The sequence below is a fragment of the Aquarana catesbeiana genome, linkage group LG08, assembly GCF_042186555.1.
Source record: "Aquarana catesbeiana isolate 2022-GZ linkage group LG08, ASM4218655v1, whole genome shotgun sequence".
Classification (NCBI taxonomy): Eukaryota; Metazoa; Chordata; class Amphibia; order Anura; family Ranidae; genus Aquarana; species Aquarana catesbeiana.
This window is the reverse complement of record NC_133331.1, coordinates 285,265,338-286,418,770: the sequence shown is the minus strand read 5'-3', so window position 1 is coordinate 286,418,770 and position 1,153,433 is coordinate 285,265,338. Positions and strand designations below refer to the sequence as shown.

Sequence of the window (1,153,433 nt, the reverse complement as noted above, 5' to 3'; positions counted from 1 at the left end):
TGTGCCCATCAGACACAGCCACTGTTGTGCCCATCAAAAGTTGCCACACTGCCCATCAAAAGCTTCCATGTGCCCAAACACAGCCACTGTGCCCATCAAAACCTGACACTGTGCCCAAACGCAGCCAATGTGCCATTAAACGCAGCCACTGTGCCATAAAATGCAGACAATGTGGCATAAAACATAGCCACTGTGCCCATCAAATGCCCCCTGTGCCCATCAAAAGCTGACACTGCCCATTAAACGCCGCCATTGTGCCATCAAATGCAGCCACTGTGCCCATCAAAAGCTGCCACTGTGCCCATCAAAATCTGACACTGTGCCCATCAAAAGCTGCCACTCTGCCCATCAGACACAGCCACTGTTGTGCCCATCAAAAACTGCCACTCTGCCCATCAAAAGCTGCCACTGCCCAAACATAACCACTGAGTCATAAAACACAGCCACTGTGCCCATCAAACGCCCACCGTGCCCATCAAAAGCTGACACTGCCCATCAAAAGCTGACACTGTGCCCATCAAAAGCTGACACTGTGCCCATCAAACAGCCACTGTGCCCATCAGACACATCCACTGTTGTGCCCATCAAAAGCTGCCACTCTGCCCATCAAAAGTATCTACTGTGCCCAAACACAGCCACTGTGCCCATCAAAACCTGACACTGTGCCCATCAAACACAGCCAATGTGCCATTAAACGCAGCCACTGTGCCATAAAACGCAGACAATGTGGCATAAAATGTAGCCACTGTGCCCATCAAATGCCCCCTGTGCCCATCAAAAGCTACCACTGCCCATCAAAAGCTGCCACTGTGCCCATCAAAAGCTGCCACTGTGCCCATCAAAAGCTGCCACTGTGCCCATGAAAAGCTGCCACTGTGTCCATCAAAAGCTAACACTGTGCCCATCAAAAGCTGACACTGTACCCATCAGACACAGCCACTGTTGTACCCAAAGGCTTCCACTGTGCCCAAACACAGCCACTCTGCCCATCTAAAGCTGACACTGTTCCAATCAAATTGTGCCACTATGACAGCCCACTTGCCGTCTGCCCGGCACTTACCCTGTCTCGGTGGTGGCGGGTGACGGCGGTGAGCGGTGGGACCTTGCAGCATGTCAGACAGTGACTCCTGTGTCCTTCATGCGTCTCCACCCCTGATAGGCATCCAATCGTAGCGCTTGTCATTTCAGCCAATCAGGTGACAGGTAACAGACCCACGCATCTGATTGCCTGAGAGGTGGTTCAGTGTTAGGAAAGCGAATATTCATTTGCTTTTCTAACACACCTAGGTGAACTGCTTAGCGCTCGCAGTTCACCATTTTTGAAGCCTATTAGAGCCTATGGCTCTAATGAGGTACTTCAAAAACTCCCCCCTCTGCTGTAATTCAGGCGCCCGGCGTTTGAAAAGGGGCCAGGTGCCTGAATAGGGGGTGGCTACAGTGGCCATGGATAGATTCATGCTATGCATGAATCTATCCATTATACACAGAAGGGGGTGGCTGGAGAGAGGGAGCGGTACCCGTGTGCTCTTAATGGATGCACCGCCACTGAGGAGCGGTGTATACACTGCTCCTAAAGCGCCCCTGCCTTTTTTTGGCTGCTAGTGGGGGTTAAAAGCGCCCCACTAGTAGCTGAAAAGCCGCTAGCGCCTCAGTGTGAAAGTGCCCTAAGTGTTCACAACACAAAAAGGGAGAAACACAGCAACCCGGCCCAAAAGGTGAATCAACAAAAAGGCTTCAAATGAAGACTCCACCCAGGCCAGATCTCCAGAATTAAGGCCGATGGTGAAATGCATCAGGGGCCATGGCTTGGGTGGAGTCAGGCTGAAGTCGTCATGTTTACTCACCTCTTGGGCTGAGTTCCTGTGTGGCAGTGCTTTTCCCTTTCTAGTGTATGCTAAAAAGCCAATAGGTGGGCTCTGTAGCCACCTGCACCCTTGAGTAGGACATCGTATGGCTGAATTCGCATTGCACAGAAATCACATGTGATCCGCACCATCAACGCAGCCATTGTGCCATCAAAATAAAGTTCAGGAATATTCCTTATCCCATTGTTTTGCAAATCTAAGTACACTACAAACTGTATGATTGAATCGGTTCTGATATCAATGTTTTACTAACCTAACAGATTATTATTCTAAAGAGGAAACCTTTATTTTGTTTGCAAATATTAAAGATTTACTACCAGGAAGAATGAGTCCTTACAATAAAAGAGCACCTGTCATTTCAGATCCATCATGGCAGTGCCTGTTAGCGGGCGTCCACTCACCTGCTGCCGCCACGTCCCTCACCTTGTTCTGTCACCGCCGCATCACCAGCCGTCCCATTTAAGTGAATGGGACTGTCGGTGAGTCAACAGCGAGTCAGAGGAGAAGCTGGTGGGGGACAGAGATGACAGCTGCTCTTTAAAAATTATGATTTCTATCGAGTGGATTTAAATCAAGCCTTTTTACTAGTGATTTAAATCCAATCCACCCTGCATTGCATGCTATTATTAAGCTTATGATATACCAGATCCTTTACCACCATTGATCCCCAAGCTGATCTAGTATTTATGATACATGCATATTCTTAGACCCAAGTGCATAACTACATTTATCAACATGAAACCTCATTTTGCCACATAGTTGCCCAATAAAACAGAGCATTGAGGTCAGCTTGTAAGTTGGAGACGTCCTGTAAGGAGGTTATTCCACTGCAAGAACTGCTCAAGTTCAGTTACATTTGATGCTGACCGTTTGTGGACTGCAGTCTTCATGTCATTCCACTGATTTTCAATGGCGTTTAAGTCTGAGCTCTGACTGAGCCATGCAAGGGCACCACCTTTTTCTCCTTCAATTACTATGTGCTCATTGTTCTGTGTGCTTTGGGTCACTGTCATGTTGGAAGGTAAACCTTCTTCCCATTGACAACCTTCTGGCAGTGGGCAGCAGATTTTCCACTGCAGAGAAATACCCCCATACCAGGATCTTACCACCCCCATACCAGGATCTTACCACCCCCATAGCAGGATCTTACCACCCCCATAGCAGGATCTTACCACCCCCATACCAGGATATTACCACCCCCATACCAGGATCTTACCACCCCCATACCAGGATCTTACCACCCCCATACCAGGATCTTACCACCCCCATAGCAGGATCTTACCACCCCCATAGCAGGATATTACCACCCCCATACCAGGATCTTACCACCCCCATAGCAGGATCTTACCACCCCCATACCAGGATCTTACCACCCCCATAGCAGGATATTACCACCCCCATACCAGGATCTTACCACCCCCATAGCAGGATCTTACCACCCCCATAGCAGGATATTACCACCCCCATACTAGGATATTACCACCCCCATACCAGGATCTTAGCACCCCCATACCAGGATCTTACCACCCCCATACCAGGATCTTACCACCCCCATACCAGGATCTTACCACCCCCATACCAGGATCTTACCACCCCCATACCAGGATCTTACCACCCCCATACTAGGATCTTACAACCCCCATAGCAGGATATTACCACCCCCATACCAGGATCTTAGCACCCCCATACCAGGATCTTACCACCCCCATACCAGGATCTTACCACCCCCATACCAGGATCTTACCACCCCCATACCAGGATCTTACCATCCCCATACCAGGATCTTACCACCCCCATACCAGGATATTACCACCCCATACCAGGATATTATCACCTCCGTGGTTTACTATAAGAATGGTGTTATTTGGATGGTGAACTGTATTTGGATTTCTGCCAGACATATTGTTTGGTATTGAGGCCAAATAATTCAATTTTAGTCTCATTGGACCATAACACCATTTTCCATGTGGCCTCAGAATCTTCAAGGTGTGTTTTGACAAAGCTCAAGTAAATGCAGGTGGTTTTTCTTGAGGAGTGTTATTTTTTTATTGCAACCCTCCCATACAAGCCACATTTGTGTAGAATGTGTGATATTGTTGTCACATGCACACAATGACCACGCTTTGTTCTTTTAAATCAGGGATATGCAATTAGCGGACCTCCAGCTGTTGCAGAACTACAAGTCCCATGAGGCATAACAAGACTTTGACAGCCACAAGCATGACACCCAGAGGCAGAGGCATGATGGGACTTGTAGTTTTGCAACAGCTGGAGGTCCGCTAATTGCATATCCCTGTTTTACATGTAGTCTTTCATGGGGCCTGGAGAGGACTTTTTCTATCAGAGACTCTCCAATGGTTACAGAGAGGGCCTATGTTAGAGAGCCCCCTCCAGGATCCATTGGACCCCATTGTAGTTTGTAATGGGGCCTGGTGGGGGCTCTAAAGGACTCTCTAAGGCCCCTTTCACACAAGGCGGACTCCGCTTCCACGGAGCCCGCCTCGGTCCGCCGGCTCAGCGGGAGATCTGTCCGTTGATCTCCGCTGAGCTGGTGGATGACAGGTCCCTCTCTGCTCACTGAGTGGGGAGGGGCTTGTCAGGGGCCGCTGCCGCCTATGGAGGGATCGGATGAAAACGGACAGCATGACCGTTTTCATCAGATCTCACCCGATCCGATCCGCCAGCGACGGACCTGGACGTAGGGCCATCCGTCTGCTTTTAGCGGATCGGACATGTCCCTGCTGACATCCGTCGCTCCATAGGCTAACATGGAGCGCCCGTTCAGGTCCGCCATCAAAACTGACAGTCGGAGCTGAACGGTCCGATCGTGTGAAAGGGGCCTAATGGACACGAAGAGGGCCTCTGGTAGAGAGACCCCCCTCCAGATCCAATTAAACCCATTATAGTTGCCTAATATATCCGACACCTTGACAGGTGCCATTGTAATGATCTAATCAATGCTATTCACTTCACCTGTCAGTGGTTTTAATGTTGTGGCTGATCAGTGTAGTGTACATTTGCTTTTCCCCTTAGATGGCTAACAAAAAAACCAAAGTTGTCAGGACATCAAAACAAGCTACAGCGGATAAGAAAGGAAGAAGCTTTGAAAAAAATGACTTCTCCCATCACAAGCTTCTTACAGCCACAGTCTTTATTAAGCAGTGGTCAAGATTCCCTTTGCACAGATGCATCCACATCAAGCAAAGAGTTAGGGTCCAGCGTCACAGACATTTCACATGGTGGAGAAGGTGAAAAAAATACAGATTTAGAAGAGTCATCAGAATGTGATGATGATCTGGTCCCCGTGGATCCTGAGTGTGTCACTGAGCGAATAACAACTGGAGATGTAACTTCAGGTTACATTGTTTCAGCAGCAGAGCATTTTGACATTGAAGAGGAAGATGTATCTGAGGTTTCCTCTAATTCAGACACTGAGTCTATTGTACTTATGGATGAGGAAACGGAAATGGAACTTGAACAGCCATCAACATCAAGTGGAATCTCAAGTGATCCTGCTTTCTGGCCTGAAAATATAGATGACCAACACAGACTAACTTTGATAAAAATTGGTCCTGTTCAAGAAAAGTTATCTACGTTCCCAAAAGATGATACCAGCAGGAGCTTTTCTTTCTCTTACTACCAAAGAGTACTGGATAATGGAGAGAAGATACAGAGAAATTGGTTGATTTATTCCATATCTACTAATTCAGTCCAGTGCTTTGCTTGCCGGCTGTTCAACGGTGACAATATGGCTTTGGCCTCAAAACAAGGCTTTAATGATTGGCAGCATCTGTCAAGACATTTAAGCCGACATGAAAAAAACACAATCCATGTCACAAATTATAAGAAATGGATGGATCTTTCAAGAGCTCTGGAAAAGGGAACAACCACTGATCATGTCAATCAAAAGATCATTAAACAAGAAGAGAAACGCTGGTATTCTGTCATACAGCGAATAATCTACATTATCCAATATTTAGCAGGACAAAATCTGGCGCTTCGTGGCTGTGATGCCCGTTTGTTTCAAAATAATAATGGTAACTTCCTGAAATTGGTTGAAATGATAGGGAAATTTGATCCCATCATATCTGAACACATTCAGAGAATTCAGTGCTCCATTTCACAGCATTCACAATTGCCACATTATCTTGGTTACAAGATTCAGAATGAGATAATTGCCATAGTTGGAACCAAAATACGAGAAAAAATTATACGAAGCCTGAAGGAGTCCAAATATTTCTCCATTATCCTGGATTGTACTCCTGATGTGAGCCACATAGAGCAGATTAGCATTGTTGTCCAATTTGTTGTTCTAGATCAAAAATTGAAATCCGAGAACACTTCCTGGATTTTTGCCCAGTATACAATACAACATCTGAAGGACTGACATCCTTTTTACTGGCCTACTTAAAGAACAATCAGATTGCAATTGAGAATATGCGTGGCCAAGGCTATGACAATGGCGCCAATATGAAAGGAAAACATAATGGTTTGCAGCAAAAAATACTCAATATCAACCCAAGAGCCTTTTTTGTTCCATGCAGTGCACATACTCTCAACTTGGTTGTGAATGACGCTGCAAAGATTTCATACCTGACAATAGATTTTTTTGGCATCATTCAAGAACTTTATGTGTTCTTTGTCTCATCCACCCAACGATGGCAAGTACTCAAGGAGCATGTTACAAATCTAACTTTAAAACCACTCTCCAATACCAGAGGGGAAAGCAGAGTTGCAGCAATTAAACCCTTGCGTTATTTCCTACCTGAGGTATTTGATGCACTGTATGACATCTCAGATGATGACAACAGGGATATTAACACCAAACATCAGGCTCAATCCTTGGCAATGAAAATTAAATCATTCAAATTCATTTGTTCCATTGTCATTTGGTATGAATTATTATCAAAGGTGAATGTAATCAGCAAAATACTGCAGCAAACAACATTAAACCTATCAGGCTGTGTACAGGAACTGGAAAAGTTGATCAAGCACTTGGTGGAATACAGATCTGATGAAGGCTTTGAGAATGTGCTATCTGATGCCAAAGAAATAGCTGAAAAGCTTGATTGTGAAGCGCGATTTCCTGATGCCGTTACAATTAGACCTCGACGGAGAAAGAAGATGTTTGACTATGAACATGAAGATGAGTCTCTTGCAGACCCAGCACAATATTTTAAAGTGAATTTTTTCTTTGCCGTTTTGGACACATCCATCCAGTCCATAAATGAGAGATTTACGCTACTTCAGAGCCACTGTGACACATTTGCGTTTTTATATGAAATCCCAAAACTTGTAATGGACAGAAATTATATATTGAAGTGTTGCATGGATCTGCAAAACAAGTTGACTGACAGCCAGTTATCCCACTCTGACATTAGTGGAATAGATCTTTGTGATGAACTGGACTCCATTAGACCTTTTCTAAGTCAGGAGATGACAGTCACCAACATCTTGCAGTATCTAGTGGAGAATAACTTGACCAACACATTCCCTAACCTTTCTATTTCACTGAGAATATTGATGACACTTCCGGTAAGTGTAGCTGCTGGGGAACGTTCATTTTCAAAACTAAAGCTGATAAAAAATCATCTCCGTTCCACAATGTCCCAGGCAAGACTTTCCAACTTATCCATAATATCCATTGAAAAATCCTTCTGTGAAGACTTGGATATACATGATGTGATTAGAAATTTTGCTGTTGCCAAGGCTCGAAGAGTTAGTTTTGTTTGATTAAATAATCAAACAATGTGTACACACTGCATCCTTCCCTAGTGTCTCACAACTGGAAGGTAATGTACCAAAAATTTTTGGGAGACTGCAGATGTGTTTTTGCAATATTTTGCTGAGTTTGGATGTTTTTATTAAGAAAAAGCTTGCCACTCTACCCCATAATCCAGACATATGAATAATACGGGAGATTATTGTCACATGTAGCACACAGCCAGGTATTCCTGCAGCTCCTTTAATGTTGCTGTAGGCCTCTTGGCAGCCTCCCTGACCAGTTTTCTTCTCGTCTTTTCATCAATTTTAGAGTGACGTCCAGTTCTTGGTAATGTCACTGTTGTGCCGTATTTTCTACACTTGATGATGACTGTGTTCACTGTGTTCCATGGTATATCTAATGCCTTGGAAATTCTTTTGTACCCTTCTTGACTGATACCTTTTAACAACGGGATTCCTCTGATGCTTTGGAAGCCCTCTGTGGACCATGGCTTTTGCTGTAGGATGCGACTAAGAAAATGTCAGGAAAGAACAGCTGAACTTTATTTGGGGTTAATCAGAGCACTCCGAGGCTAGGTTCACATCTATGCTGCTGCGCTTGATGCATTTTTCAGGCACATTTTGCACTTTTAAACCCTTGTTTTTGCATGCAGTTTTCATGCATTTTGCGTTTTTTTTCTCTTTAAACACACTGTATATGGCTGGTTGCTAAGGAGGATGGGAAGCCAGCCGCTTTAACATTATTTAATTGATATTTGCACTGTTTTGTGATTGTATGCATTATGCAAATCTGTTATTTGCACTTTAGTGATTGTATTTATTGAAAATATAAAATGTACAGAATCAATCTATCTTGCATATTTTACATCTGTAGTTATATATTTTCTGCTACCTCATTTTCTGTTCAAAAGTTTAATATTGTTCAGTTCATATTTATATTCCAAGTTTTTTTTTCTGATACACTTTTTGATTTACATGCACTTGACACAGAATTGTCAATAAATAAAACATTTATTTTGACTTGTCAAAGCCGTTAACCAAGTTATTGTCAAAGCAAAGTGGTGGGGCTTACAGATGGAGAGGTGGAGTTGTTGCCATAGAAACATTAGTAAAGGGGAGGAGTTAGTAAGATGACCACGCCCATGTGGGGGCACCAGAAATATTTCTGCACCCAGGCACCTGTGACCCTAGGATCGGCCCTGATTGTTACCTTGGATGCTCCTCATTATAAACCCAGTTCTCATACACAGGCAGCACAGTGGCTCTGTGGAAAATGTGAATGATTCCGCGCAAAGGAGGTGAATGTTAACAAAAAAACAAAAGAAAAAGAACGAAAAAGAAAAGAAAAAGGAACTGCTGCCTCTACTAATTACTACCACCAGGTGGAGTATGTGATTAAAAAGAAAATATAGTAGATATGGCGCCGTTCGATATCCGTGTTGAAAAACTCTCAACTAAATGGATGGTAAATATATAAGTATTGGTGCAATTAACTTTACAGTGTCCTATTGACCAAAAGAAATACACATATAATAGGTTTTCAAACTATTATGAACAAAGTGAATGTCCCTGTGCTGATATACTAAAATCAATGAATTTCCACAAAAAATTCCTATAAAATATTGCATAATTACATTTGTGATTTTAAAGTACTTTAGTGCAACCTTGTGGATTTATTGGAAATCTAAATATAAAAGTAAAATTGCAAATAAGAAATATAATATTGCAGATATGTGTGCAGTCCCAAAATTTTAGGTATCCAGAAATAAGATGCTTCTGTGCTGGTGAAAAACAATATAGTTCACTTTATAAAGGTGATCACAGCATGCATGCTCCTTCCGGGCTCTTATTGTGGTCGCACTCACCAGAACTCCCCCCCTCCGTGCTCTTATTGTGGTCGCACTCACCAGAACTTCCCCCCCTCCGTGCTCTTATTGTGGTCGCACTCACCAGAACTTCCCCCCCTCCGTGCTCTTATTGTGGTCGCACTCACCAGAACTCCCCCCCTCCGTGCTCTTGTTGTGGTCGCACTCACCAGAACTTCCCCCCCTCCGTGCTCTTATTGTGGTCGCACTCACCAGAACTTCCCCCCCTCCGTGCTCTTATTGTGGTCGCACTCACCAGAACTTCCCCCCCTCCGTGCTCTTATTGTGGTCGCACTCACCAGAACTTCCCCCCCTCCGTGCTCTTATTGTGGTCGCACTCACCAGAACTCCCCCCCTCCGTGCTCTTATTGTGGTCGCACTCACCAGAACTCCCCCCTCCGTGCTCTTATTGTGGTCGCACTCACCAGAACTCCCCCCCTCCGTGCTCTTATTGTGGTTGCACTCACCAGAACTCCCCCCCTCCGTGCTCTTATTGTGGTCGCACTCACCAGAACTTCCCCCCCTCCGTGCTCTTATTGTGGTCGCACTCACCAGAACTTCCCCCCCTCCGTGCTCTTATTGTGGTCGCACTCACCAGAACTCCCCCCCCTCTTGGGGTATGAAGCATTCACAGTATCTGCCACTGTGCAGCAATCTGAGGGCTGGATGTTTCCTGGTGTATTAATAGTTGCCAATCTTGTCCCAAATGTCATATGAGGTATAGAAGAAAGAAATGCCAATAGTGTGATACTGCTTCAACCAATTTATTGTTTAAAATGGTGAAAAGGGTACTCACATTCAGTAAGATACAAACAAGCATTTGTTGCTGACACAAAGACCGGTGACCGGAAGTGATGCAAAAGCGTGTGCTCTGTGGTTAGCACTTCTGCCTTGCAGCAAAGGGGTTTCTGGTTCAAATCCAGGCCAGGGCACTATCTGCATGGAGTTTGCATACTGTGCCTGTGCAGGTTTTCTCCCACGCACCAAAGACATGCTGGTAGATTATTTGGTCTTAGTGTGTGTAAGTATGTATGTAAGACCTTTGACTGTAAGCTCCTTGAGGGCAGGGACTGATGTAAATGAATAGTATGTAACGTTCTGTATTAATTGTCAGTACAATATAAATGCCTGTAATAAATAATTCTAAGTACCTTGGGTGTGCCTAGTCATAAGTACCTCATCAAAATCCCCATTCTTGTACATCTCAGTAACTTGGGTGTACCTTAATAAAAGCCACATTCTTCTACATTTCTGTAACTTGGGTGTACCTCATTATAAGCTCCCTCCTCATACAACTAAGCACCCCGAACATACCCCATCATAAGCCTCCTCATATGCCTAAGTAACCAGTGTGATGATATTGAGGTTTGACAAACCCCAACTGTGTGGAGCAAATGAGGAAGTCATAGCCATGCCCACCATGAAATGCCCATTGGGGCCCCTTGCTGATTTGATGGAGCTATACACCACATAATACCTTGTATATACATTACAGACACAGTGATGGTAATGATTCAATATTACCACCGAGTACAATGTACAGGGTGGAGACAATACGAGTACAATGTACAGGGTGGAGACAATGCCCAGTACATGGACACGTTATGGACAATGGTGACCACCTTCTTCCAACCACCTTTCAGGCCCCAGAGCTTTCCTCTCATCTCACCCCTGGGCTCTGTGTTACAAATGTGCTACTTCCAGCTCTCTGCATTCCATGCTGCTGGGGTCGGCATTGTCCAAGTCCAACATGACTGCAGGGCCCGTCCCCAACGAATGGCGCATGCACAGAAAGTAAACTCCTCCCTTTGGAATGCACAGACTGAAAGTAAAGAAATCGGAGAAGAGAAGGATTTTTGTTATATTCTAAGGTGAATCGTGTGTGAAAAATAGGGTGGCTACTTGCAGCCCTGAAACGTTAAAGGGGGTTAAAATAAGAGGAGGAGCCAACTTCTGAGTGGCGGGGATCATCTTCCTTAGGAGAGTACTGCACCCAAAAACATGACTTTGAATATACTGTATTTAATTTATATTTTATATAACTGCAATTTTTATTTAGATTTGATAGATTTTAAAATGTAATCTTAAGGCATTACATTTCAGCGATCAGGAAGGACAGATTTTGGCATTGTGAGAGTCCATGGTGGATGGAAGACAACCCTAGTCTTATATAAATCAGTGTAGCTCTTCAGATTGGTAGAGCACAATGTCGTCTTGCAGGTGTTTTTCAGAGTAAAAAATTCTGTGCTCTATTTTCTATGAAGAAAAGATGATAATGATGTGCTGATAACACCTGCTGGCCAGGATTTTTGTCTGCCATGGCAGTGCATGAGGAGCTGTGTTCCAGGATAGGCAGATATCTTACGTCCCATCCTCAGAAATACATCTGACCTTCAGTGTTCAGGATATCTTTAGGAACATGGTGGTTGCTCTGGGCAAAACTGGTGCAAAAACACTAACTTGACCAGAGAGTACAGATGGCACTCAAACACCGGCCACCGGAAGGGTTATACTGACACTTTACTGAGCATGTAACATTTAACATGATGACAGGTCCACTTTAAAGTGTATGGAGACCATTAGAGCTTTCAGCAGAATTACGGAAGTATACGATTATTATTAACCTTTCCCTGTACTGAGCAATAAAAGGAAGTAGGTCAGTAAACCTAAAAATTGTTATTACTTCAACTAGAAAATGCATAATTTGAAGATGAACAACCAGAGGACCATGGATTGGTCAGAAATACTGCCCGTGATCTCCCTGCAGCTGGCCTTTCCCCCATTACTAATTTACCATGTCTTTATCTGCACTCTGGATAACATAACAAGGGCAGCACACTGATGGCAGAAAAATATTTTATTCATCAATAAAATGAAATATACAACACGTTTCAGGGGTTCACACACTCCTTCATCAGGGCTTTAATATAATGTGACTTCACTAATGCAATGCTTCAGCCGTGACTCTAAGTAATTTGAGCACATTATATTTAAGCCATGATGAAGGGGGAAGGTGTGAACTCCCAAAACACACTGGATATTTATATTATTGATTATTATATAATTTATTTATTATATAAATTATATATTATTATATAATATCTCTAATACCATTGCCCTTGCTATGTTTTGCATATCTGGATTTTCTCAAGACTTCCTCCTCTGTTTGGGGATGCTTTTGTTACATGGTAGCAGCCTCATCAAAGCAATTCAGGTTAATAAATAAAACATTCACTCTAAATCTTAGACAATAATAAAAGAAGACCCAGACCCTATTATAGCTGTACCCCATTGCTCTGCATTGTGTCTCTGTATGGAGGTGGCCATCTTGGTAGAGGCAGGTCTTTGCTTCCTCATGTCATTACCTCCAGCAATAAGAACAGTGAGCAGCACAGTGGTGATATCATCAAATGTCACTCCAAATCTCCTGAGACCAGTATTCAGACAGCAGTGCCTTAGATCAGTGGTCTCCAAACTGCTGCCCTTTGCTTGCCTTTATCTGGCCCTTGAGGCAATATTCCTGCCACTGACACCAACAATGGGGCATAATTCCTGCCACTGACACCAACAATGGGGCATAATTCCTGCCACTGACACCAACAACGGGGCATAATTCCTGCCACTGACACCAACAATGGGGCACTATTCCTGCCACCAACAATGGGGCATAATTCCTGCCACCGACACCAACAATGGGGCATAATTCCTGCCACCAACACCAACAATGGGGCATAATTCCTGTCACTGACACCAACAATGGGGCATAATTCCTTCCAACAACACCAACTATTTCTCCCTCTAATACCAAAGATCTGCCATTGTTTACTCCCACTGGGCACAGTTGGGCCCCCCTAAAGTCTGATGGACAGTGAACTGGCCCTTTCTATAGAAAGTTTGGAGATCCCTGCCTTAGATGATCTCACACTTCAGGTATACCGTATGAGGCTAAAGAACAGGGGTGCCTAGGCACAGGAAGTGCGCTGCTATTTTTCAGCCAGAATTTAGGAGAGAAGGTATTCCCCCTTCCTTATGTTTTCCGTATTGAGATTTAAAGGAAACCTCTAACAAATGTAGGTGGACATTGGTGACCCCTCCTCTGGAAATTCTAGAATTTCCTGCCTGTGACAGGTGTCAGTACTGAGTCACCGACCTGGAGGAAGTCAGAACTTTTTTTATCTACATTCCAGTTATGCTGAAAGTTTGAAAATGACTTGCTAAGCTATTGCTAGACTTGCCGGCTTCACAAGTTTGTTGCACAATTACAGCAAATCTGCATTGCAAGACTCCAGATCAACTTTCTTTGCAAACATTCTGCAAGTTCTGGTTCAGTTATGTTGTGCAATAGTCATCCCACCACAGGGGCCACTGTGATTGAATTATCATCATAGGTGTGTGCAGCCTATTGCATTAGGGTGTGCACCCCAAGGCTCAAACACACATGCATGCGTGCGTATATATATATATATACACACACACACACACATGCATGTATAAATAAATGTAAAAAAAAACATTTTAAAATGTATTAAAACGTAATTTAATTAAACACTTATCAAATTAAAAAAAAAAAGGAGATGAAACTTGAATTTTAAAAATGTATTAAAACATTTAATTGTTCACACTAGTGGTTGAGGCGCAGTAAAAACCTGCTGTTGAGCTGTGCATTTACCTCCCCATGAACCACTACCATCTTTTAGGTTTAGAGGCAGCGGCTGGGCTTGTTCACATGCCACAGCTGCAATTGTACTCCCTGTTGCTTTCAGCAGGTGTGGCACCCACTGACCATGACCCATTCAAGTGAAAGGTGGAACTCTGCAAGCAGCCTGCAAAGTGGAGTTCAAGGGGTTAAAGCAGGTTGTGTGGAGGCGATACAACCCCCCCTCACCACCTCTCAAATTCATTGTGGCCCTGGCCACCAGAGCTGGTACAAGGGGGGGCAGAAGGGGCGGATGCCCCGGGCGGTACAATTTATTGGGGTGGCGCAGTGAAGTGTCCTGCCCTTTGCCGACGCCGTCACTAGTTTGCTGGGACCGTGGGTTTCTCCAGCAACCAATGACGCTGCTGTGTGTGTGCCCGCCGATGCTCCTCACCGCAGGTCTCGGAGACGAAGACGAGCTCGCACTCACGGGCAGTGAGTAGGGGCATGGCATTACGTGCGCGCCCTGCCCCCTGCTACTCATGGTTACCGGGTCCTGGCTCAGGCTCTCCATACCTCACAGCTTCCATAATCCGCCCCTTCGGTATTTCAGTTGTGCGGCGTGCAATCCTGCATTCAAGGTATGTGAGCCAACTAGTTATTAGTTCTTAGTTAGTTCTCACATGTCCACCTTATGAAGGAAAGTTCTGAAAAGCTAATGGCTGGGGGCATCAGTGGCTGGCACAGGCTTCACACTAGCACTGCTGCTGTTGTCTTCAGTCAGGAGGTTCTGGTGGATGAAGATAGGGCCACCCCACTGAATGGACAGCCTTTCCACACCGACTGTAGCAAAGTCCTCTCCAGTGACTATGGTCTTAGATAGATGCTGCTTCTTGTGCTCACTGCTGGTGGCCCACACACCAGACTCAAGAATTGACATGTCCCACCACATACAATGTATACTAATTCTGGTCCCAGCATAGGTGGCCATAGACATCATTTCTACAACCGCTCCTTTGTACATTAATCTCCAGTAAAAATGTAATTGTGGGGACTGTTCATTACAGAAAGATGATCCTAAAGTTAATTGCAAAAATTGTTATTACATACCAAAGACCAGGCCCCAAAAGTGACCTTGTGGATATGGCTACAATTATGAAGGTAATTGTCACGTACCTTGTGGCAGAGCCTGACACGTAGGGAGGCTTCTCATACAGCCCCGGCTCTGAGTCCACTGATGTTGCGACAATGACCGCGAGTACATGGTGAGGTATGAGTGCCTGTGAGATGTCCATCAGCTGCATCAGTGGGTAGCAGGAGAGTCGCCAGAGATGGGTCAGAATGCTGGAATAGCAGATGGCAGGCGCAGCAGAGACAGCAGACCCCGGATTGGGCAGGAGGCAGGTGCTTGACAGGCAGCTGGCAGGTAGCAGGTGTAGGACCAGCATGCAGAGCAGGATGGGTGGATAACTTGATGCAAGGTCAGATGGGCCAGGTCAGCAACAGACAGTCAGGTATAGGCATATACGTCAGGCAGACAATGGTCAGGATACGTGCAGAAGTCAGCAACGTAGAATAAGGCAGCTGAGCAGGAGGCAGAGCAAATCCAGAGACAGGCCAAGGTTAGGGCAGGCAGCGTTCAAGCAAGGTCAGGGCAAGCCAGGTCAATAACAGAAGTCAGCACAGGAACAGATACAAGGACATGGGTAATAGCTGTAGATCAAACAGCACTAGCACAGTTTAAATAGTCCCATTGGTGCCAACATTAGCGATGGGTGCGAGTGCTCGTGTGCGTTAGCACATGCGCGTATGTATTTGGTTATTCACAGGCAAGCGGGCAACTGCACATCTGCGCCTGTGCAACTGTGTATGGCTTGAGACTTTATCTGTACTATAACTAGTGTCTTCCTGACAGTGATAGTTTCTAAAAGCAGTAATATTTTCAGAGTTCCATACATTTTTACTTTTGATTAACCAGCTGTAGACACTGGGCATGCTACACACACCCAAAAAACTTGTTGGAAGAACACAGGACATGTGTAGGAAGCCCTGTCCTTCTGCCCCATTTCCGCTCCCCGCCCCTTCACAGTTACCAGAAATTCCTGGCTGTCATTTTGACGTCTGGGATCTGCTGTGCAAATACACAACTATTACAACTGCCGTTTTACCAGAAAACGAAGAATCTGACACAGTTTTTATAAACATAGTTCAGAGGTGAGATACAGAAATACAAAGTAACATTATTACTTTTGTGACTGATGTCAGTTGGGATAGGTGTAAATTTACATCTAAATCCATGTTCAGATCACTTTTCAGAGATGTTTTGCAGGCAGTATGATGCCTTCTCACTGTTTTAACCCCTTTAATGCCACACCAACACACTGAAACCGCGGTTGCAGACAGTTGTAGTGCATCCCTGTTCACTTGAATGGTGGTGGTAAATCTTTTTTTGCTGCGGGTGCAAAGCAAAGCATCGCGACCTGTGAACACCCCCATCTGGTGCTTTTGCAGCTTAACCACTTGCCGACCAGCTGCCGTCATTAGACTGCGGCAGGTCGGCTTTTTCCCACAAATCGTACCTTTAAGAGCCTTAGCAGGCGCACGAGAAGGAGAGCCAGAATGGGGATCTGTCAATGTAAACAAACAGATCCCCGTTCTATCAGGGGAGGAGTGATTGGGAACAGCGATCTCTCTCCTCCTCCAGTCAGTCCCCTCCCCCCCACAGTTAGAAACACCTCCCAGGGAACACATTTAACCCCTTGATCACCCCCTAGTTTTAACCCCTTCCCTGCCAGGGACATTTACACAGTAATCAGTAATCATATTCATATCACTGATCGCTGTATAAATGTCAATGGTCCGAAAAAAGTGTCACAAGCATCCAGTCTGTCCGCCGCAATGTCACAGTCTCGTTTAAAATCGCAGATTGCCGCCATTAGTAGTAAAAAAATAAAATAAAAAATACCATAAATGTATTACCTATTTTGCAGACACTATAACTTTTGCACAAACCAATGAATATACGCTTATTGCAATTTTTTTACCAAAAAATATGTAGAAAAATACATATTGGCCTAAACTGATGAAGAAATTCTTTTTTTGGGGGGGGCGGGGATATTTGTTATAGCAGACAGTAAAAATTATAGTTACTTTTTTTTGTCGCTCTTTTTTGTTTATAGCGCAAAAAATAAAAACCGCAGAGGTGATCAAATACCAGTGCAGGAAAGCTCTATTTGTGGGAAAAAAGGACGTCAATTTTGTTTGGGTACAGCATCGCACAACCGCGCAATTGTCAGTTAAAGCGACGCAGTGCCGAATCGCAAAAAATGTCCGGGTCATTAAAGGGTAAAATCTTCTGGTGTGTAAGTGGTTAAGGGGAGTGGGGGGTGGTAGGAAAATAGAAAACTTAAGGCAACCTGAAAAGTAAAAATAAAATAGTTTCAAATTTGTTTCTATTTAGCCCCTTATTAACCCTTTCTTTACCTTACTCAGGTGTACATAAGTCTTTCTTTACCTTCTCCCATAAGCTATTATTTTCCTGCAGATTTATTTGAATACCAGACACTTTTTGTTTAAATCAGTATTTTTTGCTAGAAAATTACTTAGAACCTCCAAACATATTATATATATATATATATATATATATATATATATATATATATATATATATATATATATATATATATATATATATATATATATATATATATATATACACATACACTTTTTTAGCAGAGACCCTAGGGAATAAAATGGAGATTGTTGCGATATTTTATGTTGCACTGTATTTGCGCAGCGGATTTTCAAACCCATTTTTTTTGGGAAAAAATACACTTAAATAAATTATATAAAGCTAAACACAATATTTACTACAATTTTTTGTATAGTGTGAAAGATGATGTTACGCCTAGTAAATAGATACCCAATATGTCACACTTTAAAATTGCACATATTAGTGGAATGGCGACAAACTGTGATACTTACAAATCTCCATAGAGGACGTTTTAAATTTTTTTACAGGTTATTTAGGAGGAGGTCTGGAGATAGAATTATTGCTCTCACTCTAACGTTCACGGCGATACCTCACATGTATAGTTTGAACACCATTTACATAGGCGGGCGCGACTTACGTATAAATTCGATTCTGCGTGCAAACTCGGAGGGATGGGGGCGCTTTAAAAAAATGTCTTATTTATTTAACTTTTTATTTTTACACTGTCCCTTTATTTATTTTTTGTTATCAGTTTTATTCCTATTACAAGGAATGTACACATATATACGTGATCCTGTGCACAGCGGCCACCCTGTAGCAGTCAAATTGCTATAGGGCGGTCAGGAACTGGTTAAAATACAAAATCCCTTGAAATCCCCTTAACCTGCCTGTGAAGTGGCACATCTGTACTATGTTTACAACCTACTGCAAGAAACTGACATGTACAAAGAACAAAAATGCCGGTACATCCCCCGTTCACACCGATGCCATTCGTAATGCGATTTGACAGTTCAAAATCACATGACAAGTTGCCCCCCTACTTGTGCCTATGGAACCGTTGATATCAGTGGGACTCTGACTTGCACTGATTTGAAAATGGTTTCATGTGCGCCTTGCATTGACATCTGTGTATTCAGTCGCACAGATTTCAACAAGCTGCACATGAAGTCGCACTGACTGGCGGTGTTGAAATCGCGCTGAAGTAGTGCAATTTCAAAGCCACATTCAATGTGAACCAGGGCTAAATGACAATTCCCAGATGATTACTTCTGTTTGTAAACAAAGCAGCCGGGAATTCTCTTCATCTATACCGGACCCTTATCCTACACAATGGCCTGATATACTGTAAATGTTAATGGGGACCCCACACACATGGGTACCCCTCATTCTGAACCATACCTGGCCACATGCCCTCCAAATGGGGGGGTACCTTGTCAGAGGGGACCCCCCTGGAAAAGCATCTTGTCCCCATGATGATGAGAACAGGGGGCTCTTCCCATAACCCTGACCCCATGATTATGGGGGACTGCAGATGGGGGGCTTATCGGAAACTGGAAGCCACCTTAAAAATAAGGGGGGCCTCCAGATCCCCCCCCATGTGAACATGTAAAGAGGTACATAGTACTCCTATTCATTCACAAAATAGTCAATGTAAATAATGACACACTTTTTGACAAGTCCTTTGTAAACTTCCCAAAAAAAGTCTCATGATGTAGAACCGTCATCAGTCACACTGTCCAGTGATGTGGATCCTCATCAATCACGATGAATGACGCCTGTTAAGTTGACAAAATAAAAATCCTGCAAACCGATGAACACATCCGCTCTAGTCACTACACTTTCCACGATTAACGGCTTCTCTATCCGCCACTAAATATAAGCAAAGGGGCGGGGTATACCCAGTGATGTCACTGACTAAATATGGCCAGTGGTCATATTGGAAAAATGATGTCACCCACAATCCCTGTCCCTTTGTTTATATGGCCGGGGATTCCTGATCAGAAAATGAATGGGGCAGGAAGGAAATCACTGGTTGCTAAGAAGGCGGTGGGTGCCAGCACCTGCTGTTTCCTTGGCAACCATTGATGATGAAATAGTGGTATAAGTAGGTGGTGCTGCGCTAATCCTGAATAAACTAGCTAAAAGTTATTTTTATATTCTGTGACGTGCATTGTAATGTGCATCAAAAAATATATATTCCACTTTGGTGGTTAATGACATCAGCCGTGTAGGACTTTACACTCACACGGCAACAAATCAAAATAGTGAAAGAATATCATCAGTAGTAAAATAATAAATAAATATATCTCACCATATACATATGAATAATCGTGACGTCACGCGTATGGACGGGACAGGCTTTACATGCTGATAGAGGTATACGGGCTCGCCGCTCATTGGAGCAAGTCACTTTTTCATTGTTTTTTATGTGAGTACTCTAAATTTACTTAAAGAGGGAGTCCACCCAAAAAAAAAATAAATTTAAAAGCCAGCAGCTACAAATTCTGCAGCTGCTGACTTTTAATACATGGCCACTTACCTGTCCCAGGGTCCAGTGATGTTGGCAGCCGACGCCGATGAATCGCTTGACTCTCAGCAGCTGCCGCCGCCATCCTAGGTGAGAGAATCAGGAAGTGAAGTGTTGCGGCTTCACTTCCCAGTTCTCTACTGTGCATGCGCAAGTCGCGCTGCGCGTCGTAACTGGTCCCCGCTCTCTCCTGGGACCTGTGTGTTTCTCAGGAGACAGCGCGGAGGGACAGGAAGAAGCATAGACTCCCATGGGAGTCTATGCCGGAAGTGGGTGCAAATACCTGTCTTAGACAGGTATCTGCACCCCCCTCCCCCCTGAAAGGTGCCAAATGTGACACCAGAGGGGGGGAGGGTTCCGAAAAGCGGAAGTTCCATTTTTGTGTGGAACTCCGCTTTAATAAAAGCTGCTGTTTAAGCAAAACGGTATTACACTATTAGGATCCTCTTTTTTTGTCATTTCCACACTCCCCCCTATAAACATCTGAGGGAACCATACCCCGGGACTAGGACCGTGAGGAGAGCGCTTGAATCCATGGGAGGATACCCCTAAGTTTGGTCATATGTGCTTGCCCTATTACCCTAAAGGTAAGGGGTCACTACCCACCTGGGTGTTTGAACACGAAGATGTGCACCATGTGATTTATTTGAGCACTACACTGCAACTGAGGCATGTCAGGACGTTGTTGTCACATTATAAAAGAAGGATTTTATGTTGAAGCACCTTGAATTTTTGGACGTTGTGACGCTGAATTTTTGGCTGCACTGCTGCACATTGTCACTTTATGTGTTGCATGTTTGTTACACAGTTTTATTCACCTTTTTATTGCATTATGCACTTTATTAATAGCTGACACTTTCACATTACCGTTATTTATTCCTATGTATATGGTGAGATTTATTTATTTATTATTTTACTACTGATGATTATCTTTCACTATTTTGATTTGTTGCTGTGTGAGTGTATAGTCCTACACGGCTGATGTCATTAACCACCAAAGTGGAATATATATTTTTTGATGCACATTACAATGCACGTCACAGAATATAAAAATAACTTTTAGCTGTTTACTCAGGATTAGTGCAGCACCACCTACTTATACCACTATCTACCCACAGGGTCCGCTTTGTACCCGATTCGGGGCAGGCAGCTTTTCCCACTAGTCCAGTTTGCTACATACTTGATAGCGCGGGAATAATTACATATCTCCATTGATGATGAAAGCTCATCTCTAGCTATAACCTTTCCCACTGCCCACACCAACATCAGATACACAGATTTGCCCCGGGCTATAAAAACTTCCACACACTGGTTGAAATCTGCATGTATTCAGACTGGCTGTTCTCCATCAGACAAATTCTCCAATACAGAGAACTCAGGATGACGTCTCTCACAGCATAGCCGTGATTTACAACTTAAAGTGGTGTTCCGGCCAAAATTATACTTTTTAAATAAAAATACCCCTATAATACACAGGCTTAATGTATTCTAGTAAAGTTAGTCTGTAAACTAAGGTCTGTTTTGTTCGTTTATAGCAGTAGTTTGTTATTTTATAAACTTACAGCAGGCCGTGGCCATCTTAAGTGTGGGCATCTGAAGCCAGACTGTATTTCTTCCTGGATCTCATCCTTGCAGATCTCGCACATGCTCAGTGCAGCACAAGCAGTGTAATAGGTTTCAGGTCAGGCTTCCATAGCAACGGCAGTGTCAGAGGAAGCTGCCGCCCCTTCCCAGAAGGCATTGCAAACAGGAAATGATGCGATGAGCCATGGCTAGGGAGGAGGAAGTGAAAAATGAATACAGCAGATATACAGTAGGTGCTGAGAATTTTTTTTAAAAAATATCCAATTCGTTTGCAGTGCACAGTTTAGTGAGGGATGCTGATGAGTTGTAAAAATGGGTGGAACTCCACTTTAAGTTCTAGGTACAGATGAGACAATACAACTACACACACAAGTCTCATCAGATGCACACAATACATAAAACAGTCTGAAACATGTGGATGTAGACCATACCCACCACCATAGGAGAGCACAGCCTATTACATTAGGGTGTACACCCCAAGGATCAAACACACATGTGTGCGTATCATATATATATATATATATATATACACACACACGCACTTTTATAAATAAATGTACACAACAATTTTAAAATGTATTAAAACATGTTTTAATTAAACACTTATTGATTGTAAAAAAAAAAAAAAAAAAGAAATTAGAATTTTAAAATTTAACAAAACATTTCATTGTTCACACTAGCGGTTGAGGTGCAGTAAAACCCTGCTGTTGAGCTGTACTTTTACTGCCCCCCAACCACTACCACCTTTTAGCTTTAGAGGCAGCGTCTGGGTTTGTTCACATGCCGCAGCTGCAATTGTACTCCCTGTTGCTTTCAGCAGGTGTGGCACCCACTGACAGTCAGGGGTGGACTGACCCATCGGGCACTCGGGAGATGCCACACTAGGGGGCCCCATCCGTGTTGCCAGCCGTCCATAAATATAGGGATGTCGGCTGTACTTGTCACAATGCTGTCCGTCTCTGTTACATTCTCAGCCCAGCGAGTACAACTCCCCCCTTCACAGAAATGGAAGAGGCTGCATCGGCTCTGCCCCTCCCCCCTCTGTTCCTGTGCCCCGCCCACACTCCGTGCAGCCCGTGTGCTGCATCTGAAAGGAATGTGGGGGGCAGGGAACGTTTAACCACTTCACACCCAGGCCAATTCTGACATTTCTCTCCTGTAAAAATCATCATTTTTTTGCTAGAAAATTACATAGAACCCCCAAACATTATATATGTTTTTTTAGTAAAGACCCTAGAGAATACAATGGAGGTTGCTGCAACTTTTTATCTCGCATAGTATTTGCGCAGCAATTTTTCGAATGCGTTTTTTTTGGGAAAAAATCAGTTTTGTGCTTTTAAAAAAAAAAAACAGTAAAGTTAGCCCAATGTTTTTGCACATTGTGAAAGATGAAGTTACGCCGAGTAAATAGATACCCAACATGTCACGCTTCAAAATTGCACACGCTCGTGGAATGGCGCCAAATTTCGGTACGTAGAAATCCCCATAGGCGACGCTTGAAGTTTTTTTTACTGGTTACATGTTTTGAGTTATAGTGGAGGTCTAGGGACAAAATTATTTCTCTCGCTCCAACGTTCGCGTCGTTATCTCACGTGTGGTTTGAACACCGTTTTCATATGTGGGCAGGACTTACGTATACGTTGCGAGCACACGGGGACAGGGACGCTTTAAAATAATTTTTTTTGTTTTTTATTGTTAATTATACTTTCTTTTTTTTATTTTGACACTTTTTTGGAAAAAAAAATTTGATCACTTTTATTCCTATTACAAGGAATGTAAACATCTCTTGTAATAGCAATATGACATGTCAGGTGCTCCTAATAGTGAGATATGGGGGCCAATAAGACCCCACATCTCACCTCTAGGCTGGGAAGCCTGTAATAAAATAAAAAAAAATGATTACCGCTTCTCAGCCGAAGCAGCCGCAGTTTTTTTTTAATGCAGAGGCCGGGCGTGACATCATAACATCGCGCCCGGCCTCCGACGATCATAGAGAAAAAAATAAATAAATTAATAGAAAAAAAAAAATCTGGTCCGCCAGAAATCTCTATGGTCAACATCCGGGGCCGGCGGATCCTCTGTCTGACTCATCGATCGTAGCAGTGAGTCGGTAGAAGCACCGGAGGGAGGCGGGAGGGAGGAACGTCCCCTCTCACCTCCCGTAAAAATGATCAAGCTCAGACTCCGCCCTCAGACTCCGCCCTCTCTCTCCCCAGTCTCTTTCACTCCGCCCTCTTTTGTCTGTTGTCCTCCAGCAGAATCTTTCATTAACTATCCAAAGAGTTTTCTTCTAACCAGCCCATGCTATGCAGTTGGCCCCATCATGTTCCTTTAGCCAGGGTTTTCACTAGTGTGATCATAGAGATCGCATGTGATTTGCACCACATTGCTGTACAGATCACATGCGATGTCTGTGCGATGCGAATTCAGTCCTACAAACTGCATGGCTGAAATCACATTTGTACCAAAATGGTTTAGGACCTTTTTTTTTGGTCCGCACTGGAATCGGATTGGATGGGTGTTCACATCTATACAATGCGATTCCTGCACCATTTCACGGTTCTCACTGCGCTCTGCAGACCGATCTGAGGGGTGTCATTAACCGCTTCAGCCCCGGACCATTTGGCTGGCCAAAGACCAGAGCACTTATTGTGATTCGGCACTGCGTTGCTTTAATTGACAATTGCGCGGTCGTACGACGTGGCTCCCAAACAAAATTGATGTCCTTTTCTCCCCACAAATACAGATTTCTTTTGGTGGTATTTGATCACCTCTGCGGTTTTTATTTTTTGCACTATAAACAAAAAAAGAGCGACAATGTTGAAAAAAAAAAGCGCATTATTTTTTACTTTTTGCTCTAATAAATATCCCCAAAAAATATATAAAAAAACTTTTTTCCCTCAGTTTAGGCCGATACATATTCTTCTACATATTTTTGGTAAAAAAATAAATAAATAATTGCAATAAGCGTATATTGATTGGTTTGCGCAAAAGTTATAGCGTCTACAAATTAGGGGATAGTTTTATGGCTTTATTTTATTAACATATTTTTTTTACTAGTAATGGCGACGATCAGCGATTTTTATTGTGACTGCGACATTATGGCGGACACGTCGGACAATTTTCACACATTTTTGGGACCATCGGCGTTAATACAGCAATCAGTGTGATTAAAAAGCATTGATTACTGTAAAAATGTCACTGGAAGTGAAGGGGTTAACCACTAGGGGCAGGGAAGGGGTTAATGTGTGTCCTAGTTTGTGTTCTAACTGAAGGGGGGAGGGGATTGTGCAGGGGAGATGACAGATCGCTGTTCATACTTTGTATAAACAGACGATCTGTCAGTTCAACCCTCAGAGAACCGGAAACTGTTTACACACACAGCTCCCGATTCTCTGTGTGCTCCGAGTGTTCGCGGGAGCCCGGCGGCGATCGAGACCACTGGGCACTCGCATCAGCTCGGGGGGGGGCACACGCACGCTCCCCCTATTGGCCGTTTATGTTACTAACATAACATAACGGCGATTTGAGCAGCCGAGCCATGCTGCCCCAGTGCAACTGCGGCGACTGGTCGGCAAGCGGTTAACTTTACATTGACACCTATAGCAGTTTGCAAAGGGCATTGTGAACCGCCGGCGAAGGACATGCAATGTGGGAACCCGCACTAGAATCGCACTGATTCCTACATCCCATATATGTGAACCAGGACCCAAGTGAGGTCACACTGATGCGCTGGGGTTAAGGTGCAGTGCTGGTGTATACACAGTTTTCCTGCATTTACCTCCATTTTCACTACAGTCCCACAGACTTCTTATCAGGATACACATTTCTGCAACATTTTCTGAAAGCGCACCAAACGTCCTCTAAACTGCATCTTTGATGTGCTTTCAGAAAACGCAGTAAAATGACACAACCTAATAGAAGTCTGTGGGACTGCAGCTAAAAATGGGGATAAAATGCAGAAAAACTGCGTATACGCCAGCACTGCGACAAACTCCAGGACACCAATGTGAACCCAAAGGCTTCTTTACACCTGCAGCAGGCACTGCCACTCCACTGAAAAGTGATCTATGCTCAGGTCACTTTTTAGAGGCATTTGACGGGCAGTGAGGAGGTGCTTATACTCACTGCCTGTTTTAACCTCCTAAATGCTAATCCCAGCAGGTAATGGAATAGTTCACTTTGAACTCCACCTTATTTCAATAACTTTTCTTCCATAGGACCTTAAAGGAGAAGTACGGGGGAAGCGTGTTTGGCTGTACTTCTATGGATCACAGGAGTGGAATTCCTCCTGCACTCCTATGACCTGTTTTCAGCAGACAGCGAGCTAAAGCCCACTATATAAACAAAAAAGTCAGTGCTACTATAACTACTACGTTATGACTAAGGCCTTATAGGCAGAAACACGTCAACTGTTCTCATTTGCGTTTGGTCACTGTGGCTTGTTAATAAATACAACATTTTTTAAGAGCAATCACCGGAGCGTGGATCATCTTTTTCTCATTTCTCTACTCAGCTATAGCCCCCTGTCGGCTGACATCACAGAGCCAGTCCAGGCTCAGGAAAGTTTCAGACTTTTAATGTCCAGATCTGCCCAGAAGCCTTGGACCAGCACCTGACTTACTTAGCCTCTCAGCAAGCCACTGAGAGCCTAAGCCAGCTGCTCCCACCCCCTCCATAGATCAGCCCTCCAGTGAGTGTGGGAGGGGCAGAGCACAGAGCCGTTTACTGACAGTCACAGCTCTCTGCTGAGAGCGGCAGGGAGAACTGAACGATCAGAGGTGTTTGATCGCTCAGTTCACAGCCTTAGAGCCGGTGGGGAACACCTAGGTAAGTATGATTTAGAAAAAAAAAAACAACACACTTCTCTTTAAGCCAGTCCCACTCTTAGCCCCCGTTCACATCGGTGCGACTTGTCATGCAATTTGACAGTTCTAAAATGCATGACAAGTCACATCCTATTGTTGGCAATGGATCCGTTCAAATTGGTGTGACTCCAACTTTGAGGTGCTGAAGAAAAGGTTCCTGCACAATTTTTAGCGATTTCAGGTGCGACTTGCATAGCCATCAGTGTATAAAGTGGCACAGATGTCAGCCAAGTAACACCTGAAATCGCACTGACCTGCTACTTTGAAAACTTCAAGTGAAGTCGCACAATTTCAAAGTAGCATCAATGTTTGCCCCGGGACTTGTTTTCTGGCTTCCCCCCAGGTTTTCCCCGGTCCTTCATGGTCCTAGGCCTGCTAACATTTTGTCTCACTCTTTTGATTTTTCACTGTAAAGCCAAGCAGATTGCTTGTTACTGGCATTGTTATTATTTACACATTGTCCAAATGCTGTACCCCTTTAGCTGCCAGAACAGTTTTTAAGTTTTTTTTTTTTTTAAGTTTTTTTTGCACACATGTTAAAAAAAATTGTAGGCCTGATGATTACACAAAACCCCCAAACATGATATATTTTCTGAAAGCAGACAACCTAGAGAATAAAATAGTGGTAGTTCCAATTTTTTTATGTCAAATGTTATTACCGCAAAAGGTCTAGGAAATGCAAAATGTCAGTAAAAAAAAAAAAACAGCCCTGGCCCTTGGCGCTTAAAAAAAGTGCCTGAAAAGCTTATGAAAGCCTTTTCCCATTAAAATCAATGCATGCTTTCACACTGGGGCGGTGTGCTGGCGGGGCAGTGAAAAATATCCTGCAAGCAGCATTCTTGGGGCATGTTTGGAGCGCTAAAAAAAGGACCTCAAATGCCCCTCTCCATGGAAATGAATGGGAAACTCCTCAAAGGCACTTTAATAACCCTTTCATGACTAAGCCTATTTTTGAAATTTGGGGTTTACAAGTTAAAATCCGTATTTTTTGCTAGAAAATTACTTAGAGCCCCCAAACATGTATATTTTTTTATCAGAGAATCGAGAGAATAAAATGGTGATTGTTGAAATATTTTATATTACATGGTATTTATGCAGTGGTGTTTTAAATGCAACTTTTTGGGAAAAGGGACACTTTCATGAATTTAAAAAAAACAAACAGTAAAGTTACCCCAATTTTTTGTATAATGTGAAAGATGATGTCACGCCGAGTAAATAGATACCAAACATGTCACGCTTTATAATTGCACGCACTCGTGAAATGGCGACAAACGACGGTACCTAAAAGTCTCCATAGGCGACGCCTTAAATTTTTTTTACGGTTACCAGGTTAGAGTTACAGAGGAGGTCTAGTGCTAGAATTATTGCTCTCGCTCTGACGATCGTGGCGATACCTCACATGTGTGATGTGAACACTGTTTACATATGCGGGCGCGACTTCCGTATGCGTTTTCTTTGCTGCGCGAGCTCGCGGGGATGGGGGTGCTTTAAAAAAAAAATTTTCTTATTTATTTCACTTATTTTTATAATAATAAATTGTGTTTAAAAAAAAAATGTGATCTCTTGTATTGCTGTCACAAGGAATGTAAACATCCTTTGTGACAGTAATAGGTGGTGACAGGTACTCTTTATGGAGAGATCGGGGGTCTAAAAGACACCCGATCCCTCCTTTGCACTTCACAGTATTTAGATCACCATTTTCGGTGATTCTGAATACTGTATACTTTTTTAAAACCGGCGCCATTGGCAGCTGAGTAAATGGGAAGTGACGTCATTACGTCGCTTCTGTGTTTACAATTAGGAGGCTGGAACAAAGCCACTCACAGCTTCGTTCCAGAGTGTCACTAGCCGCCGGAGGCAGCGGATTGGTGAATGGGAGGCCCGGTAAGAGTGGCGGGAGGCGGAGGGAGGGGGGGACGTCCCGCTTTTAGCCACATCGGTTGTTATACCTGGAAAGCCGATCGCCGGCTCTAAAAAACAGTACCTGCAGCTGTGGGCATCATCCTGGTATAACCCCCGAAATCCAAGGCCGCACATCTGCGTATGCTAGGCGGGAAGGGGTTAAAAGCACCTCCAAACGGTTCTTAAAGCAGTTTTTGAGTCACGTGTCCTTAAAAAAAGTGCACTGTTAGCGCCTCTAAAGCGCTCCAAAAGTGCTCAGCGTTTTAGGGGCAGTTTTCCAACGCCTCAGTGTGAAAGGGCTCTAAACTGAATTTTAGGGCAAACATATGCAATAAACTACCCCAATTTTTATCACATATAAAAGACGAGGTTGCGTTGAGTAAATAGATACCCAACATGTCAAACCTTAAATTTGTGTGCGCCTGTGAAATGGCGATAGACTTCAGTACCCTATATTTTCTATAGGCGACGCTTCAAAGGCCCCCTATAGGTCATTAGTTTAGCGTTACAGAGGAGGGCTTGTGTTAGAAATATTGCTCTCACTCCGGTGTGTGCGGCGATATGTAATGTGTATCGCAATCAACGTTTTCACACGTAGGCGCCCCCGATGCATGCGTTTACATTTGGATGTGCGTATATGTGGGGGTGGGAGGCCTCAAAAAAGTCCTCTGTGTGATGATTTTTAGGTGACAGGTTCTCTTTAATGAGGCATGCAGGGTCTAAAAGACCCCCCAATGTCTCCACTGGGCTTCGCTGAATGTTTTTTTAATGCACATCGCATTGCAAAACATTACTTCCGGGCTAAGTTAGCCGGGGACACGGAGAGGCTGACGCAGAAGTGATGTCATAGACATGGCTTTCCAGGTGACAAGAAGAAGAGGAGGAGAGTGTGTGTTCGCTCTTCTTCCCCTCCAGCCGCCGGCACCAATCCAAAATGCTGTCTCCTGACAGGGAGGAGTCTGTCTGTCAGTTTCACACATAATCCTGATGGCTTCAGCTCCCAGATTGTGTGATACCCCCTGCTGTCAGGTCCGTATGACAGTGCAAAACAGTGGTCAGTGCAATATGTATGTAGGTGAGGGTGGGCAGGGACACAGGGGGCCCCATGATCCACTCTTGACCAGAGGGCCCCATGAGCTGTCATTCCGCCCCTGCTGACAGTGACCCATTCAAGTGAAAGGCGGCACTCTGCAAGCGGCCTGCAACTGCGTGCAAAGTGGAGTTGAAGGGGTTAAAGCAGGTTGTGTGGAGGCGATACAACCCCCCTCACCACCTCTCAAATTCTCTCTGCATGTGCGGGAGTGACATCATTGCGGCTCCGGCCACTCATACAGCCGGAGGCCGCAAACCTGGAAGGAAGACCGGGGAAGATGTTGCCCTGTCAGAGGGCTTCGTTGTAAGGTGAGTTTTTCATAATGTGCCAGTATGTGATGCATACTAGCACATTATCACACTCCAGCCTCTCCATCATACCATACAGGGTCCCTGTATGGTATGTGATGATATCACGGCTTTGAGTGAAGAAAGAGAGCTTGGAATCCGGTAAGTGAAACAGTACATTTCCCCTCCCCCCCATGCAAGGATGGACATTTTTTAAACAGAAATGTTTTATTAATGATCTAACCACTAAACGGTGAGGTGTGCGATACATCAAACCAGCAGGTATACAGACCTAGTCCTATGCACATAGCTGGTCAAAACAAAAATAAACAGGACATACCATTGGAGTTAAATGTTGTACACAAAGTTATTGTCTACTGACTGGAATGGTACCAGCTGATTGGAGAAAAGCCAATGTAGCACCAATATTTAAAAAAGGCCCAAAATACATTCCTGGGAATTACAGACCAGTTAGCCTAACATCAGTAGTATGTAAACTCTTGGAGGGGATGATAAGGGACTATATACAGGATTTTAGTAATGAGAACGATATCATTAGCAGTAATCAGCATGGATTCATGAAGAATTGTTCTTGCCAAACCAATCTATTAACCTTCTATGAGGAGGTGAGTTGCCAGCTAGATAAAGGAAGGCCCGTAGATGTGGTGTACCTGGATTTTGCAAAAGCATTTGACACAGTTCCCCATAAACGTTTACTGTACAAAATAAGGTGCGTTGGCATGGACCATAGGGTGAGTACATGGATTGAAAACTGGCTACAAGGGCGAGTTCAGAGGGTGGTGGTAAATGGGGATTACTCGGAATAGTAAGAGGTGGATAGTGGGGTCCCCCAAGGTTCTGTGCTGGGACCAATCCTATTTATTTTGTTCATAAACGACCTGGAGGATGGGGTAAACAGTTCAATCTCTGTATTTGCGGACAATACTAAGCTAAGCAGGGCAATAACTTCTCCACAGGATGTGGAAACCTTGCAAAAAGATCTGAACAAATTAATGAGGTGGGCAACTACATGGCAAATGAGGTTCAATGTAGAAAAATGTAAAATAATGCATTTGGGTGGCAAAAATATGAATGCAATCTATACACTGGGGGAATCTAGGATGGAAAAGGACCTGGGGGTCCTAGTAGATAGGTTCAGCAATGGCATGCAATGCCAAGCTTCTACCAACAAAGCAAACAGAATATTGGCATGCATTAAAAAGGGGATCAACTCCAGGAGATAAAATGATAATTATCCTGCTCTACAAGACTCTGGTCCGGCCGCACCTAGAGTATGCTGTCCAGTTCTGGGCACCAGTCCTCAGGAAGGATGTACTGGAAATAGAGCGAGTACAAAGAAGGGCAACAAAGCTAATAAAGGGTCTGGAGGATCTTAGTTATGAGGAAAGGTTGAGAGCACTGAACTTATTCTCTCTGGAGAAGAGACTCTTGAGAGGGGATATGATTTCAATATACAAATACCGTACTGGTGACCCCACAATAGGAATAAAACTTTTTTGCAGAAGGGAGTTCAACAAGACTCGTGGCCACTCATTAAAATTAGAAGAAAAGAGGTTTAACCTTAAACTATGTAGAGGGTTCTTTACTGTCAGTGCGGAAAGGATGTGGAATTCCCTTCCACAGGTGGTGGTCTCAGCGGGGGGCATCGATAGTTTCAAGAAACTATTAGATAAGCACCTGAACGACCGCAACATACAGGGATATACAATGTAATACTGACATATAATCACACACATGGGTTGGACTTGTGTCTTTTTTCAACCTCACCTATCATGTAACTATGTAACTATAGGGCATTAAGCAAAGGGTTAATATATAAGTACCCCCTTACCATTTCACACAGGGGGGGGGCGGGATCTGGGGGTCCCCTTGTTAAAGGGGGCATCCAGATTCCGATAAGCTCCCCGCCCGCAGACCCCCACAACCACCGGCCAGGGTTGTGGGGATGAGGTCCTTGTCCTCTTCAACATGGGGACAAGGTGTTTTGGGGGGCTACCCCAAAGCACCCTCCCAATGTTGAGGGCATGTGGCCTGGTACGGTTCAGGGGGGCGCACTCTCATCCCCCCCTCTTTTCCTGTGGCCTGCCAGGTTGCGTGCTCGGATAAGGGTCTGGTATGGATCTTTGGGGGGACCCCACGCCGTTTTTTTTTTTTAATTTTGGTTCGGGGTTCCCCTGTGGGGAATACCCATGCCATTTTTATCAATGAACTTCTATGTGTATTGTCAGCAATGCAATAGCCGCGAGTAGTTTTAAATGTTTTTTTTCCTTCGAAATGTCATTTTGCTGTCAGACTGTTCTAAACACGGGAAACATGCGCCCCTTTACAGGCATACTATAGACACCCCCCAGCTATGAAATTTAAAGGGATATTACACTTTTATTGTTTGACTTTAAGCATTATTAAAATCACTGCTCCTGAAAAAACGTCCTTTTTTAAAACTTTTTTTTGCATTGATCCATGTCCCCTGGGGCAGGACCCAGGTCCCCAAACACTTTTTATGACAATAACTTGCATATAAGCCTTTAAAATTAGCACTTTTGATTTCTCCCATAGACTTTTAAAGGGTGTTCCGTGGCATTCGAATTTGCCGCGAACACCCCAAATTGTTCGCTGTTCGGCGAACTTGCGAACAGCCAATGTTCGAGTCGAACATGAGTTTGACTCGAACTCGAAGCTCATCCCTAGATGGCATGAAGGATATCACATTCCACCGATAAATAAAGAAAAGGATATATAGTGAAGTACCATTGGGCATCTAAATTGCTCGCACAAAAGTGCTACTTACAAGATATAGGCAATAAACAGGCTTTCAGAGAAAATTTCCGTGATCGCTGCTCATGTGGCGTGCGCTCCACGGAGGCAAGAAATTGCGTCACTGGTTTTGTCGTGAACCAGAAGTTAAGTCTGCGCGATTTGCCCCTCCTCCAGGGCGTTATCAAAGACAACTGGTCTTTCATAACGCCCTGGAGGAGGGGCGAAACGAGTCAATGTAACTTCCGGTTCACGGCAAAACCAGTGATGCAATTTACTCGGTGAAAAATTATTTTTTATATTTTACAAAAAATTGGGATAGATATATATATATATATATATATATATATATATATATATATATATATATATATATATATATATATATATACCGTATTTATCGGCATATAACACGCACTTTTTTCCCCTGAAAATCAGGGGAAAATCGTGGGTGCGTGTTATAGGCCGATTTTGTGTTTTATCGGAGCAATCGCGGCAATTGCCGCGGTCGCCGCCAACATACACAACCGTGGGTAGATTTAAATATGGCGCCGAGACTGCAGGGATACTTTGGAGCCGAGATACACACACCCGAGTGTTCTCTGCTTTTTTCGGCGCCGCTCACAGTCACACTCAGTCCCGACCTATGATGGACATAACACAGGTCCAGGGGCAGGACTGGGTGTGATGGCGGCGCCGAAAAAAGCCGAGAACACTCGGGTATGTGTATCTCGGCTCTGAAGTATCCCTGCAGTCTCGGCGCCATATTTAAATCTATCACAAAGCTGCACTGACATGGCTTGACCGGGGCAAAGCTGCACAGGCAAACCTGCACTGCCAAAGCTGCACTGGGGCAAGGCTGCACTGGGGCAAGACTGCACTGGGGCAAGACTGCACTGACAAAGCTGCACTGGGGCAAGGCTGCACTGACACTGAAAAGGCTGCAGATGGACAGATAAGGCTGCATTGATGGGCATTTTAATGTAAGTTTTTTTTCCTTAAACTTCCCTCCTAAAAGTTTTTTTTCCTTAAAATTCTCTACTAAACTTGGGGTGCGTGTTATACGCCGGCGCATGTTATACGCCAATAAATATGATTATATATATATATATATATATATATATATATATATATATATATATATATATATATATATATATATATATATATATATATATATATATATATTTATATTTATTTATTTTTAATTATTTAAATTCAGAAAAGTGTTTTTTTTTTTCAACCAAAAAAAATTGCATTTCGATAACTACAGCGCAAATACCATGTGACATAAAAATCATCCTTTTTATTTTAGAAAAAAATTGGGTTATGTATTTTTTTGTTTATTATTATTATTTAAATAAGTGTTTTTTTCCCCTAAAAAATTGCATTTGGGTAACTACTGCACAAATACCGTGTGACAAAAAAATTGTAAAACCCACCAATTTATTCATTCTAGGGCCTCTGCTTTAAAAAATATATATAATGTTTTGGGATTCTAAGTAATTTTCTAGCAAAAAAAATGATTGTTACATGTAAAAAAGAAAAGTGCCAGAAATGGAGCTAAAGTGGTTAAACATCAAATTGAAAATCGGAAAAAATACAACAATGTCTTCAAATGCAATTGTATTTCTGTGTCAATTTGGATCCCATGTCCTTGCGGTTGGGTGTCGGAGTAGCTCAGTGCTGAGATATATCAGAAATGAGCAGTGTATGGAGACGCTCTTGCAAGGATCGCAGTAATTACTGACATATAGCCGGTAGATTATGCAAACTCCATAGTAAAATAATTTTTCTTGGCTTCTCCTCTATCCGGTATAATCTGTGCGGAGAGTCAGTATATACAGGGTGGAGGTGACAGAACATAGAGCAGCCAATCAGAAGTCTCTACTCATTGACATGAATTGAATGCACTCTGATGATCTGCCTTGTACTTAGCTTCCAGCACTATATGTTATGGTTGGGGGGAGAATTTCATCAGAAAACATCAGTACCAGAAAGACCTGTTCTTCTATAGAAGGCCAAAGAGGCGTTTTTGTCTCATTCTGAGATTCCGGACTGATCCAGGAAGCTGGAGGCCCCTGTGCAGTGTCTGCAGGTATATATTACAGGTCGGAGGTCTCCGGTAATCAGATCATTCCATGGTAGGAGCCTTTCATACTTCTTCTACCTGACACAACTTGTCCTTAAAATTTCCCTTTCACCTTCTTTGCTCTTAATCTAAACATTACTGCAGGTAAAATACAGAGCCGGGTTGAAGGGAAGGTAGAAGAGGCGGTCGCCTTGGGCTCTTCAGCAGGAAGGGTGAGCAACACGGACAGGACATTCAACCTATGCTGCTAAACTCTATAACAACTCATGGAGGGGGGAGGAAGTCACAGTTTGGCCTTCAAGTTCAGTTCAGTGTTAGCCTATGTGGCCATTCACATTGGGCGTTTAGATCCATATTTTAAGAGCAGCGTTTAGAGGCATAAAGAAAGCCCCAAAGCTGCATTTGGAGAAGAGATTATTAGTGTAATTTACACATGAACGTGCCTAAGCCTTTATAAATGTGTGTTGATGCACGTATATTTATTCTAGTGGGTAGAATACGTAAATATTCTAGCCAATAGAATGATTTTATGCTCAAATTTTTCTAAACGCCGTACACCTGTAAATGCCAATAAACCCGCATACAGGTAAGTGAAAATGTAAGATTAGAGGCATTTTTTCCTGCCAACTTCTGCCAGAATATATTCAGTGCATAAATTCATATGCCTGTGTGCATGAAGCCATTTGCTGGTAAATTGGCCAGGAAATGACAGCACCCGGTTGTCTCATTCTGTTAGTAAACACAGTGACTGGTCAGTCCCTTCATCTATATTAGACCCTTATCCTAGATGAGGGTCTGATATAGATGGTAATAGGAGACCCCATGCTAAAAAAGAAAAAACAAAAAGGTTCCCTGTAAAAATACATACCAGACCTTTATCTTGGTCCGATGTTGATGTCAAGGTGGCCCCACAAAAAAAAATATTAATCAAAATAATGTTTTAGAAATGGTCACTGCCAGCCCCTCTATTATAGCCAGGCATACCACACTGTAGCTCCAAAAAGTTATTTACATGCCTCGTATTTATAAATGAATGCTGCTGCCAGGCTCATCCACCTCACAAACCGCTCAGCGTCTGCTATACCCCTCTGCCAATCCCTCCATTGGTTACTACTCAACCAATGAATTAAATTCAAGATACTGACTATAACTTACAAAGCCATCCACAACCTGGCCACCAACTACATCACTAACCTAGTCTAAAAATACCAACCTAATCGTTCTCTTCGCTCCTCCCAAGACCTCCTGCTCTCTAACTCCCTCATCACCTCATCCCATGATCACCTTCAGAACTTCTCCAGAGCCTCTCCCATTCTGTGGAATGCTCTACCCCAATCTGTCTGACTTTCTCCTACTTTATCCACTTTCCCTACAAACTCTTCTCTTCAGAGAAGCCTATCTGGTCCCCACCTAACAACTGTACATTTATTTTCTCCATCAGCACATCCCCAACAGTTATTACCTCTTGTATCTCTTGACCTTTCTTCTTAGATTGTAAGCACTAACGAGCAGTGTCCTATGATTCCTACTGTATTAAAGTGTATTGTATTTGTACTGTCTACCCTCAAGTTGTAAAGCGCTGCGCAAACTGTTGGTGCTATATAAATCCTGTATAATCATATAATAATAATAATAATCACAACAGTCAGAACACTTTGCCACCAGGGAAGGCAGTGGGCAGCCCTCTGGAGCTAAGGGGGAATGCTGTGTACTCTGGTTAAAGGGAAACTCTGATGTAAAGGGTTCTCTCATCACCAGACCCCCTCCTTACACAAGAGTCCACAGAGCTCCCCTTTATATCACAGTCCAGAGTTCCCCCTTACATCACCGCCCACAGAGTTCCCCTTTACATCACCGTTTACAGAGTTCTCAATTACGTCCCAGTCCACAGAGTTCCCCTTCACATCACAGTCCACAGAGTTCCCCTTCACATCACAGTCCACAGAGTTCCCCTTCACATCACAGTCCACAGAGTTCCCCTTCACATCACAGTCCACAGAGTTCCCCTTCACATCACAGTCCACAGAGTTCCCCTTCACATCACAGTCCACAGAGTTCCCCCTTACATGAGAGTCCGCAGAGTGGAGCCTCATGTAAAGGGGAATCCTAATATAAAGGGGAACTCTGATGTACGGTGGTCTCTGGACACCATAGCCCCCACTTACACCAGAGTCTGCAGCATTTAACCTTACATCAGGGTCCGCAGCATTCCACTTTACATCAGAATTCCCAAGTAGATCAGGGTCTGTTCTCTGCAGCATTGCCCTTTACGTCTGAGTTCCCTTTAAGACAAGGTCTGCAGAGTTCCCCCTTGCACTGTAAGGGGTAATCCTGCAGACTCTGATGTAAATGGGAACTCTGAGGACACTGATTTAAGGGGAAATGCCAGAAACTCTGATGTGGGGTGGGGGGGCTTTGGTGTCCACAGAGTCAGGCTAAGTACATGTGCATGTGTTAGAGATGTAATCAGGGCAGCCATTAGAAATAGTGGGGCCCCTTATGCAGCTTTAGGCCTGGGCCTGACCACCAACATTCCAAGGGACCCGCCCACTGGCCATCCTACTGAATCTACCCAATAGCCATCCCACCAAGTCCTTCAGTGCCTCAGCCCCCCTCACACCTGTATGCTCGCAGCCCCCCCACACCTGTATGCTTGCAGCCCCCTCACACCTGTACACTCACAGTCCCCCATCACACCTGTATGCTCACAGCCCCCTCACTTCTGTGCGCTCGCAGCCCCCCTCACACCTGAATGCTCGCAGCCCCCCTCACACCTGTACACTCTCAGCCCCCCTCACACCTGTACACTCTCAGCCCCCCTCACACCTGTACTCTCTCAGCCCCCCTCACACCTGTACGTTCTCAGCCCCCCTCACACCTGTACACTCGCAGCCCCCTCACACCTGTACGCTCGCAGCCCCCTCATACCTGTTAACTCTCAGCCCCCCTCACACCTGTATGCTTGCAGACCCCTCACACCTGTACACTCTCAGCCTCCCTCACACCTGTACACTCACAGCCCCCTCATACCTGTTAACTCTCAGCACCCTTCACACCTGTATGCTCGCAGCCCCCTCATACCTGTTAACTCTCAGCCCCCCTCACACCTGTACACTCTCAGCCCCCCTCACACCTGTACACTCACAGCCCCCCCTTCACACCTATACGCTCACAGCCCCCCCTTCACACCTGTACGCTCACAGCCACCTCACACCTGTATGCTTTCAGACCTCTCACACCTGTATGCTCACAGCCCCCCTCACTTCTGTACGCTCACAGCCCCCTCAAAAGTGTACGCTCACAGCCCCCCTCACACCTATATGCTCGCAGCCCCCCTCACATGTGTACGCTCGCAGCCCCCCTCACACCTATATGCTCGCAGCCCCCCTCACACCTGTATGCTCACAGACCCCTCATACCTGTTAACTCTCAGCCCCCCCTCACACCTGTACACTTGCAACCCCCCTCACACCTGTATGCTCACAGCCCCCCTTACACCTGTATGCTCTCAGACCCCCTCACACCTGTACACTCGCAGCCCCCACATGTGTGTATATATGACACACACACACGTACATACAGTACACACACAGACATGCACACATACACATATACACATGTACTAACAGATATATATATATATATACACACACACACACACACACACACACACACACACAATGTACACACAGGCACACATGTACACAGCCACCACCCCCCTTTACTTGTATTAACAGCCAGAGGCGTAGCTTAAAGCTTGTGGGCCCCGATGCAAAAGTTGACCTGGGCCCCCCCACTACTTCCAACGTGCGTGCAGATACATCCACCGCATGCCAAGAGACTCAAAGTGGCTTAAGAGTTTTGAATTCCCCGAGTTCCTCCTTACATCAGAGGACAGGGATTACCACTGGAGAATCAGAGAACAGGGATCACCGCTGGAGAATCAGAGGACAGGGATTACCGCTGGAGAATCAAAGGACAGGGATTACCGCTGGAGAATCAGAGGACGGGGATTACCCCTGGAGAATCAGAGGACGGGGATTACCGCTGGAGAATCAGAGGACAGGGATTACCGCTGGAGAATCAGAGGACAGGGATTACCGCTGGAGAATCAGAGGACGGGGATTACCGCTGGAGAATCAGAGGATGGGGATTACCACTGGAGAATCAAAGGACGGGGATTACCGCTGGAGAATCAGAGGATGGGGATTACCGCTGGAGAATCAGAGGACGGGGATTACCGCTGGAGAATCAGAGGACGGGGATTACCGCTGGAGAATCAGAGGACGGGGATTACCGCTGGAGAATCAGAGGATGGGGATTACCGCTGGAGAATCAGAGGACGGGGATTACCGCTGGAGAATCCGAGGACGGGGATTACCGCTGGAGAATCAGAGGACGGGGATTACCCCTGGAGAATCAGAGGATGGGGATCACCGCTGGAGAATCAGAGGGCAGGGACCCCTGGCAGGTCACTTGGCAGAGCTACTTTCCCATCCCAGCACTGTATACAGCTCCCCACACTACACAGGGCTGAAATCACATTCCTTTACACACAGTCTATCAGCCTTCACAGGGTGTATGTGGCTTTTATGTTTCCCTTCTGACCTGTGAAATTCTCTGGTCAGTACGGCAGTGTAGTTGCAGTAGGCAGATACACTCTGTGCAGATCATGGCTAACTGGCTGTGTTGTAAAGGAATGTGACTTCAGCCCTATGGAGGAGGAACAGTATAGAGTGCTGTAATGGGAAAGGAGCTAAGCAGCTGGGCATAGCATGCAGGGTGGAGGGGGTGGTCAGGGGGCTTTGGGGGGGCAACTTAGATCTGGGAGGGCAAAGCCATGTGACACAAAGTCTGGAGCCTGCAGCCCTTCAGGGCCCCCCTGAGGAGGTGTTAAGGGATTTGATTTAGCAATTTCTGAAGGTTTCTCTGTCAGTGTTGGGAAGGACACCTCCTGGAGGTGTGTGTCTTTTCCCCAGTTGACTGGGAAGTAGAGTAAGTAGACATCTCCGGGTGGGGGGGTACAGAGAATCCCAGCTGGTGACTCTGAGACACTGAGCAGTGCCATACCTCACCAGTGACATTGGTCCCATCGTGGCTACAGGAGGGCATGCTCCTCCTCTTGCCTCGCTGAGCTCGGTTACCATTCCATGTTGCCAGCACACATCACAGACACTTCCCCATCCTGGGCTGTTCTCACCTTGTGCTCCTCTCCATTCAGGAAATGGCTCACAGCTTCTCCCCAGCCAATGGGAACAGAGGGGTATGGACTGTGGTAGGCAAAGTAGAAGCCCAGTACTGGAGCATGGCTGTGGGGCCCTAGGGCAGATCGGTGCTGGATTTTGTGGAGGATATGATAATATGACAGGGAGGCTGCAGGGGCCCCCTGGAGCTAGGGATGGGGTTGCGATTGAGACCCCTGCAACCCCTTATGCTACCCCCATGCTAACAGCCCTTACTTGTAAGATGCTCTTCCTAGTCCCAGCTCTTGTTTCCACATGTGGCTGAGACACAGCTAGGAGCTGCAGTCCATGATACATTACAGACAGTACACAAGGAGTGCACATGCAGAAAGTTGCCAGAGGTGGCAGCAAAGAGCCCGCAGATGACAGGTCCGTCTCCGCTCACTGAGCAGGGAGGGACCTGTCAGAGCCCCACTGATTTCTATGGGGAGATCGGACGAAAAATGGACAGCATGTCCGTTTACATCAGATGTCATCCGATCACGAACGCCATACGTCTGTTTTGAGCAGACCGGATGGCAGGTGGGTATCAGCGGACACATCTCTGCTGACATCCGCCTGCCCATAGGAGTCAATGGGTGGCCCGCTCAGACTCGCCTGAAGAACGGACAGGCGTATCTGAGCCGACTTATCTTGTGAAAGGGGCCCTAAAATTGTGCCTATCCATGAATCAGCAACAAACTTTGCTATTCAATATTTTCCATAGGTGGCATTTAACCACTTGGCGCACAATCTTGTACCTGGTAGGTCATTGTACTTCATTTGGTTGTACTGCAGCTGCAGGCATCACCCCGGTACCATTTTTTATAGCCAGCGATTGGCTCTCTTGTAATAGTAATCAGAGTGGCCAATTAGCTACTCGATTGCTATTACCCTGTTTCCCCGAAAATAAGACCTAGCGTGATTGTCAGTGATGGCTGCAATATAAGCCCTACCCCCCAAATAATCCCTACCCTGTTTCCCCAAAAATAAGCCCTACCCTGAAAATAAGACTTACAAGGAACTAGGGCTTATTTGGGGGGTAGGGCTTATATTGCAGCCATCACCGACAATCACGATAGGTCTTATTTTCGGGGAAACAGGGTACAAGCAGTGGGAGGGGATTTCCCCCTTCCTGCTGCCTTTCACGGATCTCTCAGGCTCTCCTGTCCCGCCCGGAGACCCCAGCAACCAGCCGGCGTGTGCTTTTGGTCCCGCACACACACGCAAATAGTGATCATCCCACACATATAGCCACAAACATCAGATCATGGGCAGTAACTCCAGCACCAGACCTCCTCTGTAAATCTAAAGAGGTAACCTGTAAAGGCTTTTAAACGTTGCCTATAAATAGTAAAATTGATGATGTTTGTCACTTTTGCACGACATGCACAATTTTAAAGTGCGACATGTTGTTTGGTATCTATTTACTCAGCGTAAAATCATCTTTTATATTTTATATTTTTATATTTTACAAAAAAATTGGGTTGTGTTTTTTTCCCCCAAAAAAATTGCATTTGGAACACTACTGCGCAAATACCGTGTGACAATAAAATTGCAAAACCCACCAATTTATTTATTCTAGGGCCTCTGCTTTAAAAAATATATGTTTTGGGATTCTAAGTAATTTTCTAGCAAAAAAAAAATGATTGTTACATGTAAAAAATAAAAGTGCCAGAAATGGAGCTAAAGTGGTTAAAGATCAAATTGAAAATCAGAAAAATACAACAATGTCTTCAAATGCAATTGTATTTCTGTGTCAATTTGGATCCCATGTCCTTGCGGTGGGGTGGGGGAGGAGCTCAGTGCTGAGATATATCAGAAATGAGCAGTGTATGGAGACGCTCTGGCAGGGATCACAGTAATTACTGACATATGGCCGGTAGATTATACAAACTCCATAGTAAAATAATTTTTGTTGGCTTCTCCTCTATCCAGTATAATCTGTGCGGAGAGTCAGTATATATGGGGTGGAGGTGACAGAACATAGAGCAGCCAATCAGAAGCCTCTACTCATTGACGTGAATTGAATGCCCTCTGATGATCTTCCTTGTACTTTGCTTCCAGCGCTTTGTTATGGTTAGGGAAGAATTTCATCAGAAAACATCAGTGCAGGAAAGACCTGTTCTTCTATAGAAGGCCAAAGAGGCGTTTTCGTCTCATTCTGAGATTCCAGACTGATCCAGGACCTGGAGGCCCCTGTGCCGTGTCTGCAAGTATATATTACAGGTCTCCGGTAATCAGATCATTCCTTAGGAGCCTTTCATTCTTCTTCTGACACAACTTGTCCTTAAAATTTCCCTTTCACCTTCTTTGCTCTTAATCTAAACATTACTGCAGGTAAAATACAGAGCCGGGCCGAAGGGAAGGTAGAAGAGGCGGTCGCTTTGGGCTCTTCAGCAGGAAGGGTGAGCAACACGGACAGGACATGCAACCTATGCTGCTAAACTCTATAACAACTCATGGAGGGGGGAGGAAGTCACACTTTGGCCTTCAAGCTCAGTTCAGTGTTAACCTATGTGGCCATTCACATTGGGCGTTTAGATCCAAATTTTAAGAGCAGTGTTTAGAGGCATAAAGAAAGCCCCAAAGCTGCATTTGGAGAAGATATTATTAGTGTAATTTCTGCATGAACATGCCTAAGCGTGTATAAATGTGTGTTAAAGCACGTATATTTATTCTAGTGGGTAGAATACGTAAATATTCTAGCCAATAGAATGATTTTATGCTCAATTTTTTCTAAACGGCGTACACCTGTAAATGCCAATAAACCCGCATACAGGTAAGTGGAAATGTAAGATTAGAGGCATTTTTTCCTGCCAACTTCTGCCAGAATATATTCAGTGCATAAATTCATATGCCTGTGTGCATGAAGCTTTTTGCTGGTAAATTGCCAGGAAATGACAGCACCCGGTTGTCTCATTCTGTTAGTAAACACAGTGACTGGTCAGTCCCTTCATCTATATTAGACCCTTATCCTAGATGAGGGTCTGATATAGATGGTAATAGGAGACCCCATGCTAAAAAAGAAAAACCAAAAAGGTTCCCTGTAAAAATACATACCAGACCTTTATCTTGGTCTGATGTTGATGTCAAGGTGGCCCCACAAAAAAAAATATTAATCAAAATAATGTTTTAGAAATGGTCACTGCCAGCCCCTCTATTATAGCCAGGCATACCACACTGTAGCTCCAAAAAGTTATTTACATGCCTCGTATTTATAAATGAATGCTGCTGCCAAGCTCATCCACCTTACAAACCGCTCAGCGTCTGCTATACCCCTCTGCCAATCCCTCCATTGGTTACTACTCAACCAATGAATTAAATTCAAGATACTAACCATAACTTACAAAGCCATCCACAACCTGGCCACCAACTACATCACTAACCTAGTCTAAAAATACCAACCTAATCGTTCTCTTCGCTCCTCCCAAGACCTCCTGCTCTCTAACTCCCTCATCACCTCATCCCATGATCACCTTCAGAACTTCTCCAGTGCCTCTCCCATTCTGTGGAATGCTCTACCCCAATCTGTCCGACTTTCTCCTACTTTATCCACTTTCCCTACAAACTCCTCTCTTCAGAGAAGCCTATCTGGTCCCCACCTAACAACTGTACATTTATTTTCTCCATCAGCACATCCCCCACAGTTATTACCTCTTGTATCTCTTGACCTTTCTTCTTAGATTGTAAGCACTAACGAGCAGTGTCCTATGATTCCTACTGTATTAAAGTGTATTGTATTTGTACTGTCTACCTTCAAGTTGTAAAGCGCTGCGCAAACTGTTGGTGCTATATAAATCCTGTATAATCATATAATAATAATAATAATCACAACAGTCAGAACACTTTGCCACCAGGGAAGGCAGTGGGCAGCCCTCTGGAGCTAAGGGGGAATGCTGTGTACTCTGGTTAAAGGGAAACTCTGATGTAAAGGGTTCTCTCATCACCAGACCCCCTCCTTACACAAGAGTCCACAGAGCTCCCCTTTATAATCACAGTCCAGAGTTCCCCCTTTCTCCTTTACATCACCGTCCACAGAGTTCCCCTTTACATCACCGTTTACAGAGTTCTCAATTACGTCACAGTCCACAGAGTTCCCCTTCACATCACAGTCCACAGAGTTCCCCCTTACATGAGAGTCCGCAGAGTGGACCCTCATGTAAAGGGGAATCCTAATATAAAGGGGAACTCTGATGTACGGTGGTCTCTGGACACCATAGCCCCCACTTACACCAGAGTCTGCAGCATTTAACCTTACATCAGGGTCCGCAGCATTCCACTTTACATCAGAATTCCCAAGTAGATCATGGTCTGTTTTCTGCAGCATTGCCCTTTACGTCTGAGTTCCCTTTAAGACAAGGTCTGCAGAGATCCCCCTTGCACTGTAAGGGGTAATCCTGCAGACTCTGATGTAAATGGGAACTCTGAGGACACTGATTTAAGGGGAAATGCCAGAAACTCTTATGTGGGGTGGGGGGGGGGCTTTGGTGTCCACAGAGTCAGGCTAAGTACATGTGCATGTGTTAGAGATGTAATCAGGGCAGCCATTAGAAATAGTGGGGCCCCTTATGCAGCTTTAGGCCTGCCACCAGGGAAGGCAGTGGGCAGCCCTCTGGAGCTAAGGGGGAATGCTGTGTACTCTGGTTAAAGGGAAACTCTGATGTAAAGGGTTCTCTCATCACCAGACCCCCTCCTTACACAAGAGTCCACAGAGCTCCCCTTTATAATCACAGTCCAGAGTTCCCCCTTTCTCCTTTACATCACCGTCCACAGAGTTCCCCTTTACATCACCGTTTACAGAGTTCTCAATTACGTCACAGTCCACAGAGTTCCCCTTCACATCACAGTCCACAGAGTTCCCCCTTACATGAGAGTCCGCAGAGTGGACCCTCATGTAAAGGGGAATCCTAATATAAAGGGGAACTCTGATGTACGGTGGTCTCTGGACACCATAGCCCCCACTTACACCAGAGTCTGCAGCATTTAACCTTACATCAGGGTCCGCAGCATTCCACTTTACATCAGAATTCCCAAGTAGATCATGGTCTGTTTTCTGCAGCATTGCCCTTTACGTCTGAGTTCCCTTTAAGACAAGGTCTGCAGAGATCCCCCTTGCACTGTAAGGGGTAATCCTGCAGACTCTGATGTAAATGGGAACTCTGAGGACACTGATTTAAGGGGAAATGCCAGAAACTCTTATGTGGGGTGGGGGGGGGGCTTTGGTGTCCACAGAGTCAGGCTAAGTACATGTGCATGTGTTAGAGATGTAATCAGGGCAGCCATTAGAAATAGTGGGGCCCCTTATGCAGCTTTAGGCCTGGGCCTGACCACCAACATTCCAAGGGACCCGCCCACTGGCCATCCTACTGAATCTACCCAATAGCCATCCCACCAAGTCCTTCAGTGCCTCAGCCCCCTCACACCTGTACGCTCGCAGCCCCCCCACACCTGTATGCTTGCAGCCCCCTCACGCCTGTACACTCACAGTCCCCCATCACACCTGTATGCTCACAGCCCCCTCACTTCTGTGCGCTCGCAGCCCCCCTCACACCTGAATGCTCGCAGCCCCCCTCACACCTGTACACTCTCAGCCCCCCTCACACCTGTACACTCGCAGCCCCCCTCACACCTGTACACTCGCAGCCCCCCTCACACCTGTACACTCTCAGCCCCCCTCACACCTGTGCACTCTCAGCCCCCCTCACACCTGTACGCTCACAGCCCCCTCATGCCTGTTAACTCTCAGCCTCCCTCACACCTGTACACTCACAGCCTCCTCATACCTTTTAACTCTCAGCCCCCCTCACACCTGTACACTCTCAGCCCCCCTCATACCTGTACGCTCGCAGCCCCCCCCACACCTGTACACTCTCAGCCCCCCTCACACCTGTACGCTCGCCGCCCCCTCATACCTGTTAACTCTCAGCACCCCTCACACCTGTATGCTTGCAGACCTCTCACACCTGTATGCTCACAGCCCCCCTCACTTCTGTACGCTCACAGCCCCCTCAAAAGTGTACGCTCGCAGCCCCCCTCACACCTATATGCTCGCAGCCCCCCTCACATGTGTACGCTCGCAGCCCCCCTCACACCTGTATGCTCACAGACCCCTCATACCTGTTAACTCTCAGCCCCCCCTCACACCTGTATGCTTGCAGTCCTCTCGCACCTGTACACTTGCAACCCCCCTCACACCTGTATGCTCACAGCCCCCCTTACACCTGTATGCTCTCAGACCCCCTCACACCTGTACACATTCGCAGCCCCCACATGTGTGTATATATGACACACACACACACATACATACAGTACACACACAGACATGCACACATACACATGTACTAACAGATATATATATATATACACACACACACACACACACACACACACACACACACACACACACAATGTACACACAGGCACACATGTACACAGCCACCACCCCCCTTTACTTGTATTAACAGCCAGAGGCGTAGCTTAAAGCTTGTGGGCCCCGATGCAAAAGTTGACCTGGGCCCCCCCACTACTTCCAACGTGTGTGCAGATACATCCACCGCATGCCAAGAGACTCAAAGTGGCTTAAGAGTTTTGAATTCCCTGAGTTCCTCCTTACATCAGAGGACAGGGATTACCGCTGGAGAATCAGAGAACAGGGATCACCGCTGGAGAATCAGAGGACGGGGATTACCGCTGGAGAATCAAAGGACGGGGATTACCGCTGGAGAATCAGAGGACGGGGATTACCGCTGGAGAATCAGAGGACGGGGATTACCGCTGGAGAATCAGAGGACGGGGATTACCGCTGGAGAATCAGAGGACGGGGATTACCGCTGGAGAATCAAAGGACGGGGATTACCGCTGGAGAATCAGAGGATGGGGATTACCGCTGGAGAATCAGAGGACGGGGATTACCCCTGGAGAATCAGAGGACGGGGATTACCCCTGGAGAATCAGAGGACGGGGATTACCCCTGGAGAATCAGAGGACGGGGATTACCCCTGGAGAATCAGAGGACGGGGATTACCCCTGGAGAATCAGAGGACGGGGATTACCCCTGGAGAATCAGAGGACAGGGATCACCGCTGGAGAATCAGAGGGCAGGGACCCCTGGCAGGTCACTTGGCAGAGCTCCTTTCCCATCCCAGCACTGTATACAGCTCCCCACACTACACAGGGCTGAAATCACATTCCTTTACACACAGTCTATCAGCCTTCACAGGGTTTATGTGGCTTTTATGTTTCCCTTCTGACCTGTGAAATTCTCTGGTCAGTACGGCAGTGTAGTTGCAGTAGGCAGATACACTCTGTGCGGATCATGGCTAACTGGCTGTGTTGTAAAGGAATGTGATTTCAGCCCTACAGAGGAGGAACAGTATAGAGTGCTGTAATGGGAAAGGAGCTAAGCAGCCGGGCATAGCATGCAGGGTGGAGGGGGTGGTCAGGGGGCTTTGGGGGGGCAACTTAGATCTGGGAGGGCAAAGCCATGTGACACAAAATCTGGAGCCTGCAGCCCTTCAGGGCCCCCCTGAGGAGGTGTTAAGGGATTTGATTTAGCAATTTCTGAAGTTTCTCTGTCAGTGTTGGGAAGGACACCTCCCGGAGGTGTGTGTCTTTTCCCCAGTTGACTGGGAAGTAGAGTAAGTAGACATCTCCGGGTGGGGGGGGTACAGAGAATCCCAGCTGGTGACTCGGAGACACTGAGCAGTGCCATACCTCACCAGTGACATCGGTCCCATCCTGGCTACAGGAGGGCACGCTCCTCTTGCCTCGCTGAGCTCGGTTACCATTCCATGTTGCCAGCACACATCACAGACACTTCCCCATCCTGGGCTGTTCTCACCTTGTGCTCCTCTCCATTCAGGAAATGGCTCACAGCTTCTCCCCAGCCAATGGGAACAGAGGGGTATGGACTGTGATAGGCAAAGTAGAAGCCCAGTACTGGAGCATGGCTGTGGGGCCCTAGGGCAGATCGGTGCTGGATTTTGTGGAGGATATGATAATATGACAGGGAGGCTGCAGGGGCCCCCTGGAGCTAGGGATGGGGTTGCGATTGAGACCCCTGCAACCCCTTATGCTACCCCCATGCTAACAGCCCTTACTTGTAAGATGCTCTTCGTAGTCGCAGCTCTTGTTTCCACATGTGGCTGAGACACAGCTAGGAGCTGCAGTCCATGATACATTACAGACAGTACACAAGGAGTGCACATGCAGAAAGTTGCCAGAGGTGGCAGCAAAGAGCCCGCAGATGACAGGTCCGTCTCCGCTCACTGAGCAGGGAGGGACCTTTCAGAGCCCCACTGATTTCTATGGGGAGATCAGACGAAAAATGGACAGCATGTCCGTTTACATCAGATGTCATCCGATCACGAACGCCATACGTCTGTTTTGAGCAGACCGGATGGCAGGTGGGTATCAGCGGACACATCTCTGCTGACATCCGCCTGCCCATAGGAGTCAATGGGTGGCCCGCTCGGACTCGCCTGAAGAACGGACAGGTGTATCTGAGCGGACTTATCTTGTGAAAGGGGCCCTAAAATTGTGCCTGTCCATGAATCAGCAACAAACTTTGCTATTCAATATTTTCCATAGGTGGCATTTAACCTCTTGGCGCACAATCTTGTACCTGGTAGGTCATTGTACTTCATTTGGTTGTACTGCAGCTGCAGGCATCACCCCGGTACCATTTTTTATAGCCAGCGATTGGCTCTCTTGTAATAGTAATCAGAGTGGCCAATTAGCTACTCAATTGCTATTACCCTGTTTCCCCGAAAATAAGACCTAGCGTGATTGTCAGTGATGGCTGCAATATAAGCCCTACCCCCCAAATAATCCCTACCCTGTTTCCCCAAAAATAAACCATACCCCGAAAATAGGACCTACAAGGAACTAGGGCTTATTTGGGGGGTAGGGCTTATATTGCAGCCATCACCGACAATCACGCTAGGTCTTATTTTCGGGGAAACAGGGTACAAGCAGTGGGAGGGGATTTCCCCCTTCCTGCTGCCTTTCACAGCTCTCTCAGGCTCTCCTGTCCCGCCCGGAGACCCCAGCAACCAGCCGGCGTGTGCTTTTGGTCCCGCACACACACGCAAATAGTGATCATCCCACACATATAGCCACAAACATCAGATCATGGGCAGTAACTCCAGCACCAGACCTCCTCTGTAAATCTAAAAAGAGGTAACCTGTAAAGGCTTTTAAACGTTGCCTATAAATAGTAAAATTGATGATGTTTGTCACTTTTGCACGACATGCACAATTTTAAAGTGCGACATGTTTGGTATCTATTTACTCAGCGTAAAATCATCTTTTATATTTTTATATTTTACAAAAAAATTGGGTTGTGTTTTTTTCCCCCAAAAAAATTGCATTTGGAACACTACTGCGCAAATACCGTGTGACAATACAATTGCAAAACCCACCAATTTATTTATTCTATGGCCTCTGCTTTAAAAAATATATAATGTTTTGGGATTCTAAGTAATTTTCTAGCAAAAAAAAAATGATTGTTACATGTAAAAAATAAAAGTGCCAGAAATGGAGCTAAAGTGGTTAAAGATCATATTGAAAATCAGAAAAATACAACAATGTCTTCAAATGCAATTGTATTTCTGTGTCAATTTGGATCCCATGTCCTTGCGGTCGGGTGGGGGAGGAGCTCAGTGCTGAGATATATCAGAAATGAGCAGTGTATGGAGACGCTCTGGCAGGGATCACAGTAATTACTGACATATGGCCGGTAGATTATACAAACTCCATAGTAAAATAATTTTTGTTGGCTTCTCCTCTATCCAGTATAATCTGTGCGGAGAGTCAGTATATACGGGGTGGAGGTGACAGAACATAGAGCAGCCAATCAGAAGCCTCTACTCATTGACATGAATTGAATGCCCTCTGATGATCTGCCTTGTACTTGGCTTCCAGCGCTATTTGTTATGGTTAGGGAAGAATTTCATCAGAAAACATCAGTGCAGGAAAGACCTGTTCTTCTATAGAAGGCCAAAGAGGCGTTTTCGTCTCATTCTGAGATTCCGGACTGATCCAGGAAGCTGGAGGCCCCTGTGCCGTGTCTGCAGGTATATATTACAGGTCTCCGGTAATCAGATCATTCCTTAGGAGCCTTTCATACTTCTTCTATCTGACACAACTTGTCCTTAAAATTTCCCTTTCACCTTCTTTGCTCTTAATCTAAACATTACTGCAGGTAAAATACAGAGCCGGCCAAAGGGAAGGTAGAAGAGGCGGTCGCTTTGGGCTCTTCAGCAGGAAGGGTGAGCAACACGGACAGGACATGCAACCTATGCTGCTAAACTCTATTACAACTCATGGGGGGGGAGGAAGTCGCACTTTGGCCTTCAAGCTCAGTTCGGTGTTAGCCTATGTGGCCATTCACATTGGGCGTTTAGATCCAAATTTTAAGAGCAGTGTTTAGAGGCATAAAGAAAGCCCCAAAGCTGCATTTGGAGAAGATATTATTAGTGTAATTTACACATGAACGTGCCTAAGCCTGTATAAATGTGTGTTAAAGCACGTATATTTATTCTAGTGGGTAGAATACGTAAATATTCTAGCCAATAGAATGATTTTATGCTCAATTTTTTCTAAACGGCGTACACCTGTAAATGCCAATAAACCCGCATACACGTAAGTGAAAATGTAAGATTAGAGGCATTTTTTCCTGCCAACTTCTGCCAGAATATATTCAGTGCATAAATTCATATGCCTGTGTGCATGAAGCTTTTTGCTGGTAAATTGCCAGGAAATGACAGCACCCGGTTGTCTCATTCTGTTAGTAAACACAGTGACTGGTCAGTCCCTTCATCTATATTAGACCCTTATCCTAGATGAGGGTCTGATATAGATGGTAATAGGAGACCCCATGCTAAAAAAGAAAAACCAAAAAGGTTCCCTGTAAAAATACATACCAGACCTTTATCTTTGTCTGATGTTGATGTCAAGGTGGACCCCACAAAAAAATATTATTAGAAATAAAATTTTAGAAATGGTCACTGCCAGCCCCTCTATTATAGCCAGGCATACCACACTGTATAAGTATTTTATGAAAACGAGGCATGTAAATACTGTTTTAGAGCTATCTTCAGGCCGGTCACGTGAATCATGGCCAGTCTCCAGGGCTACTGCAGGAGGGACTGAGCGCCCATGTGACCTCCCCGGCTGACGTTGTGAGCCATGTAAGCGGCCTGAAGATAGAACCAAAAAGTTATTTACATGCCTCGTATTTATAAATGAACGCTGCTGCCAGGCTCATCCACCTCACAAAAGGCTCAGCGTCTGCTATACCCCTCTGCCAATCCCTCCATTGGTTACCACTCAACCAATGAATTCAATTCAATATACTAACCATAACTTACAAAGCCATCCACAACCTGGCCCCCAATTACATCACTAACCTAGTCTAAAAATACCAACCTAATCGTTCTCTTCGCTCCTCCCAAGACCTCCTGCTCTCTAACTCCCTCATCACCTCATCCCATGATCACCTTCAGGACTTCTCCAGAGCCTCTCCCATCCTCTGGAATGCTCTACCCCAATCTGTCCGACTTTCTCCTACTTTGTCCACTTTAAGATGATCCCTGAAAACTCCTCTCTTCAGAGAAGTCTATCTGGTCCCCACCTAACAACTGTACATTTATTTTCTCCATCAGCACATCCCCCACAGTTATTACCTCTTGTATCTCTTGACCTTCCTTCTTAGATTGTAAGCTCTAAGGAGCAGGGCCCTCTGATTCCTACTGTATTAAAGTTTATTGTATTTGTACATAATAAATAATGATCAGCGCAGCTTGATATATATAAAATATTTACAATAAGCGATAAATGATGTGCAAAATCGCTAATTTGTGATTATGCAAATTGCTAATGATGCTGTGCAAAATAACTGAAGCAACAGTAGCCCTATGTTCAATGTAGATGAATACTAAAGTGCCTATGTTGTAACTGTGCAAAAACGCATAATGATGCTGTGTAAAAATCGCTAAAAAAACAGCAATCAACAGTGCTGATCAAACCAATCTGAGTATGTGCACGTAGTGTTGTGCAAATGCAAAAGTGATTAAGGATATTAATATACTAATGTTAATGCATAGTATTTATTAAAGTGCCAATAGCCCTATGTTCAGTGTACATAAGCATAGAATGACGATGTTGCAACTGTGCAAAAACGCATGATGTTGCTAGGTAAAATCGCTGATTATATGCTATTCAGATAAGTTGCAGCTAGATCCAAAGTGTGTAAATGCACTTAAATGGTATAAAGTAAATAATAATCAGCGCAGTTTAATGATATATAAGGAATATTTAACAATAAGCGATAAATGGTGTACAAAAATCGCTAATTGCAATTATCGCTAATTGCAATTATGTAACTAAATAAATAATGATGCTGTGCAAAATAACTGAAGCAACAGTTGCCCTATAATATCAAAGCGGCGCTGCTGTCAAATTGCTGAGAATTGACACAATTGCACATAGGTTAAATGCACATAAAGTCGCTAAACATTAAATCGCAGATCTGACAAGTGGATAAACGTGAAGGTAAAGTTCGTGGCTAGCTTCATAAGTGAATAAAGAAGTGGAGATGGTCGGATAGTGCACCAATCACCATATTCAAACCCGTGCTCCACACACCCCTCTGGGGTTCAAACTCACCACAAAGTTGCAGATGATAAGCATTCACGATCTCCCACTGATTCACTGCTGGGCTGGCTTGGAAATCCACATCATCAGCGTATATAAGGAAAAAAAGACAGGCTCCACATAGAGTAGTACTATTTTCCAAAGGATTTATTAAAGATGTGTGTTGTCCAAGTTGTATATAAAAAAAGGCCTTGCTATTTCACATAACTGCCATCAATATCCTCTCATCCAGTGACATAGTGTCAGGTTTCCAAGCTGACAGTTTCAGCCAAAGGAACAGAAATGGATCGGAAATGCCAAAAAGCCGTGCGGGAGACACTGTAAACCAGTGAGCCGCTCAGTACAAATCCTTCCCAAAGACTATGCTGGACATTAGAGCGCAGTATATGTAGATCTATTCAATACGCCATGAGATCGTTCCCTGATCGATTTCATCTTTCCGACTTTATCAAAGGGGTTTGACCTCATGGCATGGCGTGTCAGAATAAATAGTGTTGTGTGAAGCCAATTAGTGTTAACTCCTTGTATCCCTCTCAGTTGCCATGTTAAACAGGTGCACTCCACAACCTGAGAGTTCCAAAGGAAACAAGGAGGTCAAATAGATTACTAATTTGAACCGGCATTAAGTCAGAGGGTCACAGAATCTACAAAAATCATGTAAATCATTATTAATAACTCCTCTCTCACACAACACTCTATACACATAAAACAAATTCATTAAAATACATTAAAATAGGTGGTACGCTTTAGTCTTAATATTCCTAGACTAAAATATAGTATATATTCACTAGGATCATTCACAGTACAACTTATATCAAAAATAGAAAAATAAAAACCTCTCTGGTTATTTCTGAATAACTGAAACAGAGGATTTACTCGGAATAAAATTTACAGTGTTCAAAGCATTAAACAAAGTCAGCCCCATGTCAAGAAAAAAGGAATAAATAAAAAATGTTAATCTAAAAAATGAATAAATCGCTAATAAAACAATTCAAATCGAGATCCACATTTCACCCTCTAGGAGCAAGGCTATCTGTTAAATAGATCCACTCCGTTTCCTTTTTGGATAATTCTCTCACCAAATTGGTACCCCTCCAAGAGGGTTTAATGTGGTCTATAACCCAAAATTTAAGACCAGCAGGATTCTGATTATGGTAGATTTTAAAATGTAAAGATAAATTAGGATCTTTAAAACCAATGTGTATATTGTGAATGTGCTCTGCTACACGTATTCTCAAAAGGCATTTGGTTCTTCCAATATATAATAAGCCACAAGGGCAAGTTAGGGCATACACTACATGTGTCGTATTGCATGTCATAAACTGTTTAATCCTGAACTCTTTGTTATTGGAAGGGGAAACAAAGGTCTTTACCCCTCTAAGTGGTCTGCTCACTTCCCTGCAGGCTTTACATCTCCTGCAGGCAAAGAACCCCTCCTGGTCCCAAATAGTGGGAAGATGGCTGGGGGGGTCAAGGACCTTTTTTACTATAGCATCTCCATAACTACGACCTCTACGGTATACAAACTTTGGTTTAGCTGAAAGGACCGTAGCCAGAGATCTGTCCAAGAACAAGACATGCAAGTGTGTATTAAAAATATTTCCAACTTCTCTAAACTGAGAGTGAAATGAAGAGATAAACGCCCATTCAGGTTCTGTATTTTTAGGACCTGAGGTATCTTCTTTCAAACACTCATCCCTAGGGATCAGTCCAATTTCTTCTACCACTGCTTCTAAATTTTGTTTTTTGTATCCTTTCTCCATAAATCTATCTTTTAACACTGTAGACTGCGTTTGATAATCTTCAGATGTTGAGCAGTTCCTCCTCACCCTCATCATCTGGCCCTTAGGAATATTCCTGAGCCATAGGGGGTGATGCCCACTGTGTGTGGGGAGGAAACTGTTCCTGTCAGTGGGTTTGAAAAAAACTCTAGTTTGTAATTTGTTCCCGGCATGGTAAATGGTCACATCGAGGAAGTTAATTTCTTCCTTACTCCACTGGCTCGTAAGTTTTATATGGTTTACATTCTTGTTCAGATAATCCAAAAAGGCACATAATGAAGGTTTAGGACCAGACCATATCAGTAGGAGGTTGATAAGAAATATTTAAAGAATTACAAGTGATATCAACATTTGCCTTGTTCCTTATATGCTTTTTTCTAGCTAAAATGGCGCTGACTTATTGTTTATGCAATCTGCTTAGTTCCGACCAACACCTACAACAATATTTAAAGAACTAGCAAAAGTTTACCATATTAGGGCATATTGTGTAAAGGACACTGTTTTTGACAATAAAGCTGACGATGCACCATGAGTCACCAGTGTGCCTTAGCCAATGGTAGCTTGCCAAATACTGTTATAAAATGACATGTGTAAAGGGTTCCTGTATGACTCTGCACGGGACTCCTTGCTGTGAGAGTTCATCCCTATGTATATACATTTGTAATAAATCTGTCTTCTAATCAACATGACCGGAGTTGACTGATCAGTGAGAGAATGGAATTTTACCAACATCATGGTCCTTTCGAGCCGGAAGTAAGGATTAGGTGGTGGATTGAACGGTTCCGTCCAAAATATCGGTGAGTATCAGACTCCCTCTCGCCGAGACCTAGGTCCTCCCACTCAAGTTAAGTGGTAAAAAGAGGCTGGTCGGTTCCGGGATCCACACCTGACTTCTACTCCTGGACTTCTGATCCAGTCCTCCGAGTCTGTGAAAGGTAAGACAGATTTTTTCTTTTCTCTTCTTTTCTCTTCTACTCGAGGTAATTTGGGTTTTCATTAAGTTTGCCGGCACTGTGTTTATAAAAGATCTGGGTGACACAGGGGCCGAAGACAGAGGCACTTGGGGACGTTGCCTATGGTAAATAGACGTAGCCCGCTGTCTAAGACAGATTAAAAAAATTTAAGGTACCGAAAGATGATAGATGATTGATAATTGTTGTGAATAGTGACTACACGTAATATGGATAGATTACAGAGAGTCACAGTGGCCATTTCAGGTTTTTTCCTAACTGAGTGGTGGTTGGGACAAACAGGAAGTGAATGTACGAACAGGAATCAATCTAACTTGATCAGAAACACTTAGCCCATAGATCGATCGTTTTTCTCTTTTTCTCTCGAGAGCAATATTTCCTGCACTGTTCCTTTTGCTGCATTTGTTAAATCATGAGACTAACTCTTGCTCTTTCCTCCTCATGTTTAACATTACTGCTAACTTTGTGTGGGGAGTCTTATATTTTTGCTTTACTGTGATCCAAGGGTTGCTAGTCTGGTGGTTTACAGGTTGATAAAAGGCCTGCTTTATGATCTGTCTGGCTGCAAACTTGTGGTTAAAAAAAAAAAAAAAACTGGACTCACTCACTCCTTCCCCCCCCCTCACGGACACCTAAGTGCACTTCCTCTTTTTGTGTGAGTGTGTGTAAAAAAAAAAAAAAAATTCTGATCAGAACGTTAAGAATACTGTTTGTTTTGACCAACTGTACTTTGTAGTAAATAAGGTAAAGGTATAAGTTGTTTTATATATGTGTGTGTGTGTGTATGTGTATATGTATATATATATATATATATATATATATATATATATATATATTTATTTCCTGTTTGGAGAGTTTGGACTTTGTTTGCTGTTTTATATAGATTCTGGCAAAGTTCGAGAGTAGAATTACCAGTCTTGTATTCTAAACTCAAGGAAAAAAAAACAGACATGGGGAATAGTTTCCCCATTAGAAGGAGATAAGAAATGTATGCATAGCAAATAACCAAAATCTGTTAAATATTGTGCTAAGTGGGAAAGGAAGTTGGGATTCAATGGTAAACTAACTGTGAAAGGGTGTCAGGAGTTGGTGGATAAGTTTAAATTGTTAGGATCCAATGAAAAAAAAAAAAAAAAAGTAAAAGATTAGAAATGGCGGAATAAGGAGAACAAAAAAAAAAAAAAAGAGAAATGCCAAGCCCAACTGCCCCTAGTGGACAAAGAGACAGACAAAACGGTCAGCCCCTAACTATGACTGTTTTTAAACCATGGACTGAGAGTGACGTGCAGAAGGCTACTGAGCATATTAAACATCCTAAGTTTGGGGCCCCAGAAATCATTGAAAATATGGAAGGTCTGAGGAACAGTTATAGGCTAAACGGGGTCGAAGTGGAAAGGGCCTTAAGGAGGGTTCTAGGATCAGATTGGGCATCAGTAAAGGGAAATTGGGACCCCTGTGTAGCCACAGTGCCCCCTCAACAAAGCGGGGAACCACTGGCCCTTGATAGCAAAGATTTGACAGACAGATTGACTGCCTTCTATCAGAGATGCAATCTCCGATGGGTATAACAAACTGACTGGCAAAAGATTAATATGACTGTAAAGGAAGACAAGGAAAGTGTCAGTGATTATCTAAATAAACTACGAGACGTTTTTAAAGTGTTCTCTGGGCTCCCCAAAGCTGAGGATGTGAATAGTGCATATCAATAACAGCTAAAGATAGCTTTTGTTAATGGATTAAAACAGGATCATAAGGATTACATTGTTAAAAACTTGGTTACTTACTGAACTGCATCAGTTTTAGATGTTTTGCAATATGTTAAGCATTCTGAGAAGTATTTGAAAGTGATGGAAAAAAAAATGTGAAAGTAAAGTTTTTGTGCAAGGTGATGAAGGCGATACCCCCTTAAGAAGGAAGCAGAGGAGGGTATAGCCCCTGCAATAGAATAGTACAGGATTTACAAGCTGTTAACCAGGCAGTTATACCAAGGGCATAAGGTAAATAAAAACTAAACTCCAGTTGTGGCAACAGCAGGTCAAATACTTAGGGTATAATATCTCAAAAGAAGGTTGACACCTGGATGAGGAGAGAATTTGAGCCCTCCACCAGGTGCCGAAGCCAGAAACAAAGAAACAAATTATGTTTTTTTTGGGCATGACAAATTTTTGTAGAGCTTGGATTTCTGGGTATTCAATACTGACCGCGCCCCGTTGGTCCATAAATTTGAGCCCAGCACGACACCTTTCCTGTATGACAATACTTTTGACACAACCTCACTTAACAATACAGAGATGTACTACATTAAACCCATCCACACTAATACAACTTCCTACTGATGGTCATAAACATGACTGTACTGCTACCATCGCTGAAAAGGTACTGCCATGAAGTGATTGGAAAGTACCGTTATCTAACCCTGACATGACACTTTTTGTTGATGGCTCCAGTACGAAAGATCCAGATGGCACAAGTGTAACTGGATATGCAGAAGTGACACATGACAGAACAGGAAATCATAGAGATAGATCATACAGTCCTTACTGATATACAGCAGAATATATCCCCTGGGGAGAAACAATATCGGAAAACAAAAGGTTGCACAATAATAGATAACATCTACACATCACCTGAAGGAAAGCTGGTATTGTCAAAATCCTTATTTAGGTATGCAGTAGTATTGACACATGGAGTAACTCATATGTCAAACAGGGGGATGACTGAGATGTTAAATAAGGTATGTACAGCTTATGGCTTCACAAACTACTAAAAAAAAAAACTTTTTGTTCTCAATGCATTATATGTGCAAGACACAATGCTCAGGGAGGCATAAGACCACGGAAAGGGAAGTTCCCCACACCGCAATATCCATTCCAACACATTTTCATGGATTTTATTGAATTAGACAAATGTGAAAAGGAAGAAATATTGTTTGGAAATCATTGATGCATTGACCACATGGGTAGAGATATAGTGCTGACGCCTTAACAGTATCCAAATCCTTACTAAAAGATATCATTTCATGATTTGGGATACCAGAGAAGATTTATAGCGATAATGGTCCACATTTTGTAAATCAGACTATAAAACACCTAACAGAAGTGATGGGTATAGAAGTAAAAGAATGACTGTGCATATCACCCTCAGTCAGCAGGGCTTGTAGAAAGACATAATGGGATATTAAAGAGCAAGCTAAAAAAGTCTATGGAAGAGACGGGGAAAAATTGGATGTACTGTCTCCCACTAGCTATTTTAAGCATGCATATCACGCCCACTAAAGAGGGACTGAGTCCATTTGAAATGATGTATGGTAGACCTTATAAAATACCTTTATTACCAAATGAAACCCACACAGAGGAAGGGGAGCGAACCTTAGCAGAATACATGTCAAGGTTATTAAAACAGAAACAAATTAACCAAGAGTGTTCCATTCCAGAAGGAGAGCCCATAGGAGAAGACAAAGTACAAATTGGGTGCTCATCAAGGTGATCAAAAAGAAGCATTGGCACTCCCCTAAGTGGGACGGGCCATATCAAGTACTCCTTACTACTCCCACTGCAGTAAGAATTGCTGAAAGGACTATCTGGATTCACCAATTCCACTGTAAAAAGGTAAATATAGGCAGAGTAGGGACAGAGAGACTGAAGGAGGGGGAAAGTCCAACTACAAAGGGAGGCAGATAAAAGGTCTGCTTGTCTCAACCTTGGTGAAGAAAAGGCCCTATCTAGGCCCCCCTCACTTCAGATAGGATGGTAGGGATTTTGTTCCTCGTGGGAGTATTGGTGACTCTAGGAGATGCCTCTATATGGGGAGGTAGGAGACACGGGAGGATAGTGGAACCAATCAATTGGGAAGAGACAGGAAGAGCATTGAACCTCACCTTTGTTGAAGGAACCACCAGTACTATACAGGTGGATTTCTGCCAGATGACAGATTGTGGAGATAAGGTAGAAGCAAGTTGACCTGGGCAGATAAATATGTGTGCTACCTGGCTGGAACTACCGGGTGTACTACTTGGGATTCAGTCATGTGGACAACTGCAGCCCAGGAATTGGGGATATGAGATCCCAGCAGCAGGAGATTTAAAGAATAGATTAACCATAACTAAAGCGGTCCACTCTCCCTGTACAGAATCAAAGAATTGCAATATATTATTGATTTCCCTGAAGGACCCCAAACTAGAAGATCAGAGGTTATACCGTGTAGGAGCCTGGATATCAGGAACTGACCCTTTGGGAAAATTCTTCCTTGAAGTCAAACCAAAGAATGAGACAAACAAGAAGAAATAATTAGATAATGAGGACCGACTTAAAGTAGAGGTATTAGGATCCACAGTGAGATTCACCAATCTCACAGCGGAAGAAGCTATAACATTAGAAACAGGATACCAGGATAAGAATGAATGGCTTGAATGGTTAATATATACTGCTAACACCCTTAAAAAAGAGAACTGCTTGGTCTGTGCAGGGGCCAGACCCCAGCTGGCTACAGTGCCTTTTCCCTTAAATAACAATACAGATCCAGATGGTTTAGAGTGTATGCTAAAGCTAAAAAAAAAAAAAAAAAAAAACATACGAACCTGACACCAACACTCCCTGTCACACATTAAGTTTATCGTTTCCCCAGGTTCAGAGACCTCGGATACCCCCTGCTGTCATGGCATACCCTGGCAACTTTGCTTGCTTTGCACTTCCGGGGAATGAGAGTGGCAAAGATTTGGGGTCTTTACCAGATGACTACTGCATGGAGAGGATTAACAAAATAGTAAAGGGAGAGGGTGACAACTGGGTTGAGCACGACACCCAGAAGGCGGACATCTGGTGGTTATGCGAAGACAAGAGGCTCAGAGCAAGCATCCCAGCCAATTCCCGAGGGGATTGTGCCCTGGTACAGCTGGCAATGCCTCTGCGCTTACTGTCAGAGTCCCCTTGGAAGACGGGTCACCGGAGGAGCAGAAGGTACACCTCTCCTGCGGGGTCTTTTGACCCCCAGATCTATATAGATGAGATTGGGGTTCCGCGTGGAGTGCCGAGTAAGTTCAAAGCTAGGAATCAAGTGGCAGCTGGATTTGAGTCTCTGCTCTGGTGGGTGACAGTAAAAAAAAAAAAAATGTTGACTGGATTAACTATATATACTATAACCAACAAAGGTTTGTAAACTACATCAGGGATGCAGTTAAGAGATTGACAGAGCAATTAGGCCCTACCTCTCTGACGGCATGGCAGAATAGGATGGCATTAGATATGGTCCTAGCAGAAAGAGGAGGGGTCTGTAAAATGTTTGGCGGTATGTGTTGCACCTTTATTCCTAACAATACAGCTCCTGGAGGAACCGTAACTAGAGCCCTCGAAGGATTGAAAGCTTTATCGAATTAATTAGCGGAAAACTCAGGTACTGATGATCCATTCACAAATTGGCTTGAAGGTTGGTTTGGGAAATGGACTGGACTTGCCAAGGTCAAGGATTTGCTAAGGTCTGAAAACCCAGTTGTGGAACTGACCTGCAGTGAAGTAATAAATTGAGGAAGCAAATATAGATATCAGAGGAGGGAATGATAAGAAATATTTAAAGAATTACAAGTGATATCAACATTTGCCTTGTTCCTTATATGCTTTTTTCTAGCTAAAATGGCGCTGACTTATTGTTTATGCAATCTGCTTAGTTCCGACCAACACCTACAACAATATTTAAAGAACTAGCAAAAGTTTACCATATTAGGGCATATTGTGTAAAGGACACTGTTTTTGACAATAAAGCTGACGATGCACCATGAGTCACCAGTGTGCCTTAGCCAATGGTAGCTTGCCAAATACTGTTATAAAATGACATGTGTAAAGGGTTCCTGTATGACTCTGCACGGGACTCCTTGCTGTGAGAGTTCATCCCTATGTATATACATTTGTAATAAATCTGTCTTCTAATCAACATGACCGGAGTTGACTGATCAGTGAGAGAATGGAATTTTACCAACAGAGGTCATCGATATACCGTCTGTAGAAAAGGAGTTCACTCCTATTATGAAAGACGGTTTTGTCCTCCCACTTCCCCATAAAGAGGTTGGCAAGACTGGGCGCAAATTTTGCGCCCATAGCCACACCTCTTTTCTGGGTATAAAACTTACTATCAAACCAAAAATAGTTGTGACTTAAACAAAAGTCCAACGCATTTCTCAATAAAACTTTTTGGGAGTGTGGAAGATCGTCCCTCTTACTAAGGGCCCAATTCAGAGCCAAGAGGGCATCCTCGTGTTGGATAATTGTGTACAGACTTGTCACGTCAGCTGTTACCAAATACACTTCCTCCTGTCCTGTTAGTGTTATCTCCTGTAATATCTTTGCTACCTCACATTCAAAACATGTGACTGATACCCAGGGGCGGACTGACCATTGAGCCACTCGGGCACTGCCCGAGGGCCCTGGGCCACTAGGGGGCCCCATCAGGTTTGCCAGCCTCAGTAAAACCAGGGGCAGTATGTATAAATCTGTGTTTTTTTTACATCTGTCTGTGTATACTGTGTGTACATATATGTGTATATTGTGTGATTGTATACTGTGTGTGTGTATACTGTGTGGCCCCATAATCTCTGATTGCCTGGGGGCCCCATAATCTCCTATTGCCCAGGGCCCCATGAGTTATCAGTCCGCCCCTGCTTATACCCCATTGTGATAAGTGCCTCCAATTCTAATCTATACTGTGTGGTGGGGTCACCATTTAATTTCTGGTAGGTGCTACTATCCGATAATAATTCGGACAACTGGTCTTTATAGATGATGAGGGTGAGGAGGAACTGCTCAACATCTGAAGATTATCTAACGCAGTCTACAGTGTTAAAAAATAGATTTCTCAAGAAAGGATACAAAAAACAACATTTAGAAGCAGTGGTAGAAGAAATTGGACTGATCCCTAGGGATGAGTGTTTGAAAGAAGATACCTCAGGTCCTAAAAATACGGAACATGAATGGGCATTTATCTCTTCGTTTCACTCTTAGTTTAGAGAAGTTAAAAATATTTTTAATACACTCTGGCATGTCTTGTTCTTGGACAGATCTCTGCTGTGAGGGTGGAAGAGCGCTGATATATGGCGGGCAGTGAGAGATGTCATCTCTCTGCTCCCCACCACACCTTGCTCCCCGACTGTGAAGAGCGCTGAAGTGGAGCAGGCGGAGAGAGGATGTCATCTCTGCTTGTCCGCCAGCTCACTTCTCTCATTTCCTCCGCCTTTCTCATGCAGCCAGCCCGCCCACCACTGCGGCCGCGACCCACTAGTTAGGAAGGGATCCTGCGGCAAGAGACTTAGGGCTATGGGCCCCAGATTCGGGGCTATAGCTCCAATAGCCACCCCTTAGTGACGCCCCTGGTATAGAGTGTTGTGTGAGAGAGGAGTTAATAATGATGTACATGATTTTTGTAGATTCTGTGATCCTCTGACTTAATGCCGGTTCAAATTAGTAATCTATTTGACCTCCTTGTTTCCTTTGGAACTCTCAGGTTGTGGAGTGCACCTGTTTAACATGGCAACTGAGAGGGATACAAGGAGTTAACACTAATTGGCTTCACACAACACTATTTATTCTGACACGCCATTCCATGAGGTCAAACCCCTTTGATAAAGTCGGAAAGACGAAATCGATCAGGGAACGATCTCATGGCGTATTGAATAGATCTACATATACTGCGCTCCAATGTCCAGCATAGTCTTTGGGAAGGATTTGTACTGAGCGGCTCACTGGTTTACAGTGTCTCCCGCACGGCTTTTTGGCATTTCCGATCCATTTCTGTTCCTTTGGCTGAACACTGTCAGCTTGGAAACCTGACACTAAGTCACTGGATGAGAGGATATTGACGGCAGTTATGTGAAATAGCAAGGTTTTTTTTATATACAACTTGGACAACACACATCTTTAATAAATCCTTTGGAAAATAGTACTACTCTATGTGGAGCCTGTCTTTTTTTCCTTATATACGCTGATGATGTGGATTTCCAAGCCGGCCCAGCAGTGAATCAGTGGGAGATCATGAATGCTTATCATCTGCAACTTTGTGGTGAGTTTGAACCCCAGGGGGGTGTGTGGAGCACGGGTTTGAATACAGTGATTGGTGCACTATCCGACCATCTCCACTTCTTTATTCACTTATGAAGCTAGCCACGAACTTTACCTTCACGTTTATCCACTTGTCAGATCTGCGATTTAATGTTTAGCGACTTTATGTGCATTTACCCTATATGCAATTGTGTCAATTCTCAGCACTTGTCAGATCTGCGATTTAATGTTTAGCGACTTTATGTGCATTTACCCTATATGCAATTGTATAAATTCTCAGCAATTTGACAGGAGCGCCGCTTTGATATTATGTGTCTTTTCACATTTGTTTGTTTAATGTGACAGACTGTTGTATCTCATATTCATTTATTTTTTAGTTTAAGTGGCAGCCAGATTATATATTTCTCTCTTATTGTGATTAATCACAGTGCTAGCATGTGTTAATCTGTTTGGAAACTCATTGGCTGGGTTGGAAGGAGATAAGTGAGCCTAGTTTTATTTCTTTCCTCTTTTTTTCAACAGTTGCCCTATGTTCAGTGTAAATGAATACTAAAGTGCTTATGTTGTAACTGTGCAAAAATGCATAATGGTGCTATGTAAAAATCACTGAAAGCAACAATAAACAGTGCTAAACAAACCAATAGTCCTATGTTTAGTGTACATAGACATTGAATAACTATGTTGCAACTGTGCAAAAACGCATGATGCTGCTATGTAAAATCGCTGAAAGCAACAATAAGCAGTGCTAAATAAATCAGAGTGCGTGCGCTAAGCACTGTGCAAATACAATAATGATCCTAAATATTAATGCCCTAATTCCAGTGTAGCCACAAAATATGTCAGATAAATAAATAATGATGTATAATACCAATAAAACAATGCTTGTGCTAAAAATTGTGACTGTGTGCTGACAATTCCCAATATCACACAGTCACCGCAATACAGATGCGAAAGTTCACTTATTGAAAATGATAAAGTCTATGATAAATGAAAGTGCAAATAGTGCTCCAATGTGCTCTTCAAAACAGCCGCTGGTGTATCGCTTTTCGTGTGTAACACTCAGTGTGTACTGGCCTCTTACCTCCACGGAAATGGTAAACAGCAATGGAGATGGGTGTGGCTGGAGATCTTTGCAGGGTGTTGTAATGGATATCCCTCTTAGACTGTGGTATGGTGGATGGTGGCTTAGGATGTGTTCATTTCCAGCAGATATATGCAAAGGATAAAGAAGAATCTCCCATAGTGTAATACTGAATAAGCTAATAAATTTATTTAAAGCCAAGTGGGTACTTACAACAGTGTAACAAAAAAAAACAGCAAGTCTGTAAACTGTGCAGTTTTACATACGCCTCTGTGTATCACTTCCGGTTCTCGTGCGGTCCGGTTACTCCCTATGCATTGCGTCACCTCACGTAACTTCTTTAGGGGATCCAGATTGGTTGAAACCGCTATCATTTTATATGAAAGGACAGGAAGTGTTTTGTCAGCCATTTTATTGGAAACCTGTCTCCAATATGGGGGAAGCCAATTTTGGTTAGTCCAGTGTTAAACATAATCCTATGTGTTATAAAGGCAGCGGCCATTGCATTGGTGGGTAAACACACCACTGGATGTATAGTATCACCTACATTCCGGGAACTTATGTGTCAACACCTACACATAAGTTACTGAGTATTAAAGAAAGAGGGAAGTATATAGTACTCAAGTTAGTTCACTCATGTGGTAACTGTACCAAATAATGAATAATTGGAGATAAGATAATACAAAAATAGTACTATTAATAGCTGAATTACAATGAAAACCGGAAATGGTGTATAGAGGTAAAAACATGTTAAAATACATAAATATCTTTATTAAGTATAAAATAAACTTGATTAAAATAAATGGGGAGAAAACAAAATTAAAAAAATAATAATAAATAAATAATAATAAAAATAAGAAAAATTAAAATTAAAATAAAATAAAAATAAAAATAAAGATTAAAAAATAGCAATTGGCATAGAAATGTCCCACCTATTAAAAATTACCGTATTTATCGGCGTATAACATGCACTTTTTTCCCCTTTAAAATCAGGGGAAAGTCGCAGGTGCATGTTATACGCCGATCCCCTGCGATCCCGAGCTGTCAAAACGTAAAAATCGCCGACCGCGATTTGAAAATGGCGCCGCCGGTGCCGAAATACACAGAGCCGGTCCTCGACTCTTTCCGGCAGCTCTCGTTTACTTTCGGCTCCACTCGTAGTCCCGAGCGGAGCTATCTGAACCTACTCGGATAGCTCCACTCGGGACTACGAGTGGAGCCGAAAGTGAACGAGAGCCGCCGGAAAGAGCCGAGGACCGGCTCTGTGTGTTTCGGCGCTGGCGGCACCATTTTCAAATCGCGGTCAGCGATTTTGAAGCCCAGGAAGCAGGGACAGGGGATCGAAGGCTGCACTGGGGAAGGCTGCACTGACAAGGCTGCACTGGGGAAGGCTGCACTGACAAGGCTGCACTGACATGGCTGCACTGACATGGCTGCACTGACATGGCTGCACTGACAAGGCTGCACTGGGGAAGGCTGCACTGACAAGGCTGCACTGACATGGCTGCACTGACATGGCTGCACTGACATGGCTGCACTGACAAGGCTGCACTGGGGAAGGCTGCACTGACAAGGCTGCACTGATATGGCTGCACTGGGGCAAGGCTGCACTGAGAAGGCTGCAATGATGGGCATTTAAATGTAAGTTTTTTTTTCCCTTCAACTTCCCTCCTAAAAGTTTTTTTTTACTTAAAATTCCCTCCTAAATTGGGGTGCGTGTTATACGCCGGTGCGTGTTATACGCCGATAAATACGGTACTTAAAAAGCAGTTAAGGTCAAACTCTACGTTGAGTCCATCTGGTACTAATGTTTGGATAGAATGTATCCATTTGGATTCCTTTTGGCTAATTGACCTAACTTTATGAGCTCCTCTCCATGTTTTTTTTATATTTATCAATACCCCCAAAAAGTTAATTGTTAGGGATCTTTATTATGTACATGTAAAAAGTGCTTACTGAGGTTGTGTTTAGGGAACCCCTTGTATATGTTTTAAATGTGCTCCCTCATTCTGACCATTAAAGGTCTTTTAGTCCTTCCAACATATTGTAAATTGCAACTACATTGTATCACATATACAACTCCCTCAGTGTGGCAGCTAATAAAGTCTTTAATGTGGTGATTTTGTCCCGTATGTGTGGATGTGAATTGGTTTCTTTTAATTTGTGGTATTTTGGAGTGTCGGCATGCGTAACATTGCTTACAAGGGAAAAACCCTTTTCCTGTAAAGAAAGTGTATCCACTTGGAGATGGTGGTTCCACAACGTTCTTTACAATAATGTCTCTTAATGTGGGAGCCCTTTTATATACCACATTAGGGGCCTCTGGTAGTATCTGTTTAAGGTGCCTGTTGCTTTTTAGTATATGCCAGTGTTTCTTAATCAATTTCTCCACTTCTTTGTGTTCAATATTAAAATCTAGAACTAGAACCAGGGCATCCATATTACGTTGGCTTGGACTTTTTCCTTGTAGCATTTTTGTTCTGTCCATAGATTTGACAATGTCTATTTGCTTATTGATGAATTTTTCTGAATATCCCTTATCCTTGAATCTATCTCCTAGAGAGGAGGCCTGTGATATGAAGTCTTCTTCCTTTGTACAGTTTCTCCTAATCCTAACCATTTGGCCTTTAGGAATATTCCATAACCATGGTTTGAAGTGACACCTGTGCATAGATAGATAGCTGTTAGCATCTATGTTTTTAAAATGTGTTTTTGTGATGAGTTTATTTCCTTCCAACATAATGTCCAAATCTAAAAAAAAAATCACTGTTTTGTTGCTTATGTTCCAAACTAATTTAATATTTTTATCGTTCTCGTTGAGTTGGCTTAAAAAGTTTTCTAATGTTTCTCTACTTCGTTCCATACAATGATGATGTTGTCTTTTATAAAAAGTCAATTCAATTGGAGGTTTGTCATAAATCAATTTCTCTTCCCATTGTGCCATAAATACATTGGCTATGCTTGGGGCGAATTTTTTGCCCATCGCTATGCCTGTAATTTGGTTATAGAAATATTGGTTATGCCAAAAGTAATTGTAATTCAAACAAAATTCAATACATTTGATTAAGAACTTTCTTTGCTTGCATAGAAGGGTTGTGTATTCTCTCAGCAACCATTTAGTAGCATTACAGGCCTGATGGTGTTGTAATTTAGGAACTGTATATATCACAGGGATTCTGCATGATTTCGGGATCAGGAATTTAGATTCTTTTTTATTTAAAACCTCCTTATACATATACATATATACAGTTCCTAAATTACACAAAGATAAAATTAACCCACCAGGAAGGCCTATTGTCAACGGCATCGAGTCCCTCACGTCCAGAATGGGACAATATTTAGATAATTAGATAGGGGGCGGGGTCACCCATTACATAACGGGTGACCCCCTCTGATGTCACGGGGAATGCCACAGAGAAGTCCCCGTCAAGTCCCCGTGCGTCAGAGGGTGCGGGGTCACTGGGTGGCCCCGCCCTCCATTATTTAAGAACCATCAGAAGACGAGAAGTGTCACACAGCGGGAGCCTCCCATCATGGTGGATGAGGAGTGGCCCACAGAGGAAGATGCCGGACGAGAACACCGGAGGAAGAACCAGAAGAACCAGAAGAAGAAGAAGATGGAGGAAGAAACCGAAGGAAGATAGAAGATAGAAGAAAGAAGATAGAAGAAAGAAGAAGCATTTAAATAAAGGAATTCTCAAAAACTGTCTCTTGTCATTTTTGACACTTTTTTGTGAAATGCTAGGGGTACCTTTGTATCCCCTAACCATTTCACACAGGGGTTAGGGCCGGGATCTGGGGGTCCCCTTGTTAAAGGGGGCTTCCAGATTCCAATAAGCTCCCCGCCCGCAGACCCCCACAACCACTGGGAAAGGGTTGTGGGGATGAGGCCCTTGTCCCCATCAACATGGGGACAAGGTGTTTTACCCCAAAGCACCCTCCCAATGTTGAGGGCATGTGGCCTGGTATGGTTCAGGAGGGGGGGCGCTCTCTCATCCCCCCTCTTTTCCTGTGACCTGCCAGGTTGCGTGCTCGGATAAGGGTCTGGTATGGATTTTTGGGGCGACCCACGCCATTTTTTTTTTCAATTTTGGCACGGGGTTCCCCTTAAAATCCATACCAGACCTGAAGGGCCTGGTATGGAATTTAGGGGGACCCCCATGTCATTTTTTTTTTAATTTTGGTTCAGGGTTCCCCTGTGGGGAATTCCCATGCCGTTTTTATCAATGAACATTTATGTGTATTGTCGGACCGGCAATTCATTAATAACCGCGAGTAGTTTTAAATGACTTTTTTTCCTTTTGAAATGTAATTTGGCTGTCAGACTGTTCTAAACATGGGAAACATGCGCCCCATTTACAGGCATACTATAGACACCCCCCAAGTACGAAATTGAAAGGAATATTACACTTTTATTGTTTCACTTTAAGCATTATTAAAATCACTGCTCCTGAAAAAACGGCCGTTTTTAAAACTTTTTTTTGCATTGATCCATGTCCCCTGGGGCAGGACCCAGGTTCCCAAACACTTTTTATGACAATAACTTGCATATAAGCCTTTAAAATTAGCACTTTTGATTATTCATTTTCGAGTCCCATAGACTTTAACAGTGTTCGCATGCTCGAATGAATTTTTTGTCTGTTCGCATGTTCTGGTGCGAACCGAACAGGGGGGTGTTCGGCCCATTCCTAGTAGCCACGATCTGCACAGGGTGTATCTGCCTACTGCAACTACACTGCCTTTCTGACCAGAGAATTTCACAGGTCAGAAGGGAAACATAAAAGCCAGATACACCCTGTGAAGGCTGATAGACTGTGTGTAAAGGAATGTGATTTCAGCCCTGTGTAGTGTGGGGAGCTGTATACAGTGCTGGGATGGGAAAAGAGCTCTGCCAAGTGACCTGCCAGGGGTCCCTGTCCTCTGATTCTCCAGCGGTAATCCCTGTCCTCTGATGTAAGGAGGAACTCTGGGAATTCAAAACTCTTAAGCCACTTTGAGTCTCTTGGCATATTCATGTTTGTGTCCCATAGACTTTAATGGTGTTCAAACACATTTTTTGCCTGTTCGCATGTTCTGGTGCTAACCGAACAGGGGGGTGTTCGGCTCATGCCTGGTTGACACATAAGTTCCCAGAATGTAGGTGATACTATACATCCAGTGGTGTGTTTACCCACTAATGCAATGGCCGCTGCCTTTATACCACATATGATTATGTTTAACACTGGACTAACCAAAAATGGCCGCCCCCATATTGGAGACAGGTTTTCAATAAAATGACCGACAAAACACTTCCTGTCCTTTCATATAAAATGATAGCGGTTTCAACCAATCCAGACTCCCTGAAGAAGTTACGTGAGGTGACGCAATGCATAGGGAGTAACCGGACCGCACGAGAACCGGAAGTGACGCAAAGAGGCGCCTGTAAAACTGCACAGTTTACAGACTTGCTGTTTTTATTTTACACTGTTGTAAGTACCCACTTGGCTTTAAATAAATTTATTAGCTTATTCAGTATTACACTATGGGAGATTCTTCTTTATCCTCTGCATATATCTGCTGGAAATGAACACATCCTAAGGCCCCTTTCACACTGGGGCGGTGGGGGCGTCGGCAGTAAAACAACGCTATTTTTTGCGCTGCTTTACCGTCGTTTTTGCGGCAGTATTTGGCCGCTAGCGGTGCGGTTTTAACCCCCGCTGGCAGCTGAAAAAGGATTAAAACTGCTCGCATAGCGCCGCTATAGCCACGGTATTTCAAAGGGCAGGAGCGGTGAATACATCGCTCCTTCACCGCTCCAAAGATGCTGTTTGTAGGAGTTTTTTTTCTCTCCTGCCAGCGCACCGCTTCGGCTTTCACACTGGAGAAACAGCAGCGGCAGTTTTAGGTCAGTTGCAGGTGCTATTTTTAGCGCAATAATGCCTGCAAACTGCCCCAGCGTGAAAGGGTCCTAAGCCACCATCCACCATACCACGGTCTTAGGCTCGATTCACATCTATGCATGTTGCTTTTGAGTGTTTCTGCAGTGTTTATTGTGGTGCTTGCCGCGTTTTTGAACAACGTTTTTACAGCGTTATTACAGCGTTATTGCGGCGTTTTTGCCGCATTTTGCTTTTTTTTTTTTTTTTTTTAGACTGTATACCAGGGGTCTCAAACTGTTGGCCCTCCGGCTGTTGCGGAACTACAAGTCCCATCATGCCTCTGTCTGAGGGAGTCATGCTTGTAACTGTCAGCCTTGCAATGCGTCATGGGACTTGTACTATCGCAACAGCTGGAGGGCCACCAGTTTGAGACCCCTGCTGTATACAGTCTATAAAAAAAAAAAAAACGCTGTAAAAACACTGTACTTGCGTTTTTGATGCTGGTCCATTGAATTCTATTGCATGCAAAACGCTGCATTTTGCATGAAAAAAGTCCCTGACCCTTTCCAAAAACGCAGAGGTACAAAAATGCATTGATGTGAACATGTTCCATGTTAAAAAAATTCCCATGCATTTCTGCAAAAGGCATCAAAAAACGCGTTAGTGTGAATGGAGCCTAAGAGGGATATCCATTACAACACCCTGCAAAGATCTCCAGCCACACCCATCTCCATTGCTGTTTACCATTTCCGTGGAGGTAAGAGGCCAGTACACACTGAGTGTTACACATGAAGAGTGATACACCAGCGGCTGTTTTGAAGAGCACATTGGAGCACTATTTGCACTTTCATTTATCATAGACTTTATCATTTTCAATAAGTGAACTTTCGCATCTGTATTGCGGTGACTGTGTGATATGGGGAATTGTCAGCACACAGTCACAATTTTTTGCACAAGCATTGTTTTATTGGTATTATACATCATTATTTATTTATTTGACATATTTTGTGGTTACACTGGAATTAGGGCATTAATATTTAGGATCATTATTGCATTTGCACAGCGCTTAGCGCACGCACTCTGTTTTATTTAGCACTGCTTACTGTTGCTTTCAGCGATTTCACATAGCACCATTATGCATTTTTGCACAGTTACAACATAAGCACTTTAGTATTCATGTACACTGAACATAGGGCAACTGTTGCTTCAGTTATTTTGCACAGCATTATTATTTATTTACAAAATCGCAATTAGCGATTTTATTTTTTTTTTACACCATTTATCGTTTATTGTTAAATATTCTATATATATCATTAAACTGCGCTGATTATTATTTACTTTATACCATTTACACACTTTGGATCTAGCTGCAACTTATCTGATTAGCATATACTCAGCGATTTTACATAGCAGCATCATGCATTTTTGCACAGTTGCAACATAGTCATTCTATGTTTATATACACTGAACATTGGGCTATTGGCACTTTAATATATACTATGCGTAACATTAGTATATTAATACCCTTAATCACTATTGAATTTGCACAACACTACGTGCACATACTCAGATTGGTTTGTTCAGCACTGTTTATTGCTGTTTTTTAGCGATTTTTTTACACAGCATCATTATGCGGTTTTGCACAGTTACGTAAGTAAGCACTTTAGTATTCATCTACATTGAACATAGGGCAACTGTTGCTTCAGTTATTTTGCACTGCATCATTAGCAATTTGCATAATCACAATTAGCGATTTTTGCACATCATTTATCGCTTATTGTTAATATTTTATATATATATATATATCAAGCTGCGCTCATCATTATTTACTTTATACCATTTAAATGCATTTATACACTTTAGATCTAGCTGCAACTTCTCAGATTAGCATATATTCACTTTGATAGCGCAAAGGATCTTACTTTGTATTTGTACTGTCTACCCTCAAGTTGTAAAGCACTACGTAAACTGTTGGCGCTATATAAATCCTGTATAATAATATAATAATAATAATAATAATCACAACAGTCAGATCACTTTGCCACCAGGGAAGGCAGTGGGCAGCCCTCTGGAGCTAAGGGGGAATGCTGTGTATTCTGGTTAAAGGGAAACTCTGATGTAAGGGGGTCTCATCACCAGACCCCCTCCTTACACAAGAGTCCGCAGAGTTCCCCCTTTACGTCACCGTCCGCAGAGTTCCTCCTTTACATCAGCGTCAACTCTGTGGACAGTGATGTAAAGGGGAACTCTGATGTAAGGTGGTCTCTGGTCACCATAGCCCCCACTTACACCAGAGTCTGCAGCATTTACCCTTACATCATAATCCAAAGTGTTTCACTTTACATCAGAATTCCCACGTACATCAGGGTCTGTTCTCTGCAGCATTGCCCTTTACATCAGAGTTCCCTTTATGACAAGGTCTGCAGAGTTCCCCCTTGTACTGTAAGGGGAAATCCTGCAGACTCTGATGTAAATGGGAACTCTGAGGACACTGATTTAAGGGGAAATGCCAGAAACTCTGATGTGGGGTGGGGGCTCTGGTGTCCACAGAGTCAGGCTAAGTAAATGTGCATGTGTTAGAGATGTAATCAGGGCAGCCATCAGAAATAGTGGGGCCCCTTACGCAGCTTTAGGCCTGGGCCTGACCACCAACATTCCCCAGGGCCCACACACTGGCCATCCCAACGAATCCACCCAATAGCCATCACACCAAGTCCTTCAGTGCCGCAGCCCCCCTCACACCTGTACGCGTGCAGCCCCCACATGTGTATATATGACACACACACACGTACATACAGTACACACACAGATATGTACACATACACATGTACACATACACATGTACTAACAGATATATACACACACACACACAATGTACACACAGGCACACATGTACACAGCCAACACCTCAAGGGTAGCTTAAAGCTTGTGGGCCCCAATGCAAAAGTTGACCTGCCCCCCCAACTACTTCCAACATGCGTGCAGATACATCCACCGCATGCCAAGAGACTCAAAGTGGCTTAAGAGTTTTGAATTCCCAGAGTTCCTCCTTACATCAGAGGACGGGGATTACCTCTGGAGAATGAGAGGACGGGGATTACCTCTGGAGAATGAGAGGACGGGGATTACCTCTGGAGAATGAGAGGACGGAGATTACCGCTGGAGAATCAGAGGACAGGGACCCCTGGCAGGTCACTTGGCAGAGCTCCTTTCCCATCCCAGCACTGTATACAGCTCCCCACACTACACAGGGCTGAAATCACATTCCTTTACACACAGTCTATCAGCCTTCACAGGGTGTATGTGGCTTTTATGTTTCCCTTCTGACCTGTGAAATTCTCTGGTCAGTACGGCAGTATAGTTGCAGTAGGCAGATGCACCCTGTGCAGATCATGGCTACTAGGGATGGGCCGAACACTCCCCTGTTCGGTTCACACCAGAACATGCAAACAGGCAAAAAATTTGTGCGAACACCGTTAAAGTCTATGGGACTCGAAAATGAATAATCAAAAGTGCTAATTTTAAAGGCTTATATGCAAGTTATTGTCAAAAAGTGTTTGAGGACCTGGGTCCTGCCCCAGGGGACATGGATCAATGTAAAAAAACATTTTAAAAATGGAAATTTGAAAAAGAAATTTCAAAAGGAAAAAAAGTCATTTAAAAGTACTCTCGGCTATATGAATTGTCTGTCCGACAAACCACATATAAGTTCATTGATAAAAACGGCATGGGATTTCCCCACAGGGGAATCCCGAACCAAAATTTTTTAAAAAATTGTGTGGGGGTCCTCCTAAATTCCATACCAGGCCCTTCAGGTCTGGTATGGATATTAAGGGGAACCTTGTGCCAAAATTTAAAAAAAAAAAGGCGTGGGGGTTCCCGTCAATATCCTTTCCAGACCCTTCAGGTCTGGTATGGATTTTAAGGGTAACCCCATGCCAAAATTTAAAAAACCATTGTGGGGTCCCCCCAAAAATCCATACCAGACCCTTATCCGAGCACGCAACCTGGCAGGCCGCAGGAAAAGAGGGGGGTGAGAGAGCGCCCCCCCTCCTGAACCATACCAGGACACATGCCCCCCCCAAAGCACCTTGTCCCCATGTTGATGAGGACAAGGGCCTCATCCCCACAACCCTTGCCCGGTGGTTGTGGGGGTCTGCGGGGGGCTTATCAGAACCTGGAAGCCCCCTTTAATAAGGGGACCCCCAGATTCTGCCCCCCCTGTGTGAAATGGTTAAGGTTTGTACCCCTACCATTTCACAAAAAAGTGTCCAAAAATGTTAAAAATGACAAGAGACATTTTTTGACAATTCCTTTATTTAAATGCTTCTTCTTTCCATCTTCTTTCCTCCATCTTCTTCTTCCTCCAATCGTCTGCTTCTTGCTCCGGTGTTCTCGTCCCGCATCTTCCTCCGCGGCGTCTTCTTCCCTTCTTCGTTTTCAGGCCGCTCCGCATCCATGATGGGAGGCTCCCGCTGTGATGCTTCTCGTCTTCTGACGGTTTTTCAATAACGGAGGGTGGGGCCACCTGGTGACCCCGCTTCCCTCTGATGCATGGGGACTTGACCCCTGAGGCTTTCCCCGTGACCTCAGAGGGTAGGATCACCCGTTACGTAATGGGTGACCCCGCCCCCCTCTGAAAAAATGGCCATTTTTAAAACTTTTTTTGCATGGATCCATGTCCCCTGGGGCAGGACTTAGGTCCTCAAACACTTTTTATGACAATTCCATGCATATAAGTCTTTAAAATTAGCACTTTTGATTTCTCCCATAGACTTATAAAGGGTGTTCAGTGGGCTTTCAAATTTGCAGCGAACACCCCAAATTGTTCGCTGTTCAGCCAACTTGCGAACAGCCTATGTTCGAGTCGAACATGAGTTTGACTCTAACTCGAAGCTCATCCCTAGTGGCTACCTGGCTGTGTTGTAAAGGAATGTGATTTCAGCCCTATGGAGGAGGAACAGTATAGAGTGCTCTAATGGGAAAGGAGCTCAGCAGCCGGGCATAGCATGCAGGGTGGAGGGGGTGGTCAAGGGGCTTTGGGGAGGCAACTTAGATCTGGGAGGGCAAAGCCATGTGACACAATCTGGAGCCTGCAGCCCTTCAGGGGCCCCCCTGAGGAGGTCTTAAGGGATTTGTTTTAGCAATTTCTGAAGGTTTCTCTGTCAGTATTGGGAAGGACACCTCCCGGAGGTGCAGCAGAGGAGGCCATCTTCCTCTGATGTGTAACCATCCATATGGAGACGATCCTTCCATGAAGGCTTTAGAGATTCCAGTCATTAAGGGCTCCCAAGGTTCCACCTCTATTGTCGGCTGACAATACAAGCTGGTTTGATTTATAGAACGTACGTTCTTTTGTATTCAAACTCTTTGGTAAGCCTGCATTTATCCCGGTGGCGGTATCATCACACTGGTGTTCTCACTTTCCATCTATCATATTGGTTGTATGCACGGTGATCAAGACCATCTCACTTCAATATGGACTGTTATTAATCACCGCATACTGTGGATCTTTGAAGATTACTATAGACTTTATTTCTTAAATCACTTTAATCCATTTTTTCTGTTTCTTTTCACACAATTTTTTACCACATGTGTCATATATGTATATGTATGTATGTATGTATGTATGTATAGAGATAGATATAGATATAGATATAGAGATAGATATAGAGATTTATTATGCTATTTATGTTTATAACATAACCACGGTCACCTAATCTGGCATTTCAGCACTACACTTAATGCATTTGTTGATTTGAGCAAAATTTCTGTTTGTTGTGTTAGCTGCTAATACTTTTTGGCCAGCGCAGAGTACTTTTTTTGAATTTTCTGTTTGAACAGAGGGGAATGGATTGTGGAAGGCAAAGTAGAAGCCCAGTACTGGAGCATGGCTGTGGGGCCCTAGGGCAGATCGGAGCTGGATTTTATTGGAGGATATGATAATAGGACGGAGGCTGCAGGGGCCCCCTGGAGCTAGGGGTGGGGTTGTGATTGAGACCCCTGCAACCCCTTATGCTACGCCCATGCTAACAGCCCTTACTTAAGATGATCTTCCAAGTCCCAGCTCTTGTTTCCACATGTGGCTGAGACACAGCTAGGAGCTGCAGTCCATTAAACATTACAGGCAGCACACAGAGGAGTGCACATGCAGAAAGTTGCCAGAGGTGGCAGCAAAGAGCCCTATGTGTAAAGGCAGGCATCCCAATACTTTTGGTAATATAGTGTAGTTTAGATATATTACCCATTTTTTTAAATGGAGTAGTACCAAGTAATTAGATACCAAACATGTCAAGCCTTAGGCCCCTTTTACACGGGGCGGATCCGCTCAGCGGAGTCCGCCACCTCAGCAGGAGATTGCTCCGTTGATCTCCACTGAGCCAGCGGATGACAGGTCTGTCTCCGCTCACTGAGCGGGGAGGGACCTGCCAGAGCCCCACTGATTGATTTCTATCAATTTCCGCTGACATCCACCTGCCCATAGGAGTCAATGGGTGGCCCGCTCGGACTCACCTGAAGAACGGACAGGCGTATCTGAGCAGGCTTATTGTGTGAAAGGGGCCCTAAAATTGTGCCTGCTCATGAAACAGCAACAAATTTGCTATTCAATATTTTCCATAGGCAGCACTTAACCACTTGGAGCACAGTCATGTACCTGGTAGGTCATTGTACTTCATTTGGTTGTACTGCAGCTGCAGGCATCACCCCGGTACCATTTTTTTACAGCCAGTGGTCGGCTCTCTTGTATAAGTAATAAGAGTGGCCAATTAGCTTCTTGATTGCTATTACAAGCAGTGGGAGGGGATTTCCCCCTTCCCGCTGCCTTCCACAGCTCTCTCATGCTCTCCCATCCCACCCGGAGACCCCAGCAACCAGCTGGCGTGTGCTTTTGGTCCCGCACGCACGCAAATAGTGATTGTCCCACACATATAGCCACAAACATCAGATCATGGGCAGTAAGGCCTGATTCACACCTATGCATTTTTAGTGCTTTTTGCATTTTGCAGATTTGCACTACAGAACGTGTTCCATATGAAACCATGTTAAATGGACTATAGTGCAAATCTGCAAAATGCAAGAAAGCACTAAAAATGCCTAGGTGTGAATCAAGCCTAACTCCAGCACCAGACCTCCTCTGTAAATCTAAAGAGGTAACCTGTAAAGTCTTTTAAACGTTGCCTATGAATAGTAAAATTGATGATGCTTATCGCCGTTGCACGACATACACAATTTTAAAGTGCAACATGTTTGGTATCTATTTACTCAGCGTAAAATCATCTTTTATATTTTACAAAAAAATTGGGTTATGTATTTTTTTTTAATTATTTAAATTCAAAAAAGTGTTTTTTTCCCCCAAAAAAAATTGCATTTGGACAACTACTGTGCAAATACCGTGTGACAAAAAAATTGCAAATCCCACCAATTTATTCATTCTAGGGCCTCCGCTTTAAAAAAATATATGTTTTCGGGTTCTAAGTAATTTTCTAGCAAAAAAAAAATGATTGATACATGTAAAAAAAAAAGTGCCAGAAATGGAGCTAAAGTGGTTAAAGATCAAATTGAAAATCGGAATAAATACAACAATGTCTTCAAATGCAATTGTATTTCTGTGTCAATTTGGATCCCATGTCCTTGGGGTCGGGTGGGGGAGGAGCTCAGTGCTGAGATATATCAGAAATGAGCAGTGTATGGAGACGCTCTGGCAGGGATCGCAGTAATTACTGACATATAGCTGGTAGATTATGCAAACTCCATAGTAAAATAATTTTTCTCAGCTTCTCCTCTATCCGGTATATTCTGTGCGGAGAGTCAGTATATAAGGGGTGGAGGTGACAGAACATAGAGCAGCCAATCAGAAGTCTCTACTCATTGACGTGAATTGAATGCACTCTGATGATCTGCCTTGTACTTGGCTTCCAGCACTATATGTTATTGTTGGGGAAGAATTTCATCAGAAAACATCAGTACAGGAAAGGCGTGTTCTTCTATAGAAGGTCAAAGAGGCGTTTTCGTCTCATTCTGAGATTCTGGACTGATCCAGGAAGCTGGAGGCCCCTGTGCCGTGTCTGCAGGTATATATTACAGATCAGAGGTCTCCGGTAATCAGATCATTCCATGGTAGGAGCCTTTCATACTTCTATCTGACACAACTTGTCCTTAAAATTTCCCTTTCACCTTCTTTGCTCTTAATCTAAACATTACTGCAGGTAAAATACAGAGCTGGGCCGAAGGGAAGGTAGAAGAGGCGGTCGCTTTGGGCTCTTCAGCAGGAAGGGTGAGCAACATGGACAGGACATGTAACCTATGCTGCTAAACTCTATAACAAAATAAACCATAAAACAATACCGCGCTAACTTAAAGGTTGTTCTACTAATGATTAGCAGAATAGAATATATAATAAGCTGCAGTCTTAAAGTGAGGCGTGCACACAAACATATAAAGAAAAATCAAAAAAAGACTGCGCTAAAAACGCATATTGAACACCATATATGATTAGGTGAATAATAAAAAGCAACATTCGATTGAATATTGAAAAGTAACTGAAAACCATACAATAAGAATAAATGAATAATAAGGTGAAATAAAAACCAAATGACAACAATTGCAAGGAATTTCAAAAAATATCAAAAATAAGTGAAAATGTTCAGAGAAATGAGTCCCTGGAAACAGAGCTGATAAAAGGTGATCAAACGGTTAACCAGTTAAACACTCAGCACCCAGTGAGAAATCCTCCACCTCATAAGATGTACGCTTACCATAGGTAAGCTAGATATTAGCTTATCTTTAGATATCCACACGGGGGGCACAGCTCTATGGACCTCCTCGCAAGAAAGGGGTAGGCAGGAACTCTCCTGGACCGGACCTCAAACAGCATACCAGGGGAACCCAGAAATAAAAGGAATTTCCTCCATAGTGTGAATCCGTTAGGTTATTTTATTGTAAAATAGGTAAAAGCACTTACATAGATTGTAGGTTTAAAATCGTATCACAAAAAACAGCCGGCCGGCTAGCATACACCCGTTCGATAGAATGGAAACGATGACGTCAGCGCGTCGACCTTCCGACGTACGTTTCGTCCTATTGGACGTCGTCATGGGAACGGGCGACGCACTGACTCATCGCTACTTATAGAGACAAAACGAAACCAAGCCTCGCTATGAAGCTCGGATGGCGTCATCACAACATCCTGTTAGAAAAGGATGTGTGTATCGAATAGCAATGGGAAAGGCTGACGTTACCCTCGTCGGCCAATCACAAACTCCTATTTACGAGGGAAGGGTTAGATTGATAGAATAATAGAATGCATTAGAGGGCATGATCTAAACCTATACACGCCATCTAGTGGGCCGAATGGAATTGACACTCAAAGCCACATATTATTATGTAGGAGGAAAAACTGGTAAATAAGTTGAATTAAAAATATTTTTCTAATATAATTATGATATCTGAACATTAGAAAGAATGATGATAAAAGGACCTACTGACGCCTTCAGAGAATCAGAGAGAGTTTACAAGATTTTATAGACAGCATGTCAATACAAAAAATTGTAATGTACCTAAAATAAAAATAAGAATGAAAATACAATAAAAAATATATATATAAAAAATATAAAAAAAATATATATCCAGATATTGTATTAGAAATGTCACCCCTCATGACCCGACTCAGTATTATGGATGGAATAATGGTAGGATAGTAGGATGATATAGTATATTGATTTAAGAATTATCTATAAAGGCGTTTAAATCTACATCAACGTTGAGCCCAAAGGGGGTGTAACACTTCAATCTGTGTATCCAGGTCATCTCGAGCCTGGAAATTCCTCGTATGACAGACCCCCCCCTCCAATGTGGAGTGTACCTATCGATACCAAGGAAGATGGTTTTCCTAGGGTCGCGATCATGTGCTTCTAGATAGTGTCTTGAGACCGGGTGTTTGGGGAAACCAGTGAGGATGTTAGTAATGTGTTCGTTAAGCCTTACAGATAAGGGGCGCTTGGTTCTTCCTACGTATTGTAGGCCGCAAGGGCATTGAAGAAGGTACACCACTCGCTCTGTGGAACATGTAATGAATGATCTAATTTCAAATTCCATCTGAGTGCTGGTGGAAATGAAGTTATGTGTCCTTCTATGTGTGCAACCACTAAGAGAACATACCCTACACCTCCTGCACTGATAGAAACCAATCAAGTATTCAAAAAATCCTTTTTTAGTAAGAGGAGGATCTAGGACATTTGGGGCCACTCTATTACTGAGAGAGGGGGCACCTCTATAGATTACCTGTGGTTTAGCAGGAAGGATAGGACCAAGCACATGGTCATTTTTGAGAACATGCCAATGCTTTTTTATTAGCTTAGCTACATTGTTATGTTGGGAGGAATAGGTGGTAATAAAGGGAATTACGGGTACCCTCTCAAGGTGAGGCTTCCTAGTTTCAAGTAAAGTGCATCTATCGATTTTGGCCACTTCATCTAATGTATTCCTCAGAGATGTTTCCACATAACCCTTCTCTAGGAAACGTTTTAATAAAATATCCGCTTGGGCTAAAAAGTCAGCATGGTTAGAACAATTACGTTTTAAACGGATAAATTGGCTCTTTGGCACAGACCTCAACCAGGCCTCATGATGGCAGCTGTCCGTCGGTATATAGGAATTTCGATCTGTGTTTTTAAAGAAGGTGGCTGTGGTAAATTCCCCATCCTTCACACCAATCTTTAGGTCCAAGAAATTAATTTCAGACTGGCTGGCCTCATATGAAAGTCGGATCCCCCGGTCGTTATCATTCAGCCCCACCATATATGCATCGAGATCTTCACGATCGCCATTCCATAGGAGGAGGATGTCATCTATATATCTAGCCCACAACACCACCTGAGGTTTCTGTTGGGCATAGATGACATCCTCCTCCCACAAGGCCATGAAGAGGTTCGCCAAGCTGGGGGCATACTTTGCCCCCATGGCGACCCCCCTGTCCTGCCTGTAAAACTGACCCCCAAACCAAAAATAATTTCTAGTAGCCACAAAATGGAGTAGTTGCATAATGAAACATATTTGTTCATCAAACAATGACGAATCTCGTCTGAGATAATATTCAACTGCAAACAGTCCCAGATTGTGGGGTATTATGGTGTACAATGAGGCAACGTCCGCTGTCACCAACCACCAATTGGGCCCAGGGGTGTAGTTAGAAAGTAAATTGATTACATGACGGGTATCCTTTAAGTACGACGGCATCTTGGTAACTAATGGTTGTAGATAGAAATCTATATAACTGCCCACCCGGGACGATATGGAATCAATTCCACTCACAATGGGACGTCCCGGGGGGCAGGTAGGATGTTTGTGAATTTTTGGCAGGTAATAAAGAACAGGGGTACGGGGGGCTTTTGGTACCAGATAGGCTTTCTCCTTGTTATCTAGGATCCCCTGTTCTGACCCGAACTTGATTAGCGCCTCCAATTCTTTTTTGTATTGGGCTTTTGGGTCTGATCTAAGGGGGGTATAGGTGTCACGATCCCCCAGGATGTTAGACATTTCTTTAAGGTAGTCATTCCTGTCCAAAACTATAATGCCACCCCCCTTATCTGCCGGTCTAATGACTAAGTTTTTATTGTGACACAAAGAATCTAGACCAGTTTTCAGGTTTTTATCAAAGTATACTCTTTTGAGGGGTAATTGCTCCAAATCCTTAAGGACTAGATCTTTAAACACCTTCAATGAGGGGGCTATAGCCCCGGGAGGGTTGAAAAGGGAGGCATTTGATAACCCCGAGTGACGGTATTCATTGGAACCAGTTGTAGTATTAGTGATAGGATTAGAGGTTAAATACCTTTTAATGTTGACCTTGCGGACAAATTTGTGCACATCTATAAAAGTCTGAAACTTTTTCAAACCTCTCGGTGGTGCAAATTTAAGACCTTTGTTGAGTAAAGATTTTTCAGAATCATTTAAGGAAACAGAACTTAAATTGAATATACCATTATTGGTTATGCTTTTTTCCTTTTTAGATCGCAATCGCCTCCCCCCTCTAGTTCCTCTCTTTGGTCTGCTGGCCTTTTGGTGCCTTGGCCTGGCCTGTGAAAACCCCATTGCTGATAATTAGAACTAGAGGGGCCAGGTTTACTCCCATCGTCTATGGGTCCCCCTGATCTGGGATGGAACTGTGGGGCCAATTGGTTACGTGCTTCCATGATAGTGGAACTGGTAGGGGGGCCTTCAAGGTCACTTAGAGGGTAAAATTGATTGTGGGTGCTGATATTGTATTCCGAGTACTCTCTGCTAGTGATTCTGGGTCCAAGATTCTGAAACTCTCGAGGCCTACCCTCATAATAACCTATGTTAGGGTCATAATTAGGGCCATAAGGGTGGTCTGGGTGGGGTTCAAAGTTGAAAATACGGGGAGATGGCAGGTGATCTTTATACCCATTATATTGATCATGTGATCTGCCCCCAAAAGGGTGACCACCCATGGGTCTTTTGTTGCCAGAACCTCTACCCCTCCCTCGTCCTCCATGGTTGGAACCACCTGTCCCCCGAGATCGTCTTGGTTGAGAGGGCGGGTAGTAAGGTGGAGCGCCTCCCCTCTCGCCCACCCCTCGTCTGGAGGAAGAGGGTTGTGTTCCCTGTTGGGACCTGCCAGAGGGGCCATTATGGCCTCCCGGGAAGGGCCCGGAAAGGTTGGGTTGTGATGGAGGGGGGGCATACACCATGGCTGGGGGTAGTCCTCCTGGGTTAGATGGACCCCACTCCATATTTTCTGCTGAGTTTTGCTCAGCTAATAATTTTTTTTGCCATTCAAAAACTACTGCCCCTTGGTAATCTAATAGATCTCTATTGTATTTCTTTTTCTTTTTGATTCTCTGATCCCTTTCCTCCTTTTCTAATAAGGAAAGGAGGGAGAGCGATTTTTCTTTGTAATCATTACTCTCCTTAAGGGGGCTTAGTTTCTCTTTGATGCTTTTGATTTCATCATCTAACCTAGTGAGTTTAGTTTGTTTACGACCAATGAGAAATTTTAAAAAATCTATTCCCGCTGTATTAAAATAACTAAACCACTCTTCTAGTTGGACATCGCCTTTCTGTGGGCTGACCTCCCATCTGAGACTTCTAGGCACCATACCCCCTTTAACATAAGTGTCAAGATAGGCTATGTCCCACTGAGTGTGTATTTCAGATATGGTCAAATTCTTAAGTCTTGTGAAAAGGCCGCTGAGGTCTCCCTCATCCTCTTTGTATGACTCAAATACACCATCAGTGTTAAACTGCCTAGCGGCTCTGTAATCAAAAACATCCATTTGAGGGAGGTTTTAAGTGAAACCAATAAAGGACACTGGTTGTGGGAAACCTATAAATAGCAGCAGTATTACAGCCACAAAATGTGAGTAGACAAAATAAACCATAAAACAATACCGCGCTAACTTAAAGGTTGTTCTACTAATGATTAGCAGAATAGAATATATAATAAGCTGCAGTCTTAAAGTGAGGCGTGCACACAAACATATAAAGAAAAATCAAAAAAAGACTGCGCTAAAAACGCATATTGAACACATATTGAACACATATTGAACACATATTGAACACATATTGGACTCATTTCTCTGAACATTTTCACTTATTTTTGATATTTTTTGAAATTCCTTGCAATTGTTGTCATTTGGTTTTTATTTCACCTTATTATTCATTTATTCTTATTGTATGGTTTTCAGTTACTTTTCAATATTCAATCGAATGTTGCTTTTTATTATTCACCTAATCATATATGGTGTTCAATATGCGTTTTTAGCGCAGTCTTTTTTTGATTTTTCTTTATATGTTTGTGTGCACGCCTCACTTTAAGACTGCAGCTTATTATATATTCTATTCTGCTAATCATTAGTAGAACAACCTTTAAGTTAGCGCGGTATTGTTTTATGGTTTATTTTGTCTACTCACATTTTGTGGCTGTAATACTGCTGCTATTTATAGGTTTCCCACAACCAGTGTCCTTTATTGGTTTCACTTAAAACCTCCCTCAAATGGATGTTTTTGATTACAGAGCCGCTAGGCAGTTTAACACTGATGGTGTATTTGAGTCATACAAAGAGGATGAGGGAGACCTCAGCGGCCTTTTCACAAGACTTAAGAATTTGACCATATCTGAAATACACACTCAGTGGGACATAGCCTATCTTGACACTTATGTTAAAGGGGGTATGGTGCCTAGAAGTCTCAGATGGGAGGTCAGCCCACAGAAAGGCGATGTCCAACTAGAAGAGTGGTTTAGTTATTTTAATACAGCGGGAATAGATTTTTTAAAATTTCTCATTGGTCGTAAACAAACTAAACTCACTAGGTTAGATGATGAAATCAAAAGCATCAAAGAGAAACTAAGCCCCCTTAAGGAGAGTAATGATTACAAAGAAAAATCGCTCTCCCTCCTTTCCTTATTAGAAAAGGAGGAAAGGGATCAGAGAATCAAAAAGAAAAAGAAATACAATAGAGATCTATTAGATTACCAAGGGGCAGTAGTTTTTGAATGGCAAAAAAAATTATTAGCCGAGCAAAACTCAGCAGAAAATATGGAGTGGGGTCCATCTAACCCAGGAGGACTACCCCCAGCCATGGTGTATGCCCCCCCTCCATCACAACCCAACCTTTCTGGGCCCTTCCCGGGAGGCCATAATGGCCCCTCTGGCAGGTCCCAACAGGGAACACAACCCTCTTCCTCCAGACGAGGGGTGGGCGAGAGGGGAGGCGCTCCACCTTACTACCCGCCCTCTCAACCAAGACGATCTCGGGGGACAGGTGGTTCCAACCATGGAGGACGAGGGAGGGGTAGAGGTTCTGGCAACAAAAGACCCATGGGTGGTCACCCTTTTGGGGGCAGATCACATGATCAATATAATGGGTATAAAGATCACCTGCCATCTCCCCGTATTTTCAACTTTGAACCCCACCCAGACCACCCTTATGGCCCTAATTATGACCCTAACATAGGTTATTATGAGGGTAGGCCTCGAGAGTTTCAGAATCTTGGACCCAGAATCACTAGCAGAGAGTACTCGGAATACAATATCAGCACCCACAATCAATTTTACCCTCTAAGTGACCTTGAAGGCCCCCCTACCAGTTCCACTATCATGGAAGCACGTAACCAATTGGCCCCACAGTTCCATCCCAGATCAGGGGGACCCATAGACGATGGGAGTAAACCTGGCCCCTCTAGTTCTAATTATCAGCAATGGGGTTTTCACAGGCCAGGCCAAGGCACCAAAAGGCCAGCAGACCAAAGAGAGGAACTAGAGGGGGGAGGCGATTGCGATCTAAAAAGGAAAAAAGCATAACCAATAATGGTATATTCAATTTAAGTTCTGTTTCCTTAAATGATTCTGAAAAATCTTTACTCAACAAAGGTCTTAAATTTGCACCACCGAGAGGTTTGAAAAAGTTTCAGACTTTTATAGATGTGCACAAATTTGTCCGCAAGGTCAACATTAAAAGGTATTTAACCTCTAATCCTATCACTAATACTACAACTGGTTCCAATGAATACCGTCACTCGGGGTTATCAAATGCCTCCCTTTTCAACCCTCCCGGGGCTATAGCCCCCTCATTGAAGGTGTTTAAAGATCTAGTCCTTAAGGATTTGGAGCAATTACCCCTCAAAAGAGTATACTTTGATAAAAACCTGAAAACTGGTCTAGATTCTTTGTGTCACAATAAAAACTTAGTCATTAGACCGGCAGATAAGGGGGGTGGCATTATAGTTTTGGACAGGAATGACTACCTTAAAGAAATGTCTAACATCCTGGGGGATCGTGACACCTATACCCCCCTTAGATCAGACCCAAAAGCCCAATACAAAAAAGAATTGGAGGCGCTAATCAAGTTCGGGTCAGAACAGGGGATCCTAGATAACAAGGAGAAAGCCTATCTGGTACCAAAAGCCCCCCGTACCCCTGTTCTTTATTACCTGCCAAAAATTCACAAACATCCTACCTGCCCCCCGGGACGTCCCATTGTGAGTGGAATTGATTCCATATCGTCCCGGGTGGGCAGTTATATAGATTTCTATCTACAACCATTAGTTACCAAGATGCCGTCGTACTTAAAGGATACCCGTCATGTAATCAATTTACTTTCTAACTACACCCCTGGGCCCAATTGGTGGTTGGTGACAGCGGACGTTGCCTCATTGTACACCATAATACCCCACAATCTGGGACTGTTTGCAGTTGAATATTATCTCAGACGAGATTCGTCATTGTTTGATGAACAAATATGTTTCATTATGCAACTACTCCATTTTGTGGCTACTAGAAATTATTTTTGGTTTGGGGGTCAGTTTTACAGGCAGGACAGGGGGGTCGCCATGGGGGCAAAGTATGCCCCCAGCTTGGCGAACCTCTTCATGGCCTTGTGGGAGGAGGATGTCATCTATGCCCAACAGAAACCTCAGGTGGTGTTGTGGGCTAGATATATAGATGACATCCTCCTCCTATGGAATGGCGATCGTGAAGATCTCGATGCATATATGGTGGGGCTGAATGATAACGACCGGGGGATCCGACTTTCATATGAGGCCAGCCAGTCTGAAATTAATTTCTTGGACCTAAAGATTGGTGTGAAGGATGGGGAATTTACCACAGCCACCTTCTTTAAAAACACAGATCGAAATTCCTATATACCGACGGACAGCTGCCATCATGAGGCCTGGTTGAGGTCTGTGCCAAAGAGCCAATTTATCCGTTTAAAACGTAATTGTTCTAACCATGCTGAGTTTTTAGCCCAAGCGGATATTTTATTAAAACGTTTCCTAGAGAAGGGTTATGTGGAAACATCTCTGAGGAATACATTAGATGAAGTGGCCAAAATCGATAGATGCACTTTACTTGAAACTAGGAAGCCTCACCTTGAGAGGGTACCCGTAATTCCCTTTATTACCACCTATTCCTCCCAACATAACAATGTAGCTAAGCTAATAAAAAAGCATTGGCATGTTCTCAAAAATGACCATGTGCTTGGTCCTATCCTTCCTGCTAAACCACAGGTAATCTATAGAGGTGCCCCCTCTCTCAGTAATAGAGTGGCCCCAAATGTCCTAGATCCTCCTCTTACTAAAAAAGGATTTTTTGAATACTTGATTGGTTTCTATCAGTGCAGGAGGTGTAGGGTATGTTCTCTTAGTGGTTGCACACATAGAAGGACACATAACTTCATTTCCACCAGCACTCAGATGGAATTTGAAATTAGATCATTCATTACATGTTCCACAGAGCGAGTGGTGTACCTTCTTCAATGCCCTTGCGGCCTACAATACGTAGGAAGAACCAAGCGCCCCTTATCTGTAAGGCTTAACGAACACATTACTAACATCCTCACTGGTTTCCCCAAACACCCGGTCTCAAGACACTATCTAGAAGCACATGATCGCGACCCTAGGAAAACCATCTTCCTTGGTATCGATAGGTACACTCCACATTGGAGGGGGGGGTCTGTCATACGAGGAATTTCCAGGCTCGAGATGACCTGGATACACAGATTGAAGTGTTACACCCCCTTTGGGCTCAACGTTGATGTAGATTTAAACGCCTTTATAGATAATTCTTAAATCAATATACTATATCATCCTACTATCCTACCATTATTCCATCCATAATACTGAGTCGGGTCATGAGGGGTGACATTTCTAATACAATATCTGGATATATATTTTTTTTATATTTTTTATATATATATTTTTTATTGTATTTTCATTCTTATTTTTATTTTAGGTACATTACAATTTTTTGTATTGACATGCTGTCTATAAAATCTTGTAAACTCTCTTTGATTCTCTGAAGGCGTCAGTAGGTCCTTTTATCATCATTCTTTCTAATGTTCAGATATCATAATTATATTAGAAAAATATTTTTAATTCAACTTATTTACCAGTTTTTCCTCCTACATAATAATATGTGGCTTTGAGTGTCAATTCCATTCGGCCCACTAGATGGCGTGTATAGGTTTAGATCATGCCCTCTAATGCATTCTATTATTCTATCAATCTAACCCTTCCCTCGTAAATAGGAGTTTGTGATTGGCCGACGAGGGTAACGTCAGCCTTTCCCATTGCTATTCGATACACACATCCTTTTCTAACAGGATGTTGTGATGACGCCATCCGAGCTTCATAGCGAGGCTTGGTTTCGTTTTGTCTCTATAAGTAGCGATGAGTCAGTGCGTCGCCCGTTCCCATGACGACGTCCAATAGGACGAAACGTACGTCGGAAGGTCGACGCGCTGACGTCATCGTTTCCATTCTATCGAACGGGTGTATGCTAGCCGGCCGGCTGTTTTTTGTGATACGATTTTAAACCTACAATCTATGTAAGTGCTTTTACCTATTTTACAATAAAATAACACTATGGAGGAAATTCCTTTTATTTCTGGGTTCCCCTGGTATGCTGTTTGAGGTCCGGTCCAGGAGAGTTCCTGCCTACCCCTTTCTTGCGAGGAGGTCCATAGAGCTGTGCCCCCCGTGTGGATATCTAAAGATAAGCTAATATCTAGCTTACCTATGGTAAGCGTACATCTTATGAGGTGGAGGATTTCTCACTGGGTGCTGAGTGTTTAACTGGTTAACCGTTTGATCACCTTTTATCAGCTCTGTTTCCAGGGACTCATTTCTCTGAACATTTTCACTTATTTTTGATATTTTTTGAAATTCCTTGCAATTGTTGTCATTTGGTTTTTAAACTCTATAACAACTCATGGAGGGGGGAGGAAGTCACAGTTTGGCCTTCAAGCTCAGTTCAGTGTTAGCCTATGTGGCCATTCACATTGGGCGTTTAGATCCATATTTTAAGAGCAGCATTTAGATGCATAAAGCCCCAAAGCTGCATTTGGAGAGGAGATTATCAGCGTAATTTCCACATGAACGTGCCTAAGTGTGTATAAATGCGTGTTAAAGCACGTATATTTATTCTAGTGGGTAGAATATGTAAACATTCTAGCCAATAGAAGGATTTTATGCTCAAATTTTTCTAAATGCCGTACACCTGTAAACGCCAATAAACCCGCATACAGGTAAGTGAAAATGTAAGATTAGAGGCATTTTTTTCTGCCAGAATATATTCAGTACATAAATTCATAAGCCTGTGTGCATGAAGCTGTTTGCTGGTAAATTGCCAGGAAATGACAGCACCCGGTTGTCTCATTCTGTTAGTAAACACAGTGACTGGTCAGTCCCTTCATCTATATTAGACCCTTATCCTAGATGAGGATCTGATATAGATGGTAATAGGAGACCCCATGCTAAAAAAGAAAAAACAAAAAAGGTTCCCTGTAAAAATACATACCAGACCTTTATCTTTGTCCGATGTTGATGTCAAGGTGAACCCCACAAAAAAAAATATTATTAGAAATAAAATTTTAGAAATGGTCACTGCCAGCCCCTCTATTATAGCCAGGCATACCACACTGTATAAGTATTTTATGAAAACGAGGCATGTAAATACCGTTTTAGAGATATCTTCAGGCCGGTCACATGAATCATGGCCGGTCTCCAGGGCTATTGCAGGAGGGACTGAGTGCCCATGTGACCTCCCCGGCTGACGTCGTGAGTCATGTAAGCGGCCTGAAGATAGAACCAAAAAGTTATTTACATGCCTCATTTTAATAAATGAACGTTGCTGCCAGGCTCATCCACCTCACAAAAGGCTCAGCGTCTGCTATACCCCTCTGCCAATCCCTCCATTGGTTACCACTCAACCAATGAATTAAATTCAATATACTAACCATAACTTACAAAGCCATCCACAACCTGGCCACCAACTACATCACTTACCTAGTCTAAAAATACCAACCTAAACGTTCTCCTCGCTCCTCCCAAGACCTCCTGCTCTCTAACTCCCTCATCACCTCATCCCATGATCACCTTCAGGACTTCTCCAGAGCCTCTCCCATCCTCTGGAATGCTCTACCCCAATCTGTCCAACTTTCTCCTACTTTGTCCACTTTCAGACGATCCCTACAAACTCCTCTCTTCAGAGAAGTCTATCTGGTCCCCACCTAACAACTGTACATTTATTTTCTCCATCAGCACATCCCCCACAGTTATTACCTCTTGTATCTCTTGGCCTTCCTTCTTAGATTGTAAGCGATTGTAAATGAGCAGTGCCCTCTGATTCCTACTGTATTAAAGTGTATTGTATTTGTACTGTCTACCCTCAAGTTGTAAAGCGCTGTGTAAACTGTTGGTGCTATATAAATCCTGAATAATAATAATAATAATAATAATAATCACAAAAGTCAGATCACTTTGCCACCAGGGTAGGCAGTGGGCAGCCCTCTGGAGCTAAGGGGGAATGCTGTGTACTCTGATTAAAGGGAAACAATGATGTAAGGGGGTCTCTGGTCACCAGACCCCCTCCTTACACAAGAGTCCACAGAGCTCCCCCTTACTTCACCGTCCACAGAGCTCCCCCTTACATCACCGTCCGCAGAGCTCCCCCTTACATCACCGTCCGCAGAGCTCCCCCTTACATCACCGTCCGCAGAGCTCCCCCTTACATCACCATCCGCAGAGCTCCCCCTTACATCACCGTCCGCAGAGTTCCCCTTTACATCACCGTCCGCAGAGCTCCCCCTTACATCACCGTCCGCAGAGCTCCCCCTTACATCACCGTCCGCAGAGCTCCCCCTTACATCACCGTCCGCAGAGCTCCCCCTTACATCACCGTCCGCAGAGCTCCCCCTTACATCACCGTCCGCAGAGCTCCCCCTTACATCACCGTCCGCAGAGTTCCCCTTTACATCACCGTCCGCAGAGCTCCCCCTTACATCACCGTCCGCAGAGCTTCCCCTTTACATCACCGTCCGCAGAGTTCCCCTTTACATCACTGTCCGCAGAGTTCCCCTTTACATCACTGTCCGCAGAGTTCCCCTTTACATCACTGTCCGCAGAGTTCCCCTTTACATCACCGTCCGCAGAGTTCCCCTTTACATCACTGTCCGCAGAGTTCCCCTTTACATCACTGTCCGCAGAGCTCCCCCTTACATCACCGTCCGCAGAGCTCCCCCTTACATCACCGTCCGCAGAGTTCCCCCTTACATCACCGTCCGCAGAGTTCCCCTTTACATCACCGTCCGCAGAGTGGACCCTGATGTAAAGGGGAATCCTGATGTAAAGGGGAACTCTGATGTAAAGGGGAATGCTGCAGACCATGTTGTAAGGGGGAATGCTGTGGACTCTGGTGTAATAGGGAACTCTGATGTAAGGTGGTCTCTGGTCACCATAGCCCCCACTTACACCAGAGTCTGCAGCATTTACCCTTACATCATGGTCCGCAGCGTTCCACTTTACATCAGAATTCACACTTACATCAGGGTCTGTTCTCTGCAGCATTGCCCTTTACATCTGAGTTCCCTTTATGACAAGGTCTGCAGAGTTCTCCCTTGCACTGTAAGGGGAAATCCTGCAGACTCTGATGTAAATGGGAACTCTGAGGACACTGATTTAAGGGGAAATGCCAGAAACTCTGATGTGGGGTGGGGGCTCTGGTGTCCACAGTCAGGCTAAGTACATGTGCATGTATTAGAGATGTAATCAAGACAGCCATCAGAAATAGTGGGGCCCCTTACACAGCTTTAGGCCTGAATGATAACCAACATTCCCCAGGGCCCACACACTGGCCATCCCAAAGAATCCGCCTAATAGCCATCCTACCAATCCTTCAGTGCCTCAGCCCCCCTCACACCTGTACGCTCGCAGCCCCCCTTATACCTGTGCGCTCTCAGCCCCCCCTCACACCTGTGCGCTCTCAGCCCCCCTCACACCTGTGCGCTCTCAGCCCCCCTCACACCTGTGCGCTCTCAGCCCCCCTCACACCTGTGTGCTCTCAGCCCCCCCTCACACCTGTGTGCTCTCAGCCCCCCTCACACCTGTGTGCTCTCAGCCCCCCCTCACACCTGTGTGCTCTCAGCCCCCCCTCACACCTGTGTGCTCTCAGCCCCCCCTCACACCTGTGTGCTCTCAGCCCCCCCTCACACCTGTGTGCTCTCAGCCCCCCCTCACACCTGTACGCTCTCAGCCCCCCCTCACACCTGTACGCTCTCAGCCCCCCCTCACACCTGTACGCTCTCAGCCCCCCCTCACACCTGTACGCTCTCAGCCCCCCCTCACACCTGTACGCTCTCAGCCCCCCCTCACACCTGTACGCTCTCAGCCCCCCTCACACCTGTATGCTCTTGTCATGGAAATTTGGTTGTATGCAGAGCACACAGCCAAATCTCCTGTTTCTAATAATAATAACAATTTCGTCTAATGATATAAATGCATGTTACCTTTTGAAAGTATGTCTGCCCTCTCGTTCCCCATCCCTTCCAGTAAACAGACATCTGCTCCTTTCTTACATTCTCAGCTCAGCATGACTGAATTTCTCCAACTTGCATGCTCTTTTATTACCTCAAAAGCTTTCACAAACCGGAAGTGATGGTTCCAACAGCCAATCACTTCTTACATTGCAAGTGACATCACAGGAAATGACCACAGGATGTGAATGACCATATAAGGATGTAACAGGATGTGAGAATACAGAAACCCTTCCAATAGGGTCAAATACAGAACCAATCAAAGACATGTATACATTCAAAATAGGAATACAGTAGTGACATGTGCAGACGGTGGTGTGCAAAACCATGTGGCAAGCACATGGCTTTGAACACAACCGTGTGCACACTCCCACTGTTACCAGTGATGCGAACCGTACAAAACCATGGCTCAGTGAGCCATAATTTTCATATAGTTATGCTATAGTCCCCATGTACGCAGACATGTATGCTCGGAGTCATTAATGCAGTCGCCATGCGGTGGCCAAGCTCTTGATGAATGCATAATCTAACATCCCTAAGAGAGCAACAGTTCTATCGTGTCCACGGGAAGGTTTCCACGTCCAATGGTCTTCCACCAGCGTCTGTATGTGCGAATACCCTCACATGAGAGTATTGCAGCAAAACTGACACTGGGAGGCATCTGACAATATACATTAATAAAATTTTCCACAACACTATCAGCCCCCTCTTCACACCTGTATGCTCTCAGCCCCCCTTCACACCTGTACGCTCGCAGCCCCCTCACACCTGTACGGTTGTAGCTCCCCCTCACACCTGTACGGTTGTAGCTCCCCCTCACACCTGTACGCTCGAAGCCCCCCTTCACACCTGTACGCTCGTAGCTCCCCCTCACACCTGTACGCTCGAAGCCCCCCTTCACACCTGTACGCTCGTAGCTTCCCCTTCACACCTGTACGCTCGAAGCTTCCCCTTCACACCTGTATGCTCGAAGCTTCCCCTTCACACCTGTATGCTCGAAGCTTCCCCTTCACACCTGTATGCTCGAAGCCCCCCCTTCACACCTGTATGCTCGAAGCCCCCCCTTCACACCCGTACGCTCGAAGCCCCCCCTTCACACCCGTACGCTCTCAGCCCCCCCTTCACACCCGTGCGCTCTCAGCCCCCCCTTCACACCCGTGCGCTCTCAGCCCCCCCTTCACACCCGTGCGCTCTCAGCCCCCCCTTCACACCCGTGCGCTCTCAGCCCCCCCTTCACACCCGTGCGCTCTCAGACGCCCTCATACCTGTACGCTTGCAGCCCCCCCACATGTGTATATATGACACACACACAGGCACACATGTATATAACCACCACCCCCCTTTACTTGTAAGATGCTCTTCCTAGGCCCAGCTCTTGTTTCCACATGTGGCTGAGACACAGCTAGGAGCTGCAGTCCATGATACATTACAGGCAGCACACAGAGGAGTGCACATGCAGAAAGTTGCCAGAGGTGGCAGCAAAGAGCCCAATGTGTAAAGGCAGGCATCCCAATACTTTTGGTAATATAGTGTAGTTTAGATATATTACCCAATTTTTTAAATGGAGTAGCACCAAGTAATTAGATACCAAACATGTCAAGCCTTTGGCCCCTTTTACACAGGGCAGATCCCCTCAGTGGAGTCCGCCAGCTCAGCGGGAGATTGCTCCGTTTATCTCCGCTGAGCCGGCAGATGACAGGTCCGTCTCCGCTCACTGAGCAGGGAGGGACCTGTCAGAACCCCACTGATTTCTATGGGGAGATCAGATGAAAACGGACAGCATGTCCGTTTACATCAGATCTCATCCGATCCGCCAAGATGGATAGCGAACGCCATACGTCTGTTTTGAGCAGATCGGATGGCAGGTGGGTGGGCGGGCTTATCGTGTGAAAGGGGCCCTAAATTTGTGCCTGCTCATGAAACAGCAACAAACTTTGCTATTCAATATTTTCCATAGGCGGTATTTAACCACTTGGCGCACAGTCATGTACCTGGTAGGTCATTGTACTTCTTTTGGTTGTGCTGCAGGCATCACCCCGGTACTATTTTGTTTTACAGCCAGTGGTCGGCTCTCTTGTATAAGTAAAAAGAGTGGTTGCTATTACAAGCAGTGGGAGGTGATTTCCCCCTTCCTGCTGCCTTCCACAGCTCTCTCAGGCTCTCCCATCCAGTGGCGTTGCGTGGGTTGTCAGCACCCGGGGCAAGGCAAGTAATTTGCGCCCCCCCCCCAACCTGCGGACTTTTAGCTATCCCTGAGTCCCTTCAAATACAATAGTACTGACCTACATGATTCCTATACTGACCACTACACTGAGAACTACACTGTCCACTACACTACATTGTCCACTACACTGACCACTATACTATACTGACCACTACACTGACCACTATACTATACTGACCACTATACTGACCACTATACTATACTGTCCACTATATTACACTTACCACTACACTGACCACCATACTACACTGCCCACTATACTACACTGTCCACTATACTACATCACACTGACCACTATACTACACTACACTTGACCACCATACTACACTGACCACTATACTACACTATACTGACCACCATACTACACTGTCCACTATACTGACCACTATACTACACTACACTGTCCACTATACTACACTGTCCACTATACTACATTACATTGTCCACTATACTACACTACACTTGACCACCATACTACACTGACCACTATACTACACTATACTGACCACCATACTACACTGTCCACTATACTACATTAACTGTCCACTATACTACACTACACTTGACCACCATACTACACTGACCACTATACTACACTATACTGACCACCATACTACACTGTCCACTATACTACACTATACTGACCACCATACTACACTGTCCACTATACTACACTATACTGACCACCATACTACACTGACCACTATACTACACTGTCCACTATACTACACTATACTGACCACCATACTACACTGTCCACTATACTACACTATACTGACCACCATACTACACTGACCACTATACTACACTGTCCACTATACTACACTATACTGACCACCATACTACACTGTCCACTATACTACATTATACTGACCACCATACTACACTGACCACTATACTACACTGACCACCATACTACACTGACCACCATACTACACTGTCCACCATACTACACTGTCCACTATACTACACTGTCCACCATACTACACTGTCCACCATACTACACTGTCCACTATACTACACTGTCCACCATACTACACTGTCCACCATACTACACTGACCACCATATTACACTGTCCACTATACTACACTGTCCACTATAATACACTGTCCATTACATTAACCACTACACTACACTGTCCACTATACTACACTATACTGACCACCATACTACACTGTCCACTATACTACACTATACTGACCACCATACTACACTGTCCACTATACTACACTATACTGACCACCATACTACACTGTCCACTATACTACACTGTCCACTATACTACACTATACTGACCACCATACTACACTGTCCACTATACTACACTACACTGACCACTATACTACACTGACCTCCATACTAAACTACATTATACTGACCACTATGCTAACCACTATACTATACTACACTAACCACTATACTATACTACACTACACTATACTGTCCACTACACTGCCCCCCATAGTGACCACTACACTGACCTCCATACTATATTACACTACATTGTCCTGCCTACAGTCTCTCTCTCTCGCCCCCCTCCCTCCCCCTCCCAGTAACAAGACTCTCACTCACCTTCTTATCCTGGCTGCATCGATCCGGATGATGAGGAGAACACAGCGGCGGCTCACGTTCTTCTCTCCCCTGTGCTCTGCTTGCTGCCATGTTCAGTATCCAGCGCCCTGTGATTGGGCGTATGGGGGTCATGTGCGGAGGCGGGACGCCTCACATGACCCCCATACACCCAATCACAGGGTGCCGGACACTTAACATGGCAGCCGGAGCCCGGGGACACAAAATTAGAAATTAGGAGGAGGCAGCCAGTGACACATACTGGCGCCCCCCTAAATATCGCGCCCAGGGCCACGGCACCCCCTGCACCCCCCACGCTACGCCACTGCTCCCATCCCACCCAGAGACCCCAGCAACCAGCCGGCATGTGCTTTTGGTCCCGCACACACGCAAATAGTGATTGTCCCACACATATAGCCACAAACATCAGATCATGGGCAGTAAGGCCTGATTCACACCTATGCATTTTTAGTGCTTTTTGCATTTTGCAGATTTGCACTACAGAACGTGTTCCATATGAAACCATGTTAAATGGACTATAGTGCAAATCTGCAAAATGCAAGAAAGCACTAAAAATGCATAGGTGAGAATCAGGCCTAACTCCAGCACCAGACCTCCTCTGTAAATCTAAAGAGGTAACCTGTAAAGTCTTTTAAACGTTGCCTATGAATAGTAAAATTGATGATGTTTGTCGCCGTTGCACAATGTGTACAATTTTAAAGTGTGACATGTTTGGTATCTATTTACTCAGCGTAAAATCATCTTTTATATTTTACAGAAAAATTGGGTTATGTCGTTTTTTTAAATTATTTTTATTTAAATAAAAAAAGTGTTTTTTCCCCCCAAAAAACTGCATTTGGACAACTACTGCGCAAATACCGTGTGACAAAAAAATTGCAAAACCCACCAATTTATTTATTCTAGGGCCTCTGCTTTAAAAAAATATATAATGTTTTGGGGTTCTAAGTAATTTTCTAGCAAAAAAAAAAGATTGTTACATGTAAAAAAGAAAAGTGCTAGAAATGGAGCTAAAGTGGTTGAAAATCAGAAAAAAATACAACAATGTCTTCAAATGCAATTGTACTTCTGTGTCAATTTGGATCCCATGTCCTTGCGGTGGGGTGGGGGAGGAGCTCAGTGCTGAGATATATCAGAAATGAGCAGTGTATGGAGACGCTCTGGCAGGGATCTCAGTAATTACTGACATATGACCGGTAGATTATACAAACTCCATAGTAAAATCATTTTTCTCGGCTTCTCCTCTATCCGGTATATTCTGTGCGGAGAGTCAGTATATACGGGGTGGAGGGGACAGAACATAGAGCAGCCAATCAGAAGCCTCTACTCATTGACATGAATTGAATGCCCTTTATATATCTCCCTCTCTTCTGCCCACTCAATATTACTCCACTTACCACCTCCTGCTCATTCTAAGCCCACACAGTATCACCACGTCCATTCCACCACAGCATCTGCGCTCCTATAAATCCCACTCCCGCCTTACCACCCTCACCCTCCTACTACTCCTAATGTCTGGGGACATCGCACCAAACCCCGGCCCTCCCACACCCAATTTCCAACGCCAAGATCGGCCATCTACCTCCTCCAACAGTAGTCGCAACTTCAACCTTCTCATCCCAATTCCCCTGATTCCACAAGTCAGCCCCCCTCTTTCATGTGCCCTCTGGAATGCCCGCTCAGTCTTCAACAAACTAGTTTCTGTCAATGACCTTTTCCTCTCCAAATCCCTTGATCTATTTGCTATAACTGAAACCTGGCTCCAGGAATTTGATACTACCTCTCCAGCTGCACTGTCCCACAGTGGCCTTCTCTGGACTCATTCCACCAGACCCAGTGGACGAAAAGGAGGTGGTGTCGGACTTCTCCTCTCCCCACAATGCACCTTCCAGGTACTGCCCACACCTCCCTCTCTTTCCACCTGCTCTTTCGAAATGCACTGCATTCGTCTTTTCTCTCCAGCTTGTCTGAGGGTCGCAGTCATTTATCGGCCTCCTGGACCAGTGTCACGCTTTCTGGATGACTTCTCTGCATGGCTACCCTATTTTCTCTCATCTGAAGTGCCAGCCATCATCCTAGGTGACTTTAACATTCCAATCAATGTTAATAATGCTACCACTTCTAAACTACTCAACTTAACCTCCTCTTTTAACCTAACACAATGGACACAAACCACCACTCACTCCAACGGCAACACTCTTGACCTTGTATTCTCCCATCGCTGCACTCCCTGCAATCTCTCCAACGCACCCTTTCCTCTCTCTGATCACAACCTTATCCGTTTCACACTCTCCTTGTCTCCTATATCCCATGCTGCCAACCCACAAACCACTACCCGCAGGAACCTTCGCAACCTCAAACCTTCCCTTCTTCACTCTGCTACTGATGGCCTTTATGACAAAATCGCACCCCTGTCCTGCCCAGACCTAACCACTTCCATCTACAACACCACGTTGTCATCCTCCCTAGACGTACTTGCTCCTCTTTCTACACGCAGAACCAGGCCCCATCTGCCACAACCCTGGCAAACAGACGACACCAGAAGTCTCAAGAGACGCAGCCGTGCTCTTGAGCGAGCATGGCGTAAATCTAAATCCCTGCAAGACTTTACCCTCTACAAATCTGTCCTTCTCAAATACAACTCCTGCCTCCACACTGCTAAACAAACCTATTACAACACTCTCATCAAAACCCTCTCATCCAAACCTCGTCAACTCTTTTCTACCCTTAATTCCTTACTTCACCCCCCACTGCCCCCTCCCACCAACTTGCTTACCGCTCAACATATTGCCAACCACTTCAATAGCAAAATCAACACAATTCGCAAGGAGATATCCAGCATTAAAATTCCTCCCCTACCCAACATATCAGGTCCAACACCACACTCAATACTCTCCTCCTTTTGCCCAGTTACCACAGAAGAAGTTGATAAACTCCTCTCCATGGCACACCTCACTACATGTCCCCTGGACCCTGTCCCCTCTCAATTGCTGCGACCACCTTCCCACTCTATCCTCAACTCCCTAACCCACATCTTCAACCTCTCCCTCTCCTCCGGCACCTTTCCTTCCCCGTTCAAACATGCACTGGTTACCCCCATACTCAAAAAACCCTCACTAGACCCCACCTGTTTGAATAACTTAAGACCTATCTCCCTTCTCCCGTTTGCCTCCAAGCTCATCGAACGCCTTGTTCATGACCAAATGAGTCGCTACCTCACGGACAACAACCTTCTCGACCCCCTACAGTCTGGCTTCCGCCTACAACATTCGACTGAAACTGCCCTACTAAAAATCACCAATGACCTAATAACTGCCAAAACCAATGGCCACTACTCCATACTCATACTTTTAGACCTCTCTGCTGCCTTTGACACAGTTGACCACCTGCTGCTCCTCAGCAAATTACACTCCCTTGGCCTCCGTGATTCTGTATTATCCTGGTTCTCCTCCTACCTATCTCAGAGCACTTTCAGCGTCACTTACAACTCCACCTCCTCTGCTCCCCTTCCTCTTTCTGTTGGGGTACCCCAAGGCTCTGTCCTTGGGCCTCTCCTTTTCTCACTCTATACCTCTTCCCTGGGCCAGTTGATCACCTCCCATGGCTTCCAATACCATCTCTATGCCGATGACACACAGATCTATCTCTCCACTCCCCAACTCACCCCCACCATCTCCTCACGGATCTCAAACTTGCTGAATGACATATCGGTATGGATGTCACACCACTTCCTCAAACTTAATCTTTCTAAAACTGAGCTTGTTATATTTCCTCCTTCACGGTCCCCCTCCTGTGACTTCACCATTAATATCAACAACACAACCATTGGTCCCTCCACACATGCCAGAGTCCTGGGTGTAATCCTTGACTCTGACCTCTCCTTCAGCCCCCATATCCAATCACTGGCTAAATCCTGCCGCCTTAACCTCCGCAACATCTCCAAAATTCGACCCTTTCTGACTAATGACACTACAAAACAACTTATTCACTCTTTGATTATTTCCCGCCTCGACTATTGCAACTCTCTTCTTAATAGCCTACCCTTAAGCAGGCTATTCCCCCTTCAGTCTATTATGAATGCTGCTGCTAGACTAATACACCTCACTAATCGATCCGTGACTGCTGCTCCTCTCTGCCAATCCCTTCACTGGCTTCCCCTACCCCACCGTGTAAAATTCAAAATGCTAACCATAACATACAAGGCCATTCACAACATCGCCCCCATCTACATCACCAACCTCATCTGCAGATATCGCCCAAATCGCTCCCTCCGCTCCTCCCAGGACCTCCTGCTCTCTAGCTCCCTTGTTACCTCCTCCCATGCTCGCCTTCAGGACTTCTCCAGAGCCTCTCCCATCCTCTGGAATTCCCTGCCCCAGTATGTCCGATCAGCCCCTACCCTGTCCACCTTTAGGAGATCCTTGAAAACTCATTTATTCAGGGAAGCCTATCCCACACCCACATAACTGTCCCTGAGCCACCCCCATCAAATCATTCTTTGCAGATATTACCTTTTGTACCACCACCCCCTCCCTTTTAGAATGTAAGCTCTACGAGCAGGGCCCTCCTGTACCTTTTGTATTGTACTGTAATTGTGTTGTCCCCCTTATACATTGTAAAGCGCTGAGTAAACTGTTGGCGCTATATAAATCTCGTATAATAATAATAATAATAATAATAATAATGCCCTCTGATGATCTGCCTTGTACTTGGCTTCCAGCACTATATGTTATGGTTGGGGAAGAATTTCATCAGAAAACATCAGTACAGGAAAGACCTGTTCTTCTATAGAAGGCCAGAGACGTTTTCGTCTCATTCTGAGATTCCGGACTGATCCAGGAAGCTGGAGGCACCTGTGCCGTGTCTGCAGGTATATATTACAGGTCGGAGGTCTCCGGTAATCAGATCATTCCATGGTAGGAGCCTTTCATACTTCTTCTATCTGACACAATTTGTCCTTAAAATTTCCCTTTCACCTTCTTTGCTCTTCATCTAAACATTACTGCAGGTAAAATACAGAGTCGGGCCGAAGGGAAGGTAGAAGAGGCGGTCGCTTTGGGCTCTTCAGCAGGAAGGGTGAGCAACACGGCAGGACATGCAACCTATGCTGCTAAACTCTATAACAACTCATGGAGGGGGGAGGAAGTCACAGTTTGGCCTTCAAGTTCAGTTCAGTGTTAGCCTATGTGGCCATTCACATTGGACGTTTAGATCCATATTTTAAGAGCAGCGTTTAGAGGCATAAAGAAAGCCCCAAAGCTGCATTTGGAGAAGAGATTATCAGCGTAATTTCCGCATGAACGTGCCTAAGCGTGTATAAATGCGTGTTAAAGCACATCTATTTATTCTAGTGGGTAGAATACGTAAATATTCTAGCCAATAGAATGATTTTATGCTCAATTTTTTCTAAACGCCGTACACCTGTAAACGCCAGTAAACCCGCATACACGTAAGTGAAAATGTAAGATTAGAGGCATTTTTTTTTCTGCCAACTTCTGCCAGAATATATTCAGTACATAAATTCATATGCCTGTGTGCATGAAGCTTTTTGCTGGTAAATTGCCAGGAAATGACAGCACCCTGTTGTCTCATTCTGTTAGTAAACACAGTGACTGGTCAGTCCCTTCATCTATATTAGACCTTTATCCTAGATGAGGGTCGGATATAGATGGTAATAGGAGACCCCATGCTAAAAAAGAAAAACAAAAAAGGTTCCCTGTAAAAATACATACCAGACCTTTATCTTTGTCCGATGTTGATGTCAAGGTGGCCCCACAAAAAAAAAAAAACTTAATCAAAATAAAATTTTAGAAATGGTCACTGCCAGCCCCTCTATTATAGCCAGGCATACCACACTGTATAAGTGTTTTATGAAAACCAGGCATGTAAATACTGTATTAGAGCTATCTTCAGGCCGGTCACATGAATCATGGCCGCTCTCCAGGGCTACTGCAGGAGAGACTGAGTGCCCATGTGACCTCCCCGCCTGACGTCGTGAGTCATGTAACTGGCCTGAAGATAGCTCCAAAAAGTTATTTACATGCCTCGTATTTATAAATGAACGCTGCTGCCAGGCTCATCCACCTCACAAACCGTTCAGCGTCTGCTATACCCCTCTGCCAATCCCTCCATTGGTTACCACTCAACCAATGAATTAAATTCAAGATACTAACCATAACTTACAAAGCCAACCACAACCTGGCCCCCAACTACATCACTAACCTAGTCTAAAAATACAAACCTAATTGTTAGGAAATGGTTCACCCTACAGATACTCAAGTTAGAGTAATGCTTTAAAATGAACTTATAAACTGCTTGTAGCAGCAGAAGCTGAAATGCACCTGCAAGGCTTATTTGCAAAAATATGTATTTCTGGTAAATGAATGTTCCAGCAGCAGCTAGCAGGAAACCGCTTGCGGTCATAAGTGAGACATATCTCGGAAGATTATTGAGAGACATTGCCCACCTCGCACCTTGGCCTAGGGCCAATGTTCTGAGTGTTATAGTTTAAGTTAAAGGTTAAGAAGGTATATTTAGATAAGAACCTTATAGTCATATCTCTAGGCAGAATACTATGCAAATATGTATGTCATATTACGTGTAACTCATGATACTTGTACTTCTGTGATTGGATGTCCTAAGGGACTGCCCCTTAGTGTTGTATACCCATGCTTCCCTATATAACATGTAACTACCCTTCCATATATTGTATTCTTGATAACCCATGATTGTCTATGGTGTCTTTATTACCCGATCGATCAAGGAAATCTCTTGGTGTCCAACAAAGTCCAGCTCGAGCAGAAGGGGCGCACTTGACCAACTGACCAGTTGACCTTTTACTAATCATTCTCTTCGCTCCTCCCAAGACCTCCTGCTCTAACTCCCTTGTCACCTCATCCCATGCTCACCTCCAGGACTTCTCCAGAGCCTCTCCCATCCTCTGGAATGCTCTACCCCAATCTGTCCGACTTTCTCTCACTTTGTCCACTTTCAGACGATCCCTACAAACTCCTCTCTTCAGAGAAGCCTATCTGGTCCCCACCAAACAACTGTACATTTATTTTCTCCATCAGCACATCCCCCACAGTTATAACCTCTTGTATCTCTTGACCTTTCTTCTTGGATTGTAAGCATTAACGAGCAGGGCCCTCTGATTCCTACTGTATTAAAGTGTATTGTATTTGTACTGTCTACCCTCAAGTTGTAAAGCGCTGTGTAAACTGTTGGCGCTATATAAATCCTGTATAATAATATAATAATAATAATAATAATCACAACAGTCAGATCACTTTGCCACCAGGGAAGGCAGTGGGCAGCCTTCTGGAGCTAAGGGGGATTGCTGTGTATTCTGGTTAAAGGGAAACTCTGATGTAAGGGGGTTACTGGTCACCAGACCCCCTCCTTACATCACCGTTCACAGAGTTCCCCCTTACATCACCGTTCACAGAGTTCCCCCTTACATCACCGTTCACAGAGTTCCCCCTTACATCACCGTTCACAGAGTTCCCCCTTACATCACCGTTCACAGAGTTCCCCCTTACATCACCGTTCACAGAGTTCCCCCTTACATCACCGTTCACAGAGTTCCCCCTTACATCACCGTTCACAGAGTTCCCCCTTACATCACCACGCCAGAAACTCTGATTTGGAGTGGAGGGGGCCTCTGGTATCCACAGAGTCAAGCTAAGTACATGTGCATGTGTTAGAGATGTACTCAGGGCAGCCATCAGAAATAGTGGGGCCCCTTATGCATCTTTAGGCCTGGGCCTGACCACCAATATTCCCCAGGGCCCGCCCACTGGCCATCCTACCGAATCTGCCCAATAGCCATCCCACCAAGTCCTTCAGTGCCTCAGCCCCCCTCACACCTGTACGCTCGCAGCCCCCCTTCACACCTGTACGCTCGCAGCCCCCCCTCACACCTGTACGCTCGCAGCCCCCCCTCACACCTGTACGCTTGCAGCCCCCCCTCACACCTGTATGCTCGCAGCCCCCCCTCACACCTGTACGCTCGCAGTCCCCCTCACACCTGTACGCTCTCAGTCCCCCCTCACACCTGTACGCTCTCAGTCCCCCCTCACACCTGTACGCTCTCAGTCCCCCCTCACACCTGTACGCTCTCAGTCCCCCCTCACACCTGTACGCTCTCAGTCCCCCCTCACACCTGTACGCTCTCAGTCCCCCCTCACACCTGTACGCTCTCAGTCTCCCTCACACCTGTACGCTCTGTCCCCCCTCACACCTGTAAGCTTGCAGCCCCCCTACACCTGTACGCTCGCAGCCCCCCTCACACCTGTACACTCGTAGCCCCCTCACACCTGTACGCTCTGTCCCCCTCACACCTGTACGCTCTGTCCCCCCTCACACCTGTACGCTCTGTCCCCCCTCACACCTGTACGCTCGCAGCCCCCCTCACACCTGTACGCTCTGTCCCCCCTCACACCTGTACGCTCTGTCCCCCCTCACACCTGTACGCTCGTAGCCCCCTCACACCTGTACGCTCTGTCCCCCTCACACCTGTACGCTCTGTCCCCCCTCACACCTGTACGCTCTGTCCCCCCTCACACCTGTATGCTCGCAGCCCCCCTCACACCTGTACGCTCTGTCCCCCTCACACCTGTACGCTCTGTCCCCCTTACACCTGTACGCTCGCAGTCCCCCCTCATACCTATACACGTGCACCCCCCACATGTGTATATATATGACACACACACACAAGCAGCCTTGTCAGTGTCATTTGCAGCCTTGTAGCCTTGTCAGTGTCATTTGTGCAGAAAAAAGCGTGCGGAACTGAACGGAACTGCGTCTGGTGTGAACTAGCACTTAAGGAAAAAAACTTACATTTAAATGCTCATCAATGCAGCCTTATCAGTGTCCATCTGCAGCCTTGCACAGTGTCCATTTGCAGCCTTGTCAGTGTCATTTGCAGCCTTGCAGCCTTGTCAGTGTCATTTGCAGCCTTGCAGCCTTGTCAGTGTCATTTGCAGCCTTGTCAGTGTCATTTGTAGCCTTGTCAGTGTCATTTGTAGCCTTGTCAGTGTCATTTGCAGCCTTGTCAGTGTCATTTGTAGCCTTGTCAGTGTCATTTGTAGCCTTGTCAGTGTCATTTGCAGCCTTGTCAGTGTCATTTGCAGCCTTGTCAGTGTCATTTGCAGCCTTGTCAGTGTCATTTGCAGCCTTGTAGCCTTGTCAGTGTCATTTCCAGCCTTGCAGCCTTGTCAGTGTCATGACTATTGGATAACAGATGTCTTAACCATTACCAAAACCCTTATACTTCTACTCCAAATAAATCAGACCACACCAGCTTTTGGAGTAACAAAAACAAAGGCCGTAGCAGCCTACTTTATTTTTTTAGCATATCTATTTTAATATAAAAATAGAGAAATTCTGTCATCGGAAAAAACAATAAACAAAAACATCTGTTACACAACCTGTTAAATCAAAAAAGAGCGTTGGTCTGAGCAATAGCTTTAGCAAATCAATCTGATGGCCATAACTATAGCACTGCAGCCCTAATCCAAAACTCTCCAATAGGCCTCAAGCCGACAAGCTGGCTCAGAGACTGCCGTGACCGCAGTGCCCCATTATCACTTCCCAGCTAACCTCCGTTAACCGGGAACCAAAAACCTCCGGACTCATATCAACGTTTGATCCCCACTCTTACTTTTTTAGCCATCTTCCTTCCCTTGCCCAGACCAACGCCCGCCACAGCATCCCAATAGTAATACCTTACTCTTGGGTGCTCCTCCACACCCGAATAACTCGCTGTATACCATCTTGTAAGCCTAAAGCCCACAAATCTGTACCCACCTCATTAAGATGTACCCCATCATGTCTTAAATACCTCCATGTCTCAAATTCCAGTTCACAATGCCGAATTGCCAACCCCCCATTACTGACCACAAATTTACTCACTTCCCTATTAATCTTCCTCCTTGCTCTATTCACACCCTCCACTGACCTGGCCATTCTCCAAAACATCCGGGCAACCATGTCCGACCAGACAGTGATCATTTTCGGAAATTCTTTCATTAAGCGCCAAACGTCAAATTTAATATCTCGCGTGATGTCTATCATCGAGCGAATGCCGAGATCATTGCCGCCAACATGTATTACTAGAACATCTGGAGGGCCTTCCCTGTTTGCATATCGCTGTACCTCTTGAACCAACCTACCCCACAACATCCCTGGTATACCCAACCATTTTATATACACTTCTCGTCTATCAAAACTTAACTGCCTACCCTCAGGCCGAGCGTCTCCCCTCCGTGCCCCCCAACATACATAAGAATGGCCCATAATCCAGACCATTCTTGGCGCTGCACCTGAAATTAGAAGAAAACAAACACCATGCTCAACATTGACTAATGCACGACTATACCACCGGCCATAAACGCTGCTTCCAATACATATCCATTCGCAACAAAACAACCCTGTCCCCTTACAATTTTACCGCCAATTGCGGTCGCACGTAAGATTGGAATCTGTTAGATTCCCACCGCCCAATCCGTTTTATTAACTCCACATCCATACCCAATCTGGCTGCTTCTGTCGCGGCTCCTATCCTAAATGAATGTGATGAAAAATCCTGCTCCTCCAGTCCCAAACCATGCAAACATTTCCTAAAAACAGCTACAAACTGAAAACGTGATAACATATTCCCATTTAATTGCACTAAAAAAGGGCCCTGAAAATTCGGCCTAACCTTCAAGAATTCCCTGACTGCGCCCACAGGGCATTGGGGGGATCCCTGAATGGAATAAACTTGCACCATCCTGCCTCTTCCCCCCCTGATCCGTCTTAGACTTCCTTAAGAATATCGATACCCCATCCTCTTCAAGTGTAACCTCCTTTAACCCAATTCCCCCTTGCACTTTTTTGGAAGGACTAACCAACTCCCCTATCCTAAATGCACCAAAAAATGCTAACACAAAAGCTACCTTAAACAAAATAACTTCGTATGCAGATGAACAAACCTCCACCAGTTGCTCCACAATACCCCCCAATATCTCAAAAGTTACCGGTCTCCTCGAATCGCGCTTGACCACCACCCTCCGATAACCCTTTAATGCTTGTCTCACCCAAAAATTCTTGGTAACGTCGGGCTGCCCTTGTAGCTTAAAAAGGAAAGCCAAACCAGCTAACTGTGTATTAATCACTGATACCGATGCACCCTCGTTCAATTTTCTTGCCACATAATACAGCAACAGCGAACGTATTCCCTGCCCTATAGGCTCCTCCCCCAAAACTTGTACGAAGGACATCCACTCCTGCCATACCTTGGTGTATGCTGCCCAAGTAGCCCCACTTACCGACCGCTTAATCCATCCCTCGACGACGCCAGTGCAATCTCCCACAGCCAGTCTGGACAAGGCACCCCCTGTTGCTCCACTTCCGGCACCAACTCTCGGAACCTGTCCCACTGGAAGCGAGACAACGCATCAGCAATAACGTTCTCCACCCCTGGTAAGTGAACAGCATGAATGAAAACATTCAGTGTAAACATCTTAACACTAATGCCCCGTACACACTGTCGGATTTTCCGATGGAAAATGTCCGATCGGAGCGTGTTGTCGGAAATTCTGACCGTGTGTGGGCTCCATCGGACATTTTCAATCGGATTTTCCGACACACAAAGTTGGAGAGCAGGAGATAAAATTTTCCGACAACAAAATCCGGAAATTCCGATCGTGTGTACACAAATCCGACGGACAAAGTGCCACGCATGCTCAGAATAAATAAAGAGATGAAAGCTATTGGCCACTGCCCCGTTTATAGTCCCGACGTACGTGTTTTACGTCACCGCGTTTAGAACGATCGGATTTTCCGACAACTTTGTGTGACCGTGTGTAGACAAAACAAGTTTGAGCCAACATCCGTCTGAAAAAATCCTAGGATTTTGTTGTCGGAATGTCCGAACAAAGTCCGACCGTATGTACGCCCTATAAGTGTTGCAGCAGCCTGATCACCGGCGGAGATGACGCCGTGACCCTGTTTATCACTTGCACCACCCCCAGATTGTCCCCATGAAAGCGCACCTTCAGATCCCTGAACGATGCACCCCATAATTCCACCGCCAGAACCACTGGAAACAGTTCCAGCAAAACCAGATTCTTCGTGAAGCCTTCTTTTACCCAAGATTGTGGCCATGGACCTGTGCTCCATTGCCCTTGAAAAAACGCCCCAAAACCTGTTGATCCTGCGGCATCAGTAAACAGTTCCAAGTCAAAATTGCTGACTGGTCCTGACATCCACATTGCCCTACCGTTAAAGGATTCCAGAAAGGTATTCCATACCCTTAGATCCTCCCTATGCGTTTGTACTAAATGTACAAAATGTTTTGGCGATTTGATCCCACTCGTGCTAGCCACCAGCCGGCGACTAAACACTCTCCCCATCGGTAGTATGCGGCAAGCAAAATTCAGCTTGCCCAACACCGATTGTAACCTTCTCAGTTGTACCTTTTTTAGTCCTATCAAACCTGCGACTTCTTTTTTCAAATCCTCCAACTTCTCCTCTGGTAATCTGCATTCCATCACCTCAGAATCTAGTACGATGCCTAAGAACGTGATGACCGAGCAGGGTCCCTCCGTCTTTTCATCTGCCAATGGAATGCCAAATCTTCCTGCTATATGCTGCAATGAAGCCAGTAGCACCGCACAAACTCTAGAAGAGGCCGGGCCTATGCATAAGAAATCATCCAAGTAGTGAATTATTGAATTCACTCCGGATACATCCCTTACAACCCATTCCACGAAGGAGCTGAATTGTTCGAATATCGCACACGATACCGAACAACCCATTGTTAGGCATTGATCTACATAGAATCCACCATTCCAATGGCACCCTAGCAACCGAAAACTATCCGGGTGAACTGGCAGCAGTCGAAAAGCTGATTCCACATCTGCCTTCGCCATCAAAGCCCCTTTTCCATAGTGGCGCACCCACCTTACAGCGGCATCAAATGACGTATATGTCACTGAGCACGCTTCCTGGTCTATGGCATCATTCACGGATCCCCTTTTGGGAAGGATAAATGATGAATGAGCCTGAATTTGTTGGGCTCTTCTTTGGGCACCACGCCCAGAGGTGATACCGCCAAATCAGCCATTGGCGCTACTGGAAAAGGGTCACTCATTCTACCCAATGCAACCTCCTTCTGTAGTTTCTCCGAAACCACTTCCGGATGTTGCAGGGCTGACTTTAAATTTTTGGGCACTGGGGGGATCGCCGATAAAGTGCATGGAATCCGAAAGCCCACCGCAAAACCCTCTTCTAATAGCAGTGCCGCTTTCCTGTCAGGGTACTTACCGAGAAACGGCCGCATCCTTTCCACTATCACTGGAGTCCTCCCTTTTGTTCCCAGCCTCTCCTTGTCGACCTTTTCCTTGCTTAAAACATCTGGATGATGGATGCGTTCCCCGCAGCCCGAGCACTCGTGCTTAAACTTACATGTTCCTCTGAATTTACAGGCCCCCCATGTTATACTGCCAACAAACCCCTTTTTTGTTTCCAGCCTAATGTCCCTGGGCTGAAGGTCCACCGGCTCCCCCCTGAAAAAACTGGTTCGGCACCCTCACCATCGTCAACAAACGCATCCACAGGCTGATGTCTATATGGTCCCAACGTAGCTCCGGGCGTACCGCTCTCCGCTGCCTAAACTGTTCATCGTACCTCAACCATGCCGTACCGCCATATACTCTATACGCTTCCCCTATCGTGTCCTGATAGCAGAAAAGCGCCGAACAGTGCTCCGGTTGCTTCTCCCCTATAACACTCGCCATAATTGCAAATGCTTGCAACCAATTTGTAAATGTCCTGGGTATCAGCCTATACCTCCTCTACTCTTCATCCTCCTTCTTGGAATCATCTGGCTTGACTCTATCAAGGTTGAACTTTTCCAAGGGCAGTAACGAAAATATTTCTACATACTCACCCTTCCTGTTTCAGGTGAGCTCCTAATGGCCCTTCGTAGCACACATACACTTCGCAGCGAGCTGCGTCCGCCAGCCTAATGATGTCTTTCCTCCCCGCAGCCTCCCCTGACGGCGCTGCTTTGTCCTTCCCCTGCGCAACTCCACTCGCCAAGGCCTCCTGAGTGGGCAACGCGACCACGGCTGGAACCTGCTTATTCCTGTTAAAAACCCCAAAAAACCCAGAGCCCCTCCCACTGTAGCAGTTCCTACCATGCTTTCTCCTGACCCTCCAACCCCAACTCCTGCCATCACCTCATTATTTAAACTAGTATTTGAAATAACATGTGATAACTCACCGGGCTGCATAGGTGTCGCCCCATCAGCCGACCGTCTGCTCTCTCCTGGCCCCATCCTCCTGGGAAGCGGGGCCGCATCCTCCTCTGATCCAGACATCTCTTCTCTCCCGCTCCAACCCGATTCTTCTCCCGCATCAGATGTAGGCCCGCCCGTGATATTGACCGCGGCTGCCGCACTGTTCGCCATCCTTCCTTTCCTCCACGCAGCGAAACCTCCTGTGGACTTCTGGGCAGCCTTCCCAGGACCGGTGTGGGCTACCGCAGTCCTGCCGGCCTCCGCTCTTGTAGGTGGTAGGCCAGTCCTGCTTCTCTCTCCATTCTGCCTGTCCCCTGCCGAGGAACTAGAAGGCCCAGGGACCCCTCCAGGCAGTGCTGTGGCCGCGATGGCGGAGCTCCCTGCCGTCATTCTGGGGGCGGGGCTTGCGCTCTCCGCGTGTCTCCTGCTGGTAGGCCTCACTCTGGACTGTTCCCCTGCCTGGCTCCACTCCTGTCCTGCCGGGGCCGCACGCCCACTGACCTGCTCTCTTCCCGCCGCTCGTTTGGCCGGTGGGCCCCCCAGGAGTCTGGCAGACTGACTACCCGAGTGCCGCTGTGCTGACGTCACACGGTCCGGAGAGAACCGCTCAGGCGGATGAGAGCGGCGCGCTCTGGTGCCGCTTCTCTCTCCCCCACTAGCCTGCAGTGTGGAACCTTGGAGCGCGGCTGCGATCGTCTCCTGCAGCCACTCAGCACCCCGCACCGCCGCTTCCTCACGCAACTGGGCCATAAGCCCCTCTAGACTAGCCATGGTACAGCACTAACCTTCCTGAAAACTTTCCTGAATCTTCTGATGTCCTACCCAACCCCTTTTAAATAGCCCCTCCCCTAATCCTCCCTCCCCCTTGGCTCCACTGTAGCACCTTAACCTTAACCCTTTCACTGCTACCACTGTCATGGGCGCCCTTTGCATACATCATTGCATGCTGTTGCTCCAGGCTTTTCTTTTGCAGCCTTGTAGCCTTGTCAGTGTCATTTGCAGCCTTGTCAGTGTCATTTGCAGCCTTGTCATTGTCATTTGCAGCCATGCAGCCTTGTCAGTGTCATTTGCAGCCTTGCAGCCTTGTCAGTGTCATTTGCAGCCTTGTCAGTGTCATTTGCAGCCATGCAGCCTTGTCAGTGTCATTTGCAGCCTTGTCAGTGTCATTTGCAGCCTTGCAGCCTTGTCAGTGTCATTTGCAGCCTTGTCAGTGTCATTTGCAGCCTTGTCAGTGTCATTTGCAGCCTGGTCAGTGTCATTTGCAGCATGGTCAGTGTCATTTGCAGCATGGTCAGTGTCATTTGCAGCATGGTCAGTGTCATTTGTAGCCTTGTCAGTGTCATTTGTAGCCTTGTCAGTGTCATTTGTAGCCTTGTCAGTGTCATTTGTAGCCTTGTCAGTGTCATTTGTAGCCTTGTCAGTGTCATTTGTAGCCTTGTCAGTGTCATTTGCAGCCATGCAGCCTTGTCAGTGTCATTTGCAGCCTTGTCAGTGTCATTTGCAGCCTTGCAGCCTTGTCAGTGTCATTTGCAGCCTTGCAGCCTTGTCAGTGTCATTTGCAGCCTTGCAGCCTTGTCAGTGTCATTTGCAGCCTTGTCAGTGTCATTTGCAGCCTTGTCAGTGTCATTTGTAGCCTTGTCAGTGTCATTTGTAGCCTTGTCAGTGTCATTTGTAGCCTGGTCAGTGTCATTTGTAGCCTGGTCAGTGTCATATGCAGCCTGGTCAGTGTCATATGCAGCCTGGTCAGTGTCATATGCAGCCTTGTCAGTGTCATATGCAGCCTTGTCAGTGTCATTTGCAGCCTTGTCGGTGTCATTTGCAGCCTTGCAGCCTTGTCAGTGTCATTTGCAGCCTTGTCAGTGTCATTTGCAGCCTTGTCAGTGTCATTTGTAGCCTTGTCAGTGTCATTTGTAGCCTTGCAGCCTTGTCAGTGTCATTTTCAGCCTTGCAGCCTCCATCTGCAGCCTTGCCAGTGTCCATCTGTGGCCTTGTCCATGTCATTTGCAGCCTTGCCCAGGCTACACTTAAACTGCAGCGACTTGTCAGTATCACTGCAGTTTAAATATGGCGCCGCCGAGATACACAGAGCCGGTCCTGTGAATCTCGGCTTCTGTCAGCTTTTCTCAGCTCCTCTCGCAGTCCCGCCCTATGATGGACATAACACAGGTCCAATGGCAGGACTGGGCATGACTGTGAGCCGAGCACCACCGCCGGAGCTAGCCGAGTGTACTCTGCTAGCTCTGCTCACAGTCACGCCCAGTCCCTGTGTTGTGTCCATCATATGGCGGGACTAGGCGTGATTGTGAGTGGAAGTAGCCGAGTATAGCCGAGGTACACTTGGCTGGGGGCCACGGGGCCCATGGGCTTGAGCCCACTCAAGCCCTATGGTAAGTCCGGCCCTGTATGCGTATATGAGAGGATAATGTTTATATACAAACACATACACACTAAAAGTGGAGAGTCCCAAGTGGTGATTAAAAAGTTCAAATGGAGATGACGGTATGCACCAGCGGCAGCTCCCTTGAGAGTTGAAGCAAAAACTCTGGAAGGTAATGTAGAGGAAAACAAGGTGCGCCAATCTAAGTGCAGTATCAAATGCAACTTTATTAGATAAATTTAAAAAAGAACGGCCAAATGGCTACTCACAAAAACTCAGTAGGGGTAAGGCATATATTAACATGGGGAAACGGATTCCAGTTGACTACGGAAGGCGTTTCCCCATCCAAGAGGACGAGGTCCCATCCAGGAGGATTTAAAGTGGTGAGACACATCTCAGCCCCCACCCCAGGATCGGAGACACCTTTAACTCTACCGTTCAAATGGTAAAAGCCTGCATGACTCAACGCCAACGGCCAGTGAGTCCACCGGCTCTGGTAAGGGCATTTTATGTACATCTCTTATAGTCAAATGTAAGAAGAATTTCCCTTGTTTTGAGCATTCACCTAGCAGGATGAGACCCTCATATACGTTCTGAGATCACCCCCACATTTGAACTGTGATAACCTTAGAGACTTGTTGGAATCCACTTGTATTTGTCACTCTCTCATGATGATGTTTGAGTTCCATCTATTGACATCTGTCATTTTCTTATGAGGTTATTTTTGCTATTTTTGAGTAAAATATAAGGTTGTACAATTTTAGGATTTTTTTTTGGTGTATAACGTTGGGACTGTGATACTAGAAGTACAACACCATCATATATATAGGCTGACGCTCGTCGCTAAGCAACGGCGTCGGCGGGAAATACTAACAGTATTGAGATATATAGGGGAGTAGTTTAAAAAATGGTTACAAATATATTAATAATACTAGAATGGTAAAAAAAATCATACCTTAATGGAAAAGGAGAAGAGAAAATAAAAGGAAAAATTAGGACAAGTGGGATAAGGGTAAGGATAAAAAAGATAAAAATAAAAATAAAAAGATTAATAAAGATAAAAATAAAAATAAAAAATAATAATGGAAATAAAAATGATAAAGATAAAAATGATAAAGATAAGGATAAAAATGAAAATAAATATAAAAATAAAAATGAAATAGGAAACCTACTGATGGACAAGTAGATGGTAGGTTGTAAAGAAATGTACAAGGAATAGTAATAATAGATGGAATTGTCCACATAGGGTCAACATGGATCATAAAGAGACATGCAGAATTAATATAAATGTGTAGATGAATAGACTAGTGAACTAATGAACTATACACAAACCAGTATGGGAGAGAAATGATTGGGACAGTACGCACACATGACATGCGCACATGAGTCTATAGGTCGTATGGGATGGAATGGGAGAGGGATGTGTAAACAAGGAATATAAGATAAGGGAGATATAAATAAAAAACACATATGGACATAAACATGTGCATATGTAAATGGATGGGGCCACCTGTACCCATGGGCTGTTGTAAAAAACATGCCCGTGGAAGAATCTAATGGTCCGTATGACCGCATGATGCATATATGTGTGCTATATAAGAAACATATTCTAAGGATAAGCGTCTAGATATTACCATAAATACTGACTCACCTGATGAATAGGAGCAGGAAAGCATATATGAGAAAAATAAAGAAAGGTGCACTGTAACAGAAGGAAATGGTGGAAGATGGAAAGAGAAGTAAGGAAGGGAGGTCTGTAGAAACCCTAAAATGACACAATTAATAACTGTCAAACAAAAAATGTGACCATAATGCATCTGAAAACAATATAAAAAGCAAAGAAAGAAAAACCATGTTATAATGGCTATACCAGTAGAATAAAACAAAAAATTATATTACTGTGTTGATCTTTTCGTTGAGGCCATTAGGTGTCATACTATTCAACGTGTATATTCAGAAAGTTTCTTGCCTACATAAACGTTGAAACCTTTCAGCTGGAGTGAATTGGTCTGATATGGATTCAATAATCCACACATTGAGATCAGAAATATTTTGCTGATGATGGGTGGTGAAGTGACGGGCAGTACTGTATAAAGGATTATTGGCTTGAACAGCTCGTCTATATCCACACACACTGTCGGCAACCAGCACTTCACCTTATTGTTTTATACCTCCCAGCACTAGGTAAGGCATTCAAGACAATGCACTCACTAACATTTTTTGGACTTTATTTTCATTTTGGATTTGCATATCACACATTACAATTGATTTTACTGGTTTTGTTTTTCACAGTTACCATCCCTGACACAGGCTTAATATGCTACCTTCACATTAGACATACATTTTCACATCTACATTTATTCATTTTTTTTAATTTTTTTTTTACACGTCATTCCATTCACTCTCACATTTTTTTCTAGATACCCCTCAAGATGTCTCAAAATCACCCACACAATCCATATTAGGGACCACCCCCCTTTGGAATTCTGTCCACCCCCAGTGTTGTCATGTGGGGGGGTCCCACTTGCGCCGGTCGCTGGCACAGCTCCCAGAAAAGATGCCCCCATGGGGAGCCACCAGCCCTGACCATTGCGCTCTTACTGCATGGTAGTTGTGAGTATTTTTATGGCTAGGGGTTATTCCCAAGTTATATACATTTTTATTTTTTTTTTCCTATTTTTTACAAGCATTGACCTTGAAATTTATTATTTTTTTTTTCAGCTAATACACATTGTCGCTCCTGAATAGGGATGAGCCGAACACCCCCCTGTTCGGTTCGCACCAGAACATGCGAACAGGAAAAAAGTTCGCTCGAACACGCGAACACCGTTAAAGTCTATGGGACACGAACATGAATAATCAAAAGTGCTAATTTTAAAGGCTTATATGCAAGTTATTGTCATAAAAAGTGTTTGGGGACCTGGGTCCTGCCCCAGGGGACATGGATCAATGCAAAAAAAAGTTTTAAAAACGGACGTTTTTTAAGGAGCAGTGATTTTAATAATGCTTAAAGTAAAACAATAAAAGTGTAATATCCCTTTAAATTTCGTACCTGGGGGGTGTCTATAGTATGCCTGTAAAGGGGCGCATGTTTCCCGTGTTTAGAACAGCCTGACAGCAAAATGACATTTCGAAGGAAAAAAAGCCATTTAAAACTACCCGCGGCTATTGCATTGCCAACAATACACATAGAAGTTCATTGATAAAAAAGGCATGGGAATTCCCCACAGGGATACCCAGAACCAAAATTAAAAAAAAAAAAAAATGAAGTGGGAGTCCCCCTAAATTCCATACCAGGCCCTTCAGGTCTGGTATGGATATTAAGGGGAACCCCAGCCAAAATTTAAAAAAAAAATGACGTGGGGTTCCCCCTAAATTCCATACCAGACCCTTCAGGTCTGGTATGGATTTTAAGGGGAACCCCGCGCCAAAAAAAATAAAACGGCGTGGGGTTCATCCATACCAGACCCTTATCCGAGCACGCAACCTGGCAGGCCGCAGGAAAAGAGGGGGGGACGAGAAGAAGAAGATGAAGGAAGATAGAAGAAGCATTTAAATAAAGGAATTGTCAAACTGTCTCTTGTCATTTTTAACTATTTTGACACTTTTTTAGTGAAATGGTAGGGGTAAGTACCCCCTTACCATTTCACACAGGGGGGGGCTGGGATCTGGGGGTCCCCTTGTTAAAGGGGGCTTCCAGATTCCGATAAGCCCCCCGCCCGCAGACCCCCACAACCACCGGCCACGGTTGTGGGGATGAGGCCCTTGTCCTCATCAACATGGGGACAAGGTGTTTTGGGGGGCTACCCCAAAGCACCCTCCCAATGTTGAGGGCATGTGACCTGGTACGGTTCAGGAGGGGGGGCCGCACTCTCGTCCCCCTCTCTCTTCCTGCAGCCTGCCAGGTTGCGTGCTCGGATAAGGGTCTGGTATGGATTTTTGGGGGGACCCCACGCCGTTTTTTTTTTTTTTTTTTTTTGGCGCGGGGTTCCCCTTAAAATCCATACCAGACCTGAAGGGTCTGGTATGGAATTTAGGGGGAACCCCACGTTTTTTTTTTTTTTTAATTTTGGCCGGGGTTCCCCTTAATATCCATACCAGACCTGAAGGGCCTGGTATGGAATTTAGGGGGACTCCCACATCATTTTTTTTTTAAATTTTGGTTCGGGGTTTCCCTGTGGGGAATTCCCATGCCGTTTTTATCCATGAACTTCTATGTGTATTGTCGGCAATGCAATAGCCGCGGGTAGTTTTAAATGTTTTTTTTTCCTTCGAAATGTCATTTTGCTGTCAGACTGTTCTAAACACGGGAAACATGCGCCCCTTTACAGGCATACTATAGACACCCCCCCAGGTACGAAATTTAAAGGGATATTACACTTTTATTGTTTGACTTTAAGCATTATTAAAATCACTGCTCCTGAAAAAACGTCAGTTTTTAAAACTTTTTTTTGCATTGATCCATGTCCCCTGGGGCAGGACCCAGGTCCCCAAACACTTTTTATGACAATAACTTGCATATAAGCCTATAAAATTAGCACTTTTGATTTCTCCCATAGACTTTTAAAGGGTGTTTCGCGGCATTCGAATTTGCCGCGAACACCCCAAATTGTTCGGTGTTCGGCGAACTTGCGAACAGCCAATGTTCGAGTCGAACATGAGTTGGACTCGAACTCGAAGCTCATCCCTACTCCTGAAGAGTGGATATAAATACTCCACAAAACGCTTAGAGCTTCTGTATATACAATGTGTAGTACCAATGTAATACAGATATATTTATTATAGATGAACCACTAACCCTTGTGCATGCAATGTGTAATACCGATATAATATAAATATACATAATAAATTATGTATTTTTCTGACCCATGTACCTATCTGTATGGAATATTTATCATGTTTTATACAATACATATCCCTTTTTGACCCTTCACTATAGACTGCGCGCTTCATTTAAAGTCCCGCCTTCTCCCCTTTATTTTATTGAACAGCTTGCCTATGTTCTCCAAACCTCACACGTAGAGTCCTGATTGTTCTACCAAAATATAATAGCCCACAAGGGCAAGATATGTAATATATCACATTAGTCGTAGAACAATTAAAAAAGGATTTGAGAGTGAAATTATTTCCATTGGCTACAAAAGTTTTTCTGCCATGTGTAACATGGGCACAGGTGAGGCATAATGCTTTATTGCAACTAGTGGGATGAAGGTGAGTTGTCTAAGTGTAGTGGGGTTTTTTTGGTTATGAATTTTGCTAGGAGCGATTTTTGCCTTAACATTGGGAGCCCTCCGGTAGGCAAATTTGGGTACAATCGGTAAAGAGGATGATAAATGAGGATCCTGGGTCAAAATAGACCAGTGTTTTTTTATAATGTGTTCCATTTTTTTGACTCGCATGGTACTGCGTGACAAATCTGGTTACTGGTTCAGTGTTCTGTATCTTCGAAGTAGGTAGGGTATCTGTATGGTAAAGAGAGGCAGCTTCACTGATGGCATTGGTCGGGTAACCCTTATCAGCAAATTTATTTTGAAGAGTGGTACATTGGGAACTGTAATCCTCTAATCTAGTACAGTTCCTCCTGAGGCGATGGAATTGGATTTTGGGTATATTGTTAACCAACCTTGGGTGATGGCAACTGGAATAATGCAAAAAGGAGTTTCCAGCCGTAGGTTTGGTGTAGTTCTTTGTAGCAATCTGGTTATTGATGTGAAATAATTCCAAATCCAAGAAACGGATGGATTCTGGGTCCATGACCGAAGTAAGAGATAACCCAAAGGGATTGTTATTGCAGAAGGTAATGAAATCATGAACCCAGCTAGGAGGGCCATCCCAAATGATGATAATATCGTCAATGTAGTGACCGTAGAAGACCAGGTGTGCTAAAAAGGGATTTTTATCCCAAACACACCTGGTCTCCCACAGTCCCATGGTCAAGTTGGCGTAGCTCGGTGCAAAATTTGCACCCATGGCCATACCCTGTTTTTGTAAGTAGAACTGACCATCGAAGGTAAAATAGTTATGTTCTAAACAGAACTTAGTAGCTGAAATGATGAAATCTACCTGTAATGAATTTAGGGTAGGGTTGGAATGAAGATAATGTGCAACTGCTCGGAGCCCTATTTCATGGGGTATGGATGTGTAAAGAGAACACACATCCTAGAGAAACCCATAGATAGGAGGACTCCCATCTATAGGGTTGTAACTGATCTATCAGATGAGTCTCGTCTCTGATATAGGATGGAAGGGACTGGGCCAATGGTTGCAAAAACTGGTCTATGTATAATAAATAACTGGTGATAATGCTAGTCATAGATGCCACTATGGGACGGCCTGGTGGATTGCTACTGTTTTTATGAATCTTGGGTAAATGATATAAGTAAGGAACTTGAAGAAAGGTTTTTGGAAAAAAGCTGCCTCTGATTTATTTAATATACCCCGGGCTAGTGCCTGTGAAATAATGGTATTGGACTCCTCGGTAAATTGAGCCAATGGATCAGTTCTCAGTTTTTCATAAGTATTAGCGTCAGAGAGAAGACGATAGGTCTCTTTAAGATAGTCTGATTTATTTTGTAACACAATCCCTCCCCCTTTATCTGCAGGTTTGATAATAATCTCAGTGTTGGTACTGAGAGATTTGAGAGCTTTAAATTTCTGGGGGCTAAGGGTATTGGTGGAATAGTGGGCCTTGGAGGACTCTGAAAGACAAAGATCTGAAAGCTCCTTGTAGACAACTTGATAAAAGGTAGCTAAGAAGGGGCCTTTGAATTGGGTGGGGTTGAAAAAAGATTTGGGTCTAAAGGAGGTGTGCTTGATAGGTGGAGAGGACTGGGAATATTGTGACCAAGCTATCAAATCATCATCCTCATCAGTATTCCATAACTCACAAAGATCTAAGATGGCTTGATGATCAGCTGATGTTTCTGGCGAGTGATGAAGATCACATGGGGCAGTAGTGGCTGGAATAGTATTCTTCTTCTTATCTTTCATATTATAATGTCTTTTTAAAGTGAGGTCGCAAATAAATTTGTTTAAATCTTTGAATATGGTAAATGAATTAGGAAAAACAGTGGGCAAAGTTGAGGCCTCGAGATAACAATGAAACTTCATGATCATTTAGTTTATATGAAGATAAATTGAAGATTTTTACAGTTTCCGCACTTTTCCTGGGCGGAGTGTCTCTAGATTTGTGGTGTCCCCCTCGCCTGCCTTTTCTACATTTTTTTTTTTTTTTTCCTTTTGGATTTGAATGGAATCTGGCTGGGTGAGGGGATCTGAACTAAAAAAAGTAGGAATATCCAAGGAGGAACTCCCAAAAGTCACTATATGTCTCAGAGTCATTACTGGTATTGGTGGAAGCTGCGCAATGGAGTACTGGTGGAATGGTAGAGCATATCGATAGTGAATCGGTAACTGTGGACATGTGGGGGATGGATCCTGGTGAGACAGTGGGCTCAGACTGAATGGGAATGGGGACAGAGAGAGGGGAGGAGGAGGATAAGGATGTGGGACCTGGGGATGTGTTATGAGGCTGAATAGAGCAAGCAACCAAAAGGGGGATGTTGGTGGTGAGAGAATCCATGTCAGACAGGACAGAGGGCCGGGAAGCATTGGAAGGAGATGTGGATACAGGATCCAAGATCATCTCACTAGACTGGGTGGGGCAGGCAACCAGAGGTGGGATGTGAGTGTGCTCGGTGGCTGATGAAGCACAAGGCTGGGAATGGGGCGGAAGCAAGGGGGGGGGTGAGTGTGTTTTCTTTTCCAATTAAAGACTCTCTTGTGAGAATAATCCTTATTTTTCCTTTTTATTTTCTCTTCTCCTTTCTTCCTTCCTTTTTTGTAACCATTTTTTAAACTACTCCCCTATATATCTCAATATTGTTAATATTGTTGCTTAGCGACGAGCGTCAGCCTATATATATGATGAACATTCCATCAGCCTATTAGATCTGAAGAAAATGCGGATGCTTTGAAATGCATCATCTGACACGTCCAGATGCCATTTCCGCTGCCTCCACTTCAATGAATCGTGCGCTCCACGCTGGTCCTCATCCTGTTCCGGCTTCCAGTGTCCGAGACGAACACTGCACTGCCTTGCTGACATCTGGGATCTCCCATTCCCTCCATGGTAGAGTCTCCACCGGCCGAGGACAGCAGACTATGGACAGCCTCCGAATATCCTCCAGATAGCGCATTGCACATCCTTGGGAGCCCTCACTGTGAGCTGCCGCGGTTTTGCCTATGGGCTATCTACATGTTAATATATGCCTTACCCCTACTGAGTTTTTGTGAGTAGCCATTTGGCCGTTCTTTTTTATATTTATCTAATAAAGTTGCATTTGATACTGCACTTAGATTGGCGCACCTTGTTTCCCTCTATATTTACATGCAATTGTACTCCCTGTTGCTTTCAGCAGGTGTGGCACCCACTGACAGTGACCCATTCAAGTGAAAGGCGGCACTCTGCAAGCAGCCTGCAACTGCATGCAAAGTGGAGTTCAAGGGGTTAAAGCATGTTGTGGAGGTGATACAAGCCCTCCTCACCACCTCTTAACTTCTCTCTGCATGTGCGGGAGTGACATCATTGTGGCTCCGGACTCTCATACAGCCGGAGACCACAAACCTGGAAGAAGACCAAGGAAGATGTACACCCTGTCAGAGGGCTTCGCTGTAAGGTGAGTATTTCATAATGTGCCAGTATGTGATGCATACTAGCGCATTATGCAATTGCCTTACAGGGAAGAGGTTTTTTTTTTCTTTTCACTGCTGTGGTTTACAACCGCTTTAAGTTGGTACATGTGCACGGGTTTTTTTATTCAGATCGCTAGCTGACGGGTTCTTCCATCTACACAAGCGATATGGATGCAGGAATCCCCCCTGCCGGGACATCGTATTCTGACAGCAAGGACTCTCCACCATCAGAATAAACTGATTAGTGCTGCAGCTGATTGGCTGCAAGAACAAGGTTTCCAGTAGTCCTGTCCAAAAGAAGCTGATCGAATGATTGGCTTCTGTCTTACAGGGAAGGCTACACATAGATTGAAATGTATCCAGTCCCTGGTGAACTTGACAAATCTCAGTCTGTGTGTACTCAGCTTTACCTTATTCCTTGCTACGCTCCCTCCACTGCTGTGACTGTCACCCTTAGCTTCTATGTAAGTTATACTGGCTGTGGTCACACTCCAGCCTCTCCATCATACTATACAGGGCCCCTGTATGGTATGTGATGATCTCACGGCTTTGAGTGAAAAAAGAGAGCTTGGAATCAGGTAAGTGAGAGAGTATATTCCCCCTCCCCCCACGCAAGGATGGACTTTAACGGAAATGTTTTATTAATGAACTAACCACTAAACAGTGAGGTGTGTGATACATCAAACCAGCAGGTATACAGACCTAGTCCTATGCACATAGCTGGTCAAAACAAAAATAAACAGGACATAGCACTGGAGTTAAATGTTGTACACAAAGTTATTGTCTACTGACTGGAATGGTACCAGCTGATTGGAGAAAAGCCATTGTAGCACCAATATTTAAAAAGGGCCCAAAATACATCCCTGGGAATTACAGATCAGTTAGCCTAACATAAATAGTATGTAAACTCTTGGAGGGGGTGATAAGGGACTATATACAAGATTTTAGTAATGAGAACGGTATCATTAGCAGTAATCAGCATGGATTCACAAAGAATCATTCTTGCCAAATCAATCTATTAACATTCTATGGGGAGGTGAGTTTCTAGCTAGATAAAGGAAGGCCCGTAGATGTGGTGTATCTGGATTTTGCAAAAGCATTTGACACAGTTCCCCATAAACGTTTACTGTACAAAATAAGGTCCGTTGGCATGGACCATAGGGTGAGTACATGGATTGAAAACTGGCTACAAGGGCGAGTTCAGAGGGTGGTGATAAATGGAGAGTACTCAGAATGGTCAGGGGTGGGTAGTGGGGTCCCCCAGGGTTCTGTGCTGGGACCAATCCTATTTAATTTGTTCATAAACTACCTGGAGGATGGGGTAAACAGTTCAATCTCTGTATTTGCGGACGATACTAAGCTAAGCAGGGCAATAACTTCTCCGCAGGATGTGGAAACCTTGCAAAAAGATCTGAACAAATTAATGGGGTGGGCAACTACATGGCAAATGAGGTTCAATGTAGAAAAATGTAAAATAATGCATTTGGGTGGCAAAAATATGAATGCAATCTATACACTGGGGGGAGAACCTCTGGGGGAATCTAGGATGGAAAAGGACCTGGGGGTCCTAGTAGATGATAGGCTCAGCAATGGCATGCAATGCCAAGCTGCTGCTAACAAAGCAAACAGAATGTGGTCTGAATCCAACCCCCAATAATTGTAAGAATGGATAGTGGCGCTAACCCCCACTGACTGAGAGTGAATAATGGCACTAGCACACACATTCACTACTAGCACCGTAGAGTGAAATGATAGTGAAGTACATAATTTAAAAAGAATGACTAATGATAACCCATACAAAATACAATATCGTGACTAGTGTAAATCACCTTAAACTAGTGATGAAGCATAGGATAAACTTATCAACATCTATTGTGAATTAAGCACAGCATATGTGAAATAGATGTTCCATATAAACGAAAATGCATAAAAATAACCTAGTGAGATAAAAAAAATCACTAAACCAAGTGAATAAGTGAGCAATGATGCTGAATGCATTACATGACTAAAATGCAAAAAAATATATAAATAAACACATATGTGAGATGATGAGACAATAATTACACCTCGTGACAAGTGTGTAAAGATGGTATCGCTATACCAACAATAATGAACCTCCAAAAATGAGACTAAAAATTGAAGAAATAAAAAAAAATAGCACAGTCCACGTGTAGTGTGATAAAAAGAGTTCCAAGGGTGAAGATATCTCCAATAGAAGGCACTGTGATTTTAGTATTCACCACACCTCAGTAACGTGATTCCACTCCCTTCTGAAATTCAAACTTACCAGCTGTTGAAGCCTCACATTCTCGTGTTTGGCCACAATTGCCTCAACCCACTCACATGGGGGTTAACATGCGATCTTTAATATCCAATGCTGTATGAATCAAACGCAAACAGAATATTGGCATGCATTAAAAAGGGGATTAATTCCAGAGATAAAATGATAATTCTCCCGCTCTACAAGACTCTGGTCCGGCCGCACCTGGAGTATGCTGTCCAGTTCTGGGCACCAGTCCTCAGGAAGGATGTACTGGAAATGGAGCGAGTACAAAGAAGGGCAACTAAGCTAATAAAGGGTCTGGAGGAAAGGTTGTGAGCACTGAACTTATTCTCTCTGGAGAAGAGACGCTTGAGAGGGGATATGATTTCAATATACAAATACCGTACTGGTGACCCCACAATAGGGATAAAACTTTTTTGCAGAAGGGAGTTCAACAAGACTCGTGGCCACTTATTAAAATTAGAAGAAAAGAGGTTTAACCTTAAACTACGTAGAGGGTTCTTTACTGTCAGTTCGGCAAGGATGTGGAATTCCCTTCCACAGGCGGTGATTTCAGCGGGGAGCATCGATAGTTTCAAGAAACTATTAGATAAGCACCTGAACGACCGCAACATACAGGGATATACAATGTAATACTGACATATAATCACACACATAGGTTGGACTTGATGGACGTGTGTCTTTTTTCAACCTCACCTACTATGTAACTATAGGGCATTAAGCGAAGGGTTAATATAATCCGTAAACAAATATAAAGGAGTGAATTTTTTACTTTCCTGAAGTTGGGATTTATTATGGAATTCCATATATTGATGTTAATGCTCAGATTTTTTGCTAGGTTGAGAATTACTGGGACTTCTGAGGTGCTACATAAATGTATTTACCATACACATTATATCTTATTAGAAAATAATGATTTTAATAAGATATACTGTATATGTTGAATACATCTACGTAGAAGTCCCAGTAATTCCTAACCTGTTCAAGAATGTGACTTTTCTTTCAGTAAACCTTCCCTGCAAGGTACAGGGCAGGTTTACAGCTCAGCATAGTGTAAAAGGCAGAGAAGGTTGGGACTCATATGTGGAGAAGGTACAGAAGATGCAGGCTGCTATAATTCCTCTGAGATCTTCAGTCTGCCCCGGGGAGAGCTGTGCTGTGTGCTGGGCAGGAAGCATGATGGAGAACGCACTGTGATCTCTTCCTGCTCTGCCCACCTGTATTGAGCTGTGAAAGCTCCGACTCAGCCAGAAAAACGAGTACCGAGGAGAGAGACCGTTTTCGGTTGTAAGCTGTTTTTGTGGCAACAGGAGGCAAAGGATTGTGGGCTCTACTCCTGTGAGGACTGCAGCCACCAGCTGTGGAGTAATCAGGCAGGAATTATCCCATGCTGCCTCTGTAGTCCCGGATACAGCATCTCTGATAGCAGGTTGCGGAATGATATTCACCTGTCAGAGATTCTGTAGCCGGGACTACAGAGACAGTATCAGAAAATGCGGCTGCCTGCTTGCTCACTCCGCTGCCAGTGGCTGCAGTTCTGACAGGAATTGTACATTCAACTGGTAAATAGCCACACTGGCAGCACTATTAGATAGCAGGGGTGCCAAACTGGAGTTGTCACACATTGTGACAGCAAAAAACCCTGGGGTGTTCCTTAAGCATTAGGGTGTGCCCAGGCACACCCGGCACACGCCTATGATTATTGCCCAATTTTTTAAATGGAGTAGTACCAAGTAATTAGATACCAAACATGTCAAGCCTTAGGCCCTTTTCACACAGGGCGGATCCATTCAGTGGACTCCGCCAGCTCAGCGGGAGATCGCTCTGTTGATCTCCGCTGAGCCGGTGGATGACAGATCCATCTCCGCTCACTGAGAAGGGAGGGACCTGTCAGACCCCACTGATTTCTATGGGGAGATCAGATGAAAACGGACAGCATGTCCATTTACATCAGATGTCATCTGATCTACCAAAATGGATGGCGAACGCCATACGTCTGTTTTGAGCGGACAGGATGGCAGGTGGGTGTCGGCAGACACATCTCCGCTGACATCCGCCTGCCTATAGGAGTCAATGGGTGTCCCACACGGATTCACTTTAAAAACGGACAGGCGTATCTGAGCGGGCTTATCGTGTGAAAGGGGCCCTAAAATTGTGCCTGCTCATGAAACAGCAACAAACTTTGCTATCCAATATTTTCTATAGGCGACATTTTAACCACTTGGCGCAAAATCATCTACCTGGTAGGTCATTGTACTTCATTTGGTTGTACTGCAGCTGCAGGCATCACCCCGGTACCATTTTTTTTTACAGCCAGCAATCGGCTCTCTTGTAATAGTAATCAGAGTGGCCAATTAGCTGCTCGATTGCTATTACAAGCAGTGGGAGGGGATTTCCCCATTCCCGCTGCCTTCCACAGCTTTCTCAGGCTCTCCCATCCCACCCGGAGACCCCAGAAACCAGCCAGCGTGTGCTTTTGGTCCCGCACGCACGCAAATGGTGATTGTCCCACACATATAGCCACAAATATCAGATCATGGGCAGTAACTCCAGCACCAGACCTCCTCTGTAAATCTAAAGTGGTAACCTGTAAAGGCTTTTAAACGTTGCACATAAATAGTAAAATTGATGATGTTTGTCACTTTTGCACGACATGCACAATTTTAAAGTGCAACATGTTTGGTATCTATTTACTTGGCATAAAATCATCTTTTATATTTTACAAAAAAATTGGGTTATGTATTTTTTTTAATTATTATTTAAATTCAAAAAAGTGTTCTTTTTCCCCCAAAAAATTGCATTTGAATAACTACTGCGCAAATACCGTGTGACAATAAAATTGCAAAACCCACCAATTTATTTATTCCAGGGCCTCTGCTTTAAAAAAATATATGATGTTTGGGGGTTCTAAGTAATTTTCTAGCAAAAAAAAAAGATGAAAATGAAAAAGCGCCAGAATTAGAGCTAAAGTGGTTAAAGATCAAATTGAAAATTGGAAAAAATACAACAATGTCTTCAAATGCAATTGTATTTTTGTCTCAATTTGGATGGGGGAGGAGCTCAGTGCTGAGATATATCAGAAATGAGCAGTGTATGGAAACGCTCTGGCAGGGATCGCAGTAATTACTGACATATAGCCGGTAGATTATGCAAACTCCATAGTAAAATAATTTTTCTTGGCTTCTCATCTATCCAGTATAATCTGTGCGGAGAGTCAGTATATACGGGGTGGAGGTGACAGAACATAGAGCAGCCAATCAGAAGTCTCTACTCATTGACGTGAATTAAATGCACTCTGATGATCTGCCTTGTACTTTGCTTCCAGCACTATATGTTATGGTTGGGGAAGAATTTCATCAACAAACCTCAGTACAGGAAAGACCTGTTCTCCTATAGAAGGCCAAAGAGGCGTTTTCATCTCATTCTGAGATTCCGGACTGATCCAGGAAGCTGGGGGCCCCTGCGCCGTGTCTGCAGGTATATATTACAGGTTGGAGGTCTCCGGTAATCAGATCATTCCATGGTAGAAGCCTTTCATACTTCTTCTACCTGACACAACTTGTCCTTAAAATTTCCCTTTCACCTTCTTTGCTCTTTATCTAAACATTACTGCAGGTAAAATACAGAGGCGGGCCGAAGGGAAGGTAGAAGAGGCGGTCGCTTTGGACTCTTCAGCAGGAAGGGTGTGCAACATGGACAGGACATGCAACCTATGCTGCTAAACTCTATAACAACTCATGGAGGGGGGAGGAAGTCACAGTTTGGCCTTCAAGCTCAGTTCAGTGTTGGCCTATGTAGCCATTCACATTGGACGTTTAGATCCATATTTTAAGAGCAGCATTTAGAGGCGTAAAAGCCCCAAAGCTGTATTTGGAGAGGAGATTATCCGCGTAATTTACGCATGAGCATGCCTAAGCATGTATAAATGCGTGTTAATGCACATATATTTATTCTAGTGGGTAGAATACATAAATATTCTAGCCAATAGAATGATTTTATGCTCAAAATTTCTAAACGCCGTACACCTGTAAACGCCAATAAGCCGGCATACACGTAAGTGAAAATGTAAGATTAAAGGGCATTTTTTTATGCAAACTTCTGCCAAATATATTCAGTGCATAAATTCATATGCCTGTGTGCATGAAGCTTTTGCTGGTAAATTGCCAGGAAATGACAGCACCCGGTTGTCTCATTCTGTTAGTAAACACAGTGACTGGTCAGTCCCTTCATCTATATTAGACCCTTATCCTAGATGAGGGTCTGATATAGATTGTAATAGGAGACCCCATGCTAAAAAAGAAAAAACAAAAAGGTTCCCTGTAAAAATACATACCAGACCTTTATCTTTGTCCGATGTTGATGTCAAGGTGGACCCCACAAAAAAAATATTATTAGAAATAACATTTTGGTCACTGCCAGCCCCTCTATTATAGCCAGGCATACCACACTGTATAAGTATCTTATTACTTATTAAAAGGAGGCATGTAAATACTGTTTTAGAGCTATCTTCAGGCCAGTCACATGAATAATGGCCGGTCTCCAGGGCTACTGCAGGAGGGACTGAGCTCCCATGTGACCTCCCCGGCTGACGTCGTGAGTCATGTAACTGGCCTTAAGATAGCTCCAAAAAGTTATTTACATGCCTCGTATTAATAAAACACTAATACAGGTGTGGTATGCCTGGCTATAATAGAGGGGCTGCCAGTGATTTATACTTTTGGGTTAACAACCACTTTAAGGTGGAGCCCCATGCAAAAAAAATATGTAAAAAAAGCATTAGGTTCCCTCCAAAATCCATTTCAGACCCTTAGCCAAGCATGCAGCCTGGCTGGCCAGGAAAAGGTGTAAAACAAGCATGCAGCCCCCTCCTGAACCATGCCAGGCCCCATGCCACCAGCATGGGTGGGTACTTTACAAAGGAGGACCCTCTGAAAGGCATCTCGTCCCCTGTTAATGAGTACAAAGGCCTTGTTCCAACAACCATGGTCTTTAGTTGTACCCAACTTTAAAAATAATGGGGTCCCTGATACTGGCCCCATCCCCTATGTGAATGAGTATTGAGTATATAGTACTCCTTGGCTGAGGTGAAGAGGCAGATGGATGACATCAATATCTCCACCTCAGCCAATTATTTTATAGAATACCAAAAGAGACACAAACCCTCAGAAAGGAAGCCATACATTGGGCATGTTAGACAAAGACCAAATTCCCCCTAGAGTTCATTGATTCCATTGTTGGCAAAGATGTTGTCATTATTGTCAGACTGTTTGATATTTGTGTTTCTTCTAGGTGATGTAAGCTCTGGTCTTCTCCTGCCCTGTTGTGATGGCGGCCTCATCCTCACAAGGTATGCCTGCTTATAGCAACTATTTTCTCCAATGTATTCCTCCATCTTTCATCTTCAAACATAAACAGAAGCTATAAAACCTCACGGGTGTAACAATGTGTAATCAGCTACATGAAGAGACAGAGGGTAAGGCCGCATGCACATTGGGTGTTTAGCAACGATGCGTGAGGCCTAAATGTGACTTGCAAATTGTGAAAAGTAAGAATGCCTTAATGCAAATCAGGGCCAGGGTGGTAAGCAGCATGCAGACAATGCAGCATAATAATTTAGATAAAATTGATCATAAAAGCTTCACAAAAATGGCCTCTTCACAGCCATGTCTCTATCATGCAATCAGGGTAACATGTGGCTACGTTGCAAAGTCTCTATAACCACAGAGAGTCTAGCTGAGAATCACTACTTGAGTAAAACAGGAGAGAACACAAACAGCTAATTGCACATATCCTTATAAACAGCATCCTTCACAGTAAAGTCCAAAGTAGTTCTGATAACACAGGTGAACAGCTGGAGGGATCTCAAGAACCAAGGACGGGGAGGGGGGTCAACCCCCTTAAACTAAAGTATTACCATAGCAATCGGGAGTTACTTCTCACAGTGGTTGGATCTTCCAAAGAGCTGTGTGCTATTGGGCTCTGGCCCAGCTGCCTCCACACTGATTCTGACAGTGGAGAGCCTCTCACCTGGCTGCAGATGACTTGCTCAGCTTGACTGTTGGATAACAGATGTGCTTAACCATACCCTTTAACCCCTATCTTTTTCACCATTACCCCAATAACTAAGACCACACCAAGATTGGGGTAATAAAAGGCCTTAGCAGCCTACTTTATTTAAACAAATAAATCTTTTAAGTAGAAATATAAACATATCAACATTAACTGCAAAAAACAACATCTGTTATACCACCATTAAATATCTCAAGCGTTGGTCTGCGCAATCTCTTAATAATCAAAACATGTCCATAACACACTTGCACTGCGGCCCCATCAAATATATACCATAGGCCTCAAGCCAACAAGCTGGCACAGAGACTAACCAATGACTGCAGTGCCCCATTATCACTTCCCGGCTAACCTCCGTTAACCGGGAACCACCATAAGGACCCATATCAACTTTATGTCCCAAACCAACTCTAACTTTAGTCATTTTCCTTCTTTTGCGCAGACCAACGCCCGCCACAGCACCCAGGAATAACACCTTAATCATGGGTGCCCCTCCACACCCGGAGTGCTCTCTGTATGCCGTCTTGTAGACCTAATGCCCACAAATCTATACCAACCTCATTCAAGTGAACCCCATCCGCTCTCAAATACCTCCATGTCTCAAACTCCAGCTCAAGGTGCCTCACCGCCAAACCCCCATTATTTACCACAAACTTACTCACTGCCCTGTTTATTTTTTTATGGGCCCTATTCACCCCCTCCACCGACCTGGCCATTCTCCATGACATCCTAGCCACCATGTCAGACCAGACAATGATCATGTTAGGGAAGGCTTCCTTTAACTGCCCGACATTGAGTTTGATGTCACGCGTGATATCCACCATGACTCTTATGCCCAAATCGTTGCCTCCTACATGGATGACTAATACGTCCGGGGGCCTGTCTCTTTGTGCATAGCGATGCACTTCCGACACCAATCTACCCCACAACATGCCTGGGATCCCCAACCACTTAATACAGGCCTCCCGCTTGCTAAAACCCAATTGCCTACCCTCCTTGCGGGCGTCCCCTGTCCGTGCCCCCCAGGCCACATAGGAATGGCCCATAATCCATACCATCCCCGTCACTGCATCTGAAAATAGAAGAACACAAAAGAAAACACCATACTGTAAGCCCCGGTTTAGTCCACATTCGCTTGCCACCCCCCCAATTTCCAACACCGTAAGCCCGTATAACCTCCTACAAGTTTACCACCATATGGGGGCGCACGTAAGATCGGAACCTATTAGATTCCCACCTCCCAATTCGCTTAACTGCTTCCACGTCCATACCATTTCTGGCTGCCTCTGTAGCGGCCCCAATCCTAAAGGAGTGGGACGAGAAACCCTTCTCTTCCAGCCCCAACCCCCTAATACATTTATTAAAAACCGTGACAAACTGAAATCTAGACAGGAACTCGCCCCCCTTATGCAGCAATAAGGGGCCCAGTACCGCTGGACGAACCCTCAAAAATTCCCCAACCGCTTTTACCGGGCATAATTGTGATCCCACAATTGGATACACCTCAACCCTTCTCCCTCTACCCATTTGATCAGTCTTTGAGTGCCGTAACCACAACTTCAAACCCTCATCACCCCATGACATCTCCTGATACATCAACCTCCCTTGTGTTTTCTTAGAAGGGCTGACCAGTTCCCCTATCCGAAACGCCCCAAAAAACGCCAATAAAAAGGCCGCCGTAAACAACACAACTTCATAACTGGACGTACACACATAAAACAACTGATTTACGATCCCCTGCAGGATTTCGAATGTCACTGGCCTCCTAGCATCCCGTCGAGACATTGACTTCCTATAACCCTTCATTGCCTGCCGTACCCAAAAATCCTTTGTAAAATCTGGCCTACCTTGTAACTTAAAAAGAAAACCTAAACCAGCTACCCTCTTGTTAACCATTGATGCGGACACACCTTCCTCCATTTTCCTAGCAATATAGTACAGTACCAGCAAACGCACGTCCTGACCGGCTGGATCCTCCCCCAAGCCATCTGTAAACTCGCTCCTCTCCTTCCATACCTTCGTGTACACTGCCCATGTAGCCCCACTCACCGACTTCTTTATCCATCCTGCGATGGTGTCAATGCTATCCTCCCACAGCCATTCGGGACAAGGTACCTCTTGTTGTTCCGCATCCGTCGCCAACTCTCGGAACCTGTCCCACTGGAAGCGAGACAACGCATCAGCAATAACATTTTCAACTCCAGGTAAATGGACAGCATGAACAAATACATTTAGTTGCAGACAGCGCAAGACTAAATGCCGCAGCAGCCTAATCACTGGCGGTGATGACGCCATACTCCTATTAATTACCTGCACCACCCCCATATTGTCGCCATGGAATCGCACCTTCAGATCCCTGAATGATGCACCCCATAGTTCCACTGCCAGCACTACTGGAAATAATTCTAGTAGCACTAGATTCTTTGTGAATCCTGCCTCCACCCATGTCTGAGGCCAAGGCCCAGCGCTCCACTGACCCTGAAAAAATGCCCCAAAACCTGTGGAACCCGCTGCGTCCGTGAACAGTTCCAAGTCAAAATTGCTGACTGGACCCGACATCCAAAACGCCCTACCATTAAAAGACTCCAAAAATGAATGCCACACCCTCAAATCTGCCCTGTGCATTTCGCTTAAACGCACAAAATGTCTTGGCGATTTGATTCCACTCGTGCTGCCGCCAGCCGGTGACTGAACACCCACCCCATTGGTAATATGCGGCATGCAAAATTAAGCTTGCCCAGAACCGATTGCAACGTCCGCAGCTGCACTTTACGCAATCCCAAAAGCCCCGCTATTTCCCTTTTCAGGTCCTCCAATTTATCGTCTAGCAGCCTGCATTCCATCGCGTCCGAATCCAGGACAATGCCCAAAAACGTGATGACCGTGCAAGGTCCCTCCTTTTTATCAGCAGCCAATGGAATGCCAAATTTTTCTGCAATGTGTTCCAGTGTGGCTAGGAGCACAGCGCAGATGCGCGAGGAAGCCGGACCCATACAGAGAAAATCATTGAGGTAATGAATGATAGAATTCACCCCCGACACCTCCCGTACCACCCATTCCACAAATGAGCTGAATTGCTCAAATATCGCGCACGATATCGAGCAACCCATGGTTAGGCATTGGTCCACATAAAATTCATTATCCCAATGACACCCCAATAACCGAAAACTCTCGGGGTGTACCGGCAACAGCCTAAAAGCGGATTCCACATCCGCTTTTGCCATCAAGGCTCCCTTCCCATAGCGCCGTACCCATACCACTGCCGCATCGAATGAAGTGTAAGTCACCGAACACTCCCCTTGATCTATGGCATCATTCACCGACCCCCCTTTTGGGAAGGATAGGTGATGAATAAGCCTAAATTTGCCTGGTTCCTTTTTTGGTACCACCCCCAGAGGCGAAAGCACCAAATCCTTAAATGGCGCCTCTGGGAACAGATCGCCCATGCATCCCAATGCAACTTCCTTCCTCAGTTTTTCCGTAACTACTTCCGGATGTTGCATTGCAGACCTTAAATTGGGCGACACCAGGGGGATAACCGTTAATGAGCATGGGATCCTGAAACCCACCGAAAAACCCTCGTCCAACAATTGGGCGGCTTTCCTGTCTGGATACCTACCTAGAAACGGTCGCATCCTTTCCACTCTCACCGGGGTCCTCCCTTTTGCTTGCAGCCTCTCCTGGACGACCCTTGCCCTGCTTAAAACATCTAGATCCTGGATGAGACCCCCCGCACCCTGAACACTCGTGTTTATACTTACAAGTGGCGCCAAACTTGCAGCTCCCTGTGTTGTATTGCCAGCACAACCCCTTCTTGTTTCCGACCGACTGTCCCTGGGCCAAAGGGCTGCCGGTCCCCCCTTGAAAAAACTGATTGTAGGCCCTCGCCATCGTCATCAATCTCATCCATAAGCTGATGTCCTTATGGTCCCACCGCAATGCCGGCCACACTGCTCTCCGCTGACGAAACTGCTCATCGTACCTCAGCCACGCTGTACCCCCATACACCCTATAAGCTTCCCCAATCGCATCCTGATAACAGAAAAGAGCCGAGCAATGCTCAGGTTGGTTTTCCCCGATGACACTTGCCATAATCGCAAACGCCTGCAACCAGTTGGCAAATGTTCTCGGGATCAAGCGGTACCTCCTCTTCTCCTCATCCTCCTTTTTGGAGTCATCCGGCTTCATCCTATCCAGGTTGAATTTTTCCAGCGGTAGCAGCGAAAAAATTTCCACGTACTCACCTTTCCACAACTTCTCACGCACCTCCTGCTTCAAATGCGACCCTAACGGTCCCTCATAGCACACATATACCTCACATTTTGCGGCGTCAGCCAACCTGGTTATGTTTTGCCTACCTGCAGCCTCAACCACCGCCGCCGTTTTTGCCGTCCCTTGTGTGCTCTCACTCACCGACTCCACTGCCGTGGGTGAGGCCACCACTCCTGTGACCACCGTCCCTGCTGCCGCCATTCCTGATGCCCCAGCCCCCCCGGCCGGCGGTATCCAAGATGCCACCGGTCCTGCGGGAGCCTCAAATCTTTTTACCAGTTCCTTTATGCCTGCCAAGAAACCCATTAAACCAGAGGTCTCCCCGCCTCCCTCTGTTCCCTCTACACTAGGAACCGCACTCGTACCTACCCCCCTGGGCCCCGCACCGCTAGGCAGGCCTAAATTAAGTAATGTAACATGTGACTCACCAGGCTGCCGACCTTCTGGTGTCCACCGCTGCTGTTCTCCTGGACAGTGGGTTCGGCTCCTCCTCTGACCCGGACCACTCTTGGGCCGCATGGCGCTCCTCCACTTCCTCCTCTGACGATGAGGGCCCACCCGGCCTGGACACCGTGGCTGCCGCCGGCGTTGTACCTTGCCGTCCCCACCTCCGCATCACTCAGGCCATCCGACTTCTGCTTTGCTTTTCCTGGGCTGGTGTTCTGCACCACAGCCCTGCTGTTGCTCGGGTTAGCTGCCCTAACAGGCCGACCCCGATCGCTCCTCCTATGATCCCCTGCCGCGGAACCTGCAGGCCCAGGTAATCCCTCCATGTGCTCTTCTATGTGCCTCCTCGTCACTTCTTCTGGGGGCGGGGCTTGCGCTCACCTCCGCTCTCGTTCTAGGCCGCACTGCTGCTCCATAAGCCTCTCTTCTCCCGGTTCGCTGTGCTGAGGACCCCCTCGCGCATCCGCTTGCTTCACCCGCCATCCGCTTCGCCGGCGGGCCCACCGGGAGTCCGACTGGACCCCTAGGCTGCCGCTGATCCGACTTCCGCTGCTCAGGAGAGAACCGATCGGGTGGCCGTGACCGCTGCGCCCTGCTAGTGCTGATTTCACCCCCGCTCGGAGCAGGCCCCGCTCTCTGGATGGCCTCCGCAATCGTCTCCTGTAGCCAGGCCGCCCCTCTCACTGCCGCTTCTGCCTTAAGCTGCTCCATCAGTTGCTCCATGTCACGTACCTGACGGTAGAGCCTGACGTGCAGGGAACGGCCTCTCTTGCTCCTCTGATTCTGGCCCCCTGATAGAGTAGACAGGAGGAGCAGAAGTGCAGAGTCACACAAGTGCCAAACAGTTCGTCTTCACTGTAATGTGGAACAGCGGCAGGTGGCACGGTGCTGGAGCAGGGTTCTCCAATGAGCGGAAGATGCAGGTCGGGCAAGCCGGGTCAAACACTGGCAGGAACGTCAAGAACAGAAGCGGAGGCAGGTGCGTAGTCTGGATGCAGGCAGGGTCGGCAACGGGCTGGCAGCGTGGTAGTAGAAGGAGCAGGCAGATGCGAAGTCAGAACAAGCCGGGTCAGATGCAGGCAGCAGGTAGCAGAGTCAGAGGCAAGCCGGGTCGGTAAACAGGTGCAGGTATCACGGGTAAAGCAGGCAGGAACACACGGGAACGCTGTAGAATGGACAGCACTGGATGCAAGCACAGACCAGGTTTAAATAGCCCCTTGGTAATGTGCACACAGGTGAACCGAAGGTGTTCTGACAGAGGCTGAGGTCACAGGTCGACTTCTCCGTCGGCCATCTTGAGTACTGGCTAGTCTTCCCTGACAGACTGAGGTCACAGGTCGACCTCTCCTTCGGCCATCTTGAGTACTGGCTAGTCTTCCCTGACAAGCTGAGGTCACAGGTCGACTTCTCCTTCGGCCATCTTGAGTACTGGCTGGTCTTCCCTGACATTGCCACCCCCTAACGGGCAGCCTCCGGATGCCCAATCTGGCTACTTTGTCAGGATAGGTCCTCCTTAAAGGTTCGGATCAGTTCTTGGGCATGAATGTTGGTTTCAGGTTCCCACGAATTGTCTTCAGGACCGTAACCCCTCCACTTAATAAGATATTGAACTTGACCTCTCCTTCTCCTGCAATCTAAAATCTCCTCTATTTCAAATTCCTCTTCGCCATCTACCACCACAGGTTCGGGTGGCTCTGTATTCCGATCCGGAAAAGAGTTGGGGATGGCGGGCTTCAGTAAGGTTATATGAAACACCGGGTGGATCCTGAAGGTCTCCGGTAAATCCAGCTCATAGGCAACATCGTTAATTCGTCTCTTTACAGGAAACGGTCCCACGAATCTGGGGCCTAATTTCCTTGAAGGACAGGTTAGTCTCAGATTTGTTGTGGCTAACCAGACTTGGTCCCCCGGGTTCAGGATCAGGTCCCCTCTTCTCTTCTTATCGAAGATCTGTTTGTTATAAGCTTGAGTCTTGGCCATTGTCTCTTGTAGCAGCTTGTTGTTGGATCTAAAGAAATCCAATGTTTCAAGTACAGCGGGTACCGGGCATTCAGGAATGTTATTAAACAGAAAGGACGGATGAAAACCGTAGTTTGCGAAGAAGGGAGATTGTTTCATGGCTGAATGAGAAGAATTATTGTAGGCAAACTCGGCTAAGGGAAGTAAGGACACCCAATCGTCTTGTGAAAAGGAGGAGAAGCAACGCAGATATTGTTCCAGTGTCTGGTTGGTCCTTTCTGTCTGACCATTAGTCTGCGGATGATAGGCTGAAGAGAATGAAAGTTCAATACCCAAGGATTCACACAAGGATCTCCAGAATCTGGAGGTGAACTGAACCCCTCTGTCTGAGACGATGTTAGCCGGAACCCCATGGAGTCTTATAACCTCTCTGATGAAGATCCGTGCCGTCTCTTGTGCAGAAGGGGTGCCCTTCATAGGAATGAAGTGGGCCATCTTGGACAATCGATCAACGATTACAAAGATAGTACTGTATCCCTCGGATGGGGGCAGTTCCACAATGAAGTCAATTGAAATCATTCTCCATGGTCTGTTCGGGACAGGTAATGGCTTCAACAGACCCCAGGCCCTGGATTTGCCGTTCTTATTACGGATGCAGGTGGTGCACGATTCCACATATCTCCTACAGTCTCTTGCCACCCCCGGCCACCAGAAGGTTCGCTGCACCAATTCAGCAGTCTTGCTGACCCCAAAGTGTCCTGCCAGCACGTGGTCATGGCACATGCTCAACGTGGTAGTTCGGAGATCCTCTGACACGAAGACCTTATCATTATACCAGAGTAGCCCTTCCTGTGTCCGTAAAGTGATCCCAGATGGTGTAGAACTCCTCACAGAGGCTTGTTTAATCTGCGTCATTAAGTCCCCTTGTAGGAGAAGGAAATTTCCCGAGGACAGGATCGTATCCGGGGGAGAGATGTCTTGGGATTTGCTGAACATGCGTGATAGCGCATCTGGCTTTATGTTCTTGGATCCAGGTCTGTATGTCAGATGGAAGGTAAATCTCAAAAAGAAAAGTGCCCACCTGGCCTGGCGAGGTCTCAATCTCTTTGCTGTTCTTAGATATTCGAGATTCTTGTGATCTGTGTAGATTAAAATTGGATGTGCTGCTCCCTCGAGAAGGTATCTCCATTCTTCTAATGCTGCCTTAATTGCTAAAAGTTCGCGATCCCCAACGTCGTAATTCTTCTCCGCGCTAGACAGTTTACGCGAGAAGAACGCAACTGGGTGCAACAGGGCCTTGGGGCCCTGTCTTTGGGACAAGATAGCTCCCACCGCAGTTTCTGAGGCGTCCACTTCTAAGACATACGGTAAGGCCGAGTCTGGGTGCTTCAAGACGGGTGCGGATGTGAAAAACCTCTTCAGCGTTTCAAAGGCAGACTGAGCCTCTGGAGACCAGCGGAATCGGGACCCCTGTTTGGTAAGCTGTGTAATGGGGGCAATGATTGCTGAGAACCCCCGAATAAATTTTCGATAAAAGTTTGCAAAGCCTATGAAACGTTGAATACCTTTCTTGTCACATGGAGGAGGCCAGTCCAGGATAGCCGTTACCTTCTGGGGATCCATCCGGATACCTTCGGTGGAAATGATCAGCCCCAGAAATTGGATACTCTGGCGTTCAAACTCGCACTTCTCGGGTTTGGCATATAATCCGTGTTGTCGAAGGCGGGTAAATACACTTCTCACGTGTCTGCGGTGGTGTTCTAGGGAGGAAGAAAAAATTAGCATATCATCAAGGTATACAATGACAAATAAGTCCAGGAAGTCTCCGAGAACATCATTAATGAAATGCTGGAAGGTAGCCGGAGAGTTGCAGAGCCCGAAGGGCATCACAAGATACTCGTAATGCCCAAATCATGTGCGGAAAGCAGTCTTCCACTCATCTCCCTCCCGAATTCGCACTAAATTATAGGCGCCCCGAAGATCCAATTTTGTAAATATGGTAGCGGAACCAAGTCTTTGAAAAAGTTCAGGAACTAATGGAAGTGGGTAACGGTTCTTCACCGTCACCTTGTTAAGTTCACGATAGTCCACACAGGGCCTTAACGACTGATCCTTCTTCTGGACGAAGAAAATCCCCGCCCCAGCTGGAGACGTGGAAGGGCGGATGAAGCCTTTCCTGAGATTGTCATTGATATAGTCCTTCAGTGCCACCAGCTCGCTTTCAGACAGAGGGAAAATCCTCCCAAAGGGAACTTCGGCTCCGGGGAGTAGCTCTATAGGGCAGTCATAGGGCCGATGAGGTGGGAGGGTCTCTGCCCCCTTCTTACTAAACACGTCTAGGAAGCTGTGGTAGGCTGGAGGCACAAGCTGACTGGTTTCAGAGTCCGTATCTAGGCACAGCAGAGCGGGAACATCACAGGAGGTCTGTAGGCAGTGCTGGGTGCAGTAAGAGGAGACAGAGTTAATGCTTCCTTTAGACCAGTCGATATGGGGATCGTGGGCCTTCAACCAAGGTATACCGAGGATAACTGGGAACAGAGGGGAAGCGATGGCGTCTAGTCGTAGCAGTTCTCGGTGGTCCTGGGACATGATGGTCAGCAGAGGAATGGTTTCGTGAGTGACTGCTCCGGACTTAATGGTGGAACCATCGGCCAAGTGAACCGAGAGCTTCTGTGCTTTAGGCTGCAGGGGGATATGATGTTCGGCAGCAAAGGACAAGTCCACAAAGCAGCTGCAGGCTCCGGAATCAATTATGGCGGTAGTCTGAAGAGTCCTTCCTGGCAGCTGTAGAGAAATGGGAATAGTAAAGTGAGCGGAGTTGCTAAGCGAGCTTGGGGTTAGCGAGGCAGAAGTAGTGAAGAGAGACTTACGAGGTTTCACTGGGCAGGACCTCACGTAATGTCCGGATCCCCCGCAGTATAAGCATAAGTTCTGTTGGCGGTGGCGTTGTCGTTCTTCAACAGTAAGAGAGGGCCGCAGCAGGCCGAGTTGCATAGGTTCCGGTGCGTCAGGAGCCGGAGTGGCTGGAGCAGGTGGAGCGGGATAGGACGAGCTGGGTACCCGAGGTAACATCCACACTGGACAGGATGGAGTGGACGCTCTCTCTAGTCTTCGTTCTCTCAGCCGGTGATCGATCTGGATGGATAGATCAATCAGAGTTTCTAAGGTAGGGGGTACCCCTACCCGCGCTAACTCATCTTTGAGTGGTTCGGAGAGGCCCATACGAAATTGGTATCGTAGGGCGGCGTTGTTCCAGTTTGTGTCAAATGCCCATCGTCGAAATTCAGAGACGTAGTCTTCCACCGCCCTACGACCCTGTTGAAGTGCATGAAGGGCCGCTTCAGCTGAAGCTGTCTGCTGAGGATCTTCGTACAGCTGGGCCATGGCACTGAAGAAAGAGGTTAAGTCGGATAAGCATTCGGCCTTCTGTTCCAGAAAGCGGTGGGCCCAGGACTGTGGCTCCCCTTGTAGCAGGGAGATTACAAAGCCGACCTTGGTAGCTTCTAAGGAGAATGTGCGGGGTTGAAGGGCAAAATACAGTTCACATGCGTTCCGAAACGCTCTAAACTTTCTGCGTTCACCCAGGAACCAGTCTGGGGTAGGTACCCTGGGCTCAGGTGGGAGCATGACCACGGCAGGAGCAGGAGAAGATCCCTGAGAGGAGGCTGATGCTGAAGGTGGACCCTGCGGAGTTGCAGCACCTGTCAGGGTCTGTAGGCGTCCCTCTAGCTGAGTGTAGCCCTGCTGTAGGTCTTTGACGGCTTGTGCCAAGCCGGCCAGGTGCTGGCAAAGTTCATCCATAGGAGAGGGTCCCTGCGCAGGCTCAGACATGGCTGTCCGTTACTGTCACGTACCTGACAGTAGAGCCTGACGTGCAGGGAACGGCCTCTCTTGCTCCTCTGATTCTGGCCCCCTGATAGAGTAGACAGGAGGAGCAGAAGTGCAGAGTTGCACAAGTGCCAAACAGTTCGTCTTCACTGTAATGTGGAACAGCGGCAGGTGGCACGGTGCTGGAGCAGGGTTCTCCAATGAGCGGAAGATGCAGGTCGGGCAAGCCGGGTCAAACACTGGCAGGAACGTCAGGAACAGAAGCGGAGTCAGGTGCGTAGTCTGGATGCAGGCAGGGTCGGCAATGGGCTGGCAGCGTGGTAGTAGAAGGAGCAGGCAGATGCGAAGTCAGAACAAGCCGGGTCAGATGCAGGCAGCAGGTAGCAGAGTCAGAGGCAAGCCGGGTCGGTAAACAGGTGCAGGTATCACGGGTAAAGCAGGCAGGAACACACGGGAACGCTGTAGAATGGACAGCACTGGATGCAAGCACAGACCAGGTTTAAATAGCCCCTTGGTAATGTGCACACAGGTGAACCGAAGGTGTTCTGAAAGAGGCTGAGGTCACAGGTCGACTTCTCCGTCGGCCATCTTGAGTACTGGCTGGTCTTCCCTGACACTCCATCTCTGCCATCCTGCTCTGAACTTTCCTCCACTCTACTGTTACTCCCCCAGGGCGGGATTACCAATTTAAGGCATCCCTTAATACCTCCCCCTCGGCTAACTCCAACCCCTCCTACCAGCTTAGTTAACCCTACTGCTCCAAAAGTCATGCACGCCCTGCACCTAGGCATTACATGCTGCTGTTCCGGGCTCTCCTATCTCTGCCTCATCAGGTGTGGTCTCCCTGCTGAGGGGGAGAAGCAGAAACAGTTATCTATACTGGGCAATCCAACAGCTTTTCATTGGACCATTACGAAGCACAATAACGTCTTCCTTAAATAGAAGGAATCCCTGTTCCTCACATTCATCACAGGTCCGAAGAAAACGTATTTCCCTTCATTAAAAAATAGTGGGCACAGCAGTGAAATGATTCCTTTATGCCCAATTGGCTAAAAGAAAACCCAGAGCTACAGGTGAATAGTACAGATGGAGCCCAATATTATGAAGCCATTTATTATAGAGCAGTCTATCCAACTGTCCATCTAGAGCCTCTGGTTTATTGACCGGATACATCCTAAATATAGAACCATTTATCCAACTGTCCATCCAGAGCCTTTGGTTCTACTTATCAACATTACATTCATCTCTTTGCGATGTGTAGAATAGTGCCGCAGCAATAATGACATTTTTTTAGTGGAAAAAATGTAATTCAAACTTGCTCGCAGCTGTAATGTATTGCCAACTCACGCCAATAAACAGTAGATTAAAATCCAGGGGAAAAAATGGCATAGGACCCCCCTAGTCCATACCAGGCCCTTCGGGTCTGGTATGGATATTAAGAGAAACTCCTCGCCACAATTGAAAAATAAATCCATACCAGACTCTTATCCGAGCATGCAGCCTGGAGGTCAGGATAGGGGGGACATACCAGACCACATTCTCTCAAGATGGGGGGGTGGGTGCTTTGGGGCACGGAAGGCTTTGCGCCCCCCTACCCCAAAGCACCTTGTCCCAATTTTTATTTTACAATAAAGAATTGGAACAACTTATATACACTCCAGTATATACAGATATCTCTTCCTCCAGCACAACTCTTACTGCAGACCATTACTCCTCAGCTCCTCCAGCACTCTACTTGCTTAAAGAGGGAGTCCACCTAAAAAAAAATATTAAAAGCCAGTAGCTACAAATACTGCAGCTGCTGACTTTTAATAAATGGCCACTTACCTGTCCCAGGGTCTAGCGATGTCGGCAGCCGACGCCTTCTGAAAAGCGGAAGTTCCATTTTTGTGTGGAACTCCGCTTTAAGCTCCCAGGCACAGCTAGCAGCGAATGGTTATGTCTGACACTGGCTCAGCCAGGCCTTAGCAACTGACTTTTGCAGGCAGGGACTGTGGGCCCCTTTTTAGTGTGGTATAGAACTGTATTATATATACTATACGGACTGCATTATATACTCTGAACTGTATTATATATATACTACACTAACTTCACTGTATACTCTGAACTGTATTATATACAATGGGGACGGAAAGTATTCAGACCCCCTTAAATTTTTCACTCTTTGTTATATTGCAGCTAATTTCCAAAATCGTTTAAGTAAATTTTTTTTCCCTCATTAATGTACACACAACACCCCATATTGACAGAAAAACAGAATTGTTGACATGTTTGCAAATTTATTAAAAAAAGAAAAACTGAGGGGGGCGCTCGTGAGCAGCGAACGAAGATGGCCACATCCTAGCCTCGCTCCTCACCGCCCGGACACATTGACCTCGTAATACGCTAAGTAAGAGGGTCCCCCGCCACCACCCGCTGACTCCCGCAGCTGCCAAGCATCCAGTGGAGTGAATGGCAATGCTCACGCGAGCATCCAGCTCAAGATTTGCAGACCGCACACTGCCTGGGGCCTCCCCGCCGGACGCCATGTTTGAAGCCCCGGCCTCAAGTCCGGACCCCTTCTCCCAGCTCACACGTGAGGATCTAGAACGGTCTCCCGCTGTCAGCGGGGACCCGCTCCAGCAGCCGTCACTGCGGGATGCTGATCTCCTCTCCCGCTTCAAGATTATGCTGCAGGCAGAGCTTTCAACAGCAACCACCAAGCTGGCTACCCACCTCACTAAAGAGATCAGGGAGCTCGGCTCCCGCACCAATGACCTGGAAGACAAGATGGATGCCGAGGCTACTATTCTAGAAAACCACGAGCAGGACATCTCTGATATCAAGAAAGAACTAGATGTAGCTCTACTACGCCTGGAGGATTTTGAGAACAGGGCCCGCAGGGGTAATCTGCTCTTGCAGGGCATCCCCAAAACGGTCATGGACCTCACCCCCACTGCCACGGGCCTGTTCCAGTAGCCTTTTCCAGCCATCCTCATTGACAGGCTGGAATTTGACCGCATCCATCAGTCACTCGGCCCCAAGAAATCAGAGGGACCCCCCTATGACATCATTATAAAGTTCACCTATTACCGCACCAAGGAAACCCTCCTTTGCGCTGCCTGGGACAAGCCCAATCTTACGTCCCAGGGATACCACTACCAAGTTTTTGCAGATCTTTCTCAGTCCACAATTGTGAAAAGGAGACAGATGAAGCCTTACACCTCAGCTCTCCAGTCGCATCAAATTCGGTACCGCTGGGGCTTCCCCTTCAAGCTCTCCTTCTCATACAATGGTCGCAGCCACACGCTGACCTCGCCAGACGAAGCACAGTCCGTCCTGGACTCTCTCTAACTGCTACCATCTGGTAAAAAAACCCAAAGCCCAACTGGATCAACCCCCCCTCAGCTCTCTGCTAACCTCCCGGGTCACGCGTGGGAAAAGGTCAAAGGGCCAAGACGCCCTCCCGCTCTGTCTATGGCTGGCTCCCAACGTTCTGATCCAGGATGACCTCTGAAACCATGAGTCCTGTCTCCCCCTTTGGTCCTCCGGACCTTTTTGTATTTCACCAACCATCTCCCATAAGTAATGGTTGGATCGAACCCCCCCTCGATATTGGCTTTTGACTTTCCCTATTCACATACGCCCAATGATAGCCATGCTTGGGTTGGGTTATGTGCCCTCCTTCCCACCACCAGCCTGCCTTGACCCAACCTGTTGGTGCGGACTTTGATGTCACCCCCTCACCATCCTTGTTTATGACTGCCCTCCTCTTCTACACGCTCTGATTGGAGATCCCTGAGCTCTTTCTTTTGCTTTTGTACCCTGTTAGACTTAATTGTGCTGCTCCGGGACTTTCTGAACGCATAGTCATAATCCAAGATATGCAGCACCTGACTTTTATTGCCACTTACCACCCAAATTACCTCCAAGACCTCCACTCTGGACTTCCATGTTGTATTAACATCAAACGCTACATCACATCCAGAACTCCACTGTTTCATTTGAATTACAGGGTTCTTCCCCGTTCCCCGTCCCCTTAAGCATATGGTCCTGAAGATGCATGGTACATGGGAGCCCACCACGCTCCTCCCCCCTCTTTCCCTTCCACCGCCCCCTCCCCCTTTTTTTTTCACCTCCCTCCCTTTTACTCTCCTGCCTCTCCCTCCCTTTCCCCACCCCTCCCCCCTCTCCCCCTCTTTCCCTCCCCCTGTCTCTTGTGGTCCTGACCCTCCCCTCGCTACCTCCTGCATGCTCTTGTCTGAGCTTTAACCGGCAATGCTTCTGTCCTTTATCTTATCGGAGGTCTACGGTGGCCCGCCCCCGCCAGCAATAGCAGCTGGTGGCCGGCCCCGGGAGGCTTCTAGATGGACCCCATAACAGAGCCCCCTGGCCGGATGGCTGGAGGTTAGCCTCACTGTATGAGGTACATCGCCAGTGTTATTTACAAGTTATGTTTAATACTGTTTTCAGGTAATACTGAATTATATGTTTATGTAGTACTTAATTGCTGTGACTCATTTCCAGGTTGATAATTAATGTCCAGCCTCTTTTACTAGTTTAATTGGGCTCTCTGGGGGCCCGCTTCCTGGTGGCGCTTAAGCCTGGTGGCGGGCTTCAGGGGATCCCTTGACGGACTTTAGGCCTGATACCCCAGGCTGGCTGACTGGAGTCCGGTCTCGCTGTATGACCCGAATCTCAGGGGTTGCTTATTTCATTTGTGTTCTTTATTGATATGTAACAATTCTATGTTTAAAGTTCAATTGGCAATCCCTCATTGTAACTTATCCTCGGATTGGCAACTAGCACCTGTAATCTTGCTTTACCTCAATAGTTGGGACCCCTCCTCCTTTTTAAAGGAAATTTAAAAAAAAATTCATTTGGTTGACTCAGCCAGTGATCCCCTCCCCCCCTCTTCCCAGCACCCCCCTCTTCTTGCTAAATTTTGAGCTATCAAGACCTAGAATGGCCATGTGTCCGGCGGTCTGCTACTCCAGGGCACGTTAAATGGCCAGAATGTAACCCTAGTTGGGTACTATGCCCCCAACCTCTTCCAACATAAGTTTTTCTCCCACCTTCTTAAGGTCGTGTCCCAACACAGCTCCGTGACCCTTATCTTGATGGGTGACACGAACGTAGCTCTGGACCACTCGGTGGACAGGAAATACTCATCCGGATCCCCCCTCTGATGACTCGGTCATGGAGGAACAGATAAGATCTCTTGTACAATCCCATGGCTTGGTAGATGCCTGGAGGGAGCTCCATCCCCGTGATCGCGACTTCACCTACTACTCTAGCCTGCACGATAGCTTTTGTAGGATCGACCACGTTTTCATTCCTCTACGCCACATCTCCAATATCCATAAAATTACGATCCCCCTTCCGTGTGGTCGGTTCATGACCCTATCGTTTTTTTATTCACCCTCTCAGGCCTGACACGCCCTACCTTTCAATGGCAATTAAATGACTCACTCCTTGCATCACAAGAAGCCCTCCTTGAGATCCATACACGACTCCAAACTTTCTTTAAGGAAAATGTAGGCGCCGTGTCTTCGCCCATCTCTCTTTGGGAGGCCCACAAGGCTACCATGAGAGGTCACTGTATGCAACTGGCATCCTCCCGCAAACGCCATAAGGAAAATCGGACCTGGGAACTTGCAGTTCTTTTAGCCTCCGCTAATGCGGAGTGGAAATCCCACCCCTCGCTAGCAAACAGGAAAGCTAGGGACACCCTTGCAGCCGAATTAGACTTGTTGGCCTCCGACCGAGCCGAGAGGGCCCTACGGTAGACTAAACATAAATTTTATTCCTGCGCAAATAAACCAGGTGCAATGCTGGCTAAGAAACTCAATGCTACATCTTGCAGCCATAAACCTATCTGCCTTCGTACTGCCAACAGAGACCTCACTTCGGATCCGAACAGTCACTGCGGCCCTGGCAGACTTCCTAGCCTCGCTTTATAGCAAACCTTCCCCCTTCCCTCTTAATCTCGCGGACGACTTCTTCCGTGATCTTCATCTTCCGCCTCTCTCCTCAGCAGCCTGTGCGACTCTTAATGCTGACATTACTGAACTGGAGGTGGCTCAGGCCATCAAGGGTATTCGTGTTTTGAAGGCCCTGGGCCCAGATGGCTTCACCGGACTATACTACCGCAAGTTTTCTCCCCTCTTGCTCCCCCATCTGACGGCCTACTTCAACTGCATGAAACAAGGTGCGCTGCCCTCCCCGGACTCATTACGAGCTCACATCTCCATGATCCCTAAGACCACAGAGGAGGCTTACGAACCCCAGGCGTTTTGCCCAATTTCCCTATTAAATGAGGATGTGAAACTTTTGGGGAAAATCCTATGCTTTCGCATTAACAAATACTTGCGCTCCTTGGTTCACAGAGACCAGGTGGGCTTCGTACCTGGCCGTCAGGTGGGGGACAATGTCCGGAAGGTTGTCCACCTGATCACCCTACTACAGCAACGCAAAATCCCCGGCTTTCTCCTTTCTCTTGACATATATAAAGCTTTCGATACCCTCTCATGGGACTATCTACGTTACGTGCTACAACGTTGGGGCTTTGGCGACTCGATCCTGTCATGGTTGATTGCCCTTTACTCAACCCCCTCTGCCTCAGTTCGTTATGCTGGTTGCCTCTCGCCCTCTTTTCCTATCTCTAGGGGAACGAGGCAGGGCTGCCCTCTATCTCCGGTCCTCTTTGTTCTTGCCCTCGAAGCACTAGCTATTGCCCTTAGGGCAGACCCTAATATCACGGGCATCCCTTATGCAGGTGACAACTATAAATTGAATATGTTCGCTGATGATGCCCTCCTTACCCTCACCAACCCCATCATCACCCTACCAAATCTCCATGCCCTTCTAACCCGCTTTTCAACTATCTCCGGCCTCCGTATTAACCCACACAAAACTACCGCCCTGAACGTTACTCTCCCAGGCCCCCTAGTCTTACATCTCCAATCTTCCTTCCCTTACCACTGGGCAAGCTCCTCCCATGACTACTTGGGCGTCAAGTTGACCCCCTCTTATGCTTCCCTTTTCTCCGCCAACTACTACCCACTCTTGCACACAATCACGGCTCTCATGACATCTTGGCGATTCCCTACTTTATCCTGGATCGGCCGTATCCATGCGGGCAAGATGACCATTCTTCCAAAGATTCTTTATTTTTTCGAACCCTTCCTGTCCGGGTCCCTGTCTTCTATCTGCGGCTACTTAAGAACAGACTTCTCGCATTTATATGGGCACATAAATGCCCCAGGGTTTCCCGCTCTACGCTTTATGCTCATAGGTTATGGGGTGGGCTGGGCATTCCGACCGTTGCAAAGTATTACCAAGCAGCCCAAATTTCCCAACTCTCCATGCTCCACGCAACTTCTGATTTCCCCCTCTGGGTTCTCCTAAAGGTACCCAATTGCGCACCTGTCCCTATCTCGGCCTTATTATGGCTACCCCCTAAAATGCGCCCACCTTCTGCCAGCCCCCTCATGATACCCAGTCTGAAATTATGGGACTTGATATGATACTCGGGCAAGCTTATGTCCCCATTCTTACTGCTGCTTCCCCTCTTGAATAACTCTATGTTCCCACCAGGCCTAGAACAACCCCACATTTTTTCATGGTGGCCTACCCATGGGTTTTCCCTGGTTCGCCACTTTCTTCATACCTGCGCCTTTCCCTCATGGTCCTCATTTCAAGAGACCCATGAAGCTCCACCTGCCGAACTCTTCCGTTACATCCAACTGCGACACTGGATAACTTCCCTCCGGTGCCTGGGCTCCTTTCCGTATAAAATGACTGCCTTTGAGCACTGCTTTCAACATTGCCCAGGTGCTCATGGCACCATTTCCATGATATACTCCTTACTAACTGCTGGCAACACTTCCACTACCCTTTCCTATGTGCTTAAATGGGAACGCGACCTGTCCCCCATAGATCTAGCAGACTGGAGTAAAGCCTGGTCCAGCATAGCAAAATGCTCCTTTAACACTGCCAAGTTGGAGGCGGCCTATAATGTCCTCCTGCGCTGGTCCTGGGTCCCAGCCTGTATCGCCAAATCAAACCCATCATGCAATGACAGATGCTTTCGAGGTTGTGGGCAACGAGGAGATGAACTGCACACATGGTGGTCTTGCCCCCATCTTGTAGGCTTCTGGTCAAGGGTCTTTGGTCTACTTTCCTCCCTATTTCATGCTCCCTTCCGCATAGACCCCAAATTTTCATTACTCCATTGCCCGCTCCCGGGCCTCTTCTCTCATCAACAAAAACTAGCTACATACTTATTTATTGCCGCCAAACGAACAATAGGGAGGGCTTGGAAGAAACCCTCTATCTCATTCGCAGAGGTGAAGAATTCCTTGACGACCCTCATGATCCACGAGAAAATGTCCAGCGTCCTCCACGACTCCCATGCAAAATTTCTTAAGGTATGGGCCCCGTGGTGGTCCTACACACTCCCCAACCTAAATCCGACTAGTCTAGGTCTGTAAATTCAACTTGAACTAGCCTCCAGCCTGGGGGACCCCTTTTTCCCCCTCCCATTTCCTCTCTTTCTGGGCCTCTCGTCCACTGCACTGTTCTACTCTTATCTCCCTCACTCCTCCCCCCCATTGTTGTATATGTGTTCTTTCCCTTTTTTCTCTTTCTTTTTTCTTCTCGTGTTTGTTTGTCTCCCTCTACCCTGTTTTGCGGACAACTCCGCTCACCCTTGTCTGCCTTAGCCCCTGGGCCTCATGGCTTGGGCATAGCACACTGACCGCTGGCCCTGGCTGACAGGTCAATGTCAGCTGATAAAATACACCCAAAAAAATGTTCATTATGTACTTTCATGTAAACCTTTTTCTTATGTTTTTGTACATATCCCCTGCGTGGGAATTTGTTATCTGGGTTTTTCCCTCTCTCATATTTCAATAAAAACATTGTAACAGAAAAAAGAAACTGAAATATCACATGGTCCTAAGTATTCAGACCCTTTCCTCAGTATTTAGTAGAAGCACCCTTTTGATCTAATACAGCCATGATTCTTTTTGGGAAAGATGCAACAAGTTTTTCACACCTGGATTTGGGGATCCTCTGCCATTCCTCCTTGCAGATCCTCTCCAGCTCTGTCAGGTTGGATGGTAAACATTGGTGGACAGCCATTTTTAGGTCTCTCCAGAGATGCTCAATTGGGTTTAGGTCAGGGCTCTGGCTGGGCCATTCAAGAACAGTCACTGAGTTGTTGTGAAGCCACTCCTTGGTTATTTTAGCTGTGTGCTTAGAGTCATTGTCTTGTTGGAAGGTAAACCTTCGGCCCAGTCTGAGGTCCTGAACACTCTGGAGAAGGTTTTCGTCCAGGATATCCCTGTACTCGGCCGCATTCATCTTTCCCTCGATTGCAACCAGTCGTCCTGTCCCTGCAGCTGAAAAACACCCCCACAGCATGATACTGCCACCACCATGCTTTACTCTTGGGACTGTATTGGACAGGTGATGAGCAGTGCCTGGTTTTCTCCACACATACTGCTTAGAATTAGGGCCAAAAAGTTCTATCTTGGTCTCATCAGACCAAAGAATCTTATTTCTCACCATCTTGGAGTCCTTCAGGTGTTTTTTAGCAAACTCCATGCAGGCTTTCATGTGTCTTGCACTGAGGGGAGGCTTCCGTTGGACCACTCTGCCATACAACCCTGACTGGTGGAGGCCCGCAGTGATGGTTGACTTTCTACAACTCTCTCCCATCTCCCGACTGCATCTCTGGAGCTCAGCCACACTGATCTTTGGGTTCTTCTTTACCTCTCTCACCAAGGCTCTTCTCCCCCGATAGCTCAGTTTGGCTGGACGGCCAGCTCTAGGAAGGGTTCTGGTCATCCCAAACGTCTTCCATTTAAGGATTATGGAGGCCACTGTGTTCTTAGGAACCTTAAGTGCAGCAGAAATTTTTTTTTAACCTTGGCCAGATCAGAAGAGCCTGGAACAGCAGCATGTAATGCCTAGGTGCAGGGCATGCATGACTTTGGGAGCAGTAGGGTTAACAAGGCTGGTGGGTGTGTAGGAGATAGCCGAGGGGGAGGTATTAGGGGGGCTTTATATGGTAATCCCGCCCTGGGGGGAGTAACAGTAGATTGGAAGAAAGTTCCCCAGCAGAGCAAGATGGCAGATTTGGAGCACCTGATGGAGCAGCTAAGGGAAGAAGCGGCAGTGAGAGGGGCGGCCTGGCTGCAGGAGACGATCGATGAGGCCATTCAGAGAGCGGGACCTACTGCGAGCGGGGGAGGAATGAGCGGCACCAAGGCGTGTCGGTCCCGGCCACCCAAGCGGTTCTCCCCAGAGCAGCGGACGAACACTAAGCGGCAGCCTGGGAGTCATGTCGGACTCCCGGTGGGCCCGCCGGCAAAGCGGATGGTGGGAGAGACAGTCAGAGGCCCGAGGGGGGCTTCAGCACAGCAGAGCGGGAGACGGGAGGCTTTGGGAGCCGCGGTGCGGCCTACGAGAACAAGAGCAGAGGTGAGCGCAAGCCCCGCCCCCAGGAGGAGTTCGGAGAACGGGCAGAGGAGAGCACATGGAGTGATTCCCGGGCCTGCAGGTTCCGCGGTCGGGGATCGCAGGAGGAACGAGCGGGGTCGGCCTGTTAAGGCATCCAACCCGAGAGACAGCAGGACTGTGGTACCTAGCACCAGTCTGGGCAAAGCAAAGAAGAAGTCAGATGGCTTTGGGGATGCGCGGAGGCGGGGACATCAGGCGGCAACGTCAGCAGCATCCACGGTGTCCAGGCTGGGTGGGCCCTCATCGTCAAAGGAGGAAGTAGGGGACCGCCATGCGGCAACGGAGTGGTCCGGGTCTGAGGACGAGTCGACCCCCCCCTTCCAGGAGAACGGCAGCGGTAGAAACCAGAGGTTCGGCTGATGAGGTGACGCCTGTGCAGCCTTGTGAGTCCCAATTTACTTTAATCGATTCAGGTCTGCCTAGAAATGTGGGGCCAGGGGAGGCGGTAGCGAGCACGGTTCCTAGGGTAAAGGTAACTGCGGTAAGCGGGGAGACCTCTGGCGTAATGGGTTTCTTGGCAGGCATAAAAGAGCTGGTAAAAAGGATTGAGGCTCCTGCAGGTCTGGCGGCATCATGGATACCGCCGGCCGGGGGTGCTGGGGCAACAGGAACGGTAGCAGCGGGGACGGTTGTCACGGCCGTGGTTACCTCGCCCAATGCGGTGGTGACGGTGAGTGGGAGCACGCAAGGGACAGAAAAAACAGCGGTGGTGGTTGAGGCTGCAGGCAGGCAGGACATAACGAGGTTGTCAGACGCCGCCAAATGTGAAGTATGTTTGTTATGAGGGGCCGTTAGGGTCACATTTGAAACAGGAGGTGCGTGAAAAGTTATGGAAAGGTGAGTAAGTGGAAATTTTTTCGCTGCTACCGCTGGAAAAATTCAATCTTGATAGGGTAAAGCCAGATGACTCCAAGAAGGAGGATGAGGTACCGTTTAATTCCGAGAACATTTGCCAACTGGTTGCAGGCATTTGCGATTATGGCAAGTGTCATTGGGGAAAAGCCACCTAGAGCATTGTTCGGCGCTTTTCTGTTATCAGGATGCGATTGGAGAGGCCTATAGAGTTTACGGGGGCACAGCGTGGCTGAGGTACGACGAACAGTTCCGGCAGCGGAGGGCAGTTCGGCCGGCACTGCGAAGGGACCACAAGGATATCAGCCTGTGGATGAGATTGATGACATCAGCGAGGGCTCCCAATCAGTTTTTTCAAGGGGGGACCGGTGGCCCTTCGGCCCAGGGACAGCTGGTTGGAAATAAAAAAGGGGTGTGTTGGCAATACAACACAGGCAACTGCAAGTTTGGTGCCACATGTAAGTATAAACATGAGTGTTCCAGATGCAGGGGATCTCATCCAGGGTCCAGATGTTTTAAGCAAGGCAAGGGTCGTCCAGGAGAGGCTGCAAGCAAAAGGGAGGACCCCGGTGAGGGTGGAAAGGATGCGACCGTTTCTAGGTAGGTATCCAGACAGGAAGGCAGCCCAATTGTTGGACGAGGGTTTTTGGGTGGGTTTTAGGATCCCATGCACATTGACAGTTATCCCCCCTGTGTCGCCCAATTTACAGTCAGCAATGCAACACCCGGAGGTAGTTACAGAAAAACTAAGGAAGGAAGTTGCATTGGGACGCATGGGTGGTCCATTCCCAGCGGCACCATTTGACGATTTGGTGGTTTCGCCGCTGGGGGTGGTGCCAAAAAAGGAACCAGGAAAATTTAGGCTGATTCATCATCTATCTTTCCCAAAAGGGGGGTCGGTGAATGATGCCATAGATCAAGGGACGTGTTCCGTACCTATACCTCATTCGATGCGGCAGTGGGATGGGTCCGGCGGTAAGGGATGGGAGCCTTGATGGCGAAGGCGGATGTGGAATCTGCTTTTCGGCTGCTGCCTGTACACCCTGATAGATTTTGGTTATTAGGGTGTCATTGGGACAATGAATTTTATGTGGACCAATGCCTACCCATGGGTTGCTCAATATCGTGTGCGATATTTGAGCAATTCAGCTCATTTGTGGAATGGGTGGTACGGGATGTGTCGGGGGTGAATTCTATAATTCATTACCTCGATTTTCTCTGTATAGGTCCGGCTTCTTCGAGGATCTGCACTGTGCTTCTAGCCACGCTGGAACACATCGCAGAAAAATTTGGCATTCCATTGGCTGCCGACAAAACGGAGGGACCTTGCACGGTCATCACGTTTTTGGGCATTGTCCTGGATTCGGACGCGATGGAATGCAGGCTGCCGAATGATAAATTGGAGGACCTGAAGAGGGAAATAGCGGGGCAACTGGGATTGCGTAAAGTGCAGCTGCGGACGTTGCAATTGGTATTGGGCAAGCTTAATTTTGCGTGCCGCATATTACTGAGACATTTCGTGCGTTTAGGTGAAACGCACAGGGCAGATTTGAGGGTGTGGCATTCATTTTTTTTTAGTCTTTTAATGGAAGGGCTTTTTGGATGTCTGGTCCAGTCAGCAACTTTGACTTGGAACTATTCACTGACGCCGTGGGTTCCACCGGTTTTGGGGTGTTTTTTCAGGGTCAGTGGAGCGCAGGGCCTTGGCCTTAGTCGTGGGTGGAGGCGGGATTCACAAAGAATCTAGTGCTGTTGGAATTATTTCCGGTAGTGCTGGCGGTGGAACTATGGGGCGCATCATTCAAGGAACTAAAGGTGCGTTTCCATGGGGACAATATGGGGGTGGTGCAAGTAATTAACAGGATTACGGCGTCATCACCACCAGTGATTAGGTCACTGCGACACCTAGTCTTGCGCTGTCTGCAACTGAATGTTTTCATTCATGCTGTCTATTTACCGGGTGTGGAAAATGTAATAGCTGATGCGTTGTCTCGCTTCCAGTGGGACAGGTTCTGAGAGTTGGCGCCGGATGCGGAACAACAAGGGGTGGGGTACCTTGTCCCGAGTGGCTGTGGGGGATAGCATTGGCATCGTCGCAGGATGGATAAAGAAGTCGGTGAGTGGGGCTACATGGGCAGCGTACACAAAGGTATGGAGTGAGTGGAGGGAGTTTGCAGATGGATTGGGGGAGGATCCAGCCGGTCAGGAGGTGCGGTTGCTGTTGCTGTACTATATTGCTAGAAAAATGGAGGAGGGTGTGTCCGCGTCGGTGGTTAACAGGAGAGTAATTGGTTTGGCCTTTCCTTTTAAATTACAAGGTCAGCCAGATTTCACAAAGGATTTTTGGGTACGGCAGGCGATGAAGGGCTATAGGAAGTCGATGGTTCGACGGGAGTCTAGAAGACCGGTAACTTTTGAGATCCTACAGGGTATTATAACACAGTTGGTTTATGTGTGTACTTCTGGTTACGAAGTTTTGTTGTTTAAAGTGGCCTTTTTATTGGCGTTTTTGGGGCGTTTCGTATAAGGGAATTGGTCAGCCCTTCTAAGAAAGTACAAGGGGGGTTGGTTTATCAGGAGGCGACGTGTGGAGAAGAGGGGTTAAAGTTGTGGTTACGGAAATCAAAGACTGATCAAATGGGGAGAGGTAGAATGGTGGAAATGTATCCAATTACGGAATCGCAATTATGTCCGGTGAAAGCTGTTTGGGAATTTTTGAGGGTTCGTCCAGCGGTACTGGGCCCCTTTTTGCTACAATTAGAGGGTGAGTTTCTATCTAGATTTCAGTTTGTAGAAGTTTTTAATAAATGCATACGTGGGTTGGGGCTGGAAGAGAAGGATTTCTTGTCCCACTCGTTTCGGATAGGGGCCGCTACAGAGGCAGCCAGAAATGGGATGGATGTGGAAGCAGTTAAACGAATTGGGCGGTGGGAATCTAATAGGTTCCAATCTTATGTTTGGCCCCATATGGTGGTAGGTTTGTAGAGGGATAATTTGGATTGTATTTTGGGAACTGTCGGCGTTTAAGCGAATGTTGAATAAACCGGGGTTATAGTATGGTTTTTCTTCTGTGTTCTTCTATTTTCAGATTCGGTGGCGGGGATGGTCTGGATTATGGGCCATTCCTACATGTCTTTGGGGGCACGGAGAGGGGACGCCCGCAATGAGAGTAGGCAATTGGGTTTTAGTAGGCGGGAGGCATGTACCAAGTGGTTGGGGATCCCAGGCATGTTGTGGGGTAGATTGGTTTCGGAGGTGCATTGCTATGCACAACGAGACAGGCCACCGGATGTATTAGTCATTCACATAGGCGGTAATGACTTGGGCATAAGAGCCATGGTGGACATCACGCGAGACATCAAGCTGAAGGAAGCTTTCCCTAAGATGATTATTGTCTGGTCTGACATGGTGGCTAGGATGTCATGGAGAATGGCTAGGTTGGTGGAAGGGGTGAACAGGGCCCGTAAAAAAATAAACAGGGAGGTAAGTAAGTTTGTGGTCAATAATGGAGGTTTGGCGGTTAGACACCTTGAACTTGAGTTTGAGACATGGAGGTATTTATAAAGGACTTTGAGTGAAGCACACGGATGCATTAGAGAAATGAATTTAGAAAATGGTTTATTGATTGAGTCATTTCTTAGAACATAGGTTGGGGGTATACAGTTCAGTACATAAATTGTATATCAATACCTCAAATTACATATCACATAGAAATGCTTTGTCCAACCAAGGTTTAAAACAGTATTCTACAAGTACACGGGTCACGTAATATGATTAATTGCATTGCAGGGAATACTCATAAAAGTAGCTTGCACATTAAAGCGCCATTAGAAATAATAGTAAAGATAAGATAAGTAGGAAAAATAATCTAAAAACATACATAATGACTCTGTTAGAAGATATATGTCAGTATTTTACAGTTGCACGGGTCACTTCAGAGCGTGATTAATTGCAGTGTAAATGATACTGGAAAACAAAAATGGATGCATTAAAGCATCACTTGGGAAAAAAGGAGAAAATATACTTGGTGAAGAGAAACGGCCGTGGTAGGTTCATGAATGCACTGTTGTAACGGTAGTTGTTAGCTCTATGCGTTTCGTGACCTTAAAGTCGCTCATCAGGAGCAAAACTGTATTGGTTATCTAAAAAGATGAAAAATAGGGACATGGGTGGTTATCTGAAAAAATGCATGGGCAAATGCAGAAAATTTGAAAACCCCCACACATATCCATACATTTGTCCCACAAACTTACATGAGTGTGACCGCACATGGGAGAGATCATCGCCGCACAAGACAATCCGGCCAAGGATGCCACTCCCCGGAGCTGAGGGGGCCCGACCCGGCAGCGCAGCCAGCAGCGGCAATATCCCCAAGTAGTGACAGGAAAAAGGTGAATGGGAGGTATGGTGCATGGGAGAAGTGAATGGCCCCAGGCGGGGGAACCTGCTGGAGAAAAAACAGCCAGTGAATGAAGTGCACTGGAATAGAAAAGGAATATGGGGGAATGTGCAGTGATGGAGAGTGAGAAATTATGAGAATCATAGTGAGGAGATGAAGAGAAGTGAAGAGAAGAAAGGAAAGGGAGAGGAAAGATGGGCAATGGGAAGAGGAGGAAAGAGAAGGGGGAGGAAAGGGGGGAAAAGCAAATGAGAATAAATAAAGTGAAAAAAAGATTGCCTGGTGCACAGTGAAATTGGACAAGAAAGCCAAGGAAAGTGGTGTGAGGATAAAACTAGACATCAAAGACAGAGGTGCCAATCACACCTTGGGGGTGAAAAAACCCCAGCTGGGTGAGCCGTCCAGATCCGACCTCCAACGTCATGCTGTAGCCAAGTGAGGAACAGGGAACACACCAAAGGAGCCCGGCATGGCCAGCCCTGGGCGTCAACCTGGTCTCCCCACTGCTGGAGATGGAGAAGCCGGTCAGCTGATTTATAGGTGCCGAGTAGACACCAAACAGCTGACACGGATTGCATAACGCTGACGAGCAGTGGGGGAAATCCCGCCCACCCTATGGGAGGAGGGGGCGGTGGGAAAACCCACAGTGCTAGTCACAGCTCTGGGAAGTAACAGGAGTGACACAGGATATGCCCAATGATGGACAGTGACCCCCATGCGTGCTCACACTACACATATAGGAAAATGGCATTAGAAAAAATATAAAGAGTATTATTGAGATGGATGGGGGGTGGGGTAAGTTGTTCCAGTAGTATGTGCAAATAACCACCTATTGCACAGGGAGAACTGGAAAGGAAATAAGGGAATAGTGTAAACGGCTGAGAAGCAGCCATAACAAGTATTAGGGCTATATTAGCATTGCAGCCGTGTGCTTCCATCCCTGTAGGTTGAACAAAAATTAGGAAAATAACAAAAGGTGGGACTTTGAGTGAGGAAGGGGGGCCGTACAGATCCCATCCTCCATCCCATATAAGTATGTATAAAGGGGTTGAGGGGCGGGACTTTGAGTGAAGCACACGGATGCATTAGAGAAATTAATTTAGAAAATGGTTTATTGATTGAGTCATTTCTTAGAACATAGGTTGGGGGTATACAGTTCAGTACATAAATTGTATATCAATACCTCAAATTACATATCACATATAAATGCATTGTCCAACCAAGGTTTAAAACAGTATTTTACAAGTACACGGGTCACATAATAACATGATTAATTGCATTGCAGGGAATACTTATAAAAGTAGCTTGCGCATTAAAGCGCCATTAGAAATAATAGTAAAGATAAGATAAGTCCAGCAGGTTCCCCCGCCTGGGGCCATTCACTTCTCCCATGCACCATACCTCCCATTCACCTTTTTCCCGTCACTACATGGGGATATTGCCACTGCTGGCTGCGCTGCCGGGTCAGGCCCCCTCAGCTCCGGGGAGTGGCATCCTTGGCCGGATTGTCTTGTGCGGCGATGATCTCTCCCATGCGCGGTCACGCTCATGTAAGTTTGTGGGACAAATGTATGGATATGTGTGGGGGTTTTCACATTTTCTACATTTGTCCATGCATTTTTTCAGAGAACCACCCATGTCCCTATTTTTCATCTTTTTAGATAACCAATACGGTTTTGCTCCTGATGAGCGACTTTAAGGTCCCGAAATGCGTAGAGCTAACAACTACCGTTACAACAGTGCATTCATGAACCTACCACGGCCGTTTCTCTTCACCAAGTATATTTTCTCCTTTTTTCCCAAGTGATGCTTTAATGCATCCATTTTTGTTTTCCAGTATCATTTACACTGCAATTGATCACGCTCTGAAGTGACCCGTGCAACTGTAAAATACTGACATATATCTTCTAACAGAGTCATTATGTATGTTTTTAGATTATTTTTCCTACTTATCTTATCTTTACTATTATTTCTAATGGCGCGTTAATGCGCAAGCTACTTTTATGAGTATTCCCTGCAATGCAATTAATCTTATTATTATGTGACCCGTGTACTTGTAAAATACTGTTTTAAACCTTGGTTGGACAATGCATTTATATGTGATATGTAATTTGAGGTATTGATATACAATTTATGTACTGAACTGTATACCCCCAACCTATGTTCTAAGAAATGACTCAATCAATAAACCATTTTCTAAATTCATTTCTCTAATGCATCCGTGTGCTTCACTCAAAGTCCCGCCCCTCAACCCCTTTATACATACTTATATGGGATGGAGGATGGGATCTGTACGGCCCCCCTTCCTCACTCAAAGTCCCACCTTTTGTTATTTTCCTAATTTTTGTTCAACCTACATGGAGGTATTTGCGGGCTGATGGGGTTCATTTAAATGAGGTCGGTATAGATTTGTGGGCCTTAGGGTTACAAGATGGAATACAGCGAGCACTTCGGGTGTGGAGGGGCACCCAAGATTAAGGTATTATCTTGAGTGCAGTAGCGGGCGTTGGTCTGTGCAAAAGAAGGAAGATGGCAAAAGTAAGAGTTTTTTGGGAGCTAAAGTTGATATGGGTCCTGATGGTGGTTCCCGGTTAACGGAGGTTAGCCGGAAAGTGATAATGGGGCACTGCGGTCATTGGTAGTCTCTGAGCCAGCTTGTCGGCTTGAGGCCTATGTTATAAATTTGATGGGGCCGCAGTGCAAGTTTGTTATGGACATGGATGATTATTAAGCTATTGCTCAGACCAACGCTTGAGATATTCTTTTTTTTAAAGGGTAAATTTTATTTTGTTTTTAGTACAAAACGAACAAACAGTTACACATACATATATACTAAGCCAACATTGCTCATTCCAATACAAGATACAAGACACTGGTATACATTTGGTGAATAGGTTACCATAATTTTCAGTTGCATTTTCGCTCAGTTTCTATTAAACTTTGTAACATTGACCAGAATTTTCTTATAGACTTCATATGGCAGGTGTAATGGTACTCTCAGAGATAGTCCACAAGCCCCATTTTTTTTAGAAATTTTTTTGTGCACACTCTGGCTTCATCTGTTCAGCCAATGTTTATGACAATGTTCAGCCAAAATGCTATCGTGGGTGGGGATTGCGATTTCCAATGAATAGTGATCAATTTTTTAGCATAAAACAATACTATTTGCAGAAATGTTTGCTTATTTTTAGATATACCTTCGTCGTCCACATACCCCAGTAAGCATCTCAGGGGATTGCAAATATTAGGTATTTGAGTCAGGGAGCTGATGAAGGCAGTGACCCCCGACCAGAACTTCCTGATCGCAGTGCACTCCCACATCAGATGGAAGAATGTAGCATCCGCAATACTGCATCTGGAGCATACTGCCGATGGTAGTCTATTGAGTTTAAATAATAAGGATGGCGTAAAGTATGATCTATATAACAGTTTGGTCTGTATGACCTTATCCCTGGAAGAGATGACAGAGGGGACCTGGAGGGGGAGTATTTCCTGCCAGATGTCCTCCGTCAGCTCGGGGATATCAGCTTTCCACTTGTTGACTGTATTGCTAAGTTTGTGCGTTGTAGAGTGTAATAGAGATCTATAATATGTGGAGACCAGTTTATTATGAGAGGGATCTACTAGTAAGTGCTCTAGCAGAGAGAGTTGAACAGTTATATTGCGCAGACCAAACTACGTAGCTGCCGTGTGGTGTATCTGCAAGTAAAGAAAGTAGGCCGTGCGTGGCAGCTGATAGTCCTGGTGAAATTCCTCAAATGACCGAAACATATTATTTGAGAATAAATGCATTATTGTTTTTACCCCTTCTTTCGACCAGAATTCCCCATCTGTCCTACGGGCAAATTCCTGTAAATTTGCGTTCTCCCATAATGGAGTATTTGGCGAGTAGGTTTGGTGTTCGGTTGATGGCAGCATTTTAGTTAGTTTAAAAATCTGTAGAGTCATTGCAAGAATGGTGGTGCCCTCCCTCCCTCTAAGTGACAAACGGTGAATCAGGTACTGTAGGGATTCATAGGAGGTGAGTATGGCTGCTTCTAAGGCTGTAGCCGCATTGTTGGCCTCAGGGAAAAACCACCAATGTGCATGGGCCTGTTGCGAGGCAATATAGTAGATCTGGAGGCACGGCAATGCCAACCCCCCTCCAATACCGGTAGTTGAAGAGTAGGGGGAGGAAAGAGGATGTTGGATCAGGACCCCCAAGTATCTGAAGGAATCAACGATTTGTAGTGGGCAAGAGGAAGGGAGTGTTAACGGCGCCTCCCGATCGATCCTAAATAGATGGGATTTATCCCAGTTGACCTGGAACCCTAAAAAGTGGCCAAACTTCCGGATAATTTCCAGCAGAGTTGGGAGAGACGATTGGGGGTCCGACAAATATATTAGCATGTCATCAGCTTATAAAGACACTTTCTCTTCTAGGCCCCCAATCGTCAGTCCCATTATCTCCCCACTGGATCTTATCAATGCCGCCAAAGGTTCTATCGCAAGCGCAAATAGTAACGGGGATAGGGGGCATCCCTGTCTGGTACCCCTCTTGATCAGGAATGGATCAGACACAGATGTATTTACCCTCAGCCTGGTGGTAAGCTTCAGATATAGCAGTTGAACCCATTTGATGACGGTATTGCCAAACCCAAATTTCGCCAGGACTTCCAGCAGATAAGGCCACTCGACCGAATCGAATGCCTTGTGTGCATCTAAGACCAGCACAGCTCTAGCTCCCACGATATCATGAGTGGCTTGCAGATTTGTAAACAATCTCCGTAAGTTAATGGACGTTGATCGCCCCGGGATGAACCCAGTCTGATCCGCCCCGATAATAGTGGTGATAACTGTGTTCAATCTCCGGACGAGTACTTTGGCTAAAATCTTGACGTCTGAATTAATCAGTGATATTGGTCTATATGACTCACAAAGTAGGTGGTCTTTATGAGGTTTGGGAATGAGGACAATCAGCGCCTCTGACATAGAGGGCGGTAACTGTCCTGTCTTCATAGCGAAATTGTAGACTTTTAGTAAATGAGGTATTAGGAGGTCCCTAAATTGCATATACCATTCTATAGGGAAGCCATCCAGTCCTGGCGTTTTTTTTCTGGCGAAGGACTGTATGGCCTCCCCAATCTCCTCCTCTGTCAGGGGGTCATCTAGGAGTGAGGCCTGTGCTTCCTGAAGCTTCGGTATTGAAATGTCAGCTAAATAGTCATCTAGTTCCACAATGGTATAATGGGCTTTAGTAGCATATAGTGAGGAATAGAATTTCACAAAAGCATGCATTATCTCTTTGCTCTGTTCCACCACTTCACCCGCTATATTTTTAATTCTTGGAATACCGCATGGTTGATAATCAGGCCTAGACAAATAAGCCAGTAGTCGGTTGTTTTTGATAATCAGGCCTAGACAAATAAGCCAGTAGTCGGTTGTTTTTGTCCCTGAACTCGAAGAGTCGCTGATTTTGATACAGCAATTTCTTCTGAGTGTGCTCCAAAAGGACCAGGTCCAGGTCTCTGGACCTGTGCTTCCAGGTAGTATATGTCGCTGGGGCGGGGGCCGCGGAGTAGGCGGCCTCTGCTTCCCTGAGATCCCCCTCTGTGTCCTTTAGTTTGGACTGGGATGCCTTGCGAGCCTGCCCAATTGCCGCTGGAAAGGCGCCACGTGTGGTGGCTTTAAAAGCATCCCAGGTCAATGGGACAGAGGCACTCTGTCGGTTAATTTAATCAACCAGTATGATTTCATTTCAGCTGCACTTTGATCTACCACTACCTGATCTGCCAGCCATAAAGGGCTTAATCGCCACATTCGGTATGAGGTAGGGGGGCCCAAGGCAAGGTCCACCATTAAGGGGGAGTGATCAGATACTGCCCTAGGGAGATATCTGGCCTCAACCACCCTATTTAGCAATTCAGACTAAACTAAACAGATCAATCCGGGATAGAGCACCATGCGTTTCAGACTGACACGAGTACTCCCTCCCGTCCGCATGTTTCCACCTCCAGGCCTCCACCAGGTCAAATTGTGTCAAAAAGGAGCACAGAAGTGTGGGGGGCAGTGTAGAGCACTTGAACCTGTCAATAGAATTATTGAGTACTGTGTTAAAGTCCCCTGCTATCAATAAAGGGCCCTCCGCTATCGCCAATAGGGAACTCATAACCCGTTCGAAGAATATTCTAGTGAAGGGTGGTGGGACATATAGGCTTGTAACCGTATAGGGCTTACCCAAAAGTTCAAGTACCACAATAACAAAGTAACCGTTAGGGTCAATTTTGATATGTTTTATAGTGACAGGTGCTGATTTTGCTATAAGGATTGACGTGCCCCTGGCATACGTGGAGTAAGTAGAATGTATAGCATAGGCAATTTTTGCTCTCTTTAGAGCCATGACCCTTGATCCTTGGAGGTGGGTTTCCTGGAGGAGGATCATGTGTCTCGCCAAATATTCAAACATCAATGACCTTTTGACCTTGGTGTTAAGCCCCCCTAACGTTCCATGAGACTAAACAGAGTCTAGACATGAGTATATACAAGTTATGACTGGTGGAACCCATTTCTCAGGGTTCGCCAGGGGCCCTCCCAGCATGGGGTCCAGCGAGCCATGAGAAATACACCAGGATATGAACATCTCTAATTTTGAACCATCAACCCATTAATCTGAGCTTTTGATTGTATGACTTGTAAGACAGAAAGGCCATTAGTGAAGTATACATATACAGCTGAACACCAGTGTTGTTTGTGTATAACATTAGCAGTAAAGAAAAACCCTACAAAAGGTTCCCCAACAGATCCTCCCTCCCGGCTCCCACCCCCCAACATATGAGAGCTTTGTTCCCATAACCAAAACTATTCGGCAGAAGGGCCATGGCTCAGACCCCCAACCAACAAACCCTAAGAGACGTGTAAAAGTCCACAACTCTGGGTCTCCGTCTGTGTTTGTCTGCACAGATGAAATATGTGTGGTATCTCTTGGCCTGAAAAAAACATAATGTCAAAAATAACAGGAGGAGAAATGAATGACAGGGAGAGTGGCATGATAGTGGTTGGCATCCAAGAATATCATGGGAGGTATCTTCTACATCAGAGGATTCGCGATGCAACATCCCATAGCAACTGTATAGCAACTGTATGGAGATGGGGATGGATGAAGTAAAGGGAGCAAAATAGACAAAACCCTCCAGTTCCCCATATCCCCATGCACCTCTTGTCAGATGGCAATGGAGCATAATGAAGCGAGCCTCATATAAAGTGAAACACTAATGGGGAGGAGATCTCCTATCTTGATTTCTGCGATCTGGATGTCCCAGGGTGTCCACCCAGTGTGATGCCTCCTTGGGATCCGTAAAAAAATAGGCCTTGCCCTGGTAAATGATTCACAAACGTGCAGGATACAACATGCCATATGGAAGATGGAGCTCCCGTAATCTGCGTTTGATTGCCAGGAAAGTGGCTCTTTGCTTCTGCGTTGCTATGGAGAAATCTGGGAATATGGTAATGCCATTGCCATTAAAGGAGATTTTGCCCTTCTCTCGAGCCACTCTGAGAATAGCCTCTCTGTCTTGGAAGTGGAGCAGCTTTATAATCATGGCACATGGTGGGGACCCAGGTGGCAAAGGGCGCATGGGGATTCTGTGTGCCCTTTCTATGGCGAACATTGGTGAAAAGATAGTGGCACCAAACACATTCATCAGCCATTTTTCTATGAATGCTTCTGGCGTTTTGCCCTCAGCACCCTCTGGGAACCCCAAAAAGCTTAAGTTGTTTCTCCTTAAACGATCTTCCATGTCAGTGATCTTATCTGTAGTATAATCTTGGGCCTGTCGCAGTTCCCTCATAGAGCCCTGTAAGGGACGTGTCTCATCTTCTAGTGCACTAATGCGTTGTTCAGCATTAGTCACTCTATGGCGGATATTGTGGACATCATGTTTTAGAAAGGATAATTCTGTCTTGATAGTGTCCATTTGTGAGGTGAGAGATGCATGGCTGTGCTGGATGGCTGCCATAATCTGGGCTAGGGATGGCTCTGCAGGGCCGGCATCATCCCTGTCTGCTCTGGAGGAGGTAGAATCATTTCCCTCGGCAGGGGAAAACAGGAGAGGGTCTTCTGGGCTTAGAGTAGGGGGGATCTTTGTGACTCACCCTTCCCCTTGAGCTGCTTCCATGGTGTGGATGTGGAGGCTGCTTGTCTCTGTGTGATCCCCTTGTGCTGATCAGCGCCATCTTGCTGCGGCCCGCATGGCGGTAACAGCGGCTCAAATCCCGGGGCCTCCTCCATCGGTGGTCCGTATTTGACCATCCCCCTATGGGCACTGTGCTCCCTGGATACTGTGGGGACAGGTGGGACCCTCGGATGTCAGCCTGGATAGCCGGATCTGTGCAGGATGTGTGCAGCGCGGACGGAGCTCAGGCTGAACACGTCCTCACATCCCAGTCGCTGGCCACGCCCCCCCAACGCTTGAGATATTCAGTGGGTTGTATAACAGATGTTGTTTGCAGTTGATGTTGATATGTTTATATTTTTCTATATTAAAGTATATATTTGTTAAATAAAGTAGGCTGCTACGGCCTTTTATTACTCCAATCTTGGTGTGGTCTTAGTTATTGGGGTAATGGTTTAAGATGGGGGTGGTTAAGGGGTACTGTTAATCACATCTGTTATCCAACAGTCAAGAAGAGCCCGGAACAGCAGCATGTAATGCCTAGGTGCAGGGCATGCATGACGTTTGGGAGCAGTAGGGTTAACAAGGCTGGTGGGTGTGTAGGAGATAGCCGAGGGGGAGGTATTAGGGCGGCTTTATATGGTAATCCCACCCTGGGGGGGAGTAACAGTAGATTGGAAGAAAGTTACCGCCCACCCTCCCTTGAACGGTGAAGGGATTGTCAGTTTGTGGGGTTGTGTTCTATTCTTTTTACAGATGACGGATGAGGATATGTCATGGCAGAGGTGGGCGTTGGTCTGTGCAAAAGAAGGAAGATGGCAAAAGTAAAAGTTTTTTGGGAGCTAAAGTTGATATGGGTCCTGATGGTGGTTCCTGGTTAATGGAGGTTAGCCAGGAAGTGATAATGGGGCACTGCGGTCATTGGTAGTCTCTGAGCCAGCTTGTCGGCTTGAGGCCTATGTTCTAAATTTGATGGGACCGCAGTGCAAGTTTGTTATGAACATGGATGATTATTAATCTATTGCTCAGACCAACGCTTGAGATATTCAGTGGGTTGTTTAACAGATGTTGTTTGCAGTTGATGTTGATATGTTTATATTTTTTTATATTAAAATATATATTTGTTAAATAAAGTAGGCTGCTATGGCCTTTTATTACTCCAATCTTGGTGTGGTCTTAGTTATTGGGGTAATGGTTTAAGATGGGGGTGGTTAAGGGGTACGGTTAATCACATCTGTTATCCAACAATCATGTGCCTTGCCACAATTCTGTCTCTGAGCAGTTCCTTTGACCTCATGATTCTCATTTGCTCTGACATGCACTGTGAGCTATAAGGTCTTATACAGACAGGTGTGTGGCTTTCCTAATCAAGTCCAATCAGTATAATCAAACACAGCTGGACTCAAATGAAGGTGTAGAACCATCTCAAGGATGATCAGAAGAAATGGACAGCACCTGAGTTAAATATATGAGTGTCACAGCAAAGGGTCGGAATACTTAGGACCATGTGATATTTCAGTTTTTCTTTTTTAATAAATCTGTAAAAATGTCAACAATTCTGTGTTTTTCTGTCAATATGGGGTGCTGTATGTACAAATAATGAGGAAAAAAATGAACTTAAATTATTTTAGCAAATGGCTGCAATATAACAAAGAGTGAAAAATTTAAGGGGGTCTGAATACTTTCAAACCCCACTGTATATACACTACACTGACTGACTGCACACTACACTAACTACCTGCCTAATCTCCATTTATTCACTATATACGGCCGTTGTGTAAGCAGCAGCCTTATATAGTGTGGGGTGTGGACCTGAGCCATGATTGACCAAAAGCATCCTGCCTTTGGCCAATCATGGCTGTCACAGCACATCACGCTGTGATTGGAGTAAGCATGCAGGTCAGGTGCATGCTTTGGCCAATCAGCAGCCGTCAATGCACTGCAATAAGCCGCGAGCGCCCCATATGTTAATTTATTCTACGAACAAACGAACAGCTGATGTTCAAATCGAACTTACGTTCGACCCAAACATCAAGCCCATCCCTTGTGTCCTGTCCCATGCAATATTCCTTGTCCCATGCAATGTTCCCTGTCCCATGCAATATTCCTTGTCCCATGCAATGTTCCCTGTCCCATGCAATATGCCCTTTCTCATGCAATGTGCTCTGTCCCATGTAATGTGCCCTGTGCTCTGTCCCTTGTCCCACAAAATGTGCCCTGCTCCCACATAATGTGCCCTGCTCCCACGTAATGTGACCTGCTCCCACATAATGTGACCTGCTCCAACATAATGTGCCCTGCTCTCACGTAATGTGCCCTGCTCTCACAAAATGTGCCCTGCTTCCACGTAATGTGCCCTATCCCTTGCCCCATGTAATGTGTCCTGCTTATTCTACGAACAAACGAACAGCTGATGTTCGAATCAAACTTACGTTCGACCCGAGCATTGAGCCCATCCCTAGTGTCCTGTCCCATGCAATATTCTTTGTCCCATGCAATATTCTTTGTCCCATGCAATGTTCCCTGTCGCATGCAATGTGCCCTGTCTCATGCAATGTGCTCTGTCCCATGTAATGTGCCCTGTGCTCTGTCCCTTGTCCCACAAAATGTGCCCTGCTCCCATGTAATGTGCCCTGCTCCCACGTAATGTGCCCTGCTCCCATGTAATGTGCCCTGCTCCCACGTAATGTGCCCTGCTCCCACGTAATGTGTCCTGCTCCCACGTAATGTGTCCTGCTCCCACGTAATGTGCCCTGCTCCCACATAATGTGCCCTGCTCCCACGTATGTGTGCCCTGCTCCCACGTAATGTGCCCTGCTCCCACGTAATGTGTCCTGCTCCCACGTAATGTGCCCTGCTCCCACGTAATGTGCCCTGCTCCCACGTAATGTGCCCTGCTCCTACGTAATGTGCCCTGCTCCCACGTAATGTGCCCTGCTCCCACGTAATGTGCCCTGCTCCCACGTAATGTGCCCTGCTCCCACGTAATGTGTCCTGCTCCCACGTAATGTGTCCTGCTCCCACGAAATGTGTCCTGCTCCCACGTAATGTGCCCTGCTCCCACGTAATGTGCCCTGCTCCCACGTATGTGTGCCCTGCTCCCACGTAATGTGCCCTGCTCCCACGTAATGTGTCCTGCTCCCACGTAATGTGCCCTGCTCCCACGTAATGTGCCCTGCTCCCACGTAATGTGCCCTGCTCCTACGTAATGTGCCCTGCTCCCACGTAATGTGCCCTGCTCCCACGTAATGTGCCCTGCTCCCACGTAATGTGCCCTGCTCGCACGTAATGTGCCCTGCTCGCACATAATGTGCCTTGCTTCCACATAATGTGCCCTGTCCCTTGCCTTGTGTAATGTGTCCGGCTTCCACATATTGTGCCCTGCTCTCACATAATGTGCCCTGCTCCAACAAAATGTGCCCTGCTTCCACGTAATGTGCTCTGTTCCTTGCCCCATGTAATGTGCCCTGCTCCCACATAATGTGCCCTGCCTCCATGTAATGTGCGCTGCTCCAACAAAATGTGCCCCGCTCTCACATAATGTGCCCTGGCCTCATGTATTGTAGCCTGCTCCCACATAAAGTGCCCTGCTCTCACATAATGTGCCCTGCCTCCATGTAATGTGCCCTGCTCCCACAAAATGTTCCCTGCTTCAACATAATGTGCCCTGTCCTTTGCCCCATGTAATGTGCCCTGCTCTCACATAATGCGCCCTGCCTCCATGTAATATGTCCTACTTCCACGTAATGTGCCCTGTGCTCTGTCCTTTGCCCCATGTAATGTGCCCTGCTCCAACAAAATGTGCCCTGCCTCAATGTGATGTGCCCTGCCTCCATGTAATGTGCCCTGCCTCCATGTAATGTGCCCTGCTCCTACGTAATGTGTCCTGCCTCCATGTAATGTGCCCTGCTCCCACGTAATGTGCCCTGCTCTCACATACCCTGGTCCCACTTAACCACTTCAATACAGGGCACTTAGACACCTTCCTGCCCAGACCAATTTTCAGCTTTCAGCGCTGTCGCAGTTTGAATGACAATTGCGCGGTCATACCAAACTAAATTTTTATCATTTTGTTCCCACAAATAGAGCTTTCTTTTGGTGGTATTTGATCAACTCTGCGGTTTTTATTTTTCGCTAAACAAATAAAAAAAGACCGAAAATTTTGAAAAAAATAAAAGTTTTGCTTTTGTTCTGTTAAAAAAAATTGTAAATAAGCACGTTTTCTCTTCCACTGATGGGCACTGACAGGCACTGATACGGCGGCACTGATGAGGTGGCACCAATGAGCGGGCACTGACGGGCACCGACGATGGGCACTGATATGCAGCACTGATGGGTGGCACTCATATGCAGCACTGATGGGCATTGATAGGCGGCACTAATGGGTGGCACTGATAGGCGACACTGATGGGCAATGAAAGGCAGCACTGCTGGGCACTGATAGGGTGACGCTGATAGGCGGCACTGCTGGGCACTGATAGGCAGCACTGCTGGGCACTGATACGTGGCACTGATACGCTGCACTGATATGAGGCACTGATGGGCATCCCTGGTGGCACTGGCAGTGGTAGGCCTTGAAGTGGGCACTGATTGGCAGCTACCTGGGCACAGATTGGCAGCTGCCTGGGCACACAGTGGCATTTCCCTGGGGTCTAGGGGCATACCTGGTGGTCCAGTGTGGATCGCTTCCCTGGTGGTCCTGGGCAGCTTCCCTGGTGGTCCTGGGTAGGATCCGAGGGGGGGCCGTGCTGATAAACAATCAGCACAGACCCCCCTGTCAGGAGAGCAGCCGATCGGCTCTCCTCTACTCGCATCTGTCAGACGCGAGTGAGGAAAAGCCGATCACCGGCTCTTTCTATTTACATCATGATCAGCCATGATTGGACACGGCTGATCACGTGGTAAAGAGTCTCCGTTGGAGACTCTTTACCTAGATCGGTGTTGCAGGGTGTCAGACTGACACCCCGCAACAACAATCGCCACGATGCGTGCCCCCAGGGCGTGCAGCGGCTCAATATTCCTGATCACGTCATATGACGTCCGGTCAGGAATATCAAACCACTTTGCCGTCGTCATTTGGTAATAGGGCAGGCGGTAAGTGGTTAATGTGCCCTGCTCCCATGTGATGTTCCCTGCCCCCATGTAATGTTCCCTGATCCCATGTAATGTGCCCTTCCACTATGTAATGTTCCCTGATCCCATGTAATGTGCCCTTCCACCATGTAATATACCCTGCTCCCATATAATGTGCCCTGCTCACACGTAATGTGCCCTGGCCTCATGTAATATACCCTTCTCCCACAAAATGTGCCCTGCTCCCACAAAATGTGCCCTGCTCCTACATATTATGCACTGCTATCACATAATGTGCCCTGTCCCCATGTAATGTGCCCTGTTCCCACAAAATGGGCCCTGTGCACTGTCCCTTGCCCCATGTAATGTGTCCTGCTCCCACATAATGTGCCCTGCTCTCACATAATATGCTCTACCTCCATGTAATGTGCCCTGCTCCCACAAAATGTGCCCTGCTTCCACAAAATATGCCCTTTGCTCTGTCCCTTGCCCCATGTAATGTGCCCTGCTCCCACATAATGTGCCCTGCTCTCACATAATGTGCCCTGCTCTCACATAATGTGCCATGCTCCCAGGTAATGTGTCATGCTCCCACATAATGGGCCCTGCTCCCACATAATGGGCCCTGCTCGCACGTAATGTGCCCTGCTCGCACATAATGTACCCTGCTCCCACGTGATGTGCCCTGCTCCCACGTGATGTGCCCTGCTCCCACAAAATGTGTCCTTCTCCCACATAATGTGCCCTGCCTCCATGTAATGTGCCCTGCTCCCACAGTATGTTCCCTGCTTCCACGTAATGTGCCCTGTACCTTCCCCATGTAATGTGCCCTGCTCCCATAATGTGCCCTGCTCTCACGTAATGTGCCCTGGCCTCATGTATTGTAGCCTGCTCCCACATAATGTGCCCTGCTCCCACATAATGTGCCTTGCTCTCACATAATGTGTCCTGCCTCCATGTAATGTGCCCTGCTCCCAGAAAATGTGCCCTGCTTCCACATAATGTGCCCTGTGCTCTGTCCTGTGCCCCATGTAATGTGCCCTGCTCCAACAAAATGTGCCCTGCCTCCATGTAATGTGCCCTGCCTCAATGTAATGTGCCACGCTCCCACATAATGTTCCCTGCTCCCACATAATGTTCCCTGCTCCCACGTGATGTTCCCCGATCCCATGTAATGTGCCTTCCTCCATGTAATGTACCCTGCTCCCATATAATGTGCCCTGATCACAAGTAATGTGCCCTGGCCTCATGTATTATACCCTTTTCCCACAAAATGTGCCCTGCTCCCACGTAATGTGCCCTGCTCCCACGTAATGTGCCCTGCCTCCATGTAATGTGCCCTCTCCCATGTAATGTGCCCTACCCTCATGTAATGTGGCCCACTCCCACAAAATGTGGCCTGCTCCCACAAAATTTGGCCTGCTCCCACACAATGTACTCTGCTCTCATGTAATGTGCCCTGCTCCCACATAATGTGCCCTGCTTCCCCCTCATGTAGTGTGCCCTCTTGAGCCCCTGTAACCTGCCCTGCTACCCCCCACACACACACACACTGTTTATCTAAATTTGAATGGACCATCTCAACAAAAAAAAAGAAAGTTTAACATTAAATACTGTAGGTACATTTTAATGTTTATTATTTTATTTAATGCTATTCCTAAAAATAATTGTTATTATCAACAGCTCGCTGATCATACCAATGTTCCATGAGCTGTAGATCTGAACATTATTTCAGGGGTTCCTTGAGATCTCAAACTTTTTGCCAGGGATTCCTTAAAAGTAAAAAGGTCTAGAAACACTGGTTTAGGTAGTGCAGACCTTTTTAATCACTTATTAACCGCTTGCCGACTGGCTCACCCCGATATACGTCACCAGAAGGGAATGTACAGGCATATTAATGTACCTGTACATTGCCCTTTAAGACGCGGCTTGTGGGCGCATGCATGCCTGCCGCGAGTTCCGTGAGTGTGATCATGGGTCCCGCGGACTCGATGTCCACGGGGATACCCGCGATCATCTCATGGAGAGGAAGAACGGGGAAATGCTGATGTAAACAAGCATTTCCCCATTCTACCTAATGAAACTGACACTGATCACAGATCCCTGTAATCGGAAGCGGTGATCAGTGTCATGTCACACATAACCCATCCCCCCCGCAGTTAGAACACATCCCTAGGACACACTTAACCCCTACAGCACTCCCCCCTGGTTAACCACTTCACTGCCAGTCACATTTACACAGTAATCAATGCATTTTTAATTGCACTGATCGCTGTATAAATGTGAATGGTCCCAAAATAGCGCCAAAAGTGTCCGATCTGTCCGCCATAATGCCGCAGTCATGATAAAATTCACCGCCATTACTATTAAAAAAAATTATTAATAAAAATGCCATAAAACTATCCCCTATTTTGTAGATGCTATAAATTTTGCGCAAACCAATCAATAAATGCTTATTGCGATTTTTTTTTTTTTTACCAAAAATATGTAGAAGAATATGTATTGGCCTAAATTGAAGAAAAAATTTTTTTATATATTTTTTGGGGATATTTATTATAGCAAAAAGTAAAAAAATAATGTGTTTTTTTTCAAAATTTATGCTTTTTTTTATTTATAGCACAAAAAATAAAAACCAGAGAGGTGATCAAATACCACCAAAAGAAAGCTCTATTTGTGGGGAAAAAAAGGACATCAATTTTGTTTGGGAGCCACGTCGCACGACCACACAAATGTCGACGTAGTGCTGAATGGCAAAAAGTGCTCTGGTCTTTTGCCGGCCAAATGGTCCGGGGCTGAAGTGGTAAAATGCAACAACATACAAGTGGTGCTATGCTATATCTTTGAGCTTGCAGCCAAATTTTATCTGTCTGTCTGTCTGAGAGAGAAGAATTCGTTAAAATGTACAGACCAATTTCCTAATTATCTAATATCTTGATATTTATTTATTTGGATCTGCAAAACTTGTAGTGTTTCCACTCCCCCCTTTCATATGTTCTTTATTGAACAATTAACAGTCAGACTAGAACTATGCTAGTGAATTTCATGACTTCAAGTTGGCCTGAATTTTTTTCGTGGTGGGATATCATTTTACAGGACTGATGAATTGGCAAACCCCCGGAGATCTCATCATATATTCTCTGGAAGACCTGAAAGGAAGTGACTTCAAGAGATTTAAGAATAAATTGTCTGATTTCTCTTATGGAAATAAACCTCCCATTCCCAAAGGAAAACTGGAAAATGCAGATTGTATCACCACAAAGGATCTCCTGATAGGCACATATGGAAAGGAGGGAGCTCTGGATGTCCTGGTTAAAGTCTTCACTCTGATCAGTCTTCTGGGACCCGCAAATGACTTCCAGAAAAGGAGAGCAGAAAGAGGTGAGTCCCTGTCTATAACAACAATTTAAAAAAAACCTCACTAATAATGAGGAGGATGCAGAGAACTTTTCTGAAATTAAATTAAATGGTTCATCAACCTGAAGAACAAACTGAGGTACATAAAATTTCTGGGAGGTTACCAGACCTGAGATCTGATCCTAAGCAAAGACATTTTTCTACATGCAGCCATTTATCTGTACCGTAATCTTATAAAATTTGTTTTTTGCAGCTCAGTCGGGGACACTCATGACCAGCAACAGATTAACAGGTCAGTAAAATGTCCACTTAAAAAAAGTTTTTCCAAGATTATTCTACTACACCACATTTTCATATTAAAGACTCAAATTTTAGCTTTAATCATGTATTCTTTTATGAGTATGTGTAATAAAGTTATATGAATTTTGATGCCATCTCTGGTTTTAGTTGGGACAGCAAGATCTTTTTTTAATATTTCTTTGTTATTATTATATATAACAGTCAATTCTTGATTTGGACTGTACACAGTTTATTTATATATCAACCAACTAATATTCTTAATTTGGCTTCAATGGTGTAGAATCAGGGGTTGCAGGGGTCACAACGGCTGCCCTGCCCATGTTTCAGGGGACTTGTGCAGCTTCCTTGTCAAATTTGATTTTGCAGGGCAAGCAATTATAGGGTCTGATCCTGTCACGTACCTGGTAGGTTGTGAGCCCGTAGTGCAGAGAAGGACCTCCCTTACAGCTCCCACTCCTGTTCCTCTGGAATGGAGACAGAAGGCCAGGAGTGAGGAGTGGTATGGGTGCCTGGCAGGATCGACAGTCACCGGAAGTTCAGGAGTGGTGACACCCTCTGGGTCCAGAAGCTGAAGAGGAAGCTGGATTACAGAGAGGACCCGGAGCCACAGCAGATAAGGAAGCAGGTAAGTATGTAGGTAAGTAAGCAGGACTGGAACCAGGAACAAAGCAGCAGGTAGTAGCCTGGAACGCTGGACTAGAACCTGAAACAAGCAGCAGGTAGTAGACTGGAACGCTGGACTGGAACCAGGAACAAGGCAGCAGGTAGTAGACTGGAACGCTGGACTGGAACCAGGAACAAGGCAGCAGGTAGTAGCCTGGAACGCTGGACTGGAACCAGGAACAAGGCAGCAGGTAGTAGACTGGAATGCTGGACTGGAACCAGGAACAAGGCAGCAGGTAGTAGCCTGGAACGCTGGATTGGAACCAGGAACAAGGCAGCAGGTAGTAGCCTGGAACGCTGGACTGGAACCAGGAACAAGGCAGCAGGTAGTAGACTGGAACGCTGGACTGGAACCAGGAACAAGGCAGCAGGTAGTAGACTGGAACGCTGGACTGGAACCAGGAACAAGGCAGCAGGTAGTAACCTGGAACGCTGGACTGGGACCAGGAACAAGGCAGCAGGTAGTAGACTGGAATGCTGGACTGGAACCAGGAACAAGGCAGCAGGTAGTAGACTGGAACACTGGATACAGGTATCAGACTGAGGGATGGTCAAACAAGCCAGAGGTCGGTATCGGTCGATCAGCAGAGGTACCAGGGACAACACAGAGGGATGGTCAGGCAAGCCAAGAGGGTCTGGTACAGGCGGATAGCAGGATGGTCTAACAGGAAGCCGGGTCAGATAGCAGAGTACACAGGTCAGATCAGGTTAAGGCACACGGAACGCTGTAGAGCAGACAGCGGGGATGGAGTGTGACAGGCTGGTTTAAATAGCCCGCCTGGCACTAGCGGGAGTGCGCGTGCCCGTGCGTGACAGCACCCGTGAACATGCGCGCATGCGCAGTGGAACCCGCGGCCGTGTCCCCCTGCGTCTGGATCGCTGATTATTGGCAGGATCTTCATGACAGATCCCCTATATGGCCCAGTCTGAAGCAGCTGAAAGCTTGCTTCTCCTCCTCTCCCTCCCGCTGCTTTCAGCTACAGTATAGAGAACCATACAGGGGATTGATTTTTGTAAATGCCTCCCCCGCCAAACCAATCACCCTCTCTCTGCTCCATTCTCTTCCACTTGCTGTCTGTCACCCCTCTCCCCATGTGCCCCCCTCAGAGCTGCCAGCATCCCTTCTCTTCTCTCCCACCAGCAGCTGCAGGCACATAGGGGGATGCTTCAGGGTGGAGAGAGGGGGAATGGGCTGGCTAATATGTCATTTACCAGCCCCTTCCTTTTCCGAAAGAACACAGTGAGTGATCGGTACTGATCACTTACTGGGGTTGACTTGATTTACTAAACACAAAAAGATTGAGTACTTTGCAGTAGCTCCAGAGCTTAGTGAAAGAGCAGAAGCTCTGCTGACTTCCATCATCCAATCATGTGCAGGCAAAAATGCTGTTTTTTTTTTTTCCTCGCACGTGATTGGGTACTCTTTGCAAAGTGAAGCTTTACTTCATTTACTAAACTCTGGAGTAACTGCACTAAGGCCCCTTTCACACTGGGGTGGTTTGCAGGCGTTATTGCGCTAAAAATAGCGCCTGCAAACCGCCCCTAAACAGCCTCCGCTGTTTGTTCAGTGTGAAAGCCCGAGGGCTTTCACACTGAAGCGGTGCGCTGGCAGGAAAAGAAAAAATCTCCTGCGAGCCGCATCTTTGGAGCAGTGAAGGAGTGATGTATTCACCGCTCCTTCCCATTGAAATCAATGGGACAGCGCGGCTATAGCCGTGCTATATAAGGGGTTTTAACCCTTTTTCGGCCGCCAGCAGGGGGTTAAAACCGCACCGCTAGCGGCCGAATACCGCGGTAAAACAGCGCTAAAAATAGCGCTGTTTTACCGCTGATGCCCCTACCACCCTAGTGTGAAAGGGGCCTTACAGTGGGCAACTGCACTTTGCAAAGTGCACAGTCTATTTGCCTTTAGTAAATCAACCCCATGGTGTTCATTCATAACTGAAGCATAGAAAACTATGTTTACTATGCTTCCGTTTATGGATAAACAGGAAGACTGTGCAGAGCTCTTCCTGTTCATTCATTCTGTACAGCTGAGGCTGCAGAGGAAGTGACTGGGGAATCTTTCTTTCACCAACGCCCCCCCCAAAAGGCATTGTGAAAAAAAATGTAAGGGTTTATTCACACAGTTTCTCTGACCTGTTCAGTGTGAATGAGCATTTTTTTTTTGCTGACAAGCAGAAGGATACATTTATGACAGAAGAGACCAACAGGGTCTCTTCTGTCATAAATACCCTGCCTGTCAGGGGATCATAAATACATAAGAGTTTACTTCATCTTGGATGCACACTGTCTGTGTCTGGGGCCATATACAATGCTCCACACATCTGTCAAATCAGGACCTGCGGCTGTGTTCGTAGAGTTGCTGCATCCCCATAACATAATATAGGCTGCCTGCACACAGCTTCAGCCAAATAAAAAAAATTCTGGTTCCTACTGTACAAGCCACAGCACCCATGTGAATGAGTCTCAAGACCTCCTTCACTCACAGAGCTTTTTTTATTAGCTCAATACAATTCTATCTTTTAGACCCCTTTTACACTGAGGCGTTTTTCAGGCGCTTTTGGGTTAAAAATAGCGCCTGTAAAGCACCTGAAAAATGGCTCCCCTGCAGTCTCAGTGTGAACGCCCGAGTGCTTTCACACTGAGGTGATGTGCTGGCAGGACGTTAAAAAACTCCTGCAAGCAGCATCTTTGGAGCAGTGAAGAAGCGTTGTATTCACCGCTACTAAACCACCCCTTCCCATTGAAATGAATGGCCAGCACTGCCAAACCACCAGCAAAGCGCCATTTTGTGGGTGGTTTTAACCCTTTTTTGACCGATAGCAGGGATTAAAAGCAGCCCGCTAGCGGCCGAAAACCTCTGCAAAAAAGACGGTAAATGCCGCTAATAATAGCAGCGCTTTACCGACGACGCCTGACCGCTCCAGTGTGAAAGCAGCCTTAGATTTAGCAAGAATTTTGTAAGTTATATTGTGTTTGTGTCCGCTAATAATGATTTTATTGTAAACAAATAGATGTACATAAAGATGTGAAATAACTCTTTAGCTACTTGGAGTATCTTTGCGTGAGGTGAAACCAGCGGGTTGTAGGGGGGCTCCAGGTAAATTTTTGCATCGGGGCCCACAAGCTTCAAGTTACGCCTCTGTTTGGTTTAATACATTTTTCATGTTTTCTTAATGTAATTTCATGTCCATCTGAGTGATAGAAGATTCTTCTTCCTCTCATGTCATGTAGAGTGTAAAATGGAATACATGGACTCAATGAAGGAGGATTTTCAGCAGATTAAAGAACCTAACGCTCGTAGAGGGGAGACTGTTAGCTTACAAAATACATACACCAATTTACAACTAATAAAGGGACCCCAGATCATGGGAGAAAAGATGCATGAAATATTAAATTCAGGCAAAGGACATCTACAGAACTTGAAGAAAGAATCTGATAAATATTCCCAGACAACAATTGAGACACTGTTTGATCCAGATAAAGATGGTTTCACCCCCAAGATTGTGGTGCTACAAGGACCTGCTGGGATTGGAAAAACTATGACCTCCAGGAAGATCATGCTGGACTGGGCCTCAGGGAATCTTTACCAAGACAAGTTTGACTTTGTGTTTCATCTGAGCTGTAGAGAACTCAACACCATCACTGGACCCATAAGCCTTGTGGGACTTTTATCCAGAACCTGCAAACTGAGTTCAGATGACCTGGTGTCTATTCTGAAGGATCCTGCTAATCACAGAAAACTTCTCTTTATGGTTGATGGTTTTGATGAATTGAGGTGGACTCTGGAAAAGAAATCTGAGGTTTGCCATGACATTTTTGAAGAAACACATAAAGAATTACTTCTCCAGAGATTGTTTAGGAAACAGATTCTGAAACAGTCTTCTCTGATCATCACCACAAGGCCACTGGCCCTGGAGAAACTTTACTCATTTGTTGATAAATCACGTGATGTTGAAGTCATGGGATTTACAAAGGAAGATTGTGGGGAATATTTCCACAACTTCTTTAAAAATAAAATTGATGCAGACAAGGCTCTCAGTCTTGTAAAAGACAATGATGTTCTGTACCCAATGTGTGCTGTCCCCATTGTATGTTGGATTGTGTGCACTGTATTGAAACCCCAAATAAAACAGGACTTGGACTTATTGGAGTCTAAAACAGCCACCTCTATATATCTCCTGTATTTAAAGGGTCTAATAAAGTACCATTGTAGGGAGCAGCCAGCAAACACCTGCCTAAAGAAACTGTGTGCTCTGGCTAAGGAGGGAATTTTGAACCAGAAAATTTTATTTGAGATGGAAGATCTAAATAGACATGGACTTTCTCTGTCTGAGATTGAGTCTGTATTTCTGAATGAAAACCTCTTTCACCTGGACATCGAAACCCAAACCTGCTACAGCTTCATCCATCTGAGTGTACAGGAGTTCCTTGCTGCTCTCTATTATGTGCTGGATGATGGTTCTGGAAATGAAGAAGGGACCACTGGATTGGGAGAGGGAACTTCCATTCCAGAGATCTGTAAAGGAGATTCACTCTCAGCAATGTATGAAGAACACCCACATTTAACATTAGCTGTGCGATTCTTGTTCGGGCTGCTCAATGAAAAGGAAGTTAAAACATTTTCTAAGAGCACAGGCATCAACATTTCCCTCCCAGCCAGACAAGCAATGGAAGAATGGCTTATTGGAAAATGTCTCTCGAAAGACTCACATACAGGAAACACCTCGACAACCTATTCTATTGAAGCCATTTTATGTCTGTATGAGACTCAGAACAAGGACTTCATCAGGAGAATCATCTATTCTTCACATTTAGAACTGCTAGGAGAACTGCTAAGTACTGTCTGGGAAAGAAAGAATTGGTCTAAACAGCTGTGCTATTGCTTGATGACTTGTGAAAATCTCCAGGCTCTCTCTTTCACACGCCTTATATTGGAAGCCAAACACCTGCGAATGTTATCCTCATTATTACACGGATGTAAAGAGCTCAGGTAAGGCAGTGGTGAAGATATGTAAATTACTGAAATCCAAAAGATTTTACATTTTAAGTTCCAGTTTTTAATTATTCTGATTTTATTGAATTTTTTGGGAGAAAGAATGTACAATTCACTAAATAACAAAGAGTAGTCACTTATATAAAAACCACGGTAAAGAAAACATCTTGTCTTATAGCAGTGACAAGCATACATAACCTATGTTCATGAGGTTTCCTGAGATATTTAGAAATACTGTGCTGTGCAAATGTTATAGGCAAGTGTAAAGAAATACTGTAAAGTAAGAATGCTTTTAAAAATATATATCTTAATTGTTTATTTTTATCAATTTACAAAATGCAAAGTGAGAGAACAGAAGAAAAATGTAAATCAAATCAATATTTGGTGTGACTACCCTTTGACCTCAAACCAGCATCAATTCTTCAAGGTACCCACAGTGCTTGTGCACACAGTTTATGAAGGACCTCGTCAGGTAGGTTGTTCCAAACATCTTGAAGAACTAAGCACAGATCTGTGGATGTAGGCTACCTTAAGGCTCCATTCACACTAGCGCGTTTTTTGATGCATTTTGCAGAAATGCATGGGAATTTTTTAACATGGGTTCCTATGGAACATGTTCACATCAATGCCTTTTTGTACCTCTGCGTTTTTGGAAAGCATCAGGGACTTTTTTTCATGCAAAATGCAGCGTTTTGCATGTAATAGAATTCAATGGACCAGCATCAAAAACGCAAGTGCAGTGTTTTTGCAGCGTTTTTGCTGCGTTTTGCATTTTTGGCGGTTTCTTTAGACAGTATACAGTTTAAAAAAAACTGTAAAAAAAAAAAAACGCAAAATGCTGCAAAAACACTGTAAAAACGCTGTTCAAAATGCAGCAAGCACTACAAAAAACACTGCAGAAACGCTCAAAAGCGTTTGGCTCGATTCACATCTATGCATGTTGCTTTTGAGCGTTTCTGCAGTGTTCTTTGTGATGCTTGCCATGTTTTTGAGCAGCATTTTTGCAGCATTTTTACAGCGTTTTTGCGGCATTTTTGCCGTGTTTTGCTGTATACAGTCTAAAAAAAACCCCGCCAAAAACGCAAAACGTGTCAAAAACACAGCAAAAACACTGTAAAAATGCTGCAAAAACGCTGCACTTGCGTTTTTGATGCTGGTCCATTGAATTCTATTACATGCAAAACGCTGCATTTTGCATGAAAAAAAGTCCCTGACGCTTTCCAAAAACGCAGAGGTATAAAAAGGCATTGATGTGAACATGTTCCATAGGAACCCATGTTAAAAAATTCCCATGCATTTCTGCAAAATGCAAAATGCATAAAAAAACGCGCTAGTGTGAATGGAGCCTTAGGCCTGATTCACACCTATGCAAGTTGCAGTTTGCATATTGCAGGTGCATTTTGTGTTTTTTAATACTTTTTTGATCCATTGAAGTCTATGGAACCAACAAAACAGAAAAAAGTCCCTGGCCCTTGCCATAAAATGCACAGATGTGAATGTGACCCATAGGAAACCAAGGTAAATGGACTGTAGTGTTTCTGCAAAACTGAAAATGTACGAAAAATGCATAGTTGTGAAGCAGGCCTAAGGCTCGCTTCACACCTATGCATGTTGCTTTTGAGCGTTTTTGGAGGTTTTTTTTTCATGCTTGCCACGTTTTTGAGCAGCATTTTTGCGGCGTTTTTGCCGCGATTTGCGTTTTGCATTTTTTTTTTTTTTTTACAGTTTTTTTTTTTACAGTCTTAAAAAAAATTAAAAAAAAAAAAAACGCATCAAAAACGCTGCAAAAACGGTGCACTTGCGTTTTTGATGCTTGTCCATTGAATTCTATTACATGCAAAATGCTGCATTTTGCATGAAGAAAAGTCCCTGACCCTTTCCAAAACTGCTGAGAAACAAAAAGGCATTGATGTGAACATGTTCCATAGGAACCCATGTTAAAAAATTCCCATGCATTTCTGCAAAATGCATCAAAAAACACGCTAGTGTGAATGGAGCCTTAGGCTCCATTCACATCTATGCATGTTGCTTTTGAGCGTTTTTGGAGTTTTTTTTGTGATGCTTGCCATGTTTTTGAGCAGTGTTTTTGCCACGTTTTTACAGAGTTTTTGCCGTGTTTTTGCCGCGTTTTTATTTTTTTTTACAGTTTTTTTTTAGACTGTATACAGTCTAAAAAAAAAAACGCCAAAAACGCAAAACGCATCAAAAACACCGCAAAAATGCTGTAAAAACACTGCACTTGCGTTTTTGATGTTGGTCCATTGAATTCTATTACATGCTAACTGCTGCATTTTGCATGAAAAAAGTCCCTGACCCTTTCCAAAAACGCAGAGGTACCAAAAAGGCATTGATGTGAACATGTTCCATAGGAACCCATGCAAAATGCATCAAAAAACATGCTAGTGTGAATGGAGCCTAAAAGTGGAAGTCCATGCAAAAACGAAAATCCCTACATCTATACACACTACAACCGATCTAACACTAACCTCTCTATCCCTGTAAAGAAAAAATGAGTATACATACCTTTTTGGAAGCTGATCTGACCCGCTCTGACACGATCTCCAGTGACGGAAGCTCTGCAGAAGACACGGCCGACAACCGCAGTGAAATGCATGAGAAGTGACGTCACCCATAGACTTACTATGGGGCTTCCGTTGTCTTCCGTTTCCACTGCACCCGCCTCCACAGTGAAGCCACGGCTGAACAGCTCAGTGTGGGATCCAGTCGGAGTGGGTCAGATTGGCTTCCAAAAAGGTACTGTATGTATACTCGTTTTTTTCTTTACAGAGATAGAGAGGTTAGTGTTAGAACGGTGTTGTGTATAAATGTAGGAATTTTAGTTTTTGCCTGAACTTCCACTTTAATCCTTCTGTCTCTTCATGTAATCCCAGGCAGACTCCATGATGTTGAGATCAGGGCTCTGTGGGGGCCAAACCATCACTTTCAGGACTCCTTCTTCTTTACACTGAAGATAGTTCTTAATGACATTGGCTGTATGTTTGGGGTTGTTGTCCTGCTACAGAATAAAGTTGGGGCCAATCGCCTCCCTGATTGTATGATAGATAAGTTACTGCCTGTATTTCTCATCATTGAAGACACCATTGATCAGGCAGCGTTGAGGACTGTAGATGCAGTTGGTTGGCCAAATAAACATAATGCAGCAGATGAAAGACACATCATGCTTACTTCCCTTCAACATCGGAAGATGCCTAGCAGTGCCATCAGCACAGAACTGGTGAAAACCAGTAGAACCCAGGTACATTCATCAACTGTCCAGAGAAGTCTGGCCAGAAATGGTCTTCATGGAAAAATTGCAGCCAAAAAGTCATACCTCTGACATGGAAACAAGGCTGAGCGACTCAATTATACACAAAAATATAGGAACTGGAGTGCAGAAAAATGGCAGCAGGTGCTCTGACCCCAAATATATTCTGCAGCAGGACAACAACCCCAAACATACAGACAATGTCAATAAAAACTATTTTTTGGGAGAAGAACAAGGAGTCCTGGAAGTGATGGTTTGGCCCCCACAGAGCCCTGATCTCATCATCATGGTCTCTGTCTGGGATTACATGAAGAGACAGAAGGATTTGAGGCAGCCTACATCCACAGAAGATCTGTGGTTAGTTCTCCAAGATGTTTGGAACAACCTATCTGCCGAGTTCCTACAAAAGCTGTATGTAAGTGTACCTAGAGGAATTGATGCTGGTTTGAAGGCAAAGGGCGGTCACACCTAATATTGATTTGATTTGGATTTCGCTTTCTGTTCATTTACTTTCTATTTTGGTAATTGATAAAAATAAACTATTAACACTTCTATTGTTGAAAGCATTCTTCATTTACAGCATTTTCTCACAACTGCCTATAACTTTACACAGTAATGTACAAAAGTTTTGATAATGACACAAATATAAATTTTCATAAAGTCTGCTGCCTCAGTTTTTATGATGACAATTTGCATATACTCCAGAATGTTATGAAGAGTGATCGGAAGATTTGCAATTGATTGCAGAGTCCCTTTTTGCCATAAAAATGAACTTAATCCCATAAAAAAAATTCCACTGCATTTGTGAAGAAGGCTTCAGGGAGCCCAAGAAAGTCCAGCAAGCGCCAGGACCTTCTCCTACAGTTGGTTCAGCTGAGGGATCGGGGCACCACCAGTGCAGAACTTGCTCAGGAATGGCAGCAGGCAGGTGTGAGGACATCTGCATGCACAGTGAGGTGAAGACATTAGGAGGATGGCCTGGTGTCAAGGACAGCAAAGAAGCCACTTCTCTCCAGGAGAAACATCAGGGACAGACTGATATTCTGCAAAAGGTACAGGGATTGGACAGCTGAGGACTGGGGTAAAGTTATTTTCTCAGATCAATCCCCTTTCTGATTGTTTGGGGCATCTGGAAAAAAACTCATCCAGAGAAGAAAAGATGAGCGCTACCATCAGTCTTGTGTCATGCCAACAGTAAAGCATCCTGAGACCATTCATGTGTGGGGTTTTCTTCTCAGCCAAGGGAGGGGATCACTCACAATTTTGCCTAAGAACACAGCTATGAATAAAGAATGGGAGAAAAACATCCTCCGAGAGCAACTTCTCCCAACCATCCAAGAACAGTTTGGTGATGAACAATGCCTTTTCCAGCATGATGGAGCATCTTGCCATAAGGCAAAAGTGATAACTAGGTGGCTTGAGAACAAAACTTCCAAATTTTGGGTCCATGGCCAGAAAACTCTCCAGACCTTAATCCCATTGAGAACTTGTGGTCAATCCTCAAGAGGTGGATGAACAAAAAACCCACAAATTCTGACAAACTCCAAGCATTGATTATGGAAGAATTGGCTGCCATCAGTCAGGATGTGACCCAGAAGTTGATTGACAGCATGCCGGGGCAAATTGCAGAAGTCTTGGGAAAAAAGGGGTCAACACTGCAAATATTGACTCTTTATATAAACCTAATAGAATTGTCAATAAAGCCTTTAACACTTATTAAGCAGCAGACTTTGTGAAAATTATTATTTGTGTCAGTCTCAAAACTTTTGGCCACGGCTGTATATCCCGCTTCAGCTCTGGAAGGTTTACCCCCTTCACAGCCATTTTTTACGATACGGCACTGCGTTACTTTGACTGACAATTGGGCGGTCGTGCGATGTTGTACCCAAATAAAATTGATGTCCTTTTTCCCACAAATAGAGCTTTCTTTTGGTGGTATTTGATCAACTCTGCGGTTTTTATTTTTGAGCTATAAACAAAAAAAATTACTGACAATTTAGTAAAAAAAAAAACAATGTTTTTTACTTTCTGCTATAAAACACATCAAATAAAAAATGTTAAAAAATTTAATTTCTGCATTAATTTAGGCCAAAATGTATTCTGCTACATATTTTTGGTAAAAAAAATCCCAATAAGCGTATATTGATTGGTTTGCACAAAAGTTATAGGGTTCAAAAACCATGGGATATATATATCTATGGAATTTTTTGTTTTTCTTTAATAGTAATGGTGGTAATCAGCGACTTATAGTGGGACTGCAATATTGCAGCAGACAAATTGGACACTAAATGACACTTTTTTGGGGATCAGTGACACTAATATAGTGATCAGTGCTACAAATATGCACTGTCACTGTACTAATGACACTGGTTGGGAAGGGATTAACATCAGGGGCGATCAAAGTGTTAAATGTGTTCCTATGGAGTGCTTGCTAACTGTGGAGGGTTGTGCTTGTACTTTTGGAAGGCAGAGATTCATTTTCCTGCTTAGCATAAACACAGGATCACTTCCTTCCCTACAGACAGAACGGCGATATGCCTTGTTTACATAGGCAGAGTGCCGTTCTGCTTCTCTCGGGAATGATTGGCGGGTCCGCTGGACCTGCTGAATGGCTCCCGCTGTGATCGATCACAGTGGGAGTGGGTGGCTGGCAGCAGGCATCCGCGCCCCAGACCCGGAAGTGCAAAATCACATAGCTGTACGGAGAGCCACCTTGCCGCCATATATGAATTGTATACGGTTAGCAAGCGAGAGCTCGAGGCAGAAAATAAAACCAATCACTGATCTGATAACAAAGGGTGTATTGATTTAATCGATATTCAGGTGATGTGAATATGGCAAGTTTGGGGGGTGGGGTGAGGTCAGGGGCATATTTTGGCAATTCTACCTTGGGTGTAGGAGAATCTTGCTCTGGCAATGGGTAGTGGACAATCACATGTAATGTCTTTGTAATATCTTTTTTTCTTGTAGTTTTGAGTATGTGATTTCCACAAAATATGAACCGAACACCATTACATTTTTTTCTTATAAAGTACCTCTTGATCTTTCCTGGTTGGCTCACCCACAGAGTAATATCAGGGAATTAAGGTAAGACAATGTCTATTTTTTGCAGAGATATAGAAATGTTAAGCAGTTTATATATTGGTTTTCTCCAGTGCTTCCTTGTATCCCCAGTTATTTTTCATTCCGGTGGATGGAGCTTCTTCTCTCACCTGTCCTCTTTGCTCTTGTATTTTCCTTTTTCTTTGCTTCTTAGATTAGAAATGTCTTCTTCATAAATGTGAAGTGGCAGCCCCCCCATCCATGCATCCTACCCCCTGATCTACATGTAGGGCGCTGGACCATGGATTCCAATGGGGGGGTTGAAGCACATGATTAGAGCCAGAGGCTCTAATAGGCTTCAAAAAAGGGTGGGCTCCAGGCGCAGAGCACTGTGCCCAAAGCCCACCCAGTTATGTTACTAGTTAATAGTGAATGAATATTCGCTATCGCCATACTGATCCTCCTCCAGACCAATCAGGAATCGGTCTTGAGACCCGTCACCCGATTGGCTGAAAGGACATGGTGATCCTATTGGAAGTCGCCGTGATGCAGAAGAGGAGGAGGAGAGGACACAGGAGCCACTGCCCGCTGCCCGTAGGAGTCCGCAACCTGCCCGCTGCCTGTAGGAGCCCGCAACCCACCCGCCGCCCGTAGGAGCTCGTAACCCGCCCATAACTTAAATGGGGTATGGGGCTTGATGGGGGGGTGCCACCAACCGGGGGGGTTGTTTTCCACCCCCCAAAAAAAATAAAAAATCCCAGCCACCACTGTAAGTGTGACCCATTGCTTTCCAGTACATGGGGCTTTGTGATCCTTTAATGCTTTCATTGTTGGTTCTCACTGCCTATGGAGAATTTCTGACGCAGTTGGGTTTGTCTGATAGGGAGGGGTACTAGACCCCTTCTCATACACCAACTTCCCAACATTCCCTATTCTGCTTTGTTCTTACATAGTTACATAGTAGGTGAGGTTGAAAAAAGACACACGTCCATCAAGTCCAACCTATGTGTGTGATTATGTGTCAGTATTACATTACATATCCCTGTATGTTGCGGTCATTCAGGTGATTATCTAATAGTCCACCGCCTGTGGAAGGGAATTCCACATCCTTACCGCTCTTACAGTAAAGAACCCTCTACGTAGTTTAAGGTTAAACCTCTTTTCTTCTAATTGTAATGAGTGGCCCCGAGTCTTATTAAACTCTCTTCTGCGAAAAAGTTTTATCCCTATTGTGGGGTCACCAGTACAGTATTTGTAAATTGAAATCATATCCCCTCTCAAGCGTCTCTTCTCCAGAGAGAATAAGTTCAACGCTCGCAACCTTTCCTCATAACTAAGATCCTCCAGACCCTTTATTAGCTTTGTTGCCCTTCTTTGTACTCGCTCCATTTCCAGTACATCCTTCCTGAGGACTGGTGCCCAGAACTGGACAGCATACTCCAGGTGCAGCCGGACCAGAGTCTTGTAGAGCGGGAGAATTATCATTTTATCTCTGGAGTTGATCCCCTTTTAATACATGCCAATATTCTGTTTGCCTTATTAGCAGCAGCTTGGCATTGCCTGCCATTGCTGAGCCTATCATTTACTAGGACCCCCAGGTCCTTTTCCATCCTAGATTCCCCCAGAGGTTCTCCCCCCAGTGTATAGATTGCATTCATATTTTTGCCACCCAAATGCATTATTTTACATTTTTCTACATTGAACCTCATTTGCCATGTAGTCGCCCACCCCATTAATTTGTTCAGGTCTTTTTGCAAGGTTTCCACATCCTGCGGAGAAGTTATTGCCCTGCTTAGCTTAGTATCGTCTGCAAATTCTACCCCTCTTTCTTCCACCATTTCTTTTCACATTCCTTTTTTACGTGTTTCTTTCCCTCCTTAACCACTTCAGACCCGGAAGATTTTCCCCCTTAATGACCAGGCCATTTTTTGCGATACGGCACTGCGTTGGTTTAACTGACAATTGCGCGGCCGTGCGACATTGTACCCAAACAAAATTGATGTCCTTTTTTTCCCACAAATAGAGCTTTCTTTTGGTGGTATTTGATCACCTCTGCGTTTTTTTATTTTTTGTGCTATAAACAAAAAAAGAGCAACAATTTTGGAAAAAAAAAATATTTTTTACTTTTTGCTATAATAAATATCCCCCAAAAAATGTTAAAAAATTCTTCATCAGTTTAGGCCAATAGGCATTCTTCCAGATATTTTTGGTAAAAAAATAAAAATCGCTATAAGCATATATTGATTGGTTTGTGCAAAAGTTATAGCGTCTACAAAATAGGGGATAGATTTATGGCATTTTTATCATTTTATTTTTTATTTTTACTAGTACAGGCAGTGATCTGGGATTTTTAGCAGGACTGCGTTATTGCGGCGGACATATCGGACACTTTTTTGGGACCATTGGATGAGCCGAACACCCCCCTGTTCGGTTCGCACCAGAACTTGCGAACAGGCAAAAAATTTGTTTGAACACACAAACACCGTTAAAGTCTATGGGACACGAACATGAATAATCAAAAGTGCTAATTTTAAAGGCTTATATGCAAGTTATTGTCATAAAAAGTGTTTGGGGACCTGGGTCCTGCCCCAGGAGACATGGATCAATGCAAAAAAAGTTTTAAAAATGGCCGTTTTTACGGGAGCAGTGATTTTGTTAATGCTTAAAGTCAAACAATAAAAGTGTAATATCCCTTTAAATTTTGTACCTGGGGGTGTCTATAGTATGCCTGTAAAGGGGCGCATGTTTCCTGTGTTTAGAACAGTCTGACAGCAAAATGACATTTCAAAGGAAAAAAAGTCATTTAAAACTACTCGCGGCTATTAATGAATTGCCGGTCCGACAATACACATAAGTTCATTGATGAAAATGGCATGGGAATTCCCCACAGGGGAACCCCGAACCAAAATTTAAAAAAATGTGGGGGTCCCCCTAAATTCCATACCAGGCCCTTATCCGAGCATGCAACCTGGCAGACGCAGGAAAAGAGGGGGGACAAGAGAGCGGCCCCCCTCCTGAACTGTACCAGGCCACATGCCCTCAACATTGGGAGGGTGCTTTGGGGTAGCCCCCCAAAACACCTTGTCCCCATGTTGATGAGGGGACCCCCAGATCCCAGCCCTCCCCCCTGTATGAAATGGTAAGGGCCTTCCATTTCACTAAAAAAGTGTCAAAAATGTTAAAAAAGACAAGAGACAGTTTTTGACAATTCCTTTATTTAACCACTTGAGCCCCGGACCATTATGCTGCCTAAGGACCAGAGGTCTTTTTCCAATTTGGCACTGCGTCACTTTAACTTTTAATTGCGCGGTCATGCAATGCTGTACCCAAACGAAATTTGCGTCCTTTTCTTCCCACAAATAGAGCTTTCTTTTGATGGCATTTGATCACCTCTGCCGTTTTTATTTTTTGCGCTATAAACGGAAAAAGACCGAAAATTTTGAAAAAAATGATATTTTCTACTTTTTGTTATAAAAAAAATCCAATAAACTCAATTTTAGTCATACATTTAGGCCAAAATTTATTCGGCCACATGTCTTTGGTAAAAAAAAAGTTAATAAGCGTATATTTATTGGTTTGCGCAAAAGTTATAGCGTCTACAAACTAGGGTACATTTTCTGGAATTTACACAGCTTTTAGTTTATGACTGCCTATGTCATTTCATGAGGTGCTAAAATGGCAGGGCAGTACAAAACCCCCCCAAATGACCCCATTTTGGAAAGTAGACACCCCAAGGAAATTGCTGAGAGGCATGTTGAACCCATTGAATATTTATTTTTTTTGTCCCAAGTGATTGAATAATGACAAAAAAAAAAAAAAATTATTTACAAAAAGTTGTCACTAAATGATATATTGCTCACACAGGCCATGGGCATATGTGGAATTGCACCCCAAAATACATTCAGCTGCTTCTCCTGAGTATGGGGATACCACATGTGTGGGACTTTTTGGGACCCTAGCCGCGTACGGGGCCCCGAAAACCAATCACCGCCTTCAGGATTTCTAAGGGCATAAATTTTTGATTTCATTCCTCACTACCTATCACAGTTTTGAAGGCCATAAAATGCCCAGATGGCACAAACCCCCCCCCCCAAATGACCCCATTTTGGAAAGTAGACACTCCAAGCTATATGCTGAGAGGCATGCTGAGTCCATGGAATACTTTCTTTTTTGACACAAGTTGCGGGAAAGTGACAATTTTTTTTTTTTGCACAAAGTTGTCACTAAATGATATATTTCTCACACAGGCCATGGGCATATGTGGAATTGCACCCCAAAATACATTTAGCTGCTTCTCCAGAGTATGGGGATACCACATGTGTGGGACTTTTTGGGAGCCTAGCCGAATACGGGGCCCCGAAAACCAAGCACCGCCTTCAGGATTTCTAAGGGCGTAATGTTGTGATTTGACTCCTCACTACCTATCACAGTTTTGAAGGCCATAAAATGCCAAGATGGCACAAAACGCCCCCAAATGACCCCATTTTGGAAAGTAGACACCCCAAACTATTTGCTGAGAGGCATGTTGAGTCCATGGAATATTTTATATTTTGACACAAGTTGCGGGAAAGTAACACTTTTTTTTTTTTTTGCACAAAGTTGTCACTAAATGATATATTGCTCAAACATGCCATGGGCATATGTGGAATTACACCCCAAAATACATTCTGCTGCTTCTCCTGAGTATGGGGATACCACATGTTTAGGACTTTTTGGGAGCCTAGCCGCGTACGGGGCCCCGAAAACCAAGCACCGCCTTCAGGATTTCTAAGGGCATAAATTTTTGATTTCACTCCTCACTTCCTATCACAGTTTTGAAGGCCATAAAATGCCCAGATGGCACAAACCCCCCCCCCCAAATGACCCCATTTTGGAAAGTAGACACTCCAAGCTATATGCTGAGAGGCATGCTGAGTCCATGGAATACTTTCTTTTTTGACACAAGTTGCGGGAAAGTGACAATTTTTTTTTTTTTGCACAAAGTTGTCACTAAATGATATATTTCTCACACAGGCCATGGGCATATGTGGAATTGCACCCCAAAATACATTTAGCTGCTTCTCCAGAGTATGGGGATACCACATGTGTGGGACTTTTTGGGAGCCTAGCCGAATACGGGGCCCCGAAAACCAAGCACCGCCTTCAGGATTTCTAAGGGCGTAATGTTGTGATTTGACTCCTCACTACCTATCACAGTTTTGAAGGCCATAAAATGCCAAGATGGCACAAAACGCCCCCAAATGACCCCATTTTGGAAAGTAGACACCCCAAACTATTTGCTGAGAGGCATGTTGAGTCCATGGAATATTTTATATTTTGACACAAGTTGCGGGAAAGTAACACTTTTTTTTTTTTTTTGCACAAAGTTGTCACTAAATGATATATTGCTCAAACATGCCATGGGCATATGTGGAATTACACCCCAAAATACATTCTGCTGCTTCTCCTGAGTATGGGGATACCACATGTTTAGGACTTTTTGGGAGCCTAGCCGCGTACGGGGCCCCGAAAACCAAGCACCGCCTTCAGGATTTCTAAGGGCATAAATTTTTGATTTCACTCCTCACTTCCTATCACAGTTTTGGAGGCCATGGAATGCCCAGATGGCACAACCCCCCCAAATGACCCCATTTTGGAAAATAGACACCCCAAGCTATTTGCTGAGAGGTATAGTGAGTATTTTGCAGACCGCACTTTTTGTCACAAACTTTCGAAAATTGAAAAAAGAAAAAAAAAATACATTTTTCTTGTCTTTCTTCATTTTAAAAAACAAATAATTTTTTTTGCAAGAAAATTACTTTGAACCCCCAAACATTATATATTTTTTTTTAAAGCAAATGCCCTACAGATTAAAATGGTGGGTGTTTCATATTTTTTTTTCACACAGTATTTGCGCAGCGATTTTTCAAACGCATTTTTTGGGGAAAAAACACACTTTTTTAAATTTTAATGCACTAAAACACACTATATTGCCCAAATGTTTGATGAAATAAAAAAGATGATCTTAGGCCGAGTACATGGATACCAAACATGACATGCTTTAAAATTGCGCACAAACGCGCAGCGGCGACAAAATAAATACATTTTTAAAAGCCTTTAAAAGCCTTTACAGGTTACCATTTTAGATTTACAGAGGAGGTCTACTGCTAAAATTATTGCCCTCATTCTGTCCTTCGCGGTGATACCTCACATGCATGGTGCAATTGCTGTTTACATTTGACGCCAGACCGACGCTTGCGTTCGCCTTTGCGCGAGAGCAGGGGGGGACAGGGGTGCTTTTTTTTTTTTTTTTTTTTTCTTTATTATTTTTTTGCTTTTTTATCTTATTTTTAAACTGTTCCTTTCATTTTTATTTTTTTTTATTAATTTTATTGTTATCTCAGGGAATGTAAATATCCCCTATGATAGCAATAGGTAGTGACAGGTACTCTTTTTTGAAAAAATTGGGGTCTATTAGACCCTAGATCTCTCCTCTGCCCTCAAAGCATCTGACCACACCAAGATCGGTGTGATAAAATGCTTTCCCAATTTCCCAATGGCGCTGTTTACATTCGGCGAAATCTAAGTCATGAAATGCTCGTAGCTTCCGGTTTCTTAGGCCATAGAGATGTTTGGAGCCATTCTGGTCTCTGATCAGCTCTATGGTCAGCTGGCTGAATCACCGGCTGCATTTTCAGGTTCCCTGTTGGGACAGGAAAGCCAGAGAAAAACATGGAAGACGGTGGGGGAGGGGGGGGGCATTCCCTCCCACTGCTTGCAAAAGCAGTCTAGAGGCTAATTAGCCGCTAGGATTGCTTTTACATGAAAGCCGACCGCTGGCTGAAAAGAATGATACCAAGATGATACCTAAACCTGCAGGCATCATTCTGGTATAACCACTCAAAGTCCAGCAACATACCAGTACGTTGCTGGTCCTTGTTAGGCATATATTGTAAACTTTTTTTTCATGCAGCCTGTGGGCTGAATGAAAAAAAGTTATTGATCAGTGGGTATGCCCACCATTAGAATACCTCCCTTCATCCACCCACTTCTAATGATGGGCATACATGCACCATTTATATATGCCGAAGCATGGGGGCATCCTCCCGCAAAAGGCAGGAGCAAATTGCTCCTCCACCCACTGCTGCCCCCACGCTTCGGCATATATGCTGAAGTATGTAACTGTGGTGGTGAAATCACCTCCGACAGCGTTGGAGTCACGGCTTTATATATCGTGGGAGCAAATGCTGTTGCTGTCAAGATAAATAAATCCGCGCTGCAACTGAATGGCGTACCTGCTAAGCAAATGATGGTTAACAATAAAACAAAGTAACATTACAGTATAACAGTAAGACTTACCATACCTGCAAAGCAAATACAAAAAAAAAAAAATAGTAAAAAATAAAACATTTAACGCAACCTGTGCCTAAAATATATATATGCCGAAGCATGGGGGCATCCTCCCGCAAAAGGCAGGAGCAAATTGCTCCTCCACCCACTGCTGCCCCCACGCTTCGGCATATATGCTGAAGTATGTAACTGTGGTGGTGAAATCACCTCCGACAGCGCTGGAGTCACGGCTTTATATATCGTGGGAGCAAACGCTGTTGCTGTCAAGATAAATAAATCCGCGCTGCAACTGAATGGCGTACCTGAAAACAATAAAATGTTTACCAACAAAACACAGTAAATGGTAAAGTATGAAAAATCTGAAAAGGAAACATGGTAAAACATAATAACAATAAAACATTGCAGAATAGAATAGAGTAAAAAAGAGAAGAACAATAGAGAGAGAATAGAGAGAGAGAGAACAATAAAACAACAACTATTTTTGTTTTTTTTATTTTATATTTTTTTTTGTGTTTTTATTTTTTTTTAATTTTTTTTTTATTTTTTTTTTTACACTTTTTTTTAGTAACTTTTAACTTTTGTAACTTTTGTTCCAGGTTTGGGTCTCTCAAAATGCAATGGCATCTTGGGAGACCCTGTGTTAGTGTGCCTAGTCTGTGCAATGCTGAACCCTACGCTAATACTCAACTAATGTATGGTAGCGTTCAAAGCATTCACCCATGCAAAGACCAGGATTGCCAGGACAGGAGGGACAATAAGACCGGGTGTCACGCCTAAATCCGCGCTTGCTGCAGACACGACATCTTTTTTGGGGGGCTCGTTGGGTAGGGGTACTCGGGATGGCATAAAGAAAATGCCGCTCATGCAGCCGGCTTACTGCATTTGGTTGGGGAAGGTGAGGTAGAGCACCGTCTGGAAACAGAAGGGCTCTGACGATCTCTTCCTGGAATTTAAGGAAGGATCCAGTCTGTCCTGAAGCTCTGTATAGCACATGAGCATTCAGCAAAGCCAATTGAAATAAGTATACAGACACTTTTTTGTACCAGCGTCTGGCCATACGGGCAACTAAGTACGGCGCCAACAACTGGTCGTTGAGGTCCACCCCTCCCATATTAAGGTTGTATTCGTGGACACAGAGGGGTTTCTCCACAACACCAGTCGCCGTAGAAATTTGGGTCGTCGTGTCTGCATGAAGGGAGGTGAGAACGAAAACATTCTTCTTATCCCTCCACTTCATAGCGAGCAAATTATTATACTTCAAGCAGGCTCTCTCCCCCAGCCTAAGACGGGAATCTACAAGCCGCTGGGGAAAGCCCCGGCGATTAGGTCGCACGGTGCCACATGCTCCAATCTGCTGATCAAACAAGTGACTAAAAAGTGGCACGCTCGTATAATAATTGTCCACGTACAAGTGGTACCCCTTTCCGAATAAGGGTGACACCAAGTCCCACACTATCTTGCCAGCGCTTCCTATGTAGTCAGGGCAGTTTGTCGGCTCTACGTGACTATCTTTTCCCTCGTAAACCATAAATCTACATGTATAGCCTGTGGCCCTGTCACAGAGCTTATACATCTTGACCCCGTATCTGGCACGCTTGCTGGGAAGGTACTGTTTGAATGACAAGCGGCCAGAAAACTTAATCAGGGACTCATCAACGCAGACAACTTGATGGGGGGTAAACAAGTCTGCAAAATGTTGGTTGAAGTGGTTTACGAGGGGCCGAATTTTGTAGAGCCGATCGTATGCAGGGTCTCCACGAGGACGACAGAGTTCATTGTCGTTGAAGTGCATGAACCGCAAAATCTGCTCGTATCGTGCCCTGGCCATGGAAGCAGAGAACAAGGGTGAATGGTAAATTGGGTCAGTGGACCAATATGACCGCAACTTACTCTTTTTATTCAACCCCATGAGGAGGGAAAGGCCCAGAAAGGTCTTAAATTCGGAGACTGTAATTGGTCTCCAATCTCTGGCAAGGGTGGACTGGGGATTAGCGGCGATGTGTTGACCAGCGTATAAATTGCTTTGGACCACAATAGATCTATAGAGATCTTCGGTGAAAAACAGTGAATAAAAATCCAGTGGCGTAAAGTCAACTGTTTCCACCTGAATTCCGGTTTGGCCAGTGAAAGGGGGAAGTACGGGTGCTGCAGAAGTGGAAGGTTCCCAATTCGGATTGGCCAATGCAGCAGGAAGGGCACTATGGGCACGACGGGCCTGTCTTTGTCTTCTGTGGCAGCGGGACACTACTAGTGCTTGCCACCTCGCCAGCTTGAACTGCACTTATGGGACTCGCCACGTCACCACGTGATACTGCAGTGCTGGATGTACGACCAGGGTGTACTAGGCCGCTGGTGCTTGCCAGTTCACCAGAAGGAGTAGCGGCGCTAGTACTGCTCTGCTCCATACGAGAGCCCTGCGGTTCTTGCACTTTAAGGACAGAAGAAGATTGGGGTCTGGTACGCCTGACCTTAGCAGGGACCACAACTCTGTCGTCAGAGCTATCTGTCATGGAGCCGCTGTCCTCTACAGGTTCGTATTCTGAGCCTGAACTTGACAGATGAGTGACTTCCTCTTCACTATCTGTCATACTCAGAAACGTGTAGGCCTCTTCACTAGTGTACCTTCTATTTGCCATTTTGGGCTCTAAATTTAGGGGTACACTAGTGAGACTCACAGGCAAAAAAGCTCCTGACTGTTGGCGACTGTATCAAAACGCTACCAAAAAACTGTTAGCGATCGCAGGGATCAGGCCTGACTCTGCGAACGCTGCAGTTATGTGTGCTTAGTGTTTTGTAAGTGACAGTTATCGATCGATACTGCACTTGGGTGGGCTGGGCAGGGCTGGGCCGAGGAGCAAAACGCAGGTGCTAGCAGGTATCTGGGCTGATCCCGCTAACACTGCGTTTCAGGGAACCCTAAACTGCTGGGGAGTATAGATCTGATCGGATCAGATATCGATCCGCTCAGATACTATAGCACTAAGGGAGGTGTATGCTGCGTGCGTGGGTTTTAGCGGTACTGGCGCTAACCTGACGCTGCCTGGGGCGACGCAGACCTTATCCTAAAAACTTAACTTCTATCACCGCCGGGCAATTAGGGGGTTAAACCTTTATAGGTTAATAAACGGCGGGTGCCCTAAAACTATAATAAACTATAATAAACTGTAATAAACTGTAATAAACTACAAAAAACAAACAAGCTAACCAGCGTCACCCGTAACACTTATACGGTGATCGCTGGTGAAAGGGTTAACTAGGGGGCAATCAGGGGTTAAAACCTATAGCAGGTAGTATATGGGGGTCCCTGTCGCTATAAAACACTGAACCTATATACTTACCTCCCTAACTAGCGTCACCTGTGTCACTAATACAGCGATCAGAAAAACGATCGCTTAGCGACACTGGTGACGGGGGGTAATCAAGGGGTTAACTTTTATTAGGGGGGGTTAGGGGGGTACCCTGGACCTAAGGGGGGGTACCCTAGACCTAAAGGGGGCTAACCTAACTGCCCTAAAACTTTTAACTGACACAAACTGACACCAATGCAAAAAAAAAAAATGCTATTGGTGTCAGAGTGACAGGGGGTACAGGGGGGTGATCAGGGGGTGATCGGGGGGTGATCGGGGGTGACAAGTGTGCCTGGCGTGTTCTACTGAATGTGTAGTGTTGTGCAGACTTACTTGGATGTCTTCTCTCCTCGGCGCGGCGACAAAAAGACCGGCTCGAGGAGAGATGACATCACTTCCTTTCCCTCTGTTTACATTACAGAGGGAAGGAAGCATTTTCATTCGCCGGGAGCGATCGGGAGGGGGTGGCCAACAATGGATGGCCGCCCCCTCACCTCTCATCGCCCGGGAAGAAATGGCGACCGCCTCGGGCACCGGGGGGGGACCGATCGGACCCCCCACCCGCGGAAGGCAAATCACGTACATGTACGTGATTTTGCCTGTCCGTGCCACTTTGCCGACGTACATCGGCGTGAGGCGGTCGTCAAGTGGTTAAAGCAGAGCGCCACCGAAAATTTTTTTTTTTAAAAGTCAGCAGCTACAAATACTGCAACTGCTGACTTTTAAAACATGGACACTTACCTGTCCAGGGCGCCCGCGATGTCGGCACCCGAGGCCGAAGCGTCTCTCCGTCCTCGGGTGCTGCCGCCTCCATCTTCGGTAAGGGAATCAGGAAGTGAAGCCGTGCGGCTTCACTTCCCGGTTCCCTACTGCACATGCGTGAGTCACGCAGCGCAATACGGATGGTCCCTGCTGCCTCTGGGACCCGTGTGTTTCCCAGCAGGCAGCGGGGAGGGAGCAGGAAGTGGCGTAAATAACCGCAGATTCTGCGGCTATCTATGCCGGAAGTGGGTACAGATACCTGTAATATACAGGTATCTGTACCCCCCTCCCCCCTGAAAGGTGCCAACTGTGTCACCGGAGGGGGGGAGGAATCTGATGAGTGGAAGTTCCACTTTTGGGTGGAACTCCACTTTAAATGCTTCTTCTTTCTTCTATCTTCCTTCGGTTTCTTCCTCCATCTTCTTCTGGTTCTTCTGGTTTTTCCTCCGGTGTTCTCGTCCAGCATCTTCCTCTGCGGTGTCTGCGTCTTCTTCCCTTCTTCTCCGGGCTGCTCCGCATCCATGATGGCATGGAGGGAGGCTCCCGCTGTGTGACGCTCCTCTCTTCATCTTCTTGTCTTCATCTTCTTGTCTTCATCTTCTTTTCGGGCCCCTCCGCATCCATGATGGCATGGAGGGAGGCTCCCGCTGTGTGACGCTTCTCCTCTTCTGACGGTTCTTAAATAGCGGGGGGCGGGGCCACCCGGTGACCCCGCACCCCTCTAATGTACAGTGCTTGATGGGACTTCCCTGTGATGTCACAGGGAATGCCACAGGGAAGTCCTGTCAAGTCCCCGTGCGTCAGAGGGGGGCGGGGTCACGTTATCCCGTTATTTAAGAACCATCGGAAGAGGAGAAGCATCACACAGCGGGAGCCTCCCTCCATGCCATCATGGATGCGGAGCAGCCGAAAAGAAGATGAAGACAAGAAGATGAAGAGAGAAGCGTCACACAGCGGGAGCCTCCCTCCATGCCATCATGGATGCGGAGCGGCCCGAGGAGAAGAAGGGAAAAAGACGCCGACGCCGCAGATGAAGATGCCGGACGATAACACCGGAGGAAGAACCAGAAGTACCAGAAGAAGAAGAAGAAGAAGATGGAGGCAGAAACCGAAGGAAGATAGAAGAAAGAAGAAGCATTTAAATAAAGGAATTGTCAAAAACTGTCTCTTGTCATTTTTAACATTTTTGACAGTTTTTTTGTGAAATGGTAGGGGTAAGTACTCCTCAGGGCCGGTGCTACCACCAGGCAAACTAGGCAGCCGCCTAGGGCGCACTGCTGCCGGGGGGCACCTGGCCACTGGTGTTCCTACTCTCTTCTCTCTGCAGCAAGCAACTAAGTCTCAGCATCAGCAAGCAGCCACCGCTCCGTTCGCACATAGTGTCAGAGGCACAGTGGTGGTGGAGGACTGTGTCTGTGTCCCGACTCCCAAATGAATTGAAGCAAGCAAACATTGATTGATGGGCGCTCGTGAGGTTGCATTAATGGGCGCTTCATTAAAAAGGTGGGGTATACATGGGCATGGCAAAGGGGGTGGAGTCAGCAGTGGAGACGGGGGTGGCAAAATGAGGTTTCGCCTAGGGTGTCAAAAATCCTTTCACCAGCCCTGGTACCCCTTACCATTTCACACAGGGGGAGGGCCGGGATCTGGGGGTCCCCTTGTTAAAGGGGGCTTCCAGATTCCGATAAGCCCCCCACCCGCAGACCCCCACAACCACCGGCCAGGGTTGTGGGGATGAGGCCCTTGTCCCCATCAACATGGGGACAAGGTGTTTTGGGGGGCTACCCCAAAGCACCCTCCCAATGTTGAGGGCATGTGGCCTGGTACGGTTCAGGAGGGGGGGTGCTCTCTCATCCCCCCTCTTTGCGTGCTCAGATAAGGGTCTGGTATGGATATTTGGGGGGACCCCACGCCGTTTTTTTAAAAAAATTTTGGCGCAGGGTTCTCCTTAAAATCCATACCAGACCTGAAGGGTCTGGTATAGATTTTGAGGGGGACCCCACGCTATTTTTTGTTTTAAATTTTGGCCGGGGTTCCCTTTAATATCCATACCAGACCTGAAGGGCATGGTATGGAATTTAGGGGAACCCCCCACGTCATTTTTCTTTTTAAATTTTGGTTCGGGGTTCCCCTGTGGGGAATTCCCATGCCGTTTTTATCAATGAACTTTTATGTGTATTGTTGGACCGGCAATTCATTAATAGCCACGAGTAGTTTAAATGACTTTTTTTCCTTTGAAATGTCATTTTGCTGTCAGACTGTTCTAAACACGGGAAACATGCGCCCCTTTACAGGCATACTATAGACACCCCCGGGGTACGAAATTTAAAGGGATATTACACTTTTATTGTTTGACTTTAAGCATTATTAAAATCACTGCTCCCGAAAAAATGGCAGTTTTTAAAAAAATGTTTGCATTGATCCATGTCCCCTGGGGCAGGACCCAGGTCCCCAAACACTTTTTATGACAATACCATGTGTCATGAACCTTGGAATACTGGATTGTCATGCAGCTTGGAATAGTGGCTGATTCATAATGCTGGGACAAATACTGATAGGAGATGCTAATGTCAATTCCAGCCACCTGTCTGTCTGTTGCCTGCTAGAATGTGTATTGTAAATAAGTATACTATGGGATCTAAGAGTCATTAGATCCCCATTGTTTGTGTTAATTAACACTGTTATTGTGTGAAGAAGAGTCTGTGTTGATTTGTGATAATGTTGATTGTGTTTTCTGAGCTACAATACGGCCAGTCTGGCCTAAAGGTCATGTCTGAGTCATCTAGGCTGTCTAAAGGGAGTAGTTAATTAGCCCCATGTTAATTCGGTTTCTGGTCACAGGTGTATGTTCAGAGTAATATGAGCAGGAGGTATACACCTCCTCCTTTACTGTATAAAAGAGCCCGTATTCCTTGCAATAAAAGAGATTCCTGGTTGAACTTACATACAGCCTGCCTGGTGTTTGTTCTGAGCTACACAACTGGATTAGAACGGCACATAGCTGTAGTTCTACTCCCGGAGCATCGGATGACCAAACCATCAGATGTTGTGATCTTTAAAAGCCTTTAAAATTAGCACTTTTGATTTCTCCCATAGACTTTTAAAGGGTGTTCCTCGGCATTCGAATTTGCCGCGAACACCCCAAATTGTTCGCTGTTCAGCGAACTTGCGAACAGCCGATGTACGAGTCGATCATGAGTTCGACTCGAACTCGAAGCTCATCCCTATTGGTCAATACACTCTAAAGGAGTGTTTCCACTCACCCTGTGAAAAGGGTTACCGAGCAGTCCTCCTCAGACTCTTCTAAAGAGAAGATAGGGATGAACATGACTGCAAGAATGCTGCATTGCTCAATCAACCAAGGATAAAGATGACAACGCCTAACAGGTTGTCACATTCATTATGTAGTCAACACTGTAAAGGAGTCATTTCCACTCACCCTGTGAAGGGACAGGATCCAGGAAGTTGGCATATATCTCCTATCTAGCTTGTATAAAGTTTGGGCTGTCCATCCTGCTCCGCTGGGATGTGGTCCCTGTGTTTTTACATCCTAAATGCATCATTTATCAGGGAGCCCCTCTGCTGATCTGTGGGGTGGCATATGAGGTGTAAATCACTCTCAACGGGGAAGCAGTGCAATATCATGGCTGGAGTGGACACTTGCCTTAATATTACAGAGATACCGAGCTTCCTTATGAATGAGGCGCTGCATTGCTGCTTAATAGTCATTGAACAAGCTCAATGTTTTTTTGCCTGTCTTCTGCTTCTGCAGAAAAACAAATGCCAACCCCAAATAAAGACCAGCGCTACAAAAGAAGGTAGGGGAGAGTGCCCATCTGCTTTCTAGGCAAGCAGCACTGGCAGGGAAGGGGTTACCATAAGGGGTGATCAAAGGGTTAACTGTGTTCCCTGCAAGTGTTTTCTAACTGTGTGGGGGATGGACTGACAGGAAGAATACAGAGATCCGTGTTCCTGCTTACAAGGAACAGAAGAATCTCTGTGTACTTCCCTGTCAGAACGGGGATCTGCCTTGTTTACATAGACAGATCCCCATTCTGCTGACTTTTGAACTTCAGAATGAGGGACACTTAAGGAAGGAAGTAACCTTGCATAGCACGTGACAGCAAATTTGGGCGTGGTCAAACTCATTAAACAAACCTTGGGCTTCCTTGTACCTATAAAACATGCTTTTATTATTGTTCCACAAGCAAGAGTCTCATGGATACATACAAGCCCCAGCACATTCATTTAAATAAAAGGGTGCAGGGTTTTGGAGTATATTATTACGTACAGAGTGCAGGGTTCTGGGATGAGCTACGTACAGAGTGCAGGGTTTTGGAGTGTATTATTATTTACAGAGTGCAGGGTTCTGGGGTGAGCTGCGTACAGAGTGCAAGGTTCTGGGATGAGCTACGTACAGGGTGAAGGGTTCTGGGATGAACTATGTCTAGGACAGAGATCATATAAACACTGTACATACACTGATAGGCTGGAGATCATATATACACTGTACTGACAGGAGTGAGATCATGTATACACTGTACATACACTGATAGGATGGAGATCATATATACACTGTACATACACTGACAGACCAGAGATCATGTATACACTGTACATACACTGATAGGCCGGAGATCATATATACACTGTACTGACAGGAGTGAGATCATATATACACTGTGCATACACTGATAGGACAGAGATCATATATACACTGTACATACACTGATAGGATGGAGATCATATATACACTGTACATACACTGATAGGACAGAGATCATATATACACTGTACATACACTGATAGGACAGAGATCATATATACACTGTACATACACAGCAATAACCTCAGCACCTCCCCCCTCATCACAACTCCTCTCCTCTGCCCCAATATTTAGCCCCCCACCCTCCCCAAAGCTTCACCATCCTACTCATGGTTACCTTTCTGGCTTATTGTCGGCTCCAGAACTTCCCCGACCAGGTAGGAGAATGGGGATCACACTGCTGCAGCTCACCAAGCACTTCCCTCCCTCCTCCTGCCATTGAACACTCTGCACTCTGCCTGCACTTGTCCCCTGAGCAGAGCAGGCAGGCTGCTGTAGGAGTCGGGAGAGTTTTTACTTTCACTTTCTAACACAGAAGCCGGTTGTGTATTTTGTCAGAACACCTGGCTTCTGTGTTTTAAAGTGAAAGCTCTGAGCTGTGAGCACACAGCTAACCATGGCTGAAAACAATGATGCGGGACATACCTCCTTCACAGCGGGACAAAGGAGCAGATGCGGGAATGTCCTGCCCAATCCGGGACTGTTGGGAGGGATGTCTACAGGATTTTGGAACAAACATTGTTTGTGAGGGCCTCAAACATTCAGACTACACCCTGCCACAGGTGAGGTCAGGATTATAGAATAATGTGTATAATAAACTGCAGGACTCTGAATAAAACTCATTTCTGAAGGTCTCAGACATTGATTGTACCCAGGCAGTCAGTAATCAAAACTCCTTTTTGACCGCTGTTAGAAATCACGGGGCCCTGTACAGCCTACCTGACGGGGTCCCCCTAGACCCCAAACCTGACCCAGTCCTGCCAGCTACCAATGTTTTCTTGGGACTAAGAGCTGTTTTTGGCAGCTCAGTCTTTGTGCACAGGGGGCGCTCTCTTACATAAACATGACCTGCCAAGCGAGGCACATGTGCGGCGTGTGAGCGTTAAGCCCAGCTTTTTGCCCCTGCACATATGGGTTACTGGGGTATAAAGGGGTTAAAGGACAGTGGTTAGACCCCCAATACAAGTGTAAAGTAGTGTCTCCCTATACTTGTCATCAGCATTAATGGTAATCACTCAGCACAGCAGGTGCTGTATGGCTCTGTCAGTGTCCATGGCTGTTGTGTGCTGATTCTCTTACGGCTAGGGTTGCCACCTTTTCTTCAAGACAAACCCCAACACTTTAGCGGCACACAGCAATTTTTGTTATACATATATTTTGCTAATTAATAAAATTTCTAATCATATGAAGTTAATGTATGTTCTCCCTGTGCCTGCGTGGGTTTCCTCCGGGTACTCCGGTTTCCTCCCACACTCTAAAGACATGCTAGTAGGTTAATTGGATCTTGTCTAAATTGTCCCTAGTATGTATGAATGTAAGTTGGGGACCTTAGATTGTAAGCTCCTTCAGGGTAGGGACTGATGTGAATGTACAATGTATATGTAAAGCGCTGCGTAAATTGACAGCGCTATATAAGTACCTGAAATAAATAAAATAAATAAATAAAGTAACAAGAGTCCCTCTTTACATCAGAGTCCACAGAGTTCACCTTTTACATCTGAACTAGCAGAGTTCCCTTTCACTGTAAGGGGGGACTCTGCAGACTCTGATGTAAGGGAGAACTCTGGGGACCCTAACATAAGGGATGCTCTGGGAAGCCTGATTTAATGGGTGACACAGAGAAGTCTGATGTACGGAGAGCGCTGTGATGTAAGGGGGAACACTGTGGCCTCTGGTGTAAAGGGGAACTCTGAGAAACCTGATTTACCTTAGTGTACTCACTCAGAGGCAGGAGAGAGAAGGATGAGACTTCAGTCACAGACAGGGATGGATGGTGAGCTCACTCACCCCTTGGCAGTCAGCACCTCTCATCCAGATGTATCTGAGGCTGCTGGACTTCAAATTTCCGGCCCCCACTTTCCTTTTCTTAGGCACATAGGTGTGCCCAGCCCATTGCATTAGGGTGTGCACCCCAATGCTCAAACACACATGCCTTTCTCTGCAGCATTAGACAGTGAATGAATGGGAAGTGCTCTGTGCTGAGCAGCTCCCTGTTCATTCACAAACTGAAACATAGTAAACAAAGTGTATTATGCTTCAGTTATGATTTAAAACAGTGAGAGTGTTCACTGTGTCCATTTATAAAGGGAAGGGGCTGGTAAATGACATATTGATGAGCCCCTTCCCCCCATTCTCCATCCTGAAACATCCCCCGTAACAGCCGGGGGGAGAGGAGAGGAAGGAAGTTAGCACCAGTGGGGGGGAGCCTGGGCAGTAGGAGAAATCGGGACAGTACGGACTGATTAGGGTTTGCCCAGGCACACCTGGCACACCCCCTGCACACGCCTATGCTTAGGCACAGCCCTGGGGATTGGAGTGTGGGCAGACACAGAGGGGTAGGGGCGGGAGGAAGAGGTGCAGATCGAGCCCTCTCTCCTCTCCTGTCTGTGTGTGTTTGGGGGGGATTGTTAGTGATGGCTTTGGGCAGCATGAAAGAGAGTGTAACAGACACTCTCAGCTTAGACAACTGCAGCCAGCAACCCTGTTGGTAAACCATAGTCCAGTCTGAATAAGATGATTCCAAACCCGAACTGTCCGGGTGAATCCCGGACAGGTGGCAACCCTAGTTACGGCTGTACTGTTACAGTCTGAAACACACAGTACAGCCATAAATTATCAAAGCCAGCACCCAACAGCCATGGACACTGTGACAGAGTCATACAGCGCCTGCTGTGCTGTGTGATTACCATAATGCTTATGATCATAAAATAAGCACAGTGAGACATCTGGGGACTCAGAAGCAGATATTAGTGTAACTCACAGTGCAGCCACAACATCCGCCGCTGACGACATTAGACTTGCTGGTCTCTGCTGTCAGGTACTTCACATCAGGGAGGGAGCGGAGCACTTACATGCAATCACTCCACCAGGGAGGACAGTGGGCAGCTGATCGGAACTACAACATGCGGCGCAGAATTATGTACCTGCACCCCGCAATAGAAAAAAAAGTCCCTCCTCTGCACTCACCTACTGGGCCCCATTGTTGGCCTGATAGGACCCATAAAAATGTAATTATACACCCCCCTAAGGAAGTAGGAAGGGGGGTGTAGTTTAGTAAGCCCTTTTTCTTATTTGGGAGAAATGAACTGCCCGAGCCCCCCTGTGTAGCTGATGGGGCCTGGGCCCACTACAACAGGACCAGTTGTACTGCCTTATCAGCGGCCCTGTTTGTGAGGGTCTCTGACATTGACTGTACCCAGATGGAGCTGAGCTGAGATTACACTGTAAATGTTTTTCCTCTACAGATTAATAGGCTGTTGGTTGACTCCTTCATGCTGTGATGTCCTCTGCTCTCTTCTAATCACAAACCGATCTCTCATCAGTCTGGACTTATCTCATAATGAATTGGAGGACTCTGGAATTAAACTTCTGTGTGAGGGACTCAGAGATCCAGGCTGTACCCTACAGGAACTTAGGTAAGAATTACACTATAAACTAAACTTTTTAACAATTTGCAGGACTGTGAATTAAAATTCCACTGTGAACATTTCAGACATCTGAGTGGTACCATATAGGAATGTTTGTGTGTTTTTATTTTTCTCTGCAGCATCGACTTTTATAGTTTGACTTCCTTGAGCTGTATTGATCTCCGATCTGCCCTTATTGCCAATTGATCTCTCACCATACTGGATTTCTCACTGAATCCTCTAGAGCAGGGGAGTCAAACTCAATTTCATTGCAGACCGGATCAGCATTATGGTTGCCCTCAAAGAGCCTGTTGTATCTATAAGACTACATGTCCACAGCACCCCACCCCCCTTACATCAGATATCAAGAGCCCCCCACCACCAGAAGGAAAGGACCAGAGAAGGGTGGGAGTCAGCTGCTGGAGTCTGCTGAATGCTGAGACCTAGGGAAGGCAGAGGTGAGGGGATGCTGCTGCTGCACAGAGAGGCACATGGTCTGTAGGACAAGTTCTGTCCTCCTTTCTGCTGCTGACTGCTGAGATAGGGGATTAGGGAAGAGCCTCTCTGCAGCTTAATGGAGAAGCACAGAATTTGATAGAGGAATCCTGTCCTCCTATTTGCTGCCGACTACCGAAAACAAGGTGGAGGTGGAGACGAGGGGGGTGCCACAGCTGCAGGAGAGGTGCAAGAGCCACATGAAATGTCCTGGTGGGTGGGATTTGGCCCAAGGGCCTTGTGTTTGACACATGTGGACAGTGGAATAAACCTTCTTTGTGAGGGTCTCAGACATCCAGGCTGTACCCTGCAGTTGCTGAGGGGAGAATTATACTATAAATGAAATATTGACATGCCGGACTATGAAATAAACTTTTTTAGGGTTGCACACATCTGGGCTGTACCCTACAATATGATCAGTGTGTAGTGGTTACTCCCGCACTATCACTGTGTGTAGACTGGGTGGTCAGGGTCCAGCTGCTGCGAGGACTCAGTAGCCTATCGGTAGCTATATGAATGAGTAAATTGTATTATGTGAGCACTACTGGGGACTTACAAGGGGGGGACTCCCACATGTAGCCAGTTCTCCCTGAAGACAGCGGTGTGCCTAAGTCTTCATCCCTTCCCTGGGAGATCTTCTGAGAGTCAGCTGGGTGGGCTGGTGAGGGCTAGTCTGGAGGACTGGAGTGGAGGAGTTAGCCTGGAGGGCTAGTGAAAGGGGAAGCTGCAGCCAGGTGGGTTGGCAGTGCCTGAAGAGGTGGTGCTGGGATCAGCAGCCACAGGAAGAAGAGTACAAGCTGGTCACTATTTTTTTTGACAGAAATAAAAAAGATGTATCTCTGCGCTGAGGTGAGACGGCAGCTGACACAGATAAGTAATATACCAAACTTATAAATAATCTTAAGAAAAAGTGTGTAGCTCCAAAAATAAATGAACAGCGATGAGATGTGAATACTGTGTTATAAATGGACAGCACAAAGTCCAAAAAAAGTGTTAAAGTGAAAAATGCTAAAATGAAAACAAATATTATATTTTTATCAAGAGGTCCCTCCTCAGGACCCCTTGATAACGTCCTATTGGACGAAAAGCTTTGGGGAGGAGACACTAGTGCCAACGTCAGGCCACTGACCGATACCAGGTCAGCAGTGGCACCCATTGTCATATGTTTTATGATTCGTTTTATTTTGGCTTTTAACATACAAACCCCATAAATACTACACTATGGAGACTTCATCTGGCTCCTCGTGACCTTTATTTACTACAGCTACATCTGGATGGTGCGAGTTGCTGAACAGCCTTCCCCATAACAGATGGCGGATCTACACTGAGTGTGTGTTTTGCTGCTGTAATGGCAGCCAGCTTTTCCGGTGAGTGTCCATATCACAGGGGTGCAGTGGATGAATCTGGAGCACTGTACTGGATCACCTCTTCACTTTTCAAGTCACCACCAATTATTTGTGCACATCTTTGCACTGAACTGATGTGTTTTCATCAATAAGTTTATATTGCTGATCCTTTCATTGGACTGTGCATTTATACCTATATTTTGCACTATATTGTTTATTTATTGTTGATTTCCATCCACAAGATTGGACTTTTATATATACTGTATCATTTTTAGCATTTTTCACTTTAACACTTTTTTGGACTTTATTTCAATGTGCTGTCCATTTATAACACAATATTCACATCTGATCGCTGTTCATTTATTTTTGGCGCTACATAATTTCTCCTAAAGTGGTTGTAAACCCTTTACAACCACTTTAGGCTACAGGCAAGCCTATAATTAGGCTTACCTGTAGCTGCACTGGATATCTCCTAAACCTGCACATTTTAGGAGATATCCCTGTATTTGCATGTGCCGATGTTATCGTCACATGCGCACTTAAAGTGGAGAGCTACCTAAAAAAAAATTGCATCAAAAATCTTAATTTAATTTTTAAAAAAAATGTGAAAAAAAAATTTAACCTACCTGAAACCCTTGTTGTTAGGCAGTCTTCCTAATCAGCCTCTTCCTATTATGTGGCGTGTCCTGCTCCTCGGTGAGCAGCCCCGTTGCCTTCTGGGAACTGTGTGTGTTCCCAGAAAAACACGGGGCCATTCACAGAGTGCCGCGCCGCTCGCACGTGCGCAGTAGGAAACTTGCAGTGAAGCCACATGGCTTCACTGTGTGTTTCCCTTAGTTATGGTGTCGGCAGCCAATCCGATGGACGGATCGGCCTCGGGGGGCCGACATCGCAGGCTCGCTGGACAGGTAAGTGCCCTTATTAAAAGTCAGCATCTACAGTGTTTGTAGCTGCTGATTTAAAAAAAAAAAAAACTTCCGGACCTCCTCTTTAACCACTTCAATACCAGGCACTTAGACACCTTCCCGCCCAGGCCAATTTTCAGCTTTTAGCGCTGTCACACTTTGAATGACAATTGCGCGGTCATGCTACACTGTACTCAAACAATTTTTTTATCATTTTGTTCCCACAAATAGAGCTTTCTTTTGGTGGTATTTGATCACTTCTGCGGTTTTTATTTTTTGCGCAACAAATAAAAAAAGACCCAAAATTTTGAAAAAAAACAAGTTTTTCTTTGTTTCTGTTAAAATTTTTTGTAAATAAGTAAGTTTTCTTCTTCAATGACTGGCACTGATAGGCAGCACTGATGGGCACTGATAGGTGGCACTGATGGGCACTGTCAGAGCAGACCCCCCTGTCAGGAGAGCCACCGATCAGCTCTCCTCTACTCGTGTCTGTCAGACGCGAGTGAGGAAAAGCCGATCAAAGGCTCTTCCTATTGACATCGTGATCAGCCATGATTGGACACGGCTGATCACATGGTAAAGAGCCTCCACCGGACTAACACACCGCTTCACCGATCGCTGTGATGCTCGCCCCCGCGGGCGCTCGGCACCATGTTATCCTGCTTAACGTCATATGACACCCAGTCAGGGTAACTGAACCACCGCCCGGCCGTCAATCTGCTATAGGCCGGGCGGGAAGTGGTTAAGCCAACTGAAGCAATGGTGCGTACGTGTCGTTTCTTCAGTTGTACTGTGCAGTTCCCGATAGCTCCTGCGCACATGTGCGGGAGTGACGTCATCGCGGCTCCAGCCAATCACAGCACCGGAGCTGCGATACCCCTGGGAGAGATGTCACTGGCTTGAGGGGAAGACGAGGATGGCTGCGGGGGCTTCGTTCTCGGGTAAGTAATTCATAATGAGCTAGTATGCTATACATACTAGCTCATTATGCCTTTGTCTTGCAGGGTTTTTTTTTACCCGGGTTTACAACCACTTTAATGCCCTGTACACACGACCGGTTTTGCCATCAGAATAAACTCTGAAGGTTTTTCCAACAGAGTTCTGACGGAATTCCGCTCAAGCTGTCTTGCATACACACAGTCACACTAAAGACCAACCGTCCAGAACGCGGTGACGTACAACAAGTACGACGGGACTAGAAAAAGGCAGTTCAATAGCCAGTAGCCAATAGCTTCCGTCTCATACTTGCTTCAGAGCATGCGTCATTTTTGGTACGTCGGAACAGCATACAGACGAGTGGGTTTCCCGATAGTAATTAGTTCCATCGGAAAAATTTAGAACATGTTCTCTATCTAAGTCCGTCTGAATTTTCGACTGAAAAAGTCAGATGGGGCATACACACGATCGGATTATACGATGAAAAGCTCCCATCTGACTTTTTCTGACGGACATTCCGCTTGTTTGTATGTGATATTACTGTATTTTTTTTGCTACACAACAAGGGGCCTTGGGTTCCTGCTTGTAATGGGACATTGCTAAAAATCTGACTGAGAACCTGTCAGATCTACAAACAGTGATTTAGCTGGAGCCAGCAAGCAAGTGTGTGCAGGAGGAGTGTAAAGGATACTGGCTACATGTGGCAGTCTCCCCCCTTGTAAGTCCCCAGTAGTGCTGACCTACTCATGCTGTTCTCTCCTACTCCTGTGCCTCCAGGAAGGGCTTCTTCCATGTAATCCTTCCAGCATCTGAGCCCCAGCACAAAGTCACCCCCCCCACAAACTAGGGGCACCCCTGAGGGCCACCAACAGCCTCCTCAGCACTATATCTCCATCTTCCACCCGACTGCCCGTGCTGGGATGGCCCATGTCTATTTATGAGGTAAACTCTGCCCCCTGTCAGGGGGCAGAATTTACTTTTGGTTGATGCTATCTACCTTAAACTGACAACGTCATTGCTATGGCTCTCCTTCCATGATTGAACCTTTTGTGCAGCATTGCAATGACAGCACCCTTGTCTGTGTCCATCTGTCAGTGGATACAAGGGCCCCTAATACAGAGACCACAGCTGGCCCTGACATTAAAATTATAACCCAGTTTCATTCTAAATTGAATCTTTGGCATTGGGGGATCCTGTAGAAGGACCTCAAGCTAGGGCATGTGCTTCCCAGGTAGACCCAGGTTCATCTATAGGAGAGCCCCAAATATCAAAAACAGGTTTGCTGCAGTAAATTACCCCCGTGACAGACTCACCCGGGATAGAGGCTTTTGGAGGGGACTGAATGTGAGCCTCTTGCCTACAGATTATGGGCCCCCGGCATTTGGGGTACCCTTGAGGTGTTGTTACTTTGGCTTTGGGTCCTTTCTGCCCCCAGGACACACAGACTCTGGGGACCCTGTATTTGCCATGGTAGCAATAGTGACTGAGTCATTCTGTTGGCACTCATACTGTGAGAAGATGCTAATGTCATCAACTCCACTCACCTGTCTGATGTCAGCTATAATGTGTTTAATGTAAATGAGTTTAGTCTGGCTTACCACAGGTTCTAAGGGTATTCAACTCATTGCTGTTTGTTCTAATTAACCCTGTGTTGATGTTTATGGTAATGTGTGTTGAATAGTCAATGAGCTAGGAGACTTAGTCACCTAGTCTGGGTAAATGATTTAGTAAACTAACTCATGTTAATTAGGTTACAGTTGTATTGTTAGAGGAGGTTCCAACGGCATATAAAGTCAGCAGGAAATGTTAGCAGTGAAGCAAGTGTTGCCTTGTTTTATGCTTGGGAGCGGTTGGAATATCTGATATCTGTATCCAGACTACAAGGAAGTGGTATACTGACGGAAACACTCAAGCGGAGTGTGGGACGTTCCGTGACATTGGTGGCAAGCAGCGGGATGCTTCCTGCAGTCTGGGACATACAAACTTCCATCTGGATCCAAGGTCCAGATAGCAGGAGAGGAGAGGTACAGATACCAGCCGCCATCGAAGAGGAATTCAGAAGGAGGTTGCGAGAGATGCAGATACAGCACAGAGGACCAGTATCAGAGCAGGTCCTGCTGGGATGGTGTGATTCTATTCGCTGCAAACTCTGGAGGAAGCGCTAGCCCTTGAGCAGTGACACCAGGGAAAAGTTCTCCCCTCCGTCGAGGAAAGGTACTGGTTGCAGTACGGACTGCGGGTGCGGTTTTTGGGAGAAAAACCCCAAAAGAAGCAGACAGCTGAATTAAGCAGGCTGGTCTGGGCAGAGATGAAGCTGGATGAGAGCTACAGAGCCCTCCGGTGGCATGTATCCCAAGCATGTCCCTGGATAGCAGATGATAGCTCAATGGAAGGCTTAAGCTACGGCGGCTTGGGACTGTTGTATGTGAAGCTGACAGGGGACTCTAACTTTGGGAGTGATTTGGAGTGGCAGTTGGACGAAATCATGGATTTCAGAGAAGGGCTACTGAAAATCTCGGAAGTGCATTGGGCACTGGAAGATATAGAGTTTCTGGCCGTTCAGGAATGGGAGCTGGAGATCGCTTACAGATGGCTGCTAGACATTGCTCAGTGCCAGGGCTGGGCTCCCTTTGCCTGGGACTATCAGGAATTACCAGTTGACCAGTTGAAGGAAGTTAGCACCAGTGGGGGGGAGCCTGGGCAGTAGGAGAAATCGGGACAGTACGGACTGATTAGGGTTTGCCCAGGCACACCTGGCACACCCCCTGCACACGCCTATGCTTAGGCACAGCCCTGGGGATTGGAGTGTGGGCAGACACAGAGGGGTAGGGGCGGGAGGAAGAGGTGCAGATGGATCCCTCTCTCCTCTCCTGTCTGTGTGTGTTTGGGGGGGATTGTTAGTGATGGCTTTGGGCAGCATGAAAGAGAGTGTAACAGACACTCTCAGCTTAGACAACTGCAGCCAGCAACCCTGTTGGTAAACCATAGTCCAGTCTGAATAAGATGATTCCAAACCCGAACTGTCCGGGTGAATCCCGGACAGGTGGCAACCCTAGTTACGGCTGTACTGTTACAGTCTGAAACACACAGTACAGCCATAAATTATCAAAGCCAGCACCCAACAGCCATGGACACTGTGACAGAGTCATACAGCGCCTGCTGTGCTGTTTGATTACCATAATGCTTATGATCATAAAATAAGCACAGTGAGACATCTGGGGACTCAGAAGCAGATATTAGTGTAACTCACAGTGCAGCCACAACATCCGCCGCTGACGACATTAGACTTGCTGGTCTCTGCTGTCAGGCACTTCACATCAGGGAGGGAGTGGAGCACTTACATGCAATCACTCCACCAGGGAGGACAGTGGGCAGCTGATCGGAACTACAACATGCGGTGCAGAATTATGTACCTGCACCCCGCAATAGAAAAAAAAGTCCCTCCTCTGCACTCACCTACTGGGCTCCACTGTTGGCCTGATAGGACCCATAAAAATGTAATTATACACCCCCCTAAGGAAGTAGGAAGGGGGGTGTAGTTTAGTAAGCCCTTTTTCTTATTTGGGAGAAATTAACTGCCCGAGCCCCCCTGTGTAGCTGATGGGGCCTGGGCCCACTACAACAGGACCAGTTGTACTGCCTTATCAGCGGCCCTGTTTGTGAGGGTCTCTGACATTGACTGTACCCAGATGGAGCTGAGCTGAGATTACACTGTAAATGTTTTTCCTCTACAGATTAATAGGCTGTTGGTTGACTCCTTCATGCTGTGATGTCCTCTGCTCTCTTCTAATCACAAACCGATCTCTCATCAGTCTGGACTTATCTCATAATGAATTGGAGGACTCTGGAATTAAACTTCTGTGTGAGGGACTCAGAGATCCAGGCTGTACCCTACAGAAACTTAGGTAAGAATTACACTATAAACTAAACTTTTTAACAATTTGCAGGACTGTGAATTAAAATTCCACTGTGAACATTTCAGACATCTGAGTGGTACCATATAGGAATGTTTGTGTGTTTTTATTTTTCTCTGCAGCATCGACTTTTATAGTTTGACTTCCTTGAGCTGTATTGATCTCCGATCTGCCCTTATTGCCAATTGATCTCTCACCATACTGGATTTATCACTGAATCCTCTAGAGCAGGGGAGTCAAACTCAATTTCATTGCAGACCGGATCAGCATTATGGTTGCCCTCAAAGAGCCTGTTGTATCTATAAGACTACATGTCCACAGCACCCCACCCCCCTTACATCAGATATCAAGAGCCCCCCACCACCAGAAGGAAAGGACCAGAGAAGGGTGGGAGTCAGCTGCTGGAGTCTGCTGAATGCTGAGACCTAGGGAAGGCAGAGGTGAGGGGATGCTGCTGCTGCACAGAGAGGCACATGGTCTGTAGGACAAGTTCTGTCCTCCTTTCTGCTGCTGACTGCTGAGATAGGGGATTAGGGAAGAGCCTCTCTGCAGCTTAATGGAGAAGCACAGAATTTGATAGAGGAATCCTGTCCTCCTATTTGCTGCTGACTACCGAAAACAAGGTGGAGGTGGAGACGAGGGGGGTGCCACAGCTGCAGGAGAGGTGCAAGAGCCACATGAAATGTCCTGGTGGGTGGGATTTGGCCCAAGGGCCTTGTGTTTGACACATGTGGACAGTGGAATAAACCTTCTTTGTGAGGGTCTCAGACATCCAGGCTGTACCCTGCAGTTGCTGAGGGGAGAATTATACTATAAATGAAATATTGACATGCCGGACTATGAAATAAACTTTTTTAGGGTTGCACACATCTGGGCTGTACCCTACAATATGATCAGTGTGTAGTGGTTACTCCCGCACTATCACTGTGTGTAGACTGGGTGGTCAGGGTCCAGCTGCTGCGAGGACTCAGTAGCCTATCGGTAGCTATATGAATGAGTAAATTGTATTATGTGAGCACTACTGGGGACTTACAAGGGGGGGACTCCCACATGTAGCCAGTTCTCCCTGAAGACAGCGGTGTGCCTAAGTCTTCATCCCTTCCCTGGGAGATCTTCTGAGAGTCAGCTGGGTGGGCTGGTGAGGGCTAGTCTGGAGGACTGGAGTGGAGGAGTTAGCCTGGAGGGCTAGTGAAAGGGGAAGCTGCAGCCAGGTGGGTTGGCAGTGCCTGAAGAGGTGGTGCTGGGATCAGCAGCCACAGGAAGAAGAGTACAAGCTGGTCACTATTTTTTTTGACAGAAATAAAAAAGATGTATCTCTGCGCTGAGGTGAGACGGCAGCTGACACAGATAAGTAATATACCAAACTTATAAATAATCTTAAGAAAAAGTGTGTAGCTCCAAAAATAAATGAACAGCGATGAGATGTGAATACTGTGTTATAAATGGACAGCACAAAGTCCAAAAAAAGTGTTAAAGTGAAAAATGCTAAAATGAAAACAAATATTATATTTTTATCAAGAGGTCCCTCCTCAGGACCCCTTGATAACGTCCTATTGGACGAAAAGCTTTGGGGAGGAGACACTAGTGCCAACGTCAGGCCACTGACCGATACCAGGTCAGCAGTGGCACCCATTGTCATATGTTTTATGATTCGTTTTATTTTGGCTTTTAACATACAAACCCCATAAATACTACACTATGGAGACTTCATCTGGCTCCTCGTGACCTTTATTTACTACAGCTACATCTGGATGGTGCGAGTTGCTGAACAGCCTTCCCCATAACAGATGGCGGATCTACACTGAGTGTGTGTTTTGCTGCTGTAATGGCAGCCAGCTTTTCCGGTGAGTGTCCATATCACAGGGGTGCAGTGGATGAATCTGGAGCACTGTACTGGATCACCTCTTCACTTTTCAAGTCACCACCAATTATTTGTGCACATCTTTGCACTGAACTGATGTGTTTTCATCAATAAGTTTATATTGCTGATCCTTTCATTGGACTGTGCATTTATACCTATATTTTGCACTATATTGTTTATTTATTGTTGATTTCCATCCACAAGATTGGACTTTTATATATACTGTATCATTTTTAGCATTTTTCACTTTAACACTTTTTTGGACTTTATTTCAATGTGCTGTCCATTTATAACACAATATTCACATCTGATCGCTGTTCATTTATTTTTGGCGCTACATAATTTCTCCTAAAGTGGTTGTAAACCCTTTACAACCACTTTAGGCTACAGGCAAGCCTATAATTAGGCTTACCTGTAGCTGCACTGGATATCTCCTAAACCTGCACATTTTAGGAGATATCCCTGTATTTGCATGTGCCGATGTTATCGTCACATGCGCACTTAAAGTGGAGAGCTACCTAAAAAAAAATTGCATCAAAAATCTTAATTTAATTTTTAAAAAAAATGTGAAAAAAAATTTAACCTACCTGAAACCCTTGTTGTTAGGCAGTCTTCCTAATCAGCCTCTTCCTATTATGTGGCGTGTCCTGCTCCTCGGTGAGCAGCCCCGTTGCCTTCTGGGAACTGTGTGTGTTCCCAGAAAAACACGGGGCCATTCACAGAGTGCCGCGCCGCTCGCACGTGCGCAGTAGGAAACTTGCAGTGAAGCCACATGGCTTCACTGTGTGTTTCCCTTAGTTATGGTGTCGGCAGCCAATCCGATGGACGGATCGGCCTCGGGGGGCCGACATCGCAGGCTCGCTGGACAGGTAAGTGTCCTTATTAAAAGTCAGCATCTACAGTGTTTGTAGCTGCTGATTTAAAAAAAAAAAAAACTTCCGGACCTCCTCTTTAACCACTTCAATACCAGGCACTTAGACACCTTCCCGCCCAGGCCAATTTTCAGCTTTTAGCGCTGTCACACTTTGAATGACAATTGCGCGGTCATGCTACACTGTACTCAAACAATTTTTTTATCATTTTGTTCCCACAAATAGAGCTTTCTTTTGGTGGTATTTGATCACTTCTGCGGTTTTTATTTTTTGCGCAACAAATAAAAAAAGACCCAAAATTTTGAAAAAAAACAAGTTTTTCTTTGTTTCTGTTAAAATTTTTTGTAAATAAGTAAGTTTTCTTCTTCAATGACTGGCACTGATAGGCAGCACTGATGGGCACTGATAGGTGGCACTGATGGGCACTGTCAGAGCAGACCCCCCTGTCAGGAGAGCCACCGATCAGCTCTCCTCTACTCGTGTCTGTCAGACGCGAGTGAGGAAAAGCCGATCAAAGGCTCTTCCTATTGACATCGTGATCAGCCATGATTGGACACGGCTGATCACATGGTAAAGAGCCTCCACCGGACTAACACACCGCTTCACCGATCGCCGTGATGCTCGCCCCCGCGGGCGCTCGGCACCATGTTATCCTGCTTAACGTCATATGACACCCAGTCAGGGTAATTGAACCACCGCCCGGCCGTCAATCTGCTATAGGCCGGGTGGGAAGTGGTTAAGCCAACTGAAGCAATGGTGCGTACGTGTCGTTTCTTCAGTTGTACTGTGCAGTTCCCGATAGCTCCTGCGCACATGTGCGGGAGTGACGTCATCGCGGCTCCAGCCAATCACAGCACCGGAGCTGCGATACCCCTGGGAGAGATGTCACTGGCTTGAGGGGAAGACGAGGATGGCTGCGGGGGCTTCGTTCTCGGGTAAGTAATTCATAATGAGCTAGTATGCTATACATACTAGCTCATTATGCCTTTGTCTTGCAGGGTTTTTTTTTACCCGGGTTTACAACCACTTTAATGCCCTGTACACACGACCGGTTTTGCCATCGGAATAAACTCTGAAGGTTTTTCCAACAGAGTTCTGACGGAATTCCGCTCAAGCTGTCTTGCATACACACAGTCACACTAAAGACCAACCGTCCAGAACGCGGTGACGTACAACAAGTACGACGGGACTAGAAAAAGGCAGTTCAATAGCCAGTAGCCAATAGCTTCCGTCTCATACTTGCTTCAGAGCATGCGTCATTTTTGGTACGTCGGAACAGCATACAGACGAGTGGGTTTCCCGATAGTAATTAGTTCCGTCGGAAAAATTTAGAACATGTTCTCTATCTAAGTCCGTCTGAATTTTCGACTGAAAAAGTCAGATGGGGCATACACACGATCGGATTATACGATGAAAAGCTCCCATCTGACTTTTTCTGACGGACATTCCGCTTGTGTGTATGTGATATTACTGTATTTTTTTTGCTACACAACAAGGGGCCTTGGGTTCCTGCTTGTAATGGGACCTTGCTAAAAATCTGACTGAGAACCTGTCAGATCTACAAACAGTGATTTAGCTGGAGCCAGCAAGCAAGTGTGTGCAGGAGGAGTGTAAAGGATACTGGCTACATGTGGCAGTCTCCCCCCTTGTAAGTCCCCAGTAGTGCTGACCTACTCATGCTGTTCTCTCCTACTCCTGTGCCTCCAGGAAGGGCTTCTTCCATGTAATCCTTCCAGCATCTGAGCCCCAGCACAAAGTCACCCCCCCACAAACTAGGGGCACCCCTGAGGGCCACCAACAGCCTCCTCAGCACTATATCTCCATCTTCCACCCGACTGCCCGTGCTGGGATGGCCCATGTCTATTTATGAGGTAAACTCTGCCCCCTGTCAGGGGGCAGAATTTACTTTTGGTTGATGCTATCTACCTTAAACTGACAACGTCATTGCTATGGCTCTCCTTCCATGATTGAACCTTTTGTGCAGCATTGCAATGACAGCACCCTTGTCTGTGTCCATCTGTCAGTGGATACAAGGGCCCCTAATACAGAGACCACAGCTGGCCCTGACATTAAAATTATAACCCAGTTTCATTCTAAATTGAATCTTTGGCATTGGGGGATCCTGTAGAAGGACCTCAAGCTAGGGCATGTGCTTCCCAGGTAGACCCAGGTTCATCTATAGGAGAGCCCCAAATATCAAAAACAGGTTTGCTGCAGTAAATTACCCCCCTGACAGACTCACCCGGGATAGAGGCTTTTGGAGGGGACTGAATGTGAGCCTCTTGCCTACAGATTATGGGCCCCCGGCATTTGGGGTACCCTTGAGGTGTTGTTACTTTGGCTTTGGGTCCTTTCTGCCCCCAGGACACACAGACTCTGGGGACCCTGTATTTGCCATGGTAGCAATAGTGACTGAGTCATTCTGTTGGCACTCATACTGTGAGAAGATGCTAATGTCATCAACTCCACTCACCTGTCTGATGTCAGCTATAATGTGTTTAATGTAAATGAGTTTAGTCTGGCTTACCACAGGTTCTAAGGGTATTCAACTCATTGCTGTTTGTTCTAATTAACCCTGTGTTGATGTTTATGGTAATGTGTGTTGAATAGTCAATGAGCTAGGAGACTTAGTCACCTAGTCTGGGTAAATGATTTAGTAAACTAGCTCATGTTAATTAGGTTACAGTTGTATTGTTAGAGGAGGTTCCAACGGCATATAAAGTCAGCAGGAAATGTTAGCAGTGAAGCAAGTGTTGCCTTGTTTTATGCTTGGGAGCGGTTGGAATATCTGATATCTGTATCCAGACTACAAGGAAGTGGTATACTGACGGAAACACTCAAGCGGAGTGTGGGACGTTCCGTGACATTGGTGGCAAGCAGCGGGATGCTTCCTGCAGTCTGGGACATACAAACTTCCATCTGGATCCAAGGTCCAGATAGCAGGAGAGGAGAGGTACAGATACCAGCCGCCATCGAAGAGGAATTCAGAAGGAGGTTGCGAGAGATGCAGATACAGCACAGAGGACCAGTATCAGAGCAGGTCCTGCTGGGATGGTGTGATTCTATTCGCTGCAAACTCTGGAGGAAGCGCTAGCCCTTGAGCAGTGACACCAGGGAAAAGTTCTCCCCTCCGTCGAGGAAAGGTACTGGTTGCAGTACGGACTGCGGGTGCGGTTTTTGGGAGAAAAACCCCAAAAGAAGCAGACAGCTGAATTAAGCAGGCTGGTCTGGGCAGAGATGAAGCTGGATGAGAGCTACAGAGCCCTCCGGTGGCATGTATCCCAAGCATGTCCCTGGATAGCAGATGATAGCTCAATGGAAGGCTTAAGCTACGGCGGCTTGGGACTGTTGTATGTGAAGCTGACAGGGGACTCTAACTTTGGGAGTGATTTGGAGTGGCGGTTGGACGAAATCATGGATTTCAGAGAAGGGCTACTGAAAATCTCGGAAGTGCATTGGGCACTGGAAGATATAGAGTTTCTGGCCGTTCAGGAATGGGAGCTGGAGATCGCTTACAGATGGCTGCTAGACATTGCTCAGTGCCAGGGCTGGGCTCCCTTTGCCTGGGACTATCAGGAATTACCAGTTGACAACTCTGAAATCCTGGCTGAAGAGTCAGCAATGTGGCAGAGTAATAGTGTGTTTTGCCAACCTGCACCAGCAGCTATGGAGGCGGAGGTCTTATGGCGGATGCAGCAAGTGCTGACTGACCTTGATGATCCTGTTTCTGCATGGGATGACCTTGGATGGAGGAATGTGCAGCAGCATGCCAGAGAATCGGCAGTGGAAAATCTGGAGATTGCCATCCCAAAGCTGAAGTGCTGACAACAGGGCAGAGCTCTGCTAACCTCTGCCCAGCACTGATAGCATCTTCTGAGCTCCATGGACAGGAGATGGTGAACCTCTATCCCCAGACACCAGTTGCAGAGACAGGGGATTTGATAGACTTTTCTGCTGAGGAAGAACAACCTAATGAGCCTCCAGCAGAAGAGCTGGTATTGGGGCCAAACTTCACTGTGCTCTGCCCAGCACCAACAGCAGTATCTATGGAGTTACAACAAACTTCTTCCGCTGAAAATCTGGTAACGGAACAGTGGGTCCAAGACCTCTGTCCCACACTTTTAGCAATTCCAGAGATTGGGATTTTAATAGACGTTTCTGTAGAGAAGGAACAACCTAGCAACCCCCCAGCAGAAGTGCTGGCAACCGGACAGAGTGTCCAAGACCTCTGCCCCACACCTGTGGCAGTTTCGGAGGCTCAGGGTGAGAAGGTGGCAATCACTTCCCAGCAGCAGATACAGGGGGAAAAGGGAGAGGAGGTGTGTTTTGTCCCTCCCCAACAGTTGGCCAGGGTGGAGGAAGCTGACTTTCCTCCCCAGCAAAGATCCATGCACCTGGGAGACAGTACCATAGACATGTCGTCCCAGCAGCCAGATGAGGGAATGGAAAAGGAAGCAACCAGCTCACCTCCCCAATGGCAGCTACACAGTTTGGGAGTGGAGGAAGCCAGCTTCCTGCCCCAATGGTTAGCCGGAGCGGAGGATGAGGAGTCCCCAACAGAAGTGCTGGCAACAGGGCAGAGTGCTACCAACCTCTGCCCAGCAACGGCAACAACTGTGGAGTTCCAGGGAGCCGGGGCAGTCGGCCCCTCTGTCCAGCAACAAACTGATGTAGTGGAGATGCTACTCCCAGCTGAATCACTGGCAACAGGGCAGAGCACTGCTGGCCTCTGCCTAGCACCTACAGTTTCTTCTCAGCTTCAGGGAACTGGGACAGTGGGCCCCTCTGCCTAGCAACAGGCCAAGTCATGGAATGGTAAACACCACCCAGATGAAGCGCTGACAGACAGACAGAGAGTCAATGACCTCTGCCTCACACCTACTGAGGTCAACTATTCCTTGCAGCCAAGAAAGTAGATCGTGCAGACAGACTTTGTGAGTTCACTCTGCCTGACTAACGCATGTCCAGACCAGGTGGGGGTCTGGGACCTTGTTAGTCAACTTTTGATGGGGGAGAAATGTGACAGACTCACCCAGGATATAGACTTTTAGAGGGGACTGAATGTGAGCCTCTTGCCTACAGATTAAGGGCCCTGGCATTTGGGGTACCCTTGAGGTGTTGTTACTTTGGCTTTGGGTCCTTTCTGCCCCCAGGATACACAGACTCTGGGGACCCTGTATTTGCCATGGTAGCAATAGTGACATACTGTTGGGACTCATACTGTGAGAAGATGCTAATGTCATCAACTCCACTCATCTGTCTGATGTCAGCTATAATGTGTTTAATGTAAATGAGTTTAGTCTGGCTTACCACAGGTTCTAAGGGTATTCAACTCATTGTTGTTTGTTCTAATTACCCTCTGTTGATGTTTATGGTAATGTGTGTTGAATAGTCAATGAGCTAGGAGACTTAGTCACCTAGTCTGGGTAAATGATTTAGTAAACTAGCTCATGTTAATTAGGTTACAGTTGTATTGTTCGAGGAGGTTCCAACGGCATATAAAGTCTTGTAATTTTGATTTGATTCTAAATTTAATTTAATTCTAAATAAATATTCCATGTTAGCAGTGAAGCAAGTGTCTCCTTGTTTTATGCTTGGGAGCGGTTGGAATATCTGATATCTGTATCCAGACTACAAGGAAGTGGTATACTGACGGAAACACTCAAGCGGAGTGTGGGACGTTCCGTGACAACCCCCTCCAAAAAAAACTACATCTGACTCTCTAGCCATCTTCTATAACATAGTGGGGATGTTCCAATGTAGGAAATTTAAAAATAAAATTTGCAAATTTGTCAATCATGGTTTAAAAAATGTATTTAACCACTTACGGACCGCCGCACGCCGATATACGTCCTGACTTTGAAGAGGAACATCATTGTTATGGCAGAAGCTAGCTGCCATAACCTTGGTATCCTCTTCTTCAGCCGGCGGTCCGCTTTCCGATAAGAGTGGTCTCTGCAGCAGATTCGCCACGAGATCACTTTTTTCGGTGGAGGGAGAGTCCCCCCGTCCAGCCGCGCTCCGGTGCTCCCCGCCGCTTACCGGAGCCATCGGCAGTGGCGGAGGGGATCGGATGTTGCTCCTTGCTGGGTATGGAGTGGAGTGAGGGGAAGATGGCCCCCACCCATCTCCATAACATTGCAGAGCGGAAGTGACGTCAAAACGTAACTTCCGCTCATAGCTCTTAAAGGGCCATTTTTTTTAAATGACAATTTATTTTTTTTTCTTTTAATTGCATTTTAGTGTAAATATAAGATCTGAGGTCTTTTTGACCCCAGATCTTTTATTTAAGAGGTCTTGTCATGCTTTTTTTTTTCTATTACAAGGGATATTTACATTCCTTGTAATAGGAATAAAAGTGACACTTTTTTAAAAAAAGAACAGTGTAAAAATAAAAAATGAAAGGTAAAATAAATAATAATAAAAATTTTTTTAAAACACGCCCCGTCCCGCCGAGCTTGCATGCAGGAGCCAACGTGTACATGAGCAGCGCCCGTATCTGAAAACAGTGTTCAAACCACACATGTGAGGTATCACCGCGATTGGTAGAGCGAGAGCAATAATTCTAGCCCTAGACCTCCTCTGTAACTCAAAACATGCAACCTGTAGAATTTGTTTAACGTCGCCTATGGAGATTTTTAAGGGTAAAGGTTTGTCGCCATTCCACGAGCGGGCGCAATTTTGAAGTGTGACATGTTGGGTATCAATTTACTCGGCGTAACATTATCTTTCATAGTATAAAAAAAATTGGGCTAACTTTACAGTTGTCTTATTTTTAATTCAAAAAAGTGTATTTTTTACAAAAAAAGTGCACTTGTAAGACCGCTGCGCAAATACGGTGTGACAGAAAGTATTGCAACGACTGAAATTTTATTCTCTAGGGTGTTAGAAAAAATGTTTGGGACTTCTAAATAATTTTCTAGCAAAAAAAACTGTTTTTAACTTGTAAACAACAAATCTCAAAAAGAGGCTCGGTTCTTAAGTGGTTAACCAGTTCCTTTTTGTCCTGTGTCACCAAATACGTGATCTACTGCCTCACAGGCCCCTGTGGTCACCTTTACATGAGCCGTACAATATGCACTGTCCAGGGACGTTTTGGTGAATATAGGACACTAATTGGGGAGGGCAGTACAGATCACAGCATCCCCGACACTTTTTTAAGAACATAACATAGCTTCTCTATGAAGGACCTTCAAGTTTACATCATACAGCATTTTCCCTTGTGCATAGGCGTGCGCGCAGCCTGATGCATTAGGATGTGCACCACAAAGCTCAAATACACATGGGAATATATATATATACACACATATACACTGTATTACCAGAAGTATTGGGACACCTGCCTTTACACGCACATGAACTTTAATGGCATCCCAGTCTAGTGCCCTGTACACATGGTCGGACATTAATCGGACATTCCAACAACAAAATCCTAGGATTTTCTCAGACGGATGTTGGCTCAAACTTGTCTTGCATACACACGGTCACACAAAGTTGTCGGAAAATCCGATCATTCTGAACGCGGTGACGTAAAACACGTACGTCGGGACTATAAACGGGGCAGTAGCCAATAGCTTTCATCTCTTTATTTATTCTGAGCATGCGTGGCACTTTGTGCGTCAGATTTGTGTACACACGATCGGAAATTGCGACAACGGATTTTGTTGTCGGAAAATTTTATAGCCTGCTCTCAAACTTTGTGTGTCGGAAAATCCGATGGAAAATGTGTGATGGAGCCCACACACGGTCGGAATTTCCGACAACAAGGTCCTATCACACATTTTCCATCGGAAAATCCGACCATGTGTACGGGGCATTAGTCTGTAGGGTTCAATATTGAGTTGGCAATTTTTTTAATTTGAGAATCTTGCAAACAAGAAACACATTCCAACTTTTTTTTTATACAAAAATACAAAAAAAATAGAATTTTTTATTACAGCTTACCTGTAAAATCCTTTTCTTTCGACGGACATCACGGGACACAGAGCCACAGTAATTACTGATGGGTTATAGGGTATCACTAGGTATTGGACACTGGTCACACCCTAATCAGGAAGTTCAACCCCCTATATAACCCCTCCCCTTCCAGGGATACCTCAGTTTTGTAGCAAAGCAGTATAGGTGTATTAGAAGAGGGGCGGGACCTCTGTGTCCCGTGATGTCTGTCGAAAGAAAAGGATTTTACAGGTAAGCTGTAATAAAAAATCCTATTTTCTTTTCTCGGACATCACGGGACACAGAGCCACAGTAATTACTGATGGGATGTCCCAAAGCAATGCCAACTGAGGGGGGGGGAAATCACAACCAAGTAGGGTGCTATCAGACCTGAGGACCCTGTACCGCTGTCTGCAGCACACTACGCCTAAAGGCGATATCCTCATGCCTTCCTACATCCACCTGATAGAATCTGGTGAATGTATGAACTGAAGACCAGGTTGCGGCCTTGCAGATCTGAGCCATAGAGGCCCGGTGATGCACTGCCCAAGAAGCACCAATAGCCCTTGTGGAATGTGCCTTGATCTGAAACGGAGGAATCTTCTGTTTCAAACCGTAAGCTTGAATAATCAACTGTCGAATCCATTTAGAAATGGTCGCTTTTGACGCTGCCTGTCCTCTATTGGGACCCTCCGGCAGCACGAACAAGACATCCGTCTTGCGAATCTGAGCAGTTGCCTCCAGATAGGTCTTGACTGCTCTTACTACATCCAAAGACTGTAATGACCTTTCTTCCGAAGAACAAGGTTCTGGAAAAAAGGAAGGTAGCACAATGTCTTGGTTTAGATGAAAATCTGAAACCACCTTCGGAAAAAAACTAGGATGAGGGCGCAGTACCACTCTATCCTTGTGTATAATCAAGTAAGGCTCTTTACAGGAAAGAGCTGCTATTTCTGATACTCTTCTAGCAGAAGAGATAGCTACCAGGAAAATTAGTTTCCTCGTCAGTAAGACCAAAGGAATCTGACGTATTGGTTCAAAAGGTTGTTTTTGTAACACCGATAGAACCAAGTTCAAGTCCCAGGGGTTCAGGGGCGCTCTAACCGGAGGAATAAGACGCATCACCCCCTGTATAAAGTTTCGGATCAGAGAATGCGAAGCAAGCGGCCGTTGAAACAACACTGATAAGGCCGACACCTGGCCCTTGATGGTACTCAAGGCCAGCTTCATCTCTAATCCTAATTGTAGAAAAAAACAGAATTCTACTTATGACATATTTCCTGGGATGCCAACCCCTGGATTCACACCAGGATACATAAGCTTTCCAGACTCTATGATAAATCATTCTGGAAGCTGGCTTCCTTGCATTGATCAAGGTAGATCTGACAGGACCTGAAAGCCCACGATTTTTCAGAACGTGGGATTCAATAGCCCACCCGTCAAATCTAGCATTTGTGAGGCAGGCTGGAACACCGGACCTTGAGCTAACAGGTCTGGGTGTATCGGTAGGGTCCACCGGGAACCCACCCTCATCCCTGCTATTTCTGCTTATCAGGTTTTTCTGGGCCAAACGGGGGCCACCAGAAGTGCCGACTTCCCTTCTTGCCAGAGTCTGCGAAGGAGCCGTGGCAGTAGCAGAATGGGAGGGAATGCATAAATCGGTGAGAGCCGATGCCACGGAATCACCAACGCATCCGTCCTGCCTGCAAGAGGATCCCAGGCAAGGGTAGGAAGGATTTCCCCTTCTGTAGGTTTTCGGGTATGAGCCATCAACTGAGGCTCTAACGCATCGCATGCGATAGGTGCATTGGAAAGTTTAATGCCTACACCTTCCTGTTCCAGGTCAACAGAATACTGTGTTGCAACAGTTCTGCTTGGAACAGCGCATAGGGAACTGCTTCGAATTAAGCCACCATCTTCCCCTGCAGCCTCATACAAAGGCGGACAGAAAGACTCTTCTTGGCCCTGACTGTCAGAATCAGCTCCCTTAGAGCAGTGATCTTTGCCTGTAGACACTTCAGTTAAGCAGGAAAACTGGGCACATATAGGCCTGTATCTCTGATGCCTATTGATATCAGAAATTCTCCTCCCTGCAGGACGGAGATTTCTGTCTGAATTGATTCCAAACGAAAGGACTGCATCCTTGGGAATAGTTTCAGATCTCTCAAATCCAAAATGGGTCTGTCGTCCCCATTTGGTTTTCGGACCATAGAAAGATTGGAACAGAGTCTCAATCCTTGATCCTTTGTGGGAACCCCCACAATAACCTCTTGTGACAAAAGTCGCTCTATCGCTAGAAGGAGCGACTGCTTCTCTTCTGGTTCTCTGGGAACACCTGATCTGAGGAAACGAGGAGAGGGACATTCTTGGAACTCCAGTCTGTACCCTAAGGTTACCATGGAGATTACCCATCTGTCCTGGAAGTCCTTCTGCCAGGGCCCTGAGAGCTGTAGCAGTCTTTCCCCCCACTCGAGCGAGCGGGGCGCCCCTTCATGAAGAGGTCTTAGTGTCTTGCTTAGAAGACCTTTTCCCCCAGGATTTCTTGTGTCCCTGGGGTTGACTCTTGTTTCTTGCCCCAGACGGAGGAGACCGTCGTGACTGCCTGGAGGCTGATGCCCCTGGCGCTGGGGAAAGAGTCCGTTTAAAAGAGGGACGCTTACTCTTCTTCTTATCAGGTAAGAGAGTGCTTTTCCCACAGGAGATCGTCTTGATATAATTATCCAAGTCCTCTCCAAACAACCTTTCACCACGGAAGGGAAACCCAGCCAGAAGCTTCTTACATGGTGCTTCGGCTGACCAGTTTTTCAACCATAAGATTCTACGTATATGCACCAACCCAAGCGAGAGGCGAGAGGTTTGCACGATAGAATCTCTAATGGCGTCAACAGTATAACATAAAGCCGCAGGAAGGTTAGCAAACCCCTGGGCCTGCTGTTCAGGCAATACTTTGATGACCTGCTTAACATGGTCTCTTAAGTATTGACAGACTCCAATCGCTGCTACTGCAGGTTGGGCCACTGATCCTGTTAAAGAGAACACATCTTTCAATAAGAAGTCCATCTTTTTATCCACAGGATCTTTGAGCATCTGAGCGTTGTCTACAGGACAAGTCAGATTACTATTTACAGAGGAAATGGCCGCATCAATGGCCGGTATTCCCCACCTCTTAATAAACTTTTCTTCCATAGGATAAAGTGTAGAAAACTTTTTTGGCGGAAGAAATCGCTTATCTGGGTGATCCCACTCAGAGTAAAGCAGCTTTTCAAGTAATTTATGAACAGGAAAAGCATGTGCTGCTTGGAAAGGTTTCAGTGACCCCAAAGCAGAAGAGGTTTCTGTAGTAGTTTCAGGTAGGGGCAACTTAAATGTGGAGCGGACCAAACCAGTGAGGATCTGCACTAAGACTTTCTCCTCTTGGGAAGTCGCAGAGGGTCTCTCTCCACCTGAATCCTCCGAAGAGGAATCATCTGTCCCATCCCGATCCTCTGAAAGGGATTCATCTCCTTTATCCCAGAGCTCCTCTGACTGAGGGTCTTGGGGAGCAGAGGAAGGCCTTGTGCGTTTTCTTCCACTCAGTGAAGATGTAATCGCGGCCATTAGTTTTTTCTCTAATCCAGAAATGGTTGAGGAAAAAACTTCTTGCGTAATGTACACAGGGGCTGAAGTGCCAGCAGCAGATGTAGCCCCTAACCCCAATGGCTCTCCCTGTCCAGCTGCCCCTGGTCCCTCAGGAGGGGATGGTGTAGCAGACAGGGGGTCCTCAGAACCTGAACGAGACCCCCTAGTGCCTCCGGTTCTAGGGGTGCTTGAACCTCTTCTACCCATAGTGCAAAGCAACAAGGTGTGAGGTATCAAAAACGAACACTGACTGCTGAGCGATGTAGTCTGGCTAAAGCCTTGCTACCAAATGCCCAATCCGGTGTTCTTTAGTGAATGCAGCCTAGGGGAATGCCTGTGTCCCATCTTACATGTGACTGTCAGCTCTGTGTCTCTCCAAAGCTCAGAGCACCTATACAGTGTGCTTTAAATAGCCATGCTTTCAGGCACTGTGGGCGTCTGGGCACGCTGACGCTGTGCTGATGCCCCGCCCCCCCTCCCCCCCCTTGTTTTTGAAAAACGAATGCTTCCCGCGCGAGCCGACCCTTTCTGACAAGCCTGAAGGGAGGCTGGGGTTGGGGGAATAGGGAGGAGGCCGGCATAGATGGGCCCTGCATCGCAATGCGGCTTCGGTGGCGGCGGCGGTAGCGGCTGTGACAGTGCGGTCTCACCCGCCTTACAGCCTACCTGAGCCTTTCCCTAGCCTGGGGGGACCATCCCAGCAGAGAAAACCCCCCACCATCTACCTTTGGAGCTGGAGGAAGAGCCTGTGCAGCGGACGCTGAGACAGATCAAGCATGAGAAGGTTTGTGCTCTTGGCCGCCCCCGGTGGTCACAATAGGCACAGCATGCATTCACTTTAAAGGAGAAGAGCCACTAGAATTTAAAATTCTGTGGAATCTCCTCTTACCTTATCCAGGCCGCAGGGTTCAGTTTACACAGACCCAGCCTTCGCCTCTCACGGTGGGCTCCATTTGTGAAAAACCGTCAGAGACTGGGGCCCCCATCAGTAGGGGGATCCTTCAGTTCTGGGCCTGTAAAGCACCTCGCCAGAAATTAGGAAGTTTAAAGCCATTTTCTGATCCGCGGGTCCAGCTCTCTAAAAAGAGAAGCGTTACAGGTAAAACCTCGTTTCTTCGGACACGAGGCCCGGGTACCATTCAATTCGGCCATGAAAAGACACTTTGAATGGATCCGGTCGCCTGGCTTGCCCCAGTATAGGATCTTAGGATATTCCTTTTGGAGCTTCAGCACAGGACATCTTTGCACGTCCAACACCTAAGACACCGGTGTAAAAACTGAGGTATCCCTGGAAGGGGAGGGGTTATATAGGGGGTTGAACTTCCTGATTAGGGTGTGACCAGTGTCCAATACCTAGTGATACCCTATAACCCATCAGTAATTACTGTGGCTCTGTGTCCCGTGATGTCCGAGAAAAGAAATAAATATTATACATATATATACATACATATACACACACATATATATACACATACATATATTTCCTTTTTTTTAAAATATGCTTAACATATTGTATATACGACTAAACATAATAATAAAGGCTTACTTCAACCTATAATATATGAACAAAAGGGTTTTTTTTTTAAACCAAGAGGAATATCACTGTATTATATTATACTATATACATATATCACTAAATAGCACAGACATCTTCAACAATTCTACACATTACTCAACTTGATTAACATTCAGACCAAGAAACATAGATTATCATGTGTATGTAGCCTTTCTTCAAAATTATGTTTATCCTTGAAAATCTAAAGGAGTGTCCAGAGAGAAAACAGGGAAAGAACCCAACACCCAGAGATCAACAAACAGCAGCTACAGGCCTGATATTCCTCCACACCTTTATCCAGACCCTTTGCCGCCATCTGTCTTTCTCGAGACCCCAAATTTTCCCTACCTCACCAAGAATCTCACACACCACCACCGGAACAGGAAGGACTTTCTGCCGAAGGGATACCTGACACCGTGCATTCCAGGTGTAATATTGGACTACTAAGCTGACTAGAAAAAGAGTGTCCAAATCAAATCCCTTGCGATTCTGCAATGCTCCATACACCCACTCAGCATAAGACATGCTAGGCAGGAAAGGAATATTCAGAGCCCTCCCCACCTTTTTATAGACTTCTATATTGAAAGGGCACTGAAGCAAGAAGTGGTCCATGGTTTCCACTTCACCCTGACACTCCACTCTTGGACAACCACGATTGTCCAAAGAGCGGCACTTCACGTTCCCCCTCACATAGAGCCTACCGTGGAAAGCGAGCCAGGCCTGGTCCCTAAATTTCAAGGAAATCCGCTCAGAATTTATTAAACGTAAACCCTCCCTCATAATATGACCTGGGCAATCCCTTAAGGCCAGTGGCGCATGAAAGACAGTACCCACGATCTTCTCCCCCAGGAGTCTCCTAGGAAGGGACCTGATATCCTCTGCTGTCACATGCCACCGTTTAAGAATTTTCAGGCACAGGGCAACATAAGCCGGGAGCTTACCATGCTTGACCCTTAGCCTTTTCACTGGCCCGCCACTCTCCCAACAGCCCAGAAAAGGTCTAAACCAGATCTGGAAAATACCTACCCATCCAGGCGGTCTCTCTGCTAGCATGTTACCAAAATTGTGTTTCAAAAACATCAGAGAGAAGAACACAACCGGGTTGACCATCCCTAGGCCACCCTTCCACCTAGATAGGTAAGTCAAATTCCGCTTCACAAGATTCAGCCTGTTCCCCCATAATAATTGGAAGAAACAACTATAAATCCTGGTATAGCAAGACTCTGGCAAGATGCAAACAAAGCTGACATACAAAAAGGTAGGAATCAGGTAGGTCTTAATCAAGTCCACCCTTTCCCTCAAGGAGAGCCGCCACCCTTTCCAGCATTTCACCTTGATATCAGCATCATTCAGCCTGGCTTCCCAATTTGACTTACTGTAATCATCAGGGCCAAACTCGATGCCTAATACTTTGACTTTCTACTGAGGCCTCGGGAAGGTGTCCGGAAGTGCGAAGCTCTCACCTCCCTCGCTCATCCAAAAAACTTCACTTTTATCACGGTTGACCTTGGAGCCTGATGCCTCGGAATACTGCTCTATAACTGAAACCACCTCCTGTGCCTCCTCTGTCCCAGAGATAAAGACAGAAATGTCATCAGCATAGGCTACAACCCTCAAGGGCGGCTCACCAGTAATGCCCACCGGCACCCCGCACAACGGTCCGCTCTCTAGCCTTCTGATGAAGGGGTCGATTGCGAACACGTATAGCAAAGGGCTCAGCGGACACCCCTGGCGCACCCCCGATCCAACCCCGAAGGGCCGTCCAACCCAACCGTTAACAAGCATGAAGCTCTCTGCCTCTCTGTATAAAGTCTTAAGCCATCCAATAAACCCACCCTCCAGGCCATACTTGTCAAGGAGAAGCCAGAGGTACTCATGATTGACACGATTAAAAGCCTTCGCCTGATCCAGTGCCAATACTTTCCCCAGCCTTCAGCCCTGCAACGTTCCAGAGCCTCCCGGACAGTTAACACCGCTGAAAAAGTGCTTCTGCCCTGGACCGAACAGTGCTGATGACGAGAAAGCAATCCGTCTGCTACTGACGACAAGCGCCAGAAAATTATCTTCGCCAGAATCTTTCTATCGACATTGAGAAGGCTAATGGGGCGCTGTAGGAAATTTCGACTTCTAAGACCACCCAGGTAGGTGCAGGTAATGCAGGAAGACCTCTGTAGACCCCCAGGCCTGGAGATATCAATAAAGTGACACAGGAGACAGGTTTGCTTAGCCACTTAAAGATATCTAATTAGCAATATTCAGAGATACAGTATTTATGCAGTTTGAGGGGATGGGAGGAGTTTTACTACACTTATACATGTCATTGAAATGAAAATAGGTTCAGTTAATATTTACCTATTAGCTGGTGTTATAAGACAAAATCTTGCATCATTTTCACTATAAGAATATATATGTATTCTTAAACAGATGTTGAGGGAAGCATTTATCTTATCAAGAACAAACATGAGCTAGGACAAACTCCACATTCTAGCTATATTTAAATTTATATGTAACCCTGAGAAGGCTTTCTATAGATAACAGCTTAAAGATGATGTGGGTTTCAGTTGAAACTCATATTTGAGTTTTCTCAATTTTCCTGTAAAACATAAGATGGTGTCTTAGAATTAAAATGGAGTCCCTCATGATATGTGCTATGTTCTTTACAATCCCCTCTTTGAGACATTATTATATGGCTCACTATCTTTCACAGTTATGTAAATTTTCTTCCATCATAATACATACTCAGATAAATTCTATTTGCAGCAGCAGGATCAGGGGTTCGGGATGCCTTAACAATTATGCACATTATAAGCTTATAACAGGCATATAGGAACAAAACAAAAAGAATAATCATAATTATAGTTATGGCAGCACGTTTTATCCATGCCAAAATTCCTATGCCAGAACTTAGGTTTGCAAAAGGATCCCATGTCTTAGCAATGTTTCTAGCTTCATCTTGTAATTTGCTTACTTCTTTCCGGTGTTGTGCAATTATATCATAATAATCTGGTACCTCAATACTTGTGTTATGAAACCAGGTACAACACTCATAATCTTCTGTGTTTTCACATAACCCAGTTAAAGCAGCACTCATGCTTTCTATGGCTAACTCGTGTAGTTCTAATTGTTTTCTAATTGCCCTAGTTTCTATATTTAATTTAGTAATATCATCAGAACTCTTTTCCATTATTTCATCAATGATTCCAGTGTAATTATTCAACCTTTTCATTAAGTCTACTCCCCACCCAGTCCATGAGGGGAACCAAGCCCATGCCATATCTTTTGTAAGAAATAACTCCCTTTTATTGCGGTGTTTGAAGGGGTACCTAGGATGCATGCTAGCTTCAAGGAGGTGTCTTCCCTTGCTATCTCCTACTACGCCCATGATGGGGACTAGGGATGCAAGATAACACCATCCTTGGGGTTCAGTGGGGATCCAAGGGTGACAGATTTTTCCACAACAAATATAAATACTGTTTCCTAGAGCTAAGGATCGTTTGTTGAATATTGTCATCATTTCATCAGAAAAACTGGAAAAAGTTAAACTCGACAATAATTGTCCTACTGTGGAAGTGGAACTGGAGTTAAGAAAGTTTATTAGAGTGGTGTTTAGGGCAGGTTCTTAAGTATGAAAGAAAGGGCTTTCAATTGAAGTCATTGAAAAGTTAATATTAGCTTGTTGGCAAACTTCAGCTCCGTTTGTGGAGTTTCCCAACCTAAAACACCAGTCTGGGGAATGACTTCTACCAGTAATTTGGAAAGTAAGGGTATTATTTGAAAGTGTTCTTTTTTTTTTTTGCTACTTCAGCTTTTACAATGAGAGGGTTTAAATCACCATGTATAGGTCATTTCTTCCCATTATAGCGTCACATCATGGTAGCAAGATATAATATTCTTATTTTCATTTAAAAAAAAATTTATTTTGACACTTGCAATAATAAAGGGACAGAAAATCCCCAACTACTCCCAAACCCAAATGATATCTTAAATACCCCTATCCCTCCTCCCCCCCACCCCCCAATTTACCCCCCCAGTTTACCCCCCCCACCCCGGTCCCGCAGAAATGCCTCCTCTAGTATATGCGTCTTCATATAAACTTCTCCGCAAACGTCCAGGTTTTTTTAAAGGCTAACCATTTCGCCCATTTTGTTCCCTCCCGAACGTAATCCATCTCCGCCGAAGAATCTTCAGCATCACCTGCCTCTAAGATATAGATTCCATTGACCCTGATTAGCCAGTCACGAATGTTTGGGCCTTCCATCTCTTGCCATTTTTTTGGTATTAAGCTTTTTGCCGCATTTAGGAGAGTGGGAGTCAGAGAGGCGTTGTACTTGCCCGTCTGACCCCCAGTCCCATGGAACAAGCATACCCAAGGGTCTTCCCTGATCTCAATCCCCGTTATCTCTTGTATTGTCTTAAGTACCTCCTGCCAGAACCTTTTAATCGTTGGACAATCCCACCAAAGGTGAGCCATTGATCCCCTAGTGGAACATCCCCTCCAGCAATTTCCAGAAGATTCTGTTTGCATCTTATTTACTCTATCTGGCGTCATGTACCATCTGGCTAGGCATTTGAAATTTGACTCTATTGTTCTCACATCTACTGCTGACTTATGTGTGGCGTTAAAAATATTCTGCCACGTTACATCGCTAGGTAAAGAACCTAGCTCAGATTCCCACTTATTACAATATAGCGGATTTACGCCTACCCCCTCATCCCGCACTATTTTATATAGTTCTTTCGTTTTCTTTGTGATTCTGTTTTTCAAAAACAGTTTCTCCATAGGTCTAAGATTCTCCTTATCTCTGATTGGACCGGGGAGGCTTTTAATAAAAGTCGCCATCTGATTATACCGCCATGTGTTGATATTCATTAGGTCCTTGAGTAAGGATAACTCCTGAAAAGTGACAATTTTGCCATTTCTTGTAATATCCAATAATTGTGTTTCGTGCTTCCTTATCCAGTTCCCTCCCACTTCCCTTAACCCTGGTGGAAAAAACTTGTTTTCCTTTAAATAAATGAGTGGTGAGTTAAATTCCCATGCCTTTTGTTTGTGTAATTGATCCCAAGTCCTAAAGGTGTGACGTGTTATTGTATGTGTATTCGGACTTAATTCCCTAAAGTGTGGTGGGTTCCAAATTAATTGGTGTATTTTTGCCTTGCTCAAATCTCTCTCTAATTTCACCCATCTTTTTCCTATTGGTTCCTTACCCCATTCTAACATTTGTGAAAGTACTATTGCTCTGTGATAATTTTTAAAGTCTGGGAGGGCCAGACCACCCTGTGATTTATCCCTACTCAGGACCTTAAAGGCGATCCGTGGCTTCTTATTTTTCCATATAAATTTGGAAATAATATTGTTCAGGGCCCTAAAAAAGGACTGTGCTAGCGGAATTGGAAGTAACTGCATTTTATATAGAATCTTCGGAGCCAAGATCATCTTAACGGTATTGACTCGACCTAGCCAAGAAATCTGGAAATGCATACTTTTCTTTGTTTCCTGCTTAATCTCCTCAAGGAGGGGTATGAAATTTAAACGGTATAATTTCTTAAGGGAGTTTGCTAGTGCTATTCCTAGGTAACCTATTTTTTTACACCACGGAAATTGGAAATATTCTTTGAGTTTGGTTACCTCTTGTCTCTCAATGTTGATATTTAGGGCCGCCGATTTACAAAGGTTCACCTTGTAGTTTGACAGCTCCCCGTATCTCCTCAGAGTGGCCAGGAGGTTCGGGAGTGAAATCCTCTGATTCGCGATGTAGAACAGTACATCATCGGCAAACGCCGAGAGCTTGTGTACATCACCTTCCACTACACATCCGCGTATATCTGGATTTTTCCTGATCACCGCTAGTAGGGGCTCTAGAGTCAGGACAAACAGGAGAGGAGACAGGGGACATCCCTGTCTAGTTCCGTTTTCCATCCTAAACTCTCTTGAAAATACACTGTTTACCTTGACAAATGCAGATGGGGCCTTATACAATGCCTTGATCCAGTTTAGCATTGTATCGCCCAGTCCGATTGCCCTCAATGTCTTTATCATGAACCCCCAGTCTACTCTGTCGAAGGCTTTCTCTGCGTCCAACGACAGTAGCAGACTGGGGGCCCCCCCCGTTTTCATCGCGTCTATGACCAGTAGTGACCTCACACCGTTATCCTTCCCCTCTCTGCCTGGGATAAAACCCGTCTGGTCTGGATGGATCCAATACGTCATTTTGTCCCTCAATCTATTAGCTAATACCTTGGCATATAATTTTGTATCGGTATTAAGTAAAGCAATCGGCCTATAGCTCGAACACAGTGAGCTATCTTTCGCCGCTTTAGGTATTAAAGTAATCGATGCTGTCAGTGCCCCTTCACAGAATTCCTCCCGGCCCCCTATCTTATTCCATATCTGACAAAGCTTGGGGATCAGAGAATCTTTAAATTTTTTATAAAAGTAGGCGTTAAAGCCATCTGGTCCTGGACTTTTTCCAGAGGGGGATGTTTTCAGGGCCCTCTCAATCTCCTCCACCGTAATCGGTTCTTCTAATTGGTAGGCCTGCCTCTTTTAAAAACTCATCTATCGTTTCTTCTTTTTCCAGGTTATTTGCCCCACCTTGTTTAACTTTATAAAGAGCTGTAAAATATTTCTGAAATTCTTCAGCTATGTCTCTAGAAGTATATTTAAATATCCCGTTTTTATTTTGAATCCTATCTATAAAATTCATATCCCTTTTCTTTTTTACGACTGTTGCCAGATGCTTCCCTACCTTGTTACTCCATCTAAATCTATCTTTTGCGTTTTTATACAATATGCGTTTGGATTCCAGTTCCATTAGGTCTTTTAGTTCTTCTCTTTTATGGATTAACTGCACCAGGAATGAATTGTGGCCCCCGTTAGCTAATTTATGTAGTTGTTCCAGCTGATATATTTCTTCAATTAGTTCTACCTTCCTTTTTTTTTCTCTTTTTTCTCATTAGCTTCTAAAGAAATCAGTATGCCCCTTGTGTACGCTTTTAACGCCTCCCATAAGACTGAACCAGAGACCTCTCCGGTATCATTTATCAAAAGGAAGCCCTCTATTTCATCCTGTATCTTGCTATAGACGGTTGGATTCTCAATTAGCTTTTCGTCCAACTGCCATGAAAATGGTGATTTCCGGTATCCGGGTATCACCACCTTCATCAAAACTGGTGCGTGATCAGATAGTGTGGTGACGCCAATTTCCGTTTCCTTGACAGAATCAAGTAATCTATGGTCTACCATAAAGTAATCGAGCCGAGAGTAAGACCCATGTGCTGAGGAAAAAAAGGTATAATCCTTAACCTTTGCGTGTTGTACCCTCCATGCGTCCATCAAATGGCAGCTGTGCAGTTTCTGGCCTACTTTTTTTAATAGTTTCCTACTCATTCTCTGTATACCAGCTGTGCTATCCAGAGCTGGGTCTAAGCAAAAATTCAGGTCTCCTGCCACAATCACCTGCCCTGCCCTGAAATCTGATAGCTTATTTAAAACGTGTAGCAAGAATTGCGCTGGGTTGTTGTTTGGACAGTAGATGTTCACCAGGGTAAGAACCCTTTCTCCCACTCTAATCTTCAGAAAAAGATAGCGGCCTTCCCTATCCTCACATCTTTCTAATAACGCAAACCTGGTCCTTCTCGAGAACCCAATTGCCACCCCTTTGGCCCTCTTAATAGGTGAATCACTATAGAACCAATTGGGGAAGCACTTGGAGAATAATCTAATGTGTGAGTCCTGTGAGAGATGTGTCTCTTGAAGAAACACTACATCTGCCTGAAGTTGTTCTAATTCTCTCAAGATTTTATGATGCTTAAGGGGGGAATTTAGGCCTTTAACATTATAAGTAATACTTGTAAACTCTGTCATTTAACTTTTAAGTAACACTGCTCATTAGATACGCATATTATTCTTTGCACCCTTTTATTTGATACCTGCCGGACCCATTCCACCCTCCTCCCCTCCCAAAACTCCCTCCTCCCCAGTCCCCCTCCTCCCCCTCGCCCCCCCACCCTCCCCCCTTTCCCCACCTGCCTGGACCTAGCAGCAAGTCCACAGCCGAGAAATATTGCTTCTCTCAGCATGCGACCGGCCAGACCAATGGGGTGTGACTCTGATGACGGATCACCACGGTCGCCATGCCCCCCCCCTAGATGAAGGAGGGGGGGAGGAACATCGCGAGCGGGCGACCAAAAGGCTGCCAGTCTCCACCACACAAGGCGCCCCCCCTCCCGACCCACGCCCCCCCCCCGTCCCCACTCCCCTCCCCCCATATTAGGATTCCTAGGTGTCTGAACACCGACCTGATCATCTTCCTACTAGTTAAATACGGCTGGAACAGGGATCTCAAGATCTTTACAAAAGTCTTGCATATTGTCTATATATTTCAGTCTGAATGTTCTACCTGCTTTCACTACAATCAGTGAAGTTGGGAAACCCCAGCTATATTTCATATTTGCCTTTCTCAATTCTTCCAGGAGGGGTCGCAACTGCCTTCTCCAGGCCAGAGTCCCTGCCAAAATATCAGCAAAGAACTGGATTTCTGCCCCTTCAAATTTTACCGGCTGAACTTTCCTGAGATTACTCCAGATTCTTGCTTTATCTTCATAGTGATGGAACCTAATAATTACCTCTCTAGGTTTATCTTCACTGACAGTTGGAGGTTTTCTTAACCTATGAACCCTGTCAATCTTCAGCTCTTCATTTGGGTTTCTGTCCAAGATCGGATTGAAGATGGCTTTCATTTTAGAGTGTAAATCTTCACCCTGTTGTTCTGGCAGGGCGCGCAGCCTCAAATTTTGTCTGCGACTCTGATTTTCTTGCGCTTCTAATTTATAAAAAATGTCCCGTTGGGCCAGTTGCAGGTCTTTTACCTGTTGTTTTAGGGTGACTATTTCTCTGTTCTGTTTTTCTGCGGCCTCCTCCGCTGATTTCACTCGCTTCAGCAGGTGGCCCATGTCGGTTCTAACATTGTGGATTTCTGTTTTAATTACATTTTCCAGTTTGGCGAACATCTCTAGTAGCTCTGATTTAGTTAGTGGTACTTCCATGTTACTGTCTTCCATCGTACTGGGGGCTCCACCTTCCCCCCAGGTGATCCCCCATGGGCCCCCTGGCTCTTCCCTGTTTCCTTCTTCTTGTCTTTCCCACTTTGCTGTTTATTATCTTGAGCTGGATTTTTAGGGCTTCCCTGATTTGTCTCCTTCAAATACTTCTGGATAGAACTAGAGTTCAAACTCTCTTGGTTGCTTCACCTCCGCTCCTCTTTGAGGGCGCCCTCGCATGTTTACTATCTTCTATCTCCACTTTTCCCTCCTCCCGCCTGCCTACTCTGGACCCTCTCCGTCACCTCCCCCCGCTATGCTCTGTGTCTCCCCACCGGCTTTGGTATTAAATCTTGCCAGACCCGGTGGACTGCCGTTTACTCTTGGTCAAAGATGGAACAAAGTGCTTTAAACTTAAGCACTGTCGTTACTGACCCGGCTATCAGCTCTTGTACTCTTATCTCCCTATACTCCCAAACCTTCAGTGTACGCATGCAGTGAGGGGACAGAGGGAGAGGAAGAGCGGAACCATCCCAAAAAGAAACGGCCGGCCAAATGAGGGAACCATAAACAGTAACGCCGTCCGCTTGCTTGTCCTCTTTTTTTTTTTTTTTTTTCACAGTCCTTGTAACTTTTTGAAGCAGCAGTGATCTACAGTTAGTACGGCCTCTCCTAACTTCATGCCTTCCTTCCGTCTTTAAGACCTTGATCTACACCATAGCCCAGCAAACAATTCTCTCGTACAAAATTCCACTGTTACTTCTTTTACTAGACTCCTTCCCGCTCCACAAATATCCACAATATTACTGCGTTTACTTGCCTGTCTTCGCGGGGGTTCCCTCATAGGCTCTTCCGTCTCTATTTCAGGCTAGTCCCGGCATCACTGGAGGCTGTGGACGCTCCTCTTATAGGCTGCTGTGAGTCCTCCGCTCCTGCCGTACTCTATGCTTGAGATCCGGTCCGCATTCAGCCCTCCAGGGGGCTTATGGTTTTATCAATGGATGGGAGGGGTGAGGGGCCATCCGGAGACCCTCTAGGGAAGCTGTTATGATCCCCTCATCAATCCGAAGGGCAGAGGGGAGCGTGAGGGAGAGCCACCCCGCGTGTCCTGGCGGCCCGTGATCTACTGACAGACGCCGCTGCCACTGCTCTGATTACGGCCCCGGCACACTGTCAGTTCCTCCTCTCGTAGCAGCCTTGTTCGCCTGAGCTGCTCTGCCGTCCGCTTCCTCGGCTCCGTCATCAGGCCCCTCCCCCGATACGTGTGCGTCACATCACACACCTGGCCCCACCCTCATTTGAAAGTGTTCTTATGACTTCTGTAAGGACGACAGGAGGTGTGCCATTAAGGAGTGGGGTGAAGTTTAGAGGTACTGCCATTAAGGGGATTCTAGCAGTGCTAGGATGGAGTTTACTACATATCCAACATTTTTCAAATCCAGATTTCTGGGCGTAGCTATATTTAAACTTCAACAATAACATTTTATCTGTAAAACTTTCTGAGTTTTCATTTCTCTTGTGTCTGTCATGTGTATTATTCTGTTGTAGAGTGTTAGAGGCCCCACAAATACCCTTTATGAGTCCCAAATCTTCAGAATGATAAATACAGTTAGTTATCAGCCAAGTTGGCAGGAACACAATCAGGGCAGCCCAGCATAGGAGGCACAAGGCCTTCCCAGAAGTCCGTGGTGAAATAAGCGACGTCATCTTGTTCAGAGTCTTGACCACCTGCTTCACTCAGTGTTCGAGGATTTATATCACTTGCTTCACCTCTCTGTGCTTTATCTTTGCCTTGCTTCTTAGGGTCCTGGTTGACCTTCTTTACGCGACTTGCATGAATCCGGGCCTGTTGTCCTTCTACCAAAATAGCTGTGCGGGTGACTGCGATCACTGTGGTTGGGGGTCCGAAGGGAAACTCTTGTTTCTTGGTGCGGTTCAATCTCTGGACCACCACGGGGTCACCCACCTGGAAAGGGTGTGTAGGTTCCTGTGAAGAAGAAGGAGAGGTATGAGCAACATTCCTTTCAACTTTATCCAAAGTTTCAATAAGTTTTTTTACATATTCTTCCTGAATAAGATCTAGGTCCCCTCTTTCTAACATAAGTGGCTGTCTGGCCCATGGGGTGGGGAATGGCCTACCCATTAAGACTTCAAAAGGAGAGTATCCTGTCTTTTTAGAGGGTGTCATTCTTACCTCGGCTAGTACAGCTGGTAGGACCTTCTTCCAATTTGCATACGTACCTCCAGTGGCCTTCCTGATCTTATCTTTAATGGTTCTGTTCATCCTTTCCACTATACCTGAACTCTGGGGGTGGTAAGGAATATGAAACTTCCATTCTATTTTCAGTGTTTTTACCAGGTCTTGACAAACTTTGGCCACAATTGCAGGACCATTGTCAGAGTTGATCTGTAGTGGGCAACCCCACCTTGGGATAATTTCTTGTATCAGAATCCTCACTACTGTTTGTGCATCTTCCTTTGTAGTTACAAACAATTCTATCCATCTTGAGAACATGTCCACTATTATTATCAAATATTCCTGTCTTTTACCTAGTTTGGGCATGTGTGTAAAATCTATCTGCAGATGAGTGAATGGTGTAGTTGGATATATCAGATGTTCGTGTTTTGCTTTGTGAGGGTTGCTAGGGTTATTCCGAATGCATGTGATGCATCTGGAAACCTATGCCTTAACGAGAGAGGGAAGACCTGGAATGTAAAAATCCTTATCTAAAAGTTCACATGTGACTTTCCACCCTCTGTGACCTATCCCATGGTATTGTGAAATAAAAATGGGTGCACTGGCTACAGGGATACATGGTCTCCCCTCTTGGCAGACAAGGTCAGTTTCTGGGTTTGTCTGCACACCTATTGAGTTCCATTGCTGGATGTCTTGTTCTGTGGCATATGCTTGGAGATCACGCAATGTTTGATCCAAAAGAGGAATTTCTGGTGAGAGTAATGGCATTTGTATGTTTGCAGGCTGTGTGGATGCTGCTTCTCTTGCTGCTTTGTCAGCTAAGGCGTTGCCTTTGGCTATGTCATCCTGTTGCCCTGTATGTGCCCTACAGTGTAGTATAGCTATGGACCTTGGTAATTGTATAGCTTCTAACAGACTTGTGACAAGCGTGGAATGTGAGATGGATTTACCGTCTGCTGCTATGTAGCCCCGCCTTTTCCATATGACTCCAAAATCATGCGCAACACCGTAAGCGTATTTGGAGTCTGTGTAAATGTTTACATCCTACCCTTCAAAAAGCTGACAAGCTCGAGTAAGGGCTATAAGTTCTGCAGCTTGTGCTGATTGGAATGGGACAGGGTTTGCTTCCAGTATTTTATCAGGCAGCTGGACAACAGCATACCCTGCATGGTATGTGTTATCATTTGGTCTTGAACAAGACCCATCCACAAAGACATTCTGTGCTCCAGGGAGAGCAGTTGAAGACATGTCTGGTCTCGGGGATGTGTCTTGGTGGATGAGGTCCATGCATTCATGTTGAGGCACTACCTCATCTTCTTCACCTTTCAAGCCTAGCAAGGCATTCGGGATTTGAGCTGGGCCAGAAGTGGGAGAGGCATATTTGATCTCAAGTTTTGGGTTAGAAAGTAAAATTACTTCATAACCGCTCAGCCTCTGGGCTGACATGTGCTGGGTATGGATGTTCTTTAGTAGAATGGATACATTGTGAGTGGTGTGTAGTGTGGTGGCATGTCCTAGAGTGAATGATGTAGCCATTTCCACCACCATCGCACAGGATGCCAGAGCTCTGAGACACGCCGGCATTCCCTGTACTGGCATCGGCACAACTTTTGAAAAAAACGCAATTGGGCGGAGTTTCCCCCCATGCTCCTGAGCCAGGACCCCCACCATTGTTTTACAGTTGTCCCTTGCAAACAAGTGAAACATTTTACCATATTCAGGTAGTCCAAGTCCAGGAGATGTGACCATTGCAGTTTTAAGATACACAAAAGCATTGTACATTTCATCATTCCATTTCACACAAACTGGCATGTCAGTAACTGTGGCTTGCCTCAGGAGATTATCATAGTAGGAACAATCAGGTATCCATTGGCGGCAGTAACCAATCATTCCAAGAAAGGATAGCATGTCCTTCTTAGTAAGTGGGCGGGGCAGACCCACGAGAGCCGCAGCTCTCTTGTGACTGATTTTCCTTTCTCCTTTGGAGAGTACAAAACCAAGGTATTCAACAGTTTCCTGACACCATTGTAGCTTTTTCTTAGAAACCTTGTGACCATTGTCTGCTAACCAATGTAACAGATCTAAACCATCATTTTTACATGCTTTCTGGCTTGGACTACACAACAACAAATCATCAACATATTGAAGTAGGACGGAACCATGGCGGGGTGTCCAAGACCGCAGGGTTGCCTGGAGGGCCACTGTGTATACTACAGGGGAGTCTACATAACCCTGAGGCTACACCACGTCATCTGGCGGTTTCTGAAATTGAATGCAAAGATAGGCTGTGTCTCTTCGTCAACAGAAACGGAAAAAAATGCATTACAAAGGTCGATGACCGAAAAATACTCTGCATCGGATGGTATGGAGGTTAAGAGTGATGGCACGTCAGGCACTGTGGGAGCGATGGGTATCACTAGGTTGTTTATAGCTCTGAGGTCTTGTACAAACCTGTAAGAGCCGTCCGGCTTCATTACTGGGTTAATGGGGGTGTTGTAGGGTGACAGTGTCTCTTTAAGAATTCCTTGCTGCAGGAACCTTTCCACCATTGGGGCCACTCCTTCCTCTTTTTCTTTTGCAATGGAGTATTGTTTGTGATAAACCGGCTGTGCCCATGATTTTAAAGCTGCCTTGTATGGGGTACAAGAAATAAGACCTACAGCCAAGGAGCTCTTAGACCATACCGGATCATCTGGTGGAGGGAGATCACTATACTCAGTGTAATATATTGGTATTACCTTGGAGTGTACGAAGACCCCTCCTTCAGTAGTCATTTTCAGTGTTATATCCAAACTTCCCATCAAATCTCTACCCAAGAGATTCACAGGACAATTTGGTATAATCCTGAAACAATGATGCAAGACTGTTGCACCTCCCCTTTCAACATCACTTACTGGTAAAGGTGGTGTTTTGTATGTTTTGGTAAGTATCCCATTAATTCCCATGGAAGGTTCAGCAATTTTAGTCTCACCTCTGTAGTAGTCCTCACTGAGGGTGCTCCGAGTTGCCCCTGAATCGGTTAAAAATGGAACAGGCCTATTTTTGACATATAGGGTCACAATTGGTTGCTCATTGTAAGAGTGTGAGATCAAAGGAAATGCTGGGATACTACCTTCCGGGCAGCTTCATTTCAGTTGCTGTTGATTCCACTGTATAGGGAATTGGGGACCCTGTTGCTTTGGGGCAACTTGATTCGGTTGGCTAGATTGGGGTCCCTGTGTATGCATTTGATCTTGATCTTGAGTATTTGGGTTATTCCATTCATAAGGACATTGATTTCTCCAGTGACCCTCTTGTCCACAGTTAAAACAACATGTGCGGGACTGCTGGGGTGGTCTGGAAAAACCATGCCCTCTCCCTTTTGTTCTTCCTCTTCCTCTGCCTCTGTTTCCACTGCCCCATTGTCCACCATTATCTTGGGGAGGCTGAGTTTGCACTCCACCCTGATAAAGGGTACTCACTGCTTTCTCTTTTATTATATCAAAACACCCTGCTGCTTCTTTCTGTATTAAAGTTTCCTGAAATTGGTCAATCGTCTGTGTGGTCCATTCAGATATCATCTGTTTTACCACCAAGGCGAACTGGGGTTTTAGATTATTCATATAAGTTTGAATAAACAAAGCTCCCACATCAGTAGTTGTAGCTAATCCAGCTTCTGTTGTCCAATTTTCATGAAACCTTTTCCAGAACTCAACTACATTTTCTCCTGACTTTTGTTTGCATGCTATGGCAGTAGGAAGGGAACTTTTATTTTTAAATACTCTCATCATTTCAGTCTCTAATTCTGTCCACATGGTGTTCCTACCTGGTACTGTGCTTAACCCATATGCTCCCGCGTTTCCAGTGTCAATAGTGTTTATACTTGGAACATTTGCCCAGCTCCAGGAACTGGTGTGTCCTATGATACCATCAATGATAAGACGCATGTCTTCCTGTGTGTAATTTCTACCCTTACAGGCCTTTTTTAAGTAAGTTAAAGTGCCTCCTGCAGAGGCGGTGGGTTTGGGGCAATGTTTTACTATCCTGTCAATGTTCTCAATGTCTATTACCTTTTTTAATAATTCATTTCCAATGGTCATGAAAGGTGCTTGAAGGTTAGTGTTACTATATACAGTTCCACTCTTTGTTTTAGGGGGACTAAGTATTTTATCCCCTTTAAGATCTTCTTCCTCCTGCTCTTGGCCAGGTGGTGAAACTACCCCTCCTATAGCTCTCTGATCATCTTCTGGTTCACCTACCTCGACTCGGGCCCTCTGTGGGTGCTGTCTATCTTGTTGTGGAGCGGGAGGCATCTTCTGTTGTGGTTGTGGAGCAAGGGGGACCTGCCATTGTCTGGTTGCATAATGTCCAGCCAGAAGATCAATATCTTCCTTTCTTAGACTCGGATAGACATGTACATATGCAGGTGGAGGATGACTGACTATTGGCAGGGGTGGGGCTATTGGGTCAGGGACAAATCTCTTTTTATCGGCTTCTTCTCTATGTTTCTGGTCATAATCTTCCTTACTTAAACATTTGGTGGGCTTTTTCTGTTTCTTATTATCCCTCTGAAACCAATATGGGGCGTATTTTAACCAGTTCTCTCCTCCCTTTTCCATATAATCCATATCCCATTGAGGATCCCCGGGGTACCAAGGGAAAGCTCTCTTATCTCCTAAACACAATCCTTTTATCATATCTATGTGAAATTCATCATTAGCGCCATCCCGGGGAAAGGGGTCTACACTGTGTATGGCTTCGGTCCATCCCGCTAAATTTGAAACCCATGGGACTATGAATTCATAATTAGTACCACAAATTCTGGCTACAAAATCCTTACACATTTCTCCTGGATTGGGAAGAGGGGGAGGATCTTCTTTACCTTGTTTCTGACCCATATTGACAGTGGGAGCCGACTGTTTTACCACCCAGTCTTCTGATCCACACACACACGACAGATTATCTTATAACTTCTAATGCGACAGATAAGAAAAAGCAAAAGATTTTGGGGTGACCGGAGTCTATTTCCTCATTAACCACTTCATATCCCTTCCCAAAAGGAATGTCTCTATATATGTGTATGCAGTACTGCTTATCTTTGTGGGTTTCCCAAAAACCCTCCAATATTAACCTCTGGCGTGGTTCTTATCCCCTACTAATTTATCGGTCTAAAAAGCTTTAATCAGAGCTGAGGCAAGAAATATTTCATCAATAAAGACAAAATAAAGACTTACCTTCAGATGATTTTTTTCGGCTTTTTTTCCCGGCGAGCCCCCAGATTCTGTAGGAAATTTCGGCTTCTAAGACCACCCAGGTAGGTTCAGGTAATGCAGGAAGACCTCCGTAGACCCCAGGCCTGGAGATATCAATAAAGTGACACAGGAGACAGGTTTGCTTAGCCACTTAAAGATATCTAATTAGCAATATTCAGAGATACAGTATTTATGCAGTTTGAGGGGATGGGAGGAGTTTTACTAAACTTATACATGTCATTGAAATGAAAATAGGTTCAGTTAATATTTACCTATTAGCTGGTGTTATAAGACAAAATCTTGCATCATTTTCACTATAAGAATATATATGTATTCTTAAACAGATGTTGAGGGAAGCATTTATCTTATCAAGAACAAACATGAGCTAGGACAAACTCCACATTCTAGCTATATTTAAATTTATATGTAACCCTGAGAAGGCTTTCTATAGATAACAGCTTAAAGATGATGTGGGTTTCAGTTGAAACTCATATTTGAGTTTTCTCAATTTTCCTGTAAAACATAAGATGGTGTCTTAGAATTAAAATGGAGTCCCTCATGATATGTGCTATGTTCTTTACAGGCGCCAATTCTCAATCATCGAGGGATCCTTGCCTTTTGACAACAGAATCACAGCAGATTGTCTCATGGAGGAAGGGAGCGAACCCTCTTGCAGACAGCCGTTAAATACCTCCACAAGATAAGGTACCAAGCTGGATTTAAAAATCTTATAAAATTCAGCCGTCAATCCGTCTGGCCCAGGGGTTTTCTTAATAGCCAGACCATCTATAGCTTTGACTACCTCTTCTGCTGTGATTCCCCCTGTCAAACTTGCAAGCGGAATGTTATTTCCCAGACCTGGTGTAGAATCCAGAAAACTTGACATCTTTGCCCGATCGAGGTACTTCTCCCCCAGAAGATCCACATAAAAAGACCTTGAGACCTCCAGGATCCCTGACCTGGATTTCGTCAAAGAGCCCGTACTATCCTTTAGCCCAACAACCGTCTTAACTGCTGCGCTTTGTTTGCAGTTCTGATAAGGGTCGGGCGAGTGATATTTCCCGTAGTCCCTTTCCAGAACCAAAGAAGCGTGTCGGTCATACTGATACTTCCTAAGGAGAAGTTTCACCTCAGAGATTGCCCCGGAATCTCCACCACTCGAGACAAGGTGATCAAGTTTTCTCCACAGCTGCTGGTAGGCAATGTACTTACCAAGCTGTTTCCTTTTTCCTATGGCCTTGAAAAACCCACTAATCCGGCTTTTGGCAAGCTCCCACCACTCCGACTTACTGCTGCAGAAATCCAGGATGGTTACCTGAGCCTGAAAAAAATCCTCAAAAGATTGTCTTACCTCCTCGTCATCCAGCAGAGCCGAATTCATCCTCCAAATACCCTTTCCTTTAGGTGGTATATCTGAAGCATTGAGAATAACAGACAGCAAAAGGTGATCAGAAAACTCCACCATACGACATTCAGGAGCCGAAAAGGCAGAGTCCCCTTTTAAAAAAAACCTATCTATCCTGCTCTCACAACTGCCTCGCCTAAATGTGTAGCCCGTGCTGTCTGGGCAACGCTTAATATGCGCATCTTCCAGACCTGCTTCCCTGGCTATCGTATTAAGAAAAACGCTATCATATCTCAGGCTGTCAGTGGAGCCTTTCCTGTCTTTGGGCCTAGTAACGGTGTTAAAATCACCTCCAAAGACAACTTGCCGAGATGTAAAATGGAAAGGCTTAATCTTTGTAAAGAGGCATTTCCTCTCCCATCTAGTCTGTGGTCCATAAATATTTATTAAACGCAGATCATGCCCCTTCACAGAGACATCCAGGACCACACACCTTCCAATCTCTACCTCGATAACCCGCCGACACGTTACCATGCCAGTAAAAAGTACTGCAACTCCGCTGTAAGGCTCAGCCGCAAGAGACCAGAAGGAGGGCCCACGCCTCCACTCCCTCTTTGCCAGGTGGACATCGGCAAGTCTATTTAGCCGGGTCTCTTGCAAAAATAAAATATCAGCATCCATCTCGCTGAGCAAAAATAAGGCCATATTACGAGCCCTTACAGATTTTATGCTGGCAACATTAATCGTTGCCAGCTTTATCGGAGTGGGAACTGCCATCAGGATGATTGAGGTAGGCGTTTCTTAGCCTGAGCTCCCTCCCCCCTTACTGGAGACCTTGACCTCTTTAGAGAACACTCTACCTCATCCTCCTCCATCTGAGACACGGAATTAGAAGACTCCTCCTCCCCCTCAGATAAGGACCCAAACTTGTTTCCCAGCGGTAGATCATCTACCTCTAGGGATGAAACCGAGGAGGCAGAGGTCAGGACTACCTTATTCCTCCTTCTCCCCACCATGATCCACTCTCCCTCCTCCCCTGAAACATTACCCTGAAAGACCTCATCTACATTATTAGCAGTGGCAACTTCCCCCTTCTTCACCTTAGAACCTCCACTAGAGGTTTTACGCTTAGGGGAGGCCCTGATGAAGCTGCCACCTCAGATCTGCACGAATCTGCCCCTTTGGCAGCCTCAGCCAATCTGGATGACTTATCTACTTTTGGAACACTGAGCACTTGAAACACTGGGGAAGAACACACAACAGAAGTAGACACACAGTAGGGAGCACAGACTGGGGAGCAGACACAGTAGGGATCACACCTTCAGGCTGGGAAACTGACACCTGGGGGGGCCCTCAGGACTAGCTGAAACAGCTCCACCAACCCCTTGCTGCCCCCCACGTTCCTCCTCCTCCATCCTCAGAAGTTCTTCCACCACCTCTGGCTGATTATGGAGGGCTTCAGGGCAAAGACTATAGGGGTGACCTAACTTGTTACAAAGATTACAACGAATACTATTGCAGTCTTTTGCAACATGCCCTGAGCCCTGACAGAGGGAACATTTCTGCACAGAACATGAGCTTGAAAAATGCCCCTTTTCACCACAGCGATGACACAACTTTGGTTGCCCTGCATAAAAAATAATAATCCTGTCACGACCTATAAAGGCAGACGAAGGGATGTGCTTAACAACATTACCCGTGACATGCAGTTTTACCAACACCGTCCATCCTCCTGTCCAAATCCCCCTATCATCTACAACTTTCCTCAAGGGAACTTGGACATCAGCATATCTCCCCAACCACACCACCAGATCCGCAGCAGGAATGGACTCATTGCGTACTAGAATGGTGACGTTCTTATATAATGGCTGGCGAGAGATTACTTTGGGTGACAAACCTGCCCATTTTGGGGACTCCTTCCACCTCTGCTCATATCTCTCCCAAAAGACATCTAATCCTTCCACCTTGACAAAGGAGAGGTCATACTCATATGACCCAACTGGGCTGATAAGGGCAAAAATCTCCTCCACTTTAAAACCCATCCCCAGAATACGGTCCACCACATCCCTCCTATTTGGGGGGGGCCTTCTCCAGTCCACCTCAATTAGACCACATTGCGGCGTTTAAAGGAGCTACCAGATGGTGTCAGATTGGCCTGACCTTCGTTCACATCAGTCCTAGTGACCTCAGAATAACTGGCCCTACTCACCCTTGGGACAGGTGCAGCCACCGCTGCAGCATAGGAAATAACTGCACTCCTTGCAACATCCCGCACATCACTTTTAGTTACAGACCCCTCTTTAGATAAGTTAGAAACAACATTATCATCAACAGATGGAACAGAGACTTCTGACACAGAAATATCATCTACATTACCCTTGGTAATTCTTACTTCATTACCAGTAACTAAAGGGTTACTAACAGCGGAGATGTCTTTATCAGCACTCTTCACAGCAGAGTCTGCACACCCCTCACTGGCTCTATGTACACAGGTGGGAGTCTCAGCCAGGAGATGAGCTTACTCTCCACTGCCCTCTACAGCACCATCTATAGGAACTACATCTCCATTATGTTGTATAGGCAAATCTTTAACAAAAACAGCTTTTTCAGCCAACCAATGTTTCAAAGGTTTTGTGCTGACATCACTATCCTCTTCTTCATCCTCAGATGATCCTGACACTGCAAACTTGCGACCATGCAAAGGGGATTCCATTTCTGTGATAAACTTAAGCATTCCTGCTCCCTTCACAGACTCAGATGGATCATCTTGCTCCATAGCCTCCTGCTGCGGTGACAAGGGCACAGAACTTGCTTGACCCGATGACATACTGGCAAAACACCTGACTGTTGATCACCCGCAGCCTGTGTGCCAGAGCTTTCTCCACTTTCTGCAGGCATACTGATACTTGGCTCAGAATGTAAAGATTTTCCAGCGTGCTGGCCAGAAACAGTCCAAGCCCGAAGAAACTTTTTTGCTTTGCACTGAGATTTCTTTCTCGCACTCTGGTGATGCTTCTCCTCCACTGGACTCTATGGCCCCTCTGCGCATTGTACGGAAGCGATCCTCATTGCCATATTTCTCCTTGAAAGCTCCGCGGGTTTCTTTCAATGCAGCCACCAGCAGACTCTGCTTTTCCACTTTAGCCTCCAAAGCTATTAACTCAGGCCGCATCTGTCTTCTCTTAGAACTGTGAAGCCGGTCATTTGCAATTTTTTTATGTTTGAAGTCAAACTTCAACTTCGCCAGTACTTCCTCCTCCTTGGCAATTCTCGCAATCCTAGCACAAACCTTCTTTCTGTAGGCTGACAGGCTTTCGCCTTTAGCTGGGCCATTTCCCAGGTCCTCAAACACTGGTATGGGAGGATCAGTACTCTGGCCATCTGGGGGATCCTCCCCTGGGTCCACCCCAGATTCCTGCATCCACTCTGGGTATAGGGAGTAATCAAGCTCCCTGGATCAGTAGGCCTCTCTGGAGCTCAGGAGATCAGCAGTAGTGCAGCCACACCCTTTGCAGCTGTAACAGCTTCAACTCTTCTGGGAAGGCTGTCCACAAGGTTTAGCAGTGTGTCTATGGGAGTGTTTGACCATTCTTCCAGAAGAGTATTTGTGAGGCCAGGCACTGATGTTGGATGAGAAGGCCTGGCTCCCAGTCTCCACTTTAATGTGAAGGCCATTCAGGTTCCTCCACCCTAAACTTGCTCATCCATGTCTTTATGGACCTTGCTTTGTGGTCCAAATCATTTGGTGGAGGGGGGATTATGATGTGGGGTTGTTTTTCAGGGGTTGGGCTTGGCTCCTTAGTTCCAGTGAAGGGAACTCTGAAAACATCAGCATAACAAGACATGTTGGATAATTTCATACTCCCAACGTTGTGGGAACAGTGGGAAAAGTTGTTGCACTTGAAGTTTATTTGTATTGCATTTATCTGTAGAGGGGTTTCCACCATCCCTGCTAAGTAAAAAAATGTCTTATTCTCATTTTGATGTGTATTACATGTGGAATCACATATCACTGGAATTATTGCACTTGTAGTTAATCTGTATGGCAAATATATATAGGAGTGGTTTTCACCATCCCTGCTAAGTTTCATTTTTTATTTATTTTTTCAGTTTGATGTGTATTATATGTGACGTTACACATCACCGGTATTTTGGTAATATTCGTCACTGATCCGTGATCTGTACAGGTCAACCTCCGTGGATCGGCACACCCACGATCCGCGGAGCGCTCGGCGGCCTCGGCCATAGGAAAGGCTGCGGCTTCGGCCTAGCTCTGGAGCGGCGGCCATCTTGGTACACCCGGAGGCGGCCACTGTATCGTCAGGAAGTGACGTTTCGTCGCCGCCAACTTGCTACACCCCACACTCCTGCACAGTACTGTAATGAGAGAGCGAGAAGGGGGCAAGCGGACATCTTGGTACACCCACCGGAGTTTTAGATTTAAAAGCTATTTTCCACACAAAACTAAGCTTATATGCATAAATACAGTATTTGTAGATTGGACGGACTGTTTAGATGTTAAATTTTAAAAGCAGCAGCAAACCTGTTGACCTTACATGGTTGCTAATGTGACAGAACACCTCTGATTTTCACATTTAACGTTAAATGTGCCTAGCTGCTGAGTACAAGTGCCCATCCCTGCTTTCAGTGCACTGATTGGAAGCACTCATAGGCACTGATAGACAGCACTGATAGGAAGCACTAATAGGCACTGATAGACAGCACTGATAGCCAGTGGCGTAGCGTGGGGGGTGCAGGGGGTGCCGTGGCCCCGGGCGCGACATTTAGGGGGGCGCCAGTATGTGTCACTGGCTGCCTCCTCCTAATTTCTAATTCCTGTGTCCTCGGGCTCGCCATGTTAAGTGTCCGGCGCCCTGTGATTGGGCGTATGGGGGTCATGTGAGGCATAGGGCTGGCCTGTCCTCGATCGCTCCTGAAGTCCCGCCTCCACACATGACCCCCCATACGCCCAATCACAGGGCGCCGGACACTGAACATGGCAGCAGGCAGAGCGCAGGGGAGAGAAGAATATGAGCCACCGCTGTGTTCTCCTCCTCCCCTGGATCGATGCAGCCAGGATAAGAAGGTGAGTGAGACTCCCTCGTGAGAGTCTTGTTACTGGCCGGGGGGGCGAGAGAGACTGTAGGCAGGACAGTGTAGTATAGTGGTTAGTATAGTGGTCATTATAGTGTAGTTTAGTATGGAGGTCAGTGTAGTGTAGTGGTCAGTATGGGGGGCAGTGTAGTGGACAGTGTAGTGTAGTATAGTGGACAGTGTAGTATGGTGGTCAGTATAGTATAGTATAGTGGACAGTATAGTGGTTAGTGTAGTATAGTATAGTGGTTAGCATAGTGGTCAGTATAGTGTAGTTTAGTATGGAGGTCAGTGTAGTGTAGTATAGTGGTTAGTATGGTGGTTAGTGTAGTGGACAGTGTAGTATAGTGGTCAGTGTAGTATGGTGGTCAGTATAGTGGACAGTGTAGTATAGTGGACAGTGTAGTGTAGTATGGTGGACAGTGTAGTAAAGTGGTCAGTGTAGTGTAGTATGGTGGTCAGTATAGTGTAGTATAGTGGTCAGTATAGTGGTTATTGTAGTATAGTATAGTGGTCAGTATAGTATAGTGGTCAGTATAGTATAGTATGGAGGTCAGTGTAGTGTAGTGGACAGTGTAGTATGGTTGTCAGTATAGTGTAGTATGGTGGTCAGTATAGTGTAGTATGGTGGACAGCATAGTATAGTGGACAGTGTAGTATAGTGGACAGTGTAGTATGGTGGTCAGTATAGTGTAGTATGGTGGACAGTGTAGTATAGTGGTCAGTGTAGTGTAGTATAGTGGTCAGTATAGTGGTTAGTATAGTGTAGTTTAGTATGGAGGTCAGTGTAGTGTAGTGGACAGTGTAGTATAGTGGTCAGTGTAGTGTAGTATAGAGAACAGTGTAGTATGGTGGACAGTGTAGTATGGTGGTCAGTATAGTGTAGTAAAGTGGACAGTGTAGTATAGTGGTCAGTGTAGTGTAGTATAGTGGACAGTGTAGTATGGTGGTCAGTATAGTGTAGTAAAGTGGACAGTGTAGTATAGTGGTCAGTGTAGTGTAGTATAGTGGACAGTGTAGTATGGTGGTCAGTATAGTGTAGTATAGTGGACAGTGTAGTATGGTGGTCAGTATAGTGTAGTGTAGTGGACAGTATAGTGGACAGTGTAGTTTAGTGGTCAGTATAGTGTAGTATGGTGGTCAGTGTAGTGTAGTATAGTGGACAGTGTAGTATGGTGGTCAGTATAGTGTAGTATGGTGGTCAGTGTAGTGTAGTATAGTGGACAGTGCAGTATAGTGGCCAGTATAGTGTAGTATAGTGGACAGTGTAGTGTAGTATAGTGAACAGTGTAGTATGGTGGTCAGTATAGTGTAGTATAGTGGTCAGTGTAGTATAGTGGTCAGTGTAGTGAAGTATAGTGGACAGTGTAGTATGGTGGTCAGTATAGTGTAGTATAGTGGACAGTGTAGTATGGTGGTCAGTGTAGTGTAGTATAGTGGTCAGTGTAGTATAGTAGACAGTGTAGTATAGTATAGTGGACAGTGTAGTATGGTGGTCAGTATAGTGTAGTAAAGTGGACAGTGTAGTATAATGGTCAGTGTAGTGTAGTATAGTGGACAGTGTAGTATGGTGGTCAGTATAGTGTAGTATAGTGGACAGTGTAGTATGGTGGTCAGTATAGTGTAGTGTAGTGGACAGCATAGTGGACAGTGTAGTTTAGTGGTCAGTATAGTGTAGTATGGTGGTCAGTGTAGTGTAGTATAGTGGACAGTGTAGTATGGTGGTCAGTATAGTGTAGTATGGTGGTCAGTGTAGTGTAGTATAGTGGACAGTGCAGTATAGTGGCCAGTATAGTGTAGTATAGTGGACAGTGTAGTGTAGTATAGTGGACAGTGTAGTATGGTGGTCAGTATAGTGTAGTATAGTGGTCAGTGTAGTATAGTGGTCAGTGTAGTGAAGTATAGTGGACAGTGTAGTATGGTGGTCAGTATAGTGTAGTATAGTGGACAGTGTAGTATGGTGGTCAGTGTAGTGTAGTATAGTGGTCAGTGTAGTATAGTAGACAGTGTAGTATAGTGGTCAGTGTAGTGTAGTATAGTGGACAGTGTAGTATGGTGGTCAGTGTAGTGTAGTGTAGTATAGTGGACAGTGTAGTATGGTGGTCAGTATAGTGTAGTATAGTGGTCAGTGTAGTATAGTGGACAGTGTAGTATAGTGGTCAGTGTAGTGTAGTATAGTGGACAGTGTAGTATGGTGGTCAGTGTAGTGTAGTATAGTAGACAGTGTAGTATAGTGGTCAGTATAGTGGAGAGTGTAGTATGGTGGTTAGTGTAGTGTAGTATAGTGGACAGTGTAATATAGTGGTCAGTGTAGTATAGTGGTCAGTGTAGTGTAGTATAGTGGACAGTGTAGTATAGTGGTCAGTGTAGTATAGTGGTCAGTGTAGTGTAGTATAGTGGACAGTGTAGTATAGTGGTCAGTGTAGTGTAGTATAGTGGACAGTGTAGTATAGTGGACAGTGTAGTATGGTGGTCAGTGTAGTGTAGTATAGTGGACAGTGTAATATAGTGGACAGTGTAGTATAGTGGTCAGTGTAGTGTAGTATAGTGGACAGTGTAGTATAGTGGTCAGTGTAGTGTAGTATAGTGGACAGTGTAGTATAGTGGTCAGTATAGTGTAGTATAGTGGACAGTGTAGTATGGTGGTCAGTGTAGTGTAGTATAGTGGTCAGTATAGTGTAGTATAGTGGACAGTGTAGTGTTGTATAGCGGACAGTGTAGTATGGTGGTCAGTATAGTGTAGTATAGTGGACAGTGTAGTGGTCAGTGTAGTGGATAGTATAGTGGTCAGTGTAATATAGTGGACAGTATAGTATAGTGGTCAGTATAGTGGTCAGTGTAGTATAGTGGACAGTATAGTATAGTGGTCCGTGTAGTGGACAATGTAGTGTAGTGGACAGTGTAGTTCTCAGTGTAGTGGTCAGTATAGGAATCAGGTAGGTCAGTACTATTGTATTTGAAGGGACTCAGGGATAGCTAAAAGTCTGCAGGTCCGCAAATTACTTGCCTTGCCCCGGGTGCTGACAACCCACGCTACGCCACTGCTGATAGCCAGCACTGATTGGCGACACTGATTGGCAGCACTCATGGGCACTGATTGGCAGCACTGATTGGCAGCACTGATTGGCGACACTGATTGGCAGCACTCATGGGCACTGATTGGCAGCACTGATTGGCAGCACTGATAGGCACTGCATGGTGGCACTGATTGGCACTAATTGGCAGCACTGATTGGCACTGATAGGCAGCACTGACACTGATGGGCGGCACTGATGGGCACTGATATGCAGCACTGATAGGTGGCACTGATGGGCATTGATAGGCAGCACTGATAGGCTGCACCGATAGGCAGCACTGATGGGTACTGATTGTCACTGATAGATGGCACTGATAGGCAACACTGATTGGCAGAACTGATGGGCACAGATAGACAACACTGATGGGCACTGATAGGTGGCACTGATTGGAAGCACTGATAGGCAGCACTGATTGGCACTGATAGGCAGCAATGATTGGCACTGATAGGTGGCATTGGTTGGCACTAATAGACTTCACTAATTGGCAGCACAGGTGGGCACTGATAAGCAGCACTGATGGGCACTGATTTATGGCATTGGTTGGCACTGATAGGTGGCACTGATAGGCAGCACTGATGGGCACTCATTGCAGCACTGATGGGCACTGATTGTCAAAAATGATGGGTACTGATAGGCAGCACTGATGGGCACTGATAGACAGCACTGATGGGCACTGATAGGAAGCACTGATAGGTAGCACTGATTTCAAGCACTGTTGGGCACTGATTGGCACTGATAGGTGGCATTGGTTGGCACTGACTGGCAGCACTGATTGGCATTGACAGGTGGCATTGATTGTCTCTGATAGGTGGCATTGGTTGGCACTGACAGGTGGCACTGATGGGCACTGACATGTGGCACTGGTGGGCATTGATTGGCACTGACAGGTGGCACTGATGAGCAATGATTGGCACTGACAGGTGGCACTGGTGGGCACTGATGAGCACTGACATGTGGCACTGGTGGGCACTGATTGGCACTGAAAGGTGGCACTGATGGGCACCTTGTACCCACTAGTTTAAAGGGGCTTTCCACATTCCACAAAGCCCCCTGTCTGCAGCCCCCCACAACCCCAGCCTAGGGTTGTGTGGAAGAGGCCCTTGTGAATATGGGAACAAGGTGGTTGACATTTGGGGTGCCCGAGCCCCTTCTGCCCCCAAGCATCCACCCCCCTTTCATGGGCTAGCTTGCTGTGTGTTTGGCTAGGGGTTTGTTAGTGTTTGGGAGGGGCACAATATTTTTTTCGTTTGGGGTGGGATTTTTCACATGGGGATTGACCTTGTATGTATTTGTGGGGGGCAGGCTATTTTTTTTTTTTTTTAATCTTGCAGTTGCAATGTAGATTTGTAACTGTTCTCTAAAGCCTTACATCTTTGAAGCAGCATTTTGGATAAATGCTACAGATGCACCACTTTACAAGCAGACTAAGCTCTAGCTTTTCAGCAATTTAGCATTTTAAAGGCACTTCTCCTTGTTTCGTTTTTGGGGTTATCCAAATTGGTGACATTGATATATGTCCCTTAGGGTGGGCCCTGGGCCCCCTTACCCATTTAAAGGCCAATAACTAGAAGATAAGCCAGCCAAGTGGGGACTAGCAAAATTAACAATCAGTTTGCATACACTGCAATGGTATTTGTTGTATAACTTTTACCCATGTTAGGCTCTTTGTTTGCCCCCTTGGACTGGGGGTTGTTTGTCCCATCTGTAGTTTTGTAGCATGCTGGATGATGTGCTTAATTTTGGACAGGGGGTGGCTTATTTTGTGTTAGCTGCATTTGGGTTGGTCTGGGCATGCTCATGGACTTTGCATTTGTTCTTCTTTTTGTGTGTGAACAGCACTTGGATGTTTATGGGCATGCTCAGAGAGTGTGTTTTTTGGGTTAGTAATTTAAGGACATCCTTAACAGGTGTACCCACTTTGAAGTTCTGTCTCTACATTGAGTAAACTTGCATTTTGTGTGTTTCATGGACTGTGCATGTCTTTTCACTTGCCTCATTAGCATGCAAACCTATGTTATATAAAGCATGCAGATAGCATTCTTTACCTTACCCAGCAAAGAGGTGTGTGTGTCCTTATAGAGTTTGTAACACATGTCTTTTCTTTTTGTATTTTGTTTGTTATGTCTTTGCAAAACAGATGTGTTTTAGAGCAAGTTTTTTCTTTTACTTTGGTTTATTGTGTTTTTTTTGGCGGGGGGGGTATTTTTCCCCTGAAATATTTTTGATGTTGTAGATTGTTTCACTTTACACTTTCATTTAATTGTCTGTTCTGCACTATTTTGCAAAATCTTCCTCAAGATGTTGTGACTAATTGTTAAAATCCTTAATAGATGTCTATTTGTGGGCGCACTCCTGTTAATTTCCTTTGAAAAATGGTCAGACCTCAAAACCATATTCTGTTAGTGTCTCAAATTAACATACATGTGTCTGTTGCTTTCCTTGCTGTTTTCCAAGTCCTGTTTTGTTGACCAATAAAATTTCTAGCAAATTTTTATGTTTTATGTGTTTTGTTAATTTTCATGCAACAGATTTCCCAGCTGCAGCTTAACTAGGCTGAAAGATGTGATTTGTCTACAAGCTACTTTCCTGGTGCCTTCATGGTAGCACATGCATGGATTGTGCGTATGCTGCCATGGATAGTCACCAGGAAAGGAAAATTACAGAGTGGTAAGTATTCAATTTTCCATTATAGCATAGTGGTTCTCAGCCTCAGTCCTCAAGTATCCCAACAGGACATGTTTTGGGAATTTATCTTAGCTAAAATAGCTGTCCAAAATACAAAGCCATTGACTGTGATTTAAAGCACCTGGGCAAGATGAAGGAAAACCTGTAAACATGGCCTGTTGGGGGTACTTGAGGACAGGGTTGAGAAGCACTGATTTAGAGCACTGAGCTAAAATCTAGCTCAAGACAATCCTAATTGTCGGCATTTGAGGGAAACCAAGTGAGTGTTAGAACCCCTGCTTGTCTTTTTTAGGTTGGGCTTTGTGTCCCTTTTCTGAAAATTGGCTTCACTTCCTGTCACATAGCCAAACAGGAAGTGAGGGGAAAACCCTACCAATGTCTTTCGTTGGGGACATACAGGTCAATCTAACTAGTGTCCCCATTAGGCAAATTGCACTCTACCACTTTGTTGTGTACACCCCAAATTATTAGGTATTTTGGGGGTTTAATAAAGGCAAATCCACTCTGCAATACAAGTGTACTCGCTGTAAATCTGAGGGGAAGCACTGGTGATTTTATCATCTAATCATGTAGAAGCAAAGATGCTGTTTTTTATTTTCATTGCATGTCCCCCTCAGATCTCCAGCAACTGCACTTCCAAGTGCACTTGTAGTGCAAAGTGGATTTGCCTTTAGTAAAAAAAAACCCAAAGTCCAAGATACCTAATAATTTGGGGTGTACAGAACAAAATGCTAGAGTGTAATTTACCTAATGGGGAAACTATTTAGATTGACCTGTGTGTCCCCAAGGAAAGACAGTGGTAGGGTTTTACCCTCACTTCCTGTTTGGCTATGTGACAGAAAGTGAATAAATTTGAAGGAGAAAAAGGGAAAATTTTGGACGTGTCTTCACCCTATCAGGGGTGCAGACATCCCCAAAAACTGACAAGACTTCTAATCCCTCTGCACTCTATCCCCAAGCAAAAATAAGAAAGGATTTAATTTACCGTAGTTTAACTTTGCAAAGACACATTCCTAAGTTCAACTGTGATGCATGTCAATGGGCCATTTAGACCTTGTTTAATAGACAACACCAGTTGCCTTTCACTAGAAACATTTGTTAGTCCAGTCCTGGAAATCTGCCTCTGCTTTACTATTAATTTACATAAATATTGTGTTCCTGCAGCTAGATGCATTTATATTTGTGACCGCTGTGTATGTGAGATGCACCCGGAGGTATGTACCCATGGCACATATCTGGTTCCTGGAAGTGATGGCCAGCACACAGGAATGACATCACGCCCCTACAGGAAGTTGCTTGTACTGCTGTTAATTTCTTCCCACCACCATGCTCCGCTCACTGTTCTCTGAGGAAGAGATGATCCTTATTTTTTTTAACATGGGGTGGTGTTTGTGTGGGTCCCTAACACACATTCAGACATATTAGGGCCAATTTAGACAGGATCCGATTTACCTACCAGCATGTTTTTAGAGTGTGGGAGGAAACTCACTCAGGCACAGAGAGAACAACATGCAAACTCCAGGCAGATGGTGTCGTGGGTGGGATTTGAACCAGTGACCCTTTTTGCCGTAGTTTGAAGATTCCTGATCACTTTAGCATGTCATGAAAAAAGGTGGTTTTTCATGTGCCTTGTATAATGGCCAAGAAATATCCTTAGGAACATGGATTAGGGTCATGGCACATCTACATTCCAAATTTGGCACTTAAGATGCTCATGCACTATACAATCTGATTGGCCAATCTCTGTACAACTCGATATTTCGGCAAAATAGGTAATAGGAAGACGCACTTGAACAATTTATTCAAATTATAGGAAATCAAACAGGCTCTTGCACTAACTCTAATTTTTTGAAGATCTAAGTGATTGCAGTGTATGGTCACCCGTTCCTATGACAACGTCCAATAGGACGAAACGTACGTCGGAAGGCAGACGCCATCGTTTCTATCCCACTGTGAACGGGTGCATGCAGGCTGGCCGGCTGATTTATACTACATGCTGTTTTATTTGTTCTTTCTAGTAAGTGCGCTACTTTTACTTTTTTCAATAAACTGTTTAAGCGGATTCACACTATGGAGGATGTGTTTTTTATTCCCCTGGGTTCCCATTGCTGAGGTATTTGGCCTTGTTGTCGGTGAGTCCCGGGTGATCCTCCCTCTATGCTGAGACCGATGGTGGTGTCCCCACTGAGTGGATTTCTGGCATAAGCTTCATTACAGCTTACCTCTGGTAAACATATATCTGCATAGGTGGTGGATTCTTCTCACGAGATATCTCTACTCACTAAAGTCTTCAGTCACTGTTGGTGGAATTAATTACAATAAGGACTGTTGATATCTCACATAACTCTTAAAGTCACGGACTCTATCTTTTTTGTCACTCTTTATATTTATATTTATTTGCATCTAGTTTTTTAGCACATTTCTTAGATTATTCACTTATCACATATATATTGTGCTGACATTTGAGTTCAGAATTTAATATATTATGTTGACTATATCACATTATTTGTAATATTTGAGTATCCACTTAATACTTAATTTTTAGCGCGGTTCTTTTATAAATTGTTTTACTTATTTGATTCTTTTACCTGAGAATTAGAACTGCAGCTTGGGGGTGTAGGGAAGCGCAGTAATTCTTTATTTTTCTTTGGTAATAGGAAGACGCACTTGAACAATTTATTCAAATTATAGGAAATCAAACAGGCTCTTGCACTAACTCTAATTTTTTGAAGATCTAAGTGATTGCAGTGTATGGTCACCTTTAAAGATCAAGATCTGAAAATATTAGTTTATTGGGCTTAGAAACATTTCTCTTTTTTTTGTAATGTATTGAAAGATTTGGGTAAAAATAGAAAAAAAAACACATTTCAAAGATATATTAGAAGTGATAGGAATGAGATTAGCATGAAAAGGATTAATTACCTGAGAACACCTACTAATTGCCTAACAAGACACATCCAATGAGATGAAATTACCCAAATTTTATTGGGCGTGCGCTATTATCATGCGCTTCAAAGTGCGCCAGTGGTTAATGACTTTTCCGGCGCACCAATTAAGGTATGAACCGGCACAGAGCATTCGTCTTAGTAAATCGCCCCCATTATCTTTTTTACTTTTTGCTATAATAAATATCCCAATTTAAAAAAAAAAAGAAAAAAAATGTTTTCCTCAGTTTAGGCCGATATGTATTCTTCTACAAATTTTTGGTAAAAAAAAATCGCAATAAGTGTATATTGATTGGTTTGGACAAAAGTTATAGCGTCTACAAAATAGGGGATAGATTTATATCATTTTCATTATTTCTTTTTTTACTAGTAATGGTGGTGATCAGCGATTTTTATCGGGACTGTGATATTGCGGTGAACAGATCACTTTTAAAACATTTTTGAGACCAGTGACAATTATACAGCGATCAGTGCTATAAAAATGCACTGATTACTGTATAAATGACACTGACAGATAAGGGGTTAACACTAGGGGGCGATCAAGGGGTTAACTGTGTTCCCTAGGTGTGTTCTAACTGTGGGGGGATGGGACTGACTAGGAGGAGAAAGAGATCAATGTTCATACTTAGTATGAACACACGATCTGTCTCCTCTCCCCTGAGAGAACCTGTGTGTTTACACACACAGATCCCAGTTCTTGCTCTATCACGAGCGATCGCGGGTGTCCCCTGGTGATCAAAAGGTAAACAGACGTAAGGTAACGTAGTTTCTCCCAGGGGGGCCAACCTGCCACAGTACAACTTCAGCGGCTGGTTGGGAAGGGTTTAACAAATTTTTCTGAAAATTCGTAAATTTGAAAATTTGAAAATCTAAAAATTTGAAAATTCAAAAGTTAGAAAATTTAATTCCTCCTTTATTAAGGAATTATTAATTATTAATTTATCCTTAATTGTATTGTAACTGTACTGTCTGCCCTCATGTTGTAAACTGTTAGCGTTATATAAATCCTGTATAATAATAATAATAATGTACCTTTTATTATACTAATTCAATTAAAGCTGTTAACCATTGAAGACCATACACAAAAAGGAGGGGTTGGATGTAGGGGGTGACAAGTCTCATGGGGACATTTGGTTAGCCCCATGTCCTCAGCAGGAGGCAGCTGCTTTATATAAAAAATCTATTTACATTGATGTTGAGGTATAGTTCTGGAGGCCAGTTGGTGCTTTGTATTTTCTTTTTTTGTATTTTCTTTGTGTTTTTTTGTATCCAGTGTATTATCCTTGCTTTTTAAAAATCTCAAATTTAATTTCCTGTTTCTCCAACAAGATTTGATGATTGTGAGACGACATTACTGTGCTGTGATGATCTCTGCTCAGCTATCTCTACAAACCAAACTCTGAACACACTGGAGATAAGTTTTGTTATTGATGAGGAGATCTCAGAATCAGATGAAAGATTTTATATTGATGAGAAGATCTCAGAATCAGCTGGAAGAATTGAAGGTCTCCGACATCTGGGCTGCACTGTGGAAATCGGGTACCATCAATGATATGATAAATAATAACCATTATATAAGGAGTAACATCCATTCCATGAGAAGTAACATCAATTATATGCTAGTCATAGAGTGCCAAGAAGATTATAAGCTATTATCAGTTTAGAGTTTAATCGCGCTAAGCCTTCATACTGTACAATAAAGCTCCACTCTGGACAATCTTGAAGATAAATCCATTAAAGGTTTAATTCCCTATTATGCACCACACCAAATGAACCCCTTAAAATAGGTTCTTTTCCATGGTCTCTGTTTAGTATTACGATTTGTATTACATATTGTGTGCCTCTAGGTTTGTCCAAGTATCTTGTGTATGTTTCAGGGGAGGGTCATGTAAGATGCACCTCACCTGGCAGCAATTACAGTACATCCGTTCTTCACCGCACCTGGTAAATGGGAAATCCTGAACCCCAGATAAATTGATATCGAACAGCTCGTCTCCCGATGTTCATAAGTTTCTAGTTCCTCCACATAAAGGGGTCCCGGAAATATAAGAGGGACTTCCCCCTACGACTACCTTATCTCCAAGTAAATCACATTTTTATGGCAGCAGTAATGCAGGTCCAGACATGAATGTAGTTCTGATCCTTTAATTTAGCTTGGTAGGTTAGAAGGACAGAATGAGGTAGGATACTGAAAATCTTCAGAGGGGCTCTCACACTCCTTGGCTAGTAGTCACAGGGTGGGACTCGGCATCTGGGATCATCTGGCAGCTTCCTTTTGAGTGCAGCAGCTATAAAATGGGAGGTTCAGGTTTTCCTCTGTTCCAGGGTGATTCTAGTAGGACCTCTTAGGTCTGCATTACCTCTAGGCACACAGTCTTCTCATGGAGGGGATGTATTCTCTAGGGGCCTGGGGCCTTTCTCCAGGCACACAGCCCAACCACAGAATCTCTTCCCAGAGCGAGAGGTAGGGCTGGAAAAAGGCCCTTCTAGAACAGTGCCTCCCTGTTTTGTCAGAGCTGGGACATTGCACTGGGGACAAGCTTACCATGGGTTAGTAATCCCACCAGATGTGCTACCGGCACAAAACTAAAAATATACTAGTTTGCTGCAATCATGTAAGCCTACACAAAAATGGTAGAGTATCAATATAATATAAAGTGGATTGCGCTAACTACTGTGTATGATACCACTGCTAAAATATGCAAAAATAGAATATCTATCCTATGTAGCGTGCTTTTCTGTATCAATTAATATTGTGCCAAAAATATACTGTCCACTTAGTGTTTACTAGTGACAAAATAATATTCCAAAAAACTATTTAAAGTGCTAAAAAATGACAAAGATTAAAAAATGTGCAATGTGCCAATGTTACTTAGTGACCATCAAATATCACATATCAACATTCATATATAATACTTGCTGCATAAAATGTGCTCAGCATGTGCAAAAACACTACAGCCCACTAGATGTCCTCAGTGGGTAATTACTTCTGTGCAATGACGTAGGTGCTACCAAAAGCTATTTAAAAAATTATTACTAAACAATGTGCCAATATTACTAACAAAATATCACATATCAACATGCATATGTACTACATAGTGCAAAAAAATAATTATATGTCCTTGACATTTGCAGAAACACGACAGTACACTGGATGTCTTCAGTGAGTGATCACTTCTGTGCAATGACGTTCCTTTTCAGTATATTGTCCTCCTAATTCACCACTTATGGGGACTTCACCACCACCTCATGCAATAACTGCTGGATTTGCTTGGTGCCGGCTTAATGGCACCATAACATGTGAGTTTTACCATGTTTTTAACTTTTTTAATAAAATGAAATGACATACTATACCATGATGGCTATCCATATGTCTTTATGAGCACTGGACAGAGCAAGAGATACTAATACATTGCTTGGAAAGGCTGCTATTGGACCATCACAAACGGACTGGTTATCCTTAATGAACCAAAGGCGTTTATTCTTACTACATCTGGTGAGTGGCCATTGCATGAGGTGGTGGTGAAGTCCCCATAAGTGGTGAATTAGGAGCACAATATACTGAAAAGGAACGTCATTGCACAGAAGTGATCACTCACTGAAGACATCCAGTGTACTGTGGTGTTTCTGCAAATGTCAAGGACATATAATTATTTTTTTGCACTATGTAGTACATATGCATGTTGATATGTGATATTTTGTTAGTAATATTGGCACATTGTTTAGTAATAATTTTTTTAATAACTTTTGGTAGCACCTACATCATTGCACAGAAGTAATTACCCACTGAGGACATCTAGTGGGCTGTAGTGTTTTTGCACATGCTGAGCACATTTTTTGCAGCAAGTATTATATATGAATGTTGATATGTGATATTTGATGGTCACTAAGTAACATTGGCACATTGCACATTTTTTAATATTTGTCATTTTTTAGCACTTTAAATATTTTTTGGAATATGATTTTGTCACTAATAAACACTAAGTGGACAGTATATTTTTGACACAATATTAATTGATACAGAAAAGCACACTACATAGGATAGATATTCTATTTTTGCATATTTCAGCAGTGGTATCATACACAGTAGTTAGCGCAATCCACTTTTATATTATATTATCATGGGTTAGCCAGCTCATAGAACAAAGAGGACTCTCGGTATACACTCCTGATTCAGCACTCCAGACATTTCTAGTAGGGTTGTCCCGATACCACTTTTTTAGGACCGAGTACAAGTACCGATACTTTTTTTCAAGTACTCGCCGATGCCGATTACCGATACTTTTTTTTTAATGTCACGTGACATTTTTTTTTTTGCTATTTTTTTTTGGGGGGGGGGGGGTGAACGTTGTATGTGTGTGTGGTTTTTTTTTGTTTTCTTTTACAATTTTTATTTTTTACAATAATATTTTTTTATTATTTGTTTTTTTTTTTTTTTTCTTTTTTTAAATCAGCCCTGTTGGGGGGCTTTGGTGAGATATCAGGGGTCTTAACAGACCTCTGATATCTCCCCCTTGAAACAGAGAAAGAGACAGAGGATAGAGATTCCCCAGTCCCTTTCTCTGCAGCCTCAGCTGCACTGAGAATGAATGGAGAGAAGACAGCGGCTCCTCTCCATTCATAAACTGACACATCGTAATCACAGGAGATTACAATGTTTCAGTTATGTGAATGGACAGAGTCAGCTGACTCTATCCATACACAAAGGAAGGAGGGGGAGGACGGAGGAACTGAGGGGGAGAACGGAGGGAACAGATGAGAGAGGAATGCAGGGGACAGATAAGGATAGAGGAATGGAGGGGGAGAGATAAGGAGAGAGGAACGGAGGGGGAGTACGGAGGGGACAGATAAGGATAGAGGAATGCAGGGGACAGCGGAGAGGCACAGAGGAAAGGAGGGGGCACGGAGGAGGATGCAGTGACAGTCAGCGGTGAGCGATCACCGCTGTATGTCACTAAATCTGGTGAAAGCCGCTGGGGGAGAATCCTGTAACTCCCCCACGCGCCGATCACAGCTGTCCTCCAGGTATCGGGGGAAGCATCGGGAACATTTGCCCGAGTACAAGTACTTGGGCAAATGCTCGGTATCGGTGCCGATACCGATACTAGTATCGGTATCGGGACAACCCTAATTTCTAGTCTTCTCTTTTTGCTCCCTTTGGTCTGTTAAGTATACAAATGAAAGTGATTTGCTCTTGATAAGTACAAAAAATACCTGTAAATCTTGTCAGAAATGTATTGTAGTCCTGTGTCCAATGCTCAGTTCCTGTGCTATCTCAGGAGAGTAATGAGCCCTTCCAGTCCCTATCCTGGGACTACAGAATAACAACCTCTTTATGTTGTGGAGATGGGAGAGTGGGTGTCAAGAGAAACCTGGGCAGGACTGACAACACCCAGTCCATGTTGTCAGCCCAGAACAGGACTTGGGACCTGAGTGCATTTTTGGAAGATCACCAGGTGTATTTCTGTACTTGTAGAATTACTTTCCATAGATAAAATAGGCAAAGTGTGCAAATGTTACACAGATGTACTGCATGTTTTTTTTTTTTGTTTTTTTCATATGGCCCTGACCTACACTTCAGTTGCAAGTGAAGGAATATATAAATTGTCTGCAGAATATTTACTGGGATCCTACATCCTATTCACCAGAGATAATTCTCATCTTCAGAATGTCATGAAATCTGTATTCTTTTAGGGTATTTTTTTATTTTAAAAACAGTCAAAAGCCACAAGGTACTAAGTCAGGGGAATACGGTGGTTGGTCAAGTTCTGGAATGGATTTCTAGGGCAGAAACTCATGAACACTTAAAGTGGTTGTAAACCTTGTGTTTTATTTCATCTTAATACATCCTATGCATTAAGGTGAAAAAACACCTGGCAGTGACCGGCCCCCCAGCCCCCCGTTTTACTTACCTGAGCCCTGGAACTTCACTCGGTGCCCGGGGTTCTCGGCTCTTGATTGGATAGATTTATAGCAGTGCAGCCATTGGCTCCTGCTGCTGTCAATCAAATCCAATGATGCGGGCACCCGGGGGACGGGGCCCAGTCATACATTCGGCGGCTATGGATGCTGAATATTGGACTCGGGAGTGCGCCCGCAAGGAAACCCCCCCCGGCAGAGCGCTTCACCTAGGGGGTTATCTGATGTGGGGAGGAGCCGTGAGAGCAGCCGAGGGACCCCAGAAGACGGTGTTTGGGGCCACTCTGTGCAAAGTGAGATGCACAGTGGAGGTAAGTATGACATGTTTGTTATTTTTTTTAATAATCAAAGCTTTACAATCACTTTAACTCATCATGTGCAGGAGCATTGTCGTGGTGGACTACTTGTGGAGGAGTGTCATGGTGGAGCACTGTCATGGCGGAGGAGTGTCATGGTGGAGCACTGTCATGGCCCACTTGTCAGGCCAGAGTTCCGGTCTTTTCCTCCAAACATATTCCTGTAATCTTTTCATTTTCCACATTTGCATCTGTCCTTTGTGCTTTTGGCTGCCCACGTCTTGTGTCATCTTCCTGCCCCTCCTTAAACCATCTATGCCATTCAAAAACACTTGATTTCTTTATGGAATGTTCTCCATAAGCCTGTTGTAAACAGAGCTAAAGTTTCACTTGCACTTTTACCAGTTTTCACACAAAATTTGATTTATATCCACTACTCCAGATTCCTGTCACTCATTTTCTGCCAACATTGTACCGCACACACGTGTCACACCAGGAGAGTACAAGTTAGAACATGTCAGAAAATGCTCGATCAGGATTGGCTGTGTGACTCACCACCATAGTGCTACACCACGACCATTCCAAGAATTAAATTGTCACCTCTCATATTACTATACAATTCCAAGATATACTGTTGCTGACTATCTGTTGTGTCAAGACAAGAAGTTGTACCACAATCATTTATAGACCTTCAGAAATGCAAGTCTGACATTTCCGATGAGTGATGAATCTGATGGGTATTTGTGTGTAATTTTATGTGCGGCTTTTGGAGTATTATTATTGTTTTGTCAGGACATTGCCCTTTGTAATGACATCAGACAAGAAGGTGGAGTGGTAATCTAGGTGGCTCAGAGGAGAGAAGGTGTAGGGATGGGCAGACTGACTTCAGCAAATAAATGGCAGGGACTGTTTGTTGTGGAATTCAGACAAGACCACTTGTCTTATGGTGAATGAGAAAGACGTTTTATTGGAACATACTGTACATGTGTAGGGACCTTCTCCACAGGAGGATGCCCAAAAAGTGTTATTTCTATTTTTATATAAATCATTTATGTGTATTTATACAGTGTAGAAAGCACATACAGGATTGGCCAACAGTAGACATTAGACATCAGCATAACTAATTGGAATAGATTGCCAGTATGGGATGCCACACTATAGATAGACAACAACCAAAGTACAGGATAACTTTAACACATGATACCAGATGGTCATGGTAGTAAAACATTGCAAGTATCCTGGTTTATTGTTATTATTATTATTCCAGATTTATATATCGTCAACAGTGTGCGCAGCGCTTTACAATATAAAGAGGGACAGTACAATTACAATATAGTTCAATACAGAAGGAGTAGGAGGGCCCTGATCATGGAGCTTACAATCTAAAGGGAGGGGGAGGTGGTACAAAAGGTAATAGCTGCGGGGGGATGATCTGATGGAAGTGACTTAAGTACAGTTTTTAGGTGGAGGTGGGGTTGGCTTCCCTGAATAAATGAGTTTTCAGGGATCGCCTAAAGGCAGACAGGGTAGGAGCTGACCAGACACACTGGGGTAGGGAGTTCCAGGGGATGGGAGAGATTCTAGAAAAGTCCTGGAGGCAAATATAGGAGAAGATAACAAAGGAGCTAGAGAGCAGGAGGTCTTGGGAGGAGCAGAGAGGATGATTTGGGCGACATCTGCAGATAAGGTTGGTGATGTAGCTGGGGGTGATGTTGTGGATGACTTTGTGGTTAGTATTATGAATTTTGGAATAGTGGAATGAAGTGAAGAGATTGGCAGAGAGGGGCAGCAGTCATGGATTGGTTAGTAAGGTGTATAAGTCTAGCAGCAGCATTCATAATAGACTGAAGGGGGATAGCCTGTATAATGGTAGCCAGTGAAAAGGGAGTTGCAGTAGTCAAGGTGGGATATAACCAAGCCATGGATAAGTTGTTTTGTTGTGTCGCTATTCAGGAAGGGGCGAATTCTGGAAATGTTGCGGAGGTTAAGGTGGTAAGATTTAGCCAGTGATTAGTTGTGGGGCCCAAAGGAGAAATCAGAGTCGAGGATTACACCCAGCACCCTGGCATGTGTGAAGGGACCAATGGCTGTGTTGTTGATCTCAATGGTAAAGTCATGGGGGGAGGGGATCGGGGAGGAGGAAATATTACAAGCTTAGTTTTAGAAAGATTGAGTTTGAGTTTATTTTATCTCGAAAGGTCTTATAGAGTTCATGACACAAGAGTGAAATGTTGATTGACTCAGGTATGTGTTATATTTTAATAATCAGGTTCATTTCTTTATCTGTAACAGAACGAGATATCCTGCTCTTTATTTTCCTGATGAGTTTATTAAAGAAAGTTATGTTGAAATTAAATACAGAAGACCAAGTTTACACATGGGACCTTGTTGATCCATCTACAGATATGAAGGTAATGCAACGTACTACTGCAGATTGTAATAATAGTATGTTCAGACTTCAATTAATTCAGCCTATTAATAAAACAGTTTTGGATGTGGGGTGCTGCACATCACATCAATGAAGTATACAGGGTGTGTGTAGTATGCCCAGTTCTTCTGCCTCACTCCCTCACATGTGCCGCCAATACCCACCTGTCAGTGGACGTGTTAGTGCACACACCCAATCACAGACTTACCTCCAGCTATCTCTATAGGGAGACTCATCCAAAACGTAGCTGGCTAGACACACACAGGCAGATGCAAATCTCGCATACATTCTGGTGTACTCTGATGGTTATGTGGTAGTCAGTATTAAAGTGGAGGGCCACCCAGAAAAAAAAATTACACCAAAAATTATAAAAAATAAATTAAAAAAAAACATTTGAAAAAAAAAATGATTAAACTTACCTAAACCCTTGTTGCTAGGCAGTCTTCCTAATCTGCCTCTTCCTTTTCCGCGGCGTTTTCTGCTCCTCGGTGAGCGGCCCCGTTGTCTTCTGGGAACTGTGTGTGTTCCCAGAACACCACGGGGCCATTCACAGAGCGCTGTGCCACTCGCGCATGCGCAGTAGCAAACTGGCAGTAAGCCGCAAGGCTCCACTGCCTGTTTCCCTTACCTAGGATGGCGGTGCCGGGACCCGAGAGCCGAGGGACGGGTCAGCCTCGGGCGGCCGACATCGCGGGCACCCAGGACAGGTAAGTACTTATTTAAAGTCAGCAGCTACAGTGTTTGTAGCTGCTGACTTTTAATTTTTTTTTGTACGGCCAGAATCCCGCTTTAAATACACAATATACAGTGTTAATAAATAAATCAGTGCTGACATAATCCACTCTTCAAGTGAATGTGCATATCAAAATGACAAAGGAATCCACCATGAAAAAATGAATTAAAAAATTCAACCCATGCCCAAACCAATACAAAGTCCAATGGAGTGTTGTCTAAAAAATTTCCTCCTACAAGTACTTCTTCCCATGTGCTTGAGTTAGTTACAGGGGGTATATAAAAAAAATCACCCCCCTTTAAAATAATGAAGACAGATACAGTTTTTGTTTTATCCAGCTGTATTTTCTAGTGCACTTTATAAAATCCAAGTGAAAGATATAACACCAACATGTCAGAAAAAAAAAATTCAAAAATAAAATCACTGAGTTGAAAAAAGGATCACCCTCCTTGTGTCAGTATTTTGTTGGACCACATTTTGCTTTAATTGCAGCCTTAAAGTGGAGGGCCACCCTAAAATAAAAAAGTGCATGAAAAATCCTAAAAAAAAATTAAAATTAAAAAAAAAAAATTTAAACTTACCTAAACCCTTAGTTGCTAGGCAGTCTTCCTAATCTGCCTCTTCCTATTCCGTGGCGTGTCCTGCTCCTTGGTGAGCGGCCCCGTTGCCTTCTGGGAACTGTGTGTGTTCCCAGAAAACCACGGGGCCATTCACAGAGCGCCGCGCCGCTCGCACATGCGCAGTAGGAAACTGGCAGAGAAGCCACAAGGCTCCACTGCCTGTTTCCCTTACTTAGGATGGCGGTGCCAGGACCCGAGAGCGGAGGGACGGGTCGGCCTCGGGCGGCTGACATCGCGGGCACCCAGGACAGGTAAGTCTACTTATTTAAAGTCAGCAGCTACAGTGTTTGTAGCTGTTGACTTTAAAAAACAATTTTCGCTGGCCGGAATCCCGCTTTAAGTCTGTTGGGATTAGGGATGAGCTGAACACCTCCCCGGTTCGGTTTGCATCAGAACATTCGAACGGACCAAAAGTTTGCGCAAACTTTCGAACCCCGTTAAAGTCTATGGGACTCGAACATGAGAAATCAAAAGTGCGAATTTTAAAGGCTAATATGCAAGTTATTGTCCTTAATAGGGTTTGGCAAAAAAAGTTTTAAAAACTGACGTTTTTTCGGGAGCAGTGATTTTAATGATGCTTAAAGTGAAAAAATAAAAGTGAAATATTCCTTTAAATATCATACCTGGGGGTGTCTATAGTATGCCTGTAAAGTGGCGCGTGTTTCCCGTGTTTAGAACAGTCCCTGCACAAAATTACATTTCTAAAGGAAAAAAAGTAATTTAAAACTGCTTGCAGCTTTAATGTCATGTCTGGTCCCGACAATATGGATGAAAATCATTGAGAAACCCCCCAGCCCATTACCAGCCCCTTTGGGTTTTGTATGGATATTAAGGGGAACCCCGCACCCAAATTAAAAAAAGGAAAGGCGTGGGGCCCCCAGGCCCTATATACTCTGAACAGCAGTATAAAGGCGGTGCAAACAAGACAGGGACTGTAGGTTTGTTCTTAGGTAGAATCTGTTTATAATTTTGAACTGGTACATTTTTTACGTGTAGCTCCAGCCAAAAAATCTATTTTTAAGCTTTTTGGAAAACATAGGGAAGGATTATTACCCCTGTAACATTTTTTTTTGCTGTCTGTGCACCTGTTCAGAAGATTTCACCTCACTTTCTGTCCCAATGACAATTGGATTTTGAAAATTTGGGGTTTTTAGTGAAACAAGGAACTCTTATAGGAGAGAATTTCCCTTCCTAGGGGTAGATTTCCTCTTACTTCCTGTTGTCTCCTTCCGTTTGCAATTAGGAGTTGTTTGTAAGTTGGATGTTTGAAAGTAGGGGCCTGCCCTATATACTCAGCAGAAATTTGGGCCTTAGGTGTTGGTGTTGCCACAACACTGTAAGCCCTCACAGTTACTCTTGGTGGGCGCAGGAACGGGCCCTGCTGTGAAATATTAGATCAAGAATTGTAATTACATGCCCCTATTAAACGGGCTGAAAAATTGGGCCTAAGGCACTGGTGCTGGTGCCACAACACTGCAACCCCTCAGAGATACTCTTATTGGAGCGCAGGAATGAGCCCTGCTGCAAAGTATTGCATCAAAAAATTGTAATTACACGCCCCTGTTAAACAGGGGCAGAAAAATTGGGCCTTAGCCACTGGTGGCGGTTCCCAGAACCAAAAATGTTCTTACAATCTATCAGCGTGAACATTGAGGAGGAAGAGGATAGTCACTCAGCATAACAGGATAGTCACTCAGCATCAGCATAGGCAGTCTTGAAGGGATCTCACATTTAAAAAAAAATATTCGGTTACATCAGCATCAGGTGCTTGGTAGCTGGTGATCCAAGACTGATTCATTTTTATAAAGGTCAGCCGATCGACCGTTACGGTGGACAGGCGCACCCTGTGATCAGTTACAAAGCCTCCAGCAGCACTGAATGTGCGTTCCGAAAGAACGCTGGATGCAGGACAGGCCAGTAGCTCAATTGCATACTGTGCAAGCTCTGGCCAGTGATCCATCCTCAAGACCCAGTAACCCAGAGGATTTTCAGTGGGAAAGGTGTCCAAGTCTGATCTTGCACCTAGGTATTCCTGCACCATGTGAATCAGACGCTGGTGGTGGTTGCCGGAACCGATCATACCTTGGGGCTGTGGACTAAAAAATTGTCTGAACGCATTGGTCAGACGGCCACCTTCTCCACCGCTCCTTCTTTGACTGACCGAAGCATCAGCAACACGTTGTCCATGAGGACCAGGAAATTGTAACCTCCCAAACTCTGGAAACACTTTGCACAAACCTTTCTGCAAGGCCTTAGGATCCCCCCAGGTCACTAGAACTAGTGTCCCCAGTGGAAGATTGCCCCTCTATTACTGTTCTGGTGACAGTCCAAAATGTGGGATTTTTTTTTATTTCATTTCAATGATAATAGTAAACGGGACAAATAGAGAGGGTGAATCTCCCTAACAGGTGCACAGAGAGCAATAAAAACCTAATAGGTGTTCTAATCTATCTCCACTGTATCTAAAATGAAAAATAAAGTTTTGCCTTTAGTTATACTTTAAGTCATAACTGGGGTGAATCCCAAAAACAGCAACGGCCATTTTCTAGGCTAATAGGAAGGGGAATTGCACAGAGGCTGGACACTACCCTGGGGAAAAAACTCCCAGGAGATGTCCCATGATGTAAAACCATCAATCACGTTGTCCAGCGATGCAGATCTTCATCAATCACAATCAATGACCTCGCAGACCGACAGACAAGAGCGATCCAGTCACTACACTCACTGCGACTGACATCTCTGGTCCCTGCTGCTAAATATCTGGTCAATGTCTTTGCCTTAAAATGTACAGTATGTCAGCCAACTATCCCTGCCTCTTTGTTTATATGACTGCGGATTCCCGGCCAGCAAATAAATGGGGCCATAAAATCAGATCAGACCAGATCACTGGTTGCTAAGAACGCGGTAGGTGCCAGCACCTGCTGCTTCCTTAACAACCATCGATGGTGAAATTGATGGTGAAAGCTCATCCCTAGCTGTAACTTTCCCCATTGACCACACAAAACATCAGATACACAGATCCATATCTGGCAATGAGATCTGTCCCAGACTATAATAAGGTCCACACACTGGTACTTATTCATCTGCAACCTGACTCCGTCAGCCAACTTCTGCACTACAGAAAACTCAGGATGCAGTCTCCCACAGCATAGCAGTGATTTACAACCTAAGTTATAGGCACAGATAATATAATACAACTACACACACTACAATCTCATCAGATACACACAATACAGACAACAGTCTGGAACACACAGACCATACTCCCCACATCAATAGTACCCCTCAGATATGAGTATGCTTTGTACCTACCAGAACAAGTAGACCCATAAAAAGACTCACATATTAATACCTCCCCCATATCTTACCAAAAAAACTAGCATCTTCCATGTTGAGCAACCTCATTTTGTGCCATCAGGTTTTTACAGAAGGTTTTATGATTGTGTGCTTCACAGGATGGAAATTATGGATTATTATTTTTTCTTTTACAGAGTTTGAAGATTGAAATACACAATTCTGACTCAAAAAAGGCCAAGTGAGAGTTTACACCGAATCTGTGCCAACCTGCCATTCAGACGCATTGGATGGTGTTCAATGATGAATACAGGGGACCCAAACCACCCCTTGCTGTGTGGACATGCAGATAAAAAACTTTTGGCCTTTCCATGACCAATTTACTGTACAAAATTTTATATTGTAAATTTACCTTCTTGACACTTTATTGCTAGAATGTCATTTTCTAAACTATCTTTTCCCTGGCTGGATCAAAAAATGTTTCTGCATATTAGGCCCAGACCTCTGGCTGGGTTAGGATGGAGCCTCGTACCATATGTATGCTAAACTTTAGGCGCAATGAAAGACAGACACAAAGTAACAGTGTTATATTGTATATATTTGGTTTAATTCATCTGAAGATCAAAGGGATGAGCTTCAGTCTACATATGATGTCAGTTAAAGCAACCTGACGAGTAAAAAAAAAGTAAATACAATTTGTCCCTATTTAACCTATTTTTAGCCCTTAGTTTGCCATAATCAGACCCCATTTTACTCCTTCTCCCTAGGCTATTATTTTTATGCTGATTTTTTGTCTATCTCTATATTTCTAACAAATAATATTTAGTTTTTTTATTGTAAAAAGACCTAAAAATAAAAAAAAAATACATTTTTAAATAATGTTGCAATACTTTGTATTAAAATCATAATTATCATCACCATCATTTTATATAGGACAAATTATAGAATAAAATTTAGACTTTATCTACAGCAAAATTTTTATTTTATTCTTTTAGTTTTTTTAAGAACACTGATCAAAGTAGAAAAAAAATGCATTATTTGTTTTGTTATATTCTCTGTTTATAGATTGCCTTGCCTGTCCTAAACAAAAACATATACAGTGGGTATAGAAAAGAATCACCCCCTTTAAAATAATCACATGTTGTTACTTTGCAGCCTAAAATGAAGACAGAGTTTTTGTTTTATCCAGCTGTATTTACTAGTGCAACGTATAACATCCAAGTGAAAGATATAACACCAACATGTCATGAAAAAATAAAAAAAAATAAAAAACAGAATCACTGATTTGGAAAAAGAATCACCCCCCATGTCAGTATTTTGTTGAAGCACCTTTTGATTTAATTACAGCCTTTAGTCTGTTGGGATATGTCTCTACTAACTTTTCACATCAAAACTTTGCAATATTTGTCCACTCTTCTATGCAGAACTGCTCAAGTTCAGTCAAATTTGATGGTGACCGTTTGTGGACTGCAGTCTTCAAGTCATTCCACAGCTTTTCAATGGGATTTAAGTCTGGGCTCTGACTAGGCCATGCAAGGACATTCGCCTTTTTCTCCTGTGTGCTTATTTTTGCTATGTGCTTGGTGCCATTGTCATGTTGGAAGGTAAATTTTCTTCCCATTGACATCTTTCTGGCAGAGGGCAGCAGATGTTCCTCAAGAATTTGATGGGATTTTGCCATTTTTCCTTCTATCCTGACAAGTGTTCCAGTCCCTGCTGCAGAGAAACACCACCATAACAGGATGTTACTGCCTCCATGCTTTACTGTAGGAATTGTGTTATTTGGATGGTGAGCTGTATTGGATTCCAAATAACAACTAACACAGAAAAATCAGAAAGAACACCACATCCCAATAATTGTCTATAGTAAGAAATGGAGGAAGGGGTGTAATAAACCCCAGGACTTTAACGGTGTTCAGGGATGGAAACAAGGTAAAGACATGATAAGAGCATCAATAAAATTAAAATTTTTATTATAAAAGTAAAAAACATGAGGAAATTGAACCATCCGTGTCAAGATTGTACGTTTCACTAAAAGGCACATATACAGACAATACCACTTAACATGTTTCGCTCTTTGAGCTTCCTCAGGAGTAGGGATGAGCTTCGAGTTCGAGTCGAACATTGGCTGTTCGCAAGTTCACCGAACAGCGAACAATTTGGGGTGTTCGCGGCAAATTCGAATTCCGCGGAACACCCTTTAAAAGTCTATGGGAGAAATCAAAAGTGCTAATTTTAAAGGTTTATATGCAAGTTATTGTCATAAAAATTGTTTGGGGACCCGGGTCCTGCCCCAGGGGACATGGATCAATGCAAAAAAAGTTTTAAAAACGGCCATTTTTTCAGGAGCAGTGATTTTAATAATGCTTAAAGTCAAACAATAAAAGTGTAATATCCCTTTAAATTTCATAGCTGGGGGGTGTCTATAGTATGCCTGTAAAGGGGCGCATGTTTCCTGTGTTTAGTACAGTCTGACAGCAAAATTACACTTCGAAGGAAAAAACCCATTTAAAACTACTCGCGGCTATTGCACATAGAAGTTCATTGATAAAAACGGCATGGGAATTCCCCACAGGGGAACCCCGAACCTAAAAAAAAAAAAAATGACGTGGGAGTCCCCCTAAATTCCATACCAGGCCCTTCAGGTCTGGTATAGATATTAAGGGGAACCCCGGCCAAAATTTAAAAAAAAAATGACGTGGGGTTCCCCCTAGATTCCATACCAGACCCTTCAGGTCTGGTATGGATTTTAAGGGGAACCCCGCGCCAAAAAAAAAACGGCGTGGGCCCCCCAAAAATCCATACCAGACCCTTATCCGAGCATACAACCTGGCAGGCCGCAGGAAAAGAGGGGGGGACGAGAGTGTGGCCCCCCTCCTGAACCATACCAGGCCACATGCCCTCAACATTGAGAGGGTGCTTTGGGGTAGCCCCCCAAAACACCTTGTCCCCATGTTGATGAGGACAAGGGCCTCATCCCCACAACCCTGGCCGGTGGTTGTGGGGGTCTGCGGGCGGGGGGCTTATCCATACCAAAAAGAAGAAGCATTTAAATAAAGGAATTGTCAAAAACTGTCTCTTGTCATTTTTAACATTTTTGACAGTTTTTTAGTGAAATGGTAGCTGTAAGTACCCCCTTACCATTTCACACAGGGGGGGGCAGGATCTGGGGGTCCCCTTGTTAAAGGGGGCTTCCAGATTCCGATAAGCCCCTCGCCCGCAGACCCCCACAACCACCGGCCAGGGTTGTGGGGATGAGGCCCTTGTCCTCATCAACACGGGGACAAGGTGTTTTGGGGGGCTACCCCAAAGCACCCTCCCAATGTTGAGGGCATGTGGCCTGGTATGGCTCGGGGGGGGCGCACTCTCGTCCCCCCCTCTTTCCTGCGGCCTGCCAGTTTGCATGCTCGGATAAGGGTCTGGTATGGATTTTTGAGGAGACCCCACACCCTTTTTTTTTGGCGCGGGGTTCCCCTTAAAATCCATACCAGACCTGAAGGGTCTGGTATGGAATTTAGGCGAAACCCCACGTCATTTTTTTTTTAAATTTTGGCCGGGGTTCCCCTTAATATCCATACCAGACCTGAAGGGCCTGGTATGGAATTTAGGGGGACTCCCACGTCATTTTTTTTTCTTAATTTTGGTTCGAGGTTCCCCTGTGGGGAATTCCCATGCCGTTTTTTATCAATGAACTTCTATGTGTATTGTCGGCAATGCAATAGCCGCGGGTAGTTTTAAATGGGTTTTTTCCTTCGAAATGTAATTTTGCTGTCAGACTGTTCTAAACACACGCCCCTTCACAGGCATACTGTAGACACCCCCCAGCTACGAAATTTAAAGGGATATTACACTTTTATTGTTTGACTTTAAGCATTATTAAAATCACTGCTCCTGAAAAAACAGCCGTTTTTAAAACTTTTTTTTTGCATTGATCCATGTCCCCTGGGGCAGGACCCAGGTCCCCAAACACTTTTTATGACAATAACTTGCATATAAGCCTTTAAAATTAGCACTTTTGATTATTCATGTTCGTGTCCCATAGACTTTAACGGTGTTCGCGTGTTCGAACAAACTTTTTTCCTGTTCGCATGTTCTGGTGCGAACCGAACAGGGGGGTGTTCGGCTCATCCCTACTCAGGAGTTTCTGGTAAGATGTGTATTATGTTAGGAATAATAAAAAGACAAGGATGAAAATCTCATGTTGATTGTTTGACATAAACAAACAAATAAATGACTGTAGGTATATTGGCAAATGACAGATACAAAAATAATCATTACATATATAACAAAATCATATGAATAATGAATATACAAGTATATAGGTGTGGCAGGGAGGCAAATTTTACCTAGGCTGCCAAAAAACTGCATATAAACTTGATTTAGAAACAGAAAAATGATGCGTCCCATATAGGTTCAGAGCGCCCCGCCTGAGTGTCCGATTCCAAGTGGTCGCCGGAGGAAGTGAATTTATATACCCCTATTAAAGAGAAAATAAGGAAAGATTTAAAAACAAAATCGAAATAAGATGTTGATCTCCAATGCTAAAAGATGCCATCGGTCGATAACAACTATATTGGAATGAAAAAATTACCTCTAAATGAATAAAAAGAAAATGGAATCAATAGATATCCTGCTGATTCAAAAATAAATCCAGCGCAGGTCTGAACATTTGAGTGAAGTGTCCAGCTGTTAAAACCACTTAAGGACCAGCCTCCTTTTGGAATTTAGGTGTTTACATGTTTAAAACATTTTTTTTGCTAGAAAATTACTTAGAACCCCCAAACATTATATATTGTTTTCTTTCAACACCCTAGAGAATAAAATGGCGGTCATTGCAATACTTTTTTCACACCGTATTTGCGCAGTGGTCTTAAAAGCGCATTTGGAAAAAATTAACTTTTTTGAATAAAAAAAAAAGGGAACAGTAAAGTTAGTCCAATTTTTTTTATATTTTGAAAGATAATGTTACGCCGAGTAAATTGATACCCAACATGTCATGCTTCAAAATTGCGCCCGCTTGTGGAATGGCGTCAAAATTTTACCCTCAAAAAATCTCCATAGGCGATGTTTAAAAAATTCTACAGGCTGCATGTTTTACGTTACAGAGGAGTTCTAGGGCTAGAATTATTGCTCTCGCTGTACCGATTGCGGCGATACCTCACATGTGTGGTTTGACGACCGCTTTCATATGCGGGCTCTACTCACATATGCGTTCGCTTCTGCACACGAGCTCCTCGGGACGGGGCGCTTTAAAAAAAAAATTCGTATTTATTTTACTTGATTTTATTTATTTTTTCACTTTTTTTAAAAACAAAAATTGGATCACTTTTATTCATATTACAAGGAATGTAAACATCCCTTGTAATAGAAAAAAGCATGACAGGTCCTCTTAAATATGAGATCTGGGGTCAAAAATTCCTCAGATCTCATATTTACACTAAAATGCAAAAAAAAATTGTCATTTGAAAAAGTGACAACAGAAAAATGTGCCTTTAAGACATATGGGCGGAGCTGATGTTTTGATGTCGCTTCCGCCCTCCTATGGTATGGAGATGGGTGGGGGCCATCTTCCCCTCACTCATCTCCATACCACAGATGTGAAAGGTCCCGATCACCTCCGCCGCTACCGACGGCTCCAGTAAGTGGCGGAGGGCGCGGGAGAGCGGCGGGAGGGGGGTGGCACCTCTCCCGCTGCCGATAACGGTGATCTCATGGTGTATCTGCCGCAGAGACCATCATTAACATAAGCAGAACCACCGGCTCTAAAGACGGATACCTCGGTTGTGGCAGTAGCTTCTGCCGTTACCAAGATATCCATCTTCAAACTGCCGACGTATATGTACAGGAGCCGGTCGGTAAGTGGTTAATGTGAGCACAAAACCCACAAGGCTGAAATAATTTGCTGTTGGCACCGATTTGTTAATTGTGCTCACAAAGGTATGAATCTAAAATCAAAGAGATAAAAAGGTAAATCACAATTGAAGCAATCGCTGAAGCTGCTTAAAATAAAGCAGAAATAAAATGGTAACTTACCAGCTTGGAAAGATGTTTTGGATGAGGAGAGAGATGGGAGAGATCTTCACTCTCCCTCTCTTCTGAAGCCTCTGACAGATGATCACGGCGAATCGCTGCATTCATGTAGTCCTCCCATCCCAGCGGCATCTGACGTCACCGCCGGGATGCGGACGCATAGCGAGGATGCCCGTGTGCATGAGTGAGGTCCGTCAATGGCACACATGATTCAACATCAATCGTGTCATAATCATTCGTGCGCATGTGCCAGGTGTTGGGTGGCGCACCCAGTATGGACGCGACAATCAGCAGCGCCATTTTGGTGGAGGGAAAACCCTGCTGGAAAAGGATTATGAATCCAATTAAGGATATAGCCATACAAATGAAAGGAACGGCAGCTAAAAACTGCCTGAAAAAATCACTATACAGCATGGTAAAAATATTATAGATAAAAAAAGGGGAGAGAGGACCAAACCAGACGAGTCAGGGACTTAAATCTCTAGAGCCCAAATAGGCTGGATGATTGATTCTACACACAACCATATTTGTGCCCGGGGCGTCCGTACGGCCACTAAGGAAACGGACTAAAACTGCAAGGGCACCCCGAAGAAACACATTATAAGGGAGCTATGCGAATAGTCAAACCTACATAGATAAAACTAAAAAGAAAAAAAAAAAAAATATATATATATATATATATATATATATATATAATGATGGAAACAGCATAATTAATTAATTAGCAGGACAGTTTGTATACCACCCATACAAGAAAAAGGAAATATATAGATATACATGGCATGAATATGACATGAATTTAACAGAAATTGATTAATTATTGCTAAACATTGGATATAAAATGTGGTATAGATTTGATCGGAGAAAAAAAAAAATAAGGAATTAGAGTGAAAGAAGAGAGAAAAGAAACATGAATTAATCACTAGAGGAAGGGTTTGAAACTAAAAGCATCATTCAAACCGGGTTGCTTGAGCCAGCCAGACGTATCATTTGGTGTTGAGGCCAAATAATTTAGTTTTAGTCTCATCTGACCAGAACACCTTTTTCCATGTGGCCTCAGAATCCTCAAGATGCATTTAAGCTGGTCAGATGAGACTACAATTGTTACCAGGGACGATCCTGGCCGGGGTGCACGGGGTGCACCGCACCCCGGCGCTGTCATTCTGTTCAGAAGAGGGGCGCCGAGAAGCCCGAGCTAGAATCGCCGGCGTCTAGCTCAGCTGTGTAACAGAGTGACGTCACTCAGGGACGCTGCGGCCGCCCCAGCATTCAGAGCGCGCCGCGGCCGCCCCAGCATTCCTTGCGCCGCCTCCGTGGCCAGTAAAGAAGCTCAGAGAGCTGAGAGCTCCGCCCACCTCAGCCATCTTCTCAGACAGCGTGAGCGTGGCTAAGAGGGGAGCGGAGCCGGAACGGAGTAGACTAGTGCCTGGCTCTGGCTGGCTGGTCTGAAGAAGACAGAGAGAAGAGCAGATCTGCGGCTGCCTGCCTCCCTGTCCCTGCACTGCACCAGGCAGCATCCAGGCCGGTCAAGGAAAGAAGTTGGAACTTGGAAGTAAGTAGTAGTCTGACTGTGATGCACTGCTGCCCATCAAACACAGCTACTGTTGTGCCCATCAAAAGCTGCCACTCTGCCTATAAAAAGCTGCCACTCTGCCCAAACACAGCCACTGTGCCCATCAAAAGCTGCCACTCTGCCCAAACACAGCCACTGTGCCCATCAAAAGCTACCACTCTGCCCATCAAAAGCTGCTACTCTGCCCAAACACAGCCACTGTGCCCATCAAAAACTGCCACTCTGCCCATCAAAAGCTGCCACTCTGCCCATCAGACACAGCCACTGTTGTGCACATTAAAAGCTGCCGCTCTGCCCATCAAAAGCTGCCACTGCCCAAGCACAGCCACTGAGCCATAAAACGCAGCCACTGTGCCCATCAAAAGCTGCCACTCTGCCCAAACACAGCCACTGTGTCCATCAAAAACTGACACTGTGCCCATCAAAAGCTGACACTGTGCCCATCAAACACAGCCACTGTGCCCATCAGACACAGCCACTGTTGTGCCCATCAAAAGCTGCCACTCTGCCCATCAAAATGTGCCACTGCCCAAACATAACCACTGAGTCATAAAACACAGCCACTGTGCCCATCAAACGCCCACCGTGCCCATCAAAAGCTGACACTGCCCATCAAAAGCTGACACTGTGCCCATAAAAAGCTGACACTGTGCCCATCAAACAGCCACTGTACCCATCAGACACAGCCACTGTTGTGCCCATCAAAAGCTGCCACTCTGCCCATCAAAAGCTTCCACTGTGCCCAAACACAGCCACTGTGCCCATCAAAACCTGACACTGTGCCCATCAAACACAGCCAATGTGCCATTAAATGCAGCCACTGTGCCATAAAACGCAGACAATGTGGCATAAAATGTAGCCACTGTGCCCATCAAATGCCCCTTGTGCCCATCAAAAGCTGACACTGCCCATCAAACGCAGCCACAGTGCCCATCAAAAGCTGCCACTGTGCCCATGAAAAGCTGCCACTGTGTCCATCAAAAGCTGCCACTGTGCCCATCAAAAGCTGACACTGTGCCCATCAGACACAGCCACTGTTGTACCCATCAAAAGCTGCCACTCTGCCTATCAAAGGCTTCCACTGTGCCCAAACACAGCCACTCTGCCCATCTAAAGCTGACACTGTGCCAATCAAATTGTGCCACTATGACAGCCCACTTGCCGTCTGCCCGGCACTTACCCTGTCTCGGTGGTGGCGGGTGACGGCGGTGAGCGGTGGGACCTTGCAGCATGTCAGACAGTGACTCCTGTGTCCTCCATGCGTCTCCACCTCTGATAGGCGTCCAATCGTAGCGCTTGTCATTTCAGCCAATCAGGTGACAGGTAACAGACCCACGCATCTGATTGCCTGAGAGGTGGTTCAGTGTTAGGAAAATGAATATTCATTTGCTTTTCTAACACACCTAGGTGAACTGCCTAGCGCTCTCAGTTCACCATTTTTGAAGCCTATTAGAGCCTATGGCTCTAATCAGGTACTTCAAAAACTCCCCCCCTCTGCTGTAATTCAGGCACCCGGCGTTCGAAAAGGGGCCAGGTGCCTGAATAGGGGGTGGCTACAGTGGCCATGGATTGATTCATGCTATGCATGAATCTATCCATTATACACAGAAGGGGGTGGCTGGAGAGAGGGAGCGGTACCCGTGTGCTCTTAATGGATGCATCGCCACTGAGGAGCGGTGTATACACTGCTCCTAAAGCGCCCCTGCCTTTTTTTGGCTGCTAGTGGGGGTTAAAAGTGCCCCACTAGTAGCTGAAAAGCTGCTAGCGCCTCAGTGTGAAAGTGCCCTAAGTGTTCACAACACAAAAAGGGAGAAACACAGCAACCCGGCCCAAAAGGTGAATCAACAAAAAGGCTTCAAATGAAGACTCCACCCAGGCCAGATCTCCAGAATTAAGGCCGATGGTGAAATGCATCAGGGGCCATGGCTTGGGTGGAGTCAGGCTGAAGTCGTCATGTTTACTCACCTCTCGGGCTGAGTTCCTGTGTGGCAGTGCTTTTCCCTTTCTAGTGTATGCTAAAAAGCCAATAGGTGGGCTCTGTAGCCACCTTACATAGTTACATAGTTACATAGTAGGTGAGGTTGAAAAAAGACACAAGTCCATCAAGTCCAACCTATGTGTGTGATTATGTGTCAGTATTACATTACATATCCCTGTATATTGCGGTCATTCAGGTGATTATCTAATAGTTTCTTGAAGCTATCAATGCTCCCCGCTGAGACTACCGCCTGTGGAAGGGAATTCCACATCCTTGCCGCTCTTACAGTAAAGAACCCTCTACGTAGTTTAAGGTTAAACCTCTTTTCTTCTAATTGTAATGAGTGGCCACGAGTCTTATTAAACTCTCTTCTGCGAAAAAGTTTTATCCCTATTGTGGGGTCACCAGTACAGTATTTGTAAATTGAAATCATATCCCCTCTCAAGCGTCTCTTCTCCAGAGAGAATAAGTTCAGTGCTCGCAACCTTTCCTCATAACTAAGATCCTCCAGACCCTTTATTAGCTTTGTTGCCCTTCTTTGTACTCGCTCCATTTCCAGTACGTCCCTCCTGAGGACTGGTGCCCAGAACTGGACAGCATACTCCAGGTGCGGGCGGACCAGAGTCTTGTAGAGCGGGAGAATTATCGTTTTATCTCTGCAGTTGATCCCCCTTTTAATGCATGCCAATATTCTGTTTGCTTTATTAGCAGCAGCTTGGCATTGCATGCCATTGCTGAGCCTATCATCCACTAGGACCCCCAAGTCCTTTTCCATCCTAGATTCCCCCAGAGGTTCTCCCCCCAGTGTATAGATTGCATTCATATTTTTGACACCCAAATGCATTATTTTACATTTTTCTACATTGAACCTCATTTGCCATGTAGTCGCCCACCCCATTAATTTGTTCAGGTCTTTTTGCAAGATTTCCACATCCTGCGGAGAAGTTATTGCCCTGCTTAGCTTAGTATCGTCTGCAAATACAGAGATGGAACTGTTTATCCCATCCTCCAGGTCGTTTATGAACAAATTAAATAGGATTGGTCCTAGCACAGAACCCTGGGGGACCCCACTACCCACCCCTGACCATTCTGAGTACTCCCCATTTATCACCACCCTCTGAACACGCCCTTGTAGCCAGTTTTCAATCCATGTACTCACCCTATGGTCCATGCCAACGCACCTTATTTTGTACAGTAAACGTTTATGGGGAACTGTGTCAAATGCTTTTGCAAAATCCAGATACACCACGTCTACGGGCCTTCCTTTATCTAGATGGCAACTCACCTCCTCATAGAAGGTTAATAGATTGGTTTGGCAAGAACGATTCTTCATGAATCCATGCTGATTACTGCTAATGATATCATTCTTATTACTAAAATCTTGTATATAGTCCCTTATCATCCCCTCCAAGAGTTTACATACTATTGATGTTAGGCTAACTGGTCTGTAATTCCCAGGGATGTTTTTTGGGCCCTTTTTAAATATTGGTGCTACATTGGCTTTTCTCCAATCAGCTGGCACCATTCCAGTCAATAGACTGTCTGTAAAAATTAGGAACAACGGTCTGGCAATCACCTGACTGAGTTCCCTAAGTACCCTCGGATGCAAGCCATCTGGTCCCGGTGATTTATTAATGTTAAGTTTCTCAAGTCTAATTTTAATTCCGTCCTCTGTTAACCATGTAGGTGCTTCCTGTGTTGTGTCATGAGGATAAACACTGCAGTTTTGGTTACTGAAGCCCCCCGATTCACTCGTGAAGACTGAGGAGAAGAATAAATTCAATACCTCTGCCATCTCCCCATCCTTTGTAACCAGATGTCCTTCCTCATTCTTTATGGGGCCAATATGGTCTGTCCTCCCTTTTTTACTGTTTACATACTTAAAGAATTTCTTGGGATTTTTTTTGCTCTCCTCCGCTATGTGTCTTTCATGTTCTATCTTAGCCATCCTAATTGCACCCTTACATTTCTTATTGCATTCTTTATAAATTCTGAATGCTGTGGATGATCCCTCAACCTTGTATTTTTTGAAGGCCTTCTCCTTTGCTTTTATATGCATTTTTACATTGGAGTTAAGCCATCCAGGATGTTTGTTCGCTCTTTTAAATTTATTACCCAATGGGATACATTGGCTAATGCCCTTATTTAATATGCTCTTAAAGCAAACCCATCTCTCCTCTGTATTCTTTGTTCCTAATATTTTATCCCAATTTATGCCTTTTAGCCAGGTTTGTAGTTTAGGGAAGTTGGCTCTTTTGAAATTCAGTGTCTTTGTGTTCCCTTCATGTCTCATATTTGTGTGATTTATACTGAAACTAATTGACCTGTGATCGCTGTTACCTAAATTGCCCCGTATTTCCACATCTGTTATCAGGTCTGTATTGTTGGTAATCAGTAGATCTAGTAATGTTTTATTTCTAGTTGGTGCGTCTACCATCTGACCCATAAAATTGTCCTGCAAGACATTAAGGAACTGGCGAGCCTTAAATGAATGCGCGGTTCCCTCCGCCCAGTCTATGTCTGGATAATTAAAATCCCCCATTATGATAACACTTCCCATCCTTGCTGCTAATCCAATTTGTGATAGGAGATCCGTCTCCACTTCCTCCCTCAGGTTAGGGGGCCTATAGCATACTCCCAGTATTATTTTCCCCTTAGCTTCATCCCTTTGGAGCTCTACCCATAAAGATTCCACCTCCTCCCTAGCCCCCTCAGTGATGTCATCTCTCACATTCACTTGTACATTATTCTTGATATATAGGCATACCCCTCCCCCTTTTTTACCCTCTCTATCCTTGCGGTATAGGGTATACCCTTGAATGTTTGCCAGCCAATCATGAGAGCTGTTGAACCAGGTCTCTGAAATTCCCACAAAATCCAAATCCTCCTTGTACAACAGTATCTCTAGTTCACCCATCTTGTCCGCCAGGCTCCTGGCATTGGTGAACATGCCACATAGTTTAGACCGGTCGCATATTGTCCTCGTATTGGGACACCCTTGAGTAGGAGTCATCGGAGCTGAAAGTGTTACTAAACCCAGGACCCTATAGAAACAGCAATTTTATGGTCCTGGGGGTTGCTGTTATTCACAAAATGCAGTTACATTTTTTTTTAAACCTTATCTTTATTTAGAATGCATTAACCAATCCCTCCTTGCTTTTGCTTGGTAGTCTGCCCAGTTGAAAAATTCCTTTGCATGCAAAGTAGACCCCCGTGCTGGAGGACGATGTACAGGAGGGGCACGCAGCATGCTTCTAAACCGCAGCAGCTTCAATCATGTATATATACACACATGACTGAGCCTGCATGTGCTGCCCTGCTGCAGTATATCTTTTTGGGGACCAGTGGCACTAATACAGTGTTCGATGGTAATAATATGCACTGTCACTGTACTAATGACACTGGCTGGGAAAGGGTTAAAAAAAAGGGGGGCGATTAAAGGGTTAACTGTGTGCCTAGCTTTTTCTTGTGCGCTGTGTGGGAAGTGCTTTTACTAGGGGAAGGAATGGATCCTGTGTTCTTGCAAACAGACATAATGGCGGTCTGCCTTGTTTATATATGCAGAACGCCATTCTGGCTCTCTGCCTAATGATCGGCGGTTTCTGGTGGACATCAAGTCTTCGGTACCCGCAGATCAGCTCCCACTGCATGTAATCACAGCGGGAGAGGGTTGCCGGCGGTGCGTATGCACTCCCCAGACCCGGGAGTGTCAGATCATATAATACATAGATCTCTCCCCTCCCCCTCTCATTCCCATACTCCGTGTTGTATGTTGCATAGTCCTAACCAAAGTCTTCATTCTCTCAACAGTTACTGATTGTAAAGAAGTTCTTGTGTAAGGTAGGCTCAGACAAAGGGATATCATTCTTTGTGCAAATGTTATTGAAAATGAAAATGTTATAAAAACGGATTGTGTAGCCCTAGGTGTACGTGTGGCTGTGAGGCTGTCAGTTGTGCTCAGTAATTAGGAGAATTTTGTGGGAAAATAGACTGGGGCATAGGAGTGCAGTGCAGAAAGTGACTAGGCCCAACTTCTGACCATAAGAACGCTTTATCACAGTGTGCTATATGAATCTTTGCCTGTCTTTTCCTTCCCCATCCAGAATTTTTCCGAGGTTTTTCATCATTTTAGTCACATTCCACTTTTTATCAAGCTGACTTTTCAATTGTAGCACCAGGCAGATTATTGATTACTGTATAGGTATTGCTAATGTTTACTGTAAACAGTTTACATATACCGTATATACTCGAGTAGAAGTCGAATTTTTCAGCACTTTTTTTGTGCTGAAAGTGCCCCCCTCGACTTATACTCGAGTCAAGCACTTTTCTGCAGCAAAAAATTTAATTTTCCGAACCGACCTTGGGGCCCGGTATCTCAGGGCCACTTCGTGCTAGGAACCCCAAATGCGGTGTGCAAACCCAGTGGAACTGGTACCATAACATATCCAAAGCTAATGTTCCTGGCACTAAGTGGCCCCGAGATACAGGGCCCCAAAATCGGTTCAGAAAATGTCATTCTCTGCTGCAGAAAACTGCTTGACATTTTCTGAACCGATTTTGGGGCCCCGTATCTCAGGGCCACTTGGTGCTAGGAACCCCAAATTTGGTGTGCTAACCCAGTGGAACTGGTACCATAACATATCCAAAGCTGGGGTTCCTAGCACCAAGTAGGCCTGAGATACGGGGCCCCAAATCCGGTTCGGAAAATGTAATTCTCTGCTGCAGAAAAGTGCTTGACATTTTCTGAACTGATTTTTGGGGCCCTGTATCTCGGGGCCACTTGGTTCTAGAAACCCCAACTTTGGAAATGTTTTGGTGCTAGTTCCACTGGGTTTGCATACCAAATTTGAGGTTCCTAGCACTAAGTGGCCCCGAGATACGGGGCCCCAAATTTGGTCAACTGTGTCCATCTGCAGCAATGTCATTTCGGGACCCTTTGGGTTCAGAGACCCCAAATTTTGGCTGCAGCTAGGGGGCATCTAGGAACCCTTAACTACCGAGTTTGAAGTTCAGGGGACCTATGGCTGCAAATGGGCACAGTGATGCTGCAAATGGGCATTGTTGACCCTCTTTTCCACTTACAGTAGCTGTGCATTTCTCACCCTCGTCTTATACTCGGGTCAATGAGTTTTTCCCATTTTTTTTGTGGTAAATTAGGGCCTCGACTTATACTCGGAACGACTTATACTCGAGTATATACGGTAGTTTAAATGTCAATAGTTGTGAATAGTTTGTCAAATTTCACGTTGTAAGTAACAATTGCATCTTGTCAGTGCATTTTCTAGGTTTTAAAAAAGTGGTAGGGGTTGGCAATACTGAGTACCGTGTATATATCATTTTCTATGGACAGTGTGGCCGTCAGTAATACTGAAATGGGGCACACAGCGGCTGTGAGGCCATTCACTCACCTGTTCTCATAGCTGCAGTATGCAGGACACAAATACACTATGATCTAGCCGGGGGCTTAATACAAAAAAGGATTTGGAAACCGCTGCTTGGCATTGCATCAGGGTGGATATAAATCAATGATTTAAAAAAAACAAAAGTTTTTTTTTTATTTAAATCGATTTTTTTTTTTTTGGATTTTTATCACGTTTATTTTAATAAAATGTTATTGGAGTAAAACTGATCTAAAGATAGTTTTCTATTTAATATACATTAATAATTTAGTTTATTCAGCATGAAATGGAGCTTAGTTATGTAGCATGATGAGGCTGTATATTCTACAATATTTGCATTTTTGGTGAACTCATTTAGCCCAGGTTCACACTAAAGCAATGCAGGAACCAGCGCAATTGCAGTGCCAGTTCCCCCATCGCATCTCTCCCCCAGAGGGCAGTTCACACTGCCCTCTGCAAACTGCTGGGGGTGTCAATACAATGTCAATGACACCCCCAGATCCGTTCACAGATCGCAGTGCGAACTTTTAATTTGATCCATGAGATCCAATTTCAGTGTGGGAAAAACAAAGTCCCTGCACCTTTTTGTGCAAATCCAATGCGAGTTCAGCCATACAACTGTATGGCTGAATTCGCATTGCACAGAAATCACATGTGATCCGCACCATCAACGCAGCCATTGTGCCATCAAACGAGATAAAATAAAGTTCAGGAATATTCCTTTATCCCATTGTTTTGCAAATCTAAGTACACTACAAACTGTATGATTGAATCGGTTCTGATATCAATGTTTTACTAACCTATTAGATTATTATTCTAAAGAGGAAACCTTTATTTTGTTTGCAAATATTAAAGATTTACTACCAGGAAGAATGAGTCCTTACAATAAAAGAGCACCTGTCATTTCAGATCCATCATGGCAGTGCCTGTTAGCGGGCGTCCACTCACCTGCTGCCGCCACGTCCCTCACCTTGTTCTGTCACCGCCGCATCACCAGCCGTCCCATTTAAGTGAATGGGACTGTCGGTGAGTCAACAGCGAGTCAGAGGAGAAGCTGGTGGGGGACAGAGATGACAGCTGCTCTTTAAAAATTATGATTTCTATCGAGTGGATTTAAATCAAGCCTTTTTACTAGTGATTTAAATCCAATCCACCCTGCATTGCATGCTATTATTAAGCTTATGATATACCAGATCCTTTACCACCATTGATCCCCAAGCTGATCTAGTATTTATGATACATGCATATTCTTAGACCCAAGTGCATAACTACATTTATCAACATGAAACCTCATTTTGCCACATAATTGCCCAATAAAACAGAGCATTGAGGTCAGCTTGTAAGTTGGAGACGTCCTGTAGGGACGTTATTCCACTGAAAGAACTGCTCAAGTTCAGTTACATTTGATGCTGACTGTTTGTGGACTGCAGTCTTCATGTCATTCCACCGATTTTCAATGGCGTTTAAGTCTGAGCTCTGACTGAGCCATGCAAGGGCACTCACCTTTTTCTCCTTCAATTACTATGTGCTCATTGTTCTGTGTGCTTTGGGTCATTGTCATGTTGGAAGGTAAACCTTCTTCCCATTGACAACCTTCTGGCAGTGGGCAGCAGATTTTCCACTGCAGAGAAATACCCCCATACCAGGATCTTACCACCCCCATACCAGGATCTTACCACCCCCATACCAGGATCTTACCACCCCCATACCAGGATCTTACCACCCCCATACCAGGATCTTACCACCCCCATAGCAGGATATTACCACCCCCATACCAGGATCTTACCACCCCCATACCAGGATCTTACCACCCCCATACCAGGATCTTACCACCCCCATACCAGGATCCTACCACCCCCATACCAGGATCTTACCACCCCCATACCAGGATCTTACCACCCCCATAGCAGGATATTACCACCCCCATACCAGGATCTTACCACCCCATAGCAGGATCTTACCACCCCCATACCAGGATCTTACCACCCCCATACCAGGATATTACCACCCCCATACCAGGATCTTACCACCCCCATACCAGGATATTACCACCCCCATACCAGGATCCTACCACCCCCATACCAGGATCTTACCACCCCCATACCAGGATCTTACCACCCCCATAGCAGGATATTACCACCCCCATACCAGGATCTCACCACCCCCATAGCAGGATCTTACCACCACCATAGCAGGATCCTACCACCCCCATACCAGGATCTTACCACCCCCATACCAGGATATTATCACCTCCGTGGTTTACTATAAGAATGGTGTTATTTGGATGGTGAACTGTATTTGGATTTCTGCCAGACATATTGTTTGGTATTGAGGCCAAATAATTCAATTTTAGTCTCATTGGACCATAACACCTTTTTCCATGTGGCCTCAGAATCTTCAAGGTGTGTTTTGACAAAGCTCAAGTAAATGCAGGTGGTTTTTCTTGAGGAGTGTTATTTTTTTATTGCAACCCTCCCATACAAGCCACATTTGTGTAGAATGTGTGATATTGTTGTCACATGCACACAATGACCACGCTTTGCTCTTTTAAATCAGGGATATGCAATTAGCGGACCTCCAGCTGTTGCAGAACTACAAGTCCCATGAGGCATAACAAGACTTTGACAGCCACAAGCATGACACCCAGAGGCAGAGGCATGATGGGACTTGTAGTTTTGCAACAGCTGGAGGTCCGCTAATTGCATATCCCTGTTTTACATGTAGTCTTTCATGGGGCCTGGAGAGGACTTTTTCTATCAGAGACTCTCCAATGGTTACAGAGAGGGCCTATGTTAGAGAGCCCCCTCCAGGATCCATTGGACCCCATTGTAGTTTGTAATGGGGCCTGGTGGGGGCTCTAAAGGACTCTCTAAGGCCCCTTTCACACGAGGCGGACTCCGCTTCCACGGAGCCCGCCTCGGTCTGCCGGCTCGGTGGGAGATCTGTCCGTTGATCTCCGCTGAGCTGGTGGATGACAGGTCCCTCTCTGCTCACTGAGTGGGGAGGGGCTTGTCAGGGGCCGCTGCCGCCTATGGAGGGATCAGATGAAAACGGACAGCATGTCCGTTTTCATCAGATCTCACCCGATCCGATCCGCCAGCGACGGACCTGGACGTAGGGCCATCCGTCTAATTTTAGCGGATCGGACATGTCCCTGCTGACATCCGTCGCTCCATAGGCTAACATGGAGCGCCCGTTCAGGTCCGCTGTCAAAACTGACAGTCGGAGCTGAATGGTCCGATCGTGTGAAAGGGGCCTAATGGACACGAAGAGGGCCTCTGGTAGAGAGACCCCCCTCCAGATCCAATTAAACCCATTGTAGTTGCCTAATATATCCGACACCTTGACAGGTGCCATTGTAATGATCTAATCAATGCTATTCACTTCACCTGTCAGTGGTTTTAATGTTGTGGCTGATCAGTGTAGTGTACATTTGCTTTTCCCCTTAGATGGCTAGCAAAAAAACCAAAGTTGTCAGGACATCAAAACAAGCTACAGCGGATAAGAAAGGAAGAAGCTTTGAAAAAAATGACTTCTCCCATCACAAGCTTCTTACAGCCACAGTCTTTATTAAAGTGGAGTTCCACCCACTTTTACAACTCTTCAGCATCCCTCACTAAACTGAGCACTGTAAACGATTTGGATATTTTTACATTTTTTTTCTCAGCACCTACTGTATATCTTCTGTATTCATTTTTCACTTCCTCCTTCCTAGCCATGGCTCATCGCATCATTTCCTGTTTGCAATGCCTTCTGGGAAGGGGCGGCAACTTCCTCTGACACTGTCGTTGCTATGGAAACCTAACCTGAAACCTATTACATTGCTTGTGCTGCACTGAGCATGTGCGAGATATGCAAGGATGAGATCCAGGAAGAAATACAGTCTGGCTTCAGATGCCCACACTTAAGATGGCCACGGCCTGCTGTAAGTTATAAAATAACAAACTACTGCTATAAATTAACAAAACAGACCTTAGTTTACAGACTAACTTTACTAGAATACATTAAGCTTGTGTATTATAGGGGTATTTTTATTTAAAAATTATAATTTCGTCCGGAACACCACTTTAAGCAGTGGTCAAGATTCCCTTTGCACAGATGCATCCACATCAAGCAAAGAGTTAGGGTCCAGTGTCACAGACATTTCACATGGTGGAGACGGTGAAAAAAATACAGATTTAGGAGAGTCATCAGAATGTGATGATGATCTGGTCCCCGTGGATCCTGAGTGTGTCACTGAGCGAATAACAACTGGAGATATAACTTCAGGTTACATTGTTTCAGCAGCAGAGCATTTTGACATTGAAGAGGAAGATGTATCTGAGGTTTCCTCTAATTCAGACACTGAATCTATTGTACTTATGGATGAGGAAACGGAAATGGAACTTGAACAGCCATCAACATCAAGTGGAATCTCAAGTGATCCTGCTTTCTGGCCTGAAAATATAGATGACCAACACAGACTAACTTTGATAAAAATTGGTCCTGTTCAAGAAAAGTTATCTACGTTCCCAAAAGATGATACCAGCAGTAGCTTTTCTTTCTCTTACTACCAAAGAGTACTGGATAATGGAGAGAAGATACAGAGAAATTGGTTGATTTATTCCATATCTACTAATTCAGTCCAGTGCTTTGCTTGCCGGCTGTTCAACGGTGACAATATGGCTTTGGCCTCAAAATTAAGCTTTAATGATTGGCAGCATCTGTCAAGACATTTAAGCCGACATGAAAAAAACACAATCCATGTCACAAATTATAAGAAATGGATGGATCTTTCAAGAGCTCTGGAAAAGGGAACAACCATTGATCATGTCAATCAAAAGATCATTAAACAAGAAGAGAAACGCTGGTATTCTGTCATACAGCGAATAATCTACATTATCCAATATTTAGCAGGACAAAATCTGGCGCTTCGTGGCTGTGATGCCCGTTTGTTTCAAAACAATAATGGTAACTTCCTGAAATTGGTTGAAATGATAGGGAAATTTGATCTCATCATATCTGAACACATTCAGAGAATTCAGTGCTCCATTTCACAGCATTCACAATTGCCACATTATCTTGGTTACAAGATTCAGAATGAGATAATTGCCATAGTTGGAACCAAAATACGAGAAAAAATGATACGAAGCCTGAATGAGTCCAAATATTTCTCCATTATCCTGGATTGTACTCCTGATGTGAGCCACGTAGAGCAGATTAGCATTGTCCGATTTGTTGTTCTAGATCAAAGTGAAAAAAAAATTGAAATCCGAGAACACTTCCTGGATTTTTGCCCAGTATACAATACAACATCTGAAGGACTGACATCCTTTTTACTGGCCTACTTAAAGAACAATCAGATTGCAATTGAGAATATGCGTGGCCAAGGCTATGACAATGGCGCCAATATGAAAGGAAAACATAATGGTTTGCAGCAAAAAATACTCAATATCAACCCAAGAGCCTTTTTTGTTCCATGCAGTGCACATACTCTCAACTTGGTTGTGAATGACGCTGCAAAGATTTCATACCTGACAATAGATTTTTTTGGCATCATTCAAGAACTTTATGTGTTCTTTGTCTCATCCACCCAACGATGGCAAGTACTCAAGGAGCATGTTACAAATCTAACTTTAGAACCACTCTCCAATACCAGATGGGAAAGCAGAGTTGCAGCAATTAAACCCTTGCGTTATTTCCTACCTGAGGTATTTGATGCACTGTATGACATCTCAGATGATGACAACAGGGATATTAACACCAAACATCAGGCTCAATCCTTGGCAACGAAAATTAAATCATTCAAATTCATTTGTTCCATTGTCATTTGGTATGAATTATTATCAAAGGTGAACGTAATCAGCAAAATACTGCAGCAAACAACATTAAACCTATCAGGCTGTGTACAGGAACTGGAAAAGTTGATCAAGCACTTGGTGGAATACAGATCTGATGAAGGTTTTGAGAATGTGCTATCTGATGCCAAAGAAATAGCTGAAAAGCTTGATTGTGAAGCGCGATTTCCTGATGCCGTTACAATTAGACCTCGACGGAGAAAGAAGATGTTTGACTATGAACATGAAGATGAGTCTCTTGCAGACCCAGCACAATATTTTAAAGTGAATTTTTTCTTTGCCGTTTTGGACACATCCATCCAGTCCATCAATGAGAGATTTACGCTACTTCAGAGCCACTGTGACACATTTGCGTTTTTATATGAAATCCCAAAACTTGTAATGCACAGAAATTATATATTGAAGTGTTGCATGGATCTGCAAAACAAGTTGACTGACAGCCAGTTATCCCACTCTGACATTAGTGGAATAGATCTTTGTGATGAACTGGACACCATTAGACCTTTTCTAAGTCAGGAGATGACAGTCACCAACATCTTGCAGTATCTAGTGGAGAATAACTTGACCAACACATTCCCTAACCTTTCTATTTCACTGAGAATATTGATGACACTTCCTGTAAGTGTAGCTGCTGGGGAACGTTCATTTTCAAAACTAAAGCTGATAAAAAATCTCGGTTCCACAATGTCCCAGGCAAGACTTTCCAACTTATCCATAATATCCATTGAAAAATCCTTCTGTGAAGACTTGGATATACATGATGTGATTAGAAATTTTGCTGTTGCCAAGGCTCGAAGAGTTAGTTTTGTTTGATTAAATAATCAAACAATGTGTACACACTGCATCCTTCCCTAGTGTCTCACAACTGGAAGGTAATGTACCAAAAAATTTTGGGAGACTGCAGATGTGTTTTTGCATTATTTTGCTGAGTTTGGATGTTTTTATTAAGAAAAAGCTTGCCACTCTACCCCATAATCCAGACATATGAATAATACGGGAGATTATTGTCACATGTAGCACACAGCCAGGTATTCCTGCAGCTCCTTTAATGTTGCTGTAGGCCTCTTGGCAGCCTCCCTGACCAGTTTTCTTCTCGTCTTTTCATCAATTTTAGAGTGACGTCCAGTTCTTGGTAATGTCACTGTTGTGCCGTATTTTCTACACTTGATGATGACTGTGTTTACTGTGTTCCATGGTATATCTAATGCCGCGTACACACGGTCGGACTTTTCGTCTACAAAAGTCCGACAGCCTGTCCGACAGACTTCCGGCGGACTTTTGGCGGACTTGCGGCGGACTTGCGGCAGACTTTCTAATGAACGGACTTGCCTACACACGACCACACAAAAGTCCGACGGATTCGTATGTGATGACGTACACCGGACTAAAATAAGGAAGTTCATTGCCAGTAGCCAATAGCTGCCCTAGCGTGGGTTTTTGTCCGTCGGACTAGCACACAGACGAGCGGATTTCGGGGTCCGTCGTAGTTACGACGTAAAGATTTGAAGCATGTTTCAAATCTAAAGTCCGTCGGATTTGAGGCTGAAAAAGTCTGCTGAAAGTCCGGAGAAGCCCACACACGATCGGATTACCAGCCAGCTTTAGTCCGTCAGCGTCCGTTGGACTTTTGTAGACGAAAAGTCCGACCGTGTGTACGCGGCATAATGCCTTGGAAATTCTTTTGTACCCTTCTCCTGACTGATACCTTTTAACAATGAGATCCCTCTGATGCTTTGGAAGCTCTCTGTGGACCATGGCTTTTGCTGTAGGATGCGACTAAGAAAATGTCAGGAAAGAACAGCTGAACTTTATTTGGGGTTAATCAGAGCACTCCGAGGCTAGGTTCACATCTATGCTGCTGCGCTTGATGCATTTTTCAGGCACATTTTGCACTTTTAAACCCTTGTTTTTGCATGCAGTTTTCATGCATTTTGCGTTTTTTTTTCTCTTTAAACACACTGTATATGGCTGGTTGCTAAGGAGGATGGGAAGCCAGCCACTTTAACTTTATTTAATTGATATTTGCACTGTTTTGTGATTGTATGCATTATGCAAATCTGTTATTTGCACTTTAGTGATTGTATTTATTGAAAATATAAAAAGTACAGAATCAATCTATCTTGCATATTTTACATCTGTAGTTATATATTTTCTGCTACCTCATTTTCTGTTCAAAAGTTTAATATTGTTCAGTTCATATTTATATTCCAAGTTTTTTTTTCTGATACACTTTTTGATTTACATGCACTTGACACAGAATTGTCAATAAATAAAACATTTATTTTGACTTGTCAAAGCCGTTAACCAAGTTATTGTCAAAGCAAAGTGGTGGGGCTTACAGATGGAGAGGTGGAGTTGTTGCCATAGAAACATTAGTAAAGGGGAGGAGTTAGTAAGATGACCACGCCCATGTGGCGAAACTAATATGCATGAGCAACCATAAATTGCATGAAAAACCGTAAAATGAATAAGAAATCGCAAATCGCATGAAAACCGTAAAATGCATGAAAAACCGTAAAATAAATGAGAAATCATAAATCGCATGACAACCGTAAAATGCATGAGAACACTGTAAAGTTGCATGAGAACACTGTAAATCGCATGAAAAACGTAATAGCATGAGAAACTGTAAAAATTGCATGAGAAACCGTAAAATGCACGGGCAACCGTAAAATGCATGAAAAACTGTAATCACATGAGAAACTGTAAAAAAGCACGAGAAACCGTAACAAGCATAAAAAACCGTAAATTGCATACGAAACTAATATGCATGAGCAACCATAAATTGCATGAAAAAAAAAAAAAACGTAAAATGAATAAGAAATTGCAAATCGCATGAAAACCGTAAAATGCATGTGAAACCGTAAAATAAATGAGAAATCATATGACAACCGTAAATGCACAAGCATGAACAACTGTAAATTGCATATGAAACTAATATGCATGAGCAACCGTAAATTGCATGAAAAACCGTAAAATAAATGAGAAATCATAAATCGCATGAAAAACCGTAAAATGCATACAAAACCGTGAATAGCATGAAAACCGTAAAATGCATGAGAAACCATAAATTGCATGAAAAAAAAAATCGTAAAATGAATGAGAAATCGTAGATCGCATGTAACCATAAAATACATGAGAAACCATAATTCCATGAGAGACCGTAATTGCATGGGAACCGTAGATCGCATAAGATCGTAACATACATGAAAAACCGTAAATTACATGAGAAATCGTAACTTGCATGCCCCCAAAGGACCCCCACAGAAAATCATGAGATGATAAGCGATGAGCAAGTGTCATGACAACCCCACAGCCTGAATTGAGCCCTGAACCCTGTGTTTGTGCATGCGACAGGCATAAATAATTACCTAAAACCTACAATACATGATTGTATTAACACGTTCAAACTGAAAGCCATATTAGACAGTGAGGAGTACACAGTACACTTTCCCCAGGAGGCGAAGATGTGATAGGACCTGAACTGACAGAATCACCTGAATATTCCACAACAACCTCTACCCTCCCCACATAAGACCCCCAGTGACACTAACTCCGAGTGGGGTAACCGAAAATGAAAGCCGAGACTCCCTTACCTGCCCCTCTGCCGACCCAGAGGCACTAAGGCCCCATTCACACTAGCGCGTTTTTTGATGCATTTTGCAGAAATGCACGGGAATTTTTTAACATGGGTTCCTATGGAACATGTTCACATCAATGCCTTTTTGTACCTCTGCGTTTTTGGAAAGGGTTGGGGACTTTTTTTCATGCAAAAATCAGCGTTTTGCATGTAATGGATTTCAATGGACAAGCATCAAAAACGCAAGTGCACCGTTTTTGCAGCGTTTTTGGTGCGTTTTTACCGTTTTTTTTTTTTTTTTTAATTTTTTTTTTTAATTTTTTTTAAGACTGTATAAAAAAAAAAAAAAAAAAAAAACGCAAAACGCAAATCGCGGCAAAATCGCGGCTCAAAAACGTGGCAAGCATGAAAAAAAACCTCCAAAAACGCTCAAAAGCAACATGCATAGGTGTGAATCGAGCCTAACAGCGTAGTGGATGCAGAGCTGAGAAGCGAAGCACCGCATGAGCTGCTCCGAAACCCGGAATTGACGTCAGAGCCGCCCGGGAATAACGCTGCATGAAATCCCATACCCTGCCCATACATACCTATGCTGCAACAAAACCAAGGCATCCCCGAAAGTCTATGTAATTGGATGTCCCTCAGAATTCCTGTAAGGACCCTTTGGTAGGATATACACTGGTACTGACATATGGCTGAATGTCATACAAAGTACGTTGAGGGATCCTCTGATAGACTGTAAAATGACTAAACCACATATAATATGGTGTACTTAATGAGTTGTGTTATAAGACCAACCCTCCTATGAGCAGCGTGAACCCAGAGTGAATAAAGGCAGCATAGCAGGTGCCAATGCCCCCTGCACATCCTGCCATGCTGCTGCTGCCACCGGACACACAGACAGCGGAGCTGACAGGCACTGCAGCAGCTGCAGGAGATCCCTCCCCACATACTTTGAACTGGGTTTCCATACTGTTACTAGCATCTTTTTACAGATAAGTCTTAGTAATGAGGACTGCAGAAAGCTGCAAGGGTTTAAGAGACAACTGCCACAGGCTGCTCTGTCTGCAACTGATCCATGGACCCCTCGACCGTACTACACATTAAATACCTTGCAACAGCTGAACCCCTTCCTCCACCGCGTAAGTACCGGCTGGCGGCTCCCACGTGGAGCTAGATGTGTACAGGGAAAGGAGCAGCCCGGTGGCCTATCACCCCCCGCGTCAGCACCGGAAAGAGCGGACAGGCGGCCCCCTTGAAGAAACGGAGCGGCACAAGGAAAGGAGCAGAGGGTGGCCGAACACCCCCTCTCCCCAATAAGGACACCGGGAGAAGCAGTGGCCTGTGAACCCGGCGGAGCCGCCGCTGCACATCCTCCTCGTTCAATCCGTGTGACACCTGAACCCCCCCAAAACACACTGCCACGAGCAGAGAGAGCAGCCGCTGACATCCTCCTCATTCAATCCGTGACCCGGAAGTGACGTCAGAGTCACCCGGAAGTGACGTCAGAGTCACCCGGAAGTGATGCTGACACGAGATCCTACGACCATAGGAAGGAGAAGAAGGAGGGCAGGCTTTATGCAGCCTGACTCCTCCTACAATAACAGGCTGACTTGCAGTCAGCCTTACACCAATTAATGTAAGTAGTATCCAATCAAGCAGGCCTTTGTACTACATAGTTGGTGGTAGATCCAAAAAGATATTGTACAATCAGATTGTATAACGTAAGGTAAGCTGGAGGCTGGCCATAGATGGATCGTTTTTATTTTTTTATCAATCAGCGTCTGATCGAAAAAAATTGAATGGATCCCTCCCAATCCACACAACTAAGGTGGATGAGGGAATCCTTTCTGCTGAGACATCGATGTCGGCGCTGCAAATCTAAGGAAACCTTTCTGCTGGTTTGAGAGAAGTCGATCATTAAATTGATATCTCTTTAGCAAGAATGACTACAGAAGGATTGAAACTTGTCCGGTCCTTGCTGGACCAGTTACATTCCCATCCATCTAAGGCCAGGTTTAGTAGCTCCTGTTTTCTTATTCCTGGGGAGCTCAGTAAGCCTCCATGTAGAGTTCTTTAGGACCCATTCACATGGGGTGCAGACATGTGTGTCCTGTGCAGGGCTCTCTATTATCAGTACAGGGATGTACGGGCATTGTGTACATATCACTGTGCCAGCGTCCCATTCACTTGTATTGGGACCCGCACCTGTATGTCATATTAGGATTCAGAGGCTGTGTCCATGCAGACTCATGTCCCAGTAGATATGAATGGGGTGCTGACACGGGGATGTGCACAACACCTATGTACCCCCCATGCTGATAAACGCCAGCCCTGCATGGGAGATGCATGTTTGCACCCCTTGTGAATGGGCCCTTACTAAAAATAGAATCTGAAATAACAGTTGTCTTCACAATTAGCAGCGATGTGAAGCCTGAAAGTATGTCACTGTTACCTGTTAGCTGAGTAGAGGCAGCACAGAGACACAGGAGAGAACAGCACTCAGTTTGGCTGTGCAGGTAGACAGGAGGGGTCTGAGAGAAAGGAGGGGAGGGGGTCCGAGAGAAGGGCACAGGAGGGGGAGGGGGTCCGAGAGAAGGGCACAGGAAGGGAGGGGGTGCGAGAGAAGGGCACAGGAGGGGAGGGGGTCTGAGAGAAGGGCACAGGAGGGGAGGGGGTCCGAGAGAAGGGCACAGGAGGGGAGGGGGTCTGAGAGAATGGCACAAGATGGGAGGGGGTCCGAGAGAAGGGCACAGGAGGGGAGGGGGTCTGAGAGAAGGGCACAGGAGGGGAGGGGGTCCATGACAAGGGCACAGGAGGGGAGGGGGTCCGAGACAAGGGCACAGGAGGGGAGGGTGTCCGAGACAAGGGCACAGGAGGGGAGGGGGTCCGAGAGAAGGGCACAGGAGGGGGTCCGAGAGAAGGGCACAAAAAGGGAGGGGGTGCGAGAGAAGGGCACAAGATGGGAGGGGGTCCGAGAGAAGGGCACAGGAGGGGAGGGGGTCCGAGAGAAGGGCACAGGAGGGGAGGGGGTCCAAGACAAGGGCACAGGAGGGGAGGGGGTCCGAGACAAGGGCACAGGAGGAGAGGGGGTCCGAGACAAGGGCACAGGAGAGGAGGGGGTCCGAGACAAGGGCACAGGAGAGGAGGGGGTCCAAGAGAAGGGCACAGGAGGGGGTCTGAGACAAGGGCACAGGAGCGGGTCCGAGACAAGGGCACAGGAGAGGAGGGGGTCCGAGACAAGGGCACAGGAGGGTGTCCGAGACAAGGGCACAGGAGAGGAGGGGGTCTAAGACAAGGGCACAGGAGGGTGTCCGAGAGAAGGGGACAGGAGGGTGTCCGAGAGAAGGGCACAGGAGGGTATCCGAGAGAAGGGCACAGGAGGGGGTCCGAGAGAAGGGCACAGGAGGGGGTCCGAGAGAAGGGCACAGGAGGGGAGGGGGTCCGAGAGAAGGGCACAGGAGGGGAGGGGGTCTGAGAGAAGGGCACAGGAGGGGAGGGGGTCTGAGAGAAGGGCATAGGAGGGGAGGGGGTCCAAGAGAAGGGCACAGGAGGGCAGGCAGTCCGAGAGAAGGGCACAGGAGGGGAGGGGGTTACTATACAGAGCAGGAATAGGCTCTGAGATGTCTAGAGCAGGGAGAGACAACAGGAGGAGGGAGGTGGTGATCTTCCACAGACATCTGGACAGTGAGAGAGATAAAGCAGGAGTGATAAAAAATGACTGGAGAGGGGGAGAGAAGCCGCTGTCCAGGAGAGGAAAAGTTGTATACATGTAGACTTATTCAGGAAAGTGCTGATACCTTCCCAATCTCACGTGCGCCACCTGCTTCACTCTACTGTTACTGAAAGACTAGTACAGTATACTGTGCAGGCAGGCGGCGGGTATAGTGCTATGATCTACATGCAGGGACAAAGCCGCTCTCTGCCTGTGTTATATGCTGCAGAATGGGAACTGTTTTACCCAGCAAACTGCGCCCTCTTCTCACAATAAATCATCCCGCCCAGGGCAGATGCCCCTCCCGCCCACCCCTAGTACCGGCCCTGCATCTGGGGTGCTACATAGATGTATTTATTTACCATACACATTATATCTTATTTAAAAAGAATGAATTTAATAAGATATACTGTGTAAGTTGAATACATATATGTAGAAGTCTCAGTAATTCCTAACCTGTTCAAGAATGTGACTTTTCTTTCAGTAAACCTTCCCTGCAAGGTACAGGACAGGTTTACAGCACAGCTCAGTATAGTGTAAAAGGCAGAGAAGGTCGGGACACACATGAGGAGAAGATTCAGGCTTCCATCATTCCTCTCAGATCTTCAGTCTGCCCCAGGGAGAGCTGTGCTGTGTGCTGGGTAGGAAGCAGTGCTCTAGGGAGAGCTGTGCTGTGTGCTGGGCAGGAAGCAGTGCTCCGGGGAGAGCTGTGCTTTGTGTTGGGCAGGAAGCAGTGCTCCGGGGAGAGCTGTGCTGTGTGCTGGGCAGGAAGCAGTGCTCCGGGGAGAGCTGTGCTGTGTAGGAAGCAGTGCTTTGGGGAGAGCTGTGCTGTGTGCTGGGCAGGAAGCAGTGCTCTAGGGAGAGCTGTGCTGTGTGTTGGGCAGGAAGCAGTGCTCTGGGGAGAGCTGTGCTGTGTGCTGGGCAGGAAGCAGTGCGCCGGGCAGAGCTGTGCTGTGTGCTGGGTAGGAAGCAGTGCTCTGGGGAGGGCTGTGCTGTGTGCTGGGCAGAAAGCAGTGCTCCGGGGAGAGCTGTGCTGTGTGCTGGGCAGGAAGCAGTGCTCCGGGGAGAGCTGTGCTGTGTGCTAGGCAGGAAGCAGTGCTCCGGGGAGAGCTGTGCTGTGTGCTGGGCAGGAAGCAGTGCTCTGGGGAGGGCTGTGCTGTGTGCTGGGCAGGAAGCAGTGCTCCCGGGAGAGCTGTGCTGTGTGCTGGGCAGGAAGCAGTGCTCTGGGGAGGGCTGTGCTGTGTGCTGGGCAGGAAGCAGTGCTCTGGGGAGGGCTGTGCTGTGTGCTGGGCAGGAAGCAGTGCTCCGGGGAGAGCTGTGCTGTGTGCTGGGCAGGAAGTAGTGCCCTGGGGAGAGCTGTGCTGTGTGCTGGGCAGGAAGCAGTGCTCCGGGGAGAGCTGTGTTGTGTGCTGGGTGGGATGATCTCTTTCTGCTTTGCCCACCTGTACTGAGCTGTGAAAGCCCCGACTCAGCAAGTGAAATGAATACAGAGGAGAGAGAATTTTCCAATTGTAAGCTGTTTTTGTGGCAACGGGAGGCAAAGGATTGTGGGCTCTACTAACTCCTGTGATGACTGCAGCCACCAGCTGTGGAGTAAACAGGCAGGAATTATCCGATGCTGCTGCCTCTGTAGTCCAGAACATCCCTGATAGAAGGTGGTGGAGTGATATTCAGCTGTCAGCCTTTGGCCAGCCTTCCTACTTGTAGCCAGAGTCTTCAATTGGAAAATGCGATACCCCAACTACCAAGGCCTGAGGTGTGCCTTGGCCTAGCTGGTCAATACGCCTGAAAAAGAGGGCAAAAAAACACGAAAGTAGGTGTGATGAAGAGCTAGATGAAAGGTAGGTAACAAACTGTCTGATAGGGTAGCGCATGCCCAGATGGCTTCAGTATACGGATCCGGTGTATCAGCTAGAACAGGATAAACACCAACATCCCATGAATTGATGATAAGAAGGGGCCCCCCTGCTTGGAACCTGCAACTGCCCAGAACCCAAATGATATCCTGTAACTGATTCGGATTAAGCCCGATTACTGAGAAAACCCAGACTTGGGAACGAGCTGCTTGTGCGAAAGGATACGTGAGGGGAAAGGGAGCAAAACTCGAGAATCCCTTGCGAAATAATGGCAGAGAAAGACGAACGCTTCAAATGGACACCAGTTAGGCAGCTCTGTGAAATTCCCATGAACCCCTGGCCTGTCTATACTTGGTATGGGGAAATTTGAGAGGGTGATCCGCAAAAATGGATGACCTGACAGGAGTTTGCAGGGGTTTGATTTGCTGGATACCTGATGGATATGTTTGATAGTGTTGGCGGCTAAGGCCAATATGCTGTGGCAATAAGCACCGTAAAACTTGGAGAAACCATACCAGACACCAAGAAACTGGTCCCACACTATAAAAATTGGGTCGTGCTTCTGCTTGTGACCTGACAACCGAGTTTGAGTCCTGACCGGAGGAAGGAGAGCGAGACTGCATCCTTAGGAATAAGTCACATGGCGTGATTTAGCATACCCAAAGTGACTGTAAGTCCCCCTTTAAACAGGCTGGAGATTGGACAAAAGATGACTGGTCTAACGTACCTGAGCAGTTCTCCAGGCAACATAGTAATCAAGAGATTGTGCAGAGAGTGGAGCCCAGAATAATGATGACCCAAACCTACCACTTTGTGGGCTGTCAAGGGGACATTGACCCAGCACACACCCTGAGAGAGACTATAGATCCCTGGGTGGTAACCAGGGTCTCCATGTGACAGAACATAACTGAATGAATTAACCCCTGACCCCCCTGCAGCTACCCAAGACCCAAAGCAGTGCCTGGCATAGTTTCGAAGCAAAGACTGCTTTCGACCCAAGGGTAATCCCAGTGGTGAAACGACATCGGCACCATTATCTTGCCCTACCAACGGGCAGGTCTGCTGGAAGTAAGTCCCAGCATTGATGATATCAGTTTGGATGTCAATACACTCCCCCCCTCCCAAACTGTAGCAAGTGCTGAATCGTCAAATCCACGGACGTGTACCTTGATGAAAAATGTTTCCACAGGAAGGAGAGCAGCCAAAATGTAACAAACAATATTGGAAACTTGCCACTGGGCACCCTTGTGGCCTGGCCTCCTACCTTAAGAATTAAGGTAAAGAACCAGACTAGTACCCCTAGGAAATTACTGCCTCCAGTAACTTGAATGGCAATGAAAGCATGACTGTCTGCTGAAGCCAAGATACTACAAACAAAAGAATCTGACGACATAGATATGCAGGCCTGAAAAAATGCTGCCAGCAGGGCTGTCTGAAGACCGGGACTGGGAGATTTCCAACACCACCCCTGAGAAGGAACATACTTAGGACAGGCATATAAACCAGAAGGATTGACAAGACTGAGGAAATGTAAGAAGAGCTGGAGCTGGGGGTGCGCTGACACCCCGTCTCTGACCGAGCGAGCTTTGATCACCTCCATCCTGTCTTGGAACTGTAACAGACCATGGAGAGCACATCTGCCCACCAGAATCTACGTTAAAGAATAATGCCCAGAACCTGTTCCATGCTGGTGGATGGGAGTAGCTGGAGCGGAATTGGAACCAATCTGAAGTGTACTGCCTTCCCGGCTGTGGACAGGAAGGGAAAACCCCTGTGACAATAGCACACCTCCATGTAACGCCTGCAAACCCCCCCATGAAGCTGACCTGAACTGGGAGAAGAAGAGGAGGACCCCCCATATGCCAGCATGAGAACCGCGCTGGTGGCCGGCCCCCGTTGATGCTCCACTGGAGAAGTGAGTGTGTGGATGGCCGATCCCCCCCCCATGAGCACCAGGAGAAGCGGGCATCCACCCCCCGTTGATGCCAGATACTGCACTGGAGAAGTGAGTGGCAGATGGCCAATCCCCCCCTCCCCCCAGTGTGAGCACCAGGAGAAGTGGGCGGCCGGTCCCCTGTGGATGCCGGATTTTGCACTGGAGAAGTGAGTGGTGAATGGCTGATCCCCCCTCCCCCCAGCATGAGCATCAGGAGAAGCACCCTACTCGATGATGCTGGATGAAGCCCTGAGATGAGTAGTGAATCATGGGCGGGTGGACCCCCCCATGTGAGCATCAGGAGAAGCGGGCGGCCCCCTCGATGATGCCGGATAAGCACTCAGATAAGTGGGTGGTCAGGCAGTCTCCCCGGTGATGCCCGGAGTGAGCACCAGGAGAGGAACCGCCATAACAGCTGCAGCCGACCGCCGCTCTACAAGAAACCCAGAAGTGACGTTCGTCAGCTGTGACCCCGAACGCAAACCGACCCAGGATCAGGCAGAGGAGGAGGGATATGTACCCCTCAGACTCCTCCCACAAATTCAGGCTAGCCTTTGGCCAGCCTTCTTACTTGTTCTATCCACTGTCCCCTGGTGGGCACCCAAGGAGCAATCCAATACCGTGCAATGAGTTTGCGGACTGTATATAATAAAAGTATGATCGCTGTATGTACATGGGGAGTAGGAGATTCCTCCTCAAGAGTGCCCAACAGAGAAACAACAGGATCCAGGTCATCAGTTTAGAGTTAACCATAAATGATGGCCCTAGAATTATCGCTCTCATTCTGGCATGCATGGTGATATGTAACATGTATAGCGTAATCAACGGTTTCATATATAGGTGCCCCAAATGTGCGTGTTTACATATGTATGTGCGTGTACGCATGGCAAAGATCAAACTTTTTGGGGGGGTCGTAAGTGCTTTGGTGTAACTTTAATTTTATCCCTTGTTTTCACTAAACTTTATTGCTATCAAACAGGGAACCAATAACCAATGTGATAATGTATATACAGTGACAGGTTCTCTTTAGTAAGACATCAGGGGTCTATTAGAGGCCTATATCCAGCAGATCAATTCCATCTGAAAGCTGAAATACCTTTTCAGATTAACACGCATTTTAGAACCTTCCGATGCTGACGTATGGTTACATCGATGGCAGTGAAAGGGTTAAAAAACAAACTGAAAATGGGAGAAAAATGCAACAAAGGCTTCTAAATGTGGTTGAATTTTTTTGGTCTAATCTTTGTGGTCGGGTGGGGGAGGTGCTCAGTGCTGGGATATATCAGAAATATACAATGAGCAGTGTATGGTCTGGAAGGGATCACAGTAATTACTGACATATGACCTGTAGGCTATGCAGACTATATAGTAAAATCATTTCTCCCGGCTTCTATCTATCCGGTATAATCTGTGCGGAGAGTCAGTATATACAGAGTGGAGGTGGTAGAACACAGAGCACCCAATCAGAAGCCTCTACTCATTGACATGAATTGAATGCACTCTGATGATCTGCCTTGTATTTGGCTTCCAGCACTATATGTTATGGTTGGGGAAGAATTTCATCAGCAAACATCAGTACAGGAAAGACCTGTTCTCCTATAGAAGAGCAAAGAGACGTTTCCGGCTCATTCTGAGATTCCGGACTGATCCAGGAAGCTGGAGGCCCCTGTGCCGTGTCTGCAGCTGTATGTTACAGGGCGGAGGTCTCCGGTAATCAGATCATTCCATGGTAGGAGCCTTTCATACTTCTTCTATCTGACACAACTTGTCCTCAAAGTCTCCCTTTCAATCTCTTAATCTAAACATTACTGCAGGTAAAACACAAAGCTGGGCTGAAGGGACGGTAAAAGAAAAGATCGCTTTGGGCTTCTCAGCAGTAAGGGGTGCAAAAAGTGGAACATGCAACTAGTGCCGGGACAAGGTCCCCCAGCGCCCAGGGCGAACTTTTCAAACTGCGCCCCCCCAATCATGCTGCCTACACATGATCATTATACCTACAATTGGAGTGCAGAAGTCAGGATTGGATAAGGAGCACAAAGAAATGTGAGTGCAGGAGTCAGGAACAGGGTTATGTTTATAATAATAAATTGGGCCCTGCTTGTAGAGGACGCGCCTTTCACTGCGCTGGCTATTGGGTGAGGCTTAAAGAGATGCGCAGTGCAAAGGGTTCAGATGGAGATTTCAGGGGTCAAGTGATGCAGAGTTCAGACCTTTATGACTGTGGAAGGGGGGCATTCACAAGATCCAAATGTTTTTAGGGTCGGGAGGGTCTACTTTAAAGTTCTTTTACTGTTTTTGTTCAGAATATCTACAATACTTTAGTATGCATGAACTGGGGAGTGGTTCAGAAATATTAAGCTGAAAAACAAAAATGGAATATATTGCAGCTTACCAATCATTAGATGTGGTGGCTGCATTTGTTTTCTTTTTTTTAGGATTTAGGCTCCCACTCTGGATAAAAAAGCACAGGGGGCCCAGCAGACAGCAGCACTATCAGTCTGGGGGGAGGGGAGTGTTCATTTATCTAACAGATTTAGACTAGAAATTGAAGTAAAGCTCCAGGTTACACTTTATAATTTACTGTAACATATTTTTCCCCCTTTTTTAGTAAAAAGATTTTACTTAAATATATGGCGACCATTGTAATCACCCCCCTGTCAGTGGTAAATGGTTTGTCTCATCTCTGTATCTGCAAGTGAGCTTGTTCTTTTGAAAAACAACAGGACTTGCTGGCTGGATCACCAGATAAAAACAAAAAAAAAAGAAAGAAAGCCCAAAAGAGAAAACAAATGCAGCCATCTCATCTAGGAATTGGTAATAAATGTTTGTTTGTGGGTTTAATGTCTATTCCACACTTGTGACCATGTTGCTGGTGACAGGTTTGCTATTGAGAGCAGAGGAAGTCATCCCCTGACATTGCTCCCATGCTGACAGGCTAGTCCTGCTGCTGGCTAGTTGACACCAACAACTGGATCCTAATTGTGACATAATGTACTCGGAGTCTGATTTGCTAGGAGTTGGGTAATCCTGACAGTTTTATCTGTTACTATATTCCTGGTAGTTCTTAGGCCAATTTAGAACATACTGCTCAACACAAGCCTATGGAAAACAGGATCCACCATCCCACACTTCAGCACACTTCTACTTTCTGCTCACCTATTCCAAGTGAAGCTGGGAAAGAGAACGAGGAGATCACACTCTGACATGGGGGGACTCTGATTCCCAACCAGGTTTATGGCAAATAATGTGTTTGTACAGCTGGAATCTCCCAGCCTTTCTCCCAGCGCTGCCCCAATGTGCACATACACAGAGCTCTGTACTTACACCTCAGGACTTCTCCTCCATCTCTGCTGACAATGTAGGGGGGCTGTCAGAGCAGCTCTGCGCCTGTACCTTTTCCTGTGCTTGCACTGAGCTGGAATTTAGAGGCAGGGGATGAATGAAGCAGGACACACTGACAGAGAGATCAGGGGAGCTGACTGCCATGTTTACACATACAGAGGAAAGAAACTTACATGTTGGCTGGGTTCCTTACATGGCAGCCAGGGATGGGGGCCAACACTGCGCTCCATAACCACTGTATCCATCTTTGCTGCAGCTACAAGTGTCAGTCACAGATGCAGCAAAGACATGGAATGGATTTTCTTCACACTCCACACTTTGTAGAACACTGAAAACTCCCAGCATATCACACCTTATTAAACAGGTTTACTTTTTTCTTTTTTACATTTAGTGCAGAGTACAGCAGGTTTACAGCACAGCCAGATAGAGTTTAGATTTCAGTATAGATCAGGACTCACAGTTGCAGAAAACAGAAACTATCCATCCATCCGCTCACATCTTCACTCTGCCCTGTGCTGAGCTCTGATGATTGCAGTGCTGGGCGGGAAGCAGTGATCAGGGCTACAGTTTAGTGTTATCTTCTTGTTCTAGCCCCCTATAGAGAAGCTCTTCCTGTGACAGCCCTGATGGAGCCGGCCAGACTGAGAGGAACTCGAGCCCGGCCTGGGAGAGAGCGTCCCTCTAGCTTCTGAGTTAGGACATGGATGTCACTCAGTGACAGTCAATGTACAGAGAAGGCAGCCAATGGGTGTGGGCGCATCATTATCCCCGCTTCTGGGCAGCAATAGAGGATGCAGCAAAGAGCGGTGTGAAGCCTGACTTCTGTGATTCTTATTACTGGTAACCCGGCACCCCTCCCACACTCCGCCCAGGGCAGCCGCCCCTCCCGCCCCCCCCTTGTACCGGCCCTGCATGCAACCTATACTGCTGAACTCTATAACAGCTCATGGGGGTGGCCTTTTTGCTCTGGGTGATCAGTAGAGATGGGTCAATTGTACCTAGGTTCAGTGGTGTCACTAGGGTTGGTGTCACCTGGTGTGGTAAAACTTGGTGTCACCTCCCCTCCACCAAGTATAGTTCCCCCTCAGTACAGACCCCTCTCCACTACGGATGAGCCGAACACCCCCCGGGTCTTAAATTGACATTTTTTTGAAGGAAGACATTGTTTGTTTGTTTTTAGATAAAAAAAAATTTGATCTCTGAATCTGATGATATTTACCAGATTCACCCTTTAATAGTATGTACAGTATATATCCTCTAATAGTATATACAGTATATCTCTCCTCTAATAGTATATACAGTATATCTCTCCTCTAATAGAATATACAGTATATATCCTCTAATAGTATATACAGTATATATCCTCTAATAGTATATACAGTATATATCCTCTAATAGTATATTCAGTATATCTCTCCTCTAATAGTATATACAGTATATATCCTCTAATAGTATATATCCTCTAAAAGTATGTACAGTATATCTCTCCTCTAATAGTATATACAGTATATATCCTCTAAAAGTATGTACAGTATATCTCTCCTCTAATAGTATGTACAGTATATCTCTCCTCTAATAGTATGTACAGTATATATCCTCTAATAGTATATACAGTATATCTCTCCTCTAATAGTATATACAGTATATCTCTCCTCTAATAGTATATACACTATATATCCTCTAATAGTATATACAGTATATATCCTCTAATAGTATATACAGTATATCTCTCCTCTAATAATATATACAGTATATATCCTCTAATAGTATATACAGTATGTATCCTCTAATAGTATATACAGTATCTCTCCTCTAATAGTATATACAGTATATATCCTCTAATAGTATATACAGTATATATCCTCTAATAGTATATACAGTATATCTCTCCTCTAATAGTATATACAGTATATATCCTCTAATAGTATATACAGTATATCTCTCCTCTAATAGTATGTACAGTATATCTCTCCTCTAAAAAGTATGTACAGTATATATCCTCTAATAGTATGTACAGTATATATCCTCTAATAGTATATACAGTATATCTCTCCTCTAATAGTATATACAGTATATCTCTCCTCTAATAGTATATACACTATATATCCTCTAATAGTATGTACAGTATATCTCTCCTCTAATAGTATATACAGTATATCTCTCCTCTAATAGTATATATAGTATATATCCTCTAATAGTATGTACAGTATGTCTCTCCTCTAATAGAATGTACAGTATATCTCTCCTCTAATAGTATGTACAGTATATCTCTCCTCTAATAGTATGTACAGTATATATCCTCTAATAGTACATACAGTATATCTCCTCTAATAGTTAGACATGGGCGCTATCAAAAAATGTTTTGTTTCATTCCGTTTCGTATTAAAAAAAATTTGTATCTATTCGGATTCATACGAAATACAAATTTTTCTTAGATTCATAAACTTTTCTTTAAAATAACGAATGTTAATTATGATGAATTTATCATTATAAGGTCTCCCACCATCCCTGTGCTGTGCTGACTTCCTGGGTTTTTAACTTTTAGGTTTGTTAACTTTTCGTAACAATTACAAATGTTCGTTATGATGAATTTATCATTATGAGGGGTTCCCACCATCCCTGTGCTGAGTTCCCGGGTCTGAGTATATACCCGCTGTTAGGGATGAGCTTCGAGTTCGAGTCGAACTCATGTTCGACTCGAACATTGGCTGTTCGCAAGTTCGCCGAACAGCGAACAATTTGGGGTGTTCGCGGCAAATTCGAATGCCGCGGAACACCCTTTAAAAGTCTATGGGAGAAATCAAAAGTGCTAATTTTAAAGGCTAATATGCAAGTTATTGTCATAAAAAGTGTTTGGGGACCTGGGTCCTGCCCCAGGGGACATGGATCAATGCAAAAAAAAGTTTTAAAAACGGCCGTTTTTTCAGGAGCAGTGATTTTAATAATACTTAAAGTCAATCAATAAAAGTGTAATATCCCTTTAAATTTCGTACCTGGGGGGTGTCTATAGTGTGCCTGTAAAGGGGCGCATGTTTCCTGTGTTTAGAACAGTCTGACAGCAAAATTACATTTTGAAGGAAAAAACTCATTTAAAACTACCCGCGGCTATTGCATTGCCGACAATACACATAGAAGTTCATTGATAAAAACGGCATGGGAATTCCCCAAAGGGGAACCCCGAACCAAAATTAAAAGAAAAAAATGACGTGGGGGTCCCCCTAAATTCCATACCAGGCCCTTCAGGTCTGGTATGGATATTAAGGGGAACCCCGGCCAAAATTTAAAAAAAAAAATGACGTGGGGTTCCCCCTAAATTCCATACCAGACCCTTCAGGTCTGGTATGGATTTTAAGGGGAACCCCGCGCCAAAAAAAAAAAAAAAAAAACGGCGTGGGGTCCCCCCAAAAATCCATACCAGACCCTTATCCGAGCACGCAACCTGGCAGGCCACAGAAAAAGAGGGGGGGACAAGAGTGCGGCCCCCCCTCCCTCCTGAACCGTACCAGGCCACATGCCCTCAACATTGGGAGGGTGCTTTGGGGTAGCCCCCCAAAACACCTTGTCCCCATGTTGATGAGGACAAGGGCCTCATCCCCACAACCCTGGCCGGTGGTTGTGGGGGTCTGCGGGCGGGGGGCTTATCGGAATCTGGAAGCCCCCTTTAACAAGGTGGCCCCCAGATCCCGGCCCCCCCCTGTGTGAAATGGTAAGGGGGTACATAAGTACCCCTACCATTTTCATGAAAAAAGTGTCAAAAATGTTAAAAATGACAAGAGACAGTTTTTGACAATTCCTTTATTTAAATGCTTCTTCTTTCTTCTATCTTGCTTCATCTTCTGGTTCTTCTGGCTCTTCTGGTTCTTCTGGTTCTTCCTCCGGCGTTCTCGTCCAGCATCTCCTCCGCGGCGTCTTCTGTCTTCTTCTCCTCGGGCCGCTCCGCACCCATGGCATGGGGGGGAGGCTCCCGCTCTTCTCTTCTTCTCTTCTTCTTTTCTTCTTTTCTTCTTTTCTTCTCTTCTTCTCTTCTTCTTCATTTTCTTCTCCGGGCCGCTCCGCAATCCATGCTGGCATGGAGGGAGGCTCCCGCTGTGTGATGGCGCTCCTCGTCTGACAGTTCTTAAATAACGGGGGGGGCGGGGCCACCCGGTGACCCCGCCCCCCTCTGACGCACGGTGACTTGACGGGACTTCCCTGTGGCATTCCCCGTGACGTCACAGGGAAGTCCCGTCAAGTCACCGTGCGTCAGAGGGGGGCGGGGTCACCGGGTGGCCCCGCCCCCCCGTTATTTAAGAACTGTCAGACGAGGAGCGCCGTCACACAGCGGGAGCCTCCCTCCATGCCAGCATGGATTGCGGAGCGGCCCGGAGAAGAAAATGAAGAAGAAGAGAAGAAGAGAAGAAAAGAAGAAAAGAAGAAAAGAAGAAAAGAAGAAAAGAAGAAGAGAAGAAGAGAAGAGCGGGAGCCTCCCCCCCATGCCATGGGTGCGGAGCGGCCCGAGGAGAAGAAGACAGAAGACGCCGCGGAGGAGATGCTGGACGAGAACGCCGGAGGAAGAACCAGAAGAACCAGAAGAGCCAGAAGAACCAGAAGATGAAGCAAGATAGAAGAAAGAAGAAGCATTTAAATAAAGGAATTGTCAAAAACTGTCTCTTGTCATTTTTAACATTTTTGACACTTTTTTCGTGAAATGGTAGGGTACCCCTTACCATTTCACACAGGGGGGGCCGGGATCTGGGGGTCACCTTGTTAAAGGGGGCTTCCAGATTCCGATAAGCCCCCCGCCCGCAGACCCCCACAACCACCGGCCAGGGTTGTGGGGATGAGGCCCTTGTCCTCATCAACATGGGGACAAGGTGTTTTGGGGGGCTACCCCAAAGCACCCTCCCAATGTTGAGGGCATGTGGCCTGGTATGGTTCAGGAGGGAGGGGGGGCCGCACTCTCGTCCCCCCCTCTTTTCCTGCGGCCTGCCAGGTTGCGTGCTCGGATAACGGTCTGGTATGGATTTTTGGGGGACCCCACGCCGTTTTTTTTTTTTTTTTTTTGGCGCGGGGTTCCCCTTAAAATCCATACCAGACCTGAAGGGTCTGGTATGGAATTTAGGGGGAACCCCACGTCATTTTTTTTTTTTTAATTTTGGCCGGGGTTCCCCTTAATATCCATACCAGACCTGAAGGGCCTGGTATGGAATTTAGGGGGACCCCCACGTCATTTTTTTTTTAAATTTTGGTTCGGGGTTCCCCTTTGGGGAATTCCCATGCCGTTTTTATCAATGAACTTCTATGTGTATTGTCGGCAATGCAATAGCCGCGGGTAGTTTTAAATGAGTTTTTTCCTTCAAAATGTCATTTTGCTGTCAGACTGTTCTAAACACAGGAAACATGCGCCCCTTTACAGGCACACTATAGACACCCCCCAGGTACGAAATTTAAAGGGATATTACACTTTTATTGTTTGACTTTAAGCATTATTAAAATCACTGCTCCTGAAAAAACGGCCGTTTTTAAAACTTTTTTTTGCATTGATCCATGTCCCCTGGGGCAGGACCCAGGTCCCCAAAAACTTTTTATGACAATAACTTGCATATAAGCCTTGAAAATTAGCACTTTTGATTATTCATGTTCGTGTCCCATAGACTTTAACGGTGTTCGCATGTTCGAACGAACTTTTTTCCTGTTCGCATGTTCTGGTGCGAACCGAACAGGGGGGTGTTCGGCTCATCCCTACCCGCTGTGCCCATTATGAGGCCTTCCCACCATCCCTGTGCTGAGTTCCTGGGTCTGAGTGTATACCCGCTGTGCCCATTATGAGGGGTTCCCACCATCCCTGTGCTGAGTTCCCGGGTCTGAGTGTATACCCGCTGTGCCCATTATGAGGGGTTCTCACCATCCCTGTGCTGTGCTGACTGCTGACTTCCTCTGATTGGTGAATAAAACACCAGTCAAGTTTCTGTTGTAATGGAATTTGGATCTGAAATCCTGAAATTCGTTAACGAAATTTTGTATTTAGTATAAAATTCGTAAGCATAGAAATTCCTATAGGGTTCCTACCATCCCTGGGCTGAGTTCCCAGGTCTGTACACCCACTGTGTCCATTATGAGGGGTTCCCACCATCCCTGTGCTAAGTTCCTGGGTCTGTACACCCGCTGTGTCCATTATGAGGGGTTCCCACCATCCCTGTGCTGAGTTCCCAGGTCTGTACACCCGCTGTGCCCATTATGAGGGGTTCCCACCATCCCTGTGCTGAGTTCCCGGGTCTGTACCCCTGCTGTGTCCATTATGAGGGGTTCCCACCATCCCTGTGCTAAGTTCCTGGGTCTGTACACCCGCTGTGTCCATTATGAGGGGTTCCCACCATCCCTGTGCTGTGCTGACTTCCTGGGTTTTTTAATTTTAGGTTCGTTAACTTTTGGTAACAATTACAAATGTTCGTTATGAATTTGGATCCGAAATTCGTAAACGAAATTTCCTATATCGTACAGAATTCGTATGCATAAAAATTTGTATTTCGGATTCGTACAAATGTACGAATTTCTGGAAATTGGTATGAATTTTCGATTCGTATGAAACTAATCACACATGTCTACTAATAGTATATACAGTATATCTCTCCTCTTATAGTATATATAGTATATCTCTTCTAATAGTATATACAGTATATCTCTCCTCTTATAGTATATACAGTATATCTCTCCTCTAATAGTATATACAGAATATCTCTCCTCTAATAGTATATACAGTATACCTCTCCTCTTATAGTATATACAGTATATCTCTTCTAATAGTATATCTCCTCTAATAGTATATACAGTATATCTCTCCTCTTATAGTATATACCGTATATCTCTTCTAATAGTATATCTCCTCTAATAGTATATACAGTATATATCTCCTCTAATAGTGTATATACAGTATATCTCTTCTGTCTGTTATTCTCAGAGTGGATTAGATATTTTGCTCCCTAACCATATAGTTGTTTTTTTTCTATTTACCACTGCTAGGGATGAGCCGAACACCCCCCTGTTCGGTTCGCACCAGAACATACGAACAGGAAAAAAGTTCGTTCGAACATGCGAACACCGTTAAAGTCTATGGGACACGAACATGAATAATCAAAAGTGCTAATTTTCAAGGCTTATATGCAAGTTATTGTCATAAAAAGTGTTTGGGGACCTGGGTCCTGCCCCAGGGGACATGGATCAATGCAAAAAAAAGTTTTAAAAACGGCCGTTTTTTCAGGAGCAGTGATTTTAATAATGCTTAAAGTCAAACAATAAAAGTGTAATATCCCTTTAAATTTCGTACCTGGGGGGTGTCTATAGTGTGCCTGTAAAGGGGCGCATGTTTCCTGTGTTTAGAACAGTCTGACAGCAAAATGACATTTTGAAGGAAAAAACTCATTTAAAACTACCCGCGGCTATTGCATTGCCGACAATACACATAGAAGTTCATTGATAAAAACGGCATGGGAATTCCCCAAAGGGGAACCCCGAACCAAAATTAAAAAAAAAAAATGACATGGGGGTCCCCCTAAATTCCATACCAGGCCCTTCAGGTCTGGTATGGATATTAAGGGGAACCCCGGCCAAAATTTAAAAAAAAAAATGACGTGGGGTTCCCCCTAAATTCCATACCAGACCCTTCAGGTCTGGTATGGATTTGAAGGGGAACCCCGCGCCAAAAAAAAAAAAAAAAACGGCGTGGGGTCCCCCCAAAAATCCATACCAGACCCTTATCCGAGCACGCAACCTGGCAGGCCGCAGGAAAAGAGGGGGGGACAAGAGTGCGGCCCCCCCTCCCTCCTGAACCGTACCAGGCCACATGCCCTCAACATTGGGAGGGTGCTTTGGGGTAGCCCCCCAAAACACCTTGTCCCCATGTTGATGAGGACAAGGGCCTCATCCCCACAACCCTGGCCGGTGGTTGTGGGGGTCTGCGGGCGGGGGGCTTATCGGAATCTGGAAGCCCCCTTTAACAAGGTGACCCCCAGATCCCGGCCCCCCCTGTGTGAAATGGTAAGGGGGTACATAAGTACCCCTACCATTTCACGAAAAAAGTGTCAAAAATGTTAAAAATGACAAGAGACAGTTTTTGACAATTCCTTTATTTAAATGCTTCTTCTTTCTTCTATCTTGCTTCATCTTCTGGTTCTTCTGGCTCTTCTGGTTCTTCTGGTTCTTCCTCCGGCGTTCTCGTCCAGCATCTCCTCCGCGGCGTCTTCTGTCTTCTTCTCCTCGGGCCGCTCCGCACCCATGGCATGGGGGGGAGGCTCCCGCTCTTCTCTTCTTCTCTTCTTTTCTTCTCTTCTTCTTCATTTTCTTCTCCGGGCCGCTCCGCAATCCATGCTGACATGGAGGGAGGCTCCCGCTGTGTGACGGCGCTCCTCGTCTGACAGTTCTTAAATAACGGGGGGGCGGGGCCACCCGGTGACCCCGCCCCCCTCTGACGCACGGTGACTTGACGGGACTTCCCTGTGGCATTCCCCGTGACGTCACAGGGAAGTCCCGTCAAGTCACCGTGCGTCAGAGGGGGGCGGGGTCACCGGGTGGCCCCGCCCCCCCCCGTTATTTAAGAACTGTCAGACGAGGAGCGCCGTCACACAGCGGGAGCCTCCCTCCATGTCAGCATGGATTGCGGAGCGGCCCGGAGAAGAAAATGAAGAAGAAGAGAAGAAGAGAAGAAAAGAAGAAAAGAAGAAAAGAAGAAGAGAAGAAGAGAAGAGCGGGAGCCTCCCCCCCATGCCATGGGTGCGGAGCGGCCCGAGGAGAAGAAGACAGAAGACGCCGCGGAGGAGATGCTGGACGAGAACGCCGGAGGAAGAACCAGAAGAACCAGAAGAGCCAGAAGAACCAGAAGATGAAGCAAGATAGAAGAAAGAAGAAGCATTTAAATAAAGGAATTGTCAAAAACTGTCTCTTGTCATTTTTAACATTTTTGACACTTTTTTCGTGAAATGGTAGGGGTACTTATGTACCCCCTTACCATTTCACACAGGGGGGGGGGGGGGATCTGGGGGTCACCTTGTTAAAGGGGGCTTCCAGATTCCGATAAGCCCCCCGCCCGCAGACCCCCACAACCACCGGCCAGGGTTGTGGGGATGAGGCCCTTGTCCTCATCAACATGGGGACAAGGTGTTTTGGGGGGCTACCCCAAAGCACCCTCCCAATGTTGAGGGCATGTGGCCTGGTACGGTTCAGGAGGGAGGGGGGGCCGCACTCTCGTCCCCCCCTCTTTTCCTGCGGCCTGCCAGGTTGCGTGCTCGGATAAGGGTCTGGTATGGATTTTTGGGGGGACCCCACGCCGTTTTTTTTTTTTTTTGGCGCGGGGTTCCCCTTAAAATCCATACCAGACCTGAAGGGTCTGGTATGGAATTTAGGGGGAACCCCACGTCATTTTTTTTTTTTTAATTTTGGCCGGGGTTCCCCTTAATATCCATACCAGACCTGAAGGGCCTGGTATGGAATTTAGGGGGACCCCCACGTCATTTTTTTTTTTTAATTTTGGTTCGGGGTTCCCCTTTGGGGAATTCCCATGCCGTTTTTATCAATGAACTTCTATGTGTATTGTCGGCAATGCAATAGCCGCGGGTAGTTTTAAATGAGTTTTTTCCTTCAAAATGTCATTTTGCTGTCAGACTGTTCTAAACACAGGAAACATGCGCCCCTTTACAGGCACACTATAGACACCCCCCAGGTACGAAATTTAAAGGGATATTACACTTTTATTGATTGACTTTAAGTATTATTAAAATCACTGCTCCTGAAAAAACGGCCGTTTTTAAAACTTTTTTTTGCATTGATCCATGTCCCCTGGGGCAGGACCCAGGTCCCCAAACACTTTTTATGACAATAACTTGCATATTAGCCTTTAAAATTAGCACTTTTGATTTCTCCCATAGACTTTTAAAGGGTGTTCCGCGGCATTCGAATTTGCCGCGAACACCCCAAATTGTTCGCTGTTCGGTGAACTTGCGAACAGCCAATGTTCGAGTCGAACATGAGTTCGACTCGAACTCGAAGCTCATCCCTAACCACTGCATAGAGATATTTAAGTATAAATTGCCTTTTTTTTAAAACTACATATCAACTAAATTATACACCACACTTTCTTTTTAAGGTTATTAACCAATTAATCAAAAAAACAATCGGCCAACTAATTGATTATGAAAAAAATCGTTAGTTGCAGCCCTAAAGGAGTGTGATAAAATAGGTCTGTTTGGCAGTGTGGATGCAGGAATAGTATTTTAGGAGGGCAGATTTATATTGTTTGAAGTCCTCTTGGAACTTAGTCTTATGCCACAGACACTCAAGAGCGCGGCTACGCTTTCTGAGACTACTGGTGTCGTCTGTTTGCCAGGGCTGTAGCAGTCAGGGCCTGATTCTGCGTGTAGTGAGGGGCAGTGGTGTAGCGTTGGTTGCCAGCACCCGGGGCGAGGCAAATAATCTGTGCCCCCCTAACCTGCGGACTTTTGGCACTCCCCGAGTCCCTTCAAATACAATAGTACTGATCTAGCTGATTCCTATACTGACCACTACACTAACCTGCTTGATTTCAACACTGACCAACCTGATTCCTTTACTGACCACTACACTGACCCACCATACTACACTAACTGACCCACCATACTACACTAACTGACCCACCATACTACACTAACTGACCCACCATACTACACTAACTACCCACCATACTAAACTAACTGACCCACCATACTACACTAACTGACCCACCATACTACACTAACTGACCCACCATACTACACTAACTGACCCACCATACTACACTAACTGACCCACCATACTACACTAACTACCCACCATACTAAACTAACTGACCCACCATACTACACTAACTGACCCACCATACTACACTAACTGACCCACCATACTACACTAACTGACCCACCATACTACACTAACTGACCCACCATACTACACTAACTACCCACCATACTAAACTAACTGACCCACCATACTACACTAACTGACCCACCATACTACACTAACTGACCCACCATACTACACTAACTACCCACCCTACTACACTAACTGACCCACCATACTACACTAACTGACCCACCATACTACACTAACTACCCACCATACTACACTAACTGACCCACCATACTACACTAACTGACCCACCATACTACACTAACTGACCCACCATACTACATTAACTGACCCACCATACTACACTAACTGACCCACCATACTACACTAACTGACCCACCATACTACACTAACTGACCCACCATACTACACTAACTGACCCACCATACTACACTAACTACCCACCATACTACACTAACTACCCACCATACTACACTAACTGACTTTCTCTCCCCCCCGGAGCCAGTAACACGAATCTCACGAGGGAGTCTCGCTCACCTTCGTGTCTGGCTGGCCTGCATCAGTCCAGAGGAGGAGAAGACAGCGGCGGCTCACATTGCTTCTCTCCCCCGTGCTCTAGCTGCCATATTCAGTGTCCGGTGCAGTGCACTGTGATTGGGAGTTATGGGGGTCATGTGCGGAGGCGGGACTTCAGGAGTGATCGAGGATAGGCCAGCTCTACGCCTCACATGACTCCCATACGCCCAATCACAGGGCGCCGGACACTGAACATGGCGGCCGGAGCCCGGGGACACAGGAATTTAAAATTAGGAGGAGGCAGCCAGTGACACATACTGGCGCCCCCCTAAATGTCGCGCCTGGGGCCACGGCACCCCCTGCACCCCCCACGCTATGCCACTGGTGAGGGGGGCAAGCTTGTCAAGGGAGAAAGACAGTGAGCTGTTGTAGACAAAAGTGGCTAGGTTGGGGCAGGACAAGGGTGAGATTTTGTCATAGAGGTGATCAGTAGCAGAGTAGAGAAAAGAAGGGTTAGGGTGGCGAAGGTTTCCACGGGAAACTGTTAGGTAGGGATGAGCTTGATGTTCGGGTCGAACATCGGGTGTTCACCCGTTTGCCGAAGAATGAACATTATGGGGGGTTCATGGCAAATTCAAGTGCCGCGGAACACCCCATAATGCACTGCGAGATCGCAGTGCATTGCTGTATGATGATTGGCCAAAGCATGCACCTGACCTGCATGCTTTGGCCAATCCCAGCGCCCTCTGCTAAGAGAGCCATAATTGGCCAAAGGCCTTTGGCCAATCATGGCTCAGGGGGACTAAGTCCACGCCCCACAATATATAAGGGTGCCTACACGGCGGCCCTGTGTAGTGTTGTTGGTGTGGACAGAGAGCTTGATTTAGATTAGGCAGGCAGGTTATTCAGTTAGTGGCAGTGTATATATGTATATATATATTAGGGTTGTCCCGATACCGATACTAGTATCGGTATCGGCACCGATACCGAGCATTTGCCCAAGTACTTGTACTCGGGCAAATGCTCCCGATGCTTCCGCCGATACCTAAACAGTCAGCGGTGATCGGCGTGTGGGGGAGTTACAAGCTTCCCCCCCGCGGCTTTCAGCGGCTTTCAGTGACATACAGCGGTGATCGGTGCTTGTAACTTCCCCACGCGATCACCGCTGACTGTCACCTCATCCTCCTCCATGCCCACTCCGTTCCTCTGTCCCCCTCTCCTTCTCTGTCCCCCTCCGTTCCGTTCCTCTGTCCCCCTCCGTTCCGTTCCTCTGTCCCCCTCTCCTTCTCTGTCCCCCTCCGTTCCGTTCCTCTGTCCCCCTCCGTTCCGTACCTCTGTCCCCCTCCATTCCATTCCTCTGTCCCCCTCCATTCCGTTCCTCTGTCCCCCTCTCCTTCTCTGTCCCCCTCCGTTCTGTTCCTCTGTCCCCCTCCGTTCCGTTCCTCTGTCCCCCTCCGTTCCGTTCCTCTGTCCCCCTCCGTTCCGTTCATCTGTCCCCCTCTCCTTCTCTGTCCCCCTCCGTTCCGTTCCTCCGTTCTGCTGTGTCTCTCCGCTGTCCCCTCCGTTCCGCCGTCCCCCTCCTCCTTCCTGTGTGAATGGAGAGAGTCAGCTGACTCTCTCCATTCACATAACTGAAACATTGTAATCTCCTGTGATTACGATGTGTCAGTTTATGAATGGAGAGGAGCCGTTGTCTTCTCTCCATTCATTCTCAGTGCAGCTGAGGCTGCAGAGAAAGAGACTGGGGAATCTCTATCCTCTGTCTCTTTCTCTGTCTCAAGGGGGAGATATCAGAGGTCTGTTAAGACCCCTGATATCTCACCAAAGCCCCCCAACAGGGCTGATTAAAAAAAAAAAAAAAACATATTGCAAAAATGAATAAAAAAATTATTATTGTAAAAAATAAAAATTTTAAATAAAAAAAAAAAACACACACACAGACACCGTTCACCCCCCCGAAAAAAAAAAAGCATTGTTAAAAAAAAAACTGTCACGTGACATTAAAAAAAAAGTATCGGTAATCGGTATGGGCGAGTACTTGAAAAAAAGTATCGGTACTTGTACTCGGTCCTAAAAAAGTGGTATCGGGACAACCCTAATATATATACATATATATAAAAAACCCAGAAGGGTAAAAGCTGCGCTCAGAAACCAAAAACAAAAAATGACAAAAGGAAATCACAAGCTGCCAGCACTCTAAAAGTCCAGTATCTAACTCCAAAGTATATAATAAACAGAAAAGTGCAGCGCTAAATATACAAACAGCATATAGGATCTTGGCAAGAGTGGGATCCTACCATGTGACTTTAACATAAATTAGTGAGCAAAAATGTCAAATATAAAAATCCGATATAAACGAACAGCTTATGTAGCAAATGCATGTGAAAAAACAGAAAAAGATCTGAAAAAAAGTCCAAACAGGAATATTCAATCCATAGGTAGATATAAAGCACCCATCCAAGAGAAATGTGAAGAAAAAAAACGCCAGTAGATGATCCACCATGAAGTGAGTATATAGATTCTGCTTACCGTACGGCAATGACTGCTATTACGGCAGTCTCGCCCAGCATAGGGATTAGGGTCTCCCAAAACTGAGGGTGCAATACAGGACCAGCAGTTTTAACAGTCGGTCGTTACCGGAAACATAAAACAAAATACTTCCATAGCGTAGGACGTCATCTGGGGATTGGCCAGGTGCACCTGGCCAATCCCCAGACAACGTCCTATCGTGACGAAACGCGTAGGGAGGAGCCTACGACGGTGACGTCATCACGTTCTTGGATGGGCTTACGAGTATAGGAAGTGATTTGCGGCACACGGAGACACCGCCGTTTTGTCTGATATCCCTTACGCTATATGTTCTCTACTATATTGTAAGTGTGATTCTTTTTTAATAAATCCCCTCTTTATCATACGGTTTTACACTATGGGAGTATTTTGTTTTATGTTTCCGGTAACGACCGACTGTTAAAGCTGCTGGTCCTGTATTGCACCCTCGGTTTTGGGAGACCCTAATCCCTATGCTGGGCGAGACTGCCGTAATAGCAGTCATCGCCGTACGGTAAGCAGAATCTATATACTCACTTCATGGTGGATCATCTACTGGCGTTTTTTTTCTTCACATTTCTCTTGGATGGGTGCTTTATATCTACCTATGGATTGAATATTCCTGTTTGGACTTTTTTTCAGATCTTTTTCTGTTTTTTCACATGCATTTGCTACATAAGCTGTTTGTTTATATCGAATTTTTATATTTGACATTTTTGCTCACTAATTTATGTTAAAGTCACATGGTAGGATCCCACTCTTGCCAAGATCCTATATGCTGTTTATATATTTAGCGCTGCACTTTTCTGTTTATTATGTATATATATATACAGTCAGTCTAGTATACACAGTGGGGACGGAAAGTATTCCGACCCCCTTAAATTTTTCACCCTTTGTTATATTGCAGCATTTGCTAAAGTCATTTAAGTTACATAGTTACATAGTAGGTGAGGTTGAAAAAAGACACAAGTCCATCAAGTCCAACCTATGTGTGTGATTATGTGTCAGTATTACATTACATATCCCTGTATGTTGCAGTCATTCAGGTGATTATCTAATAGTTTCTTGAAGCTATCAATGCTCCCCGCTGAGACCACCGCCTGTGGAAGGGAATTCCACATCCTTGCCGCTCTTACAGTAAAGAACCCTCTACATAGTTTAAGGTTAAACCTCTTTTCTTCTAATTGTAATGAGTGGCCACGAGTCTTATTAAACTCTCTTCTGCGAAAAAGTTTTATCCCTATTGTGGGGTCACCAGTACGGTATTTGTAAATTGAAATCATATCCCCTCTCAAGCGTCTCTTCTCCAGAGAGAATAAGTTCAGTGCTCACAACCTTTCCTCATAACTAAGATCCTCCAGACCCTTTATTAGCTTTGTTGCCCTTCTTTGTACTCGCTCCATTTCCAGTACATCCTTCCTGAGGACTGGTGCCCAGAACTGGACAGCATACTCCAGGTGCGGCCAGACCAGAGTCTTGTAGAGTGGGAGAATTATCGTTTTATCTCTTGCGTTGATCCCCCTTTTAATGCATGCCAATATTCTGTTTGCTTTATTAGCAGCAGCTTGGCATTGCATGCCATTGCTGAGCCTATCATCTACTAGGACCCCCAGGTCCTTTTCTATCCTAGATTCCCCCAGAGGTTCTCCCCCCAGTGTATAGATTGCATTCATATTTTTGCCACCCAAATGCATGACTTTACATTTTTCTACATTAAACCTCATTTGCCATGTAGTCGCCCACCCCATTAATTTGTTCAGGTCTTTTTGCAAGGTTTCCACATCCTGCAGAGAAGTTATTGCCCTGCTTAGCTTAGTATCGTCTGCAAATACAGAGATTGAACTGTTTATCCCATCCTCCAGGTCGTTTATAAACAATTTAAATAGGATTGGTCCCAGCACAGAACCCTGGGGGACCCCACTACGCACCCCTGACCATTCTGAGTACTCCCCATTTATCACCACCCTCTGAACTCGCCCTTGTAGCCAGTTTTCAATCCATGTACTCACCCTATGGATTAATTTTTTTTTCTCATTAATGTACACACAGCACCCCATATTGACAGAAAAACACAGAATTGTTGACATTTTTGCAGATTTATTAAAAAAGAAAACCTGAAATATCACATGGTCTTAAGTATTCAGACCCTTTGCTTAGTATTTAGTAGAAGCCCCCTTTTGATCTAATACAGCCATGAGTCTTTTTGGGAAAGATGCAACAAGTTTTTTACACCTGGATTTGGGGATCCTCTGCCATTCCTCCTTGCAGATCCTCTCCAGTTCTGTCAGGTTGGATGGTAAACGTTGGTGGACAGCCATTTTTAGGTCTCTCCAGAGATGCTCAATTGGTTTTAAGTCAGGGCTCTGGCTGGGCCATTCAAGAACAGTTTCTTGAAGCTGCAAAGTTGTTGTGAAGCCACTCCTTCGTTATTTTAGCTGTGTGCTTAGGGTCATTGTCTTGTTGGAAGGTAAACCTTTGGCCCAGTCTGAGGTCCTGAGCACTCTGGAGAAGGTTTTCGTCCAGGATATCCCTGTACTTGGCCGCATTCATCTTTCCCTCGATTGCAACCAGTCGTCCTGTACCTGCAGCTTAAAAACACCCCCACAGCATGATACTGCCACCATCATGCTTCACTGTTGGGACTGCATTGGACAGGTGATGAGCAGTGCCTGGTTTTCTCCACACATAACGCTTAGAATTAAGGCCAGAAAGTTCTATCTTGGTCTCATCAGACCAGAGAATCTTATTTCTCACCATTTTGGAGTCCTTCAGGTGTTTTTAGCAAACTCCATGCAGACTTTCATGTGTCATGTGTGCACTGAGGAGAGGCTTCCGTCGGGCCACTCTGCCATAAAGCCCTGACTGGTGGAGGGCTGCAGTGATGGTTGACTTTCTACAACTTTCTCCCATCACCCAACTGCATCTCTGGAGCTCAGCCACAGTGATCTTTGGGTTCTTCTTTACCTCTCTCACCAAGGCTCTTCTCCCCCGATAGCTCAATTTGGCCGGACGGCCAGCTCTAGTAAGGGTTCTGGTCATCCCAAATGTCTTCCATTTAAGGATTATGGAGGCCACTGTGCTCTTAGGAACCTTAAGTGCAGCAGAAATTTTTTTGTAAATTTGGCTAGATCTGTGCCTTGCCACAATTCTGTCTCTGAGCTCTTTAGGCAGTTCCTTTGACCTCATGATTCTTATTTGCTCTGAAATGCACTGTGAGCTGTAAGGTCTTATATAGACAGGTGTGTGGCTTTCCTAATCAAGTCCAATCAGTTTAATCAAACACAGCTGGACTCAAATGAAGGTGTAGAACCATCTCAAGGATGATCAGAAGAAATGGACAGCACCTGAGTTAAATATATGAGTGATGTCACAGCAAAGGGTCTGAATACTTAGGACCATGTGATATTTCAGTTTTTCTTTTTAAAAAATCTGCAAACATGTCAACAATTCTGTGTTTTTCTGTCAATATGGTGTGCTGTGTGTACATTAATGAGGAAAAAAATGAACTTAAATGATTTTAGCAAATGGCTGCAATGTAAAAAAGAGTGAAAAATTTAAGGGGGTCTGAATACTTTCCGTCCCCACTGTAGCCTATATCTACAGTGCATTCCATGGTGTACTGTTTCTACTACACTTCTGGTGGTGTACACAGTACACAATACAGTGCAGCCAAAGTGCAGTTGCTACTACCTTTCTGGTGATGTACACACTACACAATACAGTGCAACCGTAGTGCAGTTGCTACTACTTTTCTGGTGGTGTACACAATACAGTGCAGCCGTAGTGCAGTTGCTACTACTTTTCTGGTGGTGTATACAGTACACAATACAGTGCAGCCGTAGTGCAGTTGCTACTACTTTTCTGGTGCAGTAAACAATACAGTGCAGCAGTAGTGCAGTTGCTACTACTTTTCTGGTGGTGTACACAGTACACAATACAGTGCAGCCGTAGTACAGTTGCTACTACCTTTCTGGTGGTGTACACAGTACATAATACAGTGAAGCCATAATACAGCTGCTACTTATTTTTTTGGTGCAGTACACAATACAGTGCAACCATAGTGTAGTTGCTACTACTTTTCTGGTGGTGTACACAGTACAAAATACAGTGCAGCTGTAGTGCAGTTGCTACTACTTTTCTGGTGGTGAACACAGTACACAATTTAGTGCAGCCGTAGTGCAGTTGCTACTACTTTTTTGGTGGTGTACACAGTACACAATACAGTGCAGCCGTAGTGCAGTTGCTACTACCTTTCTGGTGGTGTACACACTACACAATACAGTGCAACCGTAGTGCAGTTGCTACTACTTTTCTGGTGGTGTACACAATACAGTGCAGCCGTAGTGCAGTTGCTACTACTTTTCTGGTGGTGTACACAGTACACAATACAGTGCAGCCATAGTACAGTTGCTACTACATTTCTGGTGGTGTACATGGTACACAATACAGTGCAGCCGTAGTGCAGTTGCTACAACTTTTATGGTGGTGTACACAGTACACAATACAGTGCAGCCGTAGTACAGTTGCTACTACCTTTCTGGTGGTGTACACAGTACATAATACAGTGCAGCCGTTGTGCAGTTGCTACTACTGTTCTAGTGGTGTAAACAGTACACAATACAGTGCAGCTGTAGTGCATTTGCTACCACTTTTCTGGTGGTGTACACGGTACACAATACAGTGCAGCCGTAGTGCAGTTGCTACTACTTTTCTGGTGGTGTACACAGTACACAATTTAGTGCAGCCGTAGTGCAGTTGCTACTACTTTTTTGGTGGTGTACACAGTACACAATACAGTACAGCCATAGTGCAGTTGCTACTACCTTTCTGGTGGTGTACACAGCACACAATACAGTGCAGTCGTAGTGCAGTTGCTACTACCTGTCCGGTAGGCCACCAAGGAGAGGCAGACGCTCACAGGCCACTAAAAGAGGGCAAGCAGCCTCTGTGTCTACAGTCAACAGTGCTGGTTGTGGACATGGTGCATCCTTTGCAGGTGGCTGTGGGGCACGCTTGTCTTTTTTGTTTCTGCTGCTGGCCGTGTTATTGAGCCAGAACATGCAGAAGAGTTGGTGGAGTGGATAACAAAGCCGTCCTCATCCTCCTCATCCTCTGCCACCCAGGCTCAGAGTAGTTTGCTTTCCTATGCAGCTGCCAAAGCGGCCTACTCCACCAGCTCCTTGTCCAGAGTCATTCCTTCCGTAGCCCCACCATCATGCACGGAGGAGTCTTCAGAGCTATTCGACCACAGTGTTGGGTACATGCTGCTGGAGGATGCGCAGCGATTTGAAAGCTCCGATGTTGGTTCCCAGGTTGAGGAAGGGAGTAACGTGAGCCTAGAGAGAGGGGGGCCCAAGAAGGACAAGAAACTGGCAGTCATGTTCCTCCAGCTGCAGCATACTGCCAAATTTGCTCCAGTGACGAGGAGGGAGGGGATGATGAGGTCACTGACTCTACTTGGGTGCCTGATAGAAGAGATGAGGAGGAGGAGGAGGTGGCACAACTCCGAGGCAGGATGTCCTCTAGGGGGCAGCTTAAAGGCAGCCACCCTACTGCATCACACCGCAGGTGCAGGGCACTGCTGACTCCTGCTGATTTTGAAAAGTTCCTTGGTGTGGGCCTTTTTTGACACGTGTGCAGCAGATCGCAGCATTGCTGTTTGCAACCTATGTCTGAAGAAGATCAAGCGTGGCCAGAACAGCAGCCGCTTGGGCACCACATGCTTGACCAGACATATGACGACCTCCCATGCAGTCCGTTGGCAACAACACTTGAAAGACCCACATCAAAGAAAAAGGCGGACTTCTCCTTGCTCCTCATCTGGGATCTCCAACCCCACTATACCTCCAGTCCTCTCAAAAACCTGCACTGAGAGGAATGAAGGTATAGCAATAGGCGTCCCAAGTACTTGCAGCCAATCTGCTATCAGTACACTTCTAACTGATTTTAGCAGGCAAATTTTCCTACCCCTGTTGCTAAACCATAAAAAGAAATTTGGTCCCAGCCATCCACATGCTCAGCGTCTGAATGCTAGCTTGGCCAAATTGCTAGCACTGCAACTGTTGCCTTTTCAGCTGGTAGACTCTGTCCCCTTTCGTGAATTTGTGGAATGTGCTGTACCTCAGTGGCAGGTTCCAAAACACCATTTCTTTTCACAGCAGGCCATTTCGGCTCTCTACAGGCATGTGGAAGGCAATGTTTTGGCCTCGTTGGACAGGGCGGTCAGCAGTAAGGTGCATATTACCACTGACTCATGGTCTAGCAGGCATGGGCGGGGACATTACCTTTCCTTCACGGTACACTGGGTAACTCTGCTGGCAGCTGGGAAGGATGCAGGACAAGGTTCAATATTGTTGGAGCTTGTTCCCGCCACCACGCCTCCAAAATGCTAGTGGTGATTCTGCCACAGCTCTCTCCTCCACCCCCTCCTCTTCTTCTTCCTCTATGGCCTCTTCTGCAGATTTGCCCTCTGCACCAGCTGTGCTCCGTAAGCGTTCAAGGACCTACGCAAGCACTCAGGCAAAAAGATGCCATGCAGTGCTTGGGTTGGTCTGCTTAGGGGACAGGAGCCACACTGGGGCAGAGATTCTGTCAGCTGTGCAGGGGCAGGCTCAGAGCTGGTTGCTGCCACGCCAGCCGGGAATGGTTGTATGCGACAAAGGCACCAACCTTCTCCCTGCCCTCTGACAGGGACAGTAGACCCATTTTTCATGTTTGGCACACGTCCTGAATTTGGTGGTGCATCGGTTCTTGAGCAGGTACCCATGCTTACAGGATCTCCTGAGGCAGGCCAGAAAAGTTCTGTGATCATTTCCACTGGTTATACAATGCCAGTGCTCAGCTGGCTGACATTCAAAGGGAATGCAACCTGCCCAACAACCGCCTCATTTGTGACATGCCCACTAGTTGGAACTCAACGTTGGCAATGCTGCAGCAGCTGCACACGCAGCAGAGGGCCATCATTGAGTACCTGTGTGAGTATGGCACCAGGACAGGGTCAGGGGAGCTTGGCTTCTTTTCACCACGCCAGTGGCTACTGATAAAGGATGCATGCACTGTCCTGTCACCATTTGAGGAGGCAACGAGGATGGTGAGCAGCGACAATGCATACATCAGTGATACTGTCCCTCTTGACTTCCTGTTGAAGCACACGCTTCATGGAATAATGGACAGGGCACTTGAGGCAGAACAGCAGGAGGAAGAGGAGGACTTCCTTACCTCTCAAGGTACCCTTTCCAGATAGTATTCCTGCGGGCCCGCCAAACACACAGGAAGAAGAGTAGGAGGAGGATTGTGTCAGCATGGATGTGGAGGATAACACTCAGCACTAAGGATGAACTCCAGCGTGTTCGCACAGCCCACGTGCAGAGCCCGATGGGAAGTTGACACCGTGCTGCGCTAATCACAGGCAGTGAGACATTTCCCGATGTGCGGCTGCAGAGATTGGGAAATGTCTCACTGCCTGTGATTAGCACAGCGCAGTGCCGACTTCCTGGTGGCCTCTGCACGTGGGCAGTGTGAACATGCCGGAGCTCATCCTTACTCAGCAGGAGTCTTCAAGGGATGGTTTTCAGTCCCCAGAACCCCAAGGGGTTGTACGTGGCTTAGAGAAGGTTGTTACGGATCATGTGATCCTTTTTTTTTTTTAAAGATATTTTTTATTGATTTTTTGTTTCAATACAAACCAGTTGTACAAAAAGAAAAAGCACAACAACAAACTGTCACCAAATAAATCACAGTTAAACATTGGTATACCTTGTCAAGTATATTGTCTACATATGACGGGGGGAGAAAAAGGACCAAACAGCTGGCTGGTGGTAATTCGATCTGAGATTGATTACACAGTTTATATATAACTAGGTATTAACAAATATGAGTTATAGTAGTTCACAAATATATGGTGTTCATTCTGGCACGGCATGAGAATGGCATAGATCAAGCACACACTATATAGAGAGGGTCATGGGGCTAGCCAGCCACCTGTCCCATATTTTGTGGAACTTTTTTTTAGTTTCCTAAATTGAAAGGTAAGTTTATATAATGGTATGACATCATTAATTAGTTTTAGCCATAGGGATTTCAAAGGTGTTTGTATGCCTTTCCAGGATAGTAGTATAGACTTTCTAACATAAAAATAAAGGATACGTAATAGTCTCTTAGCCTGTTTGGGTATCTGTAGATCACCAAAGACCCCCAGTAAGCCATTCTTCGGGTAAATAATATTGGGGAGTCCTAGGGCTGAGGAAATGAAAGAACCCACCTCTTTCCAAAAGTCCTGAACCACCGGACAGGTCCAGAAGCAATGTAGGAAATCAGCATCTCCCCCACAGCCCCTAAAACATTCAGCATTGGGTTTCAACCCCATCTTACACAGCCTAGCTGGGGTAAGATGAGATTGGTGAAAAATCTTAATCTGTATGACCCGGTCTTTAGATGAGATAACAGTATTTTTGTATGTGTCACTAAATTCAGTCCAGTCTTCCTCCGTAAGTGAAATGTCCATGTCTGCCCATTTATTCTGTGCTTTGCTGAATCTGGGGTTAAAATCTGTCATTAGGGTAGCATAGTAAGCAGAGACAAGTTTATTAGGATCAGGTTGTCTTAGCAGTTTCTCTAATGGGGGCAAGTCTATGGGGTCGTTTAGGGAGCCAAACTGAGCACGGATAGCATGTCTAAGCTGGTAATAGTGGAATAGGTAGGAGATTGGTAAATTAAAATCAAGTCTTATGCCGCGTACACACGGTCGGACTTTCTGGCATACTTGGTCCGGCGGACCAGAGTGTGCCGGACAATCCGCCCGTGTGTAGGCTCCGGCGGACTTTTTCCCAAAAGCCCGCCAGACCAAGATTTGAAACATGTTTTAAATCTTTCCGTCGGACTCAGTTTCGGGCAGAAAGTCCGCTCGTCTGTGTGCTGGTCCGATGGAAAGCCCGCTCGTGTGTATGCTGGTCCGATGGACCAGATACGACGCGAGGGCAGGGTATTGCATTTCGCGTTTGCTGCAATAGGAAAAACAAATTTTCCTATTGCGGCGAGCGCGGGTCATGCCAGGCCCTTGGGTCTGGTATGGATTATAAAGGGAAACCCCTACGCCGAAAAAACAGTGTGGGGGTCCCCCCTAAAATCCATACCAGACCCCGATCCGAGCACGCAGCCCGGCTGGTCAGGAAAGGGGGTGGGGATGAGCGAGCGCCCCCCCTCCTGAACCGTACCAGGCCGCATGCCCTCAACATGGGGGGTGGGTGCTTTGGGGGAGGGGGCACCCTGCGGCCCCCCCACCCCAAAGCACCTTGTCCCCATGTTGATGAGGACAAGGGCCTCTTCCCGACAACCCTGGCCGTTGGTTGTCGGGGTCTGCGGGCGGGGGGCTTATCGGAATCTGGGAGCCCCCTTTGATAAGGGGGCCCCCAGATCCCAGCCCCCCACCCTATGTGAATGAGTATGGGGTACATGGTACCCCTACCCATTCACCTAGGGAAAAAGTGTAAATAATAAAACACTACACAGGTTTTTAAAATATTTTATTAAACAGCTCCGGGGGGATCTTCCTCTGGCTTTGGGGGTCTTCTTCCGGCTTCGGGCGTCCCTCCGGTTCATCTTCTCCCGGCGTCCGGTTGGTTCTTCTCCGCTCTCTTCTCCCGGTGTTCCAATTCTTCGGCCGGCTCCTCCGCTGTCTTCAGGTAGCTCTCTTGCCAGCGGAGGTCCGGACTTCTGGGCTTCTTGGCTTCTGGGCTTCTGGTCTTCTCTTCTCCAGATGTTGACACGACGCTCTCTCCGGCTGGACTGCTCTCCGAGGGCTGCGTTGTGACTTATATAGGCGGAGACCCCACCCCCTTTTGATGTCACAGTCCCTGGGCATGCTGGGACTGTGACGTTTTAGGGGGCGTGGTCAACATCACCCAGTGACCACGCCATGGCGTAGGGGCTTCCCTTTATAATCCATACCAGACCTAAGGGCCTGGTATGACCCGCGACGGGGCTCGCAAGCTGTCAATCTCGCCGATAAAAGCGGCAAGATTGACATCCTTTGCTAGTTCAGTCGCACCTGAGTAACGTTCAAAATGAACGAACTTGTCCGTGTGTGGGCAAGTCCGTTCATTCTGAAAGTCCGCCGGAACTCCGGCGAAAGTCCGTCGGAAAGACGGGCGGACTTAGCCCGCCGCAAAGTCCGGTCGTGTGTGGGCAAGTCCCTCCGTTTTAAAGTCCGGCGCACCTGGCGGACAAAGTCCATCAGAAAGTGTGCCGGACCAAGTAGGATAGAAAGTCCGACCGTGTGTACGCGGCATTAGCTGTTGAAAGGTTTTAAATCCCTGGTCATTGTATAGATGGCATAAATACTTTACCCCTTTGGAGTACCAATGTTTAGCGTCGGGTAAGGAGTTAAGTTCCTGTAAAGTGGGGTTAAACCACAGAGGGTTGTTCGGGGATGCCGATCAAGCATGTCGAGAAATTTTTTTAACTATGTGTTGGAAGATTGAAAGTGTAGTTGCCAGCATGGAGGTACCTGGTCTATTTGGGACTTTGCCTCTATAAATGATATTATGGAGAGTTTCCATGGAAGTCGCGATGGCACCCTCAGTAGTGGTACATGCATTTGCCAGGGCTGGGTATAACCAGTCATGTATATGCACCAGTTGAGACGCCAAATAATACAGAAAGAAATTTGGAAATGCCAAGCCGGCCATGCAAGAGGGCAGCCTTAGTGTCTCAAGAGCCACTCTGGGGGATCCCCCCTTCCACAGGAACGTCACACATATTGTGTCAATACGTTTAAAAATAGATTTAGGGATTGCACATGGGGAATTAGCCATAACATATAGCAATTTTGGGAGATACACCATTTTGAGGAGATTTGCTCTTCCCATAAGGTCAAGGAGCAGATCCATCCATTGTTTAGTTCGCTCCTGTAAGCGATTCAATATGGGATCTAAATTATTAGTGATGTAAGTGGATAGGGGCGATTGTACTAGGACTCCAAGGTATCGAAAGGAGGACACCACCTGTATTCTAGAATCCGGATGAATCTGGGGAATCGCTGCTGTATCCAATGGGAAAAGATTTGTCCCAATTCACCCAGAAACTGGAGAAATCTCTGAATATTTTAATTTCAGCTAGCAAAGACTGGAGTGACCCGCCAGTATCCGCTAGGTATACCAATGTGTCGTCTGCATAGAGCGAAATTCGCTCTTCTATAGTGGCAATAGGAAGTCCTTTAATAGATGAAGATGAGCGAATACGTGCCGCTAGGGGCTCCATGGCTAGGGCGAATAGGAGTGGGGACAGCGGGCACCCTTGCCTTGTACCTCTTGTAATGGGAAATGTCTCTGTAACCGAGGAGTTAACTCGAACCTTGGCCTGGGGGGAAGTATAAAGGAGTCTTATCCATGCCACTACACGCGGGCCAAAACCATACAACTGCAACACCCGAAAAAGATACGGCCATTCCACACTGTCAAATGCTTTGCAAGTATCTAAGGATACTATGGCCCGCGTTGGGGGGCAATCATGTGGATATTGCAAATTGTGAAATAATCTACGAATATTCATTCTAGTGGATCTTCCTGGTATAAAGCCCCCCTGGTCACTGTTAACCAGAATGGTGACCACGTTATTTAAACGATTTGCAAGCACTTTAGCCAGTATCTTAACGTCCACATTGATAAGGGATATTGGTCGGTACGATTCACATTTAAGCGGATCCTTCCTAGGTTTCAGCAGAAGTATGATCAAGGCCTCATGCATAGTGGGGGGCAGAACCCCAGCATCTAAAGCTTTATTATATGTACGCAATAAACGTGGGCATAGTAATTCCCTAAACTGTTTATACCATTCAGTGGGGTAACCATCTAACCCGGGGGTCTTATGGGCTGGCATTTGTGAGATGGCTGCAGCATCTCTTCCACCGTTATGGGCGCCTCCAACTCATCCCTCCTCTCAGAAGACAAGGAGGGGAGGGATATGTCAGCGAGGTATGCATCCAGCTGGGTTTCAGAGTATTCAGCCCTGGATGTATAAAGGTCTTTGTAAAAGTTAAGAAAAGCCTCCATAATATCTCCAGGAACATCACTAATTTGGCCCTGTATGGTTTGAATACGTGGAATGGATACTGGAGGTCGGTCTGGTCACGTGAGATATGCCAGGAGACGCCCAGCTTTGTTACCGTGTTCAAATGCTTTCTGTGTAGTATGTAATAATCTTTTTTGTGTAAGATCTAGTAAACGAATCTCATATTCTCTACGCCTCTGTAACCATACCTCTCTCTTATCAGGGTAGGGGTCAGTGGCATAGCTAGACTCTGCCTGTACCATAGCGGTCTCTAGCTCTGCAGTAAGCTGTTAGTTGTTTTTCCTCCAAACCCCGGTGATGGACATAAATGTACCCCTCAGTGTGGCCTTAAAGGCTTCCCATTCTGTAGAGGGGTCTGCCGTTCCCACATTGTCTCTCCAGTATTCCACAATACCCCTCCTGCAGGTCACTTGCACCATCTCATCCTCCAGCCAATAAGAATTTAGTCGCCAAATGGTCTGACCTGAGCCTGGAAGGATGTCCAGGTCCACAGAGAGAGGAGCGTGATCTGAAACCCCTCTGGGCAAATATGTAACCGCAGAGACAAGGGGGAGATATTTTTCTGTAGGGGCGAAGGCCATATCGATCCTAGACATGGTGTGAAAAGAGTCTGAATGACATGAAAATTGTTTATCGTCAGGGTGTTTCCACCGCCAAAGTTCTGTAAGATCATGGACCTGTACCCAATCTAGAAGGGAGGGAAAGGATCTACCTCCACCTCCCAATCGGTCCATGGCTGGATCTAGTACTGCATTAAAATCTCCTATGTAGAGTAAAGGTCCTGGGGGTCTATTCAGCAAATAGAGTGACAGTTTAGATAGCATTTCCACTGAAAATGGGGGAGGAATGTAAACGTTTACCAGAGTGAGTGTCACAGTATAAATTTGTAAGGAGAGTATAACAAATCTCCCATTTGGGTCTGTCTTAATTTGTATAATTTCAGCTGGAAGGGATTTGGCTAATAGAATAGAAACCCCCCCAAGAGTAATTTGTATGGGTGGCATGGTAACATTGAGCCAGCCATGGACGCCTGAGGGCCCTCACCCTATCATCAGTCAGGTGAGTCTCCTGGAGACAAATGATGTGGGGACTGTGTTTTTTGAGGACTGAAAAGACCAGAGACCTTTTTTGAGGTGCATTCATGCCTCTAGTGTTCCATGACACTATTTTCAGTGACCTGGGCATTTAAAGCAGATTCTATACCATAATCACATAGATATGTAAATACTTTCATCCTCAATACCTCACATGCCGTGCCAGTCCACCCCCACTCAATCACATCTATATTGCATTGTAAATAACTTTTACAGAAATATACACTATTAATCAGTAAGGCAGAGAATACCACTAAGCTACTTTGAGCAGCGATTAAAAAAGAAAAAAATTTTTTTTGAAAAAAAGAAAAAACAGAAAAAGAAAAAGAAGGGAAAAAAAATGAACCCAAACAGAACATTTCCTGAAAACCTGTGCCCCCCACCCCGCTCTGCCTTCCCCAACTTAGCGAGCCTTGGATCCCTGAACCTGGTGAGATCCCTCCTACCCCTTAAGCAAAAAAAAGGGAACATGTTCGAGGGATGAACTATTCCGTGGCCACGCCACTAACTGGTGAGGGGGTACTGTGGAGACCGGTGTGGCTCCCAACCGAAGAGAAAAAAAAAGGGAATTGTGTGTGTCCCGGTCCAGGATGTTCATCTCTGTAGAAAAATTAAAAGTAGGCCATTCAAGGGAAAAATAAAAAATCATATATAGGGAGAAAATCAAATGTTATCTTGGGACTTATAGTGCAAGTATTAAAGGTAGACAACCATCCCATATGAGTTAGGCACGTTGTGGATAAGGGATCATGGTGCTGCTACAAGACGGAGAGCATCAGGGAGTCAATGGACTTGCTGTCTGTTATTTCTTCTTCTGTCAGCGGGTCCGTAGCGATCATTCAGCCAGGCCATGGCTTCTTTAGGACTGGTGTAGAATTGAGCTTTACCATCATGGATGATACGGAGTTTGGCAGGAAAAAGCATGGCGTATTTCAGTCCTTCTTCGCGTAGCCGATTCTTCACTGCTGAGAAGGAGATACGCTGGCGTTGAATTTCAGCCGAAAAGTCTGGATAAATTGAAATATTATTGCCGTTGTATTTAAGCGGACCTTTTTCTCTTGCAATGCGCAGGATAGCCACCTTGTCTTGGAAGTTGAGAATGCGTGCTATTAGGGAACGTGGAGGTGCCCCTTCCAGGGGGGGGGCGTGGAGGGGTACGGTGTGCCCTTTCAATCACATAGGAGAATGAGGGTGCATCAGTGCCAAAAATGTCCCTTAACCATGAGTAAAGGAATTTTTTAGGGTGTGTGCCCTCTGCACGCTCAGGAAATCCTACAAAGCGAAGGTTGTTCCATCTGGAACGATTTTCCAAATCATCAACTTTAGCGCGGAGGGCCGCCATTTCCCCAGTATGATTGCGCACTTTAACAGAAAGGGGATGTACATTATCTTCTATAAAACTAATGCGTTCTTCCATGTCCCCAGCCCTGTCACAAAGGTTTTGGACATCTTTTTTCAGGAGAGAAAAGTCCATCCTTATAGAGGCTATCTGGGACGTAAGTGAGGCTTTGCAATCCTGTATTGCTAGCATAATGGAGGCTAAGGTTGGTTCAGCAGAGGGAGAAGCTTCCTCTGGGTCATTATCAGCAAAATGTTGAGAGTCCTGTGCTGAGTAGAGAGTTGCTGGGGGTCTATTTGTGACTGAAAGATAGCTGGAGTAGAAGCACTCACCCCACTAGCAGAGCTCCGGTCAGCAGGAGGGCCTGTCTGCAGCGTGTCTGTCTGAGGAGTCTGTGTCCCGGCGCCATCTTGCCTCTGAAAGCCCGCCAGCCGGTCCGACGTGGATGTGGCCCAAGCCGGACCGTATTTCACCATATTTGCCAGCCTGTCGGGTGCCCACAGCCGTGCAAACTTACGCTGCATGGCCTCCCTGATTCTGAAAAGCCTGCAAAAGGACCCTAGGATTCATGGTATCAAGGAGAGGGATCATTACTGGCTGGCAACCCTTCTTGATCCACGTACAAGGGTAAGGTTGCAGAACTCATCCTGCCTTTGCAGAGGGAGCAGAGGATGAAATATCTTCAGGAGGCCTTGAAGAAAGGTTTGTGCAATGCGTTTCCAGACCCTGGGAGGTTACAATTTCCTGGTGCTGGACAACGTGTTGCTAAGGCTTCGTTCAGTCAGAGGAAGAGCGGTGGAGATAGTGGCCGTCTGACCGATGCCTTTAGACAATTTTTCAGTGCTCAGCACCAAGGTCTGATCGGGTAAAGAAACCATCGCCAGCGTCTGCATTACATGGTGCAGGAATATCTAGGGGCAAGAGCAGACTTGGAGACCTTTCCAACAGCCCATCCACTGGGTTACTGGATCTTGAGGATGGATCACTAGCCAGAACTTGCTCAATATGCAATTGAGCTACTGGCCTGTCCTGCATCCAGCATTCTTTCTGAACACAAATTCAGTGGTGCTGGAGGGTTTGTAATGGATCATAGAGTGCGCCTGTCCACAGACTCCATTGATAGGCTCACATTCATAAAAATGAATCAGTCTTGTTTCAGCAGCTATCAAGCACCTGATGCTGATGTAACTGATTTAGTTTTTTATGGATGTGGAATCCCTTGAAGACTGCCTATGCTGAGTGACCTATTCCTCCTCAATCTTGATGATGCTAGCTTCCAACAATATTTTTGGTTTAGGGCACCACCACCACTGCCTAAGGCCCAATTTTTCTGTCCCTGTTTAACAGATGCATGTAATTACAATTTTTGATCTAATATTTCACAGCAGGGCCTGTTTCTGCGCCCCAACAAGAGTATCTGTGAGGGGTTACAGTGTTGTGGCACCACCACCACCAAAGACCCAATTTTTCTGCCCCTGTTTAACAGGTGCATGTAATTACAATTTTTGATCGAATATTTCACAGCAGGGCCCGTTCCTGCGCCCACCAGAGTAACTGTGAGGGCTTACAGTGTTGTGGCAACATCACCACCAAAGGTTAAATTTTTCTGCCTCTGTTTAGCAGGGGCGTGTAATTACAATTCTTGATCTAATATTTAACAGCAGGGCCCAGCCCTGCAACCACCAAGAGTAACTGTGAGGGCTTACAGTGTTGTGGCACCACAACCACCAAAGGCCCAATTTTTATGCGCCTTTTTAACAGGGGCATGTACTTACAATTTTTGATCTAATATTTCACAGGAGGGCCCATTCCTGCGCCCACCAAGAGTAACTGTGAGGGCTTACAGTGTTGTGGCACCACCACCAAAGGCCCAATTTTTCTGCCCCCTGTTTAACAGGGGCACGTAATTACAATTTTTGATATAGTATTTCACAGCAGGGTCCGTTCCTGCGCTCAGCAAGAGTAACTGTGAGGGCTTACAGTGTTCTGGTACCACCAACACCTAAGGCCCAATTTTCTGCAGAGTATATAGGGCAGGCCGTATAGTATATATACTTCAGTTTAGAGTATATAGTGCCTGGAGGCCCCCCAGGCAATTTTTTTTTATTTGGGTGCGGGGGTTCCCCTTAATATCCATAACAGACCCAAAGGGCCTGGTAATGGCCTGGGGGGAACCTGTGTCATTTTTCTCAATGATTTTTATGTATATTGCCGGGACCCAACAATACATTACAGCTGCAAGCAGTTTTAAATGACTTGTTTTCCTTTAGAAATGTCATTTTGCTGTGGTATTGTTCTAAACACGAAAAAACTGTGCTACTTTACAGGCATACTATAGACACCCCCCAGGCACAATATTTAAAGGAATATTTCATTGTTATTGTTTCACTTTAAGCATTAATAAAATCACTGCCCCTGAAAAAACGTCCGTTTTTAAAACTTTTTTTGCATTGATACCCAGGTCCCCAAACACTTTTTATGGTGTACACCTTTTACACAGGACGGATTCCCTCAGTGGAGCCTGCCAGCTCAGCAGGAGATCGCTCCGTTGATCTCCGCTGAGCCGGCAGATGACAGGTCCGTCTCCGCTCACTGAGCAGGGAGGGACCTGTCAGAGCCCCACTGATTTCTATGGGGAGACCAGAAGAGAACAGACAGCATGTCTGTTTTCATCAGATCTCATCCAATCCGCCAAGACGGATGGCGAACACCATACGTCTGTTTTGAGCGGACTGGATGGCAAACTCTATAACAACACATGGAGGGGGGAGGAAGTCACAGTTTGGCCTTCAAGCTCAGTTCAGTGTTGGCCTATGTGGCCATTCACATTGGGCGTTTAGATCCATATTTTAAGAGCAGCGTTTAGAGCAAGGGTCTCAAACTGGCGGCCCTCCAGCTGTTGCAAAACTACAATTCCCATGAGGCATTGCAAGGTTGACAGTTACAAGCATGACTCCCACAGGCAGAAGCATGATGGGACTTGTAGTTTTGCAACAGCTGGAGGGCCGCCAGTTTGAGACCCCTGGTTTAGAGGCATAAAGAAAGCCCCAAAGCTGCATTTGGAGAGGAGATCATCAGCGTAATTTACGCATGAACATGCCAAATGCCCCGTACACATGGTCGGATTTTCCGATGGAAAATGTCTGATCGGAGCGTGTTGTTGGAAATTCCGACCGTGTGTGGGCTCCATCGGACATTTTCCATCGGATTTTCTGACACACAAAGTTTGAGAGCAGGCTATAAAATTTTCCGACAACAAAATCCGTTATAGTCCCGACGTATGTGTTTTACGTCACCGCGTTCAGAACGATTGGATTTTCCGACAACTTTGTGTGACCGTGTGTATGCAGGGCAAGTTTGAGCCAACATCCGTCGGAAAAAATCCTAGGATTTTGTTGTCGGAATGTCCTAACAAAGTCCGACCGTGTGTACGGGGCATAAGAGTGTTTAAATGCGTTTTAATGAACGTATATTTATTCTAGTGAGTAGAATACATAAATATTCTAGCCAATAGAAGGATTTAATGCTCAAATTTTTCTAAACGGCGTACACCTGTAAACGCCAATAAACCCGCATACACGTAAGTGAAAATGTAAGATTAAAGGGCATTTTTTTCTGCCAACTTCTGCCAGAATATGTTCAGTGCATAAATTCATATGCCTGTGTGCATGAAGCTTTTTGCTGGTAAATTGCCAGGAAATGACAGCACCCGGTTGTCTCATTCTGTTAGTAAACACAGTGACTGGTCAGTGCCTTCATCTATATTAGACCCTTATCCTAGATGAGGGTCTGATATAGATGGTATAGATGGTAATAGGAGACCCCATGCTAAAAAAGAAAAACAAAAAAGGTTCCCTGTAAAAATACATAAAAATACATACCAGACCTTTATCTTTGTCCGATGTTGATGTCAAGGTGGACCCCAGAAAAAAAATTATTAGAAATAAAATTTTAGAAATGGTCACTGCCAGCCCCTCTATTATAGCCAGGCATACCACACTTTATAAGTATTTTATTAAAATTAGGCATGTAAATACTGTTTTAGAGCTATCTTCAGGCCGGTCACGTGAATCATGGCCGGTCTCCAGGGCTACTGCAGGAGAGACTGAGTGCCTATGTGGCCTCCCCGGCTGACATCGTGAATCATGTAACCGGCCTGAAGATAGCTCCAAAAAGTTATTTACATGCCTCATTTTAATAAAACACTTATACAGGTGTGGTATGCCTGGCTATAATAGAGGGGCTGCCAGTGATTTACACTTTTGGGTTAACAACCACTTTAAGGAGGAGCCCCATGCAAAAAAATAAGTAAAAAAGCAACAGGTACCCTCCAAAGCATGCAGCCTGGCTGTCCAGGAAAAGGGGTAAAACAAACATGCAGTCCCCCTCCTGAACCATGCCAGGCCCCATGCTAACAGCATGGGTGGGTACCTTGCCAGGGAGGACCCTCTGAAAGGCATCTCGACTACTGTTGATGAGTACAAAGGCCTATTCCCAACAACCATGGTCTGTGGTTGTACCCCACTTTAAAAATAATGGGGTCCCAGATACTTGCCCCACCTCCTATGTGAATGAGTATGGAGTATATAGTACTCCTTGGCTGAGGTGAAGACATCATGATCTCCACCTCAGCCAGTTAATTTAAAGAATACCAAAAGAGACAAGAAACCTCAGAAAGGAAGCCATACATTGGGCATGTTAGGAAAAGACCAATTTCCCCCTAGAATTCATTGATTCCATTGTAGGTAAATGTGTTGTCATTATTGTCAGACTGTTTGATATTTGTGTTTCTTCTAGGTGATATAAGCTCCGGTCTTCTCCTGCCCTGGTGTAATGGGGGCCTCATCCTCACAAGAAATAATTAAAGAGATAAAGATGGCGCTGCCCTCTAAATAACTAAATAATAAACTAAGGTCTAAGTGGGGCCAAGATATATGGAAATTGTATCACTGCTATTAATGTACAGAATAAACAATCTGTATATCAAGACAATTAAGATATTGAACCTGTAATACAAGTGTGATACCGGGAATGCAAAACCGGTGTATGAAAATTAAGAACAACAAAGAAAATTTTTTAAAAAAATATTATAAAAAATACACCAATAGTGCAAAAATATTGGGACAAAATGGCGTCTCCCTCGCTGAAAAATTTTTTGAAAGTGTGAAAAATATGTAAAAAATATTATCAGTGCTATGTTAATGGAGCTCCCATAAAACTAAGTGATACAAAATATAAGTGAAAAAAATCCTCAAAATTATTGTGACATAGAGCCCTATGGTGAATTCAAAGTGACGAGCTCCTTAGTATGTGTCTTATACTATATATTCTCCATGCGTACCCAGCATAAAAAACACAATCCCAGATTTCTTATTAACAAAATATGAAAATCAAATATTATAGAAATAAAAGCTGGTGTAAATAAATTTCTAACGAATAAGTGATTAATTCTGTGCAAACAATAATAAAATAAGTTCAATATTTTTCACTCCTTGGGAATTGCTATCCGTGACTTCTGTGCTTGTAGTTCAGAATGGTGACTTGAGGTGCTCTGCCCCCCAGTGCTCCCCCACTCACCAGAGTTGATCACCCCTACAGGGGTACCGAGCGATAAAGTGGGTGCTCTTGGGGTAGTTGTTGTTGTTCTCTCCTCTTGAATTGCTGTTACTTGATTCAATGCGATCCTTGATAAGTAATCCTGGTTAAGCAGTGTGCTTCAGCCTGACATAATCACTCCATGCCTCCTTAGCTGTAAAACTCTCCGGAATACCCAGAACCAGGAGAAAAACAAAGAGGCTGCCTTCGTGAAGTATGTCAAATAAGTTTTATTAGATAAACTTTAATCCAGTCCAATACTGATGGTAGATGATAAAAAACTAAGCAGAAAATTAAACCGGAACCGCTGTATGCAAGGATAGGACCAAACACAAGCTGTATGCGTGCGTTCCACCTTGCGTTCCAGCATCCACTTCCTGATCTGACGTGTGAGCGTGACTCCGCCTTACGCGTTTCGTCATCGGACGTTTTCAAAAGCGGTGACAACGCTCACGCCTCACACTCTAATGTAGTCCTACGGCAAACAACAGCCCTCCCACAATTATGGTAATATCGCTCGGGGGGTAGGGACATGTTGAAGCCGAGGGAAACCCACATTACACCACATACATATGCTAAAAATACGATCTGTACTCTGCAATAGTAATTAAAAGTAAACTTTGTACAGGTCATAAAAAATAGATGCAATGTAAATCATACCAGGTTGAGAGCTTATAGGCATGGGATAATAAGTGTCTATTGGTTACTGGAATGTACAATTATAAGAAGAAATTTATTAACATAATATAATTTAATAAAATGAAAATAGAATTAAAATTAAAATAAAAGTAAAGGTCAGAATATAAATAAAATCCCCAAATAACATATGATATGGTGCACTCACTTAAGCTACCCATAATAGGCACTTGCTATGTTGCTATTATTTATGAGCCATATAATTAATATTTAAAATATATGTAATCTATACTCTGGCCAGTTTAACAGAATTTATATGTGTGTTGATAGATATTAATATTTAATGTTTTAAAATCTTTAAAAATATTTTAGTAAAAATATCTTAATAAAAAAAAAAAATTTTTTTAATAAAAAAAAAAAAAAAAATTTTTTTATTTATTTATTTATTATATCTTGTTAAAATTATTGTCTTACTAAAATAGTGAACCTAACAGGTACTTATTACCCACCAAAAAATAGAAGGCAAGTGTAAATAGATGGATGAACCGACTCAGGTTAAATTATCAACTCCAGGTACTTAAATAGAAGACAGATATAAAGAAATGGATGAACCGACTCAAGATATATTATCAACTGTAGGTATTTGGGGGCTATAAGGTTCTGTATCTACAGATGTTTACATGTAAAAGAAGGGCGGAGCTTCATAAGTGTATATAACAAGTATTCACTCATGTTATAGCCCCCCCCCAAACCCTCAAGCATCTATGGGTTTTGCCTCAATATGATATTATTGGTAGATGTGTCCTATAATAAATTAAAACTAAATGCCTCAGGTGTGGACATTGAGACATACGGACAGGTAGGTCTAAGGACTTGAAGTTAGAGGCCTGGGGGAATAGTACGCTCTTATCTATGGATCAACCCCTTATTTACGTATCGAGTAACTACGGATACTGTTCTAATATTAAATATGAAAGGGGAGGGATATACATGGGTTATGTTCATCTGTACTTGTTTATAATTGTTTAGGGGTTAGCTATATAACAGTTCAGATCTATGTCCAAGTTGAGACCTTTTGGAGCAAGAGAACCCAGGCGATATATCCAACTTGTTTCATTCCTAGAAATTGCAGTTACTCTATTGCCACCACGCCAATGTTCCTCCACTGAGTCAATGCCATAAAAAATGAGCCCACTTGGGTCCCTATGGTGGACCTCATCAAAGTGTCTGGATAAACTATGGTTGGGGAACCCTTTCCTAATATTTTTAATGTGTTCCCGTATCCGGACAAACAGTTGACGTGTGGTTCTTCCCACATATTGCAAGTGGCAGGGACATTCCACAACATATGTAACATATGTGCTTCTGCACGTAATCAGTTGGTTAATTCGATATTCTTTGTGGTCACTACATGATTTAAATGTATTCTTCCGTCTTGGTTGTATCTTGGCTACTTTACAGGGTAGGCATCTCTGGCACCTAAAGAATCCTTTCAGTTCTGGACATATTTTAATAGATTTTGGGGGGTCTATGACATTTTTGACTAGGTGGTCCCTTAGATTGGGTGCCTTTCTATATACAAATTTAGGTTTGGACGGCAACAGTTTTGACAGGGTGAGATCTTCCTTGAGTATAGGCCAGTATTTTTTTATTATTTTTTCAAAATCTCTGAACTGGCTGTTGAACCCTGTGATAAACGCTATATCCGGTCTCTTATCATTAGTTTTGTTCTTGTTGCGGAGGAGGGGAGATCTATCTGCCGCCATAATATCTGCTTTTAATTTCAGGAGTTTTTCTTTGTCATATCCTTTTTCCTGGAATTTTTCAATTAGGATATTAGCCTGTGTGTTGTAATCTTCAGATTTATCACAATTTCTTCGTATGCGCAAGAGCTGGCTTCTTGGAACATTGGTCTTCCATCTTGGGTGGTGACAACTGACAATGGGAATATACCCATTGCGGTCAGTAGGTTTAAAGAAAGTCCGTGTTGATAACTTGTCTCCTGTTTTAAAAATTTCTAGATCAAGGTAGTCAATTTTATCAGGACTCCATTTCCCAGTGAACGTAATACCATATTTGTTGTTGTTTAGATTGTCAAGAAATTTTGTAAGACTCTCTGTTGTTCCGTTCCATAAGATGAACAGGTCATCTATATACCTCTTGTACATCCTAATCTGGGGTATGTTTTTACTAAAAATATATTGTTCCTCCCATAAGTCCATGAATAAATTAGCTACGCTAGGAGCATACCGCGCTCCCATTGCAACTCCCTTTGTTTGTACGTAGTATTTTCTATCATGCCAAAAATAGTTGCATGCCATGGCCATTTTAAGGCCCTCAAGAATGTACCCGATCTGTTCCTGTTTCATCCTTGTATTTCTGTGTAGGGCTCTTTCCACACCCTTCAGGCCATCCTTCTGTTCAATACTCGTATATAAAGAGTTCACATCCACTGCCACCATCAACCAATGTTCTGCTCCCTTTATCTCTTGTAATTCTTGGATCAGTTGCATACTGTCCCGCAGATATGATTTCCCTTCTTTGACTAGAGGTTTAAGAAATGTGTCTAGGTACTCTCCCAGTCTAGAGAAAATAGAATTAATCCCACTAATTATGGGTCTTCCTGGTGGTTTTTCTAGCCGTTTATGAATTTTAGGTGTATGATATATTACTGGTGTCCTGGTTGAGTTAGATATTAAATATTCCGCTTCTTTGCTGTTTAGGATGCCCTTATCTCTCCCTTTATCCACATAGGTTTTGAGCTTCCTTTCATATTTTTTCTTCGGGTTCGCTTTGAGTATTTTATAAGTATTTTCTGTACTCAAAAGGTTATTCATCTCATCCAGGTAGTCCTTCTTATTTAGGATGACCAGTCCTCCCCCTTTATCTGCAGGCCTAATCACAACCTCATGTTTTTTTCCTATATTTTTGATGGTTTTCCATATATTATTAGGTCTTTTCTTGTTGGTATTTCCCATTAATTTGAGGTCTCCTTCAACCATTTTTTTAAAAGCATTAATGCATTGATTCCCTGGGGTTTTTGGATTAAAAATAGAATTGTTCTTGAGGCTTGTTTGTTCAAAAACTGAATCTGCCCTTCTTACTTCACTTGGGTTTAGTGCAAAATGTTTTTTTATGTTTAATTTTCTTAAAAATTTTTGTAGATCAATAAAAGCCTCAAATTGATCAAATGGTTTGTCAGGGGCATACTTGAGTCCCAATTCTAACACCTTCAGCTCTTCCCTCGTGAACTGTACATTGCTTAAATTGAAGATGCCTTGTCCTAGTAATTTCTGGGCCTCTTTCTTCTTCTTGCCTCCTCGCTTTCCCCTTGCCTGTTTTCTCTTTCTGTATGACTGTATGTATGTTCTGTATTCATCTCCTGTTGGTATTCCCTCATAGTTTCGTTGCGAGGATGAGTTACGTAATCCTGATATGCATTGTGCTCTCTTGGTCTTCTTGGACTCCAATAACGCTCTTCCCGTCTTGGTCCTTCCCTGTTCTGTCCTCTCCATCCCTGATTCCTGTAGGGAATACGGGGTCTCCATCTGCCTGGTGGTTTGTCCTGATAGGTGACTCTGCGAAAACCCCTCCTTTCTCCTTCACCTCTACCATAACCTGAGTATGATCTATTGTAATCATCCCTCGGGGGTTGTCTTCTGTACTCTGCCCTCAAGGGGGAGTACCGATTTCTAACAGGTACATTATATTTGTTTGTTGGGGTTCTTGGGTTAGGGGGACCTCTATGGTCATCCCTTCTATTATCTCTTCTATCCAGTGGGAAATTGGGGGTATTTTGCCCAGCTGGGCTATATGGTGGGTAGTCCATTCTCCTAGGTGTGCTTAAGGACGGAATGGGTATTGCTTCTTCAGACTCCTCTTCCATGGAGGGATCTTCTAATAGTTCTTCATCCTCTTCCCCGTTGACTTGCCATTTGTAGACTTTAGAATTTTTGTAATCCATTACATCTCTTTTAAATTTTTTCTGTTTCTTTGCTTGTATATTACCATCATACTTTTTTATGGACTCCTGTAATTCTTTTTCTTTATCTTTATACTCCTTCAAATGGTTGAAGGGTAAAAGTAGGTTTTTTATTTCCATGATACTTGTCTCAATTAATCGCATCTTAAATTGTCTCCTTTTAATAATATTCTGGAGCAGTTCCCCCTCACATTTATTGAAAAGGGAGTACCAATCTCTCATCAAATCACTGTTATCTAGCCCATCATTGGGGTGCATGTCCCACCTAAGCCTTCTAGGGGTGATTTTTTCTGTGACATACATTTCCAGTGTGGAAATATCCCACCACACCCTTAATTGTTTTTCCAGGGTGTGTTTTAATTGTTTAAGCAAACTGTGCATGTCATTATTATTAGAAATCTGCTCTTGGCTAAAAATCGCCTCTACATTTATATTTCTAGTATTAAAATATCCAAAAATGTCCATAGCTGCAGACTGAATCCACCCAGAGGTGGTAAAAGGCAATATTTATATATAAAAATCCGCGCTCAGGACAGACAAAAGGCTGCTGCCTATCTCAAATTAGTGCCCCTAAGGGTCTAATTAAGGAATCAATAAATAATTAAAGAGATAAAGATGGCGCTGCCCTCTAAATAACTAAATAATAAACTAAGGTCTAAGTGGGGCCAAGATATATGGAAATTGTATCACTGCTATTAATGTACAGAATAAACAATCTGTATATCAAGACAATTAAGATATTGAACCTGTAATACAAGTGTGATACCGGGAATGCAAAACCGGTGTATGAAAATTAAGAACAACAAAGAAAATTTTTTAAAAAAATATTATAAAAAATACACCAATAGTGCAAAAATATTGGGACAAAATGGCGTCTCCCTCGCTGAAAAATTTTTTGAAAGTGTGAAAAATATGTAAAAAATATTATCAGTGCTATGTTAATGGAGCTCCCATAAAACTAAGTGATACAAAATATAAGTGAAAAAAATCCTCAAAATTATTGTGACATAGAGCCCTATGGTGAATTCAAAGTGACGAGCTCCTTAGTATGTGTCTTATACTATATATTCTCCATGCGTACCCAGCATAAAAAACACAATCCCAGATTTCTTATTAACAAAATATGAAAATCAAATATTATAGAAATAAAAGCTGGTGTAAATAAATTTCTAACGAATAAGTGATTAATTCTGTGCAAACAATAATAAAATAAGTTCAATATTTTTCACTCCTTGGGAATTGCTATCCGTGACTTCTGTGCTTGTAGTTCAGAATGGTGACTTGAGGTGCTCTGCCCCCCAGTGCTCCCCCACTCACCAGAGTTGATCACCCCTACAGGGGTACCGAGCGATAAAGTGGGTGCTCTTGGGGTAGTTGTTGTTGTTCTCTCCTCTTGAATTGCTGTTACTTGATTCAATGCGATCCTTGATAAGTAATCCTGGTTAAGCAGTGTGCTTCAGCCTGACATAATCACTCCATGCCTCCTTAGCTGTAAAACTCTCCGGAATACCCAGAACCAGGAGAAAAACAAAGAGGCTGCCTTCGTGAAGTATGTCAAATAAGTTTTATTAGATAAACTTTAATCCAGTCCAATACTGATGGTAGATGATAAAAAACTAAGCAGAAAATTAAACCGGAACCGCTGTATGCAAGGATAGGACCAAACACAAGCTGTATGCGTGCGTTCCACCTTGCGTTCCAGCATCCACTTCCTGATCTGACGTCACTCAAGTCACCATTCTGAACTACAAGCACAGAAGTCACGGATAGCAATTCCCAAGGAGTGAAAAATATTGAACTTATTTTATTATTGTTTGCACAGAATTAATCACTTATTCGTTAGAAATTTATTTACACCAGCTTTTATTTCTATAATATTTGATTTTCATATTTTGTTAATAAGAAATCTGGGATTGTGTTTTTTATGCTGGGTACGCATGGAGAATATATAGTATAAGACACATACTAAGGAGCTCGTCACTTTGAATTCACCATAGGGCTCTATGTCACAATAATTTTGAGGATTTTTTTCACTTATATTTTGTATCACTTAGTTTTATGGGAGCTCCATTAACATAGCACTGATAATATTTTTTACATATTTTTCACACTTTCAAAAAATTTTTCAGCGAGGGAGACGCCATTTTGTCCCAATATTTTTGCACTATTGGTGTATTTTTTATAATATTTTTTTAAAAAATTTTCTTTGTTGTTCTTAATTTTCATACACCGGTTTTGCATTCCCGGTATCACACTTGTATTACAGGTTCAATATCTTAATTGTCTTGATATACAGATTGTTTATTCTGTACATTAATAGCAGTGATACAATTTCCATATATCTTGGCCCCACTTAGACCTTAGTTTATTATTTAGTTATTTAGAGGGCAGCGCCATCTTTATCTCTTTAATTATTTATTGATTCCTTAATTAGACCCTTAGGGGCACTAATTTGAGATAGGCAGCAGCCTTTTGTCTGTCCTGAGCGCGGATTTTTATATATAAATATTGCCTTTTACCACCTCTGGGTGGATTCAGTCTGCAGCTATGGACATTTTTGGATATTTTAATACTAGAAATATAAATGTAGAGGCGATTTTTAGCCAAGAGCAGATTTCTAATAATAATGACATGCACAGTTTGCTTAAACAATTAAAACACACCCTGGAAAAACAATTAAGGGTGTGGTGGGATATTTCCACACTGGAAATGTATGTCACAGAAAAAATCACCCCTAGAAGGCTTAGGTGGGACATGCACCCCAATGATGGGCTAGATAACAGTGATTTGATGAGAGATTGGTACTCCCTTTTCAATAAATGTGAGGGGGAACTGCTCCAGAATATTATTAAAAGGAGACAATTTAAGATGCGATTAATTGAGACAAGTATCATGGAAATAAAAAACCTACTTTTACCCTTCAACCATTTGAAGGAGTATAAAGATAAAGAAAAAGAATTACAGGAGTCCATAAAAAAGTATGATGGTAATATACAAGCAAAGAAACAGAAAAAATTTAAAAGAGATGTAATGGATTACAAAAATTCTAAAGTCTACAAATGGCAAGTCAACGGGGAAGAGGATGAAGAACTATTAGAAGATCCCTCCATGGAAGAGGAGTCTGAAGAAGCAATACCCATTCCGTCCTTAAGCACACCTAGGAGAATGGACTACCCACCATATAGCCCAGCTGGGCAAAATACCCCCAATTTCCCACTGGATAGAAGAGATAATAGAAGGGATGACCATAGAGGTCCCCCTAACCCAAGAACCCCAACAAACAAATATAATGTACCTGTTAGAAATCGGTACTCCCCCTTGAGGGCAGAGTACAGAAGACAACCCCCGAGGGATGATTACAATAGATCATACTCAGGTTATGGTAGAGGTGAAGGAGAAAGGAGGGGTTTTCGCAGAGTCACCTATCAGGACAAACCACCAGGCAGATGGAGACCCCGTATTCCCTACAGGAATCAGGGATGGAGAGGACAGAACAGGGAAGGACCAAGACGGGAAGAGCGTTATTGGAGTCCAAGAAGACCAAGAGAGCACAATGCATATCAGGATTACGTAACTCATCCTCGCAACGAAACTATGAGGGAATACCAACAGGAGATGAATACAGAACATACATACAGTCATACAGAAAGAGAAAACAGGCAAGGGGAAAGCGAGGAGGCAAGAAGAAGAAAGAGGCCCAGAAATTACTAGGACAAGGCATCTTCAATTTAAGCAATGTACAGTTCACGAGGGAAGAGCTGAAGGTGTTAGAATTGGGACTCAAGTATGCCCCTGACAAACCATTTGATCAATTTGAGGCTTTTATTGATCTACAAAAATTTTTAAGAAAATTAAACATAAAAAAACATTTTGCACTAAACCCAAGTGAAGTAAGAAGGGCAGATTCAGTTTTTGAACAAACAAGCCTCAAGAACAATTCTATTTTTAATCCAAAAACCCCAGGGAATCAATGCATTAATGCTTTTAAAAAAATGGTTGAAGGAGACCTCAAATTAATGGGAAATACCAACAAGAAAAGACCTAATAATATATGGAAAACCATCAAAAATATAGGAAAAAAACATGAGGTTGTGATTAGGCCTGCAGATAAAGGGGGAGGACTGGTCATCCTAAATAAGAAGGACTACCTGGATGAGATGAATAACCTTTTGAGTACAGAAAATACTTATAAAATACTCAAAGCGAACCCGAAGAAAAAATATGAAAGGAAGCTCAAAACCTATGTGGATAAAGGGAGAGATAAGGGCATCCTAAACAGCAAAGAAGCGGAATATTTAATATCTAACTCAACCAGGACACCAGTAATATATCATACACCTAAAATTCATAAACGGCTAGAAAAACCACCAGGAAGACCCATAATTAGTGGGATTAATTCTATTTTCTCTAGACTGGGAGAGTACCTAGACACATTTCTTAAACCTCTAGTCAAAGAAGGGAAATCATATCTGCGGGACAGTATGCAACTGATCCAAGAATTACAAGAGATAAAGGGAGCAGAACATTGGTTGATGGTGGCAGTGGATGTGAACTCTTTATATACGAGTATTGAACAGAAGGATGGCCTGAAGGGTGTGGAAAGAGCCCTACACAGAAATACAAGGATGAAACAGGAACAGATCGGGTACATTCTTGAGGGCCTTAAAATGGCCATGGCATGCAACTATTTTTGGCATGATAGAAAATACTACGTACAAACAAAGGGAGTTGCAATGGGAGCGCGGTATGCTCCTAGCGTAGCTAATTTATTCATGGACTTATGGGAGGAACAATATATTTTTAGTAAAAACATACCCCAGATTAGGATGTACAAGAGGTATATAGATGACCTGTTCATCTTATGGAACGGAACAACAGAGAGTCTTACAAAATTTCTTGACAATCTAAACAACAACAAATATGGTATTACGTTCACTGGGAAATGGAGTCCTGATAAAATTGACTACCTTGATCTAGAAATTTTTAAAACAGGAGACAAGTTATCAACACGGACTTTCTTTAAACCTACTGACCGCAATGGGTATATTCCCATTGTCAGTTGTCACCACCCAAGATGGAAGACCAATGTTCCAAGAAGCCAGCTCTTGCGCATACGAAGAAATTGTGATAAATCTGAAGATTACAACACACAGGCTAATATCCTAATTGAAAAATTCCAGGAAAAAGGATATGACAAAGAAAAACTCCTGAAATTAAAAGCAGATATTATGGCGGCAGATAGATCTCCCCTCCTCCGCAACAAGAACAAAACTAATGATAAGAGACCGGATATAGCGTTTATCACAGGGTTCAACAGCCAGTTCAGAGATTTTGAAAAAATAATAAAAAAATACTGGCCTATACTCAAGGAAGATCTCACCCTGTCAAAACTGTTGCCGTCCAAACCTAAATTTGTATATAGAAAGGCACCCAATCTAAGGGACCACCTAGTCAAAAATGTCATAGACCCCCCAAAATCTATTAAAATATGTCCAGAACTGAAAGGATTCTTTAGGTGCCAGAGATGCCTACCCTGTAAAGTAGCCAAGATACAACCAAGACGGAAGAATACATTTAAATCATGTAGTGACCACAAAGAATATCGAATTAACCAACTGATTACGTGCAGAAGCACATATGTTACATATGTTGTGGAATGTCCCTGCCACTTGCAATATGTGGGAAGAACCACACGTCAACTGTTTGTCCGGATACGGGAACACATTAAAAATATTAGGAAAGGGTTCCCCAACCATAGTTTATCCAGACACTTTGATGAGGTCCACCATAGGGACCCAAGTGGGCTCATTTTTTATGGCATTGACTCAGTGGAGGAACATTGGCGTGGTGGCAATAGAGTAACTGCAATTTCTAGGAATGAAACAAGTTGGATATATCGCCTGGGTTCTCTTGCTCCAAAAGGTCTCAACTTGGACATAGATCTGAACTGTTATATAGCTAACCCCTAAACAATTATAAACAAGTACAGATGAACATAACCCATGTATATCCCTCCCCTTTCATATTTAATATTAGAACAGTATCCGTAGTTACTCGATACGTAAATAAGGGGTTGATCCATAGATAAGAGCGTACTATTCCCCCAGGCCTCTAACTTCAAGTCCTTAGACCTACCTGTCCGTATGTCTCAATGTCCACACCTGAGGCATTTAGTTTTAATTTATTATAGGACACATCTACCAATAATATCATATTGAGGCAAAACCCATAGATGCTTGAGGGTTTGGGGGGGGGCTATAACATGAGTGAATACTTGTTATATACACTTATGAAGCTCCGCCCTTCTTTTACATGTAAACATCTGTAGATACAGAACCTTATAGCCCCCAAATACCTACAGTTGATAATATATCTTGAGTCGGTTCATCCATTTCTTTATATCTGTCTTCTATTTAAGTACCTGGAGTTGATAATTTAACCTGAGTCGGTTCATCCATCTATTTACACTTGCCTTCTATTTTTTGGTGGGTAATAAGTACCTGTTAGGTTCACTATTTTAGTAAGACAATAATTTTAACAAGATATAATAAATAAATAAATAAAAAAATTTTTTTTTTTTATTAAAAATTTTTTTTTTTTTATTAAGATATTTTTACTAAAATATTTTTAAAGATTTTAAAACATTAAATATTAATATCTATCAACACACATATAAATTCTGTTAAACTGGCCAGAGTATAGATTACATATATTTTAAATATTAATTATATGGCTCATAAATAATAGCAACATAGCAAGTGCCTATTATGGGTAGCTTAAGTGAGTGCACCATATCATATGTTATTTGGGGATTTTATTTATATTCTGACCTTTACTTTTATTTTAATTTTAATTCTATTTTCATTTTATTAAATTATATTATGTTAATAAATTTCTTCTTATAATTGTACATTCCAGTAACCAATAGACACTTATTATCCCATGCCTATAAGCTCTCAACCTGGTATGATTTACATTGCATCTATTTTTTATGACCTGTACAAAGTTTACTTTTAATTACTATTGCAGAGTACAGATCGTATTTTTAGCATATGTATGTGGTGTAATGTGGGTTTCCCTCGGCTTCAACATGTCCCTACCCCCCGAGCGATATTACCATAATTGTGGGAGGGCTGTTGTTTGCCGTAGGACTACATTAGAGTGTGAGGCGTGAGCGTCGTCACCGCTTTTGAAAACGTCCGATGACGAAACGCGTAAGGCGGAGTCACGCTCACACGTCAGATCAGGAAGTGGATGCTGGAACGCAAGGTGGAACGCACGCATACAGCTTGTGTTTGGTCCTATCCTTGCATACAGCGGTTCCGGTTTAATTTTCTGCTTAGTTTTTTATCATCTACCATCAGTATTGGACTGGATTAAAGTTTATCTAATAAAACTTATTTGACATACTTCACGAAGGCAGCCTCTTTGTTTTTCTCCTGGTTCTGGGTATTCCGGAGAGTTTTACAGCTAAGGAGGCATGGAGTGATTATGTCAGGCTGAAGCACACTGCTTAACCAGGATTACTTATCAAGGATCGCATTGAATCAAGTAACAGCAATTCAAGAGGAGAGAACAACAACAACTACCCCAAGAGCACCCACTTTATCGCTCGGTACCCCTGTAGGGGTGATCAACTCTGGTGAGTGGGGGAGCACTGGGGGGCAGAGCACCTCAAGTCACCATTCTGAACTACAAGCACAGAAGTCACGGATAGCAATTCCCAAGGAGTGAAAAATATTGAACTTATTTTATTATTGTTTGCACAGAATTAATCACTTATTCGTTAGAAATTTATTTACACCAGCTTTTATTTCTATAATATTTGATTTTCATATTTTGTTAATAAGAAATCTGGGATTGTGTTTTTTATGCTGGGTACGCATGGAGAATATATAGTATAAGACACATACTAAGGAGCTCGTCACTTTGAATTCACCATAGGGCTCTATGTCACAATAATTTTGAGGATTTTTTTCACTTATATTTTGTATCACTTAGTTTTATGGGAGCTCCATTAACATAGCACTGATAATATTTTTTACATATTTTTCACACTTTCAAAAAATTTTTCAGCGAGGGAGACGCCATTTTGTCCCAATATTTTTGCACTATTGGTGTATTTTTTATAATATTTTTTTAAAAAATTTTCTTTGTTGTTCTTAATTTTCATACACCGGTTTTGCATTCCCGGTATCACACTTGTATTACAGGTTCAATATCTTAATTGTCTTGATATACAGATTGTTTATTCTGTACATTAATAGCAGTGATACAATTTCCATATATCTTGGCCCCACTTAGACCTTAGTTTATTATTTAGTTATTTAGAGGGCAGCGCCATCTTTATCTCTTTAATTATTTATTGATTCCTTAATTAGACCCTTAGGGGCACTAATTTGAGATAGGCAGCAGCCTTTTGTCTGTCCTGAGCGCGGATTTTTATATATAAATATTGCTCATCCTCACAAGGTATGCCTGCTTATAGCAACTATTTTCTCCAATGTATTCCTCCATATTTCATCTCCAAACATAAAGGAAGCTATAAAACCTGACGGGTGTAACAGGATGAGTAATCAGATACATGAAGAGACAGAGGGTAAGGCCGCATACACATTGGGTGTTTAGCAACGATGCGTGAGGCCTAAATGTACCTTGCAATTTGTGAAAAGTAAGAATGCCTTAATGCAAATCAGGGCCAGGGTGGTAAGCAGCATGCATACACTGCAGCATAATAATTTTGATAAAATTGATCATAAAAGCTTCACAAATATGGGCTCTTCACAGCCATGTCTCTATCATGCAATCAGGGTAATATGTGGCTATGTTGCAAAGTCTCTATAACCACAGAGAGTCTAGCTGAGAATCACTACTTGAGTAAAACAGGAGAGAACAAAAACCACTAATTGCACATATCCTTATAAACAGCATCCTTCACAGTAAAGTACAAAGTAGTTCTGGTGACACAGGTGAACAGCTGGAGGGATCTCAAGAACCAAGGACACGGGGGGGTCAACCCACTTGACCATTGGGCACTTAAACCCCCTTCCTAACCAGACCAATTTTCAGCTTTCGGTGCTCTCACACTTTGAATGACAATTACTCAGTCATGCAACACTGTACCCATTTGAAATGTTTGTCCTTTTTTTAACACAAATAGAGCTTTCTTTTAGTGGTATTTAATCACCGCTGGGTGTTTTATTTTTTGCGCTATAAATCAAAAAAGACTGAAAATTCTGTAATAAAAAAAAAAAACATTTTTGTTTCTGTTAAAATTTATTGCAGAGTATTGGCGAGTATTGGCAGAGTATTGCAGAGTATTGGCAGAGTATGGCAGAGTATTGGCAGAGTATTGGCAGAGTATTGGCAGAGTATTGCAGAGTATTGGCAGAGTATGGCAGAGTATTGCATAGTATTGGCAGAGTATGGCAGAGTATTGCATAGCATTGCAGTGTATTGCATAGTACTGGCAGAGTATGCAGAGCAGCCCTCAAAAAATTGCACTCCCCTGCTCGGATTTTGCGAGTGCCTTTTCAGGGCTGGCGAGGAAGGGCTGCCTGGAGTGGGGGGGGTGAGCACCGCCAGCAGCCTGGGTGGAAAGGGAGTCCTTCTCCCAGCGATCATGGATGGTTGATAGAGAGAGAGCAGCCTGGATGTGCAGAGCGCAGTGCAAGGAACACAGCGATATTAGCTTTAATTTCACATTGCAGTCTTCCCCACCACTCGCTGTCAGATACAGCCCCTCCTCCTGGTCCCAGGACTTTGATAGACAGATTACACGTCCAATCCCGGGATGGGTGATCTGTCAATCAAAGTTCCCTGGACAGGGGGTGGGGCTGTATATGATGTTGAGCCGCAGGAACACAGAAATTGAAATGAAAGCTAATATCGCTGTGCTCTCTGCACTGCGCTCTGAATATCTGGGCCTCTCTACTGTTCCTCTCCTCCCCTGCACAGGTAGGCTGCATGGTGGGCACAGGGTGGATGGTGGGCGCAGGCTGCATGGTGGATGTTGGGCATATGCTGCATGGTGCATGGTGCACACAGGCTGCATGGTGCATGGTGGACACAGGCTGCATGGTGCATGGTGGACACAGGCTGCATGGTGCATGGTGGATACAGGCTGCATGGTGCATGGTGGACACAGGCTGCATGGTGCATGGTGGACACAGGCTGCATGGTGCATGGTGGACACAAGCTTCATGGTGGACACAGGCTGCATGGTGTATGGTGGACACAGGCTGCATGGTGCATGGTGGACATAGGCTGCATGGTGGGCATAGGCTGCATGGTGGGAACAGGCTGCATGGTGGGCACAGGCCGGATGGTGGGCACAGGCTGCATGGTGGATGGTGGGCAAAGGCTGCATTGGTGGGCACAGGCTGCATTGATGGGCACAGACTGCATTGGTGGGCACAGGCAGCTGGCATTGGTGGGCACAGGCAGCTTGCATTGGTGGTCACAGGAGGCTGCATTGGTGGGCACAGGCATCTTGCATTGGTGGGCACAGGCAGCTTGCATTGGTGGGCATAGATAAAGTTGTTGTTGTTGTTAATATTTATTTTTAAAACTTATTTCTGCATAAAACATTTAAGTGTCATTAAATGAGATAATTGATAAGGGCGTGTTTAGGGGCGGGGTGAGGCGTGTTGTGGGGCGGGTTGGCTGGGGCAACTGGTGGTGAATAACCCTTGAGGCCTGGCTAGTAGCTCAGGACTTGAAATTTTGAGCCCTGTGGCAGAGTATTGCATAGTACTGGCAGAGTATGGGCACTGAGCAGTGCTGTGGGCTGGATCTGTAGTGCCCACAGCACTGCAAATGATCTCTCCCCCTCTCCCTCTCACCTCCCACAATCAGTACAGAGAGGGAAGGAAGGAACCGGCATCATGGCAACATGACGCCGGTTTGTTTACAAGTGATGCTCTGTCATTTGACGGAGCGATCACGTGGTAAACGGTCACTATCAGCGGCCAATTACCGTGATCCGTGATGTGCCGGGTCCCCCGGACCCGGCGGTCACAGATGTTCCAGGGTGCGTGCCCCAGGAGGCGCACGGGAGCGTGATTCTGTGAGGACATCCCACGGACGCCCACCCAGAATAAGCCGACCATGCTGTAGCCATCTTTCGGCTATGGCCCGGTCGGCATGTGGTTAAACAATCGGGAGTTATTTCTCACAGTGGTTGGATCTTCCAGAGAAGCTGTGTGCTATTGGGCTCTGGCCCAGCTGCCTCTACACTAGTTCTGACAGTGGAGAGCCTCTCACCTGGCTGCAGATCACTTGCTCAGCTATCTCTGCCTCCTCAGGTGTGGTCTCCCTGCTGAGGGTGTGAAGCAGAAACAGTTATCTATACTGGGCATGTTCAAAAACCCAGGGAGTTCTGGGAAAATGAATTAAAGGGGCCTGCATCTGAGCTAAGTAAAAAATGGGCACTCCAATGCACAAGTTATGGTGAGGTGACCCAAAAGCAATCCAACAGCTTTTCATTGGACCATTACGAAGCACAATAAAGTCTTCCTTAAATAGAAGGAATCCCTGTTCCTCACATTCATCACAGATCCGAAGAAAACTTATTTTCCTTAAACAAAAAATAGTGGGCACAGCAATGAAATGATTCCTTTATGCCCAATTGGCTAAAAGAAAACCCAGAGCCACAGGTGAATAGTACAGATGGAGCCCAATATTATGAAGCCACTTATTATAGAGCAATTTATCCAACTGTCCATACAGAGCCTCTGGTTTATAGACAGGATACATCCTAAATATAGAGCCATTTATCCAACTGTCCATCCAGAGCTTCTGGTTTATAGACAGGATACATCCTAAATATAGAGCAATGTATCCAACTGTCCATCCAGAGCCTCTGGTTTATAGACTGGATACATCCTTAATATAGAGCCATTTATCCAACTGTCCAACCAGAGCCTCTGGTCCTACTTTACAACATTACATTCATTCAATAATGACATTTCTAAAGGAAAACATTTAATTTAAACGTGCTTGCAGCTGTAATGTATTGCTGACTCCCAGCAATATACAGTAGATTAAAAACCAGGGGAAAAAATGGCGTAGGACCCCCCCAGTCCATATCAGGCCCTTCGGTTCTGGTATGGATATTAAGGGAAAACTCCATGCCAAAATTGAAAAAAAAAAAAACTGGCATGGGGTCCCCCCAAAATCCATACCAGACTCTTATCCAAGCATGCAGCCTGGAGGTCAGGATAGGGGGGGACATACCAGACCACATGCTCTCAAGATGGGGGGTGGGTGCTTTGGGGCAGGGAAGGCTATGCGCCCCCCACCCCACAGCACCTTGTCCCCATTTTTATTTTAGAAAAATCAATTGGGACGACTTTTAGAACAAAGAATTGGAACAACTTATATACACTCCGGTATATACAGATATCTCTTACTCCAGCACAACTGTTACTGCAGACCATTACTCCTCAGCTCCTCTAGCACTGTCCTGGCCTCGCCCCCCGTACTCCCGGAGTCTATGGGTAGCTATCCAGGCAGATAACCTTTTTCTGCGCACACAATAATAGACTGCTGTTTCTTGTCTGTGTCTTTATTGGCACGTTGCAGATTTTAATACAAGTGTGAATGACACGTTATATGCGGTAAAACTGAAAATAACAAGAATAATATAACATTACCATACAATAGTAAACATCATATAAATAACAACTGAAATGACTATCTGCTTTCCCTAATAGCCTGTGGAGGAGGAAGGGGAAGATTGCTTACCTCCGATGCCATGGATGGGAAGAGATTATATCTAGGCAGTTGGGATAATCTTGAAAATGCAGATCCCTAGGGGAATTCACTTCCTGACTAAAGAGGATGTGATGATTTTATGTCACATCCTTTAAAGGTTAAAGGTATTATTACAAATGATATTAATGTTTGGCTAGTCGGTGGCGCATGCGTACAGCTAACCTGGAACAAACATAATTTATAGCTTAACAATGCAGTAACAAATTAAATGACAAAATGGATTCTCTTTTCTGAACCTCGAGAGAGAAAGGTCTCCTGGAGACATAACACTCCCCGTCTGGCGTTAACCAACGCCACTAACAGCGTTATTGGACACAAGTAAAATCAAGCCTGATATGGGTCTGAGAAATGATTTTACTTCACCCTGTTTGGAAGTCTTAACTTCGACCTTCCTGACATGTCCATCTTTGCTTGGGAATGTCTGTGTGATAAGTCCCAAAGGCCAGTCATTCCTGTGTGCTTGGCAGTCTTTAACGAGCATCACATCTCCTGACTTCAGGTCTGGTTTGTTAACTTGCCACTTTCTGAGTTGTAGGGTTTGGATGTAATATCTCCTCCATCTGTTCCAGAAAGTGTTGGCTAGGCATTGCACCTGTCTCCATTGACGTCTGAAAAGGTCTTTATCAGTAAACTCTCCATTTGGAGCACTGACTGTGTTGGTTTTTTGAGTGAGTAGAGTCGCAGGTGTCAGCAACATGGGGTCCTCTGGATCATTAGTAACTGGGATCAGAGGTCTAGCATTTATGATGGCTGAGACCTCGGCCATGAAGGTGGACAGACATTCTTGCGTGAGTCTGGCATTCCCCATTTGAAGGAAAATAGAATCCAAGATCTTGCAGGCTACGCCTATCATTCTTTCCCACACACCACCCATATGAGAAGAATGAGGAGGGTTAAATGTCCAGGTACATCCCTGTTGGTTGAGATACCTTTCCACACTGTAGTTGTCTAGATTAGAAAGGATCTGAAGTTCCTTGGCCGCTCCAACAAAGTTGGTGCCCCTATCAGAGCGGATGTGCTTAATGGGGCCTCTAATGGCAATGAAGCGCCTGAGAGCGTTGATAAAGCTGGAAGTGTCCATTGATTCAATCAACTCTATGTGAACAGCTCGAACAGTCATACAAGTAAAAATAACTGCCCAGCGTTTGCTGCTGGCATGGCCTCCTCTGGTTTGGCGAGTGGTAACGGACCAAGGACTGAATACATCAAGGCCCACACTTTTAAAAGGAGGATCTGAGTTAAGTCTATCAGGTGGAAGGTCAGCCATCTTTTGGGTTTGTAAGAGTCCATGGAGTTTGTGGCAGGTAACGCAATTAAAGATACACTTGCTCACACACCTTTTTGCTCCTATTATCCACAGTCCAGCAACCCTCAAAGCTCCTTCAGTGAATAGCCGGCCTTGGTGTTTAACTTGACTGTGATAGTGTTGTACAAGCAGGGCAGTGACATCGTGCTGAGCTGGGAGAATGAGAGGATGCTTCTCGTCGTACTCCAAGGTAGCTTCTTTAAGGTGACCTCCTATTCTCAACAGGTTACTGCTGTTGAGGAATGGATCGAGTTTCCTTAGGATGCTGTCTTTAGGGATTGGCCTTTTGTTGTTAATACAGTCAATCTCTCTAGCAAAGGTCTCTTTTTGCACAGTGTAAATGATCAGATGTTTTGATTGCTCTAGGTCAGTCACTGAGTATGTATTTTTACAGCGGTGCCAGCCTTTGCAGTTAGTCCTTTTCCCAAAGGAATGGGCTATGTGGGATAAGGAAGTAATGGCTCTAATGAGTGATTTCCATTTAGAAAACCTGGAGAACCAATGAGATTTGAGTTGGTTTTGTGAAGTCACAGTGACAATGCAGACACTTGTGGACGAACTTCTGCATCCTTGACTGCATCTATCAAGCTGAAGGTCTCCGATTCAGAAGTGTTGTGTTCTGAATTGTACAGGAATGCAGGGCCTGTAAACCATGTTGTGTCCCAAAGACAGTTGGCTGGGACAGCTCTAGTCGCTAGGTCTGCGGGATTGTGTTTAGTTGGAACAAAGTGCCACTGTTTTGGGTGTGTGGATCTCCTAATCCTCAACACTCTATTACTGACATAGACGTAAAAGCGTCTGGTTTCGTTGTAGATGTACCCCAGGACAACATTACTGTCAGTGTAGAACTCAGTGTCTTTGATTTCTATGTTCATCTCTCTAGCGATTGTGTGGGCTAACTCCACAGCTAACAGTGCGGCACAAAGTTCCAGTCTAGGTATTGTGTGTTCTGGGAGTGGGGCGAGTTTTGCTTTTCCCATGACAAAACCTATATGGCACTGTCCTTTCATGTCCTTGGTCCTGAGGTAAGCTACAGCCACGATTGCTTTGACAGAAGCATCGCAGAAAACACAAAGTCTTTGGTCTTGGACTTCTGTAGACGGTACAGGAGCATATGGTCGAGGGACCTTTAAGTTAGACAAGGCTGTCAGGGAATTTTTCCACTCTGTCCACTGATGCCTTTTCTCGAGGGAAAGTAGATCATCCCAGTTCACTGTCTCTTGAATCAGGTCTCTGAGAAGTGCTTTACCCTCAATGGTGACTGGATGTCAGGAGCCAGGGAGCGTCTCCGCTCGCCGGGCTCCGGTGCGCATGCGCATGGGACGAGCGCTTCGCCGCACACCCGTCCGCGGCCTGATGGTGCGCGCCGTAGCCCGTGCGGGTGCCCGGTAGCGCGTCACACTGATGCGCTCGCCAGGCAGGGGGGCTATATCTGACGGCTCCAGCACCCAGTCGGGTTGCTGGTTTGTCGTAAGCTCTCCCCTGTTCTCTGAGCCTGTGTTCCCTAAGTACCTTGCCTGATCTGTGTACCGAACCTCTGCTGCCTGATTAACCACTACTCTCCCGGATTGTCCCTAAGTACCTTGCCTGATCTGTGTACCAAACCTCTGCTGCCTGATTAACCACTACTCTCCCGGATTGTCCCTAAGTACCTTGCCTGATCTGTGTACCAAACCTCTGCTGCCTGATTAACCACTATTCTCCCGGATTTGCCCTTGTACTTCTGCCTGATCTGTGTACCGAACCCTGGCTTGTTTAACCACCACTCTGCTGGACAATCCTATCAAATACCTGCCTGATCTGTGTACCAAACCCCTGGCCTGTTTAACCACTACTCTGCTGGACTATCCTGATTATACCTGCCTATTCCCTAACCTCTGCTTGTGTTTGCAGCCCTGCTCCCTGCGGATCCCAGGACACCCGCTTCCAGCTTCTGAACCTACTATCCGTCCGGAAGCCCGTGCCTCCGCATGCCCTCAGCCTCCTGTACCCATTTCGGGGGTCTGGGTGCGCGTGGTCGTAAGGGCGAGCCGCTCTCGGCATCTCGGCATCTCGGCCTCGGTGAGTACGTGTTCATGACAGTACAAACCAGCCAGATGTCTGAGGCCGACAGAGCGCGCTCTCCTCTGGAGATCCTGTGCCAGCAAGTATCTACCCTCGCGGACTCCGTACAGAAGCTACAAGAAGGTTATACACAAATTGATAACCGTCTGCAGCAGATCACCGGGTTACTACCCTCCGCAGCCGCAGCTCCTGCACCCAGCAGTGGGGGTCCGCTTCCCCAAGCTCCGGCCAACCCCACTGTGGTCATGGCCCTTTCTGAGCCCAGGGTCCCTACACCTGAACGGTTCTCGGGAGATCGCAAGAAGTTTAGGGCTTTTAAAGACGCATGTTCCCTCTACTTTGCCCTACAGCCAAGAACCTTCTCTTCAGAAATCGTCAAGGTGGGGTTTGTCATTTCCCTGCTTTCCGAGGAACCCCAGGCTTGGGCCCACAGCCTGATGGAACAGAGCAGCCCTGCCCTGAACACTATCGAGGCATTCTTTGAGAGCATGACCCAGCTCTATGATGATCCGCAACGCATGGCCACCGCCGAAGCTATCTTGCACCATTTGTCCCAAGGAAGAAGACCTATTGAGGACTATACAGTGGAGTTCCGTAAGTGGGCGGCCGACACCAACTGGAATGAGCCGGCCCTGCGTTACCAGTACCGCCAAGGCTTGTCTGAATTACTCAAAGATGAGTTAGCTAGGATGGAGACCCCTGCTTCCCTAGAGGAACTCATTCAAGCAGCTACAAAGCTCGATCGGCGCCTTCGGGAGCGGCGCTCAGAACGGTTTCAGCAGCCTCGCCCTGCCTGGGCGTCGCCAAGACCTCACTCTACAGTACCCTCAACTTCATCTTCAGTTACCACTGCATCGGTCCCTGAAGTCGAACCAATGCAGCTCGGTTTGGTCCGAGGTCCATTGACCTCCGAGGAGAAGCAGCGCAGGCGGCAGTCTAACCTTTGCCTCTACTGCGGAGGAACCGGGCACTTCCTGCGCAGCTGTCCGATCAGGCCTAGTAAGTTCCCTCAGTCAAACATATTGAACTTTCCTAACCATAACATTCCCAAGGCTTATGTGATGTTGTTTGTTTCTCTGCAGCTTCCGGAAAGGGAGACTCGCCTGCAGGCCATCGTTGATTCCGGGGCCTGCAGCTGCTTCATAGATTCCACCTTGGCACACAGATTGAAGATCCCTCTACAAACCAAAGAGCAGGATCTACAAATACATCTGGCCGACGGATCCCTTCCTTGCTCTGGTCACATCACCCAGGAGACCCAACCTATTTCAGTAGTCACAGACTCCAGCCACCGGGAGTTCTTACGGCTTGACCTAATTCGCTCACCAATCTTTCCCATCATACTTGGCCTACCATGATTGCAAGCCCACGATCCGCTAATCAAATGGAGCACCAAGTCAGTATCCTTCTCTTCTCAGTATTGCTCCCAACACTGCCTGCTTCCGGATTCCAAAGTTTGCGCCACAATGGCGGTACCGCCAAACAACCTCCAACACGTCCCCTCCGAGTATCTCGAGTTTCAAGAGGTTTTCAGTAAACAAATGGCTGACCGCCTACCACCTCACAGGGCCTACGACTGTCCAATTGACCTTCTTCCTGGTTTCGAGATTCCATTTGGCCGGATATTTCCCCTTTCTGAAACCGAGCTGGAGGCTCTAAAGCAGTACATAGACGAAAATCTTGAGAAAGGTTTCATCCGCCCTTCATCCTCACCCGTCGGAGCAGGTATCTTTTTCGTTGGAAAGAAAGATGGTACCCTAAGACCCTGCGTAGAGTATCGACAACTCAACAACATCACAATTAAGAACCGGTACCCGTTGCCGCTCATTCCTGAGCTATTCCAAAGGTTCCGATCGGCCAAGGTGTTCTCCAAACTCGACCTCCGAGGGGCCTACAATCTCGTCAGGATCAGGGCTGGAGACAAATGGAAGACGGCCTTTAGATCCAGATTTGGTCACTTCGAATATTTAGTGATGCCATTCGGCCTCTGCAATGCTCCAACCACCTTCCAACATCTAGTGAATGACATATTCCGACAATATCTAGATGACTTCCTGGTGGTGTATCTGGACGACATCCTCATCTTTTCTCCTACGCTAGAGATGCACAGGAGGCACGTTAAAACGGTTCTTGCTATTCTTCTGCAACACAAGCTATACCTAAAAGCCGAAAAGTGTGAGTTTGAGAGATCAACCATACAATTCTTGGGATTTATACTCTCCACCAATGGGGTTGCAATGGACCCCCAGAAGATTCAGGCAATTCAGGAGTGGCCAGCTCCATCAAATAAAAAAGCAGTACAGGGGTTTATAGGATTCGCCAATTTCTATCGGAAATTTATCGTGGGATTCTCGGCCATTGTGGCACCTATTACCCAACTAACTCGGCAGCATCATTCGTTCCAGTGGTCCGCAGCCGCTCAAGAGGCTTTCCTTAAGTTAAAAGAACTATTCAGTTCCGCTCCAATCCTCTGCCATCCTGACCCGACTCAACCCTTCGTACTGGAGGTAGACGCATCAGAAATCGCAACCGGAGCAATTCTTTCCCAGAGACAGGGACCAAAGGCCATCCTACATCCAGTAGCTTTCGCTTCTCGGAAACTCAGCCCACCGGAACTCAATTACGACGTGGGTGACAGAGAGCTGTTGGCTATAAAGTTTGCTTTGGAGGAATGGAGGTATCTGCTGGAGGGGGCAGTTCATCCGGTGATGATCTTTACGGATCACAAAAATCTCGAGTACCTCAGAACAGCAAGACGGTTAAAACCCCGCCAAGCCCGTTGGGCCCTGTTCTTCTCTCGTTTTAATTTCCATATAGCATACAGACCTGGGGCAAAGAACGGGAAGGCCGATGCCCTTTCACGAATGTTTTCCGCAGATTCCCAAATACCAACACCCAGCACGATCCTCTCTCCTCAAAATTTCCTTGGACTAACTCAAGCAGACTTAATATCCTCCATCAAATCTTCATCAGGCACATGTACGGAACCAGCTGTGCATTCCCTGAAAAAATATGAAGACCTTTTCTGGATTAAAGGAAAAATATTTGTACCACAAGTGACTCGGTCCTTAGCCCTTCAGATGTGTCATGATCACAAGATGGCAGGACATTTTGGGAATAAGAAGACGGCTGAACTCCTTTCTCGTTCTTTTTGGTGGCCAGGATGGAGAAGGGATTGTAGGGAATATGTGGCGTCCTGTTCCCTGTGCCAGAGAAACAAGGGCCAGAACACCAAATCCTGGGGTTTGCTCAGACCTTTGCCCATTCCGGAACAACCATGGGCTGACGTGTCCATGGACTTCATCGTTGACCTACCCAGCTCAGAGAGTTTCTCCACCATCCTTGTTGTTGTCGACCGCCTTTCCAAAATGGCCCACTTTCTGCCCATGAGGGGTACTCCCTCTGCCGTAGACACGGCCAACATCTTTCTGAAGGAGGTTGTTAGGCTCCATGGAATACCAAGGAGCATCGTGTCGGACAGAGGCGTCCAGTTCACGTCCAAATTCTGGAGGGAACTATGCAAGGCTTTGGGTATCAACATTTGTCTTTCTTCAGCTTATCATCCCCAAAGCAATGGCCAGACAGAGAGGACCAACCAGACGCTAGAGCAGTACCTCCGATGCTTCTGCTCGGGTTCTCAGGATGATTGGGCGAGCCTCCTCTCCTACGCTGAATTTGCGTACAATAACTCTATCCATGCCTCCACCAACCAGACTCCTTTCTGGACCAATTGCGGGTTCCATCCCACATCCTTCGCTAACAACATTCCCGAAACGGCAGTTCCTGCAGTCCAGGATAGGATAATTTCGTTACAGTCCAATTTTCAAAGAATTCAAGATACATTACGCAAAACCCAGGAGGACTATAAGAAACAGTACGACCGGGGCAGAAAGGCGAACCCAAAATTTGACGTGGGAGACGAGGTCTGGCTGTCCACCGTTAATCTGAGATTACCACTGCCATCTCGAAAGCTCGGGCCTAAGTTCATTGGGCCTTTTCAAGTCAGGAGGATTATCAACCCTGTGGCTGTGGAATTGACACTTCCTAAGACATACCGGATTCACCCCGTTTTCCATGTGTCACTATTGAAGCCTGTGGTGCCCAGCCCTTTTCCAGGAAGAAAAGAACCTCCTCCTCCGCCAGTCAGAATCAATGGCGAGAATGAATTCGAAGTGGAATCCATTCTTGGTTGCAGGAAGAGGGGCAGACAGTTACAGTACCTGATTCAATGGAAGGGGTACCCCCCGAAGATAATTCCTGGGAGCCCGCCAGGAATCTACACGCTCCACAGTTAATTCGAGCATTTCATCAAGATCATCCAGAACTAATGGCCAGCCTTGGCGTCCAGTGTCCGCCCTTAGGAGGGGGGCACTGTCAGGAGCCAGGGAGCGTCTCTGCTCGCCGGGCTCCGGTGCGCATGCGCACGGGACGAGCGCTTCGCCGCACACCCGTCCGCGGCCTGATGGTGCGGCATGCGCGGGTGCGCGGCGGTCCCCGTGTGCGCGCCGTAGCCCGTGCGGGTGCCCGGTAGCGCGTCACACTGACGCGCTCGCCGGGCAGGGGGGCTATATCTGACGGCTCCAGCACCCAGTCGGGTTGCTGGTTTGTCGTCAGCTCTCCCCTGTTCTCTGAGCCTGTGTTCCCTAAGTACCTTGCCTGATCTGTGTACCGAACCTCTGCTGCCTGATTAACCACTACTCTCCCGGATTGTCCCTAAGTACCTTGCCTGATCTGTGTACCAAACCTCTGCTGCCTGATTAACCACTACTCTCCCGGATGGTCCCTAAGTACCTTGCCTGATCTGTGTACCAAACCTCTGCTGCCTGATTAACCACTATTCTCTCGGATTTGCCCTTGTACTTCTGCCTGATCTGTGTACCGAACCCTGGCTTGTTTAACCACCACTCTGCTGGACAATCCTATCAAATACCTGCCTGATCTGTGTACCAAACCCCTGGCCTGTTTAACCACTACTCTGCTGGACCATCCTGATTATACCTGCCTATTCCCTAACCTCTGCTTGTGTTTGCAGCCCTGCTCCCTGCGGATCCCAGGACACCCGCTTCCAGCTTCTGAACCTACTATCCGTCCGGAAGCCCGTGCCTCCGCGTGCCCTCAGCCTCCTGTACCCATTTCGGGGGTCTGGGTGCGCGTGGTCGTAAGGGCGAGCCGCTCTCGGCATCTCGGCCTCGGTGAGTACGTGTTCGTGACACTGGAGCTACAAACCCTAGGGGGTCATACAGACAGTTTATGGTTGACAGAACGCCTCTGTGCGTAAAGGGCTTTTCTTCCCGACTAACCTGGAAGGTGAAGGTGTCTGACTTTAAGTCCCAGAGTAGTCCAAGGCTACGTTGCATTGGTAGAGAGTCAGAACCTAAATCTAAGTCTTTGAACTCACCAGAGTGGTCTTGAGAGGGGAAGGCCTTCATCAGTTCTACGTTAGAGGCGATCTTGTGGAGCTTCAAATTAGAACAGGCTAGCATCTCCTGTGCTCTCTTGAGGAGACTGATAGCTGCTTCAGCGGTGGGTAGAGATTTTAAGCAATCGTCTACATAAAAGTCTTTTTCTACTAAGTTTTTCACTTCAGATCCATAGATGGATTCGCCTTCGTGAGCCGAGCGTTTAAGCCCGTAAATGGCAACTGCGGGGGAAGGGCTGTTCCCAAATATGTGGACCTTCATGCGATACTCTGTGATTTCTTTGGAAGGGTTGTTATCTTTAAACCAGAAAAATCTCAAAAAGTTCCTATGTTCCTTTTTAACGAGAACATCTGCTGGATGTCCGCCATGAATGCCACAGAGTCTTTGCGGGAACGGAGGAGTACCCCAATGAGTCTGTTGTTCAGATCCGGCCCTGAGAGAAGAACGTCATTTAACGACATGCCTTGTTCTTTAGAGCTAGAGTCAAACACTACTCTAATCTGACCTGGTTTCTTGGGGTGGTACACTCCAAATATAGGCAAATACCAGCACTCCTTGTTGTCTTTAAGGGCAGGAGCTAACTCTGCATGATTATTCTCAAATATTTTTCCCATGAAGGTAAAGAAGTGATCTTTCATGTCTGGTTTTCTCTGGAAATTATGTTTAAAGGAGACAAAGTGTTTAAAGACTTGTTCACTGTTAAGTAGATGCTGTCTATGAGGTCTAAATGGGAGAGGTGCGACCCAAATGTTTGACTCTTCCTTGGCTGTCTCCTTTTCCATTATTTGCAAGAAAAGTCTATCTTCAAAGGACATTGCTACCTGCTGGTCTTCCTTTGTTCTATGAAAGACTGTACACCCTAGGTGGTCTGGGTCACTGTCACAAGCGTGGTCATCTGAGTCTGGGTCCACAGAGGAACAATGTATGTGAGTACTACCTGGAAGCTCTTTTGTGATGAAGCTGTTGTGACATGGTTGCAAGGAGGAAGGGCATCCTTTGTCAAGTACGTTAGTGAACATGCTACTGACCGTGGTGGGTCTGTGCACAGCCTTTAGGCAGACGTCCCCTACGATGACCCACCCCAGGTCAAGTCATTGGGCAAAGGGAGCATTGCGAGGACCATTAATCTGTTCTCTTACTTTATAAACCTGCAGAATGTCTCTTCCCAGGAGCAGCATCAACTGAGCCTGCTCGTCATATTCTGGTAGGACATAGGCCATGCGTTTTAGATGAGGCTGGTGAATTGCTGAATCTGGTGTAGGGATTTCTGACCGGTTGTCTGGAATCTGGTTGTACTCAAGTATGGTGGGTAAAGGTAGGCGAGTCCGACCGTCTATGGACTCTACACAAAAGGCGGTGGCTCTTCTCCCCGCCGTCTCAACAGTACCTGCACAAGTCTTTAGAGAGTAAGGGGAGCTTGGACCCCTAACACCGAAGGTGTCAAAGAATGTGGATTTAGCCATAGAGTGGTTGCTTTGGTCATCTAAGAGTGCATACATCTTGACAGCTTTGTTTCTGTGACCCATTGGATAAGCTCTAATAAGACAGATCTTTGAACAAGACCTACCGCCTGCAGGATCTTTGCATACCTCAGTACACTGTGAGGTAACCACTGAGATGTTTGAACCAGTGTTCTCTTGCTCCCTGCCATGCTCGTTGGTATCGCCAGCTCACTGGGCGGTCCAAGGAGCAGGGCCTGGATGAAGTGCTGAGTTGTGGTCTGTGTTGTCACACTCTGTGCATGATACACTAACCTTGCAGTCCTTGGCAAAGTGTGATGTGGATGAACAGCACCTGAAGCATATGCGGTTCTCTCTTAGGAAGGCTTTGCAATCTTCTAGAGACTTCTCCCTGAAGGTCCTGCATTTTGGTAGAGGGTGCGGCTTCTTGTGTAGAGGGCACTGCTTGCTAGGGTCTCCGAGTTTGTCCTCTGGGTGAACACTGTTGCAAGAGCTATAGGAAAAATCTGTAGGAGAGACATGAGACTTGTTCACTGTCACTGGCATCCTATGCTGTTTGAAGCTAGGGGGCATGGCTGATGGCAGTATAAAGTCAAAGCTGGGATCATTCAAGAACTTAGCTTGCTTTGAAACAAAGTCTACGAAAACGTTGAATGGTGGAAATGGTACCTGGAACCTTTCCTTATGTTTAGAACCATATGTGACCCATCTTTGTTGTAGGTCGTAAGGAAGCTTCAGAATTAAAGGTTTGATCCCTCTGGCCGCATCCAGGGAGGGGAGACCCGGCAGGTCTCCCTCCTCTTTAGCAAGAAGTAGTTCCTCTAGCAAGTCAGCTAATTCTCATAGTTTGTGATAACCCTTGCTAGGTATTCTGGGAAAGTCCTCAATCCTTTTAAAAAGTGCATGCTCTATAGTCTCTGTCGAGCCATAGCACTCTTCTAATCTGCTCCAAATCTTTTTAAGACCAGTCTCTGGTTGTTTTATGTTAATGTTCCTGATTCTATTGGCATGTTCAGCAGAGTCTTTCCCAAGCCATTGGACTAAGAGGTCTATTTCGTCAGAGTGAGACAGGTCTAGACCTTTTATTGTATTTTGAAAGGACGATCGCCAGGCTTTGTAATTTTCTGGCCAATCGTTAAACTTTACAAGTCTTTTGTGATTAAATCTCGTCTGATGAAGAACTTGGCAAAGTCTGTTATAACTTGGTTGGTGTTAGAACATGTTGGCGATTCACTACTGTAGTGGGAGTGTGGTGTGCGACCATACCTGTCAGAAGTTTCTGCTTTAGGTCCTCTTGTCTCGTACCTTGATGTAGTAGAAGGATTATTCTGATGCTGGTTTGGAGGTTGAGGGTCGTGGGTGCAGAGACGTAGGCTTGATCTGTAACGTGCTGGTGAGAGTTCTGCTGCTTGCAGCTCTGAGGAGTTTGGTTGCTCTCATGCTCTGTTACCTGCAGTGTTTGGTCTGTTTCTCCTAGAAAACCGTCTATTCCCTGTAGAGGATAGGTATCGTAGGTTGATTTGAAGTGTTGGTGCAAGTAATCAGAAGTGCGTTGCGAGGGATTCGGCTCTCCTTGTTCAGAGCCAAGAACATTGCTGTGTTCACCACTGAGGCTCACGGCTGCTTCCAGGGCTTCTGCTTCAGCTATGGCAGTTGCAGCTTCCCCTGTAGTGAGCTTCTCTAATGCAACATCCAGACGTGTTTGTTCAAGCTTTATGGAGGCTTCTAGTAAGGCCTTATCTTGCGCTTGCTTGGCTTCTAACGAGGCCTTGTCTTGCGACCGCTTGGCTTCTAGCGAGGCCCTATCTTGCGCTTGCTTGGCTTCTAGCGAGGCCTTTTCTAACTTCAACTGCATTTCTTGTCCGGCAAAGGTAGCTTGCGTCTTTGCTGCTTCGGCTTTCCCACGGGCGATGGTGGTTGCAACACTGGCTGTCACCGACTTGCTGGAACCGTAAACTCGTGATCTGGTTTTGAGTGAGGATGTGGGAGCAGTAAGCATGTAGGGCTGCAGTATCTGTATGCTGCTTGGCTGTATGAAAGTGGCTGTATAATCATTTGCAGACTGTAGCTCTTCCATGTGGCCAAACCTCTTCCCCTTCTGCACTGTAGTGTTCCTGGATGGAGTTTTACTGTCCAGGCCTCGCCCCCCCGTACTCCCGGAGTCTATGGGTAGCTATCCAGGCAGATAACCTTTTTCTGCGCACACAATAATAGACTGCTGTTTCTTGTCTGTGTCTTTATTGGCACGTTGCAGATTTTAATACAAGTGTGAATGACACACGTTATATGCGGTAAAACTGAAAATACCAAGAATAATATATCATTACCATACAATAGTAAACATCATATAAATAACAACTGAAATGACTATCTGCTTTTTCCTAATAGCCTGTGGAGGAGGAAGGGGAAGATTGCTTACCTCCGATGCCATAGATGGGAAGAGATTACATCTAGGCAGTTGGGATAATCTTGAAAATGCAGATCCCTAGGGAAATTCACTTCCTGACTAAAGAGGATGTGATGATTTTATGTCACATCCTTTAAAGGTTAAAGGTATTATTACAAATGATATTAATGTTTGGCCAGTAGGTGGTGCATGCGTACAGCTAACCTGGAACAAACATAATTTATAGCTTAACAATGCAGTAACAAATTAAATGACAAAATGGTTTCTCTTTTCTGAACCTCGAGAGAGAAAGGTCTCCTGGAGACATAACAAGCACTCTACTTGCTTAAGCTCCCAGGCACAGCTAGCACCGAATGGTTAGGTCTGACACTGGCTCAGCCAGGCCTTAGCAAATGCCTTTTGCAGGCAGGGACTGTACGCCCCTTTTTTAGTGTGGTAATGAACTGTATTATATATACTATACAGACTACACTATATACTCAGAAATGTATTATATATACTATACAGAATACACTATATACTCAGAAATGTATTATATATACTATACAGACTACACTATATACTCAGAACTGTATTATATATACTATACAGGCTTCACTATATACTCAGAACTGTATTATATATACTATACAGGCTTTACTATATGCTCTGAACTGTATCCTATATAATACACTGACTGCACTATATACTCTGAACTATATTATATACAGTATCTCACAAAAGTGAGTACACCCCTCACATTTTTGTAAATATTTTATTATATCTTTTCATGTGACAACAAAAAAAAGTAGTGAGTGTACAGCTTGTATAACAGTGTAAATTTGCTGCCCCCTCAACATAACTCAGCACACAGCTATTAATGTCTAAACCGCTGGCAACAAAAGTGAATACACCCATGAGTGAAAATGTCCGAATAGGGCCCAAAGTGTCAATATTTTGTGTGGCCACCATTATTTTCCAGCACTAACTTAACCCCCTTGGGCATGGAGTTCACCGGAGCTTTACAGGTTGCCACTGGAGTCCTCTTCCCCTCCTCCATGACGACATCATGGGACTGGTGAATGTTATAGACCTTGCGCTCCTTCACCTTCTGTTTGAGGATGCCCCACAGATGCTCAATAGGGTTTAGGTCTGGAGACATGTTTGGACAGTCCCTCAGCTTCTTTAGAAAGGCAGTGGTCGTCTTGGAGGTTTGTTTTTTGTCATTATCATGTTGGAATACTGCCCTGCGGCCCAGTCTCTGAAGGGAGGGAATCATGCTCTGCTTCATTTTGTCACAGTACATGTTGACATTCATGGTTCTGTCAATGAACTATAGCTCCTCAGTGCCGGCAGCACTCATGCAGCCCCAGACCATGATACTCCCACCAGGGCCGGATTAACATAGGGGCTGGTGGAGCTGCAGCTCCAGGCCCCTCCCTCAATATAGGCCCATGGCAGTGGCTTATCAATTCCTGTGTGCCTTCCTGAAGGAAGAGGAGCCCTCTGTGCACACATGGAGGAGACAAGTGTCAGTGCAGTGCAGTCTCTCTGCCAATGCCTGACTCCTATCACAGGATCTGTTACACTCACGCAGATCCTCTGTGTCTGGGAGCTGTCTGGGGGAGGGGCGCTGATGTTCTCCTAACCAGCAGGAGCCCGGGAGGAAGGACATCTTACATGCTGTTATGATAAGGTTAGTACATTTGTTAGGGAGGTGTTTTATTGTGCTAGGGGACAGACTGCTGCTTCCCCCCATGTAATGTGCTCTTTTGTGCCCAGTGCCCACCATTTCATGTGCATTGCAGTACACCCCATGTAATGTGCTGTGCCCACCATTTCATGTGCATTGCAGTACACCCCATGTAATGTGCTGTGCCCACCATTTCATGTGCATTGCAGTACACCCCATGTAATGTGCTGTGCCCACCATGTCATGTGCATTGCAGTGCCCCCATGTAATGTGCTGTGCCCACCATGTCATGTGCATTGCAGTGCCCCCATGTAATGTGCTGTGCCCACCATTTCATGTGCATTGCAGTGCCCCCATGTAATGTGCTGTGCCCACCATGTCATGTGCAATGCAGTGCCCCCCATGTAATGTGCTGGGCCCACCATGTCATGTGCATTGCAGTGCCCCCATGTAATGTGCTGTGCCCACCATGTCATGTCATGTGCATTGCAGTGCACCCCATGTAATGTGCTGGGCCCACCATGTCATGTGCATTGCAGTGCCCCCATGTAATGTGCTGGGCCCACCATGTCATGTGCATTGCAGTGCCCCCATGTAATGTGCTGGGCCCACCATGTCATGTGCATTGCAGTGCCCCATGTAATGTGCTGTGCCCACCATGTCATGTCATGTGCATTGCAGTGCACCCCATGTAATGTGCTGTGCCCACCATGTCATGTGCATTGCAGTGCCCCCCATATAATGTGCAGTGCCCACCATGTCATGTAATGTGCTGTGCCCACCATATCATGTGCATTGAAGTGCCCCCATGTAATGTGCTGTGCCCACTATGCCATGTCATGTGCATTGCAGTGGCCCCATGTAATGTGCTGTGCCCACTATGTCATGTGCTGTGCATTGCAGTGCCCCCATGTAACGTGCTGTGCCCACTATGTCATGTGCTGTGCATTGCAGTGCCCCCCATGTATTGTGCAGTGCCCACCATGTCATGTGCTGTACATTGCAGTGCCCACCATGTAATGTGCTGTACATTGCAGTGCCCACCATGTCATGTGCTGTACATTGCAGTGCCCACCATGTAATGTGCAGTGCCCACCATGTAATGTACAGTGCCCACCATGTAATGTGCTGTGCCATGCAGTGATCCCACCAAGTAATGTACAGTGCCCACCATGTAATGTGATGTGCCATGCAGTGCCCACCATGTCATGTGCTGTGCCCACCCTGCCATGTGTTGTGCCCAGCATGTAGTGTGTTGTGCCCACTGTGCAATGTGCTGGGCTGTTCAGCAGTGCCCACCATGTCATGTGCAGTTCCTAACATGTAATGTGCAGTTGCATTGCCCACCATGAAATGTGCTATGCCATGCAGTGCCCACCATGTAATGTGTTGTGCCATTCAGTGCCCACCATGTAATGCGCTGTGCCCACCACGTTATGTGCTGTGCCATGCAGTGCCCACCATGTAATGCGCTGTACTCACCATGTAATGTGCTGTGCCATGCAGTGCCAACCGTGTCATGTGCAGTGCCCACCATGTAAATTACTGTGCAGTGCCCACCCTGTTGTGCTGTGTTGTGCCCACCATGTCATGTGCTGCGCCATGCAGTGCTTACCATGTAATGTGCTGTACCCTGCATGTAATGTGCTGTACATTGTCCACCATGGCATGTGCCGTGCAGTACCCACAGTGGAATGCGCTATGCAGGGCTCACCATGTCATGTGCGGTGTCCACCAATTAATGTGCTGTGCTCACAATGTAATGTACTGTGCTGTGTCATGCAGTGCCCACCATATCATGTGGTGTCATGCAGTGCCCACCTTGTCATGTGCTGTGCAGTGCCCACCATGCCATGTGCAGTACCCACCATATAATATGCTGTGCCCACCATATAATGTGCAGTGCCCACTTGTAATGTGCAATGCCCACCATGTAATGTGCTCAGCTGTGCCTGCCATGTCATGTGCTGTGCCCACCATATAAGGTCCTGTGCCCATCGTGTGCATGTGCTGTGTTGTGCCCACCATGCAATGTGCTGTGTTGTGCAGTACCAACCATGTCATGTGCTGTGCCCACCATATAATGTACTGTGCCTACCTTGTAATGTGCTGTACTGGGCAGGGCCAACAGTGTAATGTGCTGTGCCCGCTATGTAATGTGCTGTGCTTCGCCCACCATTAAATGTGCTGTATCCATGTATCCACCATGTAATGTGTAGTGCCAACCATGTAATGTACTGTGCTATTCCCCCCCGTGTAATGTACTATGCTGTGCCCCCCACAGACTCACCCCCTCACTCCCGCCCCCGCTCTCTCTCTCTTTCACCCCCTCTCTCTCTCTCATCCCCTCTCTTTCACCCTGTTCTCTCTCTCACCCCCTTCATCCCCCATTCTCTCTCTCTTGCCCCCTTCAACCCCCTCTTTCCTACCACCTTCTCTCTCTTTCACCCTCTCTCTATTCCCCTTTTTCTCACCTCCTCTCTCTTGTCCCCATCTCTCTCATTCAATGCCTTTCTCTCTCTTTTCCCCTCCCTCTCATCCCCTCTTTTTCAGCCCCCTATCTCGCTATCACCCCCCCTCCCTCTCTCTCTCTCTCAACCACTCTCTCACACTCTCTCTCTTTAATTTAATTCAACAAAAAATTGTTTGCGTTTTCATTTTATTTATTTTCATAAAAAGGCCCACCAAAATCCTTAGCACCAGGCCCATGTTGCTCTTAATCTGGCCCTGACTCCCACCACCATGCTTGACTGTAGGCAAGACACACTTGTCTTAGTACTCCTCACCTGGTTGCCAACACACGGGTTTGACACCATCTGAACCAAATACGTTTATCTTGGTCTCATCAGACCACAGGACATGGTATCAGTAATCCATGTCCTTAGTCTGCTTGTCTTTAGAAAACTGTTTGCGGGCTTTTTTGTGCATCATCTACAGAAGAGGCTTCCTTCTGGGACGACACCCATGCAGACCAATTTGATGCAGTGCATGGCGTATAGTCTGAGCATTGACAGACTGACCCCCCCACCCCTTCAACCTCTGCAGCAATGCTGACAGCACTCATACGTCTATTTCCCAAAGACAACCTCTGGATAGGACACTGAGCACGTGCACTCAACTCCTTTGGTCGATCATGGCGAGGCCTGTTCTGAGTGGAAGCTGTCCTGTTAAACCATTGTATGGTCTTGGCCATTGGCCACCGTGCTGAAGCTCAGTTTCAGGGTCTTGGCAATCTTCTTATAGCCTAGGCCATCTTTATGTAGAACAACAATTCTTTTTTTCAGATCCTCAGAGAGTTCTTTGCCATGAGGTGCCATGTTGAACTTCCAGTGACCAGTATGAGAGAGTGAGAGCGATAATGCCAAATTTAACACACCTGCTCCCCATTCACAGCTGAGACCTTGTAACACTAATGAGTCCCATGGCAGCGGGGAGGGAAAATGGCTAATTGTGCCCAATTTGGACATTTTCACTTAGGAGTGTACTCACTTTTGTTGCCAGCAGTTTAGAGATTAACACCTGTGTGTTGAGTTATTTTGAGGGGACAGCAAATTTACATTGTTATACACGCTGTACGCTCACTACTTTACATTGCAGCAAAGTGTCATTTCTACAGTGTTTTCACATGAAAAGATATAATAAAATATTTACAAAAATGTGAGGGGTGTACTCACTTTTGTGAGACACTGTATACTACACGGACTGCACTATATACTCTGAACTGTATTATATATGCCACACTGACTGCACTATATACTCTGAACTGTATTAAATATATATATATATATACTACACTAACTGCACTATATACTCTGAACTGTATTATATATATATATACACTACACTGACTGACTGCACACTACACTAACTACCTGCCTAATCTTCATTCATCCCCTATATTATATATACCACACTGTCTGAATTATATACTCTGAACTGTATTATATATATATATACACTACACTGACTGATTGCACACTACAATAACTACCTGCCTAATCTCCATTCATTCACTATATTATATATACCACACTGACTGCACTATATACTCTGAACTGTATTATATATACACTACATGGACTGCACTATATACCGTATATACTCGAGTATAAGTCGAATTTTTCAGCACATTTTTTTGTGCTGAAAGTGCCCCCCTCGACTTATACTCGAGTCAAACACTTTTCTGCAGCAAAAAAATTCATTTTGCGAACCAACTTTGGGGCCCCGTATCTCAGGGCCACTTGGTGCTAGGAACCCCAAAGTTGGAGTGCAAACCCAGTGGAACTGGTACCATAACATATCCAAAGCTGGGGATCCTAGCACCAAGTGGCCCTGAGATACGGGGCCCCAAAACCGGTTCAGAAAATGTCATTCTCTGCTGCAGAAAAGTGCTTGACATTTTCTGAACTGATTTTTGGGGCCCTGTATCTCGGGGCCACTTAGTGCTAGAAACTCCAGCTTTGCAAATTTTATGGTGCAAGTTCCACTGGGTTTGCACACCAAATTTGGGGTTCTTAGCACTAAGTGGCCTAGAGATACGGGGCCCCAAAGTCGCTCAACTGTGTCCATCTGCAGCAATGTCATTTCGGGACCCTTTGGGTTCAGAGACCCCAAATTTTGGCTGCAGCTAGGGGGCATCTAGGAACCCTTAACTACCGAGTTTGAAGTTCAGGGGACCTATGGCTGCAAATGGGCACAGTGAGGCATGCAAATGAGCACAGTGATGCTGCAAATGGGCATTGTTGACCCTCTTTTCCACTTACAGTAGCTGTGCATTTCTCACCCTCGTCTTATACTCGGGTCAATGAGTTTTTCCCATTTTTTTGTGGTAAATTAGGGCCTCGACTTATACTCGGAACGACTTATACTCGAGTATATACGGTACTCTGAATTGTATTATATATACCACACTAACTGCACTATATACTCTGAACTGTAATATATATATATATATATATATATATATATATATATACTACACTGACTGATTGCACACTACACTAACTACCTGCCTAATCTCCATTCATTCACTATATACGGCGGTTGTGTAAGCAGTAGCCTTATATAGTGTGGGGTGTGGACTTACCCCCTGAGCCATGATTGGCCAAAGGCACCAATCATGGCTGTCACAGCACATAACGCTGTGATTGGCCAAAGCATGCAGGTCAGGTGCATGGTTTGGCCAATCAGTAGTCGTCAATGCACTGCAACTTGCTGCGAGTGCCCCATATGTTCATTTATTCTATGAACAACTGAAGAGCTGATGTTCGAGTCAAATGTACGTTTGACTCGAACATCGAGCCCCTCCCTAGTGTCCTGTCCCATGCAAATGTGCTCTGTCCCATGCAATGTGCCCAGTCCCATGTAATGTATTCTGTCATATGTAATAGGTCCTGTCCCATGCAATAGGTCCTGTCCCATGCAATGTGCTCTGTCCCATGTAATGTGCTCTGTCCCATGTAATGTGCCCTGCCTCCATGTAATGTGTTCTGTCCCGTGGCAATAGGTCCTGTCCCATGCAATGTGCCCTGTCTCATGTAATGTGCTCTGTCCAATGTAATGTGCCCTGTGCTATGTCCCTTGTCCCACATAATGTGCCCTGCTCCCACATAATGTGCCTTGTTCCCACATAATGTGTCCTGCTCCCACATAATGTGTCCTGCTCCCACGTAATGTGTCCTGCTCCCATATAATGTGCCCTGCTCCCACATAATGTGCCCTTCTCCCACATAATGTGCCCTGCCTCCATGTAATGTGCCCTGCTACCACATAATGTGCCCTGCTCCCATGTGCTCCCATGTAATGTGTCCTGCTCCCACATAATGTGCCCTGCTCTCACATAATGTGTCCTGCCTTTATGTAATATGCCATGCTTCCACATAATGTGTCCTGTCCCTTGCCCCATGTAATGTGTCCTGCTCCCACATAATGTGCCCTGCTCTCACATAATGTGCCCTGCTTCCATGTAATTTGCACTGTGCTCTGTCCCTTGCCCCATGTAATGTGCCCTGCTCCCACATAATGTGCCCTGCCTCCATGTTATGTGCCCTGCTCCAACAAAATGTGCCCCACTCCCATGTAATGTGTCCTGCCTCCATGTAATGTGCCCCACTCCCATGAAATGCGCTATGCCTTCATGTAATGTGCCCCACACCCATGTAATGTGCCCTGCTACCATGTAATATGTCCTGCCTCCATGTAATGTGCCCTGCTCCCATGTAATGTGCCCTGCTACCATGTAATGTGTCCTGCCTCCATGTAATGTGCCCTGCTCCCACGTAATGTGCCCTGCCTCCATGCAATGTGCCCTGCTCCCAGGTAATTTGCCCTGCTCTCACGTAATCTACCCTGCGTTCATGTAATGTACCCTTCTCCCACTTAATGTGCCCTGCTCCCATGTGATGCCCCCTACTCCCATGTAATGTACCCTGTTCCCATGTAATGTGCCCTGATCCCATGTAATGTGCCCTGCTCACACGTTATGTTCCCTGCTCACATGTAATGTGCCCTGGCCTCACGTAATGTACCCTGCTCCCATATAATGTGCCCTACCCCCATGTAATGTGCCCTGCTCCCACATAATATGCCCTGCTCCCACGTAATGTGTCCTGCTCCCACATAATATGCCCTGTTCTCACATAATGTGCCCTGCCTCCATGTAATGTGCCCTGCTTCAACGTAATGTGCCCTGCTCCCACCTAATGTGCTCTGCCTCCATGTAATGTACCCCTATAATGCTCCCATATAATGTGGCCTGCTCTCATGTACTGTGGCCTTCTCCCACATAATGTGCCCTGCTTCCATGTAATGTGCCCTGTGCTCTGTCCCTTGCCCCATGTAATGTGCCCTGCTCCCACATAATGTGCCCTGGCCTCATGTATTGTAGCCTTCTCCCACATAATGTGTCCTACTCCCACATAATGTGTCCTGCTCCCACATAATGTGCCCTGCCTTCATGTAATGTGCCCTGCTCTGACAAAATATGCCCTGCTTCCACAAAATGTGCCCTGCTTCCATGAAATGTGCCCTGTCCCTTGCCCCATGTAATGTGCCCTGCTCCCACGTGCCCTGGCCTCATGTATTGTAGCCTTCTCCCACATAATGTGCCCTGGTCCCACAAAATGTGCCCTGCTTCCACGTAATGTTGCCTGTGCTCTGTCCCTTGTAATGTGTTCTATTCCCACATAATGTGCCCTGCTCTCACATAATGTGCCCTGCCTCCATGTAATGTGCCCTGCTCCCAAAAAATGTGCCCTGCATCAACGTAATGTGCCCTGCTCCCACAAAATGTGCCCTGCTTCCACGTAATATGCCCTGTGCTCTGTCCTTTGCCCCATGTAATGTGCCCTGCCTCAACAAAATGTGCCCCGCTCCCATGAAATGTGCTATGCCTCCATGTAATGTGCCCCGCTCCCATGAAATGTGCTATGCCTCCATGTAATGTGCCCTGCTCCCATGTGATGTGCCCTGCTACCATGTAATGTGTCCTGCCTCCATGTAATGTGCCCTACTCCCATGTAATGTGTCCTGCCTCCATGTAATGTGCCCTGCTCTCACATTATCTACCCTGCTCCCACTTAATGTTCCCTGCTCCCATGTGATGTTCCCTGCTCCCATGTAATGTACCCTGCTCCCATATAATGTGCCCTGCTCCCATGTAATGTGGCCTGTTCCCACATAATGTACCCTGGCCTCATGTAATGTACCCTTCTCCCACAAAATGTGCCCTGATCCCATGTAATGTGCCCTGCCTCCATGTAATGCACCCTACCCTCATGTAATGTGGCCCACTCCCACAAAATGTGACCTTCTCTCACATAATGTACTTTGCTCTCATGTAATGTGCCCTCCCCTCATGTAATGTACTCTGCTCTCATGTAATGTGCCCTGCTTCCCCCTCATGTAGTGTGCCCTCTTGAGCCCCTGTAACCTGCCCTGCTACCCCCCCCACACACACAGTTTATCTAAATTTGAATGGACCATCTCAACAAAAAAAAGAAAGCACAAGTTTAACACTAAATACTGTAGGTACATTTTAATATTTATTATTTTATTTAATGCTATTCCTAAAAATAATTGTTGTTATTATCAACAGCTGGCTGATCATACCAATGTTCCATGAGCTGTAGATCTGAACATTATTTCAGGGGTTCCTTGAGATCTAAAACTTTTTTGCCAGGGGTTCCTTCACCACTTCAGCCCCGGAAGGATTTACCCCCTTCCTGACCAGAGCACTTTTTACAATTTGGCACTGCGTCGCTTTAACTGCTAATTGCGCGGTCATGCAATGCTGTACCCAAATGACATTTGCATCCTTTTCTTCCCACAAATAGAGCTTTCTTTTGATGGTATTTGATCACCTCTGCCGTTTTTATTTTTTGCTCTATACACGGAAAAAGACCGAAAATTTTGAAAAAAAATGATATTTTCTACTTTTTGTTCTAAAAAAAATCCAATAAACTCAATTTTAGTCATACATTTAGGCCAAAATGTATTCGGCCACATGTCTTTGGTAAAAAAATGTCAATAAGTATATATTTATTGGTTTGCACAAAAGTTATAGCGCCTACAAACTAGGGTACATTTTCTGGAATTTACACAGCCTTTAATTTATGACTGCCTATGTCGTTTCTTGAGGTGCTAAAAGGCAGGGCAGTACAAAACCCCCATAAATGACCCCATTTTGGAAAGTAGACACCCCAAGTAAATTGCTGAGAGGCATGTTGAGCCCACTGAATATTCATTTTTTTTGTCCCAAGTGATTGAATAATGACAAAAAAAAAAAAAAATACAAAAAGTTGTCACTAAATGATATATTGCTCACACAGGCCATGGGCATATGTGGAATTGCACCCCAAAATACATTTAGCTGCTTCTCCTGAGTATGGGGATACCACATGTGTGGGACTTTTTAGGAGCCTAGCCGCATACGGGGCCCCGAAAACCAATCACCACCTTCAGGATTTCTAAGGGTGTAAATTTTTGATTTCACTCTTCACTGCCTATCACGGTTTCGGAGGCCATGGAATGCCCAGGTGGCACAACCCCCCCAAATGACCCCATTTTGGAAAGTAGACACCCCAAGCTATTTGCTGAGGGGCATGGTGAGTATTTTGCAGCTCTCATTTGTTTTTGAAAATGAAGAAAGGCAAGAAAAATATTTTTTTTTTCTTTTTTCAATTTTCAAAACTTTGACAAAAAGTGAGGTCTGCAAAATACTCACTATACCGCTCAGCAAATAGCTTGGGGTGTCTACTTTCCAAAATGAGGTCATTGGGGGGGGGGTTTGCCACCTGGGCATTCCATGGCCTCCGAAACTGTGATAGACAGTGAAGAGTGAAATCAAAAATTTACGCCCTTAGAAAGCCTGAAGGCGGTGCTTGGTTTTTGGGGTCCCGTGCGCAGCTAGGCTCCCAAAAAGTCTCACACATGTGGTATCCCCATACTCTGGAGAAGCAACAGAATGTATTTTGGGGTGTAATTTCACATATTCCCATGGCATGTTTGAGCAATATATCATTTAGTGACAACTTTGTGCAAAAAAAAAAAATTGTCTCTTTCCCGCAACTTGTGTCACAATATAAAATATTCCATGGACTCGACATGCCTCTCAGCAAATTGCTTGGGGTGTCTACTTTCCAAAATGGGGTCATTTGGGGGGGTTTGAACTGTCGTGGCATTTTATGCACAACATTTAGAAGCTTATGTCACACATCACCCACTCTTCTAACCAATTGAAGACAAAGCCCTTTCTGACACTTTTTGATTACATGAAAAAATTATTTTTTTTTGCAAGAAAATTACTTTGAAACCCCACACATTATATATATTTTTTTTAAAGCAAATGCCCTACAAATTAAAATGGTGGGTGTTTCATTTTTTTTTTCACACAGTATTTGCGCAGCGATTTTTCAAACACATTTTTTGGGGAAAAAACACACTTTTTTAAATTTTAATGCACTAAAACACACTATATTGCCCAAATGTTTGATGAAATAAAAAAGATGATCTTAGGCCGAGTACATGGATACCAAACATGACATGCTTTAAAATTGCGCACAAACGTGCAGTGGCAACAAAATAAATACATTTTTAAAAGCCTTTAAAAGCCTTTACAGGTTACCGCTTTAGATTTACAGAGGAGGTCTACTGCTAAAATTACTGCCCTCGATCTGACCTTCGCGGTGATACCTCACATGCATGGTGCAATTGCTGTTTACATTTGACACCAGACCGACGCTTGCGTTCACCTTAGCGCGAGAGCAGGGGGGACAGGGGTGCTTTTTTTTTTCTTTATTATTTTTTTGCTTTTGTATCTTATTTTTAAACTGTTCCTTTCATTTTTTTTTAAATCATTTTTATTGTTATCTCAGGGAATGTAAATATCCCCTATGATAGCAATAGGTAGTGACAGGTACTCTTTTTTGAAAAAATTGGGGTCTATTAGACCCTAGATATCTCCTCTGCCCTCAAAGCATCTGACCACACCAAGATCGGTGTGATAAAATGCTTCCCCAATTTCCCAATGGCACTGTTTACATCCGGCAAAATCTAAGTCATAAAATGCTCATAGCTCCCGGTTTGTTAGGCCATAGAGATGTTTGGAGCCACTCTGGTCTCTGATCAGCTCTATGGTCAGCTGGCTGAATCACCGGCTGCATTCTCAGGTTCCCTGTTGAGACAGGAGAGCCAGAGAAAAACATGGAAGATGGTGGGGGGGGGGCATTCCCTCCCACTGCTTGTAAAAGCAGTCTAGAGGCTAATTAGCCGCTAGGATTGCTTTTACATGAAAGCCAACCGCTGGCTGAAAAGAATGATACCAAGATGATACCTAAACCTGCAGGCATCATTCTGGTATAACCACTCAAAGTCGTGAATGGCGTACCTGAAGACAAAAAAATGGTTAACAATAAAGCACAGTAAACGGTAAAGTATAAAAAAATTGCATACCTGAAAAGCAAACATGATAAAACATAATAACAATAAAACATTGCAGAATAGAATACAGTAAAAAAGAGCAGAACAATAGAGAGAATAGTGTGAGAGAGAACAATAAAACTAAAGGAGCTAAACCCTGATTCCTACTGTATCAAATTGTATTGTATTTGTACTGTCTACCCTCAAGTTGTAAAGCGCTACGTAAACTGTTGGCGCTATATAAATACTGTATAATAATAATAAAACGACAACTATTTTTTTTATTTTATATTTTTGTTTGTGTTTTTTTATTACACTTTTTTTTGTAACTGTAACTTTTATAACTGTAACCGGTTCCAGGTTCGGGTCTCTCAAAATGCGATGGCATTTTGGGAGACCCTGTGAAAGTGTGCCTAGTCTGTGCAATGCTGTACCCTACGCTAATACTCAACTAGTGCATGGTAGCGTTCAAAACATTCACCAATGCAAAGACCAGGATTGTCAGGACAGAAGGAACAATAATAGCGGGTGTCATGCCTATATCCGCGCTTGCTGCAGACACAACATCTTTTTTGGGGGGGTTCGCTGAGTAGGGGTACTCGGGAGGACATAAAGAAAATGCCTCTCATGCAGCCGACTGCAATTGGTTGGGAATGTGAATGGGGGAAGTACGGGTGCTGCAGAAGTGGTGGGTTCCCAATAGGGATGAGCCGAACACCCCCCTGTTCGGTTCGCACCAGAACATGCGAACAGGAAAAATGTTCGTTCGAACACGCGAACGCCGTTAAAGTCTATGGGACACGAACATGAATAATCAAAAGTGCTAATTTTAAAGGCTAATATGCAAGTTATTGTCATAAAAAGTGTTTGGGGACCTGGGTCCTGCCTCAGGGGACATGGATCAATGCAAAAAAAAGTTTTAAAAACGGCCATTTTTTCAGGAGCAGTGATTTTAATAATGCTTAAAGTCAAACAATAAAAGTGTAATATCCCTTTAAATTTCGTACCTGGGGGGTGTCTATAGTATTCCTGTAAAGGGGCGCATGTTTCCCGTGTTTAGAACAGTCTGACAGCAAAATGACATTTTGAAGGAAAAAACTCATTTAAAACTACCGCGGCTATTGCATTGCCGACAATACACATAGAAGTTCATTGATAAAAACGGCATGGGAATTCCCCAAAGGGGAACCCCGAACCAAAATTAAAAAAAAAAAATGACGTGGGAGTCCTCCTAAATTCCATACCAGGCCCTTCAGGTCTGGTATGGATATTAAGGGGAACCCCAGCCAAAATTTAAAAAAAAAAATGACGTGGGGTTCCCCCTAAATTCCATACCAGACCTGAATTTAAGGGGAACCCCACGCCAAAAAAAAAAAAAAACGGCGTAGGGTCCCCTCAAAAATCCATACCAGACCCTTATCCGAGCACGCAACCTGGCAGGCCGCAGGAAAAGAGGGGGGGACGAGAGTGCGGCCCCCCCTCCCTCCTGAACCGTACCAGGCCACATGCCCTCAACATTGGGAGGGTGCTTTGGGGTAGCCCCCCAAAACACCTTGTCCCCATGTTGATGGGGACAAGGGCCTCATCCCCACAACCCTGGCCGGTGGTTGTGGGGGTCTGCGGGCAGGGGGCTTATCGGAATCTGGAAGCCCCCTTTAACAAGGTGACCCCCAGATCCCGGCCCCCCCCTGTGTGAAATGGTAAGGGGGTACATAAGTAGCCCTACCATTTCACAAAAAAAGGGTCAAAAATGTTAAAAATGACAAGAGACAGTTTTTGACAATTCCTTTATTTAAATGCTTCTTCTTTCTTCTATCTTCCTTCATCTTCTGGTTCTTCTGGTTCTTCTGGCTCTTCTGGTTCTTCCTCCGGCGTTCTCGTCCAGCATCTCGTCCGCGGCGTCTTCTATCTTCTTCTCCTCGGGCCGCTCCGCACCCATGGCATGGGGGGAGGCTCCCGCTCTTCTCTTCTTCTTTTCTTCTCCGGGCCGCTCCGCAATCCATGCTGGCATGGAGGGAGGCTCCCGCTGTGTGACGGCGCTCCTCGTCTGACAGTTCTTAAATAACGGGGGGGCGGGGCCACCCGGTGACCCCGCCCCCTCTGACGCACGGTGACTTGACGGGACTTCCCTGTGACGTCACAGGGAATGCCACAGGGAAGTCCCGTCATGTCCCGTGCATCAGAGGGGGCGGGGTCACCGGGTGGCCCTGCCCCCATTATTTAAGAACTGTCAGACGAGGAGCGCCGTCACACAGCGGGAGCCTCCCTCCATGCCAGCATGGGTTGCGGAGCGGCCCGGAGAAGAAAATGAAGAAGAGAAGAAGATGAAGAGAAGAGCGGGAGCCTCCCCCCCATGCCATGGGTGCGGAGCGGCCCGAGGAGAAGAAGATAGAAGACGCCGCGGACGAGATGCTGGACGAGAACGCCGGAGGAAGAACCAGAAGAGCCAGAATAACCAGAAGAACCAGAAGATGAAGGAAGATAGAAGAAAGAAGAAGCATTTAAATAAAGGAATTGTCAAAAACTGTCTCTTGTCATTTTTAACATTTTTGACAGTTTTTTAGTGAAATGGTAGGGGTAAGAACCCCCTTACCATTTCACACAGGGGGGGGGCGGGATCTGGGGGTCCCCTTGTTAAAGGGGGCTTCCAGATTCCGATAAGCCCCCCACCCGCAGACCCCCACAACCACCGGCCAGGGTTGTGGGGATGAGGCCCTTGTCCTCATCAACATGGGGACAAGGTGTTTTGGGGGGCTACCCCAAAGCACCCTCCCAATGTTGAGGGCATGTGGCCTGGTACGGTTCAGGAGGGGGGGGCCACACTCTCGTCCCCCCCTCTTTTCCTGCGGCCTGCCAGGTTGCGTGCTCGGATAAGGGTCTGGTATGGATTTTTGGGGGGACCCCACGCCGTTTTTTTTTTTTTTTTTTTGGCGCAGGGTTCCCCTTAAAATCCATACCAGACCTGAAGGGTCTGGTATGGAATTTAGGGGGAACCCCACGTCATTTTTTTTTTAAATTTTGGCCGGGGTTCCCCTTTGGGGAATTCCCATGCCGTTTTTATCAATGAACTTCTATGTGTATTGTCGGCAATGCAATAGCCGCGGTAGTTTTAAATGAGTTTTTTCCTTCAAAATGTCATTTTGCTGTCAGACTGTTCTAAACACGGGAAACATGCGCCCCTTTACAGGCATACTATAGACACCCCCCAGGTACGAAATTTAAAGGGATATTACACTTTTATTGTTTGACTTTAAGCATTATTAAAATCACTGCTCCTGAAAAAATGGCCGTTTTTAAAACTTTTTTTTGCATTGATCCATGTCCCCTGGGGCAGGACCCAGGTCCCCAAACACTTTTTATGACAATAACTTGCATATTAGCCTTTAAAATTAGCACTTTTGATTTCTCCCATAGACTTTTAAAGGGTGTTCCGCGGCATTCGAATTTGCCGCGAACACCCCAAATTGTTCGCTGTTCGGCGAACTTGCGAACAGCCAATGTTCGAGTCGAACATGAGTTCAACTCGAACTCGAAGCTCATCCCTAGTTCCCAATTAGGTTTGGCGAATGCAGCAGGAAGGGCATTATGGGCACGACGGGCCTGTGTTTGTCTTCTTCTTGGTGGCAGCGGGACACTACTTGTGCTTGCCACCTCACCAGCTTGAACTGCACTTATGGGACTCGCCACGTCACCAAGTGTTACTGCAGTGTGGGTTTGACTACAACCGGGGTGTACTAGGCCACTGGTGCTTTCCAGTTCACTGTGCGTGCGTGAGTTTTAGCGGTACTGGCACTAACCTGATGCTGCCTGGGGCTTGTGCTTGCCAGTTCACCAAAATGCTACAAAAAAACTGTTAGCAATCGCAGGGATCAGGCCTGACTCTGCGAACGCTGCAGTTATGTGTGTTTAGTGTTTTGTAAGTGACAGTGATGGATCGATACTGCACTTGGGTGGGCTGGGCTGGGCCGGGCGGAGGGGCAAAACGCAGGTGCTAGCAGGTATCTGGGCTGATCCCGCTAACACTGCGTTTTTGGGAACCCTAAACTGCTGGGGACGCTAGTATAGATCTGATCGGATCAGATATTGATCCGTTCAGATACTATACCACTAAGGGAGGCGTATGCTGCGTGCGTGGGTGTTAGCGGTACTGGCGCTAATCTGACACTGCCTGGGGCGACGCATATCACCGCTGGGCGATCAGGGGGCTAAACCTTTATTCGATAATAAACGGCGGGTGCCCTGACACTATAAAAAATAAACGAACTAACCAGCATCACCCGTGATCAGTGGTGAAAGGGTTAACTAGGGGGCAATCAAGGGGTTAAAACATTTATTAGATAGTATATGGGGGTCCCTGTTGCTATAAAACACTGACGGCGAACCTAAATATTTACGTCCCTAACTAGCATCACCAGCGACACTAATACAGCGATCAGAAAAATGATCGCTTAGCGACACTGGCGACAGGGGGTGATCAAGGGGTTAAAACTTTATTAGGGGGGTTAGGGGGGTACCCTAGACCTACAGGGGGCCTAACACTCACTGCCCTAACACTGTAACTGTCACAAACTGACACCATGCAGTAATCAGAAAAAAAACAAAAACAAAAAAAAAACCTGCTTGGTGTCAGTGTGACAGGGAGGGGGGAGGGGTGATTGGGGGGTAATCGGGGGGGATTGGGGGTGTAATGTGTGCCTGGCATGTTCTACTGTGTGTGTGTTGTGCACTCACATTACAGTCTTCTCTCCTCGGTGCCGGAACGGAAAATGCAGAGCCGAGGAGAGATGACATCATTTCCTCTGCCTCTGTGTACAATACAGAGGCAGGGAAATGATTTGATTGGCCAGGAGCGATCGCGAGGGGGGGTCAGGAATGGATGGCCTCCCCCTCACCACCGATCGCCGGGGAGGATTTGCCTATCGGACCCCCCACCCACGGGCAGGCAAGGACGTACCTGTAAGCCCTTTTGCCTGCCCGTGCCGCTCTGAGGACGTATATAGTCGTGCGGCGGTCGGCAACTGGTTAAAGGTAAAAATGTCTAGAAACACTGGTTTAGGTAGTGCAGACCTTTTTAATCACTTATTAAAATACAACAACATACAAGTGGTGCCATGCTATATTTTTGAGCTTGCAGCCAAATTTTATCTGTCTGTCTGTCTGAGAGAGAAGAATTCCTTAAAAATGTACAGACCAATTTCCTAATTATCTAATATCTTGATATTTATTTATTTGGATCTGCAAAACCTGTAGTGTTTCCCCCCTTTCATATGTTTTTTATTGAACAATTAACGGTCAGAATAGAACTATGCTAGTGAATTTCATGACTTCAAGTTGGCCTGAATTTTTTCGTGGTGGGATATCATTTTACAGGACAGATGGATGGGCAAACCCCCGGAGATCTCATCATATATTCTCTGGAAGACCTGAAAGGAAGTGACTTCAAGAGATTTAAGAATAAATTGTCTGATTTCTCTTATGGAAATAAACCTCCCATTCCCAAAGGAAAACTGGAAAATGCAGATTGTATCACCACAAAGGATCTCCTGATAAACACATATGGAAAGGAGGGAGCTCTGGATGTCATGGATAAAGTCTTGACCCTGATCAGTCTGCTGGGACCTGCAAATGACCTCCAGAAAAGGAGAGCAGAAATAGGTGAGTCCCTGTCTATAACGACAATTTCATAAAAACACTCACTAATAATTACCAGTATGAGGAGGATGCAGAGAACTTTTCTGAAATTAAATTAAAAGGTCCATTAACCTGAAGAACAAACTGCGGTACATAAAATTTCTGGGAGGTTACCAGACCTGAGATCTGATCCTAAGAAAAGACATTTTTCTACATGCAGCCATTTATCTGTACCGTAATCTTATAAAATGTGTTTTTTGCAGCTCAGTTGGGGACACGCACGACCAGCAACAGATTAACAGGTCAGTAAAATGTCCACTTAAAAAAAGTTTTTCCAAGATTATTCTACTACACCACATTTTCATATTAAAGACTCAAATTTTAGCTTTAGTCATGTATTCTTTTATGAGTATGTGTAATAAAGTTATATGAATTTTGATGCCATCTCTGGTTTTAGTTGGGACAGTGAATTCTTTTTTTTAATATTTCTTTGTTTTTATTGTATATAACAGTCCATTCTTGATTTGACTCTGGAGCAACTGCACTTACAGAGGTCAACTGCACTTTGCAAAGTGCACAGTCTATTTGCCTTCAGTAAATCAACCCCATGGTGTTCATTCATAACTGAAGCATAAAAAACTACGTTTTCTATGCTTCCGTTTATGGATGAACAGGAATACTGTGCAGAGCTCCTCCTGTTCATACATTCTGTACAGCCAAGGCTGCAGAGGAAGTGACTGGGGAATCTTTCCTTAGTCTCTTTCTCTATCTCAAAAGTGAGACTTCAGGCATGTCTTTTGACCCCCTGATATTTCACCAAAACCCCCCCAAAAGTCATTGTGAAAAAAATGTAATGGCTTATTCACACAGTTTCTCTCACTTGTTCAGTGTGAATGAGCATTTTTTTTTCTCACAGGCAGAAGGATGCATTTATGACAGAAGAGACCAACAGAGTCTCTTCTGTCATAAATACCCTGCCTGTCAGAGGATCTTAAATACATAAGAGTTTACTTCATCTTGGATGCACACTGTCTGTGTCTGGGGCCATATACATGCATCCACACATCTGTCAAATCAGGACCTGTGGCTGTGTTTGTAGAGTTGCTGCATCCCCATAGCATAATATAGGCTGCCTGCACACAGCTTCAGCAAAATATAACAAAATTCAGGTTCCTACTGTACAAGCCACAGCACCCATGTGAATGAGTCTCAAGACCTCCTTCACTCACAGAGCTTTTTTTATTAGCTCAATACAATTCTATCTTTTAGATTTAGCAGGAATTTTGTAAGTTATATTGTGTTTGTGTCCGCTAATAATGATTTTATTGTAAACAAATATATGTACATAGAGATCTGAAATAACTCTTTAGCCACTTGGAGTATCTTTGCGTGAGGTGAAACCAGCGGGTTGTAGGGGGGCTCCAGGTAAATTTTTGCATCGGGGCCCACAAGTTTAAAGTTACGCCTTTGTTTGGTTTAACCAATTTTTTACATGTTTTCTTAATGTAATTTCATGTCCATCTGAATGATAGAAGATTTTTCTTCCTCTCATATCATGTAGAGTGTAAAATGGAATACATGGACTCAATGAAGGAGGATTTTCAGTGGATTAAAGAATATAACGCTCGTAGAGGGGAGACTGTTAGCTTACAAAATACATACACCAATTTACAACTAATAAAGGGACCCCAGATCATGGGAGAAAAGATGCATGAAATATTAAATTCAGGCAAAGGACATCTACAGAACTTGAAGAAAGAATCTGATAAATATTCCCAGACGACAATTAAGACGCTGTTTGATCCAGATAAAGATGGTTTCACCCCCAAGATTGTGGTGCTACAAGGACCTGCTGGGATTGGAAAAACTATGACCTCCAGGAAGATCATGCTGGACTGGGCCTCAGGGAATCTTTACCAAGACAAGTTTGACTTTGTGTTTCATCTGAGCTGTAGAGAACTCAACACCATCACTGGACCCATAAGCCTTGTGGGACTTTTATCCAGAACCTGCAAACTGAGTTCAGATGACCTGGTGTCTATTCTGAAGGATCCTGCTAATCACAGAAAACTTCTCTTTATGGTTGATGGTTTTGATGAATTGAGGTGGACTCTGGAAAAGAAATCTGAGGTTTGCCATGACATTTTTGAAGAAACACATAAAGACTTACTTCTCCAGAGATTGTTTAGGAAACAGATTCTGAAAGAGTCTTCTCTGATCATCACCACAAGACCACTGGCCCTGGAGAAACTTTACTCATTTGTTGATAAATCACGTGATGTTGAAGTCATGGGATTTACAAAGGAAGATTGTGTGAAATATTTCCACAACTTCTTTAAAAATAAAATTGATGCTGACAAGGCTCTCAGTCTTGTAAAAGACAATGATGTTCTGTACCTAATGTGTACTGTCCCCATTGTATGTTGGATTGTGTGCACTGTATTGAAACCCCAAATAAAACAGGACTTGGACTTATTGCAGTCTAAAACAGCCACCTCTATATATCTCCTGTATTTAAAGGGTCTAATAAAGTACCATTGTAGGGAGCAGCCAGCAAACACCTGCCTAAAGAAACTGTGTGCTCTGGCTAAGGAGGGAATTTTGAACCAGAAAATTTTGTTTGAGATGGAAGATCTAAATAGACATGGACTTTCTCTGTCTGAGATTGAGTCTGTATTTCTGAATGAAAACCTCTTTCACCTGGACATCGAAACCCAAACCTGCTACAGCTTCATCCATCTGAGTGTACAGGAGTTCCTTGCTGCTCTCTATTATGTGCTGGATGATGGTTCTGGAAATGAAGAAGGGACCACTGGATTGGGAGAGGGAACTTCCATCCCAGAGATCTGTAAAGGAAATTCACTCTCAATAATGTGTGAAGAACACCCACATTTAGCATTAGCTGTGCGATTCTTGTTCGGGCTGCTCAATGAAAAGGAAGTTAAAACATTTTCTGAGAGCACAGGCATCAACATTTCCCTCCCAGCCAGACAAGCAATGGAAGAATGGCTTATTAGAGAATGTCTCTCGAAAGACTCACATACAGGAAACACCTCGGCAATCTATTCTATTGAAGCCATTTTATGTCTGTATGAGACTCAGGACAAGGACTTCATCAGGAGAATCATCTCTTATTCTTCACATTTAGAATTGATAGATGAATGGAAGGGTGGTTTGATGAGAAAAAAAAATTGTTCTAAACAGCTGTGCTATTGCTTGTTGACTTGTGAAAATCTCCAGGCGCTCTCTTTCTCAGACCTTGTATTGGAACCCAAACACCGGCAAATGTTATCCTCATTATTACACGGATGTAAAGAGCTCAGGTAAGGCAGTGGTGAAGATATGTAAATTACTGAAATCCAAAAGATTTTACATTTTTAGTTCCAGTTTTTAATTATTCTGATTTTCTTGAATTTTTTGGGAGAAAGAATGTACAATTCACTAAATAACAAAGAGTATTCACTTATATAAAAAACACAGTAAAGAAAACATCTTGTCTTATAGCAGTGACAAGCATACATAACCTATGTTCATGAGGTTTCCTGAGATATTTAGAAATACTGTGCTGTGCAAATGTTATAGGCAGGTGTAAAGAAATACTGTAAAGTAAGAATGCTTTTAAAAATATAAATATAAATTGTTTATTTTTATCAATTTACCAAATGCAAAGTGAGAGAACAGAAGAAAAATCAAATCAATATTTGGTGTGACTACCCTTTGACCTCAAACCAGCATCAATTCTTCAAGGTCCCCACAGTGCTTGTGCACACAGTTTTTGAAGGACCTCGTCAGGTAGGTTGTTCCAAACATCTTGAAGAACTAACCACAGATCTGTGGATGTAGGCTACCTGAAGGCTCCATTCACACTAGCGCGTTTTTTGATGCATTTTGCAGAAATGCATGGGAATTTTTTAACATGGGTTCCTATGGAACATGTTCACATCAATGCCTTTTTGTACCTCTGCGTTTTTGGAAAGTTTCAGGGACTTTTTTTCATGCAAAATGCAGCGTTTTGCATGTAATAGAATTCAATGGACCAGCATCAAAAATGCAAGTGCAGTGTTTTTGCAGCATTTTTACAGCGTTTTTGCTGCATTTGCATTTTTGGCGGTTTTTTTAGACCGTATACAGTCTAAAAAAACTGTAAAAAAAATAAAAATGCAAAACGCTAAAAAACACTGTAAAAACGCTGTTCAAAAACGCAGCATGCATCTACAAAAAAAACTGCAGAAACGCTCAAAAGCAACATGCATAGATGTGAATCGAGCCTAAGGCTCAATCCACATCTATGCATGTTGCTTTTGAGCGTTTCTGCAGTGTTCTTTGCGATGCTTGCCACGTTTTTGAGCAGCATTTTTGCAGCGTTTTTGCGGCATTTTTGCCGTGTTTTGCTGTATACAGTCTAGAAAAAAAACACCAAAAACGCAAAACGTGTCAAAAACGCAGCAAAAACGCTGTAAAAATGCTGCAAAAACGCTGCACTTGCGTTTTTGATGCTGGTCCATTGAATTTCTTTTACATGCAAAACGCTGCATTTTGCATGAAAAAAGTCCCTGACGCTTTCCAAAAATGCAGAGGTACAAAAAGGCATTGATGTGAACATGTTCCATAGGAACCCATGTTAAAAAATTCCCATGCATTTCTGCAAAATGCAAAATGCATAAAAAAACACGCTAGTGTGAATGGAGCCTTAGGCTGGATTCACACCTATGCATGTTGCTTTTGAGCGTTTTTGGAGTTTTTTTTTTCATGCCTGCCACGTTTTTGAGCAGCGTTTTTGCGGCGTTTTTGCCGCGATTTTGCCGCGATTTGCGTTTTGCGGTTTTTTTTTTTTTTACAGTTTTTTTTTACAGTCTTAAAAAAAAATAAAAAAAAAAAAAAAAACGGCAAAAACGCATCAAAAACGCTGCAAAAACGGTGCACTTGCGTTTTTGATGCTTGTCCATTGAATTCTATTACATGCAAAACGCTGCATTTTGCATGAAAAAAAGTCCCTGACCCTTTCCAAAAATGTAGAGAAACAAAAAGGCATTGATGTGAACATGTTCCATAGGAACCCATGTTAAAAAATTCCCATGCATTTCTGCAAAATGCATCAAAAAACGCGCTAGTGTGAATGGAGCCTCAGGCTCCATTCACACCTATGCATGTTGCTTTTGAGCGTTTTTGGAGTTTTTTTTTTCATGCTTGCCACGTTTTTGAGCAGCGTTTTTGCCGCGATTTTGCCGCGATTTGCGTTTTGCGTTTTTTTTTTTTTTTTTACAGTTTTTTTTTTTTTACAGTCTTAAAAAAAAATTAAAAAAAAAAAAAAAAAACGGCAAAAACGCATCAAAAACGCTGCAAAAACGGTGCACTTGCGTTTTTGATGCTTGTCCATTGAATTCTATTACATGCAAAACGCTGCATTTTGCATGAAAAAAAGTCCCTGACCCTTTCCAAAAATGCAGAGAAACAAAAAGGCATTGATGTGAACATGTTCCATAGGAACCCATGTTAAAAAATTCCCATGCATTTCTGCAAAATGCAAAATGCATCAAAAAACGCGCTAGTGTGAATGGAGCCTCAGGCTCCATTCACACCTATGCATGTTGCTTTTGAGCGTTTTTGGAGGGTTTTTTTTCATGCTTGCCATGTTTTTGAGCAGCGTTTTTGCTGCGTTTTTGCCGCGATTTTGCCGCGATTTGCGTTTTTTGTTTTTTTTTTACAGTTTTTTTTTACAGTCTTAAAAAAAATAATAATAAAAAAAAAAAACGGCAAAAACGCACCAAAAACGCATCAAAAACGGTGCACTTGCGTTTTTGATGCTTGTCCATTGAATTCTATTACATGCAAAATGCTGCATTTTGCATGAAAAAAAGTCCCTGACCCTTTCCAAAAATGTAGAGAAACAAAAAGGCATTGATGTGAACATGTTCCATAGGAACCCATGTTAAAAAATTCCCATGCATTTCTGCAAAATGCAAAATGCATTAAAAAAAGTGCTAGTGTGAATGGAGCCTAAGGCTCGATTCACATCTATGCATGTTGCTTTTGAGCGTTTCTGGATTTTTTTTTGTGATGCTTGCCACGTTTTTGAGCAGCGTTTTTACAGCGTTTTTGCTGCGTTTTTGCCGCGTTTAGCGCTTTGCGTTTTTTTTTTACATTTTTTTAGACTGTATACAGTCTAAAAAAAAAAAGCCAAAAAAGCATCAAAAACGCATCAAAAACGCTGTAAAAATGCTGCAAAAACAGTGCACTTGCGTTTTTGATGCTGGTCCATTGAATTCTATTACATGCAAAATGCTGCATTTTGCATGAAAAAAGTCCCTGACCCTTTCCAAAAATGCAGAGGTACAAAAATGCATTGATGTGAACATGTTCCATAGGAACCCATGTTAAAAATTTCCCATGCATTTCTGCAAAATGCAAAATGCATCAAAAAACGTGCTAGTGTGAATGGAGCCTAAAAGTGGTAGTCCATGCAAAGACGAAAATCCCTACATCTATACACACTACAACCGATCTAATACTAACCTCTCTATCCCTGTAAAGAAAAAACAAGTATACATACCTTTTTGGAAGCTGATCTGACCCGCTCTGACACGATCTCCAGAGGCGGAAGCTCTGCAGAAGACACAGCCGACAACCGCAGTGAAATGCATGAGAAGTGACGTCACCCATAGACTTACTATGGGGCTTCCGTTGTCGTCCGTTTTCACTGCACCCACCTCCACAGGGAAGCCACGGCTGAACAGCTCAGTGTGGGATCCGGTCGGAGCGGGTCAGATTGGCTTCCATAAAGGTACTGTATGTATACTCATTTTTTCTTTACAGAGATAGAGAGGTTAGTGTTAGATCGGTGTTGTGTATAAATGTAGGGATTTTAGTTTTTGCATGGACTTCCACTTTAATCCTTCTGTCTCTTCATGTCATCCCAGGCAGACTCCATGATGTTCAGATCAGGGCTCTATGGGGGCCAAACCATCACTTTCAGGATTCCTTCTTCTTTACACTGAAGATAGTTCCTAATGACATTGGCTGTATGTTTGGGGTTGTTGTCCTGTTACAGAATAAAGTTGGGGCCAATCGCCTCCCTGATGGTATGATAGATAAGTTACTGCCTGTATTTCTCATCATTGAAGACACCATTGATCAGGCAGCGTTGAGGACTGTAGATGCAGTGGTTGGCCAAGTAAACATAATGCAGACACATCATGCTTACCTCCTTTCGACATCGGAAGATGCCTAGCAGTGCCATCAGCACAGAACTGGTGAAAACCAGTAGAACCCAGGTACATTCATCAACTGTCCAGAGAAGTCTGGCCAGAAATGGTCTTCATGGAAAAATTGCAGACAAAAAGTCATACCTCTGACATGGAAACAAGGCTGAGCGACTCAATTATACACAAAAATATAGGAACTGGAGTGCAGAAAAATGGCAGCAGGTGCTCTGACCCCAAATATATTCTGCAGCAGGACAACGACCCCAAACATACAGCCAATGTCATTAACAACTATTTTTGGGGAGAAGAACAAGGAGTCCTGGAAGTGATGGTTTGGCCCCCACAGAGCCCTCATCTCAACATCATGATCTCTGTCTGGGATTACATGAAGAGACAGAAGGATTTGAGGCAGCCAACATCCACAGAAGATCTGTGGTTAGTTCTCCAAGATGTTTGGAACAACCTATCTGCCGAGTTCCTACAAAAGCTGTATACAAGTGTACCTAGAGGAATTGATGCTGGTTTGAAGGCAAAGGGCGGTCACACCTAATATTGATTTGATTTGGATTTCTCTTTCTGTTCATTTACTTTCTATTTTGGTAATTGATAAAAATATTAACACTTCTATTGTTGAAAGCATTCTTCATTTACAGCATTTTTTCACAACTGCCTCTAACTTTACACAGTAATGTACAAAAGTTTTGATAATGACACAAATATGAATTTTCATAAAGTCTGCTGCCTCAGTTTTTATGATGGCAATTTGCATATACTCCAGAATGTTATGAAGATTGATCGGAAGAATTTCAATTGATTGCAGAGTCCCTTTTTGCCATAAAAATGAACTTAATCCCATAAAAAAAATTCCACTGCATTTGTGAAGAAGGCTTCAGGGCGCCCAAGAAAGTCCAGCAAGCGCCAGGACCGTCTCCTACAGTTGGTTCAGCTGAGGGATCGGGGCACCACCAGTGCAGAACTTGCTCAGGAATGGCAGCAGGCAGGTGTGAGGACATCTGCATGCACAGTGAGGTGAAGACATTTGGAGGATGGCCTGGTGTCAAGAAGGACAACAAAGAAGCCACTTCTCTCCAGGAAAAACATCAGGGACAGACTGATATTCTGCAAAAGGTACAGGGATTGGACAGATGAGGACTGGGGTAAAGTTATTTTCTCAGATCAATCCCCTTTCCGATTGTTTAAGCAAAAGGGAGTTTGGGACTTTAAAATGAAGCGGTTGGAATGCGGAGGGTTAGAAAATATAAATTTAATAATCATAGTAGATATAGTACAGGGATTTCATATATAATTAGTACACAAATGAAGCATATAAGGTAGAAAATGCATGCAATAAATATATAATCATACTAGGTAGATGATATTTTAGAGTAATGTTGGTACAAGGTAACAATGGCCTAGGGTGCCAACTGTGGCATGCCCGGTAGCTGGAATTATAATCGCACAGTAATGATAGTACTCATAATAGGTACCAAAGATGGTGTGCCCGGGACCCGGTATTAGAATAACGTAATACGGATAATAATATTGGTAAAATAATGATAACATCATCAAGGTGCAAGTAGTTAAGATTGAAGCATCAAGTGTAGCTCGACGCGTTTCGTGGATGATTTTTTCAAATTCTGACAAACTCCAAGCATTGATTATGGAAGAATGGGCTGCCATCAGTCAGGATGTGACCCAGAAGATGATTGACAGCATGCCGGGGCAAATTGCAGAAGTCTTGGGGGAAAAAAAGGGGTCAACACTGCAAATATTGACTCTTTTTATATAAACCTAATATAATTGTCAATAGAGCCTTTGACACTTATTAAGCAGCAGACTTTGTGAAAATTATTATTTGTGTCATTCTCAAAACTTTTGGCCACGGCTGTATATCCCGCTTCAGCTCTGGAAGGTTTACCCCCTTCACGGACATTTTTTACGATACGGCACTGCGTTACTTTGACTGACAATTGGGCGGTCGTACGATGCTGTACCCAAATAAAATTGATGTCCTTTTTCCCACAAATAGAGCTTTCTTTTGGTGGTATTTGATCAACTCTGCGGTTTTCTATTTTTGAGCTATAAACAAAAAAATACTGACAATTTAGCAAAAAAAACAATGTTTTTTACTTTCTGCTATAAAACACATCAAATAAAAAATGTTAAAAAATTTAATTTCTGCATTAATTTAGGCCAAAATGTATTATGCTACATATTTTTGGTAAAAAAAAATCCCAATAAGCGTATATTGATTGGTTTGCACAAAAGTTATAGGGTTCAAAAACCATGGGATATATATATCTATGGAATTTTTTGTTTTTCTTTAATAGTAATGGTGGTAATCAGTGACTTATAGTGGGACTGCGATATTGCAGCAGACAAATTGGACACTAAATGACACTTTTTTGGGGATCAGTGACACTAATATAGTGATCAGTGCTACAAATATGCACTGTCACTGTACTAATGACACTGGCTGGGAAGGGGTTAACATCAGGGGCGATCAAAGTTTTAAATGTGTTCCTATGGAGTGCTTGCTAACTGTGGAGGGTTGTGCTTGTACTGTTGGAAGGCAGAGATTCATGTTCCTGCTTAGCAGAAACATAGGATCACTTCCTTCCCTACAGACAGAATGGCGATATGCCTTGTTCCGTTCTGCTTCTCTTGGGAATGATTGGCGGGTCCACTGGACATGCTGAATGGCTCCCGCTGTGATTGATCACAGCGGGAGTTGGTGGCTGGCAGCAGGCATCCGCGCCCCAGACCCGGAAGTGCAAAATCACATAGCTGTACGGAGAGCCACCTTGCCACCATATATGAATTGTATACGGTTAGCAAGCGAGAGCTCGAGGCAGAAAATAAAACCAATCACTGATCTGATAAAAAAAAGGGTGTATTGATTTAATCTATATTCAGGTGATGTGAATATGGCAAGTTTGGGGGGTGGGGTCAGGGGCATATTTTGGCAATTCTACCTTGGGTATAGGAGAATCTTGCTCTGGCAATGGGTAGTGGACAATCACATGTAATGTCTTTGTAATATCTTTTTTTCTTGTAGTTTTCAGTTTGTGATTTCCCCAAACTATGAACCGAACACCTTTAAATTTTTTTCTTATAAAGCATCTTTTGATCTTTCCTGGTTGGCTCACCCACAGAGTAATATCAGGGTATTAAGGTAAGACAATGTCTATTTTTTGCAGAGATATAGAAATGTTAAGCAGTTTATATATTGGTTTTCTCCAGTGCTTCCTTGTATCCTCAGTTATTTTTCATTCCGGTGGATAGAGCTTCTTCTCTCACCTGTCCACTTTGCTCTTGTATTTTCCTTTTTCTTTGCTTCTTAGATTAGAAATGGCTTCTTCATAAATGTGAAGTGGCAGCCCGTCCATCCATGCATCCTACCCCCTGATCTACATGTAGGGCGCTGGACCATGAATTCCAATAGGGGGGTTGAAGCACATGATTAGAGCCAGAGGATCTAATAGGCTTCAAAAAAGGGTGGGCTCCAGGCGCAGAGCACTGTGCCCAAAGCCCACCCAGTTATGTTACTAGTGAATGAATATTCGCTATCGCCATACTGATCCTCCTCCAGACCAATCAGGAATCGGTCTTGAGACCCGTCACCTGATTGGCTGAAAGGACATGGTGATTCTATTGGAAGTCACCATGATGCAGAAGAGGAGGAGAGGACACAGGAGCCGCTGCCCGCCGCCCGTAGGAGTCCGCAACCTGCCTGCTGCCTGTAGGAGCCCGCAACCCACCCGCCGCCCGTAGGAGCTCGCAACCCGCCCATAACTTAAATGGGGTATGGGGCTTGATGGGGGGGTGCCACCAACCTGGGGGGTGGTTGTTTTCCACCCCCCCAAAAAAATAAAAAATCCCAGCCACCACTGTAAGTGTGACCCATTGCTTTCCAGTACATGGGGCTTTGTGATCCTTTAATGCTTTCATTGTTGGTTCTCACTGCCTATGGAGAATTTCTGACGCAGTTGGGTTTGTCTGATAGGGAGGGGTACTAGACCCCCTCTCATACCCCAACTTCCCAACATTCCCTATTCTGCTTTGTGCTATCCCTCTTTCTTCCACCATTTCTTTTCACATTCCTTTTTTACGTGTTTCTTTCCCTCCTTAACCACTTCAGACCCGGAAGATTTTCCCCCTTAATGACCAGGCCATTTTTTGCGATACGGCACTGCGTTGGTTTAACTGACAATTGCGCGGCCGTGCGACATTGTACCCAAACAAAATTGATGTCCTTTTTTTCCCACAAATAAAGCTTTCTTTTGGTGGTATTTGATCACCTCTGCGGTTTTTATTTTTTGTGCTATAAACAAAAAAAAGCAACAATTTTGAAAAAAAACAACAATATTTTTTACTTTTTATAATAAATATCCCCCAAAAAATGTTAAAAAAAATTCTTCATCAGTTTAGGCCAATAGGCATTCTTCCAGATATTTTTGGTAAAAAAATAAAAATCGCAATAAGCATATATTGATCGGTTTGTGCAAAAGTTATAGCGTCTACAAAATAGGGGATAGATTTATGGCATTTTTATCATTTTATTTTTTATTTTCACCAGTACAGGCAGTGATCTGGGATTTTTAGCAGGACTGCGACATTGCAGCAGACAGATCGGACACTTTTTTGGGACCATTGGATGAGCCGAACACCCCCCTGTTCGGTTTGCACCAGAACTTGCGAACAGGCAAAAAATTTGTTTGAACACACAAACACCGTTAAAGTCTATGGGACACGAACATGTATAATCAAGTGCTAATTTTAAAGGCTTATATGCAAGTTATTGTCAAAAAAAGTGTTTGGGGACCCGGGTTCTGCCCCAGGAGACATGGATCAATGCAAAAAAAAGTTTTAAAAACGGCCGTTTTTTCGGGAGCAGTGATTTTGTTAATGCTTAAAGTCAAACAATAAAAGTGTAATATCCCTTTAAATTTTTTACTTGGGGGGTGTCTATAGTATGCCTGTAAAGGGGCGCATGTTTCCCGTGTTTAGAACAGTCTGACAGCAAAATTACATTTCAAAGGAAAAAAAGTCATTTAAAACTACTCACGGCTATTAATGAATTGCCGGTCCGACAATACACATAAGTTCATTGATAAAAAACGCATGGGAATTACCCACAGGGGAACCCAAATTTTAAAAAAATGACGTGGGGGTCTCCCTAGATTCCATACCAGACCCTTCAGGTCTGGTATGGATATTAAGGGGAACCCCGCCAAATTTTTTTAAAAAACTGGCGTGGGGTCCCCCTTAAAACCAAAATTTTAAAAAAATGACGTGGGGGATCCCCTTAAATTCCATACCAGGCCCTTCAGGTCTGGTATGAATTTTAAGGGGAACCCCACACCAAAATTTAAAAAAAAATGGCGTGGGGTCCCCCTAAAAATCCATACCAGACCCTTATCCGAGCACGCAACCTGGCAGGCCGCAGGAAAAGAGGGGGGACAAGAGAGCACCCCCCCCTCCTTAACCGTACCAGGCCACATTCCCTAAACATTGGGAGGGTGCTTTGGGGTAGCCCCCCAAAACACCTTGTCCCCATGTTGATGAGGACAAGGGCCTCATCCCCACAACCCTGGCCGGTGGTTGTGGGGGTCTGCGGGCAGGGGGCTTATCGGAATCTGGAAGGCCCCTTTAACAAGGGGACCCCCAGATCCCGGCCCTCCCCCCTGTGTGAAATGGTAAGGGCCTACCATTTCACTAAAAAAGTGTCAAAAATGTTAAAAATGACAAGAGACAGTTTTTGACAATTCCTTTATTTAAATGCTTCTTCTTTCTTCTATCTTCCTTCAGTTTCTTCCTCCATCTTCTTCTGGTTCTTCTGGTTCTTCTGTTTTTTCCTCCGGTGTTCTCATCCAGCATCTTCCTCTGTGGCGTCGGCGTCTTCTTCCCTTCTTCTCCGGGCTGCTCTGCATCCATGATGGCATGGAGGGAGGCTCCCGCTGTGTGACGCTTCTCTCTTCATCTTCTTCTCTTCATCTTCTTCTCTTCTTCTTCTTCTCCTTATCTTCTTCTCTTCATCTTCTTCTCTTCATCTTCTTCTCTTCATCTTCTTCTCTTCATCTTCTTCTCTTCATATTCTTTTCGGGCCGCTCCGCATCCATGATGGCAAGGAGGGAGGCTCCCGCTGTGTGACGCTTCTCCTCTTCTGACGGTTCTTAAATAACGGGAGGTGGGGCCACCCGGTGACCCCGCCCCCTCTGACGCACGGTGACTTGATGGGACTTCCCTGTGATGTCACGGGGAATGCCACAGGGAAGTCCCGTCAAGTCCCCGTGCGTTTGAGGGGGGCGGGGTCAACGGGTGGCCCCGCCCCCCATTATTTAGGAACCGTAAGAAGAGGAGAAGCGTCACACAGCGGGAGCCTCCCTCCATGCCATCGTGGATGCGGAGTGGCCTGAAAAGAAGATGAAGAGAAGAAGATGAAGAAGATGAAGAGAAGAAGATGAAGAGAGAAGCGTCACACAGCGGGAGCCTCCCTCCATGCCATCATGGATGTGGAGCGGCTCGAGGAGAAGAAGGGAAGAAGACGCCGACGCCGCGGAGGAAGATGCCGGACGAGAACACTGGAGGAAGAACCAGAAGTACCAGAAGAACCAGAAGAAGAAGAAGATGGAGGCAGAAACCGAAGGAAGATAAAAGAAAGAAGAAAGAAGAAGCATTTAAATAAAGGAATTGTCAAAAACTGTTTCTTGTCATTTTTAACATTTTTGACAGTTTTTTTGTGAAATGGTAGGGGTACTCCCTTACCATTTCACACAGGGGGAGGGCCGGGATCTGGGGGTCCCCTTGTTAAAGGGGGCTTCCAGATTCCGATAAGCCCCCTGCCCGCAGACCCCCACAACCACTGGCCAGGTTTGTGGGGATGAGGCCCTTGTCCCCATCAACATGGGGACAAGGTGTTTTGGGGGGCTACCCCAAAGAACCCTCCCAATGTTGAGGGCATGTGGCCTGGTACGGTTCAGGAGGGGGGGTGCTCTCTCATCCCCCCCTCTTTTCCTGCGGTCTGCCAGGTTGCGTGCTCAGATAAGGGTCTGGTATGGATTTTTGTGGGGACCCCACGCCGGTTTTTTATTAAATTTTGGTGCAGGGTTCTCCTTAAAAGCCATACCAGACCTGAAGGGTCTGGTATAGATTTTGAGGGGGACCCCAAGCCGTTTTTTTTTAATATTGGCCGGGGTTCCCCTTAATATCCATACCAGACCTGAAGGGCCTGGTATGGAATTTAAGGGAACCCCTCACGTCATTTTTCTTTTTAAATTTTGGTTTGGGGTTCCCCTGTGGGAAATTCCCATGCCGTTTTTATCAAAGAACTTTTATGTGTATTATCGGACCGGCAATTCATTAATAGCCACGAGTAGTTTAAATGACTTTTTTTCCTTTGAAATGTCATTTTGCTGTCAGACTGTTCTAAACACGGGAAACATGCACCCCTTTACAGGCATACTATAGACACCCCCCAGGTACGAAATTTAAAGGGATATTACACTTTTATTGTTTGACTTTAAGCATTAATAAAATCACTGCTCCTAAAAAAAAACGGCCATATTTAAAACTTTTTTTGCATTGATCCATGTCCCCTGGGGCAGGACCCAGGTCCCCAAACACTTTTTATGACAATACGATGTGTCATGAACCTTGGAATACTGGATTGTCATGAAGCTTGGAATAGTGGCTGATTCATAATGCTGGGACAAATACTGTTAGGAGATGCTGATGTCAATTCCAGCCACCTGTCTGTCTGTTGCCTGCTAGAATGTGTATTGTAAATAAGTCTACTATGGGATCTAAGAGTCATTAGATCCCCATTGTTGTTTGTGTTAATTAACTCTGCTATTGTGTGAAGAAGAGTCTGTGTTGATTTGTGATAATGTTGATTGTGTTTTCTGAGCTACAAGACGGCCAGTCTGGCCTAAAGGTCATGTCAGAGTCATCTAGGCTGTCTAAAGGGATTAGTTAATTAGCCCATGTTGATTAGGTTTCTGGTCACAGGTGTATGTCCAGAATAATATGAGCAGGAGGTATACACCTCCACTTTTACTGTATAAAAGAGCCCGTATTCCTTGCAATAAAAGAGATTCCTGGTTGAACATACAGCCTGCCTGGTGTTTGTTCTGAGCTACACAACTGGATTAGAATGGCACATAGCTGTAGTTCTAGTCCCGGAGCATCAGATGACCGAACCATCAGATGTTGCGATCTGCAATCTGATTCTATAGCTGCAGAGGAGTGTCGGGAGAGTGGAACCGAGCGAGCAGGGGCTTGTTACACCATGAATATAAGCCTTTAAAATGAGCACTTTTGATTTCTCCCATAGACTTTTAAAGGGTTTTCCGCGACTCGAACTCGAAGCTCATCCCTAGTGGTCAATAAACTCTAAAGGAGTGTTTCCACTCACCTTGTGAAAAGGGTTACCGAGCAGTCCTCTTCAGACTCTTCTAAAGAGAAGATACGGATGAACATGACTGCAAGAATGCTGCATTGCTCAATCAACCAAGGATAAAGATGACAACGCCTAACAGGTTGTAACATTCATTATGTAGTCAGTACACTCTAAAGGAGTCATTTCCACTCACCCTGTGAAGGGACAGGATCCAGGAAGTTGGCATATGTCTCCTGCCTAGCTCGTATAAAGTTTGGGCTGTCCATCCTGCTCCGCTGGGATGTGGTCCCTGTGTTTACATCCTAAATGCATCATTTATCAGGGAGCCCCTCTGCTGATCTGTGGGGTGGCATATGAGGTGTAAATCACTCTCAACGGGGAAGCAGTGCAATGTCATGGCTGGAGTGGACACTTGCCTTAATATTACAGAGATACCGAGCTTCCTTATGAATGAGGCACTGCACTGCTGCTTAATAGTCATTGAACAAGCTCAATGTTTTTTTGCCTGTCTTCTGCAGAAAAACAAATGCCAACCCCAAATAAAGACCAGCGCTACAAAAGAAGGTAGGGGACAGTGCTCATCTGCTTTCTAGGCAAGCAGCACTGGCAGGGAAGGGGTTACCATAAGGGGCGATCAAAGGGTTAACTGTGTTCCCTGCATTTGTTTTCTAACTGTGTGGGGGATGGACTGACAGGAAGAATACAGAGATCCGTGTTCCTGCTTACAAGGAACACAAGATCTCTGTGTACTTCCCTGTCAGAACGGGGATCTGCCTTATTTACATAGACAGATCCCCATTCTCCCAACTTTTGAACTTCAGAATGAGGAACACTTGAGGAAGGAAGTAACCTTGCATAGCACGCCACGCCAAATGTGGGCGTGGTCAAACTCATTAAACAAACCTTGGGCTTCCTTGTACCTATAAAACATGCTTTTATTATTGTTCCACAAGCAAGAGTCTCATGGATACATACAAGCCCCAGCACATTCATTTAAATAAAAGGGTGCAGGGTTTTGGAGTATATTATTACGTACAGAGTGCAGGGTTCTGGGATGAGCTACGTACAGAGTGCAGGGTTTTGGAGTGTATTATTATGTACAGAGTGCAGGTTTCTGGGGTGAGCTGCGTACAGAGTGCAAGGTTCTGGGATGAGCTACATACAGGGTGTAGGGTTCTGGGATGAGCTATGTACAGGGTGCAGGGTTCTGAGATGAGATATGTATAGGGTGCAGGGTTCTGGGATGAGCTGTGTCTAGGACAGAGATCATATAAACACTGTACATACACTGATAGGCTGGAGATCATATATACACTGTACATACACTGATAGGACGGAGATCATATATACACTGTACATACACTGACAGACCAGAGATCATATATACACTGTACATACACTGATAGGCCGGAGATCATATATACACTGTACATACACTGATAAGACAACGATCATATATACACTGTAAGGACAGAGATCATATATACACTGGAAAGATGCAGGTGTGGCTAGATGGTTGTATTAGATACGGCACCTCATCCCAGATTGATTGAATAACTAATAAATAAAGGAGCAGGGGATTATAACGTTGCTAGAGTAAAAGGTATGACAATAAGAAAGAGATATCAAATTACAAATATTTTATTTCACAATAAATACATAGATAGAGCAATAAGATAATTAGCAACAAAAAAACATAAATATTGCGTGTGACCCAAATGCAGTAGGGTGGGCCAGATGGAGAAGGCCTTTGAAATAAGGGCTCGGTTTCCTATATGTTTCGCCAAGGCATTGGCTTCCTCAGGGAACTAGAGCTCTAATGCAATATCATAAAAATCTATACATTGGGATACAAAAAACATTATGTAAAGAAATAGGAACACTAGAATGGACAGTTATAAATATTACTAGATAATGGCATGTTATGGCTGGACACCTTCACACAGGGGGGCAACCACGTACAGACCCCGAGATCCCAAACATACCTGAGCAACAGACACCCAGGGGGCCCGTGGCAAGAGACCCCCGGAAGGGGGGAGGGCAGGCTGCACCGTGTATGTGCTTGCAGGGGGCACACAGAAAACCTGGCAATTGAATATATTGATATTTAAGAGTTAATAGTAGGTATATGGATATTGGGTATTTATAGAACATTTAGTTTGAGGAACAAGGGGGGGGTAATGCATTATACATCAATTATGTGGGGCATAAAAGCCTCTAAAGAACTTACACTGAGGCTAGGTTCACACTGCTGCGAATTTTATTGCGAATTTGAGCCGCTGCGATCGCTCAAATTCGCAAATCATTTTAATAACATTGTTTTCCATGAGTGCCGTTCACATCAATGCGTTGCGAATCTAACCTGCTTAAAAAAAGGGTCCTGTCCGAGTTTGATCCGTGTGCGATGCGAATTCAGCTCCATAGATTGCAAAATTTAAAGTAGAATCGCAAGAACACACAAAGAATTCGCAATGCAAATTCGCAACGCTATCGGATCAAAATCGCGCTAAATTCGCACTGCAGCAGTGTGAACCTAGCCTAATAGTTAAAAGCAAGTTGGTTAATCAAGGGGAAAACGCCTGTAGATGGATGCCAGGATATACAGGAACATATGGTGAATGTTGTTAGGTAATGACCTAAGGGAAGACATAAACAAATTGGCATTGTGGGTATATTAAGCAATGATTTTGTAGAAGGGTAAAAAAAATTTACAAAAGGGGAGGCTGAAATGAATGGCAAAAGACAGCTTACCTAGTAAGCCATTCAAAAAACATGTAACTGTATAGGCATCGGTGTTCACAGAATTACCACAGAGGTCACAAGTTGAGCACTAGCAGAGAGTTAATGAGTCCTGGGGAGAGATGGATACAAGCTAAGTAGAATATAAAAGGGCAATTTGTTAGGAGGAGCTGAGAAGGTAGATCATAATCCAAGATTACCTGACTAGTATGTATCTTGGACTATGATCTACCTAAAACACCGATGCCTATACAGTTACATGTTTTTTGAATGGCTTACTAGGTAAGCTGTCTTTTGCCATTCATTTCAGCCTCCCATTCCCAACTAAATTACTCCTTCATTCCTAATTTAGTTTCTTTTCAATTATCCTCTTTTAGGACCTAGCAACTCCCTGCCATTTTTCAATCCTATTCTTATGCAAATCATGTGAACACTGGTATCTGGTGTTAGTCACATGTCTTGCAAATAGCTCAATAGGTAAGCAATTTTTTGTAAATTTTTTTTACCCTTCTACAAAATCATTGCTTAATATACCCACAATGCCAATTTGTTTATGTCCTCCCTTAGGTCATTACCTAACAACATTCACCATATGTTCCTGTATATCCTGGCATCCATCTACAGGCGTTTTCCCCTTGATTAATCAACTTGCTTTTAACTATTAGTGTAAGTTCTTTAGAGGCTTTTATGCCCCACATAATTGATGTATAATGCATTACCCCCCCCTTGTTCCTCAAACTAAATGTTCTATAAATACCCAATATCCATATACCTACTATTAACTCTTAAATATCAATATATTCAATTGCCAGGTTTTCTGTGTGCCCCCTGCAAGCACATACACGGTGCAGCCTGCCCTCCCCCCTTCCGGGGGTCTCTTGCCACGCGCCCCCTGGGTGTCTGTTGCTCAGGTATGTTTGGGATCTCGGGGTCTGTACGTGGTTGCCCCCCTGTGTGAAGGTGTCCAGCCATAACATGCCATTATCTAGTAATATTTATAACTGTCCATTCTAGTGTTCCTATTTATTTACATGATGATTTTTGTATCCCAATGTATAGATTTTTATGATATTAGAGCTCTAGTTCCCTGAGGAAGCCAATGCCTTGGCGAAACATGTAGGAAACCGAGCCCTTATTCAAAGGCCTTCTCCATCTGGCCCACCCTACTGCATTTGGGTCACACGCAATATTTATGTTTTTTTGTTGCTAATTATCTTATTGCTCTATCTATGTATTTATTGTGAAATAAAATATTTGTAATTTTATATCTCTTTCTTATTGTCATACCTTTTACTCTAGCACCGTTATAATCCCCTGCTCCTTTATTTATTAGTTAGTCATATATACACTGTACGTACACTGATAGGACAGAGAACATATATACACTGTACATACACTGATAGGACAGAGATCATATATACACTGTACTGACAGGACAGAGATCATATATACACTGTATGTACACTGATAGGACAGAGAACATATATACACTGTACATACACAGCAATAACCTCAGAACCCCACCTCTCCCCCAACACAACTCCTCTCCTCTGCCCCAATATTTAGCCCCCCACCCTCCCCAAATCTTCACCATCCTACCCATGGTTACCTTTCTGGCTTATTGTCGGCTCCAGAACTTCCCCGACCAGGTAGGAGAATGGGGATCACACTGCTGCAGCTCACCAAGCACTTCCCTCCCTCCTCCTGCCATTGAACACTCTGCACTCTGCCTGCACTTGTCCCCTGAGCAGAGCAGGCAGGCTGCTGTAGGAGTCGGGAGAGTTTTTACTTTCACTTTCTAACACAGAAGCCGGTTGTGTATTTGGTCAGAACACCTGGCTTCTGTATTTTAAAGTGAAAGCTCTGAGCTGTGAGCACACAGCTAATCATGGCTGAAAACAATGATGTGGGACATACCTCCTTCACAGCGGGACAAAGGAGCAGATGCGGGAATGTCCTGCCCAATCCGGGACTGTTGGGAGGGATGTCTACAGGATTTTGGAACAAACATTGTTTGTGAGGGCCTCAAACATTCAGACTACACCCTGCCACAGGTGAGGTCAGGATTATAGAATAATGTGTATAATAAACTGCAGAACTCTGAATAAAACTCATTTCTGAAGGTCTCAGACATTGATTGTACCCAGGCAGTCAGTCATCAAAACTCCTTTTTGACCGCTGTTAGAAATCATGGGGCCCCGTACAGCCTACCTGACGGGGTCCCCCTAGACCCCACCCCTGACCCAGTCCTGCCAGCTACCAATGTTTTCTTGGGACTAAGAGCTGTTTTTGGCAGCTCAGTCTTTGTGCACAGGGGGCGCTCTCTTACATAAACATGACCTGCCAAGCCAGGCACATGTGCGGCGTGTGAGCATTAAAGCCCAGCTTATTGCCCCTACACATATGGGTTACTGGGGTATAAAGGGGTTAAAGAACAGTGGTTAGCCCCCCCAATACAAGTGTAAAGTGGTGTCTCCCTATACTTGTCATCAGCATTATGGTAATCACTCAGCACAGCAGGTGCTGTATGGCTCTGTCAGTGTCCATGGCTGTTGTGTGCTGACTCTCTTACGGCTAGGGTTGTCACCTTTTCTTCAAGACAAACCCCAACACTTTAGCGGCACACAGCACTTTTTGTTATACATATATTTTGCTAATAAATAACATTTCTAATCATATGAAGTTAATGTATGTTCTCCCTGTGCCTGCGTGGGTTTCCTCCGGGTACTCCGGTTTCCTCCCACACTCCAAAGACATGCTAGTAGGTTAATTGGATCTTGTCTAAATTGTCCCTAGTATGTATGAATGTAAGTTAGGGACCTTAGATTGTAAGCTCCTTGAGGGTAGGGACTGATGTGAATGTACAATGTATATGTAAAGCGCTGCGTAAATTGACAGCGCTATATAAGTACCTGAAATAAATAAAACAAATAAATAAAATAACAAGAGTCCCTCTTTACATCAGAGTCCACAGAGTTCACCTTTTACATCTGAACTCACAGAGTTCCCTTTCACTGTAAGGGGGGACTCTGCAGACTCTGATGTAAGGGAGAACTCTGGGGACTCTAACATAAGGTATGCTCTGGGAACCCTGATTTAATGGGGAACACTGAGAACTCTGATGTACGGAGAGGACTGTGATGTAAGGGGGAACACTGTGGCCTCTGGTGTAAAGGGGAAATCTGAGAAACCTGATTTACCTTAGTGTACTCACTCAGAGGCAGGAGAGAGAAGGGGGAGACTTCAGTCACAGACAGGGATGGATGGTGAGCTCACTCACCCCTTGGCAGTCAGCACCTCTCATCCAGATGTATCTGAGGCTGCTGGACTTCAAATTTCCGGCCCCCACTTTCCTTTTCTTAGGCACATAGGTGTGCCCAGCCCATTGCATTAGGGTGTGCACCCCAATGCTCAAACACATGCCTTTCTCTGCAGCATTAGACAGTGAATGAATGGGAAGTGCTCTGTGCTGAGCAGCTCCCTGTTCATTCACAAACTGAAACATAGTAAACAAAGTTTATTATGCTTCAATTATGATTTAACACAGTGAGAGTATGTTAACTGTGTCCATTTAGAAAGGGAAGGGGCTGGTAAATGACATATTGATGAGCCCCTTCCCCCCACTCTCCATCCTGAAACATCCCCCGCAGCAGCTGGGGGGAGAGGAAGGAAGTTAGCACCAGTGGGGGGGGGCTGGGCAGTAGGAGAAATCAGGACAGTACGGACTGATTAGGGTTTGCCCAGGCACACCTGGCACACCCCCTGCACATGCCTATGCTTAGGCACAGCCCTGGGGATTGGAGTGTGGGCAGACACAGAGGGGTAGGGGCGGGAGGAAGAGGTGCAGATCGAGCCCTCTCTCCTCTCCAGTCTGTGTGTGTTTGGGGGGATTGTTAGTGATGGCTTTGGGCAGCATGAAAGAGAGTATAACAGACACTCTCAGCTTAGACAACTGCAGCCAGCAACCCTGTTGGGAAACCATAGTCCAGTCTGAATAAGATGTCCGGGTTTCAGGCAGTCTAAAACCCGGATGCATGATTCCAAACCCGAACTGTCCGGGTGAATCCCGGACAGGTGGCAACCTTAGTTACAGCTGTACTGTTACAGTCTGAAACACACAGTACAGATATAAATTATCAAAGCCAGCACCCAACAGCCATGGACACTGTGACAGAGCCATACAGCGCCTGCTGTGCTGTGTGATTACCATAATGCTGATGATCATAAAATAAGCACAGTGAGACATCTGGGGACTCAGAAGCAGATATTAGTGTAACTCACAGTGCAGCCACAACATCCGCCGCTGACGACATTAGACTTGCTGGTCCCTGCTGTCAGGCACTTCACATCAGGGAGGGAGCGGAGAACTTACATGCAATCACTCCACCAGGGAGGACAGTGGGCAGCTGGTCGGAACTACAACATGCGGCGCAGAATTATGTACCTGCACCCCGCAATAGAAAAAAAGTCCCTCCTCTGCACTCACCTACTGGGCCCCACTGTTGGCCTGATGGGACCCATAAAAATGTAATTATACACCCCCTAAGCAGGTAGGAAGGGAGGTGTAGTTTAGAAAGCCCTTTTTCTTATTTGGGAGAAATGAACTGCCCGATCCCCCCTGTTTAGCTGATGGGGCCTGGGCCCACTACAACAGGACCAGTTGTACTGTCTTATCAGCGGCCCTGTTTGTGAGGGTCTCTGACATTGACTGTACCCAGATGGAGCTGAGCTGAGATTACACTGTAAATGTTTTTCCTCTACAGATTAGAATGCTGTTGGTTGACTCCTTCATGCTGTGATGTCCTCCGCTCTCTTCTAATCACAAACCGATCTCTCATCAGTCTGGATTTATCTCAGAACATATTGAAGGACTCTGGAATTAAACTTCTGTGTGAGGGACTCAGAGATCCAGGCTGTACCCTACAGGAACTTAGGTAAGAATTACACTATAAACTAAACTTTTTAACAATTTGCAGGACTGTGAATTAAAATTCCACTGTGAACATTTCAGACAACTGAGACTGGTACCATATAGGAATGTTTGTGTGTTTTTATTTTTCTCTGCAGCATCGACTTTTATAGTTTGAATTCCTTGAGCTGTATTGATCTCCGATCTGCCCTTATTGCCAATTGATCTCTCACCATACTGGATTTATCACTGAATCCTCTAGAGGAGGGGAGTCAAACTCAATTTCATTGCAGACCGGATCAGCATTATGGTTGCCCTCAAAGAGCCTGTTGTATCTGTAAGACTACATGTCCACAGCACCCCACCCCCCTTACATCAGATATCAAGAGCCCCCCACCACCAGAAGAAAAGGACCAGAGAAGGGTGGGAGTCAGCTGCTGGAGTCTGCTGAATGCTGAGACCTAGGGAAGGCAGAGGTGAGGGGATGCTGCTGCTGCACAGAGAGGCACATAGTCTGTAGGACAAGTTCTGTCCTCCTTTCTGCTGCTGACTGCTGAGATAGGGGATTAGGGAAGAGCCTCTCTGCAGCTGCATGGAGAAGCACAGAATTTGGCAGAGGAATTCTGTCCTCCTGTTTGCTGCCAACTACAGAAAACAAGGTGGAGGTGGAGACGAGGGGGGTGCCACAGCTGCAGGAGAGGTACAAGAGCCACATGAAATGTCCTGGTGGGTGGGATTCGGCCCAAGGGCCTTGTGTTTCACACATGTGGACACTGGAATAAACCTTCTTTGTGAGGGTCTCAGACATCCAGGCTGTACCCTGCAGTTGCTGAGGGGAGAATTATACTAATAAATAAAATATTGACATGCCGGACTATGAAATAAACTTTTTTAGGGTTGCACACATCTGGGCTGTACCCTACAATATGATCAGTGTGTAGTGGTTACTCCCGCGCTATCACTGTGTGTAGACTGGGGGGTCGGGGGTCCATATGCTGCGAGGACTCAGTAGTCTATCGGTAGCTATATGAATGAGTAGATTGTATTATGTGAGCACTACTGGGGACTTACAAGGGGGGAGACTCCCACATGTAGCAAGTTCTCCCTGAAGACAGCGAGGTGATTAAGTCTTCATCCCTTCCCTGGGAGATCTTCTGAGAGTCAGCTGGGTGGGCTGGTGAGGGCTAGTCTGGAGGACTGTAGTGGAGGAGTTAGCCTGGAGGGCTAGTGAAAGGGGCAGCTACAGCCAGGTGGGTTGGCAGTGCCTGAAGAGGTGGTGCTGGGATCAGCAGCCACAGGAAGAAGAGTACAAGCTGGTCACTATTTTTTTTGCAGAAATAAAAAAGATGTATCTCTGCGCTGTGGTGGGGCGGCAGCTGACACGGATAAAAATATATACCAAACTTATAAATATTATTAACAAAAGGTGTGTAGCTCCAAAAATGAATGAACAGTGATGAGATGTGAATATTGTGTTATAAATGGACAGCACAAAAGTCCAAAAAAGTGTTAAAGTGAAAAATGCTAAAGTGAAAACAAATAATATTATATTTTTATCAAGAGGTCCCTCCTCAGGACCCCTTGATAACGTCCTATTGGATGAAAAGCTTTGGGGAGGAGACTCTAGTGCTAACGTCAGGCCACTGACCAATACCGGGTCATCAGTGGCACCCATTGTCATATGTTTTTATGATTTGTTTTATTTTGGCTTTTAACATACAAACCCAATAAATACTACACTATGGAGACTTCATCTGGCTCCGGTGACCTTTATTTACTACAGCTACATCTGGATGGTGCGAGTTGCTGAACAGCCTTCCCCATAACAGATGGCGGATCTACACTGAGTGTGTGTTTTGCTGCTGTAATGGCAGCCAGCTTTTCCGGTGAGTGTCCATTTCACAGGGGTGCGGTGGATGAATCTGGAGCACTGTACTGGATCACCTCTTCACTTTTCAAGTCACCACTAGGGATGAGCCGAACACCCCCCTGTTCGGTTCGCACCAGAACATGCGAACAGGAAAAAAGTTTGTTCGAACACGCGAACACCGTTAAAGTCTATGGGACACGAACATGAATAATCAAAAGTGCTAATTTTAAAGGCTAATATGCAAGTTATTGTCATAAAAAGTGTTTGGGGACCTGGGTCCTGCCCCAGGGGACATGGATCAATGCAAAAAATTTTTTTAAAAACGGCCATTTTTTCAGGAGCAGTGATTTTAATAATGCTTAAAGTCAAACAATAAAAGTTTAATATCCCTTTAAATTTCGTACCTGGGGGCGTCTATAGTATGCCTGTAAAGGGGCGCATGTTTCCTGTGTTTAGAACAGTCTGACAGCAAAATGACATTTTGAAGGAAAAAAGCCATTTAAAACTACCCGCGGCTATTGCATTGCCGACAATACACATAGAAGTTCATTGATAAAAACGGCATGGGAATTCCCCAAAGGGGAACCCCGAACCAAAATTTAAAAAAAAAATGACGTGGGAGTCCCCCTAAATTCCATACCAGACCCTTCAGGTCTGGTATGGATATTAAAGGGAACCCCGGCCAAAATTAAAAAAAAAAATGACGTGGGGTTCCCCCTAAATTCCATACCATACCAGACCCTTCAGGTCTGGTATGGATTTTAAGGGGAACCCCGCGCCAAAAAAAAAAAAAAAAAACGGCATGGGGTCCCCCCAAAAATCCATACCAGACCCTTATCCGAGCACGCAACCTGGCAGGCCGCAGGAAAAGAGGGGGGGCGAGAGTGTGGCCCCCCCCTCCTGAACCGTACCAGGCCACATGCCCTCAACATTGGGAGGGTGCTTTGGGGTAGCCCCCCAAAACACCTTGTCCCCATGTTGATGAGGACAAGGGCCTCATCCCCACAACCCTGGCCGGTGGTTGTGGGGGTCTGCGGGCGGGGGGCTTATCGGAATCTGGAAGCCCCCTTTAACAAGATCCCAGATCCCATGGCATTCCCCATGACGTCACAGGGAAGTCCCGTCAAGTCACCGTGCGTCAGAGGGGGGCGGGGTCACCGGGTGGCCCCGCCCCCCGTTATTTAAGAACTGTCAGACGAGGAGCGCCGTCACACAGCGGGAGCCTCCCTCCATGCCAGCATGGGTGCGGAGCGGCCCGGAGAAGAAAATGAAGACGAGAAGAAGAGAAGAAGAGAAGAAAAGAAGAAGCGAAGAAGAGAAGAAGATGAAGAAGATGAAGAGAAGAGCGGGAGCCTCTTCCCATGCCATGGGTGCGGAGCGGCCCAAGGAGAAGAAGATAGAAGACGCCGTGGAGGAGATGCTGGACGAGAACGCTGGAGGAAGAACCAGAAGAACCAGAAGATGAAGGAAGATAGAAGAAAGAAGAAGTATTTAAATAAAGGAATTGTCAAAAACTCTCTTGTCATATTTTTAACATTTTTGACAGTTTTTTAGTGAAATGGTAGGGGTACTTTTGTACCCCCTTACCATTTCACACAGGGGGGGGCCGGGATCTGGGGGTCCCCTTGTTAAAGGGGGCTTCCAGATTCCGATAAGCCCCCCGCCCGCAGACCCCCACAACCACCGGCCAGGGTTGTGGGGATGAGGCCCTTGTCCTCATCAACATGGGGACAAGGTGTTTTGGGGGCTACCCCAAAGCACCCTCCCAATGTTGAGGGCATGTGGCCTGGTACGGTTCAGGAGGGGGGGGCCGCACTCTCGTCCCCCCTCTTTTCCTGCGGCCTGCCAGGTTGTGTGCTCGGATAAGGGTCTGGTATGGATTTTTGGGGGGACCCCACGCCATTTTTTTTTTTTTGGGCGCAGGGTTCCCCTTAAAATCCATACCAGACCTGAAGGGTCTGGTATGGAATTTAGGGGGAACCCCACGTCATTTTTTTTTTAAATTTTGGCCGGGGTTCCCCTTAATATCCATATCAGACCTGAAGGGCCTGGTATGGAATTTAGGGGGACTCCTACTTCATTTTTTTTTTTTAATTTTGGTTCGGGGTTCCCTTTTGGGGAATTCCCATGCCGTTTTTATCAATGAACTTCTATGTGTATTGTCGGCAATGCAATAGCCGCGGTAGTTTTAAATGAGTTTTTTCCTTCAAAATGTCATTTTGCTGTCAGACTGTTCTAAACACAGGAAACATGCGCCCCTTTACAGGCATACTATAGACACCCCCCAGGTACGAAATTTAAAGGGATATTACACTTTTATTGTTTGACCTTAAGCATTATTAAAATCACTGCTCCTGAAAAAACGGCCATTTTTAAAAAACATTTTTGCATTGATCCATGTCCCCTGGGGCAGGACCCAGGTCCCCAAACACTTTTTATGACAATAACTTGCATATTAGCCTTTAAAATTAGCACTTTTGATTTCTCCCATAGACTTTTAAAGGGTGTTCCGCGGCATTCGAATTTGCCGCGAACACCCCAAATTGTTCGCTGTTCGGCGAACTTGCGAACAGCCAATGTTCGAGTCGAACATGAGTTCGACTCGAACTCGAAGCTCATCCCTAGTCACCACCAATTATTTGTGCACATCTTTGCACAGAACTGATGTGTTTTCATCAATAAGTTTATATTGCTGATCCTATCATAGGACTGTGCATTTAAACGTATATTTTGCACTATATTTTTTTATTGTTGATTTTTCAGCCACAAGATTGGATTTTTTATATACTGTATATTTTTTTTCACTTTAGCATTTTTTACTTTAACACTTTTTTGGACTTTATTTCAATGTGCTGTCCATTTATTACACAATATTCACATCTCATCGCTGTTCATTTATTTTTGGTGCTACATACTTTTTCTAAAGTGGTTGTAAACCCTTTACAAGCACTTTAAACTACAGGCAAGCCTATAATTATGCTTACCTGTAGCTGCACTGGATATCTCCTAAACCTGCACGGTTTAGGAGATATCCCTGTATTTGCATGTGCCGACATCATCGGCACATGTGCACTTAAGCCAACTGAAGCAATGGCATGTACGTACTGTTGCTTCATTTGTACTGCGCTGTTCCCAGCGGCTTCTGCACGCATGTGCGGGAGTGACGTCCTCGCGTGTCCGGCCAATCACAGCGCCAGAGCTGCGATACCCGGAAGTAACCCCCGGACAAGATGTTGCCGGCAGGAGGGGGAGATGAGGACAGCTGCGGGGGCTTCGTTCTCAGGTAAGTAATTCATAATGAGCTAATATGCTATGCATACTAGCTCATTATGCCTTTGTCTTGCAGGGTTTTTTTTACCCGGGTTTACAACCACTTTAACTGTATTTTTTTTGCTACACAACAAGGGGTCTTGGGTTCCTGCTTGTAATGGAACATTGCTAAAAATCTGACTGAGAACCTGTCAGATCTACAAACAGTGATTCAGCTGGAGCCAGCAAGCAAGTGTGTGGGAGGAGTGTAAAAGATACTGTCTACATGTGGTAGTCTCCCCCTTGTAAGTCCCCAGTAGTGCTGACCTACTCATGCTGTTCTCTCTTGCTCCTGTGCCTCCAGAAAGGGCTTTGTTTGTGTGTTGTGGCATAATCCTTCCAGCATCTGAACCCCGGCCCAAATTTACCCCCCAAAACTAGGGGCACCCCTGAGGGCCACCGACAGCCTCCTCAGCACTATATCTCCATCTTCCACCCGACTGCCCGTGCTGGCATGGCCCATGTCTATTTATGAGGTAAATTCTGCCCCCTGCCAGCCCACAACTAGGGATTGTCTGAGGCATCATAAATATTATAGGAAGCTCCTCCTAACCTCCACCCACCAGCTTTAGAAGATTCTACAACCTTATAGACCAGGGGGAAGCACCAAAGGAGCTGTCAGGATGAGTCATCCAGCCCTGAGTCACTGAACCCTGACCTATATTCACAGCTCGGGCTTAGCCCTGAGATAACTAAATTTTGCCTACACTAACAAAACCTATACTATATCTAGCACACACTAGAGGGTGCTACACAGAGAAGAGAGAGAAGAGGTGGAAAGCGCAAAAAGGCTCAAATAGACCACAGTCCTGTCCCTGACACAGTGAAGATTTTTAATTTAGCTTCTCATGCCTTTACTCAAGAAACATCACTCTTGAAAAATGCTCTTAATTTTGCGCCCACCAGTTTACCCAATTCTTTCACATGTCTTAAATCGTAAACCAGTTATTTCATTAAAGAACTTTCAGCCATCAAAACATATAACCCCACACCTGTTCCTGAGCTGATGTCAGCCCCCTGAAGCAATGATGACAATACGGCCTTACATATATTAGAGGAGTTATGGTCTGATACATGCTCAACTGACCTTACTCTCCCTTCTGATTCTATGGACATCCCATAGTACATACTGATTTCCCCCCCATCCACTTTCAATCCAGTTCATGCTAAAGTGCCATTTTTTGATCAATCTACCAAGTCACCTTTACAGATATTCTTATATTTTGTTCCACAGATCATTCTTCTGACCCTAGACCCCTTAACCGCACCAAGCTGCATAGAAGATCCTTAAAATCTCTAGCTGAGAATAATGAATTTGTTGTCAGACAGGCTGAGGGAGGTGGCATAGTCCTACAGAACAAATCTGACTACCTCGCTGAAGCGGTTTGGCTACTTTCGGTTGATGCTATCTACCTTAAACTTCCTCAAGATCCTCTACCAGGGTACTAAGCACAATTAAAATCTATATTAGATTTTCACATGGCTGATAAAGTTATTGATAAAAGGGAATTTCTGTTTATTCTGTTTTATCTATAAGGATTTATAGGGCACACTTACTTTTACCACCTTCCTAAAGCACATAAGAATCCCCTCAATCCTCCAGGAAGGTCCATTGTGGCCTCTATAGAGTGTTACCAGCAGGCTTTCCCAGTATATTGATTTTTTTTACAGCACATAGTGCAGTCATATCCCTAATATGTGAAAAACTGTTTACAATTATGGGATACCCTTAGTAATTACACATGGCAATCCTCCTACTACTTGCTTTCTTTAAGACGTTCAGTCATTTTATACTTCTATCCCTCATAAAGTGGGGCTTACTGATCTGCACTATTTCCTCACTAGGGAGTCCCAATTGCATATTGCCCAGGCCCAGTTTATCACAGAGTGCACTTGCTTCTGTTTGGAGCATAATTATTTTACCTTTCACAGTGAGGCACTGTAATGGGCGCATTCTTTGCACCTTGCTATGCCAACCTCATCATAGGTTGGTGGGAGGAGTCCCATATCTGGAGGAATAACCCTTTGCTGCCCGTATTACCTTCCACGATTGAACCTTTTGTGCAGCATTGCAATGACAACACCCTTGGTCTGACCCCTCCACCCTGGTGTTTCTCAAGGCAACTTCGGGAAACTCTTATCTCCACTATCAGGGCTGTCATCACCCAAAAAGAGTTCAAAACAGTCCTAAAGGACAGTTTAGCCAGATTTGTAGGAAGTGTACTTTTAGATGAAGACTACTCCACCCAAAGCCAAATCCCCAAGAATAGACAGAATTAAAAAAGATGCTCCAGGACTGGGCACAACACTCTGCAGGAAAGCTGCTGCATCGTCCTTACGTCCCCAGCCTGCCACCACTTCTTGTACAGACGGGGCCGCTCTTGGTGATGATCCTGCATATTCAGGCTGCCTAGCAACCGCTGTAGTAGTGGGCGGTGCCACCTGCTGATTCCCTCCATGCACGCTGGACCTGCCTCTTCTCTCCCTCTGCTAAGTCCAAGCTGAAGGAGGAGCTGGGGCCCGCCTCTTCTGCCCTGCCTATCTGTGCGCTCCGCCCTCCAAGCTGAGCACACTCACGCTGCTTCCCGACTCTCGCGGCTTCGCCTCCTCATCCTGGCTTCTTCCCAGCGGCTTCCTCCTCTACACACACTGGCGCTGGCTCCTCCGTGCACCCGCAGCAGGAACCCCCACTGTCTCCTGTTCTGGTAAGACCTCATCAGGTGCGCCGCTGGCTGCAAAGCTCCCGGGCTCCTCCGCTGTCCCTAGGCCGGCACCCAGCTCCAAGCAGCTCCTCAGCCAAGCCTCTCCACCACTGCTCTCTGCTTTCTGAATAAACTGTCTCAACAGCGACTCCATCTTGAGGCCCACTGCTCAGTGCTGCTCAGCTACTTGCTAGAAGGTCCAAAGAGGACCATTTCCTGTTCTGGCCCCTGCAATCTTCTTAAAGGGGCAGCTAACCCACCAACCCCTTACCCTATACCTGTAAATTAAATGAGGGTAAAAGGGGGGCAGCCGTGGACCCATGAAGGAGGGTCCAAAAGGTTGTGCCCTCCTTTTACATACCTCCTTCACAGCGGGACAAAGGAGCAGATGCGGGAAAGTCCTGCCCAATCCGGGACTGTTGGGAGGGATGTCTACAGGATTTTGGAACAAACATTGTTTGTGAGGGCCTCAAACATTCAGTCTACACCCTGCCACAGGTGAGGTCAGGATTATAGAATAATGTGTATAATAAACTGCAGGACTCTGAATAAAAATCATTTCTGAAGGTCTCAGACATTGACTGTAACCAGGCAGTCAGTCATCAAAACTACTTTTTGACCGCTGATAGAAATCACGGGGCCCCGTACAGCCTACCTGACGGGGTCCCCCTCGTTCCCACCCCTGACCCAGTCCTGCCAGCTACCAATGTTTTCTTGGGGCTAAGAGCTGTTTTTGGCAGCTCAGTCTTTTTGCACAGGGGGCGCTCTCTTACATAACATGACCTGCCAAGCGAGGCACATGTGCAGCGTGTGAGCATTAAAGCCCAGCTTTTTGCCCCTGCACATATGGGTTACTGGGGTATAAAGGGGTTAAAGGACAGTAGTTAGCTCCCCCAATACAAGTGTAAAGTAGTGTCTCCCTATACTTGTCATCAGCATTATGGTAATCACTCAGCACAGCAGGTGCTGTATGGCTCTGTCAGTGTCCATGGCTGTTGTATGCTGACTCTCTTACGGCTAGGGTTGTCACCTTTTCTTCAAGACAAACCCCAACACTTTAGCGGCACACAGCAATTTTTGTTATACATATATTTTGCTAATAAATAACATTTCTAATCCTATGACGTTAATAACAAGAGTCCCTCTTTACATCAGAGTCCACAGAGTTCACCTTTACTTCTGAACTCGCAGAGTTCCCTTTCACTGTAAGGGGGGACTCTGCAGACTCTGATGTAAGGGAGAACTCTGGGGACTCTAACATAAGGGATGCTCTGGGAGCCCTGATTTAATGGGGAACACTGAGAACTCTTATGTACGGAGAGGACTGTGATGTAAGGGGGAACACTGTGGCCTCTGGTGTAAAGGGGAACTCTGAGAAACCTGATTTACTTTAGTGTACTCACTCAGAGGCAGGAGAGAGAAGGGGGAGCATTCAGTCACAGACAGGGATGGATGGTGAGCTCACTCACCCCTTGGCAGTCAGCACCTCTCATCCAGATGTATCTGAGGCTGCTGGACTTCAAATTTACACCCCCCACTTTCCTTTTATGAGGCTGCGTACATACGGCCGGACTTCCCGACAGAAAAAGTCCGATGGGAGCTTTCAGTCGGACATTCCGACCGTGTGTATGCCCCGTGAAAAACAAAAAGAAAAGCCTGGATGGCCACACTTCCGTGAAAAAAAGCACCTTTATTGTAACAAAAAATAGGTCACATTAAAAGTGGATAACACAGGACAACTGCTAGCTAACGCGTTTCACATCAACCGATGCTTACTCATAGCTAAGTAGAAGGTTATCACAGCAAAGACATATAAAAGGTAGGTAATTAGGAACATATGAAACACCTGACAATAAAAAAAGGACAAGGCAGAAAAACCCACACACCATCCTCGTTACATGTATTAACCTTCTAACGCCCAGAAAGTAAAGAGTATAGATAAAGAATCAATGAGTTTAAAAGTTTTTAGTGTACAATAAAACTCTGGACGATCGCAATAGCCAGCACGCTACTTGGGGTTGATTCTAAATAAACCACACATGTTGATGTGATAATAACAATGGTGCAAACCAAATGTACCAAACCAAAAGTGCACATATGGAAATAAAAAATCATCATCAATGAGTGTATACCAAAATGTTATGAATGTATACACTGTGTGGAACCACACTTGGTCAATCGTGCTGAAAATGTGCGAACCACATTCACACACCAGTGGACCCCTTCTAGAAGATGTCAAATAGTATCAATATAATCAAAAATTACAAGAGAAAATAACTATGTACTCTGTTCTCATGTTATTTTTACGTTGTTTCATTTTCAAGTTCTTCAGTGGGGCGCTTCATGGAGCATCCAAACAATGGGGTGCACGGGTATGTGGATGTAGGAGAATGCTCGAACCAATGACACAAATATAATACAGATATAATAGAAATGTACCAAAAAATAAGCCTTAAAATCGGAGACAACAATAGTATGAAAAAATAACGTGGTAAATTACAACCAAACTATACCACGATGTAGATGTCATTAAATATCTGTTGTCTGTTGAAATGAAATTGGGCTGGAAGCTGGAACAGAACCACATACTAGTTGGAGCTCATGCCATAACCCATATTTGAGTCAAGAGCCGATTCCCAGCACACAAAGGGAGCAGCACTGAAGGCAAGAAGTCTCACTCTGTGTGCTGCAGCACTCGGCTCGCTGAAGGCTTCCCATCTAAACCGATACTATATTGTGAGGGAACACAACAGCATAAATCAGAATGTGTGGAAAGGAAAAAAAACCCATACATCATTAAATCAAAATGTAAACCACAATGACAATGTCATAGGATACAACAAAGCCGTCAGGATGGCATAAGGCATGTCCCATGAAAACCACATACCACTTGGAGCATATGTCATAGCCCATGCTCAAATCAAGAATCAAAACCCAGCACACAAAATGAGAGGCGCTAAAAGCAAGAAGTCTCACTCCATGTGCTGCAACACTCGGCTTACTGGCAACTTATCATCTAACCCAACCCAATGTGAACACAACGGCATTAGCCGGGATGTGTAATGAGGAAAAAGCATACCATTTGAATAAATAATAAACCACAATAACTATATCAATGGATGTGAACGCAGCCATTAAGATAACAATGAAATATGTCACTCAAAGAGGAGTACCAATGTAGGACAATTATTACTTAGATCGAAAAGGACAAGCAAAAATTGAAATGAACTGATTGACCTGCATTGGAATACCAATGTAGGACAATTATCCCCATCGGACTTTTTCTGTCGGCATTTCTGACGGACTTAGATATAGAACATGTTCTAAATCTTTCCGTCAGAAATCCCGATGGAGTTTATCCCGTTCGCAAGTCCGGCCGTGTGTATGGGGCATTAGGCACAGCCCCTGGGATTGGAGTGTGGGCAGACACAGAGGGGTAGGGGCGGGAGGAAGAGGTGCAGATCGAGCCCTCTCTCCTCTCCTGTCTGTGTGTGTTTGGGGGGGATTGTTAGTGATGGCTTTGGGCAGCATGAAAGAGTGTAACAGACAATCTCAGCTTAGACAACTGCAGCCAGCAACCCTGTTGGGAAGCCATAGTCCAGTCTGAATAAGGTGTCCGGGTTTTAGGCATTCTGAAATCCGGACACATGATTCCAAACCCGAACTGTCCGGGTGAATCCCGGACAGGTGGCAACCCTAGTTATGGCTGTACTGTTACAGTCTGAAACACACAGTACAGCCATAAGTTATCAAAGCCAGCACCCAACAGCCATGGACACTGACAGAGCCATACAGCGCCTGCTGTGCTGTGTGATTAACATAATGCTGATCATAAAATAAGCACAGTGAGACATCTGGGGACTCAGAAGCAGATATTAGTGTAACTCACAGTGCAGCCACAAAATCCGCCGCTGACGACATTAGACTTGCTGGTCCCTGCTGTCAGGCACTTCACATCAGGGAGGGAGCGGAGCACTTACATGCAATCACTCCACCAGGGAGGACAGTGGGCAGCTGGTCGGAACTACAACATGCTGCACAGAATTATGTACCTGCACCCCGCAATAGAAAAAAAGTCCCTCCTCTGCACTCACCTACTGGGCCCCATTGTTGGCCTGATAGGACCCATAAAAATGTAATTATACACCCCCTAAGCAAGTAGGAAGGGGGGTGTAGTTTAGGAAGCCCTTTTTCTTATTTGGGAGAAATGAACTGCCCGAGCCCCCCTGTGTAGCTGATGGGGCCTGGGCCCACTACAACAGGACCAGTTGTACTGCCTTATCAGCGGCCCTGTTTGTGAGGGTCTCTGACATTGACTGTACCCAGATGGAGCTGAGCTGAGATTACACTGTAAATGTTTTTCCTCTACAGATTAAGAAGATGTTCATTGACTCCTTCATGCTGTGATGTCCTCCGCTCTCTTCTAATCACAAACCGATCTCTCATCAGTCTGGATTTATCTTATAACGAATTGATGGACTCTGGAATTAAACTTCTGTGTGAGGGACTCAAAGATCCAGGCTGTACCCTACAGGAACTTAGGTAAGAATTACACTATAAACTAAACTTTTTAACAATTTGCAGGACTGTGAATTAAAATTCCACTGTGAACATTTCAGACAACTGAGTGGTACCATATAGGAATGTTTGTGTGTTTTTATTTTTCTCTGCAGCATCGACTTTTGTAGTTTGACTTCCTTGAGCTGTATTGACCTCCGATCTGTCCTTATTGAAAATTATTCTCTCACCATACTGGATTTATCACTGAATCCTCTAGAGCGGGGGAGTCAAACTCAATTTCATTGCAGACCGGCTCAGCATTATCATAGTTGCAGAGGAGTATCTAGGGTATGGCAGCCATGGCAAGTGCCATGGGCGCCATACGGGGGGGGGGCGGCAAAAAAGCCGCCCTTCTGCACAAAAAATAAAGTCCCACCCGTCCTCTAGCAGCCGCCTCCCGCTCTAATCTTGTCCCCGGCGGCACGACGCTGGAGCGTGGCGCTGGCACAGCAAGTGAGGAAGTCAGGACTGAAGCCAGTGACAGGCGCCCCCCATGACAGCCGATGAGTTGGTCTGGACCGTCTGGCCACAGAGCGAACGCCCGGGACATCTACATTGGGATACAGTAACTGGGTGAGGCGGAGCCTAATGCTCCACCTACCCTCATTTATGGGTGCTGATGTTAATATATTTTTGGGTGCTGGTTAGGCCGCATTTATGGGTGCTGATGTTACTATATTTTTGGGTGCTGGATAGGCCACATTTATGGGTGGTGATGTTACTGTATTTTTGGGTGCTGGTTAGGCCGCATTTATGGGTGCTGATATTACTGTATTTTTGGGTGCTGGTTAGGCCGCATTTATGGGTGCTGATGTTACTGTATTTTTGGGTGCTGGTTAGGCTGCATTTATGGGTGGCTAGGCTGCATGGGTGCTATTTTTGGGTGCTGGTGAGGCCGCATTTATGGGTGCTGATGTTACTGTATTTTTGGGTGCTGGATAGGCCGCATTTATGGGTGCTGATGTTACTGTATTTTTTGGGTGCTGGTGAGGCCGCATTTATGGGTGCTGATGTTACTGTATTTTTTGGGTGCTGGTAAGGCTGCATTTATGGGTGCTGATGTTACTATATTTTTGGGTGCTGGTTAGGCCGCATTTATGGGTGCTGATGTTACTGTATTTTTGGGTGCTGGATAGGCCGCATTTATGGGTGCTGATGTTACTGTATTTTTGGGTGCTGGATAGGCCGCATTTATGGGTGCTGATGTTACTGTATTTTTTGGGTGCTGGTGAGGCCGCATTGATGGGTACTGATGTTACTGTATTTTTAGGTGCTGGTTAGGCCGCATTTATGGGTGCTGATGTTACTATATTTTTGGGTGCTGGTTAGGCCGCATTTATGGGTGCTGATGTTACTGCATTTATGGGTGCTGGTTAGGCCACATTTATGGGTGCTGATGTTACTGTATTTTTTGGTGCTGGTTAGGCCACATTTATGGGTGCTGATGTTACTGCATTTATGGGTGCTGGTTAGGCCACATTTATGGGTGCTGATGTTACTGCATTTATGGGTGCTGATGTTACTGCATTTTTGGGTGCTGATGTTACTGCATTTTTGGGTGCTGGTTAGGCCGCATTTATGGGTGCATTTTTGGGTGCTGGTGAGGCCGCATTTATGGGTGCTGATGTTACTGTATTTTTGGGTGCTGGTTAGGCCGCATTTATGGGTGCTGATGTTACTGTATTTCTGGGTGCTGATGTTACTGTATTTCTGGGTGCTGGTTAGGCCGCATTTATGGGTGCTGATGTTACTGTATTTCTGGGTGCTGATGTTACTGTATTTCTGGGTGCTGGTTAGGCCGCATTTATGGGTGCTGATGTTATTATATTTTTGGGTGCTGGTTAGGCCGCATTTATGGGTGCTGATGTTACTGCATTTAAGGGTGCTGATGTTACTGCATTTATGGGTGCTGATGTTACTGCATTTTTGGGTGCTGGTTAGGCCGCATTTATGGGTGCATTTTTGGGTGCTGGTGAGGCCGCATTTATGGGTGCTGATGTTACTGTATTTTTGGGTGCTGGTTAGGCCGCATTTATGGGTGCTGATGTTACTGTATTTGTGGGTGCTGATGTTACTGTATTTATGGGTGCTGATGTTACTGCATTTCTGGGTGCTGGTTAGGCCGCATTTATGGGTGCTGATGTTACTGTATTTTTGGGTGCTGGATAGGCCGCATTTATGGGTGCTGATGTTACTGCATTTATGGGTGCTGATGTTACTGCATTTTTGGGTGCTGGTTAGGCCGCATTTATGGGTGCTGATAATACTGTATTTTTGGGTGCTGGTTAGGCCGCATTTATGGGTGCTGATGTTACTATATTTTTGGGTGCTGGTTAGGCTGCATTTATGGGTTCTGATGTTAATATATTTTTGGGTGCTGGTGAGGCCGCATTGATGGGTGCTGATGTTACTATATTTTTGGGTGCTGGATAGGCCACATTTATGGGTGGTGATGTTACTGTATTTTTGGGTGCTAATTAGGCCGCATTTATGGGTGCTGATGTTACTGTATTTTTTGGGTGCTGGTTAGGCCGCATTTATGGGTGCTGATGTTACTGTATTTATGGGTGCTGATGTTATTATATTTTTGGGTGCTGGTTAGGCCGCATTTATGGGTGCTGTTGTTACAGCATTTATAAGTGCTGATGTTACTGCATTTATGGGTGCTGGTGAGGCCGCATTTATGGGTGCATTTTTTGGGTGCTGGTGAAGCCGCATTTATGGGTGCTGATATTACTGTATTTTTGGGTGCTGGTTTGGCTGCATTTATGGGTGCTGATGTTACTGTATTTTTGGGTGCTGGTTAGGCCGCATTTATGGGTGCTGATGTTACTGTATTTTTGGGTGCTGGTTAGGCTGCATTTATGGGTGGCTAGGCTGCATGGGTGCTATTTTTGGGTGCTGGTGAGGCCGCATTTATGGGTGCTGATGTTACTGTATTTTTGGGTGCTGGATAGGCCGCATTTATGGGTGCTGATGTTACTGCATTTATGGGTGCTGATGTTACTGCATTTTTGGGTGCTGGTGAGGCCGAATTTATGGTTGCTGATGTTACTGTATTTTTTGGGTGCTGGTGAGGCCGCATTTATGGGTGCTGATGTTACTGTATTTTTTGGGTGCTGGTAAGGCTGCATTTATGGGTGCTGATGTTACTATATTTTTGGGTGCTGGTTAGGCCGCATTTATGGGTGCTGATGTTACTGTATTTTTTGGGTGCTGGTGAGGCCGCATTTATGGGTGCTGATGTTACTATATTTTTAGGTGCTGGTTAGGCCGCATTTATGGGTGCTGATGTTACTATATTTTTGGGTGCTGGTTAGGCCGCATTTATGGGTGCTGATGTTATTATATTTTTGGGTGCTGGTTAGGCCGCATTTATGGGTGCTGATGTTACTGCATTTATGGGTGCTGATGTTACTGCATTTATGGGTGCTGATGTTACTGCATTTATGGGTGCTGATGTTACTGCATTTTTGGGTGCTGGTTAGGCCGCATTTATGGGTGCATTTTTGGGTGCTGGTGAGGCCGCATTTATGGGTGCTGATGTTACTGTATTTTTGGGTGCTGGTTAGGCCGCATTTATGGGTGCTGATGTTACTGTATTTATGGGTGCTGATGTTACTGTATTTATGGGTGCTGATGTTACTGCATTTTTGGGTGCTGGTTAGGCCGCATTTATGGGTACTGATAATACTGTATTTTTGGGTGCTGGTTAGGCCGCATTTATGGGTGCTGATGTTACTATATTTTTGGGTGCTGGTTAGGCTGCATTTATGGGTTCTGATGTCAATATATTTTTGGGTGCTGGTGAGGCCGCATTGATGGGTGCTGATGTTACTATATTTTTGGGTGCTGGATAGGCCACATTTATAGGTGGTGATGTTACTGTATTTTTGGGTGCTGGTTAGGCCGCATTTATGGGTGCTGATGTTACTGTATTTTTTGGGTGCTGGTTAGGCCGCATTTATGGGTGCTGATGTTACTGTATTAATGGGTGCTGTTGTTACAGCATTTATATGTGCTGATGTTACTGCATTTATGGGTGCTGGTGAGGCCGCATTCATGGGTGCATTTTTTGGGTGCTGGTGAAGCCGCATTTATGGGTGCTGATATTACTGTATTTTTGGGTGCTGGTTTGGCCGCATTTATGGGTGCTGATGCTACTGTATTTTTGGGTGCTGGTTAGGCCGCATTTATGGGTGCTGATGTTACTGTATTTTTGGGTGCTGGTTAGGCTGCATTTGTGGGTGGCTAGGCTGCATGGGTGCTATTTTTGGGTGCTGGTGAGGCCGCATTTATGGGTGCTGATGTTACTGTATTTTTGGGTGCTGGATAGGCCGCATTTATGGGTGCTGATGTTACTGCATTTTTGGGTGCTGGTTAGGCCGCATTTATGGGTGCTGATAATACTGTATTTTTGGGTGCTGGTTAGGCCGCATTTATGGGTGCTGATGTTACTATATTTTTGGGTGTTGGTTAGGCTGCATTTATGGGTTCTGATGTTAATATATTTTTGGGTGCTGGTAAGGCCGCATTGATGGGTGCTGATGTTACTATATTTTTGGGTGCTGGATAGGCCACATTTATGGGTGGTGATGTTACTGTATTTTTGGGTGCTGGTTAGGCCGCATTTATGGGTGCTGATGTTACTGTATTTTTTGGGTGCTGGTTAGGCCGCATTTATGGGTGCTGATGTTACTGTATTTATGGGTGCTGTTGTTACAGCATTTATATGTGCTGATGTTACTGCATTTATGGGTGCTGGTGAGGCCGCATTTATGGGTGCTGATATTACTGTATTTTTGGGTGCTGGTAAGGCTGCATTTATGGGTGCTGATGTTACTATATTTTTGGGTGCTGGATAGGCCGCATTTATGGGTGCTGATGTTACTGTATTTTTGGGTGCTGGTTAGGCTGCATTTATGGGTGCTGATGTTACTATATTTTTGGGTGCTGGTGAGGACGCATTTATGGGTGCTGATGTTGCTGTATTTATGGGTGCTGATGTTACTGCATTTATGGATGCTGATGTTGCTGTATTTATGGGTGCTGATATTACTGCATTTATGGGTGCTGGTGAGGCCGCATTTATGGGTGCATTTTTGGGTGCTGATGTTACTGTATTTTTGGGTGCTGGTTAGGCCGCATTTATGGGTGCTGATGTTACTGTATTTATGGGTGCTGAAGTTACTGCATTTATGGGTGCTGAAGTTACTGCATTTATGGGTGTTGGTTAGGCCGCATTTATGGGTGCTGATGTTACTGTATTTTTGGGTGCTGGATAGGCCGTATTTATGGGTGCTGATGTTACTGCATTTATGGGTGCTGATGTTACTGTATTTATGGGTGCTGAAGTTACTGCATTTATGGGTGTTGGTTAGGCTGCATTTATGGGTGCTGATGTTACTGTATTTTTGGGTGCTGGTTAGGCCGCATTTATGGGTGCTGATGTTACTATATTTTTGGGTGCTGGTTAGGCCGCATTTATGGGTGCTGATGTTAATATATTTTTGGGTGCTGATGAGGCCGCATTTATGGGTGCTGATGTTACTATGTTTTTGGGTGCTGGTGAGGCCGCATTTATGGGTGCAGATGTTACTGCATTTTTGGGTGCTGGTGAGGCCGCATTTGTGGGTGCTGATGTTACTGTATTTTTGGGTGCTGGTTAGGCCGCATTTATGGGTGCTGATGTTACTATATTTATGGGTGCTGATGTTACTGCATTTATGGGTGCTGGTGAGGCCGCATTTATGGGTGCATTTTTTGTGTGATGGTGAGGCCGCATTTATGGGTGCTGATGTTACTGTATTTTTGGGTGCTGGTTAGGCCGCATTCATGGGTACTGATGTTACTGTATTTTTGGGTGCTGGTTAGGCCGCATTTATGGGTGCTGATGTTACTGCATTTATGGGTGCTGATGTTACTGTATTTATGGGTGCTGATGTTACTGCATTTATGGGTGCTGGTGAGGCCGCATTTATGGGTGCTGATGTTACTGTATTTTTGGGTGCTGGTTAGGCCGCATTTATGGTTGCTGATGTTATTGCATTTATGGGTGCTGATGTTACTGTATTTATGGGTGCTGATGTTACTGCATTTATGGGTGCTGGTGAGGCCGCATTTATGGGTGTATTTTTGGGTGCTGGTTAGGCCGCATTTATGGGTGCATTTTTTGGGTGCTGGTGAGGCCGCATTTATGGGTGCTGATATTACTGTATTTTTGCGTGCTGGTTAGGCTGCATTCATTGGTGCTGATGTTACTGTTTTTTTGGGTGCTGGTGAGGCCGCATTTATGGGTGGCTAGGCCGCATTTATGGGTGCTGATGTTACTGTATTTTTGGGTGCTGGTTAGTCCGCATTTATGGGTGGCTAGGCTGCATGGGTGCTATTTTTGGGTGCTGGTAAGGCCGCATTTATGGGTGCTGATGTTACTATATTTTTGGGTGCTGATGTTACTGTATTTATGGGCAAGTAAGGACCCCTCTGCACTGCGCAGGCATATCGCTTGCGCAGTACGAGCCGGCAGAAATAGCCGAGCTGGGGAACCTTTCGGCAAGACACTGGCGCCGTGTGTTCAGTGGAGAGGGGAGGGGCCGATCTGTGCAGCTAAAGAAGCCGATTCATTGGCTGCATGGATCGAGCCCCCTTCCTCTCTCCACTGAACACTAGGGGGAAGATCTAGCAGCGGCGCTGGCAGCCCTTTTGCTGGAGCCAAAAATAAAAAAAAACAACATTCCCGATTTTCCTGATGGAAATCCTGATTCGGGACAGCCTCCAATCGGGACGAGGGTCCCAAAATCGGGATTGTCCCGGGAAAATCGGGGCTGTTGGCAACTATGCATTATGGTTGCCCTTAAAGAGCCTGTTGTATCTGTAAGACTACATGTCCACAGCACCCCACCCCCCTTACATCAGATATCAAGAGCCCCCCCACCACCAGAAGAAAAGGACCAGAGAAGGGTGGGAGTCAGCTGCTGGAGTCTGCTGAATGTTGAGACCTAGGGAAGGCAGAGGTGAGGGGATTCTGCTACACAGAGAGGCACATGGTCTGTAGGACAAGTTCTGTCCTCCTTTCTGCTGCTGACCGCTGAGATAGGGGATTAGGGAAGAGCCTCTCTGCAGCTGCATGGAGAAGCACAGAATTTGGCAGAGGAATTCTGTCCTCATGTTTGCTGCCGACTACCGAAACAAGGTGGAGGTGGAGACGAGGGGGGTGCCACAGCTGCAGGAGAGGTACAAGAGCCACATGAAATGTTCTGGTGGGTGGGATTTGGCCCAAGGGACTTGTGTTTGACACATGTGGACAGTGGAATAAACCTTCTTTGTGAGGGTCTCAGACATTCAGGCTGTACCCTGCAGTTACTGAGGGGAGAATTATACTAGAAATGAAATACTGACATGCCGGACTATGGAATAAACTTTTTTAGGGTGGCGCACATCTGGGCTGTACCCTACAATATGATCAGTGTGTAGTGGTTACTCCCGCGCTATCACTGTGTGTAGACTGGGTGGTCGGGGTCCAGCTGCTGCGAGGAATCAGTAACAACAAAGCCTGGGGAATGCCCAGGAAAAAAACCCAAGCCTACTTACCACCAGCTCGCAGACAACCGAATAAACCTGTTTAACAGTATGCATTAAAAACAGGGGTTTAGTCCGCATGCATTTGCAAACGCATGCGTGAGCTACAGAGCCACGTCACGGCACCCTGGTATCTGTGGTCCTAACACTAAAATATGAGTGTCCCCACAGTGGAGGCACATGCATTCTGATGGATAAATGAGGGCAGGTGGACTGAAGGGGAGCCCGCCCCTTCTTAAAGGTACAGGAGCACACCAAACACCCAGCAAATAGCACAATGGCTGCAAAGGTGTTGGTGCGCTGCTGGACCAATACAAACACCAACGTGATAACAAAAAGCAGCGCACCAACACCTTTGCAGCCATTGTGCTATTTGCTGGGTGTTTGGTGTGCTCCTGTACCTTTAAGAAGGGGTGGGCTCCCCTTCAGTCCACCTGCCCTCATTTATCCATCAGAATGCATGTGCCTCCACTGTGGTGACACTCATATTTTAGTGTTAGGACCTCAGATACCAGGGTGCCGTGACGTGGCTCTGTGGCTCACGCATGTGTTTGCAAATGCATGCGGACTAAACCCCTGTTTTTAACGCATACTGTTAGACAGGTTTATTCGGTTGTCTGCGAGCTGGTGGTAAGTAGGCTTGGGTTTTTTTCCTGGGCATTCCCCAGGCTTTGTTGTTACCTGTTTTAGCCTTCCAATGCCGCTTACTGTGATAGCCAGCTATAGATGAGGGTGGTGGCAAGTTTTTTGTTATTGCGAGGACTCAGTAGCCTATCGGTAGCTATATGAATGAGTAAAATGTATTATGTGAGCACTACTGGGGACTTACAAGGGGGGGAGACTCCCACATGTAGCCAGTTCTCCCTGAAGACAGCGGTGTGCTTAAGTCTTCATCCCTTCCCTGGGAGATCTTCTGAGAGTCAGCTGGGTGGGCTGGTGAGGGCTAGTCTGGAGGACTGGAGTGGAGGAGTTAGCCTGGAGGGCTAGTGAAAGGGGCAGCTGCAGCCAGGTGGGTTGGCAGTGCCTGAAGAGGTGGTGCTGGGATCAGCAGCCACAGGAAGAAGAGTACAAGCTGGTCACTAGTTTTTTTTGACAGAAATAAAAAAGATGTATCTCTGTGCTGTGGTGGGGCGGCAGCTGACACAGATAAGTAATATACCAAACTTATAAATAATCTTAAGAAAAAGTGTGTAGTGCCAAAAATAAATGAACAGCGATGAGATGTGAATACTGTGTTATAAATGGACAGCACAAAGTCCAAAAAAGTGTTACAGTGAAAAATGCTAAAGTGAAAACAAATAATATTATATTTTTGTCAAAGGGGTCCCTCCTCAGGACCCCTTGATAACGTCCTATTGGACGAAAAGCTTTGGGGAGGAGACACTAGTGCCAACATCAGGCCACTCACTGATACCAGGTCAGCAGTGGCACCCATTGTCATATGTTTTATGATTCATTTTATTTTGGCTTTTAACATACAAACCCAATAAATACTACACTATGGAGACTTCATCTGGCTCCGGTGACCTTTATTTACTACAGCTACATCTGGATGGTGCGAGTTGCTGAACAGCCTTCCCCACAATAGATGGTGGATCTACACTGAGTGCGTGTTTTGCTGCTGTAATGGCAGCCAGCTTTTCCGGTGAGTGTCCATTTCACAGGGGTGCGGTGGATGAATCTGGAGCACTGTACTGGATCACCTCTTCACTTTTCAAGTCACCACCAATTATTTGTGCACATCTTTGCACTGAACTATTGTGTTTTCATCAATAAGTTTATATTGCTGATCCTATTATGGGACTGTGCATTTAAACCTATATTTTTCACTATATTGTTTTTCCATCCGCAAGATTGGCCTTATACAGTATATATATATATTTTTTTTTTTTCACTTTAGCATTTTTCACTTTAACACTTTTTTGGACTTTATTTCAATGTGCTGTCCATTTATAACACAATATTCACATCTCATCGCTGTTCATTTATTTTTGGCGCTACACACTTTTTCTTAACTGTATTTTTTTTGCTACACAACAAGGGGCCTTGGGTTCCTGTTTGTATTGGGACATTGCTAAAAATCGGACTGAGAACCTGTCAGATCTACAAACATTGATTCAGCTGGAGCAAGCAAGTGTGTGCAGGAGGAGTGTAAAGGATACTGTCTACATGTGGTAGTCTCCCCCCTTGTAAGACCCCAGTAGTGCTGACCTACTCTTGCTGTTCTCTCCTACTCCTGTGCCTCCAGGAAGGGCTTCCTCCGTGTGTTGTGGCATAATCCTTCCAGCATCTGAGCCCCGGCACAAAGTCACCCCCCCAAACTAGGGGCACCCCTGAGGGCCACCGACAGCTTCCTCAGCACTATATCTCCATCTTCCACCCGACTGCCCGTGCTGGCATGGCCCATGTCTATTTATGAGGTGAACTCTGCCCCCTGCCAGCCCACAACTGGGGATTGTCCGAGGCCTCATAAACATAGCTCCCAACTGTCCCTGATTTCAAGGGACTGTCCCTGATTTGGAGCAATGTCCCTCTGTTCCTCTTTCCTCCTCATTTGTCCCTCATTTTGGTCTGATCTATATAGACCTTTCATCCAAATTCTAAATTGCTGCATTTGTTAATTTTAAAAGTCAATATAAAGGAATATTAGTGGTAAAAAAAGCACTTGTGGATTTTATTAACCTTTTTTTTTTTGGTTATGTCCCCTTTTAACCACTTCAGCCCCGGAAGGATTTACCCCCTTCCTGACCAGAGCACTTTTTACAATTTGGCACTGCGTCGCTTTAACTGCTAATTGCGCGGTCATGCAATGCTGTACCCAAATGAAATTTGCGTCCTTTTCTTCCCACAAATAGAGCTTTCTTTTGATGTTATTTGATCACCTCTGCGGTTTTTATTTTTTGCGCTATAAACGGAAAAAGACCGAAAATTTTAAAAAAAATAACATTTTCTACTTTTTGTTATAAAAAAAATCCAATAAACTCAATTTTAGTCATACATTTAGGCCAAAATGTATTCGGCCACATGTCTTTGGTAAAAAAAATGTCAATAAGCGTATATTTATTGGTTTGCGCAAAAGTTATAGCGTCTACAAACTAGGGTACATTTTCTGTAATTTACACAGCTTTAATGCCGTGTACACACGGTCTGACTTTTCGTCTACAAAAGTCCGACGGACACCGATGGACAAAATACGGCTGACAATCTGATCGTGTGTGGGCTTCCCCGGACTTTCAGCGGACTTTTCCAGCCGCAAATCTGACGTACTTTAGATTTGAAACATGCTTCAAATCTTTACGTCGTAACTACGCCGGACCCAGAAATCCACTCGTCTGTGTGCTAGTCCGACGGACAAAAACCCACGCTAGGTCAGCTATTGGCTACTGGCTATCAACTTCCTTATTTTAGTCCGGTGTACGTCATCACGTACGAATCCGTCGGACTTTTGTGTGATCATATGTAGGCAAGTCCGTTCATTAGAAAGTCTGCCGCAAGTCCACCGCAAGTCCACCAAAAGTCCGCCAAATGTCCGTCGAAAGTCTGTCGGACAGGCTGTCGGACTTTTGTAGCTGAAAAGTCCGACCGTGTGTACACGGCATTAGTTTATGTCTGCCTATGTCATTTCTTGAGGTGCTAAAATGGCAGGGCAGTACAAACCCCCCCAAATGACCCCATTTTGGAAAGTAGACACCCCAAGGAAATTGCTAAGAGGCATGTTGAGCCCATTGAATATTATTATTTTTTTGTCCCAAGTGATTGAATAATGACAAAAAAAAATTACAAAAAGTTGTCACAAAATGATATATTGCTCACACAGGCCATGGGCATATGTGGAATTGCACCCCAAAATACATTCAGCTGCTTCTCCTGAGTACGGGGATACCACATGTGTGGGACTTTTTGGGAGCCTAACCGCATACGGGGCTCCGAAAACCAATCACCGCCTTCAGGATTTCTAAGGGTGTACATTTTTGATTTCACTCCTCACTACCTATCACAGCTTTGAAGGCCATAAAATGCCCAAATGGCACAAAACCCCCCCAAATTACCCTATTTCAGAAAGTAGACACCCCAAGCTATTTGCTGAGAGGCATGGTGAGTCCATGGAATATTTTATATTTTGACACAAGTTGCAGGAAAGTGACACTTTTTTTTTGCATTTTTGAACCCCCAAAAATTAAATATTTTTTTAAAACAAATGCCCTACAGATTAAAATGGTGGATGTTTTATTTATTTTTTTCACACAGTATTTGTGCAGCGATTTTTCAAACGCATTTTTTGGGGAAAAAACACACTTTTTTAAATTTTAATGCACTAAAACACACTATATTGCCCAAATGTTTGATGAAATAAAAAAGATGATCTTAGGCCGAGTACATGGATACCAAACATGACATGCTTTAAAATTGCGCACAAACGTGCAGTGGCAACAAAATAACTATTTTTAAAAGCCTTTAAAAGCCTTTACAGGTTACCACTTTAGATTTACAGAGGAGGTCTACTGCTAAAATTACTACCCTTGATCTGACCTTCGCGGTGATACCTCACATGCATGGTGCAATTGCTGTTTATATTTGATGCCAGACCGACGCTTCCATTCGCCTTAGTGCGAGAGCAGGGGGGGGGGGGACAAGGGTGCTTTATTTTTTCCTTTTTTTTTGCTTTTTTATCTTATTTTTAAACTGTTCCTTTCATTTTTTTTAATGATTTTTATTGTTATCCCAGGGAATGTAAATATCCCCTATAATAGTTATAGGTAGTGACAGGTACTCTTTTTTGAAAAAATTGGGGTCTATTAGACCCTAGATCTCTCCTCTGCCCTCAAAGCATCTGACCACACCAAGATCGGTGTGATAAAATGCTTCCCCAATTTCCCAATGGCGCTGTTTACATCCGGCGAAATCTAAGTCATGAAATGCTCATAGCTTCCGGTTTCTTAGGCCATAGAGATGTTTGGAGCCTCTCTGGTCTTCTATTCAGCTCTATGGTCAGCTGGCTGAATCACCGGCTGCATTCTCAGGTTCCCTGTTGAGACAGGAGGGCCAGAGAAAAATACGGAAGACGGTGGGGGGGGGGCATTCCCTCCCACTGCTTGTAAAAGCAGTCTAGAGGCAAATTAGCCTCTAGGATTGCTTTTACATGAAAGCTGACCGCTGGCTGAAAAGAATCATACCAAGATGATACCTAAACCTGCAGGCATCTTTCTGGTATAACCACTAAAAGTCGTGAATTGCATACCTGAAAACAAAAAAATGGTTAACAATAAAACACAGTAAACGGTAAAGTATAAAAAATTGCATAACTGAAAAGCAAACATGATAAAACATAATAACAATAAAACATTGCAGAATAGAATACAGTAAAAAAGAGCAAAACAATAGAGAGAGAATAGAGAGAGAGAGAACAATGAAACAACTATTTTTTTTATTTTATATATTTTTTTGTGTTTTTGTTTTTACACTTTTTTTTGTAACTGTAACTTTTATAACTGTAACCGGTTCCAGGTTCGGGTCTCTCAAAATGCGATGGCATCTTGGGAGACCCTGTGAAAGTGTGTCCTAGTCTGTGCAATGCTGTACCCTATGCTAATACTTAACTAGTGAATGGTAGCATTCAAAACATTCACCAATGCAAAGACCAGGATTGTCAGGACAGGAGGGACAATAATAGCGGGTGTCACACCTATATCCGCGCTTTCTGCAGACACAACATCTTTTTGGGGGGGTTAGTTGGGTAGGGGTACTCAGGAGGACATAAAGAAAATGCCTCTCATGCAGCCGACTGCATTTGGTTGGGGATGTGAATGGGGGAAGTACGGGAGCTGCAGAAGTGGTGGGTTCCCAATTAGGATTGGCGAATGCAGCAGGAAGGGCATTATGGGAACGACGGGCCTGTTTGTCTTCTTGGTGGCAGTGGGACACTACTTGTGCTTGCCACCTCACCAGCTTGAACTGCACTTATGGGACTCGCCACGTCACCAAGTGTTACTGCAGTGCTGGTTTGACTATGACTGGGGTGTACTAGGCTGCTGGCGCTTGCCAGTTCGCCAAAACACTACAAAAAAACTGTTAGCGATCGCAGGGACCAGGCCTGACTCTGCGAACGCTGCAGTTATGTGTTTAGTGTTTTGTAAGTGACAGTGATCGATCGAAACTGCACTTGGGTGGGCTGGGCTGGGCCGGGCGGAGGGGCAAAACGCAGGTGCTAGCAGGTATCTGGGCTGATCCCGTTTAACACTGCGTTTTTGGGAACCCTAAACTGCGGGGGTTGCTAGTATAGATCTGATCGGATCAGATATTGATCCGTTCAGATACTATACCACTAAGGGAGGTCTATGGTGCGTGCGTGGGTGTTAGCTGTACTGGCGCTAACCTGACGCTGCCTGGGGCTGGTGCTTGCCAGTTCACCAAAATGCTACCAAAAAAAACTGTTAGCGATCGCAGGGATCAAGCCTGACTCTGCGAACACTGCAGTTATGCGTTTAGTGTTTTGTAAGTGACAGTGATCGATTGACACTGCACTTGGGTGGGCTGGGCCGGGCGGAGGGGCAAAACGTAGGTGCTAGCAGGTATCTGGGCTGATCCCGCTAACACTGCGTTTTTGGGAATCCTAAACTGCTGGGGTTGCTAGTATAGATCTGATCGGATCAGATATTGATCTGTTCAGATACTATACCACTAAGGGAGGTGTATGCTGCGTACGTGTATGTTAGCGGTACTGGCGCTAAGCTGACGCTGCCTGGGGCGACGCATATCACCGCCGGGCGATCAGGGGGCTAAACCTTTATTCGGTAATAAACGGCGGGTGCCCTGACACTATAAAAAATAAACGAACTAACCAGCATCACCCGTAACAGTTATACGGTGATCACTGGTGAAAGGGTTAACTAGGGGGCAATCAAGGGGTGAAAACATTAATTAGATAGTATATGGGGGTCCCTGTCGCTATAAAACACTGACGGCGAACCTAAATATTTACCTCCCTAACTAGCGTCCCCAGTGACACTAATACAGCGATCAGAAAAATGATCGCTTAGCGACACTGGCGACGGGGGGTGATCAAGGGGTTAAAACTTTATTAGGGGGGGTTAGGGGGGTACCCTAGACCTAAAGGGGGCTAACACTAACTGCCCTACCACACTAACTGTCACAAACTGACACCATGCAGTAATCAGAAAAAAAAAAACTGCTTGGTGTCAGTGTGACGGGGGGGAGGGGTGATTGGGGGTGATCGGGGGGGATCGGGGGGTGATGGGGGTGTAAAGTGTGCCTGGCATGTTCTACTGTGTGTGTGTTTTACACTCACATTGCAGTCTTCTCTCCTCGGCGCCGGAACGGAAAATACCAAGCCGAGGAGAGATTACATCATTTCCTTTGCTGCTGTTTAGCATACAGCAGCAGAGGAAGATTCTCATTGGCTGGGAGCGATCGCGAGGGGGGGCCACAAATGGATGGTCTCCCCTCACCTCTCATCGCTCCCAGACACAAGCCGACCGCCTCGGGCACCGGGGGGTCCAATCGGACCCCCCGCCCGCGGGAGGCAGATCACGTACAGGTAAGTGATTCTGCCTGCCTGCGCCATTCTGCTGACGTATATCAGCGTGAGGTGGTCGGCAAGTGGTTAAGGGGCATGGCAGGGGGCATGTCCTATGCCTACATATGTTTGCTAGTAGGTGTCCCTCATTCCCACCTTGAAATGTTGGGAGGTATGCTTATAAATATTCCAGGCAGCTCCTCCTAACCTCCACCCACCAGCTTTAGAAGATTCTACAACCTTCTAGATCAGGGGGAAGCACCAAAGGAGCTGTCAGGATGAGTCATCCAGCCCTGAGTCACTGAACCCTGACCTATATTCACAGCTCGGGCTTAGCCCTGAGCTAACTAAATTTTGCCTACACTAACAAAACCTATACTACATCTAGCACACACTAGAGGGTTCTACACAGAGGAGACAGAGAAGAGGTGGAAAGAGCAAAAAGGCTCAAATAGACCACAGTCCTGTCCCTGACACAGTGAAGATTTTTAATTTAGCTTCTCATGCCTTTACTCAAGAAACATCACTCTTGAAAAATGGTCTTAATTTTGCGCCCACCAGTTTACCCAATTCTTTCACACGTCTTAAATTTTCATAAACCAGTTATTTCATTAAAGAACTTTCAGCCCTCAAAACATATAACCCCACACCTGTTCCTGAGCTGATGTCAGCCCCCTGAAGTGATGACGACAATACGGCCTTACATATATTAGGGGAGTTATGGTCTGATACATCCCCATAGTACATACTGATTTCCCCCCCATCAACTTTCAGTCCAGTTTATGCTAAAGTGACATTTATTGATACAGTCTACCAAGTCACTTTTTCAGATATTCTTGAATTTTGTTCCACAGCTCATTCTTCTGACCCTAGACCCCTTAAAGTGGAGCTCCACCCTAAAGTGGAACTTCCGCTCGTCTGATTCCTCTCCCCTCCGGTGCCACAATTGGCACCTTTCAGGGGGGAGAGGGTGCAGATACCTGTATAATACAGGTATCTGGACCCACTTCCGGGCTAAGATAGCCGCAGAATATCCGCAGATACCCACCCCCCATTATGTTCTGGGAAACACACAGTTCCCAGAACACAATGGGGACCAGTGAAGACGCGCAACATGACTCGCGCATGCGCAGTAGGGTACCGGGCAGGGAAGCCGCAACACTTCACTTCCTGATTCCCTGACTGAGGATGGCGGCGGGGGCAGCTGAAGAGACGAGTGATTGCTCGTCTTCTGCTGCCGACATCGCTGGACCCTGGGACAGGTAAGTGTCCATTTATTAAAAGTCAACAGCTGCAGTATTTGTAGCTGCTGGCTTTTAATATTTTTTTTAAGGTGGAGCTCCGCTTTAACCTCACCCACCTGCAGAGAAGATCCTTAAAATCTCTAGCTGAGAATAATGAATTCATTGTCAGACAGGCTGAGGGAGGTGGCATAGTCCTACAGAACAAATCCGACTACCTCGCTGAAGCGGTTTGGCTACTTTCGGTTGATGCTATCTACCTTAAACTTCCTCAAGATCCTCTACCAGGGTACTAAGCAGAATTAAAACCTTTATTAGATTTGCCCATGGCTAATAATGTTATTGATAAAAGGGATTTTCTGTTTATTCTGTTTATCTATAAGGATTTATAGGGCACGCTTACTTTTACCACCTTCCTAAAGCACATAAGAATCCCCTCAATCTTCCAGGAATGCCCATTGTGGCCTCCATAGAGTGTTACCAGCAGGCTCTCCCAGTATATTGATTTTTTTACAGCACATAGTGCAGTCATATCCTTAATATGTGAAAGGCTGTTTACAATTATGGGATACCCTTAGTAATTACACATGGCAATCCTCCTACTACTTGCTTTCTTTAAGACGTTCAGTCATTTTATTCTTCTATCCCTCATAAAGTGGGGCTTACTGATCTGCACTATTTCCTCACTAGGGAGTCCCAGTTGAATATTGCCCAGGCCCAGTTTATCACAGAGGGTACTTGCTTCTGTTTGGAGCATAATTATTTTACCTTTCACAGTGGGGCACTGTAATGGGTGCATTCTTTGCACCTTGCTATGCCAACCTCACCATAGGTTGGTGGGAGGAGTCCCGTATCTGGAGGAATAACCCTTTGCTGCCCTTATTACCTTTTATGGATAGTACATTGACAATGTCATTGTTATGGATCTCCCACCATGATTGAACCTTTTGTGCAGCATTGCAATGACAACACCCTTGGTCTGTCTTTCACACATGTGTGGGACCCCTCCACCCTGGTGTTTCTTAAGCCCACTTCGGGAAAGTCTTATCTGCACTATCAGAGCTGTCATCACCCAAAATGAGTTCAAAATATTCCTAAGGGACAGTTTAGCCAGATTTGTAGGAAGTGTACTTTAGATGAAGACTACTCCACCCAAAGCCAAATCCTCAAGAATAGACAGAATTAAAAAAGATGCTCCAGGACTGGGCGCAACACTCTACATGAAAGCTGCTGCATCGTCCTGCCGTCCCCAGCCTGCCTCCGCTTCTTGTACAGACAGGTCCGCACTTGGTGATGATCCTGCATATTCAGGCTGCCTAGTAACCGCTGTAGTAGTGGGCGGCGCCACCTGCTGACTCCCTCCACGCGCGCCGGACCTGCCTCTTCTTTCCCTCTGCTCAGTCCACACTGAAGGAGGAGCTGGGGCCCGCCTCTTCTGCCCTGCCTGTCTGTGCGCTCCACCCTCCAAGCTGGGCACACTCACGCTGCCTCCCGACTCTCTTGGCTTCGCCTCCTCGTCCTGGCTTCTTCCAGGTGGCTTGCTCCTCTTCACACGCCGGCGCTGTCTCCTCCGTGCACCTGCAGCTGGAACCCCCACTGTCTTCTGTTCTGGTAAGACCGCATCAGGTGCGCCTCTGGCTTCAAAGCTCCCGGGTTCCTCCGCTGTCCCTAGGCTGGGCATCCAGCTCCAAGCAGCTTCTCAGCCAAGCCTCTCCACCACTGCTCTCTGCTTTCTGAATAAACTGTCTCAACAGCGACTCCATCTTGAGGCCCACTGCTCAGTGCTGCTCAGCTACTTGCTAGAAGGTCCAAAGAGGACCATTTCCTGTTCTGGCCCCCTTTTAACAGCTCCCTGCCTGTTCCAGCACCTTCCAGGTGTTCCCATTGGCCATACCTGACTCACCTGTGAAACCTGCAATCTTCTTAAAGGGGCAGCATACCCACCAACCCCTTACCCTATACCTGTAAATGAAATGAAGGGAAAAGGGGGGGTAGCTGCGGACCCATGAAGGAGGGTCCAAAAGGTTGTGCCCTCCTTTTACATACCTCCTTCACAGCAGGACAAAGGAGCAGATGCAGGAATGTCCTTCCCAATCCGGGATTGTTGGGAGGGATGTCTACAGGATTTAGGAACAAACATTGTTTGTGAGGGCCTCAAACATTCACACTACACCCTGCCACAGGTGAGGTCAGGATTATAGAATAATGTGTATAATAAATTGCAGGACTCTGAATAAAACTCATTTCTGAAGGTCTCAGACATTGACTGTACCCAGGCAGTCAGTCATCAAAACTCCTTTTCAACCACTGTTAGAAATCACGGGCCCCGTACAGCCTACCTGATGGGGTCCCCCTAGACCCCACCCCTGACCCAGTCCTGCCAGCTACCAATGTTTTCTTGGGACTAAGAGCTGTTTTTGGCGGCTCAGTCTTTGTGCACAGGGGGCGCTCTCTTACATAAACATGACCTGCCAGGCGAGGCACATGTGCGGCGTGTGAGTGTTAAAGCCCAGCTTTTTGCCCCTGCACATATGGGTTACTGGGGTATAAAGGGGTTAAAGGACAGTGGTTAGCACCCCCAATACAAGTGTACAGTAGTGTCTCCCTATACTTGTCATCAGCATTATGGTAATCACTCAGCACAGCAGGTGCTGTATGGCTCTGTCAGTGTCCATGGCTGTTGTGTGCTGACTCTCTTACGGCTAGGGTTGTCACCTTTTCTTCAAGACAAACCCCAACACTTTAGAGGCACACAGCAATTTTTATTATACATATATTTTGCTAATAAATAAAATTTCTAATTATATGAAGTAAATAACAAGAGTCCCTCTTTACATCAGAGTCCACAGAGTTTACCTTTTATATCTGAACTCGCAGAGTTCCCTTTCACTGTAAGGGGGGACTCTGCAGACTCTGATGTAAGGGAGAACTCTGGGGACTCTGAAATAAGGGATGCTCTGGGAACCCTGATTTGGGGAACACTGAGAACTCTGATGTATGGAGAGGACTGTGATGTAAGGGGGAACACTGTGGCCTCTGGTGTAAAAGGGAACTCTGAGAAACCTGATTTACCTTAGTGTACTCACTCAGAGGCAGGAGAGAGAAGGGGGAGACTTCAGTCACAGACAGGGATGGATGGTGAGCTCACTCACCCCTTGGCAGTCAGCACTTCTCATCCAGATGTATCTGAGGCTGCTGGACTTCAAATTTCCGGCCCCAACTTTCCTTTTCTTAGACACATCCCTGGGCATTGGAGTGTGGGCAGACACAGAGGGGTAGGGGTGGGAGGAAGAGGTGCAGATTGAGCCCTCTCTCATCTCCTGTCTGTGTGTGTGTTTGGGGGGGATTGTAAGTGATGGCTTTGGGCAGCATGAAAGAGAGTGTAACAGACACTCTCAGCTTAGACAACTGCAGCCAGAAACCCTGTTGGGAAGCCATAGTCCAGTCTGAATAAGGTGTCTGGGTTTCAGGCAGTCTGAAACCCGGACGCATGATTCCAAACCCGAACTGTCCAGGTGAATCCCGGACAGGTGGCAACCCTAGTTACGGCTGTACTGTTACACTCTGAAACACACAGTACAACCATAAGTTATCAAAGCCAGCACCCAACAACCATGAACACTGACAGAGCCATACAGCGCCTGCTGTGCTGTGTGATTACCATAATGCTGATGATCATAAAATAAGCACAGTGAGACATCTGGGGACTCAGAAGCAGATATTAGTGTAACTCACAGTGCAGCCACAACATCCGCCGCTGACGACATTAGACTTGCTGGTCCCTGCTGTCAGGCACTTCACATCAGGGAGGGAGCGGAGCACTTACATGCAATCACTCCACCAGGGAGGACAGTGGGCAGCTGGTCGGAACTACAACATGCGGCACAGAATTATGTACCTGCACCCCGCAATAGAAAAAAGTCCCTCTTCTGCACTCACCTACTGGGCCCCACTGTTGGGCCGATGGGACCCATAAAAATGTAATTATACAACCCCCCTAAGCAAGTAGAAAGGTGGTGTAGTTTAGGAAGCCCTTTTTCTTATTTGGGAGAAATGAACTGCCCGAGCCCCCCTGTTTAGCTGATGGGGCCTGGGCCCACTACAACAGGACCAGTTGTACTGCCTTATCAGCGGCCCTATTTGTGAGGGTCTCTGACATTGACTGTACCCAGATGGAGCTGAGCTGAGATTACACTGTAAATGTTTTTCCTCTACAGATTGGAATTATGTTCATTGACTCCTTCATGCTGTGATGTCCTCCGCTCTCTTCTAATCACAAACCGATCTCTCATCAGTCTGGATTTATCTGGGAACATATTGAAGGACTCTGGAATTGAACTTCTGTGTGAGGGACTCAGAGATCCACGCTGTACCCTACAGGAACTTAGGTAAGAATTACACTATAAACTAAACTTTTTATCAATTTGCAGGACTGTGAATTAAATTTCCACTGTGAACATTTCAGACAACTGAGTGGTACCATATAGGAATGTTTGTGTGTTTTGATTTTTCTCTGCAGCATCGACTTTTGTAGTTTGACTTCCTTGAGCTGTATTGACCTCCGATCTGCCCTTATTGCCAATTGATCTCTCACCATACTGGATTTATCACTGAATCCTCTAGAGCAGGGGAGTCAAACTCAATTTCATTGCAGACCGGATCAGCATTATGGTTGCCCTCAAAGAGCCTGTTGTATCTGTAATGCCGCGTACACACGGTCGGACTTTTCGTCTACAAAAGTCCGACAGCCTGTCCGACAGACTTCCGGCGGACTTTCGGCGGACTTGCAGCAGACTTTCTAACGAACGGACTTGCCTACACACGACCACACAAAAGTCCGACGGATTCGTACGTGATGACGTACACCGGACTAAAATAAGGAAGTTCATAGCCAGTAGCCAATAGCTGCCCTAGCGTGGGTTTTTGTCCGTCGGACTAGCACACAGACGAGCGGATTTCGGGGTCCGTCGTAGTTACGACGTAAAGATTTGAAGCATGTTTCAAATCTAAAGTCCGTCGGATTTGAGGCTAAAAAAGTCAGTTGAAAGTCCGGAGAAGCCCACACACGATCGGATTACCAGCCAGCTTTAGTCCGTCGGCGTCCGTTGGACTTTTGTAGACGAAAAGTCCGACCGTGTGTACGCGGCATAAGACTACATGTCCACAGCACCCCACCCCCCTTACATCAGATATCAAGAGCCCCCCACCACCAGAAGAAAAGGACCAGAGAAGGGTGGGAGTCAGCTGCTGGAGTCTGCTGAATGCTGAGACCTAGGGAAGGCAGAGGTGAGGGGATGCTGCTGCTGCACAGAGAGGCACATGGTCTGTAGGACAAGTTCTGTCCTTTCTGCTGCTGACTGCTGAGATAGGGGATTAGGGAAGAGCCTCTCTGCAGCTGCATAGAGAAGCAGAGAATTTGGCAGAGGAATTCTGTCCTGTTTGCTGCCGACTACCGAAACAAGGTGGAGATGAGGGGGTGCCACAGCTGCAGGAGAGGTGCAAGAGCCACATGAAATGTCCTGGTGGGTGGGATTCGGCCCAAGGGCCTTGTGTTTGACACATGTGGACAGTGGAATAAACCTTCTTTGTGAGGGTCTCAGACATCCAGGCTGTACCCTGCAGTTACTGAGAGGAGAATTATACTATAAATGAAATATTGACATGCGGGACTATGAAATAAACTTTTTTAGGGTTACACACATCTGGGCTGTACCCTACAATATGATCAGTGTGTAGTGGTTACTCCCACGCTATCACTGTGTGTAGACTGGGGGGTCGGGGGTCCAGCTGCTGGGAGGACTCAGGAGCCTATGGGTAGCTATATAAATGAGTGAATTGTATTATGTTAGCACTACTGGGGACTTACAAGGGGGGGAGACTCCCACATGTAGCCAGTTCTCCCTGAAGACAGCGGTGTGCTTAAGTCTTCATCCCTTCCCTGGGAGATCTTCTGAGAGTCAGCTGGGTGGGCTGGTGAGGGCTAGTCTGGAGGACTGGAGTGGAAGAGTTAGCCTGGAGGGCTAGTGAAAGGGGCAGCTGCAGCCAGGTGGGTTGGCAGTGCCTGAAGAGGTGGTGCTGGGATCAGCAGCCACAGGAAGAAGAGTACAAGCTGGTCACTATTTTTTTTTACAGAAATAAAAAGATGTATCTCTGCGCTGTGGTGGGGCAGCAGCTGACACAGATAAGTAATATACCCAACCTATAAATAATGTTAAGAAAAAGTGTGTAGCTCCAAAAATAAATGAACAGTGATGAGAAGTGAATACTGTGTTATAAATGGACAGCACAAAGTTCAAAAAAGTGTTACAGTGAAAAATGCTAAAGTGAAAACAAATAATATTTTATTTTTATCAAGAGGTCCCTCCTCAGGACCCCTTGATAACATCCTATTGGACGAAAAGCTTCGGGGAGGAGACACTAGTGCCAACGTCAGGCCACTGACCGATACCGGGTCAGCAGTGGCACCCATTGTCATATGTTTTTATGATTTGTTTTATTTTGGCTTTTAACATACAAACCCAATAAATACTACACTATGGAGACTTCATCTGGCTCCCGGTGACCTTTATTTACTACAGCTACATCTGGATGGTGAGAGTTGCTGAACAGCCTTCCCCATAACAGATGGTGGATCTACACTGAGTGCGTGTTTTGCTGCTGTAATGGCAGCCAGCTTTTCCGGTGAGTGTCCATTTCACAGGGGTGCGGTGGATGAATCTGGAGCACTGTACTGGATCACCTCTTCACTTTTCAAGTCACCACCAATTATTTGTGCACATCTTTGCACTGAACTGATGTGTTTTCATCAATAAGTTTATATTGCTGATCCTATCATGGGACTGTGCATTTAAACCTATATTTTGCACTATATTGTTTTTTTTATTGTTGATTTCCATCCACAAGATTGGACTTTTATATATACTGTATATTTTTTTCACTTTAGCATTTTTCACTTTAACGCTTTTTTGGACTTTATTTCAATGTGCTGTCCATTTATAACACAATATTCACATCTCATCGCTGTTCATTTATTTTTGGCGCTACACACTTTTTCTTTAAATGGTTGTAAACCCTTTACAACCACTTTAAACTACAGACAAGCCTATAACTAGGCTTACCTGTAGCTGCACTGGATATCTCCTAAACCTGCACAGTTTAGGAGATATCCCTATATTTGCATGTACCAACGTCATCGGCACATGTGCACTTAAGCCAACTGAAGCAATGGCACGTACGTACATGTACATTCGCGGGAGTGACGTCATCTCAACTCTGGCCAATCACAGCGCCGGAGCTGCGATACCCGGAAGTAACCCCAGAGAGATGTGGCTGGCTGGAGGGGGGGACAAAGGATGGCTATGCATACTAGCTCATTATGCCTTTTGTCTTGCAGGTTTTTTTTTTTTTTTTACCCGGGTTAATAACCACTTTAAAGCGGGGGTCCACCTATCTATCGTTTTTTTTTTTTAAATTCATTTACAAACTTTTCTTCTCATGATTATCTACTCACATGTTCTGTGTAATTAGTCCGCCTGTGTCTGATTTCGTTGTAAAGAATAATTTATAAAATTCATTGAAGGCGGTTTCCATCTTCATTGTGGGCATTTGAAGCCCACAAGCATGTATTTCCTGGATGCTGTGAATGCTGTGCTCCCAGAATTCACCGAGATGTTGTGATGACGCTGTTGCACAATGCATGCTGGGAAGCCTGAGACTAGCTCCCAGGGGACTGTGGGAGGTCTGGGAGAGGCTAGAAACACGCCTACTCCCATGGGAGGAAAACCAGGAAGTGCTAAGAAGATTAGAAAAAAAAGGTAATTACGGCGATTTAAATTTTTTTACACAGCATGTCAGCATCTAGACAAGGAAGAGAATGCATAGAGATAATGTTCAAAATTTGGGTGGAACCCCGCTTTAACTGTATTTTTTTTTGCTACACAACAAGGGGCCTTGGGTTCCTGCTTGTAATGGGACATTGCTAAAAATCTGACTGAGAACCTGTCAGATCTACAAACATTGATTCAGCAAGCAAGTGTGTGCAGGAGGAGTGTAAAGGATACTGTCTACATGTGGCAGTCTCCCCCCTTGTAAGACCCCAGTAGTGCTGACCTACTCTTGCTGTTCTCTCTTGCTCCTGTGCCTCCAGGAAGGGCTTCCTCCATGCGTTGTGGTATAATCCTTCCAGCATCTGAGTCCCGGCACAAAGTCACCCCCCCAAACTAGGGGCACTTCTGAGGGCCACCAACAGCTTCCTCAGCACTATATCTCCATCTTCCACCCGACTGCCCGTGCTGGCATGACCCATGTCTATTTATGAGGTAAACTTTGCCCCCTGTCAGTCCACTACTGGGGATTGTCTGAGGCCTCATAAATATTCCAGGCAGCTCCTCCTAACCTCCACCCACCAGCTTTAGAAGATTCTACAACCTTCTAGACAAGGGAAAGAACCAAAGGAGCTGTCAGGATGAGTCCTCCAGCCCTGAGTCACTGAACCCTGACCTATATTCACAGCTCGGGCTTAGCCCTGAGATAACTAAATTTTGCCTACACTAACAAAACCTATACTACATCTAGCACACACTAGAGGGTGCTACACAGAGGAGACAGAGAAGAGGTAGAAAGGACAAAAAGGCTCAAATAGACCACAGTCCTGTCCCTGACACAGTGAAAATGTTTAATTTAGCTTCTCATGCCTTTACTCAAGAAACATCACTCTTGAAAAATGGTTTACCCAATTATTTCACATGTCTTACATTTTCATATACCACAGTTATTTCATTAAAGAACTTTCAGCCCTCAAAACATATAACCCCACACCTGTTCCTGAGCTGATGTCAGCCCCCTGAAGTGATGATGACAATACGGCCTTACATATATTAGGGGAGTTATGGTCTGATACATGCTCAACTGATCTTACTCTCCCTTCTGATTCTATGGACATCCCCATAGTACATACTGATTTCCCCCATCCACTTTCAAGCCAGTTCATGCTAAAGTGTCATTTATTGATACAGTCTACAAAGTCACTTTTACAGATATTGTTGAATTTTGTTCCACAGCTCATTCTTCTGACCCCTTAACCTCACCAACCCGCAGAGAAGATCCTTAAAATCTCTAGCTGAGAATAAGGAATTTGTTGTCAGACAGGCTAAGGGAGGTGGCATAGTCCTACAGAACAAATCAGAGTACCTCGCTGAAGTCCAAATATGAAAAACAGGTTTGCCCCAGTAAATTACCCCCTCCAAAAAAAACTACATCTGACTCTCTAGCCATCTTCTATAACATAGTGGGGATGTTCCAATGTAGGAAATTTAAATATAAAATTTGCAAATTTGTCAATCATGGTTCTAAAAAATGTATTTAACCACTTACGGACCGCCGCACGCCGATATACGTCCTGACTTTGAAGAGGAACATCATTGTTATGACAGCAGCTAGCTGCCATAACTTCGGTATCTTCTTCTTCAGCCGGTGGTCCACTTTCCGATAAGAGTGGTCTCTGCAGCGGATTCACCATGAGATCACTTTTATCGGCGGGGGAGAGGCCCCGTCCAGCCGCGTTCCGGTTCTCCCCGCCGCTTACCGGAGCCATCGGCAGTGGTGGAGGCAATCGGATGTTGCTCCTTGCTGGGTATGGAGATGAGTGGGGGAGATGGCCTCCACCCATCTCCATAACATTGTTGAGCGGAAGCGACATCAAAATGTAACTTCCGCTCATAGCTCTTAAAGGGCCATTTTTTTTAAATGACAAATTTTTTTTTCTTTTAATTGGATTTTAGTGTAAACATGAGATCTGAGGTCTTTTTGACCCCAGATCTCATATTTAGGAGGTCCTGTCATGCTTTTTTTTCTATTATTAAGGGATATTCACATTCCTTGTAATAGGAATAAAAGTGACACTTTTTTAAAAAAGAACAGTGTAAAAATTAAAAATGAAAGGTAAAATAAATAATAATAAAACATTTTTCTAGCCCTAGGCCTCCTCTGTAACTCAAAACATGTAACCGGTAGAATTTGTTTAACGTCGCCTATGGAGGTTTTAAAGGGTAAATGTTTGTCGCCATTCCACGCGCGGACGCAATTTTGAAGCGTGACATGTTGGGTATCAATTTACTCGGCGTAACATTATCTTTCACAATATAAAAAAAATTGGGCTAACTTTACAGTTGTCTTATTTTTAATTCAAAAAAGTGTATTTTTTCCAAAAAAAAAGTAAGACCGCTGTGCAAATATGGTGTGACAGAAAGTATTGCAACGACTGAAATTTTATTCTCTAGGGTGTTAGAAAAGATGTTTGGGGCTTCTTAATAAATTTCTAGCAAAGAAACCTGTTTTTAACTTGTAAACAACAAATCTCAAAAAGAGGCTCGGTCCTTAAGTGGTTAACCAGTTCCTTTTTGTCCTGTGCCACCGAATACGTGATCTACTGCCTCACAGGCCCCTGTGGTCACCTTTACATGAGCCGGACAATATGCACTGTCCAGGGACGTTTTGGCGAATATAGGAGACTAATTGGGGAGGGCAGTACAGATCACAGCATCCCCGACACTTTTTTAAGAACAAAACATAGCTTCTCTATGGAGGACCTTCAAGTTTACATCATACAGCATATTCCCTTGTGCATAGCTGTGCGCAGCCTATTGCATTAGGATGTGCACCCCAAAGCTCAAACACACATGCGTATATATATATATATATATATATATATATACACACTGTATTACCAGAAGTATTGGGACACCTGCCTTTACACGCACATGAACTTTAATGGCATCCCATTCTTAGTCCATAGGGTTCAATATTGAGTTGGCCCACCCTTTGCAGCTATAACAGCTTCAACTCTTCTGGGAAGGCTGTCCACAAGTTTCACAAGTTTTAGGAGTGTGCCTATTGGATATGTTTGACCATTCTTCCAGAAGAGCATTTGTGAGGCCAGGCACTGATGTTGGATGAGAAGGCCTGGCTCCCAGTCCCCACTTTAATGTGAAGGCCAGTCAGGTTCCTCCACCCTAAACTTGCTCATCCATGTCTTTATGGACCTTGCTTTGTGGTCCAAATCATTTGGTGGAGGGGGGATTATGGTGTGGAGTTGTTTTTCAGGGGTTGGGTTTGGCTCCTTAGTTCCAGTGAAGGGAAATCTTAAGACATCAGCATAACAAGACATTTTGGATCATTTTATGCTCCCAACTTTGTGGGAACAGTTTGGGAATGGCCCCTTCCTGTTCCAACATGACTGCGCACCAGAGCACAAAGCAAGGTCCATAAAGACATGGATGAGCGAGGGTGGTGGAAAATTAACTTCAAGCGCAAAAATTCACATTATAATCGTAACTAAAACATATAAAATTAAGTGTAACAATCTAAACAACAAAAATTCCAAAGTGCTATAATGGTGTGAACCTCCCAACTAAAAAGTTGTTGCACTTGAAGTTTATTTGTATTGTATTTATCTGTAGAGGGGTTTCCACCATCCCTGCTAAGTAAAAAAATGTCTTATTCTCATTTTGATGTGTATTACATGTGAAATCACATATCACTGGAATTATTGCACTTGTAGTTAATCTGTATGGCAAATATCTATAGGAGGGGTTTCCACCATCCCTGCTAAGTTTCATTTTTTATTTATTTATTCAGTTTTATGTGTATTATATGTGACGTTACATATCACCGGTATTGTGGTAATATTGACGTTTATTGAGATTTACATACATTGGAGGGTTTCACAATTATTGTTAAGTTATTGATTAGTAAGTTAGCGCTGCACTTTTTTTGTGGTGTGGGAACACATAACAGTGCTTAGTGGAAGGCCTTTTACTGACCGTTTTTTAATTTACCTCCTGTAGTTTATTGTAAATAGTAGTGTGGTGATTACGTAATATACTAAAGATCGGCGTGTGGCATTAATAAACAGATGGATTTCAGTTGTGCCCCACCAGGCCAGCCCCCATAGACAATGTGCCTATCGGCTGAGTTCAACTGCCCATCCCTGCTCTCACTGCACTGATTGGAAGCACTGATAGGCAGCACTCATAGGCACTGATAGGTGACACTGATTGGCACTGATAGGTGACACTGATTGGCAGCACTCATGGGCACTGATAGGCAGTACTGGTTGGTAGCACTGATTGGCAGCACTGATAGGCACTGCATGTTGGCACTGATAGGTGGCACTGATTGGCACTAATTGGCAGCACTGACTGGCACTGATAGGTAGCACTGACACTGATGGGCGGCACTGATATGCAGCACTGATAAGTGGCACTGATGGGCATTGATAGGCAGCACTGATGGGAACTGATAGGCTGCACCGATAGGCAGCACTGATGGGCACTGATGGCACTGCTGGGCAACACTGATTGGCAGCACTGATAGGCACTGATAGGCAACACCGATGGGCACTGATATGTGGCACTGATTGGAAGCACTGATAGGCAGCACTGATTGGCACTGATAGGCAGCAATGATTGGCACTGATAGGTGGCATTGGTTGGCACTAATAGACTTCACTGATTGGCAGCACAGGTGGACACTGATAGGCAGCACTGATGGACACTGATTTATGGCATTGGTTGGCACTGATAGGTGGCACTGATAGGCAGCACTGATGGGCACTCATTGCAAAACTGATGGGCACTGATTGGCAAAAATGATGGGTACTGATAGGCAGCACTGATGGGCACTGATAGACAGCACTGATGCGCACTGATAGGAAGCACTGATAGGTGGCACTGATTTCAAGCACTGTTGGGCACTGATTGGCACTGATAGGTGGCATTGGTTGGCACTGACTGGCAGCACTGATTGGCATTGACAGGTGGCATGGATTGTCTCTGATAGGTTGCATGGATTGTCTCTGATAGGTGGCATTGGTTGGCACTGACAGGTGGCACTGATGGGCACTGATAGGTGACACTGGTGGGCACTGATAGGAGACACTAGTGTGCACTGACAGGTGGCACTGGTGGGCACTGATTGGCATTGACAGGTGGGCACTGATGAGCACTGACATGTGGCACTGGTGGGCACTGATTGGCACTGAAAGGTGGCACTGATGGGCACCTTGTACCCACTAGTTTAAAGGGGCTTTCCACATTACGTAAAGCCCCCTGTCTGCAGCCCCCCACAACCCCAGCCTAGGGTTGTGTGGAAGAGGCCCTTGTCTCTCTAAATATATGAGAACAAGGTGGTTGAGATTTGGGGTGCCCGAGCCTCTCCTGCCCCCAAGCATCCACCCCCCTTTCATGGGCTAGCTTGCTGTGTGTTTGGCTAGGAGTTTGTTAGTGTTTGGAAGGGGCACAATATTTTTTTTGTTTGGGGTGGGATTTTTCACATGGGGATGGACCTTGTATGTATTTGTGGGGGGCAGGCTATTTTTTTTTCTTTTTTTTTAATCTTGCAGTTGCAATGTAGATTTGTAACTGTTCTCTAAAGCTGTACATCTTTGAAGCAGCATTTTGGATAAATGCTACAGATGCACCACTTTACAAGCAGAGTAAGCTCTAGCTTTTCAGCAATTTAGCATTTTTAAAGGCACTTTTCCTTGTTTCGTTTTTGGGGTTGTTCAAATTGGTGACATTGATATATGTCCCTTAGGGTGGTTCCTGGGCCCCCTTACCCATTTTAAGGCCAATAACTAGAAGATAAGCCAGCCAAGTGGGGACTAGCAAAATTAACAAGTCAGTTCCCATACACTGCAATGGTATTTGTTGTATAACTTTTACCCATGTTAGGCTCTTTGTTTGACCCCTCGGACTGGGGGGTGTTTTTCCCATCTGTAGTTTTGTAGCATGCTGGATGATGTGCTTCATTTTGGACAGGGGGGGGTTTATTTTGTGTTAGCTGCATTTGGGTTGGTTGGGGATGCTCAGGGACTTTGCATTTTTTCTTCTTTTTGTGTGTGAACAGCACTTGGTTGTTTCTGGGCATGCTCAGAGAGTGTGTTTTTTGGGTTAGTAATTTAAGGACATCCTTAACAGGTGTACCCACTTTGAAGTTCTGTCTCTACATTGGGTGAACTTGCATTTTGTGTCTTTCATGGACTGTGCATGTCTTTTCAATTGCCTCATTAGCATGCAAACCTATGTTATATAAAGCATGCAGATAGCATTCTTTACCTTACCCAGCAAAGAGGTGTGTGTGTCCTTATAGAGTTTGTAACACATGTCTTTTCTCTTTGTATTTTGTTTGTTATGTATTTGCAAAACAGATGTGTTTTAGAGCAAGTTTTTTCTTTTACTTTGGTTTATTGTATTTTTTGGGGGGGATATTTTTCCCCCTGAAATATTTTTGATGTTGTAGATTGTTTCACTTTTCACTTTCATTTAATTGTCTGTTCTGCATTATTTTGCAAAATCTTCCTCAAGATGTTGTGACTAATTGTTTAACCGGTTCAATACAGGGCATTTTCACCCCCTTCCTTCCCAGGCCAATTTTTAGTTTTCAGTGCTGTCGCACTTCAAATGACAATTGCATGATCGTGCAACGTTGTACCCAAAAAAAATTGACATGCTTTTTTCCCCACAAATAGAGCTTTCTTTTGGTGGTATTTGATCACCTCTGCGTTTTTTATTTTTTGCGCTATAAACAAAAGAAGAGCGACAATTTTGAAAAAAACACAATAGTTTCGGCTGATACGTATTCTTCTACATATTTTTGGTAAAAAAAATCACAATAAGTGTATATTGATTGGCTTGCGCAAAAGTTATAGCGTCTACAAAATACGGGATAGATTTATGGCATTTTAAAAAAAAAAATATTTATTTATTTTTACTAGTAATAGCGGCGATCGCGATTTTTTTTCGTGACTGCGACATTATGGCGGACACATCGGACACTTTTGACACATTTTTGGGACCATTCACATTTATACAGCGATCAGTGCTATAAAATTGCATTGATTACTGTATAAATGTGACAGGCAGTGAAGGGGTTAACCACTAGGGGGACACAAGGGGTTAATTATGTTTCCTAGGGAATGATTCTAACTGTAGGGGGCGGGGACGTACAAGGGGAGGAGACCGATCAGTGTTCCTTTGTACTGGGAACACAGATCGCTCTCCTCTCAACTGACAAGACGTGATTCTCTGTGTTTACACACACAGATCCATGGTCCGGCCCGGTTAACGGGCAATTGCGGGTGCCCGGCAGACATTGCGGCCACCGGGCACACCCACCGAGTCCTGAGCAACGCGGTGGGCGCGCGTGTGTGCCCCCTAGGTGGCCTGGAAGCCCAGCCTGTCATATGACGTCCACCCAGGATGGGAGATCCCATCTGTGTACGTCATTTGACAATGGCCGGGTAGCGAAGTGGTTAAATCCTTAATAGATGTCTATTTGTGGGTGCACTCCTGTTAATTTCCTTTGAAAAATGGTCAGACCTCAAAACCATATTCTGTTAGTGCCTCAAATTAACATACATGTGTTTTTTGCTTTCCTTGCTCTTTTCCAAGTCCTGTTTTGTTGACCAAAAAAATTTCTAGCAAATTGTTATGTTTTTATGTGTTTTGTTAATTTTCATGCAACAGATTTCCCAGCTGCAGCTTAACTAGGCTGAAAGATGTGATTTGTCTACAAGCTACTTTCCTGGTGCCTTCATGGTAGCATATGCATGGATTGTGCGTATGTTGCCATGGATAGTCACCAGGAAAGGAAAATTACAGAGCGGTAAGTATTCAATTTTCCATTATAGCGCAGTGGTTCTCAGCCTCAGTCCTCAAGTACCCCAACAGGACATGTTTTGGGAATTTATCTTAGCTAAAATAGCTGTCCAAAATACAAAGCCATTGACTGTGATTTGAAGCACCTGGGAAAGATGAAGGAAAACCTGCAAACATGGCCTGTTGGGGGTACTTGAGGACAGGGTTGAGAAGCACTGATTTAGAGCACTGAGCTAAAATCTAGCTGAAGACAATCCTATTCTAATTGTCAGCATTTGACGGAAACCAAGTGAGTGTTAGAACCCCTGCTTGTCTTTTTTAGGTTGGGCTTTGTGTCCCTTTTCTGAAAATTGGCTTCACTTCCTGTCACATAGCCAAACAGGAAGTGAGGGTGAAACCCTACCAATGTCTTTCGTTGGGGACATACAGGTCAATCTAACTAGTGTCCCCATTAGGCAAATTGCACTCTAGCACTTTGTTGTGTACACCCCAAATTATTAGGTATTTCGGGCTTTAGTAAAGGCAAATCCACTCTGCAATACCAGTGTACTCGCTGTAAATCTGAGGGAAAGCACTGGTGAATTTATCATCCAATCATGTAGAAGCAAAGATGCTGTTTTTTATTTTCCTTGCATGTCCCCCTCAGATCTCCAGCAACTGCACATCCAAGTGCACTTGTAGTGCAAAGTGGATTTGCCTTTAGTAAATAAACCCCAAAGTCCAATATACCTAATAATTTGGGGTGTACAGAACAAAATGCTAGAGTGTAATTTACCTAATGGGAAACTATTTAGATTGACCTGTGTGTCCCCAAGGAAAGACATTGGTAGGGTTTTACCCTCACTTCCTGTTTGGCTATGTGACAGGAAGTGAATAAATTTGAAGGAGAAAAAGGGAAAATTTGAGACGTGTCTTCACCCTATCAGGGGTGCAGACATCCCCAAAAACTGACAAGACTTCTAATCCCTCTGCACTCTATCCCCAAGCAAAAATAAGAAAGGATTTCATTTAGTTTAACTTTGCAAAGACACATTCCTAAGTTCAACCGTGATGCATGTCAATGGCCCATTTAGACCTTGTTTAATAGACAACACCAGTTGCCTTTCACTAGAAACATTTGTCAGTCCAGTCCTGGAAATTTGCCTCTGCTTTACAATTAATTTCCATAAAAATTGGGTTCCTGCAGCTAGATGCGCCAAATGCATTTATATTAGTGACCACTGTGTATGTGAGATGCGCTACTGTGTGCGCAAAGGTATGTACCCGTGCCGCATATCTGGGTCCTGGAAGCGGTGGCCAGCACACAGGAATGACATCATGCCCCTACAGGAAGTTGCTTGTACTGCTGTTAATTTATTCCCACCACCATGCCCCGCTCACTGTTCTCTGAGGAAGAGATAACCTTTTTTTTTTTTTAACACGGGGTGGTGTTTGTGTAGGTCCCTAACACACCTTCAGACATATTAGGGCCAATTTAGACAGGATCCGATTTACCTACCAGCATGTTTTTAGAGTATGGGAGGAAACCCACACAGGCACAGAGAGAACATGCAAACTCCAGGCAGATGGTGTCATGGGTGGGATTTAAACCAGCTACCTTTTTTGCTGCTAGGTGAAGGTGCTAACCACTACACCACTGTGCTGCCCAAATATTTATCTATAGATGTAGGTTCTTGTGTCCACCAGCAGAGAGAAGTTGGGTAGATGCCACACTCCCAATTCTGGAGACATAATAATGGGCTAGCACAGGGGTCTTCAAACTACGGCCCTCCAGTTGTTCAGGAACTACAATTCCCATCATGCCTAGTCATGTCTGTGAATGTCAGAGTTTTATAATGCCTCATGGGATATGTAGTTCTGCAACAGCTGGAGAGCCGTAGTTTGAAGATTCCTGATCACTTTAGCATGTCATGAAAAAAGGTGGTTTTTCATGTGCCTTGTATAATGCCCAAGAAATATCATTAGGAAAATACAAGTGGGTCATGGCACATCTACATTCCAAATTTGGCACTTAAGATGGTCATGCACTATGCAATCTGATTGGCCAATCTCTGTACAACTCGATATTTCAGCAAAATAGTTAATAGGAAGACGCACTTGAACAATTTATTCAAATGATAGGAAATCAAACAGGCTCTTGCACTAACTCTAATTTTTTGAAGATCTAAGTGATTGCAGTGTATGGTGTTAGAATATCAAAATTTATGAATGGTTGAGTTCTTGTGATAATTGAATCATATATATAAATATATATATATCTTCTATGTATGGAAAAGGTGAAGTTATATAGGTTTTTATACTCATGAAAGTTTATGCTGGTTTAGGCTTAGTATGCATTTCTTGGGAGAGATTCATCTCACATATGGATACAATTTAGTGTAGACCATTTCACCTCCCCCATCGTAAGAGGTAAAGTTACAACTTTTTGCCTCCGGGGATTCTGAACCCCCATCCCCATAACCAAGAAGTGAAACATTTTAGAGGACATCCTACATCTCATGTTCATTTTTTGATGCTCGCCCCCCCCCTTATCCCCTTCCTTCCCCCTCCCCTGGTCCCCTCTCCCCCCTCTTCCCCCGTCCCCCCCCGCCATTCCTACTAGGTTTGACTGCATATTGGTTGCCTACTTTATTCCACCTAAAGAGGTTATTACGCTTTAATGCCATAAGAAGTATTGCTGGGTGTAATTTCTGACGTTTGCATAACTGACATGTCTGCTAAATAGTGGCTTTTGATTGAAGGCAGATCCTACTGTCACTTTTCTCATCGCATTGACTGTACTAATTTATTGTATTGTAATGCTGATTTGTTCAATAAAATCTTCTGTTAAAAAAAAAAAGTTACAACTTTTTACAAAGACACAAAGTTCTAGTATGTTAAGAATAAGCTGTTTCTTTACATTATTATATTTCTTGATTAGGATATTAATAAGAACACTGCATTTTAAATATATGTATACTAATATGTAGGATTTTATATGTTTAAAGGAAATGTATATATTGTAAGTTAAATGATTCTTTAAGATAGCTTTTCTCACTTAGTTCATAGCCCCACCCTTAGGAATGTTGGAAGGAGTAATTCAAATTTCCCGGTCTTTTCTGTGGGACTATAAGTATAATGAACCTTTTTTAAGCCAGCCTCTATGGAAAAAGGTGGGAGTTAATTGTAGGAGTACAGACAGGCTGTGGGGAGAGGGACACTTACACTGCAGCTCTCCATCAAGACACACACAGACACACATCTCAAGATATACACACAGACATATCTGATTTAAACTTTATTTTAAGAATAATCTATTTTTGTATTCTACATTTTGACATCGTTTTTGTAACATTTTGCTAACTGATCATTAAATCAATTTTGGAGGTTTTACACGAGAACTTAACAGATTTTTCTTGGAACTTTTCTCATCAATATGAATTATTGAAATATAGTTATTAATACAGTATTAACTCGATTTCTACATATGGTCACCTTTAAAGATAAAGATCTTAAAATGTTAATTTATTGGGTTTAGAAACACTTCTCTTTTCTTTGTAATGTATTGAAAGATTTGGGTAAAAATAGAAAAAAAAAAACACATTTCAAAGATATATTAGAAGTGATAGGAATGAGATTAGCATCAAAAGGATTAATTAACTTGGAACACCTACTAATTGCCTAACAAGACACATCCAATGAGATGAAATTACCCAAATTTTATTGGGCGTGCGCTATTATCACTGAGAAAACCACAGTTACCCTAGCACCAGTTGCAGTTTGCATATTTATTATTGTTATGCGCTTCAAAGTGCGCCGGTTCACACGTTCGGTTAATGACTATTCCGGCGCACCAATTAAGGTATGAACCGGCGCAGAGCATTCGTCTTAGTAAATCGCCCCCATTATCTTTTTTACTTTTTGCTATAATAAATATCCCAATTTAAAAAAAAAAAAGAAAAAAATGTTTTCCTCAGTTTAGGCCGATATGTATTCTTCTACATATTTATGGTTAAAAAAAATCACAATAAGTGTATATTGATTGGTTTGGGCAAAAGTTATAGCGTCTAAAAAATAGGGGATAGATTTATGGCATTTTCATTATTTTTTTTTTTTTTTACTAGTAATGGTGGTGATCAGTGATTTTTATCAGGACTGCGATATTGCGGCGGACAGATCGGAAACTTTTAAAACATTTTTGAGACCAGTGACAATTATACAGCGATCAGTGCTATAAAAATGCACTGATTACTGTATATATGACACTGGCAGGGAAGGAGTTAACACTAGGGGGCGATCAAGGGGTTAACTGTGTTCCCTAGGTGTGTTCTAACTGGGGGGGATGGGAGTGACCAGGAGGAGAGAGAGATCAATGTTCATACTTAGTATGAACACACGATCTGTCTCCTCTCCCCTGAGAGAACCGGGCTCTGTGTGTTTACACACACAGATCCCAGTTCTCGCTCTACCACGAGCGATCGCAGGTGTCCCCCTGGTGGTCAAAAGGTAAACCGATGTAAGGTAACGTAGTTTCGCCCAGGGGGGCCAACCTGCCGCAGTACAACTGCGGCAGCTGGTTGGGAAGGGTTTAACAAATTTTTCAGAAAATTCGTAAATTTGAAAATCCAAAAATTTGAAAATTCGAAAGTTAGAAAATGTGATTCCTCCTGTATTGAATTGTATTGTGACTGTACTGTCTGCCCTCATGTTGTAAACTGTTGGCACTATATAAATCCTGTATAATAATAATAATGTACCTTTTATTGTACTAATTCAATGAAAGCTGTTAACCATTGAAGACCATTCACAAAAAAGGAGGGGTTGGATGTAGGGGGTGACAAGTTTCATGGGGACATTTGGTTAGCCCCATGTCCTCAGCAGGAGGCAGCTGCTTTATATAAAAAATCTATTTACATTGATGTTGAAGTATAGTTCTGGAGGCCAGTTGCTGCTTTGTATTTTCTTTTTTTTGTATTTTCTGTTTTTTTGTATCTTCTTTCTGTTTTTTTGTATCCAGTATATTATTCTTGCTTTTTAAAAATCTCAATTTTAATTTCCTGTTTCTCCAACAAGATTTGATTATTGTGAGATGACATTACTGTGCTGTGATGATGCCTACTCAACTATCTCTACAAACCAAACTCTGAACACACTGGAGACAAGATTTGATATTGATGAGGAGATCTCAGAATCAGATGAAAGATTTGAGGGTCTCCGACGTCTGAGCTACACTGTGGAATTAATCAGGTACCATCAATGATATGAGTAATAATAACCATTATATAAGGAGTAACATCCATTCCATGAGAAGTAACATCAATTATATGCTAGTCATAGAGTGCCAAGAAGATTATAAGCTATTATCAGTTTTGAGTTTAATCACGCTAAGCCTTCATACTGTACAATAAAGCTCCACTCTGGACAATCTTGAAGATAAATCCATTAAAGTTTTAATTCCCTATTATGCACCACACCAAAGGAACCCCTTAAAATAGGTTCTTTTACATGGTCTCTGTTTAGTATTACGATTTGTATTACATATTGTGTGCCTCTAGGTTTGTCCAAGTATCTTGTGTATGTTTCAGGGGAGGGTCATGTAAGATGCACCTCAACTGGCAGCAATTACAGTACATCCGTTCTTCACCACACCTGGTAAATGGGAAATCCTGAACCCCAGATAAATTGAAATCGAACATCTCGTCTCCCGATGTTCATAAGTTTCTAGTTCCTCCACATAAAGGGGTCCTGGAAATATAAGAGGGACTTCCCCCTACGACTACCTTGTCTCCAAGTAAATCACATTTTTATGGCAGCAGTAATGCAGGTCCAGACATGAATGTAGTTCTGATCCTTTAATTTAGCTTGGTAGGTTAGAAGGACAGAATGAGGAAGGATACTGAAAATCTTCAGAGGGGCTCTCACACTCCTTGGCTAGTAGTCACAGGGTGGGACTCGGCATCTGGGATCATCTGGCAGCTTCCTTTTGAGTGCAGCAGCTATAAAATGGGAGGTTCAGGTTTTCCTCTGTTCCAGGGTGATTCTAGTAGGACCTCTTAGGTCTGCATTACCTCTAGGCACACAGTCTTCTCATGGAGGGGATGTATTCTCTAGGGGTCTGGGGCCTTTCTCCAGACACACAGCCCAACCACAGAATCTCTTCCCAGGGTGAGAGGTAGGGCTGGCAAAAGGCCCTTCTAGAACAGTGCCTCCCTGTTTTGTCATAGCTGGGACATTGCACTGGGGACAAGCTTACCATGGGTTAGTAATCCCACCAGATGTGCTACCGGCGCAAAACTAAAAATATACTAGTTTGCTGCAATCATGTAAGCCTACACAAAAATGGTAGAGTATCAATATAATATAAAAGTGGATTGCGCTAACTACTGTGTATGATACCACTGCTGAAATATGCAAAAATAGAATATCTATCCTATGTAGTGTGCTTTTCTGTATCAATTAATATTGTGCCAAAAATATACTGTCCACTTAGTGTTTACTAGTGACAAAATAATATTCCAAAAAACTATTTAAAGTGCTAAAAAATGACAAATATTAAAAAATGTGCAATGTGCCAATGTTACTTAGTGACCATCAAATATCACATATCAACATTCATATATAATACTTGCTGCAAAAAATGTGCTCAGCATGTGCAAAAACACTACAGCCCACTAGATGTCCTCAGTGGGTAATTACTTCTGTGCAATGACGTAGATGCTACCAAAAGCTATTAAAAAATTATTACTAAACAATGTGCCAAAATTACTAACAAAATATCACATATCAACATGCATATGTACTACATAGTGCAAAAAAATAATTATATGTCCTTGACATTTGCAGAAACACCACAGTACACTGGATGTCTTCAGTGAGTGATCACTTCTGTGCAATGACGTTCCTTTTCAGTATATTGTCCTCCTAATTCACCACTTATGGTGACTTCACCACCACCTTATTAAATAACTGCTGGATTTGCTTGGTGCCGGCTTAAGGGCACCATAACATGTGAGTTTTACCATGTTTTTAACTTTTTTAATAAAATGAAATGACATACTATACCATGATGACTATCCATATGTCTCTATGAGCACTGAACAGAGCAAGAGATACAAATACATTGCTTGGAAAGGCTGCTATTGGACCATCACAAACCGACTGGTTATCCTTAATGAACCAAAGGCATTTATTCTTACTACATCTGGTGAGTGGCCATTGTATGAGGTGGTGGTGAAGTCCCCATAAGTGGTGAATTAGGAGGACAATATACTGAAAAGGAACGTCATTGCACAGAAGTGATCACTCACTGAAGACATCCAGTGTACTGTGGTGTTTCTGCAAATGTCAAGGACATATATTTTTTTTTTTTGCACTATGTAGTACATATGCATGTTGATATGTGATATTTTGTTAGTAATATTGGCACATTGTTTAGTAATACTTTAGTGGGCTGTAGTGTTTTTGCACATGCTGAGCACATTTTTTGCAGCAAGTATTATATATGAATGTTGATATGTGATATTTGATGGTCACTAAGTAACATTGGCACATTGCACATTTTTTAATATTTGTCATTTTTTAGCACTTTAAATATTTTTTTGGAGTATTATTTTGTCACTAGTAAACACTAAGTGGACAGTATATTTTTGACACAATATTAATTGATACAGAAAAGCACACTACATAGGATAGATATTCTATTTTTGCATATTTCAGCAGTGGTATCATACACAGTAGTTAGCACAATCCACTTTTATATGATATTACCATGGGTTAGTCAGCTCATAGAACAAAGAGGACTCTCGGTATACACTCCTGATTCAGCACTCCAGACATTTCTAGTCTTCTCTTTTTGCTCCCTTTGGTCTGTTATGTATACAAATGAAAGTGATTTGTTCTTGATAAGTACAAAAAATACCTGTAAATCTTGTCAGAAATGTATTGTAGTCCTGTGTCCAATGCTCAGTTCCTGTGCTATCTCAGGAGAGTAATGAGCCCTTCCAGTCCCTATCCTGGGACTACAGAATAACAACCTCTTTATGTTGTGGAGATGGGAGAGTGGGTGTCAAGAGAAACCTGGGCAGGACTGACAACACCCAGTCCATGTTGTCAGCCCAGAACAGTACTTGGGACCTGAGTGCATTTTTGGAAGATCACCAGGTGTATTTCTGTACTTGTAGAATTACTTTCCATAGATAAAATAGGCAAAGTGTGCAAATGTTACACAGATGTACTGCATGGTTTTTTTTGTTTGTTTTTTTTTTCATTTTGCCCCGACCTACACTTCAGTTGCAAGTGAAGGAATATATAAATTGTCTGCAGAATATTTACTGGGATCCTACATCCTATTCACCAGAGATAATTCTCATCTTCAGAATGTCATCAAATCTGTATTCTTTTAGGGCATTTTTTTTATTTTAGAAACAGCCAAAAGCCACAAGGTACTAAGTCAGGGCAATACGGTGGTTGGTCAAGTTCTGGAATGGATTTCTAGGGCAGAAACTCATGAACACTTAAAGGAGTTGTAAACCTTGTGTTTTTTCACCTTAATACATCCTATGCATTAAGGTGAAAAAACACCTGGCAGTGACCGGCCCCCCAGCCCCCCCGTTTTACTTACCTGAGCCCTGGAACTTCACTCGGCGGGGATAAGCTGTCCCTCTGCCCGGGGTTCTCAGCTCTTGATTGGATAGATTGTTAGCAGTGCAGCCATTGGCTCCCATTGCTGTCAATCAAATCCAATGACACGGGCGCTGGGACCGAGTCATACACTCGGCGGCTATGGACACCGAATGATGGACTCGGGAGCGCACCCACAAGGAAACCCCCCGGGAGAGCGCTTCTCCTAGGGGCTTATCTGATGTGGGGAGGAGCTGCGAGAGCCACCGAGGGACCCCAGAAGACGGTGTTCGGGGCCACTCTGTGCAAAACAAGATGCACAGTGGAGGTAAGTATGACATGTATGTTTTGTTTTTGTTTTTTTAATAATCAAAGCTTTACATTCACTTTAACTCATTATGTGCAGGAGCATTGTCGTGGCGGACCACTTGTGGAGGAGTGTCATGGTGGAGCACTGTCATGGTGGAGGAGTGTCATGGCAGAGGAGTGTCATGGTGGAGCACTGTCGTGGCCCACTTTTCAGGCCAGAGTTCCGGTCTTTTCCTCCAAACATATTCCTGTAATCTTTTCATTTTCCACATTTGCATCTGTCCTTTGTGCTTTTGGCTGCCCACGTCTTGTGTCATCTTCCCGCCCCTCCTTAAACCATCTATGCCATTCAAAAACACTTGATTTCTTTATGGAATGTTCTCCATAAGCCTGTTGTAAACAGAGCTAACGTTTCACTTGCACTTTTACCAATTTTCACATAAAATTTGATGTATATCCACTACTCCAGATTCCTGTCACTCATTTTCTGCCAACATTGTACCGCACATACGTGTCACACCAGGAGAGTACAAGTTAGAACATGTCAGAAAATACTCGATCAGGATTGGCTGTGTGACTCACCACCATAGTGCTACGCCACGACCATTCCAGGAATTAAATTGTCACCCCTCATATTACTAAACAATTCCAAGATATACTGTTGCTGGCTATCTGTTGTGTCAAGACAAGAAGTTGTACCACAATCATTTATAGACCTTCAGAAATGCAAGTCTGACATTTCCGATGAGTGATGAATCTGATGGGTATTTGTGTGTAATTTTATGTGCGGCTTTTGGAGTATTATTATTGTTTTGTCAGGACATTGCCCTTTGTAATGACATCAGACAAGAAGGTGGAGTGGTAATCTAGGTGGCTCAGAGGAGAGAAGGCGTAGGGATGGGCAGACTGACTTCAGCAAATAAATGGCAGGGACTGTTTGTTGTGGAATTCAGACAAGACCACTTGTCTTATGGTGAACAGAAAGACGTTTTATTGGAACATACTGTACATGTGTAGGGACCTTCTCCACAGGAGGATGCCTAAAAGGTGTTATTTCTATTTTTATATAAATCATTTATGTGTATTTATACAGTGTAGAAAGCACATACAGGATTGGCCAACAGTAGACATTAGACATCAGCATAACTAATTGGAATAGATTGCCAGTATGGGATATCACACTATAGATAGACAACAACCAAAGTACAGGATAACTTTAACACATGATACCAGATGGTCATGGTAGTAAAACATTGCAAGTATCCTGGTTTATTATTATTATTGTTATTATTATTATTCCAGATTTATATATCGTCAACAGTTTGCACAGCGCTTTACAGTATAAAGAGGGACAGTACAATTACAATACAGTTCAATACAGAAGGAGTAGGAGGGCCCTGATCATGGAGCATACAATCTAAAGGGAGGGGGAGGTGGTACAAAAGGTAATAGCTGCGGGGGATGATCTGATGGAAGTGACTTAAGTACAGTTTTTAGATGGAGGTGGGGTAGGCTTCCCTGAATAAATGAATTTCAGGGATCGCCTAAAGGCAGACAGGGTAGGAGCTGACCGGACACACTGGGGTAGGGAGTTCCAGGGGATGGGAGAGATTCTGGAAAAGTCCTGGAGGCAAACATGGGAGAAAGTAACAAGGGAGCTAGAGAGCAGGAGGTCTTTGGAGGAGCAGAGAGGACGATTTGGGCGACATCTGCAGATAATGGGGGTGATGTAGCTGGGGGTGATGTTGTGGATGACTTTGTACTTTGTGGTTAGTATTATGAATTTTGGACTAGTGGAATCCAGTGAAGAGATTGGCAGAGAGGGACAGCAGTCATGGATTGGTTAGTAAGGTGTATAAGTCTAGCAAAAGCATTCATAATAGACTGAAGGGGAATAGCCTGTATAATGGTAGCCAGTGAAAAGGGAGTTGCAGTAGTCAAGGCGGGATATAACCAAGCCATGGATAAGTTGTTTTGTTGTGTCGCTAGTCAGGAAGGGGCGAATTCTGGAAATGTTGCGGAGGTTAAGGCGGTAAGATTTAGCCAGTGATTAGTTGTGGGGCCCAAAGAAGAAATCAGAGTCGAGGATTACACCCAGCACCCTGGTATGTGTGAAGGGACCAATGGCTGTGTTGTTGATCTCAATGGTAAAGTCATGGGGGGAGGGGATCGGGGAGGAGGAAATATTACAAGCTTAGTTTTAGAAAGATTGAGTTTGAGTTTATTTTATCTGGAAAGGTCTTGGAGAGTTCATGACACAAGAGTGAAATGTTGATTACTCAGGTATGTGTTATATTTTAATAATCAGGTTCATTTCTTTATCCGTAACAGAAAGCGATATCCTGATGATAATTTACCTAAAGAGGTTAAAATTAAATACAGAAGACCAAGTTTACACATGGGACCTTGTTGATCCATCTACAGATATGAAGGTAATGCAACGTACTACTGCAGATTGTAATAATAGTATGTTCAGACTTCAATTCATTCAGCCTATTAATAAAACAGTTTTGGATGTGGGGTGCTACACATCATGTCAATGAAGTATACAGGGTGTGTGTAGTATGCCCAGTTCTTCTGCCTCACTCCATCACATGTGCCACCAATACCCACCTGTCAGTGGCCGTGTTAGTGCACACACCCAATCACAGACTTACCTCCAGCTATCTCTATAGGGAGACTCACCCAAAACGTAGCTGGCTAGACACACACAGGCAGATGCAAATCTTGCATACAGTCTGGTGTACTCTGATGGTTATGTGGTAGTCAGTATTAAAGTGGAGGGCCACCCTGAAAAAAAAATTACACCAAAAATCATAAAAAAAATAAAAAAATAAAAATTTGAAAAAAAAATGATTAAACTTACCTAAACCCTTGTTGCTAGGCAGTCTTCCTAATCTGCCTCTTCCTTTTCCGCGGCGTCTTCTGCTCCTCGGTGAGCGGCCCCATTGTCTTCTGGGAACTGTGTGTGTTTCCAGAACATCACAGGGCCATTCACAGAGAGCTGCGCCGCTCGCGCATGCGCAGTAGGAAACTGGCAGTGAAGCCGCAAGGCTCCACTGCCTGTTTCCCTTAAGTATGAAGAAATCCTGGATAGCCGCACTCTGGGATAAGGACATCTTTATTGAAGTAAAATCCAACAATACAGGCAATTGCAGAGAAGTACAGGGTAATAACTGCTAACGCGTTTCACATCATTTGGATGCTTATTCGTAGCTGACAGGGCATAGTAATAATGTGATATAAATAGAGGAGTGAGAAAGTAAAAGAGGGAGGGTGGAGCATGAATGCCGGTGAAACAACCAATCACCGCGCTGCATAGCAGACCCACCCTCTCAGTGTAATTAAAAAGATAATGATCCCATTATAAAAAAGCTCCCTCCCCCACCTGAAAAATGAGGAGAGAAAGCATCCATTGATAACCAAAAAAATGTACATAAAGAAAAATATATAGAAAACTTTCATGCTAATACAAATCAGCACGGACCCATATAAATAACTATAAAAAGAAAAAACAGGTATTGGATGCCAAATCTCCTCACGGCAGGTGGAGCCGCAACAATGGAACAGTTTAGAGTAGTGGGAATACCTGAGAGTGTAGAACCATAAAACCGTGAAACCACAGAGTATGGCGCCCACACACGTGTAAAACAAGAATACATAAATGTGTGGGAACGCGATCCCAACATGGCGTACACGGACACTCCAAAGCGCTCGCACAACCCAAGAAAAGGAGTGTAGTTAAACAAAGAAATAAATGTAAATTGCTATAAGATCAAAAGTGTATGCATATAAAGTATAAGATCAAAATGTATGCACATTAAACATGAGATCAAAATATATATATATATATATATGCACAACACATTACAACACAATAAACAACTCCTCCGATTGTACTTAACGACTCATATTATATAAACAAAAACATTTTTTTTCTTGACAAAGATATACATAATAAGAATTAAGTCAAAAATAGGTTGCCAACTACTCAAAAACGTGGTTACAGATGTATCAAACATGTAAAGTCACATCCAAAACTCCAATGTCAGATAAATCTTTGCTTCCTGAAAGGAAAAAACAGTGAAAAACAAACAGAGACATGGAAATGGATTAGACATCAAATGTACCACAAAAAAGAAAGTATCCATTGTTATTAGTATTAGACTCTCATAATAATAATATCATATTAACTGCACGGTTAATCATGAAAGAGCGTGATCGAATGTTCAGGGGACATGAAAACCCCAACAAGAAGACCTCTAGCGATAAAACTGCTAGGTAAATGCAGTTTCTATGTGAGCCAACATAGTGACAGACTATGCTACAACAAATATACAGAGACCACAAGTCTCACTTCATATGCTGAAATATACTAAGTGAGGCAAAAACACAAAAGAAAATGATGACAGGCACATACAGATAGCATTGGGAAACTATGGGAATTGCATAAGCCAAAACCCAGACCTGCAACCTATACAAAAACCCAAAAAGAACAACAAAAGAAAAAAATTAAATCTTAAAACGGCCTTGCTGTGTTATACCATGCGTTCGGAGACTCAAAAAGTCTCACTTAAAGTGCTGCAAAACACCGCAGCTCGCTATAGAAGTTCCATAAATCAAAAAATTGGGACTAACAAAAACAAAACCAAAAAGACAAAAAGGAGAAAAAATTCCATGAGATAGCGTTTTAGAGACTGAAAAAACTCAAAGGGTCTCACTTAACTTGCTGCAGGACGCCACAGCTTTCCATAAGTCAAAAATGAAACCACCAAAAACAAAACCCAAAGCCAAAAGGGACAAAGAAGGACAAAATGTACCATAAGACAGCCTTACTGTGTTATGCCATGCATTCGGAGACTTATAGAGTCTCACTTAGAGTGCTGCAGTAATATCACAGTTTACCGTAGAAAGATTGTATATGAAGCTGTGACATGATATATCTAACTGTGTGGAACTGGTATGGTGAACCCTGCTTGATATTAGCAGGGGAACAACCACATAGTATCTTGCCGTGCACCTAGAGACAGAAAAAGTCTCCTACAAACTGCTAAAAAACACCGTTACTCGCTATGGCATGAGACTACAGCTTGAGAATGTCTAAATATGGAAGTTACATTTCTAGTCTACTAGTAATAAAAAATGTATGTATGGTAAATGAAATAATATATCTTCCTAATGGTGTACATGGAAAACATTTTTGAAAAGACTGATTTGTATTTATTAGTTCCAAAATAAGAAACTAGAGATGATATGGGTGACAGATGAAATCTTCAGAGCCCATTCACACAGGGATGACTTGTCAGGCGACCTAGTTGCCTGACAAGTCGCCTCCCCTTCTGTACAATGGAACCGTTCTAATCGGAGCGACGCAAGTCGCTCCGACTTAGAAAAAAGGTTCCTGTATGACTTTGGGGGCGACTTGGGGCGACTTGCAGAGACTTCTATACAGAAGTCGTTTTGCAAGTTGCCGCGGAAGTCGTTTGCAGGTCGCCTCGCTGAGGCGACCTGCAAGTCGTGTTGCCCCTGTGTGAATGGGCTCTTACTGCAAATGGGACCGCGGCACACGTGTGGGATCATTCATAAAAATGTGACACATCCCACTGGAAGTTGAGCCCGAGGGGTCGTCTCGTGTTGAGAGAAAAGATCCACTGGACTTTCCATTTGCATAAAATTCTAAATTTGTCACCCCCTCTCGGTGGTGTCCTAATTTTGTCTATACAAACAAGATATTTGGGGGGCACACCCTAAAAGATGCATTAAAGATGGTGCAGCCATAAGACCATACAGTAGAAGAAAATATTACAGCGCACACATGCCAAAAAGACATTTACCTCCAGCAAGGCTAGTTTAAAAACACCTAAACATTTAAAAAAAAAACATTATCAAAAAATCTGGGGATTTGGTCCACTTGTGTCATGGGTGGAGACCTTAAGATTCTCCCATATAGAAGAGTGTAGCTCTCATGGTTCAGAGATGTAGGATCTCCCAGTCCATGGATAGTGTAGGACCCACTGATTATGGGGTACTTTGTCACAGTAAGTGGGCTTAGCACCATAAAGCAATATAGTGTGACCAAATCCCCATATTTTTTGAAAATGTTTTTTTTTTAAATGTTTAGGTGTTTTAAACTAGCCTTGCTGGAGGTAAATGTCTTTTTTGCATGTGTGCGCTGTAATATTTTCTTCTAATTTTCTCTATGCCTTGTATAACAAGACGAGATGTGTCCTTTTGGTGGACTTCATTCCAGTGACGTGCAACGTTTGTGGCAGGATCTTTGTCAATGTCATAAAGGTGGTCATACAATCGATCTTTCAGCCTGCGTGTGGTTCTTCCTACATATTGGATGGAACATGTAGTGCATGTGATACAAGCAGGAATAAACATCTTTCTCTTTAGAGGTAAAGATGCCTATGGAGACCACTCTGTCCAAGAGACATATCAACTCTTTTTTAACTACTGCGACTACTGTCCATTTATCAAAGGTGGGGATATAGTGACATCTATGTCCACAGGAAAGTCCCATAAAATTAAATCTTTTCGTCAATTGCAGTACACGCTATGTAATATACGTCATCACATGCACTACATGTTCCATCCAATATGTAGGAAGAACCACACGCAGGCTGAAAGATCGATTGTATGACCACCTTTATGACATTGACAAAGATCCTGCCACAAACGTTGCACGTCACTGGAATGAAGTCCACCAAAAGGACACATCTCGTCTTGTTATACAAGGCATAGAGAAAATTAGAAGAAAATATTACAGCGCACACATGCAAAAAAGACATTTACCTCCAGCAAGGCTAGTTTAAAACACCTAAACATTTAAAAAAAACATTTTGAAAAAATATGGGGATTTGGTCACACTATATTGCTTTATGGTGCTAAGCCCACTTACTGCGACAAAGTACCCCATAATCAGTGGGTCCTACACTATCCATGGACTGGGAGATCCTACATCTCTGAACCATGAGAGCTACACTCTTCTAAATGGGAGAATCTTAAGGTCTCCACCCATGACACAAGTGGACCAAATCCCCAGATTTTTTGATAATGTTTTTTTTTTTAATGTTTAGGTGTTTTTAAACTAGCCTTGCTGGAGGTAAATGTCTTTTTTGCATGTGTGCGCTGTAATATTTTCTTCTACTGTATGGTCTTATGGCTGCACCATCTTTAATGCATCTTTTAGGGTGTGCCCCCCAAATATCTTGTTTGTATAGACAAAATTAGGACACCACCGAGAGGGGGTGACAAATTTAGAATTTTATACAAACGGGAAGTCCAGTGGATCTTTTCTCTCAACACGAGACGACCCCTCGGGCTCAACTTCCAGTGGGATGTGTCACATTTTTATGAATGATCCCACACGTGTGCCGCGGTCCCATTTGTAGTAAAGATTTCATCTGTCACCCATATCATCTCTAGTTTCTTATTTTGGAACTAATAAATACAAATCAGTCTTTCCAAAAAATGTTTACATGTACACCATTAGGAAGATATATTATTTCATTTACCATACATACATTTTTTATTACTAGTAGACTAGAAATGTAACTTCCATATTTAGACATTCTCAAGCTGTAGTCTCATGCCATAGCGAGTAACGGTGTTTTTTAGCAGTTTGTAGGAGACTTTTTCTGTCTCTAGGTGCGGGGCAAGATACTATGTGGTTGTTCCCCTGCTAATATCAAGCAGGGTTCACCATATCAGTTCCACACAGTTAGATATATCATGTCACAGCTTCATATACAATCTTTCTACGGTAAACTGTGATATTACTGCAGCACTCTAAGTGAGACTCTTTAAGTCTCCGAATGCATGGCATAAAACAGTAAGGCTGTCTCATGGTACATTTTGTCCTTCTTTGTCCCTTTTGGCTTTGGGTTTTGTTTTTGGTAGTTTCATTTTTGACTTATGGAAAGCTGTGGTGTCCTGCAGCAAGTTAAGTGAGACCCTTTGAGTTTTTTCAGTCTCTAAAACGCTATCTCATGGAATTTTTTTCTCCTTTTTGCCTTTTTGGTTTTGTTTTTGTTAGTCCCAATTTTTTGATTTATGGAACTTCTATAGCGAGCTGCGGTGTTTTGCAGCACTTTAAGTGAGACTTTTTGAGTCTCCGAACGCATGGTATAACACAGCAAGGCCGTTTTTAAGGTTAATTTTTTTTTCTTTTGTTGTTCTTTTTGGGTTTTTGTATAGGTTGCAGGTCTAGGTTTTGGCTTATGCAATTCCCATAGTTTCCCAATTATATCTGTATGTGCCTGTCATCATTTTCTTTTGTGTTTTTGCCTCACTTAGTATATTTCAGCATATGAAGTGAGACTTGTGGTCTCTGTATATTTGTTGTAGCATAGTCTGTCACTATGTTGGCTCACGTAGAAACTGCATTTACCTAGCAGTTTTATCGCTAGAGGTCTTCTTGTTGGGGTTTTCATGTCCCCTGAACATTCGATCACGCTCTTTCATGATTAACCGTGCAGTTAATATGATATTATTATTATGAGAGTCTAATACTAATAACAATGGATACTTTCTTTTTTGTGGTACATTTGATGTCTAATCCATTTCCATGTCTCTGTTTGTTTTTCACTGTTTTTTCCTTTCAGGAAGCAAAGATTTATCTGACATTGGAGTTTTGGATGCGACTTTACATGTTTGATACATCTGTAACCACGTTTTTGAGTAGTTGGCAACCCATTTTTGACTTCATTCTTATTATGTATATCTTTGTCAAGAAAAATTTTTTTGTTTATATAATATGAGTGGTTAAGTACAATCGGAGGAGTTGTTTAATGTGTTGTAATGTGTTGTGCATATATATATATATTTTTTGATCCCATATTTATTATGCATACATTTTGATCTTATACTTTATATACATACACTTTTGATCTTATAGCAATTTACATTTATTTCTTTGTTTAACTACACTCCTTTTCTTGGGTTGTGCGAGCGCTTTGGAGTGTCCGTGTACGCCATGTTGGGATCGCGTTCCCACACATTTATGTATTCTTGTTTTACACGTGTGTGGGCGCGATACTCTGTGGTTTCACGGTTTTATGGTTCTACACTCTCAGGTATTCCCACTACTCTAAACTGTTCCATTGTTGCGGCTCCACCTGCCGTGAGGAGATTTGGCATCCAATACCTGTTTTTTCTTTTTATAGTTATTTATATGGGTCCGTGCTGATTTGTATTAGCATGAAAGTTTTCTATATATTTTTCTTTATGTACATTTTTTTGGTTATCAATGGATGCTTTCTCTCCTCATTTTTCAGTTGGGGGAGGGGGCTTTTTTATAATGGGATCATTATCTTTTTAATTACACTGAGAGGGTGGGTCTGCTATGCAGCGCGGTGATTGGTTGTTTCACCGGCATTCATGCTCCACCCTCCCTCTTTTACTTTCTCACTCCTTTATTTATATCACATTATTACTATGCCCTGTCAGCTACGAATAAGCATCCAAATGATGTGAAACGCGTTAGCAGTTATTACCCTGTACTTCTCTGCAATTGCCTGTATTGTTGGATTGTACTTCAATAAAGATGTCCTTATCCCAGAGTGCAGCTATCCAGGATTTCTTCATACTTCATTGCAATTCAGCAAAGCCAGCACCTGCAATCAGTTCCTACCTGGGCGGTGTCATCCCAGAACAAGAGTGTTTGTGAGCTGCATTTTTCTTTTTGCCTGTTTCCCTTACCTAGGATGGTGGTGCCAGGACCCGAGAGCCGAGGGACGGGTCAGCCTCGGGCAGCCGACATCGTGGGCACCCAGGACAGGTAAGTACTTATTTAAAGTCAGCAGCTACAGTGTTTGTAGCGGCTGAATTTTATTTTATTTTTTTTACGGCCGGAATCCCCCTTTAGATAAACAATATACAGTGTTAATAAATAAATCAGTGCTGACATAATCTACTCTTCAAGTGAATGTGCATATCAAAATGACAAAGGAATCCACCATGAAAAAGTTAATTAAAAAATTCAACCCATGCCCAAACCAATACAAAGTCCAATGGAGTGTTGTCTAAAAATTTCCTCCTACAAGTACTTCTTCCCATGTGCTTGAGTTAGTTACAGGGGGTATAAAAAAAAATCACCCCCCTTCAAAACAATGAAGACAGATACAGTTTTTGTTTTATCCAGCTGTATTTTCTAGTGCAATTTATAACATCCAAGTGAAAGATATAACACCAACATGTCAGAAAAAAAAAATTCAAAAATAAAATCACTGAGTTGGAAAAAGGATCACCCTCCTTGTGTCAGTATTTTGTTGGACCACATTTTGCTTTAATTGCAGCCTTAAAGTGGAGGGCCACCATAAAATTAAAAAATTGCATGAAAAATCCTAATTTTTTTTTTTAAATTTTAAAATATTAGAAAAATAAATTTAAACTTACCTAAACCCTTGTTGCTAGGCAGTCTTCCTAATCTGCCTCTTCCTATTCCGTGGCATGTCCTGCTCCTCGGTGAGCGGCCCCGTTGCCTTCTGGGAACTGTGTGTGTTCCCAGAAAACCACGGGGCCATTCACAGAGTGCTGCGCCGCTCGCACGGGCGCAGTAGGAAACTGGCAGAGAAGCCGCAAGGCTCCACTGCCTGTTTCCCTTACTTAGGATGGCGGTGCCGGGACCCGAGAGCCGAGGGATGGGTCGGCCTCGGGCGGCCGACATCGCAGGCACCCAGGACAGGTAAGTCTACTTATTTAAAGTCAGCAGCTACAGTGTTTGTAGCTGTTGACTTTAAAAAACAATTTTCGCTGGCCGGAATCCCGCTTTAAGTCTGTTGGGATTAGGGATGAGCTGAACACCCCCCGGTTCGGTTTGCATCAGAACATTCGAACGGACCGAAAGTTTGCGCAAACTTTCGAACCCCGTTAAAGTCTATGGGACTCGAACGTGAGAAATCAAAAGAGCAAATTTTAAAGGCTAATATGCAAGTTATTGTCCTTAATAGGGTTTGGCAAAAAAAGTTTTAAAAACTGACGTTTTTTCGGGAGCAGTGATTTTAATGATGCTTAAAGTGAAAAAATAAAAGTGAAATATTCCTTTAAATATCATACCTGTGGGGTGTCTATAGTATGCCTGTAAAGTGGCGCGTGTTTCCCGTGTTTAGAACAGTCCCTGCACAAAATGACATTTCTAAAGGAAAAAAAGTAATTTAAAACTGCTTGCAGCTTTAATGTCATGCCTGATCCCGACAATATGGATGAAAATCATTGAGAAACCCCCCCAGCCCATTACCAGCCCCTTTGGGTCTTGTATGGATATTAAGGGGAACCCCGCACCCAAATTAAAAAAAGGAAAGGCGTGGGGCCCCCAGGCCCTATATACTCTGAACAGCAGTATAAAGGCGGTGCAGACAAGACAGGGACTGTAGGTTTGTTCTTAGGTAGAATCTGTTTGTAATTTTGAACTGGTACATTTTTTACGTGTAGCTCCAGCCAAAAAATCTATTTTTAAGCTTTTTGGAAAACATGGGGAAGGATTATTACCCCTGTAACTTTTTTTTTTGCTGTCTGTGCACCTGTTCAGAAGATTTCACCTCCCTTTCTGTCCCAATGACAATTGGATTTTGAAAATTTGGGGTTTTTAGTGAAACAAGGAACTCTTATAGGAGAGAATTTCCCTTCCTAGGGGTAGATTTCCTCTCACTTCCTGTTGTCTCCTTCCGTTTGCAAGTAGTTGTTTGTAAGTTGGATGTTTGAAAGTAGGGTCCTGCCCTATATACTCTTCAGGAATTTGGGCCTTAGGTGTTGGTGTTGCCACAACACTGTAAGCCCTCACAGTTACTCTTGGTGGGCGCAGGAATGGGCCCTGCTGTGAAATATTAGATCAAGAATTGTAATTACATGCCCCTATTAAACAGGCTGAAAAATTGGGCCTAAGGCACTGGTGCTGGTGCCACAACACTGCAACCCCTCAGAGATACTCTTATTGGAGCGCAGGAATGAGCCCTGCTGCAAAGTATTGCATCAAAACATTGTAATTACACGCCCCTGTTAAACAGGGGCAGAAAAATTGGGCCTTAGCCACTGGTGGCGGTTCCCAGAACCAAAAATGTTCTTACAATCTATCAGCGTGAACATTGAGGAGGAAGAGGATAGTCACTCAGCATAACAGGATAGTCACTCAGCATCAGCATAGGCAGTCTTGAAGGGATCTCACATTTAAAAAAAAAATATTCGGTTACATCAGCATCAGGTGCTTGGTAGCTGGTGATCCAAGACTGATTCATTTTTATAAAGGTCAGCTGATCGACCGATTCGGTGGACAGACGCACCCTGTGATTGGTTACAAAGCCTCCAGCAGCACTGAATGTGCATTCCGAAAGACCACTGGATGCAGGACAGGCCAGTAGCTCAATTGCATACTGTACAAGCTCTGGCCAGTGATCCATCCTCAAGACCCAGTAACCCAGTGGATTTTCAGTGGGAAAGGTGTCCAAGTCTGATCTTGCACCTAGGTATTCCTGCACCATGTGAATCAGGCGCTGGCGGTGGTTGCCAGAACCGATCATACCTTGGGGCTGCGGACTAAAAAATTGTCTGAACGCATCGGTCAGATGGCCACCTTCTCCACCGCTCCTTCTGTGAGTGACCGAAGCATCAGCAACACATTGTCCATGAGGACCAGGAAATTGTAACCTCCCAAACTCTGGAAACACGTTGCACAAACCTTTCTGCAAGGCCTTAGGATCCCCCCAGGTCACTAGAACTAGTGTCCCCAGTGGAAGATTGCCCCTCTACTACTGTTCTGGTGACAGTCCAAAATTTGGGATTTTTTTTATTTCACTTTGAATGATAATAGTAAACGGGACAAATAGAGAGGGTGAATCTCCCTAACAGGTGCACAGAGAGCGATAAAAACCTAATAGGTGTTCTAATCTATCTCCACTGTGTCTAAAACGAAAAATAAAGTTTTGCCTTTAGTTATACTTTAAGCCATAACTGGGGTGAGTCCCAAAAACAGCAACGGCCATTTTCTAGGCTAATAGGCAGGGGAATTGCACAGAGGCTGGACACTACCCTGGGGAAAAAACTCCCAGGAGATGTCCCATGATGTAAAACCATCAATCACGTCGTCCAGCGATGCAGATCTTCATCAATCACAATCAATGACCTCGCAGACTGACAGACAAGAGGGTTCCAGTCACTACACTCACTGCGACTGACATCTCTGGTCCCTGCTGCTAAATGCAAACAAAGGGACAAGGTAAACCCAGCTATGTCATTGACCAAATATGGGCATGGTCATATCTGGTCAATGTCTTTGCCTTAATATGGCCATATTTGAAAATGTACAGTATGTCAGCCAGCTATCCCTGCCTCTTTGTTTATATGACTGCGGATTCCCGGCCAGCAAATAAATGGGGCCATAAAATCAGATCAGACCAGATCACTGGTTGCTAAGAACACGGTAGGTGCCAGCACCTGCTGCTTCCTTAACAACCATCGATGGTGAAATTGATGGTGAAAGCTCATCCTTAGCTGTAACTTTCTCCATTGACCACACAAAACATCAGATACACAGATCCATATCTGGCAATGAGATCTGTCCCTGACTATAATAAGGTCCACACACTGGTACTTATTTGTCTGCAACCAGACTCCGTCAGCCAACTTCTGCAATACAGAAAACTCTGCAGTCTCCTACAGCATAGCAGTGATTTACAACCTAAGTTATAGGCACAGATGATATAATACAACTACACACACTACAGTCTCATCAGATACATGCAATACAGACAACAGTCTGGAACACACAGACCGTACTCCCCACCAGAACAAGTAGACCCATAAAAAGACCCACATATTAATACCTCCCCCATATCTTACCAAAAAAACTAGCATCTTCGATGTTGAGCAACCTCATTTTGTGACATCAGGTTTTTACAGAAGGTTTTATGATTGTGTGCTTCACAGGATGGAAATTATGGATTATTACTTTTTCTTTTACAGAGTTTGAAGATTGAAATACACAATTCTGACTCAAAAAAGCCCAAGTGAGAGTTTACACCGAATCTGTGCCAACCTGCCATTCAGACGCATTGGATGGTGTTCAATGATGAATACAGGGGACCCAAACCACCCCTTGCTGTGTGGACACACAGATAAAAACTTTTGGCCTTTCCATGAGCAATTTACTGTACAAAATTTTATATTGTAAATTTACCTTCTTGACATTTTATTGCTAGAATGTCCGACATTTTCTAAACTATCTTTTCCCTGGCTGGATCAAAAAATGTTTCTGCATATTAGGCCCAGACCTCTGGTTGGGTTAGGGTGGAGCATCGTACCATATGTATGCTAAACTTTAGGCGCAATGAAAGACAGACACAAAGTAACAGTGTTATATTGTATATACTTGTTTAATTCATCTGCAGATCAAAGGGATGAGCTTCAGTCTGCATATGATGTCAGTTAAAGCAACCTGACGAGTAAAAAAACGTAAATACAATTTGTACCTATTTAACCTATTTTTAGCCCTTAGTTTGCCATAATCAGACCCTAATTTACTCCTTCTCCCCATGGCTAATATTTTTATGCAGATTTTTTGTCTATCTCTATATTTCTAACAAATAATATTTTGTTGTTGTAAAAAGATCTAAAATTAAAAAAAACAACTTTTTTTTAAAATGTGTAAATAACTTTGCAATACTTTGTATTAAAATCATAATTATCATCACCATCATTTTATATAGGACAAATTATAGAATAAAATTTAGACTTTATCTACAGCAAATTTTTTATTTTTTTTATTTTTTTATGAACACTGATCAAAGTAGAAAAAAATGTATTATTTGTTTTGTTATATTCTCTGTTTATAGATTGCCTTGCCTGTCCTAAAGAAAAACATATACAGTGGGTATAGAAAAGAATCACCCCCTTTAAAATAATTTTGTTACTTTGCAGCCTAAAATGAAGACAGAAAGAGTTTTTGTTTTATCCAGCTGTATTTACTAGTGCAACGTATAACATCCAAGTGAAAGATATAACACCAACATGTCATGAAAAAATAAAAACATTCAAAAACAGAATCACTGAGTTGGAAAAAGAATTACCCCCATGTCAGTATTTTGTTGAAGCACCTTTTGCTTTAATTACAGCCTTTAGTCTGTTGGGATATGTCTCTACTAACTTTTCACATCAAAACTTTGCAATATTTGTCCACTCTTCTATGCAGAACTGCTCAAGTTCAGTCAAATTTGATGGTGACCGTTTGTGGACTGCAGTCTTCAAGTCATTCCACAGAATTTCAATGGGGATTAAGTCTGGGCTCTGACTAGGCCATGCAAGGACATTCGCCTTTTTGTCCTGTGTGCTTATTTTTGCTGTGTGCTTGGTGGCATTGTCATGTTGGAAGGTAAATTTTCTTCCCATTGACATCTTTCTGGCAGAGGGCAGCAGATGTTCCTCAAGAATTTAAAGGGATTTTGCCCCGTCCATTTTTCCTTCTATCCTGACAAGTGTTCCAGTCCCTGCTGCAGAGAAACACCACCATAACAGGATGTTACCGCCTCCATGTTTTACTATAGGAATGGTGTTATTTGGATGGTGAGCTGTATTGGATTCCAAATAACAACTAACGCAGAAAAATCAGAACACCATATCCCAATAATTGTCTTTAGTAAGAAATGGGGGAAGGGGGGGTAACAAACCCCAGGACTTTAACGGTGTTCAAGGATGGAAACAAGGTAAAGACACGATAAGAGCATCAATAAAATTAAATTTTTTATTATAAAAGTAAAAAACATGAGGAAATTGAACCATCCGTGTCAAGATTGTAAGTTTCACTAAAAGGCACATATACAGACAATACCACTTAACATGTTTCGCTCTTTGAGCTTCCTCAGGAGTTTCTGGTAGGATGTGTATTATGTTAGGAATAACAAAAAGACAAGGATGAAAATCTCATGCTGATTGTTTGACATAAACAAACAAATAAATGACTGTAGGTATATTGGCAAATTACAGATATGAAAATAATCATTACATATATAACAAAATTATATGAATAAGGAATATACAAGTATATAGGTGTGGCAGGGAGGCGAATCTTACCTAGGCTGCCAAAAAACTGCATATAAACTTTATTTAGAAACAGAAAAATGATGCGTCCCATATAGGTTCAGAGCGCCCCGCCTGAGTGTCCGATTCCAAGTGGTCACAGGAGGAAGTGAATTTATATATCCCTATTAAAAGGGAAAATAAGGAAAGATTTAAAAACAAAATCAGAATAAGATGTTGATCTCCAATGCTAAAAGATGCCATCGGTCGATAACAACTATATTGGGATGAAAAAATTACCTCTAAATGAATAAAAAGAAAATAGAATCAATAGATATCCTGCTGATTCAAAAATAAATCCAGCGCAGGTCTGAACATTTGAGTGAAGTGTCCAGCTGTTAAAGCCACTTAAGGACCAGCCTTGTTTTGGAATTTAGGTTTTTACATGTTTAAAACAGGTTTTTTTGCTAGAAAATTACTTAGAACCCACAAACATTATATATTGTTTTTTTTCAACACCCTAGAGAATAAAATGGCGGTCGTTGCAATACTTTTTTTCACACCGTATTTGCGCAGTGGTCTTACAAGCGCACTTTTTTTGGAGAAAATTCACTTTTTTGAATAAAAAAATGAGACAACAGTAAAGTTAGTCCAATGTTTTTATATTGTGAAAGATAATGTTAGGCCGAGTAAATTGATACCCAACATGTCACGCTTCAAAATTGCGCCCGCTCGTGGAATGGCGTCAAACTTTTACCCTCAAAAATCTCCATAGGCGATGTTTAAAAAATTCTACAGGCTGCATGTTTTGCGTTACAGAGGAGGTCTAGGGCTAGAATTATTGCTCTCGCTGTACCGATTGTGGCGATACCTCCATGTGTGGTTTGACCACCGTTTTCATACGCGGGCTCTGCTCACGTATGCGTTCGCTTCTGCACGCGAGCTCGTCGGGATGGGGTGCTTTAAAACAAAAATTGGGTCACTTTTATTCATATTACAAGGAATGTAAACATCCCTTGTAATAGAAAAAAGCATGGCAGGTCCTCTTAAATATGAGATCTGGGGTCAAAAAGTCCTCAGATCTCATATTTACACTAAAATGCAAAAAAAAATTGTCATTTGAAAAAATGACAACAGAAAAATGTGCCTTTAAGACATATGGGCGGAGCTGAGGTTTTGATGTCGCTTCCGCCCTCCTATGGTATGGAGACAGGTGGGGGCCATCTTCCCCTCACTCATCTCCATACCACAGACGTGACAGGTCCCGATCACCTCCGCCGCTACCGACAGCTCCAGTAAGTGGCGGAGGGCACGGGAGAGCGGCGGGAGGGGGGTGGCACCTCTCCCGCTGCTGATAACGGTGATCTCACGGTGAATCCGTGGCAGAGACCACCATTAACGTAAACATAACCACCGGCTCTAAAGATGGATACCTCGGTTGTGGCAGTAGCTTCTTCCGTTACCAAGATATCCATCTTCAAACTGCCAACATATATGTACAGGAGCCGGTCGGTAAGTGGTTAATGTGAGCACAAAACCCACAAGGCTGAAATAATTTGTTGTTGGCACCGATTTGTTAATTGTGCTCACAAAGGTATGAATCTAAAATCAAAGAGATAAAAAGGTAAATCACAATTGAAGCAATCGCTGAAGCTGCTTAAAATAAAGCAGAAATAAAATGGTAACTTACCAGCTTGGAAAGATGTTTTGGATGAGGAGAGAGATGGGAGAGATGTTCACTCTCCCTCTCTTCTGAAGCCTCTGACAGATGATTACGGTGAATCGCCGCATTCATGTAGTCCTCCCATCCCAGCGGCATCTGACATCACCGCCGGGATGCGGACGCATAGCGAGGATGCCCGTGCGCATGAGTGAGGTCCATCAATGGCGCACATGATTCAACATCAATCGTGTCATAATCATTCGTGCGCATGTGCCAGGTGTTGGGTGGCGCGCCCGGTATGACGCCATGGACACGACAATCAGCAGCGCCATTTTGGTGGAGGGAAAACCCTGCTGGAAAATGATTATGAATCCAATTAAGGATATAGCCATACAAATGAAAGGAACGGCAGCTAAAAACTGCCTGAACAAATCACTATACAGCATGGTAAAAATATTATAGATAAAAAAAGGGGAGAGAGGACCAAACCAGACGAGTCAGGGACTTAAATCTCTAGGGCTCAAATAGGCTGGATGATTGATTCTACACACAACCATATTTGTGCCCGGGGCGTCCGTACGGCCACTAAGGAAACGGACTAAAACTGCAAGGGCACCCCGAAGAAAAACATTATAAGGGAGCTATGCGAATAGTCAAACCTACATGGATAAAACTAAATAAAAAAAATATATATATAATGATGGAAACAGAATAATTAATTAATTTAGCAGGACAGTTTGTATACCACCCATACAAGAAAAAGGAAATATGTAGATATTGACATGGCATGAATATGACATGAATTTAACAGAAATTGATTAATTATTGCTAAACATTGGACATAAAATGTGGTATAGATTTGATCGGGAAAAAAAAAAATAAGGAATTAGAGTGAAAGAAGAGAGAAAAGAAACATGAATTAATCACTAGAGGAAGGGTTTGAAACTAAAAGCATCATTCAAACCGGGTTGCTTGAGCCAGCCAGACATATCATTTGGTGTTGAGGCCCAATAATTCAGTTTTAGTCTCATCTGACCAGAACACCTTTTTCCATGTGGCCTCAGAATCCTCAAGATGCATTTAAGCTGGTCAAATGAGACTACAATTGTTACCAGGGACGATCCTGGCCGGGGTGCACGGGGTGCACCGCACCCCGGCGCTGTCATTCTGTTCAGAAGAGGGGCACCGAGCAGCCCGAGCTAGAATCGCCGGCGTCTAGCTCAGCTGTGTAACAGAGTGACGTCACTCAGGGACGCTGCGGCCGCCCCAGCATTCAGAGCGCGCCGCGGCCGCCCCAGCATTTAGAGCGCCGCCTCCGCGGCCAGTAAAGAAGCTCAGAGAGCTGAGAGCTCCGCCCACCTCAGCCATCTTCTCAGACAGCGTGAGCGTGGCTAAGAGTGCAGCGGAGCTGGAACGGAGTAGACTAGTGCCTGGCTCTGGCTGGTTGGTCTGAAGAAGACAGAGAGAAGAGCAGATCTGCGGCTGCCTGCCTCCCTGTCCCTGCACTGCACCAGGCAGCGTCCAGGCCGGTCAAGGAAGGAAGTTGGAACTTGGAAGTAAGTAGTAGTCTGACTGTGATGCACTGCCATCAAACACAGCTACTGTTGTGTCCATCAAAAGCTGCCACTCTGCCTATAAAAAGCTGCCACTCTGCCCAAACACAGCCACTGTGCCCATCAAAAGCTGCCACTCTGCCCATCAAAAGCTGCCACTCTGCCCAAACACAGCCACTGTGCCCATCAAAAGCTGCCACTCTGCCCATCAAAAGCTGCCACTCTGCCCATCAGACACAGCCACTGTTGTGCCCATCAAAAGCTGCCACTCTGCCCAAACACAGCCACTGTGCCCATCAAAAGCTGCCACTCTGCCCAAACACAGCCACTGTGCCCATCAAAAACTGCCACTCTGCCCATCAAAAGCTGCCACTCTGCCCATCAGACACAGCCACTGTTGTGCCCATCAAAAGCTGCCGCTCTGCCCATCAAAAGCTGCCACTGCCCAAACACAGCCACTGAGCCATAAAACGCAGCCACTGTGCCCATCAAAAGCTGCCACTCTGCCCATCAAAAGCTGCCACTCTGCCCAAACACAGCCACTGTGCCCATCAAAAACTGACACTGTGCCCATCAAACACAGCCACTGTGCCCATCAGACACAGCCACTGTTGTGCCTATCAAAAGCTGCCACACTGCCCATCAAAAGCTTCCACTGTGCCCAAACACAGCCACTGTGCCCATCAAAACCTGACACTGTGCCCATCAAACGCAGCCAATGTGCCATTAAATGCAGCCACTGTGCCATAAAACGCAGACAATGTGGCATAAAACGTAGCCACTGTGCCCATCAAATGCCCCCGGTGCCCATCAAAAGCTGACACTGCCCATCAAACGCCGCCATTGTGCCATCAAACACAGCCACTGTGCCCATCAAAAGCTGCCACTGTGCCCATCAAAATCTGGCACTGTGCCCATCAAAAGCTGCCACTCTGCCCATCAGACACAGCCACTGTTGTGCCCATCAAAAACTGCCACTCTGCCCATCAAAAGCTGCCACTGCCCAAACATAACCACTGAATCATAAAACACAGCCACTGTGCCCATCAAACGCCCACCGTGCCCATGAAAAGCTGACACTGCCCATCAAAAGCTGACACTGTGCCCATCAAAAGCTGACACTGTGCCCATCAAACAGCCACTGTGCCCATCAGACACAGCCACTGTTGTGCCCATCAAAAGCTGCCACTCTGCCCATCAAAAGCTTCCACTGTGCCCAAACACAGCCACTGTGCCCATCAAAACCTGACACTGTGCCCATCAAACACAGCCAATGTGCCATTAAACGCAGCCACTGTGCCATAAAACGCAGACAATGTGGCATAAAACGTAGCCACTGTGCCCATCAAATGCCCCCTGTGCCCATCAAAAGCTGACACTGCCCATCAAATGCAGCCACTGTGCCCATCAAAAGCTGCCACTGTGCCCATCAAAAGCTGACACTGTGCCCATCAAAAGCTGACACTGTGCTCATCAGACACAGCCACTGTTGTACCCATCAAAAGCTGCCACTCTGCCTATCAAAGGCTTCCACTGTGCCCAAACACAGCCACTCTGCCCATCTAAAGCTGACACTGTGCCAATCAAATTGTGCCACTATGACAGCCCACTTGCCGTCTGCCCGGCACTTACCCTGTCTCGGTGGTGGTGGGTGACGGCGGTGAGCGGTGGGACCTTGCAGCATGTCAGACAGTGACTCCTGTGTCCTCCATGCGTCTCCACCCCTGATAGGCGTCCAATCGTAGCGCTTGTCATTTCAGCCAATCAGGTGACAGGTAACAGACCCACGCATCTGATTGCCTGAGAGGTGGTTCAGTGTTAGGAAAGCGAATATTCATTTGCTTTTCTAACACACCTAGGTGAACTGCTTAGCGCTCGCAGTTCACCATTTTTGAAGCCTATTAGAGCCTATGGCTCTAATGAGGTACTTCAAAAACTCCCCCCCTCTGCTGTAATTCAGGCGCCCGGGGTTCGAAAAGGGGCCAGGTGCCTGAATAGGGGGTGGCTACAGTGGCCATGGATAGATTCATTATACACAGAAGGGGGTGGCTGGAGAGAGGGAGCGGTACCCGTGTGCTCTTAATGGATGCACCGCCACTGAGGAGCGGTGTATACACTGCTCCTAAAGTGCCCCTGCCTTTTTTTGGCTGCTAGTGGGGGTTAAAAGCGCCCCACTAGCGTCTGAAAAGCCGCTAGAGCCTCAGTGTGAAAGTGCCCTAAGTGTTCACAACACAAAAAGGGAGAAACACAGCAACCCGGCCCAAAAGGTGAATCAACAAAAAGGCTTCAAATGAAGACTCCACCCAGGCCAGATCTCCAGAATTAAGGCCGATGGTGAAATGCATCAGGGGCCATGGCTTGGGTGGAGTCAGGCTGAAGTCGTCATGTTTACTCACCTCTTGGGCTGAGTTCCTGTGTGGCAGTGCTTTTCCCTTTCTAGTGTATGCTAAAAAGCCAATAGGTGGGCTCTGTAGCCACCTGCACCCTTGAGTAGGAGTCATCGGAGCTGAAAGTGTTACTAAACCCAGGAGCCTATAGAAACATAGCAATTTTATGGTCCTGGGGGTTGCTGTTATTCACAAAATGCAGTTACATATTTTTTTTTTAAACCTTATCTTTATTTAGAATGCATTAACCAATCCCTCCTTGCTTTTGCTTGGTAGTCTGCCCAGTTGAAAAATTCCTTTTGCATGCAAAGTAGACCCCCGTGCTGGAGGACGATGTACAGGAGGGGCACGCAGCATGCTTCTAAACCGCAGCAGCTTCAATCATGTATATATACACACATGACTGAGCCTGCATGTGCTACCCCGCTGCAGTATATCTTTTTGGGTACCAGTGGCACTAATACAGTGTTCGATGGTAATAATATGCACTGTCACTGTACTAATGACACTGGCTGGGAAAGGGTTAAAAAAAGGGGGCGATTAAAGGGTTAACTGTGTGCCTAGCTGTTTCTTGTGCGCTGTGTGGGAAGTGCTTTTACTAGGGGAAGGAATGGATCCTGTGTTCTTGCAAACAGACATAATGGCGGTCTGCCTTGTTTACATATGCAGAACGCCATTCTGGCTCTCTGCCTAATGATCGGCGGTTTCTGGTGGACATCAAGTCTGCGGTACCCGCAGATCAGCTCCCACTGCATGTAATCACAGCGGGAGAGGGTTGCCGGCGGTGCGTATGCACTCCCCAGACCCGGGAGTGTCAGATCATATAATACATAGATCTCTCCCCTCCCCCTCTCATTCCCATACTCCGTGTTGTATGTTGCATAGTCCTAACCAAAGTCTTCATTCTCTCAGCAGTTACTGATTGTAAAGAAGTTCTTCTGTAAGGTAGGCTCAGACAAAGGGATATCATTCTTTGTGCAGATGTTATTGAAAATGAAAATGTTATAAAAACGGATTGTGTAGCCCTAGGTGTACGTGTGGCTGTGAGGCTGTCAGTTGTGCTCAGTAATTAGGAGAATTTTGTGGGAAAATAGACTGGGGCATAGGAGTGCAGTGCAGAAAGTGACTAGGCCCAACTTCTGACCATAAGAACGCTTTATCACAGTGTGCTATATGAATCTTTGCCTGTCTTTTCCTTCCCCATCCAGAATTTTTCCGAGGTTTTTCATCATTTTAGTCACACTCCACTTTTTATCAAGCTGACTTTTCAATTGTAGCACCAGGCAGATTATTGATTACTGTATAGGTATTGCTAATGTTTACTGTAAACAGTTTACATATACCGTATATACTCGAGTAGAAGTCAAATTTTTCAGCACATTTTTTTGTGCTGAAAATATCCCCCTCGACTTATACTCGAGTCAAGCACTTTTCTGCAGCAAAAAAATTCATTTTCCGAACCGAGTTTGGGGCCCAGTATCTCAGGGCCACTTCGTGCTAGGAACCCCACATTTGGTGTGCAAACCCAGTGGAACTGGTACCATAACATATCCAAAGCTAAAGTTCCTGGCACTAAGTGGCCCTAAGATACGGGGCCCCAAAATTGGTTCAGAAAATGTCATTCTCTGCTGCAGAAAAGTGCTTGACATTTTCTGAACCGATTTTGGGGCCCCATATCTCAGGGCCACTTGGTGCTAGGAACCCCAAGTGTGGTGTGCTAACCCAGTGGAACTGGTGCCATAACATATCCAAAGCTGGGGTTCCTAGCACCAAGTGGCCCTGAGATATGGGGCCCCAAATCCGGTTCAGAAAATGTCATTCTCTGCTGCAGAAAAGTGCTTGACATTTTCTGAACTGATTTTTGGGGCCCTGTATCTCGGGGTCACTTGGTGCTAGAAACCCCAACTTTGGAAATGTTTTCGTGCTAGTTTCACTGGGTTTGCAAACCAAATTTGAGGTTCCTAGCACTAAGTGGCCCTGAGATACGGGGCCCCAAATTTGGCCAACTGTGTCCATCTGCAGCAATGTCATTTCGGGACCCTTTGGGTTCAGAGACCCCAAATTTTGGCTGCAGCTAGGGGGCATCTAGGAACCCTTAACTACCGAGTTTGAAGTTCAGGGGACCTATGGCTGCAAATGGGCACAGCGAGGCATGCAAATGGGCACAGTGAGGCTGCAAATGGGCATTGTTGACCCTCTTTTCCACTTACAGTAGCTGTGCATTTCTCACCCTCGTCTTATACTCGGGTCAATGAGTTTTTCCCATTTTTTTTGTGGTAAATTAGGGCCTCGACTTATACTCGGAACGACTTATACTCGAGTATATACGGTAGTTTAAATGTCAATAGTTGTGAATAGTTTGTCAAATTTCACGTTGTAAGTAACAATTGCATCTTGTCAGTGCATTTTCTAGCTTTTAAAAAAGTCGTAGGGGTTGGCAATACTGAGTACCGTGTATATATCATTTTCTATGGACAGTGTGGCCGTCAGTAATACTGAAATGGGGCACACAGCGGCTGTGAGGCCATTCACTCACCTGTTCTCATAGCTGCAGTATGCAGGACACAAATACACTATGATCTAGCCGGGGGCTTAATACAAAAAGGGATTTGGAAACCGCTGCTTGGCATTGCATCAGGGTGGATATAAATCAATGATTTAAAAAAAACAAAAGTTTTTTTTTTATTTAAACGATATTTTTTTTTTTTGGATTTTTTATCACGTTTATTTTAATAAAACGTTATTGGAGTAAAAACTGATCTAAAGATAGTTTTCTATTTAATATACATTAATAATTTTGTTTATTCAGCATGAAATGGAGCTTAGTTATGTAGCATGATGAGGCTGTATATTCTGCAATATTTGCATTTTTGGTGAACTCATTTAGCCCAGGTTCACACTAAAGCAATGCAGGAACCAGCGCAATTGCAGTGCCAGTTCCCCCATCGCATCTCTCCTCCCAGAGGGCAGTTCACACTGCCCTCTGCAAACTGCTGGGGGTGTCAATGCAATGTCAATGACACCCCCAGATCCGTTCACAGATCGCAGTGCGAACTTTTAATTTGATCCATGTGATCCAATTTCAGTGTGGGAAAAACAAAGTCCCTGCACCTTTTTGTGCAAATCCAATGCGAGTTCAGCCATACAACTGTATGGCTGAATTCGCATTGCACAGAAATCACATGTGATCCGCACCATCAACGCAGCCATTGTGCCATCAAACGAGATAAAATAAAGTTCAGGAATATTCCTTTATCCCATTGTTTTGCAAATCTAAGTACACTACAAACTGTATGATTGAATCGGTTCTGATATCAATGTTTTACTAACCTAACAGATTATTATTCTAAAGAGGAAACCTTTATTTTGTTTGCAAATATTAAAGATTTACTACCAGGAAGAATGAGTCCTTACAATAAAAGAGCACCTGTCATTTCAGATCCATCATGGCAGTGCCTGTTAGCGGGCGTCCACTCACCTGCTGCCGCCACGTCCCTCACCTTGTTCTGTCACCGCCGCATCACCAGCCGTCCCATTTAAGTGAATGGGACTGTCGGTGAGTCAACAGCGAGTCAGAGGAGAAGCTGGTGGGGGACAGAGATGACAGCTGCTCTTTAAAAATTATGATTTCTATCGAGTGGATTTAAATCAAGCCTTTTTACTAGTGATTTAAATCCAATCCACCCTGCATTGCATGCTATTATTAAGCTTATGATATACCAGATCCTTTACCACCATTGATCCCCAAGCTGATCTAGTATTTATGATACATGCATATTCTTAGACCCAAGTGCATAACTACATTTATCAACATGAAACCTCATTTTGCCACATAGTTGCCCAATAAAACAGAGCATTGAGGTCAGCTTGTAAGTTGGAGACGTCCTGTAAGGAGGTTATTCCACTGCAAGAACTGCTCAAGTTCAGTTACATTTGATGCTGACCGTTTGTGGACTGCAGTCTTCATGTCATTCCACTGATTTTCAATGGGGTTTAAGTCTGAGCTCTGACTGAGCCATGCAAGGGCACCACCTTTTTCTCCTTCAATTACTATGTGCTCATTGTTCTGTGTGCTTTGGGTCATTGTCATGTTGAAAGGTAAACCTTCTTCCCATTGACAACCTTCTGGCAGTGGGCAGCAGATTTTCCACTGCAGAGAAATACCCCCATACCAGGATCTTACCACCCCCATACCAGGATCTTACCACCCCCATACCAGGATCTTACCACCCCCATACCAGGATCTTACCACCCCCATACCAGGATCTTACCACCCCCATACCAGGATCTTACCACCCCCATACCAGGATCTTACCACCCCCATAGCAGGATCTTACCACCCCCATACCAGGATCTTATCACCCCCATACCAGGATCTTACCACCCCCCATACCAGGATCTTACCACCCCCATAGCAGGATCTTACCACCCCCATACCAGGATCTTACCACCCCCATACCAGGATCTTACCACCCCCATACCAGGATATTATCACCCCCATAGCAGGATCTTACCACCCCCATACCAGGATCTTACCACCCCCATACCAGGATCTTACCACCCCCATACCAGGATCTTACCACCCCCATAGCAGGATCTTACCACCCCCATACCAGGATCTTACCACCCCCATAGCAGGATATTACCACCCCATAGCAGGATCTTACCACCCCCATAGCAGGATCTTACCACCCCCATACCAGGATATTATCACCTCCGTGGTTTACTATAAGAATGGTGTTATTTGGATGGTGAACTGTATTTGGATTTCTGCCAGACATATTGTTTGGTATTGAGGCCAAATAATTCAATTTTAGTCTCATTGGACCATAACACCTTTTTCCATGTGGCCTCAGAATCTTCAAGGTGTGTTTTGACAAAGCTCAAGTAAATGCAGGTGGTTTTTCTTCGGGAGTGTTATTTTTTTATTGCAACCCTCCCATACAAGCCACATTTGTGTAGAATGTGTGATATTGTTGTCACATGCACACAATGACCACGCTTTGTTCTTTTAAATCAGGGATATGCAATTAGCGGACCTCCAGCTGTTGCAGAACTACAAGTCCCATGAGGCATAACAAGACTCTGACAGCTACAAGCATGACACCCAGAGGCAGAGGCATGATGGGACTTGTAGTTTTGCAACAGCTGGAGGTCCGCTAATTGCATATCCCTGTTTTACATGTAGTCTTTCATGGGGCCTGGAGAGGACTTTTTCTATCAGAGACTCTCCAATGGTTACAGAGAGGGCCTATGTTAGAGAGCCCCCTCCAGGATCCATTGGACCCCATTGTAGTTTGTAATGGGGCCTGGTGGGGGCTCTAAAGGACTCTCTAAGGCCCCTTTCACACGAGGTGGACTCCACTTCCACGGAGCCCGCCTCGGTCCGCCAGCTCAGCGGGAGATCTGTCCGTTGATCTCCGCTGAGCTGGCGGATGACAAGTCCCTCTCTGCTCACTGAGTGGGGAGGGGCTTGTCAGGGGCCACTGCCGCCTATGGAGGGATCGGATGAAAACGGACAGCATGTCTGTTTTCATCAGATCTCACCCGATCCGATCTGCCAGCGACGGACCTGGACGTAGGGCCATCCGTCTGCTTTTAGCGGATCGGACATGTCCCTGCTGACATCTGTCGCTCCATAGGCTAACATGGAGCGCCCGTTCAGGTCCGCCGTCAAAACTGACAGTCGGAGCTGAACGGTCCGATCGTGTGAAAGGGGCCTAATGGACACAAAGAGGGCCTCTGGTAGAGAGACCCCCCTCCAGATCCAATTAAACCCATTGTAGTTGCCTAATATATCCGACACCTTGACAGGTGCCATTGTAATGATCTAATCAATGCTATTCACTTCACCTGTCAGTGGTTTTAATGTTGTGGCTGATCAGTGTAGTGTACATTTGCTTTTCCCCTTAGATGGCTAGCAAAAAAACCAAAGTTGTCAGGACATCAAAACAAGCTACAGCGGATAAGAAAGGAAGAAGCTTTGAAAAAAATGACTTCTCCCATCACAAGCTTCTTACAGCCACAGTCTTTATTAAGCAGTGGTCAAGATTCCCTTTGCACAGATGCATCCACATCAAGCAAAGAGTTAGGGTCCAGTGTCACAGACATTTCACATGGTGGAGAAGGTGAAAAAAATACAGATTTAGGAGAGTCATCAGAATGTGATGATGATCTGGTCCCCGTGGATCCTGAGTGTGTCACTGAGCGAATAACAACTGGAGATGTAACTTCAGGTTACATTGTTTCAGCAGCAGAGCATTTTGACATTGAAGAGGAAGATGTATCTGAGGTTTCCTCTAATTCAGACACTGAGTCTATTGTACTTATGGATGAGGAAACGGAAATGGAACTTGAACAGCCATCAACATCAAGTGGAATCTCAAGTCATCCTGCTTTCTGGCCTGAAACTATAGATGACCAACACAGACTAACTTTGATAAAAATTGGTCCTGTTCAAGAAAAGTTATCTACGTTCCCAAAAGATGATACCAGCAGGAGCTTTTCTTTCTCTTACTACCAAAGAGTACTGGATAATGGAGAGAAGATACAGAGAAATTGGTTGATTTATTCCATATCTACTAATTCAGTCCAGTGCTTTGCTTGCCGGCTGTTCAACGGTGACAATATGGCTTTGGCCTCAAAACAAGGCTTTAATGATTGGCAGCATCTGTCAAGACATTTAAGCCGACATGAAAAAAAACACAATCCATGTCACAAATTATAAGAAATGGATGGATCTTTCAAGAGCTCTGGAAAAGGGAACAACCATTGATCATGTCAATCAAAAGATCATTAAACAAGAAGAGAAACGCTGGTATTCTGTCATACAGCGAATAATCTACATTATCCAATATTTAGCAGGACAAAATCTGGCGCTTCGTGGCTGTGATGCCCGTTTGTTTCAAAACAATAATGGTAACTTCCTGAAATTGGTTGAAATGATAGGGAAATTTGATCCCATCATATCTGAACACACTCAGAGAATTCAGTGCTCCATTTCACAGCATTCACAAATGCCACATTATCTTGGTTACAAGATTCAGAATGAGATAATTGCCATAGTTGGAACCAAAATACGAGAAAAAATGATACGAAGCCTGAATGAGTCCAAATATTTCTCCATTATCCTGGATTGTACTCCTGATGTGAGCCACGTAGAGCAGATTAGCATTGTTGTCCGATTTGTTGTTCTAGATCAAAGTGAAAAAAAAATTGAAATCCGAGAACACTTCCTGGATTTTTGCCCAGTATACAATACAACATCTGAAGGACTGACATCCTTTTTACTGGCCTACTTAAAGAACAATCAGATTGCAATTGAGAATATGCGTGGCCAAGGCTATGACAATGGCGCCAATATGAAAGGAAAACATAATGGTTTGCAGCAAAAAATACTCAATATCAACCCAAGAGCCTTTTTTGTTCCATGCAGTGCACATACTCTCAACTTGGTTGTGAATGACGCTGCAAAGATTTCATACCTGACAATAGATTTTTTTGGCATCATTCAAGAACTTTATGTGTTCTTTGTCTCATCCACCCAACAATGGCAAGTACTCAAGGAGCATGTTACAAATCTAACTTTAAAACCACTCTCCAATACCAGATGGGAAAGCAGAGTTGCAGCAATTAAACCCTTGCGTTATTTCCTACCTGAGGTATTTGATGCACTGTATGACATCTCAGATGATGACAACAGGGATATTAACACCAAACATCAGGCTCAGTCCTTGGCAACGAAAATTAAATCATTCAAATTCATTTGTTCCATTGTCATTTGGTATGAATTATTATCAAAGGTGAACGTAATCAGCAAAATACTGCAGCAAACAACATTAAATCTATCAGGCTGTGTACAGGAACTGGAAAAGTTGATCAAGCACTTGGTGGAATACAGATCTGATGAAGGCTTTGAGAATGTGCTATCTGATGCCAAAGAAATAGCTGAAAAGCTTGATTGTGAAGCGCGATTTCCTGATGCCGTTACAATTAGACCTCGACGGAGAAAGAAGATGTTTGACTATGAACATGAAGATGAGTCTCTTGCAGACCCAGCACAATATTTTAAAGTGAATTTTTTCTTTGCCATTTTGGACACATCCATCCAGTCCATAAATGAGAGATTTACGCTACTTCAGAGCCACTGTGACACATTTGCGTTTTTATATGAAATCCCAAAACTTGTAATGGACAGAAATTATATATTGAAGTGTTGCATGGATCTGCAAAACAAGTTGACTGACAGCCAGTTATCCCACTCTGACATTAGTGGAATAGATCTTTGTGATGAACTGGACTCCATTAGACCTTTTCTAAGTCAGGAGATGACAGTCACCAACATCTTGCAGTATCTAGTGGAGAATAACTTGACCAACACATTCCCTAACCTTTCTATTTCACTGAGAATATTGATGACACTTCCTGTAAGTGTAGCTGCTGGGGAACGTTCATTTTCAAAACTAAAGCTGATAAAAAAATTATCTCCGTTCCACAATGTCCCAGGCAAGACTTTCCAACTTATCCATAATATCCATTGAAAAATCCTTCTGTGAAGACTTGGATATACAAGATGTGATTAGAAATTTTGCTGTTGCCAAGGCTCGAAGAGTTAGTTTTGTTTGATTAAATAATCAAACAATGTGTACACACTGCATCCTTCCCTAGTGTCTCACAACTGGAAGGTAATGTACCAAAAATTTTTGGGAGACTGCAGATGTGTTTTTGCAATATTTTGCTGAGTTTGGATGTTTTTATTAAGAAAAAGCTTGCCACTCTACCCCATAATCCAGACATATGAATAATACGGGAGATTATTGTCACATGTAGCACACAGCCAGGTATTCCTGCAGCTCCTTTAATGTTGCTGTAGGCCTCTTGGCAGCCTCCCTGACCAGTTTTCTTCTCGTCTTTTCATCAATTTTAGAGTGACGTCCAGTTCTTGGTAATGTCACTGTTGTGCCGTATTTTCTACACTTGATGATGACTGTGTTCACTGTGTTCCATGGTTTATCTAATGCCTTGGAAATTCTTTTGTACCCTTCTCCTGACTGATACCTTTTAACAATGAGATCCCTCTGATGCTTTGGAAGCCCTCTGTGGACCATGGCTTTTGCTGTAGGATGCAACTAAGAAAATGTCAGGAAAGAACAGCTGAACTTTATTTGGGGTTAATCAGAGCACTCCGAGGCTAGGTTCACATCTATGCTGCTGTGCTTGATGCATTTTTCAGGCACATTTTGCACTTTTAAACCCTTGTTTTTGCATGCAGTTTTCATGTATTTTGCGTTTTTTTTTTTCTCTTTAAACACACTGTATATGGCTGGTTGCTAAGGAGGATGGGAAGCCAGCCGCTTTAACTTTATTTAATTGATATTTGCACTGTTTTGTGATTGTATGCATTATGCAAATCTGTTATTTGCACTTTAGTGATTGTATTTATTGAAAATATAAAAAGTACAGAATCAATCTATCTTGCATATTTTACATCTGTAGTTATATATTTTCTGCTACCTCATTTTCTGTTCAAAAGTTTAATATTGTTCAGTTCATATTTATATTCCAAGTTTTTTTTTTCTGATACACTTTTTGATTTACATGCACTTGACACAGAATTGTCAATAAATAAAACATTTATTTTGACTTGTCAAAGCCGTTAACCAAGTTATTGTCAAAGCAAAGTGGTGGGGCTTACAGATGGAGAGGTGGAGTTGTTGCCATAGAAACATTAGTAAAGGGGAGGAGTTAGTAAGATGACCACGCCCATGTGGGGGCGCCAGAAATATTTCTGCACCCAGGTGCCTGTGACCCTAGGATCGGCCCTGATTGTTACCTTGGATGTTCCTCATTATAAACCCAGTTCTCATACACAGGCAGCACAGTGGCTCTGTGGAAAATGTGAATGATTTCGCGCAAGGTGAATGTTAACAAAAAACAAAAGAAAAATAATGAAAAAGAAAAGAAAAGGAACTGCTGCCGCTACTAATTACTACCACCAGGTGGAGTATGTGATTAAAAAGAAAATAAAGTAGATATGGCGCCGTTCGATATCCGTGTTGGAAAACTCTCAACTAAATGGATGGTAAATATATAAGTATTGGTGCAATTAACTTTACAGTGTCCTATTGATCAAAAGAAATACACATATAATAGGTTCTCATTCTCTATTATGAACAAAGTGAATGTCCCTGTGCTGATATACTAAAATCAATGAATTTCCACAAAAAATTCCTATAAAACATTGCATAAATACATTTGTGATTTTAAAGTACTTTAGTGCAACCTTGTGGATTTATTGGAAATCTAAATATAAAAGTAAAATTGCAAATAAGAAATATAATATTGCAGATATGTGTGCAGTCCCAAAATTTTAGGTATCCAGAAATAAGGTGCTTCTGTGCTGGTGAAAAACAATATAGTTCACTTTATAAAGGTGATCACAGCATGCATGCTCCTTCCGGGCTCTTATTGTGGTCGCACTCACCAGAACTCCCCCCCCTCCGTGCTCTTATTGTGGTCGCACTCACCAGAACTCCCCCCCTCCGTGCTCTTATTGTGGTCGCACTCACCAGAACTCCCCCCCCGTGCTCTTATTGTGGTCGCACTCACCAGAACTCCCCCCCCGTGCTCTTATTATGGTCGCACTCACCAGAACTTCCCCCCTCCGTGCTCTTATTGTGGTCGCACTCACCAGAACTTCCCCCCCTCCGTGCTCTTATTGTGGTCGCACTCACCAGAACTTCCCCCCCTCCGTGCTCTTATTGTGGTCGCACTCACCAGAACTTCCCCCCCCTCTGTGCTCTTATTGTGGTCGCACTCACCAGAACTTCCCCCCCTCCGTGCTCTTATTGCGGTCGCACTCACCAGAACTTCCCCCCCCTCTGTGCTCTTATTGTGGTTGCACTCACCAGAACTTCCCCCCTCTTGGGGTATGAAACATTCACAGTATCTGCCACTGTGCAGCAATCTGAGGGCTGGATGTTTCCTTGTGTGTTAATAGTTGCCATTCTTGTCCCAAATGTCATATGAGGTATAGGAGAAAGAAATGCCAATAGTGTGATACTGCTTCAACCAATTTATTGTTTAAAATCGTGAAAAGGGTACTCACATTCAGTAAGATACAAACAAGCATTTGTTGCTGACACAAAGACCGGTGACCGGAAGTGATACAAAAGCGTGTGCTCTGTGGTTAGCCTTGCAGAAAAGGGGTTTCTGGTTCAAATCCAGACCAGGGCACTATCTGCATGGAGTTTGCATACTGTGCCTGTGCAGGTTTTCTCCCACACACCAAAGACATGCTGGTAGATTATTTGGTCTTAGTGTGTGTGTGTGTGTGTGTGTAAGTATGTATGTAAGACCTTTGACTGTAAGCTCCTTGAGGGCAGGGACTGATGTAAATGAATAGTATGTAACGCTCTGTATGAATTGTCAGTACAATATAAATGCCTGTAATAAATAATTCTATGTACCTTGGGTGTGCCTAGTCAAAATCCCCATTCTTGTACATCTCAGTAACTTGAGTGTACCTTATTAAAAGCCACGTTCTTCTACATCTCTGTAACTTGGGTGTACCTCATTATAAGCTCCCTCCTCATACAACTAAGCACCCCGAACATACCCCATCATAAGCCTCCTCATATGCCTAAGTATCCAGTGTGATAATAATAAGGTTTGACAAACCCCAACTGTGTGGAGCAAATGAGGAAGTCATAGCCATGCCCACCATAAAAATGCCCATTGAGGCCCCTTGCTGATTTGATGGAGCTATACACCACATAATACCTTGTATATACATTATTACAGACACAGTGATGGTAATGATTCAATATTACCACCGAGTACAATGTACAGGGTGGAGACAATGCTGAGTACAATGTACAGGGTGGAGACAATGCCGAGTACAATGTACAGGGTGGAGACAATGCACAGTACATGGACATGTTATGGACAATGGTGACTACCTTCTTCCAACCACCTTTCAGGCCCCAGAGCTTTCCTCTCATCTCACCCCTGGGCTCTGTGTTACAAATGTGCTACTTCCAGCTCTCTGCATTCCATGCTGCTGGGGTCGGGCATTGCCCAAGTCCAACATGACTGTAGGGCCCGTCTCCAATGCAGGGCACATGCACAGAAAGTAAACTCCTCCCTTTGGAATGCACAGACTGAAAGTAAACAAATCGGAGAAGGGAAGGATTTTTGTTATATTCTCAGGTGAATTGTGTGTGAAAAATAGGGTGGCTACTTGCAGCCCTGAAACATTAAAGGGGGTTAAAATAAGAGGAGGAGCCAACTTCTGAGTGGCAGGGATCATCTTCCTTAGGAGAGTACTGCACCCAAAGACATGACTTTGAATATACTGTATTGAATTTATATTTTATATAACTGCAAGTTTTATTTAGATTTGATATATTTTAAAATTTAATCTTAAGGCATTACATTTCTGGACAGACAGATTTTGGCATCGTGAGAGTCCATGGTGGATGGAAGACAACCCTAGTCTTATATAAATCAGTGTGGCTCTTCAGATTGGTAGAGCACAATGTCGTCTTGCAGATGTTTTTCAGAGTAAAAAAATTCTGTGCTCTATTTTCTATGAAGAAAAGATGATAATGATGTGCTGATAACACCTGCTGGCCAGGATTTTTGTCTGCCATGGCAGTGCATGAGGAGCTGTGTTCCAGGATAGGCAGATATCTTACGTCTCATCCTCAGAAACACATCTGACCTTCAGTGTTCAGGATCTCTTTAGGGACATGGTGGTTGCTCCGGGCAAAACTGGTGCAAAAACGCTAACATGACCAGAGAGTACAGACGGCACTCAAACACCGGCCACCGGAAGGGTTATACTGACACTTTACTGAGCACGTAACATTTAACATGATGACAGGTCCACTTTAAAGTGTATGGAGGCAATTAGAGCTTTCAGCAGAATTACGGAAGTATATGATTATTATTAACCTTTCCCTGTACTGAGCAATAAAAGGAAGTAGGTCGGTAAACCTAAAAATTGTTATTACTTCAACTAGAAAATGTATAATTTGAAGAGGAATAACCAGAGGACCATGGATTGGTCAGAAATACTGCCTGTGGTCTCCCTGCAGCTGGCTTTTCCCCCATTACTAATTTACCATGTCTTTATCTGCACTCTGGATAACATAACAAGGGCAGCACACTGATGGCAGAAAATTTTTTTATTCATCAATAAAATGTAATATACAACACGTTTCAGGGGCTCACACACTCCTTCATCAGGACTTTAATATAATGTGACTTCACTAATGCAATGCTTCAGCAGTGACTCTAAGTAATTTGAGCACATTATATTTAAGCCATGATGAAGGGGTGAACTCCCAAAACACACTGGATATTTATATTATTGATTATTATATAACATCTCTAATACCATTGGTGTGGTGCCCTTGCTATGTTTTGCCTATCTGGATTTTTCTCAAGACTCCTTCGTAATTTAGGATAATGTTTGAGGGTTCGAAGTAATTTTCTAGCAAAAAAATACAGACTTTTACTTGTAAACAAAAAGTGTGAGTATAGGCCTGGTCCTTAAGTGGATAATTAGATTCTCCCTTTTAAAACTGACTTCATGTCCCCCAGGTGCATACAGAAACTTCCCAGATAGTGAGCCTGTCTCCCCTCACGGCTTTGAGACAGATGAACACTTTGCTGAAGACACCAAAGGAGAATCTAACTCATTTCCGGTCTCCGCACACACCGGTTACTTCACCAGCCCTCCTGACACTGTGGTGCCCAGCATCGGCCGGGGCAGAGACCAGATCTACATCTGCACGGACTGTGGCGAATCTTTCCTGTGCAAGTCCCACCTCGTCTCGCACCAGAAGTTCCACCTGGGGAAGAAGCAGTACGTCTGCCCCGAGTGCAGCAAATGCTTTGCGTACAACTCGCACCTGGTCCGGCACCGGATCACGCACACGGGGGAGAAGCCATACTCCTGCGAGGACTGCGGCAAGTGCTTCACGCAGAAGTTGTACCTCACCTTGCACGAGCGCTGCCACACGGGCGAGAAGCCCTTTTCCTGCTCCGAGTGTGGGAAGTGCTTTGCGTGGAACGCCAGCCTCTGCATGCACCAGCGCATTCACACCGGTGAAAAACCGTTCTCCTGCTCGGACTGTGGCAAAAGCTTTTCCCAGAGGTCTTATCTGCTGCTACACCAGACATGCCATCGAGGTAACAAACCGTATTCGTGTCCCCAGTGCGGCAAGTGCTTCACCACTAACTCCTACTTGGCCAAACACCAGAGGACTCACATGGGGGACCAGCCTTGCCTATAGCACCACAGTGAACTAATGGGAAACAATCAGTCTGATTTTGGTTGGACAGTAAGGATGTTAACTCCCCATCCCAACTCCTTTTTTTTCTTGGGGACTCCAATAGTGAAATCTTGGCCAAGTCCTCACCCCTGAGTAATAACATTTTAACCAATACAAAGTGAGAAGAGTCCTATAAGCCGCACAACACTACAAAAACTTGTGCATGGAAAGTGAAAACAGCCCCAGCCCGGGCTCCATCCAGGCCACCCCTGCCAATGCGTTTTACCCAGCCCACAGAGCTTAATCATCCCCATGACAAAACACATTGAGGGGTGTCCTGGATAAAGCCCAGTTTGAGTCTGTTTTCACTTTTACACACAGGCTTTTCTAGTGATGTGCGGCTTATAGAACTCTTCTCTCTTTGTACTTTCCATGGAGCTGGCACGAGCTCCATCCTTTCCTGCACTCCCAACAGTTGATATTAGAACAGAACCTCTAGGAGCTTCAAGCAGCACCCATAATTTGGCACTGGTTTACAACAACATTGTAACGCCATTACGTCAAGAATTCCAACCTTAAGATCTTGGTACCACCAGGTTTTCTATGGATCATGGTCAAAATAATTTACATGAATTCCTTCCCCTGAGGAGCTTACAATATCATATTCTTACTTTGTGTTCTCCAGTTGGAACCTCTTTGGGGATGCTTTTGTTACATGGTAGCAGCCTCATCAAAGCAATTCAGGTTAATAAATAAAACATTCACTCTAAATCTTAGACAATAATAAAAGAAGACCCAGCCCCTATTATAGCTGTACCCCATTGCTCTGCATTGAGTCTCTGTGTGGAGGTGGCCATCTTGGTAGAGGCAGGTCTTTGCTTCCCCATGTCATTACCTCCAGCAAGGAGAACAGTGAGCAGCACAGTGGTGATATCATCAAATCTCACTCCAAATCTCCTGAGACCAGTATTCAGACAGCAGCGCCTTAGATCAGTGGTCTCCAAACTGTGGCCCTTTGCTTGCCTTTATCTGGCCCTTGAGGCAATATTCCTGCCACTGACACCAACAATGGGACATAATTCCTGCCACTGACACCAACAATGGGACATAATTCCTGCCACTGACACCAACAATGGGACATAATTCCTGCCACCAACACCAACAATGGGGCATAATTCCTGACACCAACATCAACAATGGGACATAATTCCTGTCACTGACACCAACAATGGGGCACAATTCCTTCCAACAACACCAACTACTTCTCCCCCTAATACCAAAGATCTGGCATTGTTTACTCCCACTGGGCACAGTCGGGCCCCCTAAAGTCTGAAGGACAGTGAACTGGCCCTTTCTATAGAAAGTTTGGAGATCCCTGCCTTAGATGATCTCACACTTCAGGTATACAGTATGAGGCTAAAGAACAGGGGTGTCTAGGCACAGGAAGTACGCTGCTATTTTTCAGCCAGAATTTAGAGAGAAGGTATTCCCCCTTCCTTATGTTTTCAGTATTGAGATTTAAAGGAAACCTCTGACAAATGTAGGTGGACATTGGTGACCCCTCCTCTGGAAATTCTAGAATTGCCTGCCTGTGACAGGTGTCAGTACTGAGTCACCGACCTGGAGGAAGTCAGAACTTTTTTATCTACATTCCAGTTATGCTGCAAGTTTGAAAATGACTTGCTAAGCTATTGCTAGACTTGCCGGGCTTCACAAGTTTGTTGCACAATTACAGCAAGTCTGCATTGCAAGACTCCAGATCAACTTTCTTTGCAAACATTCTGCAAGTCTGCTGCAAGTTCTGGTTCAGTTATGTTGTGCAATAGTCATCCCACCACAGGGGTCACTGTGGATGAATTATCATCATAGGTGTGTGCAGCCTATTGCATTAGGGTGTGCACCCCAAGGCTCAAACACACATGCGTGTGTGCGTATATATATATAAACACACACACATGTATAAATAAATGTAAAAAAATATTTTAAAATGTATTAAAACGTGTTTTAATTAAACACTTATCAAATTAAAAAAAAAAGAAGAAACTTGAATTTTAAAAATTTATTAAAACATTTAATTGTTCACACTAGCGGTTGAGGCGCAGTAAAAACCTGCTGTTGAGCTGTGCTTTTACTGCCCCTTAACCACTACCATCTTTTAGGTTTAGAGGCAGCGGCTGGGCTTGTTCACATGCCACAGCTGCAAATGTACTCCCTGTTGCTTTCAGCAGGTGTGGCACCCACTGACCATGACCCATTCAAGTGAAAGGCGGCACTCTGCAAGCAGCCTGCAAAGTGGAGTTCAAGGGGTTAAAGCAGGTTGTGTGGAGGCGATACAACCCCCCCTCACCACCTCTCAAATTCATTGCGGCTCCGGCCACCAGAGCTGGTACAAGGGGGCAGAAGGGGCGGATGCCCTGGACGGTACAATTTATTGGGGTGGGGGGGTGCAGTGAAGTGTCTTGCTCATCGCCGACGCCGTCACTAGTTTGCTGGGACCACAGGTTTCTCCAGCAACCAGTGACGCTGTGTGCGTGTGCCCGCCCCTGCTCCTCACTGCAGGTCTCGGAGATGAAGATGAGCTCGCACTCACAGGCCGCGAGTAGGGGCATGGCATTACGTGCGCTCCCTGCCCCCTGCTACTCACGGTTACCGGGTCCTGGCTCAGCCTCTCCATACCTTGCAGCTTCCGTAATCCGCCCCTTCGGTATTTCAGTTGTGCGGCGTGCAATCCTGCATTCAAGGTATGTGGGCCAACTAGTTATTAGTTCTTAGTTAGTTCTCACATGTCTACCTTATAAAGGAAAGTTCTGAAAAGCTAATGGTTGGGGGCATCAGTGGCTGGCACAGGTTTCACACTAGCACTGCTGCTGTTGTCTTTGGTCAGGAGGTTCTGGTGGATGAAGATAGGGCCACCCCACTGCATGGACAGCCTTTCCACACCGACTGTAGCAAAGTCCTCTCCAGTGACTATGGTCTTAGATAGATGCTGCTCACTGCTGGTGGCCCACACACCAGACTCAAGAATTGACATGTCCCACCACATACAATGTATACTAATTCTGGTCCCAGCATAGGTGGCCATATACATGATTTCTACAACCGCTCCTTTGTACATTAATCTCCAGTAAAAATGTAATTGTGGGGACTGTTCATTACAGAAAGATGATCCTAAAGTTAATTTTTTCCTTTTTTTTCTAAAGAGCCAGCATTGTTATTACATACCAAAGACCAGGCCTCCAAAAGTGACCTTGTGGATATGGCTACAAATATGAAGGTAATTGTCACGTACCTTGTGGCAGAGCCTGACACGTAGGGAGGCTTCTCATACAGCCCCGGCTCTGAGTCCACTGATGTTGCGACAATGACCGTGAGTACATGGCGAGGTATGAGTGCCTGTGAGATGTCCATCAGCTGTGTCAGTGGGTAGCAGGTGAGTCGCCAGAGATGGGTCAGAATGTTGGAATAGCAGATGGCAGGCACAGCAGAGACAGCAGACCCCAGATTGGGCAGCAGGCAGGTGCTTGACAGGCAGCTGGCAGGTAGCAGGTGTAGGACCAGCATGCAGAGCAGGATGGGTGGATAACTTGATGCAAGGTCAGATGAGCCAGGTCAGCAAAAGACAGTCAGGTATAGGCATATACGTCAGGCAGACAATGGTCAGGATACTGCAGAAGTCAGCAACGTAGAATCAGGCAGCTGAGCAGGAGGCAGAGCAAATCCAGAGACAGGCCAAGGTCAGGGCAGGTAGCATTCAAGCAAGGTCAGGGCAAGCCAGGTCAATAACAGAAGTCAGCACAGGAACAGATACAAGGACATGGGTAATAGCTGTAGATCAAACAGCACTAGCACAGTTTAAATAGTCCCATTGGTGCCAACATTAGCAATGGGCACGAGTGCTCGTGTGCGTTAGAACATGTGCATATGCATTTGGTTGTTCACAGGCAAGCGGCCAACTGCACATCTGCGCCTGTGCAACCTTGTATGGCTTGAGACTTTATCTGTACTATAACTAGTGCCTTCCTGACAGTAATAGTTTCTAAAAGCAGTAATATTTTCAGAGTTCCATACATTTTTACTTTTGATTAACCAGCTATAGACACTGGGCATGCTACACACCCCCAAAAAAACTTGTTGGAAGTACACAGAACATTTGTAGGAAGCCCTGTCCTTCTGCCCCATTTCCGCTCCCCACCCCTTCACAGTTACCAGAAATTCCTGGCTGTCATTTTGACGTCTGGGATCTGCTGTGCAAATACACAACTATTACAACTGCCGTTTTAGCAGAAAACCAAGAATCTGACACAGTTTTTATAAACATAGTTCAGAGGTCAGATACAGAAATACAAAGTAACATTATTACTTTTGTATCCACTCTGTTTCATTAACCACTTCAATACCGGGCATTTTCACCCCCTTCCTGCCCAAGCCAATTTTCAGCTTTTAGCGCTGTCACACTTTGAATAACAATTGCGCGGTCATACAACACTGTACTAAAATGAAATTTTTATCATTTTTTCCCACTAATAGAGCTTTCTTTTGGTGGTATTTGATCACCCCTGAGGTTTTTATTTCTTGCGCCATAAACAAAACAACATTGACAAGTTTAAAAAAACACAATATTTTTTACTTTTTGCTATAATAAATATCCAATTTTTTTTTTAAGCAAATTTTTTCTCAGTTTAGGCCGATACGTATTCTTTTACATATTTTTGGTAAAAAATATCGCAATAAGAGTATCTTTATTTTTTTGCGCAAAAGTTATAGCGTCTACAAAATAAGAGGATAGATTTATAGCATTTTTATTATTTTTTTTTTTACTAGTAATGGCGGCGATCTGCGATTTTTATCGTGACTGCGATATTGCGGCGGACACATCGGACAATTTTGACACATTTTTGGGACCATTCACGTTTATATAGCGATCCGTGCTATAAAAATGCATTGATTACTGTATAAATGTGACTGGCAATGAAGGGGTTAACCAGGAGGGGGCGCTGTAGGGTTAAATGTGTTCCTAAGGAGTGATTCTAACTGTGGGGGGAGGGGATTCACAAGGGGAGGAGACCAATTGGTGTCCTCTGGAACACACCATCGGTCTCCTCCCATCTGACAGGACGTGGATCTGTGGATCTGTTTACACATACAGATCCACGGTCCTGCTCGGTTACCGGGCAATCGCGGGTGCCGGGCGAACATCGGGACCCGAGTGATGCGGCGGGTGCGCGTGTGTGCCCCCTAGGGATCCTGGAAGGCAGCGCCGTCATATGACGGCGGCCCAGGATAACAGCTGCACCGTCCCGCCGTCATATGACGGTGGGCGGGCAGCAAGTGGTTAATCTATAGAAAAAAGGGATGAGCTCCAATCTGCATATGATGTCAGTTGGGATAGGTGTAAATTTGCATCTAAATCCATGTTCAGATCATTTTCAGAGATGTTTTGCAGGCAGTATGATGCCTTCTCACTGTTTTAACCCCTTTAATGCCACACCAACACACTGAAACAGCGGTTGCAGACAGTTGTAGTGCATCCCTGTTCACTTAAATGGTGGCGGTAAATCATTTTTTTGCTGCGGGAGCAAAGCATCACGACCTGTGAACACCCCCATCTGCTTGCCAACCAGCCGCCATCATTATACTGCAGCAGGTCGGCTCTTTCCCGCAAATCATTCCTTTAAGAGCCTTAGCAGGCGCACGAGAAAGAGAGCCAGAACTTGGATTTGTCAATGTAAACAAACAGATCCCCGTTCTATCAGGGGAGGAGTGATTGGGAACAGCGATCTCTCTCCTCCTCAAGTCAGTCCCCTCCCCCCCCCACAGTTAGAAACATCTCCCAGGGAACACATTTAACCCCTTGATCGCCCCCTAGTTTTAACCCCTTTCCTGTCAGTGACATTTACACAGTAATCAGTGCATATTTATAGCACTGATCGCAGTATAAATGTCAATGGTCCCAAAAAAGTGTCAAAAGCGTCCAGTCTGTCTGCTGCAATGTCGCAGTCCTGTTAAAAAATTGCAGATTGCCGCCATTAGTAGTAAAAAAATAAAATAAAAATTGCCATAAATGTATTACCTATTTTGCAGACGCTATAACTTTTGCACAAACCAATCAATAGACGCTTATTGCAATTTTTTACCAAAAATATGTAGAAAAATACATATTGGCCTATACTGGTGAAGAAATTTTTTATTTTTTTTGGGGGGGGGGATATTTATTATAGCAGACAGTAAAAAATATAGTTACTTTTTTCAAAATTGTCAGTCTTTTTTTTTTATAGCGCAAAGAATAAAAAACTCAGAGGTGATCAAATACCACCAAAAGAAAGCTCTATTTGTGAGAAAAAAAGGACGTCAATTTTGTTTGGGTACAGCGTCGCACGACCGCGCAATTGTCAGTTAAAGCAATGTAGTGCCGTATCACAAAAAATGGCCATGTCATTAAGGGGTAAAATCTTCTGGTGTGTAAGTGGTTAAGGGGGGTTGGGGGGTGGTAGGAAAAAAAAAAACTTAAGGCAATCTGAAAAGTAAAAATAAAATAGTATCAGTAATTAGTTTCTGTTTAGCCCCTTATTAACCCTTTCTTTACCTTAATCATGTTTACATAAGTCTTGCTTTACCTTCTCCCATAAGCTATTATTTTCCTGCAGATTTATTTAAATACCAGACACTTTTTGTTTAAATCAGTATTTTTTGCTAGAAAATTACTTTAAACCTCCAAACACTATATATATACACATACACTTTTTTTAGCAGAGACCCTAGAGAATAAAATGGAGATTGTTGCGATATTTTATGTTGCACTGTATTTGCGCAGCGGATTTTCAAACCCATTTTTTGGGGAAAAAATACACTTAAATAAATTATAAAAAGCTAAACACAATATTTACTACAATTTTTTGTATAGTGTGAAAGATGATGTTATGCCTAGTAAATAGATACCCCGCATGTCATGCTTTAAAATGGCACATATTAGTGGAATGGCGACAAACTACGATACTTACAAATCTCCATAGAGGTCGCTTTAAATTTTTTTACAGGTTACCAAATTAGGAGGAGGTCTGGAGCTAGAATTATTGCTCTCACTCTGACGTTCATGACGATACCTCACATGTGTAGTTTGAACGCCATTTACATATGCGGGCGCGACTTACGCATAAATTCGATTCTGCGTGCAAACTCGGAGGGATGGGGGCACTTTAAAAAAAAATTCTTATTTAAAGTGGAGCTCCACCCACTTTTACAACTCTTCAGCATCCCTCACTAAACTTTGCACTGTAAACAAATTGGATATTTTTTTATTTTTTTTCTCAGCACCTACTGTATATCTGCTGTGTTCATTTTTCACTTCCTCCTCCCTGGCCGTGGCCCATCGCATAATTTCCTGTTTGCAATGCCTCCTGGGAAGGAGCGGTAACTTCCTCTGAATCTGCCGTTGCTATGGAAACCTGACCTGAAACCCATTACACTGCTTGTGCTGCACTGAGCATGTGTGAGATCTGCAAGAATGAGATCCAGGAAGAAATACAGTCTGGCTTTAGATGCCCACACTTAAGATGGCCACGGCCTGCTGTAAGTTTATAAAATAACAAACTACTGCTATAAACTAACAAAACAGACCTTAGTTTACAGACTAACTTTACTAGAATACATTAAGCTTGTGTATTATAGGGGTATTTTTATTTAAAAAGTATAATTTTGGTCGGAACACCACTTTAACTTTTTATTTTTACACTGTCCCTTTATTTATTTTTTGTTATCAGTTTTATTCCTATTACAAGGAATGTACACATATATACTGATCCTGTGCACAGCGGCCACCCTGTAGCAGTCAAATTGCTATAGGGCGGTCAGGAACTGGTTAAAATACAAAATCCCTTGAAATCCCCTTAACCTGAGTGTGAAGTGGCACATCTGTACTATGTTTACAACCTACTGCAAGAAACTGACATGTACAAAGAACAAAAATGCCGGTACATCCCCGTTCACACCGATGCCATTCGTAATGCGATTTGACAGTTCAAAATCACATGACAAGTTGCCCCCCTACTTGTGTCTTTGGAACCATTGAAATCAGTGGGACTGTGACTTGTACTGATTTGAAAATGGTTTCATGTGCGCCTTGCATTGACATCTGTGTATTCAGTCGCACAGATTTCAACAAGCTGCACATGAAGTCGCACTGACTGACGGCGTTGAAATCGCGCTGAAGTAGTGCAATTTCAAAGCCACATTCAATGTGAATCAGGGCTAAATGACAATTCCCAGATGATTACTTCTGTTTGTAAAGCAGCTGGGGATTCTCTTCATCGATACCGGACCCTTATCCTACACAATGGCCTGATATACTGTAAATGTTAATGGGGACCCCACACACATGGGTTCCCCTCATTCTGAACCATACCTGGCCACATGCCCTCCAAATGGGGTGGTACCTTCAGAGGGGACCCCCCCTGGAAAAGCACCTTGTCCCCATGATGAGAAGAACAGGGGGCTCTTCCCATAACCCTGACCCCATAATTATGGGGGACTGCAGATGGGGGGCTTATCGGAAATTGGAAGCCCCCTTTAAAAATAAGGGGGGCCTCCAGATCCTGCCCCCCGTGTGAACATGTAAAGAGGTACATAGTACTCCTATTCATTCACAAAATAGTCAATGTAAATAATGACACACTTTTTGACAAGTCCTTTGTGAAACCCCCCAAAAATGTCTCATGATGTAGAACCATCATCAGTCACACTGTCCAGTGATGTGGATCCTCATCAATCACGATGAATGACGCCTGTTAAGTTGACAAAATAAAAAACCTGCAAACCAATGAACATATCCGCTCTAGTCACTACACTTTCCACGATTAACGGCTTCTCTATCCGCCACTAAATATAAGCAAAGGGGCGGGGTATACCCAGTGATGTCACTGACTAAATATGGCCAGTGACCATATTTGAAAAATGATGTCACCCACAATCCCTGTCCCTTTGTTTATATGGCCGGGGATTCCTGATCAGCAAATGAATGGGGCAGGAAGGAATTCACTGGTTGCTAAGAAGGCGGCGGGTGCCAGCACCTGCTGTTTCCTTGGCAACCATTGATGATGAAAGCCCATCTCTAGCTATAACCTTTCCCACTGCCCACACCAACATCAGATACACAGATCTGCCTCTGGCTATAAAAACTTCCACACACTGGTTCAAATCTGCATGTATTCAGACTGGCTGTTCTCCATCAGCTAAATTCTCCAATACAGAGAACTCAGGATGACGTCTCTAACAGCATAGCCGTGATTTACAACTTAAGTTCTAGGCACAGATGAGACAATACAACTACACACACAAGTCTCATCAGATGCACACAATACATAAAACAGTATGAAACATGTGGATGTAGACCATACTCACCACATCGATAGCACCCCTCAGTTACAGTGGGGACGGAAAGTATTCATATCCCCTTAAATTTTTCACTCTTTGTTATATTGCAGCCATTTGCTAAAAACATTTAAGTTCATTTTTTCCTCATTAATGTACATACAGCACACCATATTGACAGAAAAACACAGAATTGTTGACATTTTTGCAGATTTATTAAAAAAGAAAAACTGAAATATTACATGGTCCTAAGTATTCAGACCCTTTGCTGTGACACTCATATATTTAACTCAGGTGCTGTCCATTTCTTCTGATCATCCTTGAGATGGTTCTACACCTTTATTTGAGTCCAGCTGTGTTTGATTATGCTGATTGGACTTAATTAGGAAAGCCACACACCTGTCTATATAAGACCTTACAGCTCACAGTGCATGTCAGAGCAAATGAGAATCATGAGGTCAAAGGAACTGCCTGAAGAGCTCAGAGACAGAATTGTGGCAAGGCACAGATCTGGCCAATGTTACAAAAAAATTTCTGCTGCACTTAAGGTTCCTAAGAGCACAGTGGCCTCCATAATCCTTAAATGGAAGACGTTTTGGACAACCAGAACCCTTCCTAGAGCTGGCCATCTGGCCAAACTGAGCTATCGGGGGAGAAGAGCCTTGGTGAGAGAGGTAAAGAATAACCCAAAGATAACTGTGGCTGAGCTCCAGAGATGCAGTCGGGAGATGGGAGAAAGTTATAGAAAGTCAACCATCACTGCAGCCCTCCACCAGTCGGGGCTTTATGGCAGAGTGGCTCGACGGCAGCCTCTCCTCAGTGCAAGACACATGAAAGCCCGCATGGAGTTTGCTAAAAAACAACTGAAGGACTCCAAGATGATGAGAAATAAGATTCTCTGATCTGATGAGACCAAGATAGAACTTTTTGGCCTTAATTCTAAGCGGTATGTGTGGAGAAAACCAGGCACTGCTCATCACCTGTTCAATACAGTCCCAACAGTGAAGCATGGTGGTGGCAGCATAATGCTGTGGGGGTGTTTTTCAGCTGCAGGGACAGGACAACTATTTGCAATCGAGGGAAAGATGAATGCGGCCAAGTACAGAGATATCCTGGATGAAAACCTTCTCCAGAGTGCTCAGGACCTCAGACTGGGCTGAAGGTTTACCTTCCAACAAGACAATGACCCTAAGCACACAGCTAAAATAATGAAGGAGTGGCTTCACAACAACTCGGTGACTGTTCTTGAATGGCTCAGCCAGAGCCCTGACTTAAACCCAATTGAGCATCTCTGGAGAGACCTACAAATGTCTGTCCACCAACGTTTACCATCCAACCTGACAGAACTGGAGAGGATCTGCAAGGAGGAATGGCAGAGGATCCCCAAATCCAGGTGTGAAAAACTTGTTGCATCTTTCCCAAAAAGACTCATGGCTGTATTAGATCAAAAGGAGCTTCTACTAAATACTCAGCAAAGGGTCTGAATACTTAGGACCATGTGATATTTCAGTTTTTCTTTTTAATAAATCTGCAAAAATGTCAACAATTCTGTGTTTTTCTGTCAATATGGGGTGCTGTGTGTACATTAATGAGGAAAAAAACAAACTTAAATGATTTTAGCAAATGGCTGCAATATAACAAATAGTGAAAAATTTAAGGGGGTCTGAATACTTTCTGTCCCCACTGTATGCGTAGAATCAAAACACTGATGCTTTACACCTACCAGAACCAGTAGACCCATAAAAAAAACAAAATTTATGAAACTCCCCCATATTTTACCAAAAAACTAGTAACTACGATGTTAAGCAATCTCTTTTTTGTGCTGTCAGGCTTCTACAGAAGATTTTATGACTGTGTGCTGCATGGGATGGAAATTATGGATTGACACTTGTTTATTTTACAGAGTTCGAAGATTGAAATACACAATTCTGTCTTAAAAAAGGCCAAGTGAGAGTTTTCACCGAGTCTGTGCCAATCTGCCATTCAGAACCATCGTCTGGTGTTCAGTGGGGAATACTCGGGACCCAAACCACCTCTCGCTGTGTGGACACGCAGAGAAAACATTTGGCCTTTCTATGACAATGTACTGTAAAAAATTTTATCGTATTCTAAATAAACTTCTTGACACTTTATTACTAGAATGTCCAGCATTTTCTAAACTCACTTTTCCTTGGTTGGATCAAAAAATGTTTATTAGACCCAGACCTCCTCCCACTTGGCTGGACCATGTCATGGACATATGAATCTGCCCCAAATAGATCTACAGAAAGGGGCTCCTACCCATGTAGGCACTATTAGTAGCTGAAGGAATGAGACCTCACCAAGAGAGGCTTAACCTGGATGGACACCACATGAGGGCAGTAGGTAGGAAAGTTAGACATGAGGCTTATTTTTGGCCTATTAGTTATTAGGGACAAATGAGAGAATGGAGATGGTGTTCTCTAGCCTTCATTTTTTGGTTATCCCAGATCCTATGGGTTGGGTTAGGGTGGAGCCTAGCACCATATGTATTCTGACATTTAGGTGCTCTGAAAGACAGACACAAAGTAACATTAATTTGTTGTATTTACTCTGCTTCATTCATCTTCAGATCAAAGGGATGAGCTTCAGTCTACCTATGACAAGTAAAAAAAATGCAAATAAAATTTGTCCCTATTTAGCCCTTTTATAGTCCTTAGTTTGCCATAATTGGCCCCCAATTAACTCCTTCTTCATCTTTTCCCATAAGATATCATTTTTATGTAGATTTTTTGTTTATTTCTCTTTTTCTGAAAAATACGATTTTAAATCTGTATTGTAAATAAAATGTAAAATTGCAAAAAATCCTTTATTTCATCTGTAAATAATGCTGCAATGTTTTGTACTAAAATCATAATTGTCATCATCAGGACAAATTATAGAATAAATTATAGAATAAAATGTATACTTTTTTATCTAGAGTTCCCACTGGTGCGATGTCTGAGATCGGATGTGATTCGCAGGGTTCCCGCATCTCAGCAGTGTGAACCGGCCCTAAGACTATTTTTTTCCATGAATTCTGATCAATGTAGATAAAATGGATTTCTTGTTTTGTTATATTCCTATGGATTACTTTACCTGTCCTAAAAATAAACATATATTTTAAGGCCCCTTTCACGCGGCAAGCCCGCTCAGATACACCTGTCCATATTTCAGGCGGATTGGAGCGGGCCATCCATTGACTTCTATGGGAAGACGGATGTCAGTGGTGATGTGTCCGCTGACACCCGTCTGCCCTCCGATCCGCTACAATCAGACATATGGTGATACGTTCGCCATCCATCTTGGCGGATCAGAGAGGAGAGAAGGGCGCTCTGGTGGAGGTGGGTAGCTGGTCAAACAGATGATAGTGATGAGGTGGCTCTTCTGGCAGCACTTTGGTTAGAGGAGAAGAAACTCTGAAGATTTAAAAAAGGAAAAGAAAAGCGCCTCTAAGTGCAGTATGCAAAATGGAATAAAGTGCACAAAGGGTTAAAAGCACTTACAAGATTGTTGAGTGTTAAAAGACATGATAAAATCAGGAGTCGTCATCTGTGACATGTGTCCATCCTCAGCATGGTGGTAGAGAGCCGTGTAGAGCCGTCCAGCAGCTGTAAAGCTTTCTCATACGTGTTGGAAAGAGGAGGCAGCAGGGAAGCCGGTATTCACTGCGGGACACATGAGGCTGATGGTGTCAGTGGAGAGAAGGGGGCGGATAATGCGTTTCGGAGCATGTGCAGCTCCTTTGTCAGACCTACACCCATACTTCTCAAGCTGGCTTATGAATGGTGAGGGGGAGGAGTAAGGGGAGGAGTGTGGGCAGATGTTGAATACACAATGATAAGGGAAGTGACAGATGTATTACGAGGACAGCCAAGATGACCGCGCACCCGCAAATTGCATCATTAACGTCAGTGCTATATACAATGAAGTCCTGAAGGAAGTAGACACAGGGGTACAGGACACAGATGGCAGTGGTTAAATTAACAATAATAAATAAATATACAAACGTAAAGTTGATATTGAATGAATATACAGGTGTGTTACATGGTCGGCCGGGTGTTTATATGCATGTGTTACAAAGGCGGCCGGGCGTTTGCACACATGCAAATAGGGTCGTAAGTATAATGTTGAGTTGACAATGAATAAATATACAGCCGTGTTACAAGGGCGGCCAGGCGTTTATACACATGTGTTACAGGGGCAGCCAGGCATCTATGTGCACGTGTTACAAAGGCAGCTGGGCGTTTGTACACATGCAAATAAGGTCGTAAGTCTAATGTTGAATTAACAATGAATAAATATGTAGCCGTGTTACATGGGTGGCCGGGGAGCTATACACCTGTGTTACAGGGGCGGCCAGGCGTCTGTACACATGCAAATGAAGTAATAAATCTGTTGTAAGGGGAAAAAAAAGGAATAAGTGATAGTATATAGTGGATGTTATGTGAATTGTACTTATTATGTCTGTAACAATGATAAAACAATGCTGAATATTACTTGACTATGAATAAGTGTATAGGTGTGTTACAAGGGCGGCCGGGCGTCTACACACTAAAGACAGATAGAGGAAAATAGTGGATGCTTATACAAGTTGTACGGATTGTGCAGATTATGCCTGTAGCAATAATCTCACGGTGAGAGGTATTACTCAACTGTGTACCAGTATATAGAAGTGTTACAGGGGCGGCTGGGCGTCTATAAACTACAGAAGGGTAATAGGAGGTGGTGGATGACTTATGCAAATAGTACAGATTATGCCTGTAGCAATACTCTGACGATAATAGATAATAATAGACTGTAAATAAGTATGCAATTGTGTTACAGGGGCGGCCGGGCATTTACACACCCGCAAATAAGGTCACAAATCTACTATAAGGAATTAACTTCTAGGAATAGGTAATAAGATGTAATGGATGCTCTACAAATAGTACAGATTGTGCCTATAGTTGTTGATAATAGATCATATTTGATTGTGACAGATGGCAGATATGTACATGTATAACAGGCAAACACCATGATGTATGGATATGATAATAAGGAGGGATGAATGATAAATGTAGTAAATCATATAACTTACTATAGTAAATCATATAACTTACACAAGATAAAGTTAGGAGGTTAGAGGTGGATAGTATACTAGTAGTGGATAACAAATAGACACCATAATATCACAGTTTGTATGTTAGATGTAGTATCATCTAGAGTAAGGTGCTAATTTCCAATGGGATTGTACACCCCATTAACACCCATCATACCATAAGAACATACCTAAAATATAAAATATACACACAAGGATTGTGGAAAATCTTAGGCTGCGGCCCCTTTATTGGGTTTAAAACTATTTTAATTATGAAATGAACTTTAACCTTTAATACCAAACAGAACCGCTGTTAACCATTAACAGACCAACATGCTTAGTCACTAAGACTCGATCAGCAATATCTTATATCAACCAGTTAACAGTTTACCAACCACTGGCCACCCACAAAGTGGGTGACATAACCCAAAAGCCAGTTTACCAACCTCGCCCCACCCCACCACCGTGGCCTAAAACAATCACTTTTTACAATCCAGCATTGAAAATGCCCTTGCCAATGACTGAGAAAATGCATCAAAAACATACCTCTCAAATTTGAAATGATAAAGAGGGACACCCTTCTACACAGTACATAGCAAAGAACATGTCCCTGGTTACAGGGACCTCAAAGATCTAAGATGCAGAAATGATTGGCTAAACAACACAAGTGCTTTTTTCTTACCTCTACTTTACCTTTTATAATGGCTTTTCAAAAAAACAAATGCCGTAATCTGGATAAAAAGTTTAGTGCAGCATAACACTTTTGGCAGTAAAATAGTACATTTTGTATAGAGATGAACACCTCAGACCAAAACGAGGGACAACTAAAGCTGTATGAGGGACAGAGGGATTTGGTCCCAAAGGAGGGACAACTGGGCACTATGCCAAACACTGCTAGACCTCTGATGTAACTCTCCAGTTCACAATAGGGAAAATGAAGTCACTAATAATGAGTATACAGTAAATCAGCATATCCGTCAATTCACATTTTATGGTAAGCTGTACCATAAACTGAAGCCCAGGCCTAGAAAACCACTTATTTGTAGACAGAACAGTTCCTATTTTATTTAGAAGGTCTGAGATTCTGAATCCACCTAAATAAATCCCTTTCAGGTGATCAAGCATATCCAATACAGCCCCCACTTGTAAATAGGGAAAAAGATCAGCCAACTATTCCAAATACCTTCCCCATATACCCTGCAAGAGAAAGGGAATTTTAACAGGAGGATAATAAAATCCTTCGCACCAAAAAAACATATGAATGTCGACTATTCATACTATTATTTTATTTATTTATTTTTATATATTTTTTTTATTATTAATTAATTAATTTATTTTATTTTTTTTATTATTACTATTATTATAAAAGGCAGGGACATAAGCAATAAATGCAAAGAGCAGGATGGACATAAAGAGCAGGATGGACATAAAGAGCAGGATGGACATAAAGAGCAGGATGGACATAAAGAGCAGGGCACCCATCTACATTCTGATGCATTCCTTATATAGCAGCTGCATATCCTGCACCATCAACATCTTTTAGGGACAGATATAAAATTATGACTGTGATAAAAGACAGCCATTCAAATGTGACAGAAAAAGAAAGGAAAGCCCTGCGAATAGTTAAAATTGCTGAATCAGCTCTATTGGGCAATGAGAATGGCCTAAGGCATGAAATAACTGCCTATCCTTGTCTTGCTAATCCAATTCTGCAAACACTTTTGTCCAGTAAGTTATCAAGTTACTTCAACTAACCAGACTGAGTTTAGTGGGAAAGCAGTTCTAAAGTATTTTACATGCAGAAGAACAGATTGATTCCATAGCAGTAGAGAAATTACATGACACGTTGAATGCAATTTGTGACTCAATAGTAATATAAACATATCTTCTGAAAACCTTTTCAGAACTCCTCACCAACAGCGAGAATTGTATGCAAAGTCATTGTGTCTCAAACTCCTACAGTTTTGATGAGAGTGTGGAAACAACCACTTTTATACATGTCATATAAGGCCCCTTTTACACGGTCACCATCAGTTTAGCCACGTTAAAAACGTATCAGTTCTTATCCGTTGTTTCATCCATCTTCTGTTCCGTTAATCTCCATTTTCATCCGTTAATGTACACCTTTACGTCCGTTTTTTCATCCGTTTTTGTATCCATTTTCATCAGTTTACAGCAGTTTCTATGCCTTTAAGGAAATTACCCAGAAAGCATTGCTCCTCCCATCCTACATTGCCATGAGTGAACAATTTGCCGACTACTTTCTATCTCCATCAGGAGAAGATCCATGGCAGTACCAATATATATAAATAATGCAGTGCAAATTTAAATGTATTAATTAATTAATTTGGTTATTTCCTTGTGTTTTGATAGCATAAAAAGACACAAAAAGCACATGATATGTTCAAAACCCTTTTAGTTTTATTATTCTGCATAACCCTTTTAAAAAAAGTTTTTTTCACTTTGTTTTTTTATTTGTCAAAGTATGAACATTGAATTATTTTTTCAAAACGGATCTTAACTGATCGGATGTTGACGGACATTGTCAGTTAATATCCATTTTGACGGATCTGGATGTAGCCTTGTACGTTAAAAAAAAACGGATAAAAACGGAAGCGGAGGTTAACGGATGGTAACGGATGGTCATCCGTTTGCCCATAGGAATGCATTGTCGTCCGTCGACGGATGGAAGAAAAATGGATAGACATTCCGTCCGTGTGAAAGGGGCCTAAAGGCCAAAAGAGTTCTGCAGAGTCCTCAAAGGAGAAGCAACCAATGACATAGATAATGCAGGTTGTTTCAGCAAGGGAATGGAATATAATATCGGATATAACTGCAAGCAGAAAACTGGTTTTAAGGACATTGTAGGCCTTTGAATAGCGCTGGGGTAACCAGTGTCCTGAAACAGTGGAAACATAGCAAAACAAAACATCAGCTAATAAATGTTTTGCTACCCTGAAAATGTCCTACTTTAACCTAAATATTAAATGAAGACCAGGAAGAACCATATATCTTAGACAATTAATTGCATAAAAATGCTTTTCTAACATTCATCGATAAGAGGCTCTGGCGGGTGAACTGCTTTCTCCAAAGTGCAACAACAACAGGGAAGAGCCCAAGTGAACAATATTCTAAGGGATGCCATGTAAATATAATATTCTGGTCAAAATGCTGAACACTATTCACCCTGCCACATAGAGCCAACATTTTACGTTGAAATAAATTTGCACCAAAACCAGTAGATACTCTTTTACCTTCTAACCAAACCAACATGCCAATAAGAGAATGTAAGGCCTGAGAGGAGAAGCACCCAGTCCACTAGTAAAATTCTGCTCATAGACATAATGCCTGATATAAACAACACAAAGCCCAAGGACGACCGAATCACATAAATAGTATACTAGTTTCTGATAAGGTGGTTCTGAAAAGATAACCATGTCTTTTGTAGGAGTCTAAAACTCCATCCTGGCCAACTCTATAACAAGACCCAGGAAATAATGTGGAGCAAAAGGCAGAACTGAGATTCAGCAACCAAAAGAGACATGATAAGATTCATTGACCATCAAACTGGAAGACCAGGGGATCACTTTCCCCATCATCACTGGACTATGGCTTGGAGAACAAACTTCCTACCAGGAAACAGTATTTTGCAAAGCAGATTTCTGCAGCCCTGTAGTAGAAATACACTGTGATTTACTAAAAGAAAAGCAGAACTCTGAACTGAATTAAGAGGAAGAGAAGCATTGGAGAATACAGATCTCTTTGGCTGAGCCACAGAGGGGATCATGGAGCTACACCAAGAGCCTTACAATGCTTCACTATTTCAATCTTCATGCTGCTTATCAAAAAAAAAATACATTTGAGATAAAGCAAGAAGAGAATGACCAGGGAGTTGCACGTTCCTGACCAAAGGCATAGAATAAACAAAAAAGATTTAATGTCAAATTTGACTAAAAGGGCATCTGACCAAATGATCTAATCACAAAAAGAGCTTGATATATTGTAGATTTAGGTATATCAATGAGAATAGGCTAATCACCAATTGGATCAATAAAGAACAGGAACCCTTAGGAACTGACAAATGATTAAACTCATTGGATTCTTCAGGAATCACAGCTAGAGGTGATCGATAAACAAATGGAGGAACTATATGAGGTGGGATCCTCTCTTCATAAGTTTCTTTTGAAAATTTTAAACAGTATCATGCTAACAAGTCATATTCTGTGACACACGTGGTGTACTGTATTTGTACTGCTCTTTAACTTTTCATAATAAAAAAAAATAGAAAAAATGATGTATAAAAAACAATATTTAGGCAACTCATTCACTAATTTAAAACTTACACGCCTTAAACAGCCAAATTCCTGTGAAGGAAGTAAATAAAACCCTCAGAAAAGCCAATGATGAGAAGCTGACTGATCAGCCTGTTAGGGGAGATTTTGGGGTTACATGAGTGCCTAACAACCCTGTCATGTTGTAATGCTGTATGCTGGACAGGATCACTACCATTCTAACACAGTACCTGCAATAACTGCAGCAAATGAAAACCCAATAAAGACATTTCACAGTTCAGAAATGTTATAAATGAAATATAAATGAAAGTACTAGAGAGCTGAAAGTGAACAGGAGAGATGACTAAAGGCTGACAGACAGAGGAGACTGAGCAGGGAAGACACTGACACAGAGGACACTGATCAGGGAAGACACTGACACAGAGGACACTGATCAGGGAAGACACTGACACAGAGGACACTGATCAGGGAAGACACTGACACAGAGGACACTGATCAGGGAAGACACTGACACAGAGGACACTGATCAGGGAAGACACTGACACAGAGGACACTGATCAGGGAAGACACTAACACAGAGGACACTGATCTGGGAAGACACTGACACAGAGGACACTGATCAGGGAAGACACTGACACAGAGGACACTGATCAGGGAAAACACTGACACAGAGGACACTGATCAGGGAAGACACTGACACAGAGGACACTGATCAGGGAAGACACTGACACAGAGGAGACTGATCAGGGAAGACACTGACACAGAGGACACTGATCAGGGAAGACACTGACACAGAGGACACTGATCAGGGAAGACACTGACACAGAGGACACTGATCAGGGAAGACACTGACACAGAGGAGACTGATCAGGGAAGACACTGACACAGAGGACACTGATCAGGGAAGACACTGACACAGAGGACACTGATCAGGGAAGACACTGACACAGAGGACACTGATCAGGGAAGACACTGACACAGAGGACACTGATCTGGGAAGACACTGACACAGAGGACACTGATCAGGGAAGACACTGACACAGAGGACACTGATCAGGGAAAACACTGACACAGAGGACACTGATCTGGGAAGACACTGACACAGAGGACACTGATCAGGGAAGACACTGACACAGAGGAGACTGATCAGGGAAGACACTGACACAGAGGAGACTGATCAGGGAAGACACTGACACAGAGGAGACTGATCAGGGAAGACACTGACACAGAGGAGACTGATCAGGGAAGACACTGACACAGAGGACACTGGGCAAGGAAGACACTGACACAGAGCACACTGAGCAGGGAAGACACTGACACAGAGCAGGGAAGACATTGACACAGAGCACACTGAGCAGGGAAGACACTGACACAGAGGACACTGAGCAGGGAAGACACTGACACAGAGGACACTGAACAGGGAAGACACTGACACAGAGCAGGGAAGACATTGACACAGAGCACACTGAGCAGGGAAGACACTGACACAGAGGACACTGAGCAGGGAAAACACTGACACAGAGGACACTGAGCAGGGAAGACACTGACACAGAGCACACCGATCAGGGAAGACACTGACACAGAGGACACTGATCAGGGAAGACACTGACACAGAGGACACTGATCAGGGAAGACACTGACACAGAGGACACTGAGCAGGGAAGACACTGACACAGAGGACACTGATCAGGGAAGACACTGACACAGAGGACACTGAGCAGGGAAGACACTGACACAGAGGACACTGAGCAGGGAAGACACTGACACAGAGGACACTGATCAGGGAAGACACTGACACAGAGGACACTGATCAGGGAAGACACTGACACAGAGGACACTGATCAGGGAAGACACTGACACAGAGGACACTGATCAGGGAAGACACTGACACAGAGGACACTGATCAGGGAAGACACTGACGCAGAGCACACTGAGCAGGGAAGACACTGACACAGAGGACACTGATCAGGGAAGACACTGATGCATAGGACACTGGGCAGGGAAGACACTGACACAGAGGACACTGGGCAGGGAAGACACTGATACAGAGGAGACTGATCAGGGAAGACACTGACACAGAGAACACTGATCAGGGAAGACTGACACATAGGACACTGGGCAGGGAAGACACTGACACAGAGGACACTGGGCAGGGAAGACACTGACACATAGGACACTGGGCAGGAAAGACACTGACACAGAGCACACTGGGCAGGGAAGACACTGACACAGAGGACACTGAGCAGGGAAGACACTGACACAGAGCACACTGGGCAGGGAAGACACTGACACAGAGGAGACTGAAGCAGACAGAACAGAGTGAAGTCTGTGTACATTCCCAGCCCTCAGAGCCTTCACTCACCCCTAGTCTGTGATGATGATGATCCTGTTGGAAAGGTGTTGATCACGCTGTCGGGCTCATGGTAGTAGCTTCAGGCTCGCTGCCTACCCGGCTCACACTGGCAGGATCAGTGGCTCTGTGGGTGTCTGAAGAAGAGTAGGGCCTCCTTATCCAGCGTATTCTTTCCCAGTAGCTCCTGTCCTGTCGGCCTGTATGCTGACACTTCCATCCAGCGCTCCTTCTCTTCTGGTCCCTGTAAAGTCCCAGTGGTGATGTGACGCTCCTATAGTCTTGCCTCAAGTATTGTTCTGCCTACAGGTGGATGAAAAGTTCCCTGTCTGACCTCAGAGAACCCATTACCATCAGTATACAGGGCAGCCCCGGCACTTCAGGAATGAGAGGCACAATACAGGCCCAGGGCCCACAGATGGAAGTGATGATACATCTGTCACCAGTGAAAATTGAGGGGAAAAAGTAAAAAGAAATGAATAAATTAAATGACTGAGGCGACCCTTCCTCCAGGGGGATTAGTCTGTTGAAGTAGTTCATGAAGTACAATATCCATTCTGGGCTGAGAGAGGGTCAAAAGATCCAAAAGGAAGGCCGAGGAGAATCCAGAGGTGAGTCCAGCTGAGAGACCTGAGGTAAATGCTGACTCCGCCCAGTGATAGGAGAGGATAGAGGTAACAGGTTACACTCATTGGCTAGGTGTTTCCAACCAAAGGATTTGTCACCAATCCAGTGCTCAGCAGCTGGAGGTAAATCTTCCCAACAACGGCAGGCAGCCTGTCACCTGAAACACAAAACAGAAAGAACCAGCAAAGCAGCAAAAGAGAGTCATGTACTTCCCAATCACCATAGAGAGTCATGTACTTCCCAATCACCATAGAGAGTCATGTACTTCCCAATCACCATAGAGAGTCATGTACTTCCCAATCACCATAGAGAGTCATGTACTTCCCAATCACCATAGAGAGTCATGTACTTCCCAATCACCATAGAGAGTCATGTACTTCCCAATCACCATAGAGAGTCATGTACTTCCCAATCACCATAGAGAGTCATGTACTTAACAATCACCATAGAGAGTCATGTACTTCCCAATCACCATAGAGAGTCATGTACTTCCCAATCACCATAGAGAGTCATGTACTTCCCAATCACCATAGAGAGTCATGTACTTCCCAATCACCATAGAGAGTCATGTACTTCCCAATCACCATAGAGAGTCATGTACTTCCCAATCACCATAGAGAGTCATGTACTTCCCAATCACCATAGAGAGTCATGTACTTCCCAATCACCATAGAGAGTCATGTACTTCCCAATCACTATAGAGAGTCATGTACTTCCCAATCACCATAGAGAGTCATGTACTTCCCAATCACCATAGAGAGTCATGTACTTAACAATCACCATAGAGAGTCATGTACACCCCAATCACCATATAGAGTCATGTACTTCCCAATCACCATAGAGAGTCATGTACTTAACAATCACCATAGAGAGTCATGTACTTCCCAATCACCATAGAGAGTCATGTACTTCCCAATCACCATAGAGAGTCATGTACACCCCAATCACCATATAGAGTCATGTACTTCCCAATCACCATAGAGAGTCATGTACTTCCCAATCACCATAGAGAGTCATGTACTTCCCAATCACCATAGAGAGTCATGTACTTCCCAATCACCATAGAGAGTCATGTACTTAACAATAACCATAGAGAGTCATGTACTTCCCAATCACCATAGAGAGTCATGTACTTCCCAATCACCATAGAGAGTCATGTACTTCCCAATCACCATAGAGAGTCATGTACTTAACAATAACCATAGAGAGTCATGTACTTCCCAATCACCATAGAGAGTCATGTACTTCCCAATCACCATAGAGAGTCATGTACTTAACAATCACCATAGAGAGTCATGTACTTCCCAATCACCATAGCCCTCTATTAAGAGTAAAATGGATTTATAAAACAAATGGGTGTCAGGGGTGATAATCCCATGGGGCCACTTCTCTATTTTATTCTTTCGTGGATAGATGCAAGGATACTCTTGCGCACAGGTGTATTGGTTAAAAGATCCCAAGGGTTCAGGAAGGACTGTGGATTTCGGCCTTGCTGCTCTTAAGGATGGGATTGTCCTAGTGTTAAATGAAAAGAAAGAAAAAAAGAGCGCACCAGCCTAGTGCATTATCCTTGACAGATTTATTAATTAAAAGCAAGATAAAATCTACTCACAAAGGTCGAAGAAAAAAATCGCATTGTATATGGCACAGAGGCAAATAGTCCAGTGGTAGCAGTTTTCCAGGTCCCAGGAAGGAGGTGTACGGACTACTGCTGGCTAACGCGTTTCGAAGGTTACCCTTCTTCATCAGAGCCTTAATAGTGTTGGTCTCCTGCTGGCTTTTATACATGTGTCCATCCAGACAAGACTGGTCGGGTTAGTTCTAAGGCTCCTCCCTTAATTAGTGGGCGGTCCTCTGAGAAGGGTGGGTCTTGGCTTTGTTGTCATTATTAAAGGGCCATAGTATATTTATTTTTAATGTTTAATAGAGAAACTTTTTATGTTTAATATGATTTTAGTTTAATTTATAGTTTTATTTGTAATTTCTAGTTACTAGTTCTAGCTCTAGTATTTTGATTTTGATTTTTAGTTTTTAATTTTTAATTTTTAATTTTTAGTTTTTAGTTTTTAATTTTTAATTTCTAATTTTTAGTTTATAATTCATATTTATATTTAGATTTAGATCAGCGGCCATGCATATAGTCAGGAGTACAAACATCCAACAACAGACTGAAATAGTCCTGCCAATACTTATATGTAGATGATCCAAGGCATATCAGAGGATAAGCTCATCTCCCCTCTCATCAATATATTACATACATCTACATATAAGTATTGGCAGGACTATTTCAGTCTGTCTGTTGTTGGATGTTTGCACTCCTGACTATATGCATGGCCGCTGATCTAAATCTAAATATGAATTATAAACTAAAAATTAGAAATTAAAAATTAAAAACTAAAAAGTAAAAATTAAAAATTAAAAACCAAAAATCAAAATCAAAATACCAGAGCTAGAACTAGTAACTAGAAATTACAAATAAAACTATAAATTAAACTAAAATCATATTAAACATAAAAAGTTTCTCTAATAAACATTAAAAATAAATATACTATGGCCCTTTAATAATGACAACAAAGCAAAGACCCACCCTTCTCAGAGGACCGCCCACTAATTAAGGGAGGAGCCTTAGAACTAACCCGACCAGTCTTGTCTGGATGGACACGTATATAAAACCCAGCAGGAGACCAACACTATTAAGGCTCTGATGAAGAAGGGTAACCTTCGAAACGCGTTAGCCAGCAGTAGTCTGTACGCCTCCTTCCTGGGACCTGGAAAACTGCTACCACTGGACTATTTGCCTCTGTGCCATATACAATGCGATTTTTTTCTTTGACCTTTGTGAGTAGATATTATCTTGCTTTTAATTAATAAATCTGTCAAGGATAATGCACTAGGCTGGTGCGCTCTTTTTTTCTTTCTTTTTATTCTTTCGTGGCCCTGACATTCTGGCATCTCAGACATAATTGCACCATGCAGTCAGACTATCAGACACACAGCATAAACCTCAAACAAAAATGTATTGAAAAAGGCCACCCTCCATCACTAATCGAACAAGCCTACACCCATAGGTGTGCGCAGCCTATTGCATTAGGGTGTGCACCCCAAAGCTCAAATACACATGAACGCCACCTGCTGTCACAGGGAGGAGGCTCTGATGGTGGGAGACAGTTGATTGGGAGCATATTACCTTAAATCCTAAGTATAGGTGTAATATGTTCCTACAGTTGAACCTAACCTTTAATATAATGGGGGCATTTACACTGGCCACTGGCACCCCAACCACCCACCTGGTGCCACCCCTGGATAATGCTAATGCACATGGGGTGATTATGGTGTGCCCAGGCACACCCGGCACACCCTGTGCGCACGCCTATGCCTACACCACATACGTCAATCCTGATACTCATACCCATAAAATGAATTCATCAAAGGACATTCAGTTCACAACTCAATTTCATAACAGATACAAAAATATGGAACACATAGTTCATAAACATTGGCCAATACTACTGCAGGATCCCCATCTCAAAGACAGTATACCAAATAAACCCAAATTTTCATATAGGAAAGCACCTAACATTAAGGGAAAGTTTGCCCCAAGCAAACTCAAAAGGAAAACAAATACGTCATCTTCACTCCAACTCTTTTCTATGATTGGGATGTATCAATGCCACAAACCCCTTTGCCTTACATGCAGTTTTGTACAACATGGTCAAAAAATATTCACGATTAAAAATAAAACATACAAAATTTGGGAATTCTACATCTGTTCTACAGACTATGTAGTATACTGCCTGACCTGCCCCTGCGGCCCCTACTATGTAGATCGAACTATACGCCCCCTACACCAGCGTTTTGGAGAGCACCGCCAATTCTTCGAGGCCGGTAAAGACCACCATAGCGTCCCACCACATTTCACCCAACATCATCCTAAATCCACCGTAGGCCTAAAAATACGGATCATAGAATCCATACCAGCCACCCTCCCCGTGGCAGAGAGATTTAAACGTCTCTGCCAACGGGAGACTTATTGGATATACGCTCTTGATGTACTTTCTCCTGGAGGTATTAATGAAGAATTGGAAATTAGCACCTTACTCTAGATGATACTACATCTAACATACAGACTGTGATATTATGGTGTCTATTTGTTATCCACTACTAGTATACTATCCACCTCTAACCTCCTAACTTTATCTTGTGTAAGTTATATGATTTACTATAGTAAGTTATATGATTATCTACATTTATCATTCATCCCTCCTTATTATCATATCCATACATCATGGTGTTTGCCTGTTATACATGTACATATCTGCCATCTGTCACAATCAAATATGATCTATTATCATCAACTATAGGCACAATCTGTACTATTTGTAGAGCATCCATTACATCGTATTACCTATTCCTAGAAGTTAATTCCTTATAGATTTATTATAGATATTTCTCGTAGATTTGTGACCTTATTTGCGGGTGTGTAAATGCCCGGCCGCCCCTGTAACACATTTGCATACTTATTTACAGAATATTATTATCTATTATTATCGTCAGAGTATTGCTACAGGCATAATCTGTACTATTTGCATAAGTCATCCACCACCTCCTATTACCCTTCTGTAGTTTATAGACGCCCAGCCGCCCCTGTAACACTTCTATATACTAGTACACAGTTGAGTAATACCTCTCACCGTTAGATTATTGCTACAGGCAGAATCTGCACAATTCGTACAACTTGTATAAGCATCCACTATTTTCCTCTATCTGTCTTTAGTGTGTAGACGCCCGGCCGCCCTTGTAACACACCTATACACTTATTCATAGTCAAGTAATATTCAGCATTGTTTTATCATTGTTGCAGACATAATCAGTACAATTCACACAACATCCACTATACACTATCGCAGTGTTTCTCAACTCCAGTCCTCAATGCGATTCCAACAGGTCATGTTTTCAGACCCTCCATTATTTTGCACAAGTGATTTGTTCAGTTTAACTGCCTTAGTAATTACCACAGCCATTTTATCTGAGGGAAATCTTGAAAACACGGCCTGTTGGGGCGCCTTGAGGACTGGAGTTGAGAAACACTGCACTATCGCTTATTCCTTTTTTTTCCCCTTACAACAGATTTATTACTTCATTTGCATGTGTACAAACGCCTGGCCGCCCCTGTAACACAGGTGTATAGCTCCCTGGCCGCCCATGTAACATGGCTATATATTTATTCATTGTTAATTCAACATTAGACTTACGACCTTATTTGCATGTGTACAAACGCCCAGCTGCCTTTGTAACACGTGCACATAGACGCCTGGCCGCCCCTGTAACACATATGTATAAACGCCTGGCCGCCCTTGTAACACGGCTGTTAATTTATTCATTGTCAACTCAACATTATACTTATGACCCTATTTGCATGTGTGCAAACGCCCGGCCGCCTTTGTAACACATGCATATAAACACCCGGCCGACCATGTAACACACCTTATATTGATTCAATATCAACCTTACGTTTGTATATTTATTTATTATTGTTAATTTAACCACTGCCATCTGTGCCCTGTACCCCTGTGTCTAATTCCTTCAGGACTTCATTGTATATAGCACTGACGTTAATGATCCAATTTGCGGGTGCGCGGTAGTCTTGGCCGTCCTCGTAATACATCTGTCACTTCCCTTATCATTGTGTATTCAACATCTGCCCACACTCCTCCCCTTACACCTCCCCCTCACCATTCATAAGCCAGCTTGAGGAGTATGGGCGTAGGTCTGATGAAGGAGCCGCACATGTTCTGAAACGCGTTATCCGCCCCCTTCTCTCCACTGACACCATCAGCCTCGTGTGTCCCGCAGTGAATACCGGCTTCCCTGCTGCCTCCTCTCTCCAACACGTATGAGAACGCTTTACAGCTGCTGGACGGCTCCACACGGCTCTCTACCACCATGCTGAGGATGGACACATGTCACAGATGACGACTCCTGATTTTATCATGTCTTTTAACACTCAACAATCTTGTAAGTGCTTTTAACCCTTTGTGCACTTTATTAAAATTTGCATACTGCACTTAGAGGCGCCTTTCTTTTCCTTTTTTATATCTTGGTGGATCGGATGAGATCTGATAAAAATGGACATGCTGTGCGTTTCCTTTGATCTCTCCATAGGAATCAGCGGCACTCTGACAGGCCCCTCCCCTCGGAGTGATCTCCTGCTGAGCTGGTGGACTTCGCTGAGCGGATCCGCCCCGTGTGAATGAGTGTTATTCTAAAGTAGATCTTTACCCCCAAACAGTAAAATCATTGGTGCGTGCATAACAACACGTCCATCCATAAATGTCACACAGGCAATATCTTAGGTTCAAATTTTTTTTGTAAAACAAATTTTGTTTTCTTCCAGGTTTCCTTGAGGCAGTGGTGATGTGTCTCTGACAGCACAGGTGCACCCTGGGAAGGCTACTTCACCATTGTCTTCCTGGGAAAACCTCACCTGATCTCACACATGGGCCATATGAGATGTGGTATATATACGTAATCTAGGGCGGTTTAGTATTGAACAATATCATGCCGCCCCAGATCTCATTTACCAGGTTCCTTAAAGGGGTTGTAAACCCTCGTGTTTTTTCACCTTAATGCATCCTATGTATTATGGCAGAGCTCCCAACTGTCCCTGATTTGTCCCTCTGTCCCTCATTCCACCTCATTTGTCCCTCATTTTGGTCTGATCTATAGAGTTGTATATAAAATGCACTTTTTATGTTTCAAAAACTGTTCCCCAGCACTAAACCTTTCATCCAATTCCTAAATTATTGCATTTGTACATTTTAAAAGCCAATATAAAGGAATAGTCGTGGTAAAAAAAGTCCTTGTGGATTTCATTAACCTTTTTTTGGTTAATTCTCCTTTAAGGGGGTGTGGCAGGGGGCGTGTCCTATGCCTACATACCCTGTTTCCTGGAAAATCTAGCTTGAATGTCGGTGATGGCTGCAATATAAGCCCTACCCCCCAAATAAGCCCTACCCTGTTTCCCCAAAAATAAGTCCTACCCTGAAAATAAGACCTACAAGGACTTTAACTAGGGCTTATTTGGGGGGTAGGGCTTATTTGGGGGTAGGGCTTATATTGCAGGAATCACCGACAATCACACTAGGTCTTATTTTCTGGGAAACAGGGTACATTTGTTAGTAGGTGTCCCTCATTCCCATTTTGAAATGTTGGGAGGTATGATTAAGGTGAAAAAACACCTGGCAGTCACCGGCCCCCCGCCCCTCTGTTTTACTTACCTGAGCCCCTTCATCTCCTCTGTGGGGACACGCTGTCCCTCTCTCCATGGGGTCCCAGCTCTTAATTGAATAGATTGATAGCAGTGCAGCCATTGGCTCCCGCTGCCGTCAATCAAATTCAATGACGCGGGTGCCAGGGCCGAGTCTGGCATTTGTGTTTGTGGATGCAAATGCTGGATTCGGGAGCGCGCCCGCAAAGATAACCCCCCCGGGAGAGCGCTTCTCCTAGGGGGTTATCTGATGCGGGGAGGATCCACGAGAGCCGCCAAGGGACCCCAGAAGAGGAGGATCGGGGCCACTCTGTGCAAAACGAGCTACAAAGTGGAGGTAAGTATGATATGTTTGTTATTTAAAAAAATAAAAAACGATCACTTTAAGTTACCTTGGATTTTCCTCATTATAAGCCCAGTTCTTATACACAGGCAGCACAGTGGCTCTGTGGTTAGCACTTCTGCCTTGCAGCAAAGGGGTTTCTGGTTTAAATCCAGGCCAGGCCTCTATCTGCATGGAGTTTGCATACTGTGCAGGTTTCCTCCCACGCTCCAAAGACATGCTGGTAGGTTAATTGGCCCGTGTGTATATATGGGAGACCTTTGACTGTAAATTCCTTGAGGGCAGGGACCTATATAAATGAATAGTATGTAAAGTTCTGTATGAATTGTCAGTACAATATAAATGCCTTTTAATAAATATTTCTAAGTACCTTGGATGTACCTCATCTAAAGCCCCATTCCTGCACATCTCGGTAACTTGAGTTTACCTCATCAGAAGCTCCTTCCTCATACAACTAAGCACCCTGAACATACCCCATCATCAGGGGCGGACTGGGCCGGGGGCAGGGGGACAATCGCCCTCCAGGCCGCTCTGATGACCTGTAAAAAGGCCGCTGCAGGTGCCAACACAGCATGACTTTTCTGGCACATCGGGGAGAGGGATGATTTATTTGACACAGTGAGGCTGTGGGGGCACTGCCCAGAACAGATTGGGGACGAATCTCCTCCCCCTGCCCTCATTGAGGACTGCTTGAATATATTTGGTACAATATTTTTGGTAAAAAAAATTGCAATAAACGTATAATGATTGGCTTTGGCAAAAGTTATAATGTCTACAAAATAAGGGATAGATTTATGGCATTTTTATAATTTTTTTTTTTTTACTAGTAATGGCGGTGATTAGCGATTTTTAACGGGACTGCGACATTGCGGCAGACAGATCGGACACTATAAAAATGCACTGATTACTGTATAAATGACACTGGCAGGGAAGGGGGTAACACTAGGGGGGTGATAAAGGAGTTAAATGTGTTCCCTGGGAGGTGTTTCTAACTGTGGGGGGACTGACTCGGAGTACAGAGAACAGACAATCTCTCTCTACTCCCCAGACAGAACGAGGATCTGTTTGTTTACATTGACAGATCCCCGTTCTGGTTCTCTGTGGAGCAATCACTGGTGGCCAGCGGACATCGCAGCCGCCGGCCATGCACATCGGCACCGCACCGTACACCTACGGCAATTCGCGCAATAGAGCCGACCTGCCGCAGTATAACTGCGGCGACTGGTCGGCAAGTGCTTAACCACTTGCCGACCGCCTAACGTAGATATACGTCGGCAGAATGGCACGGGCAGGCAGAATCACGTACCTGTACGTGATCTGCCTCCCACGGGCGGGGGGTCCGATCGGACCCCCCCCCCGGTGCCAGCGGCGGTCGGCATTTCACTGGGAGCATTGGGAGGCGAGGGGGAGACCATCCGATCGTGGCCCCCCCCCTCGTGATCGCTCCCAGCCAATCGGAATCCTCCCCTGCCTGTGTGTAGTTTCACACAGACAGAGGATGTGATGTCATCTCTCCTCGGCTTGGCAGTTTCCGTTCCAGCGCCGAGGAGAGAAGACATGTAAGTGCACAAAACACTACACACACACAGTAGAACATGCCAGGCACATAAAACACCCCTGACCCCCCCCGATCGCCCCCCGATCCCCCCCCAACCACCCCCCCTGTCACAAACTGACACCAAGCAGTATTTTTTTTTTTTTTCTGATTACTGATTGGTGTCAGTTTGTGACAGTTACAGTGTTAGGGCAGTGAGTGTTAGCCCCCTTTAGGTCTAGGATACCCCCCTAACCCCCCTAATAAAGTTTTAACCCCTTGATCAGCCCCTGTCATCAGTGTCACTAAGCGATCATTTTTCTGATCGCTGTATTAGTGTCGCTGGTGACGCTAGTTAGGGAGGTAAATATTTAGGTTCTCCGTCAGCGTTTTATAGCGTCAGGGACCCCCATATACTATCTAATAAATGTTTTAACCCCTTGATTGCCCCCTAGTTAACCCTTTCACCACTGATCACCGTATAACTGTTACGGGTGACGCTGGTTAGTTCGTTTATTTTTTATAGTGTCAGGGCACCCGCCGTTTATTACCGAATAAAGGTTTAGCCCCCTGATCGCCCGGCGGTGATATGCGTCGCCCCAGGCAGCGTCAGATTAGCGCCAGTACCGCTAACACCCACGCCCGCAGCATACGCCTCCCTTAGTGGTATAGTATCTGAACGGATCAATATCTGATCCGATCAGATCTATACTAGCATCCCCAGCAGTTTAGGGTTCCCAAAAACGCAGTGTTAGCGGGATCAGCCCAGATACCCGCTAGCACCTGCGTTTTTCCCCTCCGCCCGGCCCAGCCCAGCCCACCCAAGTGCAGTATCGATCGATCACTGTCACTTACAAAACACTAAACAAATAACTGCAGCGTTCGCAGAGTCAGGCCTGATCCCTGCGATCACTAACAGTTTTCTTGGTAGCGTTTTGGTGAACTGGCAAGCACCAGCCCCAGGCAGCGTCAGGTTAGCGTCAGTACCGCTAACACCCACGCACGCAGCGTACACCTCCCTTAGTGGTATAGTATCTGATCACATCAATATCTGATCTGATCAGATTAATACTAGTGTCCCCAGCAGTTTAGGGTTCCCAAAAACGCAGTGTTAGCGGGATCAGCCCAGATACCTGCTAGCACCTGCGTTTTGCCCCTCCGCCCGGCCCAGCCCAGCCCACCCAAGTGCAGTATCGATCGATCACTGTCACTTACAAAACACTAAACACATAACTGCAGCGTTCGCAGAGTCAGGCCTGATCCCTGCGATCACTAACAGTTTTTTTTGTAGCGTTTTGGTGAACTGGCAAGCACCAGCGGCCTAGTACACCCCGGTCATAGTCAAACCAGCACTGCAGTAACACTTGGTGACGTGGCGAGTCCTATAAGTGCAGTTCAAGCTGGTGAGGTGGCAAGCACAAGTAGTGTCCCGCTGCCACCAAAAAGACAAACACAGGCCCGTCGTGCCCATAGTGCCCTTCCTGGTGCATTCGCCAATCCTAATTGGGAACCCACCACTTCTGCAGCGCCCGTACTTCCCCCATTCACATCCCCAACCAAATGCAGTCGGCTGCATGAGAGGCATTTTCTTTATGTCCTCCCGAGTTCCCCTACCCAGCGAACCCCCCCAAAAAAGATGTTGTGTCTGCAGCAAGCGCGGATATAGGCGTGACACCCGCTATTATTGTCCCTCCTGTCCTGACAATCCTGGTCTTTGCATTGGTGAATGTTTTGAACGCTACCATTCACTAGTTGAGTATTAGCGTAGGGTACAGCATTGCACAGACTAGGACACACTTTCACAGGGTCTCCCAAGATGCCATCGCATTTTGAGAGACCCGAACCTGGAACCGGTTACAGTTATAAAAGTTAGTTACAAAAAAAGTGTAAAAAAAAAAAAAAAAACACAAACAAAAATATAAAATAAAAAATAATAGTTGTCGTTTTATTGTTCTTTCTCTCTCTATTCTCTCTATTGTTCTGGTCTTTTTTACTGTATTCTATTCTGCAATGTTTTATTGTTATTACGTTTTATCATGTTTGCTTTTCAGGTCTGCAATTTTTTATACTTTACCGTTTACTGTGCTTTATTGTTAACCATTTTTTTGTCTTCAGGTACGCCATTCACGACTTTGAGTGGTTATACCAGAATGATGCCTGCAGGTTTAGGTATCATCTTGGTATCATTCTTTTCAGCCAGCGGTCGGCTTTCATGTAAAAGCAATCCTAGCGGATAATTAGCCTCTAGACTGCTTTTACAAGCAGTGGGAGGGAATGCCCCCCCTCAACTTCTTCTGTGTTTTTCTCTGGCTCTCCTGCCTCAACAGGGAACCTGAGAATGCAGACGGTGATTCAGCCAGCTGACCATAGAGCTGATCAGAGACCAGAGTGGCTCCAATCATCTCTATGGCCTAAGAAACCGGAAGCTACGAGCATTTTATGACTTAGATTTCGCCGGATGTAAACAGCGCCATTGGGAAATTGGGAAAGCATTTTATCACACCGATCTTGGTGTGGTCAGATGCTTTGAGGGCAGAGGAGAAATCTAGGGTCTAATAGACCCCAATTTTTTCAAAAAAGAGTACCTGTCACTACCTATTGCTATGATAGGGGATATTTACATTCCCTGAGATAACAATAAAAATGATTTAAAAAAAAAAAAAATGAAAGGAACAGTTTTAAAATAAGATAAAAAAAATAATAATAATAAAGAAAAAAAAAAAAAAAAAAGCACCCCTGTCCCCCCTGCTCTCGCGCTAAGGCGAACGCAAGCGTCGGTCTGGCGTCAAATGTAAACAGCAATTGCACCATGCATGTGAGGTATCACCGCGAACGTCAGATCGAGGGCAGTAATTTTAACAGTAGACCTCCTCTGTAAATCTAAAGTGGTAACCTGTAAAGGCTTTTAAAGGCTTTTAAAAATGTATTTAGTTTGTCGCCACTGCACGTTTGTGTGCAATTTTAAAGCATGTCATGTTTGGTATCCATGTACTCGGCCTAAGATCATCTTTTTTATTTCATCAAACATTTGGGCAATATAGTGTGTTTTAGTGCATTAAAATTTAAAAAAGTGTGTTTTTTCCCCAAAAAATGCGTTTGAAAAATCGCTGCGCAAATACTGTGTAAAAAAAAAAAATGAAACACCCACCATTTTAATCTGTAGGGCATTTGCTTTAAAAATATATATAATGTTTGGGGATTCAAAGTAATTTTCTTGCAAAAAAAAATTATTTGTTTATGTAATCAAAAAGTGTCAGAAAGGGCTTTGTCTTCAAGTGGTTAGAAGAGTGGGTGATGTGTGACATAAGCTTCTAAATGTTGTGCATAAAATGCCAGGACAGTTCAAAACCCCCCCAAATGAACCCATTTTGGAAAGTAGACACCCCAAGCTATTTGCTGAGAGGCATGTCGAGTCCATGGAATATTTTATATTGTGACACAAGTTGCGGGAAAGAGACAATTTTTTATTTTTTTTATTTTTTTTTGCGCAAAGTTGTCACTAAATGATATATTGCTCAAACATGCCATGGGAATATGTGAAATTACACCCCAAAATGCATTCTGTTGCTTCTCCTGAGTACGGGGATACCACATGTGTGAGACTTTTTGGGAGCCTAGCCGTGTACGGGACCCCAAAAACCAATCACCGCCTTCAGGCTTTCTAAGGCCGTAAATTTTTGATTTCACTCTTCACTGCCTATCACAGTTTCGGAGGCCATGGAATGCCCAGGTGGCAAAAAACCCCCCCAAATGACCCCATTTTGGAAAGTAGACACCCCAAGCTATTTGATGAGAGGTATAGTGAGTATTTTGCAGACCTCACTTTTTGTCACAAAGTTTTGAAAATTGAAAAAAGAAAAAAAAAATGTTTTTTCTCGTCTTTCTTTATTTTCAAAAACAAATGAGAGCTGCAAAATACTCACCATGTCTCTCAGCAAATAGCTTGGGGTGTCTACTTTCCAAAATGGGGTCATTTGGGGGGTTTTGTGCCACCTGGGCATTCCATGGCCTCCGAAACTGTGATAGGCAGTGAAGAGTGAAATCAAAAATTTACACCCTTAGAAATCCTGAAGGCGGTGATTGGTTTTCGGGGCCCCGTACGCGGCTAGGCTCCCAAAAAGTCCCACGCATGTGATATCCCCGTACTCAGGAGAAGTAGCTAAATGTATTTTGGGGTGAAATTCCACATATGCCCATGGCCTGTGTGAGCAATATATCATTTAGTGACAACTTTGTGCAAAAAAAAAAAAAAATTTGTCACTTTCCCGCAACTTGTGTCAAAATATAAAACATTCCATGGACTCAACATGCCTCAAAGCAAATAGCTTGGGGTGTCTACTTTCCAAAATGGGGTCATTTGGGGGGGTTTATGCCATCTGGGCATTTTATGGCCTTCAAAACTGTGATAGGTAGTGAGGAGTAAAATCAAAAATGTACGCCCTTAGAAATCCTGAAGGCAGTGATTGGTTTTCGGGGCCCCGTACGCGGCTAGGCTCCCAAAAAGTCCCACACATGTGGTATCCCCATACTCAGGAGAAGCAGCTAAATGTATTTTGGGGTGCAATTCCACATATGCCCATGGCCTGTGTGAGCAATATATCATTTAGTGACAACTTTTTGTAATTTTTTTTTTTTTTTGTCATTATTCAATCACTTGGGACAAAAAAAATGAATATTCAATGGGCTCAACATGCCTCTCAGCAATTTCCTTGGGGTGTCTACTTTCCAAAATGGGGTCATTTGTGGGGGTTTTGTACTGCCCTGTCATTTTAGCACCTCAAGAAACGACATAGGCAGTCATAAATTAAAGGCTGTGTAAATTCCAGAAAATGTACCCTAGTTTGTAGGCGCTATAACTTTTGCGCAAACCAATAAATTTACATTTATTGACATTTTTTTTACCAAAGACATGTGGCCGAATACATTTTGGCCTAAATGTATGACTAAAATTGAGTTTATTGGATTTTTTTTAGAACAAAAAGTAGAAAATATCATTTTTTTTCAAAATTTTCGGTCTTTTTCTGTGTATAGCGCAAAAAATAAAAACGGCAGAGGTGATCAAATACCATCAAAAGAAAGCTCTATTTGTGGGAAGAACAGGACGCAAATTTCGTTTGGGTACAGCATTGCATGACCGCGCAATTAGCAGTTAAAGCGACGCAGTGCCGAATTGTAAAAAGTGCTCTGGTCAGGAAGGGGGTAAAACCTTCCGGGGCTGAAGTGGTTAAAGGGGTTGTAAAGGTAAAAATTTTTTCACCTTAATGCATTATATGCATTAAGGTGAAAAACTTTTGACTATACCGCCGCCCCCAGCCCCCCCGTTTTACTTACCTGACGCCTCGAATCTCCGCTGCTCGTTCTCATCATCTCTATTGCAGTTCAGCCTGGTCGCTGATTGGCTGCAGTGGATGGATTGAAAGCAGCGCAGCCATTGGGCCTGTCAATCACATCCGATGACGCGGCGGACCGGGGGGCGGGGCCGAGTGATACAGCGAGCGGCTATAGCCGCCAGCTGTATCACGGGAGCGGGCCCGCAACAACTAACCACCATGCGAGGGAGCTCGCATTAAGGTGGTTATTTCTTGCGGGGAGGAGCTGAAACAGCCGCCGAGGGACCCCAGAAGAGCAGGTTCGGGGCCACTCTGTGCAGAACGAGCTGCACAGTGAAGGTAAGTATGACATGTTATTTTAAAAAAAAAATAAAATTACCTTTACAACCCCTTTAAAGGCTAAGTTCACCTTGTTTTGGTTTTCTAAATTCCAGCTCCCCTATGTACCAATATAGCATTAATGTACTTCTTTTGCAAAAATAAAACAGCTTTCCATTCATTCTACACCGGCTTACTTCACTCTCTTCATAGCTGTTTAAACACACTGCTCAGTTACTTCTGCCTTACTTCCTTGACAGACTTTAGGTCATGACACAGGAAGAAGTTGATCTCATTAGCACACACCCTGTTTTCTGTCAGATTACCGCTACCCATCAGATTGTATAACGGAAGTGACGTTCCGACCAAGAAATACTTACTGCGCATGCGCTATGCGTTCCACGGCGCTATATATTTACATAGTCGGTAAGGCTGAAAAAAGACAATAGTCCATCCAGTTCAACCTGTGTAGGTCCATCACCAATTTTGGGAGAGAGTTCCACATCCTTATTGCCCTGACAGTGAAGAATCCCTACTCAGGTTAAACCGCTTCTCCTCTAGTCTCATTGTGTGGCCTCGTGTCCTTTTACACTCCCTAGGACTGAATAGTTTATTTCCTATGCTGGGATCCCATTGAGATATTTGTAGATCGCTATCCTGTCCCCTCTCAAGCGTCTTTTCTCCAGCGAGAATACATTTTGTGTTTGCAGGCGTTCCTCGTATTTGAGGGCTCACTTTATTGTGAAAATTACTCTAGAATTCAAGATGAAGCTAGGTGTAGTAAGATGTCCGCATGGGTGTTCTATCAGATTATCGCTACCCAGGGCTGCTGATAGAATTGTGGGGCCCCATACAGACTACCTGACAAGGCCCCCCAAGTAAATATATCACTAAAAATACAATAAAACTATTAGCAGACACAAATACAACATAACTCATAGAATTCCTGCCAAATCTAAAAGATAAAGCTGAGTTAATAAATAAAAATGAAGGCGAGATGAAAAAAATATACAGGCTGCGGGATCAGAGGGAGAGAAACAAAGTAAGGCTCTGTACACACTGGACTTAAAAAAAACTCCAATTCACGTAGCAGAAAAAAATACTCATATAGAGCATTTTTGTACAAAGTTTAGACAAGTTTAGGAGAGTTTCACATTTTTTTCTGCCAGTAATCTCCAATCAGAGATGTCGCTACCCATCAGATCATGAAGTGTTTGGAATGCATAGCGCATGCGCAGTATTTCTTGGTCAGAACATCACTTCCGTTACACAGATTGTGTAGCGGAAGTAGTGGTAATCAGATAGATCCTGCATCATCTACCCTCAGCTGGTCAACTCCTTCCTGGGTCATGACCTAAAGTCTGACCAGGAAGTAAGGCGGAACTAACCGAGCAGTGTGTTTAAATAGCTATGAAGAGAGTGAGGTAAGCCGGTGTAGAATAAATTGAAAGCTGTTTTATTTTTGCAAAAAAAGGACGTTAATGCTACATTGGTACATAGGGGAGCTTAAATTTAGAAAAAAAAGTGAAAAAAAGATGAACTTTAACTACCTTTAGCTACCTTAATACTCGGCCAATTCTGACACTTCTCAATTGCATGTAAAAATCTATTTTTTTTTTACTAGAAAATTACTTAGAACCCCCAAACATTATATGTTATTTTTTTTTAAGCAGAGACCCTAGAGCAGTGGTTCTCAACTTGGGGGTCAAATGATGATTTGCCAGGGGTCACCGAATTCTGGGCTGCACCACTCTCCCAGCCTTTTTGTGGCCGCCCAGCAGGGCTGTCCCTGGAGCCTGTGGCCGCCCAGCAGGGCTGTCCCTGGAGCCTGTGGCCGCCCAGCAGGGCTGTCCCTGGAGCCTGTGTCCGCCCAGTAGGGCTGTTCCTGGAGCCCGCGGCCACCCACTAAGCCTCTTCACAGCTGCCCATTCAGTTCACGGCATGGCTGGGGGGCGGAGACTAGAGGTCAGCTGACTGGTGAGGAATGTGAAGTGGGAGGGGCTGGAGGAGACCCTATCACCCGATTTTGGCATAGGTATCACTGCTACGAGACACCAAAAAGTCTTAGGCACAGTGAAGCCAGAGACACAGTGAGTAACTCTACCTGTGATTAGAGTTGCCATTAAAAGTCCCCACTACAGTTCTCATATCAGCAGATGACCTTGATCAAGAGCACTTAAGTTGGCTGATCAGAACTCCCTGCCAGCATTGCCACTTATCCCATTCCCCTCACCCCCACCAAGGAGTAAGAGAAGGAATAAAAATAGAGAATACATGGAAGGGAGAGGAAAATATGGGGAGGAACAAAGAAAAAGGGAGAGAAAGAATAAGAAAGACAGAGAGAGATAAAAGGGAAAGAAAGAAGAACAAAGAGAGTAGTACAATCCCGACATGTACCATAAGGGGGTTTTAATACTGTACAAGTGGAAGGGATTCGGGGAGCACTAAATGTCCATGGGTTAGGGGTGCAAATGACTTGTCTTGTCTTGGGTGCTGACAACCCACGCTACGAAAAAAATTTTACTGTTAGGGGTCCCCACAACTTGGGAAATTTTATCAAGGGGTCACAGCACTAGCAAGGTTGAGAACCACTGCCCTAGAGAATAAAATGGCAGTCCCTGCAATATTTTATGTCACACGGTATTTGCGCAGCAGTCTTTCAAACGCAGTATTTTTTGGAAAAAATACACTTTAAAGGATTAAAAAAAAAAAACAGTAAAGTTAGCCCAATTTTTTGTATAATGTGAAAGATGATGTTACCCCGAATAAGTAGATACCTAACATGCCATGCTTTAAAATTGCGTGCACTCATGGAAAATTACGGTACTTTAAATTCCATAGGTGACCCTTTAAAAGCCTTTGCAGGTTACCAGTTTAGATTGACAGAGGCGGTCTGGTGCTAGAATTATTGCTCTCACTCTGATGATCATGGTGATACCTCACATGTGTGGTGCGATCACTGTTTACATATGCGGGCGGGACTGACGTGTGCATTCACCACTGCGTGTGAGCACGGGTTGACGAGGGCGCTTTAAAAAGAAAATATATATTTTTTTTATTATTTCTTTTATTTTTATTTATTTTTCTAGTGTTTTTTTAAAAAAAAAACACTTTTATTGCTGTAAAAATTCATGTAACCTTTTGACAGCAGTATCAATGACACCCACTCTTTATGGAGAGATAAGGGGTCTATTAGACCCCCATCTCTCCTTTGGGCTCCAATGCATTTGATCAGACACAGATCGATCTGATCGGCTGCTTCACTGGCTACTATGCAGCCAATAAACAAAGAGCTGGAAATGGAAGTGATGAAATAGTCGACGTTCGCCTGTTCTGACATCACACAGTGGGAGCAACAGCTTCAGTTCCTCTCGCTGTGAGGCTGGACATGGATGCCACCGGTCACATCGCTCCCGGGCTTCCCAATCGCTCGGGAGAGTCCAATAAGTGGGACCCCCTTCCTCCACCTGTAAAAGTATTCCAGCGGCTGCCCTGCTCGGGAATACTTTTACATGAAAGAGAATCACCGGCTATAAAAAATGACACCGGGATCATGGTTGTAGCCTCAATCATGATCCTGCTATAACAGTTACCCTACCAGGACGTACAGTTGTGTGAAAAAGTATTTGCCCCCTTTCTGATTTTTTTTTTGCATATTTGTCACACTTAGATAACTCGAGTAAATACAAAATGCAGTATTTAAATGATGGTTTCATTTATTAAGGCAAAAAAGCTGTCTAAACCTGCCTTGCTTTATGTGAAAAAGTAATTGCCCCCTAAACCTAATAACTGGTAGTGCCACTCTTGGTGGCAACAACTGCAATCAAGCGCTTGTGATAACTGGCAATGAGTCTTTCACATTGCTGTGGAGCAATTTTGGCCCACTCTTCTTTGCAGAACTGTTTTAATTTAGCCGCATTGGAAGGTTTTCCAGCATGAACGGCCTGTGTAAGGTCATGATACAGCATCTCAATTGGATTTAAGTCTGGGCTTTGACTAGGCCACTCCAAAACCTACATTTTGCTTTGTTTGAACTATTTGAAGGTGGACTTGCTGTTGTGTTTTGGATCATTGTTCTGCTGCATAACCCAAGTGCACTTGAGCTTGAGGTCACGAACTGATGGCCGGACATTCTCCTTTAGGGTTTTCTGGTAGAGCTCAGAATTCATGGTTCCATCAATTATGGTAAGTTGTCCAGGTCCTGAAGCTGCAAAGCAGCCCCAGACCATCACGCTGCCACCACCATGTCTGACTGTTGGTATGATGTTCTTGTTATGAAATGCTGTATTAGAAAGGGGGAGTATAGTGGCACTTGGAGAGAGACGGATGGGTGGGAAACAAAACTATAGGTAAAGGTGATTATAATAAAATCCAGTGGTTGGGGGTAGCTTAGACCCTGGAAAGTTCAGTTCCGGCTTGAATAGGTTAGGAACAAGTTTGATGGGTTGAAGATGTATATAGCGCTCTAGAGGTGCAGCCAGCTGTGGAAGAGGAAGCAGATCTGTAGATATATAATGTTTAGAGTACCGGCGCTCATTTGAGTGCAGTATATTAAAATGATTAATGATGAATTTATTAAGATAAAAGATTAAAATAAGAATTAACTCACAGGGTAAGGGTTAAAATGGCTAATCACAAGGGGAGGCTCGCTGTGTAGTCCTGATCCAGATAGCTGGCAGTGTGGGGTGCTGCTGCTGTCTCGCTAGCTGCAGAGGTTTCCAAGGCTCTGAGTCAAGCTGGCAGTCGTCTCCCCTTCAGCTGTGATGTCACTGGATGTGGGGCACAGGGCCAGCAGGTTCAGAGCATGCGTTCTCCTTCTTCAGGCTGTGATCTCAGAAGGAGCATGCACGCTCCGAACATGCGCCTGCTGGCCCTGTGCCCCACATCCAGTGATGTCACAGCCGAAGGGGAGACGACTGCCAGCTTGACTCGGAGCCTTCACTGGAGTTCCAAAGCCTTAGAAATGGCTTTGGAACCCTTGCTAGATCGATACATGTACATTACTTTGTTTCTAATCTGTTCTTGAATTTTTTTAGATTGTGGCATGATGTGTGGCTTTTTGTGCTCTGTTAGCGTGATTTACTTTGTCAGATAGCTTCTATTTATGTGATTTCTTGATTCAACGGGTCTGGCAGTAATCAGGCCTGGGTGTGGCAAGTGAAATTTAACTCAGCTTTCTAAAAAATTGTGGTTAAAGTGGTGTTCCGTCCAAAAAAAAAAGTAATTAAAAGCCAGCAGCTACCCATACTGCAGCTGCTGGCTTTTACCAATAGGACACTTACCTGTCCTGGAGTCCAGCGATGTCGGCACCGCAGCTGATGTTTCCATCAGCTGTCGGGTGCTGCTGCCTCCATTGCGGGTAAGGGTACCCAGCAGAGTAGCCTTACTGCTGCACGCTGGGGACCCTACTGCACATGCATGGCCTGGCGACAGGGAGAGGAGGAGGAAGGAGGAGGGATCCCTGCGGTGATGTCACGGGCTGCGGCCCGGAGTCCTGGATGTGGGAACAGGATACCTGTCAAAGAAAGGTTCCAATTGTGGCACCGGAGGGGGAGAGGAGACAAATGAGCGGAAGTTCCACTTTTGGGTGGAACTCCGCTTTAATCACAGTTCATTCATAATTCAGCATGGGAGGGGGTAATTACTTTTTCACATAGGGCCAGGCAGGTTTGAACAGATTTTTTACCTTAATAAATGAAAAAATAATTTAAAAACTGCATCTTGGATTTACTCAGGTTATCTTTGTGTAATATTAAAATTTGAATCATTCAAGTGTGAGAAATATGCAAAAAAAGAAAAAATCAGGAAGGGGCAAATACTTTTTCACACAACTGTATATATACATTGGCCAGTAGGGAGGTGGTTCAACACGGTATGGATAAGGCTCCAATAATACTGCACTCAGTATGGATATGTGTTTAACTGTGTCAGCCCTATTGTCAGTAAGGAGACCTAGTTTACTACTGCTTTAAAGTAGAATTCTGGTGTATACCTAGCTAATCATAAACCCTTCAATACCGGGCAATTTTACCCCCTTCCTGCCCAGGCCAATTTTCAGCTTTCAGCGCTTTCACACTTTGAATGACAATTGTGCGGTCATGCAACACTGTACCCATATGACATTTTTATCATTTTGTTCACACAAATAGAGCTTTGTTTTGCCAGTATTTGCTCACCACTGGGTTTTTTATTTTTTGCTAAATACCGTATTTATCGGCGTATAACACGCACCCCAATTTAGGAGGGAATTTTAAGGAAAAAAAACTTTTAGGAGGGAAGTTGAAGGGAAAAAAACTTACATTTAAATGCCGATCATTGCAGCCTTCTCAGTGCAGCCTTGCCCCAGTGCAGCCATGTCAGTGCAGCCTTCCCCAGTGCAGCCATGTCAGTGCAGCCTTCCCCAGTGCAGCCTTGTCAGTGCAGCCATGTCAGTGCAGCCATGTCAGTGCAGCCTTCCCCAGTGCAGCCTTGTCAGTGCAGCCATGTCAGTGCAGCCTTCTCAGTGCAGCCTTCCCCAGTGCAGCCTTCCCCAGTGCATCCTTCCCCAGTGCAGCCTTGCCCCAGTGCAGCCTTCCCCAGTGCAGCCTTGTCCCCAGTGCAGGCTTCGATCCCCTCTCCCTGCTTTGTGGGCTTCAAAATCGCCGACCGCGATTTGAAAATGGCGCTGCCGGCGCCGAAATACACAGAGCCGGTCCTCGGCTCTTTCCGGCGGCTCTCGTTCACTTTCGGTTCCACTCGTAGTCCCGAGCGGAGCTATCCGAGTAGGTTCAGATAGCTCCGCTCGGGACTACGAGTGGAGCCGAAAGTAAACGAGAGCCGCCGGAAAGAGCCAAGGACCGGCTCTGTGTATTTCGGCGCCGGCGGCGCCATTTTCAAATCGCGGTCGGCGATTTTGACACTTTGACAGCTCGGGATCGCAGGGGATCGGCGTATAACACGCACCTGCGACTTTCCCCTTATTTTAAGGGGAAAAAAGTGCGTGTTATACGCCGCTAAATACGGTAACTAAAAAAAATATGAAAATGTTGAAAAAAAAATGTGTTTTTCTTTGTTTCTGTTATAATAAAAAATAGATAATCGTTCTTCATAAATTTAGCCCAAAATGTATTCTGCTACATTTCTTTGGTGGAAATAACCCAAATCAGTGTATATTATTTAGTGTGTAGGAAAGTTATAGAGTCCACAAACTATGAGATATATCAGCAAATTGATCAATCCTGATGTACTGATGGCCTATCTTATTTCTTGAAACCCAAAACTGTCAGGACAGTACAAATATCCCCCAAATGAGCCCATTTTGGAAAGTAGACAGTCCAAGGTATTTAGTAAGAGGCATTGTGAATTTTTTGAAGTTGTCATTTTTTTGTCATCATTTTTTGGAAAACAATTCAGATGGGACATGGGAGCCTATGAGTGACATCCCCACTCCCTGGCATTCCTAGCCATTGTCAGAGCATTTTCCCCTCTCCCCTGCAGCCAGGTAAGTATATAAATCTTTCTTCCACAGAGTGGTTAGTATAGGTGTTAAAAGGGTGTGGGAGCAGTTTTAAGATTAGTTGGTGATAGCCCAGAATTCTACTTGAAATCCGAATTTAGGGTTCCCAAACATGTGGGATTGGGTTAATGCTATGCCCTCCTGTAGAACCACGCCCGATTTAAATGAATGCCCCACCCCTAATACAAGTACATTCTTCGCCTACAACAGCTTGCTTGATGCACAGCAAAAGTGTCTCTAAATATTTTTTTGAAATTTTGGCAACTATGCATGCCTAAAGGCTTCCTGTTGAGTAGGAGTAAAAAATTCTTGCTGCTGTCCTTCAGTGTGGGGTGAAGATGGGGACAATGTGCAGGCTGTCCCCCCAGCAAGGATGGTGTACGCCATGTCCGAGCAGAGGCCAGCTCCCACTGAGCCTCCCCCGGCTCTCCCCTTCAGCCCCCAGTCGGCCAGTTGGGGAACCTGGAGTGGGTGCAGCATGCTCTGTCCAGCCTGACCCGTGAGCAGAGAGTACCTGGAGTGGAGTTTCAGCGTAGGATGGGGGTTGGAAGGCGGCAGGGAAGAGGGAGAGCGGGGCCGAGTCACTGCATAATGGGCATTTGAGTTGTACTTGTCCCCTGGGCCAAAAGTTGCCAGCCAGCCTCTGCTTATCATCACCCCCAGGCCCATCCTCATATGTCTAAGTAACCGGTGTGATGATAACAATACATAAAACTGATAAAACAGATAAAACTCGAAGCCAATAGGGAAGTCCAAGCAATGCCCACCATGAAATGTCCTTGGGGCCCCTTGCTGATTTTATGAAGCTATACACCACATAATACATTGTGTATACATTATTACAGACCAAATGATGATGATGATACAATATTACCACTGAATACAATGCACTGGGTGGAGACCACACCCAGTACATGGATATGTTATGGACAATGATGACCAGCTTCTTTCAACCACCTTCTGGGCCCCAGATGTCTCCTCTCATCTCCTGGGTTCTGTGTTTTCCAAGTGTTCTTCTTCCAGCTCTCTGCATTCCATGCTGCTGGGGCCAGGCATTGTCCAAGTCCAGCAGGACCCATCTCCATTGAAGGGCACATGCGTGGAAAGCAAACTCCTTCCTTTGGAATGCATAGGGTAGAAGGAGACGGGAAGGAATTATATTATATCCTCCGATGACCTGGCTGTGAAAAATAAGGGGCTACTTGATTCTCTCAAATGGGGGGTTAAGGTAGGAGGAGGAGCTGACTTCTGAGTGGTGGGGATCATCTTCCTTATGAAAGTGCTCCACCCAATACTGAGTTTATATTTTATATACTGAAGTTTCTATTTTGATTTGATATATTTTATATACCAAAATAATATATAACATTACCTGCCCCCTATCCACATTTCCGGGAGACGAGCAGTCCTTGGAGGAGATAGGGGAAGGGTAATCAAGCCTTGCACAGTGAGCGATCCTGTGCCTCCCGCTGTATGGAGGAGCACTGTTATGACAAGAAGGGGAAGATTCACAGCAGAGCCCCCATCTCCTCTCTACTCTTCTAGTTCATGACTGTAAGATTGGAGGGGGGGGTGGCTTGTGCAGGAGGGGTGATAGGGGGTTGTTTGTGCTGGGAAGGGTAATGGGGGGGTAATTTGTGCTAGGAGTAATGGGGAGTATGTGTTAGGAGGAATGATTGAGATTTGTTCTAGGAGGGGGGAATAGGGGGGGATATGTGCTAGGAGAGGGATTTGGGTGGGGGTGTGGATTTGTGCTAGGAAGGGTAATTTGGAGGGGGAACTTCGGGGCGAGGATGTGTACTAGGAAGAGGGATTTGGTTGAGAAGATTTGTGCTGGGAGGGTGGATTGGGGGTTGTACTAGGAGGGGGGATTTGGGGGAGAGGATTTATGCTGGGAGGGGAGATTTAGAGGGAGGGAGAATTTACTCTAGGAGGGGGATTGGGGGGGATTTGTTTGAGGGAATTTGTGCTAGAAGGGGGAATTTGGGGTAAAGGATTTAGGCTGGGAGGGGGGATTGGGGGGAGAGGATTTATGCTGGGAGGGAGGATTGGGGGGTGGATTTGTACTAGGAGGGGGGATTTAGGGGAGAGGATTTATGCTGGGAGGGGGGATCTGGGGGGAGAATCTATACTAGGAGTGTGGATTTGGGGGAGAGGATTTGTGCATGGAGGGGGATCTGGGGGAGATTTAGGGGAGAAAATTTACACTTGGGGGGATTTATGCTAGCAAACTGCGCAGATTTCACTTGCATAGACATGAGTCCACATCAGTTTTCATGCACATGATACCAGTGTTGTGGTGTGAACAAGGCACAAAGAGAAACATATTTTTTTGTGCCCTTGACATGATGCTTGTACATCTGGGGGGGGGTGCAGTTTCTTACCTTCCCCTTGAGTGCAAGAGGACCTTGTCCTGGCACTGACCACACTGCACACAAGGCACTCAACTTCTCCTCTAGCACATAGCTTGGATCGGATTCCCTTACAGACACAGCCTCAATCTGCACAATGTCTTGCTGGCTGTTATGTTGCAGTTCTGACCTGTGAATTTCCCTATTTAGATTGGCAGCTGCAGGAGCCAGCTAAACACTGTTCTAAACACTGTTCTCTACACACTGATCTCTTGAGTGCCCTGCCAGCAGTGACCCTGTCCTTTTCAATGCTGACCACTTTCTTCTGCCCTGCTCACCCCTGTACCCTGCCCTGCTCACCCCTGTACCCTGCCCTGCTCATCCCTGTACCCTGCTCATCCCTGTACCCTGCCCTGCTCACCCCTGTACCCTGCCCTGCTCACCCCTGTACCCTGCCCTGCTCATCCCTGTACCCAGCCCTGCTCACCCCTGTACCCTGCTCTGCTCATCCCTGTACCCTGCCCTGCTCATCCCTGTACCCTGCCCTGCTCACTCCTGTACCCTTCCCTGCTCATCCCTGTACCCTCCCCTGCTCATCTCTGTACCCAGCCCTGCTCACCCCTGTACCCTGCCCTGCTCACCCCTGTACCCTGCCCTGCTCACCCCTGTACCCTGCCCTGCTCACCCCTGTACCATTCCCTGCTCATCCCTGTACCCTGCCCTGCTCACCCCTGTACCCTGCCCTGCTCACCCCTGTACCCTGCCCTGCTCACCCCTGTACCCTGCCCTGCTCATCCCTGTACCCTGCTCTGCTCATCCCTGTACCCTGCCCTGCTCATCCCTGTACCCTGCCCTGCTCACTCCTGTACCCTTCCCTGCTCACCCCTGTACCCTGCCCTGCTCATCCCTGTACCCTCCCCTGCTCATCCCTGTACCCAGCCCTGCTCATACCTGTACCCTGCCTTGCTCATCCCTGTACCCTGCCCTGCTCACCCCTGTACCCTGCCCTGCTCACCCCTGTACCCTGTGTTGCTGACCACTACCCTTCTACCTGCTGACCCCATCTTTTGCCATGTTAACCTCTAAAGACTGCCTTAATATCCCACTGTACACTGCCCTACAAACGAATGGCCTCTGTACACTGCGCTACAAACTAATGACCTCTGCACACTGCCCTACAAACGAATGACCTATGTACACTGCCCTAAAAACCACTGATCCTATCCTCTGCCTTGCTAAGCCCCTGTACTCTACCCTACTGACTCTTATATACTTCCCTGCTGACCTTTTATCTTCTGCCCCCCTGACATCTTTTACTACACCCCCAAATCAGACGAGATCCAGCCCTGACTCCCAATTAGAAGCATCTACTCATTGACATGAATTCAATGCACTCTGATGATCTGCCTTGTACTTTTCTTCTATTGTAGTTGAAGAAAAATTTCATCAGCAAACATCAGTACAGGAAAGGCATGTTCCCTTATTTAAAACCACAGAGACATTTCCGGCTCGTTCTGAGATTCCGGAATGATCCAGGAAGCTGGGGGCCCGTGTGCCACGCCTGCAGCTGTATGTTACAGGATGGAGGTCTCTGGTAATCAGATCATTCCATGGTAGGAGCCTTTCATACTTCTACCTGACACAACTTGTCCTCAAAGTTTCCCTTTCACCTTTTTTGCCCTTAATGTAAACATTACTGCAGTTAAAATACGGAGCCAGGCTGAAGGGAAAGCAGAAGAGGACACCATTTTGGGCTTTTCAACAAGAACGGTGTGCAAAAATGGCAGAAGATGCAACCTATGCTGCTAAACTCGATAACAGCTCATGGAGGGGGGAGGAAGTCACAGTTTGATCTTTTGGAGTAAAAACTACGACTTTTACAGGCCTCCAGCATCTTTTCTTTGTATGCCTCTAAACTCAGTTCAGTGTTAGCCTATGTGGCCATGCACTTTGGGTGTTTAGATACATATTTTAACAGCAACATTTAAAGGCATAAAAGATACTGCAAGCTGCATATGGAGAGGTGCTTATGAGTGTAACTTACACCTTAATGCACCTAAGCGTGTATAGACATGCATGAACGTACGCTTATGTCCAGAAATGTATTCTAGTGCCTAGAATACATGAATGTTCTAGCCAATAGAATGAGGTTTATGCTCAATGCTTCTAAACCAGTGGTTCTCAACTCCTCTCCTCAGGACACACTAACAGGTCAGATTTTAAATATTACCTTAGGGAGATGCAGACTAGGATACTGCAATCACTGAGCAGCAAATTATATCACCTGGGATGTATTTCAGTTATCTTGCAAATGTGGCCTGTTAGTGGGACCTGAGGACAGGAATTGATAACCACTGTTCTTAACGCTATACGCTTGTAAATACCCATAAATGTACATCTCCACCTCAGCCAATTCATTAATAGAATACCAAGCTTTTTGTGAATAGCTGAGCAATGCTCAGCCCAACTTTATTTTATGAGAATGAGACGGGAAGTCCTCATCTCACTGCTGGAGCACAGCTCTGTATACTGTATGAAGCTGAGGCTATATACAGCTAATACAGCATGTCCAGTAGGTGCACCTGTTAAGTGCTGTAAATACAGTGCCTTGAAAAAGTATTCATACCCCTTGAAATGTTCCACGTTTTGTCATGTTACAACCAAAAATGTAAATGTATTTTATTGGGATTTTATGTGATAGACCAACACAAAGTGGCACATAATTATGAAGTGGAAGGAAAATGATAAATGATTTTCCACATTTTTTACAAAAAAATATCTGAAAAGTGTGGCGTGCATTTGTATTCAGCCCCCTTTACTCTGACACCCCTAACTTAAATCTAGTGAAACCAATTGCCTGTTTGAAATTTAATCTCAGTATAAATACAGCTTTACTATGAAGCCCTCGGAGATTTGTTAGAGAAGCTTAGTGATCAAACAGCATCATGAAGGTCAAGGAACACACCAGACAGGTCAGGGATAAAGTTGTGGAGAAGTTTAAAGCAATGTTAGGTTATAAAACAATATCCCATGCTTTGAACATTTCACGGAGCACTGTTCAATCCACCACCTGAAAATGGAAAGAGTATGGCACAACTGGAAACCTACCAAGACATGTCCGTCCATCTAAACTGACAGGCCGGGCAAGGAGAGCATTCAGCAGAGATTCACAGCTCAGGTGGGAGAATCTGTCCACAGGACAACTATTAGTCGTGCACTCCACAAATCTGTCCTTTATGGAAGAGTGCCGAGAAGAAAGCCATAAAATGTCCTGTTTGCAGTTTGCGAGAAGCCATGTGGGGGACACAGAAAACATGTGGAAGAAGGTGCTCTGGTCAAATGAGACCAAAATTAAACTTTTTGGCCTAAAAGCAAAACGCTATATGTGACGGAAAACTATCACTGCACATCACCCGAAACACACACTTTTCTTCAGCAGGGACAGGAAACCCATCAGAGTTTATGGGAAGATGGATGGAGCCAAATACAGGGCAATCTTAGAAGAAAACCTGTTAAGAGTCTGCAAAAGACTTGAGATTGGGGTGGGAGGTTAACCCTCCAGCAGGACAATGGCCTTAAACATACAGCCAGAGCTACAATGGAATGGTTTAGATCAAAGCATATTCATGTGTTATGCCCCGTACACACGGTCGGATTTTCAGACGGAAAATGTGTGATAGGACCTTGTTGTTGGAAATTCCAACCGTGTGTAGGCTCCATCACACATTTTCCATAGGATTTTCCGACACACAAAGTTTGAGAGCAGGCTATAAAATTTTCCGACAACAAAATCCGTTGTCGGAAATTCCGATCGTGTGTACACAAATCCGACGGACAAAGTGCCACGCATGCTCAGAATAAATAAAGAGATGAAAGCTATTGGCCACTGCCCCGTTTATAGTCCTGACGTACGTGTTTTACATCACCGCGTTTAGAACGATCGGATTTTCAGACAACTTTGTGTGACCGTGTGTATGCAAGACAAGTTTGAGCCAACATCCGTCAGAAAAAATCCTAGGATTTTGTTGTCGGAATGTCCGAACAAAGTCCGACCGTGTGTACGGGGCATTAGAATGGGCCAGTCAAAGTCCAGACCTAAATCCAATTGAGAATCTGTGGCAAGACTTGAAAATTGCTGTTCACAGACGCTCTCCATCCAATCTGACAGAGCTTGACCTATTTTGTAAAGAAGAATGGGCAAAGATGTCACTCTCTAGATGTGCAAAGCTGGTAGCATAGGTGTGCGCAGATCATGGCATTAGGGTGTGCACCGAAAGCTCAAACACACACACGTGTGTAATATATATATATATATATATATATATATATATATATATATATAAAATCAGTAGAGCAGTGGACGGTGTAGGGATGAGATTGATGTCAGTAGTTCATTTTTATTATTTTTTTATCATAATTTTTTTTACCAATTTTTCTATTTTTTACAATTTTATTTAATAATATATTTTTATTATTATTATTATTTTTATATATACAATTTTTTAGGAGCTCCATTGGGGGGCTTTGGTTTGATATCAGAGGTCTAAACAGACCCCTGATATCTGATATCAGAGATTTCCCAGTCCCTTCTTCTGCAGCCAAACGGCAGGGGGAATCTGTGCAGTACAGCATGATTAGGGTGTGCCCAGGCACACCTGGCATACCCTGTGCACACGCCTATGGCTGGTAGAGACATCCCCAAAAAGAATGATTTTATGCTCAAATTTTTCTAAAAGGCGTACACCTGTAAACACCAATAAAATCGCATACATGTAAGTGAAAATGTAAGATTAGACGCATTTTTTTCTGCCAACTTCTGCCAGAATATATTCAGTGCATAAATTCATATGCCTGTGTGCATGAAGCTTTTTGCTGGTAAATTGCCAGGAAATGACAGCACCCGGTTGTCTCATTCTGTTAGTAAACACAGTGACTGGTCAGTCCCTTCATCTATATTAGACCCTTATCCTAGCTCCACTAGTTTAGATATATTAAATTTTCTGCCACCAACGACCTATGTTTAGTCTCCCCTGTTTCAATCATTTTATTTTTGTAACCATTTTATTCCCATATTCTTTTTTTTAAAAATTGCTATTGTTCCAACTGTCTTATTAGCTTTATTCTTGGTACTGCTGCTGGGGGATGTGCCGGGCCGTCCTGCGGTCTGGTTTCTCTCTCACTCCGGGGGCTGTGACACACCTTGCGGACACTTTTTCCCCCCCTCCCCCACTGCCTTCACGGCCTGGGGGAGCGGATGTGATGTCAATGTGTGTCAGTGTCACGCTTCCTTGCTGTGCGCGGGGCAGCGCTCTGACGCTGCCGCGCACAGGCTGTGTTCACCACACTCGTGGGCTATGGGCGAACGTGCTGCGTGCCGTTGGCCGGAAGCGGCCGCCTGGCGCCTGGCGCTCCTCCCCCCACCCCACGGCGTGACATTGGTGTGCATCCCCGCGGCGGGGGTATTTAAGGGCGCTCCCCGGCTGGTCACGGCACTCGGGGCTCTTCACACACCATCCACTACATGGATTGTTTCACTGGTCTTTCTGGTTCCCTTTATGGGGTTCCTCTACCCACCAGGTATATTGGCATTTCCCTTTGTTTCATCACCACTACACCTTTCTGGCTTCACTTGTCCACTTCTCACTTATTCACAATACCCCCCACTGTCCACCCACCTACCTCCCTCCTTGCCTTTTGTCCTCACCTCACCCCCCTCCCCCCCTTTTTTCTCCCCTCTCTTTCCCCCCCTCCCTTTTTCTCCCTCCCTTTTCCCTTCCCTCCCCTTATTCTTCATATTTCTTTTTTCCCCCCCTTTTCCCTTCCTTTTCTCTTTCTCCAATTCCTTTCCCCCCCCCTTTTTTCCTGATTCTTTCCCCCTGCTTTTCTTTCTTCTTTTTCCCTTGTCTCCCCCACTAATCCCTTCTTTTCCCCTCCCTGTGTCTCCTCCCCTCTTCTCTCTTCTTTCTTCCATCCATCTCTTCTTTCCTCCTCCCCCCCCCCCCCCCCCTCCTCCTTCCCCCTCTCTTTGGTTTTTTTCCCCCCCTTCCTATTTCTCTTTCCTTGTTTCTCTCCTGTGTTTGTTACATCTCTTTGTTCATCACTGTCCCTTCACTCTCAGAATGTCCTCGGCTGCCGTGCCCGCCGTGAATGTCGCCCTCCCCATGTCCGTGGGGCTGCCCACCTCAGCTCCCGGTGTGGAGTTATTTCCCGGACTGTCTGTGGGGCCTTGCCATTGCACCTTCAGCATGCCCAATTTGAACAAATACTACACGTGCCTGCTCCTGATGAGTGGCTTCAGCCACGAAACGCGTAGAGCTCTTGATGTGCCGTGTCTCCACGAATGTCATTAGAACTTCTAGTTATGATGTGTTCCGTACTCTCTCAGGCCAATGAGGCCATAGGTCCTGCAGGTTATATTCTTTTTTATCAATAGTACACATCTTTAGTCTGTGATGAATCTGGGAATTTTAAATATTTCTATACAAATATTTTTACCTTATGCTGTTATTATATTTTTTTACCAATTTAATGTGATTCATGCATATTTTTATTGTTACCAGCATATATACTTTGAACTGTGTTCAACAGTCTTACCACCTATGTATGTTAATTTACTTTTGTTATTTTTTGATTATGTATGTATTATGCAAATGTGTAATAAAATTCCTTTTGATTCATCCTATTACTCTTTGGGCTGTCATATGCTTCACATAAAGTCCCACAATCCTGGTATATGGTTATATACCCCCCTTTTTTTCTAGATGAGGGTCTGATATAGATGGTAATAGGAGACCCCATGCTAAAAAAGAAAAACAAAAAAGGTTCCCTGTAAAAATACATACCAGACCTTTATCTTTGTCCGATGTTGATGTCAAGGTGGACCCCACAAAAAAAATTATTAGAAATAAAATTTTAGAAATGGTCACTGCCAGCCCCTCTATTATAGCCAGGCATACCACACTTTATAAGTATTTTATTAAAATGAGGCATGTAAAGACTGTTTTAGAGCTATCTTCAGGCTGGTCACGTGAATCATGGCCAGTGTCCAGGGCTACTGCAGGAGGTACTGAGTGCTCATGTGACCTCCCTGGCTAACTTCGTGAGTCATGTAACCGGCTTGACGATAGCTCCAAAAAGTTATTTACATGCCTCATTTTAATAAAACACTTATACATGTGTGGTATGCCTGGCTATAATAGGGGCTGCCAGTGATTTACACTTTTGGGTTAAGAACCACTTTAAGGAGGAGCCCCATGCAAAAAAATAAGTAAAAAAGCAACAGGTACCCTCCAAAGCATGCAGCCTGGCTGTCCAGGAAAAGGGGTAAAACAAACATGCAGTCCCCCTCCTGAACCATGCCAGGCCCCATGCTAACAGCATGGGTGGGTACCTTGCCAGGGAGGACCCTCTGAAAGGCATCTCAACTCCTGTTGATGAGTACAAAGGCCTATTCCCAACAACCATGGTCTGTGGTTGCACCCCACTTTAAAAATAATGGGGTCCCAGATACTTGCCCCACCTCCTATGTGAATGAGTATGGAGTATATAGTACTCCTTGGCTGAGGTGAAGACATCATGATCTCCACCTCAGCCAGTTAACTTAAAGAATACCAAAAGAGACAAGAAACCTCAGAAAGGAAGCCATACATTGGGCATGTTAGGCAAAGACCAAATTCCCCCTAGAATTCATTGATTCCATTGTAGGTAAATGTGTTGTCATTATTGTCAGACTGTTTGATATTTGTGTTTCTTCTAGGTGATATAAGCTCCGGTCTTCTCCTGCCCTGGTGTAATGGGGGCCTCATCCTCACACGGTATGCCTGCTTATAGCAACTATTTTCTCCAATGTATTCCTCCATATTTCATCTCCAAACATAAAGGAAGCTATAAAACCTGACGGGTGTAACAGGATGAGTAATCAGATACATGAAGAGACAGAGGGTAAGGCAGCATGCACGTTGGGTGTTTAGCAACGATGCGTGAGGCCTAAATGTACCTTGCAATTTGTGAAAAGTAAGAATGCCTTAATGCAAAACAGGGCCAGGGTGGTAAGCAGCATGTATACACTGCAGCATAATAATTTAGATAAAATTGATCATAAAAGCTTCACAAACATGGGCTCTTCACAGCCATGTCTCTATCATGCAATCAGGGTAACATGTGGCTATGTTGCAAAGTCTCTATAACCACAGAGAGTCTAGCTGAGAATCACTACTTGAGTAAAACAGGAGAGAACACAAACCTCTAATTGCACATATCCTTATAAACAGCATCCTTCACAGTAAAGTACAAAGTAGTTCTGGTGACACAGGTGAACAGCTGGAGGGATCTCAAAAACCAAGGACACGGGGGTCAACCCACTTGACCATTGGGCACTTAAACCCCCTTCCTAACCAGACCAATTTTCAGCTTTCGGTGCTCTCATACTTTGAATGACAATTACTCAGTCATGCAACACTGTACCCATTTGAAATGTTTGTCCTTTTTTTAACACAAATAGAGCTTTCCTTTAGAGGTATTTAATCACCGCTGAGTGTTTTATTTTTTGCGCTATGAATCAAAAAAGACTGAAAATTCTGTAAAAAAAAAAAAAAACATTTTTGTTTCTGTTAAAATTTATTGCAGAGTATTGGCGAGTATTGGCAGAGAATTGCAGAGTATTGCAGAGTATTGCAGAGTATTGGCAGAGTATTGCAGAGTATTGGCAGAGTATTGCAGAGTATTGGCAGAGTATGGCAGAGTATTGCATAGTATTGCAGTGTATTATATAGTACTGGCAGAGTATGCAGAGGAGCCCTCAAAAAATTGCACTCCCCTGCTCGGATTTTGCGAGTGCCTTTTCAGGGCTGGCGAGAAAGGGCTGCCTGGAGTGCGGGGGGTGAGCGCCGCCAGCAGCCAGGGTGGAAAGGGAGTCCTTCTCCCAGCGATCATGGATGGTTGAGAGAGAGAGAGCAGCCTGGATGTGCAGAGCGCAGTGCGAGGAACACAGCGATATTAGCTTTAATTTCACATTGCAGTCTTCCCCGCCACTCGTTGTCAGATACAGCCCCTCATCCTGGTCCCAGGACTTTGATAGACAGATTACACGTCCAATCCCGGGATGGGTGATCTGTCAATCAAAGTTCCCTGGACAGGGGGCGGGGCTGTATATGATGTTGAGCCGCGGGAACACAGAAATTGAAATGAAAGCTAAAATCGCTGTGTTCCCTGCACTGCGCTCTGAATATCTGGGCCTCTCTACTGTTCCTCTCCTCCCCTGCACAGGTAGGCTGCATGGTGGGCACAGGGTGGATGGTGGGCACAGCCTGCATGGTGGATGGTGGGCATATGCTGCATGGTGCTTGGTGGACACAGGCTGCATGGTGCATGGTGCACACAGGCTGCATGGTGCATGGTGCACACAGGCTGCATGGTGCATGGTGGACACAGGCTGCATGGTGGACACAGGCTGCATGGTGCATGGTGGACACAGGCTGCATGGTGCATGGTGGACACAGGCTGCATGGTGCATGGTGGACACAAGCTGCATGGTGGACACAGGCTGCATGGTGCATGGTGGACATAGGCTGCATGGTGGGCATAGGCTGCATGGTGGGTACAGGCTGCATGGTGGGCACAGGCCGGATGGTGGGCACAGGCTGCATGGTGGATGGTGGGCACAGGCTGCATTGGTGGGCACAGGCTGCATTGATGGGCACAGGCTGCATTGGTGGGCACAGGCAGCCTGCACTGGTGGACACAGGCAGCCTGCATTGGTGGGCACAGGCAGCTTGCATTGGTGGGCACAGGCAGCTTGCATTGGTGGGCACAGGCAGCTTGCATTGGTGGGCACGGATAAAGTTGTTGTTAATATTTATTTTTATAACTTAATTCTGCATAAAACATTTAAGTGTCATTTAATGAGATAATTTATAAGGGCATGTTTAGGGGCGGGGTGAGGCGTGTTGTGGGGCGGGTTGGCTGGGGCAACTGGTGGCAAGTAACCCTTGAGGCCTGGCTAGTAGCTCAGGACTTGAAATTTTGAGCCCTGTGGCAGAGTATTGCATAGTACAGGCAGAGTATGGGCACTGAGCAGTGCTGTGGGCTGGATCTGTAGTGCCCACAGCACTGCAAATGATCTCTCCCCCTCTCCCTCTCACCTCCCACAATCAGTACAGAGAGGGAAGGAAGGAACCGGCGTCATGGCAACATGACGCCGGTTTGTTTACAAGTGACGCTCCGTCATGTGACGGAGCGATCACGTGGTAAACGGTCGCTATCAGTGGCCAATTACCGTGATCCGTGATGTGCCGGGTCCCCCGGACCCGGCGGTCACGGATGTTCCGGGGTGCGTGCCCCAGGAGGCGCACAGGAGCGTGATTCTGTGAGGACGTTCCACGGATGCCCACCCAGAATAAGCCGACCACGCTGTAGCCATCTTTCGGCTATGGCCCGGTCGGCATGTGGTTAAACAATCGGGAGTTATTTCTCACAGTGGTTGGATCTTCCAGAGAAGCTGTGTGCTATTGGGCTCTGGCCCAGCTGCCTCCACACTGGTTCTGACAGTGGACAGCCTCTCACCTGGCTGCAGATCACTTGCTCAGCTATCTCTGCCTCCTCAGGTGTGGTCTCCCTGCTGAGGGGGTGAAGCAGAAACAGTTATCTATACTGGGCATGTTCAAAAACCCAGGGAGTTCTGGGAAAATGAATTAAAGGGGCCTGCATCTGAGCTAATTAAAAAATGGGCACTCCAATGCACAAGTTATGGTGAGGTGACCCAAAAGCAATCTAACAGTTTTTCATTGGACCATTACGAAGCACAATAAAGTCTTCCTTAAATAGAAGGAATCCCTGTTCCTCACATTCATCACAGATCCGAAGAAAACATATTTCCCTTCAATAAAAAATAGTAGGCACAGCAGTGAAATGATTCCTTTATGCCCAATTGGCTAAAAGAAAACCCAGAGCCACAGGTGAATAGTAAAGATGGAGCCCAATATTATAAAGCCACTTATTATAGAGCAATTTATCCAACTGTCCATCCAGAGCCTCTGGTTTATAGACCAGATACATCCTAAATATTGAGCAATGTATCCAACTGTCCATCTAGAGCCTCTGGTTTATAGACAGGATACATCCTATATAGAGCCATTTATCCAACTGTCCATCCAGAGCCTCTGGTTTATAGACAGGATACATCCTAAATATAGAGCAATGTATCCAACTGTCCATCCAGAGCCTCTCGTTTATAGACTGGATACATCCTTAATATAGAGCCATTTATCCAACTGTCCAACCAGAGCCTCTGGTCCTACTTTACAACATTACATTCATTCAATAATGACTTTTCTAAAGGAAAACATTTAATTTAAACTTGCTTGCAGCTGTAATGTATTTCTGACTCCCAGCAATATACAGTAGATTAAAAACCAGGGGGAAAAATGGCGTAAGGAAAAACTCCATGCCAAAATTGAAAAAAAAAATTGGCATGGGGTCCCCCCAAAATTCATACCAGACTCTTATCCAAGCATGCAGCCTGGAGGTCAGGATAGGGGGGGACATACCAGACCATATGCTCTCAAGATGGGGGGTGGGTGCTTTGGGGCAGGGAAGGCTATGCGCCCCCCACCCCAAAGCACCTTGTCCCCATTTTTATTTTAGAACAATCAATTGAAACGACTTATATACACTCCGGTATATGCAGATATCTCTTACTCCAGCACAACTCTTACTGCAGACCATTACTCCTCAGCTCCTCCAGCACTGTCCTGGCCTCGCCCCCCATACTCCCGGAGTCTATGGGTAGCTATCCAGGCAGATAACCTTTTTCTGCGCACACAATAATAGACTGCTGTTTCTTGTCTGTGTCTTTATTGGCACATTGCAGATTTTAATACAAGTGTGAATAACACGTTATATGCGGTAAAACCTGAAAATAACAAGAATAATATAACATTACCATACAATAGTAAACATCATATAAATAACAACTGAAATGACTATCTGCTTTCCCTAATAGCCTGTGGAGGAGGAAGGGGAAGATTGCTTACCTCCGATGCCATGGATGGGAAGAGATTACATCTAGGCAGCTGGCATAATCTTGAAAATGCAGATCCCTAGGGGAATTCACTTCCTGACTAAAGAGGATGTGATGATTTTATGTCACATCCTTTAAAGGTTAAAGGTATTATTACAAATGATATTAATGTTTGGCCAGTAGGTGGCGCATGCGTACAGCTAACCTGGAACAAACATAATTTATAGCCTAACAATGCAGTAACAAAAATAAATGACAAAATGGATTCTCTTTTCTGAACCTCGAGAGAGAGAAAGGTCTCCTGGAGACATAACACTCCCCGTCTGGCATTAACCAATGCCACTAACAGCGTTATTGGACACAAGTAAAATCAAGTCCGATATGGGTCTGAGAAATGACTTTACTTCACCCTGTTTGGAAGTCTTAACTTCGACCTTCCTGACATGTCCATCTTTGCTTGGGAATGTCTGTGTGATAAGTCCCAAAGGCCAGTCATTTCTGTGTGCTTGGCAGAGCACCACATCTCCTGACTTCAGGTCTGGTTTGTTAACTTGTCACTTATTTCTGAGTTGTAGGGTTTGGATGTAATATCTCCTTCATCTGTTCCAGAAAGCGTTGGCTAGGCATTGCACCTGTCTCCATTGACGTCTGAAAAGGTCTTTATCAGTAAACTCTCCATTTGGAGCACTGACTGTTGGTTTTTTGAGTGAGTAGAGTGGCAGTTGTCAGCAACATGGGTTCCTCTGGATGGTTAGTAACTGGGATCAGAGGTCTAGCATTTATGATGGCTGAGACCTCGGCCATGAAGGTGGACAGACATTCATGCGTGAGTCTGGCATTCCCCATTTGAAGGAAAATAGAATCCAAGATCTTGCGGGCTACGCCTATCATTCTTTCCCACACACCACCCATATGAGAAGAATGAGGAGGGTTAAATTTCCAGGTACATCCCTGTTGGTTGAGATACCTTTCCACACCGTAGTTGTCTAGATTAGAAAGGATCTGAAGTTCCTTGGCCGCTCCAACAAAGTTGGTGCACCTATCAGAGCGGATGTGCTTAACGGGGCCTCTAATGGCAATGAAGCGCCTGAGAGCATTGATAAAGCTGGAAGTGTCCATTGATTCATTCAACTCTATGTGAACAGCTCGAACAGTCATACAAGTAAAAATAACTGCCCAGCATTTGCTGCTGGCGTGGCCTCCTCTGGTTTGGCGAGTGGTAACGGACCTAGGACTGAATACATCAAGGCCCACACTTGTAAAAGGAGGATCTGAGTTAGGTCTATCAGGTGGAAGGTCAGCCATCTTTTGGGTTTGTAAGAGTCCACGGAGTTTGTGGCAGGTAACGCAATTAAAGATACACTTGCTCACACATCTTTTTGCTCCTATTATCCACAGTCCAGCAACCCTCAAAGCTCCTTCAGTGAATAGCCGGCCTTGTTGTTTAACTTGACAGTGATAGTGTTGTACAAGCAGGGCAGTGACATGGTGCTGAGCTGGGAGAATGAGAGGATGCTTCTCGTCGTACTCCAAGGTAGCTTCTTTAAGGCGACCTCCTATTCTCAACAGGTTACTGCTGTCGAGGAATGGATCGAGTTTCCTTAGGACGCTGTCTTTAGGGATTGGCCTTTTGTTGTTAATACAGTCAATCTCTCTAGCAAAGGTCTCTTTTTGCACAGTGTAAATGATCAGATGTTTTGATTGCTCTAGTTCAGTCACTGAGTATGTATTTTTACAGTGGTGCCAGCCTTTGCAGTTAGTCCTTTTCCCAAAGGAATGGGTTATGTGGGATAAGGAAGTAATGGCTCTAATGAGTGATTTCCATGTAGAAAACCTGGAGAACCAATGAGATTTGAGTTGGTTTTGTGAAGTCACAGTGACTAATGCAGACACTTGTGGATGAACTTCTGCATCCTTGACTGCATTTATCAAGCTGAAGGTCTCCGATTCAGAAGTGTTGTATTCTGAATTGTACAGAAATGCAGGGCCTGTAAACCATGTTGTGTCCCAAAGACAGTTGGCTGGGACAGCTCTAGTCGCTAGGTCTGTGGGATTGTGTTTAGTTGGAACGAAGTGCCACTGTTTTGGGTGTGTGGATCTCCTAATCCTCAACACTCTATTACTGACGTAGACGTAAAAGCGTCTGGTTTCGTTGTAGATGTACCCCAGGACAACGTTACTGTCAGTGTAGAACTCAGTGTCTTTGATTTCTATGTTCATCTCTCTAGCGATCGTGTCGGCTAACTCCACAGCTAACACTGCGGCACAAAGTTCCAGTCTAGGTATTGTGTGTTCTGGGAGTGGGGCAAGTTTACCAAATTAGAACAGGCTAGCATCTCCTGTGCTCTCTTGAGGAGACTGATAGCTGCTTCAGCGGTGGGTAGAGATTTTAAGCAATCGTCTACATAAAAGTCTTTTTCTACTAAGTGTTTCACTTCAGATCCGTAGATGGATTCGCCTTTGTGAGCCGAGCGTCTAAGCCCGTAAATGGCAACTGCGGGGGAAGGTAAGTGTAAACTAAAATATTCCGCGCTTAGGACGGTATGTAAGAGAGAACTGCAGCCCCCCAAAAAATGGAAAACCACAAAGTGGAATCCAAAAAAATTTGAAAAACTCTAGTGGGGAATGTGGCGCTGTTCACAAAGTGTGTGTTAATAGGGAGTGTGTGGTGAAAATATTGTAAGAAAGAGTATGAACGGATGTTAAACAAAACTTATCATGTGCATACCATAAATATCAAACATCACATAGTGTAAAAAACAGAGGTGCAAATGCGTTGTAAATAATCATATAAGAAATACGTGCACTCAAAAAAGTAAATTATACCAACATGTGAGTGTGCGTGTTGGTGACATGAATAAGTAAAAATGCAAAGAAAAATCGCACAGAAATGTCTAAAAGGTGCACAAATAACAGCAATAGTGTAGCAAATAATAAGTATGATAGTGCACCAAAAAAACATAAATAAAGTCCAACTAGTATAAGTGTCCAAAAAATGGGAAAAACTGTGAAAAAATGTCTTGGCAATCCAAAAGAAATCTCATAAAAAATATCCCATAAAAAAATATATATTGTGTGATTGTGATTTAAAACGCTTCTTCTGGAACCCCCACTTGTGTCCCCACTCACCGGAAGACCCAACCCCTGCAGGGGTAATGGGCAAGTGCAAATAAATCCACTGATGGAATTCGATCAGTGTCCCCTTCTACGGATCCGCGATCCCCTTCCTGTTCTGGGTTGTCTCTGCTCCTTTAAAAAATAGTCCACCAAAGCGTATCCGTATGTATGGAGAAAAAAGGAGCCTCATAGTGTAAATCCAAAAGTAGGTTTTTATTTATTATAGCCAATCAGCTCATTTAAAAAAGGAATGGATAAAAACAAGTAGAACAATAAAATGTAACTGAAGATGACACTGTTCCGCCGGCTAGAGTAAAAAGCCGATAGTGGAGACAGTGGCGAGGCAGCGGCGTGCGTTCCACAGCCGATCAGCCAAAAATCGGAAGCGAACCAACAATAGACTGTGCAGCGACGTATGCGTACCAACGTGACCACGCCTCCCGATATGAAGCATAATTTAGCCACACTCACTGTATTCTGTGGTGTGCTGTGTATGCCACAGGTCACCATCTCCCTAGTAGGGGCCCCAATGCATGAAGGAGAGAGAGACCCTATAGAAATGAGGCTCCTGTGCACACTACTGGAAAAAGGACTCAGGTAAGTATCAAGGGGTAGTAAACACAATGTTTTTTTACTTTCATGCATAAAATGCATGAAAGTAAAAAAACCTGCAGCTTTTAGGCTGCCCATGCATTATACAATTTTTTTTGTACAACTTTCCTTTAGATTTACCATATATATATATAATAGGAGGTCAAATCTAAACACTTTCCGTTTTTGTATGCAGTCAGGCAGGCCCTTGCACTACATAGTTAAAGATAAATCTTATGAAAATTGAATAAGAAAATTGTATAGTGTATGGCCAGCTGTATAACCATTTTAACTGTTGGGGGGGTGGGGAGTGGAGGTTATGTAATTTACAATGCTATTTGTAATAGGCAGCATGAAGGGGGGTATCTGCTGTGAGGCAAACAAGTAATTTGCCTGGAGTGGTGCCATCCCCCAGGGGATCGCACTAAAACCGAATGACGGCTACAGTGTGGTCATCCAGGTGCAGCGCACACCCAGTGCACTCTGATCACTGTGTCCTTCAGAACAGCTGATCAAAAATTAGGGTTAAAAGCCAATCACAGCAGCTCTTTGCTATGTGATCAGCTGAGTTCAATCATCGCTGATCACGATGTAAACTTGCCGGTTATCAACATTCCTTTCTTCATGCTGTCACAGCGTGAAAAGAGGAGAGAGCCAGTAAATGGCTCGTGTAAAAGGGGGACATCTACACTGATAACCAGGACACCCGATCATCCGTGTCCTGATGATCAGTTCAGCCCCAACAGTGCCCATCAGTGCTGTGTATTTGTGCCAATCAGTGCCGTTTATCAGTGCCAACCAGTGCCCATCAGTGCCATCTATCAGTGCCAACCAGTGCCGCATATCAGTGCAGCTTCATCACTGCCTCCTTATCAGTGCTGCATATCAGTGCAGCTTCATCACTGCCTCCTTATCAGTGCCAACCAGTGCCCATCTGTGCCGTTTATCAGTGCAAACCAGTGCTGTCTATCAGTGCCCATCAGTGCCGCATACCAGTGTAGCTTTATCACTGCCTCCTTATCAGTGCAGCTTCATCACTGCCTCCTTATCAGTGCCAACCAGTGCTGTTTATCAGTGCCAACCAGTGCCGTCTATCAGTGCCAACCAGTGCCCATCAGTGCTGTCTATCAGTGCCAACCAGTGCCCATCAGTGCCGCATACCAGTGTAGCTTTATCACTGCCTCCTTATCAGTGCCAACCAGTGCCGCATATCAGTGCCCACCAGTGCTGTCACATCCTCTGTCCTGCCAAACCCATCCTCTGCCCTGATGTCTCGGGGTCTGATGAGGAAGCTGCAGCTGTTCACTGTGAATGGCTGTGGCTTCCCCATGAGACCCTGAGGCAATAACAGTATACTGCGCCTGGGGTGGGACAAATTTAGATGGGGGTGGGTGCTCAATTTTAGTTTGCCCAGGGTAGCACAAAAATAAAATACACCACTGGCCACTGATGCATTAGTGACCAGTGGCAGTTAATTAACCCCTCTGTGCTGCATTAGTGGCACCGGTGTCAGGGTTTATTAACCCCTTCATGCTGCAGCATACAGAGGTTATTAAACCCTGACACAGGTGCCAATAATGCAGCACAGAGGGGTTAATTAACTGCCACTGGTCACTAATGCATCAGTGGCCAGTGGCAGTACATTAACCCCCTCCATGCTGCATATTACTAATAGCATTACAAATGAATGACCCACTACAGCCCCCCCTTCCCCCCAAAGAGTTAATCATTTCAGGCAGTTCACACAACTAAGATACTGACACAACAGTGCCTTTGGTTTTTAGCCTCTGCAAACTCATTTGCACAGATGCACTTGCACTGGCTCCTCGTAGGTCTTGGCAGCAGCACTCACTCTCCTCTGCCTTTTTCATCCAGCCTCCCGGCCTGTGAATGACATCACACCGGGATCACTCCGCCTCACAGAAGTGACTGCTTTGGACTGTGTGCTGGTGCACATAGCATACTCGCTATGTGCGCCGCTCAGATAGAACACAGGGTAGCGGCGGCTGGCGGGTATCACGCTGGTCCGCAGCAGTGCGGAGCAAGTGGCTTTTTTTACGAGGCATCAGAGGCCTCCTTGCTCCCCAGCGCAGTCCGCCCCTACCTACTGATGAGTTCAGCAGTGGCCCGGCAGCCCCGCCTCCACCCCTACAACTCTCAGCAAGCAGCGATGTATACAAAAAGATGCTTTACCAGTCCAGCCCGCTCACCCCGCCAGCTTGGGGACACTGACCGGGACATTCCCTCCCACTCACACATCAGGCAAATTAGGCAGCCGCGAGGCCCCTATGAGGGTGAGGCTTAAGGCGACCACCTAATTTGCCTAATTAGAGAGCCGCCTCTGCCCGCACAAGTCTTTAGAGAGTAAGGGGAGCTTGGACCCCTAACACCGATGGTTTCAAAGAATGTGGATTTAGCCATAGAGTGGTTGCTTTGGTCATCTAAGAGTGCATACATCTTGACAGCTTTGTTTCTGTGACCCATTGGATAAGCTCTAATAAGACAGATCTTTGAAAAAGACCTACCGCCTGCAGGATCTTTGCATACCTCAGTACACTGTGAGGTAACCACTGAGATGTTTGAACCAGTGTTCTCTTGCTCCCCGCCATGTTAGTTGGTATCGCCAGCTTGCTGGGCGGTCCAAGGAGCAGGGCCTGGATGAAGTGCTGAGTTGTGGTCTGTGTTGTCACACTCTGTGCATGATACACTAACCTTGCAGTCCTTGGCAAAGTGTGATGTGGATGAACAGCACTTGAAGCATATGCGGTTCTCTCTTAGGAAGGCTTTGTGATCTTCTAGAGACTTCTCCCTGAAGGTCCTGCATTTTGGTAGAGGGTGTGGCTTCTTGTGTAGAGGGCACTGCTTGCTAGGGTCTCCGACTTTGTCCTCTGGGTGAACACTGTTGGAAGACCTATAGGAAAAATCTGTAGGAGAGACATGAGACTTGCTCACTGTCACTGGCATCCTATGCTGTTTGAAGCTAGGGGGCGTGGCTGATGGCAGTATAAAGTCAAAGCTGGGATCATTCAAGAACTTAGCTTGCTTTGAAACAAAGTCTACGAAAACATTGAATGGTGGCAATGGTACCTGGAACCTTTCCTTATGTTTAAAATTGTTGGACATGGCGGGACTTTAAATGAGGTCATGGACACAGTGAAGGAAACTAGAATGAATATACATGTTTATTGAAAAAATGAGATGCATAAAAACCCAGTCAAAAAAGAAATCACATAAAGAAAGACATTATAGTAAACATCATTTCATGGTGAATTGCAAACACATATGTATGTGCATGTGCAATAAACGACAAGAACATATCAAACTTGGCGTTACATTGTGGTCTCATTGATGGATAATACATACAAACATTTCATATATATATATATATATATATATATATATATATATATATATATATATATATATATATATACATATACACACACACACACACACACACATGTAAAATACAGCAGCACCGGTGGAGGAAATACAGGTAAAAACAGTAAACATGTTGATGGAGTAATGAAAGATGTTCTGGATAGTAAGTGTGTTGTAGACATATGTCTAGATCCCATGTAACCGACGCGTTTCGTGTGAAGGACACTCATCAGGGGCAGGTGTTCAGGGGACATCTAAAGCATAAATGAAATCTATGGTGAGTCTACTGGTAATTGAACGTAACAAGCAAGCAAGGGTGGGGAGCACCCTAAATACTTACATGAAGTCCATACATTGGGGTGTGTGGTTGATGCAGGACCAGGACCAAACATGTGCATCTGTCCCCGGAGCTGAGGTATGTTGGAGTCAGTGCTGGTGAGGTGGGCTCACACAAGCCTCCCCCAGGACAAAGGTGCCCAAGTGATGGTAAAAAATGTCAAAAAGAAAATAGAGCGCCAAGATGGACAGCCTAAAAAGGTAACATAAAACAATGTATCAAAGTATGCTGATACGATAAGGATATGATGAATTGATGTTGGTCTGATGGGGATGGTGGAAAAGGATGTCTGTGCCAAGAGTAGCAATGATATCAACTGTTATACAGCCACCTCCATAACACAATGAAGTGTAGTATGTGTAGAAGGACAGGGAATACAATACAGGAACATATCCAGTTCCATCAGGCCGATCGGTGGAAGATACCAAGCAGGTAAAGTGCTAAAAAACAAACCCAAACTGGTGGTGCCTTGCTTGGTCCAAAAGAGCGCTGTAATGCAATGTGGCGTCTCTAAAGGATGGCACCAGATTATGTTGGAGGAGGCAAGATATAAACCCGACCAGCACACGTGCACGCTGACCCAACAACCAGTGTCACCCTTGCATGGCGGGGATGGGGAGGGACCTCAACACAACATCAATTCATCATATCCTTATCGTATCAGCATACTTTGATACATTGTTTTATGTTACCCTTTTTAGGCTGTCCATCTTGGCGCTCTATTTTCTTTTTACCAATTTTTACTATCACCTGGGCACCTTTGTCCTGGGGGAGGCTTGTGTGAGCCCGCCTCGCCAGCACTGACTCCAACATACCTCAGCTCCCGGGACGGATGCACATGTTTGGTCCTGGTCCTGCATCAACCACACACCCCAATGTATGGACTTCATGTAAGTATTTAGGGTGCTCCCCACCCTTGCTTGCTTGTTACGTTCAATTACCAGTAGACTCACCATAGATTTCATTTATGCTTTAGATGTCCCCTGAACACCTGCCCCTGATGAGTGTCCTTCACACGAAACGCGTCGGTTACATGGGATCTAGACATATGTCTACAACACACTTACTATCCAGAACATCTTTCATTACTCCATCAACATGTTTACTGTTTTTACCTGTATTTCCTCCACCGGTGCTGCTGTATTTTACATGTGTGTATATATATATGAAATGTTTGTATGTATTATCCATCAATGAGACCACAATGTGATGCCAAGTTTGATATGTTCTTGTCGTTTATTGCACATGCACATACATATGTGTTTGCAATTCACCATGAAATGATGTTTACTATAATGTCTTTCTTTATGTGATTTCTTTTTTGACTGGGTTTTTATGCATCTCATTTTTTCAATAAACATGTATATTCATTTTAGTTACCTTCACCGTGTCCATGACCTCATTTAAAGTCCCGCCATGTCCAACAATTTTCCGCAACAGGGATGGAGGCACATTTCAATATGTGCCTCATTTAAAGTCCCAAATCCCCCCTCTTTTCTTTCCTTATGTTTAGAACTAGGGATGAGTTTCGAGTTCGAGTCGAACACATGTTCGACTCAAACATTGGCTGTTCGCAAGTTCGCCGAACAGCGAACAATTTGGGGTGTTTGTGGCAAATTCGAATGCCGCAGAACACCCTTTAAAAGTTTATAGGAGAAATCAAAAGTGCTAATTTTAAAGGCTTAAATACATGGTATTGTCAAAAAAGTGTTTGGGGACCTGGGTCCTGTCCCAGGGGACATGGATCAATGCAAAAAAAAAGTTTTAAAAACGGCCATTTTTTCAGGAGCAGTGATTTTAATAATGCTTAAAGTCAAACAATAAAAGTGTAATATTCCTTTAAATTTCATACCTGGGGGGTGTCTATAGTATGCCTGTAAAGGGGCGCATGTTTCCCGTGTTTAGAACAGTCTGACAGCAAAATGACATTTGAAAGGAAAAAAGCCATTTAAAACTACTCGCGGCTATTGCATTACTCCGACAATACACATAGAAGTTCATTGATAAAAACGGCATGGGAATTCCCCACAGGGGAACCCCGAACCATAATTTAAAAAAAAATGACGTGGGGGTCCCCCTAAATTCCATACCAGGCCCTTCAGGTCTGGTATGGATATTAAGGGAAACCCCGGACAAAATTTTTTTTTTTAAAATGACGTGGGGGTCCCCCCCTGTGTGAAATGGTAAGGGGGTACAAGTACCCCTACCATTTCACTAAAAAACTGTCAAAAATGTTAAAAATGACAAGAGACAGTTTTTGACAATTCCTTTATTTAAATGCTTCTTCTATCTTCCTTCATCTTCTTCTTCTGGTTCTTCCTCCAGCGTTCTCGTCGAGCATCTCCTCCGCGGCGTCTTCTATCTTCTTCTCCTCGGGCCGCTCCGCACCCATGGCATGGGGGGAGGCTCCCACTCTTCTCTTCATCCTCTTCTCTTCTTCTTTTCTTCTCTTCTTCATTTTCTTCTCCGGGCCGCTCCGCATCCATGCTGGCATGGAGGGAGGCTCCCGCTGTGTGACGGCGTCTCCTCTTCTGACGGTTCTTAAATAATGGTGGGCGGGGCCACCCGGTGACCCCGCCCCCATCTGACGCATTGGGACATGACGGGACTTCCCTGTGGCCTTCCCCGTGACATCACAGGGAAGTCCCGTCAAGTCACCGGGTGGCCCCGCCCACGTTATTTAAAAACCGTCAGATGAGGAGACGCCGTCACACAGTGGGAGCCTCCTTCCATGCCAGCATGGATGCAGAGCAGCCCGGAGAAGAAAATGAAGAAGAGAAGAAGAGAAGAAAAGAAGAGAAGAGGATGAAGAGAAGAGCGGGAGCAGTCCCCCCATGCCATGGGTGCGGAGCGGCCCGAGGAGAAGAAGATAGAAGACGCTGGACGCAGGAGATGCTGGACGAGAACGCCGGAGGAAGAGCCAGAAGAAGAAGATGAAGGAAGATAGAAGAAGCATTTAAATAAAAGGAATTGTCAAAAACTGTCTCTTGTCATTTTTAACATTTTTTAGTGAAATAGTAGGGGTACTTGTACCCCCTGACCATTTCACACAGGAGGGGGGGCGGGATCTGGGGGTTTCCTTGTTAAAGGGGGCTTCCAGATTCCGATAAGCCCCCCACCCGCAGACCCCCACAACCACCAGCCAGGGTTGTGGGGATGAGGCCCTTGCCCTCATCAACATGGGGACAAGGTGTTTTAGGGGCTACCCCAAAGCACCCTCCCAATGTTGAGGGCATGTGGCCTGGTACAGTTCAGGAGGGGGGGCGCTCTCTCGTCCCCCCTCTTTTCCTGTGGCCTGCCAGGTTGCGTGCTTGGATAAGGGTCTGGTATGGATTTTTGGGGGGACCCCACGCCGGTTTTTTTTTTTTTGGCGCGGGGTTCCCCTTAAAATCCATACCAGACCTGAAGGGCCTGGTATGGAATTTAGGGGGACCCCCACGTCATTTTTCTTTTTAATTTTGGCCAGGGTTCCCCTTAATATCCATACCAGACCTGAAGGGCCTGGTATGGAATTTAGGGGGACCCCCACGTCATTTTTTTAAATTATGGTTTGGGGTTCCCCTGTGGGGAATTCCCATGCCGTTTTTATCAATGAACTTCTATGTGTATTGTCGGAGCGGCAATGCAATAGCCGCGAGTAGTTTTAAATGGCTTTTTTCCTTTGAAATGTCATTTTGCTGTCAGACTGCTCTAAACATGGGAAACATGCGCCCCTTTACAGGCATACTATAGACACCCCCCAGCTACGAAATTTAGAGGGATATTACACTTTTATTGTTTGACTTTAAGCATTATTAAAATCACTGCTCCTGAAAAAATGGCCATTTTTAAAACTTTTTTTGCATTGATCCATGTCCCCTGGGGCAGGACCCAGGTCCCCAAACACTTTTTATGACAATACCATACATATAAGCCTTTAAAATTAGCACTTTTGATTATTCATGTTCGTGTCCCATAGACTTTAATGGTGTTCGCGTGTTCGAACTAACTTTTTTCCTGTTCGCATGTTCTGGTGCGAACCGAATAGGGGGGTGTTTGGCTCATCCCTATTTAGAACCATATGTGACCCATATTTGTTATAGGTCATAAGGAAGCTTCAGAATTAAAGGTTTGATCCCTCTGGCCGCATCCAGGGAGGCGAGACCCGGCAGGTCTCCCACCTCTTTAGCAAGAAGTAGTTCCTCTAGCAAGTCGGCTAATTCTCGTAGTTTGTGATAACCCTTGCTAGGTATTCTGGGAAAGTCCTCAATCCTTTTAAAAAATGCATGCTCTATAGTCTCTGTCGAGCCATAGCACTCTTCTAATCTGCTCAAATCTTTTTAAGACCAGTCTCTGGTTGTTTTATGTTAATGTTCCTGATTCTATTGGCATGTTCAGCAGAGTCTTTCCCAAGCCATTGGACTAGGAGGTCTATTTCGTCAGAGTGAGACAGGTCTAGACCTTTTATGGTATTTTGAAAGGACGATCACCAGGCTTTGTAATTTTCTGGCCATTAAACTTTACAAGTCCTTTTGTGATTAAATCTCGTCTGACGAAGAACTTGGCAAAGCCTGTTATAACTTGATTGGTGTTAGAGCATGCTGGCGATTCACTACGGTAGTGGGAGTGTGGTGTGCGATCATACCTGTCAGAAGTTTCTGCTTTAGGTCCTCTTGTCTCGTACCTTGGTGTAGTAGAAGGATTATTCTGATGCTGGTTTGGAGGTTGAGGGTCGTGGGTGCAGAGACGTAGGCTTGATCTGTAACGTGCTGGTTAGAGTTCTGCTGCTTGCAGCTCTGAGGACTTTGGTTGCTCTCATGCTCTGTTACCTGCAGTGTTTGGTCTGTTTCTCCTAGGACACCGTCTATTCCCTGTAGAGGAGAGGTATCGTAGGTTGATTTGAAGTGTTGTTGCAAGTACTCTGAAGTGCGTTGCGAGGGATTCAGCTCACCTTGTTCGGAGCCAAGCAGATTGCTGTGTTCACCACTGAGGCTCACGGCTGCTTCCAGGGCTTCTGCTTCAGCTATGGCAGTTGCAGCTTCCCTTTCTGTAGTGAGTTTCTCTAATGCGACATCCAGACCTGTTTGTTCAAGCTTTATGGAGGCTTCTAGTGAGGCCTTATCTTGTGCTTGCTTGGCTTCTAACGAGGCCTTGTCTTGCGCCCGCTTGGCTTCTAGCGAGGCCCTATCTTGCGCCTGCTTGACTTCTAGCGAGGCCTTTTCTAACTTCAACTGCATTTCTTGTCCGGCAAAGGAAGCTCGCGTCTTTGCTGCTTCGGCTTTCCCACGGGCGATGGCGGCTGCAACACTGGCTGTCACCGACTTGCTGGAACCGTAAACTCGTGATCTGGTTTTGAGTGAGGATATCCTACTGTGTTGAGTGACATGGCTGCTTGACTGAGTAGCGGCCTGTGGGAGCAGTAAGCATGTAGGGCTGCAGTATCTGTATGCTGCTTGGCTGTATGAAAGTGGCTGTATAGTCGTTTGCAGACTGTAGCTCTTCCGTGTGGCCAAACCTCTTCACCTTCTGCACTATCTGTAGTGTTCCTCGATGGAGTTTTACTGTCCTGGCCTCGCCCCCCGTACTCCTGGAGTCTATGGGTAGCTATCCAGGCAGATAACCTTTTTCTGCGCACACAATAATAGACTGCTGTTTCTTGTCTGTGTCTTTATTGGCACGTTGCAGATTTTAATACAAGTGTGAATGACACACGTTATATGCGGTAAAACTTAAAATAACAAGAATAATATAACATTACCATACAATAGTAAACATCATATAAATAACAACTGAAATGACTATCTGCTTTTTCCTAATAGCCTGTGGAGGAGGAAGGGGAAGATTGCTTACCTCCGATGCCATAGATGGGAAGAGATTACATCTAGGCAGCTGGGATAATCTTGAAAATGCAGATCCCTAGGGGAATTCACTTCCTGACTAAAGAGGATGTGATGATTTTATGTCACATCCTTTAAAGGTTAAAGGTATTATTACAAATGATATTAATGTTTGGCCAGTAGGTGGCGCATGCATACAGCTAACCTGGAACAAACATAATTTATAGCTTAACAATGCAGTAACAAATTAAATGACAAAATGGATTCTCTTTTCTGAACCTCGAGAGAGAGAAAGGTCTCCTGGAGACATAACAAGCACTCTACTTGCTTAAGCTCCCAGGCACAGCTAGCACCGAATGGTTATGTCTGACACTGGCTCAGCCAGGCCTTAGCAACTGCCTTTTGCAGGCAGGGACTGTGGGCCCCTTTTTAAGTGTGGTAATGAACTGTATTATATATACTATACAGACTACACTATATACTCAGAACTGTATTATATATACTATACAGACTACACTATATACTCAGAACTGTATTATATATACTATACAGGCTTCACTATATACTCAGAACTGTATTATATATACTATACAGGCTTTACTATATGCTCTGAACTGTATTATATATAATACACTGACTGTACTATATACTCTGAACTATATTATATACAGTATCTCACAAAAGTGAGTACACCCCTCACATTTTTGTAAATATTTTATTATATCTTTTCATGTGACAACAAAAATAAGTAGTGAGTGTACAGCTTGTATAGCAGTGTAAATTTCCTCAAAATAACTCAGTACACACCCATTAATGTCTAAACCGCTGGAAACAAAAGTGAATACACCCATAAGCAGTGGCATAGCGTGGGGGGTGCGGGGGGTGGCGTGGCCCCGGGCGCGACATTTAGGGGGGCACAATTTCATGCCAGTAGTGTCACTACTGGCTGCCTCCTCCTAATTTAATTTCCTGTGTCCCCGCGCTCCGGCCGCCATGTTCAGTGTCTGGCGCCCTGTGATTGGGTGTATGGGGGTCATGTGCGGCGTGGGGCTGGCCTATCCATGATTACATTTGCTCCTGAAGTCCCGCCTCCTCACATGACCCCCATACGCCCAATCACAGTGCGCCGGGAAACAATGAACATGCTAGCCAACACCAGAGTGCGGGGAAGACAAGCACTGGAGAGTGTGAGCTGCCGGGGCCGCTGTCTTCTCCTCCTCCTCCTATCCTCTGGACCGATGCAAGACAAGAAGGTGAGGAATGGATAAACACGGGGGGAGAGAAGAGACAGGCGCCGTATATGTAGTGTCAGTATAGGAAGACTGTAGGCAGGACAGTATATTGTACAGTGTAGTATTGTGGTCAGTATAGTGTAGTGTAGTGGACAGTGTAGTATAGTGGTCAGTATAGTGTAGTGGTCAGTATAGTGTAGTGGACAGTATAGTGGTCAGTGTAGTATAGTGGTCAGTGTATTATAGCATAGTTGCCAACTGTCCCGGATTTCACGGGACATTCCCGGGACTTAGACTCCATTCCCGAATTTGTGGTGTCCCGGGAAATGTCCTGAGAAATCCGGTTCTTCACGATTTTCGCCGCTGCCACCGCTGCTGGAGGTCCGCGGCCGGCGGAGACATTGTCTCTGCCGGCCGCCATCTTAAAGAAGTTCAGGAAGATGGCTGGGGGGGCTAGACGGAGCTCCTGCGTCGCCGCCCACCCTCCACCCCCCCGCCCCACCGTCAGCCTGTTATGAAAAGGGGCGGGGGTTCTAGCCATGTGGCTGGCGGACACACTAGGACACCTCTGAGGTAGTGGGGCGCACCGCTGTGGGAATCTGATGTGAGGGGGGCTCCACTGTGGACACCTGATGTGAGGGGGGCTCCACTGTGGACACCTGATGTAAGGGGGGCTCCACTGGGGACACTTAATGTGAGCGGGGGCTCCACTGGGGACACTTAATGTGAGGGGGGGCTCCACTGGGGACACCTAATGTGAGGGGGGGCTCCACTGGGGACACCTATCGTGAGGGGGGCTCCACTGCCTGGGACACCTGATGTGAGGGGAGGCTCCACTGGGGACACCTGATGTGGGGGGGGCTCTGCTGGGGACTCCTGGTGTGAGGGGGGCTCCACCGGGGACTCCTGGTGTGATGGGGGCTCCGCCAGGGACTCCTGGTGTGAGGGGGGCTCCGCCGGGGACTCCTGGTGTGAGGGGGTGCTCCACCGGGGACTCCTGTTGTGAGGGGGGCTCCGCTGGGGACATCTGATGTAAGGGGGCTCCGCTGGGGGCACCTGATGCAAGGATGGACTCTGCTGGGACACCTGATGCAAGGACGGACTCTGCTGGGACACCTGATGCAAGGACGGACTCTGCAGGGACATCTGACGCAAGGACGGACGGCTGGTGGCAGGCGACGTGGCTAGTGACACGCTCAGGGATCTCACTGATTCTGCATTATGGTGAGTTGAATGATTTCATTTTATATTACAATGTAATAATAGAAATAATGCACTTCAATCATCCTGACACCATAACAACCATGGTGCCGGGATGATTGAAGTGCTAACACCAGGTGCTTGGAGTATCTTTATCTGCTGATTGTTAAACTTTCTAGAATACACATATTTTTATTGTGTAGGATCTGGGGCTGCTGTCCCATCATTTCCCTCTCCCCCTCTCCCTCTCCATCCCTCATTCATCTCAGACTCTAACCACACCCTCTTGAGCCATGGGCATTTAAGACACGCCCACTATGTCGTGTAAACCACGCCCATTTTTCGCTGTGACGCGCTTCGCGCGCCGCACTTGTATATTTTTCTAAACCACGCCTACAAACGAATGCCCCGCCCCCTAATTTTTGTACGGCTCCACCTACAGCCACAAAAGTCTCCCACATTTTTTTTTTACAATGTTGGCAACTATGGTATAGTGGTCAGTGTAGTATTGTGGTCAGTGTAATGTAGTGGTCAGTATAGTATAGTGGTCAGTATAGTGTAGTGGTCAGTATAGTGTAGTGGTCAGTATAGTGTAGTGGTCAGTGTAGTGTAGTGGTCAGTGAAGTGTAGTGGTCAGTGTAGTATAGTGGTCAGTGTAGTATAGTGGTCAGTATAGTGTAGTGGATAGTATAGTGGTCAGTGTAGTGTAGTAGACAGTGTAGTATAGTGGACAGTATAGTGTAGTGGTCAGTATAGTGTAGCGGTCAGTATAGTGTAGCGGTCAGTATAGTATAGCGGTCAGTGTAGTGTAGTGGTCAGTGTAGTGTAGCGGTCAGTGTAGTATAGTGGTCAGTGTAGTATAGTGGTCAGTGTAGTATAGTGGACAGTGTAGTATAGTGGTCAGTGTAGTATAGTGGTCAGTGTAGTGTAGTGGACAGTATAATAAAAACGGGAGCTATTCCCGCGCTACCAAATTGGAAAAATTGTAGTGATCGTACCAGATACAAACTAAACTTCTAAGACTGTATAAAACATATGTCGCTAGACAGCTGCATGCACCGAGGTAAGGGCCCAGACAAAAGCCCGAAATGAATGAAATAAAAAGAGGGGGGGGGGGTGCTGCGCTACCCAGAGGGTCTATGCTTATAGGTATGTTAATAATTCCTAATGGTCATAGGGCAAGAGGCCTCAATAAATAGAATATATAAATGTACGTATAAAAATCGCACGTAAAAAATCGCATGAGTTGGAGTAATGAGTACGCATGAATGGGTGTAGTAACTAAAACCTAGGGGCAGGTGGTAGCATATATGTTAATCCAAAAGGTGATTAATATAAATATGAATATAAGCAATAATACATATATGTTGATCCAAAAGGTGATAAATATAAGTAAAAACAATTCGACATGTGTCTAAAATTATTCAATCTAATCAATACAATATATCAAAGTGCTGGTGCTCTCGTGCCTTAAAAAAATAATATTACAAACTGATGCATGTACTGGAGTGCATAAATGAAGCAATAATATTGCAAAAAAAATTACAAAAAAATCAATGTATCAAGTGAAACAAACAAGAAAGGCATAGTCGCCTAATACTGGTGTTGCAACCAGTGCAAAGTGAAAACGCAGTGTGGGTGGTCACGTGAATGAATAAATAAATAATTAATCCAATGTACTTGCTGGTGTCCACAAAATTAATAATTAATAGGTAATCAAGTGTCCAGAAAATCTGTGCAGCCAGAGCCAAAATTTATCAATGGTGCACAGGAGAAAGTGCTCAAACACAGCAATAAAATGACATTGGATTAATTATTTATTTATTCATTCACGTGACCACCCACACTGCGTTTTCACTTTGCACTGGTTGCAACACCAGTATTAGGCGACTATGCCTTTCTTGTTTGTTTCACTTGATACATTGATTTTTTTGTAATTTTTTTTGCAATATTATTGCTTCATTTCTGCACTCCAGTACATGCATCAGTTTGTAATATTATTTTTTTAAGGCACGAGAGCACCAGCACTTTGATATATTGTATTGATTAGATTGAATAATTTTAGACACATGTCGAATTGTTTTTACTTATATTTATCACCTTTTGGATCAACATATATGTATTATTGCTTATATTCATATTTATATTAATCACCTTTTGGATTAACATATATGCTACCACCTGCCCCTAGGTTTTAGTTACTACACCCATTCATGCGTACTCATTACTCCAACTCATGCGATTTTTTACGTGCGATTTTTATACGTACATTTATATATTCTATTTATTGAGGCCTCTTGCCCTATGACCATTAGGAATTATTAACATACCTATAAGCATAGACCCTCAGGGTAGTGGACAGTATAGTGGACAGTGTAGTGGTCAGTATAGTGGACAGTATAGTGTAGTGGTCAGTATAGTGGTCAGTGTAGGGTAGTGGACAGTATAGTGGACAGTGTAGTGTAGTGGGCAGTGTAGTATAGTGGACAGTGTAGTGTAGTGGACAGTGTAGTATAGTGGACAGTGTAGTATAGTGGTCAGTGTAGTATAGTGGTCAGTGTAGTGGACAGTGTAGTGGTCAGTGTAGTGTAGTGGTCAGTGTAGTGTAGTGGTCAGTGTAGTGTAGTATAGTGGACAGTGTAGTGTAGTGGACAGTGTAGTATAGTGGTCAGTGTAGTGTAGTGGACAGTATAGTGGTCAATGTAGTGGACAGTATAGTGGTCAGTGTAGTTCTCAGTGTAGTGGACAGTATAGTATAGTGGACAGTGTAGTGTAGTGGTCAGTGTAGTTCTCAGTGTAGTGGACGGTATAGTATAGTGGACAGTGTAGTGTGTAATGGTCAGTAAAGGAATCAGGTTGGTCAGTATAGGAATCAGGTAGGTCAGTATTATTGTATTTGAAGGGACTCAGGGACTACTAAAAGTCTGCAGGTTAGGGGGCGCAAATTACTTGCCTTGCCCCGGGTGCTGACAACCCACGCTACGCCACTGACCATAAGTGAAAATGTCTGAATAGGGCCCAAAGTGTCTATATTTTGCGTGGCCACCATTATTTTCCAGCACTAACTTAACCCTCTTGGGCATGGAGTTCACCAGAGCTTTACAGGTTGCCACTAGAGTCCTCTTCCACTCCTCCATGACGACATCATGGGACTAGTGAATGTTAGAGACCTTGCGCTCCTTCACCTTCTGTTTGAGGATGCCCCACAGATGCTCAATAGGGTTTGGGTCTGGAGACATGTTTGGACAGTCCCTCAGCTTCTTTAGAAAGGCAGTGGTCATTTTGGAGGTTTGTTTTTTGTCATTATCATGTTGGAATACTGCCCTGTCGCCCAGTCTTCGAAGGCAGGGAATCATGCTCTGCTTCAGTTTGTCACAGTACATGTTGGCATTCATGGTTCCCTCAATGAACAATAGATCCTTGGTGCAGGCAGCACCCATGCAACCCCATACCATGACACTCCCACCACCATGCTTGACTGTAGGCAAGACACACTTGTCTTAGTACTCCTTACCTGGTTGCCAACACACGCGTTTGACACCATCTGAACCAAATAAGTTTATCTTGGTCTCATCAGACCACAGGACATGGTTCCAGTAATCCATGTCCTTAGTCTGCTTGTCTTTAGAAAACTGTTTGCAGGCTTTTTTTGTGCATCATCTTTAGAAGAGGCTTCCTTCTGGGATGACACCCATGCAGACCAATTTGATGCAGTGCGTGGCGTATAGTCTGAGCACTGACAGGCTGACCCCCCCACCCCTTCAACCTCTGCAGCAATGCGGACAGCACTCATACGTCTATTTCCCAAAGACAACCTCTGGCTAGGACACTGAGCATGTGCACTCAACTCCTTTGGTCGATCGTGGCGGGGCCTGTTCTGAGTGGAAGCTGTCCTGTTAAACCATTGTATGGTCTTGGCCATTGGCCACCATGCTGAAGCTCAGTTTCAGGGTCTTGGCAATCTTCTTATAGCCTAGGCCATCTTTATGTAGAGCAACAATTCTTTTTTTCAGATCCTCAGAGAGTTCTTTGCCATGAGGTGCCATATTGAACTTCCAGTGACCAGTATGAGAGAGTGAGAGCTATAATGCCAAATTTAACACACCTGCTCCCCATTCACAGCTGAGACCTTGTAACACTAATGAGTCCCATGACAGTGGGGAGGGAAAATGGCTAATTGGGCCCAATTTGGACATTTTCACTTAGGAGTGTACTCACTTTTGTTGCCAGCAGTTTAGAGATTAACAGCTGTGTTGAGTTATTTTGAGGGGACAGCAAATTTACACTGTTATACACGCTGTACGCTCACTACTTTACATTGCAGCAAAGTGTCATTTCTATAGTGTTTTCACATGAAAAGATATAATAAAATATTTACAAAAATGTGAGGGATGTACTCATTTTTGTGAGACACTGTATACTACACAGACTGCACTATATACTCTGAACTGTATTATATATGCCACACTGACTGCACTATATACTCTGAACTGTAATATATATATATATATATACACTACACTAACTGCACTATATACTCTGAACTGTATTATATATATACACTACACTGACTGAATGCACACTACACTAACTACCTGCCTAATCTCCATTCATTCACTATATTATATATACCACACTGACTGAATTATATACTCTGAACTGTTTTATATATATATATACACTACACTGACTGACTGCACACTACACTAACTACCTGCCCAATCTCCATTCAGAACTGTATTATATATACCACACTGACTGCACTATATACTCTGAACTGTATTATATATACTATACAGACTGCACTATATACTCTGAACTGTATTATATATACACTACATGGATTGCACTATATACTCTGAACTGTATTATATATACCACACTAACTGCACTATATACTTTGAACTGTAATATATATATGTATATATATAACTACACTGACTGATTGCACACTACACCAACTACCTGCCTAATCTCCATTCATTCACTATATACGGCGGTCGTGTAAGCAGCAGCCTTATATAGTGTGTGGTGTGGACTTACCCCCTGAGCCATGATTGGCCAAAGGTACCCTGCCTTTGGCCAATCATGGATGTCACAGCACATAACGCTGTGATTGGCCAAAGCATGCAGGTCAGGTGCATGGTTTGGCCAATCAGTAGTCATCAATGCACTGCAACTTGCTGCGAGTGGCCCATATGTTCATTTATTCTATGAACTGAAAAGCTGATGTTCGAGTCGAATGTACGTTTGACTTGAACCTCGAGCCCATCCCTAGTGTCCTGTCCCATGTAAATGTGCTCTGTCCCATGCAATGTGCTCTGTCCCATGCAATGTGCCCAGTCCCATTTAATGTGTTCTGTCCCATGTAATGTGTTCTGTCCCATGTAATGTGTTCTGTCCCATGTAATAGGTCCTGTCCCATGCAATAGGTCCTGTCCCATGCAATGTGCTCTGTCCCATGTAATGTCCCCTGCCTCCATGTAATGTGTTCTGTCACATGCAATAGGTCCTGTCCCATGCAATGTGCCCTGTCTCATGTAATGTGCTCTGTCCAATGTAATGTGCCCTGTGCTCTGTCCCTTGTCCCACATAATGTGCCCTGCTCCCACATAATGTGTCCTGCTCCCATATAATGTGCCCTGCTTCCACATAATGTGCCCTGCTCCCACATAATGTGCCCTGCTCCCACATAATGTGTCCTGCTCTCACATAATGTGTCCTGCCTCCATGTAATATGCCATGCTTCCACATAATGTGCCCTGTCCCTTGCCCCATGTAATGTGTCCTGCTCCCACATAATGTGCCCTGTCTCACATAATGTGCCCTGCTTCCATGTAATTTGCCCTGTGCTCTGTCCCTTGCCCCATGTAATGTGCCCTGCTCCCACAAAATGTGCCCTGCCCCCATGTTATGTGCCCTGCTCCAACAAAATGTGCCCTGCTCCCATGTAATGTGTCCTGCCTCCATGTAATGTGCCCCGCTCCCATGAAATGCACTATGCCTCCATGTAATGTGCCCCGCTCCCATGTAATGTGCCCTGCTACCATGTAATATGTCCTGCCTCCATGTAATGTGCCCTGCTCCCATGTAATGTGCCCTGCTACCATGTAATGTGTCCTGCCTCCATGTAATGTGCCCTGCTCCCACGTAATGTGCCCTGCCTCTATGCAATGTGCCCTGCTCCCAGGTAATTTGCCCTGCTCTCACGTAATCTACCCTGCGATCATGTAATGTACCCTGCTCCCCCTTAATGTGCCCTGCTCCCATGTGATGTTCCCTGCTCCCATGTAATGTACCCTGCTCCCATGTAATGTTGCCCGCTCCCATGTAATGTGCACTTCCTCGATGTAATGTACCCTGTTCCCATGTAATGTGCCCTGCTCACATGTTATGTTCCCTGCTCACACGTAATGTGCCCTGGCCTCACGTAATGTACCCTGCTCCCATATAATGTGCCCTACCCCCATGTAATGTGCCCTGCTCCCACGTAATGTGTCCTGCTCCCACATAATATGCCCTGTTCTCACTAAATGTGCCCTGCCTCCATGTAATGTGCCCTGCTTCAACGTAATGTGCCCTGCTTCAACGTAATGTGCCCTGCCTCCATGTAATGTACCCCTATAATGCTCCAATATAATGTGGCCTGCTCTCATGTACTGTGGCCTTCTCCCACATAATGTGCCATGCTTCCATGTAATGCGCCCTGTGCTCTGTCCATTGCCCCAAGTAATGTGCCCTGCTCCCACATAATGTGCCCTGGCCTCATGTATTGTAGCCTTCTCCCACGTAATGTGTCCTGCTCCCACGTAATGTGTCCTGCTCCCACATAATGTGCCCTGCCTCCATGTAATGTGCCCTGCTCCCACAAAATATACCCTGCTTGCACAAAATGTGCCCTGCTCCCATGAAATGTGCCCTGTGCTCTGTCCCTTGCCCCATGTAATGTGCCCTGCTCCCACGTATTGTGTCCTGGCCTCATGTATTGTAGCCTTCTCCCACATAATGTGCCCTGGTCCCACAAAATGTGCCCTGCTTCCACGTAATGTTGCCTGTGCTCTGTCCCTTGCCCCATGTAATGTGTTCTGTTCCCATATAATGTGCCCTGCTCTCACATAATGTGCCCTGCCTCCATGTAATGTGTACTGCTCCCACAAAATGTGCCCTGCTTCCACGTAATGTGCCCTGTGCTCTGTCCCTTGCCCCATGTAATGTGCCCTGCTCCCACAAAATGTGCCCTGCTTCCACATAATATGCCCTGTGCTCTGTCCTTTGCCCCATGTAATGTGCCCTGCCTCAACAAAATGTGCCCTGCTCCCATGAAATGTGCTATGCCTCCATGTAATGTGCCCTGCTTCCATGTGATGTGTCCTGCCTCCATGTAATGTGCCCTACTCCCATGTAATGTGTCATGCCTCCATGTAATGTGCCCTGCTCTCACATAATCTACCCTGCTCCCACTTAATGTTCCCTGCTCCCATGTAATGTGTCCTGCTCCCACATAATGTGCCCTGCTCACACGTAATGTGCCCTGGCCTCATGTAATGTACCCTTCTCCCACAAAATATGCCCTGCTCCCACAAATTGTGCCCTGCTCCCCCATAATGTGCCCTGCCTCAATGTAATGTGCCCTGCTCCCATGTAATGTGCCCTGCCTCCATGTAATGCGCCCTACCCTCATGTAATGTGGCCCGCTCCCACAAAATATGGCCTGCTCTCACATAATGTACTCAGCTCTCATGTAATGTGGCCCCCCCTCATGTCATGTACTCAGATCTCATGTAATGTGCCCTGCTCCCACATAATGTGCCCTGTTTCCCCCTAATGTAGTGTCCCCTCTTAAGCCCCTGTAACCTGCCCTGCTACCCCCCCATCACACACACACACAGTTTATCTAAATTTGAATGGACCATCTCAACAAAAAAAGAAAGCACAAGTTTAACACTAAATACTGTAGGTACATTTTAATATTTATTATTTTATTTAATGCTATTCCTAAAAATAATTGTTGTTATTATCAACAGCTCACTGATCATACCAATGTTCCATGAGCTGTAGATCTGAACATTATTTCAGGGGTTCCTTGAGATCTAAAACTTTTTGCCAGGGGTTCCTTAAAGGTAAAAAGGTCTAGAAACACTGGTTTAGGTAGTGCAGACCTTTTTAATCACTTATTAAAATACAACAACATACAAGTGGTGCCATGCTATATTTTTGAGCTTGCAGCCAAATTGTATCTGTCTGTCTGAGAGAGAAGAATTCCTTAAAGCGGAGTTCCACACAAAAATTGAACTTCCGCTTTTCGGAACCCTCCCCCCCTCCGGTTTCACATTTGGCACCTTTCAGGGGGGTGGGGGTGCAGATACCTGTCTAAGACAGGTATTTGCACCCACTTCCGGCATAGACTCCCATGGGAGTCTATGCCTCTTCCTGTCCCTCCGCGCTGTCTCCTTGGAAACACACAGCTCCCAGGAGATAGCGGGGACCAGTTACGATGCGCAGTGCGACTCGCGCATGCGCAGTAGGCAACCGGGAAGTGAAGCCGCAATGCTTCACTTCCTGATTCCCTCACCTAGGATGGCGGCGGCAGCTGCCGAGAACTGAGCGGGTTCTCGGCGTCGCCTGCCGACATCGCTGGACTCTGGGACAGGTAAGTGGCCATGTATTAAAAGTCAGCAGCTGCAGTATTTGTAGCTGCTGGCTTTTAATATTTTTATTTTTTTTTGGCGGTATAGGTGGACCCCCGCTTTAAAAATGTACAGACCAATTTCCTAATTATCTAATATCTTGATATTTATTTATTTGGATCTGCAAAACCTGTAGTGTTTCCACCCCCTTTCATTTGTTTATTGAACAATTAACTGTCAGAATAGAACTATGCTAGTGAATTTCATGACTTCAAGTTGGCCTGAATTTTTTCGTGGTGGGATATTATTTTACAGGACAGATGGATGGGCCAACCCCCGGAGATCTCATCATATATTCTCTGGAAGACCTGAAACGAAGTGACTTCAAGAGATTTAAGAATAAATTGTCTGATTTCTCTAATGGAAATAAACCTCCCATTCCCAAAGGAAAACTGGAAAATGCAGATTGGATCACCACAAAGGATCTCCTGATAGGAACATATGGAAAGGAGGGAGCTCTGGATGTCATGGTTAAAGTCTTGACCCTGATCAGTCTGCTGGGACCCGCAAATGACCTCCAGAAAAGGAGAGCAGAAATAGGTGAGTCCCTGTCTATAATGACAATTTCATAAAAACACTCACTATTAGTTACCAGTATGAGGAGGATGCAGAGAACTTTTCTGAAAATAAATTAAAAGGTCCATTAACCTGAAGAACAAACTGAGGTACATAAAATTTCTGGGAGGTTACCAGACCTGAGATCTGATCCTAAGCAAAGAAATTTTTCTACATGCAGCCATTTATCTGTACCGTAATCTTATAAAATGTGTTTTTTTGCAGCTCAGTCGGGGACACGCACGACCAGCAACAGATTACCAGGTCAGTAAATTGTCCACTTAAAAAAAGTTTTTCCAAGATTATTCTACTACACCACATTTTCATATTAAAGACTCAAATTTTAGCTTTAGTCATGTATTCTTTTATGAGTATATGTAATAAAGTTATATGAATTTTGATGCCATCTCTGGTTTTAGTTGGGACAGTGAATTCTTTTTTTAATATTTCTTTGTTATTATTGTATATAACAGTCCATTCTTGATTTGAACTGTACACAGTTTATTTATATATCAACCAACTAATATGCTTAATTTGGCTTCAATGGTGTAGAATCAGGGGTTGCAGGGGTCACAACGGCTGCCCCGCCCATGTTTCAGGGGACTTGTGCAGCTTCCTTGTCACATTTGATTTTGCAGGCGAAGCAATTATAGGATCTGATCCCCTGTATGGCCCAGTCTGAAGCAGCTGAAAGCCTGCTTCTCCGCCTCTCCCTCCCGCTGCTTTCAGCTACTGTATAGAGAACCATACAGGGGATTGATTTCTGTAAATGCCTCCCCCGCCAAACCAATCACCCTCTCTCTGCTCCATTGTCTTCCCCTTGCTGCCTGTCACCCCTCTCCCCATGTGCCCCCCTCAGAGCTGCCAGCTTCCCTTCTCTTCTCTCCGACCAGCAGCTGCAGGCACATAGGGGGGTGCTTCAGGGTGGAGAGAGGGGGAATGGGCTGGCTAATATGTCATTTACCAGCCCCTTCCTTTTCTGAAAGAACACAGTGAGTGATTGGTACTGATCACTTACTGGGGTTGACTTGATTTACTAAACGCAAAAAGACTGAGCACTTTGCAAAGTGCAGCTGATCCAGAGCTTAGTGAATGAGCAGAAGCTCTGCTGACTTCCATCATCCAATCATGTGCAGGCAAAAATGCTGTCTTTTTATTTTCCTCGCACGTGATTGTGTGCTATTTGCAAAGTGAAGCCTTACATCTTTTTCTAAACTCTGGAGCAACTGTACTTGCTGAGGGCAACTTTAGTTAGTTTAGTAAATCAACCCCATGGTGTTCATTCATAACTGACGCATAAAAAACTACGTTTTCTATGCTTCCGTTTATGGATGATCAGGAAGACTGTGCAGAGCTGGGGTGTGACTGGGGAATCTTTCCTTAGTCTCTTTCTCTATCTCAAAAGTGAGACTTCAGGCATGTCTTTTGACCCCCTGATATTTCACCAAACCTCCACCAAAAAGCATTGTGAAAAAATGTAAGGGCTTATTCACACAGTTTCTCTGACTTGTTCAGTGTAAATGAGCATTTTTTTTTGCTCACAGGCAGAAGGATGCATTTATGACCAAAGAGACCAATAGAGTCTCTTCTGTCATAAATACCCTGCCTGTCAGAGGATCTTAAATACATAAGAGTTTACTTCATCTTGGATGAACATTGTCTGTGTCTGGGGCCATATACAATGCTCCACACATCTGTCAGATCAGGACATGCGGCTGTGTTCGTAGAGTTGCTGCATCCCCATAGTATAATATAGGCTACCTGCACACAGCTTCACAGAAATAAAAAAAATTCTGGTTCCTATTGTACAAGCCAGAGCACCCATGTGAATGAGTCTCAAGACCTCCTTCACTCACAGAGCTTTTTTTATTAGCTCAATACAATTTTATCTTTTAGATTTAGCAGGAATTTTGTAAGTTATATTGTGTTTGTGTCCGCTAATAATGATTTTATTGTAAACAAATAGATGTACATAAAGATCTGAAATAACTCTTTAGCCACTTGGAGTATCTTTGCGTGAGGTGAAACCAGCGGGTTGTAGGGGGGGGGGCTCCAGGTCAACTTTTGCATCGGGCCCACAAGTTTCAAGTTACGTCTCTGTTTGGTTTAACCAATTTTTCGTGTTCTCTTAGTGTAATTTCATGTCCATCTGAGTGATAGAAGATTTTTCTTCCTCTCATGTCATGTAGAGTGTAAAATGGAATACATGGACTCAATGAAGGAGGATTTTCAGCGGATTAAAGAACATAACGCTCGTAGAGGGGAGACTGTTGGCTTACAAAATACATACACCAATTTACAACTAATAAAAGGACCCCAGATCATGGAAGAAAAGATGCATGAAATATTAAATTCAGGCAAAGGACATCTACAGAACTTGAAGAAAAAATCTGATAAATATTCCCAGACAACAATTGAGATGCTGTTTGATCCAGATAAAGATGGTTTCACCCCCAAGATTGTGGTGCTACAAGGACCTGCTGGGATTGGAAAAACTATGACCTCCAGGAAGATCATGCTGGACTGGGCCTCAGGGAATCTTTACCAAGACAAGTTTAACTTTGTGTTTCATCTGAGCTGTAGAGAACTCAACACCATCACTGGACCCATAAGCCTTGTGGGTCTTTTATCCAGAACCTGCAAACTGAGTTCAGATGACCTGGTGTCTATTCTGAGAGATCCTGCTAATCACAGAAAACTTCTCTTTGAGGTTGATGGTTTTGATGAATTGAGGTGGACTCTGGAAAAGAAATCTGAGGTTTGCTATGACATTTTTGAAGAAACACATAAAGACTTACTTCTCCAGAGATTGTTTAGGAAACAGATTCTGAAACAGTCTTCTCTGATCATCACCACAAGGCCACTGGCCCTGGAGAAACTTTACTCATTTGTTGATGAATCTCGTGATGTTGAAGTCATGGGATTTACAAAGGAAGATTGTGGGAAATATTTCCACAACTTCTTTAAAAATAAAAATGATACTGAAAAGGCTCTCAGTCTTGTAAAAGACAATGATGTTCTGTACCCAATGTGTGCTGTCCCCATTGTATGCTGGATTGTGTGCACTGTATTGAAACCCCAAATAAAACAGGACTTATTGCAGTCTAAAACAGCCACCTCTATATATCTCCTGTATTTAAAGGGTCTAATAAAGCACCATTGTAGGGAGCAGCCAGCAAACACCTGCCTAAAGAAACTGTGTGCTCTGGCTAAGGAGGGAATTTTGAACCGGAAAATTTTGTTTGAGATTGAAGATCTAAATAGACATGGACTTTCTCTGTCTGAGATTGAGTCTGTATTTCTGAATGAAAACCTCTTTCACCTGGACATCGACACCCAAACCTGCTACAGCTTCATCCATCTGAGTGTACAGGAGTTCTTTGCTGCTCTCTATTATGTGCTGGATGATGGTTCTGGAAATGAAGAAGGGACCACTGGATTGGGAGACGGAACTTCCATTCCAGAGATCTGTAAAGGACATTCACTCTCAACAATGTGTAAAGAACACCCACATTTAGCATTAGCTGTGCGATTCTTGTTCGGGCTGCTCAATGAAAAGGAAGTTAAAACATTTTCTAGGAGCACAGGCATCAACATTTCCCTCCCAGCCAGACAAGCAATGGAAGAATGGCTTATTGGAGAATGTCTCTTGAAAGACTCACATACAGGAAACACCTCGGCAACCTATTCTATTGAAGCCATTTTATGTCTGTATGAGACTCAGAACAAGGACATCATCAGGAGAATCATCTCCTATTCTTCACATTTAAAATTGATAGATGAATCGAAGGCTAGTTTGGTGAGAAACAAAAATTGTTCTAAACAGCTGTGCTATTGCTTGATGACATGTGAAAGTCTCCAGGTTCTCTCTTTCAAACGCCTTATATTGGAACCCAAACACCTGCAAATGTTATCCTCATTATTACACGGATGTAAAGAGCTCAGGTAAGGCAGTGGTGAAGATATGTAAATTACTGAAATCCAAAAGATTTTACATTTTCAGTTCCAGTTTTTAATTATTCTGATTTTATTGCATTTTTTGGGAGAAAGAATGTACAATTCACTAAATAACAGAGTATTCACTTATATAAAAAAACACAGTAAAGAAAACATCTTGTCTTATAGCAGTGACAAGCCTACATAACCTATGTTCATGAGTAGGGATGAGCCGAACACCCCCCGGTTCGGTTCGCACCAGAACCCGCGAACGGACCGCAAGTTCGCACGAACGTTAGAACCCCATTGACGTCTATGGGACTCGAACGTTCGAAATCAAAAGTGCTCATTTTAAAGGCTAATTTGCATGGTATTGTCCTAAAAAGGGTGTGGGGACCCGGGTCCTACCCCAGGGGACATGTATCAATGCAAAAAAAACTTTTAAAAACGGCCGTTTTTTCGGGAGCAGTGATTTTAATGATGCTTAAAGTAAAAAAAAAAAAAGTGAAATATTCCTTTAAATATCGTACCTGGGGGGTGTCTATAGTATGCCTGTAAAGTGACGCGTGTTTCCCATGTTTAGAACAGTCCCTGCACCAAATGTCATTTTTAAAGGAAAAAATCTCATTTAAAACTGCTTGCGGGTTTAATGTCATGTCGGGTCATGGCAATATGGATGAAAATCAGTGAGACAAACGGCATGGGTACCCCCCAGTCCATTACCAGGCCCTTTGGGTCTTGTATGGATATTAAGGGGAACCCCGCACCCAAATTAAAATAAGGAAAGGTCCCTATATACTCTGAACAGCAGTATACAGGCGGTGCAAACAAGACAGGGACTGTAGGTTTGTTGTTAAGTAGAATCTGTTTGTAATTTTGAACATTTTTAACGTGTTTAGCTCCAGCCAAAAAATCTTTTCTAAGCTTTTTGGAAAACATAGGGAAGGGTTATCACCCCTGTGACATTTGTTTTGCGTCTTTCCTCCTCTTCAGAAGATTTCACCTCACTTTTTTGTCCCAATGAAAAATGTTTTTTGAAAATTTGGGTTTTTTTGTGGAACAAGGATTGGAAAGCATCAGTGGAAAGGAGAAATTGTTTTCCCATATTAACTCTTACATGAGAGAATTTCCCTTCCTTGGGGTAGATTTCATCTCACTTCCTGTTGTCTCCTTCCGTTTGCAAGTAGGAGTCGTTTGTAAGTTAGATGTTTGAAAGTAGGGTCCTGCCCTATATACTCAGCAGAAATTTGGGCCTTAGGTGTTGCTGTGGCCAAAACACTGTAAGCCCTCACAGGGCCCTGCTGTGAAATATTAGATCAAGAATTGTAATTACATGCCCCTGTTGAACAGGAGCTGAAAAATTAGGCCTTAGGCACTGGTGCTGGTGCCACAACACTGCAACCCCTCACAGACACTCTAGTTGGAATGCAGGAACGAGCCCTGCTGCAAAGTATTGCATCAAAAATTGTAATTACACGCCCCTGTTAGACAGGGGCAGAAAAATTGGGCCTTAGGCACTGGTGCTGGTGCCACAACACTGCAACCCCTCACAGACACTCTAGTTTGAACGCAGGAACGAGCCCTGCTGCAAAGTATTGCATCAAAAATTGTAATTACACGCCCCTGTTAGACAGGGGCAGAAAAATTGGGCCTTAGGCACTGGTGCCACAACACTGCAACCCCTCACAGACACTCTAGTTGGAATGCAGGAACGAGCCCTGCTGCAAAGTATTACATCAAAAATTGTAATTACACGCCCCTGTTAAACAGGGGCTGAAAAGTTGTGCCTTAGGCACTGGTGGTGGCGCCCAGAACCAAAAATGTTCTTACAAGCTATCAGCGTGATGATTGAGGAGGAAGAGGATAATTACTCAGGGATAGTCACTCAGCATCAGCATAGGCAGTCTTTGAAGGGATCTGAAAAAATTTATTCAGTTACATCAGCATCAGGTGCTTGGTAGCTGGTGGTGATCCAAGACTGATTCATTTTTATGAAGGTCAGCCGATCGACCGAGTCAGTGGACAGACGCACCCTGTGATCGGTTACCACGCCTCCAGCAGCACTGAATGTGCGTTCCGAAAGAACGCTGGATGCAGGACAGGCCAGTAGCTCAATTGCATACTGTGCAAGCTCTGGCCCGTGATCCATCCTCAAGACCCAGTAACCCAGAGGATTTTCTGTGGGAAAGGTGTCCAAGTCTGATCTTGCCCCTAGGTATTCCTGCACCATGTAAAACAGACGCTGGCGATGGTTGCTGGAACCGATCATACCTTGGGGCTGCGGACCAAAAAATTGTCTGAACGCATCGGTCAGACGGCCACCTTCTCCACCGCTCCTTCTTTGACTGACCGAAGCCTCAGCAACACGTTGTCCAGAAACAGGAGTTTGTAACCTCCCAGTCTCTGGGAACGCGTTGCACAGACCTTTCTGCAAGGCCTCCCGAAGATGTTTCATCCTCTGCTCCCTCTGCGATGGCAAGATAAGGTCCGCAACCTTACCCTTGTAACGTGGATCAAGGAGGGTTGCCAGCCAGTATTGGTCCTTCTCCTTGATACCACGAATACGAGGATCCTTACGCAGGCTTTGCAGGATCAGGGAGGCCATGCAGCGTAGGTTTGCTGAGGCATTCGGTCCGGAGTCCTCTGGGTCACTAAGGACAACAACGTCCGCAGCCACCTCCTCCCAGCCACGTACAAGTCCATGTGTTCCTTGGGACTGATCCCTTAAAGACTGCTGATGCTGAGTGCCAGGCTCCACCTCCATACTGACACAATCTTCCTCCTCCTCCTCCTCCTCCTCCTCTTCCTGTGTGATCGGCGGGCACGCAGGAACACTGTCTGGATAAAGGGGGCCTTGAGAGCTAAGGAAGTCCTCCTCTTCCTTCCTCTGTTCTGCCTCAAGTGCCCTGTCCATTATTCCACGCAGCGTGTGCTCCAACAGGTGGACAAGGGGGACAGTGTCACTGATGCATGCACTGTCAGTGCTCACCATCCTCGTGGCCTCCTCGAATGGTGACAGGACAGTGCATGCATCCCTGATCATGGCCCACTGGCGTGGGGAAAAAAAACCAAGGTCCCCTGACCCTGTCCTGGTGCCATAGTCGCACAGGTACTCATTGATGGCCCTCTGCTGCGTGTGCAGCCGCTGCAGCATGGCCAATGTCGAGTTCCACCTGGTGGGCATGTCACAGATTAGGCGGTTCTTGGGCAGGTTAAACTCCTTTTGGAGGTCCGTCAGCCGAGCACTGGCATTATATGACCGGCGGAAATGCACACAGACTTTCCTGGCCTGCCTCAGGACATCCTGTAAGCCCGGGTACCTGCCCAAGAACCGCTGCACCACCAAGTTAAGGACGTGAGCCAAACAGGGCACATGGGTCAGTTGTCCCTGTCGGAGGGCAGAGAGGAGGTTGGTGCCATTGTCGCAAACCACCATTCCTGCCTTAAGTTGGCGTGGCGTCAACCACCTCTGAACCTGCCCCTGCAGAGCTGACAGAACCTCTGCCCCAGTGTGGCTCCTGTCCCCCAAGCACACCAGCTCAAGCACCGCATGGCATCTTTTGGCCTGCGTACTTGCGTAGCCCCTTGAACGCCTACGGAGCACCGCTGGTTCCGAGGAAGAGGCCATGGAGGAAGAAGAAGAGGGGGTGGAGGAGAGAGGTGTGTCACAATCAGCATTTTGGAGGCGTGGTGGCGGAACAACCTCCAACACTACTGCACCTTGTCCTGCATCCTTCCCAGCTGCCAGCAGAGTCACCCAATGCGCCGTGAAACTTAAGTAACGTCCCTGTCCATGCCTGCTGGACCATGAGTCAGCGGTAATATGCACCTTACCGCTGACCGCCCTGTCCAGCGAGGCATGGACATTGCCTTCCACATGCCGGTAGAGAGCCGGAATCGCCTTCCGTGAGAAAAAGTGGCGTTTGGGTACCTGCCACTGAGGAACCGCACATTCCACAAACTCACGGAAGGGGGCAGAGTCTACCAACTGAAAAGGCAGCAGTTGAAGTGCTAGCAATTTTGCCAAGCTAGCATTCAACCGCTGGGCATGTGGATGGCTGGGAGCAAACTTCTTTCGGCGGTGCAGCAGCTGGGGCAGGGAAATTTGCCTGGTACAATCTGACGTCGGTGTACCAAAAGCAGATTGCCCACAAGTACTTGGCTGTGACACACCTAATTCTACACCTTCATTCCTCTCACTGCAGGTCTCAGAGAGGACTGAAGGTCTAGTGGGGTTGGAAATCTCAGCTGATGAGGAGCAAGGAGAGATCCTCTTTGTTCTTTGGTGTGGGTCTTTTAGATATGCTTGCCAACGAACTGCATGGCAGGTCAACATATGTCTGGTCAAGCATGTGGTACCCAAGCGGGAGATGTTTTGGCCACGCGAGATACGCTTGAGACATATGTTGCAAATAGCAGCGGTGCGATCTGATGCACTCGTCTCAAAAAAGGCCCACACCAAAGAACTTTTTGAATAACGCGCAGAGACTGCAGCGCCCTGCACATGTGGAGCTTTGGGGTGTGATGCAGTCAATGTGCTGCCCTTAGGCTGGCCCCTGGAGGGCATCCTGCCTCATTGGTGATGTGCCGCCTCCTCCTCCTCCTCTCTCCTATCAGGCACCCACGTTGAGTCAGTGACCTCATCATCCCCTCCCTCCTCATCACTGGAGCAAACCTGGCAGTATGCTGCAGCAGGGGGAGCATGACTGCCAGATTGCTGTCCTTCTTGGGCACCCCCTCTGTCCGTGCTCATGTTACTGCCTTCATCGAGCTCAGTATCATCATCAGAGCCTTCCAAACGCTGGGCATCCTCCTGGAGCATGTACCCAACACTGTGGTCAAACAGTTCGAGGGAATCCTCAGGAGGACATGGTGGAGCTAGGGAAGGAGTCACTGATGACATTGAGCTGAGGGAAGAGGCCGCTGCTTTGCCAGACAAAGCACCCTGGGCATGGGTGAGAGAGGATGAGGAGGATGAGGACGGCTTGGTCATCCACTCGACCAAGTTTTCTGCATGTTGCGGCTCAACACGGCCAGCTGCCGAAAAAAAAGCCAAGCGTGTCCCATGGCCACGGGCTGATGAGGATGCACCGTCTCCTCGACCAGCACTAGACACAGAGCCTGCTTGCCCTCTCTTATTGGCTTGTGACTGTCTGCCTCTCCTTCTTGGCCTTCCAGACATACTAATGGCCTGTAGCTGCACTAAGCTGGGATAGAACACCTGTAATTTTCTTCAGGTAGCTTTATATACTGTAACCAGACAAGCCTGCCTGTCAGTAGGAAGATAACAGGAACGGATCTAGCTGAACACTGTGAGCAGGACGCACTGCACTAAATGTAAATAGCAGGAACGGATCTAGCTGAACACTGTGAGCAGGACGCACTGACTGCACTAAATGTAAATAGCAGGAACGGATCTAGCTGAACACTGTGAGCAGGACGCACTGCACTAAATGTAAATAGCAGGAACGGATCTAGCTGATCACTGTGAGCAGGACGCACTGACTGCACTAAATGTAAATAGCAGGAACGGATCTAGCTGAACACTGTGAGCAGGACGCACTGACTGCACTAAATGTAAATAGCAGGAACGGATCTAGCTGAACACTGTGAGCAGGACGCACTGACTGCACTAAATGTAAATAGCAGGAACGGATCTAGCTGAACACTGTGAGCAGGACGCACTGACTGCACTAAATGTAAATAGCAGGAACGGATCTAGCTGAACACTGTGAGCAGGACGCACTGCACTAAATGTAAATAGCAGGAACAGATCTAGCTGAACACTGTGAGCAGGACGCACTGCACTAAATGTAAATAGCAGGAACGGATCTAGCTGAACACTGTGAGCAGGACGCACTGCACTAAATGTAAATAGCAGGAACAGATCTAGCTGAACACTGTGAGCAGGACGCACTGCACTAAATGTAAATAGCAGGAACAGATCTAGCTGAACACTGTGAGCAGGACGCACTGCACTAAATGTAAATAGCAGGAACGGATCTAGCTGAACACTGTGAGCAGGACGCACTGACTGCACTAAATGTAAATAGCAGGAACAGATCTAGCTGAACACTGTGAGCAGGACGCACTGACTGCACTAAATGTAAATAGCAGGAACGGATCTAGCTGAACACTGTGAGCAGGACGCACTGACTGCACTAAATGTAAATAGCAGGAACGGATCTAGCTGAACACTGTGAGCAGGACGCACTGACTGCACTAAATGTAAATAGCAGGAACGGATCTAGCTGAACACTGTGAGCAGGACGCACTGCACTAAATGTAAATAGCAGGAACAGATCTAGCTGAACACTGTGAGCAGGACGCACTGCACTAAATGTAAATAGCAGGAACAGATCTAGCTGAACACTGTGAGCAGGACGCACTGCACTAAATGTAAATAGCAGGAACAGATCTAGCTGAACACTGTGAGCAGGACGCACTGCACTAAATGTAAATAGCAGGAACGGATCTAGCTGAACACTGTGAGCAGGACGCACTGACTGCACTAAATGTAAATAGCAGGAACAGATCTAGCTGAACACTGTGAGCAGGACGCACTGCACTAAATGTAAATAGCAGGAACGGATCTAGCTGAACACTGTGAGCAGGACGAACTGCACTAAATGTAAATAGCAGGAACAGATCTAGCTGAACACTGTGAGCAGGACGCACTGCACTAAATGTAAATAGCAGGAACGGATCTAGCTGAACACTGTGAGCAGGACGCACTGACTGCACTAAATGTAAATAGCAGGAACGGATCTAGCTGAACACTGTGAGCAGGACGCACTGCACTAAATGTAAATAGCAGGAACAGATCTAGCCTAATCTAGCTAACTCAAATCAAATGACACTGTCTGTCTCTCTCTCTATCAGCACACCGGAACACACTACACAGGGCCGCCGTGCAGGCGGCCTTATATAGTGTGGGGCGTGTACTAAATCCCCTGAGCCATAATTGGCCAAAGCCACCCTGGCTTTGGCCAATTACAGCTCTCTCTACTGACGGCGCTGTGATTGGCCAAGCATGCGGGTCATAGTGCATGCTTGGCCAATCATCAGCCAGCAATGCACTGCGATGCCGCAGTGAATTATGGGCCGTGACGCGCCACACGAATTTGGCGCGAACGGCCCATAACGTTCGCAATTCGACGGACGGTCGAACAGCCGATGTTCGAGTCGAACATGGGTTCGACTCGAACACGAAGCTCATCCCTATTCATGAGGTTTCCTGAGATATTTAGAAATACTGTGCTGTGCAAATGTTATAGGCAGGTGTAAAGAAATTCTGTAAACTAAGAATGCTTTCAAAAATATATATCTTAATTGTTTATTTTTATCAATTTACAAAATGCAAAGTGATAAAACAGAAGAAAAATCAAAATAAAATCAATATTTGGTGAGACTACCCTTGGACCTCAATCCAGCATCAATTCTTCAAGGTACCCACAGTGCTTGTGCACACAGTTTTTGAAGGACCTCGTCAGGTAGTTTCTTCCAAACATCTTGAAGAACTAACCACAGATCTGTGGATGTAGGCTACCTTAAAGTGGTTGTATACCCTTTTTTTTAACTTTTACCTACAGGTAAGCCTATAAAAAGGCTTACCTGTAGGTAAAAAAAATATTTCCTAAACCTGTACGGTTTAGGAGATATTTCCCTCGCAATGAGCCGCTGACTGCAGCGGCGCATGCGCACAGGGGATTCTCAGGTGACAGCCCGGCAAACTCCGGAGCTTGCTTGACAGAAGTCTCCCGCATGCGCGATACCCAGGAGACACGTCGAGGGGAGATGTCAGCTCCCTCTGCGTGGACAGGATGAGATGCCGGCGCCTCGTTCTAAGGTAAGTATCCCATAATGAGCTAGTATGCGGTGCTTACTAGCTCATTATGCCTTTTCCCTTGCAGGTGTAGGAAAAAAAACAAAAACAGCGGGTATACAACCGCTTTAAGGCTCCATTCACACTAACGCATTTTTTGATGCATTTTGCAGAAATGCATTGGAATTTTTTAATATGGGTTCCTATGGAACATGTTCACATCAATGCCTTTTTGTACCTCTGCGTTTTTGGAAAGGGTCAGGGACTTTTTTTCATGCAAAATGCAGCGTTTTGCATGTAATAGAATTCAATGGACCAGCATCAAAAACGCAAGTGCAGCGTTTTTGGAGCATTTTGCGGTTTTGGCGTTTTTTTTGACTGTATACAGTCTAAAAAAAGACTGTAAATAAAAAACGCAAAACGCGGCAAAAACGCTGTAAAAACGCTGTTTAAAAATGCAGCAAGCACCACAAAAAACACTGCAGAAACGCTCAAAAGCAACATGCATAGATGTGAATCGAGCCTAAGGCCTGATTCACACCTATGCAGGTTGCAGTTGGCATATTCCAGGTGCATTTTGTGTTTTTCAATACTTTTTTGATCCATTGAAGTCTATGGAACCAACAAAACAGAAAAAAGTCCTTGGCCCTTCCCATAAAATGCACAGATGTGAACGTGACCCATAGGAAACCAAGGTAAATGGACTGTAGTGTGTTTCTGCAAAACTGAAAATGTACTAAAAATGCATAGTTGTGTTTCTTTCATCTCCACAAGTGTCAGGCCCAAACCTAATCCCAATTCTCAATAAATTTGCTAACATTTCTGGTTTATACATAAACCCTAAAAAATGTTTAGCATTGAACATATCTCTTTCTAACATTGAACTGACTTCAGCTAAAATTAGTCTTCCTTTCACATGGTCGAACAGATCAATCCCATACTTGGGCATACATCTTACAGCATCATTAGCAGATCTATTTTCAGTTAATTACCCTCCAATTTTAAAACAATTATCAAACTTAATGAAATCATGGTCTCATCTTCCATTATCGTGGTTCGGAAGAATCAACGCGGTAAAAATGACGATACTACCGAAATTACTGTACTTATTCAGAGTATTACCAATTCCTATTCCAGCTTATCACCTAAGAATATTACAAAGGAAAACATCGTCATACATATGGGGTTCCTCCAAACCACGCATACTACTACATACACTATATCTCCCAAAATTAAACCGAGGCCTAGGTTACCCTAATTTTGCTTATTACTATAGGGCTGCACACATAGCAAGCCTGGCTAAATATCATGCGTATCAGGAGACCCCTTTATGGGTACATATTGAAGCCACAGAATGCGATCCTATTCCAATATCAAACTTACTATGGATCACTCCAAAAGATCGCATAGACCTAAAGAATCCAATTACTAATCACTACATTTCCCTTTGGGATAGATTCAAAAAGAATAACCATTTACAATCATCTCATAACCCGATGTTGTCATTCTATAAAAATCCTGCTTTCTATCCAGGATATTCCCTAATTCCTTTAAAGAATGGGTATCTAGAGACGTACTGTGTATGTATAAATTTGTACATTCCTCATCATTCATCCCTTTTTTAACCCTTTGTGAGAGATATGGTCTACCGCAGTCGGAATTATTTAGATACTTCCAAATTAAAAATTTCTTTGCACCCTTATGCCCCGTACACACGGTCGGACATTGATCGGACATTCCGACAACAAAATCCTCGGATTTTTTCCTACGGATGTTGGCTCAAACTTGTTTTGCCTACACACGGTCGCACAAAGTTGTCGGAATTTCCGATCGCCAAGAACGCGGTGACGTCAAGCACGTACGACGAGACTAGAAAAGGCCGGTTCAGAACCAAGCGCAGCACCCTTTGGGCTCCTTTTGCTAATCTCGTGTTAGTAAAAGTTTGGTGAGAGACGATTCGCGCTTTTTCAGACTCGTGGCTTTCAGATCGTTTTCTGCCGTTCAGTTTGTGCTTGTGGGTTTGTATCTGCTCTTCAGTGCGTGCAAGCAAGTTCCGCGTGACTTTAGTCACTGTATTCTTGTTCGTTCGTTACTGGTTTTCAGGTCGCTCTTCACAGGCCTTGCTGTTCTTCAGTGCGTTCTGTTACTTCATTCTGAGCAGCCGACCGTTTTATAGCCATGTTTCGTATGCGTACTCCTCGTAGAGTTCGTGCTGTGCGGGGGCTTGGTGTTGGGGTCCTGACCTTAACACAAGTCCAGTCCATGAACAGGGTGGGGAGGAGTTCATGGACCAAGAATTGGTTGCTTCAGCGTGACCAGTTCTGTCATATGCCTTTGCTCCGTGAGATCCGTGAGAATAATCCTGATGATTTCAGGAACTTTCTCCGGATGACGGACCCCGTGTTTCACCGTTTGTTGGCTTCGCTGACCCCCTATATCAGCAGGCAGGATACCTGCATGAGGCAAGCCATCACTCCGGAGCAGAGGTTGGTCGCTACCTTGCGGTATTTGGCCACAGGGAGAAGCCTGCAGGACCTCAAGTTCTCGACAGGCATCTCCCCCCAGGCTCTGGGGATCATTATCCCAGAGACCTGTTCTGCCATCATCCAGGTCCTACAGAAGGAGTATATGAAGGTAAGATTTTTATCCTTTTATATCACATTTTATTGTATTGAATGTTTGATAATATATTGTATTTCTTTCCTCATTCCCTAATTACCATGATTGTATTATGCTGTGAATGTCCCCTTTGTTCTCATGCATGCTGGATTTTTATGTAATTATTATTTTATGTCCTTCATACATATTTGCCCTTCAATAACCTCTCCAGCATGGTGTCTCCTGCCCTATATTCACCTCATGTAGTCACTTAACAATGTATTTTTTCAGCTCCATAGTAGTGCTTTACCCCAAACACCCCCTAAAATGTTTGGAAATGTTATTTTGGATTTAAATTCAGGCAGAGGGCCAGAGGCTTTTTTTTGTGGTGTCCCCAAATTTTTGGTAACCCTCCCCCCCCAACTGCTAAGTCAGCTGATCCCAATTCTCTATCCTCAATCATCTATCTGCTGACTTTGCCAAACCCATACACACTATACCCACCTCTATAGTGCTCAGATTTATGGATGAATTCCCCAAAGCATGTAGTGCAAGGGCCTGCCTGTATACTTTCCAATGGTACTGTTTAAAGTTTTTGTATCCTATTATTATCTTGATAGGTAATAGCAGAATGTCCAAATGTGCTCAAATGTGTACAGTGTGTATTTATATCTTTGTATTATGACACTTCTTACCTGTCCAGTGGGCTGCCAATAGTGTAACTAAGGAGGGGCTGTTCCAAGTAATACCCTGTATTTAGGCATTTATCTCTCAATGAAGTGAAGAGGGTTACCTGTCCAAGAGTCCCCCCCCCTATAATGTTAGAAATGGCCCATGAGGGGGGGGGGGATATGATAGGTGTACCTTATACTTTGTTGTTGTTAAATTCCCCTTAATAAATGCTATCTGGAGGTTGACCCATAATGTTTGTGTCTAATCTGCTTGCCAGGTTTCTGTGAAAAAATAGTAATGTTTTTTTTTTTTTCCCTCAACAGTTTCCTTCCACGCCACAAGAATGGCAGACTGTGGCCTCCCACTTTGCCCAGCGGTGGGACTTTCCTAACTGCGGAGGGGCAATTGAGGGGAAACACGTCCACATCGTCCCACCACCCAACTCGGGGTCGTACTATTATAACTACAAGGGGTTTAATAGTATAGTGATGTTGGCGGTGGTGTCGGCTAATTACGATACTTGTATGTGGACGTGGGGAAGAATGGCCGGATGTCCGATGGTGGAGTCATCGCCCAGACGGAGTTCTACAGGCGTCTCCAGAATGGCAGTTTGGACTTGCCACCTCCAGAGGACAATGTTGAAGGTCTCCCATTTGTGTTCGTTGCTGATGAAGCATTTGCGCTGGGGGACCACCTGATGCAGCCATTCCCGATGAGGACCCTCACCCCGGAACAGAGGGTTTTTAATTACCGGCTGGCCAGAGCCCGAAGAGTGGTGGAGAACACATTTGGAATCCTGGCCAGCCGGTTCCGACTATTTCTGACACCCATCCATATGGCGGAGTATAAACTGAACCATATTATACTGGCGTGCTGTGTTCTCCATAATTTTTTAAGAAAACATTCAGCCAACTATGCTGGCTCAGTTGGGCCTGAGGCCGGAATCCCAAATACTTCCACAATGACGGCACTTGAAAGCGGCCGTCCTGGCTTGCCCTCCCTGAATGCCCGTGATGTCCGGTTACGATACCTGGAGTTCTTTGCCGGTAGGGGGGCTATTAATATGCCAGACAATATGTGACACCTTTTTCAAATAAAAAACAACCAAAAGCAATTCTTGGTGGACATGTACTGCTTGTGTTTGTTTTAGCTGACCCTGACAGAAATGTGTTGAGTGCAGAAAATGTCGTGATTGTGTAACCTTATAAAAAACAGTGTTGGCTGGTACTTCCTAAATGCAAAAACACATTTCACTTCAAGTGCACTTGCAACTGCACTGAACCTGCACTTGTAGTGCAAAGTGTATTTGCCCTTAGGAAATAACCCCCATTTGTGCATAAAACAACAATTACATCACCCCAAAAGTGTTGTAGTGTTGAGACAATAATCCACACATTCTTGAGTAAGGCACTTTTTTATACCTGCACAATCACATGTGCATTTACCAAAGGTTTTTAAAACAAACCAACATGTCTGTTGTATAAAATGTTTGCAGTAGCATTATGAATAATCAAAATATCCATTTCAGATAAAACAGGCCTGTGTAAAACCAACAAGAAAGCCAAAAAACTAGAACTTACAAAGTTCACATTAGGTAAAACCTGAAGGCTATATCAGACATCAGTATTTAGGAACTGGGTTTGATATAGCGTTCAGATGGGGGGAACTCACCCCTGGAAAAGCCAAATTTGGAAGATGCACACCAATTTACGAATGTCAACATGTGCTATCTGCCATCAGGGGGGATCAAGGGACGTGTTTTGGGGGAGCAAGCCCTTCCTCAACGCTACTTTATAATTGAGGAAGGGGTTGCACCCCCAAAACGCGTCCATTGATCTCCCGTGATGGCAGATAGCACATGTTGGCACACTGTGTGCATCCTCCAAATTTGGCTTTTCAAAACATTGTAAAAATTGAAATTACAGAAAACCGGTCATTTTGTGGGGTTTAAATTCGCCCCAAAACATCAATGTTATTGTTATTTTTTGTAATAACATCACGTATTTGTTGCTGGATGTTTTGCAATTGGAGATTACATCCCATGATCTCCCCTATCAGTATCTGGGCACTTTCTGATGTAAATCGTTCTCTCTCCCTCACATCACGATCACCTAAAAAGAGATAAAGAACAAAAAAAAGGTCTCAAAAATCTGCCACCAGCCATCTCTTTTACCTGAGTCTGTGGTCGCAGACACTCACCTCTTGTGGTGCCAATCTCCACCACGTCTTCTTCTTCCTCCTGCTCAGCATCTTGTGTTTGGGGTAGTTCCCCTTCTTCCAGAGGGGGGGGATCTGTGTTCTCCTGGGATGAGGAGTGTCCGAGTCTTTTCTCCCCTATGTAAAACAAAAATGGTATACTTAGCACACAGATATTTGATGGCAGAACTATAGAAATAGGAAACATTGCTTGGAAGTGGGGTACAATTGTCTATTTTAGCCGAGTTCAAAGATGTATATTTTTTATTGCCCTTTGTCAAGCTGCAATACTTTACCTGTTTGGTACAAGCTTCACACATGTAACCCCCCCTATAGTATACACTGGAGCACCTGTGTGCCCCCCCTAATAAAAATGGTGTTCTTGTGTCCCACACTAGTGCTCCAGTGTCCAGATGTGAAAACAGCTGCTCAGTGTCCTCTCCTTACACACAATCTAGTTTGCATTTCATTCTAGTAACAAACCCATCTACCTAAACAAATATTTGGCATCCAAGTAGGCCCCAAAAAAATGTTGGAAAATGCATATGGCCTAAACAATGGTGTTCTAGAGGCCGAACGAAAAATGTTTGATACGAACGAATAATGGGCCCATGAACATTAAAGTTGACCTTTTTAAACGTTACAATTAATAAAAGCATATGGAGCAGAACGAACGGAATAAAGCCAGAAAGAATAGAAACACAGCACAACTACTTACTTTTTTGCAGCACTCTCCGGATCTTTCGGTACTGCTCCGGCTCTCTCAACTTCAGGTCCGACCACTGCTTCCTGAGCTGATCTTTAGACCTTCGTACCCCGAAATTCCGCTCGAGACTCCTGACCACTTTCGCCATGATCTTGGCCTTTCGGATGTTCGGGTTGGGGTAAGGCCCATATTTTCCATCATAGACGGACTTCTTCATGATGTCGACCATCTCCAACATCTCCCCAAACGACATATTTGTGGCCTTAAAACGTCTCCTTCTGGATCGGGACGTGCCTGGATCCGGGCTTTCCTCCTCCTCCTCGTTGCTACAATTAGCACGCACCTGGTGTGACTCCGCCATCATGCTCTTCCCCCACTGCGCCGAACGAAAAGGGGCGTGGAATAAAATAGAAAGAACGTCAGGGGCAGGCGGAGTTACACACATGCGCAGTGTCTATAAAGCGTAACACGCGTGCGTATTACGTACGATCTGTGAGCGGAGGAAGGAGCATTGGACGCGCCGATCGTAAGAACGAAGGTAAGAGACAAACTTGGGCCTATACTGCTTCTAGATTGAGGCCTATATTGTAACAAGATTAGGAGAGTTTGGTCTGACATTAGGCTTTGTCTTGTGTTGTGTCTTGCAGTGAACATGGATATCTTAATGAGAGATACTGACTTCATGTCACTATTCATTGATATGCTAAGGGAGCTGCCCTGTCTGTGGGAGATTAACCACCCCCATTTCAAGAACCAAGCAAAGAGGAAGGCAGCACTGGAGCAATTGTGTGAAATTGTGAAGCAGGTGATCCCCACGGCAGACATCATATATTTAAAGATATTAATTGGTTGCCTGAGGAGCACATATCTGAGGGAGCGCAAGAAAGTCCTGGATTCACAGAGATCCGGAGCAGCAGATGACATCTATGTCCCCAGGATGTTGTACTACGACAGGCTGCACTTTCTGGCAGGCCAGACTGAACCCAGGCCATCCCTCTCCAGTCTTCCTTCCACGCTTCCTTCCCCCCCGGCTGAGGCTTCTGACGCCCAACCTGGGCCTTCCAGGCCATATGTGGAGGAGCCCAGATTGAGCCAGGTATAGCATTCCTCTAAATATTTCTGCTTGTCCAATCAATGATGTTACCTAGATGTTAGTTGGGAGTACTAATTTATGATTGTGATTGATGATGCAAAAACTAAAACCATGTCCCTTTTTCATACACAGGGAAGTCTCAGCCAGGAGGTGGCTGATCTGCAGGTCCCTCCACCCACCCTGAAAACAGAAAGTGGCAGCAGGAGGAGTAGCCTAGAGGAGGCGGCTATCAGATTTTTTTGGAGGGCTACAGAGGTCCTGGGAGCACCACACACCATGCAGGAGAACCTTGCGGCATTCATTGCCTATAAAATGCAGAGGATGGAGGAGGGCCAACAAGCCATGTGTCAGGCCCTCATATCAGAGGCTCTGGAGAAAGGTGTGAGGGGACAACTTACACCTCACACACAGCTTTGGGATGGTCCTCCTCCTCCTCCTCCCTCTCCTCCAGGTCCTCCCAGTCCTCCTCCAGGTCCTCCCAGTCCTCCTCCAGGTCCTCCCAGTCCTCCTCCTCCTCCAGGTCCTACTCCTCCTCCTGCCACATCTCCTACTGCACAGCCACAGCCCGGAAGGAAGTGTGAAAGGAAGTCCAGAGAGTGATTGCCCTGGATCCAGTCTGGTCGGCCAAAAGATGCAGCCTCTTGTGGTACCACAGCCTGGGGACACTGATGTCATCTGCTGCTATCCGAGTCTCTGTGAATCCCGGACCAGACTGCCCTCCCTTATATATGGACTCCTCAGGCCACCAATTTTGAGGTTTAAGAATTGATGTCTGCCGTGGGGGTCCCAGGCTTCACTAATTTCTGCTGTTGATCCAGTGTTGCCTTCCTCTTTGTTTGGTTCTGAGCCCTTAATAAAGGATTTTTGTTTTGAATTATACTCTCCTATGTGTTTTACTTCAAAAATGATGGTTTGTTTGTGAGGATTCAGGTACATTTCAAATATACAATGTGAAATGAACAAGGGACACCAACAACAAAAATCTCATGGAGATTAAATAATAAAAGATATCAATGGTGTTGTGGTAACTTGCCACACAAAACACACACAAAAATATTCTGGAGTAAAAATAAAAATAACATTGAACAAAGATCAGCCTTGGAAAAAATCCAAACATTAAAGAAAAAAAAAGGCTTAAAAACCAAAAAAAAAATAAAAAAAAAATATAAAACTGTCAGATGTGACAACTAATAACAATATATTGAGGGAATCCCACTAAAAAAACACAAATCATACTTTGTGAGAAGTGTGTGTGAATATGAGCAGCAAAACGACCTAATTCTTGTCACATTATAAAGAAGAAGAGAGTGCGCTGTATTAAACCATTTTTAACATTGCAGCGTGACGAAAGTGCTGTATCCATTGCGAACGCTAAGTTTATCAGAACGAGCTGTCCCGTGTCGGAATTTCTTCTGAGCATGCGTGGCACTTTGTGCGTCGGAACAGGCCACACACGGTCGGAATTGACGCGATCGGATTTTGTTGTCGGAAAATTTTATCTCCTGCTGTCCAACTTTGTGTGTCGGAAAATCCGATGGAAAATGTCCGATGGCGCCCACACACGGTCGGAATTTCCGACAACACACTCCGATCGGACATTGTCCATCGGAAAATCCGACCGTGTGTACGGGGCATTAGTGTCTACCACATCCCCATTAACACATATGTCTAGTTTCAAAGAAGTTTGTAAAAAAGATCCGCATGCTAGAGGCACAATCTCTACTATATATTCTCACCTGCTGGTTCATTCCAGTAAAGACAAATTATCCTATGTCCAGAAATGGGAAGAGGACCTTGAGCGTACTTTTGATAATTCAGATTGGAAACAAATATGGTCAACAACAAAAACAGCTTCCCCTAATATATTGGCGGTTGAGGCTAATTATAAAGTTTTAACACGCTGGTATCTAGTACCTACTAGAGTAGCAAAATATGTGCAAAATTATTCGGCGCAATGTTTTCGGGGTTGTTTGGACCCTGGCACATACCTTCATATCTGGTGGTCGTGCCCATTAGCTCAAATATTCTGGAGGGGAATTTTTAACATTGCAACTAACCTTATTGGGAAAACAATCCCTTTCGATCCAGCAATGGCCCTTCTCAACTTAAAACCTGAATTCATAACGCATACCCAATTCAAATTGTTGGTATCTCTCTTCACAGCAGCTAAACAGACTTTAGCAAAATCTTGGAAATCACCAACATTAGATATAAATTAAGCAAAAGCTAAAATGAATTACTATATGACTCATGCCAAGATGATAGCTATAGAATTGGACACGATCCCCAGATTTGAGGCAATATGGCAGCCTTGGATTACATATTCCATGCAAACCCTAGACAAGAGTGTTCTACTGCCATGGTAGTTGTGATAACATGATATAGGCTATATTTCAGCCCTAGTTGTTGTGGTGACTTTCGGCCTGACCTCGCAGATTCTTTCCCTTAACCTTCTTCTCTTCTCCCCTTCCTACTATACTTTCTATCCTTTCTTTTCCTTATATTATATTATTCTATGATATTGAAGCTCTAATTGATATTTAAATAATAATCTCAATTATTGTCTAGAAATAGAAATAAAACAAGGCAAACGATGTAGCAGAACTTACATAACTCATTTAATTCTATTCTTTTGAAATGGACAAAGACTCCAAAGTTCTTTTTCTCTCCTATTTCTTTATTTCCTTTTAAAATATATTGCCTTGTGTTAGAATATATTGTCTTTTTTTACGATATTATTAATGAATTAACTATTCCTTAATTGTAAATGAGCTTCCTTATACTGAATGTATGTTATTATTCAATGTTATCTGTACATAATCTCCGTACTCAATAAAACTATTTTGACAAGGAAAAAAAAAAAAATGCATAGTTGTGAAGCAGGCCTTAACCACTTGCCGACCGCCTCACGCTGATATACGTCAGCAGAATGGCACGGGCAGGCAGAATCATGTACCTGTACGTGATCTGCCTCCCGCGGGCGGGGGGTCCGATCGGACGCCCCCCCAGTGCCCGAGGCAGTCGGCTTGTGTCTGGGAGCGATGAGAGGTGAGGGGGAGACCATCCATTCATGGCCCCCTCACGATCGCTCCCAGCCAATCAGCTTCTTCCTCTGCTGCTGTATGCTAAACAGCAGCAAAGGAAATGATGTCATCTCTCCTCGGCTCTGTATTTTCCGTTCCGGCACCGAGGAGAGAAGACTGCAATGTGAGTGTAAAACACACACACTAGAACATGCCAGGCACACAAAACACCCCCCCTTTGCCCCTCGATCCACCCCCGATCACCCCCCAATCACCAGCCCCCCCCCCCCCCCGTCACACTGACACCCAACAGTTTTTTTTTCTGATTACTGCATGGTGTCAGTTTGTGACAGTTAGAAGTGGTAGGGCAGTTAGTGTTAGCCCCTTTTAGGTCTAGGGTACCCCCCTAACAAAGTTTTAACCCCTTGATCACCCCCCGTCGCCAGTGTCACTAAGCGATCATTTTTCTGATCGCTGTATTAGTGTCACTGGTGACGCTAGTTAGGGAGGTAAATATTTAGGTTCGCCGTCAGCGTTTTATAGCGTCAGGGACCCCCATATACTACCTAATAAATGTTTTAACCCCTTGATTGCCCCCTAGTTAACCCTTTCCCCACTGATCACCGTATAAGTGTTACGGGTGACGCTGGTTAGTTTGTTTATTTTTTATAGTGTCAGGGCACCCGCCGTTTATTACCTAATAAAGGTTTAGCCCCCTGATCGCCCAGCGGTCATATGCGTCGCCCCAGGCAGCGTCAGATTAGCGCCAGTACCGCTAACACCCACGCACGCAGCATACGCCTCCCTTAGTGGTATAGTATCTAAACGCATCAATATCTGATCCGATCAGATCTATACTAGTGTCTCCAACAGTTTAGGGTTCCCAAAAACGCAGTGTTAGTGGGATCAGCCCAGATACCTGCTAGCACCTGCGTTTTGCCCCTCCGCCCACCCAAGTGCAGTATCGATCGATCACTGTCACTTACAAAACACTAAACACATAACTGCAGCATTCGCAGAGTCAGGTCTAATCCCTGCAATCGCTAACAGTTTTTTTGGTAGCATTTTGGTGAACTGGCAAGCACTAGCCCCAGGCAGCATCAGGTTAGCGCCAGTAGCGCTAACACCCACGCACGCACCGTACACCTCCCTTAGTGGTATAGTATCTGAACGGATCAATATCTGATCCGATCAGATCTATACTAGCTTCCCCAGCAGTTTAGGGTTCCCAAAAACGCAGTGTTAGTGGGATCAGCCCAGATACCTGCTAGCACCTGCATTTTGCCCCTCCGCCCGGCCCAGCCCAGCCCACCCAAGTGCAGTATCGATCGATCACTGACACTTTCAAAACACTAAACACATAACTGCAGCGTTCGCAGAGACAGGCCTGATTCCTGCGATCGCTAACTGTTTTTTGGTAGCGTTTTGGTGAACTGGCAAGCACCAGCGGCCTAGTACACCCCGGTCGTAGTCAAACCAGCACTGCAGTAACACTTGGTGACGTGGCGAGTCCCATAAGTGCAGTTCAAGCTGGTGAGGTGGCAAGCACAAGTAGTGTCCCACTGCCACCAAGAAGACAAACAGGCCCGTCGTGCCCATAGTGCCCTTCCTGCTGCATTCGCCAATCCTAATTGGGAACCCACCACTTCTGCAGCGCCTGTACTTCCCCCATTCACATCCCCAACCAAATGCAGTCGGCTGCATGAGAGGCATTTTTATGTCCTCCCCAGTACCCCTACCCAACGAACCCCCCCAAAAAAGATGTTGTGTCTGCAGCAAGCGCGGATATAGACGTGACACCCACTATTATTATCCCTCCTGTCCTGGCAATCCTGGTCTTTGAATTGGTGAATGTTTTGAACGCTACCATACACTAGTTGAGTATTAGCGTAGGGTACAGCATTGCACAGACTAGGCACACTTTCACAGGGTCTCCCAAGATGCCATCGCATTTTGAGAGACCCGAACCTGGAACCGGTTACAGTTATAAAAGTTAGTTACAAAAAAAGTGCAAAAAAAAAAAAAAAAATATATATATATATATATATATATATATATATATATATATAAAATAAAAAAAATAGTTGTCGTTTTATTGTTCTCTCTCTCTCTCTATTCTCTCTCTATTGTTCTGCTCTTTTTTACTGTATTCTATTCTGCAATGTTTTATTGTTATTATGTTTTATCATGTTTGCTTTTCAGTTATGCAATTTTTTATACTTTACCGTTTACTGTGTTTTATTGTTAACCATTTTATTTGTCTTCAGGTACACAATTCACGACTTTGAGTGGTTATACCAGAATGATGCCTGCAGGTTTAGGTATCATCTTGGTATCATTCTTTTCAGCCAGCAGTTGGCTTTCATGTAAAAGTAATCCTAGCGGCTAATTGGCATCTAGAATGCTTTTACAAGACATGGGAGGGAATGCCCCCCCCCCCCCACCATCTTCCGTGTTTTTCTCTGGCTCTCATGTCTCAGCAGGGAACCTGCTTCACCCAGCTGAAAATAGAGTTGATGAGAGACCAGAGTGGCTCCAAACATCTCTATGGCCTAAGAAACCGGAAGCTACGAGCATTTTATGACTTAGATTTCGCAGGGTGTAAACAGCGCCATTGGGAAATTGGGAAAGCATTTTATCATACCGATCTTGGTGTGGTCAGATGGTTTGAGGGCAGAGGAGAGATCTAGGGTCTAATAGACCCCAATTTTTTCAAAAAAAGAGTACCTGTCACTACCTATTGCTATCATAGGGGATATTTACATTCCCTGGGATAACAATAAAAATGATTAAAAAAAATGAAAGGAACAGTTTACAATAAGATAAAAAAGCAAAAAAAAATAAAAGGAAAAAAAAAAAAGCACCCCTGTCCCCCCTGCTCTCACGCTAAGGCGAGCGCAAGCGTCAGTCTGGCGTCAAATGTAAACAGCAATTGCACCATGCATGTGAGGTATCACCACAAACGTCAGATCGAGGGTAGTAATTTTAGCAGTAGACCTCCTCTGTAAATCTAAAGTGGTAACCTGTAAAGGCTTTTGAAGGCTTTTAAAAAAGTATTTATTTTGCTGCCACTGCACGTTTGTGCGCAATTTTAAAGCATGTCATGTTTGGTATCCATGTACTCGGCCTAAGATCATCTTTTTTATTCCATCAAACATTTGGGCAATATAGTGTGTTTTAGTGCATTAAAATTTTAAAAAGTGTGTTTTTTCCCTAAAAAATGCGTTTGAAAAATCGCTGCGCAAATACTGTGTGAAAAAAAATGAAACACCCACCATTTTAATCTGTAGGGCATTTGATTTAAAAAAATATATAATGTTTGGGGGTTCAAAGTAATTTTCTTGCAAAAAAAAATAATTTTTTCATGTAAACAAAAAGTGTCAGAAAGTGAGGCACGGAACGAGAAGGACTGAAAGGAGGGGTAGTGTAGGGCCGGGCATGACACTGTGCCCAAGGGAGACACGGAGAGGGTTAACAAAATAAGGAGAAAAGTAGTATGGGTAAAAGGGGAGGTAAGTTGGGAAACTTTGTGAGAAAGGGGAGTGGTGGTATTTAAAGGGGGGAGGAGTAAAAGGGGGCAGTGTGAGGAGAGTGCATCAGAGGAGGCAGTTTTTCCCACCCTCCCTCCCTATAATGTTATATAGTATGTGTGCAATATTTTGAGTAGTTGTTGTGCTGTTTTTTCTCTTTTGCAGGAACTGAACGGGTCGTCATGACAGCAGAGGTGGTCAGTTTGGTTGGGGGGCTGTTTTATTCTGGTGGTCTTTGATGGGGGCGGTAAACGGATGGATTAAAAGGGGTGGGGGGGGCTCATCATTTGCATGTTCCCCTCCGGTGTATTCCTGAACGTTGGAGGGAACACTGGGTTTGGTGGCGCTGCGGGAAGCGGTCGTCTCCGAGCGGCTACAGCTGGAGGCCTATTTGTTTGGTAAAAGTCCCGCAGTGCGTTGGTTATCCGTGGCTATATATTTATATATATATTTGGAAAAGGTGGGTCACCGTCAGAGACCATCAGACTGGGGTTAACAGTTATGTTATTAATGTGTCATTGTTGGTTTTATTGGTTATTTTATTGGTTATTTATTTGGAGTATTTATTTGGAGTTTTAATAAAGAGGCTGTTGTGGCCATGTTACTCCATAAATAAAAGGTGTGGTCTCATCATTTTAGATGGGGTGGTTAAGTTATGGGGGGGTTTTTTGGTATGTAAAGGGGGAATTGCAAATTGGGAATGGGTGACATTTGGTCTACACTGGTCAAGGGCTTTGTCTTCAAGTGGTTAGAAGAGTGGGTGATGTGTGACATAAGCTTCTAAATGTTGTGCATAAAATGCCAGGACAGTTCAAAACCCCCCCAAATGACCCCATTTTGGAAAGTAGACACCCCAAGCTATTTGCTGAGAGGCATGTCGAGTCTATGGAATATTTTATATTGTGACACAAGTTGCAGGAAAAAGACAAATTTTATTTTTTTTGCACAAAGTTGTCACTAAATGATTGCTTCTCCTGAGTACGGGGATACCACATGTGTGAAACTTTTTGGGAGCCTAGCCGCGTACAGGACCCCGAAAACCAAGCACCGCCTTCAGACTTTCTAAGGGCGTAAATTTTTTATTTCACTCTTCACTGCCTATCACAGTTTCGGAGGCCATGGAATGCCCAGGTGGCACAAACCCCCCCAAATGACCCTATTTTGGAAAGTAGACACACAAACTATTTGCTGAGAGGTATAGTGAGTATTTTGCAGACCTCACTTTTTGTCACAAAGTTTTGAATATTGAAAAAAGAAAAAAAAATGTTTTTCTTGTCTTTCTTTATTTTCAAAAACAAATGAGAGCTGCAAAATACTCCCCATGCCTCTCAGCAAATAGCTTGGGGTGTCTACTTTCCAAAATGGGGGTCATTTGGGGGGGGGTTTGTGCCACCTGGGCATTTTGTGGCCTTCAAAACTGTGATAGGTAGTGAGGAGTGAAATCAAAAATTTACGCCCTTAGAAATCCTGAAGGCGGTGATTGGTTTTCGGGGCCCCGTACGCAGCTGGGCTCCCAAAAAGTCCCACACATGTGGTATCCCTGTACTCAGGAGAAGCAGTTGAATGTATTTTGGGGTGCAATTCCACATATGCCCATGGCCTGTGTGAGCAATATATCATTTAGTGACAAGTTTTTGTAATTTTTTTTTGTCATTATTCAATCACTTGGGACAAAAAAATTAATATTCAATGGGCTCAACATGCCTCTTAGCAATTTCCTTGGGGTGTCTACTTTCCAAAATGGGGTCATTTGGGGGGGTTTGTACTGCCCTGCCATTTTAGCACCTCAAGAAATGACATAGGCAGTCATAAACTAAAAGCTGTGTAAATTACAGAAAATGTACCCAAGATTGTAGACGCTATAACTTTTGTGCAAACCAATAAATATACGCTTATTGACTTTTTTTTACCAAAGACATGTGGCAGAATATATTTTGGCCTAAATGTATGATTAAAATTGAGTTTATTGGATGTTTTTTTATAACAAAAAGTAGAAAATGTCATTTTTTTTCAAAATTTTCGGTCTTTTTCCGTTTTATAGCGCAAAAAAAAACGCAGAGGTGATCAAATAACATCAAAAGAAAGCTCTATTTGTGGGAAGAAAATGACACGCATTTCGTTTGGGTACAGCATTGCATGACCGCGCAATTAGCAGTTAAAGCAACGCAGTGCCAAATTGTAAAAGGTGCTCTGGTCAGGAAGGGGGTAAATCGTTCCGGGGCTGAAGTGGTTAAAGTGGAAGTCCATGCAAAAATGAAAATCCCTACATCTATACACACTACAACTACTAACCCCTCTATCCCTTTAAAGAAAAAACGAGTATACATACCTTTTTGGAAGCTGATCTGACCCGCTCCGACTCGATCTCCAGTGGCGGAAGCTCTGCAGAGGACATGCCCGACAACCGCAGTGAAATGCATGAGAAGTGACGTTACCCATAGACTTACTATGGGGGCTTCCGTTGTCTTCCGTTTTCACTGCATCCGCCTCCACAGTGAAGCCACGGCTGAACAGCTCAGTGTGGGATCCGGTCAGAGCGGGTCAGATTGTCTTCCAAAAAGGTACTGTATGTATACTCGTTTTTTCTTTACAGAGATAGAGAGGTTAGTGTTAGATCGGTGTTGTGTATAGATGTAGGGATTTTAGTTTTTGCATGGACTTCCACTTTAATCCTTCTGTTTCTTCATGTCATCCCAGGCAGACTCCATGATGTTGAGATAAGGGCTCTGTGGGGGCCAAACCATCACTTTCAGGACTCCTTGTTCTTCTTTACACTGAAGATAGTTCTTAATGACATTGGCTGTATGTTTGGGGTTGTTGTCCTGCTACAGAATAAAGTTGGGGCCAATCGCCTCCCTGATGGTACGATAGATAAGTTACTGCCTGTATTTCTCATCATTGAAGACACCAAATATATTCTGCAGCAGGACAACAACCCCAAACATACAGCCAACGTCAATAACAACTATTTTTTGGGAGAAGAACGAGGAGTCCTGGAAGTGATGGTTTGGCCCCCACAGAGCCCTGATCTCAACATCATGGTCTCTGTCTGGGATTACATGAAGAGACAGAAGGATTTGAGGCAGCCAACATCCACAGAAGATCTGTGGTTAGTTCTCCAAGATGTTTGGAACAACCTATCTGCCGAGTTCCTACAAAAGCTGTATGCAAGTGTAGCTAGAGGAATTGATGCTGGTTTGAAGGCAAAGGGTGGTCACACCTAATATTGATTTGATTTGAATTTCTCTTTCTGTTCATTTATTTTCCATTTTGGTAATTGATAAAAATAAACTATTAACCCTTCTATTTTTGAAAGCATTCTTCATTTACAGCATTTTTTTCACAACTGCCTATAACTTTACACAGCAATATACAAAAGTTTTGATAATAACACAAGTATTAATTTTCATAAAGTCTGCTGCCTCAGTTTTTATGATGGCAATTTGCATATACTCCAGACCTCCAGAATGTTATGAAGAGTGATCGGAAGAATTGCAATTGATTGTAGAGTTCCTTGCCATAAAAATTAACTTAATCCCATAAAAAAAATTCCACTGCATTTGTGAAGAAGGCTTCAGGGCGCCCAAGAAAGTCCAGCAAGGGCCAGGACCTTCTCCTACAGTTGATCCAGCTGAGAGATCGGGGCACCACCAGTGCAGAGCTTGCTCAGGAATGGCAGCAGGCAGGTGTGAGGACATCTGCATGCACAGTGAGGTAAAGACATTTGGAGGATGGCCTGGTGTCAAGAAGGACAGCAAAGAAGCCACTTTTCTCCAGGAGAAACATCAGAGACAGACTGATATTCTGCAAAAGGTACAGGGATTGGACAGCTGAGGACTGGGGTAAAGCCATTTTCTCAGATCAATCCCCTTTCCGATTGTTTGGGGCATCTGGAAAAAACCTTGTCCAGAGAAGAAAAGATGAGCGCTACCATCAGTCCTGTGTCATGCCAACAGTAAAGCATCCTGAGACCATTCATGTGTGGGGTTTTCTTCTCAGCCAAGGGAGGGGCTCACTCACAATTTTGCCTAAGAACACAGCTATGAATAAAGAATGGTACAAAAACATCCTCCGAGAGCAACTTCTCCCAACCATCCAAGAACAGTTTGGTGATGAACAATGCCTTTTCCAGCATGATGGAGCACCTTGCCATAAGGCAAAAGTGATAACTAAGTGGCTTGAGAACAAAACATCAACATTTTGGGTCCATGGCCAGGAAACTCTCCAGACCTTAATCCCATTGAGAACTTGTGGTCAATCCTCAAGAGGCGGGTGAACAAAAAAACTCCACAAATTCTGACAAACTCCAAGCATTGATTATGGAAGAATGGGCTGCCATCAGTCAGGATGTGACCCAGAAGTTGATTGACAGCATGCCGGGGCAAATTGCAGAGGTCTTGGGAAAAAAGGGGTCAACACTGCAAATATTGACTCTTTATATAAACCTAATGTAATTGTCAGTAAAGCCTTTGACATGTATGAAATGCTTGTATTTTACTTCAGTATACCATAGTAACATCTGACAAAAAGATCTAAAAACACTGAAGCAGCAGACTTTGTGAAAATGATTATTTGTGTCATTCTCAAAACTTTTGGCCACGGCTGTATATCCCGCTTCAGCTCTGGAAGGTTTACCCCCTTCACGGACATTTTTACGATACGGCACTGCGTTACTTTAACTGACAATTTGGCGGTCGTGCGATGCTGTACCCAAAATAAATTGATGTCCTTTTTCCCACAAATAGAGCTTTCTTTTGGTGGTATTTGATCAACTCTGCTGTTATTTATTTTTGAGCTATAAACAAAAAAATACTGACAATTTAGCAAAAAAAAAACAAAAAAACAAAAAAAATGTTTTTTTACTTTCTGCTATAAAACACATCAAATAAAAAAAAGTAAAAAAATCTAATTTCTTCATTAATTTAGGCCAACATATATTCTGCTACATATTTTTGGTAAAAAAAAAAATCCCAATAAGCGTATATTGATTGGTTTGCACAAAAGTTATAGTGTCCAAAAACCATGAGATGTGTGTGTGTGTGTGTATATATATATATATATATATATATATATATATATATATATATATATATATATATATATATATATGTATATATATATATATATATATATATGTATATATATATATATATATATATATATATATATATATGTATGTATGTATGTATGTATATGTATTGGAATTTTTTATTAATAGCAGTGGTGGTAATCAGCGACTTATAGTGGGACTGTGATATTGCAGCAGACAAATCGGACACTAAATGACACTTTTTTGGGGACCAGTGACACTAATATAGTGATCAGTGCTATAAATATGCACTGTCACTGTACTAATGACACTGGCTGGGAAGGGATTAACATCAGGGGCGATCAAAGGGTTAAATGTGTCCCTATGGAGTGCTTGCTAACTGTGGGGGAGGTGCTTGTACTGTTGGAAGGCAGAGATTCATGTTCCTGCTTAGCAGAAACACAGGATCACTTCCTTCCCTACAGACAGAACGGCGATATGCCTTGTTTACATAGGGAGAGCACCGTTCTGCTTCTCTCAGGAATCATCAGCGGGTCCAGCGGGAATAATGATCGATCACAGCGGGAGTGGGTGGCTGGCAGCAGGCATCCGCGTCCCAGACCCGGAAGTGCAAAATCACATACCTGTACCTGTACGTGATTTTGCACAGGAGAGCCACCTTGCCACCATATATGCATTGCATCGAGGCAGAAAATCAAACCAATCACTGATCTGATGAAAAAAGGGTGTATTGATTAAATCTATATTCAGGTAATCTGAATATGGCAAGTTTGGGGGGTGGGGTGGGGTCAGGGGCATATTTTGGCAATTCTACCTTGGGTATAGGAGAATCTTGCTCTGGCAATGGGTAGTGGACAATCACATGTAATGTCTTTGTAATATCTTTTTTTCTTGTAGTTTTCAGGAAGTGACTTCCCCACTAAAGTATGAAGTACCTCTTGATCTTTCCTGGTTGGCTCACCCACAGAGTAATATCAGGGAATTAAGGTAAGACAATGTCTATTTTTTGCATAGATATAGAAATGTTAAGCAGTTTATATATTGGTTTTCTCCAGTGCTTCCTTGTATCCTCAGTTATTTTTCATTCCGGTGGATAGAGCTTCTTCTCTCACCTGTCCACTTTGCTCTTGTATTTCCCTTTTTCTTTGCTTCTTGGATTAGAAATGTCTTCTTCATAAATGTGAAGTGGCGGGCCGTCCATTAGGGGTGCACAGGTGCCGCCCTCCCATCCATGCATTCGACCCCCTGATCTACATGCAGATTCCAATGGGGGTTTGAAGCACGTGATTGGAGCCAGACGCTCTAATAGGCTTTAAAAAAGGGTGGGCTCCGGGCCCAGAGCACTGGGCCCGCCCCGAAGCCCACCCAGTTGTGTGACAATAGCGAAGATTAGCGGGACTCAGTGAGCCTCTTCAATTCTTAAGGCCGTAGTAAAGCTAAGGCCTCCCAGGGCCTGCACATTTCTACATGGGACCTCACATTATTACTCAACTACCTGTCTGTTCCAAAATCCATGATGGAGTTGTCGCTATGGGAATTGTCGGTAAAGACCGCTTTCCTGGTAGCCAAAGCTAGAAGGGTTTCTGAGTTGGCGGCTCTAGAGTATAAAGAACCCTATAAGTCCTTCCTGGAAGACAGCGTTATTCTGCTCCCAATGCTGGATTCTATTCCAAAAGTGGCCTCAACATTCAATCTAAATCAAGAAATCGTGTGCCTACTTTTCATCCGGAATATGGACAAAAAGTAGTTTGGACATCGGGGAGACACTGAAGATGTATATCCATGCTACCCCAACTTTCACAGCATCAGATTGCCTGTTTGTGGTTCCCAGAGGTTCACGCAAGGGGGCCAGAGCTTCGCGCAGAGTGATTGCTTCTTGGATTTTGAAAGTGATCTCCCTCTCATATAAGGATAGGGGGTTGGCCCTTTCGGTAGAAATAACAGCGCGCTCCACAAGAGGCGTCGCAACCTCCAAGCAGCCACCTGTGAAGACTCAATGAAGTCAATATGCAATGCGGCAACGTGGTCACCCATACAAACCTTAATTTCTCATTATCGCACAGATCCGTCATTATTGACAACTGTTTATTTTGGCAAAACGGTTATGTCGTTAGCGTGACAGGACAGAGATCATATATACACTGTACATACACTGACAGGACAGAGATCATATATACACTGTACATACACTGATAGGACAGAGATCATATATACACTGTACATACACTGATAGGACAGAGATCATATATACACTGTACATACACTGATAGGACAGAGATCATATATACACTGTAAATACACTGATAGGCCGGAGATCATATATACACTGTACATACACTGATAGGCCGGAGATCATATATACACTGTACATACACTGATAGGCTGGAGATCATATATACACTGTACATACACTGATAGGCTGGAGATCATATATACACTGTACATACACTGATAGGACAGAGATCATATATACACTGTACATACACTGATAGGACAGAGATCATATATACACTGTACATACACTGATAGGACAGTGTACATATATACACTGTACATATATACACTGTATATACACTGATAGGCCAGAGATCATATATACACTGTACATACACTGATAGGACAGAGATCATATATACACTGTACATACACTGATAGGACAGAGATCATATATACACTGTACATACACTGATAGGACAGAGATCATATATACACTGTAAATACACTGATAGGCCGGAGATCATATATACACTGTACATACACTGATAGGCCGGAGATCATATATACACTGTACATACACTGATAGGCTGGAGATCATATATACACTGTACATACACTGATAGGCTGGAGATCATATATACACTGTACATACACTGATAGGACAGAGATCATATATACACTGTACATACACTGATAGGACAGAGATCATATATACACTGTACATACACTGATAGGACAGAGATCATATATACACTGTACATACACTGATAGGCTGGAGATCATATATACACTGTACATACACTGATAGGCTGGAGATCATATATACACTGTACATACACTGATAGGCTGGAGATCATATATACACTGTACATACACTGATAGGCCGGAGATCATATATACACTGTACATACACTGATAGGCCGGAGATCATATATACACTGTACATACACTGATAGGCTGGAGATCATATATACACTGTACATACATTGATAGGCCGGAGATCATATATACACTGTACATACACAGCAATAACCTCAACACCTCCCCCCTCAACACAACTCCTCTCCTCTGCCCCAATATTTAGCCCCCCACCCTCCCCAAATCTTCACCATCCTACCCATGGTTACCTTTCTGGCTTATTGTCAGCTCCAGAACTTCCCCAGCCAGGTAGGAGAATGGGGATCACACTGCTGCAGCTCACCAAGCACTTCCCTCCCTCCTCCTGCCATTGAACACTCTGCACTCTGCCTGCACTTGTCCCCTGAGCAGAGCAGACAGGCTGCTGTAGGAGCCATTGTTCTGCCGAGAAAGTTCCTCTCGGCGGATAAGGACCCCCCTCTACTGCACAGGCTCAGCGCTTTCGCGGTAGGAGGCGGCGGAAATAGCCAAAGGCGAATAGAAAAGAAATCAGCTGTACACGGCGCCTATAAGAGGGCCCCTCGCGGGCTCGATTCGCTCGCCACGCTTCGGGCACAGCCTCGCTTCGCTCGGCACTTTTTTATTCCCCCTCTAGGTCCACTTGGATGGTGGGGCTTCAGCCTGGACCCAGGGCGCAGGCGCCATGTACAGCTGATTGAAGTTTTTCATCTTCAGCTATTTTCGCAGCTCCTAGTCATTCATACTGCGCAAGTGCTGCGCCTGCGCAGTACAAGGGGGACCTTATCTGCCGGGGGAACTTTCTCGGCACAACACAGCGGCCTTCCTTCCAGCACCTCGCCCCGCCCCTCTACAGCCAGATTTGGATATCTGATGGGATTCGCCTTTGTCATACATACTATCTACAAGTATCCTGGTCACCTTTGTTACATCTCCTGGGATCCTAATCTATATAAGCTTATTCGACACAGTGGCTGTACACCCATCTGTGTCCAATTGCTCTGGTAAGCCCCCGACTTTTACATACGGTGGTGGACCTATCAACACTATACTCAGAGGCGGCTCTAGGCTTTGTGAGGCCTTAGGCAAAACTTACACATGAGGCCCCATGGACTGGGACGCTCCGTGATGAGGCCGCTATTCCTCAGGCTGCGGGCAGTATCTGATTTGTCCGTCAGCTCCTAATCCACAGAGTCCCAGCGGAGGTAGGCGGAGCCGCCGGCGTCAACTTCAGTGATTGAGAACAGGCAAATTAGGCGGCCACGAGGCCCCTGTGAGTGCGAGGCCTTAGGCGACCGCCTAATTTGCCTAATTAGAGAGCCACCTCTGACTATACTACTTTTTTCACACTTCTTGGTGTTACTGATACATATACCTCAGCGGATGTTTCATGGAGTTATCTTTCCACACCAGTTTATGTCAGATATGTACACTTTAAGTGGATGTTCTTGGGACTCAATTTTCAACAAGTGTGTCAATTAATAATAATATCTGCTAACCACGTCAATCTTGTATATTTATTAACCATATCCATGTACACTTTTGGGATATATTCACATTGTATGTCATGAACCAATGTCAGTTATTACCTATTTTCTAGCGCTGCACTTCCTCCTTGCATTTCTTGAACTTTCTCGGCAAGACACCGGTGTTGTAAAAATTCCTGTGACCTATGCAGAGTCTCGACCCACGTCACTTCCTGTGCAGCTACGTCAGCTTTACTGCGCATGCGCGACTTCACCGTGGCTTTACCGCACGTGCACAGCCTCTCCTTTCAGTCGAGGAAAATTTTAGATTCGAGCGGGCGGCTACGTCAGAACATAGCTGACGGCGGGGCCTTACCGTGCATGCGCGACTGCACTGTGGCTTTACTGCACGTGCGCAGCCTCTCCTTTCTGTCGAGGAAAATTTTAGACTCGAGCGGGTGGGCGGAGGCAGTGCGTGTACATTATCATTACATTACATTATTGTCAGCACCGCCTCCTGCCTCACCCTGCCCCTAATACGCCCCTAGCCTGCTCTGGAGAAGGGGGCGGGCATGGGACAAGGTTGAGATAAAATATAGAGCTGCCCCACACCTAGCCTGCTCTGCTGAAGGGGGGCGTGCCCATTTCCTGCATAGCACAGTCTATATGAATGGGGCAAAGTCAAATGCAGCCATTGTGCCCATCATATGCAGCCATTGTGCCCTTCAAATGCAGCCACTTGTGCCCATCATATGCAGCCATTTGTGCCCATCATATGCAGCCGCTATGCCCATCATATGCAGCCATTGTGCCCATCAAATGCAGCAACTTGTGCCCATCATATGCAGCCATTGTGCCCATCATATGCAGCCACTTGTGCCCATCATATGCAGCCACTTGTGCCCATCATATGCAGCCACTTGTGCCCATCATAAGCAGCCACTTGTGCCCATCATAAGCAGCCATTTGTGCCCATCATATGCAGCCATTTGTGCCCATCATATGCAGCCATTTGTGCCCATCATATGCAGCCATTTGTGCCCATCATATGCAGCCATTGTGCCCATCATATGCAGCCATTGTGCCCATCAAATGCAACCATTTGTGCCCATCATATGCAGCCATTTGTGCCCGTCATATGCAGCCACTTGTGTCTGTCATATGCAGCCACTTGTGCAAATCATATGCAGCCATTTGTGCCCATCAAATGCAGCAACTTGTGCCCGCCATATGCAGCCATTTGTGCCCATCATAATCAGCCATTTGTGCCCATCGAATGCAGCCATTGTGCCCATCGAATGCAGCCACTTGTGCCTGCCATATGCAGGCACTGTACCCCATCATATGCATCCACTGTGCCCCATCATATGCAACCAGGCACGCCCCCCAGCTCGGCTGTCACTGCACTAACACCCTCCAGCCCCCGCATCTTGCGGCACTTACCGAGAGTGATGGGGCTTCCTTCTCTTCTGTAGTTGCGGCTGTGGCTCCTGTATCTGCTCGGCTCCTCAGGCTTCCTCTGCTATGTCACTACTTCCGCCAAAGCGTTAGGTATCCAATAGGATCGCCTAATGCCTTGGCCAATCGGGAGACAGGTCTCACTGACCTGCCTGCTGATTGGCAAGGAGGAACGTTAGTGTGAAAATAGCGAAAATTCATTTGCTATGCCACACAACAGGGTGAGATCGGGACGCAGTGCTCTGCGTCCCGAGCCCACCCTATTTTGAAGCCTATTAGAGCCTCTGGCTCTAATCACATGCTTCAAAATACACTCCCCGCCTATCCCCGCCATAGTAATTCATGTGTCCGGCGTCCTGAAAAGGGCTGGGCACATGAATAGGGAGGGCGGCAGAGGTGACAGGGGGTGCGGCGCCCGTGTGCCCACAAGGCACGGACCACCACTGGTCTTTGATCTCTGTCAAGTTCTGGGGGCTGGATCCCCTCCGCTGCTTTTCCTCCAATCAGGGGCCAAAGAAGCTAAGTGCTAGTTTACCTGTAGCCCTCACACTGGAAACTTGTACACCATCATCATGGTGTCCCAGGATGGTGGGTACCGGGTTCCCTGAGGGCAGAGCACGTGTGACCCGCTTTTGGGTCACTGGTGGCTTAGGGAGAAGGAGAGGGTCTCTGGGTGGACATGGGAGAGATTGCTCCTGGGTGGATGTGGGAGAAGGAGAGGGCTCCTAGGTAGACGTGGGAGAAGGAGAGGGCTCCTAGGTAGACGTGGGAGAAGGAGAGGGCTCCTAGGTGGACGTGGGAGAAGAAGGAGAGGGCTCCTGGGTGGCCGGAGAAGGAGAGAGCCCCTGGGTGGCCGGTGGAGAAGGAGAGAGCCCCTGGGTGGCCGGTAGAGAAGGAGAGAGCCCCTGGGTGGCCGGTAGAGAAGGATAGAGCCCCTGGGTGGACTTGGGAGAAGTAGGGCTCCTGGATGGCCAGAGAAGCCCCTGGGTGGCCGGTGGAGAAGGAGGGAGCCCCTGGATGGCTGGGGGAGAAGGAGAGGGCCCCTGGGTGGCCAGTGGAAAAGGAGAGAGCCCCTGGGTGGCCGGTAGAGAAGGAGAGAGCCCCTGGGTGGCCGGTGGAGAAGGAGAGAGCCCCTGGGTGGCCGGTGGAGAAGGAGAGAGCACCTGGGTTTTTGGAGGAGGAGAGGGCCCCTGGGTGGCCATTTAGTCAATAAGAGGGCCCCTGGGTGGCCGTGGGAGAGGGAAAGGGCACCTGGGTGTTTGGAGGAGAAGGAGTGGGGCCCTGGCTGTTTGAAGGAGAAGGAGATGCCCCCAGGGTTGGCCAAAATTGGAAGAGCTGGTCCTTGGGTGGTTGGAGGAGAAGAGGGTGCCACCCTTCTCCCCTGAGGACAGGAACACCCTTCTCTCCCCCGGAGGATGGGGACACTGGAGGATGGGGACACCCTCCTCTGGGGGAGAGAAGGATGTCCCTGTCCTCCGGGGGAGAGAAGGCTGTCCCCATCCTCCGGTGTCCCCATCCTCCAGGGGAGAGAAGGCTGTCCCCATCCTCCGGTGTCCCCATCCTCTGGAGGAGAGAAGGATGTCCTCGTCCTCCGGGGAGAGAAGGCTGGCGCCATCCTCCGGGGAGAGAAGGCTGGTGCCATCCTCCAGGGGAGAGAAGGCTGTCCCCATCCTCCGGTGTCCCCGTCCTCCGGGGGAGAGAAGGGTGTCCCCGTCCTCCGGAGGAGAGAAGGGTGTACCCATCTTCCGGGGGGAGAAGGCTGTCGCTGGAGGACAGGGACATCCTTTTCTCCTCCAGAGGATGGGGACACCCTTCTCTCCCACTGTGGACGGGGACCCCCTTCTCTCCCCTGGAGGACAGGGACACCGGAGGATGGGGACACCCTTCTCTCCCCTGGAGGACGGCGACAGCCTTCTCTCCCCTGGAGGACGGGGACAGCCTTCTCTCCCCTGGAGGAAGGGGACAGCCTTCTCTCCCCTGGAGGACGGGGACAGCCTTCTCTCCCCTGGAGGACGGGGACAGCCTTCTCTCCCCTGGAGGACGGGGACAGCCTTCTCTCCCCTGGAGGACGGGGACAGCCTTCTCTCCCCTGGAGGACGGGGACAGCCTTCTCTCCCTGGAGGACGGGGACATCCTTCTCTCCCCCGGAGGACAGGGACAGCGGAGGATGGGGACAGCGGAGGATGGGGACAGCCTTCTCTCCCCCGGAGGATGGGGACACCGGAGGACGGGGACAGCCTTCTCTCCCCCAGAGGACAGGGACAGCCTTCTCTCCCCCTGTGGACGGGGACCCCCTTCTCTCCCCCGGAGGACAGGGACACCGGAGGATGGGGACACCCTTCTCTCCCCTGGAGGACGGCGACAGCCTTCTCTCCCCCAGAGGACGGGGACATTCTTCTCTCCTCCAGAGGATGGGGACACCCTTCTCTCCCCCAGAGGACAGGGACACCAGAGAACGGAGACACCCTTCTCTCCCCAGAGGACAGGGACACCCTTCTCTTCCCAGAGGACAGGGACACCCTTCTCTTCACCGGAGGACGGGGACACCCTTTCTCCCCCAGAGGACGGGGACACCCTTTCTCCCCCAGAGGACGGGGACACCCTTTCTCCCCCAGAGGACGGGGACACCCTTCTCTCCCCCAGAGGACAAGAACAGACTTCTCTCCCCCAGAGGACGGGGACACCCTTCTCTCCCCCGGAGGATGGGGACACCGGAGGTAGGGGACACCCTTCTCTCCCCCGGAGGACAGGGACAGCCTTCTCTTTCTGGAGGATGGCGCCAGCCTTCTCTCCCCGGAGGATGGGGACACCCTTCTCTCCCCCGGAGGATGGGGACACCGGAGGTAGGGGACACCCTTCTCTCCCCCGGAGGACAGGGACAGCCTTCTCTTTCTGGAGGATGGCGCCAGCCTTCTCTCCCCAGAGGATGGGGACACCCTTCTCTCCCCCGGAGGATGGGGACACCGGAGGTAGGGGACACCCTTCTCTCCCCCGGAGGACAGGGACAGCCTTCTCTTTCTGGAGGATGGGGACAGCCTTCTCTCCCCGGAGGATGGGGACAGCCTTCTCTCCCCTGGAGGATGGGGACAGCCTTCTCTCCCCTGGAGGATGGGGACAGCCTTCTCTCCCCTGGAGGATGGGGACAGCCTTCTCTCCCCTGGAGGATGGGGACAGCCTTCTCTCCCCTGGAGGATGGGGACAGCCTTCTCTCCCCTGGAGGATGGGGACAGCCTTCTCTCCCCTGGAGGACGGGGGCAGCCTTCTCTCCCCTGGAGGACGGGGACAGCCTTCTCTCCCCTGGAGGACGGGGACAGCCTTCTCTCCCCTGGAGGATGGGGACAGCCTTCTCTCCCCTGGAGGGCGGGGACAGCCTTCTCTCCCCTGGAGGACGGGGACAGCCTTCTCTCCCCTGGAGGACGGGGACAGCCTTCTCTCCCCTGGAGGACGGGGACAGCCTTCTCTCCCTGGAGGACGGGGACATCCTTCTCTCCCCCGGAGGACAGGGACACCGGAGGATGGGGACAGCGGAGGATGGGGACAGCCTTCTCTCCCCCGGAGGATGGGGACACCGGAGGACGGGGACAGCCTTCTCTCCCCCAGAGGACAGGGACAGCCTTCTCTCCCCCTGTGGACGGGGACCCCCTTCTCTCCCCCGGAGGACAGGGACACCGGAGGATGGGGACATGCTTCTCTCCCCTGGAGGACGGCGACAGCCTTCTCTCCCCCAGAGGACGGGGACATTCTTCTCTCCTCCAGAGGATGGGGACACCCTTCTCTCCCCCGGAGGACGGAGACACCCTTCTCTCCCCAGAGGACAGGGACACCCTTCTCTTCCCAGAGGACAGGGACACCCTTCTCTCCACCGGAGGACGGGGACACCCTTTCTCCCCCAGAGGACGGGGACACCCTTTCTCCCCCAGAGGACGGGGACACCCTTTCTCCCCCAGAGGACGGGGACACCCTTTCTCCCCCAGAGGACGGGGACACCCTTTCTCCCCCAGAGGACGGGGACACCCTTCTCTCCCCCAGAGGACAAGAACAGACTTCTCTCCCCCAGAGGACGGGGACACCCTTCTCTCCCCCGGAGGATGGGGACACCGGAGGTAGGGGACACCCTTCTCTCCCCCGGAGGACAGGGACAGCCTTCTCTTTCTGGAGGATGGCGCCAGCCTTCTCTCCCCGGAGGATGGGGACACCCTTCTCTCCCCCGGAGGATGGGGACACCGGAGGTAGGGGACACCCTTCTCTCCCCCGGAGGACAGGGACAGCCTTCTCTTTCTGGAGGATGGCGCCAGCCTTCTCTCCCCGGAGGATGGGGACACCCTTCTCTCCCCCGGAGGATGGGGACACCGGAGGTAGGGGACACCCTTCTCTCCCCCGGAGGACAGGGACAGCCTTCTCTTTCTGGAGGATGGGGACAGCCTTCTCTCCCCGGAGGATGGGGACAGCCTTCTCTCCCCTGGAGGATGGGGACAGCCTTCTCTCCCCTGGAGGATGGGGACAGCCTTCTCTCCCCTGGAGGATGGGGACAGCCTTCTCTCCCCTGGAGGATGGGGACAGCCTTCTCTCCCCTGGAGGATGGGGACAGCCTTCTCTCCCCTGGAGGATGGGGACAGCCTTCTCTCCCCTGGAGGATGGGGACAGCCTTCTCTCCCCTGGAGGATGGGGACAGCCTTCTCTCCCCTGGAGGACGGGGACAGCCTTCTCTCCCCTGGAGGACGGGGACAGCCTTCTCTCCCCTGGAGGACGGGGACAGCCTTCTCTCCCCTGGAGGACGGGGACAGCCTTCTCTCCCCTGGAGGACGGGGACACCCTTCTCTCCCCCAGAGGATGGGGACACCCTTCTCTCCCCCGGAGGAAGGGTGTCCCTGTCCTCCGGTGTCCCCCTCCTCTGGGGAGAGAAGGGTGTCCCCATCCTCAGGGGAGAAGGGTGGCACCCTCTCCTCCTCCAACCACCCAAGGACCAGCTCTACCAATTTCGGCCAACCCTTTGGCTCTCCTTCTCCCACGACCACCCAGGGGCCCTCTTATTTACTAAATGGCCACCCAGGGGCCCTCTCTTCCCCCAGCCACCCAGGGGCTCTCTCCTTCTCCACCGGCCACCCAGGGGCTCTCTCCTTCTCCACCGGCCACCCAGGGGCTCTCTCCTTCTCCACCGGCCACCCAGGGGCTCTCTCCTTCTCCACCGGCCACCCAGGGGCTCTCTCCTTCTCCACCGGCCACCCAGGGGCTCTCTCCTTCTCCACCGGCCACCCAGGGGCTCTCTCCTTCTCCACCGGCCACCCAGGGGCCCTCTCCTTCTCCACCGGCCACCCAGGGGCACTCTCCTTCTCCACCGGCCACCCAGGGGCCCTCTCCTTCTCCACCGGCCACCCAGGGGCCCTCTCCTTCTTCACCGGCCACCCAGGGGCCCTCTCCTTCTCCCACATCCACCCAGTAGCCCTCTCCTTTTCCAAAAGTCACCCAGGAGCCCTCTCCTTCTCCCCCGGCTGCCCAGGAGCCCTCTCCTTTTCCCATGTCCACCCAGGAGCCCTCTCCACCGGCCACCCAGGGTCTCTCTCCTTCTCCCATATCCACCCAGGGACTCTCTCCTTCTCTACCGGCCACCCAGGGGCTCTCTTCTTCTCCTCACTAAGCCACGCAGGGGCTCTCTCCTTCTCCCCCGGCCATCCAGGGGCTCTCTCCTTCTCCACTGGCCACCCAGGGGCCCTCTCCTTCTCCACTGGCCACCCAGGGGCCCTCTCCTTCTCCACTGGCCACCCAGGGGCCCTCTCCTTCTCCCACATCCACCCAGGAGCCCTCTCCTTCTCCACGGCCACCCAGGGACTCTCTCCTTCTCCCTAAGCCACCCAGGGGCTCTATCCTTCTCTGGCCACCCAGGAGCCCTCCTTCTCCCAAGTCCACCCAGGAGCCCTCTCCTTTTCCACCAGTCACCCAGGAGCCCTCTACTTCTCCACCAGCTACCCAGGGTCTCTCTCCTTCTCCCTAAGCCACCCAGGGACTCTCTCCTTCTCCCTCAGCCACCTAGGGACTCTCTTCTTCTCTACCGGCCACCCAGGGGCTCTCTCCTTCTCCACCATCCACTCAGGGGCTCTCCCATTCTCCCCCGGCCACCCAGGGGTTTACTCCTTCTCCACCTGCCACCCAGGGGCCCTCTCCTTCTCCCACGTCCACCCAGGAGCCGTCTCCTTCTCCATGGCCACCCAGGGGCTCTCTCCTTCTCCCTAAGCCACCCAGGGGCTCTATCCTTCTCCGGCCACCCAGGAGCCCTCTCCTTCTCCCACGTCCACCTAGGAGCCCTCTCCTTCTCCCACGTCCACCTAGGAGCCCTCTCCTTCTCCCACGTCCACCTAGGAGCCCTCTCCTTCTCCCAAAGTCCACCTAGGAGCCCTCTCCTTCTCCCAAAGTCCACCTAGGAGCCCTCTCCTCCCAAAGTCCACCTAGGAGTCCTCTCCTTTTCCCACGTCCACCCAAGAGCAATCTCTTTCTCCCACGTCCACCCAGAGACCCTATCCTTCTCCCTAAGCCACTAGTGACCCAAAAGCAGGTCACACATGTGCTCTGCCCTCGGAGGACCCGGTACCCACCGTCCTGGGATGCCATGATGATGGTGTACAAGTCTCCAGTGTGAGGGCTACAGGTAAACTAGCACTTAGCTTCTTTGGCCCCTGATTGGAGGAAAAGCAGCGGAGGTGATCCAGCCCCCAGCACTTGACAGAGATCAAAGACCAGTGGCGGTCCGTGCCTTGTGGGCGCATGGGCGCCGCCCCCCCCTGTCACCTCTGCTGCCCTCCCTATTCATGTGCCCATCCCCTTTCAGGATGACGGACACATGAATTACTATGGCCGGGATAGGCGGGGGTATATTTTGAAGCACGTGATTAGAGCCAGAGGCTCTAATAAGCTTCAAAATAGGGTGGGCTCGGGGCACAGAGCACTGCATCCCGATCTCACCCTGTTTGGCATAGCAAATGAATTTTCGCTATTTACACACTAACGTTCCTCTTTGCCAATCAGCAGGCAGGTCAGTGAGAGCTGTCTCCCGATTGGCCAAACCATTAGGCGATCCTATTGGATACCTAACGCTTCGGCGGAAGAGGTGACATGGCGGAAGAAGCCTGAGGAGCAGAGCAGACACAGGAGCCACAGCCGCCACTACAGAAGAGGAGGAGGAAGCCCCGTCACTCTAAGTGCCCCAAGACCGGCCGCGCGCACGAGGGGGTTAGTGAAGTGACAGCCGAGCTGGGGGGTGCACCTGGTTGCATATGATGGGGCACAGTGGCTGCATATGATGGGGCACAGTGGCTGCATATGGCAGGCACAAGTGGCTGCATATGGCGGGCACAAGTGGATGCATTTGACGGGCACAATGGTTGAATGAATGAATGAAAGATTTGTAGAGCGCTGAAAATGCAAACTGAATCACCTCAAGGCGCTAGAATGCGTTCTCTGTTGCCAGCTTCTTAGAAAAGGAAGGTCTTTAGTTTTTTCCTGAAGTCCTGATGGTTTTCTTCCATGCGGATGTGGGTCGGAAGAGCGTTCCATAGTCGAGGTCCTTGGTCCTACTTTGCTTTGTAGCGGTATTTGGGAATGATGAGGAGGTTTTGGTTAGCTGATCGAAGACTGCGATTAGGTGTGTAGTGTTTTAATTCCTCCTGGAGATATAGCGGAGCGTTTCCTTGTATGCATTTGTGGGTGAGGCAGAGGGTCTTGAATGTGATCCGATTCTTTACGGTTAGCCAGTGTAGGCACTTTAGGGATGGGGAAATAGATTCCCAGGGTTTTTTTCCTGTTAACAGCCTTGCCGCTGTGTTTTGGATGAGTTGTAAGCGCGCAAGCTGATATTGGGGTAGTCCTACGTAGAGAGAATTTGCGTAGTCGAGTCGGGAATTGATGATTGTTCCCACAACTGCCACTTTGTCTTCTTCTGGGATGAAGGGGATGAGTCTACGTAGCAGGCGCAGGAGGTGGTGGGATCCGCTAACTACTGATCCTATTTGAGCATCCATTGTCATTCCTGAGTCAAAGATGACTCAGAGACTCTTGGCTTTGGTGCTTGGAGAGATGGTCGGTCCGAGGATGGTGGGAGGTGTCCACGGAGTCTTAATTTTGGAATTTTTGTTAGCGTGTAGGAGAAGTTCTGTTTTTGAACCGTTAAGTTTGAGGGAGCTGCTGGTCATCCAGTCATCTATTAAAGCGAGGCATTCCTCTAATTGCTGATGATGGTTTTTTTGTCCGGTGATGCGAAAGTAGGGTTGGGTGTCATCAGCGTATGAGTGGAAGCAGAGGTCCATTTTCCTGATGATATTGAGAAGTGGGCGGATGTAGATGTTAAATAGCACTGGTGACAGGGGTGAGCCCTGAGGGACTCCGCAGGAGATTGCCTGGGTTTCCGAGGTGAATGTTCCTAGTTTCACTATCTGAGAGCGATTCTCTAAGAAGGATGCAAACCATTTTAGAGCAGGAACTGTAGCTCCTGCCACTTCTGAGAGGCGGACAAGTAAAGTATTGTGGTCCACTGTATCAAATGCTGCGCTGAGGTCTAACAGTACCAGGAGACATGATTCTCCGTCATCTGCTGCTTCAAGGGCGTCGTCCCATATTTTGAGGAGTGCGGTTTCTGTGCCATGGCCCGGGTGGAAGCCTGATTGCAGAGGGTCCAGGAGTTGGTGTGTGTGCTGGTGGCATTGTAGCTGCTGTACTACTGCTTTCTCCATAATCTTGGAGATGGTGTTGAGGCTTGTTATCGGTCTGCGGCAGTTAGGGTCCTTAGGGTCGAGATTGTGTTTCTTTAGCAGGGGTTTGACGATGCCTTGCTTGAGGGAGGTTGGTACAGTCCCTTCTTTGAATGATTGATTTATGAGGTGTGTTAGAGTAGGGGCCAAGATGTTGGAACATTCTTTCAGGAGTTTTGTGGGAATGATTTCGTTTGGTGATGTGCTGTCTCGAAGGCTTCTGATGATGTTTATAGTCATGTCAGTGGTGATTGGGGACAAAGAGAAATTTGGTCCTTGTGTGATGTTCATGTCGATATCCTCTTTTTGCTTTGGTTGAGTGAGGTTGGTTGTTCTTTCCTGATGAATTGATTTCCGGATGTTGTCGATTTTGTCGATGAAGTAATCCGATAATTCATTGCAGAATTCTTGAGTATCGTTTGCTGGGGGCTCTAAAGCAGGTCGGGTTCATTGACTGAGTGACTAATTTGAAAAGTTCCCGCGGACGGTTTAGGGCAGTTGAGATGGTGTCCGAGAAATGTTCTTTTTTGGCTTTGAAGATTGCCTTGTGGTATTTCACAGTAAGTTCTTTGTAGTTGGTATGGTTTTCCTTGGTGGGATTTCTTCTCCATGCTCTTTCAGCTCTTCTACGTTCTTGCTTGAGTAGGGTGGGAGTGGCATTAAATCATCTTGAGTTTTTATTGCGGATGGGTGTTCTGCGTTTTGGCGCCACTGAGTCTGCTGTTTGTAGTAATACTTCTTTAGGGAGTTGAGTGTTTGTTCCGTTGAGAGGTTTGAGTTTAGCAAAAGTATTTTGTTTGATAATGTGGTTTTGAAGAGTTCGGAGTGTAGTTTCTTCTGGGATCTATTCCAGTTTGTTGTTGTTGCCCGTTTCTGTTTTTTGAGGGTGGTGTTGGTGGTGATTTTAAATTTGATAGCGTGGTGGTCCGTCCACGGTAGTGGAGTGTTGTCAAGTATGTCGATGTCCATATTCTGTTTGAAGATGAGGTCTAGAGTGTGTCCTGAACCGTGTGTGGGAGCATTTATCAGCTGTTGAAGGCTTAGTTCTTCCATTTGGTTGACGCAACGGTTGCAATAAAGTCTTGTGCAGAGTTTGCCCAGAGGTTAAAATTCCCAAGTACCAGCAGGTTTTTGGTTTTCAGGGTGTGTATTGAGAAGAATTCAGTGAGTGGAGTAAGGAGATTGGTCTTTGGTCCTGGTGGTCTGTAGCATAGTAGTATGTGAATGGTGTCTTAAGGTGTTGTTTAAAGATGCAGTGAGAGAGTTTCCATGAAAGGCACTGAGTTCTGTAAAGTTGGTTTGGTAAACCCAAGGTGCGATTTGAAAATCACTGCTAGGCCTCCTCCTTTTTTTCCTATTCTATGCTCAGTTAGGATACTGTAGTTCTCGGGCACCAATTCAGTTAGGATGGTGTTGCAGTCAGGTGCTAGCCAGCTTTCTGTAATGAAGAGGCAGTCAATGTTGTTTTCGATGATAAAGTCGTGGATTTCCAGCCTGTGCTTGACTGCAGATCTGGTGTTGATCAGGGCGCATGCTAGTTGTGGTTGGATCTGGATATGGTTGCATATGATAGGCACAATGGCTGCATATGATGGGCACAAATGGCTGCATTAGACGGGCACAAATGGCTGCTTATGATGGGCACAAATGGATGCATATGGCAGGCACAGGTTGCCTCATTTGATGGGCACAATGGCTGCATATGATGGGCACAAATGGCTGCATTTGACGGGCACAATGACTGCATATGATGGCCACAAATGGCTGCATATGATGGGCCCAAGTGGCTGCATTTGACAGGCACAATGGCTGCATATGACAGGCACAAATGGCTGCATATGACGGGCACAAATGGCTGCATATGACGGGCACAAATGGCTGCATATGACGGGCACAAGTGGCTGCATATGACGGGCACAAGTGGCTGCATATGACGGGCACAAGTGGCTGCATATGACGGGCACAAGTGGCTGCATATTATGGGCACAAGTGGCTGCATATTATGGGCACAAGTGGCTGCATATTATGGGCACAAATGGCTGCATTTGAAGGGCACAAGTGGCTGCATTTGAAGGGCACAAGTGGCTGCATTTGAAGGGCACAATGGCTGCATATGATGGGCACAATGGCTGCATTCGACTTTGCCCCATTCATATAGACTGTGCTATGCAGGAAATGGGCACGCCCCCCTTCAGCAGAGCAGGCTAGGTGTGGGGCAGCTCTATATTTTATTTCGACCTTTTCCCATGCCCGCCCCCCTTCTCCAGAGCAGGCTAGGGGTGTATTAGGGGTGGGGCTGGAGGCAGTGCTGTCGATAATGTAATGATAGTGTACTCACACCACCTCCGCCCACCCGCTCGAGTCTAAAATTTTCCTTGACTGAAAGGAGAGGCTGCGCACGCGCGGTAAAGCCACGGTGAATTTGCGAATATGCGGTAAAGCCCCGCCGTCAGCTGTGTTCTGACATAGCCACACAGGAAGTGACGTGGATCGAGACTCTGCATAGGTCGCAGGAATTTTTACAACACCGGGAGAGTTTTTACTTTCACTTTCTAACACAGAAACCGGTTGTGTATTTTGTCAGAACACCTGGCTTCTGTGTTTTAAAGTGAAAGCGCTGAGCTGTGAGCACACAGCTAACCATGGCTGAAAACAATGATGTGGGACATACCTACTTCACAGCGGGACAAAGGTGCAGATGCGGGAATGTCCTGCCCAATCCGGGACTGTCGGGAGGTATTTCTACAGGATTTTGGAACAAACATTGTTTGTGAGGGCCTCAAACATCCAGACTACACCCTGCCACAGGTGAGGTCAGGATTATAGAATAATGTGTATAATAAACTGCAGGACTCTGAATAAAACTCATTTCTGAAGGTCTCAGACATTGACTGTACCCAGACAGTCAGTCAATAAAACTCCTTTTTGACCACTGTTAGAAATCACGGTGCCCCGTACAGCCTACCTGACGGGGTCCCCCTCGACCCCACCCCTGACCCAGTCCTGCCAGCAAACAATGTTTTCTTGGGACTAAGAGCTGTTTTCGGCAGCTCAGTCTTTGTGCACAGGGGGCGCTCTCTTACATAAACATGACCTGTCAAGCGAAGCACATGTGCAGCGCGTGAGCGTTAAAGCCCAGCTTTTTGCCCCTGCACATATGGGTTACTGGGGTATAAAGGGGTTAAAGGACAGTGGTTAGCCCCCCCAATGCAAGTGTAAAGTAGTGTCTCCCTATACTTGTCATCAGCATTATGGTAATCACTCAGCACAGCAGGTGCTGTATGGCTCTGTCAGTGTCCATGGCTGTTGTGTGCTGACTCTCTTACGGCTAGGGTTGCCACCTTTTCTTCAAGGCAAACCCCAACACTTTAGCGGCACACAGCAATTTTTGTTATACATATATTTTGCTAATAAATAAAATTTCTAATCATATGAAGTTAATAACAAGAGTCCCTCTTTACATCAGAGTCCACAGAGTTCACCTCTTACATCTGAACTCGCAGAGTTCCCTTTCACTGTAAGGGGGGACTCTGTAGGCTCTGATGTAGGGGAGAACTCTGGGGACTCTAACATAAGGGATGCTCTGGGAACCCTGATTTAATGGGGAACACTGAGAACTCTGATGTACAGAGAGGACTGTGATGCAAGGGGGGAAACTGTGGCCTCTGGTGTAAAGGGGAACTCTGAGAACCCTGATTTACCTTAGTGTACTCACTCAGAGGCAGGAGAGAGAAGGGGGAGCATTCAGTCACAGACAGGGATGGATGGTGAGCTCACTCACCCCTTGGCAGTCAGCACCTCTCATCCAGATGTATCTGAGGCTGCTGGACTTCAAATTCCCCCCCCCCCCCTTTCCTTTTCTTAGGCACATCCCTGGGGATTGGAGTGTGGGCAGACACAGAGGGGTAGGAGTGGAAGGAAGAGGTGCAGATAGAGCCCTCTCTCCTCTCCCATCTGTGTGTGTGTTTGGGGGGGATTGTTAGTGATGGCTTTGGGCAGCATGAAAAAGAGTGTAACAGACACTCTCAGCTTAGACAACTGCAGCCAGCAACCCTGTTGGGAAGCCATAGTCCAGTCTGAATAAGGTGTCCGGGTTTCAGGCATTCTGAAACCCGGACGCATGATTCCAAACCCGAACTGTCCGGGTGAATCCCGGACAGGTGGCAACCATATTTACGGCTGTAATGTGTTACAGTCTAAAACACACAGTACAGCCATAAGTTATCAAAGCCAGCACCCAACAGCCATGGACACTGTGACAGAGCCATACAGCGCCTGCTGTGCTGTGTGATTACCATAATGCTGATGATCATAAAATAAGCACAGTGAGACATCTGGGGACTCAGAAGCAGATATTAGTGTAACTCACAGTGCAGCCACAACATCCGCCGCTGACGACATTAGACTTGCTGGTCCCTGCTGTCAGGCACTTCACATCAGGGAGGGAGCGGAGCACTTACATGCAATCACTCCACCAGGGAGGACAGTGGGCAGCTGGTCGGAACTACAACATGTGGCACAGAATTATGTACCTGCACCCCGCAATAGAAAAAAAAGTCCCTCCTCTGCACTCACCTACTGGGCCCCACTGTTGACCTGATGAGACCCATAAAAATGTAATTTTACACCCCCCAAGTAAGTAGGAAGGGGGTGTAGTTTAGGAAGCCCTTTTTCATATTTGGGAGAAATTAACTGCCCGATCCCCCCTGTGTAGCTGATGGGGCCTGGGCCCACTACAACAGGACCAGTTGTACTGCCTTATCAGCGGCCCTGTTTGTGAGGGTCTCTGACATTGACTGTACCCAGATGGAGCTGAGCTGAGATTACACTGTAAATGTTTTTCCTCTACAGATTAAGATTCTGTAGGTTGACTCCTTCATGCTGTGATGTCCTCCGCTCTCTTCTAATCACAAACCGATCTCTCATCAGTCTGGATTTATCTGCGAACCAATTGAAGGACTCTGGAATTAAACTTCTGTGTGAGGGACTCAGAGATCCAGGCTGTACCCTACAGGAACTTAGGTAAGAAATACACTATAAACTAAACTTTTTATCAATTTGCAGGACTGTGAATTAAAATTCCACTGTGAACATTTCAGACAACTGAGTGATACCATATAGGAATGTTTGTGTGTTTTTATTTTTCTCTGCAGCATCGACTTTTGTAGTTTGACTTCCTTCAGCTGTATTGACCTCGGATCTCCCCTTATTCCCAATTGATCTCTCACCATACTGGATTTATCACTGAATCCTCTAGAGCAGGGGAGTCAAACTCAATTTCATTGCAGACCGGATCAGCATTATGGTTGCCCTCAAAGAGCCTGTTGTATCTGTAGGACTACATGTCCACAGCACCCCACCCCCCTTACATCAGATATCAAGAGCCCCCACCACCAGAAGAAAAGGACCAGAGAAGGGTGGGAGTCAGCTGCTGGAGTCTGCTGAATGCTGAGACCTAGGGAAGGCAGAGGTGAGGGGATGCTGCTGCTGCACAGAGAGGCACATGGTCTGTAGGACAAGTGCTGTCCTCCTTTCTGCTGCTGACTGCTGAGATAGGGGATTAGGGAAGAGCCTCTCTGCAGCTGCATGGAGAAGCACAGAATTTGGCAGAGGAATTCTGTCCTCCTGTTTGTTGCCGACTACCGAAACACGGTGGAGGTGGAGATGAGGGGGGTGCTACAGCTGCAAGAGGAGGTGCAAGAGCCACATGAAATGTCCTGGTGGGTGGGATTCGGCCCAAGGGCCTTGTGTTTGACACATGTGGACACTGGAATAAACCTTCTTTGTGAGGGTCTCAGACATTCAGGCTGTACCCTGCAGTTGCTGAGGGGAGAATTATACTATAAATGAAATATTGACATGCCGAACTATGGAATAAACTTTTTTAGGGTTGCACATATCTGGGCTGTACCCTACAATATGATCAGTGTGTAGTGGTTACTCCCGCGCTATCACTGTGTGTTATAAATGGACAGCACAACGTCCAAAAAAGTGTTAAAGTGAAAACTGCTAAAGTGAAAACAAATAATATTATATTTTTGTCAAAGGGGTCCCTCCTCAGGACCCCTTGATAATGTCCTATTGGACGAAAAGCTTCGGGGAGGAGACACTAGTGTCAACTTCAGGCCACTGACCGATACCGGGTCAGCAGTGGCACCCATTGTCATATGTTTTTATGATTCGTTTGATTTTGGCTTTTAACACACAAACCCAATAAATACTACACTATGGAGACTTCATCTGGCTCCGGTGACCTTTATTTACTACAGCTACATCTGGATGGTGCGAGTTGCTGAACAGCCTTCCCCATAACAGATGGCGGATCTACACTGAGTGCGTGTTTTGCTGCTGTAATGGCAGCCAGCTTTTCCATTGAGTGTCCATTTCACAGGGGTGTGGTGGATGAATCTGGAGCACTGTACTGGATCACCTCTTCACTTTTCAAGTCACCACCAATTATTTGTGCACATCTTTGCACTGAACTATTGTGTTTTCATCAATAAGTTTATATTGCTGATCCTATCATGGGATTGTGCATTTAAACCTATATTTTGCACGGTTGCACGGTTTAGGAGATATCCCTGTATTTGCATGTGCCGACGTCATCGGCACATGTGCACTTAAGCCAACTGAAGCAATGGCACGTACCTGTCGTTGCTTCAGTTGTACCATGCAGTTCCCGGTGGCTCCCGCGCACATTCGCAGGAGTGACGTCATCGTGACTCTGGCCAATCACAGCGCCGGAGCTGTGATACCCGGAAGTAACCCCAGGGAGATGTGGCTGGCCGGAGGGGGAGACAAGGACGGCTGCGGGGGCTTCGTTCTCAGGTAAGTAATTCATAATGAGCTAGTATGCCATGCATACTAGCTCATTATGCCTTTTGTCTTGCAGGATTTTTTTTTTTTTACCCGGGTTAATAACCACTTTAACTGTATTTTTTTTGCTACACAAGGGGCCTTGGGTTCCTGCTTGCAATGGGACATTGCTAAAAATCTGACTGAGAACCTGTCAGATCTACAAACAGTGATTCAGCTGGAGCCAGCAAGCAAGTGTGTGAGAGGAGTGTAAAGGATACTGGCTACATGTGGCAGTCTCCCCCTTGTAAGACCCCAGTAGTGCTGACCTACTCATGCTGTTCTCTCTTCCTCCTGTGCCTCCAGGAAGGGCTTCCTCCTTGTGTTGTGGCATAATCCTTCCAGCATATGAGCCCCGGCACAAAGTCACCCCCCCAAACTAGGGGCACTTCTGAGGGCCACCAACAGCCTCTGTTCTGCCCTCACAATGTGTTCAAAGTACAAGGCTTGGCAGACAGCTAACAGCTTCCCAATAAAGACTCAGGAGGAAGGGCTAATAGTTGTAATCTTTACTGAGAATAAGTTTTTTGTAAAACACAAATTATAAAAATATGCATTAGCATTTAACATTACATCACAAATGCAAATAGTAACAGGCATGCTACAATACTGTTAAGGCACTAGCTAGCACAAATGAGGCCTAGCTGAATGAACTCCCTGACAGAAACATCCTACCAAACAAACAGATGAAATGTATTTGAATTAGAACATATACTAATTAATTGAAAACTAATAACAGCCTACTTACAGACTTATGCTTCCAAGGCCAGTATTAAGAAATAGTGGAGGTCTTTATCATGCTTCCTTCACTGTAGAAAGATTATCTGCTGGACAGGAAGTGGCTGTAATATAATACACTTCCTGTTAATAATGGATGCCAAATTAAAGCAACAGTACGATCAGTAAATATATACCTTATAATGATCAGAACAGCCTCCTTAGCACTATATCTCCATCTTCCACCTGACTGCCCGTGCTGGCATGGCCAATGTCTATTTATGAGGTAAACTTTGCCCCCTGCCAGCCCACTACTGGGGATTGTCTGAGGCCTCATAAATATTCCAGGCAGCTCCTCCTAACCCCCACCCACCAGCCTTAGAAAATTCTACAACCTTCTAGACCAGGGGGAAGCACCAAAGGAGCTGTCAGGATTAGGGATGAGCCGAACACCCCCCGGTTCGGTTCGCACCAGAACCTGCGAACGGACTGAAAATTTGCACGAACGTTAGAACCCCATTGACGCCTATGGGACTCGAACGTTCAAAATCAAAAGTGCTCATTTTAAAGGCTAATTTGCATGGTATTGTCCTAAAAAGGGTTTGGGGACCCGGGTCCTACCCCAGGGGACATGTATCAATGCAAAAAAAACTTTTAAAAACGGACGTTTTTTCGGGAGCAGTGATTTTAATGATGCTTAAAGTAAAAAAAAAAAAAGTGAAATATTCCTTTAAATATCGTACCTGAGGGGTGTCTATATTATGCCTGTAAAGTGACGCGTGTTTCCCGTGTTTAGAACAGTCCCTGCACCAAATGTCACTTTTAAAGGAAAAAATCTCATTTAAAACTGCTTGCGGGTTTAATGTAATGTCGGGTCCTGGCAATATGGATGAAAATCAGTGAGACAAACGGCATGGGTACCCCCCAGTCCATTACCAGGCCCTTTTAGTCTTGTATGGATATTAAGGGGAACCCCGCACCCAAATTAAAATAAGGAAAGGTGTGGGGCCACCAGGCCCTATATACTCTGAACAGCAGTATACAGGCGGTGCAAACAAGACAGGGACTGTAGGTTTGTTGGTAAGTAGAATCTGTTTGTAATTTTGAATGGGTACATTTTTAACGTGTTTAGTTCCAGCCAAAAAATCTTTAAGCTTTTTGGAAAACATAGGGAAGGGTTATCACCCCTGTGACATTTGTTTTGCTGTCTTTCCTCCTCTTCAGAAGATTTCACCTCACTTTTTGTCCCAATGACAAATGTTTTTTGAAAATTTGGGTTTTTTTGTGGAACAAGGATTGGAAAGCATCAGTGGAAAGGAGAAATGTTTTTCCCATATTAACTCTTACAGAAGAGAATTTCCCTTCCTAGGGGTAGATTTCATCTCACTTCCTGTTGTCTCCTTCCGTTTGCAAGTAGGAGTCGTTTGTAAGTTAGATATATATATATATCAAATTTCAGCTGAGTATATAGGGCAGGCCCCTACTTTCGAAAGTAGGGGCCTGCCCTATATACTCAGCAGAAATTTGGGCCTAAGGTGTTGTTGTGGCCACAACACTGTAAGCCCTCACAGGGCCCTGCTGTGAAATATTAGATAAAGAATTGTAATTACATGCCCCTGTTGAACAGAGGCAGAAAAATTGGGCCTTTGGTGGTGGTGGTGGTGGTGCTGGTGCCACAACACTGTAAGTCCTCACTCGCTCTTGGTGGGTGCAGAAATGGGCCCTGCTGTGAAATATTAGATCAAGAATTTTAATTACATGCCCCTGTTGAACAGGAGCTGAAAAATTATGCCTTAAGCACTGGTGCCTGTGCCACAACACTGCAACCCCTCACAGACACTCTAGTTGGAATGCAGGAACGAGCCCTGCTGCAAAGTATTGCATCAAAAATTGTAATTACACGCCCCTGTTAGACAGGAGCAGAAAAATTGGGCCTTGGGTACTGGTGCTGGTGCCACAACACTGCAACCCCTCACAGACACTCTAGTTGGAATGCAGGAACGAGCCCTGCTGCAAAGTATTACATCAAAAATTGTAATTACATGCCCCTGTTAAACAGGGGCTGAAAAATTGTGCCTTAGGCACTGGTGGTGGCGCCCAGAACCAAAAATGTTCTTACAAGCTATCAGCGTGATGATTGAGGAGGAAGAGGATAATTACTCAGGGATAGTCACTCAGCATCAGCATAGGCAGTCTTTAAAGGGATCTGAGATTTCAAAAAAAATTATTTGGTTACATCAGCATCAGGTGCTTGGTAGCTGGTGGTGATCCAAGACTGATTCATTTTTATGAAGGTCAGTCGATCGACCGAGTCGGTGGACAGACGCACCCTGTGATCGGTTACCACGCCTCCAGCAGCACTGAATGTGCGTTCCGAAAGAATGCTGGATGCAGGACAGGCCAGTAGCTCAATTGCATACTGTGCAAGCTCTGGCCAGTGATCCATCCTCAAGACCCAGTAACCCAGAGGATTTTCGGTGGGAAAGGTGTCCAAGTCTGATCTTGCCCCTAGGTATTCCTGCACCATGTAAAACAGACGCTGGCGATGGTTGCTGGAACCGATCATACCTTGGGACTGCGGACCAAAAAATTGTCTGAACGCATCGGTCAGACGGCCACCTTCTCCACCGCTCCTTCTTTGACTGACCGAAGCCTCAGCAACACGTTGTCCAGAAACAGGAGTTTGTAACCTCCCAGTTTCTGGGAACGCGTTGCACAGACCTTTCTGCAAGGCCTCCCGAAGATGTTTCATCCTCTGCTCCCTCTGCGATGGCAAGATAAGGTCCGCAACCTTACCCTTGTAACGTGGATCAAGGAGGGTTGCCAGCCAGTATTGGTCCTTCTCCTTGATACCACGAACACGAGGATCCTTACGCAGGCTTTGCAGGATCAGGGAGGCCATGCAGCGTAGGTTTGCTGAGGCATTCGGTCTGGAGTCCTCTGCGTCACTAAGGACGACATGGTCCGCAGCCACCTCCTCCCAGCCACGTACAAGTCCATGTGTTTCTTGGGACTGATCCCTTAAAGACTGCTGCTGATGCTGAGTGCCAGGCTCCACCTCCATACTGACACAATCTTCCTCCTCCTCCTCTTCCTGTGTGATCGGCGGGCACGCAGGAACACTGTCTGGATAAAGGGGGCCTTGAGAGCTAAGGAAGTCCTCCTCTTCCTGCCTCTGTTCTGCCTCAAGTGCCCTGTCCATTATTCCACGCAGCGTGTGCTCCAACAGGTGGACAAGGGGGACAGTGTCACTGATGCATGCACTGTCACTGCTCACCATCCTCGTGGCCTCCTCAAATGGTGACAGGACAGTGCATGCATCCCTGATCATGGCCCACTGGCGTGGGGAAAAAAAAAACAAGCTCCCCTGACCCTGTCCTGGTGCCATAGTCGCACAGGTACTCATTGATGGCCCTCTGCTGCGTGTGCAGCCGCTGCAGCATGGCCAACGTTGAGTTCCACCTGGTGGGCATGTCACAGATTAGGCGGTTCTTGGGCAGGTTAAACTCCTTTTGGAGGTCCGTCAGCCGAGCACTGGCATTATATGACCGGCGGAAATGCACACAGACTTTCCTGGCCTGCCTCAGGACATCCTGTAAGCCCGGGTACCTGTCCAAGAACCGCTGCACCACCAAGTTAAGGACGTGAGCCAAACAGGGCACATGGGTCATTTGTCCCTGTCGGAGGGCAGAGAGGAGGTTGGTGCCATTGTCGCAAACCACCATTCCTGCCTTAAGTTGGTGTGGCGTCAACCACCTCTGAACCTGCCCCTGCAGAGCTGACAGAACCTCTGCCCCAGTGTAGCTCCTGTCCCCCAAGCACACCAGCTCAAGCACCGCATGGCATCTTTTGGCCTGCGTACTTGCGTAGCCCCTTGAACGACTACGGAGCACCACTGGTTCCGAGGAAGAGGCCATGGAGAAAGAAGAAGAGGAGGGGGTGGAGGAGAGAGGTGTGTCACAATCATTAGCATTTTGGAGGCGTGGTGGCGGAACAACCTCCAACACTACTGCACCTTGTCCTGCATCCTTCCCAGCTGCCAGCAGAGTCACCCAATGCGCCGTGAAACTTAGGTAACGTCCCTGTCCATGCCTGCTGGACCATGAGTCAGCAGTAATATGCACCTTACCGCCGACCGCCCTGTCCAGCGAGGCATGGACATTGCCTTCCACATGCTGGTAGAGAGCTGGAATCGCCTTCCGTGAGAAAAAGTGGCGTTTGGGTACCTGCCACTGAGGAACCGCACATTCCACAAACTCACGGAAGGGGGCAGAGTCTACCAACTGAAAAGGCAGCAGTTGAAGTGCTAGCAATTTTGCCAAGCTAGCATTCAACCGCTGGGCATGTGGATGGCTGGGAGCAAACTTCTTTCGGCGGTGCAGCAGCTGGGGCAGGGAAATTTGCCTGGTACAATCTGATGTCGGTGTACCAAAAGCAGATTGCCCACAAGTACTTGGCTGTGACACACCTAATTCTACACCTTCATTCCTCTCAGTGCAGGTCTCAGAGAGGACTGAAGGTCTAGTGGGGTTGGAAATCTCAGCTGATGAGGAGCAAGGAGAGGTCCTCTTTGTTCTTTGGTGTGGGTCTTTTAGATGCGCTTGCCAACGAACTGCATGGCAGGTCAACATATGTCTGGTCAAGCATGTGGTACCCAAGCGGGAGATGTTTTGGCCATGTGAGATACGCTTGAGACATATGTTGCAAATAGCAGCGGTGCGATCTGATGCACTCGTCTCAAAAAAGGCCCACACCAAAGAACTTTTTGAATAACGCGCAGAGACTGCAGCGCCCTGCACATGTGATGCAGTCAATGTGCTGCCCTTAGGCTGGCCCCTGGAGGGCATCCTGCCTCGTTGGTGATGTGCCGCCTCCTCCTCCTCCTCTCTCCTATCAGGCACCCACGTTGAGTCAGTGACCTCATCATCCCCTCCCTCCTCATCACTGGAGCAAACCTGGCAGTATGCTGCAGCAGGGGGAGCATGACTGCCAGATTGCTGTCCTTCTTGGGCACCCCCTCTGTCCGTGCTCATGTTACTGCCTTCATCGAGCTCAGTATCATCATCAGAGCCTTCCAAACGCTGGGCATCCTCCTGGAGCATGTACCCAACACTGTGGTCAAACAGTTCGAGGGACTCCTCAGGAGGACATGGTGGAGCTAGGGAAGGAGTCACTGATGACATTGAGCCGAGGGAAGAGGCCGCTGCTTTGCCAGACAAAGCACCCTGGGCATGGGTGAGAGAGGATGAGGAGGATGAGGATGGCTTGGTCATCCACTCGACCAAGTCTTCCGCATGTTGCGGCTCAACACGGCCAGCTGCCGAAAAAAAGGCCAAGCGTGTCTTGTTACAGTATATAAAGCTACCTGAAGAAAATTACTGGTGTTCTTTTGATCCTATTAGTACCACGGTCAGGCAGCTAGACTATTTACATTCAGTGCAGTGCATCCTGCTCACAGTGTTCAGCTAAACCTACAAGTTAGTGGGGTGCATCCACCTCACAGTGTTCAGCTAAAGCTACCTGTAGAAGGTTGGTGGTGTTCTCATACTACAGGCAGGCAGTTGATTTTGCTAGCTGCAGTATCAGTACATTATATATATATATATATATATATATATATATATATATATATATATATATATCCCAGCTTAGTGCAGCTACAGGCCATTAGTATGTCTGGAAGGCCAAGAAGGAGAGGCAGACAGTCACAAGCCAATAAGAGAGGGCAAGCAGGCTCTGTGTCTAGTGCTGGTCGTGGAGACGGTGCATCCTCATCAGCACGTGGCCGCAGTATCATAATATATATATATATATATATATATATATATATATATATAACACTGAGCAGGACGCACCCCACTAGCTTGTAGGTTTAGCTGAACACTGTGAGGTGGACGCACCCCACTAACTTGTAGGTTTAGCTGAACACTGTGAGCAGGACGCACCCCACTAACTTGTAGGTTTAGCTGAACACTGTGAGCAGGACGCACCCCACTAACTTGTAGGTTTAGCTGAACACTGTGAGCAGGACGCACCCCACTAACTTGTAGGTTTAGCAGAACACTGAGCAGGACGTACTGCACTAACTGTAAATAGTCTAGCTGCCTGACTGTGGTACTAATAGGATCAAAAGAACACCAGTAATTTTCTTCAGGTAGCTGTATATACTGTAACAAGACAAGCCTGCCTGTCAGTAGGAAGATAACAGGAACGGATCTAGCTAAACTGAATACAGTGTATATGTATATATATATATATATATATATATATATATATATATATATATATATGCAACACCTGGGATGCATATATATATATATATATACACAATACACTGTAAGTGCAGCTAAACTGACTGACCTGCCTAATCTATCTAACTCAAATCAAATGACACTGTCTCTCTGTCTATCTCTTTCAACGCCGGAACACACACTACACAGGGCCGCCGTGTAGGCGGCCTTATATAGTGTGGGGCATGTACTAAATCCCCTGAGCCATAATTGGCCAAAGCCTCCTTAGCTTTGGCCAATTACGGCTCTCTGTTCAGGCGGCGCTGTGATTGGCCAAGCATGCGGGTCATAGTGCATGCTTGGCCAATCATCAGCCAGCAATGCACTGCGATGCCTCAGTGAATTATGGGCGGTGACGCGCCACACGAATTTGGCGCAAACGGCCCATATTGTTCGCAATTCGGCGAACGACCGAACAGCCGATGTTCGAGTCGAACATGGGTTCGACTCGAACACGAAGCTCATCCCTAGTCAGGATGAGTCATCCAGCCCTGAGTCACTGAACCCTGACCTATATTCACAGGTCGGGCTTAGCCCTGAGCTAACTAAATTTTGCCTACACTAACAAAACCTATACTACATCTAGCACACACTAGAGGGTGCTACACAGAAGAGAGAGAGAAGAGGAGGAAAGCGCAAAAAGGCTCAAATAGATCACAGTCCTGTCCCTGACACAGTGAAGATTTTTAATTTCGCTTCTTATGCCTTTACTCAAGAAACATCACTCTTGAAAAATGGTTTACCCAATTCTTTCACATGTCTTAAATTTTAGCCCTCAAAACATATAACCCCACACCTGTTCCTGAGCTGATGTCAGCCCCCTGAAGCGATGATAACATTACAGCCTTACATATTTTAGGGGAGTTATGGTTTTATACATGCTCATCTGACCTTACTCTCCCTTTTGATCCTATTGACATCCCCATACATACTGTTTTCCCCCATCCACTTTCAATCCAGTTCATGCTAAAGTGTCATTTATTGATACAATCTACCAAGTCACTTTTACAGATATTCTTGAATTTTGTTCCACAGCTCATTCTTCTGACCCTAGACCCCTTAACCTTACCAACCCACAGAGAAGATCCTTAAAATCTCTAGCTGAGAATAATGAATTTGTTGTCAGACAGGCTGAGGGAGGTGGCATAGTCCTACAGAACAAATCCGACTACCTCGCTGAAGTCCAAATATGAAAAACAGGTTTGCCCCAGTAAATTACCCCCTCCAAAAAAACTACATCTGACTCTCTAGCCATCTTCTATAACATAGTGGGGATGTTCCAATGTAGGAAATTTAAATATAAAATTTGCAAATTTGTCAACCATGGTCTAAAAAATGTATTTAACCACTTACGGACCGCCGCACGCCGATATACGTCCTGACTTCGAAGAGGAACATCATTGTTATGGCAGCAGCTAGCTGCCAAAACCTTGGTATCCTCTTCTTTGGCCGGTGGTCCGATTTCCGATAAGAGTGGTCTCTGCAGCGGATTCGCCACAAGATCACTTTTATCGCCGGCGGGAAGGCCCCATCCAGCCGCGCTCCGGTGCTCCCCGCCGCTTACCGGAGCCGTCGGCAGTGGCGGAGGCGATCGGATGTTGTTCCTTGCTGGGTATGGAGTTGAGTGAGGGGAAGATGGCCTCCACCCATCTCCATAACATTGTAGAGCGGAAGCGACATCAAAACGTAACTTACGCTCATAGCTCTTAAAGGGCCATTTTTTTTAAATGACAATTTTTTTTTTCTTTTAATTGGATTTTAGTGTAAATATGAGATCTGAGGTCTTTTTGACCCCAGATCTCATATTTAAGAGGTCCTGTCATGCTTTTTTTTTTCTATTATTAAGGCATATTCACATTCCTTGTAATAGGAAAAAAAGTGACACTTTTTTTTTAAAAGAACGGTGTAAAAATTAAAAATGAAAGGTAAAATAATAATAAAAAAAAAAATTTTTAAACGAGCCCCGTCCCGCCGAGCTCGCGTGCAGGAGTGAACGTGTACATGAGCAGCGCCCGCCTAGGAAAACAGTGTTCAAACCACACATGTGAGGTATCGCCGCGATTGGTAGAGCGAGAGCAATAATTCTAGCCCTAGACCTCTTCTGTAACTCAAAACATGCAACCTGTAGAATTTGTTTAACGTCGACTATGAAGATTTTAAAGGGTAAACGTTTGTCGCCATTCTACACGCGGGCGCAATTTTGAAGTGTGACATGTTGGGTATCAATTTACTCGGCGTAACATTATCTTTCACAATATAAAAAAATGGGCTAACTTTACAGTTGTCTTATATTTAATTCAAAAAAGTGTATTTTTTCCAAAAAAAAGTGCACTTGTAAGACCGCTGCGCAAATACGGTGTGACAGAAAGTATTGCAACGACTGAAATTTTATTCTCTAGGGTGTTAGAAAAAATGTTTGGGGCTTCTTAATAAATTTCTAGCAAAGAAACCTGTTTTTAACTTTTAACCACTTCAGCCCCGGAAGGATTTACCCCCTTCCTGACCAGAGCACTTTTTACAATTCGGCACTGCGTCGCTTTAACTGCTAATTGCGCGGTCATGCAATGCTGTACCCAAACGAAATTTGCGTCCTTTTCTTCCCACAAATAGAGCTTTCTTTTGATAGTATTTGATCACCTCTGCCGTTTTTATTTTTTGCGCTATACACGGAAAAAGACCGAAAATTTTGAAAAAAAATGATATTTTCTACTTTTTGTTCTAAAAAAAATCCAATAAACTCAATTTTAGTCATACATTTAGGCCAAAATGTATTCGGCCACATGTCTTTGGTAAAAAAAATGTCAATAAGTGTATATTTATTGGTTTGCGCAAAAGTTATAGCGTCTACAAACTAGGGTACATTTTCTGGAATTTACACAGCCTTTAATTTATGACTGCCTATGTCGTTTCTTGAGGTGCTAAAATGGCAGGGCAGTACAAAACCCCCACAAATGACCCCATTTTGGAAAGTAGACACCCCAAGGAATTTGCTGAGAGGCATGTTGAGCCCATTGAATATTCATTTTTTTTGTCCCAAGTGATTGAACAATGACAAAAAAAAAAAAAAAAAAAAAAAATTACAAAAAGTTGTCACTAAATGATATATTGCTCACACAGGCCATGGGCATATGTGGAATTGCACCCCAAAATACATTTAGCTGCTTCTCCTGAGTATGGGGATACCACATGTGTGGGACTTTTTGGGAGCCTAGCCGCGTACGGGGCCCCGAAAACCAATCACTGCCTTCAGGATTTCTAAGGGCGTACATTTTTGATTTTACTCCTCACTACCTATCACAGTTTTGAAGGCCATAAAATGCCCAGATGACATAAAACCCCCCCAAATGACCCCATTTTGGAAAGTAGACACCCCAACCTATTTGCTTTGAGGCATGTTGAGTCCATGGAATATTTTATATTTTGACACAAGTTGCGGGAAAGTGACAAATTTTTTTTTTTTTTTTTTTTTTTTGCACAAAGTTGTCACTAAATGATATATTGCTCACACAGGCCATGGGCATATGTGGAATTGCACCCCAAAATACATTTAGCTGCTTCTCCTGAGTACGGGGATACCACATGTGTGGGACTTTTTGGGAGCCTAGCCGCGTACGGGGCCCCGAAAACCAATCACTGCCTTCAGGATTTCTAAGGGCGTACATTTTTAATTTTACTCCTCACTGCCTATCACAGTTTCGGAGGCCATGGAATGCCCAGGTGGCACAAACCCCCCCCAAATGACCCCATTTTGGAAAGTAGACACCCCAAGCTATTTGCTGAGAGGCATGGTGAGTATTTTGCAGCTCTCATTTGTTTTTGAAAATAAAGAAAGACGAGAAAAAACATTTTTTTTTTTTCTTTTTTCAATTTTCAAAACTTTGTGACAAAAAGTGAGGTCTGCAAAATACTCACTATACCTCTCATCAAATAGCTTGGGGTGTCTACTTTCCAAAATGGGGTCATTTGGGGGTTTTTTTTGCCACCTGGGCATTCCATGGCCTCCGAAACTGTGATAGGCAGTGAAGAGTGAAATCAAAAATTTACGGCCTTAGAAAGCCTGAAGGCAGTGATTGGTTTTCGGGGTCCCGTACGCGGCTAGGCTCCCAAAAAGTCTCACACATGTGGTATCCCCGTACTCAGGAGAAGCAGCAGAATGTATTTTGGGGTGTAATTTCACATATTCCCATGGCATGTTTGAGCAATATATCATTTAGTGACAACTTTGCGCAAAAAAAAATTAAAAAAATAAAAAATTGTCTCTTTCCCGCAACTTGTGTCACAATATAAATTATTCCATGGACTCAACATGACTCTCAGCAAATAGCTTGGGGTGTCTACTTTCCAAAATGGGGTCATTTGGGGGGGTTTTGAACTGTCCTGGCATTTTATGCACAACATCTAGAAGCTTATGTCACACATCACCCACTCTTCTAACCACTTGAAGACAAAGCCCTTTCTGACACTTATTGTTTACATAAAAAAATAATTTTTTTTTGCAAGAAAATTACTTTGAACCCCCAAACATTATATATTTTTTTTAAAGCAAATGCCCTACAGATTAAAATGGTGGGTGTTTCATTTTTTTTTTTCACACAGTATTTGCGCAGCGATTTTTCAAACGCATTTTTTGGGGAAAAAACACACTTTTTTACATTTTAATGCACTAAAACACACTATATTGCCCAAATGTTTGATGGAATAAAAAAGATGATCTTAGGCCGAGTACATGGATACCAAACATGACATGCTTTAAAATTGCGCACAAACGTGCAGTGGCGACAAACTAAATACATTTTTAAAAGCCTTTAAAAGCCTTTACAGGTTACCACTTTAGATTTACAGAGGAGGTCTACTGCTAAAAATACTGCCCTCGATCTGACCTTCGCGGCGATACCTCACATGCATGGTGCAATTGCTGTTTACATTTGACGCCAGACCGACGCTTGCGTTCGCCTTAGCGCGAGAGCAGGGGGGACAGGGGTGCTTTTTTTTTTTTTTTTTTTTTTTCCTTTATTATTATTATTTTTTTATCTTATTTTTAAACTGTTCCTTTCATTTTTTTTTTTTTAATCATTTTTATTGTTATCTCAGGGAATGTAAATATCCCCTATCATAGCAATAGGTAGTGACAGGTACTCTTTTTTGCAAAAATTGGGGTCTATTAGACCCTAGATTTCTCCTCTGCCCTCAAAGCATCTGACCACACCAAGATCGGTGTGATAAAATGCTTTCCCAATTTCCCAATGGCGCTGTTTACATCCGGCGAAATCTAAGTCATAAAATGCTCGTAGCTTCCGGTTTCTTAGGCCATAGAGATGTTTGGAGCCACTCTGGTCTCTGATCAGCTCTATGGTCAGCTGGCTGAATCACCGGCTGCATTTTCAGGTTCCCTGTTGAGACAGGAGAGCCAGAGAAAAACACGGAAGACGTTGGGGGGGGAGGGGCATTCCCTCCCACTGCTTGTAAAAGCAGTCTAGAGGCTAATTAGCCGCTAGGATTGCTTTTACATGAAAGCCGACCGCTGGCTGAAAAGAATGATACCAAGATGATACCTAAACCTGCAGGCATCATTCTGGTATAACCACTCAAAGTCGTGAATGGCGTACCTGAAGACAAAAAAATGGTTAACAATAAAGCACAGTAAACGGTAAGGTATAAAAAATTGCATACCTGAAAAGCAAACATGATAAAACATAACAACAATAAAACATTGCAGAATAGAATACAGTAAAAAAGAACAGAACAATAGAGAGAGAGAAAGAACAATAAAACGACAACTATTTTTTTTTTTATTTTATATTTTTGTATGTGTTTTTTTTTTTTTTTTACACTTTTTTTTGTAACTAACTTTTATAACTGTAACCGGTTCCAGGTTCGGGTCTCTCAAAATGCGATGGCATCTTGGGAGACCCTGTGAAAGTGTGCCTAGTCTGTGCAATGCTGTACCCTACGCTAATACTCAACTAGTGAATGGTAGCGTTCAAAACATTCACCAATGCAAAGACCAGGATTGTCAGGACAGGAGGGACAATAATAGCGGGTGTCACGCCTATATCTGCGCTTGCTGCAGACACGACATCTTTTTTGGGGGGGTTCGTTGGGTAGGGGTACTCGGGAGGACATAAAGAAAATGCCTCTCATGCAGCCGACTGCATTTGGTTGGGGATGTGAATGGGGGAAGTACGGGCGCTGCAGAAGTGGTGGGTTCCCAATTAGGATTGGCGAATGCAGCAGGAAGGGCACTATGGACACGACGGGCCTGTGTTTGTCTTCTTGGTGGCAGCGGGACACTACTTGTGCTTGTCACCTCACCAGCTTGAACTGCACTTATGGGACTCGCCACGTCACCAAGTGTTACTGCAGTGCTGGTTTGACTACAACCGGGGTGTACTAGGCCGCTGGGGCTTGCCAGTTCACCAAAACGCTACCAAAAAAACTGTTAGCGATCGCAAGGATCAGGCCTGACTCTGCGAACGCTGCAGTTATGCGTTTAGTGTTTTGTAAGTGTCAGTGATCGATCGATACTGCACTTGGGTGGGCTGGGCTGGGCCGGGTGGAGGGGCAAAACGCAGGTGCTAGCAGGTATCTGGGCTGATCCCGCTAACACTGCGTTTGTGGGAACCCTAAACTGCTGGGGACGCTAGTATAGATCTGATCAGATCAGATATTGATCCGATCAGATACTATACCACTAAGGGAGGCGTATGCTGCGTGCGTGGGTGTTAGCGGTACTGGCGCTAATCTGACGCTGCCTGGGGCTGGTGCTTGCCAGTTCACCAAAACGCTACCAAAAAAACTGTTAGCGATCGCAGGGATCAGGCCTGACTATGCGAACGCTGCAGTTATGCGTTTAGTGTTTTGTAAGTGACAGTGATCGATCGATACTGCACTTGGGTGGGCCGGGCAGAGGGGCAAAACGCAGGTGCTAGCGGGTATCTGGGCTGATCCCGCTAACACTGCGTTTTCGGGAACCCTAAACTGCTGGGGACGCTAGTATAGATCTGATCGGATCAGATATTGATCCGTACAGATACTATACCACTAAGGGAGGCGTATGCTGCGTGCGTGGGTGTTAGCGGTACTGGCGCTAATCTGACGCTGCCTGGGGCGACGCATATCACCGCCGGGCGACCGGGGGGCTAAACCTTTATTCGGTAATAAACGGCGGGTGCCCTGACACTATAAAAAATAAACAAACTAACCAGCGTCACCGTAACAGTTATACGGTGATCAGTGGTGAAAGGGTTAACTAGGGGGCAATCAAGGGGTTAAAACATTTATTAGGTAGTATATGGGGGTCCCTGACACTATAAAACGCTGACGGCGAACCTAAATATTTACGTTCCTAACTAGCGTCACCAGCGACACTAATACAGCGATCAGAAAAATGATCGCTTAGTGACACTGGTGACAGGGGGTGATCAAGGGGTTAAAACTTTATTAGGGGGGGTTAGGGGGGTATCCTAGACCTAAAGGGGGGTAATACTACCTGCCCTAACACTGTAACTGTCACAAACTGACACTATGCAGTAATCAGAAAAAAAAAAAAAAAAAAAAATACTGCTAATGTCAGTTTGTGACAGGGGGGGGGGGGTGATTGGGGGGGGATCGGGGGGCGATCGGGGGGGGATCGGGGGTGTAAGGTATGCCTGGCATGTTCTACTGTGTGTGTGTGTGTGTTGTGTGCACTTACATGTCTTCTCTCCTCGGCGCTGGACGGAAACTGCCGAGCCGAGGAGAGATGACATCACATCCTCTGCCTGTGTGAAACTACACACAGGCAGGGGAGGATTCCTATTGGCTGGGAGCGATCGCGAGGGGGGGGCCACGATCGGATGGTCTCCCCCTCGCCTCCCGACGCTCCCAGTCAGATGCCGACCGCCGATGGCACCGGGGGGGGGTCCGATCGGACCCCCCGCCCGCGGGAGGCAGATCACGTATATATACGTGATTCTGCCTGCCCGTGCCATTCTGCCGACGTATATCTACGTTAGGCGGTCGGCAAGTGGTTAAACAACAAATCTCAAAAAGAAGCTCGGTTCTTAAGTGGTTAACCAGTTCCTTTTTGTCCTGTGCCACCGAATACGTTATCTACTGCCTCACAGGCCCCTGTGGTCACCTTTACGTGAGCCAGACAATATGCACTGTCCAGGGACGTTTTGGTGAATATAGGAGACTAATTGGGGAGGGCAGTACAGATCACAGCATCCCCCGACACTTTTATAAGAACATAACATAGCTTCTCTATGGAGGACCTTCAAGTTTACATCATACAGCATATTCCCTTGTGCATAGCTGTGCGCAGCCTATTGCATTAGGATGTGCACCCCAAAGCTCAAACACACATGGGAATATATATTTTTTTTTTTTCTCAAGCAATAGGTGCTGGAACTCAACCACGACCCCCCAAAACTCCTCCCCCCACACACACCCTCCAAATCACATCAAATAGTGGGTGTGGTCATATTTCACAAACAGTAGAAGGGTCTTAAAGGGGCATTACATATCAGGATTGCATTACATACAGAGTGCAGAATTCATGGTGGTTACACACAGAGTGCAGAGCTTTCACTTGTAAACACAGAAACCAGACCTCTGTGTTTACAAGTGATTGTGGTGAGTAGGCACCAAAGGGTCTGAGCCAGAGGTGGTGGAACTGAGTTCCACTAAGTTCCCCCTGAAAAAAAGCCCTGTATATATACACATATACACTGTATTACCAGAAGTATTGGGACGCCTGCCTTTACACGCACATGAACTTTAATGGCATCCCAGTCTTAGTCCGTAGGGTTCAATATTGAGTTGGCCCACCCTTTGCAGCTATAACAGCTTCAACTCTTCTGGGAAGGCTGTCCACAAGGTTTAGGAGTGTGTCTATGGGAATATTTGACCATTCTTCCAGAAGCGCATTTGTGAGGCCAGGCACTGATGTTGGATGAGAAGGCCTGGCTCCCAGTCTCCACTTTAATGTGAAGGCCAGTCAGGTTCCTCCACCCTAAACTTGCTCATCCATGTCTTTATGGACCTTGCTTTGTAATCCAAATCATTTGGTGGAGGGGGGATTATGGTATGGGATTGTTTTATAGGGGTTGGGCTTGGCTTCTTAGTTCCAGTGATGGGAACTCTTAAGACATCAGCATAACAAGACATTTTGGATAATTTTATGCTCCCAACGTTGTGGGAACAGTTTGGGGATGGCCCCTTTCTGTTCCAACATGACTGTGCACCAGTGCACAAAGCAAGGTCCATAAAGACATGGATGAGCGAGGGTGGTGGAAAATTAACTTCAAGTGCAAAAATTCACATTATAATAGTAACTAAAACATATAAAATTAAGTGTAACAATCTAAACAACAAAAATTCCAAAGTGCTATAATGGTGTGAACCTCCCAGCTAAAAAGTTGCTGCACTTGAAGATAATTTGTATTGCAATTATCTGTAGAGGGGTTTCCACCATCCCTGCTAAGTTAAAAAAAAGGTCTTATTCTCATTTTGATGTGTATAGGCCCGTACACACGATCGGACTTTTTGACAACAAACATGCAAATTAGATGTTTTGGAGCAACATCTGATCGTGTGTATGCTCCATCGGACAAACTTTTTCTGTTTCCATCGGACTTTTGTTGGCTATTGCCGCATACACACGAGCGGACTTTACGGCGGACTTTGCCCGGCGGACTGGATTTCGTCGGACAATTCGATGTGTGTGGGCTCCAGCGGACTTTGTTTTCTCAAAAGTTGGACGGAATTAGATTTGAAACTTGTTTAAAATTTATCCGACGGACTCTTCTTTCTAGCGGACAAACCGATCGTCTGTGTGCTAGTCCGACGAACTCAAACTGACGCATGCTCTGAAGCAATTACAAGACGGAAGCGCTCGGTCTGGTAAAACTAGCCTTCGTCTTGAAGCTAGCACATTCCTCTTCTGTCGTCTTTTAATACAGCCTTTTTTTAGGATTGATAATGCGAGAGGAATGAAGTTGTTTTTCTGCTTTATATTCACACAGAGTTCTCACAAACTTCTTTCTTCGTGATTTATCCTCCTGCCATGACTAATATAATATTTTGTAACAGCCAGATCTCCATAACTTTTAAATTTTAAAATAGATTTTTTTTTTTTTTATTTCAACACTTTAGCTATTTTACAATGTGTGTTAAATGCTAACCACATTTTTGGTGTGTATTTTCAAGTTACCACAATTAACATTCATATTTTGTGTTGTTTTAAAGAACCTTAATGAGGTTGTTGTCCCTTGTTCATTAGACATAGGGGGGTGTATTTAACAAAGGCAAAATCATTTTTCACTCCAATTGCTAATTATACATATAATTCCACATAAAGAGCATTTTGAAGTGTGTTCGCTGTGGATCCGAGGGGCACATGCAAGGAAGCCCAAACCAAAACAATTAATTTTTATTTGACATGATTTTCTGAAAAAATCAGCAGAGCTTCCCCCGAGCTTGTTTTTGACAAAAGGCTTAAATCATTTAAGAATATCAAGTGAAACGTTCACTTGAGAAATTGCACACCAAGTGCACTTGTTGGAAGTGCAGTCGCAGAAAAACTGAGGGGAAGAGCTTAAATTCGGGGAAGCTCTGCTGATTTATTCCTAAAATCATGTAAAATCAAAATAAATTCTTTTTATTTGACAAAAACACACATAGGGGTTGATTTCCTAAAGGTAAAAAGCCTGTGCATTTTGGAAATTGCATTTGCCCTCTGCAAGAGCAGTTGCTCCCAAGCTTTATTAAATGTGAAGCAGCTCTGCTGACTTCCATCATCCAATCATGTGCAAGCAAAAATGTTTATTTTTTTTGTTTTACTTGCACAGGATTGGGTACTCTTTGCAAAGTCAAGCTTTTAAATAATTTCTGATGCTCTGGAGCAATTGCACTTGCAGAGGGCAACTGCCCTCTGCAAAGTGCACAGACTATTTGCTTTTCTCAAATCAACCCCATAGTCTTTTCGACCTGTACCTGCCTACTCCCAAACAAAATGGCGTTTTTTAATCAAAAGACATAGGCAAGAATGTAAGGTAAACCCAAAAGTATTTTTTTGATAAACCAAAAAATTAGGAAGGCAACACTGGACACACTTTTAGAATCTGGGAAGCCTTTCGTCCCCCAGGACACACATCAAGTTTGAGGACAAGAAAATAGGTATCTTGCGACTATAGGGAGCACAGGGAGCACAGTCAGAACAGACAGAAACCAGGCAATCACTTTCGACTCTTCCGTGTAGCCTTCCCTCCACGCTTCTCTGCAGCCTTCCCTCCACGCTTCTCTGCAGCCTTCCTCGGAGGTTGTGCCTCTGGTGGTGTACTTGGGGCAGGAGGAGGAGGAGGAGGAGGAGTAGGAGTGGCTTCATCTGCTAGATATGTGGTAGCAGTAAGCTCCCCTCTCAAGCCCTTCTGGTAAGCCTGGAAAAATAGACCCTCACAGAGGAGGCGTTGGCCCTTTTCCAACTCCTGTAATCTGCAGGCTATATAGGTGCCATACGCCTCCTCTACATTGGGAGGTTTGCTCAGGATCCGGCTTGCTTCACGTATGAGCTCTAGGGATTCCTGCTCTGTTGCAGTCATCCTCCTGGGCCTTTTGTGTAGAATGCGGAGGGGAGGCACCTGGCACTCCGTGCGGCTTCTACTTGGCCCAGCCACAGCCTCCTCCTCTCTCCCACTGGGCAAGGCCTCCTCCTCTCTCCCACTGGGCAAGGCCTCCTCCTGGCTGAGGTCATCCTGTGTCAAAAAAAGGGACATAGTTGTAATTTTCTGTTATGCAATCACACACAATTTTCAGCTCCTAACTTTCAAAGATAATTACACAAAATAGTAAAGGCTATCTATTTGACCACACCATTATTTCAGATGATCAACAAGATCTGAAGTTACGTATATATTTGGCCACTACTGTCTAGTGATATGTCTACATATTACTCTTTGTGCAGAAGTGATTTTTGATGAAGCACTTTCAAAATTAACACCTTAACATCATTAATAACATTTACACAATCCCAAAATCTTCAAAAAAAGTATACCTGGCTGAAGCTGGGCGCATCCACTTCATCTATGGTGAAAAGGCCCAGTTCATCCTGGGACTCCTCAGCTGGGGTGGAGGTGGATGGAAGGCTGGAGGGAAGGCTGGAGGGAAGGGTGGGGGGAAGGGTGGGGGGAAGGGTGGAAAGGGATTGCCTGGCTTCGGTCTGCTCATCCAGGAATCGCAGTTTGTGGTAATACCACAACTTGGGTACATAAACTTGGTCAGCTGCTGCCCCGGATCTCAGCGACTCCTGGATTTTTCTGTGTTCCCGCTTATACATATTACGCAAGATACCTATTTTCCTGTCCACAAACTTGAGGTCTGCCTGGGGGAGTCGAGTCTTCACAAACTCTAAAAGTGTGCCAAGTGTTGCCTTCCTAACATCACGATTATAATATTGGGGGTGTTTGACCTCCCAGAGGTTTTTCTTCTGCTCATATAGATCAATGAAATGGGTCAAAAACTCTTCCTCTTTAAAGGGATTCATTATTTCTGCAAGACAAGACACAAGATCAAAACTTAAATGTCAGTCCCAAATCTCAGGATTAGTTTGTGTTGTAATCTAGGGGACACACACACACACACACACACACACACACTTTAATCTTACCTTCGTTTGTGCCGCTCGCTACTTCCGCACGGACATACATAGGCCATCGTACTAGCTTTATATACACTGCGCATGTGTCATGCTCCGCCTGCGTCGCCCGCCCCTGACGTTCGTAAGTACGATTTGGCCCCGCCCCTTCACTCTTCGTTGCGCAGTGGGAGTAGATAGCAAAAGATGGCGGAGCGATTAAGTGAAAGTAGCGCGGAGGAAAGCCCGGAGCCCCAAACATCCACATCCCGGAGGAGATATAAGGCCACCAACATGGCTTTTGGAGAGATGGTGGAGATGGTGTCCATATTAAGAAGGGAGGACTACGATGGCAAAAAAGGACCGTACACACGACCCAATCTGAGAAAGGACAAAATAATGTCCTCAATTGTCACCGCTCTGGAAGAGAAATTTGGTACAAAACGTTCGAAAGAACAATTGCGGAAGCGGTGGTCTGACATAAAAAGTCGGGAGCCAGAACAATATTGGCGAATAAAGAAGCTGCTGAAAAAAAGTAAGTACTTGTGTTTTACTATTGAGATACAGAACTTGCATGCTGATCCTTATTTTTGGCGGTTTTTCTGCATCGTTCGTAAATACCGTTCTTTGTAATAGATCGGATACTTTATAAAGTGACGTTATTTTTTCGCCAAATACGATGGGACAGGGTTGGACATACATTTATGGCTTGATAATTTGTCGAATTCCCACAATGAGTTGATGTGGTGTAGATGTGTTTGAAAATATAATGCTTCATCAAAAATGATTCAGTGTAATGTAGGGACAGGACACAGCAGCTGTTTCCACATCTGGACTCACGAGCACTATAGTTAGTGGGAATGATTTAGCAGTCCCACTATTGTTCTTCGATTTAATTTTTTAAAAAATTTACTTTGAATTTTATTCCGTACGTTTTTTGGCTCTGCGTAACTTCTGCATACTTTCAGCTATTAAAACCATTCAACTATTAAAATGTTCGTCTCTTTTAGCTGATGTGTGGTCATTTTCAAATTTTTTACTACCATTTATACTTTATTAAATAATAATTTTTTATTCACTTTTTTCAACATTGAATTCAATGAGAGCATGCTTGAAATCCTCAAATTCTTCTTCCGCTCCCAAAAGTTTCAGCTCCTTCATACTTTCACCTAGAGACACCAAACAAACTTTACAATGTTCACTAAATATTCATCTATCTGGCTATATCCTTTCAGTTTGATATTTTTTTAATTTTTGGAGAAAAAGCTTTTTGTTTAGAGGTCATTTTGTGACATTTTAGACATTAATCAGAGTGTACTGTGTTTGTTTTGTTGCCATGGTTACCCAAGCTTCTGTTATACACAGGGGGGGGGGTGGCTGGAGCATCTCAGCTCTGATTACAGAGCCCGGGGGGAGGGGACAGACACACCATGTACTGATTTATAATATAGGAATATGATGGGGCAGTTTTGATGGCGGTCATTTTAGCCATTTAGCTATTCAGCATTCCCACGCATTTTGCTAAGGAAATGCATTTTCTAGTGTACTATGTGACCATAACTAAATTTTTGAGGGGTAATACACATAGGAGATCATTGAGGTGTCAGCATCTGTGAAAATTGCCCAAAAATATGCATTCTTTATAATTGTTGTTCAGAGGTAATGTTCATCCTGTCTTCAACATTTATTATGATGCAAAATTGGCAAAAAATATTAACCAACGTTTTACTTTATTTATTAAAACCTAAAAGATCAGTGTGTTTTAACTATACCTTTTTTTCAAATCTCATAGGGGAGAAAAGACTCAGACAACAGTCCAAGGATCTCAGGACCCCCCCAAGTCACCAGCCTGAGGCCGAACCTACCCCAAGCCCCAGCCCAAGACCACGCCCACCCGACGACCTTGAGGAAGGAGAGGTGGAGGAAGTGTGCGAGGTTTCAAGCCCACCAAGTGAGTGACTGACACCCCAGCTTCAGTTTTACTGTATTTTGGCGTGCATATTGTAAACCTTGTTTTTATTCACTCGTTTTAGGTGAGTTTCTGGTTGTGGAAGGCCAAGCGGCAGAGCACTTCACCACAGACAGTGCGCAAAGATTAATTGGCCAGATTATGCTGTGGAATGGCCACATAGATCAAATGCGTGAACAAATTCACAGCATGAAACTTCGCCTGGACTCCATGCAACAGGAAATGAAGAACATGATTGATGTTTTGGGCCGAATATAATCACGTTTGGCCTAAAAACATCAATCATGTTCTTCATTTCCTTGGGAAGTTATTTTGTTCTAAAAAATTTTTTGACAATTTTGGGGGTATACCCAAATTTACAATGTGTGATGCACACGGTGTGTCATCATGTGCTATCTTCCATCATGGGTTAGCAATGTACTTGTTTTGTGTTTGCAAACCCTTCATCCTGAAAATTCTTTGGTGGTGAGAGGAACCAAAAATGGGATTGCACACACAAAACACGTACATTGCTCTCCCATGATAGGAGATAGCACATGTTGACTTGACCCTTTAGTAAAGCTCAATTTTGAGCATCTTATAAATGACCAATTTCTGCAAGGGTGACATTACATGCACCGTTCTAGAAATATTGAACTTTGTAAGTTCATTTATTGTAAGTATTGTTTCTAAAAACACTGTTGTGTATGTAAATCTTGTTAGATAAAGGTCTATATATTTGGGAAAAAATGGCTTGAATAATTTACTAAAATATTATTTTTTTACACAACGTAAAATATTTTGGAAAAAAAAAAATAAAAAAAAAATAAAAAATATGGTAAAAAATGCACCTTTCAATGTGCACCAAGTAAAATTTTTTACCCTATACAATGTGTGTGGCTGTTTCTTGAAGTCAAAATTTGGGGTTTGTTTTTGTGGGCCTGATTAACTAAAGCTAAATGCACTTGACACTACTACAAGTGCACTAGGAGACAGACATAACTTAAAGGTAAACAACAATAAAAACAAGATATTTAGATAAACCAATTTTCTTTTTTATTTTTGAAACAAACTTACAGCTGTTGCTGAATAGCAATGGCCCCCCGACCATTAAAATAATTCACATAACGGTCACGCACTTGACGTGCAGTTCGGGGGGCCAAGCCAATACGGCCAATTTCTAGGCCTGTGAAAGTGCTACTAGCCTCTTCCAGTCTGGGCTCAGGCCCAACAGAGGATAGATATGTAGCTGAATGTCTCCTTAAAAAGTTATGCAAGATGCAGCAAGCAAGGATGACGTGGTTGATTTTATAGTCCGCCAAATTAATAGCCGTAAGGAAGATACGGAACCGGCTGGCCAGAATACCAAAGGCATTCTCCACAACCCTTCTTGCTCTGGCCAGCCGATAATTAAATACCCTCCTCTCAGGGGTGAGTGTCCTTTGGGGGAACGGCCTCATCAAGTTCTCACAGAGAGCAAATGCTTCATCAGCAATAAAAACTGAGGGGAGTCCATCCACATTATCGTCATCAGGTGGCAATTCCAGGCCACCGGTCTGGAGACGATGGCACAGCTCGGTCTGTGCAAAGACTCCTCCATCAGACATCCGGCCGTTCTTCCCCACATCCACAAACATAAACTCCAAATGTGCCGAGACCACCGCCATCAAAACTACACTATGGAACCCCTTGTAGTTAAAGAAATAAGACCCCGAATGCGGTGGTGGCACAATCCGGACGTGCTTCCCGTCAATCGCCCCTACACAGTTGGGAAAGTCCCAACGGTCAGCGAACTGGGAGGCCACAGTCTGCCATTCCTGTGGACTTGTAGGAAACTGTGGAGTGCAAAAAAAATAAGATAAGGACTTTAATAACAAAAATTGTATATCAGATTACACCAAAACATTAGTAAACAACAGCAGTCAAATATTATGAATATGTGTGTTTGTAATTGAAATGTTGAAAAACATAAGGCACACTTATAAGATTACTCACCCCCTATGATGGCCCATTGATACATTTGAATGTGGGGGGAGGGGTTCTAATTAGGTTAACAAACACACCTGACTGGCTGAAACATTTGTGGGGTGGGGGAGGGGTTCTAATTAGGTTAACAAACACACCTGACTGGCTGAAACATTTGTGGGGTGGGGGAGGGGTTCTAATTAGGTTAACAAACACACCTGACTGGCTGAAACATTTGTGGGGTGGGGGAGGGGTTCTAATTAGGTTAACAAACACACCTGACTGGCTGAAACATTTGTGGGGTGGGGGAGGGGTTCTAATTAGGTTAACAAACACACCTGACTGGCTGAAACATTTGTGGGGTGGGGGAGGGGTTCTAATTAGGTTAACAAACACACCTGACTGGCTCAAACATTTGTGGAGTGGGGGAGGGGTTCTAATTAGGTTAACAAACACACCTGACTGGCTCAAACATTTGTGGGGTGGGGGAGGGACAAACAAGACAATGGAGCAGACAATATACATTGTTCAATGGACTATAGGCTAGAGATAAAAATGGACCCAGCATTGCATGGTGGGGAGGTTAATGAAATAAATTAGGCATGTATAGGGCAATAAATGATTAAAATAGGCATGCACAAAGATAAAGGGGACATTCACAGCAGATTGAAAGCATGGCAATTAGGTAAAGAGGACAGTTCTACAATACATCCAAAAACAGTTAATACATATCATGTAATGTTAAAGGATAAAACTTACCTTCATATATTCCTTCTGCAGGACCTGAATAATAGCAGAACAGGTCTCTGGGATTATGATCCCCAGAGCCTGGGGGGAGATGCCTGTCGAGAACTTTAAGTCCTGAAGACTTCTCCCTGTCGCCAAGTAACGTAACGTGGCAACTAGCCTCTGCTCTGCACTGATGGCTTGCCTCATGCAGGTATCCTGCCTGCTGATATAGGGGGTCAGCATAGCCAGCAGACGCTCAAAGATGGGGTCCGTCATCCTGAGAAAATTCCTGAAATCATCAGGATTATTCTCACGGAGCTCACGGAGCAAAGGCATATGACAGAACTGGTCACGCTGGCGCAACCAATTCTTGGTCCATGAACTCCTCCTCACCCTGTTCATGGACTGAAATCGGGTCAAAGTATTAACCCCAACACCAAGTCCCCACACAGCACGAACTCGAGAACGAGAACGTCCACTCGACATGGCTTCAAAACGGTCGGCTGCTCAAACAAACAAACTTATAACAAACGCACTGAAGAACAGCAAGGCCTATGAAGAACGACCTGAAAATCAGGAACGAGCGGAGCAGAACGGCCTGCAAGGCAGGTTACGAACTGACCAACACGCACTGAAAAGCAGATACAAACCTCACAAGCACAAACTGAACCGCAGAAAACGAACGAAATAAGCTGAAGTGTGAAAAGCGCGAATCGTCTCTAACCAAACTTCTACTAACACGAGATTAGCAGAAGGAGCCCAAAGGGTGCCGGAGTGGGGCTTGGACTTCCTTTTTCTAGTCCCGTCGTACGTGCTATACGTCACCGCGTTCAAAACCAGCGGACTTTTGCAGTGACCGTGTGTGGCCAAGTCCGTTCGTTTTTAAGTCCGGCGCAAGGAGCAAACAAAGTCCGACGAAAAGTCCGCCGGGCAAAGTCCGCCGTAAAGTCCGCTCGTGTGTACGCGGCATATGTGAACGGACAAACTTTCCGGCAACAAAAGTCAGATGGAGCAAAGTCCGATCGTGTGTACACAAAAGCATCAGACTTTTGTACAGACTACAGTACCCAGCCGCGAGAATGTTCTCGGCGACAGGGTACTGTACATATGGCGCTGGCTGCAATAGGAAAAACACATTTTCCTACTGCGGCGGGCACAAGAGGGAATTACCCTCTGGGGGAATAGCAGGCCCTTCCATCTGGTATGGATTTTTAAGGGGAACCCCCTATGCCAAAAAAATGGGGCATGGGGGTACCCCCAAAATCCATACCAGACCCTTATCTGAGCACGCAGCCCAGCCGGTCAGGAAAGGGGGTGGGGACAAGCGAGCGCCCCCGCTCCTGAGCCGTACCAGGCCGCACACCCTCAACATGGGGGGTGGGTGCTTTGGGAGAGGGGGGTGCCCTGCGGCCCCCCCAAACACCTTGTCCCCATGTTGATGAGGACAAGGGCCTCTTCCCGACAACCCTGGCTGTTGGTTGTCGGGGTCTGCGTGCGAGGGACTTATCAGAATCCGGGAGCCCCCTTTAATAAGGGGGCCCCCAGATTCTGGCCCCCCACCCTTTGTGATTGAGTATGGGGTACATCGTACCCCTACCCATACACCTAGGGAAAAAAGTGTCAATAAAAAAAAAAAACACAGTACACAGGTTTTTAAAGTAATTTATTAGGCAGCTCCAGGGGTCTTCTTCCGACTTCTGGAAATTCTTCCGAATTTGGGGTCTTCTTCTGACTTCGGGGGTATTCTTCCAACTTCGGGGGTCTCCCCGGTGTCCTCTCCTGGGGTCCAGATCTTCTGCTGGCTCTTCCGCTTGCCCCGGGACTGTGACCTCATAGAGGGTGGGGTCACCACCTGTGTAAGTCCATTGCGGAGCGCTCAGAGAGCATTCCAGCTGGAGAGAGCGTCGTGTCAACATCAGAAGAAGAGAAAAGGGAAGACGATCCAGAGGTCCGGGCCACTGCTAGCAAAAGAGCGGCAGAAGATAGCGGAGGAGCCGGCAGAAGATCCGGACACCGGGAGAAGACGCCGGAGAGACCCCCAGAGTCAGAAGAAGACCCCCGGAGTCGGGAGAAGACCCCCGGAGTCGGGAGAAGACCCCCGGAGCTGCCTAATAATTACTTTAAAAACCTGTGTACTGTGCTTTTTTTATTGACACTTTTTTCCCTAGGTGAATGGGTAGGGGTACCATGTACCCCATACTCATTCACAAAGGGTGGGGGGCTGGGATCTGGGGGCCCCCTTATTAAAGGGGGCTCCCGGATTCCAATAAGCCCCTCGCCTGCAGACCCTGACAACCAACGGCCAGGGTTGTCGGGAAGAGGCTCTTGTCCTCATCAACATGGGGACAAGATGCTTTGGGGTGGGGGGCCACAGGATGCCCCCTCCCCCAAAGCACCCACCCCCCATGTTGAGGGCATGTGGCCTGGTACGGCTCAGGGGGGGGCGCTCGCTCGTCCCCACCCCCTTTCCTGACCAGCCGGGCTGCGTGCTCGGGTAAGGGTCTGGTATGGATTTGGGGGGAACCCCACTCCGTTTTTTTGGCATAGGGGGTTCCCCTTAAAATCCATACCAAATCTAAGGGCCTGGTATGCCCCTGGAGGGGAACCCATGCCGTTTTTTTATTTAAAATTTGGCGTGGAGTTCCCCCTCAAGATTCATACCAAACATGCCAGTGCCTGGCATTGGCGGGGATCCAAGTCGGATCCACGCACCAGTGTGATCCTGGCTCGCAAGGTGTCAATCTTGCCGATAAAAGTGGTGAGATTGGCACAATACCAGACAACAATACACAACTTGACCAAAGGGTGGTGGTAAAGAGCTGAAAAACCATGTGATTTGGTGAAAGTTGGCTGGAAAATTCCTGCCGTCTGTATGCAATACAAACTTATAGGGTGAAATGTGCAGCGCTTATGTGATCATATAAACCATAACAAATAATATTAGTACAGAAAACTTGAATAATAAATGATGTGCTCAAAAATACTCCAAGCAGTCCTCTATTATGACATGTGATGTCTATAAACAGAGTAACTTGGACGTGTGATGTCCAAAAAAGAAAAAAGTCAGTGACAAGCTTCAGTCATGTGTGATGATAATCCTCAACCACATGTGGATATAATATAGTGACAGTCTTTAACTTCAAATATGTATGATGTAATAACAGTTAATAGTGGGTCCACCACCAAAGACACCGGAAGCTGCTTACCAGAGGGATTGAACTCAAATAGGTGTACACCTAGTGAGTAAATCAAGCTTTGTGGTGTAATATACCAAGGGGATCAGATGCTCTATCCAGATATGACCTCCAGATGGACCTCCGAACAAGTGTAAGGTATGGATGGACTCAGTAGATATAGGCAGTTAGCCCCATAATTAAAAGAAAGAGGAAGGCATATAGTGTAACTCCGTATGGAAATTTTAATACATAAAAAGCAAAGGAAATACACTCACGTGTTAAGCAGTAAAATCAAGCGCTTGTATAAAAGAAGACAGTGGTCTCAGCATATCCTTCCGACGCGTTTCAACTTAGAAGTCATCATCTGGGGTGCTGGACCACTGTACTGGCTGAGTATTTATAGGTACTGGTTACCCCCATAACAAGTGGCAGCTCCGTCTGATTGAAAGTGCAAATTATGGAGATTACTTCCTGGTTCCTCCTGGTTCCTCCAAAATGGCGCCCGGGCTTGCATTCCAAGCCTTGTTTTCATGTGTAGAGGAGGATTACTTCCTGGTTCTGCCAAAATGGCGCCCAGACAAGAGTTCCAAGCCTCATTTTAACATGTGAAAGAGGATGTGACATCATGTGGAACAGTGACTGGTTTAAACAGCCAAAAACATGGCACCGCTATTTTCGGGGACATATAGGGGCAGATGTGGCTTAAAACGGCACAATGTCCGGTGTATATAACCTACAACATGGCGCAGTTTGTCATAAGGACATGTATATTAATACACTAAGATACAAAGTGTGACAAATGATGGCACCCCTCAGAAAGGACACGCTATTGGTTGGATCAAGCTGATATTTGTGATAGGGACCAAACCAGTATATATTCAACTATACAATCTAAAATACATGTTATAAGAATTTAATAAAAATACCTTCATAAAAACATTTAAAAATACCGTATTTATCGGCGTATAACACGCACCGGCGTATAACACGCACCCCAATTTAGGAGGGAATTTTAAGGAAAAAAAAACTTTTAGGAGGGAAGTTGAAGGGAAAAAAAACTTACATTTAAACGCCCATCATTGCAGCCTTGTCAGTGCAGCCTTGTCAGTGCAGCCTTGTCAGTGCAGCCATGTCAGTGCAGCCATGTCAGTGCAGCCATGTCAGTGCAGCCTTGTCAGTGCAGCCTTGTCAGTGCAGACTTCCCCAGTGCAGCCTTGTCAATGCAGCCTTCCCCAGTGCAGACTTCCCCAGTGCAGCCTTGTCAGTGCAGACTTCCCCAGTGCAGTCTTCCCCAGTGCAGCTTTACCCAGTGCAGCCTTCCCCAGTCCAGTCTTCCCCAGTGCAGCTTTCCCCAGTGCAGCCTTCCCCAGTGCAGCCTTCCCCCAGTGATCCCAGCCATTCTGGGCTTCAAAATCGCCGATCGCGATTTGAAAATGGCGCCGCCGGCGCCGAAATACACAGTGCCGGTCCTCGGCTCTTTCCGGCGGCTGTCGTTCATTTTCGGCTCCACTCGTAGTCCCGAGCGGAGCTATCCGAACCTAGCCGAGTAGGTTCGGATAGCTCCGCTCGGGACTACGAGTGGAGCCGAAAATGAACGACAGCCGCCGGAAAGAGCCGAGGACCGGCTCTGTGTATTTCGGCACCGGCGGCGCCATTTTCAAATCGCGATCAGCGATTTTGAAAATATGACAGGTCGGGATCGCAGGGGATCGGCGTATAACACGCACCTGCGACTTTCCCCTGATTTTAAGGGGAAAAAAGTGCGTGTTATACGCCGATAAATACGGTACTTATAAAAAAAAAACCTCTCATAAAAGACATTCTAATCGGTACCAACTGGACCCTAAATATACTGCTATATACTCTATACTGCTACAATACAAACTTATAGCCCACGCCATTTGTACAAAAATCCAAGGGAAAGTTTGTACGAAGTCCTATCGTGTGTATGGGGCTTATTACATGTGAAATCACATATCACTGGAATTATTGCACTTGTAGTTAATCTGTATAGCAAATATCAATAGGAGGGGTTTCCACCATCCCTGCTAAGTTTCATTTTTTATTTATTTTTTCAGTTTGATGTGTATTATATGTGACGTTACATATCACCGGTATTGTGGTAATATTGACGTATATTGAGATTTCCATACATTGGAGGGTTCCACAATTATTGTTATTGATTAGTAAGTTAGCGCTGCACTTTTTTTTTGTGGTGTGGGAACACATAACAGGGCTTAGTGGCCGGCCTTTTACTGACACTTTTTTTATTTACCTCCAGTAGTTTATTGTAAATAGTAGTGTGGTGATTACGTATTATACTAAAGATCTGCATGTGGCATTAATAAACAGACGGATTTCAGTTGTGCCCCACCAGGCCAGCGCCCATAGACAATGTGCCTAGCTGCTGAGTTCAACTGCCCATCCCTACACTTAATGCACTGATTGGAAGCACTAATAGGCAGTACTCATAGGCACTCATAGGCAGCACTGATAGCCAGCACTGATTGGCACTGATAGGTGACACTGATTGGCAGCACTCATGGGCACTGATAGGAGGTACTGGTTGGCAGCACTGATTGGCAGCACTGTTAGACACTGCATGGTGGCACTGATAGGTGGCACTGATTGGCACTGATAGGCAGCACTGATGGATGGCACTGATATGCAGCACTGATAGGTGGCACTGATGGGCATTGATAGGCAGCACTGATAAGCACTGATAGATGGCACTGCTAGGCAACACTGATTGGCAGCACTGATGGACACTGATAGGCAACACTGATGGGCACTGATAGGTGGCACTGATTGGAAGCACTGATAGGCAGCGCTGATTGGCACTGATAGGCAGCAATGATTGGCACTGATATGTGGCATTGGTTGGCACTAATAGGCTTCACTGATTGGCAGCACTGATGGGCACTGGTTTATGGCATTGGTTGGCACTGATAGGTGGCACTGATAGGCAGCACTGATAGCCATTCATTGGCAGCACTGATGGGCACTGATAGGCATAAATGATGGGTACTGATAGGCAGCACTGATGGGCACTGATAGACAGCACTGATGGGCACTGATAGGAAGCACTGTTGGGCACTAATTAGCACTGATAGGTGGCATTGGTTGGCACTGACTGGCAGGACTTATGGGCATTGACAAGTGGCACGGATTGTCTCTGATAGGTGGCACTGATGGGCACTGACAGGTGGCACTGGTGGGCACTGATTGGCACTGACAGGTGGCACATGGGTGGCACTGACATGTGGCACTGGTGGGCACTGATTGGCACTGACAGGTGGCACTGATGGGCACCTTGTACCCACTAGTTTAAAGGGGCTTTCCACATTCCGTAAAGCCCCCTGTCTGCAGCCCCCCTACAACCCCAGCCTAGGGTTGTGTGGAAGAGGCCCTTGTCCCTCTGACTATGGGAACAAGGTGGTTGAAATTTGGGGTGCCCGAGCCCCTCCTGCCCCCAAGCATCCATCCCCCTTTTATGGGCTAGCTTGCTGTGTGTTTGGCTAGGGGTTTGTTAGTGTTGGGAAGGGGCACAATATTTTTTTTGTTTGGGGTGGGATTTTTCACATGGGGATTGACCTTGTATGTATTTTTCGGGGGCAGGCTATTTTTTTCTTTTTTTTAAATCTTGCAGCTGCAATGTAGATTTGTAACTGTTCTCTAAAGCATTACATCATTGAAGCAGCATTTTGGATAAATGCTACAGATGCACCACTTTACAAGCAGAGTAAGCTCTAGCTTTTCAGCAATTTAGCATTTTAAAGGCACTTCTCCTTGTTTCATTTTTGGAGTTGTCCAAATTGGTGACATTGATATATGTCCCTTAGGGTGGTTCCTGGGCCCCCTTACCCATTTTAAGGCCAATAACTAGAAGATAAGCCAGCCAAGTGGGGATTAGCAAAATTAACAAGTCAGTTCCCATACACTGCAATGGTATTTGTTGTATAACTTTTACCTATGTTAGGCTCTTTGTTTGCCCCCTTGGACTGGGGGGGTGTTTGTCCCATCTGTAGTTTTGTAGCATGCTGGATGATGTGCTTAATTTTGGATGGGGGTGGTTTATTTTGTGCTAGCTGCATTTGGGTTGGTCTGGGCATGCTCATGGACTTTGCTTTTTTTCTTCTTTTTGTTTGTGAACAACACTTGGATGTTTCTGGGCATGCTCGGAGAGTGTGTTGTTTTAGTTAGTAATTTAAGGACATCCTTAACAGGTGTACCCACTTTGAAGTTCTGTCTCTACATTGAGTGAACTTGCATTTTGTGTGTTTCATGGACTGTGCATGTCTTTTCAATTGCCTCATTAGCATGCAAACCTATGTTATGTAGAGCTTGCAGATAGCATTCTTTACCCAGCAAAGAGGTGTGTGTGTCCTTATAGAGTTTGTAACACATGTCTTTTCTTTTTGTATTTTGTTTGTTATGTCATTGCAAAACAGATGTGTTTTAGAGCAAGTTTTTTTTTTACTTTGGTTTATTGTATTTATGGGGGGGATATTTTTCCCCCTAAAATATTTTTGATGTTTAGGTTGTTTCACTTTCATTTAATTGTCTGTTCTGCATTATTTTGCAAAATATTCCTCAAGATGTTGTGACTAATTGTTTAAATCCTTAATAGATGTCTGTTTGTGGGCGCACTCCTGTTAATTTCCTTTGAAAAATGGTCAGACCTCAAAACCATATTCTGTTAGTGTCTCAAATTGACATACATGTGTCTGTTGTTTTCCTTGCTCTTTTCCAAGTCCTGTTTTGTTGACCAATAAAATTTCTAGCAAATTTTTATGTTTTATGTGTTTTGTTTTTAGCGCAGTGGTTCTCAGCCTCAGTCCTCAAGTACCCCCAACAGGACATGTTTTGGGAATTTATCTTAGCTAAGATAGCTGTCCAAAATACAAAGCCATTGACTGTGATTTAAAGCACCTGGGCAAGATGAAGGAAAACCTGCAATCATGGCCTGTTGGGGGTACTTGAGGACAGGGTTGAGAAGCACTGATTTAGAGCACTGAGCTAAAATCGAGCTCCAGACAATCCTATTCTAATTGTCGACATTTGAGGGAAACCAAGTGAGTGTTAGAACCCCTGTTTGTCTTTTTTAGGTTGGGCTTTGTGTCCCTTTTCTGAAAATTGGCTTCACTTCCTGTCACATAGCCAAACAGGAAGTGAGGGTAAAACCCTACCAATGTCTTTCGTTGGGGACACACAGGTCAATCTAACTAGTGTCCCCATTAGGCAAATTGCACTCTAGCACTTTGTTGTGTACACCCCAAATTATTAGGTATTTTGGGGTTTAGTAAAGTCAAATCCACTCTGCAATACAAATGTACTCGCTGTAAATCTGAGGGGAAGCACTGGTGAATTTATCATCCAATCATGTAGAAGCAAAGATGCTGTTTTTTATTTTCCTTGCATGTCCCCCTCAGATCTCCAGCAACTGCACTTCCAAGTGCACTTGTAGTGCAAAGTGGATTTGTCTTTAGTAAATAAACCCCAAAGTCCAAGATACCTAATAATTTAGGGTGTACAGAGCAAAATGCTAGAGTGCAATTTACCTAATGGGGAAACTATTTAGATTGACCTGCGTGTCCCCAAGGAAAGACATTGGTAGGGTTTTACCCTCACTTCCTGTTTGGCTATGTGACAGGAAGTGAATAAATTTGAAGGAGAAAAAGGGAAAATTTGGGACATGTCTTCACCCTATCAGGGGTGCAGACATCCCCAAAAACTGACAAGACTTCTAATCCCTCTGCACTCTATCCCCAAGCAAAAATAAGAAAGGATTTAATTTACCGTAGTTTAACTTTGCAAAGACACATTCCTAAGTTCAACTGTGATGCATGTCAAAGGGCCATTTAGACCTTGTTTAATAGAAAACACCAGTTGCCTTTCACTAGAAACATTTGTTAGTCCAGTCCTGGAAATCTGCCTCTGCTTTACTATTAATTTCCATAAAAATTGGGTTCCTGCAGCTAGATGCATTTATATTTGTGACCGCTGTGTATGTGAGATGCGCTACTGTGTGCGCGGAGGTATGTACCCGTGCCGCATATCTGGTTCCTGGAAGCGGTGGCCAGCACACAGGAATGACATCACGCCTCTACAGGAAGTTGCTTGTCCTGCTGCTAATTTCTTCCGACCACCATGCCCCGCTCACTGTTTTTTGAGGAAGAGATAATCCTTATTTGCAAATTAAGATTTTTTTTTAACATGGGGTCATCTTTGTGTGGGTCCCTAACACACATTCAGACATATTAGGGCCAATTTAGACAGGATCTGATTTACCTACCAGCATGTTTTTAGAGTGTGGGAGGAAACTCACACAGGCACAGGGAGAACATGCAAACTCCAGGCAGATGGTGTCATGGGCGGGATTTGAACCAGCGACCCTTTTTGCTTCTAGGTGAAGGTGCTAACCACTACACCACTGTGCTGCCCAAATATTTATCTATAGATGTAGGTTCTTGTGTCCACCAGCAGAGAGAAGTTGGGTAGATGCCACACTCCCAATTGTGGAGACATAATGATCTAGCACATTGGTCTTCAAACTGCGGCCCTCCAGTTGTTCCGGAACTACAACTCCCATCATGCCTATTCATGTCTGTGAATGTCAGAGTTTTACAATGCCTCATGGGATATGTAGTTCCACAACAGCTGGAGAGCCGTAGTTTGAATATTCCTGATCACTTTAGCATGTCATGAAAAATGTGCCTTGTATAATGGCCAAGAAATATCATTAGGAAAATACAAGTGGGTCATGGCACATCTACATTCCAAATTTGGCACTTAAGATGGTCATGCACTATCCAATCTGATTGGCCAATCTCTGTACAACTCGATATTTCGGCAAAATAGGTAATAGGAAGACGCACTTGAACAATTTATTCAAATTAAAGGAAATCAAACAGGCTCTTGCACTAAATCTAATTTTTTGAAGATCTAACTGATTGCAGTGTATGGTCACCTTTAAAGATCAAGATCTGAAAATATTAGTTTTAGAAACATTTCTCTTTTCTTTGTAATGTATTGAAAGATTTGGGTAAAAATAGAAAAAAAGCACATTTCAAAGATATATTAGAAGTGATAAGAATGAGATTAGCATTAAAAGGATTAATTAACTGAGAACACCTACTAATTACCTAACAAGACACATCCAATGAGATGAAATTACCCAAATTTTATTGGGCATGCGCTATTATCAATGAGAAAACCGCAGTTACCCTAGCACCAGTTGCAGTTTGCATATTTATTATCGTTATGCGCTTCAAAGTGCGCCGGTTCACACGTTTGGTTAATGACTTTTCCGGCTCACCAATTAAGGTATGAACCGGCACAGAGCATTCGTCTAAGTAAATCACCCCCATTATCTTTTTTACTTTTTGCTATAACAAATAATAATATCCCAATTAAAAAAAAAAAGAAAAAAAATGTTTTCCTCAGTTTAGGCCGATATGTATTCTTCTACAAATTTTTGGTAAAAAAAAATCGCAATAAGTGTATATTGATTGGTTTGGGCAAAAGTTATAGCATCTACAAAATAGGGGATAGATTTATGGCATTTTAATATTTTTTTTTTTTACTAGTAATGGCAGTGATCGGTGATTTTTATCAGGACTGCGATATTGCGGTGGACAGATCAGATACTTTTAAAACATTTTTGAGACCAGTGAAAATTATACAGCGATTAGTGCTATAAAAATGCACCGATTACTGTATAAATGACACTGGCAGGGAAGGGGTTAACACTAGGGGAAATCAAGGGGTTAACTGTGTTCCCTAGGTGTGTTCTAACTGTGGGGGGATGGGACTGACCAGGATCAGAGAGAGATCAATGTTCATACTTAGTATGAACACACGATCTGTCTCTTCTCCCCTGAGAGAATCTGTGTGTTTACACACACAGATCCCAGTTCTCACTCTATCACGAGTGATCGCAGGTGTCCCCCTGGTGGTCAAAAGGTAAACCGATGTAAGGTAACGTAGTTTCTCCCAGGGGGGCCAACCTGCTGCAGTACAACTGTGGCGGCTGGTTGGAAAGGGTTTAACAAATTTTTCTGAAAATTCGTAAATTTGAAAATCCAAAAATTTGAAAATTCGAAAGTTAGAAAATGTGATTCCTCCTGTATTGAATTGTATTGTAACTGTATTGTCTGCCCTCATGTTGTAAACTGTTGGCACTATATAAAACCTGTATAATAATAATAATAATAATGTACCTTTTATTGTACGAATTCAATTAAAGCTGTTAACCATTGAAGACCATACACAAAAAAGGAGGGGTTGGATGTAGGGGGTGACAAGTCTCATGGGGACATTTGGTTAGCCCCATGTCCTCAGCAGGAGGCAGCTGCTTTATTTAAAAAATCTATTTACATTGATGTTGAGGTATAGTTCTGGAGGCCAGTTGGTGCTTTGTATTTTCTTTTTTTTGTATTTTCTGTTTTTTTGTGTCCAGTGCATTATCTTTGCTTTCTAAAAATCGCAATTTTAATTTCCTGTTTCTCCAACAAGATTTTATTATTGTCAGATGACATTACTGTGCTGTGATGATCTCTGCTCAGCTATCTCTACAAACCAAACTCTGAACACACTGGAGATAAGATTTCATATTGATGAGGAGATCTCAGAATCAGATCGAAGCTTTGAGGGTCTCCGACGTCTGGGCTGCACTGTGGAAATATTCAGGTACCATCAATGATATGATAAATAATAACCATTATATAAGGAGTAACATCCATTCCATGAGAAGTAACATCAATTATATGCTAGTCATAGAGTGCCAAGAAGATTATAAGCTATTATCAGTTTTGAGTTTAATCGCGCTAAGCCTTCATACTGTACAATAAAGCTCCACTCTGGACAATCTTGAAGATAATTCCATTAAAGTTTTAATTCCCTATTATGCACCACACCAAAGGAACCCCTTAAAATAGGTTCTTTTACATGGTCTCTGTTTAGTATTACGATTTGTATTACATATTGTGTGCCTCTAGGTTTGTTCAAGTAGCTTGTGTATGTTTCAGGGGAGGGTCATGTAAGATGCACCTCACCTGGCAGCAATTACAGTACATCCGTTCTTCACCGCACCTGGTAAATGGGAAATCCTGAACCCCAGATAAATTGAAATCAAACAGCTCATCTCCCGATGTTCATAAGTTTCTAGTTCCTCCACATAAAGGGGTCCTGGAAATATAAGAGGGACTTCCATCTACGACTACCTTGTCTCCAAGTAAATCACATTTTTATGGCAGCAGTAATGCAGGTCCAGACATGAATGTAGTTCTGATCCTTTAATTTAGCTTGGTAGGTTAGAAGGACAGAATGAGGTAGGATAACTGAAAATCTTCAGAGGGGCTCTCACACTCCTTGGCTAGTAGTCACAGGGTGGGACTCTGCATCTGGGATCATCTGGCAGCTTCCTTTTGAGTGCAGCAGCTATAAAATGGGAGGTTCAGGTTTTCCTCTGTTCCAGGGTGATTCTAGTAGGACCTCTTAGGTCTGCATTACCTCTAGGCACACAGTCTTCTCATGGAGGGGATCTATTCTCTAGGGGCCTTGGGCCTTTCTCCAGACACACAGCCCAACCACAGAATCTCTTCCCAGGGCGAGAGGTAGGGCTGGCAAAAGGCCCTTCTAGAACAGTGTCTCCCTGTTTTGTCAGAGCTGGGACATTGCACTGGGGACAAGCTTACCATGGGTTAGTAATCCCACCAGATGTGCTACCGGCGCAAAACTAAAAATATACTAGTTTGCTGCAAGCATGTAAGCCTACACAAAAATGGTAGAGTATCAATATAATATAAAAGTGGATTGCGCTAACTACTGTGTATGATACCACTGCTGAAATATGCAAAAATATAATATCTATCCTATGTAGTGTGCTTTTCTGTATCAATTAATATTGTGTCAATAATATACTGTCCACTTAGTGTTTACTAGTGACAAAATAATATTCCAAAAAACTATTTAAAGTGCTAAAAAATGACAAATATTAAAAAATGTGCAATGTGCCAATGTTACTTAGTGACCATCAAATATCACATATCAACATTCATATATAATACTTGCTGCAAAAAATGTGCTCAGCATGTGCAAAAACACTACAGCCCACTAGATGTCCTCAGTGGGTAATTACTTCTGTGCAATGACGTAGGTGCTACCAAAAGCTATTAAAAAAAATATTACTAAACAATGTGTCAATATTACTAACAAAATATCACATATCAACATGCATATGTACTACATGCAAATGTCAAGGACATATAATTATTTTTTTTGCACTATGAGGTACATATGCATGTTGATATGTGATATTTGATGGTCACTAAGTAACATTGGCACATCATTGGCACATTGCACATTTTTTAATATTTGTCATTTTTTAGCACTAGCACTTTAAATATTTTTTTGGAATATTATTATATTTTGTAATTATTTTGTCACTAGTAAAGACTAAGTGGACAGTATATTTTTGACACAATATTAATTGATACAGAAAAGCACGCTACATAGGATAGATATCCTATTTTTGCATATTTCAGCAGTGGTATCATACACAGTAGTTAGCACAATCCACTTTTATATTATATAACCATGGGTTAGCCAGCTCATGGAACAAAGAGGACTCTCGGTATACACTCCTGATTCAGCACTCCAGACACTTCTAGTCTTCTCTTTTTTCTCCCTTTGGTCTGTTAAGTATACAAATGAAAGTGATTTGCTCTTGATAAGTACAAAAAATACCTGTAAATCTTGTCAGAAATGTCTTGTAGTCCTGTGTCCAATGCTCAATTCCTGGGCTATCTCAAGGAGAGTAATGAGCCCTTCCAGTCCCTATCCTGGGACTACAGAATAACAACCTCTTTATGTTGTGGAGATGGGAGAGTGGGTGTCAAGAGAAACCTGGGCAGGACTGACAACACCCAGTCCATGTTGTCAGCCCAGAACAGTACTTGGGACCTGAGTGCATTTTTGGAAAATCACCAGGTGTATTTCTGTACTTGCAGAATTACTTTACATAGATAAAATAGGCAAAGTGTGCAAATGTTACACAGATGTACTGCATGTTTTTTTTCTTTTTGTTTTTTTTTCATTTTGCCCCGACCTACACTTCAGTTGCACGTGAAGGAATATATAAATTGTCTGCAGAATATTTACTGGGATCCTACATCCTATTCACCAGAGATAATTCTCATCTTCAGAATGTCATCAAATCTGTATTCTTTTAGGGCATTTTTTTATTTTAGAAACAGTCAAAAGCCACAAGGTACTAAGTCAGGAGAATACGGTGGTTGGTCATGTTCTGGAATGGATTTCTAGGGCAGAAACTCATGAACACTTAAAGGGGTTGTAAACCCTTGTTTTTTTTTCACCTTAATGTATCCTATGCATTAAGGTGAAAAAACACCTGGCAGTGACCGGCCCCCCAGCCCCTCCGTTTTACTTACCTGAGCCCTGGAACTTCACTCGGTGGGGACGCGCTGTCCCTCTGCCGGGGATTCTCGGCTCTTGATTGGATAGATTGATAGCAGTGCAGCCATTGGCTCCCGCTGCTGTCAATCAAATCCAATGATGCGGGCGCCGAGTCATACATTCAGCGGCTATGGATGACGAATATGGGGGGGACGTGGCCGGGATGGTGGACTGAGCAGACGTGTTCTCAGAGCTCTCCTGGAGTGAGATCCGTTAATCTAATCCGTACCTACTGACCAAGTGGATCGTGAGGATCCTTTCATACCTGGATGCCTTCTAAAAACTTTGGGAGTCAGAAGAGGGGTAAGTGGCTGAAATTTCCCCCGAATATCCCTGCAGAGACTTCCCCGATCTCTTGTGCCCGGGGCTCTCCAGCGCGCCTAACCAATATGGCGTCACAAACGGACCACGAGGAGGGCTCTCTCCCTGTACCTCCAGGCATTCCGGAGGTTATGGCAGCCATCACCCTGTGCCAAACTGCCTTGACCTCTAAGATTGAGGAGGTCCAAATGGACCTTGCATTGATTCGACAAGACCTTGATAAGATCCGGTCTCGAGTGTCTGAAACGGATCGGCGTGTGGGAGAGGTGGAGGATGCAACGACTGATCATGCGGCATCCATCAGAGCCCTACAGACGAGGGTCAAGGCTCTAGAATATAGAGCGGAGGATGCCGAGAATAGAAGCCGTCGGAACAACCTCAGGATTGTGGGACTTCCAGAGGGGGTCGAGGGAAGATCCCCTGCCCTATTTACATAGGATTTCCTTTGCGCCCTGCTGCCAGCTGCCAAACTATCGCCACACTTTGCAGTAGAACGGGCTCATTGTGTCCCCACCAGGCCTGGACCTGAAGGGGCCCCACCCAGAACCTTTATTCTTTGCTGCTAAATTACAGGGACCGTGATGAGCTACTACGAGTGGCACGAGCGGCTGGGGAGCTTCCATATCGCAATGTAAAGATCCTGCTGTTCCTGGATTACACCATGGAGACCCAGAGACAGCGCCGCTCTTTCGACAACCAAGGGACTGAAGTACAGCATCTTGTTTCCGGCAAAACTGCGGGTAGTGGATGGTGAGACCGTGCGTTTCTTCGTCAATCCAAAGGAGGCCTCCGCGTGGCTTGAAGCACTCCCTCCGTAGTACTACCGATCCCAGAACGCTGCTATGGGAATGTTTTGGCTGCAGTTTCTTGAATCGCCCTGTACTCCTGTGATGGGTAAGCTTTTTCCTTGGAATTGTGCCCACATCCCCTTCTCCTATGCATGATAGGAAAGGAACATCTTTTCTCTAATTTTTCTGTTTTTGTTTGCATTTTATATTCCTTTTTTTTGAGTAAGTGGAGAGAGGAGAAAGGACATAATTAGACTCTTTATCTACTAGGAGAATGCGGGACTTCCAGATCCTTATGACATGTGCGTTATAAGATATAGTAGATAACTGTAACTTTTACTACCCCCTAGTTTACCGGATGTTCTTGGTAACAGACTCCAAAGTGTGTACCCCTGTTCAACCAGGTGACAATAACCCTACACTATAATATAACACTCCAATAGCTCTGCAAAAGAACACCCCCCATGGGATTTTATTTTATTTTTTCATTTTTGATTTTTGTTTTTTGACTCTGTGTGATTTGCTGGATGTGAAGATCCCTATCTGGCTACATGTCCCCAACCTGAGGGATTGGTTTAAGAGCAATGGACGTTAAGGGTTTTAAATGCATCTCTATGTTCCGAGGTGAATGGGGTGGGGGGAGGGGTGGTTTGGCGGCTAATGTTCATAGCTGCTGGTTCTTACTGTTTTGCAAGTTTACATGGTTGTGTTGGTCTTTTGTTGTTCCCATACATCGATTGGAGTAACTATTTGGGTATGATGCTACAGTACATATTGCTGCACTGTTATACTCCATGGCCCCGGAGAGGGTATGTAGTCCCCCTCGGGTTCACTGGATCCCCATGTTACTAGGGGAGAACATCCTTCATTACTGGGTGCGATTATTTAATGGCTAAGGGCTTAATAGTATCCTGGAACGTGAGGGGGCTAAATTCAGCCATCAAGTGCTCCCTGGTACTAAACTATTTGAGGAAACTCCGCCCGCAGGTGTGCATCCTGCACGAGACACACTTGACGGGATCCAAAGTTCTGAGTCTGAGGAGGGCTTGGGTTGGTGAGCACTATCATGCACCTTACTCTAACTATGCCAGAGGGGTCAGCATTTTGGTGCATAGATCCCTGCCCTTTCAGCTCACAGAGGTAAGACTTGACCCTGGAGGCAAATACATTATTTTACACGCATCAATCTCTGAGATCCCTTATGTAATAGTGGGTATATATTTGCCCCCACCTGTTGATGTAGAAGTGTTGCATGTATTGATGCAGCAAGTCACAATGTTTAATGTGGATAATGTCCTAATTATAGGAGATTTTAATATGGTGCCTTCCAAAGATTTAGATAGAATGTCTGATTCGGGACCTCAGCAGGTGGCCCTGTCCCGTTGGGCGACCGCCTTCCACATGACAGACGTTTGGCGTCATTTCCATCCTTAAGAGAGTATACTTGTCTCTCCGCCACATACCGGACTGTCACGTATTGATCTGGCATATGCCTCATTGGCTATGTTGCGGAGAGTGGTATCGACTGAGATTCTGTCGCGGGGGATATCTGATCATGCCCCCCTGTCTGTCACAGTTCGGATTTCGCATGTGGAGGGCGGGAAGGTATGGCGATTGTCCAAATACTGGGTTGAAGACCCTGAGATTCAGGAGGAGATACCGGAAGGGATGTGCAATTTTTGGGCTGATAATGCGGGTTCTACTGGACCCACAGTGTTATGGGATGCCTTTAAGGCCTGGCTCAGAGGGGAATATATTAAGCGTATAGCTCAACGGAAGAGGAAATCTGTGCAGTCTCTGAGACACTTGGAGGAGCAGGCGCGACTTAGGGAGGCTGAATATGTACGTACTCCGGTGTAAGCTAATAATATCGCCTGGCAAGACACCCTGAGGGATTTATCCATTTTAAGAGTAGACCTCACCAAGAAATCTATGTTAGAGGGTGCTCAAAGGATGTTTGAATATGAGGATAAAAACGGTAGGCTACTGGCCTGGTTGGCTAAGGGGCAACATGCAATGACCCATATTTGTTGGCTGTGAGGGCTGGATGGTAGTCTGTTGATGTCACCTACTGACATTTGTGCTAGGTTCCTAGAGTTCTATCAGACCCTGTACTCATCTAGAGTTGCTTATGAAAAAAATGAGCTACTTCAGTATTTGGATCGAGTCTCGCTCCCTACCTTAGAGCCGGAAAAAAGGGAGATACTAGAGGAAGACATTTCCTTAGAGGAGGTTCAGGAGGCGATGGGAGTTATGCAATCAGGGAAAGCCCCGGGGCCCGGTGGAATCCCTATTGATTTTTACTCCACCTTTCAGGAATTGCTGGCGCCCCGGCTCGCCTCACTGTTGAAACAATTTGCAGAACAAGGTTCCCTCCCTGAGTTGATGGCTGATGCGATAGTGGTATTGGTGCCCAAACCCGGCAAGAGCCCTGAAGAGTGCGCCTCTTACAGGCCAATTTCATTAATTAATGCAGACGCCAAATTGCCAGCAAAAATACTGGTTATTCGTATAAGTAAGGTCATGGACGATTTGATTCATATTGATCAGACTGGGTTCATGGCGGGAAAAGGCACCGACATCAACATCCGTCGTCTATTTCTCAACCTAGCCACCCCCCATGACAATGGGGGTACAAGAGTCATAGCCTCTCTGGACGCGGAGTGGGGTTACCTTTGGGAAGTCCTTAGTAGATTTGGGTTCGGGCCCAAATTCCTTCATTGGTTGGGCCTATTGTATCAAGCCCCTAGAGCGAGGATTTGCGTGAATAATGCTCTCTCTGACTCCTTTCTCCTCCAGAGGGGAACTCGTCAGGGGTGCCCATTATCCCCTAGCCTATTTGCACTGGCCTTGGAGCCCTTGGTGATAGCAGTCAGAGAATCGAGTTGCATTGTGGGACTCAGAGTTGGCCCTCTGGAGGAGAAAATATCCCTATATGCGGATGACACTCTGCTATATTTACATGATGCTGACTCCTCGCTATCTGCAGCACTTGAGACCTTTGATGAATTTGGGAAGTATTCAGGGATCCGTATTAACCGGTCTAAATCCGCGCTGTTCCCATTAGATGACCGAGCCAAAGTTGTGGGGGTGCAGTCCCCCTTGCCGTGGGTGGAGGAGTTTGTTTCCTTGGGGATCAGGGTGGCAAAGGACTTACGGGCCTTTCAGCGCCTTAATCTCCAAAATATAGTGGAACGACTCAAAGATCATTGTTCCCGATGGGCTAAGCTACCCCTTAATCTTCTAGGGCGCATAAACATTATAAAGATGATTTATCTCCCAAAGTTTAACTACATCTTCAGAAACTGCCCGGTGTGGATACCCCATTCATTTTTCAGAGACATAAATAGCTGCATTGGCACTTTTCTATGGGGTGGGCCCCCCCACGGTTGGCTAGACAGACCTTGTGGCTTCCTGTTAGTGGAGGCCTGGCCTTGCCTAATTTCTTAGTGTATTACTGGGCAGCGGTGCTTGTCATGGTTAGATGGTGGATGGAGCAATCAAGAGCCAATGCAGCGACCTGCCTAGAAGCAAACATAGTGGGTTCTCTCAATGAACTAAGTAATCTAGTATATAGGGGCCACGCGGCATATCCATCCCTCACATCGCCGACTCAGGCGACTTTGCGGGTATGGAAGGTGGCTAGACGTAGATTCCAGCGCCCGAATAGGTGGTCCCCCTGTTGTCCTTTGTGGGGTAACCCCGAGCTTCCTCACTTTCGGACGATTCCTGACCCGCAGATTTGCGCACGTTATGGAATCAAGGTGCTGCGGGACATACTACATGATGGCTCCTTTCTTACATTTAATGCCCTAGCTAACAAATATGGATTACCGGCATGGATGGCGTTCTGCTATCACTAATTGCGACATGCAGCCAGAGCTCAGTTCCCAGCACCTCCCAGTCTTGTGACAGATCCTATAGAGGAGCTGCTGGCGCAGGAGTCCCTCCAAAAGCCTCTCTCTGCTTTATACCTAGCTCTCCTTCAGTTAGAAACACCTAAAATGGATGCTCTTTGGGAGAAATGGAAGGTGGACCTGCCTGATTTGGATAGAGAAACCTGGGAGGAGTGTTTTGAAAATAGTGCTAAATTAGTGATATCCTCTAGGGATAAATTAATACAAACCAAGTTTTTGCACAGGGTGTACTATACGCCTCAGAGGCTGCACAGAATCTTCCCGCCTCGCTCTCCAAGCTGCCCGCGGTGTCACTCTTCCGAAGGCACTTACCTTCATATGTTTTGGACTTGTCCCAAGCTTTCGAAGTTCTGGGCTGAGGTGGGAGAGTGGCTTAAGATCTGCCTTCAGCTGGACGTCCCCTTAACGGCGGAGCTGGCACTGCTGGGGGGTGCAGGATGATGAGCATTGACCTAGGTATACCAAGATACTGATCTCGCTTTTACTTTTTTATGCAAAAAAGGAGATTCTGTTGAAATGGACTTCTCGGTTGCCACCCACGGTGGGAGCATGGGAAAAATCAGTTAATGTGACTCTCCCATTATATAAATTGACGTATATAAGTAGAGGGTGACCCTTGAAATATGAAAAAATTTGGAGGCCATGGACTGATCCCATGTAGTATGAGGCCTTTTGGTAATAGATAATTATGGTTAAGCTGACCTTGTAGTGTTTTTTCTTCCTTATGGGGGGCCTGCTCTCCATCCCCCCCAGGTACCTTTTAAGTTTCTGCTATATAGTAAAAGTTTATACTAGTATGTAGAGATGGATACCAATGTATACTCATGAATATGTTACTTGGAACTACATAATATGGTACTGCAAGTGTTTTGTCTGTTATACTTTTCAGTGTGGAATGTACGTATCTTGACATGATTCTCTTTTTCCAATAAAGACCAACCTTGTTGTTAAAAAATGGATGCCGAATATTGGACTCGGGAGCGCGCCCACAAGGAAACCCCCCCCGGGAGAGCGCTTCTCCTAGGGGGTTATCTGATGTGGGGAGGAGCCGTGAGAGCCGCCGTGGGACCCCAGAAGACATTGTTCGGTGCCACTCTGTGCAAAACGAGATGCACAGTGGAGGTAAGTATGACATGTTTGTTATTTTTTTTTAATTAATCAAAGCTTTACAATCACTTTAACTCATCATGTGCAGGAGCATTGTCGTGGTGGACCACTTGTGGAGGAGTGTCATGGTGGAGCACTGTCGTGGCCCACTTGTCAGGCCAGAGTTCCGATCTTTTCCTCCAAACATATTCCTGTAATCTTTTCATTTTCCACATTTGCATCTGTCCTTTGTGCTTTTGACTGCCCACGTCTTGTGTCATCTTCCCGCTCCTCCTTAAACCATCTATTCCATTCAAAAACACTTGATTTCTTTATGGAATGTTCACCATAAGAATGTTGTAAACAGAGCTAAAGTTTCACTTGCACTTTTACCAATTTTCACACAAAATTTGATGTATATCCACTACTCCAGATTCCTGAAACTCATTTTCTGCCAACATTGTACCGCACACACGTGTCACACCAGGAGAGTGCAAGTTAGAACATGTCAGAAAATACTCAATCAGGAATGGCTGTGTGACTCACCACCATAGTGCTACACCGCGATCATTCCAAGAATTAAATTGTCACACCTCATATTACTATACAACTCCAAGGTATACTGTTGCTGACTATCTGTTGTGTCAAGACAAGAAGTTGTACCACAATCATTTATAGACCTTCAGAAATGCAAGTCTGACATTTCCAATGAGTGATGAATCTGATGGGTATTTGTGGGTAATTTTATGTGCGGCTTTTGGAGTATTATTATTTTTTTGTCAGGACACTGCCCTTTGTAACGACATCAGACAAGAAGGTGGAGTGGTAATCTAGGTGGCTTAGAGGAGAGAAGGCGTAGGGATGGGCAGACTGACTTCAGCAAATAAATGGCAGGGACTGTTTGTTGTGGAATTCAGACAAGACCACTTGTCTTATGGTGAACAGAAAGACTTCTTATTGAAACATACTGTACATGTGTAGGGACCTTCTCCACAGGAGGATGCCCAAAAGGTGTTATTTCTATTTTTATATAAATCATTTATGTGTATTTATACAGTGTAGAAAGCACATACAGGATTGGCCAACAGTAGACATTAGACATCAGCATAACTAATTGGAATAGATTGCCAGTATGGGATGCCACACTATAGATAGACACAGGGGCGTAACTACCACCATAGCGACCCATGCGGGCGCTATGGGGCCCGTAGCCAAGTGGGGCCCAGTGAGGATGAGAGTACCACCGGCACAGTCTCCCAGCCAGGGGAAGAGAGAGGAGAGGAAGAGGCAAGCTGTGACCTGTGCCCAATACAGCGTTGCCTGTGCCCAATACAGCCTGGTCTGCCTGTGCCCAATACAGCCTGGTGTCACGAAGGACAAGTCGCCTCCGTTCGCCGGGCTGCGGGGCGCATGCGCAGGGGGTTGTTATTGAGACGTGCACCCGTTCGCGGCCTGATGGTGCGGCGCGCGCGGGTGCACGGTGGCCCACGTGTGCACGCCGTCGCCCGTGCGGGTGCCCGGTAGCGCGTCATGCTGACGCGCTCACTGGGAGGTTACTTTAGACAACACCAGCACCCAGTCGGGTTGCTGGTTTGTCGTCAGCTGTACCCTGCCTTGTGTTTTGAACTCCTGCTTCCTGTCTCTAGTTGAACCGACCTTCTGCCTGTATAACGACCACTCTCTGCCTGCTGGATACCCTGACCTTCTGCCTGTACAACGACCACTCTCTGCTTGCTGGATACCCTGACCTTCTGCCTGTATAATGACCACTCTCTGCCTGCTGGATACCCTGACCTTTTGCTTGTTAAACGACCACCCTCTGCCTGCTGGATACCCTGACCCTCTGCTTGTTTAAAGGATCACTCCTGACCTGCTGGATACCCTGACCCTCTGCCTGTTTAAAGGATCACTCCTGACCTGCTGGATACCCTGACCTCTGCCTGTGTTTTCAACCATACTCTCCACGGGGCTGACACCCCCTGATCCCCTCAGTCATAAGGACTTCCTAACTACCAGTTTAATACCTCTTTACCTTTGCTCCTTGCACTTTTAGGCACTCCGCCAGGAGACTTCCCACCATCCAAGCCATCCTGAGCCTTCCCACAGCTTTTACCGGAGACCCGTGCCTCCGCGTGCTTCCGATCCCCTGTCTCACTCTCGGGGGTTCGGGTGCGCGTGCTCGTAAGGGCAAGCCGCTCTCGGCATCTCGGCCTCGGTGAGTATTGACTTGACAGTACAAACCAGCCAGATGTCCGAGGCCGACAGAGCGCGCTCTCCCTTGGAGATCTTATGCCAACAAGTCTCTGCCTTGGCAGATTCAGTGCAGAGGCTACAGGAGGGATACACGCAAGTTGATAGCCGTCTCCAGCAACTGACGGGGGCACTCCCCCCTGCCGCCGCAGCTCCCGCACCTAGCAATGAAGGCCCGCTCCCTCAGGCCACTGCCAGTCCTACAGTAGTAATGGCACTTCCGGAACCTAGGGTCCCCATGCCGGAACAGTTCTCAGGGGACCGCAAGAAGTTCAGGGCATTTAAGAATGCATGCACCCTCTACTTCGCGCTGCAACCCCGAACCTTCGCATCAGAAGTGGTCAAGGTGGGATTTGCGATTTCTTTGCTGTCAGAGGAACCTCAGGCTTGGGCACACGGTCTGATGGAATCAGGGAGTCCGGTGCTTAATACTATTGATACATTCTTCCCAGCTGTATGATGACCCACAGCGTATGGCTACCGCCGAAGCTATCTTGCACCACCTAGTCCAGGGAAGGAGACCAATTGAGGATCACACGGTGGAATTCCATAAATGGGCGGCCGACACTAACTGGAATGAGCCAGCCCTACGCTATCAGTACCGCCAAGGTCTGTCAGAGCTCCTCAAGGATGAGTTAGCCAGGATGGAAACCCCCGCATCTTTGGAGGAGTTAATTCAGGCAGCTACCAAATTAGATAGGCGCTTGAGGGAACGTCGGTCAGAACGATTCCAAAATCCCCGCCCGGCATGGACAACTTCAAGACTCCAACCCATTCCAGTATCTTCACCCATTACAGCTGGGCCTACTACACTTCCCCATTCCGAACCTATGCAGCTTGGTTTAGTACGTCCACCACTAACCTCAGAAGAGAGACAACGTAGACGGCAGTCCAACTTGTGTCTCTATTGCGGGGGAGCCGGTCACTTCCTGTGCAACTGCCCGATAAGGCCTAGTAAGTTTTTTCAGCCCAAAACAATGACTTACCAAGATAACAATACCTCTAAGTCTTACGTGATGTTGTTTATCTCGTTACAGCTACCGGAAGGGGAATCCCGCCTGCCGGCGATCATTGACTCAGGTGCATGTAGCTGCTTTATGGACGCTGCCCTGGCCCAAACCTTGCATGTGCCTTTACAAACTAAAACGCAACACCTACAAGTCCACTTGGCTGATGGGTCCCTTCCCAGCTCAGAACCAATCACCCAAGAGACTCGACCTATTCTAGCAACCACCGATTCGGGACATCAAGAGCTCCTACGCCTGGACCTTATTCACTCTCCCATGTTCCCAGTCATTTTAGGCTTACCCTGGCTACCCAAGATCTGTGCTACGATCTCAGCTCCTTCAGTTAACCTCCAACATGTCCCTCAGGAGTATCATGAGTTCCAGGAGGTCTTCAGCAAACAAATGGCCGATTGCCTCCCACCTCATCGACCGTACGACTGCCCAATCGACCTATTGCCAGGATCAGAGATTCCTTTTGGTCGCATCTTTCCTCTTTCCGAAACGGAGCTGGAGGCTCTCAAACAATATATAGACGAGAACCTGGAAAAGGGGTTCATCCGTCCCTCATCTTCACCTGCCGGAGCAGGTATCTTCTTTGTCGGGAAGAAGGACGGTTCCCTTAGGCCCTGTGTGGATTACCGGCAGTTAAATAACATTACTATCAAGAATCGGTATCCTTTGCCGCTCATTCCAGAGTTGTTCCAACGTTTTCGGTCAGCTAGAATCTTCTCCAAATTAGATCTCCGGGGGGCATACAACCTTATCAGAATCAGAGCTGGAGATGAATGGAAGACGGCCTTCAGATCTAGGTTCGGGCACTTCGAATACTTGGTGATGCCCTTTGGGCTCTGTAACGCTCCGGCTACGTTCCAACACCTGGTGAATGACATTTTCCGCAAATACCTAGATGACTTTCTTGTAGTCTACCTGGATGATATTTTAATTTTCTCTTCTACACTTGAACTTCACAGGGATCACGTCAGAACAGTTCTGACCATTCTGAGACAGCACAAGCTTTACCTAAAAATGGAGAAGTGTGAATTTGAAAAATCAGTCGTGCAATTTTTAGGGTTCATCATTTCGGCAAGTGGAGTAGAGATGGATCCTCAAAAGATACAGGCTATTCAGGAGTGGCCAGCTCCTTCTGACAAAAAGGGGGTCCAACGCTTTATAGGATTCGCTAACTTCTATCGGAAGTTCATCGTTGGATTTTCTACCATAGTGGCACCCATCACTCAGTTAACCCGCCGGCATGGTTCATTCCAGTGGTCTCAAGCAGCGCAAGAAGCTTTCATGAAGCTAAAGGATCTGTTCAGTTCCGCTCCTATTCTCCGGCATCCTGATACTTCTCAACCGTTCGTACTGGAAGTGGATGCATCAGAAATAGCCACAGGAGCAATCCTTTCTCAGAGACAAGGACCTAAGGCCATCTTACATCCGGTTGCATTTGCTTCTCGGAAACTTAGTGCGGCAGAATTAAACTACGACGTAGGTGACAGGGAGCTGCTGGCCATAAAATTTGCCCTGGAAGAATGGAGGTACTTACTTGAGGGGGCACTTCATCCAGTGATGATTTTCACAGATCACAAGAATCTTGAGTACCTCCGAACAGCAAAACCCCTCAAACCCAGACAAGCTCGTTGGGCCTTGTTCTTTTCGCGCTTCAACTTCCATATCTCCTACAGACCTGGCATAAAGAATGGGAAAGCAGACGCCCTTTCCCAGATGTTCTCAGCAGACCTCCAGACTTCAGAACCAAGCACAATTCTTGCACCTCAAAATTTTCTTGGATTGACACAGACAGATTTAATGTCTTCTATCAAGAGGTCGTCCAATACATGTACTGATCCGGAGGTACAATCCCTGAGGAAAGACGAAGGTCTCTTTTGGGTCCGGGGCAAAATTTTTGTACCCCAACAGACTCGGTTAACCGCTCTCAAGATGTGCCACGACCATAAATTGGCCGGCCACTTCGGAATTAGGAAGACAGCTGACCTGATCTCTCGCTCTTTCTGGTGGCCGGGTTGGAGACGGGATTGCAGGGAATATGTGGCCTCTTGTCTCCTGTGTCAACGCAACAAGGGCCAAAACACCAGATCCTGGGGTTTACTTAAACCACTACCTATTCCAGAGCGACCATGGTCCGACGTATCTGTGGATTTCATTGTGGATCTACCAGCCTCAGAAGGCTACACTACCATTTTTGTTGTGGTCGACCGTCTGTCCAAGATGGCCCACTTCCTACCTATGATAGGTTCTCCTTCCGCAGTAGAAACAGCCAACGTTTTCCTGAAAGAGGTCATAAGACTTCACGGGGTACCAAGGAATATAGTGTCTGACAGAGGCGTGCAATTCACGTCCAAATTTTGGAAAGAACTCTGTAAAGCCCTGGATATTAAAGTATGCCTCTCATCAGCCTACCACCCTCAGAGCAATGGCCAAACGGAGAGAACAAATCAAACTTTAGAGCAGTATCTCCGTTGCTTCTGTTCAGGATCTCAGGATGATTGGGCAAAACTTCTTCCATACGCAGAGTTTGCGTATAACAACTCAGTTCACGCGGCTACCAACCAAACGCCCTTTTGGGCCAACTGCGGGTTTCATCCCACGTTCTTGACTAAGGACACTCCTGACATAACAGTTCCTGCAGTACAGGACAGAATAACATCCTTGCAAACTAACTTCCAAGAAATCCAAAGCATGCTACAGAGAGCTCAAAGGGCCTACAAGGAGCAGTATGACCGAGGCAGGAAGGAGAATCCAACATTTAACATAGGGGAAGAAGTTTGGTTGTCCACCTCTAATCTCAAGCTACAGTTGCCATCCCGAAAACTGGGACCTAAATTTATTGGCCCTTTTCCTATCAAAAGGATCATCAACCCTGTGGCCATGGAGTTAGCCCTGCCTAAAACGTACAAGATCCATCCTGTCTTCCACGTATCTCTATTGAAGCCTGTTGTATCCAGTCCGTTTCCAGAAAGAGGAGAGGTTCCTCCCCCACCAATCAGGGTGGACGGGGAGAATGAGTTTGAGGTGGAGGCTATCCTGGGTTGTAGAAAGAAGGGCAGACAACTACAGTACCTGATCCAATGGAAAGGATACCCACCTGAAGACAATTCATGGGAGCCTGCGAAGAACCTACATGCCCCTCGCTTGATTCAAACCTTTCATCAAAACCATCCGGAGTTGATGTCTAGCCTGGGCGTCCAGTGTCCACCTTAGGAGGGGGGCACTGTCACGAAGGACAAGTCGCCTCCGTTCGCTGGGCTGCGGGGCGCATGCGCAGGGGGTTGTTATTGAGACGTGCACCCGTTCGCGGCCTGATGGTGCGGCACGCACGGGTGCACGGCGGCCCACGTGTGCGCGCCGTCGCCCGTGCGGGTGCCCGGTAGCGCGTCATGCTGACGCGCTCACTGGGAGGTTACTTTAGACAACACCAGCACCCAGTCGGGTTGCTGGTTTGTCGTCAGCTGTACCCTGCCTTGTGTTTTGAACTCCTGCTTCCTGTCTCTAGTTGAACCGACCTTCTGCCTGTATAATGACCACTCTCTGCCTGCTGGATACCCTGACCTTCTGCCTGTACAACGACCACTCTCTGCTTGCTGGATACCCTGACCTTCTGCCTGTATAACGACCACTCTCTGCCTGCTGGATACCCTGACATTTTGCTTGTTAAACGACCACCCTCTGCCTGCTGGATACCCTGACCCTCTGCTTGTTTAAAGGATCACTCCTGACCTGCTGGATACCCTGACCCTCTGCCTGTTTAAAGGATCACTCCTGACCTGCTGGATACCCTGACCTCTGCCTGTGTTTTCAACCATACTCTCTACGGGGCTGACACCCCCTGATCCCCTCAGTCATAAGGACTTCCTAACTACCAGTTTACTACCTCTTTACCTTTGCTCCTTGCACCTTTAGGCACTCCGCCAGGAGACTTCCCACCATCCAAGCCATCCTGAGCCTTCCCACAGCTTTTACCGGAGACCCGTGCCTCCGCATGCTTCCGATCCCCTGTCTCACTCTCGGGGGTTCGGGTGCGCGTGGTCGTAAGGGCAAGCCGCTCTCGGCATCTCGGCCTCGGTGAGTATTGACTTGACACCTGGTCTGCCTGTGCCCCATACAGCCTCACCTGTGCAGAGGAAAAGGCAAGCCACCCGGATCAGCAGAGAGCTGAATTGCCTGATGTAATAGATTTCATTAGAACTTCCAGTGTTCGTCACATAGCTCCACCTCTTGGCCCGACACCTTTGATAGACAGAACGCCAATCAAATGCAGGACGTGTGTTGTCATCAAAGGCGTCGGGCCAAGAGGTGGGGCTATGTGACGATGAGCCCCGGGAAGATGGGAAATTCAAATGAAAGCTATTACAGCGGGCAATCCCACTCTCTGCTGATCCGGGTGGCTTACCTCTTCCTCTGCACAGGTGAGGCTGTATGGGGCACAGGCAATGCTGTATTGGGCACAGGTCACGCTGCATTGGGCAAAAATCACACTTTATGGGGCACAGGTCACGCTGTGTGGGGCACAGGTCACGCTGTATGGGGCACAGGTCATGCTGTATGGGGCACAGGTCACGCTGCATTGGGCACAGGTCACGCTGCATTGGGCACAGGTCACGCTGTTTGGGGCACAGGTCACGCTGCATTGGGCACAGGTCACGTTGTATGGGGCACAGGTCACGCTGTATGGGGCACAGGTCGTGCTGCATTGGGCACAGGTCACGCTGTATGGGGCACAGGTCATGCTGCATTGGGCACAGGTCATGCTGCATTGGGCACAGGTCACCCTCTATGGGACACAGGTCACGCTGTATGGGGCACGGGTCACATTGTATGGGGCACAGGTCACGCTGCATTGTGCACAGGTCACACTATATGTGGCACAGGTCACGCTGCATTGACACTAGGGCAGCTGTGGGGGGGCTGTTTGCAGGGGGCCCCATACAACATTTTGCTATGGGGCCCTGCTATTTCTAGTTACGCCCCTGGATAGACAACAACCAATGTACAGGATAACTTTAACACATGATACCAGATGGTCATGGTAGTAAAACATTGCAAGTATCCTGGTTTATTATTATTATTGTTATTATTATTATTCCAGATTTATATCAACAGTGTGCGCAGCGCTTTACAATATAAAGAGGGACAGTACAATTACAATACAGTTCAATACAGAAGGAGTAGGAGGGCCCTGCTCATGGAGCTTACAATCTAAAGGGAGGGGGAGGTGGTACAAAAGGTAATAGCTGCGGGTGATGATCTAATGGAAGTGACTCAAGTACAGTTTTTAGATGGAGGTGGGGTAGGCTTCCCTGAATAAATGAGTTTTCAGGGATCGCCTAAAGGCAGACAGGTTAGGAGCTGACCGGACACACTGGGATAGGGAGTTCCAGGGGATGGGAGAGATTCTGGAAAAGTCCTAGAGGCAAACATGGGAAAATCTAACAAGGGAGCTAGAGAGCAGGAGGTCTTGGGAGGAGCAGAGATTATGATTTGGGTGATATCTGCAGATAAGGTTGGTGATATAGCTGGTGGTGATGTCGTGGATGACTTTGTAAGTTGTGGTTAGTATTATGAATTTTGGACTAGTGGAATCCAGTGAAGAGATTGGCAGAGAGGGGCAGCAGTCATGGATTGGTTAGTAAGGTGTATAAGTCTAGCAGCAGAATTTATAATAGACTGAAGGGGAATAGCCTGTATAATGGTAGCCAGTGAAAAGAGAGTTGCAGTAGTCAAGGCGGGATATAACCAAGCCATGGATAAGTTGTTTTGTTGTGTCGCTAATCAGGAAGGGGCGAATTCTGGAAATGTTGCGGAGGTTAAGGCGGTAAGATTTAGCCAGTGATTAGTTGTGGGGCCCAAAGGAGAAATCAGAGTCTAGGATTACACCCAACACCCTGGCATGTGTGAAGGGACCAATGGCTGTGTTGTTGATCTCAATGGTAAAGTCATGGGGGGAGGGGATCGGGGAGGAGGAAATATTACAAGCTTAGTTTTAGAAAGATTGAGTTTGAGTTTATTTTATCTCGAAAGGTCTTGGAGAGTTCATGACACAAGAGTGAAATGTTGATTGACTCAAGTCTGTGTTATATTTTAATAATCAGGTTCATTTCTTTATCCGTAACAGAAAGCAATATCCTGGTATTAATTTACCTGAAGAGTTTTTTAAAAAAAATTATGTTGAAATTAAATACAGAAGACAAAGTTTGCACATGGGACCTAGTTGATCCATCTACAGATATGAAGGTAATGCAACGTACTACTGCAGATTGTAATAATAGTATGTTCAGACTTCAATTAATTCAGCCTATTAATAAAACAGTTTTGGATGTGGGGTGTGCTACACATCATGTCAATGAAGTATACAGGGTGTGTGTAGTATGCCCAGTTCTTCTGCCTCACTCCCTCGCATGTGCCGGTGTCTTGCCGAATAAGTTCCTTCGGCGGATAGGTTCCCCCCCTGTACTGCGCAGGCGCAGCGCCTGCGCAGTACGTACTACTGTTGGCCGCCGGAGATAGCCGAAGCTCAAACGCTTCGATCAGCTGTACACGGCGCCTGCGCTCTGGGTCCAGGTTCCTTCCCCTCTATCCAAGTGGACCTAGAGGGGGAATCTAAAAGTGCCGAGCGCAGCGAGGCCGTGCCCGAAGCGTGGCGAGCGAAGCGAGCCCGCGAGGGGCCCTCTTACAGGCGCCGTGTACAGCTGATTTTCAGCTGTTCCGCTTCGGCTATTTCCGCCGGCTTCTACTGCGCATGCGCAGTAGAGGGGGGAACTAATCCGCCGAGCGGAACTTTCTCGGCAGAACACCGGCATTACCCACCTGTAAGTGGGTGTGTTAGTGCACACACCCACTCACAGACTTCCAAAATGTAGCTGGCTAGACACACACAGGCAGATGCAAATCTCGCATACAGTCTGGTGTACTCTGATGATTATGTGGTAGTCAGTATTAAAGTGGAGGGCCACCCTGAAAAAAAATTACATCAAAAATTATTAAAAAATAAATAAAAAAAAACATTTGAAAAAAAAAATGATTTAAAAAATGATTAAACTTACCTAAACCCTTGTTGCTAGGCAGTCTTCCTAATCTGCCTCTTCCTTTCCACGGCATCTTCTGCTCCTCGGTGAGCGGCCCCGTTGTCTTCTGAGAACTGTGTGTGTTCCCGGAACACCACGGGGCCATTCACAGGACGCCGTGCCGATCGCGCGTGTGCAGTAGGAAACTGGCAGTGAAGCCGCAAGGCTCCACTGCCTGTTTCCCTTACTTAGGATGACGGTGCCGGGACCCGAGAGCCGAGGGACGGGTCAGCCTCGGGCAGCCGACATCGCGGGCACCCAGGACAGGTAAGTACTTAAAGTCAGCAGCTACTGTGTTTGTAGCTGCTGACTTTTAATGTTTTTTTTTTATGGCTGGAATCCCGCTTTAAATACACAATATACAGTGTTAATCAATAAATCAGTGCTGACATAATCCACTCTTCAAGTGAATGTGCATATCAAAATGACAAAGGAATCCACCATGAAAAAATTTATTTAAAAAATTCAACCCATGCCTAAACCAATACAAAGTCCAATGGAGTGTTGTCTAAAAATGTCCTCCTACAAGTACTTCTTCCCATGTGCTTGAGTTAGTTACAGGGGGTATATAAAAAAATCACCCTCCTTTAAAATAATGAAGACAGATACAGTTTTTGTTTTATCCAGCTGTATTTTCTAGTGCAATTTATAACATCCAAGTGAAAGATATAACACCAACATGTCAGAAAAAAAATTTCAAAAATAAAATCACTGAGTTGGAAAAAGGATCACCCTCCTTGTGTCAGTATTTTGTTGGACCACATTTTGCTTTAATTGCAGCCTTAAAGTGGAGGGCCACCCTAAAATAAAAAATTGCATGAAAAATCCTAAAAAAAAAAATGTAAAATTAAAAAAAAAAAATTAAACTTACCTAAACCCTTAGTTGCTAGGCAGTCTTCCTAATCTGCCTCTTCCTATTCCGCGGCGTGTCCTGCTCCTCGGTGAGCAGCCCTGTTGCCTTCTGGGAACTGTGTGTGTTCCCAGAAAACCACGAGGCCATTCACAGAGCGCCGCACCGCTCGCGCATGTGCAGTAGGAAACTGGCAGAGAAGCTACTTATTTTAAGTCAGCAGCTACAGTGTTTGTAGCTGTTGACTTTAGAAAAAAAATTTCGCTGGCCGGAATCCCGCTTTAAGTCTGTTGGGATTAGGGATGAGCTGAACACCCCCCGGTTCGGTTCACATCAGAACATTCAAATGGACCGAAAGTATGCGCAAACTTTCGAACCCCGTTAAAGTCTATGGGACTCGAACGTGAGAAATCAAAAGTGCGAATTTTAAAGGCTAATATGCAAGTTATTGTCCTTAATAGGGTTTGGGGACCAGGGTCCTGCCCCAGGGGACATGTATCAATGCAAAGAAAAGTTTTAAAAATGGTCGTTTTTTTTGGGAGCAGTGATTTTCATGATGCTTAAAGTGAAAAAATAAAAGTGAAATATTCCTTTAAATATCGTACCTGGGGAGTGTCTATAGTATGCCTGTAAAGTGGCACATGTTTCCCATGCTTAGAACAGTCCCTGCACAAAATGACATTTCTAAAGGAAAAAAAGTAATTTAAAACTGCTCCCGACAATATGGATGAAAATCATTGAGAAACCCCCCCAGCCCCTTTGGGTCTTGTAAAGATATTAATGGGAACCCTGCACCCAAATTAAAAAAAGGAAAGGCGTGGGGCCCCCAGGCCCTATATACTCTGAACAGCAGTATACAGGCAGTGCAAACAAGACAGGGACTGTAGGTTTGTTCTTAAGTAGAATCTGTTTGTAATTTTGAACAGGTACATTTTTTACGTGTAGCTCCAGCCAAAAAATCTTTTTTTAAGCTTTTTGGAAAACATGGGGAAGGATTATCACCCCTGTACCTTTTTTTTTGTTGTCTGTGCACCTGTTCAGAAGATTTCACCTCACTTTCTGTCCCAATGACAATTGGATTTTGAAAATTTGGGGTTTTTAGTGAAACAAGGAACTCTTACAGGAGAGAATTTCCCTTCCTAGGGGTAGATTTCATCTCACTTCCTGTTGTCTCCTTCCGTTTGCAAGTAGGAGTTGTTTATAAGTTGGATGTTTGAAAGTAGGGGCCTGTCCTATATACTCTGCAGAAATTTGGGCCTTAGGTGTTGGTGTTGCCACAACACTGTAAGCCCTCACAGTTACTCTTGGTGGGTGCAGGAACGGGCCCTGCTGTGAAATATTAGATCAAGAATAGTAATTACATGCCCCTGTTGAACAGGATCAGAAAAATTGGGCCTTTGGTGGTGGACGGTGTGGTGGTGTTGCCACAACACTGTAAGGCCTCACAGTTACTCTTGGTGGGCACAGGAACAGGCCCTGCTGTGAAATATTAGATCAAGAATTGTAATTACATGCCCCTGTTAAACAGGGGCTGAAAAATTGGGCCTAAGGTACTGGTGCTGGTGCCACAACACTGCAAACCCTCAGAGATACTCTCGTTGGAGCGCAGGAATGAGCCCTGCTGCAAAGTATTGCATCAAAAATTGTAATTACACGCCCCTGTTAAACAGGGGCAGAAAAATTGGGCCTTAGCCACTGGTGGCGGTTCCCAGAACCAAAAATGTTCTTACATGCTATCAGCGTGAACATTGAGGAGGAAGAGGATAGTCACTCAGCATAACAGGATAGTCACTCAGCATCAGCATAGGCAGTCTTGAAGGGATCTCACATTTAAAAAAAAAAATATTCGGTTACAACAGCATCAGATGCTTGGTAGCTGGTGATCCAAGACTGATTCATTTTTATAAAGGTCAGCCGATTGACCGATTCGGTGGACAGGCGCACCCTGTGATCGATTACAAAGCCTCCAGCAGCACTGAATGTGCGTTCCGAAAGAACGCTGGATGCTGGACAGGCCAGTAGCTCAATTGCATACTGTGCAAGCTTTGGCCAGTGATCCATCCTCAAGACCCAGTAACCCAGTGGGTTTTCGGTGGGAAAGGTGTCCAAGTCTGATCTTGCCCCTAGGTATTCCTGCACCATGTGAATCAGACGCTGGTGGTGGTTGCCGGAACCGATCATACCTTGGGGGTGCGGACTAAAAAATTGTCTGAATGCATCGGTCAGATGGCCATCTTCTCCACCGCTCCTTCTGTGACTGACCGAAGCATCAGCAACACGTTGTCCAGGAGGACCAGGAAATTGTAACCTCCCAAACTCTGGAAACGCGTTGCACAAAACTTTCTGCAAGGCCTTAGGATCCCCCCAGGTCACTAGAACTAGTGTCCCCAGTGGAAGATTGCCCCTCTATTACTGTTCTGGTGACAGTCCAAAATTTGGGATTTTTTTTAATTTCATTTCAATGATAATAGTAAACGGGACAAATAGAGAGGGTGAATCTCCCTAACAGGTGCACAGAGAGCAAAAAAAACCTAATAGGTGTTCTAATCTATCTCCACTGTGTCTAAAACAAAAAATAAAGTTTTGCCTTTAGTTATACTTTAAGCCATAACTGGGGTAAGTCCCATTAATCAATGGGAGTAGAATGTTAAAAAACAGCAATGGCCATTTTCTCGGCTAATAGGCAGAGGAATTGCACAGAGGCTGGGCACTACCCTGGGGAAAAAACTTCCAGGAGATGTCCCATGATGTAAAACCATCAATCACGTCATCCAGCGATGCAGATCTTCATCAATCACAATCAATGACCTCGCAGACCGACAGACAAGAGTGATCCAGTCACTACACTCACTGCGACTGACATCTCTGGTCCCTGCTGCTAAATGTAAGCAAAGGGACAAGGTAAACCCAGCTATGTCATTGACCAAATATGGGCATGGTCATATCTGGTCAATGTCTTTGCCTTAATATGGCCATATTTGAAAATGTACAGTATGTCAGCCAGCTATCCCTGTCTCTTTGTTTATATGACTGCGGATTCCCGGCCAGCAAATAAATGGGACCATAAAATCAGATCAGACCAGATCACTGGTTGCTAAGAATGCAGTAGGTGCCAGCACCCACTGCTTCCTTAACAACCATCGATGGTGAAATTGATGGTGAAAGCTCATCCCTAGCTGTAACTTTCTCCATTGACCACACAAAACATCAAATACACAGATCCATATCTGGCAATGAGATCTGTCCCTGACTATAATAAGGTCCACACACCGGTACTTATTCATCTGCAACCAGACTCCGTCAGCCAACTTCTGCACTACAGAAAACTCAGGATGCAGTCTCCCACAGCATAGCAGTGATTTACAACCTAAGTTATAGGCACAGATGATATAATACAACTACACACACTACAGTCTCATCAGATACACGCAATACAGACAACAGTCTGGAACACACAGACCATACTCCCCACATCAATAGTACCCCTCAGATATGAGTATGCTTTGCACCTACCAGAACAAGTAGACCCATAAAAAGACTCACATATTAATACCTCCCCCAAATCTTATCAAGAAACTAGCATCTTTGATGTTGAGCAACCTCATTTTGTGACATCAGGTTTTTACAGAAGGTTTTATGATTGTGTGCTTCACAGGATGGAAATTATGGATTATTTTTTCTTTTACAGAGTTTGAAGATTGAAATACACAATTCTGACTCAAAAAAGGCCAAGTGAGAGTTTACACCAAATCTGTGCCAACCTGCCATTCAGATGCAATGGATGGTGTTCAGTGATGAATACAGGGGACCCAAACCACCCCTTGCTGTGTGGACACGCAGATAAAAACCTTTGGCCTTTCCATGACCAATTTACTGTACAAAATTTTATATTGTAAATTTACCTTCTTGACACTTTATTGCTAGAATGTCCGGCATTTTCTAAACTATCTTTTCCCTGGCTGGATCAAAAAATGTTTCTGCATATTAGGCCCAGACCTCTGGCTGGGTTAGGGTGGAGCCTCGTACCATATGTATGCTAAACTTTAGGCAAAATGAAAGACAGACACAAAGTAACAGTGTTATATTGTATATACCGTATTTATCGGCGTATAACACGCACCCCAATTTAGGAGGGAATTTTAAGGAAAAAAAAACTTTTAGGAGGGAAGTTGAAGGGAAAAAAACTTACATTTAAATGCCCATCATTGCAGCCTTCTCAGTGCAGCCTTGCCCCAGTGCAGCCATGTCAGTGCAGCCTTGTCAGTGCAGCCTTGTCAGTGCAGCCTTCCCCAGTGCAGCCTTGTCAGTGCAGCCTTCTCAGTGCAGCCTTCTCAGTGCAGCCTTCCCCAGTGCAGCCTTCCCCAGTGCAGCCTTCGATCCCCTGTCCCTGCTTCCTGGGCTTCAAAATCGCCGACCGCGATTTGCAAATGGCGCCGCTGGCGCCGAAATACACAGAGCCGGTCCTCGGCTCTTTCTGGCGGCTCTCGTTCACTTTCGGCTCCACTCGTAGTCCCGAGCGGAGCTATCCGAGTATGTTCGGATAGCTCCGCTCGGGACTACGAGTGGAGCCGAAAGTAAACGAGAGCCGCCGGAAAGAGCCGAGGACCGGCTCTGTGTATTTCGGCACCGGCGGCGCCATTTTCAAATCGCGGTCGGCGATTTTGAAATTTTGACAGCTCGGGATCGCAGGGGATCAGCGTATAACATGCACCTGCGACTTTCCCCTGATTTTAAGGGGAAAAAAGTGCGTGTTATACGCCGATAAATACGGTACTTGGTTTAATTCATCTGAAGATCAAAGGGATGAGCTTCTGTCTACATATGATGTCAGTTAAAGCAACCTGATGAGTAAAAAAAAGTAAATACATACAATTTGTCCCTATTTAACCTATTTTTAGCACTTAGTTTGCCATAATCAGACCCTAATTTACTCCTTCTCCCCTAGGCTATTATTTTTATGCTAATTTTATGTCTATCTCTATATTTCTAACAAATAATATTTTTTTTTTATTGTAAAAAGATCTAAGATTAAAAAAAAAACTTTTTCAAATTTTTTAAATAACGTTGCAATACTTTGTATTAAAATCATAATTATCATCACCATCATTTTATATAGGACAAATTATAGAATAAAATTTAGACTTTATCTACAGCAAATGTTTTTATTTATTTATTTATTTTAAGAACACTGATCAAAGTAGAAAAAAATACATTATTTGTTTTGTTATATTCTCTGTTTATAGATTGCCTTGCCTGTCCTAAACAAAAACATATACAGTGGGTATAGAAAAGAATCACCCCCTTTAAAATAATCACAATTTGTTACTTTGCAGCCTAAAATGAAGACAGAAAGAGTTTTTGTTTTATCCAGCTGTATTTACTAGTGCAACGTATAACATCCAACCGAAAGATATAACACCAACATGTCATGGAAAAATAAAAACATTAAAAAACAGAATCACTGAGTTGGAAAAAGAATCACCCCCCATGTCAGTATTTTGTTGAAGCACCTTTTGCTTTAATTACAGCCTTTAGTCTGTTGGGATATGTCTCTACTAACTTTGCACATCAAAAATTTGCAATATTTGTCCACTCTTCTATGCAGAACTGCTCAAGTTCAGTAAAATTTGATGGTGACCATTTGTGGACTGCAGTCTTCAAGTCATTCCACAGAATTTCAATGGGGTTTAAGTCTGAGCTCTGACTAGGCCATGCAAGGACATTCACCTTTTTTTCCTTCAACCACTGTGTGGTCATTTTTTTCTGTGTGCTTGGGGGCATTTTCATGTTGTAAGCTAAATTTTCTTCCCATTGACATCTTTCTGGCAGAGGGCAGCAGATGTTCCTCAAGAATTTGATGGGATTTTGCCCCATCCATTCTTCCTTCTATCCTGACAAGTGTTCCAGTCCCTGCTGCAGAGAAACATCCCCATAACAGGATGTTACCACCTCCATGCTTTACTGTAGGAATGGTGTTATTTGGATGGTGAGCTGCATTGGATTCCAAATAACAACTAACGCAGAAACCCAGTTTCTGGTAAGATGTGTATTATGTTAGGAATAACAAAAAAAGACAAGGATGAAAATCTCATTTTGATTGTTTGACATAAACAAACAAATAAATGACTGTAGGTATATTGGCAAATTACAGATACGAAAATAATCATTACATATATAACAAAATCATATGAATAAGGAATATACAAGTATATAGGTGTGGCAGGGAGGCGAATCTTACCTAGGCTGCCAAAAAACTGCATATAAACTTGATTTAGAAACAGAAAAATGATGCGTCCCATATAGGTTCAGAGCGCCCCGCCTGAGTGTCCGATTCCAAGTGGTCGCAGGAGGAAGTGAATTTATATATCTCTATTAAAGGGAAAATAAGGAAAGATTTAAAAACAAAAATCAGAATAAGATGTTGATCTCCAATGCTAAAAGATGCCATCGGTCGATAACAACTATATTGGAATGAAAAAATTACCTCTAAATGAATAAAAAGAAAATAGAATCAATAGATATCCTGCTGATTCAAAAATAAATCCAGCGCAGGTCTGAACATTTGAGTGAAGTGTCCAGCTGTTAAAACCACTTAAGGACCAGCCTCGTTTTGGAATTTAGGTGTTTACATGTTTAAAACATGTTTTTTTGCTAGAAAATTATTTAGAACCCCCAAACATTATATATTGTTTTTTTTCAACACCCTAGAGAATAAAATGGCGGTCATTGCAATACTTTTTTTCACACCGTATTTGCGCAGTGGTCTTACAAGCGCACTTTTTTTGGAAAAAAATCACTTTTTTGAATAAAAAAAATAATTCAACAGTAAAGTTAGTCCAATTCTTTTTATATTGTGAAAGATAATGTTACGCCGAGTAAATTGATACCCAACATGTCACGCTTCAAAATTGCGCCCGCTCGTGGAATGGCGTCAAACTTTTACCCTCAAAAATCTCCATAGGCGATGTTTAAAAAATTCTACAGGCTGCATGTTTTGCGTTACAGAGAAGGTCTAGGGCTAGAATCATTGCTCTCGCTGTACATATTGTGGCGATACCTCCATGTGTGGTTTGACCACCGTTTTCATATGCGGGCTCTACTCACGTATCCGTTCGCTTCTGCACGCGAGCTCGTCAGGACGGGGCGCTTTAAAAAAATTTTTTTCTTATTTATTTTACTTTATTTTATTTATTTTTTCCCTGTTTTTCTTTTTTTAAAAATTGGGTCACTTTTATTCCTATTACAAGGAATGTAAACATCCCTTGTAATAGAAAAAAGCATGACAGGTCCTCTTAAATATGAGATCTGCGGTCAAAAAAGTCCTCAGATCTCATATTTACACTAAAATGCAAAAAAAAAATTGTCATTTGCAAAAGTGACAACAGAAAAATGTGCCTTTAAGACATATGGGCGGAGCTGATGTTTTGATGTCGCTTCTGCCATCCTATGGTATGGAGACAGGTGGGGGCCATCTTCCCCTCACTTATCTCCATACCACAGACGTGAAAGGTCCCGATCACCTCCGCCGCTACCGACGGCTCCAGTAAGGGGCGGAGGGCATGGGAGATCGGTGGGAGGGGGGTGGCACCTCTCCCACTGCCGATAACGGTGATCTCACAGTGAATCTGCCGCAGAGACCACCATTAACGTAAACAGAACCACCGGCTCTAAAGATGGATACCTCCGTTGTGGCAGTAGCTTCTTCCGTTACCAAGATATCCATCTTCAAACTGCCGACGTATATGTACAGGAGCCGGTCGGTAAGTGGTTAATGTGAGCACAAAACCCACAAGGCTGAAATAATTTGTTGTTGGCACCGATTTGTTAATTGTGCTCACAAAGGTATGAATCTAAAATCAAAGAGATAAAAAGGTAAATCACAATTGAAGCAATCGCTGAAGCTGCTTAAAATAAAGCAGAAATAAAATGGTAACTTACCAGGTTGGAAAGATGTTTTGGATGAGGAGAGAGATGGGAGAGATCTTCACTCTCCCTCTCTTCTGAAGCCTCTGACAGATGATTACGGTGAATCGCTGCATTCATGTAGTCCTCCCATCCCAGCGCCGTCTGACGTCACCGCCAGGATGCGGACGCATAGCGAGGATGCCCGTGCGCATGAGTGAGGTCCGTCAATGACGCACATGATTCAACGTCAATCACGTCATAATCATCCATGCGCATGTGCCAGGTGTTGGGTGGCGCGCCCAGTATGACGCCATGGACGCGACAATCAGCAGCACCATTTTGGTGGAGGGAAAACCCTGCTGGAAAATGATTATGAATCCAATTAAGGATATAGCCATACAAATGAAAGGAACGGCAGCTAAAAACTGCCTGAACAAATCACTATACAGCATGGTAAAAATATTATAGATAAAAAAAGGGGAGAGAGGACCAAACCAGACGAGTCAGGGACTTAAATCTCTAGGACTCAAATAGGCTGGATGATTGATTCTACACACAACCATATTTGTGCCCGGGGCGTCCGTACGGCCACTAAGGAAACGGACTAAAACTGCAAAGGCACCCCGAAGAAACACATTATAAGGGAGCTATGCGAATAGTCCAATCTACATAGATAAAACTAAATAGAAAAAATATATATACGGTATATATATATTGTTAATGATGGAAACATCATAATTAATTAATTAGCAGCCCGGGGACAGTTCATATACCACCCATACAAAAAAACAAGAAAAAGGAAATATGTAGATATACATGGCATGAATTTAACAGAAATTGATTAATTATTGCTAAACATTGGATATAAAATAAAATAAACAATGTGGTAAAGATTTGATCGAAAAAAAAAAAAGGAATTAGAGTGAAAGAAGAGAGAAAATAAACATGAATTAATCACTAGAGGAAGGGTTTGAAACTAAAAGCATCATTTAAACCGGGTTGCTTGAGCCAGCCAGACATATAATTTGGTGTTGAGGCCAAATAATTCAGTTTTAGTCTCATCTGACCAGAACACCTTTTTCCATGTGGCTTCAGAATCCTCAACATGCATTTAAGCTGGTCAGATGAGACTACAATTGTTACCTTGGATGTTCCTCATTATAAACCCAGTTCTCATACTCAGGCAGCACAGTTGCTCTGTGGAAAATGTGAATGATTCTGCGCAAAAGAGGTGAATGTTAACAAAAAACAAAAGAAAAATAACGAAAAAGAAAAGAAAAGGAACTGCTGCCTCTACTAATTACTACCACCAGGTGGAGTATGTGATTAAAAAGAAAATAAAGTAGATATGGCGCCGTTCGATATCCGTGTTGGAAAACTCTCAACTAAATGGATGGTAAATATATAAGTATTGGTGCAATTAACTTTACAGTGTCCTATTGACCAAAATAAATAAACATATAATAGGTTCTCAAAGTATTATGAACAAAGTGAATGTCCCTGTGCTGATATACTAAAATCAATAAATTTCCACAAAAAAATCCTATAAAACATTGCATTATTACATTTGTGATTTTAAAGTGCTTTAGTGCAACCTTGTGGATTTATTGGAAATCTAAATATAAAAGTAAAATTGCAAATAAGAAATATAATATTGCAGATATTTGTGCAGTCCCAAAATTTTAGGTATCCAGAAAAAGGGTGCTTCTGTGCTGGTGAAAAACAATATAGTTCACTTTATAAAGGTGATCACAGCATGCGTGCTCTTTCCGTGCTCTTATTGTGGTCGCACTCACCAGAACTCCCCCCCTCCGTGCTCTTATTGTGGTCGCACTCACCAGAACTCCCCCCCTCCGTGCTCTTATTGTGGTCGCACTCACCAGAACTTCCCCCCCTCTTGGGGTATGAAGCATTCACAGTATCTGCCACTGTGCAGCAATCTGAGGGCTGGATGTTTCCTGGTGTGTTAATAGTTGCCAATCTTGTCCCAAATGTCATATGAGGTATAGGAGAAAGAAATGGCAATAGTGTGATACTGCTTCAACCAATTTATTGTTTAAAATCGTGAAAAGGGTACTCACATTCAGTAAGATACAAACAAGCATTTGTTGCTGACACAAAGACCGGTGACCGGAAGTGATGCAAAAGCGTGTGCTCTGTGGTTAGCACTTCTGCCTTGCAGCAAAGGGGTTTCTGGTTCAAATCCAGGCCAGGGCACTATCTGCATGGAGTTTGCATACTGTGCCTGTGCAGGTTTTCTCCCACGCACCAAAGACATGCTGGTAGATTAATTGGTCTTAGTGTGTGTGTAAGTATGTATGTAAGACCTTTGACTGTAAGCTCCTTGAGGGCAGGGACTGATGTAAATGAATAGTATGTAACGCTCTGTATGAATTGTCAGTACCATATAATTACCTGTAATAAATAATTCTAAGTACCTTGGGTGTGCCTAGTCATAAGTACCTCATCAAAATTCCCATTCTTGTACATCTCAGTAACTTGGGTGTACCTTAATAAAAGCCACGTTCTTCTACATCTCTGTAACTTGGGTGTACCTCATTATAAGCTCCCACCTCATACAACTAAGCACCCTGAACATACCCCATCATAAGCATCCTCATATGCCTAAGTAACCAGTGTGATGATAATGAGGTTTGACAAACCCCAACTGTGTGGAGCAAATGAGGACGTCATAGCCATCCCCACCATGAAATGCCCATTGGGGCCCCTTGTTGATTTGATGGAGCTATACACCACATAATACATTGTATATATATTATTGCAGACACAGTGATGGTAATGATTCAATATTACCACCGAGTACAATGTACAGGGTGGAGACAATGCCCAGTACATGGACACGTTATGGACAATGGTGACTACCTTCTTCCAACCACCTTTCAGGCCCCAGAGCTTTCCTCTCATCTCACCCCTGGGCTCTGTGTTACAAATGTGCTACTTCCAGCTCTCTGCATTCCATGCTGCTGGGGTCGGCATTGTCCAAGTCCAACATGACTGCAGGGCCCATCACCAATAAATGGCGCATGCACAGAAAGTAAACTCCTCCCTTTGGAATACACAGACTGAAATTAAACAAATCGGAAAAGGGAAGGATTTTTGTTATATTCTCAGGTGAATCGTGTGTGAAAAATAGGGTGGCTACTTGCAGCCCTGAAACGTTAAAGGGGTTAAAATAAGAGGAGGAGCCAACTTCTGAGTGGCGGGGATCATCTTCCTTAGGAGAGTACTGCACCCGAAAACATGACTTTGAATATACTGTATTGAATTTATATTTTATATAACTGCAATTTTTATTTAGATTTGATAGATTTTAAAATTTAATCTCAAGGCATTACATTTCCGGACAGACAGATTTTGGCATTGTGAGAGTCCATGGTGGGTGGAAGACAACCCTAGTCTTATATAAATCAGGGTGGCTCTTCAGATTGGTAGAGCACAATGTCGTCTTGCAGATGTTTTTCAGAGTAAAAAAAAAAATGAGCTCTATTTTCTATGAAGAAAAGATGATAATGATGTGCTGATAACACGTGCTGGCCAGGATTTTTGTCTACCATGGCAGTGCATGAGGAGCTGTGTTCCAGGATAGGCAGATATCTTACGTCCCATCCTCAGAAATACATCTGACCTTCAGTGTTCAGGGTCTCTTTAGGAACATGGTGGTTGCTCTGGGCAAAACTGGTGCAAAAACACTAACATGACCAGAGAGTACAGACGGCACTCAAACACCGGCCACCGGAAGGGTTATACTGACACTTTACTGAGCATGTAACATTTAACATGATGACAGGTCCACTTTAAAGTGTATGGAGACCATTAAAGCTTTCAGCAGAATTACAGAAATGTACGATTATTAATTTCCCTGTACTGAGCAATAAAAGGAAGTAGGTCAGTAAACCTAAAAATTGTTATTACTTCAACTAGAAAATGCATACTTTGAAGAGGAATAACCAGAGGACCATGGATTGGTCAGAAATACTGGCCGTGGTCTCCCTGCAGCTGTCCTTTCCCCCATTACTAATTTACCATGTCTTTATCTGCACTCTGGATAACATAACAAGGGCAGCACACTGATGGCAGAAAAATATTTTATTCATCAATAAAATTAAATATACAACACGTTTCAGGGGTTCACACACTCCTTCATCAGGGATTTAATATAATGTGACTTCACTAATGCAATGCTTCAGCAGTGACTGTAAGTAATTTTAACACATTATATTTAAGCCATGATGAAGGGGGAAGGTGTGAACTCCCAAAACACATTGGATATTTATATTATTGATTATTATATAATATCTCTAATACCATTGGTGTGGTGCCTTTGCTATGTTTTGCATATCTGGATTTTTCTCAAGACTCCTTCCTCTGTTTGGGGATGCTTTTGTTACATGGTAGCAGCCTCATCAAAGCAGTTCAGGTTAATAAATAAAACATTCACTCTAAATCTTAGACAATAATAAAAGGAGACCCAGCCCCTATTATAGCTGTACCCCATTGTTCTGCATTGTGTCTCTGTGTGGAGGTGGCCATCTTGGTAGAGGCAGGTCTTGGCTTCCTCATGTCATTACTTCCAGCAATAAGAACAGTGAGCAGCACAGTGGTGATATCATCAAATCTCACTCCAAATCTCCTGAGACCAGTATTCAGAGAGCAGTGCCTTAGATCAGTGGTCTCCAAACTGTGGCCCTTTGCTTGCCTTTATCTGGCCCTTGAGGCATTATTCCTGCCACTGACACCAACAATGGGGCATAATTCCTTCCACTGACACTAACAATGGGGCACTATTCCTGCCACCGACACCAACAATGGGGCATAATTCCTTCCACCGACACTAACAATGGGGCACTATTCCTGCCACCGACACCAACAATGGGGCATAAATCCTGCCACTGACACCAATAATGGGAAATAATTCCTGCCACCAACAGCAACAATGGGGCATAGTTCCTGCCACCAACACCAACAATGGCTCATAATTCCTGACACCTACACCAACATCAACAATGGGGCATAATTCCTGTCAATGACACCAACAATGGGGCATAATTTCTTCCAACACCAACTATTTTTCCCCCTAATACCAAAGATCTGGCATTGTTTACTCCCACTGGGCACAGTCGGGCCCCCCTAAAGTCTGAAGGACAGTGAACTGGCCCTTTCTATATAAAGTTTGGAGATCCCTGCCTTAGATGATCTCACACTTCAGGTATACAGTATGAGGCTAAAGAACAGGGGTGCCTAGGCACAGGAAGTGCGCTGCTATTTTTTAGCCAGAATTTAAGAGAGAAGGTATTCCCCCTTCCTTATGTTTTCCGTATTGGGATTTAAAGGAGACCTCTGACATGTGTAGGCAGCCATTGGTGACCCAAACTCTGGAAATTCTAGAATTGCCTGCCTGTGACAGGTGTCAGTACTGAGTCACCGACCTGGAGGAAGTCAGAACTTTTTTTATCTACATTCCAGTTATGCTTCAAGTTTGAAAATGACCTGCTAAGCTATTGCTAGACTTGCCAGGCTTCACAAGTTTGTTGCACAATTACAGCAAGCCTGCATTGCAAGACTCCAGATCAACTTAATTTGCAAACATTCTGCAAGTCTGCTGCAAGTTCTGGTTCAGTTATGTTGTGCAATAGTCATCCCACCACAGGGGTCACTGTGGCTGAATATTCATGCTGTAGGCTTGCAGAGCTCTTGCTGTAGACTCACCACTGCAACTTTGCTCTTGCTAGAGACTTGACACGTAAATTAGCTAGAAAATTGCAAACGTGTCACCTAGAACTTGTGCTTCAAGTGCTCTGCAAGTGTACAACTTGCCAGTGAAAATGTGCAGCATGTTAACAGACTTACAATTCAACACTGCCACAAAATTTGTGGCAAGTTATCCTTGCTATCTCGGATATTTGTTTCTCATTGATAGTGACCGGCATTTTCACAAGGAGGGTCAGCAGTGGCAGCCTCCATATTTGTCTAAATATAGATTTTCCTATGTGAGGGGGGGGCTTATCTGTGACATAAAGGGAAAACACCCAGCAGTAATGGGGAGGAGCTGGGCTGTGACTGAAGGCTTACAGCACTCTGGAGTGCAGCTGTGATTGGTGGTGGGGTGGGGGGTGCTCTCAGCTGACAGGTGTTGTAATATGTTCACCGATTTATGTGGGACATTATATTAGTATATGTATGTACACATACAGTACAATATTGACCAGGCCAGAATTCAGTTGACAATGGTTGATTTATCCGAGCCAACTGAATTTTAACATATCAAGGGGACAGCTGAAGACCCTTTGATGTGTTAATCTTATGCAAGTCTACCTAGGTGTGTGAGGTATGGCCTGTTAACCTAATTGAACATTTCAAAGGGTACATTGTTTAAAGGATCATAGAAGAAGTATTTATTGATGGTAATTAGACTTGAGGGGGTAACAAATAAGATCAAAGAGTATTTTGGGTTGACCTAGCAGAAACTCCCTCCTAGTGTGCTAGTATTTCGGGGGGACTATTCAAGCTGGCAGTCAGTCTTGTCTGTGTGTGACTATGAAGGTGTAGGTCTAGGAAAAATGGGACTCTAAGTTATATTTACTTTGTTGGATTTTTGTCATCTGTGGACTTTGGACTTTGTTCTGTGTTGAAAGTCAATAAAGTGCATCTCTCTGGAAGAATTGGGTTGCTGCGGAAGAGTACTTACCGTATTTATCGGCGTATAACACGCACTTTTTTCCCCTTAAAATCAGGGGGAAATCGTGGGTGCGTGTTATATGCCGATCCCCGCCGATCCTCGCTAATTGTGATCTATCGGCGGTGATCGCCGCCGACATTCACATAGCGTGTCGTTTTAAATATGGCGCCGTGGAGTTCGGAGGGACTCGGCGGAGCTGAACGAGCGCCGCCGAAATCACAGTGACTGGGCGCCGCCGAAATCACAGTGACTGGGCGGAGCCGTGATACACATAGTCGAGTGTATTCGGCTCTTTCCGGAGCCGCTCACAGTCACACCCAGTCCCGCCATTGGACCTGTGTTATGTCCATCATAGGGCGGGACTGGGCGAGACTGTGAGCGGCGCCGGAAAGCGCTGAATACACTCGACTATGTGTATCTCGGCGGCGTTCGTTCAGCTCTGCCGAGTCTCTCCGAACTCCGCGGTGCCATATTTAAAACTACATGCAGCTATGTGTATGTCGGCGGCGATCTGTCCAAGCATGGACACTGGGGGCAAGGCTGCACTAACCACTGGGGCAAAGCTGCACTGACAAGGCTGCACTGGGGCAAAGCTGCACTGACAAGGCTGCACTGGGGCAAAGCTGCACTGACAAGGCTGCACTGGGGCAAAGCTGCACTGGCAAGGCTGCAATGGACACTGGGGCAAGGCTGCACTGACACTGAAAAGGCTGCAATGACACTAACAAGGCTGCAGATGAACACTGATGAGGCTGCATTGATGGGCATTTTAATGTAAGTTTTTTTCCTTAAACTTCCCTCCTAAAAGTTTTTTGGTACATTAGTACATTGATTGTTCTTCTTACCATGAAGATATAAGTAGAATGTTTGTGTAAAAGCATCTTTAAAAATGAAAAGCTTGAGCCTGGAGATGAGAGAATCCTGGACTTATGTGGATTGGAGCTCCCAGAGCATACCAAGTGAGATGGTGAGAGATGTGAGGAAGTCAGACCGAAGAATGGACTGTGACATCAGCTCGTTTTTGCACAATATTCAAGATCTTGATATGATGTAATAAGGCCTAACAGCTATATGGGCCACTGACGTTTACCAAATCCTTTTCCAGTCATAGTCTAAAAGTTATATTATCCAATAACTGTTTCATGGGGATATTTTAGAGGCTGGCGAAGGGAGATGTAACCAGTTTCAACTTCATATTTTATATGAGCCATTGTAAAGCATTCAGTACCTCAAATCGTAATGATATTTTTTGTTGTTTGATTTATGGGTCAGTTCTAGTTGTTAGAACCGACCCAAGTGGGGGTATATGTTGTAATATGTTCGCCAATTTATGTGGGACATTATATTATTATATGTATGTACACATACAGTACAATATTGACCAGGCCAGAATTCAATTGACAATGGTTGATTTGTCTGAGCCAACTGAATTTTAACATATCAAGGGGACAGCTGAAGACCCTTTGATGTGTTAATCTTATGCAAGTCTACCTAGGTGTGTGAGGTATGGCCTGTTAACCTAATTGAACATTTCAAAGGGTACATTGTTTAAAGGACTATAGAAGAAGTATTTATTGATGGTAATTAGACTTGAGGGGGTAACAAAAAAGATCAAAGAGTATTTTGGGTTGACCTAGCAGAAACTCCCTCCTAGTGTGCTAGTATTTCAGGGGGACTATTCAAGCTGGCAGTCAGTCTTGTCTGTGTGTGACTATGAGGGTGTAGATCTAGGAAAAATGGGACTCTAGGTTATATTTACTTTGTTGGATTTTTGTCATCTGTGGACTTTGGACTTTGTTCTGTGTTGGAAGTCAATAAAGTGCATCTCTCTGGAAGAATTGGGTTGCTTCGGAAGAGTACTTACATCATCATTATAATAATTACTAATTAATTATCATATCACTACACCCAATATATATATATCACTACAACAGGGAGGGGTTTATCTGTGTTTAAATGGTCGGTGGGAGGTGCACTGGATGATTTGGGGGAGGAGCTCATTTGTGACTGAAAGGGCTGTTCACCCAGAGGGGTGAGGGGGAGGGGCTCTGATGTGACTAAAGTAGGAGGGCACTCAGGGCAGCAAAGAGGAGGAGCTTATCTGTGATTGATGGGGGAAGGAACTCAAGGAAGCAAAGAGGGGAGCCCAGATATGATTGATGGGGGAGGGTGCTCAGGGAAGTGGCTTCCTTTTGGGACGACAGCCATGCAGACCAATTTGATGCAGTGTGCGGCGTATGGTCTGAGCACTGACAGGCTGACCCCCTCACCCCTTCAACCTCTGCAGCAATGCTGGCAGCACTCATACATCTATTTCCCAAAGATAACCTCTGGACATGATGCTGAGCACGTGCACCCAACTTCTTTGGTCGACCATGGTAAAGCCTGTTCTGAGTGGAACCTGTCCTGTTAAACTGCTGTATGGTCTTGGCCACCATGCTGCAGCTCAGTTTCAGGGTCTTGACAATCTTTTTATAGCCTAGGCCATCTTTATGTAGAACAACAATTCTTTTTTTCAGATCCTCAGAGAGTTCTTTGCCATGAGGTGCCATGTTGAACTTCCAGTGACCAGTATGAGAGAGTGAGAGTGCTAACACCAAATTTGACACACCTGCTCCCTGTTCACACCTGAGACCTTGTAACACTAATGAGTCACATGACACCGGGGAGGGAAAATGGCTAATTGGGCCCAATTTGGACATTTTCACTTAGGGGGTGTACTCACTTTTGTTGCCAGTGGTTTAGACATTAATGGCTGTGTGCAGTGGCGTAGCGTGGGGGGTGCAGGGGGTGCCGTGGCCCCAGGCGCGACATTTAGGGGGGCGCCAGTATGTGTCACTGGCTGCCTCCTCCTAATTTCAAATTCCTGTGTCCCCCGCGCTCCGGCCACCATGTTAGGTGTCCGGCGCCCTGTGATTGGGCGTATGGGGGTCATGTGAGGCATAGGGCTGGCCTGTCCTCGATCGCTCCTGAAGTCCCACCTCCGCACATGACCCCCCATATGCCCAATCACAGAGCGCTGGACACTGAACATGGCAGCAGGCAGAGCGCAGGGGAGAGAAGAATGTGAGCCGCCGCTGTCTTCTCCTCCTCCTCCGGATCGATGCAGGCCAGGATAAGAAGGTGAGTGAGAGTCATGTTACTGGTCGGGGGGGGCGAGAAAGACTGTAGGCAGGACAGTATAGTGTAGTATAGTGGTCAGTATAGTGTAGTATAGTGGTCAGTATAGTGGATAGTATAGTGGTCAGTATAGTGGATAGTATAGTGGTCAGTATAGTGTATAGTATAGTGGTCAGTATAGTGGACAGTATAGTGTAATATAGTGGTCAGTATAGTGTAGTATAGTGGTCAGTATAGTGGACAGTATAGTGTAATATAGTGGTCAGTATAGTGTAGTATAGTGGTCAGTATAGTGGACAGTGTAGTATAGTGGTCAGTATAATGGACAGTATAGTGGTCAGTGTAGTATAGTATAGTGGTCATTATAGTGTAGTTTAGTATGGAGGTCAGTGTAGTGTAGTGGTCAGTATGGGGGGCAGTGTAGTGGACAGTATAGTGTAGTGGTCAGTGTAGTGTAGTATAGTGGACAGTGTAGTATGGTGGTCAGTATAGTGTCATGTAGTATAGTGGTCAGTGTAGTATAGTGGACAGTGTAGTATAGTGGTCAGTATAGTGTAGTATAGTGGACAGTATAGTGGTTAGTGTAATATAGTATAGTGGTTAGCATAGTGGTCAGTATAGTGTAGTTTAGTATGGAGGTCAGTGTAGTGTAGTATAGTGGTCAGTATGGTGGTTAGTGTAGTGGACAGTATAGTGGTCAGCATAGTGTAATGGACAGTGTAGTATAGTGTGGTGGTTAGTGTAGTGTAGTATGGTGGTCAGTGTAGTGTAGTATTGTGGTCAGTATAGTATAGTGGACAGTGTAGTGGTCAGTGTAGTGTAGTATGGTGGTCAGTGTAGTAGACAGTGTAGTATAGTGGACAGTGTAGTGTAGTATGGTGGTCAGTATAGTGTCGTGTAGTATAGTGGACAGTGTAGTATAGTGGTCAGTGTAGTGTAGTATGGTGGTCAGTATAGTGTAGTATAGTGGTCCGTATAGTGGTTAGTGTAGTATAGTATAGTGGTTAGTATAGTGGTCAGTATAGTGTAGTTTAGTATGGAGGTCAGTGTAGTGTAGTGGACAGTATAGTATAGTGGACAGTGTAGTGTAGTATAGTGGTCAGTGTAGTGTAGTATAGTGGACAGTGTAATATAGTGGTCAGTGTAGTGTAGTATAGTGGTCAGTGTAGTGTAGTATAGTGGTCAGTGTAGTATGGTGGTTAGTGTAGTGTAGTATAGTGGTCAGTGTAGTGTAGTATAGTGGACAGTGTAGTATAGTGGTCAGTGTAGTGTAGTATAGTGGTCAGTGTAGTATAGTGGACAGTGTAGTGTAGTATAGTGGTCAGTATAGTGGACAGTGTAGTGTATTATAGTGGTCAGTGTAGTGTAGTATAGTGGACAGTGTAGTATAGTGGTCAGTGTAGTGTAGTATAGTGGTCAGTGTAGTATAGTGGACAGTGTAGTGTAGTATAGTGGTCAGTATAGTGTAGTATAGTGGACAGTGTAGTGTAGTATAGTGGACAGTGTAGTATAGTGGTCAGTGTAGTGTCGTATAGTGGTCAGTGTGGTATGGTGGTTAGTGTAGTGTAGTATAGTGGTCAGTGTAGTGTAGTATAGTGGACAGTGTAGTATAGTGGACAGTGTAGTGTAGTATAGTGGTCAGTATAGTGTAGTATAGTGGACAGTGTAGTGTAGTATAGTGGACAGTGTAGTATGGTGGTCAGTATAGTGTAGTATAGTGGTCAGTGTAGTATAGTGGACAGTGTAGTGTAGTATAGTGGACAGTATAGTATAGTGGTCAGTGTAATATAGTGGACAGTATAGTATAGTGGTCAGTGTAGTGGACAATGTAGTGTAGTGGACAGTGTAGTTCTCAGTGTAGTGGACAGAGTAGTGTGTAGTGGTCAGTATAGGAATCAGGTAGGTCAGTACTATTGTATTTGAAGGGACTCTGGGAGTGATAAAAGTCCGCAGGTTAGGGGGCGCAAATTACTAGCCTTGCCCCGGGGGCTGACAACCCACGCTACGCCACTGGCTGTGTGTTGAGTTATTTTGAGGGGACAGAAAATTTAAACTGTTATACAAGCTGTACACTCACTACTTTACATTGTAGCAAAGTGTCATTTCTTCAGTGTTGTCACATGAAGATATAATAAAATATTTACAAAAATGTGAGGGGTGTACTCACTTTTGTGAGATACTGTAAATGCAATCAAATTACAGGTACACATTAACTAAAAACATATGCTTCTCATCTTATAAAAGGCACATGGTGGTCAGTGTAGTAGACAGTGTAGTATAGTGGACAGTGTAGTGTAGTATGGTGGTCAGTGTAGTAGACAGTGTAGTATAGTGGACAGTGTAGTGTAGTATGGTGGTCAGTATAGTGTCGTGTAGTATAGTGGACAGTGTAGTATAGTGGTCAGTGTAGTGTAGTATGGTGGTCAGTGTAGTAGACAGTGTAGTATAGTGGACAGTGTAGTGTAGTATGGTGGTCAGTATAGTGTCGTGTAGTATAGTGGACAGTGTAGTATAGTGGTCAGTGTAGTGTAGTATGGTGGTCAGTATAGTGTAGTATAGTGGTCCGTATAGTGGTTAGTGTAGTATAGTATAGTGGTTAGTATAGTGGTCAGTATAGTGTAGTTTAGTATGGAGGTCAGTGTAGTGTAGTGGACAGTATAGTATAGTGGACAGTGTAGTGTAGTATAGTGGTCAGTGTAGTGTAGTATAGTGGACAGTGTAATATAGTGGTCAGTGTAGTGTAGTATAGTGGTCAGTGTAGTGTAGTATAGTGGTCAGTGTAGTATGGTGGTTAGTGTAGTGTAGTATAGTGGTCAGTGTAGTGTAGTATAGTGGACAGTGTAGTATAGTGGTCAGTGTAGTGTAGTATAGTGGTCAGTGTAGTATAGTGGACAGTGTAGTGTAGTATAGTGGTCAGTATAGTGGACAGTGTAGTGTATTATAGTGGTCAGTGTAGTGTAGTATAGTGGACAGTGTAGTATAGTGGTCAGTGTAGTGTAGTATAGTGGTCAGTGTAGTATAGTGGACAGTGTAGTGTAGTATAGTGGTCAGTATAGTGTAGTATAGTGGACAGTGTAGTGTAGTATAGTGGACAGTGTAGTATAGTGGTCAGTGTAGTGTCGTATAGTGGTCAGTGTGGTATGGTGGTTAGTGTAGTGTAGTATAGTGGTCAGTGTAGTGTAGTATAGTGGACAGTGTAGTATAGTGGACAGTGTAGTGTAGTATAGTGGTCAGTATAGTGTAGTATAGTGGACAGTGTAGTGTAGTATAGTGGACAGTGTAGTATGGTGGTCAGTATAGTGTAGTATAGTGGTCAGTGTAGTATAGTGGACAGTGTAGTGTAGTATAGTGGACAGTATAGTATAGTGGTCAGTGTAATATAGTGGACAGTATAGTATAGTGGTCAGTGTAGTGGACAATGTAGTGTAGTGGACAGTGTAGTTCTCAGTGTAGTGGACAGTGTAGTGTGTAGTGGTCAGTATAGGAATCAGGTAGGTCAGTACTATTGTATTTGAAGGGACTCTGGGAGTGATAAAAGTCCGCAGGTTAGGGGGCGCAAATTACTAGCCTTGCCCCGGGGGCTGACAACCCACGCTACGCCACTGGCTGTGTGTTGAGTTATTTTGAGGGGACAGAAAATTTAAACTGTTATACAAGCTGTACACTCACTACTTTACATTGTAGCAAAGTGTCATTTCTTCAGTGTTGTCACATGAAGATATAATAAAATATTTACAAAAATGTGAGGGGTGTACTCACTTTTGTGAGATACTGTAAATGCAATCAAATTACAGGTACACATTAACTAAAAACATATGCTTCTCATCTTATAAAAGGCACATGTTGTGTCCCAGAACTCTGGTATAACCCATAGAAATACAAAAATTTAAAATTTAAAAAAACACAGAAAAGAAAAAAATAAAGTAAAAACACACATGACCTCCGTTAAGACCAGAAAAGGACTACCGTCCTCTGAACCAACCAAAACCAATTTGCCAGCAGAACCCTTAATTGGACCTACCCCTTGAAGAATTCTGTCCCTCACCAACTGGTGCAGAGCTAGGCCCAGAACATCTAACCATGGTTGCCACGCAGAGTTACCAACAAAATTTTCGAGGCACATTTCTGTGTTGGTAAGTTAATTTCTTGCGAATGAGCATATTGTTCACTTATTCTATCCACTGTCCCCTGGGGGGCACCCTAGGAGCAATCCAATACCGTGCAATGAGTTTGCGGACTGTATATAATAAAGGTATGATCGCTGTATGTGCATGGGGAGTAAGAGATTCCTCCTCAAGAGCGCCCAACAGAGAAACAACAGGATCCAGGTCATCAGTTTAGAGTTAACCATAAATGATGGCCCTAGAATTATCGCTCTCACTCTGGCATGCATGGTGATATGTAACATGTATAGCGTAATCAACGTTTTCATATATAGGTGCCTCAAATGTGCGTGTTTACATATGTATGTGCGTGTACGCATGGCAAAGATCAAACTTTTTGGGGGGGTCTTAAGTGCTTTGGTGTAACTTTAATTTTTTCCCTTTTTTTCACTAAACTTTATTGCTATCATACAGGGAACCAATAACCAATGTGATAATGTATATACAGTGACAGGTTCTCTTTAGTAAGACATCAGGGGTCTATTAGAGGTTTATACATCCAGCAGATCAATTCCATCTGAAAGCTGAAATGCCTTTTCAGATTTACACGCATTTTAGAACCTCCCGATGCTGACGTATGGTTACATCGATGGCAGTGAAAGGGTTAACAATCAAACTGAAAATGGGAGAAAAATGCAACAAAGGCTTCTAAATGTGGTTGAATTTTTTTGGTCTAATCTTTGCGGTCGGGTGGGGGAGGTGCTCAGTGCTGGGATATATCAGAAATATACAATGAGCAGTGTATGGTCTGGAAGGGATCACAGTAATTACTGACATATGACCTGTAGGCTATGCAGACTATATAGTAAAATCATTTCTCCCGGCTTCTCATCTATCCGGTATAATCTGTGCGGAGAGTCAGTATATACAGAGTGGAGGTGGTAGAACACAGAGCACCCAATCAGAAGCCTCTACTCATTGACATGAATTGAATGCCCTCTGATGATCTGCCTTGTACTTGGCTTCCAGCACTATATGTTATGGTTGGGGAAGAATTTCATCAGCAAACATCAGTACAGGAAAGGCGTGTTCTTCTATAGAAGAGCAAAGAGACATTTCCGGCTCATTCTGATCCAGGAAGCTGGGGGCCCCTGTGCCGTGTCTGCAGCTGTATGTGACAGGACAGAGGTCTCCGGTAATCAGATCATTCCATGGTAGGAGCCTTTCATACTTCTTCTACCTGACACAACTTGTCCTCAAAGTCTCCCTTTCATTCTCTTAATCTAAACATTACTGCAGTTAAAACACAAAGCTGGGCTGAAGGGATAGTAAAAGAAAAGATCGCTTTGGGCTTTTCAGCAGGAGGGGGTGCAAAAAGTGGGACATGCAACCTATACTGCTGAACTCTATAACAGCTCATGGGGGTGGCCTTTTTGCTCTGGGTGATCAGTAGAGACGGGTCACATGTACCTAGGTTCAGTGGCGTCACTAGGGTTGGTGTCACCTGGTGTGGTAAAACATGCATACCTCCCAACTTTTTGAGATGGGAATGAGGGACACCTATCAGCAGAAGTATGCAGGCATTGGCCAAGCCCCCTTAAAGGAGAATTGTACAAAAAACAAGATGGTTAAACCCACAAGTGCTTTTTTTTTTACCACTACTATTCCTTTATATTGGCTTTTGGAATTTACAAATGCAGCAATTTAGAAATAAGATTAAATGTTTAGTGCTGGAAAACATTTTTTGATAGATAAAAAGTGCATTCTATATACAACTATATAGATAAGACCAAAATGAGGGACAAATGAGGAGGAATGAGGGACAGAGGGACATTGCTCCAAATCAGGGACAGTCCTTCGAATTCAGGGACAGTTGGGAGCTATGAAACATGGTGTCACCTCCCCTCCACCAAGTATAGTTCCCTCCTCAGTACAGACCCCTCTCCACTAAGTACAGACCTCCCTCCCTCAGTATAGACCCCCTCTCCTCTACGAATAGACCCTCTGCCCTCAGTACAGACCCCCCTCTCCACCAAGTATAGTTCCCCTCTGTACAGACCCCCCTCCCTCAGTACAGACCCCCCTCCAGTGGGTACAGATCCCTCTCCCTCATTCCAGATTCCCCTCCACTTAGTTCAGACCCCCGTCCCTCAGTCCAGACCCCCCTCCACTAAGTACAGCCCCCCCCTCCCTTATTCCAGATTCCCCTCCACTTAGTACAGACCCCCTTCCCTCAGTCCAGACCAGTCCAGATCCCCCCTCCACTAAGTACAGCCCCCCTCCCTTATTCCAGATTCCCCTCCACTTAGTACAGATGCCCTTCCCTCAGTCCAGACCCCCCTCCACTAAGTACAGACCCCCCTCCCTCATTCAAGACCCTCTTCACATATCCTTTTGACCCCTTAGAATCACTCCCCTGTCTTGTTTAACTCCCCCCCTTTTTGGTTACTGTCCCCCTCCTCTGTCCATCTATAATATAATACAGTACAATACAGACCTTAGCTCGGCATGCACAGCGGTGTCCCTCCTCTGGTCTGTGTACATGAAAACAGCTGAGGAGGGGGAGGTGGCTATGGCTTCAGTCCACTCTGCTGTGTGAGACAGTGGGGACAGCGGGCTAGGGACAACCCAGACAGCCGGCGAGAGAGGCGGATGCTGGTGCAGTGTTTGGCTGGTGTCACCCGGGTGCGCTCCACACCCCCCGCACCCCCTAGTGACACCACTGACTAGGTTCAGTTTGAGGCTGCTTCAGGGAGCATTCTTGAAGTTCAGTTGCACAATTTGAGCCACATTCAATGAGAGCCATATGTTAAAAAATAGTGATGCCCATTTTCCAGGATAATAGGTAAGATATTGTCAAACAAATGGCATGGGGGGCTATACTATTGAAATTGCAAATTAGCCCTGGTTCACATCAGTGTGGCTTTGAAAGTGCGCTACTTCAGCGTGATTTCAAAGCCGCAGATTGGTGCGATTTTAAACCCCAATGTTATTGCAGCTTGCGACAGAAGTTAGAGGAGAACAGGAGAACCCCCTGGAAAAGCACCTTGTCCCATGTTGACGAGGGCAAAGGCCTGCTCTCCACAACCCTGGCCTGGTGGTTGTGGGGGTCTATGGGCAGCGGCTTATTGGAATTTGGAATATCCCTTTAAAAATAGGGGGCCCAGCTACTGGCCCCATCCCCTACATAAATAAGTGAGGGGTACATAGCATCCCTACTTAATCACAAAAAATGTAAATAGTAACTATATGCACCACACTCTTCAACAAGTCTAAAAATAAATAAAAACCCCAAAAATTCCCACCATGTAAATTCATCATCAATCACATCATCCAACGATGCAGATCCTGATATGCAATCATGATGGATAATGTCCCCAACCCACCAAACAAAAAAAACCTGCTGACCAACGGACACGTCTGGTTCCATTGCTATCCAATCGCTGTGAAAAACATCTCCAGTCCCCAACACTAAATGGAACCAGGTGATATCATGTAGCCATATCTACGCTATGATGTCAGCAACTGTCCCTGCCCCTTTCTTTACATGGCTAGAGATTTCCATTCAGTAAATGAATGGGGCTGTAGATGTCACATATATATAATTTGACCATAGAGAATAAAATCAAAGGAGAAAGAATGGGACTTTAAATGAGGCTTGTTACTGTAAAAATAAGTGTATGGAGTATATATATAATGATAAAACCTTTATTGTATCAAACGCAGTCCCACCTAATGTATCTAGTTGTGTGTATACAGTCAGGTCCATAAATATTGGGACATCGACACAATTCTAATCTTTGTGGCTCTATACACCACTACAATGGATTTGAAATGAAACGAACAAGATGTGCTTTAACTGCAGACTTTCAGCTTTAATTTGAGGGTATTTACATCCAAATCAGGTGAACGGTGTAGGAATTACAACAGTTTGTATATGTGCCTCCCACTTTTTAAGGGACCAAAAGTAATGGGACAGATTAACAATCATCCATCAAACTTTCACTTTTTAATACTTGGTTGCAAATCCTTTGCAGTCAATTACAGTCTGAAGTCTGGAACGCATAGACATCACCAGACGCTGGGTTACATCCCTGGTGATGCTCTGCCAGGCCTCTACTGCAACTGTCTTCAGTTCCTGCTTGTTCTTGGGCCATTTTCCCTTCAGTTTTGTCTTCAGCAAGTGAAATGCATGCTCAATCGGATTCAGGTCAGGTGATTGACTTGGCCATTGCATAACATTCCACTTCTTTCCCTTAAAAAACTCTTTGGTTGCTTTCGCAGTATGCTTCGGGTCATTGTCCATCTGCACTGTGAAGCGCCGTCCAATGAGTTCTGAAGCATTTAGCTGAATATGAGCAGATAATATTGTCCGAAACACTTAAGAATTCATCTTGCTGCTTTTGGCAGCAATCACATCATCAATAAATACAAGAGAACCAGTTCCATTGGCAGCCATACATGCCCACTCCATGACACTACCACCACCATGCTTCACTGATGAGGTGGTATGCTTTGGATCATGAGCAGTTCCTTTCCTTCTCCATACTTTTCTCTTCCCATCACTCTGGAACAAGTTGATCTTGGTCTCATCTGTCCATAGGATATGGTTCCAGAACTGTGAAGGCTTTTTTAGATGTTGTTTGGTAAACTCTAATCTGACCTTCCTGTTTTTGAGGCTCACCAAAGGTTTACATCTTGTGGTGAACCCTCTGTATTCACTCTGGTGAAGTCTTCTCTTGATTGTTGACTTTGACACACATACACCTACCTCCTGGAGAGTGTTCTTGATCTGGCCAACTGTTGTGAAGGGTGTTTTCTTCACCAGGGAAAGAATTCTTCGGTCTTCCACCACAGTTGTTTTCCATGGTCTTCTGGGTCTTTTGGTGTTGCTGAGCTCACCGGTGCGTTCTTTCTTTTTAAGGATGTTCCAAACAGTTGATTTGGCCACACCTAATGTTTTTGCTATCTCTCTGAAGGGTTTGTTTTGTTTTTTCAGCCTAATGATGGCTTGCTTCACTGATAGTGACAGCTCTTTGGATCTCATATTGACAGTTGACAGCAACAGATTCCAAATGCAAATAGCACACTTAAAAAAAACTCTGGACTTTTTATCTGCTCCTTGTAAATAAGATAATGAGGGAATAACACACACCTGGCCATGGAACAGCTGAGCAGCCAATTGTCCCATTACTTTTGGTCCCTGTGGGAGGCACATATACAAACTGTTGTAATTCCTACACCGTTCAGCTGATTTGGATGTAAATACCCTCAAATTAAAGCTGAAAGTCTGCAGTTAAAGCACATCTTCTTTGTTTCATTTGGTGTATAGAGCCAAAAAGATTAGAATTGTGTCGATGTCCCAATATTTATGAACCTGACTCTATATATAACTATGCATTATCATCGTATACAATGTATATGTCCATTGTATATTTGTATTATTATGTCAGCCTATTTGTATATGGTTGTGTTTATATTTTGAAAACGTTATCATGCATTTCTAGACCACGGAACTGCATTTCATACAATAAAGGTTTTATATATACATACAGTAAAACCTTGGATTGCGAGCATAATTCGTTCCGGAAACCTGCTTGTAATCCAAAGCACTTGTATACTTGTACGTACGTACATATATCAACGTATATCAAGACATCGCTTGTGTCACGGACATGGCCAGAGCGGAGGCTGTTGGAGAGGACTGTGTGCAAGCCTGTTGCCCACCGATTATGGGCCCTAGCATTTGAGGTGAATGAGAAATCCAGTCTGAACTGTATTAATCGGACTCAGTCATGTATATATTGTATGGGGACTCCTTACTGTATATTTGTGTCCCTGAAGAGGGAGGGGGGAGATTGTTGTTTGTATTGTTAATTGTATTAATGTGTGAAGCTCGGTGCCCACAAGACTGTCATCTGGTCTGGGTACATTTTGTAGTAAATTAGGTCATGTTAATTAGGTTAGCTTTGAGTCATCCCTGCTGTATAAAGGTCTGTGAGATCTCAAATAAAGAGTAGTTCTGATGTACTCCAAGACTGGTGTTGTCTAGTTCTTGGGGTTCCTATAGCCAGATCCATTGGACTCGTGTTCCAGAACTTAGGAAGCGGTATATGACGGAAGCACTCAAGCGGAGTGTGGGGCGTTCCGTGACATTGGTGGCAAGCAGCGGGAAAGCTTCCTGAAGTCTGGGACATCCAAACTTCCATCTGGATCCAAGGTCCAGATAGCAGAAGAGGAGAGGTACAGATACCAGCCGCCATGGATGAGGAATTCAGAAGGAGGTTGCGAGAGATGCAGATACAGCACAGAGGACCAGTATCGGAGCAGGTCCTGCTGGGATGGTGTGATTCTATTCGCTGCAAACTCTGGAAGGAAGCGCTAGCCCGTGAGCAGCGACATCAGGGAAAAGTTCTCCCCTCCATTGGGGAAAGGTACTGGTCGCAGTACGGACTGCGGGTGCGGTTTTTGGGAGAAAAACCACACAAGAAGCAGACAGCTGAATTAAGCAGGCTGGTCTGGGCAGAGATGAAGCTGGATGAGAGCTACAGAGCCCTCCGGTGGCATGTATCCCAAGCATGTCCCTGGATAGCGGATGACAGCCCAATGGAAGGCTTAAGCTACGGCGGCTTGGGACTGTTGTTTGTGAAGCTGACAGGGGACCCTAACTTTGGGAGTGATTTGGAGCGGCGGGTGGACGAAATCATGGATTTCAGAGAAGGGCTACTGAACATTTCGGAAGTGCACTGGGCACAGGAAGATTTGGAGTTTCTGGCCATGTCCGTGACAGCTTGTATATCAAGTCAAAATTAATTTAAAAATTTTCTTGCAAAATGCTCTCAAACCAAGTTACTCTCAAATCAAGGTTTTACTGTACTCCATACACTTATTTTTACAGTAACAAGCCTCATTTAAAGTCCCATTCTTTCTCCTTTGATTTTATTCTCTATAGCCATGGATGGAGGCTTTTTACTGTGGAAGTGTCAGGTCGCAATTTTTTCCTTTTTTATAAGTTGACCATAGTTTTCCCTTAAGTTTTAGCAAAACCCCCATCATGTTCTTAATAGCCTTACCTGACCTGTATAAAGTGATCTGGCAAATGCCTAAAAGAAGATGCTTTACCCATAGTCCGTAGCTATGGGTTGTGCCCATCAAATTCCAATCTGTCTTAATTGTATTTGACCCCAAATGGACACAAACCCCAGAAAGGAAGCCATACATTGGGCATGCTAGGCAAAGGTTGAATTCCACCTAGATACCATTGATTGCATTGTGGTTAAGTGTCTTGCCACTATTGCCAAACTGATTAATATGTGTTCCTCCTAGGTGATGTAATCTCTGGTCATCTCTTGCCCTGGTGACATGGCGGCCTCCTCCTCACAAGGTATGCCTGTTTTTTGCAACAGTTTTCTCCAGTGTATGCCTCCATCTTTCATCTCCAAACATAAGGGAAGCTAACAGAATGGGTGTAACAGGATGGGTAATCAGCTATGTGAGTGGACAGAGCAAGAGCTCAAGCACATTAGGCGTTCAGCCTTGGTTTATAAGGCCTAAATGTAACTCTTAATTTACTAAAAAGGTGAAAAGTTAGAATTCATCTGGTTTATAGACTGGATACATCCTAATTACAGAGCCATTTATCCAACTGTTCATCCAGAGCCTCTGGTTTATAGACCAGATACATTCTAAATATAAAGCAATTTATCCAACTGTCCATCCAGAGCCTCTGGTTTATAGTCCAGAGTCAATAATTTGTAGAACCACCTTTCGCTGATATTACAACTGCAAGTCTTTTTGGGGATATCTTTACGAGCTTTGCACATCTAGAGAGTGAAATTTTTGCCCATTCTTCTTTGAGAAAAAGCTTAAGCTCTGTCAGATTGGATAGAGAGCGTCTGTGAACAGCAAGTTTGAAGTCTTGCCACAGATTCTCAATTTAGGTCTTTTTGATTTAGGTCTGGACTTTGACTGGGCCATTCTAACACATGAATATGCTTTGATCTAAACCATTCCATTGTAGCTCTGGCTGTATGTTTAGAGTCGTTGTCCGGCTGGAAGGTGAAGCTTTGCCCCAATCTCAGGTCTTTTGCAGACTCTAACAGGACTTCTTCTAATGCCCCGTACACACGGTCGGACTTTGTTCGGACATTCCGACAACAAAATCCTAGGATTTTTTTCCGACGGATGTTGGCTCAAACTTGTTTTGCCTACACACGGTCGCACAAAGTTGTCGGAATTTCCGATCGACAACCACGCGGTCACGTACACCACGTACGACGAGACTAGAAAAGGCCGGTTCAGAACCAAGCGCGGCACCCTTTGGGCTCCTTTTGCTAATCTCGTGTTAGTAAAAGTTTGGTGAGAGACGATTCGCGCTTTTTCAGACTCGTGGCTTTCAGATCATTTTCTGCCGTTCAGTTTGTGCTTGTGGGTTTGTATCTGCTCTTCAGTGCGTGCAGTCAGTTCGTATCGGAGTTTTCTGTGCGATCTTGTCCGCTCGTTGCTGTTTTTCAGGTCGCTCTTCACAGGCCTTGCTGTTCTTCAGTGCGTTCTGTTACTTCGTTCTGAGCAGCCGACCGTTTTCTAGCCATGTTTCGTATGCGTACTCCTCGTAGAGTTCGTGCTGTGCGGGGGCTTGGTGTTGGGGTCCTGACCTTGACACAAGTCCAGTCCATGAACAGGGTGAGGAGGAGTTCATGGACCAAGAATTGGTTGCTTCAGCGTGACCAGTTCTCTCATATGCCTTTGCTCCGTGAGATCCGTGAGAATAATCCTGATGATTTCAGGAACTTTCTCAGGATGACGGACCCCGTATTTCACCGTTTGTTGGCTTTGCTGACCCCTTATATTAGCAGGCAGGATACCTGCAAGAGGCAAGCCATCACTCCGGAGCAGAGGTTGATCGCTACCTTGCGGTATTTGGCCACAGGGAGAAGCCTGCAGGGCCTCAAGTTCTCAACAGGCATCTCCCCCCAGGCTCTTCTTTGTGGATATTTACTGCTTGTGTTTGTTTTAGCTGACCCTGACAGAAATGTGTGGAGTCCAGAAAATGTCGTGATTGTGTAACCTTATACAAAGCACTGTTGGCTGTTATTTACTAAATGCAAAGACACTTTTCACTACAAGTGCACTTGCAACTGCACTGAAACTGCACTTGTAGTGCAAAGTGGATTTGCCCTTAGGAAATTACCCCCATTTTCTCATCAAACAACAATTACATCACCCCAAAAGTGTTTTAGCGTTGAGACAATAATACACACATTCTTGATGAACAATCTTTTTAATACCTGCACAATCACATGTGCATTTACCAACGTTTTTTCTGACAAACCAACATGTTTGTTGTATAACAATTTTTGTGGTGTCATTATCCAAAATCAAAATGTGCATTTTATAGAAAACAGGCCTGTGTAAAACCCACAAGAAAGACACAAATCTTGATCTTACAAAGTTCACATTTGGTAGAACTTGAAGGCAATATCGGACATGAGTATTTAGGAACTGTGTTTGATATTGCGTTCAGATGGGGGGAAATCACCCCAGGAAAAGCCAAATTTGGAAGATGCACACAAATTTCCCAATGTCAACATGTGCTATCTGCCATCAGGGGGGATCAAGGGACGTGTTTTTGGGGAGAAAGCCCTTCCTCACCGTTACTTTATTATTGAGGAAGGGGTTGCACCCCCAAAACGCGTCCATTGATCTCCCGTGATGGCAGATAGCACATGTTGGCACACTGTGTGCATCCTCCAAATTTGGCTTTGGGAAAAATCACAAAAACATTTCGCACATTGTAGCACACAAAAGAAGAAAGTGATTTTGAGGGGCTTTAAACTCGCCCCAAAACATCAATGATGTTTTTATATTTTGGAATAACATCATTGATGTTTTGCTTGATGTTTTCCAATTGTAAATTACACCCCATGATCTCCCCGATCAGGATCTGGGCACTTTCGGATGTGAAAGGATCTTCATCCACAACCTCACGATCACCTAAAAAGAAAGGAAACCCAAAATAAATTAGGTCTAAAAAAAATGCCGCCATCCATCTCTTATCTGAGCCTGTGGTTGCAGACACTCACCTGTTGTGGTGACTACTTCCACCATGTCTTCATCCTCCTGCTCATCTTGTGTTGGGTGGATTTCCCCTTCTTCCAGAGGGGGGGGGGCTCTGGTCTCCTTGGATGAGGGGTGTCCTCCGAGTCTTTTCTCCCCTATGTAAAACAAAAATAGTATAATTAGCACACAGATATTTGATGGCAGAACTCTAAAGATGAAACATTGCTTGGAAGTGGGGTACAATTGTCTATTTTAGCAGAGTTCCAAGATGTAGCTTTTTTAGTGTCCTTTGTCAAGCTGCAATACTTTACCTGTTTTGTACAAGCTTCACAGATGGAGACCCCCCTATAGTATACACTGGAGCACCTGTGTGGCCCCCCTAATAAAAATGGTGTTCTTGTGTCCCACACTAGTGCTCCAGTGTCCAGATGTGAAAACAGCTGCTCAGTGTCCTCTCCTTACACACAATCTAGTTTGCATTTCATTCTAGTAACAAAGCCATCTACACAACCCAATTCTTTGAAGACAAGTATAGGGCCTCAAAATGGTGGCCAAATGCATATGGGCTAAACAATGGTATTTTATAGTCCGAAAAAAAAATGTGTGATCCGAACGAATAATGTGCCCATGAGCATGAAAGTTGCCATTTTAAACTGTACAACAGTTCCTAAAAGGACATGGAGCAGCACGAACGTAATAAACACAAGAACAATAGGAACACAGCACAACTACTTACTTTTTTGCAGCACTCTCCGGATCTTTCTGTACTGCTCATGTTCTCGTAATTTCAGGTCAGACCACCGCTTCCTGAGCTGATCTTTCGATCGTCGTACCCCGAATTTCCGGTGCAGACTCCTGACCACTTTCGCCATGATCTTGGCCTTTCGGACATTGGGGTTGGGGTAAGGCCCATACTTTCCATCATAGTCGGCCCTCTTCAGGATGTCCACCATCTCCAACATCTCCCCAAAGGACATATTTGAGTCCTTTAATCTCCTTCTGGATTGGGACGTTTCAGGCTCCGGCCTTTCCTCCTCCTCCTCCTCCTCGTTGCCTGTAATTAGCATGATCCTGCTGTCTATCCGCCATGTGCTCTTCCTCCACTGAGCCGAACGAAAAGGGGCGGGGAATAGAATAGAAAGAACGTCAGGGGCAGGCGGAGTTATACGCATGCGCAGTGTGTATAAATCGTAACGCGCGCGTCTTACGTACGATCTGTGAGCGGAGGAAGGAGCATCGGAGACGCCGATCGTGCTAACGAAGGTAGGATCTAAACTTGGGCCTATACTGCTTCGAAATTGAAGCCTATATTGTAACAAGATTAGGGGAGTTTGGCCTGACATTAGGGTTTGTCTTGTGTTGTGTCTTGCAGAGAAAATGGATGGGTTCAACGACCACAATTTCCTGCCCCTGTTTATTGACAAGTACAGAGAGCTGCCCTGTCTGTGGCAGGTCAGACACCCCCACTATAATCACAAACAGAAGAGGCAGGCAGCGCTGGAGAAACTGCTGGAGTTGGTGAAGCCGGTGGTCCCCACAGCAACCATCCCTTATTTAAAAGCTAAAATTGGTGGCCTGAGGAGCACTTATCTTAGGGAGCGCAAGAAGGTCACAGATTCCCAGAGGTCCGGAGCTGCAGCAGATGACGTTTATGTCCCCAGGCTGTGGTACTATGAGAGACTGCGATTTCTGTCAGACCACACTGAAGTCAGGGAATCCCTCTCCACTCTTCCTTCCACTCTTCCTTCCACCCCAGCTGAGGCTTCCGATGTCCAACCTGGGCCTTCCAGCCAGGAAGAAGTGGAGGAGCCCAGCTGGAGTCAGGTATAGCATTCTTCTACAGATTTCTGGGCAATAAATAAATGATGTTTACTAGATGTTATTATTGATCACTAATTGCTGCTTGAAAGTGTTTTACATATCAATAGACAGTAGTGGGCACCCAAAATTGGGACAAGAATGCAAAATGCTGGGCTCAGAAGGATAGTCTGTTATATTTGTTAACATTGAATTTGCAGCAGTCAGGAGGTGAAAATTGTGTGTGATTGATGAAAACAATACTAAAACTATGTCCCTTTTTCATACACAGGAAGACCTCAGCCAGGAGGAGGCTGTGGAATGTGGCAGTCAGGAGGAGGCGGGGATTAGTGGCAGCCAGGAGGAGGCGGGGATTAGTGGCAGGCAGGAGGAGGTGGGGCTAAGTGTCAGCCAAGAGAAGCCAGGGACTAGTCGCAGCCTGACTGAGTCTCAGGTCCCTCCCCTCCGCCTGCCATATAAAAGGGCCAGGAAGGCCACTCCCAGTCCTGTGCAGGATTCAGCGTACAGGCTGATCCAGGAGGCTTCGGCTTCCCTCAGAGCCTTCCCCAGTCCTGAAGAGGCCTTTGCCTGCATGGCTGCCACCAAATTGCAGGGCATGCAGGAGGGCCAACGCAAGATTTCTGAGGACTTGATTTATAAAGTCCTTCGTAAGGGGGAGAGTGGGGAACTGACACACAAGACAGATGTCATGGAGAGGGACGATCCTCTTCCTCCTCCTCCTCCTGCTGCCACAACTCCACCACCACAGCCAAAGCCTGTAAGGAAGCGTGGAAGGAAGACCAAAGAGTGATGACCCTGGGTTCAGTCTGGTCTGACAAAAGCTGCAGTCTCTCGTATGACCACAGCCTGGGGACACAGATGCCTTCTGCTGCTTTCCGGATCTCTGGGACTTCTGGACCAGACTGCCCTCCCTTAGATATGGACTCCTCAGGCCACCAATTTTGCTTTTAAATAATTGATGTCTGCCCTGGGGGTCCAAGGCTTCACCCACTTCTGCAGTTTCTCCAGCGTTGCCTCCCTCTTTGTTTATAGTTGTGACCCCTTAATAAAATATTTTTAGGTAAATTCTACTCTCCTGTGTGTGTTTTCATCCAAAAAGGACAGTTTGTTGGTGACGATTCAGGTACATTTCTAAAGTACAATGTGAAATTAACAAGGGACAACAACACCAAACAATCTCCTACAGATTAAATAGAACAACATATCAATGGTGTTGTGGGAACTTGTCACAAAAAACACACAAACATTTTCGGGAGTACAAATCAAAATCACCAAAAAAATAAAAAGAGAAACACAAAAAAAAATTCTACATTAAAGTAAAAAAAAAAAAAAAATATGTTGTCAGATGTAAGAAATCAAAATATATTGAGGGAATCCCGATAAATAGTAACGAAAAAAGTTTGTGAGAAGTGTGTGTGAATATGAGCATCAAAACGACTTAATTCTTGTCACATTATAAAGAAGAAGAGAGTGCGCTGTATTAGACCATTTTGAACATTGCAGCGTGACGAAAGTGCTTTATCCATTACGAACGCTAAGTTTACCAGAACGAGCTGTCCCGTGTCGGAATTTCTTCTGAGCATGCGTGGCACTTTGTGCGTCGGAACAGGCCACACACGGTCGGAATTGACGCGATCGGATTTTGTTGTCGGAAAATTTTATCTCCTGCTGTCCAACTTTGTGTGTCGGAAAATCCGATGGAAAATGTCCGATGGCGCCCACACACGGTCGGAATTTCCGACAACACACTCCGATCGGACATTGTCCATCGGAAAATCCGACCGTGTGTACGGGGCATAAGATTGTCCTGTATTTGGCTCCATCTATATTCCCATCAACTCTGACCAGCTTCCCTGTCCCTGCTGAAGAAAAGCATCCCCACAACATGATGCTGCCACCACCATGTTTCACTGTGATGATGGTGTGTTCAGGGTGATGTGCAGTGTTAGTTTTCTGCCACACATAGCGTTATGCTTTTAAGACAAAAAGTAAAATTTTGGTCTCATTTGACCAAAGCACCTTCTTCCACATGTTTGCTGTGTCCTCCACATGGCTTTTCACAAACTGCAAATGGGACTTCTTATGGCTTTCTTTCTACAATGTCTTTCTTCTTGCCACTCTTCCATAAAGGCCATTTGTGGAGTGCACGACTAATAGTTGTCTTGTGGACAGATTCTCCCACCTGAGCTGTGGATCTCGGCAGCTCCTCCAGAGTTACCATGGGCCTATTGGCTGCTTCTCTGATGAATGCTCTCCTTGCCCAGCCTGTCAGTTTAGGTGGACGGCCATGTTTTGGAAGGTTTGCAGTTGTGCCATACTCTTTCCATTTTCGGATGATGGATTGGACAGTGCTCCATGAGATGTTCAAAGCTTGGGATATTTTTGTATACCCTAACCCTGCTTTAAAATTCTCCACCACTTTATTCCTTACCTATTTGGTGTGTTCCTTGGCCTTCATGATGCTGTTTGTTCACCAAGGTTCTCTAACAAACCTCTGAAGGCTTCACAGAACAGCTGTATGTATACTGAGATTAAATTACACACAGGTGGACTCTATTTACTAATTAGGTGACTTCAGAAGGCAATTGGTTCCACTAGATTTTAGTTAGGGGTATCAGAGTAAAGGGGGCTGAATATAAATGCACCCCACACTTTTCACATATTTATTTGTAAAAAAATATGAAAACCATTTATCATTTTCTTTCACAATTATGTGCCACTTTGTGTTGGTCTATTATATAAAATCCCAATTAAATACATTTACATTTTTGGTTGTAACATGACAAAATGTAGAAAATTTCAAGGGGTATCAAGGCACTGTACATCCAGAGCCTCTGGTTTATAGACCAGATACATCCTAAATATAGAACCATTTCTCCAACTGTCCATCCAGAGCCTCTGGTTTATAGACCAGATACATCCTAAATTTAGAACCATTTATCCAACTGTCCATCCAGAGCCTCTGGTTTGTAGACCAGGTACATCCTAAATATATAACCATGTATCCAAATGAAGAAACCTTAAAGCGTTTGTAAAGGTGTTTTTTTTTTTTTTTTAAAATAACAAACATGTTATACTTACCTTCACTGTGCAGCTCGTTCTGCACAGAGTGGCCCCGAACCTCGTCTTCTGGGGTCCCTCGGCGGCTGTTTCAGCTCCTCCCCGCAAGCATTCACCACCTTAATGCGAGCTCCCTCGCACGGTGGTGAGTGCTTGCGGGCGCGCTCCCGTGATACAGCCGGCGGCTATAGCCGCTCGCTGTATCACTCGGCCCCGCCCCCCGGCGCGCCGCGTCATCGGATGTGATTGACAGCAGCGCGAGCCAATGGCTGCGCTGCTTTCAATCCATCCACTGCAGCCAATCAGCGGCCAGGGTGAGCGGAGGAACAGATGTCGGGAACGCGAAGCTGACTTTCGAGGCGTCAGGTAAGTAAAACGGGGGGCCTGGGGGCGGCGGTTCTGTCAGAAGTTTTTTCACCTTAATGCATAGAATGCATTAAGGTGAAAAAATTTTTACCTTTACAACCCCTTTAAAGGCACCCCATAGTGCCTGGGCACCCTGGTTGAAAAAGGCTGTCCTACACCATCTACAACTTTATTTTAGACATTTACAGAGTGATAAAACTCCAAATTGGATTTGGAATTCCTTATTGATGCACAGGTCAGTATTTTATTATGTAATATCTTGATATATCTAGCAAACCTCTAATGTTGCTCCCCCCTTTCATATGTTCTTTATTAAACAATTAGCGGTCAGTATAGACCTATGCTAGGGAATTTCTTGACTTCAAGTTGGCCTGAATGTTTATTGTGGTGGGTATTGTTTCTACAGGAGAGATGGATTGGCAGACCCCTGGGGATCTCATCATATATTCTCTTGAGGACCTGAAAGGCAGTGACTTCAAGAAATTAAAAAATAAATTATCTGATTTCTCTTATGGAGATAAACATCCCATTCCCAGAGGAAAACTAGAAAATGCAGATTGTATCACCACAAAGGACCTCCTGATAAACACATATGGAGAGGAGGGAGCTCTGGATGTCACCATTGCCGTCCTTATTCTGAACGGTCTGCTTGGACCTGCAAATGACCTCCAAGAAAGGAGAACACAAAATGGTGAGTTCCCATCTATAACAATAATTTCATAACAATTGTTTTACAACATTCATTACCTATCAGCAGTGGCAGAACTACCAGGGTTGCAAAGGCCGCATTTGCGAGCGGGCCCTGGTGTACTGCCACTGTCCAGGGGTCCCAGCAGGGTTGCTTGCTGCTGACAGTTCCCCCACCCATCTCCCTCGCACCGCAGGAAGTGTGAAGCTAAGTAGCTGAATTTGATCATTTACACTCACAGAGGTGCACACACAGGAGGAGAGGAGTAGGAGGAGAAGGAGCAGATTGTCTCTCTCCTCTCCCATCCATGCGAGGAAGGGGTAACTGTCATTGCAGGCTCTGGGCTGTATGAGAGAGACACTCTCCGCTCAGAGGCCCGGTGAGGAGGCACTGATGGGCACTGATAGGTGGCATTGACTAACACTGATAAGTGGCACTTAAAGGCAGAACTGATGTTTACTGATAGTCAGCACTGATGAGCACTATTAGGCAGCACCGATGGGCACTGATAGGTGACACTAATGGGCACCGATAGGTGGCATTGATAAGCAGCACTGATGGGCATTGATAGGCAGCATTGATGAGCACTGAACACTGATAGGCGGCACTGATGGGCACTGATAGGCAGTATTGATGAGCACTTATACGTGACACTGATAGGCATCACTGATAGACGGCACTGATGGACACTGATAGGTGGCACTGATAGGTGATATTGATGAACATTGATAGGCAGCATCGAGAGGCTGCACTGATGGGCACTGATAGGCGGAATTATTGAGCCCTAATAGGTGGCACTGATAGGCGGCACTGATAGGCACCATTGATGAGTACTGATAGGCGGCACTGATAGGGCTGCACTGATAATCAGTGTAAACAAAGTACAGTCTTGCCGGTTAACTGCTCTCCTTTTCTCACACAGACAGAGCATGGGAGGAAAGGACTGCCGATAACTGCCAAGTCTATTTACATGTGATCAGCTGATCACATAATAAAGGGCCACCGGGATTGGCCCTTTACCATGATCTGTGATCAGCTGTGTCCTAAGGACACAGCAAGTCACAGAGCGTGCTGGATGTGTGCCTCAGGGGGCACACGGGAGGCAGAGTTCTGGGAGGATGTCCATGGCCGCCCTTCCCGAGCTAGAAGCCTGGGGCTTAGATGGAAGGGGTGGGGGTCCGGGGGGCCCTTCACATAGTTGCCAACATTGCAAAAAAAAAAATGTGGGACACTTTTTTGGCTGTAGGTGGAGCTGTACAATAATTAGGGGCGGGGCATTCGTTTGTAGGCGTGGCTTAGCAAAAAACCACAAGTGCGGTGCGCAAAGCGCGCCGCGGCGAAAGATGGGCGTGGCTCATGTGAGAAAGTGGGTGTGGCTTAAATGGGCGTGGCTCAGGAGGGTGTGGTTAGAGTCTGAGATGAATGAGGAATGGAGAGGGAGAAGGAAAGGGGGACAGGGGAATGACGGGACAGCAGCCCCAGATCCTACACAATAGAAATATGTGTATTCTAGAAAGTTTAACAATCAGCAGATAAAGATACTCCAAACACCTGGTGTTGACGCTTCAATCATCCCGGCACCATGGTTGTTATGGTGTCAGGATGATTGAAGCGCATTATTTCTATTATTACATTGTAATATAAAATTAAATCATTCAATTCACCATAATGCCGAATCAGTGGGATCCCTGAGCGTGTCACTAGCCACGTCGCCTGCCACCAGCAGAGTCTGTGCTTGCATCAGGTGCCCCCGGCAGAGTCTGTCCTTGCATCAGGTGCCACCAGCAGAGTCTGTCCTTGCATCAGGTGCCACCAGCAAAGTCTGTCCTTGCATCAGGTGCCCCCGGCAGAGTCTGTCTTTGCATCAGGTGCCTCCGGCAGAGTCTGTCCTTGCATCAGGTGCCCCCGGCAGAGTCTGTCCTTGCATCAGGTGCCCCTGGCAGAGTCTGTCCTTGCATGAGGTGCCCCCGGCAGAGTCTGTCCTTGCATCAGGTGCCCCCGGCAGAGTCTGTATAGACCCCCTCAGTGCAGACCCCCCTCCATCAGTGCAGACCCCCTCAGTGCAGACCCCCTCCATCAGTGCAGACCCCCTCCATTAGTGCAGACCCCCTCAGTGCAGATCCCCTCCATCAGTGCAGACCCCCTCCATCAGTGCAGACCCCCTCCATCAGTGCAGTCCCCCCTCTATTAGTGCAGACCCCCCTCTATTAGTGCAGACCCCCTCAGTGCAGCCCCCCTCTATTAGTGCAGACCCCCCCTCAGTGCAGCCCCCCCTATTAGTGCAGCCCCCCTCTATTAATGTAGACCCCCCTCAGTGCAGCCCCCCCTCAATTAGTGCAGCCCCCCCTCTATTAGTGCAGACCCCCTCTATTAGTGCAGACCCCCCTCAATTAGTGCAGCCCCCCCTCAGTGCAGCCCCCCTCTATTAGTGCAGACCCCCCCTCAGTGCAGCCCCCCTCTATTAGTGCAGCCCCCCTCTATTAGTGCAGACCCCCCCCTCAATGCAGCCCCCTCAGTGCAGCCCCCCCGCTCAGTGCAGGAGTGGCCGGTGTTCTGCCGAGAAAGTTCCCCTCGGCAAGTAAGGACCCCCTGTACTGCGCAGGCGCAGCGCTTGCGCAGTACGGGGCTGGGGAACTTTTTGGCAAGACACGGCGATGGCGACGCCATGTCTTCTGCTTCAGTGGAGAGGGGAGGGGCCGTGCAGCTAAAGAAGCCGATTCATTGGCTGCACGGATCGAGCCCCCTTCCTCTCTCCACTTACTCAACACTAGGGGGAAGATAGAGCGGCGGCGGCCGCCGGCATTTTGCTGGAGCCAGCTGCTCCAAAAATAAAAAAAACAACATTCCCGATTTTCCTTATGGAATTCGGGACAGGCTCCAATCGGGACGAGGGTCCCAAAATCGGGATTGTCCCGGGAAAATCGGGACTGTTGGCAACTATGCCTTCATGGTTTCCTGCACCGGGGCCCTGAAGGTTCTATTTACCCCATGAGAAAGATGCAGATAACTTTTCTGAAAATTATATTAAAAGGTTAGTGTACCTAATCTTATAAAAATTGTGTTTTGCAGCCAAGTTGAAGACAACCACGACCAGCAACAAATTAACAGGTCAGTAGAATGTCCACCTTTTAAAAATATATTGTTTTTCATTACTAAATGTTATCTATTTTAGTTTGGGTAATGTGTGAAATGTTTGAATTCATTGTCATTGATGCATTTTTTTTTGAGTAAATTATGAAGAGTTTATTAGTCTTTGATACACAGAGTGGAGCATGGGTTTGTTAATGACTTTAAAGTACGTTTTGCATGATTTTTGTATGAATTGCGTAAAACCTTTATCATTACATCTTCTTATTTTATGTATTTATTTATGTATGGTATTATCTAGGATATAGTGCTTCAAATAATTCACTGTTATAAGATATTATTATATAGTGATAGCTTCACTTAGTGCAGGCAGCTTCATTTCACCATAGTTTGGAGAGTGCAGACTTTTTTTTATCACTTTAAATCAGTATTTTTTGCTAGAAAATTACTTAGAACCCCAAACATTATACATTTTTTTTTTTTAGCAGAGACCCTAGGGAATAAAATGGCGATTGTTGCAATTTTTTATGCTACACTTTTTTTATGTCAAATGCAATTTTTTTGGAAAAATACATTTAAATGAATAAAAAAAAAAACACAATATTTACCACATTTTGTTTGTAAAATGTGAAAGATGATGTTACGCTGAGTAAATAGATACCTAATATGTCACGCTTAAAAAGCTGCACACACTCGTGGAAAGGCGACAAACTAGGGTACTTAAAAATCTCCATAGGCAATTTTTAAACAACTTTACAGGTTACCAGTTTAAAGTTACAGAGGGGGTCTAGAACTAGAATTATTGCTCTCGATCTAACGTTTGTGCTGATACCTCACATGTGTGGTTCCAACACCGTTTACATATGTGTGCGTGACTTTTGTATGCGCTCGCTTCTACGTGCGAGCACGGAGGGATGGGGGTGCTTTAATTTTTTTTCTTATTTTTTTTTTATTTTTACACTGTCTCTTGAATTTTTTTTATCACTTTTATTCCTATTACAAGGAATGTAAACATCCCTTGTAATAGGAATAAGGAAAGACAGGTCCTCTTTATGGAGAGATCTGAGGTCAAAAAGACCCCAAATCTTTTTTACCTTTAAAAGCAAACAATTAAAAAAATAAATAAATAAAAACATTTTTTGATCTTTTGCTTTAACCAGTTTAACTCGGTGGGTGGAGTCGTGATGTCAGTAGACTCCCCACCCACCTCTACACTCCCCTGTGTATTTCTAACACTGAACTTCTGTTATGATCTCTAACATCCAGTGAAAAGACAGGAAAGTAACCACATGACTTCAGCATGACAAATCATGGTGAGGTGTGGAACAGCCAATCCTTGCAGAGCTGCTGAAGAAAGGAGTGGGGGAGGGAATTAAAAAATACCGCCTGTGTCTTAGGCTAGTGCAGAGATATGTAAATCACCTGTCACTCACAGCAAGGGGGAGGATTTGACAAAGTTTTTCTCTGTTTGTCAAGAATTATCTCACTGAACAATAGAAGAGGATTGCTCAGAGATGGATTAACTCTTTGTGGCAAGACCGGGCTCAAATGATAGGAAATCTTATACTCTACAGTATGATATAAAAAAAAAATTTGGGTTTACATCCACTTTAACTTTGTGCCTAGCCAGTGTTTTAATGTACTGTGGGAGGTGCTTTTACTAGGGGAAGACATAGATCTGTGTTCCTTTATTTTATATATATATATATATATATATATATATATATATATATATATATATATATAATTTTTTTTTTTTTTATTTATTTATTTATTTATTTATTTATTTTACATTTTTTATTTTTTTACATCCTGTCATCAGTGTAGTTACCATAGTGACACTCTACTACTCTTGGTCGATGGTGATCAGGGTTTTTTTTTTTACACTTCACTGTATAAGCAATAGCTTTAGCTCTCATGACTGGGTTAACCATTCATGAACAGCTTGCTTATGTTTGTGATCTGTTGTTGACTACAGCCAATCACATTGTACAGGTAGCTACCCTGTTTCCCCGAAAATAAGACCTAGCGTGATTGTCGGTGATGGCTGCAATATAAGCCCTACCCCCCAAGTAAGCCCTAGTTAAAGTCCTTGTAGGTCTTATTTTGAGGGTAGGGCCTATTTTCGGGGAAACAGGGTAGGGCTTATTTGAAGCGTAGTGCTTATATTGCAGCCATCACTGACAACCACGCTAGGTCTTATTTTCAGGGAAACGGGGTAGGTACCATGTGATTGCTGTGAGCCAATCAAATATCACAACAGTAAGCAAGCTATTCATGACTGGAAAGCCATTCGTGACAGGTTGTTTACACTGTTATCATGTGATAGCTGTGACCAATCATAGTGATCACATGATACCCGGTTTCCAATTACCGTTAAGTGAAAGTGTCCATCACACGCTGCCCACTCCTAACCCGAAGCAGGCGCGATGACATACAGGTACAAGATCCAGCCTGCTCATGCCACCTGCATGCAGTATATATACAATAGGTGGATGGCAACTGGATAATTACCCTAGATAACAATAAAAAAGAATATTATTATGGTATGGTAGTATGGTACCACAGTACATTTTTGTGATTATAGTCTACCTTTATCTGCCTGATATGGAAGAATTTCTTAATAATGTACAGGTCAATATTTTTTTATCTAATATCTTGGTATTTATTAGTTTGGATTTATCAGACTCTAGTTTTGTTCCCCTTCCATACGTTCTTTATTGAACAATTTGTTTCAGTATAGACCTATACTAGTGTTTTTATTTTTTACCTGAAGTTGTTCTGAATGTTTTTTGTGGTTGGCTTTTGTTTCTACAGGAGGGATGAATTGGCAAACCCCCGGAGATCTCATCATATATTCTCTGGAAGACCTGAAAGGAAGTGACTTCAAGAGATTTAAGAATAAATTGTCTGATTTCTCTTACGGAGATAAACCTCCCATTCCCAGAGGAAACCTGGAAAATGCAGATTGTATCACCACAAAGGACCTTCTGATAGACACACATGGAGGGGAGGGAGCTCTGAATGTCATATGTGAAGTCTTAACCCTAATTGGTCTGATGGGACCCGCAAATGACCTCCAAAAAAGGAGAACAGCAATTGGTAAGTTCCCGTAAACCCTTTGCGCCTAAGGGTAAAACAAATCTTAATGCCCAAGCACAATTTTGCAACTTTGACAGTTGTTATCAAAACTGTAGATATCATCACAACTACTTTGTGCATCCAGGTGGATTATACCGCATTTTTTTCAGGACAAATTGGGCTTTTATTTTGTTGTAAATGGTAATGGATGTGTCCTAATTTTTTATATTATCAAAGGAAAACTGGCCAAAAATATTTTTAAAAATATTTTTTTTTAAATGTAGGTGTTACTACCATAACCTACCACCAAAGAACAACCCAAATTAAATTCTTCTGCTCCTGACAATGGTAGCGATACAACATACACTATATTGCCAAAAGTATTGGGACACCTATCTTTACACGCACATGAACTTTAATGGCATCCCCGTCTTAGCCCGTAGGGTTCAATATTAAGTTGGCCCACCCTTTGCAGCTATAACAGCTTCAACTCTCCTGGGAAGGCTGTCCACAAGGTTTAGGAATGTGTCTATGGTTATGTTCTACCATTCTTCCAGAAACGCATTTGTGAGATCAGGCATTGGTGTGGATGAGAAGGCTTGGCTCGCAATCTTTGCTCTAATTCATCCCAAAGGTGTTCTATCGGGTTGAGGTCAGGACTCTGTGCAGGCTAGTCAAGCTCCTCCACCCCAAAATTGTTCATCCGTGTCTTTATGGACCTTGCTTTGTGCACTGGTGCGCAGTCATGTTGGAACAGGAAGAGGCCATCCCCAAACTGTTCCCACAAAACTGGGAGCATGAAACTGTCCAAAATGTCTTGGTATGCTGACACCTTAAGTATTCCCTTTACTGGAACTAAGGGGCCAAGCCCAACCCCTGAAAAACAACCCCACACCATAATCCCCCCTCCACCAAATGATTTGGACCAGTGCACAAAGCAAGGCAAAAAGACATGGATGAGGGAGTTTGGGGTGGAGGAACTTGACTGGCCTGCACAGAGTCCTGACCTCAACACCTTTGGGATGAATTCAAGCTGAGATTGCGAGCCAGGCCTTCTTGTCCAACATCAGTGTCTGATCTCACCTGGAAGAATGGTCAAACATTCCCATAGACACACTCCTAAACCTTGTGGACAGCCTTCCCAGAAGAGTTGAAGCTGTTATAGCTGCAAAAGGGTGGGCCAACTCAATATTGGACCCTACGGACTAAGACTGGGATGCCATTAAAGTTCATGTGCGTGTGAAAGCAGGTGTCCCAATACTTTTGGTAACATAGTGTATGTGTATGTTAGGTGTTGTGTGTACCTGCACTACAGCCCAAAAACAATAGTGTGTATTTTGCTTTTTTTTATCCTACCTAAAACACAGACACTGACTGACACTGATACTTGAACGCGTGTAATCCCCTGTGCTACTATGTGTGCTCGAATACCAAATCAAGAAATATATCATTTGTGCATTAGGTCTTGTTGCTAAACACCTGTATGTGTTCCCACATAAACTGGAATACAGCAGTCGGCCCTACAGAGGAGGCTTGATGCTGTGGGATGGTGGGTCAGCAAGCCCAGATCATGATCAAACGGGTTGCTGACCCCAGGCAAACACTTCCCTGTTTTAAGGTCGAGGTTGAGCACCCCTGCCTTATACACTTCCACTGGTCTGTGTTTATTAGAAGCAATTATTATATATAGGGTTAGCGCTTCACACATTTATATTTATTGACACTGATACTAATTTAAAAAAACAAATTCTGTCCAAAAAAAAAATACTGACCCTGACCTTGACCCAAACACTAACCCTGGCACTGACCTAGATCAAGCCTTGATCTTGTTTTTTTTTTGCATTTTTGTATTTTATTTTTTTATTATTATTTTATTTATTTTTTTACACACTTTTATTCTTCTCCGCAAGGAGAGGGAGACATACAATGTATCTCTCGCCTTCATTCACAGAGAAAGAAAACAGAGACGAGCTTCACAGTGACTGATCACTGTGATAGCCAATCAGAGGCTACTATGGCGGTCAGGTGACCCAGAATCAGGAGTGCTGGGTCCCGATCATTAGTACGGGGCTCACGGTGAGACCCCGGTCTGTGTGCTGGGAGATACACAAATATGCGGGCCCACGTATAAAAGCCAGGTTTAGTGGGACATATTTGTGTTAGGTCGGCATGAAGGGGTTAAAGTGATTGTAAAGGCATTCTATGCATTAAGATAAAAAGCCTTCTGTGTGTAGCAGCCCCTCTCAGCCCCCCCTAATACTTACCTGAGTGCCATCTAGATCCAATGATGTTGTAGGAGTGTCTCGGCTGCGTGGGACTCCCCTCCTCATCGGCTGAGACAGCAGCGCAGCGTCATTGGCTCCTGCTGCTGTCAATCAAAGTCAGTCAGCCAATGAGGAGAGAAAGGGGTTGGGTTGTGCCACAGCTCTGTGTCTGAATAGACACACAGAGCTGTGGCTCGGCTCGGGTCCCCCTATAGCAAGCTGCTTGCTGTGGGGTCACTCAAAAGGAAGCAGGGGCCAGGAGCACTGAAGAGGGACCCGAAAAGAGGAGGACCTGGGCGTCTCTGTGCAAAACCACTGCACAGAGCAGGTAAGTATACTGACCATTTCATGAAAACTGTTTTAAAAAGCTCACTAATAATTACCAACAGGAGTAGGATGCAGAGAACTGTTCTGAAAGTAAATGAAAAGGTCCATTACCTGAAGGTACAGTACATGAAAGTTCTGAGAAATTACCAGAACTGAGATCTGATCCTAAGCAAAGACATTTTTCTACACACAGCCATTTATCTATTCAGTAATCTTATAAAATTGTTTTTGCAGTTACGCTGAAGCCAGTCACGACCAGCAACAGATTAGAAGGTCAGTAGAATGTCCACTTAAAACCATTTTCCATTATTCTACCACATAACATTTTAATAATAGAAACTCACATTAAGGGGGATCAAATTTTAGTTTTAATCAGGGTTTTTTTTATGATTACAATTATAATATGAAGTGATATGAATGTTAGTGTTTGGCGCTGCCATGTTTGGTTTTAGTTAGTAGACTGAATGCTTATACAATATTTCTCACCTAATATGCTAAAGTTGGATAAACCAATTTTTCATGTTTTCAATTTCATGTCCACGTGAGTGATAAAAGATTTTTCTTCCTTTAATGCAGAGTGGAGAAAGGAATACACAAAATCAAGGAAGGAGGATTTCCAGCGGATGAAAGAATATAACGCTCGTAGAGGGGAGACTGTCAGCTTAAAGGACAATTATACCAATTTACAACTAATAAAGGGACCCCAGATAATGGATGAAAAGATGTATGAGATGTTTAATTCAGGCAAAGGAAATCTAAGGATCTTGGATAAGAAATCAGATAAATATTTTCCAACTACAATTCAGACACTCTTTGAGCCAGATAAAGATGGTTTCATCCCAAAGATTGTGGTGTTACAAGGACCTGCTGGGATTGGAAAAACTATGACCTCCAGGAAGATTATGCTGGACTGGGCCTCTGGGGATCTCTACCAAGATAAGTTTGAGTTTGTATTTCATCTGAGCTGCAGAGAACTTAACATCATCACTGGACCCATAAGCCTTGTGGGACTTTTATCCAGGACCTGCAAACTGCAGTGTTCAGATGAACTGGTGTCTATTCTGAAGGATCCTGGTAGAAAACTTCTCTTCATAGTTGATGGTTTTGATGAATTGAGATGGACTCTGGAGAAGAAATCTGAGGTTTCTCATGACATTTTTGAAGAAACCCATAAAGACTTACTCCTCCAAAGATTGCTCAGAAAACAGATTCTAAAACAGTCTTCTCTGATCATCACCACAAGGCCACTGGCCTTGGAGAACCTTTACTCATTTGTTGATGAATCACGTGATGTTGAAGTCCTGGGATTTTCAGAGGAAAATCGTAGGGAATATATATGCAACTTCTTTAAAACTGGAGATGGTGCAGACAAAGCTCTCAGCATTATAAAAGACAATGAAATTCTCTACACCATGTGTACTGTCCCTATTGTATGTTGGATTTTGTGCACTGTATTGAAGCCCCAAATAAAACAGGACTTGGACTTACTTCAGTCTAAAACAGCCACCTCTGTATATCTCCTGTATTTGAAGGGTCTAATAAAGTACCATTGTAGGGACCAGCCAGCAAACACCTGCCTAAAGAAACTGTGTGCTCTGGCTAAGGAGGGAATTTTGAACCAGAAAATTTTGTTTGAGATGGAAGATCTAAATAGACATGGACTTTCTCTGTCTGAGGTTGAGTCTGTATTTCTGAATGAAAACCTCTTTCACCTGGACATCGAAACCCAAACCTGCTACAGCTTCATCCATCTGAGTGTACAGGAGTTCCTTGCTGCTCTCTATTATGTGCTGGATGATGGTTCTGGAAATAAAGAAGGGACCACTGGATTGGGAGAGGGAACTTCCATTCCAGAGATCTGTAAAGGAAATTCACTCTCAACAATGTGTAAAGAACACCCACATTTAACATTAGCTGTGCGATTCTTGTTCGGGCTGCTCAATGAAAAGGAAGTTAAAACATTTTCTAAGAGCACAGGCATCAACATTTCCCTCCCAGCCAGACAAGCAATGGAAGAATGGCTTATGGGAGAATGTCTCTCGAATACAGGAAACACCTCGGCAACCTATTCTATTGAAGCCATTTTATGTCTGTATGAGACTCAGAACAAGGACATCATCAGGAGAATCATCTCTTATTCTTCACAATTAAAATTGATATATGAATCGAAGGGTGGTTTGACGAGAAAAAATTGTTCTAAACAGCTGTGCTATTGCTTGTTAACTTGTGAAAATCTCCAGGCGCTCTCTTTCACAGACCTTGTATTGGAACCCAAACACCTGCAAATGTTATCCTCATTATTACACGGATGTAAAGAGCTCAGGTAAGGCAGTGGTGAAGATATGTAAATTACTGAAATCCAAAAGATTTTACATTTTCAGTTCCAGTTTTTAATTATTCTGATTTTATTGAATTTTTTGGGAGAAAGAATGTACAATTCACTAAATAACAAAGAGTATTCACTTATATAAAAACACAGTAAAGAAAACATCTTGTCTTATAGCAGTGACAAGCATACATAACCTATGTTCATGAGGTTTCCTGAGATATTTAGAAATACTGTGCTGTGCAAATGTTATAGGCAGGTGTAAAGAAATACTGTAAACAAAGAATGCTTTCAAAAATATATATCTTAATTGTTTATTTTTATCAATTTACAAAATGCAAAGTGAGAGAACAGAAGAAAAATCAAAATCAAATCAATATTTGGTGTGACTACCCTTTGACCTCAAACCAGCATCAATTCTTCAAGGTACCCACAGTGCTTGTGCACACAGTTTTTGAAGGACCTCGTTAAGTAGGTTATTCCAAACATCTTGAAGAACTAACCACAGATCTGTGGATGTAGGCTACCTTAAGGCCTGATTCACACCTATGCAGGTTGCAGTTTGCATATTCCAGGTGCATTTTGTGTTTTTCAATACACTTTTTTGATCCATTGAAGTCTATGGAACCAAAAAAAACAGAAAAAAGTCCCTGGCCCTTCCCATAAAATGCACAGATGTGAACGTGACCCATAGGAAACCAAGGTAAATGGACTGTAGTGTGTTTCTGCAAAACTGAAAATGTACTAAAAAATGCATAGGTGTGAAGCAGGCCTTAAAGTGGAAGTCCATACAAAAACGAAAATCCCTACATCTATACACACTTCAACCGATCTAATACTAACCTCTCTATCCCTGTAAGGCTCGATTCACACCTATGCATGTTGCTTTTGAGCGTTTTTTTTTTTTAGACTGTATACAGTCTAAAAAAAATGTAAAAAAAACCCGGCAAAAACGCATCAAAAACGCATCAAAAACGCTGTAAAAACGCTGCAAAAATGCTGCACTTGCGTCTTTGATGCTTGTTCATTGAATTCTATTACATGCAAAACGCTGCATTTTGCATGAAAAAAAGTCCCTGACCCTTTCCAAAAATGCAGAGATACAAAAAGGCATTGATGTAAAAATGTTCCATAGGAACCCATGTTAAAAAATTCCCATGCATTTCTGCAAAATGCATCAAAAAATGCGCTAGTGTGAATGGAGCCTTACTCAACCTCCAGTGGCGGAAGCTCTGCAGAAGGCACGGCTGACAATGGCTATGAAATGCATGAGAAGTGACGTCACACATAGACTTACTATGGGGCTTCCGTTGTCGTCCGTTTTCACTGCACCCGCCTCCACAGCAAAGCCACGGCTGAACAGCTCAGTGTGGGATCCGGTCGGAGTGGGTCAGACTGGCTTACAAAGGGGTACTGTATGTATACTCATTTTTAATTTACAGAGATAGAGAGGTTAGTGTTAGATCGTGTTGTGTATAATGTAGGGATTTTAGTTTTTGCATGGACTTCCACTTTAATCCTTCTGTCTCTTCATGTCATCCCAGGCAGACTCCATGATGTTGAGATCAGGGCTCTGTGGGGGCCAAACCATCACTTTCAGGACTCCTTCTTCTTTACACTGAAGATAGTTCTTAATGACATTGGCTGTATGTTTGGGGTTGTTGTCCTGCTACCGAATAAAGTTGAGGCCAATCGCCTCCCTGATGGTATGATAGATAAGTTACTGCCTGTATTTCTCATTATTGAAGACACCATTGATCAGGCAGCGTTGAGGACTGTAGATGCAGTTGGTTGGCCAAGTAAACATAATGCAGCAGATGAAAGACACATCATGCTTACTTCCCTTCAACATCAGAAGATGCCTAGCAGTGCCATCAGCACAGAACTGGTGAAAACCAGTAGAACCCAGGTACATTCATCAACTGTCCAGAGAAGTCTGGCCAGAAATGGTCTTCATGGAAAAATTGCAGACAAAAAGTCATACCTCTGACATGGAAACAAGGCTGAGCGACTCAATTATACACAAAAATATAGGAACTGGAGTGCAGAAAAATGGCAGCAGGTGCTCTGACCCCAAATATATTCTGCAGCAGGACAACAACCCCAAACATACAGCCAATGTCAATAACAACTATTTTTGGGGAGAAGAACAAGGAGTCCTGGAAGTGATGGTTTGGCCCCCACAGAGCCCTGATCTCAACATCATGGGCTCTGTCTGGGATTACATGAAGAGACAGAAGGATTTGAGGCAGCCAACATCCACAGAAGATCTGTGGTTAGTTCTCCAAGATGTTTGGAACAACCTATCTGCTGAGTTCCTACAAAAGCTGTATGCAAGTGTACCTAGAGGAATTGATGCTGGTTTGAAGGCAAAGGGCGGTCACACCTAATATTGATTTGATTTGGATTTCTCTTTCTGTTCATTTACTTTCTATTTTGGTAATTGATAAAAATAAACTATTAACACTTCTATTTTTGAAAGCATTCTTCATGTACAGCATTTTTTCACAACTGCCTATAACTTTACACAGTAACGTACAAAAGTTTTGATGACACAAATATTAATTTTTCATAAAGTCTACTGCCTCAGTTTTTATGATGGCAATTTGCATATACTCCAGAATGTTATAAAGAGTGATCAGAAGAATTGCAATTGATTGCAGAGTCCCTTTCCTGACAGGCTCCATGGCAGCATACGTGTGGGTAGGCTCCGCCTCCATAACTACCCAATAGGACCCCTCTCCCATAAATCTTTGCTCTAGGCTGCTATCCATGTTCCTTTTTTGTCCTCCTCCGTAGGACCAGGTGTTGGTTCTCCTACCTGAAGATAAACTTTCCTAAGATCGAAGCAGCCGAGTGCCAAAAAATTCCTCCGATAGGCCCTGACTGTTAAGCAGGGTATGGAGTGTATAGCAGAGTAGCGCTGAAGATTGGATCGGTTCATCTATGTGCACATGGTCTGTTTGCCTAATGATTCAGGCGACCATTATCTGCTGCCAAGTCCGGTGTGTGTGTATGGATGGCGGTTCCTCGGCCCAGGTGATCGTAGGTGGAGGGGTAAGTTTTTATTCATATGCATATGGCAGCAGTGTTTATGTGTTGTTGTACCTCTTTGTGTTCTCCTGCATCACTGGTGTCCTAGTCGGCGCTGACGCTCCCTGCGTTCCAGCAGCCGCTCTCTCTATTATTTCCGGGTACCGGCGTGCGCTCTGCGCATGCGCGGACCCGATACGAAGTCGAGGCTTGGTTCGCGCATGCGCGCGATCGTCTCGCGTCTGATGTCACGGGCGCCACTTTTAAAAGCTGTGGAAAGCTTACAGAGCCCCGGGAATGATCGTGGGGGATACGGCGACTTCCCGGGGCAACTATCTTGGCGGTTCAAGGTAAGACAATCTCTATTGTCTGGGGGTTGAGGTCTGTTGTCAGCCAGCTGATGTGTGAATCTGTCTCTGCAGTTTCCTATTGTGTTGACACCATGGACTCCTCACTGCCCCCTAGTGGCTAGCCCGCTTGTAGCAGGTATGTTTGCAGTTATGCTTTTCTACCTGTACAAGGATTGAGAGTAGGATTTTAGGACATTAGCTGATTTTTGTCTCTATCTTTTCTGTGCTTCTTTCCTCACAGCCCTCCTAGGTCTGATCCACACCATAGTTCCCATAAAGGAAGTGGATCATCAAAATCACACCACCGGCAATCTTCCTCCAGGTCTAGCCATCATAGATCTCCTTCCAGATCTGAACAGCGCAATAAAGATCCTTCTCACCCCCCTTTATCTCACTCTAGAGAGAGATCAGGAAAATCATGCTGGGAGTGCAGGATGCCTGTTCCAGCAGACAAATCTCTCTGTGATCACTGCTTCTCTAAAGCTGCAGATGAGAGGGATAGTGCAGACCAGCGTTTAGAATCTATGGTGAGGCGGGTTGTGAAAGAATCTCTACAGGAAAGAGAGGCTCAACAGCCCCGTGATTCCCCATCAGACCCATTATTCCCTCCAGTGGGAGAAGGTTCTGTGCATGAGACATGGGAAGTCACCCTTCTGCTCCTGTTTCAGACAGTGAATCGGATCTGGAAGATCCTGGCGTGGGGTTTGAGTATGCTCTAGTCCCTTTGGTGAAGGCAGTAAAAGAGGCCCTGAAGTGGGAAGATCCAGTTACTTCCCCCCAAAACAGAGAAAGTTTTTCAAGCAGCTCAATAAGGAGCAACAGTATTTTCCTTTTCTCTCTGAGCTGGGCGATGTCATTTCTGAGGAATGGAGCAAGATGGACAAGAAAAGTTCCATGCAGTCAAAGGTCTTGAAACTATATCCTTTTAAGGAAGAGGAAGTAAAGCACCTTGAGTCAGCTCCATTAGTGGATGCAGCACTGATGAGACTAGCAAGATATGTAACGCTTCCCTTAGAAGATACTGTATCTTTTAAAGATCCTTTGGAAAGACGAATTGATTCAGATTTAAAAAGGGTCTACCTGACGTCAGGAATGGCATGTAAGCCAGTACTTGCGATAGCTGCAGTCTCCAAAGCTTTGGAATCTTGGTCTGATAATGTGGATGAGTTCTTAAGAGGTATCTCTACTGAAACAGTGAAAGATTCTCCTATCCAGGAGATCAGGCTGGCATCAGCCTTTCTTGGGGAGGCCTCTATTGATGTCATCCGCCTGATGTCCCGGGTTATGTTGGCGGCTGTTTCAGAACGTCGTGCCTTATGGCTCCATCCGTGGTTGGCGGATCCAGCTTCCAAGCAAGCTTGGTGCCGAATTACGTTTGAAGGTTCTTCATTGTTCGCCAACAAGCTTGATAGTGCCATAACCCGGGCCACAGGTGGGAAGTCTGGTTTCCTCCCTCAAGACAGACGTCTACAAAATCAGAAACGTAGTTTTCCTAGAAGACAAAACTCTGATCGTGCTAGGGAAGCGCGCAGCTACAGACCTGGTCGGGAGTTTTCAAGGTCCTGGAAATCCAAGCAGTCCTCTTTTAAGAAACCCGCAAAAGGTGGTTCCTCTGGCAACCAGGACACCACTAAGTCCTTTTGAGATTGGGCCCGCTCAGGCATGCCAGGTGGGGGCTCGTCTTCGCCACTTCGGGCATGTCTGGGCGGCCTCAATCCAGGATTACTGGACCATCAAGACGGTCTCCTCTGGTCACAAGTGGGTCTTCAACAATACCCCAAGACTTCCCACATCTCTTCCAGGTGCAGAAGAGAAAAAGCAGGTCCTGTTAACCTACGTGAATTGTTTATTGGATCAAGGCGCAGCCGTCCCTGTTCCAGAAAACAAACGAGGCAAAGGCATGTATTCTACTCTGTTCATGATACAGAAGAAAAACGGTACATGGTGGCCAGTAATAAACTTAACCCATCTCAATTCCTTTATCCGAAAGGAAAAGTTCAAAATGGAATCTTTATTTATGATTCAACAATCAGTACATCTGGGGGATTGGATGATTTCAATCAATCTAAAAGATGCATACTTTCACGTGCCAGTGGCAACAGATTTCCAACAATTCCTCCGCTTTGCAGTAGGCAATCAGCATCTGCAGTTCACATGTCTACCCTTCGGCCTAACAAGGTCACCTCGGGTCTTCTCCAAGGTCCTCTTGTCTGTTGTGGCTCTACTTCGCATCAAGGGGGTTCGTCTCCACCACTATTTAGACAACCTACTTCTCCTAGCTCAGAACAAAGATCAACTTTTAGAGCACAAGAGCTTAGTCATCTCCACTCTGCATTAATTCGGGTGGCTTCTGAATTTAGAGAAGAGCCATCTAGAGGCAACTCAATCCCTGGTGTTTCTTGGGGCTCACTTCAACACATTGGAAGGCACCATCTCCCTTCCAGAGGAGAAGATTGGAGTGATTCGAGACAGAATACATGCAGCCCTTGCGTCATCTCACCTCTCCGCTCTCCAATGCCTGAAAGTAATTGGCACGATGACAGCCACTATTCCTATGGTGACATAGGCCCAATGGCATACACGACCCTTCCAAAAAGGGTTCCTTCAACAATGGGATTCTTCCAGCCAAGTCCAGCGCATACACCTTACTCCAACCATGAGAACGTCTCTCCTTTGGTGGCTTCAAGGGAAAAATCTGCGCAATCACCATTCAATCATTCCCATCTCATGGGTCACATTAACATCGGATGCCAGCAATCGGGGTTGGGGTGCTCACTGCCTTTCAGAAGTGGCTCAAGGTCAATGGATTGTCCCTGCTCGAGGGATTGTCTCCAACATTCTGGAGCTGAGAGCCGCCTTTCAGGCACTCCTGTCATTTTGCCATCTAATAGAGGGGTCATCAGTAATGCTAAGGTTGGACAATACAACCGCGGTGGCTTACATAAAGAAGCAAGGTGGAACTCGCAGCTGCTCTCTGTTACAGGAAGTGGAGCCGATAATGAGCTGGGCTCAGAAGTAATTGTCCAACATCTTGGCAGTTTACATTCCGGGGATTCAGAATGTACAGGCGGACTACCTCTCGCGGGTTCAAATGGACAACAACGAGTGGTCTCTCCACAGAGGGTTGTTCGAGTGGCTTCTGACCCTGGGAGTACTTCCAGAGGTCGATCTGTTTGCTTCCCCATGCAATCACAAAATGCCCAGATACTATTCAAGGTTCAGAGACCCTCAGGCATATGGAATAGATACTCTCTCAGACCAATGGAAGTTTCAGAAGGCTTATGCCTTCCCTCCAGTACCGGTGATTCTTCAATTTCTCCGGAGGCTCAGAACAGAGAAGGTGGTGATCATTGCAGTGATTCCTTTCTGGCCCAACAGGCCGTGGTTTCCTCTGTTATCGCTCCTGAGTTACCAAGACCCAGTTCCCCTACCTCTCAGGCGCGGATCTACTGTCTCAAGGCATGATGTTACACCCATGCCCATCCTGCCTACACCTCAGGGTGTGGTTCTTGAGAGGGAAAGGCTTGAATCTCTAGGTTGTCCTGAAGAAGCTATTCCAACTCTTCTTAGTGCCCGGAGGGGAAGTACTAATAGGGTATACGAATGTATATGGTCTAAATTCACTGATCATATGTCTTCCAGGTCAAATCCGTGTAACTCTCCAGCAGTACAGAACATTCTAAGTTTTCTCCAATCAGGGCTGGACCTATCCTTAGCAGTAAGCTCACTAAGAGTTCAAGTTTCAGCCATCTCGGCCTTCACAGGAGTATCTTGGGCAAATCACACATTAATTTGTCAATTCTTTAAAGGAGCTATCAGGCTTAAACCTCAAAGAAGACCTAGGTTTCCGAAATGGGACCTCCCTATTGTCTTGGATTTTCTCTCCAATCTCGGATTAGATCCTGATGAACCTCTTTCCATCAGAGACCTCACGCTCAAGACCACCTTCTTAGTTGCTGTGACTTCGGCTAAAAGAGTGTCGGAGATTAGAAATCTAGATTCAGAAGAACCTTTTCTGACCTTCTTTCCAGACAGGGTAGTCTTGATTCCCATGCTAGGGTCAAACCCTAAAGTGACCTCAGTCTTTCATGAAAATCAAGAGATTGTACTTCCTACTTTCAGAACAATGGATAATCTGGATGTTCATCCACTTGATGTAGGCCACACTCTAAAACAATATCTGGAGGTCGCGGCTCCATTCAAACAGAATTTCTTTTTGTTCTTCTCCATGGTAAAAACAAGGGAATGCGAGCTTCGGTCAGATCAATTTCTTCTTGGATTGTGCAGACCATTCAGAGGGCATACAAGGCAAAGGGCTTGGCTCCTCCGGAGGCAGTGACAGCTCATTCGACCAGGAGTATCTCGACCTCGTGGGCAGCTTCTCGGCATGTCGCGCCTGAAATAATTTGTAAAGCGGCTTCTTGGTCTTCTATTAACACATTTGTTTCTCACTACTGTGTTTAACCTGCTGCTCTGTCATCCATTAATTTTGTTTTACAAGTATTGTCGGTTGACAATGTAAAATAAATTTGGTTTCTTTGCTCAAACATTTTTGCCCACCCGGGTGTGTTTTGGCGAGTTATTTCCCACACGTATGCTGCCATGGAGCCTGTCAGGAAAACGGAAAATTTATATCAAATACTTACCGTAATTTTCCTTTCCTGATAGGCTCCATGGCAGCAGGAGTCCCTCCCAAATGTCTGGAGTAGGCTAGTTACAGAACATGGATGGCAGCCTAGAGCAAAGATTTATGGGAGAGGGGTCCTATTGGGTAGTTATGGAGGCGGAGCCTACCCACACGTATGCTGCCATGGAGCCTATCAGGAAAGGAGAATTACGGTAAGTATTTGATATAAATTTTCAGTTTTTTGCCACAAAAATGAACTTACCGAAATCCCATAAAAAAAAAAATTCCACTGCATTTGTGAAGAAGGCTTCAGGGCGCCCAAGAAAGTCCAGCAAGCGCAAAGACATTCTCCTACAGTTGATTCAGCTGCAGGATCGAGGCACCACCAGTGCAGAGCTTGCTCAGGAATGGCAGCAGGCAGGTGTGAGGGCACCTGCATGCACAGTGAGGTGAAGACATTTGGAGGATGGCCTGATGTCAAGAAGGACAGCAAAGAAGCCACTTCTCTCCAGGAAAAACATCAGGGACAGACTCATATTCTGCAAAAGGTACAGGGATTGGACAGCTGAGGACTGGGGTAAAGTTATTTTCTCAGATCAATCCCCTTTCCGATTGTTTGGGGCATCTGGAAAAAACCTTGTCCAGAGAAGAAAAGATGAGCGCTACCATCAGTCCTGTGTCATGCCAACAGTAAAGTATCCTGAGACCATTCATGTGTGGGGTCGCTTCTCAGCCAAGGGAGGGGATCACTCACAATTTTGCCTAAGAAAACAGCCATGAATAAAGAATGGGAGAGAAACATCCACTGAGAGCAACTTCTGCTAACCATCCAAGAACAGTTTGGTGACGAACAATGCCTTTTCCAGCATGATGGAGCATCTTGCCATAAGGCAAAAGTGATAACTACGTGGCTTGAGAACAAAACATCAAAATTTTGGGTCCATGGCCAGGAAACTCTCCAGACCTTAATCCCATTGAGAACTTGTGGTCAATCCTCAAGAGGCGGGTGAACAAAAAAACCCCACAAATTCTGACAAACTCCAAGCATTGATTATGGAAGAATGGGCTGCCATCAGTCAGGATGTGACCCAAAAGTTGATTGACAGCATGTCGGGGCAAATTGCAGAGGTCTTGGGAAAAAAAAGGGTCAACACTACAAATATTGACTCTTTATATAAACCTAATAGAATTGTCAATAAAGCCTTTGGCACTTATGAAATGCTTGTATTTTACTTCAGTATAGCATAGTAACATCTGACAAAAAGATCAAAAAACACTGAAGCAGCAGACTTTTCTCAAAACTTTTGGCCACGGCTGTATATCCCGCTTCAGCCCTGGAAGGTTTAACCCCTTCACGGCCATTTTTTATGATACGGCACTGCGTTACTTTAACTGACAATTGGTCGGTCATGCGATGCTGTACCCAAAAAAAATGATGTCCTTTTTGCCACAAATAGAGCTTTCTTTTGGTGGTATTTGATCAACTCTGCGGTTTTTATTTTTGAGCTATAAACAAAAAAATACTGACAATTTAGCAAAAAACAAAACAAAAAAAACAATGTTTTTTACTTTCTGCTATAAAACACATCAAACAAAAAATGTTTAAAAAATCTAATTTCTTAATTAATTTATGCCAAAATGTATTCTGCTACATATTTTTGGTAAAAAAAAAAAATCCCAATAAGTGTATATTGATTGGTTTGCACAAAAGTTATAGCGTCCAAAAACCATGGGATATATATATCTATATATATATAGATATCTATATATAGATCTATATATAGATATCTATATATATAGATCTATATATAGATATCTATATATATAGATATCTATATATATATATGGAATTTTTTTTTTAATAGTAGTGGTGGCAATCAGTGACTTATAGTGGGACTGCGATATTGCAGCAGACAAATTGGACACTAAATGACACTTTTTTGGGGACCAGTGACACTAATATAGTGATCAGTGCTAAAAATATGCACTGTCACTGTACTAATGACACTGGCTGGGAAGGGGTTAACACCAGGGGCGATCAAAGGGTTAAAAGTGTTCCTATGGAGTGCTTGCTAACTGTGGGGGAGGTGCTTGTACTGTTGGAAGGCAGAGATTTATGTTCCTGCTTAGCAGAAACACAGGATCACTACCTTCTCTACAGACAGAACGGCGATATGCCTTGTTTACATAGGCAGAGCGCTGTTCTGCTTCTCTTGGGAATCATCAGCGGGTCCGCTGGACCTGCTGATTGGCTCCCGCTGTGATCAATCACAATAGGAGTGGGTGGCTGGCAGCAGGCATCTGAGCCCAAGACCCGGAAGTGCAAAATCACATAGCTGTACCTGTATGTGATTTTGCACAGGAGAGCCACCTTGCCACCGTATATGCATTGCATCGAGGCAGAAAATAAAACCAATCACTGATCTGATGAAAAAAGGATGTATTGATTTAATCTATATTCAGGTGATGTGAATATGGCAAGTTTGGGGGGTGGGGTGGGGTCAGGGGCATATTTTGGCAATTCTACCTTGGTATAGGAGAATCTTGCTCTGGCAATGGGTAGTGGACAATCACATGTAATGTCTTTGTAATATCTTTTTTTCTTGTAGTTTTCAGGAAGTGACTTCCCCACCAAAGTATGAAGTACCTCTTGATCTTTCCTGGTTGGCTCACCCACAGAGTAATATCAGGGTATTAAGGTAAGACAATGTCTATTTTTTGCAGAGATATAGAAATGTTAAGCAGTTTATATATTGCTTTTCTCCAGTGCTTCCTTGTATCCTCAGTTATTTTTCATTCCGGTGGATAGAGCTTCTTCTCTCACCTGTCCACTTTGCTCTTGCATTTCCCTTTTTCTTTGCTTCTTAGATTAGAAATGTCTTCTTCATAAATGTGAAGTGGCGGCCCGTCCATTAGGGGCGCATGGGAACAGCCCCCTTATCCATGCATCTGACCCCCTGATCTACATGCAGGACGCTGGACCATGGATTCCAATGGGTGGGAGGGGTTTGAAGCACGTGATTAGAGCCAGAGGCTCTAATAGGCTTTAAAAAGGGTGGGCTCCGGGCGCAGAGCACTGTACCCGAAGCTCACCCAGTTGTGTGACAATAGCGAATGAATATTTGCTATCGCCACACTGATCCTCCTCCCGGCCAATCAGGACTGGCTGAAAGGACAGGCGATCCTATTGGAAGTCACCGTGATGCAGAAGAGGAGGAGAGGACACAGGAGCCCGCAACCTGCCCGCTGCCCGTAGGAGCTCGCAACCCGCCCACAACCTAGATGGGGTATAGGATTGATGGGGAGGTGCCGCCGACCACAAAAAAAAATCCCAGCCGCCACTGTAATGCCCCGTACACACGGTCGGACATTGATCGGACATTCTAACAACAAAATCCATGGATTTTTTCCGACGGATGTTGGCTCAAACTTGTCTTGCATACACACGGTCGCACAAAGTTGTCGGAAAATCTGATCGTACTGAACGCGGTGAAGTAAAACACGTACGTCGGGACTATAAATGGGGCAGTAGCCAATAGCTTTCATCTCTTAATTTATTCTGAGCATGCGTGGCACTTTGTGCGTCGGATTTGTGTACACACGATCGGAATTTCTGACAACAGATTTTGTTGTCGGAAAATTTTATAGCCTGCTCTCAAACTTTGTGTGTCGGAAATTCCTATGGAAAATGTGTGATGGAGCCTCCACACGGTCAGAATTTCCGACAACATGGTCCTATCACACATTTTCCATCGGAAAATCCGACCATGTGTACAGGGCATAAGTGTGACCCATTGCTTACCAGTACATGGGGCTTTGTGATCCTTTAATGCTTTCATTGTTGGTCCTCGCTGCCTATGGAGAATTCCTGATGCAGTTGGGTTTGTCTGATAGGAAGGAGTACTAGACCCCCTCTAATACCCCAACTCCCCAACATTCCCTATTTTGCTTTGTTCTATCCCTCTTTCTTCCACCATTTCTTTTCACATTCCTTTTTTACGTGTTTCTTTCCCTCATTAACCACTTCAGCCCCGGAAGATTTTCCCCCTTAATGACCAGGCCATTTTTTGCGATACGGCACTGCGTTGGTTTAACTGACAATTGCGCAGCCGCGCGTCGTTGTATCCAAACAAAATTGATGTCCTTTTTTTCCCACAAATAGAGCTTTATTTTGGTGGCATTTGATCACCTCTGCGGTTTTTATTTTTTGCGCTATAAACAAAAAAATGAGCGACAATTTTGAAAAAAAAAAAAACAATATTTTTTACTTTTTGCTATAATAAATATCCCCCAAAAAATGTTAAAAAAAATTCTTCCATCAGTTTAGGCCAATAGGTATTCTTCTAGATATTTTTGGTAAAAAAATAAAAATCGCAATAAGCGGATATTGATTGGTTTGCGCAAAAGTTATAGTGTCTACAAAATAGGGGATAGATTTATGGCATTTATGGCATTTTTATAATTTTATTTTTTATTTTTACTAGTACAGGCCGTGATCTGGGATTTTTAGCGGGACACTTTTTTGGGACCATTGACATTTATACAGCGATCAGTGCTATAACAATGGACTGCTTACTGTGTAAATGTCACTGGCAGGGAAGGGGTTAACACTAGGGGGCGATCAAGGGGTTAAATGTGTTCCCTGACTGTGTGTTCTAATTGTGGGGGGGATGGGACTAACTGGAGGAGGAGACATATCACTGTTCGTAATTACTACGAACAACAGATCTGTTTCTCCCCTCCTGTCAGAACGGAGATTTGTGTGTTTAGACACACAAATTCCCATTCTGGCTTTCATGCCCGCGATCACGGTCGCCTGCTATGGCTCTTAAAGTAGCCGACGTACAGGTGCCGCAATTTGCAGGAATGAGCCACTTTGCCAACCTAAATGTATGTGAGCTGGTCGGCAAGTGGTTAAAGAAGTCCAGCCAAAGCTGTTGCCTTGTTCAAGCAATCAAGGATAAAGATGACGACACCTAACAGGTTGTCACATTCATTAAGTCTGTGGTCAATAAAGGATTGTTTCCACTCACCTTGTGAAAAGGGTTACTGAGCAGTCCTCTTCAGACTCTTCTAAAGAGAAGATACGGACGAACATGACTGCAAGAATGGTGCCTTGTTCAATCAACCATGGATAAAGATGACAATGATTAACATCTTGTCACATTCATTAAGTATGTAGTCAATACACTCTAAAGGAGTCGTTTCCACTCACCCTGTGAAGGGACAGGATCCAGGAAGTTGGCATATGTCTCCTACCTAGCTCGTATAAAGTTCAGGCTGTCCATCCTGCTCCGCTGGGATGTGGTCCCTGTGTTTACATCCTAAATGCATCATTTATCAGGGAGCCCCTCTGCTGGTCTGTGGGGTGGCATATGAGGTGTAAATCACTCTCAATGGGGAAACAGTGCAATATCATGGCTGGAGTGGACACTTGCCTTAATATTACAGAGATACTGAGCTTCCTTATGGATGAGGCACTAAACTGCTGCTTAATAGTCATTGAAAAAGCTCAATGTTTTTTTGCCTGTCTTCTGCAGAAAAACAAATGCCAACCCCAAATAAAGACCAGCGCTACCAAAGATGGTAGGGGACAGTGCCCATCTGCTTTCTAGGCAAGCAGCCTAGAAAGTAGATGGACAGACTTTTCCAGACAGAGACACGGATGAACATGACTGGATGAATCCTGCCTTGTTCAAGCAGTCAGTGATGGAGATGATGAGGATCAAAAGGTTGTCACAATTCATTAAGCATGTGGACAAAACACTCTAAATCAGTTGTTTGAACTCCCCTTGTGCAAGAGTCACTTGTTCTGGCAAGGTCCAGTTTTCCTTCCAAAACCAGTAACTGGTCTCAAGAGCTTTCTCAGGCCAACCAACCTTCTTCAGACTCTTCCAAAGAATAAGATGCAAGTGAAGATGACCTTTTATCCAGTTTTTCTGGTGAGATGGCTCAGGATATAAGGAAAGCAGTGGAAGTATTTTTCAAGTGCCTCCGAAGACCGCTTTGCAATTTCCCTATGGTGACTGAATTAAGGCTCATTCTAGAAGAATGGAGCAAAAAAGCATGTTTTCACAGCAGATGTCAAAATTATGCCTTTGTGAAGAGAGAGGTGTTCTGTGATTGTAGACAGTCTGGCTTCCTGCCTCAAGATACAGCAAATAAACTGGGTCATCTGACCCCTAAACAGTCCTTCTGTAATTCGAAGCTCAACTAATCATGGTTCAAAGTATGCCTTTCTTTGCTGCTAGAGAACATTTCCGGGGGTTTTTCTTCAACAGTGGATATACACCAAACTATTTATATCTCACAGACACCTAGTACAAATCTTTTCAGTTGCCAGACAGTGGCACAAGGTCAAGTTCTCCATGCATCTCCAGAGAAGCTCAAGTTAGCGGCTGGGATTTTGAGATGTGAAGGTTCGCGGATTTATGTTGCTCATCGAGAATGGTAGATGCACTCATGAGAGCATGGAAGTGCAGCATGAACAAAGTCTTCAATAAAGTCTGGCAAAATTTCAAGAATATGCTCCATCAGAAGTTTTTTTTTCTCTAGGGAAGCAAGAGTTTTTCAGGTCCTCGGTTTTCTTCAAAGACATCTCGATATGGGCCTGAGTGCAAGCACACTGAAAGGACATATCTCTTCCACGGCGGCCCTTAGCGGGACTCAGTGGACCTCTTCAATTCTTAAGGCCGTAGTAAAACTAAGGCCTCCCAGGGCCTGCATGTTTCTACATGGGACCTCACATTATTACTCAACTACCTGTCTGCTCCAAAATCCATGATGGAGTTGTCGCTTTGAGAATTGTCGTTAAAGACCACTTTCCTGGTAGCCAAAGCCACAGCTAGGAGGGTTTCTGAGTTGGCGGCTCTAGGGTATAAAGAACCCTATACACTAAGTCCTTCCTGGAAGACAGCGTTATTCTGCTCCCGATGCTGGATTCTATTCCAAAAGTGGCCTCAACACTCCATCTAAATCAAGAAATCGTGTGCCTACTTTTCATCCGAAAGATGGACAAAAAGTCATTTGGACATCGGGGGGGAGACACTGAAGATGTATATCCATGCTATCCCCACTTTCAGGGCATCAGATTTCCTGTTTGTGGTTCCCAGAGGTTCACGCAAGGGGGCCAGAATTTCGAGCAGAGTGATTGCTTCTTGGATTTTGAAAGGGATCTCCCTCTCATATAAGGATAGGGGGTTGGCCCTTTCAGAAGAAATAACGGCGTGCTCCACAAGAATATTTTTTATTTTCTGCTATATTACATATCCCCAAATTTTTAAAAAAAAAATCGAATTTCTTCATCAATTTAGGCCAATATGTATTCTACTACATATTTTTGGTAAAAAAATACCAATAAGTGTATATATATTGTTTTTACTGGTAATGGCGGCGATCAGCGATTTTTAGCAGGACTGCGACATTGCGGTGGACAAATCTGACACTAAGTGGCACTTTTTTGGAACCAGTGACAGCAATACAGTGATCAGTGCTAAAAAAAAATGCTCTGAAACTGTATAAATGACACTTGCAGGGAAGGGGTTACCATCAGGGGCGATCAAAGGGTTAACTGTGTTCCCTGCAAGTGTTTTCTAACTGTGTGGTGGATGGACTGACAGGAAGAATACGGAGATCCGTGTTCCTGCTAACAAGGAACACAAGATCTCTATGTACTTCCCTGTCAGAACGGGGATCTGCCTTGTTTACAGATCCCCATTCTGCCTCTGTGAAGCAATAGCGGGGTGGCAGGCGGACATTGGGTCTGCCTGACTCGCTGATTGGCTCTACCGCCATGCAGCAGACAAGTGCCCACAGTATCTAGTGCACGAAATGACAACTAGTTACGTTGTTTGACGCAATAGAGCGGCCCTGCCACAGTATATATGCAGTGGTTAAACGTACATAATTTCCCATATCCCCGTATATTGTTTTTGCTAAGATGCACGTCCAAGAGTCTTTTAAAACTATCCATACTTCCTACCGATTGTGGAATAATCTGGAGGTCTCTGAAATAAACTTTCTGTGTGAGAGACTCTAACATCCAGGCTGTACCCTGTGCAAGGTGAGGTGAGAATTACATGATCAGTGATAGAATTATCTACACAAACCTCCCAACTTTTGAACTTCAGAATGAGGGACACTTGAGGAAGGAAGTAACCTTGCATAGCACGCCATGGCAAATGTGGGCGTGGTCAAACTCATTAAACAACCTTGGGCTTCCTTGTACCTATATAACATGCTTTTATTATTGTTCCACAAGCAAGAGTCTCATGGATACATACAAGCCCCAGGACATTCATTTAAATAAAGGGTGCAGTGTTTTGGAGTGTATTATTACGTACAAAGTGCAGGGTTCTAGGATGAGCTACGTACAGAGTGCAGTGTTCTGGGGTGAGCTGCGTACAAGGTGCGGGGTTCTGCAGTGAGCTGCGTACAGAGTGCAGGGTTCTGGGGTGAGCTGCGTACAGAGTGCGGGGTTCTGGGGTGAGCTGCGAACAGAGTGCAAGGTTCTGGGATGAGCTATGTACAGAGGGCAAGGTTCTGGGATGAGCTATGTACAGAGTGCAGGGTTCTATGATGAGCTACATACAGGGTTCTTGGATGAGCTATGTACAGGGTGCAGGGTTCTGGGATGAGCTACGTACAGGGTGCAGGGTTCTGGGATGAGCTACGTACAGGGTGCAGGGTTCTGGGATTAGCTATGTACAGGGTGCAGGGTTCTGGCATGAGCTACATACAGGGTGCATGGTTCTGGGATGACCTATGTCCATGGTGCAGGGTTCTGGGATGAGCTATGTACATGGTGCAGGGTTATGGGATGAGCTACGTACAGGGTTCTGGGATGAGCTATGTACAGGGTGCAGGGTTCTGGGATGAGCTACGTACAGGGTGCAGGGTTCTGGGATGAGCTATGTATAGGATGCAGGGTTCTGGGATGAGCTACGTACAGGGTGCAGGGTTCTGGGACAGAGATCATATATACACTGTACATACACTGATAGGCCGGAGATCATATATACACTGTACTGACAGGACAGAGATCATATATACACTGTACATACACTGATAGGTTGGAGATCATATATACACTGTACTGACAGGACAGAGATCATATATACACTGTACATACACTGATAGGACGGAGATCATATATACACTGTACATACACTGACAGACCGGAGATCATGTGTACAATGTACATACACAGTGTATGTACAGTGTATACATGATCTCCGGTCTGTCAGTGTATGTACAGTGTATATATGATCTCCGTCCTATCAGTGTATGTACAGTGTATATATGATCTCTGTCCTATCGGTGTATGTACAGTGTATATATGATCTCCAGTCTGTCAGTGTATGATACACTGACAGGCTGGAGATCATATATACACTGTACATACACAGCAATAACCTCAGCACCTACCCCCCTCCCCCCCAACACAACTCCTCTCCTCTGCCCCAATATTTAGCCCCCCACCCTCCCCAAAGCTTCACCATCCTACCCATGGTTACCTTTCTGGCTTATTGTCGGCTCCAGAACTTCCCTGACCAGGTAGGAGAATGGGGATCACACTGCTGCAGCTCACCAAGCACTTCCCTCCCTCCTCCTGCCATTGAACACTCTGCACTCTGCCTGCACTTGTCCCCTGAGCAGAGCAGGCAGGCTGCTGTAGGAGTCGGGAGAGTTTTTACTTTCTAACACAGAAGCCGGTTGTGTATTTTGTCAGAACACCTGGCTTCTGTATTTTAAAGTGAAAGCGCTGGGCTGTGAGCACACAGCTAACCATGGCTGAAAACAATGATGTGGGACATACCTCCTTCACAGCGGGACAAAGGAGCAAATGCGGGAATGTCCTTCCCAATCCGGGACTGTTGGGAGGGATGTCTACAGGATTTTGGAACAAACATTGTTTGTGAGGGCCTCAAACATTCAGACTACACCCTGCCACAGGTGAGGTCAGGATTATAGAATAATGTGTATAATAAACTGCAGGACTCTGAATAAAACTCATTTCTGAAGGCCTCAGATATTGGCTGTACCCAGGCAGTCAGTCATCAAAACTCCTTTTTGACCGCTGTTAGAAATCACGGGCCCCCGTACAGCCTACCTGACGGGGTCCCCCTCGACCCCACCCCTCACCCAGTCCTGCCAGCTACCTTTTCTTGGGACTAAGCTGTTTTTGGCAGCTCAGTCTTTGTGCACAGGGGGCGCTCGCTTACATAAACATGACCTGCCAAGCGAGGCACATGTGTGGCGTGTGAGCATTAAAGCCCAGCTTTTTGCCCCTGCACATATGGGTTACTGGGGTATAAAGGGATTAAAGGACAGTGGTTAGCCCCCCAATGCAAGTTCAAAGTAGTGTCTCCCTATACTTGTCATCAGCATTATGGTAATCACTCAACACAGCAGGTGCTGTATGGCTCTGTCAGTGTCCATGGCTGTTGTGTGCTGACTCTCTTACGGCTAGGGTTGCCACCTTTTCTTCAAGACAAACCCCAACACTTTAGCGGCACACAGCAATTTTTGTTATACATATATTTTGCTAATATATACAATTTCTAATCATATGACGTTAATAACAAGAGTCCCTCTTTACATCAGAGTCCACAGAGTTCACCTTTTACATCTGAACTTACAGAGTTCCCTTTCACTGTAAGGGGGGACTCTGGAGACTCTGATGTAAGGGAGAACTCTGGGGACTCTAACATAAGGGATGCTCTGGGAACCCTGATTTAATGGGGAACACTGAGAACTCTGATGTACAGAGAGGACTGTGATGTAAGGGGGAACTCTGTGGCCTCTGGTGTAAAGGGGAATTCAGAGAACCCTGATTTACCTTAGTGTACTCGCTCAGAGGCAGGAGAGAGAAGGGGGAGACTTCAGTCACAGACAGGGATGGATAGTGAGCTCACTCACCCCTTGGCAGTCAGCACGATGTATCTGAGGCTGCTGGACTTCAGATTTCTGGCCCCCACTTTCCTTTTCTTAGGCACATTCCTGGGGATTGGAGTGTGGGCAGACACAGAGGGGTAGGGGTGGGAGGAAAAGGTGCAGATCGAGCCCTCTCTCCTCTCCAGTCTGTACGTGTTTGGGGGGGATTGTTAGTGCTGGCTTTGGGCAGCATGAAAGAGAGTGTAACAGACACTCTCAGCTTAGACAACTGCAGCCAGCAACCCTGTTGGAAAGCCATAGTCCAGTCTGAATAAGATGTCTGGGTTTCAGGCAGTCTGAAACCCGGACGCATGATTCCAAACCCAAAGGGTGAATCCCGGACAGGTGGCAACCCTAGTTACGGCTGTACTGTTACAGTCTGAAACACACAGTACAGCCATAAGTTATCAAAGCCAGCACCCAACAGTCATGGACACTGTGACAGAGCCATACAGCGCCTGCTGTGCTGTGTGATTACCATAATGCTGATGATCATAAAATAAGCACAGTGAGGCATCTGGGGACTCAGAAGCAGATATTAGTGTAACTCACAGTGCAGCCACAACATCCGCCGCTGACGACATTAGACTTGCTGGTCCCTGCTGTCAGGCACTTCACATCAGGGAGGGAGCAGAGCACTTACATGCAATCACTCCACCAGGGAGGACAGTGGGCAGCTGGTCGGAACTACAACATGCGGCACAGAATTATGTACCTGCACCCCACAATAGAAAAAAAGTCCCTCCTCTGCACTCACCTAACAACCTACTGGGCCCCACTTTTGGCCTGATGGGACCCTTAAAAATGTAATTATACACCCCCCTAAGCAAGTAGGAAGGGAGGGTGGAGTTTAGGAAGCCCTTTTTCTTATTTGGGAGAAATGAACTGCCCGAGCCCCCCTGTGTAGCTAATGGGGCCTGGGCCCAGTATAACAGGACCAGTTGTACTGCCTTATCAGCGGCCCTGTTTGTGAGGGTCTCTGAAATTGACTGTACCCAGATGGAGCTGAGCTGAGATTACACTGTAAATGTTTTTCCTCTACAGATTAGAATTATGTTGGTTGACTCCTTCATGCTGTGATGTCCTCCGCTCTCTTCTAATCACAAACCGATCTCTCATCAGTCTGGATTTATCTGGGAACGAATTGAAGGACTCTGGAATTAAACTTCTGTGTGAGGGACTCAGAGATCCAGGCTGTACCCTACAGAAACTTAGGTAAGAATTACACTATGAACTAAACTTTTTAACAATTTGCAGGACTGTGAGGTAAAATTCCACTGTGAACATTTCAGACAACTGAGTGGTACCATATAGGAATGTTTGTGTGTTTTTATTTTTCTCTGCAGCATCGACTTTTGTAGTTTGACTTCCTTGAGCTGTATTGACCTCCGATCTGCCCTTATTGCCAATTGATCTCTCACCATACTGGATTTATCACTGAATCCTCTAGGGCAGGGGAGTCAAACTCAATTTCATTGCAGACCGGATCAGCATTATCATAGTTGCCCTCAAAGAGCCTGTTGTATCTATAAGACTACATGTCCACAGCACCCCACCCCCCTTACATCAGATATCAAGAGCCCCCCACCACCAGAAGAAAAGGACCAGAGAAGGGTGGGAGTCAGCTGCTGGAGTCTGCTGAATGCTGAGACCTAGGGAAGGCAGAGGTGAGGGGATGCTGCTGCTGCTGCACAGAGAGGCACATGGTCTGGAGGACAAGTTCTGTCCTCCTTTCTGCTGCTGACTGCTGAGATAGGAGATTAGGGAAGAGCCTCTCTGCAGCTGCATGGAGAAGCACAGAATTTGGCAGAGGAATTCTGTCCTCATGTTTGCTGCCGACTACCGAAACAAGGTGGAGGTCGGAGACGAGGGGGGTGCCACAGCTGCAGGAGAGGTGCAAGAGCCACATGAAATGTCCTGGTGGGTGGGATTTGGCCCAAGGGCCTTGTGTTTGACACATGTGGACAGTGGAATAAACCTTCTTTGTGATGGTCTCAGACATCCGGGCTGTGCCCTGCAGTTGCTGAGGGGAGAATTATACTAGAAATGAAATATTGACATGCCGGACTATGGAATAAACTTTTTTAGGATACATCTGGGCTGTACCCTACAATATGATCAATGTGTAGTGGTTACTCCGACGCTATCACTGTGTGTAGACTGGGAGGTCGGGGGTCCAGCTGCTGTGAGGACTCAGTAGCCTATCGGTAGCTATATGAATGAGAAAATTGTATTATGTGAGCATTACTGGGGACTTACAAGGGGGGAGACTCCCACATGTAACCAGTTCTCCCTAAAGACAGCGGTGTGCTTAAGTCTTCATCCCTTCCCTGGGAGATCTTCTGAGAGTCAGCTGGGTGGGCTGGTGAGGGCTAGTCTGGAGGACTGGAGTGGAGGAGTTAGCCTGGAGGGCTAGTGAAAGGGGCAGCTGCAGCCAGGTGGGTTGGCAGTGCCTGAAGAGGTGGTGCTGGGATCAACAGCCACAGGAAGAAGAGTACAAGCTGGTCACTATTTTTTTTGACAGAAATAAAAAAGATGTATCTCTGCACTGTGGTGGGGCGGCAGCTTACACTGATAAGTAATATAACAAACTTTTATAAATAATCTTAAGAAAAAGTGTGTAGCGTCAAAAATAAATGAACAGCGATGAGAAGTGAATACTGTGTTATAAATGGACAGCACAAAGTCCAAAAAAGTGTTAAAGTGAAAAATGCTAAAGTGAAAACAAATAATATTATATTTTTATCAAAGGGGTCCCTCCTCAGGACCCCTTGATAACGTCCTATTGGAGGAAAAGCTTCGGGGAGGAGACACTAGTGCTGACATCAGGCCACTGACCAATACCGGGTCAGCAGTGGCACCCATTGTCATATGTTTTTATGATTTGTTTTATTGTGGCTTTTAACATACAAACCCAATAAATACTACACTATGGAGACTTCATCTGGCTCCCGGTGACCTTTATTTACTACAGCTAAATCTGGATGGTCCGAGTTGCTGAACAGCCTTCCCCATAACAGATGGCGGATCTACACTGAGTGCGTGTTTTGCTGCTGTAATGGCAGCCAGCTTTTCCATGAGTGTCCATTTCACAGGGGTGCGGTGGATGAATCTGGAGCACTGTACTGGATCACCTCTTCACTTTTCAAGTCACCACCAATTATTTGTGCACATCTTTGTACTGAACTATTGTGTTTTCATCAATAAGTTTATATTGCTGATTCTATCATGGGACTGTGCATTTAAACCCATATTTTGCACTTTATTGTTTTTCCAACAGCAAGATTGGCCTTATATATATATTTTTTTCATGTTAACACTTTTTTGGACTTTATTTTAATGTGCTGTCCATTTATAACACAGTATTCACATCTCATCGCTGTTCATTTATTTTTGGCGCTACATACTTTTTCTTAACTGTATTTATTTTGCTACACAACAAGGGGCCTTGGGTTCCTGCTTGTAATGGGACATTGATAAAAATTGGACTGAGAACCTGTCAGATTTACAAACAGTGATTTAGCTTGAGCCAGCAAGCAAGTGTGTGCAGGAGGAGTGTAAAGGATACTGGCTACATGTGGTAGTCTCCCCCCCTTGTAAGTCCCCAGTAGTGCTGACCTACTCATGCTGTTCTCTCTTGCTCCTGTGCCTTCAGGAAGGGCTTCCTCCTCCAGGAAGGGAATAATCCTTCCAGCATCTGAGCCCCGGCACAAAGTCACCCCCCAAAACTAGGGGCACCCCTGAGATCCACTGACAGCCTCTTCAGCACTATATCTCCATCTTCCACCCGACTGCCCATGCTGGCATGACCCATGTTTCTTTATGAGGTAAACTCTGCCCCCTGCCAGCCCACTACTGGGGATTGTCCGGGGCCTCATAAATATTCCAGGCAGCTCCTCCTAACCTCCATCCACCAGCTTTAGAAGATTCTACAACCTTCTAGACCAGGTGGAAGCACCAAAGGAGCTGTCAGGATGAGTCATCCAGCCCTGAGTCACTGAACCCTAACCTATATTCACAGCTCGGGCTTAGCCCTGAGCTAACTAAATTTTGCCTACATTAATAAAACCTATACTACATCTAGCACACACTAGAGGGTGCTACACAGAGAAGAGAGAGAAAAGGTGGAAAACGCAAAAAGGTTCAAATAGACCACAGTCCTGTCCAGACACAGTGAAGATTTTTAATTTAACTTTTCATGCCTTTACTCAAGAAACATCACTCTTGAAAAATAGTCTTAATTTTGCGCCCACCAGTTTACCCAATTCTTTCACACGTCTTAAATTTTCATAAACCACAGTTATTTCATTAAAGAACTTTCAGCCCTCAAAACATAAAACCCCACACCTGTTCCTGAGCTGATGTCAGCCCCCTGAAGCGAGGATGACAATACGGCTTTACATATATTAGGGGAGTTATGGTCTGATACATGCTCAACTGACTTCACCCTCCCTTTTAATCATATGGACATCCCCATAGTACATACTGATCCCCCCATCTACTTTCAATCCAGTTCATGCTAAAGTGTAATTTATTGATACAGTCACTTTTACAGATATTCTTGAATTTTGTTCCACAGCTCATTCTTCTGACCCCAGACCCCTTAACCTCACCATCCCGCAGATAAGATCCTTAAAATCTCTAGCTGAGAATAATGAATTTGTTGTCAGACAGGCTAAGGGAGGTGGCATAGTCCTACAGAACAAATCCGACTACCTCGCTGAAGCGGTTTGGCTACTTTCGGTTGATGCTATCTACCTTAAACTTCCTCAAGATCCTCTATCAGGGTACTAAGCCGAATTAAAATCTATATTAGATTTGCCCTTGGCTGATAAAGTTTTTGATAAAAGGGAATTTCTGTTTATTCTGTTTATCTATAAGGATTTATAGGGCACGCTTACTTTTACCACCTTCCTAAAGCACGTAAGAATCCCCTCAATCCTCCAGGAAGGCCCATTGTGGCCTCCATAGAGTGTTACCAGCAGGCTCTCCCAGTATATTGATTTTTTTTTACAGCACATAGTGCAGTCATATCCTTATTATGTGAAAGGCTGTTTACAATTATGGGATACCCTTAGTAATTACACATGGCAATCCTCCTACTACTTGCTTGACATTTGTAAGACTTAAGCCCAGTATATTATAGACACTCGTTTTACCCTAACAGTTTTTTCCCCCCTCTTCCCTCACATAAACCACTCAATCCGGTTGGAGTAAATGGCCTTTATGGCCTGTTTATTAACAATTTATAAATTACAAAAACATAAATAAATAACCATAAACTCTTTATAAAACTTTTTGAGGTAGTATAAGAAAATCAACATAACACTGATCACTGCGAACAACTTCCTTATAACTTTAAAGGCGTCCAGTCGGAAAGCCCTGACTCGGAGGCAGTACCCCCACCTTCGCAATGACCTATACCTTTTAACCCCTTCCAGGTTACCCCCTCCTGACCTGGAAGTACATAAATCAACCCCCATCCTTCCATGGATGGGTACCAAACAACTCCCATCCCATGGATGGGTACCATCAAACAACCCCCATCTCATGGATGGGTACCACCTTTTCCATACCTGCACCTAATAATTGCTTAATTCCAGCAACCCAACACTGCCACAGCATGAAAGGGGTAACCCCTTACCCTTGAGAGCACCTCCACACCCGAAGCCCTTGTTGTATCCCATCCTGTAGACCCAGGGACCACAAATCCATTCCTACCTCATTAAGATGAACACCATCACTCCGCAAATACCTCCAAGCATCCACTTTGAGCTCCCTGTGGCGAATGGCTAATCCCCCATTTCTTATCATAAACCTGCTAACTTCTTTGTTGACCTTTATTCTAGCCCTATCTACCTTCTTGGCCGACCACGCTCATCGCCGTGACAACCTACCCACCATATCTGACCACACTATTACCATACCAGGATTGGCCGCGCGCAGACGTAAAAAAACGCATTTTACATCCCTGATAAGGTCCCTCATAGATCTCATTCCCATATCATTCCCCCCACATGTAATAGTAGCACATCTGGTGCCCTGTCCAGGCGGGAAAACCTGTACACTTCACCCAACACCCTGTTCCACCACATACCCGGAATCCCAATCCACCTGATTTGAGCCTCCTGTCTGGGAATGTGAAGCTGCCTACCGTTCGGCCGCAAATCAGCTCTCTTAGCCCCCTAAAAAATGTAGGAGTGGCCGAGAATCCATACAAGTCCCCTGTCATAACCTGTGGACAAGAAGACAACACACAAACACATAAATTAAAACATCAGTGCCATCAAACCACACCAACAATATGAAACCTGTTATTAAATCATTTGTGGGTGAACATATAACTTAAATCTGTCTGAATCCCATCGACCAATACGCCTAATTGCCTCCTGACTCAGACCAGCCCTAGCTGCCTCTGTGGCCACCCCTATATGAAAGGAGTGAGAAGAAAAACTACCCGGATCATACCCCCGGTAGACACACATTTTTTAAACACCGCCACAAACTGGAATTTTGATAGGAACGTATCGTCCTGATGAATAAGAAAGGACCCCGCAACTCCTGGTTGCACGTCCAAGAATGCCGCCATGGACTTAACCGGGCAGATACATGACTCCGCTATCCTGTGGAACTCAACTTGCCGGCCCTTACCGGCCTGATCAGTCTTAGATCGTCTGATCCAGAGCCTGATCGAATTCCGTAAATATTCAACATCCCCACGCAAAAACCCCCCTTGTACTTTCTTAGAAGGACTTATCAGCTCCCCTACACGCAAAGCCCCAAAGAAAGCCAGCGCAAATGCAGCCTGAAATAACAAACGTTCATAAAATGATCGGCAGACTCTTTCCAAACTATCATACAAAACATATAGCATCTCAAACGAGACCGGGCGCCAACCATCCCTCTTCTTGTACCCTTTTACCGCCTGCCGCAACCAGAACTCTTTCGTGTGATCCTTTTGCCCTGGCCACTTTAAAAGAAAGACAACAAAATGGTATATCTTGCGCTTACTTCAAATGAGCAGCTAACACAACAAATAGAATATTTGTTAAATAAACACGTGAAAACAAAGTGTAGCGCTAAAAAAGTGAAAAATGATAAAAAATATATACATAGGTGAAATGAACACACTAATTTAACGTGTCTTATAATAACGTGAAAGAGTTCGTCTTTATAGTCCATAAGTATATATGACCATTATGACCATTAACTGTGAGGCCAGTGAAAAACCGTCACCAGAATAGGCGGAAATAGTCTGGGCTATCCAACGCCCAAAGTAACATAAATAGAATGTGATGATGATTATTGATCATTTATCCAAATAAAAGAAGATTCCCAGAAATCCAACAAAACTAAACGAAATCCACCTCAGTGTCTTAAATAGGGATGTGTAAATTTCCCACAACCAGTGAAGTTGGAGGCTTACCGGAGGGTTTGAACCCGAAACAGTATATACTGTAGGGGTCAAACCGGCTTGTATTGCCCACCGGCAATGGGGGGGATCTTGGTAACCAGGAGAAGTAGAGGTCCCGAACGTTTTCACGGAAATATCCTCTCCACACAGTTGATCACAGATCCCAAATTATAGCCCATATAGGATGAAAAAAGGGCCACATAGTGTAATTCCATAAACAAAATAAATTTATTTAAAAAAGAAATACACTTACATTTAAGAAGTTTTAAAAAGCGCTTGTGTGTAAAAGAAGGCGGCAGTGGAGTCCTCCCGAAGCGTTTCGTCTACCAAGACTTCGTCTAGGGGTTTAAAAGAAAGGCTAAACCTGCCAACACACAATTAATGGCAGCTGCCGAGATTCTCCTGTCTATGCCCCGAGTAACAAAATAGAGTACCGCCTGTGCAACTTCCGGACCCCCCGAATGTATACTCAGCTCTCTCAAGCAGTCAAACCAATCCCTCCATACCTTTGAGTAAGCATTCCAAGTAGCCATAAGATATAAAAGAATAAATCCGAGCTTAGGACAGTATAAGAGCTGCTGCCTATCTCTAATTAGTACCCCTAAGAGTCTAATTGCATAGTAGATAAGTAAGATGAGAACAAAAACGGCGCTGCCCTCTATATTATTATTAAGTACCGGGTAATAATGTCACAAAATCCACAATGAATCCAGATGACTCTGATGCATAAAAACTCCACCAATATCAAAACATACTACGGTTTAAACCAAAATGGACCATATATTTGGAGATAACCAAAATTTCAAAGACACCAGTACTTTAAAAACTGCTAAATAAAATGTGTTCCCCCAGCGGGATAAAAGTGTCATCCAGAGTGGAATATATAATGCCTGAGTGAAAAAATATATATAATACCTGAGTGAAAAAATTAGGATGGGCAGTGCAAAACAAAGGACAGTGTAAAAAAGGGAAACAAACTAAAAAAATTTTTAAACCCTGAAATTCAAAAGTATTGGGACAAGATGGCACCAAAGGAAAAATATTAGATATTGAAAGAATATGTGTGCTTGTTATTATCAGTGTAATGTCTGTGTTGCCCCTTCCATATTTATATGCAAAAAATATATAAAAATTGAGTAGGGTTGTGTTTAACCCCAATGTTCAAAAGTATTGGGACAATATGGTGCTTATGAAACGTAAGATGTGAGATGTCCTTCTGTGCGATTAGTGATAAACTAAATAATAATTGAATTATGCCACTCCCTATGTTTAAATTACAGTGAATAAAAGAATATATACAGTTAATTCAAATTTCTTTTGTTTGAAACAAAGTATAGTTAATTTCTAAAAAGTTTATATATATAATCCATGCAGAACAAAATGTTGTTAACCAGGTGGGGAGAACAGAGTTCAGCTGAGAATGCTGTTTATTTCACCCAAGAGGGTACACCGCAGTGACTTCTGTGCGATTTTTCATAAGGTGACTTGAAGTGCTCGCCCCCCAGTGCTACCCCACTCACCAGAGATAATCACCCCTGCAGGGGTACCAAGCGACAAAGTGGGTGCCTCAGGACGAATGATGTTCACTTCAAAAATGCTTCCATTCCTCTGCTCTGTGCGAACCTTACGGCTGTTCCAGATAAAATGTGTGCTCTGACATGACCATGCTACTCCAGCAGTGTACCACCTTAAGCTGTTAAACACTCCAGAAATCCAGAGAAAAGAGAAACACAAGGGGCTGCCTTCGTGAAGTATGTCAAAGTGTTTATTTCCATAAAAACAAAGCAAGTCCAAAAGATACAAGCCACAATGTAGGTAATAGACAGCGCTGTAAGCAAGGAAGGGACCAGCAGCGATCTGCGAGCGTGCGTCCCAGCTTGCGTTCCAGCGTCCACTTCCGGGTATGACGTGTGAGCGTGACTCTGCCTTACGCGTTTCGTCATAGGACGTTTTCAAAGACGGTGTCAACGCCTACGCTTCACACTATAATATAGTCCTGCGGCCCACAACACCACTCCCCTTATTATGGTAATGTCGCTCGGGGGGAGGAGGATATGTTGTTGCCACAGGACTGCAGAGATGTGTTACATCCATAAAGCAAAACTAAGCGCTTTCCAATCATTCTACAAGCTATTCACCGCTACTTATACTCCAACTGCTCACTGTGATGATAACCCCTAGAATAAATACATTGCATTTAGAATGGGTATATATAAGTTGGTCAGTTTGGGAGTAATGTCTCCTGGTATAATGTGTATCATTGGAGACAAATAGCAGTGATTGGGCATCAGTGCATCGTTAATCACAATTAAATATAATTACTAGCTGCTTTAGTTCAGCCAATAAAAACAGACATAAGTATAAAAATATATAAAAAAATATAAAAATATCCATGAAAATATATATAAAAAATACATATAGCATATGCATGTATAAAAAACCCCAACATTATTAGATTTAATATTCAAAAGAAAACACAAGTTATTCAAGATATAAAAAAAACGTTAAAAATAATTCGATTAAAAACATTATGTTAAAATGACCTGATATAAAGAGGCAAGTGTATATAATTGATAAATAAAAATGCATATAATTGTTAAATTAAATTTTAAGTCAATAAAATACATGTATTTTCAGGTGTATATGAAAAGGTGTTAAATTGTATTTTATAAAGTACATATATTTACAGGCATAGGGTAAAGGAGTGTTAAGTAATTATACAGAGACTAATCAGGGCACATGTGGTGTAAATAACCTACCCCACTACAAAAGATAAGAATAAATTGGCAACATAAGTGCCATATCCTCATGCCTAGTATATACACTTGCCTCTTTATATCAGGTCGTTTTAACATAATGTTTTTAATCGAATTATTTTTAACGGTTTTTTATATCTTGAATAACTTGTGTTTTCTTTTGAATATTAAATTGAATAATGTTGGGGTTTTTTTATACATGCATATGCTATATGTAATTTTTATATATATTTTCATGGATATTTTTATATTTTTTTATATATTTTTATACTTATGTCTGTTTTTATTGGCTGAACTAAAGCAGCTAGTAATTATATTTAATTGTGATTAACGATGCACTGATGATGCCCAATCACTGCTATTTGTCTCCAATGATACACATTATACCAGGAGACATTACTCCCAAACTGACCAACTTATATGTACCCGTTCTAAATGCAATGTATTTAGTCTAGGGGTTATCATCACAGTGAGCAGTTGGAGTATAAGTAGCGGTGGATAGCTTGTAGAATGATTGGAAAGCGCTTAGTTTTGCTTTATGGATGTAACACATCTCTGCAGTCCTGTGGCAACAACATATCCTCCCCCCCGAGCGACATTACCATAATAAGGCGAGTGGTGTTGTGGGCCGCAGGACTATATTATAGTGTGAAGCGTAGGCGTTGACACCGTCTTTGAAAACGTCCTATGACGAAACGCGTAAGGCGGAGTCACGCTCACACGTCATACCCGGAAGTGGACGCTGGAACGCAAGCTGGGACGCACGCTCGCAGATCGCTGCTGGTCCCTTCCTTGCTTACAGTGCTGTCTATTACCTACATTGTGGCTTGTATCTTTTGGACTTGCTTTGCTTTTATGGAAATAAACACTTTGACATACTTCACGAAGGCAGCCCCTTGTGTTTCTCTTTTCTCTGGATTTCTGGAGTGTTTAACAGCTTAAGGTGGTACACTGCTGGAGTAGCATGGTCATGTCAGAGCACACATTTTATCTGGAACAGCCGTAAGGATCGCACAGAGCAGAGGAATGGAAGCATTTTTGAAGTGAACATAATTCGTCCTGAGGCACCCACTTTGTCGCTTGGTACCCCTGCAGGGGTGATTATCTCTGGTGAGTGGGGTAGCACTGGGGGGCGAGCACTTCAAGTCACCTTATGAAAAATCGCACAGAAGTCACTGCGGTGTACCCTCTTGGGTGAAATAAACAGCATTCTCAGCTGAACTCTGTTCTCCCCACCTGGTTAACAACATTTTGTTCTGCATGGATTATATATATAAACTTTTTAGAAATTAACTATACTACTTGTTTCAAACAAAAGAAATTTGAATTAACTGTATATATTCTTTTATTCACTGTAATTTAAACATAGGGAGTGGCATAATTCAATTATTATTTAGTTTATCACCTAGAAGGACATTTCACGTTTCGCACAGAAGGACATCTCACATCTTACGTTTCATAAGCGCCATATTGTCCCAATACTTTTGAACATTGGGGTCAAACACAACCCTACTCAATTTTTATATATTTTTTTCATATAAATATGGAAGGGGCAACACAGACATTACACTGATAATAACAAGCACACATATTCTTTCAATTTCTAATATTTTTCCTTTGGCGCCATCTTGTCCCAATACTTTTGAATTTTAGGGTTTAAAAAATGTTTTCATTTGTTTCCCTTTTTTACACTGTCCTTTGTTTTGCACTGCCCATCCTATTTTTTTCACTCAGGTATTATATATATTTTTTCACTCAGGCATTATATATTCCACTCTGGATGACACTTTTATCCCGCTGGGGGAACACATTTTATTTAGCAGTTTTTAAAGTACTGGTGTCTTTGAAATTTTGGTTATCTCCAAATATATGGTCCATTTTGGTTTAAACCGTAGTATGTTTTGATATTGGTGGAGTTTTTATGCATCGGAGTCATCTGGATTCATTGTGGATTTTGTGACATTATTACCCGGTACTTAATAATAATATAGAGGGCAGCGCCGTTTTTGTTCTCATCTTACTTATCTACTATTCCAAGTAGCCATACTCACTGATTGTTTTATCCACTTTGCTGCAGTCCCAAAGCAATGTTCCACATCCACTCGGGACAGGCGACCCCCTGCTGTTCCGCTGCCGGTGCCAACTTCCGGAACTTGTCCCACTGAAAAGGAGACAAAGCGTCAGCCAAAGTGTTGTCAATCCCATGTAAATGCACAGCATATATGAATGCATTCACTTGTAGGCAGCATAGGACCAGATGTCGCAATAGCCTGACCACCGGCACTGATGCCGCCATCAGCCGATTAACCACCTGTACCACGCCCATATTATCGCAATGAAAACGCACCTTCAGGTTGCGAAAAGAATCCCCCCAAATCTCCATGGCCACCACAATTGGAAACAATTCCAATAGAACAAGATTCCCCAGAAACCCTGCCTCTTGCCAAGCTAAGGGCCATCTGTCAGCACACCATTGTCCCTTGCAGAACGCCCCAAAGCCCGTGGAACCTGCTGCGTCCATAAACAGCTCCAGGTCCCAATTACTGATGGGACCTAACATCCAAAGAGCCCGCCCGTTAAACGATTCTAGGAACTCCTGCCACTCTCTCAAATCCTCCCTGTGCTCCCTGCCGAGACTCACAAAATGTGTAGGTGCCTGGACCCCTATGGTGGCTGCCGCCAACCGACGGCAAAAGATCCTACTCATCGGAATTATGCGGCAAGCAAAATTCAGCTTTTCCAGCAAAGATTGCAGTTGGCGTAACTGCAATTTGCGTACTCCAATGGCCCCTCGCAAATCCTCCTTCAATTTTTCCAGCTTGTCCGTCGGCAGTCGACACTCCATCCTCGTCGAGTCAATTTCAATTCCCAAGAACGTAATCGTAGCAGTTGGGCCTTTCGTCTTTTCTGCAGCTAGGGGTACCCCAAAACGATCTGCCAGATGTTGTAGTGTCCCTAACAATACAACACATCTATTTGAACCCACCGGGCCGACACATAGAAAATCATCCAAATAATGAATGACTGAGTTAATCCCGAAACATCCCGAACTGCCCATTCCAAAAATGAGCTGAATGTTTCAAAGAGGGCACACGAGATGGAATAGCCCATAGGCAAGCAACGGTCCACATAGTAGGCCCCGTTCCACGTACAACCTAGCAGCCGAAAGCTTTCTGGGTGTACCGGCAATAGCCTGAAAGCTGACTCGATATCTGCCTTAGCCATCAAGGCCCCCTGCCCATACCTCCTAACCCAAGAAACTGCCGCATCAAAGGAGGTGTACGTCACCACGCACTCTTCAGGTGCAATGGAATCATTGACCGAACCACCCTTCGGAAATGAAAGGTGGTGGATAAGTCTAAACTTGTTGGGCTCTTTCTTGGGCACTACACCCAACGGATAGACCACCAAGTCTGCAAGAGGCGACTCTTTAAAAGGGCCTGCCATGCACCCCAGTGTAACCTCCTTATCCAACTTGTCGGAAACCACCGCTGGGTGCAGCAGTGCTGACCTTAAATTCTTCGCCTCAGGTGGGACCATAGCTAGAGAACAAGGTATTCTGAAGCCACTAGTAAAGCCATTTTCCAATATGGTCGCCGCTGCCCGATCGGGGTACCTACTGAGAAAAGGAAGTATCCTTTCCACCCGTACCGAGTCATCCCTCTTACTCGCAGAATCTCTGGCACGTCCCTTTCCTTTCTTGAAGCACTTTGACAGTGCATGAGATTCCCCGCAGCCCGAACACAAATGCTTGAATCGACAATTGGACCCAAACTTGCATGTGCCCTCGTTGAACTGCCAATAAAAACCCCATCTTTTGTTGGTCGATTGTCCTGGAGCTGACAAACCCCTGACCCCTGCCTGAAAAAACTGATTTGGGGCCCTCGCCGCAGTCATCAACTTCATCCACAAACTTATGTCCTTATGATCCCAGCGTAGAGTCGGGCATACGCCCATCCGTTGTCTAAACTGTTCATCATACCGCAGCCATCCGTGCCGCCATAAGTCCTGTGGGCCTCGCTAATGGCTTCCAGGTAGACGAACAATGATGAGCAGTGTTCGGGGGCCTTTTCCCCTACCACGCTCGCCAAAATGGCAAAGACCTGAAGCCAGTTGGAAAAGGTCTGCAGAATTAAACGGTACCTCCTTTTTTCCTCATCTTCCTTCTTGCCTTCCACTGGCTTCAACCTGTCCAGGTTGAATTTTTCCAAAGGCAATAGCGTGAAAATCTCCACGTATTCCCCTTTCCAAATTTTTTATCTGAATTCTGTCTTCAAATGGGCCCCCAAAGGGCCCTCAAAGCAGACATAGACTTCGCTTTTTGCAGAGTCCGCTAACCTAACAGACTCAGCTTTCTTATCTCCTATCTTCCCTTGGTCCGCAGGAGACGCAGAACCAACCGTGGCACTGGCAGACTCATTGCCGGCTGCCTCCGTTGCAGAAGTAGAAACCGGCACATCTTCCGCTGCTTGTGTATTGCCCACTTCCATAGGAGCGGGCTGCCCAGGTACCCAAGCCCTCTCTGGGCCTGCTGCTGTCCCTGACTCCACACGTTGTATCAGTTCCTTTAGCCCTGTCAATAATGCTGTGAAACCCTCATGCCCTGTCCCAAGGGGCGCTACCGGCAATGTCGCTGTATGCAACCCTGCCCCCACTACACCTGCTTTAACCCCCAAACCAGCCTGCCCAGGGTGTTTATTCTGACCTACACCACCGCAGCGCATGTGGTGTAGCCGCCCCCCCCGCTGGCCCCTGTACTGTTGTCCCCCGCTATGGCATCCAGCTGCTCCCGCAGCCAGTCTGCACCCTGAGTGGCAATCGCCGCTATCAGTAGTCCCATGAACCCCTTCAACGCCGCCATGTCACTAGGGAAGAGATGAAGAGCAGTGAGGGTAGCGTGTAATCTCTTCCTCCTCCACTCTGGACTGAACATCACTTCCTCCCTCCTTCCTCTCTAGACTATGGTCATCTGACCTGCCCAGATCCACCCCCTTTCTAAAAGGGGAAACAAGCCTTAAAGCGGCACTGTGCTGTCCAGCACTGTCATGCCGTCCCTATGCCCATTACCTTTGGTATTGTGGCTCCGGGACTTTCTTTCTTTAGACGTTCAGTCATTTTATACTTTTATCCCTCATAAAGTGGACCTTACTATTCTGCATTACTATTTCCTCACTAAGGAGTCCCAGTTGCATATTGCCCAGGCCCAGTTTATCACAGAGAGTACTTGCTTCTGTTTGAGGTCCTTTGCACCTTGCTATGCCAACCTCACCATAGGTTGGTGGGAGGAATCCCGTATCTGGAGGAATAACCCTTTGCTGCCCATATTACCTTTTATGGATGGTAAATTGACAATGTCATTGTTATGGCTCTCCCTCCATGATTGAACCTTTTGTGCAGCATTGCAATGACAACACCCTTGGTCTGTCTTTCACACATGTAAAGTCTCTGTATGTATGTAATCTCTGCGTAATAGGATGGACCAGGTTTCGGAGCTGGAAGAGGGGACCATTAAGCCATGGGAAAACCCTGCCCAGGGACAAACTATCTGGTATGCTTGGGTTAAATAGAACATTCACAAGAGGAGGGCAAGGTGAAGCAAGACCAAAGCCTTTAAGGCATTTTTGCCAGATGATCAAAGTGAAATTCATTGGAGCAGTACATTGTCGTTTAAATAAGGGATCTAGGGCCCCCCAGACTAAAGAACACAGGTGAACTGGATATAACACCCCCTTTTCAATGGCTGACCACTGATTACGTGCATGTAAGGAGGACCATGAAACAATAGCCCTTAAATGTGAGGCATAATAATATTTAATAATATACGGGGCGCCCAATCCCCCCTCTGGATCTTGGGGCGAATACCACCGAACTCGCTATGCGATGGGCCCTATCACCCCATATGAACTTTAGAAAACTCCTTTGGAATGTTTTTAATTGAGACAAAGGTATGGCTACTGGTAATGTTTCAAAGTGATACAATAACCTGGGTAAAATAGTCATTTTTAAGACATTATTCCTATCCAAAAGGGATATTTTGTCCAGGTCTACAGGGATTTGTTAATGTCCAAAACCAGAGGAGGGTAATTAACATGATAAAGAGAAGAGTAAGAGGGGGTAAGAAGGATACCTAAATATTTGAGGGAGGTGGTGCACCATTTGTAGGGGTATGAATCTTTAAGCTGAGACAACATGGAGGGTGGGATATGTATGGGAAGAGCTTCAGTTTTGGATTTGTTAATCTTATAACCAGAAATGGCACTAGAGGAGGACAGCAATTTGTGTAATGAAGGAAGGGATATTAATGGATTGGTAATAGTGAGCAGGATGTCATCTGCGAAAAGTGACAATTTATACTCCCCCTGTCGCATCACCACCCCACGAATATCCAGATGTGTGCGGATGGACTCGGCCAGAGGTTCCAAACATAAAATAAAAAGTAATGGTGGAAGGGGACACCCCTGCAGAGTACCGTTTGTCATGGGGAAGCCAGGCGACAAGAAGGAAGACATCTGAACTTGGGATGTGACTGTCAAATAAAGGGCCTCTAAAGCTTTTAAAAAAGGGACATTAAAACCATATGTCTTTAAGGTAGCGAACATATAAGGCCAACTCAGCTTATCAAAGGCCTTTTGTGCATCCAAACTTAGAACCAATGCCAAGCGGGAAGACCTGTCTAGGAGATCTATCAAATCTATTGTACGGCGGGTGTTATCCCCTGCATACCTGCCAGGGACAAAGCCCACCTGATCACTATGGATCAGGTTGGGAATAAGTCTAGATAGTCTGGATGCAAGGATTTTTGTAAATATTTTATAATCAGAATTTAAAAGGGCTATGGGTCTGTAATTATCTGGGATAGAAGGGTCCTTACCAGGCTTTGGGATGACAGAAATGTATGAGTGGGAGAATTGTGAGTGTGGTAATATTCTCTTGAGCAAGGAGTCATATAATGTCAGCATGTGAGGAGACAAAATATCAAAGAAGGTTTTGTAATAAAAATAGGGCAGGCCGTCAGGGCCAGGTGATTTGTGTAGTGGGAGGCCCTTAATTATAGTCAAAAGTTCTTCAGCTGTTATAGCTGCATTCAAGCTAGCCAAATCCGCTGAAGATAGTTCTGGGAGTTTTCTGTTAGAGAAAAACGTCTCAAATTTTCCTTGGGTAAAGTTGAAGTGATTCTCCAGAGTCAAACAATTATACAATTTATGGTAAAATTCACCAAAAAATGTTGACATCTCACAGGGGTAGTGTGTTCTAGATCCGTCAGCTTGGAAAAGGAAGTCAGGAAATGAATTGAATGGACTTGGGTGTAGTTTATTAACTAACATCCTATGGGGTTTATTTGAGTATTCGGAAAATTTTTGTTTCGTCCAGAGTAAGGATCTAGCTGCCTTGCCAAGCTGTATTAATTTGATTTGTTCTCTGAGGGAGGTGACCTTTTGCAGTTTCATCACCGTGGGACCACACAAAAGCCGCCAATCCTCGGTTACCAGAGCGGATGTCAGAGACTGTATAAGTCTATTTCTGTCTTTCTTCAACCGAGAGCCCTCAGCTATGCAGGCACCACGAAAGACCGCCTTGTGCGCCTCCCACAGCGTAGAAAATCTAGAAACCGACCCTATGTTGAGCTGAAAAAAATCCTCTAGACCTTTTGCTAAAATGGAACGTGATACTTCAGATTGTAAGAGGTGATCATTAAGACGCCAATGACAAGATCTGGTGAAGGCCTGAGAGAGTAAAAGGTCTAACATGATGGGAGCATGGTCTGACCATGTATTGGGTGATATGTCAGACTCGACTACGTAGGGGATAAGTGGGGCCGAAATAAGAAAGTGATCAAGACGTGAGTACATTTTATGAGCTGGAGAATAAAACGTAAACTTCCTAGCAGAGGGGTGCTTAATCCTTCATGAGTCAAAAAGCTGTCGAGATCTAATACATTTGCGGAAAGAATTGGCTTGGGATATAATCTTTTTAGAAGGTATAGTATTAAGGAGAGTTTGTCTGTCTCTAGTGGGTGACATAACCAGATTAAAGTCCCCACCAATGACCTAAAAAGGTTGTGACCAGTATTGAGGGGAATCAAAAAGTTTGTTAAGAAAGTCAATCTGACCTGTATTGGGGGCATAGAGGTTGACAAGGGTAAAGGAAGTGGTCATACATTCAACAAAAATGTAAATAACACTGCGCTAACCCAATGGAAGAAGCAGCTACATAAAATATGACCAATATTGTAAACAGAAATAGAAGTAAAATGCAGCGCTAAAGATAATGACAAATGGTGAAAAACACATCAGTAATGATATTCATTAAATATACACATGATATATATTGGGACATTACCACATCTTATTCAACACTGAACTTTTGGTTCATGTTTCATGTGTTTCAGTCATGTGTATATTTAATGAATATCATTACTGATGTGTTTTTCACCATTTGTCATTATCTTTAGCGCTGCATTTTACTTCTATTTCTGGTCATACATTCACAGTCTAGAATGAGGAATCTCCCATGAGGATCAGCATGGGAGTTTTTAACCCTAATAGGGCATGACTTTTTAATCAGAATTGCTACTCCCACCTTGCCCGTGGCATCAGAGGCAAGGAAGGAGGTGGGGTAAAATTTTGAGGCAAATTTGAATGAACCACCTGCCTGAAAGTGAGTCTCCTGGATCATTACCACGTCTGCGCCCAGGGCCCTAAAATCCTTCAGGGCCATCCAACGCTTACGAATGGAACCTAGACCCTTCACATTATAGGAGACAATCCTCAAAGCCATGGATGCAGATCAATAAGATAAGCTTGTGTAAACATAGTAAATATAGGAAAAAACAAACCATATAAAACAAAAATAAATGCAGAGCTGTTTATAAATACTGCTGGTAGTAACAACCCTTTGGTACCTAAGTATCAGCAGATACATCCTGTAAAGAAACTGTATTAGGTTAGAAAAACAAGGACATTGCAATTTAAACCTACAGAGCTGGCCCATGAACAGGGAAATGTGAATAAAAACGGACAAGAAAAAAAAGATAAAAAAAAGGAAAAATAGAACTTAAGTTTTTGTAGACCTAAGAGGCAATTGCATCTCAGGAGGTCCTAAATACAGCCCAGGACCAGGTAGGGACAAGTGTGGACTTCCATCAGGGGATTTTGAGTAGAGAGACGAAAAGGTCCGACTGCTCGCCTTATGAGCTCGGTAGCGTCTAATATCAGTAGGAGGCCTGTTACTAGTGTAGGTGTAAGATCAGCAATTAAACAGGAACAACTGTCAACTGAGGTACAATGACCAAATAAGACTACTGATTACAACAATACCCTATGAGTTAGTGAAAACTTCTACACCGAACAGGAAACAGGGTAGGCATAAAACTTTGTAAGACCAAAGCAGCTTCTTTCTTTTCTCTTGAACTATGGAGAAACGAAAAAGGTAAAGATCTATGAAATATGGATCCAAGGAGGGATGTAGAAAAAAGGATCAAGGAGGTTGCTTAGAGGTACGTGGACGCTGAGGTGTAGTAAGAGGTTTCCTGGATTTACCCCTCACAGGGGTCCAGATGCGGTTGGGAGTAGTAGGAGGTGGACGAGCCTGGGCGGCAGGAGGAATCAAATCTTCTTCTGGAAGAGGAGGTAGACCAAGATTTTTCAAGAATGCTTCACCCTCCTGCAGTTCCCGTAGGGTATACTGAACTCCTTCTTTGGATACAGTAAGGCGGAAAGGAAATCCCCAGTAGTATGGAGTTTTATGATGTTGTAAATGAGAGGTGATTGGGCGCAGATTTCTTCATTTAGCAAGGGTAATGGGAGAGAGATCACTAAAAATCTGCAGTTTTGCCCCTTTATATACAAGTTGGGATTTATTACGCGTAGCCAGGATTAGTGCCTCTTTGCTTTCAAAAAAGTGAAACCGCACTATAACATCTCTGGGTCTAGCTCCAGCCAGAGGTTTTGGGCCCAGGGAACGGTGGGCTCTATCTAAGCGCCAGTCTATATACACCACCGTTGGGGCCAGGGTGTTAAAAAGACCTAAGAGTTAGGTGTGTAGGTCAGGGTCCCCCACTGTTTCAGGGATACCTCTGAAGCGCAAGTTCTGCCTTCTTTCACAGTTTTCCAAGTCTTCCTGCTGTAGTTGAAGTTGGGAGACTGAAAAACGTAAATTGTGATTTTCCTCCTCAATAGCTTGCACATAGTTTATCATCCCATCCAATTTATATTCAAGCGTATCTGTACGCTCCCCAATTTGATTTATTTCCCCTCTCAGTTCTGTGGCTAGCTTATTTACCTCTGCTGAAATGTTGCACGTGATTTGTTGAAGCAAGAGTTGCAGTTTAGCGTCCAGCTTGGCATCTAAGATGTCTGGGGTGAGGATCATATGTAGAGAGGAAGTAACAGGGTCTGAATTCTGGGTGTCAGCCAGTGGAGGGTTTACAGCATTCTCCATACCTAGGAATGGATCCATAGTGGCAAAAGGATCTGTGGAGTTATTCAAAACCACAGTTAGCGGCCTGGTAACGAAACGTTCCATGTTCGATCCCACATGCGATCCAAACAGCGGCTTGTAGTTTCGCTGCTGCTGGCCAACTTTGCCATGGGGTGTCTAAGAAGTAAAGAAGTTGGTCAGGCTTACCCCCGGGGCTATAAGTGGCTAAGGTAGTAATTTGGGGGTCTCGGTGAGCAGACGGGCCCAGAGCTCATTTAAATGGCATCCTTCATATGTAGCAGAGATGGGCACTGATCATTTGCTGGGTGTAGTAGCGGCTGCTGGGCTGAGATAAAGTGTCTGTTGCCCAGTGGGTCGCAGTAATCAGGCACGGAGGTGACAGGAGGATCGTCAGGCCGCAAATCAGTGTTGTTACTGTTTTGAGTGGAGCAAGATGGCCACCATATACTGGGCCTGAGCTTGTTCTCTACCTGCAGGCCACTGGGGAGAAGGATCCGTGAATGATGCGGGTGGTGAGTGGCAAGGGGATAAACTCCTGAGGTTGTGGGATGTCCAGGCTGGCCTGGGGGATCAGGATTGAGTGTATCCTCTGCAGCCGGGTGTAGCAAGATGGCCGCCGCCTCCGATGCTAGGCCGGAGCCGCGGCCTGTCCCCCGGGTGACCTCGGATGTTGGGAAAGCGCCACGATCACAGCCTCCAACGGCGCGCTGGTTGTTTGCTGATATCTGGGGCACCGTGGCAGGCAGGCGGGGATGGAGCGACCGCTCACCCCACGGATCACAGCAGCCAGGAGTGGAGGATGCAGGGGGCCTCGCAGGCTTCAAGATGGCGGAGAGTCTTGATAGTGCGGAGCCGATTGTAGGCCCGGCAACACCGATGGCGGCCAAACTCTGCAATAAGCCCTGGGGCTGTGGTGCAAGGTGCCCAGGGATGGACAGAAGGGCTCCGGAGGTTCACCTGGGCAAAACAAGTGGAGGATGGCAATAGATTGTGGCTGGATATGTGGAGCTGTGCAGAAACACATCCTCCCTGTTTCACGTCCGGACACGCCCCCCTCCTGCCACACTTTTGAATACGCCTTCCAAGATCCAGCGCTGAGAGACTGCCTGATCAATCCAGCGGCGACTCCAGTGCAATGTTCCATAAACGTGGTGGACAAGGCTCCCCTGCGAGATACGCCACCGGTGCCAGCGTACGAAATTCCTCCCACTGGAAACTAGATAACTTGTTATCCACCCCAGGAATGTGAACTGCGTATATAAAAGCATTAAGCCTTAAACAATTAAGCACCAAGTGACGCAACAGTCTTATCACGGGGGGAGGAAGCTGTGATATTATTAATAACAGACACCAACCCCATGTTATCACAATTAAAACGCACTTTTTTGTTCCTCAATACCTCTCCCCAAATTTAAACTGACAAAACAATAGGGAATAGTTCCAACAATACTAAATTCTTCAGGAACCCAGCCTCCCGCCAAGTTGCAGGCCATGGCTCCACACTCCATCGCCCTTGACAGTAAGCACTATATCCCACGGACCCAGCCGCGTCTGTGAACAAGACCAAATCAGCATTGCTGACCGGCCCCGCCTGCCACAATGAATGGCCATTAAAAGATTCTAGAAATGCATCCCAAATCTTCAAATCATCCTGCAATTCCTTGTTCAGGTGTACAAAGTGATTGGGTACCTTTACCCCAGATGTTACTGATGACAGCCATCGGCAAAAAATGCGACCCATGGGAATAATCCTACAGGCAAAATTTAATTTGCCTAATAACGATTGCAGCTCCTTCAATCGTATCTCATTTCTGCCACTCGCCATACTCACCTCCCTCTGCAGTGCCACCAATTTGTCCTCCGGTAACCTACATTCCATGGCTACAGAATCAATAGTGATTCCCAGAAAAAACAACTCCGAGGTCAGCCCTTCTGTTTTGTCGGCCACCAATGGAATACCGAACCTCTCAGCCAGGTGTTGAACCATCCCCAGCAAAACCCCACAACAGCCGGACTCCGGAGGGCCGATGCATAGGAAGTCGTCCAAGTAATAGATCACTGAGTTAAAGTGGGGTTCCACCCAAAAAAAAAAAATACCTGAAAAATTCTAAAAAAACATTTGGATATATATTTTTTTTTACTTACCTCTAAATGCCTGTTGCTAGGTGGTCCCTCGTAGTCTGCCTCTTCCTTTGCCTGGGCTGGTGACATCACTTCCCCCTCACCACAGGAAGGGCTCGGCTCTGCTCCCTCCCTCCTGTCAATCATCTGGGACCCATTGCAGGTCCCAGGTGATTGAGCGGCCAATCACGGCACGCGGCGCCGCTCGCGCATGCGCAGTGGGTGCCAGGCTGTGAAGCCACAGCCCGGCGCCCAGTTGAAATGCCGGCGCCGATGAGCAAAGGGGGGGGACGAGCGGGGCTTCGATCCCCCGCATCGTTGGACCCAGGGACAGGTAAGTGTCCAATTAAAAGTCAGCAGCTGCAGTATTTGTAGCTGCTGACTTTTAATTTTTTTTTTTTTTTAATGAACCCCCTGGGTGGAACTCCTCTTTAACCCCAGCCACTTCCCTAACTGCGCACTCGAAAAACGAACTAAAGGCCTCAAACAGGGCACAGGATATTGAACAACCCATCGGAAAGCAGCGATCTATAAAATAAGACCCCTGCCAACAACACCCTAACAATCGGGGGATGCACCGGTAGTAGCCAAAATGCCAATTCCACATCGGTTTTAGCCATTAGGGCCCCTTTTCCATATTTCCTAACCCATGAGATGGCCGCATCGAATGATGTATAGGTAACCGCACAAATCTGCGGGTCAATATCATCATTCACCGAACCTCCCTTGGGGTAAGACAGATGATGAATCATCCGAAACTACCCTGTCTTCTTCTTCGGAACCACTCCCAATGGGGAAACTATGAGACCTGGCAATGGTGGGGCAGGAAATGGGCCAGCCATCCGGCCTAATGCCACTTCCTTAAACAATTTGGCTGACACTACCTCGTGATGAAGGAGTGCTGACCGCACATTTTCCAATACAGGAGGAATTTCCCGCATAGTGCTCAGAATTCTAAAACCCTCCCTAAAACCCGCTTCTAACAAACCAGCGGCTGCTCTATCAGGATACCTACTTAGAAAAGGCAACATCCTTTCCAATATCACCGGCGTCATCCCTTTTTCCAGTGACGTCCCCTGACTTGCCTTTTCCATGTTTGAAACAGCGCAGGAGGGAACCACTGCACCCGGAGCATTCGTGTTTGTAATGACATGAGCTGCCAAACCGGCATGTCCCCTCGTTAAACTGCCAACACACCCCTTTCTTTCTAGGGGCCGGCGATCCTGCGGAGGAAGCGCCGCCGCCGCCCCCTGGAAAGAACTGACTCGTGGCCCTGGAAGAAGTCATTAACTTCATCCAGAGACCTTGTGGTCCCACCTAATAGAGGGACGAATGGTCTTCCGCTGACGAAATTGTTCATCATACCGAAGCCATGCTAAACCTCCGTACACCCTATGTGCCTTACTAATGGCCTCTAGGTAACAGAACAAAGCCAAGCAATTCTCGGGGGCTTTTTCCCCAATCACACTCGCAAATACCGCAAACGCCTGCAACCAGTTTGCAAACGTCCGCGGAATAAGCCTGTACCTCCTCTTTTCTTCCTCTTCCTTCTTGCTCTCGTCCGGCTTTACCCGATCTAGATTTAATTTCTCCAACAGGAGCAGAGAAAATATCTCCACAAACTCATCTTTCCATATTTTTTCACGCACGTCTTGCTTCAAACGAGCCCCTAGGGGTCCCAGGGCCTAACTGGTGCCGACTCCTGCGATTCACTGTTCTCCAAACGGCGAAGCAGCTCCCGCAAGGATTCTCAAATACCTTCCTCCCTGCTTCCCCCTGAATGGCCTTGGACATTACTAACCCCCCACACTATGCACAGCAGACATGACAGAAGAAGACACAGGTACATGAACCTTACCAGGCTGCGTTGGGTGAGAAGACCTTCCAGTCATCGGTCCAGACACCACCGCCGCCTCCTGGGGATCCTCCATCAGCTCACCGTCCTCACTGCTGCTGTAGGAGGCTTCTGCTGGTTCTGGTGACCGTTGTCGCTCTGCCTATGTTCTTTCCCTCCTTTCTGGTGTGGCATGAATGACTGGCGGTGTACGGCTGACTGCTCCCTGAGGGCTCCGTCCATCCCTGCTGCGTCCCTCCTCGATGACATCATCAAGCTGCGCCGCCGACGCGGCCAGCGCTCAGGCATCTCTCTGGCCGACCCTCCCAGGCCCTGACTGTGACCTGGTGGCGGGGCCTCCCCACTGATGTGCACTGTAGGCCGTAGAGCCTCTACCACGAGGCAAGATGGCGCCCCCCATGGGCGAGCCGCCGGCCGCGACCGTGGTTTGGCCCGCGCCCGAGGATGCAGTTCTCCGGAACATCGCCAGAGGCGGCGGCTGTATGAACTTTTGCCTGAATCACGATGGAGGGGGCAGGACCAGGAACCAGGTGAGAGCCCCCCCTCCTAGGACTTTGCCGTGGACGGGGATTCCTCCCAGGCCCCCTGCCAACCGATGAGGGGGTCTGCTTAGCAGGGGGGCCTGAAGGGGCCCAATTGGGACTCCCAAGCCGGCGTTGAGTCCTGGGGGGAGTCCTGTGGAAGCAGGCCCCGGTATAGGGGCAGAACCAGGAACCAGGTGAGAGCCCCCCCTCCTAGGACTTTGCCGTGGACGGGGATTCCTCCCAGGCCCCCTGCCAACCGACGAGGGGGTCTGCTTAGCAGGGGGGCCTGAAGGGGCCCAATTGGGACTCCCAAGCCGGCGTTGAGTCCTGGGGGGAGTCCTGTGGAAGCAGGCCCCGGTATAGGGGGGCCCTGCGTCACCCCCTGCAGAGATGCCACAATCTGACTCTGTAGCCATTCAGTGCCATGGATCTCTGCTGCAGCCCTAAGCTGCCCTAAAAGCTGTTCTAACTCACTCATTTCTCATTGTCTCTCGCAGCCCTGAACTTTCCAACCTGCTTCTTCCTTCACTGCTGACCTCTAATCTCACCTCCTGGACTTTTGCTACCACTCCTCCCCCACTCTTCTCATCCTACAATCCGGTAAGACTAATACTTTCTCAAACACCCCTCCTTTATTTAACCCTTTTCTCTCCTTAACCACTTTAAGACCAGCCTCGTTTTGGATTTTAGGTGTTTACATGTTTAAAACAGGTTTTTCTGCTAGAAAATTACTTAGAACCCCCAAACATTATATATGGTTTTTCTTCTAACACCCTAGAGAATACAATGGCGGTCATTGCAATACTTTTTTTTGCACCGTATTTGCGCAGCGGTCTTATAAGCGCACTTTTTTTGGAAAAAATTCACTTTTTTGAAAATAAAAAATAAAACAACAAAGTAAAGTTATCCCAATTTTTTTTATATTGTGAAATATAATGTTACGCTGAGTAAATTGATACCCAACATGTCATGCTTGAAAATTGCGCCCGCTCGTGGAATGGCGTCAAACTTTTACCCTCAAAAATCTCCATAGGCGACGTTTAAAAAATTGTACAGGTTGCATATTTTGCGCTACAGGGGAGGTCTAGGGCTAGAATTATTGCTCTCGCTCTACCAGTCGCGGCGATACCTCACATGTGTGGTTTGACCACCGTTTTCATATGCGGGAGCTACTCGCGTATGCGTTCGCTTCTGCGCGCGAGCACGTCGGGACAGGGGGGTTTTAAAAATGTTTTTTTCTATTTTTATTATTTATTTTACAATATTTTATTTATTTTTACACTGTTTAAAAAAAAAAATGTGTCACTTTTATTTCTATTACAAGGAATGTAAACATCCCTTGTAATAGAAAAAAGCATGGCAGGACCTCTTAAATATGAGATCTGGGGTCAAAAAGACCTCAGATCTCATATTTACACTAAAATGCAATAAAAATAAAAAAGTCATTTAGAAAAATGACATTTGAAAAAATATGCCTTTAAGAGGCGTGGACGGAAGTGACGTTTTGACGTCGCTTCCGCCCAGCAGTGTCATGGAGACGAGTGAGCGCCATCTTGGCCTCACTCGTCTCTATATACACCACGGAACAGGACGCGATCGCCTCCGCCACTACCGACGGCTCCGGTAAGCGGCGGAGGGCACCGGATCGCGGCGGGAGGGGGGGCCCCTCTCCCGCCACCGATAAAAGTGATCTCACGGCGAATCCGCCGCAGGGACCACTTTTATCTGAAAGCCGGCCGCCGCATGAAAACGGGGATACCGGGGTTATGGCAGCTAGCTGCTGCCATAACAACGATATACCCCTTCAAACTTAGGACGTACATCGTCGTGCGGCGGTCGGGAAGTGGTTAAAGTGGTGTTCCGGCCAAAATTATACTTTTTAAATAAAAATACCCCTATAATACACAAGCTTGATGCATTCTAGTAAAGTTAGTCTGTAAACTAAGGTCTGTTTTGTTAGTTTAAACCAGTAGTTTTTTATTTTATAAACTTACAGCAGACCGTGGCCATCTTAAAGCGGAGTTTCACTAAAAAAAAAAATTTTAGATGTCAGCAGCTGCAACTACTGCAGCTGCTGACTTTTAAAATAAGGACACTTACCTGTCCCGGGGTCCAGCGATGTCGGCACCCGAGACCGAGCCGTCCCTCGATCCTCGGGTGCTGCCGCCGCCATTCTCACTGAGGGAATCAGGAAGTGAAGCGTTGCGGCTTCACTGCCCGGTTCCCTACTGCGCATGCGCGAGTCGCGCTGCGCGTCTACACTGGTCCCCGTTGTGTTGTGGGAACTGTGTATTTCCCACAACACAACGGGGGTGGGCGGGGAGTCTGCGGCTAGCTGCGGCTAGCTATACCCGGAAGTGGGTGCAGATACCTGTATTATACAGGTATCTGCACTCCCCTCCCCCCTGAAAGGTGCCAATTGTGACACCGGAAGGGGGGAGGAATCCGATGAGCGGAAGTTCCACTTTAGGGTGGAACTCCGCTTTAAGTGTGGGCATCTGAAGCCAGACTGTATTTCTTCCTGGATCTCATCCTTGCAGATCTCGCACATGCTCAGTGCAGCACAAGCAGTGTAATAGTTTTCAGGTCAGGTGTCAGAGGAAGTTGCCGCCCCTTCCCAGAAGGCATTGCAAACAGGAAATGATGCGATGGGCCACAGCCAGGGAGGAGGAAATAAAAAATGAATACAGCAGATATACAGTAGGTGCTGAGAAAAAAAATGTAAAAATATCCAATTCGTTTACAGTGCACAGTTTAGTGAGGGATGCTGAAGAGTTGTAAAAGTGGGTGCAACTCCACTTTAAGTTGCTTACACCCTGTCATGTATGTCCTGCGCCTACATTTGCAATTTTGGCTACGTACATGTCTGGACTAGGCGCAACACTCTGCAGAAAAGCTGCTGCATCGTCCTGCCGTCCCCAGCCTGCCACCGCTTGTACAGACGGGGCCGCTCTTGGTGATGATCCTGCATATTCAGGCTGCCTAGCAACCGCTGTAGTAGTGCTGAGTCCCTCCATGCGCCTCTCTCCCTCTGCTCAGTCCACGCTGAAGGAGGAGCTGGGACCCGCCTCTTCTGCCCTGCCTGTCTGTGCGCTCTGCCCTCCAAGCTGGGCACACTCACGCTGCCTCCCGACTCTCGCGGCTTCGCCTCCTCTTCCTGGCTTCTTCCCGACAGCTTGCTCCTCTTCACACGCCGGTGCTGGCTCCTCCGTGCACCCGCAGCTGGAACCCCCACCGTCTCCTGTGCTGGTAAGACCGCATCAGGTGCGCCGCTGGCTGCAAAGCTCCCAGCCTCCTCCGCTGTTCCTAGGCCAGGCACCCAGCTCCAAGCAGCTCCTCAGCCAAGCCTCTCCACCACTGCTCTCTGCTTTCTGAATAAACTGTCTCAGCAGCGACTCCATCTTGCGGCCCACTGCTCAGTGCTGCTCTGCTACTTGCTAGAAGGTCAAAAGAGGACCATTTCCTGTTCTGGCCCCCTTTTAACAGCTCCCTACCTGTTTCAGCAACTTCCAGGTGTTCCCATTGGCCATACCTGACTCACCTGTGAAACCTGCAATCTTCTTAAAGGGGCAGCATACCCACCAACCCCTTACCCTATACCTGTAAATGAAATGAGGGGAAAAGGGGGGGCAGCCTCAGACCCATGAAGGAGGGTCCAAAAGGTTGTGCCCTCCTTTTACATACCTCCTTCACAGCGGGACAAAGGAGCACATGCGGGAATGTCCTTCCCAATCCGGGACTGTTGGGAGGGATGTCTACAGGATTTTGGAACAAACATTGTTTGTGAGGGCCCCAAACATTCAGAGTACACCCTGCCACAGGTGAGGTCAGGATTATAGAATAATGTGTATAATAAACTACAGGACTCTGAATAAAACTCATTTCTGAAGGTCTCAGACATTGACTGTACCCAGGCAGTCAGTCATCAAAACTCCTTTTTGACCGCTGTTAGAAATCACGGGGCCCCGTACAGCCTACCTGATGGGGTCCCCCTAGACCCCACCCCTGACTCAGTCCTGCCAGTTACCAATGTTTTCTTGGGACTAAGAGCTGTTTTCGGCAGCTTAGTCTTTGTGCACAGGGGGCGCTCTCTTACATAAACATGACCTGCCAAGCGAGGCACATGTGCGGCGTGTGAGCGTTAAAGCCCAGCTTTTTGCCCCTGCACATATGGGTTATTGGGGTATAAAGGAGTTAAACGACAGTGGTTACCCCCCCAATGCAAGTGTACAGTAGTGTCTCCCTATACTTGTCATCAGCATTATGGTAATCACTCAGCACAGCAGGTGCTGTATGGCTCTGTCAGTGTCCATGGCTGTTGTGTGCTGACTCTCTTACGGCTAGGGTTGCCACCTTTTCTTCAAGACAAACCCCAACACTTGAGCAGCACACAGCAATTTTTGTTATACATATATTTTGCTAATAAATAAAATTTCTAATCATATGAAGTTAATAACAAGAGTCCCTCTTTACAGCAGAGTCCACAGAGTTCACCTTTTACATCTGAACTCACAGAGTTCCCTTTCACTGTAAGGGAGGACTCTGCAGACTCTGATGTAAGGGAGAACTCTGGGGACTCTAACATAAGGGATGCTCTGGGAACCCTGATTTAATGGGGAACACTGAGAACTCTGATGTACGGAGAGGACTGTGATGTAAGGGGGAACACTGTGGCCTCTGGTGTAAAGGGGAACTCTGATGTAAGGGGTGCTCTGAGAACCCTGATTTACCTTAGTGTACTCACTCAGAGGCAGGAGAGAGAAGAGGGGAGACTTCAGTCACAGCAGGGATGGATGGTGAGCTCACTCACCCCTTGGCATTCAGCACCTCTCATCCAGATGTATCTGAGGCTGCTGGACTTCAAATTTCCAGCCCCCACTTTCCTTTTCTTAGGCACAGCCCTGGGGATTATAGTGTGGGCAGACACAGAGGGGTAGGGGCGGGAGGAAGAGGTGCAGATCGAGCCCTCTCTCTTCTCCAGTCTGTGTGTGTTTAGGGGGGACTGTTAGTGTTGGCTTTGGGCAGCATATAACAGACACTCTCAGCTTAGACAACTGCAGCCAGCAACCCTGTTGGGAAGTCATAGTCCAGTCTGAATAAGGTGTCCGGGTTTCAGGCAGTCCGAACCCGAACTGTCTGGGTAAATCCCGGACAGGTGGCAACCCTAGTTACGGCTGTACTGTAACAGTCTGAAACACACAGTACAGCCATAAGTTATCAAAGCCAGCACCCAACAGCCATGGACACTGTGACAGAGCCATACAGCGCCTGCTGTGCTGTGTGATTACCATAATACTGATGATCATAAAATAAGCACAGTGAGACATCTGGGGACTCAGAAGCAGATATTAGTGTAACTCACAGTGTAGCCACAACATGCGCCGCTGACGACATTAGACTTGCTGGTCCCTGCTGTCAGGCACTTCACATCAGGGAGGGAGTGGAGCACTTACATGCAATCACTCCACCAGGGAGGACAGTGGGCAGCTGGTCAGAACTACAACATGCGGTGCAGAATTATGTACCTGCACCCCGCAATAGAAAAAAAGTCCCTCTTCTGCACTCACCTACTGGGCCCCACTGTTGGCCTGTTAGGACCCATAAAAATGTAATTATACACCCCCCTAAGCAAGTAGGAAGGGGGGTATATTTTAGGAAGCCCTTTTTCTTATTTGGGAGAAATGAACTGCCCGAGCCCCCCTGTTTAGCTGATGGGGCCTGGGCCCACTACAACAGGACCAGTTGTACTGCCTTATCAGCGGCCCTGTTTGTGAGGGTCTCTGACATTGACTGTACCCAGATGGAACTGAGCTGAGATTACACTTTAAATGTTTTTCCTCTACAGATTAGGAGCCTGTTGGTTGACTCCTTCATGCTGTGATGTCCTCCGCTCTCTTCTAGTCACAAACCGATCTCTCATCAGTCTGGATTTATCTCAGAATGAATTGAAGGACTCTGGAATTAAACTTCTGTGTGAGGGACTCAGAGATCCAGGCTGTACCCTACAGGAACTTACGTAAGAATTACATTATAAACTAAGCTTTTTAACAATTTGCAGGACTGTGAATTAAAATTCCACTGTGAACATTTCAGACAACTGAGTGGTACCATATAGGAATGTTTGTGTGTTTTTATTTTTCTCTGCAGCATCGACTTTTGTAGTTTGACTTCCTTGAGCTGTATTGACCTCCGATCTGCCCTTATTGCCAATTGATCTTTCACCATACTGGATTTATCACTGAATCCTCTAGAGCAGGGGAGTCAAACTCAATTTCATTGCAGACCGGATCAGCATTATGGTTGCCCTCAAAGAGCCTGTTGTATCTGTAAGACTACATGTCCACAGCACCCCACCCCCCTTACATCAGATATCAAGAGCCCCCCACCACCAGAAGAAAAGGACCAGAGAAGGGTGGGAGTCAGCTGCTGGAGTCTGCTGAATGCTGAGACCTAGGAAAGGCAGAGGTGAGGGGATGCTGCTGCTGCACAGAGAGGCACAGGATCTGTAGGACAAGTTCTGTCCTCCTTTCTGCTGCTGACTGCTGAGATATGGGGATTAGGGAAGAGCCTCTCTGCAGCTGCATGGAGAAGCACAGAATCTGGCAGAGGAATTCTGTCCTCCTGTTTGCTGCCAACTACTGAAGCAGAGGTGGATATAAGGGGGGTGCTACAGCTGCAGGAGAGGTGCAAGAACCACATGAAATGTCCTGATGGCTGGGATGCAGCCCAAAGGCCTTGTGTTTGACACATGTGGACACTGGAATAAACCTTCTTTGTGAGGGTCTCAGACATCCAGGCTGTACCCTGCAGTTGCTGAGGGGAGAATTATACTATAAATGAAATATTGACATGCCGGACTATGGAATAAACTTTTTTAGGGTTGCACACATCTGGGCTGTACCCTACAATATGATCAGTGTGTAGTGGTTACTCCCGCACTATCACTGTGTGTAGACTGGGTGGTCGGAGGTCCAGCTGCTGCGAGGACTCAGTAGCCTATCGGTAGCTATATGAATGAGTAAATTGTATTATGTGAGCACTACTGGGGACTTACAAGGGGGGGAGACTCCCACATGTAGCCAGTTCTCCCTGAAGACAGTGGTGTGCTTAAGTCTTCAACCCTTCCCTGGGACATCTTCTGAGAGTCAGCTGGGTGGGCTGGTGAGGGCTAGTCTGGAGGACTGGAGAGGAGGAGTTAGCCTGGAGGGCTAGTGAAAGGGGCAGCTGCAGCCAGGTGGGTTGGCAGTGCCTGAAGAGGTGGTGCTGGGATCAGCAGCCACAGGAAGAAGAGTACAAGCTGGTCACTATTTTTTTTTGACAGAAATAAAAAAGATATATCTCTGCGCTGTGGTGGGGTGGCAGCTGACACAGATAAGTAATATGCCAAACTTATAAATAATCTTAAGAAAAATTGTGTAGCGCCAAAAATAAATGAACAGCTATAAGAAGTGAATACTGTGCTATAAATGGACAGCACAAATTCCAAAAAAGACATCTGGATGGTGCGAGTTGCTGAACAGCCTTCCCCATAACAGATGGCGGATCTACACTGAGTGCGTGTTTTGCAGCTGTAATGGCAGCCAGCATTTCCGGTGAGTGTCCATTTCACAGGGGTGCGGTGGATGAATCTGGAGCACTGTACTGGATTACCTCTTCACTTTTCAAGTCATCACCAATTATTTGTGCACATCTTTGCACTGAACTATTGTGTTTTCATCAATAAGTTTATATTGCTGATCCTATCAGGGGACTGTGCATTTATACCTATATTTTACACTATATTGTTTTTTTATTGTTGATTTCCATCCACAAGATTGGACTTTTATATATATTGTATATTTTTTTTCACTTTAGCATTTTTCACTTTAACACTTTTTTGGACTTTATTTCAATGTGCTGTCCATTTATAACATAATATTCACATCTCATTGCTGTTCATTTGTTTTTGGGCTACATACTTTTTCTTAAAGTGGTTGTAAACCCCTCCTCTCTTCTCGTCTATCCCAGATGATGTCACAAGCCAATGGGGATAGACGAGAAGAGAGAGGGGCCGTCAGGGACCGAGCAGCGCTTCCTGTGCTACTCTGCATACTGGCTAAATCTCGATCTACCGGTCAGGCGCCAGCTGACGGCGGTTGATGGGTAGATCGCCGAGCACCGCAGATGTGGCTGAAACTGGCCCACTCTGAGCCATCGGCCCACCGGGAATCTTCCGGTAGTCCCGATGGCCAGTACATCCCTGCCCCCCACCCACAAACTAGGGGCACCCCTAAGGGCCACTGACAGCCTCCTCAGCACTATATCTCCATCTTCCACCTGACTGCCCGTGCTGGTATGGCCCATGTCTATTTATGAGGTAAATTCTGCCCCCTGCCAGCCCACTACTGGGGATTGGCCAAGGCCTCATAAATATTCCAGGCAGCTCCTCCTAACCTCCACCCACCAGCTTTAGATGATTCTACAACCTTCTAGACCAGGGGGAAGCACCAAAGGAGCTGTCAGGATGAGTCCTCCAGCCCTGAGTCACTGAACCCTGACCTATATTCACAGCTCAGGCTTAGCCCTGAGCTAACTAAATTTTGTCTACACTAACAAAACCTATACTACATCTAGCACACACTAGAGGGTGCTACACAGAGAAGAGAGAGAAGAGGTGGAAAGCGCATGACCAGTGTAGTCTAAATGACCCCCATCTACCTGACTGTTATGCACCTATCTACTTAAATACCCACCCAAAGTAACCAATTTTCAGCTTTTAGTGCTATCGCACTTTGAATGACACTTAGCGCTGTCGCACTTTGATTGCGCGGTCATACAACACTGTACTCAAATGAAATTTTTATCATTTTTTTCTCACAAATAGAGCTTTCTTTTGGTGGTATTTGATCACTTCTGCGGTTATTATTTTTGTTTAAAAAATTGAAAAATACCAAATTTAAAAAAAATGTTTATTTTTTTTATATTTTGTTATAAAATTTTGCAAACAGGTAATTTTTCCCCTTCGTTGATGTACGCTGATGAGGCGGCACTGATGGGCAACGATAGGTGGCAGTGATGGTCACAGATGGGTGGCAGTGATGGGCACTGATGGGTGGCAATAATGGGCACTGATTCCTTACACTGATGGCAGCAAAGCTAGGTGGCACTGATTGGCACCACTGTTGGGCATTGATAGATGGCACTTGTGGGCATTGATAGGTGGCACTCATGGGCAATGGCAGGTGGCACTGGCAGGCACAGATGAGGCAGATTTGCCTCCTTCCTCTTCGGGACCGGTATCCCTTTAACATAAGCCAGTGATCAGCTTTTTTTCTCCTCACGGTGAAAAAAAAAACAATTACCGAGCTTTTGTTTACATCATGTGATCATCTGTCATTGGCTGACAGCTGATCACATGGTAAGAGGCCGGGATCGGCCCCTTACTCGGATCTGTGATCACCCGAGTCTCCGTGACTCGGAGATCACAGCGCGCACCGCAGGCCCTGCAGGGTGCGCACGGGGTGCGTGCACAGGGGAGGACATCCTATGACGGCCTCCCGGAAATTGAGGTCCACGCTGTGGCCGTCATTCGCTATGGCCCGGACCTCAAGTAAAGAACTTTTAGCCCTCAAAACATATAACCCCACACCTGTTCCTGAGCTGATGTCAGCCCCCTGAAGCGATGATGACAATACGGCCTTACATATATTAGAGGAGTTATGGTCTGATACATGCTCAACTGACCTTACTCTCCCTTTTGATTCTATGGACATCCCCATAGTACATACTGATTTCCCCCCATCCACTTTCAATCCAGTTCATGCTAAAGTGACATTTATTGATACAGTCTACCAAGTCACTTTTACAGATATTTTTGAATTTTGTTCCACAGCTCATTCTTCTGACCCTAGACCCCTTAATCTCACCAACCCGCAGAGAAGATCCTTGAAATCTCTAGCTGAGAATAATGAATTTGTTGTCAGGCAGACTAAGGGAGGTGGCATAGTCCTACAGAACAAATCCGACTGCCTCGCTGAAGCGGTTTGGCTACTTTCAGTTGATGCTATCTACCTTAAACTTCCTCAAGATCCTCTACCAGGGTACTAAGCAGAATTAAAATCTATATTAGATTTGCCCATGGCTGATAAAGTTATTGATAAAGGGGAATTTCTGTATATTCTCTTTATCTATAAGGATTTATAGGGTACACTTACTTTTACCACCTTCCTAAAGCACATAAGAATCCCCTCAATCCTCCAGGAAGGCCCATTGTGGTCGCCATAGAGTGTTACCAGCAGGCTCTCCCAGTATATTGATTTTTTTTTTACAGCACATAGTGCAGTCATATCCTTATTATGTGAAAGACTGTTTACAATTATGGGATACCCTTAATAATTACACATGGCAATCCTTCTACTACTTGCTTTCTTTAGACGTTCAGTCATTTTATACTTTTATCCTATTTTATTTCCTCTCTAGAGTCCCAGTTGAATATTGCCCAGGCCCAGTTTATCACAGAGGGTACTTGTTTCTGTTTTGAGCATAATTATTTTACCTTTCACAGTGGGGCACAGTAATGGGCGCATCCTTTGCACCTTGCTATGCCAACCTCACCATAGGTTGGTGGGAGGAGTCCCGTATCTGGAGGAATAACCCTTTGCTGCCCATATTACCTTTTATGGATGGTACATTGACAATGTCATTGCTATGGCTCTCCCTCCATGATTGAACCTTTTGTGCAGCATTGCAATGACAACACCCTTGGTCTGTCTTTCACACATGTGTGGGACCCCTCCACCCTGGTGTTTCTCAAGCCCACTTTGGGAAACTCTTATCTGCACATCAGAGCTGTCATCACCCAAAAAGAGTTCAAAATATTCCTAAGGGACAGTTTAGCCAGATTTGTAGGAAGTGTAATTTAGATGAAGACTACTTCACCCAAAGCCAAATCCTCAAGAATAGGTTCTTGGATAAGGGGTTTGACCCAACTCTCATCGGACATTCCTATCAGGAATGTCTGTCTGTGGATACAAGGGCCCCTAATACAGAGACCACAGCTGGCCCCAACATTAAATTTGTAACCCAGTTTCATTCTAAATTCAATCTTTGGCATTGGGGGATCCTGTAGAAGGACCTCAAGCTAGGGCATGTGCTTCCCAGGTAGACTCAGGTTCATCTATAGGAGAGCCCCAAATATAAAAAAACAGGTTTGCCCCAGTAAATTACCCCCTCCAAAAAAACTACATCTGACTCTCTAGCCATTTCCATAACATAATGGGGATGTTCCGAAGTAGGAAATTTAAATGTAAAATTTGCAAATTTGTCAATCGTGGTCTAAAAAAATGTATTTAACCAGTTCCTTCTTGTCCTGTGTCACCAAATACGTGATCTACTGCCTTACAGGCCCCTGTGGTCACCTTTATGTGAGCCGGACAATATGCACTGTCCAGGGAGGTTTTGGTGAATATAGGAGACTAATTGGGGAGGGCAGTACAGATCACAGCATCCCCAACACTTTTTTAAGTTCAAACATAGCTGCTCAATGGAGGACCTTCAAGTTTGCATCATACAGCATATTTCCTGGTGACTCTGCAGTGGATAGATTCCATAAACCTTGCCGCAGGGAAAAGTTTTGGATATATCACAATACTCTGTCTTCATGGGAAGGGGGCTTAAAGAGGAGTTAGAAGTGTGTACTATCCCGTAATATGTTCACTATCCCCCATTGGGTTTTTTGGCTGGGCAGTGTGGTTGTGTGGTGGGGGGTAAGCTCACTTGCTGGTTGCTGCCTGGCTTACCAGTGCCCATCAATGCTGACCACTAAACTGACCTACCTACCTGACATACACACACTGACCTACCTACCTGATATACGCTGACCTACCTGACCTACATACACTGACCTACCTGACACACACTGACCTACCTGACACACACTGACCTACATACACTGAGTTACCTGATACACACTGACCTACCTGACACACACTGTCCTACACACACTGACCTACCTGACATACATACACTGAGTTACCTGACACACACTGACCTACCTGACACACACTGACCTACACACACTGACCTACCTGACATACATACACTGACCTACCTGACATACACACACTGACCTACCTGACACACACTGACCTACCTGACATACATACACTGACTTACCTGACACACACTGACCTACATACACTGACCTACCTGACATACACTGACACACACTGACCTACCTGACCCACACTGACCTACCTGACAAACACTGACCTACCCGACAAACACTGACCTACATGACCCACACTGACCTACATACACTGACCTACCTGACATACATAAACTGACCTACCTGACACACACTGACCTACCTGACATACATACACTGACCTACCTGACATACACTGACACACACTGACCTACCTTATACACACTGACCTACCTGACATACATACACTGACCTACCTGACATACATACACTGACCTACCTTATACACACTGACCTACCTGACATACATAAACTGACCTACCTGACACACATACACTGACCTACCTGACCCACTCAGACCTACATACACTGACCTACCTGACATACATACACTGACCTACCTGACACACACTCACCTACCTGACATACATTGACCTACCTGACACACACACACTGACCTACACTGACCTACATACACTGACCTACCTGACAAACACTGACCTACCTTACATACATACACTGACCTACGCAGGGGGGACTGACCATTAAGCCACTCTGGCACTGCCCGAGGGCCCTGGGCCACTAGGGGGCCCCATCAGGGTTGCCAGCCTCAGTAAAACCAGGGACAGTATGTATACATCTGTGTTTTTTTACGTCTGTCTGTGTATACTGTGTGTACATGTATGTGTATACTGTGTGATTGTATACTGTGTGTGTGTATACTGTGTGGCCCCATAATCTCTGATTGCCTGGGGGCCCCATAATCTCCTATTGCCCGGGGGCCCCATGAGTTATCAGTCCACCCCTGGACCTACTTGACATACATACACTGACCTACCTGACATACACTGACCTACCTGACACACACTGACCTACCTGGCATACATACACTGATCTACCTGACATACAATGACCTACCTGACATACACTGACCTACCTGACACTCATACACTGACCTACCTGACACACATACACTGACCTACCTGACATGCACTGACCTACCTGACCTACCTGACATACACACACTGACCTACCTGACATACACTGACCTACCTGACACACACTGACCTACCTGGCATACATACACTGATCTACCTGACATACACTGACCTACCTGACATACACTGACCTACCTGACATGCACTGACCTACCTGACACACACTGACCTACCTGACATACACACACTGACCTACCTGACATACACTGACCTACCTGGCATACATACACTGATCTACCTGACATACACTGACCTACCTGACATACACTGACCTACCTGACACTCATACACTGACCTACCTGACACATATACACTGACCTACCTGACATGCACTGACCTACCTGACACACACTGACCTACCTGACATACATACACTGACCTACCTGACATACACCGACCTACCTGACACACATACACTGACCTACCTGACACATACTGACCTACCTGCTGACATACACTGACCTACCTGACATACATACACTGATCTGGTACCTGACATACACACTGATCTACCTGACCAGGAGGAGACAGACTTCATGTGTCCAGGTCCTGCAGCAGCAGCTCAGCCGTGGTGCTGGTGTGCGAGGCAGCCAGAGGAGAGGAGGAGAGCTGTCCGCCCGAGCGCCAAGTGGGGATCGATGTGGCACGGCGGCCGCATTGTAATTCCCGCCTTCTGGAGCCTTCTTCGAGTTCCAGTCACAGCGAGCTGGGATAGGACTGAGATTGGAGGAGTGCAGGCTCTGGGAGGTGCTGGGGATGCTGCTCAGGGTGGCGGTGTCCTCTCCCTCTCCCTCCTGGGCTCTTCCCGGCTGCCCAGATATCCCCCTACCTGCTGCTCTGCACTCCACGCCACCATTGGACCAGCAGCGGGATGCTCCAGTCCAGAAGTCACAGGCCAGGCCCCACGAGCACTAGCACAAAGGAGGAGGAAGTGCAATCCTCCTCCGCTATAAATGCTGGGCAGTGTGGGCACAGTGGGTAGTGATGTCACTGGTTGCTAGCCGCTAGGCGGCTCTAGCAACCAATGACCAAGAGTAGAGTCAGGTCAGTAGACTCAGTCCGCCCCTCTCCCCTGCATTCTGGACCGGGACAAGAGACTTGGGGCTATTGGCCCCAGACTCGGGGCTGTAGCCCCAATAGCGACCCCCTAATAGGGATGAGCTTCGTGTTCAACTCGAACATCGGCTGTTCGGTCGTTCGCTGAATTCCGAACGTTATGGGCCGTTTGCGTCAAATTCTCGTGTCGCATCACGGCCCATAATTCACTGCGGCATCGCAGTGCATTGCTGGCTGATGATTGGCCAAGCATGCACTATGACCCGCATGTTTGGCCAATCACAGCGTCGTCGGTAGAGAGAGCTGTAATTGGCCAAAGCCAGGGTGGCTTTGGCCAATTATGGCTCAGGGGGTTTAACACGCCCCACACTATATAAGGCCGCCTGCACGGCGGCCCTGTGTAGTGTGTGTTCCGGCGTTGAGATACATAGATAAACAGAGAGACAGTGTCATTTCATTTGAGTTAGCTAGACAGTCAGTGAGTTAGCTGCACTTACAGTGTATTGTGTATATATATGCATCCCAGGTGTTGCATATATATATATATATATACACTGTATTCAGTTTAGCTAGATCCGTTCCTGTTATCTTCCTACTGACAGGCAGGCTTGTCTTGTTACAGTATTTACAGCTACCTGAAGAAAATTGCTGGTGTTCTTTTGATCCTATTAGTACCACAGTCAGGCAGCTAGACTATTTACAGTTAGTGTAGTGCATCCTGCTCACAGTGTTCAGCTAAAACTACAAGTTAGTGTAGTGAGACCTCTGCACAGTGTTCAGCTAAAGCTACAAGTTAGTGTAGTACGTACTGCTCACAGTGTTCAGCTAAAACTACAAGTTAGTGTAGTGAGACCTCTGCACAGTGTTCATCTAAAGCTACAAGTTAGTGTAGTTCGTCCTGCTCACAGTGTTCAGCTAAAACTACAAGTTAGTGTAGTGAGACCTCTGCACAGTGTTCATCTAAAGCTACAAGTTAGTGTAGTTCGTCCTGCTCACAGTGTTCAGCTAAAACTACAAGTTAGTGTGGTGCGTCCTCCTCACAGTGTTCAGCTATACCTACAAGTTATTTTTTGTGAGCTCTGCACAGTGTTCATCTAAAGCTACAAGTTAGTGTAGTGCGTCCTGCTCACAGTGTTCAGCTAAAACTACAAGTTAGTGTAGTGAGACCTCTGCACAGTGTTCATCTAAAACTACAAGTTAGTGTAGTGCGTCCTGCTCACAGTGTTCAGCTAAAAATACAACTTAGTGTAGTGAGACCTCTGCACAGTGTTCATCCAAAGCTACAAGTTAGTGTAGTGCGTCCTGCTCACAGTGTTCAGCTAAAACTACAAGTTAGTGTGGTGCGTCCTCCTCACAGTGTTCAGCTAAACCTACAAGTTATTTTTTTGCGAGCTCTGCACAGTGTTCATCTAAAGCTACAAGTTAGTGTAGTTCGTCCTGCTCACAGTGTTCAGCTAAAACTACAAGTTAGTGTAGTGAGACCTCTGCACAGTGTTCATCTAAAGCTACAAGTTAGTGTAGTTCGTCCTGCTCACAGTGTTCAGCTAAAACTACAAGTTAGTGTGGTGCGTCCTCCTCACAGTGTTCAGCTATACCTACAAGTTATTTTTTGTGAGCTCTGCACAGTGTTCATCTAAAGCTACAAGTTAGTGTAGTGCGTCCTGCTCACAGTGTTCAGCTAAAACTACAAGTTAGTGTAGTGAGACCTCTGCACAGTGTTCATCTAAAACTACAAGTTAGTGTAGTGCGTCCTGCTCACAGTGTTCAGCTAAAAATACAAGTTAGTGTAGTGAGACCTCTGCACAGTGTTCATCCAAAGCTACAAGTTAGTGTAGTGCGTCCTGCTCACAGTGTTCAGCTAAAACTACAAGTTAGTGTGGTGCGTCCTCCTCACAGTGTTCAGCTAAACCTACAAGTTATTTTTTTGCGAGCTCTGCACAGTGTTCATCTAAAGCTACAAGTTAGTGTAGTGCGTCCTGCTCACAGTGTTCAGCTAAAACTACAAGTTAGTGTAGTGAGACCTCTGCACAGTGTTCAGCTAAAGCTACAAGTTAGTGTAGTACGTACTGCTCACAGTGTTCAGCTAAAACTACAAGTTAGTGTAGTGAGACCTCTGCACCATGTTCATCTAAAGCTACAAGTCAGTGTAGTGCGTCCTGCTCACAGTGTTCAGCTAAAACTACAAGTTAGTGTGGTGCGTCCTCCTCACAGTGTTCAGCTATACCTGCAAGTTATTTATTGTGAGCTCTGCACAGTGTTCATCTAAAGCTACAAGTTAGTGTAGTGCGTCCTGCTCACAGTGTTCAGCTAAAACTACAAGTTAGTGTAGTGAGACCTCTGCACAGTGTTCATCTAAAACTACAAGTTAGTGTAGTGCGTCCTGCTCACAGTGTTCATCTAAAACTACAAGTTAGTGTAGTGAGACCTCTGCACGGTGTTCATCTAAAGCTACAAGTTAGTGTAGTGCGTCCTGCTCACAGGGTTCAGATAAAACTACAAGTTAGTGTGGTGCTTCCTCCTCACAGTGTTCAGCTAAACCTACAAGTTATTTTTTTGCGAGCTCTGCACAGTGTTCATCTAAAGCTACAAGTTAGTGTAGTGCGTCCTGCTCACAGTGTTCAGCTAAAACTACAAGTTAGTGTAGTGAAACCTCTGCACAGTGTTCATCTAAAGCTACAAGTTAGTGTGGTGCGTCCTCCTCACAGTGTTCAGCTAAACCTACAAGTTATTTTTTTGCGAGCTCTGCACAGTGTTCATCTAAAACTACAAGTTAGTGTAGTGCGTCCTGCTCACAGTGTTCAGCTAAAACTACAAGTTAGTGTAGTGAGACCTCTGCACAGTGTTCATCTAAAGCTACAAGTTAGTGTAGTGTGTCCTGCTCACAGTGTCCAGCTAAAACTACAAGTTATTTTTTTGCGAGCTCTGCACAGTGTTCATCTAAAGCTACAAGTTAGTGTAGTGCGTCCTGCTCACAGTGTTCAGCTAAAACTACAAGTTAGTGTAGTGAGACCTCTGCACAGTGTTCATCTAAAGCTACAAGTTAGTGTAGTGCGTCCTGCTCACAGTGTTCAGCTAAAACTACAAGTTAGTGTGGTGCGTCCTCCTCACAGTGTTCAGCTAAACCTACAAGTTATTTTTTTGCGAGCTCTGCACAGTGTTCATCTAAAGCTACAAGTTAGTGTAGGGCGTCCTGCTCAAAGTGTTCAGCTAAAACTACAAGTTAGTGTAGTGAAACCTCTGCACAGTGTTCATCTAAAGCTACAAGTTAGTGTAGTGCGTCCTGCTCACAGTGTTCAGCTAAAACTACAAGTTAGTGTGGTGCGTCCTCCTCACAGTGTTCAGCTAAACCTACAAGTTATTTTTTTGCGAGCTCTGCACAGTGTTCATCTAAAGCTACAAGTTAGTGTAGTGCGTCCTGCTCACAGTGTTCAGCTAAAACTACAAGTTAGTGTAGTGAGACCTCTGCGCAGTGTTCATATAAAGCTACAAGTTAGTGTAGTGCGTCCTGCTCACAGTGTTCAGCTAAAACTACAAGTTAGTGTGGTGCGTCCTCCTCACAGTGTTCAGCTAAACCTATAAGTTATTTTTTTGCGAGCTCTGCACAGTGTTCATCTAAAGCTACAAGTTAGTGTAGCGCGTCCTGCTCACAGTGTTCAGCTAAAACTACAAGTTAGTGTAGTGAGACCTCTGCACAGTGTTCATCTAAAGCTACAAGTTAGTGTAGTGCGTCCTGCTCACAGTGTTCAGCTAAAACTACAAGTTAGTGTAGTGAGACCTCTGCACAGTGTTCATCTAAAGCTACAAGTTAGTGTAGTGCGTCCTGCTCACAGTGTTCAGCTAAAACTACAAGTTAGTGTGGTGCGTCCTTCTCACAGTGTTCAGCTAAACCTACAAGTTTTTTTTTGCGAGCTCTGCACAGTGTTCATCTAAAACTACAAGTTAGTGTAGTGCGTCCTGCTCACAGTGTTCAGCTAAAACTACAAGTTAGTGTAGTGAGACCTCTGCACGGTGTTCATCTAAAGCTACAAGTTAGTGTAGTGTGTCTTGCTCGCAGTGTTCAGCTAAAACTAAAAGTTATTTTTTTGCAAGCTCTGCACAGTGTTCATCTAAAGCTACAAGTTAGTGTAGTGCGTCCTGCTCACAGTGTTCAGCTAGAACTACAAGTTAGTGAGACCTCTGCACAGTGTTCATCTAAAGCTACAAGTTAGTGTAGTGCGTCCTGCTCACAGTGTTCAGCTAAAACTACAAGTTAGTGTAGTGCGTCCTCCTCACAGTGTTCAGCTAAACCTACAAGTTATTTTTTTGCGAGCTCTGCACAGTGTTCATCTAAAGCTACAAGTTAGTGTAGTGCGTCCTGCTCACAGTGTTCAGCTAAAACTACAAGTTAGTGTAGTGAGACCTCTGCACAGTGTTCATCCCAAGCTACAAGTTAGTGTAGTGCGTCCTGCTCACAGTGTTCAGCTAAAACTACAAGTTAGTGTGGTGCGTCCTCCTCACAGTGTTCAGCTAAACCTACAAGTTATTTTTTTGCGAGCTCTGCACAGTGTTCATCTAAAGCTACAAGTTAGTGTAGTGCGTCCTGCTCACAATGTTCAGCTAAAACTACAAGTTAGTGTAGTGAGACCACTGCACAGTGTTCATCTAAAACTACAAGTTAGTGTAGTGCGTCCTGCTCACAGTGTTCAGCTAAAACTACAAGTTAGTGTAGTGAGACCTCTGCACGGTGTTCATCTAAAGCTACAAGTTAGTGTAGTGTGTCTTGCTCACAGTGTTCAGCTAAAACTACAAGTTCTTTTTTTGCGAGCTCTGCACAGTGTTCATCTAAAGCTACAAGTTAGTGTAGTGCGTCCTGCTCACAGTGTTCAGCTAAAACTACAAGTTAGTGTAGTGAGACCACTGCACAGTGTTCATCTAAAGCTACAAGTTATTTTTTTGCGAGCTCTGCACAGTGTTCATCTAAAGCTACAAGTTAGTGTAGTGTGTCTTGCTCACAGTGTTCAGCTAAAACTACAAGTTCTTTTTTTGCGAGCTCTGCACAGTGTTCATCTAAAGCTACAAGTTAGTGTAGTGCGTCCTGCTCACAGTGTTCAGCTAAAACTACAAGTTAGTCTGGTGCGTCCTCCTCACAGTGTTCAGCTAAACCTACAAGTTATTTTTTTGCGAGCTCTGCACAGTGTTCATCTAAAGCTACAAGTTAGTGTAGTGCGTCCTGCTCACAGTGTTCAGCTAAAACTACAAGTTAGTGTAGTGAGACCTCTGCAGAGTGTTCATCCCAAGCTACAAGTTAGTGTAGTACGTCCTGCTCACAGTGTTCAGCTAAAACTACAAGTTAGTGTGGTGCGTCCTCCTCACAGTGTTCAGCTAAAACTACAAGTTAGTCTGGTGCGTCCTCCTCACAGTGTTCAGCTAAACCTACAAGTTATTTTTTTGCGAGCTCTGCACAGTGTTCATCTAAAGCTACAAGTTAGTGTAGTGCGTCCTGCTCACAGTGTTCAGCTAAAACTACAAGTTAGTGTAGTGAGACCTCTGCACAGTGTTCATCCCAAGCTACAAGTTAGTGTAGTGCGTCCTGCTCACAGTGTTCAGCTAAAACTACAAGTTAGTGTGGTGCGTCCTCCTCACAGTGTTCAGCTAAACCTACAAGTTATTTTTTTGCGAGCTCTGCACAGTGTTCATCTAAAGCTACAAGTTAGTGTAGTGCGTCCTGCTCACAGTGTTCAGCTAAAACTACAAGTTAGTGTGGTGCGTCCTCCTCACAGTGTTCAACTAAACCTACAAGTTATTTTTTTGCGAGCTCTGCACAGTGTTCATCTAAAGCTACAAGTTAGTGTAGTGCGTCCTGCTCACAGTGTTCAGCTAAAACTACAAGTTAGTGTAGTGAGACCACTGCACAGTGTTCATCTAAAACTACAAGTTAGTGTAGTGGTCCTGCTCACAGTGTTCAGCTAAAACTACAAGTTAGTGTAGTGAGACCTCTGCACAGTGTTCATCTAGAGCTACAAGTTAGTGTGGTGCGTCCTCCTCACAGTGTTCAGCTAAACCTACAAGTTATTTTTTTGCGAGCTCTGTACAGTGTTCAGCTAAAACTACAAGTTAGTGTAGTGCGTCCTGCTCACAGTGTTCAGCTAAAACTACAAGTTAGTGTAGTGAGACCTCTGCACGGTGTTCATCTAAAGCTACAAGTTAGTGTAGTGTGTCCTGCTCACAGTGTTCAGCTAAAACTACAAGTTTTTTTTTTGCGAGCTCTGCACAGTGTTCATCTAAAGCTACAAGTTAGTGTAGTGCGTCTTGCTCACAGTGTTCAGCTAAAACTACAAGTTAGTGTAGTGAGACCTCTGCACAGTGTTCATCTAAAGCTACAAGTTAGTGTAGTGCGTCCTGCTCACAGTTTTCAGCTAAAACTACAAGTTAGTGTGGTGCGTCCTCCTCACAGTGTTCAGCTAAACCTACAAGTTATTTTTTTGCGAGCTCTGCACAGTGTTCATCTAAAGCTACAAGTTAGTGTAGTGCGTCCTGCTCACAGTGTTCAGCTAAAACTACAAGTTAGTGTAGTGAGACCTCTGCACAGTGTTCATCTAAAGCTACAAGTTAGTGTAGTGCGTCCTGCTCACAGTGTTCAGCTAAAACTACAAGTTAGTGTGGTGCGTCCTCACAGTGTTCAGCTAAACCTACAAGTTATTTTTTTGCAAGCTGTGCACAGTGTTCATCTAAAGCTACAAGTTAGTGTAGTGTGTCCTGCTCACAGTGTTCAGCTAAAACTACAAGTTAGTGTAGTGAGACCTCTGCGCAGTGTTCATCTAAAGCTACAAGTTAGTGTAGTGCGTCCTGTTCACAGTGTTCAGCTAAAACTACAAGTTAGTGTGGTGCGTCCTCCTCACAGTGTTCAGCTAAACCTACAAGTTATTTTTTTGCGAGCTCTGCACAGTGTTCATCTAAAGCTACAAGTTAGTGTAGTGCGTCCTGCTCACAGTGTTCAGCTAAAACTACAAGTTAGTGTAGTGAGACCTCTGCACAGTGTTCATCTAAAACTACAAGTTAGTGTAGTGCGTCCTGCTCACAGTGTTCAGCTAAAACTACAAGTTAGTGTAGTGAGACCTCTGCACAGTGTTCATTTAAAGCTACAAGTTAGTGTAGTGCGTCCTGCTCACACTGTTCAGCTAAAACTACAAGTTAGTATGGTGCGTCCTCCTCACAGTGTTCAGCTAAACCTACAAGTTATTTTTTTGCGAGCTCTGCACAGTGTTGAGCTAAAGCTACCTGTAGAAGGTTGGTGGTGTTTTCCTGATCCTATCACTACCGCAGGCAGCTAAATAAGCTGCAAGTTATTTTTTGGCGAGCTCTGCACAGTGTTTAGCTAAAGCTACCTGTAGAAGGTTGGTGGTGTTTTCCAGATCCTATCACTACCGCAGGCAGCTAAATAAGCTGCAAGTTATTTTTTGGCGAGCTCTGCACAGTGTTCAGCTAAAGCTACCTGTAGAAGGTTGGTGGTGTTTTCCTGATCCTATCACTACCGCAGGCAGCTAAAAAAGCTACAAGTTAGTTTTTTGCGAGCTCTGCACAGTGTTCAGCTAAAGCTACCTGTAGAAGGTTGGTGGTGTTCTCATACTACAGGCAGGCAGTTGATTTTGCTAGCTGCAGTATCAGTATATATATATATATATATATATATATATATATATATATATATATATATCCCAGCTTAGTGCAGCTACAGGCCATTAGTATGTCTGGAAGGACAAGAAGGAGAGGCAGACAGAGGGCAAGAGGGCAAGCAGGCTCTGTGTCTAGTGCTGGTCGTGGAGACGGTGTATCCTCATCAGCACGTGGCGGTGGGACACACTTGGCATTTTTTTTGGCAACTGGCCGTGTTGAGCCGCAACATGTGGAAGACTTGGTCGAGTGGATGACCAAGCCGTCCTCATCCTCCTCATCCTCTCTCACCCATGCTCAGGGTACTTTGTCTGGCAAAGCAGCGGCCTCTTCCCTCAGCTCAATGTCATCAGTGACTCCATCCCTAGCCCCACCATGTCCTCCTGAGGAGTCCCTCAAACTGTTTGACCACAGTGTTGGGTACATGCTCCAGGAGGATGCCCAGCGTTTGGAAGGCTCTGATGATGATACTGAGCTCGATGAAGGCAGTAACATGAGCACGGACAGAGGGGGTGCCCAAGAAGGACAGCAATCTGGCAGTCATGCTCCCCCTGCTGCAGCATACTGCCAGATTTGCTCCAGTGATGAGGAGGGAGGGGATGATGAGGTCACTGACTCAACGTGGGTGCCTGATAGGAGAGAGGAGGAGGAGGAGGCGGCACATCACCAACGAGGCAGGATGCCCTCCAGGGGCCAGCCTAAGGGCAGCACACTGACTGCATCACACCCCAAAGCTCCACATGTGCAGGGCGCTGCAGGCTCTGCGTGTTATTCAAACAGTTCTTTGGTGTGGACCTTTTTTGAGACGAGTGTATCAGATCGCACCGCTGCTATTTGCAACATATGTCTCAAGCGTATCTCGCGTGGCCAAAACATCCCCCGCTTGGGTACCACATGCTTGACCAGACATATGTTGACCTGCCATGCAGTTCGTTGGCAAGCGTATCTAAAAGACCCACACCAAAGAACAAAGAGGACCTCTCCTTGCTCCTCATCAGCTGAGATCTCCAACCCCACTATACCTTCAGTCCTCTCTGAGACCTGCACTGAGAGGAATGAAGGTGTAGAATTAGGTGTGTCACAGCCAAGTACTTGTGGGCAATCTGCTTTCGGTACACCGACGTCAGATTGTACCAGGCAAATTTCCCTGCCCCAGCTGCTGCACCGCCGAAAGAAGTTTGCTCCCAGCCATCCACATGTGCAGCGGTTGAATGCTAGCTTGGCAAAATTGTTAGCACTTCAACTGCTGCCTTTTCAGTTGATAGACTCTGCCCCCTTCCGTGAGTTTGTGGAATGTGCGGTTCCTTAGTGGCAAGTACCCAAACACCACTTTTTCTCACGGAAGGCAATTCTGGCTCTCTACCGGCATGTGGAAGGCAATGTCCATGCCTCGCTGGACTACCATTACCGCTGACTCATGGTCCAGCAGGCATGGACAGGGACGTTACCTAAGTTTCACGGTGCATTGGGTGACTCTGCTGGCAGCTGGGAAGGATGCAGGACAAGGTGCAGTAGTGTTGGAGGTTGTTCCGCCACCATGCCTCCAAAATGCCACTACTAATGATTTTGACACACCTCTCTCCTCCACCCCCTCCTCTTCTTCTTCCTCCATGGCCTCTTCCTGTGCTTTGTCCTCAGAACCAGCGGTGCTCCGTAGCCGTTCAAGGGGCTACGCAAGTACGCAGGCCAAAAGATGCCATGCGGCGTTTGAGCTGGTGTGCTTGGGGGACAGGAGCCACACTGGGGCAGAGGTTCTGTCAGCTCTGCAGGGGCAGGTTCAGAGGTGATTGACGCCACGCTAACTTAAGGCAGGAATGGTGGTTTGCGACAATGGCACCAACCTCCTCTCTGCCCTCCGACAGGGACAAATGACCCATGTGCCCTGTTTGGCTCACATCCTTAATTTGGTGGTGCAGCGGTTCTTGGGCAGGTACCCGGGCTTACAGGATGTCCTGAGGCAGGCCAGGAAAGTCTGTGTGCATTTCTGCCGGTCATATAATGCCAGTGCTCGGCTGGAGGACCTCCAAAAGGAGTTTAACCTGCCCAAGAACCGCCTAATCTGTGACATGCCCACCAGGTGGAACTCAACATTGGCCATGCTGCAGCGGCTGCACACGCAGCAGAGGGCCATCAATGAGTACCTGTGCGACTATGGCACCAGGATAGGGTCAGGGGAGCTTGGTTTTTTTTCCCCACACCAGTGGGCCATGATCAGGGATGCATGCACTGTCCTGTCACCATTTGAGGAGGCCACGAGGATGGTGAGCAGTGACAGTGCATGCATCAGTGACACTGTCCCCCTTGTCCACCTGTTGGAGCACACGCTGCGTGGAATAATGGACAGGGCACTTGAGGCAGAACAGAGGCAGGAAGAGGAGGACTTCCTTAGCTCTCAAGGCCCCCTTTATCCAGACAGTGTTCCTGCGTGCCCGCCGATCACACAGGAAGAGGAGGAGGAAGATTGTGTCAGTATGGAGGTGGAGCCTGGCACTCAGCATCAGCAGCAGTCTTTAAGGGATCAGTCCCAAGAAACACATGGACTTGTACGTGGCTGGGAGGAGGTGGCTGCGGACCATGTCGTCCTTAGTGACCCAGAGGACTCCGGACCGAATGCCTCAGCAAACCTATGCTGCATGGCCTCCCTGATCCTGCAAAGCCTGCGTGAGGATCCTCGTATATGTGCTAAAAAAATGCAATCTGCTTATTTGAATGCTTCTAATAGACCGGGAGTTTGTGAGTGTATCTCTTGTCCCTGTTTTGCTTATGTACTATCTAGTAAGTTCACTGTACAATGATCTATTTTTTCTTTGCTTGCTTTGCATAAAACCTTTATCCTGAGAGCCGAATCACCAGCAGTATAATTGCTGAAGTGGGATGCAAGAAAAACTAAATATCCTGATACAAACGATCTAACCCAGTGAGTCAATCAATCTGGATTAAGGGAAGGAACTGTTTAATTATTTTTACTTTCTCCCACTATTTATCTCTGCCTGGACATTGTACTCAGAGTGTCATTATTATTTTATTTATACTCACCGTCACATCACCAATTTGAAGATTTATTTTGGCAATTTTAACACATGTATTAGCACCATAATTATTTATTTATTTTATTCACATGTATGCATTTTTTATTCCTGGATTTAAGCTTAGTCGCAGCAGCATATTGTGCACTATTTATTTAAAGCGCATCAATTTTATACTTAGTCCTCGTATATGTGGTATCAAGGAGAAGGACCAATACTGGCTGGCAACCCTCCTTGATCCACGTTACAAGGGTAAGGTTGCAGACCTTATCTTGCCATCAGAGGGAGCAGAGGATGAAACATCTTCGGGAGGCCTTGCAGAAAGGTCTGTGCAACGCGTTCCCAGAGACTGGGAGGTTACAAACTCCTGTTTCTGGACAACGTGTTGCTGAGGCTTCTGTCAGTCAAAGAAGGAACAGTGGAGAAGGTGGCCGTCTGACCGATGCGTTCAGACAGTTTTTTGGTCCGCAGGTCCAAGGTATGATCGGTTCCAGCAACCATCGCCAGCGTCTGTTTTACATGGTGCAGGAATACCTAGGGGCAAGATCTGACTTGGACACCTTTCCCACCAAAAATCCTCTGGGTTACCGGGTCTTGAGGATGGATCACTGGCCAGAGCTTGCACAGTATGCAATTGAGCTACTGGCCTGTCCTGCATCCAGCGTTCTTTTGGAACGCACATTCAGTGCTGCTGGAGGCTTTGTAACCGATCACAGGGTGCGTCTGTCCACCGACTCGGTCGATCGACTGACCTTCATAAAAATGAATCAGTCTTGGATCACCACCAGCTACCAAGCACCTGATGCTGATGTAACCGAATATTTTTTTTTGAAATCTCAGATCCCTTCAAAGACTGCCTATGCTGATGCTGAGTGACTATCCCTGAGTAATTATCCTCTTTCTCCTCAATGATCACGCTGATAGCTTGTAAGAACATTTTTGGTTCTGGACGCCAGCACCAGTGCCTAAGGCTCAATTTTTCAGCCCCTGTTTAACAGGGGCGTGTAATTACAATTTTCGATGCAATACTTTGCAGCAGTGCTCATTTCTGCATTCCAACTAGAGTGTCTGTGAGGGGTTGCAGTGTTGTGGCACCAGCACCAGTGCCTAAGGCCCAATTTTTCAGCCCCTGTTTAACAGGGGCGTGTAATTACAATTTTTGATGCAATACTTTGCAGCAGGGCTCGTTTCTGCGTTCCAACTAGAGTATCTGTGAGGGGTTGCAGTGTTGTGGCACCAGCACCAGTGCCTAAGGCCCAATTTTTCAGCCCATGTTTAACAGGGGCGTGTAATTACAATTTTTGATGCAATATTTGCAGCAGGGTGCGTTTCTGTGTTACAACTAGAGTATCTGTGAGGGGTTGCAGTGTTGTGGCACCAGCACCAGTGCCTAAGGCCCAATTTTTCAGCCGCTGTTTAACAGGGGCATGTAATTAAAATTTTTGATGCAATACTTTGCAGCAGGGCTCCTTTCTGGATTACAACTAGAGTATCTGTGAGGGGTTGCAGTGTTGTGGCACCAGCACCAGTGCCTAAGGCCCAATTTTTCAGCCCCTGTTTAACAGGGGCGTGTAATTACAATTTTTGATGCAATACTTTGCAGCAGGGCTCGTTCCTGTGTTCCAACTAGAGTGTCTGTGAGGGGTTGCAGTGTTGTGGCACCACCACCACCACCAAAGGCCCAATTTTTCTGCCCTTGTTCAACAGGGGCATGTAATTACAATTCTTGATCTAATATTTCACAGCAGGGCCCTGTGAGGGCTTACAGTGTTGTGGCCACAACAACACCTAAGGCCCAAATGTCTGCTGAGTATATAGGGCAGGCCCCTACTTTAAAACATCTAACTTACAAACGACTCCTACTTGCAAACGGAAGGAGACAACAGGAAGTGAGATGAAATCTACCCCTAGGAAGGGAAATTCTCTCCTGTAAGTGTTAATATGGGAAAAACATTTCTCCTTTCCACTGATGCTTCCCAATCCTTGTTCCACAAAAAAAACAAATTTTCAAACAACATTTGTCATTGGGACAAAAAGTGAGGTGAAATCTTCTGAAGAGGAGGACAGACAGCAAAACAAATGTCACAGGGGTGATAACCCTTCCCTATGTTTTCCAAAAACCTTAAAAAAGATTTTTTGGCTGGAGCTAAACACGTTAAAAATGTAGCCGTTCAAAATTACAAACAGATTCTACTTAACAACAAACCTACAGTCCCTGTCTTGTTTGCACCGCCTGTATACTGCTGTTTAGAGTAGATAGGGCATGGTGGTCCCACACCTTTCCTTATTTTAATTTGGGTGCGGGGTTCCCCTTAATATCCATACAAGACCCAAAGGCCTGGTAATGGACTGGGGGGTATCCATGCCGTTTGTCTCACTGATTTTCATCCATATTGCCAGGACCCGACATTACATTAAAGCCGCAAGCAGTTTTAAATGACTTTTTTTTCCTTTAAAAATGACATTTTGTGCAGGGACTGTTCTAAGCACGGGAAACATGCGCCACTTTACAGGCATACTATAGACACCCCCCCAGGTACGATATTTAAAGGAATATTTCACTTTTTTTTTTACTTTAAGCATCATTAAAATCACTGCTCCCGAAAAAACATCCGTTTCTAAAAGTTTTTTTTGCATTGATACATGTCCCCTGGGGCAGGACCCGGGTCCCCAAACCCTTTTTAGGACAATACCATGCAAATTAGCCTTTAAAATGAGCACTTTTGATTTTGAACGTTCGAGTCCCATAGACGTCAATGGGGTTCTAACGTTCGTGTGAATTTTCGGTCCGTTTGCAGGTTCTGGTGCGAACCAAACCATGGGGTGTTCGGCTCATCCCTACCCCCTAACAACGCCTCTGGTCATGGCACATCTACATTCCAAATTTGGCACTCAAGATGGTCATGCACTATCTGATTGGCCAATCTCTGTACAACTCAATATTTCGGCAATATAGGTAATAGGAAGACGCACTTGAACAATTAATTAAAATTATAGGAAATCAAACAGGCTTTTGCACTAAATCAAATTTGCAGTGTATGGTCACCTTTAAACATCAAGATCTGAAAATATTAATTTATTGGGTTTAGAAACACTTCTCTTTTCTTTGTAATACCCTAGCACCAGTAGCAGTTTGCATATTTATTATCGTTATGTGCTTCAAAGTGCTTCAAAGTGCGCCAGTTCACACGTTTGGTTAATGACTTTTCCGGCGCACCAATTAAGGAATGAACCAGCGAAGCGCATTCATCTTAGTAAATCACCCCCATTATCTTTTACTTTTTGCTATAATAAATATCCCAATTTAAAAAAAAAATGTAAAAAAATGTTTTCCTCAGTTTATATTGATATGTATTCTTCTACAAATTTTTGGTAAAAAAAATCGCAATGAGTGTATATTGATTGGTTTGCACAAAAGTTATAGCGTCTAAAAAATAGGGGATATATTTATGGCATTTTTATTTTTTTTTTTTTACTAGTAATGGCGGTGATCATCAATTTTTAATATCAATTTATAATATTGCGGCGGACAGATCAGACACTTTTGACACATTTTTGGGACCAGTGACAATTATACAGCGATTAGTGCTATAAAAATGCACCGATTACTGTATAAATGTCACTGGCAGGGAAGGGGTTAACACTGGGGGGTGATCAAGGGGTTAACTGTGTTCCCTGGGAGGTGTGTTCTAACTGGGGGGGTGGGACTGACTAGGAGGAGAGAGAGATCAGTGTTCATACTTGGTATGAACACACGATCTGTCTCCTCTCCCCTCAGAGAACCGGATCTGTGTGTTTACACACACAAATCCCGTTTTTCGCTCTATCACGAGCGATCGCATGTGCCCGATGGTCATCGCACCCGCCGAGCACTCGCATCTGCTTCAGCAGCGAGCCACTGGCACACACGCGCATGCTCCGTAGTGGTCAAAAGGCAAACCGACATAAGGTTACATTGTTTCGCCCAGGGAAGCCAACCTGCTACAGTACAACTGCGGTGACTGGTCAGGAAGGGGTTAACAAATTTTTCTGGAGATTCGAAAATCAAAAAATTTGAAAATTCAAACGTTAGAAAATTTGATTCCTCCTGTATTGAATTGTATTGTGACTGTACTGTCTACCCTCATGTTGTAAACTGTTGGCACTATATAAATCCTGTATAATAATAATAATGTACCTTTTATTGTACTAATTCAATTAAAGCTGTTAACCATTGAAGACCTGAAGACCATACACAAAAAAGGAGGGGTTGGATGTAGGGGGTGAAAAGTCTCATGGAGACATTTGGTTAGCCCCATGTCCTCAGCAGGAGGCAGCTGCTTTATTTAAAAAATCTATTTACATTGATGTTGAGGTATAGTTCTGGAGGCCAGTTGGTGCTTTGTATTTTCTTTTTTTGTATTTTCTGTTTTTCTTTGTATCCAGTGTATTATCCTTGCTTTCTAAAAAAATCTCAATTTTAATTTCCTGTTTCTCCAACAAGATTTTATGAATGTCAGACGACATTATTGTGCTGTGATGATCTCTGCTCAGCTATCTCTACAAACCAAACTCTGAGCACACTGGAGATAAGATTTGATATTGATGAGGAGATCTCAGAATCAGATGGAAGATTTGAGGGTCTCCGACGTCTGGGCTGCACTGTGGAAATATTCAGGTACCATCAATGATATGAGTAATAATAACCATTATATAAGGAGTAACATCCATTCCATGAGAAGTAACATCAATTATATGCTAGTCATAGAGTGCCAAGAAGATTATAAGCTATTATCAGTTTTGAGTTTAATCACGCTAAACCTTCATACTGTACAATAAAGCTCCACTCTGGACAATCTTGAAGATAAATCCATTAAAGTTTTAATTCCCTATTATGCACCACACCAAAGGAAACCCCTAAAATAGGTTGTTTTACATGGTCTCTGTTTAACCACTTGCCGACCGCCTAACGCACATATACGGCGGCAGAATGGCACGGGCAGGCAGAATCACGTACCTGTACGTGATCTGCCTCCCGCGGGCGGGGGGTCCGATCGGACCCCCCCCCGGTGCCATCGGAGGTCGGCATCTGACTGGGAGCGTCGGGAGGCGAGGGGGAGACCATCCGATCGTGGCCCCCCCCTCGCGATCGCTCCCAGCCAATGGGAATCCTCCTCTGCCTGTGTGTAGTTTCACACAGGCAGAGGATGTGATGTCATCTCTCCTCGGACTGGCAGTTTCCGTCCCAGCGCCGAGGAGAGAAGACATGTAAGTGCACAACACACACAGTAGAACATGCCAGGCATACCTTACACCCCCGATCCCCCCCCCGATCGCCCCCCGATCCCCCCCAATCACCCCCCCTGTCACAAACTGACATTAGCAGTATTTTTTTTTTTTTCTGATTACTGCATAGTGTCAGTTTGTGACAGTTACAGTGTTGGGACAGTGAATATTACCCCCCTTTAGGTCTAGGGTACCCCCTAACCCCCCCTAATAAAGTTTTAACCCCTTGATCACCCCCTGTCACCAGTGTCACTAAGCGATCATTTTTCTGATCGCTGTATTAGTGTCGCTGGTGACGCTAGTTAGGGACGTAAATATTTAGGTTCGCCGTCAGCGTTTTATAGCGACAGGGACCCCCATATACTATCTAATAAAGGTTTTAACCCCTTGATTGCCCCCTAGTTAACCCTTTCACCACTGATCACCGTATAACTGTTACGGGTGACGCTGGTTAGTTCGTTTATTTTTTATAGTGTCAGGGCACCCGCCATTTATTACCGAATAAAGGCTTAGCCCCCTGATCGCCCGGCGGTGATATGCGTCGCCCCAGGCAGCGTCAGATTAGCGCCAGTACCGCTAACACTCACGCACGCAGCATACGCCTCCCTTAGTGGTATAGTATCTGAACGGATCAATATCTGATCCAATCAGATCTATACTAGTGTCCCCAGCAGTTTAGGGTTCCCGAAAACGCAGTGTTAGCGGGATCAGCCCAGATACCCGATAGCACCTGCGTTTTGCCCCTCCGCCCGGCCCAGCCCAGCCCACCCAAGTGCAGTATCGATCGATCACTGTCACTTACAAAGCACTAAACGCATAACTGCAGCGTTCGCATAGTCAGGCCTGATCCCTGCGATCGCTAACAGTTTTTTTGGTAGCGTTTTGGTGAACTGGCAAGCACCAGCCCCAGGCAGCGTCAGGTTAGCGCCAGTACCGCTAACACCCACGCACGCAGCATACGCCTCCCTTAGTGGTATAGTATCTGATCGGATCAATATCTGATCCGATCAGATCTATACTAGCGTCCCCAGCAGTTTAGGGTTCCCACAAACGCAGTGTTAGCGGGATCAGCCCAGATACCCGCTAGCACCTGCGTTTTGCCCCTCCGCCCGGCCCAGCCCAGCCCACCCAAGTGCAGTATCGATCGATCACTGTCACTTACAAAACACTAAACGCATAACTGCAGCGTTCGCAGAGTCAGGCCTGATCCCTGCGATCGCTAACAGTTTTTTTGGTAGCGTTTTGGTGAACTGGCAAGCACCAGCGGCCTAGTACACCCCGGTCGTAGTCAAACCAGCACTGCAGTAACACTTGGTGACATGGCGAGTCCCATAAGTGCAGTTCAAGCTGGTGAGGTGGCAAGCACAAGTAGTGTCCCGCTGCCACCAAAAAGACAAACACAGGCCCGTCGTGCCAATAGTGCCCTTCCTGCTGCATTCGCCAATCCTAATTGGGAACCCACCGCTTCTGCAGCGCCCGTACTTCCCCCATTCACATCCCCAACCAAATGCAGTCGGCTGCATGAGAGGCATTTTCTTTATGTCCTCCCGAGTACCCCTACCCAGCGAACCCCCCCAAAAAAGATGTTGTGTCTGCAGCAAGCGCGGATATAGACGTGACACCCGCTATTATTGTCCCTCCTGTCCTGACAATCCTGGTCTTTGCATTGGTGAATATTTTGAACGCTACCATGCACTAGTTGAGTATTAGCGTAGGGTACAGCATTGCACAGACTAGGCACACTTTCAAAGGGTCTCCCAAGATGCCATCGCATTTTGTGAGACCCAAACCTGGAACCGGTTACAGTTATAAAAGTTAGTTACAAAAAAAAGTGTTAAAAAAAAAAAAACCACACACAAAATATAAAATAAAAAAAAAATAGTTGTCGTTTTATTGTTCTCTCTCTCTCTATTCTCTCTCTATTGTTCTGCTCTTTTTTACTGTATTCTATTCTGCAATGTTTTATTGTTATTATGTTTTATCATGTTTGCTTTTCAGGTATGCAATTTTTTATACCTTACCGTTTACTGTGCTTTATTGTTAACCATTTTTTTGTCTTCAGGTACGCCATTCACGACTTTGAGTGGTTATACCAGAATGATGCCTGCAGGTTTAGGTATCATCTTGGTATCATTCTTTTCAGCCAGCGGTCGGCTTTCATGTAAAAGCAATCCTAGCGGCTAATTAGCCTCTAGACTGCTTTTACAAGCAGTGGGAGGGAATGCCCCTCCCCCCCCAACGTCTTCCGTGTTTTTCTCTGGCTCTCCTGTCTCAACAGGGAACCTGAGAATGCAGCCGGTGATTCAGCCAGCTGACCATAGAGCTGATCAGAGACCAGAGTGGCTCCAAACATCTCTATGGCCTAAGAAACCGGAAGCTACGAGCATTTTATGACTTAGATTTCGCCGGATGTAAACAGCGCCATTGGGAAATTGGGAAAGCATTTTATCACACCGATCTTGGTGTGGTCAGATGCTTTGAGGGCAGAGGAGAAATTTAGGGTCTAATAGACCCCAATTTTTGCAAAAAAGAGTACCTGTCACTACCTATTGCTATGATAGGGGATATTTACATTCCCTGAGATAACAATAAAAATGATTAAAAAAAAAAAAAATGAAAGGAACAGTTTAAAAATAAGATAAAAAAATAATAATAATAAAGAAAAAAAAAAAAAAAAAAGCACCCCTGTCCCCCCTGCTCTCGCGCTAAGGCGAACGCAAGCGTCGGTCTGGCGTCAAATGTAAACAGCAATTGCACCATGCATGTGAGGTATCGCCGCGAAGGTCAGATCGAGGACAGTAAGTTTAGCAGTAGACCTCCTCTGTAAATCTAAAGTGGTAACCTGTAAAGGCTTTTAAAGGCTTTTAAAAATGTATTTAGTTTGTCGCCACTGCACGTTTGTGCGCAATTTTAAAGCATGTCATGTTTGGTATCCATGTACTCGGCCTAAGATCATCTTTTTTATTTCATCAAACATTTGGGCAATATAGTGTGTTTTAGTGCATTAAAATGTAAAAAAGTGTGTTTTTTCCCCAAAAAATGCGTTTGAAAAATCGCTGCGCAAATACTGTGTGAAAAAAAAAATGAAACACCCACCATTTTAATCTGTAGGGCATTTGCTTTAAAAAAAATATATAATGTTCGGGGGTTCAAAGTAATTTTCTTGCAAAAAAAAATTATTTTTTTATGTAAACAATAAGTGTCAGAAAGGGCTTTGTCTTCAAGTGGTTAGAAGAGTGGGTGATGTGTGACATAAGCTTCTAGATGTTGTGCATAAAATGCCAGGACAGTTCAAAACCCCCCCAAATGACCCCATTTTGGAAAGTAGACACCCCAAGCTATTTGCTGAGAGTCATGTTGAGTCCATGGAATAATTTATATTGTGACACAAGTTGCGGGAAAGAGACAATTTTTTATTTTTTTTATTTTTTTTTGCGCAAAGTTGTCACTAAATGATATATTGCTCAAACATGCCATGGGAATATGTGAAATTACACCCCAAAATACATTCTGTTGCTTCTCCTGAGTACGGGGATACCACATGTGTGAGACTTTTTGGGAGCCTAGCCGCGTACGGGACCCCGAAAACCAAGCACCGCCTTCAGGCTTTCTAAGGCCGTAAATTTTTGATTTCACTCTTCACTGCCTATCACAGTTTCGGAGGCCATGGAATGCCCAGGTGGCAAAAAAAAACCCCAAATGACCCCATTTTGGAAAGTAGACACCCCAAGCTATTTGATGAGAGGTATAGTGAGTATTTTGCAGACCTCACTTTTTGTCACAAAGTTTTGAAAATTGAAAAAAGAAAAAAAAAAATTTTTTTTCTCGTCTTTCTTTATTTTCAAAAACAAATGAGAGCTGCAAAATACTCACCATGCCTCTCAGCAAATAGCTTGGGGTGTCTACTTTCCAAAATGGGGTCATTTGGGGGGGTTTGTGCCACCTGGGCATTCCATGGCCTCCGAAACTGTGATAGGTAGTGAGGAGTAAAATCAAAAATGTACGCCCTTAGAAATCCTGAAGGCAGTGATTGGTTTTCGGGGTCCTGTACGCGGCTAGGCTCCCAAAAAGTCCCACACATGTGGTATCCCCATACTCAGGAGAAGCAACAGAATGTATTTTGGGGTGCAATTCCACATATGCCCATGGCCTGTGTGAGCAATATATCATTTAGTGACAACTTTTTGTAATTTTTTTTTTTTTTTTTGTCATTATTCAATCACTTGGGACAAAAAAAATGAATATTCAATGGGCTCAACATGCCTCTCAGCAAATTCCTTGGGGTGTCTACTTTCCAAAATGGGGTCATTTGTGGGGGTTTTGTACTGCCCTGCCATTTTAGCACCTCAAGAAACGACATAGGCAGTCATAAATTAAAGGCTGTGTAAATTCCAGAAAATGTACCCTAGTTTGTAAACGCTATAACTTTTGCGCAAACCAATAAATATACACTATTTGACATTTTTTTTACCAAAGACATGTGGCCGAATACATTTTGGCCTAAATGTATGACTAAAATTGAGTTTATTGGATTTTTTTTAGAACAAAAAGTAGAAAATATCATTTTTTTTCAAAATTTTCGGTCTTTTTCCGTGTATAGCGCAAAAAATAAAAACGGCAGAGGTGATCAAATACTATCAAAAGAAAGCTCTATTTGTGGGAAGAAAAGGACGCAAATTTCGTTTGGGTACAGCATTGCATGACCGCGCAATTAGCAGTTAAAGCGACACAGTGCCGAATTGTAAAAAGTGCTCTGGTCAGGAAGGGGGTAAAACCTTCCGGGGCTGAAGTGGTTAATATTACGATTTGTATTACATATTGTGTGCCTCTAGGTTTGTTCAAGTAGCTTGTGTATGTTTCAGGGGAGGGTCATGTAAGATGCACCTCAACTGGCAGCAATTACAGTACATCCGTTCTTTACAGCACCTGGTAAATGGGAAATCCTGAACCCCAGATAAATTGAAATCGAACAGCTCGTCTCCCGATGTTCATAAGTTTCTAGTTCCTCCACATAAAGGGGTCCCGGAAATATAAGAGGGACTTCCCCCTACAACTACCTTGTCTCCAAGTAAATCACATTTTTATGTCAGCAGTAATGCAGGTCCAGACATTAATGTAGTTCTGATCCTTTAATTTGGCTTGTTAGGTTAGAAGGACAGAATGAGGTAGGATACTGATACAGAGGGGCTCTCACACTCCTTGGCTAGTAGTCACAGGGTGGGACTCAGCATCTGGGATCATCTGGCAGCTTCCTTTTGAGTGCAGCAGCTATAAAATGGGAGGTTCAGGTTTTCCTCTGTTCCAGGATGATTCTAGTAGGACCTCTTAGGTCTGCATTACCTCTAGGCACACAGTCTTCTCATGGAGGGGATGTATTCTCTAGGGGCCTGGGGCCTTTCTCCAGGCACACAGCCCAACCACAGAATCTCTTCCCAGGAAGTAGGAAGTAGGGCTGGCAAAAGGCTCTTCTGGAACAGTGCCTCCCTGTTTTGTAAAAGCTGGGACATTGCATTGATGATAAGCTTACCATGGGTTAGCCAGCACACAGAACAAAGAGGACTCTCGGTATACACTCCTGATTCAGCCCCTTCTAGTCTTCTCTTTTTGCTCCCTTTGGTCTGTTAAGTATACAAATGAAAGTGATTTGCTCTTGATAAGTACAAAAAATACCTGTTAATTCTGTCAGAAATGTGTTGTAGTCCTGTGTCCAATGATCAATTCCTGTGCTATCTCAAGGAGAGTAATGAGCCCTTCCAGTCCCTATCCTGGGACTACAGAATAACAACAGCTTTATGTTGTAGCGATGGGAGAGTGGGTGTCAAGAGAAACCTGGGCAGGACTGACAACACCCAGTCCATGTTGTCAGCCCAGAACAGTACTTGGGACCTGAGTACATTTTTGGAAGATCACCAGGTGTATTTCTGTACTTGCAGAATTACTTTCCATAGATAAAATAGGCAAAGTGTGCAAATGTTACACAGATGTACTGCATGTTTGTTTTTGTTTTTTTCAATTTGCCCTGACCTACACTTCAGTTGTAAGTGAAGGAATATATAAATTGTCTGCAGAATATTTACTGGGATCCTACATCCTATTCAGCAGATATATTGCCCATCCTCAAAATGTCATCAAATCTGTATCCTTTGAGGGTATTTTTTTTATTTTGGAAACAGTCAAAAGCCACAGAGGAATACGGTGGTTGGTCAAGTTCTGGAATGGATTTCTAGGGCAGAAACTCATGAACACTTAAAGGTGTTGTAAACCCTTGTTTTTTTCACCTTAATGCATCCTAATGCATCCAAGATATACTGTTGCTGACTATCTGTTGTGTCAAGACAAGAAGTTGTACCACAACCATTTATAGACCTTCAGAAATGCAAGTCTGACATTTCCGATGAGTGATGAATCTGATGGGTATTTGTGTGTAATTTTATGTGCGGCTTTTGGAGTATTATTATTGTTTTGTCAGGACACTGCCCTTTGTAATGACATCAGACAAGAAGGTGGAGTGGTAATCTAGGTGGCTCAGAGGAGAGAAGGCGTAGGGATGGGCAGACTGACTTAAGCAAATAAATGGCAGGGACTGTTTGTTATGTTGTGGAATTCAGACAAGACCACTTGTCTTATGGTGAACAGAAAGACGTTTTATTGAAACATACTGTACATGTGTAGTGACCTTCTCCACAGGAGGATGCCCAAAAGGTGTTATTTATATTTTATATAAATGATGTGTATTTATACAGTGTAGAAAGAACATACAGGATTGGCCAACAGTAGACATTAGAAATCAGCATAACTAATTGGAATAGATTGCTAGTATGGGATGCCACACTATAGATAGACAATAACCAAAGTACAGGATAACTTGCTATCAGATGGTCATGGTAGTAAAACATTGCAAGTATCCTGGTTTATTATTATTATTGTTATTATTATCATTCCAGATTTATATATAGCGTCAACAGTTTGCACAGTGCTTTACAATATAAAGAGGGACAGTTTACAATACAGTGGAACCTTGGATTACGAGCATAATCCATTCCAGGAGAATGCTTGTAATCCAAAACACTCGCATATCAAAGAGAGTTTCCCCATAGAAGTCAATGGAAACAAAGATAATTTGTTCCGCATTGACTTCTATTACATGCAATACCGTATGTGGCCAGAGGTGGGGGGGCACCGGAGAGCCTTGGAAACACTCAGAAATGGAGTATTTCCGAGTGTTTCCGAGTATTTCCGAACGGCACTAAACTGTTCCGAGTGTCGCCGGTACTGAACCGCCCATTAGCTTGAATTCTGCTCGTTTTGCGAGACAACACTCGCAAACCGTGTCAGAATTTTTAAAAATTGTTGCTCGTCTGTCAAAACGCTTGTTAACCGCGTTACTCGTAAACCAAGGTTCCACTGTACAGTTTATTACAGAAGGAGTAGGAGGGCCCTTCACATGGAGCTTACATTCTAAAGCAGGGGGAGGTGGTACAAAAGGTAATAGCTGCGGGGGATGATCTGATGGAAGTGACTCAAGTACAGTTTTTAGATGGAGGTGGGTTAGGTTTCCCTGAATAAATGAGTTTTCAGGGATCGCCTAAAGGCAGACAGGGTAGGAGCTGACCGGACACACTGGGGTAGGGAGTTCCAGGGGGATAGAGATTTTGGAAAAGTCCTGGAGGCAAACATAGGAGAAAGTAACAAGGGATCTAGAGAGCAGGAGGTCTTGGGAGGAGCAGAGAGGACGATTTGGGCAATATCTGCAGATAATGTTGGTGATGTAGCTGGGGGTGATGTTGTGGATGACTTTGTACTTTGTGGTTAGTATTATGAATTTTGGACTAGTGGAAGCCAGTGAAGAGATTGGCAGAGAGGGGCAGCAGTCATGGATTGGTTAGTAAGGTGTATAAGTCTAGCAGCAGCATTCATATTAGACTGAAGGGGAATAGCCTGTATAATGGTAGGCCAGTGAAAAGGGATTTGCAGTAGTCAAGGCGGGATATAACCAAGCCATGGATAAGTTGTTTTGTTGTGTCGCTATTCAGGAAGGGGAAAATTCTGGAAATGTTGCGGAGGTTAAGGCGGTAAGATTTAGCCAGTGATTAGTTGTGGGGCCCAAAGGAGAAATCAGAGTCTAGGATTACACCCAGCACCCTGGCATGTGTGAAGGGACCAATGGCTGTTGATCTCAATGGTAAAGTCATGGGGGGAGGGGATCGGGGAGGAGGAAATATTACAAGCTTAGTTTTAGAAAGATTGAGTTTGAGTTTATTTTAGCTATCTCGAAAGGTCTTATAGAGTTCATGACAAAAGAGCGAACTGTTGATTGACTCAGGTCTGTGTTATATATTTTAATAACCAGGTTCATTTCTTTATCAGTAACAGAAAGCTACATCCTTATTTCCCTGAATATCTTTTAAAAAGAGTAAAAGTTGAAATTAAATACAGAAGATCAAGTTTACACATTCGACCTTTCTTGATTTATCTACAGATATGAAGGTAATGCAACGTACTACTGCAGATTGTAATAATAGTATGTTCAGACTTCAATTCATTCAGCCTATTAATAAAACAGTTTTGGATGTGGGGTGCTACACATCACGTCAATGAAGTATACAGGGTGTGTGTAGTATGCCCAGTTCTTCTGCCTTAAGTTCTGTCCTAACCTAACCCCTGAGGACCTGAGCTAGTGAAAAATCAAATGCTACAGAACTCTGCTCCCATCCTCGTAAACGCTCAAAACAAGAGGGAGGAATTGTATGTTGCCATGATTAGGTGCTAGGAAAGTAAAAATTACGTTGTGTAGGAAACATTTTTGGAGTTTTATGACACAAACATGGCACTATACATAAGGTAAAGAAATCACTACATAGGAGGGAAGGATGCCTATAATGTAGAAATGTAATGTTTGACAAAGCAAGAAGAAGATAACACAGTCTTGGAAGCAAATTCAACATATTTTAGCGGGGTTGGATCCACACTGTAATGTGACATGAAGGTGTTGTAGGATGATCAGCTCATGAGACTTTTACAAAAGCCACCCAGGAAGACACAATACTCCTTGTAGAGAGCACATTGAATGATCTTTAGTAAAGGATCCCCGCTAGCTCTGCATGCTGGCTGAATATTTTTCACAGCCTTCCTGCAATATTACTTCTAGAGTTAGTGCACACACCCACTCACAGACTCTTACCTCCAGCTATCTCTATAGGGACACTCACCCAAAACGTAGATGGCTAGACACACACAGATAGATGCAAATCTCGCATACAGTCTGGTGTACTCTGATGGTTATGTAGTAGTCAGTATTAAATATACAAAATACAGTGTTAAAATAATAAATCAGTGCTGACATAATCCACTCTTCAAGTGAATGTGCATATCAAAATGACAAAGGAATCCACCATGAAAAAATTAATAAAAAAATTCAACACATGCCCAAACCAATACAAAGTCCAATGGAGTGTTGTCTAAAAATTTCCTCCTACAAGTACTTCTTCCCATGTGCTTGAGTTAGTTAAAGGGGGTATAGAAAAAAATCACCCCCTTCAAAATAATGAAGACAGATACAGTTTTTGTTTTATCCAGCTGTATTTTCTAGTGCAACTTATAACATCCAAGTGAAAGATATAACACCAACATGTCAGAAAAAAATAGAATCACTGAGTTGAAAAAAGGATCACCCTCCTTGTGTCAGTATTTTTTTGGACCACATTTTACTTTAATTACAGCCTTTAGTCTTTATGTCTCTACTAACTTTGCACATCTAGACTTTGCCATATTTGCTCACTCTTCTTTGCAGAACTGATCAAGTTCAGTTAAATTTGATGGTGACCATTTGTGGCCTGCAGTCTTCAAGTCATTCCACAGAGTTTCAATTGGGCTCTGACTAGGCCATGCAAGGAAATTCACCTTTTTCTCCTTCAAACACTGTGTGCTCATTGTTGCTGTGTGCTTTGGGTCATTGTCATGTTGGAAGGTAAACATTTTTTCCATTGACAATTTTCTGGCAGAGGGCAGCAGATTTTCTTCAAGAATTTGACAGTATGTTGCCCCATCCATTTTTCCTTCTATCCTGACAAGTGTTCCAGTCCCTGCTGCAGAGAAACACCCCCATAACAGGATATTACCACCTCCATGCTTTACTGTAGGGATGGTGTTATTTGGATGGTGAGCTGTACTGGATTTCCGCCAGACATATTGTTTGGTGTTGAGGCCACATAACTCATTTTTAGTCTCATTCTGACCACCTTAAATGTACCTTGAAGATTCTGAGGCCACATGGAAAAGTTTTCTGGTCATATGAGACTAAAATTGAATTATTTGGCCTCTACACCAAACGATATGCCTGGCAGAAATCCAATACAGCTCACCAACCAAATACCATTCCTACAGTAAAGCATGGAGGTGGTAATACACTGTTATGGGGGGTGGTAATATACTGGTATGGGGGTGTTTCTCTGCAGCAGGGACTGGAGTACTGGTTAGGATAGAAGAAAAATAGATGGGGCAAAATACCTTCAAATTCTTGAGGAAAATCTGCTGCCCTCTGCCAGAAAGTTGTCAATGGAAAGAAGGTTTAGCTTCCAACATGACAATGACCCAAAGCACACATGAAAAATGACCACACAGTGGTTGAAGGAGAAAAAGGTGAATGTCCTTGCATGGCCTAGTCAGAGTCCAGACTTAAACCCCATTGAAAAAATGTGGAATGACTTGAAGATGTAGATGAAGATTGAAAATGTAACTGAACTTTTAAAATTTGAATTAAAGCAAAAAGTGGTCCAACAAAATACTTACATAAGGGGAGTGATCCTTTTTCCAACTCAGTGATTCTGTTTTTGTATTTTTAAACTTTTTTTCTGACATTTTGGTGTTATATCTTCCACTTAAATGTTATAAGTTGCACTAGTAAATACAGCTGGATAAAATGAAAACTGTGTCTGTCTTTATTTCAGGCTGTGAAGCAACAAAATGTGATTATTTTAAAGGGGGGTAATTCTTTTCTATACCCACAGTATATCGAAAAGTTCTCCCTCCACCACAGAGTTTGCGCTTACCAGGCCCATATGACTATCCAGGAACAGGCAAGCCTCATGTCAGGTACTTAGGCTGTTCTCTGCTATTCCTTCTACTCTCCCTTACCAACTCCTTTAGATGGTTACATAAATAGAGCACAGGAGAACTCTAATGGTGTGAGAATTTTATTAAAGACACTAAAATAATACTCACATAGACTGCAAGCAAACCGATCGAAAGATGATTTCCTGTGGAGATTGTTTGCAGCAGCAGCAGGATGCAGTAATCAGCCAGCCAGCCGCTCAAATCCCCAGGCGGCTCACAACCCTTCCACTGCTCAAGAGATGCAGATCCAAAGCTCTTCCCAGCATCAGCTTCCACTCCCAACGTTTCATCTGTAAAATACTTTTTCAAGAGGGATGACTGGTGCTGGAAGAGCAACTGAGCCCCGATACCTGCCAGGATGGGTCTTCACCCGGCACGCATGAAAACATTCTAAGTGGGACTCAGAGCCATCACTACAATACAATATAACTTTACATGCTGCAAGCACTGCCATAGAATACAAATACATCAAATGCATCTTGAGGTAAAATAAATTAACTGTTTTATTGCCTATCAGTCCCGAAAATAAATTAAATGATGCCAATCACACATATATAGGATATTAAATGTATAATAATCAAATAAATCATACTATAAAAATGATTATAACAATTATGCTTTAAAAATTATATTAACTAATCAATTGCCAGTTGATTGCAGAAATTAGTAAAATACCCATAATAAATGTACAATACATCAAATTCTAATAAATATCATTATTAAATTTAATCCAATGATAAAATCACCTAATATATAACCTAGAATAAATTGACCTCATACATACCTTAAAGTATTGTGATTCTGATAACCCCTTAAAATGAAATATCAAAACAAAAACAAAAAAACTAACGTATGTACTAAGGATATGTAATAAAGATCATTAACAAAAAAAGGGATAAAGAGGACAATTATACATCTTCTAATAATCAAGGAAAAACAGGGATAAAAAATATATTATATAAAAAAAATCATGAGGAAGAACGTAGAATCTATATAAAAAGATAAAACAAAATAATACAAAAAACTGGTACACAAAGAGAAAGGGGGATGGGAATTCTGTTCATAAGGACTATACCACAAAAATTAATCAGTTATAACTTAACCAATGTTGAACATTAGGAATACTGAATCACAACTCATGTAGTATATGTTCTGCAGTGTTGAATATTAAGCATCGCTTGTAAAAAAATTGACGTCAAGTTCAACATTCAAACCCTGAAGTTTCAGTGTTCGCAAAAATATAAATCTACTGAGTTTCTTTCTGAGATATAGATGTGACCTTATTTGTGCCACTTTAATGAGGTTTAGCATTCTCTATTCCCCAAAACTGCAATGAGGGGGAGTCCCTGTTTTGTATGTTTCTGTGATGTAAGGATAAACAATGGTTTTTACATTCAATCTCTATATTGTGGATATGTTCTGAGAACCTTTTATGAAGAGGTCTTTTAGTATCCTAATTACTACAGGCCTCACGGACACTGCAGAAGCCATAGCCCAAACAGGAAGTGAGAGGAAATCCCTGCAAATTAAGGGAATCCCTTAGGATCCCCCCAGGTCACTATCAGTGTCCCCAGTGGAAGATTGCCCTTCTATTACTGTTCTGGTGACAGCCCAAAATTCAGGATTTTTTTAAAATTTCACTTTCAATGATAATAGTAAACAGGACAAATAGAGAGGGTGAATCTACCTAACAGGTGCACAGACAGCAATAAACACCTAATATGTGTTCAAATATATCTCCACTGTGTCTAAAACAAACAAAGTTTTGCCTTTACTTATACTTTAAGCCATAACTGGGGTGAGCGGACTATACCTTGGTTCCGTTCCAAGCTGGTTCGGCCAAATCTGAGTCCCATTAATCAATGGGAGTAGAATGTTATAAAACAGCAATGGCCATTTTCTAGGCTAATAGGCAGAGGAATTGCACAGAGGCTGGAAAAAAACTCCCAGGAGATGTCCCATGATGTAAAACCATCAATCATGTTGTCCAGCGATGCAGATCTTCATCAATCACAATCAATGACCTCGCAGACTGACAGACAAGAGCGATCCAGTCACAACACTCACTGCGACTGACATCTCTGGTCCCTGATGCTAAATGTAAGCAAAGGGACAATGTAAACCCAGCTACAGTGGGGCAAAACAGTATTTAGTCACACACCAATTGTGCAAGTTCTCCCACTTAAAAAGATGAGAGAGGCCTGTAATTCCCATCATAGGTATACCTCAACTATGAGAGACAAAATGTGGAAACAAATCCAGACAATCACATTTTCTGTTTTTGAAAGAATATATTTGCAAATTATGGTGGAAAATAAGTATTTGGTCAATATCAAAAGTTCATCTCAATACTTTGTTATATATCCTTTGTTGGCAATGACAGAGGTCAAATGTTTTCTGTAAGTCTTCACAAGGTTGTCACACACTGTTGCTGGTATGTTGGCCCATTCCTCCATGCAGATCTCCTCTAGAACAGTGATGTTTTGGGGCTGTCGCTGGGCAACACGGACTTTCAACTCCCTCCAAAGGTTCTCTATGGGGTTGAGATCTGGAGACTGGCTAGGCCACTCCAGGACCTTGAAATGCTTCTTACGAAGCCACTCCTTCGTTGCCCGGGCATTGTGTTTGGGATCATTGTCATGCTGGAAGACCCAGCCACGTTTCATCTTCAATGCCCTTGCTGATGGGAGGAGGTTTGCACTCAAAATCTCACGATACACGGCCCCATTCATTCTTTCATGTACACAGATCAGTCGTCCTGTTCCCTTTGCAGAGATACAGCCCCAAGGCATGATGTTGCCACCCCCATGTTTCACAGTAGGTATGGTGTTCTTTGGTTGCAACTCAGCATTCTCTCTCCTCCAAACACGGCGAGTTGTGTTTCTACCAAACAGTTCTACTTTTGTTTCATCTGACCATATGACATTCTCCCAATCCTCTTCTGGATCATCCAAATGCTCTCTAGCAAACCTCAGATCGGCCCGGACATGTACTGGCTTAAGCAAGGGGACACGTCTGGCACTGCATGATCTGAGTCCCTGGAGGCGTAGTGTGTTACTGATGGTAGCCTTTGTTACGTTGGTCCCAGCTCTCTGCAGGTCATTCACTAGGTCCCACCGTGTGGTTCTGGGATTTTTGCTCACCGTTCTTGTGATCATTTTGACCCCACGGGGTGAGATCTTGCATGGAGCCCCAGATCGAGGGAGATTATCAGTGGTCTTGTATGTCTTCCATTTTCTAATTATTGCTCCCACAGTTGATTTCTTCACACCAAGCTGCTTGCCTATTGCAGATTCAGTCTTCCCAGCCTGGTGCAGGTCTACAATTTTGTTTCTGGTGTCCTTCGACAGCTCTTTGGTCTTCACCATAGTGGAGTTTGGAGTGTGACTGTTTGAGGTCATGGACAGGTGTCTTTTATACTGATGACAAGTTCAAACAGGTGCCATTAATACAGGTAATGAGTGGAGGACAGAGGAGCCTTTTAAAGAAGAAAATACAAGTCTGTGAGAGACAGAAATCTTGCTTGTTTGTAAGTGACCAAATACTTATTTTCCAACATAATTTGCAAATAAATTCTTTAAAAAATCAGACAATGTGATTGTCTGGATTTTTTTCCACATTTTGTGTCTCATTTTGTGTCTCATAGTTGAGGTATACCTATGATGACAATTACAGGCCTCTCTCATCTTTTTAAGTGGGAGAACTTGCACAATTGGTGGCTGACTAAATACTTTTTTGCCCCACTGTATGTCATTGACCAAATATGGGCATGGCCATATCTGGTCAATGTCTTTGCCTTAATATGGCCATATTTGAAAATGTACAGTATGTCAGCCAGCTATCTCTGCCTATTTGTTTATATGGCTGCGGATTCCCGGCCAGCAAATAAATGGGGCCATAAGACATTACAGGTTGCTAAGAACGCAGTCGATGCCAGTACCTGCTGCTTCTTTAACAACCATTGATGGTGAAAGCTCATCCCTAGCTGTAACTTTCTATATTGACCACACAAACATCAGATATACAGATCCATATCTGGCAATGAGATCTGTCCCTACCTATAATAAGGTCCACACACCGGTACTTATCTGTCTGCAACCAGACTCCGTCAGCCAACTTCTGCAATACAGAAAACTCAGGATGCAGTCTCTCACACCATAGCAGTGATTTACAACCTAAGTTATAGGCACAGATGATATAATACAACTACACACACTATAGTCTCATCAGATACACACAATACAGACAACAGTCTGGAACACACAGACCATACTCCCCACATCAATAGTACCCTTCAGATATGAGTATGCTTTGTACCTACCAGAACAAGTAGACCCATAAAAAGACTCACATATTAATACCTCCCCATATCTTACCAAAAAAACTAGCATCTTCCATGCTGAGCAACCTCATTTTGTGACATCAGGTTTTTACAGAAGGTTTTATGATTGTGTGCTTCACGTGATGAAATTATGGATTATTACTTTTTCTTTTACAGAGTTTGAAGATTGAAATACACAATTCTGACTCAAAAAAGGCCAAGTGAGAGTTTACATCGAATCTGTGCCAACCTGCCATTCAGACGCATTGGCTGGTGTTAAGTGATGAATACAGGGGACCCAAACCACCCCTTGCTGTGTGGACACGCAGATAAAAACTTTTGGCCTTTCCATGACCAATTTACTGTACAAAATTTTATATTGTAAATTTACCTTCTTGACACTTTATTGCTAGAATGTCCGCCATTTTCTAAACTATCATTTCCCTGGCTGGATCAAAAAATGTTTCTGCACATTAGGCCCAGACCTCTGGTTGGGTTAGGGTGGAGCCTCGTACCATATGTATGCTGACATTTGGGCGCAATGAAAGACAGACACGAAGTAACAGTGTTATATTATATATACTTGGGGTCATTTATCTGCAGATCAAAGGGATGAGCTTCAGTCTGCATATGATGTCAGTTAAAGCAACCTGATGAGTAAAAAAAAAAAAAAAGTAAATACAATTTGTCCCTATTTAACCTCTTTTTAGCCCTTAGTTTGTCATAAAAAGACCCTAATTTACTCCTTCCCCCTAGGCTATTAATTTTATGCAGATTTTTTTGTCTCTCTTTATATTTCTAACAAATACTATTTTGTTTTTTTATTGTAAAAAGATGTAAAATTAAAAAAATAAATACATTTGTAAATAACATTGCAATACTTTGTATTAAAATCATAATTATCATCGCCATCATTTTAAATAGGACAAATTATAGAATAAAATTTAGACTTTTTTATCTACAGCAATCTTTTTAAAACATTTTTTAATGAACACTGATCAAAGTAGAAAAAAATAAATTATTTGTTTTGTTATATTCTCTGTTTATAGATTGCCTTGCCTGTCCTAAACAAAAACATATACAGTGGGTATAGAAAAGAATCACCCCCTTTAAAATAATTTTGTTACTTTGCAGCCTAAAATGAAGACAGAACGAGTTTTTGTTTTATCCAGCTGTATTTACTAGTGCAACGTATAACATCCAAGTGATAGATATAACACCAACATGTCATGAAAAAAAAAACAGAATCACTGAGTTGGAAAAAAATCACCCCCCCCATGTCAGTATTTTCTTGAAGCACCTTTTGCTTTAATTACAGCCTTTAGTCTGTTGGGATGTGTCTCTACTAACTTTGCACATCAAAACTTTGCAAAGTTTTGTCCATTTGTCCACTCTTCTATACATTATATACATTACAGACATAGTGATGGTAATGATTCAATATTACCACTGAGTACAATGTACAGGGTGGAGACAATGCCGAGTACAATGTACAGGGTGGAGACAATGCCCAGTACATGGACATGTTATGGACAATGGTGACCACCTTCTTCCAACCACCTTTCAGGCCCCAGAGCTTTCCTCTCATCTCACCCCTGGGCTCTGTGTTACAAATGTGCTAGTTCCAGCTCTCCATGCTGCTGGGGTCGGGCATTGTCCAAGTCCAACCTGACTGCAGGGCCCATCTCCAATGAAGGGCGCATGCACGGAAAGCAGACTAAAAGTAAACAAATCGGAGAAGGGAAGGATTTTTGTTATATTCTCAGGTGAATCGTGTGTGAAAAATAGAGTGGCTACTAGCACCCCTGAAACGTTAAAGAGGGTTAAAATAAGAGGAGGAGCCGACTTCTGAGTGGTGGTGATCATCTTCCTTAGGAGAGTACTGCACCCAAAAACATGACTTTGAATATACTGTATTGAATTTATATTTTATATAACTGCAATTTTTATTTAGATTTGATATATTTTAAAATGTAATCTTAAGGCATTACATTTCAGCGATCAGGAAGGACAGATTTTGGCATCATGAGAGTCCATGGTGGATGGAAGACAACCCTAGTCTTATATAAATCAGTGTGGCTCTTCAGATTGGTAGAGCACAATGTCGTCTTGCAGATGTTTTTCAGAGTAAAAAAAAAATCTGTGCTCTATTTTCTATGAAGAAAAGATGATAATGATGTGCTGCTAACACCTGCTGGCCAGGATTTTTGTCTGCTATGGCAGTGCATGAGGAGCTGTGTTCCAGGATAGGCAGATATCTTATGTCCCATCCTCAGAAACACATCTGACCTTCAGTGTTCAGGGTCTCTTTGGGAACATGGTGGTTGCTCTGGGCAAAACTGGTGCAAAAACACTAACATGACCAGAGAGTACAGACGGCACTCAAACACCGGCCACCGGAAGGGTTATACTGACACTTTACTGAGCATGTAACATTTAACATAATGACAGGTCCACTTTAAAGGGTATGGAGACCATTAGAGCTTTCAGCAGAATTACGAAAATGTACGATTATTAATGTCCCTGTACTGAGCAATAAAAGGAAGTAGGTCAGTAAACCTTAAAAATGTTATTACTTCAACTAGAAAATGCATAATTTGAAGAGGAACAACCAGAGGACCATGGATTGGTCAGAAATACTGCCTGTGGTCTCCCTGCAGCTGGCCTTTCCCTCATTACTAATTTACCATGTCTTTATCTGCACTCTGGATAACATAACAAGGGCAGCACACTGATGGCAGAAAAATATTTTATTCATCAATAAAATTAAATACACAACACGTTTCAGGGGTTCACACACTCCTTCATCAGGGCTTTAATATAATGTGACTTCACTAATGCAATGCTTCAGCAGTGACTGTAAGTAATTTTAACACATTATATTTAAGCCATGATGAAGGGGGAAGGTGTGAACTCCCAAAACACACTGGATATTTATATTATTGATTATTATATAATATCTCTAATACCATTGGTGTGGTGCCCTTGCTATGTTTTGCATATTTGGATTTTTCTCAAGACTCCCTCCTCTGTTTGAGGATGCTTTTGTTACATGGTAGCAGCCTCATCAAAGCAATTCAGGTTAATAAAACATTCACTCTAAATCTTAGACAATAATAAAAGGAGACCCAGCCCCTATTATAGCTGTACCCCATTGTTCTGCATTGAGTCTCTGTGTGGAGGTGGCCATCTTGGTAGAGGCAGGTCTTGGCTTCCTCATGTCATTACTTCCAGCAATAAGAACAGTGAGCAGCACAGTGGTGATATCATCAAATCTCACTCCAAATCTCCTGAGACCAGTATTCAGACAGCAGCGCCTTAGATCAGTGGTCTCCAAACTGCGGCCCTTTGCTTGCCTTTATCTGGCCCTTGAGGCATTATTCCTGCCACTGACACCAACAATGGGACATAATTACTGCCACTGACACCAACAATGGGGCACTATTCCTGCCACCGACACTAACAATGGGGCATAATTCCTGCCACCGACACCAACAATGGGGCATAATTCCTGCCACCGACACCAACAATGGGAAATAATTCCTGACACCAACACCAACATCAACAATGGGGCATAATTCCTGTCACTGACACCAACAATGGGGCATAATTCCTTCCAACACCAACTATTTTTCCCCCTAATACCAAAGATCTGGCATTGCTTACTCCCACTGGGCACAGTCGGGCCCCCCTAATGTCTGAAGGACAATGAACTGGCCCTTTCTATAGAAAGTTTGGAGACCCCTGCCTTAGATGATCTCACACTTCAGGTATACAGTATGAGGCTAAAGAACAGGGGTGCCTAGGCACAGGAAGTGCGCTGCTATTTTTCAGCCAGAATTTAGGAGAGAAGGTATTCCCCCTTCCTTATGTTTTCTGTATTGGGATTTAAAGGAGACCTCTGACATATGTAGGCAGCCATTGGTGACCCAAACTCTGGAAATTCTAGAATTGCCTGCCTGTGACAGGTGTCAGTACTGAGTCACCGACCTGGAGGAAGTCAGAACTTTTTTATCTACATTCCAGTTATGCTGCAAGTTTGAAAATTACCTGCTAAGCTATTGCTAGACTTGCCAGGCTTCACAAGTTTGTTGCAAAATTACAGCAAGTCTGCATTGCAAGACTCCAGATCAACTTAATTTGCAAACATTCTGCAAGTCTGCTGCAAGTTCTGGTTCAGTTATGTTGTGCAATAGTCATCCCACCACAGGGGTCACTGTGGCTGAATATTCATGCTGTAGGCTTGCAGAGCTCTTGCTGTAGACTCACCACTGAAACTTTGCTCTTGCTAGAGAATTGACACGTAAATTAGCTAGAAAATTACAAACGTGTCACCTAGAACTTGTGCTTCAAGTGCTCTGCAAGTGTACAACTTGCCAGTGAAAATGTGCAGCATGTTAACAGACTTATGCCCCGTACACACGGTCGGATTTTCCGACGGAAAATGTGTGATAGGACCTTGTTGTCGGAAATTCCGACCGTGTGTGGGCTCCATCACACATTTTCCATCAGATTTTCCGACACACAAAGTTTGAGAGCAAGCTATAAAATTTTCCGACAACAAAATCCGTTGTCGGAATTTCCGATCGTGTGTACACAAATCCGACAGACAAAGTGCCACGCATGCTCAGAATAAATAAAGAGATGAAAGCTATTGGCCACTGCCCCGTTTATAGTCCCGACGTACGTGTTTTACGTCACCGCATTCAGAATGATCGGATTTTCTGACAACTTCGTGTTCCCGTGTGTATGGAAGACAAGTTTGAGCCAACATCCGTTGGAAAAAATCCTAGGATTTTGTTGTCGGAATGTCCAAACAAAGTCCGACCGTGTGTACGGGGCATTACAATTCAACACTGCCCCAAAATTTGTGGCAAGTTATTCTTGCTATCTCAGATATTTGTTTCTCATTGATAGTGACCGGCATTTTCACAAGGAGGGTCAGCAGTGGCACCCTCCATATTTGTCTAAATATAGATTTTCCTATGTGGGGGGGCTTATCTGTGACATAAAGCAGTAATGGGGAGGAGGTGGGCTGTGACTGAAGGCTTACAGCACTCTGGAGTGCAGGGGTGGAGCACAGCTGTGATTGGTGGTGGGGTGGGGGGGTGCTCTCAGCTGACAGGTGTTGTAATATGTTTGCCGATTTATGTGGGACATTATATTATTATATGTATGTACACATACAGTACAATATTGACTAGGCCAGAATTCAATTGACAATGATTGATTTGTCCGAGCCAACTGAATTTTAACATATCAAGGGGGCAGCTGAAGACCCTTTGATGTGTTAATCTTATGCAAGTCTACCTAGGTGTGTGAGGTATGGCCTGTTAACCTGATTGAACATTTCAAAGGGTACATTGTTTAAAGGACTATAGAAGAAGTATTTATTGATAGTAATTAGACTTGAGGGGGTAACAAAAAAGATCAAAGAGTATTTTGGGTTGACCTAGCAGAAACTCCCTCCTAGCGTACTAGTATTTCAGGGGGGACTATTCAGCTGGCAGTCAGTCATATCTGTGTGTGACTATGAAGGTGTAGATCTAGGAAAAATGGGACTCTAAGTTATATTTACTTTGTATATGGATATGATGCTGAGCACGTGCACTCAACTTCTTTGGTCGACCATGGTAAAGCCTGTTCTGAGTGGAACCTGTCCTGTTAAACTGCTGTATGGTCTTGGCCACCCTGCTGCAGCTCAGTTTCAGGGTCTTGGCAATCTTCTTATAGCCTAGGCCATCTTTATGTAGGGCAACAATTCTTTTTTTCAGATCCTCAGAGAGTTCTTTGCCATGAGATGCCATGTTGAACTTCCAGTGACCAGTATGAGAGAGTGAGAGTGATAACACCAAAGTTGACACACCTGCTCCCCATTCACACCTGAGACCTTGTAACACTAATGAGTCACATGACACCGGGGAGGGAAAATGGCTAATTGGGCCCAATTTGGACATTTTCACTTAGGGGTGTACTCACTTTTGTTGCCAGTGGTTTAGACATTAATGGCTGTGTGCAGTGGCGTAGCGTGGGGGGTGCCGTGGCCCCGGGCGCGACATTTAGGGGGGCGCCAGTATGTGTCACTGGCTGCCTCCTCCTAATTTCAAATTCCTGTGTCCCCCGCGCTCTGGCCGCCATGTTAAGTGTCCGCCACCCTGTGATTGGGCGTATGGGGGTCATGTGAGGCATAGGGCTGGCATGTCCTCGATCGCTCCTGAAGTCCCGCCTCCGCACATGACCCCCCATACGCCCAATCACAGGGCGCTGGACACTGAACATGGCAGCAGGCAGAGCGCAGGGGAAAGAAGAATGTGAGCCGCCACTGTCTTCTCCTCCTCATCTGGATCGATGCAGGCCAGGATAAGAAGGTGAGTGAGACTCCCTCTTGAGAGTCTTGTTACTGGCCGGGGGGGGCGAGAGAGACTGTAGGCAGGACAGTATAGTGTAGTATAGTGGTCAGTATAGTGGACAGTATAGTGGTCAGTATAGTGGACAGTGTAGTGTAGTATAGTGGTCAGTATAGTGTAGTATAGTGGTCAGTGTAGTGTAGTATAGTGGTCAGTATAGTGGACAGTGTAGTGTAGTATAGTGGTCAGTATAGTGTAGTATAGTGGTCAGTATAGTGTAGTATAGTGGTCAGTATAGTGGACAGTGTAGTGTAGTATAGTGGTCAGTATAGTGGACAGTATAGTGGTCAGTGTAGTATAGTATAGTGGTTAGTATAGTGGTGATTATAGTGTAGTTTAGTATGGAGGTCAGTGTAGTGTAGTGGTCAGTATGGGGGGCAGTGTAGTGGACAGTATAGTGTAGTGGTCAGTGTAGTGTAGTATAGTGGACAGTGTAGTATGGTGGTCAGTATAGTGTCGTGTAGTATAGTGGACAGTGTAGTATAGTGGTCAGTATAGTGTAGTATAGTGGACAGTATAGTGGTTAGTGTAGTATAGTATAGTGGTTAGCATAGTGGTCAGTATAGTGTAGTTTAGTATAGTGGTCAGTATGGTGGTTAGTGTAGTGGACAGTATAGTGGTCAGCATAGTGTAGTGGACAGTGTAGTATAGTGTGGTGGTCAGTGTAGTGTAGTATGGTGGTCACTGTAGTGTAGTATAGTGGTCAGTATAGTAAAGTGCACAGTGTAGTGGTCAGTGTAGTGTAGTATGGTGGTCAGTGTAGTGGTCAGTGTAGTGTAGTATGGTGGTCAGTGTAGTGGACAGTGTAGTATAGTGGACAGTGTAGTGTAGTATGGTGGTCAGTATAGTGTCGTGTAGCATAGTGGACAGTGTAGTATAGTGGTCAGTGTAGTGTAGTATGGTGGTCAGTATAGTGGTCAGTATAGTGGTTAGTGTAGTATAATATAGTGGTTAGTATAGTGGTCAGTATAGTGTAGTTTAGTATGGAGGTCAGTGTACTGTAGTGGACAGTATAGTGGACAGTGTAGTGTAGTATAGTGGACAGTGTAGTATGGTGGTCAGTATAGTGTAGTATAGTGGTAGTATAGTGGTCAGTGTAATGTAGTATAGTGGACAGTGTAGTATAGTGGACAGTGTAGTATGGTGGTCAGTATAGTGTACTATGGTGGTCAGTAGAGATGAGCCGAACACCCCCCGCACCAGAACCTGCGAACGGACCGAAAGTTCTTACGAACGTTAGAACCCCATTGACGTCTATGGGACTCGAACGTTCGAAATCAAAAGTGCTCATTTTAAAAACTAATTTGCATGGTATTGTCCTAAAAAGGGTTTGGGGACCCGGGTCCTGCCCCAGGGGACATGTATCAATGCAAAAAAAACTTTTAAAAACGGCCGTTTTTTCGGGAGCAGTGATTTTAATGATGCTTAAAGTAAAAAAAAAAAAGTGAAATATTCCTTTAAATATCGTACCTGAGGGGTGTCTATAGTATGCCTGTAAAGTGACGCGTGTTTCCCGTGTTTAGAACAGTCCCTGCACCAAATGTCATTTTTAAAGGAAAAAATCTCATTTAAAACTGCTTGCGGGTTTAATGTAATGTCGGGTCCTGGCAATATGGATGAAAATCAGTGAGACAAACGGCATGGGTACCCCCCAGTCCATTACCAGGCCCTTTGGGTCTTGTATGGATATTAAGGGGAACCCCACACCCAAATTAAAATAAGGAAAGGTGTGGGGCCACCAGGCCCTATATACTCTGAACAGCAGTATACAGGCGGTGCAAACAAGACAGGGACTGTAGGTTTGTTGTTAAGTAGAATCTCTTTGTAATTTTGAACGGGTACATTTTTAATGTGTTTAGCTCCAGCCAAAAAATCTTTTTTAAGCTTTTTGGAAAACATAGGGAAGGGTTATCACCCCTGTGACATTTGTTTTGCTGTCTTTTCTCCTCTTCAGAAGATTTCACCTCACTTTTTGTCCCAATGGATTGGAAAGCATCAGTGGAAAGGAGAAAAGTTTTTCCCATATTAACTCTTACAGGAGAGAATTTCCCTTCCTAGGGGTAGATTTCATCTCACTTCCTGTTGTCTCCTTCCGTTTGCAAGTAGGAGTCGTTTGTAAGTTAGTTGTTTGAAAGTAGGGTCCTGCCCTATATACTCAGCAGAAATTTGGGCCTTAGGTGTTGCTGTGGCCACAACACTGTAAGCCCTCACAGGGCCCTGCTGTGAAATATTAGATCAAGAATTGTAATTACATGCCCCTGTTGAACAGGAGCTGAAAAATTAGGCCTTAGGCACTGGTGCTGGTGCCACAACACTGCAACCCCTCACAGACACTCTAGTTGGAACGCAGGAACGAGCCCTGCTGCAAAGTATTGCATCAAAAATTGTAATTACACGCCCCTGTTAAACAGGGGCAGAAAAAATGGGCCTTAGGCACTGGTGCTGGTGCCACAACACTGCAACCCCTCACAGACACTCTAGTTGGAACGCAGGAACGAGTCCTGCTGCAAAGTATTGCATCAAAAATTGTAATTACACGCCCCTGTTAAACAGGGGCAGAAAAAATGGGCCTTAGGCACTGGTGCTGGTGCCACAACACTGCAACCCCTCACAAACACTCTAGTTGGAATGCAGGAACGAGCCCTGCTGCAAAGTATTGCATCAAAAATTGTAATTACACGCCCCTGTTAAACAGGGGCAGAAAAAATGGGCCTTAGGCACTGGTGCTGGTGCCACAACACTGCAACCCCTCACAGACACTCTAGTTGGAATGCAGGAACGAGCCCTGCTGCAAAGTATTACATCAAAAATTGTAATTACACGCCCCTGTTAAACAGGGGCTGAAAAATTGTGCCTTAGGCACTGGTGGTGGCGCCCAGAACCAAAAATGTTCTTACAAGCTATCAGCGTGATGATTGAGGAGGAAGAGGATAATTACTCAGGGATAGTCACTCAGCATCAGCATAGGCAGTCTTTGAAGGGATCTGAGATTTCAAAAAAAATTATTCGGTTACATCAGCATCAGGTGCTTGGTAGCTGGTGGTGATCCAAGACTGATTCATTTTTATGAAGGTCAGTCGATCGACCGAGTCAGTGGACAGACGCACCCTGTGATCGGTTACCACGCCTCCAGCAGCACTGAATGTGCGTTCCGAAAGAACGCTGGATGCAGGACAGGCCAGTAGCTCAATTGCATACTGTGCAAGCTCTGGCCAGTGATCCATCCTCAAGACCCAGTAACCCAGAGGATTTTCGGTGGGAAAGGTGTCCAAGTCTGATCTTGCCCCTAGGTATTCCTGCACCATGTAAAACAGACGCTGGCGATGGTTGCTGGAACCGATCATACCTTGGGGCTGCGGACCAAAAAATTGTCTGAACGCATCGGTCAGACGGCCACCTTCTCCACCGCTCCTTCTTTGACTGACCGAAGCCTCAGCAACACGTTGTCCAGAAACAGGAGTTTGTAACCTCCCAGTCTCTGGGAACGCGTTGCACAGACCTTTCTGCAAGGCCTCCCGAAGATGTTTCATCCTCTGCTCCCTCTGCGATGGCAAGATAAGGTCCGCAACCTTACCCTTGTAACGTGGATCAAGGAGGGTTGCCAGCCAGTATTGGTCCTTCTCCTTGATACCACGAATACGAGGATCCTTACGCAGGCTTTGCAGGATCAGGGAGGCCATGCAGCGTAGGTTTGCTGAGGCATTCGGTCCGGAGTCCTCTGGATCACTAAGGACGACATGGTCCGCAGCCACCTCCTCCCAGCCACGTACAAGTCCATGTGTTTCTTGGGACTGATCCCTTAAAGACTGCTGCTGATGCTGAGTGCCAGGCTCCACCTCCATACTGACACAATCTTCCTCCTCCTCCTCCTCCTCCTCCTCGTCCTCTTCCTGTGTGATCAGCGGGCACGCAGGAACACTGTCTGGATAAAGGGGGCCTTGAGAGCTAAGGAAGTCCTCCTCTTCCTGCCTCTGTTCTGCCTCAAGTGCCCTGTCCATTATTCCACGCAGCGTGTGCTCCAACAGGTGGACAAGGGGGACAGTGTCACTGATGCATGCACTGTCACTGCTCACCATCCTCGTGGCCTCCTCAAATGGTGACAGGACAGTGCATGCATCCCTGATCATGGCCCACTGGCGTGGGGAAAAAAAACCAAGCTCCCCTGACCCTGTCCTGGTGCCATAGTCGCACAGGTACTCATTGATGGCCCTCTGCTGCGTGTGCAGCCGCTGCAGCATGGCCAACGTTGAGTTCCACCTGGTGGGCATGTCACAGATTAGGCGGTTCTTGGGAAGGTTAAACTCCTTTTGGAGGTCTGTCAGCCGAGCACTGGCATTATATGACCGGCGGAAATGCACACAGACTTTCCTGGCCTGCCTCAGGACATCCTGTAAGCCCGGGTACCTGCCCAAGAACCGCTGCACCACCAAGTTAAGGACGTGAGCCAAACAGGGCACATGGGTCATTTGTCCCTGTCGGAGGGCAGAGAGGAGGTTGGTGCCATTGTCGCAAACCACCATTCCTGCCTTAAGTTGGCGTGGCGTCAACCACCTCTGAACCTGCCCCTGCAGAGCTGACAGAACCTCTGCCCCAGTGTGGCTCCTGTCCCCCAAGCACACCAGCTCAAGCACCGCATGGCATCTTTTGGCCTGCGTACTTGCGTAGCCCCTTGAACGACTACGGAGCACCGCTGGTTCCGAGGAAGAGGCCATGGAGGAAGAAGAGGAGGGGGTGGAGGAGAGAGGTGTGTCACAATCATTAGCATTTTGGAGGCGTGGTGGCGGAACAACCTCCAACACTACTGCACCTTGTCCTGCATCCTTCCCAGCTGCCAGCAGAGTCACCCAATGCGCCGTGAAACTTAGGTAACGTCCCTGTCCATGCCTGCTGGACCATGAGTCAGCGGTAATATGCACCTTACCACTGACCGCCCTGTCCAGCGAGGCATGGACATTGCCTTCCACATGCTGGTAGAGAGCCGGAATCGCCTTCCGTGAGAAAAAGTGGCGTTTGGGTACCTGCCACTGAGGAACCGCACATTCCACAAACTCACGGAAGGGGGCAGAGTCTACCAACTGAAAAGGCAGCAGTTGAAGTGCTAGCAATTTTGCCAAGCTAGCATTCAACCGCTGGGCATGTGGATGGCTGGGAGCAAACTTCTTTCGGCGGTGCAGCAGCTGGGGCAGGGAAATTTGCCTGGTACAATCTGACGTCGGTGTACCAAAATCAGATTGCCCACAAGTACTTGGCTGTGACACACCTAATTCTACACCTTCATTCCTCTCAGTGCAGGTCTCAGAGAGGACTGAAGGTCTAGTGGGGTTGGAAATCTCAGCTGATGAGGAGCAAGGAGAGGTCCTCTTTGTTCTTTGGTGTGGGTCTTTTAGATACGCTTGCCAACGAACTGCATGGCAGGTCAACATATGTCTGGTCAAGCATGTGGTACCCAAGCGGGAGATGTTTTGGCCACGCGAGATACGCTTGAGACATATGTTGCAAATAGCAGCGGTGCGATCTGATGCACTCGTCTCAAAAAAGGCCCACACCAAAGAACTTTTTGAATAACGCGCAGAGACTGCAGCGGCCTGCACATGTGGAGCTTTGGGGTGTGATGCAGTCAATGTGCTGCCCTTAGGCTGGCCCCTGGAGGGCATCCTGCCTCGTTGGTGATGTGCCGCCTCCTCCTCCTCCTCCACCTCCTCTCTCCTATCAGGCACCCACGTTGAGTCAGTGACCTCATCATCCCCTCCCTCCTCATCACTGGAGCAAACCTGGCAGTATGCTGCAGCAGGGGGAGCATGACTGCCAGATTGCTGTCCTTCTTGGGCACCCCCTCTGTCCGTGCTCATGTTACTGCCTTCATCGAGCTCAGTATCATCATCAGAGCCTTCCAAACGCTGGGCATCCTCCTGGAGCATGTACCCAACACTGTGGTCAAACAGTTCGAGGGACTCCTCAGGAGGACATGGTGGGGCTAGGGAAGGAGTCACTGATGACATTGAGCCGAGGGAAGAGGCCGCTGCTTTGCCAGACAAAGTACCCTGGGCATGGGTGAGAGAGGATGAGAAGGATGAGGACGGCTTGGTCATCCACTCGACCAAGTCTTCCGCATGTTGCGGCTCAACATGGCCAGCTGCCGAAAAAAAGGCCAAGCGTGTCCCATGGCCACGTGCTGATGAGGATGCACCGTCTCCACGACCAGCACTAGACACAGAGCCTGCTTGCCCTCTCTTATTGGCTTGTGACTGTCTGCCTCTCCTTCTTGGCCTTCCAGACATACTAATGGCCTGTAGCTGCACTAAGCTGGGATATATATATATATATATATATATATATATATATATATATACTGATACTGCAGCTAGCAAAATCAACTGCCTGCCTGTAGTATGAGAACACCACCAACCTTCTACAGGTAGCTTTAGCTGAACACTGTGAGGTGGACGCACCCCACTAACTTGTAGGTTTAGCTGAACACTGTGAGCAGGACGCACTGCACTAACTGTAAATAGTCTAGCTGCCTGACTGTGGTACTAATAGGATCAAAAGAACACCAGCAATTTTCTTCAGGTAGCTGTATTTACTGTAACAAGACAAGCCTGCCTGTCAGTAAGAAGATAACAGAAACGGATCTAGCTGAACACTGTGAGCAGGACGCACCCCACTAGCTTGTAGGTTTAGCTGAACACTGTGAGGTGGACGCACCCCACTAACTTGTAGGTTTAGCTGAACACTGTGAGCAGGACGCACCCCACTAACTTGTAGGTTTAGCAGAACACTGTGAGCAGGACGCACTGCACTAACTGTAAATAGTCTAGCTGCCTGACTGTGGTACTAATAGGATCAAAAGAACACCAGCAATTTTCTTCAGGTAGCTGTATTTACTGTAACAAGACAAGCCTGCCTGTCAGTAAGAAGATAACAGAAACTGATTTAGCTGAACACTGTGAGCAGGACGCACCCCACTAGCTTGTAGGTTTAGCTGAACACTGTGAGGTGGACGCACCCCACTAACTTGTAGGTTTAGCTGAACACTGTGAGCAGGACGCACCCCACTAACTTGTAGGTTTAGCAGAACACTGTGAGCAGGACACACTGCACTAACTGTAAATAGTCTAGCTGCCTGACTGTGGTACTAATAGGATCAAAAGAACACAAGCAATTTTCTTCAGGTAGCTGTATTTACTGTAACAAGACAAGCCTGCCTGTCATTAAGAAGATAACAGAAACGGATCTAGCTGAACACTGTGAGCAGGACGCACCCCACTAACTTGTAGGTTTAGCAGAACACTGTGAGCAGGACGCTCTGCACTAAATGTAAATAGTCTAGCTGCCTGACTGTGGTACTAATAGGATCAAAAGAACACCAGTAATTTTCTTCAGGTAGCTTTATATACTGTAACAAGACAAGCCTGCCTGTCAGTAAGAAGAGAACAGGAACGGATCTAGCTGAACACTGTGAGCAGGACGCACTGCACTAAATGTAAATAGTCTAGCTGCCTGACTGTGGTACTAATAGGATCAAAAGAACACCAGTAATTTTCTTCAAAATACTGTAACAAGACAAGCCTGCCTGTCAGTAAGAAGATAACAGGAACGGATCTAGCTGAACACTGTGAGCAGGACGCCCTGCACTAAATGTAAATAGTCTAGAAGATAACAGGAACGGATCTAGCTAAACTGAATACAGTGTATATATATATATATATATGCAACACCTGGGATGCATATATATAGACAATACACTTTAAGTGCAGCTAACTGACTGACTGTCCTGCCTAATCTAGCTAACTCAAATGAAATGACACTGTCTCTCTCTCTCTCTATTTCTCAGCACACCGGAACACACTGCACAGGGCCGCCATGCAGGCGGCCTTATATAGTGTGGGGCGTGTACTAAATCCCCTGAGCCATAATTGGCCAAAGCCTCCTTGGCTTTGGCCAATTACGGCTCTCTGTTAAGGCAGCGCTGTGATTGGCCAAGCATGCGGGTCATAGTGCATGCTTGGCCAATCATCAGCAAGCAATGCACTGCGATGCCGCAGTGAATTATGGGCCGTGACGCGCCACACGAATTTGGCGCGAATGGCCCATATCGTTCGCAATTCGACGAACAATCGAAAACAGCCGATGTTCGAGTTGAACATGGGTTCGACTCGAACACGAAGCTCATCCCTAGTGGTCAGTATAGTGTAGTATAGTGGTCAGTGTAGTATAGTGGACAGTGTAGTGTAGTATAGTGGTCAGTGTAGTATAGTGGTCAGTGTATTATAGTGTACAGTGTAATGTAGTATAGTGGACAGTGTAGTATGGTGGTCAGTATAATGTAGTATGGTGGACAGTGTAGTGTAGTGGACAGTGTAGTATAGTGGTCAGTGTAGTGTAGTATAGTGGTCAGTGTAGTGTAGTATAGTGGTCAGTGTAGTGGACAGTGTAGTGTAGTATAGTGGACAGTGTAGTATAGTGGTCAGTGTAGTATAGTCGACAGTGTAGTATGGTGGTCAGTATAGTGTAGTATAGTGGTCAGTGTAGTGGTCAGTGTAGTGGTCAGTGTAGTGGACAGTATAGTGGACAGTATAGTATAGTGGTCAGTATAGTGGACAGTGTAGTATAGTGGACAGTGTAGTATAGTGGTCAGTGTAGTGTAGTATAGTGGACAGTGTAGTATAGTGGTCAGCGTAGTGTAGTATAGTGGTCAGTGTAGTATGGTGGTCAGTGTAGTGTAGTATGGTGGACAGTGTAGTATAGTGGTCAGTGTAGTGTAGTATAGTGGTCAGTGTAGAATGGTGGTCAGTATAGTGGACAGTGTAGTATGGTGGTCAGTATAGTGTAGTATAGTGGTCAGTGTAGTGTAGTATAGTGGACAGTGTAGTATAGTTGTCAGTGTAGTGTAGTATAGTGGACAGTGTAGTATGGTGGTCAGTATAGTTTAGTATAGTGGTCAGTGTAGTAAAGTGGACAGTGTAGTGTAGTATAGTGGTCAGTATAGTGTAGTATAGTGGACAGTGTAGTATAGTGGACAGTGTAGTATGGTGGTCAGTATAGTGTAGTATAGTGGACAGTGTAGTATGGTGGTCAGTATAGTGTAGTATAGTGGTCAGTGTAGTATGGTGGTCAGTATAGTGTAGTATAGTGGTCAGTGTAGTATAGTGGACAGTGTAGTGTAGTATAGTGGACAGTGTAGTATAGTGGTCAGTATAGTGGTCAGTGTAATATAGTGGACAGTATAGTATAGTGGTCAGTGTAGTGGACAATGTAGTGTAGTGGACAGTGTAGTTCTCAGTGTAGTGGACAGTGTAGTGTGTAGTGGTCAGTATAGGAATCAGGTAGGTCAGTACTATTGTATTTGAAGGGACTCAGGGATAGCTAAAAGTCCGCAGGTTAGGGGGCGCAAATTACTTGCCTTGCCCCGGGGGCTGACAACCCACGCTACGCCACTGGCTGTGTGTTGAGTTATTTTGAGGGGACAGAAAATTTAAACTGTTATACAAGCTGTACACTCACTACTTTACATTGTAGCAAAGTGTCATTTCTTCAGTGTTGTCACATGAAAAGATATAATAAAATATTTACAAAAATGTGAGGGGTGTACTCACTTTTGTGAGATACTGTAAATGCAATCAAATTACAAGTACACATTAACTAAAAACATATGCTTCTCATCTTATAAAAGGCACATGTTGTGTCCCAGAACTCTGGTATAACCCATAGAAATACAAAAATGTAAAATTTAAAAAAACACAGAAAAGAAAAAAATAAAGTAAAAACACACATGACCTCCGTTAAGACCAAAAAAGGACTAGCGTCCTCTGAACCAACCAAACCAATTTGCCAGCAGAACCCTTAATTGGACCTACCCCTGAAGAATTCTGTCCCTCACCAACTGGTGCGGAGCTAGGCCCGGAACATCTAACCATGGTTGCCATGCAGAGTTACCAACAACATTTTCGAGGCACATTTCTGTGTTGGTAAGTTAATTTCTTGCGAATGAGCATATTGTTCACTTATTCTATCCACTGTCCCCTGGTGGGCACCCTAGGAGCAATCCAATACTGCGCAATAAGTTTGTGGACTGTATATAATAAAGGTATGATCGCTGTATGTGCATGGGGAGTAGGAGATTCCTCCTCAAGAGCGCCCAACAGAGAAACAACAGGATCCAGGTCATCAGTTTAGAGTTAACAATAAACGATGGCCCTAGAATTATCGCTCTCACTCTGGCATGCACGGTGATATGTAACATGTATAGCGTAATCAACGTTTTCATATATAGGTGCCCCAAATGTGCGTGTTTACATATGTATGTGCGTGTACACATGGCAAAGATCAAACTTTTTGGGGGATCTTAAGTGCTTTAGTGTAACTTTAATTTTTTCCCTTTTTTCACTAAACTTTATTGCTATCATACAGGGAACCAATAACCAATGTGATAATGTATATACAGTGACAGGTTCTCTTTAGTAAGACATCAGGGGTCTATTAGAGGCCTATATCCAGCAGATCAATTCCATCTGAAAGCTGAAATGCCTTTTCAGATTTAAACGCATTTTAGAACCTCCCAATGCTGACGTATGGTTACATCGATGGCAGTGAAAGGGTTAACAATCAAACTGAAAATGGGAGAAAAATGCAACAAAGGCTTCAAATGTTATTGAATTTTTTTGGTCTAATCTTTGCGGTCGGGTGGGGGAGGTGCTCAGTGCTGGGATATATCAGAAGTATACAATGAGCAGTGTATGGTCTGAAAGGGATCACAGTAATTACTGACATATGACCTGTAGGCTATGCAGACTAGATAGTAAAATTATTTCTCCCGGCTTCTCCTCTATCCGGTATCATCTGTGCGTAGAGTCAGTATATACAGAGTGGAGGTGGTAGAACACAGAGCACCCAATCAGAAGCCTCTACTCATTGACATGAATTGAATGCCCTCTGATGATCTGCCTTGTACTTGGCTTCCAGCACTATATGTTATGGTTGGGGGAGAATTTTATCAGCAAACATCAGTACAGGAAAGGCGTGTTCTTCTATAGAAGAGCAAAGAGACATTTCCGGCTCATTCTGAGATTCCGGACTGATCCAGGAAGCTGGGGGCCCCTGTGCCATGTCTGCAGCTGTATGTTACAGGGCGGAGGTCTCCGGTAATCAGATCATTCCATGGTAGGAGCCTTTCATACTTCTTCTATCTGACACAACTTGTCCTCAAAGTCTCCCTTTCAATCTCTTAATCTAAACATTACTGCAGTTAAAACACAAAGCTGGGCTGAAAGGATGGTAAAAGAAAAGATCGCTTTGGGCTTTTCAGCAGGAGGGGGTGCAAAAAGTGGGACATGCAACCTATACTGCTGAACTCTATAACAGCTCATGGGGGTGGCCTTTTTCCTCTGGGTGATCAGTAGAGACGGGTCAAATGTACCTAGGTTCAGTGGTGTCACTAGGGTTGGTGTCACCTGGTGTGGTAAAACATGCATACCTCCCAACTTTTTGAGATGGGAATGAGGGACACCTATCAGCAGAAGTATGCAGGCATAAGACACACCCCTGGCCCCCTTAAAGGAGAATTGTACAAAAAAAAGATTGGTTAAACCCACAAGTGCTTTTTTTTACCACTACTATTCCTTTATATTGGCTTTTGGAATTTACGAATGCAGCAATTTAGAAATGAGATTAAATGTTTAGTGCTGGAAAACACTTTTTGATAGATAAAAAGTGCATTCTATATACAACTATATGGATAAGACCAAAATGAGGGACAAATGAGGAGGAATGAGGAACAGAGGGACATTGCTCCAAATCAGGGACAGTCCCTTGAATTCAGGAACAGTTGGGAGCTATGAAACATGGGGTCACCTCCCCTCCACCAAGTATAGTTCCCTCCTCATTACAGACCCCTCTCCACTAAGTACAGACCTCCCTCCCTCAGTATAGACCCCCTCTCCTCTATGAATAGACCCTCCCCCCTCAGTACAGACCCCCCTCTCCACCAAGTATAGTTCCCCCTCTGTACAGACCCCCCTCCCTCAGTACAGACCCCCCCTTCTCCAGTAGGTACAGACCCCCCTCCCTCATTCCAGATTCCCCTCCACTTAGTACAGACCCCCCTCCCTCAGTCCAGACCCCCCTCCACTAAGTACAGCCCCCTCCCTTATTCCAGATTCCCCTCCACTTAGTACAGACCCCCTTCCCTCAGTCCAGACCCCCCTCCACTAAGTCCAGACCACCCTGCCTCATTCAAGACCCCCTTCACTAAGTACAAATCCCCCTCCCTCAGTACACACCCCTCTCCACTTGTGCTAGTAGGGAGGTGGGGGGTCCGTTATGTGCTGGGGGCACTTTGGGAGCAGAGAGGACTTGTGCTAGTAGGGAGGTGGGGGTCAGAAATGTACTGGGAGGCACTTTGGGAAACAAAAGGGCTTGTGCTCTTGTGGGGGGTCAGATTTAAAAGCCAACCCTCACTTCTAGCATAGGTCCTCTTTCCTCCCAAAGTGCCCCCCCAGCACATATCCTTTTGACCCCTTAGAATCACTGCCCTGTCTTGTTTAACTCCCTCCCCCCTTTTTGGTCACTGTCCCCCTCCTCTGTCCATCTATAATATAATACAGTACATTACAGACCTTAGCTCGGCATGCACAGCGGTGTACCTCCTCTGGTCTGTGTACATGAAAACAGCTGAGGAGGGGGAGGTGGCTATGGCTTCAGTCTGCTCTGTTGTGTGAGACAGCGGGGACAGCGGGCTAGGGACAACCCAGACAGCCAGGGAGAGATGCGGATGCTGGTGCGGTGTTTAGCTGGTGTCACCCGGGTGCGCTCCACACCCCCTGCACCCCCTAGTGACACCACTGCCTAGGTTCAGTTTGAGGCTGCTTCAGGGAGCATTCTTGAAGTTCAGTTGCACAATTTGAGCCACACTGAATGTGATTCAATGAGAGCCCTATGTTAAAAAATAGTGATGCCCATTTTCCAGGATATTAGGTAAGATGTTGTCAAACAAATGGCATGGGGGCTGGGCACAGTCCTGGGAAACCAAATAAAAAAAATTTAATTTCTGTTGGCTGGGAGCAGAAATTTTAATAGTGCTTAAAGAGCGACATTAAAAACGCAAAATTCCTTTAAATATCGTGCCTGGTGGGAGCCCTTAACATCCTTAACATCCATATAGAGCAGCCTATCTATGCAATGTATACAACCTACTACAGCAAGACTGATATTTACAAGAAAAATTATACTATTGAAATTGAAAATTAGCCCTGGTTCGCATCAGTGTGGCTTTGAAAGTGCGTAACTTCAGCGTGATTTCAAAGCCGCAGATTGGTGCGATTTTAAACCCCAATGTTATTGCAGCTTGCGACAGAAGTTAGAGGAGAACAGGAGAACCCCCTGGAAAAGCACCTTGTCCCATGTTGACGAGGGCAAAGGCCTGCTCTCCACAACCCTGGCCTGGTGGTTGTGGGGGTCTATGGGCAGCGGCTTATTGGAATTTGGAATATCCCTTTAAAAATAGGGGCCCCAGCTACTGGCCCCACCCCCTACATAAATAAGTGAGGGGTACATAGCATCCCTACTTAATCACAAAAAAAATGTAAATAGTAACTATATGTACCACACTCTTCAACAAGTCTAAAAATAAATAAAAACCCCAAAAATGTCCCGCCATGTAAATTCATCATCAATCACATCATCCAACGATGCAGATCCTGATATGCAATCATGATGGATAATGTCCCCAACCCACCAAACAAAAAAACCTGCTGACCATTGGACATGTCCGGTTCCATTGCTATCCCATCTCTGTGAAAAACAGCTCCAGCCCCCAACACTAAATGGAACCAGGTGATATCATGTAGCCATATCTATGCTATGATGTCAGCAACAATCCCTGCCCCTTTCTTTACATGGCTGGAGATTTCCATTCAGTAAATGAATGGGGCTGTAGATGTCACATATATATAATTTGACCATAGAGAATAAAATCAAAGGAGAAAGAATGGGACTTTAAATGAGGCTTGTTACTGTAAAAATAAGTGTATGGAGTATATATATATAATGATAAAACCTTTATTGTATCAAATGCAGTCCCACCTAATGTATCTAGTTGTGTGTATACAGTCAGGTCCATAAATATTGGAACATCGACACAATTCTAATATTTTTGGCTCTATACACCACTACAATAGGTTTGAAATGAAACGAACAAGATGTGCTTTAACTGCAGACTTTCAGATTTAATTTGAGGGTATTTACATCCAAATCAGGTGAACGGTGTAGGAATTACAACAGTTTGTATATGTGCCTCCTACTTTTTAAGGGACCAAAAGTAATGGGACAGATTAACAATCATCCATCAAACTTTCACTTTTTAATACTTGGTTGCAAATCCTTTGCAATCAATTACAGCCTGAAGTCTGGAACGCATAGCCATCACCAGACACTGGGTTTCATCCCTGGTGATGCTCTGCCAGGCCTCTACTGCAACTGTCTTCAGTTCCTGCTTGTTCTTGGGGCATTTTCCCTTCAGTTTTGTCTTTAGCAAGTGAAATGCATGCTCAATCGGATTCAGGTCAGGTGATTGACTTGGCCATTGCATAACATTCCACTTCTTTCCCTTAAAAAACTCTTTGGTTGCTTTTGCAGTATGCTTCGGGTCATTGTCCATCTGCACTGTGAAGCGCCGTCCAATGAGTTCTGTAGCATTTAGCTGAATATGAGCAGATAATATTGTCCGAAATACTTCAGAATTCATCTTGCTGCTTTTGCCAGCAATCACATCATCAATAAATACAAGAGAACCAGTTCCATTGGCAGCCATACATGCCCACGCCATGACACTACCACCACCATCACTGACGAGGTGGTATGTTTTGGATCATGAGCAGTTCCTTTCCTTCTCCATACTCTTCCTTCCCATCACTCTGGTACAAGTTGATCTTGGTCTCATCTGTCCATAGGATGTGGTTCCAGAACTGTGAAGGCTTTTTTAGATGTTGTTTGGTAAACTCTAATCTGGCCTTCCTGTTTTTGAGGCTCACCAAAGGTTTACATCTTGTGGTTAACCCTCTGTGTTCACTCCGGTGAAGTCTTCTCTTGATTGTTGACTTTGACACACATACACCTACCTCTTGGAGAGTGTTCTTGATCTGGCCAACTGTTGTGAAGGGTGTTTTCTTCACCAGGGAAAGAATTCTTCAGTCATCTACCACAGTTGTTTTCCGTGGTCTTCCGGGTCTTTTGGTGTTGCTGAGCTGAGCTGTGCGTTCTTTCTTTTTAAGGATGTTCCAAACAGTTGATTTGGCCACACCTAATGTTTTTGCTATCTCTCTGATGGGTTTGTTTTGTTTTTTCAGCCTAATGATGGCTTGCTTCACTGATAGTGACAGCTCTTTGGATCTCATATTGACAGTTGACAGCAACAGATTCCAAATGCAAATAGCACACTTGAAATTAACTCTGGACCTTTTATCTGCTCCTTGTAAATAAGATAATGAGGGAATAACACACACACCTGGCCATGGAACAGCTGAGCAGCCAATTGTCCCATTACTTTTGGTCCCTGTGGGAGGCACATATACAAACTGTTGTAATTCCTACACCATTCAGCTGATTTGGATGTAAATACCCTCAAATTAAAGCTGAAAGTCTACAGTTAAAGCACATCTTCTTTGTTTCATTTGGTGTATAGAGCCAAAAAGATTAGAATTGTGTCGATGTCCCAATATTTATGGACCTGACTGTATATATAACTATGCATTATCATCATATACAATGTATATGTCCATGGTATATTTGTATTATTATGTCAGCCTATTTGTATATGGTTGTGTTTACATTTTGAAAACGTTATCATGCATTTCTAGACCACGGAACTGCATTTGATACAATAAAGGTTTTATATATATACAGTAAAACTTTGGATTGCGAGCATAATTCGTTCCGGAAACCTGCTTCAAAGCACTTGTATATCAAAGCGAATTTCCCCATAAGAAATAATGGAAACTCAAATTATTCGTTCCACAACCATTTATTCAGAAGTCCTTCAGTTTATAGTCCATATAAAAAGATTATAGCAATGAGACCAGGTTGTGTAACCATAAAATGTCCATCCACAAATGGAAGCCTCCACAAGGGGATTAGAAGCAAAATCCAGCAGGAGCCACAGAGTGTAAAAGAGAAGAGAGGAGACTCTAAGTGTAGTAATATGGTTACATTTAATGAAGGTACAACATTTAGCAACTCCCATGGTTGATGATTAAAACAGGCACATCTAAGTATGCAGGCATCCGGGGTAAAGCTGTCCACATAGACCATCCTCCGCACCGCTGTCAGTCTGCAATTTGGTTCAGGCACTGATCCAGGTACCACACGGCACACGGCGCACAGCTATAGCCACAGGACCAGTCTGTGGTGGGACATTCGGACATTTACTCCGGGGCTATTCAGCCCATACTACTGGTCCCAACCAACTAGGTGCCTCACTTTTTCAAATGAGAAGTCTATGGGCAGACATCACACAATAGATGTCGCTGACACTATGCACCTTATGACTGTGCCCTACACACATATAATATTTTGAACCTGTGTTTGCTAGAATACCAATATGGGCTATTTGGTCCTCAATGCCTGCTCACATGGAACCATCATATTGGAATATATCTGAATGCTAAATATTGTTTGAACCCCTGACCCCTGATGAAGGTATTTGAACATCTCATACTGGAAACGCGTCGGTCACCTGGGCATTCATATTTTATACTACTTTTTGTATAACACTTTTATGACATTCCATGTAATTGATGTTGTGCATATTTGTCATTTGTGGATTTTTTATATTTTTTCATTATTAAAGTTTTCATTTTTATGGATCTTCTGAGTGGGTGGTCTATTCAAAGTCCCAATTAAGGGGGTTACCACTTCTTTGTTCCTCAGTCTGCAATTGTGACCAGGAAGACTACCCTGCAGTAGAGCAATCTGAAAGCGAGGCTTGAACCGCTCATGGAGCGCAGCATGGAACGGATGATGTTTATGGTGGTGCAGGGGATGGTCTATGTGGAGAGCTTTACCCCGGATGCCTGCATACTTAGATGTGCCTGTTTTATTCATCAACCATGTGAGTTGCTAAATGTTGTACCGTCATTAAATGTAACCATATTACTACACTTAGAGGCGCCTCTCTTCTCTTTTATACTCAGTTGTTGTGACATGACACTACTTATATGTACGTACGTACATATATCAACGTATATCAAGACATCGCTTGTATATCAAGTCAAAATTAATTTAAAAATTTTCTTGCAAAATGCTCTCAAACCAAGTTACTCTCAAATCAAGGTTTTACTGTACTCCATACACTTATTTTTACAGTAACAAGCCTCATTTAAAGTCCCATTCTTTCTCCTTTGATTTTATTCTCTATAGCCATGGATGGAGGCTTTTTACTGTGGAAGTGTCAGGTTGCAATTTTTTCCTTTTTTAAAAGTTGACCATAGTTTTCCCTTAAGTTTTAGCAAAACCCCCATCATGTTCTTAATAGCCTTACCTGACCTGTATAAAGTGATCTGGCAAATGCCTGAAAGAAGATGCTTTACCCATAGTCCATAGCTATGGGTTGTGCCCATCAAATTCCAATCTGTCTTAATTGTATTTGACCCCAAATGGACACAAACCCCAGAAAGGAAGCCATACATTGGGCATGTTAGGCAAAGGTTGAATTCCACCTAGATACCATTGATTGCATTGTGGTTAAGTGTCTTGCCACTATTGCCAAACTGATTAATATCTGTTCCTCCTAGGTGATGTAATCTCTGGTCATCTCTTGCCCTGGTGACATGGCGGCCTCCTCCTCACAAGGTATGCCTGTTTTTTGCAACAGCTTTCTCCAGTGTGTGCCTCCATCTTTCATCTCCAAACATAAGGGAAGCTAACAGAACGGGTGTAACAGGATGGGTAATCAGCTATGTGAGTGGACAGAGCAAGAGCTCAAGCACATTAGGCGTTCAGCCTTGGTTTATAAGGCCTAAATGTAACTCTTAATTTACTAAAAAGGTGAAAAGTTAGAATTCATCTGGTTTATAGACTGGATACATCCTAATTACAGAGCCATTTATCCAACTGTTCATCCAGAGCCTCTGGTTTATAGACCAGATACATTCTAAATATAAAGCAATATATCCAACTGTCCATCCAGAGCCTCTGGTTTATAGTCCAGAGTCAATAATTTGTAGAACCACCTTTCGCTGCCATTACAACTGCAAGTCTTTTTGGGGATATCTTTACGAGCTTTGCACATCTAGAGAGTGAAATTTTTGCCCATTCTTCTTTGAGAAATAGCTTAAGCTCTGTCAGATTGGATGGAGAGCGTCTGTGAACAGCAATTTTGAAGTCTTGCCACAGATTCTCAATTTAGGTCTTTTTGATTTAAGTCTGGACTTTGACTGGGCCATTCTAACACATGAATATGCTTTGATCTAAACCATTCCATTGTAGCTCTGGTTGTATGTTTAGAGTCGTTGTCCGGCTGGAAGGTGAAGCTTTGCCCCAATCTCAGGTCTTTTGCAGACTCTAACAGGACTTCTTCTAAGATTGTCCTGTATTTGGCTCCATCTGTATTCCCATCAAGTCTGACCAGCTTCCCTGTCCCTGCATCCCCACAACTTCCCAGCATCCCCACAACATGATGCTGCCACCACCATGTTTCACAGTGGGGATGGTGTGTTCAGGGTGATGTGCAGTGTTAGTTTTCTGCCACACATAGCGTTATGCTTTTAAGACAAAAAGTAAAATTTTGGTCTCATTTGACCAAAGCACCTTCTTCCACATGTTTGCTGTGTCCCCCACATGGCTTTTCACAAACTGCAAATGGGACTTCTTATGGCTTTCGTTCAATAATGGCTTTCTTCTTGCCACTCTTCCATAAAGGCCAGATTTGTGGAGCGCACGACTAATAGTTGTCTTGTGGACAGATTCTCCCACCTGAGCTGTGGATCTCGGCAGCTCCTCCAGAGTTACCATGGGCCTATTGGCTGCTTCTCTGATTAATGCTCTCCTTGCCCAGCCTGTCAGTTTAGGTGGGCGGCCATGTTTTGGAAGGTTTGCAGTTGTGCCATACTCTTTCCATTTTCGGATGATGGATTGGACAGTGCTCCATGAGATGTTCAAAGCTTGGGATATTTTTGTATACCCTAACACTGCTTTAAAATTCTCCACCACTTTATTCCTTACCTGTCTGGTGTGTTCCTTGGCCTTCATGATGCTGTTTGTTCACCAAGGTTCTCTAACAAACCTCTGAAGGCTTCACAGAACAGCTGTATGTATACTGAGATTAAATTACACACAGGTGGACTCTATTTACTAATTAGGTGACTTCAGAAGGCAATTGGTTCCACTAGATTTTAGGGTTATCAGAGTAAAGGGGGCTGAATATAAATGCACCCCACACTTTTCACATATCTATTTGTAAAAAAATATGAAAACCATTTATCATTTTCTTTCCACTTCACAATTATGTGCCACTTTGTGTTGGTCTATTACATAAAATCCTAATTAAATACATTTACATTTTTGGTTGTAACATGTCAAAATGTAGAAAATTTCAAGGGGTATGAATAGTTTTTTCAAGGCACTGTACATCCAGAGCCTCTGGTTTATAGACCAGATACATCCTAAATATGGAGCTATTTATCCAACTGTACATCCAGAGCCTCTGGTTTATAGACCAGATACATCCTAAATATAGAGCCATTTATCCAACTGTCCATCCAAGGCCTCTGGTTTGTAGACCAGATACATCCTAAATATAGAGCCATTTATCCAACTGTCCATCCAAGGCCTCTGGTTTGTAGACCAGATACATCCTAAATATGGAGCTATTTATCCAACTGTACATCCAGAGCCTCTGGTTTATAGACCAGATACATCCTAAATATAGAGCTATTTATCCAACTGTCCATCCAAGGCCTCTGGTTTGTAGACCAGATACATCCTAAATATAGAGCCATTTATCCAACTGTCCATCCAAGGCCTCTGGTTTGTAGACCAGGTACATCCTAAATATAGAACCATGTATCCAAATGAAGAAACCTTAAGGCACCCCATGGTGCCTGGGCACCCTGGTTGAAAAAGGCTGTCCTACACCATCTACAACTTTATTTTCGACATTTACAGAGTGATAAAACTCCAAATTGGATTTGGAATTCCTTATTGATACACAGGTCAGTATTTTATTATGTAATATCTTGATATATCTAGCAAACCTCTAATGTTGCTCCCCCTTTCATATGTTCTTTATTAAACAATTAGCGGTCAGTATAGACCTATGCTAGGGAATTTCTTGACTTCAAGTTCGCCTGAATGTTTACTGTGGTGGGTATTGTTTCTACAGGAGAGATGGATTGGCAGACCCCTGGGGATCTCATCATATATTCTCTTGAGGACCTGAAAGGCAGTGACTTCAAGAAATTAAAAAATAAATTATCTGATTTCTCTTATGGAGATAAACATCCCATTCCCAGAGGAAAACTAGAAAATGCAGATTGTATCACCACAAAGGACCTCCTGATAAACACATATGGAGAGGAGGGAGCTCTGGATGTCACCATTGCCGTCCTTATTCTGAACGGTCTGCTTGGACCTGCAAATGACCTCCAAGAAAAGAGAACACAAAATGGTGAGTTCCCATCTATAACAATAATTTCATAACAATTGTTTTACAACATTCATTACCTATCAGCAGTGGCAGAACTACCAGGGTTGCAAAGGCCGCATTTGCGACCGGGCCCTGGTGTACTGCCACTGTCCAGGGGTCCCAGCAGGGTTGCTTGCTGCTGACAGTTCCCCCTCCCGTCTCCCTCGCACCGCAGGAAGTGTGAAGCTAAGTAAGTGAATTTGATCATTTACACTCCCAGAGGTGCACACACAGGAGGAGAGGAGTAGGAGGAGAAGGAGCAGATTGTCTCTCTCCTCTCCCATCCGTGCGAGGAAGGGGTAACTGTCATTGCAGGCTCTAGGCTGTATGAGAGAGACGCTCTCCGCTCAGAGCCCTAGTGAGGCGGCACTGATGGGCACTGATAGGTGGCATTGATTAACACTGATATGTGGCACTTAAAGGCAGAACTGATGGGCACTGATAGTCAGCACTGATGGGCACTATTAGGCAGCACCGATGGGCACTGATAGGTGACACTAATGGGCACCGATAGGTGGCATTGATAAGCAGCACTGATGGGCATTGATATGCAGCATTGATGAGCACTGATAGGCGGCACTGATGGGCACTGATAGGCAGTATTGATGAGCACTAATAGGTGACACTGATAGGCATCACTGATAGACGGCACTGATGGACACTGATAGGTGGCACTGATTGGTGAACATAATTAGGCAGCATCGAGAGGCTGCACTGATGGGCACTGATAGGTGACATTATTGAGCTCTAATAGGTGGCACTGATAGGCGGCACTGATAGGCAGAATTGAGCACTGATAGGTGGCACTGATAGGCGCCATTGATGAGTACTGATAGGCGGCACTGATGGGGCTGCACTGATAATCAGTGTAAACAAAGTACTACCTTGCCGGTTAACTGCTCTCCTTTTCTCACACAGACAGAGCATGGGAGGAAATGACTGCTGATAACTGCCAAGTCTGTTTACATGTGATCAGCTGATCACATAATACAGGGCCACCGTGATTGGCCCTTTACCATGATCTGTGATCAGCTGTGTCCAAAGGACACAGCAAGTCACAGAGCGTGCTGGATGTGTGCCTCGGGGGGCACACGGGAGGCAGAGTTCTGGGAGGATGTCCATGGCTGCCCTTCTCGAGCTAGAAGCCTAGGGGTTAGATGGAAGGGGTGGGGGTCAGAGGGGCCCTTCATGGTTTCCTGCTCCGGGGCCCTGAAGGTTCTAGTTACCCCTCTGCCTATCAGCATGAGAAAGATGCAGATAACTTTTCTGAAAATTATATTAAAAGGTTAGTGTACCTAATCTTATAAAAATTGTGTTTTGCAGCCAAGTTGAAGACAACCACGACCAGCAACAAATTAAAAGGTCAGTAGAATGTCCACCTTTTAAAAATATATTGTTTTTCATTACTAAATGTTATCTATTTTAGTTTGGGTAATGTGTGAAATGTTTGAATTCATTGTCATTGATGCATTTTTTTTTTTAGAGTAAATTATGAAGTTTATTTCAGCCTTTGATACACAGAGTGGAGCATGGGTTTGTTAATGACTTTAAAGTACTTTTTGCATGATTTTTGTATGAATTGCTTAAAACCTTTATCATTACATCTTCTTATTTTATGTATTTATTTATGTATGGTATTATCTAGGATATAGTGCTTCAAATAATTCACTGTTATAAGATATTATTATATAGTCATAGCTTCACTTAGAGCAGGCAGCTTCATTTCACAATAGTTTGGAGAGTTCAGACTTTTTTTTTTTTATAAGTTTAAATCGGTATTTTTTGTTAGAAAATTACTTAGAACCCCAAACATTATACATTTTTTTTAGCAGAGACCCTAGGGAATAAAATGGCGACTGTTGCAATTTTTAATGCTACACTTTTTTTATGTCAAATGCATTTTTTTGGGGAAAAATACATTTAAATGAATAAAAAAAAACACAATATTTACCACATTTTGTTTGTAAAATGTGAAAGATGATGTTACGCTGAGTAAATAGATACCTAATATGTCACGCTTAAAAAGCTGCACACACTCGTGGAATGGCAACAAACTAGGGTACTTAAAAATCTCCATAGGCAATTTTTAAACAACTTTACAGGTTACCAGTTTAGAGTTACAGAGGAGGTCTAGCACTAGAATTATTGCTCTCGATCTAACGTTTGTGCCGATACCTCACATGTGTGGTTCGAACACCGTTTACATATGTGTGTGTGACTTATGTATGCGCTCGCTTCTGTGTGCGAGCGCGGAGGGATGGGGGTGCTTTAATTTTCTTTTTCTTATTTATTTTTTTATTTTTACACTGCCTCTTGAATTTTTTTTTTATCACTTTTATTCCTATTGCAAGGAATGTAAACATCCCTTGTAATAGGAATAAGAAATGACAGGTCCTCTTTATGGAGAGATCTGAGGTCAAAAAGACCCCAAATCTCTTTTTTACCTTTAAAAGCAAACAATTAAAAATAAATAAATAAATAAATAAATAAAAACATTTTTGATCTTTTGCTTTAACCACTTGAACTCATAACTTGGAAGATTTACCCCCCTACATGGCCAGGGCATTTTTTGCGATACGGCACTGCGTTACTTTGACTGAAAATTGCGCGACCGTGTGACGCTGTACCCAAATAAAATGTATGTCCTTTTTTTCCCACAAATAGATGTTTCTTTTGGTGATATTTGATCACCTCTGCGTTTTTTTTGGGGTTTTTTTGCGCTATAAACAAAAAAAGACCAACAATTTTGAAAAAAAATAACAATATTTTTTACTTTCTGCTATAAAACATATACAATAAATTTAAAAAAATCTGATTTCTTCATCAATTTGGGCCAAAATGTATTCTGCTACATATTTTTGGTAAAAAAAAAAATCCCAATAAGTGTATATATTGATTGGTTTGCGCAAAAGTTAGAGCGTCTACAAACTCTGGGATATTTTTTTTTTACTAGTAATGGCAGCGATCAGCGACTTATAGCGGGACTGCCATATTACTGCGCACATTCTGACACTGACAGACACTTTTGATACTTTTTGGGGACCAGTGACACCAATACAGTGATCATTACTAAAAAAAATATGCACTGTCACTGTACTAATGACACTGGCTGGGAAGGAGTTAAACATCAGGGGGGATCAAAGGGTTAAAGTGGATGTAAACCCAATGTCATCCTTTCTAAACTACTGCCATAGGGGTTAGCTATAAGGATATACATGCCTCCTGCATTTATCTTTGCCTGTCAAATGTCTCCCCTCTGTCTGTTATGAGACCCGAAAAACTGCAGATTCTGTGGGCGGGTCTGTTGTCTGGGGCTCGGTGGGTGGAGTCCTGATGTCAGTAGACTCCCCGCCCACCTCTACACTCCCCTGTGTATTTCTAACACTGAACTTCTGCTATGATCTCTAACATCCAGTGAAAAGACAGGAAAGTAACCACATGACTTCAGCATGCCCAATCATGGTGAGGTGTGGAACAGCCAATCCTTGCAGAGCTGCTGAAGAAAGGAGTGGGGGAGGGAATTAAAAAATACTGCCTGTGTCTTAGGCTGGTGCACGAGATATGTAAATCACCTGTCACTCACAGCAAGGGGGAGGATTTGACATAGTTTTTCTCAGTTTGTCAAGAATTATCTCACTGAACAATAGAAGAGGATTGCTCAGAGATGGATTAACTCTTTGTGGCAAGACTGGGCTTAAATGATAGGAAATATTATACTCTACAGTATGATATAAAAAAAAATTTCGGGTTTACATCCACTTTAACTTTGTGCCTAGCCAGTGTTTTAATGTACTGTGGGAGGTGCTTTTACTAGGGGAAGACATAGATCCGTGTTCCTTTATTATATATATATATATATATATATATATATATATATATATATATATATATATATATATATATATATATATATAATTTTTTTATTTTTTTTTTTACATTTTTTTTTTTTTTTTACATCCTGTCATCAGTGTAGTCACCATAGTGACACTCTACTACTCTTGGTCGATGGTGATCAGGGTTTTTTTTTTTTTACACTTCACTGCAATAAGCAATAGCTTTAGCTGTCATGACTGGGTTAACCATTCATGAACAGCTTGCTTATGTTTGTGATCTGTTGTTAACTACAGCCAATCACATTGTACAGATAGCCAGGTACCATGTGATTGCTGTGAGCCAATCAAATATCACAACAGTAAGCAAGTTATTCATGAATAGAAAGCCATTCATGACAGGTTGTTTACACTGTTATCATGTGATAGCTGTGACCAATCATAGTGATCACATGATACCCGGTTTCCAATTACCGTTAAGTGAAAGTGTCCATCACGCGCTGTGCACTCCTAACCCGGAGCAGGCGCGATGACATACAGGTACAAGATCCAGCCTGCTCATGCCGCCTGCATGCAGTATATATACAATAGGTGGATGGCAACTGGATAATTACCCTAGATAAAAGTAACAATAAAAAAGAATATTATTATGGTATGGTAGTATGGTACCACAGTACATTTTTGTGATTAGAGTCTAGCTTTATCTGCCTGATATGGAAGAATTTCTTAATAATGTACAGGTCAATATTTTATTATCTAATATCTTGGTATTTATTTGTTTGGATTTATCAGACTCTAGTTTTGTTCCCCTTCCATACGTTCTTTATTGAACAATTAGTTTCAGTATAGACCTATACTAGTGTTTTTATTTTTTACCTGAAGTTGTTCTGAATGTTTTTTGTGGTTGGGTTTTGTTTCTACAGAAGGGATGAATTGGCAAACCCCCGGAGATCTCATCATATATTCTCTGGAAGACCTGAAAGGAAGTGACTTCAAGAAATTTAAGAATAAATTGTCTGATTTCTCTTATGGAGATAAACCTCCCATTCCCAGAGGAAACCTGGAAAATGCAGATTGTATCACCACAAAGGACCTTCTGATAGACACACATGGAGGGGAGGGAGCTCTGAATGTCATATGTGAAGTCTTAACCCTAATTGGTCTGATGGGACCCGCAAATGACCTCCAAAAAAGGAGAACAGCAATTGGTAAGTTCCCGTAAACCCTTTGCGCCTAAGGGTAAAACAAATCTTAATGCCCAAGCACAATTTTGCAACTTTGACAGTTGTTATCAAAACTGTAGATATCATCACAACTACTTTGTGCATCCAGGTGGATTATACCGCATTTTTTTCAGGACAAATTGGGCTTTTATTTGGTGGTAAATGGTAATGGATGTGTCCTAATTTTTTATATTATCAAAGGAAAACTGGCCAAAAATATTTTTAAAAATATTTTTTTTTAAATGTAGGTGTTACTACCCTAACCTACCACCAAAGAACAACCCAAATTAAATTCTTCTGCTCCTGACAATGGTAGCGATACAATATACACTATATTGCCAAAAGTATTGGGACGCCTGTCTTTACACGCACATGAACGTTAATGGCAACCCCGCCTTAGCCCGTAGGGTTCAATATTAAGTTGGCCCACCCTTTGCAGCTATAACAGCTTCAACTCTCCTGGGAAGGCTGTCCACAAGGTTTAGGAGTGTGTCTATGGTTATGTTCTACCATTCTTCCAGAAACGCATTTGTGAGATCAGGCATTGGTGTGGATGAGAAGGCTTGGCTCGCAATCTTTGCTCTAATTCATCCCAAAGGTGTTCTATCGGGTTGAGGTCAGGACTCTGTGCAGGCTAGTCAAGCTCCTCCACCCCAAAATTGTTCATCCGTGTCTTTATGGACCTTGCTTTGTGCACTGGTGCGCAGTCATGTTGGAACAGGAAGAGGCCATCCCCAAACTGTTCCCACAAAACTGGGAGCATGAAACTGTCCAGAATGTCTTGGTATGCTGACACCTTAAGAGTTCCCTTTACTGGTACTAAGGGGCCAAGCCCAACCCCTGAAAAACAACCCCACAACATAATCTCCCCTCCACCAAATGATTTGGACCAGTGCACAAAGCAAGGCAAAAAGATATTGATGAGGGAGTTTGGGGTGGAGGAACTTGACTGGCCGGCACAGAGTCCTGACCTCAACACCTTTGGGATGAATTCAAGCTGAGATTGTGAGCCAGGCCTTCTTGTCCAACATCAGTGTCTGATCTCACCTGGAAGAATGGTCAAACATTCCCATAGACACACTCCTAAACCTTGTGGCCAGCCTTCCCAGAACAGTTGAAGCTGTTATAGCTGCAAAGGGTGGGCCAACTCAATATTGAACCCTACGGACTAAGACTGGGATGCCATTAAAGTTCATGTGCGTGTGAAAGCAGGTGTCCCAATACTTTTGGTAACATAGTGTATGTTAGGTGTTGTATGTACCTGCACTACAGCCCAAAAACAATAGTGTGTATTTTGCTTTTTTTCATCCTACCTAAAACACAGACACTGACTGACACTGATACTTGAACGCGTGTAATCCCCTGTGCTACTATGTGTGCTAGAATACCAAATCGAGAAATATATCATTTGTGCATTAGGTCTTGTTGCTAAACACCTGTATGTGTTCCCACATAAACTGGAATAAACAAGCCGACAGCAGTTGGCCCTACAGAGGATGGCTTGATGCTGTGGGATGGTGGGTCAGCAAGCCCAGATCATGATCAAACGGGTTGCTGACCCCGGGCAAACACTTCCCTGTATTAAGGTCGAGGTTGAGCACCCCTGCCTTATACACTTCCACTGGTCTGTGTTTATTAGAAGCAATTATTATATATAGGGTTAGCGCTTCACACATTTATATTTATTGACACTGATACTAATTTAAAAAAACAAATTCTGTCCAAAAAAAAAATACTGACCCTGACCTTGACCCAAACACTAACCCTGGCACTGACCTAGATCAAGCCTTGATCTTGTTTTTTTTTTGCATTTTTGTATTTTATTTTTTATTATTATTTTATTTATTTTTTTACACACTTTTATTCTTCTCCGCAAGGAGAGGGAGAGATACAATGTATCTCTCGCCTCCATTCACAGAGAAAGAAAACAGAGACGAGCTTCACAGTGACTGATCACTGTGATAGCCAATCAGAGGCTACCATGGTGGTCAGGTGACCCAGAATCAGGAGTGCTGGGTCCCGATCATTAGTACGGGGCTCACGGTGAGACCCCGGTCTGTGTGCTGGGAGATACGCAAATATGCGGCCCCACGTATAAAAGCCAGGTTTAGTGGGACATATTTGTGTTAGGTCGGCATGAAGGGGTTAAAGTGATCTATATATATAATTAATTTTGAGTCACTACATCTATGCATACTCTCTATTCCAATTCATGCGATTTTCTGACGTTTTTCACTATTGAAAACCTCGGGATCTATGGATACTAGGAAATATTACCTATCCCTATAATCCAAGACCCCTCTGGTTAGCGCAGCACCCCCCCCTCTCTCTTTATACCATTTGATTTGGGCTGGTGTTTGAGCCCTTGTTTTCGGTGCATGCAGCTGTCCAGTAAGAGAAGTTGCATACAGGTTCAAAAATCGATTATTAGACCTATTTTCCTAACTGGTAGCGCAGGAATAACCCCCGTTTTTACTTATGTAAAGGCATTCTATGCATTAAGATAAAAAAGCCTTCTGTGTGTAGCAGCCCCTCTCAGCCCCCCCTAATACTTACCTGAGCGCCATCTAGATCCAACGATGTTGTAGGAGTGTCTCGGCTGCATGGAACTCCCCTCCTCATCGGCTGAGACAGCAGCGCAGCGTCATTGGCTCCCGCTTCCCGCTGCTGTCAATCAAAGTCAGTCAGCCAATGAGGAGAGAAAGGGGTTGGGTTGTGCCGCGGCTCTGTGTCTGAATAGACACACAGAGCTGTGGCTCGGCTCGGGTCCCCCTATAGCAAGCTGCTTGCTGTGGGGGCTCTCAAAAGGAAGCAGGGGCCAGGAGCACTGAAGAGGGACCCGAAAAGAGGAGGATCCGGGCGTCTCTGTGCAAAACCACTGCACAGAGCAGGTAAGTATACTGACCATTTCATGAAAACTGTTTTATAAAGCTCACTAATAATTACCAACAGGAGTAGGATGCAGAGAACTTTTCTGAAAGTAAATGAAAAGGTCCATTACCTGAAGGTACAGTACATAAAAGTTCTGAGAAATTACCAGAACTGAGATCTGATCCTAAGCAAAGACATTTTTCTACACACAGCCATTTATCTATTCAGTAATCTTATAAAATTGTTTTTGCAGTTACGCTGAAGACAATCACGACCAGCAACAGATTAGAAGGTCAGTAGAATGTCCACTTAAAACCATTTTCCATTATTCTACCACATAACATTTTAATAATAGAGACTCACATTAAGGGGGATCAAATTTTAGTTTTAATCAGGGTTTTTTTTTTATGATTACGTACAATTATAATATGAAGTGATATGAATGTTAGTGTTTGCCATGTTTGGTTTTAGTTAGTAGACTGAATGCTTATACAATATTTCTCCCCTAATATGCTAAAGTTGGCTAAACCAATTTTTCATGTTTTCAATTTCATGTCCACGTGAGTGATAAAAGATTTTTCTTCCTCTAATGCAGAGTGGAGAAAGGAATATACAAAGTCAATGAAGGAGGATTTCCAGCGGATGAAAGAATATAACGCTCGTAGAGGGGAGACTGTTAGCTTAAAGGACAATTATACCAATTTACAACTAATAAAGGGACCCCAGATAATGGATGAAAAGATGTACGAGATGTTTAATTCAGGCAAAGGAAATCTAAGGATCTTGGATAAGAAATCAGATAAATATTTTCCAACTACAATTCAGACACTCTTTGAGCCAGATAAAGATGGTTTCATCCCAAAGATTGTGGTGTTACAAGGACCTGCTGGGATTGGAAAAACTATGACCTCCAGGAAGATTATGCTGGACTGGGCCTCTGGGGATCTCTACCAAGATAAGTTTGAGTTTGTATTTCATCTGAGCTGCAGAGAACTTAACATCATCACTGGACCCATAAGCCTTGTGGGACTTTTATCCAGGACCTGCAAACTGCAGTGTTCAGATGAACTGGTGTCCATTCTGAAGGATCCTGGTAGAAAACTTCTCTTCATAGTTGATGGTTTTGATGAATTGAGGTGGACTCTGGAGAAGAAATCTGAGGTTTCTCATGACATTTTTGAAGAAACCCATAAAGACTTACTCCTCCAAAGATTGCTCAGAAAACAGATTCTAAAACAGTCTTCTCTGATCATCACCACAAGGCCACTGGCCTTGGAGAACCTTTACTCATTTGTTGATGAATCACGTGATGTTGAAGTCCTGGGATTTTCAGAGGAAAATCGTAGGGAATATATACACAACTTCTTTAAAACTGGAGATGATGCAGACAAAGCTCTCAGCATTATAAAAGACAATGAAATTCTCTACACCATGTGTACTGTCCCTATTGTATGTTGGATTGTGTGCACTGTATTGAAGCCCCAAATAAAACAGGACTTGGGCTTACTTCAGTCTAAAACAGCCACCTCTGTATATCTCCTGTATCTGAAGGGTCTAATAAAGTACCATTGTAGGGAGCAGCCAGCAAACACCTGCCTAAAGCAACTGTGTGCTCTGGCTAAGGAGGGAATTTTGAACCGGAAAATTTTGTTTGAGATGAAAGATCTAAATAGACATGGACTTTCTCTGTCTGAGGTTGAATCTGTATTTTTGAGTGAAAACCTCTTTCACCTGGACATCGACACCCAAACCTGCTACAGCTTCATCCATCTGAGTGTACAGGAGTTCCTTGCTGCTCTCTATTATGTGCTGGATGATGGTTCTGGAAATGAAGAAGGGACCACTGGATTGGGAGAGGGAACTTCTATCCCCGAGATCTGTAAAGGAAATTCACTCTCAACAATGTGTAAAGAACACCCATATTTAACATTAGCTGTGCGATTCTTGTTCGGACTGCTAAATGAAAAAGACGTCAAAAATTTTTCTATGAGCACAGGCATCAACATTTCTGTCCCAGCCAAGCAAGCAATGGAAGAATGGTTTTTGGGAGAATGGCTTTTGAAAGACTCACATATGAGGAATACCTGGTCAATTCATTCTATTGAAGCCATTTTATGTCTGTATGAGACTCAGGACAAGGACATCATCAAAAGAATCATCTCTTATTCTTCACATTTAAAATTGATAGATGAATGGAAGGGTCCTTTACGGATAGAAAAAAATTGTTCTAAACAGCTGTGCTATTGCTTGAAGACTTGTGAAAGTTTCCAGGCTCTCTCTTTCACAAGGCTTATATTGGAACCCAAACACCTGCAAATGTTATCCTCATTATTACACGGATGTCAAGAGCTCAGGTAAGATATGTGAAGGTGAAGTTATGTAAATAACTGAAATCAAAACAACTTTCCATGTTCATATTTATAATAATAATAATAAACTTTATTTTATATAGCACTTTTAAAGGTAGCTTTTTAAAGCACTTTTTAAAGACAAGAGAAACAAAAACACAGGAAATACACATGGTAATTAATACAGAGGGAAAAAAGGGACAATTACGTTGTCTAAAGAAAAAAGGTTTTAGATTTGATTTGAATGAGTTTAGAGAAAATGAGTCTCTGATGTTCTTTATAAGTGAATTCCAGAGTTTTAGGTCATAGTAGGAGTAGGCCCTGTCTCCCATCGAGTGTAGGTGAGTAGAGAGGACACACAAAAGACTGGAATTTGAGGAGCGGGGGTTACGGGGGGGGGGAAGCAAATTGATAAAAGTTCAGACAAATTATGGGGTGAATAGTTCCAATTTTTGAGCTGTACAAATTGTATGCAATGGCTGAGGAATAGTGGATGTTCCGACCAGATCCCCAGTTAGCAGAGGTCAATCTAGTAAAAGTAAAATGATGTATATGAAAGAAACAAAAAAATGAAGAATGATTTTAAATATGATAGGGATTTGTTTTTTTTTTTAGTAGTGTTGCATGTTTAGATTTGGTGTAAAAAAAATCACAATGAGTATAAAGCCTTTTGGATTTGTAAAAGAATTGTAACCACTTGACCTTCAGAAGGCTTTACCCCTTTCATGGCCAGGGCATTTCTTGCTATTCAGCACTGCACTACTTTAACTGTCAATTGCTCGGTCATGCATTACTGTACCCAAATTAAATTTATATAATTTTTTTCACACAAATAGAGCTTTTTGGGTGGTATTTATTCACCACTGTTTTTTTTTTTTGCTATATAAATTTAAAAAAAAATGAAAGTTTTGAAAAAAAAAACACATTTCTGTTTAAAAGATTTGTAAATAAATAATCTTTCTTAATAAATTTAGGCCAAATGTATTTTACTACATTTCTTTGGTAAAAATAACCCAAATCAGTATAAATTTTTTAGTCTGTGTAAAAGTTACAGAGTCTACAAACTATAGTATATATATTTTAAAATTGATCAATTCTGATGTACTGTACTGATGGCCTATCTCATTTCTTGAGGGCCCTAAAATTCCATGAGAGTACAAATACCCCCAAAATGATCCCTATTTCAAAAGTAGATGGTCCAAAGTATTTCGGAAGAGGCATGGCGAGTCTTTTGAAGTTTTAATGTTGTGACACAACTTTTTGGAAAATGAGGAAATTAAATAAAATTTGGATATCTTTTACATTTTTTTATACATACTGTCAGCAGCGCAGTACAGCATCATCATATGACTGTTGTGGCAGTGATCAGGGATATGAAAAAACAGCAAGGTGTGCCAGACTAAGTGTAGCAGATGGAGTCAAAAGGAGATTTATTAGGAACATCAGCCAAAAGGCTACTCACATGATCTAAGATAAAACAAGCATGTAACTCCAGAGTCCTTGGTCACTCGGGGGAGTCCAAGGCTGTGTCACAGCGGGCTTCAGCAGTGTTGTGGCAGGGTGCAGCGGTGTTGCAGCAGGGTGGATAAAGGGGCCAGCCAGGGCCCTACCTCACGATGAGGAAACCAGTGTGGAATGCACTCAGAGCACTCTGGAACCGGAAGTGATGTCAGGACGTGTCAGATGACGCGTTTCAAAGCTTCCGCTTTTTCCCCACATCTGGTTGGCTATTAGGACTGTCAGTCTTATAAAGACTCACCCAGGAGCGAGCCAATGGGACAATGTAGAGCAAGTGTTTTGAGGCTTGATTTAAAGGAACCAGTATGTGCAAATGGTGAAAATAACTACATATTCCACAGCATAGATTAGGATAAAATAACAATAAACATATAATGATAATTAATGGATGAGAGAAATAAAACAACATTTAGAAAAACTGAGAGTCATTCACAAAGTGAAAAGGTTATTATAAAGATGCAGAATTATAAAAATACACACAACCTATCGGGTGTAAATGGATAGTTTCTGATAAAAAACAATGACACAAAAAAAGAGAAACAGTGATATGTTTATATACATATGTATGTATATATGGCCTAATTTATATTAGATTGTATGAACCTTAAAAAAATGTATATACATTTCTGTAATAGTTAGGTGACTTAGCCAATTATGTGTGTTTAGTGGCAAGTATTAATAACAACTCTATTTTAACTTTATCTGTTTTTGGCTGTTTACTTACCACCCTACAAGATGCAGGTGGTGTGGTCACAAGAGATGGAAAATGGAAGGAGTCCCCAAATACCTGAAAAAATTATGTAAAAGTATCAGTGGAAAAATGATGCATAAGGAACCAATGTAATTATGAATTATGACATGAGGATCATTCAGATACCTGTATTAACCTCAATTTCTTCATTGAGGCCCTTTGGCGCCAAAGTCTCGAGGGTGTAAATCCAGAAATGTCTTGTTTAAATAAACGTTGGAACCGTTCTGCTGGTGAATATTTATCTTTTATGGACGCGATGATCCATACCTGAAGGTCGTCAGTTGCCTTCTGATGGTGTTCAGCGAAATAGCATGAGACACTATATTGGGGATTGCCCTCCTGAACTGACCATCGGTGCTCTTCAAACCTTTTTTGGGTTTTTATAATTCTACTTCTTTTATAATAACCTTTTCACTTTATGAATGACTCTTAGTTTTCCTTAATGTTGTCTTATTCCTCTCAACCATCCTTTATCATTACATCTTTATTGTTCTTTTATCCTAATCTATGTTGTGGACTAGGTAGTTTTTTACACCATTTGGACATGCTGGTTCTTTTTTTTTTTTTTACACCGTTATACACTTTCACTGTTATAAGCAATAGTTGACTGTCATGAATGGCTTTCCATTCATGACAGCTTGATTTCTGTGATTGGCTACAACTAATTTCATGGTATAGGGCAGGGATATGCAATTAGCGGACCTCCAGCTGCTGCAAAACTACAAGTCCCATCATGCCTCTGCCTCTATGCTTGTGGCTGTCAGAGTCTTGCTATGCCTCATGGTACTTGTAGTTCTGCAACAGCTGGAGGTCTGCTAATTGCATATCCCTGGTATAGGGTGTCAGGTACCATGTGATAGCTGTGGACCAATCACAACTTCACAACACTAAGCATGCAGTTATGAATCAATAATAGCAATCACATGATACCCCAGCCGCTTATAGCAGCCAGCGCACCAAGTTCTGTGATCAGCTGTGTCCAGTCATGGGATTGAGCCACTGTGCACCTCAGTGGGCATTCTAATGTGCATGTGCTGGGTGACTTACTGGTGCATTGCCAAGCCTGGCTGTGCCACCCACCTGCAGTAAAACTACAGTGGGCAGGCAGCAAGTGGTTAGGATGGGTTTCATAAATAATAATAATACTTTCAAGAGAATATGATGTTTTAGCAGAAATATATGTATAAATATAAATATAATATATATTTATATATAATATAAATATATGTTTAAAGCATATCTATCTACCAATGGTTCTGCTTTAAACAGGAAACTCAAAGCAGAAAATAAAATCAATCACTGAACTGCTGAAAAATGGATGTATTGATTAAATGTGTATTTAGGAGATCTGAACATAGCAAGTTTGGGGTGGTTGGGCGGGCGCACACTTTGCAATTCTACCTTGGGCGCAAGAACTTTTTGCTTTGGCATTGGGTAATGACACTCACATGTAATGTCTTTTTATTAACTATTTTCTTGTAGTTTTCAGTATGTATCTTCCCCGAGAAAGGACAAAATCCCCCGGACTCAAAACAGGATTATGGCTTTTTTCGCTGGAAAAGTACCTGTTGATCTTACCTGGTTGCCTCACTCACAGAGTAAAATAAGGACATTAAAGTAAGACAATCTCCATTTTCTGCAGAGATATAGAAATGTTAAAAAGTTAGTTAACCTATCAACACTCTTGCAAAAAGGCAGGATGTCATCAAGCCATTCTTGGCCAGGCTACGGGAAGTATAATAATGGCTTACACCTATAGCAAGGGTATTATTTAACTTTGGTCAGATGTTTTAATCTACAGTCTCCCCTTACCTACATAGGCAGGGTTTTTTTTTTTTTTGGTAAAGATGAAATAACCCTTTAAGTATTTAATACATTGTTTTTTTCCAGTGCTTCCTTGTAGCCAGGGTCGGTGCAAGGATTTTTATCCACTTAGGCGAAGGTGCATTTTGGAGTCCCCCCCCACTAACCATTCTCCTGCCACCCCCCTCCACAATGCAAACCCCCACCCTCATATGGCATACACTTTATTTGCCTGCTGATGCTACATCATCAATGTTGCCATGCATTCAGTCATGAATGTAATGCAGTGTAGATCGCATTGCATTACATTCTTTCTAGGCCTTGATGGCTGGGGAAACTGTCAATGTTGCTCCTGGGCCAGGAACATGAACGGGGGAACGCGGACGTGTGTCCATGTTGCCAAGTGACGGCTGACTGCTTGATTGGTGATCCACATCCACCCTGTGTGCAGCTTGCAAGATACTTGTGTAAGTGTATCTGAATAAAGCGTTACTTGCTTTTACTATCACACTGACCCAGGCGCCCTCTTTCTGCTGTTTTTGCTTGTCTGAGGGAACTCCCATATCCTACTGAGGAGCTGCCGGTGACTGTGTGTGCAATCCCCATCCACCTGTGGATCCATCCGTCCTGTGGACTTCTCCTTGATATCCCTTACTACTATGGACTGTATGGACTAATTCTTATTAATTCATTTTGGGTATATCTTGTTGAAGCATACATAGCACAAGAGATGGTCAGAGACTGCAGACATTATACAAGAGTTGGTCAGAGACTGCATTCATTCCGCAAGAGATGGTCAGAGACTGCATACATAGCACAAGAGATGGTCAGAGACTGCATACATGGCAAAAGAGATGGTTAGAGACTGCGGACATGGCGCAAGAGATGGTCAGAGACTGCATTCATGGCACAAGAGATGGTCAGAGACTGCATTCAGGGCACAAGAGATGGTCAGAGACTGCATACATGGCACAAGAGATGGTCAGAGATTGCTTGCATGGCACAATAGATGGTCAGAGACTGCATACATGGTAAAAGAGATGGTTAGAGAATGCGGACATAGCGCAAGAGATGGTCAAAGACTGCATACATAGCGCACTGAGATGGTCAGAGACTGCATTCATGGCACAAGAGATGGTCAGAGACTGCATTCATGGCACAAGAGATGGTCAGAGACTGCATTCAGGGCACAAGAGATGGTCAGAGACTGCATACATGGCAAAAGAGATGGTTGGGGAATGCGGACATAGCGCAAGAGATGGTCAAAGACTGCATACATAGCGCACTGAGATGGTCAGAGACTGCATTCATGGCACAAGAGATGGTCAGAGACTGCATTCATGGCACAAGAGATGGTCAGAGACTGCATTCAGGGCACAAGAGATGGTCAGAGACTGCATACATGGCACAAGAGATGTCAGAGACTGCATACATGGCACAAGAGATCTTCAGAGACTGCAGACATGGCACAAGAAACGATCAGAGACTGCATACATGGCACAAAAGTCGGTCAGAGACTGTGGGAATGGCACAGGAGACAGTCAGAGACTGTGGGCATGGCACAAGAGACAGTTAGAGGCTGCGGGCATGGCATAAGAGATGGTCAGAGATTGTGGGCATGGCACAATAGACAGTTAGAGACTGCGGGCATGGCATAAGAGGCAGTTAGAGACTGAGGACATGGCACAAGGGCAGGGCTGGTACCATGGGCATCCGCAGAACTTTTTTCGGGGGGGCATCATTTTAAGGTCACCCATGCTCCACCCCTTTTCGAGAATGTCATGAAGGGGAGAGGCTTAGTCATTATTATGTACCATATAGATCTCCTTTAGAGCAGGCCAGGGCAGGGCCCCCATAGAATAGATTCCCGTTTACTTAGTCTTCTTGCTCTTACCTTTTTTCACCAGGTTTTCCTGCAGCACTACACTCTGGGCTCTCCGGCCTCTCCCCTGCAAAGAATATATTATATATATACTGTATATTTTCCACTCCATGAGTCCTCCTTTCTTCCTCCTCCTCCTCGGCTTGGGCTGCCTGCCTGTTCTCCAGTTCTCTCTTCCGCGCTGGGCAGCCACTGCACAGCACAGTCAATCCCCCAGACAGTCTCACAGATCACTCCGCACGCAGGCAGGACTCTACCACCACTCCACATTAGGGGGTGGCGCCAGCCGGATCTTCATCTCTCTCTACACAGTACACAGGAGGGACTGGAGCCTAGCAGCCGAGCAAAGGCCCGAGCCATCGCATCAGGGGTGAGGGTGGGACGATTTCGATGAGTCAGAGAGCAGCAGAAAAAAGTCGGTGGGGGGCACGGCGGGCCCTGCAAGAACCGCTCACGGACACCAGTGCCCTGGTGCCCATTGACAGTTTCCCCAGCCATCAAGGCCTAGAAAGAATGTAATGCAATGCGATCTACACTGCATTACATTCATGACTGAATGCATGGCAACATTGATGATGTAGCATCAGCAGGCAAATAAAGTGTATGCCATATGAGGGTGGGGGTTTGCATTGTGGAGGGGGGTGGCAGGAGAATGGTTAGTGGAGGGGACTCCAAAATGCACCTTCGCCTAAGTGGATAAAAATCCTTGCACCGACCCTGGCTACAAGGAAGCACTGGAAAAAAACAATGTATTAAATACTTAAAGGGTTATTTCATCTTTACCAAAAAAAGATCTATTCTCTCTCTGCCTGGCTGCATCTAGCAGAGGAGGAGTGGACCTCGAGTCAGGAGAGGCCAAATTAACAGTGCCTGGCTGGCTCGGCTGAGGCTGTACTGTGTTGCCTGTCGGTGTGCTATGCTGGGTACAGGTGCGAGCAGGGCCGGCCACCGGCACCAGGATATGCACCTTTTGGGGAACCCCTGGCTTTCGCGCCCCCCTCTCCTGGTGCCCTCAGGTGGCTGCCCTGGCTGCCTTATGCTGGCGCTGGCCCTGCATGTAGCCCCAGTTATTTTTCATCTCCATGAATAGAGGCCACTTTGCCTTTGTTTTTCCTTGCTTCTTTACTCCTTAGATTAAAAAATGGCTAGATTTTCACCCATTGTTTTCCAGTATATGGAGTTTTCTCATCCTCCTTTTAATGCTCCTTTAGACAGATTTTCAGAATTGTGCCCGCCATTGTCATCTTCTTCACTATAGGGTCAACCATTGTGGTCTAAATTCATCATTCTGCAATTATATTTGCTCATTTTTGAGAATAAATAAACTACTAATTAGTCTAGATCTATCAGACAACAAGCTACATGAATCTGCTGCAAACCTCTTGTGCGAGGACCTTAAAAATCTGGGCTGTACAGTGCAGGTGCTGAGAATTATATTAAAAATGATATAATAATGTGGAGGACTCTGGAATAAACCTTCTGTGTGAGGGATTCAGACATCCAGGCTGTACCCAGTGGGCGCTGAGGTGAGAAATATACGTCAATAAAATGATGATCAGCAGGAACTTAGAATAAACTTTTTTTGTGAGGGTTTCAGCTATCCAAACTATACCCTGCCTTAGCTGAAGTCAAGATTATTCTATAACCTGCATATTAAACTGCAGGACTCTGAATGAAACACATTTGTGAGGGTCTCAGACATCGACTGTACCCAGGCAGAGTTGAGCTGAGATTAAAGCGGAATTCTACCCATAAAATTAACTTTGCATTATTCAGCAGCATTGAACCTAATAAACAACATTTGGAATTTTTTTTTTTTTTTTTTACTCACGTTTTCATGTCTGTTGCTAAGGGGTGCCTTGGAATCTGCCTCTTCCTCTCCCTGGCGCCTGACGTCATTTCCCTTGGCACCCGTGCTCGCTAGTGCTCCTGGGAGATGTGTGTCTTTATTTCGCAGGAGTCGGTGGGTAGCGCCGAGGACTACATTGCCATCACAACGGGACGGGCACTTCCGATGCCGCCGCCCGTTGTGATGGCAACGTCAGAAGTGTACGGGGCTGTGAGCCGTACATACTGCGCATACACGAGAACGGGTGGTGCATGCTGTTCGCTCAGCTGCACCAGAGCCTGGAAGATAGTGCTTGTGGGCTTCACATGCCCACAAGCAAGATGGAAATTGCCAAGAACAAGGAATAAAACATATCTTGCCCTATTAAATCGGCAATCGAGCGGCGATTGAAAAGAGAAACGTGAGTGCTATTAATACGTTTTTTAAAATAAAGATATTCATCCAGAAAACATTTTTTTGGAACTCCGCTTTAAGCCCCGTACACACAGGCAGAATGTCAAAAAAATGGCTGACATTCTGCCCGTGTGTATGTCTGTTTCTGTCGAACGTACATACTGGAAAACCAGCAGCCGACCGACTCCTGATCAGTGCTCTCAGCAAATGGCAGAGAGTGCTGATCGGAGTGTTCTGGCGGGGCTGTCCCCCTGTCAGAACACAACAGCTCAGCAGGGGGGGGTCGCTGGACTAACCTCGCATGTTTAGTACAGTGGCTCCGACCAGGGCTGACATTTTTTTGTGTGTACTAGGCTTTACCCTGTAAATGTTTTCCCTCTACAGATTCCACCATTGTTATTTGACTACTTCATGCTGTGACAACCTCCGCTCTCTTCTAATCACAAACCGAGCTCTCACTAGTCTGTATTTATCTGGGAACAAATTTAAGGACTCCGGAATTAAACTTCTGTGGGAGGGACTCAGAGATCCAGGCTGTACCCTACAGGAGCTGAAGTGAGAATTACACTATAAACTAAAATATATAATAATATGCAGGACTGTGGAGTAAAATTCCACTGTGAAAGTTTCAGACAGAGTATAAGAATGTGTGTTTTTTTTTTTTCTCTGCAGCATGAGAGGGTGTGGTGTGACTTCCTTGAACTGTGATGACCTCAGATCTGTCCTTATTTCAAAACTATCTCTCACCAGACTGGATTTATCAATGAATTGGCTAGAGGACTCTGGAGTAAAGCTTCTTTGTGAGGGTCTCAGAGATCCAGACTGTACCCTGCAAGAGCTGAAGTGAGAATTATACTATAAATTAAATATTGACACGCAGGACAATGAAGTGGACTTTTTTTAGGGTCTCAGACATCTGGGCTGTACCTTACAATAACTGCAGTGAATATTTCACTATAATGTGTATAATAATCAGCAGGATTTTGGAATTAAACGTCTTAGTGAGGGTCTGGCATTGAGGCTATATGCAAACAAAATTGTTATGTTGGATTACCCTGTAAATCAGGGGTCAGCAACCTTTTTCCGCTCAAGGGCCGGTGTTCTGCCATATAGTGTCCTCGTATCAGATAGTGTCCGCCTCGTACTGCGCAGGCGCAGCGCCTGCGCAGTACGGAGGAGCAGGAGATGCCGAAAATGCCCGAAGTTGATCAGCTGACCATCAGCTGTACACGGCGCTCGGGCACCTGTTAGCGATGGCAGTGTAAGAGGGCCCCTCGCGGGCTCGCTTCGCTCGCCACGCTTCGGGCACGGCCTCGCTGCGCTCGGCAAATATTTATTCTAACTCTATGTCCACTTGGATAGTAGGGAATGATCCTGGACATAGGGTAAGAATAAATGCGCAGGCGCCGTGTACAGCTGACGATCAGCTGTTGAACTTCGGAGACTTTCGGCGTCTCTTTTGTCCTCCGTACTGCGCCTGCGCAGTACAGGGAGGACACTATATGATAGGGGACTGAATTCGATAAGACACCGGATTCAATGTATGTGAATGCATTGAGGGCGACATTCATCTGCTAATAAATGAAGATAATAATAATCCTAACATAGTAATAATAACAGTACAGGTTTACCTCAAGTTAAAGCGATTGTAAATAATCATTTTTTTTATAACAAACATGTCATACTTACCTTCACTGTGCAGCTCGTTTTGCACAGAGTGGCCCCGAACATCCTCTTCTGGGGTCCCCCGGCGGCTCTCGCGGCTCCTCCCCGCATCAGATAACCCTCTAGGAGAAGTGCTCTACCGAGGGGGTTACCTTGCGGGCGCGCTCCCGAGTCCAGCATTTGCGTCCATAGACACGAATGCTGGACTCGGCCCTGCCCCTCGGTGCCCACGTCATTGGATTTGACAGCAGCGGGAGCCAATGGCTGCGCTGCTATCAATCTATCCAATCAAGAGCCAGGACCCCGTGGAGAGAGAGACAGCGCGTCCCTGCCGAAAAGATGACGGGGCTCAGGTAAGTAAAACGGGGGGCTGGGGGAGCTGGTGACTGCCAGGTGTTTTTTCACCTTAATGCATAGGATGCATTAAGGTGAAAAAACACGAGGGTTTACAGCCCCTTTAAGGTGCTTCACTAATACAAAGCCAGTTCACCCTGAGGGAGGGAGCATGCAGGTTCATTCCCTCAAGGCTGCTGCAGGGTCTCTGGTCTCCCACCCACCCCTCTTCCCTGCAGCAATTCGTTTGTTCAACTTATACTCACCCTCTCCATTGCTCTCATGCAGCTCCAGCATGTCTGCGGACCCTTTCCTAGTGACACCCGGCCACTGATGCTGGTGTTACAAAAGTGAAAACTACCTTGCTACATATTAAGATAGTTTTCACTTTATAGCAGTGCCCTGATCCCTATCCCACTGTATGATAATAATAATAATCAATAAAATACAAGAAACTTTGAATTATTTTTAAACATTGATAACAGAACAGTAATTATATAACTAAATATATATTATATATATAATCTGGACCCCTTTACATTACACAGCCCCCCTGCATATTACACAGCCCCCCTGCACATCACACAGCCACCCCCTACCCAGCTCCACCCCCTGCATTTTACACAGTCCCCCCTATATATTACACAGCCCCTCCTACACACACCCTATGCATATTACATAGCCCCCCGCATCTCTGCCCTTTCCTACTTTGCCCCATGCAGAGAGGGAGACAGAGCAGAGTGGAGCAGGAAGCTGAATGAGAAAACGAGAGAGACACACAGCAGCGCCGTTAAGACAGCGGGAGCTTCCGGAGTTAGTTTTTCATATTAACAAGCTGGTGATTGGTTGCTAGGACCACCTAGCAACCAATCACCTGGAAAATTAACTGTGGAAGCTCCCGTTGTCTTATCAGTGCTGCTGTGTGTCTCTCCCATGTTCTCATTCAGCTTCCTTCTCCCTGCTCCACTCTGCTCTTACTTAAAATGTCCACGGGCCGGGTGCACCTGTCAGGAAAGGACTCACCTGCTGGTGGCACTGTGGCTCCCAGATCCATGGGCGTCAGTTCCAGTGTCCACCAGTGGGTGTCTCCCAGCAGCCAGAAGCTCATTAGTTATTACCTGATGCTTGTTGCAGGAAGTATATTTAAATCCTGTCTGTGATGCTCTGGTTGCCTTGGTGTTCTGATCTCCACATGCCCCTAGACAGTGATCCTGCATCCGTTCCTGGACCCCTGCCCTGCAGCCTGATCCCTTCCTGTCTGCTCTCTCCATCTCCTGTTATCCTCTCCCTGTCCTGTCTGGCTCCCAGCTCCCTCTGCTTGATCTCCCGTGTATGACCCTGGCTTGTTACGATTATGCTTTGCATTCCACACTTGTATATATTTCATTTAGGAAGTCATTTATTGTGTTACTGTTTGCTTCTCGGGTTTGTTTACACAGTTTGCAATATTGGAGGTGCGTTTACTTTTTGTGTTATTCACTTATCTTTTAAATAAATTATATTATTTTACACTACTTGTGCCTGGTATTCTCTGTGGCAGTTCACACGTTTCTGGTCAGACCAGTTACTGACAGCACGTGAATTCATCACATGCACTGACTGGCCGGACATTTAGCGGCGGCAGGCTGGGTGCCGCCCACGGGCTGTAGGTTGCCGACCCCTGCTGTAAATGATTAAATAATATGCAATAACTGTTTGCATTTGTTTTGCCTCTGCAGAATGGAGAATTGTGCTTTCACTCATTTGTGCTGTGATGACCTCCGCTCTCTACTTATGACAAACCGATCTCTCACCAGTCTGGATTTATCATGGAACAGATTAATGGACTCTGGAATGAAAATTCTGTGTGAGGGACTCAGAGATCCAGGCTGTACCATACAGGATTTGAAGTGAGAATTAAACTATACACTAACTATATAATAATTTGTAGGACATTGTAGTAAAATACCACTGTGACAGTTTCAGAGTGGCACCATATATGAATGTGTGTTTTTTCTGCAGCATTGAATTTTGTGATGTGACTTCCTTGAGCTGTGATGACCTCAGATCTGTCCTTATTGCAAATCAATCTCTCACCAAACTGGATTTATCAGCAAACTTTGTAGGGGACTCTGGAATAAAACTTATCTGTGAGGGACTCAAACATCCAGACTGTACCCTGCAGGAACTGAGGTGAGAATTATACTATAAATTATATAACAGTTTGCAGGACTTTTGCAGGGAAAAAAAACTTTCTGTATGAGGGACTCAGAGATCCAGATTGTAACCTACAGCAGTTAAAATGAGAATTACACTACAAGCTAAACTTTAAAATACTTTGCAGTACTGTATAATCAAATCCCACTGTGAGAATTTCAAACAGCTGAGTGGCACCATACAGAAACATGCTTTTTTTCCCCTCTGCAGCCTCCCTGTATTTATACTATAAATCACATAATCATTTGCAGGATTCTAGTAAAAAAACTTCTGTGTAAGGGACTTAAGTAGGCCATAGGCGGTTCAATCTCTGCTGGTTCAACAGGAAACGGCCGAGATCCACACCTTGTATGGGCAGGATAAATGTACCCAAGTTGATCAACTTGAGTACAACCCGCCTGTTGGATTTTACATGGGATTATTGCTAGCAGCTATTATAGCCACTAGCAGTAATCACTGTTCTCCGTTGTGAGAACACAATGGCAAAACAGTCAGAGTTGATGGGGGAATTGAGCAATTTTTTTGTTGCAGGAAAAATATTGCTCCAGCTATGGTCGGCTTTAGACATCTCTGAGAGGATTTGACTATATAAGGGGCACATAAGGCCAGTTAGCATTTCTGCCTGGCAGCCTTAGGGTCATTGGTTCAACTCCCAACCATGGCACGACCTGCCTGCAGTTTGCATGTTCTGCCTGTGTGGGTTTCCTCCCACACTCAAAAGACAGGTTGGTAGGTTAATTGTCTCTTGTCTAAACTGGCCCTACTATGTGTATGTATGACTGTGAGTTAGGGACCTTAAATGGTAACCTCCTTGATGGCAGGGACTGATGTGAATGTATAATACATATGTAAAGCACTGTGTGAATTGACGGTGCTATATTAGTACCTAAAATAAATAAATATTTTTATATTAATGTTGAAGTATAGCTCTGGGGGTCTGTTGGTGCTTTCTATTATCTTTGTGTCGTTTTTTTGTATCCAGTGCATTATTCTTGCTTTCTAAAAATTTGAATGTTTTATTTCCTGTTTCTCCAACAAGCATTAATGTATGTGAGGCAACATTACTGTGCTGTGCTGACCTCTGCTCAGCTATCTCTACAAATGGAACTCTGAGCACACTGGAGACAAGATTTTGGATTGATGAGGAGATCTCAGAATCAGATCCCCGCTTTGAGGGTCTCCGACGTCTGGGCTGCACTGTGGAAAAAAGGAGGTACCATCCATATGAGTAGTAATAACCATTATATAAGGAGTAACGTCTATTCCATGAGAAGTAACCAGTGGCGGCCCATGCATTGTGGGCGCACGGGCGCCGCCTGACACCCTCCCTATTCACGTGTCCAGCCCTTTTCAGGACGCCGGACACATGAAATAATATGGCGGGGATAGGCGGGGGTGTGTATTTTGAAGCACGTGATTAGAGCCAGAGGCTCTAATAGGCTTCAAAATAGGGTGGGTTGGGGGGAGGAAAGCACTGCGTCCCGATCCCACCCTGTTGTGTGGCATAGCGAATGAATTTTCGCTATTTTCACACTAAAGTTCCTCCCTGCCAATCAGCAGGCAGGTCAGTGAGACCTGTCTCCCAATTAGCCAAAGCATTAGGTGATCCTATTGGATGCCTAACGCTTTGGCGGAATAGGAGACGAGCGGACACAGAAGCCGCAGCCGCCGCTTCCCGCTGAGGAAGAGAGCCGCCGAGGAGGAGATCCCCGTCACTCGAGGAGAGGAGCGGTTAGTGCCTCCGGACCGGCCACGAGGGGGGGGGGTTAGTGAAGTGACAGCCGAGCCTGGCTGCATTTGATGGGCACAAGTGGTTGCATTTGATGGGCATAGTGAGGCTGCAATTTATGGGGTGGGGGTATTCAGTATTTTTCAGTTTGTTTGCCCCTAAAAAAATTTTGAGCACCAGCCACCACTGGAAGTAACATAAATGATATGCTGGTTAAAGATTTCTAAGATAATTATAAACTATTCTCACTTTTGAGTTTAATCATGCTAAGCCTTCATACTGTACAATAAAGCTCAACTCTGGACACCCTTAAAGATAAATCTTTTGAAATTAAAATTCCCACACCATTAAATCCTCTTTTTCTTTTTACACTGTCTCTGTTTAGTATTACCATTTGTATTACATGTTGTGTTCCTTGATGTTTGTTCAAGTAGCTTGTGCATGTTTCAGGCGAGGGGTTATGTGAGATGACCATCCCCTGGAAGCACTTATAATCCATTCTTCACTGCACCTGGTAAATATTGAATGCTTAGCTTCAGCTAAATTTGAGTATACAGTTAGTCTCCTGATGTTCATAAGTTTGTAGTGCCTCCACCTAAAGTGGGCTTGGAAGTACAAGAGGACCCCCCCCCCCTTTGCAGCAGTAATGCAAGTCTGTATATTAATGTAGTTTTGATCCTGTAAGTCAACTTGGTAGGACAGAGGGGCAGAATGAGGTAGGATGCTCAAACTCTTCAGAGGGGCTCCTACAATTTTATTGGCTATTAGTCACTGGATGGAACTCAGCATCTGGGAGCAGCTTCAGCTTCCTTTTGAGTGCAGCGACTATAAAATGGGAGGTTCTGGTGTTGCTCTGTTCCAGGGTGACTCTAGTAGGATCTTTAAGGTCTGCATGACCCCCCAGGCACACAGGCTGCTCATGGAGGGGCAGTATTCTCTAGGGGCATGGAGACTTTGTCTAGGTACACTGCCTTCCCACAGAACCTCTTCCAAAAGGGGAAAGGGAGAGTTGGCAAAATACCTTTCTAGAACAGTGCCTTCCTCTTTTGTAAAAGCTGGGACAAAAGCACTGGTGATAAGCTCACCAGGGGTTGGAAAGCTGACACAGGACTCTCTTTTAGTCTGGTGGTTGATGAAGTACATTATGTCGATGGATGCAAAATATGACAAGAAATTAGCAAAAATGCAAAGAAAAACAAGACACAGCAAGATTACAGGGAACACACCCCTACATAAATTAAAAATTATTATGGAGACAATTTATGTAGACCCTAACAGTGAACTTCTATTTTTGATCTCTTTTGGTCTGTTAAATACACCATTGAAAACATTTTGCTATAGCTTTATTTTAAGTGCAAAAATTACCTGTTATTTTTGTCAAAGTTAGAGTAGTCCAGTGCTTACTTCCTGTGATGTCTCAGCCCTTATCTTGTGACTCTCAGCCCTTATCTTGTGACTATGGAATGTTGTGGAGATGGGAGAGTAGGTGGGTCTTAGTAGTGTGGCAAGAGAAACCTGGGCAGGACTGACAATGCCCAGTCCATATAAAATCTAGTATTGTTAGCCCAGAACAGGACTTATGCTGGGTACACACCGGAAGTATTTCTTCGTTCAACCAAACAGGCCGAACAAAAATACAGATCTCCATACTAACACATTCTAAGGCTAGTGTGGTGATCTCTCTGCTGAGATATAGTGTTTTGACAGGGGTACCACCCCCCCCCCCCCCCCCCTGCCAGGACACATTGATTAGCGCTCGCAGCTATTGGCTGAATACACACAGACTGAAGGTTGGATGGTTCCTGCCGAACAAACCATTTTCTGACAATTTTCAGCTTGTGGATACCCAGCTTTAGGACCGATGTGTCTTTCTGGTGGATCAACAAGTATCTGTCTGTACCTACAGATTTACGAGGTGTTTCTATAAAGTTTGGTAAATGGTCCGATATCTCACTGGCAACATGGGCCAGGTGCATGCGCATGCACATGGCTATCCAGAGACACATCGAGAAACGCCACCTAGCGTGGTGTACACGTAACCACCAGGGTAAATCCGCTGCGGGCAGTCAACCATAATCAGCGTAAGAGGTAGGGTCATAGTGCAATGAAGCAATGAGTGAATATCAAGTTCTGCTACAAATTGGGGAAAATGGAGATGCTTGAAATGTTGGTGCAAGTGTATGGAACGGAAGCCATAAGCAGAAAATGCATTTAAGAATATATAATTGTCTGCAGAATATTTAATGGGATCCTACATCCTATTCAGCAGAGATAGTGCTCATCTTCAGAATCTCGCTCTACTAGCCACTCATGCATACCTCACTTTCAGGCAAAGCAGAAAGGCTACCTTAGTGGTTACTTAAGGCACATCAGATCCAAAAAGCAAAATGTAATATATTGCAGCTTACCAGTCCTTAAAGAGGATCTTCAGTGTGGAAAAACAAAGTAAATTTCAGCAGCTACAAATATTGTAGCTGCTGACTTTTAATAAATATGCACTTACCGATCCAGGGCTGTTTTTACCCGTGTCAGTTCTTCGCGGTCTGTGGGTTCCCAGTGCCACCATGTTAGATGTGGGAAGTTGGCTTCGATTTCCTGCGGTTTCACAGCCTGCTCCCTTTTGTGCAAGTGTGGGTCACTCTGCGCTTTGTGAATGGTCCTGCAGCTTCCTGGGACCTTTGACGTGTCCCAGGAGGTTGTGAGTAGGGAGGGGGTCTAACTTCTGCTCGAATTGCCTAGGCAATCCAAGCAGAAATAGGACTGGGTACCTGTCAAAGCTGGATACTTGCTTCCTGAAAAAGAAAACCTCCAAAAGAGTAAGAGAAGGGAGGAAATAGGTGAACAAGCAGAACTTCCCTTTTTAGGTGAAATTCCACTTTAAAGCAAAAATAAAGGCAAAAATACTTATCTTAGCTCCAATTTTTCAACACTCATGAGGTCCCATGCTGGCAACTTCTCTCCAGCTTCTTCCAGGTGCCAGTCTTCAGCTGTCTTGATTGGTCAGCAATGTGTGACATTACTCTTTTGCATGCACATGCTCCAAAACATTAGTGATATAGTCAAAGAATTCAGTCAGATTAGTCTGACATGATCTGCCCTCAGTAAAGCCATACTGCTTTGGGTCCAGCAAATTGGGAGTTTTTAAAGTGATACTAAAGGTTCATTTTTTTTTATAAAGATAACAAACCTGTTATACTTACCTGCTCTGTGAAGTGGTTTTGCACAGAGCATCCTGGATCCTCCTCTTTTTGGGTCCCTCTTCAGCGCTCCTGGCCCCTCCCACCTGTCAAGTGCCCCCACAGCAAGCAGCCTGCTATGGAGGCACCCGAGTTGAGTCACAGCTTCCTGTGTCCATGAAGCCATAGAGACACGATTCCCCCCCCTCCTGATTGTCTAACTGACTTTGATTGACAGCAGCGGGAGCCAATGGCACCGCTGCTGTCTCAGCGAATCAGGAGGGAGAGTCCCAGATGGGCGAGGCACTCATGCACATCGCTGGATAGAGATGGGCCTCAGGTAAATATTAGGGGGGCTGCTGCACACAGAAGGTTTTTTATCTTAATGTCTAGAATGCATTAAGATAAAATACCTTCTGACCTTACACCCATTTTAAGTGATGAATGGTCCTTCTTTTCCGGAGTGATTCCATTAACTTGACTCCAACTGATGTTAAACTCACTGGGCTATAAATACCAGTTTCTGTCTTGCTGCCTTTCTTATGGATAGGTACTATATTAGCTGTCCGCCAGTCATGGGGAACTTCTCTTGTTAGAAGAGATTGATTAAAACATCTGTTAATGGTCCAACAACTATACCTTGAAGAACTCTGGGACCAATACCATCGGGGCCAATTGATTTATTAAGCTTAAACCAAGCCAGTTCCTCTGCTACCTCTGTCTCCAGAGATCCTAAAAATTAACCATCATTACCAGAACCAATATGATTCCCCAAATTGTTATTGTTTCTATGAAACGGTTGCTGTAGCTGTTTAAAAGGTGTTAGCTGGAGTTCCACTTTAGTTTGGTATTTAAGTCCATTCAAATCTGCTAGTACATTTAACACTACAATCCCCCAGCCTAATAATGTTGCTGTCCAAAGGTGTCTCCTCCATCCAGAGTAAAGACCCCCTAAGACAGGAAGTGTATTCTGGCCAGATCACCAAAAAAAAAAAAAAAAAGAGATAATGCAGCCACCACATCTAAGAACTGGTAAACTGCAATATATTACATTTTTATTGTTGGGTTTGCATACACTTTTACCATTTGCGCTATAGCAAAATGACAGCTACAGTGCAGTCAACCAGTTCTGGGAGGGCGTCAGAAGACGCCCTTCTGTGATCGCACCCATTGCGGCATGCTCTGTGATCGCTGTGTCCTCCACACACATCTGATCAAGCAGCTCTTTACCATGTGATCAGCTATGTCCAATTACAGCTGATCACGATGGGAAAACATACTTGCAGGTTATCAGCATTTCTTTCCTCACGCTGTCACAGCGTGTGCAGAGGAGAAAGACGGTAACCAGCTAGTGTTAGAGGGGACATCTGCAATGATTATTAGGGCACTGATCATCAGTGTCCTGATGATCAGTGCAGCCACCACAGTGCCCATCGGTGCTGTCTATCAGTGCCAATCAGTGCTGCCAATCAGTGCTGCAAATCAATGCAAATCAGTGCTGCCAATCTGTGCCCATTAGTGCCGCATATCAGTAAAGCCTCATCAGTGCCCATCAATGCTGCCTATCATTGCTGCCTATCATTGCTGCCTATCAGTGCCCATCAGTGCTGCCTCATGAGTGCCCATCAGTGAAGGAGAAAAATTAACAGTTTGCAAAATGCTAACCTAAGAAAAAACTTTTTTTTTCAACATTTTTTGTCTTTTTTTGTTTGTTTAGCAAAAAAAAACCCAGTGGTGATTAAATACCACCCAAAAGAAAGATAAAAATATGGGTACAGTAGTACTGCATGGCCGCGCAATTGTCATTCAATGTGCGCTGAAAGCTGAAAATTGGCCTGGGCGAGAAGGGGGTGAAAGTGCCCGGTAGGCAAGTGGTTGACCACTGTGTACTTCCAATTTCTGGATATGCTGTTGCTGGCGATCTGTTGTGTCAAGACAGCAGGCTGTAACACAAGCGCTTACAGACCTTCAAAAATGCAAGTCTGACATTTCCGATGAGTACTGAATCTGATGGGTCCTTTATGTAATTTTAAGTGCGGCTATTGGGATACTATTATTGTTATGTCAGGATTCTATTGCTTGTAACAGCAGACAAGAAGGTGAAGCAGTAACCTAGGTGGTTCAGAAGAGAGAAGGGGGGGATGGGCGGTCTGGTTTTGGCTAAAAGGCATTAAATGGCATATTTCACGTTACTAAAATGTCATTAAAACTAGCCTCATATTTTAGCAGGTGACCTGCTTAGTTGAAGCTTACTAAAAAAAAAACAAAAAAAACAAGAGTTGATGTGTCCCACTACTCTTATACATCTACACCAGTTCTGGTTCCAGCATAGGATTCCGTAGATATTGTACAGTTGCACCAATTTTCCAGTAAGAGGTGATGGCAGGGACTGTTCATTACAAAAAAATATACTTTCTGATCTTCATTTTCCTGCTTATTTTTTTTTAAAGTTTAGAAATTACAATTAAATACAGAAGACCAAGTTTACAAAAGTGACCTTGTCGATTCATCTACAACTATGAAGGTAAAACATATAATAAGGTGTTACTGCACTACTAATGAAACCCTTCTCCTCCCAGCCGCTTGCACTTAGTGTGAAAAACAACACAATAAACATAAAACAATATCAGAATGAATGTACCCCCAAAAACAGGGCCTGATATTGATGTTAATTGGAGTCCCCACAAACAAAAAGTGTGACGTTCTCTCCAAAATCCAGACCCTTATCAGAGCATGCAGCTTGACATTCAAAGATGGGGGGGGGGTATGAGTCTCCCACTTTCTGAACCATAATTGGCTACATGCCCTCTAAATGCTGGGGTACCTTCCCAGAGGAAATCCACTTCGGCAAACCACCTTGTCCCCATGTTGATGAGGACAAGGACCTCTTCCCCCCAACTACGGCCCCTTTCTTTATGCCTTTTTGACCAAGGAATAAGAGGCAACTATATATTAACCCACGTAATAGACTAGTAGGGATCCTTCCACCCTCAGCACCTATCTAGCTCGAGCACCCAATGGAAGCTACACACAGGGCACCTTGCCTCTTTTTTATATTTAGTTTGGTAACACAAGATACTGGAGTGGTACTTGCCTTTCATGAAGGAGTACTTGGCGTCTGGACGATTCTGTGTTAATCATGTTATATGTTATTTGTCTTGTATTGCTTGTTTGAAACGTATATTTGTTACGTAGTGTTAAGGTGGTTCATCCTGTGAGTAAAAATTGTAAAAAAAAATTTGAAAAAAAAATTTTTTTAAACTTACCTAAACCCTTGTTGCTAGGCAGTCTTCGTAATCTGCCTCTTCCTATTCCGCGGCGTGTCCTGCTCCTCGGTGAGCGGCCCCATTGCCTTCTGAGTACTGTGTGTGTTCCCAGAAAACCACGGGGCCATTCACAGAGCGCCGCCCGCGCGTGCGCAGTAGGAAACTGGCAGTGAAGTCGTAAGACTCCACTGCCTGTTTCCCTTACTTAGGATGGCGGTGCCGGGACCCGAGAGCCGAGGGACGGGTCGGCCTCGGGCGGCCGACATCGCAGGCACCCAGGACAGGTAAGTCTACTTATTTAAAGTCAGCAGCTACAGTGTTTGTAGCTGCTGACTTTAAAAAAAAAATTTCCGTGGCCGGAATCCCGCTTTAAATTGTGAATTTGAGATAAAAACAGTGGATAAACATGAGGAATGTATAGCCATTCAAGGTTATCGTCATCTTGTGGTTGAAAACATTTAGAGCAATATATTATGTATATCAATCATATGATAATACAACCAAATAAAACCTAAAAATTGAGGATTTAAGAAAACAAAAACCATGCATAAAACTATTCATAAAAAATATAAGATATAAAAAAATATAATAAAACTCTGGGTCTCAATATATATACAGTGTGGTACAATAGATGTAATCAGAGAAATGTATCCATTGTTTATGAAAGCATTAATATCCCACTCTATATTAAGGCCATGAGAACAAAAGACAAATGTAGGTATGGCGCTGCTCTGGTGTGGTGCAATTTTTATAATTGGCTAACCTCCTTTGCCTTGTATAATGGCCTAATTGAGATCTAAGGGCTAAATATTTTAAATTGTATGTGTTGTCTTGCAAAAGTCTAGGGTATTGTGTATGTGAACCTAAGACACAGTATGGTGCTAAAAGTGACTTCTTTGCGATCAAAACTGATTTAAAACATATTACGTGGACAAAATAAAAAAATATAAAATATTAAAAGTGCAAAGTGAATGTATGAGATCCGGTATGTGATATAGCCTTAAAAATACGATTTATATTTGCTTTCCAATTGTACTACACCCTCTGGCGGCTGTTTTGTTGGGTTAGTAAAAAGGGGTGTAGGCAGCCCCTCCTGGATATTAATTCCAGGTGGGAATGGTAAGATACGCAAATGGAAGCCGCAGATTTATATTGCATATTCCCAAAATGAAAGTGAAAAATTATTTGCTAATTGCAAATAAGTGGATGCTTATAGATAAAGTGCCTTGTGCTAAATATTAGTTATAAGTGAAAAGGTCGGGATCCTATATCACATACCATTGCATTATGGCTATCTAGGTGCAAAAAGTGCTAATTATACTAAAATCATAAAGTGACTAGTGCTTAAACGATTGACAAAGTGACTTGTGCTTCATAAGCCCAGTACTTGCTGGAAAAATGATATATGTGTATTTTTATGATAAAGAGTCTTTTTAAATAACTCAAAAAGTCTTTGAGTTTTTAACAAAATGGTGACACAAGAGGTAGATAAGCTTAAAATTAAAAGAACGAAAGATCTGCAAGAGATTAGAAAAGGAATCAAAGAATTGGAGGATAATAACAATGTGGTAGTGAGACCGGCCGATAAAGGAGGTGCAATTGTGGTTTTATCAAAAGAATACTACAACAATGAACTTCAAGGACAACTGAATGATCAGAATACATATATAAAACTGAGAGGAAGTCCCACTAGAGAATATAAAAGTGAATTACAGGAGTTGATACTAAAAAGAAGCAAAAAGAATATATTAACCAAAAAGGAGGAAAAATATCTCCTACCAGATACATGCAGGGTGCCTATTATTTACACAATACCAAAGCTCCATAAGGATCAGAAGAATCCGCCGGGACGGCCAATAATAAATGGTATACATTCTATAAATGCAAGATTAGGGGAATATGTGGACAATTTTTTGCAACCATTATGCCCCGTACACACGGTCGGACTTTGTTCGGACATTTCGACAACAAAATCCTAGGATTTTTTCCGACGGATGTTGGCTCAAACTTGTCTTGCATACACACGATCACACAAAGTTGTCGGAAAATCTGATCATTCTGAATGCGGTGACATAAAACACATACGTCGGGACTATAAATGCGGCAGTGGCCAATAGCTTTCATCTCTTTATTTATTCTGAGCATGCGTGGCACTTTGTCCGTCGGATTTGTGTACACACGATCGGAATTTCCGACAACGGATTTTGTTGTCGGAAAATTTTATATCCTGCTCTCCAACTTTGTGTGTCGGAAAATCCGATGGAAAATGTCTGATGGAGCCCACACACGGTCGGAATGTCCGACAACACGCTCCGATCGGACATTTTCCATCGAAAAATCCGACCGTGTGTACGGGGCATAAGTCCCACCAACACCAGCTTATCTAAGGGACACCAAGCACTTGATTCAGGAATTGAATAACATTGAAATCAGGCCAGATCAAAAATATTTGTTAGCCACAGCAGACGTTTTGTCTTTGTATACAAGCATAGGCCATCAGGAGGTCATACAAGCCTCGAGATGGGCCATGGATAGATATAGTAATATCATTTCTAAACAGAAAAGATTTATTTTAAGATGTTTGGCATTTGGTTTACAACATAATTATTTTTGGTATAACTCAGTATTTTATAGGCAACCTAATGGTATTGCAATGGGTGCTAAATATGTCCCAAGCGTGGCTAATATTTTTATGGCCGAATGGGAGGAATATGCAGTGCACTCAAATACCCCCCCCACAATTGATAATGCATCGAAGATTTATAGATGATTGTATAATATTATGTAATGGGGATGAACGGAATTTTTGGAAAAACTGAATGACAATCAAAAAAATATCAAGCTTACCTATGAAATCAGTAATACATCTATACATTTCCTGGATCTGAATATACAATTAACTAAGAATGGATTCCCAACAAAAACTTTTTTTAAACCAGTCGAGAGGAATAGTTATATCCCTGTGGACAGCTGTCACTTTGATCCCTGGCTGATTAACATTCTGAAGGGGCAACTAATACGTCTAAGAAGAAATTGCACTGATAAAAGCACTTTTTTGGAACAAGCTAATATTATCGGAAGGAGATTTGTTCAAAAGGGGTATAATAATGATTTTATAGAAGATAAAATCAAGGAGGTATCGGAGCTCTCAAGGGAAGAATTAATTAGAGACAAACAAAAGAAAACCACACAGTACCAAGAGATTAATATGATTCTGGATTATAATATTCATAGGCAAATCGAGCATATATTTAAAAAGCATTGGTCACTACTTTTAGCGGATCACCAATTATGTAGTATTTTACCAGAGAAACCAAAATTTGTTTATAGAAAGGCACCAACTTTAAGGGATATAATAGTGAAAAATGTTTTGGACCCTCTAAAAATCTCACAGGGGTTCACATTTTTTTCAAAGAAAGGGTTTCTTTCCATGTAAAAGATGCTATGCTTGTAGAAATACAAAGCAAAATGGTCAAAAATGCATCAATTTCACATCTACCAGTAAAAACAAAGATTTTGTGTCATGTAGAACTGAGGGGGTGGTGTATGTATTACAATGTCTGTGCTCCCTACAGTATGTGGGAAGAACGAAACGCCCTATGTGGAAACGCATTCGGGAGCACATACAGAATATTGAAAAAGGTTTTCCAAAACACAGTGTGTCACGCCATTTTGCTCTATATCATGACAAAGACCCTGCGTTATTGAAATTTTTGGGCCATTGAAAAATATAAACCGCACTGGCGGGGTAGTAATAAAGTGAGAGAATTAAGTAAAAACGAATCAAAATGGATTTTTGAAATGGCTACTCTTGCACCTTTTGGCTTAAATATAGATTTTGATATAAATTGTTTTATTTCGGATTTTTAACATATCTCTTGACATCTGCTCCTCCAAAACAAGTTCTAATATTTTAAAATATTTTTAATAATTTTATTATATATTTTTAAAATATTTTTGTCAAAAAAATTTTTTTTTGCGATTTTTTTTTGTTTTCAGCGTGTTTCTAGCATCTTTCTATCTCATACACATCCATTTACCCTTAGCTCATTAGGGGATAATTATGTAGAGATGTAATTCCATTGGTTCACCACTGGAGGGAGTTCCTAGGTTATATCTACTTCATGTATTTAAATGGGCCTTAGGGTAGGGTTGCAATTATGTTTTTAAATATATGTTTTATTGTAAAAATTATGTATGTACATGTATTAGATTGTTACTTTGTATGGATATTATGTTGTTTAAATGTAGTGCAGACTGCATATAGCAGTATGATGATGCATTACACTCCCTGGTCCTTATGGCAACCGGCATGCACACTATGAATACTAAGCAGGTGGTCACATGGTCACCTTTGAAAAAGTCACGTGTCTAGTGATGAAACCGGTCGGGAAGAGCCAGTGACAAGCAGTGCAGTGTGTACACTGTTGGCGTGTGAGGAGATCCCAGCTGTTAGCTGTATGCAACTGACCTTACCATATGCGATTTATTCTGCTGAAAAGTGTGAGTGAATTATTACCCTTAGTTTATAAGGATTACATATCACACTGCCTGCGCAATGGTCTTTCTTTTTTTGTTGTTTCATACTGTGGAAGTTCTTTTAAAGGCAGAAGCCAGCCCATGCTAATGAGCAGCTGAATATATGAGCAAGCCAGCTATCACTGGGGATTACTCATTGAAACCTGTTTATATTCATCAAATCACCAAAGACATTATTTTTTCACAGCAGTATGCTGTCCTATTGAGATACCTGTGCACTGTGGTTCATCACATTAATATATCTCATCTTTATTTTTCTCTTTTTAATTATGTTCAATAGTTTATTATCACATTGATATTCAGTTATAGGATTTTGTTATGGTGAAGGATGTTATGTTATTTATAATAGGCTCCATTTGATTATTTTGAACATGATTCACTGATTAATCATTAAGAGATCACACAGTGTTATATTGGGAGGTTAATATCAGCGCATTATACATTCTGAATATATACAACAGTTGGGTTGCATGCCATCAGTCCGTGGTCTGAGCATGATATTCCTATCATATCCATCCACGTTATAGATGACAGGAACATCATGCTCAGACCGCGGTTCTGGCTATGGGAATGTTCTTGGAACACACATTCACTGATTAACTAATTTCCACCCCTTTCTATATATAAGGCCCTGAACACATGTGAGACCATGCCCCTGGTGATGCCTTTATGACGAAATGCATTGGGTGGAGCACGTGACGTCGCCCCGCATGGAGGTCGGCCATCTTGAGGGTTGGAAACATTCTTGTCGTTATTATTGATGTACATGCATGTTTATCTCTCACACATGGTGAGTGTGTATTTTGGATTTGGCTTTTTATTAAAAAATTTGTATTGAATATACTGCACCATGAGATGTTTCTCTGCTTTGCTGGCATTACACACTCGATTGGAGCCCTTGTAAGGTGGAATCTATTTGAAGTGGAGGGAGCATAAGCGCAAGTGTCCGCTATATCTGGTGGTCCACAGTTAACGGTAAGAGGTATCACCATTTGGGTTTCACATTATCTGGACTCCTCTTATCATGAACTCTCTTTTAAACACTTTTGGATAATTCTTTAGTATTGCACCCTTTTGTGTTTTTTTATGTAATTTTGCTACCAGTGTATTGTGTCAGCTGCTTGTGAATTTTATTGTTTGTAAGCGCAGGTTTATTGTTATTTTGCTTAATATTCAATGATAACCCAACCACAGAATTTCAGCCACAGGGTGCAATTCAACACAGCATAGCAGTGATTCACAACCTACAATATAGGAAAAATAAAAATATAGGCACGGAAGATACAATACAACTACACACACAACAGTCTCCACAGTCTGAAACATGCGGATGTAGACCATACCCCCCCCCCCCACACACACACACACACACACACATCGATAGGACCCCTCAGATATGCATAGAGTCAAAATACTGATGCTTAACACCTACCAAAACAAGTAGACCCATAAAAAGACCCAAATATTAAGAACCTCCCCATATTTTACCAAAAAACTAGTACCTACGATGTTGAGCAACCTTTTTTTTTGTGCCATCAGGCTTCTACAAAAGGTTTTATGACCGTGTGCTGCACAGGATGGAAATGATGGATTATTACTTTTTCTTTTACAGAGTTTGAAGATTGAAATATACAATTGTCTCAAAAAAAGCCAAGTGAGAGTTTACACCTAGTCTGTGCCAACCTGCCATTCAGATGCATCGGCTGGTGTTGAGTGAGGAATACAGGGGACCCAAACCACCCCTCTCTGTGTGGACACGCAGATAAAACATTTGGCCTTTCCGTGAATGCGTACTGTAAAAAATGTTATATTCTAAATTAACTTCTTGACACTTTATTGCAGGGTTTCTCAACCAGAGTTCCATGGATCCCTAGGGTTCCTCCAGAGGTTGTTAGGGGTTCCTTGAGCAGGGAGAAATTTCTGCCTCTCGGATAAGTTCCCACTGACACCATTGATCATTTTAGCTATTTGTAAGGGGGTAATTCTTCCCAATGACCACAAGTGTAAGGAGCATTCATCCCACTGACCATCACACTAATGTGTCATGAGTTGTAGATAAACTAATATTTAGCTGGGGTTCCCTGAGACCGGAAAGTTATTTCAAGGGTTCCTCTGTGTTGAAAAGGTTGAGAAAGCCTGCTTTATTGCTACAATGTCTGGCATTTTCTAAACTCACTTTTCCCTGGCTGGATCAATGTTTCTGCAAATTAGACCCAGACCTCCTCCCACGTGGCTGGATCATGACATGGACATATGAACCTGCCCCAAAAAGATCCACAGAAAGGGGCTCCTACCCATGTAGGCACAATTAATAGCTGAAGGGATGAGACTGCACCAGGAATGGCTTAACCTGGGTGGACACCACATGAGGGCGGTAGGTAAGAAAATTAGACAGGAGGAATCATTCTGGCATAGTAGTTCTTGGGGATATATGAGTGAATGGATGTGGTCTTCTCTAGCCTTTAATTTTTAGCTATCTCAGAACCTATGGGTTGGGTTAGGGTGCAGTCTAGTACCACATGTATGCTGACATTTAGGCGCAATGAAAGGCAGACACAAAGTAACAGTGTTACGTTTTATTTATTCGGTTTCCATTATCTGCAAATCAAGTAAAGAAATATTTTCCTGATTTAACCCCTTTTTTAGCCCTTAGTTTGCCATAATCAGGCCCTAATTAATTCCCTCTTCCCCTTCTTCCCTGGGATTTTATTTTTATGCTGATGTTTTGTGTATCTCTATTTTTGTAACAAATACTATTTTATTTTTTTATTGTAAAAAAAAAAAAACTAAAACGGAAAAAAATACTTTTTTCATTTGTAAACTAACTTTTGCAATGCTTTGTATTAAAGTCATAATTAACCTCATCATTTTGAACGGGACACATTATAGAATAAAATGTATACTTTTTTTTATCTACAGTCATACTGTTTTTTTGTTTTTTTAATGAACACTGATCGAAGTAGAAAAAAATGCATTATTTGTTTTGTTATATTCTTTGTCTATGGATTGCCTTGTCTGTCCTAAAAAAAACATATAGGTATTAGTTTGTTATATTAAAGTGAACCTTTCCCCCCAAACAGAAAAAAACTGATGGCTCACACATCACTCCATGCTCATCCATAAACATCACCCAGGCCATTTCTTATATTTAAAAAAATCCCTGAGGCAGTGGTGATGTGGCCTGGGCAGCACAGGAGCACCCTGGGAAGACTAAGGCACCACTGCCTTCCAGGGAAACCTCACCTGATCTCACACATGTGCCATACATAATCTGGTGTGGCTTAGTATTGAACAATATCATGCCACCCCAGATCTCATTTACCAAGTCCCTTAAAGCGGAACTGCAGTCTGCTCACATAATTTGTAATAAAAACATCTTTGCGATTCTGAAGCTTCCCTCCAACCACTTTGCATATTATTTTATACATACTGTGACTCTGTACTTGCAAAAAAAATATGCTGCAGAAATCTCCCTCCACTAAGTCTGGCTGCAACCATTTTAACTGTGGGCAGCTGAAGCTGCTACCTTTTCCACTTCCTGGATTTAGACAGGCACACCTCCGGCTCTGCAGCTCTCATTGGCTCTCTTATGACTCATCCCCCTCCCTTCCTGGAAAGTTGAAAAAAATTACTGAAGGTTCGCTTTAAGTTACCTTGGATGTACCTCATGATAAGCCCAGTTCCCACACACAGGCAGCACAGTGGCTCTGTGGTTAGCACTTCTGCCTTGCAGCACAGGGGTCTCTGGTTCAAATCCAGACCAGGACACTATCTGCATGGAGTTTGCATACTGTGCCTTTGCAGGTTTCCTCCCATGCTCCAAAGACATGCTGGTAGATTAATTGGCCTATGTGTGTATGTGAGTCCGTTGATTGTAAGCCCTTTAAGGGCGGGAATCAATGTAAATGAATAGTATGTAAAGTTCTGTATGAATTGTCAGTACAACTTAAATGGCTGTAATAAAAGTACCTCAGATGTGCCTAACCATAAGTACCTTATCAAAAGCCCCGTTTTTTAAAATCTCGGTAACTTGGGTGTAACTCATCAAAAGCCCCATTCTTATAGATATCGGTAACTTGGATGTAACTTTTTAAAATCCCTGTTTTTATAGATATCAGTAACTTGGATGTACCTTATCAAAAGCTCTTTTTAACTAAAGGAGTCATTGGTATTTGGTAAGCAGATGTCTATCTACCACTGCAAGGTGCACTTTAACTCTTGGTGAAGGATTTTCCATTTGTATATATTGAGGAACCAATCTATGATTTTTTCGCTCCACTGTCTTATCATGTTTATTCAACCATTGGGACTTTACCATTATCACGTTTTTCATTGTATGATATTATTTTTATTTTATTTTTCACCATTTATGTCCTTTGTCTGTGAAAAGTTTTTTACATTGAGACTTAGCTGTGTCACTCTGTTTTGTCTTTTCATTGTTAACCACTAGCGCCCCCTACCTACATACATACAAATTGATCAAAAGAAAAATTTGTTTTTTGCTCAACTTGGGGATCAGCTTACTATGTAACAATTTCCACAATTTTTTTTCACTTATATTTTATTTGGCATGGAGTTTGTTTTTTCTTATAATTTCTCATAACTTTGATGTACCTTATCAAAAGCCCTGTTTTTATACATCCCAATAACTTGGATGTACCTTATCAAAAGGCCCATTCTTATAGATATCGGTAACTTGGATGTACCTTATCAGAAGCCCTATTCTTGTACCCCTACCTACCTTGAGTGTACCTCATAAGCTCCCTCCTCATATAACTATGCACCCTAAAAATACCTCATCATAAGCCCCCCCCCCCCCCCCCCATCTAACTAACCAGTGTGATGACAATGAGGGTTGACAAACCCCAAAACTCTGTGAAGCAAATAGGGACGTTGTAGCCATGTCCACCATGAAATGCCCTTGGAGCCCCTTGCCAATTTGATGGAGCTATACACCTCATAATATATTGTATATACATTATTACATACCCAATGATGATGATAATTCAGACTAAATACAATGTACAGGGTGGACACCACACCCAGTACAGGGACATGTTATGGACAATGGTGACCAGCTTCTTTCCACCACCTTCATGGCCCCAGAGCTGTCCTCTCATATCACTCCTGGGTTCCATTTGTTCCAAGCATGTGACTTCCAGCTCTCTGCTTTCCATGCTGCTGGGGCTGGGCATGTGGCCACACAGATGGCACTCAAACACCGGCCCTCCAGAAAGGTTATACTGACACCTTACTGAACATGTGACACTTAACATTAAAATGTATATCTGATGACAGGTCCACTTTAAGGTGTATGTAGACCATCAGAGCTTTCAGCGGTAATATGAAGCAGAATTATGTAATTGTTTTGTTATTTACCTTTCCCTGTGCTGAGCTTTATAAGAAAGCCGGTCAGTAAACCTAATAATTGTTATTACTTCAACTAGAAAATGCACAATTTGAAGAGGAGCACCCAGTGGAGACAGGATTGGTCAGCAATACTGCCTGTGGTCTCCCGGCAGTTGCCCTTTCCCCATTACTGACTTACTATGACTTGTTCCGAACTGTAGATAACATAGCAAGTGTTATGCAATAGAGACAAGAAGAATAATTTATTCAATATTCCAAAATATTAAATAGCCAACACATTTCAGGGGTTCACACGCTCTTTCATCAGGGCTTTAATATAATGTGACTTCAGCAATTCCTAGACTCCTAGATTATATTTAAGCCCCGAAAAAGGGGGAAGGTGTAAACCCCTCAAAACACATTGGCTCTTTTATATAATATTATTTATTATAAAATCTATCTAATACCATTGGTGTGGTGCCCTTGCTATGTTTCACATATCTAGATTTTTCTCAACCCTCCCTCTGTTTGGGGGTTCTTTTGTTACATGGGAGCAGCCTCATCAAAGGGATTCAGGTTAATGGATAAGATGGTCACTCATAATCTTGGACTTTAATAAAAGGAGATCAAGCCCCTCTTATGCCTGTGCCCGATTGTTCTGCATTGTGCCTCTGTGTGGAGGCGGCCACCTTGGTAAAGGCGGGTCTTTGCTTCCTCATGTCAGAGCCTCCAGCAAGGAGAACAGTGAGCAGCACAGCACACTAAATCTTACTCCAAATCTCCTGAGACCAGCAGTCTGACAGCAGTTCCTTGGATGATCTCACACTGCAGATATACTGCTATGAGGCTAAAGAACAGGGGTGCCTAGGCACTGGAAGAGTTATTTTTCAGCGGGAATTCAAGACAGAAGGTATTCCCCCTTCCTTATTTTTTTCTATATTGGGATTTAAAGGAAACCTCTAATGACATACAGTATCTCACAAAAGTGAGTACACCCCTCACATTTTTGTAAATATTTTATTATATCTTTTCATGTGACAACACTGAAGAAATTACACTTTGCTACAATGTAAAGTAGTGAGTGTGCAGCTTGTATAACAGTGTAAATTTGCTGTCCCCTCAAAATAACTCAACACACAGTCATTAATGTCTAAACCGCTGGCAACAAAAGTAAGTACACCCCTAAGTGAAAATGTCCAAATTGGGCCCAAAGTGTCATTATTTTGTGTGGCCACCATTATTTTCCAGCACTGCCTTAACCCTCTTGGGCATGGAGTTCACCAGAGCTTCACAAGTTTCCACTGGAGTCCTCTTCCACTCCTCCATGATGACATCACGGAGCTGGTGGATGTTAGAGACCTTGCGCTCCTCCACCTTCCGTTTGAGGATGCCCCACAAATGCTCAAAAGGGTTTAGGTCTGGAGACATGCTTGGCCAGTCCATCACCTTTACCCTCAGCTTCTTTAGCAATGCGGTGGTCATCTTGGAGGTTTGTTTGGTGTCACTATCATGTTATAATCGTGCTCAGCTTCAGTATGTCACAGTACATGTTGGCATTCATGTTTCCCTCAATGAACTGTAGCTCCCCAGTGCCGGCAGCGCTCATGCAGCTTCAGACCATGACACTCCCACCACCATGCTTGACTGTAGGCAAGACACACTTGTCTTTGTACTCCTCACCTGGTTGCCGCCACAAACGCTTGACACCATCTGAACCAAATAAGTTTATCTTGATCTCATCAGACCACAGGACGTGGTTCCAGAAATTCATGTCCTTAGTCAGCTTGTCTTCAGCAAACTGTTTGCAGGCTTTCTTGTGCATCATCTTTAGAAGAGGCTTCCTTCTGGGACGACAGCCATGCAGACCAATTTGATGCAGTGTGTGGCGTATGGTCTGAGCACTGACAGGCTGACCCCCACCCCTTCAACCTCTGCAGCAATGCTGGCAGCACTCATATGTCTATTTCCCAAAGACAACCTCTGGCTATGACGCTGAGCACGTGCACTCAACTTCTTTGGTCGACCATGGTAAGGCTTGTTCTGAGTGGAACCTGTCCTGTTAAACCACTGTATGGTCTTGGCTACCGTGCTGCAGCTCAGTTTCAGGGTCTTGGCAATCTTTTTATAGCCTAGGCCATCTTTATGTAGAGCAACGATTTTTTTCAGATCCTCATAGAGTTTATTGCCATGAGGTGCCATGTTGAACATCCAGTGAACAGTATGAGATAGTGAGAGCGATAACACCAAATTTAACACACCTGCTCCCCATTCACACCTAGAACATGGTAACACTAACGAGTCACATGACACCTGAGAGGGAAAATGGATAATTGGGCCCAATTCAGACATTTACACTTAGGGGTGTACTTATTTTTGTTGCCAGCGGTTTAGACATTAATGGCTGTGTGTTGAGTTATTTTGAGGGGACAGCAAATTTACACTGTTATACAAGCTGTACACTCACTACTTTACATTGTAGCAAAGCGTCATTTCTTCAGTGTTGTCACATGAAAAGATAGAATAAAATATTTACAAAAATGTGAGGGGTGTACTCACTTTTGTGAGCTACTGTATGTAGGCGGCCATCGGTGACTCTCCTCTGGAAATTCTAAATACCTGGCTGTGACCGGTGTCCGTACTGAGTCACCGACGTGGAGGAAGTCAGAACTTTGTATTTACATATTTGTTTCTCATTGATTGTGACCGGAATTTTCACAAGGAGGGTCAGCAGTGGCAGCGTCCATGTTTGTCTAAATATAGATTTTCCCATGTGAGGGGGAGGATCTAATTTGTGACAGAAAGGGGAGGCACCCAGCAGAAATGGGGAGGAGCTGGACTGTGACTGAAGGCTTAGGGCACTGTGGAGCGAAGGGGTGGAGCTCGGTGTGATTGGTGGTGGGGTGGAAGGATGTTCTGAGCTGAGAGTGTATAAATTGTGGGTGGGAGGGTGCACTGGATGGTGAGTGGGAGGAGTTAATTTGTGACTGGAGGGTGAGGACAGTGAGAGGGAGGAGCCTATCTGTAACTGAAAGGGTTGCTCACCCAGAAGAGTGAGGGGGAGGAGCTCTGATGTGACTAAAGCATGAGGGAACTTAGGTCTGCAAAGGGGAGGAGCTTTTCTGTTCTGTGACTGATGGGGGAGGGAACTCAAGAAAGCAAAGGGGGCAGCCCAGATATGATTGATAGGGTGCTCAGGTAAGTGAGAGGGAGGAGCTAAGATATGACAGAAGAGGAAGGGCGCTCAGGGCAGTGAGGGGAGGAGCTCAGATTTGATTGATGGGGGAGGGTACTCAGGGCAGTGAGGGGAGGAGGAGCTCAGATAAAATTGAATTCTGAGAAGGAACATGCTCTGTGCATGAAGGGGGAGGGCACTCAGGGAAGCAAAGGGGAGGGGGCATAGATATTATTAATCAGGGAGGTTGCTCAGAGCAGTGAGGGGAGGAGCTCAGATATGATTGATGGGGGAGGGTGCTCAGGGCAGTGAGGGGGAGGATCTCAGATAAAATTGAAGGCTGAGAAGGAATATACTTTGTGCAAGAAGGTGGGGGGGGCTTATCTGTGATTGATGACTAAGTGGGAAGGCACACAGCTCAGTGAGAGATATAGCCTCTAGTAGTAGCCTCTATAGCAGTAATGGTGATAAAGAATATGTAGAAAATTGCACCATCATCCAGAAACTTAGAAATAATGAGGTCGGGAACTTGGTCCCCAATCAAGCCTCCTTAAAGAACAGGGGCAATTGGACTATCTCGGTGCGATATAAACTAGAGTAAGTTCAAGTATGTAGGCAGATATGTAAAAAATTGACATAAAGGTTTATTAATACAAAATTAATAACACAATGAATAATCAGATACAGATTAAAAGCACGGTAACAATCCATGTGTATCACCAAGATAATGATCCCCAAATGGGGAAGATCACAGTGGGATAGTTGATTACGGATAACATCTCAACTAGTTTTGCGGTATAATGCCACTTTTGTTGCCATGCTTTTGAACTGATTATTCGTTATGTATTATTAATTTTGTATTAATAAACCTTTATATCAATTTTTTACATATCTGCCTACATAGTTGAACTTACTCTAGTGTATATCGCACCAAGATAGTCCAATTGCCCCTGTGCTTTAAGGAGGCTTGGTTGGGGACCAAGTTCCCGACCTCTTTAACTCAGCTCAGTGAGGAGGAGCTTTTCTATGGAGGTGGAAATCCTGCGCTGTGCAGGGGGAGGAGCTCTATGTTGCATTCTCATGGGAATGGATAGATAGGAAATTTGAGTTTCTACCTTATTTATCATATGAACGACCTCACAAATGGTAATTACAACTCGAATCATCCAAGTTCTGGAATCACAATGTACTTCTATGGAAGCTTCAGACATCACATTCAGAAAGTACCATCTATCCAACCATACAGAAACGCCATAGAGGCTGTTTATGTTTATTGATTGCCTCAGTACAGCACATTTAACTAGGGTTGCCACCTGTCCATTATTCACCCCAGACAGTCCGGTTTTTCAATCAGTAAGGGAAGGGAAGTAAGCGCCAAACCGTCATAGTCTAGCACAATTTATTATGTAAAATACCATATAAAACAAACGGAACTCACAAACGGGTGAGGGGGAGAGAGATGATGACAGACCGCAGGGGATTGTAATGAGCTGGAAGCTGCGTGGTAGTCCTTGGTGAAGAATAGTCCTCGGTTATACAGGGATCTCCTGTAATTTCCAATTTGTTTTGTTATATTCTAGGGGATCTTCTTAAGCATCTTTACAACTTCATATAAAGAAGACGTGATGACGGAACGCGTTACAGCGTGACCACGCCGCTCTTCTGTCAGTCAGTCTCAGTGTATGTCTTCCCAGGTTCCATCGCAGCCAATACCATCCAGGAGGCAGTGAGAGTGACATATGCTGTGCCGTACAGACAGTTTTACTCACATGCTGTTTTATTCAGTGTTTCTTGTAAGCATATATTATAGTGTGTGCGGGTGATTTCCCAAATAAAAAACAGTATTATGCTATGCTAGTCCCCTTCTTGTTATGCATGATGCACTTTATGAACTGCCTTATGAAGGAACCAGTTTAATCCAGGGACAGGAGTCCTCCCCAAGTATAAGGAGATTATAGGCTCTAGCGATTCTGACATTGCACCGTTCCTGGAGGAATCTAAGGGCGGGAGACCATCGAACAGTGTATGGTGATACAAGGCTCCTTTATCGTTTACCTGTGGTGAGTTTATTACCAACGGGGATTATCCGTGCAGGAGGTGTATTCTGGTGATGGTATTCAGATGAGGAGTTTTTAGCCTTGCTGCTGAGGGGATACGGAGCACTTTTTATATTATAAGAACTTTATATGTCTTTTAAGCATAGCGATTTTCTTTTTAGGTGGCTTTTAACGCCACTGTTTTGCACGGAATACTTTTAGTTATTCTGTAAGCGCTGTTAGTGCTGGGATGATTAATTTGATTGTTATCTTTGCATATTTTATCATTAATATAAAATCCATGGTTTTGTTGTCAGAAAATCCGATCGTGTATACGTGGCATAAGAGCTGACATCCCTGGCACCGCCATACTGGCGATTGCTCAAAGACATGTATCTCACTAACCTGGATATCATGAGGATAATTAGCAGCTCTATAAATTCCCGGAGGTATTTTCAAACAATCAGGCTGATTAAGCTTCTGAAACGTGTAAAAAAAAAACGATTTGCTCGCATGTTGGACTGACAGCTCCTCACTACTCCAGCTGGACACATCCTCCTTGGGTGGGCATCCGTTTTCTGGATATACCATCACGGCCACACAGGGCACCCTGACGCCGATCTCCCTGCATGGACTCCAGGCTTATCTTGCTCCTCACCACAGCAGCGCTGTATTTTGGCCTAGGCAGCGGGACCTTCATCAGGGCAGGCAGAAGGAATAGCTTCGCCAGTGGGCCGGATCCTGCACCAATCCAGAGGCGGCATAATGTCACTGGCAGTGACGGAGGAGGGGGTCTGCATGAGCGGGAAGTCCGGGCTGACAAGGATGCTGGACGCGTTGTACAAGGCGGAGTTTCTGGCTGTCTGTGCAGAGGTTGGGGGGAGATCTACTGGAGGAGAGGAAGATGCTTAGTGGAGTGGTCACAAAGAAAACTGTCAGCACCAACACAGATGGCACCAGGTGAGGCTGGCAAGACTGCGCAGCACAGAGGTGACAGGCAGGGACAGCTGGCTCTGTTACCTATGTGATAAAAATGTCTATAAGAAGTATAAGTGCAGTGCTAAAAAATATGCATCAATACGTAGAAGTAATTATTGTGCATACTGAGATGTTATCACATTGGATTGGCCAGGCGCCAGCTATTTATTCATTATTTTTTATGTTGAAGGGATCCGCCACCCATCCGTCAACTGTTGATTGATTTATGGACTCATATTATGTTTTTTGATTGCAATTTGGTTTATCCACTCAGGCACTCGGAGTGCTATACGGGACATCTGATTTTATTGCACTTTATTTAATCTATACTTTGTATTCCATTAATTTTTACTTGTTGTGTTAGCACATGATTATTATGTTTGTCACTATTATACGCTGCCCCACCTTCAGGTTTAAACTGTGTTTGCACACGTCAAGCTCACTGCAGGAATACATTTATATTTACTTGTATTGATGCCTATTTTTTAGCACTGCACTTGCACTTTTTATAGAAGTTTTTGTCACATACTGTACACCGGACGATATTCAACAGCGCAGCACCATTATTATATACTTTCATGCCCTCAGTCTCTGACTGCCCCTTGTGCCATGCCTGACGTCTCTGGCTGTCCCTTGTGCCATGCCTGCAGTCTCGGACTGTCCCTTGTGCCATACCTGCAGTCTCAGACCGTCCTTGTGCCATGCCCGCAGTCTCTGACCGTCCCTTGTGCCATACCTGCAGTCTCTGACTGTCCCTTGTGGAATGCCCGCAGTCTCTGACTGTCCTTTGTGCCATGCCTGACGTCTCTGATTGTCCCTTGTGCCATGCCCGCAGTCTCTGACTGTCCTTTGTGCCATGCCTGCAGTCTCTGACTGTCCCTTGTGCCATGCCCACAGTCTGACTGTCCCTTGTGCCATGCCCGCAGTCTCTGACCATTCCTTGTGCCATGCCTGCAGTCTCTGACCGTCCCTTGTGCCATGGCTGCAGTCTCTGACTGTCCCTTGTGCCATGCCTGACGTCTCTGACTGTCCCTTGTGCCATGCCCACAGTCTCTGACCATCCCTTGTGCCATGCCCGCAGTCTCTGACCATCCCTTGTGCCATGCCCGCAGTCTCTGACCGTCCCTTGTGCCATGCCCGCAGTCTCTGACTGTCCCTTGAGTCTCCAAATTGGAGAAATCAGCGGCATCTCTAGCCCTCACTCTGGACATACACTGGGAGCCATGACAGGTGAAGAAGGCGGGCTGCAACACGTTTCCAAGGCCCCGCCTCCTTTTTCAAGCTTCACCTGTCACGGCTATCAGTGTATGTCCACAGCGACGGCTAGAGACGATTCCATCTCGGTGGGTGCTTTTGCCTACGGTATGCCTCTGCAGCCGATCATCAGCCCATCTTGACTGCTGTTCCCTTTTGTTTTTTGTGCATCCTCCGCTTTGGCTATTGGAGTTGCTTTACAAGTACCTATATGTAAGTGTGCTACACATTAAAAAGCGGTGATTTTATTTGCTTGTAAACTGGTGCTCTGCTGTTCTTTGCATGCTCATGAGGGATCTCTCCCAGATCTGCTTACTAGGAGCTGCCTAAGTCTAACCTCCATCTGTTAGTCATCACATGAACATTATGGACTTTTCTCTCCCTTATTGTGGCTTTAAGCTCTGACGGTGTTTGTCAGGTTTTTTTTTACATGTTATTTATACATGCCTTTTGATACTGTTGCTTCAACCTTCAGAAGTAGACATGTGCGATTTGTTTTGTTCCATATCGAAATTCGGAGCTTCAGATGTATCCAAATTTCTGAATTACATATAGTAACGAATTTAAATGAATTTGAAATAACGAAACTAAATTTTGTGCAAAATTCTAATCGAATTCGAAAACAAGAATAGAAAATAAAGGAATAAAAAAGAATAGAATGGAATAGAAAATAAAGGAATAGAATAGAATAAAATAAAAAATGTCCTCTGAAATTTGAATTTTCGAATAGAAAAAATTTGAATTGGAATAGAATAGAAAAACAGGAGAATAGAATAAAATAGAAAGAATATAACCCTCTACCGAAATTCGAATAGAATAAATTAGAATTTGAATAGAATTGATTCGAAAAAAATACAATAGAATAGAAAATAAATGTATAGAAAAGAAAAAAACAATAGAGTAGAATATAACTGTCTTCCTAAATTTTAATTTTAATAGAATGAATTCAAATTTTCCAAATTCAAGTTTTCTGAATTTTTTCGACCAAATTCGGAAAATTCTAATCAAATTCTAAACTGAATAAACAGATTCCAAAGACGAATAAAACTAATTTAACTAAAACTGAATTATTTAAATAACGAATCTAAACAAAACAAATGTTTTCGTTCTGCACATGTCTATTCAGAAGTGTTCATTGTTGGAAAGACCAAAGTGCAAGCAGATGTGCCACCAGACATCCATCACTCTTGGGAGAACCCATTTTACCCCCCACGTTACTGCTAAAAAACACCTTTTCAGTTTTGACCTTTGTTTGCTGCCATCATCAGTTAATTAATGACCCCGTACATACCAGAGGAGGATGATGAAGAAAAAAAAAAGACAAGAGACACACCTGTATCTGTTTACTGCAGGGCTAAAATACAACCCACACATAAATATCCCCAAAGGTTTTCACCAGAATCAACGTTCAGATGTCCTCTGCAAAGTGCGTACGTGGCTTCTCCTCATTCTTTGTTTAGGGTTATAAGTTACAGCTTTAAATAAAAACTCGATCAAGTCTGAAGATAGAGGTAATAGAACAATCACAGTCATGGTTAGAGTGTGTAAACCAAAAAGGATAAAATCAATTGTTAATAGTCAACATTATGAAGAAGATTATTTGTCTCTTGTCCTTAGTCGAAAAAAAAGGTCGGAAGACATTCTTACAGCAGGAGGACTTGTGTTCCTGTGACTGGCCATCAGTTTTGCCAAACAATACACTGAACTACAACCACAGAGAAGATTTTCACTTGTAAGGAAGGTAACAGTCCACCCAATGGATTTTTGACAGGTAAAACGAACAGTTACTTCAATCTCACAAAGACACTATTGGTGTGATCTCTGGTTGAGATGAATCCTGTGCCCTGCCCATTATGAGGGGTTCTCACCATCTCTGTGTCAATTTCCCAGGTCTACACACCTCTTGTACCCATTATGAAGGGTTCTCACCATCTCTGTGCCAAGTTCCCAGGTCTATACACCTTTTGTACACATTATGAGAGGCTCCCAACATCTCTCTGCCAAGTTCCCAGGTCTACACACCTTTTGTGCCCAATATAAGGGATTCTCACCATCTCTGTGACAAGTTCCCAGGTCTACACACCTGTTGTGCCCATTATGAGAGGTTCCCATTATCTCTGTGCCAAGTTCCCAGGTCTACACACCTGTGGTGCCCATTATGAGGGGTTCTCACCATCTCTGTGCCAAGTTCCCAGGTCTACACACCTTTTGTGCCCATTATGAGGGGTTACTATCATCTCTGTGCCAAGTGCCCAGGTCTACACACCTGTTGTGCCCATTATAAGGGGTTCCCCCCATCTCTGTGCCAAGTTCCCAGGTCTACGCACCTGTTGTGCCCATTATGAGGGGTTCTCACCATCTCTGTGCCAAGTTCCCAGGTCTACACACCTTTTGTGCCCATTATGAGGAGTTCCCACAATCTCTGTGCCAAGTTCCCAGGTCTACACACATGTTGTGTCCATTATGAAGGGTTCAAACCATCTCTGTCACCCCTACTCTGAATTTCCAGGTCTACAAACCTTCTGTGCCCATTAAAAGGGGCTTGCACTCAAAGCTTTATATTACAGAGAATGTAGCAGGAGGATCTAGATCACAGAAAAGTGGGTAGGAACACCCAAATCTCCCAGGTGGACAGGAAAAGAGCTAGACATGATGGCAAGGAGATCTCACAGTTAGAGTATTCAAGACATATATGAAGCCAAGGGCTGGACTGAGTCCATCAGAATCGATCTTCAACTAAATTATCTCTTTTGAGTGTACCAACTCTTCTATTCCCTTAAACCCTGAAGAACCTTCTCTGAAGCTGAGTATTTGTACAGTAGGCTATTTTATCTTCAAAGGGCTTGAAGGGACTGGGGCACCGACCATCTATCTACATCTCTAGGGAGTACATTGGAGAATTTTCCAGACCAGAGTTCCCAGCTCCACCCCATCCCTTGCTCTCAAGGCCGAATTTCCATCTGTTTTGCATTTTGTGTGGTCCATAAAGAGTGAGAGCCCATGCAGGGAAGGCACTGTTTGGATGTATGGTGGGGAAAATCTCACACAGAGACACAAGAATCTAGAAGTTGGTTAAACTCCTGATCATCTCCCAATAACAGAAACATCCTTTAAAAGAAAAGCGCACTTTAAGACATGTGCATTTGTCTTTTTTCGCCCAATTTCCCTGACCTAACCTAACTCACCCCCCTGCTCTACAGATCCATACTTACTTCGATCTGACAGCCACCGATCCAGTGTTTGTTTACAACCAGTGCATGCAAGTCTCACTGCCCTGGCCATGCCTGTGCATTACAGCTGTGTAGACTTCTATGGGGCCATGTCCCAAGCACAGATACAGTTGCATAGATGGCTATGGGGCTGTAATGTGCAGGCACAGCCAGAACAGTAAGACTTGCATGTGTTCAAGTGCGCGGGCTGTTACACCAACTGGGGTGGACGGCAGAAGAAAGTGATCATAATACAAAAGTGCAGCGGGGCTGGGAGTTGGAAATGGGAAGGCTGCTGTGAGCTCATTCACATTTTCCTTGTTTATGAAAAGGTGAACCTAGACTTTAAAGAGCACCAGGTAGTGAAGATCTTAAGACAATGGCACTACTGGCAGGACATGGAGACTGAAGGATTGGTTGGAAGGGGATGAAAACTGAAGGATTGGGATGGGGGGATGGAAGATGGAGACTGGAGGATTAGTGTGGTAGAGAGACTGGAGAATTAGTGGGCTATGGAGACTGAAGGATTGGTGGGGTATAGAGACTGAAGGATTGGTGGGTATAGAGACTGAAGGATTGGTGGGGTATAGAGACTGAAGGATTGGTGGGGTATAGAAACTAAAGAATTGGTGGGGTATGGAAACTGAAGAATTGGTGGGGTATAGAGACTGAAGGATTGGTGGGGTATAGAGATTGAAGGATTGGTGGGATATAGAGACTGAAGGATTGGTGGGGTATAGAGATTGAAGGATTGGTGGGGTATAGAGATTGAAGAATTTGTGGGGTATAGAGATTGAAGAATTTGTGGGGTATAGAGATTGAAGGATTGGTGGGGTATAGAGACTGAAGGATTGGTGGGGTATAGAGATTGAAGGATTGGTGGGGTATAGAGATTAAAGGGTTGTTGGGGTATAGAGACTGAAGGATTGGTGGGGTATAGAGATTGAAGGATTGGTGGGGTATAGAGATTGAAGGGTTGTTGGGGTATAGAGACTGAAGGATTGGTGGGGTATAGAGATTGAAGGATTGGTGGGGTATAGAGATTGAAGGATTGGTGGGGTATAGAAACTAAAGAATTGGTGGGGTATGGAAACTAAAGAATTGGTGGGGTATGGAAACTGAAGAATTGGTGGGGTATAGAGACTGAAGGATTGGTGGGGTATAGAGATTGAAGGATTGGTGGGATATAGAGACTGAAGGATTGGTGGGGTATAGAGATTGAAGGATTGGTGGGGTATAGAGATTGAAGAATTTGTGGGGTATAGAGATTGAAGAATTTGTGGGGTATAGAGATTGAAGGATTGGTGGGGTATAGAGACTGAAGGATTGGTGGGGTATAGAGATTGAAGGATTTGTGGGGTATAGAGATTGAAGGATTGGTAGGGTATAGATATTGAAGGATTTGTGGGGTATAGAGATTGAAGGATTGGTAGGGTATAGATATTGAAGGATTTGTGGGGTATAGAGATTGAAGGATTGGTGGGGTATAGAGCCTGAAGGTTTGGTGGGGTATAGAGCCTGAAGGATTGGTGGGGTATAGAGATTGAAGGATTTGTGGGGTATAGAGATTGAAGGATTGGTGGGGTATAGAGCCTGAAGGATTGGTGGGGTATAGAGCCTGAAGGATTGGTGGGATATACAGATTGAAGGATTGGTGGGGTATACAGACTGATGGATTTGTGGGGTAGAAAGACTGAAGGATTTGTGGGGTATAGAGATTGAAGGATTGGTGGGGTATAGAGATTAAAGGACTAGAGCTTAAGGGGAAGGGACATAGAGAGTAGAGGGTTTGGGCAAGGGGGTGAAAACTGAAGGATTGGGGGGGGGGGGGTGGAGAATGAAAGAATTGGTGGCTGATGTAGACTGAAGGACTCATGGGGTATGGAGACTAAAGAATTTGTGGACTATGGAGATTGAAGAACTAGTGGGGTACAGAGACTGAAGGACTGGCGGGTTATAAAAACTGAAGGAATTGGTGAGGCATGGAGACTGAAGGATTGGCGTGGTATGTAGACTGTTGGGGTATAGACACTGAAGGGGCTGGTGGGGTATAGAGAATAAAGAACTAGAGGTTATGAGAATGGGAATAGAGAGTAGATGGTTGGGGTACAAAATAAGCAGGAACATGGGCACCTGGATCAAAAAACAAGGGCAAACGGACCAAAAGATCAGAGACAAGTTCACATGATTGGGGCTATGGAGGTTGGAAGAAAAGATGTATGGAAACAAAATATAGCTGGATTGGAGCACATAGCCATGTGAAACAAACACTCCGCCCACTCCTCCCATGAAAGTTCTTTTTTAAATCTGATTAGATCTGTGAACAAAATCTCTACCACATCCTGGACAGCAACACAGTATCTAATCACGATGGGTCTTCTGATGCCTCACTAGATATGACTTGTGAGTGAAGCATTTCCCACAGTGTGCACAAGAAAAAGGCTTTTCCCCGGTGTGGCTCCTCTGATGGAAGACAAGCGATGGTTCCTTCCTGAAACATTTCCCGCACTCTGTACAGGAAAAGGGTTTCTCCCCGCTGTGGATGGACCGATGATCATCCAGGAATGACTTGCGGGCGAAACACCTCCCGCATTCCAGGCAGGAATAAGGCTTCTCCCCTGTGTGGGTCTTCATGTGCTCTGCTAGGTTCGGTTTATGGGTGAAGCTTTTGCCACACTCCGAACACATAAATGGCTTCTCCCCTGTGTGAATCCTCTGGTGTTGCCCCAGGTAGGACCTCTGCGTGAAGCTTTTCCCACAAATATCGCAGGAAAAGAGTTTCTCCCCTGTATGGCTTCTAACATGTTCCAGAAGATTGGATCTCTTGTTGTAGGATTTCCCACACTCGGAACAAGAGAAAGGCTTCTGGCCTGTGTGCATAGTCTGATGGCTGGCCAGGTAACACTTCCGGGTAAAAGACTTTCCGCACACCGAGCAAGAAAAAGGCCGCTCGCCCGTGTGAATTTTCTTATGCTCGGCCAGGTTGGTTTTGTGAGTGAAGCACTTTCCGCACTGCGGACAGGAATACGGCTTTTCACCCGTGTGAATTTTCTGGTGCTGCCCGAGATACGACTTTTGGGTGAAGAATTTCCCACACTCTGGACAAGGATGTAGCTTCTCGCCGTTGTGAGCGCTAATGTGTTCTATGAGGTTGGATTTCTTGGTGTAGGACTTTTCACACTGAGGACAGGAGTATGGCTTCTTGATGGCATCAGTGTTTGCTGTAGGAAATCTTTCTAAAGTTTTATCTGGGCTGTGGAGTCCCTGAAGGATATCTGGGGTGACAAAGTTTTCTCCTGGGCTATCTAGCCCCTGAGATGTGTTCTCAATATAACGTCCATCTGTCAGGAACACATTGAAAGAAAAACATAAACTAATATGAATGTATAAAATTACGATACACTCTAAAAATATTTAAAGTTGATCTCCCTATTCCCCCACTCCTTGACCTGATCGCTGGAATTTGAAAAAAAAAAAAAAAATCTAAAAGGTCCAGTTTACTCACCTAAAGCTGCATCTTCTTCAGGTGCCCATGGCAGCACTACTTGCCTGACATGGACAACGCCTATTGGCTGTCCAGCGGTGAGGTCCAGAAGAGGAGTGATGTCAGCACAAGGGGATGTTGGGTCCTCTCAGGATCCAGAAGAGAAGTGATGTCAGCACAAAGGGGTGTTAGGGTCTCTCAGGATCCAGAAGAGAAATTATATGTTTGGAGCCTGTCTGGTAAAGGAATATCTGCACTTGGAAACTGCACCGGGAAGGGATCTGCATGGCGAACTTAGATGAGTACGCATTTTTTTAAAAGGTAAGAAAAAAAAAAAACACGCTGGATGAGTTAGAGGAGGGTTGCCTGGCTTTTGCTTTGAGAATTTAGTCCGACCATTACTATTATTTCAACAATGGATGGGCTCAGTCACCCACTGACCTCTCTCAGAAATTACATCTGCTCCTTGGCAGGAATCCTAGTTCTGTCAAACAAAACCAAACAAATTTCCCACCACCCAGCATGCAAACAACCAAATAATCCTGTCTAACAGTTTGCATTAAAAACAGGGGTTTAGTTTTCACACATTTGCAAATACATGCGTAAGCTGCAGATCCAGTTAACGGCACCCCAGTATTACCTGCAGTCCTAATTTTTGAGAGCCTCCACAGTGGAAGCACATGCATAATAATGACTAGATAGGGGGCAGATAAGCCTGGAGGGAGCCCACCCCTTCCTAAAGGCACAGGGTCGCACTGGACACCTAGGATATAGAACAATGGCAGCAAAGGTGTCCAGTGCGTCCCCTCATCAATATTCCAACAGTACAAACAAATGGCCACTGCCCCCACCTATAACTGGCCTTCGAGCAAGGAGCACGCATGTCAAACAAAACCAAAGCAAATTCCCAGATCAACTCACCAATCAGCCTGCAAACAACCAAATTATCCTGTCTAACAGTTTTTTTTTTGCAGGCTGGTTGGCGAGTTGAGCTGGGAATTTCTTTGGTAAAGTCCCACACCATTGATTGCACTTTGTATTACAAAATAAACAAACAATACAACACTAACCAGCAAGACGCTTTTACTGGACTAAGTAACGTTTCCAATGGGAGGCTCCAGGAACAAAACTCACAACAAGATGAAAGACATCGTTGTAAACCTAGTTAAAGGCTGGAGGTCTCAGGAAAAAAGCTCAAAATAAGATGGAAGACACTAGAGTGTAAATCTAGGACAAGATAAGAGGCTTGTAAAGTATAAGAAAAGAGATCTTGGGAACAAAGCTCCTAACAAGATAGAGGACACCAGTGTAAATCTAGGACAAGACATGAGGTCCCGGGAACAAAGCTCAAAACAAGAAGGAAGACAACAATATAAGCCAAAGACAAGACAGGAGGTCTCCGGAAGAAAGACACCGGTGTAAATCTAGGACATGATGGGAGGTCTCAGGAACAAAGCTCAAAACAAGATGAAAGGCACTACAGTCTAAATCTGGTACAAGACAAGAGATTTATACAGTATAAGAAAGGAGATATTTGGAGCAAAGTTAAGAACAAGAAAGAACACACCAGTGTAAATCTAGAACAAATCAGGAGGTCCCAGGAACAAAGCTCAAAACAAAAAGGAGGACACTAGTGTAAGTCTAAGACAAGGCAGGAGGTCTTGAGAACAAAGCTCAGAACAAAATGGAAGACACCAGTGTCAATCTAGGACATGACGAGAGGTCTCAGGAACAAAGCTCAGAAAAAGATGGAAGACAGCAGTGTAAGTCTAAGACAAGACAGGAGGTCTTAGGAACAGAGCTCAAAACAACATGGAAGACACTAGAGTGTAAATCTAGGACAAGACAGGAGGTCATGGGAACAAAGCTCAGAAGAAGACGAAAGACACCAGTGTCAATCCAGGACAACAGTAGGTTTCAAGATCATAGCTCAGAACAAGATTGAAGACACCAGTATAAATCTAGGGCAAGACAGGAGGTCTCATGAACAAAGCTCAGACAAGACTGAAGACACCAGTGTAAGCCTAGGACAAAACTTAGAACAAGATGAAGGGAAAAAGTCTAAATCCAAAATGAGATTTGATGACTTGGGATGACTTGGAATACACCAGGCCAAGATCAGAAGAAGGGAGGACACCAAACCAAGAGATACATCTTCCATATTCATTGCTTACCTGCACTGATCTCTGAAGGAACTTCCTCCTCTTTACACAGCAGATCACCCCCTCCACATGTCTCCTCTTCATCTGTATCTTCCATTTTAACAACATTAAATAATTCCTCCTGACCAAAAACAAACACAGAATTTAATACCTTCTAACCTCAGGGCTTATAAAACCACTTCTCAGCACTCAATAAAACCACAACCCATCTACCTGATCATCCTGTAAAACACTTTGATCCTCCTCGGGTGAATCCTGGGAATCCAAAAGATGGGGACATCTCTCTGGTGGGTTTCTGTCCCTTGATCCATCTGTAGGAAGCACACACACTGACTGAATACATTGGAGCATCTCAATAAGGCATTTATGACACTTTTCTGGTGGTAGGGTCTCTTTAAAATGGCCTGCGCCTAATTCAGGAAAACCTTCCAGCCTTTTTTTTTTTACTAGCTTGGAAATGTGCGACGGATTCAGGGAGTTCACTATGTCTGCGACAAATTCAAAAATAATTATTCTCAGTATGCAGATCAGGACCAACTCTGAGCTGGCGTACAGAGAAACACCACTGCTCCGAGTGGGGTATGTATGTGCTTTTTGGTTGCTATGAAGCCAGCATCCGCAGGTATCATAGCAACCAGTGAATCATCCCATGGCCCCATTCAGCTGACAGCTGGTAGAATCAGTGTATTTAGTGTGTATACCTCACCTGTGCCAGTCTTTGGGGGGGATTTCTCCTCATTACATGACTGATCACCATTTATACACTCCTCCTCCTCTTCGTCATTGAAATCCTCTACTTTTATACTGTAGTCGTTGCGATGTTCCAGGGTGTTGTGGGGAGGACAGGGACATCTCCCAGTACTGGATATATCTGTAGGAAACACACACACTGACTGAATACATTGTTTCTATGTGTTTATCAGATGATGGGGGATCTAGGTGGACCCTCCGTGCTGCTCTCTCCTTTACAATAAAGTCTCCTCTTACCCGGTGATGTGAGGGGCGGCTGATTCTCCATCATGACGTCCTTGTAGAGATCCTTGTGCCCTTCAAACCAGCCCTATAGACAATAAGAACATACAGAAACATTGACATTCAGGCATTTGGGATCTGCTGCTGCTCTCAGCTACTTCTGCTGTAGATCAGCATGTGGTCGGAAGGACTTAACTACTTGCCCCATATGGATGTACCCGTACGTCCTCTGATTTAAGTGGTTCTACCAGGGTCATGGCTGTAGCTGCAGTCATGACCCCTGTATCTTTTTTTTTTTTTCAGCAGTCGATACTGAATAATGTAAAAGCAATCCGAGTGGCTAAATAGCTGCTGGATCGCTTTAACAAGTGGAGGAAGATAGTTCTCTCCCCTCCGCCGCCTGCCCCCGCTTTCCCACCAGCTGACCATAGAGATGAAGGAGGAACAGAAGTTCCCCAATTATCTCTATGGCCTATGAAACCGGACGCAACGAGCATTTTGTCACTTTCGGTTTTGGTTTGTTGTTTACAAGCCGCTACCAGCTTGGGAAGCATCTGATCAAACCGATCTTGGTTTGATCAGATGCTTTTGAGAGCAGAGGAGAGACCGGGGATCTAATAGACCCCAAATCTCTCAGTAAAGAGTCCCCCCCCCCCATGCTCAGATGCAAATGCGCATGTTGGTCCCGCGCATATGTAAACGACGATCGCACCCCACATGTGAGGTATCGCCGAAAACATCAGAGCAAGAGCAATAATTCTAGTGCAAGACCTTCTATGTAACTCTAAACTGGTAAACTGTAAAGGCTTATAAAGGGTCGCCTATGGAGATTTTGAAGTACTATAGTTTGTTGCCATACCACAGGCGCTTGCAAATTTGAAGCGTGACATGTTAGGTACCTATTTACTCAGTGATACATCATCTTTTATATTTTAACATACAATAAGGCATTATATTGTGTTTGGGTGCACTAAAAGTCAAATTCAAAATTCTAAAGTGTATTTTTTCCAATAAAATTTGCGTTTAAAAAACCGCGGTGCCAATATCGTGTGACAAAAAATTGCAACAACCTACTAGGCCTTTACTTTTAGAAAATATATATTGTTACATAGTTACATAGTTACATAGTAGGTGAGGTTGAAAAAAGACACAAGTCCATCAAGTCCAACCTATGTGTGTGATTATGTGTTAGTATTACATTACATATCCCTGTATGTTGCGGTCATTCAGGTGATTATCTAATAGTTTCTTGAAGCTTTTATTGTATTGTCTATAATTATCTGGTAAAAAAGATTTTTACATGTATATAAGAAGTGTCAGAAAAGGCTTGAGAGGCGGAATAGGCTTGGGGAAGTGATTAATCCCGATGCTCAAGCTTTAAAAAGTCAGGGCAAAACTCTACAGCAGCCATCTTCAACCAGGGTTCCTCCAGAGGTTACTAGGGGTCCTTTGAGCTGTGACTGATTGACCTCTGATCTGAGGGTGCCGCCATAGTTTGGCAGGGCCAGTTGCATGATACTAACAAACTATGTAGCTATCTGTAAGGTGGGGGGGGGGTTCTTTCTGCTAACGCCAATGAGTTGGTTTTGGTAGGAGTTCCCTAACATCTCAAAAATTATTTCATGGGTTGCTCTGGAGGAAAAAGGTTGAGAAAAGTTACTCTACTGCCTGCAGACATTGATTGGGTCTCCACTGATCGGAATCCCACAGGTGATAAAAAACTTCCTTATATTTAGAGCTGAAATCTAAGCAGATGCTGTATTTCTCTGTCTTCCCCCTTCCATGTGTGAAGGGGAAGAGAGGAGAGACGAGATCCAGGGTAGTGCACGGCTGCATCTCTTCTCCTCTCTCTTCCTCTTGACACAGGGCCTCGAAAAGCCATTGGCTCCTGCTGCTGTCAATCAAATGCAGTGAGGAGGAAGAGGAGGGCAGGGCTAAGCCCCACTCTGTGTGTCTATGGAGCGCAACTCCATAGACAAACACCTCAGGAGCAAGCAGACAACATGCGCTCCCATAGCAAACAGCTTGCTATGGAGACACAAAGAAGAGGAGAAGCAAATATCACCGGTGGGGGACCAGAGAAGAGGCTGCTCTGTGCAACACCATTGCACAGAGCAGGTGAGTATGACATGTTTGTTTTTTTTAATTTTTTTAAAATGAACTTTTAGTAACAGTTTAACCACCTACTGTCCGCGCTATAGCCGAAAGATGGCTGCAGCACGGACCTAATGTGCCGGGAGGGCATCCATAGACGTCCTCCCGTGCTCGAGTGGCCTGCGCGCCCCCTGCAGGGCGTTCGCGGTGCGCTCTGTGACCAGCGAATCTATGAGACTCGGCTGATCACAGATCGGAGTAAGGGGTCAGTCCCGACCCCTTACCACGTGATCAGCTGTCAGCCAATGACAGCTGATCATGTGATGTAAACAGAGTCGGTAATCGGCTATTTTTTCTCTTCACGCAATAAAAAAAGCCATTCACCGGCGGCTGTGAGAGGGACATCAATCCCGATCGTGGAGAGCCTCTGCAGAGGCTTCTGTGCCCACCTGTGCCACCTACCAGTGCCCACCAGCGCCACCAACCAGTGCCCACAGTACCACCCATCAGTGCCCACAGTGTCAGCTATCAGTGCCCACAGTGCCACCTATAAATGTCACCAATCAGTGCCTCATCACCAGTGCTGCCTATTGTTTGTTTTTTTTTTCAAAAATTTCTGTCTTTTTGTTGTTTGTTTAGCAAAAAATAAAAACCCAAGTGGTGATTAAATACCACCAAATTTCATTTGAGTAAAGTGTTGCATGACCGCGCAATTGTCATTCAAAGTGTGACAGCACTGGAAGCTAAAAATTGGTCTGAGCAAGAAGGGGGTTTAAGTGCCCAGTAAACAAGAGGTTAAGCGATACCATGGGGACAGGCAGGAAGCATCTAGTGATCCCGCCATTCTTAAGCACTTCCATAGAGACAGACAGGACGCCTCTAGTGATCCCACCGCCGGCAACTTGTCTTTGGAATCACCCATTTAACATCATCCTTAAAGTTCTTCCACAGAGACAGGCAGGAAGCCTTTACAGATCCCACCACCAGCGATTTGTCTCTGGAGTCACCAATCTGACATCGGCCTTAAGAGATACCAAAGGGACAGACAGGAAGAATCTGGTGATCCGTCCGCCAGTGATTTGTCTCTGGAATCCCCCATCTAACATCATCATTAAGTGCTTCCATTGGGACAGACAGGAAGCATCTGGACATCCCACCACCGTCAACTTGTTTCTGGAGTCACCAATCTTCCATTGGCCTTAAGAGATATCATAGGGACAGACAGGACACCTCTGGTGATCCCACCTCCAGTGATTTGTCTCTGGAATCACCCATCTAACATCATCCTTAAAGTGGTTGTTAAGCCACTTTCACATCTTCATACCATCCCCTCTGTGTTCTAATCCTGTGTTACCTCTGTGTGAGTGATTTATAAAAAAAAAGCCTGCTATACCTCATTTCACAGCTTTTCTCAGCGATCACATGATTGTGGCTTTCTCCTCTCTCCGCCTGACAGATGCAGCAGGCAGGGCCGAGATTCCCCTGCTGACGTCACTCAGGAGAGGAGGAGGAGAGGAGAGAGACCTGGCCGAACATGTGATCGCTGAGAAGAGCTGTGAAATGAGGTATAGCAGGCTTTTTTATTTTATAAATCACTCACACAGGGAGACACAGGATTAGAACACAGAGGGGATGGGATGAAGATGTGAACGGTATTTGAGCAGCAGGAGTTGCGGGGGGTGGGTACTGTCATGAGCTGACAGGCAGGGAGGGAGGGGGGGAGGAGAACAGAGGAGAGACAGTAGGCTGCGGATGACGCGTAAACTGACCACGGTGTCAGGGATGGGCAGCCATGATGCACTGTGGTCAGTTTACAGAAGGGAGGGCATAGCCAGGCAGGATCAGCCAGGTATTTCAGGTGTTACAGGGGGCCAAATGACACAGCACAAGCACTGAGCTGTATAACATGCTTTTAAGGAACAGGATCTTTTTTTTTTAGGATAAACAAACTCTTTAATGTTATATATCAGAGGGAACTGTAAAAAAAAAAATATTTACCTTAACAAACAATTTAAGTGATATCATAGGGACAGACAGGAAACATCTGGTGACCCCACCACCGGCAATTTGTCTCTGGAGTCATCCATCTTACATCGGCCTTAAGAGATATTATAGGGACCGACAGGAAGTCGCAGCAAGTCAGATCGGCTTCCAAAAAGGTATGTATACTCATTTTTTCTTTATCGGGATAGAGAGGTTAGTGTTAGATCCCTGGTGTGTATAGATGCAGGGATTTTAGTTTTTGCATGGACTTCCACTTTAACTAACTTACTAAACCCACCTTACTGATCCCACCACCTTACTGATCCCACCTTACTGATCCCACCTCTTTACTGATCCCACCTTACTGATCCCAGCACCAGCAACTTGTCTCTAGAGTCACCCGTCTGATATCAGCCATAAGTACATCCACAGAGACAGACAGGAAGCATCTAGAGATCCCACCACCAGCGATTTGTCTCTGGAGTCACCCATATGACATTATCCTCAAAGTGGAAGTCCATGCAAAAACTAAAATCCCTACATCTATAAACACCACTGATCTAACACTAACCTCTCTATCCCTGTAAGGAATAAATGAGTATACATACCTTTTTGGAAGCCGATCTGACCCGATCTCCAGCGGCGGAAGCTCTGCAGAGAACACGGCCTACAACGGCTGTAAAGTGAAGTGACATCTCCCATAGAGTTACTATGGGTCTTCCGTTGTCGTCCGTCTCCTCTGCACCTGCCTACACAAAGAAGTCGCGGCTGGTAGCTTGGCGTGGGATCCAGTCACAGCAAGTCAGATCGGCTTCCAAAAAGGTATGTATACTCATTTTTTCTTTATCGGGATAGAAAGGTTAGTGTTAAATCCCTGGTGTGTATAGATGCAGGGATTTTAGTTTTTGCATGGACTTCCACTTTAACTAACTTACTAAACCCACAACAGTAAAATCAGTCTGTATATGCAGTAAAGCATGCTTGCTATACTCACTGTGGAACCTAAGGGGTGAATCCTCCGCATTATGTAAAAAGGCTGTTTGATCCTGTCTTCTCTGATCCTCCCCTTTTTCTACAATCCCCAATCTATCTCCTGATAGTACAGAGCCCCAGGAGGCCCTCTGCACATGCTCAGTTTGGTATGTATTGCTAGAAAGTTGTTTTTTTCTTTTGGGAGGGTGCATCTGATCAGCACAGGGCCAATCAGCACTGTCCACACAGAGGGTCATGCAGCCTCATAGGACAGTCAGAGTAGAATGAAAACTCCACCTACAAGCTTTAACCAGTACTCGGCCGGACACTGATAGAAATCACAAGACTGCTATAAACTGCTGATGAGAAACTGTGGGTACTGTGGGAAACCAAATATAGTGAATGCAGAGTCCTGGGTTTAGTAATACATTAAGCGATACTATAGGGACAGACAGGAGGCCTCTAGTGATCCCACCGCCGGCAGTTTGTCTCTGGAGTCACCTGACACCAGCCTTAAAGTGACCATATACGCCATATTGTTCCAAATGTGGTGATCAATCGATCGACAATATTGATCAGAGCTTCAATCTACCAGTTATAAATACATACAATTTATTAAAGCTGCACGATTATTCGTTAAAGCGGAGGTTCACACAAAAATGGAACTTCCACTTTTTGGAACCCCCCCCCCCCCCCCCCGTGTCACATTTGGCACCTTTCAGGGGGGAGGGGGGTGCAGATGCCTGTCTAATACAGGTATTTGCAACCACTTCCGGGAATAGACTCCCATGGGGGTCACGCCCCTTCCTGCAGGAGATAGCGGGGACCAGTTAGGACGTTCAGCGTGACTCGCGCATGCGCAGTAGGGAACCGGGAAGTGAAGCCGCAACGCTTCACTTCCTGATTCCCTCACCGAGGATGGCGGCGGCAGCTGCCGAGAGCCGAGCTATGGAACGGCTTCGGCTGCCGACATCGCTGGACCCTGGGACAGGTAAGTGTCCATTTATTAAAAAGTCAGCAGCTGCAGTATTTGTAGCTGCTGGCTTTTAATTTTTTTTTTTAGGCGGACCTCCTCTTTAAGAATCGTTATTGCGATTTTTTTTCCCCCTTGCAATCTTGACAAAGTATTTCTCGATTCTTTCTATGCAGAGAATTCTCTCTGCTCTGCTAAAGCCGACAGCCGTCAAAAGAAAGGAAAAAAAAAAACGGGCAGTCTGCCAAGAATCACAACATTCTTTAGCAGCGGAGCTTAAGTATAAACATTGTAACGATTTGTCCTTTACATCAAAGGAATACACTTTGGTGTGTAAATGAGAGAAGTTTAACCACTGTGACAGCAGGCAGGTAAAATCACCTGGTTGCATCCAGGATGGAAAATATGTATGCCCTAGAAGATTCAGGCTTTATGCCGACTTATACCACTAGGGGGAGTGCTGGGAGTCCTGCAGGGGAAGAGTTAATGAGCCCAGCTGAAGTAAGTGGGCTCATTAAGACCTATATAAAAAACCCCAGCATGCTTAGGGAGATGCTCCATCCTGGAACCAGTTCTGTAGACTGGGGAGTGTTGGTCCCGTCCCGTCCCGTCCCGTCCCGTCCCGTCCCGTCCCGTCCCGTCCCGTCCCGTCCCGTCCCGTCCCGTCCCGTCCCGTCCCGTCCCGTCCCGTCCCGTCCCGTCCCGTCCCGTCCCGTGAGTCAACGCCTGTGTGGCAAACTTCTAAAACAGGGAGATAGGGACTGGGGCAGCACAAGGCTGCACCCAGTTGTTAGATAGGGAATCTATGTGTGCAGTAAGCGGTCAAGCTGACCAGGATTTCTTTTCATGTTTCTTTTTGTTTTGCTGTTATATTTTTCACTGCATATAGTATAAATAAACCGCACCTTTGTTTTTGTTTTTTCACCTACAACGCTGTCTGCTGTGCCTGATTTTGTGTGGTGAACCCATCCAGGGGGGTCACACACACCCGCTGTCGAGCTAACCCCCTCGCACCACTTTACATTACTTAGAACCCCCAAAATTATATATATATATTTTTTTAGAAGAGACCCTAGAGAATAAAATGGCGGTTGTTGCAATATTTTATGTCACACTGTATTTGCGCAGCAGTCGTTCAAATGCAATTTTTTGGGGAGAAATTACACTTTAATGAATTTAAAAAAAACTAACCAGTAAAGTTAGCCCAATTTTTTTTTGTATAATGTGAAAGATTTTACGCCGCGAGAATCGTGATCCTTTTTATTCTAAGCAAAAAAATCGTGATTCTCATTTTGGCCAGAATCGTGCAGCTCTAAAATTTATAAAAAACGATCATTCATGGACCTAAATAGCGATAGGTTCCCCCCGGAAAGTGTAGATAAAGGTTCGGCTGGCCAGAAGCGATTGATAACATTTCGCCGCAGCCAGTCACCTTGGCAAAATAAAAAAATGATCGGAGAGTTCACTAAATGGAAGATCTGTGTTCGGAGATTTCTATTCCATGTGATCAGTTTAGAGGCACTGAATGAAGGACCGTGGGATCGAACTGATATGGGCGTGTTCACTTTTAGACAGGTGTCCCCATTGGAGGATATCCTCCCACCTCCTGCTCTGGGGACAACTCTGGCATCTTGGATTTCCCCTCACTTTCTCCTTTGGTGACCAGGACAAATCGAGGGCTAAATCTCCCCCCCCCCCCCACAATGGGGGCCCTGACAGCAATAAAAACTTGACAGAGGGTCCCACCCCCTTCTTCACTCCATCCAAAACGGAGCTCTTTATTCTTGAATACATCATTATATACAAGCTGTGTGAGTACCTGACCAGGAATCAGCCTCTTGCAGTACAGCAAAGCTCAGACTGTGGGAGGGAGAAGCTGCATGAGGAACCAATCAGTTGTGCTGCAGGGTTAAGGAGCATGCGGATAGCATTAGAGAGCAGAGAGATGAGCTCATCAGTCTTCTGCTTCTCCTTTCACTGTCCAATTACGGGCTGGGGGAGGGGCGGGAGCTGTCACGGTTCCTGAGCTGCAGCAGAGAAAGGTCAGGTCCCCTGCCCTGTCAGAAGGAGCTGTGCAATGTGGCAGAGCGGTGTAAATTCCAGGGCTGGATGGACAGAAATACAAAGCCTTTGGCAGGTAAAGCACCCCGGTATATGAATTTAATGCGATGCATCTGGAGTTCCACTTTAAAAGGTGGCCCCACCCTGGATGTGTTATCTCAGGGGGGTCAACCCTTGTTGGCTTCCTGAAGTCACGACTCCGCCATCGGGATTGTCCCACAAAGCCTGATGATGGGGGTCACCCTCCCCTGAGGAGTAGGATAGTGATTTCATCATCAGTACCTCAGGGGCGGGGCCCTACGCGCCCCCTACAGAGACTTCTGAGGATTGTCACCTTTAAATAAGGGGCGTCTATAGCTGAGCCCCTCCCCCTTCTATTCCTGCCACCGGTGACCCGAAAAGGGGCGTACAGGGCTTAGAGCTCAGGGCAGGCACCCAGAATCCCTACCACTGTCAGTCTGATGTCAGATCTCAGCTGGTGTGCAGAGCATGCCTACAATGTGATATAAAGGAAGGTAAATATATAGACTGAGCTTAAGGTCCTTTCTATTCTCCCCAGAGTTCCCCTTTAACACCCTCCCCACACACACATCGCCCTATCACATCCCACCGATGGACACTCACCAGCAGCTCCCCTGCTTTAGTACTCCATATCTTGCCCAGCACAGCACCACTTCCGGGAAAACCACGACCACTTCCGGTCCGTGCGTTCCACGGCCGCTCCACTTCCGGGTTCCCTCTAGGACGCGTACACCGCGCCTCCTCCTCTCCCTAGACATTTCCGGCGTTGCGGCGGACATCGTGGAAGTGGGCAGTCGCCCACAGTTGGTGGAAAAGCACAGACCAGACGTTGGTGATCCAAATAGCGTGTGTTGCTTGCTTAAAAGATTTTAAAGTATTATTTCATACATCATAGGTTGTCTATGGTTAAATAAGACTCCTCACATTTGGTGCCTGACACCCTCTCACGAACAACAAGTATAGCTCCCAACTGTCCCTGATTTCGAGGGACTGTCCCTGATTTGGAACAAATGTCCCTCTTTCCCCCTCATTTGTCCCTCATTTTGGTCTGATCTATATAGTTTTATATAAAATGCACTTTTTATCTTTCAAAAATGTGTTTCCCAGAGCTAAACCTTTCATCCAATTTCTAAATTGCTGCATTTGTACATTAAAAGCCAATATAAAGTAATAGTAGTGGTAAAAAAAAGTCCTTGTGGATTTATTTAACCTTTTTTTTGGTTAATTCTCCTTTAAGGGGGTGTGGCAGGGGGTGTGTCCTATGCCTACATACGTTTGTTAGTAGGTGTCCCTCATTCCCATCTCAAAATGTTGGGAGGTATGCAACAGGGCATGCTGGGAAACTTCCCGCTGCATCATGGGGGGAGCATTGGTCCTCCGTGGTTCAGGTCAGCTAATATGGACCGCGACGTGGGACTCCGCTCGTGCCCCCATATGCCGTTCTGGTGGATTTTGGGTCATTTATCACCATTTATGATATTATTTTCCTTCACAATGAGTGGGTGAAGCCTGGAGAGTTCAGGATAGGGACCCTGGTATACTCACCAATCAGGGGCTGGGCCCATTATTCTGGTTCCGATTCTGTTCCAGACCAGGACTTTTTCTGACACTTGTTATTTACAAGTTAAAATCTATTTTTTCCTAGAAAATTACTTAGAATCCCCCAAATATTACATTTATTTTTTTTCAACAGAGACCCTAGAGAATAAAATGGTGGGTGTTGCAATATTTTATGTTGCACTGTATTTGAGCAGAGGCCTTTCAAATGCAATGTTTTAAAGAAAAAATACACTAATGAATTTAGAAAAAACTAAACAGTAAAGTTAGCACAGTTTTTTGGTATGATATAAAAGATGATGTTACGCCGAGTAAATAGATACCTAACACGTCAGGCTTTAAAATTGCGAACACTCATGGAATGGTGACAAACTTCGGTACTTAAAAATCTCCATAGGCAATGCTTTAAACATTTTTAACGATTACCAGGTTAGAGTTACAGAGGAGATCTAGTGCTAGAATTATTGCTCTCGCTCTAACATTCGCGGCGATACCTCACAGGTGTGGTTTGAACACCGTTTACATTGCGGGCGCCACTTACTTATGCGTTCGCTTCTGCGCGCGAGTTCGTAGTGTTCTGTCGATATGGGATGCTCACAAACTGCGCATGCGCGTGAGACAGAGAATCTTCTGGTATGCATTCCACTCACTTTGTGACAGGTGTTTTGCCGATATGGAACGCTCTTGTGTGCCATATCGCTATGGAATGCACTATTCAAGAGCGTTCCATATCGATAAAACACCTGTCGCAAAGTGAGTGGAACGCATACCGGAAGATTCTCTGTCTCACGCGCATGCGAAGTTTGCGAGCGTCCCATATCGACAGAAAACGAAAGGATGGGGAGCGCTTTAAAACATTTTTTTCTTATTTATTTATTTTTTACACTGTCCCCTGTCACAAGGAATGTAAACATCAATGTGACAGTAATAGGCAGTGACAGGTACTCTTTATGGAACTTTATGGTACTCTTTATCTGCAAGACCCCAGATCCCTTCTCTGTGCCCCTAAAACCCCTCCTCTGCACTTGAAAGTATTCAAAACGCCATTTTTGAATACTTTCGATTTTTGAAAACTGGTCGTTGGTTCCGATCAAACCAGAAGTGACATCTGGGTTAGTACATCCGAGACCCGATCAAAGCCGATTCCGGATTTGTTTGGGTCTCCGGCCAGCCGGCGAACATGCCAGCTGGTCGCTCGGGTTTCCCGGTGGGATGGGATAGCCCGCCGAGCGGCGGAGGGGGTAACGTCACATATCCCAGGAGGCAAAGCCCTTCATTCAAGAACAGAAGGAGGGGGCGGGCCTATTTGTGCGTCATCGAGAGGCCTCGTCCGCTGAACCTGGAAGAGAAAACATGGTGGCGTGGGACAGAGCTCTGGCCAGGCATGAGATGTTCTCAGCGGGTCAACGCTGGATCCACTGGATGGGTGGGTATCTGGAATGTCCAGATACAGCAATCAGGTAAGCGGGGAGGTTGGCCGGACGTACCGGCTGGTCACTCGGGTTTCTCAGTGGAATGGGATAGCCCGGCGAGCGCGGGGGGGTGGGGCGTCACATATCCCAGGAGGCATAGCCTTCCATTCAAGAACAGGAGGAGGGGGCAGGCCTATTGGTGCATCATCAAGAGGCCTCGTCCGCTGAACCTGGAAGAGAAAACATGGTGGCGTGGGACAGAGCTCTGGCCGGGCATGAGATGTTCTCAGTGGGTCAACGCTGGATCCACTGGATGGGTGAGTATCTGGAATGTCCAGATACAACAATCTGGTAAGCGGGGAGGTTGGCTGGACTGGGGGGGGGGGGACGTCACATATCCCAGGAGGCATAGCCTTTTTTTCAAGAACAGGTAGAGGGAGCGGGCCTATTGGTGCTTCATCGAGAGGCCCCATCTGCTGAGCCTGGAAGAGCCAGCGGGCCTCTCGCCATCAGAGAAAACATGACAGAGCTGTGGTCGGGCACGGGATGTTCTCAGCGGGTCAATGCTGGATCCACTGGATGGGTGGGTATCTGAAATGTCCAGATACCACCATCAGGTAAGTGGGGAGGTCAGCCGGAGTTCATCTTTAAGCCACCTCCAGTCAGCGGACCCCTGTATTAACAACAGGAACAGAGGAGGGGTCACATCAGGTAACCAATGGCAACCAGTGCAGAGGAGCTTGCTGCCATTGGTTGCGGGGACAGAATACATCAATGCCAGCATACAACTAGTTGACTTAGGCCTCGTGCACACTAGGCTCTTCTGAATGCTTTTCTCCCGACAGGAGAAAAGCAGTGTTAAAAACGTGCCTAAAGGCGCATTCATTGAAATGAATAAATACTCAAGCCTAGCGTGTACATGTGTATCGGCGCATCAGGCGTTTTTTTCTGCCCAAACGTTTCTCTCCTGGGCAAAAAAAATGTCCTGCGCGTCTAAATGCATCTAAACGCTCGTTAATACCAGGCGGTTTGGGGCGTGTGAGGAAACCAGAGTACCCGGAGGAAGCCCACGCAGGCACAGGGAGAACATGCAAACTCCATGCAGGTAGTGCTGTGGATGGGATTTTCTACTCATTGTCTACAATTATGGTATCAACTGAACAAAATACGATGAGAGAATAGAATTTCCAATGTATTTGGTTGTAGACCTACAACAGATTACTTCACAGAAGCACATTAGTCTGTTTTTACGTCTTGTCAACACTAATAATATGCAATATAATCCATTGTTCAGGTGATTTGTCCCTAAAGGGTTTTGTATTCTAAACCTCACTCTGAACTTTTAGGCTGGGTTAACGCTATTGCAAGACTGTGACCGGCTCTCTATGAAGTCGGTTCACACTTCTCCTGAGGAGTCCTGTGTGTCTTCTGGTCCGTTTCAGGTCTAAAGTCAGCCAAAAATTCGGACCTGAAACGGTGAATGGAGACGCACCGGACCCCTGCTGTGAGCCACTCCGTTCGGTGTGAACCCAGCCTTAGATGCTTCTCCTAAATAAGCCCCAACTCTTTGTGTCTCTTCTGCATTTCAGTCGGTGGGCAGCTTGCACGCATGTATTGGATCATGGTTGTTCATGGGCATGTCCTAATGGATAGTCCTCCTAGGATAGTCATCAATGACTACAGCAGGAACGGCCCAATCATTAAGAGCGTACGCCCCCCCCCCCCCATATCTATGCGTCCAGCCCATTTGCAGGATGCCGGGTGCATGAATTCCAATGGCAGGGGTGTTTTCTGAAGCACTAATTAGAGCCTAAGGCTCTAATAGGCTTCAAAATAGGGTCTGCAGAGAATGCGCTCACAGCCCACCCAGGTGTGTTAGACCCATCACCCGATTGGCTGAAAGGATAGGCGATCCTATTGGACACCTAGGAGGAGGGGATGAGATGCACAGCCGCTATGATGGAGGAAAGAGACACAAGAGCCGCTGCCTGCTGCCCTTCTCCTAGATGAGGTAGAGGTACTACCCACAACGTACAAAGCCATCCACAACATCGCCCCCAGCTACATCCCCAACCTCATCTGCAAATATCGCCCAAATCATCCTCTACACTCCTCCCAAGACCTCATGCTCTCTAGCTCCCTTGTTACCTCCTCCCACGCTCGCCTCCAGTACTTATCCAGAGCCTCTCCCACCCTCTGGAACTCCCTGCCCCAGTATGTCCAGTCTGTCCCTACCATGTCCGCCTTTAGGCGATCCCTGAAAACTCACTTATTCAGGGAAGCCTACCCCAACTTTACCTGAGTCATCCATCAGATCATCCCTCACAGCTATTACCTTTTGTACCACTGGGGCTTTGTCCTGACTTGAGCTCAGCGATACAATAACACCATAGTGGAGGGATTCCAGATGGGAACTCCTAGGCAGTTTGAGGTGTACTGTAAAAGAAGCCTTACTGAGGCAGCCAGAACACTGGGGAACTGACACTTGGGGGTCCCAATGTAAAAAAGATTCAGCACATGTATCCTTTAAAATGGTACTTAAAGGGATTTGTAGGAACATAAAGGTCCTCCATCTCCTGCATCTGCCTCTTAAACCCTACCAAAATCCTTGCCTGCATATTCCCAGTTCTCGGAGAGAAGTCACATCATTCAGAAAGAGAACCAATGTAGAGCATTTTGTGGTCAAGCTGCTATACTAGCCCTCTCCATCAGATGGTGTCACACAGCTGGGATAGCTAGCTGGCCCACATGGTTCCCTCTATAAAGACAAGTGAGCGTTATAACTTGGTGTTTTGCAATATGCACATTGGTGAAAATCCTGCATGTGAATGTGTAAATACTCATTTCCTGTCCAACAGGAACAAAAGCCTTAAACCTCAGTAAAAAAAGTCTGGAACCAAGAAGCTTGCGAGCAAGCTGCAGTGTGGTGTGGCGGGCAGTGAACACACAGAGTCCAAGTTAGGCAAAAGCAAATTATTGTAGAATGGTCCAACACAACCCAACTAGCCCTGGCACGTAGACACAGCCATCCAGAGCCACTTACGAAATCTAGACTTAAAAGAATATGACAGCATCTGCAACAAGGAGCAGAATGTGGCCTGGCTGGCCCACACCCAAGGGGAAGGCATCCTTAGGCGAGGTAGACATAGTCCCTGCACTGTCCCTAGTGCTCTGAAACCTTTCCCTGTTTCTAAGCACTGTCCCTAAAAGATGGGGGTCCTGTCCCGTCACATAAAGCGCACCAAACCCAGAAGCTGGAGTCCTAAATAGACTCAGGCTTACCCAAGATGGCTGCTAAATCAGACAGCTGTCTCATTGTGACTGTAGGAAGTCATAGAGGAACCAAGTTCCTCACACCTTCCTTTCCCTTCTGCATTGCCGCCTCAGTCGACTGCCACCTGCAGGGGTTAGTACAGACTGCACCTGCCTATAAGCTGATGAAAAGACGTCCATCCTCACTGGACTTTAGGGGGTGGGGGGATGAAGTGCTCTAGCAGAGGTGGGGTTTAGCCACTGGATTGTACTGGCTTATTTTTTTTGTGCTGTTAGTGTTCTTCTGCAGGTGGCAGTATAACCCCACAGGTCATGTGACATTTTCTACCTATCAGTGGGTTGGAGGGGCTGTCTGCTGCATCAGTATGGCCATGTGACACTTCCTATCAGTGTGTGAGAGGGGCCATCACTACATCAGGGCAGGTCATGGGGCACGTCACATTTATCAGCATTCGGTTCTCTATAATGTCATGGTGGGTCATGTCACACTTTCTACCATACCCATCAGTATTTAGGAGGGGCTGTCTGTAGCATCAGGGCAGGTCACTTAATACCCATTAGTACGTGTGGGTGGGACAGAGATGGTCATATGGCATTTCCTACATACAGGTCAGATCAGATACAGAATTCCCCTGGAACATACCTGTTGACAAGTCTATATCTGAAGAGACCCCAATGACCTCCACAAAACATGGCATTAACCACAGGCAGACAACAATGGAACTAAATATTTATTGCAAAAAAAAAAAAAAAACACAAAAACGTGTTCTAGGATATTTTAGTGACATTTGCACACAGGTTTTTTTCACACATAAATAAATAATATAAAAAAAATATACCGGTAATTAACAAAAACACTCAAAGGACATACACATGATAAAAACATAGGTAAGGTCTAGTAAAAAAAACTAGTAAAAAAACTGCAGTGATCATTTGCAAAGGCCCTGATCTTTGATCTTTGGATGAATGGAGTCAAGGAAAACTGATCTTGTGAATAAATTGGGACTTTAAGCCCGAGTGAAGCTACCCATGGGTTAAAAATTCCAAAAACATGCTCATACAGGACCAATAGTGGCCGGCCCTTTGAGGAAAATGGCCTTATGGGAAAAATCCAACATGTCCCCAATGCAGAAAAGGCTTCTGATTCTCACATTGTTACCAAGAGCCAAGTTCAGTCTATGGCGGTGGTTCCCAACCTCAGTCCTCAAGTATCCCCAACGGAGCATGTTTTGGGAACTTCCCTTAGAAAAAATAGTTCTCATGAATACCAAGCCATTGACTTTGATTTAAAGTTTCTGCACAAAGTGCAGGAAATCCTCAAAATGTGACCTGTTTGGGATACTTGAGGACTGAGGTTGGGAACCACTGGTCTACGATATCTCCAAAAAAGCCATTTACGTTCCAAAAACAAGCTCATGCAGGCGCAATAGTGGAGGGCCCTGAGGAAAATGGCCTTGTGGGGAAAATTTAACATGTCCCTAGTGCAGAAAAAGCCTCAGATTCTCATTTTGTTATCAAGATCCAGTTTCAGTCTACGGCAGTGGTTTCCAACTTCAGTCCTCAGGTATCCCATGTTTTGAGGACTTCCTTTAGAAAAAAAAAATAGTTATCATGAATACCAAACCATCAACATTGATTTAAAGTACCTGCACAAGGTGAAGAAAATACTGAAAAAGCAATCAGCTGGGGGTATTTGAAGAGTGGGGTTGAGAACCACTGGTCTACAATATCTCCAAGAACCCTACTGACGTTGAGCTATAACAGGCCTCTTGTCATTGGGAACCACTGGTCTTTGATATCACAATGAACTCCTATTGATGCTGAGCTGTAAGAGGCCACTCATCATTGGGAACCACTGGTCTACGTTATCTCCATGAACTCCTATTGATGCTGAGCTGTAACAGGCCTCTCGTCATTGGGAACCACTGGTCTACAATATCTCCAAGAACACTACTGACGTTAAGCTACAACAGGCTTCTCATCACCATGAACCTGCTGAAGACCAACATGTTCAGGCGTGCGTGGAAAGCTTTTCTTGATGGTAAAATGTCTTATGTCCTTGTTCCTTCTGTGTGAATTTTCTGATGCTTATTAAGATCTGAATTCTGATGATGATCCCCACAGGGATGGACACGTCAACCTGAAAATTGCTAAGATGGCAAGATGAGACATCTTTAATGGGGGCTGATAACAGAACTGGTAGTCAGGGTCGTTTGTCCAGTACGTGGTACCAGTGAGAAGGAGATCAGTGATGCTTAAAGCCAAACTCCAGCTGAAAACTTTATTTTGGTTAGGGCAGGGAAGGGTTAGAGGCTGTGTCAGGTTTTTATGGATATACTCATCCCAAATAGGAAGAGTAACCTTATATCTTTTATGGACAGGAAGTGATGGACAATCTTTTCAAAAGCAGGGCATGGAAGGGTTAGACTTTATAACAATATTTTTATTGGTCTTTCACTTCCTGTGCTAGTAACCCTCCCCCTTTCTGAGGGACAGGAAGTGAGGCCAAATCTCTCCAGTAAAATCAAAGATAAGAATGAAAACCTGAAATACTATATGCCCATCTCCGGGCAAAAACGTTCATATTAAAAGCAAGTAAATCTTATCTTTTAATCTTCTTCCATGTTCTGTAACCCGTTTTTTTGGTCCAGGAGACACCAATGACACCAGCCCATCCAGTTCAACCTTTATGTCAATACCATTTTCTATATTCCTGTATATTGCATTCACTAAGATGGCAATGTAACAGTTTTTTTTTAATTCACAACACATCCCACTGACACCACCAACTGTGGAAAGGAGGTCCACATCCTTATGGCTCTGACAGTAAAGAACCCCCGACGCAGGTTAAGGTTAAACCGCTTCACCTCCAACTTCATTTGAGTGGCTGCATGACTTCTTAAACTCCCCGAGACTATTTTTCTCCCTATGCTAGAATGAGAATATCATTTTCATTCTCCTAAGCCCATCTTCTCCAGGGAGAAGAAATTTAATAAAAAGAAGCAAAAATACTCTTGCGCACAGGTGTATTGGCTAGAAAGTCCCAAGGGTTCAAGAAGGACTATGGATTTCGGCCTTGCTGCTCTCAAGGATGGGATTATCCTAGTGATAAATGAAAAAGAAGAAAAAGAGCGCACCAGCCTAGTGCATTATCCTTGACAGATTTATTAATTAAAAACAAGATAAAAACTACTCACAAAGGTCGAAGAAAAAAAAAAAAAATCGCATAGTATATGGCACAGAGGCAAATAATCCAGTGGTAGCAGTTTTCCAGGTCCCAGGAAGGAGGCGTACGGACTACTGCTGGCTAACGCGTTTCGAAGGTTACCCTTCTTCATCAGAGCCTTGATGAAGAAGGGTAACCTTCGAAACGCGTTAGCCAGCAGTAGTCCGTACGCCTCCTTCCTGGGACCTGGAAAACTGCTACCACTGGATTATTTGCCTCTGTGCCATATACTATGCGATTTTTTCTTCGACTTTTGTGAGTAGTTTTTATCTTGTTTTTAATTAATAAATCTGTCAAGGATAATGCACTAGGCTGGTGCGCTCTTTTTCTTCTTTATCAGAAGAAATTTAATGCTTGTACTAAACCCTCCTATTCTTTACAGTCATAAAAGCTGCCATCTAAGCCTCTGTGTGATCTGCAGTTGCCATGGTGATGCACATGTGATCAGTTATCACACCAACTATTTGATGGTCAGACAACTTGGTTGGGAGCACAAGAAAATCTTATGGTTTTCATTCACAGCATGCCTTGAATGTGACAGTTTTTGGAAACAGTTAAATCGATAGGTTTAGTTCCACTTGAAGCCGTCTTCTGCTTGCCAGGCTCTACCCACTGCCTACCTTCTGGGCCTTTTTCAGCTCAACATCACAGTGGAAAAGTTTGAAGCTTAGAAGGTCCCTGCCAACCACCCCAGCAGGTCTGCCCATAGCCCACGCATTTATGTAGGCTCAAGGGAGGTATCAAATCAACAAGCAGAACCCTCTTCCTAGAGGCTCGAACGTGGTGTCATCAGTCACTAGCTAAAAATACACCAGGACCTGTAAAAAAAAAAAAAAAAAAAACAATGGAAGATAAGTGAGAACTTATGGGGATTACTGAGCGCAGAGAGGAAGGGTAGGGAGCTAGAACATATGGTGCCCAAAGTGAGGCTTTAACTCTTCTCCACACTACCCGAAAACAAGAACAGCTGTGGCAGGAGTCAGGCTTTAGTTCTTCGGAGCCTTGTGATAGATCAACACTTAGACATGATGTTGAACAAGCAATAAATAGGTAAGAGCTCTTCCAGACTCACATTTTGGGGTTATGTATTCTTCATCTGTAAACAAGTTATGACCTGCGAGGAAAACACTTTGTGCACCCCAAGAAGGCCTGGAAGTTTGGTGGCACCACATGCTAAGCCTTCTGGGTAGCAGAGTTTCGGCAGTCAGGGCAGGAACTCTCTTCGCCGGCAAAATTGCTGGCCTTCTGGGTAAAAATGCAACCGCACTCCGAGCAGGAATATATTTTTTCGCGGGCATGAATCCTCCGGTGTATGAGGAGGCCGGATCTTTGTGTGAAACTTTTCCAACACTGGGAGCAGGAGAATGGTTTCTCCCCTGTGTGGATTCTCTGGTGCTCCACCAGGATGGACTTCCGCGTGAAGCTTTTATTGCACTCGTTACACGTGTACCGTTTTTCCCCTATGGGAATTTTATACTGGCTGAGAAGTTTAGACTCCTGAGAGATGTTTTTGCTATTCTCCTGTCCTGGGATGCCTATCTCTTCTGCTATGTATGGAATAGATCCCTCTTCTGCATTGTATCCATTGGACTTAGGAGAAATAGGAGAAATAGGCAAAATAGGCAAAATGGGGGGCGGGGTGGTAGATTTTCGGCAGCCGGCACAGAAGGTCTCTATCTGCCCCGTGTCAGTGTTTATTGTCAGCGCAAAAAAATTCCCACACCCGCTGCATGGAAATTTCATGGGGCCTCTGTGGGTCTTGCGGTGAATGAGGAGACCTGATCTCTGCGTGAAACACTTTCCGCACTCCAAACATGAGAACGGCTTTTCACCTGTGTGAATTCTCCGATGTTCCACCAGGATCGACTTCCGGGTAAAACTTTTCCCACAATCCACACATGGGAAGGGCTTTTCACCGGTGTGGTTCCTCTGGTGTCGAACGAGGGCGGCGTTCTGGCAGAAAGACTTATTGCACTCAGAGCAGCGATATACCCGGCTCCCCCCACTGCTCTTGCCAGAATCGGGGGATATGTCGGCAATGTAAAGTCCCAGATTTATGTCGGAGTTGTAGAGGAGATTTTCCGGGGAACCCGGACAGACGTCACTATTCTGACCGGCGTGATTCCGCGAGGAACTACGATATCTCTCTGCAGTCTTCTTGATGTAGGTTCCGTCTGGTGAGAAATAAAAAAAAAAAACAACTTGTTATAAAAGTTAGAAATGACAGGACACGGTCTCAGATTATTCTATGTAAGAGTCAAGATTTATGTAAAACAACAGACAATGTGAAAGACAACTGGGGAGCTGATGACAGGCAATGTTAATGTGAAGGAGAACTTTGGGGAGGAGTTTATGATAGGTGATGTCAATGTGGAAGAAGACTGGGGGAGCTGATGACAGGCAATGTGAAGGGGGAGGGGATGATGACAGGCAAGATCAATGTGGAGGACAACTTTGGGAAGGAGGTTATGATAAGTGAGGTTAATGTGGAAGATGACTGAGGTGGGGGGGGGGGGCGGGGGGTTAATAACAGGCGATGTCAATGTGGAATAAGACTGGGGTGGACAATATGGAAGCCGGCTGAGGTTAATGATAGGTAATGTCAATGCGGAACACAACTGGGGGGGCAATGACAGGTGATGTCAATATGGAAGATGACTGGGGTGGAAGGTTATGACAGGTGATGTCAATGGATATGGAAGACGACTGGGGTGGGGGGAGGGGAAGGCCATGACAAGTGAGGTCAATATGGAAGACGACTGGAGTGGGGGTGGGGGTGGGGGGGGGGTTATGACAGTTGATGTCCATGTGGAAGATGACTGAGGTGGGGGGTTAATGATAGGCAATGTCAATGTGGAAGAAGACTGGGGTGGACAATATGGAATCCAGCTGGTTGTAATGACAGGTGATGTCAATCAATATGGAAGATGACTGAGGTGGGGGAGGGGGAAGGTTATGACAAGTAATGTCAATGTGGAAAACAACTGGGGTGGGGTGATAATGACAAGTGATGTCAACGCAGAAGAAGACTGCAGTGGATGGGGGGGTTAATGACAGGCGATGTCAATGTGGAAGAAGACTGGGGTGGACAATATGGAAGCCGGATGGGGTTAATGACAGGTGATGTCAATGCGGAAGACGACTGGGGTGGGAGGTTATGACAGCAGATTTCAATCAATATGGAAGACGACTGAGGTGGGGGAGGGGAAGGTTATGACAAGTAATGTCAATGGGGAGGACAATTGGGGTGAGGTGATAATGACAAGTGATGTCAACGCAGAAGAAGACTGCAGTGGGGGGGATTAATGTCAATGCGGAAGAAGACTGGGGCGGGGCAGAGAGGTTATGGAAGGTGATTTCAATGCGGAATAAGACTGGAAGAAGGGTTATGATAGGCAATGTCAATGTGGAAGACAACTGGGGGTTAGGTGAAGTCAGTATGGAAAAGAATTGGGGGATAATGGGTGATGTGGTTGTGGATTGATTGAGGGCAATCTCAAAAGTGGAAGAAGATGGAGGGATGATGAGCAAGGTCAAAGAGGGAGTAGACGAAGGATGACAGGCAATGTCAAAGTGGGAAAAGATGGCAGGAAACTGGGTGATAACACATTAAAGGAAGATGGAGGAGAAATTGGGTGATGTCACTTAAAAGTAAGTGGGAAAAAAAATTGACATTGTCGAAGATAGAGCAGCTGTCAAAGTAGATGAGGTTAGGAGAAACAATTTCAATGTGGAAAAAGTTGGGAAAACTGGGTGATGTCACGTTAAAGGAAGCTGGGGGAGAGATTGGGTGACATCATATGGAAGTAAGTGGGAGGATAATAGGAGATGCCATGTGGAAGAAGACCGGGAGGATAAGAAAACACGAGGCTGATGACACAATTGTTTTTTTTACAGACAAGATCAAGTACAGTGGGGCAAAAAAGTATTTAGTCAGCCACCAATTGTGCAAGTTCTCCCACTTATGGAAATAAGTGAAGCACTGCACCAAATAATATTTAAAAAAAAAAAAAAAAAAAAAAAAAAAAAAAAAGGAGAAAAAATATAATGTACAATAAGCAGCTAACACACCTCTAGACACAGGCAAAGGCAAAAAGTAATACAAAATATAGTGTAGCGCTATGTGCACATATAAACAGTGTATCAGTTTTACCTAAACAAACAAAAAATGTTGTAACACTAGGTGATACAAATTGACGTAAAAAGTGACTACAGTGAATAAATAGCGTGAATCAAAAAATATGAAATTAGACAATGAGTCTAAAAAACATACATGTGTGGTAAGTCAAATAATATAGTCCATAAAAAATTGACAATTATATTGATGATAAAATAGAGGAATAGAAAACCACCACCAAAAAAATCCATAAGTATTAAAGTGCTAAAAAGTAGAAAAAACTCCCAGGATTTCCACGTAAACGGAATTCATCTTCGATGAAGGCTTTGTACGCCGAAACATGTCGGGTGGACCCCTCACGATTACCGCGATTGATTCTATATGAGCTGTATCTGATCTCCTACCATGTGAGTGTTCTATTTTTATCATTTTTAATAAATTGTTGCTTTTAAACGTTATCATGCCATGTGAGCTTTTCTTCTCGCATGATTTTTGAAACATCCACTGGGCCTGTTGGACTGTCTTGGGGACGATTAAAGCTGTGGTGAGACCCCTTCCCCCCCTTTTGGAAGCTGAGGATAATTTGACGATTCATCTCGCCAGACCTGGTGGTCACTAAGCTTTCTGAGACTTGTAAGACGTATGTCTTCTCAAGTCATCTGATTCTGGTAAGCCTCTTTTGATGCTCCGGTGATGGTCCTGTCACTCATTTTGATCTTCCACCCATCTGTGATTTCCTTCTTATTCATCTGCTAGAAGTGAACAATTCCGTTTACGTGGAAATCCCGGGAGTTTTTTCTACTTTTTAGCACTTTAATACTTATGGATTTTTTTGGTGGTGGTTTTCTATTCCACTATTTTATCATCAATATAATTGTCAATTTTTTATGGACTATATTATTTGACTTACCACACATGTATGTTTTTTAGACTCATTGTCTAATTTCATATTTTTTGATTCACGCTATTTATTCACTGTAGTCACTTTTTACGTCAATTTGTATCACTTAGTGTTACAACATTTTTTGTTTGTTTAGGTAAAACTGATGCACTGTTTATATGTGCACATAGCGCTACACTATATTTTGTAAGTTCTCCCACTTAAAAAGATGAGAGGCCTGTAATTGTCATCATAGGTATACCTCAACTATGAGAGAAAAAACGTGGAAACAAATCCAGACAATCACATGGTCTGATTTTTGAAAGAATTTATTTGCAAATTATGGTGGAAAATAAGTATTTGGTCAATATCAAAAGTTCATCTCAATACTTTGTTATATATCCTTTGTTGGCAATGACAGAGGTCAAACGTTTTCTGTAAGTCTTCACAAGGTTGTCACACACTGTTGCTGGTATGTTGGCCCATTCCTCCATGCAGATCTCCTCTAGAGCAGTGATGTTTTGGGCCTGTCGCTGGGCAACACGGACTTTCAACTCCCTCCAAAGGTTTTCTATGGGGTTGAGATCTGGAGACTGGCTAGGCCACTCCAGGACCTTGAGATGCTTCTTACGAAGGCACTCCTTCGTTCTGTTTGGGATCATTGTCATGCTGAAAGACCCAGCCACGTTTCATCTTCAATGCCCTTGCTGATGAGAAGAGGTTTGCACTCAAAATCTCACCATACATGGCCCCATTCATTCTTTCATGTACACGGATCAGTCGTCCTGTTCCCTTTGCAGAGAAATAGCCCCAAAGCATAATATTGCCACCCCCGTGCTTCACAGTAGGTATGGTGTTCTTTGGTTGCAACTCAGCATTCTCTGTCCTCCAAACACGACGAGTTGTGTTTCTACCAACAGTTCTACTTTGGTGTCTTCTGACCATATGACATTCTCCCAGTCCTCTTCTGGATCATCCAAATGCTCTCTAGCAAACCTCAGACGGGCCCGGATATGTACTGGCTTAAGCAGGGGGACACATCTGGCACTGCAGGATCTGAGTCCCTGGCGGCGTAGTGTGTTACTGATGGTAGCCTTTGTTACGTTGGTGCCAGCTCTCTGCAGGTCATTCACTAGGTCCCCCCGTGTGGTTCTGGGATTTTTGCTCACCGTTCTTGTGATCATTTTGACCCCACGGGGTGAGATCTTGCGTGGAACCCCAGATCGAGGGAGATTATTAGTGGTCTTGTATGTCTTCCATTTTCTAATTATTGCTCCCACAGTTGATTTCTTCACACCAAGCTGCTTGCCTATTGCAGATTCAGTCTTCCCAGCCTGGTGCAGGTCTACAATTTTGTTTCTGGTGTCCTTCGACAGCTCTTTGGTCTTCACCATAGTGGAGTTTGGAGTGTGACTGTTTGAGGTTGTGGACAGGGGTCTTTTATAGTGATGACAAGTTCAAACAGGTGCCATTAATAAAAGGTATTGAGTGGAGGACAGAGGAGCCTCTTAAAGAAGAAGATACAGGTCTGTGAGAGCCAGAAATCTTGCTTGTTTGTAGGTGACCAAATACTTATTTTCCACCATAATTTGCAAATAAATTCTTTCAAAAATCAGACAATGTGATTGTCTGGATTTGTTTCCACATTTTGTCTCTCATAGTTGAGGTATACCTATGATGACAATTACAGGCCTCTCTCATCTTTTTAAGTGGGAGAACTTGCACAATTAGTGGCTGACTAAATACTTTTTTGCCCCACTGTATAACGTTATAGAAACTGAAAAGTGGGGAGTCTACAGCTGCTGTACAGACCAAATAACTATAAAATCGATGAATATTTTCTGTACCTATTATCAGTTGCTCACCTGTCCCGATCTCTGCTGGAAGTTCCTCCTCCCTCATCATCATAGAAAATGCCAAGTTCTCCTCTTTCTCCTCTTTAATAAGGACAACCTGAAAACCTTCCATTTCTTCATCCTATAAAGAAAAGTAAAAAAAAAAAAAACGCATCAACGTTGCGTCCACACACTATAAAGGGGCAGGCAGTAGGGAGAAGGCCCCTCAGTTGTATCTACCTGATCATGGTGATGGATGCTGTGGTTATTCTGTGTGGTAAGAGAACGAGGACGTTTCTCTGGTATAATTCTGCTGCTGGATCCATCTGTAGGAAACACAATGTCTGAGTAAAATTTATACTTGACTGAACCATCCTACTTCTACAAAGAACACAAATGAGGGTGGAACTTTACATTTTTGACCCTATAGTCCCCTGTAACTAATAGAACGTCATTGTCATGTTTTCTAAGCGTCGCTGCCCCACCTGCAGACCCAGGACCAGCATGGGTAGTCCATCCGTTCACTGATCTCCCCTACCCAGTAGAGGTAGGCATTACATCACTTCCGAGCTCTGCTGTCACTTTCTCCAGCCACTGTGGCAAGGAAGCAAATGAGAAATTTTGGGTACCGAAGTTGGGCATCATCTCAAAGGCGCACGCTATTATAAGTCTTCACATGTTTGCTATGTATTTATTCAGCACAACCTCATCTTTTATGTAGCCAGAAACAATGAAAATAGTACTGCCCCAAGCCTGTATCAGGCAGATCAACATGTGGATAGACTGGTGCAAGAGAGAAAGATTGGCTTGTCAGGCTCCAGTAGACTTAAACAAAATGGCTGCACACAGACACTGACTCCCAGTTGTATCAATGTAAACAAGATAGGTAAAATGGCTTCAGCTCCTATTCTCCACCTGTAGAAAACCCCAACGCGTTTCATCCTTTCCAAGGCTTACTCATAGAGGCTTATCTTTTATACTATACTAACAATGTGGGTGATATACTGGAGTCTGTGTGTCCTAAAATTAATTTAAATGTAATTTTACTTAAGATCTGTGCTTGATAGACCATCGCATTAATATTGTGTGATCCAAAAATATGGAACTACCACCATTATTATAAGGTTTTGGAGGTTTTAATTAATCTTCAGGCCTAAATCCCTCCCTGTTTCCATGGCTAAGCTCATCAGCTGCGACAGGTGAGAAAGTAAACTACACGTGCGTGGGGCTCTGAACTAAAACAATGCTCACTGCTGGGAACGAGCGTCCAACGGTTATAACAGGATAGGATGTAGTTCTAATAAAACAATGGCAGTTTTTCTGGCAGGCTTCAGTGGGGGGGGGGTGGCACAAATGGCCTACTGGGGCTTGTGGACTTGCATAGGCTATTTTATTACAAAGGTGAACTAATCCTTTAACCACTTGCCTACAGGGCACTTCCTGTCCAGGTCAATTTTCAGCTTTCAGTGCTGTCACGCTTTGAATGACAATTGCGCGGTCATGCAACACTGTACCCATATGAAACTTTTATCATTTTATCAAGACAGAAATAGCTTTCTTTTGGTGGTATTTAATCACCACTGGGTTTTTTATTTTTTGCTAAACAAAAAAAATGGAAAAATTTTGAAAAAGAAAACTTTTTGCAAATAAGTAATTTTTCTCCTTCACTAATGTGTGCTGATGAGGAGACACTGGTGGGCACTGATGATCAGTGCCCTGATTATCTGTGTGCATGTCCCCTGTCAAAATTGCTGGTTACCGGCTCTCATCTCCCCATGATGTGACAGCGTGTGAAGAAAGGAGAGCCGATAACCGGCAACTCTGTTTACATTGTTATCAGCTGTGATTGGACACAGCTGATCATGTGTTAAATGGCTACTGTGATTGGCCCTTTACCATGATCTGTGATCAGCTGTGTCCTAAGGACACAGCTATCACAGAGTGCGCCAAAGGGGGCACGCAAGAGGTGTGGTTGCAGGAGGAAGTCCATGGACGCTCTCCCGGAATGAGAGAGCCATGCTGTAGCCGTCTTTCGGTTATAGCGCAGTAAGGAAGCAGTCAAAGTGGTTGTAAACCCTTACATATACCCAGGGAAGTGGCTGGCCTTAGGTAATATACACAGAGATGAAACACATCCTCCTACATAAGCTGTACCTGTCTATCTGCAGCAAAATTTTAATTCTACAGCCACTGAATGTCCAGAATTTATACAGCTTTTCTGAGGCAGAAGGCAGAAGGTGGGGGAGATGTGAGAAGAGCTCTGAGAGCTAATTGGAGGGAAGGGACATACCCCCTTTCTCACAGCACACTGGAACAGAGCTGAGGCTGTCAATAACTGGCTGTGTGCTGGAGCTTCCTCCTCGTCACCTTTACTCTCAGGAAACTTGTCAGAAAACATTCAAGGAAGCAGACAGAAATGACACTTAGTGCTCTTAATTGAGACAAGTACACACTATACAGGGATATGATTTGTTCATATTTCATGTCTGGAGGTTTACATCTTTAAGCCTCACTGGAAGGTCTGGTTCACCCAAAATGCTTCCTGGACGATACACAAAGCTCATCTGGATGTGGTCTTTGTTTCCTTGGAGGAACATAGAGTAAAAATTCTAGCAATAGACCTCCTCTAACTCTAAACTGGTAACCTGTACAGAAAATTTAAAGTGTGGCCTATGTAGGAGTAGAGGAGAAGCGCAGGAGACAAAGGCCGTGACACTGTTCACATACTACATGACACATGAATAACACATATCAGAATATAGAGAAAATATTTGTATTGGAAATGTATTGGTCACCTGTGCAGATCTTGGGAGGAGCTTGGTTCTCTTCATATTGCTGGTCAACCTCCATACACACTTCTTCACCTATAACTTGTGCTTTAAACTTCATCAGAGCTTCACCCTAGAAATACATAAAAGAATACCAAAAACATAAATAATATCCGTTTTATTCGACTCAGAATGTCACTTCAGCAGGTCCACAAAACTCCTTTATGGATCATACAAAGTCACTCTTGTATTAGAAACTTCAGTCCTACCTACCTGATGATGGTAAGGGATGGTGTGATCTTCCTGTGTGGAATCCTGGGAATACAGAGGACGGGGACATCTCTCTGGTGGGTTTCTGTTACTGGATCCATCTGTAGGAACGTTCTCCAGCTTCCACTTGGATCCACCTGCAGGAACATGCTCCTCTTTGCACTTGGATCCATCTGCAGGAACATTCTCCACTTTGCACTTGGATCCATCTGCTGGAAGTTCCTCCCGCTTCCACTTGGATTCATCTGTAGGAACTGTCTCCTGCTTCCACTTGGATTCATCTGTAGGAACTGTCTCCTGCTTCCACTTGGATTCATCTGTAGGAACTGTCTCCTGCTTCCACTTGGATTCATCTGTAGGAACTGTCTCCTGCTTCCACTTGGATTCATCTGTAGGAACTGTCTCCTGCTTCCACTTGGATTCATCTGTAGGAACTGTCTCCTGCTTCCACTTGGATTCATCTGTAGGAACTGTCTCCTGCTTCCACTTGGATCCATCTGTAGGAACTCTCTCCTGCTTCCACTTGGATCCATCTGTGGAAATTTTCTCCTCCGTATACTTGGATCTATCTGCAGGAACTTTTTCCTCTTCACACTTGGATCTATCTTTAGGAACTTTCTCCTCCTTACATTGCACATCAGTTCTCAAACACACCTCTTCTTCACTCTCTGTGACTTCAACTTTAACATTGATCAGATGTTCCACCTGAGAAATACAAAACAGTTTTATTGACTAGAGTACCGTGACAGCACGTCCATCATGGCATTATGAAGGGAAGTTCCTGTCCCCGCCATACCGACCTCCATCACTCACTGCTGACCCCTGCAGTCTTCAAACCTTTCTTACTTTCTATCTGCCTTGCTTATCTTCAAAAACAAAATGGCCTGCACCCTGGTGATCTGTGATCTCTTCAATGTTGTTTAGGTAGATCTCTACTTCTTCAAAAGTTGCCTACCCCTGCCTTAAAGGAACCTGACACACAATGATACAGTCACCATCCAGACACATCCCTTGTCTGTTAATGGATAATGTCCCAGAATTCCCGGCACCGCTCACCTCTCCTGTCAGCAGCCCAATGATCTTCTTGGCGACTTCTAGGATCTTCTGTTCTTTCTTCCTCTCAGGTGTCAGGGTGGGAGGTGGAGACACCTTGATGGTCACATGGTCGCCGGACTTCACCGGAGGAAACCTCTAATCAAACAGCAAAAATGTCAGGTCAGTAAGAGTGATGTCATGCAACCTCCCAGAATCCTCCTCACCTCTCCCTGGTCAGGTCTGTGTTTTATTATTAGAGATAAGAGTGATGTCATGTGACCTCCCAGAATCCTCCTCACCTCTCCAGTCACCAGACAGATGATCTCCAGGGCGAGGTGTATTATCCGCTCGGTCATGTGTGTTTTATTCCCTTCCAGCTGCAACCAAGGGAGGGATGAGTAGTCCTTGTAGAGATCCTTGTGTCCTTCTAAATACTCCCACTCCTCCATGGAGAAATAGACAGTGACATCCTGACACCTTATAGGAACCTGACACACACACACACACACACAATAATAAACTCGTCAGACAAAAATAAATAAATAAATCAGAAAGAAGTTGACCCCACCACCACCATGGTATGTTCCCTTTATATTCAGTTATTTGTACATCGTGACAGCCAATTAGTAAACTGACACTTATTAGCTGTTCATCACATGCATCAACGGCCCGGGACTGGCATGGCAGGTGTAACTGGATAAAGGGAATAAAGGGAAGCGAGAACAGAAAATTTCTGTTTGCTGATCCCCCCTACCTGGTAAGAATCTGCTAGTGAGGGGGATTCCACCACGTTCAGTTTCTGCCGTCACTTTCCCGGCCACTGTGTCCGAGAAAAAAGCTAAAAGGGAGTGCGGTCTGCGCTCCATTATCAGTGGAGACATCCAGGGTCTATTAGACTCAGTATGTGCTACTATGTGATAGCAATAAAGTTAAAGTAGAACTATATTACATATATATTGGTGTATTTATATATTTAGGGCATATACGGGCTTTACTGTACATGTCCATGTTGCGAATGGTGTTTCTTTTCTTTTATCAATTTCTATGATGAAAATTTCAATAAAAATGTAGTATAAAATATATACAATAAATAAATATATATGCAAGTGTTCAAATACCACCAAAAGAAACTCTCCAAACCCTGGCCCGCGGCTCACCCAGGCTCATAGCATTGCCAATCTGCTGCCTTTAAAAGCAGCAGATCGGCAGTATGACTGGCAGGTCCCGCAAACAAAGCCGCTCCCCCACACCCTCCCATGCTGCCATGCTGTGCTGAGGATTGGCTGCTGGGACTGCCTGTCCTAGCAACCAATGACGTCATCAGCGCGGCACCACCCGGCATCCCGCCCGCTGTTCGTATTAGAGATCCTTCCACGTGTGTAGCAACGGGCGGGGGTCGGGAGGTGCAGGACAGCTGCTCGAGGCAAGAGGCAAATGTACATGTATCGGAGACTCTGCTGGGGACAACGATGGTGGGGAGACTGCTGACGGGGACAACGATGGTGGGGAGACTGCTGACGGGGACAACGATGGTGGGGAGACTGCTGACGGGGACAACGATGGTGGGGAGACTGCTGACGGGGACAACGATGGTGGGGAGACTGCTGACGGGGACAACGATGGTGGGGAGACTGCTGACGGGGACAACGATGGTGGGGAGACTGCTGACGGGGACAACGATGGTGGGGAGACTGCTGACGGGGACAACGATGGTGGGGAGACTGCTGACGGGGACAACGATGGTGGGGAGACTGCTGACGGGGACAACGATGGTGGGGAGACTGCTGACGGGGACAACGATGGTGGGGAGACTGCTGACGGGGACAACGATGGTGGGGAGACTGCTGACGGGGACAATGATGGTGGGGAGACTGAGGATTTGGAATTTCTGCTGGGGAGACCGATGATGGGGACAATGTTGATGGGGACACTGATGATGAGGACACTGATGATGAGGACACTGATGATGAGGACACTGATGATGAGGACACTGATGATGAGGACACTGATGATGAGGACACTGATGATGAGGACACTGATGATGAGGACACTGATGATGAGGACACTCTGACATATGGAGGACACAGATATGGGGGACACAGAGGTGCGGAAAGGCTCTAATGGGGACACAGATATGTTGAAAGGCTCTGATGGGGGACACAGATGTGCGGAAAGGCTCTGATGGGGACACAATGTGCAAGGAGACTCTGATGGGGACACAGACATGCAGAAAGGCTATGATGAGATTATTTAAATTTTATTCATTTATATATAAATAATTTTTTCGGCCCGCGAATATTTGTAAAATCTACAACGTGGCCCTTGGGATAAAAAGTTTGGAGGCCCCTGGTGTACAGCATCGCACAATTGTCAGTCAAATCGACGTAGTGCCGTATCGCAAAAAATGGCCTGGTCATGAGGGGGGGGTAAATCTTCTGAAGCCAAAATGGTTGAGGGCCACTTCACACCACATGCAGTCCAGTGCGTTTTTTTTTCTGCATCATAAACGCATATAAAGTAGGTTGTATGGTTTTTAATAGCATAGCTTACACCAGTGCTCGCAGTTCCAGAAAAAAAAAGTAGGACATGCTGCATTTTTCCTGCAGTGGACTGTACTGGAACGCTATAAAAAGCATCAAAAATGCACTGGAATGCACCAGAATGCACCTAAATGCACTGGAACACACATGTCCTTATTTAAGGTTAAAAAAAAAAAAAAAGGGAGGGAGAAAAAATGCACGGGACAAAAACACGTCAAAAATGTGCATGCAGAAAAACATCTGGAACGCATCCGGACTGCGTTTCTATGGTGTGAACTGGTCCTAAGTGAAAATAAATAAAATAAAAGGGGTAAAAAAATAAAAAATAAAAATAAATAAATAAACCTAAAGAAGAATTCCGGGTTAACCCTAACTAATCCTAAAACTTCTTCCCCCCCCCCCCCCCCTCCTTCCTAACCTGTATAGAGATCTACACTCACCTATTTTCATGCAACTTCAGTAAAGCTATTCAATAAAAAGAAGAAATTTTAAGAGCAACAACCTGAGTGCGGTTCATTTTTTTCTACGGAAATTATTATTGTCCCCCCCCACCATTATGGGAGAAAAACATCTGCCAACCAATTGTGGAGCACCAACGATTCTACATAGAGGACCCTTATAATGGGGGCACATGTGATGGGTCCCCTTTAAATGGCCTCCTTAAAGGGGACCTGTCGCAGCCGAAGAATACGGATCACAGGGGGGGGGGCAAAGGCCCCTCCTGACCTCAGATTTTGCATAAAAAGGACTTACCTCTGTATGATCACCAATAGCCAGACTGTAAAATGATGACAATGTCTAATAATGGCGCACAGGGGACACCCAGCCCCCAATAACAGTGGCCCCTCCCTCCTGCCACACTGGTCCCGCCCCCCCTTGTACAGGACTCTCATCCTGCTGCTTCATTCACACTCGGAGCCCCATAGACAAACAATGAGACCCATTACCTGCTGCCAGCAACTGCCATATCCGCCCTGCTCACCGCTCACCCCGGAAACACATCAGCTTCCGGGTTCTGACAGGTTGCTTCCGCGTTATGCGTTCCAGGAAATTAAAGCAACTTTTCCGGGTTATGCGTTCCAGCGGCTCTGCTATGCATAGCGGCTCCATCTGCTGGTCATTGCTGGTACTGCGAGCTCCCCCTCTGAATGAGGTTTAACCTGTTCGGTGCTGCTTGCTTCTCAGCTCTGCTGCAACCCATTGGCAACCCTTTTTTTTTCTATTTTATACATGATAATTAGAATATTGTCTAGGATAATTTTAATATTATCTCTTCCGAATGTAGGATGAATTTTAAATAAAAGTTAGAAAAAATTAGAAAAATAAAAAAAAAAATTAAATTAAAATAAAAAGAAATTAGAAAATTATTTTCAATTAACCCCCCCAGGTAATTTTGAATGATTTTTTTTAATGAAAATATTATTTTGAATAATAAGCACATTTTTACAAACTTTGCAGTGAAATAAAAAGGAGCCATGGACACTCTTAAAGCGGACCTTCAGTCATTTTTTCATCTTTCCATCTATTAAATCCTCTGCCCTTGTTGTTGTTTTAACTTTGGATAGTAAAATATTTTTTATTTCTGCAGTAAATACCTTATAGAGCCCACTTCTTGTTTCTTGTCTGGCCATTAGCCCCTAGGCTTATGACATCATGCACAGCTCTCTGTGAGAGTTTGCCAGGAAGGGAGGGGGGACGAGTCATAAGAGGGCCAATGAGAGCTACAGGGCTGCAGAGCTGGGGGTGTGCCTCTGTGTGTCTGTGTGAATCCAGGAAGTGAACAGGCAGCAGCTTCAGCTGCCCACAGTTAAAATGGCTGCAGCCAGACTCAGCGAAGCGAGATTTTGCAGCATATTTTGGCAAGTACAGAATCCCAGTATATATAAAATAATATGCAAAGTGGTTGGAGGGAAGCTTTAGAATGGCAAAGGTGTTTTTATTACAATTTTATGTGAGCAGACTGCAGTTCCTCTTTATATATAAATATAATCAAAAATAATGTATAATTAAATAATTAACTACTTGAAGGCAAAGCCAATTCTGACACTCCTTTCCTACATGTAAAAATCATCTTTTTTTTTGCTAGAAAATTACTCAGAACCCCCAAACATTATATATGTTTTTTTTTTTAGCAGAGACCCTAGAGAATAAAATGGTGATCGTTGCAACCTTTTATGCCACACGGTATTTGCGCAGCAATTTTTCAAACACGATTTTTTGGGGAAAAAAAACTTTCATGAATTAAAAAAAAAAAAAAACACTAAAGTTAGCCTGACTTTTTTTGTATAATGTAAAAGATGATGTTACGCTGAGTAAATTGATACCTAACATGTCACGCTTTAATATTGTGCACACTCGTGAAATGGCGCACAGACTTCGGTACTTAAGAATCTCCATAGGCGATGCTTTAAAACAGGGTACCTGTTTAGCGTTACAGAGGGGGTCTAGGGCTAGAATTATTGCTCTCGCTCTAATGATCGCAGTGATACCTCACATGTGTGGTTTGAACACTGTTTACATATGAGTTTTTTGAGCACTTTTATTCCTATTACAAGAAATGTAAACATCCCTTGTAATAGGAATAGGGTATGACAGGTCCTCTTTACAGAGAGATGTGGGGTCTATAAGACCCCACAGCTCTCCTCTAGGCTGGAAAGACTGAGATCAAGAACAAAACAAAATTACATGACTATATGACTCAAAGTTCATTTACCATACACTAATGTAATATAAAAAACCCAATAAACATTTTTCAAAAACAAAACAAAACAAAAACGATCTCAGGCTTTGCAGCTAAAAACACAGCAGTGTTTACATCTGCCGATGCAGGAAGTGACATCATAAATGTCGCACCTGGCCTCCAAAGGTCATAGAGATGGCCAGGAATCATCTAGTCATCGCTACGCTTTATGGGAAACCTGCGCCGCCAGATGATTCATTCTCTGGCTCGCCGATCGCACGGGTGAGCCGGTAGAACTCCTGGAGGGCGGAAGGAGGGGGGGGGACATCAGGGGGGAAGTAAAAACAGTCAATCGGCTGAACAACCGCTATGATTGATTTTACTTTGCAGGGAATCACCGGCAGAAAAGAATGATATCTCAATGATGCCTGCATATATCCACTCAAAGTCCAGGATGGCATATGATGGCCTACACGCGGGATGAAGTTTTAAATATTGTATTAATTAAGAATGAATTCTTAATTAATATATAATTATTACGATAGAATTTAATTGAACTAATTCATAATTAAAATAAAATCATTTCATAATTGAAAATAACGTTTATTTTAGCATTTTATACCTTTCTAAACATATTGTAAATATTAGCAGTCATTATAATACTTGAGCATTCATCCCAACTGTCTTTCATTATTATAGCTTACTTTTCTTTTTTTCACTTATGAAGGATTTACATTTCCCTTTTATCTAGCTTTGCTTGCCTTGCTTGAGCCTGACACACCAGCTGTAGAACTGGGGGGGGAGGTCAGAGGCTACCTACAGCAGCCAGCGATGGCCTCGCCCTTCCAACAAACCCCCTTTGCACACTCATCTCTCCTGTCCCGGGGATCCACCAGTTCTGGACCCTGGAATTTCTTTGTGTTGTCCATCCAAGACAAGGCACATCCAATTCGCATAGGTGTGAACCCAACCTAAGTCTTTGGTAGAGCGAAATGGCTTGGGTTTGGCTCTCCGCAAAGTGGGTGCCCATTAAAGTTAGTGGTCACCCAAGCTGAGTAGTTTATATGCTGTTGCATCAGAAAGTGTGGCAAAAAAAAAAACAACCCAAGAGCCCAACAATGACTTATTGGTTCAGTAATTGACCATGGAAAGAGCAACAGCCAACGCATTTCAAGTGCTTGTGGATCTCTTCCTTTCTGGGGCCCCAAGAACTATGGAGTGGCACCATAGACATATGGTGCCATATACCAATATCAGCAAAAATTCATGATGACAACGTTTCAGTGACCTCTTACCTTCCATCAGCAGTAATTCTATCCTATCAGTTTCCCTTTAAGCTAATGTAGGACATCTCATATATTATGGAGCTGCACCACTATCCACTGTACCATAGCCTCTGTTATTGCTTGATTAGGCTAGTGCAGGTTCAATCCTCCCTCCCCTTACCTGTATGTACCATTATGTTTCCAGGGACGTTCTAGCATTCAAATTTTGTCAGAGAAATGTGAGGACCCCTTCTGGCCTGCTGCAGCTCCCTCCCAAACACTCCTACAACCCATCACACTAACTAGTCAATAGGGAGCCAAAAGTGGGAGATGCCTTCACCTGTCTTGGAGAGAGTCAAAATTTGCATATCTGAGTTCCCCAAGATGGAAGGCTCCCAAGGTCTTGGGATAGATCGTGAGCTCCTTTTACATCCTAAAAATGTCTTATAAACTGAGTGGAAGAACCTAAGATGAGAAGAACAAGGGTCACAACTATGGTGGTGAGATCTCTTTGGATACCAGGTCTCTGAACCTGCTAAGGCTTTTACACAGAGGCCCCACTCTTCTTCTCAGGTTTTTTACATTGTTTTTCTTAATGGAGAATGCGAAGGGAAAAGTTGGAACATCTGATGTAGGTAGGAACAGAATAGCCAAGAACTATGGTGGAAAAGACCTGCTGCTGATGTCTTCGGAGATACCAAATACCAATAAGTGAGGTCTGTGCCCACCCACCACCGACAACTACACTATACTGAGGTGGTGTACATGTACAGCTTTTAGAGACATGAGGACCTCATAAACAGAATGTTTTAATAAAGATACTGGGAACTCCCTCAATCCCTCATGAGTGCAAGGGCTATGTTACTTTATGGAGAACCGCATGGCCTATCTTCATGATACTTAAAGCGGAGCTCCACCCAAAAGGGAAGTTCTGCTTTAAGGACTCGTTTCCGGCTCCTCTTGAACAATTGACACTTTTGAAGAGTGGGGGGGGGGTGGGAGCAAGTACCTGATTTTGACAGGTACCCACTTCCCACTTCGGTTTCTGACTGCCGTAGCGGTCAGAAACGGAAGTTCTCCTCCCTCCCTCCCCCTGCAGTCTTCTGGGACACTAACAGGTAACAGAAGACTGCATCCCTCACTCACGATGCGCAGTGGGCATCCGGCTGTGAAGCCGCAAGCTGTCACAGCCGGGTGCCCATAGTGAAGATGCCAGCGCCGGGGACCAAAGACAGTGGGTGAGACCGACTAGGGTGAGCACACCGCTGGATTGTGGGACAGGTTAGTGGCTGTTTTTAAAAAGTCAGCAGGTACAGTTTTTATAGATGCTGACTTTCATTTTTTCCACAGGTGACTGGAACTCCTCCTTAAGACCAATATAACACTCTTTGGAGTCCTTGTATCCTTTTTATGGGATCTTCGGCATATTAAAACCTCTCCACCTCTTAAAGTGGGACACTTGTGAACTTCACGGCCTGCTCACAGGGTGACATCATGGCATGACCAAGAACCCTTTTGCCGCGTACACACGAGCGGAATGTCCGACAAAAAAAGTCAGACGGAAGCTTTTCATCGTCTATTCCGAGCCTGTGTATGCCTCATCGGACTTTTTTTTTTAGAAAATTCTGACGGACCTAGAAATGGAACATGTTCTAAATATTTCTGATGAAACCAATTCCTATCGGGAAAACCGCTTGTCTGTATGCTGTTCCGACGGACCAAAAACAACGCATGCTCTGAAGCAAGTACGGGACGGAAGCTATTGGCTACTGGCTACTGAACTTCCTTTTTCTAGTCCCGTCATACGTGTTGTACGTCACTTCGTTCTGGACGGTCGGACTTTGGTGTGACCGTGTGTAGGCAAGACCGCTTGAGCGGAATTCCGTTGGAGAAACCTTCGGAGTTTATTCCGACGGCAAAACCGGTCGTGTGTACAGGGCATTCGTGTTCGTAGCTGTCTAGAACAATGGATGTTTTTCTATCTTTTCCTTCTTCTAATCTCATTTTCCTTTCATCCTTTATTCCTTCTCGTCCATCTTTACCATGGCATCAGTCATCAAACTTGCCCATCTATCATAGACTATACACTGAGAACCTCTGAAATGTGTAGGCGTATGTGGGACACTTAGGCCCCTGTCATGTGGGCACTGTCAGATGCCAAAACCAGGCAATGGTCGGTGGAGAGCCCCGTACACAATGCTACAAAACTGCACAAAAAAAAAACCGTAAGGCATGCCACATTCTGCAAGTGATACCACCTGCCACTGCACCCCACAAAGGTGAATGGAGCCACCCTGCAAATACATGTGAAATCCAACATCAAACAGCCTTGTAGGAGGCGTCATATTAACTTTATTCAGGCCACACAAGTCCTGCCTTGGAATTGCACCCCGCTGACGCATTTCGCCCTTACACATTTATTCATAGGATTAAGGGTGAAACATGTGAGAGCCGGGAGGTTCCAAGGCGGGGCATGGCAGCACGTATGTGTAACTTGATTTAAAGTAGGTTTTTAAACGCAGCGGCGTCATCGGAGTGCAACCATCCGGCCATCTGGTTACACGGGTGAGCAGGCACCTGATTCACCTCAATGGTATTTCCCATGATTAAGCTCCAAGGGGTGGAGCAAAACGTGCTGGGGACGTGGCCTGGTTGAAGTCTGGGCTGAGGCTGCCATTCATCTCACTTCATGCACATGGGTCTGCTTCATGATGTGCGGCTTATGGATCTTTTCCTTTGACATAGCGCAGAGCAGCCCCTTACCTCCTCTTATGAAGTCCCTTGCCGGCGCTCTTGACTTCTCCTCTTTTATGAGTTGTTCCTCAGACAGCCGTGTACTGGGGAGGTATTTGTGCAGGGGTCTTCTGAGCCGAGCTGTGTGCATTCACAGACACACACAGCATGGCTCGGCCACGCCCCCCTGCTCCCGCCCCACAAGACTTGACTGACAGCAGCAGGAGCCAATGGCTTCCACCGCTCTCAGTGTAGCCTGTGAATGCAGGAAGAAAGAAGCAGCTGCTGCACACGGGACAGCGCTGAATCGAGAGAGGACTCAGGTGGGTGTTTGGGGATGGGGGGAAGGGGGGAGGAGGCACAGACATTGTAAAGAAAACACCACAAGACACAAAAGTGTTATGAAATCCATATTTTGATGTCTGATATGAATACTTCAATAAAGTGCCAAATGTTACTTTCAGCAATGAGGACTAATCAAATAAAAAAATGAAAAATATACAAATATAAAAAAATATAAGGTATTAATGGCATTTTACTTCTAGATGAACGCTTTCCATCGATATGAAGTGTTTAAAAACACTAAGAGGTGTATATATTTTTAAAATGTGCATAGCAATTCACCTAGCGAAAGTGTTTGTACATTTGTTTTGTGAGAATGTAGCAAAAAATTATAGTTATTAGGCTATTTCCTGCGCTGGTCAAATGTATATCACTGATTTAAAAATGAAAATTACTGCATTTAGCCACTAGATGGCCCTAAATATATATATAATATATATATATATATATATATATATATATATATATATATTTTAGCAGAGACCCTAGGGAATAAAATTGTTGCAACTTTTTATGTCACGTGGTATTTGCGCAGCGGTTTTGCAAACGCAATTTAAAAAAAAAAAACACTTTTATGAATTAAAAAATATAAAACACATTATATACCCCATTTTTTTTGTAAAATATGAAAGATGTAAATAAGATACCTAATGTGTCGCACTTTAACCACTTAGCGACCACCCCGCGTACATTTACTGTGGCAGGGCAGCCGATCTGCGCTGTATCATGTACCTAGTACGTGGTCTGACACTTCCGGGTCTGGGGCGCGCATGCTCGTGCTGCCATCAACCTGCGCCTGCTGTGATTATACACAGCAGGAGCCCAGCGGTGGGTACCGCAGACTGGATGTCTACCGGCGTCTGCCGATTAGTCAGGACACAGGCAGAATGACAATCTTCCTATGTAAACAAGGCAGATCGTCCTTCTGTCAGCGGGGAAGATGGTGATCCTGTGTTTCTGGAAAGCAATCCCCCAGTCAAAGCACCTCCCCCACAGTTAGAAAGCACTCCCTAGGCTCACATTTAATCCTTTGATCGCCCCTGATGTTAAACCCTTCCCAGCCAGTGTCATTAGTACAGTGACAGTGCATATTCTTAGCACTGATCAGTGTATTAGTGTCACTGGTCCCCAAAAAAAGTGTCAGTTAGTGTCCAATTTGTCCGCTGCAATATTTCAGTCCCGCTATAAGTCGCTGATCACCGCCATTACTAGTTAAAATTTAAAAATTAAAAAAAATGTCCCATAGTTTGTAGACGCTATAACTTTTGCGCAAACCAATCAATATACACTTATTGTGATCTTTTTTTTTTTTTTACCAAAAATATGTAGCAGAATACATATTGGCCCAAACTGATGAAGAAATTTGATTTTTCACAATTTTTTTATTGGATGTGTTTTATAGCAGAAAGTTAAAAAAAAATGTTTTTCAAAATTCTTGGTCTGTGTTTGTTTATAGCGCAAAAAATAATAACCGCAGAGGCGATCAAATACCACTAAAAGAAAGCTCTATTTGTGGGGAAAAAAGGACATACATTTTATTTGGGTACAGCGTCGCAGGACCGCGCAAATGTCAGTTAAAATAACGCAACGCTGTATCGCAAAAAATGGCCTGGTCAGGAAGGATGCGTAAACCTCCTGGTTAAAATTGCGCACGCTCGTGGAATGGCGACAAACTATGGTACTTAAAAGTCTCCATAGGGCGAAGCTTTATACATTTTTACAAGCTACCAGTTTAGAGCTACAGAGGAGGTCTAGTGCTAGAATTAGTGCTCTCGCTCTAACAGTTGCGGCGATACCTCACATTTTTTTTTATCACTTTTATTCCCATTACTAGGAGTGTAAACATAATAGAAATAAGGATGACAGGTCCTCTTTATGGAGAGATCTGGGGTCAAAAAGACCCCAAATCTCTCCTTTATCTTTAAAAGCAAAAGAGGAAAAAAATAGTTTTGTTTTTTGCTTTAAAAAGAAAAAAATGTTTACTTCTGCACTGGACCGGAAGTGACGTCATGACGTCGCTCCGGTCCTCCAAGGCCATAGAGGTGATCAAAGAGGATCTACTCTTTGATCACCAGTGGGAGCAGCCGGCCGTACTGTCGGAACGTTTATTAGGCAAACCGGTGGAATTGATAAGCCGAGAGACACCGGCGAGCGGCGGGAGGGAGGGGACGTTCCCTTTCCGACGCTTTTGAAAGCGTTCCAGTGGCTCGGAACCCTTTCATAAAAAAAGGCAAGCACCGCCTGAAAAAAAAAAACTGTACCCAGGTTATGGCTGATATTTTCAACCATAATCCCAGTAAACCACTTCAAAGCCGCAACGTACATATACATACTGCGGTTGTGAAGTGGTTAAATCAATGAAAGACATTCGACCAACACAAAAAATAGCCTAATTCGCCCCATTCACACAGAATACATGTATATGAACTTGCTATGCCATTTATTTATTTATTTTTTACAGTGCCTTGAAAAAGTATTCATACCCCTTGACATTTTCCAAATTTGGTCATGTTACAACCAAAAACTTATTTTATTGGGATTTTATGTGATAGACCAACACAAAGTGGAACATAATTGTGAAGTGGAAGGAAAATGATAAATGCTTTTCACATTTTTTTTTTACAAATAAATATGTGAAAAGTGTGGTGTACATTTGTATGGCGCCCCCCTGAGGAGTCAATACTTTGTAGAAACACCTTTCACTGCAATTACAGCTGCAAGTCTTTTTGGGGATGTCTCTACCAGCTCTGCACATCTAGAGAGGGACATTTTTGCCCATTCTTCTTTGCAAAATATCTCAAGCTCTGTCAGATTGGATGAAGAGCGTCTGTGAACAGCAATTTTCAGGTCTTGCCACAGATTCTCAATTGGATTTAGGTCTGGACTTTGACTGGGCCATTCTAACACATGAATATGCTTTGATCTAAACCATTCCATTGTAGCTCTGGCTGTATGTTTAGAGTCGTTGTCCTGCTGGAAGGTGAACCTCCGCCTCAGTGTCAAGTCTTTTGCAGACTCTAACAGGTTTTCTTCTAAGATTGTCCTGTATTTGGCTCCATCCATCTTCCTATCAACTCGGACCAGCTTCCCTGTCCCTGCTGAAGAAAAGCATCCCCACAACATGATGCTGCCACCACCATGTTTCACGGTGGGGATGGTGTGTTCAGGGTGATGTGCAGTGTTAGTTTTCCGCCACAGCGTTTTGCTTTTAGGCCAAAAAGTTCAAATTTGATCTCATCTGACCAGAGCACCTTCTTCCACATGTTTGCTGTGTCCCCCACATGGCTTCTTGCAAATTGCAAATGGGACTTCTTATGGCTTTATTTCAACAATGGCTTTCTTCTTCTTGCCACTCTTCCAGAGAGGCCAGATTTGTGGAGAGCACAACTAATAGTTGTCCTGTGGACAGATTCTCCCACCTTAGCTGTGGATCTCTGCAGCTCCTCCAGAGTTACCATGGACCTCTTGGCTGCTTCTCTGATGAATGCTCTCCTTGCCCGGCCTGTCAGTTTAGGTGGACGGACATGTCTTGGTAGGTTTGCAGTTGTGCCATACTCTTTCCATTTTCGGATGATGGATTGAACAGTGCTCCGTGAGATGTTCAAAGCTTGGGATATTTTTTTATAACCTAACCCTGCTTTAAACTTCTCCACAACTTTATCTCTGACCTGTCTGGTGTGTTCCTTGGCCTTCATGATGCTGTTTGTTCACTAAGGTTCTCTAACCAACCACCGAGGGCTTCACAGAACAGCTGTATTTATACTGAGATTAAATTACACACAGGTGGACTCTATTTACTAATTAGGTGACTTCTGAAGGCAATTGGTTCCACTAGATTTTAGTTAGGGGTATCAGAGTAAAGGGGGCTGAATACAAATGTACGCCACACTTTTCACATATTTATCTGTAAAAAATGTTGAAAACCATTTATCATTTCCTTCCACTTCACAATTATGTGCCACTTTGTGTTGGTCTATCACATAAAATCCCAATAAAATACATTTATGTTTTTGGTTGTAACATGAGAAAATTTGGAAAATTTCAAGGGGCATGAATACGGTACTTTTTCAATGCATTGTATATACAGACCCCTTAGCTCAAGTTTAAAATATCTTCTGCCCTTGGGTCACTTGACGCTGTCCTTCTTGGTCTCTCTTTGCTGTGCCCCCGCTGATGGTAGACAAGCTTGGACTTCTGCGTGAAACGTCTCCCACAGTCAAGGCAAGAAAATGGTTTTTCGCCTGTGTGGACCCTCTGATGCGTATCAAAGCCAGATTTCTGAGTGAAAGATTTCCCGCACACGGGACACGTGAACGGCTTCACTCCGGTGTGGGACCTCAGGTGCGTAATAAGATACGACTTATACCGGAAAGTCTTTGAGCACTCTGTACAAGTATGAAGCTTTGGTGGCCGCCGAGGGTTCCTGCTAGAAGAGATCTTGCACTCAGGGCAGGAGCTCCCGTCTTCCCCTGATAGAGTTTTCGACCTCTGTGTGAAATCTTTCCCACACTCCGAGCATGGGAAAGTCTTTTCGAGTGCGTGAATTTTCTGGTGCATGAGGAGCCCGGAACTTTTTGAGAAACTCTTCCAGCACTGAGAACAAGAAAAAGGTTTTTCCCCGGTATGAATTCGCTGGTGCTCCACCAGGATGTATTTGCGGGTGAAGCTTTTGTCGCACTCGGAACATGAATAAGGCTTTTCCCCCGTGTGGACCCTCTGATGTTCGAGAAGCGTTGACTTCCGCGAAAAGCACTTCCCGCACTCTGTGCAGTCAAATGTTTTCTCCTCCTCGGAGAGGTGGGCGACCGGTGGGAACAGCTTCTGGCACTTGAAGCAGAAGGTCTGTTCCCCCATCTCAAAGTTGGTCATGGGCATGAAAAAAGCCCCGCACCCCGAGCAAGGGAATTTCTTTGCCCCCCCGTGAGTTTTATGATGCAGAATGAGCCCCGACCTCTGTGTAAAACATTTCCCGCACTCCCAGCACGAGAAAGGCTTCTCGCCCGTGTGGATCCTCCGATGCTCAATCAGGATGGACTTGCGCGTGAAGCTTTTGCCACATTCCGGGCAAAGGAACGGCTTCTCGCCGGTGTGGGTTCGGCGATGCTGAAGAAGCGTGGAGTTCTGACTGAAGCATTTATCACATTCAGGGCATGTGTAGAACTTAACGAGATTGTCTTCCGGGAAATCATCCTCGTCCATATCACAATCCAGAGATAAGCTCCGTCCCTCAGAGGTCTTTTTGACATACTGTCCATCTGTGGGGGGATTAAAAATACCTTTTTCACCTAAAAGTCCAACACTTAGCCAGAATGTTTCTTTGTTTCATATGAAGTCAGGTTCTAAGCTCCGCCAGGTTTTTATAGCTGAAAGCCGTAAGGGTGCTACACCTACGGTGATAGAGTCCAGAGTGATTTTTTTTAACTGTATAATTAACCACTTGCTTACTGGGCACTTAAACCCCCCTCCTGCCCAGACCAATTTTCAGCTTTCAGCGCTGTTACACTTTGAATGACAATTGCGCGGTCATGCTACACTGTACACATATGACATTTTTATCATTTTTTTTCCCCACAAATAGAGCTTTCTTTTGGTGGTATTTGATCACCTCTAGGGTTTTTTTTTTATGTTAAAAAATGAAAAAAGACCAAAAATTAAAAAAAAAATACAAAACTTTGTTACCAAATTTTGCAAACAGGTAATTTTTCTCCTTCATTGATGTACGCTGATGAGGCTGCACTGATGGGCACCGAAAGGCTGCATTAATAGACACTGATAAGGTGGCACTGGTGGGCACTGATAAGAGGCACTGGTGGTCACTGAGAGGTGGCACTGATGGGCACTGAGGGGTGGCACTGACGGGCGGCACTGTAGGGCATTGATAGGTGGCACTGAAGAGCACTAATAGGTGGCACTGATAGCTGGCACTGATAGGTGATAGTGATGGGCACTGATGGGTGGCAGTGATGGACAGTGATAGGCAATGGTAGGTGAGACTGATAGGCAGCACTGCTAGGTGGCACTGATGAGGTATTGATTGGCACCACTGGTGGGCATTGATTGTTGGCACTGATGTGGTGGCACGGATTTACACATGTAGGCACTGATATGCACTGTGTGGGTACTGGCAGGTGGCACTGGCAGGCGGTACTGGTTGGCACAGATGAGGCGGCTTTGCCTCTTCCTCTTGAGGACCTATGTCCCTTACACAGAAGCCGGTGATCGGCATTTTTTAAAAACGATTACCGATCTGCTGTTTACATCACACGATCAGCTGTCTTTGGCTGACAGCTGATCATGTGGTAAGAGGCCAGGATCGGATGGGAACAGGTTAATTAAATAAAAGAGCCGACGCATTTCAGGGGTCCACACAGACCCCCTTCATCAGGGTTTAAAGCAGAACTTCACCCTCTTCCACCACTTCCCTCCATTCCACCTCTCCTTCCATCTTCCGAAGGTATCACGCTGTTTGTTTTTTTATACTTTTTTTTGTAGGCAAAAATGTCCTGCCTCGCCTCCCCATGCACATCAGTCGCCTTAGGCGATTGATGTGCCATCTGCCTGCTGTGCCTCCCGGGATATGCATGTCACAGGCATAGTCTTCTATTAGAAAAGAAGGAGAGGGCGGGCCTGTCGGCGCATTATCGGGAGGCCTGCCCGCTGAACCAGGAAGAGCCAGTGGGCCCCTCGATGATGTCAGAAAGAACATGGCGGCTTGGGACAAAGCCGTGGCCGGGCATGAGAGGATCTCAGTGTGACATTGCTGGATCCGCTAGATGTATGAGTATCTAAAATGTGCCAATACCCCCCTAAGGTAAGCAGGGGGTGGGGAAAAAACGGGGCGGGTGCAGATCCGCTTTAAGTATTATGTAACTTCGGCAATGCCTGAGCTCAGTGATTTAAAAGTGTTTATGGATCCCTAAGTAGTACTTTGAGTTCAGGCATTACTGAGGTTACTATCAGGGCTGGGCTCAGCCCTTCCTTCTCTGAGCTGGCCGCTCAGCTGTTGGCTAATTGCCAGCTCCTATCTCTCCGCAGGTACTCAGCTGTTGATGATTTCCTGCTCGTCAGCCCTGCCTACTTAAGCTGCTCAGCCCAGTGGATCTCTGCCTTCGCCTTGGTCAACATCACAGAACCTATCTCCGGCGTTCCTGTTTAAAGACTTGCCTTGCTGACATCCCTTCTGGCTCCAGATCCTGCTTGCTGTTCCACTACATTGATCCCTGACTTCTGGCTTGGCTGACTATCCGTTCCGGTTACTCAACTTTGGCTATGTTTTGACTACGTTTGTTCTTTTCACTTTTATTATTAAACAAGTGTGATTTAACTGTACTTCTATCTCGGTCTGATTTCATGGTTTCTGACAGTTACATAATACTCAAGCCCCGATGAAGGAGTGTGTGGACCCCTGAAACGCGTTGGCTCTCTTATTATATTAATTATTTAATAAAACAAATTAAAAATCACTCTAGACTTTGTCACTATCGGTGTGGAGCCCTTACTGCTTTCTACAAACTGTATATGTATTCCTTTCAAGACTCCCTCTTTACCTATCATGTTATATGGGAGCAACCTCACCAAAACGATTCAGTTTAAAGCAGAATTCCATCCAAAAATAACAATATAAACATGAATGGCCCACTAGAAGAAAAATACAAAACAAAACCAGCTTTTGCTGCAATATTTACGTGCAATCTAAAGCAGGATTCTCCAAACTTTTCAAAGAAAGGGCCAGTTTATTGTCCTTCAGACTTTAGGGGGTCCAGACTGTGCCCAGTGGGAGTAAACAATGCCCGATCTTTGGTATTAAGGGGACAAATAGTTGGTGTCAGTGGAACCAACCATTTGCCCCCCTAATACCAAAGACCACTAGGCACAGTTCGGACCCCCTAAGGTCTGAAGGACAATGACACCAACCATTTGCCCCTTAATACTAAAGATTGGGCATTGTTTACTCCCACTGGGCACAATCCGGACCCCCTAAAGTCTAAAGGACAGTAAATTGTCCCTTTCTTTAGAAAGTTTGGAGACCAAAAAGGGCCAGTTTACTACCTTCAGACTTTAGGGGGCCCGGACTGTGCCCAGTGGGAGTAAACAATGCCTGATGTTTGGTAGTAGGGGGGCAAATGGTTGGTGTCAGTGGGAGGAATAGTGCCCCATTTTTGGTGTCAGTGGCAGGCAATATGCCTCCATTGTTGGTGTCAGTGGCAGAAATAATAACTCAAAAGCCGGATAAAGGCAAGCAAAGGGCCAAAACCCGGCCCCGGGGCTGCAGTTTGGACACCACCGATCTAAAATTTTCCCTTGCATTCGTTTTTTTTCTGCCCCTAGATGTCCTTAATCTGATGGCCAGCATCATTCAACCCACTTCCTCTGAGCCCAGGTCATCCCGGACGTGCCCCGAACCTGTGACTCGACGGTGAAAGGAGAAGCAGCACAGGAACGGGATAGTCTTACTGTCACTCTGCTCTCGTCTCCTATCAGCATGCTCCTTGTCAGCACATGAACTCCTTCTCATACTCACAGTCCAGCCCTGCTGCACAGGGGATGCGGGAGGCTGATACCAGGTCACCTTCAGGTACTTGCACTGCTTACATTTAATAAGGTATTATTAACTACATAGCCGCATTAATTTGTGTCTTATATATCTGCCCAGATATAAGTCTCAATAATTATGATGGACACTAACCTCCATGACTGAAAAAACTGAAATCCAATGAATGACAGGGGCAGGCCAGGGACAGTCAGGCTGGGAAAGGAAAAGGCTAGATGATGTGGGCACCCTTCAGCCAGGAAATGAGATCTGATGAGGCTGTATCTGACTTTATGCAGCTAGACTTCAGCAGGTAGGAACAGAACCAGAAACTATGGACTTGGTGATGGGAAAAGGACACACATTGATTTTATATGTGGTGTTGAAGAATATGGGAGAGTGGGAATCACGGACAACGATGAAGAAGGATGACCTATGGTTTGGTTCGAACTTTGGTTCGGAGAGAACGCGGAAGGAAGCTGTCACTCCTGCCGAATCAACTGTCCCAGGGCTCGGCATACTTCCCTTGACTTACTTATCTGCTAGGATTTTAACCATCAATGTTAATGTGAGCCTCACCTTCTTGTTTACCCTTGGGTGTAATTCTACGCGCTAGTCGCTTTACTTTTATGTGACTCTTCTGCTGCCACCCCTGCGTTGGCTTGCACCACTGAGATTTGAAGCTGCAGATACGCAAAGGGGTGCTGTTGAAATCATTGACCTAACATGGCGGGTGGAAATGCGCTGGCTGCAGTTGATTGGGCGGCAGTAACAGCTTCTTTCCAGGTTTGGTCCAAACCCAAGTTCAGGTCAAACCCTAGTTTGTCCCTGACAATCAACAAGTCGGAGATTTTGTGTTCATTCCTCACCAGCGCCAATCTCTGCCGGATTATCCTCCTCGTCAGTCATCATTGGTATTGCACTCTCCTCCTCCATTTCTTCTTTTACATCTAGATTTTCCTTCACTTCTTCTTTCACAATTATATTTAGGTCATCCAGGGTCTCCGGCTGAATATTTCATAACATATGCGGATTAGGTCCGACCAGTTTTATGACAGACACCGTAAAATACAAGATGGTTTTGAGTTTCAAGACCCTCATCTCCCATCTACCTGATCATAGTGAGGGATCTCATGAGCTTCCTGTGTGTAATCCCGGAAATACAGAGGATGGGGACATCTCTCTGGTGAGTTTCTGTTACTGAATCCATCTGAGGAAGGCAAAGAAAAGCAATCAATTCAAGGTCAGTACCCCACTTGTAACAAACAGGATAAGCTTTACAATGAAATATATCTCCAATCAAAAAGGAACTATACCCAATTACCCTCAAGTCTAAGTTTAAGCTGGCCACATACCATTTTTCTTCTGAAGATGTTTAACCCCTTGACCAGGCGAGTTGCTAGGTGGCAAAAAAAACAGGGGCTTCAGCCCAGAGTCCGAGCCCAGCACCGGGGGGGGGGATAGTACCTACCTGATGCGCGCTGACCTACTTGACACTGACCTACACTGACACACACTGACCTACCTGACATACACACTGACCTACCTGACATACACTGACCTACCTGACACACACACTGACCTACCTGACACACACTGGCCTACCTGACACACACTGACCTACCTAACCTACACTAACCTACCTGACATACACTGACCTACCTGACACACACTGACCTACACGACATACACTGACCTACCTGACCAGACTTCAGGGGTCCTCCTGCAGCTCAGCTGCGCCCATCACATAAGTAGAGTAGACACCAGTGTCCAGGCAGCAAGAGAGAGCCATGTTGATTAGAGAGCCACCTGCCTGAGCACCGAGTGGGGTCGGGATCTTCTGACAGTGGCGCGGCGGCCACATTGTAATTCCTGCCTTCTGGAGCCTGCAGCACCTATGATGGACATCATGCCCCGTGGGTCCCCACATTGGACCAGTGGGACGTCCATCAGTGCTGCAGGCTCCAGAAGGCGGGACCTGCTATTATACTCGGCCGCACTTGGGATCAGATCAGTCCCCGCTCAGCGGCGGCGTTCGGGGCTAATAATAGAACCGCGCCCAACCGAGACCCGGGGCTTTTTGGGGACCCACTCGGGGCTTCAGCCACTGTCAGCCCCCCCCTCCCCCCCTACCGATGCCACTGCCCTTGACGCCAACATAAGACATACAGAATACGCAGCCTCACTGGACTGGGCTTTTTGCCGTGGGGCCGCATATATGTGTTTCTGTCTGTGTTCTGGGAGCGTGCCGCACAGTGCGCAGGGATTAAGGTTCTCGTGCAGAAACTCATTTGCTTCTCTACAAATGCTTGAAATGTGACAAATGGCCTGCCATGTTTTTAAGGTTTACATTAAAAATATATTATTACTCAATAGAGATAGAGATATTTGGGGTTTATAACTCACCTGTATTCTGTAAAGTCACGTTTTCCTCATCAAACGGCTCTTCTCCCATTGGATACGTCTCTTCTTCCTTTTCAACTTCAATTTTAACATTACACCGAATTACACCCTCAATTAGAAAACAGAAATGTCCGGTTAAATGAACGGAGGGATGTCGGCTTATAATACACAAAACAACCTCCTTCAGGTCCCACAGTTTGTTTCTATGAGGAGTCTTCAAAAAGTTTCCGCACTTTTATATATATAACTTAGATTTAAAAAAAAAGTGGAAACTTTTTGAAGAACTCTTGTATTTGGAGTTCAGGACTCATCTCCACCTACCTGATGATGGTGGGGGGGTGGTGTGATCTTCCTGTGTGGAAACCCGGGAATAGAGAGGACGGGGACATCTCTCTGGTGGGTTCCCATTACTGGATCCATCTGTAGGAAACACACACACTGACTGAATACATTGTTTCTATGTGTTTATCAGATGATGGGGGATCTAGGTGGACCCTCCGTACTGCTCTCTCCTTTACAATAAAGTCTCCTCTTACCCGGTGATGTGAGGGGCGGCTGATCCTCCATCATGACGTCCTTGTAGAGATCCTTGTGTCCTTCTAAATACTCCCACTCCTCCATGGAGAAATAGACAGTGACATCCTGACACCTTATAGGAACCTGACACACAATTAAACACTTGAATGAGACAATGTAATTATGAAGTGGGGGCCCTATCCCAGCTCCTGAAAATCGTGAAGGAAATCTGGAGTTGGGCTTTAACATTTCCTGTACACATGTACACTACATTACCAAAAGTATTGGGACACCTGCCTTTACACACACATGAACTTTAATGGCATTCCAGTCTTAGTCTGTGGGGTTCAATATTGAGTTGGCCCACATTTTGCAGCTATAACAGCTTCAACTCTTCTGGGAAGGCCATCCACAAGGTTTAGGAGTGTGTCTATGGGAATGTTTGACCATTCTTCCAGAAGCGCATTTGTGAGGTCAGGCACTGATGTTGGATGAGAAGGCCTGGCTCGCAGTCTCCGCTCTAATTCATCCCAAAGGTGTTCTATCGAGTTGAGGTCCGGACTCTGTGCAGGTCAGTCAAGTTCCTCCACCCCAAACTCGTTCGTCCATGTCTTTAGGGACCTAGCTTTGTGTACTGGTCCAAATCATTTGGTGGAGGGGAGATTATGGTGTGGGGTTGTTTTTCAGGGGTTGGGCTTGGCCCCTTAGTTCCACTGAAAGAAACTCTTAAGGCATCAGCATACCAAGACATTTTGGACAATTTCAAGTTCCCAACTTTGTGAGAACAGTTTGGTGAGGGCCCCTTCCTGTTCCAACATGACTGCCCACCAGTGCGTGGTAAGATGATCCCGGCCCCTTACCACATGATCAGCTATCAGCCAATGACAGCTGATCACGTGATGTAAACAGAAGATCGGCAATTGGCTTTTCTTTCTCCTCACGCTGACAGCTTGAGGAGAAAAAAAAGCCCATCACCGGCTTCTGTCAAAGGGACATCGGTCCCTCTCACTGAGAGCCGCCGCTTCCTCATCTGTGCCCACCAGTGCCACCTGCCAGTGCATACATATCAGTGCCGCCAATCAGTGCCCAACAGCTCCACCTATCAATGCCCATCAGTGCTGCCAATCAGTGCCTATCAGTGCTTCATCATCAGTGCCACCGATCAGTGCTGCCTATCAGTGTCACGTACCAGTGTCCATCAGTGCCACCCATTCGTGCCCATCAGTGCCACCTATCAATGCCCTTCAGTTCCACCCATCAGTGCCACCTCTCAGTGCAACCTATCAATGTCCATCAGTGCCGCCTTATCAGTGCCGCCTCATCAGCGCATATCAATAAGCCCGGGTTCACACCTATGCAAACTAGATGTGCGTTTCCGCACATCTAATTCGCATAGCAGGAGAATGTGACTGGCTCACATATCTCCGGGGCGGCTGCGGAGCGCACTGCACAAAAACGCTGTGCGTCTTTGGCTCAGTTTCAGGGCCAAATTCAGGCATAGAATCGGCCCTGATTCGTCCCTGAAACGGGGAACAGGGACGCACAGCGCTCCTGTGCGATCCGCAGCCCGTTATAGTGTGAACCCGGGCTGAAGGAGAAAAATTACCTGTTTGCTAAATTTTATAAAAAATTTTTAAAAATATTTTTTTTTAAATTTCGGTCTTTTTTTGTTTTTTTGCAAAAAATAAAAAACCCAGCGGTGAATAAATACCACCAAAAGAAAGCTCAATTTGTGGGGAAAAAAATTAAAAAATGTAATTTGTGTACAGTGTAGCACGACCGCGTAATTTTCATTCAAAGAGTGACAGAGCTGAAAGCTGAAAATTGGCCTGCGCAGGAAGGGGGTTTAAGTGCCCCGGTAAGCAAGTGGTTAACTAATGCCTGGAAAGCTTCGGCATAGAAAGACTTGTCAGCACACCTGAACCATCCTAGGACAGCCTGCTTCACTTCGTCATGGAAAGATTTGTCTCTTGTGCAATTTCATGAAAGGTTATGCATCAATTGTCCAGGATCAGGAGTTCCATGCGCTGAATGATCACAGGAATGACTGCTGTGGGCTGGGAACCACCACGCTCGGGATCGTCACTGACGGACATACAGCCATCTTTGAAACGTATAGGGCTCATTTTCACTTGCTTCGGCTTCAACACACCTTAATGGCTAGTTTACACTTGCTTCAAAACAAGGCTTCAGACAGGCTTTGTTAAAGCTCTCTGAAAGCCAGTCAAAGCTCCTGTCACTAAATAAAATGGTTAGCTTACAGTCCTGTTTACACCTTGCTTTGCTTTGCTTCGGCTTTGCTTCTAAAATTATACTCCATGTAGCTTCAGTGGTGCTTCAAAGCGTCTTCAAAGCCTTCATAGAAGTCTATGGCAAAGCTTGCTTGAAGCCCCACCGAAGCTTCATTGAAGCCCCACCTAAGCCCCACCGAAGCTTCATTGAAGCCCCCACCGAAGCCTCATCGAAGCACCAAGCAAAAGCAAGGTGTAAACAGGACTGTGTATGCAAAAAAAGAGAAAGTCGCCCTGGAACTTTAAATGAGGTGGTCACAGTTAGCCACTGAGTAACAAGAGTAATAGCAGTATAAATGTTTATTAAAATTATTGTACATACATGGATAATATAGCATATTAGCTCAGCCAATGGATCTGCACATAAGGAAGAGAATAAATAAAGTTGATACAAACGTTATATAATGCAGTATATACAAATGCACGCATCAGAAAACCCAACGCGCGTTTCTCGAGATCATTGCTCGCTCATCAGGGCCAGGGGTGGATGCGGATGACATGTATCAATGAACGAAACCAGAGATTCCATCACTGAACCCCCAAATGGACGGCAGCAGCCAAAGTATGTCACGGGAGCTGAGGGGGAGGAAGACGGACACGGGTACCCCCAGGGGGGATGCCAGGCGGCAGACATGGCATAAGTGGAGGTGAATGGTCCTATTGTCTCAGTATGTAGCTTGATAGATATCAGCTGATCCAATAATCCAATAATGGAGCAGACATAGAGACCATGGGTGAGAAAGTAAATCCTGAAAAAATGTGTTTGTCTTGATATGCAAACAGCTGAACAGCAATGGAAATCTCTGTGGTGTGCATAGTATTGGTGAGCGAAGGAAGTGGAAACAGGACTGTAAGCTAACCATTTTATTTAGTGACGGGAGCTTTAACTGGCGCTCAGAGAGCTTTAACCACTTGCCGTCCGCCATATAGCAAAATGACGGCGGCAAAGTGGTTTCAATACCCTGACCGGACGTCATATGACGTGATCAGGATATTAGGCCGCTGCGCGCCCCCGGGGGCACGCATCGCGGCGATCGTTGTTGTGGGGTGTCAGTCTGACACACTGCAACACCGATCCAGGTAAAGAGTCTCTGACGGAGACTCTTTACCACGTGATCAGCCGTGTCCAATCATGGCTGATCACGATGTAAATAGGAAGTGCCTGTGAGCGGCTTTTCCTCACTCGCGTCTGACATCCATTAGATATCCCCGGGTTTCGTTCACATTAATCTTCATCCCCACACGCTGTTCCACGCACGCACTAACACTGTTGTCTGCCATCTTGGTTAATGATCTCTGGACTGGCCCACGATATCAGCAATAGGACACATCTGCCACGTACCGCCACGCTAGCTTCCCTTTTTATACCTAAATAATTAAGAGTCCCGGTTTGACTTGAACGCCCCTTGTATTTTACAAAAAAAAAAAAAATTGGGTTGTGTTTTTTTGGGGTTTTTTTGCATTAAGGTTCAAAAAAATGTTTGTTTTTTTAAAAATTGTGTGTGACATAAAAAATTTGTAAAACCCACCATTTTATTTTCTAGGGCCTCTGCTTAAAAAATATATATATATAAAATGTTTGGGGGTTCCAAGAAATTTTCAAGCAGAAATTATTGTATGTTACATGTAAACAAAAAAGTCCTGGTCTTCAAGGTGGTTAAGGTCTGACGGACGAAACGCGTTATGGTATTTGCATAGTCTTTGACCATGTAGCCAATGAAGTCCTTCACATTTGGGTGATGACGTGTTTCCGTATCGATCTTACCTTTCCATGCTACACAAGTGTGGGGGCACTGAAGCTTGGTTACCGGGTTTTCCAGCTCCTTGATTGGTCACGGTTAAGGGATGCTAGTTTGTTTTTGTGGTTATCCAAAGACAGTTAGATCATTGTCCAAAGTCCATCAAAATCTCTTCTCAGCAGTTCACCATTTATTACTACGAATGAGCCCTGTGGGGCCTATCAAGGGGGGCTCTGGTCATCTTCTCAATGGAGGGCAATAAATCATGTGACCCCCCCGAGGTGAGGATGGGGCCGTGTACAATCTCAGTTCACCCGCATCTCACAGATCTCCTCCCCTCCCGCAGATGTCCTCAGGAGGGGAAGGAATTTCTGCAGAATTTTTTCAAGAGGTCCCATTTAGAGGCACGCTAATTCTGACCAGAAGACACAAAAGGTCTCTTTGTTTGCCGATCACATCTCAGACTCCTCTACTTGTTTTTATTTGAACCCTCACCGATCTTATAGAAGACACCTTCTACAACCATCAATGTCCCCCCCACCACCAACCTGACTGCTGACTTTTCTGAAAGTCGATATTTGCATATGGCTAGGCAACGCCCCCTGACAACCATGAAAAAATACTGAAGCCTGGTGGTTGGCCACTCATGGGGGAGGCGTGTCTGTGAGGCCAGTGATAACAGGGACAAACCAGGCCATGCCCATGGAAACCAGGAGCAGTTATTGTGTGTCTGATGTATAAAGATGAATGATCCAGATAATGACACAGGGAGGAGCAAGCCTCCACAGACTCCTCCCTTAATCATCCATGCCCCGCCCCCTGCCCAGCTGTGCGACACCCCCAGCCATGACAGAGAACGTTACCTGCTGCCAGGACCTGCCATGTCCGCCCTGCACACAGCCCACTTCCGGCTTCCCAATGGGCACTTCCGGTTCGTGCGTTCCAGCCAAACCCTGGACGGGGACTTCCTGGTTCTGCGTTCCAGCGTCCTAAAGAGTGGGCGGGGCTCGGGTGACGCAGTGAGGTGACTGTACTGAACGTTGTGTGTGTGTGTGTGGAGGAGAAGGGGGAGGGGTTCAGTGTGTCCCAAATCCACCTCTGTGCTCTGTAATCCGTCTAGCGTCACCCAATCCCTCTAACTGCCCCCCAGTCTCCCTCAGTGCCACCTCACCCCCTCTCAACTAGCGCCCCCTATATTCATTCTGTGCCATAACCCCCTTAACTGCCCCCAATTTCCCTAAATGTCTTCAGTGTCCCCCAAAACTCGTTCAGTACCCCAAATTTCCTTCATTGTCACCCCAATCCCTCTCAAATAGCGCCCCCTATCTTCCTTCTGTGCCATAACCCCCTTAACTGCCCCCAATTCCTCTAAATGTCTTCAGTGACCCCCAAAACCTTTTCAGAACCCCCAATTTCCTTCAGTGCCACTCCATCCCCCCTCATTACTCCCCAACCCCTCTCAAATAGCACCCTCCATCTTCCTTCTGTGCCATAACCCCCTTAACTGCCCCCAATTTCCCTAAATGTCTTCAGTGTCCCCCAAAACCTTTTAAGTACCCCCAATTTCCTTCAGTGCCACCCCACCCCCCTCATTATTCCCCCCAATCCCCCTCAACCAGCACCCCCTAATTACTTTGTGTGTCCCCAACCCCTTTTACTCCCCCCCCCAATTCCACTCAGTGTCCCCAAATTCCACTCAGTGCCTCCAATTCCTTTTAGTGTCCCCCAATTCCCAGCAGTGTCCTCCATTACCAACCATGCCACCAATTCCACTGAGTGCCCCCGATTCCCTTAAATGTACCCAGTTTCCCTCATCGCCTCCCCCCAATACTTTTCAATAACCCCCAATTTCCTTCAGTGCCACCCCCAACCCCGTTACTGTTCCGATCCCACTCAAATAGTGCCCCCTAATTACTGTCAGTGCCCTCAATCTTCTTAACTGCCCCTCACTTCCCCCTCTGTGTCCCCAATTCCCCCCCCCGCCCAGTGTCCCCCATTTCCTCTTAATGTATCCCAATTACATTCAGTGCCTCCATTACCCTCACTTCCCCCCAAATCCCCTCAGTGTCCATCATGTCCACCTCAGTGCTCCCCAAACCTTTTCATTACCCCCAATTCCCCTCAGTGTCCCCAAATGCCACACAGTGCACCCCAATATCCTGTGTGCCTTCAATTATTGTTAGTGCCCCCTGATCTCTCTCAGTGCCCCCAATAGCTCCAACTCCCCTCAGCATTTCCAATTCCTTTTAGTGTCCCCCAATTCCCAGTAGTGTCCCCTGTTACCAGCCATGCCACCAATTCCACAGGGTGCCCCCGATTCTCTTAAAAGTACCCAGTCTCCCACCCCCCCAAATACTTTTCAATAACCCCCAATTTCCCTCAGTGCCACCCCAACCCCATCACTGTTCTCCTGATCTCTCTCAAATAGCACCCCTTAATTACCTTCAGTGCCCTCAATCTCCTTAACTGCCCCCAATTACCCTCAGTGATCCCAATTCCCCCTCAGTGTTTCCCAATTTCATTCAGTACCCCCAGTATTTCTCAGTGTCCTCCATTATCTGTGTCTCCAATCCAAATTCCCCTTAGTGTCCCTAAATTCCGCTTAGTGTTCCCCTTTATCTTCTGTGCCCTCAATTATCCTTAGTGCCCCCTGATCCTTCCTCCATTGTCTCCAATTCCCTCAGTGTCTCCAATTCCTTTTAGTGTCCCTCAATTCTTATTAGTGTTCCCTATCAGCACCCGTGCCACCATTTCCACTGAGTGCCCCCCAATTCCCTTAAATGTAGCCAATTCCCCTCAGTGCCCCCAAAACTTTTTAGTACCCCCAATTTCCTGTTAGTGCCACCCCAGCTTCATCAGTGTTCCCCGCTCTCATAGCACCCCTAATTACCGTCAGTGCCTTCAATCTTTTTAACATTCCCCTTAGTGTCCCCCAATTCCCCTCAGTGATCCCAACTCCCCCTCAGTGTCCCCCATTTCCCTTCAGTGTCTCCCATTCCTTTTAGTGTCCCCCAGTTCCCAGCAGTGCCCCCAATTCCACTGAGTACACCCAGTTCCCTTAAATTAACTCTATTCCCCTCAGTGTCCCCCTAATACTTTTCAGTACCTCCCAATTTCCCTTAGTGCCACCACAACCCCATCAGTGCTCCCCCAATCCCTCTCAAATAGCGCCATCTAATTATAACCAGTGATCTCAATCTCCTTAACTTCGCCCTCAGTGTCCCCATTTCCATTCAGTGTTCCATGTTACCTCCTCCAATTCCATTCAGTGCCCCCAATTTTCCTCTTTGTCCTCCATTGCCATCTGTGTCCCCAATCCCCCTCATTGCCTCCATTACCCTCACTTCCCTTCAAATTGTCTCGGTACTTCAGATTCCCCTCAGTGTCCATCATGTTTACCTCAGTGTTCCCAATCCTTTTTGATGTTCCCCAATTATTTTAGTATGCCCCAGTGTTCCCCATGTCCACCTCAGTGTCCTCCAGTGCCCCCCTTCAATTTCCTTTCAGTGTTCCCCAATTTAATGGACATTTACTGCTTTATTGTGGGCCGAATTAACCAATCACATCCACAGTCAGGTAGTCATTGTCATTGCACAGTGTGATGATGCTCATTTGGTGAACAAAGAGAGCGGCTAAAGATCAGAGTCTGTGCCCTCTGTAGATACCACCTCAGCAGATGTGTAAGTATCTCTAGCGCTTACGGTAAAGAATCAACCTTCATAGATAAGTTAAAGTGTCTCCTCTTTCCCTGGCTGACCACACCTACAGAGATCCAACAAACTCCTTATGTGGTAGAAGGACACAATGTCTGACATGGGGTCTTGGAATCTCCAGAGATCCAACAAAGCCCTTCAGTAGCACAGGACTTGTATGTGGTAGAGGGACACAATGCCTGACATAGGGTCTCGGAATCACCAGAGATCCAACAAAGTCCCTCAGCAGCATAGGACTGGTATGTGGTAGAAGGACACAATGCCTGGCATGGGGTCTCAGAATTTCCAGAGATCCAACAAAGCCTTTCAGTAGCACAGGACTGTTATGTGGTAGAAGGTCACAATGCCTGACATGGGGTCTCGGAATCTCCAGAGACCCAACAAAGCCCTTCAGTAGCACAGGACTGGTATGTGGTAGAGGGACACAATGCCTGACATGGGGTCTCAGAATCTCCCGAGATCCAACAAAGTCCCTCAGCAGCACAGGACTGGTATGTGGCAGAAGGACACAGTGCCTGAGGTGGGGTCTCAGAATCTCCAGAGATCCAATAAAGTCCTTCAACAGCCACAGGACTGGTAGGTAGATGGCAAAAAAAACAAACCTGACAGGGGTTATAACCATCAGTTACTCGATCCAAAATTTAAAAAAGTTTAGCCTTTAGTTCTACTGTAAGAAAAATATGACCAAAATTTGTGAGGGCTAGATGAATGCTTGTGACATTTGTACAATAATTTTTTCATTCATAGACTCTTAGTCTCATGAGGGATAATGTCTTCACAGTTACTTTTTGCTTCCTCACTGCCCACAATTTTAAAGAAGCAGATACCCGACAGAGCTACATTTTTTGGGATGGGAGTGCCAGTAGCAAAGGCATTTATGAGATGAGATTGAGCTTCCTGCTCAGGATGACCCACAACCTAAACTACGTGTGGTACCCATCCTCCCTCCCTATCGCTCTGTGCAGCTCATACTACCTATTTCAATGTCATAAAATACCTCTATTACATCTGTTGCAGTTCCAGAGTTGGTATTTATTTTACACATTTATATAGCTCTGACATATTCCGAAAGGCTGGACATAAAACACTTCATTCTCTGCACCAAAGGAGCTCACACTCTAATGCCCCCCACCACAGTCACAAACTATTATTATATATTTATATAGCTCTGACAGTGCCGTATGAAGAACACTTAGACAGTCACATCAGTCTCTGCACCAGAGGAGTACAGTATACATTTAAATACAGTAGCTCTGACATATACCACAGTGCAGTACAGGGATCACTGAGCCAGTCACATCAGTCTCTGCACCAGAGGAGACCAGAGGAGACCCCACCACAGTCACACACAATGTATGCCCCCTGGGGCCAGTGAAGTAGGTAATGCATGAATCGGGAGTTGACTGGATCACTTGAAGGAAACTCTTAAAAAAAAGGCAGAGACAAATCTTATGTAGAAAGCGTCCTGGTAAGTAATTTGACCCGGGGTACCCAGTGCACAGCTCAGCCATTGTGTTCACATTGCTGCATCAAATGTCCATAGAAATGTTAAAAGTTCAAAATGTTTTCCAACCTTCCATAAAAACGTTCATTGTGATGGGGCTTTGGGAGAGACCACAGTCTGCGTGTTGCCTGGTTTACTTCTCCAAAACCTAAAAAATGAAAAAAAAAAGTTTTGATTATTTTTTTCCCGTACTACAAAAACACCCCTTTTACAGCTCTTATATCTTATATCTTATATCAGTTGTGTAATGGGGATCACCAGGGAAAATCTCACTATATTGATTATTTCTCCCATGCATAGTCAGCCTAGCAGCCCAGGTAGGAGCCTATAGTCCTAGTTTCCTACCAAAACATCCCTGACCCATTGAGGCATGAACTCCACTATACCTTTGAAGGTATGCTGTGGTATCTGGCACCAAGCGGTCAGTAGCAGACCCTTTAAGGCTGGGTTCACACCTATGCAAATTGGAATGTGCGTTTCCCCGCATGTGACTGGCTCTCTATGGAGCCGGTTTACACATCGCAGGAGTCCTGTGCGTCTTTTTAGTCCATTTCAGGTCCGAATTCAGCCCAAAATTCGGGCTGAAATCAGACCTGAAGCGGTGAATGGAGATGCACCAGACTCCTGCTATGAGCCTCTGCGATCTCCAGTGTGAACCCAACCATAGTCCTTTAGGCTGTGAGGTGAGGCCTCCGTGGATCGGACAATTGTTACTTTGGCACATACCACCTACCTAAACATTGTTGGTGACTAAGTATCGGTATTCCCTTATGGCAGTGGCCTCTTTCAGCAGGTTAATGAACCATTTTGGGCTCAAGAATGGTTTGAGGAGTTTGAGGTGTTGACTTGGCCTCTAAATTCTCCAGATCTCAATCCAATTGAGCATCTGTGTGATTTGTGGGAAAAAACAAGTCCGATCCATGGAGGCCCCACCTCACAACTTACAGGACTTGCTACTTGATGGCTTGGTGCCAGACACTAGAGCATACCATCAGAGGTCTAATGGTATCTATGCCTCGATGGGTCAGGGCTGTTTTGATGCCAAATAGGAGACCTACTCAATATTAGGTGGGTGATGATAAAGTTATGGCTAATGAGTGTATATAAAACATATAGTCATTAAAGTGCAATTTCAGCCCCAAAATTTCTCCAATAATGTGTGATGTCATTGATACAGCTGTGCACACTCAGGATCTGACAGATAACGCAATATTAGTATGAAGTCAGGCAGTAGACTGGCAACTGTCAGACCTCAGGTGGCTTCTCAGTTCTGCCACTGTCCTCAGAAAACAAAGTAAATTTAAATAAGGGAGCAAATGCCACATTTTTAAAAATGCTCCCATGTGGAAAAAGGACATGTATAAATCTAATACGTATGACAAAGAAAATCAGTACCATTTTGGCAGAAATGTCTTTTTTGGCTTTTCATTTTCTAAATCCGAAACCAAATTCCTTGTTAGGTTTTCTTTAGTGACCCTGAGAAAAAAAATCAATAAAAAATCAATAAGACAATGTGATATTGTTTGGTGAGTTTAAAGATGAAATGTTATGTCTCAACATACTGGGCAATATTCTGAACGAATCACCAGAACACCTCTACTTTCTCTAAAGTGGAGTTCCACCCAAAAATGGAACTTCCACTTTTTGGATTCCCCCCCTCTCTGGTGTCACATTTGGCACCTTTCAAGGGGGAGGAGGGAGCAGATACTTGTCTAATACAGGTATTTGCTCCCACTTCCTGGCATAGATCACCACGGCGCTTGCAGTGACCTACGCCACTTCCGGCGCCTACACTCTCCTCCACCGCTGTATTCTGTGAGACACAGTGACTGGTCTCTTTTTTGAGTGAACCCCATTTACAACCACACTCTGGTATCTATCCTTTAGCCAACTGCATGTCCACTGAACCACCCAATGGGTAAATCCTAGCTTGTACAACTTTTGTATTAGATCATTATGTGGAACTGTAGCAAATTCCTTGCTGAAATCAAGATATGCTATGTCCACAGCACCACCCTGGTCCAAAACATTGGTAATATAGTCCAAAAATTCAATCAGATTAGTCTGATATGATCTGCCCTCGGTAAAGCAATGCTGTTTTGGGTCCAGCAAGTTGTGCATTTTTAGGTGATCAATGATCCTTCTTTCAGGAGTGAACCCATTAACTTGACTACAATACTACAATTGATGTTATCAAGTTAATGTAATCACTCCTGAAAAGAAGGATCATTGATCACCTAAAAATACACAATGTGCACAACAATCTGACATGATCTGGCCTCAGTAAAGCCATGTTGTTTTGAACCTGTAAGAGCTGGCATCTTCATGATGATGTCATGCAAGGGACCGAGCAGGGAACAAAATAGAAGAGGATCTCAGCAGGACAACACTGAATCCGCTAGGCGGGTGAGTATCTTAACTGTGCAGGACCCACAACTACATAAGCAAGGGTTAAAAAAAATGTGCAGGGGGGGGAGATCCACTATCACAAGGGAGCTAATAGCATGTTACAGGTGACAGGTTTTTTTTTTTTCTTGTACAAAGGGTTTTATTGAACATAAGGATCACCAAAATAACACAGAAAAAAGGAAACATTGGTGGACACATCATGTATACATGTTTGTATAAACTTTAAGTGACAATAACATTAATCCGAGACACAAGAATTTTCAGAAGCTCCTGAGTGTTCAGGGGCGATCTTATGAGGTCAGCAAATTCTGATGGTGTGGTAACACGCTAGGTTTCACTTGCGTGTAGGTGTTTTTGCAGAGCTTTAGGTAGCATATGTGACGAGGGAAAATGTGAAACGTAATCTTACAGTAAGAAAACAAAAAAGAAAAAAAATATAAAGAAGAATAAAAAAGAACTGATAGACGTACCTAAAGAAAGGCAATATGTATTTGTAAACATTTTTTCATCATGTGTCCAGCCCCAGCAGGACTAAGCCTGCGGGCCGGAAGAACATAGAAAAGAGAAAGGAGATGTGAGAGGGGGGAAGATCGGAAGAAGAGTGAGATAGGTGTGTAGAATAGAGAAGAAGGGGAAAAAACAGAGAGAGATGGGTGAGAGGTGGGGGGAGTCCACGGGGTGGGGGGCTGGAGATATACTAGAGAGAGAGTAATGCTGGATCGAATCAGAAAGGGTGGGTATGTGCCACCCATGGTTGCCATGTCCGGTGGAATTTGTCATGCGTGTCTGATAACACGGCTGTCAGTTTCTCATTTACCATGATATCATTTACGCGGTTTTTAACTGCTTCGAAACTGAGAGCCGGAGTTTTCCAAGCTTTTGGTATAGTTAATTTAGTTGCAGTGAAAATATGGGATGCCAATTGGCGTTCTGGTCGCAGTAATTCTGTGATCGGTTTCCCCAAAATGGCCTCAAAAGGGTCCTTCTTTATATTGGTATTGAAGAGGTTTCAAAGAAGTGCGTAGACTCTGACCCACAGTCTGCATACCTTGGGGCACTTCCACCAAATGTGAGCCATTGTGCCCTCCTGAGAACACGCACGGAAACATAAGGAAGAATATGATGGGATAAAACTAATCTGGCCGGGGGTGTAATACCATTTATAAAGCACTTTATAAGCATTTTCCAAGAAGAGAACATTCTTGGAGCACTTGGGCAGTGCAACAGTCATGACCTGCCAATCCTCTGGGTCCAGTCTTTTCCCCAATTCCGCCCCCCCACTGGAGATGATGTGGTCTCAAGGGTGTTTTTTTGGAGCGTATTATGGCTGCGTATGTTAAAGAAATCAATCCCGAGGACTGGGGTCGTGATCTACAATTTTTTTTTTTTCAAGAGAAGATATCAGGGGCACGTTTCTGACCTTGTTAGAGTGGCTGTAAAGCCACCCAAATTACATCTACTACAGAGTTGGGAGAAAAAATGGACATAATCAGCTTGGAGGGTGGCTACATCTGTGACTTAGAGAGAGAGACATCAATGAACAATCACAGTAGCCCAAAGAAAAAGCATATTATCTCCAGAGGAAAAGAAGGCCGAATTTGCCATAAAGGTTGATGACATTTTTGTAAAATCTGTAGCTGTCAAGCACATAATGATGTGGAGGTAGGTGAGAAGAACCAGTGAGAGCTGCAGTGCACCAAGAAGATCAATAGTCTCGTAAGTGTCTCTTTCCTAGCAGATTTCAGAGGTAAATTTCTAGCATGTAGCTCTGCTCTTCTTTTTCAGGCAGAGATGATTGGCACTGTCCTAGTCTGGGATCCGGCTCGGGAGCCAGTGGCTGTAGCAGCAGTCAAGTAATCAGCTGGAAATATACAAGCTGTTCCCCCTAGCAGATGACACAGGCTCACCTGAGGTGCGGAGTCTAAGCACTAGCTGGTCTTCACCAGAGCTCCTGATGGTGGAGGTGGGTTTCACTGTGTGCTAATGCCAGGTCGTGGCCCTCTTAATTGCCCATTGTGGAAAGAGCAAGCGGAGTCAGGTAATGGATGAAACAGATAAGGAACAGCGAGAAGCGTAGTCAATGACCAAGCCAAAAGGTCATTAAGGATCTGGCAAATAGGAAGTGCAGAGACATGGCCTAAACCTAAAGAGTTCAAGGTTCACCAGAAACAAGATACAAGGCAAGGTTGTCCAAGGGACCTTGCAGGGAGCTGCCCAGCATCTCATCATTGTTGTGGCACAACAAGACACCAGGTCCCAGGTTCAAATCCAGACCCTGACCAGCATTTTTATTTTTAATGACAGAATCATTTTAATATAAACAATGATACCGTTCTTACAACAGTTCCTGCAGAATACAGTCTGGGTGTCCAAGTGCTTCACATAGAGATTCTATTCCAGAGTCACTCAGGTGATTCAAAGTCAGGTCTAGTTTGATGAGAGACTGGTTTGTAGTAATAACAGACCGAATGTCTTCACAACGATATGATGTCAGGCCACAAGACTCCAGTCTGCAGAAAGATGGTAATAAGCACTTAAAATGTTGTTGGGATAATATGTTGTGAAAACTTTTCTTGACATCTGCAGAATGCATGTCCAAAACCAGCACTGGAGTTTATTTCAGAGACTTATGATAGGTTATGATATATCATTTATAGTGTAATTCTTGCCTCTTCTAGAGCAGGTTTCATGGAATTTTGTGTTCCTCCAGAGGTTGCTAGGGGTTTATTTACTGTATTTATTGGCGTATAACATGCACTTTTTCACCCTGGAAATCAGGTGCAAATAGTGTGTGCATGTCATACGCCGATACTGCAATTTGGGCTGCATAGGAGGGAACGGGCAGAGGGCAGGATGAGCGCCGTCAGATTACATACAGGGAGAATCTCCTGTTTACTCAGCGGCCTCTGTAATAGGAAGTCCCATCTCCTGGGCCGGCACTGGACCACTGTTCTGTCTATCATAGAAGCCGGTCCAGGAGGCAGGACTTTGTATTAAAGAGGCCGCTGAGTAAACAGGAGATTCTCGCTGTATGTAATCTGATGGCGCTAGTCCCACCCCCCTCCCTGTCCCCTCCGAGGCAGCAGTAATCTGAGGTGAGGCCGCAGATTGGCATTGATCAGGCTGCATTCATGGCAATGGTGAGGCTGCATATGGGCATTGATCAGGCTGCAGATGGGCAATGGTGAGGCTGCGTTGATGCGCACTGACCCTTATTTTGCTTCAAAGTTATTTATGTAAAATTTTAGTTTTTTTCCAGAAACTTCCCCCCTAAAATGAAGGTGCATGTTATACACCTGTGCTTGTTATATGCCGATAAATACGGTATTTATCACAGGTTCTCATATGGCAAGGTCAATTTATGCAGCGCTTTACATTTTTATTATACATTCACATCAGTCAGGCTTACCTATAGGTACTGTAAATATCTCCTAAACATGTACCATTTAGGAGATATTTAGTGTATATGCATACCTCCCAACTTTTTGAGATGGGAATGAGGGACACTTATCAGCAAAAGTATGCAGGCTTAGGACACACCCCTTGCCATGCACCCTTAAAGGGGAATTGTACATAAAACAAGATTGGGTAAACCCACAAGTGCTTTTTTACCACTACTATTCCTTTATATTGGCTTTTTAAATTTACAAATGCAGAAATTTAGAAATCAGATTAAAGGTTTACCGCTGGAAAACACTTTTCGATAGATAAAAAGTGCATTTTATATACATCTATATAGATCAGACCAAAATGAGGGACAAATGAGGAGGAATGAGGGACAGAGGGACATTGCTCCAAATCAAGGACAGTCCCTCGAAATCAGGGACAGTTGGGAGCTATGTATATGCAGCCGGTGACGTCACTGGGGCATGCTTCTGGAGAAGAAAAAGCGGAGTGGTTTACTACCCCTTTAACCGCAGGGTGTTACCGCCCCTAACTTTACTTGTGAGCGAGCCCTATGGGCTCAAATGCAACTAAGGACTCACTCATAAGTGCAGCAGGCACTGCTGCTCCTCTGAAAAGCAATCCGTGTGTTTGACGAGCGATATGTTGCCTCATCACCACCTGATTTAAACCCATAATTGCTGTGCAATGCAGGCGATTGCGACAGGGCCGTACGGCGATTAGAGGTTTAAATCAGATGTGATGAGGCGACACTGTGCCCGGTGATCTTTGACTTCTCCCATGTTATTCAGGTAGATCTCCACCCCTTTAAGGTTGCCTACCCCTGGTCTATAGTATAATTCTCACCTCAACTCCTGAAAGGTACAACCTGGATGTTTGAGTCCATCACACAGAAGCTTTATTCCAGCGTTCCCCAAGGTATTTCCTTTTAACAGAAGCTTGTTCAGAGTTCGATTGGTAATAAGAACGGAGCGAAGATCATCACAGCAAGACGATGTTAGGCCACAGTACATCAACCTCCAGAATAAAGAAAATGATTTGTGTTTACAATCACATGTTCTAACCTCTGAAATCCACAGAAGAAAAGTGCATTTTCCAAAGATACATGTGATGTGTCCTAGGTTTACCACTTAAGGACCGGGCTTCTTTCTGAGATTTGTTGTTTACAACTTAAAAACATTTTTTTTTTTTGCTAGAAAATTACTTAGAACCCCCAAACATTGTAAATTTTTTTTGTTCTAACACCCTAGAATAAAATGGCGGTCATTGCAATACTTTCTGTCACACCGTATTTGTGCAGAGGTCTTACAAGCCAATTTTTTTAGAAAAAAGACACTTTTTTTTATTAAAAAATAAGACAACAGTAAAGTTAGCCCAATTTTTTTATATTGTGAAAGATAATGTTACGCCGAGTAAATTGATACCCAACATGTCACGCTTCAAAATTGCGCCCGCTCGTGGAATGGCGACAAACTTTTACCCTTAAAAATCTCCATAGGCGAAGTTTAAAAATTCTACAGGTTGCATGTTTTGAGTTACAGAGGAGGTCTATAGCTAGAATTATTGCTCTCGCTCTAACGATCGCGGTGATACCTCACATGTGTGGTTTGAACACCGTTTTCATATGCGGGCGTTACTCACGTATGCGTTCACTTCTGCAAGCGGAACGGGGCGCGTTTAAAACATTTTTTTTCTACTTATTTTATTTACCTTTTATTTTTTATTTTTACACTGTTTTTTTTTTTTTTTTTTTAAATTGTCACTTTTATTCCTATTACAAGGAATGTAAACATCCCTTGTAGTAGAAAAAAGCATGACAGGACCTCTCAAATATGAGATCTGGGGTCAAAAAGACCTCAGATCTCATATTTACACTAAAATGCAATAAAAGAAAAGAAAAAAAATATTCATTTAAAAAAATCATTAAGCCCCCGTTCACACCTATGCGAATTAGATGCGGCTTACACCGCATCCAATTTGCAGGACATTTTAAAATACAATCATATAAATGCATCTGGTTCATATATGTGCGTTGCATTCGCACTGCGCATTGCACAAAAAACGTGTGCGTTTTCTGGGCATTGCTGTGCGAATTACAAGCCCATTATCTTCTATGGGAACGCATCTGATTCGCAGATGCATTGCGTTCTGAACATGGATTTTCTCCTCCTTATTACACCTCCCCCTCTCCCCCATCCCTGCTCACTAATCCGCAGCTAAAACGCAGAAGAACCTCTGAACAACTGATTTTTATCTTCTCAGTGAAACCTGAGCTTCAATTCACACTGCACATGTGTGAACCCAGGCTTAAAAAAAATGGCCCTTTAAGAGCTGTGGGCGGAAGTGACGTTTTGACGTCGCTTCCGCCCAGCAATTGTATGGAGAAGGTGGGGGCCATCTTCCCCTCACTCGTCTCCATACCTGACAGGAGACAGGACGCGATCGCCTCCGCCGCTGCCGACGGCTCCGGTAAGCGGCAGAGGGCACCAGATCGCAGCGGGAGGGGGGGCCCTCTCCCGCCATCGATAAAAGTGATCTCGCGGTGAATCCGCTGCAGAGACCACTTTTATCTTGTAACGGACCGCCCGCTGAAGAAGAGGATACCGGGGTTATGGCAGCTAGCTGCTGCCATAACAACAATATCCTCCTTCAAACAGCCGACGTAAAACTGCGGCGGGAGGTCCGTAAGTGGTTAAAAAGAGGAAACAAACTAGAAACACCTATAAATTAAGAAAGTGAACAGGTATCCATTAGAACTAGGGATGCACCGATAGCGGTATTGGTATCGGTGCCGAATCCAAGCATTTGCGCAAGTATCGGTACTCGCACAAATGCTCCCGATACTGAAACCAATACTTTGCAATTTGCGTCAATACAAAATAATTAGGCACAAATCACACTGCTAAGAATTACATGCTAGTTTTTTTTAATGTTAAAACTCACTGTACATAGCTGGCTAAATGCAATATCCAATATCTACATAGGTGTCCCTTCATAACAAGATATAGTTTGTACTTCTCACTTCAACTCTTGCAGGGCACATTCAGGATGTTGGAGCCCCTGGCACAGATGTTTTACTCCAGAATCCTGCAGGTCATTTGATGATAAGTCAATGGATTTCAAAGATCGGCTTGCAGTAATAATGTTGGCAAGATCTTCACAGTAGGATGGGAGGAAATGACATGCCTCAAATCTGAAGGGGAATGAATTAGCTTTCTTAGACATCACTAAAATTTACAGATATTCCTAACAATAATAAGAAATCATATGGGGACGAGCATAGAGGAATGTAAACAGAAAAAGGATTGAGGCCTGGTTCCCACGCTGTTTTTTTGTTTTTTGGCGTAGGGTTCCCTTTTAAAATCCATATTAGCATAGGACTATTTTTTAATGCTGGTGTTCTGTCAAAACAGCCAACTAATCGAAATCTGCAACCACGTCACTTCTGGTTACTCTCCAGCAGTAGTAATTGGACATTTCGACAAGTTGGCTGTTTTCACAGACCAGCGGCTAAGGAGGGAAAAAGTTGTTAACAGCCATGTTGTTGGTTACTAGCAGGTGGACTAACAGTGTCCACTGATTATATAGTGTACTGTAAGAGTCACCAGAAATGACGTAATTGGAGATTTTGACAGGTTGGAGTTTTCGACAAAACGCCGGCATAGTTTTATTTACATTCAGCTGTCAGCAGGAAATCCTGCTGACAGCTAATGAGTCATCGGTTGTTAAGGACGTGGTGGCCCCTCGCTTCTTAACAACCAAACCCATCAAAAACGCGTTTTCAAAATGCGCGGGAAAACTCCATCAAACGCAACCGCATAGATGTGAACCTAGCCTGAAGGACAAAGGAAGGAAGGAAAAAAAAAAAACGCAGCAAAACAAGGGTTTAAGGGTTTAAGTTCCATTCACATATGCGTGTTGTGGGAACGCGTGAAAAACAGGTGTCACATACAGTATGCAGTGCCATTAATTTGTAATGGCATCCCAAATGTGGAAAAATGTTCGACAAACACAGTGAAACACACACACAAAGTTCAATGAAATCCACGGGCTGCCTTATGCGTGTCTCGTGAAAAAAAAAAAACATGTTTCAAAAAAGCTAGGTGTGAATAGGGCCTAAATGTAGATAAAAACAGTTATATAGTCACTTTTTAAAAAGAGTGATGGGATATAACATCAATATAGATATTTGTATAATTCACATCTTAGCTCCTGAATGTCTAAGATCCTCATGTGGGCATTTTACTTCAGCCTACTTTCGATCAGTATAAGTCTCACCTCAGATCCTCTACGGTACAACCTGGATGTCTAAGTCCCTCACACAGAACTTTTAATCCAAAGTCATCTAGTGTGTTCTTGGACAGATCCAGCATGGTCAGAGTTCGGTTTGTAGTAATAAAAGAGCAGAGGTCAGCGCAACAGTTTGATGTCAAACCACAGTCTTGCAGTCTAAGGACATATGAAGAATTTTATATTGTCATAACCTCTCTCTAGTAAAAAGAAAATTAACAAACATCTTACAATTTTTTGTTGGATTCAATTGCAAACTTTGATTAATAAAACACATTGAACATAAAGTTAGGCCTCTTTCACATGGACGATCCGTATGTCCGCTTTTCATCCTTCCGCATTCATCCCTACGGAGCATCGGATGTCAGCGGTGAAATGTCCGCTGACATCCCACCCGCTCTGATTGGAAAAATGTAACGGAGGAAAAACCTACTTTTCCATCCGTTTTCAGGTCGGATCAGGTGACGACGGACACTACGGTCCGTCATCATCCGATCCCCCCATAGGGGAGAGCGGCGCTCTGACAGGTCCGTCGCTGCACAGTGTGCAGCGATGCACCTGTCATCTTCCTGCTCAGCGGGGATCGGCGGAGCGATCCCCGCTGAGCCAGCGGATGTTCACGGGGCGGATCATCACTGATCCGCCCCGTGAGAGAGAGGCCTAAAAAACATATAATAAACTTTGTGATGATGAGTGACTATATATATATAAGTGCAGCTTTGTTCCAGGTTATTATATATTATCGAAAACCAAACATACAGTGTTGCCACCTCCTCTCCCTAATTAAAGTGATTTTAAAGGATCGTTTTTTGTTTTTTTAAATAACAAACATGTCATACTTACCTCCACTGCGGAGCTCGTTTTGCACAGAGTGGCCCCGAACATCCTCTTCTGGGTTCCCCGGTGGCTCTCGCGGCTCCTCCCCGTATCAGATAATCCCCTAGGAGAAGCGCTCTGCTGAGGGACTTACCTTGCGGGCACGCTCCCAAGTCCACCATTTGCATCCACAAACAAGAATGCCCCCCGCGCCATTGGATTTGATTGACAGCAGCGGGAGCCAATGGCTGCACTGCTATCAATCTAGCCAATCAGGACACGAGACACTGGCTAGAGCTGGTGTGCTCGTCCCCGGCGCGAGAAAAAGAGGGTTCAGGTAAGTAAAATGGGGGCACTGGGGGGCTGCTGCACTGCAAGAGGTTTTTCACCTCAATGCATAGAATGCATTGAGGTGAAAAACCATGAAGTTTTACAAACCCCTTTAAACTGAGTGAATGCACCGGTGCTCAGGCTGTCGGCCACTGTGAACCCTGTAGAGACTGAATCTTGATAGAATGGCGGCACTTTGATAAAAAGAAATGAACCTTTATTTAAGAAGAACAAAGCATTAAAGCCACACAAAGGGACAACGCGTTTTGTCTGCTAGGCCCAATGGTCAAAACGCGTTAGCCCATTGTGTGGATTTTTTATGTGCTTCTTAAATAAAGGCTATTCTATCAAGATATTATAAATTATTTTTCATATAATTCTCACTCCAGGTCCTGCAGCATACAACCCACATGAGGGACTTGGCTCAAATATTTATTCCCATATCCTGTAGATTATTATCTCATTGATAATATAATTCTCACTTCAGCCCTTGCAAAATACAGCCCAGATTCTGAGCCCTGTACACAGAATTATAATTGTTGCCTCTTAACAGTTTTATTTTCCAGGCCTGGACAGCCAATAAAATGTTGGGGCATTTGACACATACATTGGATTGACACATCCTACTGATCACCAGATCACCTTTAACCACTTCAGCTCTGGAAGAATCACCCCTCTTTATGACCAGGCAATTTTTTTGCGATACGGCACTGCATTACTTTGACAACTGAGCGACACTGTACCCAAATAAAATTTATGTCCTTTTTTCCCCACAAATAGAGCTTTCTTTTGGTGGTATTTGATCTCCTCTGTGGTTTTTATTTTTTGCGTTATAAACAAAAAGGTAGCAACAATTTTGAAAAAAAAAATATATAAATTTTTTTTTACTTTGCTTTAAAACACATGTGATATATTTATGGAATTTGTATTTAATTCTTTCTTTTTTACTAGTAATGGCAGCGATCAGCCCCTTAAAGTGGGATTGTGATATTGCGATGGACCATCGGACACTAACTGACACTTTTTTTGGGGACCAGTGACACTAATACAGTGATCAGTGCTAAAAATATGTACTAATGACACTGGCTGGGAAGGGGTTAACACCAGGGGTGATCCAAGGGTCAACTGTGTGCATGACCAGTGTTTTTTTTACAGTGTGGGAGGTGCTTTTACTAGGGAAAGGCATGGATCGGCATTTCTGCTTTGCAGGAACACAAGATCCATGCCTTCCCTACTGACAGAATGGCATTCTGCCTCTGTACCGAAAGATCGGCGGGTGCCAGCGGACATCAAGTCCGCAGTACCCGCCGATCGGAGTCACCGGCGGCGTGGATTCGCATCTGCAGGATCACATTTATATATGTGATCCTGCGCACAGCGGTCACCCAGTAGCAGTAAAACTGCTATAGGGCAGTCGCTAAGTGGTTAAAAGTTATTTCTTTCTTTCATGTCCAGGTCTATCCTGGGTATCCTTTGCATGCTCAGCATCACCACAGAGAGCCCTGCAGAATATTATTAGGTGATTAGTATAATTCTCACCTCAGTTCCTGCAGTACACAATCCTTATCTGTTAACCCCTTGCATAGAAGTTTTATTCCAGAGTCTTGCAGATAATTACGTGAGAGGCTCAGGCTGGCTAGAGACTTGTTTGCAATGACAGGACACAGATCGTCACAGCAATATGACTTCAGGCTACATTCATACAACCTGCAAAGTGATGGGGAAAGCAGTCAGTAACTAGAGGTACTTTTATGGAAACAAAAAATTGGTATAGGATAATAATGTTCCCATGTTGCATAAAAGCATAGGTGTGTGCAGGGGGTCTGCCTGGGCACACCCTAATCACTATGTGCGGTGCCGATTTCCCCTACTGCCTGTGCCCCCCTTCCCCCTTGTTGGTCCCCCAGTGCTGCCGGTGTCTTGTCGAATACAGTCCCCTATCATATAGTGTCCGCCCTGTACTGCGCAGGCGCAGTACGGAGGACAAACGAGATGCCTAAAGTCTCCTAAGTTTAACAGCTGATCATCAGCTGTACACGGCGCCTGCGATTTTATTCTCACCCTATGTCCAGGTTCATTCCCTACTATCCAAGTGGACATAGAGTTAGAATAAATAGATGCCGAGCGCAGCGAGGCTGTGCCCGAAGCGTGGCGAGCGAAGCGAGCCCGCGAGGGGCCCTCTTACACAGCCATCGCTAAGAAGTGCCCAAGCGCCGTGTACAGGTGATGGTCAGCTGATCAACTTCGGACACTTTCGGCATCTCCTTCTGCTCCGTACTGCGCAAGCGCTGCGCCTGCGCAGTACGGGGCGGACACTATCCGATAGGAGGACAGTTCTCGTCAGAACACCGGCTTCCCTCCTCTCCTCTTCCCCCGCCTGCTGCGAGGGGGATGTTTCAGGATAGAGAGTGGGGGGAGGGGCTAGTAAATACTGTATTTATCGGTGTATAACAGGCACCCCAAGTTTAGGAGGGAAGTTTAAGGAAAAAAACTTACATTTTAAATGCCCATCAATGCAGCCTTCTCAGTGTCCATCTGCAGCCTTGCCCAGTGTCCATCTGCAGCCTTACCTATCATTGCAGCCTTGCCCAGTGTCCATCTGCAGCCTTCCTCATCATTGCAGCCTTGCCCAATGTCCATCTGCAGCCTTGCCCAGTGTCCATCTGCAGCCTTCCCATCATTGCAGCCTTGCCCAGTGTCCATCCGCAGCCTTGCCCATCATTGGAGCATGATTTGTGCCCATCTGCACATCAGTCTTTCCCCTGCCGAGGAGGGAACGAGCACCCCCGAGATAGACAGAGCCAGATGTCCTGTGTATTTGGCTCCTCTCGGCTCGTCTAGCAGTCCCGTCCCAGTCCCGCCCAGTCCCGCCCCTTGGGCCGGCTCCTATGATGGACACAACACCAGTCCAATAGTGGGACGTAGTGCTAGGAGGCATGAGTGTGAGCGGAGGGGAGCCGAGCCTAGCCGAGTACACAGTACACTCGGCTCTGTCTATTTCGGCGGCGCTCGTTCCCTCCTTCCCCTCCGAGGCAGCAGTTCGGCGTATAACACAATTTTAAGGGGAAAAAAGTGTGTGTTATATGCCGATAAATACGGTATCCAATTTACCACCCCATTCCTTTTCTAAATGAACACAGTGAACACAGTTGCTCACTGTGTCCATTCATAACTGAAGCATAGTAAACTATGTTTACTATGCTTCAGTTTGTGAACAAACAACAAGCCGCTCAGCACAGAGCACTTCCCGTTCATTCACTGTCCCGTGCAGCTGAGGCTGCAGAGAAAGGCGTGTGTGTTTGAACTTTGGGGTGCACACCCTAATGCAATAGACTGCCCACACCTATGCATATAAAAATGGGTTTTGCCTTTTATAATTATGTTTGAATAGTTTCAGTACTATGAGGCCTAGTAAAATTAACCAGACTTACCAACAAAAACAGGGACTGTTAGTCGTTAAATCTCCATTGAGTATATCAGAATATTTCTTCATTTTTACCATAATGTGTTATGCAGACCAAATGGATTTACTGGATTAGTCCCAATTTGCCTTAGAGATTGCAAAATGGATGACTTTCAGGACCAGGCTCGGCAAAGCTGTTTAATCAAAGCTAATAAAATGTATGATCAATCCTCCTCCCCCCATTTTTAACATCCCCCCTTTTTTGTATCCCCTTTTTCCCCACGTCACATACTTGGTCAAGACCAAGCTAAAGAGAGGGCTTTCCCTTACATACCCTGTCCTGTTTATCCTGGAGATGGTGACAGGATATAACAGGGCACGAAGTGGCACAGGTGCCTTGTAGGAGATCCTGTCCGGACAAACCTTGCAGCAGGTCCCGAGCAGCAGGAGGACTGATGAGCAGTCCTATGTGAAGACACAGCAGCAGGTGCAGAACCATGGGCAGCCAGCAGGCGGATGTAGTATGCTCTAGCACAGGGGTCTCCAAACTATGGCCCTCCAGTTGTTCAGGAACTACAATTCCCATCATGCCTAGTCATGTCTGTGAATGTCAAGAGTTTTACAATGCCTCATGGGATGTGTAGTTCCGCAACTGCTGGAGGGCTGTAGTTTGTAGATCCCTGCTCTAGCAGATGCAGAGTCACTGAAGCAGCTGCAGAACAATAGTAAGGTTGCCACTTCATCCCTTTAAAAGCGAACACATATTTATTACACAGGTTCTGTGGCTGATTAAGTTGATAATTTAATTCACTTAGTGCCTTATCTGCATGAATTAACCTCTGAACCTGTATAATTAATAGGTGTTCAGTTTTAATGGGATGAGGTAACAACCCTAAACAGTAGGCAGCAAGCAGGCCAACAAGTAGGCAGATGCAGGATCTCGGGTGGTCAGGCAAGCAGGAGTCAGTATCAACCGGCAACAGAGGTGCACAATCAGGAACCCAACAGAGTTAGAACCAGGCTGGGGTTGGTATCGGGTGAGCAGCAAAGGTACCAAAACAGCAGACAGAAGACAGGGTCAGGTCACAAGCAAGAATCAGCAACGGGGTACCAGGAACAAATAGGGTCAAGACAAGCCAGGTAGTACAGGATCAGGTCACAAATGGTAGCTGACGACCACTCAGCAATCCTCTGGTCTCTGGAGCCACTTTAAATAGGCAAATAAGCGCCAAGTATTTGCGGTAATGTGCACGCGCGCAGGCACGTGCACGAGTTAGGGCATGTCTAGTGGTCACTCGAGAATTATTATGAGCATGTGCACATCTTTGCACATGACTGTGCATACAATTTCCCTGACATCTCCTTTTCGCTCTAGGTTTTCCCCCTCTCCCTCAACGCACCCCACTATTGTTTACATTTCTATAGTGGCCCCTCTGTAGGGGCAACAATGAGATTTTAAATGTATATATTTTGTGAAAATGGCTTAGACAAGGGAAAGGCTAACATGTCCTGGAACTGTTATGCTGCCTTAACCTATAAGCAATTCTTTGCCTAGTGGATTGTGTCACATCATATTCTGCTTTGGTATAACTGTGGCTGGGTTCAATTGTTGGACTGTTGTGTTGTCATGCCTTTATTCCTGTCTGCCTGTGAAAACTTAAATAAAGAATGTTAAAAAAAAAAAAAAATTAAAATGTATTATATCAACCTTTCCCACCTGCCTTTGGTCAAAAGATCCCAATTAAGTGGATTAAGTTAACCATCCTACATGTCTGTGTAATCCCCTGACTAACTTGACATAGTGAAGTGTCAGTGCTCTGGAAAGGGGTTCAAAATGTCCAGCTGGGATCCAACAGCATTGGACTTTTTTTGAAGAACATTTTTACAGCAGATCTGCTTTGCGGCCAGATCTGCTATGATAAGCAGTGTATAGCTCCTTGGAGCAACAGTCTTGCTGGCACCTCTATCTGTCTACCTGTCTGCTAGAAGAGATCCGTCTACACCTATCCTGGTTCACCTGGATAGTCTTTGGGAGAACCTGCCTGTACGTTTCTCTGTCATTCCATAGAGCCACATGCTCAGTCCCTTTCCAGCAAGCAGTAAAGCCTAGTACACACGAGTGTACGGCAGCCGGTCCTACAGAAGTTTGGCCAGCTGATGTTGAGGGGGCATGACCGAAAAAGATCTGCCGATCGACATCCGAACATTGGCTGAGAGCTCTGACCGGTGTTTATTCCCGGGGGGGGGGAGCAGTCCCCCCTGCCAGAAAACACTACTCATCACTCTCAGCCATTGGCTTAGAGGGCTGATCGGAAGCTGTTAGGCAGACCTTTTTTGAACAACTGGACCAGCAACCATACACATGGGGGGAATGTTGGACGGTCTTCATTGAACCAGCCGATGCTGCCCAATATTCGGCCCGTGTATACTAGGTTTTCCCAACTTCTTCCGTTTTTTACACACGAATAGTGTGTACCAGACTTAACTGTAGGAGAAATTCTGAAAGTGTGCTCCTACTTCTACATCTGCAAGTTGTGGACAATGACTCTTAAGCGTACGTACTGTAGTCCCCGAATTCCACATTGAGAATTAAATAAACCTGAAAGACTGGAGTTGGTATAAGGCAACTTTTCATCACCTTCATTGCCCAGAATAAAGCAGTGTCTAAATCTAAAAAGAATGAGAAGGAAATTAATGCTTATTGAACTTATTGAAATGATGTTATAAGACATTGTGACAGAGTCCAAATTAAAATAGATTACCGTATCACAAAAAAAAAAAAAAAATACATTGCAGTATCACACAATTTCATTAGGGTACTTTTTACCTTTCTAAATGGTTATTTAGTGTAGTGCCCTTCTAGTTAGGTTGCTCTGTAAATATCATTTTTGGCTCCACTGTAGTGAGTGGAGTGATTGTTGATTGTTTTTGTCTGATCTAGGTTCTTGAGCTGAGAATTTGAGTGCTTCCCCCATGCCTCTGGAAGAAGATCCCGGGGCATAGTGAGGGAGATTCAAATTATCAGTTGAATATTTATCATACCCCAGCCAATCCCTGGAAGGAGGCATCCAAAAAGTGCTGTGCAAACTGTTGGCACCATATATTATATATATATTATAAATCCTGTATAATAATAATGTGCAGGAGGCCCGAGTAGATTGTTCTTTCCTCTCGAAGGAGGGTTCCAGTCTCCTGAGGGGCTGCTGCCCAGCAAGGCAAGGCAAATCATTTGCGCGCCCTAACCCTAACTTATTTACAGCAGAGCGGCCAGCTAATAACCCTGAAGCAACACCATTACGTCAGGGTTATACTGTAGGCTGGCTGGCTGGAAAGAATGACAATAAAAACCTGTTATGAGGGAAACTCATTGTTATGCTGATTGCCCTCTCACTCTTTAGAAATCCCCCCACCACACGCTTTTCACAGTTCTCACCTCTTCACACCTTCCTTTGTGCACTGGTGCGCAGTCATGTTGGAACAGGAAGGGGCCATCCCCAAACTGTTCCCACAAAGTTGGGAGCATGAAATTGTCCAAAATGTCTTGGTATGCCGACGCTGGGATTGTAAAGGTTTGTTGTTTTAAAAAAAACAAACATGTCATACTTACCTCCTCTGTGCAAGGATTTTGCATAGAGGGGCCCTGATCCTCCTCTTCTGTGGTCCCCGAGTGGCGCTCCTGCCTCCTCCTCTTCTCGAATGCCCCCTTGGAGACCCACTCGTGCGGGCGCTTCCGAGTCCTGCTGCTGCGTCTATTGACACAGACAGCAGGACTTGGCCCCACCCTGGCTCCCGTGTCACTGGCTTTGATTGACAGCAGCGATAGCCAATTCTCCTGCTGCTATCAATCCAGCCAGTGAGGACCCGAGACAGCAGCTGGAGCTGCTCTGCTCATCCCTGTAGCTGGAATGATCGGGTTCAGGTAAGTAAAATGGGGGCTCTGGGGGGCTGCTGCACTACAAAAGGTTTTTCACCTTAATGCATATAATGCATTAAGGTGAAAAACCTTGAGGGTTTACAACCCCTTTAAGTGTTCCCTTCATTGGAACTAAGGGGCCAGCCCCAACCCCTGAAAAACGACCCCACACCATAATCCCCCCTCCACCAAATGATTTCGACAGTGCACAAAGCAAGGACCATAAAGACATGGATGAGCGAGTTTGGGGTGGAGGAACTTGCCTGGCCTGCACAGAGTCCTGACCTCAACCCAATAGAACACCTTTGGGATGAATTAGAGAGGAGACTGCAAGCCAGACCTTCTCGTCCAACATCAGTACCTAAACTTGCTTCTGGAAGAATGGTCAAACATTCCCATAGACACACTCCTAAACCTTGTGGACAGCCTTCCCAGAAGAGTTGAGGCTGTTATAGCTGCAAAGAGTGGACCAATTCAATATTAAACCCTACAGACTAATGCCCTGTACAAACGGTCGGACATTGATCGGACATTCCGACAACAAAATCCATGTATTTTTTCCGATGGATGTTGGCTCAAACTTGTCTTGCATACACACGGTCACACAAAGTTGTCGGAAAATCCGATCGTTCTGAACGCGGTGACGTAAAACACGTACGTCGGGACTATAAACGGGGCAGTAGCCAATAGCTTTCGTCTCTTAATTTATTCTGAGCATGCGTGGCACTTTGTGCGTCGGATTTCGGAATTTCCGACAACGGATTTTGTTGTTGGAAAATTTTATAGCAAGCTCTCAAACTTTGTGTGTCGGAAATTCCGATGGAAAATGTGTGATGGAGCCTACACAGGGTCGGAATTTCCGACAACAAGGTCCTATCACACATTTCCGACCGTGTGTACAGGGCATAAGACTGGAATGCCATTAAAGTTCATGTGTGTGTGTAAAAGCAGGTGTCCCAATACTTTTGGTAATATAGTGTACATGCTGTCACTTGGAGTTTTGAATGTAAGTGCATTACTGGATTAAAAAGTGTTTGGTTTTAAAGTACCACACCATGAGGAGGCTGTTTCCTTTTGTTTTATGCATATGATGACCTGATGAGTCTATAAGCATTTGCTGTAACATCGGATCGTGGATGATGCCCCACAGGACGCCATTGTGCTTTGATCTTGCCTGGTTCCTTATATACAAACTGCGCTGTTTGGCTGTTTAGCCATTGATTTCTGGTAAGGGTCTGCGTGAGTGGTGTGAAGGTGCTGGTAGAGGTATCTCTTCATCTACTCCATAATACACAACTATTGCTACACTTTGGGATTATGGACTGTAATATCTCTTTATGAACGATTATCTACCTATTGATCTTGTTGTCTATTTCCTTTGGACATTAATGAAAGCTTTAAAGCTGTATGTTTATTTTTAAAGGGATAATGCTGCATTTTACATTCTTTATAATAAGGACACACACTTACCGAACATGTGAACACTTGTGAAGAGCTGAAGACAAAAGGACCCGTGTTTCGGGGCCTATTTTGCAGTTAATAAAAAAAATTTGGTGCTCGCTTCTGCTGTTCTTTAAACAGTAAGACAAAGCCCTGTAGTCAAAGGTACGTCCCGGATTGACAACTTTTATATCTGGAAAGTGAGCCATTAACCGTCCGATTAAATCCTCGTCCTGAGTCTCGTATAAGTACTTGAAACTCACTCTGTGATGGTTCTTTATCAGCCAATCCACCATCACAGAATTTTCCCTAAAGGAAAATTGATCGTAGCCCAGAAATTTCCCCATTTCTTTTTGTTGTTTTTCACTGAAAAGGCCAAACAGGAACTGTATTGTTAATTGTAAGTGTGACTTGTGTTTCCCTTCTTCCAGAAGCTTCTTTATTGGGGCATTTTTTGCAGAGGCCATAGAAATGATTTTGGTTTTATTTCCCACCACATAGTACAGGGCAGCAAAGAACTCTTGGACAGTCAGATGGATGAAACTGTAACAGGTTTGAGTTTCAACGTCTCTTTGAAAAATGTTTTCATTTAGAAAGACTGACTCAATGTCTTTTATTGAGAGTTCGTATCTTTGGAGGTCATCTTCCCCGAACAGGATTTTCTGACTCCAGACACCTTCGTTGGCTAACGTGCAAATTTTCCTAACACATTTAATGAGTGGTTGGTTGGAATTCCTACAGTGATATTTAATTAAACTCTTCAGGTATAGCAGGTAGATCGACGTGCTGGTTTTACAATCGATTTCTCTTTGTCTCTCTGACATCTGTTGTTTTATTACCGTGCATACAATCCAGCAAGTAATCGGGATGGCACACATGGTAAAGAGGGCATCATTGTCCTTCACAATACTGAGAGCAAACTCGGCTTCTTCTTTTGTTGGAAAGAAACCATAGAAAAATTGCTCACGGTCACTTCCCAGGAACCCCAGAATTTCAACATGTCGGGGAGAGAGAAAAAGTTTGCTTAGTTGTTCCAGTGAGGATGGCCTTGTGGTGATGATTAGGGAGGCTCCCTGAAGACAGGATTGTCTGAAGATACTATTTAACAGGATTTCCTTACTGGTCTCCTGAAAAGGATCTTCGTAAACCTCTGTATCGCTAACTGAAGTCCATCTCAACTCATCAAATCCATCCACAAGGAAAAGTAGTTTTGGAGGATCACCTAGGATTGACTTGAGAAGGTCTCTTTCACAACTGATTTGGCATAATTTACGTACAAGTCCAGCTAGGCTTATGTCTCCACTCAGGGTGTTAAGCTCCCTACAGCTCATGTAAAAAATGAAATTAAATTTGTCTTGGTAAAAAGTCCCATTGGCCCAGTCCAGAATGATTTTCCGGGAGGTCATGGTTTTTCCAACCCCGGCAGGTCCTTGCAGCACAACAATTTTGGGGACTATGCCATTTTCATCTGGATCGAACAGCCTATCAATGGTGATGGGGGAATATTGACTTGAAGACCGTTCATCCATAATCTCTAGATGTCTTTGGCCCAGGCTTATGATTTCATGTTCTCTCTCCTTTATATTACGCTGTTTCTTTATTATCAATAGTTTGGTGTACCTCTTATCAAGATGGACAGTCTCTCCTAGGCAGGCATTTCCATCTCTATGAATCTGATATCTTTCCTTCATTAAAGTCATATACCTTTTTCTGAAATCTGCTGAAGACCGAAAAAATAAGAAGGAATGATCAAACATCTGTAATCGTTAACAGCAACAGTATAAAGCCTGTGTAGAAGGCTTTTATCTACATCAGAACAAGAAATGCACCTAAATAATGTAAGCAACCTCTCAAACTAATATCAAAAGAAAATCACATTTGTCAATTGACAAGCCCAAAGCCCATTCACACAGGCCTTTCTTATGCATAATAAATATCTCGTAGAGAATAGTGTTGATATTTTTGGCTTCTGGTAATAAAAGCTAATTATAAAGAAAAGTAGCTAGTACAGTCAAGATTATCCAACATGTAAAGTTTGTGGATTAATAGGAGGTGTTCCTTGGACCCTGTAGTATACCCAACGTGATAGAATACCAGGATGCGACCATGGCTAAGAAATTACCTTTGCCAAGATATGACCATGACCTACAGATTCTTTGGTGTTCTTCTAGACCACATGTGTCAAACACAAGACTCGCAGTCCAAATCCAGCCCACCAGGCCATTTCATGTGGCCCTCACACCTCTCCTGCAGCTGTGGCACCCCCCTCATCTTGTCCCCACCTTGTCTCAGCAGCCAGCAGCAGAGAGGAGGACAGACCTCCTCCACCAGATCCTGCGCTTCTCTGTGCAGCCACAGAGAGGCTCATCTCTGCCCCCTGTCTCAGCAGTAGAAAGGAGGACAGAATTACTCCTACAGATCAGCAGCAGAACCCCCTTGCCTTCCCTGGTCTCAGTATTCAGCAGACCTTGGTAGCCGACTCCAGCCCTCCTCTGGTCCTCTTCCAGACCCTTCCATTTCCACTTCCCATCTCTGCCCTCAGCTTCTCCCCAGTACTAGCACAAGGTAAGTGGGTGCTCTTGGCTTCTGATGGTGGGGGGTCCTTGATATCCGATGTAAGGGGCGGTATGCTGTAGACATCTAGTCTTACAGATAAAACCGGCTCTTTGAGGGCAGCCATAATGTGGATGCAGCCCTCAATGAAATTGAGTTTGACCCCCCTGTTCTAGACAGATAATAGTTTGCTTTGTTATGATATTTTAGTTGGTCAAAATCAGTGAAACAGAAAGTCATGCTTCCGGGATGCATTTTTTCAATATCTTTCGGCATGCCTCAAAATAGGACACATGCAGTGACAAAAAGAAAACATAAAAAATAATTACAAAAACTACAATGCTAAAAAGTGCAAATTTAAAATACCCAACGCCCCTTTCACACACACACAAAAAAATAAAAAATATATGAATGAACGATACCCCAGCATTTTATTTGGAGAAAAAAACAGAAATTTATACAAATTAAAGAGGTTTGATTAAAACTTGAAGAGGTTTTTATCTTGACATATTTGCTAATATCAGCCAAACCAGACACTCATATATAAGCTATTCATAAAGTGCTTTTGTGCAAGTTGTACTTACCCTCTATTATTTTATCCAATGACTTTGCCTTTATTGCACCTAAAACAAAAGCAGATTCTGTCATAATTAAAGTGTATGTGTGCATGAAAAAAAAAAAACGTATTCAGTACATCTCTGCAATACAAGTTGCAGATGCAGTAAGGAAAAAAAGTATTTGATCCCCTGCTGATTTTGTACTTTTGCCCACTGACAAAGAAATGATCAGTCTATAATTTTAATGATAGGTTTATTTTAACAGTGAGAGACAAAATAACAACAAAAATATCCAGAAAAACACATTTCAAAAAAGTTATAAATTGATTTGCATTTTATTGAGTAAATAAGTATTTGATCCCCTATCAATCAGATTTCTGGCTCCCAAATGTCTTCTGTACAGGTAATGATCTGAGATTAGGAGCACTCTCTTAAATTGAGTTCTCCTGATCCCAGCTTGTTATCTGTATAAAAGACACCTGTCCACAGAAGCAATCAATAAATCAGATTCCAATCTCTCCACCATTTTTTTGGTTGAAAATGTATACTTTATTTTGCAAGACATGGAGTTACCACCAGAGTCTACAGTTCTGTCCACCAAAGTCCTGCGGATGCAGTTACAGGCAAAGAACACCCTCAGTAGAGTGGCGATGTCAGGCACGCCCTTACCGCGTTTGAGAGGTTCCTTGAACATAACCACCCGCTTCACTCTGTCCATTTTGGAGCTCCAGATGAAGTGAAACACCGCCCTGGTGATGGCCTTGCAGGTGTTAACCCGGGGGGAGCAGGCCTGAGCGAGGTACTGCAACACAGGGAGAATCTCGCTGCAGAGTACCAGTGTTTTACCTTCGATGGTGAGTTCTCTGAGGCTCCAAAGTCCAAATTTTTGTCTCATCTTGGCCAGTCTCTCCTCCCAGGACTTCAGGGCTGCGCTCTCAGCTCCAATCCGAACCCCAGGAATTTTGATGAAGTCCGCTTTGACGCTGAAAAGAATGTATGCAGAAGAAGGCAGGAACCACTTTCCGAAGAGCATGACTTCTGACTTCCCACAGTTGACCTTTGCCCCTGAAGCTTGGCCGAAGTCCTCACAGGTCTGGGCAAGTGTGTCGATGGAGCGCCGATCAGCACAGAACACCGTCACATCATACATGTAGAGTGAGCACTTGACCTCCCGTCTGTCCAGTCCTGGTGCGGTGATCCCTCTGATCTCTGGGTTCCGTCTGATGCTTTAGCTTTCAATCTGATGCAATCTCTGCACCATGGCCAAGACCAAAGAGCTGTCCAAGGATGTCAGGGACAAGATTGCAGACCTACACAAGGCTGGAATGGGCTACAAGACCATCGCCAAGCAACTTGGTAAGAGGGTGACAATAGTTGGTGCAATTATTCGCAAATGGGAGAAACACAAAATAACTATCAATCTCCCTCGGTCTGGGGTTCCATGCAAGATCTCACCTCGTGGAGTTTCAATGATCACGAGAACGGTGAGAAATCTGCCCAGAACTACACGGGAGAATCTTGTCAATGATCTCAAGGCAAATGGGACCATAGTCACCAAGAAAACAATTGATAACACACTACGCCGTAAAGGACTGAAATCCTGCAGCGCCCTCAAGGCCCCCCTGGTCAAGAAAGCACATATACAGGCCCGTCTGAAGTTTGCTAATAAACATCTGAATGATTTAGAGGAGAACTGGATGAAAGTGTTGTGGTCCGATGAGACCAAAATCGAGCTCTTTGACATCAACTCAACTCGCCGTGTTTGGAGGAGGAGGAGTGCTGCCTATGACCCCAAGAACACCATCCCCACATCAAACATGGAGGTGGAAACATTATGCTTTGGGGGTGTTTTTCTGCGAAGGGGACAGGACAACTTCACTGCATCAAAGGGATGATGGATGGGGCCATGTACCGTCAAATCTTGGGTGAGAATCTCCTTCCCTCAGTCAGGGCATTGAAAATGGGTTGTGGATGGGTATTCCAGCATGACAATGACCCACACGGCAAAAGCAACAAAGGAGTTGCTCAAGAAGAAGCACATTAAGGTCCTGGAGTGGCCTAGCCAGTCTCTAGACCTTAATCCCATAAAAAATATGTGGATGGAGCTCAAAGTTCAAGTTACCAAACGTCAGCCTCGAAACCTTAAGGACTTGGAAAGAATCTGCAAAAAGGAGTGGGACAAAATCCCTCATGAGATGTGTGCAAACCTGGTGGCCAACTACAAGAAACGTCTGACCTCTGTGATTGATCGTCAACAAGGGTTTTGCCACCAAGTACTTAGTCATGTTTTGCGAAGGGGTCAAATACTTATTTCACTCATTAAATGCAAATCAGTTTATAACTTTTTTTGAAATACGTTTTTCTGGATATTTTTGTTGTTCTTCTGTCTCTCACTGTTAAAATAAACCTACCATTAAAATTATAGACTGGTCATTTCTTTGTCAGTGGGCAAACATACAAAAGCAGCAGGGGATCAAATACTTTTTTCCCTCATTGTAAAATATGCAACAAGTAGTAGAACATGATCTTGACCATGTTTGTCATCATGGGCATTGTGAACACGAAGATGTCAGTAACAGTAAAGGATAATACAACTGACTCAGAAGCATTGGTAGCATACCCTTTAAAAGTAATGTTGGTTTTTATTCTATTGTCTGTTCTGTTGTCAGCCACACTGAGGACAAACATGCTGAATGTGATGGTGTGACTTGTAAAATGCAGTATATAGAAGAAATATTTGAAAATAAAAAGAAAGCAAAGAACTTGTTCTGGAGTAACTCAAGACTTGAACTCACTGTGTTGTTCAATCCTCATCTGGAGCTCCTCAGCTGGTCCCATTAAAGAAATTAATCTTAGAACCTTTACAGTCACATCCAGAGCTGCCGCCTCTCCATAAAAATTAATGAGAAGGTTCTTTGTAACAACCCGATTCACATTTTCTAGAGGTCCACATGGAATTGGACGTATGTCCTTGTAGTAGAAATCTGACAGCTTATCTTTAAAACGCTCAAAATCTTTGCCTTCTAGGTCCTCAAGGGAAGCGATGATGAGATCACTGCTTGTCAAACTACCACCCCAATCCTCAGGGGTGGGACCTGAAATATAAAGAGCGGATGCAGGCAAACAAGGGAGGAAAGAAGAGATGCCTATACAGTATGTGTAACAATGAAGGAGCGAGACTGGAAGAAGCATTGGGAAAAAGTCCCTGCATCTAAAAACATTAACCACTTCAGCCCAGAGCCTCTTTTTGACACTTGTTGTATACAAGGTAAAATAATTTTTTTTTTGCTAGGAAATTACTTAGAACCTCCAAACATTATATATATTTTTTTCTAACACCCTAGAGAATAAAATGGCGGTTATAGCAAAATTTTCTGTCACAACGTATTTGGGCAGCGGTCTTACAAGCGCACTTTTTTGGAAAAAATACACTTTTTTGAATTAAAAAATAAGACAACAGCAAAGTTAGCCCAATTTCTTTTTATATTGAGAAAGATAATGTTACGCCAAGTAAATTGATACCCAACATGTCACGCTTCGAAATTGCGCCTGCTCGTGGAATGGCGACAAATTTTTACCCTTAAAAATCTCCATAGGCGATATTTAAAAATTTCTACAGGTTACCATTTTTAAGTTACAGAGAAGATCTAGGGCTAGAATTATTGTTCTCACTCTAACGATCAGGACGATACCTCACATGAGTGGTTTGAACACAGTTTTCATAAGTGGGCGCTTTTCACATATGCACGCAAACTCGTCGAGACGGGGCGCTTTAAAAAAAAATCTTTTTTTTTCTTATTTATTTTACTTTTTATTTTGACGCTGTCTTTTTTTTAAAAAAAATTGGGGTCACTTTTATTTCTATTACAAGGAATGTAAACATCCCTTATAATAGAAAAAAAGCATGATAGGACCTCTTAAAAATGAGATCTGAGGTCAAAAAGACCTCAGATCTCATATTTACACTAAAATGCAATAAAAAAAAAAAAATTATAATTAACCAGTTACCAACCGGCCCATAGCCAAATGATGGCTGCAGGGCGGTTGGATAACTCTGGGAGCACATACTATGACGTGATCCCGGAAAACCACTCCCGCGCGCACACGGGAACATCCGTGACCGGATGTAAAGGAGCGATCCCTCCCCCTTTGTACCGATCGGTACAAAGGGGGAGGGATCAGATGGCAGCAGCGCTGTGGGCTGGATGTGTAGTGCAGTGACATGTGCAGTCACAGCAATGGATCCATCCATCCATGCTCAGCCATCCCTCCATGCTCAGCATTACCCTGCACTACTCTGCAATACTCTGCAATTCCCTGTGCAATACTCTGCAATTCCCTGTGCAATGCTCTGCAATTCCCTGTGCAATACTCTGCAATACCCCGCAATACTCTGCAATACCCTGCAATACCCTGCAATACTCTGCAATACTCCGCAATACCCTGCACTACTCTGCAAAACCCTGCAATACTCTGCAGTACCCCGCAATACCCCGCAATACTCTGCAATACTCTGCAGTACCCCGCAATACCCTGCAATACCCTGCAATACTCTGCAATACCCTGCAATACTCTGCAATACCCCGCAATACTCTGCAATACCCCGCAATACTCTGCAATGCCCTGCAATACCCTGCAATACTCTGCAATGCCCTGCAATACCCTGCGATACTCTGCAATACCCTGCAATACTCTGCAATACTCTGCAATAACCTGCAATACCCTGCAATACTCTGCAATACCCCGCAATACCTTGCAATACCCTGCAATACCCCGCAATAATCTGCCATACCCTGCCATACTCTGCAATACCCAGCCATACTCTGCCATACCCAGCCATACTCTGCAAAACCCAGCCATACTCTGCAAAACCTAGCCATACTCTGCCATACCCAGCCATACTCTGCCATACTCTGCCATACTCTGCCATACCCAGCCATACGCTGCAATACTCAGTGATACTCAGCCATACTTTGCCATACCCAGCCATGCTCAGCCATGCTCTGCCATGCTCAGCCATACTCGGCTTTACTGGGCCTCTGTATGTGGCCAGGCTGTGGAAGTTTCACACATGTGGTATCGCCGTACTCAGGAGGAGTAGGAGAATCTATTTTGGGGTGTTATTTTTGGTATGTACATGCTATGTGTTAGAAATATTGTATAAATGGACAACTTTGTGTTAAAAAAAAATGCGTTTTAACCACTTCCTGCCCGCCAGCCGTCATACGACGTCCTTTGACTTTGTGCGGGGATATCTGAATGATGCCCGCAGCTACAGGCATCATTCAGATATCAGCTTTTTCCTACACCATAGGAACGATCATAGCGGCTGTTCCACTGCTTGATCGTTCTTATGGGAGGTGAGAGGGGATGTCCCCCCCCCCGCTGCCCACAGGTGCTTCTACCTACTCACCGCTACGATCGAAGCCAGGATTGTTTTTTTTGTTTTTGTTTTTCCTAGAGGTGAGATATGGGGTCTTATTGACCCCATATCTCACTGTAAAGAGGACCTGTCATGCCACATTCCTATTACAAGGATGTTTACATTCCTTGTAATAGGAATAAAAGTGCTAAAAAAAAATATTTTTTGGACAAAAGTGTCAAACCAAAATAAATAAAGTAAAATGAACAATAAAAAAAAAATTTCCCCCGTGTCCCCGCGTGCTCGCATGCAGAAGCGAACGCATACGTAAGTCCCGCCCACATATGAAAATGGTGTTCAAACCACACACGTGAGGTATCGCTGCGATCGGTAGAGCGAGAGCAATAATTTTGGCCCTAGACCTCCACTGTTACTAAAAACATGTAACCAGTAAAAAATTTTAAAGCGTCGCCTATGGGGATTTTTAAGTAGCGAAGTTTGGCGCCATTCCACAAGCGTGTGCAATTTTGAAGTGTGACATGTTAGGTATCTATTTACTCGGCAAACTTCATCTTTCACATTATGCAAAAACATTGGGCTAACTTTACTGTTTTGTTTTTTTTTTAAGCACAAAACTGTTTTTTTCCCCAAAAAAACGCGTTTGAAAAATTGCTGCGCAAATACCGTGCGAGATAAAAAGTTGCAACAACCGCCATTATATTCTCTAGGGTCTTTGCTAAAAAAAAATATATAATGTTTTGGGGTTCTATGTAAATTTCTAGCAAATAAATAGTGATTTTTACATGTAGGAGAGAAATGTCAGAATTGGCCTGGGCACTCCAGAACGCCTGAAGGTGCTCCCTGCATGTTGGGCCTCTGTATGTGGCCACGCTGTGTAAAAGTCTCACACATGTGGTATTGCCATACTCGGGAGTAATAGCAGAATGTGTTTTGGGGTGTAATTTGTGGTATGCATATGCTGTGTGTGAGAAATAACCTGCTATAATGACAATTTTGTGAAAAGAAAAAAAAGAAAAAAAAATCTTGATTTTGCAAAGAATTGTGGGAAAAAAATGACAACTTCAAAAAACTCATCATGCATCTTTCTAAATACCTTGGAATGACTTCCTTCCAAAAAGGGGTCATTTGGGGGGTATTTGTACTTTTCTGGCATGTTAGGGTCTCAAGAAATTAGATAGGTCGTCAGTACTTCAGGTGTGATCAATTTTCAGATATTGGCACCATAGCTTTTGGACTCTATAACTTTCACAAAAACCAAATAATATCCACCGATTTGGGTTATTTTTACCAAAGATATGTAGCGGTACAAATTTTGGCCAAAATATATGAAGAAAAATTACTAATTTGCTAAATTTTATAACAGAATCGAAGAAAAATGCATTTTTTTACAGCATTTTTAGTCTCTTTTCTTTTATAGCGCAAAAAATAAAGAACCCAGTGGTGATTAAATACCACCAAAAGAAAGCTCTATTTGTGTGGAAAAAAGGACAAAAATTTCATATAGGTACAGTGTTGCATGACTGAGTAATTGTCATTTAAAATGTGAGAGCACCGAAAGCTGAAAATTGGTCTGGTTATTAAGGGGGTTTAAGTGTCCAGTGGTCAAGTGGTTAAATATTATTTGAAATAAAAAATGTCCCTTTAAGACGTTTTGACGTCGCTTTCACCCTGCAATGATTTGGAGACAGGTGGGGACCATCTTCCCCTCACTTGTCTCCAGGGCTTTTTTTCTCAAACAATAGGTGCTGGAACTTAACCATGGCCCCACAAAACCCCTCCCCCTACACACACCCTCCAAATCACATCAAATAGTGGGTGTGTTCAGTCAAATTTCACGAAAACAGTAGGAGGGTCTTAAAGGGGCATTAAATACCAGGATTGCATTACATACAGAGTGCAGAGCTGTCACTTGTAAACACAGAAACCAGACTTCCAATTGGTCTGAGCCAGAGGTGGTGGAACGTTCCCCCTGAAAAAAAGCCCTGCTTGTCTCCGTGTCTAACAGGGAGAAGAACCCGATCACCTCCACCACTGCCGACGGCTCCGGTAAGCGGCAGAGGGCGCCGAAGCATGGCGGGAGGGGGGCGCAGAGACCACTTTTATCTGAAAGAGAAACGCATGGCGTTCCCGAAAATACCGTGGGTTATGGCAGCTAGCTGCTGCCATAACCCCGGTATTTAGCGTCAAAATACCGATGTACGGGAACGTCGTTTTGCGTGAAGTGGTTAAGCACAGGCTCACCAAACATTTTTGGCACAAGATTGCTAAAATAATATACAGCAGGTAAAATAAGTATTGAACACGTCACCATTTTTCTAGGAAGATATACTTCTAAAGGTGCAGTAGACATTAAATTTTCACCACACGTCAGTAACAACCTATGCAATCCATACATACAAAGACATCAAAACAAATATGTTCAAATATTAAGTTATGTGTAATAAAATGGAAGGACACAGAGAAAAGGTATTGAACATGCTAACTGAAATTTTTTTTAATACTTTGTACAAAATCCTTTGTTGGTAATGACAGCTTCCTGTATGAAGAAACTTGTGACATGCGTGGCTCAGGTGTGATTTTGGCCCATTCTTCCACACAAACAGTCTTCAAATCTTGAAAGATTCCGTTGGCCTCTTCTATGAACTCTGATCTTTAGTTCTTTCCATAGATTTCCTATTGGATTCAAGTCCGGTGATTGGCTGGGCCATTCTAGGCCCTTTATTTTCTTTCTTTGAAACTAATTGGGAGTTTCCTTGGCTTTGTGTTTGGGATCATTGTCTTGCTGAAATGTCCACCCTTGTTTCATCTTCATCATCCTGGTAGATGGCAGCAGATTTTTATCAAGAATGTCTTGGTACATTTTTCCATTCATCCTTTCTTCAACAGTGGCGTCTCCAGCTTTCACATTTAGAGGGGGCACATGGGGGGACAGGGACATTATATATATATATATATTTATCCTGGGGCCCTTTACTACTACCCCACAACGGCCCTTTCACATGTTCTGCAGTGAGCTCCCTTCCTACTGTATTGGGGCCCCCCAGGGTGGCAGAAAACAAGAGATATATGTCACCAGCATACCAAGAAAATATAAGGATCCAAAGCAGTGGGAGAACAATCAGGGTTGCAAAGGTTGTCTTGCCACCGGGCCCTGGTGTTCTGCCACTATGGGGTTCCCCACCCTCCTTTTGCTGTCCTGCCCCTGCTATTGACAGCGCTGGTCTGGCATCTCTTGGAATTTACAGGCTGGTTCTCCTGTCCTAAGGATGGGAGAAATCCGTCTGTTTTTTCAGTAACTGAGAGTCCTGGTGGAGTCCTTCCTGCAACTCGCTCTTCTCCCTGCCAATGAGGATGCAGGGGAAGGAGCAGATCGGGGGGCCGTGGTTGTGTGAGCGCTCGCATTATGCAGTGTCAGCGAGCAGAGGGAGGGGGGAGGAATCACCCGCAGGAGCTGACTGGGGACGCTCTCCCTCTTAGACATTTATTTTTTGTAAAAAAAAAATGTTTTTTTTTAATTGGGGGGGGGCGGGGCACATGGTGGGGCACAGCATAATGTTGGGGGGGTCAGGGCCCCCTCTGCCCCCCCCCGGGACGCCATTGTTCTTCAATGATATGAAGTTTTGCCAGTACTGTATGCTGAAAAACAGCCCCGCCCACACCATGATGTTCACACCTCCAAACCTCACTGTTGGTATGGGGGTGTTTTAGGGGTGATGTGCCATGTGACCTCCAAACATGGTGTGTATTATGGCATCCAAAGAGTTACATTTTGGTCTCATCTGACCAGACTATATTCTCCCAGTATTTGAAAGGCTTGTCTAAATTTTGTGCAGCAAACTTTAAACAAGCTTCAACATGCTTTTTCTTCAGCAATGGAGTCTTGCGTGGGGAGCGTGCATACAGGTCATGGTGGGTGAATGCATTACTTATTGTTTTCTTTGAAACAATTGTACCTGCTAATTCCAGGTCTTTCTGAAGCTCTCCACAAGAGGTCCTTAGCTCTTGGACAACTCTTCTGATAATTCTTTTCACTAGTCTGTCAGTAATCTTGCGAGGAGCACCTGGTCGTGGCCAGTTTATGGTGAAATTATGTTCTTTCCACTTCCGGATTATGGCTCCAACAATGCTCACTGGAACATTCAGAAGTTTAGAAATCCTTCTGTAATCATTGCCATCAGTATGTTTTGCAACAATAAGGTTGCGAAGGCCTTGAGAGACCTCTTTGCTTTTACCCATCATGAGATGTTTCTTGTGTGACACCTTGGTAACGAGACACCTTTTTATAGGCCATCAGTTGAGACTGAACCAGCTAATATTAATTTGCACTGACAAGGGGCAGGATTGCTTTCTAATTACTGATAGATTTCAACTGGTGTCTTGGCATTGCCTTTTTGCACCTCCCTTTCTTCATGTGTTCAATACTTTTTCCCTGTGTCATTCCATTCTATTACCCATAACTTCATTTCTGAACTTATTTGTTTTGGTTTCTTTGTATGTATGGATTGCAAGGATTGTTACCGACATGTGGGGAAAATGTCATGTCAATAGCACCTTTACCTATATATTTACCTAGAAAAATGGTGACGTGTTCAATACTTATTTTACCCGCTGTAAATACTCTCATGTCCCCCCTCACTACTGTATGTCCACACCCAAGGAGCCCATGTTACTCTTGCCACTGCTTCACCTTCTGAGCTCTCCTATTCCTGCAAATCCTCATAGGTACCTCCTCCTGACAAACAGTTTATGCAACACACACCCCCACTGCAAGGCTGATTTCAGCTTGTGAATGACTACATTATAAACACCCACATTACATATTTACTTAAAAAAAATACATTAGTGAATAAAATGATGTCTTTAGAGCTCCCCCCAGAATATTTTCTCTACATGCAAATATTACACTAGTGTATTTCAAGATGAATAAAAAACTAGAAGCAAAAATAAATAAAAAGATGTACAAATCATTAAAAAGGTGTGACTCACCTTGCGGCATGGAAGACGCCATTAATGGACGATCACAAGAAGTTTGGCACTTCCATTACCTAGAAGGCATATAGTAACCAGAGTCAATAATTACTTAAGGTCTGGAGACCCATCAGAACATAGAAAAAACGTTAGATCGTTAAATTATTTATGTAAAACCTATTTTCCAGCATATGAGGAAGAAGACATATAAAAGGGTCAATCCCAGTGGCGGCTGGTGCTCCATTCTTTTGGGGGGGAGGGCCGCAAACAAGCTCTGTTCACAAACCCGCCACCCCCCCCCCCACACACACTTACCCCATCCAGGTCCCGGGCAGCTTCGGTGACTTCCCCCGACTTCTCCTCCCGGCCAATCCGGTCGCTTCTCCTCTCGGCCAATCCAGTCTCAGGACCCGCTTCCTGTCCTGATTGACCGGTAGAAGAAGCAGGGAGGCAATAGCGAATGTTGATTTGCCATTATCAGAAGTGGGTGGGCTCAGGGCGCAGTGCTCTGCGTCCCAAGCCCGCCCTTTTTGAAGCCAATTAGAGCCCCCCATCTCTAATCATGTGCTTCGCAAAAAAAAAAAAAAACCTGTAGAACTCTATGCGTCCGGCGCCCTGCATGGAAATTAGGGGCCGGATGCATAGAGATTAGAGGGGTGGCATCCCTTATGGATGGGCCGCCACTGGTCAGTCCACCGAAAATTCCATATTTTGGTCAAAGATGAAGCCTGGTGGGCTGAATCAGGTGAAAAAGGTGAAACCTGGTGGGCTGTGTCAGGTGTCAAAGGTGAAGCCTGGCGGAGCGCTGGACTCACTAATAGGTGAGAAAATGTATTTATAAATAATGTATTATTATTATTATACACTATTCATATAGCGCCAACAGTTTACACATCGCTTTACAATGTAGAGGGGGGACAGCACAATTACAGTACAGTTCAATATAGAAGAGACAGGAGGGCCCGGCTCGTAGAGCTTACATTCTAAAGGGAGGGGGTGGTGGTACAAAAGGTAATAGATGCAGGGAATGATTTGATGGGGGGGGGGAGGTGGCTGATTATGTAGGGGTGGTGATTTGATGGGGGGTGAATTTATAATTCTTGGAGGCAGCTCTGTCAAAATGGGCATCCCCAAAATAGTCCCAGAGCAGCCCAAACAGTAATATTAATAAATACACAAATACACATTAATTATAATAATAATAATAATAATAGTAATCATTATAATAATAAAATAATAATAAATAAACACCCAAACCCAAACAAAAAATAAATTATTAATAGTAATAATTTACTTATTTATTTGGTGTTAGGGTTAGGGTGTTTTGTTATTTATTAATTTATTTTTATTTTTTTAAGGGTTAGGAGTTAATTATTTATTTATTAATATGTAGTATTCATTTATTGTATTTATTTATTATTTATTTATGATTATTTTTATTTATTTGTGTGTTTATATTACATTTGTTTATTTTATTTATTTTATTTATTTATTCATTTATTATTATTAATATTAGTAGTAGTAGTAATAGTAGTAGTAGTATTAACACCCTAACAAAAAGAAATAAATAATAAATAACCCTAACCCCTAATCTCAACCCTAACCTAACCTTAACTCTAACCCCTTACCCTAACAAAATAAATTAATAAATTAATAATAATAATTTAAAAAAGGAAATAAAAGCTGATTGAAAAGCTAAAACAGTCGAAAAACTTAGCAACAAATGATGCAACAGATGATTGTTTTTTCTATTGGCTAATAAAAAAAATGCCAAAGCTCAAAAACGCTGTAAATTCGCTCATAAAATACGCAGAAAAAAATGCCAGAAAAACACTCAGACGCTACGCTTAGGTGTGAATGTAGCCTCACTGTCCTGTAGCATATCTCCTGCTTCTAGCTACACCTGTGGCATGTCCATAGACTTGTAGCATTGCATTGCTTGTACCATATGTTATGTTAGGACCCTAGGTGATGTCTAGGGCCACACTTAAAACCTCTATGCTTTGTAAGTTGACTACCAATAATCTGGGTAGAGCAAACATCGTCATCTACATTACGGAATACATTCATGGATGCAGATAAACATAAAGAAGGTCTTACCTCTCCGCAAATCTAATCCTTTTATGGCATTTATGCAATGGCACATCCCTGTGAATGTTACTTCTCCTTTCTGAGGCTCTTCTGAGTATTGAGTAATCACTAGAAAACCACAGATGGTTGGGAGCAGCTCCAGAAACTGGAAGAAGCCCCTTTTCACACAGGACAGGAGCTGATCCAAGCCAAAAATCACTGTAGAGATTTATATCATAAAAGTGCACACTCTCCACAGGTTTACATTTTTTATTTTGTATATTCCCCACTTCACTCCCTAACAGTGCTGGGACAAGGCCATTTGGTGCCCAGGGCGAAGATGACAAACTGCGCCCCCCCCCCCCCCCCCCATTTTTAAGAGGCAGCGGAAGCCAATCAGCAGGCAGTGCTAGCATAGGATACGAAACCCCCCCCCCCCAGTGGAGTCCCGCATAGGTGGGGGTAAGTGCAGGGTGGGGGGAGGGGTCGAGGGCTGCCAATCACAGATGGGCACACTGGGATTGAGCTGTCCTTACTGTTTGTGACACTGATGATCAGGAGGAAGGGAGTGGAATGGATGGGATGGGACAGGGGGTGAATATAAAGGCCAGTCTGTGGCTGAGGGATGCTGGCTCTTTCTCGTATTGGTGGTCACTGGCTGCAGAAAGAGGTTGTGGCATGGTGGTAGCTGTATGTAAAAAAGGGATAGCTGCGCTGAATAAATTGACCTGTGAGGCTACCAACTTTTAAATTAAGCACTCACATAAAGTGTTGATTCTTTATGTAAATTTTTATCAAATTCTGATTTATATGGTCACTATTACTGTACGTGGACTCACTTTCATGAACTTGTTCACTGCTTCTGTGGTTTATTGTTTATTTATGTCATCAGCCATTTGGTTTGTTGACAGTTTATGTGTATAATTTTATGCGCACTAATTTTTGTCACCTATTTACATTATTGTTTCTTTAGATTATTTCACTGGCACTTCTGTGCACATTTATTGTAGCAGCCTCATTTAAGTATTGTACTGTGTTATTTCACATGTCTGTTCACATTCAACACTTTATGTGAGTGCTTAATTTAATAGTTGGTAGCCTCACAGGTCAATTTATTCAGCGCAGCTTCCCCTTTTTTACATATTCTATTGATGTCATATCCTGAGTTGCAGCTTGATCTCTTTTTGCTATTAGCGCAGTTTCCCCTTTTTTTTCCATGGTGGTAGCTGTGCCTCTCCCTGCAGCTGGAGCCCCGGTCCCCCCCCCCCCCACTGATTGACAGCCCCAAAGAGGGGCGGCCCAGTCCAGACACCTCTTCTTGCCTACCTCCCTTTCAATCAGCTCCATACAGCGCTCGTGGGGCCTCCTCTGCGGGACCTTTCTCTTCCAGTCCTCGCCACTGCATGTCAGATGCCTCCTCCAGGTGTGCAGGGACCGCTCCGCTGAGCACTCCAGTGGTGGTGGGGTGACGGCTGGGGGGAGCGCGATCTGTGTCTCCGGAGCAGCGAGAAACATTTTGCTCCAACTGCTGGAATCTCCTCCCCTTCCCCTTCCCTTCTCCTTGCCCGGACAACACGTTTCGTCCTCTCTCTCCACTGCCTGGCCATGGAGCACACAGGCAATGTTAAACCACTCCTGGCCGGAGCTTAACGCTGCAGCGGCATTGTTAGCAGAGGCGGCTCTTCACTTCACTGCGCCCCCAATAAATTGTCCCGCCCAGGGCATCTGCCCCTTCCGCCCCCCCCTTGTACCGGCTCTGCTCCCTAATAAAAAAAAAATAGGTTTGACTATAGATACACTTTAAAAGTAGTGTAGATTTAGGTACACGAGTAGGTATTGGTAGATCATGTTTTTTGGTGGGAAAGGAGATTTGTTTTAAAATTCTCCCCAATATAAAATAATTCAAAAATCTAGCATGTTAGTTTTATTGGGAAACCATTTAAAATGGCATCAGATCCAGTGCAGAAAGCTCACCATCGCATGGTTTGTCCTCACCATGTCACCCTAGGCAAAGTCACTTGACTGGAGCTCAATTCAAGAATGTGTGAGGAACCATAAACCAGACGGAGACAGAAAGTGCAGTTAAAATCACACCTTTAATGAAGTGGCAAAAAATAACACAGTTCATGAACGTAGTTTGGATGCCAGAGCGGGTGATCAGACGAGCCAGGGTCAGGAAACCAGAAGTCAGCGTAGTCAAAAGCAAAAATCAAGAACAGGAATCGGATGGGAAGTCAGCCAGGCTAAGTCATACACAGGTACACATGAAGGAACGCACTTAGAGATCGTAGACCACGCAAGGGCAAGGAGGAAATTAGGCAGGTTAATGGTAACCAGGTGAGTCACTTTAGTAACAATGAGTGACTGGTAAATAACTGACAGCTGAGCAGCCTCTGAGTACTGAAAGAAAAGAGCTGCTCGTGAAGTAGCAGGAGCCCAGTCCTGACAGAATGGCTTTTTAGTGATAAAAGGTAGAGCCCATCCAAGACAGCAGTATAAGAGAGAGGACAGGGAGGTCCAGGTGATTGAATACCAATTAATTGAAAAATAATATATAAGGAATTGGTGGGGTTCAACCTCTTCCATAATCCTCTCGGTTTTGGATGGACTGTCCTTTGGTTTCTGTCTTCATAATTGGTTGCCAAGCCTTTTTGGTTACTGTGAGTTAAAGCGGAGTTCCACCCAAAAATGGAACTTCCACTTTAAGTGAAGGTGACCACCTGACATGCCACATTTGGCATGTAATTTTTTTTGGGGGAGGGGGCGGATTCCCTCTTTTTAGAGGGATCCAGCTCCCACTTCCTCCCCGGGCACTATGGCGCCAGAAGGAAGTTCACCTCTCCCCCCTCCCTCTCAGCAATCATCTGGGACACGTCACAGGTCCCAGATGATTGCCCGGCCAGTCACAGTGCGCAGCGCAGCTCGCGCATGCGCAGTGCGTGCCCGGCTGTGAAGCCACAGTCGGGGGCCCACAGTGACAATGTCGGTGCCGCAGAGAGGAGGGGGAGAGGAGCGGGGCTTCGTTCACCAACATTGCTGGACCGTGGGACAGGTGAGTGTCCGATTAATACATTTTTTGTAGCTAAAAGTAAAACACTTTTTGTAGCTGCTGACTTTTTTATGGGTGGAACTCCGCTTTAAGGGTTGTTTTTCCCTTGATGGTTGAACCTTAACTTGGCTAACCATATAGCAATGAGTTTATTTGCCCTTAAAATGCTCCCTTTTTATTCCTAGCAGGTAGAGATGTGGATGAGAGGTGGATGATGAAGGTCTAGTTATGCTTCTGGATCCAGGAGAAATCACCTTTACCAGAAAAGTCCCTTCTGGACCTAATGCCGCGTACACACAATCGGACTTTTCGACCGAACTGGTCCGACGGTCCATCCGACGGACTTTCGACGGACTTGCAGTGGACTTTCCGAATGAACGGACTTGCCTACACACAATCACAACAAAGTCCGACGGATTCATACGTGATGACGTACGACCGGACTAAAATAAGGAAGTTCATAGCCAGGAGCCAATAGCTGCCCTAGCATCGTTTTTTGTCCGTCGGACTAGCATACAGACGAGCGGACTTTTCGACCAGACTCGAGTCCGTCGGAAAGATTTGAAACATGTTCCAAATCTAAAGTCCGTCAGATTTTCGACCAAAAAGTCCGCTGCAGGTCCAATGAAGCCCACGCATGGTCTAATTGTCCGCCGGACTTGGTCCGTCGGACCAGTCCAGTCGAAAAGTCTGCTCGTGTGTACGCGGCATAAGAAGCCATCAAACAGTTTAGCTCTAGAGCCTCAACCAGAAAGTAAAATATCAACTTTGGGTAAACTAAGTCCATAAAGTTAGGGGAGTAGTGCTCCTTCTGGAGCCTTTGGAGTTCTATCACCCAAGAAATGCAAAGTGTGGATTGGTAGATGACCATACACTGCATGTATAAGCAGATTAGCAAATTGGTGGTGGATTGTCCCATTAAAAATGTAAGTCAGGCCTCTGCAAAATCTGGCAGGCGAGTCTGGGATGTCGTTTGAACAGGAACCCACTGCCATCGGGTGTGAAGAGGAAGATGGGACAACCATTTTGTTCATTACGCATTCAATCTCGATTAACCAGACATATTGCGTATATTCTGTACCATTCTGTATTCTGTGTTAGAGTTCTATTTTTACCTCCTTTTATCTGGGACATTGTACTCTGTCCTTGGGGAACTGTTTTTAGGAGGACTGTGTCACATGTGAACAAACTGTTGCCACCTCAGCAACTTCCACCAGAAACAAGGATGGAAAATGAAAGTCAGGTCCCACCCATTCCAGGATATATAGATTGTATTGCTAGTTATAGCAAAGGTGAATCTAATATTCTGTATTGCGTTACTCTTCCTGCATGCCTGTATAATAAACACATCTACATTTTAGTTTGGGTTCAGCAATTAAAATGTTACTGAAAACCCCCGGAGTTTGAAAATTCCTGTCAATTGTAAATGACAACAAACTAGGTTATCAGTTTCAAAGCCTGGACCACCCATCTCCCGCCTCCCTGACACCACTGAAAGCCTATCAGTGTGCTGTGCTGAAGAAGCCTGTCTGCAGGCCTGCAATGGTACTCTGCATTTCTGAAGGTACCAGCTTTAGGGCTGATCTGAGATCTGAAGTACATGCATTGGAGCTGTTTTGGGGTCTGAAGTGCATGCATTGGGGCTGATCTGAGGTCTGAATGCATGCATTGGGGGTGATCTGAGGTCTGAAGTGCATGCATTGGGGGTGATCTGAGGTCTGAATGCATGCATTGGGGGTGATCTGAGGTCTGAAGTGCATGGATTGGGGCTGATCTGAGGTCTGAAGTGCATGGATTGGGGCTGATCTGAGGTCTGAAATGCATCCAATGGGTCTGATCTGAGGTGTGAAGTGCATGGATTGGGGCTTATCTGATGTCTGAAGTGCATGCATTGAGGCTGATCTGAGGTCTGAAGTGCATGCATTGGAGCTGATCTGAGGTCTGAAGTGCATGGATTGGGGCTGATCTGAGGTCTGAAGTGCTTGTCCCCCATTTGGAAGAAAGTCTTAAGTGTTAAACCTTCCATCCAAATTCTAAATTGCTGCATTTGTAAATTTCAAAAGCCAATTCAAAGGAATAGTAGTGGTAAAAAAGTACTTGTGGGTTTAACCAATATTTTTTGTACAATTCTCCTTTAAGGTGGGTGTGTCCTATGCCTACATACTTTTGCTAAAAGGTTTCCCTCATTCCCATCTCAGAAAGTTCGGAGGTATGCTTAAGTGCATGCAAGCTCAGGAGCATACTTTGGGGCTGATCTGAGGTCTGAAGAGCATATTTTGGGGCTGATCTGAGGTCTGAAGAGCATATTTTGGGGCTGATCTGAGGTCTGAAGAGCATACTTTTGGGCTGATCTGAGGTGTGAAGTTCATGCATTCGAGCTGATCTGAGGTCTGAAATGCATGTATTGGCGTTGGTCTGAAGTGCATGCATGGGGCTGATTTGAGATCTGAAGTGCATGCAAGGATTGGAGATCATCTGAGGTCTAAAGTGCATGCATACACTGGAACTGATTTGAGGTCTGAAGTACTTGCATGCATTGGGGGCTGTTTTGGGGGGACATACTAAAAGGAATGACAGAATGGAATGCCCATAGACTTTAACAGGGAGATGGAATGCCCATAGAGAATAATGGAACAAAGTGGAATGCCCGTAGAGAATCATGGAAAAAAACTCAATTTGTGACAGACTCTTTAGACATATCAATTTTTTTTCTTTTTTAAACCTACTTTTAAATATCAGTGGCCATGTTTAATATTGAGATTAAGTGGCATTATTGTTGTTTTTTTATGGCATAACAAAGGTGAATGACAGAGTGGAATGCCCATAGTAGAGTATAATGGGAAGTAAAGTATAAACTCATTTGCAGGCAAATCTGAGAGACATAGCGATTTCACCTTTCCCACAGCTGTTCCCCAAGTAGAGTAGTAGATTGTAAGATTGAGATTATTTTGGATAACAGCTGTTTTCTATGGAATGACAGATACATAATAGAAAGGAATGCCCATAGAGTATAATGGGAAGCAAGATGTGACCTGGAGTCAGATCCATTGGTCATATCAGATCAATCTTTAGCAGACAAACTCTCTATGTTCAGTGGTGATGTCCAAATTTCACATTAAGTGGGATTTTTCTTGTTTTCTATGGAATGATAAACAGATGACAGAATGGAATGCCCATAAAGTATAATATATATCAACTCTTTTGCAGGCAAACCTGAAAGATATAGCTAGTTAAAAGGGACATGTATTCCCTCTGAGACAACAGCCTCATTTAAAGGCTTTGCCTTTATCTAAGACAGTTTTTTATGTATAAAAATTGAAGATGCAATCCCGATCTTTGCAATATTCTCTTTACTTCAAATAATCATATACATTACAGGTAATTTGAGATAAGCGAATGCACAGTTTCGAACATAACAATGTTCTTCATCAAGCATACATGCTGCTTGATGAAGAACATGTTATGGTCGAAACTGTGCAGTCGCTGATCTCAGATTCCCTGCAATGTATATGAATATTTCAATTAAAGAGAATATTGCAAAGATTGGGATTGCATCTTCAATTTTTATACATAAAACTATCTTAAATAAAGCCTTTAAATTAGGCTGTTGTCTCAGAAGGAATACATGTCCCTTTTAACTAGCTATATCTTTCAGGTTTGCCTGCAAAAGAGTTGATATGCATTCTACTCTATGGCAGGGCTCAAAATTTCAAGTCCTGAGCTACTAGCCCGGCCTCAAGGGTTACTCGCCACCAGTTGCCCCGCCAACCCCTACCCTGCCCCACCCCTAATTCTAACCTCATAAATTAGCTCATGAAATGACACTTAAATGTTTTATGCAGAATTAAGTTATAAAAATTAATATTATCAAAACTTTATCCATGTCCACCAATGCAGGCTGCCTGTGTCCGCCAATGCAGCCCGTGTCCGCCAATGCAGCCCGTGTTCCCAGCCAGCTGTGCAGGGGAAAAGAGAGGAGAGCCATCCCCCGCACGATCAAAGCGCCAGTAACATAACAGCTTTCATTTCATTAGCTGTGTGCTCCCCGCCATGCCCCGTCACATACAGCCCTTCCCCCCTTGTTCAGGGAACTTTAAAAGACAGATCACTCATCCCAGGATTGGACGAGTGATCTGTCTATCAAAGTGCCCGGACAAAGAGGAGGGGCTGTAGGTGACGGCACGCAGCGGGGAACACACAGCTATTAAAATGAAAGCTGTTATGTTACCGGCGCTCTGATCATGCGGTAGGCGCCACTAATCTCTCTTCTCCTCTGATCTCTGGGAGAACGGCTCCCATACAACCCGCCTGGTGGTGGTGCTCACCCCCCCCCCCCCCCCCCCAGGCAGCCCACATCTGCCAGCCCTCAAAATCCAGCCGCAAAATGTGAGCAGGTGAGTGGAATTTTTGAGGGCTGCTCTATGGGCATTTCCTTCTTTCATTCCTTAGAAAACAATTATAATCCAATTACTCTCGATTTTAAATCTTGCTACTGAACTTGGATAGTATATCTGCTAAGGATTTATTTGGTATGTTGAAAGGTTTTGACTCCAGGTCACATCTTGGTTGCCATTCTACTCTATGGGTATTCCTTTCTATCATTTATCTTTCATTCCACAGAAAACAGCTGTAATCCCAAATAATCTCAATTTTACAATCTGCTCCTTGAGGAACACCTGTGGGAAAGAGTAAATTGCTATGTCTCTCAAATTAGCCATAAAATTTGTTTACATTTTGCTACTCATTATACTCTATGGGCATTCCCTTCTGTCATTCACCTTTTGTCATTCCATAGAAAACAATGCTAATCCCGCTTCATCTCAATATTAAATATTGCCACTCAACATAGAGATAATGGCTTCTAAAGATTGATCTGATATGAGCAATGGTTCCGAGTTCAGGTCACATTTTGCCTCCCATTATACTCTATGGGCATTCCCTTCTGTGATTCACCTTTGTCATGCCATAGAAAACAATAATAATCCTGCCTAATCTCAATATTAAACATGGCCAATGATATTTAAAAGTAAATAAATAAATCTTTAGTTTGCTAAGGATTCATTTGATATGTGTAAAGATTCGGTCACTAATTGAAATATTTTGTTTCCATTATTCTCTATGGACATTCCATTTTATTCCATTATTCTCTGTGGGCATTCCATCTCCCTATTAAAGTCTATGGGTATTCCTTTCTGTCATTCATCTGTTATTCTATAGAAGACAGCAATAATCCCAAATTATCTAAATCTTACTATCTGCTACTCTACCTGAGGAACAACTGTGGGAAAGGTGAAGTTGCTATGTCTTTCAGATTTGCCTGCAAACTAGTTTGTAGCTTGCTTCACATTATAATCTATGGGCATTCTCATCAGTCATTCACCTTTGTCATTCCATAGAAAACAATAATAATCCCGCTTTATCTAAATTTTGAAAATCACTGAAAATAGAGAGTATGTCTGCTAGAGATTGATCTGATATCACCAATGGTTCTGACTCCAGGTCACATCTTGCTTTCTATTATACTCTATGGGCATTGCTTTCTGTCATTCGCCCTTGTCATTTCAATGGAAAACAATAATAATCCCATTTCATCTTAATATTAAACATCACCAGTGGACATGGAGAGTATGTCTGCTAAAGATTTATTTGGTATGGTGAATGGTTTTGACTCCGGGTCACATATTGCTTCCCATTATACTCTATGGGCATTCCTTTCTATCATTTAGCTGGCATTCCATAGAAAACAGCTGTAATCCCAAATAATCTCAATTTTAGAATCCGTTACTCTACTTGAGGAACACCTGTGGGAAAGGTGAAGCTGCTATGTCTCTCAGATTTGCCTACAAACAAGTTTTTATTTTGCTTCCCATTATACTCTATGTGCATTCCCTTCTGTCATTAACTTTTGTCATTCCACAGAAAACAATGCTAATCTCACTTCATCTAAATTTTGAACATCTTCACTGAACATGGAGAGTATGTCTGTTAAAGATTGATCTGATCTGATATGACCAATGGTTCTGACTCCAGGTCACATCTTGCTTCCCATTATACTCTATGGGCATTCCCTTCTGTCATATGTTTGTCATTCCATAGAAAACAATAATAATCTCACTTAATGTGAAATTTGGACATCAACACTGGACATAGAGAGTATGTCTGCTAAAGACTGATCTGATATGAGTAATGGTTCTGACTCCAGGTCACATCTTGCTTTCCATTATACTCTATGGGCATTCCTTTCTATTATTTATCCATCATTCCATAGAAAACAGCTGTAATCCAAAATAATCTCAATCTTACAATCTACTACTCTACTTGAGGAACAGCTGTGGGAAAGGTGAAGTTGCTATGTCTCTCAGATTTGCCTGCAAATGAGTTTATATTTTGCTTCCCATTATACTCTATGGGCATTCCATTCTGTCATTCACCTTTGTTATGCCATAAAAAACAACAATAATCCCACCTAATCTCAATATTAAAAATGGCCACTGATATTTGAAAGTAGGTTTTAAAAAAAAAGAAAATTGATGTCTAAAGAATTGAATTTTTTTTCCATGATTCTCTAGGGGCATTCCACTTTGTTCCATTATTCTCTATGGGCATTCCATCTCCCTGTTAAAGTCTATGGGCATTCAATTTTGTCATTCCTTTTAGTATGTCCCGTTCTGGGGTCTGAAGTTTATGTTTCGGGGCTGATCTGAGGTCTGAAGTGCATGCATTGGGGCTGTTCTGGGATCTGAAGTACATGCATTGGAGCTGATCTGAGGTCTGAAATGCATGCAAGGATTAGAGATGTTCTAAGGTCTAAAGTGCATGCATGCATAGGAACTGATCTGAGGTCTAAAGTGCATGCATTGGGGCTGATCTGAGGTCTGAAGTGCATGCAAGGATTGGAGGTGATCTGAGGTCTAACGTGCATGCATGCTCAGGATCTGATCTGAGGTCTGAAGTGTAAGCATGCATAGGGGCTGTTCTGGGGTCTGCAGTGCATGCATGCATTGGTGCTGATATGAGGTCTGAAGATCATACATTGGGGCTGATCTGACATCTGAAGTGCATGCATTGGAGCTCATCTGAGGTCTGACGTGTATGCATGCACTAGAGCTGATCTGAGGCCTGAAGTGTATGCATGCATAGGGGTTGTTCTGGGGTCTGAAGTTCATGCATTGGGGCTGATTTGATGTCTGAAGTGCATGCATGCACTAGTGTTGATTCAAGGTCTGCAGCATGCATGCAAAGGGGATCTTCTGGGGTCTGCAGTGCATACATGCATAGGGGCTCTTCTGGGGTCTGAAGTGCTTGCATGCATAGGGGTCGTTCTGGGGTGTGAAGTGCATGCATTGCAGCTGATCTGAGATCTGAAGTGCATGCATTAGGGATGAACCTGTTTTGTGTGTGCACCAGGTAATCGATGTTTGCACTCATAGTGCTACTGAACAGGTTAACCACTTCAGCCCCGGAAGGATTTACCCCCTTCCTGACCAGAGCACTTTTTACAATTTGGCACTGCGTCGCTTTAACTGCTAATTGTGCGGTCATGCAATGCTGTAACCAAACGAAATTTGCGTCCTTTTCTTCCCACAAATAGAGCTTTCTTTTGATGGTATTTGATCACCTCTGCTGTTTTTATTTTTTGCGCTATAAACGGAAAAAGACCGAAAATTTTGAAAAAAAATGATATTTTCTACTTTTTGTTATAAAAAAAATCCAATAAACTCAATTTTAGTCATACATTTAGGCCAAAATGTATTCGGCCACATGTCTTTGGTAAAAAAAATGTCAATAAGCGTATATTTATTGATTTGCGCAAAAGTTATACCGTCTACAAACTAGGGTACATTTTCTGGAATTTACACAGCTTTTAGTTTATGACTGCCTATGTCATTTCATGAGGTGCTAAAATGGCAGGGCAGTACAAAACCCCCCCAAATGACCCCATTTTGGAAAGTAGACACCCCAAGGAAATTGCTGAGAGGCATGTTGAACTCATTGAATATTTATTTTTTTTGTCCCAAGTGATTGAATAATGACAAAAAAAAAAAAAATAAATAAAAAAAAAAAAAAATTACAAAAAGTTGTCACTAAATGATATATTGCTCACACAAGCCATGGGCATATGTGGAATTGCACCCCAAAATACATTCAGCTGCTTCTCCTGAGTATGGGGATACCACATGTGTGGGACTTTTTGGGAGCCTAGCCGCGTACGGGGCCCCGAAAACCAAGCACCGCCTTCAGGATTTCAAAGGGCATAAATTTTTGATTTCACTCCTCACTACCTATCACAGTTTTGAAGGCCATAAAATGCCAAGATGGCAAAAAACCCCCCCAAATGACCCCATTTTGGAAAGTAGACACCCCAAGCTATTTGCTGAGAGGCATGTTGAGTCCATGGAATATTTTATTTTTTGACACAAGTTGCGGGAAAGTGACAATTTTTTTTTTTTTTTGCACAAAGTTGTCACTAAATGATATATTGCTCAAACATGCCATGGGCATATGTGGAATTACACCCCAAAATACATTATGCTGCTTCTCCTGAGTACGGGGATACCACATGTGTGGGACTTTTTGGGAGCCTAGCCGCGTACGGGGCCCCGAAAACCAAGCACCGCCTTCAGGATTTCTAAGGGCATACATTTTTGATTTCACTCCTCACTACCTATCACAGTTTTGAAGGCCATAAAATGCCAAGATGGCACAAAACCCCCCCAAATGACACCATTTTGGAAAGTAGACACCCCAAGCTATTTGCTGAGAGGCATGTTGAGTCCATGGAATATTTTATTTTTTGACACAAGTTGCGGGAAAGTGACAATTTTTTTTTTTTTTTGCACAAAGTTGTCACTAAATGATATATTGCTCAAACATGCCATGGGCATATGTGGAATTACACCCCAAAATACATTATGCTGCTTCTCCTGAGTACGGGGATACCACATGTGTGGGACTTTTTGGGAGCCTAGCCGCGTACGGGGCCCCGAAAACCAAGCACCGCCTTCAGGATTTCTAAGGGCATACATTTTTGATTTCACTCCTCACTACCTATCACAGTTTTGAAGGCCATAAAATGCCAAGATGGCACAAAACCCCCCCAAATGACCCCATTTTGGAAAGTAGACACCCCAAGCTATTTGCTGAGAGGCATGGTGAGTCCATGGAATATTTTATATTTTGACACAAGTTGCGGGAAAGTGACAATTTTTTTTTTTTTTTTTTTTTTTTTTGCACAAAGTTGTCACTAAATGATATATTGCTCAAACATGCCATGGGCATATGTGGAATTACACCCCAAAATACATTCTGCTGCTTCTCCTGAGTACGGGGATACCACATGTGTGGGACTTTTTGGGAGCCTAGCCGCGTACGGTGCCCCGAAAACCAAGCACCGCCTTCAGGATTTCTAAGGGCATAAATTTTTGATTTCACTCCTCACTACCTATCACAGTTTTGAAGGCCATAAAATGCCAAGATGGCACAAACCCCCCCCAAATGACCCCATTTTGGAAAGTAGACACCCCAAGCTATTTGCTGAGAGGCATGTTGAGTCCATGGAATATTTTATATTTTGACACAAGTTGCGGGAAAGTGACAATTTTTTTTTTTTTTTTTGCACAAAGTTGTCACTAAATGATATATTGCTCACACAGGCCATGGGCATATGTGGAATTACACCCCAAAATACATTCTGCTGCTTCTCCTGAGTATGGGGATACCACATGAGTGGCACTTTTTGGGAGCCTAGCTTCATACGGGGCCCCGAAATCCAATCACCGCCTTCAGGATTTCTAAGGGCGTTAATTTTTGATTTCACTCCTCACTACCCATCACAGTTTCGAAGGCCATAAAATGCCAAGATAGCACAAAACCCCCCAAAATGACCCCATTTTGGAAAGTAGACACCCCAAGCTATTTGCTGAGAGGCATGGCGAGTATTTTGCAGCTCTCGTTTGTTTTTGAAAATGAAGAAAGACAAGAAAAACGTATTTTTTTTTTCTTTTTTCAATTTTCAAAAGTTTGTGACAAAAAGTGAGGTCTGCAAAATACTCACTATACCTCTCAGCAAATAGCTTGGGGTGTCTATTTTCCAAAATGGGGTCATTTGGGGGGGGTTTATGCCATCTGGGCATTCCATGGCCTCCGAAACTGTGATAGGCAGTGAAGAGTGAAATCAAAAATTTACGCCCTTAGAAAGCCTGAAGGCGGTGCTTGGTTTTCGGGGTCCCGTACGCGGCTAGGCTCCCAAAAAGTCTCACACATGGGGTATCCCCGTATTCAGGAGAAGCAACAGAATGTATTTTGGGGTGTAACTTCACATATTCCCATGGCATGTTTGAGCAATATATCATTTAGTGACAACTTTGTGCAAAAAAAAAAAAAAAAAAAAAAATTTGTCTTTTTCCCGCAACTTGTGTCACAATATAAAATATTCCATGGACTCGACATGCCTCTCAGCAAATAGCTTGGGGTGTCTACTTTCCAAAATGGGGTCATTTGGGGGGGTTTTGAACTGTCCTGGCATTTTATGCACAACATTTAGAAGCTTATGTCACACATCACCCACTCTTCTAACCACTTGAAGACAAAGCCCTTTCTGACACTTTATGTTTACATGAAAAAATTATTTTTTTTGCAAGAAAATTACTTTGAACCCCCAAACATTATATATTTTTTTAAAGCAAATGCCCTACAGATTAAAATGGTGGGTGTTTCATTTTTTTTTTTCACACAGTATTTGCGCAGCGATTTTTCAAACGCATTTTTTGGGGAAAAAACACACTTTTTAACATTTTAATGCACTAAAACACACTATATTGCCCAAATGTTTGATGAAATAAAAAAGATGATCTTAGGCCGAGTACATGGATACCAAACATGACATGCTTTAAAATTGCGCACAAACGTGCAGTGGCGACAAACTAAATACATTTTTAAAAGTCTTTAAAAGCCTTTACAGGTTACCACTTTAGATTTACAGAGGAGGTCTACTGCTAAAATTACTGCCCTCGATCTGACCTTCGCGGTGATACCTCACATGCATGGTGCAATTGCTGTTTACATTTGACGCCAGACCGACGCTTGCGTTCGCCTTTGTGCGAGAGCAGGGGGGGACAGGGGTGCTTTTTTTTTTTTTTTTCCTTATTATTTTTTTGCTTTTTTATCTTATTTTTAAACTGTTCCTTTCATTTTTTTTTTTTTTTAATCATTTTTATTGTTATCTCAGGGAATGTAAATATCCCCTATGATAGCAATAGGTAGTGACAGGTACTCTTTTTTGAAAAAATTGGGGTCTATTAGACCCTAGATCTCTCCTCTGCCCTCAAAGCATCTGACCACACCAAGATCGGTGTGATAAAATGCTTTCCCAATTTCCCAATGGCGCTGTTTACATCCGGCGAAATCTAAGTCATGAAATGCTCGTAGCTTCCGGATTCTTAGGCCATAGAGATGTTTGGAGCCATTCTGGTCTCTGATCAGCTCTATGGTCAGCTGGCTGAATCACCGGCTGCATTCTCAGGTTCCCTGTTGGTACAGGAGAGCCAGAGAAAAACATGGAAGACGGTGGGGGGGGGGGTCATTCCCTCCCACTGCTTGTAAAAGCAGTCTAGAGGCTAATTAGCCGCTAGGATTGCTTTTACATGAAAGCCGACCGCTGGCTGAAAAGAATGATACCAAGATGATACCTAAACCTGCAGGCATCATTCTGGTATAACCACTCAAAGTCCAGCAACATACCAGTACGTTGCTGGTCCTTGTTGGGCATATATTGTAAACTTTTTTTTCATGCAGCCTGTGGGCTGAACGAAAAAAAGATATTGATCGGTGGGTATGCCCACCATTAGAATACCTCCCTTCATCCACCCACTTCTAATGATGGGCATACATGCACCATTTATATATGCCGAAGCATGGGGGCATCCTCCCGCAAAAGGCAGGAGCAAATTGCTCCTCCACCCACTGCCCCCACGCTTCGGCATATATGCTGAAGTATGTAACTGTGGTGGTGAAATCACCTCCGACAGCGCTGGAGTCACGGCTTTATGTATCGTGGGAGCAAACGCTGTTGCTGTCAAGATAAATAAATCCGCGCTGCAACTGAATGGCGTATCTGCTAAGCAAATGATGGTTAACAAAAAACAAAGTAACATTACAGTATAACAGTAATACTTACCATACCTGCAAAGCAAATACAAAAAAAAAAAACATAGTAAAAAATAAAACATTTAACGCAACCTGTGCCTACCTAAAATATATATATGCCGAAGCATGGGGGCATCCTCCCACAAAAGGCAGGAGCAAATCGCTCCTCCACCCACTGCTGCCCCCACGCTTCGGCATATATGCTGAAGTATGTAACTGTGGTGGTGAAATCACCTCCGACAGCGCTGGAGTCACGGCTTTATGTATCGTGGGAGCAAACGCTGTTGCTGTCAAGATAAATAAATCCGCGCTGCAACTGAATGGCGTACCTGCTAAGCAAATGATGGTTAACAAAAAACAAAGTAACATTACAGTATAACAGTAATACTTACCATACCTGCAAAGCAAATACAAAAAAAAAAAAAACATAGTAAAAAATAAAACATTTAACGCAACCTGTGCCTACCTAAAATATATATATGCCGAAGCATGGGGGCATCCTCCCACAAAAGGCAGGAGCAAATCGCTCCTCCACCCACTGCTGCCCCCACGCTTCGGCATATATGCTGAAGTATGTAACTGTGGTGGTGAAATCACCTCCGACAGCGCTGGAGTCACGGCTTTATGTATCGTGGGAGCAAACGCTGTTGCTGTCAAGATAAATAAATCCGCGCTGCAGCTGAATGGCGTACCTGAAAACAAAAAAATGGTTAAAACACATTAAACTATAAAAAAATTACATACCTGAAAAGCAAACATGATAAAACATAACAATAAAACATTGCAGAATAGAATACAGTAAAAAAGAGAAGAACAATAGAGAGAAAATAGAGAGAGAGAGAACAATAAAAACGACAACTATTTTTGGTTTTTTTATTTTATATTTTTTTTGTGTATTTTTTTTTTTTTTACTTTTTTTTTTTTTTTTTACATTTTTTTTTTTTTATAACTGTAACTTTTAAAACTGTAACGGTTCCAGGTTTGGGTCTCTCAAAATGCGATGGCATCTTGGGAGACCCTGTGAAAGTGTGTCCTAGTCTGTGCAGTGCTGTACCCTACGCTAAAACTCAACTAGTGTATGGTAGCGTTCAAAACATTCACCAATGCAAAGACCAGGATTGCCAGGACAGGAGGGACAATAATACCGGGTGTCACGCCTAAATCCGCGCTTGCTGCAGACACGACATTTTCTTTGGGGGGCTCGTTGGGTAGGGGTACTCTCGAGGACATAAGGAAAATGCCTCTCATGCAGCCGGCCTACTGCATTTGGTTGGGGAAGGTGAGGTGGAGCACCGTCTGGAAACAGAAGGGCTCTGACGATCTCTTCCTGGAATTTAAGGAAGGATCCAGTCCGTCCTGAAGCTCTGTATAGCACATGAGCGTTCAGCAAAGCCAATTGAAATAAGTATACAGACACTTTTTTGTACCAGCGTCTGGCCTTACGGGCAATTAGGTACGGCGCCAACAACTGGTCGTTGAGGTCCACCCCTCCCATATTTTGGTTATATTCGTGGACACAGAGGGGTTTCTCCACAACACCAGTCGCCGTAGTAATTTGGGTCGTCGTGTCTGCATGAAGGGAGGTAAGAACGAAAACATTCTTATTGTCCCTCCACTTCATAGCGAGCAAATTATTACACTGCAAGCAGGCTCTCTCCCCCAGCCTAAGACGGGAATCTACAAGCCGCTGAGGAAAGCCCCGGCGATTAGGTCGCACGGTGCCACATGCTCCAATTTGATGATCAAAAAGGTGACTAAAAAGTGGCACGCTCGTGTAATAATTGTCCACGTACAAGTGGTACCCCTTTCCGAATAAGGGTGACACCAAGTCCCACACTATCTTGCCAGCGCTTCCTATGTAGTCAGGGCAGTTGATCGGCTCTACGTGACTATCTTTGCCCTCGTAAACCATAAATCTACATGTATAGCCTGTGGCCCTGTCACAGAGCTTATACATCTTGACCCCGTATCTGGCACGCTTGCTGGGAAGGTACTGTTTGAATGACAAGCGGCCAGAAAATTTAATCAGGGACTCATCAACGCAGACAACTTGATGGGGGGTAAACAAGTCTGCAAAACGTTGGTTGAAGTGGTTTACGAGGGGCCGAATTTTGTAGAGCCGATCGTATCCAGGGTCTCCACGAGGACGACAGAGTTCATTGTCGTTGAAGTGCATAAACCGCAAAATCTGCTCGTATCGTGCCCTGGCCATGGAGGCAGAGAACACGGGCATATGGTGAATTGGGTCAGTGGACCAATATGACCGCAACTCACTCTTTTTGGTTATGCCCATGTTGAGGGAAAGGCCCAGAAAGACCTTAAATTCGGAGACCGTAATTGGTCTCCAATCTCTGGCAAGGGAGGACTGGGGAATAGTGGCGATGTGTTGACCAGCGTACAAATTGCTTTGGTCCACAATAGATCTATAGAGATCTTCGGTGAAAAACAGTGAATAAAAATCCAGTGGCGTAAAATCAACTGTTTCCACCTGAATTCCGGGTTGGCCAGTGAATGGGGGCAATACGGGTGCTGCAGAAGTGGTGGGTACCCAATTCGGATTGGCCAATGCAGCAGGAAGGGCACTATGGGCACGACGGGCCTGTCTTTGTCTTCTTGGTGGCAGCGGGACATTACTTGTGCTTGCCACCTCACCAGCTTGAACTGCACTTATGGGACTCGCCACGTCACCACGTGATACTGCAGTGCTGGATGTACGACCAGGGTGTACTAGGCCGCTGGTGCTTGCCAGTTCACCAGAAGGAGTAGCGGCACTAGTACTGCTCTGCTCCATACGAGGGACCTGCGGTTCTTGCACTTCAAGGACAGAAGAAGAAGTTCGGGGTCTGGTACGCCTGACCCTAGCAGGGACCACAACTCCGTCGTCAGAGCTATCTGTCATGGAGCCGCTGTCCTCTACAGGATCGTATTCTGAGCCTGAACTTGACAGATGAGTGACTTCCTCTTCACTATCTGTCATACTCAGAAACGTGTAGGCCTCTTCACTAGTGTACCTTCGATTTGCCATTTTGGCCTCTAAATTTAGGGGTACACTAGTGAGACTCACAGGCAAAAAAGCTCCTGACTGTCAGCGATTGATTCAAAAAGCTACCAAAAAACTGTTAGCGATCGCAGGGATCAGACCTGACTCTGCGACCGCTGCAGTTATGTGTGCTTAGTGTTTTGTGACAGTTATCGATTGATACTGCACTTGGGTGGGGTGGGCTGGGCTGGGCTGGGCCGAGGAGCAAAACGCAGGTGCTAGCAGGTATCTGGGCTGATCCCGCTAACACTGCGTTTTTTTGGGGGACCCTAAACTGCTGGGGAGTATAGATCTGATCGGATCAGATATCGATCCGCTCAGATACTATAGCACTAAGGGAGGTGTATGCTGCGTGCGTGGGTGTTAGCGGTACTGGCGCTAACCTGACGCTGCCTGGGGCGACGCAGACCTAAGCTGACCCTAAAAACTTAAGTTATATCACCGCCGGGCAATTAGGGGGTTAAACCTTTATAAGGTAATAAACGGCGGGTGCCCTAAAACTATAATAAACTGTAATAAACTATAATAAACTACAAAAAACAAACCAACTAACCAGCGTCACCCGTAACAATTATATGGTGATCACTGGTGAAAGGGTTAACTAGGGGGCAATCAAGGGGTTAAAACCTTTAGAAGGTAGTATATGGGGGTCCCTGTCGCTATAAAACACTGACAGCGAACCTATATACTTACCTCCCTAACTAGCGTCACCTGTGTCACTAATACAGCGATCAGAAAAACGATCGCTTAGTGACACTGGCGACGGGGGGGGGGTCACGGGGTTAAAACTTTATTAGGGGGGGTTAGGGGGGTACCCTGGACCTAAGGGGGGTACCCTAGACCTAAAGGGGGCTAACCTAACTGCCCTAACACTTATAACTGACACAAACTGACACAAACTGACACCAATGCAATAATCAGAAAAAAAAAAAAAACCTGCTATTGGTGTCAGTATGTGTGGGGGTACAGGGGGGTGATCGGGGGGTGACTGGGGGGTGACAGGGGGGTGACAAGTGTGCCTGCGTGTTCTACTGAATGTGTAGTGTTGGTGCACTTACTTGGATGTCTTCTCTCCTCGGCGCCGGACGAAAAGACCGACTAGAGGAGAGATGACATCACTTCCTCGGCTTCTGTTTACATTCACAGAAGCCGAGGAAGCACATCATTGGCCAGGAGCGATCGCGAGGGGGGAGCCACGAATGAGTGGCCTCCCCCTCACCTCCGATCGACCCTGACCTCGATCCGACCGCCGCTGGCACCGGGGGGGGGTCCGATCGGACCCCCCACCCGCGGGCAGGCAAGGACGTACCTGTAAGTCCTTTTGCCTGCCCGTGCCATTCTGCCGACGTATATAGTCGTGCGGCGGTCGGCAAGTGGTTAAACTCTCATTATTCTATTAGCAGTAGAACATTGAGTGCAAAAATGAAAAACACAGACTACAATACGATATTGTTCACCGAGCCGCCATTGTCTGCCTGTAAACATGACGCATCATTTTTTTTCCACCCAAGATTCACACTTTCTTTTTTTATTAAATTCAACTGGAAATTTGTGTGAAAAAAATCTATAACTAGACCCCTAATGCAGAACCCCCGGTCTAAGGGAAGGTTTTTGCTATGTGTAGACCTTTGCTGATTTAGACCAGAATTTTTACAACCTCGTGTATCCATCCCATAATTTCACACTTGCATGTAATATGAAGTATTTGGCAACTGATGTACACAGTCTCCAAATAGTTTCCTTCCTATTTCTTAATATCCCAGCATCATCACTTCTCATTCGGCGACTGTGGAATTCAACTGCTTTATGGGGCTTGGTGACCATTCACCGGGACTGACAGTAAGAAGAAGACGAGTTTCCGAGTTGTCACCAGAACAGAACTAGAGGAGAAACCTTCCAATGACAACTGTCTAAGGGGGGTGGGGGTCACCTAATTTTGAAGGGATTTCTCCCCAATTCCTGTTGTATTTTACAGAACAGGAAGTGAAGGGAAATCTCTGGAGTGGTACACAGATGGCAGAACAATACTTTAACCCTTCCCCACTATATCCCAAAATTAAGAAAAACGTTTTGGCTATACACACACTTAAAAGCTGAGGTTTAATCAGCTTACAGTGCCTTGAAAAAGTATTCATACCCCTTGACATTTTCCACATTTTGTCATGTTACAACTAAAAATGTAAATGTATTTTTGGGGGATTTTATGTGATAGACCAACACAAATGGCACATAATTGTGCAGTGGAAGGATAAATGGTTTTCAAAAGTGTTTACAAATAAATATGTGAAAAGTGTGGTGTGCATTTGTATGGCGCCCCCCTGAGGAGTCAATACTTTGTAGAACCACCTTTCACTGCAATTACAGCTGCAAGTCTTTTTGGGGATGTCTCTACCAGCTTTGCACATCTAGAGAGGGACATTTTTGCCCATTCTTCTTTGTAAAATAGCTCAAGCTCTGTCAGATTGGATGGAGAGCGTCTGTGAACAGAATTTTCAAGTCTTGCCACAGATTCTCAATTGGATTTAGGTCTGGACTTTGACTGGGCCATTCTAACACATGAATATGCTTTGATCTAAACCATTCCATTGTAGCTCTGGCTGTATGTTTAGGGTCGTTGTCCTGCTGGAAGGTGAACCCACGCCCGAGTCTCAAGTCTTTTGCAATCTAGCAAGTTTTCTTCTAAGATTGCCCTGTATTTGGCTCCATCCATCTTCCCTTCAACTCTGACCAGCTTCCCTGTCCCTGATGAAGAAAAGCATCCCCACAACATGATGCTGCCACCACCATGTTTCACGGTGGGGATGGTGTGTTCAGGGTGATGTGCAGTGTTAGTTTTCCACCACACATAGCGTTTTGCTTTTAGGCCAAAAAGTTCAATTTTTGTCTCATCTGACCAGACATCTTCCACATGTTCGCTGTGTCCCCCACATGGCTTCTCGCAAACTGCAAACAGGACTTCTTATGTCTTTCTTTTAACAATGGCTTTTTTCTTGCCACTCTTCCATAAAGGTCAGATTTGTGGAGTGCATGACTAATAGTTGTCCTGTGGACAGATTCTCCCACCTGAGATGTGGATCTCTGCAGCTTCTCCAGAGTTACCATGGACCTCTTGGCTCTTCTCTGATGAATGCTCTCCTTTCCCGGCCTGTCAGTTTAGGTGGACGGCCATGTCTTGGTAGGTTTGCAGTTGTGCCATACTCTTTCCATTTTCAGATGAAGGATCGAACAGTGCTCTGGGAGATGTTCAAAGCTTGGGATATTTTCTTTTTATAACCTAACCCTGCTTTAAACTTCTCCACAACTTTATCCCTGGCCTGTCTGGTGTGTTCCTTGGCCTTCATGATGCTGTTTGTTCACTAAGGTTCTATAACAAACCTCTGAGTGCTTCACAGAACAGCTGTATTTATACTGAGATTAAATTACACACCGGTGGACTCTATTTACTAATTAGGTGACTTCTGAAGGCAATTGGTTCCACTAGATTTTAGTTAGGGGTATCAGAGTAAAGGGGGCTGAATACAAATGCCCCCCACATTTTTCACATATTTATTTGTAAAAAAAAATTTGGAAAACCATTTATCATTTTCCTACCAGTATGCCCCAATTTACACACCTACTTTTAAAAATGAATCTCTTGCCGCCCACACTATAGCCGAAAGACAGCTACAGCGCAGGCCTAAATTGCCGGGTAGTCGTCCATGCACGTTCTCCCATTCGTGTGATGCCTGCGGGGCGTGCACGGCTCGCTCTTTGATCAGCGAGTCCATGAGACTCGGCTGGTTACAGATCGGAGTAAGGGGCCGATCCCAGCCCCTTACCACATGATCAGCTGTCAGCCAATGACAGGTGATCACGTGATGTAAACAGAGCCGGTAATCGGCATTTGAAAAAAAAAGCCGATTACTGTCTGGAGTAAACGGGACATCGGTCCCACACACTCCAGACCCACTGCTGCCAAGCAGTGCCCACTAGTGCCTCATCATCAGTGCCGCCTTATCAGTGCCTTGTGAGGATAGGTAAAAGGAGTGCCCAGTATTCAGTCAGAAGTAAATAAAAGGTGAATGGTTGTTTTTTATTGGGAATGGTAGAGCATGATAAAACCAACACGTTTCGGGGGAACAAAGACTCCCCCTTCTTCAGGGCCGCTGCTCAATGCTATGATGGATGGGGATGTGCCCAAGATGGTGTGTCAGTGACACTGGAATCAGGATGATTGGGCACATCCCCATCCATCATAGCATAGAGCAGCAGCTCTGAAAAAGGGGGAGTCTTTGTTCCCCGAAACGCGTTGGTTTTATCATGCTCTACCACTCTCAATAAAAATGACCGTTCACCTTTTATTTACTTATGATTGGATACTGGGCGAAAATATCAAAATGCCTTGATGGGTGGGTGTCAGTCTGGGGGAGTGGGCGTTCCTAGGCAGGCTGTATTTGCATGCAGACCGCCCTAGGAAACACCCACATGTGATGCTGAACTTCCATGATTAAAAGAACTGAAATTCAATGAATGAAAGGGTCGGGCCAGAAAAAGTCAGGCTAGATCAGTGTTCTCAAACTGGCGGCCCTCCAGCTGTTGCAAAACTACAAGTCCCATCATGCCTTTGCCTGTGGGAGTCATGCTTGTAATTGTCAGCCTTGCAATGCCTCATGGAACTTGTAGTTTGGCAACAGCTGTAGGGCCGCCAGTTTGAGACCTCTGGGCTAGATTATGCTGAATGATCTCCATCCAGGAGGTTGTGCTCTAACTTGCTGCTTCTCTAATGCACATTGTGAGAAGCTCACAGTGTGTAGTGAAATCAGAGTAAGACATTTTAGTGGAGGAGAGGAGCTGGTACAACTGTGCAAGACTAAAGGTCAGCTTTAATGAATGTATAATAGAGGCTGCAATATATAACACGATAGGGGTCAGTCTAATTTATACTACTGACAGCTCTACCAGTGAACATCAGAAGAGAACACGATTTACAGCTGGAACGGAAGACAACTGGTAGCCAAATCACCTGGTGTCAGGACCAGAATCTGTACCCACAACCTCTGCTGTGTCTGGCAGTAGATCTTGCTGAGCCACCCGAGATGCTAGACAGCTACTTCCCTGATTACTTGGACAAACTTCCTGTCTTGTTTCTGGTGAACCCTGAACTCTTTGCGCCTCCATGAACTTCTTATTTAAGCCATGCCTTTTGCACTTTCTGCTTGCCAGATAATTGTGCTCTCTCCAGCCAATATCTTGCTCCATTCGCTCCTGTCCGTATCTTCACCACCAGTCGTTACTGACCTTGGCTTGTTCCTTGACTACGCTTCCGCTTGATCCCAACCTGCAACCACTTGTTTTTAACCTTCGGCTTGTTACTGACTACGCTTCTGCTTGAGCTCTACCTGCTACATCTGTTACTGGACCCCCCCTTGCTCACCTCCTGGTGGAGGGGCAATCCTGAGGACCATGACCTGGTACTAACACACAGCAAAGCACATCTCCACCATCAGGAGCTCTGGTGAATACCGGTTAGTGCTTGGACCCCACACCTCAGGTGAGCCCACGCCATCCTCCAGAGTGACCTGCTTGTTCACTTATCCAGCTGGTCAGTGGGAGCCTCTCTATTGCTATAGTTACTGGTCTCCAAGCCTGACCGTGACCCCTGATAAAAGAAGTAAATATCCACCCATGGTTGAAACTGTACAGTAAACCCCATGTAGAATAATCGCTTCTCTAGGGGCTTGTACTTTTCCCGCAGTCTGACGCACTATAACACCGCTCCACAAGGGTGCCAGCCCAGCTTATCAGCTGCCCCTACTGCTACAAAAATACTCTGGATGGCTGCACTCCTTGTTATCCACTTGAAGACCAGGCTTTTGCTGGCACTTTTTGTTTGCAAGAAAAAATCAGTATCTTTCGCCTGAAAATTACTTCGGACTCCCAAACATTATATACATTTTTTTGGGGGCCCTAGAGAATAAAATGGCGATCATTGAAATTGTTTGTCATGGTATTTGCGCAGCCGTTTTTCAAACTGATTTTTGGGGGGAAAAACACACTTTAATGAATTTTAATGCAAAAAAAACAATATATAACCCAATATTTTTGTAAAGTATAAAAGTTGATGTTACGCCGATTAAATAGATACCCAACATGTCACGCTTCAAAACTGTGCACTCTTTGAATGGCGACAAACTACGATACTTAAAAATCTCCATAGGCGGCGCTTTAAAATTTTTTACAGGTTACCAGTTAAGAGTTACAGAGGAGGTCTTAGGGTAGAATTATTTCTCTCTTTAACCTTCACGGCGATACCTCACAAGTGTTATGCAAACACCACTTACATATGTGTTCGCTTCTGCGTGCAAGCACGGACGGATGGGGGCGCTTTTTTGTACGCTGTCCCTTTTAATTTTTTTGATCACTTTTATTCCTATTCTGAGGAATGTAAACTTTTTTTTTTTTTTTACATGTTCCCTTTAATTTTTTTAATCACTTTTATTCCTATTAAAAGGAATGTAAACATCCCTTGTAATAGAAATAAGGGATGACAGGTCCTCTATATGGAGAGATCTGGGGCTTACAAATAAGATCTCTCCTCCTACCTTTGAAAGCAAAAGATCAGAAAAAAAAAAAAAGTTTACGTCCACCTTAGACCGTTAAGTGAGATCATGACGGTGCTCCGGTCCTCCAAGATTATAGAGATGATCAGAGAAGATCTGGTCTCTCTTCACCCCTATGGCCAGTCTCGTGAACCATCGGATTGTTTCTTGGGCTCGGCAGTAAGAGCGGTAAGCCCGAGAAACACCAGCGAGTGGCGGGGGGAGCTGGGGGACATCACTTCCCACTGCTTCTTAAAGTGATCCAGCAGTTAATCAGCTGCTCGGCTTGCTTTTATGAGAAGCAGAATTGCTGGCTGTAAAAAACATAAAAAAAAAAAAAAGGGGGGGGGGGGGGTTATGGCTAATAGCTTCAGCCATATCCCTGGTAAACCACTTCAAAGCCGCAACGTATGTATACATATTGCGGTCTGGTTATATCACAGCAAAACAACACAAAGACCAGTGAGGGAAAAGAAAACAAGGATTGACCCATTTCACAAAACACGCCAATTATTGCCTTCTTTCCTCCACTAGTCTTTGTGCTGTTTTACTATTATATAAAATAACATAAAGCAGAACAAGAAGTGCAGCCATCCAGAGAATTTCTTTGTATTGGTACAGCTAAACTCCAGGTGCATGCTGGGAAAATCAATGTTCTCTCTGAGATATTATGAGGGTAAAACATACATCTCTGAGTGGACACCATTTTTAATATCTATACTAGGAGAGGATGAACAGGAAGATGGAGTTGGTGACAAATCTTATCTTTATTCAATAAATTAAAGTAAAGAGTAGCTCCAGGCAACAAATAAATTCTAATAGTGAACAGGTCATAAATAGTCCAATACAGCCCAAATCAAGCAGTCTTTTCACAATGTTTCTAGCTAGAAGAGCCAGCTCTTGAGACATGATTTTGTGCAACCTCCCTCTCAAACTCCAATCTATGTGGGTGAGGCAGCAGTGAACCCAGAGGGGCTTAAACCTGGGTTCACGGTAATCCAGTATCCCCTTAGGGTTAGATTTGATGACATTCAGAAAAAAAAAAATTGGGAACCCACTAGTGGGGCAGCCAGCTGCATAAGATGGGTGGGGGATAGCTACACTATATTGTCAAAAGTATTGGGACGCCTGCCTTTACACACACATGAACTTTAATAGCATCCCAGTCTTGGTCCGTAGGGTTCAATATTGAGTTGGCCCACCCTTTGGAGTTATAAAAGCTTCAAATCTTCTGGGAAGGCTGACCACAAGGTTTAGGAGTGTGTCTATGGGAATGTTTGACCATTTTTCCAGAAGCGCATTTGTGAGGTCAGGCCCTGATGTTGGCTGAGAAGGCCTGGCTTGCAGCCTCAGCTCTAATTCATCTCAAAAGTGTTCTATCGGGTTGAGGTCAGTCAAATTCCTCCACCCTAAACTCCATCATCCATGTCTTTATGGACCTTGCTTTGTGCACTGGTCCAAATCATTTGGTGGAGGGGGGTTTATGGTGTGGAGTTGTTTTTCAGGGATTGGGCTTGGCCTCTTATTTCGAGTGAAGGGAACTCTTAGGGCTCATTTACACTTCCTTCGACTTCAACACACGTTAAAGCGCCTACCACTTCAACATGCTTTTTTTTTTTTTATATGTGTTTTTGATGCTTCGATGATGCTTCAGTGGTGCTTCAAGCAAGCTTTGTCATAGACTTCTATGGAGGCTTTGAAGCACCACTAAATGGGTATAATTTTTGAAGCAAAGCAAACGCAAGGTGTAAACAGGACTGTATGCTAATCATTTTATTTAGTGACGGTCTTTGACTGGCGTTCAGAGAGTAACAAAGCGTGCCCGAAGCCTTGTTTTGAAGCAAGTGTAAACTAGCCCTTAAGGCAGTGGTTCTCAACCTCGCTAGTGCCGTGACCCCTTGATAAAATTTCCCCAGTTGTGGAGACCCCCAACCGTAAAATGATTTTCATAGCGTGGGTTGTTAGCACCCAAGGCAAGACAAGTAATTTGAGGCCCTAACCCATGGTCATTTAGCACTCCCTGAGTCCCTAACACTCGTAAAGTGTTAAAACCCCTTATGGTACATTTTAGGATGTACCACAATTTCTCTTTGTTCTCCTTTCTTTCCCTTTTATCTCTCTCTATCCTAATTTCTTGTCCCCCCCCCCCCCCCCATCCCTCTTTCTAGCTGTCTTTTTATGTTCTTTCTCTTATTCTTTCTATCCCTTTTTCTTTGTTCCTCCCCCTCTTTTCCTCTCCCTTCCATGTATTTTCTATTTTTATTCTTTCTCTTACTCCTTGGTGGGGGGGTGGGGGGAATGGGAAAAGTGGCAGTGTTGGCAGGGAGTTCTGATCAGCTAACTAAGGTTCTCTTGATCAAGGTCATCTGCTGATCTGAGAACTGTAGTGGGGACTTTTAATGGCAACTATAATCCCAGGTAGTGTTACTCAATGTGTCTGCGACTTTGTGGTGTCTTGTAGTAGTGACACCTATGCCAAAATAAGGAGATAGGGTCTCCTCCAGCCCCTCCCACTTCACATTCCTCACCAGTCAGCTGACCTCTAGTCTCTGCCTCCCAGCCATGCCGTGAACTGAAAAAGCGGCTGCGAAGAGACTGAGTGGGCAGCTGCAGGATCCAGGGACAGTCCTGCTGGACGGCCGCAAAAAGGCTGGGAGAGAGTGGTGCGGGCTTCAGGAACAGCCAAGGATTTTGTGACCCCTGGCAAATCATCATTTGACCCCCAGGCTGAGAACCACTGCCTTAAGGCATCAGCATACCAAGACATTTTGGACAATTTCATGCTCCCAACTTTGTGGGAACAATTTGGGGATGGCCCCTTCCTGGTCCAACATGACTGCACACCAGTGCACAAAGCAAGGTCCATGGAGACAAGGATGAGCGAGTTTGGGGTGGAGGAACTTGACTGGTCTGCACAGAGTCTCGACCTCAACTCGATAGAACACCTTTGGGATGAATTAAAGCGGAGACTGCGAACATTCCCATAGACACACTCCTAAACCTTGAGGACAGCTTTCCCGAAAGAGTTGAAGCTGTTATAGCCACAAAGGATGGCCCAACTCAATATTGAACCCTACGGACTAAGACTGGGATGCCATTAAAGTTTATGTGCATGTAAAGGCAGGTGTCCCAATACTTTTAAAAATATAATGTACGGCAACAAAATTTTGCTTTTTTTCCAATAGTCTAAAGTTTTGGTTGGACTATACTGATAAAAATTCCTAAATACAAAAAAGGAGTCTGTCCGAGTTAACGCGTGTGAACTCTGTAGTGACTGACGAGGTGCGAAGTCTGTGAGAAACATTTCCCGCACTCTGAGCAGGAAAACGGTTTGACGCCAGTGTGAAGCCTCTGATGTCTGATAAAGTTTGACTTGTCTACAAATTCTTTTCCACACTCTGAGCATGAAAACGGCTTTTCCCCTGTGTGGATTCTGCGATGCCGGTAAAGGTACGACCTGTCGGAGAAGCCTTTCCCGCACTCTGTGCAGGAGAAGGGCTTCTCGCCCGTGTGAGTGGTCTGGTGTCGGATGAGGGAGGCCTTGTCCATGAAGCCCTTCCCGCATTCTGCACAGGAAAAGGGCATCTCTATGATGTGAATTTTTAGATGGTTCCGGAGGTGGGAAGACCAGGCAAAGCCTTCCCCGCATTCCGGGCAGGAATAAGGCTTCTCCCCCGTGTGAACCCTCTCGTGGCTGACCAGGTCTGCTTTGGCAATAAAGCATCTCCCGCACTCCGAACAGGCGAAAGGCTTCTCCCCTCTGTGGATGGTCTGGTGGGCCCGGAGCCGCGACTTTTGCCGAAAGGATTTCCCGCACTCTGGGCAGGAAAACTTGACGTCGGAATGAGTCCTCTGATGTTTGCGAAGCTGGGACGGGCAGGAGAAACATTTCCCGCACTCCGAACATGGGAAAGGCTTCTCACCAGTATGGCTCCTCTGGTGTTGTATGAACTTTGACCGGAATTCGAAATTTCTTCCACACTCTAGACAATGAAACCTCCTCTCCCCAGAGTGGGTCAATTCGTGCCTACTGAGGGCCGACTGCCAGGCGAAACATCTCCCGCACTCAGCACAGATGAAGGGTTTCTCACCGAGGTGAGCTCTCTTCTGCCCCTGACTCGGTTTCTCCGAAAGACATTCTTTACACTCTGAGGATGAAAAGTTATTTTTACCAGTTGAGCCTTGTTCCGAGTCTGCCTTAAAACATTTCCCGCACGTCAAACATATAAATGAGCCCTCGCCTGTGTGGGTTTGATGATGTTCGAGGAGAGTGGATAACCCAGTGAAACATTCGCCACATTCTGAGCAGGAAAACGAGAACTGGTCTGATGCTCTGGGTGAGGACCTCTCAGAGTTAGAGCTATTGGCTCTTCTGTCTATAATGTGATCTCCCGGATAATTATTTGTTATGACGGTATCTGATGTACTGCTGGGCAATCTCTCAATATTATCTGCTGATCCGTCTGCCTTGTATGGGATGACTGGGTCTTCTCTGGGAGAACCTTCTATGGTGTCGTCATCTTCAGACTCAGAAACGTGAGATAAAATAAGACGACTCGCAAAGGTTCTGCTGCTGTCTTCACCATCTGTCATATATAAAAGAATAAATATTACAACTACGTATTATAAGTAATTTCATCTCTTTAAGAAAATGTAAAAAATATACTTGGCACCAGATATGTATAATATTTTTACACATCAATAATTCCCCTATATAAAGCTTTTGTTATCACTAGAGGGGTCACCAGAAGGAGAAAGGAGGTCCTGATTCCTCTATAGAGATCTTTATATCACTAGAGAGATCACCAGCAGAAGGAAGGAGGTCCTGATTCCTCTATATAGATCTTTATATCTCTAGATGGGTCACCAGCAAGAGGAAGGAGGTCCTGATTCCTCTATATCAGGGGTAGCCAAACTTAAAGAGCTGGAGATCTACTTGAACAACACTGATGAAGTCAAAGATCACTGGGCACAGTTCACAGAAAGGTATGTTCCATGTGTGTTTTCTGCACCGTGTTCAAAACGCACTGCCTTTGTGCTCTACTGTGGGTGATAATAGATTGTTAACCCCAAACCTAGATCGCAAATGCAGTGTGTTTGTTAGCACAAGAATAAAATAAGTATTACAAGAGAGTGCAGGGTTTAGGAGTGCGTTGCACTCAGAATGCAGGGATCAGGAGTGCGTTACGCTCAGAATGCAGGGTTCAAGAGTGCGAGATCGGGGGGTGATGTGAAGGGTGGTAAAGGACACTGCTATGGGGGTGGCCCTGCCCATAGCAGTGTCCACTGCCCCCTTTACTTAACCACCCCCCCCACACACACACATGGTAGTGTCGTCCTCTTCTTCTCCTTTTAGCAGTGACCTCTGGACCCCTTCCCTCCCATAGCATAGTTCCATTGCATCCTACCTCTGCACACAGCGGAGATCCGGAGAAAGCACAGTTCTGGACAGAGGACGGGAGCTGGCCGAGTGACTTTTCATATTAAAAAGCTGGTGATTGGTTGCTTAGGACCTAGCAACCAATCATAGTTACATAGTAGGTGAGGTTTTAAAAAGACACAAGTCCATCAAGTCCAACCTACGTACGACCTTATATGTCAGTATTACGTTGTATATTCCTGTATGTTGCGGTCGTTCAGGCGCTTATCTAATAGTTTTTTGAAACGATCGATGCTCCCCGCTGAAACCACCGCCTGTGGAAGGGAATTCCACATCCTTGCCGCTTTTACAGTAAAGAACCCTCTACGCAGTTTAAGGTTAAACCTCTTTTCTTCTCATTTTAGTGAGTGGCCACGTGTCTTATTAAACTCCCTTCCGCGAAAAAGTTTTATCCCTATTGTGGGGTCACCAGTACGGTATTTGTATATTGAAATCATATCCCCTCTCAAACGTCTCTTCTCCAGAGAGATTTAGTTCAGTGCTCGCAACCTTTCCTCATAACTAATATCCTCCAATCTCTTTATTAGCTTTGTTACCTTCTTTGTACTCGATCCATTTCCAGTACATCCTTCCTGAGGATTGGTGCCCAGAACTGGACAGCATACTCCAGGTGCGGCCGGACCAGAGCCTTGTAGAGTGGGAGAATTATTGTTTTATCTCTGGAGTTGATCCCCTTTTTAATGCATGCCAATATTCTGTTTGCTTTGTTAGCAGCAGCTTGGCATTGCATGCCATTGCATGCCAGGATAAACACTGCAGTTTTGGTTACTGAAGCCCCCCGATTCCCTCGTGAAGACTGAGGAGAAGAATAAATTCAATACCTTTGCCATCTCCCCATCATTTGTAACCAGATGTCCTTCCTCATTCTTTATGGGACCAATATGGTCTGTCCTCCCTTTTTTACTGTTTATATATGTCACGGGCATGGCCAGAGCGGAGGCTGTTGGAGAGGACTGTGTGCAAGCCTGTTGCCCACCGATTATGGGCCCTAGCATTTGAGGTGAATGAGAAATCCAGTCTGAACTGTATTAATCGGACTCAGTCATGTATATATTGTATGGGGACTCCTTACTGTATATTTGTGTCCCTGAAGAGGGAGGGGGGATTCCTCCAGCAGCCCCCTGCTGATAAGACTGATTCATTCTGCTGGGACACATCCTGTGAGGAGATGCTGGTGTTATCAACATGTGTTTATGTTAATTGAGAGAGCTGATCACATTAGCCACCAGCCCTGGCTAATAGACGAATGGTCTAGGCTGAGGAGGGGGGAGATTGTTGTTTGTATTGTTAATTGTATTAATGTGTGAAGCCCGGTGCCCACAAGACTGTCATCTGGTCTGGGTACATTTTGTAGTAAATTAGGTCATGTTAATTAGGTTAGCTTTGAGTCATCCCTGATATAAAAAGGTCTGTGAGATCTCAAAATAAAGGCAGTTCTGATGTACTCCAAGACTGGTGTTGTCTAGTTCTTGGGGTTCCTATGGCCAGATCCATTGGACTCGTGTTCCAGAACTTAGGAAGCGGTATATGACGGAAGCACTCAAGCGGAGTGTGGGGCGTTCCGTGACAATATACTTAAAGAATTTCTTGGGATTTTTTTTCTCTCCTCCAATATGTGTCTTTCGTGTTCTATCTTAGCCACCCTAATTGCACCCTTACATATCTTGTTGCATTCTGTGTAAAGTCTGAATGCTGGTGATGATCCCTCAGCCTTGTATTTTTTAAAGGCCTTCTCCTTTTGCTTTTATATGCATTTTTACATTGGAGTTAAGCCACCCAGGACTTTTGTAAGTTCTTTTAAATTTATTTCCCAATGGGATGCACTAGCTAATGCCCTTATTTATTATGCTCTTAAAGCAAACCCATCTCTCCTCCGTGTTCTTTGTTTCTAAGATTTTATCCCAATTTAAATCTTCTAGCAAGGTTCGTCGTTTAGGGAAGTTGGCTCTTTTGAAATTCAGTGTCTTTGTGGTCCCCTTGTGTTTCCTATTTGTGTGATTTATACTGAAGCCGACTGACCTGTGATCGCTGTTTCCTAAATTGCCCCGTATTTCCACATCCGTGATCAGGTCTGTATTGTTGGTAATCAGTAGATCTAGCAACGCCTTGTTTCTAGTTGTTGCATCTACCATCTGACACATGAAATTGTCCTGCAAGACATTTAGGAAATGGCGAGCCTTAGACGAATGCGTGGTTCCCTCCGCCCAGTCTATGTATGGATAATTAAAATCCCCCATTATGATAACACTTCCCATCCTTGCTGCTAATCCAGATTATGATAGGAGGTCCGTCTCCCCCTCCTCCCTCAGGTTAGGTGGCCTATAGCATACTCCCAGTATTATTTTCCCCTTAGCTTCATCCCTTTGGAGCTCTACCCATAAGGATTCCACCTCCTCCCTAGCTCCCTTATTGATGTCATCTCTCACATTCACTTGTACATTATTCTTAATATATAGGCATGCCCCACCCCCTGCGGGTTAACTTAAAAAGTTAACTTGGCCAGCTCCTCCCGCCCTCTGTCCTGAGCTGTGCTGGCTCTCGCTCCCCGCTGTTCACTAATGACGGAGGCGGGAGGGTCATGCAGAGAGAGAGGAGAAACAAAGGCGCAGATGGTGGTGGAGAAAGAACCAGTCAGGTACCTACAAGTAGAAGGCAGGGGTCGGCAGTGCAGGCCTGTTCGTGGTCTACCTGTCCACAGGTAGCCCGCGATCGACGGGTTTTGCCGACCCCCGCTCTATATAGATTTTTATATCTCTAGAGGGGTCACTAGCAGGAGGAAAGAGTTTCTGATTCCTTCAAACATTTATTTCAGGTACTTATTAGATCTTTAGATATCACTAGAAGGGTCACCAGCAGGAGGAAAGAGGTTCTGATTCCTCTACATAGATCTTTATATTACTAGAGGGATCATCAGCAGGAAGAAGGAGGTCCTGATTCCTCTACATAGATCTTTATATCACTAGAGGGGTCACCAGCAGGAGGAAGGAGATGATGCAGTCCTATTGTTCTACCATCTCATAGAGGAAAGACCTACAGAAAACTGGAGCATCCTGCCAGCTATGGAAATCCATCTACTATTTTACAAAAAAGAGATTGGGAAAGCAGATTGTGTTGTTACAATATAGGATTCTAGACAACTGGGAAATTAAATTATTTTTGGTAAACAGCCCAATACGGAAAGATGACTCTCGAACCCACGACAAGGTACATGTTGCTTCATCACACAGAATGGGTGAAGGAAGAAGAGGTAGATGTAGAGACAAGGCAACAAGTGTTTACTCAATACTGACCAGTGCTGATCTCTGGGGAAACTTCCTCTTCTTTCACTGTCACGGGTGTCATAATTTCCTCCTCTTTCACCTCTTCCTTAACAACGATAATGTTGAGGTCTCCCAGATCATCCCTCTAAACATTTCATAAGATAGACATAATGTGGCATCACCACCCATGCACAGACCATGAAGAATCTGTCGGTTTATTAGTGAAGTTCCTCCTACCGTCTCATCTTCCTGCATGGAAACACGGGGATATCTCTCTGGTGGGTTCCCAATACTGGATCCATCTGTAGGAAACACACACACTGACTGATTATATAGTTCCTATGTGTTTATCAGATGATGGGGGATCTAGGTGGACCCAACATTATGCTCTTTAACCACTTCCCAACCACCTCACGCAGATATACTGCAGCAGAAGGGCAGATTAACGTACCTGTATGTTGCCCTTCAAGAGGGCAACGTGCGCGCCCACCAGGAGCTTCGTGAGCGTGATCACGCGGGCTCAATGTCCGCGGGGATACCCGCGATCGTCTCACGATGAGGAAGAATGGGGAAATGCTAATGTAAACAAGCATTTCCCCGTTCTGCCTAATGACACTGACACTGATCACAGCTCCCTGTAATCGGGACCGGTGATCAGTGACGTGTCACACACAGCCCCTCCCCCCCACAGTTAGAATCACTCCCTAGGACACATTTAACCCCTACAGCGCCACCTAGTGGTTAACCTCTTCACTGCCAGTCACATTTACACAGTAATCAATGCATTTTTAATCACACTGAACGCTGTATAAATGTGAATGGTCCCAAAATAGCGCCAAAAGTGTCCGATCTGTGCACCATGTCGCAGTCATGATAAAAATCGCTGATCACCACCATTACTAGTAAAAAAAAAAAATTAATAAAAATGCCATAAAACTATCCCCTATTTTGTAGACGCTATAACATTTGTGCAAACCAATCAATAAACGCTTATTGCGATTTTTTTTTTTTTACCAAAAATATGTAGAAGAATACGTATTGGCCTAAACTGAGGAAAAAAAATGTTTTTATATATTTTTTGGGGGTATTTATTATAGCAAAAAATATAGCTTTTTTTTCAAAATTGACGCTCTTTTTTTGTTTATAGCGCAAAAGATAAAAACCGCAGATGTGGTCAAATACCACCAAAAGAAAGCTCCACTTGTGGGAAAAAAAGGACGTCAATTTTGTTTGGGAGCCACGTCGCACGACCGCGCAATTGTCAGTTAAAGCAACGCAGTGCCGAATCGCAAAAAGTGCTCTGGTCTTTGACCAGCTAATTGGTCGGGGGCTGAAGTGATTAACCAGTTCCCGTCCGGCCTATAGCAAAATGACGGCCAGGCGGGACTTTCATCAATCTATGTGGACATCACATGACGTTCTCCCAGATAAGCCATGTGCGATCTGTCACCGGCTGTGCCCGCCAAAGCCGATGACTGGACTGATCAATGTACCGGCCCGTCGCCGGTACCATGTGATTGCTGTATCCAATCACAGCAAATCACATGACAATTGTAAACAATGGATGGCTTCCTTTAATGCCATCCATAGTGTACAATTGTGTTGCTAGCTGTGATTGGTCACAGTGATCACATGGTACACACAGGCCCAATCACAGCCCATCTGTACCATGTGATTAGCTGTGGCCAATTACAACAATAATTACTGAATGAATCAGTTTCATTCAGTAAAAGTGGTTGCTTATACCAATGAAATTCATTGCTATAAGCAATAATAATGTGTAAAAAAATTAAAATAAATCCTCATTACTTCCCTAGATTAGTACAGTATTACTATGATAACACTGTATTGCTCTGCTCACAGTGTGTTAAAAAAATTGTAAACAAATGTAATAAAACATTAAAAAAAAAGAAAAATTACGAGTATCCCTGATCACCGCTATAAACAGTATTTCATTTTTTTTTTTTTTTTACATTTTTTAAATTTCTTTATTTTTCAAAAAGATTGTGAAAAAAAATTACAACTTCAAAAAACTTGCCATGCCTCTTACTAAATACCTTGGACTGTCTACTTTTCAAAAAGGGGTCATGTGAGGGAGAACTGTACTCTCCTGGCATTTTCGGGCCTCAAGAGTTTAGTCAGTACATCAGGATTGATGGATTTTCAAATAGTTTGTGGACTCTATAACTTTCCTACAAACTAAATAATATACACTGATTTGGTTTATTTTCACCAAAAAATTTAGCAAAATACACTTTGGCCTAAATTTTATAAAGAAAGATTATTTAGTTGAAAATGTTATAAAAGAAACTAAGAAAAACACGTTTCTTTATCAAAATTTTCGTATTTTTTGTGTTTATATAGCAAAAAATAAAAACCCCAGTGGTGATTAAATACCACCAAAATAAAGCTCTATCTGTGTGAAAAAAATGATAAAAATCTCATATGGGTACAGCGTCGCATGACCGCGCAATTTTCATTCAAAGTGCAACAGCGCTGAAAATTGGCCTGGGCAGGAAGGGGGTGAAAGTGCCCGGTATTGAAGTGGTTAATAAAGTCTTCTCCTACCTGGTGACCTGCAGGACGGCTCAATCTCCATCGTGTTGGTGTCTCCTACAATGTTGGGGAAAGCTTTGAAGGCACCCGATGGAGTTCAGAGTCCTAATCAGTCTTTTGGACTCTCTCAAGTGACTGTTGGGTGTCACATATTCAACAGATGTCTCCTTCACAACTGTTTATGGAGAAAGAAAAGACAAGAATGTAAAAGAACACTTCCAATATGTGCTTGTTAGGACTAATGGAGATAAGAGTGGTTTAGTAAGATAGGCAAAGAGGTTTATGATGCTCCTGTTTAAGAATTTACAGTTCCTAGTAAAGCTGACCTAAGGCAGCCATTTTCAACCAGGGTTCCATTGAACCCTAGGGTTCCCCCAAAGGCTACTAGGAGTTCCTTGAGATGTGGCAGACTGACCTTCCATCTGAAGGTGCCAGCATAGTTCCCAGGTATACTCAACTTAACATGATCTTAGCACCAATTACTATCTGTAAGGGGGACATTCTTCGCACTGATCACCAATGTAAGGAGCATTCTTCCCACTGATCACCAATGTAAGGAGCATTCTTCCCACTGATCACCAATGTAAGGAACATTCTTCTCACTGATCACCAATGTAAGGAGCATTCTTCCCACTGATCACCAATGTAAAGGACATTCTTCCCATTGACCACCAATGTAAGGAGCATTTTTTCCACTGGACCACCAAGGGACATTCTTCCCACCAATTACCAATGCAAAGAGCATTATTCTCGCTGGCCACCAATGTAAGGGACATTCTTCCCACCAATCATCAATGTAAGGAGCATTCTACTCGCTGGCCACCAATGTAAGGGACATTCTTTCCACCAATCACCAATATAAGGAGCATTCTTCTTACTGGCCACCAATGTAAGGAACATTCTTCCCATTGACCACCAATGTAAGGAACTTTTTTTCCAACTGATCACCAATGTAAGGAACATCTTTCTCACTGATCACCAATGTAAGGAGCATTCTTCCCAATGATCACCAATGTAAGGAGCATTCTTCCCACTGACCCTTGATGAAGTGGTTTTAGCAAGGGTTCCCTGAGGCCTAAAAATAAGTTCAAGGGTTACTCCGGGAAAAAAAGGTTGAGAAAGGGACCTCTAAGGCTTAAGTCACACTGGAAATGGAAGGGGTGGTGAAAGCAGGTGGTTGGTCAGTGTTTTTACAGACCCCAAATTTATATGGCAGCCAAATGGGTGAATTTACATTGCTGCTGTGATGCAGTGGCCCCACCTGTCAAACTCCCCCAATGAAGTCAATAGCAACCATGTGATAAATGCAGCTTTGGCAGTCGTGGTTCAGTAGTTCAATGTAAACTTCCACTGGAAATCCAAAAACAGGCATGCACGAGGCGTCAAAGTTACCACAAAACCAGCTGTCAACTGCACCTTGAAACGTGAGCCCATGCGGATCATCTTTTAGAGGATAGTAAAGTCTGACGCCTGTGTGAAAGAGGCCTAATTATTCAACCTTCTTAAGAGCAACAATACAGATGGAAGGTCTACCTAGTCAACCCATTCAATTGATATCCAATTAGGTAGGTCCTCCTACCACACGGTCGTTGGTGCAATCAGATTCTGACGCGTGTGAACAGATTTCGCCTTGCTCTTGCACCAAGACTGGTGTCCACAAGCCAATCAAAAACACCTTCACAGAACCTCCCCCTTGTGCACCCATCATTATTCCCACCTGGTTCCACCGATAAATGCCACATGCTCTGACCCAGCCTTCCTCACCCTGATGCCTGTATTCATGTAACAATGGTGATGGCTTCCACCATGTTGCTGCTGATCACCCAAGAATTGGCGGCTCTGTAAAGAGGGTCAGCGCTTGGCTTTATGCCCCTCGGACACCAATCCTTAATTGGATACATTCATCGATGTTCTGGAACGCTCAACACTACATGTGGCCCTTAAAGGGCCCCTCAACTAGACCCCCCCATTGTGTCGATTGAAGGGCAGAGAGCGTTGGGGTGCCACCCTACGGCCCGATGAACCAACATCTCTGCCAAGTCCGGGAAACTCAATGATAGGAGGAGACACCATGCTGATGGAGGGAGGGAAAGCTCTGACCCCAGCAAAATGTTACTGAACCCCAACCTGACACCCCACCCATGACCTCTCCCATCACTGTCACCACCAGGTCCTCTACTCTCACCCCACTCACCAGACATTTCCCTCCTCCTTCTTACAACCGGAAGCCCCCAACCCCTCTCCCACAGACCACTTGTGCGTTCCAACTTGCCCCAAACCAAGATGGCCGCCCCATCCACCGGAAGTCGTTCTACAGGCTATAAACAGCGCGCAGCGCCACATATACCGTCAGACTTAGGGAGTGAAAGAAAATATGATCACCCTGACACAGTCTGCGGACCCCCTTCCAGCTCCTACATCTTCCCCTGAGAGTTCCAACTGCTGCCCGAATCCAACATGGCCGCCGCGTCACCAGCCATTCCCATAGAAACAGCTGCAGTAGCGCAGAGTCGCCATAAGGAGGTACTCAGTCGGCCGCAAATGTTTCCTGCAAGCTGCAGTGTAAGGTAGCGAGTTAGAGCGCAATAAGGCACGGCCGCTTGTGGAACGCACAACCAGGAAGTATGTGGTGGAACGCACAACCCGGAAGTGTCTGGTACAATTGACAACCAAGAAGTATCTGGTGGAACGCACAACCAGAAGTGTCTGGTACAATTCCCAACCAGGAAGTGTGTGGTGGAACGCACAAACAGGAAGCTCCTGGTACAAGCCACAAGAAGTAACTTCCGGGGTGAAAGGTGACTTGACCGGAAGTAGAGGGGAGACATTGCTGGAACTGGCAGAAGGAGGTAATTATATGAATTATTGGCCATATTCTGTATCCTCAGCACTCATCCATATTCTCTACATCTATTCCTGTATGATTGCAGCACATATACAGAACAACAGAGGAATAGAACCATGTGCAGCCCCCTCTGTGTAACCTGTAGTCCTCATCGATCGATTCATCTATTATTGATTCCCATAGATGAGCGTAATACACAAATATAATAAATATTATTTGGTACGGAGGTGATGGTTAAGTGCCGTGTGTAACTGGAACGGAAGTATGAGAACGCTGATGACATTACTACGACTATTACTAATATTACTGTTATTGGGGATTGCTGATGTCAGCCCGTGCCGCAACATAAAAGTCAGTGGTGGGCGCTGTCAGCGGTTCCGTAGGGCATAACATTTCCCACGTACTAAAACACAGAGGAGTCACATGACGTATTATGTACAGGAAATATGGCTCCGTGGGGGAGGGTTTTGTTACTCAGATGCCCCGCCCTGTTAGTGTAAGCCCGACCCCAGTTCCTTGCTCTTGCTAAATGCGAGAGTACATCCTGCCCATTAAAGGTCCTCTGAGGAAGGATCCCTCTTTAGTCCCATCCCTCACTCATGTCCCAATTGCAGCCTAATAACCAAAGAGTGTAGAATGGAGAAGTCAGAGGAAATTTAGGAGACATTGCCCTCACGGTGTCATTCATTTCATGTTTTATATCCATCCACAGAGAGGAGCACCCTCACACCACCACCTCCATGAGGATGGCCAAGGACCCAAGTCACATGACCGAAAGGATACTAGACCTCACCCTACAGATCATCTATCAACTGACCGGAGAGGTGAGGAGGATTCTGGGAGGTCACATGACATCACTCTTTTCTCTAATAATAAAACACAGACCTGACCAGAGAAGTGAGGAGGATTCTGGGAGGTCACATGACATCACTCTTATCTCTATTCATAAAACATACACCTGACCGGAGAGGTGAGGAGGATTCTGGGAGGTCAAATGACATCATTGTTTCTGTTTTGATACAGAGTTTTCCTCCTGTGAAGTCTAATGACCATGTGAGCATCACAGTGCCTCTTCCTCACTTACTGAAACCTGAAATAAACACCAAAAAGGTCTTAGAAGTTGCCAAGAAGATCATTGATCTGCTGACAGGAGAGGTGAGCGGTGCTGGGAATTCTGGGACATTATCCAGTAGCAGACAAGGGATGTGTCTGGATGGTGACTGTATCATTGTGTGTGTCAGGTTCCTATAAGGTGTCAGGATGTCGCTGTCTATTTCTCCATGGAGGAGTGGGAGTATTTAGAAGGACACAAGGATCACTACAAGGACGTCATGATGGAGAATCAGCCTCCCCTCACATCACCGGGTAAGAGGAGACTTTATTGTAAAGGAGAGAGCAGTACGGAGGGTCCACCTAGATCCCCCATCATCCGATAAACACATAGAAACAATGTATTCAGTCAGTGTGTGTGTTTCCTACAGATGGTCTCAGTAATGGGAACCCACCAGAGATATGTCCCAGTCCTTTGTATTCCCGGGATTCCACACAGGAAGGTCATACCATCTCACCTACAGTTAGAGAAGACATAAAAGAGGAGGAGGAGGAGGAGGTTGGTGTGATAGAGGAGTTTTCAGAAGGACACAAACACCCCTTCAAGGAGGTCATGGTGGAACCATTTAGTGACACAAACCCACTAGAGAGATGTCCCTGTTCTCTATATTCCCGAGATGCCACACAGGAAGATCACACTATCCCTCACCATCATCAGGTAGGTGGTGTTGAAGGTGTCACCAAATCCTGAAGGGTCTTCACATTGTTTGATCTGTAGTGCTGTACGGATGTTATAAACTCTATATAATCCAGGATTCCTGAACCTGATCTGATTACATTCTTATTCTTCTAGGACGGAATTCTTATTGACATTAAAGTAGAAGATAGCCATGTAGAAGACGAGACATATTCAATGAGTGGTTGGCCACATAAACAGAGGAAGGAAGTTCCCCCAGAGTTCCAGAAAGGTGAGCAATAGACACTAAATACGGAAAAGATTACCACTTCCTCCTTTTTTAGTCTGTAGCACTTCAGACCCTGCTCTGCCATGGCAGAACACATTCAGTTTGGCTTTCGTGTTTTTGGTCAGCCTTATCTGCTGCTAAGTAGTCTTTGTTGTGGGGCCCCTGGCACCGTAAGGGGTAAATACTTGTGAAGCCTAGGGGTAGAGGACTAAGCAGTAATACTTACCTTATTCCTCACTCCAGGCGCTCTGATCTTCTATCCATCATCAACCTTACGTACAATGCAAGACTAATGGTCCTGCATTGTGCGTGATGATGTCAGAGTCTAACCTTTGGTGAACCACCTTAGAGAAGAGGTTTCAGGGGACCAGCAGGTTGAAGCCTGCTGGAGCAAAGAATTAGGTAAGTATCACAACCTGTGCCTCTGCCAGCTTGAGCAGCTAGAGCCAAATCTGGTGCCACATGGAGATCTGTGAGCCATATCAGGTGCTATATAAAGGAATTGTGGGTCATATTAGGTGCCATGTGGATAACTTTGAACCACATCAGGTGCCATCTAATGAACTGTGGGCCATATTAGGTGCCACATGGACAACTGTAGGCCATATCAGGTGCTGCATAAAGAACGGAGGTTCATATGTGCCACATGGACAGCTGTAGGCCATATCAGATGCCACATGCAAGAATAAGTGGCATATCAGGTGCCACATGGAGATCTGTGAGCCATATCAGGTCCTACATAAAGAATTGTGGGTCATATCAGGTGCCACATGGACAACTGTTAGCCGTATTAGGTGCCTTGTAGACAACTGTAGATCTTATCAGGTTCTGCAAGGAGTTTTAATCCATATCAGGTGGCACATGGTCAAGTGTAGGCCATATCAAGTGCCACATGGGCAACTGTGAGCCATGTCAGGTGCTTTGTGGACAACTGTAGGCCATATAAGGTACCACATGAACAACTCTGAGCCATATCAGGCACTGCATAAAAAACTATGAGCCATATAAGGTGCCACATGGTCAACTATAGGCCATATCGGGTGCCACATGGTCAATTGTAGGCCATATCTGGTGCCACATGGACAACTGTGACCAATGGCAGGTGCTTCTTGGACAACTGTAGGTCTATTTAGGTGCCACATGGTCAACTGTAGGCCATGTCAGGTGCCACATTGTCAACTGTAGGCCATATCAGGTGCCACATTGTCAACTGTTGGCCATATCAGGTGCCACATTGCCAACTGTAGGCCATATCAGGTGCCACGTGATCAACTGTAGGCCATATTAGGTGCCACATACACAACTATGGGCCATGTCAGATTCTTCTTGGCCAACTGTAGGTCTTATCAGTTGCTGCATGGACAACTGTAGGCCATATCAGGTGCCACATAGACAACTATGAGCTATGCCAAGTGCTTCTTGGAAAACTATAGGTCTTATCAGGTGCCACATGGACAATTTTAGTCCATATCAGGTGCCACATGGACAATTGTGAGTCATATCAGGTTCTGCATAAAGAAATGTGGGTCAAATTATGTGCTACATGCATAACTGTGAGCCATATCATGTGCCACTTAAGGAACTGTGGGCCATATCAGGTGCCACATGGACAACTGTAAGCCATGTCCGGTGCCTCGTGGACAACTGCAGATCTAATCAGGTGCCACATGGACAACTCTGAGCCATGTCAGGTGCCACAAAGATAACGCTGAGCCATGTTAGGTGCCTCATGGATAGCTGTGTACCATATTCAGTGCCTGTGTTCTGCTGAACTGGCTTTTAGAGGCCATCAAATTTCTGACTTTTCTAGGGTCTCAGGTGCTAACAATATTGTCCACTTAACTTTCTCTTACACTTCTGAAGCATAGTTACCCCTTGAGTATTTCTGGAGGGCACCCCAGAGTTATTAGTATGAAAGGTTCCCTACAGATTTGTGTAATCATGCTTTCTCTTCCAACAGGTGTCACAGTCAGGGAAGTGACCTCAGAGGATCTTCTGGATTTATTCCCGAAATATGACACAGAAGCTCAGACCATCATTCGAGATACTCCATCAGAAAAGCTGGTGACCCCAGATGTCCACCAAGGACTTTCATATGTGTTGCCTAACCTGTGCTATGCTGAGGAAGCTTATCACTCAGACATGGACAGGCGTAACGGAACTCATCAAAGCGTTAAGAATTTTTTTTGTCCCGAGTGCGGTAAAGGTTTTTCACAGAATTCAGCTCTTAAAATACATCGTAAACGTCACGTGGCGGAGAAGCCGTTTTCATGTCCCGAGTGCGGAAATTGTTTTAGATACGAGTCGGAGCTCGTTATGCATCACAGAACTCACTTAGCAGAGAAACAGTTTCCCTGCACGGATTGCGGGAAATGCTTTATGTGGGAATCGGAGCTTGTTACGCATCGGAGTACTCACTCCATGGAGAAGCCTTATACATGTGGAGAGTGCGGGAAATGTTTTGCAGATAAGCGCGGCCTTCACCGCCATTATAAAAGCCACTCGGATGCCAAACCGCATCCCTGCTCAGTGTGCGGCAAAAGTTACACGTGGAAGTCGGAGCTCGTTCAGCATCAGAGAGTCCACACAGGGGAGAAGCCCTTCTCGTGTCTGGAGTGCGGGAAGAGTTTCTCTTGGAAGACCGTCCTTCTGAAACACCAGAAGGTGCACACTGGAAGGAAGTCGCTCTCGTGTCCAGAATGTGGGGAGTGTTTCACGTGGAAGTCCGATCTCGACAAGCACCAGAGGAAGGCCCATACCGGAGAACGCACCCTCTCCTGCGCAGAATGTGGGAAACGGTACACGAGCCGCTCTCACCTCCTCGACCACCAGAGGACTCACACCGGGGAAAAGCCTTTCTCGTGCCCTCAGTGCGGGAGGCGATTTACTTCGATCGCTCAGTTGAACAAACATCGGAGGAATCAGTCCTGCTCAGAATCTGGCAAGTGCTTCTCAGAGGAAGGGAAGCTGGGAAAACGTCAGAGGCTCCACGAAATTTCCTGGCACTAAGGCGGAAATGAAATAGGACTGGAAAACTGTGGTGGAGATAGGCGAGTCCACGTGGTGCTCATCGGTTAAATCGGCCAACTTGGCACGTCGCTGGGAAAGTATCAGATACAGAGAACTCCACACAATTTGAGGTGAATTAGGAAATTGTCTATTTATCATTTAGATGTGTTATCCAGGAACTAAACATGTAATAAAATTCTACTGGAACTCTGACCCAGTCCTTGCCTTCAACTTTTCTGTAGTATTCTCCGAAGCTTGCACCCTTTCCTTTTTCTTTTTCTTTCGCTCTCTATTCCCCACCCCACCCCCAAGAACCATAGATTTCCCAGCAACCATAGACCCCCAGTAACAATAGATCCTCCCCAGCAATGATACTTCCCCCCCAGAAACATTAGATTTCCTAGGAACAATAGATCCTTCCCAGCAACAAAATAATTTCTTACCCCCAGCAACAATAGATTCCCAATCGGCAACAATAGATTTTTCCAGCAACAATAGATCCTTCTCAGCAACAATAGCCTCTCTCGGCAACAATAGATCCCCCCACCAGTAACAATAGATTTCCCAGCAACAATCTCTTCCCCCAGCAACAATAGAGCTCCCCCCAGTAACAATAGATCCTCCCCAGCAATGATACTCCCCCCCCAGAAACATTAGGTTTCCCAGTAACAATACCCCCCCCCCCCCCAGGAACAGTAGATCCTTCACAGCAACAATAGATTCCCAATCAGCAACAATAGATTTTTCCAGCAACAATAGATGCTTACCAGCAACAATAGATCCTTCTCAGCAACAATAGCCTCTCTTGGCAACAATAGATTCCCCCCACCAGCAACAATAGCTTTCCCAGCAACAATCTCTTCCCCCCAGCAACAATAGCCTCTCTCGGCAACAATAGATTTCCCAGCAACAATCTCTTCCCCCCAGCAAAAAAGATCCCCCAGCAACAATACATTTCTCAGAAACATCAGTCCCTCAGTAACAATAGATCCTCCCCAGAAATATTAGATCATTCCCAGCAATAATAGCTTCCCTCTGCAACAATAGTCCCCCCAGCAAAAATAGACCACCCAGCAACAATACATTTCTCAGAAACAATAGTCCCCTCAGTAACAATAGATCCTCCCCAGAAACATTAGATCATCCCCAGCAATAATAGACCCCCACCAGCAACAATAGATTTCCCAGCAACAATAGATCCTCCCCAGCAAAAATAGATCCCCTGGCAACAATAGATTTCTCAGAAACAATAGACCCCCCCCCAGTAACAATAGATCCTCCCCAGAAATATTAGACCACCCCCAGCAATAATAGCCTCCCTCTGCAACAATAGATCCCCCATCAGCAACAATAGCTCCCCCCCAGCAACAATATATCCTCCCCAGCAAAAATAGATCCCAGCAACAATAGATTTCTCAGCAACAATCGGCCCCTCAGTAACAATAGATCCTCCCCAGAAACATTAGAACATCCCCGGCAATAATAGACTCCCACCAACAATAGCCTCCCTCGGCAGCCATAGATCCTCCCCAGAAACAATAGTCCCCCCAGCAACAATAAACCACACAGCAACAATAGATCCTCACAAGTAACAATAGATGCACCAGCAACAATAGATCTCCCACCAGCAACAATGGATCCCACAGCAGCCATCAAAAATACAAAAATAGACTCCACATCTCTACAGTAGATCCCTCCCAGCAATATAAGACCCCCCAGGACTCTGTGCAGGCCAGTCAAGTTCCTCCACCTCAAACTCGCTCATCCCCACTATATTGCCAAAAGTATTGGGCCACCCCTCCAAATCATTTGGTGCAGGGGGGATTATGGTGCATTATCAGTGCACAAAGCAAGTCAAGTTCCTCCACCCCAAACTCGCTCATTCAAGTCTTTATGGACCTTGCTTTGTGCATTTGTTCAAATAATTTGGTGGAGATGGGATTATGGTGTGGGTTTGTTTTTCAGGGGTTGGGTTTGGCCCCTTAGTTCCAGTGAAGGGAACTCTTAAGGCATCAGCATAACAAGACATTTTGGACAACTTCATGCAACCAACTTTGTGGGAAAAGTTTGGGGATGACCCCTTCCTGTTCCAACATGACTGAGCACCTATCGGGTTGAGGTCAGGACTCTGTGCAGGCCAGTCAAGTTCCTCCACCCCAAACTCATTCATCCATGTCTTTATGGACCTAGCTTTGTGCACTGGTCCAAATCATTTGGTGGAGGGGGGATTATGGTGTGGGGCTGTTCTTCAGGGGTTGGGTTTGGCCCCTTAGTTCCAGTGAAGGGAACTCTTAAGGCGTCATCATACCAAGACATTTTGGACAATTTCATGTTTCCAAATTTGTGGGAACAGTTTGGGGATGTCCCCTTCCTGTTCCAACATGACTGCGCACCAGTGCACAAAGCAAGGTCCATAAAGACATGGATGAGCGAGTTTGGGGTGGAGGAACTTGACTGGCCTGCACAGAGTCCCGACCTCAACCCGATAGAACACCTTTGGGATGAATTAGAGCCAGGCCTTTTCATCCAACATCAGTGCCTGATCTCACAAATGGGCTTCTGGAAAAATGGTCAAACATTCCCATAGACACACTCCTAAACCTTGTGGACAACCTTTCCAGAAGAGTTGAAGCTTTTATAGCTGCAAAGGGTGGGCCAACTCAATATTGAACCCTACGGACTAAGACTGGGAGGCCATTAAAGTTCATGTGTGTAAAGGCAGGCGTCCCAGTACTTCTGGTAATAAAGTGTATATGAATGGTTATCATTGGAAAACAAGGGGAACGACTTGTCATGCAACTTTGACGTCCAAAGTTGCATGACAAGTCGCGCAAGTGTGAATGGAGCCTCAGACTTTCAGAGCATGCAAACATTGATCATAGGAGTTCAGGGGTTTCCAGTGAAGGCTACTGTTAATTCTACATCATACAAAGATGTTCAGACAATTGTTTTTTTTTTTTTTTTTTTTTTTTATTGAAAGCCTATGGCGTGCATAACACACCCCAAAAAACTTCACCCGGTGCATAAAAAATGTGCACACACATAAAGAGTGAACACAAAAAAGTGCAGACGGGTACACAAGACGTGCCAATTCCCTGATCCCCCGGGGCGTTAGGCTCCAGACGAGGACAAAGGTACTTTACTATGGTCTATCTGGCCGAAACCAGACAGACCCCGTTCTCTGGAAGGTCTGCCGAAACAGACCCACCCAAGTACTAGGCAGGGCTCCCCCGAAGGGAGACCCCGTGGGTTAGGGCGGACGAAGCCAGAAGGCCATGTCCACCCCTTCCCAAGACTTTCAGGGCTGGCCCGAAGACCCGCCTTTACTCATCACACAGTGAGACAAACGTGAACAAGACGTGACAAACATAGGATTCAATCAAAAAAAAGAAAATAAATAGAAAGTGGGGAAGGGATAGTGGAGAGGAGAGTGAAAAAAGGTGGCCATTGTGTGAAACAATGACCAGGCCCTCCGGCCAGGAATAAAAAATTCCTCTGCTCCTAGCCAAAAGGCCCGGCCCAAGAGGCAGGTGCTAAAAAAGCGTGTTGTATGGTGTAGTAACCATGGTGCCTCAAATCAAAGTGACTGCCACTCACAGTGATTTTATGGCACCCCTGGGCTGCCACTCCAGGGGCACTACTCCATAGGCTTTCAAAGACCAACCCTGGTCCCCAGCCCAGACCACAGCAGACCCCACCCCAGGCAGAAAGGCATAGAGTTCTGGAAGCTTGGTGAGAGCCCTTTACCATCAGGCCTCACCCTCGTTCCGTCCCTCGTACCTAATTACATTCGGGAAATACTGGTCGCTCCCCCGGTGGGAGAAAGGGGAGCCAGCGTTCTCTCCCGAATAACTGTCCGGAGCTAGATCTGCCCCAATCCAGGCCAGAAGGCCAGGGTCCCGACCCTCCGGTTCAGACCCTGTGGTTCTCCGTCCCCATCAGAAGGCTTCCCTTTCGGCTACAAACCGCTCCAGGTCACCTTTACTCCAGCAGGTTTTGCATAGCAACCGCCATCCCATCTCTATCTCGCCATAGATCAGGGACGGAAGCAAGCGCCACCTCCTGGAAACTGATAAGAACAGATACTACACTTGATCTTAGCCAAAAGGCCGAGAAGCGATCTGAAGATGTTCAGACAATTGTGCTTATCGAATTAGGGAAGGCCCTTTTCTGTTCCATCATGACTGTGCCGCTCTGTACAAAGCCAACGCCATAAAGACATGGTGTGACGGGCTTGGTGTGGAGGAACTCGAGTGACTAGGACAGAAGCCCTGACCTCAACCCTACTGAACACCTTTGGAATGATGACTGTGAGCCAGGTCTTCTCACCCAACATCAGGTCCTGACCTCACGGATGCAGTTTTACCTGAATGGGCAAAATTGGACCCAATCCAAAATCTTATGGAAAGCCTTCTCAGAAAAGTGGAGAGGGTGCTATAGCTGCAAAGAAAGGAGGCTCGATATTAATGGTCACGGTTTTGGAATGGGATATCCAACTAGCTCATATGGGTGTGATGGTCAGGTCTCCGCATGGCCATATAGAGTATGCAGATAAGCATTTCTGTCCTCATTTTGACTTTTGCTTGTGGGCCCACCATGCTGTCTGCAGGTACATGAGGGTGCGGGCCCCAAGAAGGGTTGGGAGGCAGAGTTGAAGGAGCTTACTGGTATTTACATACTACAACCCACAAAGGATAATGCTTTTTGCTAGAGGATGGCTCCCAGGTTGCGGTCCTTAGACACACCCGTGCAGGCGTGTGTTGACCTGGAAAAGAACCGGTACAGAAAGGACAAGCAATATGGGGGACATGGACAGGCTGAAGATCGGGGCAGGCAGTTGGCAAGTGTGATCCATTACAGGGCTGAGGTCAATACCGGGGGGAGGTGGGAACAGGTGACACCGGGGTAACTGGTGGCAGTGCAGTCACAATAGTGCACAGGGGGACAGTCTCTGGAGGGGATTATTATTTACTTTCACTTTCAGTGATAACCCAATCATCAGGACAAATAGAGAGGGTGAATCTCCCTATCTGGGACACCAACAGCAATAAAAACCAGACAGGGGCTCTAATCCTCTTCCACTCTATCCAAAACTGAAAAAAAATAAAGTTTTGCCTTCAGGTATACTTTAACCACTTCAGTCCCCGCAACGTATCGGAATGCCGCGAGGTTAAAGTGGTTAAACCGCGGTGATGTTTTTTAACAAATTTTGACAAATTTGTTAATTCGGAAACATCCGAATTACCGAACACCCGTTTTTTGTTTTTTTTTTTCTTCTTTTTTCTTTCTTTTTTTTTTTAACCACTTTAGCGAACACTTTCGAGAGACTTTATTCAACTTTACGTTCATTTATTGTCTCTTTCTTGATTTCACATCATTGTGGTGTTTTCTTATTTTTACTATTATCAAAAAAATTTTCCAAGTTAACGAAAACCCGTTTAACAAATTTTTACGAATATTCGTAAATTAGCAAATTAGAAAATCTGAAATAACTAACTAATAATAACTTAACTATTACTAACTATTAAATTACAGGTATTGGAATTTCCTTTCAAATTTGTCTGTTAGTGAACGTAACGAATACGAATTTATCCGAAGTTACGAACTATCCGAAATAACGAATGCCGCATCTAAACGAATGGAACGGAACAAATTGATAATAACAAATAACAATAAAAATAATAAACACTTTTTACTATTATTATTAATTCATTCCGTTCCATTTGTTTAGATGCGGCATTTGTTATTTTGGATAGTTCGTAACTTCGGATAAATTCGTATTCATTACGTTCACTAACAGACAAATTTGAAAGGAAATTCCAATACCTATCATTTAATAGTTAGTTATTATTAGTTAGTTATTTTTTTAAATTTTTGGATTTTCTTTCTTATTTTTGAATTTTTGAATTTTCGAATTTACGAATTGCGGTCATAACGAGTGACCCGAAAATTGGAAAAAAAACACAAATGAAATGAAAACGAACACATTTTTCGTCGGTGCACATGTCTAATCCCGGTAACTTTTAGAGCCAGGAAAGCTTTTACAGGCAGCAAAAGGGGGTCCCCATCTCCCCCCCCCCACCACCCTCCGGCCTCTCCTGTTCCCACCCTAGATCTCTATATAAAACCTGTCACTGCCCATGCTATCACAAGGAATGTTGTTCATCCCTTGTGATAGCAATAAAAGTAATAAAAAATAAAGAGACAGTGTAAAAATAAAAAAAATTTAAATAAAATAATAATTTTTTTTTTTTTTAAAGCACCCCTGTCCCACCGTGCTCGCATGCAAAGGCGTCGTCCCCCGCATACGTAAACGGTGATCGCACCACACATGTGAAGTATCGCCGCGAACGCCATAGCAAGAGCAATAATTGTGGTACCAGACCTCCAAACTGGTTTTTAAGTACCGTAATTTATCACCATTCCACAAGCATGTGCAATTTTAAAGCGGGACACCTTAGGGGTATCTATTTACTTGGCGTAACATCATCTTTTATATTTTACCAGGCATAAGAGTATTATATTAATGTGTATTTTTTTTTTAAACTGCATTTGGAAGACCGCTGCGCAAATACTGTGTGATGTAAAAATTTGCAACACCCACCATTTTATTCTCTAGGGCTTCTGCTTAAAAAATATATATTGTTTGGGGGTTCTAAGTAATTTTTTAGCAAAAAAAAAAAAAGCAGATTTTTACATGTAGGAGAGAAGTGTCAGAATTGGCTCGGTCTTCAAGTGGTTGTTGCGTGTGTGGCCAGCATAAGGTGGCATCTTCCAAACACAGCATGGGTTTCTTCCTTTGAAGACATGGCAATTTTGTGTCCATTTCCCTCATCCAACATGGAGGCTTCAGAATTCACGCCCTTATCTATTGTGGCTACTTTATCAGGCATGCCCTTGTTCTGACGGGTCGCCTAATCTAACGAAATACGCTCTCTCTCTCTGCCCACACTTGCAATGGCCACCTAACACTCATGTATCTCCACCATCTAGCCAATCCCAGACATGGAGATAGTAGGAGGTGACTGCTACTGAAGGCTGCACAGAAATGTGTCTTCAGTGCAGGGGGTCATTGTGGCCATTTTTATGTAGCCCACAGGTGACTCTGGGGGTGTTTTATTATCCTCCCCCAGGAACAAGGGAAGGAGATACAACATAACATCATGGCTATTTCCCTGCCCCCCCTCACATCAAAATTGGGCAAGTACAGGTATTACAATGCTGCCATTTGCACGTTGGTGGCCATTTTCTTGTAGTCCAAAATGAGGACAGTTTGTTCTATGCAGGTTTGCCTCCCAGAATTCTCTGCTTCCTGCTTTGTCCTGTGCTAGGCTGCTGTGCAGAGTCTGAAAAATGAGAAGCTCCTGCAAGAGGTTACATCCCTGATTTATTACAGTTTACTTATTTATGTAGCATTTGACATCTTCTGCATGAATTTAGAGATCTGATATTATTGTTGTCGTTATTACTAATATTAATTTATTATCATCACCAACATTATTATTATTACTGTGATCATCCTCACTCTTGCCACTTTGGATTTCCACCTATTTTCTGTCCTTGACCCGATCTGGGGAAGTTTGCATGTTGTGTACATCATGGTCACTGAACCCTACAGGCAGGCCATCAGGGAATTTAAAAGGCTAATCTGTGTTGCTGGAAATTGGAAACAAATATGACTGGTCTGGATGTAGGGAGCATAGGACTGCTCTAGAGATTGCCATGTTAAAGTAAGGTGTGCTGGACACCAGAGGTCGTATCATGGCTTGGAAGTAAGGCATCCTCCGTCAGTTCTGTTGGGGCAGTGAATGGGAATATGAAGAAGACCCTTGTTAGGGTTATGTCATGTACAACGTAGAAAGGATATTTTGGTGAACTAGGGAATGGTGAAAGGTCTTGTGAAATGGATCCAACGGAAGGCAAGATGTATAAACCTGGAGGAGGAGAGTGAAAGGCAGATGGAACCCTTTTGGTATTATTAGATGTGGTTATGGTGGAAACCAAAATCCCTGGTTAGGGATATAGGGAAACCAAAATCCCTTGTTAGGGATATAGGGAAACCAAAATCCCTTGTTAGGAATATGCCATGTAAAACGTAGAAAGGATGTTTTGGTGAACTAGGGAATGGTGGAAGGTCTTGTGAAATGGATACATTGGAAGGCAAGATGTATGAACCAGGTGGAGGGGAGTGAAAGGGAGATGGAACATTTTGATGTTATTAGATGTGGTTTTGGTGGAAAACAAAAAAGCGCCATAATATTCCTCCAGATTAAAGGGGGTGGGATGAGCTCCTAATGCTTAATGCTCATACAGCTTGGTTATTGTTGCCAATGTTATATATCATTCCAGTGCCTTGCAAAGCACATGACATCATTGCACCACTTTGGTCTCCCCAACTAACCCAACGAGGATGGACAGGAGCCAGATAACCAAGAGGATATTTGATCTAACCCTGGAGATCATCTACCTGCTGACTGGAGAGGTGAGGATTCTGGGAGGTCACATGACATCACTCTTATCTCTATTAATAAAACACAGAGCTGACAGGAGAGGTGAGGGGGATTCTGGGAGGTCACATGACATCACACTTACTAACATAATATCGTTGTCGCGTTAATGCAGAGTTTCCCCGACGTGAAATCTGGTGATCGTGTGACCATCACGGTGCCTTCCCTTTTGATACCCAAAAAGAAAAATGGAGAGAAGATTCTAGAAGCCACCAAGAAGATCGCTGAGCTGTTATCTAGAGAGGTGAGCAGTGCTGGGAATTCTGGGACATTATCCAGTACCAGACAAGGGATGTGTCTGAATGGTGACTGTATCATTGTGTGTGTCAGGTTCCTATAAGGTGTCAGGATGTCACTGTCTTTTTGTCCATGGAGGAGTGGGAATATTTAGAAGGACACAAGGATTTCTACAAGGATATCATGACGGAGAATCAGCCGCCCCTCACATCACCGGGTAAGAGGAGACTTTATTGTAAAGGAGAGAGCAGTACGGAGGGTCCACCTAGATCCACCATCATCTGATAAACACATAGAAACAATGTATTCAGTCAGTGTGTGTGTTTCCTACAGATGGATCCAGTAATAGGAACTCACCAGAGAGATGTCCCCATCCTTTGTATTCCCAGGATTCCACACAGGAAGATCACACCATCCCTGACCAATATGAGGTAGGCAAAACTAATGATCACCAACACATTGATGAGAAGATATGTTGAGCATGAGGTTGAAGATATGATGGTGTGAAAATATGTTGCTACATGACTAGATTTGCTGAGAAGTCCTTTAGATGTTCTGTAATAGTAATCTTCCTTGTACAGGAAGGCTAAACTCCACTGTCTCCTTCTAGGGAGACATCCTTATAAATATTAAAGTAGAAGACATTGACGAAGAAGAGATAAATATGAAGGATGATGAGCCATGTACGGAAGAGGAAAACCCTTCAGAGATCAGCACAGGTGAACAGTAAACACTAAATACAGATGTGATCCAGAATCTCTCCATTCTGTCTTTACATCAGCCTTTTTTCTTTCCTTATCCTCAGTGGTGGCTTTTTTGGAGGGTGTCCTTCCTTGTAGTTGGATTTCCACTTCAAGAACAACCCATAGGGTAATGGTAATACCCCATAAGTTGGTATTGTGGAGAAATCCCATTTCATGTGGATGAAGTCCTCCCTCCTAGCATTTGTTCGAAGAGTCATTGTCCAATGTCAGTACTAAAAGGACTTCCTCGGCCATAGTTGGAACCTTTCGTTCCTCAGGTGGACTCTATTTTGGGTACCTTGTGGGACATTTTCCGAGTGAAAATAAGTCTTTGCCATAAGGGCTTTAGTTCCTTTTAATAGCCTTTCAGGCCCTTAGATGTCCTCAACATTTTTCCTTTGAGACATTGTCCAACGTCAGTACCAGAAGGACTGCCTAATCCATAGTTCGAACCTTTTGTTCCTCAAACAGACTATTTATTTTTGGGTACCTTGTGGAACATTCCTCGAGTGGAAATTAGCTTTTTCCATAGGTGGTTTTAGTTTCTTTTATAGCCTCTCGGGCTCTTGGATATCCTCGCCATTTTTCCTTGGAGGCATGGTGCAATGTCAGTGCTAGGAAAACTGCCTTGGCCAGAGTTCGTTCCTCAAGTGGACATTCCTCAGGTTTGAGTCTTTTGTTCCTCAGACAGACTCTAGTAGGTTTTGGATACCTTGTGAGACATTACCTCATGTGGAAATTAGCTTTTTCCATAAGAGGTTTAAGTCTTTTTTATAGCCTCTCAGGTCCTTGGATGTCCTCAACATTTTGCTTTTGAGACATTGTCCAGTGTCAGTACTAGAAAGACTGCCTCATCCATAGTTCGAGCCTTTTGTTCCTCAGATGGGCTCTAGTTATTTTTGGGTACCTTGTGGGACATTCCTCAAGTGGAAATGAGCCTTTGTCATAAGGTTTTAGTTCCTTTTTTTAGCCTCCAAGGCTCTTGGTCCTCCGTCATGCCTTAGATCTGGTTGATGAAGGCAGATTATGTTACCAGCAGAATGATGACTTCACAGCTCACTGATTTCTAATGCAAAGTTTGTAACAAGTCAGCCATTTGTTTTTGCATTAGAAATTCTTGAATGTCTTGGGTGCCATAAGTTAATTATCAGTGAGCTATATCTGGCCACCATGTGGGCACTGGCAGACATTTCAGATCAAGCTGAAAGTTGACATGGGGGTAAAGGTACCACAGATTAGCTTCCTTTGGAGCAGCCTTTCTCAACAGAGAGGAACCCTTGAAACAACCTTCCAGTCTCAGGGAACCCCTGCTAAAAATGACTATATCTACAACTCATGATACATTAGTGTGATAGTCAGTGGGAAGAATGTTCCCTACACTTGTGGACATTGGGAATAATTACCCCCTTACAGATTGCTAAAAAAAGGTCATTAATATCAGTGGGAACTTATTTGAGGGACAGAAATTGCTCATTGCTCAACGAACCCCTAGCAACCTCTGGAGGAACCCTAAGGTTCCATGGAACACTGGGTGAGAAACCCTGCTTTAGACTGTAGAGTTTAAGTCCCAGGAGTAATTCCTCAAAGCTAAGTTTTCGAGCCAAATAGAAAAGTCTAATCAAAATTGATATTCCAGTTTCAGGTGGAGTCTGGTGGGCTCCATGCCTTGAGCTTCTTATTTCTCTTAGTGGTGAGATATCCCCGCTATCGTTCCAGGCACTGTCCCTGTGTACTTTGAAATTTAGGATGTTTTTGTCCATAATCTAAATAAGAGGTTTGTGAAAAAGTATTCTAAATGAATAAAATAGTGGCGCTATAAATACCATGAATAATTGAATAATAGTGAATAATATACATAATAGTGATAGCTAATGGTATAAAACACAACAGCTGGAGGTGCTATAGTTATACCAAACAACTATATAATATATAATCGTGATACTTCAAATGAATAAACCTTTCCTTTAGTGACAAAAGAGAACTATAAAACAGGTAAAAAATCTAAATCAAAAAATGAAAAAACAGTTCAAGGTGAATGTAAAACACCAATCTGCCTGTGTCATAGACATCTCCTCCACCACACCGACTGTGATTGTGATCCACTCTTATGGAGCCGCACTCACCAGAAAATATTGCCTTGCACTCTCATGCTCGGCGTATAAGCAACGTGGAAACACCCAAAGGGCTGCTCAGACTGGATGGAATTGCGTCCACAGCAGATGGGGTTCTTTAATTAGCAGCACTCCTCACCAGGCAAAAGTGTATCTCCATGAAAAGAAATAATGCGAACATGTAGTAACAGATCCACAGCTCACGTACCGAACTCCAAAAGTTTTTGCCTGGTGAGGAGTGCTGCTAATTAAAGAACCCCATCTGCTGAGAGTGCAAGGCAATATTTTCTGGTGAGTGCGGCTCCATAAGGATCACAATCACAGTCGGTGCGGTGGAGGAAATGTCTATGACACAGGAAGATTGATGTTTTAGATTCACCTTTTAATACACATTATATTGCATGGACTTTATCTCAGCAATCATCTTCAATATTGCATGAACTGTTTATTGATTTTTTGATTTAGATTTTTTACCTGTTTTATAGTTCTCTTTTGTCACTAAAGGAAAGATTTATTCTTTTATTTGAAGTATCACTATTATATAGTTGTTTGGTGTAACTATAGCACCTCCCAGCTGTTGTGTTTTATACCATTAGCTACCACTATTATGTATATGATTCACTATTATTCAATTATTCATGGTATTTATAGCGCCACTATTTTATTCATTTACAATACTTCTTCACATTATTTCTTTGGCAGTTGGCAGCTACAGGTGTTACAGTTTGGTTTGCACCATAGCGCAGTGGTGGTTCATCAAGTTTTTTTTGCGTGGCACTTGATTACCGTTTTTTAATAAATAAGAGGTTTACCTTGTTCTCAACCCAAAATATTAAATATTGACAAGGTTTAGTTCAGCCAATGGCAATGCAACCAAGAGTTAGCAATATATAGTGAATCCATGTGTTTAAAGTGGAACTACACTGCATCTGCGCACCACAAACCAAAAACACAGTTTAATTCAGTTTTAATAATTAAAGCAAACTCCCCCATCCATCCATGTCTCCATGCTTTATTTTGCTGAGAACTCAATTAAAAAACACCCTCCTAGCATTTCTGGCTGTGGTTATTTTAAGTAAGGGCGGGTGATTCATGTAGCATTTAATTCCTGGAATCAATCTGCCCTTAGCTCAGGCATGCAGGGAGGAGGGTGTGCTTATCTGAGAAAACCCCTCCTCCCCTTCTAAAGACTCCTGGGGTGTATGACATCATTGGCCTAGGTATGGAAACCAGGAAGTAACAGTAGAAATGTAAAAAAAAGCTCAAAACAAGTAAATATGATATACTTTCCTATCTACTAATGCTGGCAGCAAAATGATTAAGAATAGTCAATGTTGATTGAGAGAGTGAAGTTCCACTTTAAGGGAGCTTGTAGGGTAAATAGGTCTACTTTGTGTATTAAACTTGGCCACATTTGAGTAAATCCATCTGATATTTGCCATACTTATAATAGACTTCCAGCATAGATAGGTGGTTTGTAGCTCAAACGTTCTGCCCTCCAAACCCTATGTATCTGAAGATCTTTTTTCAGTGGAAGATCTGTGTCCTCATATATGTTGTGTTCACCCCCGGCAGATGGACGCGATGTCAGGAAAACCATGGTTGAACCCCTTCTTTCATCTCCACATTGTGACCTAGAAGTTACCAACCTCAGAAAAGACTCTACCATGGAAAATACCATAGATATTCTTCCAGGACTTCATGGACTTCAAGATCCTGAGAGTTCTTCTACCAGAAACTCGGACACCGTTCTCATACACAACCAACCAGAACATTCCAGTGGCAATGGAACCCCAGAACCTTCTAGCCCTGATGAGGTTTCTCCAGACACTACAGATACCATGGCATTTCATGCAGCATACACGGACAAAAATAAATTATATCCATGTTCCGAATGCGGGAAGACTTTCGTTCTACAACACATCTTTGGTGGACCTCAAAAGACGAGCACAGACGTCGAGCCATTTACTTGCTGCGAGTGTCAGAAATTCCTCACGTTAAAGCCAGAGCTCGGTCACCCTAGCGAGGGTAAGAGCAGGGCGAAGAGGTTTGCCTGCTCCGAGTGCGGAAAACGCTTCAGCCGAAGGTGCTACCTGTTCCACCACGAGAGCATTCACGCCGGGAATTGTGAGTACCAGTGCTCTGAGTGCGGCAAATGCTTCACCAACAAGTCCAACCTCGTTGTGCACTACAGGTCACACACTGGGGAGAAGCCGTACCCGTGCACCGAGTGCGAGAAGCGGTTTACCCACCGGTCAACTCTCGTCAAGCACCTCAGGATCCACACCGGCGAGCGGCCGTACTCCTGCCTCTATTGCGGCAAGGGTTTTGCACAGAAATCCGGTATTGATAGACATCAGAGGATTCACATGAAAGAAGTCAGTACAATAATTATATAACTTTTTGATTCATCTTCATGGGCGGATCGTGACCTGCTAGAGTGCAGGTTTGTTGGTATCTGCACCGTGCATGCACCCAATCTCTCCAGTTTTTAGTCTTCATATGTCACACCCAGTATTGTGGCCAAGTAGGTATAATACCCACCAGGGATACTATGTACAGGTTGTCTGGATTTACCCCCTTACCCCCAGTCTCCTCCATCTTGGTCTATCATCTCATGATGGTTGCACAAAGGAAGCTATTTTGTTCTGATTAGAGACAGAAAGGAGGGTTGTGATCCCTCTAGAGTTCATTGTACATCTCTATATATTAAATCTCATGTAGAATATTGTATATTATGTGCTGTGCTCACCATCTGATGTAATAAAATCTGCTTTCATCATATGTCTACAATTTTTTATAATGTGCAAGGAGCCCATACACTTTTCTCTCATCTGCCTCTCTCCGTCAACTCCAGAGGCACAGCGATTGTCCTAAACGCCAATGTATGTATGTGTGAGTTCCCGAGTCTGTACACCTGCAGTGTCCATTATGAGGGGTTCCCACCATTCCTGTGCTGAGTTCCCAGGTCTGTACACCTGCTGTGCCCATTATGAGTGTGCTGAGGGCAGACCTGCATGCCACCTGTCCTGGATCAGCGTCACGAGTTGCCATGCTGCGGGTGGGTCACCTGCCAACCCCATAGCAACAGATGGCACCATGCATACTGCCCTAGAGCGTCATTGGTTGCAATGCTGCTGGTGGCTGGCTTGCCAGCACCATTTCAACTCATGATACTGATTTAGGGCAAACTGGGTCCCTTGCTTGGGGACCCCAAACAGCATCTCAGATGAGAAACACTGCTTTGGATAATCTATACTGGTATGGGAATCCATGTTTACGAATTACATTCTGCAATAAATGTTAATTGCTAAAACAAAGACTGCGTGAATAAATTGACCCAAAAGCATTTTAGGTTCCCTTTGAAGCTGAACCGAATTACACAAAAAAACGCTACAACTCAACTTTGAGGCTGGGTTCACGCTATTGCGAATTGGATGCAGATTTTTCCACATCCAATTCGCATAGCAGGAGATTGTGACTGGTTCTCCATGGAGCCGGTTCCCATATCTCCACAGCGGCTCCGGTGCAAATTGCACCGGAGCCCTGTGCGTCTTTTGGTCCGTTTCAGGTCTGAATTCAGCCAAAAATTCGGGCTGAAATCGGACCTGAAACAGTGAATGGAGACGCACCAGACTCCTGCTGTGAGCTGCTGTGATCTCCTGTCTGAACCCAGCCTAAAGATTATATTCTGTAAAAAGAATGTTCCTGACTGTAGATCACAATTATGAGACCTTTCCTAGCTCTTCATAGTCCCAGTATGAGTGGTTTATGACTTCTGCTCCTATGCCACCCATTGTCAGGTTTTTTTGATGTTTGCCGTTCTATCTCTTGGGTTTGACACCTAGCAGAAGAAGACTGAGTGTTTGGCTGTCTGGATCTAGAAGTTGCTTGGACCAACTTGTGGCAGTCTAGATGCACCCAACTGATATGATTACCACAACACACCCTGCTCCACCTAATACTTTGTGCCATCATTGGTAATGTTACAGGTATATTTAGACCAAAGCACCAGCTTTGTCTTGTTGGTCCGCAGAGAATGTTTTTTCCCTTAAAACTGTTTTGATGGGATATTAAAGATATAAAACGGAGGTACACACCTTTGTAAGAGCAATGGACTTCACTTGTCATGGATCTGTTGTGAGATTCAATGGACATACAGTATATCTCTTTTTTTTTTTTAAGGTAACTATTACATTTGATCAAAAGAGCCAATTACCATTGTAGGCAAAATAGTGCAACCATAAAATTTAGGCCACTGGACCAACACATTTAGTTCTGGTGTCCAAACCCATACATAGGCTGGGTCCATCATTTCTAGTTGCTGGTTGGGCTTTTGTTGTACCAAAAAAATTTTGGCACACTGGACCGACACAACCAGTCCTTGTGGCCAAACCTGTAGAACTTCAAAGTACCCAAGCTGGTCCATCATCACTAGTTGCTGGTTGGGCTCTTGTTGTACCAACATATTACTGTCCTATTGGGCCACCACAGCCAATCCCAATGGCCAAACCTATAGAACTCCAAAGTACCCAAGCTGGGTCCATTAATTCTAATTGCTGGTTGGGCTCTTCTTGTACGAACAAAATTTAGCCCAATGGCCAGACACAACCATTCTTGGTGTCTAGACCTGTAAAGCTCTGAAGTACCCAAGCTGGGTCCATTATTTCTATTTGCTGGTTGGGCTTTTTTTGGGCTAAATTTGTTTTTGGCAAAAGGAGCCAACACAACCAGTCCTTGCATGTAAACCTGTAGAGCTCCAAAATACCCTAGCGGGATCCATCATTTCTAGTTGTTGGTTAGCCCAATAGGTCAATACAACCAGTCTTTGCATCTAAACTTAGCTAACTCCACCCAAGCTGGGTCCATCATTTTTAGTTGCTATTTGGGCGTGTGTTGTATGAACAACAACCAGTCCTGATGTTTAGGCTTGTAGAGCTCCTAAGTACCCAAGTTGAGTCCATCATTTCAAGTTGCTGCTTGGGCTCTTGTTGTACTAACAAAATATAGCCCAAGGGGCCAACACAACCAGCCCTTGCGCCTAAAACTGTACAACACCAAAGTACCCAAGCTGGGTCTGTAATTTCTAATTGCTGGTTAGGCTCTTCTACCAACATAATTTAGCCCAATGGGCCAACACAACCAGTTCTTGAATCTAAACTTGTAGAGCGCCAAAGTACCCAAGTTGGGTCCATCATTTCTAGTTGCTGTTTGGGCTTCCAATCCATGGAACATATAGATTATATTATATGTACATATACTAGGAAACCACTGTTAGTAGATGTGCTGTTAAAGTGTATCTATAGCCAATTTATTTTCTTTTGGGAAGTGCTGGGGATGGTTAAAACCTTTTGCAAGATTTTTTTTTGTGGTCTGTATCCCATTGGTGACTTCCCTTGATTCAACATGAAGTGAAAGGAAATCTTTCCAATATAAGGGACACTTGTCACCGAAACAGGCGTTCCCGTTGGAGGATTTTCTGCTTACCTCTTGTAAAATTTTGGATTCCCCATCACTTGTTGTCAAATCTCCCCAGCAGTGACAAAGGAAGCAATGACAACCTGAAACAGATTTAAACCAAAAATGTTGGCTTTAGATACGCTTTAAATTACAACTGAAAAATACGACACAATGTACAAAAAACATGACAACCCTTTAATGTACGTTTAGGCAACTGCCACATGTAGTGAGGAGAAAATACCATAAAAAAACAAAAATATTAAAGTAAAAATACCCAATTTACAGTCCCACGCCCATAAAGAAGAAAGTAGGGACGTAACATGGAAGGCGTTGTGTCTGTATTCAATGGCTATATACAAAGTAATGACATAAGATGGTAAGGTCAACATATACAGTATGTGTGCAAAAAAGGACCAAGGATATATTTTGATCTGGTCTGCAGCTTCTGTGCCAAAAAGTGACTTCTGGCATCAAACTGTTCTAAGTCATTTGCATATATTTAAATAGAAAGTGCAAGAGCCCCTTTCCTGGGGAAGCTGGATGTCATGAGGCAAAATCAGTCCACCGCTTTTTTGAAGGTTTGGCCTGCACCATCGAAGTCTATTGTTATACTGGATACATTTCTATGGTTTGCCCTATGCTGTGCAAGTCTCTCAGGTGTGTCTTCTTATGTTTGGCAAGGGAGGATTTATCACTGTAGCATTTGCCACACATGGGGCACGAGAAAGGCTTTTCGCCAGTGTGAAGGCGCTGGTGTATGATGAGAGCTGACTTCTCCGTGAAACATTTCCCACATTTGGCACACACATATGGCTTATCCCCAGTGTGCGACTTCTTATGCTTAGCGAGGGCTGACGTGTTGCTGTAGCCCTTCCCGCACTCGGGGCAGACGTAAGGTCGCTCTCCTGTATGAAGGCGCTCGTGGATGATAAGCGTCGACTTGTCTCTGAAATGCTTACCGCATTTGCAGCACATAAACTCCTTCTCGCCCGTGTGGGTCTTCTGGTGGCGGAGAAGCGTCCTCTCATCACAGAAGCTCTTGCTGCACTGCGGGCAGATGGCCTGGCTCGCACGCAGGTGGAGTTTCTGGTGTTTAGCGAGGATGGTCTTGTCGCTGAAGCATTTGCCGCATTCCAGGCAAGCATATGGCCTAACCCCCGAGTGAATGCTCTGGTGTATGATCAGCGTTGACTTGTCTCGGAAGAGTTTTCCGCAATCGGGGCAAGGTAGCATCTTGTCTCCTGTGTGGGTCCTCTCGTGCTTGATGAGGGACGAGCGATCACTGTAACTTTTCCCACAAAACGAGCAGGAATAGGGCTTCTCCCCTGTGTGACCCCTCTTATGGATAACCAGTGACATCTTGCTACTGAAGCGTTTTTCACACTCCGAACACTCAAATTCCTTTTCGCCAGTGTGACACCTCTGGTGTTTGCCCAGGATCCCCTTCTCTGTAAAACGTTTCCCACACTCAGTGCACACAAACGGTTTCTCGTCAGTGTGGATCCGTCGGTGCCGCACTAGCTTCCCCTTCTCAGCAAAGCGTTTGCCGCAGTCAGAACACTCAAATGGTTTTTCCCCGGTGTGCCCCCTCTCGTGAATGACGAGCTGTGTTCTGCAGTGGAAACTCCTGCCGCACTCAGAACACTCAAACGGTTTCTCGCCCGTGTGGCTCCTCTGATGCACGACGAGCTGAGCACTGTTCATAAAGCACTCTGAACACAGTGGGCAATGGTAAGGCTTCTCGCCCGTGTGGGTGCGCTGGTGTCTGATCAAGCTCCCTTTCTCGGGAAAACGCTTCCCACACTCTGAGCATTCATACGGCTTCTCACCAGTGTGACAGCGCTGGTGTATGACCAGCTGAGCATTCCACAAGAAACATTTCCCGCACTCCGAACACGGAAAGGTCTTCTCCCTGTTGTGGGTTTTCTGGTGCTTTGTGAGTTTCGAGAAGTCACTGTACAACTTCCCACAGTCAAAACATATATATGAAGTGCCGCCAGCACCACTGCTCATGTATGTAGGTGCCGAACCGTGAATATCAGGGTTAACAAGTCTGTCCAAAGTCCTTCTCATAATAGGAGGTGTCCTCCGATCCAATGCACTGGCCATACCATGCAGTTGTAAGTTCTCATAGATATCTTTTATCATGTCTGGCCTAAGCTGAGGCATCAAAACAGAACTATCCAAAGGACTCTTGGTTAACTTTAAAAAACTGCTGCCGGTTTCAGCGCTGGTGTGGTCTTCTTCTGGTCGACTAGGAGTAAAAACATTTGTGCTGGTGGAGTCTTCATCTTCAAATGTATTAGGTTCCTCCTTAATCTGAATATATGTATATTCTATGTGATCTATAGGAGAGATGTCTTCACATGGAAGAAGAGTCTCCTTAATACTGTTAGATGTATGCTGGTCATTGTCTTGGGGAGTGGAAGCGTCAGTGTTTGGCAGATTATCTATTTCATCCTTAATGTGAACAGGTGTTGGATGTATTGATGGAGTAATGTCTAAGTATGAGTTATGTTCTTCGCATAAGTGGTCTACCTTGCTTAAGCCGGGTTCCTTCTTATTACGAGGAGGTGTAGATGGCATATAATGTGTGCATATGAAAATATTGGACTTCTGGAGATGTTCTTCAGGTTCCTCCTTATTACAAGGAGGTATAGATGGTGTATGATGTGTGCATATGGAGATGTTGGATTTCTGGAGATGTTCTTCGGGTTCCTCCTTTTTAAGAGGAAGTATAGATGACGTATGATGTTTACATATAGAGATGTTGGATTTCTGAAGACGTTCTTTGGGTTCCTCCTTATTACGAGGAGGTATAGGTGGCATATGATGTGTGCATATGGAGATGTTGGGTTTCTGGAGACGTTCTTTGGGTTCCTCCTTATTACAAGAAGGAATAGATGGTGTATGAAGTGTGCATATGGAGATGGATTTTTGGAGGCATTCTTCGGGTTCCTCCTTATTACTGGGGGGAATAGATGGTGTATGATGTGTGCATATGGAGACGTTTGCTTTTTGGAGCCGTTCTTTGGGTTTCTCTTTTTTACAAGGGGATATAGATAGCGTATGATATGTGCATATGGAGATGTTGGCTTTTTGGAGGCGTTCTTCAGGTTTCTTATTACGAGGAGGTATAGATGGTGTATGATGTGTGCATATGGAGATGTTGGATTTCTGAAGACGTTCTTTGGGTTCCTCCTTATTACGAGGAGGTATAGCTGGTGTATGATGGGTGCATATGGAGATGTTGGATTTCTGGAGATGTTCTACAGGTTCCTCCTTTTTATGAGGAGGTATTGCTGGAGTATTATGGGTGCATATGGAGATGTTGGATTTCTGGAGATGTTCTACAGGTTCCTCCTTTTTTTGAGGAGGTATAGCTGGTGTATGATGGGTGCATATAGAGATGTTGGATTTCTGGAGATGTTCTATAGGTTCCACCTTTTTATGAGGAGGTATAGCTGGAGTATGATGGGTGCATATGGAGATGTTGGATTTCTGGAGATGTTCTATAGGTTCCTCCTTTTTATGAGGAGGTATTGCTGGAGTATGATGGGTGCATATGGAGATGTTGGATTTCTGGAGATGTTCTATAGGTTCCTCCTTTTTTTGAGGAGGTATAGCTGGTGTATGATGGGTGCATATAGAGATGTTAGATTTTTGGAGCTGTTCTTTGGGTTCCTCCTTCACAAGAACTGATGAAATTTGGAGATTTCCTTGACCCAACTGGGTTTCCACCTTTACACGACTAGAAGCGTACGGTGGATTCTCTGCTGATGAAGATGTATCCGAGTTCAGGAGATTTTCACGCGTGTGCGACCCCTTCTCCTTAAAAAAAATTGACGAGCGTGGAATTCGATCTGTGGGTGGACCAAATTTCTTCTCCTCTTTTTCCACACAAGATGGCGGCTCCTCAGTCACGCCAGTGGCTTGTTCAATCTGCGTTTTAGCTGGTTTACTTAACTCCTCATGTTCCTCGCCATTTACAGAAACCAAACAAGGTGACTGTTGTGTGAACTTTGCCTTGTGGACTCCTGGTCTTCTCAGCATCTGAAAAAAAAAAAAAAAAGAATCCATCTCATCACAAGTAATGAAGTGTAAAGGATTTTGTCACCATTTACCAACTTAAAAAGAAATAACCGTTGAGTATAATTTCCTGGATTGTGGGGTTACATGCCGTAACTGGGAAAATAAAAGAAAATACACTTTGGATTGTACTCATAAAAAAAAATGCATAGCTGTTCATCCATTGAAAACTGCATGTAAATTCATTCCCAAAGAGATAGCGCCCGTCTCATTTCCTGGCTGGAGGACGCCCAGCATCATAGCCCTTTTATCCCCCGCGTGACTGTCCCTGGACCGTTCCCCTGATTAGTTGAATTTCAGTTCTTTCAACCATGGAGGCTCAACATCACATGTGGACGTTTCCTACATGCAAATACACCCTGCATAGGAACGCCCATTCCTCCAGACTGACACCCACCCATCCAGACATTTTATTATTTGCATAACTCCTCCCAAGAGCCAGCCCACTGCTTGTATCAGGGCTGAGAAGTACTGAGGCCGGGTGCTGTGATGTTTTCAGGATGCTATATACAGCCCCTCCCACCAGCCATGATCTGCCTGCATTGTGTAGAGAAGCACAGAGACCCAGTGATGATATCACAGAATCTAAAATAAGTTATGTGATGAAAATGGAAGGGTTTTATTTTTAAAATTTAGTAGCATATTGATGAGCTTTAATTAGTACCATCCACATCACCTCACCTCCCAAGGCAACAGTTCGATAATCTTGTTGGAGGCGTCTTTTGCTCGCTGTGCGTCTCAGTTATCAGGGAGGAAGCGCGAGTCTTCTTCACCCTTGTGTGATCCTATGGGATGAGAGACACCAAGAGCGTTATTAATAGAGATAAGAGTGATGTCATGTGACCTCCCAGAATCCTCCTCACCTCTCCGGTCAGGTCTGTGTTTTATTAATAGAGATAAGATTGATGTCATGTGACCTCCCAGAATCCTCCTCACCTCTCTGGTCAGGTCTGTGTTTTATTAATAGAGATAAGAGCGATGTCATGTGACCTCCCAGAATCCTCCTCACCTCTCCGGTTAGGTCTGTGATTTATTAATAGAGATAAGAGTGATGTCATGTGACCTCCCAGAATCCTCCTCACCTCTCCGGTCAGGTCTGCGTTTTATTATTAGAGATAAGAGTGATGTCATGTGACCTCCCAGAATCAGACACGCCTTCTCCCTGCCAGCCAATCCTAAACTCTAGGGAGTTGGTGCCCATTAAAAAGATGCCATGTATGCCTTCTTCAGCTCCATTTCAGTTTTAGAGAGCCCTGACATGGAAGAAGAAAAAAGCCTGAACTAACAAGCCCATTATGGAGCACTATAGGGGGCTCTCTGGGGACGCAAAAGGAGCACGGCAAAAAAATATTTGCAAACTTGCTTGATGCACCTAAAACATTGCAGCTTGTTAAAATTATTTATGCAACATGATATATATATATATATATATATCAAGTTGCACAAATAATTTTAACAAGCTGCATTGTTTTAAGTGCATCAAGCAAGTTTGCATTTTTTTTCTTGCTCCTGCCATCCCCAGAGAGGCCCTATAGTGCTCCATAATACAAATATACACAGATATATATATATATATATATATAAAACTATGTGTATGTATGTATTTGCTCAATATCCTATATAAACCACTGATGATAATAGTAGCCAATCAGAGAGGTGCAGCCAGCCAACAAGGACCTGTGGTTGGCTGCCCATTGCTATTATAAAATACCCCCCACATGGTTCTCTCCAGGCAGAGCCATCAATACCCACCAGCTGGAAGTCTTTTCAATATAGGCAGCCATAAAGGCGCTCCGGAAGTATTCCCCTGCAGCCACTTCCGCCCTGAGTTTTCCATCCTCTGAGATGTGCCCGGCTCCAACATGGCCGCGCGCCTGCGCGTAGACTCAGCTGCTTCTACTGTAACACACGAAGGCCATTTTGTCGTGGTCTCCGTCTTCAGCGCGGGGCGCCTTGTGCTCCCGATGATGGGCGGACGTTCTTGGTTTTCGGGCAGCTGGCAGAGCCGCATTTTGTGTTCATACAACCGCAAGATCCGGGGAGACTCCGCTATAAATCACAGAAAAACAGCTATGTGGGTGAGCGGCCATTTTGTCGTAGTCCATAGCTGGTAGACACAAGCCCACTGAGGAGGAGCCAAACTCCTGCTGAGGACTTCCAAACTGCTTGTTTTCACTTTCCTACTTCCAGGGCCTGATAATAAATGATGGCTGTTGTGTCTTCTTCAGTTTAAATCTTTGAGCTCACAGATGAATTGAGAGGCGGGGGGGTCTCAGGAAACGTTTGGGAATGGCGCAGAGCGTGTTCACATCATACACAAGACGGTGAATGCCAACAAACCTGGAAACTAGTTGTAATCAGTAGACTGCTGCATGTCTGTGTGCTTTGGTTAATGTATACCCTTTAAATCATGAAAATGGCCGACAGGACCATCAAACTCAATGGTGGAGCCATAATGATCCAGATTCTGCAGAACGAAAAGTATTTCCCTTTATAATTTGGAAATTTGGCTGATGTTGCGTTTCCAGGTATTTACTAAGCCCCACCCCCACAGAATAAAACACAAGGCCAGTGGCAGAGCTTCTCCACCTCAACTGTAATAATACGTAATCAATAAGATGTAGTATCTGTGTATAATGAATTATAATGGTGGGGGAGGGGGCGCACCCCCAGTCTGCCTTATGAATAGGGTTGCCACCGCATCCCTTTAAAACCGAACATATATGAATTACACAGGTTCTGTAACTGATTAAGGTGGTAATGAAATGTACTTGGTGCCTTATCTGCATTAAATTAGCCTCAGAACCTGTGTAATTCATGTGTTCGGGTTTAAAGGGATGAGGTGGCAACCCTAGTTATGAATGAGATACCGACAGGACGGATCGTTTATTGAGGGACTGAGATCAATGTGATTGGAACACAGTTAAGATCAATAGCTGGTTGGGGCACAGCTGAGGCCAATGACTGGGTGATTGGGGAACAGGCAAGACCAATGGTTGGGTGATTGGGGAACAGGCAAGACCAATGGCTGGGTGGTTGGGGAACAGGTAGTACCAATGTCCGATGATTGGAAAACAGGCAGGACCATTGGTTGGGTGGTTGAGGAACAGGTATTATCAATGAGTGATGATTGGGGAACAGGCAGGACCAATGGCTGGGTGGTTGAGGAACAGGTATTATCAATGGGTGATGATTGCATGACTAATGGTTGGGTGATTAGGGAGCAGGCAGGATCCATAGCTGGGTGGTTGGGCAACAGGTAAGACCAATGGCTGAGTGGTTGGGGGAACAGGCAGAACCAATGGCTGGGTCGTTAAGTAACCGGCAGGATCAGTGCTTGGGTGATTGGGGAACAGGCAAAACCAATGCCTGGGTGACTAGGGAACAGTGAAGACAAATAGCTGATGATTGGGGAACAGGCAGGACCAATGGCTTATAATTGGGGGAAAAGGCATGACTAATGGTTGGGTGATTAGGGAGCAGGCAGGATCCATAGCTGGGTGGTTGTGCAACAGGTAAGACCAATGGCTGAGTGGTTGGGGGAACAGGCAGAACCAATGGCTGGGTCGTTAAGTAACCAGCAGGACCAGTGCTTGGGTGATTGGGGAACAGGCAAAACCAATGCCTGGGTGACTGGGGAACAGTGAAGACCAATGGCTGTTGATTAGGGAGCAGGCAGTATCCATAGCTGGATGGCTGGGCAACAGGCAAGACCAGTGGCTGGGTAGCTTGAGAACAAGTAGAACCAGTGGTTGTGGAACAGACAGGACTAATGGCTGTGTAATTGGGGAATGTTCAGGACTAATAGCTGGGTGACGATAACAGGCAGAACCGATTGCTGGGTAATTGGGGCAAGGGCAGGACGGTGGTTGGGAAACAAACAGGACTGACAGCTGGGTAATTGGGGCACGGGTAGGACCAATGGCTGGGTGGAATTGCCTACAGCTGGTGTTGAGTTGGTGTAGTATATTCGGTACACAGTGCCAAAGGTTGGATTGTGTAGAATCCTACAAGGAATCACCTGTTTGGTGGCACAGACCCACCCTACAGTATACTGCAGAGAATTGTATGAATGAAATTGTTCACATCCACTGCAGATTTGTAACCGGCCCACATACCATGTGTACATTACACTGGTTGCTCTCCTATACAGTGTGATGGAAGTTCGACCACGTATGTGCCTTGTGCCTTACTGGCTAGCCTTCCATCAACCTATACATTTACAAACTGTCAGATGATGGGTGATCTAGGTGGAGCCTCCGTACTGCTCTCTCCTTTAGGCTGGGTTCACATCTAAGCCGCATGTGGCTCGCAGCAGGGGTCCGGTGCAACCCTGTTCTCCGTTTCAGGGTCGAATTTTTGCCTGAATTCGGCCCTGAAATTGAGCCAAAGACGCACAGGACCTCTGTGCAATCCGCTCCGCAGCCACCCCAGAGATATGTGAACTGGCTCCATAGAGAGCCGGTCACAATCTCCTGTCATGCAAATTGGACGCGGTGAAACCCTCATCCAATTCTCACTAGTGTGAACCCAGCATTACAATAAAGTCTCCTCTTACCCGATGATGTGAGGGGCGGCCGATTCTCCATCATGTTGTCCTTGTAGAGATCCTTGTGTCCTTCTATATACTCCCACTCCTCCATGGAGAAATAGACATGAGGAGTTACATCCTAACCCAATATAGCAGTGGTTGTCAACTTAGGAGCTAAAGGGGGCCTCAAATGTGGCCCCTAACATCACCAAAGGGCCACACATAATGTTTAATATATGTAATGCTTGAGAGGACTGTCAGAAACTGCAGATCTAATAAAAGGAAACGAGGGTCAGAGTGTGTGGACCTGCTACATTTTTGGCTGGGTATCTACTACAGCAGACAATACGAACCTGGGAACATTAACACGAGGCTGTAGAGATCAATAATACTACCCTAATCATTGTTCCCACTACAGACTGTTGAGGTCCGAGGGGCCACACATTATATACCAAAGGGCCACATGCGAAGGTTGGGCACCAGGGCCTTATAGGAACCTGACACAATGATACAGTGACCTACTAGTCACATTCCTTGTCTTGAAGGAAGCAGTGGTGTGACCCTCAGAGGATCCTTCGCTCCGGTCAGGCAGATGATCTCCAAAGCAAGGCGTAGTATCCAGTCCCATTTCACCGTCACCATATTGGTCATGTGATACATAGCAGACATTATTTGTTCACAGAAAACAGAGTTAGTAAGGGAAAGAATGTGACAAAATATTAGCTAAGAAGTAGGAACACAAGCAGATGCTGTGGGACAGGGATATGCAATTAGCGGACCTCTACAGCTGTTGCAAAACTACATTTCCCATCATGCCTCTGCCACTGGGTGTCATGCTTGTGGCTGTCAGAGTCTTGCTATGCCTCATGGGACTTGTAGTTCTGCAACAGCTGGAGGTCTGCTAATTGCATATCCCTGCTGTAGGATATTATCAGGCTGGGCATTCTTAGGCAGGGGCTACATACTGTATCTTTTTATAGATTTCACATATAAGAAAACTGCTTGAAAGGATACAATGCTAACTGTGGTATGTAGAAAGACCGCTGTAGCACACTTAGGGGTGTGTTAAAGTAGAACTATGGGCAAAACTTTTTTCTTCATTTTGGATAGAGTAAGAAAGGGTTATAACCCTTCAGATTTGTATTTTTTTTTCACTATCTGTTTCTCATTGCGGAGATTTCCCTTCACTTCCTGTCCCATAGCCAAACAGGAAGTGAGAGGAAATCCCTGCAAATTAAGGGAATTCCTTGGGGAACCCCAGATCACCAGAACTAGTGTCCCCATTGGAAAACTTCCCCTCTTTTACTTCACTGGGGACAACACAAAATGTGGGATTTTCTTTTACTTTCACTTTCTTTCCAATAATTATTACAAATTTTAAGCATCATGCAGAAGTTTATGCTTAACCACTTCAGCCCTGAAAGATTTAGCCCCCCCCCCCCTTCATGACCAGGCCATTTTTTGCAATACAACACTGCGTTACTTTAACTGACAATTGCACGTGTACATGTGACGTTGTACCCAAATAAAATTTATGTCCATTTTTCCATACTTATATTGATTGGTTTACGCAAGAGTTATAGCGTCTACAAACTATGGAATATTTTTCTTTATTTTTTACTAGCAATGGTGGAGATCAGTGACTTATAGCAGGACTGCGATATTGCGGCGGACAAATCGGACACCTAACTGACACTTTTTTGGGGGACCAGGCACACTAATACAGTGATCAGTGCTAAAAAAAAAATATGCATGGTCACTGTCTTAATGACACTGGATGGGAAGGGGGGTTAACATCAATGGCGATCAAAGGGTTAACTGTGTGCCTAGGGAGTGCTTGCTAACTGTGTGGGGAAGATGCTTTGACTGGGGGAAGGTACAGCAGAAACACAGGATCAATACTTTCCCCGCTCACAGAACAGTGATCTGCCTTGTTTACATAGGCAGATCGCCATTCTGCCTGTCTCCTCAATGAACGGCAGGTCCCGGCAGACATCGCATCCACCGGACCCGCCGATTGGCTCCCACTTTGCCTGATCGCCGCGGGAGCGGGTCGCCAGTGGCACACACCCCGGAAATGTCAGATTACGCAAGCGGTTAAACAATGTCAGATAGTGGTCAGAACAAGGTTGCATTTTCCAAAGTGATCAGAGGCCCTGACCAGTTAAACAGAAAAACTACAGCAGAAAGTTTTAGGCCCAACCATCCGGCTCTACTCATTAGCACAATCATTTGTCTAAGGCAGTGGTCATCAACTTCTGTCCTCAGCACCCACTAACAGGCCATATTTTAAGTATTACCTTGGGGAGATACAGACTAGAATACTGCAATCACTGAGCAGCAAATTATATCACCTGGGATGTGTTTCAGTTATCTTGCAAACCTGGCCTGTTAATGGGTCCCGAGGACAGGATTTGAGAACCACTGCTCTAAGGCAGGGGTCTCCAAACTATGGCCCTCCAGTTGTTCAGGAACTACAATTGCCATCATGCCTAGTCATGTCTGTGAATGTCAGAGTTTTACAATGCCTCATGGGACGTGTAGTTCTGCAATAGCTGGAGGGCCGTAGTTTGGAGATCCCTCGTCTAAGGTTATGAGCACAAGGAATCAGCAACTAGGCACCAAGAAAAATCTACAGATAGAAATAATTATCAAGTAACAATACATTAAGCTAGTGCTCATACATATCTCCAGAACGGGGTCTCCAAACTTTTTGAACAAAGGGCCAGGTTTACTGTCCTTCAGACTTTAGGAGGGCCAATGGCCCATGGGAGTAGAAAATGCCTCAGGCTGGGTGGTCAGTAGGAGTAATAAAATTACATAGCAGTCAGTAGGAGGAATAGAACCCCAACAATGGTGTCATTGGAATGAATAATGTCCCACTGTTGATGTCGGTGGAAGAAACAATGCCCTATTATTGGTATCAGTGGTAGAAATAGTACTCCATCATTGGTGTCAGTGGTAGGAACAGTGCCCGATTGTTGGTATTAGTTGAAGGAATGGTGCTCCATCTTTGATGTCAGTGGGAGGAATAGTGTTGTAATGTTTATACCAGTGGAAGGACATATGGCCTATTATTGGTGCCAGTGGAAGGAATAGTGCCCCTCTATTTTCGTCAATAAGAGGAATTATGCCCCAATGTTGGTGTTGGTGGACAGAATGATTGTATCAATGAGAGGAATAGTTCCCCCAACAGCCACATAAAGGACCGCATCTGGCCCTCGAGCCACAGTTTGGAGACCACTGCTTTAGAACACGGTGACGTATACTGTAGGAGCATTGTCATCTAGGACTGGCCTCAATACCTCAAATCATGTGGTCTCAATCTCGAGAAAATAGAACAATTGGGGAGGCTTTACGGTCCCCCAATAGCATCCTACCAAAAAGTATTAAGCTGATATAACAGAACCAATACCAGGAAAAGTGAAAAATGACACAGGAAGAGAGAAAAGTAGGAGAAAGAATCGGAGTAGAGTGGATTGGGTCCCCTCAGCCCGGGCCTCCCTTCAGAAAATGGCCTAGTGTTTAGGGAGCTTGAAGATACGCAAGCAGATTCCACACTTTTTCAAACCTAGCTTACTTATCTCTATGAATATAGGTCAGTTTATCATTAATCGTAATCCAGGATATTTTATGTTTCACCAGGGTAACATTAATCACAGGTGATTTCCATGCGCACGATATGGTTTTGCTTTCACTTTCAATGATCATGGTAAACAGGACTAAGAGAGAGAATGAATCTCCTTAACCACTTCACACAAACCGCCGTACCAAATCGCTAGCTGCCATAACCCCTGTATTTTCGGGAACGGCGTGCGTTTCTCTTTAAGATAAAAGTGGTCTCTGCGGCGCATTCGCCGTGAGATCACTTTTATCGGAAAAGGTGCCCATCCCCCTCCCGCCGCTCTCCGGTCGTCTCCGCTGCTTACCGGACGAGCCGGTAGCGGTGGAGACGATCGCGTCCTCTCCCGTCGATGCCTAGCTGCCGACTGAGGGAAAGATGGCCCCTGCTCGGCTCCATGGCATGGGATAGTGGAAGCGACGTCAAATGTCACTTCCGCCCATAGCTCTTAAATGGATTTTTTTTTTTTTCTTATTGCATTTCAGTGTAAATATGAGATGTGAGGTCTTTTGGACCCCACATCTCATATTTAAGAGGTCCTGTCATGCTTTTTTTTTTTATTACAAGGGATGTTTACATTCCTTGTAATAGGAATAAAAATTACCCAATTTTTTTTTTTTAAACTGTCAAAATAAAAAATTAAAAGTAAAATAAATAAGAAAAAAAAACTTTTTTTTTAAAACACCCAGGTCCCGACGAGCTTGCGCAGAAGCGAACGCATACGTGAGTAGCGCCTTCATATGAAAACTGTGTTCACACCACACATGTGAGGTATCCCCATGATCGTTAGAGCGAGGGCAATAATTCTAGCCCTAGACCTCCTCTGTAACTCAAAACTGGTAACCTGTAGAAATTTGTAAACATCGCCTATGGAGATTTTTTTAGGGTAAAAGTTTGTCGCCATTCTACAAGCGGGCGCAATTTTGAAATGCGACATGTTGGGTATCAATTTACTCGGCGTAACATTATCTTTCACAATATTAAAAAAAATTGGGCTACAATTACTATTGTCTTATTTTTTAATTTTAAAAATTTGTATTATTTCCAAAAAAAAGTGCACTTGTAAGCCCGCTGCGCAAATACGGTGTGACAGAAAGTATTGCAACGATCGCCATTTTATTCTCTAGGCTGTCAGAAAAAAAATTATATATATATATATATATATATATATATATTATGTTTGGGGGTTCTATGCAATTTTCTAGCAAAAAATAATGATTTTAACTTGTAAACAACAAGTGTTTAACCACTTCAGCCCCGGAAGGATTTACCCCCTTCCTGACCAGAGCACTTTTTACAATTTGGCACTGCGTCGCTTTAACTGCTAATTGCGCGGTCATGCACTGCTGTACCCAAACGAAATTTGTGGCCTTTTCTTCCCACAAATAGAGCTTTCTTTTGATGGTATTTGATCACCTCTGCGGTTTTTATTTTTTGCGCTATAAACGGAAAAAGACCGAAAATTTTGTAAAAAAATGATATTTTCTACTTTTTGTTATAAAAAAAATCCAATAAACTCAATTTTAGTCATACATTTAGGCCAAAATGTATTCAGCCACATGTCTTTGGTAAAAAAAAATGTCAATAAGCGTATATTTATTGGTTTGCGCAAAAGTTATAGCATCTACAAACTAGGGTACATTTTCTGGAATTTACACAGCTTTTAGTTTATGACTGCCTATGTCATTTCTTGAGGTGCTAAAATGGCAGGGCAGTACAAAACCCCCACAAATGACCCCATTTTGGAAAGTAGACACCCCAAGGAAATTGCTGAGAGGCATGTTGAGCCCATTGAATATTATTTTTTTTTGTCCCAAGTGATTGAATAATGAAAAAAAAAAAAAAATTACAAAAAGTTGTCACTAAATGATATATTGCTCACACAGGCCATGGGCATATGTGGAATTGCACCCCAAAATACATTCAGCTGCTTCTCCTGAGTACGGGGATACCACATGTGTGGGACTTTTCGGGAGCCTAGCCGCGTACGGGGCCCCGAAAACTAATCACCGCCTTCAGGATTTCTAAGGGCGTAAATTTTTGATTTCACTCCTCACTACCTATCACAGTTTTGAAGGCCATAAAATGCCCAGATGGCACAACCCCCTCCCCCCCCCCCCCCCAAATGACCCCATTTTGGAAAGTAGACACCCCAAGCTATTTGCTGAGAGGCATGTTGAGTCCATGGAATATTTTATATTTTGACACAAGTTGCGGGAAACTGACAATTTTATTTTTTTTTTGCACAAAGTTGTCACTAAATGATATATTGCTCACACAGGCCATGGGCATATGTGGAATTGCACCCCAAAATACATTTAGCTGCTTCATTTAGCTGCTTCTCCTGAGTATGGGGATACCACATGTGTGGGACTTTTGGGAGCCTAGCCGCGTATGGGGCCCCGAAAACCAATCACCGCCTTCAGGATTTCTAAGGGCGTAAATTTTTGATTTCACTCTTCACTGCCTATCAGATTCGGAGGCCATGGAATGCCCAGGTGGCACAACCCTCCCCCCCCAAATGACCCCATTTTGGAAAGTAGACACTCCAAGCTATTTGCTGAGAGGCATAGTGAGTATTTTGCAGACCTCATTTGTTTTTGAAAATGAAGAAAGACAAGAAAAATGTTTTTTTTCTTTTTTTAATTTTCAAAACTTTGTGACAAAAAGTGAGGTCTGCAAAATACTCACTATACCTCTCAGCAAATAGCTTGGGGTGTCTACTTTCCAAAATAGGGTCATTTGGGGGGGGGGGGTTTGTGCCACCTGGGCATTCCATGGCCTCCGAAACTGTGATAGGCAGTGAAGAGTGAAATCAAAAATTTATGCCCTTAGAAAGCCTGAAGGCGGTGCTTGGTTTTCGGGGTCTTGTACGCGGCTAGGCTCTTAAAAAGTCTCACGCATGTGGTATCCCCGTACTCAGAAGCAACAAAATGTATTTTGGGCAAAAAAAAAAAAATTAATTAAAATAAATTTTTCCTGCAACTTGTGTCACAATATAAAATATTCCATGGACTCGACATGCCTCTCAGCAAATAGCTTGGGGTGTCTACTTTTCAAAAAGGGGTCATTTGGGGGGGGTTTGAACTGTCCTGGCATTTTATGCACAACATTTAGAAGCTTATGTCACACATCACCCACTCTTCTAACCACTTGAAGACAAAGCCCTTTCTGACACTTTTTGTTTACATGAAAAAATTATTTTTTTTGCAAGAAAATTACTTTGAACCCCCAAACATTATATATTTTTTCAAAGCAAATGCCCTACAGATTAAAATGGTGGGTGTTTAATTTTTTTTTTTTTTTTTCACAATATTTGCGCAGCGATTTTTCAAACGCATTTTTTTGGGGAAAAAAAAAAAACACACTTTTTAAAATTTTAATGCACTAAAACACACTATATTGCCCAAATGTTTGATGAAATAAAAAAGATGATCTTAGGCCGAGTACATGGATACCAAACATGACATGCTTTAAAATTGCGCACAAACGTGCAGTGGCGACAAACTAAATACATTTTTAAAAGCCTTTACAGGTTACCACTTTAGATTTACAGAGGAGGTCTACTGCTAAAATTACTGCCCTCGATCTGACCTTCGCGGTGATACTTCACATGCATGGTGCAATTGCTGTTTACATTTGACGCCAGACCGACGCTTGCGTTCGCCTTTGCGCGAGAGCAGGGGGAGACAGGGGTGCTTTTTTTTTTTTTTTTTTATTTTTTTTTTTTTTGTGCTTTTTTTATCTTATTTTTAAACTGTTCCTTTCATTTTTTTTTTTGTTATCATTTTTATTGTTCTCTCAGGGAATGTAAATATCCCCTATGATAGCAATAGGTAGTGACAGGTACTCTTTTTTTGAAAAAATTGGGGTCTATTAGACCCTAGATCTCTCCTCTGCCCTCAAAGCATCTGACCACACCAAGATCGGTGTGATAAAATGCTTTCCCAATGGCGCTGTTTACATCCGGCGAAATCTAAGTCATGACATTCTCGTAGCTTCCGGTTTCTTAGGCCATAGAGATGTTTGGAGCCACTCTTGTCTCTGATCAGCTCTATGGTCAGCTGGCTGAATCACCGGCTGCATTCTTAGGTTCCCTGTTGGGACAGGAGAGCCAGAGAAAAACATCAAAGACGGTGGTGGGGGGGGGCATTCCCTCCCACTGCTTGTAAAAGCAGTCTAGAGGCTAATTTGCCGCTAGGATTGCTTTTACATGAAAGCCGACCGCTGGCTGAAAAGAATGATACCAAGATGATACCTAAACCTGCAGGCATCATTCTGGTATAACCACTCAAAGTCCAGCAACATACCAGTACGTTGCTGGTCCTTGTTGGGCATATATTGTAATCTTTCTTTTCATGCAGCCTGTGGGCTGAATAAAAAAAAGAGATTGATCAGTGGGTATGCCCACCATTAGAATACCTCCCTTCATCCACCCACTTCTAATGATGGACATACATGCACCATTTATATATGCCGAAACATGGGGGCATCCTCCCGCAAAAGGTAGGAGCAAAATCGCTCCTCCGCCCCTGCTGCCCCCATGCTTCGGCATATATCACCTCCGCTGGAGTCACGGCTTTATATATTGTGGGAGCAAACGCTGTTGCTGTCAAGATCAATAAATCCGCGCTGCAGCTGAATGGCGTACCTAATGACAAAAAAATGGTTAACAATAAAACACAGTAAGCAGTAAAGTATAAAAAATTGCATACCTGAAAAGCAAACATGATAAAAAATAACAACAATAAAACATTGCAGAATAGAATACAGTAAAAAAGAGCAGAACAATAAAGAGAGAATAGAGAGAGAGAACAATAAAACTACTATTTTTTTTTTTAATATTATATATTTTTTTACACTGTTTTTGTAACTGTAACTTTTATAAAACTGTAACCGGTTCCAGGTGCGGGTCTCTCAAAATGCGATTGCATCTTGGGAGACCCTGTGAAAGTGTGCCTAGTCTGTGCAATGCTGTACCCTACGCTAATACTCAACTAGTGTATGGTAGCGTTCAAAACATTCACCAAATGCAAGGACCAGGACTGTCAGGACAGGAGGGACAATAATAGCGGGTGTCACGCCTATATCCGCGCTTGCTGCAGACACGACATCTTTTTTGGGGCGGTTCGTTGGGTAGGGGTACTCGGGAGGACATAAAGAAAATGCCTCTCATGCAGCCGACTGCATTTGGTTGGGGATGTGAATGGGGGGAAGTACGGGCGCTGCAGAAGCGGTGGGTTCCCAATTAGGATTGGCGAATGCAGCAGGAAGGGCATTATGGGCACGACGGGCCTGTGTTTGTCTTCTTGGTGGCAGCGGGACACTACTTGTGCTTGCCACCTCACCAGCTTGAACTGCAATTATGGGACTCGCCACGTCACCAAGCGTTACTGCAGTGCTGGTTTGACTACGACCGGAGTGTACTAGGCCGCTGGTGCTTGCCAGTTCACCAAAACGCTACCTGACTCTGTGAACGCTACAGTTATGTGTTTAGTGTTTTGTAAGTGACAGTGATCGATCGATACTGCACTTGGGTGGGTTGGGCTGGGCGGAGGGGCAAAAGGCAGGTGCTAGCAGGTATCTGGGCTGATCCTGCTAACACTGCGTTTTTGGGAACCCTAAACTGCTGGGGACGCTAGTATAGATCTGATCAGATCAGATATTGATCCGTTCAGATACTATACCACTAAGGGAGGTGTACGGTGCGTGCGTGCGTGGGTGTTAGCGCTACTGGCACTAACCTGACGCTGCCTGAGGCGACGCAGACCCTAAAGACAAGTTATATCACCGCCGGGCGATCAGGGGGCTAAACCTTTATTAGGTAATAAACGGCGGGTGCCCTGACACTATAAAAAATTAACTAACCAGCGTCACCGGTAACAGTTATACGGTGATCACTGGTGAAAGGGTTAACTAGGGGACAATTAAGGGGTTAAAACCTTTATTAGGTAGTATATGGGGGTCCCTGACGCTATAAAAAGCTGACGGCAAACATATATATTTACCTCCCTAACTAGCGTCACCAGTGACACTAATACAGCGATCAGAAAAACGATCGCTTAGTGACACTGGCGACGGGGGGTGATCAAGGGGTTAAAACTTTATTAGGGGGGTACCCCAGACCTAAAAGGGGGCTAACAATAACTGCCCTACCACACTAACTGTCACCAATGCAGTAATCAGAAAAAAAAAAAAAAACTGCTTGGTGTCACTGTGACGGATTGGGGGGGGGGGGGGGTATTCGGGGGGTGAAAAGTATGCCTGGCGTGTTCTACTGTGTGTGTGTTGTGCACTCACATCGATGTCTTCTCTTCTCGGCGCCAAAACGGAAAATACAGAGCCGAGGAAAGATGACATCACTTCCTCTGCCGCTGTTTACTATACAGCAGCAGAGGAAGGATTTCATTGGCTGGGAGCAATCGCGAGGGGGGGCCACGAATGGATGGCCTCCCCCTCACCTCTGATCTCTCCTGGACTGAAGCCGACCGCCTCGGGCACTGAGGGGGGAGTCCAATAGGACCCCCCGCCCGCAGGAGGCAGATCACGTACCAGGTATGTGATTTTGCCTGCCCGTGCCATTCTGCCGCAGTATATCTGCGTGAGTCGGTCGGCAAGTGGTTAAAAGAGGCTCGGTCCTTAAGTGGTTAACGGGGGGGGCACAGACAGCAATAAAAACTGACAGGGGTTCTAATTCCTCTCTGCTCTGTCCAAAACGATTTTTTTTTTTTTTTTTTTTTTTATGTTTTGCCGTCAGTTATACTTTAATACATTGAATCCATTTAGAAGATGTTTGAAAATATTTATAAAAAATAGGCCACCTCGTGTTTTATTCCAGAGACTCCAAGTACAGCACATTTTATTTTATTGCTGGGGAAAAAAAAAAATCATACCACATTTACAGTGCCTTGAAAAAGTATTCATACCCCTTGAAATTTCCCACATTTTGTCGTGTTACAACCAAAAATGTAAATGTATTTTATTGATATTTTTGATAGACCAACACAAAGTGGCACATAGTTGTGAAGTGGAAGGAGATTGATAAATGGTTTTCAACATTTTTTACAAATAAATATGTGAAAAGTGTGGGGTGCATTTGTATTCAGCCCCCTTTACTCTGATACCTCTAACTAAAATCTAGTGGAACCAATTGCCTTCAAAAGTCACCTAATTAGTAAATAGGGTCCGCCTGTGTGTAATTTAATCTCAGTATAAATACAGCTGTTCTGTGATGCCCCCAGAGGTTTGTTAGAGAACCTTAGTGAACAAACAGCATCATGAAGGCCAAGGAACACACAAGACAGGTCAGGGATAAAGTTGTGGAGAAGTTTAAAGCAGGGTTAGGTTATAAAAAGAAAATATCCCAAGCTTTGAACATCTCACGGAGCTCTGTTCAATCCATCATCCGAAAATGGAAAGAGTATGGCACAACTGCAAACCTACCAAGACATGGCCATCCACCTAAACTGGCAGGCCGGGCAAGGAGAGCATTCATCAGAGAAGCAGCCAAGAGGCCCATGGTACCTCTGGAGGAGCTGCAGAGATCCACTGCTCAGGTGGGAGAATCTGTCCACAGGACAACTATTAGTCATGCACTCCACAAATCTGTCCTTTATGGATGAGTGGCAAGAAGAAAGCCATTGTTGAAAGAAAGTCATAAGCAGTCCTGTTTGCGAGAAGCCATGTGGGGGACACAGCAAACATGTGGAAGAAGGTGCTCTGGTCAGATGAGACCAAAATTGAACTTTTTGGCCTAAAAGCAAAATGCTATGTGGGGCGGAAAACTAACACTGCACATCACCCTGAACACACTATCCCCACCGTGAAACATGGTGGTGGCAGCATCATGTTGCGGGGATGCTTTTCTTCAGCAGGGACAGGGAAGCTGGTCAGAGTTGATGGGAAGATGGATGGAGCCAAATACAGGACAATCTTAGAAGAAAACCTGTTAGAGTCTGCAAAAGACTTGAGACTGGGGTGGAGGTTCACCTTCCAGCAGGACAACGACCCTAAACATACAGCCAGAGCTACAATGGAATGGTTTAGATCAAATCATATTCATGTGTTAGAATGGCTCAAATTCCAGAATTAAATCCTATTGAGAATCTGTGGCAAGACTTGAAAATTGCTGATCACAGACGCTCTCCATCCAATCTGACAGAGGTTGAGCGATTTTACAAAGAAGAATGGGCAAAAATATCACTCTCTAGATGTGCAAAGCTGGTAGAGACATCCCCAAAAAAGACTTGCAGCTGTAATTGCAGCGAAAGGGGGTTCTACAAAGTATTGACTCAGGGGGGCTGAATACAAATGTACCCCACACTTTTCACATATTTATTTGTACAAAATGTCGAAAACCATTTATCATTTTCCTTCCACTTCACAATTATGTGCCACTTTGTGTTGTTCTATCACATAAAATCCCAATAAAATACATTTACGTTTTTGGTTGTGACATGACAAAATGTGGAAAATTTCAAGGGGTATGAATACTTTTTCAGTACACTATACTTTAATAAATTAAATCAATTTAGAAGATGTGTGAAAACATTTATAAATAAGGCGGACTGGTGTTTTACTCCAGAGACTCCAGGTACATTCTGTGGTTTATTGCTGAAAAAAAAAATTCATACCACATTTATATGACAATTCCATAGACTATGATAATACTAGGGATACTCCAATACTTTCGGTCAAGTATGTGCCGATACCGACACTTTGCAGTGCGATTCGCATTAATAGAAAAATATATGGGGGCACAAATCGCACTGCACAGAATTGCCTGCAATTTGAACAGGAATGCAGTGCGATTTCTGTTCGAATCGCATGCACTTTCCCGCACCTCTCCTGTATGAACTCAGGCTTGTCATAGTGACTTTGAGCCACCGGGTTCACACAGGAGCGGTGCAAGAAACCTCCCTCCATGACACGTTTGGGCTCCTCCTGCCTCGCCCATGGCTTTCTTCCCCAGCAGCTCTCTCCCCCCTACCTCCAGTGGCTCCAACCATCCACTGGACCCCCTCTCCATCACCACCCATCCACTCCCCCGGTACCAGATTGCTGCAATCCGGTCCGGGGTTTGAAATCCCCGTAGCTTTCTCGCCTCTCTTGCCAGAAGCTGACAGTATGGGCTAGACGGCTTCTGATTGATCAGTGCCATCCATGTGATGGTGCTGACCAATTAGAATCCCTGCACTCCGTACTCTCAGGCTGGGGGGAGAGAGCCGATAGAGACGTGGGAAACAAAGCCATGGGAGAGGGAGGAGGAGCCCAAGCCACAGATGTCCATAGTCAGATCGGGAGCCAGAGCTGGTGGAAGCCGTCATGGAGGAAGGTTTCCCACACCCCTCTTGTGTGATCTCAGGCTGAAAAAAACACTATGACAAGCCTGGGTTCAAACTGGAATCGCACTGCATTCACGTTCAAATCGCATGCAATTCTTTGCCATTCATTTTGTATAGATGCAAATCGCACCACAAGATATCAGTTTCAGGAGTATTTTTTTATAGAGCGGATGATCGGGCGAATATACAGCTTTCTCTTCTCCCCTGGAGTTGGGCTTCAACCTCTTAACGCTGGCGCCTCCCGGCCCTTTAAGAGGTTTATGACGCTGGGAGGCGGGGCTTAAGAGCACATGACCACCGTGAGTGGCTGTCACGTGATCGGAAAACGCTCGATCGCAAGCAGCAATCAGGAACTTTCGGTTAGGCGCTGGTAACTGCTGGGAACGCGCACCGTGCATGCTCTCCGCACAGCTGTATGCACAAGCAATTTATGCAAATATGCGGCCCCTCGGCGCCAAGGACCAGGTGCCGAGAGGCCACATATTTGCATGCGGCCGGTGCCAAGGGGTCAAAAATAATAATCAGTTAACCACTAGCTGACCAGCTCACACAGATATATTGCGACAGGTCGGCTCTCCTGTGCGAATCTCTGTACCAGTACGGCGGCGCACTCTCGCTGCGGGAGCGTGCCCGCGGGTCGTGCGGACTTGATGTCTGCTGGCGACCCGTGATCGCGGTAAGGAGGCGATTACAAGGCGATTCCCCATTCTGCCAGATGACCTGACAGATCTATTGTTCCCAGTAATCTGCCATGTCCCAGGCAGCCCACCCCCCCCCCCCCCCCCCACATTTAGAACACACCAAGGGAACGCTCTTAACCCCTTGATCGCCCCCTAGTGTTAACCTCTTCCCTGCCAGTGTCATTTTTACATTGATCAGTGCTATAAAAATGCACTGATCAATGTAATAATGTCACTGGTCCCCAAAAAGTGTCATTTGGGGTCAGATTTGTCCGCTGCAATGTCACAGTCCCGCTAATCACCGCCATTACTAGTAAAAAAATTAATACAAAAATTAAAAGTCCCTAAATCTATCCCATAGTTTGTAAACGCGATAACTTTTGCACAAACCAATTAATATACGCCCACTGCAATTTTTTTTACCAACAATATGTAGAATACAGATCGGCCTAAACTGATGAATAAATTAGTTTTTTATTTATTTTTTTTGGATATGTATTATAGCAAAAAGTAAAAAAAAGTTGTTGTTTTTTTCAAAATTGTCGCTCTGTTTATAGCGCAAAAAATAAAAGCCGCAGGGGTGATCAAATACCACCAAAAGAGAGCTCTATTTGTGGGAAAAAAAGGACATCAATCTTCTTCGGGTACAGCGTCGCAGGACTGCGCAAATGTCAGTTAAAGTGACGCAGTGCCGTATCGCAAAAAATGGCCTGGTAATTAAAGGGGCAAATCCTTACAGGGCTGAAGTTGTAGTAACCGCAGCATTTTTATTTTTACCTACAGGTAATCTTCTAATAAAACCTACCCGTAGGTTAAATTAGTATCTCCTAAACGTGAACCATTTAGGAGATCTAGGCAGCAGCAACCGGTGACGTCACCAGTGCATGCGCTCTGAAGGAACAGCATTACTTGTGTTGTTCCTTCAGAGCCCTGTGCCGTGGCTCCTACGCACATGTGCAGGAGTGACGTCATCGCCGCTCGGCCATTAAAGTGGCCAAAGCCCACGAACCCTGAAGGAGAAATCGGGTGAAGATGGAAGCCTCTATAGCAGTGACCGCAGACCACTGGAGGGCTTTGTTTCAAGGTAAGTCTTTAAGAATGTGCTAGTATGCAATGCATACTAGAACATTATGTCCTTACCTTGCAGGTTTTTTTTAACCTTTACTACCACTTTAAGTGAGAAATATAGGAACTATTATTTCTGTTTAGACGTCAAGGCTACCCATCCTGACCCTGGCTTCAAAACCTAGCGAGATACTGACCCAGAATATGCTAGATGGAAGGTCACTGCTTTATTGATTGTCCCAGGTCACAGACTTCCTAAGCAGCCAGGATCAAAAGGACAGCCCTCCGATCCCATGTTTTTTTGGGGGGTTTTTTGAACAAAGGAGAAGCAGGGGAGCAACCAACCTACAAGTTCCCCTCACCTTAACCAAAAAACTTCCTGAGAGAAACATATACTTATAAAAGAGGCTCTGGGTGGACAGTTGGATAAATGGCTCTATATTTAGGATGTATCCGGTCTAAAAAAAACAGAGGCTCTGGATGGACAGTTGGATAAATGGTCCTTCTAAAATGAGGAACATGTTTTGTGAGAAAGGAAATGATACTTTTCAGTGTTGTACTGGCTCTTTGGTTTCCGCTACAAACTTAACGTTTGTACGGTTTTATATTGCACATACAAACACATTTTCTAGGCAGAATTTTATGATACAAGGATGACATCCAGGGTCAGTAAATGACAAAACAAGCTGTCCTTATTTTTAATTTTTTTTCTTTTGTAGTGGTTTAATTTTTTGAAATGATTTTTTTACAATGCTAAAAGAATTTTAGTACAAATCTAGATCACCTGAGGATTTTTTTTTTAACATTTTTTAATTTTATAAAGAAAAAATAAAATGAAGGGTGCATGTATATAATACAGTTTTTATTTCTTGAATGTAAGAAGTCACTGTAAATAAATACTACCGATGCTAGAGAGTAAGAATGATCCCCCAAACACCCAAAATTACCAAAAACCGAAGCAAACGCCCTCCCGCGCACCCCCCCCCCCAAAGTCTGTACAAGTTGCTTCCCGAATATGTTGAGCCATCAGAATCGCGATTAAACAAACTTTCAACTGTTAAGAGAAGAGGAGACAAATTCTAACTACGGTTATGAGACACCAAACTACCCAAAAAAGGTGAAGCTTAGCAAGAAATGTAAAATTTATCGTTTCCGGTTAAGTGGCAGAATTGTACAAGCCTGCGTTAGGTAGGCTTTTATGTTAAGGTAAATGGGTATTTTGTTAAAGAAAAAAAAAAAAAGAAGAAGTATACATTTTTAAATTTTTCCAACCTGCTGTCTGGTTAACCTGACCGGAAAATCAATCAGGAGAAAAAAAAAAAAATAAATAAAATTATAGCATGTGTATAATTTTTTCTAGATAATAAAAACTAACACACTGCACCTGGTAAAGTGCAAATATAAGATTGTTAAAATATAATGCATTTTTTTTTTCAATATGGTAAAGTTTTTTTTTTTAAGTAATCAAACTGAATAAATTAGACTACAAAAAAAAAAAAAAAAAAAAAAAAGATAATTTTTGATGTTGGGATATACAAATATTTCCTACTATCATACTTAACCGTTTCTCAAATGATCACTTGTGTCCATGATCTTTAAATTAAAAAAATTAAATTGCACTTGAAAGATTCTGCTCAAAATCAACCATATTTAGTGATTTATGGAACTCTATTCCAAAAAAAAAAAAAATTGATGATGAAAATCCCCATTTAAAAAGACTTTGGATTCGATTGGCATGTAATGGTGTTTTTTTACGATTATTAGAAAAAAGGATGCTGAAGGCCTATACAGTATAGCTACGCACGGGTCTTGCGAATGGGTGAATTTTTTTTTTCTGGACTGATTATGGCAGCGCCGTTCGACCGTTGTAGATGTGAAGATTGATAAATGTGATATTGCGTTAGTACGGAGCATGATTTCTATGTGTTCTACAGCTCGGTATCGCTAAAAGCGCAACCCCCCCCCCACACTGTCCTTGGCCTCAACTGACGGGGGGGACGACTTTTGGCTTGTGAATTTTGCGGTGGATGATGAGGCCTGGCCTCTGGGCGAAACACTTGCCGCATTCGGGGCACATGTACGGTTTCTCCCCCCGGTGAAGGATCTGGTGGTTGGTGAGGTGGGACTTGCGCCCGAAGCACCGCCCGCACTCCTGGCACAGGAACGGCTTTTCGCCTGTGTGGATAATCTGATGCTTGGCCATGTGCGACTTCCGGGAAAAGCACTTGCCGCAAATGGGGCAGGGAAAGGGCTTCTCGCCGGAGTGGATTCTCTCGTGCTTGGCGCGGCCCGATTTGTCTGTGAAGCATTTGCCGCACTTGGAGCACGGGAATGGTTTCTCTCCGGTGTGGATCCTCTCGTGTTTTATGAGATCAGCCTTGTACGTGAAGCCCTTCCCGCACGAGCAGCACTGGTACGGCCTTTCGGTCAAATGGATCCTGACGTGCTTCATCAGGCCAGAGTTGTCCGTAAAGCATTTGCCGCACTCGGAGCAGATGAAGGGCTTCTCGCCTGTGTGAGAGCGCTCATGCTTGATCAAATAGGATTTGTGCGGGAAGAACTTGCCACACTCGCAGCACTGGAACCGCTTCTCGTCCACGGGAGTCTTCCGTCGGCGGACTTTGGGTTGGGGCTTGGGCTGTGGTGTCCTCTTCTGTCTGGGTTTAGGCTTTTGGACGTAAAACCCATCGAAATTAGAATTCAGAACTATGTTTCCCACTGTGTGCGTAATGATTTCAGGAGAGGATCCCCCAGTGTTGGATAGATCTAGGGCTTTCTCTGTGCAGTCCTCTGGTTGTACGTCTATGGTGACCGGGTTATCTTCCTCTTCCTCCTCCTCCTCTTCTTCTTCTTCCTCCGGAGAATCCTGCACCACATCGTTCTCCATATCGCAAGATAAGATCAGACAGCCCTCTGAGGTCCGACGGATACGGCGACCATCTAGTGGATGCAGATTACAAAAAGAATTTTAAAAAATAGGGTCAGCTCAAAATCGAGAGATCGTTTACATTTAACCTTATCAGACATCATTGGTCATATGGTCAAAAAGGTGAAGAAGGCCATCAAACCATGCCTGGGTGGCTAAAACAAAAAACATTTACTAAAATATAGTAAATATCATTACAAATGCCAACCATGCTGAGCAGGGATGTAGCACTGTAACTCTATAGATGACCTTGCAAAGCCAATCTGATTGACCTGAGACAGGCCCGTGGCCATTGTTTCCTACCATACAAGTGGCATTTGAACTTTGTAGACAACCTTGGAAAGCCAACCTGATTTACCCGGAGACTGGACTGTGGCCATTGCTATTTTCTACTGGTTTGTAGGCCACACAGCTCTGCGAGAAATGCTAAAACTCATGTTGGCCGCTGGAAAGACTTAGTTCGGTCCCATGCTGATCGACCTGCTCAGCATCCTGTTGCCCAGGCAACATGGACACATTTTGGGGTCAACCTTCTTGCTTCCTATGGGTCTTGGGAGCCCTGACTGTCCAGTTTCCTGCCAAACATGACCACATCTGCAATCCTGACACTCTTAGTGTTCTACAGCTTAGTAACACCTGTAGCATACCCCTCCCTTCTTGCCTTCCATTGGCCTTTTGTCTGCCGATACTCAATTTACCTTTGCCGGCCCTGATCCCAACACTTGTAATAGGTATCTCTGTGCTCCTTTAGCTGCCATTATTGTATCTCAAGCCTAACCTGCCTGTTGTTATCTGACTCTTGTCCATATACGGACCAGGTCTCTTGCCTGCTGCCTGGACCAGGAATTTTCCCACTAACAGACCACACCTTTTGCTTGCTGCCCTGACTGACCATTGCTTGTTCACCGACCATATCCCTTGCCTGCCGCCTGGACTGACCTTTTCCCACTGACAGATCATGTCTCTTGCCTGCTGCCTGGACTGACCTTTTCCCACTGACAGACCATGGGGTTGATTTACTAAAGGCAAATCCACTCTGCACTAGAAGTGCACTGAAAGTGCATTTGGAAGTGCAGTCGCTGTAGATCTAAGGGGAAGATCTGAAATTAGGGGAAGCTCTGCTGATTTTATCACCCGATCATGTGCAAGCTAAAATGCTGTTTTTTATTTTCCTTGCATGTCCCCCTCAGATCTACAGCGACTGCACTTCCAAGTGCACTGTAGTGCAAAGTGGATTTGCCTTTAGTAAATCAACCCCCATGTCTCTTGCCTGCTGCCTGGACTAGTACTTGCCTACTGGCAGATCACCCTTTTGCTTGCTGCCTGTACTGAACATTGCTTGTTCACTACCACGTCCCTTGCCTGCTGTCTGGACCAACTTTTTCCCACTGACAGACCACATCTCTTGCCTGCTGCTTGTACCAGTACTTGCCCTACTGACAGATCATTTTGCTTGCTACCTGGACTGACCATTACTTGTTCATTGACCCAGTCTCTTGCCTGCCGTCTGGATTGGTCCTTGCCTGTTTACTGACCGCGCTCGTCTGCTGCCTGGACCGACCCTTGGCTGTTTACGGACCCCATTTTTGCCTGCTGCCCTACCCCTTGCCACTTTACATTGATTACTCTCCAACTGAGGCAAATGTCCTGCCATCCTCTGAAGACAACTGTATCTTCCTGAACCACAGAAAGTCTTGTTCTACTCTTGCTCAGCTTCAGCTACCTGGCCAGAGAGAGTGTAGCATCACGTAGCAAGTCCTGGAGGCAACTAAGTACTCATAGGTCTGTTTGCCTTAAGGGGATAATGGCTGCTATAGTTGAAGGTACACTAACCAGCTATACCCACTGATCACTTGTACAGCTGATGCTGGGCAAGTCTTACAAAGCTACAAAACGTTCTCACATTCAATAAACATACCCAGCAAAATGAGAAACCACAAGATAGGAAAAAAAAAAAAGGGCAAGTGAGGGAGCTTCCATCTACATTGACCACATCTTCTATGGAGACTCAACGAACACAAGGGACAGGGACAGTTATACTAAACAATATCCATAAAATAGCACCACCACAAGAGGCTCAACTGAAGGCCCATGAACGGTTTGCATATATTTTGCAGACAGAAGTAGGCAGAAGTATCTAGATGAGGGGTAGGCAACCTCAACCCTCCAGCTGTGGTGAAACTACAAATCCCATCATGCCTCTGCCTCTAGGAGTCATGCAAGTAATTGTCAGGGTCTTGCAATGTCTCATGGGACTTGTAGTTTCACCACAGCTGGAGGGTCAAGGTTGCCTACCCCCTGGTCTAGACCAATGAAAAGTTCCCAATCATTCCATCTCTGAAAAAATCTAGATTGTTCCAGAGATGTTATGATAAGGAACTTTTCACCCCTACTGATCATCTAGATTGTCTATATTGTTCCAGAGATAGAATGATTAGGAACTTTTCAGGACTACTGCTCATCGCTCACCTATGCCAACATCTGGTGGATACTCTTCCTCTTTGATTGTCACGTGAATTACTTCATCATCCGCCCCTTGCTCTTCTTTCTTTTCTTGTTTGACAAAAATCTTAAAATCGCCTACGTGCTCGTCCTGGAGATTTCAGGGAATAAAAAGGCTTTGTTAATGCGGATTATCAGAAGACTCGGGGGTCTTCGATATCAGAGACTTTTACGATCACACATCATGCGAAGGAGAACGGTTTTAACCACCCCCGGGCCTATATATCTATATCTATATATATCTATATACACACATACATACACACATACATACATACATACACACACACACACACACACACATACATACATACACACACTTTTTTTTTTTTGTAAGCCGAGGCCCTAGAGAATAAAAAGGTGGGTTTTGCAATTTTTTATTGTAGGTTTTTCAAACGGAATTTTTGGGAGAAATAAACACTTTTTTGAATTTTAATGGAAAAAAAAAAAAAAAATACACAACCCAATTTTTTTGTAAAATCTAATAGATTATGTTACGGCGAGTAAATAGATACCAAACATGTCACACTTTAAAATAACATATGACCGTGCAACGACGGCTCTAAATTTTTTTGGGGTCATCGCTCCCGGGTTACCATAGCGGAGAGCCAATCAAAGGCGAACCCAGCTTTGTTTGGCTGTTCGGCAGCCGACGGACATACTGGCTGGTCACTCGGGTCTCCCAATGGGACGGGAGAGGCCCGAGCAAGCTGCAGAAGGCGGCAGGAAGGGGGGGGGGGGGGTAAAATCCACTCCCGCTGCCTGTAAAAGCAATCCAGCAGCTAGTTAGCTGCTATGCTAGGATTGCTTTTGCTAGAGAGCTGACCACTGGCTCTAAAAAATGGTACAGGGATGATGCATGCAGCTGCGTACGGGTACATCGCTGGTCAGCAATCCGTTAAAGCGGAGCTCCACCCTCCTCCGCTTGTCTGCCTCTCCCCTCAACTGCCATATTTAGCAGTGGGAGGAGGATGGGGGGAGCGGATACCTGGTTTTGACAGGTACCTGCTCCCACTTCTAGCTCAGTTCGTGCAAACCCCCCCCACCCCACCTTTCCTCCGCAGCCAAACAATTCACAAAGCTCAGCGCAATCGCAGTAGGAAACTGGTGGCAAAGCCGCAAGGCTTCACTGCCGGTTTCCCTTAGTCAAGATGGCGGTGCCGGCATCCGATAGCTGATCGAAAAATCGACTCGGGTGAGGACACCGCAGGAATCCTGGACAGGTAAGTGCCCAACTATTTAAAGTCAGCAGTTACAGTATTTGGGGGGGGGAGCCTGGAGCCCCTCTTTAAGCTATCTCATTCAAAAGAAAGATTGGACTGGCGGATAATGGAAGATTATTTCAGAGGATTCAGAGGAAGTAGAGTGCCCACCTGATAAAACCGTGTGACACCGTGACGAACGTCTATACAGTCCCGGGAATAATGAGGATTGGGAGATCCCTCTTCTGAAACGACATTACTGGAGCCACCTGTAGGAAACACGCACACTGACTGAATACATTGTTTCTATGTGTTTATCAGATGATGGGGGATCTAGGTGGACCCTCCAAAGTCTCCTCTTACCTGATGAGGACATAGAGTGGTGATCCTGGATGACCTCTTCTTTGTAGTCATCATCAGACCCCCATACCTGCAGAGAAGAGGACAATCTAGTGAAGTTTAATCATGACAACTGTGCTTCACATATTTCAATACTGCTCCTAGCAATGTCTTTACCTATATAGAGTTGGCACACAAAATATACCTTCAGGATTCTTAGATCTCATCCTAAATGGCTCAGAACTGGGAACTGATCCCCAGAACTGGGTCCTCCGTATGTTCTGATTGCCACAACGGTCAACCAATTATTACTGACCTGCCATAAATAAAGCTCAGCAAAGACGACACGTAATTCCTGGTACAACTCACCTCTCCAGTCAGCACCTCAATGATCTTGTGGGTGACTTCTAAGATCTTCTGTTCCTTATTATTCTTGTTAACCAGAGAGAGAGGAGAAGGCACCATGTCTGGGCTCTGGCTCCTGCTCCATGAACTCGAAGCTTGGCTGCGGTTTCTGGAGGTCAGAAGCTCTCCTGATGTCTTCCTCAAAACTATACAATCCTGCCAAGTAAAAAATGAATGATATAAAATATACAGAAGGAGGACCTCCCAGAATCCCCCTCACCTCTCTGGTCCGTTTTATAAAGAGAGATAAGAGTGATCTCATGTGACCTTCCAAAATCTTCCTCACCTCTCCGGTCAGCAGGTAGATGATCTCAAGGCTGAGGTTCAATAACCTCTCGGTCATCTCATCCCTTTCCTCGATCACATGACTCTTCTCCTGGTTTCCCTTTTTCGGAAGAGTCAGGTCGATGCATTCCATGTCGTCCTGGAAGAAGACGATACATTTGCTCGTTTAGACATTGGAGTCACTATATGGATAAAATGACATTAAAAAGGACGGCGTTTTATTTTTATAGTTTGGACAAATAAGAAGATTGTGTTTGTAATACATACATCATTATCATCAACACTTTATGTACAGAAGGTGGAGAGAAGGAAAATATAGGGGTGGGAGAATCCCCCCTCCCCTTCCTAAATGAAAGTTTAGGAAGGGGAGGGAGATCATATCAGCCATATCACATATCATATCAGCCATAGCACAGAGAGGAAGGGCGGCACTACACTATGGGCCAATCGGGCACTCCTACAATGCGCATGCGCCAAGGAGCATGGTCACAAGAGCTGAACCATAACTCATCCACACCCTGCTCCTTTACTGTCCAATCAGCAACCCAGGAGTGCAGAGCTACTTCACTGGAAGTCAAGGACCTGGCTGTGCTGTCATGGTCACAAGACCAGACAAACAGAACTACTGGCAGAAAAAAAAAAAAAAAAAAAAATTATATATATATATATATATATATATATATATATATATATATATATATATATATATATATATATATATATATATATATATATATATATATATATATATATATATATATATATACACACACATATATACTGTATTTATCGGCGTATAACACGCACTTTTTTCCCCTTAAAATCAGGGGAAAATCATGGGTGCGTGTTATACGCCGATCCTCGCTAATTGTGAGCTATCGGCGGCGATCGCCGACATTCACATAGCGAGTAGTTTTAAATATGGCGCCGCGGAGTTCGGAGGGACTCGGCGGAGCTGAACGAGCGCCGCCGAAATCACAGAGCCGAGATACACATAGTCGAGTGTATTCGGCTCTTTCCGGCGCCGCTCACAGTCACGCCCAGTCCCGCCATTGGACCTGTGTTATGTCCATCATAGGGCGGGACTGGGCGGGACTGTGAGCGGCGCCGGAAAGAGCCGAATACACTCGACTATGTGTATCTCAGCGGCGTTCGTTCAGCTCTGCCGAGTCTCTCCGAACTCCGCGGCGCCATATTTAAAACTACATGCAGCTATGTGTATCTCGGCGGCGTTCGTTCAGTTCCACCGGCGCCAAGTCCCTCCGAACTCCGCGGCACCATATTTAAAACATGCAGCTATGTGTATGTTGGCGGCGGTGGTAGGCATGGACACTGGGGGCAAGGCTGCACTGACCACTGGGGCAAAGCTGCACTGACACTAACAAGGCTGCAGATGAACACTGATGAGGCTGCATTGATGGGCATTTTAATGTAAGTTTCATTTCCTTAAACTTCCCTCCTAAAAGTTTTTTTCCTTAAAATTCTCTCCTAAACTTGCGGTGCGTGTTATATGCCGATAAATACGATATATATATATATATATTTATTTTTTTATGTATATAGGGTATTTATCACATATATTGAAATATGATGAATACATTAAAAAAAAAAAAAAAAGAAGAAGTATTCATCATATGTGATAAATACCCTAATAATTTAATACATAAATATTTTTTTTATTTTTTTTTCAATTTATGTATTCATTTATATAGGGTATTTATCACATAATATGATGAATACTTTTTTTTATGTAGTCATAATATTTCAATATATGTGATAAATACCCTATATAAATAAATGAATACATTAAAAAAATATATTATAATAAATAAATATATATATATACATACACACACACACACACACATACATATACATGTACATACACACACGTAGGGGTTCTGGTCCTGTCCTCTATCCGAAACTAAAATATAATATATTTTATAATAAATAAAAAATATATATTTGTTTTAACTCTATATCATTTTATGATAAAAAAAATACTATATATAGTGTTAATAAATATGTAATTAAAGATTGTTAAAAAGTAACAAAGAATAAAATTATATTTAGTAATTTTGGAAATGTTTAATAGCTGACCGTGTTAGTTTTGAGAGATACAGATAGATATATATATATATATATATATATATATATATATATATATATATATATAGAGACCTATATATAGAGATCTATATATATATATATATATATAGAGATCTATATATAGAGATCTATATATATATATATATAGAGAGATCTATATATAGAGATCTCTATATATATATATATATATATATATAGATCTCTATATATATATATATATATATATATCTATATATATATATATATAGATATATATATATATATATATATATATATATATATATATATATATATATATATAGATAGATAGATCTATATATATATATATATATATATATATATCTATCTGTATCTCTCAAAACTAACACGGTCAGCTATTAAACATTTCCAAAATTACTAAATATAATTTTATTCTTTGTTACTTTTTAACAATCTTTATATATTATTCTTTGTTACTTTTATGATTATTACATATTTTTTATTATTATATACAGTATTGTTTATCATAATTTATAATCATCTGGGTTGTGGTGGGAGAGATATAAATCCCATCCTTCTTATAATGTGTGCGATGAGGAAATCCTTCCCCCTATGATGGGAGGAGAAGGGATGAAATGAATGATGTGATGACTGAACACATTGGGGAAGATTATTCTGCACACTCCATTTGGCAGAGTGTCAGTCAGCTCCTCTGATAGAGGGATGTATGGTGGGCTCCTGCCCTGTGTCCCCATACAGGGAAAGCTGTCATGACACACAGGGAGGTGACCCCTCCCTCCAGTCTGTTCACACACTTTACTAATAATAAAGAACATCCCCCTCCCCTTCCTCAGCTCCTCTCCCCTCCCTCCATACAATGTATGCAGAATACCTGCAGCCTCCTCTCTCTGCTTCCTCCCCAGCCAACAGCCGGAACCCCTCACCCCGGAACTACTGCTTCCGGGCGCCTGGCTGGAACGCAAGGATCGGAAGCGCACGGCTTGGAACGCAGACGAGCTGTGCGCTAAGAGGGAAGGAGGGGCGGAAGCGGCGGGCGGCCATGACGAGTGCGGGCAAGCGAGGCGGAGCGACCCAGAAGCGCGGAGGCTCCTCCCATTAGCCCCGCCCACGCCGCTATAATCCCGTCAAAGAGGGAGCCCCGGACTGACCTGTAATCCTCATCACTCATCTACAATACTGATTATTTCTACCTGTTTTATAGATATATTTATATACATTTAGATATATAAAATCAGCCAATAAGAGAAGACCCTGTACGCAAAGTGCATGACAAAAATGAATTTGCATAAACGTTAGCGTTATATTTTAGCGCCGGTGATGGGGCGTGGCTACGCAATACCAACATCCAACAACCTGAGAAAGGTCCGCATGACACCTAAAAATGATATTCCAGCTATAAGTGGGGCCTGGTGGGTGGAGTCTTCCCCTTACAAGCCTTGTAGTGTGATCTCCCCACCAAAATTCCCAAATCTGTTCCTGAACAATGGGAGCTTTACATGATCCGCCCTTCCCCCGTTATATCACCTAAAACTCAGCGCAGGGATGGTGGGAACCCCTCATAATGGGCACAGTAGGTGTACAGACCCAGGAACTTAGCTCAGGGATGGTGGGAACCTCTCATAATGGGCACAGTAGGTGTACAGACCCGGGAACTCAGTTCAGGGGTGGTGGGAACCTTCATAATGGGAACCCTTCAGTGTCCACCAATCACTTCTGGGTGGACTGACCCTCTAAATTAACATGGTGCCGGATCGCCCTCATACACAAAGTCTACTGCCCAGAGTAGTTCCCGCAAAATTGTATGGCTCCGAACCATAAAATACCATCTACACTCCAACACAGACCAGAACCAATCAGCTTCTAGCTTTCATTTAAAGGTCAACTGAACAAGCTAAAGATAGAAGGCGATTGGTTGCCATGCACAGATGCTCCAGTCTTAAGCTGGCCATACACTATACAGAAAATCGGCCGAACCCCTTTTCGAAAAACGAACGTTCGACCGTGACCGCAAACGATCGTGCCATCATATAATGACCGATAATCTGTTCAGTGGACATGAATAAATCATTTTTTGTTCGTTTTTTTACATATACCTAGTGCAGGCAGTTCGGACGGGAAACACATTAACCTTGCAATTTATCGTACGTTCGGCAGAAATTTTCCAAACATGCCGTTCGTTTTTTTTCCACAAAAACGTCACAAACGATTATCGATTTGTACCCACTAACTTGCCGAAAAACGAACGAAGTGTCCATACGAACGATTTTTCGGCCGATTTTTCGTATAGTGTATGGCCAGCATTAGTCTCCAGTAAATTCCCCATGCAGTGTCCTCAGATGGTCAGATCCACCAACAAGCACCAATAATGACCGACTCAAATGGTACTCAGACTCCTCCCACACAGCATATATAACAGGCATAGAGCGTGCAGCCAAGTAACAGACAACTGGAGGCACGATCTCTGAACCTTACTGTTTAATAAGCAAAGCTGACAGAGAATCATCAGATTTCCACAGAAAGACATGATTTCAGTCTAAAAACCCATTTACAGTTTTTTTTTTTTGCACATTTTAGGCCTGAGGATTAGTGAAAACCCCCGAAAACAATGCCATTTCCTGAAAGCAGAGAACCTGGAAAATAAAATGGTGGTAGTTCCAAATTTCTTTTTCTCACACCACAAATCACACTACTGTCCATCGATCCTGGATTTGAGTGCAAACAAATACAATATACTACTTATTTTTTTGGTAAAATATAAAAAGTTGAGGCTGCGTCAAGTAACTAGATACCAAACATGTCACAGCTAAAAATGACGCACTCGTGTAAAAAAAAAAAAAATCACAGAACCCAAAAATTAAGTTTTTTACGTTTTAACATTTGTAACACTTTTTTACTTGGTAAATCCTGAGTGATATTAGGGGTCCCCTTGTGCACACACCACGTGGACGAGTCTATCAGAGACCCCACCGCCTGTGTGTGCGAGAGAGCGAGAGAGATTGCAAACTGCCTCCAGGGAGCAAGAAAGAATACCTGCAGCTTTGCTATCACTTTAAATAGTTTGCGAGGTCATCCGCTTTAAGTAGGGTTGCACCGATGCTAATACCACTATCGGTACCGATACCAAGCATTTGCACGAGTACTTGTGCAAATGCTCCGATACTTGACCCGATACCTGCATCCTCAGCGGAGCCGGGCAGCCTCACAGATGATCGGTGTGGGCAGTTACAAGCACCAATCTCCCTGTATACCTTTTAATAAAGCAGCCGACAGCTGCTTCTCCTCCTTTCCCTCCCGCAGCTTTCAGCTGCTTTATTAAAAAGGTATACAGGGAGATTGGTGCGACTGTCCCGTGTCCTCCTCCGTGCTCCCCCCATGTCCTGCTCCATGCTCCTCCGTGTCCTCCTCCGATGTCCTTCTCTGTGCTCCCCCCTTCATGCTCTTTCGGTCCCCCTGTGCTCCCCCAGGCCCCATCCATGTCCTCCGGTCCCCCTCTGAGCTCCCCCTTCCGTGCTCCTCCGGTCCCCCTCCATGTGCCAACTCTGTGTCCTCCGTGCTCCTCCACCCCCTCTGTGCTCCCCCCTTTATGCTCCTCCGGTCCCCCTGTGCACCCCCGATCCCCATCCATGTGCTCCGGTCCTCCTCTGCGCTCCCCCTTCCGTGCTCCTCCGGTCCCCCTCCATGTGCCCACTCAGTGTCCTCCTCCACCCCCTCTGTGTTCCTCCGGCCCCTCTGTGCTCCCAATCCGCGCTCCTCTGGTCCCCCTCCGTGCTCCTCCAGCCCCTCTGCGCTCCCCCTTCCGTGCTCCTCTGGTCCCCCTCCATGTGCCCACTCTGTGTCCTCCGTGCTCCTCCAGCCCCTCTGTGCTCCCCCCTTCGTGCTCCTCCAGCCCCTCTGTGCTCCCCCCCGTGTCCTCCTCCTCCGGTCCCCCACTGGACTCCCCCTCTGTGTCCTCCTCCTCCGGTTCCCCACTGGACTCCCCCTCTGTGCTCCTCCGTGCTCCCCCTCTGTGCTCCTCCACCCCTGACCTGTCAGGATGGAGAGCGGACGAAGGAGCCAGTAAATCTGTCATTTACCTGCTCCTTCCTTTTCTGAATGGACAGAGTCAGTGATCACGAACTGTCCATTCATAACTGAGCGTTATAACCTGTGTTTACAATGCCTCAGTTTATAATTGCAGAGGAGCCGCTGTCTCCTCTCCATTCATCTTCAGTGCAGATGAGGCTCCTGAGAAAGAGACTGGGGAATCTGTGTCCTTGGTCCCTTTCCAAAAAAGGAGATGTCAGGGGTCTGCTTAGACCTCTCATATCTCACCAAAGCCCCCCAATAGGGCTGATAAAAAAAAGAAAAGAATTGTAATAAAAGAGATTACAAAAAAAAAAAAATTAAAAAAGTTAAAATTATAAAAAAAATGTTAAAAAAAAAAAAAACACACACACAAAACATCGTCTACTCCACCCCCGAAAAAAATAAGGCATTGTAAAAAATAAACTGACAGTCCACGCCTCATCAGTTCCACCTATCAGTGCTGCATATTAGTGCCACTGTCACATGACATTAAAAAAAAAAAAAAATGCATCGGTACTTGTACTGTGGTATTGGTGCAACCCTAAAGTGACTTTAGACCCCGTAACATCACCTCTGCCCTTTATGAAGCTGATCAAGCATAGTTTGTACTAAATCTGCTTCTTCCCCAGCCACAACGGTCAGGGTTTGACTTCTTTGAACCCATGAGTGCTCAGAGCTGAGCTCTTCCAGGTTCATACTACGCAGAGGAGAGAAGCTCTCCATCCTGACACCCGCTATGGAGAGCTGGAGACCTAGGAAGGACAGGTAAACCTAGGACACGTGGGGGGCACCTTAGAGTACATGGTAGAAACGATCGGGTAGCCTTACGAATAGCCTGGCACTAAAAAGGTAAACAACCCCCCTCCCCAGTTACTATAGCAGACAGAAGTTTGTCGCGCTGCCACCAAAGTAACAGTATCAACAAAAAGGTTAAATGCAATAGCAGAATATACTGGGACAGGTTAATTTAAAATAGAGAAAAGAAAGAGAGATGGGTAGGGTAGAAGACGAAAAAAGAAAAGAAAAAGGAAGGGGTGGGGGGGGGGGGAGAAAAGAAAGAAGCCATGGCCTACGCGCCCCCCCCCCCTATCAATTATCTCTAAGAGCAGCCAATGATCCCAGCTGGGGTCCTAAATTACGCCTGGATTTTCCAGCAGCTTCCTAATCCTTTATCAGATATGTAAATATTTTAATCTAAGTCCACTTGTATGGTCCTCTGGCATTTCCTGAGCCAACTGGGATATGCCTGAAGGGACCTGACATCGCCATTACGGGAACAATAAATTTAACAGAAAATCAGATGTCCATCAGCATTCTTTGGCAGTTGGACACCACAGAAGTTTAGCATTGTCTGGTCTCTGCATTGTGAAGCCCGGCACTTTGTCACTATGGAAGAAGATTTTTCCATATCGTACGTGTCACAAGCAAATTTTGGATATATAGGATGGGACGTACCATCAGCTACAGGGACTGGACACCACAGCTGCAGGGCTCGCCTGTAATGTTTACTTTGGGAACTTGATGTGTTTGGTTCTCTCCTTGGCACATGGTGCACCAAGTGTAGTTAGCCACAGGCCATGGTCCACCCCAGACCCTGAAGACCTCTCTAATGGTATGTCCACCATGATGCGCAAAGCCTGGACCCCAGATGGGATCAGCAGTATATTCACCAAGTATTGGAACCCAAAGAGAAAAGTTTATAGTAAATTTCTGCAAACAAAATGGCCTGTATGTTCCGGTGATCTAGAATTTAAATAAAAAAACAGAACCAACATCCACGCTTCAATGTCCCTCAACAGTTTTAGCTTTGTGGATTGAATCTTGCAATGTTGCGACCTCCTGCTAACCAGCTTTCCAAAAGGAAATAAAAAATAAAAAAAAAAATCAAAACAGTTTTAGCTTAACTCCTGGATTGTTATTTACACCAGTGGTTTCTCAACCTCAGTCCTTAAATACCCTCACCAGGCCATGTTTGCAGGTTTTCCTTTATCTTGCACAGGTGTTTAAATCAATGACTTGGTATTTTGGACAGCTATTTTATCTAAGAGAAATCACAAAACATGGTCTGTTGGGGGTACTTAAAGCGGGGGGGTCCACCCACACCGCCAAAAAAAAAAAAAAAAAAAATTAAAAGCCAGCAGCTACAAATACTGCAGCTGCTGACTTTTAATACATGGCCACTTACCTGTCCGAGGGTCCAGCGATGTCGGCAGGCGACGCCGAGAACCCGCTCGGTTCTCGGCAGCCGCCGCCGCCATCCCTAGGTGAGGGAATCAGGAAGTGAAGCGTTGCGGCTTCACTTCCGGTTCCCTACTGCGCATGCGCGAGTCGCGCTGCGCGTCCCAAGTGGTCCCTGCTCTCTCCTGGGAGCTGTGTGTTTCCCAGGAGACAGCGCGGTGGGGACGGGGAAGAGGCGTAGACTCCCATGGGAGTCTATGCCGGAAGTGGGTGCAAATACCTGTCTTAGACGGGTATCTGCACCCCCCTCCCCCTGAAAGGTGCCAAATGTGACACCGGAGGGGGGGAGGGTTCCGAAAAGCGGAAGTTCCATTTTTGTGTGGAACTCTGCTTTAAGGACAGGGTTGAGAACCACTGATTTAAACAATGCAAGGTGAATGGGCAGGTCAGACCAGCAGTCTGAGATGCCTGGGTCCACCCCCTACAGCGAGGGGCAATGCCATGTCACAGAGGGAAAGTTACAAGACTGGTGGGCGGGGAAAACAGCAGGTATAGGGGCAAACGGTTTAAGAACCCAAAATAAGGGGGATGTTTGGCCCCACGCTCAAAGAAACGTGGTCACGTGACCGCTTATCCCCTCTTGAAATCACTCCAAAATCTCATTTGCTTCAAGAGCTTCCACCTTGAGGCCCATTTCCACTTTGTGCACATGTTATGTAAAGGAAGGTTAAACTCTGACATTACATCTTTCAAAACTTTATTAGACAGTGCATGTCCAAGTCCTCAGCTGAGAGACCCCGTGTTCTCTACGCGTTTCACCTATCTGGGCTGAATTGTACAATTAAAAAGTTATATATATATATATATTAAAAAAAAAAAAGGGGGGGAGAGAGAGAGAGAGAGAGAGAGAGAGAGAGAGAGAGAGAGAGAGAGAGAGAGAGAGAGGAGAGAGAGAGAGAGAGAGAGAGAGAGAGAGAGAGAGAGAGAGAGAGAGAGAGAGAGAGAGAGAGAGAGAGAGAGAGAGAGAGAAGTGTGAAATCCCCCCTTTTAATTAAAAGTCAGCAGCTACAAAAACTGTAGCGACTGACTTACTAGTCTAGGAAGTCCGGCGCCGTCTTCCGCAGCAGATTCTTCTCACTGCTGTGGGTCCCCGGGACCATCTTGGATTTGGGAGCCACCTGCGACTTCCTGATGAGTTAGAGCTGACATGGCGAGTCTGGTCCTGTACCCTCCTGCAATGCAATTTGTCCCAGAGGGCTGTGGGTGGGGTGCAGAGGGTGGGACGAGCAACGTCATTCATGTCTAGGCAAGGACTGAGAAAATGGGAGCAGGTACCTGGTCAAAAAAGCCACCCCCTTATTTAAAAAAAAAATCAAAATGGTTAGGGGTGGAGAAAAACCCGAGCGGAGCGGTGTTTGTACTTTTAAGTGAAGGTCTGCTTTAAGCCCTAATGGGTGAAACACGGGTGGGTCTCTCAGACGAGAATTTGGATGCACATTGTTCAATAAAGTGATATCATCGGAGCGTGACCTTCCTTTACACAGGACCCGTCCCGCACACCTTGGAGGGCTGGAGACACAAAGCCTGCAGAAGGGGCTCCGCTGCTTCAGCCGACATCACACATGGAAGCAGCTCCACAGAAAGCCTGCTTTGTGCCACCTGTCACTGTCAACTGTGGAAGGCTGAACAGAAGCTGCTATCTGACTTCGGGGCTACAGTCACACCATGCCCTGCAGCTCTCAAGTCAGGAGAAGAAGATATGGAAACGGACCATGCTGGGATGGATTTGCTTCCATGCCTAGCATGGTCAGTGAAAGCCAGGAAGGGGTTGTTTTCAGAAGAGCAGGATTACCAGGTATATTATAACTGTAGATCATTACTGAGAAAAAAAAAAAAAAAAAAAAAAAAAAAAAAAAAAAAACACAAAGACACGGTGTAGACATGACAGAGGGGCTATGAAAATTATTTAGCAACTTTTCCCATTTAGGATTAGCATACACTTTAAGTTCAAATTAAAACAGGCTATTAAAGCTCGGTTCACACATCTGCGATCCCAAAGTCACGCAACTTCTAGTGTGCGACTTTGCTATGCAACTTTCATGCGACTTTGGCCAATCATAACAAATACAGAGTGTGACACATTATTGAACTTACAAAATCTAATGAAATTGCAGCAAAAGTCATAAAAAGACAAGACAATAACTATTCCTTGTGATTTTAAGATTGCAGTCTATGCACTCATGTTGCATGGAAGACGCCATAAAGCAGTGCAGGAACAATTAGGACAGCACCCATTGAAATTAGTGTGTTTTGACTTGTCATGCAACTTTCTGTGCCACACATCACAGCTAAGTCGCATGAATAGTCGCTGCAGTGTGAACCAGGGCTAAAGCTACACTTGATATATGTCACAAACAAGTCTATTTTTTCATTACAGTCCATCTATATAGAACCTTTCCTGCCTGGTCCTTCATAGTATCGCGACTCATGCGACCAGTATCATGGCTCACAAGACTCCATAACACAGTCGTGGAATATACTTTCGGTGTGAGCTGTCAATGTTACTTTGGGGGAAAGTCATTGTTTTGTCCATTTTATATCGTGGATTGGTGAACAGCTCGTTAATGCCAAAGCCGGTAAAAGTGGAGTTGGTGGATCATGTGTTGGGTCTTATTTCTTCTAGCATGAGCACTGAGACAATCGAGTTATTTGTAGATACTGGCTTTGTCAAGCTGACAGTTCAAGGGAACTTCATGTACATATCAACTCTAAAAAAAAGACTTGAGTTTTGGCCTTTCCTCAGTTACAAAGCCCAGTTACTTTACAGAAGGCGGAAGCCATTTAGTCTTCCCTGCAGCCGAAGTCCCAGGGTTGCCATCGCTGGGAGTTCTACTTGGCACAGGTTGCTGGAGAGGGAGCAGAGGAAGATAGTTACCCCGCTGGGGATTAGTATATTGGAAGGATTTCTCGTTATAGTGAACCTTCATGTGTTTAGTGAGGATGGACCTTTGCGTGAAGTCCTTCCCACACACTGCGCATTTAAATGGTTTTTCCCCCGTGTGGATCCTCTGGTGCTCCACCAGAACAGTTTTCAGGGTGAAGGCCTTCCCGCACTCCAAACAGGGAAAGGGCTTGATGCCCAAGTGGACTCTCTTATGGTCAGCCAGGTGAGACTTTTGCGTGAAGCTTTTCTCGCACATGTCACAGGAATACGGCTTCTCGCCGGTGTGGATGATTTGGTGCTCCACCAGGTGGGACTTCTGGCTGAAGCGCTTTCCACACAAAGGGCACAAATAGGGTTTCTCCCCAGTGTGGATCCGTTGATGTCTCATCACGTCCGATTTCTTGGCGAAGCACTTACCGCACTCCGAACACGGAAACGGCTTCTCACCCTTGTGGGTCTTCTCGTGGCTGACGAGGATAGACTTGCGTGAGAACTTCATCCCGCATTCCGCGCACGTGAAAGGCTTCTCGCCCGTGTGAGTCCGCTGGTGTATGACGCGACTGATATTTTGGGTAAAACACTTCCCGCAGAACTCACAGAAAAACTCTTTGTTGCGTCTCCTGGACGCTTTTGTGGAGGTATCCCGGTCAAAGGTGGGCTTAAAAGTATCTATAGGTTGTTTAGGATTAGAATCTGTTGATCTGTCAGAACTCTGACCTCCAGGATGGACAGCTGGAGGAACAGAAATTCCACCTGGAGATTCTCGTTTGATTCTCTGTTTTACATCCCAAGCTGGCAATTGACACCCCTTCATGTTCTGCCTCATTTGACCATCTAGAGGGAATCCATTAAATAAAATGTAAATATTTACGTACAAGGCATTACTCAGTAGATCGCTTAAAAAAAAAAAAAAAAATAATCAGGGGCAGAACTGGCCATACTTTATGAGCAGTATCAAGGTAAAAAAAAATTGAAACTTAGGGTTTATTACTGACCTGTTCTAACATCTGTAGGGGTCTCTTCCTTCAAACATGGTTGACTGCCCATCGCATACATTTCCTCTTCATCTACAATCTCGGCTTTAATAACGACCAGGTCATTGACCTAGACGGCGCACAAAACAACATGCGGTTGAATCATGTCAGTCGCACCTAGTCTTACCAGCAATTCATATGTTTAAAAAAAATAAATAAAAAATATAGGGACAATGAAGCGAGCCCTGGATATATTATTTTTTGGACCTGTCTAGATGTATTTATGAGAAATCCCTCCCTAACACTCAAGGGCAATGGTGATACTATAATACAGGGTTTCTCAACCAGGGTTCCTCTAAAGGTTGCTAGGGGTTCCTTGAGCAACTTCTGCCTCTCAGAAATATCAATTTTGGTTTGACTTTCCCATTTGGCATGAAAACTTAGGTTTGAAAAATTATTACTCACAGGACTCCAACTCTACAGTCTAAAGCAGGGTTTTATGGATCCGTAGGGTTCCTCCAGAGGTTGCCAGTGGTTCCTTGAGCAATAAACACATTTCTGACTCACAGAAATACCAATTTTGTTTTGACTCCGGTTCAAAAAATTACTACTCATAGGATTCGAAATCTACAGTCTAAAGCAGGGTTCCTCAACTGGGGTTTCATGGAACCTTAGGGTTCCTCCAGAGGTTGCTAAGGGTTCCTGACAAGGCTTAATGGCATCTGGTGGAAAATAGTCATTTAGACTTGGTTCGATGTTAGGCTTTAAACGAGCTTCCTGCCACTGTATCCATCAGTGCTGTGCTCTTCTTCGTCTCAAAAGGAACCTTCGTCCTACTGAGGCTGAAAATCCTTGATGGAACAGCCACACAATCCAGTCTCACCGTAGAAATTAACCTTGGAATGTTTCCTCTTGGAATGGAGATACCAGGGAAAAAAAAAATGTTTTCTTATTGTCTGACTTTGTTCATGAAGTTTGGTGGAAACCTTAAATTGCCTGTTAGGAAAACAATCCCTGCTTGGCTCCTAAATGGACACCACACAAACGAAGGTTTAAAAAGCGTAGTCTTATTATACCAAAATATTTTTACCTTCCCACCTTGTCCCATGGGACTTTCCGTAAACTATTTATCCAAAAACTTCTACAGTTCAGTGCATTTCAAAATAGGAAATAAGAGAGTACTTCTTTGAGGCATAAAGTTATTTCTATTCCCTATTTCTGTTTTTCCATCACAGCAGCTTTCAGATAATGGTACGTGAAGTCCAAATGTGCAGAGTGCTCCACACCAAAATTAAATCCTCCTTCCCCCATGTTCAGGAGGCCAGTAAGGACATTGTTCTGAAGATCTAGTTCCATTTCACTGCACAGATGTTCAGGTATACTGAGATTCAGCGACTAGACAGACACGACATTGAGACACATTCATGTTTAATGAGCTATGCTCAGACAAATCAAGACTTACAGCCAAGCACCTACATTTGTGTTCCTACATTGGCCCAGGACTCATCGGACCATGAATAGTTTTCAAACCAACGTCCACAATTCAAGTTACCAACCTAATGCAATCGTTTTCTTGGTTTTCACAAACAAGGAGTTCCTTAACCCCTTGGTGACCACATAACTCATACATATTGCGGCAAGGAGGGTGGGCCTTAACACTTAAATGGCGTACTTATGCGTCCATGGCAGCGGAGGTCACAGACAGCCCCCAGTCTTTAGTTATGATCAGGAGGTGGCGGGACAGGCTCCCGATCATGTGACCACTATGACAGCCAATCACAGTGTAGCCCAAAACATGTAAAATGGTACAGCTTAAAGTGCCGCCCCCCCAAACCTTTATCAGTCAGATCAGTAACTGGTGCAAGATAGACAGGATCAGCCAGTCAGGCTCTAGTAGACTTCAACAAAATGGCGGCCTTACACAGACCCCCTGTTGCGTGAATATGAATGACAAGATGGCTTCAGCTCCTGTTCTTCACCATTGGAGAACACCACAGATGTGTTTCGCCCTTTTTTTGGGTTAACTGCGAGGAAGTATATGAGGAGTTCTCTGCAAGTCGAGAACAGGAGCCAAAGCCATCTTTTACCCAACTCATTTATATTTATGCAACAGGGAGTCTGTGTTTGTGTGCAGATGGCCGCTATTTTGTTGAAGCCAATCACAGTGGTCATGTAATCATAAAGTCCACCCAAACACCCCCCACCCACCCTAAAGTGTAAGTTACATAGTAGGTGAGGTTGAAAAAAAAGACAAGTCCATGAAGTCCAACCTATCCATCAAGTCCAACCCCCCTATCGTTTTCAGCCAAGGAAGCCGCCATCTTTGCCAATATTTAATCTACAACTACCATGATGCTGCACATGTGATCAGTTATGACACCAGCCATTGGATGGTTGACAGTTTGGTTGAGAGCACAACCAATGGGAGTGTTACATTACATGAAACTGTTTTATGGATGGGTTTACTTCCCCTTTAATACAAAAGTTAAAGGCTCCAGTGGGCAGGCGGTGGTTAAGGTGGTCAACCATCAAACTCCATTCAAGGCAAGTTATTGAATTGAAAAATTCTTACAAGAGTCTGCCCATACAAAACAAAAGATCTACTAGAAGGTGGTCAGCTGATAAAAAAAAAAAAAAAAAAGGGAAGGAAGAGGTCACATACAAGCAGCTTTTCTTACCCCACTAACGCTCTGGTATTGTACACAGTATTGAAAATGGTCATAATGGTAGGACAGTAATTACACGTATCTTCAAGCCCAACTCCAGGCAAAATAAAATGTTCTCCCATGCAGTGGGACTGTGCTTGCACTGCACAAGTTGACTGCTTGTTTTAGTCTGGGGGGGGGGGGTGAGAGAACAGAGATATACTTACCTGATCCTCGCTGCACATTCCTGTGGCTCCTGCACCCCCCAAGGTGTAGCATGGTGGACTGTTCCTGACCTCATCACGCCCATAGTCTGGATGTGGGAACATCAGGAACAGTCCATTGCTGGATGGACCTGACAAAACAAGCACTTGACCCGTGCAGTGTAGGCACAGCCTCATTGCATGGGAGAACTTTATTTGTACCCGAGTCGGAATTCAGTCCATTTTCATTACTTGGTTGAACGCCGTCTTATTTTAATCAAACTAAAATTTGGAACACGTGAGGCAACTATACAAGTCGAAGAAGTACCATACACAGAAAAGTTGGACCGATCTATTTATGAAAATGTTCCATGAAGCAAAATTAAGTGTGTGCTGCGTATTTAGGTTAGAAACCTTTTCTTCATTTCCATCGATGTGCAAAGCCCTCCGCTTATCAGCCAATGCTGGAATTGCCCATAGTTTTTACCAGGTTTCTAAAGCTTGGGCTGCATCACAGGAAAAAAAAAACCCAAAAAATAAAATAAAACAAAAAACAACCTGGAGCAGTTATCAGTGCAAAAGCATTCTCGCAGCTCCTCTTTGAACAAGCAAAGACCATCTCTTTGGTCACGGATCACTCCAATCCTTTATCGTCAGAGGTTTTCTTCCATATTACTGCTACTTTCACATCATTCAACAGTGCCCCTTATTTTGGAGCCCATAGAAAAAACACCTAGCACCCGAAGGTACGATGAGGAACCCCTTGGGGTCGTTAATAGATGGATCAAACTATTTCGGAGCCCGGATCACCATTGGATGACAGTCTTTGCCAATGAGGACCATACCAGATGAACAGGAGAGAACGAAAAGGATTCCAAGCCTGGTCCTTCTCAAACTCACCTTTGACATACACTCACCGGCCACTTTATTAGGTACATCTGTTCAATTGCTCGGTAACACAAATTGCTAATCCACCAATCACATGGCAGCAACTCATTGCATTTAGGATGTGGTGAAGACGAATTTCTGGAGATTAAATTGAACATCAGAATGGGGAAGAAAGGGGAAGTGACTTTGAACGTGGCATGGTTGTTGATGCCAGACGGGTTGGTCTGCGTATTTCAAAAACTGCTGATCTACTGGGATTTTCATGCACATACATTTATAGGGTTTACAGAGAATGGTCAGAAAAAGAGAAAATATCCAGTGAGTGGCAGTTGTGTGGAGGAAAATGCCTTGTTGATGTCAGAGGAGAATGAGCAGACTGGTTGGAGATGATAGAAAGGAAACAGTAACTCAAATAACCCCTCATTACAACCAAGGTATGCAGAATACCATCTCTGAATGCACAACACATCCAACCTTGAAGCAGATGGGCTACAGCAGCAGAAGACCACACCGGGTGCCACTCCTGTCAGCTAAGAACAGGAAACTGAGGCTGCAATTCTCACAGGATCACCCAAATTGGACAATAGAAGATTGGAAAAATGTTGCCTGGTCTGATGAGTCTTGATTTCAGCTGCGACATTCAAATGGTGGGCTCAGAATTTGGTGCAAACAACATGAAAGCATGGATCCATCCTGCCTTGTATCACCGGTTTAGGCTGGTGGTGGTGTAATGGTGTGGGGGGGATATTTTCTTGGCACACTTTGGGCCCCTTAGTACCAATTGAGCATGGTGTAAACACCACGGTCTACCTGAGTATTGTTGCTGACCATGTCCATCCCTTTATGACTACAGTGTCCCCATCTTCTGATGGCTCCTTCCAGCAGGATAATGCCCCATGTCACAAAGCTCCAATCATCTCACCACTGGACAATGAGGTCCCTGTACTCCAATGTCCTCCACACTCACCACATCTCATCCAATAGAGCACCTTTGAGATGTGGTGGAATGGGAGATTCATGTCATGGATGTGCAGCCAACCAATCTGCAGCAACTGTGTGATGCTATCATGTCACTATGGATCAAAATCTCTGAGGAATGTTTCCAACACCTTGTATATATGCCACCAAGAATGAAGGCAGTTCTGAAGGCAAAACGGAGGTCCAACCTGGTACTAGCACAAGGTGTACCTAATAAAGTGGCCAGTGAGTGTATATGCTACAAAGCTTAAAAAGGTTTATTCATATCCATCCCATTGGCAATCCAAGTCTTATTCACTTACCTCGTAATCCAGATCATCGTCTGCGGGGTCAGGAGATGCGGGACATCTCTCTGGTGTATTTCTGTTACTGGATCCATCTGTAGGAAACACACACACTGACTGAATACATTGTTTCTATGTGTTTATCAGATGATGGGGGATCTAGGTGGACCCTCCGTACTGCTCTCTCCTTTACAATAAAGTCTCCTCTTACCCGGTGAGGAAAGGGGCTGATGGACTTCCATGACTTCATCTTTGTCATCATCCACACATTCCAACTCCTGCAGAGAGAGGGAAAAAAAAACGACATCCTGAAACCTGGGATGGGAACCACAGAAGAAGTGCAAAGGAAACATTTAGTCATCTTGAGGTAGTAGAAGAAAGAAAAACAAATTCTCTTGCCCCGTAACTGGATGTCTAAAGTGAACAGTTTCACTATCTAGTAAATACAACCATGAAGGAATGTTTCTGAAGGAACCACATAATCCCTCCCTAAAAAATTGGCAATGCGACATTCCCAGCACCCCTCACCTCTCCTGTCAGCAGCTCGATGATCTTGTTGGCGAGCTTCAAAATTTGGTAGTTGTTTTTTTTCTTCTGGAAGGGCCCGTGAAGCTTGCTGGTGCTATGGGCGTGGCTGGTTCCTGCGGACCCCCCGGCGTGGCTGCTGGAAGCCACACAGTCACCAGATGACTTCTTCACAACTATGCAATCCTATAAATCAAAATGCGTAGATGACGATCAAACGGTGTTCTAGAAATCACAGCTTTCAGAAAGGGGGTGGCCAGTGTAGGCGGTGTGGCACACAAAGCAAAAAAAAAGAGGAGAGCAGCTAGAGCAAGCACAATGGCCAGACTAGAGGTAAAAAGAGTCAGGTCTCCCAGACTAGGTGAGTGGTTCCTCCCAGAATCCTCCTCACCTCTCCGGTCAGGTCTGTGTTTTATTAATAGAGATAAGAGTGATGTCATGTGACCTCCCAGAATCCTCCTCACCTCTCCGGTCAGCAGGTAGATGATCTCCAGGGTGATGTTTATTATCCTCTCTGACATCTCACTCTTGCCCTTCTCCATTTTGCCCTTCTCCATTTTCAAAGGAGGGGTTCCTGGTGGAGAACAGTGGACACCAAATTACATAATGTAATAAAATATGAACAAGACTAAATACTATAAATATAATACTAGCAGGCATCAAAAACCAAAATACATGCTCATGATGATGGAGTACAACACATGTGTCAAACACAAGGCCCATTAGGCCATTTCTTGTGGCCCTCGCACCTCTCTGCAGCTGCCGTACCCCCTCATCTCTGCTCCCACCCCTGTCAGCAGTCAGCAGCAGAGAGGAGGACAGAACTCCTCCTACAGATCCTGCTCCTCTCCGTGCAGCCACAGAGAGGCTCGTCTCTGCTCCCCCATCTCAGCAGTAGAGAGAAGGACAGAACTCCTCCACGCAGCTGTAGAAAGGCTCTACCCTGCTCCTCAACCCCCCCCCCCGTCTTAGCAGTCGGCAGCAGAGAGGAGGGCAGAACCCCTCCTACAGATCCTGCACCTCTCTGTGCAGCCGCAGCACAACCTCGTCTCCGCCTCCCCTGATCCCAGAATTCTGCTGTTTCCCAGCCCCGCCCAAAGCTTGTTCACAGCAACAGCACACTGGGGGTGCACTGTGATGTAAAGTAAGGATGGGGAGATACATAAGGGAGAAACTTCCTCCTTGTTAACCTACTTCTACACAGGCTTTCCTCCCTTCAGTCTATCATGAATGCTGCTGACAGAATCACCCACCTCACCAAATGCTCGGTACCAACCACCCCTCTCTGCCAGTCCCTTTCCAAAAAAACAAAATCCAAAATACTAGCAATATATAGTCAATTAGTCATCCACAACTTCACCAACCGCATCTCAACCCATCCACTTCGTTCTTTCCAAGAAATCCTGCTCTCTAGCTCCCTCATCATCTCCTCCCATGCTCTCACGTCTGGGACTTTTCCTGAGCCTCTCCCATCCTCTGGAACTCCCACTGCATTCTGTCCAGTTATCTACCATTCCTGAAAGCTACACCCCCCCCCCCCCCGACACCAGCCCCCTTCCCCTCATGCCAAACCACTGCGGTGAAGATGAGAACATGTGTGGGGGGGAAATAAGTCAGTCAATATACTTACCTTATACCAAGTTTTTGCCTGTGCCACCTAGGTGAGGGCGACATCACCAACCCTCCAGAGAGATGCCAAGAAATGCTGACTATCCCAAATCTCATGAGAAAATGGTGCTGTGTGGTGATGAGAAGAACTTCTCCATACAAAGTTTGGGCTACTAAGCTTTCCTCTGGATTTTGACAAACAGCATGGTGGGCGTCACCCCCTGCAGTACAGAAGCCAGGTAAAAGAAGTAGAATGGGCTTCCATGCAGAATAAATTCCCAGCTATGTTCTAGTCCCCTTGGGAGTTTTGGGTGTCACAGCTCCTCCAATTATACTCTACATTATATAAAAGAATGAAAAAAGACAGAAGGGATGATGGGAGCCCTTTTTTAATGGGCACAGCAGGTGTACAGACCTAGGAAGCCCCCATAATGGGTACAGCAGGTGTACAGACTTAGAAAGCCCCCATAATGGGCACAGCAGGTGTACAGACCTAGGAAGCCCCCATAATGGGCACAGCAGGTATACAGACCTAGAAAGCCCTTTTTTAATGGGCACAGAAGGTGTACAGACCTAGGAAGCCCCCATAATGGGCACAGCAGGTGTACAGACCTAGGAAGCCCCCATAATGGGCACAGCAGGTGTACAGACCTAGGAAGCCCCCATAATGGGCACAGCAGGTTTACAGACCTAGGAAGCCCCCATAATGGGCACAGCAGGTTTACAGACCTAGGAAGCCCCCATAATGGGCACAGCCGGTGTAAAGACCTAGGAAGCCCCCATAATGGGCACAGCAGGTGTATAGACCCAGGAAGTGCCCATAATGGGTACAGCAGGTGTACAGACCAAAAAGGCCCTCATAATGGGCACAGCGAATGTACAGACCTAAGAGGCCCTCATAATGGGCACAGCGGGTGTACAGATCTAGGAAGCCCTCAATCAGCACAGCGGGTGTAAAGACCTACGAAGCCTTCATAATCAGCACAGCGGGTGTACAGTCCTAGGAAGTCACCAAAGGGCACAGCAGGTATACAGGCCTAGGAAGTCCACAATGGGCACAGCAGATATACAGACCTAGGAAGTCCCACAAATAAGCACAACAGGTGTATAGAGCCAGGAGCCGAGGGCAGAGATGGTGGAAGACCCTCATAATGAGTATAGCAGGTGTGCAGAGCCAGGAACCCAGCCAAGGACAGGCAGGAATCCCTCATAATGGGCACAGCAGGTATACAGTCCAGGAACTCAGCTCAGGGATAGTGGAGAACCCTAATAATGGGCACAGCAGGTGTGCAGACCTGGGAACCCAGAGAAGTAGAAACCTCTCATAATGGACATAGATGGCATACAGACCTAGGAACTAATTAAAAGGGATGATGGGAGCTCCTCATAATGGGCACATCAGGTTTTCAGACTTTGGGACCTTGGCACAGGGGCGGCTATCACCAACTGAGTTCTCAAGGGACAGAAGAAACTGAGTGGGCTTAAATACCCAGCATCCACAGGACACAAACCGTAAGTGGATTAACCCTAAAACCATAGCATGCTAAACCTAAAAACCGATTCACGAAAAAACGTGAGAAAACCACATCAAAATTTTAGGACCTCACAGTAAGCCTAACTCAAACATGACATGGGTTTTCTTCTAGTGGTTGGAACCATCTGGTCGATTTAGAAGGCGCTCATCAAGGTGGTCCGCATCCCAAAATTATTTAAGACACGAACTTCTTAAAGCCAGACAACCAACATCTTCAGGTGTCCAGTGATGACCAAGGATGAGCTCCGGCGTGTTCGCATGCTGCACGTGCAGAGCCCGCCAGGAAGTCGGCGCGGCGCTAATCACAAGCAGTGAGACATTTCCTGATTTGTGGCTGCAGAGATTGGGAAATGCCTCACTGACTGTGATTTGCACCGCGCCGTGCCGACTTCCTGGCGGGCTCGGCATGTGCAGCATGTGAATACGCCGGAGCTCATCCTTAGTGATGACGCCCTTTCTACGTCTCTCATGACCGGAGAACTTTGAAGCCCAACTGAATGTTTTTCTATAAGCCTCAAGTGATGATGTATCTTTCTTCATGGCAAGCTAAAAGGCCTATAGAATGGATATGAGATATAACAATTTGGCAGCATTTCAGAAGACAAGTCCATATGGACGCTCCTGGCCTGTAGGGTCCAATGAATAGCTTGCACCCTAAAAGTCATAGGGGTTCACCATCAATGTCCAACCTGACAAAGACCACCTAGTTTGTGGTGGTTTATGGCATGTCCCATGGATGTAATTGTTGCCCCAAACCCTCATAAGAAACCTAACAGACTTCCAGATCTCAATACGACCCCCCCACTCACCACCAGAGATAAGTGAAAAGACTCGTCATTGGCCAACTCTTGTATTTTGGGGGGGCTGCCAAGATTCGTCAGACATGGGGAAAACTGTGACAAGTCTCAATCGCCCAGATCTACGAACCGCACCGATTGGACAAACGTTTCCAGATTGGCTGGTTTCTACTGGTGACCGTCCCGGAGAAATTGGCCTTTGCAGGTCTACCATGGAAAGTCGAGAGCAAGAAGGTAGGGAAATTTGATCGAGCCTTCGCTTTGCTGTGTAGGAAAGGGAAGGAGACCACCCACACACCAACACAGGTCGGCCAAGTCAGAGGGAACTCTACAGCGCCCCCAAGTGGAATTCCCCCTCAGCCATCTATGCCAATGGGACATTGGTTGGTCTATGGCCAGCCTTAGGGCGGAAGATCAGTTGATGACCCTGAGATGTGGGCAGGAAACACCCTAAGGCTGCTCAGACATCGCTTATTACCTGTGTGGGAGTCAGCTCAGCACCGCGGCGGTAACTGGAGGCCCTTTTCCTGCTTTAGGGCCCCCCAGGAATTCCCCTGCACGCTTATCCGGGAGGAGGAGGAGAGGGCCGGACGCTTTTTTTCCCCCTTTCGACGAAATCCAGGACTCCAACAAAATGGCCGCCGCGCTCCTGCGCCGACGACCAGCGCTTGAATCCATCGGTGGGAACTTTTTCCGCCTGGTGCCCGTGTTTCATCAGATTAGGCGACCCGTCAGATTGTGTGGCGGAAGTGACGTTTAGTCGCCGCCATCTTGCTACACCCCGCACTCCTCTACAGTAATAATACACTGAGAAGGGAAAGCGGACATCTTGGTACACCCACCGGAGTTTTGCATTTTACAATTATTTTTAACAGTACAGTGAGTTTACATAGTGAAATACAGTATTTAGAACTCCGTCTGAATGTTTAGATGTTTAATTTTAAAAGCAGCGAACTTCTGTCAGATTAGCAAACCTATGAGAGCAGCAGGCTTGCCGCTGCTTTTAAAATTCAACATCTAATCAGTCAGACAGAATTCTAAGTACTGTATTTCACTATATAAACTCACTATACTGTTAAAAATAAGTGTAATATGCCAAATTCCGGTGGGTGTAACAAGATGTCCGCTTCGCCCTTCTCAGTGAATCATTATGGAAAAGTGCGGGGTGTAGCAAGATGGCGACGACGGAACGTTACATCCGTTACACATTCTGACGGGTCGACTAATCTGACGAAACACCTGTAGGCTTGGGGCCGCTTCCATATATGGTTTGCCCCTTTGGCGCATGTCCAGCGGGCGTGGCCACAAGCGTTGGTTGAGGGGGGCGGCGGCGGCCATGATGACTGAGGGCAGGAGTTGCATAAGTGCTTGAAAGTCAATGGCGGCCGCCATGATGATTGTGGGCAAAAGTCTGTGAGGATTGTGGGTTGTATTAAAATGATAGTAATTATGGTATGAGTATGCAATGTAATATCTATAGAAGGTGTGCCAACTTAATTCTCAGAATTCTCAAAAATTTTTGCTGACCTATACCCTAGCGGCTGTTGTCACCTTCAAAGTTGTCCCCTTGGGAAGCGACGTAATTTTCTCATAGTTGCCAAGATTGTAAAAAAATTTAGACGGACACTTTTTTGTCTGTGGGCGGAGTCTTATTATAATTAGGGGGCGGGGCATTCATTTTTAGGGATGGGTAAAGGAAAATGTGGTGCCCCAGCGTAGTCCCTCCTTACCTCAGGTGTCCCCAGGCAGCGGAGTCCATCCTTACATCAGGTGTCAACAGGCAGCGGAGTCCCTCCTTACATCAGGTGTCCCCAGGCAGCAGAGTCCCTCCTTACATCAGGTGTTCCCAGGCAGCGGAGTCCCTCCTTACATCAGGTGTGCCCAGGCAGCGGAGTCCCTTCTTACATCAGGTGTCCCCAGGCAGCGGAGTCCCTCCTTACATCAGGTGTCCCAGGCAGCGGAGTCCCTTCTTACATCAGGTGTCCCCAGTGGAGTCCCTCCTTATATCAGGTGTCCCCAGCGGAGTCGCCCCTTACATCAGGTGTCCCCAGCGGAATCTCTCCTTACCTCCGATGTCCCCAGCAGAGTACCTCCTTACATCAGGTGTCCCCAGCGTAGTCTCTCCTTACATCAGGTGTCCCCAGCGCAGTCTCTCCTTACATCAGGTGTCCCCAGGCAGCAGAGTCCCTCCTTACATCAGCTGTCCGCAGGCAGTGGAGTCCCTCCTTACATCAGGTGTCCCCAGGCAGCGGAGTCCCTCCTTACATCAGGTGTCCCCAGGCAGTGGAGTCCCTCCTTACATCAGGTGTCCCCAGGCAGCGGAGTCCCTCCTTACATCAGGTGTCCCCAGGCAGCGGAGTCCCTCCTTACATCAGGTGTCCCCAGCCATTGGAGTCCCTCCTTACATCAGGTGTCCTCAGGCAGCAGAGTCCCTCCTTACCTCAGGTGTCCCTAGGCAGTGGAGTCCCTCCTTAAGTGGAGACCCTCCTTACATCAGGTGTCACCAGGAAGCGGAGTCCCTCCTTACATCAGGTGTCCCCAGGCAGCGGAGTCCCTCCTTACATCAGGTGTCCCCAAGCAGCGGAGTCCCTTCTTACATCAGGTGTCCCCAGGCAGCGGAGTCCCTCCTTACATCAGGTTTCCCCAGGCACCAGAGTCCCTCCTTACATCAGGTGTCCCAGGCAGCGGAGTCCCTCCTTACATCAGGTGTCCGCAGCGGAGTCCCTCCTTATATCAGGTGTCCCCAGCGGAGTCCCCCCTTACATCAGGTGTCCCCAGCGGAGTCCCTCCTTACATCAGGTGTCCCCAGCAGAGTCCCTCCTTACATCAGCTGTCCCCAGCGGAATCTCTCCTTACATCAGGTGTCCCCAGCGGAGTGCCTCCTTACATCAGGTGTCCCCAGTGTTGTCACTCCTTACATCAGGTGTCCCCAGCGGAGTCCCTCCTTACATCAGGTGTCCCCAGCAGAGTCCCTCCTTACATCAGGTGTCCTCAGCGGAATCTCTCCTTACATCAGGTGTCCCCAGCAGAGTGCCTCCTTACATCAGGTGTCCCCAGTGTTGTCACTCCTTACATCAGGTGTCCCCAGCGGAGTCCCTCCTTACATCAGGTGTCCCCAGCGGAGTCCCTCCTTACATCAGGTGTCCCCAGCAGAGTCCCTCCTTACATCAGGTGTCCCCAGCGGAATCTCTCTTTACATCAGGTGTCCCCAGCGGAGTGCCTCCTTACATCAGGTGTCCCCAGTGTTGTCACTCCTTACATCAGGTGTCCCCAGCGGAATCTCTCCTTACCTCCGATGTCCCCAGCAGAGTCCATCCTTACATCAGGTGTCAACAGGCAGCGGAGTCCCTCCTTACATCAGGTGTCCCCAGGCAGCAGAGTCCCTCCTTACATCAGGTGTCCCCAGGCAGCGGAGTCCCTCCTTACATCAGGTGTCCCAGGCAGCGGAGTCCCTTCTTACATCAGGTGTCCCCAGTGGAGTCCCTCCTTATATCAGGTGTCCCCAGCGGAGTCGCCCCTTACATCAGGTGTCCCCAGCGGAATCTCTCCTTACCTCCGATGTCCCCAGCAGAGTACCTCCTTACATCAGGTGTCCCCAGCGTAGTCTCTCCTTACATCAGGTGTCCCCAGCGCAGTCTCTCCTTACATCAGGTGTCCCCAGGCAGCAGAGTCCCTCCTTACATCAGCTGTCCGCAGGCAGTGGAGTCCCTCCTTACATCAGGTGTCCCCAGGCAGCGGAGTCCCTCCTTACATCAGGTGTCCCCAGGCAGTGGAGTCCCTCCTTACATCAGGTGTCCCCAGGCAGCGGAGTCCCTCCTTACATCAGGTGTCCCCAGGCAGCGGAGTCCCTCCTTACATCAGGTGTCCCCAGCCATTGGAGTCCCTCCTTACATCAGGTGTCCTCAGGCAGCAGAGTCCCTCCTTACCTCAGGTGTCCCTAGGCAGCGGAGTCCCTCCTTACATCAGGTGTCCCCAGGCAGTGGAGTCCCTCCTTAAGTGGAGACCCTCCTTACATCAGGTGTCACCAGGAAGCGGAGTCCCTCCTTACATCAGGTGTCCCCAGGCAGCGGAGTCCCTCCTTACATCAGGTGTCCCCAAGCAGCGGAGTCCCTTCTTACATCAGGTGTCCCCAGGCAGCGGAGTCCCTCCTTACATCAGGTTTCCCCAGGCACCAGAGTCCCTCCTTACATCAGGTGTCCCAGGCAGCGGAGTCCCTCCTTACATCAGGTGTCCGCAGTGGAGTCCCTCCTTATATCAGGTGTCCCCAGCGGAGTCCCCCCTTACATCAGGTGTCCCCAGTGGAGTCCCTCCTTACATCAGGTGTCCCCAGCGGAGTTCCTCCTTACATCAGGTGTCCCCAGCAGAGTCCCTCCTTACATCAGCTGTCCCCAGCGGAATCTCTCCTTACATCAGGTGTCCCCAGCGGAGTGCCTCCTTACATCAGGTGTCCCCAGTGTTGTCACTCCTTACATCAGGTGTCCCCAGCGGAGTCCCTCCTTACATCAGGTGTCCCCAGCAGAGTCCCTCCTTACATCAGGTGTCCCCAGCGGAATCTCTCCTTACATCAGGTGTCCCCAGCAGAGTGCCTCCTTACATCAGGTGTCCCCAGTGTTGTCACTCCTTACATCAGGTGTCCCCAGCGGAGTCCCTCCTTACATCAGGTGTCCCCAGCGGAGTCCCTCCTTACATCAGGTGTCCCCAGCAGAGTCCCTCCTTACATCAGGTGTCCCCAGCGGAATCTCTCCTTACATCAGGTGTCCCCAGCGGAGTGCCTCCTTACATCAGGTGTCCCCAGTGTTGTCACTCCTTACATCAGGTGTCCCCCCGCGGAATCTCTCCTTACCTCCGATGTCCCCAGCAGAGTGCCTCCTTACATCAGGTGTCCCCAGCGGAGTCTCTCCTTACATCTGGTGTCCCCAGCAGAGTCCCTCCTTACATCAGCTGTCCCCAGGCAGTGGAGTCCCTCCTTACATCAGGTGTCCCCAGGCAGCGGAGTCCCTCCTTACATCAGGTGTCCCCAGGCAGTGGAGTCCCTCCTTACATCAGGTGTCCCCAGGCAGCGGAGTCCCTCCTTACATCAGGTGTCCCCAGGCATTGGAGTCCCTCCTTACATCAGGTGTCCTCAGGCAGCGGAGTCCCTCCTTACCTCAGGTGTCCCTAGGCAGCGGAGTCCCTCCTTAGATCAGGTGTCCCCAGGCAGTGGAGTCCCTCCTTAAGTGGAGACCCTCCTTACGTCAGGTGTCCCCAGGCAGCGGAGTCCCTCCTTACATCAGGTGCCCCCAGTGGAATCCCTCCTTACATCTGGTATCCCCAGCAGAGTCCCTCCTTACATCAGGTTTCCCCATTGCAGTCCCTCCTTATATCAGGTGTCCCCAGCGGAGTCCCTCCTTACATCAGGTATCCCCAGCGGAGTCCCTCCTTATATCAGGTGTCCCCAGCGGAGTCCCTCCTTACATCAGGTGTCCCCAGGCAGCGGAGTCCCTCCTTACATCAGGTGCCCCCAGTGGAGTCACTCCTTACATCAGGTGTCCCCAGTGGAGTCCCTCCTTACATCAGGTGTCCCCAGTGGAGTCCCTCCTTATATCAGGTGTCCCCAGTGGAGTCCCTCCTTACATCAGGTGTCCCCAGCGGAGTCCCTCCTTATATCAGGTGCCCCCAGTGGATTCCCTCCTTATATCAGGTGTCCCCAGCGGAATCTCTCCTTACCTCCGATTTCCCCAACAGAGTGCCTCTTTACATCAGGTGTCCCCAGCAGAGTCTCTCCTTCATCAGGTGTCCCCAGCGGAGGTTCTCCTTACATCTGGTGTCCCCAGCAGAGTCCCTCCTTACATCAGCTGTCCCCAGGCAGCGGAGTCCCTCCTTACATCAGGTGTCCCCAAGCAGCAGAGTCCCTCCTTACATCAGGTGTCCCCAGGCAGCGGAGTCCCCTCCTTACATCAGGTGTCCCCAGGCAGCGGAGTCCCTCCTTACATCAGGTGTCCCCAGGCAGCGGAGTCCCTCCTTACATCAGGTGCCCCCAGTGGAGTCACTCCTTACATCAGGTGTCCCCATGGGAGTCCCTCCTTACATCAGGTGTCCCCAGTGGAGTCCCTCCTTATATCAGGTGTACCCAGTGGAGTCCCTCCTTACATCAGGTGTCCCCAGCGGAGTCCCTCCTTATATCAGGTGCCCCCAGTGGATTCCCTCCTTATATCAGGTGTCCCCAGCGGAATCTCTCCTTACCTCCGATTTCCCCAGCAGAGTGCCTCCTTACATCAGGTGTCCCCAGCGGAGTCTCTCCTTCATCAGGTGTCCCCAGCGGAGGTTCTCCTTACATCTGGTGTCCCCAGCAGAGTCCCTCCTTACATCAGCTGTCCCCAGGCAGTGGAGTCCCTCCTTACATCAGGTGTCCCCAGGCAGCAGAGTCCCTCCTTACATCAGGTGTCCCCAGGCAGTGGAGTCCCCTCCTTACATCAGGTGTCCCCAGGCAGCGGAGTCCCTCCTTACATCAGGTGTCCCCAGGCAGCGGAGTCCCTCCTTACATCAGGTGTCCCCAGGCATTAAAGTCCCTCCTTACATCAGGTGTCCTCAGGCAGCAGAGTCCCTCCTTACCTCAGGTGTCCCTAGGCAGCGGAGTCCCTCCTTACATCAGGTGTCCCTAGGCAGTGGAGTCCCTCCTTAAGTGGAGACCCTCCTTACATCAGGTGTCCCCAGGCAGCGGAGTCCCTCCTTACATCAGGTGCCCCCAGTGGAATCCCTCTTTACATCTGGTGTCCCCAGCAGAGTCCCTCCTTAAATCAGGTTTCCCCATTGCAGTCCTTCCTTATATCAGGTGTCCCCAGCGGAGTCCCTCCTTACATCAGGTGTCCCCAGCAGAGTCCCTCCTTATATCAGGTTTCCCCAGTGGAGTCCCTCCTTATATCAGGTGCCCCCAGTGGATTCCCTCCTTATATCAGGTGTCCCCAGCGGAGTCCCTCCTTATATCAGGTGTCCCCAGCGGAGTCCCTCCTTACATCAGGTGTCCCAGGCAGTGGAGTCCCTCCTTACATCAGGTGACCTCAGTGGAGTCACTCCTTACATCTAGTGTCCCCAGCAGAGTCCCTCCTTACATCAGGTTTCCCCATTGCAGTCCTTCCTTATATCAGGTGTCCCCAGCGGAGTCCCTCCTTACATCAGGTGTCCCCAGCGGAGTCCCTCCTTATATCAGGTTTCCCCAGTGGAGTCCCTCCTTATATCAGGTGTCCCCAGCGGAGTCCCTCCTTACATCAGGTGTCCCCAGCGGAGTCCCTCCTTATATCAGGTGCCCCCAGTGGATTCCCTCCTTATATCAGGTGTCCCCAGCGGAGTCCCTCCTTATATCAGGTGTCGCCAGCGGAGTCCCTCCTTACATCAGGTGTCCCCAGGCAGCGGAGTCCCTCCTTACATCAGGTGTCCCCAGCGGAGTCCCTCCTTATATCAGGTGTCCCCAGTGGAGTCCCTCCTTACATCAGGCGTCACCAGTGGAGTCCTACCTTACATCGGGTGTCCCCAGTGGAGCCCCTCCCTACATCAGGTGTCCCCAGGCAGCGGAGTCCCTCCTTACATCAGGTGTCCCCCAGTAGAGTCCCTCCTTACATCAGGTTTCCTCAGTGGAATCCCTCCTTACATCAGGTTTCCTCAGTGGAATCCCTCCTTACATCAGGTGCCCCCAGTGGAGTCCCTTGGCTCAGCCTCTCGTCAGCAGCAGGCCGTGGGGTTGGTGGCAGCTCCATTTGCAGGTCTCTTTCCCTGTGTGTTCAGTGGAGAGGGAAGAGAATTGTCTACTTGTACACTTGAGAGAGAAGCCGATTGACTGTATGGATCAGAGGCCCCTACTCTCTCCACTGAACACACGGGGAAAGAGATTTTGGCCGTATTTTCAGAGCCAAAAACAGTGCCTATTCCAGGGACAAAGGCAAAATCCTGTGATTTTGATCAGGACATCCTCAGATCGGGACGAGGGTCCAAAATCGGGATTGTCCTGGGAAAATGGGGACTGTTGGCAAGTATGTTTTCTAGATGATTTTGCCCATTCTTGGAATTCATTTTCCGGAACGCTGCACGGTATCTTTGTCGTGGTGCGCTGGATGTTCGGAATGTCATCAAATCTGCGTAATTTTGAGGACATTTTTTCATTTTGGAGATAACCAAAAGGCGCAGGGTGCTAAGTCAGGGAAATAAGGTGGTTGGTCGAGTTTCAGAATTCAGGATTTCTGAGCCAGGAATTCGTGAACACTTAATGCTAGACATGTACAATTCTCTTTGGTCCACATATAAACTCGGACAAATTTTTGGTTACTCAGAGATTCGGATATATCCTAATCTCTGAATTAAATATTAACGAACTTCGTTTCATTTCATTCCATATATTCATTTTCTAACGAATTCCAAATTTTTGAAACGATTCGAGTTTGGATCGGTGGAACACTCACCTGTCCAGGGTTCCCGTGTTGGCACCCCAGCTGATTTTCAGATCGGCTCTCAGGTGCTACCACCACCATTCGTGGTATGGGAAACCCCTGAGCTTTCTAACTGGCCCAGCGGCAGAGGAAGGAAGAGGGGGGCCGAACTTCCGAGGGACGTCGCCGCTGCGCAGTCTCCTGGAAGTGGGGATGGGTACCTGTCAAAAACAGGTACCCGTTCCCCCCTACCCCCTGAAAGGTGCTAAATGTGGCACCTGGGGGGGAGCACTTTTGGGTGGAACTCCGCTTTAAGGAGTGGGCCGGAAAGCCGACCCCCACATCCTTAACATCCAATAACTCATCATTCCCACCCCCACCCCACCCCACACATCCACCACAGGGCCTTCGGGTATGGTTTTAAGGGGAACTCCATGCCAATTTTTTCTTTTTAAATGGAGAGGGGTCACCCGCCAAAATCCATCATGCAGCTGGGCAGGCCTGGAAAGGGGGGGGGGGATGAGCGAGCGCCCCCCCCCCCCCCCCCCAACCATACCAGGCCACATGCCCTCAACATGGGGAGGCGCTTTGGAGGCCTCTTCCCCACAACCCTGGCTGGTGGTTGTGGGGGTCTGTGGGCAGGGAGCTTATCGGAATCTGGAAAGCCCCATTTAACAAGTCCCCAGATCCCACCCCACCCATGTGAGTATGGTATACCCCTACCCATTCACCAAAAAAGCGAGAAAAGACACAACACAAGTTTTTGACAATTCCTTTATTTAAAAAAATAAAAAATAAAAACAATGCCCCCCCCCCATGTAGATCCATTGTCAAGCTATTTTTTTCTGAATGTGTAATTGCCGGCACTCTTTTGTTTAGATTTCAGCTGTCAGTGGGAAAGCTCGCTGACAGCTGATGAGTCATCGGTTGTTAAGGATGTTGCTCCGGCGGGCGGCTTCCCGTCCCCCTCCTTAACAACCAGTTATTCTTCACGCAGAATGCAACTGGATGGACTTGTGTCTTTTTTCAACCTGAATAACTATGTAACTATGTAAATCAGTCAATAATTTTTCAGCGGATTTAAATTGTTCCGACAATTTGGAATTCGTTCGAAAATTAATAAACTAAACAAAATTTAACAAACCCTTACGAACCCCGAAATGAACCAACGAAAATGAATTAGTAACATAACGAATCTATCCGAAACTAAACAAATGTTTCTGTTCTGCACATGTCTACTAAAAGCGGAACTTCAGTCATTTTTCATCTTTCCATGTAATAAATCTTCTGTCCTTGTAGTTTCAACTTTGGATAGGAAAACAATTTTGTTTTGCCAGTATATACTTTACACAGCCCACTTCCTGTTTCTTGCCTGGTCATTAGCCTAGGTTCATGGCATCATACACAGTTCTCTCTCTCACTCTCGTGAGAGTTTGCCAGGAAGGGGGGGGGGAGTCATAAGAGGGCCAATCAGAGCTGCATAGCTGGAGGTGTGCCTTTGTGTGTCTGTCTAAATCCAGGAAGTGAACAGGCAGCAGCTTCAGCTGTACACCTCCATAGGAGGAGTGGCTGGGGCTGCTGCATATAGAGGAACTGATTTCTCCCTTTTCCTCCTACAGCCACTGAATGCCTGTGGGAGGGAGAGGAGGAGAAGCAGACATTCGGCAGTCGCCCCCCACGCTCCTTCTATTTACCTTTTTTCTCCTGCCCTCCGTGCTCTCTCCTGCCTCCCCCTGTCCCCCGCAGCTCTGCCGGGTTCCCCCTCCCTTCTCCTGCCCCCCCGTCCCCCGCTGCTCTGCTGGATTCCCCCCACCCTCATAGTTGCCAACAGTCCCGATTTTCCTGGGACAACCACGATTTTGGGACCCTCGTCCGAATCGGAGGCTGTCCCAAATCAGGATTTTCATCAGGAAAATCGGGAATGTTTGTTTTTTAATTTTTGGAGCAGCTGGCTCCAGCAAAATGGCCGCCGGCGCCGCCGCTAGATCTTCCCCTTGGTGTTCAGTGGAGAGAGGAAGGGGGCTCAATCCGTGCAGCCAATGAATCGGCTTCTTTAGCTGCACGGATCGGCCCCTCCCCTCTCCACTGAACACACGGCGCCGGCTGCTCCTGGAGTTCTTGGACGTGTGCTGGGGGGCGTTATGGGAGGGGAGGGTCTGCACTGGCACTGATGGAGGGGGTGGTCTGCACTGAGGGGGGCCTGCACTAATGGGGGGGCTGCACTGAGGGGGTTCTGCACTAATAGAGAGGGGATGGGCACTGAGGGGGGTCTGCACTAATAGAGGGGGGGGTCTGCACTGATAGAGGGGGGGTCTGCACTGAGGGGGGCCTACACTAATTGGGGGGTCTGCACTGAGGGGGTTCTGCACTAATAGAGGAGAGGGGTCTGCACTGAGGGGGGTCTGCACTAATAGAGGGGGGTCTGCACTGAGGGGGGTCTGCACTAATAGAGAGGGGGTCTGCACTGAGGGGGTTCTGCACTAATAGAGGGGGGTCTGCACTTAGGGGGGTCTGCACTAATAGAGGGGGGTCTGCACTGATAGAGGGGGGTCTGCACTGAGGGGGGCCTGCACTGTTAGTGGGGGGGTCTGCACTGATAGAGGAGGGGGTCTGCACTGATAGAGGGGGGTCTGCACTTATAGAGGGGGGTCTGCACTGATAGAGGGGGGTCTGCACTGAGGGGGGTCTGCACTGATGGAGGGGGTTCTGTACTGAGGGGGGGTCTGCACTGATGGAGGGGGGTCTGCACTGAGGTGGTCTGCACTGATGGAGGGGGGTCTGCACTGAGGGGGTCTATACTGATAGAAGTGGGGACTGCACTGATAGTGGGGGGGTCTGCACTGATAGAGGGGGGTCTGCACTGATAGAGGAGGGGGTCTGCACTGATAGAGGGGGGTCTGCACTTATAGAGGGGGGTCTGCACTGATAGAGGGGGGTCTGCACTGAGGGGGGTCTGCACTGATGGAGGGGGTTCTGTACTGAGGGGGGGTCTGCACTGATGGAGGGGGGTCTGCACTGAGGTGGTCTGCACTGATGGAGGGGGGTCTGCACTGAGGGGGTCTATACTGATAGAAGTGGGGACCGCACTGAGGGGGGTCTGTATTGAGAGAGAGGGGTCTGTACTGAGGGAGTCTATACTGATGAGGGGGGTCTACACTGAGGGGGTCTAAACTGATGGAGGGGGTCTGTACTTAGTGGGGGGGTCTGTACTGAGGGAGGAGGATCTATACTGCTGGAGGGGCGGTCTGTACTTAGTGGGGGGTCTTTACTGAGGGAGGGGGGTCTGTACTGAAGGGGGACCATAGTTGGTGGAGGGGGGGTGACACCAATTTTTTTCCGCACCGGGTGACACCAGCTGTAGTGACGCCACTGGCTCTTGTCTCTGCAGCAATTTAACTTTAATGTACAGGAGGGGGGTTAACTATATACAGGAGGAGGGGGTAACTATATACAGGAGGGGGGTTAGCTATATACAGGAGGAGGGGGGTTAGCTATATATACAGGAGGAGGGGGTTAACTTTATACAGGAGGGAGGGGTTAGCTATATACAGGAGGAGGGGAGGTTAGCTATATACAGGAGGAGGGGGGTTAACTATATACAGGAGGAGGGGGGTTAGCTATATACAGGAGGAGGGGGGTTAACTATATACAGGAGGGGGAGGGTTACCTATATACAGGAGGGGGAGGGTTAACTATATACAGGAGGGGGGTTAACTATATACAGGAGGGGGAGGGTTAACTATGTACAGGAGAGGGGAGGGTTAACTATATACAGGAGTGGGGGTTAACTTTTTACAGGAGGGGGGGTTAACTATGTAAAGGAGGGGTTACTATGTACAGTGGGGGGGAACTATGTACAGAGGAGATACTATGTACAGGGGGGGGGTAACTATGCACAGGGGGGTAACTATGTACAGGGGGGTAACTAGCGGGAGAGGGGAAACTATGTACAGGGGGAGGGGGTAACTATGGCTCTGCCTGGGACACTGATTTAAGGACTGAGGCTGGGAACACTGGTGTAAAGACTGACTCTGCTGGTGGCACCTGATGCAAGGAGGGACTCTGCTGGGGGCACCTGATGCAAGGAGGGACCCTGCTGGGGCCACCTGATGCAAGGAAAGACTCTGCTGGTGGCAGGCGACGTGGCTAGTGACACGCTCAGGGATCCCGCTGATTCGGCATTATGGTGAGTTGAATGATTTCGTTTTATATTACAATGTAATAATAGAAATAATGCACTTCAATCATCCTAACACAATAACAATCATGGTGCCGGGATGATTGAAGCGCTAACACCAGGTGTTTGGAGTATCTTTATCTGCTGATTGTTAAACTTTCTAGAATACACATATTTCTATTGTTGTGTAGGATCTGGGCCTGCTGTCCCTCCATTCCTCTCTCCCCCTTTCCCTCTCCATCCCTCATTCACCTCAGACTCTAACCACACCCCTATGAGCCACACCCATTTAAGCCACGCCCACGGTTTCACGTAAACCACGCCCATTTTTCACCGCAACGCGCTTCACGCGCCGCAGTTTTCTTTTTTATTGCTATGCCATGCCTACAAACGCATGCCCCGCCCCCTAATTATTATACAGCTCCGCCTACAACCAAAAAAGTGTCCCACAAATTTTTTTTGCAATGTTGGCAACTATGCTCCCTTCTCCGGCCCCGTGCTCTCTCCTGCCCCCCACCTTGTTCCCTGCAGCTCTGCCGGGTTCCCCCCTCCCTTCTCCTGCCCCTGTGCTCTCTCCTGCCCCCCTGTCCCCCGCAGCTCTGCCGGGTTTCTCCCTCCCTCCTCCTGCCCCCCGTGCTCTCTCCTGCCCCCCGTCCCCTGCAGCTCTGCTGGGTTCCCCCCTCCCTTCTCCTGCCCCCCGTGCTCTCTCCTGCTCCCCCCAGCTCTGCCGGGTTCCCCCTTCCTTCTCCTGCCCCCCGTGCTCTCTCCTGCCCCCCCTGTCCCCTGCAGCTCTGCTGGGTCCCCCCCTCCCTTCTCCTGACCCCTGTCCCCCGCAGCTCTGCCGGGTACCCCCCTCCCTTCTCCTGCCCCCATGCTCTCTCCTGCCCCCCGTCCCCCACAGCTCTGCCGGGTTCCCCCCTCCCTTCTCCTGCCCCCGTGCTCTCTCCTGCCCCCCGTCCCCCGCAGCTCTGCCAGGTTCCCTCCTCCCTTCTCCTGCCCCCCGTGCTCTCTCCTGCCCTCCCCGTCCCCCGCAGCTCTGCCGAGTTCCCTCCTCCCTTCTCCTGCCCCCGTGCTCTCTCCTGTCCCCCGCAGCTCTGCCGGGTGCCCCCTCCCTTCTCCTGCCCCCCCGTCCCCCGCAACTCCCCGGGTTCCCCCCTCCCTTCTCCTGCCCCCGTGTTCTCTCCTGCCCCCCCCCCCATGTCCCCTGCAGCTCTTTCGGGTTCCCCCCCTCCCTTCTCCTGCCCCCCCTCATGCTCTATCCTGCCCCCCTTGTCCCCCGCAGTTTTTCCCCGTCTCCCTTCTGCTGGCTGCTGCTGGGGATGTGTCAGGATGGAGAGCGGGGGAGGGGCCGGTAAATGACTTTTGACACATTTACGTTTTCTTTTCTGAATGGAGAGTCAGTGATCCGTACGATCACTGACTCTGTCCATTCATAACTGAAACATAGTAAACACTAGCTACAAGGGCGAGTTCAGAGGGTGGTGATAAAGGGGGAGTACTCGGAATGGTCTGGTGTGGAAAGTGGGGTCCCCCCAGGGTTCTGTGTTGGGACCGATCCTATTTATTTTGTTCATAATCGACCTGAGGGTGGGGGTAAACAGTTCAATCTCTGTATTTGCGGACGATACGAAGCTAAGCAGGGCAATAACTTCTCTGCAGGATGTGGAAACCTTGCAAGAAGATCTGAACAAATTAATGGGGTGGGCAACTACATGGCAAATGAGGTTCAATGTAGAAAAATGTAAAATAATGCATTTGGGTGGCAAAAATATGAATGCAATCTATACACTGGGGGGAGAACCTCTGGGGGAATCTAGGTAGGAAAAGGACCTGGGGGTCCTAGTAGATGATAGACTCAGCAATGGCATGCAATGCCAAGCTGCTGCTAACAAAGCAAATAGAATATTGGCATGCATTAAAAAGGGTATTAACGCCAGAAATAAAACAATAATTCTCCCGCTCTACAAGACTCTGGTCCGGCCGCACCTGGAGTATGCTGTCCAGTTCTGGGCACCAGTCCTCAGGAAGGATGTACTGGAAATGGAGTACAAAGAAGGGCAACAAAGCTAATAAAGGGTCTGGAGGACCTTAGTTATGAGGAAAGGTTACAAGCACTGAACTTATTCTCTCTGGAGAAGAGACGCTTGAGAGGGGATATGATTTCAATATACAAATACTGTACTGGTGACCCCACAATTGGGATAAAACTTTTCCGCGTAGGGGAATTTAATAAGACAGGAGGCCATTCACTAAAATTAGAAGAAAAGTGGTTTAACCTTAAACTGCGTAGAGGGTTTTTTACTGTAAGAGCGACAAGGATGTGGAATTCCCTTCCACAGGCGGTGGTTTCAGTGGGGAGCAGCGATAATTTCAAGAAACTATTAGATAAGCACCTGAATGACCGCAACATACAGGGATATACAAGGTAATACTGACATATAATCACACACATAGGTTGGACTTGATGGACTTGTGTCTTTTTCAACCTCACCTACTATGTAACTATGTAATTGACGGGAAGCCTCTGTACAGAGCTATTCCTGTCCATTTATTCAGTGTAGCTGAGGCTGTTGAGAAGGACATTGAGGGCTGTGTCTTCAATCTCCTCTCTCTTTCTCAAAGGTGAAACATCAGAGGTCTGTTTAAAACCCTGATATTTCAACAAAGCCCCCCCCCCAACAGGGCTCCTAAAAAAATTGTAAACATTTATATTGTAAAAAATAAATAAAATTAAAAAATGGTAAAAAAAATAAAATAAAATAAAAAAACTACTGACATCAGTGGTTGAACTACCAGGGTCACAAAGGTCGCACTTGCGACCATGCCCTGGGGTTCCACCACTGGTCTTGGAGGGAAGGGCCCTGGCTGGGGGTCAGGGGGGCCCTTCATGATTTCTTGGACTGGGGCCCTGAAGGTATTGCCACTGTCTGTACGTTAACTCCGTAGTGCCGTGGGTAACCAAGAACTTGTGGGTAGTGTACAGCAGCCTGTCATGAAGGGTGGCACCTGGCATGGCGCAGGGTCCTCTGGTAGTGAGGGGTTGTGACCTGGCTCTCTGCCCAGTGGTCAGTTCCCCAAAAGCATTAGGACTGAACCTGCAGTACAGAGACCCATGACCTAGTTGCATAGTTCGGGAGCGTGGAAGGAGTTAAGTGAGCGCACACATGTTTCCCGAAAGTATCGGGACCGAACCCGCAGTAATGAGAACCGTGGACTAGCTGCATGGTGCTGGAGTGTGGAAGGAGTTAAGTGAGGGCACGCATGAGGCCCTCGCTAGTGTTGGGCAGGACACAATTCTGTCACTGGTGGAGGTACACTGGACAGGTGAACAGGGCATAGGCTCAGCGGTGTCCCCTCTCTGAATACAAATAGGGATGCTCACCCATGTGAGATCTCTGGTGTCTAAGCAGGGTTTTGTTCTGATTGAAACATTTGCCACACTCTAGGCATGAAAATGGATGCTCAACCGGTGTGACTTCTCCGGTGTACAAGAAGGTCTCCTTTCTGACTGAAACATTTCCCGCACTCTGAACAAGAAAAAGGATGCTCAACAGCGTGAATTTTCTTGTGCCTAAGAAGTATCCATTTTTTCGTAAACAATTTCCCACACACTGAACATAACAATGAACTCTCTTCTGTGTGAACTCCTTCATGGCTTATGGAAGATTCCTTGGGAATAGAAGTATCTGTACTGTGCGTTCCTATAGTCTTGGTGTGTGATCCGTCAGAAAATTCTTCAGGATTAGAGAGATCCATTGATCTCCCCAATTGGTAAGGTCTGGGATGTATATTTGGAGTAACGGGATTTACTCCTGGAGAATATTTTACAAAGTTATTATCTTCTGCTTTATAATCTGGAGATAAAATACAATGTTCCTCAGATGTATTCCGGACATAGTGTCCACCTGTTGAGAAACAATTTCATTTTAAATTCCATTCAGGGGTCATTTATGTTTGTCCGGCACCAAATAATTTCTAAGAGCTCTGGCATGGATTTTGGGGCAATTAGAAGAGAAAAATATGAATACAAACCAAGCAAAAGTGTCCAGGGCTCCAAACACAAAGTGCACAGTGCTTTGTCTCATTGATGGACATAGCTCCTTCTTCTTTATCCATTACCAAACAGAGTTTTATAGCCCCAACTACAGGAGTAGGACTCTAGGCAAAAAATTCTCGGCACCTCCTATGGTCAATCTTCTCTGGGCATAAAACCCCCTCTCTGCTATAGGCCTGCAGTCACTCACAAGCAGTGTCAAAGGAGAATTTCTATAGAGGGGGTGGGTGATGTGTCCGTCAATGAGCTCAGAGAAAGGGATTTTACGGTGAGTAACAAAAAAAATCCTGTTTTCTCTTACGTTCATTGAAGGACACAGCTCCTTCTTCTTTATCCATTACCAAACATCGATGTCCCCAAGTAGTGACCCAATGAGGGGGTGGGGCAAACCAAAATATGGAGAAGAAACCCAGGACAACATACCAACACTTTGAATCACCCCAGGGGGTGCCCAAGAGTTCCAAAAAGCAGCCTGCAACACTTTCCGGCCAAAACTAGCATCAGAAGATGCCAACACCTCAACTTCCTAGAACTTAATAAACGTGTGCATAGACGACCAGGTCGACATCGTGTAAATTTGAGATACAGACGGCTGATGTTGGAACACCCAGGAGGCGCTAACCGCCCTGGTAGAGAGAGCAGGAAAGGGAGGTTCCCGCCCCTTAATGGCATAGGCTTGCACAATCGTCTGCCGAATCCAATGGGGAATAGTGGTGGAAGAAGCCGCCAAGCCTTACTTCGGACCATCCATGAGCACAAAGAGAATCGGACTTCCGAAAACTCAGCATCACGTGAATCGTGGGAACCACGTCCAGGATTTGCAGAGCCAACTCCTTAGGGTTCGATGGCCAAAGGCACACAGAAGGATAATGTCCTAATTCAAATGAAAATCCGATACCACCTTTGTTAGGAAGGAAGGGGGAGGTCGAAGCACCACCTTGTCCTTGAGTAAAACCAAATAAGGTGGCTTACAGGACAAAGCCACCAATTCCGAAACCCGCTGCACGGAGGCCATAGCGACTAGGAAAACACCTTTCCACAAAAGCATAAGCAAGAAAATATCCTGAATGCTCTAAAAAAGGAGTCTTTTGAAGAGCTGAAAGCACCAGGCCAAGTGATACGCATACGTCTTGTCCTATTGCTTTTGCTTCCGGGTGTGGAACGAGCGGTGGAACGCACGCCACACCGCACTGTTTTCTCCCACACAGCCTGACTGCGAACCAGGCAGCAGGACATTGTTAGTCTGATTTTAGTACATTCAATAAAGCCTTTTTATTTTTTACGGAATTACGCGATGGGATTCATTTTTATTTTTTATGGATGTGCTTGTGGAGATTGATTGGAGCCAGCCCGGACACCGAGAGTGGAGATCCGAATAGGAGCCCCTACCAAGGACCATAGCTGCGAGATACAGCTGACAGGCCAGATACCCCTGCAGGGGTGTCCCCCTTCGGTGAGTGAGGGCACATTGGGGGGCGTTTTGGATGACAGGAGGACTTCACGGCATTAAGATCATTGCTAGAATTTTAAAAGACTCACCATTTGCACCTTATGAAGAATTTTGCACCACAGGCCTTTTTTACAACTTACTTATATTCTGTGGGACATTTCTGTGGACTCTAGATTTATGATGAACTTTTAATTTTCCTATGTGCATTTGTGATTATAGATTTCAATTTTATTTATACACTACCGTTTTTTAGTTTATGCACTATTGATGTTTATTACGATTAATATATGATTTTAAGGATTTTTTGATAGTTTGTTTGGGAATTCCTTTCCATTCCAACAAATTTTTTTGATTCACCCAGATCTTGATTTATTTTTGGTTCACCAAGGAGCGAATACACGCTGCACTTTTTCATGAGGGCAGGTGTTGCACATACTTCAGTTTTTTTCACTTAATTTGTCTTTATCTTACACACTGTTATTTATGCGTGGGTTGTGTCACAGTTCACTTGATATACCACACTAGTCTTTTTGATTTTAGTGGAACAGCGCCAATCACCCCTGTTTTCTGACTCTAATCAAATCCCACAGTGGCAACAGAGAGCGCACAGGGGGCACCACACAACGAAAAACGAAGGTGCGAACCAAGGAGTGTCTAAAGGACGCTGAAAGAAAACAGTGATGCATACTAGTACATTATGACTTTACCTTGCAGGATAAAAAAAAACCCTCTGTATATGGAAGGGGAGCCTTGTTTATAGAGCTGTGTGGATGGGGGATAGTTTTGTTCTAGATGACTATACCCAATATATATATAAAATTAGAGGTTGTGTGATCTTCCTGTGTGGAATCCCAGAAATACAGAGGAAGCAGACATCTCTCTGCTGGGTTCTCATTACTGGATCCATTTGTAGGAAACACACACATTGACTGAATACATTGTTTCTATGTGTTTATCAGATGATGGGGGATCTAGGTGGACACTCCTTTACAGTGAAGTCCTCTCTTACCCTGTGATGTGAAGGGCGGCTGATTCTCCATCATGACGTCCTTGTAGAGATCCTTGTGTCCTTCTAAATACTCCCACTCCTCCATGGAGAAATAGACAGTGACATCCTGACACCTTATAGGAACCTGACACACACAATGATACAGTCACCATCCAGACACATCCCTTGTCTGTTACTGGATAATGTCCCAGAATTCCCGGCACCGCTCACCTCTCCTGTCAGCAGCTCCATCATCTTGTTGGTGACTTCTAGAATCTTCTTCTCATTATTTTTCTGTAGGGTTAGGAGGGGTGGTGGATGCATGGTGAAGGGGCCTTGTCTTTCTCTTTGTCTTGTGGACAAGTGGTGACTTCTCCTTCTTATATTATTCTCAATAGATGACTTCATAACTACAGTACATTCCTGCAATATACATCAATTAATAGTATATCAGAATCTTCCTCACCTAACAAGTCAGGTCTGTGTTTTATTAATAGAGTTAAGAATGATTAAACATTCCCAGATTTCTCCTCACCTCTCCAGTCAGTAGATAGATGATCTTTAGCGTGAGTATTAATATCCCATTAAGGATATTTTTTGTTTTCATATTTACATAATTGAGAAGCTGTTGATTCTCCATCATGACGTCCTTGTAGAGATCTTTGTGTCCTTCTAAATACTCCCACTCCTCCATGGAGAGATAGACAGTGACATCCTGACACCTTATAGGAACCTGACACACACAATGATACAGTCACCATCCAGACACATCCCTTGTCTGTTACTGGATAATGTCCCAGAATTCTCTGCACCGCTCACCTCTCCTGTCAGGAGACCAATGATCTTTTTGATGACTTCCATAGTCTTCTTGGCACTGGTTACCTCTGTTGTTAGGCAGTGAGGTGGAGGCACTGTGATGGGTGATGTCCTGTGAAGGCGGCTGCTGGGTGTTAATGGTTCACCAGATATTTTTCTCATAACTTTATAATCCTGTGTAAAGAGAGAAAGTAATAATTATAACCACAGACTTCCCAGAATCCTGCTCACCTCTCCGGTCAGGTCTGTGTTTTATTAATAGAGATAAGAGTGATGTCATGTGACCTCCCAGAATCCTCCTCACCTCTCCGGTCAGCAGGTAGATGATCTCCAGAGTGAGGTTCAATATCCTCTCAGTCATGTGATTTTGGCCCATCTCCATCCTCATTGATGTGGTCATGTGATCTATACAGGACTCTCCTCTCTGTAGACGTATAATAAACTGAGAATTATCTGGACTGCACTGGGATGAAAATGCCCCCAAGGGCCTTATGATTAATCCTAAGAAATGCCTAGTGCTTAATATTTCACTCACAAACATGGAATTGATCCCGGCTAGGACTGCACTCCCATTCACATGGGCAGAAAAATCAATCCCATATCTTGGAATTCATTTAACAGCATCTCATTCTGACTTATTCTCAACCAATTATCCTCCTGTATTAAGACAGATCACAAATCTAATAAAACAATGGTCGCAACTTCCTTTATCCTGGATAGGGAAGATTAATGCAATCAAAATGACTATTCTACCCAAATTGCTTTATCTATTCAGAGTCCTCCCTATTCCAATTCCTTCCTATTTTTTGAGAATAGTACAAAAAAGAGCAACTTCGTTTATATGGGGCTCTTCTAAACCACGTATACCTATACACACACTACATCTTCCCAAAAATAAAGGAGGCCTGGGATACCCTAATTTTACTAACTACTACAGAGCAGCACATTTGGCCAGTCTGTCCAAATACCATGCAAAACAGGAAATCCCATTATGGGTATTTATAGAGGCTTCAGAAAATGACCCTCTATTAATATCAAATTTATTATGGCTTGATCCTAAAGACCGCTTTAAAATTCATAATCCCATAACTAAACACTTCTTATCTCTCTGGGATAAACTAAAAACCAAATATCAGTTACAATCTCCACACAATCCTCTCCTTTCTTTTATCAGAAATCCGGCCTTTTATCCGGCATGGATCTACCCAAATTCTTTTAAAGCTTGGACAACATCAGGCATTCAGACACTAAATGACTTCATAGCATCTAAATCATTCCTTTCATTCCCATCGCTTAGAGAAAAATATGATCTACCAAACTCTGAGATATTTAGATATCTCCAAATCAAAAATTTCTATACACCATTCCTAAAGGGGGATACACCATTATCCCAATTATCCATTTTTGAATCAATCTGTACAAAAGATCCATTTGCTAAAGGTACAATTTCATCACTTTATAATCAATTATATGGAGTAGCAAATCTTAATAGACCCTCTTACGTTCAGAGGTGGGAGGAGGACCTGGGACGAACTTTAGAAGACACGGACTGGTCTAACATATGGCTCACATCTAAGTCATCTTCACCCAACATCTTAGCACTGGAGACAAATTATAAAGTCCTAACTCGCTGGTACCTTGTACCCGCTAGAGTGGCAAAATATTCACCTAATACCTCAGCTCTTTGTTTTCGAGGATGCCCAGAAATAGGCACATATTTACACATATGGTGGACGTGCCCAGTAATCCAAACCTTCTGGAAGGAAGTCTTCGTGATTGCATCTAACATATTTAAAAAAATAATACAACCAGATCCATATTTAACTTTGCTTAATCTAAAACCGGAATGGTTAACACTCTCTCAATTCAAACTTATGATCCAACTAATAACGGCTGCAAAACAAACAGTGGCCAAGGCATGGAAATCTCCTACATTGGTACTAGCAGAAACAATTCACAGAATGAATAATACAATGTCCCATGCTAAGATGGTAGCCATCGATCAAAATCAAATTCCAAAATTTGAAAAACTTTGGCATCCTTGGATAAAACAACAGTTCCTGTCAAACTTCAATGACTCTGTCCTGTTGCCATGGTAACAGATTAAATGACTTACAGAGACACCCATTCTAAGGCTTCAAAGAGAACTAAAAAGAATAATAAACTGACGAGCGGGACAACCTTGTGGACCATACCTCTACCTTTCAACCCTTTTTCTTCTTTCTCTTTCCTTTTCTCCACCTTACGATTAAAGCTCATTATCAGAATTTATTTGACCTATATACACTCTACTTGTAAACAATATGTATAGTAGGTATAAATCATTTAAATACCTACAAAAGTAACTAAGGAAATGATATATATCTTTAATTTAGGTTTACGTGAACCCAATGTTTAATATTTGAAATTTCATGATATTTACCTATATAAACCCTACTGTAAAACAATGAGCTTACTTTATAGATCCTTGTAAACTTGCTTTATGTATCTTTATAACATTGTATACTCAATAAACTTCTTTTGACAAGGAAAAAGCCCCCAAGGAGTTCATCCTTAGTTCTGACATCGTAAGTTCCCTTTAACCACTTCCAACAAACCGACATACCTGTTTGTCCGTAGGAAGAAGTGGATGTATTGGGGTGATATGCAGCTGCAGGCTTTACCCCAGTACCATCTTTTTTTAGAGCGGGTGGTCGGCAGCGGCTTGGCTGTTATTCAAGGCACCGGGAGGGGAAGCCCCCCCTCCCGCCGCCTTCAGCTGCTCTTCCCGAGCCTCCCATCCCACCAGGAGACCCAATCCATGATCCTGCATGTCTGTCAGCTAGGCTGAGACCTGAACGAAGCTGGATTCGGCTTTGACCGGGTTTCTGATGTAAAATCCCGGAAGCGACCTCACAACGTCGCTTTCGGTTTACTCGGCTGCCAATGGCGCCGATTTTGAAAAAATTACAGTATTCAGAAACGCCAATTTTGGCGATCTGAATACTTTTAAGTGCAAAGGAAGGATTTGGGGTCTTTTAAACCCCGATCCCTCCATAAAGAGTACCTGTCACTGCCTATTACTGTCACAAGGGATATTTACATGACAGCAATAAAAGTGATCAGATTTTTTTTTTAAGGGACAGTGTTAAAAAAATAAATAAAATATAATAATTTTTTTTTTTAAATGCCCTTGTCCCCCCGTGCTCGCACAGCAAAGAAAGCATATAAGTAAGTTGCGCCCACAAATGTAAATGGTGTTCAAATCACACATGTGAGGTATCGCCGCGATCGTCAGAGTGTGAGCAATAATTCTAGCAAAAGACCTCCTCTGTAACTCTAATCTGGTAACCGTTAAATTTTTTTGAAAGCGTCACCTATGGAGATTTTTAAGTACCGTCGTTTGTCGCCATTCCACGAGTGTGCACAATTTTTAACCGTAACATGTTTGGTATCTATTTTCTCAGCGTAACATCATCTTTCACAATATACAAAAAATTGGGCTAACTTTACTGTTTCATTTTTTTTTTTTATTCAGTGAAGTGTATTTTTTGCGCAAATACCATTTATACCATATATTTTCATATACATAATGATTCGGGGTTCTAAGTAATTTTTTAGCAAAAAAATACTGATTTTAACTTCAACAAGTGTCAAAAATAGGCTTGGTCCTTAAAGCGGAGTTCCACCCAAAAATGGAACTTCCACTTTAATTTATGGTGACACCCTGACACGCCACATTTGGCATGTCATTTTTTTGGTGGGGGGAGCAGATACCTTCTTTTTAGAGGCATCCAGCTCCCACTTCCTCCCGGGGCTCCGCGGCGCCGGAAGGAAGTTCACCCCTCCCTCCCTGAAATCTTCTGGGACACATCACAGGTCCCAGAAGATTACCCGGCCATTCAGAGCGCGCAGTGCATGCCCGGCTGTGAAGCCACAGCTGGGCACCCACAGTAAGAATGCTGGCGCCGTGGAGAGCAGGGGGAGAGGAGCGAGGCTTCGTACGCCCGCATCGCTGGACCGTGGGACAGGTGAGTGTCTGATTATTAAATGTCAGCAGCTACACTTTTTGTAGCTGCTGACTTTTAATTTTTTTTTTTTCGGCGGAACTCCGCTTTAAGTGGTTAAATAACAAATCCTACCAAAATCTTTAATTTTAGGCTTTGAATCACTGGGGAAGAGTTATGCCGCATACACACGGTTGGACTTGCCAATCGGATAACCTCCGTTGGCATTTCCGACGGAGAAATTTAGAACATGTTCTATATCTAAGTTCGTTGGAAATTCTGACAAAAAAAGTCTGATGGGGCATACACACGGCCGGAATATCCGACCAAAAGCTCCCATCGGACTTTTTCTGTCGGAAATTCCGACCGTGTGTAAGGGGCATAAGAACTTCTTTCAAGGTATTCTTCTGTGTACTGGTTGGGGAAATTTCCTTTGACTTCCTGCCCAACATGTATCTGGACTATATACCAGAGGCTCTGAATGGAGAGTTGGATAAATGGCTCTCTATTTAGGATGTATCTGGTCTATAAACCAGAGGCTCTGGATGGACAGTTGGATAAATGGTTCTATATTTAGAATGTATCTGGCCTATAAACCAGAGGCTCAGGATGGACAGTTGGATAAATGGTTCTATATTTAAGATGTATTTGGTCTATAAACCAGAGGATCTGGATGGACAGTTGGATAAATGGCTCTATATTTAGGATGTATCTGGTCTATAAACCAGAGGATCTGGATGGAGAATTGGATAAATGGCTCTATATTTAGGATGTATCTGGTCTATAAACCAGAGGATCTGGATGGACAGTTGGATAAATGGCTCTATATTTAGGATGTATCTGGTCTATAAACCAGAGGCTCTGGATTGACAGTTGGATAAATGGCTCTATATTTAGGATGTATCTGGTCTATAAACCAGAGGCACTGGACGTATCTGGGCACATTTTAAAAAATAACCCCTGATAAGAGTATTTTAGGTTTGTGTAGTAGTGGATGTTGGAGATAAAGACATCACAGTGACTATGGAGGAAGGGGGGATTTCTTGGTTTAAATATAAAAAGAATCTTATTACCCTCTTTGTATGTTCCAGCGATGTGTGCTCTCTTTTTCCTCCTCCTCTCACCTTGGATATTGTACGTTATACAATGTTCTATGCTTATCTTTCATCAGTTCCCGTCAGAGTGATCCACGTACAATATGTGATATTGCTAGCCTATATCTAGCCTATCCTCCGCCCATACTTCCTGTGCTACTTCCTCCGCCCATACTTACTGCTAACTCACCTACGGTTTTCTGCAAACATGTAAGAAGGGGAAGTAAGGTCCACCCTTCCCCCATCTCCAATTGCTATAACTACTTGTATTTTGGCCATTAAATCTTTTCCAAGTAAATTCACAGAGCACCCAGGAAAGACTCTACAAGGGTGATACACCGTGCATCTATCATCTAAACTGCTCACAAGTAAGCAAGGAGGTTTCCCGGGTCTTTGTCAGGACCCCATTTATACCCACAGAGGGCTCACATTCTGTCAGAGTTTAACCACTTGACCACTGGGCACTTAAAACCCCCTTCCTAACCAGACCAATTTTCAGCTTTCGGTGCTCTCACACATTGAATTACAATTACTTAGTCATGCAACACTGTACCCATATGAAATATTTGTCCTTTTTTTCACACAAATAGAGCTTTCTTTTGGTGGTATTTAATCACCGCTGGGTTTTTTATTTTTTGCGCTATAAATCAAAAAAGACTGAAAATTCGATTAAAAAAAAAAAAATTTGTTGTTTCTGTTAAAATTTATTGCAGAGTATTGGCAAGTATTGGCAGAGTATTGGCAGAGTATTGGCGAGTATTGGTAGAGTATTGGCAGAGTATTGGCGAGTATTGGCAGAGTTTTGCAGAGTATTGGCAGAGTATTGCAGTGTTGCAGAGTATTGACACTGAGCAGCGCTGTGGGCACTAAATATCCAACCCACAGCGCTGCTGCAATCTCTCCCCCTCTCCCCTCGCACTGTACCCATCGGTATAGAGAGGGGAGGGTGGAACCGGAGTCATGACGTGACGCCGGTTTGTTTACAAGTGATCGCTCCGTCATTTGACGGAACGATCACATGGTAAACGGCCGCGATCAGCAGCTATTTACCGTGATCCGTGATGCGCCGGGTCAGCTCACGAATGTTCCCTGGTGCACACCCCAGGGGGCGCGCGGGAGCAACATTCTGGAATGACGTCCCACGGACGTGCATCCAGAATAAGCCGACCGCGCTGTAGCCATCTTTCGGCTATGGCCCGGTCGGCAAGTGATTAAGTACTGTATATTCTCCCTCCTTTACACTAGGTTCACACCTATGCGCTTTAAAAAAAAAAAAAATCGGGAAAGAAAAGGCGTGGAGTCACCCACCAAATCCAAACCAGGCCCTTAGGGTCTGATATGGATTTGAAGGGGAACCTCACACCATTTTTTAAAAATGGTGTGGGGTGCCCTTCAAATCCATACCAGGCCCTTTGGGGGACAAGGGCCTCTTCCCCACAACCCTGGGCGGTGGTTGTGAGGGTCTGTGGGCAGGGGGCTTATCAGAATTTGGAAGCCCCCCTTTAACAAGGCCCCCCCCCATGTAAATGAGTATGAGGTACATTGTACCCCTACTCATTCACCAAAAAAAGTGTCAAAAAGAAATAAAAACACACGCACAGTTTTTGACTATTCCTTTATTGAAAATAAAAAAAAATGTCCCCTGATGTAGATCCATCGTCAATCACGCCACCCGCTGCCTCCACTAGACCCCAAAAAATAAAAAATAAAAAAAAGAAGCTCCGCCTGCTCTGTCTAATGCTTAACCAGTTGCTGAACACCCCACATCCATCTACTGTGGGGCAGTGAC

At 44.8% G+C, this 1,153,433-nt stretch overlaps 13 protein-coding genes, 2 long non-coding RNA genes and 1 pseudogene across 36 annotated transcripts; 7 read left to right on the top strand and 9 right to left on the bottom strand.

Annotated features, from left to right (window-relative positions):
* Nucleotides 1–54,025: 54,025 nt before the first annotated feature.
* LOC141106555 (uncharacterized) lies at nucleotides 54,026–61,267 on the top strand. The gene is made up of 2 exons (XR_012235737.1): nucleotides 54,026–55,309; nucleotides 58,779–61,267. It is a non-coding gene; the product is annotated as an uncharacterized lncRNA (long non-coding RNA).
* A 16,439-nt stretch (nucleotides 61,268–77,706) lies between these two features.
* LOC141106560 (NACHT, LRR and PYD domains-containing protein 3-like) lies at nucleotides 77,707–274,276 on the top strand. Of its 8 annotated transcripts, none has more exons than XM_073597421.1 (15): nucleotides 77,708–78,441; nucleotides 78,531–78,598; nucleotides 101,188–101,383; nucleotides 101,476–101,543; nucleotides 127,436–127,587; nucleotides 129,400–129,457; nucleotides 172,759–173,043; nucleotides 173,273–173,311; nucleotides 177,220–178,978; nucleotides 185,217–185,333; nucleotides 204,797–204,967; nucleotides 212,375–212,545; nucleotides 261,341–261,550; nucleotides 268,519–268,637; nucleotides 273,499–274,276. In XM_073597421.1, exons 6-14 carry the CDS (start codon nucleotides 129,436–129,438, stop codon nucleotides 268,616–268,618), a joined length of 2,874 nt encoding a protein of 957 aa, XP_073453522.1. In that variant the 5' UTR covers nucleotides 77,708–78,441; nucleotides 78,531–78,598; nucleotides 101,188–101,383; nucleotides 101,476–101,543; nucleotides 127,436–127,587; nucleotides 129,400–129,435; the 3' UTR covers nucleotides 268,619–268,637; nucleotides 273,499–274,276. The 8 variants fall into 8 exon arrangements, with proteins under 8 accessions (XP_073453527.1, XP_073453529.1, XP_073453522.1 ...); XM_073597423.1 differs by having other exon boundaries at nucleotides 127,436–127,633; XM_073597426.1 differs by lacking the exon at nucleotides 172,759–173,043 and having other exon boundaries at nucleotides 77,707–78,441.
* On the bottom strand, nucleotides 155,873–157,046 carry LOC141105408 (uncharacterized). Its single transcript, XR_012235594.1, has 3 exons — nucleotides 156,809–157,046; nucleotides 156,297–156,490; nucleotides 155,873–156,185 (listed from the first exon to the last, which is right to left on the bottom strand). It is a non-coding gene; the product is annotated as an uncharacterized lncRNA (long non-coding RNA).
* Nucleotides 274,277–306,726: 32,450 nt separating the features above from the next.
* LOC141106559 (NACHT, LRR and PYD domains-containing protein 3-like) lies at nucleotides 306,727–699,468 on the top strand. 4 transcript variants are annotated; one of them, XM_073597418.1, is made up of 11 exons: nucleotides 306,729–306,934; nucleotides 390,567–390,851; nucleotides 391,091–391,129; nucleotides 392,389–394,150; nucleotides 401,088–401,204; nucleotides 413,933–414,103; nucleotides 426,331–426,501; nucleotides 447,090–447,260; nucleotides 463,581–463,754; nucleotides 469,767–469,867; nucleotides 698,749–699,468. In XM_073597418.1, the coding sequence occupies exons 2-10, from the start codon at nucleotides 390,572–390,574 to the stop codon at nucleotides 469,846–469,848; spliced, it is 2,967 nt and encodes a 988-aa protein (XP_073453519.1). In that variant the 5' UTR covers nucleotides 306,729–306,934; nucleotides 390,567–390,571; the 3' UTR covers nucleotides 469,849–469,867; nucleotides 698,749–699,468. The 4 variants fall into 4 exon arrangements, with proteins under 4 accessions (XP_073453520.1, XP_073453519.1, XP_073453517.1 ...); XM_073597416.1 differs by lacking the exon at nucleotides 698,749–699,468 and adding an exon at nucleotides 481,395–482,493 and having other exon boundaries at nucleotides 306,730–306,934; XM_073597419.1 differs by lacking the exons at nucleotides 391,091–391,129; nucleotides 698,749–699,468 and adding an exon at nucleotides 481,395–482,493 and having other exon boundaries at nucleotides 306,727–306,934.
* On the top strand, nucleotides 551,162–834,498 carry LOC141106558 (NACHT, LRR and PYD domains-containing protein 12-like). 2 transcript variants are annotated; one of them, XM_073597414.1, is made up of 13 exons: nucleotides 717,870–718,099; nucleotides 724,212–724,269; nucleotides 732,595–732,879; nucleotides 735,946–735,984; nucleotides 738,781–739,065; nucleotides 741,870–741,908; nucleotides 742,212–743,958; nucleotides 754,581–754,670; nucleotides 763,951–764,121; nucleotides 793,862–794,032; nucleotides 817,414–817,587; nucleotides 826,563–826,682; nucleotides 833,806–834,498. In XM_073597414.1, exons 2-12 carry the CDS (start codon nucleotides 724,248–724,250, stop codon nucleotides 826,678–826,680), a joined length of 3,141 nt encoding a protein of 1,046 aa, XP_073453515.1. In that variant the 5' UTR covers nucleotides 717,870–718,099; nucleotides 724,212–724,247; the 3' UTR covers nucleotides 826,681–826,682; nucleotides 833,806–834,498. The 2 variants fall into 2 exon arrangements, with proteins under 2 accessions (XP_073453516.1, XP_073453515.1); XM_073597415.1 differs by lacking the exons at nucleotides 717,870–718,099; nucleotides 724,212–724,269; nucleotides 732,595–732,879; ... (3 more) ...; nucleotides 742,212–743,958; nucleotides 754,581–754,670 and adding exons at nucleotides 551,162–551,288; nucleotides 557,432–557,489; nucleotides 586,308–586,592; ... (2 more) ...; nucleotides 618,134–618,223; nucleotides 636,840–637,010.
* Nucleotides 834,499–851,069: 16,571 nt separating this feature from the next.
* Nucleotides 851,070–898,991, top strand: LOC141106556 (NACHT, LRR and PYD domains-containing protein 3-like). 6 transcript variants are annotated; one of them, XR_012235740.1, is made up of 16 exons: nucleotides 851,070–851,195; nucleotides 857,819–857,876; nucleotides 860,407–860,691; nucleotides 862,033–862,071; nucleotides 865,463–865,747; nucleotides 868,887–868,925; nucleotides 869,229–870,987; nucleotides 874,733–874,867; nucleotides 879,562–879,732; nucleotides 879,850–880,020; nucleotides 882,894–883,064; nucleotides 883,177–883,347; nucleotides 884,411–884,584; nucleotides 890,732–890,800; nucleotides 896,710–896,871; nucleotides 897,694–898,991. XR_012235740.1 is itself a non-coding variant. In XM_073597412.1 (16 exons), exons 3-15 carry the CDS (start codon nucleotides 857,855–857,857, stop codon nucleotides 890,770–890,772), a joined length of 3,468 nt encoding a protein of 1,155 aa, XP_073453513.1. In that variant the 5' UTR covers nucleotides 851,094–851,195; nucleotides 856,956–857,136; nucleotides 857,819–857,854; the 3' UTR covers nucleotides 890,773–890,800; nucleotides 897,694–898,991. The 6 variants fall into 6 exon arrangements, 3 of the variants coding, with proteins under 3 accessions (XP_073453512.1, XP_073453514.1, XP_073453513.1); XR_012235738.1 differs by having other exon boundaries at nucleotides 890,727–890,800; XM_073597412.1 differs by lacking the exon at nucleotides 896,710–896,871 and adding an exon at nucleotides 856,956–857,136 and having other exon boundaries at nucleotides 851,094–851,195; nucleotides 890,727–890,800.
* An 11,205-nt stretch (nucleotides 898,992–910,196) lies between these two features.
* Nucleotides 910,197–927,520, bottom strand: LOC141104629 (uncharacterized). The gene is made up of 6 exons (XM_073594282.1): nucleotides 927,405–927,520; nucleotides 918,713–918,785; nucleotides 918,432–918,596; nucleotides 917,939–918,036; nucleotides 917,738–917,846; nucleotides 910,197–915,420 (listed from the first exon to the last, which is right to left on the bottom strand). The coding sequence occupies exons 2-6, from the start codon at nucleotides 918,744–918,746 to the stop codon at nucleotides 914,441–914,443; spliced, it is 1,386 nt and encodes a 461-aa protein (XP_073450383.1). The 5' UTR covers nucleotides 918,747–918,785; nucleotides 927,405–927,520; the 3' UTR covers nucleotides 910,197–914,440.
* Nucleotides 927,521–936,584: 9,064 nt separating this feature from the next.
* Nucleotides 936,585–950,724, bottom strand: LOC141104579 (uncharacterized). Of its 3 annotated transcripts, none has more exons than XM_073594193.1 (8): nucleotides 950,662–950,724; nucleotides 947,474–947,662; nucleotides 947,196–947,330; nucleotides 946,143–946,844; nucleotides 945,897–946,002; nucleotides 943,342–943,427; nucleotides 943,132–943,243; nucleotides 936,585–938,443 (listed from the first exon to the last, which is right to left on the bottom strand). In XM_073594193.1, exons 2-8 carry the CDS (start codon nucleotides 947,621–947,623, stop codon nucleotides 937,443–937,445), a joined length of 2,292 nt encoding a protein of 763 aa, XP_073450294.1. In that variant the 5' UTR covers nucleotides 947,624–947,662; nucleotides 950,662–950,724; the 3' UTR covers nucleotides 936,585–937,442. The 3 variants fall into 3 exon arrangements, with proteins under 3 accessions (XP_073450294.1, XP_073450296.1, XP_073450295.1); XM_073594195.1 differs by having other exon boundaries at nucleotides 947,474–947,617; XM_073594194.1 differs by lacking the exon at nucleotides 950,662–950,724 and adding an exon at nucleotides 950,468–950,576.
* Nucleotides 950,725–959,348: 8,624 nt separating this feature from the next.
* On the bottom strand, nucleotides 959,349–973,453 carry LOC141104608 (uncharacterized). The gene is made up of 7 exons (XM_073594243.1): nucleotides 973,077–973,453; nucleotides 968,204–968,327; nucleotides 967,989–968,087; nucleotides 967,671–967,776; nucleotides 966,377–966,474; nucleotides 966,134–966,272; nucleotides 959,349–961,989 (listed from the first exon to the last, which is right to left on the bottom strand). Exons 3-7 carry the CDS (start codon nucleotides 968,085–968,087, stop codon nucleotides 960,827–960,829), a joined length of 1,605 nt encoding a protein of 534 aa, XP_073450344.1. The 5' UTR covers nucleotides 968,204–968,327; nucleotides 973,077–973,453; the 3' UTR covers nucleotides 959,349–960,826.
* Nucleotides 973,454–976,937: 3,484 nt separating this feature from the next.
* Nucleotides 976,938–1,013,116, bottom strand: LOC141104572 (NACHT, LRR and PYD domains-containing protein 3-like). Of its 3 annotated transcripts, none has more exons than XM_073594176.1 (13): nucleotides 1,012,998–1,013,116; nucleotides 1,010,916–1,010,974; nucleotides 1,003,342–1,003,641; nucleotides 1,000,574–1,000,612; nucleotides 997,467–999,156; nucleotides 994,646–994,753; nucleotides 990,220–990,387; nucleotides 987,523–987,693; nucleotides 986,267–986,437; nucleotides 984,091–984,261; nucleotides 982,179–982,349; nucleotides 978,826–978,906; nucleotides 976,938–977,578 (listed from the first exon to the last, which is right to left on the bottom strand). In XM_073594176.1, the coding sequence occupies exons 2-13, from the start codon at nucleotides 1,010,935–1,010,937 to the stop codon at nucleotides 977,515–977,517; spliced, it is 3,156 nt and encodes a 1,051-aa protein (XP_073450277.1). In that variant the 5' UTR covers nucleotides 1,010,938–1,010,974; nucleotides 1,012,998–1,013,116; the 3' UTR covers nucleotides 976,938–977,514. The 3 variants fall into 3 exon arrangements, with proteins under 3 accessions (XP_073450277.1, XP_073450278.1, XP_073450280.1); XM_073594177.1 differs by having other exon boundaries at nucleotides 997,467–999,153; XM_073594179.1 differs by lacking the exon at nucleotides 986,267–986,437.
* A 27,775-nt stretch (nucleotides 1,013,117–1,040,891) lies between these two features.
* LOC141104612 (uncharacterized) lies at nucleotides 1,040,892–1,051,731 on the bottom strand. Of its 2 annotated transcripts, none has more exons than XM_073594255.1 (5): nucleotides 1,051,229–1,051,731; nucleotides 1,049,047–1,049,209; nucleotides 1,046,716–1,046,780; nucleotides 1,046,509–1,046,623; nucleotides 1,040,892–1,042,364 (listed from the first exon to the last, which is right to left on the bottom strand). In XM_073594255.1, the coding sequence occupies exons 2-5, from the start codon at nucleotides 1,049,075–1,049,077 to the stop codon at nucleotides 1,041,028–1,041,030; spliced, it is 1,548 nt and encodes a 515-aa protein (XP_073450356.1). In that variant the 5' UTR covers nucleotides 1,049,078–1,049,209; nucleotides 1,051,229–1,051,731; the 3' UTR covers nucleotides 1,040,892–1,041,027. The 2 variants fall into 2 exon arrangements, with proteins under 2 accessions (XP_073450356.1, XP_073450357.1); XM_073594256.1 differs by lacking the exon at nucleotides 1,051,229–1,051,731 and adding an exon at nucleotides 1,050,799–1,051,220.
* Nucleotides 1,051,442–1,057,103, top strand: LOC141104595 (uncharacterized). Its single transcript, XM_073594221.1, has 7 exons — nucleotides 1,051,442–1,051,883; nucleotides 1,052,592–1,052,703; nucleotides 1,052,903–1,053,034; nucleotides 1,053,121–1,053,244; nucleotides 1,053,361–1,053,647; nucleotides 1,053,783–1,053,897; nucleotides 1,055,855–1,057,103. The coding sequence occupies exons 2-7, from the start codon at nucleotides 1,052,620–1,052,622 to the stop codon at nucleotides 1,056,901–1,056,903; spliced, it is 1,791 nt and encodes a 596-aa protein (XP_073450322.1). The 5' UTR covers nucleotides 1,051,442–1,051,883; nucleotides 1,052,592–1,052,619; the 3' UTR covers nucleotides 1,056,904–1,057,103.
* A 3,788-nt stretch (nucleotides 1,057,104–1,060,891) lies between these two features.
* LOC141106926 (U2 spliceosomal RNA) lies at nucleotides 1,060,892–1,061,024 on the bottom strand (annotated as a pseudogene).
* A 3,139-nt stretch (nucleotides 1,061,025–1,064,163) lies between these two features.
* LOC141104631 (uncharacterized) lies at nucleotides 1,064,164–1,071,283 on the top strand. The gene is made up of 7 exons (XM_073594285.1): nucleotides 1,064,164–1,064,276; nucleotides 1,065,253–1,065,385; nucleotides 1,065,526–1,065,654; nucleotides 1,065,741–1,065,864; nucleotides 1,065,981–1,066,078; nucleotides 1,066,258–1,066,366; nucleotides 1,070,077–1,071,283. Exons 2-7 carry the CDS (start codon nucleotides 1,065,314–1,065,316, stop codon nucleotides 1,070,898–1,070,900), a joined length of 1,356 nt encoding a protein of 451 aa, XP_073450386.1. The 5' UTR covers nucleotides 1,064,164–1,064,276; nucleotides 1,065,253–1,065,313; the 3' UTR covers nucleotides 1,070,901–1,071,283.
* A 2,852-nt stretch (nucleotides 1,071,284–1,074,135) lies between these two features.
* Nucleotides 1,074,136–1,151,767, bottom strand: LOC141106768 (uncharacterized). Its single transcript, XM_073597695.1, has 17 exons — nucleotides 1,151,624–1,151,767; nucleotides 1,146,869–1,146,988; nucleotides 1,146,568–1,146,738; nucleotides 1,146,284–1,146,481; nucleotides 1,145,980–1,146,171; nucleotides 1,145,770–1,145,893; nucleotides 1,123,209–1,123,318; nucleotides 1,122,748–1,122,930; nucleotides 1,122,431–1,122,497; nucleotides 1,122,238–1,122,314; nucleotides 1,104,953–1,105,090; nucleotides 1,104,631–1,104,822; nucleotides 1,104,286–1,104,352; nucleotides 1,104,094–1,104,191; nucleotides 1,102,688–1,102,811; nucleotides 1,099,277–1,100,232; nucleotides 1,074,136–1,078,014 (listed from the first exon to the last, which is right to left on the bottom strand). Exons 2-17 carry the CDS (start codon nucleotides 1,146,962–1,146,964, stop codon nucleotides 1,074,568–1,074,570), a joined length of 6,240 nt encoding a protein of 2,079 aa, XP_073453796.1. The 5' UTR covers nucleotides 1,146,965–1,146,988; nucleotides 1,151,624–1,151,767; the 3' UTR covers nucleotides 1,074,136–1,074,567.
* Nucleotides 1,115,240–1,117,237, bottom strand: LOC141104637 (uncharacterized). Its single transcript, XM_073594297.1, has one exon. It carries the CDS (start codon nucleotides 1,117,071–1,117,073, stop codon nucleotides 1,116,120–1,116,122), a length of 954 nt encoding a protein of 317 aa, XP_073450398.1. The 5' UTR covers nucleotides 1,117,074–1,117,237; the 3' UTR covers nucleotides 1,115,240–1,116,119.
* Nucleotides 1,151,768–1,153,433: the final 1,666 nt, after the last annotated feature.

What these genes read in the sequence shown, in the direction of transcription:
- LOC141106560 (XM_073597425.1), top strand. Translation starts at nt 129,436, where the DNA reads ATGGCGGCCTCATCCTCACAAG. An exon ending in GACCAGCAACAGATTAACAG is followed by an intron (nt 173,312 to 177,219) that starts GTCAGTAAAATG and finishes CATGTCATGTAG; the next exon opens with AGTGTAAAATGGAATACATG. An exon ending in CACGGATGTAAAGAGCTCAG is followed by an intron (nt 178,979 to 185,216) that starts GTAAGGCAGTGG and finishes TTTTTCTTGTAG; the next exon opens with TTTTGAGTATGTGATTTCCA.
- LOC141106559 (XM_073597418.1), top strand. Translation starts at nt 390,572, where the DNA reads ATGGATGGGCAAACCCCCGGAGATCTCATCATATATTCTCTGGAAGAC. An exon ending in GAAAAGGAGAGCAGAAATAG is followed by an intron (nt 390,852 to 391,090) that starts GTGAGTCCCTGT and finishes TGTTTTTTGCAG; the next exon opens with CTCAGTTGGGGACACGCACG. An exon ending in CACGGATGTAAAGAGCTCAG is followed by an intron (nt 394,151 to 401,087) that starts GTAAGGCAGTGG and finishes TTTTTCTTGTAG; the next exon opens with TTTTCAGTTTGTGATTTCCC.
- LOC141106558 (XM_073597414.1), top strand. Translation starts at nt 724,248, where the DNA reads ATGGCGGCCTCCTCCTCACAAG. An exon ending in CACGGATGTAAAGAGCTCAG is followed by an intron (nt 743,959 to 754,580) that starts GTAAGGCAGTGG and finishes TTTTTCTTGTAG; the next exon opens with TTTTCAGGAAGTGACTTCCC. An exon ending in TGTACCCTACAGAAACTTAG is followed by an intron (nt 764,122 to 793,861) that starts GTAAGAATTACA and finishes TTTCCTCTACAG; the next exon opens with ATTAGGAGCCTGTTGGTTGA.
- LOC141106556 (XM_073597411.1), top strand. Translation starts at nt 857,855, where the DNA reads ATGGCGGCCTCCTCCTCACAAG. An exon ending in GACCAGCAACAGATTAGAAG is followed by an intron (nt 868,926 to 869,228) that starts GTCAGTAGAATG and finishes CCTCTAATGCAG; the next exon opens with AGTGGAGAAAGGAATATACA. An exon ending in TGCACTGTGGAAAAAAGGAG is followed by an intron (nt 884,585 to 890,726) that starts GTACCATCCATA and finishes TTTTTTTTAAAG; the next exon opens with TTTAGAAATTACAATTAAAT.
- LOC141104629 (XM_073594282.1), bottom strand. Translation starts at nt 918,746, where the DNA reads ATGATGGAGAATCAGCCGCCCCTCACATCACCGG. An exon ending in GCCGCCCCTCACATCACCGG is followed by an intron (nt 918,597 to 918,712) that starts GTAAGAGGAGAC and finishes TGTTTCCTACAG; the next exon opens with ATATATCCAGTACTGGGAGA. An exon ending in GTGTTTTACAGGATGATCAG is followed by an intron (nt 917,847 to 917,938) that starts GTAGATGGGTTG and finishes GTTTTTGGTCAG; the next exon opens with GAGGAATTATTTAATGTTGT.
- LOC141104579 (XM_073594193.1), bottom strand. Translation starts at nt 947,623, where the DNA reads ATGGAGGAGTGGGAGTATTTAGAAGGACACAAGGATCTCTACAAGGAC. An exon ending in TTGGGCTGCTGACAGGAGAG is followed by an intron (nt 946,845 to 947,195) that starts GTGAGCGGTGCC and finishes TGTATTTCTCAG; the next exon opens with GTGGAACATCTGATCAATGT. An exon ending in CCATCCCTTACCATCATCAG is followed by an intron (nt 946,003 to 946,142) that starts GTAGGTAGGACT and finishes ATGTATTTCTAG; the next exon opens with GGTGAAGCTCTGATGAAGTT.
- LOC141104608 (XM_073594243.1), bottom strand. Translation starts at nt 968,087, where the DNA reads ATGGATCCAGTAATGGGAACCCACCAGAGAGATGTCCCCGTCCTCTCT. An exon ending in CACCCCCCCACCATCATCAG is followed by an intron (nt 967,777 to 967,988) that starts GTAGGTGGAGAT and finishes TTTCTAATTGAG; the next exon opens with GGTGTAATTCGGTGTAATGT. An exon ending in CGTGACTTTACAGAATACAG is followed by an intron (nt 966,475 to 967,670) that starts GTGAGTTATAAA and finishes TGCCTTCCTCAG; the next exon opens with ATGGATTCAGTAACAGAAAC.
- LOC141104572 (XM_073594176.1), bottom strand. Translation starts at nt 1,010,937, where the DNA reads ATGGCGTCTTCCATGCCGCAAG. An exon ending in TGTACCTTTCAGGAGTTGAG is followed by an intron (nt 982,350 to 984,090) that starts GTGAGAATTATA and finishes ATCTTTCTGCAG; the next exon opens with ACTGGAGTCTTGTGGCCTGA. An exon ending in TGTATTCTGCAGGAACTGTT is followed by an intron (nt 978,907 to 982,178) that starts GTAAGAACGGTA and finishes TTTTTTTCTCAG; the next exon opens with GGTCACTAAAGAAAACCTAA.
- LOC141104612 (XM_073594255.1), bottom strand. Translation starts at nt 1,049,077, where the DNA reads ATGGAGATTGAGCCGTCCTGCAGGTCACCAG. An exon ending in GCCGTCCTGCAGGTCACCAG is followed by an intron (nt 1,046,781 to 1,049,046) that starts GTAGGAGAAGAC and finishes TGTTTCCTACAG; the next exon opens with ATGGATCCAGTATTGGGAAC. An exon ending in CCATGCAGGAAGATGAGACG is followed by an intron (nt 1,046,624 to 1,046,715) that starts GTAGGAGGAACT and finishes TGAAATGTTTAG; the next exon opens with AGGGATGATCTGGGAGACCT.
- LOC141104595 (XM_073594221.1), top strand. Translation starts at nt 1,052,620, where the DNA reads ATGAGGATGGCCAAGGACCCAAGTCACATGACCGAAAGGATACTAGAC. An exon ending in TCTATCAACTGACCGGAGAG is followed by an intron (nt 1,052,704 to 1,052,902) that starts GTGAGGAGGATT and finishes GTTTTGATACAG; the next exon opens with AGTTTTCCTCCTGTGAAGTC. An exon ending in TTGATCTGCTGACAGGAGAG is followed by an intron (nt 1,053,035 to 1,053,120) that starts GTGAGCGGTGCT and finishes TGTGTGTGTCAG; the next exon opens with GTTCCTATAAGGTGTCAGGA.
- LOC141104631 (XM_073594285.1), top strand. Translation starts at nt 1,065,314, where the DNA reads ATGGACAGGAGCCAGATAACCAAGAGGATATTTGATCTAACCCTGGAG. An exon ending in TCTACCTGCTGACTGGAGAG is followed by an intron (nt 1,065,386 to 1,065,525) that starts GTGAGGATTCTG and finishes GCGTTAATGCAG; the next exon opens with AGTTTCCCCGACGTGAAATC. An exon ending in CCATCCCTGACCAATATGAG is followed by an intron (nt 1,066,079 to 1,066,257) that starts GTAGGCAAAACT and finishes GTCTCCTTCTAG; the next exon opens with GGAGACATCCTTATAAATAT.
- LOC141104637 (XM_073594297.1), bottom strand. Translation starts at nt 1,117,073, where the DNA reads ATGAGGCAGAACATGAAGGGGTGTCAATTGCCAGCTTGGGATGTAAAA.
- LOC141106768 (XM_073597695.1), bottom strand. Translation starts at nt 1,146,964, where the DNA reads ATGACCACATCAATGAGGATGGAGATGGGCCAAAATCACATGACTGAG. An exon ending in TGGAGCTGCTGACAGGAGAG is followed by an intron (nt 1,145,894 to 1,145,979) that starts GTGAGCGGTGCC and finishes TGTGTGTGTCAG; the next exon opens with GTTCCTATAAGGTGTCAGGA. An exon ending in TCTACCTGCTGACCGGAGAG is followed by an intron (nt 1,122,931 to 1,123,208) that starts GTGAGGAGGATT and finishes TTTGATTTATAG; the next exon opens with GATTGCATAGTTGTGAAGAA.